Below are 1,153,433 nucleotides of genomic sequence, written 5' to 3' on the forward strand. Positions count from 1 at the left end.
AAGGCCAGGGACTGCACTCCTTGGCGCCCTGGTCACTTGTCTGTAGGGCTACTTGAGGAGGCCATGGCGAGCCCATGGCTCCTTGTGGGCAAAGGGGGTTTTGTCCGACGGATCAGGGAGGTGAAATGGAAGAAGCCCCGGTCTCCGTAGTGGCGCTGGGCTTGTTGTCCCCATTCATGGTGAGGAAAGCAAGCGCCCAGCCTGTGGGGAGAGCCAGGGACCACGAATGGGCCAGCATCCTCCTTGGCGTGCTGCTGTTGCTTGCACTGCGGCTCTTGCCTTCTCTGGGGAACCACGGGCTTCTGTTCTCCCTTTTGGAGCATGGGGGCGTTTTATTTCTTCGTGGGATTCTCGAGAGATGGGAACGCAAGCTGGCTCGCGAGGCCTGAAGGACTTGGCCGTTCATGCTTGGTTTACTGGTTTATTTGTTTGGTGACAAGCAGTAGAGGCCACAGAGATGGGCTGAAAACAGCAAGAAATAGATGCCCTTCAGCTCCCCGCCCCAAGAAAAAACCAACCAAGCTGCCTCCGCTCCCCCCATGGAGGAAGAGTCCTTCTCTTCTTCTCTGGGCCTTTCATTTCCCCAGCTGGAGTCGGCGCTAATCCTGCCCGCCACATTCTCAGAGCATCGCTGCGGTTGGAAGGGAGCGCTGCAGACCATCTGGCCCAAGCCTTCTGCTCAAGCAGGGTCAGCTAGAGCAGCTTGCGCAGGACCATGCCCAGCTGCCTTGTGACTGTCTCCAAGCACTGGGCTGTCACCACCTCTGTGGGCAACCTGCTGCCGTGTTCCACCCCCGTCACAGGAAAGATGGCTTTTCTCGGGCTCAGGTGGAATTTCCGGGGTCTCAGGTTGCACCCAGCGCCTCTTGTCCTGTGCCTGGGCACCAGGGAGCAGAGTCTGTCTGGCGGAGACCCTGCTGTCGGGGAGTTAGGCACACTGTGAAGAGCTGCCCTGAGCCTTCTCTTCTCTTCCCGCTCTCTCTGCCTCTCGTGGAATGACACCGGCTTCAATCCCTTAAGCATCTGTGCCACTCTTCACTGGGCTCGCTCCAGTACAGCCGTCTCGCTCTGGTACCGGGGAGCCCAGTGCTGGACAGAGCCCTGCAGGTGGGGCCTCACCAGCGCTGAGGAGAGGGCAAAGATGGCCTCCTTCCACCTGCTGGCAGCACTCTTGCTAGCGCAGCCCACGATGCTGTTGGGCTGCTTTGGCGCGAGGGCGCCTCTCGCGCCCGTGTGCAGCTTCTTGTCCCCCACGACGCCCAGGTCCTGCTCGGCAAAGCTGCTCTGCAGAGCAGAGCCCCCAGCCCGTCCTGATGCGAGGCCTGCTTCCTCCTCAGGTGCAGGACTTGGCACTTCCCTTGGTGGAACTTGAGGAGGTCCCTCCCCGCCGCTTTCTGCAGCCTGGCAAGGTGCCTCTGAAGAGCAGCGCAGCCATCTGGTGTGTGTGAGCCACTGCTCTGCCTTTGGTATGGCCTGCGCCCTTGCTGCGGGGGCATTTGCTGCCATCCTCCGGGCCATTAAGGAAGATGTTGAGCAGTGTTGGCCCCCTGGGGGGACACCGCGAGTGACTGGCCTCCAGCTGGGCTTGGTGCTGCTGACCACAACGCTCGGAGCCCGTCTCTTCAGGCCGGCTCCAGTCCACCTCCCTGACCACTTGCCTAGCTTGTGCTTCCTCAGCCGCTCTAGGAGGATGTCATGGGAGAGAGCGTCCAAAGCCTTGCCTGACATCCCAGGAAACAACAGGCAGTGCTCTGCCCTCGGCCGGCAGGCCAGCGCCCTCATCGTCGAAGGCTGACGCGTGCCAGTCACCTTCTGGTCTGCCACGTGTGTGGAAAGGGTGCCTGGCAGGAGTTGCTCCATCACCTTCCCAGGCACTGAGGGGAGGCTGACCAGCCCGTCGTTGCTGCAACTGTTCTTCGAGCAGCCTTCCTTGTTGCCCTTCACGGCCCTTGCCAGGTTCAACTCCAGGTGGCTTTAGCTCTTCTAACCACCTCCCCGCATGCCCAGAGAGAGTGTTGGGGTCAGTCTGCTGGGTCACCTGTGCCTGCTGCCAGTGCCTGTAGCCTTTCTTTTTGTGCTTGAGCTGAGGCAGGAGCTGCTTGCTCCTGCATGCAGGCCTCCTGTCTGCATTTCCTGCTTGCTGGGATGGGCCCTTCTGGAGCTTGGAGGCGGTGACCCTCGACCGTCAGCCAGCTCTCTTGCACCCCTCTTCCTTCCAGGGCCGAGGATGGCACGGGAGTCTTGCCAGCAGGTCCCTGAACAGGCCGAAGTCTGCTCTCCTCAAGGCCAGGCTTGTGGTGCTGCTCTTTGCCTTGCTCTCTCCTCATAGCATGCCCAACTCCAGCATCTCGTGGCCGCTGCAGCCAAGGGTGGCCCCGACTGCTCTGCTGCAACTCCCTGCAACGCCTGCCGGCCACTGGCAAGACGGAGCCGCAGTCCCCAACGCTGCTCTCGCTATGCCCAGCTGCCCAGGCACCTCTTCTCCCTGCCCGGGTCAAAGGCAGCGTTGGAGTCGCAGACGACCATCACGCGGCTGGTTTCCACACCGGGCAGGCATCTTTGCTCCCCACCACCGCTGCTGCAGGTGTGGGTCTCTGCTCTCCGTCTGCATGCTGCCCCCAGCGCAGGGATCTTCACTCGCTGCCTGTGTCTTCTTCAGCAGGGCTGGTGGTGCAGCTCGGGCTTCTCTCCCCGCCAGTGGGTGGGCCTGAGGTGTAGGCGTGGGTCCTGGCGGGGTCCCTCATGTCAATAAAGGACCCAAAGCTGCTCGTGCTCACCACCTCGAGGACACAGCTGGAGTCACAGCTTCCGTCCTCGTCCTCCGAGGCCAGGGAGCTGCAGTCCGCGGCATAGCCCTCGCTGTCCCAGGTGCCCAGGGAGCTGCCCAGGGAGCTTGTCTCGCTGCCCGGCTGCGAGGCGAGGCTGAGGACGGAGGTGGCCCGTGGCAGCTCTGGTTCCTCGCCGGCCAGGCAGCTGCTCTCCTCTCCTGGGCAGGCAGCAGACAGCAGGGTGGAGGTGCTGCCGGGGCCCGTGGGGGGCTGCTCGTCGTGCTGCCCTGCGGTGGCGGCAGCCCTTGGCCCTCTTGCCAGGGCAGGTGTCGGAGGTGGGCTGAGGGTGCCGGCGGCCTCCTGGCACCTCTGGCCGCAGCCAAAGCAGCCCCACAACACCTGCCACCAGCTCCGAGCCTCAGCGCGGGGCTGCTTCCTCAGGTGGCTCTGGGGGCCCGGCCCTGTGGGCCGCCAGGAGGACGTGCCCTCCGCGGCAGCTGCTCTCTCCGCGCTGCCCTCCTGAGCCCGGCCTTCCCCAGCAGCGGGCTGCACAGCCTCCGCCCCTGGCCATGGGGACGTCTTGGCTGTGCTCCTCCGCAGCCTCCGCCTCAGCCTCTCCATGCTGCAAGTGAGGGGAGCAGGGGTGAGGGTGGGCTCAGGGCCACCTCTCCCTAAAGCCTGTCCCTGCACTCCCCGGCCATGCCCAGACACCAGCACCTGCTCTACACGCATGCACACACATGCACACGCGCACTCACACACACAGCCGCTCATGCCAGGGGAAGGAGGCGCAGCTGCAGCTGCAGCTGCAGCCCTCTCTGCCTGCCCACCGCCAGCCAGGCTCCTGCAGAGCCAGCTATAGGCACTGGCGCGAGCCAGGCAGCTGCGCGGGCATGCTGGCGGGACTCTTGTGCCCTCCCCTCCTCCCCAGGCGCTACCTGCTGGGTGGCACAGCTGCTCCGCCGCAGTCCCTCTCTCCTCCACTGCCCGCAGGCCAGTCAGGGGTCGGGGGACGATGCACGCAAACTGTGCAAAGGAGAAGGCAGGAGGCATGAAGGCGGCAAGATGATTGAGGAGCGGTGCCCCTGCTCTCAGCATCTCCAGGGAGGGCAGGGGCAGAAATGGCTTCTGCCACCTGCCCCCAGGACTCTCCCCGCCCAGCGCTCGCTCGGCAGCAGCCCAGCATCCCCCCAGCCCCAGCAAAGCTCTCACCTGCCCACAAGGGGACGCAGCTCCACGCTCCAGAGGCGAGAGCTCTGCAAAGGCTCCTGCCTTCACGCTCCCGCCCTCGGCTGTCCACCACCTGCAAGCCCACGAACCGCCGACACCAAGAAAGAGAGCGTTGGCGCCAGCTCACAAGCTTCCCTCCGCTCCCTCCCGCACCCACGCTGCTGCCCCGCTTCCCCCTGCCGGGGGCTCTGGAGGCACTCGCTCAGCTCCCAGCACCTCCCAAACATGCCGAGGAAGAAGAAATGGGGGACGTTTCAGGCGCAGGACGCGGCCCATGCGTAAGGAACCTCGGCAGCACCCTGGGCCCGTCTAGGTCAACTGGAAGTCAAGGAGGAGACGCGTGCCAGGGCACGCGCCACCCCAAGCCCTTCTGCCAGGGCATTTCCGCACGAGGCCATGGAGAAGGAGCCGATGGCGCTGTATCCGGGGGCAGGGGGAAGGGGGCTTTCTGTCCGCCCGCGTCTTTCCACCTCCCCTAGTCTCGCCAAAGCAAGCCAGGAAGGGGATCACGTGTCAAGTATGGCACGCAAAGGCTTCCCTAAGCCCTGCCCTCCACCTGGGAAGAAAACCTTAGCTTGCCCAGCACCCTCGCACACATCCCCTGCCCTCTCCAGCGGAGACTTCTTCTCAGCGCGAGAAAGGGCAGCTCTTCTGCATCTCCCAAGCAGGGGCACTCTGCTGGGAGACTGTGTCCTGCTCCTTTCAGGCGGGAAGACTTTGCCCCGCTGCCCTGAAGGACGAGGACCGGCCGAGGGGAAGAGGGAGCTGCCGGAGAAGGTGCCCACACGCGGAGGAGAAGAGGCGGCACGTGCAAGTGGGAGCCCCCGGCTGGCTCCTCGTCCCCTGCCAAGCCCCTCGGGCCAGCCCGCCTCCGGGGCGGCGCTGCAGCCCGGCAGCCCCGAGCCGGGCTCCCTGCAGCCTCTGTGCGCGCCTGTGGGGCCGAGGAGGGAAGGAAGCGGCTCTTACAGCGTGTGGCTCCAAGCTGATGCTGCTGTCGCGACGCGCGCCCGACAGACCCAGCTCCTGCTCGGCCACCGCCACCACCAGGGACATCCACTGGACGGTGCCTGGTTGCCTCCTATTGTGCGCAGGGCCCCACCCAACAATGGGGGGCGGGGCTGCAGCCACACCCAGCCCCTCCCCCACATCCTCGCCACCCCCCGGAGCCAGGGAGGCCCTCCCAGTGGCTGTCCTCCTCCTCCACCTGCTCCTCCTCCTCCTGCTGCTCTTCCTCCCGGCCCTGTGGGGTGTCCTGCCGCTGGGTCAGCCGGCACGTCCCGCCGGAGGGTCCCCGCGCAGCCTCGGCCCGCTCGTGCCTCCGAGCTGCCGCGGCCGGGCTGAGGGACCGGGCAAGGACGGAGCTGGGCCCCGCGGCGGCTCGTCCTGCCCTTGCCGCTGCCCCGCGCGCCCTTGCCCGCGCTCCCACCCACACGCAGAGGCTCTAAGCCCGGGCCGGGCAGCCCTCCGCCTCCCTCTGGACCTCCGGCCTGCCCTCCCTCCGGAGCCTGGTGCCCCAGCCCGGTCGCCGCAGCAGTTTGGGCAGCAGTGTCTGGGCCGCGCTCGGCCATCTGCTAGCTCGAGCCTCCTGACACCGTCATCCCGGAGGGTAGCAGCCCCCGCTGGCTTGCCCCCCGCCCACCTCCTCAGCTGCCCTTCAAGGAGGCAGGCTCTGCAGCCAGGACGTGCCGCTGGGGCCCTTGGCGGTCTGACACGAGCACGCTTCCCAGCATCAGGGTTGTGGAGCCCAGAGGGTGCCCCGGGGAGGGGGGGCTCCAAGGCCATCTGCCCTGCGCTGCAGGCCTGGGGGCCCTGGCTGCTGCTGGGCCTGCCCCTGCGCTGCTCTCTGGCACCAGGCGTGCCCCGCTGCGGGAGCTGAGGGTGCGCTGAGGTCCGCCGGGCCCCTGTGCTCCCGAGGGCTCAGCTGCAGGCAGCTCCTCCTCTCTGCCCTCTGCTCCTTACTTCCCTTGGGCCACAGGAGTGCCCAGCTGGGGGCTCACAGGGCAGCTGTGTGCCCCTCCCAACTTTGCCACCCCCTCAGGGTCCAGAGAGCCCCAAGTGGGGGGCCCGCGGCCACCCCCAGCAACCGCTTGCCTCTCCGGAGTCACCCAAGGCTGATCACAAGCTCTCTTTCGTTCCCCCTTGCTCTTCTGAGCGTGCCGTCCCTGCTCAGGTGCACGGAGCACTTCTCTGAGCTCAGCTCGGCCCTCAGCCCTTGGCTCCAGCATCTGCTGAGATCAGAGCTGGAGCTCGCTTTCTGCAAAGCACTCCCCTGAGGTCAAGCCTCGCCTCAGCCCTCTGCTCAGAGGTGCTCCGAGTTCAGGTGTCCCCCCGTCCCACCACGGTATGGGGCACGGATGGCTCCTCCGAGATCAGCCGTGGCCCGCTTGGCCTGTGCCCGTCCTCGAGGACCACGCGCAGGCTGTGTGTGTTTCCTGGGTGCTTCAGGCCGCACGTGGCCTTAGCCAAGATGCGTTTGGCCGCAGGCCCTAAGCGGAGCCCCAGTGCAGGCTGTGGCATGGGCTTCTGCTTCCTTTCCAGGCTCTGCAGGGATGCAAGGAGGGCGAGAAGCAGGCCAGGGGAAAAGAGCAGTGTTTCAGTGGCCCTACACATGGCCACTCGAAGATTTGCCCGAGCAACGAGTCCAAAGCCAAAGCAGGCCTGCAGTGGTGCAGTGCTGGCACCTGGAGGGGGGAATCTGCCTGGGGAAGCGGCCGTATAAAGGCGACACTGGCAAGGCCAGGGACTGCACTCCTTGGCGCCCTGGTCACTTGTCTGTAGGGCTACTTGAGGAGGCCATGGCGAGCCCATGGCTCCTTGCGGGCAAAGGGGGTTTTGTCCGACGGATCAGGGAGGTGAAATGGAAGAAGCCCCGGTCTCCGTAGTGGCGCTGGGCTTGTTGTCCCCATTCATGGTGAGGAAAGCAAGCGCCCAGCCTGTGGGGAGAGCCAGGGACCACGAATGGGCCAGCATCCTCCTTGGCGTGCTGCTGTTGCTTGCACTGCGGCTCTTGCCTTCTCTGGGGAACCACGGGCTTCTGTTCTCCCTTTTGGAGCATGGGGGCGTTTTATTTCTTCGTGGGATTCTCGAGAGATGGGAACGCAAGCTGGCTCGCGAGGCCTGAAGGACTTGGCCGTTCATGCTTGGTTTACTGGTTTATTTGTTTGGTGACAAGCAGTAGAGGCCACAGAGATGGGCTGAAAACAGCAAGAAATAGATGCCCTTCAGCTCCCCGCCCCAAGAAAAAACCAACCAAGCTGCCTCCGCTCCCCCCATGGAGGAAGAGTCCTTCTCTTCTTCTCTGGGCCTTTCATTTCCCCAGCTGGAGTCGGCGCTAATCCTGCCCGCCACATTCTCAGAGCATCGCTGCGGTTGGAAGGGAGCGCTGCAGACCATCTGGCCCAAGCCTTCTGCTCAAGCAGGGTCAGCTAGAGCAGCTTGCGCAGGACCATGCCCAGCTGCCTTGTGACTGTCTCCAAGCACTGGGCTGTCACCACCTCTGTGGGCAACCTGCTGCCGTGTTCCACCCCCGTCACAGGAAAGACGGCTTTTCTCGGGCTCAGGTGGAATTTCCGGGGTCTCAGGTTGCGCCCAGCGCCTCTTGTCCTGTGCCTGGGCACCAGGGAGCAGAGTCTGTCTGGCGGAGACCCTGCTGTCGGGGAGTTAGGCACACTGTGAAGAGCTGCCCTGAGCCTTCTCTTCTCCGGGCGGAAGAGTCCCGCTCTCTCTGCCTCTCGTGGAATGACACCGGCTTCAATCCCTTAAGCATCTGTGCCACTCTTCACTGGGCTCGCTCCAGTACAGCCGTCTCGCTCTGGTACCGGGGAGCCCAGTGCTGGACAGAGCCCTGCAGGTGGGGCCTCACCAGTGCTGAGGAGAGGGCAAAGATGGCCTCCTTCCACCTGCTGGCAGCACTCTTGCTAGTGCAGCCCACGATGCTGTTGGGCTGCTTTGGCGTGAGGGCGCCTCTCGCACCCGTGTGCAGCTTCTTGTCCCCCACGACGCCCAGGTCCTGCTCGGCAAAGCTGCTCTGCAGAGCAGAGCCCCCAGCCCGTCCTGATGCGAGGCCTGCTTCCTCCTCAGGTGCAGGACTTGGCACTTCCCTTGGTGGAACTTGAGGAGGTCCCTCCCCGCCGCTTTCTGCAGCCTGGCAAGGTGCCTCTGAAGAGCAGCGCAGCCATCTGGTGCGTGTGAGCCACTGCTCTGCCTTTGGTATGGCCTGCGCCCTTGCTGCGGGGGCATTTGCTGCCATCCTCCGGGCCATTAAGGAAGATGTTGAGCAGTGTTGGCCCCCTGGGGGGACACCGCGAGTGACTGGCCTCCAGCTGGGCTTGGTGCTGCTGACCACAACGCTCGGAGCCCGTCTCTTCAGGCCGGCTCCAGTCCACCTCCCTGACCACTTGCCTAGCTTGTGCTTCCTCAGCCGCTCTAGGAGGATGTCATGGGAGAGAGCGTCCAAAGCCTTGCCTGACATCCCAGGAAACAACAGGCAGTGCTCTGCCCTCGGCCGGCAGGCCAGCGCCCTCATCGTCGAAGGCTGACGCGTGCCAGTCACCTTCTGGTCCGCCACGTGTGTGGAAAGGGTGCCTGGCAGGAGTTGCTCCATCACCTTCCCAGGCACTGAGGGGAGGCTGACCAGCCCGTCGTTGCTGCAACTGTTCTTCGAGCAGCCTTCCTTGTTGCCCTTCACGGCCCTTGCCAGGTTCAACTCCAGGTGGCTTTAGCTCTTCTAACCACCTCCCCGCATGCCCAGAGAGAGTGTTGGGGTCAGTCTGCTGGGTCACCTGTGCCTGCTGCCAGTGCCTGTAGCCTTTCTTTTTGTGCTTGAGCTGAGGCAGGAGCTGCTTGCTCCTGCATGCAGGCCTCCTGTCTGCATTTCCTGCTTGCTGGGATGGGCCCTTCTGGAGCTTGGAGGCGGTGACCCTCGACCGTCAGCCAGCTCTCTTGCACCCCTCTTCCTTCCAGGGCCGAGGATGGCACGGGAGTCTTGCCAGCAGGTCCCTGAACAGGCCGAAGTCTGCTCTCCTCAAGGCCAGGCTTGTGGTGCTGCTCTTTGCCTTGCTCTCTCCTCATAGCATGCCCAACTCCAGCATCTCGTGGCCGCTGCAGCCAAGGGTGGCCCCGACTGCTCTGCTGCAACTCCCTGCAACGCCTGCCGGCCACTGGCAAGACGGAGCCGCAGTCCCCAACGCTGCTCTCGCTATGCCCAGCTGCCCAGGCACCTCTTCTCCCTGCCCGGGTCAAAGGCAGCGTTGGAGTCGCAGACGACCATCACGCGGCTGGTTTCCACACCGGGCAGGCATCTTTGCTCCCCACCACCGCTGCTGCAGGTGTGGGTCTCTGCTCTCCGTCTGCATGCTGCCCCCAGCGCAGGGATCTTCACTCGCTGCCTGTGTCTTCTTCAGCGGGGCTGGTGGTGCAGCTCGGGCTTCTCTCCCCGCCAGTGGGTGGGCCTGAGGTGTAGGCGTGGGTCCTGGCGGGGTCCCTCATGTCAATAAAGGACCCAAAGCTGCTCGTGCTCACCACCTCGAGGACACAGCTGGAGTCACAGCTTCCGTCCTCGTCCTCCGAGGCCAGGGAGCTGCAGTCCGCGGCATAGCCCTCGCTGTCCCAGGTGCCCAGGGAGCTGCCCAGGGAGCTTGTCTCGCTGCCCGGCTGCGAGGCGAGGCTGAGGACGGAGGTGGCCCGTGGCAGCTCTGGTTCCTCGCCGGCCAGGCAGCTGCTCTCCTCTCCTGGGCAGGCAGCAGACAGCAGGGTGGAGGTGCTGCCGGGGCCCGTGGGGGGCTGCTCGTCGTGCTGCCCTGCGGTGGCGGCAGCCCTTGGCCCTCTTGCCAGGGCAGGTGTCGGAGGTGGGCTGAGGGTGCCGGCGGCCTCCTGGCACCTCTGGCCGCAGCCAAAGCAGCCCCACAACACCTGCCACCAGCTCCGAGCCTCAGCGCGGGGCTGCTTCCTCAGGTGGCTCTGGGGGCCCGGCCCTGTGGGCCGCCAGGAGGACGTGCCCTCCGCGGCAGCTGCTCTCTCCGCGCTGCCCTCCTGAGCCCGGCCTTCCCCAGCAGCGGGCTGCACAGCCTCCGCCCCTGGCCATGGGGACGTCTTGGCTGTGCTCCTCCGCAGCCTCCGCCTCAGCCTCTCCATGCTGCAAGTGAGGGGAGCAGGGGTGAGGGTGGGCTCAGGGCCACCTCTCCCTAAAGCCTGTCCCTGCACTCCCCGGCCATGCCCAGACACCAGCACCTGCTCTACACGCATGCACACACATGCACACGCGCACTCACACACACAGCCGCTCATGCCAGGGGAAGGAGGCGCAGCTGCAGCTGCAGCTGCAGCCCTCTCTGCCTGCCCACCGCCAGCCAGGCTCCTGCAGAGCCAGCTATAGGCACTGGCGCGAGCCAGGCAGCTGCGCGGGCATGCTGGCGGGACTCTTGTGCCCTCCCCTCCTCCCCAGGCGCTACCTGCTGGGTGGCACAGCTGCTCCGCCGCAGTCCCTCTCTCCTCCACTGCCCGCAGGCCAGTCAGGGGTCGGGGGACGATGCACGCAAACTGTGCAAAGGAGAAGGCAGGAGGCATGAAGGCGGCAAGACGATTGAGGAGCGGTGCCCCTGCTCTCAGCATCTCCAGGGAGGGCAGGGGCAGAAATGGCTTCTGCCACCTGCCCCCAGGACTCTCCCCGCCCAGCGCTCGCTCGGCAGCAGCCCAGCATCCCCCCAGCCCCAGCAAAGCTCTCACCTGCCCACAAGGGGACGCAGCTCCACGCTCCAGAGGCGAGAGCTCTGCAAAGGCTCCTGCCTTCACGCTCCCGCCCTCGGCTGTCCACCACCTGCAAGCCCACGAACCGCCGACACCAAGAAAGAGAGCGTTGGCGCCAGCTCACAAGCTTCCCTCCGCTCCCTCCCGCACCCACGCTGCTGCCCCGCTTCCCCCTGCCGGGGGCTCTGGAGGCACTCGCTCAGCTCCCAGCACCTCCCAAACATGCCGAGGAAGAAGAAACGGGGGACGTTTCAGGCGCAGGACGCGGCCCATGCGTAAGGAACCTCGGCAGCACCCTGGGCCCGTCTAGGTCAACTGGAAGTCAAGGAGGAGACGCGTGCCAGGGCACGCGCCACCCCAAGCCCTTCTGCCAGGGCATTTCCGCACGAGGCCATGGAGAAGGAGCCGATGGCGCTGTATCCGGGGGCAGGGGGAAGGGGGCTTTCTGTCCGCCCGCGTCTTTCCACCTCCCCTAGTCTCGCCAAAGCAAGCCAGGAAGGGGATCACGTGTCAAGTATGGCACGCAAAGGCTTCCCTAAGCCCTGCCCTCCACCTGGGAAGAAAACCTTAGCTTGCCCAGCACCCTCGCACACATCCCCTGCCCTCTCCAGCGGAGACTTCTTCTCAGCGCGAGAAAGGGCAGCTCTTCTGCATCTCCCAAGCAGGGGCACTCTGCTGGGAGACTGTGTCCTGCTCCTTTCAGGCGGGAAGACTTTGCCCCGCTGCCCTGAAGGACGAGGACCGGCCGAGGGGAAGAGGGAGCTGCCGGAGAAGGTGCCCACACGCGGAGGAGAAGAGGCGGCACGTGCAAGTGGGAGCCCCCGGCTGGCTCCTCGTCCCCTGCCAAGCCCCTCGGGCCAGCCCGCCTCCGGGGCGGCGCTGCAGCCCGGCAGCCCCGAGCCGGGCTCCCTGCAGCCTCTGTGCGCGCCTGTGGGGCCGAGGAGGGAAGGAAGCGGCTCTTACAGCGTGTGGCTCCAAGCTGATGCTGCTGTCGCGACGCGCGCCCGACAGACCCAGCTCCTGCTCGGCCACCGCCACCACCAGGGACATCCACTGGACGGTGCCTGGTTGCCTCCTATTGTGCGCAGGGCCCCACCCAACAATGGGGGGCGGGGCTGCAGCCACACCCAGCCCCTCCCCCACATCCTCGCCACCCCCCGGAGCCAGGGAGGCCCTCCCAGTGGCTGTCCTCCTCCTCCACCTGCTCCTCCTCCTCCTGCTGCTCTTCCTCCCGGCCCTGTGGGGTGTCCTGCCGCTGGGTCAGCCGGCACGTCCCGCCGGAGGGTCCCCGCGCAGCCTCGGCCCGCTCGTGCCTCCGAGCTGCCGCGGCCGGGCTGAGGGACCGGGCAGGGACGGAGCTGGGCCCCGCGGCGGCTCGTCCTGCCCTTGCCGCTGCCCCGCGCGCCCTTGCCCGCGCTCCCACCCACACGCAGAGGCTCTAAGCCCGGGCCGGGCAGCCCTCCGCCTCCCTCTGGACCTCCGGCCTGCCCTCCCTCCGGAGCCCGGTGCCCCAGCCCAGTCGCCGCAGCAGTTTGGGCAGCAGTGTCTGGGCCGCACTCGGCCATCTGCTAGCTCGAGCCTCCTGACACCGTCATCCCGGAGGGTAGCAGCCCCCGCTGGCTTGCCCCCCGCCCACCTCCTCAGCTGCCCTTCAAGGAGGCAGGCTCTGCAGCCAGGACGTGCCGCTGGGGCCCTTGGCGGTCTGACACGAGCACGCTTCCCAGCATCAGGGTTGTGGAGCCCAGAGGGTGCCCCGGGGAGGGGGGGCTCCAAGGCCATCTGCCCTGCGCTGCAGGCCTGGGGGCTCTGGCTGCTGCTGGGCCTGCCCCTGCGCTGCTCTCTGGCACCAGGCGTGCCCCGCTGCGGGAGCTGAGGGTGCGCTGAGGTCCACCGGGCCCCTGTGCTCCCGAGGGCTCAGCTGCAGGCAGCTCCTCCTCTCTGCCCTCTGCTCCTTACTTCCCTTGGGCCACAGGAGTGCCCAGCTGGGGGCTCACAGGGCAGCTGTGTGCCCCTCCCAACTTTGCCACCCCCTCAGGGTCCAGAGAGCCCCAAGTGGGGGGCCCGCGGCCACCCCCAGCAACCGCTTGCCTCTCCGGAGTCACCCAAGGCTGATCACAAGCTCTCTTTCGTTCCCCCTTGCTCTTCTGAGCGTGCCGTCCCTGCTCAGGTGCACGGAGCACTTCTCTGAGCTCAGCTCGGCCCTCAGCCCTTGGCTCCAGCATCTGCTGAGATCAGAGCTGGAGCTCGCTTTCTGCAAAGCACTCCCCTGAGGTCAAGCCTCGCCTCAGCCCTCTGCTCAGAGGTGCTCCGAGTTCAGGTGTCCCCCCGTCCCACCACGGTATGGGGCACGGATGGCTCCTCCGAGATCAGCCGTGGCCCGCTTGGCCTGTGCCCGTCCTCGAGGACCACGCGCAGGCTGTGTGTGTTTCCTGGGTGCTTCAGGCCGCACGTGGCCTTAGCCAAGATGCGTTTGGCCGCAGGCCCTAAGCGGAGCCCCAGTGCAGGCTGTGGCATGGGCTTCTGCTTCCTTTCCAGGCTCTGCAGGGATGCAAGGAGGGCGAGAAGCAGGCCAGGGGAAAAGAGCAGTGTTTCAGTGGCCCTACACATGGCCACTCAAAGATTTGCCCGAGCAACGAGTCCAAAGCCAAAGCAGGCCTGCAGTGGTGCAGTGCTGGCACCTGGAGGAGGGAATCTGCCTGGGGAAGCGGCCGTATAAAGGCGACACTGGCAAGGCCAGGGACTGCACTCCTTGGCGCCCTGGTCACTTGTCTGTAGGGCTACTTGAGGAGGCCATGGCGAGCCCATGGCTCCTTGCGGGCAAAGGGGGTTTTGTCCGACGGATCAGGGAGGTGAAATGGAAGAAGCCCCGGTCTCCGTAGTGGCGCTGGGCTTGTTGTCCCCATTCATGGTGAGGAAAGCAAGCGCCCAGCCTGTGGGGAGAGCCAGGGACCACGAATGGGCCAGCATCCTCCTTGGCGTGCTGCTGTTGCTTGCACTGCGGCTCTTGCCTTCTCTGGGGAACCACGGGCTTCTGTTCTCCCTTTTGGAGCATGGGGGCGTTTTATTTCTTCGTGGGATTCTCGAGAGATGGGAACGCAAGCTGGCTCGCGAGGCCTGAAGGACTTGGCCGTTCATGCTTGGTTTACTGGTTTATTTGTTTGGTGACAAGCAGTAGAGGCCACAGAGATGGGCTGAAAACAGCAAGAAATAGATGCCCTTCAGCTCCCCGCCCCAAGAAAAAACCAACCAAGCTGCCTCCGCTCCCCCCATGGAGGAAGAGTCCTTCTCTTCTTCTCTGGGCCTTTCATTTCCCCAGCTGGAGTCGGCGCTAATCCTGCCCGCCACATTCTCAGAGCATCGCTGCGGTTGGAAGGGAGCGCTGCAGACCATCTGGCCCAAGCCTTCTGCTCAAGCAGGGTCAGCTAGAGCAGCTTGCGCAGGACCATGCCCAGCTGCCTTGTGACTGTCTCCAAGCACTGGGCTGTCACCACCTCTGTGGGCAACCTGCTGCCGTGTTCCACCCCCGTCACAGGAAAGACGGCTTTTCTCGGGCTCAGGTGGAATTTCCGGGGTCTCAGGTTGCGCCCAGCGCCTCTTGTCCTGTGCCTGGGCACCAGGGAGCAGAGTCTGTCTGGCGGAGACCCTGCTGTCGGGGAGTTAGGCACACTGTGAAGAGCTGCCCTGAGCCTTCTCTTCTCCGGGCGGAAGAGTCCCGCTCTCTCTGCCTCTCGTGGAATGACACCGGCTTCAATCCCTTAAGCATCTGTGCCACTCTTCACTGGGCTCGCTCCAGTACAGCCGTCTCGCTCTGGTACCGGGGAGCCCAGTGCTGGACAGAGCCCTGCAGGTGGGGCCTCACCAGTGCTGAGGAAAGGGCAAAGATGGCCTCCTTCCACCTGCTGGCAGCACTCTTGCTAGTGCAGCCCACGATGCTGTTGGGCTGCTTTGGCGTGAGGGCGCCTCTCGCACCCGTGTGCAGCTTCTTGTCCCCCACGACGCCCAGGTCCTGCTCGGCAAAGCTGCTCTGCAGAGCAGAGCCCCCAGCCCGTCCTGATGCGAGGCCTGCTTCCTCCTCAGGTGCAGGACTTGGCACTTCCCTTGGTGGAACTTGAGGAGGTCCCTCCCCGCCGCTTTCTGCAGCCTGGCAAGGTGCCTCTGAAGAGCAGCGCAGCCATCTGGTGCGTGTGAGCCACTGCTCTGCCTTTGGTATGGCCTGCGCCCTTGCTGCGGGGGCATTTGCTGCCATCCTCCGGGCCATTAAGGAAGATGTTGAGCAGTGTTGGCCCCCTGGGGGGACACCGCGAGTGACTGGCCTCCAGCTGGGCTTGGTGCTGCTGACCACAACGCTCGGAGCCCGTCTCTTCAGGCCGGCTCCAGTCCACCTCCCTGACCACTTGCCTAGCTTGTGCTTCCTCAGCCGCTCTAGGAGGATGTCATGGGAGAGAGCGTCCAAAGCCTTGCCTGACATCCCAGGAAACAACAGGCAGTGCTCTGCCCTCGGCCGGCAGGCCAGCGCCCTCATCGTCGAAGGCTGACGCGTGCCAGTCACCTTCTGGTCCGCCACGTGTGTGGAAAGGGTGCCTGGCAGGAGTTGCTCCATCACCTTCCCAGGCACTGAGGGGAGGCTGACCAGCCCGTCGTTGCTGCAACTGTTCTTCGAGCAGCCTTCCTTGTTGCCCTTCACGGCCCTTGCCAGGTTCAACTCCAGGTGGCTTTAGCTCTTCTAACCACCTCCCCGCATGCCCAGAGAGAGTGTTGGGGTCAGTCTGCTGGGTCACCTGTGCCTGCTGCCAGTGCCTGTAGCCTTTCTTTTTGTGCTTGAGCTGAGGCAGGAGCTGCTTGCTCCTGCATGCAGGCCTCCTGTCTGCATTTCCTGCTTGCTGGGATGGGCCCTTCTGGAGCTTGGAGGCGGTGACCCTCGACCGTCAGCCAGCTCTCTTGCACCCCTCTTCCTTCCAGGGCCGAGGATGGCACGGGAGTCTTGCCAGCAGGTCCCTGAACAGGCCGAAGTCTGCTCTCCTCAAGGCCAGGCTTGTGGTGCTGCTCTTTGCCTTGCTCTCTCCTCATAGCATGCCCAACTCCAGCATCTCGTGGCCGCTGCAGCCAAGGGTGGCCCCGACTGCTCTGCTGCAACTCCCTGCAACGCCTGCCGGCCACTGGCAAGACGGAGCTGCAGTCCCCAACGCTGCTCTCGCTATGCCCAGCTGCCCAGGCACCTCTTCTCCCTGCCCGGGTCAAAGGCAGCGTTGGAGTCGCAGACGACCATCACGCGGCTGGTTTCCACACCGGGCAGGCATCTTTGCTCCCCACCACCGCTGCTGCAGGTGTGGGTCTCTGCTCTCCGTCTGCATGCTGCCCCCAGCGCAGGGATCTTCACTCGCTGCCTGTGTCTTCTTCAGCGGGGCTGGTGGTGCAGCTCGGGCTTCTCTCCCCGCCAGTGGGTGGGCCTGAGGTGTAGGCGTGGGTCCTGGTGGGGTCCCTCATGTCAATAAAGGACCCAAAGCTGCTCGTGCTCACCACCTCGAGGACACAGCTGGAGTCACAGCTTCCGTCCTCGTCCTCCGAGGCCAGGGAGCTGCAGTCCGCGGCATAGCCCTCGCTGTCCCAGGTGCCCAGGGAGCTGCCCAGGGAGCTTGTCTCGCTGCCCGGCTGCGAGGCGAGGCTGAGGACGGAGGTGGCCCGTGGCAGCTCTGGTTCCTCGCCGGCCAGGCAGCTGCTCTCCTCTCCTGGGCAGGCAGCAGACAGCAGGGTGGAGGTGCTGCCGGGGCCCGTGGGGGGCTGCTCGTCGTGCTGCCCTGCGGTGGCGGCAGCCCTTGGCCCTCTTGCCAGGGCAGGTGTCGGAGGTGGGCTGAGGGTGCCGGCGGCCTCCTGGCACCTCTGGCCGCAGCCAAAGCAGCCCCACAACACCTGCCACCAGCTCCGAGCCTCAGCGCGGGGCTGCTTCCTCAGGTGGCTCTGGGGGCCCGGCCCTGTGGGCCGCCAGGAGGACGTGCCCTCCGCGGCAGCTGCTCTCTCCGCGCTGCCCTCCTGAGCCCGGCCTTCCCCAGCAGCGGGCTGCACAGCCTCCGCCCCTGGCCATGGGGACGTCTTGGCTGTGCTCCTCCGCAGCCTCCGCCTCAGCCTCTCCATGCTGCAAGTGAGGGGAGCAGGGGTGAGGGTGGGCTCAGGGCCACCTCTCCCTAAAGCCTGTCCCTGCACTCCCCGGCCATGCCCAGACACCAGCACCTGCTCTACACGCATGCACACACATGCACACGCGCACTCACACACACAGCCGCTCATGCCAGGGGAAGGAGGCGCAGCTGCAGCTGCAGCTGCAGCCCTCTCTGCCTGCCCACCGCCAGCCAGGCTCCTGCAGAGCCAGCTATAGGCACTGGCGCGAGCCAGGCAGCTGCGCGGGCATGCTGGCGGGACTCTTGTGCCCTCCCCTCCTCCCCAGGCGCTACCTGCTGGGTGGCACAGCTGCTCCGCCGCAGTCCCTCTCTCCTCCACTGCCCGCAGGCCAGTCAGGGGTCGGGGGACGATGCACGCAAACTGTGCAAAGGAGAAGGCAGGAGGCATGAAGGCGGCAAGACGATTGAGGAGCGGTGCCCCTGCTCTCAGCATCTCCAGGGAGGGCAGGGGCAGAAATGGCTTCTGCCACCTGCCCCCAGGACTCTCCCCGCCCAGCGCTCGCTCGGCAGCAGCCCAGCATCCCCCCAGCCCCAGCAAAGCTCTCACCTGCCCACAAGGGGACGCAGCTCCACGCTCCAGAGGCGAGAGCTCTGCAAAGGCTCCTGCCTTCACGCTCCCGCCCTCGGCTGTCCACCACCTGCAAGCCCACGAACCGCCGACACCAAGAAAGAGAGCGTTGGCGCCAGCTCACAAGCTTCCCTCCGCTCCCTCCCGCACCCACGCTGCTGCCCCGCTTCCCCCTGCCGGGGGCTCTGGAGGCACTCGCTCAGCTCCCAGCACCTCCCAAACATGCCGAGGAAGAAGAAACGGGGGACGTTTCAGGCGCAGGACGCGGCCCATGCGTAAGGAACCTCGGCAGCACCCTGGGCCCGTCTAGGTCAACTGGAAGTCAAGGAGGAGACGCGTGCCAGGGCACGCGCCACCCCAAGCCCTTCTGCCAGGGCATTTCCGCACGAGGCCATGGAGAAGGAGCCGATGGCGCTGTATCCGGGGGCAGGGGGAAGGGGGCTTTCTGTCCGCCCGCGTCTTTCCACCTCCCCTAGTCTCGCCAAAGCAAGCCAGGAAGGGGATCACGTGTCAAGTATGGCACGCAAAGGCTTCCCTAAGCCCTGCCCTCCACCTGGGAAGAAAACCTTAGCTTGCCCAGCACCCTCGCACACATCCCCTGCCCTCTCCAGCAGAGACTTCTTCTCAGCACGAGAAAGGGCAGCTCTTCTGCATCTCCCAAGCAGGGGCACTCTGCCGGGAGACTGTGTCCTGCTCCTTTCAGGCGGGAAGACTTTGCCCCGCTGCCCTGAAGGACGAGGACCGGCCGAGGGGAAGAGGGAGCTGCCGGAGAAGGTGCCCACACGCGGAGGAGAAGAGGCGGCACGTGCAAGTGGGAGCCCCCGGCTGGCTCCTCGTCCCCTGCCAAGCCCCTCGGGCCAGCCCGCCTCCGGGGCGGCGCTGCAGCCCGGCAGCCCCGAGCCGGGCTCCCTGCAGCCTCTGTGCGCGCCTGTGGGGCCGAGGAGGGAAGGAAGCGGCTCTTACAGCGTGTGGCTCCAAGCTGATGCTGCTGTCGCGACGCGCGCCCGACAGACCCAGCTCCTGCTCGGCCACCGCCACCACCAGGGACATCCACTGGACGGTGCCTGGTTGCCTCCTATTGTGCGCAGGGCCCCACCCAACAATGGGGGGCGGGGCTGCAGCCACACCCAGCCCCTCCCCCACATCCTCGCCACCCCCCGGAGCCAGGGAGGCCCTCCCAGTGGCTGTCCTCCTCCTCCACCTGCTCCTCCTCCTCCTGCTGCTCTTCCTCCCGGCCCTGTGGGGTGTCCTGCCGCTGGGTCAGCCGGCACGTCCCGCCGGAGGGTCCCCGCGCAGCCTCGGCCCGCTCGTGCCTCCGAGCTGCCGCGGCCGGGCTGAGGGACCGGGCAGGGACGGAGCTGGGCCCCGCGGCGGCTCGTCCTGCCCTTGCCGCTGCCCCGCGCGCCCTTGCCCGCGCTCCCACCCACACGCAGAGGCTCTAAGCCCGGGCCGGGCAGCCCTCCGCCTCCCTCTGGACCTCCGGCCTGCCCTCCCTCCGGAGCCCGGTGCCCCAGCCCAGTCGCCGCAGCAGTTTGGGCAGCAGTGTCTGGGCCGCACTCGGCCATCTGCTAGCTCGAGCCTCCTGACACCGTCATCCCGGAGGGTAGCAGCCCCCGCTGGCTTGCCCCCCGCCCACCTCCTCAGCTGCCCTTCAAGGAGGCAGGCTCTGCAGCCAGGACGTGCCGCTGGGGCCCTTGGCGGTCTGACACGAGCACGCTTCCCAGCATCAGGGTTGTGGAGCCCAGAGGGTGCCCCGGGGAGGGGGGGCTCCAAGGCCATCTGCCCTGCGCTGCAGGCCTGGGGGCTCTGGCTGCTGCTGGGCCTGCCCCTGCGCTGCTCTCTGGCACCAGGCGTGCCCCGCTGCGGGAGCTGAGGGTGCGCTGAGGTCCACCGGGCCCCTGTGCTCCCGAGGGCTCAGCTGCAGGCAGCTCCTCCTCTCTGCCCTCTGCTCCTTACTTCCCTTGGGCCACAGGAGTGCCCAGCTGGGGGCTCACAGGGCAGCTGTGTGCCCCTCCCAACTTTGCCACCCCCTCAGGGTCCAGAGAGCCCCAAGTGGGGGGCCCGCGGCCACCCCCAGCAACCGCTTGCCTCTCCGGAGTCACCCAAGGCTGATCACAAGCTCTCTTTCGTTCCCCCTTGCTCTTCTGAGCGTGCCGTCCCTGCTCAGGTGCACGGAGCACTTCTCTGAGCTCAGCTCGGCCCTCAGCCCTTGGCTCCAGCATCTGCTGAGATCAGAGCTGGAGCTCGCTTTCTGCAAAGCACTCCCCTGAGGTCAAGCCTCGCCTCAGCCCTCTGCTCAGAGGTGCTCCGAGTTCAGGTGTCCCCCCGTCCCACCACGGTATGGGGCACGGATGGCTCCTCCGAGATCAGCCGTGGCCCGCTTGGCCTGTGCCCGTCCTCGAGGACCACGCGCAGGCTGTGTGTGTTTCCTGGGTGCTTCAGGCCGCACGTGGCCTTAGCCAAGATGCGTTTGGCCGCAGGCCCTAAGCGGAGCCCCAGTGCAGGCTGTGGCATGGGCTTCTGCTTCCTTTCCAGGCTCTGCAGGGATGCAAGGAGGGCGAGAAGCAGGCCAGGGGAAAAGAGCAGTGTTTCAGTGGCCCTACACATGGCCACTCAAAGATTTGCCCGAGCAACGAGTCCAAAGCCAAAGCAGGCCTGCAGTGGTGCAGTGCTGGCACCTGGAGGAGGGAATCTGCCTGGGGAAGCGGCCGTATAAAGGCGACACTGGCAAGGCCAGGGACTGCACTCCTTGGCGCCCTGGTCACTTGTCTGTAGGGCTACTTGAGGAGGCCATGGCGAGCCCATGGCTCCTTGCGGGCAAAGGGGGTTTTGTCCGACGGATCAGGGAGGTGAAATGGAAGAAGCCCCGGTCTCCGTAGTGGCGCTGGGCTTGTTGTCCCCATTCATGGTGAGGAAAGCAAGCGCCCAGCCTGTGGGGAGAGCCAGGGACCACGAATGGGCCAGCATCCTCCTTGGCGTGCTGCTGTTGCTTGCACTGCGGCTCTTGCCTTCTCTGGGGAACCACGGGCTTCTGTTCTCCCTTTTGGAGCATGGGGGCGTTTTATTTCTTCGTGGGATTCTCGAGAGATGGGAACGCAAGCTGGCTCGCGAGGCCTGAAGGACTTGGCCGTTCATGCTTGGTTTACTGGTTTATTTGTTTGGTGACAAGCAGTAGAGGCCACAGAGATGGGCTGAAAACAGCAAGAAATAGATGCCCTTCAGCTCCCCGCCCCAAGAAAAAACCAACCAAGCTGCCTCCGCTCCCCCCATGGAGGAAGAGTCCTTCTCTTCTTCTCTGGGCCTTTCATTTCCCCAGCTGGAGTCGGCGCTAATCCTGCCCGCCACATTCTCAGAGCATCGCTGCGGTTGGAAGGGAGCGCTGCAGACCATCTGGCCCAAGCCTTCTGCTCAAGCAGGGTCAGCTAGAGCAGCTTGCGCAGGACCATGCCCAGCTGCCTTGTGACTGTCTCCAAGCACTGGGCTGTCACCACCTCTGTGGGCAACCTGCTGCCGTGTTCCACCCCCGTCACAGGAAAGACGGCTTTTCTCGGGCTCAGGTGGAATTTCCGGGGTCTCAGGTTGCGCCCAGCGCCTCTTGTCCTGTGCCTGGGCACCAGGGAGCAGAGTCTGTCTGGCGGAGACCCTGCTGTCGGGGAGTTAGGCACACTGTGAAGAGCTGCCCTGAGCCTTCTCTTCTCCGGGCGGAAGAGTCCCGCTCTCTCTGCCTCTCGTGGAATGACACCGGCTTCAATCCCTTAAGCATCTGTGCCACTCTTCACTGGGCTCGCTCCAGTACAGCCGTCTCGCTCTGGTACCGGGGAGCCCAGTGCTGGACAGAGCCCTGCAGGTGGGGCCTCACCAGTGCTGAGGAGAGGGCAAAGATGGCCTCCTTCCACCTGCTGGCAGCACTCTTGCTAGTGCAGCCCACGATGCTGTTGGGCTGCTTTGGCGTGAGGGCGCCTCTCGCACCCGTGTGCAGCTTCTTGTCCCCCACGACGCCCAGGTCCTGCTCGGCAAAGCTGCTCTGCAGAGCAGAGCCCCCAGCCCGTCCTGATGCGAGGCCTGCTTCCTCCTCAGGTGCAGGACTTGGCACTTCCCTTGGTGGAACTTGAGGAGGTCCCTCCCCGCCGCTTTCTGCAGCCTGGCAAGGTGCCTCTGAAGAGCAGCGCAGCCATCTGGTGCGTGTGAGCCACTGCTCTGCCTTTGGTATGGCCTGCGCCCTTGCTGCGGGGGCATTTGCTGCCATCCTCCGGGCCATTAAGGAAGATGTTGAGCAGTGTTGGCCCCCTGGGGGGACACCGCGAGTGACTGGCCTCCAGCTGGGCTTGGTGCTGCTGACCACAACGCTCGGAGCCCGTCTCTTCAGGCCGGCTCCAGTCCACCTCCCTGACCACTTGCCTAGCTTGTGCTTCCTCAGCCGCTCTAGGAGGATGTCATGGGAGAGAGCGTCCAAAGCCTTGCCTGACATCCCAGGAAACAACAGGCAGTGCTCTGCCCTCGGCCGGCAGGCCAGCGCCCTCATCGTCGAAGGCTGACGCGTGCCAGTCACCTTCTGGTCCGCCACGTGTGTGGAAAGGGTGCCTGGCAGGAGTTGCTCCATCACCTTCCCAGGCACTGAGGGGAGGCTGACCAGCCCGTCGTTGCTGCAACTGTTCTTCGAGCAGCCTTCCTTGTTGCCCTTCACGGCCCTTGCCAGGTTCAACTCCAGGTGGCTTTAGCTCTTCTAACCACCTCCCCGCATGCCCAGAGAGAGTGTTGGGGTCAGTCTGCTGGGTCACCTGTGCCTGCTGCCAGTGCCTGTAGCCTTTCTTTTTGTGCTTGAGCTGAGGCAGGAGCTGCTTGCTCCTGCATGCAGGCCTCCTGTCTGCATTTCCTGCTTGCTGGGATGGGCCCTTCTGGAGCTTGGAGGCGGTGACCCTCGACCGTCAGCCAGCTCTCTTGCACCCCTCTTCCTTCCAGGGCCGAGGATGGCACGGGAGTCTTGCCAGCAGGTCCCTGAACAGGCCGAAGTCTGCTCTCCTCAAGGCCAGGCTTGTGGTGCTGCTCTTTGCCTTGCTCTCTCCTCATAGCATGCCCAACTCCAGCATCTCGTGGCCGCTGCAGCCAAGGGTGGCCCCGACTGCTCTGCTGCAACTCCCTGCAACGCCTGCCGGCCACTGGCAAGACGGAGCCGCAGTCCCCAACGCTGCTCTCGCTATGCCCAGCTGCCCAGGCACCTCTTCTCCCTGCCCGGGTCAAAGGCAGCGTTGGAGTCGCAGACGACCATCACGCGGCTGGTTTCCACACCGGGCAGGCATCTTTGCTCCCCACCACCGCTGCTGCAGGTGTGGGTCTCTGCTCTCCGTCTGCATGCTGCCCCCAGCGCAGGGATCTTCACTCGCTGCCTGTGTCTTCTTCAGCGGGGCTGGTGGTGCAGCTCGGGCTTCTCTCCCCGCCAGTGGGTGGGCCTGAGGTGTAGGCGTGGGTCCTGGCGGGGTCCCTCATGTCAATAAAGGACCCAAAGCTGCTCGTGCTCACCACCTCGAGGACACAGCTGGAGTCACAGCTTCCGTCCTCGTCCTCCGAGGCCAGGGAGCTGCAGTCCGCGGCATAGCCCTCGCTGTCCCAGGTGCCCAGGGAGCTGCCCAGGGAGCTTGTCTCGCTGCCCGGCTGCGAGGCGAGGCTGAGGACGGAGGTGGCCCGTGGCAGCTCTGGTTCCTCGCTGGCCAGGCAGCTGCTCTCCTCTCCTGGGCAGGCAGCAGACAGCAGGGTGGAGGTGCTGCCGGGGCCCGTGGGGGGCTGCTCGTCGTGCTGCCCTGCGGTGGCGGCAGCCCTTGGCCCTCTTGCCAGGGCAGGTGTCGGAGGTGGGCTGAGGGTGCCGGCGGCCTCCTGGCACCTCTGGCCGCAGCCAAAGCAGCCCCACAACACCTGCCACCAGCTCCGAGCCTCAGCGCGGGGCTGCTTCCTCAGGTGGCTCTGGGGGCCCGGCCCTGTGGGCCGCCAGGAGGACGTGCCCTCCGCGGCAGCTGCTCTCTCCGCGCTGCCCTCCTGAGCCCGGCCTTCCCCAGCAGCGGGCTGCACAGCCTCCGCCCCTGGCCATGGGGACGTCTTGGCTGTGCTCCTCCGCAGCCTCCGCCTCAGCCTCTCCATGCTGCAAGTGAGGGGAGCAGGGGTGAGGGTGGGCTCAGGGCCACCTCTCCCTAAAGCCTGTCCCTGCACTCCCCGGCCATGCCCAGACACCAGCACCTGCTCTACACGCATGCACACACATGCACACGCGCACTCACACACACAGCCGCTCATGCCAGGGGAAGGAGGCGCAGCTGCAGCTGCAGCTGCAGCCCTCTCTGCCTGCCCACCGCCAGCCAGGCTCCTGCAGAGCCAGCTATAGGCACTGGCGCGAGCCAGGCAGCTGCGCGGGCATGCTGGCGGGACTCTTGTGCCCTCCCCTCCTCCCCAGGCGCTACCTGCTGGGTGGCACAGCTGCTCCGCCGCAGTCCCTCTCTCCTCCACTGCCCGCAGGCCAGTCAGGGGTCGGGGGACGATGCACGCAAACTGTGCAAAGGAGAAGGCAGGAGGCATGAAGGCGGCAAGATGATTGAGGAGCGGTGCCCCTGCTCTCAGCATCTCCAGGGAGGGCAGGGGCAGAAATGGCTTCTGCCACCTGCCCCCAGGACTCTCCCCGCCCAGCGCTCGCTCGGCAGCAGCCCAGCATCCCCCCAGCCCCAGCAAAGCTCTCACCTGCCCACAAGGGGACGCAGCTCCACGCTCCAGAGGCGAGAGCTCTGCAAAGGCTCCTGCCTTCACGCTCCCGCCCTCGGCTGTCCACCACCTGCAAGCCCACGAACCGCCGACACCAAGAAAGAGAGCGTTGGCGCCAGCTCACAAGCTTCCCTCCGCTCCCTCCCGCACCCACGCTGCTGCCCCGCTTCCCCCTGCCGGGGGCTCTGGAGGCACTCGCTCAGCTCCCAGCACCTCCCAAACATGCCGAGGAAGAAGAAACGGGGGACGTTTCAGGCGCAGGACGCGGCCCATGCGTAAGGAACCTCGGCAGCACCCTGGGCCCGTCTAGGTCAACTGGAAGTCAAGGAGGAGACGCGTGCCAGGGCACGCGCCACCCCAAGCCCTTCTGCCAGGGCATTTCCACACGAGGCCATGGAGAAGGAGCCGATGGCGCTGTATCCGGGGGCAGGGGGAAGGGGGCTTTCTGTCCGCCCGCGTCTTTCCACCTCCCCTAGTCTCGCCAAAGCAAGCCAGGAAGGGGATCACGTGTCAAGTATGGCACGCAAAGGCTTCCCTAAGCCCTGCCCTCCACCTGGGAAGAAAACCTTAGCTTGCCCAGCACCCTCGCACACATCCCCTGCCCTCTCCAGCAGAGACTTCTTCTCAGCGCGAGAAAGGGCAGCTCTTCTGCATCTCCCAAGCAGGGGCACTCTGCTGGGAGACTGTGTCCTGCTCCTTTCAGGCGGGAAGACTTTGCCCCGCTGCCCTGAAGGACGAGGACCGGCCGAGGGGAAGAGGGAGCTGCCGGAGAAGGTGCCCACACGCGGAGGAGAAGAGGCGGCACGTGCAAGTGGGAGCCCCCGGCTGGCTCCTCGTCCCCTGCCAAGCCCCTCGGGCCAGCCCGCCTCCGGGGCGGCGCTGCAGCCCGGCAGCCCCGAGCCGGGCTCCCTGCAGCCTCTGTGCGCGCCTGTGGGGCCGAGGAGGGAAGGAAGCGGCTCTTACAGCGTGTGGCTCCAAGCTGATGCTGCTGTCGCGACGCGCGCCCGACAGACCCAGCTCCTGCTCGGCCACCGCCACCACCAGGGACATCCACTGGACGGTGCCTGGTTGCCTCCTATTGTGCGCAGGGCCCCACCCAACAATGGGGGGCGGGGCTGCAGCCACACCCAGCCCCTCCCCCACATCCTCGCCACCCCCCGGAGCCAGGGAGGCCCTCCCAGTGGCTGTCCTCCTCCTCCACCTGCTCCTCCTCCTCCTGCTGCTCTTCCTCCCGGCCCTGTGGGGTGTCCTGCCGCTGGGTCAGCCGGCACGTCCCGCCGGAGGGTCCCCGCGCAGCCTCGGCCCGCTCGTGCCTCCGAGCTGCCGCGGCCGGGCTGAGGGACCGGGCAGGGACGGAGCTGGGCCCCGCGGCGGCTCGTCCTGCCCTTGCCGCTGCCCCGCGCGCCCTTGCCCGCGCTCCCACCCACACGCAGAGGCTCTAAGCCCGGGCCGGGCAGCCCTCCGCCTCCCTCTGGACCTCCGGCCTGCCCTCCCTCCGGAGCCCGGTGCCCCAGCCCAGTCGCCGCAGCAGTTTGGGCAGCAGTGTCTGGGCCGCACTCGGCCATCTGCTAGCTCGAGCCTCCTGACACCGTCATCCCGGAGGGTAGCAGCCCCCGCTGGCTTGCCCCCCGCCCACCTCCTCAGCTGCCCTTCAAGGAGGCAGGCTCTGCAGCCAGGACGTGCCGCTGGGGCCCTTGGCGGTCTGACACGAGCACGCTTCCCAGCATCAGGGTTGTGGAGCCCAGAGGGTGCCCCGGGGAGGGGGGGCTCCAAGGCCATCTGCCCTGCGCTGCAGGCCTGGGGGCTCTGGCTGCTGCTGGGCCTGCCCCTGCGCTGCTCTCTGGCACCAGGCGTGCCCCGCTGCGGGAGCTGAGGGTGCGCTGAGGTCCACCGGGCCCCTGTGCTCCCGAGGGCTCAGCTGCAGGCAGCTCCTCCTCTCTGCCCTCTGCTCCTTACTTCCCTTGGGCCACAGGAGTGCCCAGCTGGGGGCTCACAGGGCAGCTGTGTGCCCCTCCCAACTTTGCCACCCCCTCAGGGTCCAGAGAGCCCCAAGTGGGGGGCCCGCGGCCACCCCCAGCAACCGCTTGCCTCTCCGGAGTCACCCAAGGCTGATCACAAGCTCTCTTTCGTTCCCCCTTGCTCTTCTGAGCGTGCCGTCCCTGCTCAGGTGCACGGAGCACTTCTCTGAGCTCAGCTCGGCCCTCAGCCCTTGGCTCCAGCATCTGCTGAGATCAGAGCTGGAGCTCGCTTTCTGCAAAGCACTCCCCTGAGGTCAAGCCTCGCCTCAGCCCTCTGCTCAGAGGTGCTCCGAGTTCAGGTGTCCCCCCGTCCCACCACGGTATGGGGCACGGATGGCTCCTCCGAGATCAGCCGTGGCCCGCTTGGCCTGTGCCCGTCCTCGAGGACCACGCGCAGGCTGTGTGTGTTTCCTGGGTGCTTCAGGCCGCACGTGGCCTTAGCCAAGATGCGTTTGGCCGCAGGCCCTAAGCGGAGCCCCAGTGCAGGCTGTGGCATGGGCTTCTGCTTCCTTTCCAGGCTCTGCAGGGATGCAAGGAGGGCGAGAAGCAGGCCAGGGGAAAAGAGCAGTGTTTCAGTGGCCCTACACATGGCCACTCAAAGATTTGCCCGAGCAACGAGTCCAAAGCCAAAGCAGGCCTGCAGTGGTGCAGTGCTGGCACCTGGAGGAGGGAATCTGCCTGGGGAAGCGGCCGTATAAAGGCGACACTGGCAAGGCCAGGGACTGCACTCCTTGGCGCCCTGGTCACTTGTCTGTAGGGCTACTTGAGGAGGCCATGGCGAGCCCATGGCTCCTTGCGGGCAAAGGGGGTTTTGTCCGACGGATCAGGGAGGTGAAATGGAAGAAGCCCCGGTCTCCGTAGTGGCGCTGGGCTTGTTGTCCCCATTCATGGTGAGGAAAGCAAGCGCCCAGCCTGTGGGGAGAGCCAGGGACCACGAATGGGCCAGCATCCTCCTTGGCGTGCTGCTGTTGCTTGCACTGCGGCTCTTGCCTTCTCTGGGGAACCACGGGCTTCTGTTCTCCCTTTTGGAGCATGGGGGCGTTTTATTTCTTCGTGGGATTCTCGAGAGATGGGAACGCAAGCTGGCTCGCGAGGCCTGAAGGACTTGGCCGTTCATGCTTGGTTTACTGGTTTATTTGTTTGGTGACAAGCAGTAGAGGCCACAGAGATGGGCTGAAAACAGCAAGAAATAGATGCCCTTCAGCTCCCCGCCCCAAGAAAAAACCAACCAAGCTGCCTCCGCTCCCCCCATGGAGGAAGAGTCCTTCTCTTCTTCTCTGGGCCTTTCATTTCCCCAGCTGGAGTCGGCGCTAATCCTGCCCGCCACATTCTCAGAGCATCGCTGCGGTTGGAAGGGAGCGCTGCAGACCATCTGGCCCAAGCCTTCTGCTCAAGCAGGGTCAGCTAGAGCAGCTTGCGCAGGACCATGCCCAGCTGCCTTGTGACTGTCTCCAAGCACTGGGCTGTCACCACCTCTGTGGGCAACCTGCTGCCGTGTTCCACCCCCGTCACAGGAAAGACGGCTTTTCTCGGGCTCAGGTGGAATTTCCGGGGTCTCAGGTTGCGCCCAGCGCCTCTTGTCCTGTGCCTGGGCACCAGGGAGCAGAGTCTGTCTGGCGGAGACCCTGCTGTCGGGGAGTTAGGCACACTGTGAAGAGCTGCCCTGAGCCTTCTCTTCTCCGGGCGGAAGAGTCCCGCTCTCTCTGCCTCTCGTGGAATGACACCGGCTTCAATCCCTTAAGCATCTGTGCCACTCTTCACTGGGCTCGCTCCAGTACAGCCGTCTCGCTCTGGTACCGGGGAGCCCAGTGCTGGACAGAGCCCTGCAGGTGGGGCCTCACCAGTGCTGAGGAGAGGGCAAAGATGGCCTCCTTCCACCTGCTGGCAGCACTCTTGCTAGTGCAGCCCACGATGCTGTTGGGCTGCTTTGGCGTGAGGGCGCCTCTCGCACCCGTGTGCAGCTTCTTGTCCCCCACGACGCCCAGGTCCTGCTCGGCAAAGCTGCTCTGCAGAGCAGAGCCCCCAGCCCGTCCTGATGCGAGGCCTGCTTCCTCCTCAGGTGCAGGACTTGGCACTTCCCTTGGTGGAACTTGAGGAGGTCCCTCCCCGCCGCTTTCTGCAGCCTGGCAAGGTGCCTCTGAAGAGCAGCGCAGCCATCTGGTGCGTGTGAGCCACTGCTCTGCCTTTGGTATGGCCTGCGCCCTTGCTGCGGGGGCATTTGCTGCCATCCTCCGGGCCATTAAGGAAGATGTTGAGCAGTGTTGGCCCCCTGGGGGGACACCGCGAGTGACTGGCCTCCAGCTGGGCTTGGTGCTGCTGACCACAACGCTCGGAGCCCGTCTCTTCAGGCCGGCTCCAGTCCACCTCCCTGACCACTTGCCTAGCTTGTGCTTCCTCAGCCGCTCTAGGAGGATGTCATGGGAGAGAGCGTCCAAAGCCTTGCCTGACATCCCAGGAAACAACAGGCAGTGCTCTGCCCTCGGCCGGCAGGCCAGCGCCCTCATCGTCGAAGGCTGACGCGTGCCAGTCACCTTCTGGTCCGCCACGTGTGTGGAAAGGGTGCCTGGCAGGAGTTGCTCCATCACCTTCCCAGGCACTGAGGGGAGGCTGACCAGCCCGTCGTTGCTGCAACTGTTCTTCGAGCAGCCTTCCTTGTTGCCCTTCACGGCCCTTGCCAGGTTCAACTCCAGGTGGCTTTAGCTCTTCTAACCACCTCCCCGCATGCCCAGAGAGAGTGTTGGGGTCAGTCTGCTGGGTCACCTGTGCCTGCTGCCAGTGCCTGTAGCCTTTCTTTTTGTGCTTGAGCTGAGGCAGGAGCTGCTTGCTCCTGCATGCAGGCCTCCTGTCTGCATTTCCTGCTTGCTGGGATGGGCCCTTCTGGAGCTTGGAGGCGGTGACCCTCGACCGTCAGCCAGCTCTCTTGCACCCCTCTTCCTTCCAGGGCCGAGGATGGCACGGGAGTCTTGCCAGCAGGTCCCTGAACAGGCCGAAGTCTGCTCTCCTCAAGGCCAGGCTTGTGGTGCTGCTCTTTGCCTTGCTCTCTCCTCATAGCATGCCCAACTCCAGCATCTCGTGGCCGCTGCAGCCAAGGGTGGCCCCGACTGCTCTGCTGCAACTCCCTGCAACGCCTGCCGGCCACTGGCAAGACGGAGCCGCAGTCCCCAACGCTGCTCTCGCTATGCCCAGCTGCCCAGGCACCTCTTCTCCCTGCCCGGGTCAAAGGCAGCGTTGGAGTCGCAGACGACCATCACGCGGCTGGTTTCCACACCGGGCAGGCATCTTTGCTCCCCACCACCGCTGCTGCAGGTGTGGGTCTCTGCTCTCCGTCTGCATGCTGCCCCCAGCGCAGGGATCTTCACTCGCTGCCTGTGTCTTCTTCAGCGGGGCTGGTGGTGCAGCTCGGGCTTCTCTCCCCGCCAGTGGGTGGGCCTGAGGTGTAGGCGTGGGTCCTGGCGGGGTCCCTCATGTCAATAAAGGACCCAAAGCTGCTCGTGCTCACCACCTCGAGGACACAGCTGGAGTCACAGCTTCCGTCCTCGTCCTCCGAGGCCAGGGAGCTGCAGTCCGCGGCATAGCCCTCGCTGTCCCAGGTGCCCAGGGAGCTGCCCAGGGAGCTTGTCTCGCTGCCCGGCTGCGAGGCGAGGCTGAGGACGGAGGTGGCCCGTGGCAGCTCTGGTTCCTCGCTGGCCAGGCAGCTGCTCTCCTCTCCTGGGCAGGCAGCAGACAGCAGGGTGGAGGTGCTGCCGGGGCCCGTGGGGGGCTGCTCGTCGTGCTGCCCTGCGGTGGCGGCAGCCCTTGGCCCTCTTGCCAGGGCAGGTGTCGGAGGTGGGCTGAGGGTGCCGGCGGCCTCCTGGCACCTCTGGCCGCAGCCAAAGCAGCCCCACAACACCTGCCACCAGCTCCGAGCCTCAGCGCGGGGCTGCTTCCTCAGGTGGCTCTGGGGGCCCGGCCCTGTGGGCCGCCAGGAGGACGTGCCCTCCGCGGCAGCTGCTCTCTCCGCGCTGCCCTCCTGAGCCCGGCCTTCCCCAGCAGCGGGCTGCACAGCCTCCGCCCCTGGCCATGGGGACGTCTTGGCTGTGCTCCTCCGCAGCCTCCGCCTCAGCCTCTCCATGCTGCAAGTGAGGGGAGCAGGGGTGAGGGTGGGCTCAGGGCCACCTCTCCCTAAAGCCTGTCCCTGCACTCCCCGGCCATGCCCAGACACCAGCACCTGCTCTACACGCATGCACACACATGCACACGCGCACTCACACACACAGCCGCTCATGCCAGGGGAAGGAGGCGCAGCTGCAGCTGCAGCTGCAGCCCTCTCTGCCTGCCCACCGCCAGCCAGGCTCCTGCAGAGCCAGCTATAGGCACTGGCGCGAGCCAGGCAGCTGCGCGGGCATGCTGGCGGGACTCTTGTGCCCTCCCCTCCTCCCCAGGCGCTACCTGCTGGGTGGCACAGCTGCTCCGCCGCAGTCCCTCTCTCCTCCACTGCCCGCAGGCCAGTCAGGGGTCGGGGGACGATGCACGCAAACTGTGCAAAGGAGAAGGCAGGAGGCATGAAGGCGGCAAGATGATTGAGGAGCGGTGCCCCTGCTCTCAGCATCTCCAGGGAGGGCAGGGGCAGAAATGGCTTCTGCCACCTGCCCCCAGGACTCTCCCCGCCCAGCGCTCGCTCGGCAGCAGCCCAGCATCCCCCCAGCCCCAGCAAAGCTCTCACCTGCCCACAAGGGGACGCAGCTCCACGCTCCAGAGGCGAGAGCTCTGCAAAGGCTCCTGCCTTCACGCTCCCGCCCTCGGCTGTCCACCACCTGCAAGCCCACGAACCGCCGACACCAAGAAAGAGAGCGTTGGCGCCAGCTCACAAGCTTCCCTCCGCTCCCTCCCGCACCCACGCTGCTGCCCCGCTTCCCCCTGCCGGGGGCTCTGGAGGCACTCGCTCAGCTCCCAGCACCTCCCAAACATGCCGAGGAAGAAGAAACGGGGGACGTTTCAGGCGCAGGACGCGGCCCATGCGTAAGGAACCTCGGCAGCACCCTGGGCCCGTCTAGGTCAACTGGAAGTCAAGGAGGAGACGCGTGCCAGGGCACGCGCCACCCCAAGCCCTTCTGCCAGGGCATTTCCACACGAGGCCATGGAGAAGGAGCCGATGGCGCTGTATCCGGGGGCAGGGGGAAGGGGGCTTTCTGTCCGCCCGCGTCTTTCCACCTCCCCTAGTCTCGCCAAAGCAAGCCAGGAAGGGGATCACGTGTCAAGTATGGCACGCAAAGGCTTCCCTAAGCCCTGCCCTCCACCTGGGAAGAAAACCTTAGCTTGCCCAGCACCCTCGCACACATCCCCTGCCCTCTCCAGCAGAGACTTCTTCTCAGCGCGAGAAAGGGCAGCTCTTCTGCATCTCCCAAGCAGGGGCACTCTGCTGGGAGACTGTGTCCTGCTCCTTTCAGGCGGGAAGACTTTGCCCCGCTGCCCTGAAGGACGAGGACCGGCCGAGGGGAAGAGGGAGCTGCCGGAGAAGGTGCCCACACGCGGAGGAGAAGAGGCGGCACGTGCAAGTGGGAGCCCCCGGCTGGCTCCTCGTCCCCTGCCAAGCCCCTCGGGCCAGCCCGCCTCCGGGGCGGCGCTGCAGCCCGGCAGCCCCGAGCCGGGCTCCCTGCAGCCTCTGTGCGCGCCTGTGGGGCCGAGGAGGGAAGGAAGCGGCTCTTACAGCGTGTGGCTCCAAGCTGATGCTGCTGTCGCGACGCGCGCCCGACAGACCCAGCTCCTGCTCGGCCACCGCCACCACCAGGGACATCCACTGGACGGTGCCTGGTTGCCTCCTATTGTGCGCAGGGCCCCACCCAACAATGGGGGGCGGGGCTGCAGCCACACCCAGCCCCTCCCCCACATCCTCGCCACCCCCCGGAGCCAGGGAGGCCCTCCCAGTGGCTGTCCTCCTCCTCCACCTGCTCCTCCTCCTCCTGCTGCTCTTCCTCCCGGCCCTGTGGGGTGTCCTGCCGCTGGGTCAGCCGGCACGTCCCGCCGGAGGGTCCCCGCGCAGCCTCGGCCCGCTCGTGCCTCCGAGCTGCCGCGGCCGGGCTGAGGGACCGGGCAGGGACGGAGCTGGGCCCCGCGGCGGCTCGTCCTGCCCTTGCCGCTGCCCCGCGCGCCCTTGCCCGCGCTCCCACCCACACGCAGAGGCTCTAAGCCCGGGCCGGGCAGCCCTCCGCCTCCCTCTGGACCTCCGGCCTGCCCTCCCTCCGGAGCCCGGTGCCCCAGCCCAGTCGCCGCAGCAGTTTGGGCAGCAGTGTCTGGGCCGCACTCGGCCATCTGCTAGCTCGAGCCTCCTGACACCGTCATCCCGGAGGGTAGCAGCCCCCGCTGGCTTGCCCCCCCGCCCACCTCCTCAGCTGCCTTTCAAGGAGGCAGGCTCTGCAGCCAGGACGTGCCGCTGGGGCCCTTGGCGGTCTGACACAAGCACGCTTCCCAGCATCAGGGTTGTGGAGCCCAGAGGGTGCCCCGGGGAGGGGGGGCTCCAAGGCCATCTGCCCTGCGCTGCAGGCCTGGGGGCCCTGGCTGCTGCTGGGCCTGCCCCTGCGCTGCTCTCTGGCACCAGGCGTGCCCCGCTGCGGGAGCTGAGGGTGCGCTGAGGTCCGCCGGGCCTCTGTGCTCCCGAGGGCTCAGCTGCAGGCAGCTCCTCCTCTCTGCCCTCTGCTCCTTACTTCCCTTGGGCCACAGGAGTGCCCAGCTGGGGGCTCACAGGGCAGCTGTGTGCCCCTCCCAACTTTGCCACCCCCTCAGGGTCCAGAGAGCCCCAAGTGGGGGGCCCGCGGCCACCCCCAGCAACCGCTTGCCTCTCCGGAGTCACCCAAGGCTGATCACAAGCTCTCTTTCGTTCCCCCTTGCTCTTCTGAGCGTGCCGTCCCTGCTCAGGTGCACGGAGCACTTCTCTGAGCTCAGCTCGGCCCTCAGCCCTTGGCTCCAGCATCTGCTGAGATCAGAGCTGGAGCTCGCTTTCTGCAAAGCACTCCCCTGAGGTCAAGCCTCGCCTCAGCCCTCTGCTCAGAGGTGCTCCGAGTTCAGGTGTCCCCCCGTCCCACCACGGTATGGGGCACGGATGGCTCCTCCGAGATCAGCCGTGGCCCGCTTGGCCTGTGCCCGTCCTCGAGGACCACGCGCAGGCTGTGTGTGTTTCCTGGGTGCTTCAGGCCGCACGTGGCCTTAGCCAAGATGCGTTTGGCCGCAGGCCCTAAGCGGAGCCCCAGTGCAGGCTGTGGCATGGGCTTCTGCTTCCTTTCCAGGCTCTGCAGGGATGCAAGGAGGGCGAGAAGCAGGCCAGGGGAAAAGAGCAGTGTTTCAGTGGCCCTACACATGGCCACTCGAAGATTTGCCCGAGCAACGAGTCCAAAGCCAAAGCAGGCCTGCAGTGGTGCAGTGCTGGCACCTGGAGGGGGGAATCTGCCTGGGGAAGCGGCCGTATAAAGGCGACACTGGCAAGGCCAGGGACTGCACTCCTTGGCGCCCTGGTCACTTGTCTGTAGGGCTACTTGAGGAGGCCATGGCGAGCCCATGGCTCCTTGCGGGCAAAGGGGGTTTTGTCCGACGGATCAGGGAGGTGAAATGGAAGAAGCCCCGGTCTCCGTAGTGGCGCTGGGCTTGTTGTCCCCATTCATGGTGAGGAAAGCAAGCGCCCAGCCTGTGGGGAGAGCCAGGGACCACGAATGGGCCAGCATCCTCCTTGGCGTGCTGCTGTTGCTTGCGCTGCGGCTCTTGCCTTCTCTGGGGAACCACGGGCTTCTGTTCTCCCTTTTGGAGCATGGGGGCGTTTTATTTCTTCGTGGGATTCTCGAGAGATGGGAACGCAAGCTGGCTCGCGAGGCCTGAAGGACTTGGCCGTTCATGCTTGGTTTACTGGTTTATTTGTTTGGTGACAAGCAGTAGAGGCCACAGAGATGGGCTGAAAACAGCAAGAAATAGATGCCCTTCAGCTCCCCGCCCCAAGAAAAAACCAACCAAGCTGCCTCCGCTCCCCCCATGGAGGAAGAGTCCTTCTCTTCTTCTCTGGGCCTTTCATTTCCCCAGCTGGAGTCGGCGCTAATCCTGCCCGCCACATTCTCAGAGCATCGCTGCGGTTGGAAGGGAGCGCTGCAGACCATCTGGCCCAAGCCTTCTGCTCAAGCAGGGTCAGCTAGAGCAGCTTGCGCAGGACCATGCCCAGCTGCCTTGTGACTGTCTCCAAGCACTGGGCTGTCACCACCTCTGTGGGCAACCTGCTGCCGTGTTCCACCCCCGTCACAGGAAAGATGGCTTTTCTCGGGCTCAGGTGGAATTTCCGGGGTCTCAGGTTGCACCCAGCGCCTCTTGTCCTGTGCCTGGGCACCAGGGAGCAGAGTCTGTCTGGCAGAGACCCTGCTGTCGGGGAGTTAGGCACACTGTGAAGAGCTGCCCTGAGCCTTCTCTTCTCTTCCCGCTCTCTCTGCCTCTCGTGGAATGACACCGGCTTCAATCCCTTAAGCATCTGTGCCACTCTTCACTGGGCTCGCTCCAGTACAGCCGTCTCGCTCTGGTACCGGGGAGCCCAGTGCTGGACAGAGCCCTGCAGGTGGGGCCTCACCAGTGCTGAGGAGAGGGCAAAGATGGCCTCCTTCCACCTGCTGGCAGCACTCTTGCTAGTGCAGCCCACGATGCTGTTGGGCTGCTTTGGCGTGAGGGCGCCTCTCGCGCCCGTGTGCAGCTTCTTGTCCCCCACGACGCCCAGGTCCTGCTCGGCAAAGCTGCTCTGCAGAGCAGAGCCCCCAGCCCGTCCTGATGCGAGGCCTGCTTCCTCCTCAGGTGCAGGACTTGGCACTTCCCTTGGTGGAACTTGAGGAGGTCCCTCCCCGCCGCTTTCTGCAGCCTGGCAAGGTGCCTCTGAAGAGCAGCGCAGCCATCTGGTGCGTGTGAGCCACTGCTCTGCCTTTGGTATGGCCTGCGCCCTTGCTGCGGGGGCATTTGCTGCCATCCTCCGGGCCATTAAGGAAGATGTTGAGCAGTGTTGGCCCCCTGGGGGGACACCGCGAGTGACTGGCCTCCAGCTGGGCTTGGTGCTGCTGACCACAACGCTCGGAGCCCGTCTCTTCAGGCCGGCTCCAGTCCACCTCCCTGACCACTTGCCTAGCTTGTGCTTCCTCAGCCGCTCTAGGAGGATGTCATGGGAGAGAGCGTCCAAAGCCTTGCCTGACGTCCCAGGAAACAACAGGCAGTGCTCTGCCCTCGGCCGGCAGGCCAGCGCCCTCATCGTCGAAGGCTGACGCGTGCCAGTCACCTTCTGGTCCGCCACGTGTGTGGAAAGGGTGCCTGGCAGGAGTTGCTCCATCACCTTCCCAGGCACTGAGGGGAGGCTGACCAGCCCGTCGTTGCTGCAACTGTTCTTCGAGCAGCCTTCCTTGTTGCCCTTCACGGCCCTTGCCAGGTTCAACTCCAGGTGGCTTTAGCTCTTCTAACCACCTCCCCACATGCCCAGAGAGAGTGTTGGGGTCAGTCTGCTGGGTCACCTGTGCCTGCTGCCAGTGCCTGTAGCCTTTCTTTTTGTGCTTGAGCTGAGGCAGGAGCTGCTTGCTCCTGCATGCAGGCCTCCTGTCTGCATTTCCTGCTTGCTGGGATGGGCCCTTCTGGAGCTTGGAGGCGGTGACCCTCGACCGTCAGCCAGCTCTCTTGCACCCCTCTTCCTTCCAGGGCCGAGGATGGCACGGGAGTCTTGCCAGCAGGTCCCTGAACAGGCCGAAGTCTGCTCTCCTCAAGGCCAGGCTTGTGGTGCTGCTCTTTGCCTTGCTCTCTCCTCATAGCATGCCCAACTCCAGCATCTCGTGGCCGCTGCAGCCAAGGGTGGCCCCGACTGCTCTGCTGCAACTCCCTGCAACGCCTGCCGGCCACTGGCAAGACGGAGCCGCAGTCCCCAACGCTGCTCTCGCTATGCCCAGCTGCCCAGGCACCTCTTCTCCCTGCCCAGGTCAAAGGCAGCGTTGGAGTCGCAGACGACCATCACGCGGCTGGTTTCCACACCGGGCAGGCATCTTTGCTCCCCACCACCGCTGCTGCAGGTGTGGGTCTCTGCTCTCCGTCTGCATGCTGCCCCCAGCGCAGGGATCTTCACTCGCTGCCTGTGTCTTCTTCAGCGGGGCTGGTGGTGCAGCTCGGGCTTCTCTCCCCGCCAGTGGGTGGGCCTGAGGTGTAGGCGTGGGTCCTGGCGGGGTCCCTCATGTCAATAAAGGACCCAAAGCTGCTCGTGCTCACCACCTCGAGGACACAGCTGGAGTCACAGCTTCCGTCCTCGTCCTCCGAGGCCAGGGAGCTGCAGTCCGCGGCATAGCCCTCGCTGTCCCAGGTGCCCAGGGAGCTGCCCAGGGAGCTTGTCTCGCTGCCCGGCTGCGAGGCGAGGCTGAGGACGGAGGTGGCCCGTGGCAGCTCTGGTTCCTCGCTGGCCAGGCAGCTGCTCTCCTCTCCTGGGCAGGCAGCAGACAGCAGGGTGGAGGTGCTGCCGGGGCCCGTGGGGGGCTGCTCGTCGTGCTGCCCTGCGGTGGCGGCAGCCCTTGGCCCTCTTGCCAGGGCAGGTGTCGGAGGTGGGCTGAGGGTGCCGGCGGCCTCCTGGCACCTCTGGCCGCAGCCAAAGCAGCCCCACAACACCTGCCACCAGCTCCGAGCCTCAGCGTGGGGCTGCTTCCTCAGGTGGCTCTGGGGGCCCGGCCCTGTGGGCCGCCAGGAGGACGTGCCCTCCGCGGCAGCTGCTCTCTCCGCGCTGCCCTCCTGAGCCCGGCCTTCCCCAGCAGCGGGCTGCACAGCCTCCGCCCCTGGCCATGGGGACGTCTTGGCTGTGCTCCTCCGCAGCCTCCGCCTCAGCCTCTCCATGCTGCAAGTGAGGGGAGCAGGGGTGAGGGTGGGCTCAGGGCCACCTCTCCCTAAAGCCTGTCCCTGCACTCCCCGGCCATGCCCAGACACCAGCACCTGCTCTACACGCATGCACACACATGCACACGCGCACTCACACACACAGCCGCTCATGCCAGGGGAAGGAGGCGCAGCTGCAGCTGCAGCTGCAGCCCTCTCTGCCTGCCCACCGCCAGCCAGGCTCCTGCAGAGCCAGCTATAGGCACTGGCGCGAGCCAGGCAGCTGCGCGGGCATGCTGGCGGGACTCTTGTGCCCTCCCCTCCTCCCCAGGCGCTACCTGCTGGGTGGCACAGCTGCTCCGCCGCAGTCCCTCTCTCCTCCACTGCCCGCAGGCCAGTCAGGGGTCGGGGGACGATGCACGCAAACTGTGCAAAGGAGAAGGCAGGAGGCATGAAGGCGGCAAGATGATTGAGGAGCGGTGCCCCTGCTCTCAGCATCTCCAGGGAGGGCAGGGGCAGAAATGGCTTCTGCCACCTGCCCCCAGGACTCTCCCCGCCCAGCGCTCGCTCGGCAGCAGCCCAGCATCCCCCCAGCCCCAGCAAAGCTCTCACCTGCCCACAAGGGGACGCAGCTCCACGCTCCAGAGGCGAGAGCTCTGCAAAGGCTCCTGCCTTCACGCTCCCGCCCTCGGCTGTCCACCACCTGCAAGCCCACGAACCGCCGACACCAAGAAAGAGAGCGTTGGCGCCAGCTCACAAGCTTCCCTCCGCTCCCTCCCGCACCCACGCTGCTGCCCCGCTTCCCCCTGCCGGGGGCTCTGGAGGCACTCGCTCAGCTCCCAGCACCTCCCAAACATGCCGAGGAAGAAGAAACGGGGGACGTTTCAGGCGCAGGACGCGGCCCATGCGTAAGGAACCTCGGCAGCACCCTGGGCCCGTCTAGGTCAACTGGAAGTCAAGGAGGAGACGCGTGCCAGGGCACGCGCCACCCCAAGCCCTTCTGCCAGGGCATTTCCGCACGAGGCCATGGAGAAGGAGCCGATGGCGCTGTATCCGGGGGCAGGGGGAAGGGGGCTTTCTGTCCGCCCGCGTCTTTCCACCTCCCCTAGTCTCGCCAAAGCAAGCCAGGAAGGGGATCACGTGTCAAGTATGGCACGCAAAGGCTTCCCTAAGCCCTGCCCTCCACCTGGGAAGAAAACCTTAGCTTGCCCAGCACCCTCGCACACATCCCCTGCCCTCTCCAGCGGAGACTTCTTCTCAGCGCGAGAAAGGGCAGCTCTTCTGCATCTCCCAAGCAGGGGCACTCTGCCGGGAGACTGTGTCCTGCTCCTTTCAGGCAGGAAGACTTTGCCCCGCTGCCCTGAAGGACGAGGACCGGCCGAGGGGAAGAGGGAGCTGCCGGAGAAGGTGCCCACACGCGGAGGAGAAGAGGCGGCACGTGCAAGTGGGAGCCCCCGGCTGCCTCCAAGCTATGTAATCACTTTGTGGCTCTCAGGCTCTTGCTGCTTTCAGGACACTCATCCGAAGTACACAACTGCTTCCTCGTTCAGCACCAGTGGGGATATCCCCCATTTCCTGGCTGTCTCCTATTGTGTTCAGGGCCTTGTCCAACAATGGGTGTCATGACCTTTTCAATCATGATCAAGATTGACTGTGCAATGACATCAGCCAGGTTCCTCAGTGCTTTCGGCTGCATCCTGTCAAGTCCAGGTAATCGTGTCTATTCAATTTGTTGAAGTGTTCCTTAATCTGATCCTCTTCCACCAGTGCTAGTTCTTCATTGTTCTAGACTTGGTCTCAGGGGCTTAGGGTTCCTGAGTGGTAGTCTGAACAGTAAAGACTAAAGTAAAGAGGGTATTCAATACTTCCGCCTTTTCTCTGTCCTTTGTCACCAGGACCGCTTCCACATTTGACAGTAGGCCTACATTTTCACTATCTTTCCTTTTGCTGCTTATGTATTTGTAGAAGCCTTTCTTGTTGCCCTCACATCCATCACCAAATTCAACTTGAGGTGGGCTTTTGCCTTCGAATCCCATCCCTGCTTGGTCAGACACTGTCTCTATATTCCTTTATGTATGTATCCGCTGCATACATAAACACGTAATTCTCATGTAGTTGCATACTTCATTCTTTGTTAGGAACATATATTCAAAAACTCAGCTTGCGTTTCACCTGCTATTTTCCCAAGGCTGGATCCTCTTGGCTGTCCTTGACATGACTTTCTAAACTTGTTTTCCCTTTGCTCATGAGCATTTTAATACCAAGGAGAATCTACTCCTCAGCTCTCTGCGCAGCTACAGTTGCCTAGCTTATGACTGGTTTATTTTGTTTTCATTTTTGAATTGTTACAGACTGCTTCTGTTGTGAAGTTTCTCTCCTTTTTCTGTTTTCCATTTCACTCTTCCCACTTTACCTCTGGAAAGCAGCTAGGTTTCAGTCAGGATTTCACTCATCAGTCATTTCAAAAGATAATGAAGGACCCATCAAGTATTAAAAAACCCAAGTCTTTGTATAGTTTTAGATCTGGTAGGCAAAAATTAACAGTAAGTGCCTGCCTGTTGTCTTTACTGGCACACCGCAGTTACTTTGTCACAGTATACTGATGGCATTTATCAGGTACTTGCAATTGATTAGCAGTATTTGCACTGATTTTGATTTACAGATGGATTTTAAGCGTTGATTTCTGTAACTGGAGCTTACAAAGTGTAACTCTGGACTCAGTTCATTTGTCATCTGTTGTAGTGGGTCAGAGATTTAATGTCTGAGGAGGGTCACACAAGAAATGATAACATACTACAGGACACGTTTCTCCTATAGATCATGATTGTTGAAACACAAGTGCTGAGGTCCTGATGCATTGAGTTTCTGGACTCAACCTCTGGAAAAGCATATATGCTATAATGTAGATAAACCCTTCTGCCTATTACCTTTAAATTGATCTTGTCTCCCCAGTCCTCCTTTCTTTCCCCATTCCCAGCTCCTTTCTCACACAGAAGTGTTTCCAATCTCCATTTTTTTTTTCATATTTCTCTTGACCGGTTGCTCTTAATCATCTTATTTGAGCTGCCTATCTCAGTTCTTGGTTATAGGCCTGGATTGAGTGCATCTGGTATAGCCTTTGCAGGTAAATTCTACTTTCAAAGCTATAATGTTGTGCTAGAGAAAAAATGCTCATTTTAATCCCTGAAGAAAATCCGTATGCTGTATAATTGCAGATAGGTTTTGCAAAGGGAGAGAGCATACTCCATCCAGCTGGAACCTTCTGAGATCTTTAAGGCTTACTACCTAACAGCTCTGACATCTCCATTGAGAAATACATATTGCATATTTCAAAGCTTTGTATTCAACCGAATTTTCCAGAGCTTTCAGAAAGCTCATCTCGATCTGAAAAAGATATGGCATCTCTTATACAGTTCAAGTTCTGGCTCCAGATTATGGGTATTTGCAATATGCTAGAGCATTATGAAGTATAGATTCCTGAAGTACTTTTAATTTGGGTAAATAAAAATATCCCCACTCCTATCAGTACACATACCCATGCACTTTTTTTCTCAGAAACAATTAAATACTTTATTTTACTCCAGCCACTCCCCCAACAGGAATCTGCTTTAGCTAGCTGGCACCTGTGGACAACTGCAGTACAAATAACTAAAGCTAGGCAAAGATGTTAACAATGAATATGAAATTAGCATAAAATGGATAAATCAAAAAGTGTTTTGGATATTCTTCCAACACTTGTAACAGCTATACAACAGAGGAATATTCTGATAATAATAACTCAACATTTTCCAGTGGAAACAAGTAGTTCAGAAACAGTTTTTCTGCCTTTGAATTTTGAGGTTATCATTGATGACTTCATATTCATTGCAAACTTCCTTTCAAATTCCCTTCCTGTTCTGAACTTCCTAAAATATAAAGCTAGGCTATCTTTTCCTCCATCATACCTTTCTCTTACAGTTAAAAGATCAACGAACTGTGCTCACAGTGTTTCAGGTTTTATTCTTAGAGGAGAAAAGGATCTCAGTTTTTCTAGAAGCATTATGTAAGTCTGGTAAGTATAAACATTTGTTTGTTTGTACTGTTACTCTTCTAGTTGCAAGAGGAATCAAACTGCAACTTGTCTGACAAGGTTTATGCATGTTCATGCATAATTTTCATGCATGAGATGTGCAACCCATATCATAGTTCCCAAACAGTTACTTTATCATTCATTGTTCAGATGCTAATCCATTCATGGGAGATCACAGTTCCTTTCTTTCAGGGTCCTTAATGGTGATATTTGGATAAATCCAAAGTTCTAAATTTGTGCTTATTTATAAACTCTATGACAAAGCTGGATATAAACCCTGCCTTTAATGATCTGTCTCTGATTTATTGAAAGTATTTTAAAGTTTATGAAATATCACAGAGTAGTTGATGTTAGAAGGGACTTCTGGAGATCACCTAGTCCAACCCCCTGCTCAAAGCAAGATTAGACAGAACAGGTTGCCCAGGCCCGAGACCACACTCGACTGGATTTTGAATACCTACAAGGATGGAGACTCCACATCTTCCCTGGGAAGACTGTTCTAGCATTCAATCACCGTCACAATAGGGGAAGGAAAAAGAAAAGTTCTACATGCTCATGCAGCATCTCTGCATTCCTCCTGGGTCTGCTGTCTCTGCTTCTGTCTCTTGTATGCTTCCTGTTCCTGTCTGAGTTTTGTCAAGAGCTTCTTATACCTCCATTCAGCCCCTCTGCCAACTTTGCTTGATTTCCTGCTCATTAAGATGAACCAATTCTTGAGCTTGCAGGAGGTGATCTTTGAATATCAATCAGCTCTTCTACACTCCTCTTCCCTCCGGTGCGCTACCTCATAGGATTCTTCCAAGCAGGTCCCTGTAGAGTCCAAAGTCTGCTCTTCTGTAGTCCAGGGTTGTGACTGTGCTTTTTGCCCTGCTCCCTTCTTGCAGGATCTTGAACTCCACCATCTCATGGTGCCACTGCAGCCAAGGTTGCCTTGAACCTTCACATTCCCATCCTCTTCCTTATTTTTAAGTATGAGGCCCAGTAGAGCATCTCCCCTCTTCAGCTCCTTAATCACCTGTGTCAGGAAATTATCAGTGTGCTCCAGAAACCTCCTGGATTGGTTGTGCCCTGCTGTGTTTTCTCTCCAGCAGATATCCGGGTGGTTAAACTCTCCTCTGAGGATGAGGGCCTGCAAACGTGAGGCTTCTTCCAGTTATCTGAAGAAGATCTCTTCTATTTCTTCTTCCTGATCGGGTGGTCTGTAACAGACAGCCACAAACAGTGTCATGCCTGTTGGTCCACCCTCTAATCCTGACCCATAAACTCTCAGCTGGCTTATTACCTTTCCCTAGGCAGATCTCCATGCATTCCTGCTGCTCTCCTACATAAAGGGAGAGTAAGCATTAAACATAGCAAAACAAAAACAATAAAAATAACAACAACAACAAAAAATATTAGCAAAACAAATCTTATAATTCAATATCTTTTTCACATTTTAACTGTCAAAAGCAGTAGCTATACCACTAAAAACTATCCCAGTTTTACCCATTCAATTATTCTGTAAGCCTTTTTAATATCAAGAGATATTTATGCAAGTAGCAACAAAATTTAGGCATATATCCATTGCTGGTCTAGTGATTATTTGTCTTTGAGATGCTGTAAAACAGGTTGAGAGACCAAACTAATCTGTTGGAATACCAGGGACACTGAGGAAGAATGTTAATTTGTGGAGTAAGGAACAGGAAGGACATCATTAGCATGATGAAACTAGTGGATTTATTTTCTCTCAAGTCAGCTATTTGACTATCATTCCAGAAGTGCAGATATAGTGCCTTTTAACTGTTCAAAATTAATAGTTAGGATATGTGAATGTCTCTAATAGCAAGCAGAATAATATTTAGAGTGAGGAACTAGTAAGATTTTCAGCTCATTCTTGTTTAGAGCTACTTCTAAGTATTTTGCATTTCCTTCTGAATAAAGACTATACTTTATGTTTCTTTATTTAATTTCTTACAGTCAAATCCCTCTCTGCAAGCAGTGTCATATGGAGCAAAAAGAGCAGAAAAGTATATGAAGACTACTATATATGACAGAGTGCTGTGAGTTTGTGTGTGTATTTTCCTCCTGATAAACTACTGTGATTGAAAGATCAAAGGATACCATATCAGTTTCATATCCTCTGACACGGTATGGAAAAATATTCTGCTGTCAGGCAGATTACGTCTCATGTTCCTGAGCTGCCTTAAGAACTGCATGAAGGCAGACTTGCATCTGAAGCCTGTATGAGCTGATTCTGTTTTAGTGTCGATATACCTTTGATAGCTTTTTTTCCCCATCACCTCCATATTAGAGAAGTACTAAGTTGACTTTTTAGATATTTGAACTAAAATTGAGTGATAGGTGCGTATATTTTTCAGATAGAATTTGGAATTTGAGTTTGTAGAATGACACAAGACATCCATGGGTGTTAAAATACTGAAGAATTTATTTTGTAATATATAACACCAGAATTCATATTTACATACAACTCATACGTGTTCTTTAATGTGTAAATGACCTCAGAAATACTAGAAGTCTCCATTATAGAACTTGCTACAGCGGCTACACCTGAATTCCACTGATACAGCTTAAAGTGTACACTTAAATCACTCACTCCAGTGGCTGAAAACTCTTAGGTGCGTCCTTAATTTGAGTTTGAAAGTTATTATTTTGGTCTGTTATAAACTAATCATAATTTAGATCATAGAAATTCTTTAAGCCCTGACTGTCCACTGAGTTCTATCAACTTCACTAAGAGGTTGTCCATGCTGTGACATCCACTACAGAGCTAGTCCTCCTAATCTAGAGCCAGCTGGACCAATGCCTTCACACAGGATACTGTAGCAGCTTGCTACAGTAGTATTTTAGTCTGGAAACAGCAAAGCCACATTAGTGCAGAAACCTGCCTCAGCTGCTAAACTGGGGCTTTTAGCAAAGCTATGAGAGCGGTTTTCTTATCTCTACTTCCGGAGAAAACAATTTAGCAAAGGGCAGGTTGCACTGGGATACACTATGTGATAAAACTAACCTAATGGATGTTTAAAACTACTTAAATTTATTTGACATATCATTCCCAAGTGGACAAGACCTAATTACTAATTTTAAAAATTTATATTTGAAGTACAGTTTTCTATAGGCACAGCATATTTAATAACAACAAAGTTGTTTTGGTCGGTATCTGGAAAAAATTATCAACAGCTAACAGAGCGCAGCTAACAGAGGCAGCCAACGGAGACAGAATTTTGCACAGCAGTGTTTGGGCTCTGCCTAGAGCTTCTGAAAACCTTATTGGAGGTTGTGGGGGATTTCTGGGGACCCTCTGAGTGACTAGAGTGTGCTTGCTGCTGACAGGTAAGGAGAGCTATGTCAGAACAGCTATAGGAGGCCTTACTTCTCCTGGGAAGCTCAAGCAAGGTGCAGCTGCTGCTAAGGAGCTCTGTTGATTGCCCCTGATGTGGCAGAAGGAGTTGGGGCCTTTGTTCCAGCTGACCCTGATTAGAGAGGGCCTAGCACCCATTTAGCCAGTGCTAGGGAGAGGCCTATATAAGAGCCAGGCCCAATACACATCTATTGGCAGCAGTTTGTGTAGAAGGGTACAAGTGTCTGTTTATAGTAGCATATGTTTCCTCAGATATGGTTGTGGTATGCCACAGGGTGTACTCCCTAGCAGTTTTTGGGGTGGCTGTGTATGCCATGTTGGAGGCTTCCACCCAGATAGACCTTCTGACAGAAGACGCAGCTCTGCATCTCTCAGGCTGTAGGACGTACTGGGGCCTCTCTATGAGGCTGGGGCTAACAGTCAACGTTTCTGCAGGAAGTGTGCTGTTGTTGATAAGTTGTGTTGCCAGGTTGAGGAGCTAGGAAGGAAGTTAGCAGGCTGTGTGATGTCAAAGGATGAGTGAGGGAGAAATAGTATCTTCTCAGAGGCCCTACAGCTTCAAGAACCCCAACCCCTCCACCCCTAGCAGCAGTGGAGACGCAGATAGGGTCTGTGCCTTGTGGGTCAATAAGCAGTAACTCCAAGGAAGGCAAAGGCTGGAAGCTGGTCACTCCTTATATGAGGAGGATGGGTCCTGAACCTCCTGAAGGCTTACAGCTGATGAAGAGGTTCACTGCCCTCAAAGGTGAGGAGCTGGGCTTGCTTTTGGGTGAAGCAGCTGGGCTGATGGACCCTGTGCCATGCAGGAGCATATGAAGGAAGTAGTGAGTGACAGTAGTGGGTGACTCCCTGCTGCAGGGGGCAGAGGCACCCATTTGCTGACCTGATCTCCTGTCTAGAGAGGTTTGCTGCTTGCCAGGGGCTTGGATTTGGGATGCTGTGGGGAGACTGCCAAAGCTTGTCCACCCCTCTGACTACTACTTCCTGTTGCAGTTCCATGTGGGCACCAAAGATACTGGCAAGGACAACTTTGAAAGTCTCAAGTGTGACTACAGAGCTCTCAGGTGGCTGTCAGGAGCATGGAGGCCCAGGGGGTTTTCCCCTCAATCCTGACAGTGAGCAGAAAGGATGGGAGGAGGAGTAGATAGATGCTATGAGTTAACAATTGGCTGCATAGCTGGTGTTGGTAACAGAGTTTTTATTTCTATGACCACAGGACCCTGTCTGAAGATCAACATCTGCTTGGGAGAGATGGGGTTCACCTAAGTGGGGCATGTGTGTCTTTGCCAACAGGCCAGCCAACCTGTTAAGGAGAGCCTTAAACTAGGAAAGATGGGGGAAGGGGAGACTTATAGAGATCATGCAGTCAGTAAAACAGGGTTCACGTTGGGTTACCTCCTGCATTTGCATGCAGGTAAGGAAATCCCTACAAGACAAGACTATAAGGAATCCTCTTGCAACCCTTCTGGGAAATGAGCATGTTCAGATGCCTCTCTGAAGTGCCTGTACACAAATGCATGAAGCATTTGGGGAATAAGCAGGAGGAAATACAGCTCTACGTGCAGTTGCAGGACCACAATGTCACTGTGATTACAGAGATATGGTGGGACAGCTTGCAGTCATCTGGATGATGGGACACAGTCCACCCTCAGCAAGTTTGCTGATACAGACCTGGGAGGAGGGGCTGATACACCAAAGGGGTGTGCTGCCATTCAGAGTGACCTGGACAGGCTGGAGAGATGGTCGGGGAGGAACCTCCAGAAGTTCAACAAAGGCAAGTGCAGGGTCCTGCTCCTAGGGAGGAACAACCCCCTGCACCAGGCCAGAGTAGGGGCTGACCCACTGAAAAGTCCTGTGGAGAAGGACCTGGGAGTCCTGGTGGGCACCAGGTTGATCGTGAGCCAGCAATGTACCTTTGTGGCCAAGAAGGCCAATGGGATCCTGGGCTGCATTAGAAAAAGCATTGCCAGAAGGTCAAAGGAAGTAATCCTCCCACTCTACTCAGCCCTGGTGAGGCCTCACCTGGAGTACTGTGTCCAGTTCTGGGCTCCCCAGTACAAGAGAGACATGGCCCTACTGGAGTGAGTCCAGTGGAGGGCTACCAAGATGATTAGGGGAGTGGGTCATCTTGCATATAAGGAGAGGTTAAGAGAGCTGGGCCTGTTCAGCTTGGAGAAGAGAAGACTGAGGGGGGGATTTTATCAATGTGCCTAAATATCTGAAGGAAGAGTGTAAAGAGGATGGGGCCAGACTCTTTTCAGTGGTGCCCAGTGACAGGACAAGAGGCAACAGGCATAGATTGAAACATAGGAAGTTCCATCTGAATATGAGGAAAAACTTTACTGTGAGGGTGGTTGGACACTAGAGCAGGTTACCTGGAGAGGCTGTGGAGTCTCCATCGTTGGAGATACTCAAAAGCTATCTGGACAGGGTCCTGGGTGATATGCTGTAGGTGACCCTGCTTGAGTAGGGGGATTGGACTAGATGATCTTTAAAGGTCCCTTCCAGCCTCAACTGTTTTATGAACAGATCTACAGATCAACTGAATGCGTATATTCTCAGTAAAAGAGCTGGTACTGAAATTTTCTGCGACTCTGTCTTTGAAAAGTTGTGTAACATGAGGAATACAATGTAACTAATATTAAAGCTTGAGTATGACTAGACTTAGTGTTCAGGTTTGGATTATATTTTTCCCACTTCACTTTTGTTTTCTCTGAAATCTTGAAAGTAATTAAAGGTTTGTTCCTGTTGTGGCTTTTATTTACACTTTTTGGCAGCCACACCTTTTTACTTCCCTATCACTTTGAAAGGTATTTTTCTATAGGAATCCTTGTGCTGCTTTGTTTTATGGAGTTTTTAAACCGCTAAAGACTAAGAGTGGAAGTTGGATAGTACATCAGCTGCTGAGTGAGTTGACTGTAGCTGGTTGAACCTCTTGTGTTATACTAGTACTGCAGAGTTTTGCCTGCTTGATTTGTTTTTTTTGATATTTCTATGTTCAAGTGCATTGGAAAAGCACAGACAGCAGGAAGAACCAGAGAAGTCCTTTCAAAGAGATAGTGAATACTATCTTAAGTCATTTAGCTGAACTTTCACTGTACAGTCAGAATGATACAGAAATTATTAACTCCTATGAGGTCCTAGAAAAATTAGAGCTTTCTAAAGACTGAGTTCAAGCTTTCTGCTTGACAGCAGCAGGGTGAGGAGAGGGAACAAGGACAGGAGGAAGCCTAATGTCCCTAAAATAAGCGTGTGCGTGTGTAAGTGGTAATAGTATTACACCATGAAGAGTAGCTTCTAGTCTATGTATCTCGACAATAAGGACAGGGCTACTTTGTATGTGTATTTTGCCTAAACCAGGAAGATCTATCTCAATTTAAATGGGCATTTCAGAAGACTTAAAAAGTGATTGCAAAAGAGTAAAATATGAGGCTGTAGAAATAAATTCTCGGTTGCCTCTGACATCCCATATATGTTAAGCCCAAGTGAAGGATGGTATTCAGTGTCTTCTTTATAAGACAATTTCTTTTCTTCTAGAAGGTCCTCTTAAAATGGGTGTGGGAGGAAAAATTTACTTATGCTGTGTATGAGGGGTCCTGCTGTGTTAAAGAATCAATGTGGTGATGGTATGTTTAGGAAATGATCATGCTGGATAGGGTCACACACTAGAAAATCTGCCGTAAAAGCTTTTTGTACCTCAATCTGCAATCTTATATGCTAGTATCTCAGCAAAGATTTGATGACTGTATTTTTCCCTTCCTAAATACACAGAAGTAATCACAAAGTGGTCATAATGCTCCCATCTTGCATGCAGTGCTGACATGTGGGAGTTATAACAGGAAACATGGAGTAAAGACAGAAGTTTTGTGTGAATTTTGCAAGGAATAAGAAGTTGTGCCATACCTCTGGGTCGGGAGGAAAGAAGAAAAACAATTTTCATCTAACAGCAAAGGTAAAGGTGCTAAAATAAATAAGTCAGAATGAAAGATTTTTTCGAAAATTAAGAAATGAAGAACAATAGGGGAGCAGCTTAGTGATATAAGAGTTGAAAAATCTGAGGCTTGCAAAGCTAAGTAAATGCTATATTCAGAAAGGAGGTTTCAGTGGGATTTTTCTGAGCCTTAGTGTTATGCTATTTTTGGAAGAAGATAGATAAAAGGTGGTTGTGTTGGCATATGAAACCTTATCCCTCTAGGAGGAAGGGACCAGAATTAATTGCTTATCCCCTCCCTTTCTCCCTTTTTCTGTACAGCTAGACTGCGAAGAGAATTGACCTTAAAAGACCTGGATAAAATGAACTATGTAGGGTCTTTCATAGTTATTGTTATGTTCCTAATGTAAGTCCACAGTGGAATTCCTGTAGTTGACTGTCACTTTTAAGTTTTAAGCATGATAAAATCTTGCAGGTTAGCTGTGAAGATTACAGAATTTCTATTTTTCAAAGAATTATTTAAAATTTTTCTATTAGACTTTCATATTTATTTTCTTATTATAAATTGTTATATACTTTTTATTATACACTATACAGCTGGCAAGGTGTTCTTTTTTCTTTTACTGGGTTGTTCTCAATTTTTGCTGCATTGTGCAAATCTGAGTGGAAAGGTCAATAGGGAAGTCCCAATTTTCTATAGCTTTTGCTAGAATCTCATTTTTGTGAACTGACCTGAACTTTGAAGCCTAATGGAAAGGCTGGCTTTCTAAAAGAACATCTATTGGTTTGAAGACATCACCAGGAAGAAATGAAGGTTATCAAAATAAATATCAACTGATCTCTTTAAAGATTTTAAACCAGAATATTTTATGCTTTATTTTTTCTGTAGCATTAAACATGGCAATCCTCAACCTCAAAGCGAGGTTTGGTATTCCCTTCTGTGCTGCAAGGTGGTTGCTTGGCCCCTATTTATTCTTGAAGGTTGTCTGGCAGAGCTTATGTTGCTGACTATGCTTTGCATCAATTGGAACCAGCTGTTTGCAGCTTCTGGAGACAGCTGTATACTAATCATCACTCTGAGAAGTGTTTGCTATCTTTGCTATTTCCAGAAATACAACTGAGATGCCAGGAGTTCCAGAGTCCATTCAGCCTCAAAGTCTTTTGAACTGTTGTCAATGCTGGCAGGAAGGGGAGTTCTCATGTCCAGAAAACTAACAGTAGTAGTGACAGGCTTATGAAGTGAGTGTGAATTCAGTGCAATAACAAGCTGCTTAAAAAAAAAAAAAGAAAGTACTTAACCTCCTCTTTTATTTGAAAATAATCAAATCTTTAATCAAATACTTCCAAAAAAAACCTCTTAACTGGGTGGAGGAGTTATCCTGAAATGGTAACATTCCTCAAGGAAATACTTAAAAGCTTCCTTTCCCCTTTATGGCAATCTGTTATGAAGAATATCATGTTCAGCCTTAGAAGAGTGAAGTCTTGGAGTACTGCTTTACAGGTGAAACAGTTATTTTGTTCTATGAAGTTCCACAGTAGTTGCTGAGGTAGCATTTTATTTGTCAGACCCACTTGCCATGATAGCTCTTCAGCTAAAGTTCAATGAATGGGAATGCATATGGTATATCAGTTTATCTTTCTAAGGACCGGACCTGAAATTTATGTATGAGGTGCAGTAAGCAAAACGTTAGGTTAGACTATTTTTCACAAGCTAGCCACGGTTACTCTGCCTAACTGATGGGAGGACATGACTGCTCAAAACACTAGTGAAAATGGCTTCTAACTTTCCTTGCTGTCTCCATGTAAGCTCATAATTTTTTAATGCACTTGCTGAAATCACTCCTAAGCAAATTCAATTAAATTTTATGCCCTGTAATTGTATACACAGCTGGATAGGTATTGCTTCATTGCTTGGTGTTTGAATCCAGCTATTGTATGGATCCACCTAGCTCTATGAAGTTGGCTGATAGTGACTCCCTGCATGTACTGTTCTGTCTCCAGACACTTCCTAGCTTTCCAGAACTAATCTCTGCCAAATTTGGACGCTTTGGATTTTTAAGTAGAACTAGGCTGGAACTTTCGAGTGCCTTGGATAGGTTGGAGAGGAACCTTGGAGAGGTTCTCCTTAGACCTATACATTAGATGACTTAGCTTCCTCCGAGTTTCTCAAGCTGACTCTACTTATGTTAGAATTATCACACCTTTTCATTGTTGTTGTTTTTTCTTTATTTGAGCTTTGTGCTTTTGGGGCTGTGTAGAACCTGTGTAACTGCTTTGCTTTTCAGAGATAAGCTGATGTGCAACATGCCAGTTCCCAATGACAGCTCTGTGTGGACTTACAGCAGCTGTGGAGTTTTCATCAACATCTACCATAAATCTGGAAATCCCAGACATGCACTCTCTGTGTATAGTAGCAGTACTAGGGACTCCAGGTAAGCTGGGCACTTACTAAGTAGCATAGTCACTATAAATACATGCAAAAACATCTACACTGTGGGAAGCATTTGGGCTAGAGAAGTGCTAAATAGTGTATGCCCTAGGCAGTCTTTTGTGGTACCTCATTAAGTGCATGTTTAATTTTAAGCACATAAGTGCTCTGGTTGTCTTTTTATATGGTGCATTAGTGCTTTGCTGAAGTAGGAAAATACAAGAGTTTAGCCTGAATGCAGTTTTGCACTGAGAAGTCCACCTTCAAAAAGGTATCTTGCATTCATTCACTCATAGATGTTCATTATAATTATTACAGGAGACTAGAGAAGACATTCTACGGTCAGGCTGGAGGGTTTTGGTTTTTCTGCTACTGCCATCATTATAGTGCACTACAGGGGAGAGGCCAAGGCTATGCAGCTACTCTGTCCCACCCTTTGTCTGTTATTTAAACCTATTCATTAATAACCCACTGCATGGATAACTGAAATATTTCTAATGTAGATCAGTTGATAGATGTTCTCATTAACAAAAAGCTGCAGGCAATGTCATTATCATCATCTTTCTTCTTTCTAGCATTTCTAAGTGGTTTGGTTTGCGGTGCATATATATATGTTTGGGAGAGGAGGGTTCAGCTCAGCAACTCCTTTTATCTATTTGTGTTCCCAATGATTTGTTCCTCCTTCCTTTTTCTTTCTCTCTTTTATAGTGTGTTAGTGCATCAGAATTCTAATTAATTACATTTTGGACAGTAGACCTATACAGAGATTATTTGATAGAAAACTGTGTTAAAAGATGGTGTCTCTGAATACAGTGGTGATAGATTTATTTTTGTCTCCAGGTATTATTCAAATTGGATCACAAAGCTGTAAGACTAGATCTGGTTTCTTAAAAATGCTGAAGATAGCCAGCTGAATACTGATGCAAGAGATCCTCATGAATATTTGCTCAAATCCCAAATAGTGCTTTTGTTGCCATGGGGTTTGATTGACTTTTTTTATAAATACAGAGACTTTTGCTATTCATACCCTCTGTATCTGCTATTCGTGAGCACTTGTATGAATGACCATGCTTTTAAGAATACATGTATTGCCATGCATATGAAAAGGTTCATTATTTGCTGTTGATTACCGTCCTAAATAACACTTGGCCAGTGAAGCCAGAAAACAAAATAATATCACTTGATCTGTAACATCCCCAGTAGTGATTGTTGCATACTCTTAACAGTGGGATACTACTCACCTATCTTTTTTTTTTTTTTTTTATAATTAGAAACAGAGCAACTCTGCCTACAGAGAAAGCTGGCAGAGAAATGAATCCCAAACGGCCAGTTTGCAAGGAATTCAGAAATTTGTTTTCCAGATTAGTTCATGAACAGGTTTCTGTAGCTCAACAGAACAATAGCTAGAGATTTTTCCTATCTTACTGTTACAGCGCTATGGCTTCTTTTCCTCTAGGGGGAGAAGGAATTTAGTAGGATCAGAAGTCTGAAGAATTGAAGAGGAAGGAAGAACAAGACTGTTCTGAAATACTCTTAAAATCTATGAAGATTGAGGAAGGACTTGATTTTTTTTTTTTTTCAGGGTTCTAAAAACCCTAGCTCCTGGTAAATTCAACTGCTTTTCTGCCAGAATGTAAGGCCTTAACACATTCTGTGACTTGAAGGGGAGTTTGGCTAAAGTATAAAGGTTTTGGGTTTCTTTTTTCTAGGTGCATCTTGAAACCCCAAACATTCTGAAGTTTAAGTACATTACTACTGATCAGCTTACAAGAATTCAGTTCGGGGTAGAAGTTTCTAATATGCTATAGAGTCTTAGTGTTATCTGATTTTTTTAATTAAATAATTTTTTATTATTTGAATCAATAATCATGAAACTTGAAGACTTCTGCTAGCTCTTGCTCTTCTAGGTTTCTCTGATTCTTGTCAAGTCTTATTAAAACATTTCAGATAGTTAATCAAAGTTTTTATTATTTAAACTTAGCAGTAAGACCTAATTCAGTATTTTGCCAAAATTCCACTTTCATGTTCTTGATGTAGATAAGCCACAAGAAACTTAATATAAAAAGTGTGCATTTAAATTGGTCTGTTTTCAACGGGGTCAATTTCCTTTACACAAATAATTTCCTCTCAAATAGTGATACTAAAAATGATTATAAAACTTAAAACATAGGAATTGTTTTTTTAAATCAGGGTAAATGCACAGAAGATGTGATATACATACAATAACTCAAAGTATATGTTGAAGACAATGACATTAAGAATTCGCCTTATTTCTTTGCTCTTCTTGCTCTGAGATATAGCAATCAGTCTATAGAAAGCACTGGTAACTTCTGATAGATATCTCCAAAGCTTGCAGTTAAAGCACTTTGCTGCTATTTACTATTACAAATTTGCCAGTAATGCTAAAACAAAAAGAATGAGCTATGGAAAAAGGAGCAGAATTTCTTTCTGCACTTTTGTATTTAAAACCTCAGCTCTTGGAATCATGTGAATCTCTGAACTTTCAAGTCATCATTAAGATGACTTAATGGAAAAATATTAAACTTTTAACTTTTCAAGCTAAAATGCCAAGATGTTTGAACCTCTAATTCCTTATACAGTTTAAACAGAAAATGTTTGAAATCATTCCATAAGGTCTGAATCCATGGCAGTTCAATAAATATTTTCAGCCCTGTGGAATCAATATTAATGAAAATTTTTTTTGTCATACCTCAGCCACTGTTAACTGTCTCAGCTCCATCCTTTCTAGTAGAATTGGTACGCAAATGGCTTTTGCATATCACAATGTTTTAAGAAATGGCAAGGGTACATAGGCTATATTCTTAAAGCTGTCGGCTTGCCATTCAATATTGTAAGAAACAGAGCATTTCTGATCACTTTGCTGTGTGGCTTACTTGCAGTACAGAGCTGATCCAAAGCCAAGCTGGGGTGAGGGGTGGGGGGGACAGGCAGACATCCCCCGCCGTACAGGGGACAGCATGGAAGAGCTACAAATATAGGGATTGTAAAGAAGGGCTGGTAGAAAGCACTACTACTGAAAGAACACAACTGAAAACTTCAGGTGTTTCCCCACCCAATCTTTTGATAAACTGTAAGGAAGAGGGAGGACAGTTCATCCTCATGGCCTGTATGGGACCTCATCACCAGTTCAGTAGTGGGATTCAGTGAAGCTGTTTCAAGCTTATCAGTTATGCAAGCAATCTAAAAGCTGTCTTGCAATTGATGATCAGGCCATAAAGTGTAACCGCAAGAAGTGTACTAATGGGACCTTTCGAATTTTCTTTATGACATAAGACTAAAGTAACTTCCCCTGATCACTGAAGATTAAACCCCTAGAAGACTAACCCCCTATATTTTCGTTATAATGCTTGCTGATATGAACTATTGCCTAGAGGAAGTGAACTCTCAATAACTTTTACTAACAAGCAACCACTCTATCTTGCTTTTTTCTACAATGCATATTTGTAACCTAGAAATGCCAGCATTGTATGAATAATAACTTTCATCTCAGATTTCTCAGGTTCTAACAGTAATACACAGGCAAAGAAAGAGAAGTGATATGGGTGTAATGAGCCCTATATTTTGGCAATTTGCTGATTAGAGCTCTCTAGCTCAGCAAGGCGGAGATTCACTGATTCAGATCACTGACTACAATTTGGATGAATGAGCTAGTGTCAGAACTGATCGTGATGCTATCCAAATCCCTGAAAAGATGGAGAGTGAATATAAGAGAACTTTCTGGGGTTTGGGTCTAAGGCAGATCTCTGTCATTCTGTGCAGTCACTATTCAGTGGGTTGAGATTTTTTTATACCCTGCATAAGAACAAACATGGCAGTGAGAGATGAAGTAATCATGAAAATTTGTGCAGTATCTTGGGATAAAGTAGACTTGTTCTTCTGCTGGTGGGGTTGAGTCTCTTTACTATTTGCTCTTTTTAATTTTTTTTATTAATTAGAGAGGCAAGTGCTCCTGGTGGTGGCTACTTATAAACACAGGGAATAGCTCATGAGCCCTGATTTACTGTCTCATCATAGCAACTGAACGGTTGGAGATAAATTCACAGAAACTTAGGCGTTTCACAAACTTTTCTGGTAGCGTCTAACTCTTAGGTAGCTTCTATCATGGCCTTGAGTGAGGTACTGCGTATGCTGTGTCATATTTTGGATCAGAGTAGGATGCATGAGTGGTAGCACACTGATTATAGGGCATGGTCAACAAGAAATCTTGTGAAAAGGAGTATGTCTTAAATTGTATTTCTTCCTGCGATGTCGTGCTGGCTCTCTTGTAGTCTTAAAGGAGTGCTGCTGTCCATTTTTGGGACCAGACCTTAAATTCTGACCAGGAAATAAAGTTTGCTTGTCTTAATTCCTAAAGGATGTATATGTATTTTTGTCTTCTCACTTGTAATGCAACCACTTTTTTTATGGAACAGTTTGAGTGTTAGAGCATTTGGTTATAATGAATGCATTACTGCTTATTACCCTCCTCTGTCTAGGAACAGAATAAAACTCTATCACTGTTGCTCCTACAGATTGTTCAACCCCAAACTACAGGTGAAAACATCTTTACTTCTTTCTGTGAAACCCATTTTTTGGCAGGCCCAGACAGATTCCCCCACATCTAACAAAGTGGGTAGGTTTGGCAAATCCATTCTCAAATCAGTCTTTTTAGTCTTTATGTAAAGTTCCTCAGAAGCTAAGCATGAAAAATCTTGAAAGAAGCTAGCAAATCACAATTTCTCATAATATCTAATTTGTAAAACTATACTACTGTATTTTATATGGACTATAGGTGGTGGAAGACAACTTCAGGCCAGATACCAGGATGAGTCTAAGTAGGGTACAAAATGGAATGTTAAATAAAAGTTCTTGAGGATGAGAGGGGAGAAAGAAGGAAATAACAGAAACCCCTCAATACCATGTGTTGCATCATTGTCCAACTGTAGGGCTGCTTTTCCCTCTTTCTTGGGAAGGGAAATGAGTTGGGGCAGGTCATTCCCTCTTGGGATAAAAGGGTGAGGATCATATCACCCAGGATGGCTCTGTGGTGTAGTAATCTCTAAAGGTGACAGCAGGAAATATCTTAAAAATATCCAGGAAATACCAACTTGGGGTAACTTCTCGAGTTAGTAGTTCAGTCTCACAAACAAACCAAGATGCTAGAGTAGGAAACTGAAAGTTTATAAAGTTTAAATCTTAATCATATGTTTCTAACTTTGTTTTCATTATTATAACTGTTTTCTAAACACACATTTTCATGGTAAAGCTAATTCTGAGCAATCTGACACTTTAGGGACATCCGCTATGTCAGTCTGTACTAGACAGTTATTTCAGTATCGGCTATGCAAAGAGCTGTAGGCTTCCAGAAAGCCTACAGAGCAATGTGCTCTTCTGCTGTTGAAGCCTTGCTATGCAGGAGCATCACATTTTCTGTATATGATGGGACTTTTATCATTAGTTTGAATCTTATCGACTAGCAGAAGGATAATGGGAAAAAAGCCCTGAACTTTGATGCTCCAGAGGGTGCTGGCACATCCTCCTCCATGTACAGTATACTTTAAGTCACTTAAGGTCATCGGCCTGGATAAAAAAATGTGAAAAGGGTCATGACTTTGAAGCCTTGTGATTATAGCACTCATGTGAGAAGGTGTTCAGATCTTGCCTGAATGACTACCTACTGTATTAGCCAAGGGCTATTTAATGTATAATAACTGAAAATTTATTGGAGCAAGGAGTGCAGCTCAGCTCCCTGGTGAATGTCCTGTCACAAGACTAGATAATCAAGATCTTTCATGTGTCTCTGACCCTCTCAGTCCACTGAATCATTAATTGTTCTCTTAAAAAGTCGTGTAGTTTCAAGTCTCCTCTTCTCACTGCGAGGCCTGGTCTGAATACAGCTTTTTTTCGTAATGCATCTTGAATTCCTTCTTTTGCATGAGACAGCCGTATCTTGAAGAGAGTTATTAACCCATATAGGCCTAAAATGTTGAGTCTAGCAGACTTCACAGGAAATTTGGGGCTGGGGTTGGGATGGGGAGGTTAACTCCCTGGAAATGAGGTGTGAATTGAGGCCAAAATTTAAGTGCACACAGGCTGAGGGAATACCTAGAGTAAGGCAGTAGTGGAGTTATAGCTGTGAATAAAAAATGGAGGGTTCCTAAAATACCTAAGTGCTAGGGTAAAGGACACTAGGCTGGGCTTTGATGCCAAAGATTTTTTTATGGACTCACTGCTTGGTCCTCAGAGGAAAAAAAAAATCTTTTTTTGTGCTCTGGGAGTGTGCAAAACTTCCTGTTAACATCAGTGGCAGCTAGTTTGGATCCCGTTTCAATCCTGCTGAAATCAATGAAAAAATTACACTGAATTAAGTAATACAGGGGGATACAAAAGGTCATTTCATTGCAAACATAATACATAGTCCCTCTATACAGGTGTTCAGTGCTTCCCTCTGGCCAGTGTATGTCCCACTGAGGAGTTACTACTAACTCATCTAGATGCGAGTTAGGTGCCCAGCATGACTCTCTTCATTCTTCTTATTCTTACTATCTTATATTAGCTCTTAATACTGATTTTAATCAGTATTGCATATGCAGAAGGAGAATTATTTAAATTGTTTGAGGGCCTGAGTTTCATGTACTAGGAACAGATTTGCTGATAAATCTTAACTCATTTGTATACGTGGTTAGCTTCTACCTGAACTGAGGGCAAGCCCTTTTCTTTTGACTGCTGGTGGCAGTGCTAGTTTGCACAAAACACTTTGGCCTCTAGCAGGAGGCTGTTGTTTTCCTCTTGTGCCAGGCCCTTGTGACTGCAACAGCGCGCAGCTGTCACTGTGACAAACACAGGGAACAAAGAGCCACGCTTGCCTTCGGCATGCCAACTTGGCAAGTAACTTTATTTGGCTCATGAGCGTGTTCCTGACAGCATGCAAGAGCCAGCTCCGAGCCAAGGTGTGCACCTGCAGCGTGCAGAGAGCCAGTTGCTATTGAGGGGTGAACAAAGGTGTTTCTACTCTTTTAAATACACTTTGGCAAACAGGATTTTTTTTCTCCATTAAGCACTCTCAGGAAAGGTGTCTACTTTTGATAGGTGATACAGGCTATAACGTGGCTTTGCTTAACTTTGTCTTGGTGATGGAAGTGATTCAAATGAGCAGTTTATAATGTGTGTGAAAATAAAGAGCCAGGGAACTGGCTGGGTTACCTAAATTTGGAGTTACTGTGAGAAAAGACTCAAGCTGATAGGCAGTCCTATTAGACAGCTCTGCTTGAGATCTTTCTTTGCTCTCTACCTCACTCACTTGCCTTGGGAATTTGACTTTTTTAAATAAATTATCATATATCACATATGCCTCAGTCTCTTGTAGTAATAGCATGCAATAAACACAACTGCCTCACAGATAATGAGGTTTTCAGTTCCCTTTGTAATCAGTTTTACTTAAAGACATAAAATAAACCAGATGAAATAAAATTAATTATTTTAATGAAATAATATCTAACCTTTTATAATTTCTAACCAAATTTCTTCCCTGTTTCCACATCCACCTTTCTTTAGGTGACATCTGAGAGTTCCCTCTGAATGAAAACCGTGCATCCATGTGCCCTTGGTTTCTGAAGCCCAGGATGGGATCCAGGCTGATGACAAAGTTGAGCTCCTGTCCAGTGAAGCACTTAATTGCCTGCTTAACTTTAAGATGTGAATAATGTCACCCGAGAGGTATGCAAGATTAGGGCTTATAGATGAGACAAACTGCAGAGCTAAATTCATCCTACATATACGCACATTTAAATCTGGACTAAAGCCTTAAAGAACTGTCTGTCTTTTAATTCTGTGCTGCTTAAATAGGTGTCTGCCACCCGCACTCCCAAGTTTCAGTTTCTGGTACAAAGGGCTAACACGTAACGGGAAATACTCTTACAGTTTTCTGGCGTAGGTGCCCAAACCTAATGCAATTCCAGCTCAGATTTGCAGCTCATAAGCACTAATCCTTTTTAGCTTGTCTTACCACCAGCAGAAGTGACTGCAATGGTCTGTTCCCTATTGTTCTTTACCACTTTAGTTACCTCAGGATCACAGGGTATTTCTGACAGTGTTCTGTGCCTGGCATAATTTTCTTGTGGTTTATTTCTTCTCTTGTCTTCTCTAAGAAAGGATTATGAAGAAAGGGGAATCCTTTACTTTGGGGTTTTGATGATTTGCTTCTATTTTTAAGGGTAAAACATGTTGCCTGGGTTTGAAGAAGACAGGTGAAATGGGCTTTGAATATAAGAAAGCTTTGAAGTGATCACCGTGGCTTTGTGGTACTTGTTGATACTTGAGGGCAGATTTATTGAACAGTTTTGGACAGCTTTCCTGTGAGCTTTACTCTGATTGTAGAAGCCTCTATGGCATTACACGGTAGCAGAGTTGTCAGCTACAGCTTGAATTCCAGATTCAGCACAGGGAGCTTATTATTCCCAAAATCTTGTTTATGGGCAAGGGGGAAGCATGCCTTACATGTAAGAAAAGTCAAGAATTTATTGTTACTATAATGGAAAACTTAAGTCTGATTCAATCATTATTGATCCAGATCTAATTATTACAGAAAAATAAATGATAATAATGCAGTTCAGAGTACTTCTATACACAAACCTCAGTAATAATAGAATTAAAATTATAACACACACAGACTTCTTAGTTTCTACCCCCTTTCTTGGGGTTATGCTCATGCTTCTATTGCTCCTCTGGGTCTTAAAGTCAGCAGCTTAGAACTGCTGGCAACGGTAATGACGCAAGTCATCAGCTTCCGGAGTCCTTCATTGGGAGGAATGTGATGTTGTTGCTGGTTTCTTTTTCTACCCCTAAGATCCACCTGGGGTCATTTTTATGCTTGCTAACATGTTTTTACACCTTTCTGTTTCTTCATTTATCTGCAGCTCCATGTTACATCCAAATTTACTATATATAGGGGCTTTTTGTATGCTAGATACTATTTCCTTACTCTCTGTTACTCGTAAAAACAACTTCATCCAGCTCCAGTTTGCATTTCTTTAACTGACCATGGGTGAGTTGTTCATAGCTGTAGGGTCTCAAGGGTCAAGCCCATGCTCCGCCTCTTGCCATCCTATGGCTGTGCTCCTCTGTGCCACATCCTGCATCTCTAATTCTTGAGACCTCGGCTGTTGAACCAGGCTTGTGTTTCTCTGGACAATTGATGCATCTAATGCATCAATTTACATTAGATGTAAATATCTCATTCTACATATCTATATGGTGTGCCATATAACTAGGGAGGTACCGCATGAAGATAAGCAAAAGCAATACAGATTAAGTACCTGGTCAATTAGAGAAAATACTGTCAAAGTTAAATCAAGCAAAATAAAGTTGCTGGCAGGTGAAGAAAAGTTCAGGCAAAGCAAGCCTAACAAACCTCAGTCCTGAGCCCTTGCAAACTCTGTGCAAATCTTATGGTTACAAGCAGTGGCAATACTGTGTTACAGGGCTACATGGTTACAAGTTTCACTCCCTTTTTGTATGTATAATACATCCATGGTAAAAAAAAAAAAAAAAAAAAAAGAAGAAGAAGAAGAAAAAATACTTGGAGTCCATACTTTAGCACTTGATCATTCTCAGTCTAAAGTCCTTGTAACCCAGTGAAGTGGTTAATAATTTGTGCATAATTTGTGCCAAATTTGAGGATAACGGGATATATATATTTTTTAAAGCAGAAGCTTGTAAAGATTTTGCTACCGGTCATGTATTAATCCATCTAGAATAATATATCTAAAATGAATATCTAATTAGCATGTGTCCTTAATATGGTAGTATATCTTTGGACCATGCTCATTTTGGAGTGTGTAGCTTTAAATCAGCAAACTATACGATCTGCCAGTTTACTCTCTGTTTTTTATTTAGTGTATTAGAAGCAGTACTTATGTGTGGTTCCATTATGCAGGAAATATATTTCCTGTCTCACAATAGTTTCTCAGATTCTGATTTTTTTTCCTCCAAATCATAACTGAAAAGAAACAAAATTAAAAGAATGTTCAGTGTCCAACAGATGTAAGATAATTAAAGTGTTTGGATAATTAAATTCTTTATTGTTGATTATTTCAAAATACTTGATTTGACTTTCTAACGTCTCTTAGTTTGATGTAGTTTAAATTTGACAATTTTTATGTTCCTTTTGAGTCAAATTAATTTTTAAAGCTTCTCAAAGTGGAATGTTTCCAAACTTCAAATAAAAATAAAATGTTTTCAAGTGATAAGATAATTGAAAACCAACCAAGTTTCATCAGTAGTTTCTTTGAATGATTTAAAGAATTTCTCATCAAGTTAGTTTTATTTGCAACCACTTGACGGTGTCTGGAAAGACAGTAAATGTTGAGGTGTAAAGAAGAATCAGATTACATCAGCTTATTTATATAAATGATAATTTTCTTTAAAGATGTATGTGGGTTTTTGTTTTATTTTTGAAACAATATTTTGAATCAAAACATCTACTTACCTTCTGAGTCTTTGAAAATCATCTGTTCTATCACAGATTCATACGGGAAGCCCACTGACTGGAATTAACATCATTACCTTTTCTTTCAAGAGAGATGCTACCTCGTCTAAACAATTTGTTTGTTATAGGCAAATTGAATCCCCTTCACAGAAGATGCTATGTTATGCTAACTTGAACACAAACAGTGAGCTGCTATTGTAGGTAGAGTACTCTTCACCAGGTGAATTTTGAGTCATTGCTGAGATGGTTAGAGTAGTAGCACTGATTTCATTAGAGTCAACAAGCGTTAACAGTGGAAAAACACAATAGCCCAGTGCTTTTAGTTGAGTAAGTACTCAATTTCTTGTGTACCGAGACTCCTCACAAAATGAGTGTCTAAATTTTCAGCAAGTGTGAACCATTGCTGTTCAGTGGATGTAAATGAATTTTTTGCTGTGTTACACCAGTTTAGGAGAATCCGTTGAAGCAAATTAAAAAAAAAAAAAGTCATGTGTTGGGAGGAACAAACAGTAATAAAAGATAATGGCAGCTAGGATGAAAAAGTACAAGAAAAAGATAACCATTCTCTGTTAGACTTCTAATACCGTCGCTTCTTAAAGCTTTTTCTTCGTTTGGATGAAATTTCAAAGAAAATCTCTAACTTGTCTTAAACCGAGTTCCAACTAATGTATTATACAGAGCAATACTGCAAGAACAACCATTTTGATAACATGTAAAGCAGCTGCAGCTTTCATTAATTCTTATCATTTGACACCTCTATTTCATGCAGAAGAGCCTTTTGTTAAGCAGTACTCACTAAGAAATCTCCATAAAGTCTTCAGCTCCTATTTTAAAAGATGATGTTATTATAAAGTCTGTTATATACACACACAAACATATTATATATGTTATTATAAAGTCTAACAAAAAGGTTTAAAATAAATCACCTTGTTAATTGGTTACAGTGACTGGTTTTCATATCCTCAATGTAATGTTAATATTTTCATCAACTAGAGCTATTGGAATTTTGCATTTGAATAAACTTTGCTAGTAAGGCAGGTCATTAGAAACACGAAGGGAAATTGCTCCTCTTTGCGTAAGTATGGGGCAGCAGGATTTTATAAAGGAGGATTATAGGAGAAAAGTAAGAGGAGGTAAGTTATTAAGAGCTAAAAGGAAGAGTTCCTGTTCAAAATTTCTGTTTTAAAGTGTAGGTTTTAGTTATTAAGATTGCATTCATATTTTTATGCAGAACATAGGATGTATCAGACTTGCTCATTCGATTTTTTAAACAACTTTACTGCCTTTCTTTGTCTCATACGTTGGCTACTTTCTTTTGCCCTACTTAGAAAATCATCAGCAAGAATCATTATGCCAAAGATTTGGGCAGTTTTCCGTTTTTTTTTCATGACAGGTAATGGGCCATGTTCTGAGAGCAAATGCAACAGTTTTGAGGTGCACAGTCAATTCATTCTGGCTAGGGTCGGCACGGATCCATATTCCCAGCTCATCAGAACACAGATTCATGTCAACTTTCATGCATTTTTCTAAGCTGATCGTTCATTGTTGCCAGGATCGTTCTGTCATACTGTCACATGTTTCTTTAAAGACCTAGCAGAGGTCTTCCAGTTGCTCAAAGGGACGAATAGAAGAAAGGGTGGTATATAACACTATTTTCCCAGAACAGCACCAATTCTGTATGTGGGCCTAGGAGTTTGCCGTGGTGACACAGCCATTGGGAAATGCCCTTTAACAACAGGAGGCCAGAACTGGGGCAGTGCCAAGTAATTTTATATATCTCTTTATATACCTGTGCACTGATACCTGTTCAACGTTGATTGATAAAACTCGAGATCTTGCCTAGTGTTAGCCCTAGAGGTGAACTATCTGCATGTGTTGAGGATGGTTCATCTTTGTTAATTTTTTTTTTGTATTTTTTCCCCACAGTTTGATCTTAATGCTGCAGTGAATGTGCACCTTTGCTTCCTTTCTAGGAAGTTTGTGTTTTTCTCAGTTGGAGGTATGCATGCCTGGTGGTGCTGATTTTACTTTATGTCTGTTCTATGGCTATTTATAGAGATCATTTATTAAAAAAAAAAAAAAGGAAGAAGAAAAAAACCCAGTCCCTGAGCCCAGGAACAGACTGACAGGCGCTGCTGTTGTCAGCCATTTTCAAACAGCACGGCAGGATGGCATTATTAGACTTGGTTCGGCTGAAGTGATTGTGCCTCACCATCAATCATTTCTTGATCTCTCTCTTTTTTTTTTTTCTTCTCTTCTCTTCTCTCAAGGGCTGGTAGTTGATTGCAGCTCAGATCTTCTCCCACTATGCCCTTGCAAAATAGCTTGACAAGTGTTCACTCTTCTGCCATTTCTTTCTCCCTTCCTTTTGTTATGTAGTCTGCAGGATTTTGCCTTGCCGCTTTTGCTTTTTCTGCTTTTGGGGGTTCTAATTTTATGTAATTTTCTTCTTTCTTCATTTATCTCATACAGCAAATGTGAGAAGCAGGGGGCCCTTGTTAGTACCCCCAGACACAGGTTCTCAAGATACAGCTGATTAACTAGGAAAAAAAAAAAATCTGAAAAGCGAAACAACCTTTCCCTTCCCCGCAACAACCCTTGCCTATGGCCCTCCCCATCCCCAAAGCCTCCCACTGCATAGCTTATCTACTGCCTACTTATGTGCAAGAAAGGCTGAATGAGGCTGAAATGCAGGCCCTCTGCTAAACATTGTAGGTGACTTAGTGACAGTACTTTAGTGAGACACACAAAGCTGATGTCCCTGATGCCCTCTTTGCCTAGTCTTCTCCAACAAGGTCACCCAGGCCTCTGTGCCTTTCTCGCAAAGTCTTTTTGCAACGAGAGGAACAAATGGAGCCAGGAACAGAAAATACTACATTCTCCAAATACCTCACATTGTATTGTTTTCTGCTAGGTCTGTTTGATTTATCACTTGGAACGCTGTAATCCTGCATAAAAACCCCCACAGTCTCATGCTCCCACTTTCACAAATTTGGGGCAGCGTTGTAAGCCTGTACGCGTGCGGATGTGGACGAAGGCTATTTTTTTTTCTCTGAATCGCTCTGAGTTTTAGGGAAGGTAATTAAATGCTGCAGGAGTCACGTGTAGTTAAGACAATAGCTGCCAACATGTTAGAGGATGGGAATAGCCCTATTATTTGAGCAGCTGAATGTGTTGCTGTCACACAGGATTCATATGCTGCAGTATCATAGTTGCAGGGAGAAATTTCATTTGGCAATATGAAGTGGTATTATAAATAATTTGGGCAGAAATCTTGGAGACCTGCAACCAATAGGACTTCTCCCAAGTGCACTTATCTATGCTCGGAAAGAAAAGGTTACTAGGATGCTTGCTGTGCAAAAGCAGTATCTTTTCACTATATAGTGTCTTATGAAGAAAGGCTCCGGCTTCTGACAGGACTACAGTAATACTTAACATTGTCATACAAGTAATAGGCAATCACACTAACGCAATAAAAGTGTATGCCTGTCTCCATTATGAAGTCTCTACCTGTAATCTAATTTAATCTCAATCACAGCAGCTCCTCTTCTCACGTTGAAAAATATGGCCTAATAAATACAGATAACCAGCATGAAGTAGAAGATATTTTAAAAGATATACTAAAGGATTTCTTATATATAAAATATATAAATAAACAGCGTGTGTTTCAATATTTAGGGAATCACTTTTTTTTTCCTGATTTTAAGTGCCCTTCTCTCAGCCGAAAAATACTGGTAATGCAGTCTGAGGAACTTCTGTTAAACTCTGTTGTAACAGTTTATGAAAATTAAGAACCTGCAGAACCACTTTGAATCGGCTTCTACAGCAGGTATTCAAACATTACTGCTTTCTTTTTATCTGAAGTGGTAAAAATAGATTGAAATTAAAATTGTTTTTTAACTTAGTACAGAAGCTCTGCCAGGGACTGGATTTCAGACAGAGACTTTCCTGGATCAACATAAACGAACTTGTTTCTTTGCTAATTGTGTACATGCAGTTAGAAGCTGATGAAGAACAATAAATTATCCTGGGGAATAAAAGTGCTATATGAGAAGCAGGTGCAAGAAATCAGTGGAAGCACAGTAAGATTTCTTGCATATGTTATAGACAAACATTATATTTTATCCTCTTTTCTAAAGCTAGAATGACATAGAGAAGAGCAGGACGTGTGTTTCTTGGCAGGGGTAGAGAATCAGCCTTTTCAGTTGCATCTTCCTTTCCTGCTCCACTGCTCCTGTATCTCACACAGATAAATCAGGTTAATGCACATACACACCTGGGTTAGATTTATTAATATCTGGCATGTGAGAACCTATTTTGGTGAAAATCTGTGAGCTTCACTGGAGCAAAACTCTCCTGCTGAAGTCTTCCGTTCCAAATCAAAAAAAAAAAAAAAACAAAGCAAAAAAAGACCTTAAACAGTATCTTCAAAGTGGCTTCATATAAGTGTGTTTCAATGGTATCAAACTAATACTTAAAAAAAAAAATTAGTGTAATACTGTATTTTTCATTTTTTTAAAGACTTTAAGTGTTAGCCTGGAAATGAATGCTACCCACATATGGCGATTTTATTTTGCTCGTTCCATCTGAAAATGACCTCCAAAAATTTTGGCTGTCTATAAGTAAAAATGAAAGTAACAGAGAACATGATACCCATTTATTACTCTGTGTAATCATTTTTCTGAGTCTCTGCCATGCAATGTTGCATGAAAACTTGGCAGAGTCATCAGGAACATTATGCCTTATGAAGAGAATTCCTTTAGAAAGCAGTTAACATGACCCTATGCCAGCTTCACCTGGCAAAGGGGGAAGGAAGGATCAGCAGAGCATTTTCATCCTTGCTGCTAAGTCACAGTGGGAGGTTCTGGATAGCTGTCAAAGTAGTGAAGACCCAAGGCTGTGGGTTTTTTCTGGAAATGGAGGAATGCTAGAGCTCTCAGACTGCATGGTCCATACCTCCTCCAGTGCCCAATAGCACATCATCCCATTTGCCCTCTTCATTCTCCTCCCTTACTAGCTGGTGAACAAATTACTCTACACTTAGCCGTAAAAGGGGAAAAAAGTCATTTGCACGACAGTGGCTTAGAACATTGGCTAGTGTGAACAGATACAAATTGACTTCAGCGAAGCTATGCTAATATGCTATTCCAGGAGTTTGCTTTATGTGCTGTTTGAAGACGTTAGAGTAAAAGCTGTGCCCTGCTATAACATGTCGTCTTTTAACATCGTTAGCTGATAGTGCTTGACACATCAGTATGTACAGAGGTTTGGGCCATAAATCTTCTTATAGACTATTTTGTACATGAAATCAATATTTGTCTTCTACAGTAATCTGTAATTATTAAAAGATTAATTATGTCAAGAATTAAAAAACCCTAAAATCAATAGTTCATAGCTTAGAAATAGATGGCTCTTCAAATAGCTCCTCTATCATTTTTTTGTGCCTCAGAAGAGGGGATGCTTATTCTTTGAGGCATATTCAAAGCTTCACCACAAACAAGAAAGCCAACTGTATGCTTGACCTTTGTAAAGGTCTGTTTAGGCAGTAGAAGCCCTTCTCTGCTTCTCATGCCACCATCAGAACTCAGAAAACTGTATCCTACCTAACACAAAATTGGTAACTGTTTTCTGTCTTTTCAGTTCTGCTTGCAACATAGACATCCTGATGCTTTTCCAGGGCTTCTCTTGTAGCTGAAAAAGAGAATTTCTGGTTGAAAAGTGTTCTTGCTATCCCTAAAGCATTTCCTGGCTTGGTAGCATTATTTGAAAGTCTCACTTCTTCTCAGACTTTCCGGGTTATATTTCAACAGACATCTAGTTAAATATGCCCTTGTGATTCCTTTCTCTCAAGACTTCTACCTCGTCCTTTTAAAGGAACCTTGATCTTCTGAACGATGTATAGGGACATGCTTCCAGCCACTGATCTAATAAGCAGCAGGTCCTAAAAAACGCCAATGTAACCAATAGAGTCCTGAAAAAATGTAATTTAAACTTTTATTTAACATTCAGAAACACTCAGAGGGGAGAAGAGAAGGATCTGTAAGGCAAGGCTCTATCATTTTGATCAGCTATAACTTTGGAGATGTAAAATCAGACAGTGGAAAAGAAAATATTGTAGTGTTACCTTTACTCTGGTTTAGAGGCAGTTGTTGATCACTTCACTTGTTGGCCAGGTCAAACCATTCCACAGTGCTTTAATACTATGAACAGAATAGCGCATAAACTGGAAAAAACAGCAAGAATGATTGGACCCCTTCAAGCTACTCATTCATTCACAGCTGTGAATTGTGGTCCCACAGCAAGTAAAGTATATCTGAGTCTGCCATCTCTCCCCTCCTTTATCCAAAATCACTTACTCACTGACAAAGGCAGGTGAGACTAAAAGGGATGAACTAAGCTAGTGCTAAAGATTTCTGAACTATACCTTGAACACTGACAGCAAAAAGACTGAGGGAGTTTCTGGTGTGATGACAGCCTGCCTATTTGCAAGACTGAAAGTGCGCAAGAGGTTAGTAAGCCTTTTAATCACATAGCTATAGTAACCAAGCTGATTAATGAAGATTTTTTTTCCACTTAAATCAGGATTAATTGGGGTGAATACAGCAGTTGTATATCACACTGCCATCTGGTGCCAATAGACGGAGAAACAGCAAAGTTAAAGCCTGTCTTCTGAAGACTTTTCTCAACATGAAAGAACACTTTTACAGCTAGAGTGAGCATTTCTAGTTATATGAGAGATGATGGAACCCATGACAATTTCTAAAATTGGTCTTGCTTCTTATCTATATCATACTTGCTGCACTGGTCTTCCAAAATTTCAAGTGTATTTCAGGATACTGTACACTTCAGAAATTAGTAGAGTTCCCTACCCTCATATAATGTACCACAACAAGTCATGAAACATTTGAGATTAATAACTATAAATTATTAAACATTATGCAACAAAAAGTACATTGGACATTTCAAAAGCTTTATATGAAAGTAAAAGGAGATTTTCTTCTGCAGTGACGCGCACGAGCACAGCAATATAAAGAAATATGATTTCAAAGGTAGTTTTCTTTTTAAGGTGGCTTTTCCTTTCATCATAGTATTTTGGGATCCTAATTTCCAATTAATTTACATTAATGAGTCAATCCAATGACTGTGTGAGAATGCATAGCTTGAAGGTAAAATAATGCTGCATCTGACTCAGTGTGATGACTCACCTGTCTCCCTCCCGCTTTTGCCTTGTCCCTGGCACATTCCTGAACCTACAGCTGCATAATACACCAGGTGGAAGCAGGACCTATGGGCAAGTATGTGGCTGTGCACAGGCTACATAGTAGTTGTGTGTACGACTGTTTGTACTGTGAGACCTTGTGCCAGTGCTTGGCTGTCTGCATTATAACAGCATCCTGCAGCCCCAGGGAGGAGTGAGTTTCAGCCTGGCTGCAGGCTATAGAGATGTAGATGCTACCCCCGAATATTTATTTTCAGGGAAGGGGGAGGGGATATCTGTATGCACAAGTGCAGCCATTTTGTCGCTGCGCTGAGCCTAGCTGACGCAAGCCGGTTGCAAAGTGAAGCTGTGCATCGGCGGCTGCGCGCGACGCTCAGCCGAGCCCCCAATAACGAGCCGTTGCGGCTCCGTGAGACCGCCTTGAGCGCCGGTGGAGTAGGCGCATGAACGTGTGCACTGTCCACCAAGACACATCCTGACAGAGGAGCTGCCAGTGAGGATAGCTACTCTGATATACATCTTGTGGATGTATTAAGGCAGGTTAACATCCTGAAGGAATAACTGGTTTTAGTAGTTTATTTTACTCATAAAAACTGCTGAGACCAGCTTGGATTGCTGTTCTGTTATAAATCAATAATTGAGGAGATTCTCTCTCTTTAAAATATGCACCACACTAATGGCTATAGTATAATATACATAATATTAAGGAAGTTCTTAATGGTTGTGTGTTTAGACCAGAGAAAAGGAGCTGAAGGGTTGGACCTAGTAAGAGATTTGAACAGTAAAAAGCTGCCTGAAAAGGAGGGGAATAAACTCTTCTGCCTGTCCACTGAGAAAAGTAGTCATGGACTTAAACTGCAGCAAAAGAGATTCAGATTAGCCATTAATAAAAACTTTTAAAGGATAAGGATAGAGAAGCACTGTAACAGATTGCCTGGAGAGTTGGGAGTCCCTGTTTTTCAGAAGTTATTACAGAGATGTTAGACAACGATCTGACAAGACTGTTTGAGATATAGCTGATGCTGCATTAAAACGTAAGAAAAGCAGTGACTTGTTGAGCTAACTTCTCTCATCCCAAATCTTCTGGCTTTTGTGATTCATAGATCTAAAGGAAAGCAGACAGAATAGTCACTGATAAAGATTTACAGCCTGTATCAGTCTTACCTTGTGAGTTATGCTTTTCAGGATCTAAAGGTCCACTTGTAAAGGCAGAGTTACTGTCAATGATTTGAGATGCTCAGCGCATTTTATACAGATTCCCTTCATCCCCCAGTCATCACCTCTGCACGTTCAAAAAGCCTCAGACACGGTCTCTAGCGCTGTCAGTCTTATAGTGGCTGCCAATGGCGGGAAAAAAAAAAAGGCCGGTGTGAAACTGAGTGGTGTGTTTTGTCAGAGGGGATTCTTGGTATTGCAATAGTGCATTACATTTGTTATAATTTTGAAAGGGATTTAACTACTGAAATATAGAAAAAAAGCTGGGGTGTTAAGAACCTTTGGAAAACAGAACTGGTGGAAGACAGAGCTGATCAGAAAATCTGTGGTAAAGAAAATTTCAGTCAAAAATGCTTCTTGGTCAGAAATGAAATATTTCACAGAACCAGCTAGATTTTAGCACCTATTATAGTTTTCTATCTGCTTACCCAGTGAAAATCAGGTCAGAATCTCTGATTTTCTAGTGTTGTGTGTTGGCTAATCCATTAATGAATATTCTTTGGAAATCAGGTTACCAGTACTCCAGATCTATTGGTCTTACTGTGAGTAAACCCTGCCATGTGCATAATCTAGAGGTCATGGTTTCTGGCTCCTTGTCAAGGACTAAGCAATCAATATCAGAATGAAGTACGTCTTTAAACAGACTTTAACATGCATAGAAAGCTGCAGTGCTAGAAAAGTGTCTAGTGGCTTTCAGAGAGCATCTGGGATGAGATGTCATGGGAGATAGGATTTGGGTTTTTTTCACTGGGTAAATAAAATGGAAGCTAGAGACTTAAGTCTTACTTCAGTTCCTTTATGGATCTTATCAGAAGTGCCTGGCCTGTCTGAAGAAGATGACAGGAAGCCTGTGCAGGCAGCTTCTTCATTACAACTTCCCTGGAAGTCTGAGCAGGCACTGAGATCCATCTGCTTGTCATTGACTTCAAGACCTAGCACCAATCCTTTTAACTGAGATATACATTTCTTCAAAACATCCACCTAACTGTCTATGTTCTTCTTTTACTGTGTGCTTTTGTGTATTAAGAATGTTCTGCTTTCCTCGTAGGAGGGACTTCTCTTCTTACCACACCAGTTTCAAATCAAGATGACATAGCTAGAAGGAATTAAAGTAAGAAGGGAAAAAAGGGATAAAATTTCTATACTTCACTTAACTCATGGCACAGTCTAAATGTATTTACAAATAAAAGAGCAGAAAACAAACTGACTGTGCGCTAGTTATGCAGAGGCTATAAATTAGTCTAGCTTTATTGAAGCCAGCATGGTGACTTCATTTCGCAACAACAAAGAAGCTTGGCTCTCAGCAAGAGGTTTCCTAATGTTCTTCCATTTCCTATTCTTAAAGCGTATCGCTTAGGTTTTGATAATTCTTTTCTGGAGGTATGAATATCCATGCCTGCTGGAGGTAGAGAGAAAGAGTATTTTGTTGCAGCAAATCTGTGCTGAGCTTATCCTTAAGCATACATATTGAAGCTCCTGGGAAAGTTGCTCTATTTATGTTGTTGTGCTTTACATTTAAACTATTATCAAAGCAGGGAAAAACAGCTTTGATTTTTCTGCATAATGGTTATGATCACTTTAATGTGCACAGAACTTTTCCCAGATTTTCTTCCCTATCAAACATCCCTTTGAGAGTCCTTTCTTTTCCAAGTTCCATAGTCGTGCTTTCCCTTTACCATGGATTGACTTCTAAAGAGATTTCCCTACCATACTGCACATGAGTTACAGCTGAGAGACTCTTGAAGTACTATTAATATATGAGAGACCTAATGAAGGTCACATCAGAAGACAACCAGAGGGCAAGCAATTCAGCCTACATTGTTAGCAGGGGGATGCAGTGCCATATGCACACAGCTACCTTTCTGCTCTTGTAACTGTGTCATGTTTTTCAAGTTCTACTTAGAAGGCAGAAACACTCTAAATTACTTGCTCTCCCTTTTAGCTTCGTTTATACCTCCAAGCACCTTATGTAAATAACTCTTTCGTAGCTTCTAGAGCAGTATCTTTAATCCTTCCCAGCGTTTTTATGCCATCTATAGGCCTCTTTTTACATTGTTTGTTTTTTTCATATCGGGCTTGGTGACGTAAAGCTTTATTCTTAAGTCACTTTTGATTATTTTGTAAACTTGTACGCCATTTAAATAAACTTTTTGGTAAATTGCTTATTATTGTTTGTAGTACTCAGATTATAGCAATTGACTACAACTGCTTAATAGCTACGAAAGCTAGACACTTTCAACATTATTTTCATTTAAATTTTTCAGTACAGAATAATTTTACAATGTTTTGTGATAAAAAGATCTTTGAAATCTTTATATCAACAATTTTGTTACAGTAATATTTTTCTAGTAAAAGGAAATCATGAGACTAAGGTTTCAGGAAAGATAACTTTAAAATATTGTCAATAAATGTTATAAAGATATCTATACATACATATTGAATGCTATTTTTATCTAAAAACTAATAGGAAAAATAGAATAGGCCTTTTTTTTTTTCAAATAGAAAGAAGTTAGATTAATGAGGACAATTTTGAACTTAAAGGGATATAAAAATCAAGTTTCCTTCCCAAAATACCCAACAGTCTAATTTTATACATGATCAGATAAGTTGTGGTGACAAGAAGCAGGATGGAAATATGGCACAAGGAAGCACAGAGATTTGTGACAGCAGGATTGCATGCACTTTTTTGAGAATGATATGGCCTTCAAATAGTTTTTGTGCCATTTACAGTTAAAGAATCCACTGGAGCCTTTAGCTCATGAGAATTGTACATGTGTTGTGAAGGACAAAACCTATCTTAACTTTATAAACCTCTTCAACAATATTCACTGCGCTTCCTATAGATAAGGCAAACCACTTAACACTGACAAACACATCACAGTGTACCTCCAAATATTATGGCGAATAACCAAATGCATGAAAATCAAGAGAAATGTGAAATAAAAGGAGTCATTCAGTAGCGGCCTCTTAGATGTAGATTAATCTAGCTGTCATAAATATTAAAGTAAGGCATATTAGGATGTAAAATATGGTTGAGAAGCATTTTTACTGATAGAAGCTCTTTCCTGCATGCCAGACATAATCTGTCGTTTTTTTCATTATGTTCCTCCACATACAGGAAAATTCAGTCATGGCAAGTGAATACTTCAGTTGTGGTTCAGCTAGAGATACAATAACAAAAGCCCTTTTATGTGCACAGGGGGTTTGCATTAGACATTTTGCACAAAACACCAAGCATGGATGCAAAGGAGATTTCCACTGAAAAAGACAGTATATTGCATGCTAAACCCCCAGGACTAACTGAGTAATTTTCTCTGAGGTGCTAAACATTCAAAACTTTTCTTCAGGTCTCTTTTCTCAACAAAGAGCAGTAACCTTCACTGCACTGTTGGATACTGCAGTGTTACAAAATGTAATGCCATTTCCATCTGATATCCGAGGGAGAAGTGTTGAAGTGACCTCATATCCCAGTAGACATATGATAAGTTTTCCAGCCAAGAGAAATTAGAGTTCAAAACAACAACTGTAATTATGCAGACTATGGGTAATCTGTTGCACAAATTGAATGAAATGATAGGAGAATGATTGACCAGCTCCTTGGGGTATTTGAGCTTTGAAAAGAGGCCAATACCACTGTATGTTTACAGGATTGCTGTGAGAAAATGCAGAAGCAGGTGGATTAATTGATTTGCTCAGGCAGCAGTGTGGTCTAATATATTAAGTTTGGGCTTAGGCCTCAGAAGATGTGGAGGGGAACCCTAACTCACCTGCTGTCTCACGGGGGTTTTGTGAGAGTTAATTAGGGCTTGTGAGTTGCTTTGAAAACAGTTTTCAGCCACGCAGTCCAACTTAAGCTGTAAATATGTATCCATAGCTGAAAGAATGGGGGAGGGAACTTAAGCAATACAGTTTATTAATTTAACCCAATGTAACTGTTATTCTCAATTATTTAATTCTGCCAATATTTATTAGTTATCGGGGTTGCCTCCTTACACTTACAGTGTATGTTCTCATCGTTATTATATATGCATTTATCCATCTCAAAAAATATTTTTCCCTAGTGTTTTTACAGTTTCAGATATGTGAGGACTATATGTGCCATTTTAAACATTGTGCTGCTCACAAAAGTGACAGCAATTCCCTCAAATAAGGAGAAAAATATCATTCAGCTGCTTCAATTTAAGCTTAGAAAGAAACTCCTGTAAGAATATCTCTTAAGAGACCGTATTTTCCACACATTGCTGCCAGTGCGAAGCTTACCAGTTGAATCTTACCTACCTTTAGCACCCCTCTGCCACTGCAGTGATGTGAAAGGACCACAGCGGTAGGAAATAGCTTCAGCTGACTGTCGCTGCTGTGCTGCATTTTCGTATTTGCAGAATAACCGTGAGAAGGAGGCAAGAAAAGGGAGCCCTAGCCAAGTGATCTCTATGTGTTAGTGAAGGACTCTTGGAGCTGCTCTAATTTAAAGTCACTCACATCAGTTTAATAGTCACCAGATCACTGGAATAGCATGCAACCATAGGCAAAATAATGGTCTAGGCCATGGAACAAATATTATTGAAGGAGATTTTAACGTTAGTGAAAGAAATTTTTAACCACTCAAGCCCATGCAGGCTACTGTATGCAAAGGCAGACAAAAGAACAAGGAATAGAACTGCTGCATTATCCTAACACTGTTTTTCTGTTTTCTGAAAAACTTTTCGACATTTTGGTTCTCTGTAGGTCTGTTCAGGCTGTTCACCTTAGGTTCCTTTTTTTTTTCTTTTTTAATAACTACCTGACTAAACTGAGTTGAGAAATTTCAGTACCCACTAATAGAGTTGTTGGATATTAAGAGTGAAAGAAGACACTGTGGGATTATGAGAGAAGTTCAACCATTTGATGCTACTAGTCTTATCAATGAATTGAATATACGGAGAATTCTACTTCAGCTGAAATAGCTTCTGCTACCACCTGCAACTCTTTTCCACCAATTTGCCGCTGTGGACATGCTGACTTTATTAGGTATTCTGAAGTTAAAGATGAGTAACACTTGGCTTTCTCCGGCCTCAAAGGAAATTGAACTTTTGGAATTCTTCATCAAAGCCCTTAAGAGCGTATGTAATTTTATGGATATAAGCAGCAGCATAGGCTATCACTGGAGTGTGTTTATGTTGCAAGTACACTCTGTTGTGTAGGAGCACATATCTTCAAGGGGGAGAATTGAGTTAGTGTAATCCCCCAAGAAGAAATGTGTATGTGAGTTGTTTGAACAGCTGTTTAGCTAACATAGGATAGGAATAAAAAGGTCTTACTGGGAAAAAGCTCCATTAACCTTTTTTTTTTTTTAAAGGAATCTGAGTTATGAAGAACAAAATAAAGTGAAAAAAGGATTGGAATCTTACTACACTCAGAAAATTAATCTACTTTTTTACTGCTTTTACAGTTAACTAACTATGTTTCAAACAGACTTGTGATTCATTCAGTTGTTTTGAAAGTGTATATGGAAGTCACATTGAATCATATTTGTAGCCTATTGAGTACCATCTGAAACTCTATAGCAGGGTAAAGGGCTTCTAGCATGCTCCAGATAACTAAAATGAGATTTTTTTTTAAGAAAAACAACAACAACAACAAAGCATATTTATCGTTGTTTTTTCTTCTCCTCCTGTCCTCCAACTTTGTGACTGCGGTTAGAGCCTTCACCAATAGACACGCCACCCACACGACTATGTCAGTTACAGTACAAAGCATGTTGATTAAAATTTAGTACTTTATTTGGGAGCCACAGTCTGGATCAAAAAAGAGAAGTCCATTATCAAACTGAAAGAATTTAAGCAATAGAAGAGCAAATACAACTTGATTGGAGTCCCTTCTTTCAGTGGTTTCTAAACAATTTCAGTAGTACAAGTGCATTGAAAATGATAGTCTTGCTCAGAGGATTTCATAATTAAAATCTTGTTGAAGGATTGCCACGTCTATGCATCCTTGTGAGGCTCATTCTAAAACACGCTCTTTCCATGATAAACACCATCATATAGGTTTTTTTTTCAGGCTGATTAACTATATAGCCATATTTATAAGTTGCAGTCACCTTATTTTAATTAATATTTCTGTGAATTATAGTGCTGTATCTCAAGTTAATATTACAGAAAGAAAATTTTTATCTGTACTGTGTATTTTTTGTACTTGTTTAAGAACACTGGAAGTTAACTCTCCAATTATTTTTTTAAATGTAGTGACCCACTAAAAGGAAGAGGAAAAAAGAAAAGAAGAAACTAAGAAGCTTTACAGTACAAGAGGATGTCTTCAGTCTTCAAACTGGTAAGTTATGCACCCTTACTAATTTTCAAACAACTCATATTTTAACAGTCTGTAATCCCCAGAGCCACTGCTAGGCTCTACTATCTTTCCTAGTCGTTTTGTTGTTTTACTGAATAACAATGCACATGCCTGACTAATAATGCCATGTGTTACATTGATTCAAGGTGCTGTTACTGTCAAGATAATTGAAATGCTGTCTGCAGTGGTCCTTGACACTTCACACACCCTGATCATAATTTGCATTTATTCCTGTGGGATTTAGTGGCTGTCTGTATCTGTAGGGCCTTTGAGAGTGATGTACTTTAGATCTTTAAGTAGAAGAAATCTTTGCAGCTGATGAACCATTTTATTCATAGCCTAGTGGGAATCTATAAACACAGTTTGTCCTTCACTGTCAGTTCATTGGCTCCTAAATACTAGTTTCTACGGCATCCTTCCAGGTTACACCATATTTCCTTAGAAAATTAAAAAGTAAAAAGCAATGAAGTTTGAAACATTACTTACATCGCTATCAACTAGATTCAGAATGCAATTTTTAAACTAATATTCTGAAGTCCTATGCCGTTCATGTACTTAAAAAAAAAAAAAAAAAGGCATTGTCTTCTATTCTACTGCAGTACTTATGTGGAATTCTTGAAAGTGTTTGATGAGGCAGTAAATTCAAGTTCACCTGAAGTCAATAATTTTCTAGTTTTTATTTTGAATTAATTTCAGTAATGGCTATTTTCTATTGGATATGGAAGAAGAGGCGGTCAAGTGCAGCATTTTAGTTAATTAAGTTCTGTTTCCTGTCACTTACTGAGTTTCTGCCAATTATTGCATAGTTTTGGTTTCTGCTCTTCATGACTGGTTAAATTAAGTTTATCAGGGCATGTCCTCTGTCGGTGAAGATTTGTTAACGCTTCCAGAAGAAAATGCTTAGCTTTTTTTTCATATATATAAATAATATTTTTGAGACGTTTTTGCCACCTATTTCACTATACATTTAACAGCTCATGAGAAAAATGGGACTAAAGTGCTATCTGAAACACAATATTTCTTAGTCAAGCCTTTCAGAATTTTTTCCAGTGGACAATATTACAAAATGTGGTTTATTACAAGCTTTGTAGAAGAAGAATGACTTTTTTTTCCCAAATGGAAAGTAAAGTGTTGGTAGCTATGTAGAAATGGTCTCTTCCTGACGATCTTGCCAGCACTCGTTCTGTTTATAACCTTTTTCTGTGTGCTTAAGGTTAATTTCATGTGTGTTAGAAGGCAGTATTTCCCGGTGTTACATTACGCTGTGCCTGCTGTGCTGTAAGACTACTGCAGCCCTGTAGGAGTGACGCTGTTATGAGCAGTACTGGGTAGTACAACACTAAGTAGTACTGAGGTTACCCTCATTGACTGTATGCACAATTTGATCTGAAATCTTAATGTGTTGCTATTGCTGATCTGTGATCTGCTGCTTAAATAGGCAAAATTAGCCAAACCCCAAAATTCTTCATTGTCAACTTTTCATAGCTTCTATAACCAGAATTTAGTAACAGAGCTAGTCCTTCTAGTAACTCTCATGCTACTAAGAAACCAGTGTGAATTATTTTGAGTAATATACATTACCCTTAATATCTAACAAGGTTTCGTTTTTTCATTTTTCCTTTTTTGCTTTTCTTTCTTTCTTTCTTTCTTTCCTCTGTTAGTATGAGGCCTGAGGGAATAGTAGCTGACTAAACACAGTCTTCCTAGAAATAGAGGTATGCCTTTCATCTTGGAAAGATGCCTTGGTATCTTTCTATTGATTCAAATCCCTCATACACAAATCTCTTAAATATGTTATGTTGCTTGATTCTTTAAAGCCTGGCTATAGTGTAGCTTATTCTCACAAGACTTACCTAAGAAAAACTGTTCTGAAACAGGAAAAAATAGATTTCTAGATAATTCTAATTTGTGTTATGCAAAAAAAGACTTTGTGGATTATTTTAACAGGATGTTTCCATTAGTATAAACATGCAGATGCCTCTGTTAGAAGGTTGGAAGCTGTATGGATCCTAAACATGCATAGCACTTGCTGAAAAAATACATTTATACATGAGCACTTCACTTGGAGGGCAAATTTTGTTCTTATTTTTTAAAACAGCAAAATGTAACTGACTTTGGGATTTTGCTCTACCTGCCGCGAAAGACTTGTACTGACTTCAGCATGAACCGTGTGCTCAAGATCTGTACCGTCAGTATCAAGATCTGTCTTGTGAATTCAAGAGAACAGATATTTTTTCCAGGGGAGAAAAAATACTTCAGCTTTAGTTAATATCAGAGAGGACAGATACTCGTATCTAGTTAGATGACATTTGGGTAACTATTCTTGCAAGAACTCCTTTATATATATAAAAGGCTACCACCATTGCCCTGCTTGCATAGAACCTGAGTGTACCAGGTTGTGGCAAATGATTGCAGATGTTCCAAGTCCCAGAATGTTAGAATGCTGTTGTCCAAAGAAAAAAGTCACTGGAAAGTCACTGGAAAGTCTTAAACTTTGGGCCAGATTTGCCAGTGATGTTAGTGGATGCAAAAGCTTTCATTTGAAGGAGTTCTGCGCAGGCTTGTTGGCGTTATTATTTTTAATGCATGCAGTAAATAAGGCCCATGGTCTTTGGAATAAGTCTTTCAAGGTCTTCACTTAAGCAGGAGGATACTTCTTCAGTCATAAGAAACTGAAACTGAGAAACATATGACATTATCAGACAGGTTATCTTCTTTTTGCCTGCATTACATCACTGTAAGGGGGAAAACCTTTGTTATGAAGAAGTTTGTTTTTATCATGCTACTGCTTCACATTCGCATTGATTGTGGTTTATCTTGGTCCTTAAACTGTTATAGAGTCATTTTCTGAATCTTTCTTTTTATTTCCCAGCTCCAATTCATATTAAGCTATGCATGACTTTGGCATTGTAATACTCACCATGTAAGATTGCAAGAAATAAGAAGGCTTGAGACTACACAAAGGATTTCAATATTGTTTTTTTGTTTTTTATTTTTTTAATTCGTCCTATTAGCAGTCAAAATTCACGATAGATTATAATCGCTGCTCATAGTGGGTTTTAAGGTAAATTTTTCTAGTCTTTTCTTCAGTGGATATTGAGCATTAATTAAAAAAAAAAAAAAAGAAAGCAGATTCTTCCTTCAAGAAGAACTTAGAGAAATCAGTAAGAATTCCAGCCTGCATTTTTTCCCAGGGATATTGGTCATAGTATGAGTCAATTCACTGTTAGTCAGAAAGATCTGTCTAGGAAAGCTTAATATTGAAATGGATTTTGCACTCCTTACTCTGGTTACTATGGGATAAAGCTATCTTTAATCTTGTTAGAAAGACAAATACTATTGAAAATTATGGATGATACTGACTTTCTAGGCAAAGCTTAGAGAACTAATGATACCAATAACAACCTTGGATCAATCTGGATTAAGGTGATTTCAGTTTAAATTAAATTAAATGGTTGAGCTAACAAAAATAAGTCTGTAACTGATGCATTGAATTCCAAAATAACTAACATGATGAAGTAGCGTAGATAAGGGACTGTACTGAGCTGCACAGAAATATGATGGTGTGGTCGTCTGTATGTCTACGGCACTAAACCTCTCAGCTATCTATACCCTAAAAACAGAACGTGTGTATGTGTGAAAATTTGTAAAAACTCTCTCAACATTAGGATATTTCTGTGAATCAAACGTGAGTTTGATTTAACATATTGAAATTCCAGTCCAGCAACTGGGTTTAGGTAGACTGATGTGCTCATACTGAACTAACTTCACTGAGTGTGGGTCAGTGCAATACAAAGTTGGGCTAAAGACACTTGCTGTGCTGATTGGGTTTGAGGTCAAAAATGTACATGTACAGCTTGTTATTTATCTGGGATGTGGGCCTATGGGGTTGGGAGGAAGCATCCTTTTCTAGACAGAGAAAACAGGCAGCTTTATAATATTCTCCTACTTTATATGATATAATCTAATATGTATCACTTCAAGGATTTTTGTAATTATTTTTATTGTTTAATGTCTAAACCAAGTTCTGTAGGCATTACTCTGTGCAGCTTCTGAACTCATCCATACGTTATGGATTTTCATTGTCAGATAATTCTGCACATAAACCTACAAGGAGAATTGGGAGGAATTGATTTCTATCTGTAGCAAGGAGCTGACTCTAAGATATACCCAATAGACTAACTGTTGAGGAACTCTTAAAATTTTCTAGTCAAATCATGTTTTCAAAATATTTTTTTCATCTAACTTAATTTCACCATCTTTTGTTAAGTAGCTACCTAATATGTTTCTGTTCTCAGCTTTCAGTCTTGCTTGTTCAATTTTTTTTTTTCCTTGATAAAGGCCAAGGACCAAGAAATAATGCTTCCCTTCACATTTTGTTTGCATAGCTGTATTTTCTGTTTAGTGATAGTTGGTATTTTAATTCAAAGCAAGAGAATCTCTAAGCCTCTTTTGTCTGTCACGGTGTTTAGCTAAAGCTAGTGTTGATCTGTCCTTGAAGCCTTCCACTGGAGTCCCATGCACTTAGGAGTGAGTGCTGAAGTAATTGCTCCCAAAGGGCTCCTTCATATACTGGATGGAAGTGTACTTTGAGAGGGTGCCTTTTTCATGTATTTTCTTTCTGTTTAAATTAACTTTCTGTTTAAGCACACACATAAAACAGTGTGGCACCTTCTTTTCTGTTGTCTCGACATGATATTTAAAGCTCCTTTTTACTTACTGAATCTGAAAACAGTTACTGTGGCTGTGAATGTGTATATGTGAAATTTTCCTTCAGGCCAGGTTCTAGCATAAGACCAATAAACTACTTGTGTCACATATAAACATCTCTTCCTCTGAAGTATTAAGTCTGAGACCTTAAGAAATTGTCTACTCTCTCCCTCTGACACTAAGTGGTCTCAAGAAAACCAATGTTACTCCTGAGAAATGTTTACCTACCCAGTTCTCAGAGGTGATCCCTGACGGAAATTTCATTTTCTCTCAAAAGCAATCTGTTCCAGTGCTTTTTATAGTTTGGTAAAATTAACTAGAAGAAAGGGTTTAAAAGTTCTGATTCTCATAACATTTCGAAAATGTTTTGTTAGAATATATTCATTTTTAATTAATGTTCCAGAAAACTCCAGACTCTTATCTTAAAACCACTTTATCCTCTCTTTTTTAGTCTGAGCTGTGATAAAGCATGAAGTAGTAATATCAGAACATGTCTAGATGAACCAATTGTGGTAAAGTAGACAATGGAAAATAAATATCACACGAAGAGCATCATGCATTGCATGATATAACGATGTGCTGGGTAAACATTTTCTTGACTGTTTCATTTTGAGACAAATAGGATTTATGAAGGCTGTAAAAATGCAGAAGATGATGAAAATATCTCAGACACGATGGCTTCCTCAATAGGAATAAAAAGAGAAATAAAACTGGGACAACTGAAAAAATCAGATCAATAAGAGATTTTTCTCTGTTAGAATTTTAAGGGTCTCATTCACTTCATACCATATGACAGAAAATTTTTCAGTAACTCAGCCTTGTTTTACTGGCTTTTAAGATGAAGTCAAGGTCAGGGGTAGTACTATACCTGAAGAAAGACAAATTATTTTAACATCTCTCACCATAGAAGCCTCATTGTTGTATTAATGAGCCTGTATTCATTGATGGGATTGAATGCCACTACATTTTATTGGACTTAAAATCCAGAACTGTAGAACTTTTTTTGTTTGACATTATTTAAAAGTGTTTTTTTTTTCAGACACGTACAGATAAATCCTCAGCTCTTCACAGCATAAAGTGAAATTAATCATGCAACTTTATTTTCCAAATAGGTAGTATTGCTCAAAGTAATAGAAAGAATGCTTGCTGAGCTATCTACAAATACACATCTAACTTGAGAGAATAACCCAGCAGGGGCCTAGTATGTAAAGATGCATCTGTGTTGCCCGAGGATGTAAAGGTGCAACCATGTCAGAATTGTAAGTCTTACTGCAAGTGTGCTTTGAAAGCGAATCTCTTGTTTGTCCCATCCCACCGCATTTTGGCTCACATCACGGAGAGGTGTTGAAGCTGTTGAACTGAACTCCTTTCAGATGAAGCCAAAACAGATGTGCTCGAGGAGCATACTTCATCCACCCAGTTTGATAGTCAACACTGGGTCCACAGGACCTAGCTAGGGCTGTGGAGTAATACTACCTGTCATATATCTGGTGCAAACACTGTGGCCTCGGCACGAGCTGCCTTGCTTTTGCTGTTCCATGCTGTTTGCTGATGTTGGCATAAGATATGATAACTTTAATGGAAAGAAAACATCTACAGTACAGTATAATGTTAAAATTACCTACGCTAGCATAGAAAAGTAGGTGTGCTGTCCTGGAACAGTGCAGTGTCAAATAGACGCTAAATTTCATCTAGGAAAATGAATAGTTGCCTCACTGAGATGCTGCATCCCAGCTAACTGGTACCATTTCTCAATGCCACACAGATGTAGCTTCAGACTGCCGCAGACTCCAGAGCTAGTGTGGTCCCGGCTGAGGTATCTCAGGATGCTGCTGCACTGCACAGTACAAAAAAGCTCCTGGTTCTGCAAACGGTGCTGATGAAAAGGCAAAAGGCACCTCTTCTTGGACAATATAGAACTCCTTCCAGAACATTTGGCTTTTTAAAAATTAAAATAAGATGCAACAGCTGTAGTATTTTTTTTTTCCTGTGGCCATTTGTACCTAACACAGTGTATTATTAGCTATTATTTTTAGCTATTAGCAGAACTCTGCCATTGTGTAATCCTTCTGTGAGGCCTACATGGGCAGCAACAAGGGCTGGGTTTGAAGTTAAGCAGGTTGCTATTAGAACATCAGCTCAGAACATCCATTAACCCAGGAAAATGAATCCAATCTTTCTGAGGCTTAATAAGACTAATATTTTTTCCCTCATTCATAAGTGTGAATTAAATGACCTAAACTACTTTCATTTAATGAAGAAAAGAAAACTTTAACACGATAGATAAACAGAATAACAATAACTACATTTTGCCACTACATTTTGTTGCGGGCTTTTGCTTTGGTGAGGCAACTGTGAAGCAAGCTGGTTCTTTTTGTTTTGTTTTAGTGAAGTCCTCATGGTATCAGCAGGGCTGGTTTAAGCTGCTCTTGGGTTGGTGAGACTTGGTTCTGTCAGTTATTTGTCACTCTCATAGTTGCGCTGCTCCTCCCATTTGCCAGGCCTCCTCCCTAGCCAAACTTCTTGTGCTGCCTCACTCGTCCCTCCTGTGGAGGACCATATACTGCCCTCTCCTCCACTAGCTGCTTCCGCTAGCCTTGAATTTCTTCACTAGCTGCATTTTATGCCACTCCTTGTTGACGTCTGCAGCAGCTGTGCTAGCACATCTTATTGCCTAGAAGTTGGAAAACTGCACGTAGTATCGAGAACAAAACATTATCCTTTAAAGCACAGGAGATTTGTCAACAGCTCTCTTCTCCCTTATGTTTTGAGACAACTTTGGTTGATTTGTTTTGCTTCACTCTCAATCAAACTGCGGCACTCCAGAGCTGGAAGTTATTGCTTCAGCTTATGGCATATTCAGATATAGTTGGCTTAGATGTCTCTGTACTCCTACAGCTGCAGGCTTTGCTCCATTTTTAACTGGAAATGTCACTCAAGCATAATAACGTGTGTGAAACAGTCCTCTTTCAAAGCTATCATTTGTATTTTTTTAAATCTCTGTTCTTTGCATCCTCAGATATCGTAGAGCACACCTGGTTTTAGGGTTATATCACCTCTCAAGTTATTGGGTGATAGGTGGCTTTCATACAAGAACTCGGACACCTGCTTTACGTGTATTTACAGCATAAAACCAAATTGTCTATTTTCCCTTTAGCCAGAGTCAGATGTTCAGTTTGTGGAGGTAAACTGATTTTTTTTTTCTTTCTTCAACTGAACCTCCCAAGCCCTGTAAGTGTTACATAAAGTATGCAGTTTCACCTTCTAGGAAAAACGTGAAGAGGAGGAGTGCAGTGGTATTAAGACAAGAATCTTCTTCTACGCCCCATGCATATCACAGAAACAAGCTGCTTGAAAATAATGAAAACATGATTAAGGTGTAAGGTCAACAGAATGAAACATATAATTCTAGATAATGAGACACAAGGGATCTAGCAAATGTAACATCTCAATTTCTTTCCTTGCTCCATCTCTATGCTGAAACTCTATTAAGACAGGAACATACCACTATAAAAATCAGCAACTGAAATATTACTTCTAGGAAGAAAAGTGATCAAGCCCACAGCAGGAAAAAAAAAAAAAAAAAAGAGGAGGGAGGGTTAAGCTGAAGTTGTGCGGAGTAGACAAATATACTAATATTTATTGTCAGTTGCACTCCATGGTCGTCAACTAAGAAACCACTGCTGACATTCCTGCAGCTTATTTTAAATTAGAGCTTCCACTGTTCATCGCAAGTTCAGTCAAATTACTGCCACAGCTTTACCAATGCCCTGAAGAAGTGCCTACACAAAACAGTATTCTTAGATTTCTTAGTAAAACATTGTATAACTTTGGAGCTTCTTGTTGTTTCAGTACAGTTCAACTTAAAGTGTGAGTGCCCCGCTTAGATACCTTTAGATAAGTGAACTCAAATGAGAGAATAAAAGCAACCTTCTTAATCTGAATAAACTGGGCAAGCCCTCCTTCGTTAACATCTTACACAGGTGCTTGTTCCTCTTTTTTTTTTTTTGTTTATTTGTTTGCTTTGTTTTAATATGTCTCTACTAACATCATGCAAGAAGTAATTTTGAAAATGTGATGAGTGGTAGAACGACACCACCAGCTACTTTCATCTCATGCAGTCAAATATAACACATTTTTTGAAGAAACTGTGACAAGTGTATTTTAGTTGATTTGATTCTGCTGAAGTTACTTATGTTTGCAGCCATCATGAAATTTCCTTTTATTTTGGTAATCTTAACAAGGTTATTAAAGTTTTTAAGATTGTACAATGAGTGTTCGTGTTTCAGTGTTAATGAACCCCTTCAGAAGAGCAGAAATGCACTCCTGATCTTTAGGAGAACTATTCGTTCTGCCATCTCACGACTACTTCCACACTGTTTCTAGCTCCTGGGATTTTTCCAGGCCACCATGAGTGAGGTCCAGAAGAGGATAATGTTGGGACCAGAAGAGATCATGATCCTGGTAGAGTGGGATGGGTAGCACAACAGGATTTTTCTTCAAAAGAGACGGCTCAGAAAGTGTTGATTTTTAAACATTCCCACCTTTATTCTTGAGCTAACATCTGCCAAAATCATATTAGAATTTTCCTACTGTGTGCAACTTGTACAATATGTCTTAATTTTCAAACAGTTAGGATAATTTACATCCATATTGATTAAACGCTTTTGCTCATGGCAGGAAAGGACAATTGAAATATTGCCATTACAGGTCAAACCACAGGTCTGTTAATTCAATGTGCTGTTTCTGGGAGTAGTCAGTGACAGCTGCTTCAGGGATAGAAAATACATAATAAAGAGTTATGGAATATAACTTACCCAAAGGCAAATCACCTTCCTAATCTTGTCTACCTAGGTATGTTGATCATTAATTGTGAAACTTAAAATGTAGAGAAACTTAGAGATAGCTGGAGGAGCAGCTAGGGAAATTATATGTTATATATTCCCTAGCTGGAATTTATAGGGGAAAATATATTTATGGGGATAAGGAATCAGTAAAATCAGAATTTTTAGCAAAACGGTGGAATTTTATAATGTAGTTAGCTTAAGAATTGCAAACAAAAGATATATCTAGTATTAGCTTCACAATATCTCTCTGGGACTAAAGAACAGTCCCTAAATCACAGCAATGATTGCATAGGCTTGTTTTGTTATCTTTATTGCTTTGCTTTTAGATTGCAAATAAGATCAGAATCTTGCTCTTTTTTCTTTTTGGTCTGTTTTTTGGGGGGGACTCTCTTTTTGGGGGAGGGTCCTCCCCTTCTTTTAGCTTTTTTCTTTTGTCTTTTTCTTGCCTATATGAGGAGACTGAGTTCACAAATAATAAAATTTAATGTTGCCTTTCACCTCAGGTACACTTTGCTTGAATGGGAATGAGTGCTCCAGAGTGCTATGGGTGCTATGAGTGCTCATGAGTGCTATATCTGGGGCTTCAGTTTCGGAAATAATACTTTTCCTTCACTCCACTCATGTTGAATAAATACGCAGAGCAAGATTATACCTATATATGAATGAGTAAAGTTCATAACAAAATGTGCATGATGCATATGCTTTGCTTTGCGGTAGTGCTCTGTTCAAAAACGTGTTTAAATCTGTTGATTTTTAGTATTTTGTACTTCATGTGGTAGAGAGAGGGAGCTCTGGAGCCAAAGAAGCTGCTGAATGAAAATTGTTTCAGCTTGAATAACCCCAATGATTGTAAAGGTCTCTGGACAGAGATCATCTGGATTCAGTGAAGCTTAGTTTTAACAAACAAACATGCAGTCTGAACTTTCATTTGTGTAATATAATACAGTAGAAACCATGATGCTTGGTGAATTTTAGGGCATCCTACAGAGATGACATATGGCTCGTTCTTACAAGCGCCTTCGTGCATCAACAGCTCTTTGTTTTTGTTGCTAGGCTGTGACTTTCAAAACTGTCTAGATTTAATTCTAATAGAAACCGGGCAACCAAATCTCTCCAGTGACTCTGGAAAAACTTCAGCCAAATGAAACTTCTTCCTGATGGCTGAATATGTAACATAAAAAGAGATCGAAGCCTTCTCACCTTGCCCAAGTGAGAGAAGTCCTGTAAAAGTAAATAGACATTGGCACCAAGTAAACAGGGCTTTTCACAGTTGTGGGCCTGATGAAACAAAACTATATGTCACCGCAGGACTCTCTTTATATCTGACCTAATGGAAAAATAAAGCTTATTGCTAACAAGCAAAACACTTAATGGATGATTATTAATCTTAATTTTCTTTGTGGTCTAGTTTCTTTTGTTTTGTGTCACACTTGGGAAAGGGATATCATTGGATTAATTACAGAAGAAAACTAAAAGCGGGAGAAGAAATAGAGAGATCATCAGGGCTTATGAGCTTTGCTTTTAAAAGACAAATGTTGGGGAACTTACGTTGAACTTTCCATGAAAGTTTATAGAAGGATTGTCCAGATCAATGTTGTGCATTGCACCAAACAAATTCCACTTGGTGTCGTCTTCTGTTTCAATAGTTTTTTCAAACCCTTTTCACTCTGTAGAATCCTAAAAGTTTATAAGATAGTGACTTTCTGTAGCAATTGACAGCAGTATCATATTATGCATTGATTTCTGAAGTAGCCTTTTGGAGCTAGTCCTTGTCAGGTCGTGTGCAATTGCTTTGTATTACCTTCTGTTTATAGTCCTTTAACCAGTGTTCAGCACTCTTGTCTCAGGTGCTTTCATTTCATTTTCAGGTATTTCAGACCACAGGGGCATATAGACAAAAGATTGACATTTTTTCCAGGCTTCTTGGTGCATGGAGGCTTCATAAACCTAGCCATAGTTAATTTGTCTTGAACTTCAGCGTGAATGAGACTGTTGTTCTCCTTCTTTCCTTCAGTCTTCCACTTTTGCTGGATTTAAGCTAGTCTGTCACTGAGCACTAGGTTATAGCATTTGCTGTCTTCTAACCTTGCAGGCCGTAAAAAGCGATTAAAACAGGGAATGATTCCCTAACTTAGGGAAGCCCCAAAGAGTGCATATTTTAAGTGGAATAGCTGGCCACAGCACTATGAAATGAGTTTTTTGTGAGCCTCACGGTAAGCAGCTTATCACCTAAAGGTTTAGTGGGAATCAGAGAAAAATTATTGAGATATAGCCAAAGGAGTAGATGAGACAAGAAAGAATGCTTTGATTTATTTAGGCTGAGAAGAAGCTGGGAAAAGGATGTAAGTAGGTAAGAAGAACAGGGATAAAAACTAACAGCTGAGTTTTATTTGAATCTGTGTGCTTTCCAGTCCTGTCTGTGGAAATTTGGAGATGTACTCAAACTGAAAAGAATGACCTATTGCAATTCTGTTCTCAGCCAGTTCTAATTTACTTTCCATGTTTTATTAAAAAGAAAAAAAAAATCTTTAATGGCTGTAGTAACCTTCCTAACGGGATAACGCAAGACCTCTTCCACTTTAGTTAAAGGGATGCAACTACTGTACAGACGCATCTTGTAACTGAAATTTAGGGAAGACATGCTGGTCACCAAGGCCATCCTGTATACAGACCTGGCATCCACTGTGCATTTCAGAGCATTGCTACAGTTTAGATCTCAGTGCACAGTGAAGTCTTTTTCATCATTCTCATTAGCAGCAATTTATTTCTCATATTCAGTCTACATTTTGCCATCTTAATTTAGTTCATTTTTCCTACTCGTACTGATTACAAAACCATAAATAATTCCTCTGTCAGTAAGCATTAATTTCACAGAAGTCATGTCATGAATGTAGTACCGTAGACATATAAATGTAGTAAGAGATGTTTTTTGCTACAAATAATTTACAATGTAAATAAAAAAAGAAAGAAAGCACCTTTACAAGCGCAGTACAGATGGGAGTATGTGATTTGTCTAAGTAAAACAGGAAGTTCATAAGAGCACTTGAAATTAAAATGGGGTCTTCTGAGTGCCCTATCATTGTTCTTAATTATGGAGCCATTTTTTTTTGAATGTTTGTCTGCTTCCTTATCCTTCTGTTAGCTGAGAAATATGTACATTGCAGAAGCACAACAGGTGTTTAAAGGGCTTCACAGAAACTGCTGGCGCTGTATTGGTGTTGCACACAGATTATGCTCAGAGTGCTTAGAGCTTTCATTCTTTCTTCATAATTCAGCCCTTTTTGCTCCCTACAATGTTTTATTTTCTTCTAACCTTGCCAAGTGTCTATATCTTCTTAATAGTCTTATGCTTGTAATACAATAAAAGATCTCCAATGCTGTAAGAAGAGCCATACAGGAACACCATCTCTGAGCGTAATGATATGTTGTATTTGTGTTCAGTATTCATACTTGTATCGGGCTATTTTTACTGCTATATCATATTTAAACAAATATATAGTTTACTGTCTGTTATCACGGACTGTTCACCCATCTGTCTTATTTTCACAGATTTAGAAAATGGGTTAACATGAATGGTGTTTTAGGCAGGGATAAGTAAATAAAGTCTATACTGTCCAAATTAGAACTAGATAAACTGTTTACTTCAATTTACCTTTTGGTGAACCCAATTCTCAAAATAAGTACTTGTGTCTATTTCATAAGTGTGTTTGATTATACTGCATTTCCAAAAGCATATTTGGTTGGTCTTTCCTCCAAGCTGAATACTGTTTTGTCTCCATTTTCTGATCTTTCTGAATTCCATAGTATTATAGCCTTGTCCTGAATGTTTTCTGCAGTTCTGTGTAGAGTTTACCTCTCTTTTAAAATATTATCAAAGTTATAAAATAAGGCCACTGAAACTTCAGTCCCCTGTAGAAACTCTGGATGTCTTCCCAATGTATTATGTCCTGTAGTTTGTTTTTCTGTTTGTGCTCTTTTAGCCAGCTTTCAGCTTCCCTGTTCAACGGTTTTGAAATTATTTTGAAATATTTCATGAATATTCTATTGAAGTCAGAATCACTGCAGTTTCCACTTTACTTCCAGGGGATGAATTCTCTCTTTTTAGATTCTGAGCTCATCCGCGCCTCTTCATGATCCTGTCTTCCTCTCAGAGGATGTCAACAATGGGAATCCTTTCCATATATAGGTAGGCCAGTATTGTGTGCCAACAGAAAGTTTACAGTATAGATGTATATCCGCAAACAGGCAACGGGCACTAGGAGGGTCCATCTTTGAGGATATTCTCCTCACCTATGCAAGCAGTCAGAATATCTCTCTGTGAGCTGAAGAATGATTGACAGGCATTGGTTTTGACAGCAACAGTTTTGAGAATGAATGGTTGTCTCTCATCTGGACATCAATTTATGAGATTTCAGAAGACACTAATATATATATGTATAGCTGCATGGGAGATCAGATTAGTGCAAAAAATGTGAACATAGTTGCCTGCTGAACTAGTGACCACTACACCCTGAGTAGGCAGCTACACCTTTTCCCAACGAAATGGGTGAAAAAATGGTTGAAGACTCTCCCTGAATGTGTGTTTGAAGGAGATTTCTGATAAAGAAGACAGCTTTTCTATTAGCATATGGTATAACCGAATAAAAACTCAAGGAAGAATAAGCTAAAATTGTCAACAAGCTGAAAAAATGTGATATGAAGGTAATTCAGCATCAGAAAACTCAAAGAAATGAAAGCATCTGCAGTACATGCAACTTTTAAGGATAAAAGACCTGCTAAAAATCAAACAGAAGCAATGGACTTGAAATTACCAAGAGAAGTTCCACATCTTGGGTTATGCAGTAGATCTGCTATTGTAATGCTTTCTGATTGATGTTGCTGAATCTGAGTGCAGTCTACTGCTATGAACACAGAGTAACTCATCAATTACCTGGCTAAATATTCATTTTCCTGGAGGAGGAGGACTATAGTGTCAGACTTCTGATTGCCTGCTATACCTTGCCAATAGCTACATTTTATTTGGATATCTCAGTTTGGAACTGGGTCACCTCTTTGATTTTTCTTATCTGAAGAGAACAGAAAAGATATGGCTATTAATATCTAAACCCTTGACACATGTAAGTGTGTGCTTGAAGTCCATCTTCATTCAGGACAGCAGTAAAACTGAAGTCAATTTTAAGTATTTTTATTGAGTCTTAAAGAAAAAGGAACTTAAGAAAGCATCTGTGTTTCAAGCACCTTTTTAGTATATGCTTAAGCCCGAATTTTCTAAAAAGCTAAAAAGGTCTTCACAAAGCTACCTCCAAGAATTAGGGATCACTAGAGTAAACGAAAGGCAGGTAAACTTAGATCAAGTGAAATGAACTATTTCTTCACAGGGTGGGTACTCAGTGTTTGCAATGAACTGTCACAGAAGGTTGTAAAGCTGAAAGCAGAAGTGTGGATAGATTTATAAAAGAAATGAATAGTTGTATGGTTTGTAGTAACATTGATTTTTGTGATCGCTAAACAAGTGAAAATGAAATTTCATAGTTGAAAATGTAAGCTGATGATCACCCCGCCTGTCACGCTGGACTTTTTCCTACTACAGAAAATGCACTGGGCTCTCCTCTCCATCCTGCCCTCCTGCCTCCCCCCAGTGTTTTGAAGCATCAGGTTATTCAGTATTTCCAAAAACATACTAAGCTTGATGGACTAGCGATCTTTTCAAGTGTGGCAGATTCTGTGTTCTCCTGTAAGCAGCATATATCAAGGTTCTCAGAATTACTCCCAGCAGCATAGCTGAAACGGGAAAACTTGTAGCAAAACAAATGTAATGCTTGTTCTCTCTCAATAGAGAGAACAGTGAAAACCATGATCTAAAGCCTCTGAGTCTTCATCTGGCTACACCATATACTAGGTTTGTTTATTCACCAGACTGGGAAATTGTGAAAAAAATAGTGAGGGTGTTCTTCAGGTGCACAGTGATCTCTGGTGCAGAATTACAGGCAGTTGGAGATAGGAAGATTAGTTAAGTCTCTTTCTGGTTTGTTGCTTTACCAGTTCATGACTGTTTGCTTTTTAATGCTAGTGTACTTTCTGACAGTTTGCCCTGCATAAAATTTTGAGTGGACTTCTGTCGCTTTCAAAGGTGGACTATTCCAGAGTTCCAAATGGTATTTGGACCAATGCAACGCTTTACAGGACTATATTGCCATACTCTTGCTCATTTATCAATCAAAAAAAATTTAATTTTTGAATACAGTATTTAAATAGTTGCTATTAGTTATGACCAAATAACAATGAGTCAGACAAGAAAACTCTCCTTATTTGCCAGGAGTATGTCATTAAATGCTTTCCAGCTTAGTTCTTCATAACTTTAAAAGGGTATAGATATTCTTACAGTAATGTTGTTATAAAAGTAGCGTATAAATTAAATTTCTTCCATCACAGTGTAGTATTAAATATAGTTCAGTGAAATTCTGTATTTAGGGCTCATTTAGATAACGAAATTAGTTATATCCATGAGCAGGAAGTCTACTAAAAGTAGCAAAAATCAGTGTCCAGAACAGATATGAACATGAAAGCAAAAGTCTCCAGCTACTAGGCATTTTAAGGTTGAGTTTGGGTAGTGAAGGTATAATTGGCCATGAAGGGAACTCCACTATCTCTAACAAACTTCCCCTGAAGCTGGACATTACTCAGTGCAGTACAAAGCTCCTTTCTACCTTTGAAAAATGAAAGCGGTGATTTCTAATAGTATTCTTACAGCTGAAATCTCACTTGTTAGTATAAGCATGGAGTGCACAGCTCAGTACTGATAACATCTGTCTTTTGGAAAGTTAGTTTTGATCCACAGAGTTACATGAAAGTTACAACCAGTTATCAGTAAAACTGAATTCTGGCAGACATGAAAATATACTGTTTAGTTAAAACTTGCAGGTTATACTGCTTATTAAATGAGTTTCCTCATGGTCTCTCTTTAACAGATTCTGGTTACAGATTAGCAACCTACTTAATTGGATACCTATTACAGCTCATAGGGGAAAACTTATCTCTAAAATGTTTTAAAAAAAAAAAAAGATTGTACTATTGTACTGCACTCTATGCTTTGAGATGCTTTGAGTATCTTGTTATGCTTTAATGAATTATTCCATTCAGAACATTCCTGATACAACAGGGTTCTGTGAGCATTGTATGGGCAAGCAGTGCCATGCAAACATGAGTCGAGTATTTTAGCCACAGGTCAGTCAAACACAGGAAAGTAACTTTATTCCTTTTTCATGTAGTCTTACACCACAATGCCCTCATGGCCATTTGTGCTTCAAGGTGCTTACCTCAGAAGAGAGCAAAATTACTTTGTTGTTGCAATAGATTTATGCCTTTCTATCAACATTTCTGTAATTAAATCATGTGTTTCACTGCTAGTAAGATTTAATTTTCTGTTCATTTTGCGGGATACTGCTTTCCTCAAGAGAATTTCAGAATATTATAATGTAGATAAGATCTTCTAGTGATATGATCTGTCTCTCTCTGAAACAAAGATTTCATTTCAAAAGCCAATTCACCTTTGGGATAGATTTGTTTCTTCAATATCAGTTATACATACTTTTCAGTTCTACATACTTTTTAGGCACAGACTAAAATCCTGTTAAACTCAAGTTAAGCTAATGGTTAAACACATTGTACTGAACTGACTCTTAACAATGTTTTTTCTACAGCTTTTCAGAGCAAATACTCATATAGGTACACTACAGATGCTATGTACATTCTCACGCATCCCATTTAAGCTCCCAACAGTGCAGTAAGACCCCCAACATTTTTACCCTGATCCATACTAGATAGCCAGCCCAGTCAGTGGGGTGAGGAAGAACTGGAGCATATACCAGAGGAAAATTTGGCTTTTCTGACTGCTGAGCCCCTCTAAACAGCAGGTCTCCAGTCAACTGCATCTGGCACTTGTGGTCCCAGGACAGGAAAGAGGTGGTTGTAACACTCTGCCAGCACGTTGCTGCTGCTTAGAGGATTGGAGGTGAAGGACTTTATTAACTCAAATTTAGTGTCAAAGACTTGGTACATCTCCAGGTTATGGCAGGTCTCTGAGATATTTGTGTGTATAAACCTCATGCATTCACGTAAGGGGTGTATAGATACCCTTTGGCATACAGTGATTTGTAGCTTTAGCCCTTTTTTTCCCCCCCAAAGTTCTTTATTGAACCCCAAATGTAGCCTAATCTTTCATCTTTAATAACATTCGTTTTTTTAAGAATGAAGTATGAGAAGGCTATCAAAAGATAATGTATTCTCTTCTAGTTTAGCACTTCTTACTGCTCTCAGCAGTTTCCTGTGGTGATGGATGGTAGGTCAAGTTTCCTGTCGATTATTCTCTGTCCCATCCAATCAGTGAATTCCACTTTCACTCTAATTATCACTAGGTAAAGCGAGCGGAGCATGGATCAAAGACAATGTATAGGTCAGACAATGGCAAATCCATGGTCCAATTCACAGAAGAGAATAGTGATTGTCAGAATATCTGTAACTAAGCTGAAGTTTGGCCCTTTTGTACTTGCCTGGTAGACAGGCATGAATCAGGCTGAAATTCAAATCCTTTCTCAAGGTCCTCTCCTCAGAGGAATGAATGCAATTTTCTGAGTTCAGATTATTTAAGTGACTGGCCTCCCCACCTCTTTCCCCACCTCCTCCCCAACCAGCAATATTCTGGAATTCAATGTGCCTGAATGGTCACAGAGATCCAAATAAAAGCAAGCGTTTCATATTATTCATGGCTGCCTTGAGTTGACTGCAGCTGTCCTGTTGGTCTGTTCCCTTTCATTCCTAGATATGGAGAGCTATTTAATATGTTAGTTTATTAGATCAATCTTTAGTTAATTTAGCTTTGGAAACTCAGAACCTGTTGAGCAACCCACTGCCTTTGGACTGCAAGCAGATCTCTTTTTTGCTTACATTATCTTTTCTCTGTTCCATGCAAATAACTTGTCCTTGATCAGTCTAGTGAAAAAAACTAAAGATCATGAGTTGTTTTCATAAGTTATGTTTTTTAAGGCTGGGAGCAGAAAATTGACGTGCTCATCAGACAAGAAAGGATATAAAACAGGGAAAGAAGAATTTACATGAGAAAAAAAAAAACTGTTGGAGGAAAACAAAGCAGACTTAAAACAAACATTTTATATATATTTTACAGTGTAATATTTCCTTCTTATTTTATAATTGATTTTTTTAGTATATTCGCTATGCCCAGTGACCATAGAGAAATGAATTCTAGTTTAGCATTGAAACATGAACAAAGTTATGTCATTAGCTGACATAACTAGCATTAGCTGACCTCAGTCAAATATTTCACTTATTCTGAATCTTCTGTACTTAAAGTTCGGCTTTTCGTTTGTCAGCCTGCTGCAGAATATGCTAGCTCTTCAATTCACATTGCCTCTTCAGTGGTAAAAGTTTGTAGTGGAAAAGGGGTAGCTCTGGTTTCCTTAGAACTGTAGAAGGCTCCTTCCCTGAATAAGCACTGTAAATGCAAAGTCCGAATCTTCTTTGTTGATCGTGTTCTTGCTAATACAGTATCAAACATTTTTCGTAGCATATTTCTGATGGATGAAATACATCAGGTCATAATGAAAGGCACACAGCACTCAATGTGATAACACACGGCACGTTACTGTCTTGCTGCAGCTGGGATGTGATTTGTCAAGTTTTAGCAGAATAGATACAGTGACTGTTCTGTATATGCCATTGCTCAGGTACTGTGCAGAAAGGTCAACTAAAATGCAGCAGATAATGCTTGGAAATATCCAGTACAGCCCTGCTGCTGACAGGTCTGTGCTCTAACAAGAACTACATGTTCTTCTGACATCACTTAATTTGTTTTGCTCGTCTTTCTCTGTGTAGTGTAACGGGACACTAAGGCTGGATCACTATCAGTATCATTAGTCAAATATTAATTGTAATATGTTTCACTAGAGTGGAACCTCCTCAGATGAATGCGTTTTAAAGGAAGTAATCACTTTAAAAGATTCTGTTTCTGTGCAAAAAAATAACATAGGGTGCATAAGAATAGTCCCAAAAGTCCATAAATGAAATACTGGGAAAGAAACAGACTTGTTAAATGAATAATCTGTAAAGCCTTAAAGAGGAAAAAGTAATAGAAAACTGACCTAATATGTTAACACATTCTCCATGCATTACACCTAAATATATTTCATAAAAGCCCTGGGGCCCTCTGAAATTAATACCTGCTTAAAGAGTAGATCTGTTTAAAAAAATACATTTTGCTGCTATGTAATTATTAGCTTGACAGGTTTTTATATTTTATTTATAAGTTAGAAGCCTTATTATAAGCGGAGCTGATACTGACTTCAGGCAGAATAGAAAGAAAATTTGGATGACTTTGAGGCAAAAATGAGACTAATTTGCAGAAGAGCCTCAGCATTTATGAATTCTGTTGTCTTCATCTAACCTATGCATGCTTGGCACATCTGAAAACAAGGTTTAGTGACTTAAGTTTTGCCCTTAGTTGTACAATCCTAATTTTGGAATAATTAGGGTCTACACACTGCCGCTATTCTTTTATTAATTTACTTGCACAGAGATCCACATTAAGCCCCCTTAGCCATCTAACGGATAAATAAATGTTACGAAACACTCCTTGTCCCAAAAGTTTGCAGTCCAAGTGCAAGGAAAATAGATGCTCAGAACTGAGGTTCCTGAGGCCTAACACTGGTTTCTGGTCTCCTAGGCTCCAGTTCAGTAACCTATATATTGGCATATGTGGTGCTCTCAAAGACAATAAAAGCTTGCTGCTTACTCAGTACTCCAGCCAAGGGAACCATTTAGATCTGAGCTTAAAAGTAAGCAGCTGAATAATCCCATTGCAACTATCTACATGCTTAATTTAAACATTAGTAGGCAATAGTTTTTTGGGATCAGGACCAGAAGGCTTTGCGCTTCCCAAGACAAAACCCTAAGTGAAAGCAGCGCAATACAGCAGGCTGCGGCCCCTGGCTTTGAATCCTGATCAAGTTGACTCTGTTCTCCCCAGTTAGATACATCTCTCTGACTAGACAAATTTTGTTTCTGATGTTTTCATTCTTTTCTTAATTAAGATAATGTTCTTTTAAAATGGATTTTAATACTGATGTTCTCAGCTGCCTGTTCTTTCTTGTTCCTTCAAATGATACTTGTATGGCAGGAGCAGAGCGAAGCAATCAGCGTTCTTTCCGGATAAGTGTAAACAACTCCTACGCTACCCTGCTAATATTAATTTTGTTGTTATATTGCCTGAAGACACTCATAACTGGTTCATAAAACCAATGCTGCCAGAAAATTTTTTCTATCTCTTTCTTTCAAAACAACTTTGGTGACTTTCCTCCAGGGCTCATCTGTTTTTCCTGTCTCAAGTCTGCTCTTTTTAAAAAAACTCTGAAGCTAATAACCTTCCTTTGTTCTTTGCTCTTTCCAGCTTTTGTTCATTAGGCTCCACAGTGCTGATCTGGTGCATCTCAGCCACTAAGTTATTAGCATACTTGTCATTCAAAGCCTTTTCCCAATTATTGAGTTTTTCTGGTGAATGTGCACCTTTTTCTTATTCCTGGACTGTGAAGAGAGAAGAATTGAAAAGTGAATGGCAAAACTCCCACTTAAGGAGATAAGGTCAAATTTCATTGTGATACCCCAAACCAAATTAGATTTTTAACTACTTGTTTATTATTCAGAATTGATTGAGGATATTTTATTTAAAAATATTATTTACTATGCATAAGCCCCAACAGTTGCCACCTGTGTTCCCTCTTAGGAAGAAGGTGAAAATAATATGTAAAGATTAAAAAAGGATTTTTTTTTTTTATTCTATGGCATGTCCTAAATCTTTTGAGTTTAGAGGAGATTTACACTTTTATGTGTAAAAGTCATAAATATTCTTGCTCAAAAAAGTACATGAAAACTGTATGAAGTGTGTCTGATATGCAGATCACCTTCACCAAAAAAGGCCGAAACAGGAACATAGAGATACAGCAACTGAAATCACTGTGTGCATCCTATGGCTTGAATTATTAGAATAGGGGCTGTGCTAGCAACATCTGCTCGTAGTGAAGAGCAAGGATAGCCCAGAAAGTCCTACCAAAAAGTTACTGGAAGGATATAACTTTCACAAAGGAGGAAAATCTCTGTGGTATCTTTTTGTACCCATGGAAAAATGACCAGGGCCTCGGTTATGGAGGTAATTTTTGAGAAATAGAATTAAGTTTTGAGTTTCAGGATAAGCCCTTGTAAACATGAAGAGAGGAAATGTCCCCATATGTGCCTTGAATAAAGGGTCACCTTGGCCACAGTGACAATCTCGCACGGTTAGATAGTAAAGTAAAGTAAAGTGAGATGCAAAGGGCATTCGTTCAGTGGAAATACCTCTGAAAATCTAATGCAGTGCTGAGTCATCTTGATATGAATCTACAGAGATCAGTGACCTCATGTGAGAGTCTTGTGAGAGACTATTATATGGCTTTAAGTTTATGAGCACGTAGTCATGTGTGGATGGTAGAAGCCTCACAGCAAGCAGCACGTCACTGGAAAGCGGGGAAAAAATCTTTTGCATTTTTGGCTTTGTCAACCCTTGATAAGGACTTGACACAGAACAGGAAGGGTGATTCTGAAATACTTTGCCTATTTAACCTCTGTCAGCACTGAGAGGAAAACTGAGGAAAGACAAAGATAGCTTTGACAGCTACCTATCAGTAAACATGTCTTCTAGTTGATTCTTCTCAGTTTTAAATCCTTTGACATTAGGGTTTGCAAATGGAACAACATCCTATTAAGGGAACCTGGGAAGCATACTTTACTTTTCTTGGGATTCAGGCAGTCTTTAGCACATCTGTACCAGTGTCACAGCGTTGTGCCTACTGTTGGTCCCATAGTGTGTCTCCATGAATTCATCTCTACTGTTATCACTGTTCTAGGAGGGACAATATGAGATCTCACTGTATGAACCACAGGATCTCTAGATACAGGATACAGCACAAGCATAACCTTCCAGATAGATCTTTCTTGGCTTCTAGAGCTGTTTTTGTCTAAATCTGTAGCCTATTCCTAAGGCTACTTTCGTCTTTTAAGGTTTGAGTTCTCATAATCTTTATCTTTCCTTTTACGGTCTTCCCATAGATCTTCTCTATAGATCCATCCTTCTCTATAGATCCATCTATAGATCCATCTTCTCTATAGATCCTACTATCCCTTGTACGCTTCTTGATAGAAGTTTCTCTAGAGTGGGAGCAAATTCCTGGCATCAGGCATGTGACTGCAAAGTTTGCTTCTCGCCTTTTTAGCAGTATTATAATTGTGGAAAGCATCAGGCATATTTTTTCTTTTATTTGTAAAGCTAGTAGTGGAATCTGAAGATGCAAAGAAAGAAAGATAGTTGGCTTTTTTGATGCGTACCAGCCTTTTCTTTCTCTTTTAATTTCATTATCTTTAGGTCAGTAGCATTTGTATGTATTGTAAAGGTATTCGTATTTCCTATTTAGATAGGAAAAATGAGAGCTTGATAACCCAAAGAGCTTACGTATCATTATGGCATACTGCAGGCACTACTGAAAGTCAGTACTTTGGTATCAGTTGTGAAGCGCATGTCAGAATTTAATCGGAATTCCTTGTTTCTTTCTGTTTTCATTCTGACAGGGTTCAGTGCAGATATTGCATTTTCATTTAGCTTTTTTCTGGAGAAATTTACATATTGTTAGAGCTGTAGGTAGATCAGAATCTCTTGTAGTTGATACACAGTGTTGTTAGAACAGATTAATTTTTCTATGTGCTTTTCATGGTAAAATTTGACATCAGAACAAACATCTTTAATTCCTTCGGTAAGAAACTTTGACGCGTCAGCTTGAAAGCTCATGAAAGGTGAAAGACATTTGTACAGTAAAAGTTACATATAAAGGCTACAAAGTGAAAATTTTTCATTTAGAATGTTGAGGACTTTGATTTATAATATTGAACTAAATGAAGGGCCTGTGAGGGCATTGTTTAACTAACTCAATTTGATTCAGTCTGTTGTGCAAGCTGGGCTGCATATTTCAGTGGTGAGGACAGCTATATCTGCCAAACAGGAAATATGAGTGAAGTAGGAGGGTAGCTGGTAGCTGGAGCCCCATGTCAGCTTGCATGAAGTGCTGGTGTACTTCTGTACATTTTTGGTGCCACCTTGGCCAACCAGAACTTCAAGCTTTTCTGCTGCACGTATTCACAAGTGAGCAAAAGTGCCTTACGGCCTCAAATATTTTTGATTAAGATATCATCTCTTGAGTTTAAAATCAGCTCAAACTATTCAAAGTAATTCGTTACACAAACAATTGTGATTGGAATGGACAGTTTCCTAGGGATTAATAGCTGGCAAGAGAAGCTGAAGATGTGAACTGCAGTCAACAGCCACTAAAGCCAGTTAGTCATTAAACTCCTGAAAATGCCCTATTCTGTAATTAGGATTTGAGAAAATGAAAAAAAAACCCTCAGTTTTTGTTTATTCTGGCATAAATTTTGGATCATTCAATTGACCTTGAATTTACTTTGATGTACAAAAGCAGAAATCGAGTATCTTCATTATAGTGAGATTTACCTAATTGTGTTTATCATGCTTTTTGTGTTAGCATGCAATGTAAAGTACTACTCATGAGTAAGTCATTGAGATCTATTGTTATTGAGACTCTCAGAGGAAATCTCATCATATTAATTAAAAGCATGCTTACAATTTCCCATATAAAATGCCAACCCGTTAAAGAGCTGCTGGACTTTCAAAATGATTTTTCCATTTTCTCTGAGAGAGAAATGTGTAATAATCAAAAAGTGGTTACTCTATAATTTTGCTTGATATAAGCAAGTCAGTGAAGCCTACGGAAAATGTATTGCAGAACTTAAATGTCAATGCAATTAGTTTTTAATTAATTTTTTTATGCGACTAGTCATCTGTAGTTTCATTAGTTAATGTACTGCTGCTACGTATAAACTTTTATTTTCTTTAGAGATAAGGCTCTCCATCCAGTAGTATACTTTGTTATTTCATTCTGACCGCTGGCCTGATATAAAGTCAAAGCAATAACGACAAATCCAACTGAAGATCTTACTGTTGCTTCAAAGATGGATTTAAATATCAGTGGACTAGAAAAGTAGTCTTGTAACTATGACTTCATATATTCCTGCTCTTTTCTCTTCCTCCATTCACATTCCAGATAAAGGATCATTTGGTAGAGTTTAGAAAAATATTATCCTAAGTTTGGTTAGAATTTCAATAAAGTAATTCACAATAGCATACAGGAAGTTACGGCAGAAATGGGCCTCGTGTCTTTTTAATAATTCACAAACATGCCTATCTGTATTCAGATGTCAAGGCAAACTCAGTATTTTGAGAAACCTTTCAAAAGTATATCATTCTTGAAATGCATGTTAATAAAGAGAAAAGTTACTGTAAAATGAGCTCTCAGCCATGTCAAATCTTTTGCCATATGGTTTGTCGGAGGCAAAAAGAGCCAAACCAGAACAACAGACCCAATCTCGGTTTCAAAAAAATAGGGAGAGAATGATATGACTAGTATGATACTAAGCTAGCTAAAAGAGTTTGCGGCAACAAGAATGGATTTTCTATACGCACTCAAAAAAGGAAAAAGAAGGAAGTAAGCATTTCAAATTAATTATGTTTTCATTTGTTAAGTTCAGATGGTGAACTGAAACAACTAATAGCTTTTTAAAAATTTGTAATTATATGTCTCTACAAGCCTCAATTTTCTGTGAATTTATTACAGTTATTGAGTAGCAGAACTAAAAAAAGAAGACAAACTTGCAAAATGGAACAAACACATATCAATTAACAAATCCAGCAACCAGAAGAGTCACAGCTTAGGCTGTTAAAATGTAACTGCTGTATCGCTAGAAAAGTGATTTTACTCTTTTTTGGACACCTTATTGGTGATTATATATGTACTCTTTCAACTCAGTCTTTCAACTCACATCTGCAAAAATACATATAGTTTAGCATTGTGCATATTTTAGAGTTAATATGAATATAGGCAGATCACACCGAATTTGGTTCTAGCTCATTTATCACGAACAATCAATTAAAGTTCTGATTCTAAAATCTTTATACTGATGAGTTGTTCTAGCAGAAACAAACAGAGCTAAGTTTGTAAAGATTTATAGGACTGCTAGGCAGAAAGAACAGAGTATGTCTGCTTTATCACAGATATCACTGAGATAATAAAGTGCAATTCAAATATGACTTATTATGGATGTTAGATTTGAATTACCAGTGACTGGAGCAAGAAAAGGAATAAGGGTTAAAAATGAGAGACCCTCCAAAACACAGCTGTGAGCACACACAGCTTGTCCCTAAAAAGCTTATAACAAGGTTACATCTTCAATGGTAACCTTAGTTATTTTGCCCGTGATCATTCAGGTGTATAAACCATTTTGTTTTGAAATTTTAAGATCTCTCTCTCATCATTTGATGTGACGGATTTAGCCATGGTGCCCTACAAGGTTGTGGACTTTATGATGTTGCCCTGACCCGCTATTGTGGCCCTTAGCTGTGGCAAGAAAAGCTAATGTGCTACCACCTCAGCTCATACAGGAGTGTAACAGCAGAAACTGCTGTGAAATGAGTTTTAAGGCTCTCATGTCTGCAACACATTTGTTTTCGTTCTAGTTCACTGTCTGCAATACTTGCTAAAACCGACAAAGAAAGCGGTTTAGGTGAATGTATTGACAATAAACTGCAGCAGCTGAAGAGCCAGCACAATTTGACTCTACCAGTTCTTTGGTGGTAAATTTCCAATGGAGAGGGAAGGCAGACACCCAGAATGGTAGCATCATAAATCACCACAGCTAAATGAGGTTTAGGGGTTGTGAGCCTGGACTAAAGCAAATATAAGGCTCTAAAATTTATATCTTGATACTTAGATCGTGATGAAGCAGAGAATTCAGCTATCTTGGAAAGCATTAGTTATCCCTGTTGTAGACCATTTCCTTTCCACGTGTTACCAAAAAAGTAATCTTCACTGATTATCTCCAAAAACTTCTCTCCCGTTCTGGGGAGAGAAAAGTTCTCTCTGACTATAGTTACTTGCTTGTATCATTTGCAGCTCTGTTGCAGTAGACAGCAGCTTAGACGAGACAAGATATTTATCTTTCTAAATATATCTTGTAGACTCCCAGGGGCCTTTATTAGTGTGATTATTAGGTATCCCCCTTGCCTTAATTTTTGGGACAATTTCTGCCTCTCAAAGCATGCAATAGATCCATAGCAGATTGCCAGTGGTACTTTCCAACAGCTAGCAATCCAAGTGCATAATACCATTTCTGTTACTCTGTCACATTTTCTCTTTCAAGAGAACAATCTTTTATATTCAAATTTTTCATTGGTATTTAAATTTAATTACCTCTGTGGTTATAGCTGAGAAGATTAAGGTAGAAAGAATCACATTTACAGCTGGGTTTTATACAGGTCTTTCAGAATAAGTTACAGTTTTATAGCGATCAAGTTCTCCAAAATATTACTGATTTAAAATATCTCTGATTTTACTAGGTTCTATTCCTGTCTATACTAAATGCAAGCTTTGGGAGAAAAGTAAATGCTATTACAAAAAGTAATTATCAATATTTTAATGGAAGTTCTTATTAGCCTTTCTATTCGATGGTTACAAAGTATGAAGTATTTCGACTTTATTCTGAATTCTTTGCACAAATTTGCAAAATAACAAATATTGAGTAGAATACCATAGGTTAAGCTGATTAAGCCAGCCTTCTGTTGAGCTAATGTAAAGACCATTATCAGATAAAGAAAATATCCTGCTTGTCCTTAAAGAGCCAGCTCAGTTCTTCCTCTTATCTTGTTGGCATTTTGTGCTGTCGCAGTACTGCATGGAATCAAATGTGAAAATTTCCTCTGCTGTTCATTAAAAAAAGAGTCACTTAAGTCATGTGACAGGTAATTCAGACTTAAAGCCGCATTATCAAACATTCTGGTCCTGGAGAAGCAGTACTAATGCAAATAAAATCAGCTGCAGAATACAAAACAGAGGAAATATCAGTTGCTACACACAGAGACCAACTCAGAATAGCAGTTACCATATTGTCCGAGTATTTAAATATCTGCTCTGGGGGACCAATTGTGTGGAGCAAGAAATCATTTCTATAGCAGCTGTGTTCAGGTATGGCAGGACAGTGATAATTTTTGTTTGGAGGAACGGACTCCTCTAAATGATGCCCAGTATACTGAAGAAAGCACTTCTGTCTTATGTCCTCTTTCTTCTTTCAGCCAGTGGCAAATGCTGACCGCTGTCTGGATGCTGACTCTGGTACAGCCCTTATGGGCTTTCACAGGCCTGCTTAGCATCATCTACCATGCCGAACACCCAACAACATTTCCTTTCCTGCCATGTGCTCACACTGATCTACCTCAGTGCAGAACATTCCTTTGGGCTCCGAAAACTGGGAGGCCATGAGCTCCTGTTGGGTCCAGCGTGATGTGAAGGATAACTGTGGCACCTGCCAAGGAAGCAGCCAAATGGGTGCCTTCTGTCATGCATGCCGTTTCTCAACGCAGGAAGGAGAAGAAGGGTTTTTTCTGTCATTGCTCATTACCTTACAGCTAGCAATAGGGTCATTATTACGGGATAAACACAGAAAGCAGCAAGCGCTCAGGAGAAGGTCGGCAGAACAGCAAGAGGTATGGATGGAGGAAAAAGGCTGGGCAGCCCAGCCAACAGTGAGAGCAGGAGCTATTGGAAAGCAGAAAGATGGGAAATCACATGGTGGGGAGACAATGCACTTTTCCCTTCCCCGGTATCACTTCAGTTGGCCCCGAGCACCTTTCTGCCTAGCAGCCCTGCTCCTTACAGTCTCCTCAGGTTATACCACTCCTGATTTCCACAGATCCTGTTTTTAGGGCTGCAGGGTACCTGACCAAGCCACCCTACCGTTGCTTTTACTGTCTGGGACCTTTAGCTAATATTTTCTCTGCTTTTCATTTGTGAATGCATCTGCAAATAATGCACGCAAGGTAACCACCAAGTATCTTCCACAGAATTGTACAGAGTTGGCATCATGGTTCACAGATTGCTGGGAGGAGGCAGAAGTCTGGCTTTAACCTTCATAAACCAGTACTGTTTTCATAGTACTTCTGGGGACCGAAGTGTTATGTCTCTAACAGTGAATTATTAACAGGGTCTAGGCCAGTCTGGGAGAGTGGATAAATGGTGTAAACTAAAACTGTACCAGAAAGCATGCTAACAGTAAAACAATACTGCTATTGCAGACAGCTCATAGTCAGGCTGTCTTTCCCTTCCTGATACAGCACTGGGGTATGAGTGCGCTCCCTGCTATGTCGTGCCTGCCTTGTGCCGAGTGCTTGCCTGGCCAGCGCTGGTCACCGTGAGGCTCCTCTTCTTTCTGGAGCAATGCTTTGGGGAACGGGTCATTTCCAGAGCATCTTAGAACCTATTTTTATGAATTGCTCCATTTCGCTTCTCACTCCAACAATTACAGGTAATTGTTCACCAAATTCAAAATACATGATATGATTTTGTAGAGGTAGGAACCCCCACAAAAGGCTTATAAAAATCGAAGTGATGAGAACTGGAAAGAAATGAGTCATGTTTACCAATGTTTCAATTAAGTTTAAAAAATTGTCTTAGAGTAAATGTGTTGGCTAGAAAGTTGATGGGTGTTCACAGTCTTCCTAACACAACGCTGGTTCTCCTAAAGCCATTAGTCATCAGATTTCCTTCACAGCACTGAGTTTCGATTTGGGGGATCCCACTTCTCCTTATACTCCACAGTCATCTTAAGGTCAGGGCAGTGGTGAAAGAGGAAGAAAAAAGGGTTATTCAAACTCGTAATTCTCTCCCTTTCTCTCTGCCCCTTCCTGTTCCTGGAAAAGCTTGCATTCCAGAAAAAGTGCTCTGTAAATTGATATGTATACTTATATGCAAAGGTATAGTTTGACAACTGTTCTTTATATAAAAAAATACATAAATGTGTCCAAGGGCACAGCTTATTACTAACTTTTAATTGTGACCCCAAGGAAAAAATGTGTCATGCTGTGGTAATGATATGCTTGAGGTATACTGACTTTAAGGAATACTCTGTAATGTATGTACTTCACTTTATTAAATACCTGCAGAATGAAAGAAAGCGATCTCCAGTACTTCAGTAAGTAGCCCACGGGAATTAGAAGGGATAGAAGTGGGGACCACAGGCTTGCTTTCTTTCTTTATTTTTTTTTTGGCATGCATTTTTTGTTTTTTCTGCCCCTCTCTCTCTCTCTCTCTCTGTGGTAATTTCCTACTCTTTAAATGGTCAGCTTGCTGCTTTATTTCACTGTAAAAATGCTTCTTGGTATCTTTTTCTCAAAAAGCAAGAACATTTTGCCGTTTAGCGTCTGGCTCTGTGAAGAGTACTTCCCCTTTGCCTGATGAGTATTTTACCTCCATTTAAATTTTCCCTGATATGGCACTGTCTTAAATTTCTGAGGAAATGGAAACTCTGTACCTTGACATAGCACTCTGTGAACGTTAGTAAGTGATTTGAGTCTAAAAATGATTTTTAAAAATATACTTTTCAGATGGGATGTGAAGTACACTTTTCCTCTGCAATCTAAAAGTGTAGACAGGCACTTTAAATATTATATGTCACATTCTGATGCCATTTACTGGATGATGTATTAAATGGTCTAACCTATAATCAGAGGATTAACCCTGAATTTATATCTGTGTAATTCTGAAAGAAGCACAAGTAATTGGGTTTTCTTTAGACGGAGAGGGGTCTTGGAAATCAAGACCCTTGGCAGCCTGGTTCAACTGCGGCTCTGAGCTGTCTCTTTCTTCCAAGCCTAACCCTTTTCACAAGACATCCTAGCCCTTCCCTAGACTAAATGTTCCTCAGGAGAGAATTATTTTTGCAGTTTTCAATTTCCTTTTCCAAATTTCCATCCCCTACTCCAACTGGACTTAGGGCTTTCTCTTTCTCTCAACCCTAACCTTATGCTAAAGCTGCCCTGTATGTTAGGGACCTAGCCAAGTAAATAGGATTTTTCTCCTCCTGGCAGCTGGCCCTGGGATGCTCCAAGGGTGCAGGGTCTCTGGCTGGTCACGCTTGACACTGCAGTGGCTTGGGGCCAAGGGACTCTCTCCTCTGTGGTGCAGACCAGGGCTGAGCGATGCCGTCTAGGTAAAATAGATCACAGACAAACTCTCAGACTTCTCTGCCCAAGTAGAGGTCCTGCCTGTTACCTCCCAGCACCTGCTACTCCTGATGTTGCCGTTCTTCCCTCCTGCTTTGAGCTGTGGTTACTCTACCCTTAATATAAGGGGTTGGGAGTGGTGGGTCAGCAGTCAGCCCTGCTTCTCCATCCCATTAGTCCACGAGGCAGTTCCCATCCAAGAAGCACCTCTGCCAGCACTCCTCCCAAGCCCTCTGCTTGTCGCCCTGCTGCCAGCAGAAACATATCATTCCTTGGCTGCTCTAATTTTCTGCTGCATCAGCATCTTGATGTCAGGACATCTTGCACACTTGCTAGTTCAGGCCTTATGTTGGAGAAATCTACTCTGGGACAAAGTCATGACTGACAATACGAAGTCCAACTGGCAGCCAGTTACTACTTGGTGTACCTGGGGGTTTGATAATAAGGCCAGTACTGTTCAACATCTTTATTAATAGACCTAGATGATGGAGCAGAATACTCTGTCAGCAGGTCTGCAGATGATACCAAATTGAGGGGAGCTGTCATATACTGGAGGGTAGTGAGAAGGATCTTGATAGGCTGGAGAAATGGCCTTACAGGAACCTTAGGAAAATCAATGAAGGTAAAAATGAAGTTCTGCATCTGGAATGGGAAACCCTGTTCAGGCTGGGAACCAGCTGCAGCTTTGCAGAAAATGGCTTGGGGTCCTGGTGGACAAACTGAACATGAGTCAACAGTGTGCTCTTGCAATGAAGAAACTCAGCTACATACTGTGCTGTTACAGCAAGGGTATAGCCAATAGGTAGAGGGAAGGGATTCTTCCCCTCTGTTTGGCACTTATGAGACCATAGCGGAAGTATCATGTCCAGATTTGGGTCCCCCAGTACAAGACATCGACATACTGGAGTGAGCCCAGCAGAAGGCCACCAAGTCAAGGGCCTGGAGCACATGGTATACAAGGTAAGGCATAGGATGTACATGATGTACAGAGAGAGCTGGGTTTGTTCACTGTCAGTAAAAGTCTAAGGGGATAAGCTTACTAGTGTCTTCAGCTACCTGTTGGGAGAGTATACAGAAAATAAAACCAGACTCTTCTCAGTAATAGAATTAGAGGCAATAAGTTACAATGGAAATTTTTACTAGATACAGGAGGGAAAAAAAATCGCTGTGAAACTGTCAAACCTGAAAACAGGTTGCTGGGAGAGGCTGTAAAATCTCCCTCCTTGGAGATGTCTTCAAAACCCTGAGCGATCTGACTGAAATTTCCCTTGCTTTGAGTGAGATAGGACCCCTAGAGGTCTCTTCCAACCTGAATTCCACTATTACTCTATGGCTCTCCATTATAAACAATGCAAATTGTGAGGGAAAATTGTTTATTATTGAAACTGTGTAGGATTCTTCGACTTGTCTATTAAATATAATCAGAATGACTAGTTTTGCATAAAAGTCAAGTTCTGTTTTCGCATAACAAAAAATACATAGTAATGGAAAATCAACATAAGTCAAATCACTGATTTGATTTTTTTAAGGACATGTGTTAGGGTATTTGTGGCCTCAAGGAATGAATGCTGTGTTTTGTATATGCATGTAGTAAAAATTTACTACTTTACTGTAGTAAGCAAAGTAAAGACTACTTCCCATTCTCTTTCCTTTTTCTTGTAACAGGAGATTGTATATATAAACTCTGACCTTAGTTTAAATGACATGCTATCATCTGAGAGAGGTAATCCTGGAATAACAGAGGGACCTTACTTGAAACTTTCACCTTTCCACCAAAAAGCCTGACAGCACTGCTTTTTCATCACAGACAAGGAGAGATTTTAAATTAGCTTATGTTGGTGGCTTCAGAGTCTTTTAATATGCTCACTGTAGGGTAGTGGAGTTTCTTTCATGTGGTTCCTCATGCAGCTTTGCATTTTTATATTTCAGAGTGTGAGAGCAGCTAGCCTCTGCTCAAACTTCATGCTCTAGCTGTCAAACTAATGTTAAGTCCTGATTATGAGATTTTTCAGCTGATCTCATGTGACTGCATTTTTCCAGTCAGAATAGAAATAATGGGTTACTGAAGTTCATCAAGTCATTTTCTGATGGTCAGAAATCAGCAACATAAATTGTCATTTTTGGACTATAACCTAAATATAAAGTCTCTCTGTATCATCAAGCATTCACTGAGCGTGCCATGTACTCCAGAGCATAACACTTAATTCAAAAATTCAAAGAATTTCATTTGCATAATTTAGTCTATTTTGCATAATTACCAGTATGATTTATTCTCACATTTTAGAGAGTCTTATATGAAGAATATGAAATGAATATTAAACTATTCCAGTTTAGAATCATTTTGCTAGTGTGTTAGTGAATTGTTCCTATAGCAATTTAATACAACTGTTATATCTATGCACAAATACAAGTTTTTCTGCATGACACGTTCATGGGAAGAATGTAGAAGATGGCCAGCCTTTGTACCTTGCTTCAGCCCACCAAGCTGAGCAGGATAAGTCCCTTCAGAAAATAATATAGAACCTCAGTCAATTGAAATCAATATTTGGAGGTGCTTGCCTCTCTTCTCTGACCCAAAGACAGTGTTTTTGTCATCACTATTAAGTACTTAAGTTAAGTGGGAAGAATATGGGCCTGCACCATGGCCTTTGCAGTCATGATTTTGTTGATGGAGATGCGGAAGGGTGTGGAAATTATGGATGTTTCATTCCCCAGCAGCAACCTAGGCCTGCGGATGCTTCTTTGTCACGTGAGCTGGCGTGAGCTGTAATTGCGTATTCTCAGGAGGCTTCTTCCTGAAAACAAAGCAAAGGGGTGAGTGAACTGGGTGCTGCACGTAAGGAATCTTATCCATAGGCTGGGAAAGTCATGGGATATCATCCCAATGTAGATGAGGCAAGAAAACTACTGTTCGGAAATTGGCGCTTGTGTGAATCAGTTTCAGTTACCCCTGAACCAATTGTACCACTTAGGGATTTTTTCACAGTTTTCAAGATAGAGTGCAGAGAAGGCTGTTGTCATTCTCGTTTCGCAAAGCCTGAGATGCAGAGGGCAGCGAGATCTCCAAATGACCTGGCCAGATGCACAGTTGGCAGAGCTGGGAGCACTCTGACCCTGGGCACTCTTGTGTGTTGTGCCTGGGACTCTTCTTCCTCATTCCTCAGCCACGGAGCCTCTGCGTCACCCAAAAAAGGAGTATTATGTGCTTTTGTAACTGTGGTCTTATATGCCAAAGGTGGTTACACGGCCTGCTCTGCAGATATGAGCTGCTCCATCTGGCTCTGTGGGATCGTGGAGCAGCGGGAAGGGCTGTGTCCTGGGCTGCACGTTCAGAGGAACCCAGCAAGAAATTATATTTCCCTACAGCAGGCCTGAGCCATGGCATTTCCTCAGCCACATGGCCTGTGGTCCCCCCTTTCCTTGTGTGAGCTGCTATGTGAGGTCCCATAACATGGGCCAGAAATAATTGAGAGGTGTACTGCTGGCAGAAATAGACATGAAAATGAAGGCGGACATAATACTTGTTGAGTATTAGATTAATGAGTTGAGTGTAGTAGCATGCTATAATTTTGGTTGGTGAGCAAGAAATTTTCTAAAGTACATGTTGGCTGCAATAACAGCTTTTTAACAGATGTATTAAGACAACTGAAAACAAATGCTAAATGGCTGTCCTGTTGTAATATGACTTGTGGTAAAGGATGACTCTACCACAATTTTTTCCATTCCATTTTTTTTTTTTTTGCAGCCTCCGAATAGCCTAGATCATGTACTCCTACACAGCTTTGAAGGGTATCTTATTTTTCTTAACATGTAATTAGGGAAATATAAACTGTGGAACAGTTGTTTTTTTCCAGTTGTTTAGTTAGTACTCTGCAAGCTTTGATGTCCATGTTGCCTTAGCAGAACAATAGTATTTATTACAAGCTTTCAAACCAATGTCCCCATTGTCTTTGTAACAAGTGATTTCTTAACCTATTGTTTGGGAGAGATGCAAGTCTTGTGTGCCTTATCACACAGTAACACGTCCAGTGTCAACTGAGTGGGTCAGTATAGATTGGTTCCACTCTTTGTGTGGAGGCCAGATAGCTAAATTAATTTACCTGCAGAGTAACTATACCCTCAGTTTCGATGCTTACCCATTATTTAGTGCCTGTGCAGTACCATGCTCTAATTTTAGTTGGTGAACAAGAAATTTTCTAAAGTACACGTTGGCTGCAATAACAGCTTTTTAATAGATGTATTAAGACAACTGAAAAGTCAGCCATACTGAATCACATCCTCTCACACCTTATTGACAAATTTTGTTCTGCCTGCGTTCTGTTCTCAGCCCCAGTAGGTTATCTTCATGGTCACCCATGGAACACAGCTAACAAGGCAACAGTTTGGAAGGAGAATGTGTGTATTTGGACAAATTCTTTCCATTGTGTTGCATCTCTATTGTTCCATCTCAGTGCTAAGACAATGCAGAATCTAATTAAATGATTTGTTCTCAGTCACTGGTGGTGGATATTCATCCTGACAAGTACAAAATTATTGCTGTTGTGTTTTCACTTGTATTCATTATTCATAAAGAAAACAAAAATCAGGTCAGTACTGGGATAACTGTTAAACAGACAAACAGTTAAAGAACAGTTCGTGTCCTACAGAGAACATGATTTAGACTATGGGAAGATATAATAAATATTTAAAATGAAAAAATTGGAGATTTCTCCTGCAAGTGCCTGTAGTACTTGCAAAATTAATACACATGAGAAAGGGATCCAATCCATGGATTACTAATAATGTTTTGAAGATAGCTTGGTGAGGATAAATGTTCAGGATGCCTTTAAAGATAGGATTTTCAGAAGTCATCTGAGGTAGCTTCCCACTCACAGTGAGCAAAAAGGAGGCAAAGAAAACATGAGGAGTTTGAGATATACAAGTGTTGCTTGCTTGGCTTGCTCTCCCCTTCAGCCTCCTCCAGCTCAGGAGGAAGGATGTGGCTGCACCGCTTCTATTTGCTAGCAAGAGGCTTAAGCTGCAGCAATCCTAGTGCTATCAGGCTATTCCAAGGAAAAAAACTGGAAGTAAGGAAACTAAATATGGAGAATAATAAGTGCAGCCACTAGCAAAACTTCATAATTAGACAGAAAGTTAGTTCCAAAATGTAATGAATATGAGAAGGATGAGTTCTTGAAAATAGTACATTGCTTATTGTTCAAATCAGACTTAATATAAGTATCTGGCAATATGAAAGAAGGGATACATAACAGCTATTCCAGATGGAGGTTGGGTTGTGGATTAGGCTGCAGAAAGCACATGTACCATCCAACTGTGAGTGTAAATGTTTCTTATTGGTTTAGGTTCAGATTATGATGTCCTTATTTTCAGGATAACTAGAAATGGAATACTTTAGTACTATGCAAATCAATAAAGTATATTACTGAAGCCGAGGAATGGTACACAGACTTACTCAAAACATTATTTAGAATTTCCTTCTGGTGGCTATTTTAAGTAATAGTTTTCTGTTAGTAAGTGTCAGCATAGCACTAATAGAAAACAGTTTACACTTCATAAAGAGAAATTAGTGCTGGAAATTATTAGTTTGCCTTTCATGACTATTTCAGACAGGAACTGGTTGTGTTGTAGATGTACTCAAATTTCTACCTTATTTTAAAGTTTATCTTACTGTGCACTTGCATGAAGATTACCCTGTTTTGTTTTGTTTTTTTTAATTGCAGTAATAGATTTTTTTATAATCTCTCATTTACAATACCTTCTGAAATCCTCTTAATCCACAGTCCTTTTCTGAAGAGCAAAGGCAGCACAATACATAAAATCATGCTATTGTGCTTTTTTTTTTGAACACCTCCACTAAATATGCCAGATAATATGGTAATTCTTTTTCATAACTATGAGCTGTCATGTTTCTTCTCTAAGTGATTCAATAGTTTCACAGTTTTGAGTAAGGTAATTGTCTTCCCCATCCTCCGTACTGCAAGACTATTCAGATATCAGAAGTGTGTCAACTCTGACCTGCATGATATTTGAATCAGTACGGTCTCAATCCTCCTTTTATTAAAATTCTGCCATTAATGCATGATCCATTATGCCAACATAAGAAAGAGACAAGGAACAGTTTAAAATTCAGAAGAATATTTAAACAAGTTTAGAAATACTGTCCACAAAGTAGCATTGAAGAAGAAAATTTTCAAGCTGAACTTCTTTACTGATACCTTCCCATGAATGTTTTATGGGTTTTTCCCAAGAGTAACTGGCTTTTTCTCAATTGCTTCCTGAAGAGAGTAAAAATGGCTTTTAATCACCTTTGGAAACCGTTTCCAAAGTGAGCTCTCTCAGTGGACCTGAAGGGAAAGACGTCAGGCAAAGTCATCACATTCCTGGAGTTTCTTATTGCAGAAATGTTCATTAATAGTGACAGCACAGGGAAAAGATGACACTGTCACTATTTCTTCTAACATAGGAAGGAAAAACAAGATTATTAAATAAATAAATGTCATACGAAATAGAAGGAAATTGAATGACATTGTATTTGTTTATCTTTCAAACATATCCCTCTTGTTTTTTAATTTGTACCTTAATGTTAAAAACCAGGTCCCCAGTATATTCTATAACAGTGAAAAGTCCCTTCTCCTGAGAACGTTGTGAGAATAGTGTCCCAGCCATGTTCCCATATCCATATCAATGCATCACTATATTTAAACAAAAGTCTAGGTATCTCTGATTCTTAGTAAAATTTAAGCACATGCCTTAACGGTATTCTGAAACCAAGACAATCATGAAACAGTGGACTGGATGCAAAACTAATGGAAATAAATGTGTTTCTTATTATATGTCTCAGAAACAAATTAATTCCTGACTTAAATGGCACTAAAAATGGCATGTGGAATCTAAGTAGGTCTACAATGTGAAACAGAATAATTTTCACTATTCAATAGGTATGTAAAACAAATGAATTGCTTTGGCTTCATGTTTACAATCATGGAGAAACATGTCTTTGCTCATGTTACTGTAATAATTTATATAACAAGGACTGAGAAATAAGTCATTAACCAATTATAGTTCTAACCAAAATGGATCAAAATCAATTATCCTTTATTTTTCCATGTTTCTGAAATTTTGAAGATAATCGAATCCCTCAGTGGAAGTGACTAACACATCAAATCAGAATTTGCCTTAAGTGCTAAAGTAGCTTTTGGAAATGTTAGTCTCTTCTGCATACATGGAGAGACTGTTTTCTTGATTCTTTCAGTTGATTCAGTAAATGAAATTAGATTACTAGGTCATCCAGGGTTGAGAACTGCAGAAAAGCCTTACCTTTTTTGTGCTGGGTTTTTTACAATCTCCACATAGAATTGAGGTAAAATCTACCAGTTCTAAAGTCTTGCAGGTAATTTTGACCAGAAAGAATCTTTTAATTCACTCACCAAAAATGATACTTTGCTTAATGTCTGTTTAAATTAAATGCAAAATACTTTATGATAAATATAAGTTTACTATTTATTGGGAATATTTGAGGTCTTTTTTCCTTTGGTGTAGGTTACTATCATCAGTGAGCCCTTAGAATATCGGATAGAGTAGAAGTTACATTGCTGCCTGCTAATTTGTATTTTACAGTTTCTTTCAACTATGCTGCTTATAGCTTCATGTACAATTTAAAATGACTTATGTCAACATTTTCACTGCCTCCCTCTGAGTTTCTTGCTGCTCATTTCCACCTTTATACTACATCGGACTTTGTGCTGCCTGTTTAATGAACTTGGTTTTGGGATGTTTTGGCTTAGTCTATTAAAATATATGTACATATAGAAATCTGTAAATGCACGCACACACACAAATGCACACACATTCATAATACAAATACGTATTTTTTCTAGGTTTGTCCAGATCAACATATATTCACTGTTTGACCATACAATTACAGCTGAAGTCTCAAGATGGAGGGATGAAACTATGTGAAGGTGGGAAGAAGACTGAACTACTACTTTTTGTAGAAATATCAGCTTTACTGGCTTAAAGGTATACAAAACTGTAGCCTGAAGCTGTATCTTCACTGCTAAAAGATGTGCACTGTTGTATCAAGACAAAAAATAGATCAATAGCCTACAATATAGAAAAGCATACAAACATTTTGCCTTTGTATAACTAACTAGTCAATGTCAACAAATTACACTCTGAGTTGAGACTTACCTAAAGTTGCTAATATGACCAGAAAGTAGTGTTTCATTTCCACTACCATGTTTACTTAGTGGCTTTCTAAAAGGATGTACACTCAATAATTGGTTTAGCTTAATGAGATAATTCAGCTGATTTTACTTTATGGAAAAATAGCTGGATTTTCCTGTTGATTCCTGAGGGCTATAGAAAGCTGTCCTGAAATTTTCTGGTAAATACTTTTCATTACAATTCTAATCCTGGGTTTTAGCTTTACTTTTTAAAACATATTGACGGATTTCTGACTTTGCTACTTTCCAGACAAAATTGTGAAACTATCAAAGTCTCCTACTACTGTTTAAATAAGTTTATTAGTTTTAAATATTAAGCCTAATGTCAGCAAAAACAAAAGAAAATGAGAAAACGTGAACTAGGAGTGAAATATGAAAACATTGACCTGAGCAGAATTTGGGGAAGTAAGGAAGAATGATTTTCAGTTAATAGTTTCAAGATACTACTTTTTGTCATCAAATGGAATAAGAATATCTTTTGAATAGTTCACACTCTTGTAGCATGGGAAGAATGTATTCACAATTCTTTGCACGTTTATGGGAAAGAATGTGCATGTATCATATTACTTAAGGAACGCTCAACTGAAATATTAGGTATTGTTCCTTACAGAAGCAGGTTGAAAGCAGACTCCCACTTTAGTGCTGCACATGTCACAGCAGCGGATATCTGTGATGCAGAAAATCAGGTGTTGTCCCTTGTTTCCCATCCTAGTGAATACACAGGCAGAGAGGTTGCTGTGAAAGGATTTTATCAGAGCATGCTTCCACGTGCAATTTTTTTTGGCAATGAGTCAGACTTCTGTAGTTCCCACTTACTCTGCTCATTCTCTAACCCACCACCATGTGGCCCCCTTCATTGCTGACACCACCATGAAGCTTTCCTGTGCATGAACTGTGAACTGATCTGAACTGAAAATAGCAAGGTAAGAAACCCATGAGTTATTCCTAATTTCTCCAAATCTTTTCTTACAACCTCTTAGCATCTAAAAACACATTTTGCAAGCACAGTCCCATATGCACACATGGATCCTGATTTCCATCTTTCTTATCAGCTCCAGATTCAGTTGAATCCTGAACTGTCCAAAGTATGGACTATGACTGGCTGTACCTGCACCATCTCTGATCTCTTTGGCTGCAGTTAGCAGTTGATTTGATGGTCACTTAGCATCCCTGAATCACAGTTTGTGGGTCTGGGACTGTGGCCATTTGTGATTTGTTTTATTTATTGTGGTAAGGCCCCCAAAAGGATTCCTTGATGCGCTGTAAAATTATTATGTTGCTCTCTCAGCATTTATAAATGAGAGGTTTAATATTTCAGAGAGCTGTAGCCATTATGATAACAATACTATTTGAAATGAACCAATGAGTTTAGGTTGTAGAGATCAAGAAGCAAAATTTCATGCAGGGCATTTCATCACAGATAGTAGCCGAGCAGCTAAAACTACTCTATAATATGCATTATGCTAGCAGTTCAAAGCAGTTAGATTAATTTCTTCTTACAATGAACTCCAACTGTAAATGGTACTTCAGAATATTTTTAGAAAACTTTTTAAAAATCACTGGTTTTGTATAATTCCAAATTTATAGACATTAAATTACTGAAGCTGTTCATTAAAAAAATCCTACTAAGCAAAAAGAGAGCTTCTTACACAAACTGATTCCTCAAAGCAGTGAGGTACGCAGTTAGCTTTAATTGAAAAGGAGGGGAATTAATTGCATATAAGGGGCCTCAAAACAAGGATGTTAAGAATTGAGTCCCAGTGAGGACCCCCACCCACTGTTGAGGGAATAAAACTAAGTGCTTTGTTCATCCGGCATCAGGATGATCAGCATCCTGACTGCGTGGAGTCCCCTTGTGAACAGGGTAGGATGACAAATTCTAAACAAATGTCAGTCTTTTCAGGGTTAGGGACATCAGGTAGAAATTTTCTTTTGCACAACGCTTTTCACTGGAAACCAAGACCAAAAAAAAATCCTTAACAGTAAGGAATTATCCGTTCTTTACCCCTTTACTTTACCTGCTCTCACTGTCTGAGACATATAGAAAGAACATACAGAACTGAATGGAATTTGAGGGGGCACATACAGCTGCTGTTCATAGTGTTCCTACGAGAAACACACACAGAAGCTGACATGCTCTACGTCAGCATGAGTTAGACCATTCTCATTCCCTTAACGCTGGAAAAGAATGCAAGGGCAACCGAGAAGGCAACTGAGGTTTAAGAGCAAGACTTCTGTGTTCCTACTGTTAGGGCTCCTCTGTACACTATGCCAGTAATTTCACCAGTTTGGGAAAATAGACTTCTTTTCCTAGCTTTCTACAGCTGAATAATCTAAAATATGCTGAGACACTGAGTATTCAGAGGCCATTTTAATGAAATGATTCGAGAACATATTTACGGTGTGTTATTTTATTTATTCTCTATTTTACTTTTTTCCTATCTAAATTGGCAGGGCAAGAGAAGAAAAATATATCACAGTCTTTGCTGTGGGGTAGTTACTCAAATCACTTTCCATGTTATTTTTGGTACTGGTTTGACAGAAGCAACCAGCAAGGACAGAAGAATTGACTGCAATGATGTTTTTGGAGGCATATGCTGTCATACATGTAGAGTAAGTGATGCTTTCATTACCTTTCTTCTTTCTTTCTTTTTTTTTTTAATCAAAAAAGTGCAGTGTAGTGGCAATAAAGACTTTGTGGGACTTCATGTCATTTTTGTTGGACAACGTTAAACTAGAATATTACAGATTAGTTGTCATCGTAACGAGCCCTAGCTGCACACAATAGCAAATACAACCTGCTAGTTGTTTTCTGAAAAAGAACTGGGTGGGAAATTTTCAGAGAACTAGCTTCCTATTCATAAATGTTAATTCTCTGCAACTAATTGTTGGCACGGATGGATAAGTTTTGACAAACTTATCAAACTAATGTTTTCCAAAATTCTTGAAACTTCTCATTATTAAATTAAGCTTTTAAATTTAAAAAAAAAAAAAATCCAGCTTCTCAATTCAAAACTTTTAGCCTTAGGTGGTGGAGTCTATAGTGGCAAAGAATATAATATTCAAATCAAATATAAGAAGTAGCTGTAGCCAGAATGAAAAGTCTTGTCTTGGATGAGACTGTTTTTGCACCAAAACTATTTATACGATGTTGGGTCTTATCCTCAGTTTGTAAAAGAGTTATTTTTAAATCTCAGATACTTCCCTGTACATGAAATCTCTTGGCCAAATAATTCTGTTATTGCCATGTCTTCTCATAAGTGAATCAGCTCTTCTCCCATTATCAGTGCATGATGTAGCATGCCGTTCAACATCCCGTCCCTGATGTGGGTCTAAAAGGAAACTTACTGCCAGCTGCAGCATTGATTTTCCCTGTTTATCACATTCTGTATCTATGCAGGATCCAGAGTGTCAGTGCCCTTACTGGAGGCACTGGTACATGTGCAGCAAGAACAAATTCCACTGAATTGTCCATGCTGGACAATGCTGACAGAGTTGGGGACGCTGTCGTGGTGATACTGCGGGGGCTGTGATATATCAGGAACAAAAACGCTCAGGTCAGCGGATAACGTGAACTTAATTTCCATTTTATTTCACCAGGATGAGAGTAGTGTAACCAAATGTAGCCCTCAGGCTTTTTACCTTTTTCTTCTATTTCTTGTACGTAAACTTCTGTTAAAATAAATCACTGTGATTTCTCAAAGTCAGTGAAACTGAAATTAGGTTGTACTCTGCATACCTGGGCATAAACTTGTTGACTGGAAGTTGGAATAGCAGGGTGTGAGACAAAGTCATATCTTTCTTCCTTGTTTTATGTCACTAAAACCATTATTTACAACAGTGAACTTCAGCATTTCATGCCGCGGGAACAAAGATATTAGGTGAACATCCATCTGCACTAGTTACATCACTGTAAACCCGTCAGGGACCTGGTCCATCGTCTCTCACGCTGTAAGACTAAGACTCTTACTTGCACAAGCCTATACTCTCTTTCTAACAAAACTTAACTTAGTTACGGTCATGTGAGGACAAAATTACAGTTTTTAGAATTAGTGAAGCTAGAGACCAAACTTTTCTGAATTGGAAGATTTCCAGTATGACTACCCAGATCAGTTTAATTTGTAGAATCTGCTTCCACCAATACACATACGGTTGACAGTTTGAACGTAATAAAAAATATTTACCTAGATAGTGGCATTTTGAGACTAAAACTCCTAGTCAGAAGTACATACCTGGGATTTACACTCATCAGCCTTTCTTGCAAAAAAAATAGGAAATATCAAGGGTCTGGCACAACAGAAATTTGAATTCAACTAAGTTGAGTTGCAGCTGTATTATATTACTGCATCTGTTTTCTGTTACAGTTGTTTTACATTGCAGCTTTGGAATTGAGATTTACTCTATTGTGATGTGTATAAGCCTGAAAATCCAAGACAAATTTCAACTTGTAAGTTAAATCCTAAATTAGCAGTTGAGGAGAAAACTGGAGATCTCACAAACAGAGCTTGGATGACTCAGTGTCAGCACTGTGAAAACGTTTGTGAATTTTAAATGCGCTTCCCTTCCCCTAAGGGAAAACACAACAAGCAGATAGACGACCACACACAAAGCTTAGTCAGATTTTTTGATTATTAACTTACTGAATATATATGAGCGTGTGCATATTTCTTTACAATTTAGCTGATAGCTCCTATTTTGTAATGTTTACCTTAACAGATACTGTGTTTTGCTGAATCTAAAAAAATATATTTTTTACCCTGATGTGCTGCACATTTTGAGAAAAATGGCATCTGATGGAGGATTGTCCTCAAACATAACTACCTTAATTTGCAAGCTAAGATAGTTATTTAGGCTCGCAATTGTGCATCACAACACATCTATATAAAAGAGTCAGTTAATACATTCTCAGCAATCAGTAAAGTACAGATTAAAGCATTCTGCAATGTAAATCAGAATTGATTTCTGCTTTAAAATTCCTCAGGCTTTTTATGTATAAATCTCTCTATACTGATAAATTTCTGTTCATAAAATTCTATTTTTGTATATAGATAACCCTAATTTGTAATTCTTCACGCCTGGTTTTCAGACTTCAGGAGTTTTCTGTTGACATTTATAATCATATTTAACCACATATATGGATACTTTGAATGTCATGGCACCTGCAGCTCCTTTAGAAATAAGTGAAAGCTAGAAGACTGTAACAACACTGAAAACGTTGTTGCTTTTTATATATAGTGAAATATTGGTTTCAGTATCTAACTCTGGAGAGTTAAATAGGATAAGACTCCTGCTTTCTAAGGAGCAATCGCTGGATCTAATTTGTGAAGCCATAAACTGCAGTTTCTTGACTGACTGACACATGGCACGTTGCTTCCCAGGGAAATATATAAAGTAAGACCCAAATGAAGTCGCCCTTTTTGGCAGAGTATAAAAACATGCAATTACTTGGTATTTGGAAGAACTTCTTAGGAGGATGGAAGATACTGCAAATATGCCCAGATTCTACAAACTGTGAGCACATCAAAATATTTTAAATCAAGAAAAATAGGAAATTGGATTATGGTCATTATTTCATCTTACTTTTATTTTCATAGTTGCAATTCCCTGCTACATCTATAAATCAGCAACAGTTTTTCCCAGTGCTGATACTGGAAAAACTTACTTTGGGGATCTATTTATAATACCTATTTACACAAAAACTTATCTGTTGATGTGAAATTATTACTTTTTTCTTTCTTTTGCCTTTTTTCTTTTGGGTAGATTTTCTGTGCAATGTGCAAAAGAGATTACATTGAAATAGCAGGTTGAGGAAAGATGCTGTCGTGTTGTTTAGAAAGGCCCAGAATGACTGCTTATTTATAAACAGCCAAATCCTGGAAATGGGACAGAATTGTATGGTGCAGCATGACCTTCCCTCTTGCTAGAACTTAATAGCATATGCTATCTCAGCCAGAGGTTAAAATTTAGCACAACAGCAAGTTAGTAAGATGTTGGCATAATATTGCGAAGTACAGCTCTTCCTACATAGGGCAATTATTGTAAATAATAGTAGGGAGGAATTATTTAATTCAAATTAATTACTCAGCCCACTGTACCCTTGAAGTCATTAATGAGGGAAATAATCTGTTTATTCTGAGTAGTGTATTTTACTTCCTCAATGACCTTTAATATGCTAATTCCCCAGGCTGCTATTCATTTTATTTTTACTTAGACTAACTCCCATAGACATTTTTACTTTTGACTCTACTTTTTACTGAGAACAGAATGAAAAGTGTTTAAGGACACTTGAGGGTTTTATCAACAAGATTTTTTGTATTAATAGTAGGCAATATGTTATTAAATGATATTACATGATTGGTTTTGTCTGTCTCAAGGGCTAAAGAATACACAAAAATCTAATACTGAAGTGAATGGACTAATAGAGGTAGCTTTAAGATTTGCAAAGTGTTGCACTGATTCCATACGTATGAATTGCATTTTGTGCTGTTCCCATCTCTGGGTTTCCCAGAACTGGTTTATGAAGTTATGAATAATACATCCGTGCTAACATGAGATATCTTCTTTACCCTACTACCCCACGAAAAATTAGTATACTACTGAACCATATAAACTGCATAAAGCAGCATTCAACTTTCTTCTAATGCTTTGAAGGAATACTACATAGTTTAATCTCCAAATATTTTTTTTAATAAAGCATATAGCCAAAATATTACCAAGTTTTATACATGAAGGAAATTTCCAGATGAGAATACAGTTTATAGCTGAACTGTTTGGCTTAGGAAACTTGAATCCTGCTTAAATACTGAATTCTATAGGACTTTGGGTATTAGGGACAGAGTCCCATGCCCAGTTGGGCTCCTCTGCAGCTTTTAAAAGGAAACAGAGACTGAGCTTGTCCTACTAAGGAAGTCTGGATAGTTTGCTGACAGTCAGTAGCTGTTACAGCAATTTTCAGACTAACTCCGCGTGTCCTAATCCCAGCACAATGGTTATACATTAACGAGGCTGGAATTCGCCTTTATAGCACTGTTCAGCCTGTCCTTAGATTAATCTTACTGGTACAGGGGAGGGAGCTGGTCTGGGCTAGCCTGGAAAACCACAGATTCTTCCTAAACCTGTTCAAGAGTTTGAACGTGCTTTTTATTAAGAGTCTTCCATCTCTCTTTTGCAGATATTAACATTTTTTTATTTATTCTTTAGTCTTCTATTGGCAATGGATGGTTTGCGCAACTTATTCTAATAATCAGCTAAAACAAACCCTGAAGAGCAATAGTCATAAAATATATTTCTGTACTGTATGGGAACTGATCCTTGTCCCTCTTAATCCCTCTTTTTCTCTTTAGATATTTTTCTTTTATGTTGTTAGAGTTTGTTTCCATGCAGCTCAGATAAACTATCCTGCACACAAAGTTCAAACACTGACTATGAAAATAAATGGAAAAGAACACGTGGTGGCAAGCAGCTGTTACTGTCTACTTTGAGGGAATAACCAGCAAGCCTGAAGGTGTTAAATACAAATCCTCTTGATCCCTGTGGAGTTACAGGTGCATTGGTAGCGCAGAAACAAATTAGAAATGGTTCAGAAAGGAAAAATAGACATGATTAATTACATTTTGAAGAAGAAAAAGGAAAAACAAGCTACTCAGTCAGTAACAGATGGGAAGGAAGAGTCTGAATTTATTTTATGGACATAAACACAAAGATCTACACTTCATTAAAGATGTGAAACAGCCAGCCTTTGGAATGAAAATAAACAAAGTATAAGTTAGAGGGGATCACACTGCAAGGGATCTGCAGTTTTGGTGTGTTGCTAAGTCCCCAAGCTCTCCTGGAAATGCAAATGGTTATGCTGGCCTTTCATCCTTGTCTGCCTTGGACATTTGTAATTTTTTTCCCCCTGATACGGACTGCGCAGAGATGCCTGTCCTGTGGATTTTGCTCTTATGATGTTACAGCTCACAGAAGACATTTTGGAAGCTATAGGCAGTGTAAATATGTAGTTACTAGCTGACTTAGCAGTGTTAGCTGAAAAAGGTTTTACATCTGCACTTTAACAACTGCCTGATTTTATCTGTTCTAATGCATTCAGCCTTTTCATTGAAGCTTGATACAGACTGACAGCCCTGGAAGATTGAAGAATTTACCTGCTCATTCCTGCAAAGGCCTCTGCGTGTGCTGGGAGTAGGACTGAGGCATAGTATCTCTTCCTCTGGCTATTTTTATTTTTAGGTTTCAGTGAGGTCTCTGGCTCTCCTATAAAGGGTTTTTTATTACTTGTTTTTCTTTTTTTTTCCAAAACCTTTGCTGCTTCTGCTTTTTTCAATTTACATACATTTCCATACATTTCTACCATTGTCTAATATGATAGATGTAATTAAAATACAGTGATGACAGACAGTATACTCATTTCACCTGCACAAACCCATGGTCAGGTTTCTGAGTTGCATTTTGGTAACATGAAGAGACTTAAAGGAGGCATGGGCTCCCATTAGGTTAAATAATAAGAGATGGTCAATACTCCAAAGCATTTACAGCCTAAATGAAGCCTGACAAAGAGTGGGAGGATATATATATTGGTCTTCTGCTTTCTAGCCTCATCCTCCAGACTGTCTTTCCTAGGCTCTGCACCTACCAATCCCTTACAGGTAGTTGTTTTCATTTGGAGCAAAGCATTCAGAAGAGCGTGTCCTACAATGCCATCCACAGAGGACAGCATGGTGCAGGGGCATTCACATGCTATGTGGATTTTATGCAAAAATATATGAAGCAACAATATCAAGATCTACTACAAATGGCTGACATTCGAAGATAGGTCAGTCAACAGGAAAAGACTGTCACTGAATACATACAATAATATAGACATTTGACTTACGAAGATAAAGTTTAAATTCTCATTTATCCCTTAGGCTGACCATTATTAGTCTTAAGTTGCTACTTTAGAATATTAAAATAACAAGGAGGAGATAAGACAGAGAGAGGAATTGTAAGCGTATTGTTGTGTCTCAGAGAGTATCTAATTCTTTCGAACTATTGCTGCTCCCCTTCCTTCCAAGGGGGAAGGGGACCAAGGGGGGACCATAAATTAATTTTATAGGTTGTAGGTCTATGGGGGAAAGGTGTTGATAACTTAACCATGCCGACAGACAGAAATAGAGAATTAGAATTAAAACCCTTTCATGGGAAGGGACTCACAGAGCTCCATGGTAGTTTGCATAATAGGAAACTGAAATTCTTTCGAACACTGAGAGATGTCTGTCTGTGGATTTCGTGGATTCAAAACAAATCACAGCTGGCTCTGGGGGAAAAGAGTGAGGGTGATCATTTTGTGTTGCTTATGTTTCTACCTACAGGAGAAACACCTAAGAGTGTTCTCTTTTTTAACCTTTAATATAAATGCTATCAAGCATTAGCACAAGCACTCCTTCACACTCTATCTTGCTACCTTTATGGACTTGCTTGAAAGAGTATGCTATCTGAAAGATGCCACATGTGGCACTGACAGGCAGCTGTTCAGAGAATGGCAGACAGCCAGTAAATCACTCAGTGGAGTTTCTTGTCCTTCTAGACATGTCTTAGAGACTCTACAATTTCTGCCTTCGAATAGTATACCTCGCTGTCAGAGTTTATGTTCTCTTTAAACTTTTATACGTAAAAGTGACAAAAAAGATACACATTCTGTTGCTAATTGATTTTTCTCTCCTTTCAGAGGTCAAGTGCACAAATCCCAGCATGTGTTAACAAGTCTTTTGCAGCGCTTCCGAGTAGTCTGGGGCATGCAAACAAAGTAGGCTTTTCTCTCCTCTAGGAGGAGGGGAAAAAAAAAGCCTTTTACAAACCACATCTTTGGGTCATTCATACTACTGGCAGTTTGTTCAAAATCTGTGGAAAACTCTCATACACGAAATGGTATTTTCAGCCCTAGTCAAAGTTACAAACTGATATGAAAAAGATTGTAATCTTTGCCTACTTCAGGTACATTCATTTTTTTCATTTTTTCAAATATTTTTGGCATTGAACCAACTCTTCTAATAGAAGCTGCTGCATAGTCTGCATTAAATATCCTGGTAAAGCTTTTGTATGGGTTAGAATTTGTAATAAGACAAAAGAATCAGTATTACATGTTCTGCCAAAAGATCAATCCAGCCTAGTACTTTCTCTACAACAGTGGCTATATGTGCATACCCAAGAAAGAATAAGAAAAGGGCAAGCATATATGATCCCTTCTCCATAAGTGTTTATATTATGAATGCACAAATAAATCGCATTCAATGGCACTTTCAAAACTTAACATTGACTATGCCCTCAGATGCCATGGTGAAACCTGTTTTCAGAAGATGGTAATCTCTCTCTGAAATTTCAGATGTCTGTGGGATAGCTCACAGTGGCTGGATGCACCCAGTCTTAGATGAGCCAAGTCTTTTATCACGTGTTTTCATATTCAATCTCACAATTGAAGATCTATTATTAAAGACATGTGAGTACATCTGAAAAAGAAATGGTGAATGTTAATATGCTGTGTAGGCTAAGGAAAAGTTTGAGCCAGAGCTATCTCAGCTGCATTCTCACATACACTCTGTAATTGAATAATTTTGAGCTGGTCTTAAAACATAGGCTATCATAGTCCCTGTTCTTCCTCCAATGAGATTTTACGTACAATGATATCAGTATGTGACAAAATATTCATATCTGAGCATCTTTTGTTTTGCACAATGCTTTCCAATAGATATACTAAACTCAAAATTTAATGTTTATTTTTCTTTGTATCAGCTGTAGAAAGCTTTAGTAAATATTTTCTTACGCAAACTCAAATTTGTTAAAATGAAAACCAGATATGCTAATACTCTTGGCTTCTTCATGCTGCTTCAGGGACACGCAGCATCACATACATTTTTTGGCTGGCCAGAGACCAGGGTAAGCAGCGTTGCTGATACACTTAACTCAAACAGCCTAGAAAGTGTGAGCCAGTATGTCCAAAAAACTGGTTTGCATAAACCCACATCTCAGGTTCTAAACCAAATACATGAACTGCAACTACCCGCATACCTTTTTATACATAAACACTGAAGGTGCTAGTGCTAGAGAAGGGGCTGAAAACACTTATAAAACTAAATAAATTAGCTGGCTGCATAATTATAGTAATTGCTGTGCAGACCAAACTAACCCAAACCCCAGTGCCTCTTGCATTTCTCGTAAAAAGGCATGAAGTCTTGTGTATTCCATCAATTCTGAATTGGGAGAGCACAAGCAAATTTCAGCAAAAATGAAAAGCAAAAACAGCAGACAAAATGGCAGCTGCTACTATTTGCAGCAGGCCTTCAAAAAACCAGATGGCCAAAAGCTCCTACTTGCTTTAAGATTTTTTGGCAGAAAATAGGATAATATAACCAACCGCCTGTTGTTGTCTGAGTTACAAAAAAGTGTTACCATTTTAAATACTAGGTTCTCTAGTAGGTCCACTGAGTTCCTAATTTAATCATCAGTGTGTAGCAGTATGGCAGTAGGTTACAGTCGTCACCTGGAACTGTGACCAGGGAAAGCCAGACCTGCTAAATTCAGTTGTTAATTGCCTATCATATTGTCTTAAAGCAGCTGCAGTGTCTCCTTAGTCTTTTTCATTGATGGAATTGTCTCCAGCAAGTTTTCCTTCTGAGTCTCCAGAAATAATGTGTTAAACCTAATATTCACAACACACAAATATCTCTTTGCCTGGCACCGAAAGTACAAATGGTTCCAAGAAGATACACAACAGCCTTCAGTAACAGTAAATAGAGTTACAGCTTCCCTTTTGCCAGTTTTATCTTGGAGCTTGATTATTTCTATTTTGTCGTTTTCAACGCTTTTCAGTGTTTTGATTTCAAGATTCATGACTTTAGATAAAATGTGGTTTAAAAGAAGGAAAGATTTTCACCAGTGTATTTTTCAGAAGAAGTATCCTTTAGAGAAGGGAGACTTCTGGCTGGGAACAGAGGCAATTTCTCCCGCATTGCTCAGCAAGCCACTGGCAGGACAAGAAACAGAAGCCTGCTCCCCCGAGGCTGCGCCTGGGGTTCTGCCCAGCAAAATGCATGGCTGTTTTTTTTTATAAATAACAGTCACAAAAAGAAGGGCCAGGAAAATGATGGGGCCTTCATCATAAAGCAGGACCTTCATCATAAAGCAACGAGCAAGATGTATTCAAATGCTTCCAGCAATTGGTGAACCATTGATTCGCAGTCATCGCTCAAAACACTGAGCATGAAGAGCAGCGACTGTTTTCATCCCTGCAGTGCATATCTGTGTGGCACCAGTGTTAGGCAAAGGAGGAGCTGCCTAGTAAGAAGGGTTTATCTTGGCTTTAGTGCAGCTTAAGAGCAGCTGCTTTAAGTTGCGTTACTGGCCTGTGGATATCGCTAAAGATGCTGCCTCCCCTTCAAAATGTATCTTTTCTGTGGTCTTTAGCAAATCTATACATCTATTTAGATAGAATGGAAATACTCTGGTTCGGGAAGTGCCTTGTATAGGGTGTGCCAGCAAGTTACAAGCTGCCTGCTGTTGACTGCTAATCCAAAAGGAGTCATAACCATTTTAAATGACATATTGCACTATTTGTAGCGTTTTCTAAAAGGCTGCTTAGCCAGGTGCAACTTTGATCTTGCAGGGGCAGGAGCCACAGCTGCAAATGGATGAAAATCTGGAATTTTGTTATGCGCCAATGAGAGAGGATCACCAGATGGGAAATTTAACAGGAAATCTCAGTGCCATTATGAATCTCCTCTTCTGCATTTCCAAGTGAAAACGAAAGCTTAAATGCTGAAAATTATGACACATTAAACAATTATTGTGAATTGCAGATAGCTGGCTCAGCTATACCTGAGCTGTTGAAATTATAGATGGCAAACTTAACAAAGTGCTATGACAGGTTTTTTTTTTTTTTTTTTTTCAGGGAAAATTGTACAAAATCTCTTAGAATGCCTTCCAAGGGCATTAGGAAACTCAAACAAAGCCAAAGAGGGAATTTATGCACAGAAGCTTGTCAATGCTCTCTGTTCAGAATAGCACAATCTACTGCTTCTGCTGTCAGCTGTTTAGTAATGAAAATTAACCAGCAAATATTGTTGGTTTGTCCCCAGAGCAAAAGAGTTACCCACAAACTTACAGATATTGTATTAGATTAATTGAATCCCTGGAATGTTTTCAATGAGCTCTTTTTTATGTGTAAGGATTCATGCAGAAGGAGCTATTGTAAATGGCCTGTATTTATAATTGAGGATAATCTGGCTTTTTCAGGAATAATGAGCAAATGTTTCACATAATGATAGCTTCCTGAAGCTTATGGAGGGGGTAGGCAAATTTGATCATCATCAAAAATCATTTGTTAACATGTGTTGATAGATGATGAAATTCACCCTACTGCATAGGAAGACAGACAACAGAGTTCAGCGTTTAGTCTTAAGCACTTCCCTCTGCATAAATCTTTTGCATGCTTGCCTACGAATACTTCAGGGCAGATGGAATTATATGGAGGTACATCAGGAGAGGATTCTGACTTCGTACCTAGTAGGACAGTCACACAGGTAATCACTCTCAGCTTTTCTTATGTATGTGAAAATAATGGAATATTTTTCTATCAGTTGCAGTAATACAGTATTTTTTTTAAATGGTAGCTCTTTAGATAAGATTTTAGCTTCCTGTATCAGAAAGTGTGACAGTAACACTGAGGGTGCCAGCTACCGCCTTTATCATGTACCAGAAGGATGGGATGAGGATACCTATCCAAACATTTCTTGTATGTCTTTTGAGGATTGTTCTGACTTGGTCTAACAACATCCAAGTTTACTGAAGCTACCTCAATAAATATATGTTACATAGGTGAAATGTTGCAATATAAATGTTTCCTAGTCTTTGAGCTATATCACTTGAGAAACAGTGTCTTGAGCACTGACCTAAGAATCAGGAGGCCAGGTATGGTTTCCTTATTGTATCACAGACTTCCCATGATGGGGTGGACTTTGCATGTTTGCTATCTAAAGATGAATGTCGGAGTTAATGGGTTTTCCAGAAGTGACAGCCCTTAATTCAGGCTTAACGTACATTAAAACCAACTCGGAAGCCGCAAACTGAGAAGTGAGTTGAGGGAGGATCTAACTCCAGCTCCGGAACAGATTTCTCAGTGGCTTGAACCTAGCCTCTCTTTTCCATGAATAGTGCATCTATAAAATCAGGATAATAGCACATGTCCACTTCAGAGCAGTGTTGGAAGATAAATACTTTGTAAATTCTGAAGGAATCCTGAAGAAATCAGTTTGTAAGTAGGAGGTAAAAAAGTACAGTATCTAGAATCTTGTGTCTTCCTCTAACACAGTAGGAATATGATATATTTATTTTATTTTGGATAGTTAATGATCCTGGAACAATATAGAGAAAGAAATTGAAAAGAATGCAACTTTCTGCTTGACTCAGCAGCCTCCCCTAGCCAACAGGGTAGTTCTGCATTGAAATTACTTTATCACCTTCATATTCAAATTATAGAAACTAGATACATGCTTTGGGATAAAACCAGAAAATGAATATCCCTAGTTAGCATTGCAGATGTCATCAAAGCTGCTTAAAACACATGGCAGAGATACAAAAAGACAAAGTAATGTTGAGCCATCAGAGGCTATAAGAAACCTGATATTTAAAGATAACATTCATTATTGTGAGAAGTCTAAATAAATGCAGTATTGTATTTTTTATAGAGCTTTTAATTAACCGTATGTTTTTAAAATATGCTTCTCAGAACTGTTCCCAGTGCAGCAAAAAGAAACGTTAGTACAAGCAGAATAATATTCCAGTCTAATCCAATCCCTTTTTGTGTGAGCAGGGCTTACACCCTGCCACTAACTCCTATTAGCACGGTAAATACTGATGTGCCAGTTACAAGTGCATGCCACGACAGTGGAGAAACAGTAGTATAAGTTACAGATTTCAGAAAAAACTTTGCCAGGATATCAGCCCTGCACTGAAGTTAAGAAACATGATGCATCTACCTTATTGCCTCACATTATTGTACATTTAGATGATTGATGGGATGTAGAAACCTGTGGCTACCAGAGACAGCTTATATATATGAACTCAGCATTTTGTGCCAGATAGCATGTATGCATGCATGCACAGAAGCCTGTTTACAAGGCTTGCTTGAAAATATTCTGTCAAAACTGATTTCTCAGTAACCAATTGAATTTTAAATTCTACTGATATTTTTATAAAATATCGCTATTTTCCACAGAATGTTTATAATGAAAAACTTACAGTATGTAAAAAAAAAAGGAGGGGGGGGAGCTTTATTAAGGTGCCACATTAATGCCGCTATCCCAAAGTAACAAGCCTCAGAACAGTTTATGCCAGTATCATGTGTCTGACGGAGGCCAGTAGGCCACTGCTGAACGACGACTCTGGAAGAAAAGGTAGCAGGCCTAAAATGAATAGCTGCTTGTTAATCAACTCCAGTGTAGTTCTAAACCTATTCTCAAATTACTCGAGCTTCATTTCATCCCAAAAGCAGAGAATCCAGAATCTCTGCTTCATTAATGACTCTGAATATTCTTGAGGTCGCTATTAATACCAAATCCCTTCAGAACTCTTGTATTTCTGCAGTCAGCTTCACAATTTAATCAGAGATATAGCAGTGCCTTTGTCAGTTAACAGAAATTCCCAGTCTAGTTTCTCTAGACTATTCTTTTTTTTTTTTTACTTAATAGCCTCTTTTTGCTTTTCTAACATGAACAGTCTCAGTCCTTTGGCTGTCTTTGTATAAGACATTCTCTAAGCTCTTCATTTTTTTGTATGGCTCATCTCATGGCTTATATTTCAATATTTTATTTCCCCCATTGCCCATAAGTGCCCTTTGAGAAGTGGCTGACAAAGTTATCCAGGTTCACTTAGGAAAATTATATTTTACTTTTATAAAAATTCTTCCTTCCCCAAAATAATTTTCTTATCAGCTCTATTCTGTATGCATCAGTAAATGCAGTAGTAAAAAAGGGGGAAAAAAAACATCAAAGGAAGGGGAAAAGTCTCTGAAGACAACCAGTTTGTTCAGCATATGGATGAGAAATTAAAGCCAGGATATGCTTTTGGTTGGGACATGTCAATAGCCTATAAGCCCATTTCACGTACTTTAAATTCTTAATTTTGTGAAAAAGCAAGGCAAGTAAAAATGTTATACAGTATTTTGAAAATCAGCTGGTTTTGGGAACTAAGGAACGTAGGAGATAATGTTGGAAATAAGATGAGGGCTTGGTCAAATGTAGGAAACGTTTGCAAATGAGAACATAATACAGAAACATATGGGAAACAGACTGCAGGGACTCTGCAGTTACTCTGGAGCTTAGGTGTTTTGGATCCAAAATTTACAGATGAAGGAGGATCAGATGGATCCTCCTGCATGCCCAAGCACAGTCACTGTAGCTACCAGAAAAGGAGCAGCCAAAGGAGGAAACAGGTGATGTGATATTATTTTAACAGCAGTGTGAGAAGTGACCATTGTAGCTGTGTTTTGACCTATCAAAACTTTTTCTTTTCCTGGCTTGAAAATTTTCTTTTTTTCTACTGCACAAAGGCTACATTCAGAGTGTGAGTACAACATCTGAAGGACGTTCTCCAGCCTCTAATGATAATTGGTTGTTCAATTTACGTGTGCTAGCCAAAGGCTGAGAAAGGTTAGTCTGTCCTCTAAAATTGCGTAATTTGCCTATGACAACCTACCTAAGAAAACCGTCTGCAATCACTATCAAAGATCAATAGGCATTAGCACTTCAGCTTCCAAACCGTAAGATGTCATGCCATTCGGGCCTTTATTACCACTATTTATCTTATTTATTATCTGAATCAATTTTATTTTAAATCAAGACTCTGAATGAGACACTTTGGAATGACATTTTCTCAGAAAGAACATTTCTAAAAAAGGTCAGGTGGACTGAATCACAAAGTATTTAGTGTTCTTCTTTGCATGACTTACATAAAAAATAATTAAAAAGAACAGCTCCAGATTGTTAGGAAGCAGCTCCATTCCAGACGCAATCGATTCAAGTGCATGGTTGAAAATAATAAAACAGCACAGAGTTGACAAATCTTTTTGTCTCTGTCTTGTTCTATGCTTTTATTATTCTCATTCTTTTCTTGGAATTTTAAAACCAGGGAGGACCATTATGATCATCTCATCCAATGGGTCATAGAATTTCATCAAGGAATTCCTCCATCAGACCTATAATTTCTGGTTGAGCAGGAGTAGGGGTACCATTTAGGAGGATACTTAATCTTGATTCAAAGATTTCCAAATGATGGAATATCCTCCATATTCATGGTAAATTATTCTATCTATTAGTCATTCACATTTTGTATAGCTTATTTCTCATTTGAGCTTGTCTAGTTTCACTTCTAGTTATGTTACTTTGTTGTGCTTTTCCCTGCTTAATTACCAAACTTTTTTGTATCTTAAAATTGTAAGTTATCACAGGTGATGGGAGCACTATCCATAAACATTTGTTAGGTAAGATGGTTGAGGGTTTTTGTGTGAGAAAAATTTTCCGGGCAATCCATTCTACCTCTTGGGATTTTTTTCAACAATATTCTGGAAAACAGCATTTGAATAGCATTACAGCAACTGGCTGTAAATCAAGCCTTAGATATTGCTGGATGCATTTTCAAAATTTGATCATAAATGTCTCAGAAAAATATTTGTGACATTTCTGTATATTGAGTTCTAATGAAGAGAACAAATATTCCTAGCTATATTTTCTCAGTAGTTGCCATAGTAAGATTCTGAAGCCACAATAAGGATCTTATACTTTTCATTTATATTGCTGAAAATGACTGCAATAACTCATTTATTTTAAATCTATCTTAAACATAGCAAAGAGAGTAACTCTTTAGTAAAAAGAGTCTACCAAAACCAAAGGAATAGATACTTATGTATTATAAAGAAGTATAACTCCATGGACTTCTGCCAAACTATACTTGCTTATATCAGTCCATGGTATGACTCCGAACTTTTCTTCTCAATGATAAAGTAGTTTTATTCAAATTCACTTTTTTTAAAGCTCTTGGACTCTTGTGTATATAGTGAACACTAGAAAACATACAATTTTAAATAAAATTAAAATGTAAAATAAGAGATGATCTGTTTTATAGAACTCTAAACTATTAAATACTTTTACTATTTTCATTTTTAATATTAAAATCACTCTCTGCATCCCAGCTAATTACATGCGTATCATCTGGAGATATCACTATGTAATTCATCTGAAGAGAGTAATAAGTAAAATGTAAATAAAAGTAACCCCGAACACTGATAATAAATTAAATTAGGCAAAGGCTTGAATATGACATATATTTCCACAAAAATTAACTTGTCTATATACATATGTTATTAGAAAAATTTGAATAGTGAAATACAGCAATGCTCCAGACTTGCCAAGAATCAATTGTTGTCCTTGGTTAGCTGATGACGTGAGAGGATTCTTTTTGTTATGTCCTGCTAAGATATTTTATCTTATTCTGAGAACGGTCTTGAATTCAACAAAAAGACTTACAGGACAGAGGTCACAGGCAGTTGTGGAAAACTATCTCAGGATTTACCTTTTTTATTGCAAATGAACTCTAACAAATACTTTAATGTTTATATAAAGTGTACACCGTGCATGTGTGCATATAACATACATGTACATATTTTATGTACATGTATACCTATACAGTAAATGAGAGATACAGTGAGCTGTATCAGGTTCCCTGAGCACAGGGCTCACACTAGCCAACTTGCTACATGAGGAGTCAGAATCACCCAAACTAGCTAATGAAAAATGCTGCCGAGAGGGTATATTTTAAGATACACCCCCTCTGGAGCTCAAGCTTTGAGCTGGGGGACCCTACCCTAACCTAGAATTCAAAGCCCTGAATCGTCTCTTGTGAGTGGGTGTGTAATTCACTATTTTCAAAATCTGAGGCAGAAACCCTTTTAAAGCACGGACCTAGAATAGGTACTCATGCTCCATTTTACTGGAAAATAGCAAAAGAGCGTTTTGGCAGTACTGTGGTTGTGTGCGGACTCATTCAGGATGTGACACACTATCAGGAAAGTAGGAGATGTGAGGTTTGATCTTCCTGATGAGGAAGAAGGTGTCGAACTCTCAGCTCCCCTAACTGAATGGAGTCTGGAATGAGGAGGTTATTGCACAAAGGGGACAATCCTCATCCTCTCTGAGCTCTACCATCATCTTGTCTGCAGTTCAGTGATCCTGAAGGTCTATGCTTTGAACTAGGTGAAGAAGGCGATAAGTGAAGGAATGAGGATATTAAATAAGTTAAGATATGAAAATGATAGTAAGTTGATCAGGGATGATCAGCCTGAGGCAGTTCTGGATATGAGCAGAAGCAGGCATGTAGGTGTTTGGGAAAGTTCCTTGGTTAAGATTGTAAGTATTAATTTCCTAGTAGAATATATATGTGTGTGTGTGTGTGTGTGTGTGTGTGTGTGTGTGTGTGTATATATATATACACTCATACACATATACATACATACACATACATAAACATATATTTTTCACATGAAAGGGGCAAAATGTTTTTTTTAAATGTATTCGATGTTTTATTGCACATTCATGTTTTATTTTGTACTTGCAGAACAACAGCATTGCCAATTAACAGACTAAGCTAGTATTTACAAAAGTGGTCAATTTACAATGTTATCTGAGAAAACTGATACTAACCATCATACTAATTAGAATATCAATTCAAAACCATGCATATATGACTTAAAGTGCATATATGACTTCAAATAAGAAATTAAAATCTTAATTTATTTTAAAGTTTTAGAATTTTCTTCATGTGAAATTTAGATTTTCTCTCCTTGACTGTTACAAAACAACAACAGCTACATTTCTCTTTCTCCCTTGCACTAGGAATTCTAGATTTCAATCAGCTCCACTTTTTTCCTTTTTTCTTTTCTGAAGCTTTGATAACCTTATGTCATGCATTTGCTGTATGCCCAGAACAAATCCAAAGTTCATCTAGGTCAATACAAGTTTTATGAGTAGTGAGGAATAATGAGCTGGAAAATAGAGTGACTGTTACATGTGCTACCTCCGATAACTTAATGGCACAGCCTCACTGTTCATCTCTACGGAACAACATTGCCTCCTGGTGGTCAAATAGTAGTTAACGTCAGGCAATATTTTTTTCAAAAAACGCTAGACTCCATTTCACTTGATGTATATGAAAGTATTATCACACTAAATCTAAGATTTTTGAATAAATTGTTCCTTTGGATAGTATTGTTATTCAAAATGCATATAAAGTACTTTATATATTTGGAATTAAGTATGTAAAGTACTTACATACTCTGGAAGTAAACTACTACTTTTGTTAAAATTACTATTAAAAGCAAACTCCCTGTACCTTTTGTCTCCCCGCTCCGTGATTATGGCTCAGACCTTCTCCTCCTCCTCCTCCTCCTGGTCAGTGATGTGTTTGATTAGATGAGTTTCAGAAGAAGCTTAGTTGTGCTGAGCCTTTTAACATTTTTCATGTGCATTCACTTTGTGCACTGCTTGCACTTAATGAGAAATTTCAATCCCTTGTGAAAAGCAAGGCTTTCTAAACCATTCCTAGTCCTTCCATTTCGTTTTCTTCACTGCACACACAAAAAGGGAAGAGAGTAAGTCTCCCTGTCTTCAAATTCAATTTGAGACACTTTGCTTAACGAAATGTATATTAGCATAAATATTTGTCACTGGGGATGGTATCTAAATTTGCACTGTATAACTTGACAGCAGAGCTTTATAACCTTACATTCTGTTCTTTGAACACTAGCTGCTGCATATTATTAAAGTAATTTGCTGTTCATTTTTATCTTAAATTATAAACAAAATAAAGTTCCAAGCCAGACATGAGGAGATTCAGTGGTGCCAAAATAGTGTGAAGCAGATACTATCATTTGTCAATATGTCCAAAAATCAAAATGCAGAGTGGAATGGACTTAGAAAATCTTTCCTATATGTCACAGTTATAGATTGAAATGAGCTTATATTTAAACAATAAGTTCTTTTGCTGTGCGAGAAGAATATCCCAAAAAAGTACCTGAATGCATGTATGGAGGTAGGTAGAATACAAAGCTGTTCATACCCTAGCAGCTATGAAGAATATCAGACAGAATACATAAAGAAGGATGCATGCCTTCAGAAATAGAGGTAAACATGGATATTGGCCATCAATGGTTAGGTAAAGTGGTCAGAAAGTTGAGCTCATTATATGGAGGTTGTATTATTAGTGTGTGCTTTCACTTTTCCTTTTTTACTTTTTCAGTGACTTAATATATTCATTACAGTGTACAATAATACGGTATCCAGTTCTACAACTTAAAGAGATGGAGACATGCTTCTATCAGAAGTGTCAGAGAGAAGAGTGAGTGACATACAGCCAAGTCTTTCGTAGCTTAATTCAGGTTTGTTGAACTCACTCACTAGAAAGTATTATCAAGGTATAGGACTATTATACCGTCTCAACTTGTTGGATATTATGAGAGGTGGCACTTGTATTTGTTGTAGGAAATATCATGTAGTGAAAGACCTTTAGTTTCAATACGCAAAATTACATATACTTGTATTTCTTACAAATGAACACATGGACTTTTCAAGGCATTTGAGTCATTTTAGTTTTTATATTTTACTCCCTGAAGCTGCTGTTCCCACTATATCTGAGTTTACTATAAGTTAGTCCTTTGTATAAATTCTTGTATAAATTTGTGAAAGGTTAACAAACATATTAAACTAAAACTGAAGCTTTGCACAGACTAATGAATATACGAATGACGTAACAGCTCAACTTTACTTGACTTTCAGACCTCCAATAGCTTGAGATATTCCTAAATCACAACTCTGGCACATTTTGCACAGCAGCTCCACACAGAAAATTCAAACGTAGTTCTGCATCCATATCCTGGAAAGCACCTGTTTGGGAATGCTCATATCAGAAGCTTTTGTTTTGGTGTTGGTCCTGTTTCCAACAGGACTGGGATGGTAAAGAAGCAGTGTAATTACCAGTATCCTTATACGACACTTTCCATCTACAGATATCGAGGTGCTTCATAAAGAAGCAGGTGTAGATATTTCCAGGTTTCAGTTCAAATAAATTATGTTCTAAAAATAAAGTCCTCTAATGCCTTTAGCAACACAATTTCTATATTGCTCCTTTCCCCCTTGCTAGCATCAGAGTTTCTTCTCTTTTTTTTTTTTTTTTTTCAGGTGGAGTGAAGCTCCTGTACTGTGAAGTGACGTGAAATGACCGTGGCCAAGATCATACAACCTGACGATAGAGCAGAGAAGATTATGCCATCTCCACATCCTTCTTCTCATCCCATATCCTTTAGAGAGTAAACTTTACAAACAGAATGGGTTTACTGTAGTAAGAAACATTTAGCTGTTTTTGTGGCAGACAAGTGAAATGATAAGAGTCCTTCTCATTGTAATGTATCAACTGCTAAATGACTCCCAGAGGAGGCTAGTGATGTTTTTCTTTCACTCTTCAGAGTATCTCATTACATGAAAGGAATACTAAGAAGAATGACTGGGTGGATTTTCCACACTCCGTCACTTGCTGTAGAATGATTCAAGAAATTCCTAAAACATAATTAGTTTACAGATGGAGTAAGCCAGATTGTCACAAAAAGGGTAGAATAATTCAATTGCACAGAAGACTCCCCCATTTCTACCCTGACTATTAGAAACCATTTGATAGTACTAGTCTTAGAGAAGCTGAAAACTATTACTGCACATCAGATAGGTATTATCTGTCATTTTGTTTTCATTAATTTTAGTTGCAGAGAGGTAAAATATAAAACTCATCACATTAGAGAAATGGTTCTGTATCTTGGGTATGGCTCAGAGAGCATTCAAGTTCCCAAACAGGAATATTACTTACAAGCTTGGACAGCCTTGTAGAAAATGTGACTGGCTTACAAAGACATCTAAAATCAAATGAATGGCTCAAATGGCTCAAATGAACCATGGAGTTACCTATGAGTAAGTATGTACATAAAACCAGGACCGTTGCCTTCAATTTGGAAAAGTTAACGAACTACTTCTATTGATTGTGCTCTATGTTCAGCTGCACGTGCCACCAGTGTGCAAATTGGGTGACTTTCACTTAAATTTATTTGCAATGCAGAAGAGTGAGTGAGTATAAATAAACAACACATAGGAACATCTGTAATTACCGAAAGAGAAAGAAACACAGAAGAAAAAGAAAGACCGAAATTATTCTGATGAACTAATCGGGAAACCCTAAGTATCCTGTCAGTATTTTTTCCTATTACTTGTCCAGAAAAAGTCAGCATTAAAACCCTGGAAAGAAATGCAGTCACAAAGCTAGTGTTACTATAGAGGCAATTACAGTAACAGTGCAGATACTGAGCAGCTGACATTTTAAGAATTTGATTTTCTCTTCAGTACATATGATGCTCATCTATCTGGACCAGAAAAAAAAAAAAAAAAGGTAATGATAAGCTAAGCCATTGCTTGTAGATGGCCTGAAAGAAGACACGGTGACAATTTCCCATCTATTTCTCAGTTTCTGCGACATTATGAGCCTGAGCTGTACCAACTATTACATTTTTTATTCAGAACAGATGTTCAATAAAAACCACAACGCATTAAAAGCTCTCCCTGTTTTTGAAACAACAGTGTAACTGACCAGTTGTCTTTGAAAAATATCTGACCATAAGCATTTTACTGAGAACAACTGGGACATGAGCACCTCTGATAAGTGCAGAAGCTATTCTTGAAAACCTGTTGTTTTGTGGACCTTCAAGTTCACCTAAAATCCATCTAATATGGCTGGGGAGCTTACTGATGCAAGCTGTCTTACATTTGATCAAATTAGAGAGGAGGGGTAGAGCAAATGTATGAGTCTATAGGAAAAAAATATCCCATATGAGACACGGAATGTATGATGGTATCTAGGTTTACCTATTATGGCCATATACCTGCTCAGGTCAAGGGAAGAGGAATAGGGGCTCTGAGTAAGGGCATCATCCCTCACTAGCTCCTAGGTACTTAATCTAAAAATTAAATTCTGTACTATACAGGATTGCATTAACATACACACTACAGTTGTGAATCTATGCTAGTTTATCTTAGCAAAATGACTGGAGTGAAACTTTTTTAAGAAAATGTGATTTGCAATTTTTCAATAAGTTTAATTGGATCTAAAATTCCATTTGTTCACACTATCTGTAGCCTCTAAACAATCAATGGCTATACAATTTCAGTAATGGGCCTTTAAAATTAGAATTATGGAAAAGGCTTATAAGATAAACACAGTAAGGTCATATTGGCCAGTGGAAGACATTGATTTGAAATATGAACAGGTATTACGCTAGAAGAAGGGTACTACTGCACTTCTTTCTGCCACGCTTTTCCTGAGTTACCTGTAATTAGATTCATGATATTTACTTCTTTCTTTGTAATTTTATTAGGGTTTTAATAGCTTGAGCAGATTTATGGCTGAAGAAACTTGAAGGTCTGAAAAACATCACGTAAAATGAATTGAACGTATTAGTTTCCATGGGCTTTTTACACTGAATAGGCTGTGAATGCTTATGATTTACTGAATAAAGATGCTTACCATATAAATGTCTTTGTTTATATTGTGCTTGCAAATGAGCTTTCTCAGTCTAAAAGAAGTTAGAAATATTTTTTCATCTAGATATTACTTTCCATCCTTACTTCAGCCACACAAGAAATTTTGTCCTGAAATTTATGAAGCATGTACAATATGTATGCCTAAACAAATGATCTGTGCAGGGGTTATTCCAGAAGACAGCAATCTTGAAGATTACTAGAAGTATTCTGCCTAACCTACATTTAATATAGTATTATTATATATAATGACATAACCACATAAAACAAAGAGCCAGCAAAACAGGACTACAGTCATTACAGGCACTGTTCAAACATAGAAGATGGTGATGCCAGCATCAACAGGCTTTTACTGTAAACTATGGTACAGATAGAGACATAGAGTGAATAATGTTGCTGCAGAAAATGCGTTGTTATATTCTTGGTCTAACTTCAATCGGTACGTAAGCAACCGAATGAAGGAAAAGTTACAGCAAGAAGGTTATATGTAAGGGAGGAAGCTACGTAAAGAGACTACACGGAGGGAAAGGTGAACACACAGCTACTCTGTAGGGGTTAAAGAAATCCAGTAAAACTTAAATTCGGTGAAGAGAACTTCAAAAGTCCCTGGCAGACATAAAATGATACAGGAGTCTTAGCTTTCACTGATGTGGTTTATCCCTCTTCTCATCAGCATGGATCTGTATTGCTAATTCTGTACTTACTCTTTGTGCAAATCTCTTATCGATGTCAGTGGAAATGTCAAGCATGAAATGTGTTTAGCATAGGCAACAGAACTGTACTGAGAGGAAAATTTTGCTCCAGTTTTGTCTTCAGTTACAAGTCGTAATGCAGCTCTGACCTTAGGAAAACGTGTGAGGCTGGATGCTTGCAGTGAAATTTGAGTTATATCTTTTAAGAGGCTGATTGCCTCTCATACAGACTTTATGCCTGTGTAAATCTAGTGAATTCAGTGCAATTATACCCAATGGACACATTTCTGAGAGGAAGTTTTAGTCCTCACAGTCTGTGGCTTGGCAGATATGAGAATTCAAAAAGTTAAACACAAACAAACAAACAAAAAATCAGAACAATTTCTCTATTTTTTTACTGGTGTCAGTAGGAGCTGAATACTTCACAAAATCCAGAAATTGGATGTAAATATCTAAAGGGCAGCTGACCTTTTTGGAAAATGAGGTTACTTATTTAACATATAATGCGAAACCTATTGGTTGCTGATCTGTTTTGATCTTAGCTCAAAGTTTAAGAAAATTGTATTGATAATACCCGGCAGCTTTATATTTTTGTTTCCTTATGCATCCATTTCTAAAAGATCACAGAGCCTTCTCCCACCCTTTTGATGTATGCCGAATATATGTTACTGCAATGCAGTATAATTTCATTACGGTTCTGCAGATTTGTATGTGTTCACAGTAAGCTATCCCGTCCTGTTGCATTTATAAAGCAGAATGATTTATCTTTTAGGAGCTGCCCCTCAACTAGGTTTCTGGAAAATGCAATACAGAGTTTTTCTACTGCTGAACTGGTCAGGGAATATTACTGATTCCAAGTTTTAAAGTTTGTACTCAGCAGGACATTGTATGGAAGGGGTTGAAGGGTCAAAAAGAAGCTATGCAACAAAGGAAAAGAGGACATTACTCTTTTATGTAGTTTGCAGATATGATTTTCCTCAAAGCTTGGAAACGTCATACAAAACTATTCAAGTAGAGCTACAAACACAGTAGTCTCAGTTTTATTGTTTATATGCATCTATCACCCATGCGCACACATATGTGCACAAACACTCCAAAGGATGACATCAAAAATAAAAGAGAAAAATTAAAAGAGACAGTAGGGGAATCTGGAGGGCTTGAATTTCTTTTAATGTGTATTTTGTGTTTCTAACTTCAGAGCATCCTGACATAAAAGATGTCAGTGCTCTTATAAAATCCCAGCTGTGTGTGCAGTATGATCGAAACAATAAACAACATTATTTATGCTCTGGTAGGCATTGGGAGCTGCTGGGTGTTCCAGGGTAAGACACGAGGTTTCTCTCTTTTATAAGCAGAAGGAACAACATGTACAAGAAACACAGGGGATGAAGAAATCCTGAGGATACGAGCCAAGGACGGCCAAATACGTCACAAGAGAAAGAGGAAGATACATCTTTGATGAATCACAGTGGTTCACAAGCTCTAAATAAAACCCTTGACAGCTGCTTCTCTGTTCACACTTGAGGACATAAGGAGGACTAGGGAGGGCAGGAGAAAAAAGAAAATACATTTGGAAAGTCAGGTAGGGCTGGGGCAAGGGAGCTAGGAGCAGCTGAGTCTGGGGTCTCCTCCCGCACTCGGCACCCACCTCACAGCCCCAGGCCTTGGCATTGACCTAGCCCTGTTGGCGTCCACCTGCCGCCTCAACCCAGCACCACCTCACCATCGCTACCACCTGGCCCTGACAAAGAGCCCAATATTTTCATTAACACCTACCAAAAATACCTATGCTATTATTCTTCTGAAAGCTGTAGTTTTCCTTGCTTACGCGTTTTCAGGTAACTTCAGGTTTATCTGCAAAAGTGTTTCTGAATTTCCAGGTTTGCCTGAATGCAATCAGAAATAATTATTCCTCTGAACACTTTCTTCATTACTAGCATCCAGCATTCATACTTTATTACTTTCCTGCTTCAAAAGCTTGAGTCATCCAGTCAGGGACTAGAAACTATTCTTGGTGCTGTAGGTAATCAATCATACATGACTCTAGGAAGCCAAGGAAGACTAACATCTGAAATCAAAGTAAACTGTTACTCCTTCTATGTTATGCACTGACACAGAAGTTTGAATTTCAGAGACAAAATCATATATTGTCTTTTGAATGTTTGCTAAAACGCTACTCAACATTCAAGGTTTGATGTGTTTTATGATTGCAGTTTTGCCATGGAAACCACCTGTTTCCATGGAACTGCTTGCCAGAATCAGATCTTTCATTTAAATAAAAATGTTGATATTTATTACCCGCGGATACACAGATACCTAAAGACCTAGAGACTACATCTGTTATTGTGGCCTTTTTTTTTTTTTTTCCTCTTGAGCAATGCGGATACAAACAGCAAGAGATATGATCTTCTACGGCTGGAAAGTCCAGCCTCCAAATGCTAATAGCGTATTAGCCAGTGCGGTGCTCTCTTCACTCTGCAAATAGCCTGAAACAGCAGCTCCGGAAGGTACAGTGTGTCCTCTTTATGGCAATGGTCTATTAACTGTGAAACAGAAAGATTTAATTGAGAAAGGTATAAACATTTCACTACCACGCAGTTATGATCATAAAGTCAAGGTACTAGCTCAGACCCTAGTTATTCTCATATACTCTCATACTGGATGTAGACAACTTTACCACAGGCTGTTGTCCAAATGCAAAAAACTCCAGCTTAATGACAAAGAGGACACTTTAACAGTTTGTACATGATTGTGCAGCACATCAAACAGTACAGAAAGCATTAACTAAGTCAAAATTAACACAATTCAATAACATAGAAATTTAGTTTTTATTTCTTTGTGTACATAAAATAAATCCTTCAGGGTGAGGGTTGTGTTAATTTGCAAAGCCTACCACAGAAATCCAGTTTTTCTTGTGTGGAGGTGCTCCTCAGTAAATTTGCCTTGATTTTAAGAAATACTGAGGACTCAAAGTACAGTAAAGCTTGATACGGATGAAGAGTTGGGGTTCCTCCTCTTCTTCACACCCCTCTCTCAATGCAAATTATATAGTGGGGAAAGACAAGCTCCAGGGATACAACCCCAGCAGGAACATGGAGCTCAGACACTAGGGCACTGGGCCTCACAGGCCCAGACCTAGAGGGGGAATACTTCAGCTCCAGAGTTTGCAGGGACAGGACTACGTGAACTGAAGAGTTCACGAAGATGCAGGTGAACTGATAGGGATGGAAGGGTCATTTCATACAAAATGTCTTTGACTGGAGCATGAATTCAGAATGTGTAAGACTAAGATTTAATGGCTTGTGTTCAGTCTAAGTGAGACTCAGGCAGTTTCTTGGTTCAAGTTGTAAGTCTGAGTTTTGCAGTAATTAGCTGAAACATTAACTGGATGTGAGAAGCAGAATTCATCTCCCTCCCATCCTAGTAAAACTCTTAGTCAGTAGGGCTTGCTTTCTATTTTTGCAAAAAAAACACAGCTCCCAACAGGAAGGCCGAAAAGGATATTGACCTACCACTTCCAAAAATATGTAACTTGGTGCTTAATATAAATACTCTAGTTGATGAAAAGCCTTCCATATCCTTAGTGAGTTTTCTAGGCGCTCTGGTATTGTCCTCAGGGCTCTGATTGCACCTATAGGCCTTAATAGCCCTGACCAGCCTCACCTGGGACCCCCACCCACATACTCTGCTCTTGGGCTCAGGAGCCTTATTTCGTATCAAATCTGGGCCTTTCATCTGTTTTAGAGCTACGTTGGGAGTGTGTCTGTCTTTTATTTTGTTTTGTCTTCTGGCCTTGTCTCCTTTTGCTCCTGACTAGACTCCCTGGATGGACTCTGGCCCTAGTTCATTGCTTGCTGTGTCTAGAACAGTTGATGGACTCTGCTACCAGTAGCTGCGGCTCTGCCTGCTGTTTTCAGGTATTGTGGGGTGATGCCCTGCTAATAAGGGCACTACCTGTGGTGGGGTCACCCTCAGCTCCCAGCCTGTCCTCCCCTGTAGGGTAGCTGGCCCTTATTGTTCCTTGGCAGCTGTAGGAAGGGGGAGGCACAGCTGTTTTTCTTTTTTTCTTTTTTTTTAATCAGAAATGTCTGGGGTATGGTGCATGGACCTAACTTAGCACTGACAGGTCACGCTATTAGAGAAAGGGTAGAAGGAGGGTCTTGTCAGGCTTAGGAATGAAACACTGAGCTGCTCAGCCTGACAGCCATGGTGAGTCATCATGAGCGCTGCCAAAAAGGCTAATGAAGAGTTAAGTTGATTTCACACTCAAAGGGCCTGTTCAAAGAGCATGCTTGGTGTGAAATTTGGAGCCAAAGCCTCTCCTAAGTCCTGCTGGGGATCTGTGTCTCTGCCTAGTGGGCTCACAGTAGTAGTCTATTCAGTGCAGAGCTTATTTCTTGCTGCGTTTCTGTTATGTTGCTGTCCTTTCTACTAAAGTTTAGTGTTGGGGCTTGGAGACATATCTTTCCATATTTTTACCAGTGCTTTCTAAGTATTTGTTTAGGAGTAGCCAGGAATGTGTTTAATGTCTCTGACTACCACTTGTCTGTACAACTGCTCCTTAGACAGTCTGCAAACAGTCTACCCAGATTTGCTTGACATAATAACCAACATGAGTATTGAAGTCTCTCCCTCACGTGGAATGAGGTCCGTGCATCCAGAGACTGCTGTCTGCACTAAAGGAAAACTTATCCTTGTGGGTAGATACAGAAGTGACTGTCAGAGGCACAAAAGGCTATGGATGTTTTAACATAATTAACCATAATACATAATAGGCACTTTAAAAACAAACAAACAAAAAAAGGTGCATGCTGCATGTAGAGTTTTTTCCTAGCATCTATTAGGAATACAAAGATGTTATTGGGCTTACAAGGAACATTCCTTCTGTAGTCTTGTGTTTGCACTGCCTTAAGTGCTAAAACCAGGCATGAGGTAATTTAATCGCAAATCACTAGAAAAACCATATAATTGATTTTTCTTGCAGAATAGTTTCAAAATAAATGTTATACCCACAGTTTAATGGATGAGACATTTCAGTGTGATGATTTCAATCTTAATGGCTTAATCAAACTATTTTTAAGTTTTATGTCATTTCTTATTCATCTGGACTACTTACTGAATACAGAATAGCTGTGCAAGTCAGGATTGCTTCGCGTTTCTGGGGAAAGATGGGAGGTTGGTATGTATTTCTTAGGGATAATTCTTTCCTGCAGAAGGGAATAGTATTTTTTAATTCTAGGTATAGGATTTAAACTTCAAAGTCCTGTTTGTTCTTTTATCCCTTTGTCCTCCAAAAACAGACTATTTTGTATACCTATCTGTACAGGAACAAGCTTCAAAGATCACAAGAAATCATTTTAGCAATATCTCAGAAGGTGGCCTCCAACAGCAATTTTTATTACTGTAAAGGATGCTATGAAATAGATTTTTACCTTGCCTCTGTTCCCACATTGAATTCAGGCTTCTCTCTATCAGAGACAATAATATTATATTACTATTTTTATTTCTTTATTCCGTAACCTAGTCCTCATGGTCCCCTCCTCTCTCCTAGACTTTGTTACAAAAGTTGTAAGACTTTGGGAAAGAGTCTTCTAACAAAACTTTATAGTATCTACTTTTTTTTTTTTAAGAAATTAAGTTCATTGTATCATAAAGAATGGAACAGATACACCATTATTATTTGTACTGAAAGACCTAGAAAACCCAAATAAAGTCTGAATGAATTGTGCTAAGTGAAACGTACATCTGTACTAACTGAGATTGTTCACAGAAGTAAAACTGAGTATATAGTAAACACCTGGACTGTTGAGGCCTGAGGCAGGGAAGAAGTGTAACTGTCTTCGTTTGGGAAACTGCAACTCAAAAGCACTGAATCAGTAAAGTATTTTAGTACAGGTCTACCTTTGAGCAATTTAAAGTTACCTTAATATTTGTAAATGTTAATGGAATTATTTGATGCCTGGAACGAGGAACACCTTCCCAAATCTAGGAAATAAATGGCTTTATTGCAATCTCAGAGGAAACCTGTTGAAGCCTTAAGAACTGAATTGCCCCTTCCTTATTTTGAATCCAGTATCGTAACCTTAAATTCATTTCTTCCAGGGGCTTTTGAATAGCAAAATCTTAGCTTTTTAACACACCTTCTGACTTCTCTGTTCTAAATCTATAGCAGACATATGGTTTCCAGGAGAGAGGGGTATTTTTCTTTTGTTTGGTGCTATCTTTCATCAATTGCACCAGTGTCATTTTATTTTCTGCTCCTGACTAGGAGCAAGTGATTGCACTAATCTATTATAGTAGATCTAAAGTAAGCATAATTAATACAGACTGCTTTGAGCCTATTGAGACAAAACAGAAGAGCTAAAGAACTATCGCAGGATGTTATTTTATTTTAAAAGTCTGAAATATGCTAGTGAATAGAGAGATGATACATACTGAATTGTGTTTTAGTTTATCTGGATGCGCATAAAAAAATAACATCATTAAGATATCTTTAATTGAAGGTTTATTAAATAAAACTGTGCTTTATTGGGTTTGTGTTTTGGGATTCTTGTCATTTTACAATCTGTAAATGAGAGGTGGAGATGAATTGAGAGAAGGCGGGGGGACAAAAAAAAACCTGACCTCCTATAATATTGCTTTTGGTGAGTGATCCAGATAAGCCATAATGTATGCACCTCATGCTATTGGGGGCAAAAGGGAGGGGCATTTCGTACAAGCTAAACTTTTAACAAGCAACAGCCCTCAGAGACATGAATTTCTCCCTTTTGAATGATGATATTACTTATTCTGGCAATGTAAAGACCATACCTGAGCAGTGCATTTTTCCAAATGTGAAAGGGCACTTTTTATGTTCTGTGCCTCTTCTGGCTTTGTCAAAGTTTGTACCTGACTTTTTTAGGGAAAATGTCATTTGCCATGTGACACTGTTTTTACGATGAGTTTTGCTATATAAATAAGTAAAAATATATTAGAAATTCTACAAGTGAGTGCAACTTCTGTTTCAGATTTTAAATTACTTTTCAAAATATGTGTATAGTGTATTGTTGCAAGATGCATTCTCCTCCTCCTTAGTTGCACTTAATAGATTTTGGTGGTATAAAACATTAATTCTTCCCTTTGAATAGAAAGAATTAAAAATAAAACTGTGTTTAGAAATGGTAAGAAGCTCTAACATCTCTCTCGATTAAAAATAACCTCATCCTAAGCATTCTTTTCTTAGCTTCACAGATGTTTACCGACAACAGACTCTTCATTGTTTTGTGTCTGAATAGGTAGTGATGATAAATGAAGACATGACACCAGTATTGAGAAAAACCTTTTTTCCAAGGACACATCTTTTATTTTTCATATATTATCAAATCATTAAAACATTAGTTATTAATTTTCTTTGCAAATATAAAACAAAAATAATTGGTCTTACTCAAAATCTCAGCGTCTTACTAGAAAATTTATGTGCCTCTAATCTTGATTATCAAAACAAAATAGGCCCAAAATCCGTTTGGGGAGTGAAGAATTTCCTTAACTGTGCCCGAAAGAACTTGGCCAAGCGCTGTGTCCTCAATGCCCCCGTCTCTCCTGGCTACAAGCTACTGCCGAACCACTCTTACTGTCCTCACCGAGTACTGAGGTCTTACTGGGACATGGGAACTGGTAGCTTATGCCTCCTGTTGGGAAGAGAGATCGTTTCCCATCATGACCTGACTGTGGTGTCAAAGTAGTCCCTGCTGAGCCCTGCCTACAGGTCCAGCACCTGCTGCCACTCCTTGCTGCAAAGTTGTGCTTCTGAGGGTGGTAAGCTCTCCCACACTCAGCTCACCAGGAGCTGCCTCTTGGGAGGGTTGAGTTAGTGGTTTTGTGAGCACCAGGACATTGCCCCTGCATGAGGGAACAGCCCCCGCCATCCTCTGAGATCCCCCTGGTACCTGCTGCTGAGCCATGAGGGGTCGCTTCTCCTGTGGTACCTGTAGCCCTGTTGCCACTTCCTCCTCTCCTTGGCATGCCACCTTCTAGTCCAGTCCCATAGCCACCTGCAAAGGCAACTTGGGGCTCAGTAAGAACAATTTATCTTCAGCAACATGCAGTTAAGTAACATTTCTTTATTTCTAATACAGTCATTTCTAATTCCACCAGACTTGCAGGTCAGTGGCAGGCTTTCCCTAGCATGCAGAGGGCTCTGTCTAAAAAAGAATATAGTTATTCGTGATTCTAATATGGGGGCTTGATAGCCATTCAAGTAAAATTGTTAGATTAAGTAAAAGTGGAGGGGTTTTCTTTTCTTTACTGGTAAAATCTTGTATGTATATCTAGTCCTTCAGCAACCAGAATGGTCTGCAGTGGTAATGCTCAGCCTAACTGGTGATATCATTAAATACTGTTCACCTCTAACATATAGTGTAAGTACTGCCAGATTCAGTCATGTGAATTTAGCAGGTGAGAAAGACCTTATGAAGTGATTGTCTCTTAGTACTAAAACGTGATTCTTTGTGTTTTCAGAAATCATTTCCTTCAATGGCCATTTTTATACATTTATAAGACAATTATCACTTGAGATGAGCCTAAGAGATAAAATGTAATAAAGATATACTATAAATGAGGCCTGTAAAGTTATTAAAGAATATATAAAATGCTTTCAAATTTTGGTGCAAAATCATATGTTGAAAAACGTTTTTTTTAAGCCTGTCTGAACTATGATTCATAATGTATTTTATGAGAACATTTTGAGACAAAGCATGAAAGTTAATTTGTAATTGTAACTAACACAGTTGATTAAAAGAGAATTAATTTGATGTAGCTTCTAAAAAGCAGAAAATTTGTATCTTAAAAAAAAATCCTTAAAACTAATTTTATTTAAAAGGCTGTGAATTTTCTCTTTGTTTATACTCCATAGTTAGTTAAGAGAAGTAAATGGAAAATTTAACTTTTATTTAATGGAAAAAATAATTTAAATATTTACATTTGAAAAATGCCAAAAACCTTTCATTAAAAATTCACTAAATTACACACAAGTTTTTGTTCAAACATAAAATTTCTGCATTCTGAAAGCATTTCTGGGCATTTTTATCCTGAAATCAGTGAAATATCTTGGCATAGTAATGTTAAGATCATGCGTTCATTGGAAAATAAAGAAATGCTGCTTTGTGCTATTAAATATTGAGTTTATAAAGCACAGATTATTATAAGTCTAAAGAACACAATTTTAATTTACATAAGCTGAGAACATCTTTAGTGTTTGTTTGAGATATGATCTTGTTATTTTAACATAAGTTCATATATAGTTTCAAATAAACCAAATTTAAATGAGACACAAGATAGACATATTCAGTTTCAAATAATAGATGTTTATTGTACGTTAGTATTTTATATAAATAATGACTGCACTAATTATTAATTGTACTGAGTTACGTTAAGTATGAGATGGAAAAGAGCTTAAACAGTGAGGGTAAGAATAAGGAAGCCAGGGAAAATTTTAAGGTAGTTTGAGCTGAACAACGTTACAAGGAGGAAATTCAGTATAAAAAGTGATTTTTTTTTTTTTAAGTAGTAAATAGTGCATATAAAGAGATAGTAAAATAGCAAATGTACGCATAAGTAACTGTAATAATCAGCAATTTCATTATATGATCTACAGATACATTAAAGCTACACACTGTCCTTTGTGTAAGTTAAAAGGTAGCATTAGAAATGTTTTAGATAAAGTTTCTGAATGTTATTAATGAATGCATCTAGATATAATAAGCAAACTCCCATTAGACAATCACAGCCTTTCAAGCATGTAAAAAGCCAGAAGCCTATTTATCCAAAATACTACTTTTTTTTCTAAGGTCAAAAATTTTACAGTATTTACAGTTTTCAGGGAAATCAGTAAAAGAGGCATGGTGTTAACTGTAGCTCGGTTTGAAGAAATTTCATTGTAACAGGGAAAATTCAACCTCATTCAAGAATCACTAGATGAGATATGAGCTTATGTTAAGCTAGCAAATTCTTAGCATGAAATTTTATATTGCCACTAATACTAGCAGGGTTCTTGAGCAGCCTTGTATGAAATGGTTAGTTGCCTTTATCCATAAGTCACTTGCTCTATTGATCTGGTGAAGAATGAAATTTTATTGATTATACTTTCTAGCCACAGACTCATTTCACAGGGGAACTCCAGGGTAAATCTGGATGTATACTGGCTTTTAAATCTGCTAGTACTTGATTAATTTCCGCTATGAGTCATTTACAAATACGCGCTTCGAGATCTAAATGTGAAGAGGGTGGTGGGAGAATCTAATATGTCAGGTATAAAGGACTGACATTTAAAGAAATGGATGTTTAATCTCCTATGAATATGATATCCTGAAGTACACAGACTGGATATTGAGCCTGGATATTGCAGTATTAAGCAAACTGAAGTTTGAATGTTGGATCATTAATGTGAAACATACTGCAGTTGTGATCATATTGATTGTTAGTTATTACTGAAGTTCATTTTGTTTTCTGATAATGATTGGGTAATTACCTCAGGGTCAATGAATTCACATAAATCAAACGCTGAATGTAGAAATGACCATGGGAAATGAGTAAAGACTGGTTGGCTGATTTTTATTGGTAATTATTAGTTATTAACATTTCTGGTTATTAAAATTTCTCAAGGGCAAGCTAGTAAATTTATTCTGCTCCAATAATTTGTCTACTGGGTGCCTTCAGCATTGTACTGGGGAAGTGAAATCCAATGTTCTTAATACAAATAATGTCAAAGGGATTTGACCCAGTTCTTACAGCTCTGTTTTTATCCTTTGAAGAAAAAAAAAAATGTTCAAATTGTGACAGTGGTCGCTTAGAAAGTTTTTCTCTTAATAAAATTAATTTTCACTGGAAGCTCCTCTTAGGTACTTGCAAGATTCCAGCGAAGAAAGTGAGGATATAAGAATAGAGGAAAAGGAGACAAATCTTAAGTAAAAGGACATAATCATTTATAAAACAAACATAAATCAAAACACCTTGGGAACTCGTCTTGGGACTTCTGAAAAGTTTTGGATTGTCCTTTCAATTAGTCATAAGCACAGAAACACTAAGGTTAGATGGGACCTCTGGAGATCCTCTGCTCAAAGCAGGGTCAGCTAGAGAAGGTTGATCAGGGCTGTGTCCAGATGGCTTTTAAATATCTCCAAAGATGGAGGCCCACAACCTCTCTGGGCAACCTGTTCCTGTGACTGACCACCCTCACAGTGCAGAAGTCTTATGTTTAAATGGGAATTCCCGTGTTTCAATTTGTGCTCATTGCCTCTTTTCCTGTCACCAGGCACCACGGAGAAGAATTTGGCTCCATCTTCTTTACTCCTCACCATTAGGTCTGTATACACATTGATAAGATCTCCCTGAGACTTCTCTTTTCCAGACTAAACAGGCCCAGGTCTCTCAGCCTCTCCTTGTCTGAGATGCTCCAGTGCCTTAGTCATTTCTGTGGCCTTTTGTTGGGCTCTCTCTGGTAGCTCCATGTCTCTCTTGTACTGGGGAGCCCAGAACTGGACACAGCACTCCAGGTGTGGCCTCACCAGGGCTGAGCAAAGGATCACACCACTCAACGTAATGGAGCCCAGGATGCTGTTGGCCACCTTTGCCACAAGGGCACATTACTGGTTCCTGGTTACTTTGTCTACCAGGACCCCAGGTACTTTTCTGCCAAGCTGTTTTCCAGATGGTTAGTCCCCAGCCTGTACTGGTGCATGAGGTTATTCCTCCAAAAGTGCATGACTTGGCACTTCCCTTTGTTGAGCTTCACGAGGCTCTTTTCAGCCCATTTCTCCAGCTCCATGAGGTGTCCCTCAGAGGCAGCATAAGGAAAAAAAGTTTTGAGTGGAAAGCCTTATTATAAAGCATCATTTCTTAAACATCAAAATGGCCAAATAAAACTAATAATCATTATGAAGAAGAGTAGTGCCACAGTCTGCCATAAATTTCTGACTTTATTTTTTATCCAATAGTCATTATTTGCATGGAGTGAATATTAACACTTACTAAGAATGATTTCAGCATGGAACACTTAACTTTTCATTTCGGAGGGGGGGGAGCTCCACTTACAGAAACTTTACTGTAACATTATTCAGATCCCTACAGCTGCTGCAGTACAATAAACACACTATTTCTGGATAATTATTTAAGTGTCCATGCATGGCATAGGTTTGCATCAATTTTCCTAGCAAATAGGTGTTTATGAGAACATACATTTCACATCTTGGAAATGTCAGCTCTCAAATGTTCTGTGAGTTGCTATCATTTTATTTTAGATACATGTTTGGATATGAACTTTAACCTAACATGTCAGAAAAATACTATAGGAGAAGATCACTAGCCGTGGAACCTGAAAAAGCATGTGAACACAAATATCAACTAGATAAGGGTCATGAAAAGTGCGATGTCTGTTCTAAATTTGTCTAAATAAACATGTAGTTTTAAAACAAAATACTACTGTAATTTAAATAATTTACTGAACATATCCCTTCCTGCGGAAAACGACTTTTCCTCCCTTGGAGTCTGGCTTGCTCTATTCTGGCATGTGCTGCAGTTAGGTACTTGTTTCTGTGCCAGAGAAAGCTCAAGTATGTTTAATTATCTTAATGGCATTTTTCTTGAAACGAAGGTTGATGTAACTGTTGTCTCTGTTTACTTCTAAGATCAGCAGTAAGTAGCATGCAGGGGCCTTTGGTCTAAAAAAGTTTGGTCTCTGCTGTTGTAAAGTAACCTAGAATATGCTCATATGGTATTTTTTGTGTGTAGTAGTTATTATGGTGTGGTATCACTGCTGCTAGTTTTACTGGAAAAGAAATATATATATATATATTTTTTTCTTTTAGTATTATTGATGATTATTTTCATCCTGCCTTTATTTACTCTTGTGGCTGCTTTTCGGAAGAAAAAAGTGACCATGGCAAATAGCTTGTTTGCTTAACATCTACAGAGACCAGCGGCAATACTTAAGCCTTTAATATATTTACTGTGATAATTCATGTTAACTGTGTGCACGTATGCTCCAATACTTCCTTATTCTACAGTGCTCTGAATTTATGACAATAGCCTTAGTAGAGTGGGGTTAGTAAAGTCTGTGTTGGAACGTCCATAACAGTGAAAGACTTTTTTTTTTTTTTAAGTATTTTTTTTTAAATACAGTTTCAGTTTAAAGATAGACTTAGGACAAAAGTTTGCAATACAGGGACATAAGTTTCTGTAATCACAGTGAATGTATTTACCAATTGGCATTGTTATTATCCTCCCTTAAACCAACCAGCTGGTAGCAGATCCGCCGCTGGATGTGTCAGCTCCACCGTGCGCACAGCGTACGACTGACGTGTGCCGCTACCATGCAGCTCTGGCTCATGCTCAACAAACCTCGTGCCTCTGAGGGCCAGGCCGTGCCTCTGCACTCCCAACTGCTGCTCCAAGAGCATAACTAAAGTAATTCTGTCGGCTTGAATTTTGGTGCTGAAAAAAGCCCAGACCCAAGAATATTAAAGGTTTTACAAATTTAATTTGCCTAATGAGGTGCAACGAAGGTGACAGCATCTCCAGAGCAAGACAATATTTTTAATATCTGCCACATCTGAGCAGGGTGCAGGTGTGATGGCAGGGAAGTCACAATTAAAATAATCCACAGAAAGGAAATTTCCTGGGGCCTCTGCAGAGGCTGCCGCAGCCCCCAGAGGCTGCTGAGGGGTTGCTGCCCGGCAAAGGAGTCTAGGCAGAAAGGGCCCAGGGAGGTAGCATGGAGAAGTGGTTTCTCCCTGCGGTGTGTTTTTGCTGAGGAAATGTGGGTTTTAGGCTGTTTTGGAAGTGGCTGTGCCTGGTTTGCACCCCAGGGCAGCAGAGCATGGGGGCCGGAGTCGCGGGGGCTGTGACGCGATGCTCCCCAGAAGGGCTCAGGGCTGCTTGCCGCACCTCGAGAAATGGGCACGCAAGGAGCCCAGGGCCTGGTTGGACAGGGAGGCGGAAAAACAGTATTCGCAGGTAGTTTGAGAACTGGAGAGAAAGACACTTATTTTGGTGGTCCTGTGCAAGTCAGCTGGACCAAAGGGTCTTGTGGTGGCACAAGAACCTGCCACAGTTTAGGCAGTGGTCAGAGGCCCTCTGTGGAGAGGTCTGGCAGCTCCCTCCGGGCCCAGCATTTGCATCTTCTGCTCAGTTCGGAGGTCTTTGCAATATTGAGTGTTTGCAAGGGGGCCCTTTTTTGGGGGAGAAGCCATGGAGGGGTCTAGGTGGAGGACTCGGTGCTTTGGGGAGAAGCAAGAGCACAGGAGGGCCCAAAGCCCAGGTCCCAGACAACGGCGGAGGCAACCTGCAGCTCTGAACGTTACAAAGGTGCAGACTGTAATCATGACTAACACTGAAGTGTGCATCTTTAGGTTGCGAGCTACAACTATAAGGCATGGCAAAAAAATGGTATGACTTAAAATTGGGAATCGTGTCCCTGAGGCGCTCTGGGAGAGAATTTTAACATTTCATCTACTATTATTAAAAGTAGGTAATTTAGATTAAACATTAGGAGCTAAAGCATCCAACAACTTGAAATACTTCTTTTCACTGAAAGCCAGTGTTGTATAAAACTAGCGTTAAGTGGTCGCAGTGAGGCATTGCTGCCATGCCATGGATGTCTTGTAGAAGCTTAAATTTCCCATGGTGTGCTCATTTATTGGAAGCAAAATTTGGTTGCTCAAATGTTTACCAATTCAAAGAGAGGGAAAAAGCAACCAAAGGGAGCTGTTCTGTCTAGTAAGGGCTTATGTAAATATTGTAACAATGTTCCCCTGACAGCACTTCAGGGTAAAATAGTAATTGTTGTGTATTTTATAAGAATAACGAAATTCTGAAATCGTATAACTCTGGAGTGGCAGCAACTGTTTAAAATTTTCTTGAGAAGTGGGGCAGAAAATTACTGTATGATTTAGCTGAGCTTGGGGTAGGAGTTCAGCATAGTTTTTAAATCAATATTTGATTTTTTCATTATTATATGTGTGTGTATCTGTTAGCCTGACGCCTCCCAGTACCCCTACTTCGTTAGAAAAAGAGCAGTGAAGTACATGCTGCAGTGAGAGCGTGGTCGCTTGCTAGTTTTATGACATTTCTCTGGCAGTTTTCCTCACCGTAAAGCAAAGGGGGATACTAAGTCCTAAGGGGACTGCATAGAGCTAGTACCTGTCGTAAGGAAATAACATTCTTAGTTCTGCCTTACTGCAGCAACCTAGTGTTCCTAGTCCCCTGGCTTTGATTATAGTTTTCATTCTGATTGGTATCTGAAATGTTTTTTCAATGGAAAATAAGTTAAAATTGTACCAAGTCTGCTGGTTGTTTTCTGTGGTCTTAAAAAAGATGTTTTGGATTTACTTTCAAAACCATTTCAATATAAATCTGACATTGTGATGTATAGCAAGTCTATAGTAAAAGAAAGAATTTAGATAAGAAGTAGCATGAGAGAAATTCTATTTTTTTAAATACATAGAAAAAAGCATTAAAAAAAAAAAACCCTCACCTGTTGTGATAAAGTAGTTAATAGGCCCCACCAGAAACTAAGAACTATATTTGTAGACTACAAAAGCAGAAAATAGAACTGTGTTGTGCACAATTCTAGTTATACAAGCTGCAATTCTGCACTTCCTCTTTTAAACAGTAGTTTCAGTAAGAACTATTCACATATTCAAAGCCTATGAAGGTCAATTAAGTTTATACAAAGTCATAAATGGCGACACTCTTCTTATTATGAAGACCGAAGATTTTCTTTTTTTTTTTTTTTATATCCACAAAAGTAATCTGGTGTGCTCTGAAATTGCCTTTTAAAAAGTTTTTTCCAGAAATTATGTGCAAATGCAACACATCGTACTGCTGTTGATTTAGGCCATCAGAGGTATTAAAAATCTTACTACTTTAAGAAGTACCTGAGATGCTGAAACTGAGAAAATTTACTCTGGAAATATTATTCTAGAGGCATCTCCTAAGCATATGCTGTTGGAACTGACAAAATTCCTTTTTGTTTGCCTCACTTCAGCAGTTCTTATGAAATCTTGAAAAGGATTATTAGCATTTTTTTTTTCTTCCTGAGATCCTGAGAATGGATTTTAAATAATTTTACTATGTTCTTGCAGTTAATAGCAACCTAGTGCATTCATGTTGCTGCCTATGTTTAACTTGGTAATAGTCTTTTCATGACTGCAAAATGTGTAATTTATTTAGCTTTAAGAATTTCCGATCCTAACGAAAGATACTAAAAATCATGTATCCTTCAACTGTCAATTCAGCTTCATGACAGCTTGTTTTATTTCAAAAAATATAGATTTTAGAAACTCTCATTTAAGTAGTAGTAGCAGTCATCCTGGGAATAGCTGCTGCTATCTCTAAGCTGTGAACTACCTTGAAGTGGCTTCCATACCATATTTGGGAACCATACAATCTTATGTAAATGCTATGAGCTATAAATGCATTACTAATATCTCAGATTTTCTTTTTTATTATGAAAAACACTGCAACACAAATGAATCACACAATTTTTTAGATTTATAGTAGATTACAACTTATTACTTTTTTGTGAAATTAAGCAGCACTTTTATTCATCAATACGGAACACTAGAAATATATACCTTTTGCTCTTAATGCCATTTTGTTTGCTTGTACTGCCGTCATTTGTTCCTCTGTCTAGTGTTCTAATATATATACACATATTTATTTACCTATTGCTTTCTCACAAACATTGGAATTGCGTTGTATAACAGTTCTTCAGGATATGCTACTATATTCATGTTTTAAGATTCTGTCAGCATAACTGGAATCAAGCTAAATTCATACAATTTTTTTAAAATTCTCATTTCTAGAAAATATTTTTCTGGGGTTAGACTTGTGAGCACAACTTAATTTTTTTGTACAATATATGCCATATTTATACAATCTTTATGATTGTATATATAATCTCAAGTATACATGAATGTCTTCTCATGTTTAGAGTCTACCCTAAGGACTATACTTTTCAGTAGAAGTTTGTCTTCTAACTCAAACAAAATTTGATTCCCACTTCAAAGTCAGAAACTTCTCTGTGGATTTTCTAATCATCTTCTAGATTTTGTGGTAGCGAAATAATATTCCCTCCAAATGTGACAGAAGGTGTAGATGACTTATATTTTTTTGTCCAAGATATACTAGAACAGATTCTCAAATAGCCTACTTTAATTGTTATCAGTGAAGCCATTTGTATCTACTTCAAGATACAGAGCAGATAAAATCGTATTTTTATATTGGGAATTGGAGATTAAGGAGAAAGTGGACTTCATGCCTGAAGTCTACATAGATTCTAGTAAATGTGAAGAACATTAGAGCATTACTGCTGTTTGGCTGTTTTTATGTGGCATAGGAGACGCACAGTTTGCCATCACTATAGCTACTGTCTGTTTGCAGCTTGAGAGGAGAACAAACTTGTGGGAAGAAGTTAAATAAGATTATCCAGCCTCCTGATTCTATTAGTGATGTGCAGTATTACCATTCAAAGTGACTCTGAAAATAATTGCACTAGGATCAGGAAAAAAGTTCTGTAAAGAAAAGAAAACGTCACATTGCCGCCAGATCTTCACATCTAACATTGTTTCCATTACATTCCATATGCAGGGCTAAACATTTTCATTAAAATAACTATGGGGTCATTGCTTTTAGGTACCCTTTGCACAACTGCATCTACTGTGGTCCTGAATATGATCTCTCTCACAAGATGTGCCTTGAGCGTTTTGTGGTGGAACACTGGGAAAACCTCATTGAAGCAGAGAGCCTGACTGTTCAGGAGAGAAGAACAGGTGGCACTTAAAAAGCAGTTCTGTAAATTTAGTATGGCAGCATCAGCAGATCCACTTTAATGGTCTTTACTAGCCTCACTAAAGGTTAATTTATTGTTACTTGTTATTTAATGCACAAGTCCAATATTCGACTGTATCTTAGTTAAAGAATACACAGAAAGCTCTGGTACAGCTAGCATTGAACACTGATCTCAGATCTCAGCAGATTATCTCCCTCTTGGCTGTCAATAACAGTGTTTAATTTAGCTTATTACACAGGTTTCACTGGCAATACAGGGAGCTATCAATATGAAAAACATATGCCTCTCTTCTTCAAAAGATATCTCTTGATGTGTCTGTTAGTGTTGGTATATATGGTGCTACACTGACAGCTTTCTAACGGTCTGGGATGCTTGAGTATTTGCATTAGAAGGGTGGTCTTAATGCGCTTGCGGTACTGGGATTGACATGCTGCTTTTAAGTATAACTCGTGTTTAGCAGCTGTCCTGTAGAGATGTATAAGTCTGCCCCTGGAGATAACTTTTGAAAACACAAGACTCTACTACTTGAACCAAAAGCGGAAGAGGATCTGGAAGGTTACTGCTGTTGCTAACAGTTTCCCCAGGATTGTTATGTTACCTGAGTTGAGTGTGGATCCATAAATGCAAAATGGCAATTAAACCTTAAGGCTCTGTTGGAAAAGGAGCAAGCATGGCCGGTTATAGTTGGTGTTAGGTTGTGTGACCTAAAGCTCATCGCTGCTCACGTAAAGGAGTACAGAGGAACAGTGGCAAGTGCTGGGACCGAATAACACCCTGACCCAGCTACTCCCAGGGCCATCACAGGAGAGCTCTCAGCCCATAAACAGCTTGTCACCACACACACCAGAGCATGGAGGCACAGCAGCAGGAGGGGGAACCCCAATCCCAGTCAGAGACATGAGCCCTTGCCCTAGCCATCCCAGGCCTGTCCCAGAAAAGCCCCATGATGTGGGGTGAGACCCACCGGATGCATCAAGGGGAGCAGCTCTTCAGATCCCCTTTCAGACTGAGGGGCGGATTGCCTGGAGAGTATGAGACGCGTTATGGGATGCAGGGACAGACCATTTGGGGATTGCACAAGACATATAGGATGTTTAAGGGAGGAACCAAAGGGAGGGATCAAGGTGGTTTGGGGAGGAAGAAGCATGGGACAACAGAGGGATAAGGGGCTGAAAGGGGATGAGCATGTGTGAATGGGTTGTGGTCAGTACGCTTGTCTGTCTGTGCCCTGCACCTGATCAGTGCCGTCTGCCCTGGCCTCTTAAGTTCCATTTCTAACTCTTTTCCTGGGTGAGGGGGCTCTCTATTCTGTGTGTGCGCGTGTGTGTGTGTGGAAGTCTAAGCGCCAGCAACTGCAGTGGGACCGTGGCTTACAGGTCTGGCGTCTGTGGTGCCAGTAACTGGAGTGAGGGTACACGTGCCAGTGTGTGATTGCTAGTGAGTATCAAACCAGACTATATAACAAGCAGGTTAAATGTCTTGGCAGCCAGGTACGTGTGTGTGTGCATGTCTGCCTGAGATAACTGAAGGAGCTGGCTTCTGGAGATGCCAGGGACCAGGCCTACCACTGAAGAGATTATAAGGTCTGTGGGTCAGCTGGGAGACTTGTTTCCATATTGCATGTCTCTGTGCATGAGGCAGCTGCAGACAGTGAAGATCAGGGCCAGCTACTGAGTAAACAGCGTCTAAGCCTGGGTGTGTATTTCCTCGTGCCAGTAACTGGGGAGACCCAGGATCCAGAGGCAGCTACTGGATAGACTGAGGATTCTGCATCTTTTGTGTGTATAAATGTGTGTGTGCATGCATGTCTACACGTTCATACACACATATATATGTATGTATATATTTCCCACTAGCAGACCTTCATCCTGATCAGCCTGGACAGCCTCATCCACCAGCTGAGGTGGTTGGCGCTGTTTGTGTTTGTAGGAGTGCTATTTCTGTCTGTGTCGATCTATGTGGCCAGCTGCGAGTGTGTGTGTCGTACATGTTTTTGTGTGTGCCTGCTGAGAATATGTGCTCAGCCTTGCTACTGGTTGCAGCTGGGTGTATGGAGCTGTAGCAGTGTCACTTCCATTGGGCTACTGGATTTGGTAATCCCTAGCAGCTGGCTGCAGATGTTAGTAGAGGGGTTGACATAAAAATTGTAGTGATCAGATGGTCCTTTACCCACGGTTCCATTCTTGCATGCAACTTGCATGGAACATGAAAGCTGAACCAGGTGGGGGTGATAAGAGGGATGATTATCATTTCCTCCTTTTCTCGATGCATCAATACTGTCCCATTAGCCGAATGGACCCTAGACACTAGAAGTAACTTACTAGATGATTATATTTAAATGGTTCTTTATTTTACACTAAATATTAGTGCTATGCACAACCCGTTAGTCAAACTGGTGTACGGTTTTGGTAAATGGCCTCTTTAAATGTCTTTAAACGAGAAAGTTGACATAGCAACCTAATTCTCAATTAGTTCCTTAATTGCTTACAACTAATAAGATCGGAACAGGTCAGCAATAAAATGATCCTGTCAGGTTAACAGCCAGAGAGCTTTGAGAAGTAAATCTGCTTAACGAAGGGAGTAGTGATGTGGTTTGTTCAGCTAAATTTACTTTTCAGAATTATAAAGTGGATTTTTGTAGCTTTAATAGCTTACTTCATCAGAATTTTACTGTTTGAAAGAGACACTGACTTGAAACTTTTATTTTAAAATAGATCATGGCCTAAATGCAGCTCCCTCCCATGTCAGACAGTCGCATAGGATATAGCCCTTGAGTCTTCACTGCAGATGTTCAGTTCGGAGTTCAGATGTTTACATAGCATCTGGGAGACTTCAGGAGACTGCCGTAAGCTGCCAGCTCCCCAAGGCGACATAAACCTTTTGTGTGTTGTTGGCATCAGGGGCAACTTACAAGACCTTATAAGGCCTTCAGTATAATTTAGAAGCAGCAAGATATTTTTCTGTAATGCTACTTAGAACCAGTGGTTTCCACCTGCTCTGATCTCTTGAATTTGTTATATGGGTAAGTAAACATATGGGTCAAACTTGGATTGTTGGTTTATATAATAAGCAATTAAAGTCAGTAGTCTGAAGTTTTTACCCGAGAATACATTTTTGATTAGGCTTTTGTGTGAACATGAGCACTCACATCTATACACAGTTTTTTGCTTCATGGATTCAAAGAATTTTTAAAGATCAGATTATGGCTATTTTTAGCAGGCAGACAAGCATAAACCAAAATGTTAACTATTGTTTTTAGCACACATTTAAAGGCAAAAAGCTGAAAGAGGTATTTTAGCATTAAGGAATATTTAATAACTGAACATTCATAGTAAAACTGCATAGGCAAACATCAGGTACAGAGGGAATATGGTATTTAAGACACCAATGATAACCGAATTGTTAACAGAATCAGAGGTTTATACATAACGCTTATGTTCACTGCAAACTGTCACAGCAAATAAGCACACGGTGCAATGTGCAGGAAAGTAATATATTAGCTTTACCCTGACTGGGTTAGGTATACCAAAGGAACTTTTGACTGGGATATTCAAAACCTTCTAGTGGCATTAGGTGTTCATGGGGATTTAGAGGGACATGATCGTCTAATTCCTTTAGAGTCCTTTGACTACCTGAGAGATGAAGTTTGTAATTTGAAGCAAATACCATAATCTGCATCTTTATTAAAGTTTCTCTTCAAAATGAAAAAAAAAAAATGGGCCACAGGATAAAGGGTAATTTGGAATGCCTCTTAAAAGCAGGCTTTGTCTGTGTTGTAACTGCCGCAATGCAGGGGGTTTTTGTTGTTGCTTGTCCCCCTCTCCCCCATACACAGTTCTGGCTTTGTTACCTTCCTCTGTTATTAGGATTACTTCTGTCAAACCATTTAGCTTTGGGTCTAGACTACTTCTGTCTGCATGACGTGGATTAGAACGCGATATAGTGTATAGTCTTGAAGAAAACTGCTTGGGAAAAGTTTAACTATGATTTTGAAGGTCTCACAGAAGTTAAATACTTGGAAAAAATGTTTTAAATTGTAACCATTGATACATACAATATTTTAAGAGCTATTCAAAGTTTTTACCTTTTGCGAGAAATAAAAAACACGTTGAAGAAAGCAGCACAGCTCTAAACCTAGCATTCATTAAAGCTCGTAAAATGTGTAAGAACATAAAATATTGAATTTAGAAAGTTTTGTGGCTACCTCTAGTATTTTGAGATAATACATATGCAAACATATACTGTAGGCGTTTAAAAAAAAAAATTAAATAGACAAGAAACCATACTGTTAAAGACTCACATAGGTTACCAATTAGAAGTTGTTAAAGTTGCAGCTAAGTCTGAACTGAAGCAAAAATGTGTTGCAAATTTGTTTGCAAGTTGACCACGCATATAAACTATACAGAACCAAAATAACTTTAAACTTCTCATGAAAGAGTAATAACTTTCTACATCATCTATTTTTTTAAACGGAGTTTAAATGTTTTAAAATGTCCTGCCTTCAAAGCTAAAGTTAAGTGGAGTGCTTTTGATCTACCATGAATGCTACTGAGTGTAAATGTGATGTTCAGATCAATCATTGGCCCACGTTACATCTCACTGATGCCAGGGTTTGCAAGATTAGGCATTTCTTTATGCTCTCATCCAACTGCAGTGAAACTCAATGAAAGCTTATGGGAATGCTTCCATGGTGTTGTATAGATATCAGATTGGATTACTGTGAGTAAGCGTGTTTGGGTTGTGTGGTCCCTTTAATTTTCTGTTGCTACCTTTCTTTATGTATTCCTGTTCCGCTCACAGTTCTTGGGTCCTTTCAGTAGCGCTCCCTTCAGCTGGCTCCCCTATCCTCCTTTTTTCCCTATCTTCACACTTCTGAAAAGGGTTTAACTTCTCCTGTGCTCTCAGGAGGTGAGACTTCCTACTTCCTGGTCAGGTTACTACCCTGCCTCTTAAGATAGACTTGCCTGTTGGTATATTCCCTTAAGTTTGCTTCTTTGGTAGCTTCATGTTTGAGAACAGATGATAATGTCCAAACTCGGTGCACTAGGATTATAAAGCCTTTAACTGGTCTCGTTTGCCCCATCAGACATCTAACCATGGATCCTAAGGAGAAAGAGATAAAGTAATGATGTCCTTGGGCTTTGGCTACTCTTCCGCTCCCTGGGAATAGTCTGTCACTGTTGAACAGTAGCTGCTGTGTTTGCACTCATTTGGTAGGGTTGCAACTGACTCTTTGAAAAACAGGGCAGAGAAGAGTCTAGTATCTTGAGTAGTGTCACAGTATATTAGAAAATACCACAAGACAAAGGCTAAGAAGGCAGGTTCCTACTTTATTTGGTACTTCATCAATTCAGCTGGTGTAACAAATATTTTGACAGTTCTACGGCTTACTGTTTCTCTTTTCATAGTGCTTTGAATTAAATGATCAGTGCATTGTTCTGAGAATGGCTAAGCATAGTAATCTCATTAATAATAATTCCCTTCATGTATTAGGTGCAAAGGCATTGCTATACAGTGAATGAAACAATTCATCTGGTTAGAACAGCTTCCAGAAGATTCTTAATGCTTTAGAGGAAGATGAGTGGCACATTGGAGCTGTTCTGAGATCCTGCCCCTCTACTCAGCCCTAGGGAGGCCTCATCTGGAGTACTGGGTCCAGTTCTGGGCTCCCCAGTACAAGAGAGACATGGCGCCACTGGAGAGAGTCCAGCAGAGGGCTACAAAGATGATCAGGGGACTGGAGCATCTCTCCTATGGAGAAAGGCTAAGAGAGCTGGGCCTGTTTAGCCCAGAAAAGAGAAGACTGAGAGGTGATGTCATCAATGTGTACAAGTATCTGAAGGGAAGGTGTAAAGACGGTGAGGCCAGACTCTTTTCAGTGGTGCCCAGTGACAGGATGAGAGGCAACAGACACAAACCAAAACAAAGGAAGTTCTGCCTGAATATGAGGAAAAACTTCTTTCCTGTGAGGGTGACAGAACAGGTTACCCAGAGAGACTGTGGAGTCTCCTTTGCCGGAGTTATTTAAAACCCGCCTGGACACAATCCTGGGCAGTGTGCTGTAGGTGACCTTGCTGGAACAGGGGCATTGGACTAGATGATCTCCAGAGGTACCTTCCAACCTCAACCATTCTGTGATTCTGTATCTGCTTAACTGTATTTTGGCAGAAAAAAATCTCTCCTGAACAGGGGTTTTGTTGTATCTGTCCTGGATATGGATAGATGATCAGACCTGAGATTGTCCATATGAGTATAAATAGTGATGAAATTATCTAATCATTTTTTTTGAGGTCCAGGCATAATATTGAGCCTGATGAAGTTCCAGTAAGAAATTAACGCTGTGCCTGTCCATAAAACCAGTTGCCTGTGACATAGAGAAGGGACTAAACCAAAGTTATGGTTATTAAGTTCATAAAACTGGAAGGAACTTCTGTGCCAGTGAGTTCAACGTCTTTTGTCATTACCCACATCCATGTCATACAGCTCCTTTCAGAATGCTGACTGTGGGAATGCATACGAGAAAACTACAGAAAGAGTTTGGCGGAACTAATCTCTTCTCCCTACCCAGCCACCCCAAGGATAAAAGCTCTCAAAAGAGGAAATGTAGAACTGAAACACTTCTGCTAATCCCAACGCCCACCCTGTGCCTTATTTTCCAATTTTCATTAGGACTACCAGCTTTCAGTTTTGAACAAGGCCTCGTATGCAAATTTGTTCTACTGATTTTCTTCATGATCCTTTCAATGCCTGGCAATTAAAAAAATCAGGAAATATGTGGTACCATTATTTGAAAGTTATTTACATGAAATGCTGAGAAAGAGCATGACTTTTATTATACTCCTATGAATTTACTTCTTAAACTTAACCTTCTTTTGAAATCAAATTGCCTACTTATACTTTTATATTCTCCCTACTGTTACCTAAAGATTGTAAATGCTATGTGAAGTTATCAAGTTTCACATCAAAATGAACCCAAATAGCACAATTCCAGTTAATTTGATTACAGGTAAATTTTCCTTTTGTCTTTAGCCTGTTACTCGGTCTTGTGGTCTTAGATATGAATCACATTTAGTTGTATACGCTTATTTTTTTAAATAATTCTCACCTTTTGTAAAATTAAAATTATCTCTCAGCCTCATTTTGTTGCATATCTAATTTTTTGGTTAAAATTGCATCTTCAGATAGCTTACTTGAAAGATATGATAATATTAATTTATTTCTCCTAGCCTGACTATAACGCTGAAGCTGCAATAAAGTCTTCCTCTGCTCCAATCATTATCATTTCAAAAGAAATAGCGTTGCTGATGGTGGAGTTCTGAAGATTCTCACCACATTTTAGAATGAAATCTGCACATATTTAAAGGAAACATCCTGAGCATAGCTGTTTTCCTCCTCTTTTCTTTTTGTTGTTGAAATGCAGATACTGTTGGAACACAGAAGATGAATGATCTCTGAAATATAGCTGATCTCTGAAATATATAATTAACTATAAATTACTGCTTCTTAAGTGCAAAAGTGCATTCTTCTGGTTTGTACAAACCTTTGGTGTAGGATATCTTCATGCACTCTTTAATTTTTAAGGGTATCTTGCTCTTGAGTAAGGGCAGTTACAAATAAATCTGTTCCAAGGCTAGGTCATTTAATTATGTGGTACAAATACGATGTAATGTCATCTCAGTGCTGCTTTCTATGCATAAGGAATGATTTTTTTCCCCCCTAACATTTTTGAAACAAGTAGGGTTTTTTTGTTTTGTTTGTGTGTGTGTGTGTCTTTTTTTAACCTTCTGCTAATCCTGAATTTATTATTTGGCTATTAAAAAAAAAAAGGTCTGACAACACAGATTATTCTCAGGAATCTCTTGCTGAGTTCCCAGTGAGCCATCATAACATGGAATGGTTTCTGAAGGAAAAGAAGTCAAATGTTATCAAAATACTCTTCCACATAAACTAGCAGGAAGCCTTGAATTGCACTGATTGTTTATTAAAATACAACATTCCACTATTACAGAGCAATTGTTCAGCAAAGTATCCGGTAGCACTGGGAAGTATTGCATTGCCCTTCTTCCTCTGTCTCCTAATTTCCACTGAAGAAAACCAAATACTGAACGAGGTTTGTGTATTTGTGAAACTAGGCTTCCACACTCAGAGCTTGTAATATTATGAACATATATAGTCTGTGCAGGTCAACAACAAAATGGGAAAGTATTCAGTTCAACAACAAATTGGGAAATGTATATTGTACTGAGAATATAAAAAGCCAAAATTACTTTATAAATAAATTTATGGCCCTGCTTCCATCTTTTCGATGTATTCTTCCACCTCCCACCTATGCTTTTCATCAGGAAAGATTTTTACTATTTAATGGCATATATGATTTCTTAGGAATTCTATTCAGCTTAGCCATGCATGACCGTACAAGCAAAGGAAGAAGGAGAGGGCAAATGGGATATCTTCTTCCTTGCCATGTGCAAACTGAGACAGCTGTGCAATTTACTCTCATAGTCCAAAAGAGTGACCACATGTTAAAGGAGAGATGCTAGAGTGGCTATTGTTGCTTGCTGCCGGGGTTTGATTCCAGAGACCCCAGAACTAAAGCAGGAAGGCCGGTGCACAGTTAAGGTCACTGACAACTGCAGGTGAGGAGCTGCAGGGTCTCTGGCTGCAAGAGTAGAAATCATTTGTGAGTGAAGTTTCTTTGCTCCCTGTGTAGCATAAGGGAGAGTTACCTCATTTGGGGATCTGAAATAATCCTTATACTGATCAGGATATTGTCTCAGTATAGCCAACAGGAAATGTGAAGCATAAGCTGTATCTGGAGTTCCTACCGCTCTTCCAGATTTTCTGCATATGTGAGTAGGTACCATCTAAAATTGACGTGGTCATTTTTTGCAGATTGAAAAGAGTCTGCTGAAATTTGTGAAATTAAAGCTCAGAATACAGTGTATGTAACTCTGGATGTAACAATAACAGACCTCCTAAACTTAGTCAATAATCAGCAAAAACAGTTGTGAACTGTTGTGAGATACTTTCTCTTAAATATTGAAATTAGTACAATCTGAGCAAGAACAAAAGTTACCTCAAGTGCCACAGGATCAGTGGTCAGGAAATATTACAGTCATACATGTGTAGGAAAACCATATGAAAATTCCACTCAAACTGTTAATTTTTTTCGTCTTTGGGTGATAGTTCAGAGGTTTCTCTGCAGAAAAAATGCTTGACCAGTTTGTCAGGTGTCTGTAACACTGTATTTCATTGGCTTAAAAAGGTACCTAGCTTTTTAACAAATTACTCTAATAAATACTGATATTAATCAATTCATTAGGAGGAGAAAAACCAGAGTTTGGTACCATTCTAGAAGCAGCAAGATTTTATATCACATAGAGATATGAAACCAAACAGCTGTTACCTGTTACTAATAGGTTCAGTATTTCGATCAATTTGTGGTTAGTGGCAGTCTCAACTAGGGTTCATTAATGTTGGGAATTAGTAGTTATTTTATACTAAGAAATTTCATTTTATCCTGGTTTCTGCTTCGTATTGCATTCTGATGGGACTGCCCAGATGATCCAGTCACATTCCTAACTGATTCAGAAAGAAGCTGGTCAGCTTGGATGGCAGGGGCAGAAGAGGCATTATGTAATGCTTTCCACTGCAGGAGAGATGCCACTAACTTTGTCTTTTTATGTTTTATGAATAAAATGTCAGTTCCTGTGGGTTTTCCTTTTTAATCTGGTGTTTTTGAATGTATTTTGATGTGGTTTTAATGTTTATAAACATTACTCTCTTGATGGCTCTGAACTTGAAGTTCTTAGGTTAATTGGACAGCTAGCCCATCTTTGAATGGCTCCATTGATTTCAATGGGTAAATGTCACTTTTTGGGTGCTGAATTTGTTTTTGAATCTTAGGTTCCATATATTTAACCTCTTTTGTACAGTAGTGTATTTACAGGCCTAGAATTGTTTCTAATTTTATAATTATTCAAGATATCAAACATCCTTCAAGGGCTTTCAGTTGCCTATTGCAAAACTAGCAATGCTAACTAACTAAAAAAAAAAAAGCAACAGTAATGATACCTGACTATAGTAGAAGGTGAATACATTCAGTGGAAGAGACAAGGGACAGTAAGCTTCTGTGAAGGACAGTTTCTAATCACTATTAGATTTCTGTTTAATATTAAATATGACCTTTTCTCTTTGTGATGTTATTTTTATTAGAGCTAATGGTCTTCCATTTTCTCTGAACTTTGCAAAATTCTTGGCCTTCAGTGAGTTTTACAACCTGCCTTTTCAGAGAAATATTTTTTGTTAGCAATTTTGAATGCTTTGTTGGATACTGCGCCACTTCTTGTTGCTTTTATCAGATAGAACAAGCAAGTAGAAGCCTTCAATTTAATTTCTCCACATTGTTCATTGTCTTATATAAATATCTGAATAGCTACAACATTTCTGGAAAGATCTTAAAGACTAAACTTCTGGACTTTAAGATTTCACTAAGAGATGTAAAAGAAGAATACAAAGGAGAAAAAAATGTAGCTATGCTGTCAGGTCACAAGGGTGAGGTTTCTCATTTGGTTTAGCAAGATGACAAAACTTGTATTATTAGGATTCAGATTCTACATTTTACTATTCTCTACTGTTTAAGAGCACACAGTAGCATCAACGTGACCTTGAATGCGATAGAAAGATCTTGATATCTTCCTTGAAACTTTCTGAGGTTTAATATTGTATAGTTTTATCTTGTTATTTTTAATTATTTTCCTTTAAGTAAAATATCATAAATTGCTTCTAGAGAGCTTCCATATCATATACCTGTGTGTGTGCACATGCGTGTCTGCATTTACATCTCCATAACTATGCAAGTTCTGCTTCTTTAAAGTAATACTTCTAGTAGATGTTTGGAGGTGTCTTTTTATGTAAGAAGCAGAATCTCAATTCTTGAACCTAAGTTATATTCCTGAAATTAAATAGTGCACATCTTTCCCCCTCCGTTCTGAAAAAAATACCTTTGATACTTTTCTTGTGTTTGAGACTGAAGGTTATATTCTGCTTTCCAAAGAATATGCAAACTCAGAGCAATTCAGCTAATGTCCTTGGAACTGTACTGAATTAGTGCAAGTGAGAGCACGTGTTGAGGTAAGTCTTTAAAAACAAATGCTTGAGTCAGTTTGAACAGAGTTTACTTTTTTCTTCACTGTTACTGTGATTTAACTTAGTTTGCTTTTTTTTTTTTTTTAGATGCTTGGACAAAATGAAAGCTTTCCCAAAACAAACCTGCTGCTGATACTGCTAGTAAGAGAGAATTGTTGATATTGTTGCTGGCATCCCATTTATTTTATTTACAAGAAGCTGTTTCTAGCGATAAATGACTAAACCCCCTGCAAGTGTGTGAAGGTAATGTTCTGTTTAATCTCTTGCTTTGCTGTAGACTTTTCTTCGTAAAATATTGCTTTTATTCTACTATGTGAAGAATCCTTTGAGTGCCTGTGTTTTCTGCCAGGCTTGCTAGAGAACTTTCCTCTGGGTCTCCTTTGCTTCTGGTTTTATCCATTTCCTGTATTTTCTTTCTTGATGCAAGATGTGAGTTCTTGGAACACTGTGGGCAAGGAAGAAGTTTCTCTGAAGTACCTGAGACTACTAGAGTGTAAATCATTTTTTTTAGCACCAAAGTTTCTCGAAAGGCTTGTTGATATGTCCTATTTAGGATTACAAAAATTACAGGGTTTAGAGGCGTATTTTCAGATCAGATGATTAGGGACCTTTGTGGTTTAATGGGACGGTTTGGCTCTGCGGTGGGAAGTGCACTGCATTTCATAGGCATCAGAGAGCTTTATTTAACAAATGTCTTGCTGATGCAAGTAATCTTGTATGTTGACAAAATCCCTGGGCTTTCCTCCTATCTTTTCTGAGTCATATCAGAACTGTGACTGTTGGTCCTTTACTTGAACTGAAGATATTCTCACATATTCAGAAGCCAGGTAGGTGGAGTGAGCGTAAAATAAGTATTTTACTGACCTTGCAGAACTAGACATCTACTGGATAGTTGCCTCTGACTGTGCCACTTCCCCCCTCCTCCCTCATCCAGTTCCATTTTCCTAAAAAAAAAAAGAGAGAGCTTCTCCCAGGTGTAAACTACAGTTTAAGACATTGAAGTAATCTTCTGAGACATGGTAGTATAAGAAACTCTCCTATTAGTGTGCCCACAGATGACTGATGGAGTTGATGAGGTAGGGTTGTGATCAAGGTATTTCCCTACAAGCCTATCAAGGCATATCCCTACAGTAAGGCTAAGCCAGTGGTGCCTCTTGTGCCACAAAAGAAATTCCGGATTCTCTTAGTGGAGAACAGTGAGCTCCTTTCACGAAATGTTTCCCCTTTAGGAGTTCATTGAATATGCCTAACACATTGAGAACAGAGCTAGTGATTGGATTACATCTTGACAGGGTTAGGACAGTCTTCTCTTTTTGTGATAATAATTGGATATTGCTAAGAGAGGTTTATTATCTTATGTTTGCTAGTATGGCAGATTAATATTTATCACTACTATTAGCTGGGAGTGAGAAAGTGTCCAAGTGTTAAACAGCTCTGATGCCCATGTTTGCCTAACTAATATAAATGATTTTGTCATTAGTTTGTTCTAAGCAGTGTTTATAACCTATAACTAACCTCTACATAGACTAATTATTTTGAACTCCTTCATCTCCTCCCCACACCCTTTCTGTTAAAGTACAGATATGTTATATTATTATAATTTGGGTTTGTTCTGGTTTTGCACTGAGGATCTACAGATTATTATTCCTCCCTTAAGCTTTGATTATGTTGCTTCAGGGAAAGTCACTGGATGGCTAATGATTTTGTGGGATCCATTGACTGTGTATATGTATACGTACGCATACAAGAGTGTTTTTATGTGAGAAATTATAATATTCTTGGAAGTTGCCAGGTAAATGTACGTGATCCATTTAGCTGAATGAATGCTAGTTATATTTTGGGAAATGCTATTTGCTGTAAAGTGCTTCTATTTTTAGAAGCCAATTCTTGTAGATCAGATTATTTGATTTAAAATGAGTCTCCGCTTCTAGAAGTAGTGTTTCCATTTGATATGTACCACAAAATGCTAGAATCTTGCACAATGACTTTCCCATACTTAGTTAAGATTGCTAATCCTTTCTTCAGTAATTTCATAAATGAGGACATTCAGGAAAATAAATTTGAATTAAATTAAAACAAATTAGTTAAACTGGATTAAATATGTATGTTGTTACCTCTGTTCACAATTAAAGTAGCTTTTTGCCTAATTCACTTTAGAAGTAAACATAATTTGAGGTAAGGTGCTTTTATTGTATAACTGAGCTTCTACACAAAAGTTTAACTAGTTGGCTTTAAAATTTGAAGAAGTGAATAGTATCTCTCTTCATGTCCATAAGGTGGCAACTGACCATCAAGTTGTAGAAGAACAATTAATGATCTCGTTCAAGAAACCATCTTCCTGTACTGTTTGTTGACAGCTATTGTTTTCGAAGAATGTTATTCAGAGTGATAACAAACTGAACTTTAGCTGTATTTGGATTCCAAAACCTTTTCTTCATTGTTTCCCTCTGCTATTATGCTTGAGAAATTAGAAACAGCCTTGCAGAAGTTTGGATTGGAGACTGCTCATCAATGCTATCTATGCAGACCTGAATAAGCAAGCAACCCATTGATATAATTACTGTGGTATCATCTATAAGAAAAAATGTTTGACTCTTAGTGGTAATGCCCACAAAGAAATTTGATTTGTCCAGTGATTCACCTTGGAGGAAGTATAACAGGGGAGATATAACGAATTCTTAATTTATCCCCATTGCACCCTTCTTAAGGTAAGCACACGATGCTGTTCTGTCTTTCAGTCCTTGCTTTGCAGTATTTATTGAAGGAAAGATGGTCTGACCTGCAGCAGCAGTGATGATGATGATTTTCATTGATTTACTGCTGGTCAACATGTTCTCTTAGTTTCTTTTTCTAGTGACTAGCACTAGAAAATGTCTAGTGACATGAATAAAACCGAAAACTAGTTAGCTGAGGCAGACCACAGATAAGGCAATAGTGATACTTGGTGTATCGCACACAAACAACTAAAGAAATTTTAATTTCTGTAATGACTTTTGAATTTCCCTGTCATCAACGTTCATGATTAAAGGATTCAATTGAATCTTGATTTTTTTTCTCCTCAGGGAGGTATGCTGATCAAGAATTGCTTTTATAGTCTATATTTTATCAGAAGGGCTTACCCAGACTTTTAAGGGGTGTACGTCTTTGTCCTTCTTGCTGTATGAGCAATGCAAAGATTCAATCTCATCACAGACTCTGTCACAGTGAGAAATGTTATTCCTCATTCTCTGATCTTGCTGGAACAAATTTGATTTCAGAGTTATAGTTCTTCATGACATCAGTGGAATACTCATTTGTGCACAGGAGGCACCTTACTGACCTTTATTCCTAGCTAAGGAAAAAGGTAACTGCCTTCCTGATCATCACCCTATGAAGATTATTTATATATATTAATATTATATTAATGCATATCGAAAAAATACTGAAAGAACAAAAACATCCTTGTTTTTTAAACTAATATACAATTCCCCCCACCAAAAAAATCCATCTTATCACCTCTTTTACACAATCAGTGAAGAAAACTATTGATGACAGCCGCATTCTTTTTTCCTCTATAAGTAGTTGTGTTTCTTGCTAATTTATCTTGTTGTTTAAATATTTACTATAATAAATTTCAGGATGAACAAGAAGTGTCACATTTTACTGGTTAAACTTTCTCTCACATTGTCAAATTGCATTAATCTCCGGATAACAGTAAAGCCAGGAGATAGAGTGATCAAATTCTCATAAAGACAAACAAAAAAGAATCAGTTCTGCTCTATACATGGAATACCTTGTCACTGTTAACCAGAATTAATCCATTATACTACATTCTGCTAGTTTCTGGAAAATGAGTTCTGGTAATCTACAGTTTGAGGCATTTAATTTTAAATGGGAAAATAGAAAGTTGACTCAGTGAGGCTATCTGAGTACACTTAAGAGTACACTTAGCAGAATTAACTGTTCTAATGTGACAGAGTTTTCCTTTTTTTACTTTTAAAATTTATTTTTTTTTAGTTCTTCTATATGGATTTGCCTGTTACAGTGACTTTCCTTTCCATATGAATCATTGAGGAAGCATAGTAATCATTCACAATACAAATAGTTTGGAAGCCTTACAGACTGATCGATTGTTTACGTATTCTGCAAATCCCCAAAAGCAGTAGTTAGAATAAAAGCAGTTAAGACAGTTAAAACTAGTAATGGACTAGCTGCTTTCCATATAGTTGTTTTCAGATTTCTCTAAGTTAGTGAGTCAGGAAATCATAGGATTTCATAGGACATCATAGGATGTCAGAGCTAAATCAGAATTGTCTTTTGTCCTCCCCTCAATATTTTTTCTACATATGTAATGTTTTAAAGATGTCAAAGGGTTCTGGATATCTCTGATTACCTCCGTGATTTAGAAATCAATAATAAATATCCTTATTTTTTCAAAAGTGTAGATCTTTCTAACCGCTAGAGTTAATAGATATTTTTTTTTGCTCTGCCAGACAACAGCAGCTTGTCAAAAATGGAGCATTTCACAGTACGCAATGATTTTGATGAATCTTTTGATAAAATTGCCTGTCAGAGAGTTTGGCAGGCAATTTTTGAAAATCTAGCTTGCCATGAAAGGCCTTTGAATCAGGTGTCCGAAGTCATACTACTTGTGAAAAGCCCCCATCGTTCTCACGTTGCTAGGAAAATTTGCTTTCAGAGCTCCTTAAGGAACACTTGCTGACCCGGGAGTTTGGCAGGCTGCAGAGGCAGATTTGCTTAGAGCTGTGGCCCGAGCTCACTAAAGCTAACACGATTCTTATTAAGTTCCTTGCTGCTGCCTAGTGCTAAGCAGTTATGAATTGACAAGATCAAGGTCAGTTTTAGACAGTACCTGCCTGAGCTTAAACGTTTTTCTCCAAGGAAAAAAAAAAAACGATACAAACAGAGGATTTCCATTCTGAGAAAGCATGAAAGTTTTTGGTCTCACTCATGGAAAGTTTTCAGAAAATTTGAACTATCAAAAGATGGAAATTGGGTTTTTCAGCCCTTGCTGATAAGAGATTCGTTCCTCTTGTTATTTCAACTTAATGCATTCTGGATTTGACCATATTTCACGCAACTCCAGCTCTTTTTCCAATGCTACTATTTTAGGGGGAGGGAAGCAGTGTTGCTAGTTGTAGCCTACAGACCAATTATCTATATTACACAAGCAGTGGCTGTAATTACAGGAATGTACTAATATATCCAAATACAATCAATATTAATTCTATTGAGAATAACAGTAATTCATCCATCCCAAAAAATTATACAACATCATTGCAGCTTTGGTAGTTATGGTTAATCAGTGAGAAGTACACTGATTACAAAACAAAGCATTTCTTGTTCCAATTTATATTCATTTATTCTAAATTCTTAATATATAAGAAATACTATTTTTGTTCTTGAAAACAATGCTTGCTGTTGTTTGAGAGTCATATTTGCTGGTGAAAAATATAATAATTTTCTCATTAGAATATTTTTAATATCTTTTGAAATCCTGAACATGATTTTTAAGAATGGATAATTATCCATCTTAATATTCATACTGTCCGTGTGTGATGATAAGCTGTTACTTGCCAATCATCGTAAGAAGGAGAAATGTTAATGTCCAGAAGGGAAAGAAGAACTGAGCCTTCAGTAAGTAATCATTCTACCTAAATAGCAAAGAGAAAAAATGAAGTGATAGATAATAGTCTGTGAAATAGATTTTTTTTTTTTAAAGATTGGTTTATGGACAACTTGGCTCTCTAGAATAGGCTAAATTAACAATGATTTTTACAGGCAATGTAAATGAGTTAAATTCTACTGAGAACAATTAAATGATCGCTCTTTGTAATAGGAGAAAATTTGGTCTCTGTCTCTCTAGTAAAGGCCAGGTTTAATATTAAAGTATTCATATCAAATATTAAATTTCCCTTGAAATTACTGAAAACTTCTCCACCATTATGCACAAATACATAAATTCTAGCAACATTTTATTCAGGGATAGAAGTCACATTTTACTGAATCCCTAAAATTTTATTGAAAGAATATTCTGCAAAACCTATTAAAAGTACACTTTATCATTAGATTTTATTACCAACCTGATACTTAAATGCCTTAAAGGGGTCAGTACAAGTTACCTTTGTATAAAAATCTGTTCAGTGGTCTCATCCTTTCTGTATGCATCTTTAGAAGTAGCAAAAGGTAGTTTGATGTAAATTAGCTTTGCCAGTAGATCAAAGTATATAGAAACCTTTTCCTCATATATCACTCCTATGCAGTCAACTCATCGTCCACCAGTGGGTGTTCATCTAGCAGCGATGACCGGAGAAAGACTGAAAGCGCTGAGACAAGGGAGAAGTTAGAGATATAGAAAATATGAATTCTGCATTTTCTTCTAAATCCTTCCTGAAAGCATATTTGTACTTTCTTCAGTGAAGTTTATCCTAAAAGGTAAGAAATCCACAATGTTCTCAACGGTGGGAAAATCCTGCATTGAACTTTCACTGAAGCCAATGGATTTGTACTAGCTAAGACTATATTGTGCCTTCATTATTTGCTCATTATGCTTACAGAGTTTTCCACTACTATGGCAGCAAGCAGCTGATGGGCTTAATATTACCAGTTAAGCAACTTCAGAGCAAGCTACTGGCTTAAAATAGAACAAAAAAAAAATGCTAAAAGACTCGGTAGAGTTTTTTTTTTTTTTTTGGTTAATCCACAATTTATCAACTCTATAAAAAGGAAAAGAAGTCTGTGAAGATAGCATATTAGATCTTATTTCCTTTTTTTGATTATCTGCTCAAGCAGAAAAGGTCACTTCATGGGTAGGTCACAAATGATGTAATATAAACATGCTTGTTTCTTTTCTGTCTCATTAGACATATTCACTGAGTCTTTTCCCACAAAAAAGGTGTTTTCAGTGTTGAAAATATTTTTAACTATAAAACCAGAACCATAATTAATAACTCAGTTTTCAAGATTCATATATTTTCAAATTTCTATATTTTGAAAGACTTATTTGGCAATTGTAAATTTTACCTGAAAGTTCTAAAACACTGTTGATACTTTTGAAGATACATGCTCTAGATACCTGAGGCATTCTTGATGAGGTTTAAATGAACTGGTCACTTTCAATTTTCATACCATAGTTCTATGTCCCAAACTTTGTTTACAGACAGCTTTTTCATTTCAATAATCAATGCATTTTCACTTTTCTTGACCTACAAAATTTTTTGGCTGTTTTGCATGAATAAGTTAAATGTGCTCTGCTTATCCAAAATGATGAGTACATTTTAATGAATATCTAGGATAATGAAAAATGCTTTGGTGATTAGAAAAATCAGATGAGCCTACACACTGCCAAATGATGTTTTAATCAGAGCAGATGCATGTCCTGGATAGTTAAGGCTGGAAGGGACCTCAGGACATCTTTGTCCAACCCCCTACTCAAAGCAGGACCAATGAGGTCAGATCAGGTTGCTCAGGGCTTTATCCAGCTGGGCTGTGAAAACCGCCAAGGATGGAGACTGCACAGCATCTCTATGCTGCCTGTTCCACTGCTTGACTGTCCTCAGTGTCAAAAGTTTTTCCTAATATTCAGCCTGAAACTCTCTTTTAAATTTCTACTCATTTCCTCTCATCCTCCCACCAAGCAGTGCTGTGAAGAGCCTGGCACCATCTTAGTAAACCCCTTGTAGGTACAGGCAGGTTGCTGTTAGGTAACCTGAAACCATCACTTCTCCAGGCTGGACAAGCCTTAGTCCCTCATCTTCTCCTCACAGGGCCAGCGCTCCAACCTGTAACGAGCTTGGGAGCCCTCTGCTGAACTCGCTGAACGTCTTGTGTTGGGCAGCCAAAAACATGATGCAGTATGCTATGCTTGTATTAATACAGCCCAGGATGCTGTTGGCCAGGACACGCTGCTGGCTCATGTTCTGATTGTGTCTGCCAAGGTCCCCAGGGCCTTTTCTGCAGAGCTGCTCCCCAGCCAGGCAGCCCGCGCCCGTATCGTTGCAAGGGGTGCTTCCCTCCCAGGGGCAGGTCTTTGCATTTGTCCTTGTTGAATTTCATGAGATTTCTGTTGGCCCATTCATCCAGCTTCTCTAATATGAATGGCAGCCCTACCCTTGAGCATATTGCCTGGGGCTTTGTCCTGATTTGGTATCATCTGCAAATTTGATGAGAGAGAAATCTGTCACTTTCTCCAGGCCATTGACAGAGACATTAAACAGGAGAGGTCCCAGGAGAGAGCCCCTCAGTTCATAACTGACAATTATTTGGGGAAAAACACTCCAAGAGCTGTGCACGTGAAGTGTGGACCCCATCACAGCCCTAATAGTCAGCTTCTTGTGGTGAGTGTACAGTTAGGGTCCTGGGTGTGCTGATAGGCCTTAATTGCCCTGTCTAGCCTCAGCTGGGGCCTCCACCCACACAGCCTTTGCACGTTAGTCAAGCACCTAGACATAGCCTGAGCTGTGCCATGGGTGTCCCCCTGCCCAGCCTTGTCTCCTGCTATTCCTGACTGGACCCTGGACCTAATTGATCACCTTACCTTGCCTGGGACTGCTGATGGGCACTTTTACTGTCCCCAACCTCAGCTCTGCTTGAATGCTGTGGGATGGCACCCTGCTGGGGAGGGCACTGTCTGTGCTGTGGCATCTTCAGCTCCTGGCTCATCCTCCCTCATGGAGCAGCCCTGCTCTCCTGTTCCTTGATAGGTGGTTTGTTTAACCATTTCATAGCTCTAAAATATATTATAAAACATATAGGATCTTTGTTCACTGAAGCTTCCAAGATTCAAATCGAACTTTTCTATAGCCTGTGAAAGAGGCTAGTGTGAAAGACAGACAGACACATGGAGAATTCCAGCTTTAAAATTATGTTACAGTAGGATAGACTGGGTTGCACATTCAGCCCTGACGTATAAAACTTACTTTCTCTTGACGAGGATACACATTTCTTAAATATAATACTATTATTCTCTAGCATCTTTTCAGTATCTTTGTGCTGGCACCACTCTGTGAGACCTATGCTGATAGAAATATAAACATTTCTCTCAAAATGGTGTTCAGAAATGCAGGTTTTACTTTATTTTTACTTTTGTAATTTTTGTCTGCCTTGAAGCCTGTTTCGTGTTCTTTTCTCTTTTGATCATCAACACAAGAGAAAAAGAAAAATGGCAAGCCTAATTTTGTCCGACTTCCTCTTCACAGTCAACACCTTCAATTGTGAAGAAAATGCATAAATGGGTTTTCAAAATTAAGAGTACATGTTGTGAATGAGATCACTATATTCACTTTTACAATAGCTTTTGTAGTTCTTTTCCTTAGAAATTATTTTGCATTTTATTTAACTGCAAGATATGACATGGCAGTTAATGCTTAAACCATGCTAAAGGAAGCATCCCAAAGGAAACTAGGAGATAACTTCCTAGTTTCAAGAAGCTAGTGAAAGATGCATGAGGCTTACAAACAATAAGTCCTTTTCTCTGTCATCACTGACAGCCATGGCTCAGCTTACTAAACAAAGTACTTTGCTTCCAAGATATGCAGTGTGATTAAACCAATTTTCTTTCGTCTATAGGACAGAAGTGATTATATTGGATGGTTTTGTTTCCTGCAGCAAAGTAATTTTCTGCATGACCAGCAATAATGTAATGTGGGAGATTTTAATAAGGGACAATTATTTTTAAAATTAAACTTTAAACAGAATGCAGATTGTAATAATATGGCAGAGATGTGCACAAAATTATTGAGCTCCTTTTCAAACTGTTAGCATTGCACTGCACTCTTGGATGAATCACAGTAGTCCAAGACTGTCAGAACAACAAAGATTTTTCCTTTTTCTCTTCCCTTGTTATCGTCCTTTCCATCCAAACCTGAGGTACAGCAGTACCAAGTTCCCACATATATATCTTCATAAAGAGAAATTTAGACAATATTGGAAGTTTTTTGCAGAAATATAGTGTTGGAATAATATAAATGTTAGAAAAAAAATACTCAAGCCAGGAACTGTTTCTAAACACCCACCTCATTTATGTGCATTTGACAGCAATCTTTAATACATGATCAAAACCTCATTTTACCCCTGAAGCCAGAGGCTATAGAGAATATGCTCAGGTACTCTGTAGATCTCTCATTCTGGCAGTACATAGCTTCTCAGAGGATGAAACAATCTATTTTGGCTATGCAGGAATGGAGCAGATACACTGCAGCTAGCATTAGGACTACAGGATGATCTTGATAGCGTCTTTGGGTATTTAATCAGTGTTATCAAAGTTTCTATTATTTTATGCAGTCAGTAAATTACAAAATGCGTTTAAAACGTGGCCTGGTAGAGAGACATCTCTGGCGGAAAAGTGTTACCTTTTCCAATTTTGTCTGCTTATTCCAATGCATGGGTCTATTGCACTGTAACCTTCCCTTCTTGGTTATTTTTGTTTTGGCAACATTTACCATGGGAAAGAGACTCTGCAAACAGGATATACATAACTTAAGAGTACAAACAATTTCTTGTTGGCTAATACGCACACAATAGTTCACACTAACGAGTTACTAGGCCTTAGCCTCGTTAATGCTACCATTAGTGTGTTCATCACCACAACAAGCCCTTGCTAGTCAGGCATTATTAGATTAGGAAGCATAGGCTTTACTGTCTTTCAGCTCCCTGTTTTGTTTTTTTTTCTCACCATTGTCTACTTTTTCATTTCTTTGTTTTCCTTCTTGAATCCTTGTGCTTTTACTGTCTCAATAATTTTACCTTTGTCTGTGTTTTGCTTTTCTTATCTTGCATGGTTCTAGTATAGCCAAGTCAAGGTCACACAGATGTGATGCATCAGATCAAGGTCTGGATCACAGACAAGTGAACCCCTGGGCTTACAGGTATAGAGGGATTCAGGAGAAGTGAAAGTATTTAATACGTGTACAACTAGTTTATTTCCATTGGTTGCATTTCTCAAAAATTCAGTATGAGGTAGAAACTTTGGATGGAATTTTAATGATTAAATTATAGAGACTTAATATCTAATTACGGTTACTATTGGGCAGTCCTGATCTGTGATGCTAGAAATAACTAAGGACTATTTTGAGGATGAATTCTTGGTACATGTTTTCATTTGATTGAGATGCGTAACAACTGTCAGGTTGGCCAGTACAGTATCGGTTTAACTGGGAGCATTTACACGCATGAGCTCCTACTGCTTTATCTGAAGAGTCAAAGTTCTGGGGCCAGTAATGGACCCTTCCCTGTGCAGATTTCATAATGGGAAGGAATCTATAAAGTGCACTCATATTTAGCATACACGACTGCCAAGTAATCTAGGGACAGATTTTGCCACTGGCTCCATGTTACCTTGAGCAGTTCATTTGGAGGGAAGAATATGTTAAAGAGCATGGAGAATCCAGGACCCTGAAATATTCCCTCAGAGCTCAAGGCTACTGTTGTGAGAAAGTACAATTCAAATTTCAGGGGATACTGTGCATCTAAAATAAAAAAGTTAATTAACCATATATGAAAACAGGAAACTAGTAATTCTCCTAGTTAGTGCTCTGTTAGACTCTTTCCATTGATTAGTACTGTTTTAACTCCTTTCCATCATTCTCTTCTGTTTTTTGTAGGTGAATCAAACATTTTAGGAAACAATAGAATATTGGAGCCATACTCAAATTCCTAAACTCATTTGACAAGTAGGAATATATTCAGTTGAAATTTGTTAGAAAAACAGCAGAATGAAAACACTGTAGTGATTTCATCAAGACTGATGTAATTTGAGGCACAGATCTTTTTCAATGAACATATCTTTGTACACGAGAATGTCTGTGCAAGTGTTATGAAAACTGAACCACTGGCTAAAATGTGTTTAGCCAACTAGGAGATGAATGTCTGGACCTTAAGACTGATATAAATTGTTTCTGCATCAGTCTTGTATGCGCTGGGTTGGTTGTCAATGCTTTGCAGGAACCTGCTTTCATGACTGCTAGTAAGCTGAACAGTAGATATTTTATGAAAAGCACACATTTCTATTTGAAAACATGGAATAAATCTCAGGTAAGCTCCTTTTTTCTAGAAAAACTCTGTTGGTCATTAAATACCAGGCAAGTTTTTTCAAAAAATGAATCTCAGAAAAACTTCACTAAGAATTACATCACAAATTTCCCATCAATCAAGCTAATAGCAAGAAAGGAAATATTGCTGTTCAGTAACTCTTTCTAAATAAATCTTCACATCATAGAGAATATCAGGAATGAGCTATTCCACATAGTGTTTAAAATGGTTGTTTTAAGAAAAACACCTCCTCAACTACTGAAAACCTTTTTAATTAAGTTATCAACTTCAGTTACATCATTAGATTTTCAAAATCAGAAATGCTGAAAAGTCAGGAGGATATGTATACCTATCTTTCAGTGATTCTTTGAAAATCTAAGGTTCTATGGACAAGTCAGATTGTGCATTCCCATGTTGTACACAAAGTGTCATTTAGTCATATATCGATATGTAGTCACAACTTGATAGTCTAAGTCATATATCAGGGCTGCATGCCTCTCCTTTGAGCCCCTTCCTTTGCAAAGTAATTAAGTACTAGACAGCAAATTGAGTTCTGTGTTGTTTGTATTTCCTAGGACATGACATAATTACTTCTTCCTCTTTCAAGCTGTAGCACATCTGGAATTTTCTGGTGGCAACTCCCAAAGTGATTTCAGAAAAAAACAGGAAAAATTGAAAGAGTGGAGGCCGGTTTGTTAGGGAAGGATAGAAAAGAAATTCTAAGGTGATATGTTAGTTTTTTTAGGATTAGGGTCTGGTGCTATTCAAAAAGTGCAAAAAGAAAGGAATAATAGCTGTAGTACTATGTGGTGGGATAGTGCTAGGTGCATTAGGGAAGCAATTAAGAGATATAAAAATATAAACTAAATAAGAGCTCCGGAAAAATGGCTGATTGTTTCCAGATAAAAATCTCTAACTGTAGAATTCTATTTGGAAAGAAGTAATGAAACACCAACTATAAGGTTACTTTAGAGTATACTGTGCCAGACACAAGGAAATGTCTTCTAGTGAAGCAGAGTGTGGCAGTAGCAGATGTAATAGTATATTATCATAAGTCTTTTCCATCTCTGTGATTCTCATACATGGGAATGATAGAGTATTTTACATAGCTGAGTAAATGCATTGCTGTTTGGAGCAGTATAGTTATATTCCATTTCTGTTTTGCAATAAATTGGTATTTATTATTCATAGAGATTTGTTAGAAATCATATACTTTATTAGAAATAGTTTAATACAGTTATTCATTCAGATGAATGAACAGTCTTCATACCCTGATGAGTTTCCTGAAGTTTTCTTCCTACTTGTGTAGGAGCTGACTCTCCATCATCTTAATCTTTCCTGTCATTAGTTATATGGAATGTATTAGTCACCCACCTGAACTAGCAACTGGTAATAAACTGAACACAAAGGTTCAGATACTGTGACTACTTAAAGGTTATTCTCCTTATACTGTCCTTCAGCTCTTTCCAAACAATTGGTTTATTTCTCTCATCAACCTGCAGTATAGTTGCATCACGTTGAGATTATAGTATTTTACCAAGAAAAAGAAGCCTGTAACCTTTTAACAATCCATAGAAAGGGATAGTTTCTGTTACACCAGTAGTTTAAGACCTACTTACATGTCTGTCACAGAAGTACAAAGGTATTTATGCTTCAATTATACTGATTTCTGTGAGAGTTATTAAAAACTTAGGGCTTGCAGAAGTCTATATTAGACTTTTAATATTTGTGAGTGCCAATAAAAATTTATTCAGCATCATATTAGGGATCAGTGACATATCAGATCATCTACCTATGTAGTGCTTTTTTCCGTTAAAACTATCTATTTTTCCTGTTGAAAGGCTCTTCAGTTTTTTAAAGTTATTAGTATGGTGTCTAATTCCCTGTTGTTCACTGGACATGCCATTGTTAAGTAGAGCAATGTGATTTGTGGTCCTAAGACATCTCCCTAGTTGCTCCCATAACAGCAAAGAGCAGCAGTGAGCAAATGTATTCTATTCCAGTGCTTAGTTTAGCAGGGAACCATCTCATCCCTAGAAGACTATGGAATCAAAGAATAATTCATGTTAGAAGAGCTGTCAGGAGATCTCCAGTCCAATTTCCTGCTCAAAGAATGGCCAGTTATGAGATCAGACCCAGATGCTCAGGGCTTTATCCAGTTGGGCTCTGAAAACCTCCACGGATGGAGAATGCACAGCCTTTCTATGCTGCCTGTTCCACTGCTTGACTGTCCTCAGCAATGAAAAGTAATCACTTCCCTCACTTACTGGCTAGGCTGCGTTAATACAGCCCAGGATGCTGTTGGCCTTCCTTGCTGCCAGGACACGCTGCTGGCTCATGTTCTGATTGTGTCTGCCAAGGTCCCCAGGGCCTTTTCTGCAGAGCTGCTCCCCAGCCAGGCAGCCCGCGCCCGTATCGTTGCAAGGGGTGCTTCCCTCCCAGGGGCAGGTCTTTGCATTTGTCCTTGTTGAATTTCATGAGATTTCTGTTGGCCCATTCATCCAGCTTCTCTAATATGAATGGCAGCCCTACCCTTGAGCATATTGCCTGGGGCTTTGTATCATCTGGTATCATTTGTATCATTTGGTATCATCTGCAAATTTGATGAGAGAGAAATCTGTCACTTTCTCCAGGCCATTGACAGAGACATTAAACAGAATCACAGAATGATTGACTTTGGAAGTAACCTCTGGAGATATCTAGTCCAAATCCCCTGCTGAAACAGAGTCAATTAGAACACATTGCCCAGGACCCTATCCAGACAGCTTTTGAATATCTCCAAGGATGGAGACTCCACAACCTCTCTGGGCAACCTGTTCCAGTGCTCTGTCACCCTCACAGGAGAGAATTTTTTCCTCATGTTCAGATGGAACTTCCTGTGCTTCAGTTTGTGCCCATTGCCTCTTGTACTGTCACTGGACACCACTGAGAAAAGTGTAGCCCCGTCCTCTTTACATCCTCCCTTTAGATATGTGTACACATTGATGATCCCCCCTCAGTCTTCTCTTCTCCACGCTAAACAGGCCCAGCTTTCTCAGCCTCTCCTCATATGTGAGATGATCCAGTCCCTTCATCATCTTCATAGCCCTCCGCTGGACTCACTCCAGGAGCTCCCTGTCTCTCTTGTACTGGGAAGCCCAGAATGGGACAAGGACTCCAGGGGAGGCCTCCCCAGGGCTAAGTAGAGAGGGAGGCAGTGTGGACCTGCTGGCAGTGCTCTTCCTAATGCATCCCAGGAGACCATTGGCCTTCTTGGCCACAGGGGCACACTGCTGGCTCATGGTTAACTTGTCCAGCAGGACTCCCAGGTCCTTCTCTGCAGAGCTGCTTTCCAGCAGGTCAACCCCCAACCTGTGCTAGGTGCATGGGGTTATTCCTCCCTAGGAGCAGGACCCTGCACTTGCCTTTATGGAATTTCAGGAGGTTCCTCTCCGCCCAACTCTCCAGCCTGTCCAGGTCCCTCTGAATGGCAGCACAGCCTTCTGGTGTATCAGCCACTCCTTCCAGTTTTGTATCATCAGCAAACTGGCTAAGGGTGCACTCTATTCCTTCATCAGTCATTAATGAATAAGTTAAACAATACTGGACCTGGTATTGACCCCTGGGGAGCACCGCTAGCTACAGGCCTCCAACTAGATTCTGCAGCATTGATCACAACCCTCTGAGCTCTCAGCCGGTTCTCAATCCACATCACCGTACACTCATCCAGTCTGTGCTTCCTGAGCAGACAGTGTCAAAAGCCTTGCTGAAGTCAAGGTAGACAACATCCACTGCTCTCCCCTCATCTACCCAGCCAGTCATTCCATCAAATTGGTCAAGTATGATTTCCATTTGGTGAATCTATGCTGACTACTCCTGGTCACCTTCTTGTCCTCCACATGCCTAGAGATGGCCTCCAGAACAAGCTATTCCATCATATAACTGATTTGAAAATATATATTTTTTTCTTTTCAGTAAATTAATATTTTTTAATCCCACTTCTCTCCAAATTTCTAAAGGAAATGTAAAGTGAAATGAAACAGGTTTGGACAGATAAGCTTTGAGAAAAAAATGTCTGTTAAATGTTGTAAAATTGTGAAAATTTCACTTGTGAAAGTATAAAGTTTTACAAGTTAACATAGAAAAATAAATTACACAAAGGGCTAATGATCCTAGTCTCTTTTTAAGTTCCTACATGACAAATCATTTTGTAGGTATTTTTGAATTAGAAAGAAAGCGTTTGTGTTCTTTTAGACTTTTTAAAGGGCCACAAGAAAGCAATCTTTTCCTGATCTTACCTATAACCCGGAATGCTGAAGTGACAGATGGGAAAACAATTTCATCATCCTTATTTTTCCCCTTTTTTGTGGAAATAGAATTTTAGGAGAAATAAAAATATTAGGGAAATCATTTATTGACTAAAATATATTTATTTTGGTAATGATAAGAAATATATAAATTGCAACTTACTATACCCATAAATCAGAGGGAAAAGAAAATACTGAAATTAGAAGAAGGTAGCAGTGTAAGTAAAAGGCAGATTATATCTGTAAGCCTTAATCACGGTGTGGAAATATAGTTGTTATCCTAAAGCATACAGAAGAAACTCATCTTATTGCAAGTGAAAGAAAAAAGATTGTGAAATTAATATAATTTTTATGCGTAAATATTATAACATAGTTATCAACACAGAGAGAGAACACTAAATATACAGTGTAGGAATTGTTATTGCCTAATACTGTGAGCTTTGTAATATTAATTACAGAATCATTTAGAAAGACTAAAATGCACTTGTAAAAATTCTGGAAATTATTACTTTGACTAGAATCTTACTATTCTCTTTGGCACAGATGTTTCACAGAAGACTTTGGAGAAGTCTGGTCTTTTGTATCAGGCCTCATTTCCCCACAAAATGAAGAAAATAATTTTTTCCAGTAGTTTCCATTCTCCTTTGCTAAGTAGTACTCATGTCTCTTTGCTTTGTTTATTGAGATGAAGATGTGGCATTTGCAGTCCTTCCTCTAGATGCAGATGAGGAAAGCCGGTGGCCTGCTGGTCTTCGAAGGGAGTGTTTTCATCAGACTTGGGGAAACAGTCAGCATTTCACAATTACACATGTATTTTACATTACTTATGAAATTTCCTTTTGTCTCTGATGCCACTTTTCAGCGATAAGCCCAGATTTCTCACCTTCTGCATTTAGTTTCTCAGTCGTGATGGCAACGCTTTGTGTGCCTTTATGTGCAACTTTGTGCCAATGAATCTGAGTTCAAACCGTGCTATTATGTGCAATTTTCTAGTGTTAGGAAAAGACTTTTACATTGTGTTTTGAGTTCTATTTTTCAGGCACACAAGCAGTACAGAATATTATTGTTATTATAGATTTATTATCATTATTATTAAGATTATTATTATAGAATACTATTATTCCTCTTAGAGAATGAAGGGTATGCAGTGGAAACATGAGAACTGTAAATTAGGCCAGATTCTGTACTGCAATGAATACAAATTTGTGAATGCTTTGAGGCTTGATGAATTGAAGTACAGCAGTGGGAACTCATGACATATATTTAGAGCTTTAAATTAAGGCACTACAAATAAGTCAACACAAAATTTATTTTTTAAATTAAGTGAATTTTTACTGATTATTACTGATAAATAGTATCACAATATGCAGTGTAATGGGCTCTTATGGATTATCTACTCTAAACCTTTGAAGCGCAACAGAATCAGACATATTATTTCAGCTATGTAAAATATTCTAATAAACATCTTTCCAATAACTTTTGAAACTTTCTAGTGAAGATGCCTTTAGCATTCCCTCAGGGAGCCGTTCCAGAGCTTCACTAGAATCTTTATATCAACACAATCAACACTGGACTCATTTCTAGCTAGTCCGAGTCTTGTACCTGATACTGGCCAGCACCACTTCAAAATAAGCAGTGAAGACTTCACAACAGACAGGTGTGGGATAATAGCCTCCTTGGCACATGACGTGTTTTTTTAATATCTACTAATCTGAGAGGTAATCATGAAAATTTAGTGTAAAGGTTAGAAAGCTTTCTGGTGCTTTTGTTACCAAGTTCTATTATAATTCCTGATATTATCTAGATAAATGTCCATAAGGATATATTATTTTACTGTTTGCAGCAGCCCCATAACCATAGTATTAGGGAAAATGGGTATGTGCTGGAGAAGTTCTTTTTTCCAGAATTTACAATACTAGTATAAAACAGGAGGTAGCACTTGGATGCAACCAATTTGAACAAAGTAACAGATGACTTGCTTCATTTCAACAATTTCTGTATGGAGGGAAAGCCCATTTGAAAGTTTAACGGAAGTGTTAGTGCCTAAGTGATAACTTGCAGCAGAAATACGTAGAAGGAAAATGTGGAAATCACTTAGTAAGTGTCAAAACTATAATTTGTTCCTTCCCTTTAATACACTGCACGTAGTTTATCTACTCCACTGCTCTTAATGCAGTGTAGAAAAGAAAAGTCCAGGGCATAATGGACTAATGAGACATTTGTAGCAATATAAATGAGGAACTTAGCAGATTTACATTACTGTAATCTACAAGATGGATTAATGTAATTTCTGTTTGCTGCCTCAGATTCAATTCATCAGTGTTTCTAGGAGAAATTGCATTACTGAGAACATGCTTCAAGAGAATTTTGGAGTATGGTTATATTAGGAGTGTATGACTGGAGACATTTATTACAAATATAGGGCCTAATTCCATCAAATGTTATGGAATGGAATATAGCTTTTCCTTGATAACAAGGTGAAGTAGTGTCAATTCTGTGTCTAGATCCTGGAATACAAGTGATACAAAAGTATTAAAATACGGATGATGAAAATTGTGGAGTTCTAAAACTGCATTTAATTTCCTTTATTATATTCTATCATTAATTTGATCAGTTTTTTGAAGCTTCAGTTTCAATGTTTTCTGTGTTGATCTTCTAAAATTATCAAATTAAAGTATATTAAAAACAAAAAAACCCTGAAAGTACATTATTCATTATGAGGTGCAGGAAAATAGTTATAACACACTCCTGATAATACTTAGCTGTATGATAAGCCCCAGTTTAGGAGAGGATTTAAGAACGAGACTAAATAATTGCCTGAATAGGAGTGGATTCATGCATGTGCTTAAACGCCATTATTATTTTTCTCTCTTGATCTTCCAGTACATTAGACCTGAATACTATTACTTTAAATATTTTGTCAGTTTACCACTTATGATCGTTCTCTTTTGAGATAAGAACCACCAGAAATGAGGAAAAACTGCAGTTCAGTATTATAGAAATGAATTTCTTTAATATATAAACACATTTAGAATGATAAAAGCTTCCTTATTTTAGGGAATTCATACTGATGTAAAAGACAGGAAGCTAAGCAAGCTATTCATAGAGAGAGTCTGGCCCCAAGATGCAGTAAGGTCACTATTCTTTCCATTTGTCTCTACTTCCCAAGCCCCAGGTCTGTGGCAGAGTTTGCTATAGTAGGTGCCTCTTTAAACAAGCTCTTTCAGTCTGAGCACTTTATACAAAAAAAAAAAAGCCATCTGCAATAAGGGTGATACTACTATTTCTGAGCTGGTAGCAATTTAAATGATTAAACAGTATAGCTGAACCACTATAAAATATAAGATAGACAAGGCTAAAAAAGACCAAAGATGGTATTTCACCAGAAGCGAAAGAATAAATTGGTTCCTGGAGCTTTTCTGTTCTCTTCTCAGGCAAAGTAATGGTGACAGCAGGAGCAGAAGTTTGTAATGGGACAGAAAAAATGAAATCTCTTTGCAACATTTAGATTAATTGTGTTGTCTCACCAAGCAGTGAAGGAAGAAAAGAAAATGCTACAGAAATCTATTCCTATTGCCAGGATTCTAAGGTAGGACAGCTGTATGCATTTCTTATTTGCCAGTAAATGAGTAGTAACTTTTTCATGATATATGAATATAGGAATCCAGACTTATGAACATCACTCAGTGAGTGCATCTCTCCACTCAACCTTTTAAAAGATGTGTTTTTTTTTTTTTCATTAGCCTGCTAGGTTCACCTCATTCCTTTTGCAAAAAAGATCTAAAAAGATCCAGAAAAAAGGAACATGAGTGTTCTTATGCACAAAGCCTCTAATGAGAATTATGTTTAACCTTTTCTAGCTAAAATACTAAAAGATTTTCTTCAAAGATTATCTTAAGGAAAAATAGGTTAAAAAGCTTTTGGGTGATTATATATTGTATGTTTTAAAAGTTTTTTCTTTCACCCCTTTCCCTTTTCCTGAGTTACTAAAATAAACAAAAAAAAACCCTGTAAGCATCTTGGTTTCTCTAATCTGGAGTCTTTTATACAATCTAAATCAGGTGGTATAACTCTCAAAAATATTCTCTGTAGCTGCTTTTTATAATAACCGTTCAAAAAGGAGGTGAGCTGTACAACTGGAAACATCTGTATAAAGCTTTGGTGCTGCTGCAAGTTTTAAGCAGGGATGCTGGTCAGAAGAATAACAGCAAGTTAAAATTTTTCTATACTTTGGAAAGCAAGAAAATTGAAAACTTACACTGATGAGTCATAGGGAGGATTGTAAATTACAGTTTCCCAAGGCGTAATGTAAGGCAGGGCAAGACCTTGTCATTAACTGTAAATATCTTTCCAAAGTTTATCCCTATCATTGTTAAGAAAAAGCAGAAGCCCAAAGGACATCAAAACTCCTGGAAGGAAGGAGACTGTTTTGTTGATTAGAAATGTAACAAAATTACAGCTTTTTATCACTGTAGAGATCTTAGCTGATTTCACCTTACCTAATTTGTTTTCAAAATGGACATAAATAAGTACACTAATGCCTTTGATGAGAGGTGTGGTACTTCTGCAATACTTATTCCTCTGAGAGTCGCTTACCAAAAGTGAGCGGAAGACGAGTGTAAGGGGGAAAAGGGAGCAGATATTTTGTGCCATTCTTGAATCACATGTAAGGCATGAATAAACATCCTGGAACTATGATTTCAGTACTGAAAGGGAAAACAGTGCGACCTCCAGGTAAAGGAGACTGATATTCATCGCTGCCCTACTTTGCACATCACTGCTCCTACCGTAGTCTTGAACTGAGGTAAGGAGAGATCGTATACCCTCATTCTCCCGTTTATCAGCCATTCTTGAACAGACATGAAGCAATGGGAAGGAAGGGTGGATGCCTCTGGCACATCTGTTGCACTCTTCCTATCCTTCCTTCTGTGGATATATTTCAACGTAGAGAGCCTTAGGCTAATCACTGAACAAATTTCAACCTACAAGAAGAAATTTAGCGTTGTCAGCTTTGAAGTCATTCATCTGATTATATTCATCTACATCTTGATACAGATTCTAAGATGACTTCCAGTTCCTTTTCTTCTTTCCCAAGTATGAACACGATCCTGTGAGACGTTCTAGTAAGAAAAAAAAAAGGACTTGTAATACCTCCAGACAAGGACATAAGTTTTCTGTGGTGTCCTGCACAGAGGCAATTTCCATCCTTCTTGTATACCCTTTAGATCTTCTTTATTATTTTCCCTCAGTGTTCTAAATTCTGAACTTTAAAGATACGGGAAAACCTCCCAGCCGTGTAGGACTGGGAGCCATATAAGAAAATGATTAAACTTCAGCTTAAAAATATGCTTAGCCTTCCATGCTCTCCCACTTCTGTTGTTAATCTACTCAAGAAGTTGTGTTTAGATATTTAGTTTTTTCTGATTTTAAAGATAATTTGTAGCCACATGGAATTAATAACCTTGATTTAGAACATCAGGTCAACAAAGCTTGCCAACAGCTCTTGACCTTTATTCATAAAGAAGAGCTTTTATTAATGCTGTTCTTCATAGCTTTAGGCAACTTACTCTTACTTTTTTATGCAACTTACTCTTACTTTTCCTTAAGTTATGTTCCTATTATGTTTAAATGGTCTGTAGAGTAAAATTGTTCTTAATTAAGACTTAATTGTTCTTAATTAAGATATCTTATATAGGTACTATTTAAATGAATGTGAATTCCTGACTGTAGTCACTAGATAAAGTTATACTGTAAAGCCTTTATATAGGAAAGTATATACCAGGTTAATCAATTCTAGTTTCCCATGGTGGCAAATAATGAGATCTGAGGGTAGAGCACAGGATCTGGAAAAGATTAGCGTCACTTTCTCTGTTACAGCATCCTAGCTTCCAGCACTCAGTGGCTGAAGGATTTCCTGAGCTTTGTCATTTTATTAATCTTGAGAGGACCTAGCAATTTCTGTAGTAATCATTGCTGCACATCACCTGGCAGCTGGCCATATTCAAGCCAGTATTTCAAACTCATTCTTTCAGTGATTGTAGTGCTTTTGCTTGATTCAGGGTAGGTCACGTGACACACAGCTTACCAACATTAGGTAGTAACACTAGGCTAATGATTATTTTGGGATAAGTGGCCGAAACCGTGGGGGGGGGGAGGGGAGGCAGAGGTGAATCTGAACACAGGAAAAATGAAAGATCAGATCAACGGCCTGCAACCCTGTCTTTTGGTCACAGCAAGGAATCAAAGCTTAAGGAAAGAATAAAAGAAATAAACTAGGTAAAAGGTGATCCTTCTGTGTGTACTTTCCCGGCTTTCAACTACATTAAGAACTTCCTCAGCTAGAGGTTTAGTTGAACTGTTATGTTCAGTAGTGCTTGAAGAACTGATTCTTCAAGGATGTATCTAATGAGATGTTATTGTATGGATGTATTTAACGAAAAGCCTTATCAAAAGGTTTTTTAAAATCCAACTCTTGCTGATTTGCTACAAACCCGTGCTAGCTGAAAAGAAGAAATAAATCCTTAGGGGAGTAGACAAGGGTTTTTTTTGACTTCAGCAATATGATGCATATTTATTTTTATCACAGCCTGCAGTTACATTATCTGCTGTGGACTTTTGATTACAATGCATCAGCATGTGCCTGACTCAGTTTCTGTTTGTCTAGGCTAGGAAGTTACCTTCACTTTATTTTCCACTTACATTTGATGAACTTTACTTCTAAGATGTGGTAATATTGAAATACTACCTCTTAAACTGGTAATTTCTTGTCTTAGGTGTGGGAGAGAGGAAGGACTCAATGTAATTTGAGATGAATCTCCCTTCCCCTCACCTCCTCTCTCCTCAGCATTCTCTATCATCCTGTTGAGTTTTGGTGACCAGCTGCCTAACAGTCTCTTGATGTTATTTACACTGATTTACATCTCCACCCCTTAGTAATTACGATTAGTAAAACTTAAACAAAATAGAGATAGTCTTGTCCTGGAATGATTGCTGGGGATGACCAAAATGTAATAGTGTCTTTATATGCATATGTGCAAGGGAGGAAAGAAGAGAAGCTAAGAAGTTCTTAAGTGCAACTTTAAATTACTAAGGTTCATCCCCTGTAGAGAGGGCACGACTTGTGGTTTGTTTAAAATGTCCTAGAGGTTCCACGCATCAATGATACAAAAAAAATATTTGTTGTAGAGGTTTTTAAAAAGAGGTGCCCTTTTGATGCATGGCAGATTGCAGTGTTGCATACCCATGTGCTTGCTGACTTCTCTGAAGAATGTTGGTAGATAGCTGGGACAAAGCTTTATCTAACTCTTCCCGATTATATTCTAATTATACTTTGTCTTCTTACAACTTGTTAGAAATGTAAGTTACATTGCAGAGAAACTCAATCCTCTTTATTTGCTAACTATTTGCATAACTGAATAGACTTCTTTTATTTATGGATAGCTAATGTTATGGCCTTGTCTACATTAAGAAAATAGGTCATATTTTGAAAATGTTAAATTATTAATGGTTCAAATAGCATGAAAAACAGAAGAAAAAATTGTAATGAAATCTTAATATGTTACTAAACAAAGAGAAACTGAAGCAAACTCAGCTTAAAGGCATAATACTGCTGGACCTGAAATCATTAAAAAATATGAGTAAAAATAAAAAAAACCCCAGAAAGTCAGGAGATGGAGAAAATATTTCAATTGAGAGAAAATTCTATAAAATAACAATGTAGAGAAGAACTCTTAAGAAAACTGGCGATCAGAGCATGCAAGTTATTCAGAGCATGCAAATAAAAAAGTCCTAATAAGTGTCTTTATTAGGCCCTCAGCAGCCTTCAAGAGCGATTGGTTGTGCTCCACAGAGCAGGTGCAGTGACTTTGGTAGATTTCAGGCCATCGGCATAGAGCATCCTGTGCCTTCCATGGCAAAACACTGTCCAGTCTGAGGAACTTAACAAAGGCACACTGACATCTCTCACATCTGATTTGTTCCTTTCTTTCTTTAGAAATTGTTGCATTGGCATATTTACATTTAGAAATGCATACAGTGCACTCTTTGCAATAGAGCAAGCAAGTGAAAGCAATATGTCTTGCATTTGCAACAGCACCTGGATAGTAATTTTTTTGTGGAAAAATGTGTTCCATGGCTCAGATTACCTCCTGAGAAGCTTTTGTTTATTCACAGTGTAACTTCATAGCCTAGTAAATATGGTGTTGCCATCGCTTGTAATAGGCCATAGGCTTTGTGTAAAATTAACGGTACAGGCCTTGGGACCTGCTAGGTTTTGTCTGAACTCGCCTTGGTCTGCTTGCAGTTTTCTTTTAGCTTGCTAACAAACCCTAGAGTGAGGGGGATGAAACCATAACAACCTACTCCTGCTGCAGGAGAACTTGAGATGCTGATAACTCACTGTACCTTCTCTGCCTTTCCCCGCCTGAAATCATTGACCCTTAGACCCAGAGCAACAGTAGAAGAATAAGCATAACATCAGAGAAAGGAGTAGATACTAGAAAGTTCATGCACATATCATTTTTAATGCATATAATATGAATTAGAAGTGTTAGTACCACTATAACCGAATTAAAAATCACACTTTGATTATCCTCTCAAGACTTTAATTAGACTAAAAATAAATTCTTGGCTTCACCTATAAAATATGTTCCTCTTGCCTGTAACAACATTTTGAGTGTAACAAACTGGTGGGAATTCAAGTAAGCTAGTCTGTAACTTGAATGCAGCAGATGAGCTTTATACATAAGGTAGGGTGTTCCTATGTACTGCAGGAGCTGAGTTATAGACTGCAATTCTTATTCTGGAACATTCGTGATCTATCGTAGATATCCTAATAGCACTGAGTGTCTCTTGAAACAGGAGACAGAGACTTTGAATATGAATTGGTATTCTATGGAAAACTGATGTAGAGAGAACGAAGGACCCAAAGGAGAGACGGAAAAAAATATTGTTACTCTTTCAAGTTCTGTTTGTACAGTAATTTCTGCCTACTTGAACCAGTACAATTAAATACCACTTGAAATAGACTGTACAGATCTTCACAGTAGTATTCTAATTTCGTTCATGATCTCTGATTAAAAAAAAATCCAGACATTTTATCCATTGCTAGCACAAGAAAATAGTTTAGCAAAACAAAACTACACTGAATGATAAAGGATAACTTAATCTTTACAAAGACTTGGACATTTTTAATTTTAGGAATCTAAAGTACTTATTTCTACATTCTTTTCTATATAAATTCTATCACTTTCAGAGAATCAACCCTGCACTTTACAGAGTTCATGGAGTCAGTTATTTGAAAGTTCCCAGATGATGCCAATAGCTTTTTTACAGTTTTGTGAAGTGTGCACATACAGTATGCACATACTACTCAGGAAGAGCAGAGAAGCAAAGGTATATGTTAACTCACATTTACACTGTGTTAGAACGGCTTATAAGTATGGCAGCAAATGTTTATATAGGCATGCCCTATAAAGCTCGGTGTTCTGTGGGCAGACAATTCCTATTTTAGGAAAGGGTCTGTGGTATGCACATCTTCTACTTGACTGTCTAGATATGAGATATAAAGTTATTCCACGTGTCTAGGGCCTTGGGCTACATTGAGATGGCTTCATAAAGAGATATAGTAAAGCAGTCAAATGCTTAGGCTGTTGATATGTGATTGCCTGCTTGAATTAATGCATTGAGATGAGCAAGATGGTTTATCATCACAACTATTGTTCAAAGTCCGCGTAAAAATTCATTTGAAAGTTTTGATGACCCTTTGGGCTATGTTTGAAAGTTGGTTTGTTTGTTCTTCAGTTTCAAAAGCTGTAATTTGGGTTTCATTGTGGAGCTGGGCTAATCTTCTGTTGCTAGATACTTCCAGTTCTAACTCCCAGCCATCACTAAACTGTTTTGAAATACTAAGGGATACAACTTGTTGGCACAGCATTATTATTTGGGTATTTGGGCTAAAAGGTATTTTGTGTTAAAATATTTTTTTAAACAGCTAACCTTTCCATGATTTCGTAAGTTTCTGCTAGCCTTAACTTGCCCACTGCTTTGTTACTTATTAAACTGCTATTACAGGATATTAAACTCTTCTCTGCACCGAAAGGGAGCTAGAGTTTTATAAGAGAAATAATATCCATAAAATTCATGATTCAGGAAAGCAGCAAGAAATCACAAATGCAGCCTGTAATATAGATTTCTGTGCTTCTTGTGTTATTACGGAGCTGCATGAAGAAAATGACCAGGGATATATATAAGTAATCAACTTCATGCTGTTTGCTGTGGTTGCATGCAGGTGAGGTGGGCAGTCTCCACTCCTGGTGTTGAAGGTGTATGTGCGGGAAGGGAACGCTCCACCCCCACCCTCCTGGCCCTCAGTTCTCATCCCCATGGAAACGTAAACTGAAAATTATAAGACATATTTTTTTCCCCTACCATGCTATGCTCTTGCTTATCGTGTGTTTGTATTAGAAAAGTGAGGTATTTTTCTGCAAAGCTAATACTGACAGCGTATATCATCAAAGCGTGGTGAGTGAACTGATGAATTGATTCATAGAATATACTGACCAAATTTTTTCACAATGTAATTCTTATAATCAGGCTCTTTTCTTATTTGCATGGAATCTCACCTATTTTCAGTGCATGAATGAAAGAACATTGTATCTGCCTCCTAATGTGAATCTGTGTTACTACTGCAGCTCTGACTAATAGCTGGATCCAGTTAGGTCTTGAACAATAACAAGAAATCACTTATCTCCTGGAAGAGCAGTACCATACGTATAGTCGTGTCAACGTACTTCACAGATGACCATGAGATTTTCTTACTGTATTTTCTTTTAGTAAATTCAGTTAATGGTTTAGGCATTCTTTGTGTCTTTATGAGTTCAGCTGTTTTTTTAATGAAAATTTGTTAAATATACAGCCTTAGTTCACTCTCTCTATAGGAATCTTTGAAAAATAAATTCGCTTATGGAAACGGTCAAGGAACATTATTTTGAAATATTTTCTTTATGTTTAATTAAAATTCTTTTAAGTGTCATGACTCGTAAAAGTTCAGCTACATCTGCTTTTTTCTAGCAAACAAATAGTGCCACTTTTTATAAAGGATATTGACCTTGACATTTATAAATGATATTTATAAATGATATTGACCCAACACAAATTTTCTTTCACACTTCCATAAGCCTCCAATAAGTGTGTCTTTGTTTATGCAGATGAAGTGGAGGTTACACTGACAGTAAAAAGAGTAGAATGATCAAATAGAATTAAGAAAGAGAGATTAAAATATAGAAGGCAAACTGCAAAATTGGTTAATAGAGGGCAGACAGGAAAATAGTGAATATATAACAAAGATAGGAGTGGGGCAATGGACGAGGAGAGGGAACTCAAAAAAGAAAACAAGTGTCTTGACTGACACAGTTTTGAGATAGTGAACGCCTGGAGCTCAGGTTGGCCCTAGTTCTCATAGTGTCAGTGTATGTGTTCAGGGTGTTTAGTATTTCTGAAAATCGAATCCAAAGTACTTGAATTTGTATAATGTCAAGTTACAACAGCGTGCACTGTGAACAACATGTTTAAAAATCCAAGTAAATTCTATGCTGCTTTACAGCAGTAAGCAAAAAACAATGGTAGGAACATAATCTGAGGTGTTCCAACTCAATACTGCACAATACAGGATACACTGGACATTTCTCATAAAGGAGTTGTGTTCAGTGAATCTTTAAAGAATAATTCCTTTGATAGTTAAGTATTTGGATGGGGACCTAAATACTGGTCCTGGTATTCTCCCAGGAGCAAATTTCTCTTTTCCCTAGAATGGAATTAAAGTCTAAAACAATATTTAAATTACCTCTCCCTATTTTTCCATGTGTGTATGTGTGTGCGTTGGCGGGGAGGGGGGGATTAGAATCCCTGGAAACAGAATGTTTTATTTTGAAATAATTTTTGGTATATTTATAGGCCTTACAGTTTTGTAATAGTATTAATAGGTGTGCATTGTGGTAAACTCTTTTGCATTTTTTGACAGGTATATATGATGTATTTGTTCCTCTCAGGTATTTGTAGCCTTTGAAAATATTGACCTATATATTCAAATACATTTCTATGATTATTAATTGTATTATGCCTTCAGTAAATGTGGATTTAAATTTTTGCATATCCCTTGAAATTTTTAATAAACTCCTGCTCATAAAAGCTTAGAATGCTGATTATGGGCAATTATGATGTTGAAGGGTTTCTGCATGGTAGAATGATCTGCATGTGACTAAATGGAGCAAAACTTTTTAGGAACAAAAAATGCTTGCTAAATGAAATATTTACTGACTCAGAGTGGGCTGGGAACATTTCTCGGGTGCAAGATGTAATTTCAGAGACTGAGCGTCACGACTCGCAGTTTAGCAGGATTCCAAAAATCCCAAAGATCAGTGAAGATTTCCACTGGTTTCCACTTCCACAGAAGTTTAAATAGAAATCTGAGTTAAGATCATACAGTTAACTGAACCTTTACAAGTCTAGGACTTGGATTTTGAACTCAGTCTAGCATTGCTCCTTTTTTTCTCCCTTTCAGAGCATTCCTTTGATGCTTCTAGTATCTCTTTCTACACAACTACTTGAATGTAGATACAAGTTCAATTTTCTGCAAAACATTTCAACTTAGAATAATTCTGAGCTGTTTCATTATCTATCATTACTATGATTCATGTGCGCTGTCATTTTTACTGTCTTCAGCATTTGTGTTCACTAATAACAGTATTTCTGCAAAAGCAGACCGATAACGAAGAGCTAGTAGGTAAGTTTTTCCCACGTGGTTTTGGGCTATTTTTAGACTGTTGATTTAGAGTGTCTTTGAGCATATGTAAAACCATAATACAAAGCCGTGGTCTTTGTTCTTCTTCTATTTTATCTTTTGAATGATGTCAACAATATTTCTTATTTTATTTCTGAGAATTGACTAGTTGCAAAGGAAAAGCCAAATTATTACTTGGTTCTCTTTCTTTCATCTTGTTTTTATTTCTTGCCACTTACATTCTGTATTCAGAGACTCCTCTTTGACAGTAAAACACTTCTCAATGAAATCTATGTCAAACTAGATATGTAACTAGCTATTCCTGACATGGAAAGTTATAGAATACTACTTAGACTACAATTTTTCTGCAAAAGTTATGGACATATCTTGTTCTACATTTGCATCCTTCTCATTCCTGTTGTTATTAAACACAGTGCATGATATGAGCACCATCTATGTTCAGGATGATTAGATTTTTATTTCCATGTCGTTTTGTAAGTTCAGATGTTACACTAACTTGTACTTCAAAAGAAATAAGGGTTTCTTTTATATTTGGAATAATATGGTAGTTAGTAGGGTTCTTCTAGTTAGAGTGTTCTCCTTCCCAATGGAGCTTTTCTACACTTTGTTTCCTTACTGATTCCTTTAGACCTTGGAGCTTTCCTACAGTTTAAAAAAAAAAAAAAAGAAGAAGAGGGGAGGACGCTGCATACGTGTGTTTCCTTCAGACTCATTCTGATTGCACTATTCGGACTTCTCCCTGTTTTAAACCTTGTCTTGACTCTGTTTCTGTGGTTTTGTTCTTTGACAGTTAACCAAAATGCTGTTTTTCCTCTCCATTTGTATGGTAAGTACTTGTTCCAGTACCATGGATTTTTTTCTGTACTCACATGCAAATGAGACGGATGAAAGCAATCAGAGTGCCTTAAGGGGAAGGGGGGGGGAAGTCCACCCTGAGACAGGACAACTAATTTCAGTGAGGATGGTGTTCCACATCTCACTGAGTGTTGAAATCCCATCTCTTGGTCTTTCAGCATTAATTTCTGTTACCTGCCCCTCTAGTCTGTTATGCTGTAACCTTCACTGCTGCTAGTATTCTGCTTTTGCTATCTGTATTATCTGTCAGAAAATACAGCCTGCAGGAATCCTGCCTTTTCACTATGCTTTAATATTATATGAAATGCCCTGCTGGTATGTCTTTTATTTTAGATATTGGTTACATCTAAACAGCAGTTGTTATACAAATTTGACAAGGAACCACATCTACTTTTTCCTACCAAACTGTGATGTTTTGGTTCTGAGACACAAGGAAAAAAGACTATTTTACTTTCCATTTTTTGATTTTAAAGAACATCTATATCTCTATCAAATGTTTATCAGTGTGTGTATTGTGTCTGTTTCTCTGCCATTTAAATGAATACATGTGGAAATATATATCCTTTGTAGTAGCCTGTTCAGATGTGTTTTTCACTACATATTGTTTGTAATATAGATTATTTTCTCCCTCAAGTATGTTCCAGGCAAATCTTTCTCTCTTTTGAACTTCTGGAATTTCTATTTCAATGTATTCAGATTTGAAACTCCTTATAAGAAGTTTGTATTTATCTTGGGGCCTGAGAACAAACTTTTTCCTGTCAAAAAGATAAAAGCCATTTTTGGCTTTTACTTGTTGCTATGGAATCTGCCATCCTTGTCCTACTAAAACACCTAATATTCACTTTAAATTAAATCTAGTGCTTGCTATTGTAGTGTTAGGGCTTTAGGATCTTATTGGTAACTCTTCTATCTACCTCCGTAGCACTTAATTTGATGTTTGTCTTCCTTTTTACTTCATCAAGTGCTACTTATGACTACTGCTAGCATGAGAAAGCAAGTCATCTTTGAAACTTCCATAAACCTAGTTGGGATGAGGTTGAAAAATATCTAGGGGTAATTCTAGGAATGTGACTGATCCTGTCTTCAATTCTGCATTCAAGTAGGCAGCAATACATAGAATTAAATAAAAGGAGACTGGAAAGATACCTACTGAATTCAGTAGGCACCTAGCCTCAGAAGAGTTTGAAATAGTAACAGACAGGTCAGGAACTGGTTGGAGAAGTTACCTCTATTCAGCTGAGTGTCAGAAAAGATTTAATGTAGAAGTGTTGAAAAGGGGGAAGAGGTATGGCTGAGTAACCAAAAGGTGTATCTGGAAAAAATGCTGACAGATTAGATAGTTACCCAGAGGAGGAATATATTTCAAGCAGCGCAGTTTGTTTCTCCACATCTCAGAGGCAGGGCATAAATCAGCGATGTCTGAACTAAAGAAAGTATGCTTAGGAAAAATGCACACAAGAGTCTCTAAACCTCCTTCTCTGTGTTTCTTCTGGAGATACAATATATTCTGCCTTAAATTCTTCTTATCTTTTCTGAAAAAAAGATATTATATCAATAGATAGCTCTTAAAGGAAAATCGTTACAGAGAACTACTACAGAGACCTGCAGGTCTCTGCAGATCGTTGTTGGACCTACTGAGTAAGCTTGGGTTGAAGGTCCTATGCTGGTGCTGGCCTAAGAGTGGGGGAGCTGTGGAATTCCCCTTGGTAAGAAATGGAAGCCTGAATACCACAGAAGTGGCTGTTCATCTGGTGAGACCTTAAGAGGCAACGGTGCTCTAGCTAGCCTGGTGGCTGGAGCTGTGGCTCTTGTCCTGTAATGCAGTTTTGGATGGCTATGTTGTTGTTGTTGCATAAATAGCTATGAACATTGTGTTTTGCATAAATGTATGTGCCATTTCTGGCAAAAACTTCATATTTAAGAAAGCAAAACTGCAAAACAGAGGGAATGAGGCATAAACTTTGTTTTTAAATGTTTCTGAATGGAATTGTTAGAAAAGGAGCAAATTCATCCTATCTATTTTATTCCATTCAATAATTATTTACTGGCATGGCATGTTTTAAGATATGGCAAACTGTGTCGGATTATTTAGGGCACCTGTCAGAGGTGGGTGATGCAATATGATCCTCCCCGAATGGGATTTTAAATCATGCTTGGAGTTACTCTCAAGAAGTAACAGAAGCAGCTTAATTATTAAATGGTAACATTAAGTGAGTGGAGAATTAACAACAACAAAAAAGCAACAAGAAATTAAAACCGAATTCTGATTTTTTTTTCCCCTCGGATCTCTAAAATTTTAACACATGCATTTCTGTTTAACAGGAAGCTGCTAGTTCATCTATGGCATGCATCTTCAGTATTTTTTATTCTGCTTTTAACAATTAGACCAGATCTCTACTCAGTATAAACCAAACCAGCCACTTTTATTGCCGTGGAAGCTCCCCTCAGAGCAGCTCTGATCTGAGCCCTGTGGAGGCCCTTCCCCACCCAAATTTGAACTGGGTTAAGAGAAAAGGTTACGTAACCCTACCAAATCCTGAGCATTTCACTCAGGCCTCGCTCACAGAGTATCTTGGAAAAGAAAACTCTTGTCATGAACTGCAGATAAAGCCACCGCAGTCCCGCAGTGCCCGCCGGGGCTGTGAGGCGGATGCCGAGCGGGGAGGGAGGGGACCCCGGCCGCACCAGTCCGGTGCGGTCCGGTCTGATCCGGTGCGGTGCGGTGCGGCCTGGCAGGCGCTGGGTGACAGCGCGCGCGGCCCAGGGTGCCGGGGCGGCCTGACGCTTGCGACTCGTGGTTATGGTTGAAAGCGTAAATTGTATTTTTAACTGACTCTTCCACTTCATATTATTTATATATATATATATATGTATTTTTTTTAGTGCTGAATAGTGTTAATAGCTCCTCAGTGAAAGTATTTTGGACTAATCATAGACCTAATTTCCAGGGGAAAGAAATCCAGGGTTTACATGAAGAAATCAGTGAATTCCCTTGATGTATTCACAAGCTTACGGATGGTTTGAGTTCTCTGAAAATCTTGTTTGGGCATTGCTTCAGCACTAGCTTCTAGCTTTTATTTTTGCAGGTGTTTCTGGGAGGCAATGAATGTGGTATCGGTGAAATGCTGGCAGTCAGGGAACAACATCATCGGTGTCAGCTAGAGGTGGGAAACTGTTTTTCACCTCAGGAATATTTCAGGTCAACAGAAAAAGAAACTGTTGCAAAGCCTGTATTATGCAAAAGCAGAGAGAAGGTAACAGTGGCTTTTGCATATCATACAAAAAGGCAAATAAAATGCATCAATGGATTTTCTTACCAAAATTTGATGTAATGTTTCAGCTGCAGTGAATGAATGATGGAAAACAGTATGAAATACAACTGTGTGCGCTGCTGTGAATATACTCTGTTATTCCCCTTATGTTAGGCACATGGGTTTATTTTGCCTTCAGAGGTTTTCAGTGAGGACATTACCTAAACTTCAGATCTTAAACTATAATGTCACTTACCTTCTGTCCAATAAATCTGAGCTAATCATGGGATTCAACTCTGCATGGCTTGCCTGGGATTACTGATAATGACATTAGCTTAAAGCGATGCTTGAGTGGTTAAAGACAATTGTTTAAATTATTCTACCTGTCATCTGCTGTTGTGGGAAGTTGTTGTTTTAAGTACTCACGTGTTTTCAGACAGATAATGAGATGGCTTCTTGAAGCTAGGCGTTACAAGGTAGAGAAGTGCCTGCTGTCATCACCTGGAAGTCAGTTTATAATCTGCAAGTAAAGAAGATGAAAATAGGTCATATATCTATTATGCATCATTAATTTCACCTCTGCAGAGATATATGCACTGGTGGATCTTGTCTTGAAGTGTGCTTATAATAAGAGAAACTCTTTCTAATATTATATGTATTAGGAGGGAGAGAGATGTAGACCATTATGGTTTACATCTCTATCCCTTTGATATGAGAACATTTTGCTGCCCAGATACGAGTTGCAAATGGAGAGGGAACAAAGAAAAGAAGGCTGAGGAAGAAGAGTTGTTAGCAAAGTTAAGTTGTTATACTTGCAAGTAATCCATGTGCCAGAACATAAAGAATCATAAGAACGATTTTTAAAAAGACTTTCTGGAGGGGCAGGGAAAACGTCTCTTAGAATTTATGTTTGGATTCATCTCCATTACATGGAGATGAGGTAAAGCAGTAAGCCAGTTCTAGAGAGAAGGTGAAGTAAAGAAGGAAGGAAGGAAGGAAGGAAGTGTATTTGAAAGCCTTAGCTGAGAACTTGATTGTAATTCTTTAACAGATTTTGAGTATTTTGGGGGTTCAGGAGTTCCAGTCAGGCATCCAAGTGAGACGATGTTATCAGCATTCCCTTGGTAAATCTCTCTCTGATAAGATCTATAACTGATCTGATCTTATCTCGTATTCCGTCTTTCAGATAGACTAGCATTGCCCTTACTAAAGTGGTTGGGGTGGTTACTGCATGTGGAGTGTACACAGATTCAGTTGACTGCTTGTGGATGGGCTGTATGAACTGAAACAAAGATGTGTTCAAAAGTTCATTATGATAGATGTAGTCTTCCCCTCCTCCCCCCCACCCCCAGATAACCATGTGTTTTGTTAAAACCTATCATGTGCCGAGATGGAGAAGTTTACATGTTTGTCTTGCCCTGCCCTCAGTGCAAGCAGAACCCTTTGGAGAAAAGGGGAAAGTGCAGCTTCCTTGAGAGGCACGTTTAGCCCAAGAACTCTTCTGTTAGCTTCCTGCCCTGCCTTGGAAGGGCATAACAGACAGAGAGGAAGATTGTTTCCAGATCTTTTGGTTTTAATCTGTCCCAGCGGACTGGAGTTTTCCCTCTGAAAAAAGTTATTTTGATCTAATAGCAATTTAATGAAATGCCCCTTTAGCAGCTGGAAACCCTTCTGATCTGCTGACTTGAAGGAAAAGGTGCAGACAATTTCACTTTACAAATCTGGCTAACCAGGCTTCTTCCACAAGCATAGTAAGTAGGGATGCCGAAAGAAACCCTGGATCCCAAAATACACACGCTTTGTATTCATTTGTATTTTGTACTATGTATGAGGATGTGTGTTCTTTTTGCAAAATATGTGTTCCTATAATAGCTTATGCTGGTGAGAGAAAGTATTTATCACTTCTCTGTGAAATATTTTTACCGCGTGAAATAGAACAATATGCTGATGTTCTTCTCAACTGAGCTGGCCTTGTTAGGATTTAATGAACAAGATCTGCTAGTGTTCAGCCCTTAAGACTAATTTAGACTAAATCATAATGCACAAGGAATTTTGATTTACCAAGTGATGCATAACTGACTTCTGTGATGATTACTCTGAAATAGATGCATTTATACCAATTTTCTCACCAACTGTAAGGTTGACTGAGTCGTCACAACATCTGGAATCTGTGATAGATGGAGGAAATTTTCCTTTGTTCCCATTATGTGCCACTATGTCAGGGAGCTCTCACATGACACCATTTGGGTATTTTTTTACATATATTCTTTTGTTTTCATCTATATATAACTTCTTTCCCTGTGTTTGATACAACTCTGAACAGCTTGTGCTTGTCAAACGTTGGTCCCTAGCACTACTTGTGTGTTTTTTGATTGAAGCAAAACCCTATACAAACTGATGTTAAGCGTCCTGTATAGTAATACAGGATGGAGCTTTAACTCAGCTGAGATGGGAGATTTTCATTTGACAAACGCACTTAAATTCCCTAGGTTCAGATATTTAAATAGGAATTTAGGAGCATGTTGCACAAAATGCCTGGACTACCGTAAAAACTTTCAAGCTGTGTCATAAAATAGAGATGTTCCTTGTTCTTTTAAATGTCACATCAGTGTCCCAGTTTACCACTACATATTTCCATCAATAAAATAAATTGAAGTCAAAATGAAATCTATCATCCTGCCTATCCTGTATGACATAGAATATAGAATTTTGCTCACTTTAGGTGCTGATATTGTGTTATAGCTCCAGCCATATCTTTTAATGCTTTCCAAAATGTTCTCATCAAATTCTTGTTCTAGCCAAGCACACTGTAGTATATCTAATTGCATTATTTATCTTCTAAATCTTTCTTTTTTTTTTCCAAGCTACATCTGACCTTACAGGCCCTCAAGTTTACAGTCTCATTTCTTTCCTAGTTTTGACACATGGAGACCGTATTTGTAAATTCTGTGTGTATTACCGTGACGACTACTTCGAAATCAATTTGTTCTTTCTTTTCCTCTTCCCTTATCTTCATCAAATATTCCTTTCTAGGTGTTGATTGCATCAGTTCTTAACTGATTTGAAAATTTGTCCCATTTTACATATTCCTCTGTTGCTGTGCCACTAAGGTTTATTTTTGTCAACCTTCTTATTAGAAAAACTTAGTGGTAAGAAATTGTCTAACAGTATATCCTCAATATGTTGACTAAATACAGGGTTAAACTTCTGTCTTGACCAAATCAATGGAAGTGGTTGGTGTGTTTCCCAACACTGGGAGAAACTTGATCACGGATGATATTTATTAGCCAAGGTTCGGTTCAGATTAGATGGATACAATAATTGTAAAACTGTGAAATCGGATAATGAAAAGCAGTTAAAGATAGCGATGTACTTTGCCTGTTAACAAACAAGTAGTAAGAGCAAGCATAGTCTTTGCATTTTTTTTTGGCCAAGAAAGTTTAGCATTTGCTTCTGTTTGAGGACTGTGCTCCTGAAATCTCTTATGTTGAGGTTTGGAAACTAAACTTCTGAAAGATATTTTGAAATTAAATTTCAGTTTCTTTTTGTAACTGACCTGATCTTAGAAATAGAGGGCTTGTCTGTAAGTCATTTTCTGTGAAATCTAAAATTTGAAACAAATTTTCAAAAGTCTCTCTGTTTGGCTCTGGTCTTTGGTTACCTCATTCCCTTAAAACCATCCAATCTCCAGCCATGTAATTTATCTTCATGATCCAAGTCTCTTGACCTTATGCAATATTTATCTATCTTCCTTTCATTGTCTACATCAAATACTAAACCCTGATGCCCTTTCTATTAAAGGATCTCCCAAAGCCAGTACCTACAAATCTCTTTCACTGTGTTCTATTGTCTTTGTAATTTTTTGTGCCCATTTTTATGAATCTATATCACAGAATCACAGAATCACAGAATCGTTTAGGTTGGAAGGGACCTCTGGAGATCATCTAGTCCAACCTCCCTGTTCAAGCAGGGTCACCTAGAGCATATTGCCCAGGATCACATCCAGACGGCTTTTGAATATCTCCAGCGAAGGAGACTCCACCACCTCTCTGGGCAACCTGTTCCAATGCTCAGTCACCCTCACAGTGAAGAAGTTTTTTCTCAGGTTCAGATGGAACTTCCTGTGGTTCAGTTTCTGCCCATTGCATCTTGTCCTGTCGCTGGGCACCACGGAGAAGAGGCTGGCCTCATCCTCTTGACACTCCCCCTTCAGATACTTGTACACGTTGATGAGATCCCCTCTCAATCTTCTCTACTCCAGGCTGAACAGGCCCAGCTCTTGCAGTCTTTCTTCATAGGAGAGATGCTCCAGCCCTCTAATCATCTTGGTAGCCCTCCGCTGGACTCTCTCCAGGAGTGCCATGTCTCTCTTGTACTGGGGAGCCCAGAACTGGACACAGTACTCCAGGTGAGGCCTCACCAGGGCTGAGTAGAGGGGCAGGATCACCTCCCTCGTCCTGCTGGCAACACTCTGCCTAATGCACCCCAGGAGACCATTGGCCTTCTTGGACACAAGGGCACACTGCTGGCTCATGGTTAACTTGTTGTCCATCAGCACTCCCAGGTCCTTCTCGGCAGAGCTACTTTCCAACAGGTCAACCCCCAGCCTGTCCTGGTGCATGGGATTATTCCTGCCTAGGTGCAGGACCTTGCACTTGCCTTTGTTGAACTTCAGGAGGTTCCTCTCCGCCCACCTCTCCAGCCTGTCCAGGTCCCTCTGAATGGCAGCACAGTCTTCTGGTGTGTTAGCCTCTCCCCCCAGTTTAGTATCATCAGCAAACTTGCTGAGGGTGCACTCTGTCCCTTCCTCCAGGTCATTGATGAATATATTGAACAAGACTGGACCCAGGACTGACCCCTGGGGGACACCACTAGCCACAGGCCTCCAACTTGACTCTGCGCCATTCACGACAACCCTCTGAGCTCGGCCATCCAGCCAGTTCTCAATCCACCTCACCGTCCACTCATCTAGCCCACACTTCCTGAGCTTCCCTAGGAGGATGTGATGGGAGACAGTGTCAAAAGCCTTGCTGAAGTCCAGGTAGACAACATCCACTGCTCTGCCCTCATCTACCCAGCCAGTCATTCCGTCATAGAAGGCTATCAGATTGGTCAAGCATGATTTCCCTTTGGTGAATCCATGCTGACTACTCCTGATCACCTTCTGGTCCTCCAGATGCTTAGTGATGACCTTCAGGAGGAGCTGTTCCATCACCTTTCCAGGGATGGAGGTGAGGCTGACAGGCCTGTAGTTTCCTGGCTCCTCCTTCTTGCCCTTTTTGAAGACTGGCGTGACATTGGCTTTCTGCCAGTCCTCAGGCACCTCTCCCGATCTCCAGGACCTTTCAAAGATGATGGAGAGTGGCCTAGCGATAACATCCGCCAGCTCCCTCAGCACTCGTGGGTGCATCCCATCGGGGCCCATGGATTTATGGATGTCAAGTTTAGACAAAAGATCTCTAACCTGATCCTCCTCAACCAAGGGAGAGTCTTCCTTTCTCCAGCCTTCCTCTCTTGTCTCCAAGGTCTGGAATTCCTCAGGACTGGCCTTAGCAGTGAAGACTGAAACAAAGGCAGCATTCAATAACTCATTCTCAATCTAAAACTTAACATGACATAATAATGTGGGCCTGAGCAAATATCCCTTTAGCTCTGTACCTTGTTACAAACAGCTTTCTCAGAATCTTCAGAAGAAATCTCTGAGTATAACTTATTATCTTTGATACATACTTTCCCAGCGGCGCACAGGATATGCCACAAATCCGTTCCTATTTTTTTCTTACTTATTTTCCCTATTACGAATCACAGTCTTTTCTTTTATAGAATCCAGTTTTAGGATGTGATGAAGAAATACAAGTCATATTAGCTACCACTACTTGGAAGGAATAAGATAAATAGTGTGGGAAAGAAATAAGATAAATAGTGTGGGATTTTTTTGTTGTTTTTTTTTCCTCCTCCTTCCCCTGTCTGACTGAAATGTCAGGAAGAGAGGGTGGTTCTTGCTGTCTGCTCTTTGAAGACAATGTTAGTTCAGGTCTAAGCAGCCATTTAGGGCAGCAGAATGGGCTGCTGGGTACTTACGTGTTCAGATGGACTAAATTTCGCCTAGATCCCCTGTGCCGAGATGTTTCTTTCAGCTTGTGCTGAGGAACGCCATCTCAAGTAATGTCTGCACTGCCACTTTCATGTAGTGGGAACTGGCTTAAGTCTTCATTGGAGACTTCCCAAAACTGGATTATGTGATATCAGCCCTCAAACTAACTCTTACAGTTGAATAAGAACATTCCCTTTACCACGACTGGCTTTCATGTTGGTCACAACATGGTAAAGACTGTTGCAGCAAACAGATTTCATGTATTATGAAAATAATTTGCTATGTGTACGTGCCTCCTGAAGATTACCGAACATACTAATAATACAGAGTATAGATTAAGTTACTTATTTACACATATTTCTAAATGACGTCTCTCTCCCTCATCTGTTAGTCATGAGCCTTTAAAGTAATAAAGAATAGTTTTATCACTTTCACTGTGGCAGATTAGTTTCCTACCTTTGGGAGTAAATCAATAAGTATGAATCAGGCCTTCTTTTCCCTGTTCTCTCAAAACTTCTGGCCAGGAAAGAAGTGGCAGCTTTGAACTCTCATTTTGATAGCAGTGACTGATATCTGGTCAGTGCTCTTTATGCATGTTTTTTAGCTGATGGTTTGGCAGCCCTTGGAGAGAAATTCTCCAAGAAGGCAATCACCTGTATTTGGTATATTCCAGCTGAAGTCCAGTGCTGTGATCTCTAAGCTTGGTATTAAGATGTCTGTTTCTGTGAATGGCTGAATGTGTGATAAAGTGCACATGCTTGTAGTGAGAATATATATACTTCTTGCATAAATAGACTTAGTAGGTAGAGTCGTTTATGAATCTTTCTTTGTAAGTGATAACATTCAGTTATTCCATATATGATATATGTTTTTGGTTAAAAATGCACTGTTAAATTGCTACCCCGACAAAAAGTCTTGTTCCCACTGAAGTTAAAACACTTGGAAAATATGTCAGCTTTGATTAGGTATTCTTTTCAACTTGTATATTGCTAATTCAAAAATGCACTTTCAAAATGGAAAATTTCTTTGATTTTTTTTGAAATAAAAATAATAAGCATTCAAGATTTGGGAATTAATTTATTTAATGACAATGATTTTCTTCAAAGACTGAGAAATTTCATTTTTTAAAATATATGTTAGGATAGAATAGAAATTATGGAAATTCTTAAGCTGTCAGATTTTGTTCTCACCTACCTCTAATAAACAAATTTTTTATACTTCTGGAACCTTCTGTGCATGCTCATATTTCCTTGTGTGATTAGGTTTTATTGCCTTAGGGAAAATGTTTGATTATTGGATTCAGTAGCTGAAACTAAATGTTTTCTCTTTTTTTTTTTATTTGATAATGTTACATCATCTTCAGACCTGAAGAGAATAAGTTCAGTCATTGTGTGTTGTAACATTTCCTTCCTTTTAATTTAAACTCTCTTGAAATCTGCTGAAAAGTGCTGCTGCAAAAATTTCAAGTAATAAAAAACCAAAGAATTTCAAGTGATGAAAAGTAAGAATACCTTCAGAGACCACAAAGAAGCTAAACTATTAGTATATTTATCAAATTGCAGGAAATTGTGTTTTAGACAACTGACAAAACACTAAACATTAAGCTAAGATAACATTTTATTTTTCTTCAGAGCATTTTAATAAATATAATCTATACCCTCCCAAAACAATTAGTGTGTAGCTAGTAATAGCTACACTTAAAAAATAGCTCTTACAAAATCAGAATGTTGTGCTTTGTCTTAATCTTCTAGCAAAATAAACAACGTTATTCTTAATGCAGAAGTGCCTGGCACTCTAAAGCAAGATTTTGTCAAATTATATGTACCCTTAAGTAAAAGCCTGGCAGTCGCTCCAGTAAAGATAAGCTCCATTTTTTAATCAACCATATGTCAGGCTGGAGTATAATATTCCATGGGACTATGGAATTTATTCACTGAACTACATTTTACATCCAGAGGAACCCAAAGGGATCAAATGGATTATGCTGTTGTAAGGGATTTTCTTTTTATTCTAGATCAGAGCTAAACCAGACTGCTTCAGAAATGTGGAGTACCTCCAAATGCAGGGCATTTGGAAACCCACAAGACACTTGGAGAGATGCCTGCTGCTGTTGGGCTGCTTGAACTAAAATTAATGCCCTAGACCGCTGGAAGTGTGCAAACCATAAAAGACTTAAGCAGAAAGAATTGAGGTTTTTTTTTTTTTTGAATGAAGTCAGAACACTTGCCTAATCATACTTCTGCATCAGCTGTTTTGGTTACAATTTCCTATTGCTTCTAGGTGATACCAGGATTTTTTGACTGTAAAAGGCAATTTCTAGCCTTAACCACTGAGGTTTTGGTCACAATAATAAAAAGTTAAGCATCTGTTTATCTCGTCCTTACTATAGCAGAGTCACCAAAGGATTTACAGATAGAGAAAATGTGGTTATATTTTTTTTCTGAAGGTAAAAAAGGCAACTTAGCATATATGAGTATACATTCAATGCTTAAGGGGAAAGGCAGACCAAAGCGCAATTGTACAGTGAACATGACTCGTTTCCTAGGTTTAATGTGCCTCTGTGTTCTTTGTTCTTTGTATCTTCATATTGAAGATAGCTTTGTTATACCCTGTATCTTTCATTTCTCCTTTTAAAGAGCAGTATAAAGGATTAATTAATATGGGAAATATCTTAGGTCCAAGCACAATTTGTTCTCCCTACCCTTTTTTTTTTCTTTTCTTTGTTTGATTACTTCTCTATAAGGACAGTAATGAGTATGTTCTGCTTAAATCCTATTACAGGGCCTATAAAAGCCCTTTTCTGCAAGTACGAAAGCTTTTACTTTCTTTTTGTGAAGGGAGGAGTTCTGTTCAGTGTATAGGTTTTTTTCAGGAGTGAGAGGAAACAACCAAAGCAATGACTGTTGGCTTTATGAATCCCTTTTTTTTTTTTTTTTTTTTTTTTTGTTCCCCAGGACAAGTTCCTTTAAAATGTTACTCAGGTAGGGAGGAATGATTTTTTTTCCCCTGAACCTGCTAACGTCCTAAATGAATTTCCTAAATCCGAAATAAAGCACAAAGAACTTGTCTAATCTTGAATGTGAAGTTCTGTTCAGAGGTGTAGTAGTAGCTTGGTCACTGGAGCATTCACATGAGATGTGAAAGACCAATGTCATGTCTTTGATTTGCTTGACTTACTTTTTTTTTTTTTTTTTCAGCTCAGTTTTCTTACATGCCTAGTGGTTGGTTCTTCAATACATTTTTGTGTTTGAAGTCTTTAGTAGGTATTTTAGAAGCTTATGCTGGTGCATTTGTACATGTCTGGCTATAGTACTTAACGGTCTCTCTCCTCCTCTCCACTTTTACATTTGTTACGCTTATCAGGTGGTGACTGAATTTTGATATGCTTCTCCATTATCCTTGGATAAAGGTATTGGATATGTCTCTTAGTCTGGTTGTATCTAATTTAGATATGTGGCCTCCTAAGTAGTCAACATTAATCTTGTCAGCATGGTGAAGATTTTCCCTGCTATATTATATGAACTGACAGATTTTCAGCCTCACACAGTCTCATCTAATATTTATTGCCTTTTTTTCAGTACATAAGAGTGTGGTAAGCATCATACAGACCGAAAGAAAAGTGTTACTTGATTTGCTCCACAGTACTAATATTTGCTCAGTCTATGCATTCTCAGGTATTAGACCAATATATTAACAAACTGATTTATCATAGTAGCTTAAAGAAAATCTTTAGTTAGGTGATTCACTTCAAAAGTCAGGAAGCCTAAAAGCGGGTGAAGTCTAGGACACTGATCATTATAACTTTATAGATCAGTAAATTCCATTTTATCCACTGGAATTTGCACTTAGGGAAGATCCTGGCTCCACATTCTGTTTAGTAATGTTCTTCCATATACTTTCTTCCTCCTGCAGATTCTATCATTTAGATAACCATAAATCCTTAACAGAGAAAACTATTTACTACATATGAGTCACTGGGAGGTCAAAGAAGTTAAGTAATGTGCCCATAACCCCAGAGTGTAATGAAGACCTCTTTTGAGAACTTCTTTGACTTTATTGTCATCTTCTAATCACTGTGTATACCTCCAGGGGCTTGGCTATAATAATACATAAGAAAATGGATATCTATTATCATTGTTATTGCTGCTACTGCTACTACTGTTGTTATTAATGGTGTCAGCAAAGGTTACTGATGGAATAGATGATATAAATGAATAAACAGGACAAGAGAGGCTTGGGATATACATCCTGACATGACTGAGAGGCACGCCAGGGCAGAACAGCTTTCATTTCTGTTAACAGTTGACAGTGTTATCCTGGCTGTGTATTTCGAGTTGCCTATTCACCCTATGCCAGCTATTCTAATACAATTTTATTTAAAAAAAAAAAAGAAAAATGTAGGTGGTCAGCTGTGTTGTGAGGGTATGGGAGTATAAAATTCTTCACGTGTAAATGACCGTGGAAATTAATATTGTGAAGTGAATGAAAAGTACTTAATTTTTAGATCACAGCTTTTTCTCAAGATCACTTTGCCAGTCTTTGAAGTAATATGGGAGCTATTAATAAGCATGGATGTATTCTATTACAATAAGAAAAATAGATGTGCATACTGTGGAAGTCAGAGTATTTTCTCCATGGTTAAGGCTGACATATACTTAATTAAAACTTACAGTTAGAATAAAGATGGAGGAAAGGCTGGATGAAGAAAATGAAGTGTTGAAAATGAAAGCTAGAGTTGAAGGAAATATAGAATTTGGTGACATATAAAGTGGAGATCAAAGTGCATACAAGGCAAAAATATTTTAGTAGATATTATGAAATACAGTGCACAAAGCAAAGGGATATAGTAAAAGGGTTTAGCATATCTTAGAAACGTATTCAGAAAAAATTGGCTCTAAGACGTTAAGAAGCTTGCAGTCATAGGATCAAGTGTAAATCCATACATGTGAAGGAGGGATTTGAGTAAGCTACACAGAGGACCTGAAATAAGGTATGGTATTTTTGTGACACAGTTGCATGAACTAGGCGTGAAGGTGCACTATGAACTCAAATTTGAGAATTTTAGAAACACAGTGAGAATCTCTGGTTTAGGTTTTCTGATTTAAGGAGAGTCTTTTGATGTTCTTTCCTCAGAGATTTGTTTAGCTGTTTTGTAGTCATGAAGCTGTATTTGCATCAACTGAGAGTGTAAAGAAACAGATTAGGTTTTGCAAACTGTCTAATTTTAAGTCACATTCCTGAAAGACTTCAGTATGGACCCTAAAAATTTCAGGAACGCAAAACTGTGAGATACTTGTGAAAATACTGGCTGCAGCTAGGTCAAAAATATTACTATTCAAAGATAAAATGAAATAAAAATAAAAAACTGATTATGGCAGGTCATTTTCTAGAAGTCTAAATGAAATAAGTAGAAATTGCCTGGGGAAAGTTATTAAAATACTCAATTAAAATACCAAGAGGAAAGAACTGACAAAATTATAGCCTGCCTGAAATACTGTGGCTATATATGCACGATTTTACTTATAGGTCTGATTGATTCAAATGAATAAAAATAGTTAAGGGCATCTTCTGTAAGTTTGAGTCTACTACCTCATGTGACAGCTGGTGTACTGCAACTGGTAGTACAAGTTACAAATAATTGATGAAAGTCAGGCTTCCAGATTTCATTCCATATTATTTTTTGTACATGATACCATGTCCTCATATTATTGAGACAAGGGAAAAATGCATAATAGTAAATAGCACATTGTTACATACAGATGCTGGAAGATGCCAGGTGAGGATAATTAATGAATATATGAATACCTTTTTTACAAAGAAAACAAATGTATGTTTTCATTTGTGAATTTCCACAGAAACTGCCTGGAAAATTATCATGACTGTATTCAGAATGGGAATTCGATTTTTTAAATCTATACCAGTTTTTCAGTCTTTAATGTGAGTCACGACCCTTTCTATGTCAGGCTGATATGCATCCAAATATAATCAGATTTACATGTTGAAGTTTGATGTAGGAATGCTTTATGACCACTGAAATGTCTTTCTGACATGCAGAATGCATCCAACTGTGAGACAAGTGCCATAATACAGTATGTCAAGGGACATAAACTCCTTACCTCTGTCCAGGAGCCCAAACTGCCATTGATAAAAGATGCTAGTAAGCAGGGGTTTTATTTTTCTTTTCTTCCTTACTTGTAGCTCAGGTATGGTGTTGGCTCCGAGAAGAAAATCAGAAATTGTTTAATCTTTCTGAGATATATTCTGTACAGGCTGTAATGTAGTACAGCTCGTATACTTTCCTGAATTAAAAACACATATTCTGGACATGCTGAAAGCTCCCCCTGCTGTTTAAGAGCCATTTAGAGATGAATTATCCTTTTAGATTCTGTTTGTAAAAGAAGAGCCAAGCTCAAATGCTGTCAATGGAGTAATGGTCGAAAACACTTATTTCAATAAGGACATTTTCCGTTGATGAAATAAAGAAGGTATGATTATGTTGCTGCTAAATTATAGTAGGAATTATGACATAAGAGAAAAGCTATGAGAAGAAACAAGCTATTTCAGTTAAACCAGAAAAGGAAGAAAGCTAAACATAAAATCCTTTTTTTTTTTTTAAGAAAGCTTCACCACTATTTTTCAACACTAGAATTAAAATAAAATTTTTGCCAATGTAAATTTCATGACTGTATTATAGTTTGTAATACTTAACTAGTGAGGAAAATCAGTTACTTGAGTTTTATCTGGTTAAAGTTTATAAGTTTAATCTGGTTAAGATAAATTAGCAACCTCTGAAGACTACTCTGTTGCTATTTAAAGGGAATTTTGAGTAATAAGATTAGTTCATTTTATCTCTGGTATTTTCTCTAGGTAATTGTTTTCATAACGTATGTAGTCCAGTACACTGCATGACAAAGGTAGGCATTTAATTTTCCTTAGAAATCACATGTCAAATAGTTAAATGTGACTGACAGTTGCAGAGCACATGTGGTATCTCAAACTGAGGGGAAAGGATATGCAAACAACATCCAAACATTTTCATTTGGCTTGACCAATAAGAATTTTAATTATGTGTCACTAGTCATCTGAGTTGCAATAATACTCAGTGTTGGCTTCAACTGCATTTCTTGAGGCTGCATTCGCTGTAGGCCAAGCATCCTGCTTGGACCGCATCCTAAAGCTGCAGTGCAATTGCTTAAATGGAAATAATGCCTGAACATAGTCTGAGTTAGCAAAGACAAGAAGACAGTTTTATTATTGTATTGAAGAAATACTTTTATATACATGACAGATGCTTTTCTAATATTCTGTATATGAACAATGTGCTGCTGCTATCCGTACGGAGCAAAAATCCGTTGGAGGGATGCATGCAACTAAATAAACTTTTGGAAATGAGTTCAGGGAAAATATCAACATATATGTTATGCAGAGCATATCATAGATTAGATTGCAAGATACACTAGTGCAATTGGACATGAACCAGTGAAATTACACAAATGGGCGTGGAAGGAAAGCATCTGAATAGCGTCAGGTTGCCCACCCGTTTCTTATGGATAGCCTACAAAGCCTTAATATGTATCATGTTTTGTTGCTGCTTGATAAAGTCTCATTTAAATAAACTGTTTAACAAAGTGTCTCAGCATCATAATATTTAATAAACTATGTATACAGTTTGCACTTTTTTCCTCCTATTAACATGTGATTAGAGAAAAAGTAATGTAGGTCACATCTCAAGGCTATGCCTCATTTCAATTGACAATTTAATTTATTTCTTTTTTCTGAGTTGGATTTCCGGTATCCTTTGCAGGTACAGTAGCATCACAGTTCTCAACTTTTTCCTATGTTTTACTCTTCTTCGAGTGCTGGTCACACATCACACTCCCTTAATATGTCAGTCACACATCTGACAGAACAGTCAGGCCTATTTTATTCTCAGTTTTCATAACATATAGACATCTATGTTTTTCTTATTAACGGTGAAACCTCTCAAGCTCAAAGTGTATTTTATTGCTTATCTTCCCCTCTTGATTCTGGATCACTTCCATCAATGAAATCTTACCTATTGTGACAATATTTAGCCGATTTCATGGGGGAACATGAAGGGTTTACAAGTTTCTAGTATCATCCTCCAGTTACAGGAGTTTGTTCTACTTAAAAATGAATGTTTTTTAAAAATGTCTTTCTGGCCTGACCTTCCGTTCCTAGATTCCATTTGTATCAAGACAGAAATCTTGTTCCATTCCAACAGGATTATTTTAAATAGCTCTTTGATTTTTCAGTTCCCTCTTTTGTAGCTATCTCCTGTTACAAGCAAAAGGGAGTGTCAGGTGCTTACCTCCCGAATCTGGATTCTGAATGTTCATCATATCCGAGACGGTACTCAGTACCTTTTATAGAATTGAATAATAGACTTACAGCATCTTACTAATGCAAAAAAGTACTTTAGATCTTATGAGTCCTCTTTCAACACATTGCATGATTTCGGCATTTTATTTGGTGACAGCTGTCACCTTAATGCATCAATTTAGTGTATGTAGAGTAAAATGTCTTTTTAAAATTTAGCTGTTTCCGCTGAAATATTCTCCACCGTTTTGAGAAGGGAAAATCTTTCTGAATAAGATATCCTAAAAATCGGCACTTGGCTATCTCACATGCAGCAGAACTTAACTGAGCTCTGTTGACTCAGCTAATAAACTGTTTCATCTTTATGGTTGTCTAATATAGAAAATAGGATTCAGTGATGAATAATACAGTCACACTCTTTGTATTTCTGTGGCACAGTCCTTCCTGAGAATATTTTGCTGCAGTGCTTTACTACATTTTCTCTAGCTTGAAGGGGTCAGTTGAAGTGAAAATTGATAGCGAATTTCAAATCCTTGTTTTTCCCCTGTTGTCTGAAGTGTCTATTTAAGCTACTGAACAGTTAGCCTTGGTCACTATCCGTTGTTGCTACCAATATAACTGATTCTTTGCAAAGCCCTAAGATAAATACAGTCCTTAAGTACAGTCTGTGGTTTGTATAATACAGCAGGCTTGTAATAAGTGTGTATTTTTTTTTTTTTTTACTGATGCTGATATGTATAACAGTGGCGGCTAAAAGGTCTAGTTTATATAGGGACTTACACAAATCCAAATGCTTGATGTGAGCAAGTATGCATTATCCCAAATAAAGGCTGTACAATGCACCCGTGTTGTGTGTTAACAGCCCTCTTCACTGTCTGACCGCTTCGTGTTTATCACATGATTTTATTCTAACATATAAAGGAAGAAGATATTACCATGAAATTATTAAAGGGGAGAATGGAGGCAGATTTCATGGAAAAGTTTTCAAATGAACAATTGAAAATTGTGTGTCTAATTGTAGTGTCTAATTGTGTGTCTAACACAATGAATGAATATAGGCACCTCACCACCCTTATCTTTGAAAACTGTTTTCAGAAGGTCATGAGCAGACACCTTTTGCAATTGGTTGTGCTTCTATAAGAGAACTGGCCAGTGGGGCTGTTATACTCACTTTATGCAGGTTTCTGCCTCCATTGAGTTGCTAATCAGTGAGAGTCTTTGCACACTTTCTATTTACTTCAAGCACAAATCAGCTGAAAACACTTTCTTTTAATCTGGGCTGGAGCTGATGGGTTTTCACTGAAACAAATTAGGACGTATTCGTAGAAATTGATACCGCAATGGACCAGCTGATCAAAAGTGAGCCATCAGTCTGTGGCTACAAGAATTTAACAGGAAAACTGTGATTGAGCTAAGACTGAGATCTCCTGACTGCCAGGAAAGATAAAATCAGGTTAGTACTGCTTGAATAAATTAGTTATGCACACATCAAATTGTTAATTATTTGTGTTTAAAAATGATTGCCATCAGGATATAAGCCCTGTAAATTCTTCATTATGCTGTGAACAACTCGTACAATCTCTCTGTAGTCAAAAGGACTTTTGCAAGAGCTTAGCTGGGTATATGATTCTATTCTCTATAGCAACAGAGGCAGGAGAAATGGAAATTATTTTTGGATCTCATTTCTTTTTTAACACCATTTTAGGTTAAATTCACCTTGGCAACTAACCCCTTCACTCAAATTTTTTTGCTGCCATCAGCTAACCTTTTTATCCTTGCAGTTTTTGAAGGTGTGTGTGAACAGAGGTGAAAAAAGGACAAACTAGCCTTTTGATGGATATGCAAGGAAAGAAGAAAAAACCCTTTAGCTCCCATCTTAAACCAGGAACAAGTGCAGCCCTTTATTCTCCTTAGGAGCTTCCTTTTAGTCCCTGTCTCCTGATCTACAAGGACTAGAAGGGAAGAGCATGACCACACATTTCATAGGGGGAGGCATATTCTGCAGCATCTGAAGAGAAGATGCAGTAGCCATTTTTTCCCTTACATAGTAACCCTTCCAATCTTAGCGGTATAGAGTTGAATAACCCCCATTATGTAACTGTAGATGAAAGGCTCCTAAGGCTCATAGAAATGCATATCAACTTTTTCAAACCAGTATTGTGTGGAAACTGAATGTATCGTGCAGTGAATTAGCTCTCATTGCGTTCCAAAGCCACAAGCAGTGAAGGAAGGATTAAAATGACTAGACAATATAGAGCAAAATAAAGACACATCAAATGGTAAAGAAATAACACGACAAATACTTTACATAAATATACTATTTAAAGCTGCATGTGTAATACTGTCTTTGACTTGTTGATCAAAAGAGCAAGATGCGAAAAAATCGATCATAACACTATTAGTTCTATTTCAAACCTAATCAGTGCTTGCCTTAGCATTTTAAAGGTAAACAGCACGAATACGAGTAGGCTGCTAATGAAAAATTATTTAATGCAGGTGAAGTTTACAAAACCTGTGAGGAAGTGACATGCAAATGTCCAAGATTTTGGCTGGTTAAAATCAACAGTGGGTCTAACTGACTGTATGAAGTTATCTCAAGTTTCAGTATTTGAGGATAGAGTCATATAAATAAGGGAACATTTGCATTCTTTTGTAAGGGTTGTCCTGTGTAATTTCTGACATAGCAAGTCAAATCCTTTTTTATGTCCCTTTCCTGATGTACACCGTTTAGTCTGAATTAGGTTTTTGGGAAAGGGTTGGGTCTATTTGCAGTTTTGGATAAAAATAGAACACACACTGCATACTACAGTGTTGGAGATGCTTGAGCTGTAAAGTAATAAAATAATGCAGTGTTTTAGATTGTCTGCTATTTAATTACTTTGATTTTATTTACTAAGAGTATGGACAGTGTCACTATGTCACTGTCGTAATTCATATTACATTACATTCATTACATATGAATGTAATTCATATTACATTACATCTTTCATTTCTTTTTCAGAATATTAAACTGCTATGCACTATTGCAAAATTTAATGAGAAGTAGTATGGTCCTATTGACAAGGTATTATGTCAGGATTTAGGAGGCCTAGGTTTTATTGCTGGCTGCTGGTGCTTTTACAGAACCTAGTACAATGTTCTGATTTCTAGGGTGGCAGGAAACAGTTTAAATAATAAAATAAAGTATTATTATAATTCTGGTTTTAAGGATTAAAACTGAGTTATTTATTCAGTCATTACCTTTCTTATTCCACTTCTTCATACTTAAAGTATGCCTGTAGAAGTCTCTGTACGATTTCCTAGGACTACCCTTAAGTGATTATAAAAATCCCACATGTTTCAGTATGCCCTTGGAAATTAAAAATATAACTTTTTTTTAGGCCTCTTGAACTCATAAGAGTAGCAAACTCTTGCATGGATCCAGTGACCCCCATATTTCAGGATGTTTTTACTTATCTTTGTCAGATATATTGGGAGATGGAGAAAAAACAAGCCAAGCAACCTAAAGCAGAAGATATGTGGGCTATAATAAAAGTGAGGAAAGTGTCTGTGTTGATTTAAAACAAACAAACAAACAAAAACAAGGAAGAGATGTAATTAATTCCTATATTTTCAAAATTGTTGCTTATTATTAGAGTATGGATCATTGATATAATATTACTAGAGGATTTTTGCTATCACTTAGTGATATGGAATTGGAGTACTTCCCAAAGCCCTGGGTGAGCCCCTCCATCACCTTGGGGTATGCAAAAATATTTTTTTAGTAATCAGGGGCTATCAAAAGGTATCTTTCTCCTCTTCTGATTGCTGTAATACCAATTTTTAGGCCAGCTCACATGTAATATCTGTGGTGGCATGCACTTTTAGTTGCCCTTAAGGTATCTTAAGTAATATAACGGGGGATATGTGTGTTTATTTTAGTTTTCAGTGTTTAGGATTCACCCACAGCATAGGTGAGTGGGTTAAGCAGGAATCAGTCTTATCACTAATCAAGATTTAAAAAGAAATTTTTTTGTTAATACTTCTTTGCAATTCCAAACTATACCTTCATAATCAGCTTTATTTTAGCTTTGGAAAAGCTTTTTTTTTTTTTTTCCCTCTGTGACTGAGTGTTTCACATTCTCTTTCTCCCCAAGGTTCTTTGATTAACATTTTTTTTGTACACATGAATTAACACATTCCTGGCTGCAAGATTTTCATAACAATTAGAGCAATCTGAAGACAAACTTGGAGATAAATATTCAATGCAGTTAGTTTTTCCTATTTTAGTAAACGATCGCCTATTACGCAAAGGCTGAGTGTAATAGCATGGATGGTGACTCTGAGAATAAGTATTTGATTTGAGAAACGGCATCAGCATTTCTCTTTGCATTCTTCCTTTTATTTGGTCCGTTCTAGTATTGCCCGTTACAGCCTTCTTGAAAGATGGATTGGGGACCTGGATTAGTCTTTCATTATGTTGTCTTTTGTCACTGTGCTGCTGCATAAACTGAATTATATAACCTTTAAGGCTCTTATTTAAAGCCAAATATATATGTATGTTCTAAACAGTAGCGAGAAAAAGTGTTCATTAATGTTCAGTATATTCATAAGTCTGTTAGGAACAGGGCTAAATCTTTTTTGTTGTGATATCTCAATAATGAATCATGAGACAATTGTGTGGAAGCATTCAGTGTGTACATACAAGTACAGACACACACAAAGTAAAATTCTTCCCAACCTGTCTGTATTCAAGCTGCCCTTCTCATAACCTGAAGTGTAGCCCTAAATAACTATTTCATTTCAGCATACAGCAGTAATTATCCTCCACTGAAGAAGAAGATTCAAATGAAGATTGAGGATAAGTCCACACGTGTGTACTTGGAAGTTTTTCTAGTGATCGGCTGATTTGGATTCTTAGTATGTCAAGCCATTCAGATGAAATCTTCACTTGTGTTTACACTGGCTTCTTGAGTCTACAAAGGCATATTTTGGATGCCTATTCAGGAACTCTGTAAACTAGAAGAAGATAACTGCAAGCTAGTAATCTGGAGTTGAAGTTGAAAACTGGAAGTTGTAAAATTCTGTTCTCCTAAATTTGTGTCATCATCTACTGTAGTTGTTTTCTTTCATCATCTTGCCAATGAAGTCTTAGTGTAAGAATGAGAGATTTTTTTTCCTGAAAGACCTGTCTAATTATAAGAAAAATCTATTGCCTGTATTCAGCTAAAAAAAATGTTTTTGACTAAAATTGTCTAGAAGTGTTCAGCCATAATGGAAACATGCTTTGCCTTCTTTCTACTTTTATTTTTTTATATTTAAACACTTTTTATTTTCTGCAAAGATCTGGCAAGGATCAAATTGCTGTTTGCACAGTCAACATTTGGGAAACTTTCTATTAAAACTGAAGCATTTTCCACTGAGATTCCAATCTGTTAAAGTTTTACACAGAAAAACATAACTAGACAGGTCTTGAGTTTTTCTGAATGGTATGAAACTTGCTGATCTTTTCCAGTGTAAATTTAGGGCTGTACTATACGTTAGTGACGGCATTAATGTGATATATTAAACGGAATACTTTCATTAGATTTAACATTTTCTTCAGATATAACATTTTATGCAACTAACCATATGACCTGGCAGGGATGAGTGGAACTGATTGCCCTGTATAGTTCTGCTAATTTCTCGTGGGTGTGTTTCAGGGGCAGGTAATGAATAACAATCTTTTAATACATAGGATTAGTTTAATAACCATTACCTTTGGATATGAATATAAAATCACTTGGAGAACTGGCAGTAGGATCCATAAGATGACATCACCTAGAACTAGCTTCCCTAAAGGTTGCCCTTTTCTCACAGTTGACTTGCTGCTTTTTCAACATAACGATGGGGTAGTGAAATAGTCATTCAAAACTCTATATAGATTGTGTATGTTTGCGTAATGATGGAAAATGGTTTGGATAATATGCCTGTGCATTGGCGGGCTTGCAGTTTCTCAGATGGATTTGTAAAATTTAACAGTTTGACATATGAGCAGGAAAAAAAAGGGGTCATTTAGGCCGTGGAATTAAACGTGGACGGTCTTATTTTAACAGTGGTCAAGGATAGCTGTTTTAATCACTGAAATACTTAGATCTTGAACCCCCTTATTTTATCTTTTATTCACCTTCTTAATGAGTGATCCTTGTCCTTGATCTTTGACTTGTCCTAGCAGTTATTAGTGCAGCTGCATTTTAGAAGCATTCTTGGCTTTTAGCTAGTACTCATGAGAAGATGATTTATTTGATAAAATACCTGTGGTAGCTGAGGAAAAAAAAAAAAAAAACTCTCAGTCCGACTACAGCTGTGGAATGGATAAAGCACATCTGTAATACAGTAGCTAATTTGTTTTATACATGGAGCTTTCTGGATAGCCTTTATGAGTCCTTGCATTAGTCATCTGACACTGTCAACTGCTTATCTCTTAAAGACAAATACTGTGTTGGCATTTTTTTCTACATGCTCCATCCTTGTACCAATCACCTTAGTTTGAAAGCTTTACTATGTAGTTTATTTTATACTTAATGAACATGTTAATGATTTCTTCCCCTCCTGGCTTCACAAGACAAGCAAAAAGTTGCTTTATTTTTCTCTTTTCATGACCACATAACTTACTCTTCAGCTGCAGCATTTCCAATTATGCTGAATTGCTGTCACTAATAATGCCTTCTAATTTCTTGTGTGCTTGCTGGGACATCTTACTGTGTAGTACAATGACGCCACTTTGTTTACAAAATGTTACTGTAGTGCTTTATGGCTTGTTTGAGTCTTTCAAAATGCAGGAGAAGGGATTATTTAGGACGACTTTTGTATTTATTCTAGATGTAATTGAATGTTGCCTGATGAAGTCAAGAACAGTTGCTCTTGCTCTCATGATCTGAATTTGATTCTGCGTGTGTTATAAAGGAGTTTAGCTCTGCAATAGAGTAAGCTCAAAAGGAGATGCGTAGCTAGAAATTCCATAAACCAGGGCACTGTAATGAAAAGCCTTTGCAGTTTCAAAATGCTGGATTTTAATTTTTGGAATATTCCTGCACTTCTGAATAAGCATAAACAAAATTTAAATATGCCCAGCTTACCTCATTGTTATGCTTTTAAAGTTTACTTCTTTTCCTTGTAGCGTACCTGTTTACATCTGATATAATTTCTACATGTATAGCAATGTTATCAACTTTCATATCACATAACACAGTGTGGCAAAGCAAAACTGCAAATTCAGTGATAAAATGAAATAATTTGGTGTTGATAACACTAGCATAGTTTGAGAACTGTTCAAAAGAGATTAATATTCTAAAAAAGTGTTGTATATGTGGCTATATATGTTGTATAATGACTTTAATATGTACAATGGCATTGAAATTGCTGCTTGTCAATAGCTGTTAAGTGACTGTGAATAAGATATATAGCCACTGCTAATTTTTCAAAAACAATTAAAGGTTTTCTTATGCATGTCAGTTTAGCACAAAGTTGCATTTCCTACAATGCATTTTATTTAAAGGTATTTTACATGTGTGATTTGTTTTGCTTTTTTAAAAGCTTTCAATTTGGGTCCCTTGTCAGAAGAAAATCATCATCTTCTGTTTATTTGTTTACTTTTGTGGTGGTTCTTGTGCCAAGCTCATGCTCTGCATTTTGCACAGTCCACTAACCTCAGCCACTTACTCAGTTACCTTGGAGGTAAAGAATAAGAGTTTTCTGACCAAAAAAAAGAAAATTAAAAAGAACTGATGAGACAGCAGTTGCAGTGAGAAAGACAGACAAGGTGAGGATTTTAGCAATTTGCACCCTCATACATTTGTATGCACTCAGTCATCACTCTATAACTTAGGTGGAGTGTGGAGCAGGTACAGGTAAAATGTCTCAGCCTTCTTTTTTAAATCTATGCTGAATCCAAATGCTTCCAGATTTTTTTTGTAAAAAAAAATCTGGCCTGATTTCCCCTGTAACCTGGACAGGTTTATGGCTACTTAACACCTTTTGCCTCAAAAGTTACTGTGTACTTACACGAGTGCAAATGAAGAAAGTTGCTAATCCAGTGAGCTGTACTTTTCTCTGTCCAGCTTGACCACCCTGCATGGTGTTTCAGAGCCATTACTCCTGATCAAGAGAGTAGAAATTTTACTATTAACATCAAGCAGATGTACAGCTATCACATTCTCTGTTCTGCAAATAGTATACGGTGGCATAGTTTATGGGAAGGATAAAATTAACATGACTGAAATCAATACAAAAAACAGTACAAACTAGAAAAAAGAAAAACTTCTTGCAAATAGTTTGAACAATTGCAAGTTTGTTCAGCTCTTAATCTGTGAGTTCTGAGCAATATGTCTTCAAATATTTGTTCCTATGTGTAAAATGTCATATACGGCCTAATGTTAGTAGTGGGATCTAGTCCCAAACTCATAAAGAGACTTAATTTGTACTAGACTGAATTTTTTGTGCTTTGCAGCACATTTTAAAGTCCTGATGTTGGAGTCATCCATAATGACAATTCCTGGAGGGGGCCGTGACGTTGAAATCTTGATATTCAAATTGGAGGTGATGTTTGGGTGTCTTTCCAGTATAGTGCTGGGTTATGGCTGAGATACGTTCATAGAGAACAAGCAAGCACTTCTGGAAGCAGAGGCTGGTAGATTTTACAGTCCTGCCTATCTGTTGGCACCCTATGCTCGTGCTGTCTATCTGTTTAGGCACCCAATCCTAGAATTTGCAAAAGCAGAAAACAGTTAAGCTAGCCAAAGCAAAAATCCAAGGCAGAAGTATATTTTATCTGTCATTTGCTCTATCGTTTGCTGTTTCCTAGAACTGATGTCGTGAAATGAAGCAAGTGAGCCTTTTCCGTTTACCTTAATCAGTCAACAGTGACCAATAATCAGAAATTTCCCTACTTTGCCTAAGGGGATATGAACCTAACTCCACAGCTGTGATGGGTGCATCAGGACTTAGTTCTTAACATGCATCAACTTTTATAGCAGGAAAGTCAACCACAAAGCTCAGACTAAGTGTGATCTCAACTTTTAGAAGCTTAGGGAGATGGAAATGCTGAAATGGTGTTGGGCTCAACTGTGTGCTATCCATAGAATCGTGTGTGCTGTTCAGAAGTAACCACACTGACGGAAAACATCTGGCAGGTAAACAAAGCTAAATTTGTGTTACGTATTTCAAATAAATAGGGAAAAATTAAACAACAGCTATCATGAGCTTTATGAACAACTGGGAAAAGTGTAATTGGTTCCTAAAAATGCATTGATCTGAAATGTGCTTACAAACAGACTTATGTTAGCAGGAAAAATCACTTTAAAATAGAATTTTAATATGCTTATCAGAATTGTTTCTAACTTTTCCAGAAGGAAAAGTAGATATTGAGCAAGCAAAATCACCACTTTGGGATGTTTTCTTTGATCTTATTTTTTGCTGATTGTCAAGTCTCTATTCCACTTTATTTCCGTACCTGCTTCCCCACCTCTTATAAAGGTGTAAGTTCAAACTATGATTTCACTCATCTGAGTTTATAATCTTCCAGTTGTTAGTTCGTATTTTCTTCATGATAGCTGTAGCTTTACAGTGTCTAGGCAACTACTTTTCCATTTGAAGGAAGGTAACCTTTCATAAAGTTCAAAAGTTTAAAAAAAACATAAGACAGGTCTGAATAAAAAAGCTATCATCTGTGTGTATTTTCCTTCCTGAACCATATCAGGCTAATAAAACATATATGCTAATATCTTTGTGTTCTTTGTATCTAGAAGGATATCAAAGTAATGAAATAATACTCTCAGGATTAATACTTCTGATCTTAGCAGCCGTATCTTTACAGAGCAGTGACACCAGTGACCATCTCATCACCTCACTTTAAAGAGAAAAATCCACTTGATTCCATTTACCTCAAGGGAAGGTGGGGAAAGTAAGGGGAAAAGACAGATAAAATTATTCTTTTCTTGAACTGGCTTTTGAGTGCTGTGAATGATTTGTCATTCAAAGAACTGATAGTTATGGAATTTGCCACAGCCTTTGGAGAGTTAGAATGGAGAAGAAAAATGCCATGGTGTCAGCAAGACATAATGTTGGTCATTTCACATGAAGTTATATTGTGATATTTACTCTCTTGGTAAAAATGCTGTTACTTAACGAAGAGACGTAAGAAACCCAGAACTGATCAAAAAGCTGCTAAAGTAGTATATTTAATAGTATGCAGCCTAAATCAGTCTATACACTGCAGGACAATGTCATAATTTTTCCCTGTGACATAAATATCAATAAGCTTGTTTTCAAATATTTTTTCAGGATTTGATGATAACATTTTAATGGCTTCCTATTCATTCTTTTCAAACATGTCTAGATTGTGAAAGGAGACAGAATGTTTTTAGTAGTATTCTCCGTAATTAAAGCTTATGTAAAATGTCTTTTTAGGTTTGTAAAAAGAGATCTGTGATTTCTTGCAGATCAGTGATTCATGGGGAAAAAAAAAAAAAGACTTAATTCTGCTGGCTTTTGTAAATCAAACTATGCTGGTCCTCACCAGAGCAGCCTTCCAGAGAACGGAAAAAAAGGCAGAGGGAGTATTTGTTGGTAGCTATACTGTGAGCTCCGAACATCGCTCATTCTATTAGACAGCTGACTCTGCACGGTACATGAATAAGATCTGAGTAAGACAAAATCTTTCTGTAATCATTTTAGATTAAGGTTCAAGGATCACACAAAATGGATCACATTAATTCTATACTGAAACTGGTATCATCATTTTTATGAACAGTTGGTGGCTTAACTCTGAAAAGCAGGTATAGTGTGTACTTAGTTACATTTATATCACAGCTGAGGACATAAAGAAAAGAAAGCATTTTCTTTTATTTTTTAAAATAAATTGGGATAGGTAAGTTGAATATTTCAATATATTTAGGTTGAATATTTCAGTATATTTAAATACTGGCTATTGTTTCTGTTTTAATTATCCCACATTGCAGACCCGTGGTTGGATGAATGTATTTCTTACAGAATACAGAAACTCCAGTCCATATTTTACCAGTTGGCTATTTTGCCTTCTACGTTATAAAATATAATGATTGGTCAAGCATGTTTGACCTTGGTAAATCTATGCTGACTGTTCCCAGGCACCTTGTTATCCTTCCTGAGGCTCAAAAGAGCTTTGAGGAGGGTTTGCTCCCTGACATCCCCAGAGATTGAGGTTAGTATGACTAGTCTATATTTTCCCAGCTCTTACTTCTTGTCCTACTTGAAGATGATACGATGTTTGCCAGTTTCCAGTCATCAGGAACCTCCTTCAATCTCCATGGCCTTTCAAAGGTTATGGGGAACAGACTTGCAAAGCCATTGGCCGGCTCCCTCAGCACCCTCAGGTATAGTCTATCTGATCCACTTGGCTTAAATATATCTAACTAGTGTAAGTACTCCTTAATTGTGCCTTTCTCTACTGCAGGTATTGCAGCATTCCTACAGACACTGCTAGTAGACTCAGGAAAGTGGGAGGCCGGCAGGCAAACCCTACCAGTGAAAACAGAGGGAAAAAATCAGTTGATTAGCTCAGTGTTTTCCACGTCCTCGGTCACTGGGTCTCCTGCTCCACTGCGCAGTGGGCATAGATTTTATTTAGCCTTTCTTCTCCTGATGATGCTCTTCTAGAAGCCTTTTATGTTGCCCTTTCACATCTGTTGCTAGTTCCAACTCCAGGTGAGCTTTGACTTTTTAAACTCCATCCCTGCACACTTCAGTAGTGTTTCTATATTTGTCCTGGCTAGTCCGTCCCTGCTTCTAGCTTCAGTGGTCTGTCTTTGCGTTTGAGCTCAGTCAGAAGTTCCTTGCTAATTCATGCTGGCCTTCTGTAAGGCCTGCTTAGCTTTCTGCACAGTGGTTGATTTTTTTTTTTGTTGTTTTTTTTCTTGCTTTTCAAGGACAGTCTGTCACAGGATCCTGCTTAGTAGATCCCCGAAAAGCCAAATCTGCTCTCCTGAAGTCCAGGGATGTAATTCTATTTTTCTTGTTTGCTTCCTTCAGGATTTTAAATGATTCGTGGCTGCTGTTGAGGTTTGCCATTGGCTTTCAAATCTTTGATCAGTTCTTCCTTTTTTTGCAAGTAGCTGGTCCAGCAGGGCATCTTTCCTGTTGGCTAATGAATCGCCTGTCTCAAGAAATTGTCTTCAGCACACACTGTAAATCTGCCAGATGCTTGTGCCCAACTCTATTGTCTTTCTAGTGGTTAAACTCCTGGCTGAATATCCTGGCTCTGCATGACTTCTAACATTATCATCAGTATTAAAAGGCTTTTATAAGAATCCTTTAAGATCTCCCACGGTTATCTCTCTGCAGCTTGTACATATCCATTAGGCTATCAATTCACATTTTTCTGTTCTTTCCATTTAATTCGTATACACAGTCCAGTAACTGTGCTCTAAATGATCTTTAACCACAACTAGTATCCTATATAAAGGAAATATTAATAGCTGTTTAATGAATCATTCATTTCAGTTTATCATGAGTCAGTCTAAGAACTTAGCAAGACATGTAAGACTTCAGTTGAAGCTAGTTCATTATAACTGTCAGACCACTGAGCTTAAATTGCTATTATAAAATAGCAATTTATTTGATATTTTGGCTATTTTAAGTCTGAAAGATGGTTCTTTTTCAGTATAGGTTTCCTTCTGCAGATTTAATAATAATAATTATGGATTAATTGGCAAAAAGAGTAGGGTTATCTTTGATCTGTGTTAGCATATTTAACTTCTATTGAATTGGCCGTGACATCCTATTGTACAGCTTTTAAGATCAGAAGAAACTGTACGTTTACCTAGTTTGGTTATATATAGGAGAGTCCCTAATCAAAAAGTGATTTTGCATGGTATCTAGAACTTCTAAAAAGTCTGGTTAATTTGGCAATGATTTCAAGTGGTGTAGAGACTATCAAATTATTTCAATAATGAGACGTTTTTACCTCCATTTCTAGACTGGAAACTATCTACTTTAAAATTTTCCTGTGGTCTATATAGTCATGTGTCCATAGTTAATCTTGAGAAAGCTTGATTTGGAAGTAAGTATGGAAATAATTCTGGTTATTGGGTACTCCTAAAATATGCATAATTTCTTAAGTTTCATAAGGTAAGTGAAGTCACTTCCTGACACCAGTGTTGCTTGTGGTTCTAGGAGTGGAAGAGCTCTGAAGAGGCTAAGATTAAACACAAGAGGGACAAAAACAACAATTAGATAAAGGCAGTACGTGAAAGGTTGTCAGCTTATTTTCCTCTCTAGGACTATGAAGCATACACTGTTTTATGCTAGAACCTGCTAGATTTTTGTCATTCTTTTGCAGCTTGAGTTTCATTTCACTGAGAAGAAAGTAACAGCTATCTAAAGGTCGGTAAGATACTGGCCTTATCATCAGCACAATTTTCTACCTTGAAATAGCATACTCCTAATTATACTTAATTATTCAGTCTTGTGCTATCCCAAATTAAAATTTAGGCACTTTGGCACTGAGTAGATAGATAGATTGTGATTTTTGTTTTAGCTTACACATTTCTTCTTTCTGTTCCTCACGTTTGGCTGACCAGAGATTTCTTATGTAAATATTTGATTTGTTTTCTTTAACAAAAATGTTTTGCTCAAATGTCCAAGTTAGATCAGGCAAGACAGAGAGCAAATTATAAGTGGCAAAAAAATCACACTAAAAATCACACTGTGTATTCTGTTTTCGTTATCTGATGACTGAAAGTTGCTGTTCAAGTTAATGTTTTGATAGCATATTTTTTGTTTGTTTCTGTTTTTCTTTCAGTATTTAACTATCTGCTTATTCTTCACTTATGCACCAGACAGATCTGTGACATAAATCTATTGACTTCAACAGCTATTCCGCAGGACAAAATTTGGAAGATAATGCCGAAGGCTATTTTTCTAACTGACTGTCCAGTAAATGAGAAGGTGAATGAAATACATCTTAGCTCTTGGTAAATTCTTTCATTAACAGGTACAATTTTATTTCCGTTCAGATTTACTCTGAAATACCAGAGAAAAGCTGATATTGAATCAGTTCATATTAGATAAATACAGTGAACATTCATCAAACAAATATCTTCTAATCTCTTAGATACCATGTTCTAACAATTCTGTAGCACACCAAATAGAATTTTGTGAATTATTTGAATAGCCATTGCACTGCACAATTGCCAAATTATTTACCATACATTGTCTTTCAATTTTTTTGGCAAGGTCTAACTATCAGAGGAGACTGAGCGTCCACAATGTCTTTTGGAAACCACTCTTATTTCTTCCTTTATCAGAGATTAAAAATGAGAGCTTTTACTATTTTTCATATGATGGGGGTACTATGCCCTTTATCATGGTTAGACTTCCATCTTTTCCTCCTTTTATATGGGAGAAATTCTGAAACAGAGTAGAAAAAAAGGAGCACAGGGAAATAAGATATATGGGAAGGCAGGAATGAAGAGAGCAGCAAAAAGTGCAAATGCGGAAGCTGATTTTTAGGCATTCAGAACTGGGCAGGAAAAAGAATGACACTTTGAACTTTAAGAACAAATTTGTTTCTTCTCATTTTTCCACCAGTTTTCCAGGGTCTAGTCAGTTTCCTGGAACAAACACTGTTTCTATTTTAATGTCCTAAGCATAGTGGAGGCAAAATCTGAGGGAAAGATTAGTAATATCTTACCTGGGTTGTGGGATTTTTTTTTTCTTATTTCCGTTCTTACTGAACTCTATTGTGATAGAAACAGAAATGATGGGCTTAAGCCTCTTTCAGATTTTTAACTAGGAATCAGAGGCAGAAAGTACTTTTTTTTTTTTTTTTAGAAAGTACTTTTTTGTTTATCTGTGTCACAGTAGAGAGCAATTATTGCTCTCCTTCTTGTATTACTTGCTCCTTCTGTATTACAAGTAAGAACAAATTCCTACTTTAGATTCAGTGTAAAGAGATAAAACTCTACAAAATATGAGGAATGGACAATTCCAAAGAGGTGAAAAGTAAGAATTGAACTTCACAGAAATTAAGAACTTGATCTGAAAATAGTGAGTGTACAGAATACATTCTGTGAGGTGACCACGTGATCAATTTGTCATTAACTTGCTCAAGATCCCCCTGGAAATGTGTTGCAGTATCAGGAACTGGGAACTGATCTTAAGTCCTCATCCAACAGTTACAAGAAAAACAACACATTCTGCAGCCTGAATGAATCTGATGAGATTACTAGGAGTCAATTTATGTATAACACAATGCTCCAGGGAGATTCGGTCTTCCTCCTTCTCTTGCTCCAATTTCTTTTTACCATGCACAGCTTGCCAACTCTTCGTTCAAAGTGATAGTGAGCATTCCTCTGTCACACTTCTTTCTAGTATCTCAACATTTTCCTCTCTTTTAAAAAGAAAGTTGCCACATTAATTTGATACTGTAGTTGTGTCAAAAATTCAGTTCAGTCTCTGGTACACTGTGTAAGATTGTGACAAGCATAATTCTTTTTTCTTCAAGACATTAGCTGTTTGTTGCTGGCCCATGCCAGCAATCTGTTGCCCCAGTCTTTTTGGCTGTTTGAGTTGCGACATGATGGTGTGTTTTGAAGGGACCAAAGCTACATGAGGTATGTTAGTACTTGTCTCCTTTCAGGACGCCCTGGTAAGATCTTGGGATGAGACATGGTAGCTCGTTTTTTTGTCTTAAGAGTCTGAGAAGTTTATAGATGCTAATGCAAAGTGAGCATTACTCAAAGAGGTAATGGCACATGGATGTTTGCCTGTTCTTGAAGGTGCAAATTATCCATGCAAAGCAAAGTCTTTTAAGGTGCCTAATGCCAAAGCATTGCTTTCCAGAATAAAAAATATAAAAGAAACACCCCGCTGCCTGTTCAATAATTCTTTTAAGTATGCTTTTCCCATTCAACCCAATCAGTTTTTTTAAAAGGCAATTAAAAAGGCATCAAAGGAGAATTGTATTTTTTTTCTTTAAAATGCAACATTTTTACTTTGATAAATGGAAATGGGAAGACAAGGATGTATAGATAATTGCATTGCTCTTAAAAAAAAAAAAAAAAAGCTGAGTCTAAAAAACAAAACACAGTTTTAGCAGGTTTGTTTTGTAAAACCTTATTAAGAGGTGCTAAAAAGGAAATAAAAAGTGGGAAGGATCTGTTGTCTCCTTTGAAGTGGGTAGTCAAAAATAAGATGGTAATTCTGTGGTTTAGAAAGGTCATATTTTACCACTGTTACTGAAACGTCGATATTTATGCTAAAGTGATTCTGATGGAGACCCTTACGATGATAATTTTGGACGCAAAAATAAAGACATTTTAGCCCCTCTAACACCTTTAACCCTTTAATTTGTTTTGAAACTATTAAACTTTCAAACTCTTAAGTCTCACTTTTGCAGGATAACATTGTTGATTTTTCTTTACTTTCTGTTTAGTAGGCAAATCATAGTAACTTACTGAAGAGTTAAGATTTCCATGATTCCTAGTCTGAAGAGTAACTATTTAGCAATTCATTCCCTTTCCTTAGGGAGATCAGTGTGATAGCACTAGAATGGCAATTTTAGTCAATTACTTTTTTAAGATTCGGATTAACCTTGTTCATAGGCCAGGGTTTTCCAACAGTATAATCAGTGTGGTCTTTAACTGTCCTGCTGTTTTGCTCAAAGTACTTTTTTTTTTTTTCCTCATTTTAATTATAAAGATAGTTTATTAAGTTCATTATCCTGGTTATTATTCTAGCATGCTATTTAAATTATTGTTACCAGTTCAATAACGTGGTCATGGTAAGACTACAGTCTAACAGAAGAAAAAAATCTAAAAACTGGTCATGAAGACATGGTGGGGAAAAGTTCATTTTGGGGTTTAGTTTAAGTTACAGAATGTTTAGCCTTTATTCCTCTGACATTATTAAGAAATGGAGTTGTTAAGGGAATAACTGAAAGCAGCTAACATTGTTAATAAAGAAGGATTCAGTGCTTCATTTTGTATTTTATGTCTTTTATTGATGAGTTGAGACTAGTATGGCATTAGGATCTCCCACGACTTAGAGATTTTCTATATAAACTGCATCTTTCTTTTCAATACATACACAGGAGCAAATTAGCCCTGACATATAGCAGAAGTCTGATAGAATAACCAAAGTCAAGGAGATGAGCTTTAAATGTATCATAGTGCCTTTGACTATTCACAGCTTGTTGAAACATACATGTATACAAATACTGGCCTGTTTGCATTACATACATTAACTGGGAAACAGTTTGACTAGCTGAGATGCATTTGCAGCTCTTGCAAGCTGAAAAATTTCTTTGGCTTTAGTGGGATGAATTTGCTGAGACTGGTTTGGAGATTAACACATTCTGGTATTGTACCATGTATCATTTGGATTATAATTTGTGTGATGGGTTGGAAGAATATAAACCACATATATACATAACGATGAACTCTGCTAAAAAGGCAGTAACTTAAAAACAAAATTGCCTCGTCATTGAACTTTCTTATCCATATATTTGTAGAGGTATTGCTTCATTCAGCATTTTCAAAAGGTTCATTAATCCTGATATTTTCATCCACTGAAGATTTTTAAAATCAGTTTGTAAGTATTAATATTCTTTAAAATTAAATTGGAGAAAGTAGTTTTGAATATATAAAAAGCATTCATGTTAGATAGCATAGTTATTAGAAGCCATGAATTTTGGAAGCAGTGTGCAGCCTTAGCTGTCACTTGGAATACTCACACAAATCATAACTTGACCCTTACAGATCAGATTCACACCTTCATTTTCATAACCGTAATTGCCATTTTGTAGTTAAATTCATGCGTAACCTTTAGTATGTCCTGTCACTTATTTTGCTGCGAATGTGGAATACAAAGTTTGAAATAGACATGAACATAATTGAAAGTTACTCAGTGTATTGCGTTTGTAATCTGCACTCACCTTCTGAAGGGAGAGTTTCACTGACCTTGGAGAATGCAAGTGAAAAATCGTTTCCACAGAAATTGAACTTGAATTTTCTAGGAGCCTTTAAATAAACCTTGTGTGCCTTTGAGAAGTTATTAGATGTGCAAAGTTTTCTCATTCTTGAGCTTTATCATCTAGCTGAAGCACTTTGAAGTAGTCCTACAGATTTACGTGGCAGGGAAAAGTCAGTTACAGTCTTGCATTATTAGCAGTTAGAAACTGATATATTGTCAGATAAAGTTGGAAACCTCCAAACTGATAACTCCTTATTGCAGAGCCAACCAGAGTCAGAAAATACATGTATCTAAATTTATTCCATTAGGAGCTCACATTGCTTTTTTTCATGATTGTATCCGAATTGCAAATATTTAAAAAGTAGATATTAATTAAACAGAGCTCACATATACACTGCTATGGGAAAACTATTCAGTTTTCCATAAGAAGCTAAATACATTTTTAGTATCTAGGTAAGTGTATGGGCAAAGACCTAGGACATATTTGCACTGTAGTCAGAGATACTCAGTTTAGCTTCTGATAAGCTACTATGTCTGCACTAAACAGTGCAATGCACTTTTATGCAGATCTACTACTACTTTGGATCCCCAAATCCCTATAGACCAAAGATAGTGCCCCCTAGTATACTGGAGCTGTCCACAAAGCCACGTTAGTATGGTATTACTGCTTTGAGTCCCAGAGGAAGCTGAACTGCAAACTAGATTAATTTCTTTCTAAAATGCGCTACAATATGCTGAGGTGGACCCAGTTCTGCTGCCTACTGGTCCTGCTACTAGGTGGGAAGAAATAACAGCGGGGGGAGGATCATTACATCAAATATTTCTTCTGAAAGCTATGCATGAACCACATATCCAGCTATGATGAATTAATGTAGCTTTACTCAGAGGAAATTCATATCCCTACTAGTTAAAATAGAATAATACAGACATAAATGTCCAGGAAAGTTCCAAATTATATAATTATGTACCTTAGCTGTTGCATTCGTATAAAGCAGTTTCCAACAAGCTTTAGCAGTTTGAAATGGTCTCTATGAAAATTCTATTTTGTAGTCATATTTTGTAATTTAGAAGTCGTTCCATTTGTTTTTGTGAGTGATTCAAGATTATACTTGGAGGAAACAGGAAAACTTTTTGACTCTGATATTTTATGCTGGGTTGAGCATTGTGTTGTATGCCTTTAAGTAACTTGATTTTAATTTAACATTATATATAAATTATTTCTGTAAACTTACAAATTAATATTATAAGGTATTTGAAAATTAGCTTCTATCAGAGATCCATAGGGAAAAAAAAAAAGGGATTTGGTAGGCATTTCATCTGAGATTTGGCCAGAATTTCTTTTTACAACAGGAGAATCTCATTTCTAGAGATATAGCTATATCGAACTGTACTGTCTCCACTTTGTACTCATTGTCCTATAGGTTTTATGCTTATACTTCTCCTCACAAACATAATGTACTTAATTCTGAAATGGCAGTATGCATTTTGTTTTGATATAACAATGCCATTTCTAATGCAGTGTATTTTATTTTACTCTGTGCTTTAAAATTTATGTTTATGCATAGCTTTTATTTCATGTGATGAAGGGAGTTTCGCATGTACCCAGTGAACTAGATGAGGATCCAATATTGTGCTGTATTGTTATTTACAGAACTGTAATACTTGGCTGGACTAATCAGAATTTTGGTTTTACTGATTACTATATAAATAATATGAAGCAAGCTAGTTTCTGCCCTGAAAAGTCCACAGGCTGCAATAAGAATAATAGTGCCCTATTTGCTGTTGTTAAGTCTATAGCTAGACAGACTTTGAACCGTCTTGTAAATCAGATATGCGGGACATATAAAAAAAAAAAAAAATCTCAGTAGTCATTTCTGAATTTCCTTTTTTTCTTGGTGAGAATTGGAAAAAGGTAGGTCCTATTTTTCTGGTGCCTGTTTAAATTTTTGTATTTGCGCTTCAAAAACAGTCACCCTCAATGAAGGTGTAGATATGACTTGATTCATGTGCAGCTTGTGCAAAGGATGATGTCAGGTGAGTCATAGCAGTCTCTTTTAATTATATTTCTGTATCAACATCGTCCCACTTCATCCAATGTCTAATGCACTCACTAGTGTGACTTTTTCTGAATGGTCCTTACCACAATCTGCCAAGGCTCTGAGGGCACTACTGGGCCTTACCAGCCCTACCCACCTCTCCCAGGACCTTATCCCAAACCTGCCTAGGCTCAGAACCCCGTTTCAGCCCAGCCTGGGGCTGTCAGTCCCTGCCCCAACAAAGCCATAGGAGTGTCTGGGCCTGGTCTTGTCTCCTACTGTCCTGACTGGTCTTTCTTTATGGATGCTGGACGTATGTTGTATGTAGCCTTGTTTCCAGTCTTATTTCTCATTCTGCCTCTAGCCCTGTCTCTTGGATGGACTTTGGATTCGCATTATAAGTAGCACCATCTGCAGTCTTCTCTCTTGCTATTTTCGACTGGACCCCCTGCATGGACCTCAACCCTGACTTATCACCTATGTTTGCCAGGTCTGTCAGCAGACCCTGTCACTCTTCCCCAGCCCAGCTCGGCATGGGTGCTGTAGGATGGTGCCCTGCTGGGAGGGCACTGCTTGTGCTTTGGGCACCTTTGGTTCCCAGTTCGCCCTCCCCTCCAGAGCAGCCTCACTTTTGTTGTTCCCTGACACAGCCTACAGGAATTGCAGGCCTCGCAAAATGATTAACTGTTATTAGGCAAGATCCGTTCTCCTCTGTATTTCTGTCAGATGGCAGGCATATATATATCCTGTCCCTAGTGCACACAGTCTCCCAGCATGAAGTTGGCCTTTGTGTTTGCTTCCTTTCCTCTTTTTTACTTTCTATCAGAGATTTCCTTATACATCACTTCTGAAATGTGTTTTGTTGTTGTCCGCCCCGGAAGGAGCCACTTTCTGATGACAGCTACTCTCCTAATCTTGTAAATATATGTGGTATTTCAGAGTTAATGCTCAGATTCCACAAGAGTTGTCTATCTCTGTGAAGTTGAACCCTAAAAGAAAGACTTTCACTTGGTGGAGGAGGATTGTGTTAAGGATTACTTAAGCAAACTGGACATACACAAGTCCACGGACCCGATGGTATGCACCCACGAGTGCTGAGAGAGCTGACTGATGTCATTGCAAGGCTATTCTTAATCACCTTTGAAAGGTTATGGCAATTGGAAAGGCTCCTGAGGATTGGAAGAGAACAAACGTCACTCCAATCTTCAAAAAGGGCAAGAAGGAGGACCCAGGGAACAACAGGCTGGTCAGCTCACCTTAATCCCTGGAAAGGTGAAGGAGCAACTCACCCTGGATACCATTTTGAAGTGCATGAAGGGCAAGGAGGTGATCAGGAGTAGTCAGCATAGATCCACCTAGGGGAAATCATGCTCAACCAACCTGAAAGCCTTCTATAATGAAATGACTGGCTTGGTGGTTGAAGGGAGAGAACAGTGGATGTTGTCTACCTTGACCTTAGTGAGGCTTTTAACAATGTTTCCCATAACATCCTCATAGGCAGGCTGAGGAAGTACTAGCTAGATGAGCAGACAGTGAAGCAGACTGAAAACTGGCTGAACAGCTGACCTCAGAGGGTTGTGATCGGTAGTGCAAAGTCTAGCTGGAGGCCAGCAAATAGCAGTGTACCTCCAGGGCCAATACTGGGGCCAATACTGTTTAACATCTTCATTAATGACCTGGATGAAGGGACTAAATGGCAAATTTATTCTTTATTTCATATTATTGAGATTTATTATATTTTTTTGAAATTCTGTCAAAGGTATCTCCCATTATGATTTATTATCCTCCCAAGGAAATTGGCACCAACAATAATTTCTACTCAGTTATTTCACAAAGGCAGAAAATGCTGATTTCTTGATAATTACAGAAAGATTCTATGTAATTTTGAGAAGTCAAGGCCAGTTCAGATTTAAATGTGGGATGAATACTATGAGGTAGCTCTTCACAGGAGGAAAAATGCAGTGAAGTTAAAAACAAACAGAACTCGTACCTATAGTGTATTACAATGCCAGATTCTGCTGTCAGATAAAAAGGTATAAATGCAGAACAACTCCAACTATTTAAACAGAATAATTCCAGATTTATTCTGTCACTACTGTCAGCTGGGTCTGTTTCTGGGTTCCTTCATTATTATGTGACCTTAGTGACAAGATTTTCTGAAACACTCTGATAATAGCCTTTGGCTCAACATGTTCTGTGCATGTTTAAGGAACCTATAATTACACTTCTAAAAATAAATCTTCACAATTCAATATTACGATTTTTTTTCTTTGGTGAATTTCAACTGACAGCTTCCTAGCAAAATGATAAATAAGAAATCATAATTGAGATATAACTGGAGAGAACTGGATTCTGTACTGGTTTAACATTCATACTATATACAAATGTAGATTTTTTTTTTAAAATGTTCAACATTTTTATAGTCCTGATGTTTAGATAGTGTAATCAGAAATAATTAATTAAACTATGTATCCTTTCCACTCAAGGTTGATGACCATTTCCAAGTGGGAAGCAACAGGAAAGCCTCCTGATGTTTTCTAGAATCCCCCTGGGGAGTCATGTCTCTTGGCTGTGTTCTCTAGCTCATCTATCATCACCTCAAAAATTTTACATCTTTTTTTTTTTTTAAATTATATTAACAAAGCCTGTAACTTGTTTAGCAAGTATATACATCCAAGTAAAATCTTAAAAAGCTTCTCGCCTTCCCAATTTAGCTCACAAGACTATATCCACATAAAGATCCCAGCCATAATCAGAAGCCTCAGAAAAAATACCAGAAAGTAATCAGAGACAATACATCTTTCTTGCCAGTCTTCATAGACCAAAGGAGGGGAGAGAGAAATCATAAACTCAGATACAGATGAAGGTGCATGGATGGGAGGACAAGTGTGAGTTCAGCTCTGTAGTTATAAGAATTCAAAGATTCTTTCTGTATTAGCTATGACAAAACAGTGTGAAAAATGATTGGGTAGAGCACCTGGAGAGCTCAGACGTTAAACTGAGGCTCGGCAAGGTCTGTATTCATCAACTCTTTCTTACAAAGTGTCTTATCAAAGATTATGTCCATCAGAACAGTTCAAACCTTTACTGGACACCCCAAAACTGCAGGAGATAAGCACATTCTCTTATTCTGAAAAAGACTATCTAATGAAAAAGAACATAACTGGTCACAATAGCCCTGGAAGACATCCCTTTTACAGTGAATTTTTGAAAAATTTGTTTGCACTCTTTACTCCTTTTGTGGGGTATAAAGAATGGATGAGATTTTTTTTTATTTTTTAATACTTGAAGTGTTGCCTCTTGATCTTGTTTTTGTTTTCTTTAGAAGACTGAAGAGAATCATGATTCCTAGGTTGTATGCCAGTATATTATTTTCTTACCTTCCTCTTTTTCTTTCTTCTTTCTTCCTTATGGACGATTGGCAAAGCTGTGCAGTATTGTTTCCATTTACTCTTGTGTTTTCGGGAGGTAAGAATTCAAATTTAAACAAAAGAAAGTACTCAGCAAACGGAAAATTGCATATGTACCTTTATGAGAAGGCAGAGTGTCTTTATAATATGGTGTAACAATTACCTGACAGAACAGCAGACATAGTATTTAGAATGGCTAGCTTAGACATTTGAAATTGTGTTAGTTGCTTAAATCTAACAATTATATAGCTGCCTGCACTAGAGATTGCAACTTGTGCACCAACCTCTTTTGATTTCATTGTTCTTTTCTTCCAGCAAACCTGCAACAATAATTAAAAAAATGGATAATACTAAATCATAGGAAGTAAAAAGTTTATGTTTAATAGAAGGAGCAAGGGGTTTGAAGAGAAAAACAAATACATTTTCATAGATACTTAGATAGAAAGGGTTATTACTACTCACGGATAGCCTTCAGGAGCTCCTTGCCTTCAGGAGCTCCTTCTTTTCAGGAAGTTAGTATGTGGAAGACTTCAGTGGCAGATAGAGCTTGCTGCAAACTACTATAAAAAAGATAAAATTGACATGACTGTAATTAAAGCCTCAACAATTTCTTTTCCATTTTCTATACATCTTTATAAATAATGTTAGGCTTTTTAAAATTCTTAGTATTTATATAATGCATTCACCATTTGTTTATGGTGTGGTTCTTTCAAACTATCGGAAATTTTTGCAGGGTACATAAAACAATGTAGACTACAGCCCTGTTAACGGTGTTCACTGCTGGTACAAGCATGGTGTTTTTGTGGGCACTGCTAGTAGCAGAAAGTTAATTGAAGATTGTTAGGTACGTTGAATCTAGAACAAAAAGAAAACAGCATTTGCGTAGTTAGATATCAGAAGTAGGCCAAAATTGCAGATTTTTCTGTAAATGCAATATATATATTGACTCCTTATTTTATCAAATTATCTTGCAAAGTATAGAATTGATTTGTAATGTAAGCACTGTAAGCAGTTCTTTAAAAATAGGGTTTTTTTTTCCCCTGCCAGGAATAGTTAAGAGAGAGATATGAAGTCATTTGCCACTTCTATCTGCAGCATCGATCTTCTAAAAGGGTATTTTTTCCATCTCAGTCTAGCAATGTGCTACTAGGTTTCTGTTGTTAGAAAACAGTAGTCGTAATATCTATCATTATCATTTGCACAATCTGCTTTAGCCTCTTCTGTGGAGCAAGGCCTTTCTGCTATGTTACCGACAATCTTTGGCCACAGTCACGCATGATGTGTAAGACTAGTTTTCCCCATCAGTAGTTCAGCCTGTGCATTTTTCCCTGCAGTCATAAACTCTGGGATTACTCAATTTAGATAACACTGACCTTTTTCCCCTGATAGTTGCATACTTGGATGCTCATTGCTTAGCTGAACATTTGCTGCTGTCTAGAAAAATGAAAAGTCATTTCACTACAAAAACACCTGTAGTTTTCCTTCAGAAATCATATTTTCTGTGGCATGCTTGAGCATAACACACAAATTGTTTAGTAAGAATTCATGCTGAAAGCTGTCCTTTAAGAATGGAACACAAACTTTTTCTTTTTGCTTTTACAGTGCTTATTTTCCTGCTAGGGCAAATAAAATTAAATGGATATTTGGGAAAGATTAAGCTATAGATACTGCTCACTGACTTCTTCCTCCAGTACCACAGAAAATAAGCTGAACCAGAAGTGCAGCGCACAAGGCAAAACAAGAACATCTGTATGTTATACTTTAATTTTATTGTATCATATAAGATAATATAGGAGCCAGATTTTTTGTTATTATTATTATTAAGATAAATCTGGAAAAGGGTCTCCAGTTGCACTAGGAGCGCACCGCTAAGACAAATTTCCTTTATATAGTTTGCATTTTGTTCAGGGCAAACACAGACAATGCATTTCTGGCAAAGAATAAATTCCAGGTGCAGTTATATAACGATAATTTAAGGGAACCTCAAATTTTGGATGCCTGGTTACTTGCAGGATAATATGTCTTTGACAGCTAACAAGAGAAAGATGGGAACTGAATTCCTGGCAAGAAGAAAATGCATGTTGCAAACATTTGGTAGGGCATTTTTAATGATCAATGTGGAGAAGATGCATAGGAGTGAATTCCTGCCCATACAAATCCTGTACAGTGCCAGGCAAAGCAATTGTCCTCTTGGCAAGTCTAAACTAAAGGATTAATACTAGGGAGAAAATAATCAAAAATTGGTTGTTATTTGAGAAAATAAAGTTAAAGAATGATAAGTATGGTTCATAAATACAAGTTTGTTTTTTTCTTTTTAAAAGGAACTAATGTACAAAAAAGAAAAGGAGAAACTCTGTAGTCTTAATTATGATATTAAACTAGTCAATAGGTGTAATATAATTGCATAGTTGTTTGCTTATTGAAAATAGCATCATATTTTTATTCCAATAGAATAATTTAAATTTGCATAGCTAAGAGGGAAAAAAGAGTTGAGCGTTTTTTCCCTCCATTAGTTGTCCCCATTCCATTTGTTTTTATTTTGCTGCAGATAGTCGTTTCACTCCACATGAAAACAGTTGTTGTCATGAAACATTGTATTTTTATTAACAGTCATTTAGACAAATTCATACTTCATGCTGTGCACAAATGGCTCAGCAGTGTCATTTCAGAACAGTGTAGAATAGGCCATGTAAAATCACATCACCCCTTATGAAAAGGACTGCAAGCGTCTTCTATGCTGTAGAGATTAGCTTAGTGTCTAGCCACTGTCAGTCAATTTACAGAGAGGAGACAGAGCCTGAGCCCAGTATCTTTCTGGTACATAATTTTGGAATTACCTGGTAACCTGAGGAAAAGATTAATTGTGCAGTGGTGTCATCTATTGAAAAAAAGGCTGAGAGAGATTCTTTTCAGAACAATCTGAGGGTTAAGCGCAGTTCAGTCTAAAGAAGGGGCTTTCGATGACCTGAAGAAAGACATAATGAATGCAAGAAGAAAATTAGGCCATGTGATAAGCTCATTATTAAAGTGTGCTCTAAGATCCTAACTAGCCATGTATTTCACCTACATCATGTTTGGGGGTCAATAGAGGACAATATCTGTCCATTTAAATCAGAGGTTCAAATGCTCACATAATGAGAGAGACTGCAATAAGGTTACTCAACTAGCAGAATAGAAATGAAAGCGAAAGTGAAGAGAAAACACCAAATGCCTTTAACGTGTTTGCATGCGGAATGTATCCTTTGGTTAAAGTGAGAACAGTATTGTTTTTCCCTGTGGTTCAGATGCTTTCAGAGATGCCTTGAATGAACAAGAAAAGATTTCCTATGAAACTCATTACATCCGTTCTGTAGATCAAGGGGTACCATTGTTTTCCAAAGCACTTTATCCAAAAATGTATGGCAGTTTTTATGTTTTAGATCTGGGGGCCTGTTTTGACTGCTTTCATACTCCGAGATGGAGAAAAATGTAAACCTGTAAATCCTGTACTACATTTGGAAAAATGCTGCCTCCAATTTTCGTCTGATATATGAAACAGATTACTGTGCTGTGTGGCAATGCTAAGATGGCAAACATAAATAACATTAGATGATAGTATGCAGTAGTGAATAAGTCAGAATTTTAAACAGAAGAAATGTTAAAACACATGAGATAGAGTTCACCCAGATGGACTTTCTGTTTTTGCCGCTCATAATTTCTCTTGATATCTACGTGAATTTCTACAGATTTTTTGTTCCTTATCGGATACACTTTGGGAAGAGCTGATGGAATCAGAAGAGTTCATAGCAAAGTAAAGCAAATTCTTTTGTTTCTGCTCAAAATTTAGAAATGAAGGTTGCAAGGGACTTAAAAATATCCTCACGGAAAATTCTCTTTTCGGTGATTTATGGAAAAGCAATAAACTCTCACTGCAATGCTCAGTAATGAGGAAGAGGAAAGATGACTGAAGACACATTTGGTTAACCTAAACAGAGAAAATAAGTATGTTATGTGCCCAGAAGGCTCAAGAGAAAGAACACTTAAAGAAAAATGAAAACAAAAAGAACACCCTTTAATAATTCAAAGTAGCAGTGCCTTTAATGTCATAGCTGTAACACAATAGGCTAATAACAGGCATGGTGAAGAAGAGCCTTTTTTATTTTGCCTCCCATTCTATTTAACCTAACTTATAGCTGTGGGATAATTTCTGCCCTTGCTTCCTGGGCAGACAGGTGGATGGTTTCTCTCACACCTGTGTCTGCCACAGTTTTTAAAGACAAACAAGATGTGTGGGGAACTGCAGGCGCTACTTTTTTTTGCCACCTGGAAGAGCCAGGTTGTTGGGAACGTGCAAAGAATAAGAGCCTGACTTTGCTAACTTACTGGATAGTAAGTTTTATGTTACGCTTTGGAAGGGAGCACTGCAAATTGCTCCCCTGTATATGTTGCTATATGTTCCGCAAGACAATGTGCTAAAACCTCCATAACTTTTCTTGCTGAGATGTAATTTCAACACCTGAGTTTAGCTTAGGTTACATCTAAGTATTCACATGGCAAAAGGAGTGTTTGATTGCAGCACAGATGGGAATAGCTATCTACCTTTATTCTAGCTGTCATGGCCAGCAATGCAAACGGGGTTTGGGATTCTGCACAGACCAGTAGCTAGAATACAAATACATTAGGGATTTTTTAAAATATGTTTTTGATAACTGTACTAGAAATATCTTGGAGAATGCTTATCACTCCTTCATTTTCCAGTGCTCAGTTTAGTCCAGTGCTAAGACCAGCTTCAAGTATTTCCAATGGAAATTCTTTAGATTTTTTAATCAGTCCTAAATACTAACATTTTTTCAATGTTTTTAGTTTAGCAGCCAAATCAGTACAACCAGTTATTTACACAGCTCCACCTGAAAAACTGATTTTGCAATCCTAATGCTAAATACCTCTTTCTTCCCTAAATAGCACAGTTTAGTTATTGTTAGTAAATGGTACAATTTACTATAGGTGTAAATTGATGATATAACTGTATTTCCAGGTCTTGCAGAAATTTATTGCAACTACAAGTGTCACCTGGTGAAGCTGCCTTGGGTTCTGTGGCCTTCAGGTGAGGTGGAGAATATGAAGTGCAAAGGTTCTGCCTTTTGGTGAGAAATAGCATTTTATTAAATTATCCTTAATAAGATTATGGACTATAAAACTGCCCTGGGCAGCAATGCTTAAAAATAAACAGTGCCACCTGGAACTTCGCTTGACCAAGACCTTTATATGATGAAGGATACAGATATCGTGTTGCTCAGTACAGCACAAAGCCAGCTAGCTAGCTAGATGTATCATTGTTCTGGTAAGAATATTAATTCAGAATGAGGGTATGCCATAAAATCTTTCCTCCTAAATTATCTATAAAACAATATTAAAAGTGATTTTTGTTTGTAGTGCCAGAACAGTAGTTTTCAGAGCAAGTTATGCCTGCATATGTGAAATATTCAGCTTGAAGTTTGAAGCACAAGGGAAACCTTGCTTGGCCTCAGGCCATCTTCTCTGTACTTGTTGAAACTACAAATTTCTATGAAACTACAAAAATATATATGGATATAAGCCTTATGAAGTTCCAGCTGGCTGTTCTGTCCTCCTGAGAGATGCTATTGAAGACTGTTGCCCTAAGATGATTTCTGCATAGAGATTCACTTACTCGTGCTAACTCTGCTTTAATGTTTTTGGATGGGGATAAAAAAGAATAATTTGCACAGTGAAAGTCCAGAAAACAATTTATTCTGTTGATAGGTGATGTGATTGCATAGTACATTGGTTGGACCATTGCTACGAGTCCAACCTAGCCCTGATTTACTGATAATGAGGAACAACTGTTTCTGTTTTTCCTGACTGGGTAGCTCTGGACCTGCTAAGGTATCCAGAGGCTGCTGCTGCTGCCTCCTGTTTCATGCTCTTTCTGCTATGAGAATAATGAGCCATTTCTGCTGGCTGATAGGTGGAAAATATGGGAATAAAGCAGTGGCCCAGCTTTTCCCTTTCGCCTTTAGTTGCTGTGGAGTCCTGAGAGAATAGGGAAGAATCAGGTTTCTTTCCTACTATAATTCTAGTACCTCTTTCCACTCACTATCTATCTTCACAGTGAAATGACGATATAAGCCCTAAGACAGCACATGCTGCACTAACGCATCTCAAAACGGAGGTTTTATTTGATGATTTTTAACGACATTGAAATAGGTACTCTAGTTAGCTGTCAACCGGTGCCTCGTGAATACTGAAGCTGAGAACAAAAATTTCCTATAAAGGAGAGAGTAAACAGAATAGTTTTAGGATTTCTACTTTATATATTGTGCATTTATACTTTTTCAGTTTTTAAAAAAAGTGAATTTATGAATCTATGGTTCTTTGCCTCATTCTGTGAATCACAGTAAAAGAACAGGGTTACAATATTCCTTTGAGGTTTACCTTTCCTCTCCCACTGAGGTCAAAATGCCTTCATGTGCCTTGAACTAATCACGTGGTCAGAATTTACGCCTAAGTAAATAAATTACAAATTTTTATGAAAAGAAAGAAAAGCATTTTTAGATTTCATAGTGGAGCTGAGTACAAACAAGAAACCAGTTCTATTAGCAAATTTCTAATGAGCTATATACTTCTAGAGGTATTTTTAATCATGTGTAAAGGAAAAAAATCAGCCATGAAATCAACTTTTTGTATTGCATAAATTCAACATAAAAAGCAGACATCAAAGCCGGGGAGAAAAACAAAGCAAATGTTATAAATATATAACGTGAAAGATAAGAATATAGCATTTTTATTAAAATAATAAAAATACTTATTTCATAAAAATGTTTGTTTGTTTGTTTGTTTGTTTTAGAATGGGTATTCTTTTGCCATCCAAAGATGGATCTTGGATGAAAATTTTATGAACAAGATTAAGTTTAGCAGGAGGAAATTCTACCCATTATGTGAAAACAAAGTAGTAAATGAATTTGATAAATGCTGAAAGATTTGAGTTGACAGACTACAAAGCAGGGAAAAATCTGAAAGTAGCATTGGAAATACAGCACTTCAAGGCCTGTGAAACTTTCTTAATTTCTTCATGCTAAAAAGGCAAATCTGTGTGTTTAATCTTGTATTGAAAACGACTGTGTAGAACACAGTTTATACCATACTGATGGATGAGTTTGCCTGAGACCGTTACCAGCCTAATCCCAAACATTTGTGAGAAGTGCATCCTGAAATGGCCAGCACAAGGTTATAAACTGTTGTTAATAACAAACAAGCTCTCCTCCCCAACTTTTTGCAAAGAACTAAGCTCAGAAGACTAATTCTGTACAACATGAAATCTAGTTTACTACAGCAAGGAAGGCCAATCACATTAAGGCAATTCTTCATCACCAATGTGGTGTTTGATGCAAAGTTACTGTTTCATTTAGCGATCACATAATCTTTTCAGTTCCTTGGTTTCCAAAAGCAAATGCATGCAGCTTGCCGTTTACTGGGGTAATGGGTGTCAGCTACACTGGTCACTGTGAAACTCCTACCAGGAAGCTTGTTCTTTTCGACACTTTCCACTCTGTCCTGAAAAAACCATTTGCTATGCAACTACATTCCTAACTTGAATTGTTTGGAAAACTTTGGCACGTTTATCTGTTTACTAACTCCCAGCTGAATCTATCAGAGATGTTGGGGGAGATTTCCTCTCTCCCTGTCCCCCAACATATATGTATGTGCTTTTGTTTTCTTGGAAATGTATTTACTGAAGTAAAGTTGTTCTGGAAAACTATCAATTCAGTTTTGTATTGGAAATCAGTGTTTTCATATTGCCAAAAAAGTTGCCTTTTAACATTAAAAAGCAATATATTAATTTTTGTTTAAAACAAATTATTTTTTTTTCAGAAAATGTAATTTCTTTATAATAACTTGTTAAAACTCTTTACCAAAGCCAGCAATCTAAACAAAGCACACGAGGTCTTTCAGCATTTTCTCTTGAGTTAGTTAAGACTGATTTCCTGGAAGATGTGGAGAATATTTTTGTAACTTCTCCTATCATTTCAAGATGAGAATAATTTTCATAACTGTCACAGAAAGAGGAAATTTTGTTCCCTTTTTTCTTTTTTTTTTTTAATGATTATTGCGAAATTAATGTCAAGCTCTATCATTGGAATAAGTCATGTGAAAAGATGAAAACTGAAACAAATAGTGAGTATAAAGATAACTACCTTGTAACAAAAGTCTTCCCTTTTTTACATTAATGTCTTAATGCACTGTTAAAAATTTAATTGTTTATTTAGATTGGCACTCTGTAAACACGAACGTCATGCAGATTTTATATTTTTCGCTCTTCCGGCTTGCTGAATTACTGTGTTACTGTGATGTTCTTTGTTATTCAGCACCTTTTCAAATGGAGCTTGTTGCTGGGACAAGGCTGATTGATCACTAAAGCAACAGCATAATGCATCCCAGCAGTCAAATTAATAACCACAGGCTGAAGGTTAGCTTTCAGTGGGATTGGGTCTTCAGCTAGGAGGCCATAGATTTATACACCTCCAAGATATTAGCTTTCTCAGTATCTTTGCCTTTAGAAAGCCTATTTATTCTAGTAGAGGTGAATGAATCCTGCTTCATTTATCAAGAATAATAGAGTACTACGTTCATCAGTGTTAAGTACTTGGTCTTGGGATACTAGGTAAAGAAACATCTGATTATCTTCATCTAAGGTGTTAGCAACCAGGGTGGTAAATTGAATAATGCTTGGTTTAAACAAAGTGCAGAACTGAATGAAAACTTTCTTTGTGGATACAATTTTCTATCTTCAAAAGGCAAATATCAGTATCTCCTGCTGCTTTATATAACTAGTGTTTTCCTAAGTGTAAATTTTTTGAAATAATGGGATAGTTTACATGAAACTGTATCACTTTTCATAGTACTTTATTATATATAGCACACACTATCCACTTGGGACCTCGCACCCTTCTATGATATAAAGCTGCCCTCAATGTTATGTTTGAGAAATACTAATAGGAATTTAGGAGACAAATGAGAAAAATAATACCTTTAATTTTTTGGGCTTTCCTTCAAGTGGCACAGCGCCCATTTTAGGTAGAACCACCCCAAAGGGTGTTCAACTTTATCAGCTGTCAGATATCTCCTTGGGCTATTTCAACAGGTTAGTGAAATGTGGGAGAGATAATTCTATGTATTTTTTGTTTTGATTGTAGTCCCCAAACCCAGATAAACTAGTTTAAGAGCATGCAGTAGATCCTTCTAAGCTGCTGAGGGACAGGGTAAGCAAACCACAAGATCAGTCTTCCAAACCTGAAGACTGTAGGCTTGCTCATTTTAGCTATTGTCTAGATTATGATGTACAGAGATGTACAGAGTCTCTTCCTGTATGTGTTTTCAAACCAACTTCTTTAGGCTGCTTCTTAGAAAGGCACCACTTAATGTCAAAACAAAACGAAAAAAAAAAACAAACAGAGTAGAATCCATACTGTGGATAGGGAGATGTTACATTCAGAAGACTAAATGTGTTACTGTATTTAAAACGTGCGTAACAGTAGTGTTAACTGAGGAAGAAGGAGGCTAATAAATATATACCTGTTAAAATAAGCTGGTTGGTGCATTGATGGAGTTTCTTGAATAAAGGAAGTATTTACAATCCTGGATCGTTAAAAGTGTTAATAGTGTTAAAAAGTTACAACACATGATGCTTTATTTAAGATCTGCTATTCCTGAGATCAGAAGCTGAAGTAGAGGATAGGATTTAGGATCACCATATAAGAGTTTAGGGACCTAAAGGGGCAGTATCAACACATTCTGAAAAGGTGTTTCTGAGTGCCTACCTGCCTGAAGACTGCATGACTAGTGAGGTTTGGAAGTAACATTACATCTTTGACGTTACTGCTCAAGTTCTTAAGAACTATATAATTAATGGTGCCTGAAATAGAGCCGTTCTTTTTCTGTTAGTGAATTAGAAAAGGAAATGAACCTCTCTAACCAATGAAAAAGAAATAACTTAAAAACTGATGCAATTCTGATGTTCCAACGGCTAATGCAGGTATAAATTTAAATTAAAATAAATCATGTCAAACCATTATTTAACGAACATACTTCAGAAGCGTATGTAAGAATAGAACATGACCCACAATTTTTAGTGTGACAACTTCCTCTAACTTAAAAAAAATAGTCATACCTGTAGCAAATGTTTCTGCACCTCTGGGCTTTTTTAATAAATACTTTTGCCTGAATACTCCTTTCAGGAATGAAAAGAACTCACTACGGTGATTTAGCTCTTATTCCACAGAATGTGGCAGTTTCTGAAGTTTTCTGGAGTTAGTTTTACTAAATGACAAATCACTTCAAGCAAAAATTTGTTGAGATTTATTAAACTGTATATTTAGTTTTATGGCAACTTAATTGTGGGATTTCATTTTAATATAGTAATGGTTGGATCCATGTAAAACTCTGCTCACACTCATACTCTGTCTGTAAATAATAAAAAGGCATAGTTAAGAGGATTTGGGATGCAGGCACTGGACACTGCACACAGTTTCTGAAAGTTAGGCAGCTTAAAATTGGCCAGGCTTGACACCCACAAATGAGGCTTCTGCAAGTACATTTTTCTTGAAAATTTTAGCCATCTTCAAACTACATGCTACAGGCTTGATTGTGCAACTGTTATTTGGGTTCGTTGAGGTGGATAAATGTTTGCTAATGATCTCTTTTTGCAAATGTCAGATTCAGCATCTCTCTGAAAGAAAACCATGGGACTCAATTAGCCCAACTGCATGCATAAATACTATCTGCGGTCATGTGTGCAAGTTTTCAAGTACAAAATTAGATGATGAAAATTCACACAATAACTCTTTGAAAGTGTATGATAGTTTCCTGGCAAATTTCCATTAGTACTAAATTTAAAACAGAAAAGTGCTCTGTCTTCTGGGAGCTCAAAACTGATATAACAAGACAGTTACAGTAAGAGAGTACAGATGTGAGAGTGAGGATGAAGAAATACCAGTGCATAGGCTTTGAATATAGTAGTGGGAACTGGCACTGAGAATAGACCAAGTCACCTAAAGAGGGGATATAGAAGAAATGAGGTATGGTATTTTGCCCTTATTATTTTTACACATAACAGTAAAATAGTAAGATAATATAACAGTAGTAGTATAGTATAGTATAATAATAAGTATCTTATTGTTTTTAACTAAAATAAAATATTCTGAAAAGATAAGGAAAATTTTAAATAAGCATCTATCCTCTTTTTTTGGCTCACAGGCAAAGTTGTTCCATGTATGTTATTTATTTTTCCAGATATATCTTTGAAGTTACTGAATATTTTTTGTCAAAATGGAAGAAAATGAATTCTAAACTAATACTAAAATATAATTTAACACAGGGACAAAAGAAAGGACATTTTTCATTAGAGTTATTTTTCACATAGTTAGAGGGAACAAAACTAATGTAGAAAACAGCACATGAGTAACCTGTATGGTGAATAAGTCTTCAGGCGTTGAGTAAGAGAGATGGGATGTCAGTCTGAGAAATAAGTCGGATAAAATGGCACTGCACTGAAGTCAGGAAAAGTAAAATAAACTAGTCTTTGAAATGGAAAGTAAATGTTTAAGGGGAAAGGGATAAATGAGAAGAGGAGGCCTGGGACTTAAATAGTGTGATGAACATGAGGATAAAGTGGAAGATTTAATAGTTATAATATAAGCAAAGGTTTTATCAGACAGGCTATATTTGCTAAGTATAATTCTGGTAATGTAGAAACTTTGGAACTTAATGTTTGGTGCACACAATTTCATGTAAATGTGCCCATTATTTTGTTATGCTTTATCTAACAACTTGAAAACGCATTTTCTCCAACTTGTGGAAATGTATTCAGATCATTAAAGATGAACTATGTGCATGAATCCTTGGTTTAGATAGCTGAATGGTTCATATGGGTAATGCATAAAGATTATTTCATTTATTCTGAGTGTTGCTGATTTACTTGATTAATGCCATGGTCCTACGTCATTAAAACTGGTGGAATCATTCCCGCTGATGTCCGTGTGTGTGGCTTCAAGTCTGCTAAGGTAGAGTCATCAATATTTATTATGCAGAAATAGAACTATCTAAATGAAATTGTTCTATAAAGTGCACATAGCTAACTTTCCTCATCACTGTCAGGAAGAAATGGTTTTATATCTCAGTGTACAGGGAATTTCCATATACAGCTTAAACTAACAAATAATCACTGTGCTCAGCCAAAGGAACTTTATACCTTCCGAGTTTACATTAAACACTTCTCCTAAAAAAAATACTGGGATTGAGGTGATCTGCTGCTGAATAGGTTTTGAAATTAGAAACATTTTCACTTCATACTCTGTAAGCATATTGGTCACTTTGGCCTTCAATTTTTAAATTTGAAAACCTTATAATAAGCATATTAAAGGAATTCAAAATAATGTAGACACATTATTTTATTGTAGCCCAACAACATTTATCTATTAAAGATTTATGCATTTAAGTGAGTTGTAATATTATAAATATGACTGAGTTAACACTTACTGAACAGAAAATGAGATTAGTTAATTAAAAAGCTTAGAGTAATGAAATAGAAACTGCAAGCAGGGCCATATCCTCTTTTCTTTGTTATAGAATTAATAAAAACAGAAGTTTGCTTTCTTAGAGAAACAGCAGTGTAAGAACAATTTGTAATTGTGGCCTTGCTTCTTTCTTCAAGAGAAAATTTAAAAATCATTTTGCATAGTGTTTTCAAAAAATATTTAAGTTCTTTTAGCATGTCGTTAGGCTGAAATCTGAGATTGCGAAAGTCATTTCAGACTCATGAGTCTTGGTACAGCTATATACTAATGTACATCAACCTAGATTCAGCCCATAAGCTTTTGGTGTGATATTCTTTTCTAGATTCATCAAAGCAGGTAGTACATATGTGTGTGTGTGTGTGTGTGTGTGTGTGTATATGTACCCATAGATTTTGCTTTCATGCACAGGGACGTGTAGCTAGTGTGTATTGTAGGAACTCTACATTTTAAAATGTCAATATTTCATTTGCTTTAAAATGGGATTTTTGTGCTTGTTTGCTTAAAAGGTTTACTTGAAAAGCCTTAAAAAGTGAAGCTTGTTTATAGGAGTCACCAGGCATGTGTGCAGGGTGGGGAGGTGTGTGTGGGGGAAGGTGATTATATTTTTCAACTAAACAATTCCCAACAAATAATTCCAACAACTGTACTGTTCCTCTGAAGTTGTACAAAACGCGTTTTCAGTTCAATTTTATTTTGTGTTGGCAGAATTGACTCTATAATTCACATTGAAAACTAGGGAATACTAGTCCAGAAAAACTAAAGACAAATAGTTTTGAAAAGTATACTTCCCCCTGATGAAAAACACAGCCATCACTGCATTTATGTTCTTTTACATTTTCACTCACTTTAGAGGTTAGATGTTTCCTAAAAATTAATACACTTTTCCTTCTCCCTCTGAAGCAGGGAGCTATTTTTCTCAGCTTGAAATGGGAAGCAGGCTCAGAGAGATTTATGTTATTGAGCAAATAACAAAAAAATGGATTGTCTGAATTTCCTGGTAACTGCAGTTGAAACAAGCCTGGCAGATCAATGTGTAGGGTAGTGGGCGCTATAGATGCGTGTAACAGGAAATCCAAAAAAAAACACCTCAAAAAGAGAAAACTGAGGGGTAAAGAATGGGATTATTTCACCTTTGCTGATAAGGGAATTGCATCAGATAGAGAATTTCAAGAAAGATTAACGCAATTGGGCGTTTTTTTGGGTGGTATCACTTAACCGCTAATCGAACCTTTGAAAATCCCTCCTAAAATTTAGAATTATTCTGCTTAACTTTAAGCACAAAATTGTGATACCTAGGCTATGAGCCTATTCATTCTAGATTCCCTCTGTAGTCAGTGAAGATAGCTGGCCTAAGAAGAGGCTGCTTTACCCACTGGAGAATCTGATATCCTTTTAGTGCGAATGGAGAGATGCAAAATTATCCTGAGAAACTAGAACCAAAGAAGAAGGCAACATATGTAATTAAATACTGTGTGCTTTTAAAAAATCTAGCTTCTTCTTTTAAAATCTCCAAGTCATTATTCTTTTAGAAATTTATTTTGTCATATTGATGAGCTACTTTTTCATTGAAAAACAACTTTATCAGGGATTCATTAATTTTTGAGGTGGAGAAATGAAACTGTGTTCTGGTTAAAACAGAGTAAAAAACAGAAAAATATATATATGAATATAGCATTATAATGCATCCATAACAATTCAATTGTCATTTTAAAATATCTATTGTGGTGCAGCAAATAAAATATTCTTGTTTCTTTACACACAATCATTCCTGATGTAAAAGATAAGGATTTATTTATAATTGTGTGTACAATGGTGATCACAACAGCTGTTTTATATAATTAGATTTTTTTTCTGCCTAGAGAGCTCAAAAGAAATCCCTATATTTCCATTCAAGCTATTAATCCTTATAGTTCTCTGTTCTTTGTGATAAATCAGGCAGCAGGACAGATTTTCTGATATGTAGTCAGTCAATTTCAGTTCACTGTGTATAGTCTCAGAGTAGTACTAAAATTTAGTAGTGCAGATTGCCTCATGGCCCAACTTACTAGTAGGGTAAACAGGGAAAATAGTTAAGTTTCGTGAAAGTTTTGAGCCTGCTCATTTTGATCTGATGTCTGTCATCCATTTACAATAGACCTCAGTGCGGTATGGACACATTTCTACCTTTAACAATATGAGTTTGGCTCAGAGAATTGAACAGATTACTAATGTGCTCAAAATGTGTTTGTGTCAGCACTTTACCGAAATGAAAAGTTTACAAAAGCTTCTCTTCTTCTTTGCTCTTACAGATCATTATTTACAGCTACTATTACACTAGCAGGAATCAGCAATAGCCAGCTCTGCCTGTCTTTGCAGGTTGTCGATACCTGTTATTAAGAGCTACGTACAAGAACCTAGCTGGAAATTGGAGCTGGAGAAGAACATACCTGCTTGGTAAGTTGAGTTCCTTTTAGAAAGCGTATAAAACCTGTGCACTGTTACCTGCCCTGACTTCCTGTCGGTTTCCAGATTAATTTTTAGATAGTTTTTAAGCTAAGGTTCATAAACGATCCAAACCTAATTACATTCTCACGGCTTTTGGTAAGCACGACGAACACTCAAAGCAGCCTCATGCACAACTACAAAATTCCGTATGGACAACTGATGCCATGTTAGTATGATTTCTTACATTTATAACAACTATTTGATAATATTTATGTGGGTTTTCATTTAGATGGTTTTAAAACACATCAAAGATGCTTAGGTTAGATCCTTCTGTTTTCACAGTAGTAAAAATGCCAGGGAAAGCTGTAGGAATTATCATCCTGATTTTCAAAACCTAAGCACTCTGCAGCTACTTTTGCCAAATGAAGGTTCTAGCAAATGAAGAATTTGTAAATCAAAATACGAATAGAAAATATGTTACATAGCAGGGCAGGGACTGTGTATTTGGACTTCTTAGCAAATGTGGAACCAATAGGTTTGTATCTGATGGGTTTTTTGGAAAATTTTATGGAAATAGGTTGTTTCTCTTAGAGTGGTGTTTCCCTGAGTTCTTTTTTATTTAGCTACTTATGTAGTTGCTTATTTCAGTGTCTCCCTAATGGATAGCACACACCAAAAAAAGGGAAAGCTTCTTAATAAGGCAGGAATGAACCTATTTATTCCTTTTACTTACTTGACAAATATGTATTATGAATGAGGATGAAGTTAGTTAAAAAACTCAGACCAAAAAAAAGGTCATTGAAATCAGGAAAATTCTGGAGATAAATGTAATTTGAGTTATTCAACAACAAGAAAAAAATATCTCTGAGAATTATGAACAATGAAGACAAAGACCAAAGCTGAGGATCCTTGAAAGAGCATAGATAAAATTTAAATTGCTTCTAAAATGTAAAATTATACATATTGATGGCACAAAATGTCTCCAGAAACTCATAGCGCTACAAAATCAGCCTTAAATTAAAGGGAGAAGGTACATTCGCATTGCTTTACTAGTACATGTCACATAATTGCTCACCAATATGTGAAAAGGGCTTGCATTTTGTCCCTCAGTTCACTGAACGTTCACTTCTCAAATGTAGTAAATTAGTTCAAAATTCAGACTTGAAATTCCTCAGGGGTAGATAGGAAAACAAATCATATATCGAAACAATCTCCTAACAATGGGATCCAAACTCTATGTCCGTTTTTTCAGTTCATCCAGTTCCTAGCAGAACCTCTGTATCCAGTGAAACTACTGAGAGCCTTAGCCCCTCTCTACTTCCCCCATCCATTTGTGGAAAATAAAAGTGAAATGATTTAAATGATTTGCAAAGAATTTTTAAAACTGTCATCAGCATCCTCGGCATTAACATTTTTGATTATATTCAAAATTACTAGACAGTTTTTCCTTATTGCTTTTGAAGCTACTTTAAAAGAACAGTAATAAAATATTCTGCAGGCATACACTGCTGTTGTAGATTCTTTTATAAAATATAAAGCTTTGCTAAATAATATAAAGTTGTTTGCTAATAAAAATTATTATCATTTACTGGCAATATTGCTAATACGATTATTGCTATTATTTTTCTTGGGACTTCTTGATATTCTGATTTCTTATTTCATGGGAATTATAACACAACTCAATTTTCCTGTATAAGCACATTAAAGAACACACAGTTTCAACAGTATCTATGTCCATTTCACAGAATTCAGTAAAGGCCATTACTTCAGTATGTTAAAATAACCATTTAAAGACAACTTAAGTATCTTCACATACTGATTAAGGAAGCTGCTGGAAAAAAAAAGCAAAAGAGTGAGTGAGTGAGAGAAAGAGAGAGAAACTATCTTTAGATTTACTGTATAGAGGATATCTTTGTAAAGTACTCCTCTTTTTTTTTTTTCTCCTACATAATCAAATATTTTGCTATACTCCAAATTAATAAAGTTTCCCTTAGGACTCCTACTATAACCATGGAAAGCTCTTTCAACTCCGAATGAAACATTACGAGCGTTGTCCATTAATCACTTTGTGGTATACAACTGAAAGCCTACGTTCTCTATGCCCAAAAAAGACATTTTAACTCTAAGTGCTCTTGTAGATAGAACTCTAAATTGGATCATGTGTCATGAGCAGTAAAAATAAAAATTCAAATACATAATCAATCGTATTTACTATCATTATTAAATAATAATGAATTATATTTAATAAAGAATTCATAAACAAACTTACAAATTCTGTGCATTATTACTGGAATAAACTGGCATGAGAGACTGTTGACACAGCATTTTGAAAGGCAAGTTTGGCATAAGGGAGCCTTAGCCAAAACTTACAATATCTATTCTGTGAGAAACCTGGACATTTGAAAATATAGTTTCATTTTATGTAACAAAATTCTTTAGTTATTCTGAAAAAATGTTGTGCTATGTTTTCAGTGAGGAATACGAACCTAGTGATACCAGAAACTTCTAAATTTCTGGATCCTTCGGGCTGCCTGATTCCTACCGTGTGGGGATCCAGGCGCAGCAAGTTCTGGTGCAGAGACTGTGGAGCAGGAAGTGAGAGCAGCCACTAGTAGAAGTTGATGTGCGCAATTGCATAGGACTCTTAGAAGAGACTGATCCGATGATAAGCATTAAGCTTTACCTTAACAAGAAATCAGTCCTAGAGGCAAGTTTTGAAACCTGGCAGGCAGAGTTCTGTGAAGGGATTTATCAAAATTGATGCTCCATCCTTGCCTGCCTCATGGTTCAAATGAAATTGTTGGTAGCACCCAAAGTAACTAACAGCAGTGATTAACCTGTTTTTGGGTTTTTTTTTTTTAATGTAAAGTAAGCAAGGAAAAACAAATGAAGACTATACAGTGGATAAGTGGAAAGGCTAACCATATTTACATTTCTTACTCAGTGATGTCTCTAGGAGACAGTCTATTAAAGCAGCTGTTACCTTAGTTAAAATAGGTGGTAAGGAGTAAACCACATTTTCAATTCTCCCTCTACAAAGTTTCCCTTGATTTAAGCTGGACTGATGTGCAACAGGCTTGCAGGATCCACACCATGCCTACTGCAGTGGCACAGGGGATTCTCCTTTCATCATGACTGAGTGAGTCCCTCCTCATTGAGGCGTCCTTGAGAATCATTCAGTTAAATTCAGCCCCTAAGTAAGCAGTCACAGCTCCCACAGACTTGGAGTGATTAGCACTTTTGTTACAGCTGAATTCAATCTGTTGATCTGAATAAAATTGTGAGCACTTAGCAGAAGCATTACACTAGATAAGTACTGTAAGGTACTTGCTATTAATTTGTGTTTGTGAAGTGCACGGAGCCCTCCACAGTGTTCATATGCATGGTACAGTGTTGCTTTTGCAGGATTCACGTCTCTTTTTGCACTCAACAAAGGTTCTAAAAAGAGACCCTAAAAGCCTATTGATTTCTCATTAGCTAGTATTCGATTGCCAAACCATTACGTTCTTGCTTGTGTTGAATTTCGGGCAGGTCGAAATGATGATAAAAAACATACTTTATTACTAAGAAGTATCATTGTGTTTGATGCTAATATATCACCATAGATTGTACACTAGACAATCTGTGTAACCTGACATCATGCTTTTTGAAATATATGCATATTTGCTAAATAACAGTCCTTTTTCATAATAGTAACTGAGACGCTAAAGACAAGTAAGTAAATGACTGCCTACTACTAGAAATACTGCTGACAAACCTCTACTTTGTTGAGAAGACTAGATGCGACAACTGGTGTGATTCAGCTGATTGCTGTTGCAGACTATAGCAATTACCTAATGAAAAATGAGTGGGCGTCAAAAAGAACAGGTTAAGAATTTTATATGTATACATATATATATATATATATGTATATATATATAAGGCATATTTCTATACACAGGTACTGGCAATTAATCTATTAATTTAGAATTAATTGAGAATATCTAAGAAAAGAACACACAGAAAAAAAAGACTCAGACATGCATATTATGTTAAAGAAATATTCATCTTAAAAAAAAAAATTAGGTTGAATAGAAAAAAATCCCGCATAGTGCCTGCTGTCATTTGTTTTCCTGAAACTACCCACTGTGTCTAAGAGTAGTTAAATCCCATCTGGATACCACAATGTTTGAATCTTCTGTAACAAAAATGCACTTATCCATTCCTTCACTGTACCAAGACCCATTTTCTACCAGGTTGAGAAGATTCCTGAATCTATCAGCCCCATGAGGGAGCAAAGACCCAAACTCTAAGAAGGAGTTGCATGAGCCATTGGTAAACCTAAGCATGCCAGTAGTGTTTTGGATTCTTTCACTTTCCATTTTCTTTTCCCAGCTATACTTTTAGGACTGCCATGTCAGTATGGTGGAAACTTCATTACTGAATGGAGTACTGGTATGTACATTAAATACTAGATGGCACTCTATCTCTTGCCATGAGGAAGGTTAAACAGCTTTCAATAGGCATTTCCAATATTTATTTCTGATCCTGAAAGAAATTGCTGGAGCCTTCAGATTCTTATTTTCTCCATATTATGGCAGAGAGGAAGTGGATGATGGCATAAGGAGCAAAATTCCTCTTCTCTTTTCCTGCAATGTAGAACATTGAAAATTTTCCTGTAGCAAACTACTGCTTAGTAGTAGTTCTTCATTGGGGTAGAGGACAGTGATGTTCACAAGCATACCTGCTCTTTTTCTCATATTGATTACAAAGCATAATCTTTGTTATTAAGTCTCAAGTCTCTGTGAGTAAACACAAAAAATGGAAACTTTATGTAACCTGAACCAAAAGAAACCCCCCAACAACTACCTAATGCCTTCTCAGTACAATATTATCAGAAATGGCAAGAGCATACATATCAGTTTTCTAGATATTTACTTTATAGTGCTCACACTTATCAGAGAATAACCTTAAAAAGGGATGCAAATGAACAAAATTTAGATCAATAAACAAGTAACGGCTTACAGCTCTCTTGTTCTGTGCTATAATGGAAGACTTCAAAACTAAACACATTCAGGTGAGTCAGTGTATCAAAACTGAAAGTCACATTTCTCTGAAACTCAAAGCTTTTGCTGTGAATTTAAATTCTAAAACCTGTAAGCTGTATAGCTGGATATGTTATTGTTAGAAAGCCATTATTAGAAAGCCATTATGAGAAAGGTGATGAAATTCATGTGCTTCATGCTTCTTCACTGGGTTGTTCATCAACTAATATAATGCCAGTTTCTGAAAGAGTTCCTTATTGCTGACAAATGTGAACATTACCTGAGCCATGATGTATCCCTAGTAGCAGGATCTGAGCTTTTCCAGGAATGAAACTACATCATATATCACATAGAACAAGAAACTGATCATGGCAATCACCTTCTTAGTCTTCCTTTGTTATCGTGCTGGAGATGAAAAGTTGGATGTTATTGCTATTATTATTCTTATTAAAACCAATACAAACTTTTCATCAAGTGAATGTAATGCTGATACTCAAATAGAGCAAGTAGAGATGAATGGTAGACGTCTCTTCATACTCCCCTTGCCAAACCCATTAACTCCCAGGCCCATTAATCACAGTTAGAACACTCAGTATTTCAAGCAGATGTTAGTGCTTTTTTTTTTTTGCTCAAACCAATTTGGTTTTGCGCATATTGCAAAACTATCATTTCTCTTTAGCTGCTCTGCTGAGTCAGGGAATCAGGTACCTGCTGCTTGATTTTCCTGGCTGCCTAGTTCTTTCCTTCCTTGTTTGGATTTCAACACTTGCCACGAAGTACTCTTCTAGTCTTTACTATATGTGAAGACCATATAGCATCTCCCAGACTTCATTCCACATCCTTGTAATGTGTCAAAAAGGGCTGCATGCCTGGTGCAGAGATGCTACCTACCTTGTTCGATGCATAAGCAGAAACCCAGATTCCAGGATGAAAACTGAAGTTTTCTTCAGGTCATAAACCTGGTGGTTGTGCTGCGGATTAGGCTAGCTGGATTGTACAGACCTAACTTGGCCTCTCTGAAGACACCTGTTGGGGGTTTTCCACAGAAAGACCAAAGGTAGAAGGCCAAAGTGAAACGGTCATCTTTTTCCTTACCTTTATAATTATATTAGCAAACATGAAACCACCTAGGCTTTTCTGAACCTATACAGTTGCTGCAGAGCCTTGCTTAGCCTTTTAGTGTGTCACTGAAGTTGTTCCTGGCATTGCACCCTCTTGGCAAGACTAAGTTGCACATTGCCAGATTGTAGCTTTTACGGCTCCATCATCAGCTGTTTGCTATGCAAGAATTTTGGCTTCTCCCTAGCACCATCTCTGTTTTTGTAGATGAGTTGGAGGCATTTGCATACTACTCCATCCCTGCTCAAGCTGCTAGTCAGGGTGTTAACCTAAGTATCAATAATATTAATATAAAGGCTTGGCACCACACTGCCTCTTCATTTCTGAGATTTTACATCCTTCTATAATATCTAATTTTGCATTGTCATCTCCCTAAATACCCTTTGTCCCATAATGTCTTGTACCATCCAGCTTGAAAACATATATATGATTTGTCTCAAAGACAGAAGTTACATTGCTTATCAAGAGCTGGTGTTCGTTGGATGTCTACATGTACGTTTCTGTTCTACTCACATTTTTGCCTTCTAGCGGAGTCATCTTCAGTTATTTCTCAGAGCAAATGAAATAGTTGCAAACATTCTTCCCCTAATATAAAGTATATAAAGTAGGAGGAAGGAGGGAAGCACTAGAGTATATGCTGTTAGAGCAAAAGGAAATCTTAAATGACTGCAAGTAGTAGCATGACTGTACTACACCACAAAGAACAGTTATCATAAGCAACCTATCTTTAAGCTTTTTGGAGATTGTTAGAATGTTCATGGCTTATATGTTACTGATGCTATCAGAGCAAAAATATATGTAATTTGATATATTTTTGTGTATATTGATTTGCACATCACGTGCTCTAGATTTGTAATGGTTGCAGGTCTATAGCGAGTGATTCAACAGACTTGCAGAAAAGCAAGTCAGTGGACATATAGGAAAGTAATTACAATACAGCTGTTTAATAGGGTACATTCTGGGGCCTAGCATTTATAGCTGGGATGGAGTGATTTCATAATCTCCCTAAAGTGACCAAGAGCACCTGCGCATGAGTAATCTTGCTTATGCTTCAGAACCAACCAGTACGGTAGTAATTCAGCATGTTACTGGGCATTTCCTATAGGAATGATAACATAATGCCCATAAATCAAAAGAAATTTTGGTACCTAAACTATAGATTGTCCGGTTTACTCAAAAGGTGGATATTACTCAGGAGAGGAGCCTCTAAACAGATTGCCATCAGAGACTGACCCTTGAGTCTTGAAGGTGAAGCTAAGTCTATCTATACCTTAGCACTGGATTTGTGTTTACTTCCTGATGCATTTGTATGCCATTACCACAATTTCTTAGCTGTGTAACACTGCTCAGTCAGTTATGCTGACTCAGTCAGTTGTGCATATGTAGGCCATGAGAAATATTCTGCCTGACCTGGGTGCAAATACAGAATGATGGATTTATTTGTGGTGCTCACAGGGTTTAAACCAGCAAGTACTTGCATGTGGTGGAACATTTCCAAATCCCTTCTTTCCTTTCTCCTCATTTTCACAGGGCAGCTCAGTTATTCTTTGGCCAGAGGTTGCCTCCACCATAGAATAATTGATTTTGCACCACCTTAGCAAACCAAGCAATCTCATTCTGTGCCTTTATACTGTAATGATTCATCCTAAAAAAAAAGCAGATTAATTATGAAATCATTTCTTAAATTTCCTTGAGTATCTTGGAAATTAATGTATTGATCTTTAAACAAAATCAATTTATCCAATTTTCAATATTTTTAAAAATATTCAGCATTTGTTTTTAAAATAAAACATTTATAATTAAAATATTACAAAATTTATTTGAATACATTGATATTTTTTGAAATTTTATGATGATTTCAGGAAAAAATAAACAACCATTCAAATACGAAGTGTTAAAGGTAATGAGCCTCTATCAGATCTGGATGAGAAAAGGTATTTGCTGTGCATCTCTAAGTGTTCCTGTCTGACTGCAAAGGGAATTAAGACTAAGTTTAATATAGGAAACCTGGGGTTAGAAAAAGAGAGGATTTGTTGACTGGCTAGGCAGTATTCTTTTGAAGCTTTTGTTAGCTTTTTCTGTTTTTATGGGATATAGCTTAAAATATATTGATTAATATTAAAAAAAAAAAACAACCAACTTTAAATTGTCAGTTTTTCCTAGTGTGCTATACTGCATTTATTTCCATGACTTCTGTTTGCTTCTGTCTTGTGAATCAAGCTAAATCTTTCTGAAATACGTTAGAGCCCTGTTTGAGTAGTGTTTTGTTCTGTCTCCTAATTCCTAGCAGACTTTAAAACTTGATATAACTGTTGTTTATGTACACAGGCTCGTGTCAGTGTAAATCATGGTGTTACACCACAGTAAAACATGTAAGACATCCAGAGTTGTACAGATCCTAAATGGAAGACCCTTTCACATCGAGGAACTAGGGATCCACGTAACAGTTCCCCTGAGCAGGCGCAGGCTTGTGGCACGCTGCACACACAGCCTGACCTTCAGGCCTGTGCTGTGCTGCACATACACCTTGGCAGCAGGATAAACTTAGCCGCCTCATTCTAACAGGGGAGCCTGCAGTTATCTTGAAGTGAAACAGCAGATTGTCACGTGAACATCCGTTTCCTTGACAGTAGGAATGAAGAGCAGAATTGTTTTTGTCTAAGAAAATACTACAGGAACACTAAAGACCGAAGATGTTGGTGGATCTCTCCATGAACGGGATCTGCACTGCATGCCATGCCATGCCCTGACTGGAGGTCTAACCAAGGCTGCACAGCTGAGGGTTCCCGGCATCTGAAGGGATGTAAGATCATCTATTATTCTTTTTTTTTTTCCTTCTAATGTTAGCTCCACACTAGCTCCAGAAGTTTTTTTAATTAATACCTTATGGAGCCAGAGTGCTTTTCTTACTGGGATCATAATGAACACTAGCCCCAGTGCATTACAAGGGTCCAGCATTCAAAAAAAAATCATATGATGAAACAATGTAAGTAAAAAAACTGATTACGTCATTTTACTGTTCAAAAATATGTGTGTCTATTATAGGATAAACTAGTATAACCAGACACCCATCACATACAGGGAAACTGCGTCCTGACATCTAATTAAAATTTTCTCACTGTTTTGCTGTGGGTTTTTCATAAGGATAGGAATTTCTTCTTCTAATTTTTCCTTTTCAAGCTGTTAATGTAAAAGCATTGGAGGAGGAGAGCAGGAAACAGTTTAGTCTGCATATTTTTCTAAATGACTTTAGGGCAGTAGGCCCTATAGCAAGTGCTTCTTATGCTGTAAATACAAGATAGAACAAAATTTTTCAGTCGTGTTAAATACTGCTGATTCAGCATGTGTAAGCGCAGACAAAATCAACCGCTGTTGAGCACTGGAAAAAGGCCTATTGGCTTCCTTATATCAAATGGTTACAGAAAATTGCTTCAGGCCAGGGCAGAGGCAGGGGGAGAAACGACTCAAAAGACACTGAAAGGTTTGGTGTTGTGCTAGGAGTCTAGGTTTTCTGTATTCTTCAGAAAGATGATTCAGAGAAGTCAGTTTATTAGACAAACACCAAGCGCTGTCGGCATGAACCTGATCACATCTAGTCACTCTAGATTCTTCAGTCTCTCACCCTAGGCAGCATTTAAAGAGCTACCTGCATCAACTGCTGACTGATCATGCCAAATATTTTTGTAAAAAACGGTGTTTCAGTCTTTCTGTCAAAGGAAAAGGAGTTTCTGGAAGGAATACTTGAAAACAGGCTTGTTCTTTCTTCAGGTAAGGAAGAGGAGTTTGCCGGGGACTTTTCAGATCCTGTAAAAGATGCAGGATTAGCAATGGGAGAGGAACCTAGACAGCAGAATTTCCTGCTTGCAAGCCCAACCTTTGCTAGAGTGTGTGTTGATTCTGTTTTCTGATTTTGGCTTAATAGATCAGGTCCTCTTTTATAGTCACATAGCTTCAGTAGCCAATGTGGAGAACACGGTAGTGACTTCAGTACTTTCCTGGGAGGAGTAAGATGCTTGTTTGCATTGCTTTAACCCGTGGAGAGCATTAAACATGGGGCTCTTAAACGTTGTGTGTGTGTCTTAATTGCTGAACTATTGTAAAGGAGGAAAGGGGTTTCTTGTCTTTTGGCAAAGTTGCTCTTTTTTATTTTGATTTCTCCAGCTGAATTTTGCAGCCTGTATAATATGCTAGGCCTGTGTTAAATGTGCAAATGCCTTGGGAGATTTAAGAAAAAGGAGAGTTCCCTTCTGAGTCTCAGCAGGATGTAGGTGTGTTACTGAGCGCTCTCAAAGTTGAGGCAGTTAGGCAATGTGAACAGGGTTTTTCAAGATCAAACTAAATTTTGATTTATTCTGTTACTGGCTCTCTACCTTAACAGAAAACTCTCAAAAGAAACGCTTTCTTGGTTAAGTAAAGAAAGTATCTGGACAGTCTTTCCTTCAAGAACCTGGCACACTGCCTGCCGTTTGAGTTGGGAGGAAAAACATGCCGCAGAATGAACTCTAAATTGTGCATAATCCAGGCCATGAATTGTAGAGAGGTGTCTGTGGGAAGGTTTCGTGTTACTTATTCTTCAGCCCACCTTTAGTGGCTCCGTCACATGCAGAAAATAAGGCAGATTTCTAAATTTCTGAATCCAAAGAAAATGTGCATGAAGGAGCCTGGTTCACTCAGACATTTCTAACAAAATGGAAAGGCTTTGTGACTCACTGGAAATTTTTTTTTTGATCTGTTTCATTTTATGCTATTTCGTTTACTCCTGCAATGCTTTAGCGCAAATGCATAAATACTGTCTGAATTACTGATTAAAAGCAATGCACCATTTCTAGGGAGACCATTCTGCCCGACATTCTTTTGCAGATTATTTCAGTGCGAGGGATGGTCTCGTTTAGCGTTTGCTTTATACTTAAAGTTGTTTCCTCTTCTGCTTCATATTTGAAATGGGGGTTTAAATCTGCTCATGACAACATTTTTCTAGAGCTGAGGCCTCCTATTACCTAGATGAATTGTCAAATCAATATGCTGTTTCATAAAGCCTAAGCACTGGCAGCACTCCCCCTCCCCATAACCATCAAGGGAGAGCCTAGGCACCTCTGTCGGCTTGTGTTCCAGCATAGACAGCAGTTCAGACAAACCCCTGTGCTCAGTATTTGCTGCTGAATATCCCTGGTCAGCTGGCAGTTTCATTAAATCACTTCTTGTGTTTACTTACCCTGCTCTCTTGGCTGCGTATAATATTTAGGAACTTTCAGTCACATCATCTGGGCCACCTGAACAGCTAAAGTATGTGATCTAGAATCATTTGATTTAAGTCACTATAATTACAATAATAAAAACTAGTCCCAGAAAGTAAAATAAAGTGCTTACCAGTTGTAAAACTGCATTACTAAGAGCAGCGATCATTCAGTGGTAAGGTAAATTCAGCAAATCTGAACAAAAATCAGTTAAATTTCTATCCCCAAATGTCACCTTATAAGAACTGAAGACTTATATCTTGCTGTACTGCAACATTTACATTTATTCCAGAATTTATTTTTTAAATGAAATAAATATAAATATATATTATATTTATTCAAATATTATATTTATTCCATTTAGGGAATATATTTTTCATTGCCAAATCACTCCTCTTTATTTCATAGAATCTATCTTTCAGAATCTAAAACTTTCATAGAAATCGAATCCAGTCAAGAAATGGTAATTTGTTATTTATATACCCAAAGCAATGCTAAATACAACTAGCAGAAAAAAAAGAGGACAGAGTAACTCCACAGTTCTTTTTCTCTCTGCATCTCCTTCCCTTCACAGATAGCAAGTATGTGAGCTACATACAGTAAAAGCACAGGAGAAAATTTACTAGGGGTTTTGTTACTGTGATTAGTTCTTTCCTTACTGAAGTTCACAAGTCTTATTTCTCCTGACGTCGGTTTGCAGAACATTAAGTCAATGTTTAGTTATTCTGAAAAATCTTACATAAATCCAAACTACAATTCTGTGTCTGCACAGCCCTTTAATTCTGTGCCTGCACAGCCCTTTCATATAATTCTTGGTCAGATGTTTCTGCCATGAAAGTTCAACTGCAATCAAATATGCAGCTTACCCTGTAACTGGAAGAGTAATAAACACACAGGGGGATAAAGATCAAACTTCAAAGTATGGAAGAGACTAAAACCGCAGGGGATGAAGGCAACAGGAGCTTTCTGAATAATATTAAATGTATTGCCCTGACTTCCCCGACTACTGAGAGAAAATAAAATGCAGAGGCAAAATAAAAAACTTAACTATTTACTGCAGGCATATGGCCAAATAATATAAGGAATTTTGTTAAGGCACATTTATTTTTAATCTCTCCTGATATAATTCCATTCTGTCCTCATACACCTTGATCAGTTCAGATAGAAAGGAGTCAATTTATGCCTCTTGAATTGTCTTTCTGATAGAGGCATATAATAGAAAAGCATGTGTTTGCCTGGTAAATGCACAACATTCAGTAGGTGAGAACAAGAAGCCATCTCCAACATCACAACACAAAGCAGGAGAGCAGTAGGTTGCAATCCTGAATACTGGACTAATACTGGCTACTCATCTTGTAGGGCAGATGTTGCATTCCCCCTTGTCTTTCTTCGTGTATACAAAGAAGTAACCAAACAGTTAACCAAGTGAAATGCATGCTAAAGAAGATAGGTATTGTCTCGATAAAAAAGATAAAGATTTGGTTAAAAATATGAACTAAGCCAAACTGTGTCATCTTTGTGAGAAACCAGTATATTGTCCGTGTTAGACAAAAGTGTGTAAGTACAATATAAAGGTATTCAGAATTGTAGGAAATATAACAATTACAGGAACTAAAATTTGAATCATATAATACGCATGCATGACATATAACCATGGTTTTAGCCATGCATATTGGAGAATTAGGACTGATGGAATGATGATTTACGATCAGTCAAATTTACAGCACAGATCATAATAAGAATGTAAATTCTTTATTAATTAATGTACATTCTTTATTAATAAGAATGTAAATTGGTAAAACTGAGTTAGTTTACATAACCTAACTTGGGTCCTTGGGGACCTAACTCTGGTCCCCAAAGGTGGCCAGAAGCTGATACATAGCAATGTCTATAAGAACAGAGCAGGCGTATATAATTCCTCCAGACACTGATCAGGTACTATACAGGGACTTCCTGAGTAAGAAATGATTTCTCTGTATTTAGCAACCCCCAACTGATCTGTCTTTCATTAACGTGTCCAGCCTCTTTTTGAACCTATGTAAAATCTGAGCATCCATGACTACCTCAGCTACGCATCATGTGAAGACCCTCCTCCTTTTGTTTATTTTGGTACTGAGTTCTGCTAACTTTATGTGGTGTCCCCTTAGTTTCTGTACTGGAAGAAACAGTAAACAATTTCTCTCTCTCTGGTCTCTCTACACTGCTAGTAGTTTTAGTGATTGCTACTGTATTCCTCCAATCCTAACTCAGCTGTCTTTTTAGTAAAAGTCCTAGTTACTGTATGCATGTAGTTTGGTCCCTAATGTTATTGAGTAGAGTAAATGTTAGGAGTCTAAATTTGCAAAAGGGTTTTAGCAAAAGTCACAGAATGGCAGAGACTGGGGACCTGTGGAAATCATCTGGTCCAAGCCCCTGCTAAAAGCAGGGTTAAATAGAGCAGATTGCCCAAGGCATTGCCTAGTCTAGTTTTGAGTATCTTCAAAGATGGAGACTCCAAAACCTTTCAGGGCAACCTGTTGCACTGTTTTCAGTCACCCTTGCAGCACAAGTGTTTTGCTGAATATAAACCAAATTTCCCATGTTTCAATTTGTGCCAATTGCCTTTTGTCCTATTACTGGGCACCGCTGAGAAGAGTCTCCCTCCATCTTCTTTATACCCTCCTGTCAGGTATTTATACACATCGATAAGACCCCCCCCCCCCCGCCAAGCCTTCTCTTCTCCAGGCTGAACACTCCCAGCTCTCTCAGCATCTCCTCCTATGACAAACACACCAGTCCTTAAATCATCTTTGTGGCCTGTTGCTGGACCTGCTCCACTGTGTCTGTGTCTTTCCTGTACTTGGGAAGCCAGCCCTGGACACAGCACTCCAGGCAGAGGTGAAGGAGCAGCTCCCTTGACCTGCTGGCAATGCTCTGCCTAATGCAGCACAGGACACTGCTGGCCTTCTTGGCTGCAAGGGCCCATTGCTGGCTCACGGTCAACTTGTTGTCCATAAGGACCGCCCAGGTCTTCTTCTGCAAAGCTGCTCTCCAGCCAGTTAGCACCCAGCCTGGGCTGGTGCAGGGGGTTATTCCTCCCCTGGTGCGGGACTTGGCATTTCCCTTTGTTGAGCTCCATGAGCTTCCTGTCAGCCCCTCTCTCCAGCTTGCCATTGTCCATGTGAATGGCAGCACTACCATTGGGGGTATCAGGCACTCCTTCCAGTTTTCTGTAACCTGCAAGCTTGCTGAGAGAGCACTCAGTCCTATCATCCAGGTCACTAATGAAGATGTTAGAAAGTCAGAGAGTATTGGCCTCCTTATTGACACCTGGAGGACACCATGAGTGACTGGCCTCCAGCTGAACTAGGTGCCGCTGATCATAACACTCTGAGCCCAGCAGTTCAGCCAGGTTTCAGTCCACCTCACTGACCACTTACCTAGCCTGCACTTCCTCAGTTTCTTCAATTTCTCTATGAGGATTTCATGAGAGACAGTGTCGAAAAGCTTTCTAAAGTTGAGATCGACAGTATCTCCCCTCATCTGCCGAGTTTAATGTCCTTAATTTATATTCTGAGCCAATAAATACAATCCCCACTCCCACTGCAACGTGAGGTCTCATTTAGGTTTTAGCGTGATAGCCTGTGCTACACACTATCAGGTGCCAAAGGTAAACCCCTCCAGTGGTATTTTAAATTGGTACCATAATCATAAAAGCTGAGAGAGCAGATTCCTGTGTATTTCTACACCATTAACAGAAATGCGTGGCCTGTCTCTGTATCTCCTTTAGTGTTCCTGGAGACTGTGAAGCAGTAATGTTTTTGTTAAAAGCTTACGCATCAATAATCTCATAGCCATAAAGCAGCACTCCTCACTTGCATATTCTTGTAAAAAACTTTAATGTAATGCATCAATTTTGTTGTCTTCTCACAGCTTAGCTTATTTTAGAACCCGTACAACCCCAAAATCTCTGAGTAGTATAGCTCATGCTATGGCCTATTACCCTTGAATATTAGCAAAAGGACACTGCTTAGAATCACTTAGAAAAGGTAATATGATTTTTTCATATTCCTTCCTTTTTCACCTCAGTTTTGTCGGAAAAGAGGATAACTACCTGATAGAATTCAATCTGGGCAATTGAAACCATTTTATAGCCTATAATGGCCTGAGTCTATAATCTGATCATGTTACAGCTCTGCAGATCATACTAATATCCCTGTGAACTAACATCATCTTCTCAGTGGTTTTAAGGTTTTAAGCTAACCTATCTCTCATGTCTTTTTTTAGTTTAACTAGGCAACTGAAGGATGAAGGGTGAGAGCATAGCTAAGCTCAGGCTAAGACAACATTAACAAGTAATTTAGTGAAATAGGAGCAAATCAGTGACGCAGCTGGTGATGAGACCTTTCAGCATGGTTTGAAGGATTTACTTTGGATGCCATTTAGGCTAGTTCCCTGGTCCAGATGACTACACCGCATTTGTGATTTGAAGCTGCCCTGAGAACCAACATCAGATCCTTCTCGCAGGCATAGAAGGGGGAAATGCATTGGGGTGTTGTGCATTGGTTCGTATGTGGAGAGAGGCTTTCAGTTTCGTTACTGAAAAAAAATGTATCCAGTACAGGTACACCAAAACCTCTCTGAGAATTGAATCAATACACAGTAAGTGGGGAGGACTAGGGAATTTACCTCAAAAAAACAGTCTGCTGTTCCAAAATGCTAATGCGGATGTGTCAGTTACTATTGTTCAGGCTACAGGCAGTAACTTGAGTTACGCTGTCTTACGTAGGTTTTGACTACCTTCCCGTATGCTGAAGATCATTGCCATTACCTTCCCTACCAGAAAGCAAAAACTGAAACCATGTAAGTCAGTGACATTACAGAATATTGCGTCATTAACTCTACAGATAGACAGTTCAGGCTTAGAAAAGGTAATTTGCTTCACTGTTGCCGCTCAGTGAATCATAGCCACTCAGGCAGAGATTATCATGGGTATCTGAATATGCATCTACAGACACACAGAGAGAGACGTTGTAAACCTTTTTCCACTTCCTTAGAGTATATTTAGGCTTTTTAAAAGAATGACATCCGGGAACTATTATATTGTCTTTGCATTTAAGAGAGCAGTATTTTTGATAGGGATCATGGCAATGAAAGTAAAATGGAATAAATTTAGGGGGGATTTTCATTGCAAACTACATTTAAATATAGGAATTTTATAAATGAAGTAAACAGAATACCTGAAAAAAACTCAGGAATTTATCTTAGTTTTGCTCAGAATAGCAACCGTTCCTCCTGTTTTGACAATTTATCCTGTTCTTAATTTCAGTAAGATGAGAAAAAGAATTAGGTTTTTATAGGAATTAATTTACCCTAACATAAAGTTTGGGAGGAGTATAATAGAAAATTTGATTTTCATTCACACTTAAATGTCACTCATTAGGGTTATTATTAGGGATCCTTTCGTTATTTGTTTTCATAAAGTTGTATAAAGCTCAAAAATCTGTCTATATGCACAGGATTGGAATATCTATTTTATTAACATTAGCGGACTAATAATAATTGCAAAAAACTTTCACATCAAAAACTCAGCAAGTGAAAACCAGTCACTAGTGCCATAAGAAATGCCTGTAAACCAGCGGATTATTAGATTTTCTTTTTGCATTCACTTAGAGGTTTGTTGCCTCAAGAGCAATACAATCTTAAGAACTTCACAATCATAATGCAGTTAAATCTAAAATAAATACAAACTCTGTAGAACCATTCCTTTCACTTATGTGAAAGATCAGTTGTATTTATCTGGATATGGACATTTTATTCTTAATCTAAGAATGTTTTCAAGGTAATCTCTAGAAAAATACAGTCACTAATCCATTCAGTCATTTATTTCTCTTTGATCCATAATGAACTTTGCTTTCATAATCCAGAGTAAATCTTCAGTAACTGTGATTTTTTTTTTTTTGAAAGGCAAAAGTTAGAGCAAATTTATAACATAAGGATCTTTGTGAAGTGCAGTTTAAGAATAGTAACATTTTCTGATTTGGGAGGTAGCATTCTTAAATCCGTATTTTCAAGAGAAATCTGATTTCCAAGAGAAATTGCCTGAATCTTTTTCAGTAGTGGCATTTTCATCTGTCTTTTGGGAAAGTAGGATAGGGCTTTTCCTTCTTCCCTAAAATTCCCCTCAGAGATTCTGTATGATGTCCATCATGTAAACTTATCAGCTAGATTTCCTTGCATGCTTCTGTTCTTATCTAAATTTTTTACCATTAAACTCTTATTTCAGTAGCACTAGTGACATCATAATCAGTTAAATTAAAACATGGAGTGTCTCATTACCTTCATGTGCAGAATGCATTTTACAGAACATCTTATGATCTGGGGGAGACACTATTGAGACATTTAAGATAATAAGCAAGTTTATAGTTTGTGCAGCAAATGTTTCCACTTGGAAATTTAAACTAAGCTATTTCTCTCAATTCTATCACCTTGGTGACTTCTGTACCTTTTAGCGTTATTATCCTATGCAGTTTCCTGGCACTCTTATAATGTGAAGGTTTAAGACTCTGAGATTGAGAAAAAGATGGACTTTCACTTTAAGGAGATCCAGATTAAGCAAGAGTTTCTAGGGGTTTTTCCAAGGTATAGTGCTTAACGCTATAAGTAGGTATCTTGATACAATTTACAGATGCATAGAGGTATCTTAATCCTATTCATTTCAAGTCATCTCAGATGCCTTGACATACTTTAAATCTTGTAAATGTCCTATTTATCTAATCATCATTTGAAAAATAAGAGTGTTAAAAATATGACCAGCATCTTTTAGGAAGAGAGTGATAAAGCATGGAATGAAATGCAAATTTCCTGGATCCTAGATGGTGCATAAATGAAAAAAGCTGTCCTTTCCCTTAGTTCTAAAGAACTGCTTACAAAAATACGCCTATTAAGTTACAATTGTTTGATCACTCTTTAAAAAATAATCTTAAATAAAAGATTTTAACTACAATTTGATAGGACAATTACAGCAGTAATTGCATGCCAACTAATTATTATTTTTTTAAATCTTCCTGGAGGTTTTTTTTTATTATAAGACAGAAACATCTCAGTTACAAACCTCTTAAATGTGAAAAATATGCATTTGATAATCAATTTGGTATTCATTTAGCATACAACAACTCACTGGTAAATACGGATTGTATGTGTTTAATATCACATTTTCTGTCTACTCTTTTTGGTAGTCAAGCTCCCCTGCAGATTGCCCTGCTCAAAGTAAATGCCAACCTGTGCTAGAGTCTCAGAATTGTAACTTTCTCAGGAGCACGCATGCCACGTGATGTCAGAAAACCAAATTCTGCTCTCAGTTACATTGATTTTGATAGTGAATATATGTCTAACAGTTACTAAGAGCAGAACTTGGCCACAAGGTTGCACATCTGTGCCTGAGCAGTGCGAGATGCTTGTTTCAGCCTTGGCAGCAGGGGGGTGAGTGAATTGTTCCTTGATACATGATGAAGCACTGCCAGGTACTGCCACAGGAGTGAATTTTGCATGAATTGACCCTAGGTTATAACCCATAGCAAGTACTTGGTTTTCTACAAAGCTCTCTTTAGGCCTACTCTGCAGTACAAAGTTGCCTTTACTGCACCACCAAGATACATGAAGATAAAATACCCCCTTCCACACCAAAATTGATGTGCTGGCAAACTGACCCCACCACTCCATCTGCTTTGCTATGGTGTGAGAAGAGAGCTTTTGGTTCATCTTTCAGGAAACACAAGGTTCCTTTGCTGATAACAGAAAAAAATACCCTTTCTTGTTAGCATATGCTGTGTGTCTTCCTCAGTGCTCTGCTGGCATAAACTGTGCCAACAGTGCCCTGTAATGTAGCTGTGCCCAATTGTGCTGAACAATCCAAATCTTATTTACCTATACACCTTTTTAAAATCTCTTTGGGAGTGTCATTATACCAACTTTGAAGTATACTTAGATGTCCACAAATCAGTTAAGGGAACTTTGTGTACTTTAATTATCCAGCCTGTGAGCTAACTATGTCTGGTAGTTATTAATTCTTCAGTGTTACAAAAGGTAAGCTATAGATATGAGGTGAATAAAAGACTTCCGATTCATGGAAGACTCAGGCTGACCTTGCCTGTGCCATTAATCATGAGTACAGCTCAAGCAGATTGTATAGCAATGCAGTGATTTCAGAAGGAGAGTACAAGGATATCTGCACTTTGGGGGCCATAAACCATTGTTTTCAAAATGCCTTAGATCATCAGAAAAAGTCACATGAAATAGTTTTACAGGAGATCTCCCATGGCATAATACCCTGTGCATATCTGTGCTTCTCATTTCCTGCATTTCTGTTTATGCATGGGTATGTACATGAAGTGTGGACAAATATGCTGTTTTATATTTTTATTCTGCCTCTAAGAATATTTTGGCAAAAACAAATTAATATAATTTCCATCCTCAGAATGCTCTCTGAAATGCTTGATGTGAGTCTGACACCAAAATACAATAATATGCTGAATTGTAGCAAATGGTCAGTTTTACAGACTGAAATAACTATCTCTACAATATGTATGTCTATAGTACCTACAGAGTAACAATCTAATCGCAAAAAAAAGTGATGTGAAGTTCTTTACATATATTCTTTAGTGATACTTACAAGGAAGAAAATGACTTTGTACTAAAAATACAACAATACCCTTAAAAAAAACCGGTCTCCATTTTATGTTTTAGTAATAGTTTCATTTTAAAGAAGAGGGGGAGCCAAGTGAAATTTCCTTCATGTAAAGAAATAGCTGCTTTCATCTTTTTATTATTCTGGAAAAAATGTATTTTGATGAATATTTTAAATACTCATTGATGTATGCTAAGTTCTTTTCCTTTTTTAATTTGATCTTTACATCTTCAAAGTGAGCAATAGCATTTTAAATTTAAATTTTCAGTGAAATTTTGGAAGAAGAAATATGATGTCTTGACATACTGATTTTATCTTTAAAAAAACCCCAAACCACAGAACATACCCCGCCTTAGTTGTAGTTATTAGACACACTCCAGAAAGTTATCTTCATTTTTGCTCTAAAATGATTAGAAGTCAGCATGTTGCTATTGCTTCTTGTTCTTAGAGTTTATGTCCTTTATGTCCAATTTACCATTCAGTTTTGTAACACCATCACAGCAGACTCTTTCTCTCTTAAATGATAAAAGTTTCAATAGGCACTTTAGTGGAATTACGAAAAAGCTACCACTCTTCCACCGTGATGCCAGAAAGCTATCTTCTTTCTAAGTCATGTCAGTAAACTGTACCTAGTAGGCCTGAGCTTGTCTCAGTGTAATTCCAAAGTAACAAAATAACAACAACAAAAAATTGTGTATATTACAGGATTCGCAGATCAAACCAAAACTGACAGTATGATAAATTAGTACATTGCTGGAAACATTGCTGTCTTTTATAATCAAAGGAGTCTTTTCCTAATATAAAGCTTAGGTTTATCTTTTTAATTTTTTGTCATTTTGCGTTTTTTAATTTCATCTTTATATTTTTTTCTTAAGTGACTTTGTCAGGGTTGTAACTTTCTTCTTCTCCAAACAAGTCTGCCAAAATCTTAAAGCGAGGTCCCCAGTCACTCAGATAGTCATAATCTTGGTCTGCCTCTGTAGTAAGTGAATCTATAGAGCTGAGAGACTCTGCAACAGATCCGTTTCCTTCATAGGCATATGTTGCCAAGGAGTCATAAGGGGGTGCAGTTGGATCCACATCATTTTCCTGCAGCCTTTGATTAATGAAATCTCTTATGTCTGTGTTATCTTCCGCTGGTGGTCTCTGACGCGGAAAACGCAAGGTATCTGGTTTTATGTCCCTGCGTATTTTGTTATCTTCAATCACTTTGGGATTCCTCAGGGCACCTATGTCGAAAGCCTGGGTGTCCTCTTCTCCACCTCCTTCATCATCATAATGGATAACATTATCTCTGATATCTTCTTTAGAGGTCATCAGGGTATCCTTTTTCTTCTGCCTCCGCAGTGCTACATACAGTACCACAATGACTGTAATGAGAAAAAACTTAAGTTAAGACATGCACAGAAATAATTTGCTACTCTGATGACATACCATTATATCCTCCTTTGAAAGCTGCAAGCAATCAAAGGGGTTTTTTTCCCTTAGAAGATATGTTCCTATTTTTTATAAATAACAGTACTCTAGCCAATGAAAAGACATTTGCTGTTTGATGTATGAATCTAACTTTCCTTACTACTAGCTGTGCTATTGAAAGAAGTAACAAATTATTTTCTCATAAAGCAAGCTAGCAGGAAAATTGAGTTGGGCAGGACTTCAGCTTTTTAGTTCAGAGGGAGAGATGTGATTTTTTTGTAAAATATCTTGTGTAGCAGAATAGAGAAAAAAAATCCAAATTCCCACAAAACAGTACTGAAGAGAAAAAAAAATAATTTGGAAACTTTGAAATTGTCTCTTGGAGAAAAAAAAAAAAAAATCTTAGCCTCAGCTTTTTTTAGAGCAGACTCTTGGCCTCTACAGGGATCTGCTTGGAAGAATTTCATGCGAGATCATCCGGGAGAGAAGAGGGGTTCAGGGGAGCTAGTTGATTTTCAAGGATTGCTTCCTCCAAGATCAGGAATGATCCATCTCAATGAGCAAGAAATCAAGCTGAGGCACCAGGGGTCCTGCATCAGCAAGGAGCTCTGGAGTAAGCTAAGACATAAAAAGGAAGTGTACAAGAGGTGGGAGCAGGGACAAGTGAATTGGGAAGAATATAGAGACACTGTGCAAGCATGCAGGGATGGGGTCAGGAAAGCCAAAGCTCATCTGAAGTTAAAATTGATGAGGGATTTAAAGGGCAACAAGACAGACTTCTACAAGTACATCAGCAGCAAAAGGAAGAATAGGAAAAACGTGGGCCCACTGCTGAATGGGGCAGCGGGCCCTGGTAACAAAGGACACTGAGAAGGCAGAGGTACCAAATGCCTTCCTCGCCTCAGTCTTTACTGATAAGACCAGCCTTCAGGAATCCCAGGCCTCTGAGACCAGTGGAAAAGTCTTCTCAGCAAGAAAGACTTACTCTTAATGAAGGAGGATCAGGAAACATCAGGAAAGATTAAAAAAAAAAAAAAAGGAAATATACACTTTCATAGGACCTAAGGGAATGCACCGGTGGGTGCTGAGAGAGCTGGCTGGTGTCATTGCAAGGCTAGTTGTGATGATCTTTGAAAGGTCATGGCAATCAGGAGAGATGCCTGAGGACAGGAAGAGAGCAAATGTCACCCCTCTCATCTTCAAGAAGGGTAAGAAGGAGGATTCAGGGAGCTACACGCCAGTCAGCCTCACCTTAATCCCTGGGAAGTTAATGGAGCAGCTCATCCAGACACATGAAGGACGCAAAGGTGATGGGGGTAGTCAGCATGTATCTATGAAGGCAAAATCGTTCTTAACCAACCTGGCACCTTTTAAAAATGAGGTGACCAGCTGGATGGATGAAGGGACAAGAGTGGATGTTGTTTGTCTCAACTTCAGGAAGGCTTTTGGCACTGAATCTCATAATATCCTTACAGAGAAATTGAGGAAGTGCTGACTAGACAAGCAGACAGTGAGATAGATTGAAAATTGATGGAACTACCGAGCTCAAAGGGTTGTGATCAGCAGCGTGAAGTCCACTGGAGGCAAATCACTAGTGGTGTCCCCTAGGAGTTGATAATGGGGCAAATACCATTTCACATCTTCATTGGTGACCTGGATGATGGGACAGAGCACACCCTCAGCAAGTTTGCAGGTCATGCTGCCATTCACATGGACCATGACCAGCTGGAGAAAGAACCTGACAGGAAACTCATGAAGTTCAACAAAGAGAAATGCTGAGATTTGCACCAGGGAAGGAATAACCCCTTGCACCAGCCCAGTCTGGGTGCTAAGTGGCTGGAGAGCAGCTCTGCAGAAGAAGACCTGAGCAGCCTTCTGAACCAACAGTATCCTGTGCTGCATTAGGTAAAGGACTGCCAGCAGGGCACCTCGAGGGAGGTGATCCTTCACCTCTGCTCAGTCCTGGTGAGACTACATTTGGAGTGCTGTGTCCAGTGCTGGCCTCCCCAACACAGAAGAGACATCGACAAACTGGCATGAATCTAGCAAAGAGCTACTAAAATGATTAAGGGACTAGAGCATCTGTCATTGGAGGAAAGGTGGAGAGAGCCAAAGCCTGGAGAAGAGGAGGCTCAGGGGAGTCTTGTCAGTCTGTATAAATACTTGATGGGAGAGTTTAAAGAAGATGGAGCCAGACTCTTCTCAGTGGTGCCCAGTGACAGGACAAAAGGCAGTGGGCACTAACTGAATGCAGGAAATTCCATTTATACATACAAACTTTTTTACTGCGGTGGTGACTGAAAACACTGCAACAGGTTACCCAGAGTCTCCAACATTTGAGACACTCAAAACTTGACTGGACAATGTCTTGGGCAACCTGCTGTATTTGACCTTGCTTTTAGTGAAAGGTCTGGACTAGACAATCTCTAGAAGTCACTTCCAAACTCGACTGCTGTAGGATTTTATGATTCTCTCTAATATAAACTATTAAAGATAATTTTATTCAAAATGGCAACTGAAAAGCTTTCCTGCTGGTTTGTGTGGTTTTTTTTCCAATCTTTTTCTTCGAATATATATTTTACTGAAGGCAACACCTTTCTGCAAAATCTTGTAATAAACAGGCACTTTGATACATGAAATTCTCTGAATTTTTGTGGAAATTACAGTGTTCTAAGTGCTGATGATGAAGTAACACAATAATGACTGAAGAGTTGCAGTGATTATAAATTTATGGTCAGGCTTGTGTAGTTTAAAATAACTCTGATACTGGCTGTACGTTGACTGTATTTTATGTAGAAGTGGCTTCAACAAAAATCATTTTAAATACAGTTTTAAAGACTCTTTATCAGGTTAGGTCCACAGCAAGATTATCAATGCAATAGTAAGCAGGAGAAAGTCTGCATATAAAATAAATATCATTCTCTTGGGCTACATACAGCACTGGGGATCTCATTATATAAAATTAATTTTTCTAGGCAATATTACCAGGTTGATTGGAATGAAAAGAATTATCTAAAGGCCAAAGCTTCTCTTCCGAACCCAACCTGAGTAATTCAGTCTAGAGCTCTGTGGAAAGCAGGATTGAAAATATCTCCTTTAGTGCCGTATATGCATCAATCAGCAGCACAGTTAATAAGTTCTTTGACATAATTGTTTTTGTTTGAATTATTGCTGTTTTACTGAAATAAAATGTAATTTGTTTCAATGAACCATTAGGGAAAGATAAACAGTTTTTTTGAAGGTGTGCATGATCCCCTAGCAAATTTCAGGGAAATTCAGACTTCTGGTATTTCCATTTTCCCAGAAATTCTGCTGCGGTAAATGACCTTTGGACTAAGAGCACCAAGCTCCCTGCTGCTTAGTTCACACAGTCCAGATTACTGGACACAAGGGTGGCAACTTGAAAGGCTTTGCTACAGCTACATGTTTGGGACATCTAGGCACTTTGCTCTGTGACAGAGAGCTTAGACAGCCCAAAAATCCTACCTTAAGATGGAGCTCTAAATGACTTTTTTCCTATCTGTTCTTGTGAAAATGAGCTAAAACTTTCTGCTTCATAATGGGATTTGTTTGACACGGAGGCTCATTGTGAGCTGCTTTTACTCAGGGAACCTCTAGAACTAGAAATACAGCTCTGGGAAATTGTGGTAGACGAGACATGCTCCGTGCCACTTTATTTCAGAAGAACTGAACTCTGAGGCTTTTTAATTCTTCAGAATGGGCATATTTGTTATTAATTCCCATTCCATGGGAAGTGTGAACATTTGTAGTTCCATTCTGATTTGAAGCAACATTTTTCTCACAACATAACATTTTTACACAGAGCAGAAATTCTGAATTTTAATTCTGCTACTCAGAAGCTCTGATGTAACCCAGAGCCTGTAGTAATTTGCTTAGGTGGTAAATTACAATATTTATCCAAACACAAAGAGGTATTCATACATTATATTCAGTGTCCACAGCTCTTTTTGCCTGCCTATATAAGGAGCAGGCCTGAGGTCTAAAAAGCCCAATACTATGAAGACAAGGCATGGACCAGCATCTATAAGTATCGGTTGGCATTACACAGTCCACAATGTACCTAGGTAAACTACAAAATAGCCATATTTCATTATCCGTTCATTATTCATATATTTTTAAATATATATAAAATTGCTATATATAATATGTGTATTATATATGTGTGTATGTGTGTATATATATATAAATATGTATGTATGTATATTATATATAAGCAGCTGCACATGAGTATTGATTAACCTTGGCCACATGAATATTGATTAACCTTGGCATGCGGACATTAAGATAAGATTTAAATATAATGTAGATCCAGATGACAACATCACATTATGGAATTTACGCCTGCCTGAAATGAAAATGTTCCTGTTAAGGTTTACCACAGTCTAGCCAGTCATAGCTAGCCAGCCTGTGGCTATGTTGTTTCATTACAACTATATTCTCCTCTCTCATTTCATCATTCTTTTTTCTTAATGACTTACAAATTGGTATTAAGAATTAAATAAAGGCCCTTTCTAAGCCTTAGCTTCTGTCGGTAGGACTTGCCCACCTTAGTAATTTTAAGTATATGGATATCAGTTCTTCAAGAAAGGTATTTAATCAAAACCATTTCAGAAAAAAATTTGCATTTCAGACTCCACTGGAAGCTAGTTTTCTTTATGCAGTAAGAAATATGTAGATACTAGTAGATTCACATTCATGGTCAGTGCTTTGGGATGGTTTTCTAGAAAGATGCAGCACAAAATTTCTCATAAACAGTCACGTATTTTCAATGGCTTTTGTTAAACAATAGATGAAACTAATGACAACACAAGTTAAGTCACAGGTGAGTTAGAATATCGCACTTCACCTGATACCATGAGAACTGACCTAGAAGTATAACAATGCACAACAGGATTGCAATCAGTGCACCCGTGCTGAGGCCTACTGGTAAGAAGATTGCTTCCACATTGCAGGACAGGATGGTACCGTCAGAATCACACCTGCAGACCCGAATAGTCATTGTATTTGTGCTGCTCTGGACAGGGTAACTGCTGTCTTCTATCACCACTGGAAGAAAATGCAGCTCTTGCTGCCTTCTGCTGTAACCGTTTCTCCTGGTTTCAATCCCAGCTGTGTTGTCTGTAAAACATGGCACAGTCATGACAAGTTTTTTTGCTATGTACTTCAATTCACATTTTAAGTTTGTATCACCTTAAATAGTAGGAAGCTACTCCCTCTTTGAAACTCAGGGGATTATACGCTCCCTGTAATTACCTTGTTTTATCCTTACAGAAGCTGTTGTATTCGGATTCGTATAGCTAAAGAACCTATTTTTTGCAGAGCATCAAATAATCTTCTGTTTCTTGTAAATAAATCCTGCTCAGCTTGACAGCTAACATTTCAAAGTAGACATAACTAAAAAAAATACATTATAGGTATTAGGTTAGGAAGGCTTTTCAGTTTTTCCTTTCTCATTATCTCCTTGTTATAATCTAAGACCATGGTCCAAAAGACTTTGATTGCAAGTGTATTTAGGACTGAGTCTCCTAATGAATTCATTTCATTTTAAAACTAAAAGATACCTGGGCAGAATACAAAAACCCTTCTAGTTTCTCATCCCATTAAAAATAAATACAGAAGCGAACTGAGTAGTTTGTAGTCAGTACATTTCCCACTAATTAGTCACGAATGTGCTCAGAGCTCCCAGAAGTTATGTTTTGTCATTTCTTCCCAGTATCTATTCAGCTACCACTGCTTTTCTTGACTTAGACAAACTGGAGTAGCAAGGAAACGATGTGCAAATTAAAAGAATTGCATTGAAAGCAAAAAGAAAGTGAAATTAGCAGGGAATTAGCTGACAGGTCTGAATGAGGGTAGCCTGCAGCAGTCACTGTTTTGCCATCTTCCCCATATGCTTTACTATATCTTTGAAAGAGTTGACTTGCTGACCCTGTTGTGCCTTTTAAAGCAGCTTGCAGTTTTGTTATTAGGTATGAAGATTAAGGGCCCTTAATTCAATGTGCAAATATACGTGTGCAATTCTGGTTAAGGAAGAATAATAAGATTAATAAGAAGGAAGCCTAAATATCCAAAATAAGATGTGTTTTGACCAGGGACCATTCAGAAAGCACTTAATTGACAAAAGACTTTTATCGGAAGTCACCATTTTATCAAACTCAAATATTGCATGTGGACATGTTAAATTCAGTGCCAGTTAGTTTTGAAAAATAAATTGTTCTTTTACTGTTTCATTTTGATACTCTAAGAATATTCGTAATTGTTTGCATCGAACTGATTTCAGCTTGCGCTTTATCTCTATGATCAATCATCCACCATATGAAAAGTTGTATATCTAATTTGAAATCATCCAGCTTCATTTCCCATTATTTCTATTCATTTTTTTCCAGTTGCAATAGTAAAGATCACTTTAATATGTGGTACAATGTAACCAAACTACTTCCCATTCTCCTTTGAGAGGAACCACACAGATAGAGCTCTTAAGTCTTTGGCTTTTAATATCTTTTGTTGTTCTTTTACGACTCCCTTCCATATGTTTAAGGTCCTTTTGAAAACAGAGACACAGGCACGTGTTTGAACTTTACACAGAAGCAGCCGGACGCTGAGATTCCTTCTGTCTTTTAGGTCTGTCTGTTCACAATAAACTCATTTTCAGGGCATGCAGGACAGGGAATTGTCTGGAGGGAAGGAAAATTCTCTCTTATAAGGGAGGAACTGCATGCGCTCAGCGAGGAAAAAAACCCTATTGGGCACAGAGGGACACTGCCAAAGCAGGAGCCTGAGGCCAGAAGGAGGTGAGTAGATCCACGGTAAGCACTCCAGCCCTGCCACAGCCTTGCACAGCTGTTCACAGCGGGCAGACTGGTCTCGGCACTGCTGTGGGCATATTCTAGAAGCCTGCATGATGTGCTAGGTCCTGGTTCGCCAATAAAACGCCTCCTGTGTTTTTAGAGACACTCCGAAAGGCAGTTGTAAGCTCCTACCTTGCTTTATTCTGTTAATTAAGTTGATTCCTGGAAAGTATGGAAGCTGAAAAATTTATTTTCTTGGGTGCATGTATAGGCATGTTGCATCTGTTATAATATCACACCACATTTATCACATCATATTTAGCCGTATAGACTAGCACTAGTGGTTGGGCTTGTTGCTGTGTTTGAAAATGACAAAAGATATCTTGAATCATAAAATTATGAACTGTAACACAGTGAACAAGATTGTTTGCTCAAAAAAACCCCAAGATTCCTCTCACAAAGTACCTGCTTGATATCAACAAAATTGCTAGCTCAAAATTTTTGATATATATGTTTGCAAAAGGTTTTTTAGGTTTTTAAAAGGATTTTTTTTTTATGGTTTTAAAAGGCAATAGGGCAGTAAGGTTGTGTTATTAGACCTCTAACCTGTGCACAAAGCAGACCTTCCACCTCTTTGGAAAACAAAGACAGAAGATAATGAAAACGTGCTACAGATTTTCTATCATCTGGACAAATTTTTCTAATAGTACTGTAAAATCTTCAAAAATTACAAAATCCTTTATGTTTGGAAAACATTCCACAAAACCTTTTTTCTGCTTACTTACATTTATGAAATAGTGTAATTCTTTCGTCTTTTTTAATATGTGTTAAGAAACTTATAAGATTTTAAGATTGTGCACATACATATATAAATAAAGAAAGCGATAGAGAGAGAGAGAGAGAATTGTCTCTGCTAAAGTGCTGGGCTACATTTTTTTTTGTTTCATAAGTTAATATTATTCACACATACACACACAGACACACACTTACATATGTATGTATTATGCATGCAAAGTTGTGCATCTATCTTCCCGTGGCAGCTTCTAATTCCATTACTATGGAACTACTGCATTTGTGTTTAAACAATAGAGAAAAGTTGTTAACTGGTTATTAAGACAAGTGGTCAAGGAGTTGGCAAGTGTCAACATTGCTTGAAAAAAAAGAGAAATTTAATTATCTAATAATACTTAAGCAATTTCCTCCCCAAACTCATAATATACTTGCCAAACTCATAATATACTTGAAATATACTTTTCAAAGGCTGTAAACCATAAAGATTATTGAATTTAATTATCATATGACCTTTTTAAGTTTAAAGACTCTCTTGAAGAATTAAATATTTTAATGAGGCCTGAGGAGAACTAGAACTAGAAGACTTTTACACTAAAAAAAAATAGTTTGCAATTATTTGAAACAATTTAATCTTAGTGAAATTAAAGGATATTTCGGCAATGGGCAGAAAAAAAAATGAAGTTAAAATACTAAATAAATCCCCATCAAAAGAACGAAGTTGTTGAGAAATTTACTGCATTTACATTATACAACCACTTATTTATGAATATATTACCTATGAGGGCCTTCAAACGTGTTTAAAAGTGAAGGAATGAAAATAATTCATGTAAAACATGGGCAAGCTCTAAAGAGATATAATTCCTTTCTTTCATGAAAATATAAAGAGAGATGATATATGTTTTTTTCTGTATCATAATCCTTAGCAAAGTTCAGTATTTTCTAAGGGCATACTACAGATGGAGAATAAAGAAACTACAGTGCAGTATTATGGAGAGGGGCGCAAACTTCAGCTTCAACTTTACCCAGTTTTACAGTCCAGTGGGACACAGGTGTCAAGCATTTAAATCTTGCTTGGTGTAATTATTGTTAGATATTGAAATGCAATACTATTTTTACATACTAAAAACTGTTACAATTAAACTGTTTAGACTAATCATTTGTGGAGAAAAGCAATGATCTAATCTTCTAAGAATAGAACTAAGAGGATTTAATTCTATTATAAAGTTATCCTTAATAATATTCATTGAACTATGCCTCAAGACAACTATTTGAATTACCTCTGCTAAAATGCTGGGCTCTATATATTTTTTTTTTGGTTTTGTAAGTTAATATTATTCACATTCCCCGTTTTATAAATTATTATGGCTTCGTTATACACTAAATAGTATTTACAAATCTTTAAGTGAAATTCTTTGCTCAGCTGAAAAGTCTTCTTGGCTATCTATGATGTATTAAAACAGAAGTAACTCATAACTCGTAACTATTTTTGTCTTATTTTCTTCACAAAGAAGCTATACCAAAAAAGAGAAGGTAATTTAATACGCACAGTTTATTTTTCTATTGTTTCAAATTTATTTTTTCTTGAACCTTCTTAATGATAACTGTATTCATGTTTAATAGTTATGTTTATTTTGTTGGCTTTAGTTTTGGTATTTCCTAACTGGCAAAAGTGTGTAGCTTCAAAAATAAGGTGAGTCATATACTTAACTGGTTAAAAAAAGAATAATAAGTGGTTCCTCCTATTTTTTTCATTCTCTACATTATCCATTTCTAGTCCTTTTTCAGATGAGATTACTTAATTCTCAAGAACCTGAAACTTTGACAACATACTTAGTATCTTCTCAAGTTAAAATTCAGTAATTAAATATTTTTCCTTAGAAGTAATACTTAAAACTTACATAGTTAAATAGGGAAGGAAAGAAACTGAATTTTATTGGATGAATTTCATTTTTCTTTGCAGAATAATGTGGAACTTTTTTATCGAGAGCTCATAATAACACTATTCTTCTTCAGCAATTACCTAATCACTGAAAAATGCTAAAAGTTTCTTTCAAATAATTACTGCGGAGAAATTTGTTACAGTTTATTACAACATATTATAATAAGGCAAACATCAATACTGCCAGTATATAAAGTACTTACATAGGTACTTGAAAAAGGACTTACAGATTGGAGCAACTGTGTACACATTTGTTATGTTAAAAAAAAATATCTTACTCGGCATCTGCTCAAACCAGGAAGTTCTTAAACTCTGTAAGCATCCTGCATGTCTGCCCTGGGCTTGGACAGGCCTGCCCCAATATCTGTGCTTTCCTCTACCTAATCCATATAAATATATATCTTACTTTAAGATAAGGCACCTTATCTCTTAAAGGACCCAATTAGTTGTTATGCCTTCATACTTGTTTTGATAATTGTTATTATTAATTGTTACGTTATCATCAGTCTTACAATAAGTAGAGGTACCACTTTGTGAAGAAACAAAGTACAGCACAATTAATTTGGCAGTAAGGGTATTGGATTCTATATAAACAGTATAAAAAGGAACAGCAGAAATATGAAGAAAAAATTTGCCTACTAACAAGCAAATCAGGAAAAAGTAAGTAACAAAAAAGAAAAAGATGCTCAGAGGGTTTTTTTTTATCTCTTTCTGTTCACAAGAGTATATGCTTGAAGATGCCTTTTCATCTTGGATTGCTCTTTGCCACTTATTGAGAGCATTCAAGTGAAAAAAGGAAAGATGACCAGTTATGACAAAAATTGGGGAAACAATCAGACACGTTAATCATATAAATCCACAAGCTATGGGGGGTGTTGTGGGATGTCATTATACTGCAGCAGGACTGTACATATTTAAAATTAATTCGTCCGTAGGACTACATTTCCTACAGAAAGCACAATAGCTGGAAACTTCAAAAACAATTAGCAAGGTAATAATATTTGTATGCCTTATGTAAAAGTACACTTGCATTGGCAAACGAATTCTTTCTGAGACACTGAGTGATAACAGGAAGAAAATACAACAGTAATACTTTCACATGCCTCTAGGAAAATCTCAGTGTGTCATGACCATTCCTGTCCTCTAAAATGAGAAAAGATGCAAGAGCTGAAATTATGTTAATATATATCCGACTGTTTAACAGTTATAAAAATATGTTAAATATAAAAAGTTCATCTGTAGGCACAACTGTAATACGAAGTTATCATAATTGTCATTGTAATTCCAGCCTGCTGCTCTGAAAGAGAGATATGGGCAAACAACTTACTTCTGTAGTCATGGACTGTGAAATTTGGTTTGTTGGAAGCCTCAGGTGACAATCTGAAGGAAAACCTTTGCCCAGCTGGTGACAAATCTTTGTCTGCTGCAGTGATAGTCTGTATTACCTGAAACCAGATTAAAATTAAATTTGAAGTCAGTTTACTCTTCTAAAATAAGCAGTTTTGTAGAAGTGGAAAGTGATCCTCAGATGAAACAATGACAGTGAACATCCTGCTGGATTATTGTCCTTCCTCTAATGTGGTGGAAGGTGGAGGCAAGAAATTTGAGGACTGATGATGTCCCACAAGGTCTCGGACATATGTGAAGGAGATTAGAACGATTTAACACATACTTGATTGCAGAAATATTTAATATTTGTCCTTTGTATCAAAATACTAGTGATTGTTTGCAAGCCCGATAGATTAATAAAGATAGTTTAGTTTATCTGGTGCTACTACTATTACTGCTAGTACATGCTGCAGTACTTCACAAAAGAGCACCCTAATTTTACACCCTGGAATGAATTAAAGAGAGTTTAAAGGTCTGCACCGTTTGGCCATGAAGAAATATTGGGGCAAGAACTTCTGAGTCCAAGTCCTATCTACTGGATTTCAGGCAAGCGCAGTGCAGTTAAAGTGTTTCATGGTAGGGATTTCCACTGATTTTTTTAAAAAAGGAAGGTAACTTTTTATGTAACGAAGGTGTAACTATTTATCTGAGCCTTCCCTGTAAAGGATTCCCCTTTCTACTATTAACAAACTGGTAACTACTAACTAGTAACAAACTACTAAGTATTAGATAAACTACAAGTTCAATTAGGTTCCTCAGTAGGTAGTTGAAATATATAAAATAATAACAAGATGAGATAGGAAGATCTTTGGGAGTTATGGCCAAATCTGTAATAAAAAGGTTCAGATATACTGATTACCTATTACATACATAGGAAGGGGAGTCAGTGATTACATGGCAGGCTGAATATGTTCATTCCACGGCTGGCAGTAATTCACAGAGCTGAAGAGGTGAAGTTACAAGCCTTTTGTTGGAAACAATATCGGCAGTTAATATGTATGATTGTAGGCCATGGCACTTTGCAGTACTACTTTGTTTAATTGTGCAAATTTTGTGCAGAAAGCCCAGATGCCAGCAGCCTCTGGGACAAGCCAGAGCATTTCCTCCCTGAGTTCTCTACTGATACAAGCATCTCTCACGGTATAAGATGTTATTCTGAGTCCAGAAGAGGTTTACCATGTTATGTATATGCTTATAAAAAGAAGCTTTTAGCAGGACTGTTTTTGGAGTTTTGGGGGTTTTTTTGCTTGGAATAGGACACAGAGGTGCATGTAAGGCTGTTCTACTCTGTTTACTCACTTGACTGCAGTTTTTTCCTTACATTTAAGGCTCTTCAAAGCACAGATTCTTTCTCTTATTATGGCTATTCCCTGCACATTATAGGGTGGCTCTGGCCCATATACTCTGGGATAATAAAAATAAACAGACTGTAAAGGTCAACAACCAGAATTCAGAAGGGTGAGTATTTCCAACATAGGCATTTTATTTTTAAAAGTACTCTAAACATGGTGTCATTTTTCAAACCAATAAATTGCTTTTGCTATAAATAATAAGGAAAGAAAAAGCAAAATAGCAAGCATTACAAATTTGAAATACCTGTCCTGGTTTGGCATTTTCACATACAGATGTCTCATACGGAACTGAAATTTCAGGAGGAAACTCGTTGACATCCAGGACATTTATTATAACGTTGACTTTGCTGGTTAATAGTGGGTTACCTATAAATGATTTTTAGGAGAAAAGCATTAAGGAATACTCTTTATGTTTGTTGTCATCACCAGTGTCCATTGCCTGTCATAAAATGTTTTGATCCTGATACTGTGACTTCTAAAAATCCTTGACTTCAGTTTAGTTCTGATTTGTATTAAGGAGAAACCACAAACAAATTTCTTATCATTTTGTACCAGACTTGATCCATTACTGTTCATGGCATAAAGAATCAATCAACATGATTATGTTTATCAAAGCATAATTTACAGAAGTTGAAGATGCATCTGTAATTATAGGTGCAAACTTTTCTACAGATCCCTTTTGATGGAGTCTATGAAAAACACTTGAAGTGATTAAAATCTGGAATTCTTTTTTCCACTGTGGAATGTAGAAAATCAATATTTATTACTTATCCCATTTGCCATTTCAAGATGATAATTAAGTAGGTAAGTAAGTGGAGCATACCCATTTCGTTGATGGAGAAAGTAACAGAAAGGAAAGGTATAAGGATTTGCTAAAAACCACAGTGAGTCCGTTGCAAATTTAGCAGAGAAAAATATACGCTAGCATTCAACTCATGATTAGACCATTAAGCTATGTTATAACACATATTCATTTAACTGTGTAAGTAGCAAATATTTATGTGCAAAAGAAATGCTAAAATATAGTATACACTATCCTTCTGTCCATTGTCTTACTAAGGTAGGACCTCCATCATTTACTAACCTGACCAATTTTAGTCACTAGATATATTTTATAAGCAAGATTGCCTGCAAATTCAATGGCCAGCAGAAAGGAGACACAAATTCAATACAAAGCAGATAAAATTCTCTTTTGCTTTATGCTGAGACACCTTAGATGATAGCAGGTACATAAAAACAGTTTAGGTGCCTGATTTAAAAGGATAATTTATCCCTTTGAATTTAAGAGTGGCATCCACAATGCAGTCACATGTTAATTCTTCAAGAATACCTCGCTGTGAAGCGTGGCTGATGTAGGAATGGCAGAATAGGGTAATGATTAAGAATAAGTAAGAGCTTTCTTGAATCTTCAGATATTAATGAAACCTTTTACAGATGCTCAGTTGTTTGCATTAGCTACTTTGAAATTTGAACAAATCTTTGCACTGGTGGTGTTTATAACAGACATGGTAGGGAAAGAACGTTGCTTCCCAGGCCAACAGTATACTACAACTCAGCATGCACAGAATTTCATGGTAGCACTGCAGAAATTTTACACAATTTTTTTCTTGTTCTTAGGAACGGTTAAATGCAATTTTTTTCACAAGACTTCTGTCAAAGCCAAAACATAGTCCCAAATAATTTCCAAATTAAGTTAGACCCACTGCGAGTAAAACTTTGCTTTATCTGTTTACAAGTAGTAGATAAACGGATCAGCCTGTAGCTTGGAATCTAAAAAACAAAAAACCCCAAATTCCACAATATTTGCAGTTTTTTCCTGTGAGCATACCTAATTTATGAGATTTTTGACAATTGGTTTCGGTTCTCTTTGAAGTCTCTTTCATTTCCAATTCACCATCAACCCTGCTTGCAGGATCTCTCTGCATTGCATGGTATAAATGAGGACAGCATTTGCTATAAAAGTTGGGGACTTCAGTGATTCTTTAGGTAAATGAAGAGGCAAAAGGAATCTAGATCATTTGCTCACAATTAAATCGGTTGCTTTGTCCTAACAGGAAGAAAGGAAGCATCCTAACAGGAAGAAAGGAAGCACTAAGAGGTTATTTTAGTCACTACAGGACAGGACCCTATCTCTGTATAGACTGAGAGAGATTAGATGAGCCACAAGTGGGTGAAGTTCACACAGCTACTGTCAGAAACGGGATCTAACTTGCAGCTAGCCTGCTAGCAGTGTTCTTTGCAAAGAATGCAGCAATTCACACAGACTAACTCAGGTTTTCCTTGAGTTTTTATATGTTCATTTTAAGGCACAGCACTGAACAACAGGAGTTCAGGATAGCTGCAAGCTCATTAGAAATTAATGCATTGATATGAAGGTAGAGCCATAGACATTCCTTTCTTTTGAACCACACTTGAACTGGTGATTCTTTAATCGCACATATGGTACGCAGGAGAGGATAACCCCCATCTTGAGCTTTAAGCTCAGGTTTCTTTAACATTCACAGAATTTGGGCCTAGAGCTAGAGGAAGTGGGAAGATGGTTGGAGCAGGAAGGATTATGTTTCTTTAATGATTATTTCTATTCTTGATGAAACCCTTGAGGACAGGAAAGCAGAAATAAGATCTTACGTATTTTATGTAGTTCCTGTTTTGCAAGACACAAAAGCTATTTCCATACTAGGTAATTAAGTGGCAGCGGGGAACTTTTTGAACATTGGAATGTGATTATTTATACTGTTAAATTCTTATAGCAGCCCCCATTGGCATGGTTATGGCTTGGGGCAACTAATGGTTTCACAGAGTTAGTATGTACTAGGGACCACTCCTAAAGAACTGATTTACATCTGGCCACCCTCTTTGGAAGGCAAGAGTGTTTAATAGTACAGAAGTAGGCCACTTGGTGCCAGCTGGCCTCAGTGCTTGAGATGGACCCTAAGCATGTTTAATTTACTAGCATGAACAGAATCTGTGGAGTCAAAGGTGACCAGAAACAACAACTATTTAGGCTGCTAGGGAGCTGAGAGGAAACTTACTCTAAGAGTTAATTTAAGAGTATGGAGAACCTATCTGACGGCTGACTTCTTATTTACTATCCTCTTACTTCTACGCATGTGTAAGAAGCCCTTCTGCTGCCTGCATTTTTGTGACATCATCTGCATGTTAGCAACACAGTCACCCACCCGTGTTAGCAGCACAGTCATCCACTGCCCACCTTGCCCTGGGTTTCTCTACCAAGGACAAGAACAAAGTTGCAGTGTGTTGTGTTAAGCGTGACAGTAGGCTATCCATCACTCCACACTGGATAACCCCTGAGACGTTCCCAAGGGTTGGCTGTGCTGCAGTTTGGAGACTGATTCCCAGTTTATGTTTAGATTAGATGTTTGGCATTTCTTCAGGATTAGAAATAAAGAGCACAGGATAATTGTACACAGTCAGAGCTGGTCATTACATAACAGGGCTAGAATAACCTCCCATATCCCAGTTCCCTCCAGGGCAACCAGACGCTACTGTTCGTATGCAGCGTGTATTATTTTATTCCTGGGTAACCAGGCCTTCCATGCCTGTGAGAGTACAAATTCACACAGGCAGGCCTAGACCAAGCAGATTTCACAGTTAAATCTTTGCTAAAGGTCCAGGTTCTGCTTCTATTCAAGCCACCAGCCTGCATCATATAATCTCTGGTGCAGATGTGGATGGAGGGGCACGATCTGGAGTTTAGGGAAGAATAATCTTAGTACGTCTATCAAATAAATGTAGTATGAGGACGCTGGGCAAATAACTATTTATAACAGCTATTCACAAACAACTGGGTTTTTAAACATTTTTTTTTTCTCCCTAATGGTTGATATTAACAAAGCTGATTTTAATAAACATAAGGCAATTCTCTTCTGCTTCATTCTTGAAATGTTTTCCCTTGAAAAATGGTAACTTCTGGGGTTTTAGTGCTAATTATAGTCAGACCAATCAATTTGTCTAAATGGTCTAAAAGTCTAAATGGTACATCCACATCTGCACTTATATTTATCTGCTCCCTGCTGCTATACTTAAGCTATCTAAACTGCATGGTACTTGTGCCATTGTTTGAAAGGTAGCTTAATTGTTCAAAAGTCGTAACACTGCAAGACAGAATTATGTTCTGTGAGAAGAATGTAATATAAGGATCATCTTTGATTTGTACAGTTTCATTTTGAAGCTACAGATGAACAGTAGGGAACAATCATTAGAAAGCCCTAGGGCTAAGGCACAGGCAGCTGGTCTGCACAAGCCTACTCATGACCTTGGCATCATTTTCCACATACAGGGTAATGATGGCAAAGCCAGTTTAATTTATTTTTTTTTCCTTTGGCTTGACAGGGATAAAGTTGGTGAGTTTTGTTTATAGTTGGCCATTTCAGAAAAGAAAAGAAAAGAAAAGACCATTTGCAAAATGGTCATTAGTTGTCTAAAATAGAGCTTTTTCTCTTCTCTTAAAAAAAGCTTTTTTTTTTTGTCACAGTGAAAATAATGATGTGATAAAGCAAAATAAATATTTAAGCAATAAATTTTTTTAAGTTACCAAATTTCATATGGCTATTACTAGTTTGGAGTTTGTTTCTTTTAAAGAGATGAGGTCAGTGAAAACTGAAAATCTGTGGATAACAATAATTCTCATTCCCTGGGCAAGTTTATACAACTGTTTGCAGTACAGGGCCACTTCCCTTGGGTAATCATGAATATGTCAAGGCAGTACACTAAAATAAATGTTCAGGGGACTGTTAGTCTAAAATGAGATGGCAATTTCAGTGTTTCTACATCAGCACCGAATAGATGGTGATTTTCATTTAAGGCAGAAACGTTTCTAATTTATTAATTGTTTTTTTCCTTTTTTCCTGAGATTTTCCCTCCTCTTCTCTTTGGTCTTTCTGTCTGTTTGTAGTGAGTCATTTCTCAAACCTCAACATTTATTTCTGTACTAGCTCTGAGTCAGACAACTGCATATGAAGTTTTGACAGCTAACATATCTCAAATCTTCCAAAGCACTGCCAATTACAGGTATAGTGAAGGTATGGCAATTGTTTTTAGTGCTACGGATAATGGTTGATGTATAAATGTTTTGAGATGTAGAGATATAAATATTTCTAAGGTGCAGATTTTGTATGTGCTGTGAAGATGCACAGACAGGTAAACTTGGGTTTTTTTAGCTGGCTTTAATTACTCTTGGGAATAATAAGCATATTCACAGAGAATTTACTAAAACTTCTGCCTTACTGCAGAAAAATTTTACAAATCTCAAATGTTCATTATCCACCAATAAATTTAAAATTTGAGCTTTACTGAAACATAGATCATTATGAGACCTCCACATGCTATCTGTGTGCCTTTCAGTTTCTCTGGAAACAAATCACATTCCTGCTGGACTTTCTCATACATATGTATGTATCTCCATATACTCAGTCGTTCAAGATTTTGTTTAGTTTCCTCTGTTACTGTATTCTAAACTAAAGCTAAAATTCACTTGTTCATTTGTCTGTTTTCCTTGTTAAATTTTCAACCTCTACAGAGTTATCCCGTGCGTCTTTTTGAGATAACCACAACTGAGAATTTCTTTCTCATTTTAAATAATGTATACCTTCTGCTTCTAAAATCTCCCTCTTCCTGTTAGCTGAATGTATTACTTACTGAGCATGCAGTGCAGTACATTGAGAAAAGCAAGTTCTCTGCTTTATAAACTTGCATTCCTGGACACATAAACAATACATAACGGATGGGCAGTACAGCAGGGGTCCTCCTCTACAGCCAGTGGATGTCAACAGAAAGACTTCTGTGGCCTTTGCACAAATGCTTGATGACCAAAAGAATTTTATTCAAAGGGTGTTATAAGCTTAGGAGGTTTTCTATTTGACAGCATCAAGAAGGAGAAATGCTACACAAAAGGCTGGCAATGAAGAAAGCTACAGCTATGTACTACAGTGGAGGAGGGAGTTCACATCAGGGAAGAGGCTTTGTAGGAGAAGGCATAAAGACAAGCGTCAAGGAAGCAAACAAGACAACCACAGATTGCATAGGAGAAGAAAACAAGTGGATAGGCAGAGAAACTCTTGGGCAGAGAGGAAACTCTGAGAGATGCAGCACAAAGGTTGATTCATTCAGTTTCTTAAATTATTAGCATGGCCCCTTGATTCAATTTTAATGTACTTGTCTAAGAATCAAAGGATTGTTTACATTTTTCCATCCTCAAAAAGCAGGTTGACTAACTTAATTTTATATTAAGTTAATTACAAAGTGAGAAACAAGAACAGAAGGGTCTGCATACAGCAGCACAGAAAGTACCTCCTTTCACTGTTGTAAAGATAAAATGACATGAGAACTGAGAGGACTTCTTTTACAAGTACAAAATTATGTAATAAATTTAAACAACAGTCGTATGGCCAAATTATAGATATCTCACATAAGGTTTAATGGCTGAACCTCTGTATTTGCTACTAGATAAACCATACTACACAGGCCTGTTTGAACATCACACTTAGCCTTACAGTGCATCTTGCCAAAATGATATTTATTGTGCATTCTTAAATCATTTCTTGGCAATATGTGCATGCTTCACAGCATAGTTATGTCTAAGCACTATATTCTGAAAAAAACCTGCCACATTGGGATATTAATTCAATTTATGCCATACTTACTAACTTTACTTGCAACTATAGAGAAATTGTACTGTGCTGTGCTTTCTCTGTCCAGTAATTCGTTAGTAGCAACGGTTCCTTCAGTAGCGTCTATTGTAAAGTAGCTGTTCCCATCATTCTTCCAATCTATGAAGTATCTGCATGTGAAAAATATTAAACAAAGTAGATACAAATGTGCAATGATTACACATTTATCTTAACAGCAGTAAAGAAATTTTGCTAATTTTCTCTCCTCAGCTATTACCATGTTTGCAAGAAGACAATAAACTACAGTTTGTTCATTTATTTTCAGAGAGCTGGAATGCTCAAGGGAAAATGGGATGAAATAAAGGATTTAGTACTTTTGGTGTTCAGATAATTTTAAATCTTAGAGCTCCCAAGAAGCTGATACACAGCTTCTGTGACCCTGATCACTTATACCTGTCATTTTGAAAAGCACTAGGCAAGCTCACAGGGAAAAAGAGAAAAGATGTGTAAAATAGTGCTTAAGGTATAAATTGTGGCTCAGATCTGGTCTCTTTGCCTGCATTTGTAGCTGCAAATAAGCTGGAAGTAGCCTCACTGGGCTTGTGGAGTTGGGAAGCAGATGGGCTGTTGGCACAGTTTTCTGTTTCCAGAGCGAAGGGTCCCTCACCTAGGGAACGCTGGAGCTCAGGGGATGGAGACAAGTCTGGTCATCTCCCCACAGATAAAAGACTAAAGGGCTCATTGCCTTTGGGAAAAAGAACCACCACTCGCTTTCACAGGAGGTAAAGAGCAGGGCAATATTACTGTTTTTTTTTAATTCTCCTTCTGATCCTTTGTTAAAAAACTACTAACACAGAACGACTTCAAAACTGAAAATGTGTGTTTATTTGTTATTTTCCCTAGCAAGGACTTAATAGACATAACTGCTTAATAACATGGCTGCTTACAAGCAATCTGATAATTATTCCAAAACCATTTCCCTTAAATGCTAATGAATTTGAAAGTCTGTTTTCACATTTGATGCTACCGTTTGTAGTCATAACAGAATAATAATTTTTCTGATGCAGCGCCGCCAGCTACTAATTTCCTTTTCATTGTCAGTCTCTGCATACCTAGATGATGTTTCTTAAAAACCAGGCAGGACGAAACGGAGAACGTCATTTGTGAGTAGCAGGCAATAAGAACAAAACAGCCCAGATCATAAAGGCCAGAGAACCATGCATATGACACCTCATGCATGTAAATCAGTGACAATAAAAGCCAGTATTCTCTTCTCTGATTAGTGTCATTTATAGAAAGAATATATAGGCAATGTCATGATAAATAATGCATTATTAGATACAGCTTCACTGTAAAAGAAAGCAATGATTGAAAGGGGTATATGACATATCCCTGAAGAAAATATCTTAGATTTGAACTCAAGAATGCTAATAATCCAAGAAGATTTAAATAATTAAAATTCACAAATAAGGTGCCATGCTCCTTTGGAATCATTTCATTTAATCAAAACCATAAGCAAATCCTATATGTAGATGAAATAGGTTACTTTATCAATTGCCAGTCATCCTTACTAGTCCACTGCTTTATTTGAGAAGCCTCAGAAATGATATGCTAAAGGCAGGAAATATTCTTTTACACAGCTGAACAGGCACATTTTCATGAATATGATAACATTATCTACCTACATGTGTAATTTCAATCTCATTGTTCAAAATCTGATTGTCATAAAAATTCTGAAAAATGTATATGTCATTTATTAAAAATGTCATTATCCCAAAATAAAAATTTCAGGAATAGTAAAATTACTCTTTCAGGCATTTCCTATTTAATAAATTATAATTGCTTCCAAAATTGAATATGTGTCCATACACAAATAAATGGGATCAAAACATGATAAAGGAAATTTGCTTATCTCTTATATGCATGCATCTCTTATATGCATGCACACATATGTATACTACAAAATTTTCTATTGAGATTTCCACTGGCTAAAAAGTATTATAGTCACCACCAATGCCCAGGATAATTTCCTCTTCTCAGCTGTCTTTTGATAGGGTTTCACTACCTTCCAGAGAAGAAAAATTACAAAGTATTAGCCTAAATATTTTGTTTTATGCGTTTGAGCAACATAAGGATGCCCTAAGAGGAGGCTGTGGTTGCTGGGATCGTTCCAGTGCTGCAGTCTCTCTCAGGGAAGAGGATGTGATAAATGCAGAGAAAGTAAAACTAGCAAAGAATCAAGAGGTAGCAGAAAAGATTTACTGGATGTAGTGTGGTGGCACCGTGAAAGGTGTCAAGCTCTTAGTGCTTTCTTGTGCACTGTCAGCACAGAGGTACCGCAGTGTATTTACTCTTGTTTGTGCTCTCATTTGGCCAGCAGCCACCCCCATTGGTACTGAAAAGCAGCATCCAGGTCTCAGATGGACTGCTTTGATGGACTGGAAGATCTCAGAGACTAAGTAAAAGAACAGATAAAGAAACCTTACCCATATACACTCATGCCTGCTAGAAGATAAGAACAAAAGCAGGAACACTCTTAGGTAGATCTGTGATTCCTCTAGACATACCATTGCTATTGGATATATGAGGGAAGTCATGAATTTGGAGAAAAAATATTCTTGCAAGTTTTCCTTCTGGTTCTGGCTCTGAAAGATGAATAGATGTAGCACTTGAGAGCATGGCCAAAGAGGGGTTGTCTGAAATGGAATATGCCCTACAAATACAATTCCTAAAGCTTACTAGTGGTACTATAACCATGCAAGTACAGTCAGGAGATCAGTTAAGTAAGGCCTAGGTAGGCATTTGCATTGAAGGGGAAGAGAGAGGATTGCTTTAAGAGTAGACCGGTTGGAGGATTAAGGCCAAACATGGCAGAGGTAAAACACTGAAAGGTGGAACAGAAGGAATACTAAAACACGGAAGGTAAGTACAGTGCAGCTCCAGTGGGCATAACGAGAGGGACTCTGACCCGGCCACGTGACTGAAAGAAATAGAGAAGAAAAGGTGCACTCCACACCCTTTATCACTGATTGCAGGGAAGGGGAAAGCATTGATCATGCCCCTACAGAGGCTGTTATGCTACAAGCACTCTGGCCAAACTTGCTGCTGCCACAAGGGTAGCCACAGTGTGAGCAAGCATACAGAAAATGAGCTAAAGGATTAAAGCATATTCAACTGGAAGTGGCTTGAAAAAGGAAAGGAATCATCCAATTCAGTGAACAATTGCATTATTGACATTTAATTCCTTGCTTTCCTTTTATTATTATTTTACTGTCTGATGAATATGGAACACTAATTGCATCCAACAAAATCAAAAAAAGAAAAAAAAAGAGTGTGAGGAGAGCATTCCTTTAACTTTATATTTGATGCAGTGCTGTCCTACATCATCTATGCCATTTATCAGTACCAATATTCTTGTCTGTACTTCAGTTTTTGCTGAAGCTGTAGTTTAAGCACACCCAGATGGCAAAATTGTATTTATTAATTCTGAATCTAAGAAAACTTCAAATCCAAATTTTCTATGTGTTCTCTGAATCATTTGGCTGCCAATCTCAGTTTAGAAAGCATCTCATTACTCAAACTACAGCATGTCAAACCTAAACACTGGAATGGAGAGTTTTAGATATAAGAAAATTCCTGACGTGACAGGATAAAAGAAAAATATTATTTCTAAGAATTAGGTGAACATGAATTTCTCAGACCAGGCTGGATCATTGGTGTTATTCTGTGCTTTAAACTCTTTTGCTTAGTATTACTCACTGGAAAGTTTTTAGTTTGATCACTTCAAGAGAACGGCTGCATAAAATTCTGTTGATGAGCAAATATGTATGAAACGCTAAGAAATGCAAATTAGCAAGTCTGGAATATGACTTTTAAATAATTAAGAGAATTAAAGAAATGACAGAAGAAGGCTTTTTTTTGCTTGGGGTGGGGAAGAGTGGGGGAGGAATGGAAACAACATCAAAAAGACAAAGTTAACGTTACTGATTTGCAAAGGAGGAAAGAAAACCAATCCTGGCAATTTTTCTCCTGTAACTGAAGGCTGTATTTTGCATCTAACAAAATAATAGATCTGTAGGTCAAGATCTTCAAAGATAGCTAAGTGACTAACTTCTAAAGATATGGACTTAAGTGATCGTTTTCTTTTTAAGTTAATTAATTCTTGATTGCAAGGAGTACTACAAGTAAAAAAAAGTCAGTGGAAATATGAGGAGCTCAGGACATCTGGTAATTAAGCGTTTGAAGGTTAATGGCTTCAGGTTATTGGAGCTTTAAGCAGAACAGAGATTTCCTGAAAAAAATCTTGTTGATGTCTGTGGTTTGAGATGGACAAATAACATAGTTGATAGACATGCTTTATAAAAACATTTTAACTCTTAACAGAGAGTTCAGCTCCCACTTTGTTGATGGAAAGCACATTCCTTCTGGCTCCTGCTCAGTCACAGCACTGTTTCTGAGGAAAGAAATATTGCAAAGAAAGGCAAAGGATGAAATGACAATTTGTTATAATGTGATAATGACTATTTGGGTTTCTGTGACCTTAAATTCTTTAACCTGAGTTCACTTTAGTTTAAAAATTAAACTGCAAGTAAATGACATTCAGAATTTATGCCAACTTGGGACAGTTAAATACCACCCATCATATCAAAAATAACAGATGGAACTTAAAAAAGTTAGAAATATACACAAAAGATAATAGGACTTAATCACACCTTAGGAGGTGTGATTAATTAAGATTTTTTGTAATCTCAATGCATATATAATTAAATAGATGAAAGAAATATGCAAAAGAGGAGTGTCAAAAGGGATGAGGGACTAAAGAATGCAAATGAGACTTTAGGTGTGATTTGATTACTTGAAAGCAGAATAATCATGTATTGTGGTTAGAAAAGCACAGATCTCTGCATATAACTAGGTGTCTAGCAATTATGCCTAGACAACAGCATTTTTATCTTGGGCACCACATCACTAGATAGATATCAACAAATTGGAGGGAGTTTAGAGAAGAGCAAGAAAATCTGTATTGGGCCTAGGCATCCTGAATTATAAGAAAAGATTAAAAGAACTAAAATACGTTCAGCTTGGATAAGAGGTGACAAAAGGGAGAAATAAATGATAATAGTCTACAGATAGCTGAAAGGCTTAAACACCAAGAAAGGAAAGGTATTATTTTGTTCAGCACACAGGAGCAGAGGAGTGAAATTAAGAAAGGGAAAATTTATGTTGTGCAGCAAAATCTTTCTGGCACTGATGTATGTTATGCTGTAAAAAAGAGAAATTATATGAGTTCTGTCACTTGGCACCACAAAGCTAATCTGGGTAAAATAATGGAGAATGTGCAGCACAGCAAAAAAGCTGTATTTCCTGAAAAATGGACTGAATAATCCTATCAGTCTCTGTAATGCTAAGCACTGTGATCCATAACAGGAAACAGTATCCTCTTGCTAATCATACTGAGTTACAAATCTGCTCTAAGGTGCTGTTCCAAGTATTTTAAAATTTAGTGATAAAAGTTTTCTGAGATTACTATTATTAAAAAAATAGAAAAACACTACTACCACAATAAACAAGAAGTCTAGACTTCAAGTCAAGCCTAAAAATAATGAAAATGTTAGAAAATGTGCTGTGTTGAAGCATGTAAACAACTTTCTGTGGTCCAAAAAAATCACATCCTACCACTTAAATTTCCTTGCTGTAGTTCCTTAGGTGATATGGTCCTTGAGCTAGCACTGTGAAAGTCTCAAAAAATCATGAAGCCTTGGCCCATACGTACAAATTTCAAACACGAAGTCAGTTCTTTACTGCCTCACTTACCTTTGCTCTTCTCAAATGTAAGTACTCAACTCTTCATCTCCTGACAGCTGATCACCTGGAAGTGTCTGCCATTCCAGTAAAGACCGAGGAGCTACATTGCCTTAATTTTGCTAAAGGTGTGATCAAGGATTTTTAAAGCAAGTCCTCCATAGCATTCAACCAAGAATAATTAGATGTAACAAAGCATTTCACTTTCTTGTGGTAAATGATACAGTTATCTGCTTATTAGAGCTAGATAGGATAGTTAGATTACCAAAGTCTTCCTCAGGGCTGCAGCACTGAATCAGCATTAAGTTACTTTTTATCTTTTCGTCATACCTTGATTTGAGTTGAAGCTTACTCTTCATTCTTGTGGCTTACTTTTCATTCTTGTGGCTTTCCACTTACTTAAAATTGCTATCTCAAAAAGTTTTACCAATGGTGAATATCCTTTTTTTTCCTCTGCTGGATGATGTGATAATATGAAATTTTATGAACGTGAAATAATATTGTGATATATTGAAATAATTATGTAATAGGAAATAAGGTGAAATACACTGCTTGCCTAATGGCAGGAGACAAAAGTCCTTGCCTTTTGTTCCTGGTGTTCTGTGTTAAAACAACCACAAAGTCCCTTCTCATAATTTTTTAAATATTCTTTTCAGTGCACAGCCCAACAACTATTGTGCTGTATACATACAAAGTATTACATGTATAGAAGATTAGGTTAATTTTAATAAAATAAAATACTTTCTTGATTAAAACTCAGTTAATACCAAAAATATTTTAAAAATAGAATTATTAGTATAATAAAAAGAGATACGACACCTCTTCTGCAGCACAAGCCACACTTCCAGTTTTAATACCCTTGTTTTAATGCAGTGATCTTTCTATATGGGATCATCCTGCTTAAAGGAAGTAAATCCAATCAAACTTATCTACTATGACATAAGAGACATGATCTGATATATTCATAGTCAGTAAGAGTTATTAGAAGAGTGTAATGTTCATAATGCCAAAATAATATGGAAAGTTTCACTGCAGTATTTTCTTATCATCAATCAAAAAATTGTGTGGGATCTGTAATAACGTTCCAAAGTGGTAGATGTTGTTCTGCAAGGTTGGCTTTTCTGTTTCTTTGTTTAAATAATTTATTAAGCCACTTCTTAATGGGAAAACAAACTCTTGTGTACCTGTGCTGAAGATCCTCACAACGCTGCCAATGCATTAGCGGTCAAACTAGAGAAAACCTGGACAGGCTTGTGGTCAGATCTTATCCCTCATGTAATCCTACAGGTACCAGCCTGGCCCCAAGAGAAACCCACCCATACAGATACGGAGTTGTCTATAACCTTCATGCTTAAATATTTGCAGGGGGAAATTACCCATGGAGCAAAACAAAACAAAAACAGCCCCAAACGAAATCGGGAAAGGAACTCACACAGCCATTCGGTACTGTCTAACTGACTTTAAACCTTTACAAAATATCTCTTCTAAGTGTACAGTCAGCCAAAGTAATCCAGCTGCTGCTCCTCTCCGTGAAGGAGTTACCTCCTATCCTTGCCTCCTTCCCAGCACTATTAGTCCTGCATTTCTCCCAAATGTGACTTATTTTTAAAACGAAATGGTCAAGTTTGAAAAGAAATAGTAGGTAGGTTTCAGCTGGCATCTTACTTGAACTGTTTCATAGATTAGGATAATCAGCAGTTAAACTCACAGAACTGAGGAAGGCAATAACCTCTCCTGGGGGTTGTTTTAAATCAAGCAGCTAAGGGTAATAATATTCAGATGCAATAACGAGCAGCCAATACAGTTTGTCTAAACTGGTTTAGGTGCCTTTCTTGCCATAGAATAACACAAAAACAAAGGGTGGAGGATTGGTAGAATGGGTTCAGGGGCATTACTTTAGAACGGCTGCTTTGTTCATAGGTGGCAAAACCTCGAGATGCTTTGTCTCTAAAGAACAGAAAGACTCTTCTTTTGTATTCTACCATAATATACGGACATCATATATGTCATACTTAAAAATAAACACATCCTAATTTAGCAGTATTTAAAAAATATTCCTGAGGGTATTACCATGAATATTCTTTGATCGTTCTATTCAAATTGCTATGGTTTTTTTATCATTTTGTAAAGATTTTCAAATGTGTTTAGCACTGACATAAAGCTGTTGCAATAGCCTAAGTTGAATGCTTTTAAACATCTCACTAAAGTAAAAACTAGTCCTTTAATGGAAAGGTGGGGGGTTTTTTGTGTGTTTTAAAATATTTTGGCTTTAAGAGCAGAGTTTTTTGGATTATTTTAAGGATAGAAGCCAAACTAGTTTGTTGTACCCTGTCCCTCTTTCCAAAGGAATTCAGCAGTTTTTACTTTCTCACACTGATAACATTGTGAGACCTATTTCAGCCTTCCCAGAAAGAATCTTGAATATACCGTGCATTAGCTAGTGCTGCTTTAGAGAAGGGTGGATGAAATTTCTACAGTTTGGGAGAAGAAGCAAACAATTCTCTGTCAGATTGTCCCATGCCCATCATCTTCATGTCTTTCACATAAGAGTAGATCTGTCGTGTGAAAAAATAACACAGTCTGAGTCTTCTGCACATTATGTGACTGGGTTCTGCATAGTATCGGCTGCATACTTCTGCTTTTTTTAAATCAGGATGGTGAAGGATTAGTGATTTTAGCAGTCAGTGCTGCAGGGGTCACCTGATATGAAATGAGTAATATCTATGCAAGCAAATTATACTTGCTCCTTTGGAGAAAATCAAACGCTGTGCAGAATTAATTGACAGGGAAGCAGTGGCTGCAGACACACAAAATCTGATGACGGATAAGAATCAAGTGAGAGAAGCTGTTAAACTTTTCATAAGCCTTATAAATCTTACATAAAAATTTCAGTAAAACACACTAGACAATATAGGAAATAAAATGTGCCGCACTTCAATTATCAGCCCTTCCAAGCTGCCAGTTCTGCCTGTCTACTAATTCCATTGCTTCCTCCCCCTCGCCATTTAAAGCTGTTGTTCATTTGCTTATCAAATTCTTCAGTCAGCTACACTGTCTGCTTTGCATTTCTCCTGATGAGCCCAGTATCTTATCAAAACCCCTTGTCCTTCAAAAAATGCATTGTTTTTATTCATTTCTAACATCATTTTTACTGCCTCATTGAGCAGGCAGAACTGCAAGACAGCAAGGGAGAGGGAAAGCTTTGCCCTGTTGTTTAATTATGTCTCAGTTATTTGGACAAAGAGCAGCAGGATAAGGCATGTTGGATGTAACCCCTTCGCTACAGGCTGAACGCAGTCAGTGTTGCTTGGATGGCGCTGTGGTGCAGCACTTTCTTTACCAGCACCACAATTATAGGTATATATCAGTATCTCCATTAGCAGACAGATGGAGTATAGAAAGATAGGAAACAAATTATTTTAAGTGGATTCCCAGAGCCTTAAGAAAGCTGAGAGAGGAGAAACAAATGTGGATTACTTCCTTAGATGTTCAGCCCCAGCCGAAGCTAAAACTTTATTTTGTACTTGGGTGTATGTGGCCTAAACACCAAGGGATAAGACAGAGATTAAAGCTGTGTTATACATCCTCTGCTTCTTTTCCCTTGCACTCTGTGAAAGCTTTAACATACGAACCTACACTTTGCTATGGCAAGAGGGATCTAATACATAGCAGAGCAGATCTAGTGGCTTCTCTGTGGCATAAGTTCACAGCATAAATTCTATAGCAATAATCTTTGATTGCCTTACTTTTGCATCATGTAAATACTGGCTCTGCTTTTCATCTTCTAGATATTAAAATCTGTCTCAATCACTCATTTTATTTCCACAAAAAAACTGAAGTAAAATGCTGATGCTGACACAATCAAAGAAAAAAAAAAAAAAAACAAGAAAGAGCAACCATGCTGACTCTAGAGAAAGCTGTTGGTGTTATCACCTGCTTGGACCCTCAGGGGGACTGACTGGGACTGTCAATCAGGTTTGCAGGAGGAAATGCTCAGTAACGTAAGGAATTTGAGGCTGCATTTTTGCTTCTAACCAAGTCAGATGAAGTGATCATAAATTAAAGGACTGTTCAAGACATCTTTGACATTGTAGGAGCTGCTGAATTTTCCTTTTGTCTTCTTCCTCCTCAATCCTCAGCTCACACAAAGAAACCCAGAATCTGAATTGAACAACATTAATATGGAGTCACCTTTTCAAAGGTCTTACCATTTTCAGAAAGGCCCCAGGCAGAAGCTGCTGGATAAGCACCTCCCTACTCCCACTTGCACATTGGTGACCTGACCCGAGATAAGCTAGGTCCCCTAAAACTGGTGCTTTTTCTCTCCTACATGAACTAGAATTTCTGTGCTGTGTCTCCTTCACAATATAACTTTTTGAGAGTTACTGCCTAAATTAATCTTCTATTATAAAATCAAAGATTTAGTATTTACATAAATGCTACCAGCAGTCTTATTAATGTTTTTCTTTCCTATTTGCCCATACTGAACCTCAGCATTGTATTTAGGTACCTTTGCTCTTCTTTCACATTCAGCCATCTTAGATGATCCTGTACCATAATTTGCCACGCTCTCCTTTCCAGCTTAGATGAAAACATCTGAGATCAACATGTCTGCATCTACCATCAAGATATGACTGAAGTTTCCAAACACGTAACTCCCACAATGTATGTGTCTGTCAAAAAACCTGTGGCTTAAATTAATGAGCCTGCAAGTGAATAAATGACCAAATATTTATATATTCTCTAGCCCAAATGCAATGATTATTTAAACATAAAGAACAACAAACTTGAACATTTTAGGACATTCTAATTTCCTGAAATTAGAACTAATGTTTCCAAGTAGTGCTAAAGGAGAAATTTAGATTGAAAGGAATTAGAATCTGACTAAGTTGCGAAGGTTAAAATAGCATTTCTTGTGGAAAGGGACATAAAATCTTCAATTACACATGCTTGAACTTTAATTTTATGCTAGGAAGCATGGTTTCAGTTTTGACTTTGTGAACCACTTTGCAGAATAACCACCTAACAGTCTCCCTTGTAGCATATAGGTTTTCTTTAGAAGTTGATTTAAGTACGGCCCTTCATAATTCTCTTAGTGTCAACCCATGAGCGGTTCACAGCTTGAGGTGGTATGTCTGCAAGCCTCTGTTTTACTCTCACCGTGCTTTTTAGAACGCTTGCAAAATCATTTGCTGCAGAAATTTGGAATAAGAGCCCTTGATCTAAAATCAGGAAGACTATTATTTGAGCTAAAGTAAAATGACAGTGTGTGCCTCTGGGATGCCAACCCGCTTTGCAAAATCACATCACCAGGTGGTACAATTATAATAGGCTGCTGTGAAGCAAACTAGAACTATTATGGTCATATTGCTCCTTTCCCCTCACTCTGGCTTCTTAGCTATTCTCAATTTAAAACTTTCCCTGCCAAGTTCTTCTCTTTTCCCTTGGAGCTGAATGCAATCTTCTTGATTTTCAGCATCTGCTTCCCTCCCAAACAGGGCATTCACTCAAAGGAGTAGTTCCTGAACTTCCTGGGTCTACACATAATTTTAATGTCAGGCTCCTGACTGATATTTTATAGGTTTATATGGTTGCATGCGCCAACTGAAGATCACTTGCTGTTATTCAGAAACATCAGTAATTTGAGGAATAACTGTATTACTGACTATAAATAAAGGTTACTGGCCTTTTTCAGTATGACTTTACTGGACTTAGGAAGAAACACTTCAAGCAGCTAAGTTTTTTTAGCATTTCACACAAAAACAATGTAACTGTTTCCAGGAGTAAATCTAGGAGAAAAATTTGCATGTCAAGAGAATCAGCCTTTTCTTTGGAAATATGCAGCTTTCCTCTAGCACAGACTTTCTGACTTATGCCTGAGAACATTCAATTTTGCTCCATGCTCCTGCCAGTCCTGTGAGAACCCATGCAGACTGAAAAATCAATCTGCGCATACGCTGCAATGACAAAGAAGGACTTTTCAGCTAAAGCCTCTGTAAGCTCTGTTCCCAGTTAACATGCTGTAGCCTCAGTTGCAGGTCTGCTGCGTGGCAGCACATTTACCATACCCAGTGAAGAAGGTTTTCTTCACTTTAGTGTCGAGTGTATAGAGACAAAACTGCACTTTTCTTGTAATGGCTACCTGTAGCAACTCGAAGCTGATCACTGGCATGGAGGCACCACAGTGTCTGAATTAATACAACTGAGAGGGTTACTACTTGTCAGCTGAGCTGTGATTACTCTCTACTTGTGTGTACCTAATCCATTGCAAATTTGAAGTAAAGTATATTAACTTAAACTACCATGAAGGGGATTACTGTAATAATTTGTTAGACACATCCTACTTGACAGCTGCAACAGGTAAAGCACAGATATATAGTCAATTACAGTCACTCTGCTATAAAGCAGTAATTCATTAAACTGCAGTAAAACAGCTGTTTTTGAAAGACAGTTCAAACTGGGAAGATGCAGATCTTGTCTGTCTTCTGTTTGAAAAACAGTCACCTTAAAACTAAACAGTTGCTGAGGAGGAAGCGATGTCAGCCAAACGGAGAGAAGAACAGATCAGCAGAACAGCATATGAGGTCATGGGGGGGCATTAGTTTATAAGAGGACTACAGAGCAGAGCACCTGATTGCCCAAGGTCAGGAAGACGAAGTCTGGAAGCTGGAGAAGAAAACAGAGGAGGAGCCAGGAACCCTGAGGGAAAGAGGAAGAGGAAGCAGGAGTTTATTGCCCTGTATCATTTCCAGCACTGCTGGAAGGTGGGTAGATGCACAGGTAGGAAAGGGATGTGGCTGTGGATACAGGAGCTGAGTGCTCACTGAGCCAAATGAGATGGGAAACATTATACTGAGGCTGGTAGGGAAGGAGCAAATGCATCAGCCAGATATATCCCTTGGTATTCAGAAGAAACACTGGGATAGAAATTAAATTTCTAGAGTTCCGGGAACCAGATCAAAGTAACTGGAGCAAAGAGAAAAAAACATATCAAGCCACTGAGATCATAAAAGAAGCCATCATCAGCAGAAGAAAGGAAAACAGTAAAGCTAGAAACTAATGAAGAAGTGGGATGTGGTTCAGGAGTAAAATAGCTAGAGGGGATAGAAAGACAGACAGTGAAATAGGAGACTGGTATTAGACTGGCTGAGCTTAGGGGATATAAGAAAACAGCCTCATATGTGGATTACTAGGAGGACTACAAATGATAGCAAGGGGTCTGGAGCAGGAGCTAAAAGGTATTGGTGCAGGAATTTGAACTGGTTGGACTGGATGAGTTGGAACTCAAACAGAGATCTTAAAAGTAGTTGAGAAGACTGAGGTTTCAATAAAAAGCAAAGGGTGGGGTGGAGTTGGAACTGGGACAGAGGCGAACAGGCAGGAATGGAGCACAGAGTCTGCACAGCTCACTAAAGCAAATAAAAACTAACCCCAAATTCCTACGTTCTGCCATCTTTTTTCTGTCTGCAGTACCTACTGGCAAAGCATCTCATGCCTTGCTAATGTGATACCATAGAGAAAGATTACTTTGCTTTGTTATTAAATGAAGAGGCTTGAGGTGCTGGAACTAAAGGTCCCAATCTTTCTCATAATCTGTGAGTTATGTGTTGATGTCACAGAATGGTATTTTTCTTTTTGTAGAAAAAGAAAACTAAATGATTGTACACAAACAGAAATACTTCACAAAGAATTATAGCATTGGAAGGTCAAGCACTTTCCTTTTACATAAGTAACTTTAATTAATCTTGTTTGTGCCTGTACATTGCATTTTTTGTTTATCTTTACATGACAAAGTTTTGCACTGGGAAAGTAAAACCTATCCATAAAGATTTCCGGACTGCAGTGAACTTGTTTAGAAAATAAATAAGGCTGCTCCTTTGGAACCTCATGCAGGGAACACAGACTTGGGCATGCCCCCAAGATATTGAGGGCAGGCTTGACCTGCGACTAGTACACATGAATTTTTGTGTTTTTAATATCACGGTTTCATGACTCTAGATTTGGACAGGATAATGTGCAGTCCCCACAGCTTTCCTGCTTTGAGTGGTTCTTGTGGTTCGTAAGGCAAAGCTCCCGCCCAAGTCAAGCAGGGGAGATCTGAAGGGCAGTGTTGTGGCACTGAATACGAAACTCACTGTAATCGGAGTCAGATCTGCAGTTCACATCAGAAGCAAAAATCCTTTCATGCTTTATGCCATACAGTCATCTCCTAGGAAATCTGACAACTTCTAAGGCACCAGTGAAAAGTTGTTTAACTTCACACAGTGTTGGATAAACCCTACTTTTCAAGGAATCGTTGCCGATAATTCAGCCTTGCCATTTACATTTTCTTTCCTGTCATTTAGATAGTACTGTCCCTAACTTTCATACAGTATGGACAGGCGTAAGAGTGATTTTTAAAAAGCCCTAAAATACCTTGCACCAGAAGTGATGAACTTTTAGTAAAAATATTTTCAAATTTATAAATTATATACATTGTCATGCACTCTAGAGTACAGGTGCTTGTTTCTCCTAGATGGCTTGTAACCATCATAAACTAGAGGCATCTGAGAAGAGCATGAGATCATTGCTCCTTTCAGAAGCGCTTTGGGATTTGTAATGGCCACAAAGTACATAGGACCACAGTTTAACATTTATGCTGAGCATCTCCTGCAGCACTATGCAGAAAATAGGAATGGACAAAATAGCTCTCCTAAGAGACATAAACTCTAGCTTTAACACAGTTTGAAAATCAGGTGCACTGGGGTAATGTGCCAAAACAGCCCCAAAACCAGCCACCCTTGCAGGTGTTGAATACCTGTGGCCCCCTTTTCTCCTCATGTTTAATTTCCCTTTTTTACTGAGTGTGTGATCTCTGCCCCTTCATTTACACATCTCTGTCAAATATCGTTGCACAAAACAAACTTTTTTAAATTGCTGATTTCTCAAGGAGCTGATTTCTCCAGCTCCATTGCTCTCCAAAGAGAAAAAGAATATAAACCTCAGCATTTTTAATGGCTTCCAGTGATATATTTTTCTTTTTCTATGCAACTGAATCCAGCCTCCAATCTTAGCTGTTATCTCCCCCTTCCTGATATGTCTAGCATAACAGTTAAAGTTTTCGTCTGATAGAAAGGATTAAGCTGCTGTGACTAGTGCTGTTTCCTTTAACGTGAGCTGTTTTAGACTGCTTTGATCTCCAGAGTTTTGCCTTCTGTTGCATATAGTGCAGACTTGTCTTTAATCCCAGTCTGTGTTGTTTTAGTAGACTGTTGATTTTGTTGTCGTTGTTGTAATGGGCATCAAAATGGCCAAACTGCTCTAGAAAAAACGTTTCAAGCTGTGCCACCCAGCAAATTGTATCGGCTGTTGCCTCAAAGAACATTACCTGCTTTTCCATGACTGTTTAAAGGGCGTATTCAGTTAGAAGATGTTCGGACTCCTTCTTTAAAACATGATGAAATTGATGGAGCCATTATTTACATTTATGAGACAATCTAGAATTTAAACAGCTGAAAGAGCATAATTGCTTTAAGTTGCAATCATATGCAGCTCTTTCCAACTAACTTACGCTTTTCTGACTTCTGTTCACTGACTTTTAATTTCAGTTAGAGGATATAAAACTCATGGTATACTGAACACTACATCAGTAACTAACAATTTCATACAATTCCTTTTTTTTTTCACTTGGACTAGTCAGCATTTGAATATATATAGGTTCTTCCAGGGCATAGGAGCTTGGTCAGAGCTCAGTTAAATAAGTAAGAATCCTATAACTGAATTCAAAGAGCTGGAGACCAAGCCGAATATGCAGTATCAAATCTACCATTAGTTTAAATGAGAGGAGCTAAACATAAAATTTCAGGACTGAAACATCTTTCAAAATCAGACCATGAGAAGGTTTACAGCTGTACTGACAGATTTCCAGCTTAATCTTCTCAGCATGTCAGCTTGCTTACTGGAACCCATCCTTGTCCTTAAAGTACCTGTACCTCCCTCCAAAGCCCATCGAATTCAATGCCGGGCTGACTTCTGGGTGGGAATGCATCCCCCTGAGGGCACTCCTATACACAATCTGTGTTTTCCCCTGGGCACAAACTGGCTGCAGTTCCTTAAAAAAGACCCAGGGAGCACTTCTGTGGTTCTGCAGTGTTCATGGTCAGCAAATTGAGTAGCGAGGCTAAAATGCAAGGGTATTTTATAAATCAGTGTACAGATACAGCCTGTAAGAGAAGTTTCCCAAGATGATGGTCTAAATTGTTGATCTTTTGACTGAATGTGTAGATGGCCATTTGAACACCCAAATGATGATTACAGGGTTAAAGAAAGGTAACACAAACACCTCTAAACAGCTTAGAATTCAGTAGTACAGTGAACTTTATATGGAGATACCTTCATCTTGAAATGGTGAATTTTCCTGTGTAGATGCAAATATAGGATCTGGAACTAAAACACTCGAGTCTCCTAGGATAGCTGGTGAAATATATAAGTTCTCGCTGCAGAGAGGTTATACATTCAAATGACTCCGCTGTCATATAACAAACAGCCCAGCAATATGGGGCTTGCTCTCTGGTTATAAGAGCCAATATAGTTTTCAACATAATATTGACTTGAGGGGGCTATGTTCATGGGCTCCCCCCCCCAGGGAAAAAGTTTCCCATTTTAGTCTTTGTTGCTGAATGTTTTTATCTTCCCTGGAAAGGAATGTGTCACAGATTCGTGGCCAAATATGTTCTTATATCAGAAAATAATGAAGGATGCACTAAAAAAAAATGTAACAAACAACACTAGTAATAGGTTTAAGCAATAATTAACAGTGAATTTCACTGGTGAAACAGGAGAGACACTAGACACTCACTGTTTGTTGCATATTAAACTTTTGAATATGATTACAACATGGCATCTAACAGTTTTATTGTACATTTTAAGAATATAAATACTGAGTCCAAATAGACACAGTTAATAAACATGAATTATGTTAAAAAGCCCAAATCAATTTTGTAGTGAATTAATTAATTTGTAATCCACACCCTGAGGGACGATATGCATGACTGTGTATGTACTTGGTAGCCGCTAGTGACATTTTACTGTTCCATCATATTCCCATTTGATAAACATTTATATTTAAAGATTAATGACTTCTATTATGTCTCAAATATTGCTCATGACAGTCTGGAACTAAAAATATTTCCTGAAGTCAGGTAGACCAAGTCTGGGCTGGTACTGGAAATATGTGCAATGAGTCCCTACATCTTACACTAAGTCTGCACAGGAGCTTCTTTATTGGTACTTGAGTCTAGTTCACTTTTGTCTAATGTCATTGGAAATACGTCAGTAAAAATGATACATTACATTTATATAACAACTGCCCTCCCCCTTTATTTCAGAAAAATAAGCTATACCAGAAAATGGGAGGTTTTGCTGGTATGGGTTTACACTCAGGCCTTCTCCTGAAGTCTGCTGAACAGCGCAGCGCTGGTCAGCACTCGCATCTCCACAGCCTTAGCCAACACAGGTATAGCAATTATTTGTTAAAGCATTTGTAATAACAAATGCTATATATGAAGAGTGAGCGGTCTGTGTGAAAGGCACAGCACTTACTGTCACCCGGTGATGTGTAATATAGGTGTAGCATGTACAACCTCTCTTTTCACTGTTGTACTTGAGAACAGTTTTTCAGGCCCCAGACAGAACAGTATTTTTATTTCCTCAGTTTCATCACTTAATCTCTGAAGTCATGTCAGTGTATGGTAACTTATACGATCCTCTTTATCATGTGAAGCTGTCAGCACTTAATGCATTTTGCCAGATAACCGCCTAAACTAGCATTCTCTTTTCAATATTTTTTCAGAGCAACAGCTATCGTTTACAGTGACTAATTTGGAACATTTCATATCTTCTTACCAAGCTCTTTGCCACCTACAGCCACTGTTAGCAGCAGTCTGGATTGTGTGAGAGTTACTGGTGGAAGAAAAGCTTTCTCACCTTACAGAACTGCTGCCAGCATCGAGGTCTTGTGCTGTCACCGCGCCTATAATGGTCCCCACAGGAGTATCCTCATAAACCTCCATTGTGTACATAGGCTTGCTGAAAACCGGAGGTTCGTCCATGTCCAACACGTTTATTTTCACAGTGGCAGTGTCTTTGAATGGACCCACAGAGTGAAATCGATGGTCAAGATGCAGATTGGAGGCCTCGACTTTAAAGGTATATGCCTTTTTTGTTTCAAAGTCTAACGGCTGTAAAAAGAACAAAAGCAAAATAGCAGATTTGACTAAAAATTAACACTGCAAAATCAGTTTGGTAGGATTAATCTGACAAAACTTAAGATATCATCAGTGCAGACTCAGTACTTGAGCTAATTATCCAAGCTGCTTCTGCAGCCTCTGGAGAGGAACAGACACCTTTAGATTGCAATTCATCTCCAGCTAAGGTGGCTGTCTGAAATACGCCAGGTGAATAACACCCTGGACATGACTATTTCTCCACATTAAAAAAGCAGGGTGACTGACATGGATGTAGACAGCCACCCTGTAGATGTCTGCAGGTAAATGGGTGAGATTCACCTCTTGCAAATGAACCCTGTGCTGGCTAGCCACAGATTTGCTTTCCTAGCTCCCATGCACCAGCAGGATGGTCAGCCACGTCCAGCTAATCTGGTTCCTAAAACGGAAGGTTTGTGCTCCTTTTAGCAGGGAAAGCATTCAGAGAAATAAATCAGTGAAGGAAAGGAGGAAAGGAGCCCAAATGAAGACCCTGATCTATACCAAACCAAACTTCAGGAGTAGCTGGAAATCTGAATTCAAACCTGATCTGAACCAATGCTCTCCTATAAAATGGCTATCTTAAGCTAGAATCGTATTCATGTGGCATATTTGAATAGCATTACATTGAAAATGTAGACATTGACACTGCGGCATGATCCCAGGTGTAACTCATGTGGTCTTAGAGACAGCATAGCAGTCCTTGTGTACCTACTTGGCTTTCTGATGGATGGAAATATATTCTGCAATGGGATTGTTTTGGTCTGGATTTCTGCTAATATACATCAGTTTAGTGCCTTTGGTTTAAGAGAAGTAATCAGCTCTAAACCTTAATGCAGTCATATTTAGTTGAAAAGACATAGAAGCTTTATTTTCAGTTAAAGGGTTTAGCTGCAATGGCCTTTGTGTTTTTTAAAAGTTACCGAGGCAATCTTTTCCTGATGTCTGGGTAATACTGGCACCTAGTGGTTTTGGCTATAATTGTCAAGTTAGAAATTTTCTGTCTGGAAAGGATATGCTATCTGAAAAGCAGCACACAATCACATATGTAGGAGCAAGAATAGGTTAATATCTCTCAGTTTTTTTCTCCTAACCATCATTACCACAGCTTTTCCAGTCATTTGTCACAGCTAGGATAGATTTAAATTATGCCATTTTCTGTCCTTCTCACAATAGGACATAATTGGCCAGATACCTGGCTGGTGCAAATTGGGGTAGCTCCATTAAAATCAATGGAGTTACCTTGATTTACATTAGCTGAGCAGCTAGTATAATGGTTTTAAATCCTTATGAAAGACATTATAATTTTAATAGACTACATGGCCAGCCTTTTCTGAGCTGGGGGTTTAAAATTAGACATCCAAATCTATATGCCACGGAAATATTCAGGCTTGAAAACCTAGTAACCAATCCACAATCGCATGAAACCATCCTGCTACACGCAAAATTCCCAGTAAAAGGTAGTAAGAGTTGCAGCTTCATGACTGGGCTGAAAGCAGCTAGTTTTAAAGAATGCAGATAAATATTCCATATTTCCAGAGATTTACTGCATCTCTGTGTGCCATCTCTGGCTGTCAGGGTTTGTAGATTGCCTCTGAAGGTATGCAGTTGTATACAATTTTGGTAGCAGCAAAGTACATATACAATTTTGGTAGCAAGTTCTTACCCAAACGGTAACTACTGAGCTAGTCCATGTTGTGTGAGGGCCCTTTCAGAGTTCGTCTGTCACATCAGGCTGCAGTTCAGGGAACATGACTTGAACACGCGTGTGTGTATGTGCATGCTAGCCTCTGTTGTGCGCAAGCATCTCCCCAGAAAGGAGAAGATGGATAAACCTGAATCTGCATGTAGAAATATGCTAGGAATGCATGCACTTGGCTGCATTAAGGCTCTGCTGTGTGCAGTTTTGCATCCTTCCGAGTGACAGAGTAGCTGCACCTTAACTTGTCTTCCCCCCCTCACTTTCCTTATGAAGTCTTGAGACCAGTTTGATGTAAGAATAATTAAAAGAAGAAAATGGAAAAAAAGAAGCCCAGATGAACTTCCAAGTAGGTGCTTGTGTCTATAGACTGCAGACTCTATTACAGATCCTGAGGATGGGTACATCAATCCACGTCAAATACAAGCATCCCAAGGGGTGGCATATTCCAGTCAGCCATGAAAACTCTCATTTGTAAAAGTGAACAGCCAGAAAGCTTTATACAGGTTTTGGTATGTCTGCAGATTCAAACTGGCTTTCAGCAAGTTGTGAGCAAGCTGTATCAGTTTGGCTAAGAAGAGACAGATAGAATAATGTGGAAGATCTTGTGCCCTAATGGCTGAAATCCTAGGCTGTTTTTTTTTTTCCCCTACAAATGGACATGCTGCTCCACTACCCAAACTGCTGTCATACTTTCCTTTCAATTTCTATACCAGTCATGTCCACTGTTACATACTGCAAAAAACAAAAAAAAAACAAAAAAAAAAACACCAGCCCCTTCTCTGTCTGATTGTATAAAACGGTTGCATGTTTTCAAGTAAAATTTTAGGGGGAGCAAATCTGAAGTTGATAGCATCAGTCTAGAGTGGAAAAAAATCTGAGTAATTTTAAGGGATAAAACTAGAAATAAAGATTCAGACAAAGAAAGCAAGAGATCTAAGCTTTCAATTAAGTAGTAATTCTAACTGATGTCTTGTGTGGATCTTTCATACCTCTAAATTTGCATTAAAGCTTTTCAGACTGGCTTATCAGATGCATGAATATATTTGCAGATATATGTGCTAGTGGCGAGAGCTGTAATATATGCAGAGAGTCTCATATAATATATGAGAGTCCTTGCAAGCTCTCTTTCACTAAGTTATTCTTAAAGGCAGCAGTACCAGATCATGGTCCCTGGCCAGCAGCTGGTACACAGCTTTCACTATACAAAAGTAAAGGAGTCCTTCTCAAGGAGTCCTTCTCTGGGTAGGCCAGCAAGGAGTAAGAATTCAGCCAATTCTGTGTATTGGTATGCTCAAGCTGGCTTATTTTAAAACATGGCTACTGAGAAGTTGGATGATGTGGCTGCATTATTTCTCCCCCAGCCCAGTATCAGGGAGGGGAGCGGGGAGGTATTATGCAGTATTACGTGATGATATATTTTTGAATGGCTAGTATGAGCCTAGGAAAAGAAAATGTTTTCCCACTCTAAGCTTAGGGCAACCCATTCTCTCTTGCTGTCCTTCCATGGGATATGGATAAATATGATAAATATGGCTAGAGATTAAACAATATGCAGCCAACGCACAGAGCAGATAACACTCTGATTAAGACAAGACAGGCTGCAAGTGTTGACCCATCTTCAGAGAAAGAAAGCAGAGACAACCTTCCGCAAAACAGTGAAATTTAGCCTTCTAATGTCAGTGAGGCTAAACTGCAGCTGAAAGATCTGAGGAAAGGTCAGAAAGGTTGCAAAACAATAAATCCAAGATATAACTTCAAAAAACAACAACAAAAAAGGTTTTGTGCAATATATGTTATGGAGTAAAAGAGTATTGTATTAATGCCTTGTGCTTGTGGAGAGTCCATACTACAGTTTCCCGATCAGTTCTGGACTTCCCAGTTTTGCACAGTTAGCCGTACAGGTAATTATTGACAGTCTGGAATTTTGACATTCATTTGGTATGTCTGGAGTCCGCCTGAAAATAGAAAAATTGAAACTCTACCTGGCTCTCAGACAAAAATCTTTTAGCTTTTTAGTTTTACAGATCTTGGAATACCATTTCTTTGTATGACTTTTTGAATATCACTCAGATACTACTCAGATCTGCAAAGGAAATGAGTGGTCCACACAATGTTTTAGCTGCCCAAGTTTTGTTTTTGTTTTTGTTTTTTTAAACATTTTTTACTACAAAATGGTAAATTTCTAATGGTGTTCCATCCTACTTTCTTTAAAATCCTGAGTGCTGTTCAGTGTACAAACATAGCAGAATGTTAGGGAGAATATTCAGTTCTCTAAAAAAATCTGTAAGACTTTTGAAAGTTCTTTCAGTTAATCAGATCTTAATACGGAATGACTTCATAAGGGTTTTTTTAATCAACCAATAGAAATATTTATTTTTTCTATAAAAATTAACTATATTCAAAAAGTTAGGTTCAAATAAGGCTACAATGTTATCAAATTTAAGGATTTTTCCAGAGCAAATAGCAATTTTACTAATATTAAAGGAGCTTTTTTTAATAACCATGGACTATTTGGCTATTATATGTGCATTTCTAATTGCTATTCTAAGTGCTAGTGTCAGAATAGATGTGCTCAGCCCCCCCCCCCCCCAAAACACACCCCATTTCTTATTTGCCTTCTCTATTTTGCAGTTATAAGGTGCCCTATACAGATGCATAGTAAAGCACTATCAGCATGTACACAGCTGTGTGTAGCAAAGGCATTTTACAAATCCCAAAATCAAATAACACATAATGACGAATCACTTTATCTTGCAACTCAGGAGGTACCATGAACTGGTTTATTTAGTATGACTAGGAAAGCACGTAAATCACCCTGTGAGGGTGACGGAGCACTGGAACAGGTTGCCCAGAGAGGCTGTGGAGTTTTCTTCCCTAGAGATATTCCAAAGCTGTCTGCACAGGGTCCTGGGCAGCCTGCTGTAGGTGACCTCGTTTGAGCAGGGGGTTTGGACTAGATGATCTCCAGAGGTCCCTTCCAGCCTCAGCCATTCTGTGATTCTGTGATAAACAGCTCTGGTTCAGGACATAAATATATTCTGAAATATTGCTGTGTCCCTTTTATTCAGGATAGAAGTGAAGAAATGTTGATATATAGAGACATATCTATATCTAAATTTATATTTATATAGATAAACATATATTTATACCCTTAATAAAAATTAAATAGCTGAATCAGTTAATGGGCTGCAAGATATAATGAGTTCTAATGAGAAGCATGAAAAGAATGGGAAAAAAACTGTACTGTCAGCTTGTTCTTCTTCACAAAGAGACTGGACTGGAAGCTCCAGAAATTTCTGATTTTTTTATCCATACATAACAGATACAGCAATATCATTAGTGATACAAATATTCATGATCCACATCTACAACAGGGGAAGAGCCACATTTTGTGATGGGAATGTCATGGGACATGACATTTGCAGGGAATTGCTATTCATACTGGTATCAGAAAATAGGAGTAGCTTGGAGAGGGACAAGGGAGGTTGCCTTGAGCAGAAGTACAGAATTAAAATTGACTGAATGCTTATTTTCTTTGTGAGCAAGAGGTAGACAGGGACACATTGGGTATAAGAGGTACTTAATATTCCCAAGTTGAGAGGTGTACACAGAGCTTCACTTGGAAATTTGTAGCTCAGATCTCAGGGGGTGTCTTACCAATATGTATAAATATCTGAAGGGAGGGTGTAAAGAAGACAGGGCCAGACTCTCCTCAGTGGTGGCCAGGGACAGTACAAGGGGCAATGGACACAAACCGAAACACAGGAAGCTCCATCTGAACATCAAAAAACACTTCTTTACTGTGACGGTTGCTGAACACTGGGACAGGTTGTCCAGAGAGGCTATGGAGTCTCCATCCTTGGAGATATTCAAAAACTGACTGGACACAGTCCTGGGTAACCTGCACCAGCTGACCTTGCTTGAGTAGGATGGTTGGACCAGATGATCTCTAGAGGTGCCTTCCAACCTTAACATTTCTGTGATCCTGTGAATTAACCTGGAAAATCTGAGGAAATTTATATATTCCTACATGAGAACGTGAAGCCTTGTGCCAGTATCGTGTCTTTTTTTTCAAGTAGTTTGTTTTTCAAGCAGTGAGATAGGCATGGGAGAGGATGGAGGAAGAGGAAGTTAAGATAAAGCAGGAACATGACAATGTAAACTTTACTACATTATGTAGTAAATATGCAGTTTAAATTTACTGGGAAACTTGCAAATAGATTTTTGTAGAGAGCAGGAGCAGTTTTAAAATCACAACCTGCAGAGCACAGCCTACTGTAAGCAGCAGGCTATGTCACACACTCCCTGCCCTTAATGCTCCATTTAGGAGTGAAAAATCTGAAAAATGCCTGAAAAATCTTTCAGCCTAGCTAATCCACCCATGGCCAATCAAGCACTGACTGCAAAGTTAAGAAAGAAAATAATAGGTGGAATATTTGAAGTGAGTAAGGGGATGTAAACCTCCATCCAAAAGATAAATTTCTCCATATATGACTGCTCCAGACAAAAACAAATGAACAAACAAAAAAGCTGTGTCTGAAATCAACAGATACTGAAGTTTTCCCCTTCCTTACTCTTCTCTTAATTCTTTTCAGTGGCTACTGTTATCTTTATGATTAAAATTTCACACAACACATGGCTTTCTGCCTGTACCAAAGGACATCAATATTGTTTGCTCTTCCTCCTCAAAATGTGAAAAAACCCACTTTCCTCATTCATACACACCCCTGAGTTATGCTTATGGGCAGAGAGAGGCCATGCCCACAGGGAAGAAAGGGCTGAGGTGAACCATCAGGGTGCAGCTTGCCCGCACAGGAAGGCAGCAGCCCTGCAACTCTGGCTAAGGGACAACAGCAGCCTGCCTTATGCTCATTACTGCAGTGCACAGATGCTGCCTACCAGCCTGCCCTGACATTGTAGCAATGTGCTCCCGCTACATCCCATGAGCATGACAGCTCAGCTGCCAGCAAACTTCTCCCTGCTTACTCCAATTAAAGGCTTTGTGAAAGTGAAAGAGGCCCTTGAGGTCAAGAGGGAGTATATACTGCAAATACCTCAGTGAGGCTGCTCGGTTCAGTCAACTCCCCCGTTTCTTGCCATATAATGTTTTATATCCTCCCTCACAAGATGTGATTTTGTGGATACAGCTTTGTCACCTGATCAGTCAGGAGCGATAGAGAAAAAAAATAGGTTCAGAAATTCCCTGGACTTCCGCTGACCGATGCCTGGCAGTTCACACAGGCCGCCGCAGCAGCACAGGACCATGCCACATCCAGCCTAGAAGCATTTTTTTTTCCTAGGTTTTAATGGCACTGTGCTTGCTCAAGCTGGGAAACAAAGGTCTGAGCCGGCGTCGGTGCCTCAGTTCTGGATTAGCTCCTGCTGAGCCAGTCAAGGGCCTTCAGCACACAGTGGACTTACCCTATAATTCATACCTAGTTTAATAAATAATAGTCCCAACTGTTCACTGAAGCTCAAATCCTCCTGTTCTGTTTTCCTTTTGGATGTGGTTATTGAAGATTTTTTATCAGTTTTGTAAAATCAGGAGCTCGCCTGGGACTGAAGTATTTTCCTTTGACACTGGGGGCAGTGCTTCGTGGCCCACCTGGGGCCACCACGCTCCCGTCCAAAGAAAAAGGTCCCTTGTCACCCTGCTTCTTGTGGTTCACACTCACTATACCTTGTTGAAGCATTCTAGGAAGGACAACAGATACTATATTACCTGTAAAACCTGATAAACGCTGTAGTAAACAGAGAAGGTAATGGAAAGAAATTGGTCATTCTGTGCCTAATATACTAATATTTTTTTTCACTTATAAAGAACTGTATGCAGCACTATCCTAAAGCCAGACATTCTCCCCTCTTTTTACTGACATTATTTTCCCCTTTTTTGAGAGACTGTTATAGTACCAACCACACAGTGGTGCTAAACAGCATTAGGATCATTTGATTGGCGGAATGTAATAAAATCAATTCATTTTTTAAATATATCTATATAGCACAAGGGTAGTAATAATAAACATTATAGTGAATCATAGCTTGAAAATAAATCAGCAACCAAAAACCAGATGATTTAAGATGTGCACCTTGGCCAGCTTTAGCTGATCATGCCCATTTAGTATCAGCGAAAGCAGAAAATAGTCTTTTGTCTCTGCTGATTCACTTAGGGTGCTGAAAAGAACAATGTGGCTAGCACCATTTTTGTCAGCAAATGTATCCTTCATCAAAAGTAAATTTAGTCCAGGAAGACTTCATTTTTAAAATGTTGATATAGAGATGGCATCTTGCTTTTTGCATAACAACAAAAAAGCATCTATGCAGAGACTGAAGGTTTCCGCCTGCAAAAATTGTTTCAGAAACAAATAAAAGCAATCTTTATAAATAGCAGGGATGTGTTTGAAATGGCTCAGTGCTGAGTTACTGCAGTGCTTACAATGTGAGACTATGCTATGATACAAGAAGTGCAAATTTGTTTTTAAAGCATAGAACAATTTTTATTAAGGGTTTTGACTGATTATTACTTATAATTCATACTTCTCAGTGCTGGCTGTACTTGTTCACAGACTCTAATTAAAGAACTACTTAAGTACATAGCTAACTGAAATATTTGCATAATGCCCCAAGAATGAATCAGTGTTTTGAACACCACATAATGTGGAATTTGACAACTTGTCCTTTTTCCTCCAATTTTTTTTTCAGAAAGTGCGTCTGTGCAGACAAGTGAATAGCCCTATTGCAGACCTGCGCAGTGTGGACGGTACGCATTTTAATAGATGTCTACAGAATTGCGAATATCCAGCACTTCTGAAAATCTGAAAATTACAGTTCAAGAAAATACATGTGTACTATTACAAGTGTGAAGAATATGAAAGGTGAACTGAGTTCACAGTTATCTTTAAAAATCCAGATTTCTTTTGTGTAACCCAAGGATCCAGCAAGGAACTTAGGCTGTTGGATGATTCCAAAAAAATCTTGCAACACTTGAACCATTTGAAGCTTAGGGAATGGTACTTTTCCCTGAGAAAAGGTTTATAAAGGGCAGTGTGAAGGATCGGAGTATGTATAAAGGCATTCTTTGCCGGAGGACCTGCATGTTGGGTTTAATCTTCTTTTCACACTCCTGCATACAACAGAGCTGCTGTTCCTTGACCTTCAAAGCTGGTCACTGCCCCCAGGCACTTTGTGATGAGGAAGATGAAGAAGGGATTAGGATTATTTTGTTTATTTTTCCTCATGTTCAGAGACAGAGGTCTATCATTTATATTAGGCAACATAACTGACTTCTTAGTTATAGAATCTTTTAGCTATTGTAAAAGCCCCCTAAAGTTTCACATATACCATATCTTATTACTTCAAAGACTAAATAAATACAGCAAAATAGGATGAGCAACTCTAAAGTGTCTGGATATAGAATTGGTCGTGTGCGTTATTTTTTCAAAAAAAGAAAAAGTGGTTCAATTAGATATTAAATTCCTCTCAAAGTAACTGAGCATTTTTTCTGTGCTGGCTCTGTGATGCTTGTATCAGGAAAATCTACTCTCTTCCCGGGCAATAAAAGTTGTATGCACCCAGTACCCTGTCTGACTTGTTGCCGACTTGAATAGTTCTGCATATGCAGTCTAATATATACACTTAGGTGTAACTATACGGAACAATTCCATTGCTGCAGGTAAAAAGAAACTACACAGCTGAGGCTTAGGATTAAGCCAGGAAGAGTTGAATCTATCAAAAACCTACTCTTAATGCTCAGCATTCATTTTTCAATGGCTCCTACTTGTTACCATTTCCAAATGGCAATGCACTGCAAGGGACATGCAGATGCTAAGCCTGACAGTTCCAAATGTACTTATTTTTGAACCATCTGCACAGTGTAAGAAGGTGATCAGAATGATTTTTAAAAATGAAACAGCTCACAAGTTTACACAAAGAGAAAGCAGTATATTCAAACTTTTAGTCAAAAAAGAAGGGTGTGCGAAAAGAGTTGAATTTATGTCCAATTGGCAAATAACTTCAACATGGGTACCCCAAGCTTCCATTTTATGTCACTAAAGCTGGCAAAAGAATAAGTGACATGACATCGTCTGGCCTTTTAATGCAGGTGCATGTTTAATTTACTATTTCTGAGATCAAGAGTTTGAAGTCAGGAATTTGGTCATTAGAACATACAGAAAGTAAATCTAGACCCACGGTAGTATCTGGGGGGAGATTTAAGCACCTAAATCCTAAAGTTCATTGGAACTAAAATTTCTTGTTTCCTAAAATTTATTGCACATGTCCAGAACTCCTTCCTTTCGGACAGGGCTAAGCAGCTATGCAGCCAGTGATCACCAATCAGGACCCTAAAATGATTCCCAGACTTTCAAAAATTGTTTAGTTTCACAGGTGTGCATAGTTTACACAAAACTACACCTTTAACAGTTTACTGTTCATAATATGTAGTGACTCCAGCCTTTCAAAACTAGCTGGTGTTCTGGCTTTGTTTTTACTGAAGAAGTTTATCACTAGTGTACCTGTCAACAGTGTTGAAGCCCTGGGTTCAGAAGACAGCCATAGGTTAAAATGGGAGTGTCCCTATTTTGGATCTCCTACTGAGTACTTTGATCACCAAATTCTAAAATAATGCTCATTCCCTCTACCCTATAAATTAATAAATTCAGTCATCTTGAACTTATTCTAGCCCAATATATCAACATCAACAGCTGAGGTGCTCCCTTATATGAACATTTGATAACCTACGAATTGGGACATTAGTAGGAGAGCGGAAGTAGGATGTGTGGGTCTGCAACCATTCAGGCCTCCTTTACAGTGAGTGAGAACTTTGTTCAGTAACGTACTGAGCAACAGTTTTACTATTAAAATAATCAAATATAAAATCAAAATAATCAAAATAAAATATTAACAAATGAAAATGAAATATATTATCCAAAATATAAAATATTGCTCTTTTATTCCAAACTGGAGCATTTTGCATGCGGTTTTAGTACGAAAACTTCCCAAATAAGAGAAATTGTACTTTGCAGGCAGAGCTAAGAATTACTTTTCCACAAGTAAAACTTATATAATTTGTGAAAAGTCATACCTGACTGCATATGAAATAAAACACAAAATTCCAACTTCTTTAAGACTTAAGATCGCAAATGTGGATTCTAACAAAGATACAATTTACTGTGTGTGTGTAATTACACAATATTTAATAGTCCCAACTTCTCACTTGAACCACAGGTTCATACACCCAGCCAGTGCTACATACCTTTTTTAGTTTGATGACTCCTTCCTGGGTGTTCTCATCTGTTGTGATTTCAAACAAGTTTCCTCCATCTCCTGGAACTATGTTGTACTCAATTTCTGCATTTTTCCCAAAATCAGGATCCACAGCTCTGATTCTTCCAATAGCAGAACCAACATGTGAGGATTCAGGAACTTTCAAATGGAAGATACCTGTGAGAAAGTGGTAAACAGTCATTCTTGGGACTTCTTGGCTGGTTAACATGGTATATCTGATAAAAAGTTGGGAACCTGTGCAAAAAAGATCATCCTATTAAATCAGCCTATTAGGATGACGAGTTCAAAACAATGAAATATTAGAAAAAGATGCATGTTTTACCCACTGAACATGCTAACTTCCCCTAGTTGGTAGAACTGGGGTAGTGCAACTGGAAGGGTCTTATCATGTCTATCTATCTGTTTGTCTGTCTGTCCATCTGTCTGTCTACCTATACTTTATGTTATCCATACAGTTGATTTTTTTTCGAATTAAGTTCTGCTTGTAGACAGTACATGTTTATAAGCCTTTTCGTCCTTCTAACACAGTTCTAACATGGTTTCTTTTAACACAGTTTTTAGCATCTGTTTTTTTATTTTGTCTGAGAAAATAGATCTATCCACTTCACAGTGACTGAAAAGAAAAATTCAACTGAACAAGGATTTACACCCATTATTGTAATACCAGTATTAAAATTTCACACACAATTCCTTGTGGGAAGGGAAGAAATGGAGGATTGCTGTTTATATATTAGCCACCAGAGGGTGCTCTTACTAAAATTTTAGGGCCAAACATAATTTCTAGTTCTGCACACTTTTATTTTCAGTTTAATTACTATTAATTATAATGGTAAAAAGAAAAAAAGCACACAAAACTTCCTTATTTTTTATAAGCATTACTATGTGAGGACAAAATGGTTTTATTCATGGAAAGAGGTATACGGAAAAGATGCTAGACATAATCATTAAAATAGCTAAAGAAAAGGTCAAAAATTCTTTGAATCAACCTTGACTTTAACAACATCAGCAGCACACCTCAGATTATCACATCTTGCCTTAGCTTATTACATTGCTGCCTAGAAGGTCTGCCTTTCCAGTGTAGCTTCATCTCCTGTAGGAAACATATTAGGGGCACCTCTGAGATTTCCCCCCGGTAGCAGTTCAGTCACACTTCACAAAAGAAGACTCTGAGAAGTTGCATCTCATATAACAGCAGGATAGATGACTTGCACATCCAGCTGCTGAATTAAACAGCAGACACAGCTCCTTGTTGTTATCTCCTTACAATGCCTGCTGTGTCAGCTTTTTCAGCTTTGCAATGTTTCCAAGGAAAGGAAAAACAACATTAGTACGGCTAGATTAGGAGCCAACTTACTCTTCTCTGAGACAGAAACACTCTTCTGGACGATGGTACCTGCATAATTGTCTCTTTGAATGTCTCTGAAAAAACTAGTTTTTCCTGCTTCCTCCCTCTATCCATCAGTGTGCACAGTATATCTGAAAGCAAAACTTGCTTTATTTGTTTGAGAAAATCCATGTGTATAAAATTCACTTGTGCCACTTGTGTCACTTGGACATTATCATGTGTGTCTGCAGTATTCATTGGCTGAGCTGTTAAAGGTTGTACAATTATCATTTAACGATTTTTTTCCAAAGGACTATACTAAGGGAATTTTTTCTTCTTCTTCTTGTTTTAACAGCTGGAAAGGAACACTATGAGGCAAGTAATTATCAAGGCAGAGTAGCCTCAGCTATTTTTTAGTAGTACCTCAGTGACTCTGACTGAAGAATAAAAGCTTGAAGTGTTATACAGGACATAGAAGTACAGAACACACTATAACCTAATTTCACTTACAAACATGCTTATTACTGGGTCTCTATTACTCACATTATTCCAGAAAGGTGCAAAAAAAAGGGTTTATGAGGGCTTTTCTTACCCTTGAATCTCTTTACTATGTTTCCTGAACGTAGTTCCAGCCCTAATGCCCAAGCCTTTCTCAGATTCTTATGTTGGATTATAGAATTCATTGCTGTAGCATTTACTCTTCACAGTCAAATTTGGGTGAACTTAAAATGTAAGAGCATATGATAATGAATTTTTCCTTCTGTGTCTAGTTGATACTGAAACTTTGCCTAGTTTGCTTGGTGAACTGAAGAGTATTCAGATTCATTAAAACAAACATTTCTCTATAAAATATCGTACTGGGCTGTAAAGCATATTGGACTTACATAAAGTCAAAAAACCACTATATTGCTCATTTCAGATCGTTTAGCCTCTATCAGTTATTTTCAATGACTTGGCATTTCATCATTTCCAGAAATTCAACAGCAATAAAGATGAGGTCATTCAGATTAATTTGAAACTCTGAAGTAATCTTCAACTCTGCCAGAGTCAGGTCTCTGAAGATGTAGTATGTAATTATGCTGCCATCATCCTCCTATAATAGTACCTTCACAGCATATGAAAGATCTTAATGGTGCTATTTTGCCAACATACTTTTGGAATAAAATAAATGAAAACAAATAATATATATTGTTGTCAACTCAGGAAAAAAAGAAAATCAACAGAATATAATGTATAGAATGAAAACTTTCATTTTTTCCTCAAAAAAAATGCTTTGTAAAGGAAAGAAGGCATTTGAAATGATTAATACATGCTGCACAGGAAAGGTAACAGAACAATAGTTCTGTACATTTTATTTTTCTGTTTCTAGAAGACACTACTGTTGCTGTAGACTTGCTGTGACTGTTTAGCATTATTCAATTTCTATTGTCCATTCTACCTACATAGACTTCTACCTCCATTCACTGTAGAGCTATAATGAAACAGGCTTGAGTAATAGCCTATTACTCCCAAAGGTCCTGAAAAACTTGTTCTCTGCAACTTCTAGGAACTGTGGGACAAGCAGCCTGGACAAACATGCAACAACGAGCTACACTGTTCAAAAACACTTCTGTCAAATTTTGAAGATTCTCTCAAGTAACCTCTTTGCCCACAAAATCTTTTATACTAGTTGCATACAACTCTCTTCCAAATATTTTCTAAGTTTGGTGCCAGCTTTTGTAAAGGATCAGTGATATAGGATCTACCACAGGAAAAATCCTTTACTTTCCCCAGGCTGCACTAGGAAACCAAACTCTGCAACTAGTTACACTTCTGCTAATTTCAGCCATATATGTTGCATGCAAGTCTGAATGTTTTTGCATATAGGAAAGCTCATGACAATGCATATTGCCTGGTTAAGATTTGCTCAAGCTATCATGGAATAACAGATAAATGGAATCTTAAGAAAAAAGACATTAAAGGTGACTTTAAGGCCAAAAGTAACGTGTCGGATGACAGATTCAACTTACGCAATTTCACTGATGTACAAACAGACCCACAACTAGAGAAAGGTCAGTAATTATTTAGCTTGACACGGGCAGGGAGGACATTCCCTTAAAAAGCCTGTGGCGTATCCTGTCTCTGTGACTCATGTTATTAAACTTCCCTGGAGTTCCAGGTTGAGAAGTATCAACAAGGATGATAAGAATAGATGAGTGATGAGCCTGTTCAACCCTTAATGCCGAAACGACTGATAGGGATTACTACTCAGCCCCAAAAGCATTCAGGAAACTGAGATGGAGATGAACTTAACTACTATACTCTACCTCTGAGTTTCTAAAACAAAGATAGCTCCAAAGAGCTTAGCAGGAAGAGATCTGAGATGAGTAAGTGACAGGTAATCAGTGATATTGACTGAAATTCAGCAGACATTTACGATTCTCTTGACATGACTGCATTAATTTTAGTTTTAAGGCTCAATAGTTCTTCTGCAGCTTGATTTTCACTTAGAAAGGCTTTTTGCTTCCCCACACCTGTAGTTTACGGGAATTCTGGCATTTACCAAAAAGGTTTTCAACTCTGATGAGAAGAACGAATGAAAACAACATCAACATCAACTAAACAACCATTAAATAGTAATGCAGGTTAGCATCTAAAGACATTGACTACATGCATAATGGACATCAAACAAACAGCTATACATCCCACATTTTTTTTAATCTGTCATCAAAAAGAAAAAAATGCTTGTGTGCATGTAAGATTATCTTCTGCTTTTTCTTTGCCTATGTTTGTTTCACGTCTTCTTTAACACACAACTTCCAAAGTATTGCATTACAGTTAGTCATGATAAGAAAAAAAAATAGGTAATCAAAACCTCTAATTTTTATTTTGTAGGAAAAAATGCTGATTATATATATTATGCAATATTACAAACCTTGCAAAGCTGAAGCTCAAAATCAAACAAACGAGAAAGAAAATTGTTCCTTTAACAACAAAATGAACATAAATACTGTTGCAATTGTTAGCCTAACTTACCAAGGCATGGAAGTTGCTTAACCCAAATGGCCCCAGCAGCACCTGGCACACAGGTTTGTGCCTGTTTAAGAGTATTCCAAAAAAGGACAGTTCATACTTACTTGCCTATGTTTCAGTTAATGGTGTAATAGGCAAAGCAAAGGATTCTGTACATATAATCTGGTACCTCACGTATTTAACCAGTTACATCAGCTACAGCTAATAATCAGTGGCATCTGATGTACAGGCTCCTAAAACTGGGAAGATGGGACTCAGCAGGCAGCTAGGTGTATTTGTGCCTCTCCTAGCTGTGTCCCTGTGCCATGTAATGGACTGGGTGGGACCTTGTGTGGGGAAGAGAAAGGCTGTGCTTCGCCACCATGTGCTCTGACGCAGGCATGCAAGGCTTCTTTCATTCCTGAACTCACTGCTCTGAATTAGAGTTTACGGCTGTATCATTAGATACAGCCCACTGCTCTTAAAGATGCCTGGCTGTAAAATTTCTAGCTCTGCAGATATCCTGGATGTTCAGGTGTCTCCAGTTCTTCAGGATAAAATGCACAGCGACAAGAGCCCTTTTGTGTTTGACTCTGCCTGACTCCACACTAATCCACATGACGGAGCTTCCCTGAGCCGGTAGCTCCAGAGCCAGGAGTCCCTATCAGCCCCTCAGGTAAGCTAGCAGGCTGAGTTTCTGGAGGACGTCCTCTTTCCTCCCTCCCTAAAGGAAAAAAAAATCCAACATATGCAATATAATTTTTGTGTATTGAAATATTTCAGTTGAATCATTTGCTATTTTTTCACTGAAAAGCTGTTGTCACAAAACTTGCTACAAATACACATGCCTACTGCATGTCAGAGATTAATTCCACACAACATAACATCCTCCTAGTTGGAGCACTTGTCCAGGAAATGGGAAAGGTGTCAGTTCATTTTCTCAGCTGAGGACTTTCTGACCCACGGCTTCTGTTTCTAAAGAGGGTCAGGCACAGCAAAGACAGCAGAGAATGCTCCATTTAACAATAAAATGTAGAAATAATCCTAGAAATAATTTCTGGAACCAAAGACTCTGAGGCATGGATATCCTAATACCCAGGCAGGAATGATGCTGACTCTTGTTTCGTGAATCTTAAATTGTCTTTTGCATGGTGGCATGGTCTGAACAGGATGCAAAGAAAATGCTCACTTCTAGAACTTCCCTTATGTTTGCAATTAACATTTGCTCTTACCTGATATGAATTTGAACTCTGACAAGCTGAGGAGACTAAATCAAGTTCTTGAGTGACGGCTTTAACCATTCTGTTCTTACTATGAAAGAAAGATACCACCATTACCACTTCTCTGACAGCTGGCTATGCTGGAAAGGAAGGTGGTGCCTGAAATGGTTATTTGTGCAAAGCCTGACTTTGCCCATATGTTTCTGTGTTCTAAGATGTACTTCCTGCACCCAGAGGACTTACGTGGAGGAGCAGTTTTAGATGATGAAGTTCATTACGTATCATGACCAACGAAGAATCTTTTCCACTAGACACTGTTCTGCTAACAACCAGTCTATTATGTATGATAGAAAAATTATTACCAAACAACAAAAAAATTCCAAAACCTAGACTGAAATTTTGTGTAATTATTATAGAAAGAGAATAATATTTTATTGGTTTTGGTACATTTTAAAAGTTTGAAATAGATGCTTTTATATAAGAAAGGTAGTGGCTGTAAAGAATTATAAAGGTGTGGTATGCTTTACAGATAGCTAAAGGAAAGTTTTCAGAAGAAAATATTTTTCCTTTTCCAAAATCTCAGACACCATGTAACTGGCATTTATCAGGTAGACACATTAGTAATATTCTGGTGATCACACTGTTACCATGAAATAAATCAATATACTTATTCCCTCTATAAAATTTAAATTGCATGATATATGAGAAACATTAACATGATAAAAAGTATATTGCCAAGGATGGGACGCAGAGTTTGTAATGCTCTGCTTAACATCTCTGCTTCTTAAATATCTTGTGGGAGATTTTTCATATTTTCTTTATTACTCTGGCACAAAATATAACATGATTTTATTACAATTCATTCACTGTTAAGAATGTGGTCAAACCATTTACTTTAGGATCTCAGCCAAGTGCTCTAAATCATCTGCACTGGAAGAATCTTTTTCTCTTCATTGACTACGGAAATTAAGTCCCTGTCTTTAGTCCTCTGAGTCACACCTAAGTTACATGCCTAAAGATCACCTAAACAAAACATGTTTCACATCTGTATTGCTCAAAAGACTGTCTGTGAAACTTTTATTTGAGTATACCCATTGGGTACATTATTCTGTAAACACTTTTCACAAAAACATACATTACTTTTCTTCACTGATTTGGCACTGTTTGAAGCAGAAAATGAATTTTTAAAAAGATATAAATGTAGAAACATCAAGTATAAGTGAATAATGGATTACTGTTCTTTGTTTTAAGTATGGTTTATTGTAGACAGTTTCTTTACAATATTTTTCTTCCTTAATACTGAAGTGTGATATAGACCAAAAAATAGGATGCAATGGGATACAACTGGCCTCACATTTGCAGTTTCTTAGGCTTCATAGCAAATATAATCAGCTTATCAAAGTGATGTTTATGTCTTCCAAATGAAATGTCTAAATTTGAGATCTGTATATAAATATTGCTCCATTTGCAATGAAATCTGTGGATGGTCAGTGCTTACTTAAAGATCTCTCTTTTTGACAGTGTTGGCTGTCACAACTATAAAACGAACAAATTTGCTGCAGAAGCTACTGAGAACAAATAATTGTGATGAATTCAAGAAAAAATAGGATTGCTCCAGAGAACTTTTGGTATTATATTTTTCTTTTTATGGCTTTCTTTTTTCAAAAGCTCAACTAAATACATAGTTTAGACTCTACTTAAATAGTCATCAGCATTCATTTGATATGCAAATGGCAGACATTTTTGAACGTGTGGGGTATCTATAGCTCCTACTGTTGTCAGCAGGAACCTTTGGATTGTTGCAAGCACTTTTGAACATCTGGGATCCCATTTAACATTTTTACAAGACGTGAACACTCCTGAAAGTCTAACTACAACTGTGGTTGTTTGGTATTTCTGAAAATCATGAGCTTAAACTGTTATGATTATGATTAGATAATTGCATATGGTCTGCTTCACTTCATGTTGCACCATAGCCTCTAAATTTTCAGAAAAAGACACCACAATAACCAGAAGAACAGCTGTGTTGATCTCTTCCTTGGACAGAAGGCGTCCAGAAAGAGGGCAGATGCTGCTAGAAATGATGTTAGGGATGCAGCAAGCAACACTGGGTCGCTCAGTCACTTTGCAGACAACTCTTAAGGTATTGCAAGGCAACCCCATGCTGTTAAATCTGTAGCCCTAGCTACTGTTCAGTATCAGAGAGTAAGCAGAGACCTGTAGTGCCTTTGAGCAGTCCCAAGGTTGCCATGGATAAAATTTCATTCACTCGATCTAAATACTCTCTGTGTTTTGAAAGAATAATTTCTTTACTGCTCCCCACAGAAAACACACTGGGGCAGAATGAATGTCATGTTTCCTGCCAAAGGATGCTGAATTTCTATGAAACGTTTTTGTTTTCACCTTCTACTCAGAAGGCAGCAGATGTAAAATATAATTGTTAATAATAATGATCTACGATGATAATAAAGTATTTAAAAATAACTGACACATAAATTTTGCCGTTAATGATCAAATAGCATTTAATGATGGGGGAAATAAAATGGATAAGTGCAGACTAACAAGAGTGATCAATAGATACTATTTAACTTCTAACCACTATCATTTATACTTCTTGAACTTCTTGAACTATTGCTTTTATGGAGCTGTCGGACTATTACATTTTACCTATTGAGGAATTATCTGTATTTTTGTTTGCTCATGGAATAATATCACAAAACAGGTTTGGGTGGGCTTTTTCGGTTTACTTGCTCTGCTCTGCAGCTGAGGGCTCAGTCTCTCTGTTTAGTGCCTTAAAGAGGTTTTATTTCATTCAGTCAGTACTCCAAACAGTCCTCTAAGAACAGCCTTTGCTCATTGGGTATTCCTGAGAACGTTTAAAAAATCAGCAACAATATGAGCGTGGCAGATATAAAATTTACTGAACAGTTAATGTTCTTGAGATTCTACGGTAACTGAGTATTTGTCTCTCCAGTTTAGTTCTCAAGTTTTTTAATGTTGTGTTTTAGTGGGCTTTAGGTCATTCTTCAGTTTCAATAGAATGTTTCATTCTTCCAGATGTTTTATGATCAAGATCATGCCACAATGACAGCTACCAAAACTAAAGAGCTTTCTAAAGGCACTTTTACTAAGACTACATCCACTTACTGGGTCATATCTGCTCTTAGCGAAAGTGTTTGAGGAATTCTGATATGAAAAGGAGTAAGAGAAAAGTTGGAGAAAGTTGGCATAAATATAAATAGAAACTTGAAGAGATGCTGAACTTTGTGTAAATTCATCTTTTATGTTACACAAACACAAATACTAACAGATACCTACATCACTATCAGATGCTGTGAATAAAGGTGAGATGCATGGCCTCGATAGCAAAGCATAGGCTCAAAAACCTGCATCTGTACAAGGAAATTTCAGGTATCCATCTATATTCTGTGACACAGAAGCCAACCAATATAGAATGGCCTATTTCCATATTATTAAATTCTCTTACCCACATCAAAATAGGTCAGCTTCATGGAAAGCGAAGAGTATAGGAACTACTTTCAACTATACAGAGTAGTTCCTGATCTGTGCTAATTCTCCCATGTGCCCCAAATTTGTCTGAAAAAGCTTTATTTGGTGTAGATCAAAACTGTGCCAGGGATTGTTACAACAATTTAACAATACAGATGATTTAAGCACCCAGGAATGTTACCTGACACACTTTAGTCATATAGATGCAGGTAAAGAAAATAATATTCTAGTCGCAGCTTAGTCACAGCGGTCACTGGTAGGCATCACTGCTCATAATATGCAACTGCAGAAGAAATATGTTTTGTGCTCTGGATTCAAATATCCTTGGTAAAATGTAAACAAATACATAAGCACACTAGGAAAACTCATTGTAAAGCAAATTTCCCAAAATCTTGCACTTCTTTCACAACTATAATACAAGAGCTAATTTAGCAAAGTTTCTGAGACACATAATCATTAGTAAAAGCAGTATACCAGTTACTGAATACCATTTATAACAGAACAATTAAAAGTGGCAAATAAAATTGGGTTCTTGATGTATCAAATCCTGCTCAAGCACATGATAAGACCTAGTCCATACACAATGACCAAAAGCCCCAACCCTGCCAATATTAACATGCTTAATTTTACCACTGCAGCTATTCCTACAAAACAAAACCAAGCGTACACAAGCAATATAGGCAAAGAGCAATTTTATAACCCAGCTACTACAGTTAGGAAAAAAAAAATCAGGAAAGCTTTTCACCATGCAAATACTTCTTTAGGTCTTCACAAGCAAAATAAAATGGGCTGTTGCACACCTTGACCACCACAGCTGTAGCAATATTAATACTTAGAGAAAATAGCCTTTTTTTTTTCTTAGAGATACTTTCACATTACAGTACTGAAAATGTACATGTTCTTAACAGTTGTGCAGCACATCATGGAAACACTCCCTCAAACTGTTCCATATAAAAATGTCTATAATCACACTGATTACGTGCTAGAATAGGATAAAAAATACAGAGGTATTTATATGACTAGCTGGCCAACATGTAGCTAACATGGGATAGTCAAACAGAAGCAGCAGAAAAGAGTCACAGTGATAACGGTGAAGTGGACAAGCCAAGCAAGATAGAGCTGCAAAGAGCTTATCTGGGATGGTGAAGACCCAGCGGCTTGAGACAGCAAAATGTGGTGAGATTCAAACTTGGAAGTGAGCCAGCAAAGCGAAAATTATTTCTGCAGCATTTTAAGGGAGCAAAAAATTGGGGAGGAGAGGCAGGAGGTGGCTACACTTCAGTTATAAGATGAAGGGGTGGTTAGGGATACATTTCTGTCTCTACTAGGATAAGGGAGACGAGTATATGTTGGATGTAAGGTGAGAAAGAGTGGGGAGAAAAGTGAAGGAGATGTTTGTTGATAGTATGGAGATATGAGGCTTGGAAGGAACCTAGACTGAAGAGGAGTTTCCCACATCCACCCCTGATTCCTGTACAAACACCGGGCAAGTACTCAAGCACGTACTGATTTAACTATTGTTTTGCTGGTGTCATAGCTATTGTTAAGTGACTCCTAGGTATTAAAATCCAAAATTATAATCACCTCTACATTCCTGTCTTCCATTACTCCTTGAAGTGGTTGATTAAGATACGTATTCACCTCAAAAATGAAGTTTTAGTTTACTCCAAAAAAATCACAGATAAATGGATAAATAAATAAATGGACTTAATAAATCAGACAAATTAACAAAAGATGGAGTAGACCAGGATTCAAACTTCCCTCCCTTTCTGATTCAGAGCAGGCTTTGACTTGTCTCCCACCTAATCACTGGCTGCAGGCTAGTCTGCAATGAATCTGTCTACCCGTCTCGTGTAAGTAGTTCCCATTTGGTATAAAATAAGTAATTACTGCCGGAACTGAATTAGTGCATCTTGTCTGCCAGGCCAATGCTTTAATCAATAGAAGATAGACTCATTTTCACTCTGAGAGCCAAGGAATGTACAAGTGCTGTACGAAAAGCTCAACAAGTTTTAACAGGAGCTTCACAGAAAGCCATCCTTCCCTAGCTAACACCCAGTGGCTAGAATAACTTCCCAGAAAGCTGGGCCCACTTGTCCCAGATTCTTAGTTAGGCAGATGGGAGCTCTGAACCTTAATTCCAAGTAAGTTTTCTAGCAAATTGTCAAAGTACGGGGGAGTAAACCTGTCTTCTTATTTTGAATTGCTACCTCTGTTTTTATTATTTTAATTTTTTAGGCTATTGAACAGAAAAATCAGCTAATCATACAGTCCTCTCCAGGGTTTCTCCTTTTCTGTAGGTGTCTAATTTACTGCTGGGGGTGATCAGCACTGCATTCTTCTGAACTCTGTTAAGGCAGACAGCATTATTTGAGGAACTTCTCTCTCATAGGCCAGTAGACCTGTATTTTAAAGAAGAAACCTGACTAATTCATCCAAAGCAGTGAGTAAAAAGAGTTTTGTATCTTTTTCATGTGGACCAGAAGGCCTTTTACTTGCGCTCGGCATGTGAACCCAAATCTCTAATGAAATCTGAGCAAGATAGGTACAAAGCTACGTGAATGGAATCTGCCAGATTTGATTTACTAAGTGAACAAAATTGACTTGCTTTTATATATGCTTTTTATATATGCTTTTATCTACATCTTTGCTAAATAGTGTGTGTGCAAGTTCTGTGAGGTACCAGGCTTCCCAGAGGTGATTGAACGTATAAGTAACTAATTATGATGACAATTTTCAATCTACAGAGTGTATATGAGTATCTATGTATGGGCAGCTTAGTCTGTGATCAGCACTTGCTTTTTTTTCTTTCAAAATGGTTGTATTTCCACAATTTTTAATATTTGAAAGTAAGTCCTTAAAAATATAGTGCAAACCAACAAATAACTGCTGAAAATTGATGCTATCTAAAGGGTAATGATTTGCAAGCTCTCTTCCTAATTTTATAATTGCAAAAGTGATCATCTAGACAATCGAACACTCAAATAGCATGCAACAGCTATATAATTAAAAGATAACAGCTTAGCTCTCTTTTATAAGGCTGTTTTTTCTGGAAGTAAAATTATGAAAATTACATCAATGAACAATATTCTTTCCAGTTTGTAAATTATCAATTTTGTTTACTTTTCTGTATTTGATTTCTTTTCTTTTCCTTTCCACTGTAAGATTATTGTTTCCTCTGCCCTGCTCTCACCAGTGGAAAATTTAATAAAATCTGTGAAATACATTGCACCATCCACTCTTGAAATTCCAATCCAATTAGCTGCAAAGTTTCTAATACACTAACAGACAGCTAAACTACAGGTTCTAGGATGAGTTCTTCAACCTTGCATTATTTAAGGTGTCATTACCAGAAAGATGAATAGTTTTTTTTCTATTTCCAAGCATATTAGCATTTTTAGGAATTTGCCATCCTTCTTCTATGCAAGCAATCTTGACGGATTTCACTGGCATATTTCTGGAAAGACTAATGATAGCAAAACCTCACCCTCGTCATGGCTAGTCATGGCTCTAGACCCTTCCAAACATTTTAAAATCTAGTCACCAAACAGCCCTGAGAGAATAATTTCTGATCATCAGCTGTTATCTTAAAGCTAATGGTAGACAAAATTAAATAATATAGGAAGATAAAGTTAAACTATTGGGTCTAATCCTTATTTCACTTTACTCACGTTAAAAATATTTTTTAACCATTGCCCTACAATAATGAGTCCTCCAGTGGGCTGGAAATGATATTATAAAATACATCTTTAGCCAAACAGTTCTGATCAATAAAAAAAGAAAATTAAGGGAATCTCAACACCCTAAAAATAAAATCAACTAATCTGACTTCATAAGACACTTGAGAATGGTCTTTTCTTCGCTAATATCAAAATAAAAACTATATACATTTTAAAATGTAATGACATTTCTTCTATATCAGGTCTTTATCTTGTAAAAAGTATATTTATGCCACATTAAAATAAATAAAAAGTCGTAGTATTCCTTTGACTAAGACCATTCCTATGTGCCTTTATTGCTCTGCATATAAGATTTTATTTCTCTAAATTGCTTCCAGAGTCACTTTGTCATCAGTGAACAAAAGAAAGAGACAGGAAAACTGAAGCACAATAACCTTGCAAAATATGAATCAACTACTTTACTTAATTGGTTTGATTCCATAATGTATAATTTATACCAACTAATTATACAGCTTTTGTCATTTAAATGCTGAAGTAAATATAATCCATCTATCCTTTCTGGAAGCTTATTTTAAGACTTGGAAACAAGCCACAACTGTCCTTGCGGCTGGCTCAGAATTGTCTAACACTTGATGCGTTAAGAGTCAGCCCATTAGCTTCCAGGAAGGATTTGCTGAATTGTCTTTTTACTTAGCCCAGTTGTCATGTACATGAGTGGCTGAGGGAGAAAGGCCCACCTGAACCACGGTGCACGCCTGCAGATAAGCAGCTTTTATTCAGTCCTCTCTGCTCAAAAGCAATGTTGTGCTATGCCAAATTTTCATTTAATTGCTTAAACATTGCTACTATCATATATAAAGTACATTCTCTTTCACTCCTTGCCTTTTCTTTTTTGCAAGAATCAAGTTTTGTTATGAAATAGTTATTTTAATATTTAACGAACAAGTTCTATCTTTAGTAATGAAATGTGCACAGTAATTCAAAAAATCAGTGTCCTAATGAGTCAGGCAAGACAGACGTATGGAATCCTCATGGAAATACTTTTCTACTAATAAAGTCATTGAAATTCATTTTTCCTTCTAGTTATTATGAAAACATCAGTTTTCTGAAGCGTCTCAGTTTTCTGAAATGTGGGCCAAGAGATACCTGCAGGTCAAACAACTCTGTCAGAAATATGTGATGTTTAGAGGTTTCCTTTTGGTACACAGGCATCTCCTCATTACTGAGAGATATACAAGGTGGGAGTTTGCCGATGAATATGTTCAAAAGCAGAGGTTCTAAATAAAAAAATCTTGTGTTCAGCAGGATAGTCGATGGCTTTTCATCACTGTAATCTGATATCCCACTCAAACCTAGCTGTCTCTTTAAAGGACCTTCGATGAGATGAAGGTGTTCCATGCTAGAATTTTTTTGGAAATCTTATAATGCATTATTTATCATTGTAGTTTCTTCTAAGTATTAATAATATATATTCTCCTACTTCTGCTGTGAATTTTTTTTTCATCATAAATGATTTCAGAAAATAAGTTTAAACTTTATTCTGTTATTATGGATACCTTTTTATTCCATAAGATAATACAGAGCATGGCATCTTTGGTATAAGGACTTTGGGAAACCATAGTCCTGATTATGCGACAGAGAAACATCTACCCACCACTGGTTAATGCTAATAGACCTTTAGTCCTTTTTTTACAGTGTTCACTTGCTGGCTTTGCTGGCCAGTGATGTGATATTGGAGGCCTCAGCCCTACTAAGAACAGGAAGGACTCTCCAGGCCTTGCCTGGCCTGAACTTGGAACCTACCTGGACCTGACTTTAAAGGTTTATTTTTCACATAAACCGAAATTATGTATAAACGTCCTTTCAGCTGCGGTGGTTAAACAAATGATCAACTCCCTTTCCTAACAGGCAGCAATTCTGATTCATGACAAAGTTTTCAAAAAGCAAACCCAAACAAAATTAAATTGGCTCTATGAATTTCTGGCATACTATAAACTATCTCACATGCCACTTAACCATTTGGGACTGGCTGAGTAATTCTTCACTCACCAGGATTTTTGCTATCACTATTCTGACTAAGGAGAAGTCCCTAGTTTGCCACGATCTAACTACGTCCTCTCTAACATATCCAGAAAAAAAGGGAATATTTCACTTAACTGTCTGCCTTGATGAAGCATGTTACAAAACACTGATGCAACCAAACCGACATTTTATCCTGCAAGCCATGCTAAATGTTTATTACTTCAAATATTGACAGGCACCTCAGATATTATTTGCTTCTGTTTTGTTAAGATCCACTTCTATAATTTGGCTTCTATCTATTATTTGATATAATAGAAGGAAAAGGTTTTCAACTCTACTCGTGCGCAAAGCAGAGGACAAGTTTGGTCTCTTGGGTTTTTTGCTCCCTCATAGCAATGATTGGACAAAAAAGTCATAAATACAGTCTGTACGTGAAACGAGACCTCAAGGCTATCTTCTTCAAAGAGGAAAATACATCCCATGATCTCTCTGGCTCATGAAAACTTTCTGACATATGTAAGACTAGTGTATTTTCAGTAACACTAGATGAAGGCATGCAGCGAAAGAGAAAACGACTAAAGCCCCCAACAGCAAAGGAAGTCAAATGTACAGCTGAAAATTAGACATAGGAAAGAGCACTGGGAACTAAGAGCTTGCCAATCCACTGAATTTTTCAGTTTTCAGGAATTTGTATTTCCTCTTGCACCTGTGACAACCTTCTAGCAGCAGGGATTATGGCTCAGAGGAACAGACAGATTGCCATGGGGAGTGCTTTGAACACTTGAGCATAAAGACAGTGGGAATACTACTTCAAAGAGACCCACTGTGACAATTCCCTTGTGGACCTCACAAGTGTTTTGATAAGCTGTTAGAAAACACGAGGAGGAACCAGTGGCTATAGTGCATGTGAGTTCTGAGAAAATAGGGTAAGAGTGGACAGAGGTCTTGGAAGTAAATTTTAGGCTGGTAGGTAATAAACCAAAGATGAAGACAACCAGAGTAGCATACTCTGAAATTGTCTATGTACAACTGGGGAGAGAAAGATGGAGGGGCAAAGTTTTAATGCCTAGCTGAGAAGGAGGTGTAGGGAGCAGCAATTCACATTACTGACAACTAGGGACACTTGATGAAGAAAGGATATCTGTACAAAGGTGCAAAATTATTTTCAGTCATAAGAAAATCAGGCTTCAGAAAGCTTGGAAACTTTCCTATGTGGTCAGATTGAATCGTCATTCTGATTCCAGCTGAAGATTTCAGGAAAGCTTGCGGGTGCAGAAAAGCACACAGTTCAAAAATTGCAAAAGCACACGGTTTCAAGTACAGGGTGCAGTCATCATAATTCTGCATTTTTCACTAAAGGATGTTACAAAAGACAATGGTAGTGAAGTAGGAAATGCAGAAAAGGTAGATCAAACAGAAAATAATCTAAACAAGGTCCAGAAATGAGAAAAAAGCAAGCAATAATAAAATGCCAGAGGTTTAAAAAAGGGAACTTGTACGGTCTAATTTAATGCCTAATGTTAAACAAGGCTATCAGCATAATAGGCATGTTAGAAATCTGATGGAAAGATCAAAGTCAGTAGGATAGTCTAATACCAACAAGTAAAATATACATGAAAGGCAAAGTAGGCCTTACCAGTGGAGGAATAATGGCATGTGTTAAAGGAAGCTCTAGGTCAAATCAAACTCAAAGAAGAGAACAGTGCTAACCATAGCTAGTCAGAAAAAGTTCTCCAGTTCACCCAAATTTTACAGTAACCATAATGGGTTTAGATTCAATATCTGTGCAGGAGCTATAATAACCAAAATTACATGATGGCTGTATTCAGTTAAATAACAAAGTGGAAATAAATAAAACTGAGGAATATAGTTGTAAAGAATCTGAATGAGATAGCTAAGAGAGTTAAATCACTGCAGGTGGTGTGGATGCTATTTGGGGACACCGTTTTGGAGGCCCAAAGCAAATGTGTGGCATCTATGAAAAAGCAGGTCAGTAAGAATAAACAACATAGCTATTAAAAGCAAGAACATATCTTTCAAAAAAATTAAGTTGCGTCTGGAAGAAGACAATTGAAAGAACCACAAAATCTGTTTTAGCTACAAAAGCGCAGTAAGGAGGACCAAAAATGAGTCTCAGTAACACTCTGGTAAATAAGCTAATAAGAAATGTCTTTTAACATATCTGGAGGTGAAAGCCTGAGAAAGAGTGTGTAAGACCACCCCAAAATCAAGTTATAGAAGTGCACAGAGAAAATGTGATCACAGATGTAAAACTGAATGCATTTTTTAATTTGCGTTCAGTGTAGAACAGCTTCGGCATTTTTCTACCCTGGAACCTTCTTTAGGGGAGATCCATAAGATAACGTTAAACTGCCTATAGAAGTCACTGTGGAATGAAGAGTTAAAACAGTAACAAATCATTGGGACTACATAGTATTCCCCCAAGAGCCTGAAGGATGAAATAACTGAACTATTATGATGTGTAATGTCTTTTGTAAAACCACCCTGGCACAGGAAGACTTACAGGTGCCAATATAATGCTGATTTTTTTTCCTTTTTTTCACAGCTTTTCAGGGAGTTCTGGGGAACTATGGATGGATATACTTGACACACACAGGGCGAATTGGTAGGAGCAGAATTAGTGCATACATAAATAATTTCAGATAATATTTGCATGGATAATATTGGAGAAAACTCAACCCAGCTTTTCTAAATAATAAAATCTTCTGAAATCTTCAAAGTAGTCAACACACATGTAGTTATGTAGAGATGGATTCAAAACAAACAAAGGGAAGCTGTTTGTTGTGCCATAGATAATGAATTTCTGGAACTCACTAACATAGGATGTCACGGACTCTGAAACTTTACATGAATTACAAAGAAACTGGGCAATTTGCTAGAACAAAAATTCATTGAAGGTTACTAAATACCAAGACACCACCTGAAGCAAAAATTGTTAGAAATTGAGGAAGTTTTCTTGAGTATTGTTACATATTTGCCTTATGAATATCCTCTAGATGACACTGCAGAAGACAGACTACTAGGTCAGGTGGATCTTTGTCTTAGCATAGTCATTCTTATATTCCTGAAGAAATGTAACATATTTTCATATTGAAGAAAGGAAGAATAAGAACTTATATATGAGAGAAAATTGTGAAGTGTCAGGTATGGTTTGATACCTAAGCACCATTTATAATACAAAAAGCAGGATTACAACGCATGCACAAGGAGAGACATAAGAAGAAGTATAAAATTGCCATGCTCTTACTGTAAGTTCACATAAATTACAGATGTTCTAACACGAATTTGTCTTATTAGCAACTTTAGCAGCTAATTCTTTTGCCGCAGTTATCAAGGTTTATGCTTGATTAGCGTCTGCATTTCAAACATATGAAACATACAAAACTTTAGTAAATTCGAAGGAGAGCCGTAAGTGACAATCCTTCTGCTAATTATACACAGACTACAAGACTCTTTAAGTGAGCATATTTCTGAAAAGCCTCATTTAGGCTAATTGATATAAAGTGATATAAATTGTCAGTGAATGATCACTATTTTGAGGCTGTTAAGTATATTCAAGAACAGATTTAATCTTCTTGGCCAAGATGTGCAAAAGTTTTACACCTGCTTATCATAACAGCAATGTTCAGTATGAGCCATTTCTATCTTTGATACCTGGAAGTCTCAGGTTAGAACTATCTGTCATTTGAAGAGGATATCCGCTTTCCCTTGAAAAAATATTATTTCCCAAATCATTTTAAAGTGTAAATGAAATGAACTCTCGGCCTGAGGCTGGCTCTGCAAAATGATGACATGTTTCCTTTCAAAAATTCAAAATTCTGTTGTAAATTGAGCTTTATAGTCTTAAAAAATCCAACTGTATACTCTATTTTTTTCGTCATGTACATCATTTGTGGATCCCAAATACTTATTTAAAGGATTTCTTGCCCTAATACTTTAAATCATGCTTATTTGAAAATTAATGCATTTAGAATACTACATACTCTTAGGAAATCTGGGTGGGTTGTCATTGACATCTGTGAGAGTAATGTTTACAGTGGTAGTACCAGCTAATCCTCCCAGCTGTCCTCCCATGTCCTTGGCTTGGATAAGAACTTGATATTGTTCTTTAACTTCTCTGTCCATATTTGGCAGGGCTGTTCTTATTACACCTAGGAGAAAAAATGGGAAAGAGAAAGAAAAAATAAACAAAGGGCTATGATTGCCTACTATTATATTTTAATACTGGAGCTCTTGGACAGACTTCCTATAGAACTGATCAGGGAGCAGTTCACATAGAAATACAAACCGATCACTTGGGTCTTTCAAAGTTGTTCTATAGGTATTAGCTATTCAGCAACTCCAAATGACAGCTGCGTGATTAGATCAGGACATGAATCACCTTCATCGAGCATGACAACAGTGCATTTTCAGGGGGGATGTGAAAGGGAAGGTTATAGGTTTGCCACACAAGGACCAAAGAAAGTCATGTTGTGCAGACTCGGACAATGTAACATGAGATGTTTGGTCACCATCAGAATTTTGGAGACTTAACTTTATCTGTTTCAAATGAATCACTTGCCATCATGGAAGTTCCTCTCATTCTGTACTAAAGGAGGTCCTCATTAGAAGGTTCTGCCTTATTTGAAAAAGTTTGCTTGACATAACACATAGATACAGTGAAAAAGTTTAGGTATTTTCTTAAAATAATGTAATCAATATCCTAGTAAGACATTACTCGGATGACTCTTAATCTTCAGTGACTTCAGTCTAAATAGGTATGCCATTATCTCCTTCCTGATACGTTATAAAAGTATACAATAAAAGCAAGATTTGCAGAGAAAGGGAGGTAACACTGATCATTAGATTAGCTGATGAAATTGTAAAAAGCTGCAAGATTTTGGGCACATAAGCCTTTTCCTTATAATCAAACGTATAGAAAAAAATATATTACTGTGTCAAATTTTACAAGTGCATGCTGTATTGCAAAATGCTACAAATTCAGTAATAGTTTTCAGAAAATGCCTTAGTGCAAACAGACTTATGCGGATAGCATGCATAATTATAAAATAAACCAGCTGGAAAGACATTCTTCTCCTTTAGTTTATTATTATTTTAGAACACGCTATTTTTCAGTATTAACCTGTCTGGTTTTAGAAGGAGTCTTTTTCCCCTGGCATTATAATGGAGCTGGAATGATAATAATCAAGCTTTAAGGCGCATTCATATTCTTCTGGCAACTAACAGCTGGTATGTTAACAAGTAAGAATAGGAACCATTAGCTTACAGTACTTATTCAGAGTCCAGAAATAACTTTGACCTAAATTTTCCATTTATGAAACTTATCAAAAATTCCTATTAAACTGAATTGTATAACAGCATGGCTTTTCCATTCTCTCCACTTGTAACACTGATTCTGATAATAACAATTAATAATAACTAGTATTTTCTATCTCAGAATGGCATTTACTGAACTCCATAGATCTGGAATATGAATAGCAAATACTTGAAATAATTAAGAGCATTTACACACAGCAAGAGTATACTCTGAGTTTTTCAAAAACAGTGTTGTTCAATGTTTTGTTTGTTCTAGACAGAAGTCTTGAATTATAAACTCCACAAATATAAAAATTTATGAACATACACGTTTGTAAATTTGGACTAATATACTAAAAAAGTTAGTGGTATCATGACAACAGGCATCGTGACGACAGTAAAATCATTAAGAATTTAAGTAAAAAGTGATATTCACTAAAAAAATATTTTTGCCAAAGGGATGAACCAAAAGGATGAATATTACTAAGTCTCCTCTTAAATCTCCTAATCCATGTTTTTACATTGTGGAGAGTGTACATTCCACCATATTTTACAATATTCTTGGCATGATCATTCTTAGAATCGAAGAGCTGGGAGAATGAATTTCCCATGTTACACTAGCAAAATATAATAATAAAAGATTTAAAAAAAAAAAAAAACTGACCTTGGAGATAATATGTTGTGAGCAGGAGATGCAGTTCATTTGATTTTTGTGTAACAATTTTAGATACTATTGAGTGTTTTTCTCAGTTAGAAATATTCCTAATGGTCCTCAGAAAATGAAGAATTAGTTATCAGTCTAGCAGTGAAGTGCTCAATCACCCACTGTTTTTCCCATCTGGAAGTATAAAGGTATTCCATATTTTTTTCTGTAAGAAATCTCTGTCCCCAGTAAAAAAAATCAATGAGAATAATTTTCCTGTCTAACAGTTCATAGGCAATTTTCCCTTTTACTATCTGCTCTATTTCAAAAACATAGATGAAAACTGCTATTTCTACCAAAGCCATCAGTTCATATGGATGAGACAAAGATGATTTAAAGTTATCTAACCACAGCAAAGGATAAAAATAAAATGAGAATAACAAATTCTGGCCAAAGAAAGGACTGCAAACTTTGGCAATCCAACTTCAGTTTCACAAAGAATATTTAAACTTTGAACTTGAAGACTTATTCTAATGTAGAGGTCTTATATGCATGTAACATTGTTCTGAGTGTTTTTAAACCCCTCTACCTTAAGATTTTACAATAAAAATTGTCTGACTCCAGAACTGAAAAATTTTGACTTTTTTTCTTTGCAAATTAACATTGATACCTAAAATGATGGGAAATATAATCTCAATGAGGCTGCTGAAAACTGAGAATGGTAAGTGTGGGACCAGAGCCTGAAGATACATTCTGCAAAGTTGCTAGCTCATAATGAATTTAATAGGAGATGACCCACTTCTGTGGAAGAGAAAATACAGGTTCTGTGAACAACTTCATGAATAAACATTAAAGTTACTATTCCTACTGAAACTACTTCGGATTTCAATAATATGACTGAGGTCAGAATTTGGATCAAAATGATTTAGTCTAAGGAAAAATTAGAAAACTTAGATATCTAGCCTTCATTGAGAATATTGACCTCATAGGCATAGCAGATAGATTGCATGGAAAGAAGTTTATCAAAAGGACATTTTAGTCCAGAAGTCTTTTTGTTTCTTAGAACAGAAAGAATAGAGGAATGATAAAGTAAGTTATCCTTCTGCGGAGTAGTGCTATTTGTAGAAACTTCAAAGTAAAACCAGGTAAGCAATCTCACAGCATTAACCCCCAAGTATATTCCAGCCTAGAGAAAAGAAACACAGTGGCAAGTGTGTATTAACAGCCACCTGACCATCTCTGACTTCAATATGCTGCAGAGATCAGAGAGGATACTAGAGGAGGAAATGTAAAAGTAATGGTAGCGAGAGACTTCAATTAATTCTACATAGGTTGGGCAAACGTCACATCAGATATGTGCACAGACTACACTTAGATATGAACAAAGACTGCTTCAAGGAACAGCTGCCTAGGGAAACTCTAGGAGAGGCAGCCGTTGACTTGCTAGACTTGGTAGGACCAAAGCCTGATTCAAAGCGTTATCAGTCCAACAGCACCTCTCCAGTATGGAATGTAGAGCACTTCATGGTCCTGTGAGCACAACAGGAGTTAACTGTTCTGCTCCCACATAGGTGGGCTTACTTTCAGTGGAGGACTGCAAAAAAACAGTGATTCACATCAAAGTAAAGGTTTATCACCTGTCAAGAACAACTTGAGAAAGGAGCATGTGTATAGTCATGTGCAGGCTAAACAAGATCCTAATTTCACATATAAAATTATGGCTTGTGATTTGATCATTACCACTTTACACTGCGATCTTGAGGTTATAACAGAAATTTCCACAAACATAGCAGCTTTTGTGTGAGAGTAGCTAAAAACCATACAGAATGCTTAGAATTGTTAAGAAAGGAATAAAGAAAAAAAGAGAGATCATTAAGCCACTGTATAGATCCTTATAAGATGCCTGCATCTTGAACACTGTGTGCAGCTCCTTATCCTTTGACACTGAAAAGGTTACAGTACAACTGTGAAAGGACCTGAGAAGGAGAAGAAGGATGATCAGTGTTACGGAATGACTTCTGGTTAATGATCTCTTCAATTGAGAAAAGAAACAACTAAGGGAGAATACGATACAGGTCTGTAAAGCCATGGGAAATGTCAAAATAATAAATAGGAATTAACTGTTCGCTGTCTCTTCCAGTATAAGAAGTAAAAGGTATGAAATGAAGCTAAGAGGTGTCAAGTAAGAAGTAAAAGAAGGTAAGGAGCTAAGAAGTAGGAGGAGGTGGTTCTTCACACAAGACAAACTTTCACTGTGGAGTTTGTAGTCACTGGCAGTGCAGATACTGAGGAACCACACAAATGAACCCTACTGAGACGTGGTCAAGTTATGGAGGAGAAACTATTTCAAGCTATTAGTTACATGGACACTGCTAATGACTCAGGAAGTTCCTATGCCACAAACTGCTGGAGACTGGGAGAGCATTCAGGGGTACAACACTAAATGCTTGCCCTCTTCTTTTACTCTTCCCTAGAACTGAGGAGGTGATCACTGTTGGAAATAAGATACAGGGCGGGACGGACCTTTGGTCTGATCCAGTATGGACGTTCTGAAGTTCTTTAAGTAATTACAAGGGAATGTTCCAAATTGTAAATAGAACAACAGCAACCCCAACAAATGCATGCCCATCTGCCAGGAGTTCAGAGTTTGGTTTGTCATTTTGTTTCAGAATGGCCATCTCTTCTCCTTCTGTTAAAAACACTTGAGGCAAGTGTATGGAAAAGGTAATACTGCATAACTCAGACACTCTGCAGCAAAAAACTACTGTATGATCTCCTCAGTTACAAAACAAGGAAGAGGAAATGCTTGCAGATCCACAGCGCTGCCCAAGCAGTCTATATTTTACAGTAAGTTATTAAATAGCATCCTCTGCATTATTATTCAGAAACTGTCATGTTAGAGCCACAGCTAACTCCCATCTTGTGACCTTTCTAATGTAAGACAGCTTACAGCACACTATTGCTGCTCATAGTAGTGTCAATCTATATGCTTTTTCTGATGTAGGATTTTAAGCTTATGCTAGGCTAGCTGTTTCATGACTCTCTTCCTTTACAGCAGTGTCCCTTCTTTTACCACCAAGCTCCACCTGAGAAACTCACGTAAAGTATTAATAAAAAGATGTGGAAACACTGTTTTTTATGATGTTCCAGGGCTAGCAGGGTGCAAGCTGTCTCCTAAGGTCCACTCACTATTCACTACTGAGTAATAGATGAGAGCATGTGACCTTATGAGATACAGCAATTCAAAGTGCAAAAGGGGAAAAGGTTCTTCCTTAGGTACTAGTAACTATTACATTTTTCTTGGGTAATTCATAGTAGAACACGAGTTGTGGCTTCAGTAAAGGTTTTTCTTGCCACTGAGTTCTTTTTCATCCCTCACAAGATTGAAATAAAAAGAAGTATAGTTTTCCCCAGACACTCGTAGAAGTGACAATACAGTTTTAAAAGTAAAGTTACTGACTGCAAATTACAATATGATCTGCTAAATGGAGACACAGTAACGTGCCCTTTGGTGCACAACAGCCTTATGTGGATCTCACCTCCAAATTATTGATTGATCAGGGAGAAAGGTTCTTTAACACACAATCTAACATTAAAGTACAGCTTCACTGGGAGGAAAAACTCTATTTGTTGAAAGGGTCATATTGGCAGTTATCCCTGTAACACATTCAGGATGATGCAGTATGTGACATTCACATGTAGGTTCTTGGTTCCTTATCTGAATTATTAAATATAGAAATCAGAATGACATTTAAAAATATAGCACAAGATACCTATCCCAAACTCCTAAGTATTTCAATCTCTTTAAATGCATTTTTCTTTTCTGCTCACACATCCGGTAACCCCAGACAAACATACTACACCCCAGGAAAAGAAGAGGGCAGGAGATGATTAGCTGTTCCATGGTCCCACATTAACTTTATATAGCAAAACAATCATTGTCAGAGGATTTCTGACTTTAAGTTCAGCAAGTAAAAATACTGAGAAAAAACAATGAAGACCTGAGACACAAACTGAAAACAGCATTCCACTTATTCCAGGATTAGTGGGTGGAGGGTGGAGTTTCTTCTTTTTCTGAGATTGTGCATCATTCAAAAAACAGTCAATAACCAAAACAACATTGTGCACAAAGTTACCCTACTGGCTTTTGGATGTATCAGCACAGTCCATATTTATTCATGGATATTGCCCATATGTATGGAAATCCAAAGTTTAAATCTTCCAGGACTGCTGATAAACTGTTTACCTGTCTTCGGATCAATGGAGAAATACGGTTGCCCCTGAAGAATGCTGTAAACCACTCTAGCGCTGTTTCCATAGGTGGGATCGTCAGCATCTGTAGCCTTTACCTGAAGCACATACGCACCTGCAAGAAATACAGGTAATCAAATTTTCAGTATAAAGCAGTGATTAGGGGAATTTCAGACATCTTAGGGCTGTTGATGGTGGATTCTGCCGTTACTCTTATTTCTCTGTAAACAAGGTGAGAGTAACGCAGTCATCAGCTCCACGTTAGTATCCATGTAGGTAACAACAAAAGCAAAATGGGACGGAAATGAGAGCGAGCCCATCATCTGAAGACTTTTACAAACAAGTTATGCACACATTGCTCACAAAAACTCTTTATTCAACATATATAACAGGGAGGCCTGGGAAAGCTCAATACTAGATTTTGAAAAGGGGATATGCCTCACAGTCCTGTGAAAATGTAGATGTACCTTCACATATGCACACAGACAACAGTACAAGGAAAATATTCTAGTTGTCCTTGAAACAAGTGTTTGGTCAGACAACCTCAGAATCCGCCAGTGAACAAATCTCTAAGTACCTTAAAAAAACCATGTTGAGGTCTTCTAAAGGCAAGCTCCTCATTCATGAGGAGCATATTCACACTGCAGAATGGAACTGGATATTTTGTTCAGTAAGTTGTGTTTGAAATCCAGACTCAAATCTTCTTCCCTTTCCAGTACAGCTTACTAGGAAATAAAAGTACTGTGCAGACAGTACCTCTGCTTGATGCTTTGTTTTCAGGCATGGTTATAGACAATACTCAGCGGAATAGTTTGCTTTATATTCTGACTTACAGGAGACTCATCCCATGGAACAAACAAAACACATATGGAGTCAGAAAATTCACTGTAAATGGCAATTGTCCTACAGAAATTTCCTGTCCTTCCCACTGGTAGCTAAGCAGTTTACCTGCATTTCCCTACTGCCCTATAATGGAAATAATATTCAAACTGTTTGCGTAGTCTCCAGCAAAACAGCTGGCCAGACATCTAAGCTTTCCCTTTATCTTTCAAGCATTAATGTTTTCTCACTGTTTCGTGTAAATGAATGCTGGAATTTGCCACACTGATTTTGAGTGAGTGAGTGGGGAGACAATCAAAATGACAAACAGCATAAAGAGTTTTAAGATATGATCAACATTTGGAGATCACCTGACACTCTTTCAGGACTATCCATGGAATACTGCAAGTGCTTTGAGATTGTTACATATCTGTAATGAAAACTGGAAAGTTTTAAAGAATGTTCACAACCTAAAATTACCTGTGATGGACTTGCCAAAAGTTTATTTCTGAGAGTGCCTCACTGAAAGCTCTTCCATATAAAAGATCCTACAGCTTACAGAGAAATGTAACTTATACATAATTTGCTTTTAGTACTCGTCCAAATATCTCTGTATGAGAATTTGGTGTCAGTGGCACCAAAGGGTTTGAAATTAACAGTGTAAAAGAACTTGCGGCATGAGGACTGGTTTGGCAAGGCTGCTCCTATTACAGTTTATTGCACAACAGAGAAAGAAAAGATAGTCTAAGTGATATTCTTGATCTCTCCTGAAGAAGACACAGAAAAGCTATATGTGTTATTAACAACCATTTTTTAAAGCCAATAGGCTGGTCATGTTTTTAAGTTGAGGGTAAGCTTAGTTAAAGGCAACTTCTAAAAGAAAGGAAAGATTAATAATGATTAAATAAATTAAATAAAATCACAGACAGCAGTTGGATTCAGGCAATCAAAAGCCTGACGTTGCTCTCTTGATTTTTTGGATGTGAAGGGGGAGGAATGATACATTTCAGAGGCCTTAAGATGTTAGCAAAGATCAAAGTCCAAATTCACTATAATAGTTGTGGCAGCAGTGGGTACTCAAACATTTATTATTTATTATTATATAAATATTATTATTTACCCAGATTTCTTTAAATAACACGTAACTCTAACTGGCTAAGTGCTAAATAGTTCAGACAAGCACAGCTAGAGGAATACATTTTCCTACTGGAACGACAGAGAGAACCTATATAGCACCTATAAAATACCTGATGACTTTCAGCTCCTGCCATCCATAAAGAGAATCTACGTAATAGATAGGTAGATTCCCTGTCCTCTGCTTCGAAAACTCAGGGAGCTATAACAAAAACTTCAGTGATCAAGATGGAGAAAGAAACAGTAGCTCTTGATTTTATTCTCCTTTTTGCTCCAAAATCAGAAGTGCACTGCTTATGCTGCCTCTGGACCCTTACTGTTGTGGAAGGAAAAGCAAGATCTGTCCCTTTCTGAACAATTACACTGACTAAACACATCATGCAGAGTTCACCCACTGCACAGCACAACATCGCTCCCCTGTATACACTCAGTTGTCTTTACTGCTACAATATCTTACTATCCCTTCAGCACAAAAAATACAATCTACTTTTTTGCTTTGAAAAGAAATGCTACTTTTTGACATACATAACTGATTTCTTTCCTCCCTGCCAAACTGTTCATTCTTTCACTAGATTCTTACTGTAGGCTGCGGTGTTTTGCTCCGATCTCAAGCAGTGGAGCAAACTACCAAATTCCTAAATGTTGAACTAGAACTGGGTGCCTGAGCGCTCTGGCCGAAAAGCGTGCTGCTTGCTTCAGGACTGTTTAAGACCACAGTCTGTACTTCTGCCAGAAAAAGCAGTCCTATCACACATCCCAAGTCTCCTCTTGGGCCAGGACTAGTATTTCTGATGACACACTGGTAGCTAATTCAGGAAGCCAATTTTAATTTGTCTTCTGAGAATGTGTGGCCAAAATGTTATTGTCATGTTACCAAGACCTTTGTTTTGCACTTTGAAGGGAACAATATTCTGCATAAAAAAATAGGACAGATAAACCAAGACTTCCAAATGAAAGAGCAGAAAGTTAAGCTGCTCTGTACTTATTTTCAAAAGTATTGAGCACCGAGAAGACCTACCAAATTCTGTCAGGATTCAGTGATGTGATGTTTTTGGCAGGTTTGCCATAACACCAGATAATCAACAGAAAACTTTCAAGCCCTGTAATGAAGATGTCCAGAATACTTGAGCTTATGTGAGAGAAATAGCAGATTTGCCACATGAAGGACTGATCATTTCCTTAAGAGGGTGTATCAGATATTTTACGGCTGACTATTCATGCAGACTACCTTTGGACAATTAATGGAGAGAGTTAAAAGGCTCCTAAAGTTAGGCAGTGAGGAACATTGCATGTTACATAACCAATATTTTTGCAGTACTTCATGGACTTTTGGATTTATATTCTTTATGAATTTTGTTTCACTACAGCTCACATGCAAGCTGAAGCCAACACAGGATATCAGTCCATATTCCAGTCTTTTTTTTAAAGGACAATGCTTAAACCTAATACTGTACTGATTTTGAAATTTAAAATCAATATTAGCTTATACTGTGCAGCTGAATTCACAGAAAATGAAACATAAATGTAATTTCATTTTAAGAAAGTTATTTAAGAAGAAAGCATTGTGACTTAAATACTTAAGCTGTTAGTTAAATAGAAACACCAAATTTCTAGCCATTTCACTTACAACACTGCACCTGTATTTATCACTATCTGCGCTTTAGTTTCAATACTTAGAAACTCAGGTCAGGGAAAAATAATTACAGCATACTTTGAGGACAACTGTCAGATGTGCTAGTTTGCTATACAAGGTCAAATTCAGAAGACAGACTTAGCTCTGGGAAAGTTTGTGTAAAAAATGCTGTAATCTCTTCATAGATGAAACTTATATAGACCTTAGCAACTTTTTGCCCTAGCATGAGCTGAATGACTTATTCATTTATTTGTAGAATTATAGCTAAATATCAACTTATTTGTTTATTTACTATTTTACTCTACCAAATCAATACCTAGAATAAATCTGATTTTGACTCATAATTAAATGGCGTTTCATTACTGTTGTTATGAAAGAAATCAAGAAAGAAAAAGGGTCTGTATTTAACAAAAAAAAAAAGTATTTTCTCTCATTATGCCAACTTTTCTGGGAACATGAATAGAGCATTTAAGTACTGTTCAGATTTGTCACACAAGTCACAATAAAAAGTCTTTCAAGTCATACATGATGAAAAGGATACATCAGCACGAAGCTACCCACTGACAGGAAGGGAATTCATGAATACATTTCTCCCAGGTGAAAGAAAACAGAAAACAAAATTGCAACTGATTTAAGACTGAATGTGTACATTAGTAATACTTCAAAATAAGAGAAATTATTACAATATGTAGTAAGTTAACACAAATCAAGAACCACTGACTCAGTAAATTCAGTTGTTTCTCTTAAATTCAAGCTGGTTTAGGTAAGAAAAAATACATTAAGATAGCCAAATAACCTTAAGTTTTCTTGACATGATGCAAGCATTAACGTATATTTAAGATATTAACGTTTGAAATGTTAAATGTTTTAATTGGCAAAATCGGTAATTTCTCATAATAATGAGTTTTAATAATTAATAATAACAATAATAAGTTTAATCTATACGATATATCAGCAGACTGAAACAACAGATATTCACAGCAAACATGCTAATCTATTTTTGCTCATTCAAAGCAAAATCACAGGAGCTGGGACTGGATTTTGGAGGTCACCCCCTATGCCTCTGTTTGTCTCCTAAGCCCTAGCAGCAGCAGCTTATAGCAGCTTTTTACAAAGCAGCAACCAGCTTCCATGCTTTTCCAATATCTCCAGGACCAGTAGACATCTCCTTACCGCTACCCAGGTTTCAGCACTAGCAGCAGTGTCCTCCAGAACCAAAATTATTTTGCAAAACAATGACGTATTGAAGGAGTTAAAATGAGTGCTTGAATGGAGATACCAATGGTGGACATCATTTCACTGAACATTGGACTTCCTCAGGGCAGGCATTTATAGTCACGTCGGGCACCCGTGGCTTCCTGTGCAGTTGCTGGGTGGACACGGGGAGCCTGGCAGCACGATTCATGGCCAAGGACACAAATGTAGGCATGTTCAACACCATAGCCAAATCCACTTTTACTTCTAACATCTCAAACAATAATATGACTTTCCAAGGTGAAGGAAGCAAACTCTAGCCATCAGCATGCCTGAAGATTCAGCAGTTGACCTAGATGCCTAAATATTCCTGTAAATACTGACTCTTAATTGTTTAAAAATATTACTTTAGCTATTTTTATGTATGTGCTTCAGGTGATTCAACTTTCTTATACAAAATAAAGAAGAATTGGTGAATTATAAACCAAGTTTTATTAAGGTGAACACTCAAACTCATATTTTAGCCTGGTAAGTAGTGTGCGCTAAATATGAAAAACTAATCTGTTCCTCAGTGACAGTAATTTCAATTGTATTAATTCATCTGTCAGATCTTCTACAGCAAAAAGATAATATGTAGCACTTACATTTTTATGAGAGATCAGCTTTTTGTTTTTTGTTTTTTTTTAATGTGACTCCGGTTATTCACTAACTTAGGCACATATGTAATTTTCTGAACAGCTTTTCTGAAACTGGCTTCTCATCCCTTCAGTATTATCAAGGACAGTCCATTGTAACTAACAAGTATTCTATTTTATTGCAAAGCATAAAACCAATATATTTTTAAAAGTAGGTCCTGCTACCTAATTGTTTTTTCCAGACAATAATACAGGGCACGATAGCTGTAAGTCTTTAATACACTAAGGTAGTGAGAAAGGATTACATTTATTACAGACTGTTACATTTTAATTAAAATATGTATCTATACTATTGCATGAAATAACCAAATGACCAAAACAAATATAGTATTTTTGCTGTTTGGAAATACCTCTGATGATAGTCAACATTTTAGAAGACTTATATTTTTAATGTTTGATAAGCAATCAATAAATATTTCAGGGATTATAAAGCACAGAAGAATGGAATGATATGCTTAAGCAATTGTTTACTCATGTTCTAGAAGGAAAAGAGGAAGAATAATGAAATATTATCAAGCATTCATATGGCTCAAGAAAGTGGTATGGGATCTTAATGAAGACTATATTTTCTTTTAAATAATACAAATAATATTAAGGATTACCATGTTGCAAATAGTTGTTTTAATCACAGAAATCATACTGGCTTGGATTTTAACCCAGTTGAAGTACAAAGGCATTCCGTAAATACCTGTGAATAGACTACAGATAGTGACTTTTTGTCCTTTTCATCATGGAAATAAGTTTTTTCCATTATCAAAATCTAGAGCGACATCTTGCTGGCTCCAATGACAGCATAGGCTAGTACAAATATGCATAGAAGTAAAGATGAGAGTATAACATATACTTTATACAGGTTTGCTAAATTTGTTTTTCTAATGTTTTGGAATTCTAGACCAGAGAACTGACTGGCTAGGCTGAATTTCTGCTCTTAAACTTGTTTCTTTAAATCAGCACTCAATTGTACAAGTTCTCTCAGACTTCTTATTTTCTTAAAGTGAAGCACATTTTTGGTTGCTTCATTTCTTAATACTCTTTCTTAGGATTTCTTATTGTCTTATGTTTAGTTCATTGAACTGAATAGCATGACCAAGAATTCACAACACTCAACTGGGACTAGATAAATAGGTCATTTCCCTGAAGTTAAAAATGAGAGGCTATAAGGTTAGGCGAATATGACAACAAACTATTATCTAGATACATGATTCCTGCAAAAATAGTATTATAGGCAGTAGAATTGCAAAGACAAAGAAAAAAGGAGGATGCTGTATGTCAAACCTTTTCTCATTAAGACCAACTTTCACTAGGCCTATAAATCCCATAAAGTTACTAATAAATACCAAAATTCAGTTATTCAGTGGCAGTGCATTAGTTTCCACAGAAAGTAAAGGGAACATGCTTCGAGGTTTTGGAGAGGCAAGAGGGGGCTGGATGGAAGCAGTGAAATTTGGGGATAATAGAGTTGTGAGAAAGAAGGGGACAGCAGGACTTCACAGCACTGCGACTGGTTCCCAGGGACTCTGGATGGAGTCTCCCTCACTCTACTTACTCTTGCCCCCAGGGCTCTGCAGTCACTCCTGATATACTTTGGGTTCCCTGGGAAGTATCATTGGTGCCCACACAGATGAACAGAAAGAATTAATATTCCAAGGGCTGGGCAAGCCTTTGCAGTCTCTCCCCAAGAACCTGGATACTTCACCTGTCAAACAGAAAACCTTCCGAGACATCAAGTAAGGTCAGCAGACATCCACACCCTCCTGCTAGAGAGAGTTTCTGATAATTATCACTTTTCTTTTCTTCTCTGTGCAGACACCTGATTGAGGCTAAGCTGGCTCTGACAGAAGGTCGTCTTCCACACATGGTTCCAGAGCACTGTACCTCCTCTGTAACTGCAGAACCAGAAGTGGAGAAAGAGCCTTTGTTGCACTGCTGGAAGTGACAAGTTTCCAGCCTCCTCCATCTTCGGGCTCCTTTGCGGGTAATCTGTTTTTGTCCCTCCTTCCTGGCCATGCAGAGCTCAGTTTCTTGGTTTTGCAGGGTCTCTGCAAGGGCCTGCTGCTCCCCCGTTCATCCTGATAGTATGCATTATGCTCGCCTCCTCATGCAGTTCTTTCACCTGGGACTCAGTGCCTGAAGAAGAGCACACCCACAGACAAGACACTGCTGCCCCACGCCTCAACTCCAGGGAGAGGCACCAGGCATTTCCTCCAGCCAGTAATGTGCTCAGCAGCCTCATCCCTCAGGATGCCTGAGTCTGATGTGCTAAGGACAGTTGCTGAAGCCAGAGACTGCGTGTACAGCAAAGGTCCCAGGACTCTTTGCACCTTGCTGCGACAACTGCTGCAATTTTTGTTAGCTGCCTCTGTTGCACTCTGAAAACTCTGCTCTTGCCTTCCAGCTATAAAGCTGCTTCCCAAGCAAGTGCTGAGTCCTCCCTGATCAGCAGTCAGTTGTAGGACAAGAGGTATAGGCAGTCCCTCAGCAGGAAACAGCCACCAAAGCTGGGTGGTAGAGCCAACAGAAGTAAAAGCCTTCAGAAAACTGTAGAAGCTAATCCTCACCTGATGAGTAGCAGTATTTCCCAAAAGATGATCCCCAAAGGAAAAATTCCCTGGAGAAGATACCTGGAAACTGCTGTGAAAGCTGCTACAACTCTGAACTCAGGGAGCTGCTGCTCCTCTTTTCCTGTGCCCCTGCAATAGGGAACTCCCATGGCCAAATTCTTCCTTCCTGGAAAACAAAAAAAATTCATCCTTTCTCTGACATAACCTTCCTTTCCACACCCTCATCCTGGCAGAAGTAAGCACAGATCTTCTCGTTTGCCTTTCCTGCTGCAGCCATGTCTGCATTCACCAAATAGAAGAAGAGGGAAAAGTCCAGTACTGGGCTCTGTTCCAATGCATTGGATGGAAGATTTGAAACGAGTGTAGCTGAGGAGCCAAGGAAGCACCCTGAGGAGCAGGGCTCTGTGTTCTCTGGCTAGACCAGAGTCTAGCCTCCTGTGACTGCGGTGACTGCTCCCCAAATGCCCCCTTGCTGGCAAGAGCCATGAATGGACTGTAAATGCAGGGAGTGGAGTGGTACCAGATTCTCCATCAACTTGGGAAGAGATAAAGTAGGCAGAACGCCATGCCCCTAAGCAGTTATTACCTACTTGGACTTTGTCTTGACCCAGTTTTGCTCAGCTGGGTCCAGGCTTGCATTTGGGACCCTACTTGCAAGTTACTCTGTGATTTTACTGGCTTCTGCTAGTAAGAAGTGGATATGAACCATCATCACATGTGAAAAGAATCACTTTGACAGAATTTACCTTTTGTAACGGGCTCTGTATCTACAAGTAACCGTACCTCATATTTCCTAGGACCTATTTCTGCTACTCATGATGAGTAAATTTTACTCTCAGAGTAGATGCAACTACTCAGGGGAGTAGATCTTCTGCCTTAAGCTTTCTGTGTATGCTCATTTTTTTCAAACTTATTTTGTTGCAGGGTTAGAGGAGCTGTAACACCTTGTTGTACAACCTCTCCTCTAACACATGCATTCTTTCATGTTTTTGTCTCTCTGCTGGGAGTTGTTGGTGCTTAGTACCTTTGAAAAAAATCAGACAATAGACGATTGGGCAAATATTTTTTATAGGGGCAGCAGGAAGGAGAGGAGGGGCATACGTGCCAGCATAGAAATTCAATACTTTGCAAAATATTCTCCCTAAAGAATTCCCAGAATAGCTGCCCACCACACTGAACAATGTCCATCCTCTTTTCAGAGTTCAAGTAAAAACCCAGTCAACATCTAGCTTTCTTATGTTTGCTTCTTTTTAGAAAAAAAAAAAGAAAATTGAATTTATGACTCACTGCAGAACTACATTGCAATTCAGATCAGGAGATCTTCTGTCTCAATAAATATTCCCCTGACCTGTCACTTGCAGTTTTAGCAAAGCTCCGGTACCGGGAGAGCATGTGCATCTGTAAAGAGAGATGCTGACATTGCCCTTTTGGGGCTTATCTTTTATAGAAAAAATTACCAATAATATGTTCTGAAGATATACTCCTGAAGCTGGCTCCCACATAAGTATTGTGAGGAAGGCATATTTTACTTGGAGAGGCCAGTTTCTAGTTTATGTATTCATGGCTGTGCAGCCCTGATAATAGCACAAGCTTGCTGGCTCCATCAATATCTTGAATATTAGACACAATCAGGGAAGCATGCTCTTCTTCTGTTTTGCATTCCAGACACTACAACGAACATATACATTTTTTTCTCTCAGTTGTCAGAAGTAGCCATGTCCACAAGAGCAATTCCCTGTTGTAATTGATGAAGAATGGCAGTGTTTTGCTAATACCCTTGTGGTGCTCTTAGCTAAAAGCAGCTGTTGCAAGTCTCAGTGTTTAGTGCATGACCAAACCCATTTCTAATATCTCTAGAACAACATTACTTGATTTACACTGCCAACAGTCCAGGGAGTATGGAAGCTGCCATGCAGCACAGTCTTTGTTAAGCTGAACCACATACATCCTCTGGTTTTATCTGGAAAAAGGTACTTCAAGTGCTGAATTTTTTTCCTGGCAAACTGGAAGACATGGTACTGTGAAGAAGAAAGATTTTTTTGCTTCCTCTTCCTTATGCTGTAAATGCTTTATAAAGCAAAACTAAGGATTTAGAAAGAGTCAGCACATTTTATTGCCCACAATGTTTTTGTTTCTCATATCATTTCTTACAAATTAATTAATAGGTCCCTTTCTCCTGGCCATCCCTGACTCCCTCATGGATGATGAGGGAAAACAGGGGAAACCATAGCTGAGGGGTTTTTACATAATCATTTAGCTTGGAAATCAGAAAAGCAATTATTTTCTTTTCCCTTTTTTTCCTACCCTCATCTGTTGGGGTCAGCCAGAGCTATGCCACTAAGGGCAGACAATCCGGCTAAGCTAATAATGACTCTGTTAGCATCACATATTTATTTAATTTATTTATTTTTATTAATTTAGGCTATTTATTTATTTATAAAGACGTCCAGCTGCTTACACAGTCCCAGGGCTGTAATAATGTTTATAGAGTTTGCACTTGTGAAGAAAACAAGGAGCTCAAAATAGCAGCTAATAGGCTATACCCAATATGCACATAAAGAAATAGGTTGGTAAAGTAACTGCTGGAAATCATGCAGTAAGAGAGCAGCACAGGACCCAATTAGCAAATACTAAGTTTAATACAATCCATTTGAGAAATATATCTCTTGAGAGTGATTTTTTTCCTTTTGTTTTCAAGTATGTGGACTATTTTCCTTCCACTGATATGTCAAAAGTTCCTTGTATATATATGCAATTTAGAGGATAGAAAACTCAGCTCTGACTTTTGCTTTTATCATCTTGACAAGAATGATCATTAAGTGATAACTTTTTAGGCCATGACTCAACAAGGACTTGGCCTGCACTACATAATTTTGCCATCATGGCTAGCATGTGGGAGATTAAAAAAATTTAAAAGTACAGCCTCTAGTCATGACAGCTACACTGGCAAAACCCTACTGTAGACATCACTGCGCTGATAAAATCATGCTTTTGTGGGCTTAAGTTTATGTCGTGCAGGGAGGTGGTAGCATTACCTGTACCAGATGAAAAACAAAATATTTCTGATATTAAATGCTGTGTCTGAACCAGAGGATTTTGCCAACAGAGCTACATGAGTTTAGGTGTGCCCTGAGAAGTAAGTATTTACTTCAGTGGAATTCTGAAATAATAGATATTAGCCATACCTTATGCACTGAAATCTTAAGGGTTTGAAGATAAAGGGTACACCAAAGAATAATAGCACAGATAAAACAAATAACTGTAGTTCATTTATTAATCTGAAACTTTAAGTGGTTTCATTGTGATCAAAATATTTTTAGATGCAAATATTCAAAGAAAAGTCTGATTATGATACTCAGTTTGAGGGAAGACAGTGATATACTGGAACTGATGCTTGGCTTTTGAATGCTAATGCAACTCGATGGTTGTACTGATGTTTAGCTGCGCAGCCCTTGTTATTATCAGCTGTGAGTCTTTCAACGACATGCCATCAGTGTAGCGCCAGATGGAAGAGTACCAGGAAAAGGAGAATTTTAAGCAATCCATGAACTAGCACTCTTTTTTTTTTTTCTATATAATAGCTCATTGGAGATTTCAAAGGTGTAGCAAAGGTCTTGAAATAGTGACCAAAAAAGAAAAAAAAAAGAAAAATCTCACCAGAAATGGTGGACATCACACTTCAGGAGAAGCATTTTCATTATTTTACTTTTTAAAGTTTTTCATGAGCAGGAGTTTCGCACATCAGTTCTTCAAATGGCAAGTGATTTATTCAGAATGTAGTAATAGGATAACTTCAGCTTTACACAGGGACAGAAGATAAAATTAGTCTGAAATAGATGTCATTCATATTGAATGGCAGTTAAAAGGACTTTGATTTGATTCCCAACAGATACTAGGGCTGTAAATGGAGGTCAGTTTGTTTCATCTCTTCTTACCAGATGTTGGATATGGTTAAAATAAGTTTATTTAACATTCACTCAGGCGTCCTTATATGAATAAAGTTCAATTCTACACTAGAATTGGGTGAAAATCATCAGTTCTGAATGACAGGAAGGGGTTTGTCAGGATCTCCTGGCCAACTATGTTTGAATGGAGTTATGTTTTTAGATCAGATTTTCAAAACCAAATTTCATGCGATGCTCATGACATCTCAGGAAAAGAGATTTGGAGAGGATGATGACTGAGCACCCACTAACCTTGTTTTGCCTTCATCAGGTCTCTGTTTGCAAGCTTTATTCTTCATCCTCAGATCATTATCTTGAGGATGATAGTTTGAAGTTCACGCGGAAGAGGCTCATCTATAAATTCATTTCTGACTGTTGATTAACAAATAAACTGATACTCAGCTGTTGAAATTTATATAGCAACTTCTTTTACCATTTTGTTCATTTTATAGCATAATGTATTGCACACTTCCATTAAATATAGAAATGTTCTGACCAAAAACAAATACTAATACAGCAATACATGTGATCTTCGATATTTGGATGGCTCAGGGACTGATGATAATCCAATTTTCAGTTTTTACTGGCATAAACCCTATGTGGCTCCACCAGGCATGAAGCTACTTTGGAATACAAGTTGATGAAATAGACCCTCCACTAAAGACTCTGCCAAAATGGCTCTAAGTGAAACTGGTGAGAAAGGATCATCACTGAAGTAGCCCAGAGATGGCTACATATCCTGTCTACCCACAGCTCTGGGAAGCATACATAGAGATCTAGTTAAACCTTAAAACTTCTCCCTCTCGATAGAAGCTTAGAGAGGGGAAGATGTCAAAACCAGATAAAAATTGCCCACGTAGTTAGGCAATGATCTGCCTAACTCACTTGATCTGAAACACAGGAACTTTGCTTCTGTCAAAAACACCCATTTCTGTCTTTCAGTTTTGCATATTCTCCCCCCTTTCAATCTTCTCCATGTTTAATATTAATGCATTAAGTAAGATATTAAGCCTCATTTTGCATGGACCTGTCCACATACACAAGTATCTCAGGAACAGATTACAGACCTTCTACTTCTATTATTACTTCCTACTTACTTAAGTGTTTTTAGCTAAATATCTCATGCAGGATGCAGTATAGTCTTCCAGCTGTCAAATATGTTGATTTTTTTCCTTTAGATTTTTACGAATTTACTTTTCCATTTTTTTCCTATATAAATTTTACAAACCTTTTAAGGGAAAACTTGAATAAGATGGAAACAAAATAGCATGCAAAAATAAGCTCTGAGAGGAACACTGATTTGTACACAAACTAGTATGCAATGTGATATTCTGTGATAGGTGCTGATTTTCTTTTAAATTAATCAGAATATTGCTTTGAAGGCTCTCCTGCTACTTCAAAATCAAAGCACTGAAGGCTCCATAGAATTTTACTTGCATTAAAATTTAAAATGTCATCTGATCCATTCAGTGCCTTAATTCATCATTTGTATGGTATTCTACATAGCCTCCTACATCAGTCTCCACCTACACTAACCTTCAGCAGTGAAAGGGGACAGTAAACCCACAGATTAATGACACTGAACGGTAGAGGTCTGACTTGAAAGGCTCCAGGGCTTGGTAGTGCATGCATGTCACGAAACCCCACACAGGGTTTCCCACATGCAAACTCATTTGCAAGAGCAAATAAAAGAGTGAAAGAGGAATTGCTACCCTAAGTCAGATCAGGGTCAGCCTCCATTACAAACTGTGGTCAGCACTTCAGGAAAAGATGGAAGAAAAATGAGAATTTCAAAATTCATTTGATAACATCACCCCATATAGGTTGTAGTGTGATTCCCAACAGAGACTGGTTCATATCCTGAAACATAGGAAATCACACCCTTTTGAAACCTTGTTTATCTTTAATAGCAGAGTTTAATAGCAGAACCTTAAAAAAAAAGATAACAAACTAATTTGCCTTTTGTGAGGTACGAGCAGAAATAACTTGCACTGGGTGGGCTATGCTGACTCTTGTCCTCAGCTGTGCTTTCTGCTCCTTTCTCAGAAATCCCATTCTTGATGCAGTAGTGACCCAGCCACTCACAACGATACAAACCGATGTGAATTTTAGATTTCGTTAATACTCCAGACTGTAAATTTGCAGTAGTTTAGTGGACGCTGCACAATCAGCTGAATCATGTTTGCAGCAGAAGTTGAATCATGCTGCATGAACTCCTGGGAGAGAGGTGCGACAGAACAGCTGGCACCAAAGAATAGTATGGTCATTCAGAATAAAAATGACCATTCTTCAAACAAAGGCCTAATGCTAATGGTAAACACAGGACTGTATTTGTCTACAGGGACTGCAGAGTCACTATCTTTGGAATTTTTTGAGAACAGGTTAGACAAATATTTATTACGAATGATTTATTTGTGGTTGATCCTCAAGGAAATGCATTCAGTAACTATGAGATCCTTTTTAACCCTAACTCTGTGATTCTATGCACTATATAAGCAGCCGTTCCCCCCTCAAACTGTTATTATGTTCTTGAGCCGGGGGCTAAGACAGAAGCGCATCTGCGTTAGCATTTTTATTTGGTTCAGGAGTGCACTTTTGAAGCAAGTCTTCCAGTTATCCCTGCTTACTATGTTTGGTTAATAAGTGAAGCATTCTTCAAACGTGCAAACTAGACTCTTTCAGGGCAAAGCTAAGCCGGAAGACGCTGTAGCTATCCACTTGATGCAATCCAGCTGTTAATAGGTAGGCGTTCAGTCCGCGGGACCAGACTAGAGTTTATCTGAAAGCTGTTTCACCATAGAAATCTATTTCTATTGCACCATACTACTGGCTAGTATGATATAGGTAGCACGTTGTCTTTGTATAGCATTAAGAAATAACATTTTGCCAATCCTTTTCAGGGCCTTTAGATACTATTATATCAACACATAGGTATCATCATTTCTTCACAGAAGGAATAGTTGGAAATTAATTAGTAAAAATCTATGAAGTTTTAAATGAAGACAGAAAATGTTATGGTAATGCAACCATAGTAATGCTAAATAGGTATGGCGTACATATTTAGCCAATTTCATAGCACTGAAGGTGGAATATTTAAGTCATTAGGAGAGAGAAGAAATTCAAACTACAAGGTCACATTAAATATATGGAAGTTTCAAATATACCTGCTTAAAATTAGCTGGAAGTGTGACTCAAAGGATCTTCCATTAGTGTGACAATTCTCTTCTTTTCATTCTGCGTTCTGCTATTTTCTGAAATCCTATTAGACCTATCTAGTGTACAAATCTGATTCACTGTTGAACGGCATAGTCAATCCAGTTTTACCTTTACTTCATAATTTGGATCAGTATACACCTCTGACAATAAAATATTAATTAAATAAAACCTCAAACATCCCTCACAGCAGGCAAATTTCTGGAATGTGCACTGCCAGGTTAGCGAGTCTTTCTAAGGAAAGCCCATTCAGCTAAAAAGTTAGATTTTTCACTGGAGGAATGCAGTTCCCAAGTGTATTTAGGAGGACATTTTACAGATAGAAACATATTTTTCACTCTTTTCTATCTTATTATGTATGCCTCTGTTTCAGGATACTACAGACAGAGTTTTTCCCAGCATCAAGTTCTCAGCGTCAGGGAGGACAGTGACTGTAGCAGAAGACTAGAACAGACGGATCCTGTCCTATTCCTACTTCTGTACTGCACTGTTGGCAAATAAATACTTTCACAGTGCCTTAGATTCTCCATGATAAAATGAAAATATGAGCATTCACACTTGTAGCGGTAAATGCTGTAATGCTGTTGTAAGACAGTTCAGTATGGTGATACTTGATGCTCTGCTCTTAGAACAATTTTCTACTATATCAGAGGATAGGACCTATTCATATACATAATTTGGAATCATACCATTGGGCAAAACACCAAACTGTCACAGTCTATGGCATATAAAGTACTATATTCCATTCTTCAAATTCCTTTAAGGCATACCCTCGAGAGAGAATTATGGACTACAGCCAAGAAGCAGCCAAAAGGCGACAAGAGCTGACAGAACTACAAAATACTGCTTATTTGGGACAATATATTACAGTAAGTTAGAAGGCAACTTATAACTTATGGTTGTGCAAATAACTAATTTGCTGTTTGCTTGCCAAACTGAAAACTAAAAGATAAAACGTGGCTCTTGAAACAAACAACCTGGCAAAACCCTGATTTTAAGTTAACTTCAAGCGTTCCAATCCACAAAATATATTTCTATTTTGAGCACTTGTAAATAGGTAAGGGATAGAGGAAAGCCTCTACTTTCAGAATTGCAGGAGGAAGAGAAGGAGATATTCACATGTGCTCTAGATGGCCCTGCTTGAGCAAGGGGGTTGGATTATACGATCTCTAAGAGGCCCCTTCCAACCTCGGCCATTCTGTGATTCTGTGATTCTGTGATGTGGCAGATTTCAGTGAATTCAGATCTGAATTCAACTGCCTTTTTTGGCCTTTGCCATAACTGCCACTGTTTAAAAACCTCTACACTTCATGTAATGTATTAAACTATTCACAGGATTGGGGCTTAAAATTCCTTTCTCTAGGACAGCTTCCTGACTCCTATGCAATGTCACTCTTTCATTCTCTCCTTCTCAGTTTCTTTTCTATGAGTACTCCTGATCAATGCACATCTAAATATTTCCAACAGTGTGGAATGGTATCAACAGGTTAAATTGAAAGACAGAAAATAGAGAATTTCCTACAATATTATGGTTAGATTAGGTGGAATAAGACTACTTCAAGCAGTGGAGCAGAAAGAAGTTGGATCTTCCACATGAATTAAACTACTGGAGTAAAACCTATCCCAGAACACTTTTTTGTGTGTATAATCAGCTAGCTGGCAAATAGCTTTAAGACATCTAGAACTGAAATTTTAAGTGAATAAACTCTTCACTAACACAAAAATAGCTGTAGTAACACCATTGTCCTCTGCGACTCGGTTTTCATTTCTTAAAACTGCATGGCGGTACTGTGATTTCAGCATAAACTACCTCTCTGGCAAGAAATGTAGTGCAGGATAGTGGTGAGAAATATAGTGCAGGATATTTCTGAAGGGTTTTCAAAGCACGAGATAAAAAACCTCCTCCTCTGCCTAAAGAAGACTATCACTCTAAAAATCTCTATTAAAAAAAAATATTGTTTTCATTAGCGTGTCCTAATTATAGGTGCTGAAATTTTACTATTTAACTTCAGGCACTTGAGATTTCAATCTCAGCACTCTAAAAGTTAATGTACCTGCCTGCCCCAAAATGCACAGTGTTCCTTTATCAATTAAATCTTTATTCGTCCTGCATCTAAAGATGAAAGCCTGAAATCTCATGGGGTAGGGCTGTGTCATTGACCAACTGGGTTATAACCGCAAAACTTCCAAACCGAGTTACACCAGATACGGTGACTAGTTGGCCAGCAGCCCGAAGGATATTCTGGCTGGTATAAAAAAGGCTGTGCTCACGTATGTGCTGCTCTTCCTTGTGTGTCAATGGTAGCCAGAAGCCTTGACCTCCACTCTCAAAATTGCCTTCTTTTAGGTAAGATTGGCAAACAAAAGTGTTTTCATAGCTAGTGTAAAAGTTTGTATCTTCTGATAAAATGTAATTATGTTCCTATCTTTTCTCTGGTTAGGAATATTTCCACAGTTTCAGATCATGTTATTCTGCACTTCCCACTATTAAGACCTGTTTGGGAAGGGCTAGGTCCTGTTCCTCCTAAAATTAGCAACAAAACTCTCATTACCTTGAATAGTGAAGGACCCTGCATTTAGATATCACAGGTGTCTTGAAATTCCCAGTCCATCTAGATCACTCACTTTCCACTGTTTCACAAACCACATGTCTGCTGTCATGCTGATACTTAATCAGAGAAATACGACCAAAATTCAAATTTTCAGATTTGATACTGTGAGCTATAGATTGATTTTGAGCAGCCTTTCTGGTGGAGATATTGGCTTAAAACTCTGCCTGGATGACTCTCTAAATATTATCATATTCAACTCATTCATTAGGCAGACAATACATTGGTTATCAAAAATGTGAGATCGACCTCTCCTGGAACTCTTGCAAGATAAAAACTACTGTCACCTGTGACAGATGCATCTCATTATTGATGCATGTTAGAAATTATCAAATTCCAAAATATTTTGGTCCCTTTTGCAAAGCGATATGCCTCTGAGAACCAATATTACTCTAAAAAAAAACCAAATTAGCTTAGGTTCTGAAGCACTGATGAAAATTTTGTGGGTGTGCATTTTACAGGAATCATTTCTCTAACTTACTAGATTGCTTGAAAATTTTAAGCACTTTAAAAACAGGGTGCTCAGTGTTCTGTTACTAAATTCAGTTGAAATTGTCTTAGGCCACCATCAAAAGTGTTTAGAAAAGTAACACAACCTGTAAGTCTATTAAAGATAGGGAGAGTAACTGAAAAAAATACAAAACTCCTTTAATAAAGTATTATTTATACCCTAAATCTAAACACTTTTGACAACTATCTCTTCCCTAGGAGCCACAATTACACTTGTCAACTTTACTGATCCCTGAAATGAGATCCAAATTATTCAACAGTATGATAAAATTAACAACAAGCCTCAGGCATAAGGCAGCAATTGTTTTTTAGCATTCATTTTTGTTTTATTAACTCCTAGAGAGTGATGGCAAATGAGATCATTCTGAATATTGCATAGGATGATACCGTAGTTAAACTGAACAGTCCTTTTCCTGCAGCAGAACAACCTTATTCTTTTCTTCACAACTGGGGAACCCTTTTGGTGAGGTGGGCACGTGCATTTGCAAGGATACGTGTGCAGCTGCAGGAATAGATGCTGTAACTTCCAACAGCTGAATGCAATAAGTTCTCAGCTTTCCTCTCTAAGTTATTGAGGCTTCTGGTCATAGCAAAAATTACTGTCCTTTAATAGCAAAACAAGAGCAAAACAATGAAACTGCCAAATCTTCCATACAGCTGCAAAGCGTATTCTCTTCTTTTTGGAGAACAGTGGTACTATGCCTCAGCTGACTGCAGGCCCTTTCCTCAGCTGCAGAGGTATAACCATACCCTTCTGCAATGTCCAGAAGCCTAAATCTTGGGCTGTCCTATCCCCATCCCCATTGGCTCCAGCTGGAGAGCCAGAAAGAGGAAAATGGTTTTCTGCTCCAAATTTAGCCTGTTTACTTGCCTTGCCCACGTTTACTTCTTACATTCACTCAACCTGCTCTTTTTTCCCCTACCACGTGGCCTACCACCTCTGTTCTTCTGCAGCCAGCCCTCTTTTCCAGCTGCCTCTTCCCTTTCGGAGACTTCTACTCTTGATCCTTGCCCAAGCCCTGCTCAGTAAAATGTCCCTGAAGCAGCTGCTATTTCCCTTAGATTCCGCTCTACAAAAGACAAAACCAAACCAAACTAAACAAGAAAGCTGTCTTCTTCCCAGCAAGTAATGCTTCTGGAAGCTGACATTCAGCTGCTCAGCCATTTTTCCTCCTTTGACTCTAACCACCCTACTTTTCTTGTTTCCATTCTCTTTTTAATTTAATTAAATGGTGATACTTGAAACAACTCTTTTGACACCCTTTATTTTTAAAAAAACAATTGTGGGATGCATAAAAGTTTTTCCATGGCCCCACTGCATCCATTGCCAACAAGAGATTTCGTGTCAAAAGGCTGGTAAAAATATGTGTATAGCACAACTATCTAAACTATATGGAATTTTAATGAGAAATTTAAGCAGTGTCAGGCCACTTCCAATTGTCTGAATTTAATTTGTTCATTTGAATTTCTCTGCGGGGCTCTATGCTCTTATCATCCTCAAAAGCAAAAAAGGAAATTGATAATAATTCATGTGAATGGGGGCTAGTCGTGGAGCAATTTTTAGGAAGACAGTGGAGAAAATAGGCTAACTCACTTCCTTGTTATGGCAGCTAAATATAAGCTGTATAATACACTCTGGTTTCCTTGAAATTCAGTATGCATGTGAAGGTTGCATTGAATGAGGGAATACACTCTTTGGCCATTATGTAAAAATGTTTAATTAATTTTTCTTTGTCGATTTCAATATGTTTCTATTACATGCTTGGGACTATTGGGGTTCCCAGTGCTGACTAAATTCTGCATGTGCAAATTACTGTTCTCAAGTGAAGAAACACTGAAAATTCATAAGCACATGTCAGTCATTATTTGTGGTCACACAAACGAAAATCCTGCTTGGGTTGTGCTTACTCTTTTACATTGCCTAGAATACAGTCTGCTTCTTGAGGATAAGCAAACCTTTTTAGAAAAAAAACCTCTGGATTATTTTCTCTACGGTATAATGCAGATGATAGAACATTCTCATAAAGCAGTGGTTCCCAAACTTTCTTTCTCACGGACCACCATGCAGTAGCAAGGCTTCATACAAAGTGCAGGGGGGTCAGGCAGAAATGAGCTCTGGGAGTCTATCCAGTTCATCCAGTTAGCTGATTAGCTACAGGAGAGCAATGCAGTGGTGCAAGTAAGAAGATGGGCAGAAGACAGCAGACTATGTCACCTTCAAGGACTGCTTTGGATATGGTGACATGTGTGATCTGCAGGGAAGCTATTGACTGAATACCTGAGACTTGCATACCACCAGTAATCTACCAAATGCATTTGGCAATGACTGATATCATGCTTGAAAACCAAAAACTAGTACTGCTGAAGTCCCAAGGTCAAAAGAATTATGCCATAATAAAAGAGTAACTAAGAGCACGTAGATCAACCCCCTAACTTTATATATTATTTTGATGTCCTGTACTCTATCTCTGCACTCATAACACTTTATTCCTTTACCAGGTACTCACAGCTCTGAACAAATAGTTCAAGTAAACACTCAATAAGCTGTAGTAGTTTTTGAATTATTTTGTTTGTTCTCTTAAATATTTGCATGGCATTTATTGTGCAAGGAATAATCATATGGTTCAACATCAGACAACTGCGACAATTACATTGTTATCCACTATTATGTTTTTTCTCCTATTATTTAATTGTTAGCATTTCTTACAAAATATTCTGTTTTATGGTAGAGACATAGGCTCTAAATTATTATTACAATTTCCGTTAGAAATTTTCCAAAGACAAGATCCATCAGAAACTTCCATTTTCCTAGCAGAATACAGAATTTGTTCTATGAAAGCTTTCAAATTCTTATTCATAAATTTTATTTAATAATTGGCAGCTATTTGTCGTTTTATCTATGTTCTACACATTTATGAATGCTACATTGACTTTTATGTAAAGACCTAAACATGCCAGAGCATCTATTTCTTAAGGAAGGATGGATGGGAATAAAGGACCCAGCATGATGTTCAGTAGTAGAGTTGTCTACTGTCATCACTTCCTCATACTGTCCTACCTTTTATTGATTTGGAAAAAATCCTCATGTTGTGATATGAAACCTGTGTGCAATTGAAGGAGAAAAATGGTAAAAAGGAAAACAAAACCCTACACCTCAGGGTGTTTTTCCTCAGTATTCCTATTTAAGTTTTTCATTTACATAATTTCTGGAAATGTCTTATCATTGACTAATATATTTCCAATATTTTTCAAATCTTGATCTAATATTTGACTCCAGCTTTAGCTGGATCTAGCCATTAGATAAAAAATCAAATGCATATTCTGACTCATTTTAAATGATCACTTTAAATAAATTATACTTCTCCTCAGATGAACAAGTACATTCTTTTTGCACCAATCATTCCATTTTCAGATCTTTAAGACTGCAATAGCAAATACAGGTTCAATTCTCATTTTATTAAGAACCTGTTCATACCATATCTTAATATAAGTTCAAGTAGTATCCATGCGTTAGTCTGATCATTCTTTTGGAAACACTAGGAGGTTGCACAGGGTCCTACTTTTCCTACCTTTGGCTTAATGAAAGCTTAATGTTTTCTTTCCGTAGACTTAAGGTGGCATTTGTTGGGCAGTGACTCTTCATCCGTTAGCACCCCCCAGAAATGACTTCCAAGACCTGTCTGCCCCAGGACCCGTGCTTGCCCCTCCTGTCCTTACCCAGTAAGGACAGTAACATGAGCATACCAAGGTACTTTGAGCTGGTGGCATGACAGTTTGAGGCACGTGAGGAATGAGGCATTTACGTGGGCATAAACACTAACTTACAGGCAACACATCAACTCAACAGATTGGTGCTAACGCTCACCGCTCTCCGATATGGCTATGAGCCAGCATGGGGCTGAAAGCCGCATAGCTATATTAATGCTAATACACCCACCTGAGATACAGGACATATTAGCCTGTGCACAAGGGTGCTGGTGAGTGTGAAGAGCCTGGGGAGCAGGGCAGCCTCACTCCCTACCTGCGTGAGAGGAAGATGGTGATGTTGTGCAACGACCTGCACGCGATTGCTTGCGCAGGCACATAAACCCTGAAAGGATCCAAAACCAGTGAGTCCTTACTTAACTTACTTAATAAATTTATAGCTGGAGACAAGAAAATAAACACCGTTATGCAAATGCTGGTTTCAGTTTCTTCACGACTCTGGAAACTCCTTTAAGCAGGAACCTCTGAGGAATCCAAGTGCTTCCCTTCCCAGTATGGCTTTTCCATTTGAACTTAACCCAGGACAACATTAATGGATTTTGGCAGGGCTCTTATCTTTATAAACATCCTCTCTCCTTGATGTATTCGAGGAATCCCTCAGCTTTTAATTTCTCACAACCAGTTCCCAGTTTATTTGTCTATCTACAGTAGATTTTTCCTTAAACTAAATATCCTTTCTGCAAACAAATGTAATCAATCTTGATTCCAAGCTTAAGATATTCTGCTTTTACATATATATATTCACAGACGGTTTGTGGCATGAATTTAGTGTATGGATGTGTGTATATATATATCATTTATATGTATAGATATGTATATATATCTTATGTGTTAGTGAACCAAGAAATTTAGATCTTTTCACAATTTACCTGCTGCAGGACTTTACATTATATCTCTTTTTTTAAACTGATGGTAGTAGTAAAAAATCTTTTATATGCAAACTGCATATTTCTCAACATTTTCAGGTTTATGACTCCTTATTCAGAAAAAGAAAAATCAATAATCAATCACCTTAATGTTGAAGCTAAAAAAAGTAAATATCCTTGAAACTTCAGTAATTGCTTTTGTAACGTTCCATCTGCCAGAACTTGATTGCACCCATTGAAAAACTAAGAACAATTAGTTCGAAGATCAGAGAGTGACTGCATGGTTAGGACTTTTCATCTGACTGTCTATGGAGGAGGAGGAATTGTTACTTACAACACAGATCTCACAAGAAGGGGTGGCAGTGGTAGGAAAATAAATTTAGAAAAGATTGCTTTTCTTTAATCAGACTGATCTACAGAACCTTACTGAATTTTTCCAGCCCAGCCCTGGTTTCTACAATGGTTTCCATTAGTAAATTTTTTGAAACAACTCTTTTCTTCTGAAATCAGACTGAAATGATGGTAGCCACAACAGCGCTGAGAAAGTGATACAGGTACTATGGCACCAATCACAAAATAGACAGAAGCTGACTTCTAGCTCGACATATTTGTTTTCATTGGCAATAGTTCTCTTCCATATCTTGGATCCTGGGCTAAATTAAGTATTTTCTTTAAAATGTGTCTTCTGTGTCATTAGCTGCTGGTCCTAGGCTGTGATGCAGGATGATTCCAATGTAATTCATTATTCCTCCTTTTCAATGAGGGAATGTATTTAATTATGATCAAAGAAAGAATAGTGGCAATGCAAGAAAGTTAAGCAGGAGGCTTAAGACATCAGATGGCTTGACTCGGCACAGTGTGGTCTTTACGTTATACTAAGCCAGACTCTGTAACTGTGGGAAACCCTTTGCTTTTATGCATACCGATGCCATTATTCCATGAGATAACCAGCTCTTTACTCAGAGTTCCTTAAATAAGCAAAAATAAAAGCTATGATTCAAATTACAGCAAGGACGTTGAAGTTACCTATTTTTGCCTTTATCTGCATGAATGTTACTGGCTGTGATTAATGAGTGATGTTTATAGGGATTGTGGCAAGAACCACTAAGGAATTTTTCTGACAGCATGCCACAAGCACTAAGGGCTCAGTGCAGAAGTTGCAGATGACCTGGAGCAGGACTCACTTAAAGGGATACATCTTTCAACAGTGCTGCAAGTAGGTGTCTGAAATTAAATAATTATTCAGTCCTTTTTTTTTTTTTTAATATTTGTACACTTTACGTTCTTATTTGGCTTCAACAACGCCTGGGAATTAGAACGGCATCATCCTAATGATGTCTCATTTTTCGTCCCTTTCACTTTCTGATTATAAGGCACTAAAGAAGCATTTAGATTCCCAGCATTACAAGGAAATCCTGAAGCACATACAGCACAATTTCTCTTTTTCACTCTCTAATTCCTTTGCAACAAAAAAATTGTGACCTCCTGCGTAACAACTCATGGAATAGATTAAATTATCCCTTTTTTGGTATAGTGAGCCAGAAATCTATGCAATAGAAGGACAGATTTCCATATCTGCAATCTCATCAAAGGGAAGAACTGAAAATTATGGGTGTGCTCTCATTACTTTTTATGTCATATGCTAGTTGGAGAAACACCTCTAATCAGAAGAACCGAAGCTTTATTTTCAAAACAGAAGCATGAAATGATGAACTTGCAAAGTCCCAGATCCCTTCAATAGGAAAGATAGGTATTTAATGCACTATACTGTTATTTATAGCAAATTATATAGAACCATTCACCATTAGTTTTACACAAGATATAAAATTACAAATATCAGTAAGAGGTAGTGATGCTAAGGAAACAAGCTTTTACTCTGACATATACCCCACAGAGCACATTATTACCCTTGTGAGCGCAACACACCCCATACGTGCACAAAACTAGTTGGATTGTATGTTAGTAAAACAAGCAGCTTCAAGAATTTTTTGTGTCTTCTATTCAACAAGATCAAGTTTTGTTTTGTTTTTTTTCCTGCAGAAGTAATCCCTCTTCAGTGAACCTGAGATGAGAGTTTCTGTTCTAGGTAATTTATAGTGGTTTCTCTGTGCTGCAGGTTTTGGTAAAGCCAGACCTCATATAATTATCTACCCAAGCAATGTCAGCACATTTGCTTCATTTTGCCCGGCCCATTGGACTGAAAGCTCTTGGTTCATATTTGATGAGTTACTGGTGTGTCGCCACATGACATATGATAACTCTGTGGATATGAAAAAGAGCTACCGAATCACACCTTCACGTAAACCTATTTAGTGACACACTTCCATTTATTTTTAACATCTCTTGTCCCTCCTCTTCTTCTCAGTATGTACCTAGATCAAATTCCCAACTGCTCCCATTGGGGATGCAGCTTTGGACAGCCTTCAGTACAGAGCCACCCTGGGCCGGAAGAACAAGCATCTGCTTAGGACACCAGACCACAAGGAGTGACAAAAGGTGGCAGCCTGCTGCCTAGCCCACCCGCTGCCGAGCTGGTCCATGGTTTCCACCCTGCACTGTCTCCGCAGGCGCTTTGCAGGGCGACCCAGCGCTGGCCACCGGTGCAGCCCAGGCTCACTGCGCCCAGAAGCAACAGCATAACTGGCAGCCAGCTAGACAGCAAACCGAATGAAACCTCCTGAGATTTAATCTGGGATTAAACAAGCCAAGCTTTGCTTTCTTCCAAGCTCTTTACACTCATTAACTAATTAAATCAACCCAGTAAAACTTACGCACTACATTACAAATAGATATATATGACGAATGTGTTTTAAGGTTTAGTGTAAAAAGAACAAAGCAGTCCCAGGAGTACGAGTCCAGTTTCATACTAAAATAAAATTTACTTCCCTCCTTCACTTGACCCTATTTTTATTTTCCCTTTAATCTGTGTAAAACTGTATTTTGACAAATTAAATATAAACATGACAAGACTTCCTCTCAAATATAGTGTGTGCCCCCTTTCTCTGCTTTCTTCACGTGTTAAGGAAGCTTACAGTTTCAGAAACCTTGTTTTAAACTCCTTGGATTTTTAGGCTATTCTATTAAAAGCCATATGCCATTTCAGTTTCCTTTTCTTATTACATATTTGATTTATAAAATTCTCTAGGCAAAATTCTCAGTTACACACATACAGCCTCACTGAAGTCACTAATTACCCTTTAATCAGATAAATAACCTATTCTTAGGAAAGAAGATAAGAATGAAAGCAAGGGCAGGAAAAGAAAGGACTCAGAGCACAAAATAACAGACAGACTAGCAGAGATAATTAAATAATACAGATAAAACTGAGGCTGAATGTAAGCACTCTCTTCTCCTTCCTTTGATTTGGTGAGTTAACATTCATTTAAGATCAGTGACATGTTCAGCTTTTGTCAGCTTCATTTAAAAGACAGCAGGAAAAATGTGTTAAGTTATAATTACATTTGTAAAGTCAGTGCTGGCTCGCAAATTTTCGCTGTTGCTACTTGGCGGAAGATAGCAAACACTGCTGGGGTAGACGGAAGTCAGTTAAAACCCAAAACTGCCAAAACCAAAACCCCTGGAAACATAATCCCCAACAACAGTAGACGTAACAGTGGAAGCAGTCATGCAGACAGATCATGCGCATTGCTGTCGCTATCTCCTCTATTCCTGGGCTAAGCTATCTAAAAATACCTAGGCAGATCTGTGCGATTGAATGCCATGCTGGGTAGAGATGAGCCTGGTTGGGTTCTACAAGCAGAAAAGCCACGAGAGCAGCACAAACTGTCCCAGGCTGAGAACATATTGCTTTGGTCAAACTACTTGCAATGTCTATACTAATTTTTCTCATATACATACATTGTCTCAGAGCCACGGCCGCTCACAGTATGAAAAGCATCTACTGCCGCACCGTGCAATCAGGAGCTGCAGCACCTTTAGCTGCCCCCGCCTGTGTTATGCCATACCTGTATTTACCACCCCTCATGTCTAGGTCCAATCTCCCTCAGCTGAGCTACGAGAACAAAACCTGTCTCCTCTCCATGTCCAAACCTCGTACATGGCTTTCTAGCTTAGCTTGAACAACCTTTGGTAGGTAGCCCAAGCTAAGATAAATGACTTTCCCCTAAAACAGATGAGAAGTGTTTGTATGAATCACTCTGCTTGCTCAAAGGTGGGGGTGGTGCTTCTGAGGGATAGTAACATTTTAAATCACCGTAACTATTTCTGCAGCAGTTCTGCCGAAATCGGCATAATTCTGCCAGTTATGGCCTTATACGAAACATTCCAAAAATGCTACCAGAAGCAAAACTGCATTGGTTGACCTAAGTACATTAAAATACTGCCAACTTTGACAAAGTTTACTGAGCTGTATTTCCGATGGTTAACATCATGAGTCTGGCTTCAGTGAACATTAAAGATTACAAACTTGAAAAGCTTTTTGCCATACCTACTGTAACTGTGTATGGTAATACAATTCCACTAGTCATGGGCGAATTTTAAGAATTTCAGAGTTCTGATTTGGATCAGATAAGGTCTTGGGAGTCTGAAAGCTAATCAATTTTTCTTCTGAATCTGTGGAGTCTGTAAAATGGAATCTGAAAACCCATGAGAACAGACTCTAAGTAGATTTTTAATGCTCTGCATGCAACTGGGTAAGAAAAACTGAAAAAAACACATCTACCAATGATTTCTTGGAATTTTTTATGCCACTCTCCATTAAAAAGTCAGAAGTGGAGATATATGAAAATGATCAAATAATGGGAAACAAATATGAATTATAGAGCATCTCAGAATTTTCGAAGCTGGATTGACTCCAGAAATGATGTTTTAGATGGATGCTTACTCTTTGCTGTACTGGTCTGTCTACACCTAACTTTAAAGTATATCTAAATACAACATAAATATTGATAACATTGCTTTTAAGGTGGCTGCATATATTTTGTCAGGTAGCCTCAGCATCTCCATAATGGCCAAATGATGAACACTGGGAAAAGCTGCTTCTGATTTAGCCTCAAAAATCTAATACTTAGAATTTTTTTTATTCTTTAAACCGTGAGCTATAAATAGCATTTCCCTGCCTTGGAAGTCCGTTACTTCCCTGCTTTTCAGCTGGCTGCAGTCTGACTGAGCAGCAGCTTGGTGCAAATTCTACATATTCACCAATTAACAACTAGTGTACATGAAGAATTCCCTCTCATACAACATATTTAAAGGCAACATAGCCTGATAGTTCTCTGTCTCCACAGCCTTCCATGGAGTGCCAAAACGGAGAACAAGATATACGGGAAGGAACACACTGAGCCTCATAGGGATTGTGAAAGTCTATTATCCGTCAGGCTGACATATATGATGACTTAACCACATTGTAGTTAAATCTCTCTCTATCCTGGCTGTTCGGTTGTCAAGATGTGTTCACAACCTCCTCACGCAAAAGCATTCTGGTTCACAAAGGGTACCTTTAAGATTTTAAATTTATCTTCAGTTCCTGAGGTATATACTTTACAATTTCTTACACTGATAAGATTGGTGCACAGCTGCTTTGTGAACACTGCTTTTAAGTGAATTACATCATTGCATTCAAAAAATGACAATCCACTAGAAAGATCATAACTGAAGATTGGCTTCATTGACTAAAACTCTTGATACATGCAGAAGTACAGGATGCTGCACTGCAGACCGAAGAAGTTTCACATGAGCTCTGGTTATTTTTATCTATTCTGTTTGAGATGATGCTTAGAAAGGCTGAGGAATAATATGGCAGCTTTGTCATTAAAATTGTTATCATCTCTGATGTGGAGCAAAATACACCAACAATTATGGCAAATAAAGCATGGAACAGCACTGAAAACATGACGGTCCAATTACTGGGTAAGTATTCCACCTTGAAAACATTTCAATGTCAGATGTAGCTAAACATTTAAACTATGGCTCTACTGTGAAAAGAATCTATCAGAAAAGAAGTGTTTCTCAGTCTAGATATCTGCTTGTGCTTACTCGTACATCGGAACGGCTTCCAGCTAGTTACCTTCATCTGATCTGCAAGGCTGGCTACACAAACAGGATGGAGTGTGCTTACTTATGTCTCTGGCAGTATGAACACAATTGTTAATTAGTTCCCAAGAACAAAACCTTCACTATTGATGAAGATTTTGTATCAAAGCACAAGGCAGCAGTTTTGTTCAAGCCAGCGCGTGGGTACCAGGAGTTCGCTACGCCTGCGTTTCAGAGCACACTGAGCACTGTGAACGCACAGCCCCTCAGATCAGAGCTGCAATAAGCGACAGAGCGTTTGAGCTTGTTTCGTAATTTAGAATTTGTTAGAAAACATTTCAAACGCTCACGACAAAGAAAAATGGGGATGACATGTTAGAAAGACAAACTATGGGGAGCCAAAAGAAAACTTTTTTCCATATATACCCCAAGCTGGCACTACATCTGCTCACTGCCTGCCATCTGGGTGTGTCTAATTAGAAACTACCTGGAATAGGCTCTCCGAGAGCTATTATAGAAGCAGCTCGACAGCAGATGCAGCCTGAATCCCTAAGGGCTGAAAGATAAGGCTGCAAGAACAAGGGGACCACCGAGCGATGGGAGTATCGTATCCCCTCGCGTGGTCGTTCTGCACAATGAAATGCTTCTAAAAAAGCTAAATATCACTTGTGTTTGGTATTTACATGAAATCCAACAGGGAGTGATGATTACAAGAGATCAGCAAGTATAATGACAGTGAAACAACACACTGAGACATAATAAATGCATGCAGTCCTATACTGATATTTCTGGTGCATCACAGTGTTATGGATTTTTCTCTTTCTTTTCTTTTCTTTCTTTTTCTTTTCTTTTTTTTTTTTTTTGCATTTTTAAACCATTATTTTCAGGTTTTAATATCAGCTCCACTTCAAATCATATTGAGCTGAAATCTAACAGAGAACTTATGTGTTTAGTTTCCCACACACCTGCCAACAAATCATCTTAAAAATAATTTTCAAAGGTTAAACAAATTACAGCACAACATCAAGGGAAAAAAATGCCATTTTTCCCATTTTCTAGCCTTACTTTTTCCCAAAAGTATCGAGCTTGCCTAGCATAGCATTTAGTGCTACCCACAGAGTGAAACACAACGCTCAGCATCTTTAGATAACTCATGCTGGTGAAAACTAGAAGCAAGTTTTATTGGAAATGCACTGATATAAAGCCACTGCACGTCAGAGAAGAATCAGATTCATATTTTACCTATTGATATTCAATACTGATCCTAAAACTCTTTCACCTTGTGGGGCTCGAAACAAGGAAGAAAGAGCCAGCATCTGGTGGAGCCCCGTTAGGGTTCGTGGCACAGGCACAACAGCAGCACGGTTTGGTCTCCTCCGCTGCCGTCCTCCACGCTGCTGGACTCGGCCCCACTCCTCAGGGTATCTGCAGTCCTGAAATAACCTGGCTCTGACTTCATTGTGTTAAAATATGGCCGTGCCTTTAAAAACACAAACCTAAACGGATACAACCTATTGACACACCTCTCTCAGCTACTTCCCCAAGACAACTTTTTCAGTGATGTTTGCAATATATTTGCCAATGGCTGGGTCTTTCAGACACTATGCCGTGGCTTGGCTTCCTCGCCCTGACTTGTCTCCGCTTTGCACGGCCCATGGAGCAAAGTCGAAAGGGAGCCAACCGCTGGGCACTTGGTAAATGCTGCTGCGTACGGCCCCCCACAGCCTGGCTGCTGCTTGAAAACAGCTATGAGCACACACTTCCCAGAGGCCCCTTCTGGGCTGACATGAGTGCAGACAGATTTGGACAGCTGAACAGCTTCTCGACACATCTGGAGAAGCTGTGGCCACTTGCTGCCCCCTTGGCTAGACAGTCTCCCACCTTTTATCAATTCCGTCTCTTGGATTCAAGCACAGAGTTTTCTCAGTTAGGAGATGATCTGAATACACTAGAATATAATCCTTTATGGAAATGTTAATGTTCATGGTGCTTTTACCTGCGATAAAAGTAATATTAACTATTTTCCCAGGCAGCACAGTACTTTCCTTCTCCAGCTTAGGCTAATTTCAATTAGAATTCAGTGCAACTTCTCAGCATCATCACCTGCCTTTTACAGGCTCAGTGGGGTTTTCAGACACAGAAAGGCAATTTGGCAGATTCTTAGGGTAGCTTAAGGAAACTGTGAATTAGTGAAAGCCACTGCAGTGAATACTTTTGAAGATGGCTGGATTTCAGTAGCCTCCACTTGGACTATATGGGGCACCCACCACACGTCACAAAGGTGGCCGGAGCTCAGCAGTCTGACAATAAGCACAGGAAGGCATCAAGCGGACTGTGGCTAGAAACCGGCACTGGCAAAACAGGGAGGCGCTTGCAAATCACTTTGTAATGCTTGTGCTCTTAAAATACTATCAAGCTGGCTGTAATCCTATGCCTTTTTCTAAAAGAAAAGAAACCCTGCTTTCTCTGCCGGTGTTTGTCATGTGAGAGACGCTAAAAATATTGGGAAATGTCCATGCAAAAGAAGAAAAATCTAAAAAATATTTATGATTTACAAACATTTTAACCACATTTAGTATTGAAGTGTTTATCTTCATCGTATACAGATCAGCAATGACATACCTCTTGCACAATGACATCTGGGATTAATGGCTCTTTATACTTCTCCTGGGAACTGTACTGTTCATTTTGATACACACAACACGTATCACACAGCCTCCAAGCAGTTCTCAGGTCTAGTCCTTAGAACAGTAGTGTGTCTGCATAAAAGTTTGTGAAAGCCGTGTTTACTGTTACAAATGACAACTGATCTTCTGTTAAAATTACCTTTATATAAATCTCAAGTATTAAAATGTCTTAAGGCTTTGTAATGCTTTTTGACCTATCTTGATGTATGAGCCTAAATATAATTTGAATTTTGGAGGGTAGATAACTTGCCAAAAAAACAAATTTTAGATTAATGAAATGTATTTCCAAAACTGTCCTGAATTGCTTCACCACAAAATTCTCTGAAATAACACTCAGAAATGTTAATTTTGAAACTTTCATGCCAAAAAATCATAATGCTAAATGTCATTTAAAAGTATAATTTTCATCAATTTTAATTTTAAAAAAGTATCTTTAACATCAAAATTTACTCTCTGGATTAATGAAATGCTTTGATTAACAAAATGAGTAATTTTTTTAGGTCATCCTAATCTTTCACGCCAATGAACTAATAAAAAAAAAATCTGGTTATGTGCCCAGATATACTTTAATGTAACATCTGTATTTATTTGCATGGCACAAAAAGGAACATTAAGAAAAGTAAATAGCTTTTACATGCACCGCTGATTCCTCCAAAAGACTAGGTCCTGATGACTTTCCAGGGCATCAGCATGTGTATTTCATATCATGAACACAGATCTTCAGAAATAGCAAAGTACAATGGCAGAATCTGGTGCCCAGATGTAAAATAGACAAGAAAAACAAAAGTTCAATTCACAAGTTAGAGAGCTGCTTTAGGAGGGATCAATGGCAAAAGGGAATGTATTACCACAGTCATTGCCAAGGTGTGACGTGTCACTTCATGTTGTACAAATGTCAAAGAAAGTTACACTGAGCTTTCTCTTAAAAAAGTAAGTATATCAAGAAAGCATCTTCAGAGGTCATTAACCTTTCATGTGGCCTATGGACAAAAGATGATTGACACTGAATGTTGTATGTCACTATTATGCGTAACTTGTAATTGCATTGTACTAAAATACAGGTGAGAAAATATCTCTTAAAAACGGACATCTACAATAGTTCCCACATCTTAAATTCTACAGTATAGCAGAATTTGTTTCAGTAATCTTAGTTTAATAAGCGTATTATCAGTATGGGTCATCTGCTATTCTGCATGCATTCAGACAAGCATTAATTTGATTGAAATTAAAAGCTGCATTCTTTAAATCTGTTTTAAAGAGGTATTTCAATATGCTTGAAATTAACGCTAAGATTAAATGCTTATACACTGCAGAACTGGGGCATAAGCTTCATATTGCTATGAATTCCTACTTAGGAATTTGCTGAAATGTAGAACTGCTTTACAAAAACAGTGGTAAAATTTTCAGAATACATGTGAACATCCGTAACTCAATGAAAGTTCATGGAACTTCATCAGCCTGGTGACCGAGATGTTCTTGATATTTTTTCCAGCTATACTTTCATAATATAAAGGGGCTACATGGTTTTATAACAGCCAGTCTCGTAAAATTCTCAGCAGAAGTGGAAGAACCTCTAAAAATATAGAAAGCTTTTTCAGAAAAATGGAATTTTTCCTCCCTGGGTAAACAAAGAAAAAGTATATTTAGAAATATGCATGGGTAACATCATATTACTCATATGAAATTGGAAAAACAAAATATGGAACTGGAAACTAAATAAATCACATTTAATATGGGCTTGGAAGGCTTGACTCTCTCTCCCATAATGCGGTACTACTTTGTTGTAAGAAGGGAGACCCTAAATGCACAGAAGAGGTAAGGTTTATGATGAAAAAACTACCAATAAGAATGAGGTTCTGAGCTGCCCAGATCCATAAACCTACCCAAGAGTTTGAGTCTGTCGACTTCTGCATGTGGAAATAAAGCTGCAGTTCTGTAACTCTGACTTTGTTCTACATCAGAATTGAAACCCTGCCATGGTTCTATTTTGAATGAAAAATTCAAAAACTGCCATGGAAAAATTTCAATTAAAAATTCTTTATCACTGTGGAGTTTTAGTAGATAATATTTAGTGTTCTGCAAAGCAGAATAGATTTTTCAAACCTGCTAAACTGTAAAAATATAGTGCAGCTCAGGTTGCCTATTGAAAAAAAAGAAGAAATCAAATGGCTGAGAGCCCCATCTTTTCCATCCAGCAGAAAGAAAGCATATATCCAAGTATCAAACAGTTAAAATTAAATGTTGGTACCAACAGCAATCACTCAAAGCAGCATTTTTTTTATAGTTCAGAAGAGATAGCATACAGTATAGATGAGTAAATAGCATTTTAATAGCATGCCCATGGTTTTTCTTCTTGATAATGAAAAAGAATGTATTTCTACTGGTGAAAATGGCATTTGCTATTCTCTATAGATAAAATGTTTGGCAGGGATTAAGTATTTGCTAACAAAATATGTGAAGAAAAAAAAAAAAGTGTGTGACCCGTGAAACTTCGTGGCAGTCACAAAGGAGGGCTGACTCACACTTGCACAAACATCTACCTTTTACTCCTTTTACTGGGAGAGAACTGAAATGTGCTGAGCCAGACAGATGTGTTTGCAATATCAGAAACTTACAGGCATATCAACTCTAGGTTACGCTAAAAAAATGATCCGAGTTGGTGAATTTTTCGTCTTAACTATCTGTGTATTTGCAAGGCAATGCTGAAACACCTCTGAGAAAGACTGCATTATATCATTCACTTTGCTATCTGCGTACGGTCCTCATAGCACAGTGCCACAACAACTCCAGTACAGAAACTGCATCTGTCCAAAAAAGTCTCACTTCCCTAAACATTTTGTTAGACAACTTCTGACCAGTTCCAACAGGAACCCTACACTGAGTTCAGCCTACGCATGCTCTTCAGGCTAGCTGTTTCTGGGACTTCCTTAAGACTTCCTCATCTCTGTCCTTAATTCCTTCTGCAATCGAGTTCACTCTCTTCCTCCTCCCTTCCCTGCTGTCTTAACAGTGTAAAAAGCTTACACTGATCAAAAATTGTCAGCGGAAGTTATTCTTTCCTCATGGAGAGTTATCCCTCGGTCAAATGAGGTCAATAAGCGAACAGGTCAGCATCTCCACTCACTGATCCTATTACACTGCTCCATGGCCCAAATATTTTGGGTAAGCACACCCTTGAAGCCATCTAAAATATGAGTGAATGACTTCAAGCAAAGCCTTTCAGGATATGACTATTCAATAAATCACGTAGGCATATGCTTAATTCAAAGAATCCATTTAAAACTACTGAAGTCAATGAGATCAAATAATTAAACATAAATAAAATAATTAGGCTTTATTGCTGGGATAACTGAAGGATACCTACACAGTAGGTAGCAGGTAGTTTCATTTCCTTTATGCATGATTGTTCCTTCATCATGTTCTTCTATTCCTTATCTGCAGCCAAACATTTCATTCAGTGTAGAACTGGTATCCAGAAAGCTCCGAGATAAAAACATAAACTGCAACACAGTAATTTTCTTACCTGCTCATTTCTCCACCTGTAAAATGCAAGCACAAAACATTTACTTGCCTCCCCCCGCTATCACTGCATACTGCACACTGCATACTTGCCTCATTCCAGCAAGGTTTAAAGCAATTCTCATTATTTGAGAACTCTACGGCTTCATTCCACTCAGTAAGATAACGCTTTGCAAACATCAGCACCTACAACACAACATACTCCTGCTGTCCGTCAAGGGATTCACGGCAATATATATGCTTTTGAAATACTGCACATGTTATTTAGTTGTAGGAAGAAACATATGCTGAAAAATGATTTTTTCCCTACTTAAAATACCTAAGCTTTGAAAAAAAAATAAAATCAGACAGTGAAATCAAATTCAGTTCTCTTCAAAAGGCTGAAGCAATGAGTTGCTGCTGCTTCAGTGTCTCCTTTTCCTCAGGAGCAAGGCTGAAGTATTCTTTTTTCATTTTAATTTTAAACTCTCATAGCTTTTGGGAGGGCCTCTTTAAAACTCAGCTCCATTATGTTCTAGTACACTGAATTTTTTTAAAACAAAATGGAAGACAAAAAAGATAGATATTACGTGTAAATGAAGAGTAGTGCCACATGCATGCATAAATAGTTACTACAACATTTGTATGGCACATCTACGATTCAGAAAAGTTCCGTCTAAGAATAATACAAAATATCTAGTTCCATACTTCATACTGTTGAAATGATCAAGGTAGAAATTCCTTGCTCTTATCAGCTAATACATTGCATCATTCACTTGTTAGAGTTATTCTGAGCCTGCCGTGGGATTTTTTTTCCCCTTCATTTGCATTTCTCTCTCTATTTTGATGATGCAAATCTCTCTTCTCTGGAGACCAGATAAAAAGCACAGCTTAAGTTGGCACTACTGGTTAAAAAAAAAAAAAAAAAAAAAAGGATAAAAAAGATAAAAAATAGGGAAATGAAAGATGAAATTAAAATGGTAAAGACATAACATATTTTGCCCATAGTATTTAGATGGCTGAAGTATAATTTCATCCGTCTTCAACTTTAGCAAGTATTCTGCTCTAGAAATTTGCCTTCCTACTTCAACGCCCCATCTTATTTACATATATTCACAAGTTCTGAAACATATAAGACAAGCAAGCCATATTATACATAAAATACTGACACTGTGCAATACTGAAGCTAAAATTATACATACCTAAACATGGTCTACATATCTTGCAATTTGTTCTTTCAGTCATGTAAAGGGAATGTTTTTAATTTCTTGGATAAATATTTTCTTATTATTTGTTGTGTCATTATATTACAAATGAATCTAAGCCTATTAAAATCCAAATTTAGCCCTTCATCTTAAGCGTATAAAATTTGGATGTATTCAGAATTCAGGGATTCCCTCAGTTTCTTAAGATTTGAAGATTTTGAATTTGCCCAAAGATCAAGAATGGTATGAGGAAAACAGCATACAGCAATGTCTTATGTTGCTGTCTTTCTGTAATCTGATCATCTCCTGACTGATTTGTCAGAACAAAGCTATCGGAAAAAAGCATGCCATTCTTCTTGCAAAATGCCCGTAAGAAAATAATGATAATAAATATGATAATAATATAACCCAAACCCTAAACGGCACTTCCTCTGTCACATACACTTGACAATAAGAGGTGATTTTCCAGCTATCACTGCCTACCAACCTTGCAGTACTCCATCAGCTGGAGATTGGCTACAGATCACCTCATTTAGAGGGAAGAAAATGACAATGAGGCACTTTTCGGCCATTGCAATTCAGGTCTAAGAATCAGATAGTAAACACACAACTAAGCAGGATTGTTAAAAATGCTATCAAGTGGATGTTACTAATCCAACCATGTTCCTTCCCACACACATGAAAGACACCAGAGAAAGACAACACGGTTATCATCTTAACTCACTAAACTAAGCATGCTCTGATTGTTTAGTTACCATTAAACTCATGTTCTGTTATGCAACTCTGGGCTACTTCCCAGCTTTTTATTCTGCATCTTTTCTATTTTCCAACTTTACTTTTTTCGTGTCTCCTTCCCAAATGTATGTAAAAGGATATGATTTTTTTCAGGGCGAATTCCCCCCCAGTTCCCTTACACATACAGTCTCATTTATGCTATATCAGCTCTGGTAACATAGATGTGGTAAAAAACAAGCCTTGTAACGAATCTCTTGCCTCCTTGTGTTAAATTATGTGATCACCTATGCTGTAATATTTAAGACCTTTCTCAATTTTCAACATCTTAAAGCATATTCGTATAAAACATAGATGTAACATCACATGATGGGTTTATACATGGCAACTGCAGCACAGATGCGCTGAGGATGTGATTCATAAAAAGAGTTATTGCAAAACACTGACTTGTAGGCTTTTTCTACAATGCCTGATGTTTTTTAGATGCCTAACCATAAGATCCACACAGGTAAGCATACTAGTGGAAAGTTGCTGTAGCCTGTAAGAAACACCAATGAGAAAAGTTGTGTCCTAGATACCTTCTTTCTCAGAAATCGTTTACTTGGGAATGATAATTTTGAATCCTCTTCTGTCTTAAGAGCTTAAAACAACCTTATTCTGACAAAATGCAGAAGCAGATGATGTTCCCTCCTGAGTGCCCAGCAGATGCATGAGATTCAGATATTTTTTAAGTGCCTCTTCTGTCAGATGGTGGTTGAATGCTTATCTCCTGTTTCCTAAGTGAATGCTCAGACCATCACTCTCTACACATGCCAGGAGGAAGCTGATCTGTTTTATATGGGATCATTAAATATTCATCAGGTCAAAAAGAAGGGGAAGCGAGAAAGATTAAGAAACGCTATCTGAACTGGTGGTTAAAACATTAGGAGAGGGTAGGCAAGTCTTCTCCTATGAAGGAAGGCATTAAAGCTGCATTTCCGGCATCTTGTGTGAGCAGTCTAACGACCTCACTGCAAAGCCAAGAAAACGTAACCTTTCCTACAGCCAAGCCCTGCATGACATATAACTCTGAACTCTGAAAATGTTCAGGATTGGCTCTCAAAAAATAATTAAGTATACCTACTTTTATGAATTCTGACAGCGCTTAGGCATTAATTGGCATCTACCTGCTCAGCAGTGTAAAGTCTAGATGACTCTGCATGCAAGCAGACTGTGGACATGCTTAGATGACATTTTAGGCACAATTTATAGCAATTTATTTTTCCAAATTTAGGCAGGTATTAAGAAACCACATTTGCATTTAAAGAAATAAACCCAGCTGGATGTCTCGCCCTACATGGCATGCCCCAATTACCTGCTGTAGTAGTGTGGCGAACAGAGTTCAAACTGTTTCCGATCTGGTCAGGGCTCCTTAGATATTGTGCCAACCAGTGGGCCCACCTTCCAACATATTTGATTCACATTTCTAACATATGCTACCAAATTTTAGGTGCCTATAAGCTAGCCTATAAGTAAGGGATACTCAGCATGCTGTAGGAACTCTGTGGTAAGGCTTACGCTTTTAAAAGCTATTTGAGGGCTTAAAGACTGACTAGGGTTTTCAAAAACATTTATGTGCTCAGCTCTTAGTGAAATCAAGAAAAAGCCACAAGGTGCCTATTAAACTCTTTCAGTGCCAAATTACCTTTACAAATCCGGCCTGACACCGTGCTGATGGAAAACACTCACTAACGGGATCTTCCTAACAAGCCAAAAAACTAGCATAGGTGAGAGCAGAGCGGACAATGTGCAGGCTAGGTCCGCATGTGACGGCTGTAGCCGTAAAATACATTTGCAATATGCATAGGCAAGCTTATGTCACCTTTAATGTAGCCAGTCTGGGTAACGGTAGCACTGGAAATGAACCATTATGGACATCCACGCAAGGTACCTGGTGAGTTAGCACCCAGCGTCCTTCATACTACACTGCTAGAAAACCCATGCTCTCTTCACTGCTGCTGTCCTCTTGTGCTGCCTAAGGTAAATTGATAAAAACGGCTAAAACGTGAAGCTTCCAGACTGCAGTACAGGTACTACTGAACTGCTACCACTACAGCTCTACTGTAAATCAGTAGGATGTGCTGGTGATGTTCTTATCTCTTATCTTTCCTTTAAATCAGCAGTTCAGAGATCTCTTATTGCTGTGCAGCAGCCCAGTGAAAGGACTCCTTTTTCATAACTTGCCAGTTCGATTACCAGCTTCATGCGGATTTTGGAATTTAAGATGCTGATGCCTCCCTGCCATCCTTTGATGCAGACAGACAGTCAAGTACCTTGGAACCATTCAGGTCATTTATGAGAGGTTTTCTTCAGAAAGAAAGGCTAGAATTTTATTTTGTTTATTTGTTATAAAGAAAAGCTGATATAGGAATTCAGTATCTCTTATTCTACATTGGAGTGATTCCTAGTACTCCCCTATCAGGGTGTGTGACAAATACAACTATCAAACATAGCTCTTTGATATATCATACTAAGACTATTTTTCCTACTCAATCAGGGAAAAAGATGATTTTTTTTTGTTCTGCTGTATTAGTAACTGATTGATCTTTTGAAGGCACACAGGATCATCTGTTGTTTGAACAGCAAGGTGCTGTGTCTCACTGGATTATGCTCAGTGATTAATATTGGTTCAGGATTTAAAACGTGTGAACAGAGGATTTGTTCAGAATCACATGCAAGAACCATGAAAGAACCCCAGGACTATCAAACATCTGCTGAAAGCTGTCTGACAGAGTTTGGTTTGTGTTCAAGCATAAGGTGATATGGAGTGGAAGCAGCAAGAAAAAGTGGATGAATTTGGAGTTACTGAACCAAAGTAGCAGCAAGTGGGGCTGATAATTTGAGCATCTGTGTGTGCATCATATCCTGCAAGACTATATATTGCAAGCTTGAGCGTTTGAACGTGCCCGTCAGGCATTTTTCTCATCTGAATTCTCGCCAAGTCTTTTGAAAACATTGATTACTATTTCCCTACTGCTAAAAGGGAAACAGAAATAAAGGGGGCTCAGAGGCAAGCAATGAAAATAACTGAGAGACATGAAAAGTTTTCCACATAGCATTTTAAATATTTCATTGATTTAATGTAGAAATGGGACAAGAAGGGCATAATAGAGTTGCAATCAGTAGATAGGATTGTACCAAAGCTAAATCATCTGTTCAGCCTTCCAGATTTAAAGTCGGAAACTTTAAAAATAGGAAAAGGAAATGCCCTGTGGAAGGACATTTTCCATTTATAGAATATTGTGTCAGTAGACGTAATGAGATGGGAATTAGAGAAGTTTTTGACACGCATATGAACAACCTACGAACTACCCTTCCGCTTGTTAAAAATAAATAAGTAAGGTGAGTTTGGATAAAAATAGACTGTGACATAATAATCTGCCTAAATTTGTTTTTAACTTTCTCTGAAGCCTCTAGATCTGTCCATTGACAGGGACAGGATGATAGACAGACTTCTAATCTGATATTCCTATGGCATGGGAAACCTAGCTACTTAATTATGATATATTTCAAGTAAGTTAGGATATTCCTTTAGATTACACCAAATGATGCAATTCATGCTTGCTGTATAAACAGAAGATGAAGAATATTATTTGAAAGAAGTTCTCCACCTGTAGATTTCCTGACCTGGTTATTCCTGGATTGACTATTGGGATTCATATTACCCTTTACCAACTAGAATTTATAGCCTCAAAATACCATGTCAGCCTCAATGGGATGATTACTAGGCAAGAAATTAATTGCAGTGAAAATCATCAGTTGTGAACAATTGTGTACCAGGATGCAAATGGTTAATTTAAATGACATATCTCAGGTTATCTGCAACATTAGTCTCCATCAATGACTGGTGCAAATTGATGTGTTAGGCAGTTCTTGCTGGATGTCCCTTTACTTCATGCTGTTTCCTTGCTATCTCATGACTTCTCCATAAGAATGCTCATACTTTGGTATGAATAAATATCCTTTAAAATTCTTATAAAAATAAAAGGATAGTCCTGAGGGATGTTAGCAGAATCCATAGCATTCTCTTCAGGAATGCCAGTCTGAATCAAGTCCAAGACAGTATTATATGTGTTATGACAGTTCTCTCCAGTGGCTCCAGTGAAATGAGCTCTGTTCGGCCTGTAAAGTTTTTCCTATTCTGCCGCTATCCTTGTTCACCTTCGTACCTTTCCAAAATCAACACCTACACTACTTCCAGTTTTATTCTCTCTAAACCTCAGTCAGTCCACCTTTACTACTGATTTCTCTTCTCAGAAAAAAATACCCAGGCATAAGGGGCAAGTAAAGGTGGCTAGAAAGTGGAGTATTGCTTTTCTGGGATGACTTTGGCCTTTCATTTCATCCCACTCCAAACCAGGAAAGAAAACACTGGCACAATCCAGAAAACAATATTGGCATTGCTGAGGTTTTAGCAAAGAGAATGCTTGGTTCTGTTTTCCATGGGTCTTCCTCCTGCTTAGTTGATGACCTGTTCAGTTTGCAGGCTGATGAGGTCGCCTGGCAAGCACAGCAACTGCCTTGCCATTGACTGCATGGTGGAGAAAGCAGGGAACAGACAAATCAGGCAGTTTCCCAGCTCCAGAAAAGCCTGCCTGGCCAGCCAGTTTCTGGTGGGAGTGTGCATGTGTGTGAGGAGATCTGCTCCCTGCTTAGCTTGCCAGCTTATATACAGAATACTTCTCTGTTAATTTGGGAACCACCTGTTTAATTTGTCAGTCAGTAGCTGACCTGGGGGGTGACTGACCAGGCTGCCATCTGGGTTTTCATAAGGCATTTGACATTATTTCATGTCTGCATCTTTCAGTTCTGCAGAAACTTAAAAATGCGTCCTCTGGAAAGTGTTTACTAGTTCTTTTGGGACTCAGGTTGATCAAATATTGGAGGGCATTGAGCTTATATCCCTACAACATCCTTAATGGTTCTTTAGTTAGGAAATGTTAGAGTGTACGGCATAGGCACTAGGTCAGCTTACATATCTATGCTACAAATAAGGAGGAATGTTAAGTATCCCGAATTCATTAAATCTAAGATCCGCAGACAGATACACTTACTTAATTGGCTGGCATGTCATTTAAAGATGCCCTAGTATATGCACTTCCTCATTCTACAGATATTTTTAGACCTCTATTTTATGTAGACTTTTTTTCTAAGGTATTATCTTTATCTGCAGTGTCTTTGCTGGTAAACTTTAAACCTTATAGAGTTCTCCAAACAGAGAATAATTTGTCCTTAAAATAATATCTGTGATTAGTGATTCCTTCCTTTTAGCTCTTGTTAAGCCCAATTCTCATGAACCCTTTCCTATCACTTCAAACCTTCCCAGGATTACATCTAATTTACCACATGGAGTTATTCCTGCACACAGAATTAAAGCCCTTAATCATATCTGGTTTGAATACTTCCCATTTGCTTAGCAATCTTGGGACTATTTTGCCTTCTATTTGTCCTCATCTAGGGTTGATGATGACTTGATTGATCCATGCAATCCATCAGTGATGGATTTCTTGGGTATGGAATATCACTCATGTCTGCTTTTATTCTTTTTGTTTACTTTGGTGTTACATACTAAGGTAGGAGAGGGGAACAATGGATATGCACACAGTCTCCATGCAAAATATCCATTACAATCAGTTTAAACGTTGACTGGTTCTCATTACCTGCAATGTCTTTATGAGAAGATGGCTGGGACATGATTGCTTGTCATAAATGCAGAGCTGCCGGGTGCCAGCGAAGTCTTGCAGTTGCTTTCTTCCGTGAAAAATTATAAATAGAACTGAGCTTAAAAGAAAAAGATAGCTCAGTGGCTGCAAAGCAACTTTAAAGAAAAATGATGTTCATAGCCACTCAGCCAGGAGCTAGAAAAGCAGCTTTTATAAAACATATTTAGTGTTTACAGTCACTCAGTGGCTGAGAAAAGTAATGCTTTAAAAATATATTTAATGTTTAAAACCACTCGGTGGCCAAAAGAACAGCTCCTACTAAAAAGATATTTAATGTTTATAGTCATTTTGTGGTACGGAAAAAGGAACTTCTTGTTAATTTTTAACATTTACAGCTGATCAGTGGCTACTAAACAACTTTCAATACAACATGTTTTATGTTTAGAGATGCTGTGTGCCTGTATAGAAACAATTTCTAAATCTCTCAATACTACACTAAAACATACCAACACCTTTCCCTCAACAACAGCATCATGGATAAAAAAACCCACATAATCCTAATAACTCTCATGAAACGTATCTTGAACCTAAAGGTGATTATGCAAACCACAACGCAGTACCAATAGTTACCAAACTTTTCAGTATATACTAAAGGAACCAATACTCAGCATAATAAAAAAGACGAACATATGCATTTAGAGTTAAATCAAATAGCTGAGCTTTGATAATGGAAATATTGGTTGGTTAACCTAATAAAGAGGTCTACATCAAAAGACTTGGGTGCGATTAAATATAAAACATGATTTGACTTATGCTACTGAGCTAGGACAAAGGCAGAGCACGGATAGCGACATATTGGTTGTATCTCCTATGATATGAGTTTTTGGTTTTGTCCTCATCCAGTTAAACACAATAAAGTATGCCCAGATGTACATGAAATAAGGCTCATTTGCTTTGCCAGAATTCAACACAAGACACCGACATTTTGGCACACGAAACCAGCTAGCAGCAAATATTTATCTAGTGTCTCACTTATTAATGGCAAAAACTTCTCAGATATTTTGCTATATGTATGTATGTAGGGTTCTGTCCATCATAGCTTTCATTTACCTGGTCTCTCTTGGCCAACAGGATGTGCCAAGTTTTCTCATTTTAGTGACAATATCCATCTGCCAGGGTGCACGCAAACAAACTCACAGTGACTATGACAGTAGCCACAATACTTTGACCAAGCCAATCTTAACTGTCTGCATTGCTTTATTTCACCCTTCTGAATCTAAAAGGATTTTGTCGCTATGGTTTTTCACAGCTGTTGAAGCTCTCTAGATTGCCTAGTGATCTATCATAATGTCAAGAAACACTTTTGTTTCAAAAGCTTTTACTGCCTGCTTCTAATTTTCTCTCAATATCTCACTGCTTTGTGTGTGCAATGCTCCTTATACATTGGAAAGACTCTGTAATAAAAGGCTAAGCAGCCATAACCTTCCTTTCCTTCTCATTCCTAAAAATACAGCTTTGTCTACAATGGCTACAACACTTAGCTTGAACATCACTGCAGTAACTGCTTCTATCCCTAACTAAAAAAAATGAATAAAAAAGATAAGATATGCAATTAACAAAGTAATTCCAAGTGAGAAATTGCTTAAAACATCAACTGTAGTGTGTAAACTGTCATCTACCATAGCCTCAGAACAGTGAACTGAAAGATGACTATGTGACATGAATTTTTCTGAAAAGTGCTCTACATAATGTAGGGAAGCAGACCTGGCCTAGGCACTAAGCTCTATAATAATGTAAGTGCTCAACTAGAGGACGTGGGGATATGATCCCACAAGGCAGGAGTCAACACTCCTCACAAAACCTAGTAGAAGGACTGGGTGAATTAATGTCTATGCAGCTCTTGATTATTTGCACAGATAATCAGAATCTAAATTTCCAAAAAGCCTTCAGCAAGGAGGCTACCCAAAGGCTCTTAAAAATCAACAAAATGAGAGAGACCTGCCTCTTCTAAGATAACATATAAACAAAAAAAAGAAAAAAAATAGCAGGAATAAACAGTTAGTTTTTATATTAGAGGAAGGTTACCACTGGAATCTTACTTGGATCTGAATTAATAAATTACCAGAAAAAGAGAATACGTAACCAGGTGAAAGCTTGACAAACCCAAAGCTTGACTGCAAAGGGTTACAGAGGGATCTTAACTTACTAAGCTCTAACCGGGCATAGGAGATTCCACTTTAAGAAATATGAAGTAACACACATGGGAAAAACTGCCTTCCCCAAACTTTCACAGAGATGTGTTCTAGCTCAGTTACTATTAGAAAGATGATCTTGGAATTGTGGAAAATCCTCCAAAGATAGCACCTCATTGACCAACAGCGAACGAAAGAGGGAAAAAGAGTGGTAGGAATTATTAGGTAAAGAGAATAAACAAGAGCCATCTGTACAAATCTACAGTGCGTTTATATCTTGAGCAGTACATCCAGTTCCCATCACCGTCTTTGACAATTTGATAGCACTAGAAAAGGCACGGAAAGGATGACGCTAATGGACATGGAAGGGCTGCAGAGAAACACTGTACAAATTAGACTACTGGATATCTTTTCATTAATTTGTGCAAGTCTATTTAAAACTCTCTTTGAGCTCTACAAATTCCCATGGCAATATATTCCACAACAGCTTTTAAATACTTTTGGAAGTCCTTAGAAATGTACAGCCAGAAGCTAGGAATACATATGAAGGATCACTTTGTATTGGCTCCATGCTAAACAGTCCTTCAATGGGCTCTGTTCAGTATAAGCTTCTGGCTGAGCTCAGGCACAAGATCCTGGGCTATGTCAAACCAGTGTGCAGATTCCTGAATTTTTACCTACCTACCAGTTCCTCAGGTTAAGCTTTCTATACGTTATAATCCTTTTACACAAAACTACACAGATGGATACATTACATACATGGTCCATTTGCTTATGCTTAAATATAAGCCATAGTGAAGTATTCACTTCAAAAGGAAAAATGACATTAAATTTATAGAGACTATTTTTTTAGGCTGTCAGTACTGTAGGAAGCATATCCATAACATATTTCAAGTAGCTGCCTCGCACCATGGAAGACACCCAGTTAAAATAACCTAACATCAGCTTTTTAGTGTTATTGACCATTTTAGTGTCATAGTGTAGAAAGGACAAAGTATTAAGCAGAATATTCAAGCATAATCAGTAATATAGCTATTTAATGTACATATATTCCATTACTCACTAATTAATAACTGAAAAGGCAATATAATTGCTACAGTGATCTACATTTTGTAGAGCCCCCTAAGCAATAAAGAGTTAATCTAGTGGAAAGTCATGAAATGAAAGTGCCTAAGAATATGGAAACTGTATGCTATGGAATTGACAGGTTTAGTACAGACCTAGCTGGCCTGTGTAAAACCATGGAGGAATAACGGAAATAATTAGTAAATTGTGACAGCAGATGTTATTAATTTGTCACACATTACGCATTGCTAATTATATGATTGATCAGAATCAGCATAATCAGTGATAAAAACACACGTGAAATGCAGATGTATTTCTGTGTGCATTTTTGTGCATAAAATATAATAAAAATATATAATAAGATCTTTCTTTGAATGTGTACGCCCCTACTCTCAGTCATCTGGAGTGATAGTTATAATAAGGAGATAACCTTGATTTAAACTCTCCATATATTTACATGCTTACATGAGCTACGGTGCAGCAGGAGCTGCTTGCTAGAAGCAAAAAAATAGTTGATTAAAGTACATTTAAGTACAACATATTTTATCAATACTAATTTACAAATAGGGAAGTTGCAAACCCCACTCTCAGTTCTCATATGTGGACATTTTCATGTTTGGGTTTGTGCTGCATTTGGGAATTCTTATTAAATCAAGACAGTATTTTCAAATAAAGATATTGACAAAACTAATCTAATAATACCAGAAGAGAAATCAGGGGTCCAGCCTGTAAACTTTCATAAGGCTCTTATCAGGCATAGGATAACAGCATAGTTCTTTGTGTTCTTAAAAAGTTAGTTTCATGTTATACCCTGACTCCACCTGCCGAGTTTCTCCATAGAGCGTTTCATATCATTACCCTTTCCATAACAAATGCTTCAGCAGAAAGTACTCTACAAAAAAACACCTAATTCTTATATAAGCAACAAACTGTACCTTTGAAGAAAGGTACCAATATCCTTCCACTACAGTGTATTAGGAACATAGACCTAGAAAGTGTCAGAAATAATGAAAGTCACAGATGAGTGAAGTAGCTTGCACGATACACCAGTCTATAGCCAAAGGGCTTTTCAAAAGGAGGCCTTTTTGTTTATATTTCTGATAGAATGTGCTCTCCATCATACATAAGCAGATTAGGGTGCATGTATAAAAGGAGTGATGCTAGCTGACCATTTAATCCTTTGGCAGAAGACATGTTCACTTATTTCACTATCCAGAAAGAATATGCACGGTACGTTACAGCTGGGTGTTAAGTCTTGGGAATTTTACTAGCTTCTTCTCTGCTCAGCCACATATTAACTCAATCCTTTATATTTTGCTCATCATTACTAATGAGAAGGCCTTAGGAGAAGCTTATGTAAACCTGAGTTAATCTTTTTGTGGAAGTGTCATTGTACGTATAAAAGATAGGTAGTCACTGGTCACAACAGCTCTTCAGACTCATCATGACTGACCTGGGAGAAAAAAAAATCTAGTTTCAGCTCACGCTGCAGCAGACTTCCCACAAAAGTCAAACAATGTCCATGAGGGCAGCTCATACCACACTTGAAAAAATATAGTAAGTGAAATTTAGGACATTTGGGAATTTGAAATTGAAAACTAGAAAATGGAAGTGTTTAAAAAAAATGAGTGAGAGGAAGAGTTTATTACGGTTTTTGCCTAAGCCAAGATAACCATATGCTGCACCAGCTGAAAAATCAAATGTTTCAATGTTAGCCTCAGGCACTGGTAGGCATCTCCATAGGTGCAATGAAATGGTACTGATGGTAGAGAGCAGTAGCTTAAGATCCACTGGGAAATCTGTGCTTGCATAAGGTAGCAAGAACATGGGTAGCAGCGGTGAGACCTGCATCTGAGAAGTTACAATCTCCTAGCGCATCACGGATGACAGCAGGCATTGCTGTATATTGTTGCTGCAAGAGAATTCAGCAACTAAAATTGTTATTTGCTCTGGTAACCACTAACGGGAGTTTAGGCCTCCATTTAGAGCATTATTTCCCTCCCTTGAAAGACCTTCTTGACAATTTTCATCCGTTTCTAATTTTTCTTACAGAGGAAAATAAAAACTGTTATGAATAACTCTTCTAGAGGTAAGGAACGCAACTAAATAACGTGGAGATCAAGAGGACACCTTTTTACCATGGCATCTACTGTTGCTTTTCCAAAGGAGAATAAATTGATGCATCATGCAAAATATTCAGTTGCATCTATAGGTGCATCTCTCTAGGTGACTACAGTGAACACATCTCTACCTGTGTCTGATAACAGCATGTCAACTCTACATATCTATCAAATCACATTTTATCACACCTTTATCACAAAATTTAAAATATTGCCCAGTTAATTCCATATAACAACTTGCATAGACAGTTAGTGGCCTCCTGGATTGTCTTTCAGAACTTCATGACCTAAGCTGCATAGCTGCAGGGCCAACAGAAACCCTCTGTACATTTCAGAGCCAGAAAACTTTTGTAATTGTTAGTTAGCAACTACAGGGAGTTTTAAATGAGGTACTAGTACCGACTTGTGAAAATACTAAGAAAAGATATCCTAGCTTTGGAGAGGAAATGGCAATAAGTAGAAACTAGTGTTTGTAAGTTAGAGGCCTCCCAGCTCAAAATGGGATTAATTTCCCCTGCCCACAGAAGTCTGAAGTGCCATGCGGCAGCAGGACACAAGCGATATGTTTGTATTGCAAACATCATGCTTAGGACCATTAGAGAATCACTGATAAGGAGGAAACCTGAAGGGCTAATTTAGTCTAGTCTCCTGCTCCAAAGGAGGATCAACACTACTTATGTCTCTCCCGGCACATGTTTATCATGTTGTGAAAACTCCCCAATCTAAAACCTACTCCAGTGGTTTACTATCCTTATTATAATGCACTTTTCTTTGGAGAGAAAAGCATTCTCTCCTCCATACAGTAGCATTTAGACATCTGAAAACCTTCAGCCTTCTCTCCTTTAGTCTTGAGAATCCAATGCACTCAATATTTTCTTGAACATAAATTTTCTAGACCTCAAGTGAGGGAAATCATTACTTTCATCACCCATGACGTAGCAGGACTTGGATAAGGAATCCTCCCTTAATTTATATCTGGGGGATCAGATAAGTGTTGTAGGAGTTTAAAAGCAGCATATAGGACCAGTAAACGGTATAATATTACTGCTCCACCTAATTCTCCACAGTGAACAGTGAACATGAACTGGGAAGAGAGGGGAATACACTTCATCATGCAAAATACCAGCTTGGAGTATACAGAATCCCTAGATGCTAGGTTATCTGTCTTGAATATCCTGTTTTCTTTCTTCCATCTTCACAGCCTCCTTTCCTTCAGGAAAAATGAATTTCTCAATATGAAAATAGAGCTAAAATAAAACTGTAATCTGCATATTTCTAAGTGAGATATTTCTAATAATAAGTTTTAGAAGTTATGTTTTCATTCAGTCTTCTCTTTCTTTCCTCAGCAGGAAGCACGCACTGAGACAATTAAGCAATATGTAATTAGTTATCAAGTGTTTAAAGCTTCTTACTCACCCACTGGAGACATTTCTGGGACACTGGCAACATAAGGTCCATCTAGGAACTTTGGCTCATTATCATTAATGTCCTGCACCTTGATGATGAACTCAGATTCAGGCTCCAGTGGTTTCTTGGTGTCAACATCCACAGCCTGAGCCCGGAGTGTGTAGAAAGGCTTTTCTTCTCGATCTAGGCTCCTTATGGCATGTATGTCTCCTGTGGTCTCATCAATGGTAAAAACTGTGCCTGCACCATCTCCTGAAAGGGTGTATTTGACAGTGCCCACTCCCTTGTCCAAATCAGAATGAAGCTTGAGAAAAAAAAGAGAAAAGGGCAAAAAGCATCATTAATGGCTTCTTCTGCACTGGAAGACAAATATTTTTTTTTTTCTATGTAATGTAAATGACTGGAGGAAGTAGTTTTAAAAGCCTTTAACAACCACTAAGGGCAAGAAAAAAATGTGAGTTGTATGGTAATTAATATTTTTAACTCTATCTAATATCTAAAATAGAAAGCATTTCAAGATTCTGTCTGCTTTCACCCATGAATATTGTTCACTAGTAAAGCTACAATGAAGCAGGGCTTCAGATTTGTTAGATAGTGAAAATTAAGGCCAAACATGGAAAAATATGAATAATCACATAAAACACACATGAGATGACAATGGGAGGGTGTCAAAGCCTTAACATGTATTTGGCTTTCACAGAAGTACTGGGGAAATAATACCTAATTTTCATTCAAACTCAAGAGCTTGCTGAAATCCTAAACTCAAAATTAAACCTTGTTTAGAAAGGAAAATATACCACTCCCTAGTTATAGGAAGCACTAAACAGAACTAATAAATACCATCTTTCCTTTGCAAATATTTGATCATCAGATGCTCACAGGGTAGCATGAAGCACAAGAGTTCACCTGCTCATTGGAGAAATAACAAAAAATAAGTCAGTTCTAATATAATATTTTCTTCCTCAAATACCCCTATATACGCATTTTCCAGCTTATTAGGATATTAAATCTCTAGTTTTAATTTGATAAAATGCTGGAATGCAAAGACTGTGGAAGTTTTTGTTGCCTGACTGATCAGTGTCTATTATAACGGCCTTAAACACTATTTTGACTGCAGGAACTAACAAAATAGAAATACTATATGATGAATACTTCTTTCTCAGATGCCTTTATCTGATTCATGCTCATCCTTTAAATACAATTAAAAGTTTTGAATAGATACTGAAGGTTACATCACTTAGGCTGAAACAGCTTTTAAAATACTCCCGTTTGTCTCATCTAATGAGGACTAAGGAAATCTACTGTAATGGACACAGATTGGAATGGAGTTTTCAAGAGTGAATTCTCTTAAGCAGTATAGTAAAGAGATTATGCGGGGGCAAGATTTGGTAATGGGGCAAGAAGCTAAGCTACGTAGAAAGAGGTAAAGGCAATTATTAACATTTATAGCTACTGCCTTGAAACTGAAAATAGGTCCTTGTGACTGTGAAGGAGGTCATGGTTTGCAGGACAGACAGAACACAAACGTAATCTCTTCTGTCTATTTTTTCAGCTAATCCTTCCTGCTCAGTGAATATAATGGATGTCTGATCTCTCATCCAGTTGCCTCCTACGTGGGATTTAAATCATCTCACCAGTTTGAAGTAAAGCATTTTTCTTCTTGAGCACTGGTTCGCCGTGGAAAGATTCAAAGGTAGTTAATTCTTCTCCCCCTTGGGAGTTAAATATTCCTTGCTTGTGAAATGAAAAGCTAATGCAGGCTGAGATAATTAATGTCTCTTTCTTCCTCATCATTCTAATTTAAGCGGTTCACAAGCATCCTGCTGTTCCATTATACCTTGGTCAGTTAAAACGTCATATTTTATCTCTACTAGCATATACAGGCTTAAAGAAAAACATAGAGTGAAAAAAATAAAAACAATGATGAGAAAATCTGAAGAAAAATATAATTCTACAGAGGGACTCGTACCATCTCCTTACATGCATTACTCTGTTAAACAATATACTTTGGGCTTTATTGTGGAGTCCACCTTTTCCCATATTCCTGGAAATAAGAATATCACTGAGCAAAAGAATGTGGTATCTAAGCAGGGATCTGTAAAGAGGGAAGAATGCCAAGAATATCTGCTCTCATCTCCTGTCATCAAGCTTAGTACTAAAGCTGAGATGGTTGACTCTCTTTCTGATTGCCAACTGAAGGGTTTATGTTCAACCAGTAACAAATCAGGTTGCAGCACATGTGGTAGTCAAAGGATTGGATCCTACTACAGAGAAGCAGTTATAGTTGTTTCCCATGGTCAGGGGAAAAAATGAAAAGTATATCAAGGAAAAAGCAGAGCAAGGGCTCCTAAGAGAAAGAAAGAGTGAAAAGAAACTCAAATATGAAGACAAGCACAAGCATAGCCATTGCAAACGCACTGGAGCAAAAATGCCTTGTAACTGGCAGCATTAACAATTCTACAATTATAAATGTGTTTACTGCAGTTCACAAGTACCACTCAGTTGGCATAACCTAGGAACTATTCCACTGATTTAAGGCGAGTTGTATTGCTTTGTATTAACTGGGATCTGACACACTGTATTTATTCCATCAAATCATGCTAATCTGCTGATTTTGTTACAGACTCCTCAGATGCCATTGCTGGACAATGGGCCAATGAATACTTATTTGTAATCCGCATCGAGCTATGCAAATTGTGGGGCAATTCAACATCACAAAGTGTCTAATTACTGTAGTGAAATAGCTGATTGCTTTAACTTAAAGTGAACTAAATTCTCCAGCAATAAAAGGCACAAAATATTGAAATTCAGATGCCAGAACAGAAAGAGACGACTAGCTTTGACTGAGCCTACACAACACTAGAAAAGAATCTTCACTTTCAACATTTAAAGCTCTCCAGAAAGTGGTTTAGGCTAAAGAATATGTGCTGGTGTGTCTCTGATTTATATGCTACAAGTTGTACTGCAGTGGAAGAAAAGACACTTATTTTTCATGCTGAAAAGCATGAATAATATTTGGGAGAGACCACTTCTTCTATCACTATGTCCAGTGGTAGTTTTGCTCTTGTATCACGTTTTTCCTTGTTGCTTGTAGTTTTTTTCTAATTCTTGCTTTTCTGCTATTGGAGTAAAACAATAGGGCAAGAGAAGAAATGTCCAAGTCTTAATCAAAAAAGTCAGCACATTTAAATTTCAAAATTACCTGAATTTACTGTCACAGTATGTTATAAATGATTATATTCACACTGATTGTTTTTACTATTATGGTTGTTCTGTAAATCCTAAATATTAAGAAAGTCACAAAGCTTTGAAAATGTGAAGGATTCATTTCTAGCATTGCTCATATCTGTTTTGTTACTCTCACTACCTCAGTAACACAGAGACCGTTTTTAGCATCAGATCTTTGGGTAAATCTGCCCCTAATGTAGCATCAATGATTTCTTGTAGCAAATTATGCTCCTGCAGAAATCATGAATAATTTTCTGTGATGGCAAATAAAGACAGTGATTAATAAAGGTAAATTTATAGTCTATCGTTTATCATAATACACCAGCCCAGAGGTCTTGCTCATGTGTGCAAGCAATAAAATATATTGCAAAGGAAATAACTGAAAAAATCAAATATGACAATCAATCTGGAGATTATTGTGAAAAACATTGAGTAAATCTGCACAGAAACTTTAATATTATCCTTTAATAGTGTCCCAGTATGTGATTTGCCAGGCTGAGTCGGTCTACGAGTCCATGTGATCTAGCACTCTGCTTCAGCCTATGGAATTTTTCTTCAGAGGCGATGAAAATGTTGGCTACCAGCTACAAACATTTCTGAGAGAAATGATTTATTTCGTTCTTCAGGCAATTATATCTAATCTCTAGCAAGAAGTACAATTATTCATATTTTAGCAGTAAATGCTATGGCTGGCCATAGCAGTTCTTCTCCTTCCTTCTACTGTTTAAAACAAAGTCACCTTATTCAATCTGGTAAATTATTAAAATTGTTAATATTAGAAGTTCACAATGTACCCCTGGAATTAGTACCATAGGATATCAAATTCTTCTGAAATTATTTTTAAAAAGTAGTAGGATATTTAAAAAACAGAATATTTTGGTAGGATATTTTCAAAACTAAACCAGTGAAGGAAATCTTCAGATATTTTCTCTAGAAATAAAGTGGTGCTATCATAACACAGAAATAATATCTGCTTAAGGAGGTTCAGAACTGTACAGGGTGGTCTATAATAATTACTATTTTAGGAACAGCCATCCTTGACTCTATCTTGCTTATGCTGAAATACACACAACCACGGTGGTACAAGTTCATGTGGCAATAACAGCTGTGTATTGGTCTAAGATCTCCTTTTGTGACTTACAGTTTCATACCTCATAGACCTACTTTTTCCTCCTTTTCCAGAACATAGTTGTACACTTCTAAAGGACAAAGTGGTCTACAGCAGAGAGGAACTTTAAAGAGCAAAGACATTCTTAAAATCAGGGAAACAGATGATGTGCAAGGACATTGTCTTAGAAACTTCGGAACATGAAGGTGGCATCTGGTGGACTCTAGTAATTTTTTTATTGATTGCTAATAATGAGTTAGGTACATCCTAACAGCTAACTGAAGTCAATAAAACAAACACATGACTAAATATTTTGCTACAGGAAGACTTTATCACCATCTTAAAACAAGTAGGTACTTCACTGAATTAAAACCTTACTACTTCAATAACTCAGTAAGTGTTATTAACTCAGTGTCACTTCAGGAAATCATACACATGAACAGATGATTTTATATTACATCTGAAAATATGAAAGATCAAAAAATGCATTAGCTCAATGTACTTCAAAAACTGCTGTATACTCATAGCTAAAAGCAACGAGTAGCAGTGTGGATTAGAAGTATTTACTCCCCAGTACTGAGCTGCTCCTCAGTATCTTATGCATGTAATCCTCAATTGGATATCTTCTTTCGTAACACCTCAGTAACTTGCAGTAACACAATGATGTGGAAAGTCAAAATGCTTTGCAAATTCATAGACACAGGTAAAGAAAGCAAAAGCAACAGAAACTTAATAAATTGCAAGATATTCCAGACTCAAAATAAAGTAATTTCTATACCCTTTCAGGTTATGCAAGAACAAGGAACATGACATTCTCTAGGATTGCTGTGATATTCATTTGACAGCAATACACATACCAGAAAATTGTTTTAAGAATTTATTAGTCAATTTTCTGAATTCCCAGTCTATGTAAAATTAGAAATAGAGAAGCGGAGAAGTAAATGGGGAGGCAATAAAAAAGTTTTTAAAGTCAAGGACCATTTAATATCCTCAAAGTGATATATTCACCCAGTGATGTACTCTGAGATTCTAGGTTTTGTTCTGTTGCCAAATTCACAGACCAAAATGAAATTCATTGTTCAGTTTATTTAGTGCTAGTAGATGAATTTCAATGCTATATTGCAGTGCATGTCTGGACTGCAAAACATTGCAGTCAAAAGCTCCACGATATTAGTCCTTCCTTGTGTGCACAACAGTCCTGGTTATCCATCCCATATCTAAACCTTTATATCATTTTTCAGCATGTAATATATTTTAGGACCTTACTCCATTTTTTCCTCTGCCTGTATCTGCTTCTAAGTATTCCCATTTGCTCTGTAGCCGCTGTCTCCTTTTCCTTTTCTCTTTTCTTGAATAAGATGTGCAATGAAAACTGTTCAAGAATTCAAGATAACCTGTCTCAATTCCATATTAACTAAGACTGGAAGAGTGGAATGATGGCCTGAGGAAAAGAAGAGAGGTCATTGTCATATGGAAACCAGAGCTGCAAATAGTTCTACTATAGCAATCCTGCACGGCAAAAGTCTGTGTGGCGAAATAGGGATGGCTGCTACAGAAAAGGAAGATATAAGCCTACAAAAACCTTTGATACCAACCACTTAAGAAGACTTCCTATTTGGAACATCACTCTTTCAAAAGATACTTATTCTATACCTATTTTTCCACTGGCAAGAACACTACAGTCTACGCAGGGTGCATAGTTTCATTTAAAAATTAGTAACTAGATTCTCATTTACCATTTTTATACAAGATGCAATTCATTCTTCCCTCTAGAAATATACATAAATTGCAGTTTTTCTCCAGACTAAAGGTGGTAGCATCATAGATTTTAACTCAGGCAACAGTCTAGTAAAATGACAATGTAATTGTACAAATAAGATACAATAGTTTTTTCTTTCCTCCCCTCTCTATGACACACATGCTCCAGAGGAAGTTTAGGGACAAGCAGAAATCTGCTCATGGCACAGTCAGGGTGAATGGTTCTTGAATAGAATGTGGATAACTAAGGGCATCTTCTGAATGCTCAGTTAACGTGCAAGCATGCACTAATCGGACAAGATCTCAGCCTAAGCTTGCACTGGAAGGAGAGTTAGGAAACTACTGTAAAATGGGGCAGATGAACACCAATCTGCAGAATGCTTTTATGGTAAGAAACAGCAACTAAAATGACAGGGTAAAAGAAAGATGAACAAAAATGAAACTAACAATGGCTTTTAAGAGACATTAGGGAAAGCTAGTTTTGTTTCTTTTTCAGACTGAAAGTTATTTCCAATAGGAAGGGGTATCTTTGTACTTCGTTTGCACTGCTCTTCCACAACAGATCCCCATCCATGAACAGGCTTTCTTAGCCCTATGATAATGTTAAATAGTAATTAAATATTCCAATTAAAACATACAAAGGATAACAAAAAAATTGTTTGAACTACCAAGCTGTTTCATCACCATGACTGAATGTCTTAGGGACATACTGATATAGCTTCATCTCCTATGTTTTGTGGAATAACTGCTTCTAAGAATTGGCATTCTTCTGTCTAATTGTTCTAAAAATAATAAGCAAAATGTTCTACACTTTAAAGTACCTTTTGCAAACTGTCCGGTTTAGATTAGAATACTTTCTTATTTGAGAGGAATTAAACAAAAAGGTTTTCTACCCCTTTACTAATGATTTCTGTTTGACAAATAAAGCTGAGCTTTATTTAAATTAAACTACCGATTATCCAATTAAATAAAAACATTATCTCCTTCTGCCACAGGGATTTAGTTTAAGCATATTAATTCAGGCCAGACTTTTCCTATAATGAGTGCAGTTGCCAGTTAGTAATATTGATGGCAAACAAGTCATTAGGGAAGAATAAAAACAGTACCTGACCCGGTCAGTTCAAATGAATCCTCATCCCTCTCAGCATCACTGAGTTGAGGGGTCAGGGACTGTTATTTTTCTACTCTGCTCTGCAAGAGTAATTTGGTTATACGTAATAATAACATATGTAATAGCACCTTCTAAAAAGAAGTATCTTCTTTCTTTCCAAGTGAAACCCAAGACCCCACAGATGGAAAAACTATATTGCTAAATTTCAAAAATTCTGCCACAGTAGAACATCCAAATATTAAAAATCCAGCAATAATATCTCATCATAACTTGATAACACAAACAATTATACAAATTACAAATTGCATGTATTACTGATGATGATTTTTACCTCATCAATTCAACTGAATGCATATAGAAACAGTGTCCTGATCTTCTCTCTTAAGCATTAATATAAGAAGGTAAATAGTCATTTTTGTATTACATTGTTCTTACCGAACTTACTGAGCAACTGCTCTTCAAGTCCCTCAAATCTGTGCATGTGGAGCATCTGAAATAACGGTCATGATGTCTATCAATTCCAGCATTTCAAAAAACATCCATAAATCCTCAAATGAACTTAAAACATACAGTTTTAAGCACTTTCTGAACTTTGCAGCATTACCTAGCGAATCACTAAGCATTCTTCTAGAAAGAGTCTAGTAACAGGAGCATTGTAAATTCGTCTGTGTAGATGCTAATTCTAAAGCAAGTGTATTTGCACTCAGACAACCGGTTGCGCCTCTCTCTCTCTCTCTTAAAACTCAGTCTCTGAAAACACAGCCAGACCAGAAGAACCCTCCACTGCAGATATAGTATATGCCAGGCTAAGAGTGTTTTCTCCTTGCCAGAATCTCTAACCTATTCATTAAATTATGTAAAGTACAACAATGGGATATTATTTTATGAATTAGATATGTCTTCAGTAGAAATTTTTGCCAGTAGAACTGTATTAGGTAGTGGATATAGTATTTTTTTCCAGACTTTTTCACCTAGACAGGTGCCGTAGTAGGTCCCGTTAGATATATTATTGTCCCTCCTTGGAGAGGTGGGATGTGCTATGAAGCACCTCTGTCCTGCAGATTAGAGTAGCTCATGAGACCATTAATCTGTTAAAGTCTGTAGACATTATCACAGCAAAATAACAACATAACCACAGTTTCCAACAACAAATTCCAGCACTGGCCACTAAACAATAACATAAGCTCAAATTTGAGGAAGTATAACATATTTCAATTTCTGATTTCTCCAGTGCAATTTTATAGACAATGCTTACGTAGTATCAGCTACTATGAAGTGTGTAGTTGCTGATGAGAGCTCAGGAGAAGATGATTTCTCCAGTTCATTACATTTCTATAACTTAATTTTTTTCAAAACATCTAATAGAAACAGAGCACTAATTTGAATCTGAAACTCCCCCAGCCTAAATATCTTAATACAGCAGGTGGGACAGATGAGGTTGTGCCATGTATCCTCATGCATGGATGAGGTCTCTTCCTTACTTTTCACTATCTTGGGCCTGAAATTCATGGGAACTATCTTTTGGTTGGAAAGAGTCTATGCAAAACATCATAGAAAAACACATTTCAATTGACACCAGTGGAGCTGGTTTGATTTACACCTGTAAAAGTACTGGCACTCCCTCAGTACTATGCGTGGCTGGAATTCAGCTGGCTATGCAGGAGCATAATGTTGATGCACGAAAGTGAGAAATGAGGGAAGAGAAGCTGCACTGAACAGAGGATTGGGGGAAAATCATCATAGCAGATAACTGCCCTTTTTTTCAATGCAATACTTATTTCTTCTGAAAACTAAATGAAAAAAATACTGCATTACAACCAAATTCCGCATTCTTGCTATTTAATTGTACAAGCTTCACAAAACACCTGACATTACTATGATTAATTAAAATGGCAAATGTAGAGTTGTGGTGCACTTTTTATGTAGTATACATGTTTGTAGCGGTTCCTTTTTGAAGCAGGAATCACTTCAAGGATATCAAAAAGATCTGCAACTCTCTGGATGCCAGGTACTGACAATAATATATTATTTTACATTATGTTCCCTGCTGTACCCCTGCTGTAGCATGTATAATAGATCAATGCACGAAAATATGATTTATGCTGTATAAATAAGTATCATAAAAATAGATTGTAGTTACTTAGGAAGCCCTCACATGAAACATGCCACCTCTATGACAAAATATGAAAGATACCCATAAGAGCAGAGTTTATAATTTCTAATGACTACCTGATTATATTTACGAAGAAAAGAGAGTGCCACTGTTGAAGAAGTTGAGAACAAACAGGAATGCTGCATTGCGAGGTGTCACTGAAATTAAATTGTTGGCAAGGTTAGATATTTTCAGTGTAATTCAGTGAAATGAAAGACAAAATCCATTTTCTTTTAAGGATGGGTGAAGGTGACCCATTTTCTGTAGAATTTTACTGTATAGGTGCTTTAAGCTATAGGGCATAAAATCATATAGTTTATATCCCTCTTTCCATATACATTAACTACTTAGCCTTTATGTGGACTTGACTTTAGTCAGGCTTTTGCCACTGTCTCCCATAACATCCTCACAGACAAGCTGATCAAGTACGGGCTGGATAAGTGGTCAGTGAGGTGGACTTTTTGAAAACTAGCTAAACTGCCAGGCTCAGGGTATTGTGGTCAGCGGCACAAAGTCCTGCTGGAGGCCAGTGACTAGTGGTCGCCCCCACGGGTTCATACTGGCATCAACACTGTTCAATATCTTCATTAATGACCCGGATGATAGGACCAAATGCACCCTCAACAGCTTGGCAGAGGATACAAAACTGGGAGGAGTGGCTGATACACCGGATGGCTACACTGCTGCTCAGACAGGCTGGAGAAATGAGCAAAGAAGAACCTCATGAAGGTCAACAAAGAGAAGTGCCAAACCATGCCCCCAAGGAGCAATAACTCCAGGCACCAGTACAGGCTGGAGGCTGACTACCTTAAGAGCAGCTTTGGAGAGAAGGCCCTGGGGGGGGGGGGGGGGCTTCCTCGTGGACAAGTTGAACGTGCGCCAGCAATGCACCCTTGTGGCCAAGAAGGCCAACGCTATCCTGCACTGCATTAGGAAAAGCTTTGTTAGCAGGTGGAGGGAAGTGATCCTTCCCCTCTACTCAGCCCTGGTGAGGTCACACCTGGAGGGCTGCGTCAAGTTCTGGGCTCCCCAGTACAAGTAAGGCAGTAATTTACTGGAGCAAATCCAGCAAAGGGCCACAAAGATGATTAGGGAACTGGAGCATCTGCTATGTGAGGAGAGGCTGAGAGCTGGGACTGTTTAGCCTGGAAAAGAGAAGGCTCAGGGGGATCTTATCAATATGCATAAGTATTTGACTGGAAGGTGTAAACAGGATGGAGCTGGACTCTTCCAGTGGTGCCCAGTGACAGGATGAGAGGCAACAGGCACAAACTGAAACACAAGAAATTCCTCTTGAACACAAAAAAACCCCCATTTCTTTACTGTGAGGGTGGTTGAACACTGCAACAGGTTGCCCAGAGAGGTTGTGGAGTTTCCATCCTTTGAGATATTCCAAACCCAACTAGACATGGGCCTGGGTCACCTGCTTTAGGAGACTCTGCTTGAGCAGGGGATTGGACAAATGATCTCTAAATGTCCCTTCCCACCCCAACTATTCTCTAATTTCTCATCTCATCTAATAACGAGTCGTGATATTACAGGCAACTATTTTCTTGAGACTGAATTTCATATGGAAGCCATTGCTACAGTTGCTCAGTTAGAATCCTTCTTCACTCAGAGGAATTGCCCTACTGATATCAGTGAGAATACCTTTGTACAGGCTGTAGAATAAGCTTTGAACATGCCATAGGGAAAATAATGCCATTCTGCTTTTGAAGTGCTAAGTAATAAGACAGCCACCTGACAACTGCCACCATGGCAAACAGGAGGGCCATGGAATGACACCGACTTCTGGAGGAGGTCACTGCTCCAAGCGTCTTAGCTCACCTTTCCTTGGTGGAGTTTATTTTTCTACTCTAATTTACTGGAGCTATTTGTCTGAATTCCCTTGAACCTCTTTCTATCAAAACATTCCATCTAGTTTAAGCAGTTAAATAGTTGAGGCCCTTGCTAATCTGCCTCTTCTGAAATTAATTAGGGAAACTCAAAATCCTGCTGGAGTTGCTCTTCTGAGGAGGCAGGAACCTGTGTGAGGGACAGTGGTGAGTAGCTGGGGAGCGGTACCTGCTTCCATACTACAGTGGGAACATTAGACAATTGTCATTAAGACAATTACCTCCCGACATTAAGCAATCCCCGACACAGAAAATTGTGGTTAGATATTATCTGACTTTCACAGTTGCAGCTATTCAAAAGAAATGGTGCAAGTGGCCACATATAAAGTGAATGCCAAGCCTAATTTGGGCTCCTGGACTCAGCTCTGCAAAATATTCAGAGGTAGCTTCCCCTGACAGCCAAATGCACAGAAGTGCACCTAGAAGTGTGCACTCTGCAGGACTCCACAAATGAGCTTCACCTCACTTTAAGAAGCCACAATTCCCTCTGTTATGCAGATGCCGGAAAGGACACGAATCACCACATAGACTCCCGTTGCATTACCCAGTGATCTGTCCCACCTATGCCTTTCATGTATGTATATTCCAGGGATTTTTTTTTTTTTTTTTAATTTCACTGATAAAACACACAACCTGTAGTAGTCTTAACAGGAGCTCTGTATTAAATCAAAAAGAACAAGTTCCTGTAATTAGAACATGACAAGAAAGACTAGAGCTACAAGCTCTCCTACCTTTTCAGTAAACACACTGCTGGCAACAGATATTGAAAGAGTTTCAGTTTAAGTCCATTGCATTTGGAGAGGTCAGAGACTCTAAACCGATTATAAAAGCTTATGCTTAATTTGACATTGATTGGAACTTTAAGTAGCAAATAAATCTTCTACTGTTTCATTTTTTATTTATTTCCGTATGCTGTTAAATTCCACTCTGATCTTGAGTGGCTTTGGAGCAAAGACCTTTAAAATTCTGCTGGTGTTGATTAAACTTTCTTCCTTTTGATCTTCCCCCAATACATTTTTTTCTTTATTTTCAAGTCTTTTTATTCACTGACATGCAAATGGATATAAAACCTCACTTCCACATGTATTTAATTTTAATGGTATGTTAAATACAACAAACTTGTTATGTAAATCCCATTTGTTATAAAGTGCTGTCAGTTAAGGTGTCTGGTTTTGTTTGATAATGACACACTAGAACAGGTAGAGAATGACAGAGTAGAGCGATTCTTCCTCAGCCTGCCTATCACTGTGACAAGGCATACTATCATAAACTATTTGACCATTTCTCTTTTCTAAACTGGAAAAAAACATCTTAGTTTTTATCATGGAGGTTAAATATTAATTTTAGCACATATGCAAGGGACATTTTAAAGATAATTATGGACATAGAATTTTATAAGTGGAATTGCATATCTTCTGAATTTTTTCATTTCCCTAACTTAAATTAAGTTGGCCACTTAATGAAATTTTGCAGTCTGAAAATAAGTATGCTCAATGAAGAAGAAAGGAAATGAGATTAAGCAAGAGCTACTACAGAAAGAGGAACACAAACACTGCTGAGTGGCTGGTTTAATATGGTCATTCTGGAGGAAAAGAAATGGAACTGCTTAAGGAATATACGCCTTGCAGGTCTGCTTGTGTGCATCTGAAGGGGAGCACTTCAACTGGCCATTATTTCATATTGAGAATGATGACAAAAATCAGCAGTGGAAGTAGGGGCATTGTGGTGCAGGCAGAAGGCCTACCTGAGGGGGGAAAAAAAAAAAAAAAAAAGCTGTATTAATTTCAAGCTCCCTTAGAAACAGAAAAACTTTATGGACATACCTGGCAGGAATATGAATTTTATTTCCAAACTTCAGAGCGTTAAAAATAATAAGAAAGGGGTCACGGCAATCTGCAATTCTTCACTCAATCGAATCTAAGCAGGGTCTTCAGGAACAGTATCAGTGATTTCAATAGACTGCATATGAACCAGTATTCATAATATTAAAGCGTAATAAGTTAGAGAGTATAATAAATAAAACAAATAAATAGGTACATTATAGATAAGTAACACATACCGCAGAGTTTGCATTTTCGTTATGCTTGACTTACCTACTGAAAAATGTTTTGGCAGTTTTACAAGCATAAGAAAATTTCTCTCACAGCAGGGTCTTTTAATTAATCTCTCTCTGCATTGGATAAAAATAGGTTCTTGAGACACAGGTAAAGTGTCAGACAACATTTGTTCTTCAGGCTTGGGTTATTTCAAGCAAACAGTGTTTATTTGGCACTACACAAAACTTTATAAAATTACAAAAATCCTGCGTATATTGAAATTATAAATACATTCATGTTTCACACATCATTAAGCTGCACTGCGTAAGTATGTCCGTATGCCTTCTTTTTAATAAAAGCTTCACACAAATGTACGAAAAAGCAAAAGAAAAGTATCTTCCACAGCCCAAGCCTAAACCGTTTCTACTCAAATAGAGCAGTTTTAATGATAAATATGAATGCTGGTTGTCTCTGCTGGATTGTCCCAGTGCAATTATACAAAAAAGTGTTAAGTTTCCACATAGCTGTATTATAACGATAGCATTTCTTTCCAAGATTTACTCAAGATCTATTCCAAGACTTTTAAAGGATAATGAAAAATGTTATGAGAATCAGTGCAGAATACAGTGCAATAGATGAAGAACTTGAAGAGCTTCATAGACTGGAACATAAACGATTCTATGGATACAGTAAGATATCTGGTTTCTTTAACTGTGGTTTCACTTGTGTTTTATACTGCTGAGATGAAAGAATAGCCACCCCTGCTGCTGCCATTGGGGATGGGCAAGGAGGTGAAGAGCACGGAGTCATTTTTCCCCAGGGAGAGAGGACAGCAAGGTTATTTCTGTGGAGACTTGGAAAGAGGAAAGAAATGGGAAACAAGGCAGAGGGGTTATGTCTAGGCTAGTTTATATTCCATTTCTTTTCTGACACAGCTGCTAATTTATCCCTAATCCTACCACATATCCTACCTTACAGAAGTCCTGAGGAAAATAATTTACAAGGTCAAAATCTCTTCAGGCTCCAGAAAAGCCTAATTGTGCCCATAAGGGTGAAAACTGGGTCTCAGAGAAGTTAATGGCAAAGCTCTCATTGTCTTTAATATTATTCAGTAATAATTAGGGCCTTGCAAGTGCTAGCAGTTTTCTTCTGCAGAATGAGAATAAACAGTTTCTTTTGTTTCAATTCACACACTTAGGCAAATTTTACTTCCACTTTTAAGTTTTAACAAACTGAAGATATCAAAATCAAAGTAACAGAAATCTTTTATTTTCTCGCATGGAAATAACTTACCTTATGTACACAGAATTTTGCAGAATCTCAAATAATACTCTGATTACTTCAGGGTTCAAGAGGCCAGCGAAACTTGATCAAAGCATGCTTTTTGTAATTTTAATAATAAACCTTCATTTAGATAGAAATAACTGTGAAATTCCTTTACTAGTTTTGGAGTTACTCGCTATGTAACAGGGGCTTTACCTATTTATTAATGTTCACAGAAGTAAGACTTTTTTCATTGATTAATGTTGTAGCTTTTGACTGGATTTGCAATGGCTGCTAATTATGATCAGGAAAGTCATATGCAGAAAAGGAAGCATTTTTTAGCAATTTTCCTAAGCAATATTCTTTTGTTAGGAGAGTGATTTGCACATGCAATGTTTGAACACAAAATCAGATTTAGCTGTTAAACAAATAATAATAGTTCACTGACTGGAGACCTTATAGGTGTCAAATACCACCTACTTCCTTTGCTATTTGCCCTTACATTTTCGTGGATTTACAACATAGTTCTGAAGTTCATCAGCTAAAAACTCTTGTTCCAAATATAGAGAACGGGACTGAGAAATATGTTTGCTCAAAGGAATTGTTCTTATGTCCAAAAAAGAAGAAGAAAAAGAAGATAAATTATTTTCAGGATTCAGAATTACACTCACGACTTTTGATAAAGAACACATTTTTACTTTGTTATGAGAAGAAAGTTTGTTTCACTCAGTGAAGAATCTCTGCTGTGAAAAAGGAGCTCTCTGCTCACTTTAAGCAAACATACAATCTCAATGACAGCTGATGAAATTTAACTGCACTTGAAAGGCAGATATACAGAAATTACATGTTCATTAATGAGATCACAGAAAATTGATACCTGCTTGGAAGAAGATCAGTTAATCCTAAATTTATTAGCATCTGTTTGTTAATGAAACTCTTACTCTAACAACATTTGTACCATAAATTGAATTGAACTTAACAATAAAGGATAATGTAGTCTAATTTACATAGGACAATAAGTTGTTTCCTGCAAGAGGCCAATTCATTCAAGAACACCATGTATAAACTGACTTTGATTGTGATTAAATCGAATCCAAAAAGGGACAGGTTATTATGCTTATTGACCAATGAGTTTGCCAGAAATGAATACGCCAGAAAAAATGAGTCATCTTTCCTGAGAGGAAAATACTGTAGGCAGAAAAACTACCAAATCTGTGGAAATCTAGGGGAACCTAGTTTTACCAAATCTGGGGAATCTAATGTTTCTAATTCTATTAAATATTGAGTTATAGATAGATAGATAGATAGATAGATAGATAGAGAGATAGGTATAAATTTTTTTCAGTGTAAAGTGGGGTGTTACAAAACCTCATTTAAGGATGTCTGAAGGCAACTTATTTTCGCAGAAGTAGATTGCATAGATTTTGTGCAGTGAATACTGCCTTATAAGAGTAATCCTGCTATGCAAATCTAACACCAAGCACTGAGACAAGTTTTGTTTTCCTCTCTCATTCAGGAAGCAAGATCAGCCTTCTGAACAAAGATCATAGCATATGAACACAGAAACACAGCAGCTACCACCCTCTGAAAACACACTGTGCAAGCCACCTCTGGAAAGACGTTCCAGGCTGCGCTCTCTAGTACTGCACTTCACTTTTGTATTGCGGGATATAACTGCCAAAATTTACATCCCCAGCAGGGCCCAGGTCAGTTTGTACCAGCCGCTTGCCCCATAGCGCTGGTTCCATTAATAGATCAACGGGGAGTTTGACCCAGAAGGAAAGAAAAAGGAAAAGGTTTTATGCACAGAGCTGCGCATTCCTGCTGTCACCTTCCACACCTGCACGGGGAAGGAACCGTTCTTGCTGAGCTGCCAACAGATCCAATTTAGAGCTACATCCTTTACGCTAAAACTAAGTCTTTTGAGAGGCTGGCTTAGAGGTATGAAAAGAAAGCGGCGTTCCCTTGCAGTGTCCCTTTTTAAGCTTTCCAAATAGATTACTCTCACTGGCATTCAGCTGGCCTTGTTTTGAGTGCAGCAAAATATGCTTTGAAAAATCATCTAGCATAGACGAAGGAAAATATTTAAGCAAAAACGAGCTTTTGATTTAGTCTGTGTGTGCCTTGAAAGCACCTATTTTTCATTTTAATGATACATTTGCAAGAAGTGTGGAGTGGTGTTGTGGGATACCAAGCACCTGTCACAGAATGAAATTTGACGCTATGAAATCATAAATAAGCTGTGTCCCAGCACACCTACAGCCTTCTGAGGATGATGTTTTTTAATGAGTATCTAACTGAATTCTCAATTTTCTCTGAATATTCTTTTATTAATTTTGTTAAAAAGTAGAAAGTTAGTGATAGGATCCTGCTAAAGATTTGAAGTTCATAAATACAACACAATTTCTTGGCTAATTTGTTCATTAACTTAAAGACCTAGTTAGACTGGTTGAAAATTATTTGCGTGTGAGGTCTTATCCAGCATACTTTAAGGAGACATTAAAACACAGATCTCCTGCCAGATGAAAATAATTGTAAGATTAGTTTGTTTTAAATAGTACTTCTAAGTAGTGGTGTCTTCATTACCGGAACAGCTGGTACCTGGAGCAACAGTCATTTATGTTCTTCCTAAATTGATAAACCAGGTGCAGTGAGTAACAGTATAGCACTTCTGTCTTTCTGAAAGATCTGCTATGCAGCCAACTGTTAATACTGTGAACCCCTGGTGACAATTTTGAGACTTGTTATTAACAGCACCATGGAGTTAACCATGTAAGATGGTATTCCTGGGATTTTTTTTTTCTTTTTAGGAAAATTATTAGTTTTTTGCCTGTGTAAAGATAAACCCACACAAGTTCATTCTTAAGAAGGAGAGGAATGTGAAATGGATTTACCTTTTGGAAGAAAAATATTGGGGGAATCTGAAGACCTCTCTTCATTTCCACAAATAAAAAATAATTTTATTAATATACAAGACAGAACCTCAACGAAATCCTGACTAACCCTCCTCTAGGCTTTCGATACAGATTCTCTCTACTGGAACACGTTTGCTTCAGAAAGGCACTGTTTTCATTTTTAAGAAAGGGCAACAAAAGAACATTTTTGGAAGGCCGGAAAAAGTTATACAGAGCAGCTCTACAACTTGTCCATGACCTGTGATTGGCATGTCTTCGATCAGCTGCTGAAAGGGTATTTCAGCCAGGCCAGGCTGTACAAAGCACAAGTATGAAAAGGTACATACCCATCTATAAACAAATTACAAGCAAGCAGTTATGTATCTCAGCTGGCAGATATTTCCCCTTGTCACTATGGTACAGGGTTCAAAACATAAATACCTCTTCGGCATGACACCACAGATGCACCAGAACCTCCAAGGTTATAACGCACCTCAAGATGATTTCTGAAAAGAGCAAATAAAGCTTTATACTCTCACTACAACTGACTATGTTTGGTGGGCTGATCCCACTGCTTCACCTGCCTTTCTCCCAAAGGAGAAGGATATATGTCATGCCCAGGGCAACAGATATCAGCTCCTCTATTTTGTCCATAAGAACTGGCACAGATCTCCACTGAGCAGTATCGTTCATTGTCAAAATCTGCAAGGATGGAAAAAAAACTTTTCCCTGTGGACAGCTAGAGCAGTGACTAGCCACAGCAACAGCCATATAGTAGCACATCATCAGCACTGTGGGGGTATATGTTTCTGAACTCGAACAGCAACACAGTGCCAAAGTTGTGGAGGTGATATGGACTTTGACACAGAAAAGTTAATGATGTCCAGATTCTACAAAATGACATCCATATATGAGCTCCAGATGAAAACTCTCCATCAGTTTAAAGTGGGCACTATCATCCCTACTTACAGGAAGGGAAACAGACAAAGAAATACAGGGGTGTAAAGTAGGTCACTGGTACAATTTATAAAAAGAAGCCAAGTTTAGTGACAAGAACGCCAGTCCTCCACCTTTTAGGCACCTTTTACTGCTTTCCAGCACATAACAGCTGCAGATGAGCTTTAAGTTAATTTTTCAGTCAAACTCCAGAACCCAAAGCGAAGAGTAAAGAAGCAAACCAGAATTATCTAACTTTATACAGCTTCAGCTGGGGACACCCAAGAAAAGATCAATCTTAATAACTCTAACCAGTTCCAAAGAAGAGCAGAGTTGATAATCTCGATACAAAACTCTCCACAAGAGCAAACTGTTTCGTCCTTCTTCCACATGAAACTAGGTCAGCTCAGGGAAGGTTTAATGATGAAAACAGTAAAGGTCAAGATACTGGAATCAGAGAGAGAAAAATTTGGATCATTTATCAGTGCAAAAAGTAAATAATGAAATATCATTCCCCTAGCTGCTGATTTGATACACAAACATAAACAAATTATTTTCCTTATGCCTATTTCAATTCATTCTTTTCCTGATGAGATAGAGAGGGAGAAAGAGAAAGAGAGAAAGAGAAAGAGATTAGAATATGATCAAACATGCATAAATCATACGCATGACTAATAGATGTTGCTAAACAGATAGTAAATGTTCCTAAAAGAAGGGCAAATAAATTTTACATAGCCAAGTATTAAAAAAGACACATTTTATGATAATCTCAAAGAAAAAAACAAATAAAATTATAGTGTGCATTCTACATACAAGATTTCACTATCACAGCTTGTGAATAATATATTCATCCTTTCTCAGCTCTTTCATATATAAAAAGTTTTGAAATATTAATTTTTTTTAGAGAAAATCACAGTGAATATCTTCAGGAGCGTGTATTCAGGCGAAACTACTTGCCTTTATACGAATAAATATACTGTGAAGAGCGTAAACGAGTTTTTAGAGAATGACCTGTTCTTCACAACTCCTTTTACACTTTACCATACCCCAAAACTTTCTCTTGAAGAATTTGTTATCGATTTGGAGTCCTCTTATTTTCTCTCCCTTTTTTTTAAACAAGACTTCATATTATCTTTCATTATTGCAGTGAAAGCCTATTTAAGTAGACTGCACATTTCCTAAACCAAGTGTATCAAGAAATAATTTTTCATTTTTCTGTTGATCAGCAATAACTTACTAATATTGATTTTGTATGGATATCAACCTTTAACTGTTTTTTGCAATAAGATTTTCACTTCACTTTGTCATCTTTCTTGTGGCAAGACCCCTTCCTTTACATCAATGTCCTCTTATCCTCTCAGGAGAATCCTAGCAGATTAGGACTATTCAATGAACAGAGTCTTAAACTGTTTCTAAGCTGCGGTCAAATGTTTTGGAAAGCTGAAGGCACAGAAAGTTAGGTGAATTGCTCTGTTAGGTAAGTATATATAGTAATGCATGTTATGGCTGTTTAAACAGCAACTCATTTAATCTACTAGACCTCATACTCCAGGAGGAAGGACAGCATGTTGTCCTCTCCTCTCCTGATACACTATTGTCAGTCCTGAGTGTTAGGAGTGACGTTCTGAAAATGTGTGAAATGAAAGGGAACTGCTTCTTACATGACAAAAACTAATCTTTCAGGTGTACATATGTACATGGATACTTTTATACTATGCCAGTTAAGTACAAAGGAGTAACTTAGATAATTGAAGTTATGCATGTGCTTAAGTCTTCATAGGGTAGAACTTATTTTGTAATTGTGGTTACAAGTAGCACCTTAGATGATCATAACTAAAAGAAAAGCAAGTGTGTGTAGGAGAAGATGCTAGCCTAAGCAACTTTACTCAGGCTTTATTTCATGCTTGTAGTCTTCCTATAGATCTTGCATGCAGATCATGGAAGGTCTTATATAAATGTTAGACTCCATGAGTATAACTCATGGGTTATTTGTTTAAAAAGTGATTCAACAGCCCAGCAGGATATACTCATGTGCATGCAAAAGAAATTTTTGCTCAGACCCCTTCTGTTTTGTCTCTGTCACAATAGCCTGCCTCTTCTCTGATTCTGTGCAATCTCTGTAAAGACTTATTTTCTAATATCTGCACTTCAAGGATTATGGACTAAGAGCGGTTTACAGAATACACATGAAAATGGGGCTTATCAACGTCCTATTTCCAACCAAATAACGTTCTTAATATAAATATCTCAAAGAGCTACTCCAAGACTGATATCATACAACTTACACAATACTACCATTCTGCAAGATTTATCCCTTACCTTTGGGCATTTGACTGTATAAATCACTTCTGCTCAGTAGCACTTCTTGAAAGGACTGGAAAGTTTAACTCAAATTGAGGGAAAGAGGGCTGATGTTAAACATGCCAACACTCACATAGCTGTGGACAATTTCTCCGTATTTGATTTTGATTAGCTGGAAGACAGTAGCTACATCTACATTGGTAAGTAATGTGTACCAGTAAGAGTGGATTTCTAGAATGAAGCAGCTGATGCTGAGGAACCAGTGTTCACACTAAACGACCCTCAGGTTTGCGCTCTGGACAAAGTCTACTTCGCTCCCATGGACCAATTTCTGCCAATTTTTAAATGCCAATTTCTGTTGGGCATCTTTAGCTTATTTTTATCCAGAAATGATCTAGTTTGTGCTCTCCAAAACCTCTCTCAACACAAACCAAAGTACAGTAAGTCTGAAGGATCAAAAGATTTGCTTCAAAAGTATACTTTAGATCCAAAGCAACACTCATGGAGATTCACTGGATATTAGCTAACTCATAAATGCCAGGATTTTGAAACATGATCAGAACTTCAGTATGTAATAAGGATAAAATCTGGTTTTATTCTTTTGGAAAAAAATAGAAAAGAATTTTTAAGAAGGGTCCAATTTATTTATCGAACACAGCTCAAAATGGAAGTGAACTTTAGTTTACATTTGAATTGTAAACTAAGGTATTTTCTCTTTAAATAGATATGTGTATCTTTCATTGTCTGGTTATGAAATTAGTGTTAGCATAGGATGACATGTTCCGAAATTTAACCGGGAAAAATGAAAATTTACTTTTAAATCCCTGAATTCGATGATCAATTCTCTGAAAAGCTTTTCAATTGATAAAGTATATCAAAATGTGTGGGATATTGGCACCACTTAGCATTATCTTTTTTTGGAGGCATTGTTTTAGGTTCTTGTTCATCTTGTCCTTTAGTTTATAACATCCACGCTTATTAAGACTGTAAGTGACTTTCAGCTATTTAAATACATGCTTATGATATAATGTCAATGGCTTTGCAAAGGCCTTGCATAATTTTACATATATTTATATTTTTGACTTACTTTGTTTTTCCTGCAGTTTGAGCTACGTTGCTGGATAGTTATACTAGCAACAAACTACTCAAGCAAGTTCTGCATATTTATTAGACTCATGGGATACCAACTGTCCATCAGTAATAACCATGATCACTATTCACCAATACATGGAATCAGAGAATCTTTGTTTTCTGCCTTGAGGGTATTGGGCAGAGAAGTAGCAGAGTTTTTTTCTTTAGCGTAAAAAAAATAACTTGCATAATGCATACAATGTGTTTAAATTCAGTATGTATCTCTTATTATCTTATATAGCCTGTAGGAAAAGTAATGCCAATAGGCTGATTACCTATATCATTGTTTTTTACATGTTTTTTACTACCAATACTTGGAGATAATTAACGAAAATGAGCAACATATCAGAATTATTTAATACATCGAGGAAATCATTACTTCAGAATCAATCTCTGGGGCTGGACTCCCTTGAGAAACAAGTTAAATATCTAATCCAAGGAAAACAAGTAAAGAAGCAGAAAATAGAAAAACAAATAGAATATTGTGAGTTTTACAGTGCAGTACTCTTGATTGCCTGTTTTCTCTGTTATTTTAATAATTTTGTCATCTAGTCTGATGATTTATGAATGTAGTAGACTAGTAAAGAATTGACAGCGCTGCCCTTTTCTCACCTTCCCTCACTCCCTTGAGCTTACTTCACCTTGCAGTTACAAATTTGATATTATTAATGTCAAGAATGGACTTGGAAGCTAACTACTTAATCTAAAGTGCATTGCAGTGGCTGGATGTAGAGAAGTTTAATCAGTAATCCTGTATTTCACTTCCAGGTAGGCAGTTCTGCCCAGTTGTTTTAGTTACTGCATTGCTCAGTGTAGAGAGAACTCCCTCCTTACTGATTCACACAACATCAAACTGTAGATGAGTATTTACAAAAAATACATATTAAAAATCAAATAAAGTCAGAAGGATGGACTTTCAAGTCTCCAAGGTTTCAATATAGTTTTGATAATTACTTTGACAAATAATGCAGTCTTTCCTCTGCTTCATTCCCTTTTTATTGAAGGGAGCTAATACTTTCCTGCCTCACAGAGCTGCTTCAAGGATAATCATTGCGATGTTCAGACGCCTTAATGATGGGGCCCATAAAAGTACCTCTGTGGATCACAACATTTTATAGAGAGGGGAATTCATTTTGTATAGGATTGAATACAATTTTGCAAAAAAAAAAAATCCAATCCTTCTAAAACAAAAGAATTGTTTACACATTGTTTTTTTGTTGACAATATATTTAGTTTTTCTACCTTGGGTAATAAAATCATGCTATGGCAAAACAGTGAAAGTTGCTACTAGACTCATACGGCAGAACTTTACACTCAACTTGCTCAAGTAGGAATGAGATAGTACGAACAATTCAGAAATAGGTCCTACATAAGTTTCAGACATGGCAAATGAAGCATTGCAAAGCATGTGTCAGAACGGTAAATAAAGTAAACCAATCTTGTTTGTGGTCTATATGAATGAAGAACTTGGTTTTGCCTTTGTGTTTTCCACTACAAAAAAAAAAAAAAAGCCACAATTACTGCATTGTTGTCATTTACCTTTTCTGATGACATGAGAGTAGTCTGCCAGCACAGAAATTACTCAGAAGTAGAAACTATACTTTTTAGAAATGTCACAGTGACATGCACCTTTACCAAAAAGGAATGCAAAATAAGACCGGTCACTGTTTCAAGTTTTCAGCCTCTTTATTACAGTTCTTAAACTGCACAAATGCTATCTGCCAGAATTCATTAGGCTTATGTGTGAATCTCCTGATTCCACAAACACTCATCGATTTTTTCTACAACTCTACTACTGGCATCAATTAGGGTTAAACTAGAAGCAGTTACCTGCTATTGGACTGATACAGCTGGGGTTGATGAGAAGGAGCTATTAACTGTCTTTTATTATAGTGCTGACAGAGTGTTTTAAGACTCTACAAGAAATACATTGCACTAATAACGTCAATGAGTCTTTTTTTTTCTGGCTTACACTGTACCAGCTTATGCTTCGATTCTCACAAGAAAAACAGATTGTTAGAGCAATTAGACTGCTCTGCACTGCATTCTTACTGTTGATCCATAATTCGCATAAACCATAAAACCTAAATATCTATAGGCTGATGTATTTTGACACAATAACTCAGGTTAAATGTCCAAATCTGTATTTTGAGACCCCAAAGAAAATGTCTTTAGTTTCTGTGTTAGGAAAGACTAGACAAGCTCTACTCTCTTCAATACACTACAATCACCCCAACACACAAGGAAAAAAAGACAAGACTCAGGTGGTCACCTTAGTGATCTCGAGCTTACTCCAACATCACTATTGCAAAGCAAGAACACCGAAAAAAAGGTGAATAGAAATACCTCTGCTGAATGGCACAGGGTCATCCCCAGGGAATATTGCTTGCTCACTGCCACAGTCAAAGGGGTGAAAGATTTTACTAATTAAAACACATTTATTGGCATTACCTTCCGAGACACTGGAATAGAAAATTCTTCCCTCTTTTTAAAGGGCAAGTGCAAATGAGTGCCAGAGCACTTCCAAAGACCCAGGGAGGTATGGAACATCAAAATACTGGTGTATGCATTCCTGACAGGCCTAAATTCCTATTCAAGCAACACACAAAATATCTACTCTGCTTAAATTTTGTCTGAAATTTACTTTATATATAGAGAACACATGCAAGCACACACAGAACTCAGAAGGTTTTCGAATTTACAAGATAAACAGGGACTTCACCCACAGAAGAAAAGCGGTAGCTGTAACAAAAGTTTCCTTTCATTTACTTTTCGCTTTACAGGGTATCAGATCATCAGACTTACATGACACAATTTCAGCTCTTATCCGTATTAACAGGTCCTTTTGCTTCCAGGAAGCAGATTGCAAAGTGTGATTTAAATGACCTATTGCATTTTCCAAAAATAGCGTTAAGATTTGTGTAAAAAGACAGAAGCCTCACAGCACAAGGACATTCGGCAATATTTACGGTCTGTACCTACACGGTCTTTTGCAGCTGTCTTTGACCTAGGGCTCCATCAACTCCCCCCCCCCGCCCCCAATGGCTACGTTTGCCTGAGTAGAGATCGAGCTGGCTCCCTCGCGGCTGAAGGAAGAGAAAACCGCAGCCGGCAGCGGGGCTAATCGGCTGCATAGACTTGGGCGCAAGCTCAGTCCCTGAGCCAGCACAGCAGTGAGTATCACCCCATTCAGGCAGCATACAGGACTTTGGCGTTTAGACCTAACTGATAGTTACTGAATCTTCTACGGGGCTCACAGGGGGCTCTGAGGAGGCTCAGCTAGCTTTACATGTGGGATCTTCAGCCAGGCATATGTACGAGAAAATGAGAGAAACAGCTACTGGGAAATGCTCAGTAGTAGGAAGCATGCAGCGTTTGCAAGGCATGGGTATTTGCAATATCACAAAAGTCTTGCTAACTGGACGTTTTTCTCGACATCACATTAGGATGCTGCCCTGCAATTTTAAACTTTTCTAATGTTATATTATGACTAAAATATTCTATGACGTTAGAATTATACCTCTCCTCTTCCCAGGATTTATTTAAATTTATTTATATTTATATATTTCTATTAATGTATATGTACTTTATATTGAATTTCATCCGTTTTAATTCTCAGTTTCATAAGGTCCTTTCACCATACTTCACATTCTGCCATTGTCTTTATTAACACAAATAGCTTAGTATTACCAGCAAACATTGTCACCTGGATATTGACCATTCTATCATTCAAAAACTTGTGAAACAACATAGCTCCAGCCTAGATCCTCACTAAATATTGCACGAATGAGTCCAGGATGCAAAATTACAGTATTATTTTCAGTGATCAGTTTTGTATTTTTATGACATAAGGGGGCACTAATTCATCTACCACTATGAAAAATCAACTATTTTTGAATAAGCAATAGCCAAGTCATAAAGGCATCCAGTTCAATCACATTAATAATACTTCACTTTACATATTAAGAAACCAATAGATAAAAAATTATCTATCAGTAGTTAAAGCCGGCGTCAGAAGATCGGAGTTTTTTTGCAGACTGTGCTATGTTCACTACCCACACTTTTCCCCCAACTGTGGAGGTGCAGGACGAACAGCTGCACACAGCTGTTTCAGACAAAACTTACCCTATTTCTGAAGCTTTTATTTACTGTTTGGGTTAACACTGCCATGCCTCACACTATAAAATTCTGGCTACAATCACTGGAGGCAATAATGTCCAAAGACAGCAAAGCACAGATATGTGAACTTACAGTCAGCAAAGTGTCATATTTTAACTAGTTGATGGAAAATATCACAGTAACAGAATACCTTGATGCTGAGACGTAAGGCACTGGGCATCCTCTGGACTCTCAGCTTTAGTGCAGCCAGTGGCAGAACTCCCGCTAGTTTCAAAAGGACCAAGACTTCATCTCTTTCTATCATTGTGCCATGTCTGTTTCTAACTACAGCATTATTTCCACGATTTCTGGATTGGTGTAAAATCATTCTTTCTTGCCATCTAACTTCTTGGGTATTTCTTCCCATCTTATTCCATATATACTATTTTAACCTGTTTTTCTGCTGCTGTTTTTACATTTTGTAGTGCGGCAAGAATCAACAATTGTTTTTTTTTTTTCTTCCATGTATTTATGAAATGAAATCTTCCTCTAGACGAAAATAAAATTTAAGCTGGTAACTAATAAAACTACATGTGGCTTACTTTCACTCTGTGCCAGTGGTGCTGGACATTTTCTTCAGTGTATTAAATTATTACATCTTTCAATCTTTCCCTTTCCTTTTTCACCTTTCCTGAGATATCTACCCCCAGGCTGATTTCATCAGGAGTATGTCTTGCTTAAGCATCTCTCTCCTTAGTCATCCACTCTTGCCTGTGTAGTGCTATATAATATATCCCTGCCTTGCAGTGGTCGTAGTACATCTGCTTGTTCTATCACACACTGAACTAAAACAAGGAATTTATCCAATTTAAAATAATCCTGGAAATAAAAGAGAAGGGCAGTTTTTAACCAGATTGTTCTTGTGATTGAATTTGTTTTGTACCCCCAGAAACAATATAACCTCTTTTGGGCAAATGACTCTATTCTCTTAATGGATTATTTGGAATTTTATAATCAATATTTAGACTGAGTAAACGGTCAGTAAGAAGTAGGAACAGAGAGAGACAGTCAACAGTGACCGAACAGTGAGACCCAGCAGCATTCATATAGCAAAAGCTTTTCTACTCCTGGGATACCTGAACAATATTTATTCATTTCTGCATTTTTTCCCCTCAATTTTTGTCTTATCACCTTCCACTTTTCTTCTTTATTAAAACCTTTTTCAACTTACCATTCATTTTGGTTTTTGTTGTTCTTTTCCAGTTAGAAGACATCTAATCCAGCCTGGTTTGCATTTGAATTAATGTATGGCAAAGACAAGGACCACTTATGAAGGTAGTTCCTATTAGGAGGCCTAACAACATATCTGGAAAACGTAAGCAAGCTTTTGAGTACATGAGGCTTTCTTCAGATCAGAACAGAAGCTGCAGAGTTCAAAGTTAAATGTAAGGTGGGAGCTTTGCTCAGAATTTAATTGGGTGTGTGCCAGATAATCTCTAAGGAATAAAACAATTGCAACTTTTGCAGCAGAGTGGATGTCAGGGACACAGAGGCAGAAAAAGGATTATAAAATGGTTTTCTGTAGAAGGGGAGGAGAGACATATCATTTACAGCCTATGGAAGGTGGAGGTATGTGAGGGAGAGGGAAACTGTCCCTGCCATAAAACCAGTATCTGCACCAAGTTCACTGCTTTTGGTGTCCTAAAGTGTTACAAATTTTAGTTTGATATATATTTATGCATTCTAATCAACTTCAGAAGCACAGTTTTTTGGCAGCTTGGGACTTCTGCTATGAAAAGACTCGTGAGCCAGGTAAGACTTAGCTGCAGCACCTGACAAGACTGCCAACCCAAATCATCTGAATTTATAACTTACACACAAAGATATGAACTGCAGTAGCTTTAAACTAGATATATTTCCTCCACCATTGCTTCCCCAATAGGTTGGTGCTGGACACCTGATTGGAAAATGTTATTTCTTTTTCTTGAAAACCATGCTTAATTAAAAATCGATTGATTCTTGCCGAAAAAAGGTTTTTGTTTGAGGATGTATTTGTTTGAGATTTTATTTGGAAAATAAATGTTAAGTTTGAGCTTTGTTAATAAATGTTATTTTGTACGCATACAAGATTATTGAATTTCAGCAGTGATTTTTCAAGTAATATTTTCATACAATTTAAATTATTTTGTATATTTAATTAAATACATTTTAAATATATAAATATTCAAATGTTAAACTTCTAGTATTTTAATTATTAAGTGGAATTTTGAAATTATTGTTATAAATCTAAATTATTGAAACTTGCTGTTCTCAGTTTTTTGCAGAAGTTTTTCATAGATCAAATCAGCACATCTTCCCTCCCCAAAGCAACAAACAAAAATTACATTTTGAAAAAATCAACCTGCCTCGTAGATGGGAAATGCTGAGCTCTAAACAAGTTTCTATCCTATAGGAATTATTCTCTAATATTTCTACAGTTTGACTTTTCCTATTGTGAACTTGTATTTTCGTCATATGTAAGAGGGTAGTACTATGCTTTACCCTTGTTTTTCAACACCTCACGTCTTGCAGCGATCATACATTCTATTCCATGTCTGAACATTGAACATCCCAGTTACTTCAGTTTACACATGGTTACCCAGATACAACTACAGGCATTTAAAATTTTTCACATTTTGCTGCCTGGCTAATTTTATTTAACTTTCTGCTTGGCATCCTGATGTTTTTCCAGAAAGGAAATACTGTGATCTCAGCTAGTTTCTTCTTCACTTCAAACGTAACTGCTGTTCTAATCCTTTACTAGGTATAAATGCAGTTCGGGGTTACATGTCTAATCCGAATGTTAGAAACACTATGTTCAAGACCACCAGGTGAGTCAGCAATTCTCAGCCAAACTCCAGATCGAGATTAAACAAATTCAAATATGTAACTTCACTTGCACTGAACAGGAGATTATGCTTTTTCTTGTCCTCCCCAAGATCTCCAAAATATTTTATAATCCTTTCTTAAACTATCCTTTCATATATTTCTAGATTCTAACGAGTTACCTGTCCAGATTAAGTCATTTATACAAAATCATTCAAAAGAAAATTACAGTAGATGTAATACTTTTCCTTAGCAGTTTACTTTCCATAACCTCTTCTGTATTTTTCCGTCAATGGTGACAATATAAACTCAAGATACATACTCGTACCATTAGAACCATCTACTCAGTTGCATCTAGAAGTTTCTTGAGAGCTGGCACCTTCATACTAACAGGAGTATCTCCACAAGCCTTCAGCCTCCGTATGCTGACGACTGACCCCTAGGCCAATACAGTCTACTGAGTTTTAGAGTTTTATCTGTTTCTATTTGTGACCTCCCTACCAGCCCAGAACAATGGTCACCACCTTTTACATCTCCTAAAATGTGGGTTACAACTCAAGAAGGCGATCCTTTCTCTTCATTTTCATCTGTCCTCATCCTGAATTCTTTCTTTCTTCTCTCATGCAATCAATGAAAACATAGTTTTCATCTTTCTTTGATCTGCAAATATCTCATATAATTTTCATGAATGCTACAATCACAGGCAGAAGGTGTTGCAATTATAAGGATTTGTGCTTCCAGTTTTCCCACTATGAGCTACCTGAAGTAAATCAATAAATAAGTGAAGTCATTGGATCAATAAGAAGCATTCTGTTATAGCTAAGCTGCTCATCTCTACAACATGTGACATAAAACTGGGTCTTTACAAACCTTGTAAAAAGATGAGCTTGCAAAAGTAAACATTAAATGCAAGTTGCTCATGGGAGTTTTGCATTTCCAAGGCTCTACTTCCATCCTACAATTTCATGTGCAGCTGTCAAAATTGCTTTGTGTCTCATGTACTTTATGCAATATACAGGATACAAAGCTTTCAAAGTCATCACTTTTTTTCTCTAGCTAACAATAAGTGAGAGAGACGAAGTCAAATGGTCTCAGCTCAACACAGCGAGATGAGAAGTGCAGAGTTCTGGCCCCAGTTCTGATTCCTTTTATACTTTCATGCTATTTCATGTCTTTTCATCAGTTTTCATATCTGTAAAATTGTGACAATATTAGGCAGTTAATGTTTGTGAAGAGAATGACATGAGGATCAAGCGATGCTCTCTAGAACATTTTGAAGATAAATAAAGTCACATTAATTTTTACTTGAAAATATGCACAGTAAAAACTCAGCCAATGATTAAACAATACCTGGAAGAGGCCTGCTAATAAGAAAGATGGGAGAACGGATGTTTGAAAGTGAAGAAGAGAAACGTGTAAGGTAAGGTGAAATAACCAAAAGCAAATGAGTTAAAAAGAAATTACTGCTCCTTTCCAGCATGGTACAACAACCGATCACATGCATCTCTCACTATGCTGGAAAGCTGAATAAAAGCAGGTAGCTTAGATCTTATTGGATTCATTTTACTTCACATGTGCACAGCTGGTTCTGCATTTCAGCTGAGAAGTCAGTTAATGTGGTAAGCCAGGCTAACACAATCATGGGCAATTGCCTGATTATGCCTCAAATTACCATCTAAGGCCCACTAGGGCCCACAGGAATTTCACCTTGATGTCTGCAGACAGAGGTGGATATACGAATTCCCATGAGTTAAAATGGACTGAACAAGCTCATTGCTGTAACTACAGTTCCAGCCCTTTCAAATTAAAATTATCCCGAAATGAGCAACTGTGATGTCCTTCTCAAGAGTGTGAATTAACACATTACTTGTAGCAGCACCTGTAACAACAGCTCCAGCCTCCTGAAGGTGGCATGGTGCAAATGTCTAATGGCAATGATACAGGTCTCCCTCTAACACTTTTGCTTCAATTGTGGGCGTAAAATCTGATAAACTAGCAAACACTTTGTGACAGTTTTAATGAAACATCTTCATGATTGTCCTAACAGAAATTTTGTAGAAATATAATTTAAAAAGATCAGATTAATCAGGGTGGAGGTATCAACAGCGACTTAGACTTTTGTTTTTCTTCAAGGGGCAGTAGCATTTAGATTATGTGCATGCATTTATTTTCCTTTAATTCTCCCTTTCTGTCTTCCACGTTAACTCAGTGCTTGTGAATAACACCAGACTGAGTGCCACAACACTGGAAACGTGTTTGTCTCAAAACAGATTCTGCACAAGCAGTGCAAAATTTCCTCCCTAGACTGCCCTGCCATCCAGATATTCACGTGACCGGGAAAAGAACTGTAAAATCGGAGTGTGCACACAGAAAAAGATGTCATTTTATGCCTGAAAAAAGTGGTCCACATGAATTTCATTACATTAAAATCTATCCGCTACGAAATGCATAAATGGGTATTGTGTTCATATTTCAGATGCAGTGAACATATATGAAACGCCAGAAAAGTACTCTCTTCTGCTCACAGATTCATAGCAGAGAACTGCCCCGCTTGCTGCTCACTAGCTCCGTTTCTGCCTTGGTATGTGGAGAAATGTCTGAACACAATGAGAATTTCTCAGGAGTCAGTCAGATGAAAAATACCATTGCTATGTGCACCCCACATTACCATAAGGCAGTGGTGGCTATAATACTTTTCAGCTGATTTCAGAAAATTCTGTAGCAGGCATGTACAGATATGTGTGTGAGCACGTATAACGCAGTGGAGGTTTAAGAGAACAAAAACACACAAAACAAGACAGTATAGGTGAGTCACTGGCAAGATAATACTGACAAGCTGAGAATATTTAGTTGTTGGACACTGGAAAACAGGAAAAAAAATGACAACCACCTTGGAAAGGATTCCATAATGCTTTCCTATGTACCCCTTCTTGTGTTCAGCACAAGTTGCCATATGCTTATCTTCAAGCTTGAGGACAGCCAGCCAAACTCCCCACTAACTGCTAATGTGCATGTGTACAACACACAAAAAAGCTGCAATGCGTTTAAATGTTGGGGATAAATGTATATATGTGAAATATATATATATACACACACATACACACACAAATGTATGTATATGTAAAGGCAAATATACTACATGTATAACAACTAACACTTTTTGCCTTGTTTTGTCTTGATAATGAAGAACATCTATTGTTCTTCTCATGTATTTTGTTCTCTTGAACCTTCAATTTGTTAAGCTGCCCCTGCATGTTGCTATTAAAACAGAAAAATGAAGAAAGACTTTAGCAAGGATTGTCCCTGCATAAAAGAAATTAAAACTGCTACCTTGTGGTTTTAAACTGTGTTAGGACACGGCTATGCCTGAGCATCAGGCAATCTGATATTTTTCTCATCATTCTGTGAGAACTAAGCTTTGGCACAAAAAAGAATCATGAACTTTTTTATCTTGGCCTACACATATGCTATTTTATGTGCTCTTCTAGAGCGTCACAGTACCAAGAAAACACACAAAGCATAGTAAAATATGTATCTTCAGGTTTTCTCTACAGAATCCCTCCAACTTGCAGAAATATATCACACGGCAAGACCATATTCCAAATTTGCATTTTAGCCTAAGTCTGATACCTGGATCTCTGCTAAAGGGAGCTACTGTTGTTTGGGAACCTGTTAGATTTTTACATATGACATAAGCAGAGGATTTCCAAACCTTTGATCTAACATTCAGGTTAAATGGTCAAGGTATATCACAAGATTTTTTTTTTTTTTATTTTCAGCTTTGAATGCATCAAATATGAAAAGCACTATTTCAAGATCTCTAACTGGGAACTAGACTAAACCCCATCAGTTTCTAAACTATATTTTGATTTGTAACCTGACACTTCTTGAGATAGTCTTCTAAAAACAGACATAAAATGAATTGCGTGTGTTGGCTGATAACAGCTGACATTACTGCTGTAAATCTGTGTTCTCCTCCAGGTGGCTTCCAAAATTAACTAGTCATCCCTAACTGTTTAGTGAAATTGTCAGCTGATTTAATAGACACATTAAACTCCTATTTATAAATTACTGTGACATTGTTAGTGCCGCAGTTCTATAATAAGCAATATAAACGCCAATGCACCTGTCACTATATTATGCCCTGCTATCAAGGCTAGAAGAAGAACATAGCAAAACTGTAATTCCAGGACACATGAAATAACCTACACTTTGTAATATAGTTAACATCACTTTAAGACTTGCCACACTAGTATTGCACAAAGAATTAGTTTTTAAATATATATTGTTGTAGAATAATGTTAAGTTATCCTAACAATAAAACTAAGGTATTTCTGCAATCAATCAGGAACTTGATTCTATTTTGCATCTTTAAAAATTTCGATTTTTTTAAAAAATTACATAAAATCTAAGGATATTGATTAGCTACTTCTGGGTGTGTTTTGGTATGTTAAGGATGCCTATGAATTTATATTGGGCGTTATTTTCACCTTCTAGATTTAACAGAACAATTTCTTCCATTCGGTGCTCTGCCTTCTTTGAGTGCTCATGGAGGAGCAAGGGAAATTGCTAATATCCTCAGTATCTTTTTTTTTTTCCTTTAAAGAGATAAGCAAAGAATGACTTATTCAAAAACTGGCAGGTTCTTTTTCAGGTAGATTGAAATAAATGGTTAATACAGCTAAAGTAAGCTATAATAAACATCAAGTGGAAGCTTAGAAGGTAATAAACACAACTTAAAAAAAAGATTGTCTGGAATGAATTTCATGTTCTGGAAACAGATTTTCTGATTTAATGTTATGGATGTACTAACTACGTATCCTAAATTATTTTGTGTTTCACCAGCAGATCCCTCTGTATTTTATTTTATTTAGTAGGTAGAAGCAGCACATTTTCTTGAAATACATCATAAGTGCTCAAAAGGCATCATTGTTACGTATACCACAGTACAATTACATCTTTTTCCTCATATTTAAAAAAAAAAGGTCTTTGCAGTAAGTTGAAATAATTGTAAAAATACCTTCGGATTTAAAAACATACCTGTGATGTGATAAGCTATACTCTTAATGAAAATATCCCGTTAATTCTCAAGTTACTTATTAATTAAAATGTATTGATTATACGCATTTTTGTGTAAAAATAATATGGTTTTGGCAGCCTACAGTTGACCCTAAATGCTTACCCAGCCTACAAAGGGAAAAAGACTAATGAATTACTGTGCAGCAGTAACAGCGTCTCTGGCTTCTGAGGTAAAAAACACAGCGGTCGTGTAGCTTGTGCTGTAGCACTGGCTGTGATTAGAGTCCTTGTTTGCATCTTTAGCTAGTGGTCAGAACAAAGATGTGTTTGAGAAAGCAGAATTTGTAACATGGGGAAGTAACAAATATGCAATTTATCATGGTATGATCTCCCTTTCTTCTCCAGACTGTAAAACAGACTCACCATACTATCGTGCTATACATACACTGCTTTTCAGATCTTTTTGACTAATATGCTCTAGTGCTTAACACTAATGCCTGAATCTGTAACATCCAAGCACATTTTTGGGCTGATTTGTCAAATCACCTACTGAACCACATATAGATTTCTGCTGTTTTATTTATACTTCCTCTACTTGTAATAGTTTCTTGGAAGGGCAGGAGAGGAAATTAATTTTCTGTGAATTTTAGTTATTTTAGAAAAAAATTACTCCTTCTCAGCCTTTATACTAAAAACAAAGAGTTAAAATATGGTGTTGAGGTAAAAAATGAAGCATGATGCCTTATTTTCATTGTAAGTGAACCTGAATCCACCCTCTACGGCAGCAGCATTTGGGGGCCCAGGAGATGAATCCTTGACCTCTTATTTTCATCCAGTGAGGGCCCCCACTCAAACTGAAAACTATATGTAACATGCATTAACGTAATATATACCGTGCTACCATTTTTTATCAGGTCTCATTACAGCTTTCCTTTCCGAAAACTCTATTACCTAAATTAATTCCCCCTGCCACATACACACAAAAAGCAGGCTATCAAATTACTTAGGCACTATTAAAGAAATAGTGGCTACAAAATGAGAAAAAGAATTGTATGCATTCTGTGCAAGTGTGGCTGTGGATATGTGTGCACCAAGAATAAAAGCTACAGTGCAAGAATTTGAATTATGAAGCAATAAATTGTACTAGAAATACATGAAAAGAGTCTGAACAATCAAAAAGAAAAGCAAATGATATCAAGGCATACGATAACAGAGTAAAAAACAGTTATCTGTGTTGGCTGAAAACCAACTGGAGCAATCCAACCGATGACAGAAATGACTCTGTGCATTCTGGGCTAAAAATTTCTGGGTTCAAATCTTATCCTTGAAATTGGTCTGATGTTTGTTGTTAAAAATAAAGTACAATATTATAGTAGCTTCTATAACAGTTAGTTGGTGTGTACCACAAACTTACTTTAGAATTTCTAGTTCTTTTTTTTATTTCAAAATCAAGGATAAGGGAATAAGATAAATATAATAATAATGCCTATAGTAGCTACAGGAGAGGTTGAAAGGTGAGGGAGATGGACAGAGAGAACTACTGTCTGCTGAAGAAGATTTGTCCCATCAGAAACATGCACATATTTATAGCACATTTTACTATTTGTCTGTGTCATTTCAACTTTTAAAGAAAGAGTGAAAAATTACCTTTCCCACATACTGAGGTTCGGAGCCCATGTACTCCTCCAGCACAAAAAACTGATTCCACACCCAGCCTCGTTTGACTCGCTGGGCAGATGACCTCCTCCCTGGCACTGGGGCAACATTTTCTCTTGGCTCTGCTCCTAAAGTCTGTTGTGGTTGTGGATGCAGTGGCGTTAGGAGACCTCCATCAAACAGGACCCAGAGAAGCAGGGATAAGCAGTTCCTTGTAAGCATTGGCAACAGCTTCCCTACAGCAAGTAATAAAAACTCCAGCACTTAATGCAGAGCAGAGGAATCCAGGTTTGAGGTGTCTGTGGCCTCCACCACTTAGCTTCTGATTTTATTGCGGAAATGCTAATGCAGGCATTAATCCTTCTGATGACAAGGTTTTTGCCGCATTAAATTCCATCTAAAGGGACCTATAAAAGAGATTTACATGGCAACATCAAATTACATAAAATTACATTGAAGCGTTCATCAAAATTCTCACACCTAGTTAGTTTGTAGAGACAGACAGAAAAGATTAGGAATCAGAGTTTTAAAAACGATTACTGTTTTGACTGTAGCACTAAGCTGCTCTAGAACATTGTGTGGTTATTATAGAAATAGCTCATGCTGGCTCTACTCAGCGTTACTTTTGTGTCTGTCTGAAGACAAGACCATAGCCTCTGCTTTATGACCCAGTTATCAAGCAAAACTGTTACATGTCAGTGATGTCAAAAGCGTTTACTCTCGATTCACACAGAATATGTAAGGGAAGAGAGGAGGCACTCTTCTCCACTACTATCAAGAGCTGGAATGCTTTTCCAGAAAAGTACCTTGGAAGCATCCCCTTTTTCTTACTACAGCTGGACATGGATGAAGTTGATACTGAACCTTGGTCTCGGGAGAATAGATATGTATGAAGCCCATGGGAACTAAAACATGGGAAATAGTGCCCTTACAGCTAAACACCACACAGCTACCAATACGCCACGTGCAGTCTACGACTGGAATTCTCTTCTCAGGACGAGCCTGGCATCAAAATAATAGCTATATTACTCTTCAAGACTACCATAAAATAAATAAAAAATGATGTTCTGATATATGAAGAAAATGATGGAACTGCAGTCAGTGTAGAAAATGAAATAACACAGAAACTAGTAGGGTAGGACAATGACACTCATTTATACTGACAAATGTCAGGTATATAGATTAAAAATAAATCAGTGCTAACTAACTATAGGGCTGAGACAGAGCTATCACATCATGGTGACAATTACAACTGTGGTGATCCTTGTAGCAGCCAAATGCCATCAGCAAAACAAAACAAAACAGAAAAAAAAACAATCCTTAAAGGAACTGTTATCATCATCTTTAAACTAGTGTAGGCCATTTTAATAGAAAGATAGTTGGACGAATAAACTGTGGTTTTTAGCCACAGTACAATTAGCAAAGGTGCTTTATTTTTGTATTCAATAAAATGTCACCTTAGCATAGCTGCCATCTGCACCTTTGCACGAAATTCAGTGGTGATTAAAACTGGTCAGAATGAGCACTCATACAATCCAAAAACCCAGTGAAGACACTGTGAAGGCTGCTCAGTCTACAGAGTGCATGCTGAAACGAATGGAGATACTCCACTTTAGAAGTTAGAATTAGTCAATAAACAGTAACACAGCAACTATGTTTTGATGGGCATTAGCAAGTACTGGGGCAACATGCAAAGACCTTTATCTTAGCCTTTCCCCCCTATTCAAGCTACTGATGTTTCTTTTAAAAGAGGGAATGGCTTTCATGTGGCTCCTGAGCCTTAAACTGAACCCTCAGATCTTTGGGAGGCGCAGGACATTTGTCTGAGGAACACGCTTTCACTTTCATGTTTCTCCTTCATTATTGGTGGACAGCCAACAGTCTGTATATTGCACTACTCTGAATCGAAGAGGATCGAAGGTGGTTTTTGACAATCAACATTTCTAAAAACCATAGTTCTATTCTAGCAAATTTGAAATCCCAGTGTGGACTGAAGATTTAAGAATAAATTAGTAATTATGCTTCATTAAGACTTACAACATAGGAATGAAGTGCTAGCCTACGTTACCGTTTACTGTTTGTCAGGTACAAAAAATACAGCTTTTAGGATTTAAGATAGATGCGTTTTACATTTAAAAAAAAATACAACTTATATCACTATGGAATTCACCACTTTGTTAGGGCCGTATCTTGCCATTGATTTTTAAGCAGAAGTCTCCAACAAATCAATAACGAGTTCTGTTTAAAAATCAATTATGCAATATGAACCTCAGTAAAGAAGATATGGCAAAGTAACTTACCGTATACTTTTTCCCATTTTCAAACACTGCCAAAGGTTATACTTTCCTTATGAATAATATTATTATGATCCATAGCAATAAATGACATGGAAATTTTTATTTGTTAGCTACTTGGTGAACTGCCTAAATGGAAAGTATTTATAATTGAGAGGCTGGAAAATGTAACAGGTTTTGAGGAAGGAAAAAAAAAAAAACGCCTGGAAAAATAAGTTTCTATTCTAAATATAGAACAAGCTTTCCCATTCTGATTAGAAAGGCTACGTTTGGATCTTAACTAAAAAAAAAGAATAAAAAATGTAGTGAAAATATATCTAGTGAAGGTGACCTACCTTCACAAAGGATTAAAGCTTGCTATCTCAGGGAGGGGAAGGACTCCTATTTGTTCATGATCCTTTTAAAAAAGAAAAAAATTCTAATATGCACTCAATGCATTGCAATTTTTTGCCATTTAGAGCAAAATACTCCTAGGTACAATGCACATTTCGAAGATCCCATTTGCATTATTGTTTGTATTCTTACGATTTTATTCCAGCAAAGAACCACACTGCAGATCTACTCTCACACAGGACCATACAATGATACAGAGCCACACTCAATATCCGTATATGTGGAACGTAGTTCTGTTAACAACTTTATTTATTTAACAGTTCACATATTACTTTGTACGCTTCCCTCCTCAATGCATTCAACGGCACGTCACATTAGGTTCAGACTGCGTTCCTTCATAATTCAGTTCCAAGACTTCCAAACTCCTGTGCCTCTCTTGACCCACTGTTGCAGGGTGCGTGCCTAGTTCTTAACAGCAAAATCACAGGAACCATGCAACATAGCAAAAAAGAACGCTAAGTACCCTTTTGAATTGGCTAGGCATGGATGAGAGTCAGAAATAAACAACACGAAAAAGTGGTGGGATAGTCTGCCCTGCTTCACAGACCTCAAAATCATGCAGTATTCAACTGAACTGCTATACCACAGCTCTTTGCTGAGGAAGCTTTGTACATTACGGTTCTCCCAGCAGATCTCGGCCTCCGGCCATGTCTGTCAGTCAGGGAGCTTTTAAAATGTTATACAGCACCAAAAGTAATGCGAAGAGATTGAAGGACTTCAGTGAAAGGGGAACAATTCCCCTTTGGCTGGAAGGTAATAACCAAGTGCAAAACACATAGCACTTTAACCCCTTCTCTATTGGTCTCTCGGCCTGCCTTCCAAATTTATGCTGCAGAACGAGAAAAGGGCGATGCTAACACTGCTTCCTGCTTAAAGCTTCAAGATGCTGATGAACAGGAGGCTCAGAAAAAAGGGGAGACTAGTAGGTGTTGCTATATGGGATTGCAGCACAGACACCCTCATCTGCTGCAAAAGAGTTTACTGTGAAGATTTATTTTTAATTTACAGCTTATCAGTGAGAAGGCCAGTTATTGAGAATCCAGTACCCCAACACGCTCAGTTCCCACTCTAGCTTTCTGCTACATAAAAGTGGAGCAGCAGAAGACTGAGGCAGAGGGTTTCCTGCCCCCTCTCCTTCCCCAACAAGTCACTGCATGCTTTGGAGGAAGCCTGGTAGAAGCGGCCTGATGCATAATACGCAGCAATGCACTTGGAACTTGTATAGCAATTCAAAGGCTAAGACTGGTATTTCCTTCAGTGTGTGTTCAAGGGTTTACATTTTCTTTTTAAGCTATGTGTTATGCTTCCAGCTAGGAAGTCTAAACCTGTTGTGAGGCTTTTACATTATCATACTTTCATTAGACATTTAAATCTAGCAACCTTATATCCCTTTGCCTGGAAAGCTCTTATGAGGGCTAGGAGATAAGGATTTAGAAATCCAGTCAGAACATGTAGCCATCAGGTAGGCACTATATTTCCTAAAAAAATTTTAGGCATTATTTCCTCTGGTGTTCACAAGGAGATATTTAGCTAGTAAGAGTTGTGTACAGATGCACATTCTTAATGCATCTCTTTCTCATACAAAATGAAAGTACAGAAGGCCAGATTTTTTTAGATCTTGCTTTCTTTCGAGATTAGCTGCTGCTAGTCATTTCTTCAGACTACCTCATATGGATTTAAGTATCCTTGTTGGGGACTAAACCCATAAAGAAAACTACAGAGGGAGAACCTTTGCACAAAATCCCAAAAATAAGTTTAGCTACACACTGTTTTATACACTAAGGTTTTACATGTTTTCCATTTATTCATTTCCCCAGTTTGAAAAACAAGATCAAAGTGACCCAGCAGCAAGCACAGACAGTCTGTTAAAACATGAAAATTAAGAAACGTTGATTCTATTTACTCTCCCCTAAAGACTGTAGGTTTAGTAGTTTATAAAATGCAAATGAGGAATTAAACATCATTATTAACATTATTTATTGAGAATAACAAATACAGCAGTACTCCTGCAAAAATTTCGTCACTGACCTGAATTATACTGCCAGTCATCAAAACAACCTGAGCAAATTAATGTTGTAGGAATAGCAAAACTGATGCATACCATTGCTACTGCAATAGCTTTTTAATCAGAGAGAGTCATGGCACAGCAGACAAGTCACCTTACCAAGCTTGGCAAAGGTTATTCCTTCTTCTGGAGAGGACAGCCTTACATCCTCGGCGCTCACTAATATGTGCCTAAGACCTGATTTAGAGAAGTCTTGGAAAGGCAATTCTGTATGAGGTATCTAGTTGGATCAGACATCAGATGAGCTATTGTCACATGGAGGCTAGCAAGAAAGCTCCATGAAGCACTCAAAACTGTCTTCAGTCCAGCGATAATGGTTATTGCCCCTCTGTGAATGGACGCAAATTGCTTACTGACAAAGTATCCATTATGCACTGATGGTGGGAATGTTTCTGCAGCCACCTTAATCATAAATCTGTCAGCACTGAGAATGCTTTTGCTTATGTGAAACAACAGCTAATGTAAAACAACCATCTTCCTACCCATAAAGAGGTTTGAAAACTTGGCAGGACTGTAAAATGTTTGATCCATGCCAGACGGAAAGCCAGCTCAGATCTATAAATGTGGATATGTTGTAATAGCTGACCATCTAACCTCACTTATTTGCAATATCTTGAAATAGGAAAATACGGTAACAGAATAAAAAGATTTCTATGCTGTTAGTATCTATTAAAATTAACTCCAAAAGTATTTGATATAACCTGTGGTTAAAAGAATGGTAACAGGATTTGGAAAACCTTAGTTCCTCTCTCAACTTGATACAGTTTCTTTCTCTGACGTTAAGCAAATCAGCTAGGCTGAGATTCTCAAAGGCATTTAGTTGAAGAATTCCCATTTGATCAGCTTCTAGATTTTTGTGAATTCGATGATCTTCTATTTCATAGCTTATCTGGACACCTTGGAAACAACCACAGTATGTCCTTTTTCTGCTTTTGTCCACCTTGTCTTTTTCAGTGAGAGGTCAGGGTAGGAACTACTTGATAACATCAAAATGAGGGGGCGGGGTGAGAATTATAAGTGAATAGCTTAGAAACCTCAAACTGTCTAGGAGAGTAATTCTCACTCTGTCCGTCCTAGGAGCTGGAACAGTTTCACAGAATGATTGACCAAGTTCCACCTCTGCAGCCATGAAACTTGTTTGGGAAGTGGAACATACAGAACCTGTGCCAGCTGGCTCACACAGTGGTGGAAAAGTCATTTTTCCTACCTGCTAGGAAAACAATCTAACTGCTGGACTCTCAACAAGGTCTTACATATTTAATCTTTGCATGGGATACTAGAAGCAAAAAAAAAAAAAAAAACCTAGAATGGTCTAGAGTGGTTCTCCAGCTACATAGTTTAGGTACTCATGAAGCTGAACACCCTGAATCTCAATCCCTCCTTCAGTGTTCATTCATATGAAGCTGATCGTCATCAATGGGAGGAATGGAAAACCAATACCCTACTACCAACCCCAAATATTCTGTAGCTCTGTGAAGAGAGTGCTTTCATAAAATATGAGAAATAGGGGTACAAATCCCACAAATGGAAAAAAGGTGTATCTCAGTATTTCTGGGGGATTGGTGTTATCCACTGTTGAGAACTGTCAGAATCGCACTGCTGGGTAACAAGTAGATGCTGGCCTTTCTCCTGCAATAAGGTGAGTTTAGCTCTCCCTTTTTTATTCTATTACAAAAGTCCCCAAATCCTAATGTTTCAGATCAAATATTTTGGCTGGTATGAAGTTACTATTTATTCAACTTGGCAAAAATAATACGAATTTGGCTAAGGCTCTGATTTTTTTGGATTTGACTGCTAAGGACGTCCCTTCACCCAAAACAACAGCTATTTGCACAGTCATATTTTCTACACTGAGTTAGAAATCAATTCTAATGTCAATTACACCTGTAGATATCAGGAGTGATACTAATGTGAATCTGGAACACTCTATTGAATTTTTACTGAGTAAAACCAAAGAGAAATGAGAATGATGCTCCTGAACTCCGAGTATGACTGTCCTTGTAGCACGTTCATAGCAAGGCTAACATACAAAGATGTGTTACAGCACAAAAAATATGCGATTTACTACACCAGTATCCAATAAACAGCGCCCTTATTATAGTACAGACTTCCTTTTTGTCTCGTATTATGAAGTGCCTAACACTGGAGAGGAGTCTAATTATGTTTGGGATTTCTGAGCACTACAATAATAAAATTATTATAGCTGCACACACATACCTTAGCAACTGGCTTTTGAGTATATAAGAAAGTGATTATCTAAGATGGGTAACATAACAAAACCAAACGATACATACTTCCAAAAGTAAATTGCAGCCATCTAACGTTGAGTTGAGTGACAAAGTGAATGATGAACTATATAAAAATATTCCATGTGAGGGCAAAACAAAAAGCTGATCTTACCTACAACTACTTATGCATACTTATTGCATCAGCTTTGTCATCACTAGTGATACTTAGAGCAGATCATTTACGACTTATGTATAAGCCACTGAACCATCATCCTCTACATGAGATATTATCTTATTTAACACACAAATATTCATGAGAATATCAGGCAGATAATTGTCAGAAAACAAGACTGAAACTTTCATTATAAAAAATAAAATATATCAGACAATACAAAAGACTCCTTGGTTCATTAAACTCTTGAAAATTAATGCAGATTCAAACAAATTTTCATTACCAACTAAAAATGAATATTGATTTCAGTAAGATTCAACCCCAGGCCAGTATTACTCTGTAAAAATGTAATGTAACTTTACAGTTTAACCATCAGTTCAAATTAAGAAATAAAATGCCTTAGAATAACAAGAAGTTTCCTTTACTTTAAGAAGATGGTCAGATGATGAAGTAACTTCATCAATTTTTTTTCTTTTGTTCTGTCTTATATCAAGTTGTGTTGGTCTTGCCTCAGAACAAGTACTCATGTGAATCTGTTTCTACTTGATCAATGATCTAGAATCTTTATTTTTGATAAATTACAAACATTTTCATTTCTGGTAGGAATCTATCAATGTCAAGGCAAAAGCATGGACAATCAAGAAACCATCCTTCATTCTTCCGTCCTTCTGTGTCTTTTGGAACAAATATATGAGATGGGGGGAAAAGGGAGAGAAAGGCACATACAGGAAGACCTTTCAACATATTAACAATATCTGTAAGGTAAGAATTTACAAATCTCATGCTGCAAGTCAAAGATATTCATAGTTTCATATGTAATGTGGGAGACTGCAATGAATGTGTGACAGCTTAAAGCGCCCTAAAAGTTGTCATTTTGTTACTCCCTGGGATCTTCTTGTTTTTCCCAATATTTTGTAATTATTTGAGATTGCAAACATACTTAAGTTCTTAATATGAAAAGACTTCTATTGATCAGACTTTGATTATAATAGATATGCTACAATACATTACAGTCTCTTGTGCTACAAAGACTACTTCTATACACTAAAGTCAGATAAGGAAGTCAAGGCTAGATATTTTAAAATAATGCATGTGGGTTGTATTGGTTTGTGTATTGTGTATATAAGGACACAATTATTACTTAATATAAATTTGGTATATAACCTTAGACACTTAAAATCAAAAATATGGGCCTCCCAACTGCAATTATAACAATTTAGATAAAATATATTTTAAGATCTCTGTATCCCTCACCCTAATATTAAGAAGTATTTAATCCTTGATGTGCTTTTCCATAGCAGATTATGGAAATTCATAGCTCAATTTTTACTTTCAGCCAAAATCTTACATTTTTGGTCTTTTGAAATGTTAATAGATTTGTTCTAACAGTACTGCATTATATAATTTCATATGCTGGCACCCTCTTAAGGGAAAATGGCAGTAGTTTTGCCCAGTAAGTTTCAAGTCATTTATCTTGTGAATATTAATAGATAATCCCAGAGACAACACAGGACGGAGAGATAACCCATTAATTTTCTTAATTGTTTTAACATTCATTTGAGGGTTCTCCATATTCTGGTATCACCTACTTTACGCTAGGCCTACTGCAACTCTTAATAGCGTGCTTAATAATAAATAACTCTTATACTTAGTAATTTATCTGTCTTGACAATTGGTTTTGACTCAGTCTTGCCTACCTACATATGTCCTGTTATGCCCAGCAGTTTTAAGTGGTCTTTGACTCTTTTTGGATGATTGATAAACCAAGAAAAAAATATTTTATGGGCTTGAAAGCATTGAAAATAGTAACTCCAGAGCTTAAATTTTTATTCTTTAAAGCTGACAGTTGCCTTTGTTTTACCCACCATTACCGCCTGGGAGTATAAGAGCAGATACTTGATAAACAGGTCATCACAATGACTGAAACAGGCTGTATTTATATTGACAAGAGCAATGCTAACTGGAGAGCACAGCCATCTATAAATAACTTCAGCCAACACAGTCCTCAATTGGCTTTTGTTGTTCAAAACCAGATGTGCTTCACAAAAACTCACCAAATATCAGCACTGTAAGTAGCTCGTTTCTCCTTGAGAAACCTTTCACTCAGGTAAAACCTTTCACTCTCCGGTTAAAGTGGAAGTGTTCCCATCCCAGTCAGCAATTAAACTCGGAGATGGTGAAAGCATCTCCGAGATGGTAAAAGGAACGCATTTTACACAAAGTCTCTCCTGTGTGCCATCTGTGTATTTCCCAAACTCATGACTAATGAATTGAGTAATTTTATAACAGATGCCTGCTGTGAATTTCAGCACTTATGACCTCATGCAGACAGCAGATGAGTTGGTGCAGGAGGAAATAAAAGACGGATTTTGGTGGCACTTACTACTGAAGCCTCATTCTGTGTCTTGTCCAGAGAAACAAACACCATTCGTACTTATAAAAATTATTTTCCTTTCAGCTTATTTTCTGCCCTTCTGAATTTTAAATGAAAAGGACAAGAAAAGAATATATTAGAATAGGGACAGGTCTTCCCATCTGTATAATCCTCACACCCAGTAATAGAAAATTATTGGAGGTTATCTTCATGCTGCCTATAACTGTTTGACCCTTTTTTTTCTCCATCTGGTAGATGAGTGGGCTTCTATTAGCTGGTGTGAATATATTTTCATAATTTCAGTCATGCAAGTATCTGGTTTAGTTTCATAAATTAAAGGCAAGTCTTCCTCTGCCTCTGTTCTGTTGTTCATGTGTACACGCCCCATCTCCCAGCATTACAAAATATACAAGAAATATGCAATCTAAAATACAAAATGCAAACTGCCATGAATCTCTGAACGTTTATTTACAACATCAGAATACTTTTTTTTTTTTTTTGGACACGGAAAGTGTCCATAAGAAATGATAATTCATTTTCAGTTAGCAGTGACTTAACTTAAAAGAGAAATCACATCATCATATTATGCTTTCCCCAACAGTGTACTTTAAATGATTTTACTGTTTGGATAGAATAATACCAATTAAAATATAATACATTTTTTTAAAGAAAATATAACACCCAATATCCTCATTCTTTATGAAAGGCAGTGAGTTTCTTTATTTTTCTTTTATTTTTACAATTAAAACAATCTTTCCCCCTTTACCTTAGCCTTAGCTCCATGCCACAATAAAATTACAGTTATATATTGGATATGTGGTTTATGATTTATATAACTTAGTTCAAGACATGTAATGAGCAGTCATGCTTGTTTATTGCATATATTTCTTTTATTTTTATAATAAGCATAAATTTGTCTAGTTATTGCAGTTTGAAATACTGCGGTTTAAATAGGAAATCAATACTGCATTTTTAAGGCTAAGCTCAGTGAAACAAAGCACTGAAATAGTCCCTGATGAGCTTGCACCTCAGCTGAACTCACAAAGAACAACGTTATGGAGGGAGGATAATGTCATACCTGCAGTATCATAGATTGCAGCCAGTCAATCAGGTACAATGTAATTGCTCAGGGCATAGTCCTATTGTGCTAAAAAAATACCTTTGGGCCTCAAGGTAGAAAGATTGACACATTGAGTTTGGAGTAACCTAAATCAAATAGTTCCCTGCAATGAGTGCGTTCACCTTAGTAGAGGACACGGCCACAACAAGCACACACACAGGTCCTGCAGGTGGAAATGGAGCCCTGGGTCTACAAATAAACTAGACGGAGGGCTAATGCTCTGCACTGGAAAAGCACAGAGGGAGCTATGGCTTTGGTGGACAAAAATGCATCTTTCTGCCTACCTAACTTTTGAGGTGCACATCCCCTGGCCACTGACAGCAGGGAGATCCCGGTTCTCCGGCCGTTTCAATGCAGGAGTTCACGAGCACCGTGCCCGAACCCCAGCCCTTAGCCCCTTAGCCTCCCCTTATGAGGACAGCTTTTCTTCTTCAGTTCAGGCCAGTGGGTGAGCCAAAAAAACCTTCTCATTTGTTAAAGCCCAACAAATCTCCTGGAGAGATTTCCTTTCCCTTCCTACCAGGAAAGGAGTCTTTGAAAGCTCCAAGGAATTTTCGAGTAGGTTCTAGTTTGCTTTTCCGTTCATTCCCTAATTCCTTCTTCATAAATACATTAACCTCTATTTATCATTGCTATTAATTGTATTTTTAACATGGAAGCCCAAAACACAGGCATATATTCTATGCTTCTAGAAAAAAATAGAGTGATTTTTCAGACTAACTACAGACTTTAAGTGCCTAATGAAATCCTTACAGCTCTTTCAGAGACGGAATGTGCTCTGTGCACGTAAGAGTTACAAATTATAATAAAAATGGAGATACTTTAACAGACATTAAATGTACTAAATATATGTTACTTGGAAGATAACATTTTAATATAGTGAAGAGAAAAATTTGCTCACCTATGATATCTAAAATGTTTATATGAAAAATAATTATCTGCTCTAAATTTAATGTTTTGGGGCCATATTTTATCATAAATGTCATAACCAAAAGTTGGTTAGTGACACACATGCTATCTGGACAATGTTAAAACTTTAAAAAGTTCACTTTGTACAGAGAGATTCATAAAATACCTCTCTAAATTAATTCATTTATAACTCTAAAATTCTTAAAAAAATTACTCAGTTTCCTACCTTTCTGTAACTGAGATAGTAAAATTCTTTCTCATCATTTTATGATAGATAATTCAGAAACATCAGGTGAATAACTAATTCACCACAAAATCAAGCATTTGCTTTTCTAGGTGTTAGGAAGGGGTTAAGGGTAATTGATGATAAAATAGTAAAAGCTTATTGCTTAGAGAAATTCCAGCTAAACTGCTTTTATTACTTTACTTTGCTTTAGTTAAAATTTCCTCTAATGTTAGAGCTTTTGAAATTCATGTGAGAGTTTTATCCCCAGGAAGAACCTTCTTTTCTGCTTCCAAAAGAACTAAAACAAGTCTTTGTTTTTAACCCCTTTTGATGCACGTACACATTTTTGTATGGCTTGTGGTATTACACAGCATTAGAAATCAAACCTTGCAACTTAGAAATTGAATAAAGTTTTACTTGTGAGCCTCTGTCAAGAGCCACTGGCTTTACTACTCCTTTGGCTGTGCAGACAAAACGTAATACAACAAACTCATGCGACCAACGAGAATTTTTCATTGATTCACCACTTGCAAATTCACATACCTCAGCATCTGCTAAACTATCAGGTGCCTTTCCACCTATTTACCTGCTAGCTTTACGCAGACACAAGGATAGAAAGGAATTTCTGGTCGAACCCAAAGCAAGGGAGAGATCAGAGAAGAGCCAGACAAACAAGGCTCTCGCCTGCCACATGTGAAAGAATCGCTGTCGAGCCGTTCCAAACCTGGACTCTCCCTAAGAGAGTTGGAGAGCTCTCTCCCAGAGAGCCCTAACCATCTCTTGATAATACAGGGGCAGGTGGCTGTCCCTATCTTTTCCCCTCTGCTTTGTGAAACATTTAGAAAGTCCTGCTCTTCATTTCAGAATGAAAAAGGTCTGAAATCTCACATTTATGTATGCATATAGCATTACGATATTTCTGCTATACCTGTTAGCCAAAAGATGGAAATCTGAGAAACAAGCTTATCTTCTCTAGGGAAAAGAAAAACAAACAAGCAAAAATATTCTAATATTCAAGTTTTCCATTAGCACCAGATAAATAATTCATGTTCTAGGACACCTACCCCCAATAATACAGAAAGTATTATACCTCCTTAAGGCATGTCTTTGCTCAGGAAGAATGACTCTGTTCTACTTCTCTCTGTTACCTCCAGTATCCATCACTCTGTTATCCAAGTATCACTAATGAAAATTAAATATTTAACTAGTTAGTGTCTGGGGCAATACTTGGCAGTCTGGCTGGACACTAACTGCTGTGAGCAGCAGACAATCAGAGCAGAAAGATTCATTCTGATTATTTCTTAATAAGGTGGCTGTAATGGCTCTCAGTCAATCAATGAAAATGACTTACATACTAGACCATCGTTTAAAAACAACATGAATAATAATAACACAGATAGGAGCCTTCAGTCACATTACAAAGACTTGCATATTTTACTGTTACTGAAAAATAACCATACCACAAGCATGCAAGTGAATCCTCAGACAAGGCGCAGGCAATTGCTCATTGCCCTGTAAGTACTCAGGTGAGCATCAGTAACCATACAGCATCACAGTTGTCTAACTGGTTAAAGCTACTTAAATTAAGAACAAAATACAGTGCAATAGAGTCCCAATTTGCCAACGCCGATCAATTCCCCCATTGGCCGTTCACTTATCAACCCCATTCCCTACCTCCCTCTCTTATTTGGCATAACAAACTTCATAATTCATTTTCTGAGGAGGGCAAAGCAAAGAAGAGGGATATCACACTGTGTTGTTTATTTATTAAATTGCAGCACCTAGTGCTACACACTAAGTTTAGAGTTAGACATCAGTCTGTTTTTCAAAGATGTTTTCAGTCGGAGGTTGTGGATGCAGAGGACTTTGGAAAAGTGGGCCAAGTTTTTACGTGCTTCTTAGTACAGGACACGTGTATCCTTTCACAGTCAGGTCGGATAGAAGGCTGGACTGTACGTCACGTTAAAACTTAGGGTTGTTTAGTTGTGATTTAGACCATCCACAGTGATGCACAGATGCTTGCTATCTGAAGAGGCCTTTGAAACAAAGAAACCAGACAGTGACCAATCTGATTTTGAAAAATAATTTACAGTCCTTTCAAGTATCCACAACAAAGTAAGACTTTTTTTAATTAACTTTTAAAGTTGATGTCTCTGTCAGCCTAAAGGGGGTAGCAAAGTTTCACCTCCCAGATGGCCCTTTTGTTCTGCAAAGATTAAGCATTCCATCTACCAAACGGAAAAAAAAGTGTATTTTTCTCAGAGCAAAGCCAAAGTCAAGCATTACAAATTCTCCTACCCAGCTCTTATTGATTATTTTTATACTCCTAGGAAATCAAGGAAAAACCCTCAGGTCTCAAGTTTCCTTCAACTTATTTCAAAAATCAAATCATTCTCAGTCATTCATATGATACAATCTCCCCATTAAGTGGGAAAAAAACTTTCATCACGACTGTCTTTGCTTTGGTCTTTAGGCCAGAAAACTCAAGACAGTAGATTTTTGTGTTTGTGCATGTATGTGTAGTTTGTGTGTATATATCCGTATGCCTCATGAGAAAAAGGAAAATGTACTCCTCCGAAGCATGTCAGAGGGTGGCACTTTGGCAGAAGAGGGAAAAACACCATAAATACTGACTGCTGACTCTGAGGTAAATGAGCCTTCCCAAGACAGTGTAATCCTTTTCCCATCCCAGATTTATATTCAGATTAAGCACTCCTGAAGAACAGCACTACTGATATGGCTTCCTCAGGTTTCGATTCAGGTGCAAGCCTCCCGACCCATGCTAGCCACACTCCAGAAAAGACTCTCAGCAGTCAAGCTGCTGTTCTCCAGTAGGTGGAAAAAACAACTTAGCCACTTCACACATCTCCCATGTTCCACCATCCAGATGTGCAAAGAAGATTATGAAGCATATTCTTCCATGAAAAAACCCAAATATAATGCATTATTCCCAAAAGTATAACCCCCGATACAAAACGCACGCTTGTTTTCCACTATTTTGACTTCTTGCCTATTACATTTCTTTTGAAATGTAAATAGTAGCAATTCCGTGCTTCATTTTTAAGTTTACTCCTCTCAAAACTGGAAGTATAAATTTAATTTAAATACTAAATAGAAATGAAAGGAATTCTAAGTTGGCCCAGAAGCTGCCTAATGCTACACAGCATAGGGTAGGATGAAAATTTAAGATTGAATTGATACATTTCAAACAACTCACAATTGATTGCTAATACACCTTTTGCTGTCCTCCAAAGGAACATATTAAGAGAGGAAATAGCCTCTGCATATTGAATTCTAACCACAGTGTTCAAAAGTCCAGCCCAGCTAAGAAGGCTGGACATCTTTAAAGCTCTGAAAAGCTGAACTGGATGCTTACTGAGGTTTAAAGGAGATAAGAGTTTAAAAAAGAGACCTAGCAGAAGTAGAAAAGGTGTAGTAATTTTGAATGGCCTACCTTTTCTTTTCATACCATCTTCTGTGATGCTTTTCCCTTTTCTTCTTTTATCCTTTTGAGCAAGTTTACTGTATTAAGGCAATGAGAAATAAAAGGAAAGTTTCCTACCCCTTTTTAAGTCAAGTTTGTTTTACGTTCTTTGTTGTACAGGAGTGTGATGAAATCTCACTTTTAACACCCAAGTGGCGATGGAGCATTCAGCGGTGAGGCCATAGAGAATTTACTTTTTAGCCATACAGAATTGTTGGATCATTTCTGCTGCCACATGCCAGGAGATACACATCTGCTGCTTCTGCAAACTGGAGCTGGCCAGAGCTTAACAAGCTGACTTGCCTCCTGGAGTCAGAAACTTTCTGCCGATAAAAGATCTTGACCCTGAAAATGTCCTATTGGCAGCCACGATAGTGTCAGCCTGGATTTCAGAAGACGTTTTCCCACAAAAATTTTAGCATTGAAATTACTGTTTTGGTTTTTAGTCACAGCAGAGAAGCCAAAGACTGACTGTACTGAGGTAGACTCTCACTAAACCCAACCAATGGAAGTCCTCTCAGATGTAAAATCTAACCAGCAGCGTCATGATCTCAACAACAAGGGGAAACATATCCCCCAAACAAGACTGCATCTTACTGATAATGTAGGGTAGAGAGTCCATGCCCATGCTATGGTATTCTGGGACTCAGTGGAAGAATTAATCTGACAGGTATTCACAGTAAAATCCCAAAACATAACCCAAAATTGCTTGGAGATGCTTGCTTCAGTACTACTTTGCATAACATCATTGGTCATTTGTGGAGTAAAATTCTCTAACTGGTGAATAACTTTTTCTATGAAAGTTAATCTTTTACTACATTTTTCAAAGGCGTTCTTAACACTGTATATATGGGTGGCACATTTTATGCAATCTCAGATATAAGCTTCAATTAAGGTTAAGAGAGTCCTTTCTCTGACTTTTGATTTACAAAGAGGGTCACATGTACAGATTTTGCAACGTCTGAAATAATAAACTGACACTACTATTAGTGAAAGAGGACCAATGCTAATAATATGCTATCCTGAGAGAAATTTGATTAAGGCAATATGTTGTGACCTCATGCTCATTACATTTAGTTTCTGAGGTGTTGAAGATTTATAAAGAGTTAAAGTACACTACTGCTTTAAACAGACCTTTGCAGTTATTAGCAATAATTTCAAGACTAATAGATTCTGTACTTTAGTGGGGCGGACATCCAGTGTCTGCTGAGTGACTATTTTTAACCAGAGTTTATTCACTTGCTACCAGTTAGAACAACAAAATGAGAATCAGAAAGTTGAAAATGAAATTAGCAAGAATATATGTTTGATAGATGCTACAAAGACCTTAAAATCTATAAAACTGTAGCTGATGATTTTATATTTTGCTGCAGGTTAGAGCATATCTGTGTATTTGCGAAAAGAAAATGGCTCAGAAATAATTCAGCTGGCATATTTTCACCTCGTTTTGAGTGATACATTATTCAAACAGGATAGAAGTTTGTGGTACTAGTGGAATGGATATTAACGAAAAGAACTTAGGGGTATCTCAAGCAGTATGATCAAGCAAGAGTTGCAAAAAGTAAATCCATAAGTCAGCCTGGGGAAACTTGAACAGCTCCCTCCAGTCATAATTTCCACAAACAACTTATTACCTTTCTTAGACTAAATATCGTAATACTTTGACAATCTGCCATTACATACTATTTAAGAGCATCACATACCGCTATGCACCAGCCTTCCACTTCAGGACATGTACTTCCCATCTTTTTCATATATATTAGACTTTTAAGCCAAATTAAAAGATTTGATTATCCCTAGAATTTATTTCCATTCTGAAAACACTAGTTGTATTTCTTTATGTACTAGAATAACTCAAGTGATTGAAAAAGTCATGGCTATAAACAAAATAAAATGCATCATATGTTTCATTGGTAGGGCTTCCTTCTCTGTTTTCCTGGAAACTATTAGATTTTTCCCAAATACTTTATATTATGTGAAGTTTTATGTTACTCTAACTAGACAGAACTCTCCCTAGAAAAATCTATGCAACAATAAAAGACATAATGATCATTTATTTCTTTAAGGATGCTTTAAAAATTCCAGTCTTATGGGCTATATTTGAAACTACAATGACTGCATTCTTATCAAAAGTCTAATTAAAAATAAAATGTTCTTCCCTTTTAATTTGTAGAAAGTATATACAAAGAAAGGAGGCATACACTGGCAAAAATCATGGAATTACATTTTATGTAGGATATATTCTACTAGGATTACGTGGACTGAGAAACATTATAAAGTGGAAAGATCTCTCTTTTTGACTTCTTAGATCAGATCAGATCTGTCCTTCAACTGTACGTTGACAACTAAATATGATTGACAAATTATGTCAAAAATTTCGTATCAGAAATTTTTGGGGGGTAAAACTAAATCAAACCACACAATGTTAGTGAAAACTCATTTCAGAAACAAAACAGAGAACTATTTTAAAATATGCTGATCCATTTTACAGTTTTTCAAATTTTTTTTTCAAACAGAAAATGCCTTTTAAAATCAATAAACTTTGAAGTGAAAATGTTCAACATTGAAAAAAGATATTTTTATCAACCTTCAAAAGAATTTTGACTTTCTCATTCCATACAGTATTTTGAAATTTCAGCTTTTCTTTGCCAATTGTACTTTTGTCCTAAAAAGGATTCCTCCTCCTAAATATCCTAGGTGTATCAGCTTTTTAGAACAACCCTGAGCTGAAATCAAGAAACTATGTGAAAGGAGGTGTGCGTGCAAAGGGATTTTTAAGCAGAAAAGAGAAAAAAGCTTTCTTTTAATGCAGTAAAGTATTCTCAGGAAAGAGCTCTTGTTAAAACAATATAACACAGTGCTATACAATAATTGTTTTCCATTGCTTAATAGCAAAAATTCTACAAATTTTTAGGAATAAAAACTCTAGCAAAACTATCATAAACTGTCATGATATTTTGTAAACAAAATAAAACAAAAAAAACACCAGAGAGACCATCAGCCACAAAAAAAGGCATGGAAGTAAGAGAGAAGATTGCAAGGTGCCATCCAACAAAATGAAAGCAGAAAAGGGGTTAAAAAGCAGGTCATTTTTGAATAGAGAACACAAGCAAGCAGCTTGCCCGGATGGTTTAAGATGCCATAGTAACAGGGTGGTGAAGCCCGTGTCCCCACGATGGGCAACGGACTAAGAATCCAGGCGCCAGAAGTTCAGCAGCTACAAAAGACTTGGCAATGAAAACAGTTAAACCGAGGGGGCCAACGCATCCCTGCAATCCAGCTGGGAGAGCAAGGTTATGGAGGGAAAGATTTTGAAGTCAGCCCGTGCTGGCACTTACCTGACTGAATGCTATAATACATCAACTCTAAATATTTATCTCAATAGAATGACAGTTTAATTTTACAAAACCCACCCAATTTTCACGTACCAACTGCCAAGTTGCCATGTGGAACATCTATTTGCATGAATTTCCCTCATGCTGTCACCATAAAGTTTCTTTCTTGGCCAACCTGTACGCTTGCCCCTGCTATTGCTATGGGGGCTAGTTAGCCAACCTGAGTGGGCACAGAGGCTCTGCTTCTTTCCCAATCAATTTTTGTCACCTCTGCTCTCCTCTCGTCTTTGTTCACTACATACAGTAGCAGAAAGCCCTTGCTTTGAGTCAAAGGCCTCTAAGTCAATGTGGGTTTTTTTGCATTGTCTTCAGTGCATCCTGCCTTACAGAATCACTAGCATTCAAAAGCTGGCACTTGTGATTTAAGAAAAGTAAACAATAAAGATAATTGTGCTAAACAGATTACACTTTACTGGATGCAAAAAAGCGTGAAAAACATTTAACGGAATTCAATCTTTATTATATTTGACTTTTTTTGAATAAGAAATATTTTATTCCTACTTTTTTTTCTATTATCAGAATTAGGAATATCATTATAAATGTCATTATTTATCCACTAAGGTAATGGGTGATTAGATTAACTAGAAAAAAGTAGAGTTGCTGAAAGGGGTCAGACTCTAATGTCAGTTTTGTAATGCTAGTAAAATCAATCATGTTATTCTGCACTTAATTCAGCCATACCTGAGATCAGAATCGGGCTCTATATTTTTATTCCGTATTTTAATTATATTTTGTAGTCATTCACAAAACTTTTGAAGCTAAAATAATACCTTCACATTCCCCTAGCTGCTAACCACCAACTTTGAAGAATAATGAGTAAAGGGCCTACACTATATCAAAAGTATTTAGTTCAAATCCATGTGGAGCTGTACAAAATTCCTTTGACTTTCTGTGACGATAAACGAATTCAGAATCTGGCCCCAAATGTTTATTTACCAGCTTTCACTTTTAAATTCAATTAGATCCTTGGGAAGAAAACTATTAACATTATTGAAAGAAAAAGGGGAAAAAGGGATTTTTTTATTTAAATGAGCAACGCAAATGGCAGAGAAGATTTTTAAAAATTTTCTTATCTATATACTTTTGCAATTGTTCCTGACAATATGGTAACACAGTCAAGTTTCAAACATCTTAGTAACTGAGTTAGCAGTTTGCCTGACACTTCCATCAAGAGATAATCCACAAATTGCCAGATTCCATTACACCCCTTAACTTTCCTTGCTACTCAATTAACAGCTATATATTTGTAGATATAATATTTATTGAAAAGGATCTGGCTGCTTGTTTTAGATTCAGAGATTTTACATCGGGATGGATAAAGAGACCACTGCAGAAGAGAGTATGTGGATATAATAACACCGGGATGATTCTGATCCTAACCTTTATTTTTTTCGTTCCTGATAGATTTATGTGATCAAAAAATCTTTTTTAACTGAAAATAAATAAATCACAAGACCAATAACCTCCATACGGAGTAGCGTCAGCACTTCAGGGTCATATACGTTACAGATTCTTTAGCAAGTGTCACCTCGGCCTCACTCAGATCCCGTGAACCACAGGCTGGCAGGATACTTAACGTCTTAATTCTCTAGAGAAAGTCAGGTTTTTTGAGCACCGACAGAGACGAGAGCATAATCAGCTACCTTGCAGTTGCTTTCGCTCCTCTTGCTCTGCCTGTGGCTACAGAGCAGATTAACCCTGTGGAGCAGAAACTGCTTAGATAGGTTCTTCCCCCAGCTTCAACCTTTCCTCTCCGATAGTCTCCAAAGCTAATGCTGTGACCTGACAGTATCGTATCCAGACTAATATAATATCATCTATGCAAACATGCATGTTGAGAATTATAGTACCTAGTCACATCTTAAAGTACTCATACATAAACATTTTACTGATTTAAGATAAAATAATTATTGCTAGTGTAAAACTGTTGGTACTCTGAACCATTTAAGCTAGTCAGAAAAGTGTTAAGAAGTGATCTTTTCGCATGCTTTATTTCACTCAGAGAGCATCTTTTGGCATCTGTATGTCTACTGGGATTTGGAAATCTTCTGTCAGATCATTTTACTACAAAAAAGACTCACTGGGATATAAACAGCCTGCCACTGAGCTGACAGCAGACTTTTCATCAGTCATAATTCTCTCTACCTCTATCGCCAACTTTCTTAGAAGTGAAAATTCAAATATTTAATGTGCTGTGCAAGACAAAGCTCTATGTTAATATCTGGAGCCTGGGCCTTAGCTGTTTTCTTCCCTGATGAGGAGGTGGCACTTGTAATTACCATATGCCGCTCCGGAGCACTGCTATGCATAGGCTGCCCTCGTGCCTCTTTCCACGGACTGAAGCCTGACAGGACCCCTCCCCATCACCATTAAATGCCAGTGAAAGCCAGGCTCCTGCAGCACTGACTGGAAAGGAAAGAGTAAAAATGATTATAGAGTTCCACATGAGTTATTAGCTGTTAGCTTGATGCAAATACGACCGATGGATAACGGAATTAGCTTGGCTGAGCAGAAATCGCTCAGAAGAGCCTAACGCTTCTCTTCCATCATTAAATATTTCGTAGATTTTCTCGTCACTTTGAGAGCCTGGGTAGGGTACGACATTGCTTCAAACAGAATCCTCTCAAGGAGGCAGATCTGTGCACAGGCATTTTGGAGATCAGATAGAAACAAGAATTAAACTTTACTGGGCATGGGACATATTTGAAACATTGGAAAGGACATGGGAAACGTTTCTAATCTTCAATCACTTCTGTAAAACCCCATCATCTTCAGTAAACATATTTCAGTAAAATACTGAGTATTCTTCTCATCAACAAAATTTTTCTGAGATCTGTGCGTTTATTTTGTTACCAAATGTGTAGCCACTTAAAAATCCATCATGTGGGTCTTTCTGTTTGGCTTTGTTTATCACACCACTTGACTCGATAAACAGCAGCAGACCTGACACTTCACTGTTAATTAGGAATAAAACAGACTGGCATTGGGATCTAGCAAACTTGCCTCCAGGAATCCACAAGCAATTTTCCTTCTAGTAATTAGCGACCAGACCTTAAAAGGACAGGATAAAAGATCTTGGATTTCAGGTACACAGATAGAAATCTCGACTAGCTCCAAATACAAGAATGGAATTATTACAGACTTTTATCAATGTAACTAACACAAAAATCTGCCTAGGACTAGTAAAGAAACTAAAAGCATACAGATAGCATTAAAGAAGCTAGAAAACATACAGATGAAAAGTGCAGCTTTCACATAGCCTGTAATATTAAAAAAAGGTGGGGAGAGAATCACAGGCTAAACCAATGTTCCCCCTCATTTTTCGTAGGAAGAACACAGACAGAGGATGGATAAACACCAAGGAAAAAGTGAGGACTGGGTCCTAGCGAAAAACATTTTCTTTTGCACTCCCAGAAAATATAAAGTCAATGAAGTCAATGGCATGTCAGTTGTTTCTAACTCATCTCCGTAAGTTCATTAGCTCCCTTTTGCTCTGCTGAAGTTGAGCAGAAAAAAGGAAAAAGTCCTTAATATCATTAAAAAATTAGCTTTCTCATGCTTGTATAATAGAGAAAGATAGGGAAAACTTTATCACACTCAATGCAGAAAATTCCAGCAATTTTATCAAATATATGGGGATAAGTCTGCTTCAAAGATGCAGTTCAGTTGCAAAGTCTGTGACCTGTTAAAGCCTGTTAATTTCCTACGGCTTTTGGTTCTGCACATAGTCACTGTGGACAACATGTCCTAGGACATACAGTACTTTTTTTAATCCAGAAAGCTGCAAACCATGATAGGTTTTGATCAGGGGTGCTCAGGGTAAACTGCACATGTGCCCTTGATCATTATGGACAGTTCCACCTGACGGTGCTTTTGCTTGTGCCCATTTCTCTATTCAAAAGCAGGTGCTCACTCATTCCACAAACTCACTTTTCAGCTCAAAAGCTGAAACACTGGAAACAGTCTTTTCCAACCAGCAGAGCCAACTAGTGTAAACAAGACAAGTAAAAATAGGAGGAGAGGAAAAAAAATAAGAATATTCTTTTTGAAAAACTGTAAAATATGAAGTAACAAAAAAATTCACTCCTTGACCTTCATGCTACAGTCTTTTGCATCCACTAAAAATAATAAAATATTCATTACAAATAATAAGGGAGAATTTATTGGCTTTTATTGGAAGAAACAAAAATGGATGAGATTTCATTCAATTTGGTACTGGGAGAATATATAGGCAGATTTTTTTCATGTTCCACATACTTAACTTTTCAAACTTTCTTTTCTACATGGTGTAACGTCCTTTCATTGATTTTCATCTCCTCAATACACTGTCCATTACAAAATATGTGCATCATATTTACTGTTGAAGTTTTTGGTAGAGCTTGCATTATAAAGAATAAAAAGTTTGCGTTCACCCCTTCCAACACACTTACTATATACCTTCTGAAAATACTGACACTGTAGCTGAAATCTGTTGTAAACTTTACAGCTACAATAGTAATAGATACCTTATTGCTGTTACCATCCAGAAACTTTTAAGGAGTAAGAATTCTGACACATGATAACTGTAATGCATGCAAAACAGCAAAATACACATTACAACAAAAGCAAAACTGTTTTTCAAATATTTCTGTCCTATTTGGGAAGAAAAAAATACACTTGTGTAACTGATAAGTAATGTAGAGAAAGTTTAAAGAAAAGAGATTTATAATATAATAGTATGGGTATTTACAGAGTAGTTTGACGGCAGTTAATATGAAGTACAGTGAACTTTTTAACAAATAAAGAAAACATAAATTTACTATATAAAAAGTTGCTTTCACAATCCGGTAACAGATCTTTCCAAAGACCAGGAAAAAAAAAAAACCCTAATCAATCAATCAATAATAGCATTATTCATTCAAATATCCATACAGACCATATTATAAATGCTTCAGAGAGGAGCACACATCACTTTATAAACATTCATGAATAAAATATCTTGATAGACCCTCAAAGAATGTAGCAGCAGCTACATTTTACAAAGAGAGAAATCAAGGTAGAGAGAAGTGATCTGAAAAATCCATCAACACCAACAGTAGAGTTTAACTAAATCCAGCCCTACATCTTCAACATTTACATGGCCCTTCTCACTTTTAAGTGATTAAAAAAAAAGTTTATACTTAGAAGGTTAGGCAATTGTTTTTAAAATTACATCATGAAAATACAAAATTGGGATCCTAGTTGACAGTATTACTTAAAAGTTTCCTTTTCATGAAGGAAGGCCATTGGGGTGAGGGGGGAGCTAAACTTAATTTTGATTTTCCAGGTTCATCACAACCTATAGGAAATGCACAGCAACTTATTTGCAGGTTCATAATTTGTGGTTATTCTAACTTGGGTCTTGTGTTCAAAGGGTAGGTATTCTCTTTAGAAAACAATAAGTTATTTTATTATTCAGGTGCAGAATATCCTGAATACTATTGAACTCTTCTCCTACCTACAAAGAGTAGATGACTATCTTCTACAAAACCTCTATTTATAACAATTAAAGTTAAATAACACTGTCATAAGTTACTGAATGTAGCCTGCCATTGCTTAACTATAATGTATAATCATCCTGTTTCTCTGATTTTGTTGTGGTACTGTTTTCTCTCCTTCAGAAGCTTCAGCACTATTTTCAAGATGAGTTAGTTATATTCATTTAGTAGTACTTACTCACAGTAGTAAATCATTATCATGAACTGCACTTCTATACATTGATCAAATATTGGTTTTATTATTGAGTTCATAAACTATGCACATATTTAAGGTGCTTAAGGTTATCTTAAACTGTAACTATTTTAACAACCAGTAACAGGAAAATCACTAGTAAGCATATATAGCTGTATGCTGTATAACTGAAAGAATAAATGAATGATTTACAGGCATCAATGCAAACTTTTCAGATTAGAAGTTCCAATTAGATTAAAATCTTGGAGACCAAGAAAACCTCATAAGAAACGCCATCTGATTTGTTCCATGTCTTTGTTACACAATGATCTCTTCTCATTCAACATATCTGACTTGCCAGTTTTACCCTGATGAGCGAAACTGGCCGTTCCCTTCCAATTTCTGTTTGCTTCCATTCCACCTTCCTGCTGAGGAAACTGCCTAATTATGTCTGATCTCGCCTTCATCACCCTCCTCCATGGATTAAAAGACAGTATCATTTTTCATTGATAAAGTAATCCAAACAAAAATGTTTCTCTAGGCCCACGAAAGTAAGTTGCTTATATCACTCAGAAAAGCAAGTGGCTATCTAAGATATAGGTGATTTATTACTCTGATACATTCATCGATAATATTTATCTTTTTTTTCTGTCATAGAGAAGGTAACCTGCATTGCAAAAGGCTATAGAGAAAATTGTGGTGGCATTTTCTAAGATGTTCTGTAGGAATTTCAATGATTGGAATTGCAAGGTCTTGCAAGCCTAAAATTCCACAACATTTTAAAATCATCACATATCATCATCAACTTTTGTATCTTTCTTCATCAAACATGCTTGAAAAACGAAATGAATTCAGGGAATCTTAATTTCCCTGAAGTGTATAGAGTAAATAGATAAAACCACAGAAGAACAAGCAAAGTTCAATGATGAGAAAGAACCCATTATACCATTTTCATTCCAAACCCTTTAATATTTCTGTGTTTCTTTATTTTCTGCAAATTCCTCTTCTGTGCGTAAATGCCTAAAGAGTATTAAAAAAGTGATCAGAAATAGAATTATTTTTTTTAATTTAGTCCATCTGTGCCTTTCTCCACCCTTTCAGTTTTCAACTATCTATATAACAAAAGAGGATATTGTATGCATCCTGGCAGAGAGTAACGGTTGTGTTCGTGTCCAAAGGCTTAGGTGGGACCAAAAATAAATAATCAGAATTTGATTTCAACTCTCCTGACCTATAGCTCAATCCATTGCAAAAACTGCTTCCTGGAAATCTCAAAAAGAAAATCAATTCTTTAGATATTTCTCATCCTCAAAACCTGTACTGGTTTTGTAGATGATCAGAAAATTCTCTTATATTCATATGAAGAAATGTCTATTCATCCAAGACAACCCGCAAACCTAGCATTAATGATTTCACAAAAGATGATAAATGGTTATTTGTCAAGATCTCTTTTCTCAAATATTTTGTCACGATGTGGTTGTTTGATTTATAAAATATAAATATGCAAAACTGTACATCATACTTCACAATTCATCTCATGCCTAATGCATTTTAAGCCTGCTTCATCCGAGAAGAATCATAAGTGGTCTTCAACAAGATACAAATGTCTGCTTTTGACAGCAGATCAAGAAGATACCCAAATGAGTTAATGAAGCTTTCCTTATTGTGCATGTTAGGGGACTAAAAATTGAAACTGTCAGGAGACAGTGATTTGAACCAATCTCATACCAACATATTTCTTTCCCCTCATGACAGTAATTTCTATAAATATCATTGACACATTTGCTAAATTTACTCACTGGTTGCTTTCAGAAACCACGAAAGGTACTGTAGCAATTTTAAAATGTGCTATTTTGTTATAATTACATTGTTATTAAAAAAAGGATTTTTTTCATAATATGTTGCTCCCATATTTTAGATAAGGACCTACATCGACTATGAAATTTTACCTGCCCTCATTTTACTTCAGTGCAACAGACACCATGAGGTGTTCATGTGCTTCATGTGCTTATTTCTAAAACATTACTGCCTTCTGGAGAGCCTTCCTGCTATCAGACTGTTCACAGCCTCTTTTTATCCAGATGCTACCAACTCTCCAAAAAAGATGTCTACTTTAATAGTTGTATTTTCAAGCTCCCTAATTTAAATTCCTACAATACAATAAACAGAAGAAAACCCAAAACCTAGTGTGTGAATGGTGTGATGGATAAACAATGACTTAGTTCACTGGAGTACAGGCACATGTCCTTTTTACACTGCAAAAATGGCACGATGCCTGGGAATCCTCAATACTTGCATGTGCATCCTAATAGTGCTGCAGACCAAAGAATCTGCTGGGCTATCATGAATAATCGGAAAACCTTTCTGCCTCTTCTGATCTTCACAGTGTCAAACTGTCACCCGAGCTATGCAGTGAAATGGAGGCTCACTCTATTATTCTTTGGATACCTCAAACACCGCGTTAGAGAGAGAAGGTTTAGATTCAACCTATCCTTACTTTCATAATATCTTGCTAACACGTTTAAAAATCACTTGAACTGAATCCAAGTTAAGGTAAAACACAAGTAAAAGCATATTTTTCCACACAGCTTTCAAAACAGTATAAATCTGTTCTTTCTTCATGTCTACTATTTATAAATATGTACAAAAGACAAGCTTAGTCTATTCAGTTAAGGTTAAATTGGCAAGTTCTCCCTCTCTCTCATTTACTCACATCCAGATAAACTTGCTGTGCTCTCACAAGCAAGATGGCAGTTTGGCATTTGTAATCTTTTCCTTTATAACCTCAGGCAGCCCTCTCTGAGAAAACCTCTTCTTTACAGCTCCCATCAAAAGTCATTATTTGTTGGTGCAATGTTACGTTCCTATAGCCATGACCCTCCTCAAGTTTCCTGAAGTATCCAGGCAGATTCAGTTTTCTGGAAAATTACTATATTTGCTACCTATATAGGAAATGAGTGGATTGTGCTTCCTGAATAAAATAAGCATTTTTCTGCTTCCTTGAATGTGTATATCTTACCTCTTACACTCGACTGGCTAATTAACAATTTTCTACTCAGTGACAGAGAAATTTCCTCCCCTCTCTTCCTTTGGTGAACCACCGATATATCTCACTGTGATATATAATCAATAAGCACTACTAATTCTATGTCTTTTCTATTCTGTATCAACAAAAACACCTGACAAATATTTCAACGATATACAGATATGCAGCTAATTATTATTACAGTATAAGATAAAACTTGATAGTGTTTAGTCATTTTCAGGTGACTGATCTGCAAAACCCTTTTTCTAAGACACTGTCAACTTCTTCTCATGACTCAGTCTAGCTTTTACCTGAATAAGTAGACATGAATCTTTCACCATCATTAGTGCATGCTGAAGATCACTGTTGCTTTATTTCTTGTGTGAATTATGTGGATTATCGACTCCCACAGTAGCCTACTGCCAATTTTTATTTCTTTACGCAAGACCTTCAGTACTGTACTGCATGAAATCTCAAACTGAAGTGTCAAAATCATCTTGTCATTCCCACATTACTAAATGGCAAAGACCATAGCAATACAAGAGTGTGGGAGTGTTTTTTAGGATGATGGTGGTGATTAAAATCCTACATTGTGAGCATTATTTTTCTTTTCTGCTTTCTGTCAGCCTTTCAAAGGACTCAGATTTGTATAACATATTCTTAGCTAACCAGGCATACCTAATGCAGAAGCTAAATTAAGCTCATACTATCATACAATGTAACTAGCTTTTTTGTTGTTTTTGTTGTTGTTTTTTAAACTAGGAGTAGCTAGCTATACTCTTCCCATTACCTACAGAAGACACAGCCTAAGAAATGGATTACATTCTCAAACTGCTCAAGCAGTCCTAGTATGTGATTATTTCAGTTTTTATTGGGAATCTGTCATCTTTGCTAATTCTGTATATGCTACAGGACAGAGGCTGACAAATATGCACCACCCTCTTTCCTAGTAGGTTGCTGGATTTCTTTTTACACCTCTGTTAGTCTCTTCTTGGGCATGAGACTAAGTAAAATCTGTATCTTGTCCTTTATGTGATATTTCATTTCAAAATGATTCTTTCTTACTCTGAATGCCAGCAAAAATGTTTCCAACAAGATGTCAAGAAGCAGTTTCTAAAAATTTAACACAAAGTCATTGTTCCTTTGGAAATAAGAAACGTTAAAATCTGTAAGAGGTATTTTTCGGTTTACGAACCATCAGTTTAGGCTCTATACTCTATAGCTCGCACTGTTGGGTTATGCAACAGGCTTTTGCAGCTTGTTCAGTTTCCGTGTATACCTGAAGTCAATGTCAATCAGTTGTCAACGTTTTTTTTTTTTTATATAAGTTGAAATAACCTTCATTTAGTCTCATGAAAATATATTTTTTTTCTGCAGCAACACAAAGGCATCAGTGTCTTGCCATTGTATAAAAAACTAATTTGTAGTAGCACTGACATATGGAGAAATTTTGAGGGAGTGCATACATCATGTCCTAGGATATAATGTCTTCAGTACATTCTGCAGTGTCTCATCCTCAGCTGAAGCTAGACAGCACCATAGTGATGGGTGGGCCTGTAATCAAGCTCCAGTCTTTGGCTATGAGCATCTAAAAAGCTGTAAAGTGCAGGCAACCAAAACTCTACAGGTTTTATGCAAAATCTCATACTCTCAAGGGTCCTTTCACCAAACTACTTTTGCAAAGCTCAGTAACAGTCATCTTCATCAATCCCTAAAATCCTATTACAGTAATATATTTATATATGTTCTCATTTGTATCTTCTCATTTTGAAAGTGCTACTTCTCAGATTTGGTTCACGTTTGCAATTACCAATACCTCACTTTGATGTTTCTACTGCAAGTACAATACTAAACGTAGTATCTGTGCCAATGTCATACTTAGAAGAATCAGCAGACAGCCTGCATGCTTGCTTCCTTTAAAACATTTCAGGACTGGGCCTCTCCATTTAAACTCCTTCAGTTTCTCAAAATCCTTATTGAAAGCTACATTTTATGTCCTGTGTACCTGCCAGACATAACAAACTGATTTTTCCCTGTGTTTACCAATCCATGGGTGTGTAGTATAGTTACCATCCAGAGATGGACTCAGACACCCCGAGATCTGTTTGCACCCTTTGTTATATTTACTGTTTTCCTAAGTATGCATGTTGTGCATGTTTCATGTGGTTTACATTTTTAGCTCGTCCCAGAGCTGTTCAGAATCTGGTCATTTTCCTCCACTTATTCCTTTCCCTCAGATAAAACACTCATAGCATTCTCTATTCTATCAAAAAAGGATTATACTTCCCAGGAAACATCCTGGATGCCAAAAGCAACCCACAAAGAAATTTGAGATTATTTCAAAGGCACTGAAAAATCATATTTCTGACATATTTTTAGTATCATTAAAAAAAATCCTGCCAATGCAAAAAGCATAAATATATTTACTTTCAGTCCTGTCTCTTGGAATTTATTCTTTAATAATAACAGAAATTGTTCCTTTTGTCATATTTCTTTAATTATTTGGGTCTTTATAGTAGAGAAAAGAATTTCATCAGAATTTTATTTTAGATGGACAGGGGGTGTGCACGTTTGTAAAGAACTGGCTGAAAAGTATGTACTTTCTGCTGGTCATCAGCTCAATCTGTTATATCCAAAAAACTTAATTATGGAATTTGTCTTTCAAGTCTTTCCCCTAGGAAAAGGAGAAGCCCCTAGTTACATGAACTGTGAGGAGAGTGGGACTTGCTTCTACTCTGTACCCTGAAAACTTCACTTCTCCTGAAATGTAATTAGAGCAGTTTATTGACAAATCCGAGAGTTTTACCAAGGCATTTTTGCGAGCTGTCACTCTTTCTCCAGTGCATTAAATCATACATGTAGTTCAGATACTTTCTTAACATGGGTAAAAATGTTGCTATTTATGGTGAATTTTACCTTCTTACCCTTTATTCCCTTGCCACCTATTTGATGAGAGTTTCACTATTTCTATTGTAAAAGTGCCTAATCTGAAATTAGTGTTTTCCCTATGCAGATGGCCCATTTCTTTGTAACTGTAATATTGATCAGTTGCTGCTCTGCAGGATTTTCCTCTTGTCAAAGTGTCATTGGTACTCTTTTTTTTCCAGACTCTAAACACCACTAGCTCTTGCAAAGTAACACAGTCTATTACAATGCTTCTATCTTTTTCCAGATACACGTGTATTGTACACGTGTATACACACTAATGCCTGCAGACTAAACTTTAGGTTTTTTAATCCAATCATTATTATTATAAACACTAGTTTTTATTCCAGTTTTGAACTGTGTGTGCACTTCTACCTCAAATAATTTGTTTGGGTTTGTTGGTAGCGTTCTGAACTCTGTTTACTGGTTTCTTAGCCAGCATTTCCATCTTTTGAGACAAATATAACAAACTTCACGGCTGGGTTCATCTAACATGAACATGTGCAAAATAGTTTTTGCACATTTGTTGTTGCAAAAGTTTAACCCTCAGCTTTGTATATCAAATGCATGTCAGGCAAACAGAGACTCGATAAAGATTCAATGCCTTTTGAGCCCCAAATTCCTGACACGAGATATACTATACCACATATCATCACGAGATACACTACATCTGTATTTGGAATGTAAATATATCTCACTGATCTATATTACCTGTTCCCCTCAAGAGGAAGGACATAGCTCTGCTACTTCACCCTGTTTGTTCAATAGCCCAAATACCAGTCCTGAAGTTTTGGTTTAGCTGAGGAAGTTTCCAGTGTGAGCAAGTATGGCACCACCATAAAAAATAACACCATCACAGCCTGCAGCAAGGAACAAGTCGTAGGAATACAGTTTTGAAAGCAAAGTAGACCACCGTAGCACAGATATTTAAAAAGCCTAAGTAATGTCTCAGTGTCTTGTTTATTCTTTTGTATCTCTTCTATATATTTATTGATTCATTTTAATTGCCATTAATCCTTCCTAGCCCCTTGGGCCTTGATGTCATATATCTGAGGACAGATCTAAACATGACTTCAAGTTCTTCGGTGGATCTGGTGACATCAGACTGACACAAGGACACTAATAGCCGCTTCAGGCAACAGCATTTTTCTACCTCAGAAGACTACAGTAAGACACTTCAGGCCATTAATGTTTCTAGCCACGGTGAGCATATTCAGAGGCAGCAATGACACAAGTTCAAATAAATCATTTTGATCATAAGTACATTCTCAGTATTTTCAATTTTTAGCTAAAGATACTGGCCCGAAGTCAGGTACAAATGGAGCAAAACACAGATTTCCACGCTACTCCTTTTTATTTCATTTCTCTGTTTTTAATAATCTATGTTGTGGTCTTTGAGCATTTAGGATCATAACACTGAATCCCTCTAAAACTCTTTTTCAGCTTTGTACACAATGCTATGCACACTGAATCCCCTAGGGGATCCCACTAGGGATCTAGTTTTGTATTAGACCATAAATTACCGATTATAAACGAGATGATTTATGACTAGTTACAAAATCTCCAGGAAAGACTATACCTGAAATCATTGTGAATGCACATTAGTAGGAAAGGGGCATTCCAACTAAAAGCAGCAGCCCTGGATTTAACTATACGTGGGTAAAATGAGGAATTTCAAATTCTAATTCAAGGATTTTGAACATTTGGTTTATCTGATATAAAATAATGAACTACTCTGTCCTGCGCAGGATTATTCTTTCAGCCGATGTCTTCCGATGTTTCCCCCATCATCTAAGTTAGGTTTATCTGCAGACTTCCTTAGTTAGGGCTCCATATGGATAAGGAAGCTGCGTAGCCTCTTACGGTAACACGCAGGGAAATATCCCCCGACTTCTCACTCAACTGGAAGAGCAACATCAGATGACCAAAGCTGCTATATTCCTCATGTGATGGGTGTACAGATGAGGACTGCTCATGTGACTGGATGAATAGAAAACCAACACACTGTAAGATGAAATAATTACATCTCTGTAATGCCCTCACACGATCGAGTGCAAACCTACCACACGACAGACACGCTGCTAGTCAGGGGAGAGGGGAGAGGCTGAGAAATGCCATAGGCACCAAGGCCAGAAGGAGCAGACCACAATGACGATTAAGTCAATGCTGCCCATGTCTGAGGGGCCACTGAGTAATGAGGGCATGAGGCAGCACGTTGATGGAGATGCCTGTCCATAAAGTGGGTATTAGTGCTTTACTTTATGTTCTTAATAAATGCATGGAATATTCCATTGTAGATAATCAAGTAGAGTAACAGCAACAAGATGGAGAGAAAAGCATAAACATTTCAGAAATAATTGTTTCAGAAAAAATTAAACGGTATGTCATGAGACTTGCATTTTGCAGAGTGCATAAGCCATAAGGGCATTAAAATATATATGAAATGATAGAGTTAAAAGGAGAGATAGCTAGGAAGTGGTCTATATGTTATTGCAGAGATTTCTAAACTATGCATTACAGAAAACTGTCCATTACATAAAAAGGTAAATGTTTGCCAGTAAATGGTATACATTAGTAGCCCAGTTACCGCTGTTTTCTCTTGAGCTCACAGAAAGATTTAAGGCCCAATATTCCAAATAATCTCTTTTAACAGCAATGTTAAATGAATGTACTGTATGAGAATATATATGTCTAAAGTGATTGTACTATCAAGACCCTCAAGACAAAACTCTAGTGGTGCACTTCTGACATTAAGTCATAGTATATATCTAATTAACAGGAATCTAACTAGTTAATTAAATACACAGCAAGTAGCTAATGCAGTGCATGAAGCTCCCTTATCCTCTTTGAACTGTGCACCTCCTGAAGACCTGAAATTTCTCTCTAAAGTGAATATTACAAAAAGGAAACACTGCAAACAGAAGTGAAGGATAGAAAACTACCGAATAGCTGAGCCTGGATCTATCAGTTCTTTGAAATATTTTTGGTGCTTTTATGCCATACACCTCCAGAGACAGAGTTTATTGAACTAAATCTGTACAAGCGCAGTACTTCATTTAGTCAGCATTACAACTTCCACAATGCTCTTATCCACGACAGTGCTATCTGCCTCTGGTTTTCTACATTTTGGACCTTGGCTGTGTGACGGAAATAGAGCTCAGATTGCAAAGAATATGAAAATTATTTAAATATATACTTAAAATCTGGTCTTGATCAAATAAATTCGACTTTTAATTTGAATATGTCTTTATATTACAAGATTTCATAAAAACCACATTGAAATAAAAATCATCAGCCTCCCGGATTTTTTGCTTACTCAGCGATACTTGCAAGAATCATGTCTTTTTCTACTTTTTATTTGTTGGAAAGGATTACTAGTGAATTCTAATGTTATTCTCTCAACACTTTCCTTTCACTGTAAAATGCAATGCTCGACAGAAAATAACCAAACTATGCAACTGAGCATTTCAATGACTGAGGAGGCCAGTCATCACAATTTCCTTCACCTTTTCTGCAAGAAGCTTCAAAAATTTACATTCAGCTCTTGAAATATATTAGGTTTCCATCAACCTGGGTGCATTTTAGAGGCAGGCAAAGTCTGTATGTGCGTATTCAGATTCAGAACACCACAGAGAAGCCTGGCTCTGCTGCACTGTGACTGCTCTACTTCAGGTGGATGGGTATCTCATTTTGTAATGATTTCTAGTTCACCAAAACCATAATCTAAACCTTATTTTGAAGAACATATATATATTTAATATATAAGCTTATCTAAATATATACACTTATATGCAAAATATTTATTTACATTTGTATAAATGTAAGTTGAATAGCAAAAATAAACTAAGGTACGTAATATATGTAGCATAATGGTGCGTTTCACTCATCTGAGACCTGGAACTTCAAGAGAAGGAAAGAGAAAATATACTGCTGGAGTTGAGTAATTGACAGCTCTGACTTTTATTAGGCATCACTTCAGCTCACATCATCACTACTGCTCTCTCCAGTGGTACACAGTTCACTCGTAAGAACTATACAGAACTGTCTCGGCAGTCTTAAAATCTAAAGTCAATTGCCATTCGTTCTTCTCAGAGCCAAAGATCTCTGGATTGCACCTGACACTATTTCTCTGTTGCAACTGACATTATTGATAAGAAAAGTGCTGATAACTAGTGAAGCTCGTCCATCAGAAAAGCTAGCCTGATGGAACACCCACTCTTCCTTGGTAAAGGATAAAAGAACCTTCTGAGGAAGAAATAAGACTTTATTAATACACAGAAGATAACTCAATACACAAAATACTTCACTTCAGCCAGCACTAGCCAACAGAGTAAAAGGGGAATCAGTATTAAAAATTCACATTTCTCATCTTAGCATCAGTAAAAATGAGTTTAAACACGAGACCTATGCACCTTCAGATCATACATAATAATACAGTAATCTTTCTCTGAAAAAGTTAAGCGCAAAAGCATACTAACAGTTTTCTGATTTTTTTCTGCTACAACACATTTTCATTGTACATGGTTGTGTTGAACAATTTTCAATCCCTTCTATAATTATGGTGTCAGTTTCATAACTATGGTTAACTTTTTTGATATTTGTATGGTAGGTCAAGTTTTATGATGAATGATATTTTATACATTGGAATAGTCCAACATTACTATTTAGGACTAGGTAATTACTAGTGCTGACCTTAAAAGGTTTCAATAGAGTAGAGTATATTTTTTTCCTGTAACAATGTACCATTCAAAATTTACCTTCCCTTCTCATTGAGCTTTACTGGTACAAGAGACTTCACTTTTAACAAAAGGCTTGTGAATCTTTTTCCAATGTTTCGCTACAAAAACAGGTAAAAACCTTGTCTCAGACTTCTGCAATTTAAACAAAGTAAATACATATATGAAAAACTCCACCTTTTCTAGGGCTTAAATTCGTGCTGTTGTATTATATGACCATTTGGCTGTTCAAATGTTGGAACAGGCTGACTTGAAAACCTCCTGGAGTATTCAGAGTTGAAAATAGAGCCATAAGTCATTCAAAATTTAATTTCCCGTAGATTTCCAGTGAAACCTCAGCTTTGATCTACGACATCTCTGTCACAACAAACTGGCTATTCTTTATGTAGCTGTGCTTCAGACACATGCTTCCATCAGTGAAAAATAAGGTATGAGGGATATTTGGATCACTGGTATAGGACTACAATAATGAATTAATAAACTGAAAGTAACAGAGAATACTTTGAAAAATAGAAATGTGATGAACAGACATTAATCAACATGCTGAGCCTCTGACTCAGCGAAGTGCTTATGTCCAGGGCTAACTTCAAGCACAAGAGCAGTCCTGAGCCAATCTCTCCACAGTGCTGGCCCGGAGGGGTGTACTGGGGGAGCAGAGCCCTGCTAGAAACGCACAAGCTTTCCACAGCTTTGTAACACATTACGGACAAGACAGCAGTGGCAGCAGCAGACGTTGTTCAGGGCATGGCTGGCCCTGAGGACATGGTGGTGAGAACTGGTCTTCCGATGCTTTTTAATCCCGCAGTGACTCTGCCCCGATGAACATCCTGTGGAGCAGAACAGCCACCCTACCCCACCACTCTTTCCTTTTCAAATCTGACCGAAAAATGTTTCAATATGCCCATAAAAGGCTAGTTTAGAAATGCACTGGTATGCTGGTAAGCCCATGAAAAGTATAACTAATAGATGGCTGCTCAGCTCATGGCTGCTCATCTATTAAATTCTAGGAAGACCATGACCTGTCTCCGCCCTCGACAAGTCACTATAGACAGAGGTGTAAAACAAAGAAATCAAAAAAAAAGTTTTATGTGGCGGTAGCCAATTCTGCCGTATTGAAAGCAAGGTGCCTGTATGTTAGAGATGCAAAAATTAGAAAACGGAGAGCAAAACAGGCAACCAAAATTAAACATCAGCACATGTAGAAGCGAGTGGGCTACAGGGGATGATATTACCAAAAATAATTAATAAACAAGATAATAAACTGAAAGACTGAAACCATAAGTTTCTACTGCCTTGACTACAAGTCTGGCCCTGGGCCAGGAGCTGTTAGAAGACAGGGCTTGTGATCACTCCACTCCAAAAGGTGGAACTCACCTTATTAGTTATGTCACTTAATTGTGGCAAATTCCAACTATTCCCCTCAGCTAAGGCCTGTGGCAAGACTTTGAGGACACTTTATGTATTCCTAGTCCTAAAGTAGACTTCCATCCCTTTCAATGCAGTATTATTTTAGAATAAAGCAGCCTGGTTGATTTATGTTTTCAAATGTTTGGTCTGCATCCCCTTCTGATTTAAGTAAGACCATAATTCCCTCTCCCAACTTCTCATAGAGCAAAACAACTGAGCTTAGTCCATAGGGAATCATTAAAAAAAAAAAATCCTTCCTGTGTCATAGTTCTTCAAAGAGGTGACAAAATCTATCAAATCATAATAATACCAAAAAAAAATCAAAAAGCTAAAATAGAATTTTGCTTTTTCTCAGGAACTAAAGAAATCCAACAAAATGGTTGGTGAGAAGTAAAAGCAGTTCTCTTACTTTCACTCTCTTTCTGGAATTAGGGAAAACACTGAAAAACAATTCCTTTGTAAGTAGAAATTTTCAGACGTCGGCACTAACTGCTCCATTTTACTGAACACCCATCCTTAACAGGTGAAATCAGTGCAAGAATTTGGCCATTTGAACTATACAGGAAATTATAAGCCTAGTTTCAGGTTAAAGAAATCATCCACAACATTATTGTGAAGGGTCTGTACCACCTTCTTCTAAAATCCACATTTGCTACATCCTAATACAGCTTTGAACTTTTGTCTGAGGAGCTCACGTTTCCTTCCGAACTTTGTATGAACATTCTGGTACACAGAAGTTGCCTTGTCCACATTTTTCAAAAGGGAAATCTAGGAATACAGAGACTAAGTACTTAATTTATAAAAATTTACATATCTAAATGTGGGTAGTCAAAATTATGTCACTTAAATAAAAGTGAGCATTAAAAATGCTTTATCCTACCTCACAATGAAGTCCCTTCCAGGTTGAGGAAAAGATAGATATCTTGGCCCCTAGCCTGTGTCTATCACAAACTGAATTACCCCTTTCAGAGCTATTTCAGTAGATTTTTAAAAATAAAAAGTGCTAAAGGAATAATGCTGAATGGAAAAAAAAAATCATTTTAAAAGCTTCTCTTATTGCCATCACAGAAGTCACAGGAAATTCAGCTTCTAATTAATACCTCTAGCCTTAACTACAGTTATGAAAAAAATTGCTTTGTCAAAGTAAAATTTAGAGAAAAAGTAGACTCACATTTGCAAGACAAATGAAAATTTCAAGAATATTATAACCAAATGATCTAATCCCACAAATGGAGTATCTAAGAATGGATATTTTGAACGGTCTATTGGAAGACTGAAGCTTATCTGCTTCTATATGAGCATAAGGGATTCATGGATCTGATTGCAGAATGGTGATTAAAGCATTAGTATACGATTAGGAAATAATTTGCACTGAATATACAACAGCATATACTATATACTTCAGAAAATATCCTAAACCCTCTCTCTTGCCTTTTTAAGGGCTTACTCTCATTTAAAAGCCTAACCTTTAAAACTGTCACAGGTCTTCATATTGATCTAAATGTCCATCTTCTGTTTAATACAACCAACCATAAATGTTGCATTCTTGAATTTTTCATGTTCATCAATGACATATCAGCTTGAATAGTGAATATCAGTAATCCCATTCAGCTGCATTATCCTTTCCAACTGCTTTCCTTCTCTTTCGGTCTTTACATTGCTTCAAAAATATATTAGCATGGACTCATAAGAATGACTACAGAGCATTCTGCAACTCATCTTGTTAGCGGCATGTTCTTCTTGTACCTGCACAAATACTTAGATGAGCCAGCGTTGAGCAACAATACAATCCTCATGTTCTATCTCAAGAAAATCAATTTACAATCTCCCACATGAACCTCTGTTGTTCTGTTTTTGTTTGTCCTTGTTTTCTCCTTATTAAAAGGAAATTGCAAAAGCTACATTTTTGTCACTGATTTATTGTGGTCAATTAATGAAGCATGCATATTTGTTTTGCTTGTTTTCAGAGATAAGATTAAGGGATGTAGTTTAAATAAATTATTTGAGTAATTGGATATGAATTGTATCTCTCCAGAATTTACAGTACATTAACAGTTTTGCCTGACTTAAATTCCTGGAAGACGGCAGGTTTCTACAGTCTATAGATAATTGTTTTAGAACAGAATTATAATATGAGAAACAGGCTCAGGATAAAAGGGGAAAATAAAATGTTATCCTCCAGATACTTAGAGACTGCTTTTTCAGCAAAAGAGCAGAAAAAGGCCTTATATGCGTCTTTGCAATTTAACTTGGCTTTAATTTCCTTCTGCCCTTCAGTTCTCAGGCAATAACCATCTCCACCATAGCCTCTCTCTGAACATAAATGGAACATGCAGAAGGCAGCTACAGGCAGCCTTCAGGTATACATTAGTACAGAGTTGGAGCTAGCTAAAACTATCCCTAAGGTAAGAAGTGTTAGCAGTTGTTGACATCCCACCAGCCCAGTATATATGTCTAATCAGATGAAAAGCTCCTGAGATGCCCCCAGAGCATCCCTCATTCACAAAGCAAATGGAAGCACCTCATGTCTCTTCTTTATCATAAATAATTTCTCTTGTTTTTTTACTTCTTATGCCTGATTTGCTTCAGCAATATCCTTCCTCTGACCCAAAAGCCAGTGACTGGTTGAGCTCATATTCATACAACAAAATCCTGCTGCTCTTCTACATCTCTGTCATTCTAACTCATGGTAAACTTGAATTGCTTTAAAGATCTACGCTCTAGTTTCAAATCCTTGACCAGGTCTGGCACAATTGCAGGAAATATACGATTTAAAAATTGGAATTCTAATCAGTATTTTTTTCTAACTGAAGATAAATTCCTCATGGTATTCACATCTCATTCTGCAAAGCACTGAACCCACTAAAGAACTCAATTTCTTTTATATTTGTATATTCTGAGCTGCCTAATACACTGTTAGAATTAAATAGTGAAAACTTGTATTCATTTTAGTTAAATGTTTTCTATTCTGTGTTTTAAAAAAGATCCTCAAATACAAAGTAATTTCTATACAGGACTTTTTCTTCCTCAGTATTTATTGCTGTATAGCATGATGTCACACTATGCAAATGATAACTTCTGCAATGCTTTACTACATTGCTTCAATTTAAAAAAAACAAAAAACTGTTTATGCCACAGATTTGTTCTACTTGAATTTTTATAGACATATAAAGAAAAAATAGTATTTTTCTATTTCAAGTGTATATTGTACAAGCGTTCCATTTTCCTGTTTTTTCTGCAGCAGAACACACTCCAAACTGCTGTAGTACAGTAACTGATCTTCATTTTTCGCTCATGGACCATTGAGGCAATTATAGACTATGTTTCAAAACCATAATCTTCACCTGTTGCTGTACAAAGGTGTTAACTTCACGGTTTTTTAAGTGATTAAGACTGACAGTGAAGTCCTTGAGTGACTACAAGGTACTGTACAGAACAGAACTCCATTTAAAGGACTCTGTTCTTGCATAAGCACATTTTTAGTATTTCCATTAATTCATGAGATCTAGTTCCCTTTCTAGAGTAATGAAAGACAAACAAAATAAACTGTGTCCTTAACCATAGCCCTAATGATGAATTCAAGATCCCTAACCTTTCCAAAATTGTCCAGATGACTACGCTGCATATCTTTTTAACTTCGTGGCTGGGTTAAGCGAACGATAGCAGGGAAATGAAGAAGGATCACTTCATCATACGTCTTTCTAATCAGAGATGCATGAAAGACTGCACTCACTCACTCACAAATTCAGACTATGTTCCCAGAATATAGTAATTGTGAAGGGCAAAAACCCACCTGAAGGCATCACTCAGGTAAGCGAGAGCTTGACTACATCTACCCAGCCCTAACTCATTAGCTGATTCTGGTACATGCTATGAAAACAAGCCAAGCTCAGATAACTTTTATGGAGGTGACTACCCAAAAGCCTAGGACTACACCTGCCCTGCTCTTAATGGTTTCGATATGCACAGAAAATAAACAAAGCAGCATGGATAAATTCTTAACAACTTTACACCCAGGTAATATGTTTGTAGCAGAAGGCCAGAGGGTGACAGAAAGCCAGAAGGCTTTAGCTCTGGAGAAAATAAAAGAAATTGTCCTGGGGTGATGTGGCCAATTAAGCTATTGGTGGCCTATGCCAACCACCTAAGTTAGAAGGCAGTAAATGATGAAAACAATAGCCCTTCATTCAGAAAATCCATATACAGAGATCCCATCCTGCTTAATAAAAATGTTTTAAATTTTATGCCACTGAGCAGTATGGTTCTGTCCCTGTGGCTACCTCAACCACAACAACTAATCTAAAACATCCAAGACCGTAAGACCTCAGGATGTCCTGTAGCTGTTTTCTGCTGGGCTCCTAGGCTTAGGAGATCACTAGCACACCACAGATGCTCTCCATTAGGAGTTTAGGAGTGAAACAGAGACACACATGGTCATTTTTTGCAGCCCTGGTACCAGTGTTGCCAAAAATCTGAGATTCTTGTCTTTCAATACTCATGAGAATCAATCACTTCTTACTAGAACATGACTTTATATTCAGGACGTAGTCCACAAACACTTGCAAATTTGGATTATAGTTAGCAGGATAGAAGCATACTAATGTACAGTGGTCCCAAGCAGTGCCCTATTCTCTCTAAAACATGCCAAGTTTGCCTAAAAAGCTACACTGGAAAGATTACTGGTTACAACCATTCAAACTAGCAAGCCAGGCCAGCACATCTCCCAGGACCCTGTTTGGAGAAGGAACTTCCTTGAGGCACCAGCACTTGTACTGCGCACCTCCTTCCTTATCCCAGTGAAGCTCAAGCTGTTAAGAATGCTAGTTAAGCCTCTACTGTCTGCTAACATATGCACGGCACTATTTTTACAGTATTATACAAATATTTAAAATGTTTTGACAGACTGTTCTGAGAACACTTAACTGAATATCAAATGACTAAATCACAGAGTTCTTCTGATGACATTACAGCTGGCACAGGCACATGCTCAACTACAGTAAATGGATATTTATAGTTTGTAAAACTATGACGATGACATTAAGAGATTCAATATAAACCAATGTTTCACTGTTTTGGAAGTTTGAAACTTAGCAGCAATCTTGCTTTTGATGCTTTCCTTATTTCAATCTGAAAATACAGGCAAATAAATCTGAATTTGTTAGTGGATACTGTAAAAACTCAGTTGCAAGTAAAAAGTACTACTTGCCTCCCACCTTACTAAAAATGGGATATATTGCTTCATCTATTTACCACAGCAAGGTACAATAAAAGTTACATTATTGGCCTTTCCAGCCTTTGATCTTTCTCTAAACTGATGAAACACTTAACACTGAATGTTTTGTTGCCATTGCAGAAAATAAAGCAAACTGAAACCAAACAGGCAGCCTTCGAGGTTTGTTCTCCAATCCATGTATGCACATACCCTCTATTAGCATTAATGAGAATTACCCATGCATATGGATGAGAGATCAGACCCCTTAATTTGTTTAGATGAGACCAATTTTAATCAGTGTGAGCTAATGCATAATTCTGTAGCATGCTCATGTGGTTGGTGAGTCAATATGTTGAGGTTTTCATTTTATATTCTAGTAGCTCCTGAGTAGACTAAGAATTTTGAAACAGAAGAATGTCAAAATATTAGCCAGGAGTATTATTCTCAGGGTGCTTGTCCCCTGATGACAGGAAGAGGAGCTACAGGAACACTGAATGACCTTGCAAAGCAAACCAGGAGAGAAAGCGAGTGTTGAATGTCAAAAGCATGTTTTCACAGTGAACCTCTGCTATTATTAAAAAAAAAAACAAAAAAAAAACAACAAAAAAACTATAGCCCTCACTAGATTCTTCTGTAATAAAAACATTGCTCTTGTATATTAAACACAGGTCAGTAAACCTATATTTTTAGTGAAGCTTCATAATTTGCATTGCCTTCTAACCTCATAGCATCCTTACACTAAACGCAGTAAATATGTTTCTTCAAAGAAAACAATCATCAAGAAAAATTATTTGAATACATTATACAAATAACAACAAAATGTACCACACAAGGTAAGACCAAAGGTTTGCCCAGAAGGAAACTTAGGATACCCTAACCTCTGTTTGAAAATGAACTGCAGTCTCAAACACAGAATCCCACTTTCATGCCAGCTATACTTGCATTCATTTTTAACTGGAAATCATTTTTTCCTAACTCACTCCCATCATATTCCTTTCACAGAGCTCAGACTTTTTTCAGATGCATAACTATGAAGATATTCCCTGCTTACACCAATAGTAAGAACATTCTGACAGACACAAAAGTGTTTTTTTAGATGAAATATTCAAGAAAACTCTTAATTGAAGACATATGTCTATGGCTAATAGACATGAATTTGCACCTGTAAAAATATATCCAGAAAAAAGATCAGTAGTATAGATCTATTTTGAAGATGATGATCCACGGGCTTGGTAAGGCTTTTTTCTTAATCTTCCCTTCCAGGTTTCACATTATTGGATGTTCAAACCATCTCTTTGAGAAATTTCACTTTTCATTTTAAAAATAGCTTTCAGCTATTCTCTTGCGCTTTCTGAGGTTCTGCATGAAGCCATGAGTAATTTGAGCAGATCATCTTAAATAAAGGTCAATGTAACCTTGCACAACACCCCACTGCTAGATAGTCCGAACAGTAAACAGGCAGTTTAAAAACTGAAAAATTTGAAGGGTTCTAAAAATGTCCTGTGTTACAGTTTCTCTTATTAGTTCCCACAAAGAACAAAGAGCTTTTGCTACTGAATTCCCTACAAAAATCAGCAGGATCTACCAAGTAATTGACACAGTTACACAATGCTTCAGTTCTAAGATGTGATATTTTTAGCCCATCAAGCGATGGAAAAGTGAGCCATCCGCTCGGAAAGGTGGACTCTACCATTCCACTACATTGCATCACTCACAATATCTCAGTGGGAACAAGAAGAGAGGGAAACAGAGCAAGTATCTCCTTGTAAACATACACAATGCTTCGTACGTATAAAATGCCATATACTTGGAGATCTGCAATTTAAGATGCAGTCTTACAAGAATTTATGAAGGGAATCATGAGCATGTGGCCAAAGGTACATGATAAATGCAATTTATCCTATGGATTTCACAGGAGGGTGCATATTCTTCTTACATATACCTTTCATTTTTTTTAAATACACTTTTCAGCCAAAATCATAATCAGTGAGATGATAAAGAGAAATATAGTATTCAGACTTCTTTTTCATTCTGGGAAAGATTAAATATCTTTCAAGGAAGACAACACATTGCACCACAGAGTTCTTTATGTGAAAATATTTTATTTGAAGTCAATACTGAGATTCACATTGAAACTGAAATAAAATAAATTCCTCCGAGCTATCTGTTTGGACTAATTTGTTTGAAAAATATCATGGGGTACAGGAAGAGAAGAGAAGGATTGGACAGCACAGTTAAGCATTTCCACCACAGATGATACCTGGTAAACACACATGTGCACATTACACATTAGCATGTTATAGATGTTTTCCATAATTTACAAAAGCATTACAGTAAAATATTGTTATAAGAGCTTTCTAGGTGAATCATATTTTACTCCTACCTATCTTGAAAAATATTACATTAATATAAGAAGTTCATCATATGGGTTTAAGGGATAAACAAGCTGGACTGTGTACTTACCAAAAGGACAAGATAGCTTATCTTAACTGGAGATGAAGGACTCAAATTGCCAAATACTTAGAAACTGATCCCTTTTGGGTATCGTGTTACTTATTTAGGAATGGGTTAAACTCTATCTCTGACCATCCTCAAATCAAATCTACATATAAACAAATTAATCTCCTGGTCTCAAAGTAATTTCTAATATGGGTTTTATTCACTTCTCAAGGCCAATCCGTGTTCCAAATCCAGTTCAGCACATCTGTCTATCCCTGCTCATTGCTTCAGCAATCTTTCCAAGCTATACAATCCACGATAGAACTATATTGTCCTGTTCAAGTTCTATCTTCATACTGTATCTTTTCATATAGTATCTCTGAACTCAATGAGATGAATCTATTCCATATTTAGCACTCTGGCAATTTAAAACAAAGCTTACCAAGATTAAACTTCCTTGGAGACAAAAGTTCACTGCCAGCAACAACGCTTTAATTAAATAACCTAACCGACCTTAAGCATCCTTCTAATACCTCCGTAATTCACGGTGCTGGACTCCATCATCTTTCTACTTAAATTACTGGCAGATTCAGCACTACTGAAAGGTAAAAAATACGTTTCTAGTCTGTTCTGCAGGAAAGGAGGTGTAGAAAAACAACCAAAGAAAAGAACTTTTGAGGTTTACTGATCATGTTTGTTCTCACAGACCTATTAAGCAGAAAATTAGACAGACAGAACTACATAGTTTGGTTCAAGTGTGCTCCTATATTACACAGAACTGTTCAGAGAGAGAGCTGGTGCTAACATCCCTTCCTCAGCACTATGTATTTGCTCTAGAATAAATCTGAAAGATGTTGCCCTGTGGTAAAGAGGGCATTTTGAATGGAATCCAATAGGCATTCTTTCAAAAAAGAACCTTTTTTTTTTTTTCCTCCTTTCCGAATAAATTGGTTTTGATTGTGCTTTATTGCTTCAAACAAAGTATTTTTCCATTTTAAACCTTTGGAAAGTTACTCTTAAGAGTGTCTCCAGCTAGTCAGTAAATGGCTACTTCTAAGCCTATGAGCGCCTTTTTGGAGTGGATTCACTTTTGTGAATTCCTATTTTATTACAGAATTTTTTTGAAATAAAAATATAGGTGGTAATAATCCATGGAATGTTACTTACAGTACAGTTACTGTAACTTACAGTTAGTTACTATTTACTTACAGTTACTTACAGTTTTACTTACACTACTCTGTATATTTTTGAGGGCTGTGACCACCTCTATGTGTCTACATTTAGCTATAATTGCATAGAGCTTACTAAAATAATAAATGTAGTACTGTTACCTGATGAAATTAAAAAAGAGGAAAAAAGTTTGTCCAAAAAAGGAAAAATAGTAATTTATTTTTCAGATTATTTATGCATACTATGTTATCTGATCATGGAGAAAAAAGAAACCTTTAATATGACATTCTCAGTAACTTATAAACTTGTGAATTACACTTCTACTAAAAAACAAAAAGGCCAGGAACAGATACATCTGACAATTAACAAAGCAATCCAATGGCTGAAACTTCCTAGCAGAAGCTCTTCACTCAGCGGAGAACATACACCACTAAACAAATTTATAAAAATGTCAGCCTCTCCACAGAGGATTCAAAATCAGGTTAAAAATGGTGATTATATTCTTGTAAATAGTGTGAAGAGGGAGGGTTACTCCTTTTCCATCAATGTCCGTAAATATCTTAATCAGAAGGCTTAAATAGCTTAACTAAAATATTCTCATGCGTGCGGAGAGTCAATTGAGCAGCTGACATGTCTGAGGCAAACAAGCTATGTTCCACATAACTTTTTATCTATCCGTCACTATTTGAAAAAATTAATCTGTATTTGTAAACTAAGGGGAAGTTAAGGACTTTGCCTTCATGAAGTTGGAAGCACATCTACAATATCAATATATCTGTAAAGTCCAAATGAGGGGGTGAGAGGCTGGGAGAGACTTTTAGGTCATAGAACCGCTATCACATGTCACAGGACCACTATAGCACATGCCAAGGCTAATGGAAAAAAATAAGTTAAAACATTCCCAATTTCCTAATCCTAATTTCTAGTTAACTAATCCTCTAATTTCTTCCCTACTCTCTCCAGAAACATACTACTGAGTAGCTAATATGCTCCTACAAAATGATAGAAATAGGAATTCATGTGGCAAGCGTACACTGAAAATCACAATTGCTCTCATAGCCTAGACATGCAATTGTGTATGTATCTTTGCAATGGCTTTTAGTATATTGAGTTAAATTCAGTCTGACCAGCAAAAATAAGTGTAGGTCCTAATTCTTACTCATAATTTTACCTTGGTATTCAGTATATTCATTGTTGTTTTTTTTTTCCAGCTGCTCTTCTCTTCCAGCAAATGACGTAAAATATCAGAGACCACAGAGCCCTTCCATTTGAAAACTTTGATTATTTTTGTATTGAATATTATAGCTATTTTCCAAATGCTGATTTTACTATAAATCTGCAAAGAAAAAAAAAAAAAACAAAGAAAAAAGGCACTAATGCAAAGTATTTAGCACTCAAAATTTTGGAACAGACTTCAGAGAAGGTTGCAGCTGCTCACCACCTATAGGTGTCATGCTGTGATGGCACTGGACAGAAAAGAAAATCTGTTCAAACTCTTTTTTTTTTTTTTTTTTCCTTTTCAGCAGAGAAGTTCCCCATATGAGGGCAGCTTCAATTCAAAACAGTGAGCTGAAAAATATCCAGTACTATATCCTCCTGAAACTTTTTACTGTCAAATCACTTGTATGGCTTTAAATTAAGCATGTCAGTAGTCTTATCATATTTATTACAGTTAGTCCTATTCTCAAATATGTTTGAAAACTTTTTTTAATCCAAGATCTTCTGTGAATCTTATACCACCTCTATATCTCTTCAACTGTCCGTTACTTAACTTTCTCACAGCAACAGCACAAGTGTTAGTTCATGCACAACTCTATAACTATTAATTATGATACCTAGAAAAATTCATTTGGGATATAAAAACATTCTCTACCAATTTCATAGAAAAAAAAATTATTTCTCATTCTAATCTACATACCACTGACTCTTCTGAACTGCCTTTGCCGTTCAAGTAGTTACACATACATTAAGCTCTGTCAATATTAGCTGAAAATTTTCAGAATCTTTCGTCACAAAATAATACAGCTCGATGGCAAACTGTAACTCAATTGCCACAAATTATACCTCTGTTATACCTCTGATAGAAATTGTTGCTTACCAGATAGCTGCCTGCCATGGTTCTTGATTTATTGTACACAAATGTGTAGATTTTCTAGGGCTAAGTGTTTTGCAGTTGCTCCAGTTCTTGTTGCTTAGCAGATGCTTGCATAGCATCAAAGTTCTGCTACCTATTATCACTAAAGTTTTGCAAAACTCTCTTTGGGAATCTCATATCTATTGAAAAAATCTGCTGGAAAAAGTTTGATACTTTTTCTTCTATAGCTTTCACCATAACAAAATTTAATTTTTTTTAAAGCCTGAAATGCAAATGACATGCCAAATCAAACTCACAGGAAATAGTGCAAGTGAACTGAAATCAAAGAATATTTTTTTACGAATGCTTCCAGTCAATACTCTGTGTATAATCTGTCTGATTATATTTTGTCCCCTAACATAAGTCCTTGTTTAGACATAGTACCCTTAGATAATTATGACTTCAAAACTATGTTACAGAGTTAATGAGCTGCAGACAATCTATAGATTTGTCTACAGAATCTATAGTCAAAAGTGCACAAAACTAACAATCACAATAACAATATTTTTGTTGATTAGGTGTATCAGCTTGTTTCAGAAAGTTTATACTCGGTGAGCGCCCTTTTACGCTTCAGAATAAGAAAAGTTAACTGCCATTTAGGGTGCATTTGTGGCTGTTGTTCCTTTTCTTACAAGCTCATGAATTTTGTCTTGCTTTGGAAAGGCACATATCCATATTTATTTTGGTAGCTCTCTTATGGAGTTCCACTTTTGGCTAAAGATTTCAAATTCAAGAAATAGAAAAGTCAAGCAGAAAATTCGGAAACATTTGGCCAGCCCAAGAATGAGTGAATTTAGCTTCTTTACAGGGTTAGTACCAGTATTAGGAGCAGTCTCCGAGACCTTGCTTAGACTCCAAACACTCAAAATTATCTTTGAGGGAAGTATAGTAGCGCAGTTCGTACTTTTCACAGCAGTATGTCCTTCCTTGACTTAGTTATGTCCTGTATGTTCCCACTTTGTTACACTTCCTACAAGAGAACAGAAACTTCCTATTATACGCTGAAGAGCCTGCTGACTCCTGCACACTCAGCCCAAAAGGCAGTTAGAAGAAATTGTATGGCATTTCTCGTGTATGGCAAACCTCATTTTTTTCCTTCCTATTCTCTCTTTGAGATAAAGTATTCCAAAATCATATGGGCAATTAGAACAAATATTTTAATTTCAGGAAGAGGGAGTTCTAACTCCGCATTTCAATTTCTGCTTATGAAAACCCATAACTTTCTGAATAAAATTTGGGATGCAGCTCTACGACAGCTTAGACCAATCGAGGGCAGAACTGCCACATTCTTTCCTTTCTCCATTTCTCTTTTCCCAGACCTCACATTCTGATCCTCATCATTATGCTCTATTGAGATAATGTGGGAAGCTGATTAAGGCAGCTGACTTAGCATAAAAACGTAACTGATGAAAAAAGAGAAATAATGAATTTTGATTTCCTTTGTATATTCCTTTACGAAGGAAGATATCAAAATATAGCAGATGCCTCGAGTAAAATCTGAGGAGTACTTTTCTTTTTCTTCCCTAGGACTTTTCTTTGTTCATCCTTCTATATCTGAACTGAACCATCACCACTTTCACAAGTTAAACTTCAGCCTTCAGCGTTCTGATTTTCGGTTAATGCCTGTACAGCACTTTGCAAATGTAAGTGCAATACAAGTAGTGAATACTGGTATCAGACTAAGAGATTCAGGTTTCCTGTGAAAATATTGTCATACCACACTTAAAAACCAGCTCTCAAGTGTACACAAAGATCACCTTAAGCTCCATTGCTCTTGTCTGAGACAGGCAGCTATTGAACTAGCTACTTCATATATTCATTTACTTTATATTCCTTAAAGATAGGTGATTCAAGGTGCTGATTACCTTAAACTTGATTTTTTGAAAATAAAATGCGCTAAGCAAATACTTTCACATTAGCTTAATACTAACAACTCTTGCTGAGAGCATCACAACCATTACCCTATTTTTCCCATTTTTTCTTTTCAGCCATACACTTGTCACAGAATTCTGCTCTTGTGTTAAAGGGGGAATCGTTTTCAGGCTATCTGCAGGGATAGAGTTTGAGCAGTGTATATGGACATGACAAATACAGTCATTTCATTAAAAATTTTGCTCACCTCTCTTTGTTTTTCTCAGTCTAGTCAACAAGAGAGAATGTCACTATTGACATGAACGATCAGGATGACAGAAAGTTTCTGTTATAACAAAATAAGGGTACTTTCCATAACTTAAAGTCTAGCCAATCTAAAATCCAGAAAAAAGACATAAATGTGAGTATAAAACGTATGAATCTGTACCTTTATTACGTAAATTTAGTTATCTATTCTGAGGACTACTTCAAGTCATGTAGAGAATTTCATGCAGAATTAGTGGAGGAATAGTGCTAGACTATTTGCCATTTCTAGTCAGACAGAATTTGTCAATTTTTCATTATTAAAGAGGGAGCTACAAACCGTAATGATTATCTCCTCCTCCTTCAATGATATATTTGCATTTACTCCCACTCTGTGTTGCTGAAGTGGTTAACAACTGAAACATGCTTTAGTTCTTCCTACTTGCTGCGTTAGCTGTTCAAGAACCTGAGTGAGAAGGACTGCCTAAGGGCTTAATCCATCTCACAGTGAAGTCAATAAGAAAACTCTGATTCACATCACTGGGACTTGAATTAGTCCTAAATACGCAGAAGAAAATCTAGCTGGTAGTACAGTTCTCATGTTCAGTTTACAATTCAAACAGAATTCTTACGAGTATGGGGCAAGCTAGAACTAGCAATAGTTCTCTGTAATATTCTCTGCAATTTATTTTGAAATTAAGGTTATTCTAAGCAAGTGGGAGGAGAAGCAGGGAAAACTAAAGAGATACTATGAACAATGAGGACTGTTATTAATATCAACATAGAGAAAATAAAGCACAGCTATTAACGAGGAGCATCATATACAACACTTCATTCCCCTATCATTAAATTATTTCTTTGAACGAATTTACAAAAATGAAGGTTTACAAAAAATGTAGGATTAACAGATTTATGTCCATGACATTATTTTTATGATAAGACTCCTTGAAAGAAAGTAAGAGAAAGGTTCCTTGCAATAATAACTTCCCAAAATGAAATTAAACCAAGTTATTAAAGTTACCATAGATATTGTACTGTAGGTACAGGAAGGGAGAGCCTTCACTTCAGGTAGACAAATTTTGGGAGTAGAGAAAGAGCCATTAATAACCTTCATACAGTGTTTGGAATAACTTCCTCCTTCAATTCTGTACAGGCAAGAACAGTGCCTGCTTCCTCACACATATTGGAAGCATAGCGTGTCTGAAAGAGAATAAGCACAGTAATTTTCTCGCTCTGCAAAACTGAATTGAGGCCCTCTCATGTCTGATTTGCCCCTGTCCATGAGGAACTGGAGGAAAAACGTAACTTGCCAAAGCAAAACTCCACAGAGAATTTCTGCTGGGATTGGCGTTCAGTGGGACTAGTCTGTGTTGTCTTCGTCAGAGACCACTGGGGAAATCACTACTGGAGCCGTGCTCTTAAGCTTTCTGTCTCCCTTCTAAATTTTAATACATGTTACCTAACAATTACATCACTACTGAACTCCGGTGCAGAACACTATGAAAACAGTTTCTGCAGAGTCGAAATAAAAGAGCCTACACTGATTAATATAGTAGCATATTGCTCTGCCATGGCTAGCACCATCTTATTTTTCCCTGAAAACTGAAACTTTATGGTAAAAGTTGCATGCTGCCTTTAACACTCTATGCTTTCTGCAGCAGTGTGCTGATGACTCAAGGTTATTAGTGGAAAAATGCAACTACAGAGCAACATAAGACGACAAATAATTGTCACAGACGGGGAGCGCACAGTGCACTAACACAAACAGAGAAGGGCTAAACTTTCAAGCATCCATAGCTATATTTAGTCTCCTTATGGTTACGTTTTCTCCAAAAGAGTGATCGTGACATTGATGAATATACCACTGTGAGAGATGTTGTCCAGATATACTTCCAGGATAGCTCCTCCTATATTTTAAAGATCTCATTCTGTCCTCTTTCCTCTTTGAAAAAGAGAATAACAGGTCTTCATCCAGTACCACTAAAATCAATAAGACAGATCTTCCACTGGATCAAGATCTGATACTCAGTTTTTCAGTACAATATAAAATCAAACAGCTGTTCTAAAGCCAGCAGAGCTCATAAAGCTTAATTAAGGATCTGGCCCAGCAAACGTGTCATTGACCTTAGCATAAATTGAACATAGCTTTTAGAGACGAGATATAAACAGTGACATGTCTAGCTATCTAGGCGTATGACTTTTAGAATTTATTTTATTTACATGACAATAACTACTCCAGCTGAAACAGCAGCAAATGCAGACGCGACTCTGTCACACAGATCCTGTCAGTTTCTGATCCTAAGGAAACTAATAACACTCTGGAATGACCTTACGGAAGTCATTTGACTTCAAGTGATATGTCTGAGGCACTGCATAGCATATTTACTTGAGAGAAGAGTGTATATGCTGCACGCCATTTTAAGGTGCACTTTCAAACTGCAAGTGCGAGGTGGTCCTCATAGAGAAGGTCTTGGAAGAAACAACAACTTGAACATGTGTAGTAAAATGATGAAAGAGTGAACCTGTGCTTTTGGAACAAACAATTTAAAGAGATACTGTCTTAATTACATGAGGCAGTCAAATTAAATGCGCTGCCTACTCATTTTCCCTCATTGGTTTGAGATGAACAACAGTCTTTATAATAAAAGAAAAACGTAAAATAGTTAAAATATGTTGACTATAAGGTGTTTGATTTTGAAACTCAAGTTCTAACTTTGCAGAATTTTTACCCACAAGTGGGGCAGTCTTATTTATGTACACGTACACATCACAGGAAGTTGTACAAAGGGGTGTTGCTTTAATACGACAGATAAAGAACGAGATACTACAGCCTGGTTAATATACAGCTGAGTTCTACCATTGTTTTAGCACGTAGGATGGAAAAAGAGAAATGTTATCTCCCCATGGCCTAAGGAGCTCAGGTTTTTCTGCTTTCAGAGCCTGAGCGAGCTTGACAAAAGATGACCTAGTCATACAGATATTCCACAATCAGTCATCTGCATGATTATGGATTAGGCATTCTTAGAATTTGTTCTCCTTATCATCCACCAATGTCAAGTCATTTAAAAAAAAATCATTGCTCTTCAGCTTAGATGAGCTTCCTGCATTAGCAAAAAATATGACGGGAAATGAGCAAAAAAATGTACTATTTCTAGCGCTAATTGCTTACTTACTTCTACTATTTTAATGGTGTCTGTGAACCCAATAAATGAGAATCAGTTCTTAGACATAACTTATAATCATTATTCTTACTTCATGGCAACAGCTCCCACTTTCTTTCAACTCCATGTAGTCAAGGGAACTAAAGAAAATAAGAGGGGAAATATTTCCTTCATTTACTGATAGATTGAAATATTTATGTTCAAAATCATTCAAAATGAGTCCCTAGCAAAGATGCACAGTCTGATCACATGAAATCCAGTCACCATTCACCTTTACAGAGTGACTGCCAACACCATTTCTCAGGGGCCAGATTCCCTGCACTCGGGAGTCCATTTCAACCCCCAAAGCATTAAGCTAGCCAGCCTGCATTTCATACTGCACTGTCATGTAAGATATGCTTTATACAAAATAAGAAACATCGACCTTGAAAGGAAAGGAAAAACAAAACAATAACAAAAACACACACCGAAACCCATTCAACAGTCCAGACCAAGATATACGCTCTGTCAAAATGATTTCTTATTCCATTTTACTGAAGCAGTGCCATGCTTTATCACTTCTGAGTTCATGCCTTACAGTTGAGGCAGCCCACTTGAACTGGTAAGTTGTTTAATTGAAGTATGCACGTGCTATTCACGTTGCCAGTATGATTTAAAAGGAAAGAACATTTCGCAGGTGAAGTACAGCTGCATCTGCCACAAGAAGCTGATATACAAAACTTTAAAGCACATGTAATTAATTACTATGTGTCTCACTATGGTCCTTCTAATCCCTATTTATAGAAATACTATAGTCAGACTCATGGCACTGGTGACTTGATGGTATTGGCTTTAAATCTTTTAGGAGATTCTGCTCAAGTCTGTCACACAAGCGTAAGTAAAATTGGTTAGGTAATCTTAGCTAAACCTAATGTCTGTATTTTTATATCACTGCATATACATTTATACACACACTGAAATATAATTTGGAGAAATGCTGAATTTGCCTTATGAGTATGAAATGTGCAGTTGCTGAACACCTAAAAAAATTGGTACCGTAAAAAAGGTGCTTTCCAAGTCACCAAAGTCCTCAGTTTTCAGCCATTAAAGTTTACACTTCATTACACCCGCTCAGAAGTAGTTGTATTTATTCATACGTATTCTTACAGTGGTTTGAGTTGCTTAATTTTTCTGTTCTCTCCAGTCAGGTTGCTGCTTTAATATGATAGATCAAGTATTGCCAGACTGGCAGAGAATTATTTTTTAAAGCACAAAACTCTTTATTAAAGTGCAAACCATATCTAAGAAGGACTATTTGCTCAAATAGCGAGGATATCAAAGGTTTTCTTGTTGTAATTTATAAATAAGAAAACTCACATTCAGATAGTAGAAATGCCCCCTAACTCTGTTTATTTTTATTTTAACGTAACTGAAAAATCTTGTGAAGCCAATGTTGAAAGTTGAGCTCATTTTCCATTACACTGCAATACAGTACCAAACTGCCTATGCATTTCATGTAAATTAGCAACAACATCATCAAACTACAACGAATTTAAACACTCCTCCATCTGTACTTTCTGAAACGTGAATAAATAAAAACTTGAAAGTAATGCAAATGAAGTCACTGACAAAAGATCCATAAAATTCAGAACTAGGTCAAAAGTGAATGCATTAATGCTCAATATAATCCCATCTTAAGTTTTAATGTTCATCTCCTTCTTCTGTTCTTGCTGCCAATTGATTACCCTTCAGTAAAGTTTACATGTTACCATTAAATGTTAATAATGCATAAATATTAAACACACCGTTATAAAGTTAGCAACACTATTAATACCCTCAATCTCTGTGAGCAATACTAGCAAGATCAGTATCAATCATCAGAATCATAAAAAACCTGGCTTTCTGGAATTGATAGCTACAAACAACGAACGAGATACAACTGATATTTACTACAGCCATCTCTCTCCTTTCAGAACTGCAGAAAACGGGAAAACCAGTGTTAGGAAGGAAAAGTCACACTTTTTAGAATATGATATTCCTATTAATATTTCAGTATTCTCTAACCTTTTGTTTGCATGTAACGCTTACAAAATGCTGTAACCGCTTTAGGACGCTGCATATTCTGAAGAGCTTAGTAATATGTTCTCTCATTTGTTCAACAAAAGCGAAATCAGACCTCTGAAGCACTGACGGGCAGAAGCGTTCCTGCCAGATTCCCCTCCGCAGGTCCTTGTGAGGCAGGGTATTGTTAAAAAAGCAGGCAAAGACTTAAATATGCATAGCTGCTCTATATTTTCAGTCCCACTAGGTGACAACTGCTAGTTAAAGTATACAAGTGCAATAAGCTTTACATTCCCCCAAGTGTGCTAAATCATTGTGTTGGCTCAAATTTGTTTTTTAAGAGCTTTGTTGACTTCACAGCTGGTGAGTTGACACTTTCTATCACTCCACCACTTGGCAACAGATGCCTCTTACTTATGCACAGATGCTGAGCATCTACCCAACCCTAACATTAGCCTTGTGTTCTGAACTAATTGGGCCAACACAGTTGTAATTAAGATTTGAATAATTAGAAAACTAACATGATTACTTTCACAATTAATCCTTATATTGTATCATTACACTCTCTTTTAGACTATTCTGTGTATCTCTTATTTCTTTGTGACTTGTAAACGCATCGGCCTTCTAAACAGTGGAATATAAAATTATTTTGCAGAGAATATTATAAAGGTACTGGTTGATTCTGATTTTAAAGAGTTACAATGCGTGCTTTTGACTGACATGTTCTTGCATTCCATTTGCCCATTATATGGCTTCTCTTAGAACAATCATGCAAGAAGAAGAGTCATACACAAGAATGAAAGAAGGTTTTAAAAAACGCAATGCGTGAATGTATGTGGAGACAGTGTATCGTGAAAGCTCTTTAATAAGAGTTAACCTAACAAATCCTGTTTGAGTCTTTTGACTTGATGTCTGTTTCAAAATGATGGATGCTGGCGCGTAACCATTTAGCAAAGAAATACAGCCAAGAGGGAAGGGAGAGTCCATCTTAATTGGGGAGTCTGTCCTGGTGAAACAGCAACCCCAGTACTTGCAAAAAATAGCATTTTAAGGAGCAGATCATTGACATGATAGTAAATAAACATTTAGAAAACTGAATGGGATTAGGAAACATCCATTCAGAGCATGAGGGGTGTATCAGTTCCATCATTCAAAGCACATGAGGACAGGATGAATATATTTACACAGCTAAGGCTTTGAACGACAAAACTAATTTTAAAAAATACTCAAGAACTATCTTCTAGTAATATGCAAAATTAATACGTTCATGTACGTGTATGTTCACAGAAATGCCTTTTTTGTCTCATATATATTTACTAATATATTCACAGAGCATGAACTCTTATATCTGCCACTTAAAAATCACCACTAGTTATATTTTCATTCTTTAGCATTAGAGAGAGGGAGAATAAGAGAGAAGAAACATCATAGCTGTATAGGAATATTAATGAGAGGCATAATTTAGAAAATACATACTCTCTTTATAGAAAGTACAGGGTGAATTAGAAACACATGGTGAACCACGTGATTTTGCATGTTTTCTTTGGCATTCCAGATAACCCACATAGCTTTTGGTACAGTACAGGAAGTCTAATATTTTTAGAGTTAGAGATCACCTCTAAAGGTATGAATACTGTTGCATGTGATATGTTTAAGAAATAACTAATATATAATCAACATTCTCAACTGTGTATTAGAAAAAAATTACAAAAATTAAATGTATGCTTCCTGTAACTGTAAGCAAGTATATCCAAATTACTGGGGGGAGGGGGGGACTGTTGCAGAAGATTGACATTTGCCAGTCTACTCCAGGTGTTTAAAATATACCACCAGCACAGATATCTTCACTTACGTTAAAGGGTATTGCAGGAATATTTTAATCAGGGAAAGCAAAGAAATGGGAAGAGAGAAGGAGAAGTGGTTCACAAATGGGTTCAAAGCAGAAGGGGAAGCATTAAATGGCAGCAGCCCGAACCAGCAGCACGGCCTCCCCGGAGGCAGGAGCATGAGAGAAGGCTGTAATTACTTGCTGCCATTGTTAGGGAAAATAAATATACTGCTTCCACATTCCGGAGGAAAAACTGCCTCCACCCTGCTCCCCTTGGCAACAGGGATGGAGAAGGCAAGCCAAGGTAGGCATCAAACGGCCAAGGCATAACAGCAGAGAATGGAAATCAGGTCACAACTGATAAACTTCTCTCTCATCAGAGGGCAAAAAGTTCAAACGAGCACTGATGGCGTCATCAAGTCAGAGGGACCTCCCCGGGCTCAAGCGGTCACAGTTGTCATACTGGCCACCATGCTGTGCTTCTTAGGGCTTAAAGACTACCCAGAGGAGGAGCTTGTCATTACCCAGTCCTGGCCTGTGACAGGCACCTCATCCCCAGGCACAGCAGTACAGTAGAAATCAGGAAGACAACAGCTGTGAGACTTTTGCCTTGTTCAGATGAAGTCTCTGAAAATTCAGAGGTCTTGGGAGTACTTCCCGAGCCCGCCTGCTTAGTGAGATTTTCTTATCTAGATTTTCTTAGTCTATCAGTCGTGATGTTATTCAGTGCATCTCTCAGATGTACCCTGATCCAGCTCCTGTTGAAGTCAGAGAAGGTTAAATCAATTCTTCTTCCAGATTTGACAGAGTTCAACTAATTTTTGCCTTTTCAGTAATACAGACTTTGGCAGTTACTTCTGTCACTGTAGAGTTGTCTGACCATGAGGCCACACGCTAAACATAACTTGATAACTTCTTTCCATGTTGATGAACATGAAATCCACTGGAATGCAATGAAAGCTAGATTACAGCTTTGGACACCAACCTTACTGCAACAGGGCTGCTTTCACAATAGCTTCCATAAAACATAGTATATGATCTCAAAGAGGGATGAATAAGATTATTTGATTATAAATCTCTTGCCAGTGGTTATCAAATAACATTTGGTTTCATGGAGAGCTTGAGAATGTTTACAGTTTTAGAATATCACATTCCAACCTACATATGATTATTTTTCTCATATAGAAGGATAAACTCAAGCATCAAATGATTATTTGGAATTAGTTTCCCTTCCTGTGTCTATATTTTAGTTTGCTGAGCTATACGTTTCTGCATAATAAAGAAAAAAGTATTAATATTTTCACTTGTATTCCTAATTATTGTCAAATAAAAAAAAAGTTTAATAATGTTTTAAAAGTCATTTCAGAAAAAAATGTAATAATGGAAAAGCCTAGTGTCATCAGACATTTGGAAAGAAAACTGGAAACTAGAACAGTAATTCTGATTATTACTTCTTTCCTTTTTGACAGGAGATATTTCTCTATTTCCTTGCACTATGTTTTTCCCAGTCACAACATTTATCTTGGTATTATGGCTCTCTGCTTTTTCAAATGTATGCCTTCAGGGTTACTGATGCTACTAAAAGACATCATATTTGGTAAATCTGCATCAAAAATCAATTCTTTTTCCTGACAAGCTATTTAAAACATCACATTTAGGCCTTATGAATTGCACTTAAAAAAAAATATCTATAAATGTCATGAAACCTAGACCCATCTGACCTAAGTTTGTTTATTTGCAAGAAGTGCAATTTTGAGTTGGGAATATTATTGCTAAAGAGCTCTAAAGCAGATATTTTCCATTACAAAGACTACTGTTCACCCTATCAGAAAATTTAGAACGACAACTCCTAAAATGGACTACTTAACTACAGACATCAGTGATATCAGATCATTGTTCTTCAAGAGTGTAATTGCAAAAAGAAAGGGGCAGAAAAGCCATGTAACACCAACGGCTATAACCTGCAATAGTTATATGTTTTACAGTTTTAGATAGGATAAAAGAGATCTTTAGTTCTATTTTATTAATTAATCATTTTACACACCTGCTGCACAAGTACACACAAGCATACACACACACAAAGTCAGAGGGAGCGTGTTAAAGAATGATACATGCTAAAGGACGCTTTGAAGTTGTAATAAACTATTTCTCTACCATGATACCTGTCCAAAGAAAACCTAAAAAACACATGGTAAAAAAAGAAATGCCTTATGCGCCTGAATACTGCATTCAAAAATTTTTAGAGAAGTGTTTTGCCTAGTACAACCTGCACTTATAAAAATCATTGAGGTAAGCGACATAGTAACCAGCTCCACCTGTTATTTGTCAATGAGGAAGACTTACATTAAATTGGATTTATTAAATCTCAGATCTTAATTATCATCTATCATTAGCTTGAACCCAATTGTGACCCAGAGCAGGCAGAACACAAGCATATAGAGAGAGAAAGAGAGAGTTAGATTTTTTCTTACTATATTATTTTTATATTGAATTTATGTTCAAGAAAAAAATTAAGCACAGCACCCTGCCACTTTTACCTGAGCTGGTACCTGGGGGCATGCAATTACAGAAAGGGCTGTAAAGCCACGAGGCCATGAGAAATGAATGGTAATTCCGGATGTTCAGCACCCGCCTCCCACTCTCCGCATAAAACTATAACAGCAACATTTAGAAGGATAGTTAAGTGCGTGAGTTTACTATTTAAAACATTATGCTCATTGATCACAAATAGGGCAAAAAAATGTCATATAGCGTTATTACAGAAAAAGTGAGTTGATTAAAAGGTGACCTCCAGAAAGCATTTGCAGAAAATGTCCATCGTTTGTTAGCAGCTAATGCCCAAGGGAGTTCCAGAAGGATTTAAAACAAGCAAACATACAAAAAAGACCCAACAAGTTTAAATAATGAGTTCAGAAAATATTTCTGCACTTTTTTTTTTTAAACTTCACCTATTAAAAAAGGTTCAGATGCTTATCGTGATGGCTATGCTCTGTTCTTCCAAATGTAATACCTCACTTACACCCAACTTAGGATTACTCATGTCCCATGCTGGCGGAACTCAAATGTGTCCGATACATTACGGCTCTCAGCGTTAGAGAGAGTGACAAGCAATTGCTATATGCTACGTTTGATGGTTAATTCAGAGTGGCATTCAAGTCCATTGATGGACTTGAATTTGGTTGCTTACACATTTTGTGTGCTGGGCAAAAGACAATACAATTCCATAAAACAATAAAAATTTTGGAAGGTGGGGGGAAGGGTGAGGAATCAGGGAAAATGCAGGAGAAAGTGATGGTGCCTGAAAATTTAAACTTAGATTTATGTGCAGTGAGCACTGAAAAACGGGATGGAAGTGTCCACCCTGAATGTATAGGAAGGTTTGAAAGCTGGAAAAAACTCCTAAGGTTTGTAATATACTAGTCTCAGAAAGCCTGGTAGACATGTGGGAACCAACAGAAAACCATCGGAGATGAGTAATACTTTTCATGTTATATTTTAATAATCAAGTTTAATTGTGTTTTCCTTTAACGTTTAGTTGTGTTTTCCTTATCAGTCCTTACCTTCTCAACATCAGCTCTTATCTCTGCACTTATTACGACATATGTACTCTTTCACATAGAAGTCAGGCCTATCAGATTTTATCTCTTTTTATTTTGATGCATGTGTTTCTTCAAGTGGCCAGTTCAGAAGTAGAAGGGCCAATTTATCAAAATAAGATCTATTTTATAAAAAAAAAAAACAAAACTGTCCAAGTCCTCTTGGCCAGGAGGTCAGATTAAAAAATAAAAATAAAAACACTATTTCAGTTTTTAAACTATTTAAAGATGAGACCATGAAACAGCTGCATCTTCAGAGGATTGCTCATCACATAATGATAAAGAAAGAGGGATCTTAATTAAAGGGCACAGGTCTTTTTTTTTTTTTTTTTTTTTAAATAAGTATCAACCTAAATCAAAACTTCTGTAACATCAGCTTAGAGTTACAGTGATGTAGATCCACACTACATAAGTTCACTCCCTGCCCTAAGTTTTCCCTATTTTACCCAGGAAAGCAGTGTTACTTGCTACAGTGAATGCAATGAATTCATATTTCATTTACAAGGTAAAGAGATATAGTTAAATATTTAAAATTATGGTAACAAGTACCAAGACTATTATTAATATTTTAGGGATAAATGAAAAGACTGTTAACAAGCAAAGATGCAGGTTTCCTAAATGGAAATGAAATAGCTTTTTATTTTGTTGTATAATTAATATCCCCCAGTTTAGTGACTGAAATACTACTTGAACTTACAGAGTTTTTACAGTAAGGTTTTTGGAACCAAATCTGAGTGAAATCAGATTCTGCAAAACGGCTTCATAATAAAATTTCTGACAAAAGTATTGAGTAAAAGGCTGCTCAGGCTGTTCAAGACAGCAGAAACCTAGTCAAGAAACACTAGTGTCTTAGTTTTTCTTCATGCTACAAGAATTCCTAGAAAACTATCATTAAATTGTACCATCTGGTACATTTGTTCCATTTACCAACATTATTTTTGGTTTTTTTCTTTCTTGAATGGGAAAAGAGAATGGTGGGATGGAGCCATCTTTTAGACTACGTGCTGTATTATAGATATTGAACTAAATATAAAGCAGGTATATGAAAGTGTGCAACAGGCACACATAGAACCACTATGTCTGAAGACAGAAATGCCAAGAGATTCTTCGCAGTAAATGCAGTCTGAGGGTAAGGGTCCGAGGGGACTGAAGAACATAAGGGACTGGTATGGGAAACCAGAACCTGGATCACCAGCTCAAACCAAGCCCTGGAGGCAGCGGCTAAAGCGTAGACGCAAAGGAAAATCTTTGTGAAATGACTAGATGGCCACAGACAAGTGTTTGGCAAACGTGTGTCAGCAATTACAATTACACCTAGTGCTTGCTGGCAGCCTTAAGAGAACTTAAGTCCAAGAAACTAATGCTTATAGACTCTAAATGACCTCGGCTAAAAAGCTGTTTTTTGAGAGTGCTGAAGCACACTGTTGATCAAGAAAAAGTCAAAAAGTTTGACTTGTGTCTCTATATCTTTTGTCTAGGAAAAGAGTAGGTTTGCATCCCTATTTACTTTCACTAGGGAAAACAACAACAAAGAATTAAAACATTTTTTTTATCCAAGTCAGCCACAATTGTATTGTAAGTATGTTTGGTGTGCTGAACTAGTATTAATGCACTCAGTGAGTAGATATGTGCACGTAGAGAGTCATAAATCTGATCTAAATCTGGAAGGAAAAACCACACACCAAAGCCATTTAACTGACTACCTCTCATCATCTGTTTTGGACACTCTTCCGAGTATACTTTACTGTAAAAGTTGAAGTACAGCATAATGCAGGTGCCTAACTATGTAACTTTTAAAGTTTAAGTGAGAGAAAAGCACATGATTGTGAGTTTGGTGCTTAGATAGTTTGCTGCTTTGAGTCTCAGACCTATGAGTTTGTTATGGATGCTCCCAAAAAGCTTTCCAGTCTGAGCTCAGGTTGCAGGTCCCAAGTACTGAGAGGAACCCCAGAATCCACATGCCTCAAATCATACTCTCTAAGGACACTGGAGAGTAAATATGGATAGCCTTATACATACATCAACCAATGCAATCATTGTCTCTAAAAATGTTGACAGTTGAGACACCCGTGGAACAGTGACAACGCTCCAGCACCAGAACTGTCTGCTGTGCTTCAGTGAGTCTGACCTTAAAGCTGGAAGACCCTCTTCACTCTCAAAAAAAAAGAGAAATGGAAAAGAAAATAAATTGCTGCATTTGACAGAAATTGGACCACAGCTGCTCCTAAACTAATCTGACCAGGTATGATGATATAATATTTTAGATCTCATCTGGTCAGGTGAAAAAACTCCTTCATTAAACAATCCACTTCAGTACTAGCATTGTAAAAAATATGCCCTAGATTCATGCTGCATACCAAGTCTGGTAATAAATATGGCCATGCAGGTTTGCATTTTACTTTGACATAAAAGTTATCTACATGAAGGAATTCTTCTTCCCAAACTACAAGGCTTGAAGGTTCAACCGGAAAGCTGACCAAAATCTTCTCCCTTTCAGAATTCCATTGAAACTTCAGATCGTTGCTATTTCATTATAAAATTATTGCCTCAAAAAACTCTTTCAGTGATACAAGCCAAACGCAATGCCTTGAATGCACTAAGTCTCTGCAAAACAGGTAGAATTTAGGGAAAGTTTTTCTAATACAAAACAAGATATAGATTTGAAGCTACTCATTCAAGCATATTAAAGAATGCTCTTGTCACGTCCCCTGAGCTGTGAGATGATCACTTGCTCGTGGTACACGAAGAAAAGGAAGAGAAAGAAACAGGGAGAGTGCTAGGAGGAACAGAATGAAAAGAAACACAAATCATTAGGAAGAGAAAGAAATATTAATGAAAGGAAAATGCTACTCAGAGGTACAAGAATAAGTAAGTACCCAGGAAACAGACTATGAAAATAACAGGAGTTGCAGAGAAAGCAAGAATCTGGTGGAACTCAATGGTCTTGCTCGGAAAATGACGCTAGTTCTCCAAGGCATGTTAATAAAACACAGCTTGAAAAGCTTCTCTTCCTGTGAAGTAAATTTCCAAAGAGCTGTGAGAAAGGCAATTGAGGAAACTCAGTAACCCCTGAAGCTTATTCTATCTCTCTCTTCCCTAGCCTTCTGAAATGACATAGCGCACCCCTTTACCTTACACTATCTGGATTATTAACTGCATTCGTTAACAGTTGCTTTCTTTTTCAGAGATCACCACCACAGTTTTAGCAGGGCTATTCCTTCTTACTCTGTGGTTGGTTTTATTATGTCAGCTTGAAGAGCGCTCCCTTCGCTTTACTCCCTTCTAAACCTCAATTTATTAAATTCCCTTAAAAAACTTCTAAAATATTAAAGCAGTATTACCAAACACTAACTTTCAGCTGGGCCAGATAGCAATCCTACCCTTCTATCAGTAATAAGGAGTCTCTGCTTGAGGCAGAAATTTTAACACTGGCCTTATTCAGAGATCTGAAAAATAAAGCCGGACTCTGCATGCAGATTTATATTTGATGCTATTTGATATGGCCTTAGAGTCCGAAGAAAGGTACAAGGGGGAGGGGAACGAGGCTATATTGACATCTCTGCCACTGCTCTCCTTTGTGATGTTTGCCAAGTCTGAAAAGATGAGTTAGATGCTCCAAATTATTTGTTTAATGAGGAATGATATTCCTCATATTACTGAGGACACTTTTGGATGGTCACTACGTATGAAGAAGTCTACAATCCTCCAATGGAGGAGATCAGGAAATATACATATACATACATATATATATAGCATTATTGTCTATTTTGTCAAGACGTGAGGAAAACCAGCATTTCTTAATGTTTGGTGGGCTGTCATCTCCTGCAGTCTCTGAGGCGAGCATATTAGAAACTAAGTGCTCTTCATTTAGAAGCAAGACAGAACATCTGATCTGTTAAAATAATAATAGAGATGTAAGTGCATTTGTAAGACTTGCTTAGAAACCCACAGCCACAATGCCATGAAAGCTGATTTGTTTGTTTTTTACTTACAGCAACAGCTTTGTGAGACAAAAGGGGAACAGAGCCATCATGTCAGTGTTTATAGTCAGTCCTTGTGAAAGACAAGAAGGGAAGTTGTTGCTATTTGTATGTAACCTGCAAGTCTGCAACTGCACAGGAATTGTTTACACTAGAAATCCTTCCATGCAGAGCATTATGTTATTGTCTTGATTTTTTTTAATAAATATTCTGATATATATTAATGAATGTTAATTATACTGATAAACTACTGATTATTCACGAAAGGAGAATCAGTGAAGACAGGTGTAACACCAACTGATTTGTGCATTCAAGTATTCCTACTCCAGTTAAGACTCGCATCGCTGCGTGGAAGCGGCACAAAACTTAGCAAGCGTCATATCAGTGTCAGTACATTACACTGCGATGAGGATCAGTGCCTGTAACTACTTCCAAAAGCAACTTCCTTTCTAAGCATGGTGACATATTGAGTAATCATTATAAAAAAAACTACTTAAATAAATCACCACTTTCAAGAAAGAGAATATACTAATAGGCAGTTAAAGTTGCTAATATTCTTAGTACTCTCCCCAAAACCTCAAGTCAGTTCTCATATGTTTGTGCTTTTGTGAGAAAGAAAACTTGGTATTTCTCACTGGAATTGTAGCAAACCTGCAGGTAACCAACATTTCTCTGAGCTTTTTTGGGGGGCGGGGGGAGGGGAGGGGAGGGGAACGATGCTGGATTAAAAGTCCATATTGCGTAACTGAGCTTTTAACGTAAGATACAGTGCTATGAACTATGCGAACAACATTGCTGATAACAAAGGATATAGATATTTAAAGTCAGATGAACTGAAGTTGATACCAGTTAACAGTATTGGCCTCCCCCCCAAAAAAATAGTGCAATTAATTCACACTTTTATAAATTGCCTAGGAGTTATACATCTGTTTAAGAGAGCAAGATTTGAAATCCATTAACTTTCCATTGATCTCACAGGATTTTCTCCCAGTTATGACAGATTTTTAAACACGACCTGTAAATTTTGTAAGTAGCAGGAAGAGCACTGGCATGTTTCATACAACAGATCTTAATTTGGTCCGTCACTGTATTAAAAGTTTCAGTAGTTTATTAGCTCATTAATTATGTCCCCTGACAGCATGAATATTGAGTGTTGACTTGACTGAGACTATCAAATTCAGTTCACTTTAGGCATTTTAGGGTGGATTTGCCTTAGATACAGTGGGCTGTCTAACTTAACTCCAGGCAGCGTAAGAATCCCTGGCTTGTTCTTATTCACCACGTGAATAAGGCTAGCCTCTCTCATCTATCTTTTTTTTTTTTTTTTTTTTTTTTGGAATAAGCATCTTCAATCATCAATCTGTTTCTTTTGATCTGCCATATCACCGCATGAAAAATGCATCCTCTTCCTTTTTAATCAAACACTACTTTCTCCCCCCCCCAGCAACTCCCAATGTAATTTTCTGACCACTCATATCGCAGCAGCAGCCCGACTCACGCTTATCCCCTGACAGAACTGCTAATCCTGCAAAAGGAACTATTCAAAAACACATCAGCTGCTAGGTATAACATTGCACACAGAAGTCACAGCCCTCAGTCTGACAGTAACCCAGAAAGCTGCATGCATGTTCTCAAGTCACCTTTCAAAAATCCTTTTCTGCATCAGTCAAACCTCGTGGAACTTTGAAGCCCTTTGTCTCCGAGTTTCTACTTGCCAATGAACAAAGCTCCTTATTCAGGATTAAGTTTTACCATCATGTGTTTTTGCTCTCCAGTTACTGTGCTTTCTCAAATAAATACAGCAAGCACAGAGGGGGAAAGCACGCTTGGCTTGCCTTGCCTCCTCCCCTCGCACACCCCTGCACATTTCTACTGTGTTTTTTTTTTTTTCCCCCTCCACGACTCAGAGAGCCAGGGTTTCAGAAATAGCTGCAGCCCTTCCCAAAGACCTGTTTAAAATCTCAGTTTCTGCAGGCAGGAGCTGCACGCCGGGACACTCGCCTTCCGCCCGAGCCCTCTCCCGGCACGCGGCGCGGGCTCCCTTGCTGCAGTGCAGGCTGCCAGTTTACTCGGGCAGAACTTTCAATGCAGAAATGCAGCGTGATGCAGTCAGCCACAGAAAGCAGCACTTACCTTAATTGAAATCTTTTCGCTGGTACAGCTGGAGCATCAGTCAAATCAACAGTGATTTGGGGGCAATCTAAGTTTCAATCAACGCCCTCCAGGTAGCTGCATGCTGTGCTGCCTTTTTATGGTTTGTGTTGAACTCTTCACTGTCTAAAGGAGAGAGGGAGAGAAAGATGAGCTGAAATCCTCCGGGGTTGCTGGGGAGCGAGAGAAGGAGCACCCAAGCAACGCTTCTGAGCGTGAGATCCTCAGCAAACGTGCTCAGGTCTGGAAGATCGTGTAACTGCTGTGATAGGCTCCTGTCAAGTCCCCTGAGCCGTGAGATGATCATTGACCTGATTAGCTCTGAGCGCTCCCTACACGCAGAGCGAGCACTGAGAGGATTGGCGGGGCGCGAGGGGATTGGGAAAGGCACCAGGGCCGCTTGGGAACCTTCATTCTTCCACACTAATGGATGTGCTGCAGCTGAGGCTGTAATTTGTGAGGAGGTTAAGCACAACGTTAACCATCTGAGGACTTAAACAAACGCGCTTCTGCATGCTGTTTCTCAAGGTGCACCAGCGTTCAACGCAGGGTAGAGCTGGGCAATTAGAGGCTGATGTAGCCGTCTGGTAATACAAGACTCTCTGTATGAGATGATCTGTAAGCCGAGAGATAAAGTGGATTCATACATTTGCCTCTGGCCCTGGGGACAATAGAAGTTAATGGGCAGAATAAGTGGTATTAGTCTAGTGGGCTCATGTTAGCCCCCAGATGGCAATCAATCACCATGGAAAGAAAAAGGAGAAAAAAAAAATCCCAACAACAAAACCCAAACAGACTAGAGTTATTAAACAAATTTATTTAGTAATCTAAATAAAACGTAGGCAAAGAATGTCACATCATTACAGAAAGGACTTTTCAAAGTAGAGATAAAAATCACTAGTAAAGGACTCAAATTCAAATTCTCATTTACTCTTGCAGGAGGAGAAGAAAAAAAAAATCCAAAGAATGACTTTAAAGGGCCTAATTTGCCTTTCACTTATACTGAAAGAAATAAATCTATTAAAGATTACAGCTTAAATTTAGATTAAAAAAGCAGAGTGAAAGTAGAATGAGGTATATTTGTTGCACATTTTCGGTTCTAGGAAATGGTTCTTTGTAAAACTAATTAGAAAAACTAGTTTTTTTTTTTTTTTATTTTAAGTATTCAGACTGATGCAGTCAAATGAGTCCAGCCAAAGTACCTCAAATTTTATGACTATCCTCATCTGCTATTTGCTTGTTTCACAGATAGCTCATCAGCTAGCTAACTGAATTTTCCATTCAGATTTATCCATGGAAATACCAGCTTCTAACAGAGAGAAGTTTACAGGGTGACATATTTGGTAACAGTGGTCTGATGCGCCAAAAGCAAACGGAAACAATTTTATTGTGATAGCAACTAAAGGATAAGATTTGGAACCTATACTACTAGTGTCAGTTCTCCAAAATTTGCTAGCTGACCTCTGTTAATGCTGAAACAAAGATAGTCATAAACATATACTAAAATTCTTAATTGCATGTACTTAGAGTCCATTTGTATCCATTTTTCAGCTAAATTAGTATCATTTTATTTTCGTAGGATGAGTAGTCAACAAAGCGATTTCTAAGTTGTTAAATGAAAGAGGAAATAAATTACATACTTATTTTTTGCAGGCATGTACATCAGAAAGCTAGCCGTTACAGAAAATAAAACAAGTATCATGTGACCTGCATTATCAGGACAAACTGAAAAGTTTCCTGCTCAAATTTCATCTAGCAAGCCATAGAAGATGCAATTCTTTCTCCCCCTAACTACGTCTATCCGAAAAACAGGCATTATATCTAAGCTAAGTGCCCTCTATTCCCTCTGCCTGCAGTGGGAAGAGCCAGGCAGCTTTTCCCTAACAGCAGTAGCTAATATTTTTCATGATCGTTCTCTGGAAGTGGGAAGTGCCTCTCTCTTCCCACTGATTAAAAGACTCCTCACGTGTAAAATCTAGATAGCAAGATTGTCTTTGGCAATCTTTCATATTCAGACAGCAAACTTTTTAGAACATAGCTTATCTTTTAATATGACTTACAGAGTGCCTATCACACGGATTCCCATTTAGCATAGGACTAAAAATAACAAAATAATAATTAATCAAATAAGAAGGCTGTTACACACGTCAATACAAAATGTAAAATGCATTCTTGAGCTTGACTAAATCCTTTTCAGGTGCCAAGACTGAGGTGATTTGCCGCTACAAGCCCTCACTGAAAAAGAGGTTGCTTCCCTTAACCATAAATTTGTACCACAGACTGGGCAGCAAGTCATCCCAACACTTCTGCTCTTATTTGTTCTGACGTGACATCCTTTACGGGACAGGTAATCCACAGGCACATGCTGTATTATTTATGATTTCAAATACAATGAAAGAAATTAAATATGAAAGAGAACTTATTAAGAACATCTAGACAATTTCTTTGCCATTGCAGAAAACTTCCTATTTCAGGTTTATTAATGTTTTGATCAGTTTAGTCCCAATTCTCACCAGCCATGGAATTTTCAGCACCTTTCTTAAAATACTGTTTTGCAATTTAATAGGGCTCCACCTCAGGAACATTCTTCCTCTTAATATCCCTTTGTCAGACTCTATCCCGTTTTATATTAAAACTTCCAGTCTTATAATATTAATCATTTTCCTCTGCACTTACTGTTCTGATAGTCTTTTTTGTGCTTAAAAGTCAACATTCATTAGAAGTTAATAGTACATAACTGAATTATCTTAATTGTTTCTTACTGCAAGTAAAGGTCTGGAAAAGAAAATAGCTGATCCAGAAAAGGGATTGAACCATGAAGTGACAAAATTCGCAGTGACAACATGATTTAAGTTTGTGCAGAACCCACTGAGACTTACTGTTCACTTGGACAATCGGGCAAGACACTGGCATTTTAAATTCAGTGTTGACAAGAGGAAGCAATAATTTGAATCACTCATAAATCCTGCTGAAATCTAAATAACAGAATGGAGGTTGGTTGACCTGGGTCCTAGTCCCAATCCTAAACATAACTTTCAGTTTTGCATTCAATTCTGATTAGTCATCTAAACAAACAGACTGAGAATATTCAGAAAGGGGAGCAAAAATGATCAGAAAAGTAGAACATCTTTAATAGGAGCTAATATAATTAATCACACAGATTAGAAAAATTACGCACCCTTGTCGACTCGTCATTCTAATACATACATTAAAAAAGCTGACAAAAAATAAGAGAGAAAAAGGAATATTTTTCTATGCAATCCATAATTAACCTTTTGAATTCACTGCTACAAGCCATGACTGAAAGAATTAAAAAATATGTACATGTGAGACAATTTTAAAGTCACAACAGGACTAAAAATGCATATACAACTTAATTTTACTTGTTTCAAGACAGCTTGTCAATAAGAAGTAAAAATGTTACCTCACGGACAGGTCAGGATAATAATTTATGGGGAAAAAAATTATGTACCAACTAATATTCCTTACTAGTGAAGTTTGAAACACCTTTACAATATCATTGCACAAGCCATGGTATTTTCATTGCCAAAGGCTATCAGATACTTATTTCTCATAAAAAAAATAACTTAGATGTTTTGGGACACATTTTAACAAAGGAGTAGCATATTTTTAAAAAACTATATTTCTCAAATTGGACATTTGAGTAGACTGAATACCAAAATAAGCAAACTAATACAAAAGCAGCAGACTATACTAATATAAGGTTTCTTCATTTTCTTGTGCACATCTTCAGTTCAGAAACACAAACTGCTGCAGCATAATACTTGACCGTGCATTAATTTAGATTTAGTGCTGCCCTTCCATGTCCTTTTCATCTGCAAAAAAAGTGCAGGAACAAGTTTTCAGCTGGCCAAAATAATACCTACAGTCAGTTGCCTCAACCCTGCTGATGCTCAGGAACTCACTATGATAATACCATGCAGATATGATAAGTCAATCATATGTATATCCATGCTTCAATGCACAGATCTCTCCTCTTTCTACAGTTGAAAAGATTTTATAGTATGAAAAAGATATCACACTACACAAGACCCACTGAGAGCCTCCAGTTGCTCAACAGTTTCTTCACTTATTTAATGAGTAATTAAAGTAAAGAGGTGTTATCTGCTTCATTTTCTCTGGAAAAATCAGGTGTGGGAGCATTTTAGGGTAACTGCAACACCAGCAGAATAAAAGAATTCAGAGAAGAAACAGAGTAAAACTATCATTATCCTTCATCTCTCCAGAGAAAAGTATACAAATAATAAATCACTTAAGGATAATAAAAATTCTTTGAAGTGAACCATTTGCATTTTCACAAACATTATATTTTCAGCATTTTGGCACCAATTTTTTTTTTTTCCATGGCAGCCAGGGGACAACCAGACTAGGTGCTCTCAGTAGCACCGGAAAATTGCCCTGCCTTTTAGCAATAAAAGGCTGAGTCTCATCCCCATTAATTTCAAAAGCACAAGCTGAGCAGATTCAAACTCCAAATTCTCATCTGGCTTACATCAGCATAGCTGTGTTGATTTAAGTGGAACTGTACTGCAGATTTATACATTAGTGAGATCTGGGGTAAATACAACTTGTCATTGATGAATACTATATGTTCTACTGGATTCCAGAGATCAGCATTCCTACAGTATCTTCCAATATTTCTGGTTTTGGTATGGCTCATTTTATAGACTTTTTTTCAAACTTTCTGGCTGCCCTGAGTACAGCCACCACAGGAAGCTCTTTTGCATCTGGGGAAGAGTGTTAGCTTGAACGTTCAGCACTCAAATTCACCACCTTTTTCAACAGGGTGTTGATGGTACTAAGTTAACGATGTTATTTGGTTGACAGAAAACAGTTGCATACCTAGCCACACTCTGGAAGACCACTCATTTCATCAGGCTTTTCCAGCTGGTAGCTTTAGGTGTTCAGACAGCTCCAAGCTCCTTAACTGACCACTGTTCTCAAACCTAGTCTAGGAATAATAATCAGTATGACTCTTTTTACCTAGGCCAAGCTTCTAAAGATAAGAAAAGCAGTAAAACATATTGCTCTAAGACACTTCTAATTATTTTATGCATTGTACTATTTGTGTTTCATTGCTCATGTTTACTAAGCTAAGGTGGTAGACCAACACATTTCGATGTTAGCAATCTTTATTTATTTAGAGTCATCTCCACAATGTTGAAGAAGTTTAGGAGGCAATGATACTCCCAGATTTTAGGAAAGGTCCATAACATGCATAGAAGAACAAATGCAGCTTTTGGAGCTTCCTAATGCCTCAGCAGGACCATTCCAAAAGTGGAGCAACAGTGGGAAGACTGGGGGAAACTAAAAACTCCACTGTTCAGAGCTGGAAGGACAGATCTAGCCATTGTTTGGCACAAAAGCAGGGAACTTATGAGTACAGAAGGTGCACAGTGCTACAAGTCAAAGAAAAGGTGGAAGGACAATGTTTAGATGGATGCATACCAATCTGGTGAAGAGGAAAGGGTCTAGTGAAAAAGGAATAAAGGGTGTAAAAAGGAAAAGGCCACTGAAAAGAGGGACTGACAAGAAGAGAAAAAGAAAAAATGAAAAAGGCAACAAAAAATCAAACATGGAGAAGATGAAAGAAGTAAAAGTTAAAGAACATACCCATAATATGGATAGAAAATATTCTGTGTTGGGACAGAGAGTTGTTTAAGTATATGTGTACTAACACTGCATTTATTGTATTTCCTTGTGAGAAATACAGGAGCAGAAGGTAAAATTTGCAGGATTGGTAAATGTAGAAAATCTGTTGGTCAACTGATGCAGGAAAAGTGGTGAAAATCCTTAGAAAGTGTAAGTTCTGGCTGAGGGGAAAAGCCAGAATTGCTTTTAGTATCACATTCCAGGCCAGAAACAGTGGGATTGCATAGGAGCAATAGATAGAAGAGGTGAACAAAAGCAGAAGCTAGTACCTCTCTGACAGCGCCCAGAGTGAATCCCTCCCCAAATAACATAACTTTGTTTTCTAAATCAACTGCATTATTTTGATTATGTCTTTTCTTCAGTTCTACTCAAAAAAGAATGATGAAACATTATACCCTGTATCACAGAAGAACATATTCAAGCACCAAGGTGAATTCTCGTTGTGAATAATTATAAAGAGAGAAATAGAAAAGGCAATTATTTATGCTTGTAGTACCGTTTACAGATATGAATTATAAAGGCAGCTTTGGTAAAACATGCAAACCAAATTCCTTACAACCTGCTTGGTATCTCTTGCTGAGGATCCCAGGATGACCAAAATGTACCCTATAGGATAGGGGGAATTTTATCCCTCCAAGTTAGTTTACCTGTGCTGAGCCGTTAGCACTCTGCTTACATGGTTCAGCTGAAAAGAAGTTAAAGCACTACAGGTATAACCAAAGGCACGGTTCGGAGTGACATCTAATTTCTGTTCTGGGTCTCCTTTCTGCTGGGGGCTACTTGCTCCCTTCAGGCATAACAGCGAAGCCAGGAGTGTCCCGCAAGTTGCAGCACAGGAGCAGTGTGGGAGATGCAATGACTCAGAGACATTTGTTCTATAGTACAATTCCTCCCTCACATCCTTCTTGTTCGGGTAAAGGGAACAGTGATTTGTGGTATGGCCTGTCTCAGCAACAATTTACAACAACTTCCCAGTAAAATCTCTGTCTGCTAAAATCCCTTTTGCCATCCACTTGCTTTGGCATTCAGGGACAGGAGAGAGAGGATAGTGCAGAAAGTAGCGTGCAGGGATGCAATATACTGCTTGAAACCACATAAATATCTTACACCTATCCATTAGCCCCCATGTTCCAGCCTGCCTGAGCAAGGAGGGCTTGCTTGTCTCCTTGATGGGGACAAAACTGAACTGCAATTTAGTCCTGGGATTCTCCCTGGCATTTTTATAGCTGAAACCTGCTCTGCTACTTACTCAGACTATACTATAAATCTAACACACTTTAAGGGCCACATTTTCAGAGTCATAAACCATCATATCGGTCCATTTTTCAGGGGAAATCATAGGGCTTTTATATTACCTAGGGAAAATCAGATCTTAGGAGACGACAACATCTCTGCCTGAGATTGTTCAGACGTTGTTTGGTTTCTGGGAAAAAGCACAGAAAAATGTAGTAACAAATATAAACAGTAATTAAATACAAAATTTTGAGCAAACCTAACCTGCATTCTTCTGAGTAGATTTTAATCTTCTAAGTTTGGGAGCTTTTCCCCCTCACCTTTTTTAAACTCTTATCCTTGTCAGCTCTTCCTTATGGGATGCCTCTCTTCTCTTTTCCAGTCTGTCCCTTTCAGAGTCATGTCGTCTTTTAATTTTTTTTATTCTTCTTCAAATATCTGTTTCTTTCTCATTAAGTTATTTTTAATGTACCGTTCTCTAGATATATGAAACCCTTGTTTCTTTCTCTAAGCTGCTCTTTCCAGTTACTTTTTCCTTATTAGTGCCTCTCCCAATCCTATTTTAGTACCGCAAACTCCTCCCGTTTTGTCCAGGGCAGAAATGCTATGAAGAAGCCTGACTGGAGAGGTGTTTATTCTTGCTTCTCTCGTGTTCTACATGCTGTGGAGCCAGTTTTCTCTCAGATAACAGACCTCAGTGCTTCAGTTGTACAGGACAACTTCCTTCTGCATAGCAAGCAGTGAAGACAAAAAGAAAGCACCTACAACATTATTTTGAGGCCAAGCCCTGAAAAATTAGGCTGCTGGCCAACCAGCCGAGTTCTCAGTGTGTTTCAGCCCTCTCCCTTCATGTGTGACAGTGCTAGTCAGTGCTCAGGTTGCACTCCGCTGTGGGAGCACTCAAGCTGCGTGATGCCAAGTTGCCATCAGACCAGAGGAGAGGGCAGCACCTCTTTCCACTGGGCTGAACAGGACAGGACTTGTAGATCCTTTCAGGAAATACAGGCACAATGTCAGTAATGTAGTGGCCTCCACATGCCTAATGGCAAGACCATTACCCCCTAAAGCAGTGTACTACAGCCATGTGTTAGGTTTGCTTTAATAGTGTGAAGAGGCTGAACTTTCTCATGTATGTAGACGATATTCTTGGATACCAAGGAACACAAAGTTTTCAATCAGTACACAGACACTGATTAGCAGGGCCTAATCCTGTACAGTTTTCCTCTTGTTTTTGCTACATGCATCATTAACCCTTCCCATTCTCTCCCTTTACAGACAGCACGTTACACGTTAGTGCCCCATTAGTTTGCTTATCTATCGTCTCTAATATTTCTGAAGAAAATCATCACTTCCTTCTGCAATGATAGGTTAATTCTCATTGGGTTGTTTTTGATCCTATCCTGTGATTTGAAAACATCAGTCTCATTGGCCTTTGTGATTACCACGTTTCCCACAGCTTGCCTTGGATGCTCATCAGAGATAGAAGAATGAAAAGGCAGATAACATGCAAAGCTGTTCTTAATTGCTCTATCCTGAAATCATTATTTCCAATGGGATCTATCCATACTAGCATTTTAAAAGTTCAGAAGACACTGAATCAGACTGTGAAAACAAATATGAAACTGAGTTTCAGGCCGCAGGAAACTGACGGAGACAGGAGAATGGAGCCTAGGAGGAGCTTAGGAAAAGACCTCTCCCCAGCCCAAGCAAAAGCCCTGTCTCAGCTGGACCGCCTTCACTCAAGGAAGCGGAGGCAGTAGTCCTGCAACATAACCTTGGGCATCACACCCCAGAGAGGGATAAAGAAGCAGTGCCTTAAACTTTACCTCACTGTGGCTTGCTGCCAAAAGCCAGTGCAGAGCATGCTGGAAGGGTTTCTTTATTATGGGCTTGCTATGGAAGCATGTTGGAAGAGCATGTGCTTCCACGAAGCACAACTGCCCTTGATCTCTTTTTAAGATAACATTCTTTAAGATAGTTAGTTAAATAACGCAATTTGGCATCTAGTGGTTAAACCTAATAGAATTCTCTCACCACAGAAGACAAATGAATCAAATAAAATACATTAACAAAAAATCTTCAGGTTAATAATTACACCTTCTCTGGACAGGAATTATCATTATGTGATCATACTCACTTTGGGCTGTTAGCCTCTCTTTCCCCTGGTTCTGGATATAGAGGAATGAAAGATGGTTTAATTATAGCACGAGGAAATTACCTCCCTTTTGGAGAAGGGGGAGAAGATGGTGTTATAATCACAATACAATGCTGATACTGTAGGATATTACCTTAAAATATTTATTCTCACTTACTCTCAGTTCCATTTGCATTTGTAATAAGTAGTAAGTAATGTTTAAAAGACATTCACATATATGGAATCAGATTAGAAGAAAGTTGAAGCCAGAAGGCATAGGCCTCACTTCCAACTTCACAGAGTTGCATTTTCTCTTATCATTCAATCTGTGATTCGTGGTTGGTGTGAAATTGTGCAACATTAACGTATTCTGTTAAAAATGGCAGCTGAGAAATTTAAACTCTTAAATGAATAGTATTTTAAGTAAATGTTACATATTCATTCATGTTAATTTGTCCCTTTATAAGCATAGCTAACTTATTTGTGTTCAGCTATCTGCAGGGCCATCAATACTGATTATTAATCAGAGTCTGTAGAAACCCTGTATCTTTTATTCCCCCTATTCATAAGGGCACTTCTGAGAATAGTAATTACACTACTTAGCCTTTATCTAGTGCTTCTCATCTTTCAAGTGATTCGCAAATATTAATTCACTAATTAATCTTCGCACCAACTCCTACCACTCCCATTTTGCAGATGGAAAACCATAGCAGAGAGGGCAAGTGGCCTGCCTGAGGATAGGGGGAGTAGGGTAAGGGGAGAGGACTAACAGCTAAAATGCTTGTAACTAGAAAAAAATGAAGGCAGATGGGACAATTACGCTGATGGTTCAACAAATAATCATAAGACTCCAGTGAGGAACATAGTACACTACCAGAGAGGAGGCAGTGCTAGCCCTACTATGCATTATACAGTCACTCAATAGTCCAAATGATCCACAGATCAAAAGAAACTGTCAAAATATATTGTGCACTTTCACTTTTTTTTTTTTTTTCCTAGCTGAATGCTGCCTGTTTCTAGATACAGGCAAAATCTTAAAAGACATCATGAGCACCACACTAAGCTCAGGAAACTAGAAAATTCTTCTAATTTACTGGGTATCTGTTTCGATGTAGGGTTATCTATTCTAAAAATTGAATCAACTAAATACAAAGACTGCCCAATACTAGCGACATGTATTGCAGTGTTCAGTTAGGATTTTTATACCTGGCTCATTTTGCATCTTGAAAGGCTGATAGAAAGCCTACTATCAATAAGGCTAGATCTCAGCTCAAACTGTATGGAACAGATTTAGACTTACCTCTTAAATCTTAGCTTTTTGCTTTCCAAATAACCTCTCTTTAAACCTTTAACAATCCTACTTACAATTTTTATTATTTTTATGATAGAAAATTACTTTTAATTCAGACCAACTACATCTGCAAGATGACTGCAGGTAAATAAATACTTCTACATTAGGGATACCTGAGAAAATATTGCTATGTGGTATTGCTGCCAAGAACGTTTTTCATTAAGACTTTAAGAGCTATATCATTGCTTGGAATTTAGGATGGTGATTGGGGATGTGAGACATCCAACCTAAATCCATGAACTGCATGACTGAGTTATCTAACAGCAAAAACTCTGCTCTGTGAGGCAGCAGATAGGAACTAGGGAAGTAGTTTTGGATTAGCTCCTGAATCCTAACAAGGGTGCTACTTTTAGGATGACTGCTACCCATCTAATATTCTAAAGGGGCTGTTTGAACTTCCTGAATAAGTTCAGCTCTTTGCTCCACAAATAGCCCTTATTAGAGTAACTGATATCGTAAATGTCTGTCCCAGCTGCACTTATTTCAGAAGAACTACTTAGGGAAGAAGTAGAAAAATGTAACTCAAAAGAGGGAGGCCCCAAGAGGCAGTAAAGCCTGCTAGTGCTCTCCAGTTGCTGACACAGGGCCAGCATAGCGCAGGCTGACCAAGACCTCATCCAGGCGAACACCTATCACCTCTCTGGGCAGTTGGTTCCAGTGTATGACTGTTTTCACTATGAACGGTCCTTTCCAAATGTCTGGTCAATTTTTTCCACGTTCCAGTTTGCGTCCATTGCTTCCTGTCCTTTCACAGTGCAATTCTGAGAGGAGTCTGGTCCGTCTTGCCTACACACTCCCCTTAGATGGTTATAGATAGGCAAAATGATCTCCTTTTATCCTTCTCTCCTCAAGACTGAACAAACCCAGTTCTCCAAGTCCTTCTGCCTACATGGTGTGCTCCAGCCCTCTGATTATCTTGGTGGCTCTTCATCAGACTCTCACCAGTGTCTCACCTGTCTTCCTTGTATTGGGAACCCAAAACTGTACACAGCCTTCCGGATGTGGTCCCACAAGGGCTGAACAGAGGTGAAGGGTCACTTCCTTCAACCTGCTGGCAGCATCTTCCTAATACAGCCAAGGATGCTGCCAGCCACCTTTGCCACAATAGCATGCTGCTAGCTCATGCTCAGCTTGTCCACTGGGACCCCCAAGTCCTTCTCTGCTACTTTGCAGCCATTTGGTCTCCAGCTTGTACTGGTGTATGGGGTCATTCCTCCTCAGGTGCAGGACCCTGCACTTGCCTTAAGCATGGCTCCATTTGGTTCTTCAGCCCGGCATTGCTTTGAAGGACTCTAGACACCTCAGGCTGCTCAGGCTGGGGTTCTGTGGGCACACAGACATAAGGAACCATACGGCCATAGGGATTTTCAGCTCTAAGAAGAAGACAGGGATCTCATTTACATGTCTCCAGGTTTAATTCTCCTGAGTGAGGAGGGAACTCAGAACTACCGGTTATAGAAACTTAATTACTAAGTTCTTTAAATATATATATATATATATATATATATATATACACATATACATATATATACATATATATACACACACACACACATACATATATATATAGAGAGAGTTTATTTATTTTTGTAAACTTGCCCTAAATTTATGTCAAAAATTGCATAGTCTTACACAGTTCAGTGCTGTAAGTTAAATGAATGGTTATCAGGGCATGGTACTTACTGATTCTTAGTTGTTGGGACCCACAAGTAAACCACTGTATCAGCTCATCTTTAATTAAAATTTGTTAATACAGTCTGAATGTTGCTGATGCTAACATTTTCAAGTATTTAAAGTTATTCTAAGCTAGGCAGGAAAGTGTCATTTTTATTTTTCTAGCACTCTTTATGTTTGCATAGGCTTTAGCTTTGTATTCTTCACCCAGGAAACAGTATGTAATTATTTTGGATGTCTTCTTTTATTGCTTAATTAAAGCTATACGAAATGGCATAAGTAAACTCTCTCTATCACACTGACATTTGCAGAGCAGCACATTTGCAATCAACCCGAAGCATATTTGTCCAATGTCATTAATGATATAAAAGATACAAATTATTTATTTATGATGAATATTAATAATAAAATACTAATTTCTTGAAGAAAACATAGTATTAATAATAAATAATACTGATCTCCGTGACCATGACACCAGGATGAAATTGCTTTAATTTGGTTTAAAAATCATTAAATACAGACTTACATTCATAGAAAAAGACTCTACTGCCTTGTAAACAATAGTAAGATACCTATCTCAGAACGACTTAAGTAAGCATCTGCATAAGAAGTGTGTTGTAATAATGGATTAACCTGCTGTGCTGTATCATTGAGCTGAGGTGAACTCTCAAAGTGAATTCTACTTTTTCAGAGAAAAAATTCTACTTTATTTAAAGAGACACAAAGCCTAGAAGTCAAAAAACAAAATCTGAAAATAAAAATAGAAGACAGTGTCTGTCCTCTGTGTCAGTGATTTTCTAAATCAGGAAAAAAATCCCATGATAAGGAACTATGAGATTAAAAATGCATCCACAGACATCATTGTAAGAACCTTCTTCAAAACAGGGAAACAAAGAATAATGAAATAATAGCTAGGTACAAAATCCTGCACCTGAATGTAACTATGAACCTAACATAACAGAGATTCAGAGGCAATGGTGACAGCAATTGGCAATCTCTAAAAGTAAGTATGTAGTATCATTCTGCCAACAGGTTTTTTAACTGTTTTTCAGTTAGTCTCAAAATAAGTGAAATATGCAAGCGGACTTTCTAAACACTTGTGCCTCTTTTCAAGCATTTGGGGCTTTTGCGTTGTTTATGCCTACCTTCACCACAACTTTTCATCCTTTGTATCTCTGCTTGCTCAGTTGGTAAATTATCTTCCTTCTTGTGCACATAAAAATAATCCTATCTTCTTCCAGGCAGCTTTTTGAAATACACAAGAAAACTACAGCAACCAAGTGGTGACATCTGTACTCTCTGATCTGTACCATAATGCTATCTCTTCCTATGCCTTGATCTCAACTTTTCATATTTCCTATCACTTCACTTCCACTTAATAAGTACGGATGTAAGATAGGTTAGTAATCTTCTAATGCAGGACTCATGCTTTGCATTTTGTAGAACATCAGACACAAATATTCACGTTACAGAATGTATGAACAATTTTACCCTCGCAAGCAAACAGACTGGGAGCGATTGCAACTCCTGTAGATACATCTGAGTTAGCCCTAAGTAGCTTGAGCACTGGTAGCCATATAGCAGGGCACAAGGAACCAACTGCAGGCTAGCTGCTCAGATATATTATTTGCAATGTCAAATCACAGTTTAGATCACACCAAGCAAACAACAAGTCTGAGACCAAAGGAACAATGCTGGACTCATTCCAAACATCCCACCAAAAAAAGAATACATACTACAATTGGTTTCACTAGAGTTTCAGCAAAAGTTGTTCTAGTGAGAGAAGTGAGATTATTTGCATGCAATTAGCAGACCAGTACGTTGAGGGCCTGGTCTTGTATACAGTTCGTTACAAGAATATCTCTACTTGAGTAAATGGGAGCTAAAAATAGCAATGAATTCGCTAAATTTCATCTTGACATTTCCAAGACTGACTCCTAAAGTCATAATCATGTTCAGAACCGTAACTTATTCAAATTATTCCTGAATTACAGCTCTTGAACAAGTGAAAAAGGCATTGTTAAAATACACGTACGTGTTAAAATGAGAAAATTCTTAACAACTTTTTGCTCAGATCTGAATACCTATGTTGCATATATGGATTTATTCATAAGAAGAAAAGTTAGTATACAACATCCAAAACAAAAACAAAGTATTCTGAAGTGTTTCAAAGGTCCACTTCAGTGCAAATATATAGATTTTCACACTACAAGTCCCATTGTAGCGAGAGAATGTTGCTACATTCTTGAATACTTTGCAGTATCATTAAAGCTGCACAGGCTCTCATGAGTGATTTATCTCATTAAGTTTGCACTATCATAATTTATCATCTAGTTTAAGCTAGTCATTTAGGCTACTGATAGTCATTATGAGAGAGGAACATCAGGAAGTTTTGATCCACCTGAACACTGACACCTTTCCCAAAACGTGATTTAGCATTCTTGGCTGGCACCTAGCTCTTCTGCTTTTGAATATAAAAAGAGCATAGATTATTAGCTAAGATCAGATGCTGATATTTTAGACAGTTAATATTTGGTAAGCGGAATCCCACCATTACCTGTTACAGGCTTCCTGTAGTAAAAGACACAGAAAAAATATTTATTTTTTGAAAATATATTTTCTAGTCAAGTTCTTTGTTTTTGCTTGTCAAGCTTGCACAGCTGCATTCCCTAGCTTATCTGATCAATTAGATCAATTCCTGCAGTGTCTTTTGAGCTAATATTATGCCATGTCACTTTATTACAATGATCAGGCAGCACCTCTACAGTTTAAAGTTCACCTGGTAAAGAAAATAAAAAAATTACAAAGCATAGGTAGTCTTCCTTATCCTAAACAAGGATACAGACTATCAAGAAATTAATTCTCAGAGCATGCCATTTACTTAGACAAATATAGGTCTTTTATATACATGAACTTCAGTGTTAAGTTTCTTAACTCAGTTAATGCTATCTATCCAGTAAACAGTCAACTTTTAAGTAAAAGAGCAAATAATAAAAGGAAGCCATTAGAGAGTTGCTTTGTTTTATCAAAGCAGGCTTACCCAGATTTTGATCTGTTCGTAGATGTTGTTCATCCCATCACCCAAACTGGTGGAAGGAGTGGAAGAAGATGAGGAATAAGACTACTTAAATTTTACTTTCGTAACTGAGATATATTATCCTACTATTTATTAAGTGTTTTCTCAGAGATATGCTTTCATTATAGGGTGCATTTTCAATACATGGAATTAACACTCAGCCCCCACCACCTCAGCTTCTAACTGGCCCAGAAGTCCTGATACATCTGAGGTAGCAGGAGGTAAACTGGAAGGGACGGCTAAAATCAGTGGAAAGAGAATAGACACCTCCCCCCAGCTGTGCATCGCAAGTTGTTGTGTCCCTTTACAAAAAGGCCCTTAAACACTGCAATCCCATCAGGGGATAAAGCTGCCCATTTCATAACTGCTCGAAGAGCGAGAAAAGCCATGATAGAGAGCTACTGTGCTTTCACGGCTAGAAGTTCATGTCAATCAGATGGAGATATACGTCAGCTGTTCCTGTAGACAGTAAGGGTGTTCTCTGTTCTTTTTTGAAATCACACTGTATCCTCAGTTGGGTATAAGCATCGATAGTGCAACTGTCATAATTTTCAAAGAACTGGGCCGCTACGTGAAAAGCAATTTTCTCCCAAGATCCTGGTAGTCAGATGTTCCACTTTCAAGAAAACATTAGGTGAATACCGTTAGATACATATTGTCTTGCTGACAGACCAAAGCAGCCAGACCTGAATGCAGCATCTTTCCTTGCTGAAAAATTTCTGAGAGATCTGCTCTCTATCGCAATAATCAGACACCACTTTGGGAAGCACACAGGGCTCCTACAAAGCAAATACTTCCATTAACTATGGCAGCTCTGCACTCGGCCTCAGAAACCTGTCAAATAACAGGGATTCAGCCAATTAAAAGATGAAAAGGTGTCTTCACTACAATGCATGCAGATACCCATGACCGTACTCACACCGAGACACTCTCCATCATGAAGATACTCTCCACAAGTAGCCTTGATTTTACACATACTCCCCTATCCATGTCCAAGGAAATTTCTTCTTTAAGGTGTGAGGAAGGGATTACGCAAACAGAATAGAGCAGAGAGACATGCATTGTGATACGAACTTTTAAACTTGGTATCACTCCTTGTATTCAAAGGCAATTCTGTTGAAAATTAAAATTGCAGAGTTCAAATTTTCTGAAATTTTTTCAGACAAAACTGCAAATATACCCTGAAAATACAGTGCTGAAATGAGCTATTTTTAAATATATTTTTCCATATTTTCCTCATTGATCAAAAACTGATGAAAAGATAAGAATTTTTCCAGTTGAAACAAAACTTAATTTAAAAATATTGAAATAAAACAAAATTTGTTATGCATGCCAATCTAATGTCAGTTAAAACAAATAAACATAATTCAACTGTCAAATAAAAATAAAATAGATACTTAAATGAAAATAACTTGATACACACACCTTCTGAACATCCATAAACTGATCTAAAACAGAGAACTCTAATTTGAACGGACCCAATTTTAGACATGGACCAAGGACCTTAACTTTAGGTAGCCAGATGGCCTATAACTCTGTTGTTTGCTGTTCACAATCTAGATTATATACATAGAGGAAGGACATATCACTGAGAAACAATGCAGAGCATCTGTGTGAAACAACTGAGGCACAAGGCATGTTTCTTCAATATGCCAGTGTTGAGAATGATGGGCAGGGCAAGGTAGAGAAGTCAGGGGACGAGCCAGTAAAAGAGTACCTTGTCAGTATCTTAGTTTCTGAGTAGATTATCCAGGCCAGCTATGGGAAGAGGCAGCCACAGAAAATAACTGGCATGTCCGGCTTGTCATTATTTCAACCGTAACCATTTCTGAAATGAACCCATTTTACTTTTTATGTCATTTCATAAAGTAAATATTGCCATCCCAGGGAATTCCTGATTATGTGCAAACTTTTAATAAATGCATTAATGAGAGCTTTTCTGTCAGAAAACATACTCCTAGTTTAAAATGCTTTTGAAAATTTATTTTAAAACAGTGGCTGAATCTCCAAAACACTCCATTTTCCCAACTTAATAATCTTAATTTTTTTTATGTTTGATATTCCATTCTGTATTTAATTTCTATTGAAATTAAAACAGTTTAAGAAACTGAAATTAAAATAAAAGTGTTTTCTTTTTTTTTATTATTTTTAGAGTTTCTTTTAAAAATGGTTTCAAAGCCTGGGTGATTAATTCATTGCTAGATAGCAACAGTTCACAGCTTGATTTTAGTTAAGATTTTTCCCTTCCGTGTCTGTGCTGTCTTGAAATAACAGAAGCAATTTTACCTGCAAAGATGTCCATAGCTAAACTCCTATTTAGTTAAATAAGGTCAGACCTTCTGATGCATATGCTATTTTATCTCTGTACACTCTTCACTGTAAGCACTAGGCATCGGGCAAATGAAGCCAGTGAAATTAAACAGAGATTGAGGTGGCATTAACACAATGTGCTATTGTTTACTCCACCAATGCAGTATGGTTATAGGGAAATAAAAAGGTTATAATGTGAGCAGAATATGGAACAACATGAATTCACTCTTATGACAGTGATTATAATGTTAATGGCACATTGTGCAAACACAATTCATCCCATTAAAATTTAAGGATATAATCTCAAGTCCATTCCCAGTTGCAATCTACTTGTTTCCTGAGCGTATTAAATACATTCAGACATCATGTATAAATTAAAAATGAAGCAAACACACCTCATACTGATCACTGGCTCTAATCTCCCCATCTGTCACTGTGTAATGTGTGAACTAACAGATATTTAATACCGCCTTAGCATATAACCCCAACTAAAACTTTTTTTTTTTTTACTCTGTATTTTTGTACTTACTTGGGGAGTATTGACAAACCTAGATAAGTTACAAATTATGAAAAGGAAATTCCTGTTCCCAAACGTATATTAAAATAGTCCTGTCTTTCACAACTAATGAATGCACACCATATTTCAGAATGATGTGATAAACAATGCCAATAAATTGAAAAAAAATAAATAATTAAATAGAAAGTCAGAGCAATGCCACAAAGGAAGGATGCAAACACTGTGTCAGATCTGCCACATTCCTGAAACTCTTTCTGAAACTAAAAATAGGGTCTGTGTTTACGATGGTACAAATTAATAAGAATCAAAATAATCAACCAAAAATTAATGGCACATAGCAGAAACAAACCCTGAAACCACACATTATCAACCGGGATTTACGGGTCATCTAAATAATCTTAGAAGTTTTTGTCTCAATAAACTAGAAGTTAAATATACAACAGTCCACTGTGCAGCATACAGGATGGAAATACATATAAGCTTTAACTTTGAACTGTTTTATGATTTTACTTTTATTTATGTTAACATGAAAATCACAATTCAATCTTATAACAGTAGGTGCTGAAACCCCATCTTCATGAAAATTTCTGCCTCAGTTAAGCCCCAATTCCTACAAATATCAGCTCTAATAAAAAAGAGAATAACAGTCTCTCCATAGTTGTAACTCAATAAGATAGAAGCTCAGAGTTACCAAATGCCTCCGTTTTACTGAACCAAAATAAGTCAATTCAGTTGATTTAATTTGGATTTTGGTAGATAATAATAAAGACTTGAGATTTTGGTCTCATTAAAACTGAGATTTGAAAAAGAGTTTTTCATACCTATATGCTTGTTTTCAACAAAAGTATACAGCAATTACCAAAAATAATATTGCAAGGAAGACTGCCAAAAGTCTCCCCAGGAAGTGTATATTTTTTAATACTGCCATATATAACATTAGAAAATGAAGGAACTTCATGTTTAGGCATCCATAAAGCAAACACATCACACAGGGTTAAAATACTGCATAACCTAGGAGCTGGATGAAGAGGATTAATTTAAATTAGAAGATCCTCCCAACTATGGCCTAGGAGCAGTACCTGAATTACATCATTCAGTATTGTGGCTTTCTGCATCAGCAAGAAATGACAACACAACATTTTAAATAACACTGAAAAAGTGGCAGGCATGTAGGCATTCAAATAGAGAACAGTTTCAATCCTGAGGCAGCAGCATAAATATAAACAAGGACAAGACGCTGTTTGAACACATCTTCAATGTACTCCAAAACCATCACTTCTTAAAGCAAATAGGGCATCTGTGTCAGTCTCCTGGCATTTTACTCTTTGTTGTCTTGCTGTTATTTGATGTTTCAAAAAAATTGCTGGATACAGTAGTTTGAAAACCAAGATATGTATGTTTACCCTACAAACACCATCCACGTATAACACAAACATATTTGATTTGATACAGTCTTAATATACTACAATACTCAATAATCTGTGGCATAATTAGCATTAAGCTTTTGCTTTGCTGTTTTGATTTTCTTAAGAGAAGGCAAAGGTAGGAACTAGCCAAGCTGAGCTCTGCCATTCTACATCACCCTCAGTAACTCCCCCAGCTAGGTCAGAGCTAGCTTTAGTTTATTTGTGAGCAGTTGCATTCATATCTTTGAGCTGAAAATGTGCTAACACTCAGCTTCCCATATGAAGAGATGCACCACTTGCTATATCCCATTTAGGTGGCCTGAGGAACTAGCAGTAGCCTTTGTTTACCAGGCATCATTTTAGTTGTCTAACACTTTATCTTCTGTGGCTACAACTGAACTGATGCTACTCCTAATATTAAGATTGCAGTTGGTTTTAATCTGGTATCTTTAAGCTACTCCTAGATGAGAGGACAAATGAGCACCCTATGATGACACACCCTGAAGCTGGGGTCCTCTGAGGTCCAGACAGGGAGATGTCCTGGTGCCTTCTTCCAACCTGCACATTCAATTGAAACCTATAGTTTAAAAACATAGTGAACACCTGAAATGTAACTTCAAACCTTTCAGCAGCCTCAAACACAACATTATTAGTGAGCGTTCCTGGGCCTTGGACTGAATCATCCATACTGCTAAACTGTCAGAATAGTCTCTGGCATACTTGTGGTCTTGGTATTTTATTGCAAACCATTCCCATGCATGGCTTAAGAGGTAGCAAAGACCAATAGGCGGTTCGTGTGAGACCATCCCATTTGGGAATGTCAGAGACTTTACTGACTTTGATGAGAGCTGCTTTATGCTATGTAAGCTCAGGGTCAGAGAATGATCTTGGGCGTGTTTTATTTGACAATACACAGGTAGCCAAAGTAACCAAGACCTGTAACAGTGAAGAAGACTTCTCCTACTGATGTTCTATCCGGATTTCAAGATAGGCAAAAAGAAGGTGTTGTGGAGACTTCATTACACGTTATATAAACTTGAGAGAACATACAAAGACCATTGTCTTTAGGGCACATATCTAAAGCTCTAATATTGCTCATGGAGATAGAGAGACAATCAAAAGAAATTCATAGCAATCCCAAACATGAGTGATCACCCTTTCCATATTGTGGCATCAAGACTGAAAAACTAATCCTGCAAGGAAGTGGCAAATTTGCATACTGTATAAACTTTTCTTTTTTTTTTTTTTTTCCATGCTGTTCAAACATTCCACCAAACAATGGAAGATTGGAATTTAAAATGCAAAAGAGAAACAAACGGTTTGCAACATTCACACTGTATGGCTCGCATACTGCTCTCTCAGACTGCTGAAGAGCTCCTTGCACCTTTTACAGAATATCTGTATTGCAAGCGAATGTTTCCTGTCCTCTTGCGAATGTGTTCTATCGTGTTTTTAGGAGAGTTTGAAATTCACACTTCTGAGCCTCATTTGGAGTCTTCAGGAGTCTGGTGTTGACTGATCATAGTGAAAGTCTATCCAGGAAAGGTGGAAACAAGTAATGCCTTTTCTCAAAGCCTCTCAATAAGCCAAAGCAAACATAGCCCCTGTACCGGAAAGAAAAGCCGTGACCGGTCGTTCTGGAAGTACACATCCTCAAAACATGACGGTTTGAGCTTGTATTTATCTTCCATACACACAAGTGCAGAGGTGCCATCTCTGCTTGAGTTCATTTCCCAGAATAGCTCATTTCCATGGTAAAATGAGGTTGGTTTGTTTGTTTGTTTTCTTTCAGATTCTCCAAAAATCTATTTTATAGATGGCAAATCCTGTGCCTGTTAGTCATTTCGGGGAAAATGACCAAAGAGATCAATTCTATGTTTTTTGTTTTGACATCTTCAAAGAATGTTACTTCCTTGCTAACTGCGAGTATTAATGATTTCCATCCCATTAGTGAAGGAAGATGCCATATCTCATAATGAAATAGAGAAACAGCACAAAACGCCGTAAACTGTTTACTATTTCAGTGTGACAGACAATATTATGGAAAATGATAGAACATTTTTAGATGAGTAAACATCTGATCCAACTTTCCTTAACACAGGTCAGAAAACTCCCATTGATAGCAATTGATTTTGGATCAGATTCAAAACAAGTTAGGAACACAAGAGAATGTCAACAGTTAAGAGGTACTCACTGCTATTTTCTAATTATTCTAAGATGGAAAATAATGAAATGAATCATTGAAACAATCTCTATCACACAAATTTTGAGTAATTTCTGGCGTTGCACTAAAAGACTTCTAAGACTTCTTAGAAGAAGACTTCTTAAAATGTTTTTTAAGGAGCACTTTCATCTTACTCCAGAAATTGCTTGGGCCCTCCTGGGGGGGTGGGGGGATGAATATTGATTCCTTATTGATTTCCTTGATAGCTTTTCCTTGATAGCTTGTGATAGAAATTCTTGAATTTGAGTTATGTAAAACTCAAATTCTTCTTTAAAAAATCAATATTTAACAAAATACAATATTACAAAATTCCTGAAATTGAAAATTTTCAGTCTGATTCAAGTACACTTAAAATACTTCATTTTCAGTCTCTTCAGGAGTAAAGTTAATCTCCTGTGGTACTATATTGTTCCACGGGAGGAAAAGTTTGAGAGTTTAACACTCTTAGCTTTTCAAAATAAAACCAAGATAAAGTACCCAGGAGGATTCACGAAGAGAGAAACAAGATTATTTAATTCTATTTTAAATGAACTGCTTAGAATGAAATATATCCTTTAGATTTTGCTGATATATGCTTGTGCAAAAGTAAAAATCATTATGTCAAAAATTTTCAATGACAAATTGATTCCAGTAAAAAATCGGCTCTGCAGAAAGTGAAAATCATTTAAGTTCATAACTGTAATGCTAAACTATGCAATATATATTTTGTGAATTAGAATTATAGAATGGGAAGCTGAGAATTCAGATTCTCTTCCTAGACCTCCTACTTGTTTCTTGGATTTTGTGGGTGAGCTGTTGTTCTATTTCTGACTCAGTTTCTTTACTGTAATGAAAATTTTTGTATAAGAATTAAGTTAAAAAAAGTAAAATAAATGTGTTAAAGTAGAAGCATTGATAGCTGGCTAGGACTGTGATATATACAGATTGGTTTGCATTGTAGACTTTATTAATTTTTACAGCTTATTAATCATAGATTATTGTTAATGAGAGCATTAAAAGATTATAAATTTGCTTCTAGCAGCTTTGCTTAATGTATGACAAGACTCTTAAAACTAACAGAAAGCTTACTTAAAAAAATACTAGTATGAATGATTTCTATCACCCTTTAGATTCTAGACTCCAAGTATCCCTCTCCCTGTCAGAGCATAACCAACATCTCTAACTGCAATCTGCTGCTTTGGAGTTAGGCTGAGCTTTTGAACAGCTAACTCCCTTTTCAGGTTCACTGCCTACCAAAATAGCCAATCTTCTGTGGGAAACACTATCATCAGCCTGCTGATTATTTCCAGGAAATTCATGAGGGCATCATCTTCACAGTTTATATCAAAAATTCCTCCTCGAATGTCCTTGGGGACATATGCACAGGGTTGTAGTTTCACAACCACAGCTCTATTTCCAAACCGCAACATCCCCAGAATATCAGACAAATTGGCCTACTAAGCTTTCTGACATCCTTTTCTTTGATGATACTCCCCTCTCAACTGGTAACTTTGTTTAAAATATTTATCAAGACACAGAAAAAGAAACATTTCCAGTATAAAAGAAATAACACGATGCTTGCGCAAAAACATGAATCTTAAAAAAATGTGTTGTTGTCTATTACATGATTACAACTTTATTATGCTTTACGCTAGCTCAATCTGAAAAGGCCTATGTCAGAAATTTTCCTGCAACATCATTTTCAACTCCCTAACTCTACAGAATCAACTGTTACCCAGGACACAAAAATAGTACAATTACAAAAACTATAGATAAATTTAAAACAGCTTACGTGTGTGTCTCTTGCATTAACAGATCTGAAGTGGCACAGGTACGGAAAAAGGCTAAATGAAAGAAGAACGCTTCCAGACCACACAGAGACATATCCTTTGCAGATAAAGGTTCATAGCCAAGCTCTGTTCTACAAGTCTTTTCAATCCATTTGCACAGCATCTGCCTTGAAGTGAGACAAGGAGTGTCTAGAGCTGATGTGGAGTCACAAAGACTCCCATAACTCTGAATCCTCTCTGCTACAGATTGCTCAAACCCTTTCTGCTCTGACAGCAAAGGTAAACACAGAATTAAGAGGGTAAACAAGGAATATATGGCATAGTCTTCTTCTCATAGATATTTCTCATTCTTCTGCTCTTGGAAAAACTCTAACCTTTACAGCTCTCCACTTGGAATAAATGAGATCACTCACTATTAGTCATGATTTACACATTCACCACTCCATATAATAGAAAGGTATTTATGTTAAATCTTACAGACTTATGTTTTAGGAAAGGACCGAACTACAAGCTTATGTCCTTCCTTGTTCTGGATGCAACGATCTGAAAAGCATAGTATTTTTAAATGAAATATTTGTCAACTCAGAATTAATTATTTGCTTCCAAAACTAAAAACACAGATGTATGAATATCTTCAAAGTACTCCGTAAAAAAGTAGACCTAGAAGCATCATAAAACTTTTCCAGCAGTGACTAATGATTTTGAGTGACCAACCAGAGACTCCTTGCAGTGATCAAAATTTCCCTGAAAGCACAGAATAGTGTTCTGAAATTCAGGGCTCCTCAAAGCATCCAGAAATAGAAAAAGTAAAAAACCAATAAATAGTGAAGCCTTAAAAACATGCATGTGAAACAAAGCTTCCCTTTTGGTGATGTGACTATAAATCTGAGTGTTACGTTGAAGACAAAACTTATCCAGTAAAAGCAAGTGACTTATTTCATTTTACCCCAGATGTCAGTCAGTCTAAATACTCACATTATGAACATTAGGGGACCATTTTAACCTAGAGTGGAGTATTCCATTTTTACTCTTATTGTAATCTTTCATAAATTTCAAAAGTAATCATCCCAATTCTTACCTATCATGCCTTTGAAGCAGACCTACAGCAGTATGAAGAAAGCATTACAAGAATGTTAGTATGGAGAGATGAAAGCATTAGCACTATGATCAAGTGGATTTGCCAAAACACAAGATGGAGGATTACCTTCGATAGTTCAGAGTATCTTAAAAGAATTCAATACAAAAGACAATATTAGGCTAACATTTATGGAAGAGCCGAGGATAAAAGCAAAACCCTAAATAAATATGGTAGTTCCTTTTGCTTTTATAGGCTTTTATTCTTTGCAAAGTCTAGAGCATCAAGTACGTGGACACTGTACTCAAGAGCTAGTGAGAATAAAATGTGCGAGTCTAAAGTTTGAGTGCTAAGGCTCAGGCATGCCTTTGGGCAGACAGGCTTTGGGCAGCCTCAGCTTTAAATACAGAATTAAAGGTGAGCAGCACTATAAAGGACCGAATTCTGGATATGCTGTGCACAAAAATCAAATAAAATCAATTTCAAAACCCAAAAGAGGACAAATGTGCAGAACCATAAACTGCCTAAGTCTGAACAGTGACCTGGGATATTTAAGGACAATTCTTACCACGAAGATAAGGCATTCAGCTGTGTTGTTTTGAGATGCACTTCTACTACTAGAAGAAATGAACTCATTTCATTTCCTCCAGCGCAAGTATCAGTTTCCCTTTCTAGTCTTGCAGCATGTTTTATTACTCTTATTATGTCTTGTGTTGTTTTTATATAAAACTGTGTACGTGCACATGGGAGAGCTCCCTCTTAGGGAGGACAATGGCAGGTGTAGTTGTGGGATAGTCTCTCGAGTACCTAACAAAAGTGAACTCAAATATAAGGTTTATGGAATTCAATATACTAAAATATATTCCCAGATAAAAGGGGAACACAGCTGCATTCAGCACGGGGCAGAGATTGATAAGAATGATACATTCACAATCAGAAAACAACAGAATTAGAGGGTTGTAGAAATCTAAATAGATGCAAAGTTAACATGGGTTGCACGCTGCTTTCCTCCAACTCACAAGTTATATCAGAGCAACATTAACAGAGCCCGAACCAAGAGGAGGACACTCTGAAGCCGGGCACACTGATCATACAGTATAAGAACATACACCAACCTTCACCGGGTGAGCAGTCTGGGTAAAGCTACATTAAACAGTTCTCTAGCAAATCCATGCCAGTCGGTATGTCTTTAGCTGTGCCTGTGCCTCAGCAGTTTGTGCGTTCTCTAGAAGTAACGCAGGAAAAACAAGTAGCTGTTTTTAGTTTGGATTATCTTGCGTACGATATTTCATGTTTACTTATGTCATAGTCCGCCTTCCTAGTTTGTTATTTGCATCAACTTAACACCTTAACGTTTAACTTCAGGTAGGCAATCAGTTCTCAAAATCTCAGTGAGCGCAAGGGAGTCTAAATGACTGTAAGAGAGCATAATTTTGAGGTTATACAGCTTTTTTTCTGAGTTTTGTAGGAAACGTGCAGTGTTGAGCATGTACTGGGTAGTTCACGGGAAGTTTTCTTGTAACATTAAAATCTCCTTGAACTCAGAGGTGAACTGACAAAACAGAAAATAAAATGTAGGTTCAAATGAGAACCAAGCGATTATTTGCTGGCTTTCACAATCCAGCTCAGCATCTTGAAAAACATGTCTTTGTTTCCTCATCTGTGCAAATAGCTGTGAAGGGGCATAGGTGAAGGGGAGGTGTTTCATACCAGTGGGTACGGATTAAGGGTGGAGCCAAGGAGCACTTGAACCTGAAATGGCCAGAAAAAAAAACATCGGAGAGGGAGGGAGCTGAACTGAACTGGAGTTCTGAGATCTAGACCACAAAATACACACTGAGTTTTGGCATTTAATTTGGAGAGGGACCAGATTTTCTGCTGAATTTAGGCAAAGTGAAAATATGATCTATTTTGCTTTCAGGTTTGTGCTGTTCAGCAGTAACAGACACATGCGGAACAGGAGAGAGTCTGGTTGCAATATAGGCGGGATTGTCTCTCTACAGACAGAGAAGATGGAGGTCAAGGCATCCATCTCTGGGCCGTTACATTCAAAGTATTGTTACGGGAAAAAGAACGCAAAAAAAAAGAACCCATCCAGAGCAAAGCTGCGTATTACACAGCTAATGATATCCATAGGGCTGAAACGGATTGTTCATCCTTCTGTGCTACCTATGGAAGATAAAGCACAGCCAGGAACTGCTATGAATAGCTATCTTTGTTACCCAAACTAAAGCAGCTCCTTCTGTAAGAGGTTCTGGTGAGATTCAGGCTAATTAGCAGCATTGTTGTTTCCTCTATACATTTTGCAGTATCTTTTATGAACGGCTTTACTACTAAGTAAGAATATTTTACTCAGTATGCTTAAGGAAGTGTTCGCTGATCCAACAGCCTTATTACTTCCCCTTAGGTTTCATCTCTTTTTTAGAGCAAACTCATAAACTTGGCATTTTAACTTAAAAAATAAAAAAGGCACTAACACCTAAACTTCTCTCTCCATTTCTTCTTTCCTCTCAAAAGAAATGGTGATTCGAACCCCTCAGTTATAAGCAACATTTACTGGGTTACTTTCTGGCTTACGCAGCTTACTCTACCCCCCTGCTTCCCTGGGAGCTACTTAGGTACAGAGGACACTTCGCCAGTGATCCTCTGTTTTAAAGCTGTCTTCATCCTTGCATTTTTACCGCTCTTTCTTACTGTGCCGCACCCCTGGCATCCTTGGATGTCGCTTTCCCCACAGACGGCTCTGGAGATGCACCCCGCGGGAACCCCCGAGCCAGAAGCGACAGCGAATTGGCGGCAGCCTGAGCCCTTCCCCAGGGACAGCGCGGTGGTCACGGAGGGGGCTTCCTCCTCCTCAGTCCCAGCCCCACCGCCAGCCACTTCTGCACCTCTCCCTGCCAGCACGGCCCCAGCTGAAGTCCCTCGGCCCCGGGCGGCTGCGGCGTCCAGCGCCACGGGCTCCAGCCGCCCTGCCGGACCACAGGCCCTGCGCCCTCGGGCAGCCCAGGGCTGGGGGCCTATTAGCAGTAGCGGTAAATACCAGACTGGGCAGCCTGCAGGATGTGTCTCTGTTGGCTGGCTGGCAATAAGGTGCTGGGAGAGAAAAGAGAGAGAAAATTATGACAATTGTAAGGAAGGAGTGCTAAGAATAAAAACAAAACAAAATCAACCAAACAAAATTTTCAAAATGCCAGTAGGTGCGTTGTTACTATTCCAGTCCCATTGGCCTTCTTTTGATACACTGACACACTGATAATTTGATAATATATTATGAATTCTGTTAATACTCATAATTGCGATATTGCGTAAGGTTCCAGAATTCTCCAGGTCAGACTGTAATGTGTAATGAAGACCTGTTCTGGCAGCATTTTGCATGTGGAAATCCCATGGAGAGAAAGCCCTGTAAAGCGAAAGTTGGTAGATAATCCTAAACTCTTTATTTTTCTGACTTTCCCGTGCAGTTTTTCAGAGGACAGGGGGAAAGACAACGATTTTTTTCCCTGCTGGACCAACTGAAATCCAAAGTTTTCATTTTCTTCACAGCACTGTGGAAATAGAGTTTATGTTATGTCTAGAAACTTAATACTGGAGAAAAGATATATTTAGATAAAAGATAAAAGGAATATTTTGTCATAAACTCTGCCTGATGGCCAGCATATATAAAGAGTAAAGGCCTTTTTTGGGATGACACTCAACAAAAAATTGATTAACCCTAGGTCAACAAGGAGAAAGAGGAATCTTATGCTTCTACAATTCATGCATATTTTACATCTTATCATCCTCTTCATAGAAGAGGAGTAAAGAACTGAAATAGGAGCAGAGTTCCATTTAACAAGCTAAAGATAGTTAAATAATATGTGCGGACAACAGGAAATCCTGCTCTGGCCCCAGTTAATGAGGCTAAACAACTCTTTCCCAACTATTAAGTAAGTTATAGACTGCTGCCCAAATCCATTTCTACATCAGTCTTTTAATCATTTGCTTCCTCTAGTCCATGTTAATTTTTGTCATAAAGAACTTTTAAAAGCGTGCACGGGATCATTGTGAGAACTTGCAGCACATATGAAATTTCATAGAATATTTCTATTTTCTCAGGTTTAATTCATTGTAAGAATATGCAAACAATCATAAATAATTGTTCTTCTTCTCCTAGACTAAAAAATTATCTGAGGAGGAATGTTCACATTGAATAACTAAAATTATTAGTAAATACTTTTTCTGAATTCCTGGCACTTTTGCTCACTTCTAGGAACACTATATTTGGCAAGAATATCAAGAAGTAAGCTATTTGTGAAGCTGAACAAGAACAGCAGAATCTAGGTTTAGCTAACATCAGGCCAATCTATGTGTATTCACATCCTAGAATTTTGTTGCATTACTTAATGTATTCTGAATATTTTGATATGCCATGCAAAGCAATCAAATTTTCTCTGTTAATAAAGTCAGAACTTCCTCAGACATATCACAGAAGTATCATTTCACACAAAAACACACACAGACACACCTTTAATAAATTAATAAAAGAAACTGAGCTGAAAATACCTTTGTATTGAAACCTTGCTCTTTAAATAGAGCTTAATATTCAAAGCACTTGTAGCAAATAGGAAGGAAAAAAGCCAATAGATGATATCAAGTTGCTGTTGAATTGATCCAAGTTAAAACAAAAACAAAACTAAACTAAACTAAACTAAACTAATCATATATGTAGAGTGCTTTTTTTTTTTTTTTTTTTAAGAACAAGTGAACATCACTCAAGTGTTCATAAAAATAGTCTCTTTCTGCTGAGAGCAGATAGACCAGTCTATTTACAATGGAAAGCATGTCATTTGTATAGCAAATTGTTTTACTATAGGGTATTGTGCATTTTCTATTTTGGATCAATTTTTTAAACAAGCTAACATTTTTACTTCTGGACTCAAGCAAGAAGAGATGTTCAAATACTTCAAGCTGATGTACGGCCTTCTCATTTGAAACTCATTTCAAATCCGAAATGGAATTACTCCATTTCAAGAGACAATGAAATAGAAGGCAATGCAATGTCATTACTTGATTTTCCTTTCTAAAGAAAACAGTACTGCAAATAATGGTGGGTTGAGTAAGACTTAATGTAATGAGAAACAGGCTAAATTCACAAATAATCCCTGGCAAATGGAATAGAAAGTTACGTAAAGTAAAAACCCATTGATGACAGCACTGTGCTGTGGAGCTCTGCTCAGCCTCAGTGTCTGACACACAGAGAGCACAGCAGATTCGAGCAGTCGGATGGACTAGGTCTGAGGCTGCTGATCCTGGTTAAGTGGTTGCCACCCCATCACTTGGTACTACTGTATCAATTATTCTCCTGCTTTTATTATTTACCAGGCCACACTCCATCTCATTTCAAAAAATGATCCAAGATAAAGAGAAAAATTAAAGTAAAAAAAAAAAAAAGAGAGAGAAGAAGCATCCTTTGTGCTGACTGCAATACAAGTATGTGCAAATAACAGTTCAAATCTCTTATAGCTAACAAGGTAAATAGAGTCTATTCAAATCTATCATAAAAATAACCCTTTTACAGTCGATCAATTTTCTGACCATAACTGCCCCTTAGGGTTCCAGAGAGTTTCAAAGGACTTTTTTTCTTTTGGTTAATCGATAAAGATACATTGCCAACAAGAAAGGCACCTTTGAAAGGTTTGCACGTGGCTTCTGGATTAAATGGAAAAACAGCAGTTCTTTATATGATACCAATGCAAACAGTAAATTTCTGTTTATAAGTTTATAGTACTTAATATATTTTTACAGAATGCCTAATTTGTGTTTCAAGATTAAATCAAATTCACTGTTTCATAATCGCATATATGCTGCTGACTCTCATATATTCTTCTCTGTACCTTTCTAAATAGGAATATTGCCTGAGGAACTAATCGTCCTCCAAGCCTTTCAAATAAGGCTGTTCGTGTGGATGACTTGCTTTGAAGGGAAATTTTTTCTGCATTCTGATTTGGGCTGGTTAGTATTAGATGGTGAAAGTGTGGGAAAAAAAGCTGAGTTGCAGAGTGCTGCAGCGTAAGTGGGGTTTATTCCACCAGGGAAAGGGGTAGCTGCAATTATTCATATATCAGACTTTTCTAGATAAATTACATTATTTGTGCACATCAGACAAGATCTATCTCTTTACCACTATTTTAAAAGGCTGATTTAATTGTTCATTTTTTAATTCTTCACATTTCATTCCAGCTCCATACACTAACCAGATGGATATAAAATGTAATTCATTCTTTAGCGAGACAGGCTCCTTCAACCAGAAATATCAAACTTAAAGTACTTATGAACCATGAATTCTTCTGTAATAATATATAAACATCCTACATCTACTGTGGCAAGTGACAGAAAATGTTTCATGTTAACCTGAAACATAACACTGGTGCTATAATGGGCTTTCTTAGAAATCTGGTAAGAAATAGGCTTTGAATGATGTAATTAAATCAACTTCTTTTATCTTTTCTGATACTTGTATACTTTTGCTCCAACATGATAAAGTATTTGATTCACATCCTTGTTTCAAACAAAATTTTAATCATTTACTAATAAAATAACTACCTGCACCTTTATCTCTGTTAATTTCCTGCTGTTCTTTGCATACAGGTGTGATTTTTGCTATCTTCATTCTCTGAGAATCGTGTACAAGTAAGGCCTCTATTTCTGAGCGATGTAATCAAAAATTAAGGAATAATCCATATATTCACACACATAACCAAACCATACCTGCTGTTCCCAGCAGAACCCCAGACCCTCCAAAATCTCTCCTGAATGATTTTCAGTGAAGACTCTTCCCAAGACATGCAGCACAGGAATCCATACCATAACAGTTCAAGTGGGACTCATTTACCAGTGAGAGAGCAGGTCAGATAGTTATTAGATCCAGCTGCCAATAGCACCAAATTATCAGATGCTGTAATTTTGATCATATTTCCTAATCAAAAGCTGTCCCTAAGACATTTCAAGAGTCATTAAAAGACCTGAAGTGCTTCCAGGCCTTCCTTACAGATCAAGTCATGCCCATGAAGCTTTCCTTGGAAAGTCCTTCAAGGCTTGGCCTCTCTCTGCAACCCTGGTTTCCCAAACCAGGGAAAGAGGTCAAACATGATAAGCAGAAATGTCAGATACTGTAGAAAACATTATTCCTACCCACATTCTCCACTGCCTGTAAGCAGACCCATCTCCTTGCTTTCTTATGTTTAATCAAAAACACTAACTCACGGCAAGCATTTCAGTACAATAGACCTGTCCAAAGAAAAGTGACATTGGCAGGAAGTAAAAAAAGCTCAGAACAATTTTGTACTCTCCACAGTCTTCTCTCAGCTCATTTGGACTGAGATTAGTAAGTAGATTCATATCCTTTAAGATTTTCCCAGAATATTTCCAGATATAATTTATCTGTGAACAACCCAGATGATACCTCAACTCATGAGACAATGGTTTAGCCAAGCTATTTCATATAGCAGCAAAACAAAGCTCGCCTGCTGTAGATCATCTTGATCGCTTATATAAATATGATCTGTTATGAATTGCAGCCCATTGACTGAAGAACTGAAACTTAGTTCACACAGTTGTTGAACTTCCTTTCTCATGACAAGGTAAATTTTAATCTTTGTCCTTACTTGACTCAAAGGCAGCTTCCCTTGGAAGATGAAGTTTTACTCAAATTCAGTTCCACATATCTGCATATAACTTCTGATATTGAACAGATGAGAAATGAAAGATGTAGCTAATTTTCAGACACATTTTCTAAAATGTATTTAATATCAGGTAATACTAATGTTTTACATTACATCTAAAGAGGGTGAGTTAATTTTAAGACCCTAAAATCTTTCTTTGTATGATAACTCTTTCTGAGGTATCAAAAATAGGAAGCATTTACTGAAATGAAACTAAGCCCTTTAGACGTCTTTTTGGAAAAAGAGAAAGACAGAAGGACAGACAGACAGACAGACAGACAGACAGACAGACAGACAGAGACAGACAGAGACAGACAGATTTCTACCACAGACAGTGGTAAGGATACTCACCTATTATATGGGAAATGTCAAGTTCAGGTCCCTAATCTATCAGTCCTTCATATGCTAAGTGAGAGCTCCCTTACAATCACTTTGTAATACTTTGGGATCAGTGTGTCTCAGTTGCCCACACTGCTGTTCAGCTCATCATATAGTGAACCATTTTTGAATCATTTAAAAATACTGATGAACCAGTATAAAAATAACTCATTCTTATAGCATTCATTATATTTAATACTATCTGGAAAGAGAATCTGTTCTTGCATCTCCCACACAGAGGAGTGAAGCTGGGGTGGGGGGGGGGGTTGATCAAAATACTGCAACCTGTATGTCAGAAAAATTCTCCTCAAAATAGGTATACTTCTAAGAAAAAACATTTTGCTTTAATGAAAAGCACAGTCATTTTCCAGCAAGAACAAGTAAACAAAACTCAAAAATGCACATTTATAAAAAAATTGAGATCAGCTGTTTAATTGAGCCAATAAATACTTATAAACTGCTACAATAGATGTTTTCATATTCAGCACACAAACCCAGGAATCTATGCTTCAGAAACAGTTACAGTGTTTGATAGTGTCTTGAAAATTGGCAGTACTTCAGATTGCACCACTGAGTGGATATGTCCTCTACATCAAGATAACTTCCACTTCTACAGGCTTCTTATATCATTTAGCATATTATGATCTGTACTGAAATTTTTGGGATGATTTCTAAAACTTTGGACAGGCAAAGAACATACATTAACTAAAACCTTCCTGAGCTTAATAAAAATTTACAATTCAAAGTACTTTTTTTTGCAATTAAAGATGTGTTTGCACCCAGTCCTAATTTGCCAGTGCAACATTTGTATCAGAAAATAATTAAGCTTTTGGAGAAGGGTAGCTCTGTTTTATTTAAATATTTAAACTTTCCTTCATTAAAACATATAAAGATATTTAGATATCAGATTCAGATATATAAGGAGGTCTTTTTCATAATATGCCATGTGTGACTTCCCTTAATTTTGGGAGATTCTCCTGCACCAACACAATTACTGCAGAGCATTTATATAAATATTGACAATGGATCTTGACAATTAAATTTAGATTCTAGGTTTTTTAATTAAAGATGTACAGTCTATTCTGGAGGGAGGGAAGAAGGGCACTGAGCAAGAACTGGGGAAAGACCTGGACTGACCTGATGGTAATCATTCTATAAAAATGATTTTATCTTCAGGTATAGAAAAGACCTGTGGTTTGGCTTAATTAAAAATTAAGAGACGCGTGCTATGAAGGAAAGAGACATAAAGAGAAACTGAGGAGCCAGTAAAGCAAAGACAAATGATGACTCGTTTACACAATGCGGTATCATGAAACACATTTAGTTATAATTTCTTTTTTTTTTTCTGATTTTTCCATGTAAGCATTTCCCCTAAATAATACTTCTAGGTGCACACATGCACACATACATGTAGATATATGCACTACCAAAACAGCATTTTATTTCTGAATGAAACACAAAATTAAAAATGGATGAGGAGCTGTTCTAGAGCATCCTTCTAAATTAGCAGCCAATACAAACTGGAATTTCTATCTGTACAAGCATCTGGCATTTCAACAGTCTGCTCCAAATCTAAGTTAAAAATTGTTATGAAACAAATGAAAAAGCTGGCTACTTTTAAATCAAATGCTAGCACTTTTGATATTTTTAAATCAAAAGAATTTGATCAGACATTTGGGAACTAAAATAATTCATTCAGATGGACATTATTCTTCATATCATCAAAGCTCGTGAGGTGTCAAATGAAATAATAGCTGAGAACTTCCTACATGTCCATCAAAAATGCTCTGGATCCTGAAATATTATTGTTATAACACTTACTTCAGGACAAGGTAAAAAGCAACAAAGTGTGTTCTGTGATAGGATGTTTGCTGTCTACTGGAACATTGAGTGAAAAATAAGGAATCTGGAATTACATTCCTCATAAGACATATGGGAATGAAAGAAGGCACTTAGATACATTCTGGATTGGAAGAATAAGCTTCTCTTTAGACTCAAGTGGAAACAAAATTATTTTAATTCCATTTTTCCTGAATAAAATATTCCATCAAACTATATTTCAGAAAAATCTATTTCTTGACTGTATATTCCTATGAAAATGAATAAGAAATAAGGCTTCCGAGTTTTCTAACAGTCTCTGTACATGGAATTTATCGACCTGCAGAAAAGAGAGACTGTGTGCCAACTAGAGTGAATGATTGCACCGTGGCATCACAAGGACAACATTTTGACAGAATTTGAGTGTATGAGCTACTAGAAAGATTAAAAAAAAAAAAAACTTACTTAACAATGGATTTTCCATCTTGTAATATTGGGTACCCTGAAGTAGGCACTTCTCAGTGAATGAATTGACTGAGACATTGCAATAACCTAAAGCGGAGCACTTTCCTTGGCCTTCGAGGGAGCTGCTCAGAGTCAAAGCAGGGTGAACAAGCCCCTGAGTGCTCTTGAGTTTGCTCCCATTAATCCCCATTAGATTTGCACTGAAGAGCAAGTCAAACAATATGCTGCTGAGCTGACAGAACAGATCAAATTGCCTCAAGCAGGGAATTCAGTGGAGCTTATGATACTATAACATTGCACTTAAATGTTGTAGGATGCTCACTTCCCAGACCAACGGAAGCTTAAAGCCATGATTTACGAGATTTGTTAGCTTGCTGCGTTATCAATGTAGGGTGCTCGGAAGCAGGAACAGTTCTCTTTTTAGCATCTAGTGGTCACTAAGGACAGGAAAAGCTCAAGAATTTACCTTGTGTTCTGCTCTACAAAGCCAATGGCAAGGCCAGAAGACCAAGGGAAAAGAAGAAAATAGAGAAAATGATTAAAGAGAAAGGAGATATGCTGATGAAAAGGTGTTAGGGAAGCCAGGAAAACATTTTTGCTGAGTTGCTATAACAAAGAGTAGGTTAAGATGTTAGAGCAGAATTTGAAATGGTGTAACAGCCAAATCAGCCATATTTTGCTAAAGCACCCACAGAAATATAAACACAGACTCATCCTAAAACCACGGCAAACACTCTAATTCCACTGCCAGTTGACATCAGGAAACTCCAGATATAAGGAACAGGCAGAAATCCAGCAAGTAAGAGGGCAATCTTGTAAATAAATGTTAGCTTGTTGTGGCTTTTCATATATCACTTCCTCCGGTATGCTTCCTGATTATATACTCTCGCAGAAGTCAAATTTCTTCAGAAGTACACGGATGCCAGGCCACTAGATTTTGGTATAAAACCTAGTCCAGCTTGGATAAGGACGGTTTGGAAAAGAGCCTGCACTCAACTAAATCTTCATGTTTGTTATTGTACTTCTGGGAAAAATCTGGAGATTCTCTTCACAACAAGCCTGTGATGCAACACGTTATATAAGGATTATATATGCAGTATATAAGGGTATGGATATTTCAGAAGAAAGTTGTCAACACACCCACCTCTGATGCTCATCCCTGATCCTTCATAACCTTTCTGTACCTTTGAAGGGGTGGCAAATGACTAGACTCAGATTTCCAGTGAAAGAAAATTTGCCTCTAAAATATTATCCTGCTCTGTATTAAAATGGAGCACCACTTTACTGCATTTTCAGGTAACAAATATCACTCAGTAAACCATGACCTTGGAACGCTTACCAACTTACTGCTTTGATCAAAGTCAATAAAGACAACAATCTAACTACAGTTGCTTATTTCCTAGACTTTTAAGGAATCTTGTCCTTTCATATTTCATTTGAAATTTAGACCCACTGAAATAAGATATAATTCAACTGGGTTCGATTTATGTCAATGTAAGATCTTACCCACATCAGCTCTTACGAATGTTTGAGAATTACCTAATTATCATAGAGGTACATCTCTGTTAAGCAATTATGTCCATTTGCTAGGAATGTCAGCTAAAATTTTTGTATTTTTACTTATGCAAGTTTTTTAAATTAGGTTTAAAAGGGAGGAACGCTATTATATCAATGTTAAAACATTGATATAAAAAAATGCAACACAAATTTCAGCTATCCTCAGTGTGTTTAAGTCTGCGTTAAATAACATCTAACACAATCTGTGAATCTTAATGAGTGCTGCACAAGTGAAAATGAGCATTTTTCTTAAGAAAATAATTCAGGATGGACATCTTGCTATCTTCATGCTCCAAGGGGTATCCAATGCTTCCCATGTTTCCTCCACAAAAAAAAGGCAGAATACTTTTGTCAAGCACAGATAACAGTGTAGTACATAATAAAATTGCACTCATATTCTATTTTAAGTCATGTGGGAAGTCGCCACAATAATTTCTTCTGTTGTTTTCTAAAAAAAGGTAACCTTATGTAGAAAACTAGAATGTTGTGGTATTTTCTTTAAAAAAATGAGTCTACTAATACATAGCAAACATAAGATATACCCCTACCTCGTAAACTTCCATGCACGATTGTCTCCACATACATAACCCTTAACAATGTCAGCTGTCCAAATAATTTTCATCCTGTGCCATTTCTTTAAGTAGCTCTTTGCCCTTTTATTACTTTTTTTTGCATTAATTACTTACTGTTTTTGCCACTGCAGTTTTTTTCTTTGGCTTCTCTGTTCCACATTTACTATTTGAGGAATATTAGCCAACAGCTAGAGAATACACATATCTACTGTTTAGCAAAAGTATAGCACCATTATAGTTAAGGCTATGTCAGTACTTTTGTAATAAAAACTGCTCTTCAGAGATTTATAATTCAAATATAAAAAATTATTCTGGGTTGAAACTTGGCATATAAGGTCATAGCCCACAGCACATTTGTTTTACCAATTTTCAAACAAATTGGTTCTGCCACTTTGAGTGGTACAAATATAAATCAAAACAGAGATTTACCAGTTTAAGGCTAAACACTGTTGGACGGGTACTTATCTGCTGCAGCACTGTGATTTCTGTGGCCTTTCATTAGGAATAAGCTTACCTTCAACCTAAATTGCAGATTATTGATTTATATATAATATATATATAATTATATTCATTTATATATATATATATAGTTATATTTATATATATTATAATTATATATATATGCACACACACGTATATGTATATGTATATGTGTGTGTGTATGTGTATATATATATTCTTTCACATGCATAGTAGAGGGCATTGCGACCCTTACAGCTAGCATCTCCCTTTGAAGGCCTATTCCATTGACATACACTGATTTATATGAATTACAGACGTGACCCATATTTTATGCCTGTCCCACTGTGAAGGAGCAATTTCTGCAGGAAGCTTAAGCACAAAAGGCTCCGCCACTTTCTTTGCACAGCTGTGGCCAGCCTGCCCTTGAGCATCAGCCTGCTGCCTGGCCAGGAGGCTCTGGGCTTGCACTCTATATGCTCTGGAAAGCATATAAGCGCTCATCCTTCAGGCTGTATTTGCAGACTTTGAGCATGTAACAGGCATGTTATCATCTCCATGAGGCCACCTACTTACCTTTGACACATTTAAAAAAAAAAAAAAAGAAAAGAAAAGCAGATATTTAGAATCAGCCGAGTTTGCTTCTGTAAATATACAGACTTAAGTTGTGCAAAGGTAAATGTCAAATAAAAGTTTGCTCCAAATATAATTTTCTTATTTTCTAAACTGATATGTAGCAATATTCCAGAACTGCTAGGAAGCCTTTGTATTACTGCAGGAGGTTTAATAACATCCGTGACTGAACTACATCATTTGGTAATTGCCACTGATAGTGAACTAACACAGTTTCTTATCCTTATTTCAACTGGGAAAATTCTTGTCTTGAAAACAGAGTTCACTGGTACTTTTCTGGAAAAAAAATACAATCTATCCCTCTTTTTGTACCCTAGATCTTCTCCATTTCATTCTAGTCTAATTTTGGACTTCTCTAAAGAAAATATTTGTAATAGAACTTTTGACGAGCTTTAGTAAGTGTTTTGTTTCCACTAATATTCAATTAAATCCTCTCATAATAAAATATATAAAGGAAAAATGTCATTCCTTTGACAGGCATATACTTTCAAAGGATCAATCATATTTGTTTTTTGAATCTCCAAACTTTGTCAACTGTTACTGTAAGAACAATTTTTCCATAATCTCTACTATAACCACAATTTTTATTTTATGCCCCAAACCTCAAAGCAATTATTTTTCCACAAGAGTCTTTGAATTCTGCATTACACCAAAAATGAAAGCTGTCTGGTGAAGCTGTATGGTGCTTTCCCTTCATCATCTACAGACTACATAAGGTTTATACTAAAATGTATTTATTTTATATCACTTTTAGGCACTGAATACAGGCAATGTATCTTTATAACAAATTATGCAGATACTGTTTATTTTTGTGAATGGTTATAAGAGAATGGTTGTTTGGCAGAACTGAGTACTTTCGCACTAAGATTTCTTGAGATAGGAACCACTTGCTCAAAAAAACATGGAAAAAAACCTCCCCAGTTGTCAGCTGAACTCTTGTTTACTCTGGTATAATCAAATGCGTAATGATGCACTAGTTCTGGCTAAATCTGTGCTATGTATGAAGCGGCACAGGAGGCTTTGTGAATAACTTGACCTGCAATCTGCTGGAGAAAGGGATCCAGTATTAGCTCTAAATTGTTTCTTGAATAATAGCGATCACTGCTACTATAACCACAAAGAGTAAAGCAAGTCAGTCCTATCTATCAAAGGCAACGAGAGGTTAAGTGACTTGCCCACAGCCTTGCAACAAGCCAGAGGCAGATGCACAGGAGAAAAACTGAAATATTGCCCTTACCATGTCGTGACCACAGTGAGCTCAGTGCGGAGCATCACTGCTAATAGTGCTAATAGTTCCCTGCAAGATTGCTGCTCAGCATCACAGGCAATGAAGGAAGGACAAAAACAGCTGAGCTAAGAGGATCTGTGGAGCAGCACGATCTTTGCCTATACCCATTTTGTGGAAGAGCCTTGTACAATCTTAACTGGCTGCAAATGGTTTCTTAAGCAAATGTCTGTATATTAACACTGCTGCAATTCAGACATCTGCCCACATATCTAATTCTACGATTATGTCCAGCCTTCATCATCACACTGATTAACTCAAATATTAGCAAAATTGTCTTATACATTAATATCCATATAATTTTTTCTTGCATCACCATTTTTCAGAGACAAAATAATTCCCACAAACTTCTGTGCAAATTCAACAAGTTCAACTGGGTAATGACTATTTCTTTTATGATTTGGTTCAGCACCTTAACCACTGAAGCTGTCTCTCTTACTATCAAGCTATTTGTACTTAAAGTTCCTTTTTAAAAGCTGTAAAATCTGAAACAATTGCTGTAGACAGTTTAGATGATGTTACAGATCTTTTTTTTTCCAACGTTTCCACACTTATTTAAACAGTTTGTAGTAAGGAGGTACACTTTTAAATACCTGCTATCAGTTTTCTAAATACATTTTCTTGTTATAGCAAAATTTTCACCCTGTCAAAACATTACTTGCAAGAACTTCTTGAATAAGACAGGAACCACTCTTAAATGATTATTTTCACCTGAACTTACTCGTATGCTTTAGAATATTTCTGAAGATTAATTACTTCTGAAACAGTTACTTACTCTGTTGTTATTAGCAAAGACTGGTCTTGAAGACAAACCGCATGCCATCACAGTCAGATAGTGGAACAATGGAACAGAAACTACCTGTCCTTTAATATAAATTACCTGCTAGAAGTTATACAACTGAACCTCAGTAATTCTTAGTAATTTCATATACAGCAATGTAGACTTTTTCACAAGGATCCTTGTATTTTTATTCTATCCTTTCTTCATAGAAGGGGTTATTACTGGGTATTTCTAGTAGAGTACTCAGCATAACTCAGACTACCCAGTGTAGGGCTTTTTTGTTTTGTTTTTACTACACATTTTACTTAGCCCCACCATATGCATTCCCAATACTCTCTTAAACTGGAAACAAAAGAACTACACACCTAGAAGTTCATTTCATGCAACATTTGCTCCATTGACTGTCTCATTGTTATAGGGACTGTCTTCTTACTTGGCATTTAGTTCCTGAGTAGATCAACAATAAAAATTAACTCAAATCTGTTTAGACACATATCTGACAAAACCAGATTCAAAGAGGGCACCAGTTAGAGCTAGAGACATAAAAGATGTAGACATTTCTTGCCAGGGACTTAAATTTACATAAAGTTCGGGAAACCTCAAATTGTTCACCAAGTCATTCATAATATTAAGGATCAGGTCAAACTGGGGGGGGGGGGGGGGGGGGATGACTTTTCCCCAGACCTAAAACATCACTATAGGCTCAATGGTTGGCTTAATTGCCAATGAGGACAATTTTGTGTCATTAAATTGATTTGATTTTAATATTTTAAAAATTATCCCTCTGCAATCTTAAAAATGTAAAAGTGGTACATGGTGTCGTAAATGATGGGTCAACAGGAATTGGGCTTTGCCCAAGTAGAGTTTTGCCTTCTGAGCTGGTATATCTGCTGTAATGCAAGAATCTCGAACGCTGCAACAATTTACATATTAATTGTCCATCAGGCTGTTTTATTCCACATATGAATGCTTCTCAATTGGAGGCAACAAACGGGGGATACAAGCCTGGAAGTTTGTCATCACATATTCACAAATAAAAACACAGCTATTATCTGTGGTCTCTGCTTCAATTGTATTCTAGGCAGAAGGCGCACACGCAGTGTGAAACATTTACTGTATATTGAGAAGCCTGAAAAATGCATGAATTTTACAATCAAACTGACAGAAAATATAAGAACACTTAAATTTTTGAAAAATTTAATTAGAGGTTAATTTAGGAAACTAAAATCTTGCTGACTGAAGAGTTTGCAAGTAGAGGAAGAAAAGTTATATGACCTCTTTCTTTCTGGAAATATATTTTGCATTATTTCACAAAACTGTGTATTGTCTGTAAGACTGTTTAAAGAGTTATTCAGATATAAGACTGTTATACACTCTGGAGAGAGCAAAGCTAGCAAGTATAACCGAAAGCAGTAAAAATTGCTCTGATCCAAGACAGTAGAATGTATGTTTCTACTGCCCATTAAAACGGAAAAAATAGTTTTTAAAACTAGCACAACATTAGTAAAGTTTACTTAACAGAATGATTGGACACTTTTACAGTCATAACAAGGTCCAAATAAATGAAATATTTCAGACAATAGAAGACTACGTCAAGAAACAAATAAACAAAAGGTAAGCACTACTGAAGTGGGAAAATAATTTGAGCTATACTCTTCACCTAAAATAAGATCTGACAGACTCAGTCTTGTCTCTGGTGCACTTACAAGCAAAATGGAATTACTTCAGATTCAACACTATGGCACTTGGGTTCAGGAGGGTCTCAGGGATACATGAGGGCTGAATGCAATTCAATTTTGTTCTGATAACCATGCTTAGATGACAATTTTCCAGATTCATGTAAAGATTCCAAGATGTCATAAATATTATATTTTTTCAGGAAATTATCATCTAATCTGAGATAGTCCTACGAGATGTCCTTATACTTTTACTAAAACAAACTTTGGAGAAGACAGTTGCTCGATGTACTACACTTTTTGTACAATTTGATGAATTTGCAAACTTAAGTTTTAAAAAGGGTACAAAGGAGCATGTTCGTTTGTAAGACACAGATGATACTGTGCATCCCTCTTGTTTTTCAGCTCTCCTACAAAAGGAGATGCAACGTGCGATAGGCCGTTTGATCAGCAGAGCACCCTGAAAGGCCACAAGGCCACACATCCAGTTAATTGAGAGCCAAATAGAACCCAGAGATCAGTGTCTGCTTGGGAAACTAGAGTCGCCACTGAGAAAAATACTGCTTCTGTTTCTGGAGGCTGGAGCAGCTCTGGTAAAATCAACCACACAGACATCTCGTTTTAAAAAATATATGCGTATAAACACATGTAAAAATGTAAGGGTAATCTTGTAGTGCCATTGCACTTGAGAAGCCTAATTTCTTCCTTACTTGCCTTAGTGTAAATCTGGGCCAAGCCCATGAAATTTGTTAAGCCACTCTGGGGTAAGCAAGGGGGAAATCCAGCCCACTTGAGAAAAGGCAGCAGGGTGGGTTGTTTTTTTGTGTTAGTTATTCAAGAAGGAAATGGGTTGCTAGTTGCAGAAGGTTAGGATATTATCAAATGCTTATTAGATATTGCTACAAAGTGTCTGCACTGAATGCAGCCCCAGTCAGCAAAGGAACAAACGTCAAACCCAAAGAACTGTAGTCGGAATCTAAGGCAAAAAAAGAACACATCAAAAACCTTCCCTTCCTCTCTCGAGACAGACAAGGCTGCTGTCCCCAGGAAGTGGAAAGTGACAGAGGGAGTGTGCAGGTCCTTTACATCATCCCATCCAGCATTAAGCCGGATGATTCCCTAATTAAATAACCTTCTGCTGGCAGACAGCCAGTGCTTGGAAGAAGACGATCCCACCGCCTTGCCCTCGCAGCAGGTGGCATTCAATCCGACGGACAAATACAAACAGCCGTGTAAAGAAGGGGACAGGCACCAGCTGTAACCTCCATCTATCCGGACACCTGGGGAGCGAGTTGTGACAATGCTGCTCGAGGGGACAGAAAATGAGATGTATTTTAATAGGCTAAAGACTGGATTTGGATTTTAACATTTAGCTCCCAGGAGCAGAGCCAATCCGCATTTTCCAATTACAGAAAATCTAACAAAGGATGTCAAAGACAAGTCCCTTCTTTCTAAAAGGGACTCACATCTCTTAGCTCACGGTTAATTAAAGAAAAAGGAACATACCGGTTTTCGGGATGTGATAGCAGTGAAGGAGAAGGAATGGATGGATGGATGGATGGATGGGGGCTGGGGACTGCGAATGCAAGGGGGCACTGCCAGCACCATGTGCCCTTCCTCTGCGACTCCCACGAGCTGCTAAACTTCTTTGAATGGTAGTTCCCCAACAATACACTACAGATAAAAAGTGGGAGGAAGGTAGTATTATTTGGCCTGTCTATTATAGATGTCCAGACTGGGGCAGAAACTCTCTTCTTCTGTTTATAAGCAGTTAGCCCAATCAAGCCAGGCTTTCTTTGGGATTTTAAAATGTAAAACGCTATTATGATTACTATTAATAGCTGAAGTTCCTTACCAGAAGCCAAGCCTGTACTTTATGAATTATGACATTAATTCATGAAAGCACTTGCACAAATTCTTAACCATAATGCATTCTTAAATGAATGAAACTTAAGCATATGCTTAAAGGTTTGGCTGAATGATGGGATGGTCCAATGCTTTGATAAATCACAGCAAAAGCCTGACAGAGTACCGCCATACCTGAAAAACATAATGATCCATTTCCTTGCAAACATTCAACAGATTTGTAACACGAGTCTTAAGAGGAAAAAAACAAAAAACAAAAAAACAAAAAAATCCTTTAATTATAAACGCAAAGCACAGATGTGTAATATAGTGTAGGCAGAGATTCAGTTCAGATAAACAATGGGGACAATGAGTATGAATCCTTAAAGTGTTAACTGGCACGCTCGCTTCCTCAACTATGAGGCCAAAACACTCAGTCACCAGTTCCCACCGCTTCCTTCATGGGTTGATAGTTTTGCATTAGTTTGCAACTATAGTAAATGACTCTGACATGGAATGATTTGGGGTGAATTATAAGCACTCTGCTGAAAGTTAAATCCAAAGTGAATATCCAGATCGAATTTTGAAGGTCATGAAGAAAGTATTCCCAAAGACATGGTTCAGACGCCAGATGACATAAGTCATAAAGCTGCTCCTGGGAAGCAATCCATAGTAACCTACTCCTGCAGGCCAACTGCCAGTTTTACTGCTGGGAATTATGCCCAGGGAGTAGACACGTCTACTGTGTAGATATACTGGCAGTATATCCTTCAGGACCAGTCAATCTGGCACAGGTCAGGATTAACATGTGAGAAGGCCCATATGGCTACCTTTTAAATAAAGAAAAAGGAGCACATGCCTTGAAACTAAGGACGTTTCATTACATCCCTCTGGAATTACAGATTATGCGCAAGAGCTACACTGATGATCTAGCTATACCATTTGCTAGCTTTTTCCCTCTCCTAATATCTTAGGACCCTTTGCAAGGAAAAAAACTTCAGATAGTGCCTCCCCATAGGGAACTCAAGGCAAGACTCTAGCTCTGGAGTCCCTGATGCAATAAAAGGAATTTTAATGCACATGAAGCACAGAGCAGCTGCAGCAGAGGTTTACCGGTGTATAAAGGCGCCGTGCTATCCTACACTGCTGGTCAGGAGAGCAAGAGTCCATAACACTGCAAGCAAATTTTTTATTATTCTAACACAGTACAAACCATACTGATACCATGACTTGCTCTTGATCCTGGATCCAAATTTAGGTACAAGTAAAAACAAAACAAAACATTTGTAAGAATCAGCATGCTGATCTGAAGACAACATTTATCTTTCCTAGAGATAACTGAAAACTCCTCAGCCCTTCAGCTCCTTAACACCAAAATATGGTGTGGAAATATATGTTTTGTTATATTCCTAATAAATTCACAATAAAACCCTTTTCAGACAAAAAGAAAAAAAAGAAAAAAAGAAAAAAAAACACACACAGAAAAAAAGCATACCTTTTTAAAAATTGGGGGTTAGTCTTTGAATAAACTGCAACTCAGAAATAGTTTGAGTATATTCCAATACAATTAATCAAATGCCAACCCTCTCCCTCAATATTTCAAATACTATAGCAACACTTAACCTTATCTTCCAAATGAAAATGTTCATTTTGGTCCAGAGTGTCAAATCACGGTTATGAGGATGTTCCAAAAAAAAAAAAAAGTCCATCTCTTTGAAGCAGCTAAAATAAACATGTTATTTTATAACTTCAATTACACTGTTACTACAGCACATGAGACTTTTATGAATAGTTTATAGGGACAGATAATTTCCTCACTAATCAGTGAACTGCAGACATATTTGGAGACAACATGGTATTTACTACAGAGAAGATGACTAATTTTATGACAGTATTAGGACAGATAAGCTGCCAACTCTTTTCTTATTTTTGGGCAGAAAGCAGCAATGAATTACCCAAATGAGAATGTGGTTAGCAGCGTGTGCTGCTCTTTAGCAGGTTGCTACTCTTTTCTCTTAGAAGTGCTGAGGAACCTTTTATGATCACCAGTGTTCAAAGACTAATTTTTACATCTCGGAGTAGAATCTGAAATCTCCGTAAGGCTTCAGCATATTGCTACACACATCACAGACAGTCTAACCATCGAGAGATCAGTTCTGAAGAATACAGGATAATCATTCTTCAAAATAAGTAAGCAGTGTGTCAAAATAAAATCATCAGATGTACTAGAATATTTATACTGATACTTTCCCTCATTATTTTACCCATGAGGTTTAGTGCCTGCAAGAATTATCCCTGTTTATAACATCATATGGGCAACAGTACCTGGGTCACACACTGTAGCTGCTCTGTTTGTGACTGCGGAAACACCAATATGATAAGTCTAGAACCCAAAAGACAATATTATTTCAATATTTCCCTCAGATTCTTCCCTAAAACTGGGAGACTCACATGAACTACTATCTGCTTACTTAATCTGCTACCTAATGAGTTTTTTTTTTTTTCCTCTACTTATGCTCTAGATTCATGCAACGCTTTGCAATATGAAGAACAGGGTCATTAAAGAAACTGCCCTTTTCACACTCCATAGAAGACTGCTTTAAACATAATCATATTTAAATAATACTAATGCCATGGATAGCATTACTGAGCAAAATTTAAAAATAATACAACATTCCACTACGAATGCTTATTTTATACTTATGTGTGTGTGTGCATATGTATGCATATATAAAATATATAACCTACATATGCTGTCATACATACATCCAGTCTTAGGATGTTTTCAGTAAGGAATAGGTTGTAGTATCTTCAAGAGGCCTCTGAAATGTCAGATTTCACATTACCTGATGTAAAGGCATAAAAATAAATCAACTCTAAAATATCATGCTTTGAAACTTTGAGCCTATTAATCAGGAAGAAAATAAATCATTGACAGGATGACAACATTCAGTTTGGTCCGATGTGCCATAATCTACTCAAAATCAGCATTTACGATACAGCAATTTAACCTACTCTGATGTGGTAACATAAATTGTTCTGAGCAAATAACATCATAGTAAAATAATATTTTAATTAAAATTCCTGGACTGTAATGCTTAGCTAAGAAGTTGCAGTTCAGGTTGAGACTATATGGCTCTTTACTATAAGTAGGTTATGAATAAACATGCTTATTAGAGGAAAAAGCAGTCTCCCCTGGGATTCTGAGCAGAGCTGCCGACGGAGCCAAGGGAGTTGCATTGCTAATCCTCTAGTGTTCAAGAGTATTTCAGCAACCAACAGCGGTCAGTACATACCCCACAGTATTATGCAAATGCAAGTATTATTAAAACTTTATAATATTTCTTGAGTATTTAATATTAATCACAATGTTAATTGCAACAACTTTCTAGTATATCTTAAACATTTCTAAAAAATATATAAAAATAAAAATGTCATATATTACTTTATATCTGGATTAAAGACTGATATTAGGAAGAAACAGAAGTAGTTCCTGAAGATAAGAACAAGTTAGTACTAGTTCACAGGCATCTGTTTGACTAACCATGAAAAATGTCTAGCTGCAGAATTATATAAAAGGCTTGAGATGAAAAAATAAGCCAAGAAAGAGAGGACTCTTATGAGACTCACTGTCTTCTCTGCTTGCCTGACTAGTAAAGGTTTTAAACTGCCAATGTGCGCTACTGCAGTGATCCATGTGATTGCTTGTGTCCAGTTTTTACTTACTCCTACTACACTTAAAAGTGGTCTGGCACACTGGACTTCCCTGTGAGTGATGGGTACTTAAGTCTTCGAAAAGGAAAGACGTTTTCTCTTTGAAGGACTATAAAGGAACATGCTTTCTGAAAACCTCAGGAATTCGTTGACAGGCATTTGTTTCAGTATCAAAAAATAAAATAAAATAAAATAGAGAGAGAGTGAGAGAGAAAAGATAGCTGTTTTGATTCCCACTCTTGTCTCAAGTTTCACAGTGAAGGGTGTGTAGGCTTTAGCAAAACTAATGACCACCGAGAGAAAAGCTGCCGTAATAAAGCTGTTTGTCAGCTCTCATCATTATTTAAGTAAAGTTAAGTTATCATTTTTGGAAAATAGAAGCACTTATACTTCTTAGTGTCCACATCCTAACAGTTGAAGACCATCTTCAACTATGGCTACCTATCAAGCAAAGCGTTCTGGTGCATTCTTTGATGCAATACAAGTGAACAACCCTAAGCAGCGATGACCTGAAATAAATCCATAGGCAGAGCTGAAAAGAACTAACCATTTGCAGAACTAATACTAGTATAGTTTTCAGACAACACTGTTATATGTACAAGGAACATGAATTAAAGAAGCAGCTCTAATAGGGCTAACAATGAGAAACGCAAATAGTTGCATCTACAAATTTATTTCGGTTACAACAAGATTTACTATAAGCAAATATAATTGAAGCAACCGCACACTAATCATCTAAGCTACTGAAATGACAAGTATTGTGCCTACATGAAGCAGATGCAAGCTTTCTCCTTCAAGCCTGTAGTATTTTGAAACGAAATAGCAGAGTCCTGAAGGTATACAGCTGCATTGAGACAGTAACACAGCACCGTGTAAGCTAATAAAATTTGCTGGTTTCAGATGAGTTCCGTATTGTGACTGAACAGCCCTGAAACGTGCTCAGGATTGTCAACATGTACCTGAGTAGACATGCCAGAAGATGCTGGTGAAGAACCACTGTCGAATTGAGCAGCTGGAGAAAGATTGCATTTAAAGAGGATGTTTAATATATTCGCCTACACACGTGTCTGTTTTTCTCCCTAGCTGTACAGGCTTCAACACAAGCAGTGAAGCAGCCCCCAATCTCCATGCAGTCCCACAGCCCATCCAAATACGCACAGCGTGCAGGATACCTTCTGTAACCATCTGCCCATCATAAAACAGTAACTAAGGAAATTAAATTGGGAGATAGCTTGCCAGGTAATTTGATCAGTTCAGAGCTAAGAGTAGCACTGCAATTCTTTCAGTGGGTGACAGAGATCTGTTTTATGTTACAGACTGTACTTCCTAGAACCAGTCATGGGTTAAATTCACACTCTGTAACAGTGGATAATGTCCAACTCCAATGGTTATAACTGCAGGACACTCTACTAAGCAGTTCCCTAATAAGTACTGTGACATTAGTGTTGATTTCACTTACCTCTAGAATACCACTATATTTAAATATTTCATTGAACTTAATTTTGATTTTGTTTTTCTTTATGGCTGGGTATTATTCTCCAAAAAATTTTCAGAGGGAGCAAATCAAAAATTGTCACCACTTTATTTTAGTTGTTTTGAGTATGTTTTCTCCCGGAAAAAAATCAATCCATAAAGTAATAAAAAGACTTTTTTTTTTAAAGAAGATCTTATTTTAAAAGACTAATTTTTTATATTTTCTAGAGAAACAGTTGAACTTAATAGAAAATATCTAGGTTTGAGTGTTTGACTTATAACTGTTTAATATTTTAATTTGTGAAACATCTTGACTTCTTTAGACTGTCTCGGTTTCTTCATATTTTTCCAGTGTGGAGGAAACAATAAAAATGAGAAAATCAGTTATCTATCTGTATAGCTGTCATTGTATTTTGACAAGTAGTGCAGGCCAGAATAAATACATCTTTTGCTCCTATTCTTTATCAATGCTTCCTATGGCAGACCACTCCTCTTCATATCCTCAGAAGACTTTGTTACGTTACACTTCTTCAGTTTCTTTATCTGTTCATAACTCTGCCAAAATAAACTGTAATTCAATAAGCATCTAATAATATTACCTCAGTAATATCTCGCCTACACACCCCTTAAGGCTAAACATAAGATGATGGAAAGAGGCGATGTTTGACCTCAGCTTTGGATTCTGGATGCAAGGTTCATTTGTGCTTAGAAATACGTTTACATGCACACATAAAACAGCAGATAAGATAAGCTATTCCTTACGATTAGTGATATGTAAATTAATGTGTAGAGTTTTCAGTTTATATTTTTTATAAAAATTACATTATTTGTAAAGACATGGTGAGTCTTTTCACTTGCTAGGCTGGTGATATCTTTTTACAATGTAAACAACAAAAAATTTTTAAAAAATCAGTTTTTCTTTCTGACATTAACAAGATGAACTTCATTCACAGGAGAAAGAGGGGAAGACTAAAAATCATACATGATGTAAATCCATTTTGGACAAAATAAAATGTCAAGTATTCAGATTCCTAACCTATGCAATGAAAAGAGTGAGCTAACCTTGTATGGACTAGAAATGGCTGAAAAGAGCTGAATAGCACTTTGAAGTCATACTTTCTTGCTATATTTTCAATACTGCAGTGCTTATTATATCCCCATTGCCATTTACCCATATACTATAGACAATAATTATCCATGTAACTACAGAACATAAACCCTTAGAGGTGAGACTGAAAAGCAATTAAATCTGACCATTTAATAAAGCATTAAGTGTACATTTGAACAGATTGTTTAACCATCAATGAATATACTGCTCCCAAAAAATATACTTTATCCGTATGCCAGTTACTATTCTTTTACATATTTATTCAGTAATCTTTAAGAGGGCAATGCTACTCACTTGGCTAAAGGGGAGAATGACTCTTTCTCCATATCATGCTTCCATAAATATTTCATACTGTGACAGGTCCTCCTCAGGGCTGAGAAACAGCACCCACGCAGCAGCGCAATGCCTCTATCCACACCATGACTGAAGTTACCCCTAGACTCTGCTATGGAAATATTTCTTTGATACACAGTATGGAATAAGTCAAGTATCTGCTTTTCTGATTTATAAACAATAATCAATCTCAATATGTAGACATGGCAATCTAAATCCCTGAATTTGTACTACAACAGAACTGTTGGTTTTTTTTTCCTCTCATTTTCCTCCTCATTAGATCTCAAACACAATGTATTATTTTGAGGACCTTCCCTTCTTCCCTTAGGTGAATACTGAATATTAGAGATCAAATGTAATTACGTCAAATGTGTGTGGAGCAGTGATTGAAAAGACATAAAAGTCAGTAACAAAAGGATTTATGGTAACCTAAGTTTTTGGACTGTTGATTGTATTTTCACTCACGTTAAATTAGAAGTGGTGCTTGTATTTTAATCTGAATCTTACCACCAGGATCTTAAACCATGGATGTCAATAGATTTACAACTTCCAGTCTTGTCTTGGAACACAAACTTTAAAACTTTCTATGATGCTGCTGTAACCCTGCAGTAGAGAAAAGTCGGCTAAAAGGCTTGAGAAGGAACTGGAGAATACCTCCAACTTACAGTCACACACATTAAACCTATGTGAGAAAAAATACAAAGATGGTAGAGAGGGGCTGCAGGGACAATGTTTTGATAAACATATTTGGGCACTTCTCTGCTACCTTGTTGCATTTGAAGGGCCACCGCTATAGCCTAATCTGACCCCTCCCCGAGGATTAAACACATGTGATTTCATACCTGTGGAAAAGATCTGAAATATTAAAGCTATGCCCTTACCTATTCATATAAATGGATACTCATTTTCTATCACAGTTTTACCTGTGAAGGGAGATGTGATGAGTGGTATAGGTGGCTTGCTGTTCTTCCAGTGCAGGCATGAGTCTTGCTGCACTCAAACTGGTGTAAGAAATAGTATACTTTCTTCACTTCACTTTAGCACAGACTGCTAAAAGGCTTTCTTTGTGGAGTTTCAGACGCTCTGCATTCTTCTGCAGCCTATACATGTAATTTTCAGGGAGCCTTTTGAGCTTACTGATCTTCTGAAAAAGGATTACACTAAATAACTAGGCTGCCCTACAGTAACCACCTACAATACAGCAACATATCTAGGCTAGCTTTAAATTAGCTAGCCAGACTATTGCAAGCAAAGCTGGCAATAGGGAAATCAAAATGAGGTACCAGACCTGCCTGAAACCCTAAATAAATAGTCTTTGTTTATCCTACTGTCTGCCTATATAGCTAGAAGTGCACAAGCTCATTACTTTAAATACACCTAATCAAGCTTATTTTATACCATAGCATAGCTACAAGAGAGGCTGCAGGATAGAAATGCATACTACAGGAGTTTGCACTTACAAGAAAATTGAATGGTATCCTTTAATGGTTTTACTTTATAACTGTTAACAACACTTACTATTAGCAAAGTAACACTTTTTATCTTAAGAATAGAAACAATGCTGATGATAGTCTTTCAACATAATAATAACAACAAAATAAAAAAGGCAAGATGTGTCTAGCACTTGAAAGGAAAGCATTCTAACTAAGCACAGATCTGACCTGAACTTAGCATGAAATTTCAGTAGCATTCCTTAAAAATTTCAGTCATGCCTGAAAATCTCTAATACAAACAATACAAATTATTTATTTCAATTTAACATGTGAAGTCAATTTCAGGCCTAATCATCAGTAATGTTTTAGTAGAGTTCCTGTTAACTGATACAGGTTATATGAGGCAAATCTTCACAACATGGCCATTAAGCCCATTTTGGATGAACTGATGAACTAGCTCTAATCCTTGCCTAAACCCATAAAAACGAAACAATACGTATGATATCAGAAACTAGTACAACATTAAAAGAGTAGATTTTTTATGAACATTCTTTCATACCTGCTACATTTCAGAACCTTGAAAATAAAACCAACTAAAGACAGCAAAATTTATGAAGGTATTCACAGATGACTTTTATGGGGGACTGCTTGCTCTATTGAAACGACGTGCTTGGTTTTTGTTGGGTTGGGATTTTTGTTTGTTTATTATGTGGTAAATAAAGATACAAAATAAAGATCCAAATGTATTAGAAATATTTTCTAATAATGCTTTGTTTGATATACCTGTTTTTGGAAAGTCAAGCCCTTGCCAGAGTAGAGAATAAGAAAAACACAGAGTTAATGCACACAGGAAGGTAACATTTAACCAGCAATTATGTGCCCTAGATAGATACCTGGTAGCAGTAGATTTCTCCAGACCTTAACTCTATTAGGATTTAATCTGATACACAAACAGAACACTATTAAATACTACTTGGAAACTAAAATAAGGCCATGAACCAGCTACAGTTTTGCACTCTCTTTTTGTTATAAATAGGCGGTTACAAAGCTGGCTCGAGAATTTTCACCAGTTCAATCAAAATTGATTTTTAACTCATCTACCACAAAAAAAAAAAAAAAAAAAAGGTAGAGTCAAGGAAAAGGGGAAGCTACCTGGCATGAGAAGAGTCTTATGAAGTTAGTTTTGGGCCCAGGAGGCTGCAGAGGCTGGGGCAGGGACCCTAGCTGGAATGACCATGCAGCTGTCCCAATCTCTTCCTCAGCGTGGGTAGTGATGGCAATAACGGCTTTCCGTAACTGCAGCAAAATGGGCAACACGGCCATGGCCACTTGCCTGCATCCTAGACTTTTATGGTCCCAGCCCACTGCCTGCTGTATCTATACGTGCAAATGACCCTCCTGGGATCTTATGGAGAAGCACAGCATTATAAGACGACAAAAAACAAAAACAAAAACAAAAACAAAAAAAACCAGTTTTTTCACTCTCGATATTTTATTTTAATGGAAGACATGAAATCTACTTCCACCCACTACTTGGTCTTAAGTAGGTGGAATGAGGAATGGACAGGAAATTAAATAGAGATGTGAATCACAGCCGTTGTCAGAATATGACACTGACAGGCGCCCATCTTCTCATCGCATAAGGACTGAACAGCCACTTGAGCTTTAGCTTAGTGCTCCTTTGCATTCACCACGAAGACCTTTTCCCTTCACATGCAAAGCAGCAACAAGCATACTCGAAGACAGAGGTACACTTTGCCCACCTCTCCCTTCACAGTTTTACCTGATACTGTACCATTTTTTAAGTTTTAACAAGAAGTGTGAACGTCATCTCCCCACAGTCCTACTCCTGGAAAAGACTATCACATTTCTCCTCAGTTTGTTTCCTTCAAATATTTCTCTGCATTAGTGTGATTTACAAATCTGAAGTTACACAAAGAGGGAACTAACAGGAATTCACAATAGAGCCTCACAAATCAGTTCACACTCCCTAAGAATTTAACTCAGTTAATATGTCATAGCAAATGCAGCTTGTCTCTGGAAAAGTTAAAAAAAAAAAAAACAGGATAACTTATCTTTCTAGATTGTGGTCATTTTCCTAGGACCCCAAGGCTCACTCCTCAGGCACTCCATATAGGACACTCCAGAGCACAGGCGGTACCAGTCATGTGATACGTTTTTGTTAGGAATGCAGAGGGAAATATAACCACTCATGTGCTTAATATATACTTACACGGATCCTGAATTCATAAGAAACAGCAAAGAACATCATCATAACAATAGCTACACTTGTCATCGTACAACCTTTATAACATTTCCCCTGCCAATACAATAGTGTTACCATGGTATTGTTCATGGTTCTAACACTTGGATTACATTTAATCATTTGCAAAGGTAAGGACTGTTATGGTGACCATAGTAGCAGTTAGACACCATTTTACATTTTCAAAGGATGCTACAGGCATCAGCTAATTAATTCTTATAGCCTTTTAATTCTGTTCAGAGAGGACTATGAGCAGACAAATTCATTCCTCACTACAAACACTCCCAACGCTCCCAGCTTTGCCCCTAGAACAATTATGCTACTTAACATGTTTCAGTTCGACACAGAGAGAGGATTTCTGCTGACCTCAACAGCAAGTTGATTTTATATGGCACATCTGAAAAATGAGGGATGGTTCCGCCTTGCAGAACAATGAACTCTTGATATTCAGTCCAGTAAATCTCAAATGTAGCCTAATTTTTCAAGCCTGTGAGCGATCCTATTGGCTTCAGCCTAGAAGCTTAAGCACAACCACTGATGCTTCATGGATTTGGGAATGCAATAACAAGCACTTCCAGGATCAGGGCAACTGTGAATATGCAGCTGAGAACTAAGACACAGATTCTCCTGGCATCTAGTTCTAAAATTGTTCCTTCAGATTGTGCCATCTCTGTTAGCCATCCAAAAGATAGCTTGCCAGTTCATTGCCTTCCCTTTCTTCTATTTTACTGTGCATAAAGGCAGCAGGCATGTATCCGAGATGTGTGCAGAACCATAGCCTTACACTTTATTTTCTACACTACATGCATCGGCAGCTATGAGAACCTGATGGTGCTGAAAGGCTGTGATTATTACATATCTAGTAATGCACTGGTCACCACAGCGCTCTCTTGAGTACTTGGCTGCTGTAATCTCACTAGTACCAGAAGAAACATAGCGGAGAACTAGCACAGTGAATCAGCCCAGTGAATCCATACACAAGTGAAACTGGGAAGCTTCTAAATTACATGGGAAAATTTTACAAACTAATGCACAACCATCCTCAGACACAGATACACATCAGTAAACATTTTACCTGCAGAGAGCTGGAAGTCTCCCATAGATTTCATAGATCTTAGAAAAAGGAATAACTATGTAGCCATCATCTCACTGGAAACAATCCTCCCTTCATCAACAAGCACCGTATCATCCTCTTCCCCTTTTCTCTCCTTCCTCCCCCTGCAACGGCTACAGTTTTTTGAGGACACACAGAATTTCCTGGTTTGAGCTACTGGCCAGGTGGTGTGAGAAGCCCATGTGAAGGAAAAAGCACAGATACCTTTTCTTCCACCATCAGCTCTTTCTTTTTAAGCACATATAAATTTGAACATGCAAAAAAAGATTTGCTGTCATTTTAAAGACTGCTACTTAGCTGTTCTTAATCACCACACAAGTGTCCTATGCATCTTGCTCCCCTTCACAGCTCCTTTTCCCCATATCCTACATTTCATTACTCTCTGCTTTTTTTCCTTGAGTTTTGCCCTCTTATTTTTAACTTCCTCCTCTAAATTGATGCTTTTGCTGACTGCTTGATCTTCCTCCCAGAATAGGATATGATGACTAAGAGCTTTCCTTTGGCTTAGCTCGAGCTCATCATTCTGCCCAATCCCTCTACCTTTCTCTTCCTACTCCATTATAGCTGTACGAATACACATAAGCCAGTCTGGCAGCTGCATGAAAGGAATGACAGATTTACTTACCTCCATTAAACCTGAGTCTATTTCATTTGAAAAAGTGTTTGGGCTCTATTTTTTTTCAAATGTGTAGCACAGCCCTTGGTGAATTCCTGATGCTGCATGGTCCCCTAATTAGGTAGGCTCCAGAGGTTCAGCAGGCCTCCTGCTCATAGACTCTGCAGCTAGCTACTACAGGGCACAAGAGCTGAACCCTCTAGGGCTTCCCAGTCACCCACATATATACCCTTAAAACATCCTGAACAATAATGTGGTTTACTGTTTTAACTTGCTATGAACATATGAAAGCTGAAGCTGGTAAGACAAAAGATCTGCAGATTCGTATTTGAATTTATTCTTCACAGTTTTTCTAAATTATGCTCCTATACAGAACTACAGCACATGAAAGCTATATGGCAAAGCTGGGGAGCTCATTACATCAAAATAAAGATTAGGATGACTTGAATTCTAATCCAGAAATCCCCACATGAGGAAACACTAGAGGTCGGAAATTTGATAGGGAGAAGTGCTTGAATAAATAAATTATATTTTGTCTGTGGGTCAGATACATCCCTGGTACACTTAAAATTTCATAGATTTCAGTGCAGTTTCCACTCTCCAATACATTGCAAATCTAGTTAAGAACATGGTCTTCCATGCCCCAGCTTTTTTAAAACAATCAACGCAGCAGACAGATACAGCAATCACAGCATGTTGGGCCTTGAAGAAAGAAGTTAGTTTAAAGTTCAACAGCCCAAGGGAAGGAGAAATGACATTTATATTACCCCTGGATATGAATAAGAATACTAGAGGTTGTACGGTTATTCCATTAACTGGATCCATCACCTGACAGTATGAAAACTATATTATGTTTCCCGACAAAGTCTTGGAGTAATTCTAACAAGTCCATTGATGTTATTTTTGATTCTGTCTAAATTAACTGAAGGCTTTACATTTAAAAGATTTTATCTGGCCATGGATCAATATTCAATTGTATGTTTCAATTTTCCTGTTTCATGTTGTCTTGCCATGATTTACAGGAATATTTAATTAGCATGTGTAGTATGAGTAACTGGGATTCTGAAATGTTTGTCTTACAAAGAACAGCTACAAATTACATCCAAGCACAACTTCCTCACAAGACTATGGATTAAAATTGTTAATTTCAATATATGTTAGTTTGGGAAGTTGCCCTCTTAAACAGACAAAGAAGCTCCCAGTCTGTGTCCTTCAGACTTCTCCCATCCGAAACCAGCCCAAAGATTTGATTCAGACAGCTAAATGGCCCAATAAAAAGAATTAGGAAGAGGGCAATGAAACAGCTGTGTCATGATGTGGCTTGGGTTAGATGCTTGTCTTTGCTCCCCAGAAATTCATCACTCCGTCCACAGAAACCTGGACTACTCAACCATTAGCTTTAACTAGTGAGCGTGAGGGCTTCCCTCCAGGTCTCTTAACACACGTGAAGGCCAGTGGCTTCCTGAAAGTGTTCCAGATAGGTTTCTGGAGACCAAAGTGAGTGGGGAAATCTTCCCTTCTGTTTGCTCCTTTGTGGTGTACAGCATATTTATTTCTGAAGCTAACTCTCCACCCACACAATCTCCTGTGCAAGTATAGACAAGGGGGTCTGAAGCCGCTGTTGTCACAAGGAGAGAAAGGAGAAAGCAGTGCTGGCAGGTCTGTGATGGCAAATTTAGGCAGGAGCGAGTATGCTGCTTCTAGGAGATGAGAGAGTAATTGCTGCTGATCTTGGGGAAAGTCGTAACGGAAAGTCCTGCTCCTCCCTTCCTTAGTGGTAACCGTCCTCCATCCTCTCCATTTCTTACCTCTCCTCCAGCAGCAGCAGCAACACACCAAACTGCCTCAGCTCTAGAAAAGCCTGTCCTTCAGGAAATGCAGGAGCAGCACAGGCAGCACGACCACTGCCACTGTTACCGGGGCAGCTCCATTGCCTTAGACAGGCTACTTGTCCAGAAAACTGTATGTGCCAAAGCCAACTTCAGAAAAGGCATATCCTAATCCAGAAAAACAAGATTAAATAAAGGAAAAACCTCATATGTGCAAACAGAGATAATCTATTTTATTGTATAGGTTGAATAATGGCTTAAACAGGAAATCTTAATTCTTTAAAGCATTTGACAAACTCTCAATTCTAACAAAAAACATGCTCCTAAAAGTTAAGAACCATGCACAGATTCACATCTATTATCCATGAAGAAGTTGAATTACACACAGGGTATGACACGTAACAGTACAGGGCTTGTGAGGCTGGCAAGGTCAGTTTGAAATCATCACAAAGAACCAATACAAAGGAGGAAGCATATGAACAACACTCAGTAGCCTTATGTTCCCTGCGAGGAAAAAAGATGCATTACCCACTTTGCAACTAAACTAGGTAAAATCTAGGTGAAGACAAGGCAGCTTTGTAGCTAGTGTGCGAGTTAGCAGTTGTTTTTAATTCAGTGCATTAAATTGCCTGTTAATGCTATCTAGTCTAGATATTAGGTCTACCACGGTCTGTTTAGTATGGGCCCCTAACACTAATGACTACCAAAACAGACTCAGGAAGCAATATCTAGTATTTATGAGTAACTTATGGATGACCCTAAGATACCTACTGAGAATCTCTTGGAGGAAAATAACCTTAAGATGAAGCAGTCATTTCTGCTTCCTCTGACCCTTTCTCTCTCCTTAGCACAGCACTTGACTGAAGAGTAAAAATTTGAGGTCATGGTCTTCTGGGATAATTTTGAATTCTGATAAATATCATTTTGGCTTCCAAGAATGTCCTGGATAAAGAAAACGAAAAGATGAAAAATAAAAAAAAAGCTTTCTTTACTTCCTGGTAGGTGAGACAAATATTGCTTTACCATACTGATAGTGTGATCTTTAAACAGTTCACCGCTTCAGAGATTTAACTGCCTATGTTATATACTGATTCTCTTTCCTATTTTTCCCTTAGATCCCATCCCCTCAGTCCCTCCATACACCTCCGCTACTTTTCAAAATAGCTGCTCTTAAATTTAGAAAATGTGTGATATCATATCTGTAAATATCATAATCTGTTGCCACCAAATATCAAATCCAGTTTTCACAGGATCCTGGCACAAAAATTACACTTAATATGCAGGCTAATATTTTTTAAAGTATTCCTATCTCAAATAAATCAGATGATCAATGGAGCAGAAAAAAATTTCTATTTTCCTAGGTAGGCTATCCATTTAGTTTGGTATCAAGACTAGACAAAACACACTTAAAGACAGTAAAAGGGGAAAAAATATATAGTGAAACCCCACAGTCAAGGATGATGTCTAAATGTCAGAACAAACAAGGCTTCTAGATATATTCTGCAGAATTCTGCAGAATTTCAACTGTGAAATTTTATCATGTTAACTGTGATTGGGGCAGGGGGATTTTTTAAGTTGTAATTTAAGGATGGTCTTGCTAAGTCCTTTGGAGGATATAGTTTAAACCTATATTTAATCATCCGTCCTCACCTTCAGCAATATCTGAAATAAATTCAGTGCTGTACAGAGTCCACTGTTTTTCCTAAATTAAGATAAGACAATCAAGCCTGGGAAATCAGTACAGTTACAGACAGAGTAAGCACTACATATTGCATTTTAGAGAAGGTTTAGCTCTTTGGGATTTTTTTTATCCTGGCATGGCAGGTAAATTTCAGAGCTTTCTTGTGTATAGTTCTATTTTAACAGGTAGAAATAGGAATTTAGAAGATGTAACTATAGGTTTATTTTACATGTAACAATCAGAAAGATAGTGTACCATAGTATATTATATTTCAATCATCTTGTATTTTATACACGGGTCACTGAACAGTAGTATTTTTTCTAAGATTGCCATCTCACTGTAGAGATAACATCAGATTATCTAAAAGTACAGTTGAGAGCAGATCAGTAGCAACCTAATCTTCTGTTGTCAAAACACTATCGTAGTAGGAGATAACTGAATTGTCTAAGGTCCTACTGTCTCAGATATATTTGTGTAACGGTTGCCAGAAACAGAACACACAGAATAATACATTACTAAAAGTATCACTGGCACACATAGATACCTAGGACATCTGATGCAATATAAACATGCATATGTACTTTATGATTTCCTTTCACACTACTTCTACAGGGTAATTAAGAATGTGGATTCATTTGCCCCTCTATAGATAAGGACTACAAGATTATCAGAATACTTTTACTCCTTAGCTAAAGGCTCAGAATGCTCTCCGGAGACTGAAAGGTCGAATAACCTTTTTTGTTATTGCCAGACTACATTAAGAACAGTACAAACAGGAGGCGACATAACGGACTATTCACCCCACAGCATTTCAGACACCTAAATTAGTCAGCCATATTAACCAGCTAATCTCCCAATGAAGTATGAGAGCTATAAACTCTTTTAGCATTTATCGTAGAGAAACACGATTCTTAGGTTAGAGAAAGGGATGTTCTCTGAATTACTATCTGCTGGCCAAAACAGATCTTTGATAGAATAGATCAATAGATCTCTATTTGCTGCCTAAAATAGCTCTTTAAAGCTGGGTACTACACATACACATTACACCACAGATCTGCATTAGGACTTCACCTCCTCCTCCAGCTAAAATATTGAATCAGTGGTGGAAATGATTCATAATCATGGGTCATCTGGCATGTCAACCTCACAGAGAAATATAATTGCCTTCATTTTGAGATAAGATGCTCCAAACCAATGAGCTATCTGTTATATCGCTGGGGAAAAAGCCAGTGTCTTCTTTCAGACCCGTACCTGAGAGGCTAGGATCTTTTGTGAGTGTATCACTTTGTTTTTTAGGTGATAAGAAGAAGCAACAGTAAGATCAATGTGGATAAAGTAGAATATTACTGTTTTATTTCCAATATTTTCTTGTGTGCACTCCAGTACCGAAAGTTATCATTTTCTAAAGCTGAAGCTTTAGAATCACTGGAGCATCTCCACAACCTGCAGAGGACTTCACATTTAAATCTCAGTTGGCTTTATAAATACCACATTCCTACACTAAATAATGAATGGAATTGAAGAGCAGTTATTTTAAAACTAATGGGACATTTGATTCTGCTTTCTGTAGGCTTTTGTGATGCCTTAAGCAGTTCTGCATGTTATACATCATGATACATATGTGATCATTAAAATGTTCAGTGTGATCAATGGTTAATTAAAGCTTCTTATACTAACCAGTCATATTAACTTTACAGTGCTGCTAAATCTCAAAGAGTTTGTCTCTTCCTTCTTTTCTCACTATAGCATCCCTGCTCTCTTTTTAGGAAAGTTATGAGGTTCCACTAAATGAGTACCTGTGTTTTTATGACATGCAAATAGAGCTAATGCTATGCTGATAGATCCATTGAGCTTTACTTTGCTGTGGATGTTCACTGAAAGTGATTAAATTGAAGCTATGCTTTTAGTTTAATTGAAGCTATGCTTTTAGTTTAAATTACACATACAGTCTTCTTTAATAACCATGCTAGAAAACGCTGCTCACTAAGTACAAGATCTTAACATTAGGCAAGCTTACGTATTTAAACTAAAGGAAAATAAGCAAAAAAGAGATGCAGAAGCCCTACTGGCTGCCTAAAGGTACAGCAGCGTCTAGATCCTGGATAGTAGCCTGAAATAAGCTTAAAAAATATTTTTGCTGAAGAAAAGCAACCAAATCTATAGTCAACAGTATGAGATAGGAATATTATGAACTTTGTTCAGCTTTTTTATAACCCATCTGTCATCTTACGAAACAGGAGTAAGATAGTTATCCTCCACTATGTTAAAAGGACTAAGCACTTTACTGGTTGCATCCAACGAAAAACTTCCTTGAAGAGGACAATTTGATGTTGGCTCACTTTTCCATAAGTTTGTCAGCTGTGTGATTAGCGGACATTTTGCAAATTAAATTCAATCTCACACAAGAAAGCTTAACTCATCAGATTTGTTCCAACACTTTTAAATTGCTCTACTCTTGGATGAAATTACACATACACCTACTAAATACATTCTAGGCTCAAATGCTTCCAGTTCTACGCAGTCAGCAAAAGTACTTGCAGAACCATTAACAGCTACTATTTTAATGGTAATTTTACTGCTGCAAGTTTGACATAACTTGAATTTCTTGACCCAGATCTTCAAGACCTTAAACCCCAGCAAAACTATTGGAAGTATAGCAGTCTCTAAATAAAACGAAAAGCTTGTTTCTTTGGTATTTTCCCTCTAATATTTTTGTCATCAAATCACTTCTCTATTACGGGAACAGAGTTCCCTTTTTTCTCTTCTCCGAGTCTGATGCGAATGAGCTCTGTAAACAAAGATCCTTCCTAAAAAAACAGAACAATAATTATGCTGCAAGACACATTATGTATACTGATTTCATATTATTTCCTTTGTATATAGAATGTCCCTTCCCAAAGAGATTTAAATCCTAGTGAAGCCATAAATACACACATACACACAAAGTCACCTCACACAAAGGCTCATCTTTGGTAAACCAAAGCTAGTTTCTTTGGATACCTACTACAAACCAGGGCATGTAGCAGAATCTCCTAAATGGGAATTCAGATGGGTAAAACAGCTCTGAGTCCACCTCTAGAGGAGAAATTCTGCCTGTATCAGCTCACAGACTTAGAGTTCTCTGAAATACGTAGGTAGTCCAGAAAATAGACTCTGCTTAGATTTCATTTTGCCATAGTATAAATGCATGGTCCTGCTGCATCTTCAATATTATGTGCTGTTCTGATCCTCCCCTCCTTCTCCATCTCAAAAAAGATATTATATCCTTTATGAAAAGGACTTGGAGGGGTCCTAGAGATGAGCAAAGAGATGAAGTGTCTTCCATACACTGAATACCTAAGTGAGTTGGGACTCTGCAGCCTGGAGAAGAAATGACTGAGAGTCATAATAACATTCTGTACAATCTTAAGTTGAAAGGAGAGGATGAATAGCAGTTGACTAAGCACTCTCTCTTTCAAAACAAGAACTGGGGAAAATGAACTAAGCTAAGAGGAGCCAGATTCAGAATAGGCAAAAAAAGATGATTCTTCACGCAACATACAGCTAAACTATGGAACTTCTTCCCAAAGGATATTCGGATGTCAAGATTTTACATGGGGTCTCCGGGAGACTTGAAGAGTTCATGGAAAAGGAATTCACGGAGGGCTGCTAAATACTTAGATAACACATTCCAATCAGGAGTTCCTTATTTGAAAACAGTCAAAGGCTGGGAGGGAATAAGATAAAATATCATTTAAGCTTCCTGTGTTCTTATACTCTTTCCTTGGCATTCACATGTGAGGGCTGCCTGAGACAGGACAGTAGGTTAGACACACGTGAGATCTGACTCAGTATAGCCCTTCTCATGTTTTAATGCAAGCATGCATGAACCTAAGTTAGCAATTCAGTACTTTCTACCTATTCCAAATATCAAACTGTAAGAAAAAAACAAGAAAAGTGCTAACTTTCACTATATTTCACTAACTGAGGGACAGAGTACACTCTCAGCAAGTTTGCTGATGATATGAAACTGGGAGGAGTGGCTGACACACCAGAAGGCTGTGCTGCCCTTCAGAGGGACCTGGGCGGAGAGGAACTTCAACATAGGCAAGTGTAGGGTCCTGCACCTAGGGAGAAATAACCCCATGCACCAGTACAGGCTGGGGGTTGACCTGCCGGAAAGCAGCTCTGCAGAGAAGGACCTGGGAGTCCTGGTGGACAAGTTAAGCATGAGCCAGCAATGCGCCCTTGCGGCCCAGAAGGCCAATGGGATCCTGGGGTACATGAGGCAGAGTGTTGCCAGCAGGTCGAGGGAGGTGATCCTGCCCCTCTCCTCAGCCCTGGGGAGGCCTCACCTGGAGTCCTGTGTCCAATTCTGGGCTCCCCAGTACAAGAGAGACACAGCACTACTGGAGAGAGTCCAGCGGAGGGCTATGAAGATGATGAGGGGACTGGAGCATCTCTCCTATGAAGAAAGGCTGCCAGAGCTGGGCCTCTTCAGCCTGGAGAAGAGAAGATTGAGAGGCGCTCTCTTCAATGTCTACAAGTATCTGAAGGGCAGGGTGTTGAGAGGATGAGGCCAGTCTCTTCTCCGTGGTGCCCAGTGACAGCACAGGAGGCAACGGGCACAAACTGAAACGCAGGCAGTTCCATCTGAACCTGAGGAAAAACTTCCTTTCTGTGAGGGTGACAGAGCATTGGAACAGGTTGCCCAGAGAGGCTGTGGAGTCTCCTTCGCTGGAGATATTCAAAACCCGTCTGGATGTGATCCTGGGCAATGTGCTCTAGGTGACCCTGCTTGAGCAGGGAGGTTGGACTAGATGATCTCCAGAGGTCCCTTCCAACCTCAGCCCTTCTGTGATTCTGTGATTCTGTAACCGATCCTGATTTTTACTTCTTCCTTTTTTTTCCTTCAAACAGTACAAATAGGTTAAGTCTATAGAGCAGTATTTCTCTCATAACATTTAATTTATATAGCTCTTGTTTTCCTTTCAAATTCAAAAATAATCCTCTAAGAAAAATACCCATACAGGCATTTCTTCTCCCCACATCTTTTTAAACAAGAACACCCAGCTATACAGTTGTGATAAATATCAATAGTACACATCCGCAATTGTTCCGTCCTTTATGGGTTAGTTGTAGGATGGAATGATCTCAAGCATAGATCAACACTGCATCTCTTTCCATTTGTTCTGCCCTATTCTGGAGTGAATTAAAAAATTCCCACTGGTCTCCTTTTTCATTTATTCATTTAATCTTCTTAAGGCTTTTCTAGCCTGTTGCTGAGATAATCAGGAGAAGGAAAAACTACATATAGAAACTAAGTAAAAAGTCCTTACTTCAGGAAAAAAAAGCTTCCAGAGTGTCTAGTAATCTTTCCAGCTGGCATGAGACATAATGCACAGTATACTGCAACCCAGCTCTGTCCTTTACACTAGAGAGAGATCAGTTGCTCCACGCAGACTATAAACTACAACGGGCAACCTTATACAACAAGAACAGGCAGCCGCAATCCACTGAACCTGATTCCGTGCCAAATGCCTCCAACCATCCTTATGGCCAAGGGACCAGACCATAATTCTTCAGGTAAATACATTCCACTAAATGAGCCCTTTCATTTCAGGCAAATAAGGGAAGCAAATGAGAGCACGAGACACAAACTGGAATTTAGCAGCAGCAGAGCAATAGCAGCCCACATCCAATGTAATTAGCAGTTGTTCTGGGAAATGCTAAGAAAGTAAGATCAAGCACTTTGCATATGCAATTAATACCTAAGGCTACATCATGGCAGGGGGCCAGGAGAACAAAATGAGGAGTCTGAAAGGTGGAGAAGCCCAGGCTGTGTGATTGCTGCTTTCTAGCCACATAGTTGGGTAAAGACTGGGAAGAGTTGCCTAAAATGCTGTTCAGTCCTGCCTCCCAGACACTGGTGAATACATCTCAAATGGCAGGATGAACAGGTAGTTACCTGATGCTGGCCCTCTTTTTGAGGCTACTGCTCCCTGCTTCAAAATTTATGTAGACATTATGTACATTTAGAGCATGAACAGCATCAGCCAAATGTCATTTGTCAGCCAAACATCATCAGTCAAATACCATTTGGAAGTCATAGAGGCAGACACTTTTTCCTATAAGGAAGACTTAGGTAATAGCATAAGGTATAGCCCTTAGCAAAATAACCAACCGGTTATTGAAAATCAACCGGTAATTGAAAAACAGCTAGATTGCCTCCCTCTCTCTACCCATTTGTGCTAAAATACTCTTGCAAATCTGTTTTCTGAGTACTTCTGATCTTTGATTTCAGAAGGTGAGGGGAGTGTAATCTGCTTAATTTGGTCATAGTGAACTGCAGTGCTCCACTCCTTTAAAAGCCCCGGTGTGGGCAGGAGGATGGTGGGTGCTGGTACACCATGGGGCAGGAGTTGCCTTGGGAGGAAGGGGAGACAGCTCCTCCCCGGGAGCAGATCTCCCTCCTGGGAGAGATCCTGCCTTGGGAACAGAGGCAGCGGGGAAGAAAAGGGGTGGTCAAACATCTGGGCCTCCAAAATGCTGGTTAGCCTCCTTCTAGGGGCACACGTGGAGCTAACGTCAATCAATCTCAAGTCCAATCTCAAAGCTTGGACTGGGGGACAGGAGAACCATGCACAGAGACAATAGGCAAGATAAATTCCTGTTTGCAAACACCCTTAGTTTTCTATCCCCTTCCAAGTTATCTACTGGAAAAAAGTTCACCCTCCTAGCTCCTGGTCTACTAAAACCAGCACAAGAGAGGTAAAACCCTTTCAGTGTTTAGGGGATGATAATTTCAGGACTGACTCTAGCCCCATCACTCAGGCGCTCAATGATATTTCAAAACATGGTCCAGAGTCTCCTGCTTTCAAACGGACACAAAAAATAGAAGTAGGGAAATCCTGTGAGACTCAGGTAGGACTGAGACTGGCACTGAAATGGGAACCTCATAACAAGAAAGTTTTTACACAAGATATTCGCAAGCTCCAACCTTATTTGCCTTGTTGAAAGGAAGAGCGCTGACTAGTTTAAGCTACATTTTTTGCTTGTGAGCTCTTTAGGCAATACTAAATAGTAAATCAGGAGAAAAAAAAGAAAAAAAAAGGAGGGCTGTAATTTTTTTTTTTGAAAACAATGCCATCACACACAGAAACGTGTGCATGCAACACCCTGAGCTAGTTAACAACTTCCCACCAGCTGGAAAAGTTTTCCAGCTCTCTGTACATTTTATCCATTAGCAACATAAGAGAAAGGACAACAAAAGGATAATGAAAATCTGTGTCAGGAGGAACCTTCTGGAAGGAAGGACATTGCTCCCTGCCTGAGAAAAATCAAAAAAATTTGCTTTCTGTCACAGTATTTCATGCGACACGTTTTCTGTGGTATGCATTGCCAATCTGCCAGTCATAGAGTTCATCACTGGGCATGGCTGATAAAGTAAGTTGAAGTGGGATCTAAAATGTTCTAAGAATACAGTTTTATGTTTGCTTTCCTCAGGAAGTGGAGGTATATGTTTCCATCTCAAAGTTCTATTCCAAAATCATTAGGACACAAATTTATATTTTCTAAAATTTCCTTTATAAATTTAAATCTGCCAGGACTCCCAAGATAAGAGAACTGAAGATAATACAACCTTTTAGATGTCTGAGATTTGACTCTCTGAAAATTGACTTGAACAGCAGGAACTTTATAGAGATATGCTTGTAACACTGCTTATTTTTACAAATACCAGTATAGCCATCAGAGAATAAAAGGGTAGAAGCTAGTATGAACAGGATAGCTGAAGGATTTTTCCAACTACAGTTACTGCTACATCTTTATCATCATTGGTACATTAAGTTGTACGGATTCTCCAATAATAGTGTCCAAAGAAGTATCTAAGATAATTAGGATTCTATGGTGCTAATTTAATTTGATGTAAAATTCATATATTGTGAATGTTGGAAGAGATACTAATCTTCTGCACGTGGAGGATATGCATTCCAGTAAGCAACACTGAGAAGCGTATTTTCATCCAACCAAATATGTTTCTATGTAGTGTTTGATTATGCAGTTTCCTATGCCATATAGGCATGTGGAATTCTATTACTATAAATGCTAACTGAAAGGCTGGCTCTGACTGTAACCATTATCTTATATAACTGCAAACAAATTTAAGTAGAAAACCCAAGGAGAGTTATCACGTCTTTAGATCTAAAACTAGAAATAAGTAGGAGTTCATCAGCATTGTGGAGATATTCGTTACCATTCATGTAAAAATGCACACATTGTAAAAACACAGGTATACAGAACCTAAGTAACCATTTGCAAAGTTACTTAACATAAAGAGGATAAACAAACATTGAATTATTCCTTTTAGAGGTAAAGAGTCCAAATATTAAATCTGCACTGGCATCCCTAAACTGTTAGGCTGCAATAAGGACATCTGCAAGAAAATAATGAATTGTCTTTAGCAAATAGAAGATCAGAAATAAACTTGCAGCCAAAATAAATCAAAAGCCCCCAGTTCAGCCTCTTTCTGCTGAGAGGTACCTTATCATTCAGTACAAAAACTGATATGAAGAAATACAAGCTCCCTTTCAGTGCCCGTTTTAACTGCAGGGTAACACAGTTTAATAAGGTTTGTTTATAAACTGCCATTCTCCCTGAATTTATCACTTGTAGTAAAGTACAGACTATTAGATGTTTAACATCTAATTGTTCAACAGAGTTTGACCCTAATTTTGCAAGTTTATAGGGCTGAGAATTTAGGGTGAAAAATGTTTTTAAAGATGAGTTAATGAAATAATTGTGAAACAACAAACAAAAAAAGCTACAGTGCTATTTATATACTCATCTTTCTGTCTTTAATAATAATTTTTAATTATGCATTGAAACTTCCAGAGAGCATATTCCATTTATGAAAAACATGTATATTTTACAATATTCTGTGACACATAGGAATGGCTTCAAGAAAGCTGTTTATTTATATGGAGTATATACTATTCAACATACTATATTTAGTAAAATTACTTGCCTACAGTTACTTCGGCCAACTAGGTACAGACTCAGTTAAAAATGTGTCAATACCTTAGGCTAAGCTATCAAAGGCACAAAGATCCAGCAGACTTGTGAGCTTTCTATGGATTTTGAAATCAAATACTACAGAAATTGTTTAAAAAGAAGAAAAAGTTAAACATTAGCAAAATATATGACAATTAGAGGCTGGCTATGCTCCTTTCTTCCAGAGAAAGTTAATAATAATTCTCATTAAATGGTTTTAAGCCCACCCACCAACCACGTAAACACAGGTACGTTCTTAAAAATCATTGAGGATTCATCATAGTAATCAAGCTGGATGCAGGCAAAGTATTTCTGTAAAATGGGCCTAAAACATAAGTTAGTGAGAAGACAATGTACTACTTAAATTCAGTAAGGAAAATTAAATAAAATGGAGGTTGCTTAGACCAGTTGACACTAATTGCCTTTGCTCTTATCATTCTGTGTAGCTATTTTTGATTTACAGTGCCTAAGAGGAAAAACAGAATTATAATGCTTATAAATGCTGGATTTCTGTGCTATTAAGACTGCGCCACAAACAGAAAGATTTTGTACAAGATTGCAAACATGAAAACTTTTCTTCATGTCAACGTTCCCCCATGAGTAATACCATTAAAAAAAGGCTAGTTTCCTGCATATCTTTTTGTGGGACTAAGTTCCTAGTTATAAAACTAGCTATTCTGAAAGGATCTACTCTCTGTTCTCAAGCAGCCAAACCTACCAGCACTGGAAACTCAATTATAGCATGTATTAATATTTTATAAATTAAATTTCATAAGATATACTTGGATGAACAGAGCAACTAAATTAAAATTTGATTTGTAATTAAAAACTTATCAATCATTTCAAGAACATGAGCACAATCCACATGATATATTTGCTACTATACTCTCTCCAGAAATTGTAAAGTAAATTGTCAGGCACTATTAGCCATCAGTTCTGTGCAGCAGACAATGTTTCTTGCAATGGAGTGAGCATTTAGAAGTGGTCAGCAACGGCATAATATTTGATTACATTCATGATACTGCACCAGAAAACTACAAACACATGGCGAAGCATTACACCTCAAAATTACAGAGATCTCAAATTCTAAATAGCTCTGTACTCTAGTAACCTGTGCATGATCATCAGACAAAGGGAGACGTAGGGCAAAAACAGAAAGGAAGACAGAGATACCTAGAAAAAAAGAGAAAAAATGCAGTGTCTGTATGATTACTTATCGCTTAGATCAAAACAGACTGACTGAAAGCACAATGAAGTCATCAAGATTCTTTCCATAGGCTTAAAAAGTGAGAAAGTGGAGAGATTTTGAAATCTGAATCACCTCTTTCCTTACAATTATAATTCTTAAAATATCAATACATTTGGTTGATATATTTATAGATTCCTCATTTGATCTGCTTATGACGTTAAAGTTCAGACAATATGGAGGCCTATAAGAACAGGTTATCTGTACTGCAGAGGAGAATTCCAATTCTCTGTCGATACTGCTTTAAAATTAGCCCTTTATGGACAAAACATGGTGCATTTTGATTAAGTGAAAATTCCAGGAAACTTGGAATTCAGCAAAATTTCTCAGAAGTTGAAAAATTGAGTATTTGTTAAAGTAACTTACTAGATTAACCTAAAAGTTCACAGCACCTTGTCCATATAACTTTATTTAGGTAAGTATACTGAACTTTATTGCAGAATCACAGAATGGTTGAGGCTGGAAGGGACACTTAAGAGATCATCTCATTCACCCACCCCTGCTCAAGCAGGGTCACGTAGAACATGTTGCCCAGGATTGTGTCCAGATGCTTTTGAATAACTCCTCCAAGGAAGGAGACTCTACAGCCTCTCTGGCCTTGCAAGTATATCAGTCAGTTCCCTCAGCACTTGTGAGTGCATGCCGTGGACTTGTGCATGTCCAGTTTGCTTAAGTGATTCCTAACCTGATCCTCCTCCACCAAGGGAAAATCTTCCCTTCTCCAGACTTTCTCCCTGGTCTCAGGGCCTGGGATTCCTGACAGCCAGTCTTACCAGAAAAGATGGAGGCAAATGCAGCGTTCAGTCTCTCTGTCTTTTCTTTATCCTTTATCACCAGGGCCCCTGCCCCATTCAGGGGCAGGCCCACATTTCCCCTCATCTTCCTTTTGTTACTGATGTTTTTATAGAAGCCCTTTTTGTTGTCCTTGATATCCGTTGCTAGGTTAAATTCCAGATAGGCCTTGGGCTTCCTAGCACCATCCCTGCAGACTTAGACAGTGTTCCCTTATTCCTCCCAGGTTGCCTGTCCCTGCTTCTACCTTCTGTATACATTCGTCTTATGCCTGAGTTTTGCCAGGAGCTCCTTGTTCATCCATGCAGGTCTCCTGCCCACTTTGCTTGACTTCTTGCTCATTGAGATGCACCATTCTTGAGCTTGGAGGAAGTGATCCAGCTTTCTTAGACTCTTTCTCCTTCTAGAGTCCTATCCCATGGCATTCTTCCAAGAAGGTCCCTAAAGAAGCCAAAGTTTGCTCTCCTTAAGCCCACGGTTGTGATCCTGTTCTTCGCCCTGCTCCCTCTTCTCAGGATCCTGAACTCCACCATCTCATGATCACTGCAGCCGAGATTGCCCCCAACCTCCACATCTCTAACCAGCCCTTCCTTGTCTGCCTTACTCACAAGCTCCCAGCCAGCCCATTGTCCACTCCTAGGCAGAGCTTCATACATTCCAGCTGCTCTCTCACATAAAAGGCAACTCCCTCCTCCTCACCTTCCTGGCCTGCCTTTCCTAAAGAGCCTGCAGCTATCCATTGCAGCATTCCAGTTATGCGAGCTATCCCACCATGTCTCCATAATCACAAGGACACCATACTCCTGCAACTGCACACAGATCCTTATTTCTTCCTCTTTATTTCTCATGCTGCATGCCTTTGTGTGCAGGCACTTCAGAGAGGCTGATTCAAGTGTGCTGATTTCCAAGAAGGAGTGCAAGAGGTTTCCTCGTAGTCTTATCTTATCAATCAAGAAGTATTAAAATATACTGTTAAATCAAGTACCTCTTTGCCAATAAGGCTCCTACCTAGAAAACACTTGTGTAACATGAACTTACAGTCTGCTTGTGGTAGAAGAACAAGTGATATTAAATATTAAAGCCTAACTTAATTAAAGCTCCGTATTTTTCAGAAAGTAAAACCTGAAGAATCTTGATTAAGCATTAACTCAAGTACTTTGTAAAATATATTTATAAAATTGTGAATCTGAGAGACTGCTAATAGACAAAGTAAAAAAAGACATGAAGATTTAAGTCCTAAGCTTTTTTTTTTCTCCCATTTACTTATTTCTTTGAGCTAACTGAGAGAAAGAAAGAAGTCAAATATATTCTCCATTCAAAAATAATTACAGCAGCAACTCTTTAATCCAGAATTCTGTCTATCAGTCTTTTGAAAACTTAAGAGATGCCTACTGAGCTGTGTTACTCAGCTAATCCTAGCACTTTGAACAAGATGTCTCTTAGAAACTACTCTGTTGCTCACCCATAAATCATTCTGTGTTCTCTGCCATGTGGGTTGTAGCAGCAGTAGAGAAACCCAGGCCTTCAAGAGTATGACACAAAGGTGCAAGTCCCATATGCTCATTTACATAAAGGCACTGAAGTCTGCTGAAGCAAGTTATTTTCTGGTATTGTAGCTGGAGGTACAAATAAACCAACCTGTTTTTCAAAGCCTGCATTACCTTAGTAATGTAAATCCTGAAGTTGCTGTACGTGTGGCCTAACTGCAGAAGGACAGCAGAAAAATGAGAGAACTATTTAGTAGATGTATTTGTATGTCTCCTTCAACAACACAATTTTCAATATGTGGCTCTTCACATCAACCATTTATGGCACTTTACATGTTTGGTTACTTTTAAATAAGCACAGTTGCTCTATTTCTCCCTAACATTACAGTCAAGCACGAGATCAAAGTTTAATATATTCTTTCTGAATAAAAGCGTACACACTTTTGTCTAACACACTTTTTGTCTAGTGGGTATCGGGTAGTCACTGTCTTGGTGCCTTTGAGAATTACAGGCTTATTATCTAATTCTGGTGATAGATATTTATCCTCCTTTTCTCATAGCGTTTAAATGCCTTGCAATCTTCAGGGAATTTATACTCTCAATATCTTTGTGAGGCAAGAAATGAAATCCCCCTTCTACAAGTGGGATACAGAGTAAATAAAAGTCTCTGGAAGATCGGCGTATTGAATACATACTTTTTTAATTTTGGAATAAGCTTTCTCTCTAAGGTTAATTAATTATTAAATATCTGCAAAATGGATGGGTGCTTTCATCTGAATCCACTAGAGAACCCAATACTGTTTTATAAGCACATATCCAGCAGGTAATGTGTTATAAAACAATCTAAAACAAAAAAAAACAGGCTTCCAATTACAATGTGAATATCAAGCAAACAGCTATTCAGAAGTATTCGCCTTGGGGTTAATTGATATGACACTGGCACAGGACGGCACAGGATGAAGAACAAAACGGCAAAGCAGGGGATTTTAAGCAAACAGAAATCTAAAATTAATCTGTTTGGGAGCAGAAATAAGCAGCGACAGCATGACTCTGAGCCCCACAGTCAGAATTTGATTTTGGACATTGATAGTGAACAAGATGTCTACAGCTAATGCTTCCATTCGGATTTTTGGCCTAAAGGGAGGAAATTTGGGAGGGAAGCTTTATTATCCAGATTACAAGGGAAAGGAGTATTAAGGGATGTTCACCAGAACACAAAAAAGTTAAGAGAAATCCTTAAATAAGATTATACTCTTCAGTGAAGAAGCATTCATTACTGTGGAGTTGTAAGAAATGAAACATTTCTAACCTTAGAGATTAGGAGAAAACACAGGAATAAGGTGTGCATTTATATTAATGCCATTTCGGATTGATAGGTTGTAAATTAAAATGAAATCCAATCTGGTGATACACACTTCTAAAAGGATATGCACATTTAAATTCTAAGGGATTATAAGGGATATACATTTCTAAAATCCAAATGACTACAAATAGGGATTTTTAATATGACTAGCTAGGAATTTTTAGCATTTCAACAGAATTTTAACAAAGGATATTATATTTTTAAAATTTGTATTTCTAAACCTTTTCTTACAAATCAGTTATCTTCTGACAGTGAAACTGCAAACTATTTATCCTGTTATTGTTTTGTATTTGTAATAAATTTTTCACATTACAAACTAGTAATTTTCTGTTTATGAACTCTGAAAGCTTAGTCTAAGTTCAGGAATCAAACTGGCTTTTTACCATCCATGCATTCAACAACAAAAGATTCTGCAAGTCATGTCAGTCCGTCAAGTAGACACGTCAAAACCATAGTCAACAGCTATTTTATCCAGAGAAAAAGTTTTAATATAAAACAATGATGTCTGTTTTTCCATCAAAAATGTGATGAATTTATCACTATCTGAATATGTCAAAGGAATGTAGCAATTTCTATTAATTTTTTTCCCTAGAACTTCTTTTAGATAGCTCTAATACATCTTAGGATATAATAACACATTTTCAACACAATATATTTGGAAGCCGTCATTTTTACATTTCTACTTCTCTCAGACTTCCCTTTCCTTAACAAGTTTCATAATTTTGGCTCTTCATCATGGCTGACAAATAAAAAAGACAACATGTAGAAATTTCTTATAGGAAATTTCCTCCTCTAATTCACCAACAACCCCAAGTAAAAATAAAATTAATTTTAAATTAGAAAATAGTTCTAGTGATATTGCACAATTGAAGTCCAGTTCATTTTTGACGCGGTTATCTCTGTTTCGTACACAGATAAACAGATAGGAAAACAAAACTTTAGAAACAAATTATTACTGATGAAACACTCTGAATACATACAGAGAAACAGTCTTTGGAAACTAGTGGGTTGTATTTTTATCTGTTATTTTCGAATCCCTCTGGAGAAGCAGTATTCCAAGATACTATTGGACTTTGGTGATTTTATTAATTTTTATTATTACTATTTCCCAGATTTCTTTTAAATACTAATCTAGGCTTGGCCTGCACAACAGTATCACAAAAGAAAAGGAAAAGATGTATTAGTCCTTAATATTAGAGTAACGCTTACATTAAGATAAGAGTGCATAAACAGAATACAGATATACAGTGCATAAACAGAAAGGTCTGAGAAAGATTTTTCAAATGAGCTGATGTTTCAGATGCTTCCATTTAATTTTGAAAGAGGGAAAGTATATTAAACAAAAAAGTTACTTGACAAAGAACTTATAACCAGGAAGATTCTTGGTACATCAAGAATGTGTCACTACGCACGTGCTGGAGATGGAAGACATACGGTCAGTGTAACACTTCATGAAATCTGACTGGGGTTAATGAGTGCCGTATCAACATGGTATCTCAGGAATAGATTCCTGGTCTGCTCAATTAAAACTAACACTTTGGGCCTGACAGACTTTTTTTTTATTAAAAGATAGTCTTTCCTTTCCAAATGAAAACTAACAGCGGGCCACTGGATTGAATTAGAGCTACTTCTCTTCCTCATCCTGCTTATAAAGTGCAGTACAAGAAGAAGGAGCGTTATTATTCACATTTAGCTTCCTGTGAAAGGAGGGAGCTAACAAAACTATTTTCTCTTTTTGGGGGGCAAAGAGCTGTCACCTGTACAGTTGTAAGCCTTTAAGAAAGGAAAAGAAGGGACACCAATTCCCTCTTGGGAGCATGCCCATGCTCTCTTCAGGATTTTTGCTGCTAAGAAGTTCAAGCCAAGACATACATATTCCCCTTGGGGGACTAAATAGTTCCTCTTAATTTTCTCTTTTCTCCGTTGCACTTGATAGAAGGTCTCCCATTTGGCACAGGACTGTAGCAAGTTACACACAAGGAAGCTGAGTATCTCCAGTTATTAGCAGATATGTGTCAGTGTTCACTAAATTCCAGTGACTGCCTGAGAAATCCTGAATAATACACTCTGTACACCTGCTGCACCAAAAAAAAGAATCTCATTATACCCCATTATTGTAATAGGCAAAAGAATGCCAAGAAGATCTTAGCTACGGTACCAATAATGAATATAATGCATTATGTAGTGAGCAGTGTGCATTTCAAATGCTTTGCATGATTCTTGCAAGACTAACCATAACATGATTTGGCTGGACTTTAAAAAAATCTTTTTACTTATTCTCTTCTTTTTCCTGCATATTTTTTGCAGTTCTAATTAATAGCTGAGTTTTTTATGAAAGACAAATTCTTTTTTAAGAAATGGTGGGGTTTTTTGAGTGACATTAAAATCTTTAACTACAACTAACCCTAGACGTCTTTCAAAATATTTCAGGCTATGACTTATGGAAAATAAAATGGCCAACACTGTAGCACATCTTCATATGGCAGCATACGCATGAAAGTGGAAATATAATACATTTAACACTTTCTACTGTATCCTAGTCTCTCATGAATGACTTCAAAACATTTCAAACATTTGGTCATGTCATGTGTTGTCCATTCAAAAACCAAAATAATAATGAAAAGAACATATTATTTCCTAAATTGAACCTGAATTCACATTAATACAGCAAGTTTGAAATGGACTAATCTTGTTTAAATGTTTGAGTTTGCTTTTGGCTTTAAAAAAACCAAAAACAACAAAAACAAAAAAGACTAGCGAAGGAGCACGATCAAGAGATGTACAACTGATAATACCGGACAGTGATTCCCATTCCACAGACATACAAAAGAAGTCAGAAGTCTTTTTGAACCGTGGCAGTCTTGTAGGGAATAGTGAAAGCAAAAATAAATTCGATATCCAAATGTACCGCACAATTGGAAAAGCACTATACCTATCAAATAAATGGCATTATACATGACATCAAGTGAACTACTAGTGGTAAAAGTAGGACCTTGCTTGACTGGCTATGCACCTTGAACCAAGGTTCAAATAAACACTTTTTAAGTATGCAAATATTTGGCTCCCCTTCTCCTCATATTTTAAAGAGATATCTTAACGAAACCCACCGTGGTTGGAACAGAAGAGCAGAGCGGCCAGGAACTCCCAGGAAAATGTTCCTATAGAAAGAGCACTAACTGTTCCTGAAGAGAAATCTCAATGTGTTTTGGTGTTTTTCCCAATTCCATATAGCAAATGCCATTTTTTAAGACTGTCAAAAGGGAAGTAAACATTGCCAGAAAATTAAGAAGAGTTGAACCAATATAAATGCTCAAGTCAGTCATTAGAGTGGTGCATCCTTTTATGTTGAAAACCCTGACTTGAGTGCACTCAATGAATTGTAACTGTCATACACCCTGCATACAAGACTAAACTCCACCAGTGGAATGAAATCTTTGTGACTCTCTTTACATAGATGCAAGAACTGCCCAAGTATAACATAAAATTCTGTATTAACCTACCTTAACAGTGGATTTTTATCTTGACAGTCAGTAACAAAAGAACAATTTTGTTCCTTTTGCAAATCTATCTTAGTCTATATGCTATTGATTTCAGTCAGCTGAGCTGCCAAGCGTGTGCAGTAAAGTCCATGTACCTAAAATAATCCTCCTTAAAATGTATTGGAGGAAAAAAAGAATACTGCATATCTATGCTACAGAAATCCGATTTTCAACCTGGCAAATTAAGTCTAGTTTGTGATTCTGAGAAACTAAAAGAAGGCAGGTTATGTCACATAACATTCATGATGTTAGATGGTGAATGCTAACACCAGTTTTTGCTTGGTGAGAAGAGGCAGTTATTTGAAAGATATCACCTTCAGAATTTCCTTTCCATCTTCAGTTGTGTAACTTTAAAATGCCTGCCTTTCATATTTCAGTTAAGACAATTTTTTCATAGCCTAACGTACCCCTCTAAACAGCATTTACTATTAAACAGCTGGTATCTATGTGGACAGTGGTGCATTATACAATCCAAACTCTTCCATATATTCAAGGAGGAAAAAGTGAGATAGCCATTTATTTTTCCAAGACATAACTTCAAATTTGAAGTATTTATCAGATTCAGCCTGCCAGCTTCAATATACTAGTTTACTCTGGTAGAGAAACATAAAAGAACACTTCATATCTCAGTACAAAGTAATCTTTCCTTTGTACCTCATTCTCATCTGATACTGATCAAGATAACTGAAGCAATCTAGTTTGATGCTAGCAGATAAACTGGCTAGCAGTTTTCTTCTTCCTAGTATATCAGTAAAAAGGAGAGTACTGGATTCTGGACTTTTCTCATTCCTCTTTTCATTTTCTACAACATCTCCGATATGTTTGCAGTAATGTGGTAGATAATAGCACCATTTATATTATTTCACAAGCTAAAAGCTTTAAAGGTTTCCATTTTTGTTTTACATTTTTATTTTCTAAAATATTCCCATTTGCTTACCATGGTTTACTTCACTATTTTGATTTTTCCCTTTAATTTTTTTCTTTCAGTAGTAGGATCATCATTTCCACACTGCCACTGCTGTTCCCATTGCTACAGTGCAATTTACTTCATGGAAAGTTGCTCACCTTTATTTCCTAATTGTGTTGCAGCTGTATTTCTCTTTTATGAATGTAATGTAGTATGTCTTTCAAACCTCCTGCTTCACAAGCCAGTGAAATTCCTAACTTGTTTTGCTTCCTTATTTTGGAATATGAGTCATTTCATATTAGGGCGAGAAGAGTCATGACAATACCGAGCTCTGCGGTATCACAGTGCTGCATTTTTACTTGACAGCATACAGTAAGTTGTAGGAGCTTACGTGTGCTCCTTTCTAGTGCGTTTCCATTCTTGGTTCTTATTCTCCACAGAGAACCTCTTTCGCTCCCCACAGGTCTAGAATGTACCTCTTCTCAGCTTGACTTTGAACTGTCTGTTGTCTGAATATCCTAACTCCACGCACTCAGCTTTTCACTTTGTTCAGCTGTTGTCTTTTTACTTCCCATTGGCGGTTTATCTTACAGATAAATGCGTGCAATGAGTTAGTGCAGTAGCCAGGCTAGGGGGTCTTCACTTCCCTAGGAGAGAAGAGTCAGCAGCTTAACATCCGTTGCACTTCCATATCACCATTTCACGGGAGATGACGGGCAAAGGAGCAAGAGCTGTCCACTAACATCGAGAGCAGTGCCGTTTACAGAGGACAACACAAAAACTTACATAGCAGTAGAGGGATACAGCAGCCCTCTATTTTATTTTCACATGCCAAAGTTCATTTTCTAAGTGACAAGAAGTTTCTCCCCATCTGCCCTGTATTTTCCCCACAAGTTACTTTTCTAACATGTGACACAGCATTTCAGACCGGGAACGCTAGCATCCTGTCCTTCAGCATTAACAAGATAGCAAAATGCTTAGAAAAGAATGAGAAATAGGTCAAGGAAAAAGTGGTGTTCCTTCACACCTTTCAATAGGCAGCAGCACAGGCATTCACATTTGGAAGTTGCAGCCAAACTAGTGCCTTTAATAGATATAATGGGAACCATCTTCTACGAATTTGCCTTTTTCCTTTCTACACCCGTGTTTCGGTTTTATCATTTGCCTAATAATTTCACTAGTGGTATCTTATTTTTATTTTGTAATGAAAAGTATGAAATAATTTATTCATTTTCTTCTGTTTAGCTTAAATAACACGTAAACCAGAACAGGCTTTTAGCCTGAGCTGAATACAAAACATATTTTAAAAGGTTAGGACATAAGTGACCTGCTCACATAAAGCACAGCCAGAATTACTTCTGCTTACAGTTACCAGTCAATAAAGGTATTTATATCATCAGCCATTTGACCAAAGTCATCATAGCTGCTAGGCGATCTATTATATTCAGAGGTCATATCAAATTCTTAACAAATTATTGCATGCATAAATGTAATTGTAAGCTAATATTCCTATAAACTGAGCACTGAGAAGAAAAAAGAAAAAAAAAAAAAAAGGTTGCGCAAGCTATTTCCTTCGTACCAGACTGCTCTGAATGAGGTTTTGCAAGTTACCTGTTATAAGCTCAGCAGTTTCCCCTATTTGCCTTATTTGCTGAGAGAAGGAAATTGCTGAAATGATATGACATCAATATTTTCAACACAAATTTTCAAAATCCAGTGAGGAAAGAGTTAATAGCTATTGTCTATTTCTGATGAAAATTGCCTAGAGCTTGAGAAAAAATGACATCAAGACAAAAGTCACAACTCCTTATTAAGAAAACAAACGTGCCAAATGATAAATGGCCAAAGCAGCGCTGAGGAGACTGAAGAAGAAAAGGAACTACAATCATTTTCTAAATAAATTCTACCAAACTACGCTGACGGTGATACACACAGGAAGAAACAGATCACACTTAAAGGAATATTACTGCTTCATATAAAGTCTTTTTTTTTTTTTTTTCCTCCCCTCTCCATACCAAATTCCCCACAACCCTAATCAAAAGCCTCTTAAAGTTTGGCTCATAAAGTCAACACAGGGCTTGTTTTTTCCTCACTGCAAGAACATTTATTGAACTCTCGAGTCCACATCTTGTATGCTATCAGGCTTCCCAGGCACTCAACAACCAATTCGTCATCTTTACTCTAGTTATAAAAAGTTTTATAACCTTTCCATCTTTAACTAAGGTTTTCTATCCTTTCACTGTGCTTTTGTGCTGGGAAATAAACCAGGAGATGCAAGAAGCCCCTCACAACCCTCCAGCTTAAAACACTTAGAACTTGTATAGCAAGTACTTTATGCCCTGTACAGCTGCTGGCAGAGAAATTGGCTCCGATCTTACCTCCCACGTCTCCTGTAGCTCAACCGCTTCCGCTGGGTAGTTGTTTATTTCTCTTTTCCTTTCATATCCCTGACCTTTTTTCTAATGCGCTGAGCAGAGTTTGGAGTCACAGTGATGAATGAGATGCGATGATGAGAATCATAGCGCGGGTACAGCGTGCGGGGCGCTTTCCCGGGCAGCATAGTAGCAGCCGGAGGAGGGGGGGAGTGGGAATCTGACAGGTTTAGCTTGCTGACAGCCCATGTTTATAGGCTCCGTAAAGAATACAGATGAGACAGAGGCAAGGCAGAGACGACAATGACATAATAAATCTTAGGCATAGTGTTTTCCAACCAAAAAAGTGAAGAAATAAAATCAAGTTTGGGATGCCGCTAATGGCTAGGCTGTCACAGAACAGAACCTCTTCACTGTTTGCCTCTCTGGAGGGGATTAATAGATACACTCGACTTCTCTGTACTGTACTTCTGCCATCTGCACAGAAAATTGGAGCCCTCTCTCCCCTTTGACCGCAAAATACTTTTGGTAATAAATGAGTTAGGTATTTTTGTTCCAACACACGGGCTGATATAGCTGCATACTGCTCACCAATACGCTCCTAAATACCTAAAAGAAAAATGTTAATCAACGCTTGGAAATGCTTTGAAGATTAAAAATAAACAAAAAGAGAGCGAGAGAGAGAAGGGGTAAGAATAGCTACCAGGTTCCGTTCTGAAAACTAGAATCATCTCAGCTGCATCAAACCACCTCTCTGTTTGACTTCAGTGGAACTATGCCAGTTTACATTAGGTGAGGCTCTGGCCTCTAGTTTTCATTTGGTCAAAATTCCAAGTAAATTTTGAGTAAACTCCAAGCCGCTAAACTGACACCTCAGGACTTTACCTAATATCAAATTGTTAAACATTTAGAGAAATTTTTCCTCCAAAACATTAACCCTCTGATACAGAAAATGTTTCATTTATTCTTCTGAATATATGCAACATGAACATGGCTCATCTGATGCAAAGTTCCTTACCTCCCTTTCCAGAAGCTGTGAAGTTTGTTCCCATATTCATTCACCTGAGTCCAGGGCTAAGAACAGGAAATATAATATTCATCCCCCTGCCCTTGGCAGATTACCTTATTGTCGAATGCAGTAAAAGGACGCAGGCCAATACACAAAACCAAGTTAACAGACGAGATTAAGAAGCATGTAATGAATTGTAATTTAAACAAAAGAAACATCCTGAAATATGCATGTATTTTCCCTCATCTTCCAATAGTTACATTTACTTTCAGGCCAGCCAGCTTTCATACATTTAATAGTTTGTTTGTAATTACAAAAAGTTCATTGGTCTCCAAAATTAAGCATGTCATCTTACAGGTTTCATCCAAACCAGGTCTGTTGACCTATCCCTTGGTATTCAAACATGCGAATCGCGCACCTTGGTTTTACAGGGGGTGAAAAGCAGAAATGTAAGAGACAACAAGTATTCTTTTCTGTAACTGACTGTTACACCTCGTTGAGTTAGGGCCACGTACTAAACTCAATGTAAGATTCACGGATAGGGCAAGTTTTCATGAGAACCTGACTTCTTTAAGGCGCAAGAGCATGAAGAATAATCACTAATCATTTCTGAAAGACAGGATGATTCTCTCTCTCAGCTTATGGGGAACGGGAAAAAGTTTTCATCTTAGGATATCAAACCTACAAATAATTATTTAAAGCTCTCAGTCAGTAAACCACTGAAGTACTGTTTTAATAACATGCATCAACAGTTTAACCAATTTGTCCAAGATCTCTTTAATTTCCATTCTTCTGATCTAATTCTGAAATTATGCTGCATTATGCCTACCTGTTACTTTATCAGTGCTTGTCCTGATCAGCAAGTGCTGTATAAGACGGTGAATATTTGTCAAACTTATTACATTTATACAGAACAAATGTTCTTTCTCCAAAGAGAAAACATTATTATAGCTGCTTGGTACATCAACACAACAATAAGGTAAATTATTTATCAGTGATGACATTTCTTGCAATAATTTCCTTTGACACATTATTAAAATGCTACTAATAACATGCTCCCATAAAGATACGGAGGATATGGAAAAGAAAATATTTAAAAAAATGTAATAGATATACAAACAGAAAGAATAATGCAAATGTATGAAGTAAACAAACAAACAAACAAAAAAGGACAGGATTAATCAACTTATACACCCAGTACTCCCCAGAGAACCTATCCTGTATATGTTCTCTTGAAGCTACTGCTAATTAATAGAGATTTTTCATGGTAGTTATAGTTCAATTTTTCATGTACATCCACAGCTGAAAACTGACACATTAACAAGCTAAGCTCCAAGTTTTTACTGCCTGTCCTGATCCATATAAACACATTGGAATTAGCAAGACTGATTCTGTGATTACTGTAGGAATAGGGGGAAGAAGGGAGCAAAGTTTTTAAAATCAGTTTTGTGTGGTCTTAATTCTAGCTCTTCCGCTCTGCTAACTTGTGACAAAAACTTTGGCCTTAATCTCCAAGCCTGACCTTGCCCTACTCTCTGAAAGCGCTTTGCATCTTCCTAGTGCTTTCTGGAGAGAAAATAAAACAAAACAGATTTCTGTAGTCAAAAAACTCCTGTGTTTTGTTCCTCGCTTTTCAGAAATCTCTCTCTAGGGGTGTAGCTGAACACTGAGGATAATTTAGGAGCAAAAACATAGAAGATCTACTCACCCAAAATCAAGCTGTCATCTCAGCTGGGGTTGCTGCCATTCGATGTAATCTTCAGCTAAAGACAGACTGAGACTGCTGCCTAATAGGACTATCTTCAGTGTAACTATTTCACCTCAGAAAATAAGATTTGCTGAAAGCATGATTTAGCATCACTCCTTCTACGCTTTTGCCTAAGGAAAACTTTTCCTGATATTATCTAGTATACTGCAGCTATTTGCAGCCGCTTCTTCATTTTGTCTGTGTTAATTCCCACTTTACTAAATGGGATTTGAAATGCCAGCACTATAAGGACTATTTATAAAATTAGGGTTAGGATAGCTCTGTTCAAGGTTTATAGTACCTGTCTTTCCACTTCAAAATGAAGGATGAGGGAAAAGGTGTACCCAAGTGAAGTTTAACTAAATGAACATGCTATTTTCTTAACAGTATACTGGGTTAGACATCGCACAAGCTGACTTCAGGAAACTCCTCAGACAGTGCAAGTCATCTTCAGCTCTGACACCAGCTCCAGGGGAGAAATCTATTGATTTCAGGCAAAGATTGGACTGCACTCTTTGTTATCATATGCCGTAGAAAATTAGTAACAGTCTAAAGAAACTTTAGTAACTAACAAAAAAAAAAAATTCCTCTTATGGGTAGCACGATGTAGAGGCTCATTGTAAATCAAAGATAAAATATATTATCAATGCTTATATCAAGCTCAGACTGCAATCAGTGGAAATTATATCCCTGCCATGGAGGACTTCATCCAACATTTAAAAGGAATGAAAGGCTCGGGCTGTGCACTGAACTGGTTTTTCTACGCTGTTAGTATGGCAGGGCGGCAGAAGCAACTGGTTGAAGCTGGGAACCTGGCAGTTCAGGAATAGATTCTGCAGCTAGAAAATTTAGCTCCTATCCTATTTCCTGCACTGATCTCTTGAGCTTGCAGCAGTACTCTATTTCATAGAGGTATCTGAATATTTGAAAACAACTGTGCAGATGGAAAAAGTGCTAATAAATCGTCTTTGGTCATGCTTTTGTAGAAGCACTAAAATTCTTTGGCTGTGCAGTCCAAACGGCTTCCTCAACAGACAGCCTGAGAAGGATCTCTTGCCATTTGTGGTGTGGCTGTATACTGATCCTATTCTCCAGCTTTTTACTGCTGGATATGCAAGCAATTTCTGATCTGTACCAGGGAAGTAGGATGCAGATGCAGACAAAAGAGCTGTGAGAGAAACTTCACCAGCCTCTCTGAGGTCTTTGACTTTTCTCTACCAAACAGCACAGGCTAAATCTGCCCCAGGAGAGAATTATCTAATTATCTAGTCTTTTTGTTACTAATTATATTTTTAGAAGATCACTTGGACCTTGTGTTCAAATAAGTAAAAATATAGCACTTCTTTTTTTCTGTCTGTATTACCAAGTAGGTGGAATTCTCAATAAGCAACATAAATAGGCCTTACTAGCTCACACATGGTTCTGTCTGGCCTGGCCTCCAAACGGGAGATATCTGGGTCTGAGCTCCAGACAGGGAATCGAAAAGGGAATTTCATTTTACCGAACAGTGCTATTTCAGAGTCTAAAGAGTTCAGTGAAATCTCAAGACAGTGCTAAAACTATCAGGCCTGACAAATCACACCCTTTTCGCACTGCTCTCATGAACTTTGATAACGTTGAAGAGCTAGTGCAGCCTGTTTTCTTGTGAAAAAATCTCCTAGCAATGGCATGGAACGGAGTGGTGTGACCTCTTTCTGCTAAAAGATGCTTTGACGTCTTCATCAAGAGTACGGAAGTACTATTCCATACTTCTTCCAAAAGTATGGAAGAAGTGCTCAACCCGTGTGTTTGAGATCGTAAGCGAACACAGACACTTTAAAAAGGGGTTAGGAATGAAACCATTAATAAAAACATTGTGCAGTAAAGATCTCCTCATCCTACTGGGAGAGTAAGCCAGGGGAAGAGCAGGATGCACACGTTAGAATATGCATATGCTTCCTCTGACATTTCACAGTCTGATAAGAGAAGAGCTCTCCCCGCTTCCTTACAATCCCATTTGATGCATGATGAATCCAGAGAATAAGATTTAGTTATAGAGGAAAAAAATATTAGGAGTTCTCATCACACATAAAACTTTGGCAAATTTTAGTTGCAGTATACTGTAGTTCCTTTTGGTTTTAGTGCATTATTTTTGCCTGAATTTCTTAAGGGCGAGGCACTATATTTTTGCAGTAGTAGCCTTTCAGAAGAAAAGAAATCTTAATCCTGCAATTTCATTTTAAGAAAGAAGATTAAATTCTCTTTTATTTTTCCATTCATTTTCACAGTTTGATTTATTGAATGTATGTACATAAAAAGCAAAAAGACTTCTACCAGCTTTGAAAGTCACAGGTTGGTTAGTGTTTGACCCAGGCTGCTAACCTGCTAAGCCAACATTCTTCTCAGTGCAATATTTGATATTGTCATTACCAAAAGAAAAGCTGGGCTATGAAATTTATTTACAGTGCTTTAGTTGTTAGGCACGTTAGCAGCTCTGACAGGTGAAAAAGAATGTGAACTCAAGTCTTAGCATGAAAATAGTGTTGGAGCTACTGCTCAGTAAATCAGCTCAAATAATATAACAAAATAACATCCCTGCTGAAAATTTTGAATTTAGTGTCATCATCCTTTTCAAAAAAAAAAAAACCAAACAAAACTGTTAATGTTTCCTCTGATGAACTTCTAGCACATGCAACTAATTTAGACAATCTGTTTTCTCAAGAATTTAAGAAAATAATTCCAAATACATAAAAAGGAATAAAACTTACTCAGATAGCAACCTCAGCATTCTTCTCATTCCATCCATGTCTCCTGATAAAATTTCCTTGCTGACTTTTTAATTTTTAAGTATCTTAGGAAAGTACAATCATATTGATCTAAATACGAAAGACATTTCTCAGAATAAAGTCTAAGTCAGTCCTCACCTGTACAAATTTGCCTGAGAAAGGAACTGAATATTTCTCCCGTCATGAATAACAATTTATATCCATGCTAAGAATGAAATCTGTTATTTATCTATGCATGTGTATGTATACATTTAAAACATAAACAGAACCTATCTGTGTGCATACATATGTACACATACATATGTACAGAAGCTCTAATCAGAACAGAGCAACTACAACCTATTATCATTATATATAATAAAAAAACATATTAAGCTAAGTTAGCAAAAGATATGCATAAGCCCATTACTAACCCAAATCTGTATTATTGTGGGAACTGTCTTACATAAGCTTAAAATATAGTATGCAATATGACAAACTAGAGCTATGAAATAATTGTGGAGTACTACTAGCCTCCCTGTCATTTGAGAATCTGGAGTAAAAAGTGAATATAAAGGTGGAAAAGAACTTGTCGTAAACTCCTTCCCATTAGAGTTTAGGTTTGAAATGGCACATAGAAATAATGTTGGTTACTGCGAGTTTTTACCTCCTAAAAGTAAATAATTGCAAAATACCCGTTTTCACATCACTGAATCTCACTCTACTCTTGAACATATTTACCTGTCTAAAGTGGATGGTCATAAGGTAGAATTGAAAAAAAAAAAACAAAAAAACATAGAATTGAAAATAGATCTTTAAGAACACATTTATTTCTATATTCAAACTTTTTCACCCTCCTCATACACCAGATTGACAGTTTGGAAAAACAGCAAAACCCTTTATATATAATAAATCATACTTTTCTTTCCCTCATGCTTTATTTTCTCCTTTCTTCTTCCTCCCTTTGGTGTGATTCATGCATAAAAATGTGAAACCCACAGTGTACCAAAATTTAATAAGAGCCAATACTGTACCAATAATCCTACTATCCCAACCTCCAGGTATGACTCAGTTTCATATTGCAGAGATTCAGCTCACCCTTGAGCAACTTGCGGAAAGACAAGGACGGCTAATATTGCCTGTCCTGCCCCCTTCTCCAGCGGCAGATACACACCAAAAATGCTTTAACTTTGACTTACTGTATCATAAAGATCAGTATTTAACCATCCTAGTCCTGTGTGAATTTTAGCACACAATGTTAACTCAGCATCCTTGCATTCAATATGTCACTGTTGAAAAGGCCACTAAAATCCAAGATCAAATACATTAATGCACAGGAAAGAAAGAATCTGGAATATCTTTCTCATATCGAAAATGCATATATTTTAACTTGGAGAGATGGATCAAACTTATGATTACATCTTGTCTATTCTATTCCATATATGTATGCTATATTGTTTGGGTTTGTTAATGATAAATATATTGAATGCAAACATTAACCTACTAAGTGGTGTGATAGCTCAAGTACAGCAGATAGACAGAAATAGCTGAAGAAGTTTTGGTAAGTAAAACAATGTTATGTGACTGGAAAAACTTTCTTACATTGTACAGATGTATTTAATAATTAAATGTCTAAATTATAGTTTTATTTCATGTTCGGTGCTCACTCTTTTAAGGTGATAACTTATCAGTTTTAGAATTCTGTGTGTAAATTGTTGCTTTTTATGAATATCCCACTGTTTGAATATTAGGAGAGCGTGACAAGATTGCACTGCTCTCCAGAAAGCAGCTAGGAAAAGCCATACTATAATGAGCACTTATTATCTGTTCTTGTATCTTATTTGAATCTGTCCCTTCTACCGACTTCCAAAACTACTAGCATACCACATCTTTGCTCTATGGATACAAAGTAAAATCGAAACTCCTGGTGCTTCTATTGTCTCGTTTCTTCTATGACAAAGTCAGTCTCCTGATGGTCGAGGTGAAACAGCTGACAGGCTACAGCCTCATCACTTACTATCCAAATGTTGATATAGATTTGTGCTGCGACTGGTTAATTATTGATTCAGAGGTGCCTCCTGGGTGCAGTAAGTGCTTCAGACCTCCAGAAAACACTGTACAGAAGACTCCTATTCCACACAAAACGCCTTCTCTCATCATAAGTGACAGCACACCAGGAAGCCCTTGAGATTTTACAGAAAAACAGGCATTAATTTATTCTGTATGATTTTTCTACTTCACAGATAGTCTTTAAAGAAAATATAGGATTTTTTTACTGACTACTGCCAAGTCTTTTTGCACACACTTTTTGTCACCAGGAAGTAGTAGCCACTACTATGCTTCCTATTTGGTCACACAGCACAGAAAATTATTCCCATTTGCTCTTGAAATTAAAGAAGAGGAAGGAATGTGCACATGTGTCTTGAAGGCAAAGCGAGATTAAAACCAAGGAGCTGAAAAAATAAGATATTTAGGGGATATTTGTGTGTTAAAAAACAGACAGTTTTGAAAAGACGAATGGCGAATGAAATCTCCTGGTGCAGAGCTGAAAGAAGCAAATGAAGCAGTTGCAAGTTCCAGTGACCCCTTTACAAGCTTCTGAACTAGGGCTATGTAGAATGAGTGGAAAACGGAAACATCACTTAGGCTGCTGTACAGACTTTAGGCAATAATTTGGGTAATAACTCAGGCTGCCTTAACTCAAAGCCTAAAATCTCATCCTTGTTCTGCAACTGTTCAGCTATGAAACCTGTGCCCCCAACCTATGCAATCAACCCTTGAGAAAAAGTCCTTCTCTTTTTTTTTTCCAAGTACTCCCCTCCCTAAGCCACATTTATGCTTCAGCTACCTCACACACAGCTAAGGACAGTATTCTTGAAGGTGTGTACCATGCACCTCTATCTCATGTCAGAGAATGGCTTTACATATTTAAGCAGGATGTACGTTTCTGGGGGTATGTGTAGGACTTCAGAAGATCAAATATTTGCCTGTAAATTCATCTGGATAGACGACTAAAGGGAAATAAAAACACACTCTGTACCGGCATTTACTTAGAGGTCAGTGAATCAGTGAACCTCAAATCAATTAAAATTTGGTGTGCTGTTATGTTTAAACCATCAGCACTTAAACATTCAGGAAAGCGTCTGCATTACAGGAAAGTTATTATTCAGCCAGCACTTGTCAGGTCTGATAAATGACCATTCCTTTTGGCTTACTAAAATGCGTTACCACAGACTACAGCTAATATTATCAGACTAAAACTGGTAAAGGCCATGACCTACACGGAGGGAAGAAGTAACGTGAATTCCTTTGTATATAGCCACAAAATAAGAAGTAGCACCCGCTCACATACTTTGCACATTAAGTACAAACGTACCTGCGTTTCTCAGCTATAGAAATAATTATCATTATGTAAAGGAATAATATTTTTAGAACTCTATGGATACTGTTACAACAGTTTGTTATGACTTCACTGTCTCACACGTCTAGTTTTATGATATGTGAAAAATGGTGTAGCTGCATCTTATTAAATTAAATTAGACACCACATGCAGCTTAAGCAATTGCTGTAATTACTCTGTAATTTCTAAAATACGTATAATAGGAATGCACAAATGATATAAAGTTCATTTTTATGTAAACAGAGTAATTAATACAGAAATCTCAAACTCTCCTGACTGTCAAAAACAATATGCTTGTAAACTTTAGGAAAGGCTGGCACAGTGCCTTGAAAGACTTTAGAAGGAATTGGGTAATCAGCTTTCAGCATAATAAATATATTCATAAAGCATGCAAATGAAATGCAATAGGTATTATATAACAAGACCGCTAGGCTATGAAGCTATGATTCACAATTTGTTTCTTTCTTTGGATAATAAAGACTAATTGTAACTGTGCTCATTTGAATTGGAAAAAAGCCATCAATCTCACTAGTAAAGTGCAAATGTGGGAGGCGGCTCCTACCACATCTATCCTCCTCAAATCTCTGTGGCCTGTTCTTCATTCACACTCCTACAACATATAGCTCAAACTGGCAAAAGTTTGAAGGAAAAATTACTACAGCTCAAGGTGTGGTTCACTGCTGAGTCGTTCCGTTTTCACAGAGACAATAACACCGCTGGTTTCACTGCTGTTACACCAACTTAAAACGGGCAGATGCAATGGGAAGTCAGACCCTTAGTGTGTATCAGAAGACACATAACAGTTATTTAACAGGAAATTTGCGTGCTAAGGCCAAAGAAACTATGAGAATGGTGAAGAATACAAAAGGAACAACATACAAATCTCCACTGTAGATAACAGCTATCAGACATTCTCATTTGCATAAACACTGCATTAGCTATTACAAGTGAAACCCCACTTATCATTATCTAACCATAATACTGAGAGTTAATGGATGATATGGAGATTATCCTGCAACTCCTGCAACTACTTTTTCTGTTTGTTGTTAGAGTTCAATACATCTTTTTCAGGACTCTAGCACATAGGAGCGAGAGCAGTCCTCCTCCTCTTTTTTTTTTTTTTTTTTTTTTGCTGGCCACTGGGACACTTTGAGCGAAAGAACAACATACCGGATGAATTTCATATTGATTTTCTTTACTCTGGCCTAGAAAATATTCAGAGTACTCATTTATACTGATCTTCTAAGACTACATTAGGGCCAGCGGCAGAGACTTAGGAACAGGTGTTTTTGAAGCTTCTGTACAAACAGCCTCAGGGACATTCACAGCAGCAATTGTTTGTGGTTTCTGTACAAACAATTCTTGTTCTTCTATCTAATTTGTGCAGGAATTCACGCTTATGAAGAAAATTTCCCTGAGCAGAATCCACAGCAACCTGGAATCAGCTATAGAAAAACTTCATATTCTATCAGCACCTTTCTATTAGTGATAGGTAAACTGTAGAGATGAAATAGAATGTCATAAACTTTTCTCCAAAACCTTTCAAAACAAGAAAAGCTTCTGAAACTTGCACAATGTGTTTCATGTTTTATTGCTCTCATTACTCCTGTTTTTAATCAAGAAGTCCTTTACTATCCCCTTTCTCTCATGATCTGGTGGAAATCAGATTTCTGAAATCTCATGATTATTTCTACTTGCACTATGTTTGGTCAAAAGAGTGCCTTTCACAAGTGTGTCTGTTTTTCACAAGCACTGTATACTGCACTAAAACGCTTGTAATCCAAATAGAAAAAATAATAATCTTTATCATGATTTTACAGATGTAATATGTGCAATACAGGCAAAAATTCACTAAACAACTTGTCACAAGTCATATAGAATGTCTCAGAAGAGCTAAAATAAGTCACCCAAGATACAAGTCAGCACCCTAAATATGGTATGAAAAAGACCTTTCAAAATGCTCAGTGTTAATGTTCCAGCTGTAATGCACCAGATCTGTACTTTTAAATACTTTCCATTATTGCCCTACTTTATTTCCAAATTCAACTACATTTTGTCATGGAAAGAAAGACAGAAAAATCATAATAATCATTTGGTTACATTTGCAATCATCCCATTTATCCATCTTATTAAAATGTCAGATAAAATACTGTGACAGTTTCCAGAAAACATCCAGACTTTGTAATATGGCATATGCAATGTGACACTACTTTCAAGGTGGTTTAAGGTTAAAATCTAAAAATAATACTAAACATCTACATAGCACTTTCTGTGTAATGACCTTAACAGAGGAAGCTGAGTGTAATTAGATCTGTAATTTAGAATAATGGTTAAGTGACTTGTCCAAAGCCCAGGGGAAAAGTCATTGGAAGAGTATCTCCCTCCAATGCCCTATCCAATGAACAAAGACACCTTTCTTGCAAAAACTGGAAAAGATTTGTCCTGATAGACAAGTGATAATTATCTGAATGGTAACAATTTATCTTTACCTGAAGCCTCCAGTGCTTTAGCTCCATTTTATTGATATGCCATCAGACTTACTGTCTATTGAAATCACTTCTGATTTGTTCCTGGCAGCGGACAGACATTGTGCACAAAGTGGTCAGGAAAAAAAAAAAAAAAAAAAAAAAAGAAGCTAGTACGTGAAAGCATGAGCATTAAAAACATGGTGTTTTCTGTGTGGATGGTCCCTGTTAATTCCATTCTCCTTAACTGTCAAACAGTAGTTAAACTTTAGGGAAGGAGCTTGTTAATGAAGCGTTGACTTACAGACTACTTGAGTGTTTTCCTACAGTATATGTCTGAGCATGTAAGGCAAATCCCTTAGTCTGTTTAGTCTGTTTTCTACTCCCCCCCTCCCCCCAAAGGACACAAGGATCATAGATTACATGAAATTCCTTGTATTCTGTAATATAAGCAGACAGTTAGAACATCTTATTTCAACTTTATTGTGCATAATCGAACATCTTGAGAAACCAGTCTCAGTGTGTGGAGAAGTACAGCATAGCCTGCCAGAAATACACATTAGAGAAAGACATTAGCATCTCAAGCTTTCCTTACGGTTAGCAAAGGTTTTTCACATTTGTTTATTACCCTTCCTGAAAAAAAAACATTGCATTGGTAACTGTTTAATGTAAATTGGTCGATACTGGGCAACATAGAAACACAGGTTACTTGCTGTGCAAATCTATAGCCAGAGGGTTTAAATGCATCTTGCATACCATAACTAGACAGAGTTTGTGCGCAAAACACAGTACCACAGCTGGATTTTAAACAAATGGCAATCCATTAAGAGTTTTCATTCCCAAAACATTTTAAACATCTCTTCTCATAGATTTCAGACAGCCTGAGGGCAAACAAGGTTGCCTGTCAATTTATAGTCAAGCTTATACCTGTAAAGGCCCCGTGAGGCTCTCAGACTCAAATGAATGTCCATTTTCTTTATGCTGCACTTGGGCTTTTGAGACCCATGTCCTCCAGGTACATTAATGTTGTCTGAGTCTCATTAACCTGGCAAGACAGAAATTGTAAGTGATGGGCTGTGAGATATTACTCCCATTTTGGGATACTAAGAGGTAGTTTCACTAATGGACTCTTTGCCATTAATTCTGTGGTACTGTTTATAGAAAACAATATAGTACAGAAAAACTAATGTTGAGCAGTGAGGGCAATTCTAAGTACGGTAGTAAAGAAGAGAAATTTAACTAAGGCATGAAAGAGTTTAGTGTTAACATTTACAGGTGGCTTACTAGCTAATCATGTTCATTCAGTACCATTATTCTCTCGTGCCTATATTCTACAGTTACGCTTTAAGCGTTTCTTCTTTAAGTATTTTCAAAAAACAGAGTTCATATTCTTTTCCTTCCTCCAAAATATATACAATTTCAAATCTCTTTTGTCACCACACTTCTTGTCCTATTTCATTAGTCCTCCGATCGCAATAAAATCATCTAGAGAGAATATGATTAATTTGCAGGATAGAATCAACCAGTCAACTCACCAGGCGCAGTTCCAGGAAAATGAAGACCCTCTGCAGGTTAAGATATTCCCCTGAATATTTCCTTTTCCTTTTTGCCCCCCAGGCTATTCATTTTCTTATGCGTCTTCTTTCTATAGTTCTTCAACTCCAAGTTTCCTATTCCCTTGTAACCAGTCAAGGGGAATAGATGAAGCAGGAACTATGAGAACTCCTGAAGGACTCTCTACAGAGGTAAGCTCCATATTAAAACCTAGCAAGACATTTACTGACTGCAAAGGGAGTCAAAATTAGCCAAATAACTCCCACCAGCTTCAGTAGATTTTGAATTTGGCCTCTAAATATCATCCTACTTCATGCAAAATCAGGAATCATCAAGACTTATATGATTACCCGTCTATTTCTTTAAAAGTCTTTTAGATATAGATTTTGAGAGAGAATATTCATTTGAGAGATCTAAGAGCTAAATATCACTATACTTACTAGGGATTTCACAGTAGGGAGGTTATTAATATTTTTTAAAGACAAAATATATTTATTAAAAGACAAAAGCAGATGTAGCAAAGATCTTTTTGCCTCTTGATGTAAATCATCAAAAATATATAAATATGTTCACCATATACCTCATTTACACTTTTGCATACTTAGAATTATAGAAAAAACATAGGTTGGAAGGGAGGCCATCTGTCCACACTTCTGCTACAGCACAGCTAACCTCAAAGACGAATTACTGGTCGCTCAGGCCTTTGAATGTTCTACCATTTTTCTTGATAGACATCCCAATAGCATGGCATGCATTATAACATCTTTTTCCCACTTCGATTAATTTTTTGAATAAAGCAGAACGTGGTCTTGGTGCATTTCTCTTGTGATCTATGAATATCCTTTTTGGTTTTTTTAATATAAAAACGAAACTCAAAGACCACCCTTGCAACAATAAAATTAATCATGGTGCAGGAGAAAGAGACAAGCATATGTGAAATTAAAGAACATTTTAACACTGACAAGTCAGAAAGAGGGAAGAAAAAACATGGCATATATGGAATAAACCAGCTGAATTTAATTAATCACATGCTGGATCTTATTCCTTGTTTAGTCTTCTCACATCCACCTTCCCCTCAGATAGCACCAGCAGTATCTGAGTTATGGATACAACGACTCACAAGCTGCTCACAACCTGCTCCTTGACTAGAGCCTCTGAGCTAACTAACGCCTCTAATCCTTGCATCACACAAAAGATGTAGCAGGGGTGGGAAGTATCAGAAAGCTCTTTCTTACATAACTACAGATTGTTTGCAAAACTGCCTTTGAAGTAGGACCAGTTTATTCTCATAGGAAAGCAGGTTAAAATTTTGCTAATTGCAAATTCGTCAAGACAGTTTACAGTCCAAAGAGTCTTCTGGGCTGACTCGGGGGGTCCACAAGCATGTATTCACCGTCCGCCACTTGCCTGAGAACCCCAAAGCTCTCAGGGGAACTCCCTGCACGCAGCAAGAAAGTAGCTACTCGGAGAAAAGCATTTCATCTGCTGAAAAGATGCTCTTATTTTTGCCCTACCACAGAGCTCTGTCATTTGCTGAGGAAAACTAATCACATTTTTGTTCAGCTGACTATCATGCACCACACATTTAAAGAAACTACTCAAGAACACAGAAAAACTGCCACAGGATAACGTTACTGTATTAAAAAATGAACTTCTGTGCTCTTGTTTAAAATCTGCTCTTGATTCACGCTGCTGTAGCAACCACACCATTCACAACCAGCAAAATGAATCTCATGCATCAAGGTAATGACCAGACCCTTAGCTTGATATATAATACGCTACACTACCTTGAGAAATGAGTAACACATCATTGTGCAAAAAATATACATGTAGCAGGCAGAAGCTTATACACAAAGTACAGGAAACTTAATTTTTAAAGTGTACATGCAGGAAATTTTCCCCATAAAACAGAACACTTGACTTTTTTTTTTTTTTAAAGCAATTAGGTATTCTCTTCCCTTAAAATTAAAAAAATCAACCAATATATTTCTTTCCTGTTTTTTTTCCTGAACTTAATATTTTTGCCAAGACTTACAACAGATGCATTCCCGTATCATCAAATGCAGTTACATTATTATAAAAATTATAAATTCCTCTAAATAAGGATATTTTTGTGTGCATTTTTCACATGACTTATAGGAGAATTTCCTTCAGTTAAAGTTTCTAATTTTACTACGACAACTTTCTAGCTAAGTGTTTTTCTGCAGCTTCTGTTGTTTTCTGTCTTCAGTTGCAGCACCAATCATACCCCTGTGCTTTGTCCCTTTTGAATGTGCTCACCCAAAAGTAAGAGAGGCAACATGATCCATAGCTGCCCTGAGCAGGCAACTCAGGGGCAAATGGCAAAGATGAGATGGGAAAGGAAAGATGTGAAAACACGGGACCATGCTGGGAAGTGTGAAGCCCTGGCAGCCTATCAATACAGGCAGCAGGAAGAACAAGGCAGTCAAGTTCAGGGTTACTCTCAAAATTTTCTGTCTTTTTTCATTTAAATGTTGTATTTGCCTAAGAAGTTGAAAGTTGCAGATGTAGGCATCTAATTTACTTTTTAAAAGATGATTGCGGTTGGATTAAAAAATGTTCCTGCTACGTTATAGATGTAAATAAACAAAAGAGAAGCATAATATAAACATGTAACTACATCTATATATCAGATACCACAAGTGTTTCTTGAATTCTCATCTTATCTTTACAGTGTAGCTCCACTAAGAAGGGAACTGAAGAGCTTGCGTAGGAGACCTGGAACTAAAGGCGTCTCGGAGGTTGTTCATCTAAATTAGCATCTTACAGAACGTATTTGACCAAGAAAGTACACAAAAAGAGAGATTTTCAATTTAGACACTTTTTCAGGGATAAGTCTGGCTACTTTGTCCATTGGAAAGTCTTTATATAGCTCAGTAAACAATCAGGGAGATACCTTATTGTGCCTGAATCAATAAACATTAATGCAGCGCATTTCTGCCTCTTCCACGAAGAACTCGACTGAACCAACTTTCATTCAGAACCTTTTTCTCTGTTTGCTCTTATTTCAGGTTTTTACAAATTTCTCATCTCTTTTTGAGTTTGAATGTTTACGTTCAGTTAAGGATTTTTTTCCTGTTTTTATCAGCAGTGTTTGACCTACATCATAAGAAGGACCAGCATATCGTCTTAGGTCATTCAGAAAGTCTCATTAGCTTGTTCATTGTCTTCAGCATTTTTGAGAGCACATTTAATTACCGTACAAATAAAAGCAGCCTCTTTGTTCAGACTAATATTTAGTGTTCTATGAATTATGCCATGCAACAGTTAAACAAAAGGTATACAGCAAATGAAATTCATATATTACAGACCAGTTATTGCTCCCATGAAGGATAAGGATTGGAGGAGAAATACATCAGTTGTCATCTCTGAGGTGACACTGTTTTTAGTAAAATATAGCTAAAAAGCTTAGACTCAGACCACACAAGAAAAAGACAACACAAAGCTATTCATTTTGAAACATCTGTCTGCATGCTTTTCTATCTCTGGAAGACTATGTTTTCCCATTCTTTTAACAGCAATACACAAGGCATTTACTCCTCATGTTTCTAGAAGATTGAACTATGATTCATTTTGGCACATGAGGAATAAAGGTCTGGACTAAGCTAGAAAAACAGAGAAAGGAATTGTCAATCCACTGAGAATTTACCAGAGCGGAGGAAATATCAGCTGTCAAGTTAACACAGTCAGCTCCTAGAGTGGTGTGATATTTACACAACCTGCTTTATACGGACTTTAATTGGACTTTTCACTTACATGCTTTGAAATGCTGTGTTGACTCCCGTATTTTCACTGAGCATTTAGGGAGCATAGTCTTCTAATTTAGCTAGTTATATTACAGACTTTCTTTTCTTATTCCCTATTATAGACTCCTCTTCCTTTTCTAATTTTAAAGCAGTGAAAATTGAGCGACTAGTAGGACAGAAGAGAAAGAGAAGTGACACCTTTCCCACTGCGCCGCAGTAGGGTAAGCTCTTGCCCCAAATCTCACCCTCGGTTCAGCAGCTCAGTAGTTTTTCCAGGCTGTAGCTATTTCTGGACAGTCCATCCAAATTCCTAAGAAAATCTTCTCATTTTGTCACTCTGGGAACCAGGCTGCATGTTTGCTGCCTGTTTTTAGCAGCCTGCTTGCATCTCCTGGGCTGCGTGCTCGCAGAGGGGCTTGGCTCTCACACCGGAGCCCTCTGCAGCCGCTGCCCGTGGCACCTGGGGCTCCCTAACCTTCCCCCCTCAAGCACACTGCCCGGGCTAGCTCCGTCTCCCCATCTCGCAAGAGGGACCACCCAACTTGGTCTTTCTCTTTTTGCAAGATTATAGAAACATATCATATAACACTATAGTATCATATAACACTATACAAACCATTCTATTCACACTTAAAAAAAAAAAAAACCAGGGATGAATCCTTCTTTAAAATATAGCAAGTAATAAAGGATCACAGCATGCAGGTGAGCAAGGTAGGAAAATATCAATTTTCTTCTGGTAGGTAAGTGTGAATATATGACAATTTCTAGTCAATACAGGCCTGTGACAGTTTCGGCATAAGACCTTTTTTAAATCCTGGATAACTTTAAACAATCAATGCTGATATGCCATATTGAATAAAATGGACAGCTATCCAAGCAGTTTAGTCAGTCATTCAATTCTGCACTTATTTGATTACCAGAAGGATGCAGAGTGATCTCCCAGACGCACAACATTAACCTTCAATCAATAACCACTTTAATGGTAGATGGACTCCTTTCTTCAGGCCTCTTGCAGCTGCATTATTGTGGAACTGCTTTTTGGATAATGATTAACATGCTCAATACAGTAAAGATTAATTCCTGTTTACATTGGAAGATGCTGCATTACGTATTTCCATACCACAGTCTCTGTCCTCTAGCCATGGACCTTGACAATGACAGGGTTTTGATTACTTTCCAAATAGTCTCCATGAAGAAGAGAAGTTTTATATTCATGGTAATCAATAAGGCTGAAAATGTTTAAAATTTTACCATTTGAAGGAACTTAAATATTCTGTACATACGAGTTGCTGGAAATAGTGCAAGGAGGTTGAGGGGATGGAAAGAAGAAAAGCAGATGTTAAGTTTTTCTCCCCCTCATTTCTTTTCTGTTTTTAATGTAACCAAGATTTAGAGAGTAATTTAAAAGAGTGATGTTCCATTAGAAATGTAAGCTTCTTCTTAGCTCATCTTTGTTGAAATACAGTGGAAATGCATAGTCATAATTAATTGAATGAATCAGTAAACAAACAGCAATTTAGAAATATGGTAGACTCATAAAAAATGATTAATATATGTTGCATTATAATAGCATTACAGTACAAATAATATATGGTCAAGAAGTTATATTAGCAGATTTAAGATATAACAGGGACTAGTAAAACCCCTTTCCACTAAGCCTTTGTAGAGCTAGGGTCCGCTCAACAGTCTCAGCAAAACCCTATCTATTCTCACTATTAGAAACAAATTACAAACAGGGCTTAGTAATATTTTTTTCTTATGTTTATATAAAATTCAGATTAGCATTCTTAGTCATTAAACAAGTAATCAGGGTTTTGAAGACTGTAACATTTGTAGCCTATTTTCCATTGAAAAATCAACAGGTAAGCCATATTTAAAAATCACTTGTACTTCTTTCCAAAAACTTCTTAATTTAAATGTGATTAACAGTACATTTTAGGCTCATGTACTAATTATTCATCTCTCAAAGGCATCAAAAGATATATTCTTCACTGCTAAATTGACTCAAGGGGACACTCAGTCCTTCTGTTAGTGACATTACTCCTTTCAGCCCAGCCCTGTCTCACAGCTGAACAGCCTTGGTTTGTTCTGAAATTTATTTTGAAAATCAAGAGACTCAGATTCCCTTGAGTAGAAAAAAATTAAGTTCCACAACCAAGAACCACTCCTCAACAACAACAACAACAACAAAAAACCCCTCCGCTGCAGGGGGTTTCAGCCCCTCACAGAGCATCTCAAGCCTTTCAGAGGCACAATCAGAGAACTGAGGGTCCTGCCTAGTCCTTTGTGCTCCTAAGAGGGGACAAACACAGCCAAGACACAAATCATTAACACTTTTAAGGGTCCATACTGACAACTAGAGTTGTGCTAAGAGATTAGCTGGAAGCCAGGATAGAGGCTGAAACACAAGTTTTATGTCAATGTTTGCTGAGTTGGTAGGAACTTTCCTCACAGTCTGAAGTTTCCCAGAGGTTTCCCAGAGCATGTTGACAGCTGTACACCTATCCAAAGTTCAGGATGCATATACTCAACTTCAGTGAAGTTATAAATAGGAAGTCATAAATGCGGCTGTTCAACATAATTTAAGATCTGTTCAGCCTTGCTAATGTGAAGGGGAATTTTGCTGTTCGCATCAGTGATGCCAAGATTCCTTCTTCAGTGATTAAAATGTAGCTTAATCTCTTGAGGCTCACTGTAAAATAAGTAGTTTCTACCTTTGTAAAACAAGCAGTTTCTACCTTCTAGGCTAATGTAGAAATAAATAGCAAAATGAAACCTGATTTTTCTGATAGTTAAATACATTTCACCAAAATTTGGAGCTTGGAGGAAGTGTTTTATGATGAACTTTAGATTTAAAAAAAAGTACATTGAGGGAAGGGAGAAGGGAAAAAGAAAAAATATTTCTTTTCTCTCTACTTTTAAACACTGCTGTCCAAGGAGATGAAATCGGGGTCACCATTCTTCTGTAAAAACCTTCAGAAAATAGGCGAAGTGAAGAAGAGTGGGCAGGAAACTATAGGTAATGGTAAGATCATTCTTAGAAACTCTTTTCATTCTGGCTTATGTAGGATCTACCAGAAAACAGCAGTTAAGCTTTGATTTTAAAAATAGCCTTGGGCAAAGAGGATGCAAAGAGGACTACACGCAAAACCTACCTGATTTTTCAAGGGATATCATATATAGAAACTAGATCAAATGTCCCATCCTCACTTAAATGAAGATAATACAAATGTAAGACTGAATAACAACTTTACAATCTGGCCCAAGGCTGGAACAAAATTTCTTACTTGCCTACCCTTAAATGTTCCCCACAAAGTGTTTCTCTTTCTTCTTACCTTCTCATTTAGATAGGGTAATACCTTTACATGTCGTTCTTACTGAGCTTATTATAAGAGTTTTCATGTGTCACTCAACATTTCAGTGGTGACAATTATATTCACTTGTGATTTTAAAGCAGTTGGGCTATTACAGTGAAAAGCAGTCTATTAATGAAGAATATTATGTATATAAATACTTATCACTAACTGCAAACTTGATTTAAATTTGTATGCTTTCATAGCTTGTTAGGCTAACTGACAAGGAAGGAGCTTTGTTTGCTTAAAGCTAAATTGATATTGCATAAAAATGTAATAAGGTGAATATTTTTGTTAACATTTGTCAGACAATAAATAACCAGGGTGAGTTTTTTCATCTTTCTATATCACAAATTCTTAAGCAGACATAACTTCAGTAAATCCAATCCAGGCAGTGTAAGCATGTAATAGTAGATGGTTTTTATGACCATTTATATAGCTTAGTTATACAGTTACCTTTATCATATATTATGCTAAGTAGAACAGAATCAAAGGAAACAAGTGAGCAAGCTAGAGCAGAAGCGAAGGTGAGCAACAGTTCAGATGATAACTGGTACAAGCAAAGATAGTTCGGACCAAGAGAAAAAAACAGTAATGTTGGCAGCAAATCAGTTTTATATTTTGCCACAAGAGATAAGGAACTATGAAGATGATTGGACTTTACAGCACTATTCAATGTGGAAATTTAAAGGGGATGTGTATTTCTATCTCTTGACACGTATCAAGCATGAACAACCCTTCCTACCTTTATTAATGTACTGTTACAACATATTTATTGACATCTATCATACTACTCAAGTTCTTCATACACACCTAAGCTCTAATGAAATAAGTATTATTTGCGTGAAGACAGTAAAGGTCAATTCTACATGTAAACCATTGGAGCAAAATAGTTAGTCTGCGTCCTGAGTCTTTAATTTGCTAAACTACACAGTCAAGATACTTTGTTAGAAAATGACTGCTATATTTTACCCTCAGCACTTTTCTTTAATTGCACAATTCTATTCTACATCTCACAGGACTTATACAGGAACAAAATAATGCATTTGGTAATAGACTTGCGGGCAAGAGGCCAAAATTTTGTGAAACTGTAACTGATAATTGAGTTTTAATTGAAAAGTGTTTCCAGTCTAGTCATTACTTGTGAAGAAATATTTGACTTCTTTAAAACCAGCTACTCCTAAATAGCTGTCTTTTCCAAGTACACAGAAATTCTCTTTGAGGTTAACTGTATTTTCAAGCAATCATTGCTGCAAACAGAAGACGGTAGATAGTTAACCGCATCTTTTTTTCACGTGCAATTGTCAGTGGAATTTGTCATATTTATAGAGTATTTTCATCCTTTCTGTGATGCATTTAACTCCATCACAGAAGGTTCATTTCAAGTATCAGACCAGGGCCGTCCAGGCAGAGCCCACTACTGAAGGGCCAGTGACGTTGGCTGCACAAGGGAATCATAGGCTGCAGTGCAGCACTCCTTCCCCATCGTTAGCTCGCAGGCAGTACCTTAATGAGAGGAAAGAGAACTGGCAGAGACAGATGAGAACTCAGTATGACAACTGCCTTTAGAGGCAGGCTCAGCCAAACCAATTTGACGCAACCAATATTATGATCAATAACACCTCCTACGCTTACGTATTCCATTAGGTACAAATCTTGGGGGCCCTCCTTTTTTTCCCCCCCTTCTTTTTTACATTTTCGTTTTTTGCAATTACAACATTACAGACTAGTGGTGATGAACAATTTTTGCTGAATTCATTTTTGGAGGAAATCTCTCAGTGTCACCCTAACGTATCTTTGTGCATCCTCGGTAAACTTCAGCAGTAAAGGAAGCCGTTTAAGGCATTCTCATTTGCAACACGTGTCAGGTAATACAGCTCACTGAAGCCTATTAGCCCAGTGATGATGATCATAAACATCTCTTGGATACTTCTGTGAAAGAATATGCACACTACAAGTATTAAAATAAAACTTTTGTCAAGTGCTCTCAGGTTAATCAAAGACACTAGATCAAACCTCAGCTGAGGTAAACTGAATTAATTATACCAGCAAGTAGGAAAGTAAGTATTATGCGATGTTAGGTTGCAAAATGCAGACGCTTACCTATTTTGGCAACAGTCTCCATAGAACACATTTCTTTTCAATATCACAATTTTTGCATAACATTTTCTTTTTTTAAAATCAAATATCAGCTTAAATTTAGCATTGTTTATTATATTTTGGGAACATCGGCAGCTTTAGTAAATTAAAAATAGTTCAGGGAAACAATGCCATTCTGGCCTATCAGAAAGAGAGAGGGGAAAAAACAATTTTCAGATGAAGCCAATTGTTTACCTTATCTCAACGTGCAATTTTTAATGTTACGTTCTTTGAAATACAAAAAGACTTTTCATACGAAAATATCTTATTTAAGAACGAGGAAACGTTTCCACTTTTTCAAAAGTCTTTCCCTACATCCATTGCAAGAACATCTTGTTGACAATTAAATGCATTTGACAAACATTTTAGGGCTGTTCCATCTACACAACTGACCAAAAAACTTCATGGTGCAGAGAGAGATCGACCTATAGACTTTGTACTTCATTTCTCCTTTACCTTTTTCCAGAGGAGTTGGGAATTCTTTCCTTGTGCAATCAACCATGGTTGATTAGAAGCACTGGTAAATAAACTAGTTTTCTGATCTGCTGTAAATGCATTCAGTTTCACACTATTTTCCTCTCAGTCAGTTAATAACAGAATTGCTCTATTCTCTCTTGCTGTGTAGTTATTGGATTGCGTAGGCTAAAAAACACTACTGAGATTAGTCAATTTTATAACCTATTTTAGGCTCAGATATGTAATGGAAAGTTGTCATGGAGATCAATAATTAACCTGCTTATTTTTGACCTGTGTATATCAACTGATAAAGGTATAGCAAAGCAAAACACTCTCTTACAATTCTAGTACTAAAGGTGAAGTAACAACACTCATACTTCTAAAAATAGCATAAGCAGAGTACTTTTTTTTCTGGTTTTGCAAGTCTTTTAAGGACAAAATAAATCATTATCATTTTTGTTAAGCTTAGAAATGCGTTTTAAATGCAAACCAACAATCAATGAAATTGCTCAGATTGAGTTTATGCCAGGCTAGTAACTTACGCTCTAACGCAGATTATAAGATCTTTAAAACAGATACATTGTCATAACTTTAGTCTGAAAACACCATCTGTAATGTCTGACCAACTGAATCAAATGCAATCTTTCTATGCAAATTTCTTTGCTGGCCTTCATCACCAATTATTCTGCCTTTAAAATGAAGATACTTGATGGCTCTTAATTCCCCAATAGGAAAAAGCAGGCTTACTTTCTTTGCTTTAATTATTGAAGCTTAGTATAACTATGAGAAAAACTACAGCAGTCTGACTATGGCATCTTTGTCTCTCAGATTTCCTGGTTGCAGGATATATAAAATGATGATATCATCATTCTTTAATGGACAGGAAAATATAAACCATTTTTTTTCTCTTTTCAGCTTCCCTGAAGTATCTAGTATCAGTTGTTGGGGAGTTAAATACCAAAATAAGAATAATAGCAGCGCTTACTGTCTCTGCATTATTTTAACCTATGACAAGATTGATAAGTTCAATGATAGTTCTCAAAATGTATTTTTAAATGAGGAATAATCCACTTGAAATATTTCTAATATGATCCTGCAGGGGAAAAAAACAGTATTCAGGATACTTATGAGCTATCTAGAAGAAAAGAAATCATTGATAACTGCAGATGACAGAATCAGTGGCATCTCAATTCCAAGAGGAGGTCATTTCACAAAAAAATGAGATTTTTCAGTAAATTGGGTTCAGCTGAAATATACATATCCACATGGTACATCCAATATGTAGATATCAAGACTATACGTCATATATGAGGAGAAAAAGATTGACTGCTTAAAAATAACTCTGGGAAGGATGTAAAGGTGGATAGCCATTGGATTTTTGCTTATAGTGTAACAAAGTAATTTCAAGACTAGCTTGATCTCAGGTGTACACAAGAAAAGGGAAGATCTAATTTCAGAGTAAACATGACCTCTATAAAGTTATTCACAAGACCACTCACAAAAGCTTGATCATTTCTGCAGCTATACTTTAAAAAAAGTTGTAGCATTCGAAATAGCCTAAGACAGGCTGATAACAAAATAGCCTAAGATAGGCTATTAGGGATGATCTGCAGTATGGGAAACTTGTTACATTATGACAGACTAAAAAATCTCATACTTATATTAATGAGAAAGAAAGGGTTTGATCTACAGGTACGATGGTTTTAGACATGTATTACTAATAAAAGTGCCTTTAAATCATTGGATAAAAACACATGGAGAAATTAGTAAAAGTTGAAACTGGAAAAAACTGAAGGTATAAATGAGATGATTCTTATTTCAACAATGAAGATAATTACTGCCCCTTTCGACTTTAGCAGCAGTGAACTTTGAGCTCAGTTTGATTGATTTCTTCCTAAGTCTCTGAAAAGTGTTAACATGCTTCACCTCTCCTTTTTTCCCAATTCATTATTTGCTACTTAGTTTAAAAAATTATAATGACTGACACAGTCATGTATTCAATCAGATAACATATTGGATTGTTTCTGTCACTGAATACAATTGAGACTTTAATAGTTAATATTTTTCTTATCTAGCCTATTTTGGATGAGTTAAGCATCATTAGGTTGTGATTTCTGTGATTACACATCTCTCTCATTTTTTCCTTAATTGACTGATAGATACCACATTTATTACCTAGGCTGTAAAGAGCAACTGGCTCTGCAGAAAATGCCAGGCCCTTCAAAAAATAGCCACAAATGTCAGGCATGAAATTTGGATCTCAGTACGAACTTTTCTGTAGCTCAGAATTTGGAAGAGAGTGTGGTTGAATTCTTCATTAAGAAAAAGATCGCTACACACCTACCAAATTATCCATAAAGATCGGGGAAGGTGGCTGCTGTATGGGATGCAAGATACTCTGGAAGGGGCAAAATACTACTTATATAAAACAATATAACTTTTAGAAAGGATCCTGGCTCAAAACAAGGATGTATTTGGCTCAGTAGTTCTTCCCTTTTCCACCAAAGCAGTTAGTCCATGATCGAAGTTGATAAAACTCTGAAAGGAACAGTGTGCTGCTCCTGCAGCAGACAGGTTGGAGAGCACAGCAGCCAACGTCCTGTCACAGTCAACTCAGCTTTTCACTGACTACAAACAGCTACCTGGAGCTCTAAATTCCCAGCAGGACAGAAACCCGAGTGCGTAAATGGCAAAGATATAAACGCATACCTCCTCACCCAGGAGTCATTGTGAAGTCTGACTTTAATGGATCATTCACGAAACCGTTGATATTAAGTGCTCTCCAGCGGTGTCTGTCAAGCATGTAACATACCTAAACTAAACATTGATTTCTAACTAGAATGACTTTGACATTGTAAACATCCTACTATTGTCTTGAACTCCACACATTCGTAACAATCCCAGGTAAGCAGTTACTCCCACCCACCCACCGCTATATAAAATATTCTATATTCTTTGAACGTAATTGCTTTCCCTGGAGAAAGCGATGAATGCCTGGATTCACTTTCTTCCTTGATCATCAGAAAAGGCTTCTGACATGGTCTGCTAAAGAAAATGTCTCGCCGTCCAGTAAGGGCAGAAGGATGGGCTTTTACTATGAGGTTCATAGTATAAACATCACTAGCATGATCAACAGTTTACTGTGAACTATTTCAACAGTAAAAATTGACAAATCAGTAGCTTAAGACAGATAGATTTGCAAGACTCTGAAATGACTTTTTGTTTGATCCATAGAAACCACAAAGAAAGAATAGCATGTTGTAAGTTTGCAAAAAACCTACTCTCTGTGGATTTTCCTTCCAAAGTATTCCCCCCCCACACACACACACACACCCAGCAAAATAAGAGATGCTGGGGAAACAGGGCAAAGTAAATGAGTCCTTCATGAAGATAAAGTTGTCTATAGGAGAGCAGAGCATGCAGCGTTGTAATATAGCACTTTCATCTAAACAGTCATTTTCCTCAAATTTATTTTGGATAAAACTAGCTACCTGTTTAATGTAACCGTCTCAAAGATTTGGAGGTAAAAACAATTGAGTAAAGTTTGGGCAGCAAGAGGTCTTTGACCTACGTCCACATATATCATTGTGATATTTACTTATGCTATACCATCGTGAGATGTCTCCAGAACTGAGGGTAAATTGCAGAGACAGGTATTGTACTTGAAGGTAGAGAAAAATGGCAGAACAATTTTAATTTTTTTTTAAGCACTACTTGCTATTGGTGGCGGGAGGGGTGGGAGCAGGAGAAATGCTTCTTTTTATGATGTTCTCTATCTAAATCTCTTCCCTGTTTCTCAGACCACACCCAATGTAAGTAATGTTACATCCACACTTTCAGAACTCAAAAATAAAGATTCATGAGCTGCATCTTGAAATCATGAGGTTATATATATATATATATATATATATATATATATATATATATATAATGTAAGGGTAAGGAACTACAGATATGGCTAAATTACCACTATTTCCTAATTTTACTAATAGCAAGTGATGCATTCCAGAAAACTTTTCCATACCCTCTTGTCCCCAGGTGACAAAAAAGGTTGTTCTAAATTATTTTGCTGTTGCTAATTTGAGAGTTTCTGACTTGAAATCTCCATCTTTTGCAGAGCTCTCATCAGTGAAAGTTTAATAAGTCCTTAAGAGAAAAATCTTCTTACTTAATGTAACGTTTCTTAACTTAAAAAATAACTTTATACTCTAAGAAAGTGAAGTGCACCCTAACCATGTTTCACATGGATTCCCTCTTTTCTTTAGCATTATTTCTTTCTGTGATTCCTATTGCTTTTTCCCCATTTTATGATGCATGAAACAAGTACATAACTCACATTTGCCTTCCTGACCAAGTCCGAGCTCTGCAAACCTTGTCTCTCACGGTGAACAGGTTCACAGTTCTAATTTATAACACATATAGCACTTCAACCTCCTCCCCATAGGAAGACTTAGCAGTCCTTCATTTCCTAGTGAAGAGGTTGCTCCAGGGGTTATTTAAAGGCTAGGTCACAAGTGATAACATATGGTGCTTGGGCTTTCTTGATTGTGTCTTTAATTTTATTTAACTGCTGGCAACCTCTTTGGAAAATTGTGTTACTGAGAGGAAGAGCTACTCTTTGTCATACTCAGCTCTTCTTTCGTTCCGTGTTAAAGCACTGAATATGTCTGTTGTGCTACAGGAGAGGTTGTTTGAAAAGCAGTTAAGAATGCTTGAAGAAGGATTGAGAGAGGCATGAAGAAATCAATGAACAACACACAACTGGAAATGAGACAAGTCTGTCTTCAAGTAATTTGGAAACAGAACTTAGGTGTTGTACAAAAAGAGCAGCCTTTCACATCAGGGATTTAAGAACATTCATTGTGAACTCTGACATTCAGTTGAGGGCAGCGTCTTTGAAGGGATGGACTAGGTAGGACTCATACCACTGTTTGTAGATTTGCAGTGGCATATACAGAAAAGGATCCAATCTGGCTCCTCTTCCTTGTTTCTGCACTATCATACAAATTGCTAGAATTGCATAAGTACTTTTGAAATAGTATTTTTTCACGTATGATATTGTAATAGTTGTCATTCTTTCATAGCGCGATAGTTGCCATATCTCTATCTCATGCTGCACAGTACACGGAAAAGTTGAAGATCACCTGGTAGATGGTGCTTGAAGACTTTAGCTTTAAAGAAAGACAGCACAAATTCAACAATCAATCAGTGATCAATTACCAAAATGTTGGTTAGGCTTAAGTCTCTGCTGGAATTTTAAACAGAGGAAAAAAACAAAAACAAAAACTAAATGAGCACACAGCTAGAAATGAATTATGTGGTGATACTATTGATTGTGAAAAATAACCACTTGGTGTCTTTTGTAAAAACAAAACACCACTGATAGTAGGAATAAATATAGATAAAGGAAACAGATGCAATACATTGGTGAGAACAAGCAAAAGTCTTTTTTTATTTTTGAAAAGAAACTAGCATGCTGATTTGTCTGTCTTACATTTAAGTAGCTGTAGCACACAGGTTTTCACTATTCAGTCATATGCTAGCCAAGGGAGAATGTCAATCACTGGAAGATGAATAATCTTTTTCTAGGAACTAGAAGATTGGGTTTTTTTTTTTTTTTTAATCTCTAATGACATATTTGTCACACAGTTTTGCAGAGACTCTAGCTTATTTGTATTTGTACAGTAGAAGCACTAAATCTGAATAGCAGCTAGTATATAGCACTCCCAAAATATATTCCAGACTGTTAGTTTAATTTTTGTGCTATAGTACTACTTTTGAGCTGCATCTCTCCATCTGAGGTAAAATGTTGCTTTGATGGCTGTTTTCCCAAGATTGCCTTTTAATTAATTCACTGTTGCCACCTTCACCTCCTTCTTACACCCCTGCTAGTTCTGCTACCTCTCGGTGTCTCCCCACTTCCCTCCAAGGGTTGGGGAGGGAAACTGCCTCTTCCTAGCTATTCTCCGTGTGCTATCCCATCCCAAGCACTGATGTCTTGCTAGCAAGACTTAACTCATGCACTTACTCCTGGTCTAGCTTCAAGGATAGCCTCACCTTCAGCTACCTAGTTTGTTCATAGAAAACCCAACAAAAACAACCCAAAAAACATTGCCTTGCATTCTCCTTTTTGTTCTTAGATATTTGGTGAACAGACCATAATTTTTACAGTTGAATCAGCCAAACAGATACAGAATATATTTGGGCAATGTTTGCTGTGTCCTTTTATTCAAAGATTTGGAATTTGCTAATTTGTTGACACAGCTTGGTCTACATAAGCAGTCACCTTATGCACACAGTATTATTTCTGACCCTTTATTTCTTTTTAAACCCTAAAATCCAATTTGTTCTCTGAGTGTCCTCACAGATGATGGAGCAGGAAAAAAACACTTCAGAGAGAACAGGCAACATCTGAGGGAAACAAAAGAACCTGCATAACTTTAAAAAATACTTTTTTTTTTTCCTGTCCTCATGACAGAAAATCAAAACACCCCATGGGTTTAAACATAATATAGCAGTTATGGGAATAGCAGCTCTTCCAGAAAAGAGGAAGAAAAAAATATTTATCAGCTGTTTAGCATACTTTTTATTTATCTTTATCTTATTTATACAAGCAGCAGAGTGTTTCATACAGAAGTATGAATGGTCAGCTATTTTTGTCTCTCTCTTTTCAATAGCTGTCAAGTGCAAGAGAGCTTTTCTTTCTTGTCTTTTCCAATACATAAAAAACTCTAGGCTAGATGTTCAGCAGCTATAGATAGACATGAATGCCCTAAAATTTTGATGCGCAGGTACCTATGCACAACAGTTGTGAATCTGGACCACTATTTTCTGTTTTAGCCCTATCCATGAACAGATCCTCAAAAATTAATTTTGCATAGGGTTTTGGCAAGTCCAAAGCACTGTTGTGCATCTTAACTACTTGTCCTAGTTCCTTCAATAATGCCCATGCAAATTTAAGAATTTTGCTTGAGAAATGAATAACTAAAAAAAAAAAAGCTGCTTTTTTTCTGTCCTTGAACACATACAAAACATACAGAAGTATAAACTGCTGTATTGAAAATACAGCTAAGTGTGCACATTCTCTTTTAAATGTTAATTAACTCATTAGCAATAGAAGTCATTTTATTGTATAAACTCTTTCTCAAAGAATGAACAATATATATTATAAGTTTAGTTACAAACAAGTAACACATGCACACCCGCAGTTGATCAAGAAGGTGGTCTTTGGTGCTAACACTATTTCTTAACATTACTATTCTGGTCAAATTTCATTGTGTTTGGCACTGCACAAACATGAAGAAAATGATAGCTCCCAACACAAAAACTTAGTAGTTAAAATATAGTATAATAGATTGCAGTTTTCAAGTTATTCATGGTTGGATTTGAAAAGATTCTTTAACGGTCTTTGGAATATTGTTTTTAGCTTTACTTATTTTTTACTTTGAAATGTTAGTTAGTCTTGAAAGTGTTGATATGTTGATGCAGTAAAAGTTAGTAAACTCATTCTGTTTACAGCTCATTTGCAACTACCATGTATTTACATAAAATCACTGAAATAAAAAAGCAAGCATTAATGTGCTGCTTCTCTTCAGATATGATGCACAACTAGTATAACTACAGAGACATAAATGTATGCTTAATGGAGTGCGAATACAATTTAGTATGGTCTGTATATATTTTTTCCCTACTTGCCAGCCTCATTCCTTAACTTCAGGATTGTTGCACATATCCAATTGTGTAAGACCAAACATGCATACATATACACTGCAAAAATCATAGCATTTTTATGCTCAGAAAATGGCTCTCATGAAAGAATGAGCATTACTTCAAAGGATTTACCGCTCTAATTTTGTTTTAAGGTTAGTTACACCCAGTATGTTGCTTCTTCGAGAGCTACCACCTGCAAATATTTTACAACAGTTGCTATATAATTTATCTGTCACACTTGGACTCTAGGTCTACCACGAATTTACCTATTCATTCTCTACTTATCTTGCAAAATGCAGTACCTGGAACCTGAAATCTGGTACTAGATTTAAACATTCTGTGATTAAACAGCAAAAGCTTACCTTCTACAGTAAACACTAATAAAATGATTCTTAAATTTGTGAAGTACAATCACAAAGTTGCAATTCAGAGCAAACATGACAAATCATCCAACACCCTATACTTTTTTTTTACTTCAATATACAAGTTTTTGTTTGTTTGTTTTGTTTTTTTTTAAGAAAAACCTGACTGGTGAGAAAATTCACTTTCTAACATGTTAGGGAGGCATATTTATTGTTAGCTATTTAGGTTTACAGACTTCCTTTCAGTTATCTTAGATTAAAATACTTTTTCCCCACGTGGACTTATTTCCATGAACAAAACCAATACGAAATAGAGATTCTCATTTTATTCAAATATTAAATGAATCGGTTTGCGCTTTTCTTAATTGTGACATGGATTTCACTTGAAGCTTTCTTTTTTTCTCGCACAATGTACAAATAAAAGAAAAAGTGAACTCATCTTTATGAGACTATCAAGAAAATCCATTTACAAAAAGATGGAGCAATTTCCCTTTTAGATTAAAAGGCATAATATGTTGGAGCCAGTACTACCATTTCTCTTTATTCTCCACTTCCTACCTTTTTTAATTAATTGCATATATATTTCTTTCACTGTGCATGCATGTATATAAGACAACCATGTATACATAAATATGCGTGGGGGTGTGTACAAAGACAACATGTTCATCACCTGAATTGCACCTGAAGGCAGAAAATAGCACTAGAATACATGAAATGACTGCAACAAAGCAAGGGCTAATGCATGAGAAGTTAGACACTTCTCCACATGTGCCAGCACAGACGACTCTCTTACATATAGCTAGACTGCTACATTAGTTTTCCAATGTGCCAGTTTTTTATTAAACATAACAAAGTATCTAGTCTACACTTATCAAGGAGCTAGAAAAATAACAGTCACATGAACATGAGCAGCATTACATTGTATATTCCATATCTCTGGGTTTGAGGAATTTGTTGGGGGGGGGGGGGTTGTTTGTTTTGTTTTGTTTTGTTTTAATCTCACAATTCTCTACTTTCCCTCACTTGTGGGAGTATAATTTAGCCCTGGAGTCCCATACAATGCAGTGTAAGTTAGGAAGGCTCTCTCCTTGTCCTATAGGTGAATGGATGCAGCTAATATACGTTAGCCCTTTAAAAGAAATGTAATAGCAATGTCACCAAATTGCCAGAACCAGACACTATTCACTTAAGATTTTGACAAGAACTCAAGGAAGGGAGAGATGAATACTAATGATAGTAATGAATAACCTCTTACCTAACATTTGTTTGATATCCGAGGACTGGAAGGAGGCAAATACAATGTTAGTTTTTAGAAAAGCTTTCAAGGGGACTTGAGGAACTTCAGACTTATTAACTTGTCATTAGCAATGAGCAAATTAATAGAGATTATACAGGATAATTAAAAAAAATAGAATTATCGGGCATATAGATGAATACTGTCTACTAGTGAAGGGTCAAGAAGGGCTTCCTTTCAAAGGAGCCAACCATGCAAGTCTTTCAGAGTTATCTGAGGTCTTAATATATGTGAATACGGGCAATCAGGTTCTTAAATCTTCTTTGAATTTCCAAAAGGCTTTTGAAAGGGACCCTTACCTGAGGCTTTCAAGAAAACTAAGCAGCCATTGAAAAGAAAAGAAAGCATTTAAAGATGTGAATTAGAATGTAGGAATAAATGAGAGATCTCCCTCTCACAGTGGAGGGAGATCACCCATGGTACTCCCCTAGAGCGCGTGCTAGAAAAAGTTCTAGGACCCTACGTTGTTTGACATATTCCTAAATAACCTCAACAAGAGATGAGAAGTGAGGTGAATTAGTTTGCTGATGAAGTTGCTTAAGACTGTAAGGACAACTGCAGTCTGTAAAGAATTGCAGAAGGACTTTAGGGGACTGAATGACAGAATAACAAAATGGCATATGAAATTCATTATAGGTTGCTGTAAGGTGATACAGGGGGAAAAATAATCCTACTTCCAAAAATGAAACAATTGAGACTGAGCTAACTGCCACTACCCAGGAAGGATAGCTTGGCGTTAGGAGAGAGAGTTTCAGAATAACACATGTGAGTGTTCAGTAGGAGAAAAAAGTAAATCAGTGAGTAAAAGGTGGGGGTGGGGGAGAATATCATCATGCCATGGTAAAAACTTATATTATCCCACATCTTAAGCCCTATGAGCAGTTCTATTCCCTAAAATAAAATAAAATATGCAGAGAAAAATAATAAAAATGATTGAAGTATAAAATAGCTTTCATACAATAAGTAAATGAGAAGATCAACTCTTCAGCCTGGGAAAGAGAAGACTTAGAGGTATGCATATGGTAAGATCTATTAAAGATGAGTGACATGAAGAGGACAGATGCAGATCAACTGTTTGCTGCCCTTCCAAAGTCTAGAGGCTTTCAGTGAAGGTGGTAGGAGCCAAGCTCAGAACAAACAATAACATACCATTCCTCCTATGGTACTCCTTGCTGAAGATAAATATGAATGGAAAAAGGAATATACATTCAAGGGTCACTAAACAGACAAATCAGATCAGTCTAACATCATCCTCGGGTGTCCAAAAATATTTGGAGGCTGGAGAAGTTACATAAACTTTCCACCTTCTTGCTGTTCTCTAACCACCTGTTTACATCCACTGCTAAAGATATGATATTGAGTTAGACGGACTTGTGATCTCTCCAGATTAGGATAAAGACACAGGAGAGTAAAAATTAAACAAAGAAATACAGCAATGTTGCAAATGTTATATGAATCATCAGAAGGAGAGAAGCTTGTCTCTACAGCAGTAGATTTAAGATTTAAAAAAAATATATACCATAGGGGATTTGTATACCAGCCCAGGTTGTTTAAACATTTCTTTTAGTAGAGTATGGGACACAACAACCAGCAGGACATAGTTTATCATGTATCTTCTTTCAATCTTTAAAAAATATGCAAGTAGTTTATAAAATAACTTTATTTTGAAATGGTTTGCGGCACCAAAAAAAAAAAAATGGTTGGAGTATCACATAGCATTATGATTTGACATTTTGATACTCTTTCACACATTCCTGTTTTCAGACATTTTGATAGTCAGTAGACTGCATACAGCATACAAAGGTAGTAACTATGAATTATTTGCAGGGAAACTAGTTCTGCATTCACTTTTTGCTTTCTGAAAAAAATTATTCCTATAAGCAAATGAAATAACATTTCAAAATCTGAATGCAAAGCACAAGTAAGCTGAAATACAAATCTCTGGATGAAAAGCATTTAAAAATCCCTAAGACTCAGAAAAAGAAAAGAAAGTAAAGATTTGAAATTACTGAGTTATTATTTACTGGATTCTACTCTTCTCCACATTAATTTTCAAGGGATTTTCCTAAGAGTATTTGCAGGAACTTGTGAGTCCATTTCTTGCTTTCACATCAGCCACACAGCTAGCTTTCAACCATATTCAGATAACTTCTAATGTATATAGGCCTATTTCAAACACATCCTCTCTCCCTTCACCTTTGCTCTTCTGTTTGGCACCCTCATTCAGACTAGAGCTGGTGAAACATTTTTAATGAAGATTTCATCCTACTGTTTGTCCAATTTTTGAATTTTTTATTAAGTTTCGTATGCTCAGGTGAGGAAAAATAGCTATTTGGTGGGAATATTTAAAAAATGGCACACATCAGCTTCAAAAAGAAAAAAAAAATAGCCTTGGGAAAATTTCAGCTATCTGGAGATGAGGAAGGAGAATTGGATAGGAGACTCTTGTTGAACACTAGAAAGGGAAAGGAAGATAAGGGGAAGGAAAAAAGTCAGCATCACTGGGAAGATTAAACAGACTAATTACCTCAAGTACACAAAGATACCACTGACGCAGTCATAGAAAATGGAGCATAGCAGTTCTCCAATTGTCTGAATTTGACCCAGGATGATATTTATTGCATGTTGCTTTTTGTTGCCTATTTAGCACCTATAAAAGTAAGTTGGTGGCTCTAGACTACTACACTGTATGGCAACAGTGTTATATATCCATGCCTATGTCCTCCTGCGCATTTCACCAGATGATTATAAAAGGAAATAGAATATTTGTTTAAAAGCATATAACCAGCTACTGAACTGAAGAACAATGAGAATGAACAGAGAGAACAAATAGTAGTCTCAGGAGACAATACACCTCCACAGAATGGTTCACAGATAAGAAACTAGTGTAGTGACTCAGCTTGAGATTATAAACTTGATCTATCTTAGACACATGCAATTGCAGAACAGGGACCGAGAAGGAGGAAAGGTTGGTGAATGAGTGTGTTTCTGTAAATAGCAATAGTTGCAGTAATAAAGCAAATTATTTGCAAGAGTGTTAGACTTAAGACCTCTGAGTTAATCCAGACCTAGGCTTATTGGGGGCTAGGGGGAAGGTAAGGAGCTGTAGATGCTTTTGTGATCATCTTTCTTCTCCAACAAGAAATGCCACACACATAGCCACACTGCACAATGCAATTGTGTCTGTAATCTGATGAATCAACTATTTGTTCAGACGTAACCAGTGTGGCAGCATAATCATCTCGTACAACCACGAGGTGGTGCATAAGCTTTAACATAATGCACAGACAAGAACTTCTGGTCTGGGGCCTTTATTCTAATGTCAGGATTCCTCAAACAAAAGACAGGATACATTTGACATTTAGTGCACTGCAGTTAATTAGTTCTGAGGATTTTTAACACAATAGAAAGTATTTATACGAGTTCAGTAAAACACATTATGAAAAATCCCCTTTTGTCTCTGTACCCAATACCTTATTGATTCCTCTTTCAACCTTGGTTACAAACCACGTTTCAAAGCATAAACATCTTTGCATTACTGTATTTACAAATCCTGTAACAATAGCACCTGCTATAAAAGAAAAATAGACTGCCAAAATTTCCGCTAGAACTATGGTAGGAAATTATAATTCTTTAAAACACAAAAGTCTTTTATTCTTTACTTTAATATATCACTGAATTGTCAATGCCAAACACATCTCTATGTGTTAAGATATTCAATTGCTTTGCTCAATTTGCTTTGATTTAGAGACCATGCAAAAGAATCTTCTAGCTTGCATCTAGAGATGGTGAAAATGCTTCTGCTAAATGGTTTCCAGATGAAATCTTTTTCCACAATGCTCTTTGAATGCCAGTATTGTGAGGTATTAGTTTTAATCAAACCTAAGTAAAATGATTAGATTTGTCAACAAATATGAACAAAAACATTGTGACAACAAAACATTTCCTGATCACTTGTATTAACCCCAAAAGCTTTCTGAAGTGTTAACATATTACTGGAACAGTATTTGAAAAGCTGAGGAGAATCCAATCCAGTAAGCCCACCTATGAAAAAATGAAGTATGTATATGAAGTATGGCACTGTGCTAAGAGTCTGCAAATGAAAAATGAGCGTGACACATTTGTCTACAAAGACTCATGCTTTTTTATAACGAAAATGCTTAATTACTTCCCCCCCCGACAAATTTTCTAGTCGGCTATGCACTCACTAATTTACTGTTTCTGATTTTCCTTCATTTGGTATGCTAGCCATCACCATCATTATTATTATTGCTGTACGGCTGAAGTGTCCTAGTTATGGGTCAGCACCACCGTGTTAATTAGATGCTGAACGAACATCGAAAACCACTACACCATCATTTAGCTTGTTCCCCTCCTGAATGCTCTTTGTTCTGGTTGCAAGTCACTGCCACCAAGGCTGAGCTATGACCCATACGGTATTTTTCAGCAGGGCTATTTATAGCTGTAAGGTTTTACCCAATAACAGCAACCTGTAGGAGTGGGCCTCAGATGTCTTGTGGCAGCTCTACCAGCCAGTTGAAGAGACAAAAGGAAAAAACCTGTCCCAGCTGTAACGTGCAGGTTTATAGAGCAGTCTCTTACCTTGTGCAAATATTTTACAGACATTAATTTTCAAGAGATCAGTAGGTCAAGGGAACTGTTTTAGATTCTTACTGTAGCTCTAGCTTTACTGCCCATGAGTTTATTTTTTGTTAAAACCTATGTGCATTTAGCTGTTCTACTATATGGTGCTAATTTTGATAAAAAAATCATAATATTGAACACATCAGTTATTTTTATAACTTTAATAACTAAAGCACAGAAGAGCTTATTCAATAATTTCCTGATTATCCTTTAAGTATTTGAGAATGTTATTCGCTTTCAAAAATAGGATGATTATGGAGTTGAGTAGATACATAATGTTCACAATTAAGAGGTCATCAGTAAAAACCTGGAAAATTCTTTGTAGAGTTTTTGGTTACATACTCTGAGGAACAGTGCAAGAGCATTAACTAACCAGTCTAAACACGTGCATATATGATTTCTGTATTCTCTCCATAATTCTTCTGTGGTTTATATTGCACCACCACATACAGCCTTGTTTAGAGCTGTAATTGAATTGTATATGCAACTTTCCTACTGCTTATCCAACAACGTATTTAACAATAGAGATGATGTAAGACAAAACAAATATTTAACTTGCAGCTGCCTCTACTAAAACACAGCTTTGCTGAACAAGATTGCCCCCAGCTGCCAAATAACTCCAGTGTCACCATACAAATGCACAATCCAAAGTTTACAGGTTCCTATAACACAATCATGCTAGGCAGGTCTTAATTCTGTTGTAACATCTCTGGATATCTTGAAAATGGGAGGTTCTGTTGTAGCTCCCTGAGCACAGAGGGAGCCAGAAGATCTGGGTGTACTGCACAGGAAAGTTCTGCTCGTTACAGCTGCACTCTGTCACCTCTGTGTTCTTATTTTTCAGAACACAGGACACCTATGTGCTGAGGGTGAATTACTTTACTATACTAGTTTATCAGGGTTGAAAGAGAAGATTTTGGCCACTGAATGACCTAGGATTATTCTAAGAAGGTATATTGAAAGTATTATTGAAATAAGTCTTTTTAAAAGACCCTTTAAAACATCTGTCATGTTGATATTTATATTGGCATTCTCAGTTTTCATTATATAGCCTATGGAAATAAATGGGTAACTTGCAACTTAAAGCTATTTTTGATTGCCTACAGACTGGAAAAAGAGAATGGTGCATCAATTCAAGTTTATGATGGCTGTGTTATCTTCTTATAAGTACGGACCAGGAATCTATGCAAGTGAGGATGCTGGTTTTGAACCTCAGTGCTAAGTTAAGAGGTAAGCAAGGGATGGACTGAGCTGCAAATATTACAGTAAAGCAACTACAGAGCAAAAAAAGAGACAGACTGTTTGGAGCCAAATCCACTAGGTTGGTTATAGCATAACTCTCATTAAGTTCAACTACATTAGCCTGTTAATTACCTTTTCCTTACCTCTCTTTCCTGTTGCCAGTAGCTATATCAATTAATACTAACAACGTCAGAAACGTTACTGACTGGCATGATCATGGATCAAGGACAAAGTCATCTTTTACACTATGCTTTTCAGGGTCTTTTTTGCAGATATATACATGCCTTTCATGAAGGGAGCCAGAAGGATTTGTAGCCTCAGTTTTACTACTAAACGATCTTGTTGCTCTGGGACGAATCTGAACTTTTTGATAGTACAACATTTCTAAATAGGATAATCACAGAAGATATGCAGATATACACATGCAAGTAAAATAAAGCTTTGTTGAGTACTTATTTGGCTATTTTTGCAGAAGAGAGCAACTGTGGCTTTAAAAAGCCTAAGTGAGGAGGGCCATGACACTTTGCTCTCTGTGCGGGTACTGGGAAGGACATTCTGAATAAGCAATTCACCTGACATTAAGGTGTCTATAATATCATAACCCACCAGATAGTTTTTTGGTGCTAAGTGTGTAAATTGTCTCCTTCAGGTTTTTGTAAAGACAGTGTCAAATTTCCCCTAGCTCAACATGCCCCTAAGCAGCTTAAGTCTACCCATATTCTCCCAATGCCCAAAACATTATTACCAGGATTAAAAGTATTATTCCTGAATATACAAATTGAAAGTGAATACAGTATGTCATGCATCTGGAATTACTGATTATAGTGTTAATTTTTATGTTAATATAACAGAGAATGTAGTAAAAATAAATGCTAAGAAAAATGTATAAGCTTTCAATGGAAAACTAAGCATGACTCTGCTAAAAATAGATTGTTTGCTTCTACTCTTAACCCCAAATGCCTTTACTCCCTTTTTTTCATCAAGTTGTTTGCAGGGAAAGACACTGATTTGCTCCTTCACCTTTTACCTTAGTAGGAACAGGCACATGCTCCAAAAGACAGAGCATAAAATAAAATCTTAAGGTTTTGGGGGTGGGAGGGGGGGGTTGTTCTGCTTCTGTCTAGCTGCTTAACCTCTATTAGATCATTTCAGCTCTTCATGCTTTGTTTCCTCATGCAGGTATCTGTGTTGATATAGGCTCAATTCAGAAGGAGCAGTTTAACAGATGGGGCATATATTCATTTCAGTAAGACTCGAACAAGCATGGCGATAGTTTACCTGTGAAAAGATGCTTTCCTGAAGTGAGAACATACACCATAAACTCACTTGGACAGAAAATTTCTTACTGCAAATACAATGTGTGAAGTTGCAGTGGTAATTCTTTAGTTTTATATTCAACCTCATGAAGTTTAGAATATTTTTCCCCCTTATTACAATGAAGTGGTTGCATTAAAATATCATTTTAAAGAGAGTATTAAAATGTTTATCGACTGTTGCACTTCAGTGAGGGTTTTTTCTAAACAGTTAATCCAAAAACGCTTGAAAACCCAAATTTTGCATCCAAAGCTGAAGACTAATTGTAACAATCACTAACATTTATTTTAGAGTCTGTGTGCAGTTTAATAATATATACCTATACAATATGTACACATATGCAATATCTGTTACAATTATCCTTATTCTGTCTTATGATTTTTAATTTAATCTCATGACTTTTTAAGCCATTCGCATTTCTAAGAGCTTATTTTAGCCTTAGCACATTCAGCTATACAGAGTTCTGAGCTTGTTCATACACACAGAAATTACAATATTCCAAGTCACTTTTTTCCAAGGATCGCACCCAGGTTTTCATGTTTGTCAGGAGAGGCATTTCTCACAGACTTAATCACCCATCTTTTAATATTAAAGACAACTAAATAACTGCATATGCAGACTACTGCATATAGTTACATAGATCTGCACTGATAATCCTCAAACATAGCTTGAGAACATCTGGGAGTTCCCAAGAAAAGAAAGCAGATGAAAAAATGCAGAGGTATGAATGTGGCCTGAATTAGCCTCCAGTTCTGTATAAACCACAGTTTTTAAACAGATGGCAAGTTCTAAAATGAAGATAAGCATATTAAGAGGCTACTTTTGAAAAACTGTTGTAACTCAACCCAACTTCATATTCCATTTTCCAGAATAAGGCTGAAACAAGTATTTGTGAAGACTGACTAATCTGAAGTAGCCTGCATGAAGATCAACGTTATTATCCACATGGGACTTTGCTTTTACGGTCAAAATGCCATTCTTATGTTGAAAATTAAATTTAATTTTCAGTTTTTCCCTCTCTCTGCCAGAGACAAGCTTAAGGAAATTCCATTACTGAGTATCTGATGCAGGCAGGTAACAGCAGCATTTTACAACACCTGGGCCTGTGCAAAATGAGATCATTAGCCTCACTCCTGTAAGTATTACCTATATTATTAATTGCACCCTAAGCAATAGACTTAAATTCTTATCCGTTCCAGGTACTGCATCTTCAAATGTGGAAGGTCCCCCACGGAAAACAGCTCTGCCACTGACGCCTGAAGTATTCCCTATAATTTAGTTGCTTTCGCTGCCTCATCTTCTTGACAGGATAAAAACACTTTTCCGCACTGAGACCATGCTAAGTCGCAAAGACACTGCGAAATTCCCTACGAGGTATCCTCGTCAGGCTGTGTCGGGCACGCTTTTACCAGGCAGTTGCAGAGAAATACCACCCCCAACATCATACTGGAGAAGTAGTGACACTGTACAATTTGAGAGGGGAGACAGACAACAAATAGTACCATGTTGTCTTTGTTGTATTGGGGTTTTCTTGAAGATTTGCTATGTTAATAGCAAGACAGCCAAGAACTGTCTTTTAGTCTAGTGGTTGATAATTCTTATTCTCAGGCAAAGTTTTCCCCCCAGCAGCACTGGCCTGAAGCAATCGTCGAGGCAGTTGTCTCTCTCAATGCATCAAGCTCGTCCTTTCCTTCCACTTATCCTTCTTCTCCCTTCTTTAAGTCTTAACCATCTCTTCCTTCTGTGCTGGAAACTCTTACTTTCACCTTCAAGTTGATAATGAATATATTGGCTCTGCAAGTTTGTCTCTCAACAGGGAATATGTCTGTGAAACAACTCCTTTCTCATACATACAGTAGGTGCCAGCTCTTAACAGTCTCAGGCTAGGACTTCAGCCTACAAACATAGCAGTCTATATAAATATATAGTGGGCTGCAATAAAAGCACTCCAAAGTAATAATTGCATGTAAACAGGAGTTGTAGCCCAAGAATGCAACAAGATAAGATGATCACAAACATTTTTTTTAAGGGTAGTTAACTGATAGATATCTTATGTCCTTATCAAAACATCAGGACACTAGGTCCAGGCTGATACAATTAAATGCTATTGGCTAAACATAAATTAGTAAATAATCACAGCTATTTAAAAAGATTTTTTTGAAAATTTTCTAGTCAGCTTGCTGGTATATACTTTGGAACGCTCAGTTCAGAATACCTTGCTAATAAGAACACACATTTTCTGGAATTTTCTGCAAAGACCCATATTTCTCATATAGCTTCAACAGAATTTACAATATAATCATGAATATTTGCTATATTTTCAAGTGTACAACTATTCATATTAAAAAAAAATCAGCCTTAACTATGCATAGTCTTCACTGGCAAAAGGAGGTGCGCTGTAATGCAAAGACAGTTTATAAGTCTGTCTTTCCTGATTTGATTTTGATCATCTTCATAGAAAAGATGATGCAAGATTGGTTTATATTAAGAGCCTTCCCATTAACTAAGAGAAAGGGGAATACAGTAACCCCCCAATTAATACAATTAATTAATACAAAGCAGCACAAGTTCTAAAGGTATCAAGTACGTCAACAACAAATTTTTCTATTCAGTATACTTGTACGACTTTAGGTATGAAAAGTTCAGGAACAAAAAAAGCCTTACAAAGTCTTACAAACGCTACACATTACTCAAATAACACCCTCCATAGATACCTTTAGCAGGAAGCAAAGGTGAGTTTATCAGTGTTTATTAAACTACATAGCTTCCATCTTTTGGTTCATTATCAAAAGAAGATATATTTTCCTTCACTTTCCCTGTTCACTTATGTGATGCCCAGTGACTTGTTTGTATAGACACCGATTCAGGTGCAGAGAGAGAGAAAGACCTGGGCCTTCAGCCTTTCCAAGGCTGCTTCAGAGGCAGATAACCCGCTCCTAAAAGCGTTACTTGGCTTCTGTGTCAGGCGATTTACCTTGCACCTTGGTAAATTAGAACAAAACTGCCTGCATACTGCAGGACTTCCCAATGTACACAGGTGGCTCCAGGTCCACTTCTGAATTCATACAAAATCCATAGCTGTAACTATTTTGAATTACTAAAATACATCAAAGTTTATGTTGACATTGGTTTGTTAATTAACAATCATGAAGACAGACATTTACTAATACTGATTTTTTTTCTTTTCGAGAAAAGTAGAACTGCCAAGCTGCCCGTTAATCTCAGCAGCTATGATAGCAGCCCTTTGTGAAGTCCGCACAGAGGCATGCACATACCTATATGCACGCTTATTCACTGAGTGAGCAGTCACTGGCCTCAGAGGCTGACACTCTGAATAGTGTAAGGAGCAGGAAGGAGAAAACAACTGAAGAGGTGGCTTGACTTAGGTTTCTGAAAGAACGAGGAGCATAAAACAGTTCAACTCTTGGATGACATGGCTTTAGCCACTGAAGCATCACTCTCAACAGCTGAAGAAGCATAAGCAGACTAGGAACAATTACTTGCCTTTGCCAAAAACAACCCACTGCAGCACAAGGACTTAAAACAAAATAGATACGAGAAGTTAAGGGATTGAATATTCAGACTCTTTATAAAGTTTTGCTGGAAAAAGCAAAAGGTTGGTCACCACAAAGTATTTATAGACGAAATATAAAGAAGAAATGCAAAGCTGACATTTGCAGGAGACTTATAAGGAAAAAAAAAGCAAACCATGTAAATGTATTTGTTCATCTAAGAGTTCTCATTCCTAATGATGTAGAAATAATCTTTAACATTCAGCATAACTTTTTTGCTAGTTGAGACAGCAATAAAAATAATAAAACAAATGCACTTTAGCTGCACAGCAGATGACATTCCAATGCTTTTTTATAACATACCAACGTTCATTACAAAACACCCGCAGTAGCCTGAAAAGGGTTTCCAACTAGCAAATCCACTTTTCTGTTTCACCATAAGGACTGCATTCAGTTCCCATAACATTTCATAGCTCCTTCATTCTGGATATAGTAATTGCAAAAATAGGTTGGAGAACTGAGATTTTCTATCTTGTTTGTTGCAGAAGACTGTCCTCAAAAGTATTCTCACCTACAGTATGGCAAGTAGTCATATAGAGGGGCTCTGGCATGACCACAGCAGGATTTTAGCTGCCCTGGCATAGCTCATGGATTAACATAGCGCCACGGGCCAGGCTATCTGAAAGTAGTCTGTGAGTCCCTTCATGAATTCATATGGATGGGAGACAGAACAGTCAGATGTGGAATTATTATAGGCAAGAATCAGAAAAAATAGACTGAAATACTGTCCTTTGCATAGTTCAATGTATGTACGTACATCACATTGTATGGTGCAACATAGTTAAAAGAATTCATAATTAAAACTTTCCAGAAACACATGCTTGTTTTTGTTCGTGTCTGAATTTAACTGACCTCAAGAGTTCCTTCTAGCTTTAAATCTGTGAATCAAACTACTGCAGGAAGACTTAAATAATGAGTTTTTTGGGATGTGACCAGAAAGAGGTCTGTACAGCAATTCACTCTCAGAAGTTGTGCCTTGTACATTCATTCAACACAAACGATACCTCGTAGGTGTACAAGCTCATTTTCATTTCCATGGAAAATCCTTCACTGCAACACTACAATAATCTGTCACTCAAACCCCAATATGTTTTAGAGTGTATTTCTGATACAGAAAATACCACTTAGATTTCTCTTTAGCATTTAACATATCCAAATAAGTATTCAGTGAAATGTCAACACTGGCAATTCTTTTGTACCTATTGAATCAGCTAACTGTTTCACCAGAGCTCAAACTTAAAGGTGAATATTTTGAATGTAAGCCCAAATCATGACATTAAAGCACATCACATCATCCTAGGGAGCAGTCTGTGACAGGATCAGGCACCAAGCAACCGGTTCCTTCCCCATGTGGTACTCTGTATTAAAGAGACTGTGGTCACTGCGCTACCATTTCAAGTGGCAGACCTTGCTGCTACCACTACGGATGACCAACTCTATGCTGATCAGAAGACAGCATTGAGCAAGGTCTTCATCTTTGCCGACTGCTTTTTTTTTTTTTACAAGCTCCATACAAACAAAAAGGAGCCGAGAGTGCAACCTCTTGCGCAGCTCAAAGTTGCGCAGTACACTCCTCTTATTTATATCTCCTTTTGAGTATGGTCCTGCAAAAGGATGCATTTCCTTAGGTTAAGGCAAGCGGTGTGCTTATAAGTGTTTCAGAATAATCCACAAGGGAACAAAAAACTATGATAAAATGGCTGATTTGTTGTAAATCCATGACTACTGTCATTGCTTGTAGTAATTATGCTACCTCACAGTATTTTAAACCATATAGGCAATGCAACTGATCGTAGAGAAGAACAAACAGATTTCCTATGACAGATCCAAACCTTACTTTCAGTGTCATCTGAAACTGCTCAAAAACAAAGGAAGAGAAAGCTTATCCAGAAATTTTAATTAAAAATTTTGGCTCTACTGAGCTTTGCCAGGAATCTGTGTTGGCCTGAATGAGACAGAAGCTGTCAGTAAAGCTGAAGGGGTATCAGAGCTTATCAGCCAGGAAAAACAAAAGTTGTTCTTACTCACATGCGAGTGAACTGAAACCTGCACATCTGCCATATTTCAAACTACTGGGTTACTAATAGCTGGGCATTATTTTAAGTGGGATTCAATGTCTTTCTTCCTCGCTGCTCTTATCTTAATTTGTCCTTCCTTGGGTTAGATGCATTTAAACTTCAGCCTTCTGAGTAAGGTCAAAGAGATCTCCTAGCTGTGGACCATAAAGAGCCTTTACTGTGAATTTTCAAATAGAAATTTTACTCTCCTCTACAAGGAAGCCTATGTATTTTTAATCTGAATTTTGAATCATTCTTCCAAGTTAGACAGTGACTCATATCTGCACTGAGTAAGCTGAGCTAAACAGCTTTTCAGTGAAAAGAACCAGAGACTGCAGTAGAAAATCTGCCAAGGATCTACAGCAGCAGTGCTTCAGTCATTGCAAATATACAACACCTCTATTAATAATGTCTACTTTAATGCTGCTGATAGAGGTAGTTTGATCACAAGATTTTTAAAGAACATTAGAGACCACAGTCTGCTTCCTTTTGCCAGTTACTTGAGACTTGGAACAAAACTACTTTGCTAAATAGATGTCTGTATTTGTGGCTTGAAACACAGAGAAACTTTCGGCTCTTACAGTTGCAATTCTATCAGTCTTCAAGCATAGGTCAAATTCCAAAAAAAATAGTTATGACTGAGTTGCACCCAAACTCATTGCTAATTGAAAAAAACAAACAAAAACACTACACAAACAATACTCCCCCAAACAACTACATTTCTCTATCCTAATATCTAAATTTCTGCATGATTTTGAGTTTTTCTATACATTTTTATTTAATATCTCATGAACATCTTTTCTCCTTCCTTCCACCTGCCAGTCTCACACTTCATTCTTCCCTACTTTATTACTGGATCTAAAAGGACAGTTGGAATACGGTACACAGAGCAAAAGAAACATAAGGTGGGAAAAGGAAAACTATTCAGGACATGCTGAAGACTCCTACTGTGTATTTACTGGAAACCTGAACTCTGTCTCTGAGAATGTAAACCCTGCTTACCTTTATTGTGGGGTTCTTCAACTTCTGGGAGGGACCATTATCATAAGCTAGAATAAACATACAACATCTCAAGTAACTAAGGGTTAGTGGAAAACTCAACTTCTGCTTTGGTTGCTCAGTTATTTATAAAATACTCCCTTGGAAGCTCAAAAACAATTTTTCCTTTCCTAGAGGTTTTATCTTTGCAGTATTTCACATTATTGATTTTTCTTGTCCGTGTGTCTTATGAAGAAAGTCAACAAAATTTTGCTTCATTTACGCTCTTACTACTGAAAAGTCACTAACAACCTGCTTTGCTTTTTTCTATTACACGTTATACCAACAGATCAGCAATGTCTTGCAATATTTCAATGCTGGCTTATTTCACTTTTATGCAGAGGTGATTAAACATCCACAGATGCGGATGCACTTATAAAGACAACACACCTATGTGCATATAGGTATATTTAAGGAGATAAAAAATATTGGCACAGATCAATGAAGTAGTCAGTCAGCTTAGGGACATAGCTTATGACCCATTTGTTCAACTGCTTTTTCAGTTCTTCTATGAATATGCTTTATCTGAAATTTCCTGGGCCTCTCTACACAGGCAGCCATGCAAAGCTACCCATAAAGACTCCCTTTAAGCAGACTTTGTACATTATGTCTGCATTATGAAATCTAACACAGTAGATAAAACAATACTTTATACTTATTATTCAGCCCTGCTCTTCCTGAAATCAGCAGAATATTTGTCAACTCCCATTTCTATGTTTTCAATTACTTAAAAGCACTATGCAATATGAAGTGTGAATGTTTTACTGAGCTCTGAAAAGTAACTTAAAATGGCATCATTGGCATCTTTACTGATCACCTTTAACAACCGATTTCACCAATAAAATCTGAATTTGCTAAAGCGTCCTGCTAATGATCCATCGCTACTGTCTCAAAGTTGTGTTGGCACTGCAGTGCTAGTGGGCAAGCCATAAATATTACAAAAAGTTCAGTCAGTAAAGTAATTAAACCGATTCCTTATATACATAAATCTGTCCAGTAAGACAAAGCCATTTTACTTTGCTGCTTTTCATGATAGTACTGCACAATATAGGCAACCTCTGGGGAGCTGCTTCTATTTCAGTGAGCAAATTCATTTTCAGCATAACTTGTCATATAATTGTGTCTTTAAATTTAGTCAATTCATTCATTTGTTCATATAATTAATTCTGATTTATTTTCAAACTCTCCTCTTGCAGTTCCTTTATTTTCATTTTTTGCTTATAACTTACTGAAGATTAAATTAGATTTTGAACTCCTTTGGAAGTTGTTTGGGTCCTATACACTGAACATTATAGAACGGAAAAGTTCTTTTCTTTCAAAAAAGCAACAAGCTGCAATTTCATTTAAGGCTCTAGTAAGAACAATGGTGTTGAGGGATTCCAGACTGTCACCTGCCATGTAAAAAGCCAAATCCCTTTGGTGACTGCAGCCTGAACGTACCTTTGATGAAAAAGACGGGCTAAAACATAAATCCCATATTATGTAACTAACTCTGGGGTTTTTAGAACTGCATGCAATAAAGATGCAGGAAGCAGAACAGCCTCACTGCGGGTTTAAAGACATCCACGCACTACCACAGTGTGTATTGCTTACAGTTCAGCTGGACACCCAGATTATCTCCAACTGTTACACCTGTTAACTGCTCTAGCTATGCTTCATTTTAGACTGCTGCTGACAACAGAATCCCTATCCCAACAAGGCTAGAGAGGGCCACCATCTGGTTGATTTATTCTTATATACAGGACCTACTGAAGCTTTGGCCAGGTTATGACCGGCAGCAAGAACCTAGTGGCCCATAAATAGGATTATTCATATCTCAACTTCTCCTTCTTTCTTCAAGGTATAAATGGAGCTATTATCATAATCAGGGAAGAAACACAGATTGTAGAGTTTCTGCATATCAATAACTTGCCAAGTTCTTCTTACTCACTGTGTACCACAACTGGATAGTACAGAAGACCTTCCTTTTGATTAAACTGAAATAATGCCAGTAGGATGCAGAAGCACCTGCATGCAAAGGAGGGATTTTTCTATTCCTTTTCTGGGGCTCTATGGCTGTTATTAGCTTCTTACGTCATGTGGTAGGACTTCTGGATCTGTTGTTGCTATTAGCTGGCAAAGCGTGACCAAGAAGTTGCAATCAGTGCTCATTACACATGTATTTCTCTCTTATTATACACATATTTCTTGGACCTACAGAGAAATGGAAAGTGACATAGGCTACAAGGCCCTGTCTTTTTATTAAAAGGCCTATAAGAAGTGCATATGATGTACCCAGATGTGTGTTGGTTTCCAGAGTAGGTACGGGTAACAAAGTTTTCCCCTCAACAGTGTTTTCTGAAAGGATATGCAAAGTTTGAAAGATCAGCTCTGGCTGCACTCAAATTTCGTAGCTGGGAAAGTCAGTGTCATTATGGACGTTTCCTTAGACTGAAAAACTATCAGTTTCCAGAAAGGACTCTCAACAGTGCACTAAAACTCTCTTGTCTGTGCTAGCTCAGCTGTGCCATGTGGATGGCACAGACTACAAAGCTTTCTTCCTTTCTTGTTCCAAGTTTTGGCCATTGCCAGAAAAATGTTTATTTGTGCATAAAATTGTTTTTTGAGAGTAGAAGGTTGTTTTGTTTTATTTTTGCTCTTTCCCCTCAGGTTTTTCAGGAAGCTATAGGCTTACTTCTGCTTGAAGAAACCTGATGCTCCCTTAGTAATAAGTTCAAAGAACTCAGTCCTGAATATGTTTTGTAGGGTATCATGGTAATCCAAATGAAATAAATCTATGAAAAATTATGAGGGGGAGAATAGAGTAATTTGAACATGAACAATATTTGACTAAAGACATTGCAACTACAATTTCCCTAATAAAGGCAGTAAACGTATTATACTAGCAAGCAAAAATCCAACAGGCAGAATCATCAGATGGGTGTCATGCAAACATGCATGTCTCTACAGCAAAACAGGAAATGAGCTCCAGTAACAGCTTATAACCATATCTGACAGCTTATAACCATAGATGAATACAGTATACTAGCCAACTTGATGCGCTCTTAGTCACAAATAAGCAGCTGGGAATCACTGCAGTAAGTGAAAGTCTCTTTGAAATGAATTAGAAAAAAATACATATAAAATACAGGATGTGTCAGTGGCAGAGACTAAACTAAGCCCCACATAAAGTGATTGACAGAGTTAATAAAAATACTTCTTGCAGCCACAAACTCAGTTTTCATTTCTCTCCACATACATTACTGCTGTGATCCTTAACTACATAGACTGATGGCAGTGACATGAATAATGCTACCACCTCCCTTTTAGAAAGGGAACTGAAGCAAAGAGGGACAAACAATGAGTCTCAAAAAAGATTTAAGAACCAGCACGACATTTAGAAGGAATTTAAGTCCAGAAGTCTTATCCTCAAATCCAAGCATAAGCCCATAAACACCTAAAGTCAGAAAGCACGTACCTTTTGTTCTGTTAAGTTCCCCAAGTAGCTCTGCGCTCATCTAGAATTGCCTCAGTTGCTCTGGGCCACTTAGTGCCTATCTTCATCCCAAGAATCCCTCAGATGGTTAGATATACTCACATTTAGACACTGAGCTCCACACAAATATAGCAGTGATGCCAACTTTCATTTAGAGTCATTGTCAGAAGAGGGGGGAGGAGGAGGAGAAGAAAGAGAGGGAGGAAAAAAAAAAAGCAGTGCTCTCCTTCTACATGGATAAAGAAATGTATGAAATATGGGACACGAGCTTCACTACCTTTTACTTGAGAGGTTTCAGTCCAGTAGACTGTCTCACACCCAGGGCACGTAAGAACAACTTTCAAACATCAAACTTTATTCTGCAGAATAGCATAATTTTCTTTATCTATTAAGAGAGGAATATAGAACAAGCAAGACTTAATAGAGCACTTAGCAGTAATGAAGACCTGTCTTATAATCCATGCTCTAAGGCTGTTTATCTGGTGACTAGTTTAAAATATTTGGTGATTTAACTGGACTTTGGTATATATTGGAATTAATACCCACCTTGAATTTGCAAAGCTTCCTTAGGAATTACCAAAAAAAAAAAAAACCAAAAAAACCAACAACACACAACCCCCCCCCCCCCCACCATTCAGAAAGGAGTCACTCAGGTGGTCTATACAATTGCAGCTAAAATAATACGAGCTACTTTATCTTTCTGAAAATATTTTCATGCAAAAACTGTACCAAGTAAAAGTTCAATTTAAAAATTACTACCAATAATTGCATATAATTTCATTTCTAGACTTTCATTACTTAGTAGAGTTTCTTCATGCCTATTCTTGCTTATTGAGCTGCAGAATAATTTACTTTGATATCAGATTCTGAAAACCAAAGAGCTGCTCTCAGATAAGTTAGCAATATACACACAGCATATCCTCCCCCTTTAACTGCCACTCCATGTCTTCCACATAAAAGGAAGTTGTTAAACAGCAATGACCTTTTGTCAAATCTTTTTTTATTATTAGCGTACAACATGACACACAGATTTCAAAAACAGAGAGGCCCTTTTATATTTCCCCTTTCCTCCTCTAACTTTTCCCCTCTTCAGCATATGTATGCTTAGAATTTGAGAAATCTTTAATCATTTAACAGAGGAAGTTTTTACCTATATCCAGGGCACATATCCAGGTCACGCTCGATCCTGAACTTAAGACAGAAATAAAATCATAGTGTAATTTCACAGACATGTCTTTCAGTCAGAGCATGGACTTATGTAGTCCCTTCAAACCCTTTCCCCTTAAAATATTCTACTGCACTCATCCATGCCAACTTTAAAATGGTTAATCTTAAAAACCAATTACAAAGAATTGTCCTCCACTCAAATGGTGCAGGCTGCTTACACTGATTTCTTAATGAAATGTTTATCAAACTATGGCTTGAAAATCACAGATTTTTTTAAAAAAATATTTTGTTTCTTCTATTTCTAAAATACAGCTTTATCAGAACTTAGTTGGTGGTGGGGGGACATATAATGCTTTATTTCATAAAATATCCCACAATTCTTCTGTTGTATAAGTATGAGCAAAACTGGGGGGGTGAGGGGGACCCCAAACTTTTGCAGACCATAAAGCAATATAATCACCAATGAAGCTTTTTTTTAAGCATAGAACACCCTTAAAAACAGTCATTAAAAAAAGCAAAGCTAAAGAATTGGTTTCACTAAGGCTGTACTAAATACAATAAATATAAAATATGAGATCATATTTATGATTTTATTCTTTCTATGCACTCTAGGTTTCTGTCTTACAATTGTAACCAACATAGAGAAGGCAGCATGAGGAAAAACTTTTGGCTAGATCCATCATCAGTTACATGAACAGAGAGTGCTTGATGCACAGCAACAACCATGTATTTTAATGGAAAGATTCTGTGAGTATTATGTGCAGATCATGGCTTTGAAACATGTATCAATTCAGTTCCTTCTGACAGAGTCTAGGAGTCCATGCATGGAAGCCTTCTTAAATCTTTCCAGAAATTTTAGTCCAGGCCCAATAACACTACATAAAGCAGCAGTTTTGTTTTTTTCGTGCTGTGCTGCTGGTGTTTTCTAAGCCATTGAGGAAACAGCAGAGGATATTTTCAGAGTCGTACAATTAACATAGCAAAGAGAAAAGGTTTCCCTTGGAACTCATAATAGGATGAGGCTTTCGGAGAAAACAGATCATCCAGAAAATGACGCGGGGGTCTCTTTTGGATATCACAGAAAATTTGACCTATAATCTAAAGAACATGGGCAGAACGAGAGACAAAAAACAGAAGTCATTAACTGAATCCGAGCTAGTTTTGCTGAACAGTGTTCCTTTTTGCCAAGCCACCTTTAGTATCTAAAACTAGTTCATGTATATCTGCAACCTGGGTAGAACGAGATATACCCCCGAGATTAACACTTGGCTGGATGACTGGTGCTGCTATTAGGGCTTCAACTTATGCCACTACAGGATCTTTTTCAAGGAGCAGGGACTGCTAGGGAGAGATGGAAGGAGGCCACATTATAGAAAGAGGCAAGAGCGTTTCTGCCAGCAGGCTCACTAATGCCTGTAAGGAGGGCTTTAACCTGGGTTCATGAGGGAGCGCAGACCAAAGCCTACAGGTAAGCAGTGGGTAGGGCACAGGTGGCAATAGGGGTTGCTTTCCTGCTGCCCCTGAAAACGCAGGGCAGCCCAGAGATGCAGTGCCCATCTGATATGCCCATACGCTAGCCCACACAAGCTAAGAAGCAAACAAGAGGAACTGGAAGTAGTTACAGATGCCCTCACTGAAGCTACATGTCATTGTAGGACAACTCAAATAACTGTAAAGCTGTGATGGATGGAGAAAGGCTTGAGAGGAAGCATATAAGTGGAAGCAGAGACAGACAGGATAGGAATATAAAAGCATTGCCTGGGTACGTAAGGTAGGCACTAGGAGAGCCAAAGCTTGGTGGAGTTCAAATTGGCAATGGATTAAAGCAATAAATAAAGAACCCTAAAATAATAACAATAAAAAAAGTTAACCAGATGGGCTTCCATAGGAGCATCAGCAGAAAAAGGAAAACATGGGCATTCTGCCAAATCAGGCTGATGACCTCGTGAGGAAGGAACTGGAAAAGTACGAGGTACTCAGTGCCTTCTTTACTTCAAATGTTACTGGCCAGTCTCACATCTCCTGGATGCCTGTGCCCAGAGGTAGAGTCTTCAGGCAGATAACTACTATCCTCAGCAGAAGAGGATCAAGTTAGAGACTACCTAGATAAGCTGGACATAGATAAATCCCTGAGACTGGATGAATAAGATGTTTCCAAGGGTGTTGAGGGAGGTAGCACATGTCATGGTGAAGATGCATTCTGTCATCTTTGAAAAGTTTTGGTAACAAAAGGAGCTCCCCAGTGACTGGAAAAGGCAATCACACTCAACTTTGGAAGAGGCATTGGGGAATATTTTGGAGCTTGAGGCTGCTCAGCCTCCCCTCCCCCCCCACGACCCTTGGAAAAATTAAACAGCAAATACTCATGAAAACTATTTCCAGGTATGTAAATCCATGCTGACTGTTCTCAAAGCAAGTTGTGCTTGACCAAGCTGATTGCCTTTCAGAATGAAAGGACTAGCTTTATGGAGCTAGGAAGTAAGCAGGGAAATCATTTGCCTTAACTTTATCAGAGCTTTCAACATGGTCTCTTAAACATCCTTTGAAGTGAGCCCTGCTTTGAGCAGGAGATTGCACTAGGTGGCCTTCAAAGGCCCCTTCCTACCTTGATCTTTCTAGGAAACTATGATCTCAAACAAGAGTAAACTTACATTTCATGCAGATGTAAATTCAAACCTTGTGGTTCTACATGTATTTTATAAGCTTCAGCTGCTACTTAAACACAAAAGGTAAATTGGAACTGTACTTTCAAGATTCATTATGAAAGTACTCTCTTTAGTCAGCCTTTTAGTAATTAACCCTAGCTGTGAGTAAAGATGACTTTATCCTGCACGTTTAGCAGCTGCATGTTCTGGAACCTACAGCAATCATGATCTAAGCAGTTTCAGTGCATCAAGTTCTCACTCTCCAGGCATCATGACAATGACTATCATGTTAACGTTCAATCAATAAAGTCACTGAAAAGAAAAATCTTTGCACTTTGTAGGTTGAATAGAGAAATGATTTGCATTAAACAGCTATAATTACAACAAAGCTTATGATAGTTTGTGTAGCAGTAGCTTTTCAACTCCTCATGGTAGACGGACCAGTGTGAAAAAGCACATAAGCAAGTCAGATCATATAAAAACTTTCACCATAGCTTTAAGTAATGCTTGAAACTATTACTAAAATGTCAAAGTATAAAGAATAAGCTTGCTGCTACACCACAATAATATCCATACTAAAGTTATATAGTGATCTATGTAGTTAGTCACCAAGTAATGTTTCCTGGTTGAACAAAAACTTTGTGCGTGGCCAATACATTATGTTCCCTTCCAAACAAGAAAATAATTCAAAATTTTGTTGAAAGAGACATTTTTCTGTAGCCTCTGCCTTCTCAAATCATGGAGATATCAAAATGCTTCTGGTGGCTACTTATTATTACACAGCAAAAAGACAGATTTTATTGTCTACTTGATTATTTTCAGGATGATACTGGGATTGTGTTTCCAAATGAATACTACATGTATATGGCTTGAATTTTGACAACATGCAATCACTTACAACTGTTAATGTAAGTGTTAATTTATAGAGACATCACTTTGCCTGCAAAATTAATAGAAAGTGAGAATAAATATTTGTTCCAGGCTAATTCTCTCGTTCATTTATTACATAGTACAGCAAAGTGCAATGTGGAAAAATCATAAAACATTGGCTTTACAGCTTTCGCTATCGTCTGAAGCTGAAAGGAATTGTTTAAATGTAACAGCTGAAGGATACACAGCTGCAACTTTCAAGTCCTTTAAAGATAACAAAGATGATAGTGTCAGGTCCCCAAGAGCTCCCCCGCCAATACCTGCCACCCCCATCTCAGCCCAGCCTGGGCCCATCAGTCGCTGCCCCACCACGCTGCAGCAGAGCTGGGCTCCAGCACCAGCGTGGCCCGGCCCCCCTGATGGTGCCCGATGCCCCCTGGGGCTGAGGCTGCCTCAGCCACCCCTGGGGTGGGACAGACCCTGCCAGCAGCCTCCGGCACCCTGACAGATGGAGAGACCAGCCACAAATTATGTACACATCATAGTCTTAAAAGCAGAACACCACAATCAACTGCGCGGAAAAATTTGATGTGATGCATTCAGGGAAGGATCAGTTATAACAAAGAATTGATAAACTGCTTGATCAGAAGTGTAACTTGTTTAAAAGACATCCTACCAAAAAGGGAAAGAGATTTCACTCAGCAGTAGTATAAGCTGCCAAACCTGCATATTTTGATTATGCAGAAAGCTATCACTATAGCAAAATATATTCATATTTTGATTTCAAGGAACAAGATTACCTTAATTTAATAAGTTTCTGTGAAAAAAAAATCTTTTTCAAGAAACCAGAGACTTTCTATAAAGCTTCAGAATTCATAACTGTTCTAGACAGATCCTTTGTAAAAGAAATATTGCACACTGATTCAGTGAAATATGTACATAAGTCTCAAATCTAGTCTAATGAAGTCATGTGATATATATCTTCAAATCCTAGTCCTCTCAATTTCTTAAATTTTCAGTGTAACCATTTCCACCACAAAGGAATAAGTAACAAAAAAAACTTATTTGCATAAAAAGGTTAACAGCCTTTTGTTACAGCACAAACTGTATAAATTCATGAAAGTCAATTGAAGTATATCAAAATTTATCATAAGCTCAACTTCAAATAATACATTGACTCAACTTATAATTTTATCTCTTCACGGGGAGTTAACAACAAGGGTGTATATCCGAGAAAAAAAAATAGATAACATTTTAAAAGTAATGCCACTTCTCTAAAATTTACAATAAAGCATTGCTTTTGCACACTACTGTATCCTCAGACTTTCATGTGTCTAGTCTCTCACGTCCCCAGAAGGGGATTGGTTCCTCCTGCTCATAGCAAAGAACAAAGCTGTATCCTGCAAGTAGGCACCACTTTTTCTAACGCTTACAAACATTAGTTCCAAAACATTTTAAGCTTCTTACTAAATCCAGTGGGTAGGAAACCGAAATAGACCCAAAACTGGCATCAATCGTATTACCCATTCACTACATGCTTTTTTCTTTCAGCTTTCTGCATGAGGCTTCCTTCTCACAGTATTAGGACTTTCATATCATTCAGTATTTGCCTTTTTTTAGCCGACTCCTTGACTCTCACAGAACTTTTTCACACATCATAAAAATGATTCTATGGCAAGATAGTGCTTTATATCTTGCTGTTTGTTCCTGGTGCCTCACTAGTGCATCCCTTGTTGCCAGCTAAGGAAGTGCTGGAAAAATCACATGCTGTCATAGCATGTAGCACTTCTATATTCTGCTCCCTGGTTATAAGATTCTCATCCTTCATCTGTTTCAGAATCAATCATTACATTATTGTACAAGTGTCTCTGCACGATCATAGCACTGTGGAGACGTATATAATATGATTCACTATAGTCTCCAAAAAGATGAATTTTCCAGCAGTGACAATTTTGACTTACTTAGACTATCCCTCAGTCTGACCTAGGATCCTGGCATTTTTTTTTTTTTTTTTTTATGATTTTCAGATCAGAAACACAAAACAAAAAACCCCACATTCTTTCTCCCCCAAATTCAAGATATGTTATCTAATTCTAAACTGATATTTTGTACAAAGTATTTCCACCTGAGGTACAGTGTTTCAACATTCCTTTTCTTTCTTTCTCTTCTTCTTAGGAAGAAATACAAAGCTGTCAGGTAGGTCTATTTGAGCTTTCTGTCTGAAAGGAGAGCCAGAGCCAGGGGGCAGTACTAGGAAATTGTATGCACTAGTAATACCCAAAAACCTCACTAAGAGGTTATTCTTCACTTCTCTTAGAGATCTGTAGCTGCTGCAAGCACATGCTTCACTCGATGTGGTACAGATATTTCAGCTTTCAGAAAGAAGCAACATACCTAAGTCACAGACAAATGGCAAACAATATGAGGAAACATTTTACTTAAAAAGCCAATGCCTAGGTCTGTGCAGAAGAGCATATGCAAATTGCTGGGTCAAGCTAAGTAAGCTTCACCTAATAACACTTCATTATATACCACTTGTCTAGCTCCTACCACGTGATGCCAGCCCATGTGATACTGATGCACTGATGGGATGCAAAAGGAATTGAAGACTTTCCACAGTTCTTGATATCTGGGATTATAATCAGAATTAGATAATCCAAACTAGCACTCTCCTCACTAGCTGACCTTACCAATTTCCTGTAATATACTTGTTACCACCGTACCAATGATCTTAGCTGCAAAGTCCACAAAGAGCATATATTATAATATATAACACATAATATAGGTAAATATACAGAGCAATTACTCTGTTTAATAGTAGAAATTTAATTTGCTTAATTCAAGCAAGTGGTAAAAAAAAAAAAAAAAAACTGATTTGTAGCACAAACTCAGCGTATAGCAATATATGCCAGAAAGAGAATTAATATAAGAGACATCACTAAAAAGGGGAATTCCCTAGTTAGGGATAACAAGACTTTCAAAGGTGCTGAAGGGGCATCCTTCATGACAATTAGAATAGAAAGGTCTGGAAGGTGAAAACTGGTCATTTATAAATAACTATTTTGAAATGCAGAGCTCTCCCTCCTGATTGCATACACATCACACTCTCTACGGCAACAGGCAAAACCTCAGGCAGTAGGATCTTATGTGAGTCATAGCTTTAAGTACTATTATGCCACTTTGAATAATAATTGAATCAAAACACATTTATCTTCTAGGGTCATCAGACATTAAGCATATGGAGCCGTCATCCCACAGACAGCATTCCCATGGGTAGTCTTGAGAGAAGTGGCAGCTGTCCATTAGCATGGAAATATTTTAAGTGTTCTCTTAGTACAGACCTGTATTTTCACAGAGAAATCATCTTCGGGACATCTCATTTCAGACACACATCCATTATTCTGACAAGGGTTATCTATTGAAAGAGTAAAACAAACAAAAAACCCTACACACAGTATTTTAACCTTTTTTTCCTCTTGTTCCTTTATCACCTGATCAAATTAGGGACATGTCACAAGCTACATTATCAGTCTATACTTTTAAATAAAAAAGGAGTTGTTGCTTATATTCAGCCCACACTGGGATCTGTGAGATATGACCAAAAGCAAGAGATACTGCAGGACTGCAGCAAAATAGCACACTAAAACCCAGAACATAAACCCTAGTAGCAAGAGCAAAACCCTGGCTCTTCCCTTTGCATGTCTCACTTTACTGTTACTCAGTCTGCACAAATTCAGGCCACTTGTAAGACGACACGTCTGCTTCTGGGACCAGACTGAAACGGAGGTTTGCCCTGCAGAACCGCTTATCACCCTTGACAATACAGGAGAGAGTTTATTCTTTCTATAACTCATTTTACTTAAAGCCTTTAATTTGGAATAATTAGAACCATCAACCTCACCTCCATGCAGGCTGACCAGCCCTAAACTCCTCTCTCCAGCTTGTCTGCCTTCCAGCACAAACGGTTGTCAGAGGGCTCTGCACTACAAGATAAGCATCAGGAGTCCCCATTTCCACACTGTTTGTTGGTCTGCCTGCATGGTGGAAAGCGAGCAGCTATGATGGTGAGGCATGTAAAATTAGGAGGACACCTAGCCCTAGGTCAGTCATTAACTGGCCTCTCGGTCTTCACAAGGGAGCAAACACTACCTGGAAAAAGCACTCACAATTTCTGTATAAAGTTCCCAGTATAACACACAGCTGTCAAGAGAAGGAACAAATATTGTCAAACTACTCCTTTTCCTAATCACAAAGAAAAGGGTGTTGTCTCACCTCAATCAACCTTGTTCTCAATATACCAGCCAATAGAGCAGAGAAGACCATAGCAATTTAAACTGCCTGGATTTTCATATGCTCACTGTGACACAGATTGTGTGCTCATGTTGCAAGAGTAGCTAACTGAACTATCTTTTTGAAAGATTAGCTGCAGCAAAACCTCCTAAGATGGGCAGCCAAAAATAGAGATGCACACAAGTATTTACTTGCAAGTTGTTCATAACACTCACTTCAATTTTGCACTATTGCCTTTTAGTATTTTAAAAGACAATCTACTTGATGCTATGAAGAATAACATTTTTAGTCATTCTACTATACGACCAATTATTTCAATCTAAAAAATCATGTTTAAAGCAATTAAGACATATTTCATATGGATTTTCATATTCGGATACCTTACTCTATGATTTACCTCAGTTAAACACTATATTTACATCAGAAAATACCTACCTCCCCCAAGTGTGCTGAAAGTGAAAAATTTCACACTGCAGCCATTGATTTTTTACATTGATTATCCTTGCTTTTAAGAATGAGTCATGCACAGTGCATTAAAAGCATGTTATAGTCTCTATTTGTTTAATTTCCCTTTATAATGAAAAGTTTTTTCAGAGACAAAAATAGTTTCTGCTTAGAAATATAATACAGATGACAGATATTCCTGATCTTGTACAATAAGCACTTGACAACTTTGCAGCGTTTGTACGTGGCTAATTTTCCTCCATAAAGTTTGATGGCATTTTTTATAGTATGCTGTATGTACCCAATGGATTGTAACAATCTGAATTTTCATAATAAGCCATCCCGGAAATGCATGCCTAAGTAATTCTTAAAAGGATATGAAGTGTTGTAATTGAAAACCTCTGCATCATTTCTTCCAAAATCCCTACTTCTGTGAGTAATCGCACTAAGCACAGAGATCAACAGGCAGGCTTATCAACGCTAATAAAGGTTTGTACAGCCTGACTCTGCAGGGGTTTCCATGTGCATATGACTGATATCAACATCAGATAAACAAACAGCTTTATCTTCCATAATGAGACAGATTCCCTAGACAGCAGAGTTTCCATTAAGAAACTGCTGGAAATATCTTTCATACAACTTTTATAGACTCACATGCACCCAAAATAATAGGCTATTGAAACATTCATGTTACCCTTGGAAACCCTACAGGTGACAATTACCTTTATCTTATATAAAAAAAATGCACAGCTCTTTCCATGACACTTTATGGACATGTAACATCTGAACCTAGAAGCTGACAGCACGGAGGAGTGGGAGGAACTATTTAAAGTGGTCTCTGACTTCCATGATTTATTATCAATTGCACGTTCAGAGCTTATGCAAGCAGCGTAACAGAGCAGTTTTAGTGGTAAACATTACTCCCTTGCCACCTGGCAAACCAGGACAATATTTTAATAGCAAACATGAAAAAAATTGCACAAGTAGAGCTTCTAATTAATAGTCTACTTGGAGAGACCAAGACCATGGGTGTGAAATGAACACTGAACTACTACTATATTCCTGATGGCATCCATCTAAATTTAGGGTTAATTTAGGACCAGGAGGAACCTGCACTAATTTTGACTGCACTAAGTGTTGAGTTAAGCAAGCATTTCCCATTGCAAACCAGCTAGAATTTTTCTAGGTAATTTTCACTGACTCTTTCAATTCCTTTCCGTGATAGCAGGCTTGACATTTTGGCTCTTATCACTGTTGAGATCCCATATTTTGATCCTGTAAATCTCACTGTTCTTTTTAAGAGTTTCTCTTCCACACTCTTTAAGGCACGCTTGCCGCAGCGAGTGGTATGCAAGCTAATGTTCACGTAATGTAGGATGGTACTATCTAAGGACACTAAATAAGAACTGGAGGAAGAATTGTTATGACAGCCCAGTGCTGCCCCATTGCTAATATATCTTCTCATCAAAATTAATTAGTTTTGGCATGGTGCTGCACTGGTAAGACAGCAATGTAAATTGCTTCCAAGTGTGGCAGCTCCAACACCATAAACCACTCTGAAATAGTCATACCTTTAGATAGAGTTTAATTTTCTAGGTTTTTTTATTTTACTAGGATCTTGTCATTCAGTCCAGGGTTTAACGACACCAGAACTTTTCAAATATATTCAGAATACCAAGACTCAGTAGGATTATCAACATTTTCACATAATTCTTTACTGTTTAAAAACAACAACAAAAAAATACACCCTACTTAAGCTTTATTCTTGAAACAAAACTTCAACAGCTCCACAACATTCTATTTTCCTTGCAGGCTTTTAGAAGCAATTTCTTTAAACAGCTTATTTAACACTGTAGCAATTGAAAAAGGTCATTTCTCTATTGCTGGTTGTTTCAGGTCACTACAAGTATTACAGAAGTCTAGTTTTAATTCAGTTATTTCATTTCAACCATGTGAAGTGGATTTGGAATTTCCTTAGAATCTTACTTTTCTTGGACTAGTTTTGGAGCAAATGAGCAAAAAATATCCATTTTTGGAAGTCACAATTCAATTAGATTAGTTTTTAGCAAGCTGACTGAATTCAAGTTTTAAAAACTAAAATTGACTCACATGGAGAAAATTGCTATCTTTTTAAATTATCTCAAGGTGAAAGTGCGGGTCTCATGAAAATTTGAAGATTGAAAACCCAAACTACTAACCAATTTTGAAACATGCGTGTGTTTGAGCATAAGCAGACTACAAAATCTCAGTCTTAACTATGCAGTTGTAACCAGCACCTGATCATGTTCACAGAATTAACATAGCACATCCTATGTTTTCATATATGTTACCATGTTATTTATAGATGGCTACGTTAAAAATAATGAGAAGATATTACATTATATCTGGTCAAATTAAAACTCTTCAAAAAAGAACGGTCTCTGACAATTCACTGAAGAGAGATTTGTTTCTTTCACTGTTTTACTTTAGTTAAGCCCATGGTTTTCATGGGTCATGGACCCTTAACTAGTGATTAATTCTATTTAGCAATACCAAGCATAGTAATGAAGCATTTGTCAGTGTAGCAGGAAGTGTTTTATAAGGATGAAAAACTGTATGTAGCCCACGCTTACAAGGTGAAAAAATAATATTAAAGAGGATTTCTTTCCCATCAAATTTGCCTGAAATCATAGAAAGAAAAGTCTGTTTACAAATCGCATCTGAACCCTGTATTTAGTTTCACAGCAACTACATTATTCTAACCTAGCATACTACGTGTACAAGCAAATTCTGTCTCCCTGCGTCTTCTGTTTTATCAGCTAGATTCCTAGAGTAATCAACATCCCAAGATGTTGAATATTAGAAATTAAATGAATTTTCACTTATTCAAAGAAAGTAAAAAGAAAAGGAAAAAAGATCTAGGGAAAAAAAAATCAAGCACCTAGCAAGACATTTCCAATACAAACTTAATGAGCTAATCAGAGGATGCAGCTATCCTGAAGAGAGAACAAAAAGTCTTGCCCAAGGCCTCTAGCACTTTACACAGAATTGTTGACAAGTAACTATCAAATGAACTGGTGTTCAACAGCTGACAAATCCTTCTTATGATTGTGCTCTTCTATCAGTGCTTAGGAAGTCATTTCTGGAAAAAACAATCCATAAATAATGACTGAACATAAAAATTATAACATGAAATCTGTCTGCATCTGTAGACAATCCAAAGGTTTGAATTACCCTTTATTATAAGTACCAGAAGCCTCATATGCATACATCTCATTTTTGAGACTAAGACAGAGACTTGGCACTCACAAGGTGGACCAATTTTATCTTTCATTTAAAAATAGCTATGTGCTGTAAGACAGGAATGAATGCATGCCTAAAGAACACAAGGTGAAAACAGCTTTTTGAAGGACCCTTCTCTGAAATATCAATTCTTCAACATTACAGCATTTCTGTTCAGAAAACCATTCAATTTTAAAGCTGATCAGTAAATACTGAGGTATTTTGCAGACTGATTTTTTGGTAGTATATAAGGGACTGGAAGAGCAGGTTCTCCTACATCATGATAAAAGGAGAGCTGCTTCAGCAACAGAATTCTTTTCAAAAATACTTTTTCCATCCACTTACTTATCATTTAAAATGTTGTGCCAAACTCCAAAGGTTCAGGAAGCGAAATAAATATGAATGGAATAAGCATTAATGCAACAGAATATACTACAGTCTGAAAACAGAATTAGTAAAAACGACAGTTCAAAAATCTGGGGGGATAGATGGGTGAGAACCACACCCTGAATTAATCACACTAACTACCAAAGAAAATTTCAGTTTTTGCATCTCAACTATATTCAGATCTAGCTATTTTGCTGTAGGTACCTATGGGTGCTTTTTTCAAATCTGATAGATATCAAAATCTCAAGATTTTTCAAAAGCTAGACCATTCTGAGGTGCTTTAAGAAGTCAAATATTCAAGATATTGGACCTTATCAGAATACCACTGATGTCTAAAGCTAGAACAGAGACTGATTTGGTTTATAGTGCTGATGTGTGATGGACTCATTCTTGAAGGTTTTTAAATTTGTTCACAATTTTTAAAAATAAGAATATGTAAATAAGGTTATCGATAACCATTTTCAGAGACTTGTGACTAAATAATTAGTTTTCTAATTTGACTTTATATTGCATATATACATACCTGACCTTCTCTAAATACAAGTCAGAGCCTGGAAATAACTGCCAGCAGAACAAAACTTCAGAGTGAAGGGGATGAAAGAGTCAGCTCCAAAGACTGCAGGTTTATTAAAGGCTTTCTTAAAAACACCCAAAGGAAACAAGAAAGAGCGACGGTCCCAGAATACATGAGTTAAGCCTAACAGAGAAATAAAGCAACCTCTTAGAATAAAAGCTGAAATTTATAGAAATAGTGTCATATTAAGGACTTACAGGTAAAGGAAGTGGAGCCACTGAAAAGGTACCAGCAGATAAGGTTACCACTTTGTCTCTTTGGTCTACTGGACAAAGATCATATTCAAATTTAATAATCATATTTCCTATTTTATTAACCAGTGCATCAGCGAAACTTGATACTCAAGAAAATCCTTACATTGCAATTGCTCAGAATTGATAAGTACTCTCCACATATGGTTTTCCCACCATTTTTGCACACAATATGGTCTAAACAAAATCTTATACAGTGTGTGTGTGTGATACCTTATGAGAAATTGTTCAGTATGGCAGATGACACCACAAGCCCAAACATAGCCCATTGTAAAAGGATACAGTTTTTCCTGACAAATCCACATTTAATGTTACTATTTTCTTTTATGCCTCCTAGATCACAAGCAGTTAATTCTTCTCAGGAATTACTGCTAAGCTGCTAATCATTTCATAATTCTCTGCCTCCTCTGTTTGCCTCCTGTATTGACTATATTTGCTCTTCTCATATCTTCTGAAATTTCACCCACTCTGATCATGTTGTATGAAACATCTGAGATACAGTTGAGATGTGAGATTGATCACAGGTTACTTCAAGAACCAACTGAATGAGCTTCAACACATTCAAACAACGTGAAAATAAATAACTTAGACCTAAGTGCTCTTTCTCTATATAATCTGAGATCTTCTCGTGCCATTGTCACTGGTATTAACTGATGCCCACCTAACTATAGCTGAAGCAAAAGATTGAAGAAAATAACAACAGTACATATTTCTGATGACAGCCCTTCCTCTCCTCACCACCTCCTTATTATTAAAAGCATTTTTTCAAAGAATTGGGATCTCAGAATCACCTTGGGATCTCATGAACACCTTGGGATCTCCTTTCAGGAAGTGCATTATTTTAATTTTACCATTTTCCTTCTCCTCCTGAATTTTGTCATTTCATAAACAGCCTCACAAAAGTTGTGTTCCACTTGCACATTCCCTCTTGGTTCTTCTCCATTAGTATGGATCAAATCTGCAAGAGCCTTCCCTCTTGCTTTATTTCTCAGCTGCCTCAAAAGCTAATCATTGTCACTCATGCAGTACAGGACTTTGCAAAACAGTATTTTGCTGTATTCCGTTCCCCACAGAAAGGTCTAAGATTGGGAGTCCCATATTGTCAGAAAGAGACAACAACATTCTTTCAAATATTTTTAGAGTCTTTTAGTCCCTCTGAATTGGCTTTTGAACGTGGAAGTATAGTATTTTGAATACTCTGGTGGATAAATTAGAAGGTATTTTCAGAAATACTGGCAGTTTACATATCACAATTCAGAATTTAAGGTTTCTATGTTTTCATCTCACATAGAGGTAAAACTTCCACTCTTAAGCCAAGTATTTCCAAAGTAGATGGACAAATTGAGGCATTAAAGTGCTCATTAAGCAGGCTTAGCATGTGGTCTGGTTTTTAATATGAAGTTACTCTTTAATAGCAATGAGCTGTCATAATGCTTATCATACTTGAAAAAAGAGACTGAAGTCACCAAGGCAAAAGGTGGTTCAGGATTTCAGTTCTACAGTGGGCAAAGTAAATTGCATTTTTGTGATGCACGTAATAAGCAAAGTTCTCAAACATATCTATAAATATTAATGGTAAAACCAGATCAGGACTTAGAAACAAACTATCATCTTAGAACCAACTGTCTCATCCAAAAATCACTCTTCTTTTCCCTCTGCTTTTGTGAAAAATGTTCTTATTAAATATTTTTTAATAGGTAGGAATTCTGCCTAAATCAATTTTAACTGTTTTTTCTTCACTCTTCTCAAAAGGTAGATGCCACTCTTAATTGAAAGAAGTCTTTAAAAAAGATGACATCCTTTATCCCTGAACAAAGATTACATGCACAGTAAGTTGTAATCCTTGGCTTTGCAATATTGCTTTACGAGGTTAAGAAGATGAATGTTCATTGCTTTTAATCCTTACCATGATTTACGAGGCTCTGGGTATCCTTTCCCCAGAGCATCTACAACTGTGTGGTTGTTCTGCCTGCTGCTTAAATTACAGAGACATCTGCAAAGTAAATTATGGATTGTTGTCCCACAACCAAGCTGCCTCTGCATCTCTCCTGTAGTATTTCTTTGATAATAACAAAGGCATTCTTACTTTTTCCCCATATTTATCACTCTTGTTTTGACAGACTAGGTGATATTACGATAACCTGGATTATTGTCTGCCATGCTAACTTTCAGACAACACGTTCAGCTGTAAAAACCCACTGTGAAAAGGAGGGGAGGGAGTGGGCTGTGATGAGACAGAGCAGACAGCTACATAATGTTTGCTTTGTTTAGTAAGATCTTCAGAGTTCACAAATCTAGAGTCAATTTTCCTCATTTTAAAAGAAGTTACTGTAGCTAAAGATAATACTCAGGCAGCTAAATGCCTTGTGAATATACAGCTTACTGTTGCTCTAATAGCTCCCCACATCAATATACTGATTTCTGCATCTCTGCTTATACAACACACATACTAATACAAACACAATAAACCCATACAGGCTTACCTAACCTATATAAAAAGCTGAGCTCCTGTGTCATCTAGATGCACACTTGGGCATCTAAAATAGTGGTTTAATTTGTGGAGACTGTGCTGTAACACTGAGTATTAGATCACTTACCATGTTTAAAACATTAATCTAGATATTTAATTATGTACCTAATTCTATAAGCTTGCATTTGTAAGCTTCATTTTGTAATATATGCAGCGAGAATATAAACTCATTGTCAGTATCAGATATCAGTTTAAGGGAACTGGTCCAATGCAAGATTTCACCTCCAGAAAAAAATAACCAGCTAAGTTTTTTCAAAGTACAGATGCAATGACTTTTTTAGTTTAATATATATTTCTCTCTCCATCTCCCTTCTCCATCCCTTTTATGCTCTGTGCTTGTCCACTTTTGCGGATTCCAAAACATAGTTCCCACTAATGCATATGTGGTTAAGTTGCAATAAAATACAGTAAACTCTACCTTTGCCTGCACATGGCAGGATACCTTCTAAGAGCTCCTAAGTGCTATCTCATCAAGTTTCAGATTAAATTTAATGATATTATTTTGCATGATTTTATCTTTCTCCTCTTCTCCTCTGCAGTTCTGCATTATCCCCCCTGAAACAATATGCAATTTCACCTGTAGTCCAGCTGTCAAAAAACCCAACATTTTAAAAGTAAAGGGCATAACATTGTATCATCCCAAACCATTTCAAAAAGCAGAAGTACTTTCAAGAGATGGTAGCACCTCATACTCCTTTAGCATGATTCCAATGTGCCCAGTCAGGATAACAAGTGCTGACAGCACTGATGTCAGAGAAGCTCTTGTTATATATTTGGCAGAGTCAGTGAGATATATTCTCCACTCTCCAGTTCCTTTTGACTCTGTCAAAACACAGGGTTTGGTAGAGAAGGTGCATAACTAACAACTATATTATTTGCCCCAAAGAATAACCAGTGAAGACAGGCCTGAATCAAAATCAAGGATCCAGACTTTTCCAAATTTGTATCTGCAGCTTTCATTAGAATTTCATGGCAGAAACTCATCTCAGATTTTGAAGCATTTACATGTTACATCAGACAATTACTGAAATGCAGCCACATGTAAAAGAGAACCTGTTCATAGTATCAACTGCTTAACTGTATAGCACAGCTTATGTGATGCCACCCGTTGAAATCAAGGTTTATATAATATGGGATTTGGGCAGAATATTTTCTTGTTAGGGAGACATTACCATTAAAATCTTTAATAAGTACAATATATACTGGCTTTGATTTTACATTCCATTGAAATTAAATCATAAACAGCCTCAAACTACTCTCCACACCCGTTTGCCTTTCCTGTAGAACTTCTTCAGAGCACAACCGGCATCCAGGTCTGCCTCACTCTACCCGCACACGGGTGCTCCTAACAGGCATTCAAAGCTGTGACATGCTGAAATATTGAATGATTCAGTTAAATCCAGTAACATCCCTTGTACTTTCCCCCCACCTCCTTCCAGGGTACAATGCTTCATAGACCAAATGGCTAAAAAACAATTGCCATCTTCTGGAGACTGTGCTTCAAACTCATTTAGACTCTTCCCTCAAAATACATTACAATTTTTTCTGCAAAGTAAAAAAAAAAAAAAAAAAAATCATATCTACTTCAACTTCCTTTTTTTCCTTAAAAAATTATGTATGAAGCTTCCCAGTGGATTATTATCCTCAGCATTAGATTCTTGCCAGGACTGTAAGAAAACCAGTTTGCAGTGGATTCCTTAAGCAACAACTTAAGTAGACAACAGTAAATTAATAAGCATGAGGAAGCCTGTGACATTGTCTTTTTCTCCCCCTATAAAAGGGTTTCTGCTCAGGTATGGCTTTAAAAGGGAGACAAATACCATTTCACAAAAATAATACCTGACCGTTACAAGAAAAATCCATCATAAAAGTGAAGCTCAGAAAGAAAAAATTAATTTCCATCCTTAAGGAGCACAGATTGCACAGGTATTTTCTTTTCCTCCAATCTACATGTAAGTAGAAACTGTCTGAAAAGTTTAACATGCAGCAGATGCATTTGTATACAGTCAATTGGTCAATATAGTGCATCAAGTATTTTTGCAGAGATATGCAGGAATTAGATTCTTTGATTTCTCCACCTCAGTTTCATGTACCTGAAACTAGCTTGTGCTTAATAAATAACAACATTGAAAAATAAATAAGTAAAAAGAACTAAATCTGTTAGTTTTCAGAAGATGAATTGACTGCAATTAATATGACTTTCTTGAAGATGATGGAGACGTCTACAAAATTAAAAAAAGTTTACCTGTGATTATGATGCCACATCTCCAAGACCTTAGAATACTGAAATTCAGACCTCGGCTGGCCTCGTCCACCACAATCTTCAGCTAATTGAGACACTAAAGTCTGTAAAAACATACAAAAGTAAAAATGTCATTGTCCAGAGCTGTATGAATATTAAAAAGAACATTAAAAATACAAAACCAAAAGAAACAGGGAATATGTTATTAGGGAACTCAAGCATTAAAGAAAAAAAAAGAAACAAAAAAAACCCACATACCACTTTTTCTTTGGCTCTCACATGGATCTACAGTGAATAAGGCAGGGTGAGGAGTAGGACACAGATGTCCCTTGAAGCAGATGGATCCATCCCTCCCCCTCCAAAAAACTTTCAGAAGACCACATTCCTTACAGCTGCCTAAAACTCGTGGGATTTTTATTGCCAGTAGGCATTACTGCAGAGCATCATGTTATGGCTCCAATTTGTATGCATTGCCATGACTGGGTTTCCTTCCTGTCAGCTATCATTCATCACAGCGTGAAAATAAACCTGCAAAGACTTCTCGGAAAAGGAAAGGATAGCAGACTGATAATATGAGGTAGTGACACTGCATACAATGTTTTGTTCTTTTCACAATGGTTTTCCAGTCAATTTTGTCACTGCCATAATGGTTTAAACCAGTATCACATGTGTCGGGATGGTAACCTTCCCTCCCTCCCCCCCCCCCCCCCCCCCCCAACCACAAGGTCTATAACTCACAGGAGCAGCTTCCATAACCAGCCCAGCCTGAACTGGTACCTAGTCTAACTCTGAGATAGACTCTGATTTAAACCTTGCTCTAAGTTAGTTTTGCATTTAGGGAAAAAATAAGCATGCCAGAAATGTTTTCAAAGACCTAATTAGTACTAGAATTTGAGATTTTCTTTATTTGGTGCTGTTTTTATTATTATTATTAAAGTGTTTATATATTGGAATTTCTGAAAGCAGATAGACAGAAAAAGAGATGAAGAGAAGAGGAAAGAGAAAGGAAGTTAAAACACAAGGGAGTCCAACCCTAAGGCTGAAAGACAATTGAGACAAAGATAGTATTCAGACATAAAACTATGAAAAAAGAAAATTCGAGAAAAAACAGACAAGTTAGATAGCAACTATTTCTATTTTCATATGTACATATGTATATCTCCCAGGCAGTATTCTTATCCAAGATGAGGGACTACTAAAGCAAGCTATGTAATAATATCCACTCTGTGCCAACACATTAGACTATATCAAATCAAGGCTTTCAAAAATTCCCAAATATAGAAGACTTAAATGTATTATGTACACAAAGGTTAGGACAAGGGAATAAGCCACTTAGACACTGATAACCCAAATCTCCATAGTTCAATTAAACATTAGCCCAAAAGCTAATAGTAGAGTACAACACAAATTGTGTATTTCTAAAAAGATAACTTGCTTTGCAAGACTAACATTTTTATGTCTTTTTTTTTTTCCAACCCAACACTTCTGCTTTTCCTGTTAAGGATTTTGTTGTGGCCTTTACATTAAAATATGAATACACCTACAGAAAAAAATGTTAAAGAAAGAAGAATTCCAACCCTAAACAAGCTTTCTTGTCTCAAAAACTAGAAATCACTTTTTAATAGACAACGTAAAAATAAGCCCCCCCATAAACCCAAACCCTGTCGTTTGCCTCTTAAGCACAAAGTAAAACAATTCACTTGCCTCTATGTTCAGAGGCAGAAGTTCTCCCAACATCAACAAGTTTACAGAGTAATGTACCTAAACTCCTCTTTCTCAATGTTGAAGTACTTCATGTTATTGGTGTGGATTTAACAGCAACAATATTAACTGTAGGGATCAATAACACTTGGTAGTAGTCAAAACTAGAAGTTGAAGCATTCTTCTAGAGCTAAGCACACCACAAGATACTGGAGTATGTAAAAGAAATTGGATGATTTTAAATGAGTTAATACTGGAAAAGCCAAGGCAGGGGGGAGCTTTTTTAGTGTTAGTACTGCAAATCGCAGTTTGTTTTAAAATATCCTTAACATGCAATGCATAACCCTGTTTATTTACTGCTTGGAACCTCTTTCCAAAAAGCACTGACAACACAAAAGAGATTATAGGGCCTCTCGTTGCAAAGAGGGACTGGAGTGGTTCTGTAAACCTGATCTATTTTTCTTAGTTGCAGTGGTTAAATTTGAAAAAAAAAATCTCTGCAAATATCCAGTTTGTTTAGCTAGAGGAAAAGCTGAGCACAAGTAGTATAATATATGGTTTGGTTTAATCGTTTAGCCTGGGGAGACCGACTTAGAAATATTACGCTGTTTGGGTACTCTGGAAAATACTCGTCTTCAGAAAGAAGTTTTTGAACGCATTTACAAAACAAAGTCAAGGTGTCAGAATTGTTTTCATCCATGAAATTGCAGCAAGCATCAAACAATACAGAACTCGCACATTTGGTGAAATACTGTTCAGTTTGAATTATAAGTATTTTTCACAACAGAACAATTAACTGGTAGTCGTCTTGTACTACATGAAATTACAGTTCCTTATTCTTATTTTCATATCCGGCCTGGAGTTTAGAGGGCTTTTCTGTTCATCACTGCCTCACCAGTGACGAGGGGCAGGTTACAGACATGGGCGCTCACGACGTGACCGGTTCCTCTCACAGGGCATTTTCAAATTACTTTTGGGGATTTTCTTCCCCCGCTGCCCCATGTGTGCCTCTACGTACAGAAGTGGGCCAACGCGCGACAGACACACACGTTAAAGGAGAATAGAACAAAAACACCTATTCTCACACGATTTTAACTGCAGGATGGCGAAACATCCCATTAGAACGGCTAATTCTGGGGCTCCCCCAGGAGGTTTCAGCCCTGAGGCTGGTGGCACCTGCGGTCTCTCACCCCTCCTGGGGGGGACGAGGAGCTATCCCGCTCCTTCCCCCTCCTGGGGACGGCCATACCACAGGCCGGCAAAAGAAGGAAGCGGGTGCTGGGAGCCCAGTGCCTCCCGCAGGGAGGTGACGCTCTATCCTTGTTCTCATGTTTCATACTAGCTTCAGTGGCATTTCAGCCATTTAAATACGACAACATGCCAAATAGCGTGGAAAGCGACCGCCCCCAAAGCACATCGTGCTTCTATAGCCTCTGAAGCGCTGAACTGACCGCAGGGGATTTGCGAACACGTTCACGTGGATGCTAGGGGGGCCTCGGACAAGGAGGGAAGCCAGCTTTCTACGCGGTCTGGTCAGACGCAACGACCAGAGCATCAAACCAGCCTTCTCAACCCAGATATTACTAAACACAAAGTGCTTCCTACCTTATGCATCCTCTAGCCAGAATTAAACATCTGCATCAAGCCTCCTTCTCCTGAGAAGGGTAAAGGCACACGGTAAGCCCCAAATACAAGCTATTTCAGAAGGGAGAAACTCTGAGGGGAACGCTCTGGTAAAATGCCTTGAAAAGGCCTCTTGAGAAATCCTGGGCTATTTTAGGTTCTTATTGATCAAAAGCGATACCCAAAAATTTATTCTGACTTTGCAGGACAACTTTGACGAAAAATGATTATCAATCACTTTCCGGTCTAGAGGCCTAGGATAACTCACCCAGTAGCACCTCAAAGGTGGTCTTTTTGAAAAAAATATCTATATATAGCATATAGCTTCTGGAAGAAAAAGAAACAACTTAAAACTAAGTTCTGATCAGACTAACGCGTAATTTTTGTTTTCAATATATCTTCAAAATGAATCCTAAGTGTTTTATTCACTTAATGGCTAGATAACATAACTGCATTATATCCTGCAGTAAAGGAATATGAATTAAAAATCAGCTGAAGAGAAGACCAGCTTGCTGTAAGTCTTGACCTTCTCTTATTTGACAGCATGTTAAAATAGACTATACGTTGTGACTTGAACCGTATGCCAGAATTGTAAGCTGGACCTTTATGAACTACGACATATGGTTGACTCATTTCCACAAAACAAAAAACAAACAAAAAACCACACCAACCCAAACCCATCTAAACTTTTCAAGTTAAAAGACAAAAGGAAGTTTTAAAACGTAAAATTAAAAGATACACAACTAACCTACTACATTCCCTTGGAAGTTTACAAGAACACAAATACAACAGTTAAACTGAATTATTTCTAAATTTTAAAATATAAATAGGTTAAAAAAACTTGTATTATTTTTATTACAGGTACATGTAAGTATTTGGCATTTAGTTTGAAGTATTTATTGAGAAATTCACTTTTCTACCTTTTAAACGCATTCAGTTCTATCCTCCTATTTATGAAGCTGGCACCCAAGCCTGCTTTTCCCTTTACAGCAATATTTATTCTTCATAAACAAGACTTTCATGTAGGACACAAATTGTCTTTTGGGTCTGCCACACACATGCAAAGTCATTTAGAAAGTACCCAATCATAGACTGAAAGGTTTCCCATCCCTCTCTTTTCCCCTTACTTTTCAATATTATCATTTTGACATTTTACTGCAGTAGCATGTTTACAGAAATTTGGCAAATACACTGGGGGAAAAAAAAATAAAGAATAGCATGTAATTTCTATCCTCTCTCCAAAATCATAATAGCCAATGTCGTAAAGAGCATCATTTCCATCAGGGCTTATTTGATAAATATGCTCTCTAACACAAATATGCAACAAGGCACAGCTAACAACGCTGTTAGGTTTACTCATTCATAAATCAATATTAAAACAAGCAGTACCAACTCTTTTGCTGAAGCCTGAGATCCCTGTGATAGGATTCAGTAATAAAGCTTCTACTGACTACAGGGACTTGGGATAAATCTTTGCGGGCCCATCTTGGCCTCCCTCCCCTCTTTTTTCCCATTTCGTCTGTCAGCAGCAGGTGAAAGCTGCTTCCTGCCACTACTGGCAATCTAAGGGAAATGCTCTGGTTATACAAAAACAACTATGAACAGATGTCATAGGTAACCAGGTTTGTTCACCTTTTTAGCACTCAATATTTTACAAAGACATGCCTGAAAAGATTTCTGTTCAAAAAGGTCCTGTACAAATCCAATGGGTTTCTAAAGCAGCTTTCTCCCCATGGAATAACAGCACAGGAACCTCTGAATAAAAATGCCCTTTCAGTATGGAGAGACTCCTAATACTGTGAGCACTTCTTAAGTTTTAAGTAGCCCAGTGTTACTTCTGTTCTTTCCTATGGTTTATCCTCTGTAGAACCAGAAAATACACTTTAACAAGCTGCATTAGCTATATAGTTGAATGATACAGAGTTTTTTTTTTTTAAAGAAAAGAAAAATAGCCTTTTACAGTGACAATACATAGCAGATAGAGTCAGTTAAAATGATCATTTAAAATAATTTAGAAAAGAGGAAAACAGTGAACTAGGCAAGAACATGGCAGCACGAGTATGCTGAAGCACAGACCATCCCCCTGGCTGGCAGAAAACTTGGGGAATAGATGGAAGAAACAACAACGACAAGGTCAGGAGATGTGCCTGTGAGAGCAACACTATCACATTCTCTTCAGATACAAGTAAAAAGGATGAAAGGAAATAAATGGCGAATAGATGCTGAATGTAACCAAGTTTCATTCAGAAGAATAAGAGGAGGACAAATGTAACCCTCAATCATTGCAGTATGCCTCTTTGCGGTTCCAAGACTGTCAGTAGCACAAATGCTTTCTTACATGATCAAATTATATTGGTTTCAGGTGGCATTAATTATTAAACTCAGGTCATCCAATTAAGGAGGGAAAAACACAATGAGACATAGACAAGCAGTTGTAAATCTTTAGTAGCTAATTCCCAATATGAATCATCCATTGACTCAAACCAGTTCAAGCACAATTGCAAGGTCAAGCAAATTCATACAGAGTTCTTGCTGAGCAGCTTTCAGTAAGGTGCAAATGTGCAAAAAAAAATCCACACTGTTGCTTTACATTTTTCCAACTTAATAATCCAATTTATTATTATCAAGAAATATCACTATAAAGATAGTTAGAATTAGGTTACATACAAAGTTTTCGCTCTTGTTAATATCAATAAAGCGTGTCATATGAATGAAACAAGAAACTGGAGTTCTTTGTTACTTACTAGGAGCCTAATGGTAGCTGTGATAACCTCTATGTGCTATCGGGCAGTGGATGGCAGCTTCTTCCCTCCCCCCATTTTCCCAAAATACTTCAGAGGACAAGAAAAGTAAAGAAATTCTATTGTGCCTTCTTTCTTTAAACTGTGCCTTAAAACCTTAACAATAGGAGTAGTTATTTTTGCAATGAACTCCAGTTCACTAGAAACTGGACTGAAACCAATCACCCATTTCACATGGCAATTGCACTGCTTTCAGAGAGTAATGATTTTCAGTCGCTACCGCCTTGGCTTGAATCTGAACTACCAGCCCAAAGGTCAAAAGCTTTCTAACCAATTATCAATCTCCTGGTCCATCTAGTCCCCTCTATTATCTTGATTTCCTCTGCAAGATTAATGGCATAGCCACATTTTAATCAAATAAGCTTTTGGATCTGACATATACTTCATCCTACATCTGCTTCCTCACAGAGACAAAAGAAGTATAATCAAATAACTACTGTAAATCCCACTTAAAATTAAATACTGACTGTGCAAGATTCATTTAAGAATTAAGACAAAGATCTCTGTTACTGCACTAAATATTATTTTGTCGTGCCTTAAACACCTAAATCACTGTTCTCTGAGTTTTCAGACAGTTTTCTGTTTGGATTCAAAGACCTATAGGGTCCAATGTGGCATATGTCAAAAGCGTTTAGTTTTAGTGAATAGATAGCAGTACTTCCAACGAATCATTAAATACATGTAAAGAATCTGTAGCCAGTCTTCCAAATATCATTTTTGATACAAGCTGTCTGCATTTAATCTTCTACCTCCATGAAGAGAACATCTAGTGCAAGAATAACAGCTTTATCTAGAATGGAAAGCTGGTTCTGGAAGGGGCATGAAACTAGTCAGCAGTTAATTGCTTTCTCCAAATCGAGGATATCGTTTATTTAGATGATTTTGAGTCTTCCTTTTCAGTTCACATATATGCCAATGAGAAAAGAGAGGTTCCTTTTAAAATCGTACTGCAAAAGGAAAAGGAGTGTTTTTTTTTTTTTTTTTTTAAATGACTTTCTAATGTATCTATCTTATTTCTCAGGATAAATCATCACTGCCTCTCAAAATATTTTGCTTTTGGAACAGCTCAAAAGAAACTTGTGTTTTCTGAAAAAATGCATTTGGCACATGGGACTGGTGAAGAATTTACTCTACACAAATTCTTTTGTTGAAGTAATACCGTATGCTTGGTTGGTTAATGGCTGTAGGAACATAATTTGTTTCAGTGGAAAAAGAAATAAGTATTTCCCTAGTCTCTCACCATTGCCTCCATACTCTCATATACCTAGGCACACATACACATCTCGCCTTTTCTACTATACTTGTAAAAAAACAAACAAATAAAAAATACTTAGACATCTAGCACATTTATAGTTGCCACTTACTTTCTTTGCCTTTTAGATAAAAAAAATTACAAAAATATCTGGAAGAAAGTAGGCAAGGAAATAGTACCTCTGCTTTTACTCTAACAGTACATCCATCGAGCACATGGGCTATGCAAGACTGAATAGCATTAAAAGAAATGCAATATACTGGAGCCATCTGTTCTCACTGCATATGAGACATTACTGCACATTTGATAGTCCTATCACTGTAATATAGAGAGTTCAAGCTGAATTCATGAGGTAGCCATTTCTTAGCATTCTTAAGAAAATGCACCCACTTCCCAGCCAGAAATTTATTTTTATATTAACAATATCAAACACCATTTTGAAAATAGGAAGAAGTAAAATATGGCTCAGCTTCAGTATTCTAAATTTAGAATGTGATTAACAGGTATCATTTTCACAGCAAACCATGTTCTACTTGTAAACAGCAAATTTTGGATTTGTATACAACTGGAGAAAATTTATGTTAAAGTCCCTAAAATGATTTCTTCATAATTACATTTTGCATAACAGTTAGTGCTCTGAATTACCTAAATATTGTTTACATAAATAGGTTCAGCCTTTCTGTAGTCCCATTAATGGAAACAGTTGTAATTCAATATCATCCTCAGAATTATTCAATAGGAGTTTAAATGAATAAATACACTTGCAAACAGTCTGCTACAGTCTCAGAGGGGTGGCTAAAGTTGTGCTGTTGTCTCCTGTCATGTAGGAGAACAAGTTATTCAAACAGAAAATGAACAACATCCACTTTATGTGATGATCACTTTAGGTTATATTTTGTGAACTTATCAGGATTTGAGATCATTTTTATCATCATACTTCAGCTGGAGAGAAGGAAATTTGCTTTTTCATTTCTGAAAATATCTAAAAACATAGTAACTTTTTTTTTGGTGCATCATATTTAATTTTCATTTCTGGTAAGCACCAGCATCTCTCTGGCATCCCTAGAGCACAGGGGGTTCCCTAACAATTTGTTTCCTAACTGTCATTCTCCAGCTGTTCCAAAGCATGTAAATATCCTGTCCAGTTACAGGTTTTGGACTGGGTTTCCAGTATTGATAATTAAATTAGTAGTAGCCACAAAGCTACAAAGCTGTAGCCACATGTAGCAATAAAAGACAACAACCTGGGCTCACAAAAAGTTTATTCTTCACAAAATCTTTTGATGTTATCATAGCTACAGGAAAGGTATGCATCTAATCAGTTAAATAATGCAAGTGCAATCTTTAAAAGTAATAATATATAAACTATCAAGCATGACTGTAAACACTTAGTACACCCAGTGGCTCCAGGAGACTCAGAATAGCATTGACACAGCATTAATCATGAAAAATCATTCATTGATTCACTCATTCATTTCTGCCCTGTGCTTAAGGCGGGAAACTGTTCTAATAGCATGCTTGCTGACTCTTAAGTTGTTGCACAATCATAAAAAATGACCAATTTTTTTTATAACATTATATTAAATAACTTACTTTTCAAACTTGCCAATAACTTCATTTCTCAGTGACAATTCTATACGTAATGATATACGTTGGTGTTACTGGCACACATCAAAAACTTTAAAATAAACTTGAAAAAACTGACAACTGAATACTTGAACAACTATGTCTGACAACTAAGTTTAAATTTACTCTTTCATCTCTGGGGTGAGAACTACATCAGCACACCAATGAAAACATAATGACAGGGTTAATAGTGTTTTAATCTGCAATCTCACACGCAGCTTCTTTGGTTATTCCTGTTCCTGCGAGTGCTAGGCTTCATTTTTGTTTGTAAGCCTTTCCCCAAAGGGCGTTCCAGCTTAAAAATTTTGTGTGGTTGCAATTGGCAAGTAGAATTTCAAACAGGGTAACGTATTTTTGGTGAATTTACTTCTGAAGCTACTTCTGGAGACAACATGAAAAAAGACAACAGAAACTACCTGATGGTTTTCTGGAATTGTTATCTGGCCACTGACTGCAGCGTTTCAGAGTAATAACATCGTGCTACTTCTGACTGAAAGCCCACTAGGACATTCTGTTTTAACAATTTCCACTCTATAGCCCATTAAAAAAAAAAAAACTTGTAGTTCAAGTTCAAATTTTCCTATAAAAGAACTATAGATTCTCAAAGGAGTAAGCTTAATGCTTGGTTGTAGTAGCTCCAGGACTGCAGTCTTTTGAAAATCATGACAATTAAATACAAACAAACTACTGTGCTTGCCAACCAGAACAGATAAACAACTGCAAATATTATAAACAATGATTGTGTTATGTTAGTTATGAGAAGGGTAATTTTTCTGCCCAGAAAATTATGAAGTCATAAATTAAAAATAGTATCTCAAAGGATTTTAAGTTTTGACAACTCCTACTGGCTGTGCAGTAGTCTGATTTTCATCATTTAAAAGAAAAAAATTGCATTACTAACCTCCATAGCTTGAAATCCCACATTCACTAGCGAAACCTTATGAGTGCCAGTCATTCACAACTTGGTCTACGACATTCACCTCATGGTTTAGGCATTAGCTGCTTTACAAATAAGTACTGCAGTAATTTAACATAACAGAATAAAATGTTGTGGTCTGCAAATAAAAGCTAAGCCCAAGATCCCTGTGCAATATATATTTTTGTATTAAAATTCACCAGATATATTTAGAAGTGGGTACAATTCTGAAAAGACCTTATTTAGAAAAGGTGGTGCCAAAATCCTTCAAAACTAGTGGCAAGCTGCTAGATATAATAAGGAAGGAACCAAAATTATGCAGATTCAGTACCTAAATTTGGTTTCCAAAGATATAGTAATTACTGAACCTCAGGAATAGAAATAGTAACTATAGGAAGGATATCAGTCTATTAATTAACATCACATTTCCGTACCCCATTCTTAGCGGATTGTGGGCGTGCATGTACATATGTAAGGGAGAAAAAAAAAGGAAAAAAGAATCAGAAATGGTAATGTCAAAACAAGGGCTTTTTCCCTAGGATGTATATACTAAAGAAAATAGCATACCTTTTTGCAATTTCTCAAGGAAAGCAATCATAACAAAATGCGGCATTTATACAAGTGTGATGTGGTGAAAGTCACCAGACCTACAATTTGCACAGTTAAAAATCATATTTGATAGTATCGCCTGCATTATTAGCTAGCAATATAAAGAAAAATTAACAAACCCTCCCAAAACATCCAGTGCTTAAACAGACCAACAGAAATCAGCCAAAGGAGTACACAAACATCTGTTCATTTCTTTCATAATATTTTCTTTTATTCTAGATTTTATTAAACATAACTGGTTTTTTTAAAGACCACCTGTGAAGATAAAATCTTACATGACCATTCCTATAAGAAAAGGGGCCTTGGGAGATACTGAGCAGGAGAATGGAGTAGCCCACATGTTCTCTGGAGGATCTGGAAATGCAGCAGGATAGATTCAAATAACTATGATGTCAACAGCCATAACTACACAGATGTAGCAGAAGCAGGGTACAATCCAAAATGCAGCCTCTTAGTTGGCAATAGCGGCAATGAAGGGCCTTCTGCAGATCCGTGCAAAGTGAATTTCACCCTTGATGACAATTTAACACTGAAATATTAACAAAGAAACATAGAATTGCAAATACTTGGGTTTATCAGTCTCAAAAATTTTTATGCAAACCACTTTCCATAAAGGAGAAAAGCAGATAGTGTTTTTTACTCTTCCCTTTCTTGAAATGTAAAACTCAAATGGTCTAATTACAGGCTATTACTATTTATACTCAGAGAAATAACTAAGGAGCCAGAAATTATGTTCAACAGTATAAAAGCTTTGCTAGAATTTTATAGGATTTTTCTTTTAGTCTCAACTATAAAAAGATCTTATTACTTGCTTGTAGATTTATCATTTTAATCCATAAAGTTCACGGAGCTTTATCATCTCTATTCCTATGCTTTATATATTTTCACATGAAACTACTAACATGTAAAATGATGCAAGTGATGCAAAACAGTTAGGAAGGAGATACAGATACCTGTTTCTATGAAATAATTTTCCCACATAGCAAGATTAGCAAATAGTGTAAAAGATACGCCAGTAAGCACATCACCTTGTTATTGCCAATTCAAGAGCACACCTGCAGATTCAGATGGGCAAGAAAAAGTGCACAGCTGCAGTGAGTGCTGTGTCCTATTACATTTTCATGACAAGCATAGCAGTAGTTTTACATATGAATATACCCACCGCAGAACATGAAAACTTCACGATTCACTTAACTACCAATCACTGGAGGAACACACTATGCATAGGGGGAAAAAAAGAGATACTGAAGCAGAGGTAATATTCCTGTGTCTCATCATAGTAAGAACTGCAGTCCTTTTATGTCAGCAGCAAGTCACTGAGATGGGAATAATTTAGCTTAATCCAGCTGGAACAGTAGCACAAACAAAGTGAAGCAAGCTAGCCTGTGTGTGCTGTTTCCCAGCTCACTGAAGCAACATTGCTACTAGCGATAGCATTGTGTGAGGCCAGAAAGGCAAAGTGAAGTGTTCGGTGAGACATGAGGCATGTCTTGCAGATCTATTGAAAAGTAGCTACCAACCCCAGCTGCCTTTTGCGGTTGCAAGGAACAGTGCCCCAGCGAGGGAGCAGAGTCAAGGCTCTCCCCCTTGCTGGTTTATGGCACAGTCTACCTAAGCAACATCAGTGACGCTCTCTCAGCATCCTTGAACAGTGGGAAGGGGTGATGTTCCTTTAATGTTTTCAGCCTCAGGAGTCTGGGTTTGAGACTAAACAAACAACTGGAGGAGAACACTGTTTGATTCCCCTCTTCTCCCAGCTGCATAATGCTATAACCTGTTCTGTCCAATTAACCCTTCTCTCACCCAAACTGGGAGCAACAGCAGCACCTCTCTGACACTGAGATCAGGAACCAAGTTATTCAGTAATGATGGAGAACATATCGCTAGGCAGGAACAGATGTGTTTCAGTTAACAATGGGTGGATGGTTTCTAGTCATCTGGGAACTCAGTTTAGGTTTCTAGCTGTTTTCCCTAACCAAGGGCTAGGTGTGACCTTATCTTTCACATATCAGAGGCGCAGGTAACAGGACATGTGAGCCTTATGCAGCTAATGCCATAACTAAGCTAAGGGTGGTGGTGACTGCTCCATCCTTAGTGCCTGGGAATCCAACAGTTCCTCCCTGCAGGCTCTTTCTTGAGGCATTTAGGCACTGCCAAAGATCTGGGCTTGTACTACTTTACTAATAACTTTCTCTGCATAGTGAATACATGTTCTGTTTCTATTCAGTTAGCTAATTGTCAGTCTAGTAATCTTGTTCTTAATATATAGTAGTTGAATTCACAGGCCAAATTTGTAGTAGCTTAATCACAGGACACACACAAAACCCCTAACCCTTTTTCACAGTCTAATAGCAGAAAAAACATTTGCTCATTCTCTATAAGCCTTTGCAGCCTCAGAGATTCAGAGGTAGGATAGATGCAGCAATATTACCGAAATTTGGTCCTATATACCCAAATTTACATACTTGTGTCATCCTGCAGCAGTTGTCCACTAAGGCTGCTGATGCCACAGAGCATCCAGTTGATAAACCACCTAAGAGGCAAGTGTGCAGGGCTGGAATAGTGTCTGCTAAACAGAAATATCAGTCACCTCACAATCAGAAAGAAGGTTAGAGGGCTGGATTCAGACCTAAATACTGTAATCTTGTCTCAATAGACTGTTCATGTATTATAACTTCCTATTAGGAGTGATGAGTTGAGAAAGATATCAATAACTTTTTCACAACTATAACACATATGAAATGAACTTTGGGAATATAAATCTTTGACTTTGGGTTTAGAGTAGACTTTCATTCCTCCAAAATCCACAGAAATCAAGTGGATCTTTGTTTGCTTTAAGAATAAACAAACAACACTGAAAGTTTATTTACGGAAGGGATTTTTAGAGTCGCATTATGGCTTTACCACAATTTTTCTTGGCATTTTTACAAAGTAAAAAGAGAAAGTGATAGCCAGCATTTCATCTGCTGGAAAACTATGCTACATTAGGAAAGATTTAATTTAGACACAATAATAGATCTTTTCCATCTAACTGATTAAGTGATTTCTTCTCCTATTTTAGGGTTCACAGGCAGGATGTTAACAAAACCCTTGACACTGACTGAAGCCTCTGCCATTGCATGAAAAGAACCTGATACACCAGCAGGGCCAGGCAGAGCCACAGCTACTTGGAGAAGATCCTGCTGCCCCAATAGTCTGATCATGGGTGGCCAGCTCCATGCAGTCATTGGAGGAGGGCTCTCAGTCACCAGTCAACTCCTAGCATTGCCCTGAAGAGCAGTGGAAGAGGGCAGAGACCTCTGCACCCAGCAATCCCAGGCTGAGCTTGTCAGTACAGTGACACACCACTACCAAAAACTATGGAGAACTGAAACATTAGCATTGCCTTATCAGTGCGCTGACAAAGGTAACACTCACATTTTATTCACAGTGCACTAAAATGCTATTAATAATTGAAAAAAGTCAGTAAAAGAGAGCTATTAGTCATACCCTATTTGACACAGACAATTCCTCTCACACAAACATAGTGGAATTCAGCAGGTAAATCAGACTGTCCTACTATCTACAAAACATTTTGACTTCAAAATCCTGTTTACAGAAGATATACAATTTAGCTACACATGAGATTAAGGTCAAATGCTACCATCTGTAAGTATCTGGCTTGCATGTCTTAGTATTTAGATATTACTATTGGAGTTAGATTTAGTCTTGGTTTGTAAGACAAAACAAAAAGCTCAAAAGAGATCTACTTTCCTAGCACTAAATCCATACTTTCTAATGTAGACCATCCTGAAGAGCAATGTATTATAGAAACAAACACATGTATGTACACACATGGACAGATCCACTGACAGTACTAAAATACGAAATGTTTTAAATTCAGCATTTAAAAAAAAATAAAGGTGTGTGGGGGGGGGGGGGGGGGAACACTTAGAAGAAAGATGTGTTGAAAAACTACCAAAGCTTTGTACCAGCTGCAATGCCATGTGGGCATTAGGTCATATGACAGGGAAAACACAGTTTAGTGTCCAGTACCATTGTTTTCCCACCACACAAGTTTGGAAGGGTAAGTAGGAAGTTAGCAATAATTAGTACTTGTGTCAGGAAAAGCTTTAGCTGAAAGCTTTATTAACAACTAGCGAAAACAATTCCTTGGATTCCTGAAGACTGATGAGCATGGACAGATAACGAACGTGCTTTTCTTTCACATTCTCCTGGCACACATCAAATAATCGAGAGTCATAGCAAGAAATGCATAAAAAATAACTGGCAGTTCTACATGGATTTTGATAAGTGATTAATATAAAGTCGAAATTGCTGAATTTTCCTTCAGTTACATTTTTATATTTGAATGTAGGAACCACTGAAAGTACAAAATCTCTTTTAAAATACTGTTTAGGATTAAACTTCTTCAAAACAGTAAGAATTCTTTCCATATTAATAAGACTTTCCACAGAGGACAATTTAAGAACTCACACTTACTATCCAAATATTAAATCAAAACATGATTTATGTTGTTCCATATCTAAGTTTCAGAATTATTTTTTTCTGAGTAAGCACATTTCAGACAAAAAGTGTTTCTGGGTACAGAAGCACTTCTTTGGCATTATTTGAGTAGGCAAGTTATAAACTCACCTCATCATTTTAACAAGCATCATTGCGGGGCAGGAGGGAGAATCAAGACAACTAGATGCTATTGTATCGTTTCATTTTGGAAAACTTTGAAGTCTGTAACTGCTAACACACAGCTTCACCTGTGTTATCTTATTTTACCAGGAATTGTTACCAGTTTGAGGCAAACAAATCATACAGCAAACTTGTTATAACCAATTGCTTAACTGCTTCGTTATGTAAAAGAAAAAGGAATGAGGAAACAAGGCTGAATGTTTGCATCTCTTCATGTAGCTCTTTGATCACCTGAATGTAGCTTTTTCTTACTGAAAGAGCTACGTCACTTCCAAAAAATGCATTGCGTTCATTTTTAAAGCTTTGTATATTTAAAAAGAAAACATATGTTTCCAAATTATTAATGAAGGATAAGTTATCCAGTAATGAAAACAAATACATAGACAAGGTTTTAGATGTGCTTGTCCAAGGAACCATCTCTTGAAGTTCAGCTGTAACTTAACAAAGAGAAAGGAAAAATGCAGAAGCAGCCACAGCAGAGTCCCTCATTGCTACTCCAAAAGAAAGCATTACCGACAGGACGCTACAACAACCACTGCTGTCACAGGCCAAGGGAGTAAGTTAAAAAACAGTGTGATAGCTGCCTTCATTTTACAAGCCAAGCTACATAATACTTGCGATTGGGTTCTGCTTTAGCAACACATTTTTATAAGCCTGATGGGGTGATTAAACTCAAGTCTTTGCTGCTTGGGGGGGGGGGGTGGGGAGCAGCACAAATCACATATATAGCTAAGTCCCTAAAGATTTTCAATTACAACAGGAGCCCACAAAGTTTTTCTATATAAAAAGCTTTTCCAGAGAGGTTTAAAGGCTAGTTTCATGATAGTTCTTCAGTGACTTTCTTCCACTACTTTTTCTTCTCATAACGACTGGCTTCTTTGAAACTACGTTAGCTCACTTTATCTAAAAAGATGAAACATAACAACCATACCTAACCTTCTCTTGGCATGGAAAATAAACTTCAGGATAAAGAAGGTTTTGAAGCAAGTAGACTCAGATAGGAACACAGTATAAATGCAATACATTTACGCTGTAGGGATAGACCAATTTAAAAGCACTGTTCTCTTTTCACTGTATTCTATTTATTAGAGAGGACACTTGAACTTTATCAGCTACATTTTATTAAGAGAAGAATTATCTTTTCTTATACTAATAATCAGAAAAAAGTAAGCAATTACACAAATAACAGATAGCTAAGAGACTGGTAGACAGTAATATGCTTTGACTATATATTGGTAATAAGATATTATAGTTCTTTTTTATTTCTTTTAATTAAGGTGCTTTAATCTCTGCACTCAGCTCCGTGACAAATAAGATGGTAACGCAAATGTTTCCCTGTGTACTGCAAGTATTTTAGCTGCCGCAGGAAAGCTAATAAGGAAGATTAGAAAACATACGTACACCTCAACAGAAACATCTCGCTGCTGAAGATAAAACAATAGTAAAAGTTGAAATAAAAGATTCTCCCCATTACTGTTGAAGTCTCAAATCAGCATCAGCTGTGATTTACATATGATAAACCTTCCAGATTTTTTGCTTTGATTAAGGAGAACATTCTCTGGTATGATAACAGATAGTTATTTTTTAATATACAAAATAGCAACGGCAACCTAAAAGATATATTGGCAACATACTTGACAAAGTGGAGCAAGTGAAATGCAAGATCACTTTAAGATAGATTAGTGATTTGCAATAAAAACATAGAATAGAGAGTTAAATGAAACAGAAAACATTTGTTTACTTTATGATCCTAGTACATAGGAACATGAGGGGACAACCTGCCACGGTTCCCATGGGATGCACCAAGAAGCTCCTTATGAAAGCACAGGCACAAAAGACATTCTGTACTTCTGTCTACATCCTATCACAGTATCCAACTGGTATGAAATGAATAAGAAAAGAGCATTAAACCCCCCAAAAAGCCTAAAGAGAAACATACACTTATGCACATAGGAGGGGGGCACTTTAGCAACGTGGACTAAGTTTGAATTGCATCCTGAAAACAAATCAAACATAAAAGGACTCCGATAAGAAAAGGACCATGCAAGTTTCTTGTACACTTATGCCACCTACTGGGAACTGTTGAAAGAAATTAGAAGTTAATAGCACACTCAGCTTGTTGGCAGAATTCCAGCAGAAACCACTTTCTACTGGTTTCTAGTTAACCTATAACCACTCTCAAAGTGTTTAAGGTAAGCCATAGTAAAAAAAAAGATGCATTATATACTTATTTTTCTTTATTAAAAATTATTAAAATTTATTACTTTTCTCAGTAGGACTATTCATTAAGGATATGAAAATTATAGTTTGGCTAAAGGGAGGTTCTGGAAAATATTACACATCTATTGGTCTTTTAGCCATAGGCATCTTTCTAAAAATTTGCTGAGCAAAAAAAAAATCTTCCATTCTTATAACAGAAGATGGATAAATTCACTCCTAACCAGTTGTATTTTGCATTTGGAAGCATCTATGAACTGATTTTTCTTATGTAAAATCCCATTGTAAGGAGAATGAACTAATTCTATATGAATGCTTATAACACTGTCTTTTACTCACACAAGGAGTAATACATCTTCCCACTATTAACACTGACAAACAAAAATCATATCCTCAGCTGTCACAAAACCATAACTCAATCTAAAACCATGGAAGGAAAAAACCAAAATAATACAAAAACTTTTACTATATTTCTATTGTGTGTAATGACAATAATGAATTCATTAGTCCAGAAGACAGACTTTGTCCAACAAATAGGCAGAAGCCTCACACTGCAGCTGAAAGTAAAATTTTGTGCTCTTTTACCAGGATATCCTGGTCTAGGATATTGTTCTAATATCAAACTAGAAGTACTGGGAAAGTTTTGATAATATAGTTTAATGTAAATTTATTTTGAGGAGACCAAAGAAATTTGAACACCAGCCTCCAAATGTCCCAACAACTCTTGCTTGCAAGTAAGCATTCTCCTTAAAAATTGAATTTATTCCAATACAAAAATGGAAGAACCACCTTTGACTTTTATTATTATTATTTTTTTTTTTAAGTCTGGAAAAGAGTAAGGCACTGTATTGTCTTGAGAAATCAAATGAAAACTTTGAGCTTTTTTGGTTAATTTCAATACATGTTTATAAATCACCATACTTGTTAAACCAAAGTACATTGTGTATATTCACTTTTGTTGACAAAATAGGGGAGCGTATACAGCTAGTGCTGTACAGTGCTTTAGATAAGCTAATAATCCTATGAACTTTCAGTGTTTGTCTGAAGTGTTGCATTCTGTTGTGCAACTCAAAGATCACATACTGATAAAGAAGGAATAGCTTGAAATACTCGTTGGCTAATTTTGCCAACTGAATCCTAAGATAAAATAAACAACGGATAGAGTTTCCCAAGGGTAGACAACTCTATCAGGTATAACAGACACCAACAGCCAGATGTTTGCAGAGTGAGGTTTGTGGCACACCTCTGAACGCTTTTCAGTTAAAACAGCATAACACAACATTACAGATTAATATAGCCTTGCAATGTTTTTGTTTTCCTAAACTGCGTTTAACATTGCAAATTAAGACTGAGATATTGGATAGAGTAGAACATAGCTACTCACCTTGGCATTTAAGAACACTGCAGTTTTGTCTTTCTACTCTGCAAAACGTTACTGTTCACAGTGAAACTGGGTCTACATACTCACCCAGTTGCTGATCCTCCTTCACTGCCATATTGCTGCACTCATCCCTGACTGAATATTTACCAGCAATTGTCTGAGTAACTTGGTTAGGGGCATCCCGGAGGGTAGGTTTTCAGTGTTACAAAGACCCATCTCATTTTTCAGTTACAGTCAGGAGGGCCCTGCTCGAGGGGTGGAGAGATTGCTTTGGGAGCAAGTACAGATACTCAGCAGAGATGAACAGCAGAGCACAAGACAAGATGGGCCCAGAGGCACCTTGCAGAACGGCCACGCACTAGGTGACTCCTGAGAAAGTATACGGAGCAGAGGTACGGCTCTTATTTCAGGAGATGACAGATACAGATCTTCTCCTACGGATCTAGAGGAGAGTGTATGAAGTTCGCTACGCGCGAGGATGTTGCCAGAAATCTGTGGGCAAGAGCAAGACTATAGGGAAAAAACCTCTACAATAGTAGAATGAGCCAAGAGAGGCTAGTTCCAGTTCCTTACCTCCACCTGTCACAAGATGACTTTTTCTTCATTTCAAAAGCTGCACCTTACTCTAGTTTGTATTTTATTAAATCTCAGTTGGATCCTGCCTTTTGATATTTTCAATGCATTTCCTTTAAATAAAAGGTGCAGGCAGATACACTGACTGATTGGGACCTTGTCACACACATACTCAGAGTAGCAATTAACATTTGCTAGAAGGCAGAGCCATGGAAAAGTGAACTTTTCATTTGCCTGCTATATCTGCATGGCACTGTCCAACTCTGCGTACTGTTGCTGATTCAGGAGTTGCAAGGTAAATCCACCTGATTTTCATCAATATTTAAACAGATATTTTACAGATGTCATAGTGTTACTTAAGAACAGCAATATATAAAACATTATTTGTTGCTACTAAAAAAAGGAAATATTTAGGGATATTTAAGTGGGCTTGTTTTCCATATTTCTAATGCAATCAGAGTTCTAAGAGGAAAGGAAATGCACAATGTAGAAAGCTAGTCATTTCCAAGTACAAAGACATTTTACCCAAAAACCATGTAACAGGGATAGCAGCAGTGTAAGCATCCACAGATACTACCTCAGTGAGGAATTTCCAAAAGAGGAATGCTGTGCACCCTGCTTGTTCGGAAGAGTTGAATTTTAAAGAGTTAGAAGAATCGGGAGAGTTGATTCTTTTTCTTCTCAGACTGCTTTCTCAGTTTTCTGGTACAGAGGCCATTTTTAAACTTCTCTTCAACTACTATATCAGAAAAAAGCTCTTTTAAAAGAGCAAAAGAATTGTAGGTTTCATTAATTTCAGAAGCTGGGTCTTTAGGGGAAAGAAAGAAGAAAAATACACAGTACGTGGGAAAACTCACAATTAGCAACATCAGGAGGATGACCCTCGCAATACTGACCCAAAGAACTTCTTTAAAGAATAGAAGTGCAAAGCACCTGCCTTCATGCCCTATTTTCAAATTTTCAGAGCTTCACAGTTTCAGTGAACTGCGAATCAAACTATGGTGATTTCCACTGTTACATAAACACAATGTCTTTTTACACTAAGATATAGCCTGGGATCAAAGTACCATCAACAGGGAAAAAAGAATAGTCTTAATTTGAAGAATAAAGACAAGAGGCAGCAGTTTTAAGAGTTTTTAAAACTCATTGTTAAGACAAGCTAAAACAGCATGAAAAATACTCAGTGCTGGTTCAAGTTTGAGGCGAGAAGTCCTATAATTTTGTAATTATGAAAGCTTTTCAAATGCCTAATTAGGATGTTATACAATGATTTGAGGGTTCATTTTCATTTTTCTACTACTAGGAAAACATACAAAGTTATAAATAAGATAAAACATCAGACCTAAATATAACAACTTAAATTGCAAGGATAACCCCTAATAATTAATACTACAAACATGTTCCCTGTCAGGAACTACAACAGAAACAAGTGGCCAACAGGAACATAAGCTGTTAAAGACAATGCAATACATGTGACCTGTAAGCACCACAGGCATTACCATCTCCCAGCCCTTCCAAACCATTTTTTAATATCTCTCGTTTCACATGGCTGTGCACACAATTTCTGAATGATCCTTTTTGAATATTTCAGGAGGTAACAAATCTCACACCTTCACTGAAGGGAAAAAAAAAAAAAACAACCAACCAACCACACACGAACAAGAGTTGCAGACCAAGTCGGAGGGGGTAAGAGACCCTCACAGGCAGCATCAAATGTTTCCCAGCTTGGAACGTGGGGTGCCAGTGACGTACTGTGACCACCACCACTGCTTGAGGAAACCTGAAACTCTCAGCATTAGAGACATGGGAAGGACACCAACAATAGAGGTAAATATTTGTAAGTTTTCTTGCATAACCTTTGTAAGGATGTTATTACTATAAATTAGGCTTTTCTGTTGTATTTTGGACTACAATTATTATAACTAGACTAAAAACTGGGTTTTGTTTTTAGATTGAGATCCCAATTCGGCTAGCAGTAACTTCTGGGCTCTATAAGCATCTATGGTATGTTCCCTTCAGCACGTAAGAGTATTTTGAGTGTAAATGGGGCATTTGCACCGTTTTCGCTGTCCTGCACAAAAGGCCTCTAAGCTGCTAAACAAAAGTCAAATGATTTCACTACTGCACTACTAAGAATGAAAATAAAAGAACCATAAAACAAACTCAAAAATCTGTCAGTTGAAAGATTAACCTTTAACATATCTACCTTGATAGACTGTCAAGGACCAACTTTAAGTTTTATTTGTTAATATAATCTAAGCTCAAGTTCCTAAACTCAAGCACTCAGACTAACAATAAACAAGGCTGATGTTCACATTGACACAATTTAACACTTCGGTTTCCCTTCCACTTGTATGTGTTGCCAATACTACTAAAATTTTCTATTTAAGTTTTCAAAAAAAAAGTGATAAACACTATCAATGTATAGCAGCACATTTGTCATTCCTCTCACAGGGATTGCTGATGCTAGTTAAGACTGACCTAGCCAAGTTATTGATTTCATTTCTAATGAGAATCACACTGTTAAATACCATGTTACTGGGTGGGTTTATAGCTCTAATAATGAACTTTGTATTATGTGTCACAGCTGAACAATTGTATTGTAAAATCAGTAACTTGCTGATCTTCTACCAGCTACAGGGCAGGAAACACTCCAAGTTAGTAGTGTATTGTATCATTATTCATATTCTTCAGCTACAGTATACTTAATCTGCGGTGCAATTTACTATTAAATAAAACAGAAACAAGAAAAAACAGTAAAATATAGGATAAATTAAAGACCAAGAGAATCAAGGAAATATCCAAGACCATAAATGAAGTAACTAGGAAATATGAAAGCAATGGTGCCATTCATCCAATAGTTAAGTGACCTTAAAAATGAACTAGGAATGCTTCTTCCAAGGAGGGAGGCAAATGGCTATAGAACTAAATGAGGATGCATAGGAAACTAAATGTCTTAAGGAAAAATGGGAAAGGATGCTTACCCTAAAAGCAACAAATCAAATGCAGCCCTGGTAAGAAGCAACTGAAAATCATTACTCAAGATGATTGCCTGGGGATTACAGGAAATATGATACCATTGAAAACTGAAGTGAGAGTATTTGCCTGTAGGACAATGCTAATCATCATATACCAGGAGGGCCAGGTGCTTAGTAAGAATGGTCTGGGTTTTGATATAAAAGGAGCTCCATCTGGATTATATCAGTGGCACTGTTTTCATGATAAAATAAGGAAGCTTGAGTCACTTTACTGAGTATCACATTATCTGCTAGTAATGGAATGATATAAAATCCACAGTGGCCAGCCTTGAATATTTCTTCAGAAGTTCCCCAATTCTGGCTGATATTGCAAGGAAAGAGGGGAGGGATGACCTGTCTTTCTAAACTTTCTACTTTTCCTTTGTTTGCTGGAAACACCACCAAGTTGAAGTCTTAAGGAGTAGCTGCTTCCTAATCATTTCATTGGAATTTATCAAAATTGGAAAGTAGGCAAGTGAGGCTGACAGAAAGTGTTCCCGCCCCCCATTACAGTTTCAGAGATGTCAAGAGCATCTCACACTATTACTTATCTTCTCTAAAATCAATTACTATTTTGTTATTTCTGAGGAAATCATGAGAGCTGGCAACGTGGATAATGACTGGAAGAAGAAATTTAAGTTCATGGCTGCTTAAGGACAAAAGCAGCAAACTCTCTTCTAAGCATTTATAGGAACTGCCAACTGCAGCCACCTTCGCTTGGCTCTGTTTCTAAGCAGGCAGACTTCCCTCTCCTCAGTAAGCCAAGCTTCCAGGGCATATACATATTCAGCAGTTAAGCAGAACCACGAGATCTTTTCTATATGAAGATGCTTCATCATGTTATTACCACTTAGATTTAAAAATAAGTAAAAATGTATTTGTTCAATGAGAGACTGTCTGCCCAAGTCTAAGCAGAAGGGCTAGCTTGCCTGAAAACAAGGTGAAATTCAGCAAGCAAGAATGAGACCAGAACTCATACTTTCTGGACCTAAAGAAAAGCTGTGCAATGCTGAGGTCTGCAGGTGGATAACCAGACCCTGCCATGAGGTTAACCTCAGTGAACAGAGCAAAAGAAACTTCTGAACATCACATGAGAAATTGCTGGGTATGTCAGAAAAGCACCGGGGTGGGGAAGGGAAGGAACAAAATTACAGATAGTGCCATGGGGAACAGTTGGATGTCACAGACGGTTAAGAGGAGTTATGGGAGAAAGTCACACTTCATAGACAACTGAAGAGTGAGTAACAGAAACCTGTTCGAGAGCAGAGTCCTGCAAAGGCAACAGAACTTCAATAACCAAACTAGTCACACTGCAAAAGGCTGAGATTACTTAGGTAACGATATCAGAAATACCAACATCATGTACAGATGTAACAAAATTGGGGCAAGCAGAAGTAGGGCTGCTGCTTTCCCCCCCCATTTCCAGCAGGGATGGAAGGGCCCTCTCTGGCTCTAGCAGGCCAGGAAGGAGAATCCTCCTCAGTACCAAAGTCCATGAGATTCAGCTTCCCTTCCCATGCACAAGCAGTGAAACAGCTCTGAACTGTGTTATTTATCCTCTCCTGTAAATTTATGTGCACATTGTGATGTACAGCATTTAGCTGCTGTTAACTACACTTTGCATTTGGGCATTTTATAGACGTATAGCTTACCCTGTTCAATATTTATTATTTATCAAACAGATGATAAAAACTCCAGAGAACAGTTACTGAGGCTCTTCATAAAACAAGAACTTGATTTTTTTCTTTAACCTGATTATCCAGCTCTTAAAGTCATTACAGTAAATTTGCCTTTTATAGATTATCGACCTGAGTTACCTTGCATTTCATTGATAACCTATTATCATGGATTACAGTAACATAACTGCTGAGCACACAGAAGCCCACCACATCAAGCCTGCAAGTAAGCAAACTGATGAAGAGAGCCTTGGGAATTCTTTGCACTTATGAGAAACAGCTGCTCAAAAGCATGGTAAATTGAAAGACCGAGCTACTGACCTGACCAATGCACAGGAGTCCCAAGAGTATATGAAAAAATGCTCTGGCTTCAGGTACTTGCAAGAAATCTGTTTTGTCCTGCTACAGTTCCAACTGATTATATGTATGGCCAAAAACTCTTCACTATAGATTCAATGCTGAAATTCCTGCCATTAAACTAGTGACTCTCACTAGTACCTAGTATGACTTTAGCAGCTTTAAAACAAAATATTCCTATTCCTTTTCAAAAGGCTCTTCTCAAAGTGATCATGTCCACAATTTATATTAAAAGAAAGCTAGTATTTTAAGAATCCAGTAATGAAATGGCTCATTCCATGTCTAATGAATTGCTTCTTCCAGAATGATACTAAGTTTGAGTTTTCATTTTTCAAAAATGTGAAAAAAATTCAAGTTTATTTAGAATTTTTTCCATATTGTTTTTGATTAGTGATGCCTTCAAGAACTATATACACATGCTTTTAAATCCAGCCCATTTCCCTAAGTAATAGGGCAACAAAAACATGAATAGAGAAATTAAATTCCTTTATTCTTCTCCAAGAATAACCACCATGTAACTTTTTTTAATTAAAAAAGTGTTGGACTACTTTCTAACAACACTTATTTTTACAAAATATTCAAGCAGCAAACAAAGTAAAAGAATCAATCCTGCACTTCATGTGTGGAAAATGCATTTGTTAGAGAATAATGGCAATAGGCTTTAAAGAGTTCTATTACCAAATAGTGTAACTGCACGATCCATTTCCGGCTGTACACGCATTTGGTTCTGGAGTGGTAGCAGAGGAGACTTAACTAGTTACATATCAGGGGAGGGAGGAAAAGAAAAATCAGATTTAAGTCTATTGTAATGAACAGAAGTTATAAAAAAGCAGCAGTAAAAAAAAACAATAGTTAGCAAACATGTCTGAAAATAGCTTGACATTTGCAAAGCATTTGTTCTTATAATATGCTTCATTGATATGTTCCTGCGTATCCATCCAACTTATGTTAGTAAACAAATAAGATCATGGACATATGTGAACTTCTTGTACAGTGGTTTGAATCAGCATCATCCCTTCTATAAGTTTAACTCCTTACAGCCACATAAATAATAACATTAGAGTACTATTCTGCAACTTTCCCACTTTATCTTTAGTGAACTGCACTATGCTATACGGAAAAGTGACAGGGCACTCTACATTGCCATTACAGAGATTAAGTAATAAATTCAAAGCCCTTTATATAGTATAAGTAAATTTACTTCTCTAGTTCCTGGTTATAATTTCTAGGGTTCTTTAGTACTGTTTTGCAGCTTTACCTCAAGGAAGGCTATTAATCTTACTCATCTCATGCACCTGAAAAAATAGATAATATATCCAGTATTTGCCATATAGAAGGCAAAATACAGATTCATTTCTGAAGTGCAAAAGCTACTTGCTGCTAATGGAAATTCAGCAGGACTAAAACTACTGCTGAATAAATCTTTCTAAAACATTATAAATATGAGCTATTTATCATTTAATACCATACATAACACACATATCACATTTTATTTAAAAAGTTAATATCAGGGAATGATTTCATATGATTAATCTTATCCCTATAGATATAGAAAGTACTGATCAAACTTTAATAATAAGAATTACAAATATTACTGTAAATAGGATCAGCACCTGTTAATAATATTTTTCTTCCCTCATAGGAAGAGTCATATACAGTTTATTACTTAAAAGTATATTTTGATAAATTAGATTACTGTTTTATGTGTTAATTATTTCTAATAAGAGAATTCTCATCTACAAAGCTCTAAGTTCTCAGTCACCATTTGAATTCCATGAATGCTATTAGTGGAAAAAAGACTATGGGATGCAAACAAGTTTTCCAGAACAATCAAGCAACTTTTGTTGCTTAACCTGAGAAATCTTAAAGAAAGCCTGCATAGAAGTGAAGGGATATTCAAACCCGCTTAATTTTAGTACTCCAATCAGTATTTTTATCAGGTTTTCTTTGGGCAGTTCTAGACACATTCAAATATTCACACTGCAGATAGATTTCCAAAGCATCATCAGAAACTGTTTCTGACATTGTTTAGTTATTAGTTGGATTAGACTCGAGCTCCCAAGGAAAAGTAGAATTGCAGAAGCAGAGAGATGCACAAGCTATGCACACGCTGCAAGATGCGAGATGTTTTACTTTATTGGTTTGTAACTCATTCATAATAAATGAGGCTTGGATTTATATCCCATTTGCAAGCCTTTGCGACTGCAGTCAAACAGTAGTAAAACTTATTTTAAGGCTTCACCTAGGACTGACCTATGGCTAGTGTGATATCTGTCCCTCTTCCACTCCCCTCTCCTCCCCAAATTCCAGCACATAAATTTAATGCTCAAAACAGACAAGACATGTGGTCCAGCTTTCCCTGTTCTACTCTCTGGACTGTAATTTCAGAGTCAAGTTTCAGTTTTGCATTTCAGGAAGCACATTCAACAGTGCTGATACTTGCACACTAAACATGTGAAAGCTTAAATATGTATAAAAATTATGAATAATAATTTAGGACAATGAATGGGAGGATTGTCACCTTGAAAAAAAAAATCTAACAGGCTCTCTGCTGACAAAGAAACCAGACATTGAAGATTAAATCTCAAAACTTCCCACTATAATTTCCCCAGAAATACACCTCCATAGAACAGCCTAACCTAACATCCTACTTTGGACACTAATGATGGGATTTTGACTGACTCACAGAGGTGATTAGTGTTATGCATTTCAGCTAAAGTGGAACTTCTGCTGGCTAACATTAATATTGATAATTTACACAACCTTTTTCCTGGTCCAGCCTCTAGAAACCAAGACAGTCTCATACAACAAACCAGACTGAATTCCACTGTAAGAAGATAATTTAAGCAAGATAAAACTTAGTAGGAAAAGATGGATCCTTATTAATTTAGCACGCTTCCATTTGCGGAGGAGCTCATGAAATAAACGCTGAAATTAATATGTGAAAGCTTTCCTTACAAGCTTTGAAATAGAATTGACTTCACGCAGAATTTCCAAGCCCTGAATGTTAGCTGTCTTTCAGCAGGGGGTCATCCTGCTCCTCATTGGTGAGGAGTTTTTTTTGTTTTTTTCTTTTTAAATGAAGAGAAAAAGGTATCAGCTAGAGCATTAACATTTCTACACTGCTTTTCACTCTCAGATGGACCCAACGCTATTTTATATAGATGGATCAATACTATTTCTGGTTGCCTCTAGTGCTTGTGGTTCACGTTTACATACATACTTCCTAGAGTTGCTGAGGAAAAGGATAGCGAAACAGATGCTTTTTACTCTGTGGATATTCAATTCAGTTGTTGAAGAGGTCAGAAGCAGGCCAGGTTTAAATGCCTTACTCATTTATCTCCTAGAGTTACAACAGGTAAAACATTTGTGTGTTCTGTACTGTCAGCAGTTATCCATCTTCTACAAACTTATCTCCGAGTAACCAATTCAACTTTTTCTTTTTTTAAAAAAAACAACAAATGAACCCCTGGAAATACCAATTAATTTCCATAGACTTGCACTGGAAGGGTAGGACCTCAAGACCTGACATAGTTTTGCAAGTTAGGCACACAAATTCTGTACATAGTTACAGAGGTTTTGTTTGTTTCTTTTTTTAAATACAGACTTGCAACAGACATTTCCATAAGCATGGTCCACTACCCCAACATACTGAAGCTTCATTTACTACAAGTAAAGTTATTTCCCCTAAACTCCTCTCTCCCATAATATTGTTTTTCTTTGTGCTCTGTGCCATCTTAATCCTTTCATTTTCCTCCCTCCCACTCCTACCTTCTCTTTTTGGTTACACAGTCTACAACAGGAGTTACACCTGCGTCCCAGCTACAACAGGTACTAGATGCCCGCTCAGGGCACGTGACAATTTGGCCACCAGGCTGCATTTTCTCAGATGGTTAAAAGGCTGCTTTCTGCCTGCTGCACCCTCAGTGTGGACACAGCTGGACAGTCGACAGCTACTGAATTTCATAGAACTTATTATAGCCTTAACACGTCTAGTGCCTTCCACATTTAGGCAAAAATGGCCAATAAGCTCCAAGGCTATTGCAGATGACTGACGAACACAGTGCAACCATATCAGTAAGCCAGGAAATTAAAGTTATGCTGATATAGCCCAATAGTCCTTATACACACGCAACAGAGTTTTCTTAAATTGGATTTCCATTACTTACAGAAGTGGAAGGATTCTTTACATCTGTGTTTTTGTCAACTTGTAGTTTTAAATAACCAGAGCCCATAAAGATCATTCATCTCTCCTGGGATGTTCTTCCTTAATGCATGCCTCACTGATTATAATACAGTTCATGTACAATCAGAGGGCCATTACTTTATACTGCTGTTAGTGTTATGTGCATCAATTACTAAATGAAATCCAGGGTTATAGCGTTATCATTAAAGTCAGAATTATTCAGGAAACCAACTGGGTAGGTAGCACTTCAGCCAAAATAGCCTTAGGTTGCTTCTCTCTCCACCTCAGTGCAATGAGTTCAACCTCAGCTCTCTGAAAACTAGTATAACAAGTCTTACGGTGTCAGAAATAACCGTCCCACTTCAGGGACTGGTAATTAGCCCTGGCTTCAGGGTTCAGCTAATTAACCACACATTAATTATTTTCATACTGCTTTAGTCTATCTATTGTGTTCCAGCTGCTGTTCCCTTGTATTTAGATTAGCACTCTTGGAACGACGGGTCATTTTGCTGGTTGGCAAAGCATCTTGAAGATATAATCACATCAGCATATTTAAATATGTTTAATATGCTCTAAAAATAGAGAAGCACTAGCTTTATTTACCATAAAGAAAGTCTGTCTAGTCATAATGGTATCATACCACAAAGCTATACATTTTACAAGGATGTAGTATTCCCCATTTTTTGAATGCTAAACTCTGCTTACAGAGTAAATATAGATTTACTAGCAGAAAACACCACAGGACAAGTCACCAAGAGCAGAAAACCCAAAGCATTATGTCAGGGTAAATTTAATGCTGATAAAATTATTTTATGTTAAAAATCATTTTCCTTCTTGTTGTCTATTTTTAGCATAAACTTTCAGAAAGTTGAAAGCTAGTTAGATAAGTAAGCATTTGATGCTACACCATGCTAATGTTTTCCTTTTTTTCTGCTTAACACACAAGTGCTTCTCCAACTTTTTTTTTTTAAAACATTGTCAATAGTTTAGTTTACATAGGAATGATTCAGCCATATTAAGGGGACTAACTTTGATCTCCCTGACAAACTTTTCTGTTTATAAGGCTAAGAGAGAAAAAAAATTGTTTACCATATTCACAAGAAGTTTCCAAAGTCCATCACCCCCAAAATCTTTGGTATTACTGTTTTAATTAGACTACAGTAATCTGTATCTTGAAAGGACGTCCACTCTAATCACCAATACCAACATTACTGTGAGAGTTTGTCAAAGGATATCATTAACATTTCTTGCCTCACAGAAGTTGTGTATTGCACATGACTAAACAGCATATAACACTTCCATTTCCTGATCAGTTTACTAGAGATTCAGCTATTTTATCTCACTTCGCCAGCTTGCCCATTACCTGGATTACTGATTTTTCTAGACTGTAACAGCATATGCAGGAGATACCAACAGCAATACACACCATCTTCAGAAGATTAAAGCTGTTTAGACTTTTTAATTTGCCAGAACCTGTATTAGTCTCAAGAAATCCTACCACTTACCATAAATCCCTGGTTTATAGCAAAGTGGGGTGCAATAATCAATTGTAGAAGAAGAAATTAAGAAAGAACATGAATACAGCCACAACTTTGTCTCTTCCTTAGACTGACAGCACATGTCAAAAGAAACAGAAGTTAGGAAAAATCATAGCACTGATCTTTGCTAGTTCTATACCTACTGCCACAAGGCAAAGACAAATAACATTCTCTGAAGAAATACCGAGTATAGATGGAAACTGTTCATTGAGTAAGTGTGACAGCACTGCTCGAGAACACTTTTTCCCCTTCAACCTTCTCCCCTTGGAGCCTGCTTTTACCAGCTGTTCCACACCAACAAATCACAGTTGCCCTGGGTAGCTTTGATGACAGCATTCCAAATATTTGTAAAGCAGCAGCCTGCAGGTTTAGGCCTGAGAGGAGTTGTTAAAGCAGTTAAATTCAATTTTGGAAAAGAAAAAGGTTGAAGAGCTAGAATCTGGAAAGTGCTGCTGCTCACCATGCCCATGCAACATCTGCTAGCTGTAGTTTCTTCTGAACTGCCATCAGATGCTACAAGTTATTTCACACCTTTCTTTGTGCAGCAGCTGGCCATTTTGCATCTGACCAAGGGGAAAAAAAAAGAAAAAGCCAAACACATACAAACCTTCTGCCTCTGTGCACCACCTACAAGAAAGCTAGAGTCAATAGGGCACTCAGAACTGGGTTTGTGTCACCTGAGCCTTGGAGCATTAACTGACTCTAGGTCTCTCTCTCTAGTCTTTTGACTGGAGAGAGAAGCATGTCCAAAGGCCAATTCTTCCCATCACAAAACAGAAACAATAACAGGCTTCTGCCAGTCCTTATCACAGTGCATTTGGCTTTAGAGGAAGCTCAGAGACAGCTTAGATATGTGAACCTTTAGGCCACTAGTACAAGGCGAGAGACCTGATGCACCATAATCCCGCCATAAGGGGCGGAGAGTGAGCCAAGAGGGTTTCAGTCCAGAGTTTCAGCACTGACTTCTTCCTATACAACTGGAAAGTAAGCAGCCGTGTTTCAAGTTGGGTAAGCAGGTTCAGAGTGAGGGAGACAAAGAGCAGTTCAACTCTGAATACTTTTCATGGGCACAGATTGTTCATCCTTAACCCCCAGGTATTTTAACACAGCACAGCAAGTCCACTGCAGCCTAGGCAGTGGCCATAAGAACCCTGTACTGCTTCCTTAATTTGCCTGTCAGGTCAGAGAGCCAACAACACAGGCCAGTACATAGGATATCATGTCTGAGAGACCATGAACACATAATTTGGCAAGCAGATGAGACTAGACTAGTTTATGCTCTTTAAACTTCTATTAATCCCAGCGATGCTCTAAACTAACAAACTTAAATTGTCTATTATTTGACATGAGTCATTATTAAAAAGGACTACAGATCTGACTATGAATTGTAGACTAAATACATGTGCCAAGGAGATCCCCCCCACTTACGAGGTAGATACAGGTCTACTATCACAGCATCTTCCCATATTGTCTATTATGGTCCTTCCTGAAAACTATTCAAAAAGAGTTTCCATTTCCTAACTGGTTTCTGCACAGTAGAAATGGACTTACCACAGTTGCTCCTTACTGCAAGTTTAAAGAGAATGATGAAATTTGAGATTATGCTTTTAAATAGGCATTCACTGGAGGTTTTGGACCTAAACCTGTGCATGTTCATAGGAAGCCATTCACAGGAGAAAGCCGATCTCTTTGCCCTGTGCCTGAAGGGCCTACTCTGCACAGCGTTCAAAAGCTAACTAAATGCATTGGTAGAACTTTGATCACGTGATTCTGAAGAACAGAATCAGGGTATTTCTACCCTGATTTCTGCCAAGTTTGCCAACAGGTTTACACAACTGTGAATATGAAGAGTTTTCCCTCACTAATAGGTCTGAAAGTTCCAGCCACCCTAAGGCAATCTTTTCAATAAGAACGCAAGGCAGATTCCCCCCCTCCCCATCGCCTTCCCATATAAAGCCATGGTAAAGAACTTACAGTAAAGTTTTATTCTTGGGCTGTGTATTTCACAGCAATTTTGCAAGGTTGTCATGAAGCAGACAAGCATACACTGAAAGTGTCAGATGATCTGCTTTTGTTTTTTGGTTTGTTTCTCACTCCTTCAAAGTAAAATCTTTAGCCTCTAATTTAGACATATTGCACATTTCAAAACAAGTATGTTTGGTATACATGAGCATTGTAACACAGGTATAAAGAGACTGTTTTTAGAAGTGTTTGTGTTCTTGTGCGTATTACCAGCACCTGTAGGTAGATAAGCCAGACACAGCAATGACCATGCAGATAATGCAGAAAGAAAATTCTGCTAAAGATTAATCTTAACTGCTATTTCTAGGTAGAACCAGGAATATTTAAATTCCATCTACAGAAAGATTATTTTCTTATTATTTGTATTCATTTCAGCAGATATCAGTTTACCCCATGTTTATTGCTACTCATATACCTCCTAAGTCAGAAATTCAACACATTTGTATCAATTACCACTATTATGAAGTACTACTTACTGTTACACTTCACAGGGCAGTGCTTTTGGATCTGCATACTTATTAGCAATTTGACAATAGTTATGTAACTGCAGTGAGCAGTAGTCTGTTTAATTTTTTCTAGATGATTAGATGCCATATCTTGAACTATCAGCTATATAATATCATATACATATGCAACTAAATATTGTAAAGAATTTCCATCTTTCATTTTACCCACAGGATAGCAAAGTTGCATACTCAGACATCAAAAGTATTAATCAGCATATAGACTAAAGAATGAGTAAAAGAGATATTTAGTCTTGTTTTTTGCTAGCTGCCATTTTCTTTTACTTCATATACATTTTTCAAAATGTTTCCTTCCATCAAAAGCAAAAATGTATAAACTGAAAATATTACAGCTTCCTCACGCCCCAAATATATGAAATAGTGCAGGACTGCAGTTTCCCGAATTATACTATACGCATTCTTGTGCGTATCAGTTCACTATCATGACATTATAGAACTGTACAAAGGCATCAGAGCAAGTTGAACTGAATATATTATTGTGGTAGAGAGAAAACAGCCATTCACTAATCCTTTATACCTAAGAGTAAACAATACAGTGGGAAAGGAGAGAGGCAGCTTTAGTCATCCAGCACTAACCAGCTACTAGGAATACCGATAGGCATCAAAACAGCCTTTGGTCCTTGCCATTAGATTCATCAGCTGCCAGTGATGTGTGGCCAAGCAGGGGCCCCAGCAACCACCACCATGAAGTGCAAGTAGATTTTGACAAGAGAACACTGAAGGGAGAGGAGAACACCCTCACACACACACACCCCTCACACTCACAATCAAAAAACCACACACATACAACCTACCAATACGAACAGCAAATATACAGCCTCAGAAAAAAGGGTTAGTTATACAAAAGTTGAATGAGTTGAGTGCTAAAAAGACTATGAGCATCTGGTACAGCACTGACTTAGTATCTAGATGTGATGTAGTGTAATTAGACAATATTCTTCAAAGCATTAAACATTCATAAACTGCAAAACACTGAAAACACTCAAAAGCAACCACTTCAAAAAAAAGCCCCTAAATGTATACAACACACAAGATGAAGACAACAAGAAATCCAAAACCTAAACTATGGGATTACCTTTAGTTTGATCTCATTATTTCTAAACTAGCTTTATAATTTTTAATATAATTTTTTTCCTTAAACGTGAACATCACCATCATGTTCCATGTACTTAAGCATCGTCTTACAATGCAGGTGACCACTGCCAAACTGTAGCTGCACTTTTTTGTAAGAGTTGTAGAGCATTTCAACATCGTTTTACTTGAAAGGCAAGCAAAGGTGGAAGGGAAGACGCAATCTGGCACAATACGTTCTTTCATATGAGAGCAGGATTAAACACAGCAATTTGACCATTTATTTTATATCCTATTAAGAGTTCGTAACATGAATCTATTTGCTTCTGCAAAATAGTCAGTTAGACAGGACTCCGTTTCTTCCATGACAGCCATAAAGTTTGATGGAGTGAAACAGAAAAATGCAAGCAGAACATAAGGATAAGGATACTTGCAGTAAACATTGTACAGGTACAGTACAATGCAGAAAAACTATATTCCTATTTCTAGCTTTCCTTTGAAATTTATTTTCAGGTCACCTACACAGGAAGTTTTAGACAGAACTGCAGTAGTTACAACTTCAAAATTAGGCCTCTGTGAAAGGCAAAGCATTGCAGGAAATCTGTAGGGATTGAAAGTCTTATTTATTTCTCTCCAGCTATAACATCTCAATGCTAACGTAAGTGCTTTTTTTTTTTTAAGCAGAGAAAGAAGGAAACTTAGAAGTTAAAGGCTCAAGGTGAGTAAATTACTGAAGTCTATTGGGAAGGTTTTTAGGCCCTTTCAGAAGTCTCAGGGAGGCAGAATTTTTCTTTTAAATGCGGTTATGTAAAACCAACTGGCTCCCTGATTAAGCAGGGCAGTTTTACAAGCTAATTTTCCACAACTTCATGATTTATATACTTACTGGTGGGATGAAGAGTAAACTATGAGAAGTTCAAAAAGGAAATAAAACAAATGGGGAAAAATGAGGCAAACTTGCATCAATGTAGCTGTCAAAAGCAAGGCAAAGAAGCCAATGGGGATGTGTGGATTTAGAGAGAAATGCAAAATTTAGCTTTATGAATAGATTTGGCAAATTACAATTTCATCACTGATGCAAAACATGACCAGAATACCCAGCTCAACAGCCACTAGTAAGCTACAATTCAGATTAAATTTTGTTATTCATAGCTATTTACTAAAGAATAAACTTTTATATGCAAAATAATTCTTTATTCTCTTTCATTTCAAAGGTAATATTTTATAAATTTCATATTTTAACTGCCCTTGCTGTTTTGGGCTCAAGAAAAGGCTGAAAAACTTGTTTGGGAAGCAGACTTACAATATTTGTTGATTGAGCTGGTAAAATAAACAGTTATGTCAATAGAATTCCTCCCAGAAATTTCTTGACCCCAGAACAAGTCTGCTTCCCAAACAGTTTTCCTCTGCCTGCGGCAGAGTTTCTCTTGTGGTAACAGATGAAACATACTACAAGCAGCAGCTCCAAAGGGGTCAAGTAGCATCAACAGTAGCCAAAAAAAAAAAGGCTTTCTGCTTTTTTTTATATTCTGAACAAGCTCAATGGAAATATTATCTTTTCTATAAAAACATTTTTTAAAAACCTACTCTATAGAACATAAGTGAACAATATTGTTCTCTATCATCTACAGGAATAATCTTAGTTTCTATTAAATTTCTACAGCAAGGAACTTTAATTTACCTCTGATTAAATCTTAGGGGACTCTTCCATGAGCTTGAAGCAATTTCAAGTATGTTTTTAGTATGAATGCAACTTCAAAAGGAGATGCATCATGTCCCTAAAGACGTAATTCAACCCAAATAGTTAGCTACTTGTCCAAGTGCTAGAAAACTTGAAAAGCCACACACTTGCAGAACCTGGGATATATTCTTACTGAGTTTAAGATTTGAGAAGGGAAGAAGTGCAAAGTATATTTCTTTGTTGGGATAAAAAATAAAAATATCAAAGAATATTTTGAATTTCTGCAAGCTAAAGCAATTACATCATTGGCAAAACAGCTGTGAAAGCCAACCATAACACTGATATAGCCGAAGAGGCTTATTTTCTTACAAGAGTAATGTATGATTTAGCTTAAGACACCCATTCATCAGGCAGTAAATTGATCAGAAAATCTATTTCTCTCTATTTCAGAGCATTATGTTTTTTTCTACTTTCAACCAGAAGATTGCATACCAATTAATTCCAAAGAAAGGATTCCAGTCTTCCTGCCTGATTCAGAATGCAAACTTTATATTCTTAAGAGATTAACATGGAAACACATTTGTACTCCCATATGAATCAGTGTTGACCTGGCAGCAAAATAAAATAAAAACTAACAGTATCCTGGAACATGTTAACAGGAGCAATGCCAGAAGATTGAGGGGAGTGATTATCCCCTCCCATGGTTTCAGAGACCCTCTCCCACAACACAAGACAGATGCTGAACTACTGGAACATTCACAGGCAATGATGAATTGAAAAGAAAAGAGATTCAGACTTGATATAAGGAGAAAAAACGATACACACACACAGGGAATAATTAGACAATGGAACAGGTTGCCTAGAGGTTGTGCAGCCTCCATCCTTGGAGGTTTAACACCTGGTCTGAATTCAGTGCTAACCCTGCTTTGAGCAAGAAGCTGGACTGCACTTCCATGCAAGAAGCTCAAAGATAACTTCTGCAGGGGGGAGGAAAAAAAAAAAAAAAAAAAAAAACACGCATGTTTGACTGAAGTTTCCATCAACTCCCAGTGCAGTGCTGCTGAACTACAGGTGATCTTGTTTTTTTCTGAATTCGGCCATTTCATTCCTTTCTACCTCTACATATGCACACGCAAATACCTATCAGCATTTGAAATTAAGTGACACAAGCAATTATACACACACACTCACAAACACACACTTGTTATTAATTCCCCCTTTGCAAGGGTTCCAGACATGCCACCACATGCCGGGCTTTTACTCCAGGCTTAATTCTGTCTTTTATGGGTTTTTTCCCCTCTTACAAATCTATTCTTACCAAAACTGGACTCAATAACATAGCATAGTGACTCATAACAGAGTCACTTTATTTCTCCATTATTGAAGGGAGTGAATGCATTGATGAACCAGTTCATCAGGCCATGTACAGTACTGTTATAAAGCAGGCCGACCAGTTAAATGCATATTAAACAGACGGAAGTCTACTAAAGTTTAAAGTCTAAAGTTTAAACTTGGAACACACTGTCAATCCATCACAGAAAGGCAAATTAAATCTGGATCTCAGATTCAATATTCATTTTTCAGTTCTAAATTATGGATTATGCTGTGAAATTGAGACAATCTGAGTCCACACAAGCTTTTATCTACTTTACAGATGATAAAAATAATTTGTGAATCAACAGCAAAGGATAAATGCCAACTTATTACCAAGTCCCTATTACAGGGTGACTGTATAATGGGGAAACTGAATAAGTACAAAGCAGTAGTCCACTTGCGCGTGCCTAACTGATGAGAGAGACTCATCAAGAAATCAGCAATATATTGTTTTATTTTACAGCATAAGATTTTTTTTCCCTGCAATACTAGGGATCAGTGCCAAATTTATCCAGGCCTATCAATATAAGAAAGCCCATATCCAATTTCTTCCATTTTCTATTGTATATGTTGAAATTGAAAAGGAGCTACTTTATTCTCATTTACAGTCAGAATAAAATTTCAGGAGTAAGTCACATGTCAAGAAAGCAGCTGACGGTAAATATCCCTAAAGCTGCAGCTAGCACCTCATTCTGACACTAATATAGTGTCAGACAGAGATGTCAGTTTTCAGCAACTAAACAACAGAATAGATTTGTGAGAAGCAGCACTGATTTGTCAGGAAGTCAGACTCATCTATCCTGTCTCACTTCTGTCTGTAGGAAACAAAAAATCCAAAATAACATATCAAAAAAACAAAAAACCACCCAAAAAACTCAATGTTACATCAGCCACAAAACAAGCACAAAGATTTGCTTCTTTCCTTAGAAGATGCTTTGCCTTTGCTAGCAAACAAACTCAGTTTTGTATCTTGTTTTCAATTTCTGCACTTCTGCGTACATGCCCGCTATTTACGGTACTCATAACCCTCATTCCATTATTTCCATAAAAACTCTTTTCTTGTCACTTTACATACCTTATCATATATCCTTGGAATATGTTCTTCACTATCACACCTACTTCTTTCCCTTCCTTATTAAGACAGTACCATCTGTGTTGCATAGTGTTGTTAATCCAGTTATCTCTTCAGCTTGGAAACTTTTAGCTGTTTTCCTATTGCACTGGTGTAACTACACTTACAGAAAACAAAAGAACAAAATATTGACTTTTGACACTCATTTTAGTTAGTTTCTTTGATCATTCTAGGCAGGGCTATCTCAGATCCAATTACACTCCAGTTCTATTTATTTGCGCCCTGTCCCCCTTCAGCCCACAGACTGTTCCACAGAAACATAAAAGTGTGGGAGGCAAAAATCCTCATTTCCAAAAAAACAAACAAAAAAGCTAAACACCCACACTTTTCATTTTTTGGATTATTAGCTGGCTTTAAGAAGCAGATACGAGATCAGTGAAACCAAAAACTGATTCTTCCATGTTACTACATGGTGTATCAGCTGGTTCGTTGGAAGAGCCAGTTAACTAAGCGACTGTTCCCCAGTGCTTGGTGTGAATTTTCTGAATTATTCACTTTAAGAAGTATTGTAAAGTGAAATATGGATAGAAAATGACCAGACCATTGCAATCTGCTACCATGTTAACACTGCACTTTGAAGACTATCGCTATGAACAGGTTTATGCAACATACACACAAGTGACCTTAGATTTGTTTTGTTTAGGGAACCTTGTAGCATTCCAGTATGAGCACTGCTAGCCCTTCCTGTCTCCCCCCCCACCCATGCCATTGGGCAGGTAATAACCTGCAAACGAGGCAATCAACAGTATTACAACACTTCAAGAAGTGAGTTTTCACTGAAATTTCTACAAAACGTCAGAGGAAAAGTACATAAGGTGCAGGTAGCCGCTTAAGTTAAGACTTAGACCAGAAAAGTCAGTAAAAAAAAAAAGTGCATTTCTATTGAAGAGTTCTTGGGGAAACATCTGTTTTCTAACTGTAGAAAGATGATCTTCCTATTTTTAGTCCAGTATTCTAAGGAAAGGATCATTTTTCTTGCTGGTGTCTTCTACAACCTTGAGATGGATTAGCACTACTGAAGGAACCACACATAAAATGCTCTACATTTTAACTACCTGCAAGTTACATTAATACTCTTATCTGGTTTGTCAATCCAGTCCAAGGTCACAAAAACTCAAATATATTTGCACTCTGCTCCCTTGAAAACTATCTTCCCTGGAAGAGTTTCTATTGTCTACCCATTGAATTCGTATCATGGTTAGATTACTTACGTCTTTATTTTCCAAATGATACAAAATTCATTTATTACCATTAGCATCATTTACTTCAAAAGTATTTTGTGCTGTTGTGAAAAACTCCAGAGAAATAGGCAAGACATCTCTCTTTCACAAGACCCCACACATACATGTGTCTACTTATTTTTTCTTTGTGATCCATTGACTGACTGCCCCAGTAATAACTCAGGCAATGAATATAGTCTGTTGTGCATTCAGCACAATTTGCTGATTCTTCATTATCTATTACTATATCCAAATACATAATATTCCTGCAAAAGTCTAAATTTCTAGCTTCCTACAAACCACAGTGACATGCTTATGCATGTCATAAATTGCCTAAGCCTACAACCTGATTAGTTATCCAGAACCATGTAAAACAGTCCTTAACTCCTACTATCTTCTGGAGTAGGATCTGCACAAGAAAAGCTTTTGTGTTGATCTATAGTATCATTTACAATTAATTGATGTATCTGAAGGTATAATCCTCCCATCATACACACTCGATGTATTTTGTCTCTCTGCATAATTACAGACACAAAAGGCTGGGCAAATCACAAGAGACCATCCTGTCCAGTCCCCAGCAGTAAGGCAGACTTCATATGCCACATACTTCAATATTGCCAATACAACAACTAACTTGAACACACAAGCTCTTTGTGGGCTGATAACATAAATCTTATTACATGGAGAGGGCTGCCTGGTATGACTACTTCAATTCAAGCCCCAAACACATTACTACTCTGGTCTTTTTGTTTACCTCTGGGAGCCAAGGCATAATGATGTTTCCCCAGCACTTATTGCAAGGGGCAAACACTGGCACAACTGCTGCCATCGCTCACAATCAGAGTGGAGCTTATTTCTCAAGACAAATGATAGTAGCTGAGACAAGAGCTATGCTGAGTTACAAGCTACACAATGTCTAAAGAAAAAAGAGTTGTTTCAGCCTCTAAGGCTCAGAATGTTAAAATCTCATTTTTCTGGGATAAAAGCTCATACAGGAAGGAATGCAGGTGGGGGCAAGTTAGCTCCATACTGAGAACAACACATAGCCTCTCAGCAGAGGGAGGAAGCAATCTCTGGAGCCCATTTGATCTGTTCTTGCCTCCATCCAAGAAGCAAAAGAGAAGACACCATAAAGCATTTTTTTTTAAATCGTCATTCATGTAAGTACGTTTGTTCTACATCTGTTATCTTTCAGGTATATGAACGCTAATTATTGGAATTAGTGTGCTATACTGCAGGGCCAAGACAAGACTCAGCTGTAAAATATAAATAGGCTGCAAGTGGCTGGCTAAAATCCAAGTGTAACACACCTGAGTTGAATGATTGAGCAGAGAGATTGACTATATGACCTTATGAATCCTTCAAGGTGCATCTTTCTACAATTCTTAGTTCCCAATTCTTATAGATATACCATCTTAAAATACCATTCTGTAAACATATCTTCAAAGTATTTAATGAGCTATAAGGAGCAAAGAAAGTTACAGGTATTTTAAAGGCACATAATACTAAGTTGCAGAAAGTGTGGTTTGATTTTGCCGTAACTTTCAAAAAATTCTAAGTCATCTAAATATTCTAATAATATTCTTTGTAGAGAAGTGCTGTTAAAACTTCTGATTATTATAAAATCGCTAGTGGCTTGAATATATTCAGAAGGCACCACCTTCCCTCTAACCCGTGTTCGGAGGTGCAATTTTTTTCCTTATTCATTTAATAAAGTAATAAAGATGGCAGCACTATCTTCTTATGAAATGTATTTATGGAAATTCTGCATCTGCACATCAAATTACTAATAGCAGATATCTCTAACCATAGAGATATATCTATTAGATATAATAGATTGCAAGATGGAGTTATGCTTTGTCAGACGTTAAATAGAGTAACTCATTTGAACATAGGGAGCATATTCTATTTAGTGAATTAGTTATCTGGTCATACATCAGCAATTTCTTAACCCTACTCTGAAAGGCAACGTAATGAAAAGCTTGCTTGGAGAAGGCAATGCATTTTCAAATACACTTTTTTCCACTTAAACTCTAGGAATACATTGTGTTTAATTAGTATCTTATTGCATTTTAACAATAACTATTCCTGAAACATTATTGTGTATAATAGACTTGAACCTATTTTTGAAAGGAACTCATACCTATATATTTTGATGAAGGGAAAGCCAGTCAATTAAAACTAACTTTAAAATTACTTGCTAGTGTTCAAAGGGAAGACAATAGAAATATAACCATCAAATTGAGGAAAAAATGTAACTGCCTGTATACTGTATGGACAGCTGCAGATCACCAATTCAGCTAAAATGCTAACAGGACAACTTATGAAGGTTCTGGAAAAATGGCTAATTTGCAGTCAGTTAAGTCTGAAAGAGATGCATTTGGCTTCCGTAAAGTTGCAGGAAAAAGTGGCCATAAAAATCATTTGAACTGAATAACACATGCTGTCTCCTTATATCCTCATTTGGGATCACTCATTCCCACCTTTCACCTAGGCTTGTTGACAGATTGCTGCAAGATAGTTAAGAAGAAACCCGTTAATGAGCTGTAGCAAGAATATATAAAGTCTCCATCTTAAATTGACACCAAGACTCCAACTTTTTGTTGACATGAGACTCTAAAATGCTGTGAAGGTACTAAATTTTAGCATTTGTGAGGATTTAAATAGGCTAATGAGTAGCTATTACAACAACTGCTCTTCCTCCCTTTGTTTACGCTCCAGAATCCTATCTAGAAGGGACAGCCTCAGCCAAACCTGGAAAACAGTTATAAGGGGATTTAATTCAGATATAGGCTGGTTTGCCCCAAGATTTTCATCACAGCTTGTCATACCAGTAACAAGATGTGGATGTAACTTGCGTAGAGACAGTCGCACACCTCTACAAACCAGAATGTGCATCCCATACAGCTGGCACCCATCACGCAGCACTAGCAAGCTCAAGGAAACTCCACATCTCCGGCACCCCTCACCCAGCTACTCAATCTTGGCACATAAAGGGCTTCTAGTGAGTACGTACTTTGGCTTACATTTACCACCTTATAAAATTACACGCTTTCTTGTACCAGCAATTTTACTAACTCTGAGGTAAGTTCTTAAGCCCATCCACAAACAGACAAGAGAAGATGAAAAGATAGTTAAATGATTACAATTAAAACAAATGTAAGAGCACACCAGCTGACTATTTTAGCTTTTCTGCATCTAGACTGTTGAAGTTTTAATCATTCTTCAAACACTGCATTAGCCAAAAGGGCATATAGCTAATGAGTACACTCCCTTTTTTCCAGAGGCTATCACTGACCTCAGAGACCAAATGCAACAGAGCAAGGAGTTTCACCTTTGCAGCAAAGTGTGTAAAACTCGCACTGTATTTCCCCAATTAGTTGGCACCTGCTGGAGAGATCCAAATTCCCCCAAGACCACCATCATCCCCTCGCATGGCCTATTTGGCTCCATCTTGCTCTGACAGCGATGAGCAGTTGTGTGGCGCTGGAGGCTGAGCCCTTGCAGGCTCCGAGTCTTTCGGCTATGGTGTTATCAGCACTATTTTGGTGTCCAACATCAAAATAAGGTACCCATGCACCCTAACACAGGCAGTACTAGCACCTACCAATACCCATGTTCAGTTATTCCAAAGGCCACTTAAAGTTCAAGACAATTATTTCTAATAAAATAAGATTTTTCATTTTTTAATATGAAGATGAATAATAAGCATTTATTAGTTCTAAAAACTGAAAAAACAAGAAGCTTGGGGTAAGTCTTATTGCAAGTCTTAATTATTTAAATATGCTGTATTTATAATGTATCTCTCTATATAGTATTTATGTATTATGCATTTCATAAGAACATAGAACATTAGCAAGATGATATGCCATGCCAACCTAATTCCCTAGGTTTTGCATATATTTTCTCATTTGAGAAAACCTAAGATAGTGGGTAGCTCAGGAGATGAGAGCTTAGAAGAAACAGCTTCTAATCTTAAATTAAATGGGCAAACAAAGAGTTCTAGGTTATAGAAGCTACTTTTTAGTGTGTGCGTGGACACAGCCCAACAGAAAAACTTAAATGCTGGTTGGACTTGAAGACTTTATTGTAGTGGTCCTAAAACATTAGCAGTCTTGAAGGTTCTGAAGCAAAATCTGAACCTTCACCTACCTATTACAACTTTCTACTCTTTAAAATAATTTTTGGAAATAAAATTATTCTAATTGAAAATATTTACATCTTTTCAGGATCACTCTGCATCTTCTAAATTAAAAAAAATAATCAGGAGATAACGTATAAAGCTTTCTACCTGTGAATCAAGGACCATTAGACAGTATTTAGTAAATGTTTAGTTCTTCACTGTGCATCATAATGTCCATAATGTATCATAAGCATATCATATATAGGCTGAGAACAGACCTACCTACTACCTATTGAATAACACACTACAGATGCAGGAACTCTCTATGCTTACTAATGCAGATACTCACGTCAGCAGAAATGCCACATACAATTAGAGCTACAGGGAAGGAAGAAGGTGCCCCTGCCTATTTCTAGTCCCAGCCAGAAGAGATTAAAGTTTCAGGCTACAGAGCCATACCAAGGGCATCCTCCCTTCCATCCCAGTTCCACTGGGTGGGGAGCAAGGATTCCTATGTTATATCTGTAATAGTAAATAAAGTAGATCTGGGACTATTCCCAGACACCCAGGCCACTGGGAAAGTGACATGCATCCTTTTATACAACTTTTTAGGCTTCATAACAGGATAGTGACAGAAAACTGCTTATTTGATCCCCGAGAATGGCCCCAAAACATTTTTGCTACTGAACTGTGAGTAAGAACTGTTTAGAAGAACACTAGGGAGTGCAAGCTTAAATCTTAGTGGGCAGCTTTCTCAGGGTTCAACAGTACAGACAAATTTCTTCTAGAGCTGAGATTTCCCTAGCACTGTTTCCTTTACTGGTACAAACATCTCAGTAGTCAACTAAAGATCAACTAACAACAAACGGTTAAAACAGTCTCAACTCCTTTCTAGGTTGCCCCAAGGGCAGAGACTTCTTTGGGATGACTTTCAGGTTGAAAAAAATGCATGTCTTCAGGATAAACAATACAGATCAGAAAACAGGATTCCTGTCCAGGTCTGGAGATTCCCACCTCAGAGATATTACTGAGAATTTGACACCTTAAGAGGCAGTGAAAAACCCCTCACTCTCTCAGAAGAGTTACCAGCACTTCACTATGGATAGATCAATAGATGGATAGTGCTCTAACCAGAGGTGAGATACAATATAAATATGAAGTATAATGTTACTCAAAAGAATCTAGCAATGAATCAGAAAAAGATATATTCAAGATTATCTCTCTCTCAATTTTCTTTTCTCTTAAAGACTTCTGTGCACAGAAAGCTATTGCTGACCATTTGGAAGCCATCTACATACAAGTAGTAACATATTTCCACGCTTCTGTCGGCCTATTTTAGGACAAAGTCCTGCCCTTCTAAGAAGCTGCATACTGCATTATCAGTGAGCAGCAGCAGAGGCAAGACTCTATAGACAAGACTCTGATTTCTGCTGCATCCAAGGCACACATTCCTGCTGACGCTGCTTCCAGTGTTACTAGGCACAGCAATTTCCTCTTTTACAGGAGGTAATTACAGGCCAGCCCAGCCAGTCTGAAACATAGTTAACTGAATCCTGGCATTTGCTGTAGTTCAGTCATAACCCCTGCTGCCAGCATACACTGCTGGAATGGGGATTCATCCAATAAAAAATTTATCGGAAATATTTCAGATGTGCCCATAACACTTTTTAAAAACAGGGCTTTTGATATGCACTCCTGAGAAGGCTTGAAGCATAGAGACTTCTTAGCAGTTGTTTCTCCACTTCTCCCCCCAGCCCCACAATTAACTGCTTGTTCTATTGAGCTTCTTTGTGCATTTTGACCAAGAAACATTGACTCTTTCTAGATTTTTTCAAATTATTTTATTTGTACATTAGCAGGAATGTATCTTGAGAAAAGGAAGAGAGAGAAGTCCCACTAGTCATTTACCTGTGCTTTAGTAAACTAAATTGTGCCTTTTCCTCTTTTATAGGAGAGGAGCACTTTAAGCAGACAACATCACTATAATGATGCATAACTTAAAGATGAATTTGAGCAGTTTCCTATTATTTCACTTTCATCATTTCTAGAAATTTTTGTTTGTCCTCTACTCCAAAGCATATGCTCATAGTTATTACTACGCTCACAGCTATTTACAAACAACAGGAGATGCTATCAATAACCAGAAGTTCCACATGATTTTTACTTAAGCCGAAAGCTTATTCAGTAATGCTACAGAGGTCTTGCAGTTAACATAAAGCTAGTATAAATCTCTGGAGATCTTAAGTACAAAAGTATGACCTGGGACAAGGCTGTTAAGATTTCCTCATTTGCCATACTAGGGCACACAACTGTTTCTTCATACATCTGTCTCAGGTATGGAGATCCATCCCACACTTCCTAAGCATCCAGAATGAATTTATTTCCACAACTATAGTGAATATTATCTCACTAGTGAGAACAGTAAACATTCGCTACTGAATAAATGAGAAACCAAGAAATAGAAGAGCTAAATGACTTACCCAGGGCCACATGAGAAAATCATGGCAGAGGAGGGAATTCAATCCACCTGCTTAAGCTGGGTCCCTAGCTAATATGTAATGAATACTGACGAAGCACTCAAGCCCCTAAAGGGAACAAGTCTAAAAGGATGAACTATTACAGAAAGCCTGAAGTCTCAGTGTTTTCACCAATGACAACTAACATTAACAGAAAAAGACCAGAAAATTAACACAAGCACACCGCAAACAAGAGCTAACTTTTGTGTCTGAAGCCTAAGGTTTTCACAACAGGAAAAAATACTAAAAACACTGGCAGGTCCTTGACTCTGGTGGCCCTCTAAGAAAATGCTGCAACTCATTCTTGATAAACTTTAAGCTTAGACCTCCTTAGAGGAGCAATATTATAAGAGTACAAGGATATAAAAAAAAGGCCAATGTAAGCATTTGTTTGCCTCAATCTTTCTCTATTGATTTTTTACAAGTTTAGCACATTTCCAGGCTTTATATTAGAGTCAAAGTCTCTATACTATCATCACACCAGAGAGTACAAACGGACTTTCAGCAAGTACTGAACAAGTAAACAGCCTGAAAAGAACACCATGATTTATTTCAAAGGCATCATTATTGCAGTGAGAGAAATATACATTTTTTTTAACCTATGGTAATATAAAAGTTTCCAGAGCAGAAAGGGGAAAAAAGACTTCAGAATGCTTTTTGCCTCTATAGAAATAATATGTTCTAGACACATTATTGACAACATACACAGGTCATGTGCTTAAAATATGTTAAACTAATATGCAATCTTCTGTTTAAGATTTAAAAATTCTTATATAAAGCTTTAGTTTTAAATGTATTTGTACATATTCTGCAAAAGACTAAACATCTTTTTGTGTTAACAGCATACTCCCAAAAAGACAATAAATGCACCTTGCAAGCACCTTTGAACCTGACCTTTAAGGCCACTGCAATCTCAGTATCTCTCATAATACTAAGAGCATCGGGGGTGGGGGGAGGGGAATTCAGGAACAGGACTTCTGAGAGTGAACAGAGCCTCTGCAAGTTAAAGTCATCAGAATAATACCCAGGCAGTATGCTGTGATATTTGCATTGTCAGCTAGTTATTACGATTTATTGGAAGAATGGGACAGACATAGCAATACAATCAAATCACACTGTGATAGCTGTAGTAACCTCATTTTGCTTTTTTCTGCCCTGAACTCTGCACAGCCATTGTTTACCTTTTCCCAAAGCACACAAGGCAAGAAAAAAAATTTCAAGGTTTGCATCCATAACTCTGCTTTTGTTGTTTTCCTTTTTTTAAAGGAAAAGGGAGTGCTTCAAGAAATCCTATCACGCTCTCGAGATGCTGCATTAGACGCATTCACAATAATGAAGCTGTTAAAGCCAGAATATATTTCTACCATTGCAACTTCCAGCCTCTCCCTGATCACAGCCAATGCAAAGTACTTCTTTTGACTCAACATGCATGTTCACTGTTCATGTTTCACCATGTATTTCTGCTTTCATCAATCAAAAAAAGCAGCATCTCAAAGCTTAATGAGGTTTAGACTCTTAATTTTACAAAATCAAAAGTTGTCCTTCACAGGTTTTCAGGTAGTCTGATTTCAGGTATTCTTACAGGTAGAGGACTTTTATTCCTAGTAGAATTAGGAAGATCCTACAATTAATCTCAGAGGTGCTAATTGTCATACTACATATAGGCAATAATCATTTATGTGGCAGTAGTATCTGCAGTCCCCCTTCATATTGCAGGTTTTCCTCATGCCCATCACTGAATGGTCATAAAAGAATCTTGTACAAGGAGAACTTAACAGAGCTGATAAGTATTTTACTTCAACAGATTCATGTTAATTGTAATTATTTTTTGATGCCCCTAACTCATTACCATCATGTCCATTATAACACATAAAGGAAACCACATCATCTTAGATATGTGAACACTATAGGGTACAGAATTGGGCCCAGGAAAGTTTTGGGAGTTATTATTTCCAGCAGCATTCTGCTATCCAGGAAGAGTCCTGGAAGCAGCTTCCACCTCAAACCCTATGGGAAAGGATCCATAAAAACACTGAAGCAAATACATCTCTCCCTTCATTCTGTAACAACCAAGGGGTTGACCACATCTACATTGGCACTCTGCCTACAATTGAGTAATTACTATACTTCTGGATATCAATAAATAACACCTACTTTTAATGGTATCAACAGCTGACTCTTACCCTCTTCCAGTGGGAGAAGGTAGCCCTAGGAGTCAAGCAGTGGAAGGACATACAAACTGAAGAACCGCTGAAGGAACCACTGCAAAAACTGAAGCCATCAAATGCGTTATCATGCAATTGCACCTCAAACGACAGTTTGATTTTAGATCACTACGTTCTGACAACAAAAATATTGTTACGTAGTAGAGATTTTTTTCATTACAATGCCAAGGATTAGATGCAGGAAAGTTGAGCTTCATCTCTCAGATGCATTTTACTATGTGAAAAAGTGTCATTAATAGCCAATTCCTTCCTTCATGGAGAACTTGGCTCTCTTGGCCATTTGGGGAGCTTTTCATTAAGAGTTTTAGAAAACAGTCAATTATAGCTATAGCACCATGGTCGCAGAGACCAGACCTGCAAAAAAAATCTATAATATCAGTCTAATACCAGCCTATACCAATAGAGATCATAAGTCTGACTACACCACTTCAGAAAGTCTCTTTAGGACTCAAAGATTCTAAAGAATATTAAGAAAAGCAGTCTCCGGAGAGATTGATGAGAAATTTAAGGAGTATTTCTGGAACCTACAGGTCAATTAAAGCTTACAGCACACACATTTTGTCTTACCAAAGGTATGTCTAATGCATATAGCCATGAGTAGAGGTGAGAGTGAGAAAGGGAGAGAGAAAAATATAAGACTTGCTCTTCCACACAAGTGTGGTTACACAGTACAACTTCTCCCAAGGGTATATGCTCATATGCATTTGGCATGAATGTAAATATATGTATAAACACATCTACATATTATTGAGCAGAAAGTGGGGATGTTTTAAATAAAAATTAAGTAAAGCTTTAATATATCATTCTAACCGCATTCTCTTTTTAGTGTTTTGAGTTTCAAACATTCACAAAGAATGTCAACTCTTCATTTCAGCAACTGTTTTCTGATTTTTCCACTGACTATATAGATACACACACACATACTATTCTGAGCATGAAGTTGTGGTAGGGTTTTTTACTACTAAGCAGGGTTTTATTTTTTAATGCAAGTATAAAGATTGCCCATTAAGGACAAAGCTACATTTCTTGTCTAGGACAGCATCTTTTCATAAGAGAGGCTATATTCAGCTTCCTATGTAAATATAGTTTTTCTTCACGGGAAAGAAGTGTCACTCCTTCCATCCATAAGCCCCCAAGCATTCACACTCTGGCAGCAGACCAGCTTTTTCTCAAGGTGATGCACTGCAGCTTTTAGATCCTTCTAGAGCAACCAATTTTCACATGCTAGTATAAACACTCTCTGAAAAGTGCTTACAAAATTTAACCTTTCAGTAAAATCCTAAGTCACATCCACAACCTCTCACCTGTTACTGTGTATCAGCAGTAGAACACGCACACACTGCAGTCACTCAATTTGGGATGAACACTTAAAAAAAAATCTGACTACAGCAGGCTCCAGGTGTTGCCAATTGCTGCGTGGGCAGAGCAAGACTACTCAATTTCACAGTAAGAACATAAAATACAGTACATTACCTTGCCAGGACATCAGAGTGGCACAGGTTACTGTTCTACTTCCATGATCAGCAGATGATTAAAGAGCATTTTCTCATTAAAGTCTCTTACAAGGGATCACCATTATCCAACTCTTCATTTACTCATTAAGCTACAGCTAACTTTTTACTTCTGTAATTGAAATTTGTTACAAGCTCTTTATTTCGAAAATGCTTTTGTAAGAAAAGGGCTTTACCACCTGCAAATAAAGATATTGTTTTCATTTAAGAGACCTTGAATCTAAAGCTGTATAATTACAGTATGATTTGTTTTTAAAACAGACCTAGGAGTCACTAGAAACCCTGACCAAAAAACAAACCAAGATGAAAACTCAAACGGCAAAAGCTCAGCACAGCAAGCCAAAACCCTTTCTTTAGTTGCTTGCAACCAACAGAATTGGTGTCAAAAAGTACTACTGAAGCAAAAGGTCTCCAACATAGGACAGAGATAATTAAACTTCTGAAATAAATGTCATTCTGTCTACCAAAAATCATATTAAGAAATACAACTGAGGTTACAGGCCTGGGACAGAGAATAACATTAAATTGGACAAGTAGATCCAGGCCACTGCTACGAGCTGAAGACCATCCTTTTTCTCCAGAACTGTAGGAGTACAGTGAGGCTAATTTAGCACTATGCTTTTGTGCATGATCACAACTTCTAAAATTCACAAGTTTGATCAAGATACAGGTATAACAAACAAAAACACACACATACACTCCTCATAAGTTATTTGCCTTTGGCTGCAGGTAGCTTCTTCTCTCATAGTATTGAGAGACTATCAAAATATCATATTAATATCTTTTTCTATATATAAGGAAATCAGATTAAATACAGTTGAGAAAGTCTAAGACCCTAAAAAAACCCATCAACTTAAAGGTACTATTTATTATAGGAATGCTATCATTTTTTAAAACGCAACTGCAGTGAAAAGCCATTGAGGGAAAGCCAATGGAACTCTTTCAGTTTAAAGAAAGTTGAAACACTAATTAAGCTAAAAAAATTTGAATTTTTCCAGCAAGAAAATGCTTCAGGATTTGTCAAAATTAGCTTAAAATAATCACATATGTAACGAGTAGCAAGGGTAGAAGTCCTTTTGAGTTAATCTGAAGTACATTTTTTCTACTATACACATGAATGAAGCCATTTATGGCTAAAGTGGTTAAGTAAATCAGATCATTTACATAGCTCTTTTTGCATTAAAACATTAATATCTTAGTCTTGCACTTATTTACCCACCATGTCATCTTTTACTGTATTCACATTGCATTTAGTTTTCCAAATGAATGCATTCTGTAAGCATACAATTATCTGTAAGTGCAAGGACCAGGAAAGCAGAGAAATTGCTGAGGACAGCAATTTTAACACTTTCCTCAAACTGTATACCTATAATACTAACTGTTTCATTGTGAATTTCAAACTCCTGCCAATAGGACTGCTTAAGTATCAATGATGGGTGTCCATAAGGGTCTTCAAAACAGTAGTTTTAAGCCAATGACTGGATATATTACAACAGTTTGCTCTATGGGAAGAGGGCTAAGGATTGGGTAACACTCAGGAATAGACTGAGAAGGGATTGCAGCATTAAACATCAGACAAGAGTGCCGAAAAGTCTGCAGCGTGTCTTTATAGAAAGACTCAAAACACTGTTGAATAGTGAGGAAAAATAGTAATGCTGTGCCTATTTTTAAATAATGCTGCTAACAAAGAGCCCAGAATTTACAGCCTGGTGAGATTCATTTTATTAATGAGTAAACGGATGGAGAATCTAATTAAAAATAGAAGAGCAGAACAGTTGGATAAATACAACTTGATAGGCTCAAGCCAGCATGCCAGGAAAAAAGTCTTGCTCCTTTAGTCCAATAGAGTCATTATTTTAGCACATACATATAAAGGGGGGAGGAGAGGAGAAGTAGATGAAGGTAGGTTTAATTAACTCCCAGTTTTCAAAATATTAGATTTTTCCTAAATGAGTTTTTTTGGAATAAATACACATAAGGATATTAATTATTTAGCTTTATGTCACCAGCTGCATACTAGGTAGTTTTCCAAGGGACAAATATCTTGATTTAGAAACTAATTAAGCAATCAGAAATAAAATGTAAAAGTTACTTCTCAAAACCACCAGAACCATTTTTAAGCAGAAAAGCTCAAGGGTCTATGCAGTTAATGATTCGGAAGGGGCAATAGCTAACAAATAGATGACATTCCACAGCAACATTCTATTGTTTCTGTTACAAAACACTACAGTGATCCAAAAGAAACTCAAGATAGCATCTCATGCTTGCACAAGGATACTGAGCAACATGATGGCAGATAAAAATTCCTGTTCTGAAGAGCTTGAGAATGAGTATCCATGTTTCTAATGCTCTGTTCACTGTGCACATCCTACCACTTTGTAGTAGATAGGTTGTATTTTTTTTTTAAATATTGGTTTGGTCATCTAGCTTGACAAGGCTGTTTTTTGGATATAAGTAATGCAAACAAAATGCTTGGGTACATTCAAAAAGTTAGTTCTAAGCAAAGATAATCTAGAGGGAGCAGGCAAACAGAAGCTAAAGGAATTGCCAGAATAACTGCTTGGTATTTTCAGAGTTGTAAATGAAGCACACAGTAACCATACCACTACATGTACACTTAGCGTTCAAAGACCTGAAAGCTTCAACAGTCTCCACCTTGGTATTTCATCTGCTCACTTCAACTAATTGCTTGGATTTATCATCTAAACTCTCATCCTTCCTATATTGACAAATAAGTCATTTTTTTGATAGGGCAACAAATTTAGCCTATTGGAGCCAACAGCAGACTGGTTCACCACTGCAAGCTGCAGCTACTTACAGCTAACTCAAATATATCTAAACCATGTTGCAACCCTACTGTGACTGTAGAGTAGATGTCAGAATGAAAGAATGTCATCTGTAGATGTAAAGTATGCATATGGTTATTTTTAAACCAAAAGCATGCTCTCAGTGCAGTAGGAACAAATGCTGTTCTTGTAAAAGCTTCTGTAGAGAAAAGTGAAGTTAAACAAAGGTGAGAAGGATTACTGGGTAAAGGATCCAGATTTGGAGAGGTCTCAGCCATCAACTGAATAGTTCAGGTACCAGAGTAATTCCCCCTCAATCCACCAAAGAAAGCAGGAAAACAAGCCCAGACTCCAGCTCAGGGGAGAAAAGGGAGGGAAGGGAAGCGGTTACTAAGTTCCAACAGAGCCACAAGGCTAACTACATTTGGAGAAATAAGCAGGCAAGAAGGAGACACATTAGCTAAGGTGAGGCAGAAGATGCTTTCAGTCCAAGAAACACTACAAGAGACAAGAAAATTGAATGGATAAGGATCCCAGTGCCTCCAGGCAGATGTAGGTAACACTTTCCAAACAGTTTGTCAGCTTCGCACAACAGCAACTACTCTAGACCTGCAAGCAGCATCAAGTCAGGCTCTCCTCCTGCCCAGTTCCCAGCCATGGGAGCAGTGCACACAAGCACGTTCACAGCGCATTTGGAACCATCTGCAACATGCATCCACTGAGCCGTCCCCCTTGTACGTTCACACAGCACATGTGTGCCCTCATCTTGGTGAGGTCTCCTTTCATGATTTAATTCAAAACTTCCCCCTCCCCAAGGTCTTAGGAAGTCACAGGAGCGCCTCATCCCAGGCTCTGGCTGAGACAGCCACAGCACAAGCACCAGCAGGAGGAAGTCAGAGCAGAGCCTGCTCCTGTTCTCACCCCCCCCCCCCCGCCCCCACCCAAGGCAACGTCCCTCTGGATGTCTTCAGGAATCAGACAGTACTGCTAGGGAAGCTCTGCTAGTTATTCCTCCGCAGTTTATTCATCCCATCCTTCTTTGTTCTTGTTACTATATATAAAAAAAAATATATAAAGTCTTTGAGAGGCACAGCATCTAATGCTACCCATAAAACCAAACAAGCATTAGTCACAAACAGATACACAGGGACAAGCAAATATGGGGCAAGCAAACGATGAAAGTCTAACTAACAAAACAAGAGAATTGAATGCCTAGCTCCCAAGAAGGACTTGCCCTGCAAGGCATATCAGAATATTGATGAAATGCAGATAAAGAACAGGATAAACAAATCTCCAGGAAAGCCTCAGTAGCCCATGCCGGAAATGAAACAATGCTGTATGTTAAAACAAGCTTAGAACTGAACAAGATATGAGGGTCAAACATGCAGACACAAATACAATTAAATTCCTTGGAAAGAGAACATGGTACTACATTACTACAAATGGTCTATATTACCTGAAGTTGCCTGAAAGTTGTAAAGAAGTTCCCAGAGATCCACAGACCTACTCTCACTTCCCTGCATGTTTGTCCCTCTGGGTAGAGGATACTGGCTCCTTGAAAACTTCCAGCATTTGCTGAAGGCATCCAGGTGCATTCTTTTTAGGTCCCCTCTCTGGTTACCTCTGAGTTTCTTTAAGCCTGTTAAAGAACTCTTTTCACCCCCCCCCCCCCTTTTTCCTCCCTGTTTGTCTTCAAGAAACTTTTTTTTATTGGAAGGAATCCAGGCAGTTGAAGGAAGCTGGCAGATATAACACCAATACTAAGTGCTTAAAAAAGATTTAGAGACAATCCTTTCTCAAATATATTAGCTACAGGTGTTTTTGACCTTTTAAACAGGAGATAGTGTCTTCAGCTTCATGTTTGAAGGACTTCTATGGATTCATCTAATCCTTTTGTGAACATATTTATACTTTGCTCCTCCACAATCTCTGGCGGTAAGATCTCAAAGTTTAACTGTACTCTGGAGGACAGACTTTGTTTGACACTTGCTGCTGGATTACTCTCATATCATGAGATAGAAAAAAATGAAAGTGATTAGTGCACTATGGTTTTCATGATTTTGTACCCCTTCTGCATATTCATCTCTTTCCAAAGTTGAAGACTTAGTTACTTAACCTTACCTCATATTTTTGTATGAGGCATTGAAAAGAAATTTGATCATCCTTGCTGTTGTTATTGATAACTAGGGTTTGATTAATGAACTTGAGTATCAGCCATCAGCCTCTTTTTTGCAGGAGGAAGAAAGCCTCAGCTGGCTTTAACTTGAATTAGACACAAGCTGACTTTCTCAGCTAAGATTCAGTAGCTAACCAGGTTAGCTGATAGGAGTTAACAGCACTTTATTTTGCAGTACAGACATGTGCTAGGCAAACTCCCACGCTGTTCAGAGAGCTCCCTTTTAAAGGATAATTGTAATTATAACTTTTTACAACGAAGACTAGAATACTAACATTTATCGAGAAATCATCTTTCACACCTTTGGAAAACTTTAAAAGGTCACTGAAGAAATCCACTTTAACTATAGAGGATAACCACTACGCTTTATACATAAACTACAACTTCAGACCATCTCCATTCTACCACAGTTTAGTTAACCCAACTGAAACTCTTGTAAGTAACAAGATTTACCTGTAGATAAATATGAGCCAACACAAGGTGAAGTGAGTTGACCCATACCCCAACAAGCCCCAGCTGAGCTGAAATGAGCCATCAGCTCTCACACTTCCCACTATTTCCTCTATTTTGTGTAAAGGGACTGTTAAATAGATTAATATTTTTTCTATGTTTGTGACTAGATTTCTTAAAAAACCCTCAGTTTTGACTGGGAAACAATGCACTTTTTGTAATGTTTACATTTTATGTATAAGTTAGTGAACTGAATTAAGTTTACAGGTCCAAAACATGCACAGTATCAGATCATGATACACTAGTAAACATGAGCAAAATATTTTGCTCTACTCAGGATCAACACTTCCATTTTTAATAGACTATTCAGTTCTGTGTTCCCAAATTACTGGGATATTATTCCATTTAGGATGCAGAGAATAAGGGATTATGCACACACACAGTCCAAGAGATTAAGGACAATCGCCTCTTCCCTAATCTCCTTCCAAATTAGGAAGTTCTTTAATTTTTTTCTGAATCATTCAGCGATTAAAAAGAGTCTACATAAGAATAAAATCTATTCACCACTCCAAATTCCTCATATTATAGCACTAATCTAAGTAAAGCCAAATGAATGGGGACACAGGAACCTTCCATCTTCAGCTGGAATTTCAGTTTGGTATAGACAAGGAAAATATCCATCATTAACATCTGATGGCATTTAGCCAACCAGCAGTGTATGGAATGGATCTGTGGCCTCAGTCAAGCTGCTATGCAACATAGTCATTACTAGATTGATCCCAAAGGTTTTCTTATGGTTAGCAGCATTACCCACACTGATGATTGAAGAGAAATGGAGAAAAGACTATGATCTTACATCGCTCATCTCCCTAGTTAGCCTTCTCTGATCCTGTGCAAGGTAAATATGGACGTTTATAGATTTCAGTGATACTTTATCAGAGATAAGACACATTCTAGATCCCTCTTTCAAAACTGGTCATATTCATGATATGAAAATAGAAGCTCTATAAAGTTTTTTTTGTTCAACACAGTGCTTATCACTTCACATACACTGCCCATTAAAGCCCACACTGAATGGAAGAAAGATTCAAGCATTTTTAATGGGGCTGCAGAATCTGTAGAAGGACACGTCTGCGGTACTCCCTGGAGTGGAATACAAAACATTGAATGCAGTTATTCAGCAGCAGCCATAACAAAAGGCTTATACATCTGTAGCAGCATCGTATCCTGATTATGCCACATCACACAGTATAACAACAGTGTAGTGAAGGGTGCAGCTGATTTAACAATGTGCTGATGTAGTGAAAATTTATAAGCACCAGCAGGGTTTAATATTTCTTATTTTGGAAGTGTTGCAGTTCTATCACATATCAAAGCATGCTATGCATCAAACTATTCCAAAGAACTTGATTGCAGGAAAAACAAAGCATGTTTTCCATGTTTCATTCCCCCTGACATTTCTCTAGAACATACACTCAAAAAAATTAAATGATTTGAAAGCTCTAAGAAAGCAAAGTGGCATAGATATAGTCTAAAAGCCCTTCTAAGGCTGTGATGTCACAGAAAACTTGATATAGACACCATAAAAACCTCAAGATGGCTGAAGGGTCTAGATAAAATACTCACAGTATTTGTCTTGTAACTCAGACAAGCCTGTGAAAAATCATCTATTGTCTAGACTTAAAGCTTCCTGTGAAAGCACAGCAGATTAATGTCAGAGCATGTTTTGGAAGCGCATTAGGATGTGCACCTCTCCCTTAATGGCTTTCCCTCTATGAACGCCAGATCTTGAATATAAAAGTCAATCAGCAGGAAATGCCATAAAGCTCATGTAAGATGAGGATAGAAGGTAGTTGTGTCAAGTGCAGATTAGCCAGCTAGGTGGCTAGATTAATTAATACTTAATGATTCATGTATATGTCTCTACTCCCCTGGTACCCAAAAAAACATTCGGGTGTGTGACTTACTGTTTTAAAGCTATACTTACAGTTCCCACCAAACAAAACCAGAAGGAAGCCCTGTACTTATCCTCTTGAGTTTCTTTTACATACAAAGCCCCCCCCCCCAAAAAAAAAAAAAAAAAGACAAAAACAGGAGATCTAAAGAAATTATGTCTCTTAACCTTCCTAAACACTCCATCATTATTATTCCTTTACAGGTATTACTCAGCAGGGATAGAATACAGAAAGGATTCAGCTAAACCCTTATCCTTTTCTATTTATGGGCATCACTAAAGCTACTTTCCCATAACATACTAATTCAGCTGTATGCATCAAAGCCCAGCTGTTTGTATAATTGGATCAGACATTCCAAGGATAACAAATTAAGTAACAAAACCAAATCCTCGTGTAAGAACTAAAAAGGGCCACTTATTGGACAACAACAAGAATTTATTGTCCTGCTAATAACCCAGAAAAAGGGTGTTGCTTTTGAAAGAAAAGAGAATGAGGCACACTCCCCCCCCCCCCCCCCCAAGCCACAGAAGAAACAGAGCCTTTCTTGACAATATCTGACACAACAGTTGTTTGGAGGCAGAAATCAACCATTTGAGATTCCTTCTAGTATTTAAACTGTTTCTTCTAAATTTTATGGTACTTTGTCATCAACTTTCTCTTCCTTCTTCCCCCAAGACCAGAGAAAAAGAGAGAGAGATGATAACATTAAACCTTAGGAAGCTGGATGATAATTAGGTACAGCTTTAGGGTCTCAGATGTTTTGCAAATGGTCATTTAATTTTGCCTTTAATACATACTTTTCAATTAGTTTCATCTTTTTAAATCTTGTTTATCCTTCAACTTCTGGTCTACAGCTCAGAAGAACTAATAAAAATCACAGAGTTTCTCAGGTCAGCACAGCTGAATAACTTGCAGGATTAAGATGCCACTATTTAATAACATTTAACACACTCAGAGGGCCTATTCTCTTCTAATGGTATTTTAAATTGGTATAGTTAGGTTATATGACCACCAACATGAACTGCACTGTTTTGTTCATAGGACTATAATACAAAAAAAATCAAACAAGCTTTTAGGGAGTTGTATAAGTATTATTACAAAGCAAAGCTATTTTAGTTTCTTTATTTAGTACTAAGTTTCTGGAGAGTTTTGACTTAAAGACAGTGGTGTTTTGATCAGAGATGAAATTCTGACAGACAATTTCACCTAGGATTGCACATGGAAGAAAGAGCTCTGAAAGGTGTCAGCATTAGTGTAAGTTGGATATCTGCTTATGAACTCAGTGATACAATAAAGAAGCCATAAAAAAGTTACTTTGCATTTTGGTTTAAACAACTGGAATTAAATATGCAAATTGAAAACGTGCAGATCTACAGTATAACCTTCTCCAAATTTGAAAAATATTTAAAATCATAGAGACAGAAGTGAAGAAAAGCATTTCAGAACATTCACTTTTTTTCCCCCAGTACTCAAAGCTACTGAAAGCACATTGAGAGAAACAAATGCAAAAAGACTTGAAAGAATTCCTAATGTATTCCTTGCCTTCCAAAGTTTTGGAACACTTCCAGAAGTTAAACCAAAAAATAAAATGAAATGCACAAAAGCTTCATGTGGGCATGAAACCGTTCTTTGGAATCAATTCAGCCACAGACAGACACACCTGATTTTTAATGTATCATCCCATTAATTATACTGAACTACTGACATCCTAAAGGTCCTTAGGCTGACTTTCTAAATCAATAGGACATAATCACATACTTAAATATTTGGTTGAGTTACCATCCCTTCGTAATAAGAATCCCATATAGGACATTTAGAAATAAATAGAAGCCAAAGTTTTTTATTAAACTTTAATGTTTTGGTCAGTATTTTCTAAGAGAAAGTTTTAAAGAACACTGTATTTTCCAAAATAATTATTATTTCCAAAATAATCAAAAGCTACATAAAACAGCAACAGTCTACAGAATTAATGTTATATGCAGTATAGAGCCTACATTAAAGGAACACAGCTAAACAGATCTAAAATCTGCAGAGCCACATTTAACTCTGCTAGTATTAAAAGAGGAAGAGGGCAGAAGCCACTAAAATAACATACTCAAATACAACTCATGAAGAGCATATCTGAAGTCCACATAAGTAACTTTTTCTACATGTCTTATACAAGTAGAGTAGAGGCACTTGGGAGCCTGTGACCAGCAGAAAACCATCTAGAGGAAGCTAAGCCATAAGCACGCCTCACAGCCACCATAAACAAAACCAGGTCTTCTAGACCTCTTTGCTCACAGCCTTCCAACACAAGTCTAAAGACTCAACAGCTCAAAGAAGTCCTCATTAAAGCCTCCTGCAAATCTGTCATACAAAACCAGCCACTTCAGCAGCTCAGAAGCAGCCTTCTAACAACAAAAGTCCCCAATCTCTCCTCCTAGGAGCCCAGCTACTCCCAGGACTCAAGACAGATGAGTCTGTCTATGTTTACAGATACACAGAACCCAGCTCCACTACCTTGGCTCACCCAGCAATATAGCAGAAGTCCCCAGAAAAGATGCAGTACACTTACCTGCTCACTCACGCGCCTGCCCACCTTCCCCCCACCCCAGGCCAACAACAATAACAGCTGCCCCTCTACCCACTTAAGAGCTACTCAGTCTCCCACAGGTTCTGCATCTCCCTTTGCCCTCACCTGCCTCCCCTTTTCCAGGTGAAAGGGATGCAGCTTAATTACCTCTCTCTGAGACAGCACTTTTGGAGTCCTACCTAAATTAATCAGTTTCTCTAGAGAAAGCTTTCCACTATCCTTACTTCATCTAATTTTCAGTAAAATAAAAATGCAAGGAGTTACATTAGATACTCTCACTAGGAGCTAGACTGTTTCCCATCACTCCCAGTGATCGTGTCTGTTTATAAGAATTCTGATTAAGATGAAAAATAGGAAAGAAATATTTGAAAAGTAAAAGTAAGTGCTTAGGTGATAGACATGGAGAATAAAAGCCTGGTCTAAAGGGAGAAGTTAATTATCCTCATTAGACTAGAGACTATAACAAGAAAAAATTGGCTTTGGATGCAGTCCAAATCAGAATTTGCTTTGAGTAAATAAAGGAATGTGGTATTTGTAGTAAGGTAATTCATAAGGATGTAGTTTGGGTAAGATGGTGTGAAAATGCAATTTAGAAAGGTCAGCATCTGTTAAAAATAGTTCTTTTCAATTCCCCTACAAAGAAAAAAATCAGAGAAAGGTCACATAAACAGTATTTAATGTCACTATGATATGCATATGAATGAAGATACAATAATTAATAAAATACAATAATCTATGCTTTCTATGGGTTACATATACACTGCATATGTAATAGATACACAACGTAGTACAATATAACAGGGTTATGAAAGAAAGGCTATTCCCCCCAAAATGGCTTGGCATTGTTTCTAATGGACACTTAGTGCCTAATGTGCTTGGGTTGTGAATATGATACTTATCACTGTTAAAAGTGACTTTGATTCTTCTAATAAGGATAGTAACCTTATTTAAAACCTTAGTTTTTTACATATATATGTGTCTGTGTCTGTGTGAATGTGAATGTGTGTGTGTGTGTGTGTGTGTGTGTATATACATATGTATGTATGTATGTAGAAAGACAGTACTATATTTTAAATGGCGTTTTATGTTACAATGACAACCTAACATGTCTGTTTTATTTAAATATACTCATCTATAATATCTCTAACTTTATTTGTGGCCATTTAGGGGGAGGAACCTGGAGAATAAATCAAGAAACAAAGATTTTGCTTGGCAGTTACAGCAGGGTTCCTTGAGAGTTAGGATTTCCTCCCTCATACCAGCCAAAAATATTTGCTTTCTAAATAATGATATACTTCATTAGGTATAATCCTAATCAGTGCCACTTAAGATATTTGTGGCAGCTGATTACTGATTCCAAATACATTTTATGGTCCTGCAAACTCACGTGATGGCAATAAAGTATTTCAGAACATGCTAGAATCACCCCTAAGAAAAGGACCTAAGACTGTCATATATCAGTATCTGCCCAGCTGTGTAAGATGGCACCAAAAGCAGCTCGATACTTCTGATCAAGTTCAAAATAAATATTTCAGGTGATTCCTTTCCAGCTAGCGAAGAAAGTGCATCAGTTGTTTTTACAATAGCTGCAATACCTTCTGACAAGAGTCCATCTCCTTGAGAAAGTTAAATAGAGCTGGGGTATGATTTTCACATCCTGTGCTCCTGCAAATATTCATTTTTTATCGTCTCCCTCCTCTCTGTGCTGATGTAATGTCCCATCAAATAATTTTGGTCCCCAAGAAAAAAGTTTGATGGAATGGATTGCTTGGGCGACAGGAAGCCTACAGCACTCTGTCCCGCTGTCCCAAAGTTTCCAGCCTATGGGTAGTTCCCACTGAATGAGGGATGAGCACCATTCTACTACTAGCAAAGGAGCAGAATGGCTGCTTGAGGCCATAATTAACTTTGCATAAATCAAATAAGATCTGAAGCCATAATAGTGATCAAAGGCACCCTCAACAGACTCAGAGAAAGCTAAACTGTACCTAAAAAATGTAGCTAGCGTATCTGTTACCTGTAGAGAGAAACCATAGAGTCAGTAGATTTAACTCAGTCTCACTAAACTCAGTCTCACTAATTCAATCTCACTAAAAGCCTGTTTTGTAGCTTGTGTGTTGCAAACGCTGTCGTATGCAAAGAGTATCTTAATTTTGTGTGGCTAACAGGCTCGCCAATAATTTACCAAGGAAAATATTTTTCTATTTGAACAAAAAAAAGTAGAGCATACAATTTAAACTTATTCTACCTTAACAATTGATGTAGTCATCTTCCCTAGCCTGTAAGATAAATAAAGGAATAGTACAACTAATAAGAAAGTGCAATGAAGGAATTACAGGAAAGTGTATTACCTGCAAACGGATGACCACATCACAGTCAGTGAAAGAGAAACACTCTGTTTTTTGTGTTCAGCTTGAGCCTGATTACTGACCATTTTTGCGTTTACTATCCTCAGAAACCATATTTATTGTGTACATAGCTATATGATTAGCCAATTTTTTCTGCTCTTGACAACAAGGAATTGTATACCTGGTGCTGGGTTGGTTGGACCTCTTACTCGTTAGGATGCTTAGCACACTTAAAATTTAGAAAGATCTCTCTGCTCCATGATGGTCTGTATTAATTCCTGCCAAGCAATTAGAATATTCCTTAATGAGCAACTGGGTACTCTAAAAGAAGATTCTGTATGACTTTTCTCATGAACTAAATCTGGTGAAAGTAGAACTAGGTTTGATGACCTACATCCCTTATTCAGACTGTCATTTCAAAAAGCAGATATGGGACTTGATTGTTTTCAGACAGTCAAATATAGTCTACCATAACCATAGTCGAGCCAAAGGCAAAAATAGCACTCTTTTCATATGAAATTTGAAACAGAACTGCTTGCTGTTCCCTCATATTCATTCACATACCTAAAAGAATGACCCGCTCGCCCAAAATAACTCTTCCTTGGTTGCCTTATGTGTGAACATTTTAAAATTATTTGTAGTCTGGAAAACTACTCTCCCCTATCTTATCTTCTGTTCCTTCCTTTAAGAAGAAACAACCCAAAAAACACTGGTAATATGGTAACCACTTGTTTCTGATATATTTCCCCTTTTCCTTTCCTTCACAAAGATGTCAGATTTCTAATTCGTTGTCACATTCTCTAAATATGACAGAGCTATAGTCTTATTTCTATTACCTATGCAGTAGGCATATTGATATGTATAAAATAATTGCAGGCATAAAAGTTAGCAACCCCAAAGAAGGCTAGTAACTAGACTGCAATCTGAAAATTGCAAATAGAATACTTTTTATTTCATCTCTCTTGATGTGGTTGAATAATTATTTTATGATTAGTATATTTTTGCTTATGTATATTATACTTTACTGCCTGCTTGTTTGTGATAGCGTTTTTGGGGTACACCGCATGGCGTACATAGGAAGCAACATCACCAGCAGAGCCTACCTTAGTAGGAGAAATGCTCTTTTTCAGCCAACACACAAAGGGATACTAAGTAGGAGGATGGAAGAAAAGACTTTCAAGTCTTTCTTTTGAGTGAAGGAGCACACACTTCAGAGGGAACTATTTAAATCTTAGAGCACACAGTGAAACCAGCCAGCACCCTCAGAGAGGAAAATCTACCTTTACGGGCATGTTTTTGTAGATGGATTTGCTGGAATAGCTCGCCCTTCCTGAAAGGCAGGAATCCTGCTGGCTACCAGTAGCAATAGGTCAAGAGAGGAGCTCGTAACTCTGCCAGATCTGCAGGCTGGATGCTTAACACTTGGTACAGGACCACAGAGCGTAATTCAGACTAGTTCCTGGCAATGATCTGGCTAGTACGCTAAATTCAGCTAAACCTGAGAGTATAGAAAGCAGCTGAGCTTCAAAGTCAGTCATCACATGATTCTGAATTGCTCAGATTTTTCATCACTGGTAATTTAAAGAAAATATACATTCATCATTTAAAGTATATAATACAAAAAGGAGAACGTACATAAGAAAAAACATATACAAAAAACAATTCTTTTTGTGACATCTGAGGCTGTACTTGCAGTGTGCTGAGCGTATAAAAAAAGTCAATTCTTTATGTCTACTTTGTTTGCTCTTTTCAAGGAGGAAGATGGAAGGGTTGATTGCTGGTGAGCATTGGAGGAAAAGAAAGTAAAGGGCTGCAAGGTGCAACTGTAGATGACGGTAGATCTGCTGCAGCAAGCAATTAGATTGGCTTGGGTTGATATGGGACATCGTCCACGTGCCTGAGGCTCATGACTTCTGAATATACATCTGCAGCAACTAATGTTTTTATTTTCTCTTTTTTGCTATTTATCAAGCACCAGCAACGTGGTCAGCGTTGCACAAGGTATTAAATGAGATTAACTTTGGGTTCTTAATTAAAATGCCTAATACGGGATTGTAATCACTGAAGGCCCTGGCTGTAGGCAACGAACAGATGAAGGCACTTCTAGAGGGACATTCAGGTCTTAGCGAGCTAAATCCAATCTCTCTAAGGGCCCACTAGTGCATGTTTTCCCTGGTCAGTGGATAAAATACTGAAATGAAAGACAATTCCCAGTGCTGAAACGGTTTAGGTAACAAGTCTGGTTTGATTTCATCCCCTTGAAAGGAATCAGATTCTTAGGTCTTTTTCTAGAGGATTACAAGGATAAAAAAATGCTGAAATGGCTCACATGATGGTTTTCACCTCAGGACAGAGAGACATCTCTAACTCAAGCGCTGGTAACGATGAGAAGGAATTCCAATTCCCCTGTCTAAAAGTTGAATAAATGGATGCATATATGAATTTTGTTATTTTTAATAATAGCAAAGAGCTTCAAACATTTTTGTTCTGAATATTCTGAATATTTTGAATATCCATTTTGAATTCTTCTGAATATTTCTTTTGTTCTGACTTTTTTTCTGAAGGTTTTTCAAACATTGTGCTGGTGACAGTAATGTAGGATAGTTCTGAAATGTGAAATTACAGCTGCTGAACATGGAACTGGAGGTAGTCAGTTGAAATCAGACCTTTTGTTATTTTCTGATCTATGCTTATGTCTATGCCAGTTTAATAAACAGTTTTCATCAGAGCTATCTGAGGCTTTTCTATACATTTTTTATGGATGTAAAAGGTTGTTTCCACTAGAATGAAAATTTATAGAGAGAAAGGCATACTGCAAATTTGAAAACCATCATAACTATTTTAGGTAAAAAAAGCAGTAATAAAAAAAAAACCTCAAAATCTCTCAACTCTAGTTTTTAGTAGAGGTAAAATAAAGATCTCTTTTGGAATACGCGTATGAAGATATCTATGGTTTATTCTCATTTCTAGTACGCCTTACCATATTTCACATCCTCTCTAGTGATCTGTAAGTAGAAATAAATAACTCCTGATTTGAATGTGCAAACATGGAACTTCACCTTTAGCAATGCTCATTTAAAAATTGTGGAATGTACTCCCTCTCTAGTAAAATAGGAATGAATATTGAATTAAATTTATACAAAAAATACTACAGAAATTTTTATAAGGCCTGCAAGATGAAATGCTGAAAAACTTGCAGACTTATTAAGGTGGCTGCATATTGCTCAGACTGGCGGCTAATTAGTATCATCTGCAGAAGGGAGAGGAAAGGATCAGGAAGACTGAGATATCTGAAGTTCCAGTTTCACTGTGACTAGAACAGCTCAAGTGTTTTGTATACCTGGAAGTATCTTTTAGGATACTCTATGAAGCTGAGGAGACCCGAATCCTCTGTCTGCACCTTGTGGACAGCATGAAAAGTGAAGAAGATAGTTTTCCTACTCAGTTTTGCCAATGTCTTACATTAGTGCAAATGAGCTTTCACATTCTGTTTGCAGCCTCCTAGAGCTAAGTGAGTTGGCAAGTCTGATGCATATACCAAGAGATGAGATCTGTAGCTTTTGAGCCTAAGCCTTGAGATCCTATTCCTGGTAACCGTATTTTTTAGCTCTCTACCACTATCTTATGCAGAACAGTATAGATTTCCCTTGAAAAATTCTATTTGTGGTGGGAATATGAGATCCAACATTAATACATGGTAGAGTTTAGAGATAGTAAAAATAATTATTTTTCACAGAAAAAGGGTGTAGTTCAAATGCAGTGGAAGCCTAGAAAAGAATGCTTTGAAACTAAACAAGTTTCTAGTTTTGGGGGGCGGGGGAAGGAAGGGGAAGGAGAGGGTTTCTTCTTTTCTCCCTCTTTTTGTTTCTATTTCCCTTCTTCATCAGCAAAGTTAGAGCCAGGAGAAAATAGGAAAGCCATAAGAAATAAGCACATTTCAAAATAATGCTCAGTATATTTTAAGGACTTTATCTTGCCAAAAGATACTTTTACAGTATATTCTTCTCAGGCTGTAGTCATTCATCCTATTCCAGCTGCAGAGGACCCAGTAAAGAAGATACCAAGACCCATCTGTTCTTCAGCACTTATGACCACTCTTCATGAAAACTACTACCCACAGGGATTCAACAGAAATAACTACTCATGTAAACAGCAGCTAAGTTCAGTCGATACAACTCAAGCTAGAGAAAGCATATTAAAAGAACTTAAACACAGTTTTGCCTGAACTGGGTGAGGGAATAAAGTATTTTGCAGTCTATACATTTTCATGGAGTGTATGTTTCATATTTGGCAATAACGAACTATGAGTTTGCTGAAAAAATATGATATAGGATATATATTACATATTTCTGAAATATAGTTACATGTTACCACATATGTGATGGTATGCATTTCTGTAATGGTACATGTTTATCACTTTGTGTTGAAATATGGTAGGATTTACAAGGAGTTAAATAAACTTCTCTGTGCAACTATTTGAAGTGCACGATATGTTAGAGTTTTTTAGTTTTCTATAGGTCACTATTTGCTCTTGGATTGGAGGAAGTGAAGTTTATTTTAATTTGGTGCTCTCTCTAATCCAATGCAAATGAAGTCATGAATGTATATTTATTTTGATCTACTGAGTATCAAACTCCTAACTAGCTAGAAAATTAGCAGTGATCATTTCACGTTGAGAGAAGCAGGTGCAGAAATATCATGATCTGTCAAATTGCTACATATATATATATATACACACAGAGATATCGGATTTTATGGGACATTTTCTAGGGTTATACACCTCTCTGTTCAGATGATAGAATGTTCTGTTTATTCTACCATTTCAGCCAGAAACTCTATTTGTTTATAATTATTCTTGTTCCTGAACGGGACTGTCCTCATAGGCTGATGCTCATTTATGACTAGGGAAGGCTGCAGAAGAGCAAATCTCCAAAATCTAAGAATAGCCGTCTTGGCAGAATATAATGCCTCTACTGTGGTTAAAACACCTATTGGCTCCTAAGGCAAACATTTCCACAAAGAATCTTAATGATCCCTCATGATAATAAATGGTCTGACAAGCACTGCATATTCAATGAAGACAGAGTATGTAACCGGAACAAGAGCATGGCTCTCCTATTTTGAAGAGACCATCCGTCTATTTTGTTCATAGGACAGATGGTAATATGAATGTAGGTTTGGCGACATAAGCCAAAATCTCAAGCCGGGAGTCTCACATAAATATTTGAAAGCAATCCTACTGTAATGGAGCTATTAAACTGCCTAAGAATTAATCTAAGCATAAGCTGTCAAAAGAATAATTCTGATTTGACCATATATGCAAGGGAAGCAGCTTTTATTGAAGTGTTGTCATAGTCTCTTCCAGTTCATTGCCTAGTTTGAAAGCGTGGCAGTACACAAAAGAAAGGAAAACACTTCATTTTCCCATATCTCAGAAAGTCGTTCAGTTCCAGTGGAACTGAGAAGCCTATTACTTTTTGAACTAAATGAATTCAATCCTGTAATGTGAATCCTGCAGAGTTTAGTTATCTGGGCCTGACTTGCTCTTAACAGAATATTTATAACTCTAACTGCCATAAAAGCTTGAATTCAGTCATCACAGCTTTTATTTAATTTGTATCTGACAATACAGCTTTAAATTTTTCAAACTGAAAAAACAGGAAAAACCTTCAAGTGTATGCATTCTTAAGAGAGAAAAACCAAATCGGAAATCTTCAGGATTAAAATATATTAATCTCTTTACTATTATACTGGAACCACAAAGATTCCATACATCAAAGTTTGAGTGAACCTGGAGAACAATCCTCAGAATACATGCTGGAATATATGTACTATGGAAAAAAAGTTCCAAATGTCTCTTTGAGAGAAAGAGACAGAGAGAGGAAGAACCTCTCCAACTCACTAACCTTGAATACATCAAAACTACCTTCAAACCCAGACTTGTCTACAAGAAAAATTATGCCTGAGTAAAACATGATTTGAATTAAAAGTAGATTATATATTACTGAACAAGTATCCTAATGGACATTTTTGCTGCAAAATAATCAGTGCTTTTTTTCGGTGGATGTTCTTCATACCAAAATTAAGTAAGACAAATCAGAAAAGTCATTCTTCTGCAATAAGAGTATGGGATCTCCTCTACAGTGGCTTTTTCCATGCTAATCCAACTTGGATCCCTGCCTGGAAGCAGGATTTTGGGTCACAACTTCTGCCAGTCTCTTTATGAGCAGAGAAGCAATTTTCCTTTGCTGAGGCAGCACTTCTGACTCTGGTTACCAAGCTGCCCATGATAGGAAGAGGGGACATGCGGTCCCCATTGACATTTCTAGTCTCATCTGAGGGACATGGGGTTATTTAATTTTATGCTGTGATGTATACAGTCTGATCAGCTTTCCTCAACCCCAGTTCCCAAAAAACTTCATCAAATTTTTGCTGATTGTGTGAAGGGACTCAACTGATAATCAAAATGACAAGACACAACATAATATATACAAACTGAAGACAGCAGTAGCTACCTAGTAGCTAAACATTTTCATCTCCAAATAAAAGGGATCTTTTGCACCTCTTTCCTTCCAGTCTAGCCTCCTTGTTTCTTCCATTCCCATGTGCTTTCCCAGACAAGAAGAACAAACAAGCATAGGATGGAGAAAATTCATATGCTACACTAGGTCACTGATGGATCACCTCTGCAATTAGCAGATTTTGAATCTTTCAAAAGTTTCTAGTGACTCAGTTTAAAAAGTAGTGTGGATCAGAGCTGTATTCAATATTTTAAAGGTATCATGTAGTGTAAAAAGTTCATACTATCTCCCTGGAATGTCATCATGAGGACCTGAACTGTTACTGAGCATAGACTCCCAGATTTGAAAATCTTTAAATTGATGAATATCAGCAGAGAGGTATAGCTCTCAGAAAAGAAAAGAAAAGAAAAGAAAAGAAAAGAAAAGAAAAGAAAAGAAAAGAAAAGAAAAGAAAAGAAAAGAAAAGAAAAGAAAAGCTCTCTCAGAAAAGAAAGCTCAACAAAAATAGTCCTAGCTGTAGAAATTCTGATTCTCAAAGAAAACTCCCTATTTTGTTGGATGGCATCTCTGTTCAGACTAATCAAATCTTCTCATATGCAGGTTTGAGAACATATATAGAAGTCCATACCCTCAGCCATTGTAGACTGGTGTAACTCCATAAAAATCAATAGCTCACTCAAACTAAATAATTAGGGTACAGCACAACTTCCTCTTTTCCCTAAAAGAGAGGGCTGAGCAGGTTCTAGAAAAGAAAGCTGGAGTTCGTACAGTCATGCCTTATTCACTGGTAAAAACGTGTTTCCTTGCCTACTGCTTACAAAGAATGTTTAATAAACAAAATATACAGTTTTGTCCACAAAACTCTAGCAATGAAAGTTATAGGGACTCTTGGTTTCAATTTGGAAACTGTAATGAATTTTTTATTATCTTTTTTTAATTCCATGTAGAGTTTGTTCTTGCTGATAACATGATCTATTGTTCTCTAAGCCATGGTGAGACTGCCATCCCTTAAACAGACAGCACTTATTGGAAATTAAACCTCTACTAATGTATTATAATCATTGCTTCAGGGTAATTTGCTGCTCCAGCAGGGAGTCAGAGCTAATCTGATGGTAACGTTCCTTCTATGGAGCTGTTAATATTTCTTCTATGCTGAATATCCATATAATGAATCTACCCTGAGGCTGATTAATGATCTTGGTGCTGGAACAGTGATTTGTAGCTAAATCAGCCCTCGCTGGAAGAGATTCAGTGTTACTACAGTCAATACACTTAAATAAGTGTAAACAGTGACTTTGGTTAGCACAAATGTAATCTAGTAAGGTGTGAGAGAGGCAATAAACCGAAGTAAATAAAGGAAATTCTGCCATTCATGCATTTCATTTGTACATCATGTAACAAATTGCAAGAACAAACAAATTAAAAAAAACCCTCCAATGCCCCCTGCACTAAAATCGAAGCCTGTGCTACTACTTCACTGAATGGTTGTTTCCTAAACAATGTAAAAGGAAACTGAGGGGTATGTATTAAATAAGTAGTTTTTTTTTTTTTTCTATTCTGGAAATAAACATGAAGCTAAGGTCAGTAACAGGTTAAAATCTGAACAAAACAGAAGTACAACACTGAAGTCTTGAACCCACTGGATCACCACCTTTCCCTGAAAATTCTCTGTATTTCAGAATACAAAGGTTTAAAATACTGTATCATGGTGTGAATTAACTAAAATTAGCTCTCATGTATATAAACACAAGAGCAAAAGAAATTACAGTCACTTCCAATCACCAGGTTTTGAAGAGACTGCTTTCATTTATAGTTCCATATGTCTGACTGTAATACAACTTCTTAAAAAAAATTCTGAAAAAAAGGAACAGGGAAAATATTCTCAAAGTTTGAAATATGTTGATTACAGTTGTTTAGTTACTGCTTACAATAAATTTAAAGTAAGCATTTTGTAGTTTGAATTAAAACAAAAAGCTGCATTTTACTTGAAGTAGTATCACTTTCTTCTTAGGAAATCCAAATATTTTAGATTGTAAATTTGGATTATTAGTTTATTTTCTGGATCTCTTTTATTTTCAGTCTTTTTTTTTTCTTGAGAGAGCAGAAAAAGAAGAATGAGAAAGGGGAAGCAGAGTTTCTTTTAACAGTTTTCTAGCTTTCTAGTCGGAAGACAATAAATGTATAAAAACTAACATTAATTCCAGACTATGCTATGGAAAATTGAAAAATGCATCTGAAGAGAAAAATTCTAAGTTTTTTTTTGTATTTATTTATATATTTTCTCTACTCTCAACTTTTAGCCAACAGGAAAATTTTCTGAACATAAGCACCTTTCCTTATAGACTGCTGCTACTACGGTCCTTGTGAGATGGGTAACAGGCAATAACGCTTCAGGCCATCAGGGATGAGACGACTACAGCTGATAAAATCTTATAATTTGATTAAAGCTCCAACTGACTCCTCTGAGGAATAACACCCTGCATGATTTTTTTTTTCCTTTGCTGCTCACACCTCAAGCCCTGGGGGAGCCCCCAGTCCGGGGCTGTGCAGAGCCCAGCGCTGCTGGGCACCCAAGAAGCCACCAAGAAGCCTTTGGGCTCTTGGGGCTTCCTCTCCCCCCACCCCAGTCCCAACCTGAGCCTCCAGTCCAGCCAGCTGGGACTCAGTGTCTCTGAAGGTTTCATAACCCTTGTATAGGAGCCCATGTTTAAATTTTGGATAAAATCACCCTTAACTTTTTCAGAAGCTCTCCTCTCAAACATGAGAACAGCAACAGTTCTTGGGGACAACTCTGTGCAGCTCTCCCAAACATAAAAACGTGTGGATCATTTCAAGGATCGAGCAATTGTGCTGGCAGAGGATTCCAGATTGTGTTACGGAGGAGTATTTTTATACCTGGAAACCGTTCAGTTAGAGAGCTGCACCAAAGCACAGAAACATTGCAAGGACAGTGAATCACTTGTGACAAGTCCTATTTGTTGCACAATCTACCTCTAAAATGATCAGCCCCAATTCTTGCAGCCTTTGAGTGTTATTGCTGTTACCAAGTCAGTAAATTTTAATATGTAAATACTTTGCTATGAGAACAGTTTATGTGATCTGAGGGACAGATACTATCAACAGTAATAAATGGCTACATTTTCTTTGCTGAAATAACCTTTCTTAGCTCAAAACTTGCTTTCTTTACTTTAAATTTGCTTAACGTTATGGTTGTAGTACTAAAAATTAAATTCAAGTTCAGTTCTTTACTCAAATCCTGGGTTTGTTTTTAGGCTATACTGTCAGAATTTTTGAAATGTACTCACATTTCTTACTTTTGAAATTGAAATGTAGTATACCAAATCATTCAGACAGAACACAAAACACTGTCACAACAACACATAAATCTTCTACTCTCTATCATAATAAATCATCTTTGCTAGCCAAATAACACTCCTCCTATGAAAGTGTCTTAAATTTGCACATAGACTTGATAGACTTGCATCATAATCAGTGAATCCTGAGCTATTACTGTGTCAATATGTAGTGGAAGAAAATTAATTTAGTAGGTTTTAACAACAGGAAATAAGAAGAAAATACAGAAAAGCAATTAATTGAGATGTAAAGACTTAAAGTGCGCTAGCAGAAAGTAATAGCTGGAAGATTCAAGAATTTCCAGTCGAGAACACTAGTGTATGGCTTTCTGCTTTGTATATGAAGATGAACTAAAAGCTCCATTTGCACCACTTCTAGTTATGTTGCTTTCCTTCTTTCTTAGTATTACTTTCTGTGATATTCAGCTCCTAGGTAATTTTCTTATACGCATTCCTAACAGTAGGGTTCATAGTAAGTATGGGCTCATGTAATACAAACAAATGAATTCCTTTCCCAGAGCTCTACTTGCATGCAGAGCCAGATCCAGCCACTTAACTAGTCTCTGCTCGTAGGTGAAATTAACTTTTTTATATTTTAAAGAAGGATAAAAAACAGCACAAAAAGTAGTCAATGTTTTGAATATCACTGACATCTCTTTTCTTTCTCCTTTCTTAAAAGTTTTGTGCTATTTTCATTACTATCTTCAATGTCATATATGAATTTTTAGCATTTTATCTGCTACTTAAACTCATTTCCACATTGATTATTCAGTTTAGCTCCTATAAACATGAAATTAAATCCATCTTTATGAAAGGTGTAGCCCTGTAGCTCAATAAATAAATTATTGCCATTGCTAGTAACAGTATGCTAATGCTGTACTTACTCTGCAAGGCCTCAGGACTAGGGCCTTTCCGACTTGGTGTGTCTGGACTTCTCTTAGCTTTGTCAGAGACTTTGTTTTACCTTGTTTTGGTGCATTAACAACTGTCCAGCAAAGAGATGATTACCTAATTTATTTTTTTTTTTGCTTAGCTCTGAAAAAAATGTGTTATGTCTATTGTTGTGATAGTTTTGATATACTTTTGCAGGTAATAAATAGTGATAATATGTAGTTGTTCTATGTAGAATGAACTATATGTCACACTAGAATAATGATATGGTGGAGTACAAGCGTAGGATGATAGCAGAAGCCTTGCAAGTGTGAGCAAAGGATAAAACCAGAAGCTATAAACAACTCATCAGTGGTCATTACAGGTCATTAACAGAATGCAACCTTGGGATCTGGGCAAAACCAGCTTTAGGGGTAATGAAGAGCAAAGAATAAAGATCCAACATATGCATAACACACCGTATACAGTAACTGTGGATGTAATGTGGACTCACAGACAGATGAAGAAATACTGAGCTTTAGAGCATGTCAGAAACCTTAAAAACAGCCCCGTGCAGATCAATGTGTGGGAGGTGGGACATAACCCATCACACTCCTCCCAGCACGGAAGAAGAAACCTTCCCACCATCCTTCTCAGCAGGATATAATTAATATTAACTTGCCTTGAACCTGAATACAAACATATTAAAATAGTGTTGCTAACAACAGTAGGTAAGTATTTTGTAACACTGTCATGACATAGATAGGTACAGTATATGAGCATTTTACAGAAATGTGAGAAATGTGACCACAAAAGGAGCGATGAAAGACAGGAGTAGTTGCTCATAGGAGACATCAAAGTAACATGAAGTTGCCAGACAGACGACAAGATAAGCTTAAGGGACTACACAAAGGCACAACATTCTCCCAAACACTATACAAATACAGATATATACAGAATACAGAGAATGGCTGGCAAGACAGAAGGAAACAAGCCAAGCAGTATTGGGAGCAGAGGAGACTCTCCTTTTTGAGAGTGGGATAACTGCATAAAAGCATAGGCACAAGAGAGGAAAACAGGAGAAGACCCATTTCTGACTTCTCTCGCTGATGAGCCCAATCACCTGGGCTTTGGCAAATGAGAACAATGAAGGACTGTAGCCATTAGTGCTAACTATGCTGCATCAACTCCATGGTATTGAATGCTTCTAGCCAGTTTAACTTGCAAGTGGTAACAGTTTTGTATATGTAGTCACGATAAGTAATGAGTATGAACTAACCATTAGCAGTGTGTGCTGTTAATGAACAAGTACAATAAACTTTAAAGTTTAAAACTGTCCGGATTTGTCAGTCTTCTAAATACTACCACGACAATGATCTGCGATTCCCTAGCTGATAAATATATATGTGTCTGTGTGTGTGTGTCTGTGTATCTATCTATCTATCTATCTATCTATGTGTGTATATACACACACACACACACACACACACACACACACACACACATTTAGCTGTATAACAGCAGTAAATAAAAAATGTGTTTGTTCCTACAAGAACTTTATTCCAGGACCAAACTGTGAACCGTATACATGCAATACTAACCTAACTGGTCAAAATAGTGGTTTCTCTTCAATATGACCAAGAAGTCTTAATGATAATATTTATAAAAAGTTATAAATAAAAAGCAATGACTAGTTAGGCAGCAGTAAGATCACACAGATACAGATGAGAACTCTGTAAATGAATCTTAAATTGAATGGGAAAGCTGGGGAATTAGCTCAGTGATGTAGCTGCAGCAAATTGACAAAAAGCCCTGAAAAATGAAATTAGTACAGTATAAGTATACTGTATAAACAAAACCAGTGCAAAATCAAAACAAATATAATCCTGTGTCCTTCTGTTCTTTACTGGACATTTTCAGGAAGCCTACAATATTAATTATTTCAAAATATATTTCACTTATTTCTATATTCAACTTTAATCATGAACAGGAAAAGTTGAAGAATATATTGTAATTTGTTTTATCTCTTCCTCTTTGCTATACCTTTAACAAATTACTTATAGTTGTTTACTGTTTCTATGGGCATAGCATTAGAAGGGTGATATAAAAGCTGAAGAGCATCACAAGGCCCGTAGGGTATGAGATGACCTCTTCTCTGGTCTCATCTGAAGAGCAGCCTGAGAAGAGTGTGTGTCCTAGTGAAAGACCATCTCTTCCTCAGGGACTGTCACGCTCTGCTTTTTTTTTTTTTTTTTTTTTTCTCCTAGGGATGGCACACGAGTCCTTCCACATCATGCATCAGCCTTTACTTCCGGGCAGCGCAGGAAGAAAGAAGGCTAAAAACTCCATCCCCTCCCGTCCTCCTCAGGAGTGTCCCGAAAAAACATTGAGAAGGAATAAGCTCACAGCCCGGGAAGACTTATGATCTGCAGTTATGTCTGGCACTTTTGTGGCCTATCCTCGATTTAGATGTAGGGTCAGATCTCCATTTCACACCAGCGTAAACTCAAATTAACAACATCAGAGCTAACACCTTATGTGAGCCCTGAATTGCTTCCTAGGTAATTGATGAATTCTGTAATGCAGAGAGGTTAAACTAGCATCACATTTGGGAAGGAGTATTCCTACTGGGTGAATATGACAGTGAAACCTGTCACAGAGTGATACATTTTTGTATGGCAGTCCTTTCCCTATGAAACTGAAAAGTAGATTATATTAAATTGTCAGGAAGAAAAGATTCAAGGTGACACAATGTAAATGGAGTCAGTGCATATTTCTGGCTGGTTAAAAGCTAGAGACAGATTTTGTAAATGCAGAGAAAAAAATTCTAATAGGAAACAAGTCTGGACTCCTGCATTAGCTGGTAACACTCTTTGGAATCAAAGCATCACCATGCTTGTCTAACAACACAGTCTCAATGCTCATTTAGTAGTATGAATTCCCAGGCTAAGAGACACTGGGTTTGGCTTCTGTTTGCTTAAATAAATAACATACATAAATGTTTGTTTGTATTTTTCCTGCAGGATTTGAAAGTCCTCATTTCCAGTGTTAAAACAGTGGTCCGAACAGAGCTATGTAGCACAAGGAATATACCAATTATAGTAATCATTTAAGAAAGTTTGAAGTTCCCTGTGAAAGAAGAGGGGGGTAACAGATAATATAACTTCCTGCCAGCTCTGTCTGTCTCCCAGAGTACTGCTTCAGGCATGCTTTTCACCATTGTTGGATAGATGGTAATTGGTTTCATGACAGTGAGGAAGAAGTCACAAGAATTTCTAATATAGAAATATTTTTCTTGGTAAACAAAAGTTCTTGTTTCTATAGCCACATACGCCCTCCCCACCCAGGAGGAGATACAAGATGGAGAGAAAAACAAGACGATAGCAAAGAAGGAATGATAATGACCTGTGATGTCTGGCTAGTGATCGCCTCTGTTGCTGGTGTTTGTTTTTTTGCTTTGATGTGTTCTTCTTGTTGAGAGTGGGAGAGAGCTGTGTATTCTCCTGGAGAAATGTATGAGATGTGCATTGAAGTGAAAGATAATATCGTGAATTGACTTGTGAAGTAGTGATGCAGGCATGAACAAGCTATGAGCATCTCTCCTCATGTAAAAGAAACCAAAATAGAATGCAAAGGAAAAAGAAGGGTTGAAGGCAGTTATTCTGACACTTTCTTTCAGTGCTGAGACAACAGAGCAAGCGTCTCCTGCACAATCCAGATATCAATTTCTTAAACTGATATTTCATCTTCCCAATATTTAATCAAGGAATGAATTTTTAATCAAAACCATATAATACGCAAATAAACTACTACAAAATAAGATATAATCCTAACTTACATCAAAATGGTATTATTAAGATTGCAAAGTTTAGGAATATTAAGGAACAAAGTTAGGAACATTAACAACTGTCCCATTTGTTATTTGCCACTTTATCTGCATGCACAAAGACATTATCCCATAACGCTATTTTCCACAACATCTCTAGCGAATCCAATGAATGGGGCACTTACTCCGTATGTCTTTCTCTTACTATTTTCTCAAATTTTGTTTACTAAACACTCTACAAATTTTCACTAAATAATGAAAACCTGGTATCAACATTTCTGCAGTGTGATCGGGCGATACTCTCATTTTACAACCGTGAAAAAAAGCCCAAAATTGTCAGAAGTGTCAAGTGGTATCAACCATCTGATTTTTCACATCACTTATCATATCCCTAAGGGCCAAAGCACAGTCTTGGTTAACTTCAGTTTTGACAGGTCAGGGCTTCTGCAATAAAGCCATCTAAGGTATTCAGAAATGAATGATACCCAGCTATTTATAAAAAGTCCCATTCAATCATAAAGGAAATCAGTGACTGAGGCAGAGAGAAAAGATAATCGTTAACAATAGCATTTAGCTCCTTAGCATTTCATCTTTCACCATCTCCAGCAGCTGTACTGAGGTCCCACAACAAACACCTTTATTTGTTTCACTGATCTGAGTAATCGCTAAAGGGGGCTGATGATCTCCATTCCAGCTGGTTACTCGCCCCCATCACTTTGGTGTCATCTGCAAACGTGATGAGAGTGTCCTCCGTCACCTCCTCTAGAGGTGATGGGTCCACCCATCTAGACCATAACATCCCACTTTGGATTCAAGGAAGGCAGATGAGACTTCATAAAATCAAGGGAGGTAACATCGACGAAGCTTGTCATTTTATCATACAGACCAATCAGGTTGTTCAGGCACTGAGCTTGGTGAATACTACCCTTAGTAAATATTGGTTTAATATAGATTTTCTCTAAACTTAAGAGTGAGGGAAATAACTGGGCCTTCTCATTGCATAGTAAAACAGTCCAACTGATCTATTTCTTCCAAGAGTGTATTTCATTGCCCTTAGATTTATTTACAAATACTCACTTCACACTATAAGGGTTGACTTATATTAATTGAGGCAAAAAAACTTTTTGCAAAGCTCTACTGCAAATTCTGGTCTCAGTTAAAAAGATAAATCTACCAACGGGACCAGATGTACACAAGTATAACTAATAGACCAGTTTGCTAATCTAAGTCATTTCAGCTTGCCTGACTTCTAGAATTGTTCAATTAAAATCTACTCTCAAGACAATTTCATTTAATTTAAAACAATCATAAATTGAAAGGTGTAACAAGTAAGAAAATCTAAACGTTACTAACCCTTATTTATAGATTAGGGATTTAGAAATCCATAACAAAAATTAAGAATTTAGGAATAAGAAGATGATTCAGTGTTCAAAAGCTACTAGAAATGTTATTTATGGAGAAGCTAGCAGAACTGAAGTACTGTCTTCGGAGTCCAAAATATATGAATATTTAATAGGAAAGAGATTACAGACAAAGCAATATATGAAGAGAAAGGGTACTGAATACCTCACAGTAAAGGCGATAAGGTACATTGCCTTGAACATTTACATAGATGCTGCACACATGAAGGCAATAAATTATTCTTCATGTCCACTGGGGATAGAACATGTAGCAAGAGGCTTAAATTAAGGCCTTCAGTTTGATTCGACATTAGTAAAACCTTTAACTGTAAAGACAGTTAAGCACTGACTAGAGAGAGGCTGTGAGATTTTCATCTTTGGAGGCTTTTAGTAGGACTTGAAATAACCCTCTCAGGAACAGCTGGGGCAAGAGGATAAAAAGATGGTTCCTTTTGGGTCTGTTCTTTCATACTTGCCATATGATAAAAGATTTTTTGTTTCTTTCTTTGGTGCATCTAAGGAAAATAATTACTTGATACGTTGCATGCTGTGAAGCATTGTATTCTATTCTGTTCTTTGCTGTCTATTCTATTCTATTCTATTTAAACAGAAGTTAGAAACTCTAATTGCTATCCTTAGAATCAATTTTCTACATTATGTACAAACAACAAACAGCCATATCCCAAAGATTTTCCTGAATAAAAAAGGAAAATAAGAAGGATACATAATGGTATTTGAATAGAGAGTTAAGTGAGAGACAGCTAACACAAACATATTAGTGGCAGAAGCACGAGTTTACCTGTGTTAGCTAACTTTGATGATTTCAAAATTTTACTAACAAGTGGAAAAGGCATTCATTAATTCATGTATAGGTCGTCTGCCTCACTATTATTAAAAAGCTAATTGACAGTCTTGTAAGCAATTTCATGAGAGAAGCCAAAGACTAAATGGGCTTAGGGACTTGCCCCTAGCGGTTGCTCCTGTGTGTGAGAGGCTGGGAAAGATCATGTTCACTGCTGCTTGCGTCATGCTTCAGTTAATTTAAATAAAGGATTTACAGGGTTGTCATTGTGCAACCTTTCGTGAAGAGGAAGGTTAAATTACTGATGATTCTAAACTATCATCTCAGCTATTGGGCTGCTTTTCAAATCTATCTTTAATAAGAAAAATAAGGGGAAGTGTTATGGACAATTAGGAAGTAATGAAGACCATGTCATTGCAGCTGATGAAAAAAGATATTGAAGGGCATTGCAATATACTGAGTTGGGATGTTAATCTGCTAGAATACCGCATTATTCACTGCTTGGATTTATTTTATGTAACAATTCCATTAATAATCCAAGAGAAAGCATAAACAGCACATTAATTATAGGAGGTATTCCCATCACTGTAGCGAACAACCACATTACAAAAAAGAGTCCAGAGAGGATAGAAATCAAGAGAGGAAATACAGGGAGATTCAGCTAGAAAAGCGTAGTCCTAAAAACCTGCAGGGCAATAGCGTTCTCTTCTCTCCACCATGACACAGTAACAGTTCAAAAAGCATCACACTTTTTGAATAGATAGCGCTTAATCCTCATGAGTGCCATTTCAATATTGTGCTTATGTCAACAGTCCCTGAAGTTAGTCAGTTCTAGGATCAATCCAAAATGATACCAGCAGGAACCATTCTGATCTGCTTGCCAGAAGGCAGTTGAAGTGTAAAAGTGCAGTGGACCTAAAATATGTCCCTCCAACTGTTCCCAGTCCTCTATATGCTCCTCATACTCAGGGGAACATAAGAGTTGGTAAGTGGCATGAGCAAGGTACACACCAGGAAAATCCACTTATGAAGTAATAGAGATCAGACCCAAAAGCTATGATCTTCTAAGGTTTCTAAAGCTATGATTTTCTATCTCACAATTAAAACATAACTTTAACATCACCTCAAACTTCATTGTTTTCCTCCAGTACCACTGATTATGTCAGCCATCTACCTTTGTTACCTGGCATGAGAGCCTGTAGCTTATGGCTGCCCAGTTACTTGAAACAAACCATTCAGATCAGGGATGCAAGATGGAGATACAAGCTTTTGCCATATCTGACACTTACCTGTATCACTTATCTGTAATCACACTTGTCCCGAGTCCTAATCTTTCAAAAAAGTAAAATGGTCCTAACATCAGATCCAAGACTGCCACGCATTGCTCAGACATACTATCATGATTTATGTATTCTTTATTTTTTGTATGCCAACTACAAAGACATGAGGCACAAACCAAATACCAGATGGTTTAGGTTGGCTCTTTAAAAAATGACTCCACATATGGTAAGTAATCTGAAAAGAATCATTCTACAGAAAATCTTGAATTTGCTCTCTGTTTATACCTATCCTTCGACCGCATTTATCTCAAGTTCTGACAGGACTTACTTTAGAGGGTCTAGAACTTTGATCTTGGAGCTGGAAGTCCAAGACTGGGTGAATCGGGGTCCCCACTGCTCTCATTTGGAAGGCCGTTCCAAAACATCATGGCTCTAATCATTAGAAAACTTCTTCTAATTCCTGGCTGAATTTACCCAAAGCCTATAAACCTACTCATTTCCTTTTGGAATGCCCTTGACCTTTTCTCCTTCTGTTTACTCCCATCACATGATATGAGTAGAGACAATGACTATATTCGACTCCCACACCTGACCTTCCTTTCAAGCAATACATTCTCTATTGCCCTCTCTATCACAGAATCACAGAATCTTTCAGGCTGGAGGGACCTCAGGAGTCTCTAGTCCAACCTTCTACTCAAAGCATCCTCAAAGCAATGAGCTTTACGCTCCGGCCCCTGAGCTTAAAGCTCAGGGCTTTATCCAGTTGGACCTTGAAAACCTCCAAGGACTGCACAGCCTCTATGGGCAGCCTCTTCCACTGCTTAGGTATCCCCATAGTGACTCTTTTCCTTATATCAAGTCAGAACTTTCTCGTGTTTCAATATATGACCATTGACTGTCTCTTCATCTCTGGCCACGCACTTCCATAAACTGTCTTCTCAGTAACTCCCTTGCAGGTATGGCCAGGCTGCTGTTAGGTCCCTCCAAATCCGTCTCTTCTCCAGGGTGAACAAAACCCAGTCTCTCAGCTTCTCCTCACAGGGAAAGGGCTCCAGCCCCCAACTAGCTCAGAGCTCCTTCGCTGATGTCGCTAATTTATCACTATCTTTCCTATACCTGGGGGGGGAGGGGCAAAGCTGGGCACAGTACCTAGATGTAGTCTCACAAATCCTGAGCAGAGGAGAATAATTCTTCCCCTTAATCTCCTGACAGTGTGCATGTGAACACAGCCCTGGACACTGCTGGCCATTTCTGCAGCTGGGCCACACTGCTGGCTCAGGCTCAGCTTGTGCCTGCCAAGGCCCCCAGGTCCCTTCCTGCAAAGCTGCTCCCCACCCAGGCAGCCCCAGCCTGCCTGGACTTCGTGTTCGTCATTGCTGCACTTCATGAGGTTCCTGTTGACCCATTCCTCTAGCCTTTCTAGGTCCCCATGGATGGCAGCCCTGCCCTCTAATGTATCAACAGATCCCTCCAGTTTGGTGTTCTCTGCAAACTTTACAAGAGTGGCCTCTGTCACCTCTTCCAGATCATGATGAAGATGTTAAACAGGAGAGGTCCCGGGACAGACCCCTGTGATACCCCACTTGTGAAAGGCCTATAGATAGGGTACCACTTATTAACCACGACCCTCTGGACCCAACCATCCCACCAAGCTTTTATCCAGCCCAGCAGGAATGTCCTTACTTGGACACAAGCATATTGTGGTAGCCAGTGTCAAAAGCCTTGTTAAAGCCAAAGTAAATGGCATCCTCTGCTCTGTCCTTGTCCATAAATCCAATCATTTCATCACAGAAGGCAATCATGTTGGCCAGGCAGGATTTCCCCTTGGTAAATGCATACTGGCTGTTCCTAGTCACCTCTTTCTCCTTCACATGCCTATAAAAGGGCTTCAAGAGGACTCATTACATGACTTTCCCAAGGACAGCTTTAAAGTGAAGCGACTTCCCTGTAGTTCCCCGGATCATCTTTTAGGCCTTTTTTGAAAATGGATGAAACATTTGCCCTTCTACAGTCATCGGAGATCCCCCCTGATCTCCCTGACCTTTCAAAGATGCAATCCTTGGATGCAGCTGTAGATGGATTTGCATAGGCTGATTTCTCTCAGGTAATTCCTGGCTCAATCCTCACTCACTGCTGGTAGTTTCTCTCCTCCCTGAAATCTGCCTTTAAGCACAGAAGCCTGAGAGAGCCTGCTGCTGAAGACTGAGCCAAGGAGGGCATTCGGGATCTCAGCCTTACCTGTGTCTACCACGACTAAGTCATTGGCCCCATTAAGCAATAGGCCTGCACTTTTCTTTTTCAGTCTTTTACTACTAATATAGCAGTAGAATTTCTTCTTGATATCCCTTGTAAGTCTCAGCTCTAGGTGAGTTTTGGTTTTCCTGATATGATCCCTACATGCCCAATGTTTCTACCTTGCACCTCTTGTATATTTCCATTTTGCATTGGAGCTGCATCGTGAGTGCCCAGCTTACCCAAACCAGACTCCTAATATGTTCTTGCACTTGGAGGAGGTTGTCCTTAAAGTCCAGCCAGCTTTCCTGAGCTCCTTCGCCCTTCAGAGCTCCCTCCCATGCAACGATACTTGAATATCTTAACAGTTCTTCTCTAAGATAAGGTGTGTGACAAGAATGTACATAGTATTTCAGATGACATATCAGTAGTTTCAGGTAGGATATCATGCATATATTTCTATATATAGTGAAAAGACCTCACCTGGTATATTCTTTTTACAGAATAGCATTCTAGTTGCTCATTGTTTTCCTGTGATCAGCTAACAGATTAAATTATTGCTAATTCATAAACTCACAATTTCTCCAAAAAAAGTGTATTATCAGACCCTTACGGAATTGGTCTTATGCTTTACAGAATTACAGATTTTGCTGTTCCTTCATTTCTTATCAGTATAATTAAATAAAACCACTCACCTAACAAGCTTTCAGTTTGCTTCCTCCCCTTTCCAAACTATCCATTTTTATTTCCTTTAGCCAGTATTTTATCCACCTTTTAATACTTTGCCATCTTTGCGAGATTAAATAGTAATTTCCTCTGCAGTACTGAACAAAATACTTTACTGAAATTCAAATAAAGGAGGTCTATCCTTAGCAAAGAAGACGATCATGTTAGCCAAATCATGTTTTATTTTTAGCAAACTGATATTGCATTTTACTCTTTCATTTATACCTGTATCTTGAATTTTCCTTTCATGAAAAATTTAAAGCTTTGATTCATTTTTTTCTTTAAAATAAGTACTACAGTTCATATTCTTCAGTCACGCAATGCTATTATTGACTTCATAGAATGATTAAAAATCATTCTTTCTCCATTTTGTGATAAGATCTGAAATTTCATATGTCAATTATGATAAAATTTTTGGAATGGAGACTTCTTTCTGATTCATTCATCCTTCACCACCTTGAACTCATTTACCTATTTTGGTTTTGTTTTGTATCTCAATTTTTGCCTGTTTTCCAGAAGGAAGGTAGAGACCGTGCAGCACATTTTGTTTCGGTTCTATGCTCTCCATTATTGTCTTTATTGAAAACCACAGCAAACAAGGATTTTCATTAATTTCTGCCTAATTTTCATTATATGGCAGTCCCACTACTTCTATCATTTTTTCCTACTTTGTGCATATAGCTGGAGAAACCATGCTTTTCATTTTAATTCCTCCGCAAACCTGACTTTTGCCAATTCTTACTTTATTCATTACTGAGCTCTAAAACACTGATTTCATTCCCTTTTTCCCTTTATAATCAGCCCCCTTTTCTGCTATGTGCTTAATTCTAAAAATTCTGAGAGCTATTCATCTGAAGTTGACTATATGTTTACTCTTGTAAAGAATGCAAGGCTCAGACTGAACGAAATTGAACTAAATCAAAACAAAACTAAACTAAACATAACAAAGAAGTGAAATTTGAAGTGTATATATGACAATCACAGACACACTGGATGTGACACATAGCACAAATAAACTGGTGTAGTTTCAACTAGAAAGTCTTCACAGAACATGTTTCTGCACTGTAAGAATTACTATCCGCTTGTTAACAGAGCAGGAAAAAGATGCTAAGCAAAAGACAAAGATAATAGAAAGGATGATTCATGTTTATCTTTAAATATTAATATTTTTAAAGGGATTTTGGTATTCATTATTCACTAGTTTGAAAAGTCTATCAAATGCTAAGTCTAACACTCATTACTATTCTGCCAACTTCACTTTATCAGCTGAGCTTTCAAATCTGTGCACATATTTGGTTACACCAAATTAACTAAACAAAGAATCACAGACTGATATTACAATTGGCTATGGTTATTTCGGATGAAATGGCCGCTGTGAGATTAGAAGGCAGCATTAGATGGGGAAGAACAAACTATTTTGCTCAGTGTAAAGCCTCCACATATTGGAATTCATTCTAAACCAGTTTGATGTACACAACAACTTGTGCATTTCACTTCAGTTAGTAAAACTTTTTTTTCTGAATAAAATTATTCAAACTGTTCTCACTGGAAATAAAGGAAAATGCTTTCGTTAGAATAGATGGCAGCAGGAATAGTAAATACCGTAAGTGCGAACTGAGGTTCTGAATGAAAGAGGGAAGAAAGGTAGTTTGATCTGGAAAATGTGCAACAGAAAAGTGGTAGAGAGATAGAGACTTCAAGTAAGCAGACTCAAACCTACTTGGTATGGTGGTTTGTTCCCTTTGGTGATTCCTAGTATAAGCCTGTAGCATTTCTGCTTTTAAAGTCTATTCCTACTGTTAGTGACCCAGGCAAGAGAATGATATTCCTATTGCTTTAGCAGGAGAAAAAGTGTTTAAAAAGATGAAACTTGAATAAAAGACACATCTCAAAATTAGAAGACAATGCAATGTTACAGATCTTCTACCCACAAATTAGTGAGATTCAAATCAAGTAGGTTCAGTATCTCATTTGGATATCCTAGCTTTGGAACGTCTTCTATAATTATTTCCAAAGCTCAAAAGTCTGAAAGGCTCATTAGGACCATAGGTATGCTCATCGGTAGTAAACTTTCTCGGACAAATCTGTTTTATTATATGACTGTACGATACTCAGCAATAACGAGTTCATACCACAAACATGACTAGCACCTCTGGTCTTTAGCTATGAAGTTGCAAATGAAAAGTCTTCCAGACACTGTTTGCATTTAAATCTATCTGATAAATAGATAAATAAGTGCTGAAAACATTTAGAGCATCTAGATATTGGCCTACTACATTGTTGTGTTTTTTTTTTTTTTTCTCAGTATGAGAAACCATGCTGGACCATGTTATGATCCAGGCTGCAGAGAGATGCATGGACGCAGAATTGCAGAAAGAAAAGTAAATGGAATGGTACAGAATAAAGGTGAAGAAAGAAGGGAGCTAGAGGTTTGGGTAGGAAAAAATTAGGTAAAGAGTCAGGAAGAAGGGCAAGAGATAGCATTTACATGATCAACAGAACATATTTTCTTCTAGAATTCCATAAAGCCTGAGAGTCTGTAATCCTAAACTGCAAAAACCACTAGCTTAGTCCTCTGTCGGCTATCTGATATTCAGAGGATAATAACCAAGACTGATGAATCCAGGAAGGAAAGGTTATTTTGTAGATTTGATGGTCTGAACCCTTTGATAACACTAATTGAGGACTGACCTAATTCTCTCTGAAGTAATTCCTGATTGCCTAGGGTTTTACACAGTCTTTTGCTTATTTGTTTTTTGTATAGTAATTAATGTATAATAATATACTGGGACACTAAGGTTTTAAAAGTAGGCATAGAGCAGTTAGGAAATCTCAGAAGTAAGGCGTTCTGCGCAGTCTGAATTCAGCCATCTTGTGCATAAACATAGTACAACAATCCTTTAAGGATTATGTATTTTTTCCTTCTTTGTGGGAAACAAATGCATCTACACTGGTGTTAGGATACACTGCTAGTTCAGCCCTTTGGCTAGTTCTATCATAGCAATAAATTCTGCACAGGAAATCTGAGGTAATTCTGAGGCATGATGGAGAAAATATAGAGGAACGATATAAAAAAGTTGCCCAACCTTAAAGTGTTGGGAACTTTTAACTATTATAGTCTTCTGCTGCTTGCATATATTTTCCATGCATGTGTATTGCTCTTCTTAAAAAGATGTAAGAGGAGGATGTTTCCTGGAGGCTACCCACTGATACCTTTTCCTTTTAGTGATACTCCTCCACTCATCAAACGGCTAGTGCCCATGTATCATTTTGACCAACAAAAAACAAATCACTAATAAAATCCCTAGTTTCTTGTCTTTTATTATGCTACATGGGGATACGAGCAGCATGCAGCAGCCTGAGCCATTCCTCGAGAGTTAAGTGCCATCACCAATATTACTAATTACAGATACTATCTCTGCCTCTAGAGAGACTTTATTCTTCTGCCAAAGCTTTTTTTCTGTTTTGTTCTCTTTCCATTTGCTTGCTGTAATTTAAAGCCCAGCATAAACTCAGTCTGTGCTCTTGCTGGCTTTGCCTTTAAATGAACCTTTAAATTTTCAGTAACGCAGGCCAGGATAGGGGATGCGGACTACTCAATCCTGTTGTTTTGTTTACCATTTAATAACAAGGTATCACCTCTCCTAAAATGAGGCCTTTTGCTGCTAATAGAACTCTAGTCTCTCACTGCAAAACATTCAAACAAACTCAGTGATATATTAGAAGAACGTAAAGGATACAAGTAAAGTACAGAAATAAGAAAAACCTAGACTTAATGTTTCTGCAGCCTTGTCCCTTTGTGTATATATTATTTCATCTTGTCTAGTGCCACACTAGCAGCTTAGTAAGAGAGGCAAGATTAAAAATCTTCATCTTTGGTACAAAGGAGAGTGCTATTCACAGGAGAACATCTTTTGTCCCATACCATCCTTTAATATAATTTCATGGTCCAGCATTCTGCTCTCCTAATACCCACCTAATTCCACGTGCTAGAGTCTATGCAGATCTCTGTCATTTCAATTAAGACTATCCGGTGGCAACACTATACTGAAATGCCATGTCAGCCAGCCAATAGACAAAATATGCCAGATCTTTTACTTTAGCATACAGAGAGAGAATTTTTAATCCTCAGAAATTTCAGGTATTTTCCTCTCATTTGAAAGCATGACCTAGAGTTATTGACAGTGCAGATACAGTCATAGACTTATCAAACCATAGTGAAAAATTTTGTCGCTGAATAAACTAGGCTTCAGTCAGACTAAATAGAAATTAGCATTTTTCTACGTTTAGGATCTCTCTAAAAAGTGATCTGTAGAACCATGCCATCTGAAAAATTGAGACAATAATAAATATCATCAATTGAAATGATACTCAGAGCTTCCTAAACTGAGAATTCAAAAGCATCTAAATCATACAGAACTTTCCATATCTGATAATCAGTGGAGGACTTTGAACTAAAATGTATAGTTTCATTCATATATATCTGCATATATAGTTTCTGCTAGACTAACAAAGCCTAACAAACTACTAGACCACTCAACATTTAATTCCTCATGGAAATCTAGCTGCGTGCCTATTGTACATGGGACACAACTGGGACCTGTAACCTATTCCTTGTAGAGACACTTTTAAGAAATGCTAACATCCAAAAGCACCTCATTTCTGGTATTTCATGATAATAAAGCTGACAACAATAAGCTATTAATATATAAAATTTAAAAAAAAAAAGAGGACCCCAAAAAGGCAGAGGTACTTCTTTGCATCAGTCTTTACTGGTAAGACTGGCCCTCAGGAATTCCAGGCCCCTGGGACCAGAGGGGAAGTCCAGAGCAACGAAGACCTACCCTTGGTGGAGGAGGATCAGGTTAGGGAACACTTAAACAAACTCAACAGACACAAGTTCATGAGTCCTAACAAGATGCACCCACCCATGCTGCAGGAGCTGGCCAATGTCACTGCAAAGCCACTCTTGATTACCTTTGAAAGGTCATGGCAATCAGGAGAGGGTCCTGAGAACTGGAAGAGAGCAAATCTCTTTAACGGGGGCAGGAAGGACGATCCAGGGCAATACAATCTGGTCAGCATCACCTCCATGGGAAGGTGATGAAGCGAATAAGCTAGATACTATTTCCAGACATGTAAAGGACAGAAAGGTGATTAAGAGTCATCAGCATGGATTTACGCAGGGAAAATCATGCTTAACAAACCTAATAGCCTTCTATGACAAGATGACTGTCTTGGTAGATAAGGGGAGAGCAGTGCGTGTTGTTTACCTCGACTTTAGCAAGGCTTTTGGCACTGTCTCCCTTAATATCCTTATAGACAAGCTGAAGAAGCGGAGGCTACGTAAGTGGTCAATGAGGTGGACTGAAAACTGGCTGAACTGCTGGGCTTAGAGGATTGTGATTAATAGCATGAAGTTCAGCTACAGGCCAGTCGCTGTCTTGTTGTGCTGCTATTCAGAGGGACCTCAAAAGGCAGAGAGGAACTCATCAAATTCAATAAAGGGAAGTGCAGAGTCCTGCACCTAGAGAGGAATAACCTCTTCCACCAACACAGGCTGGGGGCTGATCTGGCAAACAGCCCTGCAGAGAAGGCCCTGGGCATCCTGGTGGACAGCAAGTTGACCACAAGCCAGCAACACGCACTTGCAGCAAAGGCAGTCAACAGCCTCCCGGGCTGCGTTAGGCAGACCCTTGCCAGCACATCGAGGGAGGTGATCCTTCCCTTCTGCTTAGCCTTGGGGAGGCCACACCTCGAGGGCTGCGTCCAGGGCTGGGCTCCCCAGGACCAGAAAGACATGGACATACTGAAGCGAGTCCAGCATGTTGCCCAGAGAAGCTGTGGAGTCTCCATCCTTGCAGATATTCAAAACCCAACTGGATAAGGTCCTGAGCAACCTGCTCTAGGAGACCCTACCAGAGGAAGTGGGTTAGACTACACGACCTCCACATGTCCCTTCCAACCCCCAACTATTATGTGATTCTGTGATTCTTTGATTCTGTGATAATTATGATTATTTTCAGCGATATGTATTATCTCTTGGATAAAAAGAGGTGGTCTCAATGTACCTATTTTTCCAATGTCTATGGAAAGACAAAGTCATTTGGCATGATGGCTAGATTACTTCCCAATCATAACCTACTCAACACCCAGAGGCAAAGAAATCTGAGGGGATAAACAACACTCAGATTTTTTTTTTTGGGTGCATTGGCAAAATCTTTTTCTTCAAGTTTGTTAAACAGAAAGTAAGCCTGAGACAGAAAATAAACACGGAGTATATTATCCCAACTAGTTAAATTCTGGTAATAATAAAAGCAAATGAAAACAAAGATAATGATAGATAAGACGGAAAAGATAATGTAAAATTAAATACAGATGCTTCCAGCGGTTATTACCATGATTTATGAACACCTAGTACTATGACAAAGAACATACAAACAAGTTGTGTTGACAGTACAGTTAAAAATATAATTTAGAAAAAAGACACAACATGGGAAGAAAGTGAGCAAGGATAGTTTAAACTTAGAGAAGATAAACAAGGATTATGCGAAAGTGACCTACTACACTGTTAGCAGGGAATAGTCAAATTGTGGCAGCACTCCACTTTTGAAACAAGAATGCCTGTAGGCTTTTTAGATAGATAAGATTTTGGATTGAAGATCAAATTCAAATTTAACATAGAACTTCAGTTTCAATGACAGTCTTGTCCACTGGTTTATATCTTGCCTATAATGCAGTTTGAGAATCACAGGTACCTTTTTGACTTTTTTGAAAAATAAAAAGACTTTCAGAGCGTCAAAAGTAAAAGTAAAGATAAAAGTAAACATTTCCAATTTATGATTGCGTTTCAGCATGATAGAGTTGATTTGCAAATAAGAAATAAAGAAATAACCTTACACACTATTTCATGTCGTTTATCAAAGGAAAATGGCACTTGGCAAAGGAAAGATTTTCTTTTCACCATCACTTTTGGGAGGAAGTTTATCATTGCACAGATCTTGGCCTGATAAGACACTGATAACTTCCTCAGAGATACAGGCTGCCCGTTGCTCCCTGAAAGCTCTAAGCACCTTGCAGGGCTGAACCCATAAATGGTATTTGAAAGCATTTTTTATTGTTCCTTTATATTTATTACATTTCTTAATGTGCTGCCATTTGTGTGCAGCTCCTGTTCCAAGTATGCATTTTCAATGCAGAAGATAATAGCAGCAGCAGCAGATGTGAAAGTAATGACAGGCTGAGAAGTGATCTGCAGGCTGATTTTGGAAAGTACTTTATTTGGCTCAGAACAAATTTGGTTGTTTAGAAGACCTGCATCATAATCACATTCATTTTCAACCCTTGGGAAAGAAAAAAAATTCCTTTTTCCCTACAAACTGATTACACGGCTCAACTCAATCCTCTGGGTCAGTGTAAAATAAAACATATACAAAAAAGGACATTCAGGAGAATGGTAGTAGAAAAATAAAAGTCTCCAGAGGCAGTAAAGCAAAACAAGTGAGAAAAAAACAAGAGAAAAAAGGAATAGGGAAAGAAAATATAGTAATTAAGACATAAGGGTTATTAAATTAAGATATAAGGCCTACTAAATTTCTTTGATTTATAAAAGGACATAGTGAGACAGAGGACAGAGGACAGCAGTCCTGTGCATGTCTTCACCTCACTCATTTGCCCTGGCCAGAATTGTAACTCTGGGAGAGGAAGCAATAATGAACATGACCATCTCACCTTACAGACCAACTCTGAAATACTATTACTGCTGTCCTAGCCCTCTCTGACCTTCATGAAAGTTTTGCACCTCTTTCCACTCCACATGGGTCACTGTCCACCCACGCCCACCCCAGAGCTCTCAATTTTGTCTACTGTCCTTACACTTTCTTCCATTTCCACCTCCATCCAAAACTCATCTAATGGGATATGTTTGTCCTGGGTGGCTTTCTAAAGCCCGGACAGAGTCTGGAAATCCATCAGCAGGGGATTCTGATGACAAAAAAGAGGGATTTACAGGATATACAGTAACCCTTTGTGTAATGTTCAGCTTTTCTCTCTTTTGAAGACTGCTTGGCATGATGAAGCAAAAGAATAAGATACTATATTTGCATTTCCACATGTGTGTCAACACGTGGGCCAGATGTCTGAGCTCTGGATTCAGCTGACTAGCTAGGAGATTTTTACGCTGGAGGGAACTGAATGACTGGATTCCTCTGACTGTATTGAACAGATCTCCACTGGCTGTAAAAGGAGTTTAGACAGCTAATGAGCATACAGACTTCTATGTGCAGAAACTGAAATTAGGTGGCTTAATCTCAAATGTAATGTCATTTTATTCCATTTTATGTGTTCTTGGACAATATATTTCAAATAATTGATATCTAGCCCCTTGAGACCCATTTACTTAGGGGCCTGCTTTCCAGGGTATTCAAATAGGGAGTGAAGTATTTGAATATTTTCTGATAGCTGTGCCAAAATGATATAGAAAATTTAGTGACTTATGCCTTGTTCACAGTCCAAAGAGATCTTACATGCCTTAATTTGCTTTGAAAATGGAACTTAGATTTCTTCAGATTGGCCTTATACTGCCTCAGTTCCTTGGCTGTAAAAGTACATACAGCAGTTCTGTGTGTACAACCTCCCGCACAATCCTAACATAGAAAACAGTATTTGCAAGGGTGTAGGGGGGCTGGATAATTCAACAAGCATTATGCTAAAACATTATACATAACAGAAATTTGTTGATTTATTTAAACCTAGATTCTTCCTGTGCTTACTGAGATGCAAAATAATATAAATTTTTCTCTATGAGGTCCACAGTGGAGATAATGTTCTATTACTTTGATTTTTAAGGGAATGCATTCCAAATGCCAACAGACATTTTAGTTGTTAAATGGTGAAAACTACATTCCTGTTTAAATTAACAAACAGTAAAATAAAGGTAGAACAATAATTGTGCATTTCTCTAACTGGCTGGCAATAATTAAAGTTATCCCAACAATTCCATAGGGAAATTTAAGATTATTCTCATAATCACCTCTCTCATTCTCCTCTTTTTACAACTGTAAAATAAGTGTAACTCTATCTTGTTGCATCACTTTTGTTTGGACATCTTTAACTGTGTAGAGAAACTCAACCAGCAGGATAACTTGAAAGTATACAACAAAAACACTTTTAGTAATACTGGCCAATACATGCAATAGATAGCTAGATGAGGAAGTGCTGGCCCATGTTGTTCCTTGGAACTGCAAAATCCTTGTCTTGCTATGCTGTTCTCTTCTAATTTTCTACATTTTTCCTTAGGGTTTTGTAGCTTCTCAAGTTAGCATTATTTCCTCCTGAATCCCTGAGCCTCTAACCTCTGTATTTTTCACAATTCCTGGCTTGCATGGATTTAACTTACATACTTTATCACAGCTCAATAATTTTCTCCCCAAATCTGAGCTCAGGTCATGCAGCTGTGCCATGCCAAAACTAGACTGTACATCACAGGCGGCTGAACCTCCAGGCCATGAGTTACTTCACTTAGCAGCACTCACATTTGAAAAGCAAACTGTTCCCACACGGAAAAAAAAAAAAAAAAAAAAAAAAGAGAGAGAGAACTTAAAAGAGAATAGCCTTGCTATAGGATTTTCAAATCAAATGATTACATTTTGTAACTTCATATTACACTCTAAAGGTAGCTTAAAACTTTAAAGAAATGATTACAATCCTTCATTAAATCCCATGGGTTTTGAATGTATTACTACAGAATCCTAGTTAACTTGCACAGAACATTTGATGTAATCCTTATTAAATTCTATAAAAAGGTTTCACAAGGGCTTACCTGCTTTAAATGCAGAATATATGCATGAGCAATTCTGCGCATGTCTGTGTGTGCTTTAATTTGTTTACATATACTTTAGATCTTGGAAATAAAAGCAAACACGGCCAAAATTCATTAAAAACAACTTCTGGTCGTGGGAGTTTGAATACTGCAGAAGCTTTTGTTTGAAAAATAGATATCTTTAAATAATCAAAATAACATTAGGTTTGGGAAGCAGAACACAGAGAGCACTGTGTAGAGGAATTTAGTATGAAACAAGAAGTCCTACCCGCCAGGCATTCAAACGCTTCCTCATCACCTCAGAAATGACTTACATAAGAAGATGTGGTATATTCCCTTGTTGTAATTACTGTCTGTTGAAAAACATGATACTTCCTGGCCTCCAGATCTTTTTCAAGGTTCAGAAATAGAAACACAGAAAACAAAAATTATAGTCCAATTTCTGTATGTGTAGCTATTTCCCATTATACAAGAACTAAGATACTTTTTAGTGGACAAGAGCAGCCCGTTAAATCGGGGAAAAAAAACAATCTTGTAACTACATATGAAATTTGTTTGATATCCTGTCACAGATTTGTTGATCATACAAAGTTTCTGAGCCTCAGGTATTCAGAGCCTTTTCTTGTATTTTACTTCATTCAGAATTTGCACTTTCTGTTTCAGTCGTCCTCAGTTATCGAACTGCTGGTGGCTGTGATTTGCCCTTGAGCCCTGTCCCGTTGCCGAGCTGCTATTCAGAAGTTGGCCTGAAACAATTCAGACTTTTCTGTCCGAACACAGCACCTGTGGTATCAAAGGGACTACTAGGCCTAAAAGCAAACCTAGAACCACTACAACAGTTCAGTAGCTTCCACAGCTCAGTACCACTAAGCTGGCATCTTTGGAAGTCCTTGTGAGAATTCCTGCAGGCTTCACGACTTTTCATGGGTTAACCCCAAACTAAAGAAGATAAGAATGAGCAGGATCAAAAGTACTTTAAGAACATCTAACACCTCCATGCCAGACCCAAAAATAGGCAAGGATGCAACAGCAGTCCCAGCTTGCTAGGAGAAAAGGCGATGAGGCAAGAAAGAAGCGGGTCTCCCTTGGGAGAGGAACATGCTGAAGCTAACCGTGAAGAAGGAAGTTTCAGATGTCTAGGCTACAGTGGAGTTCCCAAGTAGTGGAAAACAGCTAAATAAAACCAGGCAGACATCAGAGCTGGAATAATATGAAAACAAAAATGTCTGTAATGGCGCATATCAAAGGCCTGGGTAGCCTGCAGTCTTGACTGGGGTCAATAATGGACACTTAGGGAAGGAGCATAAGAAACAAAGAGCATTATAAAATGCTTTTTCTTTGACAGAAGTAATCAAATATTAAAGGCTTTACCTAAAAATGAGACTGTGTCTGGGTGGCATTCGTTACTTATCATTGCTGTATGGCTACTAAACATACTTTCAGCCTCCATAGCATTCTAGAGCAATCTTTCACCTTTTTAAAAAAGCAATCTTTTTTTTTTTCCCCCTCACAGCCTGCCTAAAACTGTCATTGCAGATTCCCCCATTCTTGTATCATGGAAAACACTGACTAGTTGTTTCATCCTTCACCTCTTTAAACCATTATCTTATGGTAGTCATGGAAACGTATTTTACTGAAATGATTCATTAAGATCTTCCAAATAGCTGTGTTTTATTATAGAAGGGAAGGCACTGTAAACAGGGAAAGAAGTTCTAGATCTTTCAATAGGGTATTTTGATAAGGTTAATTGGCTGGGCAGACAAGCCAAAAGATAGTATGAGTTCCTTTTCTAATGATGGATCTGGGTACGCATTTAAGACTCAATGCACCCCTAATTCATAGTTAGTTTGTTACTGGGCTTACACAAAGATGGGAGGCAGGGCTTAGAGTATTATCATCACTCATCAGTGCTGTGTCTTATTGTCATTTTTTATCTCTTTCAGCAGGTGAATATGCTCACTCTTCAGAAACAGGTCTATTTTTTTCTCTTTACTCTGTCTCAAATTAGTTTCCTGTAATTACTCACCACACATACCTCATTTCTGTTTCCACCAGAAACTTGCAATACAGAAATACTGTGTTTTAACATTAACTTTCTAGAGAAAGTTAATTTCTGAAGGACTTCCGAATTGTTTCAGGGGATGCAATTTTTGCCAGCCTGAGTAATTTAAGTTTTTATTTAGGTTTGTGTAAAACAAGAAACATTCTTTTTTAACAGGGGAGAATAAACTGGGGAGAATTTAAATATCTAATCTAACTCTAAAATGGATAATCCTTAAACGTCTAATTCAGCAGCTGGATCTTATTTGTGGATCAGGTATATGAAAAGTTTGTGTTATTAATTCTACTTCACATTCTAAGCTTCTATTTTTAAAGGTTTTTACCTCATGGGAAAAGCTGTAGCCAAAATAATACAATCATGTCATGCATGATATCTCAAATTTTCTCATGGAGAAAATGCCTATAACAGCTGAAGATGTGGTAAGTATGCAAAGTATTTAAATAATAACAACTTATTTTGTATACCTGTTGCTAGATATTGGCAAAATATCCTCAGATCAACGCTTTCTTTAGAAGCTATAGACGAGAATAATTTACATATAGAGCATAGGGGAAGGGGAGTACTTCCGATAGCCAAATAAAAGGTCTTGCCAATAGGTTAAACCTTGCAATCAAACAAAAGATTAAACTGCATCTAAAGTATTACAGAAAATTCTGAACAGGTGCTTGCCAGGAAGAAAGCACAACGTTGATAATTAAGCAAGGTGTTGTATTTCTTGGAACATTAACATCTGCAGTAATCTGAATTTCTACCTTCCAGTAAATCTGTAGAACTTGAACACAAATACATATTTACTTACATAGTTATTTTTGCTTTCTGTAGGAACAAATTCTATATCTGTAGTAAGCCTTCACTCAGAATTCCTAGATAGGTCAGTAAGCGGTTTTCTTTCCCCTGATTAATGTCTGACCAGAAACTTTATGTTTGACTCTACGGGCCGAAAAAATATAGGACTTAAATCAACAGAGAAAACATTAGGAATATGAATAAACAAATGATTGACTTGCACAGGAATTACTCCCAAGGGATAACTAATTTTAAATAGCCAAACTTTTTATCTACTCTGAACACAAAAGTTCACAGATATTAAAAATTTAGTTTAATATTATGTCTAAAAAAATCATAGTTTTATTTTGCATATTTCTTTAAGCTAAAATGATTCATCTCACTTTTTTAAAAACAAGTTTACAAGTTACAATATAACTGGATGTTAAAAATGGATTCTCTCAATAGGAAAGACTACATTTTTAATTAGATTCATCCTAATTTAGGTTAATCCATTTAACTGATTTGCATATAAAACCCTATAGGCAGTAAATAAAGAAACTCACAGTAATTTACGATAGTAAAATGCTTTTCTGTAACAAGAAAAAAAAAAGAGCCTCATCAAAAACATTGAGAAAAACATCCTAGTTACACTGTTTATTGTACAACACAAGTCATCCAGAACTGACAAGTCAACTGATTCCAAGCAGGGAAGCTCAAGCACAGAGGGAGACTGGTGAAGACGTATTTCATTGCATCATGGGATAGCTCTTTTCCTGGATGACTGGCTGCCATCTCCTCAAAAGCTTGTACCCCTTCCTTATGATAAAGATGTTCTCTGGTTTCATCGTTCCTTGAGAAAATGGTTTCCTGATATCCCCAAATCATAAAGAAACGTACAACCTGAAACACATCACTCGAAGTTTGAATGAAGCTGAATGCTCACATATGCTTTACGAGTTTTCCCATAGTTTCAGCCAGCTCTAAAAGGAACATGACTGGTAAATGGGAACTGTGTAGTTCCAAGTGTTGGTGTTTTAACCACTACAGTAAGATGATCATTAATGCACAATAACTTCCTTCCCATTCAGAAATATTCTGAAAGTTTGTAAGGAGGGAGCATGATACACACATGACATTCTTGGACTCTCTTATTCAAGCTTGAGGCTTCTGTCTCTTGAGGTTCAAAACCAGCTAACTATGCGATTTTATTCTAACACTCAATCTTTGTAAGATTGCTAAACGGTTGCGTGATACGATACACAGTTTTAACAAACTATTTAGCAAACAAACACTGGCTTTAGCGACCTGTAGGTCTGAAGTTGTGAGATCACGTGCCTTCAGCGTTATCTTTCTTGCTTTCGCACTGTGTAGTATTGATGATGGCTATAAACCACTCTGGGAATGATTATTTGGATTTTATTGCATTTAAAATGATACTTCTGCAAATCTAAATTTATTTTAGAGTATCTTTCTATAAATATACATGATATTTTAAATGGTAGTATTGATGATATGTTAAGAAAGATCAGAACAAAGAATGTACTGCTAAAAGAGCTCTATTCTTTCAAGGAACTTTTAATTAAATAAGTCTTTGGAAGTAGATACCCCTAACTTAGCAAAATAGGAAATAGCCTTTCTCTGACCCGCTAGATGTGCCTTTGGCATTATCCTTCCTGTATTGCTGGATGACACTTCAGTGTCCCAAGCAGCATTCACTGTGCCACCTACTGTATCTGCCAGCAAAACATTCTGTTTCTGAAGAATGATTCTTTCTAAATTGCTCATACAAAGAGCTATTTATTAACGATCACTCCCAGCAGAAAGTTCATAAAAATTATTTCAAATAATCTCAAAGGCAGAAAAACACACTCAAAGTATCCAAATAAGAACTTCCTTCTATATTCATTTTCTAGTGCTTGAGGCAATCAGCATGTCATGAAGTGAGAACCCTAGGGCACCACTTGTAATTCTTATTATTTTTTTTTTACTATAAAACCTTTCCAGGTAGAAGATTCTCTTGGTGGAAAAGTTTAGAAGTTAACAAGAAAACAGTATTGCAGCAGGACCACTAACAGCCACAATGGTTAAAGTTGTTCAAATTTTGCTAATCCTGTGTTTTCAGTCCTATAGTGATCTAAATTTTGATCTTTCTGAACGATACTGTTCAAATTACGCCTCATATATATAAAAATACAAATCATATAGCTTTGTAATAATTTGTAGGGTTTTTTTTTAAACTGTTCTAACAGCTTCTAACAGCTATAGGATTGGAATAGAAAATAAGAAATATGTTTTGTAAAAGGAAGTCTCTTCAGGTAAGATAGTTTTCAATTATAATGCCAGAACAGTACAACTGCTATTCCACTAGCATTTTTTAAAGTTGGCTATGGAAGAACTACGCCTGTGTTTCACAAGATTACTTATCAGTTTTGACTGTTGAATTAAAATTAATAAAATAAATAGTAAATGAGGCAGTACTCTTCAGGAACTTGCCTAATTTACTATGTCTTACAAGAACAGTCAGCTTTAGTTACTTGCTCAGACATCACAGGAATCACATAGTGCTATTAAAAAGTAGTCATGCCATTAATACTTTATGTCATGGTTGTACTATTTTGTTTTAAGATATTCGTAGCCATTAATACATTAAGACTCTTTCGTATAATGCTACTACTTTCTAACGTTTGTCTTTAGGCACTGCTCCAAACTTGGGGAAAAGTGGCAACTGGGGAGGAGCCCTGGGGACTCACACACACATGGTTTCTCTCAGACTCTTTGGAAACTCTTCTCTCATTGCTGACTTACGCCAATAGCAGATGTCACTCGGGGATGCTCTCCGACCGCTACGAAGAGTCAGCAGCGCCGACGTAGGACGTGGTTTTGCTAGTCCCTGCTGTCACCTCCTGTGCCATGCAGGGACAAGAAGCATGATACAGACACTGTCATGGTGTGGTGAAATCTGAAGTTTTGTTAGCTGGTGCAGAGTACTGTAAATCAAAAGACTCCTTACACCTCCTTTCCTTCTAGCATAGCAGGATATGAGAGCCACCCTATGTCAAATGCTTTCTAAAGGCTAGAAACTGTCCTTGTCATAGGGTATTAAGTATACTTCCAGATAGTTAGATACACAGAATCATAACACTTAGCTTTTCAGTTTCATCCTGTGATAAATGGGCATTTTACAACCTTGACCCTTGAGATCTGTGTCTTTTGCTCCTTCAGTATGCTTCATCAATGCCTAGAAACTGGGAGTGCTTCTCTGGTTTCTTACATCTTTTACTGATAATGAGGAATCTGCATTTAATCTTAATAAATAGGCTAATTCTCTTGAGGGTCATGACTTCTGTGGCAGCTGCTTGGGCCTATCACCAGCAGTGTCCCCTTCAAAAGGTGTTGAGTGAGGCCGAGCTGCTAAATTGTTGTTTTAGGCACAGAAGAAAGTGCTGGAAAGCCACTTTCAGGTTTTGCCTTTGTAAGAGTTCGATCTGTAAGAGAAGTTACCAGTGCCGCAAACTATTTTTATTGTTTATTTTAAAGATGCTTTCCTAGTGGGGAAAATACTGATGCCTTGAGCGGCCCCTTGAGCAGAGCACTCTAGCAGCGTCCTCGCTTTTGTGCTCGGTAGCGAGGTGCAGAGATTGGAAGCTGGAACTGCCTTTGGAATGGTTCGAGAGGGGATGTAAAACTCCTCTTGCATGCTACCTGTCGTTACTCCGAGTGTGAGCTGGATAAGGAGCTTGCAATTGTTTGAAGCAAAACAGCAATGTTAAGGATTCAACATTCACAGCTGAAAGGAAATGATAATCATGTAACTTAGACGCTGCTACAAAAATACTGGCACAAAGCCAAGAACTACTGCTCACAGAAATGGAAAACTTCTTTAATGATTCACGTTTTATAAACTGATCCTTATAGAAGATAATCTGGTCACTACTTGTGGTCATATGTCACCCTGTCAATCTTCCTTGTCTTTGGAATGACGTCCCATTTGGCAGGCCACATGATTTCTACAGTAAATTTAGTGGCATAGTAACATAGGAGAACCAGAACTTCTGTTGCTTGAAAGCTAGCTATTCCACTAACACAGGCATGCAAAATGAAGGCACAACTTAAGTATCTACAATAGAGGCAACTATATCCTCTTCCTAGACACATCCAAATCCAAAATGCAGAACATTCACTGAACAGCCCTTCTCAGAGAGCTTGAGAAGGGCTGATCTCCACAGATATTTTAAGACTTGTAGTCTTTGAAGTATCAAGGGACACATTGTTTACTACTACTTCTGCGGAAAAAGGCCTGCATTTAAAGGGATTAGCAATTATGTTCTCAATTAAATGCCTTTCCTAACTTGTGTTTATTCATTAGGTGTAGTTATAATATCTGTGTAAATCATTCTAATCAAGCCAAGTAGCACACTGGAATGCGGTTACACTTGGACCACATCATAAGGGTCTACTACTGTCACTGCTAATGTTGCTGCTGTGCAAAAAGCCCAGCATTGCATTAGTCTTCCTGATGTGCTCATGTAAATGTGGCTGTCCCCTGCAATGACAGTGAGCCTTGTTCTTGCCAGCATTGCTGCCTCCCAGCTGACAATGAGCACACTGGATCGCTCTCCTTAGTTGTTTTAACTGCATCTCTCCCCAGGATGACACTCATCTTGTTTTTGTCCATGTTTGAATACCCTTTAGCTTCCTGTTCCTCTTTTTTGATTAATGCAGACAATCTCACGCTATTGAGTTTAATATGCAAATTTCATTTATAAGCTGTTTATTCACTCTGCCAGAGAATCTGTTAAGGATATGAAATATCAATTTCTGCACAGCATTACTAGGTATTTTTAACACTTGTTTGTGTATCTTCACTTTTCTACGTATTTCTGCAGAATTGTCTTCTTTTTCCACATGACTGTGAATTTGGTCAACATTTTTTCAGGTATGACATATGCAGTGATGTCTAATTTTGGTTATATTAATATGTGATACGAGCATAGGATATCCATTTAGAATATCCAACTACTGAAAAAAAATCTATTTTAACTGCTTAGATCATGATGACCACCAGTTCCCCAATTTGAATACTATGGCTTTCCTTTGGTTTTTTGGTTGTTTATGAGAACAATCAAGGGGAGGCAAGGTTGTTTAACCCGAAGATCATCTTGGTTAGTGACTGGAATGACATTCTTCTATTGATTTCAGCTACCACATGGGAAGATGAATGGCTGTTTAAGTGGAACGCAATACAGTTAGGGATATTTATCTGGAAATCAGCATTCTGAAAATGAACTACACTCATCAAAAGATCTTAGAGAATAGACATAATGTATTTATAGTAAGGAATCAGACCACAGCATTTGCGCTAAGATGCTCTGTTTATCTTTTAGCACATCGTTTAAAACACATTAAAACAATCGTTTAAAAGATGACAGTTGCACAAATAGCTGTCATGAGGTCTGCCTACACAGAAAAAGTTCAGGCTTCTCACGCTACGGATGGAAAAGGAAGTAAGATGCAAGGAAATACAGTCGTGTCTGCACACCATCAGTGCTCCTGAAGAATCTGATTCTACAGTTTTCTACTGGAAAAAAGTCTTCTCTCAAGGGAACGTGGATAAACTGTAAAATTCCTCCATTTTATGCTTTACTTTTATTGACAATTGAGTTCCCGTAATTAAATAAGTATCAGAAACAAATTTTAAAGTCAATGTTTGCAAGGATAACGCTGCATTTATTTACCTTTCTCTCTTCCTTTTATTTCTTTTATCTTTAGGAACATATTTTACAACTGCTTCGATGATATTTTAAATCAGTGTATTTTCTCTCTGAAGTTATTAGCAATTCATCAGTTGATTAACACTGCTTTTTGTTATGGTGATTTGCTTGTTTTAAGTAAAAACTCACCAGACTTACGCAGCCCCACCACCAGGTCCCATGCCTGCAAAAACGTATGCATGTCTACACAATGCATATTCAACAAAAATGAATAGGAAAAAACACTGTGCTCAAAGCACTTTGAGCTCAAAATGCTCAAAGTAAAATACATTTAAAGAATCACACACCTTTTTTGGTGTGTGACTCTTTAAAGGACTTAATCTTTGAAAGACTAGGTTCTTTATGACCTTTACCAGAATGAAGTTCATACTGTACAACTCATCTAACATAAGTTGGCATTACTCCTGTTAACTGCACCATTTCCTGGACACATTAATCATTAAAATGTGTTAAAAAATTAAGCATAATTTTATCTAAAAGTAAAAATAGATCTCCTTTTTTGGCCATCTGTTTTTAAACCATTTTTAGTCAGACATACTTATTATGTTTATATGGAAATGTTTCCATTAATATTATCAGTGGCTTAATGTAAAAGGCATTTACAAAGTTGCACAACTGGAAAAGCAAGTGAAGTTAAGAATCAACAGAAAACCTGTGGTAAGCTCTATCTTTTTTTTTTTTTTTTAAATTAAACTTCAATTGTTCTAATGATAAAATTAAAAGAAAATACATTTATTAAGCTCAAAAGTCTTCCACAGAAGAGGATGAACCGGAAGGCTCAATTATCATTTTGGTTTTTGAATATCCAGAATATCAACCAACTTGCTAAAATTAAATAAAGCTACGTTTATGATAATTTTTCCGAAATACAAACTCTTGAACAAAGCTTTACACTTAAATAATACAATTTAAAGACAAATTTTGTGAAAAATTGCAGCTGTAATTAGTGAGCTGATGATTCCAGTTCCATTTCAATGGATGCATAATCAAATGGAAGTGAACTACTGTAAAACATAACTATGAAATTATAATTCACAAAATGAGTACTTAGTAAGGACTAAATAAAAACTCACCAGAAAATAGCAAGATCATCATGATTTGGCCAATATGGGCTTTTCCTTTACTTTTAATTGGGAAAAAGACTGTTTACTAATTACAGATGAAATTACAGAGGGCTTTATAAATAATGACCATAAAACCTGCTCAGTTGTGCTCTTGATGTGTGCAGATAACTCTTATTAGTGTCAAGAAGAAATGAGACTGTGTAGGGGGAAAAGAATAGATCTCCTGCAGATTATACCTTTCCTTTCAAGACACTGGTTTGGAAGGCAGAAGCAATTATCTAATTGTCCTGTTATTTCTTGCTCTACTAACTAACTATTTAGACAAATGATTACTAGTTACTACAGTACTGGATGGATTCAACAGTGGTTTCATACACTTTGTCGCACAAAGATTTAAGCAAAAGTAGTAAAAAACTGGGGCTATTCAACCTATGCATCTAGAGATTTGGAAGTTCAGAATTTTCTAATGCACCTTTAAGCAAGTTCTTCCCTTTTACTATAAAAACTGTCTACAATATTGCCACTATTCTCTTCCCTCGTATACTGCATGGTGTTTTGCTTGCTTAAAAGAAAGTCTCCCTTTCCTTCATGTTACGACTAATAAGATTCAACTGTAGCAGAGATACCTTTGGGAATTGGTTATTTATTCAACAGAAAAGTGCTTTTTTGAGAAAAGAGCTGTTGGAATCTAGGAGAATAAATAATTCAAGATAGTTCTCCTCCTTTTTGTTTCAATCCTCAGGTGTATATGTCTCATCCATAAGAAATTTCACACACTTCTTCAACCAGCTTCTCCATCACATTGCTGTATTTAACCCTTTCATCTTTACTCTACCCAGCAAACCAGGGAGATTCTGCAGTCAAACAGAAGAACCACTTCTAAGACTGCTAGCTTATTTTAGAAGGCAGAAGAAAGAGACAATTCACTGAAGAGAGAAAACCTGAAAGTCAAAGAATACTATTAGAAATTGTTTTTAATATTTATATATCTTCTGCATCTTGTACAAATAGTAAAAAGATTATTTCCTGCAGCGTGGATTGAAAAACCTAAGGCAGACCTTTTTTCTCTATTAAATTATGCAGGAAGAGAATGAACGCTCTTTAGTATTTTTTAACCGAACAAGAGACTTTTCCAGTTGCAGGGATCCTGCAACAACAAGTACAAATCAATGCCCAAAAACTTAATCTTTGCTCTGGAGGTTATGGGGCATGCACCAAAGAATAGATAAGAATAAGTATTAAGGAAAACCCCTTGGAACGTTTCTATTACAATGTATCTGTACACTGCAACACCTCCCTGAGAAGCGCAGTGTCACATATAATTATACAGAGCCGAGAGATAACACAAAAGGCCATCTGTAAGCTTTGAACAGATGCTGCCTTTGAATACCTTAGCTTATCTTGGTCTTAAAATTTTTAAGGCTCAAAACAAGTGTAGCTTCAAAAATGATACTACAGTAGTAGCAAATTCGAAGACTAGGATATTCATATTCCTCTGTGTTTTGTTATCTTGTTCACTGCTATTTAAAAGTGTATATTTACACCATTACAATGTATTGTAAACAAAAAGGTTTTTTGTATACATTATTAATTACCTGCCAATGAACTTTTGCCAATAACATGACCTACAAGGTAATGGGAAATATAAGACCTGACTAAGATGGTTTTTATTTGGTATAGATAGCAAGGAGTGGTGCAGTAAGGTCCATGTGGCATGGAGTTTGTTTTAGGGGAAAGGAAAGGGGAAGGGGAAAGGGGAGGAAAAGAAGAAGGGTAAGGGCAAGGACAAGGCAAGGCAGGAGAGGAGGGAGGAAAGAAGAAAGGAGGGGAAGGAAGTAGGAAGGAAGGAGAGGAGGGAGGAAGGAAAGAAGGCCCATAAATTCACACAGACCATGCACTATAAAACTAGAACTTCACATACCTTGACCTAACTTTAAGGATGGATATATGCTATCTGTCCCAAAGGTATCATATGTCTAAATGAAGCTGGAGTTTCACTGAATAAGGATAATGAAAAGCATGGATTTAATGATCCCATACTTACACCTGGATAAACAAAGGGTATCAGTCTACAATGCTGTCAGCTTGGTGTGCTTGGTGAGCAATAAAATCGTAACTAAGCTATTAATAAAAACTGATTTCTTCAGTTCAATAAATTTGTATGAAGAGAAAAGACCTAAATGGAAAGTAAAATGTATATTTCTTGGTTTCTCATCTGCCCATAAACCCCCAAACCATAAGCCTATGAAAGATAAAGCTAAGATTAGAAGTAACTTTCCAAAAAGCAGATGCTAGACTTATGTGTGAACAAGGTTCTCTCTACAGACTAATAGAAACTATACATGAACACTATCTGAAAGATAAAGTTAAACCTAAAAGTTTGTTCCCATTTACAGATTCCTTATCTAAGCATACTGAAGGCCAAAACAAATTAAATGAACCTTCCCAAAACTCTTCTGAATAGATGTAACAGGAAAGTAAACTTCTGCAAAAAAGTGAAAAGTCCATTCCCATGGGATGAGCTATTAAAATGCTAGGCTACTCGTAAAGCTGTCCGCTGAAAAGATCCATTTCTGACAAGGAGGAAGTAATTATGGGCTTTACAGTGTACCTGGAGTTTTTGAAGACAATAAACCAACCTGCTTTCCCAACTGCAGGCATAAGTCCACGGTGCTGTGTTTGCTTGGTGGGGAAGCATTTTATCCATTTATTTCTAGATGGTCAAATATCCATCTCCAGTTTATCTGTTCCCATACTGAGAAAGGGCTGCGATATCTTTTATTTGTTATTCCCATTTCCCTTGCAAATTTTGAATTAGTCTAGAAAGGGCTGCCTGGGAACTTAGAGACTTAAAGCTTACCCAATAAAATACAAATAGAATGAATATAGTCACTTCAGTCAACCTTGGAGATTTTGTCCCTAAATTTTTTTTCAGGTCACCTGTAGATAATGAGCACCATGAGCACCATCCAAGTTCAGCACAGTCAATGTCCACATTCCTTGTCATTGCATATAGTCAGGCCTTAAAAAGAAAAAAAAAATACCTAGGCTTTCAGTTCACTTTTTCCCTGTTCGTAAGTGGAGACTTTAATCCTACTCTCTTTTACATTTTACTTTTCTCTGCCAAAATCTCACTAGATTCTTGCCTACACGCTGCAGAAGTTCTCACGGAAAAGATCTTGGAAGAAAAGTGTACCAAGTAAGATACCCAGGAAGCGTCAAAACGATGAACGTTTCTTAGAATAGAGTCCAGAGATTCCATTTTAAAAAGCATCTGAGGGGAGAATTCCTAAGGCAGGTCAGCTAGACTGCAGGGCTGCAAAGTCAGTTCATAGTAACAGTACCTTGCTTCATGCTTGCCTAATCTGGACGAACAGGTAAAGAGCATCATTGTGTATTTGCTTTCTCTCCTTTTTTTGTTTTTTTTTTTGGAGGCAGTCAATAATGCAGACATTGAGCTGACTAAGGCAATCTGCTAAGCTATCTAGGACATACACCATGAAAAGTGTTTAGTAATACTAGTTCTAGTGACTCAAGAAGTGGGCTAGGATATAACACTTTAAAGATCATACTGTGTATGCTCAACTTTTGAAAAGCAGCTGACTAAGTAAACTTCAATATTAAAAACATTATACAATCAGAGATATTCTCTGATATATACATCAGAGAAAATAGATACACTACAGTAAATTTAAGTGATCCATGATCCATGAACTATTGAATAAGGATAAAAAGGTCTTGTACATAGAGAACTTCACACTGTCCTATTACAGAGATTAAACGGTTTCACACTGAGACCTGAAGAACCTATTTATTATGAAACTTAACTGAAAGTTATATTCCAGCCTTTCAGAAGGCCTATAAGTTTGTCATTGCCTATAGACAATTTTTCAGATTGATTTTACATTAAAACTTGGTGAAATAGAATTCTTGCCTGCCTAGATATGATAAAAGCATAAAATTCTCCACTGCTTTTAATTTAGTGTAGCCTTTTTCATTCTTTTGCAAAGTAAAATGGTAACATATAATAACAAAAAGAAGAAATATCAGCAACTAAGAATATAAAACTCAGACTCCAATGCTGATCTATCAGGGAAAATATTATTCTATCACATGTAGGATTTCAGTGTTTAAAAATCAGAATAAATTTTACTATTTTGAAATTTTCCATGAATAGAAGCAGATAACTAACTTTCAGATACCATTATGGATGGAAAGCAGATCCATATTTGGACACATATTTATGTATCAAAGTCTTTGCATGTGATTTAAGTGCATAATTACTCATTACAACCAATGAAGACCTAAGTAAGTGAAGTTCAGAGAGCTATTTGGTACATGTGCGTTTGGTCAGCTGAATAACTCCCAAGCTTCAGTGGCTGTTTTAACTTGGATCTTGACTGAGTTCTCTAAATACCGGTATCTAATGAAGTCCGAAAGATGTTTATAGGATATCCCCAGGTGGCTGATCCTTATCATTCCTTATCCTTATGACAGAGGTTTAATTTAATCCTTCAGCTTTGCTAAACCTTTTGAGATTTTTCATAATTTTGAGAATAAATAATATCTTAATTTGTAAAGACTTTCTTTAAAGTATGCAAAAGCAATTTTTGTCTCTAATTCATTTTACTTAGAATGAAACATTTCACTATAGATTTTCTGAGTGGCACGTTAACTGTCATTATTCATAAATGTACCTCATTGGAGTTGTGCTTTGTCAAGACAGTATTAAAATCATGCTTATCAATATTTGAAATTCATTTCAGATTATCCTAAAACTTAGATATTAACAAAACTTGAACACAAAAGGTGGGTTTTCTATGAAAAGGCCTTGCTCTCTTTATGTATGTTCTTGAAACAGAAATATGTGTTTAAGCTAATTGACAGCATTTCTGTTGTCCATAAATAAAAGTTAGCATGTAACTGTGAGCAGGTATTTTTGCTTTCTTTGAAGTGAGTTTATTGTTTGGATGACATATATTGGATAGAAAAAGGGAAAAACGGTAATTTAAATGATTTATTGAAAGACTGTACATATTTTGTGCAAAAAGTCAATGCATACACAAACAGTTCAGTCCCTGCTCCATTAAAAAAAAAAAAAGGAGAGTAAGTAATGTCGGGGTTAAGAGCAAATAAGAACAATCAACATGTTACCTTAAAATATATTTAAGAACCTATACCTTAAGAACTAAGAAAGAACACACAAGAGAGATTTAAAAACACTGCCAGTGAGAGCTAGGCACCTAATAATTTGTATATTTCATCCTTTTTCTTGATTTTAGATATGGCTTTGTTTTTCAGGAATACTGAGCACTCTTCTGTTACATTTCTATTACATTTTACTATATTTATGGGTGATTATTATTTCAGAATGTCATTCAGCTTCTGCTAAGAGCCAGAAAAAAAAATGGTGAGATACCTAAATTTAGGTAGCGAAGTCTGAAAAATTGACAAAGGATAAAGAATGTCTGAGAGAGGGATATTCATTTACAACAATTTCTTACGTTAACTTGGCATTGATGATATTTTGGGGGAAGAAAATAAATAAGCAAAACAAGGGAAAGCCTGGTAGAATTTTTAATACGGCAAAGATTTAAGATAACGTTAGGCTCAATGTATTTTCTTAGATTCTAACCTGTTTTATTAGAGTTAACCAGAAGTTGCAGACACTTCTGAAATTGGGAAGAGAACGTTTCCAAGACAATCTATGCTTATCCGTGTTTATTTGATTCTTGACTTCCTCTTTTTGGAAAATTATGTTTTAAAGATATATTTCTAGGAGAGTATAAGTTAGGATAAAAGTTTTAAATCAGAGCTGCTGAGTGGTTATTAATACTTAACAATTATTTCTAATCTTTTGACTACCCTGATGCCCCAGGCATAGCAACAACAGGATCTCACCAAAATTCATTGCCTTGCCTACAGTCTGAACTGGTACACTGCAGTCCAGACTGATCGCAATCAGCTGTTAGTTCTTTTCAACAGATGACATTGGAAATTAAAAAAAGTATTAGTGAGTTTCTGAAAAGATGTCACACAAATGTAAGTGTCTTTAAACTTTCACTCCACTAATAAAACCATGCCCTACTAATTCAGGCAGAGAAAAGCAAAAGGTCAGAAAGATTTAAAAGTCATAAAAATGTATTAATTGCCAGAGCACGAGGCCATCTGTCATGAAGCAAGCATCTTTGTCCTCTGCAGTGGACTCAGCTATATCAATAGGGTAACGGCTGTTCAATGGCTCTGTGTTAGTTTAGCTCCTCCTGGAGCAGACATTTAATTGAAACGCAGACTGGCGGAGTACACGGCTCCCTGGTGTTAATTGGTCTTTAGAGACTGTTGGGAAGCATGCCAATTATCTGCAGCCCAAGTCCCAAAACAACAAAAAAAATTTTAAAAGAGGGAAAATAATAAGGTCACCTTGTCTCCTCCTTAATGAGCACCAATAAAAAGTGTCAATTTAAAGAAAAAAAACTCAACGTAGCACTGTCTTTTGGATGCGGACTTGAACAGAAGAATGGCACAGCAGTTGCTCATGTACCACCAAGGCAGGTGGCCTAGAGATTATCTGATCAAAGACAAAGGGCAATCTTTTTTTTTCCCCCTTCTTAAAATGTTTTTCCTAGGATCCAGTTACGAGTCTCAATTTAGGGCGTGTGAAAAGGAATGTGCGGTAAAATGCCTGATGAAGTTGGATGAGAGAAAAAAAGCAGCAAGTGATATCTGAGACCTAAGCTCCCTTCAGAGAAGATGACTTTAAGAATTAATTAGGGATAATTTTTAGTATAAGCGATCAGCTGTATTCTCTGGCACAAATTATTTATACCCTGAAAGAGAAATGAAAATATTTAGCAACCACTTCAAAATATACGATGAGAATGGAAACAACTTCGTAATAGACATTAATACAGTTTACCTTTTAAAACATCACTTGGTGGACTATGAGACATCATTCATTTTACGCTAAATCTTTTCTTAGATCATAAAAAAGGACTTAAATACATACTTAGCGTGTTATGATTTTATGGCTCAAAAACTAACAAAAAGTTAGTTATTTTAAGCAAAAAATAATTGAAAAGAGAGAAAAAAAAGTGGAGTCAAAATACACAGTCAATATGAATTCTTAGCAAATGAACTGGTTTTGGATATCAGATTTTTTGTTTCCACCTCCCAGTACAAAAGTGATGTTCATAATGCAATCTCATATACACTGTCCTTGTATTCATTGTCGGGGAACTGAATGTCCGTATCTAGCAATCTAAGCCATAATTAGTTTTATCTTAAAAGTTAAGCTGTTTTTTTCAAATTTGTCCTGTTACTGTTAAAAAAAATTGCAATTTTTAACAGGAAGAATACTCATGGTACACAATTAATGGAAGACTTCTCTCTTCAAACCAACCCTCTCTTTTAACTCATTGATGTAAGAGTGCAGTGAATAGTAAGGGTGCCATTCAGCAAACTCTTAAGCATGCAAGGTATGCAAGAGCACTGAAGAACAATAACTCATCAGTGAATGCTGCTAGGGATAGCAGACATACCTCACACTTAGCTGGGTAGTCAAATCATTTTACCTGTTTGATGAAATGGATGAAGACAGAAAGACAATTAATGTAAACAGTGCTACTCGGAGTAATTTTCTTTCCCCTTTAAACGACTGAACAACATAACTTATGTCTACATTACAAAATGAAGCAATGTGTAGAAAATGCAAAAAGTTAAATGCAGAGCAAGAAGCGGAATAACCATAAGAGCTGTAGCTAACCGTGCCACCAGCCATGAGCTGTAGCTACCGCATACTGGCACAGCACCATATCAGTGCAATGATAACGCTTCCGAGATGCCCCATAACATCTCTGCAAAGCACTGCACTCCTTAGCTATTGCAGGGCTTCAGCAGCTCCCTGTTTAAACCCTAGTGCAAACGACCAAGAGTCTAAACTAGTATTTTACTTGGACGTTGGGCAGGAGAATCTCCGAAGCTCGAGGCAAGCTTCCTTTGATGGAGGTGAATAGGGACTGGAAGAATGCACTTAGTTTCCGTGGATCTTATTTCCCATAGAACAATTTGATTGTGGGACTTCAAATCTGCTTTAGGGGATGAACTAACAGACCTGGTAATTTAGCTCAGAAAACAGCTTGTAAACTAGAGGTGCCAAGTGTAAGTTTACTTGCACACACAGACGACTCAATGTATCATAATACTTTTGGATATGCAGCAACAGGAATTGAGTTCAAACCACCTGAATCTAAAGGTACAAGCAACTACTCTAATGCCTAATCTTATTAAAACATACACATAAAAAAAACAGAACAGGGAATTTATCAGAACAGAAGCCCATAGCTTCTGGTAATAAAAACAGTTTTTGTAATTTTGTGCTATAAACCTTAATATAGTGGAAAAAAAAAGATATTTTATAAAATTGCCTTTGCAATTTTACAGATCTGCTACCGATCTGTAGCAGATACACTTACTCTTTCAGACGTGATTCTGGAAAAACGTAATAATTCACACGTTCATGTCTTCGGTTGCTCATTTTATTAAATAAAGAGTTCAGGCTAATCAAATGAGCCTCTGCTTTAAGGTAAATCTCTGTTCTCTTTCAATAAATACAGGCATGAAAAACTTCCAGACACAAACCCCTTGCTGGGTCATAAACTGCCACTTATCTCCTTGAGGTCCATTGCATAGACTTGTAAGTTCAGCTTTTTGATTTCTATACTGCTTTAACGGTTCATATGTTTTTATTTGATGTCATAAAACTATACCTAAAAGTTAAGTTAGGTTTTGTGATTTTTTTTTCATTGCACAGACTGTTTGGTTAGAACTTTAATTGTGAACTGTGCTTCAAACCATTGCCCTTTGCAATTGCAGGCACTGTCTGTCTAACAGAAACAAAGCAAGAGGAGTGTATCCTCAAAGAACAAAAAGATAGATCGTGGAAAATAAAATGATGCATTTTTCATAGCGGTGAAGAAGTGTTTTTGTGTACTGCTTGCTTGTCATAATTTTGCCAAGTGATCCAGATTGCTCACTGTCAATGTCCTTTATTCATTAATGATTCTCTCAGTTCTTGCAATATCTGAAAATATTGCTAATATACAGACATCAACATTAATAAGCTCATAATTTAAAGTTCATCAGCATTATCGATAACTCAAGAATCAGCAGACTTCTACTTCAGCTCCCTTCATAGAGAGCACCAACGCTTTGCCATGACTGAGGAAAGGATGTAAGTAAAAGCATTGCCAAAGACTAAGTTTAAAGTGTTCCTGTAAGAATTCTGAATTCCATTATATTTACAATTTAACAGCTTTTTCTGTTGAGCATCAGTTTGTTATGACTATATAATCCTGAAGGGGTGTTATAAACTCATACTTGATTATCTAAAAGAAATAATGCGATTTATTTTGAGATGCAGAAAACCTAATACTTGCTGATTTGTTTTTTGTTTAAGATAACTCTTTAAAGTGAATTGATTGATTTTTAATCAGTTTTCACAGGATGTGGTTAAGGTCACATAGCTGTATTCATTTATAGAGATGAAATAGGATTCACTGATCCTTAAATGAAATGCTACTGATCATTTTCAAATATTCTTGGTTATTTATAATGCATTAATTTAGTTATTGACATAGGGAATAATATACTTTGTATTTACTTATTTGTTGTATTTTACTTATTTATTTAGAAAAGTACATCTCAGTCACAATTCCAACCCCAGCTAAGAGTTATTCATATGAAAATATGATGAAGAGATTACAGAGTGGAAACAATTGCTAACTGCTTGGTTGTGCCTTGGTTTTTCTTTTCTTTTCCTTGATCAGTAAAATACTTTTAGTTAAATGAGTGATCGCTAGCTGTTTTTAACCTTGATGCCTTTGGTGCAGAGTAAAAAAAAAAACTTCATGTGATTAAAATTGAATGAAGTCAAATCCCTGGAATGTCATTAGAAATGACAACCACTAAGATTTTATCTGTCTTTTCCGATTTGTCTAAAATTTATATTTTAAGAGGTTGTATTTTTTAAAATATATAAATTTAGCCAAAACTACTTGGCCTTAAAACTGCTCTCCTCATCTCAGACGGCCCATTCTTAGAGAGCAGGCTGACACCATCACTAGGTGTGATCACCCAAGGATCCTTTTGAAGAGTCTAAGGTCTCTGTTCTCCATCAATTATTTATACTGCAGCAATTGCAAATCCCTGCTTACGTGTTAACAACTCTCATTTCTTGTCAAAGACAATTCATGTCCAAAAAAGATAAACGTTAATGAGTAAGAGGAGCAAAAGACAGGAAGGAAAACTGAAGCACAGACCGTAGAAGCAGTTTCTCCAAGGCCACTTGGTAGTTTTGGATTCAATTTTTTACACTGCTATGAAATCAAAAATCTCCAATATAGTTTCTCACACTTAAAACTAAGGACATCATCCCTTTCCTTTCCTATTTGACTCTCAACTTTCTCCTGCGTATTAGCAAAGATACACAAAAGCAGTTTCCTGAAACTAATCTAGTTGAACTTGGCTGTTGCAACGATCCTAACGAGAAGACTATTTTACTTCCAGAAACTAGGGATCCACATAACATCTGACCTGAGTGGGCCCAGGCCTGTGCTGTGCTGCACATATCCCTTGGCCTTAGCCAGCTTAGCTGGTTAACTGCAACGGAGGAGGCCATAGGCAGCTGCCACCTGGCACCAGTGATTACACCACCTGCGTGTCCTTATCCTTATCTTAAAGTGAAGCAGCAGGTTCTCATGTGAACATCCTTTTGCTTGACAGTAGGAATGATGAAAAGAATTTTCATCTAAGAAAATCCTGTAAAAGCTCCAAAGATCAAAATGCTGGTGATCCTCACCACGGGCAGGATCTGTGCAGAGTGCCATGTGCTGAGAAGTCAGCTTCAGAAGGGAAGTAAGATTTCATTGCTAATCTTTTTATTCTGCTCCTATCTGTGAATGTTCTGATTAAACATTGTATTATACCTAAAGATTTGAGTGGACACTCTTTCTTACTGAGATCTGAGGAAAAAGAAGCACCTCCCTGGTGAATAACAATTGTAAAACTGCTGTTAACTTTGACTCTGTGTATGTACCATACATTTAAAATAAGGGCATTTCAGTGGTATTTTCCTAAAAACAAAGAAGTCCCAATTCTCAGCTGATGCAGGTCAATGTAATTTCATTGATTTTGAAGGATCAATAACAACTTATATCTTCTGAAAAATCTAGTTCATGTGGTTTGCAGTGTTCTATTACTGTGTAGCTAGTACAGCTTTCATTTTCTAGCCTAATCCCTTCTCTTTGAGTAGCTTGCAGCTTCATGTTGAGTTAATTAAAAATAGCATTTATTTTTTGTTGTTTTTATCTTGTAGCTTCTTGCTATAACTCAAAAGAGTAATAACTGAAGGACTACTCAGAAACTTTGAACACACCTTCATCCAAAAACATCACGTGTATTAGATATGAGTTAACACCTACTCACTGCACTGACTGAAACTCCAAAGAGACTTCAAGCTGCTGCAGCCAGCTCGGTTTTCTGTGAAACCTCTCATCCCTGCTTAAAAAATAATTCCAGATCATCAAGATTGAAATATTGTAAGCAATTAAAGATCAAGACAATCAATTTAAAAAGATCTGTAGTTCAAAGTTATTCAACACTAAGACAGTGGTGTCTGCTGAGTATCTACCTTAATATCAACTAAGATATTCAGTTACAAGGGTTCTTATTATTTCTTCTATTATTGATTTCATGGAAATCAAAAGTCTTTCTTGTTTTAGGCTTGGCCTAATTAAAATGAGAAGCTGGGTATTTGCCTCAGATTGTCTGTACAGAAGCTCAGTTTTGTAAAAGCTCAGCCAACAGTACCAATCTACTACAAATGCATTAGTGCTGTGATTTCCTCTCAGCTTGTCTGTATGGTAAGTGCTTATACCTTCTTTAGAGGTTGAATTCATTCGTGTGTTCAGTTCATTGTTTGATATTTCTTTTTCGGCTTCACTGGCCTTTACCACCACTTAAAATTTTGGTTCAGACACCTCCAAACACTCCTTGACACTACTGAAAGCAGGGTTTTTTTAGTTTCAAAAATGACTTTTTAAACTTAATTCTTGAAGTCAGTTTATAAACCTTAAGGAGACTTTGTATATTCTTAAAAAACATTGGAGATTGGCTGAGTTCAGTTAAAAAGCTGCTTTGGTAATACAAGATAACTTCTAAATCTCCCAGTTACAGTTATTATTAAATGCAGAAATCTTTTCTTGGATTAGCAATCAATTTTCTGGATTTTTCAGATTAAATATCACCTTAAAATCTGAATACATTGTGCAACCCATCATTTACTTAAAAAGAGTAGTAGGAAACTGCTATGTGAAGACACAGATGTGTGAAGACATTCAGGGGAGAGCAATGGATGCTGTTCACCTCCACTTTACTAAGGCTTTAGACACTGTCTCCCAAGACATCCTCCTTAACAAAACTGGTGAAGTATGGACTAGACAAGTGTAACATGAGGTGCATTTAATGCTGGCTGAACTGCATCAGAGGGTTGTGTTCCACAACAAGAAGTCCAGCTGGAGGCCCGTTAGTAGCGGAGTACCCTAAGAATTGATACTGGGGCCAATACTGTTACGTATCCTGATTAATAATGTGGACTGCGACTTAGAGCGCATCCTCAGCAAGTTTGCAACTGACACATAACTGGAATAAGTGAGTGATACACTCAGAAGTGAGTGAAATGGGCATGATGCCATTCAGAGGGACCTGGATAGCTAGAGAAAGGGGCAGAGAGGAACCTCATGAAGTGCAGAGTCCTGCACCTAGAGAGGAATAACCTCTTCCACCAACACAGGCTGGGGGCTGATCTGGCAAACAGCCCTGCAGAGAAGGCCCTGGGCATCCTGGTGGACAGCAAGTTGACCACAAGCCAGCAACACGCACTTGCAGCAAAGGCAGTCAACAGCCTCCCGGGCTGCGTTAGGCAGACCCTTGCCAGCACATCGAGGGAGGTGATCCTTCCCTTCTGCTTAGCCTTGGGGAGGCCACACCTCGAGGGCTGCGTCCAGGGCTGGGCTCCCCAGGACCAGAAAGACATGGACATACTGAAGCGAGTCCAGCAAAGGGTCACAAAGATGATCAGGGGACTGGAGCATCTCTCATATGAGGAGAGGCTGAGAGAGGTGGGACCGTTCAGCCTGCAGAAGAAAAAGCTGAGGGGGGATCTTACCAACGTGTACAACTATTTGACGGAAGGCTCTAAGGAAGACAGAACTCTCCTCAGAGGTGCCCACTGACAGGGCAAGATGCAACGGACACAAAGTGAAGTGCAGGAAATTCCATTCAAACATAAGAAAAAATTATTTTTTCTGTGGAGGTGGTTGAACACTGGAGCAGAGAAGTTGCCCAGAGAAGCTGTGGAGTCTCCATCCTTGCAGATATTCAAAACCCAACTGCATAAGGTCCTGAGCAACCTGCTCTAGGAGACCCTACCAGAGGAAGTGGGTTAGACTACACGACCTCCACATGTCCCTTCCGACCTCATCCATTCTCCAGATAAATACAACTAGATACATTATATTATCAACTTTCATATCATTTCATAAAAATTATGCCATGCTAAGCATCTAAGATATCACTAGTATCTATGCTCTTGAAATGCAACAACAGCTTGTTATCAGAATCAACAACTTTCTCCAAAACATTTTGTCAATCGTCAATGCTTTTTATAAAATGCAAAGAATTGAAAGTACATAGACAGTTGTACTTGTAAGGGGTGGTAAGAAAAATCATTCCAAAGTGCTGTTATTTATGGCAGTTTACATGACTTTTTGAGTCAAACATTAAAAAAAATAAAAAGCAAACACAACTAGCTCTCTTTCTAAAAGTTGAAAATTTTGTTTTCTCAAGATAAAACTTGTATCTATACAAAATCAGTTTAGTCTAGAAGAAAATTACTTTCCTTGCTTTGAGGATATTATACTTCTAAAACAATGATTTCTACCTTCACAGTCTACAACTTCACTACCTTTACAACTTATGAATAAATCCCAATCAGTACTGCATTGAGAACTGAAAAGATTATGGTTAAAATGGAAAAGTACAGAAGGTAAAAGCAAGGCAAACATTATATAATTATTTTACGATAAATACTAATATTTTCCGCTTTGTAGTCAGGATACCATCGTCTTTGACCACTGAGGTGTGTCTTAACATGGAAGAAAATTCACATAGACATCTAATAAAAAAATGCAACCAGAAACAAGATACGTAGTAATAGTCTCCCAAGCATGACGGACATAAAACAATTGTGACTGTCTCTTCAAATTCAATAATGTAAGAAGCAAGGTTGTTAGGACCTAACATTACAAAAGTTATATACTGTCATTATTAAAATTTTTTGAGCTGATGATAATTCTCACCTTCAGTGCTCTATCTGTAACTGGGATAGCCTGTATTCTAACATACACTAAATTCTTGTGAAACACTGTTGTTAAAATATTTCCAGCCTATCAGTCTCATTTCATAACCCACTACTGGCTTTCTATGCTCTTGCTTCATCAGCAATTTTTCTTTTCTACAAAAAGCACTATGGTTTTCCAGTTGGTCTCCCGTATGCTGTGAAATAACTACAGTCAGATGCTTTTCCAGGGGTGAATATCTAGTTCATCTCCTGTAATAAAACTTAGTTTGTATTGATTCATACAAGAAGAGATCCAGAAGCCTGGGTCATTGGGCTCTGAGTCTTTCGAATCGAGCTGGCAGCTGATTATTACTGGTTTTCCTCAGGGGTTGAAACTAGATTTGGTGAACAAGAAGTAGAGCAGGGCCAGGAACGTGCCCTTGCAGCAAAGAAAGATGGTAACAGCACCCTAGGCTGTGTTAGCTAGCGTGGCCAGCAGGCTGAAGAACTGATTATTCCCTGTCAATAGCACTTGTGATGCCATATTTGGAGTATTGTGTCTATCTGGGGCATCCAAATGCAGGAAAGGTGCTGGTACGCTGTTGTGAGCTTAGTAGCAGGCCATCCAGGTGGTTAGGGAGCTACTTGATACACAAAGGGAGCAACTGAGAGCTGGTCCTGGAGAAGGCTCAGGGGACATCCAATTGCCATCTTCAGCGACCTAGTGGGTGGTTACAGAGAAGATGGAGCCAGACTCTTCTCGGATGTACACAGCAAAAGGACAAAAGGCAAGAGGCACAAATCACAGCCAAGAAAATTGTGATTCAATATAAGGAAAAAGTTCTTCACAAAGAGGGTAGCCAAACACTGGATCAGTTTGCACAGAAAGATTCCATTCCTGAAAATACTCAGCCTGGTCTACCTTCACATGTGGCCTGGCTTTGAGCAGGGAATTGGATCAGATGAACTTCAGAGGTCCCTTTTAGCCTAAACTACTCTATGATTCTATTTTGATACTATGATTAAAGTATCAGAATCTCACACAGGAATTTCTGCACCGAGGTAATAATTTTCATCTGAGCTATAACAGTGTTAATAAGGAAATCTGTGTTTAACTGAAGAAAGAAAGAAACAACCATCACTCTGGGCAAGTTGTTGCAATAGGAAAGTAGCTTTATTTTAGTACTTTACACCTTAATTTTAGTCTAATTTTGTTTAAAAAATCTTTATATTCTACATATTGATATACATTTTTACTTTTCTTAGTAAACAGAAACAAAACAAAACTGTATGTCAAATACCTCTTTCCTCAGTTTAGGTAGTCATAGGATGTGATAAAGTCTTACATGGTCTCTTTTGAAAGAAACTAAATAAATGAGTTTTTTTTTTTTTTTCCATCTGAGACATGTTTCCCAGAATGCAAATCATTTCTGCAACTCTTTACTGACTGTCTTTGCAAATTGCTTTGATATCTTCTAAAGAAATCCACCACATAAAAGCTGGATATCATTGCTGTTATTGTTATGGAACAGACACAAGTAGTAAACATATTGCCATGCACTATGTGAGCTGAAAGCAAATTCGGGTCTGAAATGAGAGTGGCATTTCCGAAGTACTCGCAGGAGATTACAGTTAAACTAGCATTTTTTTCCATGATATCTGAGAGGTTATCTATTTTCAAATTGTTCATGGGTACAGCTGAAAAAAGGGAAAGTGAAATTGTCAGATAATTTATATGATATATTGAGAAAGAGTAAAAATTTATACGAACATAAAATGTCTCTGGAGTACTTTGAGTTTACTTTTTTCTTGAAGATTCTCCTGAGCACTTCCTTTGTTTACTGAGAAATGTTTTTTTCAAGACAAGTAAGTTTGAGAGAGGGAAAAAGAACAAAAGATGGAGACATTATGTAAATGACTAACCATCAGATTAACTACAAGAAAGTACTTTTGTTTTTTACTTTTTCTGTTCATGACATTCCTCTTCTGCACATATGCTGAAGATGGAGATCCAGAAGAGAACAAAATCAAGTTTACTAGGTTCCAAAATGTATCAGATACTTGTTGGCTAAAACAGAAATATTTCTGGGTAAGATTCATAATACATTTCTCATAATCAAAATATGCATTTATCAAATTCTTTCTCCACTCAGAACTAATCTACTCTCCTGTTTTAGAGATAGAGAAACTGAGTTTGAGTGAATTATCAAACAATATATAATGGATCTACAGTACACTACAATTTTAACGTCATTACCAAAAAATAATAATAATAATAATAGAACACTATTGGGTAGGTCTGAATCCTGTGCTGTACCATTCTAGTGTTATTACATTCAAACTCTGACTGCAGAGCTTTTTCCACTGAGACCTTCTGTAATACACTGATTAATTTCTAGTGTAGAAGAATTAAGAAAACCTTGGTAAGTATACTTGGAAAATGGAAATAAAATCTTCCAACAGCACAGTTCTCTCTGTGTTCATAACATTTCTTACATATATTTTTACTATTTAAGCGAGTATATTATTTTAATGAACACTTATTTCTTAAGCCACGTGAGCTGTTTTTACTCCTTTGTACTCCATACAATACTACATACGTAAACACTGTAAAAATTGATATAGAATTATAACATTCTAATTTGACTTGTAACTTCATGAATCCTTAGTCCTCTGAGTTAATGAAAACCAGAGAAGAATCAAGCCCAATATGCCTCAATTATTTTGTCTATTTACATATTTAAATCTAGCAAACATGCAATTTCCATTGAAATCATAGCTATATAAGGGCAGAATTTGCCTCATGCATTGAATCATATTTGTAGAAATTACACTGGAAAAAGGGAAGGGTAACCCTACTATTCAAATAAGGAAAAGAGGCAGCCAGAGAAGTGAATATAGTGATGAGAAGAAGCTGGATAGAAAGTTCACTGTGCAAATATATCCAATATATCATTGTTAGGGTGATTTTCCCTGATATATTTCTTTCACCTTCTAGTACTTCAGCTCTCGCTGTCTCAGGTTTTGACTGTTGTGTTCACCTTAAATATATTTTTCTTTTTCTGATAAAGTAAGGTGGTGCAGAATGAAAGTATTTTTCTGCTTAGAATACTCTATCCAAATTCCCACATTGAACACATTATAATCCTTCTTCAAAGTTAGATCAAGTTCTCTTTCTGAGGAGCAACTTCAGCACCAGAAACCCAAGCAAAAGCAAGTTCCCCTTGAAAATCCAGCTTGAACTGACTTGACTTAAATACTTAAAAAATGTTCCTGCAAATCATTTGCCAGTATCACAGGCAAATTTCTATAACAGATGACCGTCTTCTTCAATGTGATTCATAAAACTCAATATTTTCGTCACAGGAAGAAACCTACATAAAATTTAGGCTAGATAAAGGAGCTCAGAATTTTATGAGTAGCACTTCTTGCTCAGGAAGTTCGTAGGTAGGAAATAAATTCACTGCTTACATTGGGATTTCTCTGTACTTTCCTGCAGCATTTTTATTTCCATATTAGTCTTTTACATCACCACTTTTTATCATATCTGTGACAAAGGTTTACAGTCCTCTATCTTTGGAGGCATGAAATCAAAGTATGCCCTCATTTGCAAAATTATGACCTTGAAGTTTGCTTTTAGTTCTCTTTGTTGCGATCCCAAAAAGTTGGAAGAAAGACTTATTCCCTCTGGACAGGACTCAAATGAACTAAATTTTGATGTCTTCTCATCCAATGAGCTACCTATCACAGCAGATAAATCCCATTCATTCACCATAATTAGCATTCCAAGGTGTGGCGAATACCTGTTTCATGGACTTCTACAGCATGAATTACAGAGAGGAGGGGAAAGAAAAGTCTCCCAGAAGATCTCAACATGACAGACTGCACAAATCAATTTTAATTAATTCTGCCTCTTTAAATCTGCCTGCTCTTTTGGAAAGATTGCTATCTGCACCAGGCGCTATGGCAAGATAATTAACAAAAGCACTGCAGGGCGCTGATAGCGCTAGCAGCCAATTTACTTGGCAGCATCTTGGTTTTATGAGAGTGCCAGGTTAGAAGGTCCATTGTATTAGAAGTGGGATTTGCATTCTATCTTCATGTATAAAATACTCATATTTTACCAAGGAACACCTTGTGAGGTTTTAATTATATGGCTTCAAGCAAGAATTAATGAGAGAGAACTTCTGAAAAACAACTTTAGTGTTACAAGGCAGAGACTGTTTCAACATAAGATTACTGACAATGAAAACCCAGCGTGTCAGTGCTAGAAAGTTCATCCTGCGAAGCATAAGCTTATGAAGCGTTGTTTTGTTCTGTTTTGTTTTTAAAGCTACTTGGCACACATTTCAAGCCACCTAGTGTAGAGTACTGACTTTCCAGAAGCAATACCTCTGCTACATCACACTGCTTCATTTCCTAGCAAGGCACTTGCAGAAGGGGCACAGTTTACTACACCAATAACAAAATGTTGACGTTACTAGCAGTAAACTAATCTAACTTCGACTAATTTTTTAGTGTTAAAAATACTGTTTTAGTGTGTAAAAATACTGTTTAAAAGTGTCACTAAAAATCAGATGACCAATATAGAGTATATATAAAGTGTTTTTTTCTGTGGCATTTCACGATAATAGAGGGATCAACCATGCAGCTTCAAGAAGAATCAGGATAGTAGTTCCATATTATTTAGCTCCACTATAAAATAGAGAATGTTATGATCGTATAATACAAAAGACTTATTTGGCACAAAGTCAGTGTGCTGTTTAAATAATTTTGATATTACAATCTTTTCAGATCAGGTAGCATCTGTCTTCTACCATTGATATGAAAGGTTAAATCAAATAAAAATTGAAATTTGTATTCTCAGTAAGTCAAGAAAAATGTGACTATGCTCACGCATAATCCAGGTTAAATCTCTTCTGAGAGTTCACCGTGTGCACAGCTACTGGTCGTACAGCCATGATGCTAGAAAAGAAACTCTCTGGAACAAGGACAGGGCTATTTCCATTCAAATAATAAAAAATATATATGTATATATATAACTTCCAGTGGCTTCATTCGCATCTCTAGTGCAATGCTGCAAGTGCTTTGATACGTAACTAGTGCCATCTAGGTTGAAGAACTGTCAAGATCACATGTTTTACTTTGATAAATCAAGATCTTTTTTACAATAAGAACTGGGTAAACTTTGCATATATCTCTCTATATTAATTTTTACAGCTGCACCTGACAGTAAAGTCAGCTTTATTATTCTCACTTCCTTTTTCTTACATGCCAAAGGGACAATAATTTTTAAATTTGATGAATGCTGGTTTTGAGCAAACTAAGTTGTGCTAAATCACTTAACTCTCTTATTTAAACAGTTCACTCCAGTAGGTGAACAGGTGAGTTCAGTCACTTTTCTGTCACTTCCCAGAAAATTCTACACTTCTGCTTACACTGGATGATGCTCAGAAAAACTTCAGGACTCGGTCGTAAGAAAACACTCTTAAATCTGTCTATCTCAGCAATTACCTCATTGAACCATGAATACAAGAGAAATATTCAGCCAGAAGTTGCTATGTCATGAAACATTGGATACAAAACCTAAAAACTGGAAGGAAATGGACTGCAATGTTTGACTCATGCTGTAGAAAAATGAGCAGCTTTCTAAAACGTCCTGCTTCCTTCTCTTGTCTGGGTTCCTTTAACCACAACTCTGGCCAATTAAATGAAAAAACTGATAGGATTCCTATTAAACGATCTAGAGGACTATGTGTGGATCTCGTATTGTTTTCTTTTACTACCCAAAATCTCAGAGTAATTCTGAGGCCAAAAGATGCCACATGTGTCTGTCCTCCACATAACGAATAAAATTCAGAAGTACCTAGGCCCTACGGACTTTTAAATATTTAGAATAGATGCTAAATATTTCTGTAAATTAGGCTTAGCATAATTCAGTAGGAAAAAAAAACCACTTTTATTTACTTTGGTAAACATTAGGTATGTCTATTCTACTGAATTAAATGACGCCAGGAAATACTCCCACATGTTTAATGGTCTATACTGCTGAACTGTTAGCATGGTTCCCATTCAGGTTTTTGCCTAGGCCAAGTAACGTTCTCTCAAACAAATCCTAGGCATTGTTCAGAGGTTAACACTGGCCAAAGACCATTTCCAACAGCAGTTTGCATGTGGCTACTGTGTTTTGGAGGGTAAGAAAGTGTTAACAGTAGGGATGTGGGCTCTTCCATACCGTGCAACAGAATAATCCTGTGTTTTTTGTTTTTTGTTTTTTTTTTCATTTTACTAGTATAAATATACAAACTGTAATTACTGTCCTCACATTTGCAAAAAATGTAGTCATAGTTTGTTTTACTGTTGGAATTCCATGAAGCGCCCTCAAATCCAGAAGACCCATAGAGGTCTTTGAAGAGCACAGGGACTCTTGATGCCAATGGGTTTTGTTAAACAAAGCTGAGTCACCCGTGTAGAAGAGGAGGAACAAGAAGGATACAGATTAAAGAGATTAACTAATACTAGGGATAAGTTATTGCAGAAATGGAACGCAGCCATACGTGTCATATTATCAATGTAGAATACAATCAAAATAATAAATAGCATAGCAAAGAGAAAATCCCTGGAATATTATTTGGAACTAAATTATTTATATTTTATAATGTTATGCATCTTACATATTTTATATATATAGTATATATTTGGTGCTTTGATATGTGCTATTGTTATAGTTTCGTATTATATTTGTGCTAAAAGAAATGATGGAGCCTAGGGCTGCAGCATTCTTCATGTTCATTTGCAATTGTATATGTCAGTGCTTCAGCTTTCACTTCAAACCTATGGAATTCAGGGAGCTTTCCTATTGATATCCCTAAGTGCTGCAGCAAGTACTAAAATTTCAAACTTCTCCTAACATTCCTCCATGAAGCTAATTGAAAATGGTCCATTGTGAAAGATTTTATGTAATTTTACAGCTCATCTACTTTATACAAAACCCTTCAATATTTCAAGGATGTAAATCTACTCCTTGTGAGTGTAGGTTATAATTGCTTAATCATGAGAGAAAAATGTTCTAAAGATAATTCATGAGGTAAGGCAGAGAGGTCTAGAAGCCACTAGTGTTCTCTCCATCATCATAGTCGGTGTTCATTCTTCTGAATTTCAGGATTTTATTAATGGGAAAGGAACATCCCATGCAAAAAATAAGTGTGACGCTTATGAGCACCACTTAAGCTCTGCTTAAAAAGACATTTTCCTGCTGGCTGTAGTAATGAAAACTCCTCTTTCTCTGACTGCAGCAGTAAATGGGTAGATCTGGGTTGTTCAGTACGAATTGGACCAGCTGCAGCTATACTAGTTGTAATACTTCATGGAATGCAGAAAGATCTTTCTGGATTTATATAGTAATTAAAACTGAAGGCAACTGGTGAACTTACGAGATAATTTTTAAAATCACTTACTACCCCACACTATTCTTACCCTTTATTTAAAAATTAGCCAAAGGAACTAGGGGAAAAAAGTTAGCAAGTGCTCCTTAATATCGAGCTAATTATTAAAAAAAATAATTTTGGCCTTACAAGAAGCGCTACTGACAACTAAAGAATTCGAAAACACAGAAGGCAGACCAAAAATGTCATGTGACTGGTTTGAAAATTATTAAATCATTTAGATTTTCTTTTTTTTTTAATAATGTTCAGGGCTGGGGATTTTTCCTACTTGTTTTCTAGCTTTGAGCCTTTAAAGGAAACTAATTTTACATTTGCATGATGTATTTCAGGGAGGTCTCTACTACAGCAGCTGGATTAGAAACTATCACCACCATCATCAAGAATCTCATACCAGTCTCTTGACCATAAGGAAATATTGAGATTCACGACCATATCATAAGAGCTGGAAGTATATGAAGACAGGTCAATTCTGAATAAAAACAAAGGACTGGACCCAGATACAACTCTAGTATAGGAGCTGTCCACCACCACTCTGGGTATGTCCACGTTAGTGACTTGTGTAGCACAGCAGAGGGATGGATGTGCTGTGATCCATCATGGTGCTGGTCAACATCATGCCTTTCCCAGTAGTGAGACGTGTGGCAGGTGCCAGGCCTGGGCATGCATTATGCACGCACAGAGAGGAGACTCTCGTGCCCGTGAGGTAAGTAGGCTGCTCTAGATTGCACCCATGACAACAAGTTCAACTTGGTTCCAAAAAGAGGGAAATGGCTCAGGGTGCAGCTGAAGTGCCCTCAGGAGACTGCAAGGCTTTAAGAATAAATGGAGTGCAAATTCACACCAAAAAGGACCCCTTAGGGCACACTAGATTACGAATGTTCATGCATGCACTGAGTACCAGACTTTGCCATGTTGTGTCCTACTCCAGCAGGCTTCAGGTTAGGAACTCTGCAAAAGGTTTACAGAATGTCCGTTTCTCCAGAGATTTTTATTTGATTATAGCCTGTTTGCATTCAAAGAAGGAGCCAGGATCAAGATCTGTAATATTCTTGGGTTTATTACTGAGCCTTTCACTTTAACAGTTCTGAAAGCCACCACCTTATCATTATTATTATCCCTATTGCTACTGTCTGGCTTTCCTCTGTGCTTGTAATGCACTTGTCTTATCTGCTGAGTTTGTTCACACTTCTTTTTCCTAATATGCATCTAAAGTCTTATCACTTATTTTCCATCTGCATGTGCATACTTTTCTTTATCATTTTTGTCAACAATGGCACAGCTTCTCCTCTCTAGTCCCTTACCTAAAATCATCAATTTTGTCAACAATGTTAGATCTGAGTGTTTAAGTGTAAAGCCAGACAAACTTATCTGGGATCCTTAAGAAATATGGAAGGCCAAAAGCAGCCTCAGATATTTTAAGCCAGATGTAACCTTCTACTACTTTCTCTATATTTCCAATTTTAATTTTTTGTTATGTGCAATATTGGACTTTTGTTGTGTTGAATACAACCCGTTTATTCTGACAAAGAGACAGACATTCATTGATTTAAAAGAGGCTGTTTCGTTTAAAAGTTTGTTTGAAAAGTTTAGCTTAGTATTGTATGCTAAAATATACAATTCACTGTTTATGAATACATGGAAATTTAGAGTCATGACCTTGCAAACAGAAAACTTAACACCTATACCTAGTCTCACTGACAATTCACGCTTGAAGACAAATGTAGGCTCATATACACTTGCAAAAATATTACTAATAGATAAATCAGCAGCTAAAAATTTATGACAAAAGAGTCTGTCACTTAAAACCAAAACTGATTGTTAACACTGAAGCAAACATTGCAAAGTATAATAAGACAAACTTTATCATAATAAAAGTCTAGAGCACGGTTAGTAAGCGTGTGATTCACTAGAACACAGATAAGTGATTTAGAAGTATAAATCTGACAGACATCAAATAGTAAATTCTAATAGATACAATTTGTGTGAAACTCCTAATTTTCTTTGCTTGTGAAAAAGCTTGTGCCCACATAAAATCAACTCCATATTTTTATTGTTCCTAGTACACACATTATTGTGGCCTGAGACTTACATTTTCTAGTGCTATGTGTTTTGTGTGACTTTTTTACCCTGCAAAACAAGCAAGCTGTACATAAAATGTTAATTCCATTAAGAATAGGTGTCCATCAGATTTGTATGCATATTATCCATGGGTCGTCTGTAAAAAATACAAGTAAAAAAATGTGTAATTCGTCAGGAGAGTACACTACACACTTGCGAGCAACACAGAAGAGTGGACCCCAGAGTCTACTTTGCCTTGACATTCTCACACCCTCCCCCATATTTTCTCCATACAAACATGTTCCTGTTCTCCTGTCTCTTTGATTTTCTGCAAACCTATCTGAGAGTATGAGTTATCTGCAAGCCTATTATGAAGGAATATACTTACAAGGTTGTTAATTATCTGAGGTAAAGACCATATGATGAAAATACTGTAATTAAAATAACAAGATTAAAGCTTCCATAATACAATGTATTAAAATGAGACGTACAGAAATTAGTAGCAACATAAAAATGCAAAATGTAAGCATTTTAAAATCACATATTTTATTTGCTCTAACAGCAGTCAATAAGACTACTGGGGAAAAGGTAGACAGAAACAATTTGAAAGCTGCTAAGCCTAACCGCTTGCCTGACAACTAATAAAATTCCAGAGGCCTTGGAGAAAGGCAGGTTGAGGGACCGGATAAAACCAACAATCTTAAGGTTTATCAAACCTTCTGGATCCCAGTTTATGAAATACACTGAATGACCAAATATGAAAATCAAAGCTATCTCACATAATGGCCCAGATTCTTATCTTTTATTACACAGAAATACATACAGGAGCTGGGAATATCTCAGATCAGTTCTCACAAACAGGAAAAATCTACTGGCAAATGTGTTCATAAACAGCTGTCACTTGAGTGAGTCTCACTTGACTAGGCCAGAAGTTTCTTAACAAACTAAAAGCCAAAATGGGAGCGTACAAGAAGTGGAAACAAGGAGAAGCAATAAAGGAGGAGTATAAAAGGATGGTTTAGAGATAAAAGCAGGAAAACCAGAGCTAAGCTGAAGGTAAAACTATCTGGGAACATGGAGGATAACAAGAAGGGATTCTACAGTATGTTTGTAGAAAAAGAAAGATGAAAGAAAAAGTACGCTTGCTAGTGAACAGACAATATGGAAAAGGCTGAAAGAATCAATGTCTTCTTTGTCTTGGTCTTCACAGACAAAACTTGCTCCCCACACTCTGCATATACCCAGCAGGGATTGGGGAGGAAAGGGACTGTGTCCATTGGGGAGTAGCAACAGGTTAGGGACTGCACGTGTTCAAGTCCAGGCAAATTCACCCAAGGATACTAAAGGAGTTGCCTGATGTGATTTTGAGGCCTCTATCACCTGTGAAAAATCATGCTGAATGTAGGAGGACACAACAACCGGAAAAAGGCTAACCCTATGCGCATCTTTAAGAAGGCCACGAATGTGGACTTGGAACTAGGGTACCAATCAGCCTCACCTCACTACCCAGAAGGGTCATGGAGTACATTGCCTGGGAATCCATTTCTAAACACATAAAGGACAAAAAGGGAATCAGGAATGGTCAATACAGATTGCCAAGTGCAGATCTCACCTTATCAATCTGCTTGCCTTTTGCAATGGAACACTGACAGGAGAGACTGATGGCTATAATATGTATCGACTTTATGAAGGTTTTTATATCTCTTACATCATTCTCAACTGGAAACTGAGTATGAGCTGGCAGAAGGAACTGTTAGATGGGTTAAAAACTGGGTGGACCCCACAATTCTGAGAATAGTTATAAGTACATCCGGTCGGTGGATGGTAAGAAGCAGGGTATCCCAGGAGCTGGTATTGGGGCCTTTATTGCTCAGAAGACAGCGGACACCTTCAGCAAGTTTGTGGAAACACTGAATTCAGAGAAGTAGCTAACACGCTGAACGGTAAAGCTTAAGCTCAAGGGACTTTGAGAAAGCTGAGGATTGAATCAACAGAAACCTCATGAAGTTCAACAAGATGGAAACCAAATGAAAAAGAAGTGGATGTCATTGTTGACCTGAAACTGAATACAATTCAGAAGTGTTCTCTCATCACAAACAAAGCGCTCAGCAAACCAGGTTTCATTATGAGGACTACAGCCAGCAGACCATTTATTCTGCTCCACTCAGCACTAATGAAGCCATACCACCAGCCACACTGGACCAATAGTTTTGGGACTAGTGCTGTATTGGGACTCATAGCTCAAAGAGGGTCCAGTGGAGGGTTACCAAGATGGTCAGCATAGAGCCCACAGCCTACAAGAGAGGCTGAGGGAGCTGGGCCTGTTAAATCTGGAGAAGGGGAGGGACAATCTAAGGGCAATCTACAACTACTTAAAGAGAAGACTGAGCCCAACATTTATCAGTAGTGGCAGACAATAACGTAAAAGGGACAGTGGCTAAAAACTGTAGCTTCGGAGGTTCAGATAAGACATTTGGAAAAACTTTTTTAGTAGGAAGATTCTGCTGCTCCGGAACAAGTCACCTAGGGAGGCAGAAGAGTTTCCGTCATTAGAAATTTTCAAGATTTTGTTAGACAAAGTCGCAGCTGACATGACCTATTGGTGATGGCTCTGCTGAGAGCCAGAGGTTGAACTAGATGGCCTCCAGAGATACCTTCCAACCATCATTTCTATATACACTCTAATAGCATTGAATAAAACATATAAATATTAGAACAGATGCCCAATCTTTGGCATTTTTTTCTTGATAGCGAGATGGTTCTTCATGTCAATTAAATGGAAAGGTAGTGAGGAAGGTCACTGTCTTGATCCTTTTTCTCCTTCTTACCCATTTTCTGCCCTTCTTTTAATAATTCTGTAATTATATAGTTAAAAGTCTCTAGTAGTCCTTCCTAATCGCTGCTCAGTTTATCCTATCACAGATAAGCTATTCTGAAACTTCAATTTAATATGTATAGAGAGATACTACTTAAAATAATCTGTTTTTTCCCCGACTAGAAGAGCTGCCTCTCACATAACGCATCCAAAGGAAGAGAAACAGTATTTCTCTTTGAAGTTCAGTTCCTTGAGAAAGAAGCGCTAGTGGCCAAACTTCAAAGAGAAATTGCCCTCCCTACCTAGCTGTAGCTCTTCAGAGAGAACTAATTTACCTCTCTGGTGAAAGTCAGGCCTATCAGTAGCCTAGCTGCCTAAGAAATAATGTAGCTGGTGGACTCTTGAATTAGGTGATGACCACCTTTGAAGTTTGGTTGCTCACTTCATTAGCATTTCAGACATGGTGAAATGAATTTTTTTTTTCCATTTTGAGTTTATGTAGAAAGCTAAATAGAAGTTCCTGACTTAGCTCTTACAGTTGAAATTTAAAAGGCTTTAAAAATCTAATATAGCATCAGGAAGATTTTTGACATATGCAGTAGAAACACTCAAATTTTTGCATTTCTGTATTACCAGGTTTGGCATGCACAAGTGACAGTGTCAGTCATCTGTCTAACAGAAGTGGACAGAAAATATTTGTAAAAAGTGGAGGAAGTTCTTAATCCTGATAGCACCAATCCTACCTGCAGAGATGATGAAAAAATTCAATGCTTCTCTGAAGTACAGAGAGATTAAAATTTGCCTAGTATCATTACTTTGTTTACAGTAGGTGGCATATTGCCCTTCATTATATCTATATGGTGACATCTTTGTCACCTAAGGAAAAGGTTAAACCTGTTAGAACACTCCTGTGTAAAAATTTCTTAAGTGGAATATTTTTCCTAGACACATTATACATTCTTACAATTGAGTTTTACAGAATTTAAAAGGCACAGCTTATATGGCCTGCAGGGGCCTGAAATAACTGACATATCTCTTCAACCTGTGAGGGGTTTGGCAGCCCATAAGTGAAAAGTTATCCATAAAGGACTCAGCACTGACTATTCATCTTTCCATAACTGGAATTCTCGTTTAGGACATTATTACCTACAGGTTCTGGAAAGCTTGACGCATCTTATAGGATACCTTTAAGAGAAGAAGAGCTCTGGGAAATTAAAGCAAATGTTCAGGAAATCAACTAATGACTAGCTTGGGCATTTCAGCTTGTTGATTGAGACTTGCATCCCTCCAATTAGTGCAATTGTGCTTATAAACTTGCATCTTGGCACAAAACACATGTACATATGACACACATACACTAAGTATAGTCTGTCTCTTACAGTGTGAACATCTGCAAGGATGGAGATCAGAAAAAAATGGTTGAAAAGCCAGCCATCAAAGCAACCCAGTGATTTAAAAGCAAGGATCATTGTAGGTGCTGGGAAAAATCAAAACAGGGTAATATATGCACCAAATAGAGAACTTAATATATATATAAAAGGAATATTGGAAAAGCAATGAAAGGAGAAAGCAGAAATGAGCTACAAGGAAAGGAGAAAGACAATAATGTTCAAATATAAAACAGGAGAGAGAAATCAAATGAAAAGATTTTTAAAATAACACATAATGAGTGGGAAAAACTACTACTTCAGTGAAAATGAGTTTTTCTCATCCTATTCTTTTACAACTGAGATGAATTTCATTTTATGTAGTGGAAAGTAATCTAAAGATAAGAGAAAAATTGTTTTAAAAGATAGTTTAAATAAATTAACTAATGCTTAAAGAGACATACGGTAATAGTATTAAGGCACTCCAGGGCATGTTTTATTAGTCTATTATTACAGACTTCAAGTGGTAAAGGCACTTGTCCATACAACGCACCTGAATCGTACATTAACTGACAAATAAAACATACTCTGCTGAGTTTCAGCACTTTACTACTGTTAAACGTACATATAGCTAAGCACACTAACAAGTACGCTCTTGTTTACAATTTTTTTCTAAATAATATAGATCCCTAAAGCCACACAACTCACCAGTAGCAACAATATTAGCTAAAACCACTGCTTTTCCTCTTCCAAAAATAAGGATATGTAGAGTTTTTCATCTGTCTCAGGCTCTCAGGAGCAAGCGGGTCACAAAGGCAGCAAAATCAGTTCATATCATATTTGGGCTCAAAGGCATGGGTAAGTGATAGCTCTTTAAAAGACTCTTGGCCTTTGTATATCGTGCCATTAAATAGCACATGCTGTCCCAGAAGATGGCTACACTTGTGAACGTGGAAATTCTGAGAAGAATTGTATTTCTTTAAAATAAAGAAAGGTCTACAGCTTGGATGGCAAGGACACCAAGACTACAGCTGACTGGTGGACCAGAAGGCTATGACTGGATGAGAAGATGGGCGTCAGGAATCAGGACTGAGTGAGCAGGTGAGTTGCAACTTGAAATGATGTGACCACAACGTATTAGCTGTAGAGACCTGGAAGTGCTGGTGTGAAGCAGAGCAGGGTGGGGGGAACTGGAGTGAGATGGAAGATAACTGTGGTAGAAATCTGGTCAGGGCATAAAAATTCATGTCTTTAGAGTACATATACAGTTATGGTACACTCCTTCCAAAATTTTAAATGAATCTAAGTCTTGCCATTCCTTATCAAACACTTCTGAAAATGATAGTATCAGGTATCTTGAAACCTACAAGCTGTGATCTAACTTATAAACTCTGTGGAGAGCTGAATCTATGATAGAAATTCTGAGAAAAATAGCAAAGGAAGAAATTCTGAGAAAAATAGCAAATGAAGACAGCTTCATAACACGTAGATACAAACAGACTGACTAGTTCACAAAATATATGTATTCCCAAATTCTTAATATAGTATTGCTTGATTTTTTTTTGTTTTTCAAGAGGACTGGTGAGTTCTTTTATACGACAGTAGTGCTCTGAATACTGCAGTATTACAGCATTTAACGATTTCAGTAATGGTTGTTATTTAATCATAACTATTAAAGATCATATTGGCCATTGTATCTGCTGCAGTAACTTTTTAAGCGTTCAAGGTAAAGATTGTTTATTTTTACGATGAACTCAGACAGCAGATCAGCCTCTGGACCTAGGACACAGAATGTTATGATCTAATCTTAAAATTTATCATAGCTACAAAGAAATTACAGGCTAAGAGATGTCACAAACTAACAGTGATTTGTGTCATTGTTGCATACTATATATCACAACCATGAGAAACGCAGTCCATACCACCACCATCATATCACAAAAAGACAGGACAAATGCATAAAAGGATTATTAAGGAAATTGGTGGTTTTCTGCCAAAGTTTTTTTTAAAAGGGCTCTTAATAAGTTAGATCCTCCCTCTCACTTGCCCCATTTCATCCCATCCCCAAAAGTCCCAATGGGAGTATTTTCTCTCATATGGTCCCATTTTACACTTCCTGAAGTCAAATAATGTATTTCAGTAACTCAAGATCAGACCCATAGAGTGACAAGTATTCTTGCCAGAAGGAGCCAGCCTTCTATTAAAAAAAAGCTAATATTACCATGTTTCTGAAAAATGCTCCCAGCAATGCTGATAAAAATGCAGAAAAATATGGTGGAAAAAGTACTAATTTTCAGGTAACTTTTATTTCAATTTCAGGAAAAATGCTGATCATTTTATAAACATATGCATAGACAGTTTTAATTTCTAACTCTCACTTCAGTTTCGATGTCACTAGCAAAACTTTGATACGGAAGTCCCACAAGCCCTGTCATAGTCTTTTGAATTTATCACAGATGCTTGTCCGCTCCCTCCACAATTCTATAGTACTTGAGCACCTTGCAACGCAATGTATTTTCCCTCCCAAAACTCAAGTGAAAAAGTAAAGTAAGTTTCTTGATTCCAAACGGAGAAGTAACAGTCAAAGAGGCACTTTGATCAGTTTTCAGAACTCTGATACGCTCAGTCAGACCATTTAGTTAAAATTTGCACTTCAAAATTATTCAGTCAGCACACTGATTTTATCTTCTACTGTGTTGCCAATCTCCTGGAATAACCACATGAAACAAAATATTTTAAAAGATATTTTTCTTGTTTCCAGACACAACTTTCATAATAACTGGTGTATTAAAAATGTTAATCTTATTTAAATGTGGTGAAATTTTTAGGAAAAAAAATAAGAATTACACAGGACTCCCATGAGCTGATATAGTAGTTGCTAGCTGCAACAGTGTGTCAACAGTTATCCCACAGCATCCAAGCTAATACGTTACTAAAATTCAGTAATGGAGTGGCTCTTAGAAAAAATACTGAAAGCACCCAGATGATCCTCTTGCATTTTCATGTTGACAGTTCTAAAGTCCTCACATCACTGACATCTGGGCAAGCTAACTCTGCTAGGGTCTTGCTGAAAAGAGGTGAAGAAAAGGATAGTATGCCATTTCATACTATCTCCAGCTCTCTGGACATCTGGAAAAGGAAATACCTCTATCTCCTCCAAATAGCCATTGAAGAGGAAATGATGGAGAAACAAAGAGCAGGAAGTATTTCTCCCTACAGTGTATAATTACACTCCTAGTCACACGGTCCTGTGCAACATGAAAGCTTAAACAGCGCTCAAATGGGAATGGAACAAGTTCATGGCAGATAAGCTCATACAGAATACACAGCTAATTTATGGTAACCATAACCGGCTCAGGAAGTCGGTGAGCTAACTATGAGCAGGGAGCAGCACGTACCCCGGGGCTGATACTGGGTCCAATTCCATTTAACTTCTTCATAAATGACCTGGTCAATGGGAGACCGCACTCTCAGCAACAAGAGTGAGGATGATGCAAACCTGAGAGGAGTGGCTGATACACTGGAGGGCTGTGCTGCCCTTCAGAGGGATCTCGACAGGCTGCAGAAATGGACCAACAGGAACCTCACAGAGCTCAACAAAGGGAAGTGCAGGGTCCTGCACCTAGGGAGGAATAACCTCATGCATCATTACAGGCTGGGGGCTGACCTGCCGAAAGCAGCTCTGCAGAAAAGGCCCAGGGGGTCCTGGCAGACAGCAAGTTGACCATGAGCCAGCAATGCACCTTTGCACCAAAGAAGGCCAAAAACATTCTGTGTTGCACTAGGAAGAGTGTTGTGAATAGGTGGAAGGAGGTGATCCTTCCCCTCTCTTCAGCCCTGGGGAGGCCACACCTGGAGGGCTGTATCCAGATCTGGGCTCCCCAGGACAAGAGAGAAGAAGTTCAGCTACTGGAGTGAGTCCAGAAAAGCACCATGAAGACAATTAAGGGACTGGAGCAGGCTGAGAGCATTGGTACTCTTTAGCCTAGAGAAGAGAAGGCTCGGGGGCATCTTAACAATGTGTAAAAATACCTGAAGGGGAGGGTGTAATGAAGATGGAGTCACCAGTCTCAGTGGTACCCAGTGATAGCACAAAAGGCACTGGGCACTAATTGAAACACCAGAAATTCCATTTAAACATAAGAAAAAACTTTTTTTTTTTTCTGTGAGGGTGATCAAACGCTGTATCAGGTATCAGGTTGCCAAGAGAGGTTGTGGAGTTTCCAGCTTCGGAAATATTCCAAATATGACTGGATACCTGCTCTAGGTGGCTCTGTCTTCAGCCGGAAGGTTAGACTAGAAGATCTCCAGGGGTACCTTCCCACGTTAGCCATTCTGTGTGATTCTGCATGGTTGCTAGTTTATACTATTCTTATGCTGCTGTCAGAGATGACATAGCATACCAGATGGACATTTAGTCTTGCCCAATACGGCTGCTCTGAAAAGGAGCTCTAGCTTCAGGTAATTCTTCTCCCTTTAACTCACGTAACAGAGGTCAGCAGTGAGCAAGTAAACTTCCACAGATATTCTGTATTACCATGTTTTGACCCTTAAATTTGTTACATGTATGGAACTGAAAACTGATCATTGTTGTCTTTAAATTTTAACTAAGGTAGGAAACAGGCATATCACTGGGGAAAAAAAAAAAAGAACAGGCATTTTTGCAAGTTTGGAACATTAAAATAATGTAGCTACCAGAAAGCTACTTTTGTGACTGAGAGCTAATGCTCTGTAGTCATATCCATAATTGCTCATATTGGTCATACAGTTATTGCACTTGAAGGTAGTACCTACAAATACATAGAGGCTTACATAAAATATATATTCAAACATGCATGCCATGCACAAATATGCATACTATATATACATATATATGCATAAATAAATTATGCCCACAAATACATGTGCACTTACATAGGTAAGACATAGTCTGACTAATGCTAGTTCTATCAGGCATTTTCCTTTCCTTCCTGCAGCTAAACGATATTCACATGAAATATCTTTATTCTGAAAACAAATACAATAAGCACGTTGCATCCCGTTCCTGAAATAGATCATAATAAGCAAATGCTAAGCATCAGTACTAAAAAGAGAGTATTTGTCTATTCAATTTATAAGAAATTGGAAAATTACTATAACTGCTATTCACTAAAACTGAATATACTGAGTATTATCTCCTAGTACCCTAATGGAGGGCATATTTGAAATTACTTCTGTATCTCAGATGTTGGTATTTTCATTGCCTATATATAAATATAGCCCTTAGTATAAACCCAGTCCTTCCCAGATCTGTACATTTCAGCGTTTCTTCTGTCTCGGCTGGCAGGCATATCATTTTGTACTAGTAAATGATGAGGAAATATTTGAATGGGGAAAGTATCCTTGGAACATCTAGAAAATTGTGCTGGTAATTCAGCAGAAGAAATACCTTGCAAATTGTACCAAACTGTTCTCACAGCTTAGTGTGGGGAAGCATTATGCTGGTGGAAACATCTTTCACATACTTCTACCATTTCTATGCCAGAAAGCTTGCAGGGCACTTTTCCTGATTACATAAACCAGAATGTCCTGGATAAAATTCCATCTGGGATAATTACATTTCTTTTCATTTACACCTCAAATCCTTTTAAAAGTTTTAAATAGGTAAATTGTTTTTTGACAGTCTGTCCTGAGTGCAAGAAATCCGTATCATTTCCATACAGAAGGAGCTCAAGTTAGTTAATTAAACAGGCTCTTTGTAGGGCAGTTTGTGAAGCTCTTTGAGATTCTTTTGTTAGAAAAAGAAAATCAAACATAAGATTACATCATCTTCGGTTCTGTTAAACAAAAAAAGTTCATTTCTTGCATGTGCAAAAGTTTTAATCTTAATTTAGGAAAAAGACACACAGTATCTTTCACACTCCCCTCCTTATAAACTTGTATCCAGTTCAGCACAACCCCAAAATGCCAGAAATGTAAACTCTCAAATGCAATAACTAACAACATTTAGACTTGGCTTTATTGTTATTGGCAATTGTTTCCTGTTTGTGGTACTCTCCTTCAGTACCCTCTCAGTATATCTACTTTATCCATACAGATCACATGAAGTAGTTAGCATCTTTTTAAAGAATGAATACAGCTATTCTGTTAAGTTAAAAGTAATCAGGCATTTGAAATTCTCCTGCGAGTTGTTACCTGAGTGTTTTCAGTGTACTTCTCCTGAGTTCTTTAATGTGTCAGTAATATTTTATGACTGGTGTTTTTAAATAGGAACTGAACTGTTCATTCTGTGGAAGCTGAAGCTGATGTAGCTCCTTTTATCTATATGAAAATCCTGTATTTTAAAGAAGTGGAATTCTGTTTCCATCCTTTTAACTAGAGTTTCCCCATCACGATAAGGCAAGAGCCAAATCTTCTTAGTTAAATCTTGACTCAAATTTAACTAAGATGATGTTCATTAAATCTTCAATGAGAAATCATGAATGGACCTTTGAAAAATAGTTTGAGAAGCAGCAGTTTTCCATCATTTTTTGGAAAGATTGGTAGAGAATTCTACAGTTCCTTCTCCCCTACGCTTCCCCTCTCTCTTGCTTTAGACGGAAGAGAAAAGTAGAGCAGTCAGACAGATAGAAACAGTACTACTGGCTGTCTTCTCCAGTGCAGTGAAAGATCCAGAAAAATAAGAACATATTCCTGCAGGCCCACCTCCGAACCCCTTTTTTTTGTCAATTTATATTTCTACTTAGTTAAAGCGAACAGAACATTGAGGTGAATCTGAAATATTGTGCAGTCTCAGATGGGGAATTTTAATACTATTTAAACTTCCCATTATTCTATTAAACTTTTTTTCCCATCATTCTGTCTATATTTCTTAATGAGACAAATATTTCACCTGTACAATGATCACATCGGTCTTAGTAAGAAACCATATCGTGTGTGAGTACATAGGAACCCACTTTTAAACATCCATGCTCAGATTATATGGGTGCAAAATCAGATAAAAATGCTTTGTGAGTGTTTTAAAGCAACTGTTGATGCAATCAAATGCAGAGATAGAATTCACATATCTATGATTTAGGTAGAGGCTTATCAAGCCTATGGCCCAAGCCTCCAGTTTGAAAGCTGCTTGCAGGCTGCCAGCTGCAGTCTGAGCTCATCCCAAATGCTTCAACAATTTTGATCTCCTGGATCATCCAGACTTTCCAATTCTTTGAATGGGGCTAAACAAGTGCAATTCTCAGCCATGACTAACCTAATTTTCATTAGTCCAGTAATCACTACTATGGAGCTTCTGAAATTATAATGCTGTTGTATCCTTGAGAAAGGGCAATATAATGCATTACCTCTCCTAATGAATGAAACCTCAAGAGGTAACAAACTCTCAATCACTGCCACCTAACAGAACAATGTTATCTCACTGAACTGTTTCCATCATGCTCTGGCTATGCTCCATTTTAAGGGCATTTCCATTTCCAGTTTGCTGCTGTCATAGAGTCTTTCTTACTTTCAAAATCATTTAAGAGACATTTGTAATTTGGAGTCATTTTATCATTAATTTACCATCAGTCCACTTGTTTTATTGCGTCTTGTGTGATGTCTTTGCCTTTACAGAATTTGCTTTTTTTTACTGTTTTGTCTCTTTAAATTAACTGGAGTGAAAGACAATGTTTTTATCTTTCTAATTATACCTTTTGATCATTTTACCAATGCACAGTGTGGTGTTCCCTCAGAGTTTAATTTTTCCTTTGTCTCTGCCTGCCACAAGATTTTCCACTTAGTAATGGAGATGTTAGTGTTTTGTTGTTTTTTTAAAATCTCTTCCTCTACATATTTTTAATACACATGCTGAATCCAGCATCTGCATCCAGCATCTTCTATTTCCTCTTCATAATGTTACTTTTTGCTATTTCAGTTTGCCTAGAAATACTTTGAAAATGTAGAGATAACTCATTCCTTCCAGATCCTACATTTCTAAGCTAGCCTGCACTCACCTTAATTTTCTCATTTTCAGTGATGTTTTCCTCTTTAGTCATTATTAGACTGATCTTTTTCATACTTAGAATCTCTTGCCCTAAAAGGGCATACTCTTCTTCTCCCAGATTGGGTTTTAATTTTGTCCTCTGTTATGTATTGTGTTATAAATGTGGGTCCTCCCTTTCTCACCCTATCATGTATATATAATTTTTTTTCTCTCTGCCACAACATCTGCAAATCTTGTTTCTCAATATTACACCTGGTAGCGCTCTCTCTCTTGTGCTCTTGCACACATGCATGTTCTACTTTGCTTTTCAGTTCTCAAAGAGCGCAGTTCTTCCAATTCTGCAACGACACTAATGGCTATACTGACATTAGAGCCTTATTGGCTTTATTATCCTCCACAGAAATGATGCCTATTGGCATAATGTTTTTTTGCAACTGGAGGCTAATTATTTTAAGTTGAAGACAACAGGCAAGATGGTTGTTTCACTCTATGCTCTGCCCTCTGAAGTCTAAATTCAGCAAAGCTGTTAAGCCCATGCTTTACACTAGCAGACAGTCATATGCTTAAGACTAGGTACTCTGCTGTGACAATAAAAAATAAGTTCATTGATATTTATTAATCTATACACAAGATTCAAGGCACGGGTCCATAAGAAGAGAGAAAGACAAACCCAAAGAAGATCAATTTGAAATATGAGATCATAGTCTTCTTATTTGATCTTGGAAAAGATACTTGCTTCCAGCTGGTTTTAAATACATAAACGTTATTCTGCCCAATGCCGCAAGGTCTAAGAGATTCAATAAAATATCTTCTTAATAGTTCACCTGTGCATAAAGCCCCAAATTCTAATAACCAGAATTTCATGTAACTTTAGTGATTTTATTAGCTATAAAATCTTTGGGAAGACGGGGAAGAGAATCTGGCTAAGGTTTGTGCACCAATAAAGAGTCAGAAGGTCTCACTCTGTCTAGAAGACAAAGGTCTGGAATCAGGAGTCTCTGAGAAACTCAGGGCCTGGAAAACCATTATTTAAACCCTTAAGGCCAAGGCAACTCAACCCTTGACTTTATTGAGTACAAGGCAGTTGCATTTGTTGATGACTTGTATTTCCTTCCAGGCAACAAATGACTATGGCGGACTAATGAGGAAAGAGCTGAACTGATTGCGATTGGAAGCCATTTTCAAACCAGCTGGGGCCAGCAACTGTATCAAGTTATCAGCTTCAGAGCCAGTCATTAGGAAACAACAGACCTAGAGAACTATGAAGATTTACTTTGGATCTTGACTTCAGAGATCCAAATACTGAAAGTCACATAACGCACCCAATGATTTGTGAACTTGGAGCTTAGGTCATTCAGACTTTGCAAGACACACACACACACAAACACACAAACAACAGTTGATCATCTTTCAAAATACATCACTTTTTTTGCCATGCTTCATTTCCCACCTGTAAAATGTAAGCAGCACTATTTCCCCCTGTACCTCAGATGTACGTTGTATGGATGAATTCATTACAGAGTATAAACAGATGAAACTATGATAAACAGGGCAATATGAATACCAAAGCCTGGGAGAGACTAGAATGAATGCTTCCCATCTCCTCTGATTTCATACATGAAAAATTCTGTCCCTGACTCGTGCATGAGACCACTTGGATATGCCAGATGCTATAGTTACTAAGCAAAGCACTGTAAATCAGGACTTTATGAATTTAAGATTACAGAAACCTTAGACAGGAGGACAGTACTATAGCAAGGTTACCTGGGACTTCACAGTTAGAAAAACAATTCTGTAACTAATGGGAAAAATGTGAAAGAAAGAGTAAAGAAGCTATGTAATAATGTAAAGTATTGAGGATATATATGGGAAACGAATATTGTACAGTTAAGTTCAGCTTCAGAATAAGGCATGCTTTTCACATTGATAACAGAAAATTGATGAAAATTACAGACATTTTTGTTTAAACTACCTAGTTCTCTGTTGCAGAAAACCTTTTACAGCTATTACACTCATAAAAGAGATTCAAAAATACTAATTTCATGGTTGACACAACATTTCATGGGTTTTATGATTTTATAATATCCTTGATTTATGTGAGACCGTAAGTTACATCACATAAGAAAACAAAACACTGTTAATATTTCAAATGCTATAAGAAGATTTTTGTGTTAAGATGCACCTTCCCAATCTGTTTGGTTCAGTGCATAATATGAAAGTTGTTTATATCCATAACCATTGAAGCTAATGCTGAGATACTCAAGCCTATGTTGAGGGGAGAGAGAGAGGGGAGAGAGAGAGGGGAGAGAGAGAGGGGAGAGAGAGAGGGGAGAGAGAGAGGGGAGAGAGAGAGGGGAGAGAGAGAGGGGAGAGAGAGAGGGGAGAGAGAGAGGGGAGAGAGAGAGGGGAGAGAGAGAGGGGAGAGAGAGAGGGGAGAGAGAGAGGGGAGAGAGAGAGGGGAGAGAGAGAGGGGAGAGAGAGAGGGGAGAGAGAGAGGGGAGAGAGAGAGGGGAGAGAGAGAGGGGAGAGAGAGAGGGGAGAGAGAGAGGGGAGAGAGAGAGGGGAGAGAGAGAGGGGAGAGAGAGAGGGGAGAGAGAGAGGGGAGAGAGAGAGGGGAGAGAGAGAGGGGAGAGAGAGAGGGGAGAGAGAGAGGGGAGAGAGAGAGGGGAGAGAGAGAGGGGAGAGAGAGAGGGGAGAGAGAGAGGGGAGAGAGAGAGGGGAGAGAGAGAGGGGAGAGAGAGAGGGGAGAGAGAGAGGGGAGAGAGAGAGGGGAGAGAGAGAGGGGAGAGAGAGAGGGGAGAGAGAGAGGGGAGAGAGAGAGAGAGAGGGGAGAGAGAGAGAGAGAGGGGAGAGAGAGAGAGAGAGGGGAGAGAGAGAGAGAGAGGGGAGAGAGAGAGAGAGAGGGAGAGAGAGAGAGAGAGGGGAGAGCTATGCTACAAGTATAAAGTTTCCCTCTTGATTTAACTCCTTTAAAAATATTATCTTTACATGTTAATTTGACTGATGTCATCTGTGGCAGCTAAGGAAACGATGAGACTAAAATTACATGCCCCAAATGGAAAACAGAGTCTGTTTTGGGTTTCTCTTTCATTTTCAGTTATTATGCACAGTGATTTAACCTTCCTTTGTCCGTCTCATTAAAATATTTTAAACATTTATTTTAATATTGGCATATTTATGGCTGTGGTATTTAAGTGACATTGTGTAGAATTAAGGGGATCTAGAGAGGAAATTATCATCTTAAACCTAGGGTTACTGCACATGGTATTTGATGCATTTTCTACTGGATCAGATTTTACTATTTAATTTACTGTTTCTTTTATTGTTGACTTGGTTGTCTGATATCACTGTAATTTTCCTGTCTATATTTGACAATAGAGGAATATTTGTTTTAGATGATAGAGTTACAAAAAGAAGGAAAAAACCCAATGCCTTGAGGCTGATGTTAGCTGAACGTAGCCTAGAAATAAAGCACACTCTTATTTTCATAATGGCAGTAATTATTCAGTGGAACCATTCATCAAGCATTGCAGAGAACTATCCAAAACAGGAATTGTGTGCTTAATTGTCAAAAGTAATTAATTCAAGGAAGTCCTTCACTGCAAGTTACTCATGAACTCAGATCAGAGTAGCTGATGAGAAATACTGCCTTCTGTCCTTCCCATCTAAAAATCCATTTGCTACCATTTTAAAAGGTTTTGTAGCCCTCTCTCTCTCCCTACTGCCCCTCATGCTGTGCCACAGCAGAGCTGGCTGCTACTTGCCACTGGAAGACTCCTCTTATTTTTTAGGCTAGCTTTTAGACCAGCAGTTGCAGGGCTGTGGAGCAGGCTCCCGGGTGAATTTAGCATTCTTCTGACTACTAAGCTCTCGGATACATAGTATGAATGTATTTCTTCCTGACAGACAGATCAGCATAAATGCATAAGTGTAAATATATAAATGTTAACTTCAGAACTATTTGTGAAAGATTAAAATGAAAACAACTATGCTATTCATTATTGGCATTCTGCAGAGTCAAGAAAATGAACTTGAGGTATATTTGGTGTAAGTGACTCAGAATAGCTGCTGAAAAGATACTTGGATTCTGAAGAAGGTGCGGGTTTGTAAAAGTTTTAAAGAACTGGAAGAAATCAAGAGAAATGAGTAGATAAATGCAAACAATAGTCTTCACATTCCATAAAAATGTTTGAAATTTCATATATCATCAAAAGGCAAACATTTTCATGATAAATGCAGTCAGTAGAGATGTCTGGTTTCCCAAATTCTTCCAGCTATTCTACCAATATCTCACACTCCATGGTCCTGTTGTAATCAGTATGCTGTAAGTTGTTCAAGAGAATGGGTCTCTCTTTCTCCTAGCTATTGAAAGATCTCTTCCTGAAACACCATAAAAGAAGAGTTGAAACTGCAAAATTTTCTTAGAATAATAAAATAATTTTCCATGCCACTTCATGGAAGTATGAAATATTCAGCAGGCCAGGCAGGGAATCAGGCTGATTCTATAGCTTCGTGGCCCTTCAAGAGATATGAGAACCTGTTTTCTTTTAAGACTCATCATGGGATCAAGAATTTTTCTATGAGAACTCGTTCATACATTCCCCCCAAAATTTTCAGCTTTAATAAATTAGCATAAATTAATAAATTTAAGAACTTTGTGCTCAAATACATCTGTCAAAAGAATTCAGCCTATTGTACATGTGAAGCCAAACAGGAACTGTACATTCAGACGACAGTTACTGAAAAGGAGGAGAAAAAAAAAGGATAGGGTAACTAGGAGGAGAATTAGATGAACATCTCTATGGGCTTCCAACACTTGTCATCTACAACATGTATTCAAGACACAAGAAAAAATAAGAACGTACTAAGTAGTAAATGCTAGCTTGGTTAGTGAAAAAGAAGAGTTTTAGCCCACTGAGGAATCTCAGTGGACCTAAGAAAGTTAATACAGGTTGATGAATTTCTGTAGCTTAACTGAAATTACCTCTGTGCCCAATAATGGAATAATATGTTGTTTCTCAGGAGATTTCAATTAAAATGATTACATCCTAAATAGAAGTATTAAATGGAAATCTAAGGTAGAAAATGATCATCCACATACTGACTTTCAGCTAGTAAAGAATTAGGAAGATGTAAAATAATAATTTCTCCTGCCAATGATTTTTGTCCTAGAGGGAAAAAATATCTACTGCTTTGATTCTCTTGATACCCACATAGCCTTTGAACTTTACATATATTGAGCTTTAATGAACATTTGAACCTATTAACTTGTTAATTACTTTTCTTCTGGAAGCAATAAACACATACTACGCTCAGTGATCTTATGATGTTCTTCCCAGAATCCCTGGGAAAAAGAAAGCAGTGGCATTTACCATTACTGTAAAGGACACAAAGTCAGTTTCTACAGTATGCAAATGGGCTAAAATGCAAGCATAGTATAAAAACACTAGTCTAAATATTTATGTGGGCTAAACAGATCCACTTCATACAATTCTAGCTTATTCTAATATAGGAAATGGATTGCAAAGCAGACAAGATCTCACCGGATTAACATTCATGTTTGTGTTTGCTTTTATTAATCTAAGTTTCAAACTAAAATAACCCAGTTTAAGTGCTAAAGGGTTAACAAATAGTTCAGTGACAAGAATGAAAGAGGACAGCTTAATAGCACCCTGTTCTCTTGATCTTAAGAGGAAACATCTCTGTCCAGAGATGATTTTCAGTACTTTAATCAATGTTACGGTTCAGGTATTGCTGACCTTTCATGCCATATGCCCTGGTGCAACTACATCCTGTAGAAGAACAAGCACAATTGGCACATTAATCACAGCATTCACTGTTAAGCTTGGTCTTATAAGGAAGAAAAGGAGCTAGAATTTAGACTATAGAAGAGAGAAATTTGTTAAGTGATGCAGCAAAGAGAAGACAGATAAAACAAAAACTTCAGATAACATAGTGACTGCTTATAAAACAAGAAAACCTATGACTTAGATTTTTGTATTAGAGGAAGTCATGCTATTTATTATCTCTGAAAACAAGGATAAAGTGTGGCTCATCTCTTCTTGTTAATCAAGAGTAAATTAGATCCGCTTCACTGTGCTGTAAAGAAGTCTCTTGATAATGTGCTTTGTTTAAAGTATAATATTTTATTACTTCAGATGCCTTTGACATTTCTTCACATAGTCAATTGGAACCAGTTTTGTATTTGGATAAATCAGCAGACATGTACTGAACAGATGCTATATTCTAACAACGTTTCAACTGATTTATTTTTAAGTGAATAATTCAGCATATTCTACATTTCTTAGTCCTTTAGTAGTTGGAAGGTTCATGATATCCATCATTTTGTTTTGAAACTACTGTAGATATTCAGTTTCTATTCTAGTAATGAGAGGATTTGATTATATTCTGCTTACATTTGATTATGTTTTAATGTTAAAAAGTTAAAGAAAAAAATTACCTTTCCACCCTGTTTTTTCCTGTCCAAAAGTTTATAAACATTTGTGTTGATCTTTAGTTCAGCACTGTTGCAGAAGAATTTCCATTTCAAAGTCCGAGGCTACATTTTCAATATAATCTATATTTGTTTTAATATCATACAAATTTCAGAATAAATGAAGGTGTAGTTCCTCAAGTGAAAGTTAAAACCTAAAAAATGCAAGTAGAGTAACAAAACACAGTGAATGTAATGCCTACAGAATGAATACCTCTTTCAAGACGATTTCAGGGCTTTCCATAACAGGACATACATACCTCACGTATGTCTAGAACTAAAATTGTATACTTTTCTAACAGTTTATTTTGCGAGACCAAAATAGTCCATATAACCCTATTACAGTACACTGTATCTCAACCATGATTCATGGAATACCTATGATCCAGAAGCCATTAGAAGGAGGAGAGTAGACATACATACATTTGCAAGCAAGGAAATAAACAAATTAAAGTAGTAATTATTTTATACATCGGCAATACAAGAAAAAAATTGGTTAATGAAATCCATCAAGACAACCACGCACAAGTTAAGATTAACTTTAAAAATGTCTTAGTTGGATTTTAAAAGTCAAAAAAACCTTACTCTAATGGGGAAAAAGTGGAGTTTTCTGGCATTTCTTTTTCAGTTTTTCTATGTTTTTGTTACCTACCAATGGCTGCTGTTAGTTTTGCCAACATTATTTTGATTTTAAAAGGATAGATTTTCAGCATTTGAAAATCTGTAGCTTTACACTGCACTGTAAATCCTAAGGATGGTTTAGGAGTACAGTCAGCCTAAACCATTGATGGTAATCAGTGGGTGTATTGGAGAAGCTGGACAAAAAATGATTATTATTTTTTATTACTATTTGGCAATAAAAATCATGCATATGTTTGAACAACTTATTCTCTGCATTTCATTCACATTGCAACATACTAGTGTGTTCCATCTCCACTTCTGTTTAACCAGAAGCTCATCAGTGGCAGCAATAAAATTTCTGATGCATTTTTCAAATATGGAAGAGCTCAACAAACAGCAAAGTGGGTCATACTTCAAATAAATAATTCCTCTTTGTTTATGATATTGCCACCGTAAGGAAACAGCCAATATAAAGATGAAGACAGAGAAGCAGTAAACCTAAAAGGGTAGAACAGTTTCAAATCCTCCTTGCAGTAATCCTCATGAATATGCAACAATCTTTTTTTTTTTTTTTTCCTTGGGTGAACCTTTGTGAAATTCAGGTATCCTCAACATCCAACAGCATATAAACTATTACCAATAGACATAGAACAGGCATGTTGGTTTGGACTGGCTGAACATAGAAATCCCAAATACTATCATTATCAAAATCTTTACTGGAGGAGAAATTACTTTAGAAAGATTGAGGAACACACTGTCAAGAAGTATGTAGAATTTCCTGGTTTAATTCAAGTCAAAATACTATAAGCCAAACTTATCCCAATTACAGTTAAGGTAAATGGAGTAGCAACTGAAAATTTTATCTGCAACCAGAAAGCCCAGAGGTACAGAGGCTGTAATTACAAATTTTGCCATTATTTTGAACTTTCAAGTGACTCTGGTTTCATATGAAGATATAGGTAGATTTTAATTTTATTCATACTTTATCCCAAAAGGTCTCGACATTCGCAGTTCTAATTCTCCTGATTCTTGTGATTTTATAGCATGTCTGTTAAAGGTGAAGACTTTTAAAAATCTATCTCATGAAAACAGGCAAGGGAGAGTTAACATTTTTGAAGAAGGTCACTGAAAGGTTAAAGTGTGTAAATAAGGTGGATGGAATAATATAGATCAGCAGTTCCCTCACTGTAGGAGGGCTGGAGAACGGTGGGAATCCCATCCAAGCAGTTACATAAGAACAAGAAAATCACAGAACATAGTCGGGTCAAACAAAATATTCACCTATGCCAATATCCTGTCTTCTCCAGAGGCCAGCAGAGTGCGCCTGGGGGAGAGTGGAAGAACAAGGTAAGCATCTAGGCATACTTCCCTCAGAATACTCTCTCACCCTTTAATAATTTGGGCTTTGAGCCTTTCTGGGTCTCAAGAATTTTTTCGCTCATGAAAGAAAAGCTGTCGCAAAATTCTTGCTTTAAAAGCCTACCTCATAGGTTAGGACAGGATTTGTTTTTCTTTCTGCATAGTATTTTCTACAAAGGTTGATTCACAAAATATATGAGGGCTGACAACAGTTCATACCAGTAACATACAAATAAGGAGTACATATATATCCAAACTAAAGTATTTATTGTTCATTATTCTCTTGTCTAAGAAACAGTAATCAGGAAGCCAGAATAGTATCACATGACTTATGCATCCATCAGACGTCAGAAGCAGTGAATGGCAAAAGTTTCACTTTTAAATTAATCAAACCTTCCACAAACCGACCGAACGACAAACACTGTTTTCAGCCAAGTATTCAGTAAATGCCTACATTCAGGACTGCTCTCTGAATAACATACGGGGTAAAAACATTAAAGCTGAATGCAGCTTTATTTGCAAGTCAGGAATTAAACCAGACGTACCAGATGAAGAAAACTATACTTATAGTAAGTAATGAACATTTCTTTTCAGATAAAATTGTCACATCAGTTGTAAGGGATTTTTATTTGAATATTTCAAAATAGAGTCTTAGCATACGTACTTAAATATCTGGACAAGTTTTCTTCTGTATTACTGGCTTGGTAGATGAGGGGGGATCCTTGCTCATACACAGCTAAGACCACAGTGGTCTTAGTGGTTAGAGTACACACCCAGGCTATAGAAAATACAGGCGAATATCTGCCTTATTCAGCTAAAAGCTTGAATCTGGCTATCTCATCTACTAATTACACCCATGACCACAGAGCTCAAAAGTCAATGCCTTGTTTAATTTTTTCTATTAATTTGACATATAAAATAACTGCCTATTCACTCTGCCAAGAAAACTCTCTCTTCCTGCTATCTCCCCAATACTAGAGAAAACTTTGGTGCAAATCCCTGTAGCCAGCTGGAACTGAGATTTGAGCCTGGGCCTTATACATCAGAGGTGAACATTTTGACTCCTACACAACCACATATATTCTAATACATACAAACTATCCTATAACTGAGAATCCTTCCTGAGAAATACTGAGCTGAAATATAATCGTTTTGGGGGAAAAAAAAAAAAGTTTTTAAAAAAATCAGCATTTTCTGACTAGCCACATTCTCTTATTCTAAGCACCTCCTGCCAAAAGAAAACTTCTACTGTGAAAGTATGGAAAAGAAGAGCTTGTTAAGCACAGAAGAAAAGGCATTTTATCCATAGCATCATCTCCTTTTAATAAAAATATCTACTAAGAAAAGCCACTGTGCTGAAAAGTTTGATATTACTCATGTTTTAAACAGCCTAAAACCTAAATCACCTCATTTTAATTCTTCTTCATCCTAATCGTAATATTTTGTTTTTTCAGAACAGCTAATAGTAGATGAACGTTTTCCTGAGTCTGCCTCTGCCATGACATTTATAGGATTCTTTTGAAATGTCACTGCATTTTCTTAACAAGATGACTCCTTTTCTATCAATATTTATATATGCTATTACAGAGTGACTACGTAAGGCAAAAATGTCCTGCTAGAGAGTTTTCTTTTAATATTGCATAGACCTGAACTCTGTAATTCATCGTGGAGTTACAAGGAAGTCTTTGGGACAATCCACTTTCAAAGTGCACATCTTTATCTTGACTAACTTCATTAAGTAATATAAGTGCAAACAGCACAGTTAACAAGGCATCTGACCATGATTCCTTTGCTAGAGTCATCCAAATTAATGAACGAGATTATTTATTTATTTGAGCAACCTGCTTGCCTGTAGGGATGGAGAGTTCAAGTGCTGACTTCAAAATTTAGTATCATTATCCTCTATAGAACAAATACACTATCCCCTATAATAAACACAAAAACAAAACAGCTGTCAAGGCTGCCATACATTCATCTTTCCACTTAGAGTTGTGCAAGAAAGAAGCCTGTTCAAAAAACAATGCTAAAAAAAAAAAAAAAATCTATCAACTTGGTCCCTTCTTCCAAACAAAATTTCAAAATGTTTTTCAGAAAGCTCTAATTTTACCAAATTATTAATAATTTGCTACTTTTTTCATTTTAAAGATGAGGTTATCTTTACTGTAAAAGGAAAACAATAAGTCATCGATCAAAATTAAGCTATACGTTACATGAATGATTCAAACTTTTGTGATATGTTTAACCCCTGGGAGCTACTCTATACTGGTTTCACATAAAGAACTCCTCTTAAATTACTAAAGAAGATCTACAAGTTCTCCTCCATGTCCCAACATACTCAAAGCTCATTCATGATGTGTAGTCTCAATGCTGGTATATATATTAAAGCTGAAAACATCAATTTTTACTGTTGCTGCTCTTGAATGTCATAGTAGAGGAGACAATTTTTATAAATGTTTAATATAACTTTCAATAACACTCAATACCGTTATTTCTCTTTACTGTGTGAGTTTATCTGAAAATTAAATTAGTATTGATTTTTATACTGGTTCTTCTCATTTCTATATCAGAAAAAGACAGTTTGGTCTGAGTAGGAAATAAAACCCTTAGCTGCCCTTCAGCTTAGGAACAAAGACGTTGTTTGACACTGAAAAACTATGTCTGCTTTGTAATTTAGACTGCTCATGGTCATATATTTCAGATATAACTAGTGAACTGTTAGTTTATTACATTTCAAATCCGTTTACGTCTATCAAATTCATTGCAGCTTTCACTGAAATAAGAGTGATTGTTTTTCTTATGCAGTAAGTGCCTTTTAAATATCGTACTTTCCAGCTCTGTAACACTGACTGAAATCTTGTATATTCAAAGTGGTGTGGTACACTGGCAGCTGGTCTTCAAAAAATACACAAATAGGTCTAGTTTCAAATCTCACTGCCTAAAATTAGGTACTTAAGCATCTATTTTAGAGCTTTATATTTGAGACACTTAGTAATGATTTGAACTCAATATTTTTGTTTGCTAATACCAACACAGACTTTTACACCAGCTATGAATCCAGACACTCGATACTGTTTGAAACTAGGACACCTGCTATTAAGAATCTGTGACAAGGAAAACTTAGTGTGCTTGCCCTAGAACAGTCTTTAATAATTTCTACAATTGAGGAAACAACGTAGTCTGCTTTACCTGCTCATTTCTTTACTTGTTATTGGATATACTTTCCTAAATTTCTTTTTTCCTGGAGTTCTACCAGGTTGCTGGGTCCCAGTCCTATACATTAATACATGTTGAACAATAGATACCATGTCAAAAATTAGGGAACATTGCTGCATATAGTGCAGAAACCTGTCACCTTCACTGACAAAGATTTTGGGGAAAGAAGGGAGGAGATCACTTAGGCTGAAGTAAAGGTTCTGGGAAAGTTCTACAGAGTAGGTTAAAAACACAGCAAATCAACACTAAATGTGTTCATACTGCTGAACAATTAACATTTAGATTAAGTGAGTTCTCACAGTTTGAGTGTCACAAATGAGCAACAGGAACATAACAAAATGTGTAATTCAGAGATGTGGTGTGACTGACCAGTAAATCCCTACAATGGAAGGAGGTTCAAAGGAGATAGGCCAGGGCCATGTGCACATGAAGCTCAGGGAAGACTGTGGGGTGTAATAGGCCACAGCTGCTACAAAGAAAGCTGAATTTATCTCAACTCATAGCATGTCCTTTGTTTTACTTAAGCCACCTATGTTAGTTGAACAGATCAACTGGTGGTATAAATGCTTCTCCTGGAGATCATCAAAAGACTGCAAATGTCTCCCTGAGTTGGCCAGACCAGTAGTAAGGGAGGTGCATACCTGGCTCAGCCCAACATAGAGCATAAAAACTGAATAACTAGCAAAAGAATTTTGAAGAGAGCAACAGGCTTGAGCTGGACACCCAAAGCCATGACAGTGAGCATATTATACAGACCAGTAGCGGGGACCACGCTAGTACTGCGATTCAACTGTATATTGCAATTGCTGTATTTTCCTAAGTGTAACTTACTATTGCACTGTGATTTCAGTATATTGCTGTACCACTCTGCTAAATCAAAAATCCTGTGTAACATCAAATATCTTTAAAGTAGTAAATTTTGATATTAAGCATTATACCCTCCACATGTGGAATATCTAAAAGATATTCTCTTGGTCAGAGAGTATGGGACTCTGACGTGTGGATACAGAACGAGTAGCAGAATTTTATTGCTAATTTCAATAACGTTACGTATTCAAGAAGCCAAAACCCAGCGGACACTGATTTATCAATGAACATAAGATATATTGGTTGCCTTTTGAAAAATTTACTCCTTCTTAGCTATGGGTATGTGAGTAGCAATGAACATAGTGATATGTATTGCCGTATGACAAATTGTATGCCAACTTTTTTAGACAGTTTGGCAGGGTAATTATCTCTCTTCTCCCCTCTCTTTCAAAGGAGAATCTAGGGAAGGAGGAAACATGCCTCTGAGAGACATTTGCGTGCTTGGGGTCTTAATGAAAGTGTATATAGTCATTATTAGCTCTCCTTTGTCGTTTCTATAGGAAAGGCAGATTTAAAACATGTTCCAAAAATTCTGTACATTACCTCTTCAAGAGAGCTTCCCTTTGTGGGTTTCTTTTATTTATTATGGGCTTTACTGTAGGGCTAGCTGATGACCTGCCACAGCTAGAGAGAGGAAAAGAAACATCACTATGCTGGGAACTATCAAAGCACAGAAATACGCAGCAAAACACAGTCCAGTATACTGTTAACAATTTTATTTGTTTCTGTAATCAAATATAGTCGAAATAAGAATGGCCTATGAGTATTTTTGCTCTCATATGCACAGCCTGATATCAGAAATTACTCTCTTAAAATCATGACCTGACACTACTGAAAAACTGATGCAAATGAACACAGAATCAGGCCCTATATTTTCAAACATCCAAAGGCTTTCAAAGCCATGCGTTCCAGTTGTGCCAGGCATAAGACATCATTTAGCAGCGTTTCCTTCAAAGCAAGGGAAATGCAGGCAAGGTAGTCAACTGGGTTAAAAAATAACTTACTAAATTAAACACATGGTGCTAAATAAAAGGCTTTTACAGATAAAGCAATTTGTCTGATTTTGCAAAGCAAATGAGCAGCGGTCACATTTATCTGCCCAGGGCAGTGCCATCTACGTTTTTTCTTCTTGCCTTCTGAAGTAAAGGTATAATGTACGTGGTAGCTCTCTAGTAAATCAAGTATTAGCTCTATTACTTCCACAGATTCTAAATTGTGAAACGCTAAAAAACAATGTAAGCACACATCATCACTAAGGGGCCTGACAAACAACTGGATATTTACCCTGCAAATGAGCTGCATTTTAAGTTTTCCTAAATGGGTGAGAAAGCAAATCCTAGACAAGTAAAACCATAAAATAAATCCCATCTGCTTGTGAAGATGTGTAGTAGCTAATTAAATAGTATAGTAAAAGGATTTTATTTAATGTATGTATGCCCAATAGGTGAACAACAGCTACCAGTCTCTCTGTTAGTAGCTTTTCTTACTGACCTGATAATTTTTTGAAACTGTTGCTTCAGGGACAGGAGGAATTGTTATTAATTATGTGGTAAATTGTTTTAAGATGTTTTTATTATAATCATTTTATTGTTATTCCTTGCTAAAACTGATCTTTTTACCAGAGCCAATGCTACACAAATCCACTGAGTGAATGTGTGCAGAGGTTACTATTCACAGGAGAAAACTGCATCTTACTCCTTCCCCTAACAAGCTACATAATAACTGACAATTAAAATTCACAGTCCAAAATGCAGTTTAAAAAAAGACTAGCAAGCTAATTTAACTATTAGCATGGCTTGAACACAAGTTAACGATTGCGAAAGGTAATAAAATACTGACAAAATTTTCTCTATTTGCCATTTTTTCTGCTCACCGAAGCTCACCCCCCCCCCCATACGTTAGCTCAGAGAACTAGAACTTGTGTAGATGCAGCACTTTTGCCATTAGCTCACTGCTCTCTCTGCCTGTCTTTATTTTACCACTGCCCTTTCAGGTGTCAAGCTTCAAGGGGCACACGTTCAAATACCGATTCAAGGAGAGTTGTGGTACGGTATCTGCCAACAGAGATATTATGGTTGCAGAAACATCCTCCCAGGTACTCTATACCTGCTATACCACTATCTGCTCTGTTTCAGTGCTCTCTCTTCCTTCTCAGCACTCTACTTCATATAGAAGCGAGGCTATTATACTCAATATGATAACAAGTTCCAAAGATGGAATTTCAGTTTGCCTCCTGCTAATAAAAAACATACTGAAAAAGCAGGTTAATTTAACTACCTGCACATTTGCATGGCAAGACATACTGAATTATCTATAAAATTCTTCCCGAGTTGCATGGACAACCCTATCACCTATAAAATAAACAAGTCAGGCAGGATGGAATAGGAAAGTTGACCTTAAATGTATTCCTTACTGAAAAAACTAATAATAAGCTTTTAGGAGTTAAGAGGGTCTATTTAAATTCAATATGTAATGAATGAAGTAATGAATGTAATGATGAATGATTCAGTGTAATGAATACAACAATAACAGAAATTTATTAGTCTGGAAATAGTGCTTTTGTGGGACTTAAGTGCTCTAGTAACAAAGGAAAGGTGTAAATAGCTACAAAAACTATAGGTACAAAACGTATAAGGAAATACCACAGTCTCTTCTGTTCCTCGAGTTTGGGAATTTACAGAGTTGGACTGTCAGTGGATTTGTTGCTGTGACTGTTGCGTGAGTTCTCTCACCCGCTACGCTGCTGCATATTCCCAGCACCTTTCTGAGACTTTTCTGTAACCTTAACCCACTTCTATTTGGCATCTTACCAAGACAACCAGGAAACAACATGATCTGTGGTTGTCTTCAACTAAGTGTATACTGAGTGGTCAGCTGGCTGCTATCAGCTTTTGGATAAGCCAAACAAACTCAGCTGCTAGAAGGCCAAGTGGCTGGAACTGGAGGCTGCATGCTGCCTCTAAATTTACTTTTTTCCTGTAATAAGAAATAAATATTTTTTTTTTAGTTTCTACTTCCCTGTTAAATCATGGTGAAGATGTTAGTTAAGCTCAAACATAACGCAGGAATACATAGATGAAAATACTAAGACTGTATGGATGCATACACCTCATTTTCTTAGGAATTCAAGTAAAACATTTTAAGGAACAGTAGATTTCACGACTGGAATTTAAAGTCACTACTTTAAAGAAGATAAAGATATAAAAAATTACATTCTTTTTGTAATTGAGGGCCAGTATATCACTGTTGCTTAAATGTTTAAGGTCATTGATATCCTAGTTATTTCAACAACAAAAAGACTACTGAATGCTCAGTTTCATTCTGTAGAGAGTATTTTGTATTTCCTTTTCTTACCAAGCTTTTATTTCTGAATGAAATTTTTGGCTTTCTAGGCCAGGATGTTCTTGAAATTTTGTAGCAGAAACTGAGTCAAGTCTTCCAAAAAGTGGTAGAAGACATTCCCTTCTGAAATAATACTTAGAGCAACACAAAAGTTTGGATTTCAGAAGAGGGGAAAAAAAAAAAAAAGTTGATTCCACTTATCAAGGCCAGAAAAAGTCACAATGGGGGTATATCAAAATTCATATGATGCATCTTTTAGAGTAGCATCATCTCTATCCATTTACATTCATGCATCTTGCTTGTATTGTTCTCCTCTTTATTTACTGCCTGTACTGTGTAACTAAATTTTTATATAAAAAACATTAAAATTTGCTGTTGTAAAAGCTTGGATCCTAATGGCAGGTTGTCTTTGGTTGCTGGTTCATGCCTGGAAGTCCACATACCTGTGATGCAGCCACATAAAGAACAAGGGGGACCCTACTTTCTGTGCCAACATGCATACTTGTACAGCTTTATCTCCCCATCCTGCAAGTTTATTAACCCTAACGGCTTAAGTATCTGAGCCTTCGGCCTCAGGCTGTGATGCAGCATTTCCAGAATAGCTCAGGGTAGAGGAAGACATGGTAAGTGGCAGCTGGCTCAGCTAAATTGTGGTGTTTGGTGTCACAGGGATCCCACTACGGAAGAACTCACAGACACAAGGTAGTTAATCAGCTGCAGCCTTCTGATTATACTGAAACTGGACAAAATCTGGTTTTCAACATATGGAAAAACAGAGTAATTAAGTTGCCAGATGAGACTATTAGACACAGTTTTAGACATTTCATTTAATTCAATATACAGTCAAATATATTTTGAAAACTAGGATTTGGGGGGAAAGGATGTTTTTCCTGGGGGAGAAACTTTTAATAAAATATCTAATGGAACACTCAGCTAGCAATTTTAAACTTGCAAACTTACTTCTGTGCATCCTCCATTCAAGCAATCAAGTGTTCAAAACTAAACCCTCCCTCTCCACTTTTCCCATTTAAAACCTTCTTGCCCCGTCCTACTTAGCAATATAGGAAACAGCCTTTATTTGTTGACTTACACAAAGTCATGCTAAACTAAGAAACCATGACACGGGCAACCCTCTGGAAATGTGTGTTGCCTATGGATTATTTGGTCTGACTGTACGCGGCTGAGAAGGCCCTGTGCCCCCCTGAAGTGCAGCGAGTGTGACCATCACTGATTCCACACAGGGGAACCTGCCTGGCTCTGTAGCCTTGATTCCAGCTAGTTTCTTTACAGCATTAGGATAAGCGCTCATTACTTAGCACTTGACTGCTAATAGGCTCAGCACTGAAAAGACTGGATGCTTTTTCAGTGCTACTAGTTTCCAGTCAACATCACATTTCAAAGGATGCAGGCAGATGGCATCACTCACACAGCCATTGTTTTAGTTTGTCAGAAGATAAATCTGCACCTGGAGAGCGCTCAAAAGTTACCATCAAACAGGGCAAGTCGAGAGCCTGCACGCTTGGTAGAAATAGGATTCAACAAATACAATCTCGAGAATTTTTTTAAAAATTGCTGAAATGTCTGAATCCATAGGGAAATTTCAAATACATGAGGTTTCTTTTAAAATAATTTGTAAAAGTACACCCTGCAGAAAGCAAGTCTTGCCAAGGTCAGACAGGGCACACCTGAAGTGAATAAATGTAATAGAAATTAGTCTGTACCTTTTAAAAAACATACAAAGAGTCTAGATCAAAGGCTATCTTATTTCTTCTATTCTGGCTGCCTAAGTGTCTCTACAATGAAAAAAATTCTTTGCTAAGTATTTCTACAGTAGTGAAGGAGACGTCATAATATGCATTGCTTCAACAGTCACCCAAATTAAGATACAGCTTTGCACAATAAAATCCCATCAGCATCTCTGCAGAAATCCAATTATGATATTGATTACACATATCTAGGAGTTTCCACTTTGCTTCTTTAAATAATTTTCTCATAGATCAGACTGCACTGTATGAAGCTTTTCTCATATTTACAGACAGAGATACGGAGATATTGGATGGGTCTTCATGTCCTCAATTTCATGGTGCAATGTGCACCACTACAAAGTACAGAAGTAAAGATGGGGGCACAATGAAACAGTAGAGACACCTACTAAGGTACTAAGATACAAATAGGATGCAGAAGTAGATCATTACCAAAATACTTCAGCTCCTTTTGCGCTCCTAGAGCCATGTAGTCTCAAGCATCTTTCTCTGCATCTGATGAATTTGCGAACTACTGCTTACTGCAGATGTGATGCAGCTTTCTTGGAGTGAAGTATGCAAAATGTAAAATAAAGAAAAAGCACAATAAAAAAATTAGAAAATCTCATGAGAAAAAAGGGATAGTAAGGATGCTATCATGATGCTTGGACCACATACATACACACAAACGTACATACAAACACATACACACAAACGATGCCCTGCACATTATGGATAAGCTGCTGACTAAACAAGAATACAATAAATAATCTTAAGGCAGAAATAAATAGATGCAAGTCCAGGTTTTCTGGTAATTTTGAGCATTTCCTTGCTTGAGACAGACTACTGGACTGGTCATGTAGTGCTACCTGAAGCAATAAGGACAAAACGTGGTTGTACGTGACTCAGTCTTAAATATTCAACCTGCTTAACTACTAGCCACAGAATCAGAGGAAATAAAAATGAGTTTGGGGCTTGTTGCTTGAGCCTTCAAACAGCCACTAGGCACATAAGTTGCTCTTGTGAGCAGCTATATGTCAAAAAGATAAGCAGCTTTCAGTGAATTACTTATTGTTTTAGCCATAATCTTACTCTTTTTTGCACTGTTAGATTCAAGATCATGGATCTTTCTTCATAGATAGACTCCTGTTCCTCTCTGTCTGCCCTTTTCACTGAAAGAGCTTGGGTCTACATTAATGGAGCAGGAAATAAATGCCACCAAAAGACGCTCCCTAGATTAGAACTTCTAAAACAAAAACAAGTAGTTGTAAGAAGAGGTGGTTAAAAAGTACCTTTTGCCAATTGAACTTCTTCAGAGTTAAAAAATGACTCCATTCCACATACGGACCATACTGAATCATCTGTAAAAGATGACAGACTAGAGATAGACTTTAGAATATCTAATATTGTAGAAGGTAACTCATCTGGGACATAGGAAGACCAAGGTTTAAAGTCCCTGTTTGGCGCAATTCAGAACAGGAACCTAACCTGCCTCTCAAAACGCCAGTAAGTACTCTAACTACCGAGCTACTGAACCATTTAGAATTCCTCTCTCTGCCAAAGATCTTTTAAATTTTTATAAAATAAAGTTGAATAACTTCCTTGGAGAGATTCAGCCTATAACAGTACAGAGGTTATGTTACTTGAAGTGAGAGCTGGGTTGAGGCCAAGGCAAATAGGGATTTAAACTTTATTTTCTTACATCCCAATGGTGTTCCATAACTGCTGTGCTAACTTCTGCTTTGGCATCCTTCTTCCTATCTCTCTTTCCCTTGTCTTGAACAAATGGCGTTCCCACAGAAGAACAAGCTTCGGCTAATAAGAGTTTTCTCCCCTCACCCCAACATGATACCTCCCAGGATTATGAACCAGGCCCCTCAGGGTGCACATGTGCCATTTGCTTGTGTAGTTATCAGATTCCCATATACAAATATATACGCTTTGCATATATGCATGAATGTACCTTGGCGATATAAGTAAACGTGAGTCCTGCAAGGAAATGGCATGTATCGGTACAGTATAAGTTCATAACGAGGCAACTTTACTTTCTGTATCTGCCCTGTCTTCCTTCCTTGCTTCCCCAATACGTGTATGTTAAAACAGAGCAGCAATGCCTGTAGTAGAAGCACACAACAGACATTGCAGCACAACCAGGCTGGTAAAATATAATTGATTTGGGGTGGGGGGGAACCCTAAATTAAATTTTGCATTGCACAGTTAAGCTACAACGACCACAGAGCTGTGTTATTACCACCATCCGTTTGGTCCATTTGATGTGTTTTGATGGTAAGCAAAGTATGCAGAATACATTCATGCAAGCTCAAATCAAAATAAATGCACTGGTCGCAGGTGCAGCATTGATCTACTCTGGTACTCAGAAGTAGAATATACATAAATATTGCACACCAAAAAAATGTACTCTGTCATGGTACAAGAGAAGCATTTCATTTGCTGTAACAAATTACTAATCTGATAGATTGCAGACACAGTGATGTTTACAATATTTTAAGCTTCATCATGTTTCCTTGTTCTTTTGTGATGTTTTGGCAGTGCGACATAATTTGCGCTTCCCTTTTTATCCTACTGTAATGGAACTGCAGTAAATTACATCTGCAGTTATTTTAGCCAATCAGGAGCCCTGATTAGTTGTAGTCTAATTAAGGAATAATGAATGGGGAAGTGACAAATTTCCTCTTCCTCATTTATTCTTGTAATTAAATTGCATACTGTGCATCAATCAAATAATCTACATTATTAGAATTTGCAAACTTTTTTTGGAACCCACGTGTTGCTCTGTTGACAGGAGCATTTATCAGGTTTTATGGCCAGCTGTCAAGAAATCATAAGGCACAGACATTAAGCTATCTAGCTGATAAAAGTCCTAAAGGAAAGACAGAAATAATCAGACAGAGCTGTTACAAGAACGTCACAAAAGTGAGCAGTTGTTTTCACCAAGTGTAGAAGAGGGTCAGAGCCTGATGTTAAGATAATTATTTAGGTTGTCAGACAAAGACGAAGGCCTAATAATTCACCCAAGCTCTTACACTTTTTCCACAATTTAGTCTGTGGTGTCATTTGTTCTTCTGTAAGCCTTGATCTGGAGTGAAAAGTGATAGTATAAACTGAGTGCTGAATAAATTAGAGGTGAAAACCTCTATAAAGAAGATGGATAAACACAACTTTCTGCATTATTATGTTCAAAAGCAACAGCCCTTGGGGGCTTAAAATTTATGCACAGAATTTAGAGATAGGTAGTAGTAAATAATACAGCATAAGCATGTTCAAAACAATAGGGGTTTTCTTTTGAAAAATTTCCACTTTTCAGAGGAAAAAATGAAAAATGCAAAGTATAATTCTAGCCAAAGTACAATATACTTCATTCAAATATTTCCTTGATGTCATTTGATAGATGAACTTCAAGATTTATGGCCTCTTCCTCTTGTTTTAACCAGAGCTATCTGACAATATTTACTGTATTTCCCATGGCGTTATGCAGTCTCCTTCCTTAGTGAGAAAGTGCTTCATAAGACTGTCAAGGCCATGATACATTATGTGGAGGGAAATCTAAAGGGTGTTTCTGTCTTTCAGTGAGAAAGAGCACATGAGGCAACAACTACAACTTCCAGTATTCATCATGCCACCTTTCTGATTTAAATTCTTTTGACTTTCACACATTTGTCCAGGGAATATTTTGTTTGGGTTATTTACATATTTTATTTTTTTCTATCCTTTGTGAAAGCAAATCCTGCTTACAGTATGTTTTCTTTAACTGAAAAACAAATTCTCATTAGAAAAATATTTCTAACAGGAAAGTTTTGACCAATGCTTCTGCAGCTCATTCTGAAGCTGACAAAACTACCTCATTCTCAGGAATTCCCCACCTATGCAAGGGGGACAAACATACCTATATACTTACTAGCCTGAGTACTATTTGCTAATGTTCAGATAGCGCTATTCATTTATAATGCACCACATATCAATGCTTTTATAGTAACTCATTCATAATGTATGTTCTTAAACTTTTCTCTAAAGCAGAATTTCTGTCTCTCATGTATAGTTCTTGTTGATTCATTTACCCCTCCTATATGTAGTATCTGTTCTTGTGATTTCATTTTTTTATCCCCCTCTCCCTTTTTTAAGTAAGTATCTCATCATGCCAATACTGCCGCAACTGGGTGACGTAAACAGTGGGATAAAAAAAAAGCAATGATAAAAGTTTCAAAAGCAGAAATTATCAGGTACGATATGGATACATACAGCATCAGGCCTAGCTATGACCGCCTAGTGTCAAAAAATAAGCCTACCCACCTTAAGTTAATATTTATTATCTACATCATTAGCCATTGACTTGCTTTCACACGACATAAATAAGTAAATAAGTAAGTCAATTGAATTGAAATGATATAGTGGTCCTAGTCATCAGAAAACAAATACTGTGACTCAAATAAGACCTATTTTGTCTCTCTGATCCATTCTCTTGACCAAGGAACCATGCTACCAAGTCACATTCGTCTTGCAATTCCTAAATTAGATCTGAGAAGAAATAAACATTTTCCTTATAATTTGAGAGGTATTGGATAGGAAATGTTATAATTCTAAATTAAGTTCAAAGTTTGAAAAGTCTTTTCTTCATAGACAAAAAGCTCAGGATATAAAGCAAACACCAGGAAATTCATGAGGGGAAGATTTGATCTTATGTCAGGTGTTCTCTGTTACAGCAGATCTAATGAGCTTCTTAACACTCATGTCTAGAGTAAGTTTATGCATCTATGGATATCTAGGTAAGAGATGTGCAATCGATATCTGATGGTTTCCAAAGATTCACACTTGCTCTTGACACAAAAGCATCAAATCTTGCTTTATATTGTTTCTCATCTAGGTTCAATCTCTTCATAAGGGTTTGACTTAAAATCTCAAAGAAATGTGAGCACTTAGCTCCTACTGGAAATTAAAAATCAATAAAAAGAAGTTATGGCCCTAAGTATCTTTTTATTCCTTAAAAGAAAAAAAAAAATCAAGACATGAACAAGAATTGTAACTGTCCTCTCAAAGACTATAAAAAGAACAGTGACATTTAAAGTGTGTATTCTCCCCACATATATTCATATAGGAAATAAAGATAATAGTTCACAAAACCCAATGTAGGTCTTTTGTTACGGTGACACTTTCAATTTCTTCTCTTTATGGAGGAATTCCACAGGTCTGTATGAAAAATAACAACAGAATCAAAAGTTTTTCAGGCCAGTTTTTTTGGTGCAGTCTTTATACTGCAAAAATATTAAGGACACAGAGACATAGCTTTTATATATTGCAGGTAAAAATAAAAACAAAATGGAAAACTCCTTTCTTTCTGTGTTATCCTTTATTGACAACTTAACCTATAATTATCAACATTAATCCAAACTGGAAAACTTGGAATGCTAAGCCTTTATGTTTTATTACAAAAATTACTCTTCTGTAAAATTACTAGGTAATAGTTACAACTACGGTTACGGCTTGAATGATAACCTTTGCTTTGCTTCCAAAATGACGCTCATAGTTCACATATTCTCTAGTATTAATCTGCAGAAGTCTGAAAGATCCTTCCATTCAGAACATGAAGTAGTTCTGAATGTTTCTCAGATATGATCTAAACACTAGCATTTCCTTGCGACAATAATTACCATTGAACACGGGAGCTGCGAGAGAAGGAGTAAGACCTTGGATTTTGGTCTTTGCAAGCGGGAGGGTTGGATAGCCTTTCAAAGTTCAATAAGCCCTATACACTTAAGGAGAAAAACACTTGAGAGAAATAAGAGTGCATGAGTTTAAGCTTTCAAATAGAGGCATATATATTGATCCTCAAAAATTATTATACTGCTAATGCAGGAGGAGGGAAGACAAAGAAAAACTCTTTCTATTAATGCTTCAGAATAAATATCACAAGGCACTTCTGAGATATCTAAATTTGCTGCAACCCTCAGCAAATTAAAATATGCAAAACTTTCTAGAGTTTTAATGTAGTAAATATTTCAAAAGCCTTTTTTTCTTCCATTTTACTCTGAGTATATACCACTAAACACCTGGGAAATCTAATCTAGGTTTGAAATTCACTTACAATTTTGAGATCCTTGGCTCTGCTTCTGGGGAGGTCCTTGCATAATGCTTTTAGATCACAATAAAAATGTTTTATAATGAGAGATAAATCTATTGTAAAGTAATGAATTGGCTTTAGTCATTTACTCTAAGCTCCCATCTTTTTCTTTCATTCTCTAACTAGCAGGTCAACACAGCAACATTATTTCAATTACTCAGAATATTATTTCTAACTCCTGATTTAGGTAGCCAGCCCGCTCTCCAGCATTTGAAACATTTAGGAAATACACATATGTGTATGCACACACATACACACACACATATAGGTGTATATTTTTTATTTGGGGGTGGGTGAGGAAACAAGTTGCAGGAGTAAGAAAAGCACATTTTAAAATCGTTCTTCAGCACTACTCAATACTGTGCTGACTCTGTGTTTACACTTATTATCGTCTAGAAGCAAAGAAAGTGGAAAAACAATGTTAACCTGTGCTTTCTACTTGGAGTTTTCAATATCATTTGCTTACTTCAGAAAAGTATTCTCTTTCCCTAGTGACAGGAATTGTTGGAGGATCTTTAAATTCAACTACAACAAAGCTAATTCACTTGAAGAGCAACATTATTTTCTTACAGTGATTTCTCCTTTATCGAGCTTGCTTGTGCACTAGCTGGCAAACAAAAAAAGTTCATTTTTCCTATTTCCTTAGCTTTTATATCTTTAAATAAGAAAACGCAGTGAACCTATTCCTCTTCCCATGCATATATCTGCAGAAATCTGTATTAAGTAGAAGTGTTTTAAATTTACGAAGGTTTAGCACCAGTGAGGTTTATGACCGTTTTAGTGGAAGCATTTACCAAGGTTCAGTCTTTGAGCAGCTGGACCAGTGAGCAGCCTGCTGGCCACCGTGTATAAATGCAATGGCTGGAAAGACGACCCAGATCACCCACAGAAGAGGGAAGTAAAAATAAACCTTAAAAGCATTTACAAGCACATTCAAAATTTGACTTGTTTTGTCCTATCACTTACAGTATTTTGAATAGCTGTACCTAAGCGAGGACAATCCTTCGGAGTAACTGACAGCGTGGCAGCACTGAAGAAAGAAACTGTCACATTGGCTCTGCTTAATTCACAGTTAGAAAACATACCCTCTGCCCCCTTCCTCTCAATGCGTCTGCCAGGCCAAGTCTGTTCTGCGTGACATCTACTGTCACTACAAAAGTACTGATACATTTCTTTTCCTGTTAGAAACTGCTGCACCCTCACGGCATATATATTCAAGCAGAAATGAAAGATCACAAGGCGCTCGCCTTGCAAATAAATCTGTCGCTGCAGGTCAGGGTCAGCTGCCCTTCCTCCCCAAAAAAGAAGCAAGCAAGGAGCAAAAGACAGGCGCAGAGATCTGATTTCTGCTAATGTCCAGCCCGTCTGCTGAGCCAGATGGCCAACTGAAGCACAAGAGGAAGGTGTCACCGTCACAGAGAAACCCAAAACTTTCCTGCTTTATCATACTCCAGCCAAAAACAATGATTCAACAGCCTTTGTGTACTGGCGTACTGCGCTTTCCTGTAATCACTGTGATATCTCCAGGAACGAGGGGCAGCACGACTCGTTATTTGGATGTGATAACATGACCCACACAAACATTAGGGGATAATGGGCAAGTCTGCACTCTGCAAATCGAATCACGCCATGATCCATCATTAACCTAAGTGAGCTATTGCTTTATTGAAGTAGCCCTCTAAATGAATAGGTCACAGTCTATTTAAAAGCTCAGAGAGTTGTTAATGCTCCAAGGACTTATATTCTGTTAGAATATAGAGCCTGAGTATAAGTACAATTGTAAGTTACGTTCTTAAAGGAAAGGCAGGAAAGAAGGGAAAACTTATAATTTATACCATAATTTTTTAATAAGATGGGTTATTGAAACAGACTTATTTACACATATATAGAAAGGTATTGTCTATATGTAGTCTTATGTCCATTTAAACTGAGGTATAAGCCTCAGTTTAAATTTTGTCTTAAAGAAGGAAGAAAATAACCAGTTATTTCAACATTTTCTTATTCCTCACAAACTTCTACAGTGCAAGGAGTTCAGAAAAGACTCTAGGACAGTGCAAAAATGCAATCACTTCAAGTTAATCTGAATCAGCAATACATGATGAATTAGCATTACCCTTCAGAAAAGAGCTTCTGAATTCAGCTCAGGAGGTTTTCAACATTAAGCCATTTAATTGCTACTTTAGAAACTCTGGATTTTGCACAGACATGAGTTCAGGTGTTAATACTAGTCCTTCACTGTTCAGTTTAGATAACAGAACTGAGCTTCAGAACCAATTAAGACAAACCTTTCAAAGATTTACCTCTCTTTTAGTATATCCTGGGAGCTTTATTTTAATTATAGGTGCAATAGGGAATTACAGACACCATCCTTTGAGACTGTTGAATTGTGAATGAAGAGGGAAATCTTTTTCTCCTAAATCATTCTGAACTAGAGTTTAAATCAAGAATTATTTATTTGTCTTTGCCAAGAAATGTATTCTTTCTTTTCATCCTAATGGCTATAGAACTCACAGGAATTGTTTGCAAAAAGAGGGGTAGGTAAATGAATCTATTAAGCAAACTGTTACGTAATAGCAAATCAGTTTTGCCCAACAAAGGTAGTAATGGACTAGCAGTTGAGTAGAAGACATCTTCTTGAGGAACTGCATGGGTAATCTAAGAGGAGCATATGTACCAGGAATAGCTAAATTGTGGAGCAATCGGTAATCTTTATACCTGAGAGCTCTTTTATTTGCTTCTTGGAAGGATAGAAGATGTGCTTCCACTCTCTTCACTTTCACCTTGTAAAGTTCAGAAATATCTTTGACTATATCCCTTATGACTCAGTTTCATAGCTGTTCTAAGTATGCTTAACATGTTTTGAGAGAGCACCTTTTGCACTCTTTGTGAATTCCAGGGCATCCACACAGAATCACTTTCATTATGTGATTTCATTATCATTCACTACTTCCAAAGTAGTACCAGAATAAGTTACTAAATATTACTATGCAAGCTGTTTTGCTAGTTCTTTCTTAGAGCATATTTTTGCTTTTGATATACTTATTTTATATACTCATTTCCCTCTTTCTTTCTCAAAATCAACTGAGACCTGCCAGAATGAAATTCACTACTCTACGCTGTTTTTACTGACAAGGGTGGTCAATTTTTTTCCCCAGACACAGCTTCAAGAACAGCATTCATATTCATGTTTAAGTAACTCAATTCATGCCACAGCCATAGGAACCAAATCCAGTGAAATAACTTTCCTGTTGCATACTAAAGAAGTTGCCATGAACCGAATACACATTTTGCATGGATGTTAAGTCACTTGAGTAAGCTCTTCTACAGCCCCTTCTCTGACTTGAAAATCTGGTTTACATTTGTACTTGTGGAGCCTAATTGATAATCTAATACATTTCATAGAAAATCATAAGTTGCATATTAGTAACTAGAGGTTATTTACCCAAATGCATTTTCTCACTATAACGGGACAACCCAGAAGCTAGAAAACAGCATACAGAAATCAACAGCATAGCTTATGGGAAAATCAGGGATTTAGAACAAAAAAGCTGCAACCTATTCCTTAATCACCTTGCCTCTCTATCACATCCAAGCAAATGACACTGTAACTTTGTTCTTGTTCCGAGTCACAAACTATAGAAATAATACTTACTTTAACTTGAAAAGTTCATTCTAGTCTTTCGGAGTATCTGGATGAGTTCTCACAACTTGACATTAGCAAAATTTTGCTTTTTTTCCCCTCTTGCTATTACTGATAGTAGTTTTTAAATGGACTGAAGGAATTTTTGCTCATATCACTACGAACAGATGATGATGCCACGCTATTACAAAAAATGTCTAGAAAACGTAATGTTGTTATTCCTTATAGGCCTCACTCCTGTTTATATGCATCCATTAATATACACCAGTAATCCATCTGCATGTGCAGTCAAGAACTGCATTTGGCCAACTTTATGCCTGATGCGAGTACCCAGTTTTCCTGTGTTACCAGGGTTTAACTAGTGCAGTAGGTAAAAATCTAGATTTCAGTACACAAACACACAGTCTGAGGGATTTTTGACGTTCCATATGGTAAAACTTATCCTTATTAAGAGACCTGTGGATGGATGTGTATGCTTTTGAACACAGAAAAGATACTTGAGACACCTTTCAGAAACAGCTAGTGAAATACATAGGTACTCTCCTACCTTGCTGTCTAGTTTAGGTTCCTATTGTAGCTATTACATACCACAGCAAGATGTCAGTTTCTGTGAACTATGTTTTTAAATGAAGTCACTGAAACATCATGTCCTTTGAGCCAAACTCAGTGGTCTCTTTTTGATACACACAAATTTACTTTCTCACTCATCTGAATGTTTATGTGGGAAAATTCTCCTTCTGACAGTTGGTTAAAAACACAGCTTCAGGCCTAAAATAGGATACTTAAAGTTTATGAGTGGTTAGATAGAAGGAATACATGATGGGAAGGTCAAAACTTTGACCTAAAACATAGCTTATAAATTAAGAGAGAGGGAAGGACAGATGGTAAGAAAGGGGTAGATTGATATGAAATAAATTAAGGCCATGCCTTACATTTTCAGTGAACTTTCATTAAGTGTACACATTTCTATTAATTTGTGCTTAATTAATTTTCCACTTTAATGTATCAGTTGAACCAAGCAGAGAAGTTAAACGCCAAAGAATTTCATAGGGGAAACTGTTCTCACCAAGTCTGCCATCTGAGGAAAAAGGGGTAGATCCTGGCCTTTCTGCTGGCTGTTGGTCCATTTGCAAGGAAATCCTCAGTGTCTTTTCATGGCTTCTCTAAGTTGTACTAATTGCAGCTCCCAAAATGAGCTTTTCCAGCAGGTACGCCATGACCAGGGCAGCAACATGGCAGCCACGTTCTCTGGCTGGCCAAACATCCGTTAAATGCCAGTAATAGCTTTCTCACAGAGACAGTCGCCAGCCAAGATTAAGCTAGCTTCATGCATGCTCTGTGCTCCCAAAGAGGTAAGGAACAAGCGACGCTGAAGCCATTTTCTACAAGAGTAACTAATTATTGCTGGAATGCAACACGAAAGACATTAACGAATCAAGCCTGTCACGCTTATTCATTGAGCTGTCTCTTCAGTGAATCATAAAGCCTTCTTCCTCTGACAGAGACCAGAATAAGGGCTATTTCCATTAATGCCAGGAACGCTGAAGCAGACAGGTTTTATTTAATTGTAGTTAGGTTTAATTTCACTTTTTCTACCTAAGCATTTTAATCCAAGAATGGATTTCCCTATCTGCCATCACTACTTTTTAATCTGTAGTTCAATCCATTAGATCATTAATGCATTCTCTGAGAGATTCATGTTATTCTGAAGTGTTTTCCTTGTGCTGAAGTCATTTTCAAGGTGCATCTCTAAATCCACACACATCCCATTGTATTTCATGCTCTTGTCAAAGTTCTCTGTAGTTTATATAAGACATATCGTACAAAAGAGAATTGGAAAAAAGATGACTTCTGAGGGTGCATAGTCTGCCACCTATGACTCTGCAACCACGGGACAGATGTTTGGAGCAAATCCACTGCTAAATGACAATGGCAACTGAACCACAGAAAGTGTAATAAAAGCATCCACCTGGAAGCTCAGGCCATCTCAAAACTCAGTTTACAACTACATGTTGCTGTAGACAGTAGCAAATCTATCTATTGAGAGAAAGTAGATAAAAGCACAATGCAAAGCAAAAAAATGAAACCAATTATTTAATTTTTACAAGAATTCAAAAAACTATAGAGCCATAGCAAACTACAACATAAAGATCACTTAATCTATCAGGGAAACGCAATCACACCTAGGGTTGACCACAGCAGATGTTTCAGAGTCCCTCCCAACAGCGTTCATGGAAAAACAACAAAATCAGTTAAGAAAAAAATAGAGAGAGAGAGAGATTGAGAGAGAGAGAGAAATGACATTAGGAATGAGGATCCAATAAAACAAAGTGCCTGAGACCCTATGTTTTACCCTTGTTCTAGAAGGGCATTAGAAGTGATTAATATTTTGCAGTTCACCTAGGGGAAGAAGAATATCTTCTTTAGCAGAGAGATTCTTAAAATCATGCTGGAGTATATGGGAATTATCTCTCAGTATTACACAGACTCTTTAGCGGCATCCTAAACAGATGGGCTTAACTTTCTTTCTTGAACTGACACCTCTGAATAGCAACTTCTACTAAAGAGGGATGACTGAATCCATACACCTCTACCCTAGCTTTACCTTAGAAATAACCTCTCAGGTTTATTCCCCTGGAATCTGACAATATAAAATAATGCACATGTTCAAATACACCCCCCGCCCCCACATACCACCAGTAGTTCCTGGATACTACTGCTATGACATGATGACTTTGAAGTATCATATAGTTCCTAACTGTAGGCCAGCGTAGTTGATATACTGAAGCAAACTACTGCATCACAGCAGAGCCCAGGCTCTTCTACACAAGACTGGTAGTAAAGTGAAGTCTGGATTGGAAGAGGAGAGGGGCCATCCTTCGTATAAGATTCCAGTCTATTCGTATATTCCAGTCCCTTCTGTGATCAGGCAGTTGCCTAATAAGAAGCTAAAAATCACATGATATTTTTCATAGCACGTAGTACTTCAGACAGCATCACCTCCTAGCAGCATTCGTCTATTCAGTCTCTGTTGCCAGTCTACACCATAACTCATTGCTTTGTAACTGTGTTTTGTGATACCTTAAGTACGATAAGTGCTGTATAAACTCAAATTCTGGTCTCCTCCCAAAACGGCTCGTAAAAATGTCTCTGCTTAAAGTGCATGTATAAACACACACAAACTTAGGTATACATACAAAACGCTTTAAGTGGAGGCATTTTTATGAGCCATTTTTAGAGGAGAACAGAATTTGACTTCACGTAACAATTTTCATGTTCAAGATCTCTCAAAGTGCTTTGCAAATGAATAGCCTCGGAAACCAAGCAATATAGTGATGTTGTAAGTAAATGTATATGATTTGAAGTGGGACAGATAAATGTATAGGTATTACAGTTTCTTCTCTTAACTCATGAATAGAAAAGCCACAGTTAAATTAAGAAAAAAATCTAGATGCTACAGAATCGACACTGATTTACTCTTGCTCTGTGCTTCTCACTCACCTTTCTTTATTAACATTCCTTAATTTATAGGTTTGAATACATCAGCTGTCAGAAATGAACAAAAATGTGGATATGAGATTAAAATGTGTTCAACTTAGTAGAAATGTGAGAAATTATCAATTATTTTATGGTTTAAAAAGACATAGCTCTTGTAGAAATATGTTTCTTTATATATTTATACTATAATTTAACTGGACATGTTTGCTTTCTAGACTTTCATGAGAGGATGACACCTGTGCTGAAACTATTCAACAGCTTGTCTATTTTTCTTTTTTTTCCTTTTTGTTTGGCAATATTATATTGTTAGAAAACAGAACGGCGTTCCTAAAATAAATAAATAGAATTGCTTAACAGAAATAGCTTATATAAAATAATTTTTTTTTTTTTTTCAGAGGCTCATGAGTGTGAACTGGACAACTGTGTTGTGGTAAGAATCAAAATTCAAATTATCTTCACAAACTGATTTGACGCTGTACTCGCATCTCTACTTAACTACAGGGTATGTTATATAAAGTATAAGCAATACAGGCAGAACTTTTATCAAACTGTGAATATTGTTGTATCAACAACTGGTACATATTGTTTGAACCAAAAGTAGAAAGCATGACCCAATATAGCTTTAAAAGTAAACATATCCAAATTTAAAAGATTTTTTTTTTTGTTTTAATAGTTTCAGATAATTATGTTATACAAGATTGAGAAAATAAAGATGTAAACTTCGTATGCACTGACTGATAGGATAAGCAATATATTCAAGAGTAAATGGTACAGTATCTCCTTGGGCAGATATTGTCGTCTTCTGAATTATGTAAGTGCAGAAATTCTTTTTGTATATCTCTCCTAAAGAAAGATAGTTCTTTTTAGATAGTTTATGATCAGTTACACCAGCAAGAGAATAATGCATTCCAAATACACTTTGCTTTCATACTTTACGAATCAGTCAATCTATAGGAAACTGTGAGCGTTGGACCAGTTCTAGCCTACAGCGCACGTGGGGAAAAAAAGCCCCCCATGCCTGCCAGTGAGGTGGCTGCAGGTACTTCTGTGGCTGCATGCTTAGCAGATGCAAGGCTGTGCACCTGCCCCTTTGCCCATGTGCTTCATTATGTGAAGACAGTACAACTTCATACCCTGATTTTGTCCTCTGTGTTTTCCTGTAACACTTCACATTACATGTGCCTATCTGAATAGTTTAGAAAGGGTTAATATAGGACTAGTAGAGCCTATGAGCATGTTAAAGACAGCTTACCTGAGCTCTGGATGACTACAAGAATATTTGAAAATATTTTTAAAGATGCTTATAAAGCACAGCTATATGCAACAAACCCACTTATCTAACTCTGTGATAACTGTTTAACTACTTGCTGAAACATCATTTATCAGCCCTTTATAAAGCACGTATAACTACATCTTCAAGACAGTGTGACAGTAGTACAGCTCGGATAAAAACAATAAAGACAGAAAAATCATGTCATTGACTTATTACACATATCGCTAAAGTATGATCATTAAAATAATTAGACTACTGAAAAAACTGTCAGCTTAAAAATTATTTGAAGGAAAAGCAACTTAGGATCCTACTTTCTAGCCCACAAAATCTTAAAATCAGTTCTAGCACTAGCATTGAATTATGGGTTATTTAATGTTAAAAGAAAATGAAATAAGCATTTGCTTTCCTTCTGAATACTGATTACTAGTCATATTGCTCTGCAGAAGAACAAAAACCCAACTGATGGATATGAAATGAGAAACTGTATACAGCAAGACAACCATAACAATTATATTTGCCATTCTGTTATCTATTCTACACTGTATGCCACTGCAACTGAAATAGCATTTCTTCTTATATATCAGTAAAAAAGCAAAAAAAAAAAAAAAAAAACCAAAAACCCACAAAGGATAGAGCATTTTTAGTGGCTTCTGTCTATATTTTGTGAATAGAAAGAAAATTGTGGGAGACTGCATGATCTCCATCTGGTCTACTATCCAACAGGGTACATAAACAACAACCACAGACTTGACACTCGGTACAATTTGAGGGGCAGCAAATCGATTCAAATAAAGTAAACTTGTGGAAAAATGTCATATATATGACAGCTGTGAGAAAGACCAATAAATTACTTTTTAAAGAAGTCTTTTTCCCAGTAAAGCATTTTGTTTCTTGATTACCCAAAAGAGATTATATTTCCCATATCATCTCTAACAGGGACATGGCTCTCAGCAAAGAACAGCATAAGGTAACTACTCTGCTCAGTGGAGATGGAAGCCTTTGGTTTGTGTGTTGAAGTGTTCCCGAGCACTCAGATCAGCTCAGCAATTAACTGCTTATGACTTCTACAATGTAACCATCTGGCTTTCGGTTCTGAGGAAATATTGTGCAAGAAACCTTGAAACCTCTTAACGACACACTGTGATCAATGAAAGGTCTGATAAGGTGTTTACAGGATTGAAATGAAGATCTCCTGACCAATCTGGTAATTTCCTAAAAGCTTGGTTTCATGGAAATACTTTACTCCTAATTTCTTTTGTGTGTTGAATTCAATCACACACACAGTAAACAGTACACTATCTTAACACCTGCTTAGTATGCTTGAATTGTTAGGTTTTTGTAATTTATATCTGAACTTGAAAATACTAAAAAAAAAAAAAAAAACCAACAACCTCAATTGTTCATTCATGCCACTCAATAATAAAATAGTCTGCTTTCCTATTTAGCACTGCATAGACGTTTGCAGATACAGAAGCAAACAGTAATGTTAACCATCACTCAGTACATACAAAAATTAGCAGCACAAAGTCCATCACCACCATACAGTGCTCTGAAAGGAATGCTTAAAATACAGGAAAAATGTATCCTTCTTCATCTAAACTAAATACTTAGAACTTAAATACCAAAGCCACAAAGCCACTCACATTCTAAAACTGTGAAATATTTATCAAGAAAAAGACACATCTTCACACATTTCTCTTAAAGGCACACTTCCAGCATGATTTGTAACTCACTGCTAAACTCTCCATTAAAATATTTGTATAAGGATTATGTGTATTCTGCTGCTCATCCCATGACTAATTTGGAGAAGACCAATTTGAAACATGGCAGTAATAAATCACAGCTCACATCTGAACATCTTTTATGTCAGAGCTAAATTTTATTTCTTGCCATTAAACTATTTCTGCAGTGTATTTTTCTAAGGGAGGAGGCTGTTCAGGTGTTTTCAAAGTTGCATCAAGTCAAATTCTCCTTTCTTACCTTCTTTCTTTTAATTGAACATATCTCCTGAAAGGTCAGTCCTGCAAAAATTCCCCCCCCCCCCAATCCTGCCTTCACTCACACACAAAGGGCTGAGTATTTTTTTAAAATACACGGCAAACACGTTTTACTTCACTCAAGTTTTTACACCATCACTTATTTATTTTCCCTTTCAACTAAAACAAGTCCCTGGTTTGGCACAGCATATTTCAGCATTTGTCAGCATTGATCTCACTGTCCATCAGACCTAAATTGGTTCTACGTATCTGAAAGCCACCGAAGGACCCCAGGAACAGCTGGGCACCTGCAAGGTGTCCAGGGCAGGGTGCAGCTCCTTCCCTTCCTTTCCCCTCCACACCTGCCTTCAGCCACTGCAGGCTTCACACACTTTGTTGAGAACTTACTGAACTTTGTGATCCCAGGCTGGGATGAGGAGGCAACGTGACCTGCCAGCTCGCGTCCCAGGTGTTGGAGCTGTGGCCCTCCGGCTCCTTAGCGGGACCAGCGTCCTTCCGCGCCACGGCCACGGCCACAGCCACGCGATGCCGTTGTCGCCTCCTCCCCCTGCCCTGAAAAGCAGCCTTACCTGCTACACGGAGCTGCGGCAGCAGCAGGACCAGCAGCGGCAGCCGTACGCACAGCAGCAACACCTTTTTTCTCTGAATCGCGGTGGCAACAAACTGCCCTTTCGCGCGTCCCCCTTCATTCACAAAGGATCTCACAGGCAGCAAAGACACGTAGAAACCACTTTCTTACTGGAAGAGGTTGGCTCCCTTCTCAGAAACGCCTGAATCCCCTCCCTGTGGTTCCCACACATCTACCCTCCAGATCAATACTGCTCTTTAGCAGCAGCTTGAGCTCAACTGCAGCTGAGAGAGCCTAGCCAATTGGTAGTGAGGATTCCCTCCCTGTCACCCCCCTCCCACCAAAACACACGGGGTGGGGTGCACTGGAAATTTCACTAGTTGTGAAAAGTAGTTTTAACCCCTTGCTTGAAAACTGCCCTATCCTTTGGGAGCTCCACCCAAGCTCTCATTTTCTTTTTGCAGTAAGCAAAGCGCTGCCTAAGCAGAATATCCCCATTTGGACTCTTCGAAGCTGGGTTACGTTCAGTGGGAAAATCAAGAGCCCTCCAACTGTTACCAGCTGATGGAAAGGCTGATATGTTTGCCATTTAGTAGATACAACATATGACAAAAACAAACAAAAAAAAATCCCAGAGAAACTACACATACAATCTATCACCTAGATATCATCATTATTCTCCCCTCTGCCCCCACCCAACCCTTACCATATTTCTAATCAAGAAACAGGTCTAAACTACAATCAAACAAGAACAAAGAAAGAACTTAAAGCCTGCCAAATCCTGGTCTCATCAGTGCTATATCACTGTACTTCTGATATTTGTTTGCTTTTCCTGGGCACCGGGCCAAAGTGCACACTGATGAATTTTGTCTATTAACACACTAAAAACGTCTTGAATGTGAAATTTTTGGTCTAGTTATCTTGAAGCTATGTAAAAAGGTAGTTTCTGTATGTCTAATCTCAAAAGCAAGTTCACCATGATATCATCATCACACATAGTCATAATAACATGCCTAGGGAAGAGTGAAATTTTCTTTTGGATAGCGACAAAATATATTTTAGGAATAAGGCGTTTTAATTTCGCCAAAGATGCTGAGTGCTTAATATTTTAAGAAATAATTTTACTTTTAGAAGTTCAACATAATCAGTCCTTGTTCTTGTTTCTTTCCTGACTTTTTTTTGTAGGCAAGAAACAGGTAAAATAGGTAACTGTGAGAGCTTGTATTTCTAACTTGAAAGCAAAAAGTATGCTACATCAATTAGTGCAAAAGAAAACATTAAAAACTAAAAAAGGGCTTGTAGTAAATTTTGAAAAAAAAACTTGATAAAGCATACAAATTACAGAGGTAAGTCAGCCACGTAACCTTAACTCTGCCTTCTGCTCATGGACAATGCAGTCTTCTTAACATTTCAATATTTTAAGCTTTTGTACTTGCAAATTAGATAACCTGTCTAGTAGAAACACACTTCGGCTTCCTCTATTTGGCTGATAAGAGTGCAGTGCTATATATGACATAATACTCAGTTGATAAAGAGAGACAGGCAAATGAATTACAAACACACGCATGGATTTTAAAGTGGAAGGCAGCAACTTCATTAATTTTAACCAAACAGGGAAACAGAGCTAACTGCACAGTGAAACACAAAGTGGCTATCACACAGCAGATTAAGCCTTGCTCTCAGTCCTTTCATCTTTTCATGGCCAAAGCAGAAAATAAGTACCTCCTTCTGCATTACAAAGACACAAATCACAAAGGTTTAGCTTCTGGCTCATAGGCAATTTGCAGCCTGTTAAGGTAATTCATAGGACCCGCAACCACATTCTCGGCAGCCCTCTTTTCCAAAAGTAACTTGGGAAAAGAGTATGGGCGTACCGAGTTGTTCTGGTAGCGGCTGCAGGACAGAGTTCCTTGTTTCCCAGGGAATCACATCCTCGTCCTGACACCAGTTCAGAGCAAGCTACCTCCAACAGAAAAGTCTTGTCTGGTCCAAACTTTACCCTTGGAAAGCTTGGAGAAGCTTATAAGAAAAGGCTATATCAGTCTGCTCCAAGGTGCTTTCAGATCAGGTCAGAAAGCATGCTGCAAGAAGTAACAAGTACACCACATGTTTGATGCATACAAGCATCATCAAGTCCAGAAGTACAAGAGCCACTGCCAGACTGATTATATTAGGAATGAGCAACAGGCCTGGTTATATTGAAGGAGAGATCTTATGCGGCTCTGCAGCTGCAGGAGGAAGGTACAGATTCCACCATGCCACAAAGTCAAGGAAATATGACTGTTAGCTGAAGCTAGGACAAGCTGTTTTTTTGGCCTTGCCCGTGCTAGGCCCCACATCACAACTGAAGAGAAACTGTACGTTCTCCGATACTTGCCGACTTTATATTTAAATAAAACCCGAGTTCTAGGAGGATGTGAAAAGAGGGTGCTTCTCCTCCCAGAGCTAATAGCTTGGGAATTTGAGCTATGAGTAAGAGTCCCTTCCTGAACCAAAAGCAGCTGCCTAGTCAGGCTGCCATTTCAACTCTTCAGCAAATTGAGGCACAGCAGCAGAGCAGCCACTGCCTTAAGAAGGGCTTTACTTGACTCTCTCATGCCCTCACTTCCTCACTTGGCTAAGGGAGCCTGATAAAAGCACATCTTTCCCCTCCTGCCAAGCCCATTGTTCCCATGCAGGCAGGCCCACAGGGGAAGAAAGGCACTGGTACTGGCGGTCATCGCAGCTGGTCGGCCGCCTCAGTCCAGTCACCGTCCCGTCCTTTCTCTTTCCCCTACACATATACTTGCTGAACGTAAGAGGCAGGGCCCGCTGTCAACTAACACATGAGGTATTCCTCAACGTGCAGCTTCCTCTCAAGCTTCAGTTACTGTGTGGTATGTAAAAATGCTCATATTTAACCAGAAAAAAATGTATTCCCTAAGACCTGACTGTACTGCCTACCAAAGCCACTAGGTTCTCCTCTTGCAGTGCTCTTCAGAAAGAAAACAGAGTCTTATCTTTGGTGGGGAAAAAGCTGTGAGTGTCGTGACAGATTCAAATAGCTCTAAGGAACTCAACAAATCAAATTTATATTCTTGTCCATTATATGAATAAGCTGTGAATATATGTGTAATTCACTGCACTGTAGAAGAGTAATGACTGGGGAAGGGTTTATGATATTCCACAGTGAAAACCAGGAGATCACGGGTAAGCATAATTTCTACTGTTGCCCTTTCTATCTATTGGTAGCAAGGAAAACTTACAGTATTTCCTTTCATAATACCACAAATAAGGCTTTAAAAATTTCATTCATTCTAGGTATTTCTTTAAAAATGGAAAATACCAACAATTAAACCCAGAAGATCTGTAAAACCAGCACAATATTTAAAAGCTTGCTTATACAGTTTTATCTAAGAGTTTGGCAATTAAAAGTTAAAAAAACATCCCACAAAAGAGACCAGTACTAGCTATATATTGAACGTAGAAGTTTTTGCCAAGCCACAAAGCTAAATAACAAATTTTAGTCTCCGATCTTGCTCCAGTCTCTTATCGGTCATTAAGAAAAGTATTCGTTTTTAAATTCAGTCTGAATCATTTTTAATACATTTAAACATTTTTCCTTAAATTGCCAACAGCACATCTCTTAGCATTACTGCTTTTTATCTGGTGTAACCTGAACGTGAGGACAAGGTTACTTATTTATCAGTGGGAATACCTATTAAAGTTGAAAATGGTCCACAATAGATAAGATGGAGAAGAACGCATCAGATGAACTTAGAGAAATCCCTCATTTTTGAAAAGGTCCTTGCATGCCAGTGGAGGTAAATATGAGCAAATCTTGTCTTTCACCCTCCTGCTAGTTGTTTAAATATCTGTCCAGTTGTCCCAAGCCTCTTGGCTCTTTTTGACCGAACGCTCACTATTCCTCTTAACTTCCTGTCAAGATCTGTGTTAAGATGACGCAGGCTGGACAAATCCCCATTATGAGCTCTAAAAGAAAGATTTGCCACTCAATCCAAATTATAACCTGAGTCTTTTACCCTTGTAGCCTCATGGAAGCATATTTATATGAATAACTGAATTTACTTATGCTGATACTACTGGACTGTGTGACTTAGAAATGAAGATTTAGTAATTTGTATGGAGAGTTGACTCATTTAAAGCATCAAATGAGGATTAAAAGCCAAAGTGCTGCATGTCGTAAGTAAAGGAGATCCAATTTCACTAGTGGACCTTGTAAATCAATCAATCAATAAACACACAAAAAGTCAAGAAGTCTTTGCATGAGAGTTTCCTTTCATTTAGGTAACCCTACTCTGGGCAAGATTCAACGAAAAAGATTAATTTTATCAGTGCACTAGAAGCAACCCTTTCATGACTTCTGTAACTTCTGCACACAGACCTACTTAAACTTTCAGTACTTTACATTAATAAAGTTGTAACCTGCCTCTTAAGTGGTCTCCTACATTGTTTGCCAATTATCCATGTAACCATCAGATTCTGCCTTTACTGGAGTTATTATTAGATATTGTTATGGAAACACTAGACAAACCAGTTAGAGATTCACAATCAGAGTAGACAGAACTGGGTAGTATTTGAATTCCAACCCTAAGACCCCAAGCAAAGTTTTTTTTTTTTTTTTCCAAATGCTGTCTAACCTGTTCTCAGAAACCTCCAAGGACGGAGAATTCACAGTCGTTCAGCTAACCTCCTCCAGGTTTTAACTAAGCTTACAAGTGAAAGGTTATCCAGAAGTCTAATATAAATGTATCTTGTTGAGATTTAAGTCCTCTGCTTTTTGCTGTATGTATATTATAGATTACTATAGCACAGATTATTCTTTTCCTTTCTGCTATGATATTTCATTTATTTGAAGATAGCTCTTCTCTTACTGAACAATTCTCATTCTATCCATTTCTTCATAGGATTTTTTTGCTTCCTAGATTTCAATCATTCTTTTGCTCCACTCCACTCTCTGTTCAATAGTTTTCCTGCTTTCCTAAAATTAAATGCCTAACACTGGAGGCAATACTGCTGCTGTGCTCAATGCTGGCAAGGCACATCTTGCAGATTATTAGAAATGTAATGCTTTCAAATTTGAGTGCCGTCTTTAGGCAGGGTCAATGCTATTCTTCTCTCCGCCATGCTAGTATATTAATAATCAGTTCCTGCTCCAAAGAGCTTGCATTTTAAATAAAAATGAGAGAGAATTCACAGATGCAATCAGCACAGCAGCACACTATGAACATAACAGTCATCACTGTGCGTTTAATAGTGGTCAGGGACACAGAGAATGAGAAACAAGGAAGGATGCAATGGTGTTTGCACAAGTTACTTTGAACTTCTTATACTGGGGAAGGAACTACATCCTTCCTCAAAGTTTTTAGTTTGCTAATGTCAGTGTCACTTCCTTTGCCTCAGTTAAATTGCCTACTTGCTATAATGTTTATGGGACCACAACAGATAAGAGTTTTTTACTCATCCATCCCTTAGGCTGGTCTTCTTTAAGGTACAAAACCTAATCTGCACCAAAATCACTTTGTAAAGTATATCTTCTTTAAAATAAATAATCATGTATTTATTTCAGCTGTTCAATCTATCCCATCTCCTGGAATGTGTTCTGCAGATTTGTTGATTTGTTTATCTTGTATTTTAGACAATTACAAAAATATTGGTAAGAAAAAGAGAGTAAATCTCCCCACTTGAATAGTTTTCTTTGCTGGTGATTCCAGCACTGAGTCCAAGTTTGCCTCTGGTACTGCTGAAAATATAAAATAAAGCATTAGGACCCTCCAATTGAAACCTTCTGTTGATGCTCATCTCCATTTAACACCTGCATACTAATTCAGTGAGTCTCACTCCCTACCACCATCATCAACACACACACAAACTGCTACAGCCATCTACCTTTCCAGTAAAACAGTCATGTTTTGATGCATTCAAACAGACACCGTGATACAGCAAAATTTCCACTTACAACTTTTGTCAGATTTTTGTCAACTGAAGTCCACCTATCAAACCTGGCCATGTATAAACATAATTAGTGTTATCAGCACCGAAAAGACTATCAACAGAAGAATGAGAGTGAAGGCTACTGTACGTTTTAAGAAATACCAACAATGAGAAAAGTAAAAGTTATGCCAGTAGCAGGATGAGGACTGTGTAGTTACTACATCATGAAAATAGGCCCTAAGGTACACAGGCAGCATTGCATAAAATAATCATTTTTGAATATCCACAATAACTTTGCTGTTACAATAATGTATTTATTGACTTAATTTCCTAAATGGTAAATTCCCTATGTTATGTATTTTGATAGTACTGTTGATACTGTTGCACTCTAGCAAGATACCATTATTTTCTTCTGGGGATAAGCGTATCTGTGTAAATTGTCATGTCTAACCTTAGAATCTCACAAGGCTTTTTCTCCACAAGAGTGCAGTTATAAATACATACGTATTAATGTCATCCATTTTTAGCTGTTTCTTATTTTGCTGCATCTCTAACAAGAAAGTGAATTTATTTCACTGAGAGGTAGATTTATTCTTCTGTAACTTAAGACATTCTTTGTAAATTCCAATATAACGCCTTGTCTTAAAAACAGACACTCTCTGTTTAAAACAATGCTACAATTTGCTTTTGTTTTAATTTTGTAAAGCAACTGTTGAAAAGATCCTTTCTTTACTTGCTATGGATTTTAAATTGTTCTTGTCCAGTTGATATATACAAACGAGCACCCTGACAACTAATTTTCTTTCAAGAAACATGAGTATGTGTGTATGTTTCCAAACAACTGTTCTTCACACTTGTTAAAAGTATATCTACACTAAGACTGCAGCTGTGTACTTAAGAGCCCTTATCTCCATCATGTGGTTAATGTTAGCATCTTGCACTTGCATAACAATTTTATGCATGTGGGTCTCAAATTAGTTTTCATAGCAGTAGCAGCACTAGTTTCACAAGGAACTAAAAGGGTTTTGGAGGGAAATAGTTATTTTCCATAGACAAAGAATATATTAAAAATATAGATATTATAATATATCTTATAAAATAGATTTTAAAATGTGAATAAAGCATTGAACGAGAATGCAGAGGCATAGTCAGCCCTCAGATTTGTCACTAACTGGCTAGATCTCCTTAAAAAAGTCATAGCACATCTTTATTTGCAAGTCTCCTAAGAAAGAGTAGAAGAAATTTTATATACATCTTCAAAATGTTTTAATATCTACTGGTGTAACTGGATGTAATTATTATGACCTCAGAAATCAACATGCTGTTCTATAAGCTCCTTGTGAGTTTTAAAAGTCATCTTATTTGTGTATCTCCATATGCACTAATGTGTAAAATGGGAACATAAACACTCTCCTAGAGATAGAAGCTATTCTGAGAGAAGAGTAGAAATGTTTCATAGTTAAGTATTGGGTGCTGGGGAACTTAAAGATCAGATATAATTTCCAACTAACCGTTTTTTTTTTTTTCTGGCAATCAACTTGGTAACAACCCATTGAGACTGAACATACGTACCCTGGGATTAAATCCTGCCCCAGTGGGTATTCTGGCTTTGTCTTCAGGGGGTAGCAATTCCAGCTGAGTACCTGTTTCCTGTAATCTGTTCACATCTAGTTTGTGCTGCCGCATCAAGTCATCTTGAACATGAGAGTGCCTTTCCTTTTCCTTCCTTAGTATACCTCTCCATCACCCTGAAATTCATTACCTTCTCCTCCTAAGGCTCTTGGAGGTGGCAAGATTTACCAGCACCTGGATAACTGAATGCAACATATAGCACAGCAGTATTTCATTCAGTATTCTCCACAAAGATGCCTGGGAAACATCAAGGGACCTCCAGCTCCCTCCTACGTTCGCAAAACACATGCTCACCTTCCACAAAACATCTACTAATCGGGAATTATTTCTTCAACTCTGTTTACTGCTGATGCACATAGGTGAGCACATCCATCTCTCACTGAAAACAGGCTACTGCTGGTAGATGCAAAAAGAAGCAAGTTGGAAGGAAAAGCAAAAATCAGAAATGATGCTTCACAAGTGCTGCTAAAAGCAAATAAACATTTGTAAGGCTTAGAAAAGACCTAGATTAATGTTACAGAAAATAGGAAGGGAAAGATTAATCTTTTTTTTTTTCAGTTTAAACTGTATGCTTACAGTATCTTAGCATGTAAAATTTGTTACCTCTAAACCTATATATTTAAAATACTTTATGGAATCTGTTTTGGCAATCCTTCGGTACTGTCCATAAAAAATTCATATATTTACACAGGTTACTCTTTCCAGTTTCCAATGCATGGGAAGGAGGAGTACTGGGAAAGAAAAAGGAAGAAAAATTCTGTAATCGATATATATAGACATGGTCTGGATGAATATTGGTTGCTTCTTGAAAAAGACAGCTGTCTATAGAAGACCATTGAAAGAATTAACACTAGTTAGACATAGAAACTACTACATGTTATATTAATTTTACTTTTAACTGATCAAAGAAATACTGAAGATTTTTTGTTTGTAAAATGCTGCATGCTGTCCTCCTCCTTCTTGCTCTTTCATTATACAGAAGTGGAAGAAACAAGAGGACTCTCTGTTATCAATCTCACAAATGAGAAAAGAGTTGCAGTTTTCTCATTCCATTCTTCTTCACTGAAAGTATTCTTGGACAATTTGTTTTTCCAACAAGATACTTGGAAAATGTGCTAGAATTCCGGTTAAAAATTATTGAGATATTTGCAATTTCTTCTAACATTTTAGTGTCATAAGAACTTTGAGCCAGCAACACGTAGTTCTGCTGCTGCCAAAAGAAGTTGTCCCTGCTTGGTTATTGGCCCTAACCACTCCTTCTCTCCTGCCAAGAGCAACAACATGGACCACAGATGGTCTTTTTAAATAACTGGAAAAAATTAACCTAGAGTTATGAACTAGATAGATATTTTTTCACTGAAAGAAACCCTCATTACATTTTTTTTACCCTGAGGTTGTAAATGTTATGCACAGCCCCCCATCCAGGAGAAGTTAAATTATTTCGTGATATAAAAGTATAAAAAGCATTTTAAATTCATAAGAAATACAGGATTATCACTGTGCTTCAAAACATTGAACCTATATAATAAAATTGCAGCAGGATTCTTTTATCATGATAGAAAGGAAAAGAATTTACGGGTGGAGTAGTAAAGGATGGGGTGATATTATTGTATAATCCTACACAAACTGTAGTCGTAAAAAATATTGCTCAAAGCCTGACGCCAGCTTCTGGAAATGGCTAGTACTGGATGCTTCAGAGAAGAAGGAAAATGCTGTTTACGCATGAACATTGCTTTGTGACTTCTGCAATGAAAGATGAGACCTCAAAATATTTGACTGGAGCGCATGGTACCTTGGTGGGTGGCACTTTGTATTTTCTTTTTATAAGGAATTGCTCCTGCATGTGTTTATTTCTAGAAAGGCTGTTAGTTACTATATAGAGAAAATCACAGATAACTGAAACAACATGTTTTCCTCCTTTTCGCAATTGGACACTCAGAGTATCTTAGTGTTTGTTCCTGCACTTTCGTCTTTCTTATTTTACTTTTCTCTGAAACCAGTGAGACAAAGTGGAGCACACAGTACTGACAGACACTATTATAAAGTGTTAGTTTACTAGTGCCAGATAATGATGATACTGCATAAACAATACTTGAAATCTGGAAACTAGGAAATAATTAGAAAACATGGATGAAGAGTAGAAATTTATTTGGATGAAAAGGATAATATTTTCTTTGCATTTCTTCTGTTTTTTAGTGCTTAATCTATTCAAATACCTTACAGAAGGCTGTGTTCAGGACATAAAATTAACCACCAGGGCACAGAAAATAAGAAGAAAAGAAAGGGAAAACAATACCATCTAAAAAGACAGGAATGTTTATCACTTCTGTTTCATTTAGAAGGCTTTGATTTGATTGCACTCCAACAGGAGAAAACCAAGAATAACCCAAAGTCAAGTGTGTACACAGCTGAAGCAACTGAGTATACTCTGATTTGAACTTTTAGAGATAATTTGTCCGAAATAATCTTAAAAACACGTATATGTATGAGTTCACTAACTACAATATGATATAGAATATATATAATATATATAAAATATAATATCATTATACAATATTATCACATATAAGCAACATCTTGCAATGAACTACATTTTCTAGAACTGTTTAGAAATGGCTGTTATGCCTGAAGCATAATTTTCTGTCTACAAGTCTTACCTTGCTATTTTCATGTTTTCCACTTCTTTTAAATTAGTTTGTAAGAAAATAATTCTGATGAAATTGGAAGATATCTAAGAGAAAATTCTACTGTCAGGGTAATCTTCTTAGTGTTTTAATAAAGAGTGAAGCTGAAGAAGATCTAGAGGAAATGGTCAACAGTAACTCTTAGCTATGTCCATCTCATAAAATACATGTTTCATCAGTGAACCCATGCTTATTTGTGGGGGGTTACGAGGCAGCTCACTGAGCCTGGAAAGCAGCACAGTTAAGTACAAAAGCATGCAAAGACTGGATGACCAGCATCATCTCCATAAAGGGAAATAAAATTTTTCAAAAAGACATCAATGATAATGGAGGATCTCCTTCTTGCCAGCAGCAGTCAAAGGAGCAAAACTTATGCCTCTCTACACATAGAGGTTAGTTTCTGCTAAACATCATGCCCAAGACGTACGTAGAAGCTCACTCGGGACTATATATGAATCAGCTATTCTTTATTTCTGAGATAGAGGAAATACAGTAGCTCTTGAGCAGCTTTTTGTTTTTGCTTTATTACCCTCAATAGAAACATTTCTTTAACTTTGGAAAATGTAAGCATAAAAAGCTATTAGGGATACAAATAAGCTAGCCACACCACTGCAAGCATGTAGTAAACAGGCATAAACGGATATATAAACAGTAAAGTTAAACATAAATCTAACGGAGGAGAATTTCCAAAGTCATGTATTTGAGTAAGCAGCTAAATGCTTTAGTGCCTCTCCAAACTGTCAAAACTATCTTTTGCCAGAAAAAAATCCAGCTCCTACCAAAATCTCTTCCTCCGTACTCTACTCATTGCCACTTTCTTAGGAACATGAAGAGAGAGCTGCTTCCTGAGAAGAGAGAATGAATACTGTAGTCTGACACCGAGCTTTTCTGAAATATTTTTTAAAAATCACGTGCCATTGCTGGATAGAGATGTAAGGCAGACACCGTATGAGAATATCTGAGTGAATAATGCAAAAAGAAAACCTATAGGAAGAAAACAACATTAGATTTAGCAGGCCAGACCATCACTGAAAGAATGGTACTCTCTTAAATTGAACACAATCTATGTCCACTGTCGTTTTATTGAAATAATTGTAGAATAAGAGTACTCTTATATCAGACTACTAACCCCAACGGGAGTTTGTTTTACAGTGCAATCCTCCCTAACACGTTTTATTTCTTCTGCTTCGGCAATAAACAGTGATGGGATTTCCTGTTCTCCCTAAGCTCAGGAGTTAATTTCAGCTGATTAGGCAAGTAGGAGTGATACAAATTCATCCATTCAACTTTTACCATATAAAAAAAATTAAAAAATAAAACTGTGAAAAGCTATGTTCAAATTCTAGGGAAGATCCAGACAGAAATATATGACAAAAATCATAGCTGTCTAGTTGCAGAACTTTAAAGAATTTAGAAACAAAACAAACCAAAAAAATTTGAAAGCTCCCACTTCTGCTTGACTTTAAAGATCAACTTGGATCAGTAAAATGGCTAAAACATAACAGCAGGGGGATTTGGATCTTTTCTTCTTTACTGGTCTCATATGATTATGAGACTCAAGACGATAATTTTAATTGCCAGCTCAAACAGGAATCTGAAAATTACGGTGTATTTCTCTTTTGTTTGTTACATTACCACCATATCAACTTGCATATTGCTTTTTTGAGGAAACATAAGGCAGAAGACTGTGTACTTTCTATAGCACGTAGGTCCTATATAAAATTTTGTCAGAAAAGCATATAGCATGCAAGTTGCCAGCAGAAAGTGACTGTATTCACCAAGGTTATGGCATTTTTACCTACTCTGTAGCACATATACAGTCACATTTTAACTTATGTGGAATTTTTCCCTTGTTTTTCTCTCCCTTGCTGGTGACTGAGACAATATTATATATAGCATATGTCAAAATAAAAAGATAATACTTTCAAATTCTCTGCAAAGCTATTTCCTCCACTTGATCTCAAAAATATGAATTTAAATACTTGTTCCTTGTTACATCAGATGCATGATTTCATATCTTAAGCTTTCAGAAAGCGGTCTTTGAATTTTTCAGTGATTCTCAGGAAAACTTCTGGGAGATTGCTTTAGATTCATTTTGAAGTATATTTCTTTTAGGAATCTAGAAAGAGTCTGCAAGTTGAATTTCCACAGGCTTGCCTGTTGCTCTCCTCTCTGATCATACACACAGTAAAAACAATAAACTGCCCAAATGAGGGTTCCAGCAACCTATGAGCTAGGTAATGAATTTTCAGATCTAGGCACTCAGTAACCCCGGCTTGCTTGTAAGCCAGTTTGGTTATGAGCAGAAGCAGTTCTTTGGTAATTGAAGTACAACGTATTTTTAATCTGAGATGTGAAGAGTTACTTTTCTGACAAAAAAAATAACCTTTTTAATGAAAAAAATAAAATATTTGACAGATAGTATCTATTAGAAAGCTATTTTTAAGCTTTAACAGATATTTTTGATTTAAAGTAGCATAGAGCAACATCTGGAGTCATTCCAGGAATCTAATTTCTATTAAAATGGGAGACTCTAGCTTTTCATGGAAGGGATATTTCAAGCACTGAATAATTCTATGTTCTTATCTTAGCTAAATCCCATTATTGACTACAAGGGCCATGCCATTATGAGAGGTATATAATAAAAAACTCATAAATGTGTAACCTGGGGAATTCTTTGCAACAAGATACTATTGTATTAAGAATGCAGAATGACTGAAAAAGAGATATGCCACTGATGTAAAAAAGCTCTCCAAAATTAGAATAGTGACGGCAAACATGCCAAGTAATTATTGTGATGCATATTTGATAATACCACTTATTAAGCAATCACATCCAAGGAAGCTAGAACTCTGGAGCTCAAATCCACGCTCTAAATATGTCCAAAGAATATTCTATTCCATTCTTGAAAGTATAAAGGTCAGAAACTCATAAAATACATTTATTTAAAATTAAACACAGTAATTCAGAGGTTATTATTTTGGAGACAAAACAAAAATAATCAATTCCTTCCTTTCATGTTTCACACAACTCCTATTTTTCATATTCTCCCATTAAAACTGTTTAGTATAATGAAATTAAAAGAATGCAAAATATTTGTCTAACTTCTGCAGCCAGTGTAAATACTTGTAGCCTTCAAGGGTTGGCAGTTGCCCTTTCATTTGTGGAATATTGCCTACATATTAGTGCTTACGAAGAAATGTGGTATGTTTGTTGTTTACATCAGAAAGTGACAGTCTCTATAGTAAATGGATAAAATCATCCTTTTCAGTGCTCAGCTTGATAAGCCTGGGGGCAACAGCTGCTGTCATTTCAGCTATTTGTCTTTTAAACATCTACTCTTTGGTACCTCAAGATGCTCTTTCTTCTTCAAGCAGAGCCCAAACCTCACAAAGTCATCCTTCAATGTAAAGAATATAAAAGTAACTGAATCTTTTCTCATTGGTACTAAACTAAATAACCTCCAGCATATTTCATCTGGAAGTAGATGCTAATGTGTCGAATCTAAAATGCAGTAAGTGTCAAACAGTTTTACATGCATGTCACTTCCTATGTTTTGGGGTACTGCAGTATTATCTTTCAATGTCTTTTTCAATCCAAAAAAGAAAAAAATATATTTGAAAAAATAAGTTTAAAATACACACAACCCCGATTATCTTTTCTGCCAGAAGGAGAAAATCTCTTGTGTGTGTCATATTTGAATACGTAGATCACTTCCTTGTTTCATGTCCAGGCAATTTCTTTCATTTTCCTGAAGGCTGTAAAAAGGATACAATTTTAACCGTCCAGCTCTCATCACTGCTAATAATCAGTTCATTTGATCTGAATCTCCCTCGAGTAACATCTAGAATTAATTAGAACTGATCGAATGGCATAAACTGTAATTTGTTGATGCTTTAGCAAATATATCTTATCAGTTTGGTCTATGATAGTGATAAGGCATGTTACTTGTTTGCGAATATTTGGACAGCCACTATTTTATTTATAAAAAGTGCTGATGATTGCTGAGGGGCTTGTGAATTTCTGCATAAATTGCGATTAATTTCCATATCAATGATGCATTATTCATTATTCCTCATTCATTATTCCTCAACAGTTATTTTCTTCTAAGAATTTCAGCCATCTGATCAGGGAGCTAAGACAATGCCATGTGGTTTCAGGGACATATCACATACCAGGAATATTGAAGAGTAAACAATTAAAGATAAACTGCATCAAAATTTCACAAAGAAATTCTGAACCTGATTGTATTTTCACATTGCACAGCCAAGATATTTAGCTGGTATGAATTAATGTTGTAGATAACACACTGCCAGGAGCAAATGGGGCTGTAAGTTCAGGAGACTCCAAGTATACTTCCTTACCATTCGATATAATAGCATTTACCAGTGCCTCATATAATACATTGTGTGTATGTACACAGTACGGCACACAAAGAAGTTTTGGCATTATTGGGACAAAAGTTTAGGGACAATTAGTATAGCTGGGCAGGAGTTCACAATCTGGCCTACAACAGATAAATAAATAGCTAATAAAAATAATAACGACAAACAGGCAGCGAGTGAAGGTATGCAGAGATGATAGTGGTTGTTACTGCTATAATAATGAGGGCTCCTGTAAAATTCAGAACCTATCCAAAAGTAATGTTAGTAGCCTTTAGAGCAGCATAGATATTCACAAATATTAATATTTTAGAGCCATTGTCAGAGTCGCTCTCTGTCTTTTCAGCAAGACATGATGATGACACAAACCTGCTCATGAAGTTTTTTTATTGTGCTCAAGATGTAGAGCTATTTAAAACCTGAGGGGTGGAAACTGCCTCCAGAGAAGCCCCACTGCTCGCTCCAGTGGAAAGATCTTGCAGCATTATTAATCTAAACAGACTTTGGTTTTGCACAGTTACAGCTCTAGTGGATATTGCAAGAGGGAACGCTTGAGCGATGGTCTCCTCCCTCTTCCCCCTCCCTAACTTGTGTATTCCCTTTCTCCAACGGGTCACGACAACCTGTAAGCTCTAAAAGCAACCAAGCTGATTTTGCCTGCTAAATCTTGAAATAATAAATTTGGGGGCTCATATAAATTACAATGTGTGTTGGCTGGACTCAATGGACCAGAAGAGAAGGGAGGTAACAATTTTCTGACAGCATATACATTAATGTCACTACAGTGTTTAAGTTTCATCTGTTCTGTGTGCTTCTGAAGTTAAAAAAATTGCAAGCTAAGACAGTAATATCATCTTACTGTGTTAAAGACACCTATTAGTCATGTCCCAGGCAAATAGGGATTTATGACTCAGACATAATTCTTCCAAATATGCCTGCTGTTCATAAAAGGCAGAGATATATGACTCAAAAATAACATTGAGACAGGAATAATTTTACACTTCACTTTGCAACATTGACTTTCCTCCAGAACTTACAGCAAAATCTCCACATTTTATGAATAAGTTTATGCCAATACTACAGATTTATTGCTTCAGCCTCCAAATCAGGTGAATTTCTCAGTCAAACAGAAGAGGAATAAGTGCAGGTGCAGAAGAAAGATATATGTAGATCATCGTTGTCCAAAACAAATGTGCACTGAGGAGAAATTAAATTACACGTCACACCTCCTGTTCAAGTCCTTCATTTAAAATGTTCACGTTGTTGAAACTACTTGCAACTACAACACAGGTACGTTCCCAGGACCTTTCCCTGATCAGTCATCCAAACTGCAGTTCTTCGTTTACCTCTCCCACAACAGTATGTGTTTTAAGAGTGCAATGGAAAAAATATTTTAGATGCTGGGGAAGGCACACCACTACTGACTGGATCTGAGAAATCATCTACCAACTAGCTCAGCCCCTCGCTCTGGCTCTCATTCCCTAGTACAGCCACGTGCGCGCACACACGCGTTTCGGTACATCGTTACTATTTTCTTAGTAGGTTGCTAGCGCAAAGAAAAAACAAAACATCTTCCCGAGGTCGCTGCCAATTAAGTCAGCCCACACCTAAAGGAGGGCCCTCACTCCTTCGTGGGAATGAGAAGTTTGCCCCTGCTTCACTCACCTTCAAATAAAAACAACTGCCATTTCAAATGCTGGAAACAACCCCAAAAGAGCTCATGGACCTGTTCCTTCCTTTAGAACATTTAAGTCCTTTTCAGGTCCCTCTTTTTAGTGAGTCATCCGCATCCATCCGCAAGGTATAATTCCTGAGACGCATCACACAGTTTTTCCCAAGCTGACCTCTTTGCTGCATGGTGCACTTGATGGATTTGGATAACTCCTATTTTGAGAATAAAAAATATTGCTATCTGATAAAATTTGAGGAAATTTTAACATACTCTCCACAAACCAGAGTTGCAATATTCTTTATTTCTCCTTCTTTAGTAGCTGTTCTCTGTAGAGATTTTTATTTGTCCAATCAAGAAACAGAAATACCACACCACAGCCGTGAGGAGAAAACAGATAAAGCAATTCTCAGAAACATCTCACAAGATGACCTAGGGGCTAAATTTCAGTTTTACCTATCTCCGTATTTCCTAGTCAGGATCCTCGATTGATGTAAATCAGCACAGCTTCCGCCAATGAAATAAGAGTTAAGGGAACAACTACGCTAGCGAAAAGCCGAGTAAGCGTCCTGCTCTACGTGAGGTGTTCGGTAGAAGCTAGGCTTGGGCAAGCTCCTGCAGGAGCTTTCTTTTCCCCCATTACGTCTGTAGCTGGCGTATTGCTCAGCCCATGTTAAAAACGTAACCTTTTTCCCCACAGCAAAGGAGTCGTACGCGATGAACACTGCATGAGCTCGCTGCGGCACCCGTATCGTCACCGTTTCCCCAGCAGCAGCTGTTCAGACCGGTCCTCAGCCAGGGCTGCAGGTCCAAGAGGTGAAGCCAGGCGAGCTGCCTCCGTGCAGTCTGCCTAAGGTAGGCGCAGGCTTACCCTGCCTGTCAGCTGGCTGTGACTAGCACCCAGGCTGACATATTTCGGATTAAAAAAAAAAAAAAAAAGGAATCAAGTTTTAAATCTCCCCACTCGCAAGCAGATAAAATAATCTGATATGTAGCTTGAATTTTTCTCTTTGCTGATGTGATGTCGTATTTGCTATCGCAACATTGGCAAACCTGAGCGCTCGGTATCAGCTTTCCACCCAAAATCTCTCACTTGTCTTCCAAGTCTTGGGCACAAAGCATGGCTTTGGGGTGCATGGGAGGACGCCCCGTTTTGAACGCTTGCGCTCAAGTATCACACAGTCCTTAGTCTGCTCTTCAAGGAATACGAACGTAGAACGTTCTCTCGCAGCGACAAACAGCTAAGTGCATCTGCCACCGCGCTGCACGTTCCAAGTTTATGGTGAATTATCAACATTTATTTAAAATCTCTTCAGGGCTTTGCTTGGTAAGAAACCACAGTAGAGCATTGTGGTCTATATAGTCAACAAATTCTGTTACTTGCAATTATGAATGATCAAACGGAGTGCCTCCACTGTATTTAGGTGCTCATTTGCTGAATGCTCTTTTTTTTTTCTATTTTTTTACACCCTATTTGTTACCTCTCAAAGCCACCATTTGCATTCACAGGGCCATATTCATTCCATATAAATAAAGCTTTAACTGCATCCTTTGATATGATACAGCAAATAATTGGCTTAGATCTAGGAGTCTAAATATTAGGCAATTTGGCAGTCCTTCTACATGTTCTTTGTTTTTTACCACTCAGCACATTTTTCCATAAGTCTACATTGCCCCTGAAATGCCGTATCACAACTCCTCTTATCTTCTGTCCTATTAATAGGAACTTTCCAGCTCTCTCAGTATATCTGATGAAGCTAATGTGTAATACTATAAAGCGATATGAGTTATTAACCAACCAATTAACCATACAAAGCTTTTCAGCCTTCGCTCTTCTCTCCAACCCTATCTACCTCCATCTGTTTCCTTTTAGATGCTTTGCTAGATGTTTTTGTTGTTACAAATTGGGATCAAGGTTATTTGGAAAAAAAAAAAGAGAGAGAGAGAGAGAAGAAAGAAGAGAGAGAGAGGAGGGATTTCCAGAAAGATCCCCTACTGGCTATACAAATGACAAAAAGTAGCAGCTTGCCTGTTGCCTGCCTGAAAGGCTTTTATCCAACTAATTTTCTCACTGCAGGGAGAAAGAGAAATTGGCAAGTGCTTTTCAGGCGACTTGTGGGAAACTCAGTGCCTTGACTCTTAACCCCTCCTCTTCCTCTTCCAGGCTGACTGCCAGTTTGGCTTTGCCTTTTCTGAGGAGGCTGGGGATACAGAAAGGTTGGGGAGTTTTAGGATTGGGAGCTTCTATTCTCCTATTACTTGTAACTAAAAAAAAAAAAAAGCTTTTGGAGTTTTATTAAAATTAGCAAGAGAAGAAGGGGCTTAGTAGAAGAAAATCCAATCAGCTTTAAGGTATGTGAGGCTCATAAATGACTTCAGACAAGAATGGCATGTGGAAGGTTTACCTGATATAGAAAGTACCTTCTTTTTTGCTTTGGGTTAAAAAAGCAAACTTGATATTTTCAACAACATGTTGATGTTTTAGGATTATAATATGTTTTGCTTAAGTAAAGAGAAGGAAATTATATTTGCAAAGGCAAATAAAAAGGTATTGACCTTTTGATACAAATTCAAATGAACATGATAAATTAACCAAATATGGTATTCTCAATTTACCATTGGGTACCATCTATTTTATACAGAGAAGTAATCAATTTGAAAATTGTCTGATCTGGAGAGGAAAATAACAGAACAGTGATTTTTTTTTCAGCTGTTCCCTAAAGCTATGTCTTAATACTTGCTCATTTTGTTGCTGTCATGTCAGGGCTGTAACCGCAAATTTGTTTGAATTTCTTAATTTTAGAATTGGTTTTTAGTAATGAAGATAATTAATATGTTTTCTTTTTCCACTGAGCAAATATGACTCCCTAAAGTAACTTCTATTTGGGTGTTCTGAATGACATAATGAATTTAACAAATGTTCAAAAAATAAATGGAAATTTTAGGAAACTGTTTCTGGCTCACCAAGTTTTGCTTACCTTTCTGACTGCCAGTCAATGAGATGTGGAAAAGTCCCTCGCGACAGATCAGATTAGGCATAACAGAATAGTCTGATTTAGTGAATGTAGATGTTCAGTAGTTTTTTCAAGTGAGATTGGATTTTAGAAAGTATTGGCAGTTAGCAGCCTAAGTCACTGCTAGGGTGAACGGAGAAATCTCTCATTTAGAGCTGTTCTGGAAAGTACCTAGTTCCACCTAGTTCATCCCCTTGAACTGTCCCTCATTTGATTTTTCAGGTCATGAAGGATTTGCATAGATCAGGCTTCTCATATTACCTGTGCAAAGTGGCACTGAATTTGAGCACAGGTTCCAGTAAAACGTGCAATATTTTTACACTCTAAAACGCCTTGTTGCTGCCATGATTTTCAGGCTGTGAAGCTGCGCTGGAGGGGCTGAAGGCATGCACGCCCTGTACTAAGCTTTCTGTGGTTACCACACGTTGCTCTTCTATCTTTAATCCTCTAGACAATGAGAACTGAGGGATATAGGCTGCTCAGCACAATTGTTGCCTCTCCGTTTCTTATTGTTCTTACCTGCTTAACCTAATAGCTCAAATGCAATATTGCTGACATGGCCCAGGCGTCTGCTGCACGAGTTGGCTTCATGGAGCACTTCCTCGTTCAGTGCTGGTTGCACTCAAGCAGCTCTGCCTGGTTTTTACTGTCCATTGAGACTATGTTGGTACATTGTGGAGATAGCTGTTTGCACTGCTCTCACTCACATCTTTCCCTTGAGGTTTCTATTAAGTCTCCTCCAACATTTGTGGAATATATTGCTTACACCTTCCTTGCTCGAGTCTTGTGAGGTTCGACACCATGTTCTCATGCTTCTTTTTTCCAGTGCCCTTTTATCATTCATAATAATTGCACTTAAGCAGAATTTCTCTTTTGAAGCTGTTTTAAACGGAGTTTAGCTAAAACTCAGTGTTTGTCAGTATGTTAAAATTCATACACTGAACACTTTATACTACGTGTCAGTGCTCTGCCTTTTATTTCCAAGAGCTTTTGAGGTTTTTACCTATATACCTTTATATGATTTGTGGCCTAGCTGTTTAAGGGATTGATATACAATCAAGTTACTGTGGCTTACCAGATATTGGCTGAGTCATCTTTCATATCCATTGTATATTCTCAGCTCGCAACAAACGTGAAGTGACATGGTTTATCAGAACTCTTTCATTATGAGTTAAGCTATATTTTATATTTACATGAATTAAGCGTGCAGATGCAAGCCCTTAATTCAGTTCCCATGCTGTATTTTGATTGCAGATGTGACCTCTGACAGACTAAGTCTTTGTCACCACATAAGCAAGTGGGGGAGAGGAAATTTCTGAGCAGGAGCTCCCTTGCCCTGAGTTAAAAAAAAAAGCTATCTGCAGAATCTACTATGTGAGTTTCTTGGTGTCTGCTGGGCAGTACTTGGTGGTGGTAGGTTGCCTGTTGTCTTTGCTCACAACGTTTTCAAGTCAGTTTAGGGTGACCGAAGTCCCCTAGCGGGAAAGGGATGCTTCCCTGTACAGGAATTGAGCGTTTTGGTCTTCACTGGGGAGCTGAGTAAAAAGAGCAAATCGGGGAAGAGCCACGTCACAGTTCTGGTCAGCCCGTGGCCCCGTCACAAGTGTTGCTGAGTGTATTAGAGCTCACGTGTGTGGCCCTATGCGGAAGTTAATTTTTTCCACCAGGAACGGCACAACGAGAAGTCAAGTAATACTATTGTTATCTCTAATGTAAAGCTATTTCTTTCTCTCTGTGTATGCTTACTATTATTGGGGTTCCAGAGAATAAAGATGGCATATTAACGCAGACTACATCAGGCATAAAATGTATGTGCATTTATATTCTACAGAGAAATCACGATTACATAAAATCTAATCTTGAATGAGGATTTTGAACTCCCCTGTTTGATCGCTGCAGCCTTCCCTTATATAAGTACTTGTGATTTTGTATAGAGTCTGCACTCAAGATCAGTTCGGGAAGGAATCCTTCTCCATTCATCTGCTGTCTAGACAGGAGTACTTTTAAAGCTGTACAAGCTGTTTCTAGCTTTCCCTGCTAATGACTCTATTAACTTTGCTCCAGAGGAACTGCAACAAACTTCAATGACGTTTATTGCAGGCACGACAGCATTCCAAACATTTTCATAAAGTATAATGAAATCATATTTCATTGGTCATCTGCAAGATGATTAATCAAACATCAGCACCAAAGATGCGCTTAGATAAAAGTTTAGACCTTTAAACGAGGTCTAGTATATGATGAGAAGAACATTACTGAACAGAAGCAAAATTAAGCTTGCATTTTAAGTTTAAAAAAAAAAAAAAAGACACGAGTCTTTCGCTGAGTTAGGAACTTCGCACAAGCAAACACAGTATGTTTCCTTCCGATCTACATATTTCTACACATTACGCTCATTTTGGAACTAATATAGTGCATATTCAAGCAATATCCACTCCTAAGAAATAAAACTGTTCATTTTTTAACCAAAGATTAAGTGACAATTTAAATACATGTAGATCTATATATTGTTAATAGAAGTCATCTAAAAGCAACAAAAACCTTTCTGAGAGTCTAACCCATGCTGTTAGTGCCTACTATATACATACAGGATGCTAAACACTAAGCACTATCCATATAAAAATGCTAAATTAAATCTCAAGTATGTGCAGCAAAGCAAAAAAAACTGTCTTTTTTTTGGTTTTGTCCTAATTATTTTAATCCTATATAATGAAAAATTATTAGTAAATAAAAACATTGATATATGCACTCCTAAAAGCATTAATATATAAAAACAAAATATTGTTGATAATTAACATTATATGAGAAGTGCACTGAAATGTTAAGAAATCTCATTGATTCTCTTCATCCACTTTTTAAAAAAGTAATTTGTTTGATTAGTCTCTCATTAAAATGTATTTATTTTGTTGAGATTACAAAACAATAATCATACATTATGCAATTTAAGCCCAATTTCTACTTTTTACTGAAATAATGTCACCTTTTATTTCTCTGTCAGTAAAAGTGAAAGCTCTCTCAATTTCCAGAATACGTATACGATGCATCCAGCTCCCTGTGATAATTAAGTTGTCAATAAGGTCCTTCCTTATGTCCATTTGACTGTAAACTGAACCCAATAAACACTATAGTTTCCAGTTAGCTTTAGCAGGCAAATATTTAAATAGGTATTCAAAGAGTTACTGACATGAACAAACTGCTGAGATCATAACACCACACTTTCGGCATACACTAAATCTCACAGAAAAACTATGTTACTTTACCTGAAACAATAATATTCTTGTACTGCAAGTGGTTTAGGAACCCCTCTGAGAATAACCTCTTGTTTTCCCTCGTGAAACAGAAGAGGAGTCTCCGTAGGTGTCGTCAGTGCAATAGCAGTGATGTTTCTGTAGTGCTCAGCTTGACACAGAATCATTTAAGGCAGATCTGAATTAGCAGACACGTTTTTGAACAGAATATCAGTCTCTGAGTCGTGGTTCACGATAACATACAACCAGGGAACTCTTAGAAGCAGTCAGTATGTTTCAACCCCGTCGGTCATGCAGTTTGCCCAGTAACTCTCACCCAGGGCTTCTGCATACGCCGCAGGTCGACTTTTTTTTTTTTTTTTTAATAGATCACGTTCTCTTTCAGCAACAGGATCACCTCCTGTTTGCCAGCAAAGCTATAGCTGGACACAAAGGAGACTTCAAAACGCAAATGATTTTGGAGGAAGAAATCTTAAGAGCTTTATAACATCATCTGCCTTTGAACTACATGGATACTACCCTTCCTTCAGAGGCAAGTACAAGGTCATCCAGGAAGGCAGTCATATGCTCTAACTCGCTACTGAGGCTACTCCTGTCACAGATGGTAAAATTCAGCTTCTGCTATGGATACACTGTTTTCGCTGTCATCTGCAGGCATCCCCATACGCGAGAGCAGCCTGAGGACAGCTATCCCATGCGCATACCACCCGGCTAGAGCGTGGTTTGAACTACTGCAAGGAGGGAGGCCCAAAACGTTACCAGGCAAATTACGTAATGCTGCTGTACTTTGCCTCCCCTTCAGCAGACCTGACGTAAAAAAGGGATAGACATGTTCAAGACACTTAATTGCCCCAGAGGAGTGGCCAGGTAAAAACCTGGGGCAGGTGTGTAGCGTTCCAGTGTCTGTAGCTACAGCTGCCCTTTTCTAGCTCAGGCTTCAAACAATGAAAACCAGTAGGCTTCTCCTGCAGAAGAGGTGTGTGAAATTTGAAAAGACTAATATAGACTGTAGCCGTAGTCTAGCTCTAACCCCCTCACCGGTGATACTGTGAGCGTTACGAGACAGGAGGACAATCCTCACAAGAGCTTTTAAGCCAGAAATAGCGTATGTCGTGTACTTTATATATAAATCCAGACAGACCTAAAAAATGCAGATACGGTTCAAGCCTCATCTGCCTTTACACAAATAATAATCCCTGCACATGGGGTTGCAGTTTGTGTTTAATTTAAAGGTACAGCACCACCTACTGTTGGCACATCTCATTATGTGTAAGCACTGCTCTCACATATTTTAGTTCATTTTAGTTCATCTTTTTTAGAAGCTTATCTTGTCAACAGGTATTCAGAGAGTATGACTCAGGTTAAGATGCCGTGCCTAAATGGAGCCAAAATAACTTGTGCCAAACAAAATCAATTATTTCGGTTTGGGTAGGATAGAAATGGAGGCAGTGAACAAAGCTCATACAAGTATGCGTATGACATTTAATTTGATATACTGATCTCGAGAATGATCAGCAATACTGGAATTTGCATGTTTAATGAAAATAGCTGTTCCAAGCTTAGAGGAGATCTTGTTAAATAGGAGATTTTTTTAACGTATTTTCTTATGAAAGGTAACTGAATGTTTCTAGAGAAGTTGATCTTATGCTCTCATAAAGATAATGCTTGTACATATTTACTTCTTAAATTAGCTATGATATCTCACTATAACAAAGTTTGCCACTTTCAAATTGTACCACTTTGTTAAAACTATGCTTTAAAGAAATATATTGATTTTGGATGGAAAGTAAATTCATATTTGTACACATTCCTTAATTCTTGGATGCCTAGTATGGAACAGGAATAAAATTTCACTGGTATACTTTAAGTCAGTATCGTTCAAATATCAGATTATTATTTAGGTTTTAAACCTTACAGTACAGAGATTGTCCTTTTACTATATGTTTTCTTGGTGACTTCTGTCATGGGAGCCTGGCCTGGTCTAAGTGTCACATCAGGAAAAAAAAAGATAATAATCAAAAAGCGATCATCCCTAATAACCACATTTCCTTAGAGCTTCAAAATCTTTTCTACAGATGGAGAACCCTGAGAAAGAAACCTAAAGAAAACAATCTTTTTGCATCAGTCACCCCAACCCTCGCTCCCCTAAATTAAGGGTCCTGGAATATCGCTTAACTTTTCAAACTTGTCAGAAAAACAACCACAAAATAGCCAGTTTGCACACAGAGAAGCCAAATGCTGGCCACAAAGCTTCTATCTCAACTTCGGGTAGCCACAAGCAGCTTATTTTCCTTGCCAGGCGAAGGATTTAGCCCCGGCCGAGCACTCGCGGGCTGCCTGGTGGCCCTGACGCTGCCAAGTGAACTTTGCTGCAGCTCCTGGAAATCTCCCCCCAGCAATGCATTTCTTTTGTTGATCATCAATGTATTTCAGTTGAATCAGCGGATACAATAAAGCCCCACTGGCATTGCTGGTACTGTATTCTTGAGCATGTGTGCTCAGTGTGAGAGGGAATTGGCAGCATATGCGCTGACCTGTGCCAACACCATTATTAATTCTTCAGGTACTGTTAGTAGCTTCAGGCTACAGAAAAATAATTTACTTAGAAAAGCAGTAGGGACTTTTATAAACCCTTGCAAGATGAATAGCTGTTTTTAGCTCTAAATACAGACAGACAGTGGTTTCCAGGGATTAAAGCACAAAAATCTCAAGGTAGCAATTTATTACCTCGTGCTTTGTTAGTGTATATTTGTGGAGTTATATTTATTACTATGCATGCTTTAAAATCCAGTTGTCAAGAAACTGCTAATAAATGTCTCACCTGCTATACCAACCACCCAGATGTTGTCCCCCCTGTAAAGTTCAAGGCTTCACTGGAGAAGTTACTGCACTTTGCAACCAAAGTGCGTTCTAGGGCCTGCGGAGACAAAACTGAACGACGGCACTGATGAACCTTTAACAACTACTTGCGAAAAGAGCAACTTTTAATGAAGGAATACAGAACCTTCCATCTGTAAAGCAGGGGGAAAATGTGATTCTGAAAATAATCACTTTTCCCACAAGAATGTGTCAGATAATCAAAATAGTTTTGGGGGAATATTATAAAAACCCTTTAAAGACTTTAAAGTTGTGATGTTCAGATAGCCACATACTTGAAAGTGTTAGAAAAGTTTTAGAAATAGGCTAACTGTGAATCAGACACATACATAAGCTTATACAACTATCAGAATTAGAGGGAATCCAGGCAGAATTCATCAAGTATTTTTAGCTGAGCAAAGTGGGGATAGATATACTATAACAATATCAAATATTATTGTTTCAGGTGTTCATAATGAAATCGTGCAGCTTTTCAACTCGAAAAGTTTGCTTTTTCAAACAATTCTATTTCAAGTAACTTCACAATGAAATACAGCATTCTGTTTCATGTTGTAAACAATCGATATTTTATATTAATACCAAATACCTTTTTCCTAGGCTTTCTACAGCTCAGATACCAAATCAAAATGCATTATTCATATAGATCTGGTCAGAACCAGAATTCTCTAGATACAGAGCTTTATAATATCCTTTTTAATATTTTACTTTCTCCTATGATTATGATTTTAACTTTAATTAAAGTTCACTTTAATTTGGTGTAAATACATGTAGTTGTTGATAGTCTGAAAGTCTGGCCAGGAAGCTGGATTCTGTGGGAATACGGCCAAGAAAGAAATGCAGCTTCAGTAGGGCACTATAATATCTAAAGAATTTGGAGATTAATATTTAAAAAAATGTTTTACATCAGCTCAACAAGTCAGACCAAAATGTGATTTAAATAGACATATCAAAACAAAGCATGATGTTTCCAAATAAAAATTTATCTTTTTAACCATGCTATTCTAAAAATGTTGGTAATTTGGCTTTTAGTCCAAGCTGACAACAAAAAGAAGCTGAAGTCCCGCACTTTTTTTTCAAAATGAAAATGTTTGTTAGCTATGTTGAGAAGGAAAACCTTCTTCTCACGAGGAGGTGACACACAAACAGCATGTGCCACTCCAGCTTTGTAGCTAATGGTTAACCCAGATTTTTACTTATATTTGGGTTTAAATTACTAACCACAGCCAGGGGCAGTTTTCCCGGGGACATGAGAGGACTAAGGGGGATGTAGTCAGCATGTTATTAGCAAAAAGCCTAGAAAGATGCATCTCTTCTAGAGCACATCATGAGGGAACAAACATGTGACTATCTTTCACCTTCCTCAGCTCAGATATTCCATCTCAAGAGCTGATTCATTCAGATCTGAACATTGCTGCTGCCAAAAAACATGCACAGAATGAAACCATTCTGACATTCAAGGGGTAGGTCCTAACAATACAAAAAGGGTAGCAAAATTTCTAAATTTTGCTATAAGAAAAGGCCATGTTGTAATTCAGCTTGCTTTTCCTACATCCCTGGCTATGGCAATGGGAGAGGAGTAGGTGACAAAGAGACCAGACCACGCAATGTGGACATAAAACCTAATGTAACCTGTAGCACTGAGGACTCATTGGGACTTTGACTTCTTCCCCTCTGCTGCGACAGCACATCTGCTGAAATCTCCAATCATCAAGGACGTCAGTCTATGTCCTGGACACATCAGATACCCAGCAGTTGCTTATTTCAGGGAACTGCTAGCAATGAATGGTAGCAATAGGTCTATGAGATAAACTTAATCTTTATAGTTAAAGAGTTTCCTAGGTAATAAAAAAATTTTAATTCTGTATTATGTCTGCTAAGAACCATCAAAACATAAAATACAAAGCAATCTACCAATAACCTCTTTTTCCCTTGTTCAAGTAATACACTATAATCCAATAAATAGTTTTTTTTTATAGTAAGTATCACTTAGCATTACAAAAGAAAAAGACACTAAAATAGTTTTGGATACATTACTTAATGATGTTAATAAAAATAAAGGAAGAAGATCTGTTTCTGTTTTTTCTAGTTTTCTTACACTGTATGAACTGTATTTTTTGGTTTCCTTAAGGTCTACACACAGAGAGAGAGCAATATGTAATATTATTTTTTAAATATCCGAGGGCCATTACACAGGCAAAAGACTGAAGAGGAAGAAAAATATGTTTCCTTAAGATTTTATGGCTTATTTTCCAAAGACAAGCATGTTAAAATAAATTTTGAAGCCCCTCTAAAACGTATATGGCAATCCAAAATAAAATTCCTCTCCTAACTTTCTAGGAATCACTTATCGCTTTCAGAATTTTGGCTATCGTTTGAAAACAAACAAGCAAAAGTGCTCTATGTATAAATAAGAATCTTCTCTAAAAGAAGCAGGTCAGGATTCAGCCTCCCTAGTTAACTACGTTTTCTTATATAATTGGTTCTTCTCCCAGTACTGAGGTGCTAATTAACTCTTAGTGGCAAGCAACTCCTCAGGCTGAATTCTTAATAGAGATGGTTTCATTTACCAAATTCTCTTTGTGCTTGTTTGCCAGATACAGCTCTAGAGGGTTCCCCACTTTTGATCTTTTTTTCTCTTTTCTTTTTTTCTTTTCCTATCTGAGAGAAGAGAAGAAATCTGGATATACCATCCTTCATACTGCATAATGATTCTTATGACTAGTGTTTTTCACATAAAAGCATAGTGAGTCATACTTTGAGCTTCAAAGATTAACCCTGTAATGACTTTCATGCCTATGACAATTTCAGTCTCTGCATCACTACAGTAAAAAAATGATTATAAAAAGGTTTGTGCTGTAGGGTAACGGTTACTGAACTCCTACTGGATTATCAAGTATCGTCTTGAAACTTTTCTGCCATTAGCTGTTGTTCTTTTTAGTTTTTTTTTTATTGAAAACTACAGAAAAAGTTATGATACAGATAATGCAGCAGCAGATTGAGATGTATCACCAACAGCTTTTTTTTTTTTTTTTTTTTCCTTAAAGCAAGAAAGATGCACCTTGCACAAAGATGGATGAAGGGCTGCTGAAAGTGTGAACCACCACAGCTTTCCATGGGGCAGCACAGCGGCTGGTGACACCTTCCCTACAACACAGCTCTCCCTCTCTTCTTGGCTCTCAAGGAAATGGTGTACATCTCTCTGGTAACTCTTGGCCAGATGAAGAATTTTTACATGTCACTTGCACAGTGCCAGAGATTGCAGCCTCTATTTCAGGCTTTTTATAAAGGAATAAGGGCAAACAGTCTGAACAGCTTTGTCTTTCTTATGTTTCATAGTATCAATGAGCAACCATAAATCTATAGAATTTATGCACGTTCTGGAAATACAGTTGCATTTCTGCTGTAAAATGGATGGAGGGTTTGCAGTATAACTAAAACAGGAATTCTATGGTGAGGCAAAGAGAACATCTTGTTTTCATTGTTCTGATAAAACTACTGTTACAACATTAGATAATACTTTGTTTTGGGCCTTTATAAGCAGCACATGACCCTTTCGGAAGTGGTAGAAGCAATGCTCCAAAAGATTACAGTAAAAGGGAATTATCGCACAAAAAATGAGGCTATATGGTTTTAAATCAAGTGAAAGGAAATGGCTGCCGCCACTGCCAGATAGTAGACGTTTAAAGATGGAAACATCCAGAAGTCAAACCCAAAAGTTATATATCCAGTTACCCATATTTTCAGTTTCACTCTTATCTACAGTTAAAGGAAGCAGTGAAATATCAGTAACTCCACAATTAAAATTATCTGCAGCATAGATTTATCAAGTCTACACATATGTTCTCAAACCCAATCTTAAAAAATATGTTAAATTCAGGTCTTGAAATACATTGGAACTCTTATGTAGGAAAACTCCGATTGAATTCAGTGTGAATAATCAGCAGGGTCGTACCTCATCTGGTCATCGACCAAGTTTTGCTCTCCTCACTCATTCTTATAATTTGCTGTTTCTGTGCCATTGATTTCAATGGAAGAGGGTAACAGAGGAAAGGTGGTCCAATATAGTCTGGTCCAATAAGATAAAATATAGTAGTCTCTTGATGCTTTGGTAGACTTTTTAATTTATATCATATATGTTTTTGGATAGTTCAAATAAAGTGTCTGTATGCTTTCATTTTATTCAGCTGATACTGCTCGTATTGTTAGGCCATGCTCTTTACCCCAGTACTTAAATTTCTCACAATTGCAAAATACAAACACCTTTTTTCTTTCTGAAGGCACTTTGCTCTGCTTTTATGGATCACAATCCATGGGACCAAGAGTTAGGTGATGAAAATATGTATTTTTTTAATATGGAAGAGACAGAAGAGAGAAGCAGTGCCAGAGGATGAAAATAGACACTTCCAGAACTGTGAACTCAGGCTGTGCATTTTAATAAAGTTTAGGTATTCCTCCAAGAATTTCTTCTGACCCAATGTCTTACTGAAAAGCAAAGGTTGGGAGGGAGATAGCTTGTCTTCTGAAAAGTAAACAGAAGTGAGAAACTGTAAATTGCAAAACAATTTTAAAATATATATTTTTTAGATGGCCAAGCAATTCACAAGAGACAGGAATCTCTCTGTACGAATCTCCAAAGTATGATCACCTCAAATATATAAAGAAATAAGAGCATGAAAGAAGTATCTGCAAGTTACTACCAATAAATAAATAAATAAGTAAAAGTAGAAACCTCAATATAAATGTCAGGTGTATAGTTAAAATCTTGGGTACGTTTCTGGCTAGCTTTGCAATCTCTAATCAAATCTTTGTCGGTGTTCTGAGATGTGTAATTCAGATAGTAAATTCAAACAACTTGTTCCAACAGATGTATTCTTCTTGCAGCATTTTGTACACATACACGCCTGATCCAAAAGAATAAATTGCTTTGAAAATGAAGCTTTAAAAGCAGATCCTTTGTAAACAGCAAGACAAATAAGTGACAGTGACTTGTTGGCAAAAATATTTCAAAGCATGCAACCGGACTGCATGGCCTGAGGCCATACTACAAGAGGTCATGTAAACTTGTTTAAAAAAAAAAAAAAAAGCCTTTAACTAAGCAGTTTTACCATTCTCTGTACCTGATTTGTTGTTTACGGAGCAGCTACATTTTATCAATCATCATTTTTGCTAGGTAAGTGAACTTCTAAAAAAAAAATTCTTGGAGACTGCTTGTTGGTTCAGTTTATCTCAACTGTAGAACAAGAACATTGATTAGGAATGTTTCTTTAATAGTTAATTTAGAGAGACAGCTCTACAGTACAAACCAAAGTCCAGTAAAGTGGACCAGAGAGTCTTTGTTCACCACATTTCAGGTTTCCATTTTCTTACACGAAGAAAGTTATTTTGCAGTTTGCTTCTCATTGTAATTACATGGTTTACTCGCATGTAATAAATACTGATAAAACACATCAGAGGTCTTACAGAATTTAACTGCATGAAAAGATGGAAAATACTAAAACAGTATAATGCACCATAAGAACATGGGAACAGAACATAGTAGCTACTGTGCCTAATACATGACTTTAAAAAAAAAAGTTAGAATACACACAAATAGCAGGAATTATATTTGAACTCTTGCGAGCTACGCAGATTTTCATCTTTAGCGTTCTGCTTTGAATCATGCTTTTTTACTCTCCGTAACAAATCAAATTCTTAAGTGTAATTCCTACAATCAAATAATTATGCCAGCCAAATAGTAATTTACTAATTGTTAGGAGTGCAAAATGGAACAAGAACTTACATTAGAGACTCAAAATATCAAGGCTAAGAAGAGTATGCTATATGTCTGATCTCATGATGTTTAAACCAATTCATATATTCTTTGGAAACTACGCATGATTTGGTTTGGGACTGACAATGGCATGACTTTTGAAATACCTGTTACTGTTGAACAGTCCTTCTGCGGCTCATGCAAAACAAATTGGTGATTTCAATATTCTACTAGACCTGTGTGTGCGCCACAGCCGCTGAAAAGCAAAACATTACCTTAGGGTACTCTCCAAAAGAGTTCTCTCTCTATATATATATGTGTATATATATAGCCATATGATTACTTTAATAAGTTTTATCTTCAGATGAGAGCTGATGTTTCATGTTGCCATAGTACTAGGAAATCTAGTGTTTTGATAATAGTCAAAAAAATGAAAAAATAAAACAGGTTTTCTTTTTTGGCTTATCTACAGACTATTTACCTAAATTTTACTCTTCCTTTTGTCTGTATTGCACATTTAAATAAATGCATACACTTCATTTCTTCCATTTTTTTAAATTTGTTAAAGTTTTGGAACAACATCTCTGTGTGTGAATAACTGGGGAAAAAAGGACCTGAACTATTGTAGATGGATCTAGACACTATTGTAATCTTGCAACAACATTCTTCTTCTGCAGACTTTACTCATACGCTAATTCTTTCCAAAAACTGTGTTTGCTTTTGTTTAACAAATTACAGAGGAATTCATGTAATCACGTTTGACATTTTTTTTTATAATTTCTAATTGGAATGTAGGCTATAAATAATTCAAAACATATCATGCAACCATCTGAACTATAACTTTCAAAAACCGTTATAAAATATGTTTTCATGTAAATAAAACGCATTATAGGCAGTTCTATTTAAAATTCTGTTTTAATATGAAGCTTTAGAGAATTTTTAAAAATGTATTTCCTGAGATTTTTCTCTCCTGTGTTGACTCTTTAAAAATAAATTAAATATTTTATTGAGATAGTAATGGAGAAAGCCACTTGGGCAATGCAGGACATCATATTTCATAAAATGGTAAGTGGAAATATTTAAATAGGAAATAAAAATATATATATTTTTGCCAAGAGATATCATCTTTTTCTTTTTCTTTCTTTCTTTTTTTTTTTTTTTCTTTTTTAAACACTTGGGCAGGTTTCCAAACTAAATTTGCTCTCCAGAAACGTAAATATCATGTATGTCAAATTAAAAAGCACTGTGACATTGGTTCAGTCTGAATATCTGAATTATCAAATACATTAAAGTCCAATTTATTATCAGTTCAATCTGAATATAAGTCATCATTCACTAATATAAAAAACAATAACAAAATAGATTTGATATCAGTATGCATATTTCTGAAGTCAACAACAGCTTTCTAACATAAAAAGATATGGTCTATTTGCTTGGACTGAACAATTCTTAGAAAGTGATAGAGAAGTGAGCTGTTTTAGAAAGTACATACTGGCTCATGAAGTTTAGATTGTAAAGAAATATTTTCATTGGATCTACTATTCTACATGGAAAACGGGAGGAAAAAATCTTTGACGCTCCTGGCAGCCACTAAATATCCTCCCTAAGCTATAAAACATTAGAGATAAAATAACTTTATTGTACCACAGGGCTTTTTTTCTCTCTTCCAAATTATTAAAGGAGCCTGTCTATACAATCTGAATGTCTGCATGCCTCAGAGTAAGGATCATAAAGAAAAACACAAAAAAACAGTGAGACAACCTACCAGATACTGATCTTTTCAGTCTCCTAAATAATGAACACTCTTCCTGAATAACACAAACCAGTTCTGTCATTAATAATTTCTTCCTTCCACGTTCTTATAGGACAGGCTTCTGAAGCTCTGAAAAACGTTTCAAGGACCTGCTTTGTTCTTCTTCGTGCTATCATCTTTTTCCTTCTTTGTAGCACATTGAAACACTGAAATTTGTACACTACAGTGTTTTTTTTCCACTGTAAAGTTTTCCAAGAACCATAGGTGCCTTGAAAGTGACCAGGATGCATAATAAGTAGACATCAATTTATATACATAGGCTAAAATTGTATTGCCATACAGCCCTAAGGTGCACTGGTTCTTCCCTAATTCTATTATCGAAATGGAAAGTAAACTTAAAATAATATTGTGACATTAAAAAATTGTGCTTTGAAATCAATATATAACACCTGGCAATCTTATCTGTTAAACATAAGATTCTCACTACTTTTTCAGCAATGTCCCAATACCCTCTAGGTATATAGCACATGAAATCTAAACTGCTGTCATTTTATATCCTAGCTAAGAGAAGCAACAAAATCTCTTTAAGTTTTTATATGCTATTCAAAATTATAATATTTTCATAATTTAAATATAGTCTTATTTTCGATCTCAGCCAAAATTGTTCTTCTAATATATCTCATCTAACTACACTGTTATCAGTGGGAGTGTTTCCGTCGATTTACTGTATTTTCACCACAGCATGCATGTTTACAAGAATGTATCAATATTGATTTAACAAAACTATAGCATGAAAAAATAAACAGCCAAATCAACATTTAAAATTTCTGCTTCTTTTAGACAAACAAAAAAACATTCCTTTCATATACACTTTATGGAATTATACTGTTAACGTTGTCTCATTTAGATAATATTGGGGGGGAGGAGGGGGGATTGAGAAACACATGAAAATCAAGGTACCTGAGGAAAAATGTACAATTACTGGTTGAAACAGGGAAAGACGCAAATCACAGAGAAAAAGAAAAATTCTTAAAAAAAAAAAAATACCCTGAAGGAAAAAGAGAAACACACAAAAAGTCACTGTATGAGATACTATGACCATTCCTGACTTTGTGATCATTTTTGCAATGACATAACGTGACACTTGCACCATAGAAAAATGCCAAAATAAAACTGAGGCAGAGGCAGCCTAATGGTATGGAGAAGGGAAGCTTGTGCCTATGCCCCAAGCATAATCACATTTTTTCTCCAGGAGTTTTGATCTTCCATCTTTCTCTCAACTCACTATTGAATATTTAAGTGGAATTTTTTGAGTTTGGGAAAAGAATCTCATCAGCCTTGCTATTGCAAAGTAGAAGTGAAATGTTCAAAAGTGAAGTGTACAACTCACTGAAGTTCTAATCATCTTCAGAGAGCGCTCAACTCTTTTCAACTGCTGCAAGATCAAGAATAGAAGGAATGTCCATATTCTTTTGACAAATGACGTATCTGAGTATAAAGGTAATTCTTCAATAATTATTTGTTTTCAAAAAAACAAATGCCTGCCTACACTGCCACAAGTGGATAGGTAGTAAGAATAAATAGCTATATGTATTTTCATATAAAATTATGGTATTTGAATGCCTGCTTGTTGCAGTCAGTTTTCTTTAATTGGAACACATACTATTCAGCAAAAGTATAACTTCTGAGCTTTATTCTTAGTCCAAATTCTGTCAACATTTCAGACTTTGGTTTAGAAATTTTTGTTATACAGTGTTCTCCTTCCTCGCTTTCTTCATACAGCTTTTTAATTAGATCCCAAGTTAGTAAACATACTTAATCTCTCACTCACCATTCCTCGGGCTGATAATGGCCATACTGAGATTAAAATGTCTCAAAAGTTGTTGTTTATAAACAGGCTTTAGGCTGGAAAGCCTTTGGCAATGCCTATGGAAACATGAGCTGCTTCCTGATTTTATTTTCTCTTTTGTTTTATTTTTCTTCAGTTTGTAAAATATGCAGACTAGATATATTCCCTCAGTACATGAGCAATGGAAACAATACAGCCATTAATAACAGCTTTTGAATGCTGACACAAAGCCAATCTGCAGGACTTCGACTAACAACAGCAGATATTCCAAAGAACAGTTACCTCAGACTTAATTTCCTTGCTTGCTCAGACACCGCACTGTGAAATAATACATGGTGCCTATAAGAGACCCAGGACGTCCGATCAGGCTGTACCCAGCTAGGGGCAGGAGTTAATTCCAGACGAAATGCCTTCTTACCTAACATGTTTTCCTCACTCCTGATTTCCATTTAAAACTATGCTATTTTCTCATACCAAAACCTGTAAGCAGTTGTAAGAAATAAAGGGGTCCTCAGATGATATACAGGTATCACTGTCAATGGAGCCCATCATGACTCCGAGAAGATTATAAATCAGGTGGCAAGCAATACAAGTACAATATTAGAAAATTACTCCTAGACTATTACCAGCAGAGTTAATTAGTTGTAGGGAATGGACCACAGTGGTGTGGCTATACTAGACATTGGTCCCAGTAATAGCTTAGTTTATATCTGTGTGCAGCATTGCATTACACTGTGCTGGCCAATCTTCTTTGAAAATTATCTTAATAAAATCCTACATCATAAGACTTCATCTTAGAATATTAACTGCTAACATTCAAAAAATGAGACTTTCATCTGAGTGTTTTTGCTCCGAGAAATGGTTTTACCTGGAGGAATTCTGCATTTAATTTATTAATGTTTGAGACGACATGCTGGAAATAACACACAGCATAAGCCATATAATATTTTCTAATTGTTTCGACCTCCTCAATGAGGTTTTGGAAAATGATGGAACATAGCAGACACCTATCTGTTACACCTTAATAATTACTACCCAAAAGCCTCATAGTTATTAATATGCTTCCCTCATAGCACCCTTTGTCACTTGAAAGCATTACTCTCCCATTTTACAGATAGGGACCCAAGGTAATAACAATGAATTCTCCAAGGTCACCCAGAAGATTTGTGGCTTAGCTAGAAATGAAGGCAGATCTATAACCCAAAATAGCTGACTGTAAGTTATGAATTCTACAGAGCAAAAAACTTAATTCCTGTACAAAGAAGTAGTTCTAGTCTAGCGTAGACCACGTATACTTTTTTTTTTTTTCAGTATGGCATTAAACAGCTTCTTCTGTAGAAGCTGATCATTTTATAGATGAAGTCAGTGGAAAAACTCTCCTTGGCTATAACACGAACAAGGCAGGGGTGACAACAAAATAAAAATATTTGTGCTTTCACAATACAGTGCAATTTCCTAGATCTTTTCATATAAGCATTAAGGATCTGGTTGGAATTATGCATAATGGCTCTAACTTAAATCTGATTTTATAATTTTTTGTTAATTGCTAATAAAAATCCTGTAGACTTGTAGTAAACTGCATGTTGTTCATTTCATAGCAGAAGTTGCCTTTCATCGTGTTTATCAATCCATTGATTTTAAGACTGTCTAAAGCTGTTCGAGATTAGTCACAGTTAAATGGGGGAAAAGTCTTCAGGTTTGAGTCATGTAGGTTTTCATTTACTAGTAGTGGTAAATTACAGGGATAGCACACAGTCTCATTCAGAGATAACTGTTCTATTGAGCTTAACGCTGTACCAAAAAACATTAAAATGGTCCTTATAATAAAGAAATTAAAAATTGAGTATCTTATAGATACTCAGTGATATACAAGAAAGCCTTGACATTACAGTCACCATTGTGGGGGGCATAGCACATGACAACCATTTAGACTATTAAGAATGTTATGCAGGCATCAGACGATAGGAAAAAATTAAGAAGGTATTTGAAGGAGAACAGTTTAAAATCTGCTCCTATACTTAGAGGTAGTCTGATGGGCAGCAGTAGAAAAACCACGACAGTGCTTACTTGAAGAGAATTATGGAAGTTGTCAGCATAGGCTGGTGGTCTGCAGCAATACACTTCTTGATACCAAATTACAGAAGACGGGAAAGATGGAAGACAATCAGGCCACAGAGTGAAGATGAGAGGCTAACACATTTTTGATGAGAGAAGGGGAGCCAGTAAACATATGCGCAAGGAAGAGTAACCTGATGACATTTAAAAGCTTCAGAAATTATACTGTATCAATGTTTTCGATGGATAGACATGAAAGATTGTATTTGTCTAAGCTAGAGATGAACTTGCAGAAGTGATTCATGCATAAATTGATATCTAGGGGGAAATAGGCTTAATCTGATCTTCTTCTGTAAGCTATGAATGACTACAAAAATTATCAAATTTCTTTTTTTTTTTTTTTGAAACTATGAATTTTGGAGGAAAAGCCAGACTTACATTAACAATGATAAGTTTAAAGATCCATCTTCTGAATTCCTCCCATCTCTGACATTTTTTATAGGGGCGTCTTAGTTTTCTCTACTGCTGTATTCATGAGAAATGCACTGCTCTTCCTTCACTTATCGCTTAACAGTATGATTCTCGGGTGATGACTCCTTGAAGATCAAACTTTAAAAGGAAAGGAAACGTTACTGTAGCCATGCTAGTGCAAGTGATTAGAAAGCTCTGTAGCAGAAGATCAAGATAGCAAGCTGCAGACTTCTTTCCCCAAAAGGTGTCCAAGGAAGTGGTTAGTCTACCTTGCCAGGAATCCTAAAACTAGAAAACAGAACTTTACTGAGTTGACAGGTCCCAAAAGTGACCCCAGAGCACCTCAGGATCAACCAGATTTCCTAAAACTCAATCAAATAAGGGAAATCAGGATTATAAGAAACAAGAGCTAGTAAATTCAAGTCTTTTCTTTTGAAAGAAAAAAATTGCTAACATTTCACATATCAAACACTTAACATGGATTAGAAAAAAAAAATTCGGTGAGTAAAGATAACTCTTTCCTTCATTGTCTTTTAATCTTTATAATTGTTATTATAAGCCATTTGAAAGCCGGGGGGGAAAAAAAGACAAGAGGAAGACTGCAAGTTTCACAAAAATTTCCAAGAAAGAAGAATGTTGGAAGTTGAAAAGCAGAGAAAGAATCTTCTGCCTTTTTTAAGGTGCAATTTTGTTAAAGTAAGGTAAAGTAATTAAATATATTTATTATAGAAAAGTATCTTCACATTAGAATATACTGATAGGGTGGATTTCCCAGTCTTTTTTCCCAGTCTTTTTCATACAAAATTTCAAATTTATTTCAAAAATAAAACTATAAAACCATTACAATACATATACAAGTTGAAATTACTTCTTCAAAGGCTATTTGTTGGTTTCAGAGAAGCTCCTTCCATTTCCATTATATTTTTCAGGCTCTATTTTGATTCAAATTAGTCTTAACTTGATCTGCTAGTTTTAGAATTTAATGTACAGGATTATCTTCCAGTGCCATAGTAACCAGCATTTTAGGAAAGAAATATACCTAAAACTTGAAAATGATGTTGTTAAAACAAAGACAATTTCAGAAGTGTGCTTTTAATATATTTGATGCAGGGAGTTTAACAGCCTCATTTCATAAAAAGCAAGGAAATAACTGTTTATAACAAAGTGACAATACAATTTACGGAGCCTTGTGCTTCTTTTAGAAAGCAATATATTTGCATAAACATCCAAGTCATTGTTGACAACTGATATGCTGGATTTGGTTTTGGGGCTTGGATTTCACTGTAACAGTTACAACAGAGTGGATGACATGCAATTTTATTTTATGCTGCCACTGCTTTATGTCATGTCATGACATATCACATGTTGAGCCTGACAGAGAAAACATTATGCTAATATGGCAGCCAGAACATCTTAATGTGAGAGCACCAATTGCAATGTCAATGAATTCCAATGACAAGCAAAATTAAACAGAAAACCTGCAGGATGCATCAAATAAGTGATGAGACAGTATTCCCTTGGCTACTTTGGTAAGAATCAAGAAATTTAGTAAACATATCTATTATTATACATTTATGTATTGCAATGGTTTTATAGTTCCCCTGCTAATCCAGAATACTATCATCTGCCATACAGATTAGACAATTTGGATGTTAAAGTCTGAATTGTTCTCTTTCTCACCTTCTTTTCATATATTACAGTACTTTATTTAGGCTGGAGTTTGATCTTTTCATAGAATCGTTGATTTGTAGGACTTGTAGGTAGAAAAGTACCCGCGGAGGTCATCTAGTCCAACCTCCTGCTCTAAGCAGGTCCAGTTAGATCAGGGCCTCAGGGCCTTGTGCTGTTCAGTTTTGAACATCTCCAAGAATGGAGACCCCACAACCTCACTGGGCAACCTCTGCCATCAGGGTGATTTTTTTTTTTCTTAATATCTAATCAAAATTTCCTCAGCTCCAGCTTGGTTTTGGTGTTTCTTGTACTATCACTATGTGCCTTCTGGTACAGTGCCTGGCTTTGTTTTCTCCATACCCTCCCATTAGACAGCAAGGAGTCTCCCCTCAGTCTTCCCTTCCACAGCCTGAACAAACCTTGCCCTCTCTGCCTCTCCTTGTGTGCTCCAGCCCTCTAATTGTTGTAATTACCCTCCCTGACAGTATGTCACTGATTGTCTTGTATTGTGGAGCCCAACACTGGACACAGTAGTCTTGTGGTCTTGTAAATGCCAAGTGGGGGGGAAGAATTGCTCCCCTCGACCTGCCGGATACTCTCTTGCCAATACAGCCCAGGATGTGGTTGTTTCTTCACGGTAGGGGCACAGTGCTGACCCACGTTCAAACTTTTTATAAGTTCTTATGCTGCTGTATGTTTATGTTAGATAAAGCACACCTGAAGAAGTGCCTTCACCTTTGAATCATCAAGCATAGCCTTTAGTTCCTATGGGAGTACATTACTCTCCCAAATCAGCTCTTTCTCCCACACAAATGAGAGCCAGCGTGGCTATTCTGCACTAACGCTCTTATGCTGGGTAGTTTCAGACCACTTATACATCAAAGTATAAGAGCATCAGAATGAGGTCAAGAAGAAATGATGCACAAGTTTCACAGCTAATAAGTGACAAAACAGCAACAACAACAAAAAATCTTCTTATTAAGATTCTGCCTGCTATTCATCTTCATAATGTTCTTCTCCGAGCACATAGTGTATCCACTTAGTAACATAGATTGTGAACAATGAGCACGGTGACTTATCCAAATGAAAGCATTGTTTTGGGGCAAGGCTCCATGCATAGATAAAGCCATTGCCGAGATATCACTACATCAGTGACTGCCCAAGTGAGTCACATACAGCATTGACATTCTTGGGCTGTTTTTGTGTCAGTAGGAAAGCCACTGGTAAATTATTGATCATATGATGAATACTGACAGACATAGGTATGGAAAAATAGGGCTTATGGGTTTGTCTCAGGATATTACAGAACAGGCTACAGACCTAAAGATCAGCTAAAGAAAAGCTTATCGCATTGAAAAGGAATCAGAAAATAGGCTTAACTTTACTGCTACACTGAGAGTTGCTAAGGGAAGGACCCAGCTGTTGTATCTCCTTGTTTCACCTAGTGTTATTGAGGGAAACCAGAAGACAAACCAGATTCTAAGAAGAAAGCTCTGCCAAAGCAGGAAAATATGATTTTATAAGACATGGGAAGAACTTTCTTATCAAGCTGGATCTGTAAAAATCACCATCCAGTGGTTATTGCTTTTTTGTTCACAAGCTCTCCTCCCTCACATCTTCCCCACTGCTGCTTCACCCTCTAATGTTTATCTTGTTCCTTGCCTTACTATCTTCATCAAATTTCTCCTCTCAATTAGCATATCCCCTCCAAAGCCAACCAAAACTAAGTAAAAATCTTTATGGTAGAATAATTGCAATATCTGCTGCCACTCAGCTACCTCACTTTCCCTCTGCCTTACCTACTCAAACTATAAGCTTTTTTTAAGGAAGGGACCTATCTAGTCTGGCAAAAGAGTAATTATCTTCCATTACATAGTTTTTAAATTTCTATTTTAGCTTATTTTGGAAAGGGGAAAAGCTTATTTGTAGGCCTATTTTTGCTTCATGTAGGCTCCAAAAGTGCTATATTTTGTTCACAGTTTGGGTAGTATGAGACGTGGTGTGTGGATAGGATTCAAGCAATTAATGTAGTTTACATGCTTTGTAATTCATGCAAGAAATATATTCTTTTATTTCAATACTTTTTTTCATTTGTTTATTATAAAAGTTGTAATGTTTACATTTCTAAGTAAGCTGAAAGGATATTTTTATTATATTTGTATTTTGAAAGACAAACTACAGGTTTCTGTGAATATGCAGGTTCAAGTGACAGCACAGCATCCCTTGATCCGTGCACCCTAGCTCTGAATGATTTCTATTCTAAGGTGACAAGTTCACTGTCTTCAAAGATTACAGAACACCTATTTAAACATTCCCCATTGATTCCTCTCCGAGTCTTATTCTAGGATTTTGCATTATTCACTTTTCACACAAGACACCTAGCAATCAAGATACTGAGAGTAACAGTAGTTTAGGAAGATTTTCTATGAGCATCCTCATGCTTATTTAGCTACATTATGCAATGAAGAGAAAGTTCTTTTTGGATAATGTTTTGAAGATTAAATCAGAAAAGGTTTTTAAAGGCATATGGTAAATTGCAGGGGCTAAATGGAAAGCTTCCAAAATGACCATAGTCATTTCTTTCGTTTGTTTTTGCTTTCTGTGAATACCCACAACCATTCATAGTAAATTTAAATTTTAACTTGGCTTGCTGAAATAATCACAAATGATTATCGCATCTTTATTATGCCTTACAGATGCTCTTCCTTATGATCAAGAGGGCAATTCAAATCTATAGAAGACATTTTCACCAGATTCTTCAGAAACTCTCTCTTATTTGAAGTTTCTGAGAATAGAAAGAAAAACACCACCACCACCACAATCCCTAACTTGTACATGGTGTGTTTCTGGCAGCCAATAGCCAGCACAACAATAATATCCCTAGTTTACAGATTACTTCTTTGGGCTCATGATTTTTATGCAACTTTTATAGAAGGAAATTGATGTCGTCAATAAGTAAGTTTCCTGTTACTTCACAGATAGATATTGTTACTTAGCAGATACAATAGACCTGATAAGACCTACCTGATAATAAAGAGCTATTGTTTTGCTTCTGGGTAATACAAAGTCAATGCAGTGTGTGTGCAATTTTGCTAGTTTTTGGAAAAGTCTTAATTCAATTGCACTGACAATTAACAGCTGAAAACCAAAGAAATCCCTTGTAGTCACCTTCAAGAATTATGTCCCCCACCCTGATGAATTGTCAGAGAAAATCCATCATAGTCACTCTATCTAGCATATTAATCTAATTTGGGAAAGAAAAATGTCCCATTATGATTTTAACTATTGTAAAATCTTTTCAAATATCAGAAGATAAATGGTATGATCATCAGATGAAATATAAGACAGCCTTGTTTTAGGAGGATTGACACTATTGAGTATGGGAGAGCAGAGAAATCAGTGAACACTGTACTATTACACAGATACTTGTGTATGCTACAGGAGTACTAGGAAATATTTAGAATTTGTGAATGCTGCCCATTTCATGCAAAATGAATGAGATTATCTCTGGCAAATGTGAATAAGCATTATTTTATGAGGTCTTTAGGGCAAAGACCATGTATTTTTATCAATTCTCTGAAATTCCCACCAATTAAGAGTAACTTCTGTAAAATAATAATAATCTCTGAGCACTGATGGGTACAAAATTTCAAAGCTTTTCTGCTGTGGTTTGCCCAGTGAAAATTAGCCTGGGTGGATCATGCACTGACTACTAATACCTAAACAGGAGGATCACTACAGTTCAAAGGAGTCTTCAAAATTTTTAATAGACATAATGAAGACCACCTAGTAGCTCTGTATACTAAGGCTTCTTGTTAGTAACAGCTGGAATCAGTTGATATGCCTGCAATAGACCTATTTCTTCTTTGTTAGCCCTTTCATACTGTTACATATGATGATGATGGCCGAAGAAGTTATTAGGCAGAACTATGAATATGCCAGGGTTGATTGGTCTTTATCTCAGTGGACGACCTGACGAAGGCAAAAGACTCCTTTTGCGGGAATCCTCTTGACAGCCATATCCTCGTACTATAAACAGAACAAGACCTTCAGGTGAGTAATTGCCACTATTGAACTAAACTTCAGTGCTTCAAGTTCTTCTCCAGGAACCCTCTCTCACTGGGTGATATTCCTAACATGACAGCATGAGATATTCTGTGTTAATAAAGCTTCATGCCAGTGAACTGAGATAATTACAGTTGTAGGCATACAGCATACACAATTAAAGACTTCTGTGACACATGCTGTGACATCTTTAAAAAAAAAAGAGTTGAGCAACTCTCAGGCTAACCTAGCGCTTCTGAAAATGAAGCTTATACTGATGAAACTAAGAGAAGAACTCTACTCTGCCTATTATTTCTTCAACATCTTCTAGTCAAACGTCCATGAATGTGGGTTAACAGTGAAGCACTTTGTCCATAGTAAACAAGTTTTTGTATTAGAAATTAGAAATCAAGAGTTATGAATATTTTAAATAACTAATAATTTAAACATTCAAGGTCTCCAGGGGAGAAATTGAGTAGTGTCAAGACTCATCTTTTAAAAACCTTTCCATTTTTTTTCACGAATATGGTTAGTACTCAACCATTCCCACTACAATTCCACTAACATGCAGTGCTAGAAACATAGTTATTGAACCATACAGAGACCATACCCCCGAAGCAGCAATGGAATCACACTGTGATCTGGTTAGAAAACCAGCATACCTGGCAGCATTAGAAGTGCATGCAAGGCCTATCCCGGAATAATGTAGAATTCCTCTATACACTTTTTGTAACCCCTTATGTAGTACAGTTTTATTTCAAAAGTGCCAAAGCTATAAAAATTGCATCATAAACTCACTTGTAAGGTAAACATAGTGTAATATACCTCTATGTTAAAAAGGGTCATCCTAATATTCATTTTCTTTTCTCAACTAGAAGGGAATACATCATCTTCTCCTCTAATATTTAAGATTCACCTCCATTTCCAGAATTTATATATTTTCTCTGGATCATTGTTCAAATTATTGGGTAGGTATTAGCACTGTCACATGGAACTAAAGTTGAGGCACTCGCTGTTCTTCCCTTTCTCCCATGAACTGCCATACACTCTTGCCTTCCTTTTAATATGGAATCACAGACTGGCTGGGGTTGGAAGAGACCTCTGGAGATCATCAAGTCCAACGCCCCTGCTCAAGTAGGGTTACCTAGAGTGGGTTGGCCAGGACCACGTCCAGTTGGGTTCAGAGCATCTCCAAAGACGGAGAGTCTATCACCTCTCTGGGCAACTTGTTACAATGTTCAACCACCTCACAGTAAAGAGGTAGCTTCTTATGTTCGAGTAGCATGTCCTGTGTTTCAGTTTGTGCCCATTGCCTCTCGTCCTGTTACTGCATGCTGCTGAGGAGAATCTGGCTCCATGTGGTATAAGCTCTAGTATTAGCTCACCTATACTTAATCCTGTCCATCCGTTTTCCAATATCTAGATCCCTTTTCAGCTGCTTATAATTTGGCTAAATTTTATACATGTAGGCGAAACTCCCCATGTTAGATATTTACCTCATGTTCACAATACTTCAGAAAAAGCTTTTAAAAAGCGGTAACAAAAAGGAGTTATTACCATAATCACCACAAAGAAGGGATACTTACACTTTGCTTTACTTTTTCAAAATGGCTTCACTGAAGCTCTAGCACCTTGAAATTTAGCAGACAGTTGCCAATTTGCAAGGGACGAACTCTTTGCCGTTTCTCTGGAAAAAAAAAAAAAATCCAAAGAGGGCCTTTCTGCCTTGCTAAAGCTCTGTCTCAGCAAACTGCCTACACAGAGCTTGCTTCATGTCTTGCTTCACTACAGATACCAGAGATACACTTGTTCAGACTGCTGCCCTGTCTCTGTTGTGCCAGCTAGGAGGCAGACACCAGAGAGCGCGTGTAGCGACTGCACGGCAGCACAAACCAAAGTTGAGGCACTTGCTGGCCCTCCCTCTCCCCCATGCGCTGCCATAAATTCCTTCCTGCCTGCCTGCCTGCCATCGGCACCGGTGCAGCCCAGGCTGACACAAGTCAGGCAAAAGCCTTTTCAGCGGTGTTTGTTTCCAGCAAACCCAGGAACACCTGCACCCACCAGAGGGAAGATTGTATGAACGCACATTCAGACACAGCGGGAATCCAAGACCTGCTCTGACTTGGAGCAGGTCATGGGACCACACTCTCCTTTCCTGTTTCTTGTGCTTCCTCCTCTTGAAAACCAGCCTGACTGAAACGCAAAGTGAAGCAAAAATGAATGGGGTAGGGTTTAGGAGGCAGTTCAAACAGACTACAATTATTAGTACTGCTGAACACAAAAAGAGCTGACTCTAAAGTGTGATGTGTGAGCATCACTATTCCCCAGCTGTCTAGCATGTAGCTGACATCCCCATAAATCCCTCATAGGTCTTACCCAGGCCTAAGTTTTTAAAGGCATAATTTTCTAAAGCGCAGCGGAAATGACCCTTTTTAGAATACACAAGGAAGAAAGGCACAAACCCAAGGATTATCATGTTTTGGAACAGTGGAATTAAAATTGCCTGTTCAATCCTAATGTGCCGGCTTTCTTAGGATTCAATAGTCAATTCTCTGCAGATTTTTTTCACATCTCCATACACCGAATAGGCCACCTTCAAGGACCAAAAACAAGGGCTACATGCTGCAGCATTTATCTACGGTAGAAAGATGTTGAATAAAACACAAACCAGAGAAAATGCCTTACAGCTACAGATAGCTGAATGAAAAGCAGATCTTGTCCTTTAAGAGTCCTGTACAACAGTAAGCAATTTTTTTCCAGTAATACTTTCCACAACTTCTCATTTTTTAGATATTTCATTTCTTTAGATAACCAACATGCAGAATTTCTTGATCAAGTTTGTTGAGTGCCCATGACTGCCACTGAAGTGGCTTGAAGATATTAAATGGTATTCAAAATGTTAAATTACTTGAAAAACGAAGCTTTTGGCATTTCAGATTAAGATTCAAAATCAGTGGATGCTTCTCATGGTATTTCTCCTGTCTTGTGCCTTACTTCCCCTACCTATCAAATGGGGATAATAATTCCTCCTTGTCCTGGAGAGGAATTTATAAGGTAAATAAAGGTTTTGAAGAAAGGCCCAGCTATAATCCTCTGGTCAATGCACTATATAGGTGACATAAAATAAAATATGACATGGCACTAGGCAATGAATGATAAAATAAAATTAAATAAAGTCCTAAATACTTAGTAGAACATATCCATTCTTTCTACTGAATGAGTCATGAGACTTGTAGAAAAAATAGGGCTGTAGATTTCTCTGCACGTGAATCCATAAGATGAAAGCAAGATCATCTGAAACAATTTCTGACCTTCTGAATCTTCTATTTGAATTATATATGCTAATATTTGATAATCTATATTTAAAATGCATGAGCTTGTTGGATTTTGTAAATGATCCATACACTTCTCTGTTTCCCCCCCACCCCCGCCCCGATATTATTCATTCCCCTTCCCAACAATTTCTATCATTTTTTTCTGAACCTGACTCCATTTTATCAATGTTTTTCTGTTAGGATATAGACTAGAAGTTAAGGTAACAAGCTAGTTGCAAGAGAGGTTTTGTGATTTAAAAAAAAGGTTTATTCCTTCTTTTTCTCCATAGCATTGGTATAAGCAGCCAAAAATCACAGTTGCCCTTTTCAACACACATCCTATTGTCAATGTGCTATCTGGTTTCAACTCTGTATGTCCTTCAGTACTGCTCCTTTCCACATTTCTTCGTTTAGATTATTTTTCCCAGCTGCACAGTATTTCCATGTGCCAATCAAGGCCTATACTTTAACCTCTGATTTTTCTTTCCACATTTTTAGTCTGGAATAGAACTCATTTGTGATTTTACAAGTCAGAGATGTGTAATCAACTATACCTCCTGAAAATGCTCCAAAAATACGTTAGTAAATTAAAAATTTAAAATTCTGCCTGAGTCATTAACAGCATTCAAGAGTTTGAAAAAAGGAGAGTTAAGTGGTGCCTGTTCCACCTGACTGAAAGCAAACCTTATATGAGAACTGAATAAGCATCAGAATTTCTTTTTCTTTGTTGCTTAAAAATATCTAGTACTGGGTGGGCTCCCAGCTACCTGCAGCTTCCAAAAGGGGCAGGGGACCCAGCTCTGGAATATTTCTTTGTAAGTTCCGTTTTCATTCAGACAAGAAGGAAAGTCAACAGCCAAACATTTAGTAACACAGCAATGAAAAGGATCTGTTTGTTTATTGTATCAAAACTAGCAGTAACTAAGTAGTAACTAATTCCATGTTCTCTTCATATATTAGCTTTAGCAAACAACCTACCAATCTTTAGATCTGAAAAACATTTAACACATACATAATTTTTTAGCTTGTGCATACTGTAACTACAATAAAACTGAATGCTCAACACATGCCTCCAAAAGCATCTACAGGAACAGACACCTACATATTTTTACCGAGCGCCTGAGTACAAAACACTATATAAATTGTGTGAATTTGTTCAGGGGATCTGTTGACATCAGTAGCCAAGTTAACAGGGCTATGCGACTTGCAAATGTCAAAAAAGCTTTAAAAATTAACTTCCCTTTGCACTCACTATATTTAAACTATATATATTTAATAAGTGCATATTTGTATGTACACAATCATACACTCACACATGGAAATAAATGAAAAAATGTTTTTTGGAATTATTTTTATATTCATCCATGGGTTATAGGTTTCTCAGACAAGGATAGGGAAGAAACATTGCATTTAGAAAACACAGTGAAACCAGGGAGTGTTATCACTTTCACTGATATCAGATAAAAAGAATATTGCCTGTTTTATGCTGGGCTTCAGGAAAAGGAACTAATAAATATGCATATGTAAGCAATACTGTTTATGCTAGTAGCAACCACAGTAGACCTTCAAAAGAGTTTCATGTTAAAGTTCCTTTTTGGTCTATTTTTCATTTCCCAGATATTCAAATTTGTGGTGAATTATACTGAGGGTCACTCCTGAAATAATCTTTTAAAGTTTTAAGCCAAATTCTTTATAATAATGAGGTCATTTCTTTCTCTCATGTAAGAAACAGTTCTTACTATCCTCCTTCCTTTATAGCCAGCAATATTTAAAAATAGCCAAAGCTTTAAACTTGAAACGTAGTACGTAAATTGCTCACACTATAAAACTGCAACATTCAATTCTTTGTCCAGTAAAACTGTTCTTATTTGCACAATGAGTAAGCCAAATATAGTAAATGATCTCATCATCTGATGAAAACGGGAGAAACTATGAAGTCAAAAATAACAAAACCTCTTCCCCCCAACCCCACTTAAGCTACAAGACTAGAAGAAAATCAGACAAAAACAAAACAAAACAAAACCCCCACACCACCACCACCACCCAGTCAGGCTTCCAGAACTAGCACCTGATTCACCACTTCCTTTGTAGGATCATGTGCATTGGTCCAAAAAGGGCTTAAAATGTCACCTTATCCGAACAGCGACATTTAATGCTTGTTCAGGTGAAAGTGGTTGTACAAGACGCAAGAAGGCAGAAGCTCCATTCTGAGCTAAAGAACAGTGAGAAATTAAAGAGGAACCACTTCGGGATGAGGGGGCAACATTTGGCCCACGTTTTTATTAAATGTATATCACACACAGTATTTATTCCTGTTTTATTATTTCAAAGAAGTCAATGAAAGGCTCCTACCAGACATGCAGGACAGGCTCCCAAGTCTTCAATATCTTTTGGAGGAAGTCAGCTATCATAATCACTATATTTAATCAATAGTAGAAGTCATCAGATGAACAGTTAGAAATAAGTCAATGTTTCAGCATTTTGCTGGATTCCACAGGAATCGAGGGCCCTCCAATCCAATAGCCAACACAGTCATTTCCAGTTTCAGCTTATTGCCCATTTCCCTGCTGAAGCCTAGCTGAGAGTTTCCCCCCGGCAGTCCAGGGCAGGCTGGCCTCGAGCAGCGCCCGCCTGCATCGCCCGCTGCATTTATCTCCAGAGCTGTTCAATGACAGCACTTGCGTTTGCAGCGTTTCTACCCGTTCAACATCTCCTGGTTCCCAAATGGAGAGAACAAGAAACAATTCCCACAAAACCAAAAAACAAATCTGCAAAAAATAGCTTTCACATGGTAAAAGCACGTCTTTCTTGTAATGCAATATTGAAAGATAGTTTCTACAAACACCGAACAAGGCTTGGGATGGCACAATGTCATAGGAATGACTTGTTGGCTGGCTGCCAGCTTTGTAAATCTGTGCTTTAAAATTCTCTTTTCTAAAGACTATGAGTTGATTCAGTCTTTAAACAAACCGAACCTGCCAGCTTCAAAACAAAAACAGCAACAACAATCAACAGTAAAGATGGTTTTTGTCAGGATGTATGAAAGGAGATAGCGCCTTTTCAAGTCAAAGAAAAAAATTAAAGGGTTAAGATGTCAGTTAGCTTTAATAAAGATCTGGAACTAAAACCAAAAGCACATAGAAAAAGCTGAGGCTGAAAGATGAAAGGATATGTTTATCTGAAACAATAAATATCTGTTTAAAAAACGCATCAGAAGTATCACAAAAAAAACCAACTTAAGCTTTAGAATTATTTTTGATTATTAGTAATTTATGTTATTGTTTTAAATACATTTGATTTACTGCACAAAATTTGTCTCTGGATCTATGAGACTGCTCTGCTTTTGGATGTGTTCACTACCTCTTCTGAGGAATACTAATACTCCCAAGTAACATACTGCAACTCTGATTGGATTCTAGGTGGTTTGTTGCAAGTGTTGTGGGTGTAGCAGTAAGGAAGCTCTCCTTGCATACCCACTGAACACCCTCATGCTCCTTCTGGGATGGATTTTTCTCTCCAGCATAGTTTCACTATCATAAATTCATCATGCTATAAGAAAGGGTGAAGTCCTTTATTTGTTCTGTGCACAGCTCAGGTTTGCATGTTCTATTCTCGGAAATCTTGGAGTTTGTTTTAACCAACAGCCAAGGAATGAATCTGATATGCATTAGTTTTTATTTTCTAGTCAGCCATTTTTAAGTTGGATCTTTTCCGTTCTGCTCTTACGAGTATTAGCATACCTCTGTACAACATCATCAGTTAATCTCCAACAGAAACAGCTTACAGGTTTGGCACACTTCTGTGCAGAGACTTTGTAGTATACTAAGTGTTCTGCAATTACTGATAAATGAATTATCCAGTCTCATACTGGGGAGAAAGGAGTTTGGAGGTTGTGTTCCTGTAACATTAACAGCTGGAAGAAGAGCTATGTTTTTTTTTGCTTATTTTCAAAGAAATGAATCAGCTCTGATTACATCTCTTCTCACCTTAGTTATCAAAACTAAACTCATACATTTTATACTCTGCTTACATAATTAAATAGATAATTTTTTTGTCACAGTGGATAGTCAAATGAATGTGAAATACCAGCTTCTCATCTTGACCCGTATCTTCTATTATCTTGTAAGGCACTCTGATTCCCTTATAAGATATGAAGCAATTAGTTTATAGAACTTTGCCTTTGAAGGATGTGTATAGTTTGCAGGTAAGTTTAGAGGATGAATAGAAAAGCTGGTGTTGTATACTTTGGCAGTGAGACCTCAAACTCAACAGAAACCTGCTTGCTCTCTGTGCAGCAGATTAGCTCATTTGCAAATAGTGCTTGCACAGAATAATCGACTGACAGCTTGAGAATTTTTTTTGTATGGCAACAGTCTATTTGATAATCTATTTTACAATTCAGCTAACTTAATAAGAGGCATTTTATAAGGTAGCCCCGACTATTTTAAAAGACAGCTTCTCAAGGAAAATTTTTAGGATTATATTCTACAGTTTCTAAATCAGAGGTAGCACAGGCCAACAGTAACAGAAAAATGTTTTCTGGCCCCCACGAAATTAACAAGTAGTCCAGCTTTTCAGATGACAGTAACCATTGTATTTCTTCTAATATGAAAATGACAGAATCAAATTATATATGACATACAATTCAACATAAATATTGTATGAAATACATAATAAATAAATAGTAAAACACCTGTTCTTAAAAAAGGTTTCTGAACACCACATTTATTTTTGTGTGCATATAAAAACAGATCCCTACGATGCGCCTACAATGTACAAGCATGCACTACAAGCTGTGCATCTGGTAAATGCAGACCAAGTATGGCAGTGGGTTGGATCCACAGGGCTTAATCCCCCTAAGTGGGTCACTTTTACTTGGACGACTTTTCCCATGTGCAAAAGGACTCTGCAAGTCTGACAAACACAATTTAAGGAGTAGAGAGCAAATATTTGTTGGCTAATTCACGTGATAGACAGCTAGGCCTAATGAGCTATTAGGCTAAGCAACAGTATGGTCGCCTGTACTGATAAGATATCCAGCGAGTCTTTGCTGGCTTCCATGGTTTTAACTTTCCTTATCTTGCATGTCTTTAGCTCATGTGCTAACTTGCACCTTAATGAGTTTCTCATGAGTTTCTGAGCTAAACCAAACCATACTATTGGGCTTTAAGCTAAGGGTTACAAGGTTGTGCTCCTCTAGTGCATACCTGTTGCATTGGTGTTGTGAAACATTTAGAGAAATCTCTATCTGGCTCCATCACTGCATCTCCTTAACAGAATACAGCACACTACACTCATTACTCCACGTATAAAATGACGACACATGTTTAAAAAAATAGCATAATCCTGTTGCACAAGCAGCCTTAGCACAGCACTTCTTAAAACAACACAGCCTGATTCACACTGCTACTACTTCTGCTTCTACTGCTTTCATATTTAGGGCTTATAGTCATGCCTTTCATGCTTTTTGGGCCAGCCTCTGGTCGCAGTTCCTTCTCAGAAATAGGAAAAAGCTCTTCATCACCCATACTACCTACCTGGCCTGCACATCTTAAAAAACTTGCCTTTCAGCCAAGGAGGCCAGGCTGACTCTTTCTTCTCAGAGGTCACCAGCTTGCACAGACTTGGACCTCTTCGGTGTGCCAGACACGCACTGGCTGCGCTAAGCCCAGAGCAGACTGGGGAGGGTGCCAGACTCAGAAGGGCACGATGGCAGCCAGGGAAAGGAGAGAGAGAAGGGAAGCTCTTGGCTCTGGGACAGCCGTGGGACTCTGCGAGAATATACACTTTTAATTTGTTCAGTATATCTTAAAATACACACTGTCAGTACAGGACACATTGCCAGGGCATGAAGGTTGTTTGGTCAGTCTCCTAGTCAGTGCTATAGTCAGAGGGGGAGCTAAAAGGGGACACCGTGCGTGAGACGAAAAGAGGAATTAACACAGTTCTGTTACTCTCTTAAAAAAGAGAACAAATATTGAGAAGCTTCTGATTGCAACCTTCTTTACTGACACATTAGCTGCAGGAGGGAGGGCTTGTTCTCTGTGGCAAGAACAAGGCTCCGTATATGTTTTGTATCTACTAAGTGATAGCTGTCACCTCAGGCGCAGATTGATGTCTGGTCCCAGCAGCGGGTATCGTTTCTCAAACCAACAAACAGGAGATGACTGCTGGAGAAAGTCAGGACTACTTCACTGGCAACATACAGTGAGCGATGTGCCAGCGCACACACGTTATTCATCTCCTCTATATCTGATAGGCCTGAGGGGGACCAGTAGTGCAACACCTACAGGATACATCCATCTTAGAGCAGCTTGCCCCACATTACCCTGAAGAATTAGGTTGGTCAACCTGAAACAGTGAAAATGTCTCTTGAACAGGAACATGATTAATGAAAGCAGCTGTAGCAGAGGTCACAGCAGAAGCAGCAGCAGCAGAAGGTGATACGTTGTCACGACAACTATCACACGAGTGGTAACACAGATTATCAGCTCAGTTTTAATGCATGGCATGTGCACAAACTAAGTAAGTTTTGTGCATGTGTTACTCATGCTAGAAAAGCGTACGGCAGAGTAAGTGCAAAGGTGGCTGGGATATATTCTCTATCCAGAGCTGTGCCACTTTAACGCTGTTCAGCATGGTTTCAGCCAGTCTGTGCTACAGACAGTCAGCAATGGATATTAGCCGCACAAGGCCAATTGGCATGGGTAGCATAAACCTGGACTGGATCGCCAGAGCAACAGCATAGGCTAACTGCCTTTTATAGCATTTGGAAAAGACAAAGTCTTTCCAAGGAGAATCTTAAAGAAGGGAAACCACTTCATCTGACTGCTAAAGGTAATAAATTAGAAATGCCTTCCTCTGGCACCTAAAGCCAGTTTAATATCTTGTGGCATAGATTCAGGAGGAAGTTTGAAAGAGTCCTCATGCTTAAAATTTAATCCCACCTCTACTTCCCTAAGCGGAAAGCCTCTAACGTGTCCTGGGCATCTAAAGAAAACTTCCGAGCTGTTGCGGTCTACTTGCAACGCAAAACGCTTTGTGTTGTTCCTCTTGCTAAAGAATAGAAATCCTTAGTTTATTGTTTAAGTAGTTTTAAAAGAGCTGCCGTAATCTGATGTGGCCTCTATTTTGCCAAACCCCTTCTGTTCAGTACAGCACTCTTCCCCCACGCAGAAGTTCACAAGCAGCAGCCAGTTAGCACTGTCTAGCAAATGGAGGTCCTGAGGCACAAGGAGCGATGGCACAGTCCAAGATACTGAGTTCTTAGGTTTGTTTTTTGGGCTTCAGTGCCAAATCAGATATGATGTAACTACTACCACTTCTGACACAAAAACCTGAAAAAGAAGTCTAGATTCACATCATGCCTGCAGAATCTTGTAGTTCAAATTTCTGTTCTGAAAAACAGAAGGTGACTTTTGTCACTGTGGTCACTATTCGTATTCTGTTACAGCAATTCCATATAAACACCCCATGCTTTGAACCATGTGAAAAGAGCCAAGTTATAGATGCCTACATGGAAAATACTTGAGATCATGAGCATATATTGAGTCAGTCAGGCTTTAACTTCATATAAAGACCATATGCATTGCAAATCACAAGATTTTCACTTATGTGTAGATGTGAATTATTAAAATGTAAGTTTAATTAAAAACCACAAAATATAAGGAGGTTCAGGTAAGTAAAAATGGTATGATGTAATTAGTCATAAACAGAGCATAATATCTACATGGGAGATATTCCAGTTTGATCACAAAATGAACACAAAACTATGCAAAAGTGTACATATAACACAATGCAAAATGACATAAACCGATATATTACTACTGATATTTCACCAAATGTTACTTACTATGTCTTTAGCATTAGCTACGCTTTTGTCTGTTGAAAGGATATTTTATTCTTTTTCATCCCCACATAGTCACCTGCCAATACACTACCGTTTTCTGAGTGATAAGTCATTTGCCACTTCCCAGGGCAAAACGTTATTTGAAATAAATGACAATACTCAACATGTTTCTGAAAAAAAAATAATTTTCCTATTTTGGAAAAGGAAAGCTGTTCAGTCTTTAAAAAGGTTCCTTGTAAAAGTCCAGTATGAAACAGCAAAAAGAAAAAACTCTACACGAAAACCCTCAAGAAGCATACAAAAACAACTAACTGCTCCTTGGGAAGATGCATGAGTCTATAACGCCCCAATAGGCCTTAGTCACTCTAGCAGTATGGCCACTCTCAAATGAACACACACACACCCCTGTGCAAATCTGACGTTGGTGAACCTAGTTTCCTATCAAAGTAAATATCGTCAAGTAAACGAAAAACCACAACTGGAACAGTGAAGTTTGCTGCAGAGTACCCCTTTCTTGTTGGCTAACAGCTCAAACATATCCCATCTAATGAATATGTAGGTATACTAATCAGGTAGTAAGATAACGCACTGCTGGCTTTCTCTCCCCATTTTGTGAGGTCTAGGGAAATTTCATCATCCACCTGCTTTCCATCAACACAATTCTGAAGAAAAAATATATCCATTTACAAACAAATCCTTTAAATTTGACATTCAGCTTATGAGAAAAGCAGTGCCATATGTAATTCCCTTAACTCTTTTCCCTAAAGATCAAAGTAAAAACAAGTATTTTATATACTACAAAACTCCTAGTAACCAAAAACTCTCAAACACTTCAAGACTATTTAGTTGTTTTTGGCAATTTTAATTAATGCTTTTCTTAATTCTCCTTTAATTAATGTCTTATTCTTTGTGTTTTGAAGGCTCAACACCAGAGACTGACAGATGATGTTTTCCAAGAGGGAACTCCATAGAGGACTGTCTGTTTTTAAAATGGCTGCTATCTCACACTCTTAATGTGACTGCACGTCTTTGATTCCCAGCAGCATAAGATGCTTGAATTTTTCCTAGCTTTTCTCTCAGTGGAAAACAAGAGAAAGGATTTTTTTTTTTTTTGAAGGTGCAGTTTATTTCAGTGCCATTGCAAACAATGAGATGTTGCAGCCATTTTTAAAAGAACGGTAATCTTTGCCCATTTCTTGAAATAAAAAACTTGAAGTAAAGCCTCTTAAGACAGACAAATTTTAAGTTGCAACTGTCTAACAGTCCAATATGATCACATAACCCAAATTATTTCAGTAGTTCTCTATTGCACCCAACTCTACTGAACAGCTTCATCCATATGGATAGTCTAACACTTAAAAATACTGCCCAGTATGCATGCATACAACCAGTGTAATATGACAGTGCACACTGGGGAAGAACAAGAGTTTTGGCTACTTCACACCCATATCACATCACTGTATCCCCTAGCTCCTGTGTTAAGTTGGCACCTTCAGTTGCAAGTACTTCTGTGACCGTCCTCCCTGGCCTCCTGTGGCCAGGCCAACACCAGCTGCCGCTCGGCACACCAGTCCTACAGCCATAAGAGACCTTTACTTGGGCCTTCTCCGGAGGGCAACTCTAACAGGTTTTTTCTTTTCTTTCTAACTCAGGACTGCTGTTGCAATGTTAACCAAGAGCAGATGAGTTAGAGAAGAGAACAGAGACGCTAACCTAGATGATGCCGGGCAGAAAAGGAAGATGGAAGGTGTGTACAAGGGATTATGCGGTTATAGAAGAAAGATGAGAGATTGGAAGGAAAGAGGTAGAGACATACTAGAGAACGCACCATGACTACTGGGTGCTATTCTAGGAAAAGAAAATAACTGTGAGTACTCACTGATGACTGCGCTCTCGTCAACCTGTGTTACTTGGTGTTGTAAAGCAGAAAAAAGTTAATGGCGGATCTAGCCATAAAAATGGCACATAAGTTAATCTTTTAGGATCAATAGATTAGGCTTCCACTGCCTGCAAGTAAACCACACTGTGCTTGGCAAGTCTTCTGGTTTGTTGAGGATTAGGATTTCCGGTATGAAGGACAACAAACTCAGGTATTTCCATCAGCAAGACGTGCCTGCAATATCACTCACTTTTCTTTTTGAAATCCCAAATTATATCCATATGCATTTCTTAAGAATGGTAGAATTTCTCGGCAAAAAACTATTTTCTGTATTCCGGGAGCATCTAAAAATTCCCACCTAGAATGAAATTATATTTTAAGCAGTGTACAAATATAGAACAAAAGACAATCGATAAAATGAAAAGTTTGTAAGTTAAGCAAGACTGAGACTGAAGAAATGTGGTGCTATGCCCATTTTAAAGACAGTGAACTGCAGCCCTGAGATCCTAGCTTCCATAGGTTACACAGTACTTTGTGGCAGTAGGGAACGAAGATGAAATAGAAAACAGTCTTCTTCTGGTTCCAGTATACTGCCTTACCCAAAAACTAAAGTTGCTCTCACCCCTTCCCACCAAAAAATGTATTTTAGTTTTACTTATGTAAAATAAATTAGTACTGAAGGCTATATCTTTATGACATTGATTAAAAAACATGAATCATAAATTATTTCAAATGTTATAAATACTTTTCCACTGCTTATACCCTTTAACATCCTGCTTCCATTCCATAATGATTAGTTTTTGTTAATTTTAACAAATGCAAATATAAGATGCTTAATACTGGAAAAAAAGGTATAGAAAAAAGTTTTATATTGCCAGTTATTTACTCATAGATTCTCTTGGAATCAGAGCAGATGTTTTAATTAAGAATGACTATGAAATTAATTAAATCGTAATTTTAATACAAGCTTCTAGTGATAGAAGCTGAGCTGTACATATTTATTTGTCTGACATTGATTCATTACATATTTCTCAAATTTTTCACCTATGTATCTTTCCACTATATGATTGTTCTCTTGCAGGAAAAGGCCTTGTGGAAAAAATTGTTTTCTTACAGGAAGAACTTTTTTCCTCAGGAACGTATTTCCCTCTTATTCATTGGTCTTGCATAAACTCTGATTTTTTGCTTTATCACAGGTTCATTTCCACAGACAATAATTTCTTTTTTTTCTTTTCAACAGAAGAAAACAACTACATAGCACTAATACTGTCAGTTAGTCTCCACATATAACAACAGGAATATCTCTAATTTACTGTTTAGTCATAGGGTTTGGGGGGTTTTTCTGAGACAGAAAAAAGAGAAAACACGTTATCCTATGATTTTGCAGAGGAATCTGATTACATTTTTCTGTCCTTTTCTTTGCTGTTTTTGGTTTGATTTACAAAGGTTATGCTGACTGTAGATATAGCAGACATTTTGGCAGCTCCAGTTCCAAAGGATTTATCCTTTAACACCAAGCAGTTTACAAATTTGGTAACCACTAAAACCAGCAGGTTTGTCTGCTTGAATTTGTTTCTTTTCGATTCTGAGAATTGAATGATTGTTATGATCACTCCACATAGGATTTCTATGTAGAAGTACTTCAGCTCTATATTTCACTCAAATTACTGCCACAAAACATCAAATGTTAATACAGACAGTTAGAATTTTATTCACCAATAGAAACCCAGAAAATATTCATTTGCCCATTGAAGAAAAAGAAGTAATAGAGAAATTTCAGACAGAGAAGCTGCTTCCAAACGGAACCTAAAATGGTTATAGAGGGATAGTCTTCACTTTCTGTCTCCTCCTTTGGTCAGGTCACAGGACCACATAGAAAAAGTGCTAAAAATAAATCACATCAGGGCTGCTGAGCATTAACTGCTACAGCAGTTGCACCATTTTCTGTGCTAAGATAAATGGTGCATTTTGGCAATTGCAGGGCTGCACAGGAGAGTTACAGTTGCTGCCTCTTCAAAGAATTATTGCTTACTTTATTGTTAGAGCAAGTCTAAGTCCTGCTCAGGGAAGACAGCCCGTTTGAGCACTTTCCAGACTGGCAGTGAAGGAAGACAGTTTCTATTTAAAAAGTAATCAGAAAGAAAAATACATTTTGTAGTAATGATTTCTTTACAATAAAGGCTTCTCAACGTATAGATTTATCTGGTCTGTGTCCATCTATAGAAATTTGTCCAGAGTGCATTAGACTTAATGGAGAGCCAGATAAAGAAATGTTAAGTGTCCATGTTTGTGAGACGTGTTCCTCCTGCCCCCACCCCCCAAAAAAGTAGTAGTCCTTTCATCTACCACTACACATACTTGGAAACAGCTTTCTCCCCTCTGCTACTTTATGGTTTTTGTTTTGTTTGTTTCTAAACTTTCTCTAGTTTTCTATTTCCATTTCACCTTTACAAGAAGAAAAAGAACAAATGTTTTTACTACCATAATGTAAACTAGATTACTTGAGGATTTGCTAATATAATTGGGTGGTGTGAGTGTAGTTATGGATTTAAGTATAACAATGATATTCAAAGATGCCCAAAATGTTCTTGTATCTTCTAGCTGGCATCTTACATAGGCTAAAATCTCTCACATTAAATATTGATAAAATGCAAGCCTATTTTCTTCCCTCTGATTACTATTTCCAGCAAATGCTCTTAGGAATTTTACATTAGTGGCTGTTTTTTGTTGTTGTTGTTTTTTTTTTTTTTTATTTTGTTCACTAGAATTTGCAGAGTGGTTTCCTTGAGTTCTGTCTTTTCATCCTTTTATTAAATCAGTGCTTTAATCCCATCAGCTTCAGCTGCTTAATGTTTCTTAAACACAGGACTCTGAGATTAACTGTGCTGCTGAGAATGTGATTCATTTGATGACAAATTCTGTTTTGCACGACTGTTATACATCTCTTGCCAAGTCAGTGCAAGGTAGCCCTATTTTGCAATGCTTGTTAAGCCTGGCTGCAAATCTCTTGTCTAAGGAAAGGGGAAAGAGAGCATACAGGACTTAAAGGAAGACATGTACTTTTGCTCATGCAGGAATGTGGTATATAATATGAACCAGATCTTGCTTTAGGAAGCCTGAAAAACACGTCACTTGTGCAAACAGGCCATCTCAGCCACCTAAGATATTTGGGGGAGTATGCCACTCTGTTTCCTTCTGAATTCATTGCAACAGCAAATGGAGATCATCTATTACCGTTTCAACACATCTCAGCTGTGGCATTCCCCCCCCCCCAAAACTCGAGTGGAACTGCTCATGACAGATGACAAGAGCTGGGAGGCAGCCCAAAAGCTCAAAGAGATTTGTTTCACCTTTTCCTTCATGTCACCTTTGCAGCCCCTTGCCAGGGCTACCTACTGACTGCAGCAGGATACTATGTGCTTCCTGCAGATGGATTTCATCCCACAGCTTCCTGGAGATCATGACTTGGACACAAGATATTTTCAATTTTCCTTCACAGATCATTTCTCTTAGGATAGTTTCACACTGGACACTTGAAAATGTCCTAGTGCTTAAGCCTTCAGTATTCTTTGTTTCCAAAAAATTTGCTGTTTCACTCAACTACTGCTAGAAAAATAGGGAAATTGCAAGACACTTTCAGTGATCTCTCAACAGTTCAGAAGGTTTGAATCAGCCCCACCACTTAGAGTCTGAGTATCACTATTACATACTATTAAGAGATAATGACTTATTTTTCCGCCTGGTCTGAAGACATGTGGAATGGAAATTGGCTTTCCATCTGTTTCTTAGTTGTTTTCATATCAAACATTTAGGTTCAGAGACAGCATTAAAAAAAAAAAAAAGAAAACCACAAACACCCCCCCTCACCCACCCACAATTTCTCATTACAGATACTGGAGCCCTCCACAGGTATCAGTCTATTACATTGAACCACTAAATTTCTAAATACATGTTTTAAATAGCAAAGTGAGGATTGAGAAATTTTACCTTAATCACCTAACACTAACCTCTCATATTGGTTTTTATGCTTATATAAATACAGCAGTGGGGGAAAAAAAAAAGATAATTGCTGTTAACTTAATGTAACTCACGTGGTGCCCCAGACATGGCTTAGTCTACGAAACAGAGTCTCAAGCCATGTGAAGTATTTCTGGATTTTAACAAAACCAAGAAGCTTTCCAATAGAAGGAATTTACTTTTTAAATTATGGGAGAAGAACTATTTCCTTTCACTGTATTAAGGGAGAGGACTCTGGAGACACAGGATCTAATTCCACTCTACTATGGGGCTGGCAGGGTACAATGAACACATTAAGTGTGCTTCTCTGGGTCTCACTTTTCCAGTGCAGAAAATAAAGATGCTATTGACTCCTTGGTAAGACACTGTGAGGTCTCTTGATTAAAAACAGAACGAACAGCGCTGAGTAAGGTCATGATGAAATTGTAGAGTTTCAAAATTCTCATCCACATCACTGATCCTACATTGACTGACGCACTTGCTGACTTAGGTATTTTCCTCAGTAATTATATTAAATACATTTATTGTATTTCAGTCCTCATTTTTATTTCTGGCAATACCAGAACTATGTTTTATTGCTTGCATTTTTCTATTACTACTCTTAATTTAATTGGTTCTTGTTAGTGAATGCTGCAATCCATGAAAAGCTATAAATAGCATAAATGAATAAATTAGTATTTTCCACATGTATTAAAAACATAAATCAGTGTTGTAGCAGAATGATTCACTTAACAAAATGAGCAATTTTTTCTTCATTTGCACTCAACCATTTGTAGCTAGTTTTTTTTATATTATCTGAAGTATATCTAGAATTGCTGAAATATTTTTCTAGCAAAATGCAATCTTTTTCTAACATGTTATCGATCACTGTGATTCACTTAGCTAGTAAGAAGTTTTCCACACCCATCCATTTGAAGAAATAACAATCTACTCTTGTATTTTTCCAAAAATTATCACGTTGTGAGAAGTAAAGTTACAGAAAGGAAACATTCTCCTTTTCTATGGTAGAATTTGGGAAGAGTTCAGAGGCAGGTGATTAGGCAGAGATGGGTAGGAGAAGCGTTCTCTCTCAAAACCTCACATACAAGAAAATTGACAAAAGAACAGGAAATTCGTGTTGTTACTGCCTGTAACGGAACTCATATACTCAAGTTTTGTTTTGGTTTTTAGAAATATAAAGTATTTGAGAAACAAAGAAACAAAGATATTAATCTAAATGGAGTGAAGTGGGGTGAGGGGAAGGAGAAAAAAAAAAAAAAAAACACACACACACACAACACATCATACCACTCAGCTAATTTTTACTATTTAATTGAGTCACTGGCCCTGCAGCAAGTAAAAAAATAAATGGTTTCTATGTACCTTTCTGCATTTTATGAAGAGTAGCAAATAAATGTATCATTAAAAACTAAAATATAACTTTAGTAAAATTGAGATTAGAATGAAACGAAAATCTACAATCATTAAATCAATGTAACCATTACTATTAAATGGAGTGGACTGAATTGTCTAATCATGAAAGATGAAAGGTTACCTTTTTTTTTTTAAAAAAAAATACAGCTATTCCTTAATATTTATGCTGCTTACCTATATTGTCCCCTTTTATTTTGAAAGGCATTTCTTTTGAGGAGAGAAAGCGCTGAAAGCATAAATTCAGAAATGCCCGTGCCACCTCTAAGTTCACATGCTGTTTGAAAAATGAGCTAACTTTCCCAAAAGACAAAATTAAAAATTCACAGTACTTTCTCTTTTGGGAGAGATCCTTTGGGATGCATTTAATTATCATAGAGACAAGTGAGAGCACAGTAGGGGCTTACAATAGCAATGGGCTTTCTCAGAAAACAGAGCACTTTGCTGGTTGATACAAAAATGGTGAATCACCATTAGGATGCACAGCCTGTGTGGGAAGAGCTATGCTTCAAACCAGAGTACATTTCTGACCTTTACTTTCTCGCTCTGCCTTAGAGAACACAAACATAGACTCAAGAAAAATCAGATGGTATATGTGTATCCTGGATAGAATTGTTATATCCTAATCTCCTCTCTATGGAGATTTTTTAATCTTAAAAGTTCCTCTTCTAAAACAGCTCAGTAAGCACATTGGAAAAAGAGAAATAATTTCCATGGAGCCTGTGCTGGTAAGACTTTTTCCCAGGCTACTATCAAAAGATAATAGGTAAAGTTCTCCAGATATCTTAATTGCTATTACCATAACGGATGTTAAGAGACCAGCAATAACACGTAAGTATAAATGCTCTACGCTCTTTCATCAGTAAGGAGAGGCCTCATTCTTATGTTAAGAACAAAAATTAGGAATAAGAAAAATGTTTGTGTGTGAGTTTATTTAAGCGTGAGTTTATTTCCCCCCCAACCATGTCCTTTATCAAAGGAAACCAAGGCAGCTTCCATATTTTTTATGAGTAAATTCCACTTACTAAGAAAACCAGAATTTCTCAGCTATACCTCAGCTAGAAGCCTGAGTCTCACGAGCCATATAGCAGCATGCAACAGTGATAAGTAATGAAAAATGAAGCAGACTAATAAAATCAAGGGTCTTCTCTGAGAAAAAGTAGTAAGACTTTATTGAATTACTCACTAGAGTCAAACCTCAAGACCTCAGCTGACAAGGATACGACAAACTGAAGATCACGTAGCGCTTCTTAAAACAGATTATATTACATTTCATGACAAAAGTATGAAGTCAACCCATTTATGTTTTTGTTGTTAGGATGATGATTAGATTGACATGAGCACTCAATTTCACTATATTCATTTGATTCATAAACAACTGTTCAATTTTTGTCTCTATAAGGGAATATTAGAGCAGTATGAAGGTGTGCAGTTGAACAGATGTCTGTCTTGATACATATCGAGCTAGGAGACTAGCTAATTTTGAGTTTCTAAATAAATCTTAATTTAAGGATGACAAATGCTTTAAAAATACAAATTAAACATGAAAAAAGTCTAGAGGTATACAAGTACTACATGCAGTTTCAGAGAGAAATAAACAGAGATAAGAATGAGTGGCTTGCCTAATTTCAAGAGTAAATTAAGAGTGGAGTCCAGACTTCATTTTCCTTGTAACATAAATACATTTTTAATAAGAACTAAAGACCGATTTGAATTCAAATGTTACACTAAAATAATTCCCCCAAAATAAATCCAATTCTCTGAGTAAACCCAATTAAGTTATTCATGAAATAAACTTTGGGTATATAGTGAAATAAAAGAAAGCAGCTAACCTAAAAAATGAATTTACAGTTTTATCATCATAATTAAGAGCAGGCATGTTGGTACTAGGCCTTCCAGATTTTTAAAAAAAGATGCTTAGTTTTTGAGAAATACTGGATATCACACAGCATATTTTAAAGATCTAAGTTAATGTGAGGTTGTATAGCAATTCTAACATAAACCTAAGTAGTCCATGTTTTTATTCAGTTTTAGATGCAGTGTAGGAGAGTACCTGAGTTCCTGGAATGTACCTTCTAAGCCTATGTCACACAAGAAAAAAGTATACGCTTCTTAAAAAATTATAATTAAATTTAGCAATATTTTCATCATTGCTACTGAATTATTTTGTCCTTGACAAAAACTGAGGTTGCAAACTGCAATTTAGACTTGGTTGAAAACAATCCTCTGGGCCTCACAAGATAAAATAGCGTTTACAGTATTTAAGGAAATTGCATTACTTAATTTGACCTTCTGGATACAACTATTCGACAGGTTGCCCTCAACCATAAAAGGATAGGCGACTTTCATACACGTTGTTTTAAATAATAAATAATATAGATTTATATACTTAGAATTGGCCAGTGTGATTGTATCTTAGGTTATTTGAATTCTTTTTTTTTTTTTTTAAGCAAAGGTGCTGCAGCTTTTTTGAGCGGCTAAGCAGGTTCACATTTTGTAACTAGTGATATATTTATGAATTTTGTTCCCTGATCTCCTGTGAACCAACTGTAATCGTGATTTATTAGTTTAGCATAAATACTCGGCTACCCTACTAACTCAGGGCTCATTTGAGATTTGGGGAGAAATCTGCACACTCTTATTTTGCTCTTTTCTCTGACCTGAAAGCTGCATTCATGTCAGCAAGAAAGGATGGGAAACATTTTCCTTTATAAAGGCATCTTAGATCTTTTGTTTGGCATGGCTAATACTAGAGCTGACATCCCGGGTAGCACCCGCTTCTAGTGGCTGATCAAACTGAAGAGAGAACGACTTTGGAAGGGGATATCTACCTCTGAGGAAAACAGTTGAATTCAGACCAAAGATTTGGTTATTTCAAGTACCCTTTTCTGCCATTTACTGCCTCTCTCAGCATCAGGGGGCAATGATGCAACTGTGCTTTGATCATCTGCTCTACAGTCACACGTCCTTCTCTTCTGAAAGCCAGACACAGGCTGCAGATAGAAAATGAAAAGCATGCTGAAAAACAAGCTATAGCAACACAGGCATGAGACAGCCATTAACTCCATTTTGCTGGCTGCTTTTTGTACAACAGCAAAAAGAAAATAAGAAAGTCACATGGTTTATGAGGCAATTTCTGAAACAAAGAGGCATTAAAAAAAAAAAAACAAAATGCCTATAGCTTTTGATGGGAAGAAAGAAACAAAAAACAAAAACTCTTAAACTGATCCAGGAGTAGAAGGAATAAATGCAGCAGATGGAGAGCTGAATAACATCTTGAGTTAATTTATTTTTGAACTACATCGTGAGTTTTATGATATAATTGAATTAAAGAGTCTGAGAATGAAATAACCTTTTTCCTGTTGTGCATGTTGTTCTCACAAAAATAAGCATAGTAAGTTGCCTGAGATTTTTTAAAGAAAAAAAAGAAAATCAGTGTAAGTTTTTCAAGGCTATACTTAATGGATCTAGTATAAACCTGCTGGTTTATGGATGTGTCTATGTAAAGCAGCAACATGGCCAGCCACCAGGTGTCTAGACTGCTTCGCTGTTCAGGCATCATCAGAATACAGTGCTTGTCATGCTGGCTCAGACACCCGATGCATCTACAACGGCTGGAAGTGAAATGTTTCTTTGGCTGTGTTAGCTCTAGCAGTGTTCCTATCCAAATATACACGAATATGCGCCTACACTGCGGTGGTCTGTAAAAACTGGAAGCAGCCTAGCTACAGACAACTAGCATTAACTCCATATCATTATCGCTAATATACGTGTCTAAACAAAACAAGACTGTTATCTCTGCACACACACACACAATTACATCTGATCAATCGGACAGCGGCTAACTTCAATTGCTTCAAAGAGAGGGTCAAGAAAGCCAATTAAAGAAGAATTTAACGTTATCAGTCCTTTTGGAGAACGGTTTTCCATTCTGTTTCCACATGGTATTGTCATGTAGGTTGGTGGGTTACACATCAGATCATGGTGCACATGCCTGTTTTTCCTCTCCCATCACATATTGCTAGAAGAAACATTGCTACCTAAAAGTTTTGAACTGCTTCACAAGTTGTCTAAAACGTTATGAGTTTTATAAATATGTACTTCCTTCAATCAGCTTAAACTTTGTTGTTTTTCAAATTGGTGATCTATTTGGGGAAAGGATAATCTCAGTGCTCATTTGGATAAATTTCCATATCCTTATCAATCATATTCTCCTCACTTGTTCATTTTTTTTTTTTTTTTTTTTAAGATTGCCTTAGTATCAAATTTCTCAGTTATAACCAAGATGCACTCTACACACAGGAGGGTTTTTAGTGAGCTGCTTACATGTCCTTAATCTTCAGCAGGATGAAAGAATCATTCTTTTAAAGTACCTCTCAGAACTTTTTCTTACCATTTCTGAGCCTTTCCTTTTTGTAAAGTATCCTATTTGAAGTAAAGCAGGAATGGAAAAGAAGAAACAACTATGCATTCCAACAATAAATAGGGGTAAGACCCAAATAAGATCTGGCTCCACTGCATTAAATGCTGTGAAAACCCTGAATTGTTAGCATCCATAATGGATGACTTGTACCTGTTATGATGGAGAAAGAAATAAAATAAAAAAAATATATAATGCACAAGATGCATCACTGATGCGATAATGGAAAACCCTGCGTTAGTGTCACATTTGATTATGCCTGAGTTTAGGCAGTGGCACACTAACAGAAGGACAGGAGGGAAGAGAACAGAACGGAAATATTAGGCAAATGGGGACTGAAGCTGAGACAGCATGCAGAGGAAGCGTTTTGCAAATAACGTATTAATGCTTTTTCTCCCATTTTGTCACCTTCAGACTCAGGCCAATTATGAAAAGCTGCACAGAGATTACTGGAAAAAAGGTGGAAATACATAGTCACTAAACTACCCAAAGTCCACCGGGCAAGGGGTAGGGGAGACTATCACTTCTACACTTTACGAATTTTGGGAACGCTGGTGGGACAACCGCCCCCTTCCCCCCATATCAGACTAAAGTCTCTAAAGAGAGCACAGATCAATTCTACTCACGTTTCATTTTATTCTGAAGCAAGAATTCTTTCAAGAATAAGAATAAGACGCATCTTCTAGGAACTTCAAACTAGCTTAGTTAACATAATGCTTTACTGAAATGCTAGAACAACCAAGATCCTAGAGCGTTTGTATGGAGACAAGGCATTTGTCACAGCCTGGCCTACAGCACAGAGCTTTCCAAGCATCCAGACAGTTACTGGGCAACTATCATTTTACATGGCATCTGTCTAACAGCTACAGCTCTTCTATGTCACGTAAGATCAGATACGCCAAAATGATGTTTCGGTTAAAGCGCTGAATTGTATTCGAGCTCTTCTTTTTAACTTCAATGAAAATTTACTGCAGGAAAAATTATTAGAGCTGAAGTAAGCAAAGTTGCACCTGGAAGAGAGATTAAAATTTATGGAACTTTATCAGAGCTGTTAAAAAACATTTTTTTTTTTTTTTAAACTGTTGCTCATCTCTGGAATGGGGATAAAAACAAATATATATTCCAAAAGGTTCTTGTGAAATTGTTAATACCAATGCCAACAGCAGCTCTGCTTAAGTTTGTTTCCTTGGACTGTTACCCACTTCCACTCAATCCTATTTCACTGTACTAGTAAAAGGTCGTTTTCCTCCCGCTCCCATTCAGCTTTCATTATTTTTTCTTCTTGTGGTCACCACTTGTGTTGTTTCCCTGAGCTTACATCCAGTGGCCTCTCTGGAGCACTCATTTCCTTCTCCTCACGCCCACAGCGGAGGGCACCGCAGCACTTCCAGCACAAAGGCCACCCGTACTGGTTTGGCAACGTGCCCAGAGAGCACATCCCATCAGTACTTCGCACCCTTCTGGCTACCAGCGAGTTTGAATTTCAAGTCTCAAAAACTGCAGTATAACTACACTGTCAATGATTTAAAGGGCAACAATCTGTAAGCATATATAAATAGTTTACAATGTTTATGGCTTAGTCCGAATTTGATGTTTACTTTTTCTGTGCCAGTCACTGTTTTAATCTAAAGATACAGTTCAGTAAGGTGGATTGCAGCAAAGGGATCTGTTTAGTCATTCCACCTCAGAGAGAAAACAAAACAGAAAACCCACACTTATTTCTGTCACTCATTTAATGGATTTGTATATTCATCTATACAACATGATAAGGAAGGTTTCAGGCCAGATCATTCAAGAGAGGAAAAAAGTCTGCATACAGCATTGGCTTTCTAAACCTGAAACAAACAGATTGAATGTGGAAAAGCAGCATAGCAGCCTTCTCCACCAGTTGGACTTTGATAACCTCTGAAAAGGTCTGGCTGAGAAGTCACTGAAGAGCTCATTGGTTTGGAAGCTGTTGTTACACTGCATGAAGCTATGACTTGGCACCTTCAAGGACAGAAGGTTACTGAGGCAAGAGGGGTCCTTTCCCCCTCAGCCTCCCTTTTTTGCAATCGATATCGTGAGATATTGGGTACTTAGTAGAAGCGATCATAACCTGTTCTGCATATCTTCTAAAGACAGGTAACTTGTCACTACGTGCTTCACTTTCCTCCCCTTGTTCCAGACTGGCGGCTCGTGCACACTTTTCACTGTGCAGGTGCTTTCTTTTGGCAGACTTGTTCAGATAATAGAGCAATCCAATCAAAACAGCACCGAGAACCCTTGACAGAACATTTGCTGCTTTAGAAACATTTGCACTCACCATATGGCGAGGGCAGCTTAGGCTATGAAACTGATGATTTTTGTTTTTATTCAGTGAGGGCATGTGAGATTTATGACAGCCAAAATTCATTAGGTGTTGACAAAGCCATCCAAGTTTTTAAAGCAATTTGTAAGAGAGTTCCAGAACTGAGTAAAGAGGATGCATTTGATTTTCAGTGCTGCTTATACAGCGCCGTATATATTGCAGTAAGCATTCCCTGCATTACAACCCATCAACCCTTAAAGGGAGGTAGGAGCTTTCTACACTTACAGAAAAAAATGCAACAGCTTGCAATACTAGTATAATATTGTTTGCAGTTATTATTAAAAATTTTCGGGGAATGTACTTACCAGATCATGAAAAGGAATGATAACATGACAGGCATGATAAATCATTAAATCATAATTGCTTGTTTCATATTTTAAAGGCAATACAATTCTTAAACATATCACACTAATTTGCTTTTAAAAATGGAAAAGGTTAATTCGCATTTACTTTAACTTTTAGAATCAGAATCTTTTATATGTTCCTTGACATACAACATATGGCTAACGCTTATCTTGCATCATTCTATGCCATTATTATAAGATTTCACCATAGTTTTAAAGCATGCACTAGAATAACTTACCATCAACTAATTAAAAATCCTCACAGATTATTGCCTCTTAATTGACCTATTTACTAAATTTCATGGCAATAGCATTTTTGCATGATCACAAGGGCAACGGTAACTTTCATTAATTCCCATTCATTTTCAATTAAGGGAGCTTCAGAAAAAAAAAAAATATATATATATGTATACACACACAGCAGTCTTCTCCTATGGCTACCAGGTTACTCACTAGTCAGATACTCAATATTTTACTTTAGTCGAAAAGATTCCATTAACAGAAAGAAAATGTTCCTGTATTAATCTTGGGGAGGAGGGGGGTAAACAATTTATCGATTTTTACTGGAAAAGGCAAGTATCTTATTTCCAGTTTATTGATGGGGGAATTGAGAAAAAGGAAAGGAAACACCTGTTTTTGCTCACACAGAAGTGCAGTGGCAAGTGGAAGATTAGATACAGTCCATTCACCAGATCACACTCTCCACATCTGACCATGCTTTCTTCTTGTGACCCTTGATTCTGGTATTACAAAGCTACTGGATTATACATGAAGCATTCACTTGTCCTTGCTATGTTTTAAGATTTATATTATTCCTCACACTAGTGTGTTAACTAAAGTGTCTCCTGATGGTGACTCCTTCACCTTCTTCAACATCATGCCTAATAATTAATTTGATATCTGGAGAATAATTACCATAAACGAGCAGACCAAAGTTTCTTCATTTAAAACCAATTGTGTGAGATCTCATTTATTTCAATGAATCAGAGAGCGTATCCAGATTGCATACTCTCAGCAAAGATGAGAGATTCAAGGACTACAACTTAGCTGCTTGATGAACCACTCCAAAGACTATGGCCTGTCATTTTTTTCCGCTCTACAGACTTTAGTAATATTTGATCCACTCACCCAGTTTCTGCCTAGTGCTTCCCATAACGTCAAAAGGTTCATGGCATTAGAAATAAGCAGAGTGTCCTGTTTCAAAAAACCTCTGTAAAGGAAAAGGTAGATGAAGATATGAGGTCAGGTCTTGGAACAAGCACTGGGAATGATGTCTGTTTTTGTCACTCCTTGAGCCAACGACAGGACAAATCTCAGGTTCTAAGTAAATGCTGAATGGCCACGTCCTTCCACAGTGGGCCGGATGATGAATAAGGACCTACAGACTTGAACAGAAGTTAGTTTTGCTGGCACTTAAAAAAAATAATTGTCCCCTCAACTCCAAAGCAAATGTCAAAATTGCAGGAACTAAAGATAACCGCCCGACTATTGGAGCGGGGGCTCTGCTTTGTCATAGCGGCTCTTTCCCATCTTCCTACCCTGATGGTCATTCCACAACTGCTCTAGATGAACTCAAAGTAGCAACATCTAACACCACTAGTGCCAGGCTAATGGGCAGTTGTACTAAGAGGAGCGTGAGTTTGCAGGGGGGCTTAGTGCCCAGATGTGCCGAACTGATATGTTGATCATTGGTTGGTATTTAGATAACAAAAGTGTGAAACTAGGAATCAGGGATAGGAAATAGCAGAGCTATACAGACTACTAACTGTTTTCCTCAAAGGGCAGCGTAGCTCCATAAGGCTTAGAGAGATAAAAGCTCACAACAATGTAGTAATTAACCAAGACCAACTAACCTTTTAATGACAGAAATATTAGTTTAGAGCACATGTGGCACTATACAATTAAAGAAGGCTTATTTCTCCTACAGGAACTCGCTTGTGGGCCCCAACCTGTATACTCCTACTGATCCCCTTCTATGTTACTGCCTTTTCTGAACTACAGAGTATTTATTTGCTAGACAACTAGGTCTGGAAAAAATACATTAGAAATACACCATAACACCAAAAAAAGCCACATTCTATGTATATATATCTAGCAGAGAACATTTCATAAGTTTTATCTGCACAAACTATTAAAAAAGAACATTTTCAAATCTTAAAATATTATTTTGCATAATTTCCTTTCTCTAGACATTCTACAATGTGAACAAGTCCATAAGAGTTTTTCATCTGAACTTTAATGGTTGTATGGGGAGGGATGGAAGGAGAGGGGGAGTTTTACAGTAATATATACAAGCTGAGTTTGATAAGTAATTAGTTTGTCATACTACAGAGTCATTTGCTGTTTATTTAAACAGCTGGAGACAAGTAATTCTTAAAAGAACTATGGTTAAAAAGTTATCTATATATATATATATATATCTACATACTTCAGTACTCTCAGGTCAAGATTTCTTTAGATGTAACATTATTAGAATATAATAATAATTTTCAAAAATCCTAAGCAAAAATCCCCTGATTTTTAAATATACGGAATACTATACTTTAAAGCAGCTATTTGAAAAAGAGGTAATACACTGTATAGGGCTCACATCAACTAACTTTTCTCCTCTCACAATTTATATGCAAGTTATCTTACTTCATATTGTAAATGTTAAATTTATTTTGTAACTGGAAGAAACCCATTTTGCACATAAAATGAGATTTCCAAGGACTTAGTCTGGCCAAAAAAAAGTCCCCAGTACACCCACTTCAACATGAAATCTTGTTCACATGTTAAGATATATTTTCTATCTCTGGCTTCTCATATTATTTCTTCAGAAGATCTTGGCTTATTCACAGTAGCCATCATATGTGATTTTCATTATTATTACTATGTAATGCATCAAGTCTATGGAATATTTAAATGGGTAGTGATATTTAAAAGTAAAAACTAAACTTACTCCTTCTCTCATGACTTTCATTTTTAAGATACCTTATGATAGAATTAGTCTCAAGTTTTAAAGATAATTTAGTGCTTGAAATACTTGGCTGATTCAGAAGTTTACATCTTTTAATGAGTTTTAACATAATCAAATACATTTTTGAAACCGAGAAGTGAATTGCTAGGAATAAGGGTACTAAGCTGCAGCAATTTAACAAGGGCACCCCAGCATATATGTTGCTATAATTAAATATATATGTTATTTTGGAGTAATTCAGTTGTAAGATAATATATGCACTTAGGATGATCATTATTTCTTTACAGTGCTTTGAATGATGTACACTAACAGAGTGCACTGTGAAGAAAGTGCAGATGTACGCAATGCGGTAAAGACAAACTTCTACAGAGGGGGTGAAGATTCTGCCCCCCACCCCCTGCTCCAGGTACAGTCACAGATCTGATGATGTTACCATCATACAAAACATTCCAGTATATGCTAAATCCTGAACCCATGAAAGGATAGCCCTGCTATTAACTTTAGATGTTTGAAATAAGGCAGACAGACTATACGTTCCTTCAGAGCATGCGTGAGGACACCTGCATGAGATTTCTTCTCCGAGTCATCCTTTTGAAGGGCTTTATCTACCACTTAATTTGAAAGAGGATAACTAACTTTAACCATCTGACTTCAGGTAACTAAAAGCAGATGAGTGAACACTCTCCACAGTCTCTGATATCAAAGTCAACTTTTCAAATTTAAGTACGCTAATCTCTATTAACTTTCTTCACTTCCATTAACTCTATTCGAGTGAAAGAAAGCTTTCCCATGGCTCACTCTCCTCTCTCACCTTCATCTTTCTCTCGCTAAGGGCAGCCTGCCTCATTTCATTCCTGCAATCTACAGAATTTTATCTAATCAGCTAATTCTGCACATTGGAGGAATCCCCCAAAACTCCTACAATACAATTTTAAACGATTTAGATGATTTTAAGAAACCCTCGGCTTTATGGCACTCTGGAGTTCATGTACTATTGAAATTAGATGGAAATTAGGTGCTCAATTTCTTTGTAAACTCTGTTGCCAGGTACGTATAAGCTAATGCCCTTTGATCATCGTAATTTTACCTAAATATTGGCAGGCACTACGGCACAGAACTGCACATCACAGTAATAGGTCGGGACTTGTTTGTGCAGCTTCTGAAGCGGCAGTATTACCTTTTCACCTTGGGACTGCTGGGAACACGTACAGAAGTCGAGTTGCCATCAGCCTAACCGGCTGACCTCTGCAAATCTCAGAGCTACAGAAATACAGGGCCAGGTTGACATGGATGCATCCAAATCCTGTTGGACATATTTGCACATACACTGATTTAAGCAGTTTATAAATAACTGAAGTGGTAAACCCTCACACAAAAACCAACCTAGTTTATAGACAAAACTTCATCTCTGATGACTTTAATGAAAACAGGTATCACTACAAAGTTGCAACACAGGAATGAAGTACATGAAAATCTCATCAAGATCTCCAACAACCACTTTAAAGTGCTTGTAACTGGGAGAACTACTGCACCCAAAGGTTACCCAAAAGCTGCACTTCAACCACTACCACAGCCATATCATGTACAAAAGCTATAAGGAGGTGAGGGCAGTCAAACATAAAACAAACAAGCAATGATTTTCTCATAAATGCCATCCTTTGAGTACATTTTACTATTCACATTTTAGCCTTGAACTTACAAAAACTTAGGAAAATTTCTAGTGTTTTATAAGAAAATCCTGTCTGGTCTGTTCTAGTTACGAACATTTTGCAAGAGTAGAAATAGCTTTAAGTTGTTGCTGTAGGGATTTTTTTTTTTTAAGATTATTATTTCTTTCTCTCTCTCTCTCTCTCTCTCTCTCAAGTCAAATATATCCTCCAGTTTCTTAGCTCAGACCCTGGCTAGATGCCAAGTGCTGTGGCTAGGACCAAAGTATGACTTTTTAAACATGTGCTCAGTTTCACACTGGAAGTGTTAAAAGAAAACAAACTCTTGAAAATAAAAAAATAGCAGAAGTGAAATAAATAAATCTACTCATATCACACAGATCAATAGTATGCCTTTGTAGTAGTATGATAATACTATGAATTATCCTCCCTTTACACAAGCTCTTTTCCTCCCTAAAGGATTTTGAAATATTTTTTAAAACTTTATTAATCAACTTGAGAAAGGAATCAATGTACTCAATACTGAGGTAATAAAGCTGAGTTGAATTCTTAAGCTCTAAGTAAAGATAAAGAAAGATGCATACCTGCATATCCATTTATGACCGCAAAGGCAAAAATGAGTAAACTAAACCTGTTATTAAAATATAATAAGGACCTCAACAGAAAGTGGATACTTTGTATTTGTTTTTCTACACCACACTCATCTTCGCAATCCTGCAAGAAGGATCCTCCAGAAAGTAGTGTCACACCAGTCACTTTCTAGAACAGCGAAGCATCAATATTTGAGATGTGGGTGTTCATGCCACGATGTTTATTTTTAATTAGAACTGAAAGCATGGCCTCCAACTGTTTATAAGGGATCTGTACACTTAAAGAACAGGGTTTATTACAATGCCAGAACAGTGTTGTCTCAGCTGCTTTGGTATTGATTTGCTATGCTGTCATGGGATGTCAAGTGTCTCGCAGATCCTGCATGTACTGTGTGCGCACTTCTCACATTAGAAGGTAATTTTAAAAATCTTTTTAATACATTTATTATATCAATAACCTTTTGGAGATATGCATGTGGCTGACAGAGCGAAGGAAGAGCGTGACAAAATGCTGTCAAAATTCTACTCGCTGGATCACGTGGATTCTCAAGGGACAATGGTTTTAGAAACTATCCTCATAGAATCTACTCAGTCATTTTATTGTTAAGGAAAGACTATAAAGCAAGTTACAATTTAGATTCTGTTCTCAGCTTTTTTCAGAGTGTTCAGCATTCTTGGTAAATTACTTGCATATGAATTTTCCAGTTATAAAATAATCCTTTTTTCTTGAACATTTTCTTTCTAATCTATTTGAATAGTAAGTTATTTGAAGCAGGATATAACTTCTAGTTTATGCATGTTCCACATCCAGCATAAAATGTACTGGTCTAGGTGTAATTCTAGACACCACCAAATTAAAAAAGGCTGGCAGCATTTTCTATGGAAGGGTAAATGTTTAATGGATTTCTGTAATAAACTTTAGAATACAACTGTATTTACCTTCCTTAGAGTGATTCTGCATTTGTAACTTTTCAGGGAAGAAAAGGTGAATTATTTGTCTGAACCGCCAAATTAAGTAAGAATAAAAGCTTGGGAATCTTTATTGTCAAGGAAGTGGAGTTATTCACAAAGTCCTGCAGTACAGTCATGATTTAGAGTCACAGTGTAGTTTTTTTGTCCATATTAAACACAATTTCCAATAACCAAGCAACTCAGAAGAGTTCCCTCTGAAAGATGGCTCATTTCTGCCTTCATAAAAAAACCAAAGAAATGTCTTTCTAGCCTTTCTTCGCTATCCAAGAATAAATACCTTAGCATGGTTCCTCTTTATTTAAGGTAATATATATTTTTAATGACTGTATGTTTTATATCCTGATCTTTCTAAGCCTTTTTAATGTATTATTCATAACAAGATGGTCCACAACCATGAAACCAACATGATGAATAGTTTGAGAGACTAATCTATTTTCAAACAAAGCAGATGCAGTTCACAACGGTTCACCATAAGTCTGCTAGAGTAAATAAAGTTGACAATTAAAAGGCCCTGTATTTTTTTAGCCTTTGCATAGACCAAAATTGTCACTGGATGTGCCCATGAGTTCGTAGCAATTGCCAATGCCATAACCAATATTCTTACAGACCTTCTGCCTTCTTTATTCCAACTTGATGTACACTTTGATATACAGATCATCCACATACAAACTTCCAGCTTTATAGTGTCACTTAACTGAGCGTACAAGATACTTGCTTTCATGTATTCAAGAATTTTTTTCTGGAGCTTGTTTACACTAATTTTTGTGCCTGCAAATTAGACGTAGGCAGGTTTCTAAAGCTGCAGAGCTCATCTTGCATTTGGCTGATTTCCAATTATAGGATGATTTATCTAAAGCAAATCTAAACCTCTCTGGGTGAAGTAACTATGCAAGAAAAGTCAATGCTTTTAGGCATGATCCCATTCAGGAAGCAAATAATCTGTTTGTCTGAATGACATGATGCACATCTCAGTTACTTTAGATGGACTTGCTTTGTTCTTCATACGGAAGACAAAAAGTAAATAGATGTGTCAAGCTTAATTCCATCAGAAAAAGAATGTATCAAATCCCATCAAAAACAGTTTAAAAGTCAACTTTGAAAAGCTCTAAACTAGCCAGCAATTTGAAACTTTATGTATCAAGATAAGAAAAATTTGCCTTGAGAGAATTACCTCAAAAAAGATACCTTGCTTTACACTAAACCTGAGGGTTCTTAAAATAATACCTAAAACTTAGACACATCAACTCTTGTATTTTTCCCCTTTTTTAATTTTTTCCTTTGACCAATGCATACATGTGATTAGATATTTCTATTTGCACCAAAAAGAAGCATTAAGCCTCGAATATGTGGAACAAGAAAGCTAAAAGAGTGTAAAGTCTCAACAGTTTATGACACTAATATGTGAAGGTAGAAATAATATGCATATCAAGAGATTATCAGACATGATGGAAGGTCAAAGCCATGTGCTTCCTTCAAAATTCTACAGACTAACTATCATGCTCCATCGTCATACCTATTCCTCTTTTTCTCTTTATTCTTTTGAGATAAAGCACGTCCCACTAGCTCACTCTGCTGACCTAGCTGAAACTCTTCCTAGAGTATGTTTATGGAAACATAGATTGGGACATAAAGTTACTGTTACACATTCCTGTAGGGGCATACCAGAACTCTTCCTATCCGTACTTGAGGCATTTGCCTCTGATCCTAGCACTGAGGTACAATGAATAAAATAGATCTTTTTAAATGCATTCATTGGCTATTTTCCTCTAATTTTGAAACAGAATTTATGCTATATATTTTACAGTGAAATCAGATGCTGAGTTATCCTACCAGTCACTAAACTGTCCAAGGACATATCCATGTTAGTCAGAATCCAAACTACTCAAGTTCTGTGATCTCTCATGCATTATGCATTTGTCTTGTCCAAAGCCATGAGCATAAACAGGGTTCCAAGCTTCTTCAAATCACCAGTTTTTATTTGTAAATATTTGTAACAGTATTTTCAAGAGTATACACTAGCCTAAACATAAACTTGATCAAAAGAATTTTTTTCCAGTAAGTGACAATAGCTCATTGCGGTAAAACTTAACAAGAAGAATTTGTATATCTTAGTCTAGAGAGAAGTTAGTCTTATTCTATCAAGTAGGAACTGGACATTTTCCACAGAAAAATTACTACTCTCATGGAGAAATGGATGAATTATGGATTTTTTAAATAAATAACAACATATTGTTTTGATTTCTGTTGAATGTGGTTTTTTTGTGGGTTTAGAGTCCTCCAAAATAACTAATTGATCCCCATCATATAATTCCTAGTGGAAGAACACAGTTTATCTAGCTGCAGAAGCCCGAGAACCACAGCCTTTCTTTTATATTTCATGAACACCAAAAAATTCAAGAGCCATATGACTAAGCTCATTTTTACTGAGGAAACCATTCATGTTATTTTATATTTAAAATAATGGCTTTTTAAGCTGTAAATATATTACAGGTTGTAAAACTCAGCCTCATTGAAAATGTAATTGTTACACATTCATTGTTGCAAATTGCCCTATCATCTTTTTCCCTCCAAACTTGATAGCATTACCAGAAACACGCTCTAACTCTCATTCAAGGAGTTTGAAAAATTGGCAGTTATAATTTAATCTCACCTGACCAATCTAACATCATAGTATGAGACACCAGTTCAAAGTACTGAAGCATTCCCTGAAGCAGCTTTCATGTAAGATATTAAATGCCATCATTTTCATACTTAATTAGCTCTATAATTCAACAGGGAATAGCTTTTTAGCTGCTCCAGGTTTCCAGTAACATTTGTTGCATCTCAGAGAAATTTTGTTTACCTCAGAAATTTAACTTGTAACTGTAAACTGCTAACATGTAACTGTATTCTACCAATGACTACTGAATATAATAATAAAAAACTAATATTTACCACTTATACCTCATAAAAGCTGGAAGTTCCTATATCTGAACTTGGTTCAGTCACACCTCTTTAACTGGCCAGTTAAGAAAGCCATTTATTCAGTTAAATCATTTCTGAATACTAAAGAAATAGAAATAATTAATTCTGCAGTAGTTCAAAAGTGAAGATAAGGCTGACGCTGGGGAAAAATTTCATTGAAGTCAGATTAAATCATGACCTAGCTTCAGAGTTTACCTATACTGTTGCAGTTAGCGAAGTATTTGAGAACAACCTATCCCTTCCAGGCCTTAACATAGTCAAAGTCTCCAAGGTTAAGCTTTTTACAGGTTTTCTTTCAACAATCAAGTCATTCAAACAGTGTATTAATGAAATATGGCCATATAACTCCTTTGAAAGCTCCATCATGATTTTTTACCCACAATTGACTGTGCTGAGGACTAGAACGTTATTGAAGAGACTTATTACAAGAATATATTTGCCATTTCCCTATTTTTCCAAAATGGGGATAGAGATTGTGCTTATCTCGATCCACACCCTTGGCATTTTTTCAGGCTAATTATAGTATCCAAGGAATATAAGCATAAAAAAAATTTCCAAACTATTATAGCTATATGCTTATGTTCTCCTCCAACAGACTCCTGGAGCAGGAGTTTTCATGACTGGGAACTGTAGCACTGACATTAAATAATTCTTGACAACTGTTGGGACTTCCAGGAAAGAAAGTGCCTAGGTGAGAGAGCAATACTAGCTTATTATTATATGTAATACTGTAATATTCTGTAGCATTCTGGAAGATCTGGTCAAAGACTGAATTCCCCATATGCTAAATGTCATACACTTCTTCCTCATCATTTCTGCAAGAAAGCTTGAATTGTTAGCTAGGCTGGGCCAAATACAGAAAGGAGTCCAAAAGTACAAACATTCATGGTTCTGCTAACCAATGACTTGTTCCTCCATCTTCCCTTCAAAGGGGTTGGGGCTAGAAGGGATATTTACACCACCCCCTGTACAGCGAGGGCATGGCCATCAAACCAGGACTTAATCTTACTGACTAGCCTTCTAATCTTCTCCCATGGGAAAGGAGGACAGTGGAAAAGACTCCTCCAAAGTATAACTCAAAGTTATCTGCCTGGACTACAAAGGAAACACAGGGAGAGATTAACTAACTATATTAATTAGCTTAATTTGGTGCCAAAGTTGAGTGCTCTGCATTCGCCATTTTATTGCTTTCTACAACGCAATCGACTACTGCAACTGAAAATGAGAGGGAAAAAGACACATCTGAACTACTACTACTTCTAATCTTTTGGCTAACTCTCAGAGGAAAAACCAAAAAGATACTAAGGAAAAGAATTACATGTGCAAATAACATGCCTTGCCATTGTTGCATAATCCTGAAAATTGAATTATCAAGGAATTTTTAATAATATTATAAGAACAACAGCTAAAAATATTATTTGATACCTCCACTGCCATTATTTAAGTTTAAAATTAGAAGTAGGTTATCAGGAACAGTTTCCCTAACAGCAAAATGATGCTATGTACTCTATACAAGTTTTAGAGTTTCCTACCAGTAACGCTACCTTGTCCATCTAGTTACATGTAAACCATTTCACATAAATCTAAAATGGTTTCAACTCTCCAGGGCCTGGCAATAGTTGACCACACACGACAAGCAGCGCTATAACTACAGACCTGTTGAAATATTAAAATAAATCAATGAGATATTAACAAAACCTGATTTCAGAGGGAACTATTAACATAGTCTGTACAAGCCACACAAAGCAGCAACTAAAAATACTCATGATAAAAACTGAAGTCAAGAAATGAAACCTGTCAGTGCTTCTGGCAGCCATATTCCATAGATGTGCAATGTTTATTCTACTTGTGTCTCAGATCGTTGCCAAGTTATTTGCTAATGGGGGAGAACAAAGTTTAATAGTGCATTACAATCTGTTTGAAGCTTAAACATGATACCAAAAATGTGTACAGAGGCATTCAAAAAAAGTCCTCAGAAAGTTATCTTTTTAATAAATAACTGCTAAGAAATGACAATTTAATTTGGCTAGTAAATCAGTAACCAGTAACTTACTTTAGAAGATCTGGTATAGTCTATCAGGTGCCATGAGATCACTGAACTAAGTATGTTCAAACTCACAATAGATGGTTAATAATTCTAAGAAGTAATTAATAATAGAAATTAGATCTCAAAGTAGGAATAGTCAAAGGATTACTAACCCCCTGAGGTTAATCAGCAGGCATCAGCATGTACCGTTTCTTGTATTATCTCCCAAGAAACAATCTGGACCTTAGTCTATATTAATCTTCCAATTAATTAAGCAATGGAGACTCAGCCTTCAGCCTCATTACAAAAGTCACATCTTGCCACAGTTTAAACAACATCATTCTTTAATGTCAGGAGGCAAAAAAATCTCTACAGGAACACATAATCCTGCATTATACTGAGTGCACTGTGCAAGCTGCACAGCATCCACAATCAGCAACACCTGGATTGATTTCAGGGGATTCATGGCATTAGACCCTTTTATCAGGGAAACCTCATCGAAAAGTGACTGCCACGTACTCTGAAGGCATCCCAGGCCCAGCTGAAGAGACATATAAACCCTTCAAGCTTTAGTCTTACTACTTGACAGTAACATACAGTGAGGATGTTACCTTCTCTCAGAAGCTGTAGCATTGTTATGAAAACTCTTGCTTTCTGTCTGTCTGCTACCGCATAAACATACGTATTTTTATACAGTCTCTCCAAATTGTCTTTTACTGGCCAAAGTCACGATTCCTTATTTAAATAGATTTCCCAAATAGGACCGAATCTGGCATTACCTGACAGTCAAAGCAAACTGTGTCAACATGGGTATGCTATGGGTACACTACCCTAAGAAAGGTAAACAAAAAGATTATGGTTCAACAACTCAGCCAGATAAGATTGGCTATCCTTTAACAAATATCCCTGTAGAAGTATAGGAGGGTCCACAATAGGCCACTAGTCACACACATTTTAATAGTAATAGAAAAAAATTAAAAAAAAAAAAAAACAAGAAGCTATCTTTAAAAAAAAATTAATATAAATAGAAGGGATGCATGAAAAGCATGGTAACTACAGAACAGAAACTTCTTCATCCTCTAACTTTTAAAATCAGAGGCTAGTAAATTTGAAACCAATGAATAAAATCTCTATTTCGTCTTGCATTATGTACCACCAGCTTATTGCACATTGTCACAGAATAACAGAATAAAGCCATGATTGTCACAGAACCCCAAAAGAATAAATATTGAAAAAAAAACCACACAAAATAGTGTTATTAATTGCAACATGTATTAGAAGGGCTGTTATATCTCAAGCTTCAGGCACCAAGTTCTAGCTAATAGCAATTACAAGCTCTTTTGTCCTGGGCTGACCACTAATGGAGACTAAGTGATCAACAGGTGAACCATGGGTTAAACTCAGGAATGCAATCCTCCTCCCCCCCCCCCCCACTTTTTTTTTTTTTTTTAATATCTCTTGAATATAATTTCACTATACTTCACTAGAACAAGAAAAAGATGACTAGGTCAGAAAGAAGGGAAATAGTCCAATTACAAAAAAAAAAAGAAAAAGAAAAACTATGACAGAATTGTAGTGATTGTATTTTAAAATAGTCCAAACTTCAAATCTTAGACTTCTGTACTTAAACACATTTAGAGATATGAAGGTTCATTCATCTGTGTTTTTTGATTTTTTATTAATGACCTCAGGCAAGTGTGATGTTGTCCCTGTGACTGTGAGGTTTAAGCACATTGCCCAACATGTCACTGCATGCCACAAGGCCTTCAGTGTCATTAACAGCCACTGGAAGATAAGCTTACCCCTCAGACCCTCGTGGAGCCAGATCTCTACCAGGTCCATGCAGCTCAAATAGAGACCTATTTGTTATTTGGATGAGAGGAAGCCCTACAACGGTGTGGTAGCTTATGAAGTATTTCGGGATCCTAATTTATAGATTTAATACACCCTCCCATCATAAAGGTCTTCAAGTACCTTAAGTTACTTTTAACTTAATTCAAAACAAGAAAAATGCAAACAAAAGCATTTATAACATACAAAGTAGTCAATATAATTATAAATGGTTATAAAAGATGAAAGAAATATCTACACAGTGTTCTTGCAATTGCTTCTTTAGAACATTCTCTCTACCTCCTGTCCCTTCTCCTTCCCTATTCAGTTTGCAAGATTGAAGTTAGGACCATGGAGTTTAGTCTTCTAAATAGATACCAGCTACAGTAAGAGATAAGCATAAGAAAGCTTCCTTAAGCCTTAAGGAAGGCCTTAAGACCTTCATGCTGTTTCATCAGAGAGCAGGTGAAAGAAATTCCTTCTCCGATCTCTTGCGGGGTGGGTATACGAACTCTTGAACCAGTTTTGACTTTGCATTTTTCCAGGGCTTCTTGCAGATTAAGTCTTTTACCATGAATTCGCCCTGCCCCGCTTTCTCCTCCTTCCTTCAGCAACACAGTCTGGCCACCTTCTTAACTAACAGAGACAGCTTTACTTCTTCAGTTATGAAAATCCCCTTTGCTGGGCTGGCAACCCTCTCCTGTAGTCAGTTGTCTAATAAAAGAGCCTTTTCCTCAAAGAGGGGTAAAAGTCACTCCCTTCCATCTGGCAGTTACTTGAAATATTTCTGTGGTGAATGGATATTTCACTGGAATTTAAACTCTATCAGTTGGGACATTACAAATATACAAGATTCAAACATCTTAAATAAGAACTAGTAATGAACCAGTTAGTATTTGGCTTGCAAGTGCAACAGTGCTAATTAACTGGGGTGAAAATTAGTTGGCATGAAAATGAACATGGGGTAACTGATCCTCAACTTTTGTTTTAGACATAACTTACTTGAATGCTATTGTGTTCCAACAAATAACAACATGGACAACATTAATTTTGTTACAGACAGAAAGTTTCAGGTAGGGAATGTAACTGGATTATTTCAAGATAGCTGCAAGTTTATTTCAAGATAAAAGCTTTATTGCTGTCACTTAAATATTTCTGTTCTGAAAGTTCCTTTATCAGGCTGCGCAAGTTTTTCAAACCTAGATAAAACTTTAACCTTCAGACAAAGGAAATTTTCACCAAGCGCTAATGAGGGAAAAAAGTTCGAAATATCTCTCAATGTTTATAGACTTTAAAAGGAGAAAAAAAAAAAAACAAAAAAAATCCAAAAAACTTAGCACTTCTAGCTAAAAGGATGCCGTTTATACAAAACCCTTTAATCCCTAAAAAATTCCTGGCATAGGATTTAAGATTCCTGGTGTAAGATTTCAAATTTCTTTCTTTCAACTACCTTGTTACTATATAAAGTTCCTCAATAGACTCTATTGTTTCATATCTATGTACTGTATTATAAATGCATAGGTCAAGGAATATACAGTATACAAAACTGAGCATTCAAGAAATTCGTCCATATGGTATGAAAGATGTCATTACTGGGACGGTAGACTTATGTTTTTCATTACATTGAATTCTATGGTTACTCAGGATTTCATCTCAAAATGAGTTTCAAATCAAAATCCATTTGTCAAAAATTAGTTGGGCTATAGACTCTTAATTTGAAATACATTGTTAATAGCCAATGAAAAGGCTAACACCAATGATTCGTATTATCATATTTCTCAGACTGTCCAGTGGGTCACGGGTACATAAAAAACATTCAGATTTATAAAGGTATAGCAAAAGGGGGCTTCTGTCCAGTAAGGGCTAATATCACTGTTTTAATTGCAGAGATCAAAACTTCTCATCAGTTGCTAATAAACCACCTCAGACATCTTGGATTTCTAGACATGTTTGGTGTTCCGTGCACAGCCAAAGGGCACTGCTAACTGCAGTTGGTATCTCTGCATTTCTAACATTTCTATAGAAAGGCTGGTTTAATATACACAGATGAGAAGAGGTAATATAAGCTTTCTGAAGTGTGTTATTTTATTTACCTCCCTCTATAAATACTTATACTTGACTCTAGCTTGTCAATCCTCCATTTTGTAATGGAGGCCACTCTTCTTTCCTCCCAACTTTTGTTTATTAAATTAAAAACTCTTTAGGCGACTATTCCTGGCCATGTGTTTCTGAAATTTCACAAGCAGCATTTACTCCTATTGGCATATTTACAGTACAAATGAAAGTGAAGTCAGTGGGGGAAAAAAAATTAACAGAAAGCCTTTCCCATTTAATATTTACATTTAAAATATTCTGATAACTAAAACTGCAAGCAAGAAAATGATGAGAAATAGATGCTACTTAGTTTCTAAAGTCTGTGATCCGAGTTTTGTATACAGAACACTGTCTTCCTATGAGGAGGCAGTAGGATAGCCATATCCCCAAAGGAAGAACAAAATAACAGCATGTGAAACTAAACTGAAGGATCCAAGTGAACCAGTGAGGTTATTTTATACAATCCTTCAGCACTTACATAATTTCAGCTATTGGGGGATGGGGTAGCAGGAGGGAGGTCAGAGAAAGGGAGGAGAGAGCAGCTCGCAGGAAAAAATTCTAGAGCAGAAGGGTTATGTCCTTGCTTTGCTCTTCCAGGTAAAATAGTAGCATTATCCCTAATCCCACCTTTGACCAAGAACACCAGGAAACCAGGAATTTCAAGAATACTACCAGAAAAGAAAAGGAAGTTTTATAAGGATGTTTTAAGAAGGGCAGCTTCATAAGTGAAGCTGAAACCGCTATCTACAGGGCAGGTTTCCTGACACTTCCAAGGCTTACAAAGAAAAGATCAACTGTTAGTTCTGCCAGTGATTTTCTCCATCACCCTTAGCGTGGTTGGACTGTCATAAGCAGTGAAAGCAAAATCACCATTCTTAAGACCTACACCAGTAAAAAGTAATATAACATCTTAGTGTGAAATTATGATTTCAGACTTTTCCTTGAGGAACTCTAGCTATTAAACGCTCTTAAAGAAGCGTGGCCAGAGAAAGAAGTCACTTCACGTCAGCGTGATTTCTTTCCCGCTTCCTATGAAAATGCATTGGACTCATTATAATTTATAAGCTACTGAAAGCTCCCATTTCCCAATGCTCAGCAAAAGCCAGCAACTCTGGCAGCAGAGTTCTTCAAGTAGCCTGTCAATGGAAAGATCCCTACCGGTTTTGCCAAGCATACTTCGGAGCCATAAGCATTAAACAAAACAAACAAAAAAACAACCCCTGCTCCCCCTCCATCCCCCCCCCCCCAAACTTTCTTGCAGCTGCACACTGGCAAGAGGCAGGATGATTACATTTTTACTCCATCTCCTGCTGCTGCCCTCCCTGAAGAAAGAAGGACAGAGACTGCATAAAACAAAGAGTTAGTAGCATGGGGGACACGGCTGTGGCAAGTTGACATGGCGGGGGGGGCAAGAGCAGAAAGAAAAAAAAAAAAGTATGATTTGAAACAGTGGCCTCTGCATGCAGCTACAATAAAAGTAGTGTAATAAATACCAGGGACGGACAAAGATTGGGAAACCCCAAGAATACCTTTCCTGTCAGAGTGATTTCATTGCCCACAATAGAAATCACTAGAAAGGTTATTTAGGAAACGGACTACCTATGCCTTCATTATAAACGGAAGTCAAAGTTCCTTTGTTGCTAGGATATGTTACTGCAGTCAAACGTATCATAGAATATATTAGCCTCCGAGTGTAGTTTAAGAGCAGTGATGATTTTCTACAGGAAAAAAATTGGCACCTTTCTTCACTTTTCTGTAGATGTTTCTAAGCACTGAGAAAGCAGTGGATCACATGGATCCTTGTAACCGTACAAAGACACAGGGTTCTCCAGAGTACTTGAAGGCCACATGTTGCTGAACTTAACTAATGATCACTGAAGACTGCATGTTTGTAATAAGACTGGAAGCCAGAAATTCATCAGTGAAGAGTAACAAGTTTTTGGAGATTTTGGTGTATACCACCTGAGTTATTTTATGAAAGGTCTTAACTGTCAAACGAAACTGCCAAGTCTGCCCTATTGCAATCCAATGACTAATATACCATAAGGTTCAGTTGGCATGACTATCACACATACACAGACAACCCAGCCACCAGACTGATCATAAGAAATTTATGATTTCTGAAGTTTAATATTTCTTCTTTAGCAAGTCATTAACTTTTGTCTCAGCATCTCAATCTGCAGATTACAATGACTTGTGGAACCTGTAAGCATTTCTGCTTCCATGCAGAAGCATGCTTCCATTCGGGCATCACCGTAACATTCCTGTATTTTTCAGTCTATACATTCACTCTGTGCTCAGAGTCTGGAGAAGATCATGACTTCAACAGTACAAAGTTACAAATGTGTTTTAGTTTTTGGCTACCTGCAAAGTCTCTTTTCCTAGTAAAATGAAAGTTACATCTAATATTTAATTGTCCAAGAGTAGCAACTGTTGCTCCAAGTAGGAGGTAAAGCTACATGCTTTGGTCCATTTAATTCTTTTATAGGAACATATGGAGAAAATAATTTTATAATATCCACATTGCAGTAGTTGGAAGTGACATAGGCATGCTCAGGTGTGTGAAACATTCACAAAATTAATGATAAAACCACAAGACTCAATAAGAACTTGGAGTAAAATCCTTCCTTCTTAAACTGTACAACCCCACTGACTTTAAAAACATTGCATCAGGAACAAGAGAGCACGTGCTCAACTCAGTTCAGTTCTGCAACCCCGTGGCATTTCAGTCACTTTGTACTTATATAAAATTGGCTTTGCTCTTCCTGTGAATTAGCTTTGCAAGATAACATCGGTGTCAGAGCAAGACCTATCATGCAGTTAAAGCGCTTGCGAACAGTAACTATTTTGTTGTGAATGAAAAGAAAGAAATTCAGGAGATGAGGACAATAAGCATAAGGAGAGGAGGGATTAAATATAGTGTTCTCACATCATGTGTTCCCATCTTTCATGATGTGTGATGCTCTTTTTCTCATGTTATTTTCCATGTTCATCATTAGCTGGTGGGCAAACAGCAATTCTATACGCCTCTTACTAGCTAACTCTGTGAATGGAGAGGCAGTAAATATTCTATTTGTTTCTAAAACAAATATAGCCAGTACATTTCTGTCTTTTAAGCTTGTGTGAGTACACATACAAGTTCTTCACATGAAATCAGTAAATGGCCACCAAGAAAATCCTACATAGATATCTAAGTTACTAATAATAGTACAAATAATCTAGTTCTTAGAAATCAGTTATAGCTCAATTAAAATTTATGACATTTGTATAAATGTAAATGTTATGCAAGTGTCAGAATAAAAGCACTTGATGTTAGAAGCAAGAACAGCCCACATCATAAAATGTTCAAGTTCCCCATGCCGGATGCATATATTTACATACACATACCTATACATATAAATATTTTATATATACATAAACATTGATATTCAGGGAATTGATCTTTACTAGATTATCTTTGTTGCCTGCAACAAAGTACAAGTGCTCTTCCTTCAAACAGAGTAACCCAATGAAATGAGTGAGATAATTCTGTTGTAACAAGCTTATAATTAGTTTCTGTTTACTTGATATGATCCTGGAGCTGGAGAATAAGTTAATTAGAACCATTTCCAAATAATGACAGGTTCCACACATTGCCTGGAATATAAATATGTTACTGCTGAAAATAAGGGTGCTGGATAAGTTAGCTGAACTCAAGAACAGGTGGTGTTGTTGTTCTCCCCAACAAAAGGAAATAAATAGTAATACAAGTTTACCACATTTCAGCTAGTCAAACATACAGCTTTTTCACTGTATAACCATGTTCTAAAAATATAAGACACCTTGGGACAAACTCAGTACAAGTGATAATTACAAAACATATACATTTTTCCCAATAAGTTTTTTTTTGTTTGTTTTTGGATTGCATTCATGACAAGTTACATTCATAAGGAAAACACATATGTTTTTCCAAGATCTAGGAAAGGAACTGACTTATGTTTCAATGGATGATGTTTCTCACACACGCAGATGCTTCAATATATGAGCAGGGACTCAGGACCCACCTCAGGACTAAAAAGTCTTTGCAGATACTATGATGTGCTTTAAGTCTACCAGTAAGTAAGCATTTATTAACCCCATTTCATAATAAGTAGCAAAGAAAGATAATATTTAACTCATAAGTAATTTGGTACTCTAATTGAAGCGGCCAAATCCAATTAAGTTTTAGAAAAGGAAGAGAACAGGACACCCGATTTGCTAAAGTTCTTATGAAAATCTTGGCTTCTGGAATTCTATGATAAAGTCAGCAGAAATACTTGCACAATAAAGCAGGATTCTTTACAGATCAGTGGCTTTGTTATTTAAAAAAATTATATGTGTGTATATATATATATATATATACACACACACACACACCAGTAGAGGGTGCAAGTGGTAGAAATCTAAGCTATCAGATCAGGGTAGCTAGCAGGTCTCCTGCTAAAGAGAATTAATCAAGTTCTCCAATCAAAACTGACAATGTATCACAATGAAATGAGACACTATTCACATGTATGTTTGTTCCCAAAAAACCTTGAAAGATTTAAACACCTGCAGTTTTTCCTCTAATTTTCTTGGAAACCAGTCCCTAACACAACACCAGTTCAACTCCGTAATGACTGTGCATACTTCTAGTACTAGACTGGCATTGAAGACTCTGTACAAAAGAGGATATACCAACAAAAGATAAGATCCCAGCTGGGTTTCAATCCCAGTCAGTCCAATAATGAGTCTTAAATGAATTTCAATCAATGATACCCTTCTATAGAAGGAGAAACTGTATTTACCACTCTTCAAATAGTCTAGTATGACTTATTTTTATTTTTAAATTACACGTATGAAAGTTCAGAGTCAATAAATTACCCCTTTGTAGGAAGAAGCTCCTGTGTCCATATCTTCAGGAAATACAACACAGTTTGCTGAGACAAAGCAATTGCTCTGTAAGCAATTTAACCTTATCAAGTGTAATATTTGTTTCCGTCTCCCTCTTATACTGCAGATGTATTTTTTTAAACCTTTAATTCCCTTCACAGATAAGGAAGACTTGTGCATTTCTGGCATAAAACACTCAGGTACAGTTCAAAGCAGTACTGAATTAAAAGAATAAATGCTACAATACCTATGTCAAGTAAAAAGTAATTGGATCTTAGTCTTGTCAACATGACCAGTTTTCTTGAAGTGCAAGAGATCAAATTAGATCATTTGACTACCATCCATAAGTGAGGACTGATACCAGTACACACCACATGGCAGGCACCATGTTCCGCTATAGAAGTGTATTATCTTTTGTGCATTCCATCTCAATCTCTCAAACTAGTTTACCCTGCAAGGAGGATGGATGCCCTGTAACGCCAGCAGAGAGTAACTTCCAGATAAGACAGCTGAGGGCCTGATGCCCAAGCTTTAGGAAGCATAAAAAGTCTTAAACCCTGACAGAAAATACTTTTACAGTATGCTAAGGATAAACGTGTTGTGTCAATCACCTCCCAAGCCAGAGTCAGCCAATGAATTACCATCATACATGAATGTTCATCCTAATTTTATCGTTCAGGAGGAAACTCAGCTATCAGGGGATGTATCTCAGGTTGACAAACATGCGCAAGACTGAAGTCTTGAGTGCCAGCTTGTTGCAGATCAAAAGCCAAATGGATGGTTGAGGCAGAGAGGAGAGTGCTCTCAACTTTAACCTCAGTAACTTCTATAAACTTTGTAAGTGGGTCATTTTGGATCTTGCAAATATATGCTAACTGAAGTGATTTTAAAGTAGCGATGCACCTATAAAGCATTCCTTGCTCAAAGATGCAAGGCATTAAGTTCATTAATAGCAACCTTAGCAGCCCAACGTACTTCCCACTGTGTCCAAAGGGCTAGTTATGCGTTTCTGCTGCACAAGCCACAAAGAGGCGTCATCCCAGGCAACTCGGGAGCGTTCCCGTGCCACTCAGAAGGGTGTTCCGGCCAGCAGCCAAGATGCATGCTCAAACCATAAGGTTGCTCATGGAGCACATCACAAGTAGCAGCAGGAACTTTGCTATCAACTGCAGATTTAACAGAGCTGACGCTCTCATGCATCACACAAGATGAAGTGAGAGACAGACCGTTAGACTGGCAGAGCTGCACCAAGTATATTAATGCTCCCCAATCTGTATCATTGTTAGTATTTCACATACATTTATTTAAGAATCGGTTGTTTGAAGAGATAAACAACTAGCTATGTTAGCTATCCAGAGGAGAAAGGGTTGGGGGGGGGGGGGGGGAAGAAATACTCATGTATTTCAGACATTGCTTTAATAGAGTTTTCTCTATTTCAGTCACTAGTGCCAGTTCCACATATAGTTTTCCTATATACTTTCAATACGAATATAGGAGATTAAGGCTGAAATAGTAGCCAGAGATGCAAGCAGCTAGGGAGTAAGGTGGTTGGAAGGAAGGATGGATGGTTACGAAGATGTGGGATTCAGTACCTTCAGCAGAAGAGTGGGAGGAAGATGAGGAAAAGGCTATTCTATTATTTAAAACCAAAGGTCTGACATTCTTATTTATCATGGAATTACAGTGCTGAAAGGCACATTGCATAACCATTTAACTCCATTCCCCTACCTTAAGGGGCAATTCCATTGGGATCCTTTCAAAGATCTGTTTGTTTAACCTGTCTTAATCCAGTGTTGGATAGTACATCCCCAAGCATTCATTGCAATGCCTTCCTACTTACACATTTAGATTTTTTTTTAAAAAAAATCTAACCAAATATTCCTGTTCCATGAAATAATTATCTTTTGTCTTATCATGGACATAGAAAAAAGTTATTCTAGCCATCTTTGCAAGTGTTTTACGAATGTTAAAGACTCTTCTGTAGACAGTATAACGTGAATGAAATACTACTTTTCTTGTAAGCCATGCTTAGTAGGCATATATTCATTCTTGTTATCTCCTCTGAGGTTTCTCCAATTGTGCAGTGTAAAGCTTAGAACTGGAAAGGAGCCAAGATCTCGCTAGTAGTGAGTAGAAGAGAAGGATCATGTTGAAAGGTCTTGCAGGATACAGTCCTGCTCATACTATAATATCATATTTGCATTTTTCCACAACAGCAGGATTTTGCTAGGTTTACTCAGCTAGTGATCCGCTAGGGAGATTTTGGAATAGCTGCCACCTAACCATTTGCTCCGCATCTTGTACTTGTAAAATTCTTTAACTCCTGCTTTCATGTTTCCCTGAAAGATAATAACCTACTTTTTTCTCATAAGTCCAATTTATCAAGAACATTTTCAATTCTCAAATGCAGCCTTTTATAGTTCAGTGACATCACGTTTTAAAAGTATATTCTATATTCCATCATCCACACCTCTAGCAAGACTGAATTAAAAGCATTAGAGAATTAAAAATTGCAAAAGTAGACAGACCCTGATGATCAAGTATTCCAGGCTACAGTTTTCAATGGACTCATGACACTCAAGTTATCTAAATATCCTCTATCTGTTCCTTATATTTGACAGAGGCCTTGTATCATTTTTGATCATATCAACTGTCATGCATTATTAATTTGATCTTTCAGTGTTAGCAAAGATTGTCAGGCTAATGCATTACACTTTAATAACAACATATTTCAGTTTCGTTTTACTACTGTTTTTGATCTCAATGCCATACTGTTCAGTTGCTACTCTAGCCTCAGTTACTGCACAAGTATTCATTCTGCCGCGTCAAATTTTGACCAACTAGCAAAAATTTCCAAAGAGAAGAGTTAAATAGTTCCCTAAAGAAAAAGTACACTAATCACCCCAGGAGATATGATGGCAGTTTCGGTGTGGAGGCGGGGAGTGATATAGATAGCTGATTTTTTAAAATCAAATCATGGAAATAGCAGATTTCCTTTTTAAAATGGTAATTTAATTAATGACTTCATAGATCAAGAAATATTGATGTGTCTATTACACTTCTATTTAGTTAAAAGGATGCATGATTGTGTTAAATAATAAACAACAAGCATGGATTAGGCATTTAGCTGCAAAATTTTTAAATGAATATTCACATGTTGCTGGTTGCATCAACTCTCCAGCCAGAGACAAGCAATGTGTTGGGAGAGAGGAGGACATAGCCTTGATAACTGCGTCAACTGTAATGATGCTTTTTTTAATCTTTTGAGAAACAATTCACATTAGTACCCACAAAAAGCACCCAAACAAACAAGTTTCTTTTTATTCAAGTTTTAAAAAAATTCTAGATTAAAAGATAGAAGTGAGATTAAAAATAAAAATGAAGCAAAAATAAAGCCTAGAATAAAAGTAAATCCCTTTTTTCTTCTTCTCTCTCTCTTTCAGGGAGCATTAGTTCTCTTCCTGTGAAGGGATAAGTACCAGTAGAAATTTATTTTAATTCCATTTTGCTATATCTAGCTTTAAAATACTAAATTTGTACTCCGAAATATCTTGTTTTGCAAAATACCTGATCATATAAGTACCCATCTGACAAAGGAATTGGTTTGTTTCTTCTTTTTGGCAATACAACTAAGAGTTCAGATTCACAATAAGTTACGTATCATCCGTGTTAACTACATTTATTCCTGTGGGAACAAATGTGAGTTAACACTGCTTTTTCAGAGCCTAAGTTCAGTTAGCCTGAACACGCTTGCAGTTTCTGTGCTGCCAGTGTGCACAGTTACAGCAAATGAGATTAACTGTCACTTCTCAGTAATTTATGTGTACACATGAGCTCAATCAGAGAGCTTTGTATAGCAGTAATAGCTAAACAAATGTAAATTTATCAGAAAAAATGATATTGTGGGTTTCAATGAACAACAGTCATTTACCTTAGACAATAATACTGCCATATACCTATAAGCTATATCAGTGATTCATCAAGCATAATTTCTCTGAGCGCTGACATGGAGATCTGGACACAATTAAGTGATCTGATAGCTAAGAACTGACTGGAGTGCCTTGAGGTTGCTTAGAAGTGTCGCAGGAGCATCCAGCAAGCGTCACAAGTACACCAGCAACCAGACAGGGTCACCAGTGCTATCGGCATTAAGATTCAGGCATCACATGGATGCCACCGTGTTGGACAAGGCTGTTAACTACTTGCACGTGGCAAAGTGCACTTGAGCATACTTCACATCTCTCTTTTCCTGCTCATATGCTAGACCAGTGATAAACAGCAGAATCTGTCCAAGACACTGACTGGAAAATGAAAAGCGTTAGATGAAGGACACTAAGGTTTTGCACACATTACAAGTTCAAGTTGCTGCCCACGGTACAGTAAATTCAAAAATAGTCAGGCAAATCAATACAGAATCACACGTAGCAGTATCCTTTATGCACAGGAAATTACTTTCCCCTCATTATGTAAATATAGTTTCTCCCCTCTTTTCTCCCTTCCCAAGCCTATTGTACGTTAACTTTCACGAGTTTCTTTGCTTTCTTTTCCTATGCTTCGCTCACTCCTTGCTGTACAGCAGACAAATCTTAAAGCTTAATATAAAGCCAACTGAAAACAGTATGTGCCAGATGAATTTAGTGACCTTTGAGCAGGCACTCCGTTTTCCTCTTTAATATCTTTTCCCTTCTTCTACACTACTATATACTTTTCTTTCTTACTCAGACCAGCGGAACTCTGTTTCACTTCTCTTTCCCACATAGACTATGACAACTTAGGAAGCTAATTAGAGCTACAAAATAACTTGTTGAAAAGGGCTCTATTAACAACCCCCTGCCCCCCCAAAAAGTTTCTTTTTCTATTCAGTATGTATTACTTTCATTTCTTTCCTTTTCTTCCCTTGGACTATAGATTAGGAACAACTGGCTAGACTATAAACGACATGCAGCGGTTACCTAGTTCTTATCTTGACAGCCATCATTTCCAGGTTGGATAACTAACTGGTTAAGCTTAGGTTAGTTTGGTTAGTTATATTTTGCAATTTAAGTAAGGCTAAGTTAAGTTTTAATCAATGTAACACCTAAATACTTCATGTATTGACCCACATCTCAAAATAAGGTTCATTTATCTTATATAGTAAATATATAGTAAAATATAGTAATATATTATAGAATATATAATAATATATAGAATATATAGTAAAAAAGATCAAAAACAATTTCAATTGTTATTTTAGTTTTAAAAAAAACCAAACAGGTAGCTTTACCTATTCAAATGAACAGGGAAAAGTGAGGTTTTGGTCCCTAATCACCTGAAATGGAGGAACAGAACTCACTTTCATATGGCTCTACTGCAACAGAACTACTTCAGAGTACAGCTGCTTCTGTTACCAGGTAGTGACAGACATGGTACTTGTATTAAAGGTCTATTATAACATACTTTAATTTTACCACGTTATCTGGTAACAAGGGCACTGTTCGTTTAAGAATGTGTTCCTGTGATTTTTTTCTTTTTCTTTTTTTTTTTTTTTTTTAAATGAAGATCTTCAGGAAACATGACTCGATTCAATACAAGTTTTACACATACAAAAATGGCTAAATATAGAGAGACTACCTGTTGAGGAAAGGGAAGGAAAAAAAAAAAGGTTAAAGATAGCAGCATCTCTCTCTATTTTCCTGTTCCTATTGCTCTAATTAACGTTTCTAACTCCTGATTTTTCTTCTTTCTCTCCTTTGCACACAAGGAGCATCTCAGAACTCATCTGCTACATCCTAGCTAGGCAAATAACTTCTCCTTTTGGCTCTGACTTGCCCAAGATTCTTCTTGAGATTTTTATTTTCTTCTCAGGCCTGTATTAACTTTTATCCATTATATCATTTATGTAGTTGCAAAATACCATTTTCCTCCCTCATTATTTTTATCGCAGCAGATAAAGCTCCCAAAGAATTGGGAGACTGGCTAGCATTGAGCAAATTCAATGAGAAACAGTACCTTCTTGCAATGATTACAATTAGATCAAAGGTGAAGATTTGGTGTAAAGCCAAGTCAAGTTTAACCATGCTATGAATGGCAGCAGGTGAAAGATGTGTGCAATGCACATACAACACACACGGCTTTGTCACCTGCCCAGCAGAGCAGCATCATACTAGGAAAAGCTAACAGATAGTATTTAGATGCTTTAGCATTTTATATGATTTAGTGTTTTACAGCCTTCAGTTTCCCCTCTTCCCCTTTTACTGTGGGAAATTCACATCAGCCTTCAGTTTAAAGGGGCAGAGACCTTCCCATAATATTGATCACTAATACAGTTTTTCAGCACTTATAAAAATAATGTGTATATTATACACAGTTTTGCAAAGCTACTATTGCTTTGCCCAGGCAGTTAATTACCACTTCAAGGCTTCTTAAAGTTGATCTCAGGGAACTGAGAAATGAGTGCATCTCTTCCTTGATGATTTAAAATAAGGAAATAAAAATATAACAAAAGAAAATAAATATGGCTGTGTCTCAGAGCCCTCAATGCTCCTCTCAAGTGCTGGCAAACATATTTTATTTTCTATTAATGTATTCAATTTGACTAAACCTATCTGGGTCATCCTATGTGGTACCACATGATTTGACACTGACTGTTATCTTTCTGTCCTATATGAGACTTACAGGAAAAGGGTGGGAAAAGCACGTAAGACTGCTAGCAGGAACAAAATAGTTAACTTCCAAGCATAATTCAGCAGAAGTAAGGGAATAGGTCTAGGAGTCTATTGCTTTCAGCAGCGCTGAAAGCATCAGATGCTGGCCAAAAACATCAACATAACCACACTATGATTTTGGTTAAGTATTTTGTAGAATATGAAAATGCATAAGGAATACAAATTAGAAATTTGAATAGGTCTAGGAAGTAAGCCCTAAGGCTTACTTAAGGAATGTTTATATGCTTGGCTCAGCAGTTAGAGCTATAGTTTCCAAATAGGCTAACCACAGAGAAAAATTCAGCTAAGTTTTCACTGCATGCCACTAAAAAAAAAAAAAAAAAAAAAAAAAAAAAAAAAAGAACCTAGTGAAATAAGTTTCACCTCATGGTTTCACTAAACAATATTCCATCTAAAGGCCATGTTCACTACTTAACTACCAAAACCTATTATTCACAGAAAATGCAAGAGAAACAGGAAATACAAGGAGACTGAGGAAAAAAAAAAAAAAAAAAAACCAACCCACACCAGAATTAGACTGAAAATTCTATTTTTTACTGCTAGTTTTCCTACCTTGAAATATGACTAGTATGATAAGCATGCAACTAGAGTAGTGGCAAAATGCTCAGTATTGCTATTACTTACATTGAATGGCAATATAAATATCATATCCTCATTATACATAGAAATATAGCTTTGAAAGATTCCATAAGCTGCAGTAATTTTGGAAAACAAACTGCACGTTTACTGGATGCAAACAAATATGCTTTTCTTATATGTGCAGATTTCATGCTAAGTCTGTCCTAAGGAGATTTTCCACATCTCGTTTAATGGCTAAGAGATTCCCTCATAGATATTACAGAAGAGGCCAGTCTGGCTAAGGATGTGATTCTGTGCTAGACAGCCAGTAATTTCAGCAGCATGGAGCCAATTCAGCTCCTGCTGGCTTCTCACCTTAACATTTCCAGCCTTTGGTACACAGGTGATTTGTGTTCTGCAACAGGGATCTGCATAGAAAGCAGACTGACATACATGACTAACCTTGCAGCGTGCAGATTGCTTTAAACAGTAAGAAAAACTAAATACACTGCAAAAGAGTAGAGTAAAAAGCTGCTAGGGCTGCAGACTGTCTCCTTTATCCATACCAAAAGGAGGTGGCCACCAGCTGTTCTAGCATTGCATACTGCTCTAAAAAAGCCAGTTCCTGGCTTTGTAGCCCCCTCCTCCTCCTTGCTTTTGAGTTAGCAATTAAAGCGTATGGGTAGGTAACTACAACAAGAAGCGGCAGAGGCTTCTCGGAGGCAGCATGCTGGCATTCCCTCCACTCCTGATCGGAGAGTAGCTGGTAGCCGTCTTAGCTCTCTTTCCCCAAGTCTCCTCCCCCTCTGCAATTCCAAGTTACAAACACTCAGTAGTGCCAGCTGGAATTTCACTCCCACTGGGTTGTGGAAAAGCACAGGACTAATTATTCTGCAAACCGCAATGTGCTTGAACTTCCCTGCTGCAAGATGAAACTAGTTTTTGAACTTCTCCTATCATGGGTGACCCCTTCAAAAAAACCCAGACAAAGCCAGAATGACTTTGAACCCTTTTGTGCATTTTCCTGAGTACTGTGACTCATCTCCATTGAGTTAGAGCATTCTTTCAGAACACATATGCTCCTTAAGCTGTAGGGTAAATAATTTCTTTCCTGTTGGGTAACATCACTTGTAATATTTGCAGGTTTCCTTCTAGCGTTTGCAGTTACAATGTAATATTGTAACTTGTAACATGAAGGAAGAGCCAAGATGTTTTAAGTTGAAGAAATATGATCTTCCATCACAGTTCCTTTTTGTTTCACTTCTTTCCCCCCATAAACATCCTTGCTGTTCCTGATGGGTTTGGAACTCCACAGCAAGGACAATTTCCTCCCAGATCATTTCTTACTGCTGAGGGAAAAACCGCTAAGACTGGCGCATAGGAAGAATTTTACTGTTAGGGGCTTCATACAGCAGCATTCTGTATGAAAGTGTCACCAACTCCCAGTGCTGTGCTGTATTATCCACAGCACAAAGCTGAACAAAAGTTGATGGATTTTGCCAGGCTCCATGTATGTAGACTACTGTATTCAGTGTTCTCCTTTAGTCCTTCAGATAGCCACAAATTCTAATGAAACGAGTAGACACTTGTGAACCAGCATGTTATCCAGATAACACCCTAACTATGCTGTGTTACTTGAATATAAACATCTGAAAGATGTCTCAGTTATTTTCAGTTAATAAAATTGACTATAGATCATACCTGACCTCCAGCACATAAGCACATCAGATAATAATGCATACCACCAGGGGAGAGAAAAAAAAAAGTTACCTTTTTACACCAGAAAAAAAGTCTGGGTCACCCTAAGGCTAGCTGTTACAAACCACAGAGACAGTCTGGTTTATTAAATATCACATTTCCATTAAGTCATATTCATACACAAAAGGAGTTCACGTTGCAATTCAAGATGTCATCCTTCATTCCTCTTACACGGGATTATTTCATTTGGGCATCATTTATGCTGTTGGGCTTTCACTCTATTTATCCCCATCTGCTAGAATGCGAAATAGAAATACCTGGAAAAATGCATGCTAATAATATGGTAATGATTGGAGTCTTGGAAATTGTTTCCTTTTAACGAACCACCACCACTGGGGGGGGGGGGGGGAAGATGGAGAGGGAGGTAGAAACACACAGTTCTACTAAACTACTTTGCACAAAGAGTCAAATGCCCAGAAAGAGATTGCAAGATAATATACGAATAAAGTTAACAAATTTCCCAGCATGACATAAAGAGAATTATTAAAGTGATCCTAAGATCAGTAGTGTTGAGTGCTAGAACTCCTTAAATCATTATGTTACACTCTGTGATAAAAATGAATGCCTCACATGAAGTGTTTAGTATCTTGCTGACAGTCCGACTAGGAAACTGCCAACACATTTTAAACAGGATACGTAGTAATAAACTGTGATACTACTTGCCAGTATGTAACAACTTCCTATTTTAGTACTCCATGCATTTTCAAGTTTCAATGTAACAGTTCTGCAAGATACCACCTCCTTAGCTTCACTGCTTCTTGAATTTGAAATATCCTAATGACAAAGTACAGTTCTGCTGAATACAAAACAACTATCAAAAAAAAAAAACACACACACAACCGTGTTTCTGTACCACTCCACAGGATGTTAACTCTAACATCGAAATTCCTTTGAAGGGATAGGTTAAAAAAAAAAAAAACCATTGTTTTAACAAAGTTCTTGCTTCAGATAGCTTGTTTTAACAAAGTTCTTGCTTCAGATAGCTCCTTGAATACTCTGTCCAGCCAGTCCTTGCAGTAGCTTTCAGGAACCAGGAAGCTGCTTGTTGTCCATGAGTGCCTGTCCTCCCTCCCTCCCTCCCCTCTGTCAGGGTCTGCAGAAGAAATCAGCCATGGTGAGGCAATTTCTCTGCATTACCTACACATCTGGATGCAGAAGCCAAGATTTCTTGGGTCAAGGCACCCAAGGCCTCTTTAAATAGGTTTTAACTGCATCGGGACAGTACCGCTACATGACAAGTGTGTAGGTCAACAAGACAGTGAGCTACTGCAGATACATAGATGGATCTGCACATGCAAAACAGCCATTTGTCTGAAATGCCTGAGGGTTTCTTTTTTGCACACTTTTTCATTACAAGAAAAACAACAACATGCAGCTCTGCAGCAGCAGCCTGTCTCTGGCAGACTCCATGTTTTTCAAAGCAACATCAAAACAGTGCAGTTTCACAAGCCAATTAAGACTGTCATCGGAAGCAGAGGTCCCACCTTTCCCTTTAAGCTCACTACTGGTCTTATTTTCCCAGCCTCCTTGCTTGGGCAAAGGGGATTCATAACACAATTGCTTGTGCAGTTGCTCTTGATCAACAGCAACAGCTCAAAGCTTATCTATTTCATGTGGTTTGCTTTCAGCCACATCAAGGGGTGCTGGTGCCTATATGAGAGTAGTGATGGACTGCCTCCTGTAGCAGCTTACTTAAATCATTCATAAAAATCATACCTCAATCTTCCCTTTTCCTCCTGCCTTTAAACAGCTCTCTCCTTAATTCAAAGTTTTTGGTTTAGGGAACAACGTTGGCAGTTGAGGTTTTCGTTGCGTTCCAAGCTTGTCCTCCCTCAATATATCCTGCTTCACTTGGTTGATGATTCACTGAAGAAGTGAAAAGTCACACATTTACCAGCCTAAATTGCTTTTAACCAATTCCTTCCTGCTTATAAACATTGCACAGAGTTTTTGGGACACTGAGGTACATCTTACATCATACATTCAAAAAAAAATGCAACAGAATAACCCCTTGAGAAGGGCAAGATCTGAAGCCTTGTAAAAGATGCAGAGAAGGTGCGGCAAGCTTCTGTGTTGCCAACCTGTGAAGACAGTAAAGTCCCACAGTGGGGATATCTTCTTTGTCCACAAGGTACACATTCTGCCAGTAGATCACTTATATGCAAGATTATAGACAGCAAGATCTGCAACGCAGTCAAGTTATGCTTACTATAGCTTTTACTATAGTATTTCTACCATAAGGGCACAAGTTAGTGCTGGAAGAGCTTGAATTTTCTCTAAAAAACAGAACTTGAACCCATGGTAAATAAATGCTTGAGCCTGAAATTTGTGCTGAAGAGGTGAAACATGTTTGGTGACAAGTTTAGAGAGGATATATGATCTTAACTACCTACATTAGTAGGTAGCTGCAAGTCAGAAGTTACAATTTCAGTTCCTACTTCTAAAGATGCTGGAAAGATCCATGTTATGTAAGAAAAAGGCTGAGACTGAACAGTATGAAGATCATATCTGCAATAAAATTTCTGTTGCTTAACCCCAAATCCAGAGCTACTTTTCTCCAGCTCTTAGTTGGACACTCCAATGTTTGAAACTGCTTATTTGTCTACACAGCATCTAAGGGAGTGAGACAGAATATCCACACAGAGCAAACAAAGAAGTAAACATAGCAAAGAAAAAATATGCTATATTATAAATTTATTAGCTAACTTGAAACAAAAAAATCTGCTGAACTGTTTGCACTGTGCCAATTAGTTACACTTTCTACAATCCAAGGTAAATTCATCACACTTTTTCCCTTCAAAAGAAATGTGCATTTGGCCATAAGCACCAATATGGAAGTTAATTGACAAGCTGAAACCTAGAGGTATTCTAGCATTTTTTGAATTGCCTAGCCCTACACTATTAAATTAAGAAGAGCTAGGGGATGTTCCAAAGCACTAGAATTCAATTATATGTCCTTTTAATTGTTCGAGCAGCTCTGCCTGGCACAGCTATGGCCTGGAGTGTCTGGAACAGACAGCCATCTCTCAAATCATCCTTGGGTACCGTTCAGGGCTTAGCAAGGCTCAGGAACCACTTCCAAAAGCCAGTTTTTAGGACTGTTTTTAGGACTAAGGGTTTAACACTCTGGCACTACCACTAACCAATGCGGTCTGGCCTGTGTTCACAAAACAGTCTTTGGCACATTTAACTTACCAATATAGGCGCAGTTACAATATTCCACAGTACAGCCAAAATCCTACATCTCAAAGTCACATCCCAACAAAAAGTTAGCATCATTTAAAGATAACTGAATCACTTACATAGCCCAAGTATCAGAACATTGGCAAGTATGCTAAGGTTACTCATAAGAAGTTTAAGCAATGAAAGACAGAGGCCAGAACTGCAGATTTCATCTGCTGCATACTGATGATCTCAATTTCAGATTTGTTCTTTTTTTTTTTTTTGGGGGGGGGTCTGCAACACAAGAGAAAATAGAAATGGTTGAGGAATTAGTATATAGGCCTACCTACCAAAAAAAAAAAAAAAACAAAAACAAAAAAACCCACCCTCACTCTCATATAATATTGATTAGTGCCAGCAAAGATTTCTTAGGAAAGATGATAGAAGCAGGCTGCAAAAGAGAAGGCCACTTTCCTAAGCAACAAGTTTTCAAGTATATGGAACTGAACCACTTAAGCACATCCTTGCATAAAGATGAACTTGTTCTTTAGTGGTAAAGCAGAAATCCACTCAAAATATCGGGAAAAAACCCCACAAATAATAAATAGTCAGTTTTCGAAGATACTTTCATATTATGTCAAAACCTTCAGAAAACAAAGTGCTTAAGTAACCTACTTGACCAAACCCATAAACTTTCTTCTCATTTTTGGGGTAGCGATGGTACTGAGAGTTCTGGGGAAAAGGCCTCCTGAAAGTCAGACCAGCAGATTACTGTTTAACTACTCCAGCGCTTTTGAAGCTTAAGTTTTCAAAAGTTACTTGGACCCAAGATTTTGCTGAAGGTCTTAGGGTGGAGACAGTTTTAGCCTTAAAGTAGATCATCTCTCTCCCTATTGACCTGGGGAGAGTGAGGCAAAAAATAAAATCACTTGATGCTACCACAGTAATGGTAGCAGTTGATTAAGTCCTTTTAGATACTTACTTCCATCATTTAAAAATTTTCACTAGCAAGCCATAGCTTAATGCATACAGTCATCAGTTTACAACACGTACCTTTCAGCAGGTATTTTTTACTCTCCAGTTTCAGGTTAATACTTTGTATAAAGAAAATTAGAGTAAAAAATAATAACAATCATCACTATAAGGAAAGGGAAACTATCAAGTAGAATACAAAGTATGGGACAATACTACACATTTAATACATTCAATAGCATACAGCTACAGGTATATATTCCATTATTTGCATATGAATTGTGAAAGAGCTACTTCAAACACCAGAAAACATCCAAACCCTAAATGTCTTTGATATTGACCATTTACAGAAAAACCCTTCCCTTACCTGAGGGGAAGCATAAGAAAGATCAGCGCTAATGAGGAAATCTACAGTCTACCGATCAAATGAGACTATTCCCACTACTGTCGGGCTACACTGTCCTCTGGCAAGATGTCAGAGGATCTAAGCTTTTACACACAGCATTACTTTCTAAATAGTTTTAGAAGCTTAATGAAGAGATTTTTCCTAAAAGGACTAATATTTTGAAACACAAACTTTGATGCCTTGCATGCCAAGGCATTCAGACAGGTATGACGCTGCAGATTATAAGGGACAAAAGTCCCTTAATGGGGACTCCACAAATGGGCAATATTTTCTCTAAAGCTCAACCCTGAAGTCACAAGTATACCTATACAACAGTTTTGCCAGCTTTTCTTTCAAATGAAAAGCACCATGTGTAATTAAAACTTCTGTTCTTCATTATTAATTGTTTGTTAGTATTTTCCACTGATACTCTGCAAACTGAACTCTAAAGACATACAGCAAAGAATTTAGGTTATGCTCAAGTTGTTGTCACCATTTCATTTTTGTTCCCTCTACTGATTACTGTTTTAGATTACATTACACTATTAAGGTTCTTAGGTTCCCCCCCCCATAATTACTATTATAATTAGCTTTCTCTTTTCAAAAAGTGTTGCAGACTAGTTGAAAAATAAAGATATAAACATTCTTATTTTAAAAGAAAAGTAACTATTTATACATTTAAAATAAACCTGAGAAAAGGCATCAAAACAGGAAAAAAACACACACACACACCAAAAATGCATTAAGAATTTTGGGTTTATTTTTTAAAAATAGTGAAACTTGTGTTAGGAAAAACAAAACAAAAACATCACACATTAAGACCAGAAAGCCCAAGAAACAAACTTAGTTTGTTTTAAGGAAAAGCATCCTAGGAAAGAGCACTTTGTTGCTATCTGATTCCCTTTGCTGATTTGACTACTACATTACTTTCTGCAAAGAAGTCTGCAATACTAAGTCTCATTAGTATTGCCTTGCTACCCTCATTGCTTCCATAAGGCCATACATTGCACTATGGAATCATGCTTCAGAGATACAGAAGCAGTTTTCTGAAGCAAATGAAAGACTGATGAATTTTGTAAGTGCTACAAGACTTCATGTTTGGCCAAAAATAAAAATAGTATCAGAACTGGAAAAAACAGGAGCTCAAGAAAATTAGAATTAGAGAACTTGAGAAGAATATTATGCAGAGCTCTGTTTAAAATGCATGTTCTAGGTTTTGAGCCTTTTGAATGTTTGCATTTTCAAGTTTTCTTCCAAGAAATAGGAATATGCTTTTGTCTGAAGCAGTGCCTCACTTCTTAGCATGAGCCAAGAAACTAGACCTCCAATAAACACAATAAACATAAGATTCCTGATGTGAGAGGTTGCTGAAGCCAGCAGCGTGATAGCAGCAAGGCTGCTACAACTCCCTGTTCCCAGGTTCAATCAGCAGTGAGGCTAAGCACATATTCCACTACGAGCACACAGAAATGCACACACACAACACACGTGCACATGGTTGGCCACTCAGATCAATGCAGACAAAAAACACTCGGTGCTCATGCAAACATATACAGCACCAAAGGCCTCATCCAGTTCCCCTCTCTGGCTGATCAGGATAGAGGTTCATTAGTGGGAAATACATACATAAACACACACAGCACAGACACAGCACACACAGTTTCCCTCCGGTAACTGGGCACAGACACTTCGTCTATCCAGTAAATAGCCCATGGATACGCTAGTTCCCAGTTGCCTCAGGCACAGAGAGGCACGCAGGTCTCTTAGAGAGACCATGGGGCCTGGGGATTGACCAATACCTGGCCTGGACTTCCTGCTCACTCTGGTAACCAACTCCTCTGGTTGTCTTGCACAGACATACATATCCAGCTCAAACTTACAGCTGCTTTGTTACCCAGGTCCTGAGCCACTCAACCTCCTCACTGGCTGTTGTCTGGCTTGCTATTTGCCACGAAGATGCACCAACATATGTACCCTCATTTGCTCCAGTTACTGGTACCACATAAACTCCCTGTGACCCATGATCCGATTTCAGGGTCAGGTACTTAGACCTCCATACACACATATACTTATCCAGCATGGTCAGAGCAGCCCCTCATTCCTCCATTTTCCCACGCTTATCCCTCCCAAAATTATCTTGAACACAGCCTTTGGTCTGCCAATGGTCCTTTCTCTGCACATCCCATAATAAGTCTTGTGTGGTCCCCAATGCTTTTTCCTGCATCCCAGCAGCCTTGTAATATTCTTAGAGGAATCCTGAAGTAAAGGCATCTTGAGAAGTTTAAAATATTTATGTTCTAAGGAAATGTGTTAGTATTCTTCTCCTAATTTTATTTTCTTTGTCAAGAAAAACTCAAGTGCAGGGAAAAAGTGTTATACTTGATACTGTTCTCCACTTCAGCTGAGGAGTTTGGCAGTCTTTCTGCAGCACCACAGTAGTCCGGCAGTGTTAATTCAGTGCAAAGTCACTTGTGAATCTGTGTTAGTTCTACCCTGCAAACAAGATCCATGTGATTTTTTCCTTCCTACCCCTCTCCCTTTCTTTTTCTTCAAGTCAAACAGCCTCAGTACTTGGTTACCTTATTGCATCAGTGAAAGATTCCATACATTGCCTACCTTTAAGACTATACTTGGGAGAACTGTCCATATTCCTGGAATGGGATGTTTTCCTTATATTGATTAAATATTTATAACATTAAACATTTATACCGAGCAGCAGAGAGGGAGCTTCCTTGTTGACTCTCCATGTGCACTTTGAGAGAATGCAGCAGGTCTACTGCATTGAGTTTTACATTTGCATTTGAAATAAAAAAAGAAGTAGCCACCTCTCTGTGACAGATCTAGGCATTTGATTTAAAAATGCTTCCCGAGAAGTGCAAGCTGAAGCAGAGAACAGCCATGTACCCTCCTGAAAAAAAAACAAACTTCTCTTGCCCTTACAAAAGCTTGGCAGAGAACACTTCTAAATTTTACCAAGCTAGTGTGATACGTGTTAAACAAAATGGAGGGGTTTTTTTTTTTATTGTTAAGGAAAAAATTAATTCAAAATTTTACGATTCCGGGTCACCTGAAACTGTCCAGATACTTATTCCAGCAAGGTGATTCTTTCTTTTAAAGGCTCCCACAACAACTCAAGAAGTCACAGTATTGAGAAGAAGGGAGGCCAGTTTAATTCTCAGCTTATCCCAAGATCACCTGCACCCATGCCCACTCCCTCACAAGAGGGCATTAAGCATCAAATTTCAATTATAGAAAAGGCTGATTTTTCACTATACTGTTCTTAGCATTGTACATTTTTCATCAGGATGCGTGCAAATTCCCCACTGATTTCTCCTATTTATGATGCTGTTAGTACTGATTGGAGTAGGCTAACCAGGTGCAAATACTGCATATTAGTTTACCCACACAGAGGCTTAATATTCAATAAGTAGTAAACAAAGATTATTTAAAGGATTATCTACTTCATTGCCCACTATGTTTGGTTTTCTACGGTAAAAACTAAAGGCTACAACACAAGAATAAAAGAAAAGTGTGGTTTAGGGAGAAGAGAGGCAAAGTTCATACCAGTAGTAGTTGCTTCTCTTGAGAACCTGCCACGAATCTACTACTGGGGTTCGCAGGTGCCAAGCATGAGCGCCAAAGCCTAAGACCAGCAAAAATGAAAGGAAAATAATGCCACAGAGGCTCTGGAAAACACTGTTTCAATAGCTTCAGTGAAAGGTTACAGCACTGTGGATAGTAGGGCCCTCAGCGTTATTAAGGCTGAGACTCTATATAACAACAAGTTTTTTTTGTTGTTGATGTTTTTTTGAAAAAAAAAACATTTTTTTAAACTCTGAATAAACCATGTGACATTATAGTTACTTTTGTGCGAGAGTAGTTAGACTCTTACATGATACATAGCTAGAGAGCTTTTCATACGAGAAACTTCCACAGGATGGCATGTTTGTAGAAATTACATCACTGATTTTGAATCCATCCTGAAAACATATTGGCTATACAGAGGAAAAACACTAGACAGAGAAGAACAACAAGCTCTGTTTTGATATGAGTGCTTTGAAAGTGATTTTTCCCCTATCCCCAAGAGACAGTTTAAATAGGCAAAAATAATTCAAGAAAAAACGTAATGCAGTATTCTAAAGGGCACATCATCTCAAAAGATGAAAGGAAAAAAAAATTCTCACCTAGACAAAATTAAAGGACTGCTGAAGGTGGCCAAGAACACAGATGAAACTATCAAAGCTAAGATTTTCTGAAAGGTTCAATACTATAATCAAGGGCATATTTTCAGAAGAGTTCAGCACCAAAAAAAATAGCTAGATTCTGCAGCTGGCTAATTAGGCTGAGAAGAAGTGTAGCCAGTAGCATCACAATCTGGCCTTTACTTAAATAAGCAAATAGAAACTTATAACTCTTGAAAGTGTGACTCCAGATGTAGTTAATTTCCATTTCTTCTTTATGGAAAAGGCAGATCAAAATTCTTTGAGAATAATCTAGCAGCTCCAAGAATTTCAAGCACTTACAAAATCAAAGGTTTCTTGGAGCTTCTGCAACTGCTACTTAACAGTAAAAGCATCTTCAGGCTTCCCACAGTACTGTGTTTTTGTGCAGCTAGGAAGTATTGAAGGCTCTGCTCTAGAAACTCTAGTAGTAAGGCCAGAATTGGAAACATCTCTAGTTGTCTTCAGCAAGCAATCATATGTCTAATAGAAGAGATGAACTTGTATTTGGACTTGGCATCCTATAATCAACTTTTACTTTTGTAAAACTTGCAGCAGATTAAAAATGGCAAACGTGAACAACAAAAAAAGGATGTCCAGGCTTTCCGTTTACAGGACAGTATCATGTAAGCTAGTTCCCCCACCCATCCCCCAAAAAAGCTTTCCTAGGCTCATACACAACATAAGCAAATTCCAGATTTGGGGTGGGGGGAGGGGTGTGGCAGCACAACAACCAAAACAACCCACACCCCTAAGCACATCATGCAGTCACTTTATAAACCATATGTTTACCTAGCAATAGGGAATGCAATCCAGATAGTCCAAGCTGTGTTCCAGTAATATTTCTGGAGTTGCTAAAATATCATAAAAGGTGCGTTCCAAAAGATTTAATTATGACAGAATATTCATATTTACTTTCAGTTGAATTTCCAGCCACACACATTCTGTAAGCCGCTGGTCGGCATACTCATTGTTATTTCTGTATGCAAACAGGAGCACTTATTCAATAGCAGTGTTACTGCACAATCCCACTCTCAAGAACCTCGGGCAGCCACTTAACAGGGAAGAAACATCACATCACTGAGCTGACCAGTTGCCAATCCTAGGAAACCTTAAGCTGACCAGTAACATGGTTGCTAAGCTACTCAAAGCACTAAGTAAACATGTAAAATGAGTGTTGAGTCACAGAAGGGAAGATTTCAGATATCTCTTTTTAATGAGCATGCTAAGCAGTTCGTTTAAAAGCTAGAGGAGACATGTTAACATCCAAAATATTTTCATCCTCATCCTATGAAAGAGCAACATGCTATCGGTCTAATAAAGAGATAAGACATGAACTGCGTTAACTAATAATAGGGTCCTATCATCCTATAATGAAGTTCTAGACAGTATTGCATGAAAATGAGCACTTCTTCCTTAGAAGTCACATAAGTACAGATCAACTGGAAGACCACAAGGCCTCCGCATAGAAGCATGAAAGCTGTAAACTGCCATTTTCAAACAACACACAGTGTTAATTTTTATTTAAAATATATAAATTAATAGCATCACTAGTGACTGATTGCTAGTGCAAGGATTCTCTCTGCCTTAGCAGGGGCAGGGCAGGGCAGGAGCATTTTAATGCCTTTTCAGCATGAAAATCTCTCATAGTTTTTTGGAAAGCACAATGGAAAACTCCTCTATTGTGACCCAAATCAAGGGGAAGAATAAGAGGTTTCTGCAAAAATATTGTAAATATATAGAAACTAGCCATACAGTTACTTAGCAACCTTTACTCATACAGCAAGTAAACTTACACTAGAAGTACAAACATAACATGTTACATAGCGAACGCACTACCTTCTTTCAGGTTTCATAACCATGCTTAGAACAGACACGATTACACTAGAGCATTAAAGATCCTTTAGGATTCCTAAAGTTATCTCAGTATAATTAAGATTCTATGAAATAGCTATATTTATGCTAGCTCACACTTCACAACTCATGGAATCCACATCAACATACAAATCAAACATGTCCAGCACACCCCCAGAAGATAAAATATGAAACAAGGACACAGCTCACATTACTCCGCAGAAAAACACACTTAAAGACAATAGCTACAGCTACGTACACACAGCCTTTCCCACTACTTCGGCTCCTGCTTTATCTTTTTCCTTCACCAACAATCTTGATCCTCTCAGCACACAGAGATCCACAAAAAGATTTTAGAGCTTATGTATAAGTAAGATCTAGAGAGACACTTAGACACCTAATTTAAACACCTAATTTCATCTAGATATCTAGATACATTTTAAAAGCTAGTTCTTAGATATTTGGATACCTCAGCAATAAACCATAAGCTAGCCAGTAGGATCCTTATGTAATAACCATACCACTTTCCCCTCAGAAACCCTCGCAAACCTTCTGCAGAACTTCATACAGGTCTGAGAACACCAACTAAAAACACCAGAGAGAAGTAAAAGACAATAACTCATTTTTCCAGGTACTTCTTTAGTCTAGCTTTGCTTTCTCCAAGTCCTCAGAAATTTGGTTGTATGTCACAAAACATCTCCTCTTGTATGTTCAGTACTTCAGAGTCTTTTTATTCTTAGTATTATACAGTGTTGCTATGGACAAAGTCAAACAATTTTCATAGTTGCTATACAGGCAATTCTTTTCTTTCATTTCTTCAATCAAAAAGGAGTCAAATATTTACATAAAACAAATAAAGGCATTAGAAACAAGGTCTTATTTTATACAATAATTTCTTGTAGGATTATTCTTTGCAACATGTTAAAACCAGTAGTTTTTAAAAGTAAATCCAGATAGCCTCTTCACCCTTTATCTTTCAGTAGGTCAGATACATCCAACACAAGAGCGTAACAACTTCAGCATTGCATCAAGGTCTAGTTTCCTTCTGTACTTCACCAGCTCTTGTAGGTGAGAACTAGCACATTATTTACTCTAAGGCACCCTCCTTTCATCTGTTTCCCAGCAAGAGCCTCAATTTATACAGCTCTCTAAAGCCAGGAACAATCCTCTTACCAAGGAGAGCTGAACTGACATGATCTGTTTCAGACACGATGACACTGAACTATTCAAACATCAGCAGGCTACAAAGAGGTTTTGAGACCTCCACATCCAAGTAACCGGTATAAGCTTGTTTTGCTGATGGTACAAGCTCAATGCAAAAACCACTAATATGCATTGTGCTTCATTACCTTCTGCAGTAGAGCTAGATTTTTAATTGAAAAAAATATATAGGTTTTTTAACTGAAAGAGACAGACAACAAAAAAACACCAGACAAAAAATTACACCACCAAAGAAAAATAAAAAGGAGAAAAACTTCAGCAATCAACTTACTAGACAAAGCATTCCTGATGCACAAAAACTTCACTCCCCCACACCCCTCCTGGGAGCAGACTTTACACAGTCGCCTGATTTTCCTCAGCGTGTCTGATTGAGCACAGCTGTGCATCATTACCTTGCCCTGCACAGCTGTGTGAGAGCTGAGGTGCTAATTAGTGCCCTGACTGCGGATGTTTGTTGGTCTTTGCACGCTACTGTAGACAGAGGAGAAGATTTGAGGGAGCAAGAGGAGTGGTTTCATAACAAAATGTAGTTAATAGGCTAGTGTTTAAGGTGCTATTTCACTTTAGAATTAGGCTAATCTTTTGGTCTTATGCACAACTGGATTAGCTAATGAACACAAAAGAACTGTGTCGGCCTAGATGTTTCCTTGAGCTAAATCTGCTGAAAACCCTTCTCTGGCTCATGCTTCACTTGCCCTCTGTCCCACTGCAAAGTTGTATCTGTGTATTTTGCTGTGTTTTGCAGGGGATATAGTACCTGAAGCCTCAGTCCTCTAACAAAACCTTTCTCTCCATTAAAATAAAACATGTACATTGCCACAGCCATAGTACAGATGTACACAGAAAGCTTAGGAGAACACATCTGTCTCTGGGTGTGTATTAAAATCATCTTCAATTGATTCATATCCAGCAGGGTACCCAATTATCAAACTGGAGTACCTAAGCTAATGGCTATAAATCGGAGTATACTGCTTCTTGTACTGGCTACAAAACAATTGTACCTTAAAGACAGTAGGCAATGAACATATAAGCTTAGGCAGATCTATGGCCTCAACTTTCGAGATGTGCAAGTATTGATCCACTCCATAATCCATATACAGCTGCTGCTAAAAGGCAGTTAATAGGGGGTCACAGAAACGGAGAGGAAAAAGGTGTAGGCAAATCATGGTGGAAGAGAAACTCACAGAACGTGACAGAGCAAAGAATACAGAAGGTGCTTTTGAAGAAAAGAGGAAGAAAAGGAATAAAAAAACCACTTAGTGGTATGAGTTCCAGATTAAAAAAGAGGAACAAGAAAAGAGAGAGATACATAAAGCATTCTTTTTAATAATGGATACCTTTTAATATCAAAATAATTTGAAGTGGTAGGTGAATGCCAGCAATAATATTTGATTTTATAAGTTAAAGTTAGAGTTCAGTACTTTATAGAAATTTAGCCATCACATCCATTGGTTTGCTATTTATCTGAGTGAACAGTATAAGGTAAAAATTATTTAGCATCGTTATAATCCCATTAATGACTTTATGTAGGGATCATTGCTTGCAGCTTTGGAGCCTATGCTAACACTTTTATCAGGTCTCTGAGTGTGTTTCGCTTTCCCAGAGGCCATGGCATAGTTTGACCTAGCTGTTTGTTCCTGTTCAGTAAAGGCAGGAATATATTTTGTCAGTTTTAATATAGACGAGGTGTATCCAAACATGTATATTCTGAGTTTCTTTGACTCAGGCTTTAAATCTTAACTCATACTGATTTTTAAGGCAATTTAGTTCTTTAAATATGAGTCCTTACTCAGATACTAGATGACCAGATTTCATTTGCTTGAAATGATTAGGCTACACTTGCCTCAAGCAAAACTAACTGGCTTCAGAAACATTCAGCTTCCAATAAACCTCAGGCATTCGGTCTTTTTTTTTGTCTCAAATTCTTTTCTTTCCTATGCAGTTCACTGAAATCTCCCTGTTCGACAATATCACGTGCACCCATTTTCCCATTCCAGCTTCCTTTTGGGAGCTGAGACTCAACATTTCCTTATATTTCTGTTGGTCTGGCCGTGGCTTTAAGAAGCATGAGAATGATGAAGTCTGGGGTGGCCAGAATGCTTGGGATGTGGGTACAGAAAAATAAGATACATCAGCAACAGTATAGACTGGCTATGATGTGTTCCGATCCACCTTTCATTGGTGTTAGGATTAATTGCCTTTAGGGTTTTTGGGCTATATCCATAGCCCCTTGGGCCATTTGGGCCATAGCTCCTTGACCAAATCTAATGTTTGTAACTGCTGTTGCTAGTCCTTGCTGTTCAGAATTATGATTCACAGACCACTGCTTTGATGATACACCGGTGCTTTTTTATTTAATATACAGGTGACTACATAGAATAGATTGATGTCAGCTTTGATTTTCTTAGTTTAATTTCAGCAATCATTCAAAATGATATCAACATTACTATTTCATAACCTGCTACGGTTTGTCAGTGCCTTAGTTCTGGTATAATCTATCCATCAGCCTTTCCTGCATGATGGGTCAAATTCTATACCTTCACTTCACTCTTAACTTAGCAGGAATACACAAGGCCATAAAAGCATCAGAGTCTCCATAATCATGAAGCTCCAGATGTGTAACAGAGTAGCCATACAGATAACTAATGACCTTTGTTATGTGGTGCTTCTCACTGTGCGGTGTGTGTTTATGTGTGAGACAACACAGTGCAGGTTAGTGGGGAGAGTGGCTATGCACTCTGCATTCCTAAGTTTTCAACATCTGTGAGAATAGCACAGGAATCCCATTTACCAAAGCAGGTGTGGTAATGAAAGAGACCGGATCTGGTCTCCAAGGAATATCACAGGTTTCATGCTATTTGTTTTTAAACAGTGTAGCATTTATGATAGTTTTCTTGTTTTTATTTTATTTGCATTCCGTTACACTATTAGAGTAAAATCTATTTGCCACAGCTCTTTACACAAGATTCACATTTCCTAGCTGCCACGTCAGTTTTTTCGCTGAGATCAATCAATCTGCTTTTTATGGGCATTCTTTTTATTACTCATAAGTATCTGAATCCCACAGCAACTTAAAAAAGTCATTAGCTTTCCTGTTACACTGAAGTGAGTCAACACAAGTGCATATGGGTTACCTAGTAGACAAGTCTTCCAGGGACTAAAGCCAGAACATAGACCAGATTGAAGCTCCATTATCAAACAGGACAAGCTATGTCCCACTTTGCGATGAGTTGTTGTAGAAATCAATTTATTTAAATAATTCCTTGTAAAATTATCCAGGAATCTGACTGCTGTCTTTGACAGTGACAAACTTCCTTTCATTACATACTTTAGCTTTCTTTACATTAATTAGTTTTAATTTCATTCGTATCTCATATTTCTTTAATAATTTACACCTTCTGCTGTAGAAACATCACTGTGGACTTATACTTGTATATCTGGTGTACCAGAGTAGACTTTTAGCCAGTATTCTAACTCTTCCATTTGCTTCCACTACACTTACTAATTTATTTGTGCCACATCTCCAGAGCCATCTATAATACACTCATGCAATCATGGCATAGCAATTCTATGGACATGGCAATCTCAGAAGGCAGCCCTTTAGACCTTAGGTAATTCCTAAGTCAAGACAATATGCCACAAAGGCATACTTTGTCATTCCCAGTTCATATAAGAACTGACAAATTAATCTAAAAACATTTATTTTTGAATTTTTAATTTTGTTCCTATAAAGTTGTCTAATACTGAATTTAGGAAGCTATAGTTAATAACATCAAAACAATAATGAAGTTTAGTAATGCATTAAGTGCTATTTCTTCACTATTAATTAAGTCATGCTTTTCTTTTTGTTCTTATTCTTCATTGTGTTCATATATCCTACCACTTATCAATAAAATGTAATTTTGATCAATATGAATATTTATGGTATATAATCAGCTTTTCTCATGTAGAAACACCCCAAAAATAGTAGCATGACTGGATCTGTTTTAACATACTACAGAATTTTTTCAAGTGTAACATTCTGAAAGTATTTTTTATTAGATACACTAGTTTCAGAACCTAATAAAAATGTGTTTCAATGCCTAAGCATTTATCATATCTATTGACATTCGTTCAATACTTTTCAAGCATCTCTTTTATACATACATCAAAAAATGTTGCTCTCCTGCTTATGCGTCTTTTCACTTGAACTTTTCACATCCAAAGACCATCTCCCGAAGGCCTTAGGCACTGAGCCTGCATGGATTCTCCAATCTAAATTTCATGTCCTTTGAGGAGCAAGGACAACAAAGCAAAATGTTTGGCCATGGTTAAAGCAGATTTTTCATTGACAGCCCTATATAACAATTACAATAATGAATGACACCTTTTTATGTCCCAAGAAGGGGTAAGATCATTGTTATATCTAGAGAGCTGCTCCTCAGGGCATGGATTGTGTTGCACTTTTTGTCCTGCACAATGTAGCCTTGATCCCTGACTGATGCTTTTAAGTATTACTGTGATACAAAGGACATTGCTGATTGAGAAACCAGTATCTTTTAGATGGACACAGTGATAAAAGTTGGAAAAAAAAGCACAAGCTTTCAAACACAAAAGCCTTTCTACAGTCCATCCTCAGAGTGTCAACACATAATGGGTAGCTTTTGGTGGCAGTAAAGTTTTAAAGAACCTCATCCACTGTAAGGAAGTTAACTGCACACACGCATTTCATTACCTGGTGTCATCCTATCTTTCATTCAGACTACAAAGCCTTAAATCTGCATGTCATCTTTTCTTTCAGAAGTACTATAATTCCACATCATATTTCCACAAATTGAGTGCGGATTTTTGTTATCATATGCTCCCTCTCTTCATCTTCAGATGGTAGTTTGATGAAAAATATTTTATGAGCTTATACACATTTATTTTGTATCTCTTCCGACAGAAACTTACTTGTTATTTTGTGCTGCATGTAGATTGAGTACTTACAAGTGTAGAAGTCTCGCCTAATAAGGGCCCTCAAGGGAAGTATCCAGCTTTTCTAGATTTCTGAGTGGGAATTTGTGCCAGCAATGTCTCTTAATTGCTTAAAGAACCCCTTAAACATTTGAACCTTTCTGCTGCTGACAACACTTGGCAGAAGCTAGTTCAGGGTAGTGCCAAGGCAAAGGCCTTTGTGAAATTGCTGGCTATATGTCCCTGACTTATGCTGAAATGAAAGCACAGCTCTCTTTGAAGTTACTGGCTCAGAAAGTCTATATCCTGGTTGGCATTCTCATCAGCTGTCTCAGCAGACAGAACCACCTTCTCTCACGAAGAGCTCTTTCCTCTTGGTTAAAGCCCAAGAGATAAGTACAGCTGCTGCCAGAGTTGAACTAATTCAGCAGACAGATAAAGGGATTTCATTCTCCAGCTTTCTTAGAGCTGCTCCTTTTGAAATAGTAAATTCAATGAACAGAAAACAAAACATATAAGTCTTCCTAAGATAACCCAGACAATTATTAAATTAAACCTAAGTATTATGTGAATGTATTTTAGATATTTGCCTTGATATATTGCATGATATCGCCTACAAGCTTTCTAGTCCTGTATATTATATAATCATTTTGTCCCCAGTATAAAATACTATAAAGCAATACTTCCTCCAAGATCTTCAAAGCTCAGGGAATATCAGTGTATCAGGACGATGACCCTGAACAGCTGCTCACTCACTACTGCAGGTGGAACTGACCTCACCAAAGCTAGACGCTGATGGCTTGACCCTTTCTGCAAAGGATTCATAGGCTGATAAGAAAGTGATTGGTCACCTGTCATTCATTTTCTTGGAAATAAAAACAAATTTTAGAAAGCTGGAAAGCTTAGATAGCTATACCTAAATAGCTAGGTTACTTCTATCTAAATAGCAAATGTACATGTAATGTAGTTCCTGCTCCGAGTAAACTAGCTGATAATACGTATCCTATAGACTTTTCTTAGTGTGTATTAAGCTCTGTTAAGTACATTGCTAATTACTAGTTTGCTGAGCATTTCTGCTTTAAACCAGGTTAGTTATTATAGGCTGTTAACATTATTTTCCATCAGAATTCATCAGTCTATTTATCTGCATTCCTCTACTGCTGTAGTCAAATAACAGCTGGCACAAAGGTAGGTTTAATCCATGCAGCTGTAGACTGTCCACATCACTATATTGTTGTTAGGAGGCTCATATGCCCCCCCCCCCAACCGCCCCCTTGCAAAATGGTATAAATATGAAAGAATGTGGAAGTAAAAAGTGTGTGTAGGCCGATCAAATATGCAAAAGTGTCTTGGGAGGGTTTCTGCCCCAAACTGATCATATTAAATGGAAAGATAACCATGACCCAGATTAAACAGTAACTGGAGATTACAGAGACTTTTGAAACTAAGATTGAGTCAGCTTGAAAAGAAATATAAAAGAAGCATGAAAACTCATAAAGCGGAGAAAGACCTTGGACTGGAAATAGCAGCACTTAAAAAATCTGGTTTGACACTGCCAGCAGTCGCCCATCGACATTACAACTTCTGCCTAGTCCAAACAGCCTTCCCATAGGATGCTTCCACCTAGATAGTGGGGTGACAGTATGGGCTGCAACAAGGAGGATCCAGCCCCTAATTGTGTGTATGTGAACTTGTGTGGTGTTTTCTCACCAGTGTATTCGTGAACTGTAGGAAGTGGCATAGGCATAGAGAAAGCTGAAGCAGCTACACCTCCTACATGGAGAGGGTGCTTCTACCCCACGCTGCGGGTGTGTGTGTTGAGGGAGCTGTCACAGGTAAAGCTACCTGAGAGGATAGATTCACAGTTTTAAAGACAAACGGGTAAGATACCAAGGGTAACTGTTTATTGGGACAATTACACAAAGAAAGGTGACAACTGCACAGTCTTGACTTCCCTGCTCTGGTGGAGTGACGACGGGCACCACATCAAGAGTCAGACACACAAGCATGTCTGTTCCAGCCACTCAGGTTCGCAGCTTGTCCACAGGTGTCCCCACATCTCCCAGTCCGGATGTCTCCGGGCACTCTGGGAGCCCTCAGGTGCGGAGGGGTCCACTAGCAACTCCTCCAGGGTCTCTCTCAGGCTTGCTTCTGGCCCAATTTACATAGAGGAGCGCTAGAATACTCTACCCCTGTTTGCAGGGTCTGTCCATACTGGTTCATAAGCAATTAATTGTTAGCTGCTAGGCTGTTTGGATTGGCTAAAGGTCAATTACTGGGTTAATATAGAGGGTTAACCAAAGTTCATTACTTAATAGCCCTGAGGCCTACTACGGTTCACATTTTTAAGGAATATAATAAACAAGCATAATAAAACGTAACGGGGGAGCACTAAAGACATAAGCGATGCCTCAGCTGGTGTTCAGCACTCCTGTGGTAGTACGCAGGCTTATGGGGTTGGCTAATCCCGAGGCCAGTTTATGCTAACTGGCCAACAGAGATGTATGCCTGTAATGCTGTGTGTGTGCGCACAATCACAGCTTTTCAGAAAAAGGTATAAATGATATAGAGGTATTGAAAGGTACAGAAATGTGTAGGTGTTTCTTAATATTTCATAAACTCCTAGTATTGTGGTTTATCTGCTGTATTATTGAACCTGATCCTGAAGGCGTAGTTCACTGATTGCTGATTAATTATGTGTTTTTTATAAATTAATAAATGTTTTCATCCTGATTTCATTTAAACTATGTGAACTGAGTAGTTTTAGTCTGTGACAACTGTAATATTCAGTTTTATGCCATGCCTCATACAACTGCTTGGAGATGAGCAGAGGTCCTGGATCTCCTTTTTTTCTGGGGAGAGACAAATATTTAGGAAAACTTTTTAAGTAACTGTCGGAATAATGAAGCCAGTTACAATGAAATGGCTCAGAGGAGTGAAACCTAGGATATCTAGGAATGCTGGAACAAGAACAAGAGAGAGAACACTCCGTAGAAGCCAACAGCAAAACCTAGACCTTAGGTCAATGTTTATGCCATATGTACACATAAGAAGAAGCCAGGAGAATTTCTAAACCAAAATGCAACCATCAAGCTTAATTTTATTGTAAGCAGTGCCCACAGGAATAATAAAGTTCAAATACTCTAATATCATTTTATTCTGATAAGGAGAAGGCACTTAAAAGCCCTCAATGCCTCCCAGCTCCCCATTCTAAAAACAAACTTTAAGGAAGTTGCACAGGCTAACAGGCAGTTTTATGCAGAAAGTCTGAACTACTACCTTCTGCGGCAAGATAACTGCAGTTTTGTTGCGTATGTGTAATATCAAAAATAATAAGGTCTAACAGGCTAAACTGTGTCTTTTTGCCAAATGAAACATCCATGATGTGCAGATAAACACAACTGTCTTTTAAGGTTATTCTCCTTGAATATACAGCATTTAGGTCAGGCTGAGGAACTGATTTTATTGTCACAGGAACAATGTGTTTTGTAACGTCCTCTGACTCTGCCTTTCCATTTATATTTCCTGGTCTAGCTCACTGCTAAGCAATCACCCTGTCACAGCTTTTCTTCCTCTAATGTGCTCCAAATTATAACTTTGAGCTGTCCTTCCTCTCTCACTTCTACCTGGGAGAGCAGAATTACACTACTTTCTAAGTAAATATGTTTGAGTACTATAAAACTAGGTACCATTCGAATTAATTTGCTTCACAGTTTGATCAGTGCCCTAGAAGTTACAGATTTCATAGCACTTTATGAGATACATTCATAGCACTATATCAGCACGGTATGAGGTATATGCCACAGCTTTTTATCATACTATTTTATAAGATATATTTGATAGTATTTTATCTAGCCACTTTACCAGATACCATTAATAGAATTTTAGCAGCAGACTTTCTGGGGACTTTTCATGGCATACACTTGTCTCCAAAAAAAAAAAAAAAAAAAAAAAAGCACAGCAACAGAGATACAAGAGGTGAAGAACAATGTTAACCCTTGCTATTCTGAAGAAAATGATTGCAAAATTCAATTTATTGCACATTTTTTATGCAAGGAAATCTAAGATCATATCTGAGGCATAGAGTTCTGCTTTGGTTCTAATATTAAAAGTCAGAGCTATCTTCTGACTGGAATCTTTCCAGTCCAGTAGTACCTGCAGGGTAACATAATATTGCTGTATATCTTGCTGATGCATCTTCACTCTTTTATGGCATATTTTCTGCTTTCTGTTCTCACAAATCAGTTCTAAGTCCTCTGGCACAGGGCATTCCTGCACAAGAGCAGTCCCTATCCTGATTCATCTCATTTCCCTGAGCTCCCTGCTGTCAGTGCACTCCTGTAACATTCAAAGATGGTCTGCCGACGAACTCTTCAGACCAATTTCACAGTTAACTCAGTCATTATTCAACCAAGCAGGGTACCAAGATGTAGAAGAATAGATTGGAAAAGGAATAACACATACACAGTTTCCCTACTAGTGGGAAGAACCCAGAAGGACAGAATCTCAAAATTGAGAGAATTCTTTCTTCTTTGTTGTCATGGAAAATCAAATCAAACCCAACAATTTCTGGGGGGTTTGGTACTTCTCACAGGGCCAGTGTGACCATGAAGAATAGAATCATTATCAGCCTTCCAACATCTGGCAAATCTGAAGAGGAAATAGAGACGACAAAAGAGGTTATGTATGGAGAATTTAAAGTGAGGCCAGGCAGGCAGGGTAGGAGTTTCTTTGGTCTGAAAAGAAGGGCAGGGATATGACATGACCTACAGTTTATGACCAAACAGAATCTTGATGTGACTTGGTGAAAAGAAGAATGACTTTAAAATGCAACTTAGCAAAGCCTTTCCAGCTTTTACTAAAAGCTTAATGCTTTTACTAATAGACATAGGAACAAATAAATGAAAGAGATGCAAGTTCCACAACATATCCTTATTCTGACTGAGCACTGTTTATAAACAGTGCAAAGCAAAGGGTGAAAATTAGGAATTAGGGTTCCTTACTTCCATTCTGTTGAGAAGCCTATGTGTGCAAAGCAAGGAATAAGTTGAGCATGGCAAATTATGTAATCTGCCCAATACAATTTTTTAGAAGTGATGATACTCTCTATATAATATATTTATGCTTAAGTCAAACTGTGATGTTTCTGTATAGTAGCAGTCGGGAGCAATAGAAATTTTTACATTGGCTTTCTGGCTTAAATAGACTGGACTTAAACAAAGCTGACCCACGACGAGCAACTTCCTCATGTTCTCCTGCTACTGATATTGGCAGGCCAGTTACCGGAACTTCAACCAAAACTGCTATACAAACTCTTTGATAGCACAAAAAAAAAAAAAAAAAGGCACAAAAAAAGCACAAAAAAGAAAAAGCTGAAACCATCTGGGAATGACACAGTAAATATGTGTTCATGAACTGCTTTGTAACTATGAACATTTAGCAGCATCAAGCGCTTCCTCTTCTCATTACATAGTCATACTTTGGAAGTGGCACCTTCCTACTTATGTCTACCGAGCTGATGATGAAATATGTGGCTGAAAAGTCATACAGCTGTCCGGCTCCCTTTATGCTTCCCCTAGTGCACTGCAAGAAAAAAAAAGACATAATCTCAAATTTTGTTAGATCGCCAAAGTACGTCATATAATTCTGAAAGCCAGTTAGCTATATAGCACTGATATCTGCTGGAAGGTCAACTCAGCAGGACATAAGCAATCCCCAAGATTTCTGGAGTACATAGATGGTAACTTCCTGAGGTAGGTGCTTGAGGAACACTTGAGGAGAGGTGCTCTGCTGGACCTCATACTTACTGCGTGGTCAGGAAAGTGAAGATCAGGAGCAGGCTTGGCTGCAGTGACCATGAGAATGTGGAGCTCTGCATCCTGAGAGGAGGGAACAGGGCAACTAGCAGGACAGCCACCCTCAACTTCAGGAGAAGAGAGTTCAGCCTGTTCAGGGATCTGCTTGGAAGAATTGCATGGGAGACAGTCCTGGAGAGAAGAGGGGTCCAAGAAAGCTTGTTCATTTTCAAGGATCACCTCCTCCAAGCTCAGGAAGAATCCACTCCAACATTCAAAAAGTCAAACAAAGGTGGATGAACAAGATCATGACTAAACTCAAATGGAGAAAGGAAGTGCATGAAAGGTGGAAGCAGGATAAGGTCACCCAGGAGAAACAGAGACATTCAGCTTGCAGGTATGGGACTGAGAAAGCCAAAGCCTACATGGAATCCACTGAGGAACATGAAAGGCAACAAGAAATACTTCTGCAGGTATACCAGTAACAAAAGGAAGACTACAGAAAATATGGGCCTGCTGCTGAATGATGCAGGAACCCTGATGAAAAAGGAAACAGAAAAGGCAGAGGTACCGAATGCCTTTTTCAACTTAGTCTTCACTGGTAAAGCCAGCCTTCAGCAATCCCAGGCCTCTGAGAGCTGAGGGAAAGTCTAGAGTAATGAAGACTTACCATCAGTAGAGGAGGATCAGGTTAGAGAACAATTAAACATGGGACGTGATGGGATGCACCCACAAATGCTAAGGAGCTGGTTGATGATAGCATTGCAAAGCCAGTCTTGATTATATTTGAAAGATTGTGGTGATTGGGAGAGGTTTCTGAGGACTGGAAGAGAGTAAATGTCACCCCTGTCTCCAGGAGGGAGCATCTGGGCAACTACAGCCCAGTCAGTCTCACCTCAATCCCTTGGAAGCCTTGGGAAAAGATTCCTGATTTTCTTCCTGGAAACAATTTCCAACCTCATTAAGGATAAGAAGGTGATTGGGAGTAGCCAGCATGGATTTATGATGGGCATGAACTGAAATACAAGAAATTTCACTTAAGCATAAAAAAATATTTTTTACTGTATGGGTGGTCAAGTACTGGAACTGGCTGCCCAGAGAGGTTGTGATGTCTTCATCCTTTGTGGATATTTGAAATCCAACTGGACATGGCCCTGAGTAATCTGCTCTAGGTGACCCTGCTGTGAGCAAGGGGGTTGGACTACATGATGCCCCAAGGTCCCCTCAGAACTCAACAATTCTGTGATTCTGTGGAAAAAAGCAAACACAAAGGGATATCTGTTCAGAAGGCTGAGGGCCCATGCCCCTCACAAGCATTTCACTGTTCTCAGGATATACAATTAATCCTTTCTACAATAAACATAAAAATATTGTAAAAAAACTGTGGCAAAAAAAATGTATCAAAACTCTGTACAAAATTAATTCCCCATGTAGGTAAGTACCCTGTCCTCAAGGAAACTGTGCAAACCATTGGCTGACAAATTCACATATCACCATTTGACTGATTTAAAACATGTCAGTTTAGAAAGACTAGTCTGCTAGAGAAAACCTTTTCATGTCCAATGGCTTTTCACTGATTTCCCTTGGAAGACACAGATTATTTTTAATTTTTTTCCATTCCTTTTCCAAAGTAAACTTTAAAACAAACAATGTTGTTACTTGCCAAAAGATTAATATGTTCACCCTCCTCCCAGAATTTCTCATTTAACAGTATTGGATTTCAAGGAGGAAAAAAAAAAAAACTAAAAAAAAAAACAACTTTATGTATCACAGATGATAAATGACATATCCCATAAATAATGGTAATCATAAAACATCTTCCTGCCACCTAAATTGAAATTTCATGCAAATAAGAAGATAAGTAGGAAAAGATGACTACATTCTAATCCATTCCATATGAATGTATGTTTAAATATCATGTAATATTCTACTTGCATCTTTTTTCCAAGACAGTTTCTCTCTTTTTTCTTTTTTATTCATGAAGTGAAGAAAACATTACACTCAACATTTCCCATTCAATACTGAAGTAACATCTGGCTTATTTTTATTATTTCAATTTCTTTGTCTGTAATGCTGCTCACCTTTACTGAATTGTCAACAGACACAGAGAACAAAGCAATGTTAACTCCATGTATGAGTGCATCTTCACATATACAAGGCCTGATTCTGCAACCCACTTCTTACACACCTAATGTTAATCATGTAAGAAAGACTCTCTGGGCTAAAGACTAAGAGAATAGGAGTAGAAACAACATTACAAACTGCCTGAAGGGAAGATAAAAGCTGTGCTATTAGTTCTGCAGGGGTCACCGAAGGGGCTCAGATCGTGGTGTCCATCCACACTGAATCTTAACTACAGTCACAGAGTGATTACAGAGATATGGTAAGACCCATATTTTAAAAGTTTCAAGATGAGGAAACAATGAATAAAGAGTGGAAAATGCACAGGTGGGGGTACAGAAAGATAAACATTTTAGGCTAATAATTATCATGGATTTTTTGTGAGGACATAAAGATTTCAACAAATCTATGGATAAAACTGAACTGTGCAGGAGGATGAGGGACTTCTAAAACGCCTTACCTGTTATGAAAAACAGCAAAGAGAGACAAAAGAATAGCAACACTCTAGGACCACCAAAAGGGTCAAACCTTGAAGGCTGTTAACCTCAATAACAGGACAGGAAAAAATTGTTCAACTTTCTGCTTTCCTCTTATGAGACAGGTTACAAAGTATGAACTGTAACACAGAAAACTTGTTAGCTTATAAACCTTTTCTTCGCCTAGCCTGGAAGAGAAAACAAGTTGAATAACCTTCCATGTTCTATATTTTTATTAGTGCAAATTAGTAACTATAAACAACTATCAAAGCCAGCTGTTGCTGAGCAGGTAGCCTTTCATCAGAGGATAAAGGATAAAAATAATCTTCCTTTCTTATGTAAGTAATGGTGTGCTCCTCAGCTGATACTTGGTCTTGCAAAGTATAGTATTAATTAACAATAGTTAAATAGGATTAACAAAAATAATTGGTATTACTCATACTCATACTGCCACTCAAGCTTAATAGGCAGTGGAATAGTTTGACATATGAACAAAACTTTTAGCGAATAAGTAACTGTGACAGGCAGTGAAAAGTACATACTAGTTTTAATATCAACAAAAACAATAGCTTGCATTTCAAACAGACACTGCTCAAGTGGGTTATCACGTGAATTGAACAAAATCTGAGCTGGAACGACATTCTCTTTGTTTTTGTGGTAGACCATCAGAGAGCGTGTTTGTAAGGTGAAGGTACTCAAGGCCTGATTTGTCAGGGTGGAGCGTACCTCTCACTCAGGGAAGCCAGCAGGAGCTGTATATGCTTTGACAGAGAGCAGGATTCGCCTCTTGTTGTTGGAATCAAGCTAGCCAGATCCTTGAATGCCTCTGTTCAGACCTCTGCCACAGGACTAAAAGGATTTTTTAAAGGTAAAAAGCTAGTTTTATTAGACTATAAACTGGAATGATTTATTAAAAATCATAGATAAGTAAGATAGAATAAACATAAATAGACAGAATGGAAATGGGTAGCGAAGAGAAGAGTTGGGCTTATGAACTCGCTCTCATTTTCCCTGCCCTTATTTTTTGCTTCCAGGATTGGTTTCAGTCAAGATAAAGGCCTTCTGGTTTGCAACACTCTTGCACATTTCCCACTGGTACACAACACAGCAGCTTTCTCTTTCTATCACAGTACAGTCCTGGAAATGTGCCTGCTCCCTGCTCCTCTCTGCAATTTCTTGGTTGCCTATTATCTTGCATGCTCTTTTCTTCTGCCTCTACTAACTAGCAAACTGAAAGCCTTTGTCTCCTGTGCGTGCTCAAGTGCATGCAAGAAAAGATACAGTCTCTCCTCTCTTCCTGACGTGGTTCAATTTTTCTTTTTTTTTTAAAAATATAATATACAAGCTGAGAATAAACATACAAAAAAGATGCACTGTCCATCACACCTCTCATAAACCAGATATAATTCACAAACTGCCCATTAGCAGCTCACTGGTGCAATGTCTCTAGCTTTTATAGAACTCCTAAGCCCTTTTTTGCTTTCTCCCTTACAGATGTGCTCAGCAGCTAATGTCACAATTAACGTTAGATCTTTCTTAATTTGGGTGGACCACACATGCACTAGAAATGGTGCTGCATCCATCCCTCCTCACTCATTTGAAACTATGGACTGACCTGAAAGTAGATGATTGCCTACTTAGAGTTCACTCCAAGCACCTTCACAATTAAGTGTTTGACTGAGTGTTACAAAAGCTCTCCAGGTGGGAATTTCTGACAGTTCTAGAGATACATCTAGGCAACTCCTGCTGTGCCTAGTCCAATTTGTACGCTTAACTGTGTTGATTAACATCCCGGATGGAGTGCATCAGAGATTCCTAGGCAGTTTCTCCTGGAGAAGGGATCAGATTATACATAGGTAAGATTGTGTAAACAGGCATTGCAAACTGTCTGTGTAAATGCATAAAGGATCATGCAAAACAGTCTTTTGAACGTGGTTTAAGACATTTAAGAAATGCTTTGTAGGTAGTTAGGATAATTAATAGCAAAGGATTATGCATGTGCTGGAGTGTTCATGTAGGACTATGGGTCAGGTGGATTAAAAGAACTGTTCTGCTGAGCAGAATAGCAGTTTGCAGAATCTCACCCTATGCAGCTGAAAACACCACTGCTGAAGACTGTCTGAGAGATCTGATTTCCCATGAGAGCGTTACCTTATGTCAAGAAATCAGTTTAAAAAAAATTAATTTTTTTAAAAACAAAAAACACTCTGCCCAGGAGTATCTGTGTAACAAGGTACAGTCTTCCAGGCAGCTAAACCCAGACAAAAGCTGTCCATGTACAAATGCCATTTTTTTTTTATCTACAGCATGCTCGTATATAACAGTGACAGAACCTAGCTGAAGAAAACTAGACTATCCTGGTTGCTGCATAGCTAAAGAAATTAAATGCAGAGGATTCTTTTTATGCATAGGATTGATGAGGTTAAATGTCATACTGAAGAAAAATGCAGCTCCATACCTTTGAGGAATGAGGAACTTTAACTTTAGGTGCATTTTTTACTGCAGTTCCATCTAAAGTCAAAAGTCTTGGCACAGTGCACCTTTCAAAATGTTTGTAGGATTTATGTCTACAACAGCAGCCCAGCATCACAGCTGGCACCATCTGATGAAGAAAGGATGAGTAGTAAAATAGCAGCAGCAATCCAAACTCTGATTTTATTTTGCTTGGTAGAAGATATGTTGCACAAACTTTATGGCTTTATAACTGATTAAGCCATTTATGGGTACTAGAATGGCACAAACACTTCAGAATAAAATATTGTATGATCTGGAGAATATTCAGTCAAGAGAGTCACATGAAATAATAACCAAGCAAAGGAAGAAACTGTCAAACTCATTAGCAAGCTTCAGGTAAATTTGGTCAATCCTAATTCAGACAGTCTTAAAGTACTATGAAGCAGAGAGAGTATCCTAATGAAATGCAGAATATGTTCCTTTTAGCAGAATTCTCAGTATGCTTCATGTTGAACCTCAGAATGTCTCTCATTTTCACATCACTCAAGATAATTCTTCTTGTCACAAAAGTGATATACCCGCTGTTTTGCATTGATTATATCTGGAGTTAAAGTAGTATGACTAGAAAAACAATTACAAAAATGGAGCGTTTTTTTCTCCTTTCTTGATGAGTTCATTTTTTTGACACATTCCTAAGTGATTATTTGGCTTTCAGAGGTTCAAAATCAGAGACAAATGAAGCTGTCTACAGGTCCCACTACAGACTTAACCTTTAACTTCTGTACAATAGAGCTTTTGGTCTTTGTTTGCGGTGCAAGCCTTAAATCACCTGATAAGCCTGTAAATAAAGACTGAATCTGAAAAAAAAAAAATTGCAAAAGTTACAGCCCCTGAACAACACTGAGTTTTAAGCCTCTGAAGGAAGGTGATGACAGATGCAGATGAGGTAGCAGATGAACATATACCTATTGTACAATAGAGGAAGGATCAATTGCAGAAAAAGCAATGAAAAAAGGAATCTTTTTACCTCCTGGTAGCTAATTCAAATCCAAGTTAGTCTGGTATTTCTGGAAGCTGGACCCACATCCGACTAAACTATAGTTATGAACAGTTACCATACAAATCTAGCTCCTGTATAAGCAAGGAATTACTCAAAGTGGTACCTATTTTCTTCTGATGATTTTGTTTTATTTTGGCTAAATGTAGTGGAACAACAGAATAAAAGAGTCCGTTCTGAAGTTTTTCACAGAGCTGTGAAAATCAGCAAAGAAATGAAGATGGACTTTATTGAACTGGGGAGAACTTACATTAGTGGGTATGTGAATACACATGTATACACATTTAAAACTAACTGTGTTAGCATTCTTAAAAGGTGAATACAGACTTCTTTGCTCTGGTAACTGTAGCCGGTGTTGAGGCTTACACAGATCCTAGGCAAAATCACAGAAAGGCCGGTATAGTATAGTATAACGAAAGAATTAAAGAGTATTAGCAAAATTGACGGCTTTACAGGAAAATAAGTTTAAGAAACTAAAGTTTTTTAGAAAAATAAGTAAAAAAATATCTTTTTTTTGAAGAAAAAAAGGTATTATCTAGTGTACTTAGAGGCTTCATTGGATTTGCTTTCTGTGGAACTTAGCTCTCCATTCCAGATCTGCCTTTTCCCACTCCCATATCACACACCTGCGAATTCACATATTCCCACCTCAGTGCCATAATGTTTTTCTGGCATCTCAGAAGGTACCATGAACTTGCATATATCCAGAAAAAAGATGTGGGTCTGGGCAGAGTTGAAGATAAACGGCGTTTCTAGAGTCCTGGATTTAGGGATTGTTCTGTGTTCTGAGGTGGAACTATGAATGTCATATAACCCGGGGTTGAATGATCAGCATGTTCATATGTGGGGATGTCAAACCATGGATAAAAAGAACTATGTTAAAACAATAAACTCAAACCTTAAATATTTAACTGTAAGACTCCCGAGGGGGAAAAAATAGTACTGAAATAACTGCAACCCACTGCTTAAAATCTGTTTAACTGACAGCTCTCAAAAACTTACTGTCCATGGAGAATCTTTATCCTGTTCACTGAGGCCTTTCAGGATAGTTCTCAACCTAAAGATATTAAAATTTGTATCTGTGCTTGAGAAAACAATTTAATATCATTACAATTAGATTTTACCATTCACACAAAAATTGGTACACCAGTGAGTACTAAGGGGGAAAGGGCAGTTTATAGTTCAGTATAAACTCATTTGGGTAATATTATGTTTTAATAAAGTTAAATGCAAAATCATTTAGCTAGGAACAAAAAAATGTAGGTTATTCCTTTAAATCTGCATGCTGAAATATAGTAAGATTGTACAGAACATGAGAGTCCTTTTAGACAAACAGATAAACATGACCCTCTACTGCGATATTTTGCCAATTGTGAACGTAAGTTTTGAGTACATAGAAGAGGAATAACAAGTCAGAAGTTAAAAGGTGATGCTGTATCTGCAGGCAGGGTTAGCAAATTCACTTCTGCAATATTTTGTACATTCCAGTATCACAGAATCTAGAAATGCTGGTTGACAGGGATCTCTCAAGGTCATCTAGTCTAACTTCCTCCTCAAAGTAGGACTGTCGCCAACACTAAATCTAATCATTTGTCTGGAAGAGCCTTGAAAATCTCCCTGGGTAACTTGCCCTACCCTGCTATTGAAAATAATTCTCCTAATGTCCAGCAGAACCAGCCAAATTGCAATCTGTGGCATTTATTTCTTGTTATACCATCTTTCAGCACTGAGAAGAGTTTGGTTCTGTTGTTCAATACTGAAAATTGTCTCCATCTCCTCCTAACTCATGAGATGAGCATGCACAGCCTATTTCTTATATTTCTATATAAGTATTTTAGAGTTTTTCTCCACGATGGTCCCTAGCCCACCTATAGAATGAAGATTGAGTATCTCTGGATAGACAGCGTGCATCAAAATTCTTTTTTGCCCATTTATGAGCTTATACTATTTCTATATGCATATGTATGCCTGAATGAGATAAGATATTGCAATCTGAAAGATTAGCAATATGCATATTTCACTAATATTAAAATCTGTAATAATATAAAAGTTGACAGTGCTACTTGTATCTACTAACGATCAGCACACAAGACAACCAGCAGATTTTTCACAAGAAAGGCATTAGCTTGTTTTTCTTGATAACCTGTCTGTCATTCTTATATTGTAAGCAAGAGACATAGCGTAAGAAAAATTAAGAGGAAATTGAGAGAAAGCTTGAAGCTAACTGAGAAATAAGCAAAGACAATTTTATTTTTTGCTTTTATGTACTACTACATCCTTTTAATTTTCTCCTTATTGCTTTTATGTGTAACCTTTTTCTTCTAGGTTTCCCTTTATCTACTCTGTGCCATGATGAAGCTGTGGAATACTGAAATCGTTACACTCAGAAAAGCATGGCCCCTAGGGAGGGATGACAGTGCAAGCAGGGAGGCGCTATTTAGTACCTTTGCAAAAAAGTACAAGGATTCACATATCACTTTATTATTGCATATAAAAAAACATTTGTGGTTTCATTATCATCATTATTCTTACTCATGTTACTGTGATTACTTTGCATACCATTCTTAAGCTTTCCAGCAATTGTGCTAACACCAAAGACTGGGGCATCTTGATTGAAATGGAGATAGCCTTCTTTCTTCTAGCTTACAGTTATATTCATGTGGTAAAAAAAAATGAAATGATTCTCTCCTTATTCCAAAGGAAACAATAGCTCCAACAGTTAAAGACCATTAGTGACATCTCATTATCTAGTTCCACTGCTATAATTACTTCTGTTAGCACTTTATTTTATTAGCAGTCATATTTACTACCTTTTTACTTCTCATTCCAGTTTCTTAAACACCCCTAGGCCACCGTATGTTAAGAGATACTTTCCATTTTAGAAGAACTGTGGATTTTTTTAAATCTATTATTCAAAGCAATGAATTTCTACATACTTGCTTAGAAACTGCTAAATCTCAGCTTTCTTTAAATTTCAGGCTATACTTTCCATTAAAAATAAATTTAAATGTCCCTGTTATTAAACCAGTGCACATTTGACTGGGATATCAATGTGCTACACCAGGAAATTTGTCACTAATCTAGTACCAACTATTATGCGGATAGTCTACTGCAGAATGAAATTGTATAGATAGTAAAATAGTAGTATTGGAAACAGTAATTCACGCTTAATGAAGAAACATTAGCACTTTTATGTTGTACTTTCTAATTAGGAAGTCTGTTAATGAAATTGGGGCATTTACTTAATTGCTGTGAACAATTATTTTCAAATTAAGCCTAGCAATTAAATAGCATGATTAACTCATGGTACACGATTTTTAGCAGAGATATGGCAAGTATCCTGCCTGCTGTATTATATATGGTAGTCGAAACTGCAAAAATCTTCTGATTAGCCAATGTAAACTAAGAGCAATGCCATTTCATTCAGAACATGAATGAATATGCAAAGAGGAAAGAAAAAGAACCCTAATAAGGAGGCCAAAAAACAGCCAGATAAACCATGTTTTAAAAAATAATTATATTGGCGATGTTTTCCCCCATTTTCTTCTATGCAAGAGTGGATCAAGGAGAGGAACACAAATTCGTTACATTAACTTGCATTCTGTGTAACGGAGATGATGAAATAAAATGCATTTTCCAGCTGGAGCTCCAGTTGATGCTGAAAGCCCTTTTAAATATTAGATCTCAATATCTCAAATCAGGAATTTTACTAGCGAGCACACTGAGATAATTGAGTAATCTGAACAAGTTTTATTGGCATAGAAAGATTGCAAGGTGATGTGTATGACTGAATAGGCATATACGTTTTCCTGAGACTATGAAACCTTTACTCTTAGACCATTCATCAGTGCAGAACACCGGATCTGTTTTTTTGTCTCTCATGAAATACAAATCCTGTTGTATCCTACTGCCTGATTCAAAGACTGAAAAATATATGTGATGCCTTAATAATTGGAAGTGAATTTTGTCCTGTTCAGCAAACCAGGTAAGGGACATATTAAAAATATATCACCACCATAGGGAGAAAGAAAAATCACTAGCAACAAAAACTGATGCAATATCTTCTTTTTCCAAATAATATTTAGTTGCAACCTTTTTTACTACAAATAGCACATAAGAAATCCATCAAATTTAAATATGAAAACATGCTATTCTTTTCACATGAAACTTTGAAAATTGTTTAAAAATAATATAATTTTAAGCTTTATTGTTTTCAGATAGAAACTGTTCCTAGACAACTGCTATACCTTCTTTCACTGCAGCAGTTCAGCACATGTTTAGCTATAATTCCTTAAGCGCTTGAAGACTTACATATCATTTAATGAGATCTAAACATTAATCACATTCTCAAATGGTTTGATCAAGCAATTAGATGCAGGCTTGCAGGTGAAGGCTTTGTAAAACGCATATAATGTAAAAGGCTATGTCTAAAATCTTTAAAAAATTAAATGAAAAGGGTGGAATATATTTGGCCCATGACTTGCACTCATTTTCACAACACAGAGTCTGTTTTAACATGGTCTTGGATTCACATATCACTTAAGGTAAAATAAAAAGTGAAGAGTAAGAAATAAAAATAGGATAAATAGTAAAGTGAAGAATAAGCAATATATGTTACTCCTATGCACTAAAAAGAAAGTGGTATATTGCTTGTAGTTTAGAATATCATATTGGGGCAGTTTCTTGAGAACTGCCACTTCTGCAGCTGCCTTGCTGGGCTAACTCAGGCCCTTGGAGAGATGGCCAGTGTTGGCTTACCCATGGGGCAGCTGTCAGACCATGCCATCACCCTGGAGAGGCGCCTGATGGAGCGCCTACCCAGAGAGCCTACCCAGAACCTCACAGGAGCTCTGCTGTGCTCTGGACCACTTTCTCCACTACTCTTGTAGTGTAGGCTCTACAATGAGATGTAGGTTTTAGAGCCCTGACTCCCAGTACACCTTACCATCGTCCTCCTGGGGGAACGTGCTACCACGACCACTGCTTTGGTGGTCTCGGGTACCCCACAGTTGTGCGGCCTCTCAGTTTGTCCAGAGAGCCAGGATTCCTATCCAGTCCCAGCCCACCCCACACACAGGCACTGCAACAGAGAGCAGGAGCACCCAAGTGGGGGCCCATCACCCATGAGACCGTTTCTCTTAGGGCATCTGTGGCACTCAGATACTCTGTAATTTTGTCCTTCCCCACCCTGCACACCTCTCTTCCCAGTCATGCTCAGGTTGCCCTGGCTGGGGAAGCACAACCCTCTCACTGCCTGGCAGCCTGGATCCTTGTTTTTCTTGCAGGAAGGGGATGGCCAGCAGGCAAGAGCCAGCCCCAGGGTCTCTTGGGGGTGCTTTCCCCCACCACAGCACCCTCCCTGTATGGTTTGCTCCAGATGTTCCCACGCTTCTGGCTCTGCACCAGCTGCGCAGTTGTCTGATCAGACAAGCACCACAGCTACTGTCACCAGGCCTGCTCTGCTCTTCTTGCTATGATGTGGGACAGTGCCCTGTCAGCGAGGCCACTGCCCTGCCTGCCTGGTTGTCACCCCACCATGCCTGCTAGCCTCCTTTTCGGAGCAAAATCATCTTTCTTCTCCTTGACACTAATACTCTATCATTTGCCTACAGAAATAAAGTAATTAGAATTACCTATAACAAAAGAGAATTTTTAAAGTATCTTCAACCTGAGCTTTGTAATGCTGTAATACACAGTATTGCCATTGGTCATAAGAGGCCACATGCCTTGTGCAGAGTTTGCAAGGCCTCAGGAGTGAGGCTTGTCAGCTTGCTGTGTCTGAACTTTTGACTCGCCTGTAGCTTTGTCATATTTGGTTTAGCTGTAACAGCTATCTTTCTAATTGACCAGGTAGCTACAACTAATTTGTTTTACTTTTGCTTATCTTTGCATGGCACAATCATACAGGTTACTATTTCATAAAGGTAATAGCAACAAGGAGTTATTCTGTGTAGAATGAGGTATTTACAGCCTTGGCATGACAGCAGAAAGCTTGAGAAGTGGAGAGACAGGACGCAGCATTAAGCAATTCAGGCATGCGATGACAAGAGATGGGGCAGAGGCTTGACACTGGACACCCCATGGCTATAACGAGCTGTCTAGTGACCAGTTAAAGAAATGCAGACTGGAGCCAGACAACACTGCCTTTAGGGGTAACAAAGAAAAAACAGGCATAGTATCTAACATATGTACGAGGTACCATACATATAGTAAATTTGGATGTAACATGCAGCTGCAAATAAATGATTAAAGCAGACTTTAAAAGTGTGTTAAGAAACATAAAGAAGGACCCAGATAAATCAAAAGCAGCTGATAAAGAATAAAGAAGGAGCAAGGAAGAGGAAGAAAACATGAGCCTCAGATTCCTCCCTGTGAAGGAGTCCAGTAGCGGAAAACTCACTGTAGCACCCCATCAACAATACCAGAATGAAGCCACCAAGGTGAGGACCCAGAGGGGCAGCGGAAGGGTGAGCACAACACCCAGAAAAGGGGTAGAAGCTAAGAGGCATATTTATAGCATTTTAAACTGAATTATTACTATTAAAAGGATTCTGCTCGGAAGCAGTTTTTTTTCTGAAATAATTATATCTAGCCTAATACCAAGTCTTGCATTAGACTATTAAGATTTCAATTACGTAATAATAACAAATATTTTATATGTATTTATTATATTATATATACTATAATAAATATATATATATAATATATAACAAATTATTGGCTTTATACATAAGGTGTACTTCCTCTTGGCCCATAAACAAGATTTTGAGCATTAACAGCTTTTAATCTGATTAATTTAGAAAGCTGCTTTTAACTATTCAGAACCCTACATGTATACCTGAATTCCTTCAAAGTGCACCTGTCAAATCAAGCCTTAACATCATGAGGTTAAATCCAACATATCTGTAGTGTCACTCTGCAGATAAATCAGTTGTAAAATAACCTGTATGATTTTTCGTCTATAGCGGCCTGATTTAAGGTGAAAAATAGAGAAGGTAAAAAATAACAGATCGCTAATGGTCAACATGGGACCCCTTTTCCAGTCTTACAGACCTCCTGACATAAATGATGCAAGGTCAGGCTCAGATTAGCACTTAGCAATACAATCTACCTGCACCTTTATGGGACTGGTACGTTGCTCTCAAAAAATCTACATTTTTGTTAAATTACTTCCTATCAGATATGGCTGTGAAGAAAACCGATGGAGTAATGTCTCTGCAAATGTGTATGTAGTAAGTCTTGAATAAAGGTATTAGCTTCCCCATTCATTTCACTAACATATATGCTCAGGTGCCTAATAACAAATACTGAAATGTCAAAAATAGTATCTGTGGGTATAAAGGCAGAGGAAGCAGAATTCAGTTGCAGCCATGTTTTTCATTTTGGAGGCACAAGTAGGTAGCTTCCAGGAAGACATTCCCAGTCCAAAAAGGACTACATCTGCAAGGGTTTTCAGCTGTTAATAGGAGGAATTAATCAAAAGAAAATCAATGAACTTCAGGGAGTATTTGTAACTATACTATTTTGAACAGGTAAACAACTTACTATGGAGGGTCTCTCTTCAAGGCATCAGTTCTGTGAGCTAGGTCTGAAAGTGTATCACCTACTAACTTGACTTTTCAGGTCTGACTTTTATACTTACTGCATTCACTATCACCGTTCTTTTCCTATCGCATAAAATAAAGAAATAAATTGAGGAAAAAATAAGTCATTGTTAGTAGTGCCCCCCGCTACACACACACAGCCCAGATCTTCTAAATTTGGAGGCTATATTTTTATGGTGGAACTCTGTCTACTATGAAGGAGAAGAAGTAATCTTTGTAAGCTGTTTTCCACTTAGATGTTTGCACTTAATAAATCTCTCCTAGTACATGCTGCTGGTAAATGAGGTCCTGGCATGGGGAGCATCTTACTAACATCCCAAACTGTCTCAAGAGTTCACTGATGTCTGGAAGACAGTGCAGATATCTGTCCTATAATGAGTTTATTCCCCAGTACATACATACAGATAAAGGAGTACTTCTCATGCCTTTTCAGGGAAAGGGATCTAAGCCTTTGGCATTCTGAGACATTAGTAACTCAGTTCATGGAGAGATGTATCTTTGTGCCAGGCTATAGGTTGAGAATAATCTGGCAAAAATAGATAAGATGCTGATTATGAAAGAGGAGGAGTCCGTCCTGGATAGCATACACTGATTCTTGTGTCTCCTTCCCGTGCCCTTCTATTCAGGACTCATTGTTTCAATCTACTTAGTTTCTCTAGGCCATGTGAAGACTGCTATGATTTTTTTAAGACAATTATTACTTCTTCTGCTTAAACTCCCTTCTCTCTTCTTTCCCAAGATCTCTCTTTTTAAATGTGCTTTCTACTACTTCGTATTATTATTAAATAATAGCGTGAATCCTACCAAAAAAAAAAAAAAGGATTCTATCATGATGAGAAGACATGGGACTTTTCTGCATAACAGGCAATCCTTATTGCAGATCCTTTGCCTGTTGGCCATTTGACATTTTCCTGGAAAATAGTACTTACGTGAACTTTTTTCCTATCCTTTCTGTTCTTTAGGACAAATACTTCTGCAGTCCACTAAGAGAATGCTGTTTACCAGACAATATTGAGATCCTTCTTACAGGATCTCTCAGAACATCTAAACATCTCAGAACATCTATTCCCATCTAAAAAAGGGCATGAATCTTTCAAAAAACATTGAATACCATGCCTCTGCAATTCAGCTCAAACAGGGTCTCATCATAAGCTTGTTAACCAATCTGTGGTGAAAATATACGGTCTAGATTCCTGCCCATCTCCAGAACAACAAAGTACTCTACTCCTTCTTCTCCCTACACTGTCCTTTGGGTAAAGCATTTCTGGATCCCTTCCCAGCCTTTTATATTTACTCTGAGTGTGGCCTTAACACTATCCCTATTTTACAACTCACTTCTCCTCTAAGGTCTTCCTTCTCAATTCTTAGACCTAATGAAGTAATCTATGCAATAAAGCACTGAGTCCCATAAAACTCTCAGTTTGTAACTTCTTCTCTACTGTCTTCTCTGACTAATCCATAGCCCTTACCTGCATGAGATATCTTTTTACTTGAAGAGGGATGACTTCCTAGACCCTACTCAGGACTCTGGGTGAGGGGAAGAGATGGGGTAGGATACCAGATAAATCATTCCACTTGGATTAGCCAGAAGGAGGCTGGACAGAGCTGCTAAAGAGACACTGAGAATTACTAATTGAAAATTGGGACAGTAGGGCTTTCCCAAGTCTCTGCTAGCATGAAAAGAGGTCACTGTACCTAATAAGGTGACTCTTAGGCCGTCTCAGTCAGTGGATTTCAATCTGAAATACTCTGTCATTTTCCAGTCTGCATGTTCTTTTCCCTCATTTGCATGTGCTGCTATTTAGACACTCATTCAGAAAAAAGCTGTCAAAATCTCATTCATCAAAAGATGCCAGTGGTAGCTACCAAGAAAATGTTCAGAAATGCTGAATTTCACAGAAAAAGAAGAAACTACTTTCAAATCCAATTCACAATTTATATATGGTGTGAGAAGTCTTTGCACCTTTTGAACTTTCAGAGTGCTGTGCTGAGCAAAACTAGTAAAGCTTCCCCGCGAGAAGGTTTACACAGCTCCCTCACAATCACATTGCTGGAAAACATTCCTTTAGTTCCACCTTCAAATCTCTGCAGTTCCCAGCAGTCCTAACAGCTGCTGCCTCTCAGCCTTGCCGCGGTACTAGCACTAATCTCAAGCTCAAAACAAACATCCATAAGAACAAAATAATGTAGGTCATGCAATTATACTTCCCTAACTCATGTTGTCCCATAATGAGGGATGGTCTATACTTAGTAATTCTAAAGGGAGGCAATGGGGGAGGATAATTCAATGACACTAACTGTGGAAATCATACTGTACACTGGAAACAGCTAAACAGCCTTGACCAAAAAGTAAATCACTGGAGTTTCTTTTTTTTGCCTTGCAAGAAATTCTGATAACATTGTAACTCATTCATACTGTATAGAAGACCCAAAACCATATGAAGCAAAAGTCCCTCTGATAAGCAGGTATGCATACTACACATTATGCTGCACAAAGGTACTCAGACAAAATGATAATGATAACTGTCAGGGCTTTTCAAGCACCTATGGCTCGTGATCTGTAATATTAGTATAAATAAAAAACACTTCATCATCTTTTTATAACTCAGAATTTTACTATTTGCTTAAAAGAAATAACAATAAAATGATTAAAATATATTTTAACAAGTCATTATCTATAAAACCTACAAGCTAAATCCCAGACCCAGAAGTAATTCTTCCAGATCCCTGCCTTGTGTCTCACACAAGTAACCTCAGTAGGACACCGTGGGGAGCAATCCCATAGAGCGTATGGGAGGGCATCTGTGTGTGCATGCATCTAGGCAGACTTTCAGTAGATTGTGTGTGCTGCAGAGAGCTATAAAGAAGCTTTTCATCCTGTATACGCATTGGTAGAAATGTAAGTGGTTAGCTAATACATAAGGGACCACTAAACACTGGTCAAAAATTTGTCCGATTCCTTCTGGTTTTTGTAGGAAAAGCAGCAGTTGCAGAGTACTATAAAAATCTCTCTCTCAGGTGTTGTTATAAAAGCACTGAGCAGAGTATCAAATCTAATTTGTTATTTAAAAATATTTTAATCTTATTTTTTGATTGAATAAACCTCGTTTATCATGATACATTTAAATCTGTTCTATATTGCTTTTATAAATTATATTACTGTAGTAAGAATAGACGGATAATGATATTAATTTAAAAATTTCCTAAAAATATTGCTTCAACATATATATAAGCAATAAAAAACATGTCCTTGGAAACAGCAAACTAAACAACAGCAAACTACACTATATGGAATCATTTTTAAAAAGGAATGTAATTTTAAGATTGCCCAAAGATTTCAAATCACGGAGGAGAAGGTTGAGAAGAAGATAAATTTCAAAAAAAGACATTTTTCATTTTTTAAAAACTTTATACACATGACGTGTGCAGAGGCAATGCATTTTTTAAAGTCATTTGAGTGACATATTGTGCTTTAACATTAGCAATATATAATATAATTCAAGTATAAGTTAAGTAGATTAGGAACTAGTAACGTGATGCATCTCAATAAACTACTTTTAACTAGTCATCAGTACTCCTCTCCATCAAGCTGATGTATTTCTAGTTAGGTTCTATCGAGATCAGTATTCAATCTGGTGCTATGCATATTTTTCAGTAAACATACTTAAAGGAGTAAATTTCAATAAACATATATATTTCAGTAAATATAAGTAAGGGAGTAAAGATAAAATCATCACTAATGACATTTACAAAGGATCTAAAAGCTTGTAGAAGAATAAATTAAAAGAAGGGATGCAGCCAACCTATTTGCCAAGCTAGTACCATTTGATACACTTAATACAATCACATATAAAGGAAGGAAGGAAGATCACAGACATCTCTACGAAACGCGAAAGTCTACTGGTGAAAGGTGCAACTGAACACAAGAAAACACTGAATAGGCTAAGGTGCCATTTTTGTGTCTACACAGTATTGGTAACGGCAGTTCCACACAGGCTTTTGCAGCTTACTTTTACAATTGTATTTGAGAAAACTTAGCAGCAGATAAAAGTTTAAAATACTTTGGCAAGAAATGTTTTACCGTATAGGAAAATTCAGTACATGTGGCTTATTACAAAATAAAAATAGAAAAAAATTGAGTAATTTGGTTACAGTGGCATAACTTCCCTCACAGAGGAAGAAATGCTGGACACTATATGCCTCTGGAGCCTAGCAGCCAAAGGTAAAAGAAAAAATCAAGAGCAATTCAGTTCAGAACTAAGAATATTTATATACTATTCTATTTGCAGTTAACATTTGGAATTCAACTAGCTTTTAAAGGACACTATATTCTTTTAAAGTGATCATGACCAAAGGACATGGTCAGGAAACCATGTTATTTTCCTCTTGATATCCTTATATCAACTTACTGCTTTTCTAATTTAGCTCTGGTAGGCTCACTGGCTACATTAAGGTCTATTATACATTTGACAAACACTTCTGTAGTTTATCAGTGAAGAAAAATATCCTACTTACTTAAATTTAGCTTAAGAATTTAGAGCTAGAGGATCACAACTCTATTGAACAACCTTTCCTCTTTGGAACTGGGATGTCATGGCAACCCTGTGTTTGAGTTCAAAGGAGCTGTGCTCCCACAGAAGGTCTTATTCACACTGAGCCTCAAATAAACACGCTAAGGATGACTATCTGATCCTAGAAAGATATTTGTTAAATATCTGTAGCACTGAGGTTGTCAAACCTTGCAGATACTGTACTTGCAGAAGGATATTAGGAGGTTAGGTAGAAGGTGAGCACCAGCTTTGAAACGCATCATTCAACAATAAAACTTGTCAGTTCTTTTATCTATGAATTATATACTGCTCGATCATCACAAATCTGCAGCCTTCATAGCCTTCATAGCCTTTCTTACTGCTTCTCCTTTTCTAGCAGCTACTTCTGAGCCACTTTTATACAATTCAAGAAGTCTCACCTTTTCTTCCTGACCTGGTACCACATTTACTCTCTGGTACATCAGACTTCGAACAGTCTTTAAAGTCCCTGAAAATCCAGGTATTTCATATCCTGGGATCCTATGAGGCAAGAGAAACAACAAACAATAGCTGGTCATTGTAGATGTCATGCTATTTTGGTTTGTTGTTGTGTTAATTTTGTTATTAGAAAGATTGGAGGGAAGTGAAGATCAGCATGCTGAATATCATTTCACAGCATGAGCAGGTGTAACAGGAGTTGGGGAGGCGGAGATGAGGGAACAGGGATATTACTGAGTCCAACCTTGTGATATGTTTGTGCTTTTGTAGATACCCTTTATCCGAACAATGTGCAAAGTTAACATTCTACGATGAAAAAAACAAGAAAAGACATTTTTGCAAAAATATGGGGCAGTCATGAAAGACATACACTGCTGCTGTTTAGTATATGTGTTTCAGTGGAAGGGCAAACTCCCGCTTACTTCGGAACCAAAGAGGAAGCAGGCCATGCTGCAATGGAAGGGTTGCATTGCAACACTGTTTTTAAAATGCCATTTTTTGCAGACCAGGTTGTTTTTCAGGTATTTAGAGTGGTGATTCTTTCTGTTTTAGATTTGCCCTTTCTGATGTGCTGGCTACTTCTACTTTGGATAGCACTGCTGTACAGCTCGTAGTAAATTTAGCAACCACATTGATAAAGGATTTACAGTTTTTAAAAGCCTTTAAAAGTTATGTTGATATTAAAACCCTTCTATGATTAATATTGACATAAAAAAGCCTTTCCAGAATGTGTTGATATAAAAAGCCTTGCAAAGATTTTACAGCAAAAAAGGTCATGATGCTATTTTATTGACGAGGCTGTAAAAAACCCAAAATTCCACTAACTTCATATATTAATTCTCCATATTACTAAACTACAGCATGCCCCTTGTAACATGACTACACAATTTTCAGTTTACAATGAATTGATTTCTATTCAAAGATACTGCTTCCTTCCTTTTCCCCTTTTCTCCCCCTCCCCTTCCTAATGGTTGGGAATTCAGCATGTAGCAAGAAGGGTTAGGAAAGGATGCAGGGTGACTGCTTAAGCAGCAAGCACAGCATTGAACATACAGCTGTTTAGTAGCATTTTAGCTTGACCAAAAAGATCAACCTGTGCTTACAGTCTCCTGCATCATAATGTCTTGCACTAAATGAAGTTTTTTTTGCTGGGTTCTCACACCATAATCTAGGCAAAATCTTCATAGTACTTACACATGACTAGAACAGTCCCACACATGTTGGTTACGGTCTCTGATATTCTCACAGGCCATCTTCACTTTCTCACACTTTTTTCAAAACTATCTAGTACTCTGCGTGAGATCTGTGCAACCCACAAGACCAGCAGGTGTAGTACTAATGAAGTAACTCAAGAGTGGTGTCTTTCATCTTTTTCCATGTATGGCTTCCTAAGTATTTGCCAAAACAGTTGTTTAAAAACTTCATATGCATAAAATGATGTATAGCTAAATATGCTTCCTTTTCTTAATCACTTTTTATGAATCCTTATAAGTGGTCTAGGTTGGATTAAAAAGTCATATCCCTAGAATTTTCAAGTGCAATAGAGCACAATTTGACTAGGTGCCAACATTTATATGGGATGGCACCCAGTGTTTATCTGATCTCCAGAATAGTAAGGATTGCATAGTTGGTGCTAGCAAAAGCGAAAAGCAATACTAGAAGGAAGATGGCAGCCCACCAGACTATTTCATGGTAGAGAAGCACACAAATGTATGAAATGTAACATTTGTTTTAAATAAAAAGCGTGTTTGCATAAACAAGTGAATGAATCACAGAATCACAGAATGGTTTAGGTTGGAAGGGACCTCTGGAGATCATCTAGTCCAACCTCCCTGCTCAGGCAGGGTCCTCTAGAGCATATTTCCCAGGATCACATCCAGATGGGTTCTGAATATCTCCAGCGAAGGAGACTCCACAGCCTCTCTGGGCAACCTGTTCCAATGCTCTGTCACCCTCACAGGAAAGAAGTTTTTCCTCAGGTTCAGATGGAACTGTCTGCGGTTCAGTTTGTGCCCGTTGCCTCTTGTCCTGTTGCTGGGCACCGTGGAGAAGAGACTGGCCTCATCCTCTCAACACCCTGCCCTTCAGATACTTGTAGACATTGAAGAGATCGCCTCTCAATCTTCTCTTCTCCAGGCTGAAGAGGCCCAGCTCTGGCAGCCTTTATTCATAGGAGAGATGCTCCAGTCCCCTCATCATCTTCATAGCCCTCCGCTGGACTGTCTCCAGGAGTGCCATGTCTCTCTTGTACTGGGGAGCCCAGAACTGGACACAGGACTCTAGGTGAGGCCTCCCCAGGGCTGAGGAGAGGGGCAGGATCACCTCCCTCGACCTGCTGGCAACACTCTGCCTCATGTACCCCAGGATACCATTGGCCTTCTTGGCCGCAAGGGCACATTGCTGGCTTACGGTTAACTTGTTGTCTACCAGGACTCCCAGGTCCTCCTCTGCAGAGCTACTTTCCAGCAGGTCAACCCCCAGCCTGTCTTGGTGCCTGGGGTTATTTCTCCCTAGGTGCAGGACCCTGCACTTGCCTATGGTGAACTTCAGGAGGTGCCTCTCCACCCACCTCTCCAGCCTGTCCAGGTCCCTCTGAAGGGCAGCACAGCCTTCTGGTGTGTCAGCCACTCCCCCCAGTTCAGTATCATCAGCAAACTTGCTGAGGGTGCACTCTGTCCCTTCCTCCAGGTCATTGATGAATACATTGAACGAGACTGGACCCACTACTGACCCCTGGGAGACACTGCTAGGTAATGAAGGCTTCAGTTTGGTAACCTGTCCCATAACACTTCCAGCAGAAGCATTTACAGAATCTGTTCTAACCTCAAGGACATCAGGCCAAAAATTTTCAATTCGTTTTGTCTATTATTTAGATTAAAAGTATAACTAAGAAAAATGCAACTTGATTCAACATACATTCAAGATTACATGACCTATTCTCTTGACTTCCTTGACTGGTTTAATGTTAGCATATAAACTGAATTTATTAGGGTCTTCAATCCATTCACAATTAAAGGAAGTTTAAAGATTTTTTCAGTGAAATATATTCCAACAGAAGAATACAGTTTTGTTGAAAAAGATATGTTTAATGGAAATATATTGATTATGACAACACTCTTAACAGATAATTTTCTGAAGAATTCAAAACAGGAAAAAATATTTGGTTTTTGTTCTTATGCTACGCAGTAAAACTTGAATTATAAATATATTTGCAACAATATAAAGCATTAAACACATTACTCTATATTTAATATTTTCAACTTTACTTCAATTAAATATCCTGGTAACTGCTAACCTCAATGGCATCCCAGCATTATATCATTTTGTAGTGTATACAATACATAAAATGCTGCAATCCCTTTCATATAACAGTAAATAACACGTACTGCGGGAGCTTCTCTTTTTTGATATCTCTCATCAGAACATGCTCTGTACAAAGCTCTTTGCAGGGATTCAAAGGAAACATAGTAAGATGGTGTTGGAACAACTAGTGTTGGGACAGCAGAAGAGAAATCAAAGATAAATGTCAAACATCATGACAATGCAAAATAAAGGGAATATAGGAAAGCAAAAGCTAGAAGAAGAAAACATCAAGCCCTTAAAGAGATGTAGGATAGAAATTCTCCTCCTATTCAAAATATAAACAGGAGAAGAGTAATCTGGGAGAGTGAGAGGTACATTTACAGTCAGAGTGTACTGAAGCTCTGAGTCTGGAAATGAAATCTATCAAATCTGTCCAAGCCTGTTTTATAGTATTTCAGCACTTCCAACTGGAGCTACAAATTAGAAATGAAATAAACACTTTCAGAGCCTAAAAAGAGGTTAACATAAAACTGGATTCTAAACATGAATATAATTTTAAGGGTCTATTCCTTCATTCCCTGTTACCTGATTTATCCAAAAATGTTATGAAATGAAATGAAATGAAAACAGGAGGGCTCCACAAAAATGCTGTTTAAAGACAATGCTTATATCCACAAAAGGAAAGACCATCAAACTGCAAATTCTGCCTCTTTTCTCTCTGTTCCCTATTGTGCCAAATACTGCAGGTGCCACCAGAAAAACCTGGTGGAAAGAAGCATGCGCCGCAATAGGTTGCACAACAGGACCCACTGCAGATGGAGATAACAATTTTCTGTTGAAGTTAATGTTATGCAGATACCTTAGAGCAAAAAAGAATCAGTTAAATATAAATTTAATGTCAAGAGAATTCAATACAAAGAAGATTCAGTATGAATGTTTGATGTATTGCACTGAGCTCCTGCTTAGAGAGAAAAAAATAACCAATGTATATTTACCTTTTTTTAGACTGGCCAAAAATAAGTGTTGGGACAGATTTATAGAATCCACGTCTGCACTGAAGCTGAAAGAATCAAAAGTGATGACAAGAAAATAATAAAATGAAAAGTAATGAGAGACAGATACACATCAGCCACTTTTCATTCGGGAAACTGCAAGACCAAACATGTTGGCTGTCTTCCAGTTGCAATACCTGTTTTTGTTGGAAATGATTTTCATCCTCTCTTTCTATAATTGAATATTTTTTAAGTGAGGAGCTAGAGAGACCTTGCCTCTGTGCTTCAGTAGATCAATTCTCCACTCAGTGGAAAGATAAGATGGAATAAAGTGGAATAAAAGACAAACGCAGACACAGAGGCTTAGTCCTGAATTAAGCCCTGAACTCTCTGAGACACTAATTTCATTTGAGTGTCTTTCTCTCCCCCAAATTTCTGCTTAATATTTCTCTTTCTGATTTTATCGGGAAAATCACCATAGAAAGTGGCTGCCTCTAGTAGCCAGAAAGAGATATCCTGAGCTAGAAATCTATGAAAAAAAAAACAACCCCATGTTTTCCTAACTCAATCTTAATCTGTAAACTAAACATGCTAATGAAGCAAATTCTTAGGCTGGTCCAGCATCAAGGTCTTATATGGAACATTTCCTCCTGTAGTTCAGTACTTCACTCATGTGCTTATTGTGAAAGGCTGTTTTCCCTGTTCTCTGGCCTACTGGTACTGAAGTTACTCGCATCTCCTGAAACTTCAGTACCAGTTGGCCAGAGAAGAGGGAAAACATCCTTACATCATTAAGCCATAGTTCTAATGTTTTTATAGTCATTTCCTCTCTTTCTTTTCAACACTAGCTAATAGTATTCAAGTTGCATGGAAGAACAGAGATTCCTAGAGAGTGAAACTGAGTGAACATATAGTGCTGTCTGTAACGGCCATATTTTGGATACGAATGCTTTTAAAAGGGGGGGAGGGGGGGAAGAGAGAGAGAGAGAGAGAGAGAGAGAGAGAGAGAGAGAGAAAATGTTAAGTTATTACCCAGCGTGGTGTTGACAGCTGTGAATAATGAGACCAACTAAGAGAAAAAAATACAATTAACAGCCAAGGTAAGCAGAACCTAGAAACTCAGACTAGAGAAGAGAACTCAGACTGCAGTATAAACTGGATTTCAAGAAGAAAAAAAGAAAAGAAAACATTGCCAACGGTAGCAAGAACTGAGCCTGCACACAGAGTTAAGCATGGAAGATAAAGATGCGTTAAGGAAGATAAAGTTTTTTTTGCTCACTGAAGAATAAACGGCTTAGCTCTCGACAGAATGAGATGCAGCTTTGCTCTTGAAACCAAGAAGCAAAAGATGCAACAGACTATAGTTACTGCTCATGTTCATATAGCACTTTTGAGATAGTACAGATTCCTTAACTAGAGACAGGGTCATAATATCAACTAACAGGCGTGATGGGTCAGAGAAATGGATGCAACAGAATTGTTAGCTACAACAAACAAACTTCCTCCCCAAAACAAGTGCAATTGCACTGTCCAGGAACAAAACAACAGACATGGTAAAGTTACTTCTAAATGAGCAAGCAGTGGTACTGCTAGCAGCAAGGACACCACAGTATAAAGCTCAACGTGGTCTTAAAAAACTGCATGAGAATCTGGGTAAATGCTCAGGCCTGTTCGACCCCTATTCTATTGAGCTTCATTGCTAGCAAGTTTAAAGACAGTTCAACTATGTCTGTGCTGCACTGCTGCCTAAGCACAAGTACTCATAGTTCCTAGTATAAAGTTAAGGTCAGGCCTAAAAAATATAGGAGGCAGGATAGATAACCCAGCCAAGAATGTGCGAAGAAACACAAAATATAAAAGGAAGAATGCCCAGCCACCGAGCAAGAGAGCAAAAGATACTGAATCTGGACAGAATAACAGCATATGCAGAGACTACAGACCTGCAGCAGAGGAGGGCGTCTGCAGCGTGACGCTGGCAGATACAAGGATCTGCAGTATGCACCCTCTGCGATAAGAAAGCTGCCAGACACCCAACTGCCATATTTACAGTCATGTTACTGGATCGATGACCCGTTTCTCTTCAGCTGCACTGTAAAGCGAGCAGCACTGTAATCCCAGTAACACAGACACAAAGCCACAACAGCCTGGAAGAATGTGACCAGAGGTTAGAGGATATACAGTAAAACCTTTCTGAGGTACATTGACAAATTCAGGCTATCAGTAAAAAATTCACAGAAGATATGTCACTGCATGGAGTTTGTAACAGCTGACGCACAGAAGTGCTGAAAGAGGGAAGACATCGCTGTGATTTCTGTTCAGCTTTCTAGCAGAATATAAAGAGAGAATATATTCTGTCAGGAAATTCACGTGGATGGCAAGCTACGTTACGGATGCCAACAAAAATGCAGCACTAAAGGCAGTGAAGAAGAGTTAATAAGCCTGTAAGGAAGAAGCATGTTACGTCCCTTTAGACTAGCACAGAATTCATCAGCAGACTCATAATAGCAAGATATTCTTTAAGTAAACGGAGGATCTACAGTGAAGCATACATTCCTGATTCAACATTCACAGTGCTTGTTATGCTAAATGTTTGTTCTGACATTTTACACACGGTGTGACAATTTTTGTCAGGTCTTCTACTGCACAGGAGGGAGTTCTGCTTCATGTTCAGGTTGGATGTATAGGGAAGAGATTAAGGAATAGATTATATGCCTAATGATTGGTATGTAAACCAATTATTAGTGTTCTCAAATATTTTTTTGGCCTGCAACAATTTATAGGTGAGAAACATTCTACAGGCAAAGGTAGTGTTTCTATATTTAATAAATGTCAGTGAGTTGTGTTCAATCACCCTCTGAACTGAAGCTATCTTTTAGCACTGCTAGCATGCTGTGGCAATGACTTTTACAGCCTGCCTCTACATTAAGGGGTATCTGTTGCCTTCAGAGAGATTCCAGACAGAGAAAGTGAGAACCATTAAAGAAATTCTGCATAGAAAAGGTTTAAAGAGAGTCCATCCACTGAGAAGAATAACCAGCCATCCTTCCAGATTCTGTGTGTATCTATTAGAACCCCTTTAACTCTTAAACAGCTAATATATCAAGATGCAATGTAAGAATAACTATACATGCTAAAAAAAATTGTGAAGAGGTAGTCTTATTGAAGAGCTGCATGCTCATGAAACAGCCAGAATTACAGTATTTGATCTTATTTACAGCATATGATCTTAGAGTATTACGAAATGGGCAACTTTGCATTTGTGAAACTTCCTCTAGCTGCCCTGAATACTTTCACGAAGTATTTTAAGTGTTTTAAGCACTTGCTCAGGGTCATGTAGCAAGTCTGTGTAAGAGCAGGGAACTAAATTAGGGTTTCTTAGATCCCAGTTAGTTTCCTAACCACCAGTTCTTCTTCCAAATACAAGAACATTTCCAGCAGGGAAAAATGGCTTAACATTAGTCTCATAAAATTGTCAGAGGATCTAATAACCATAACAGAAATCTGCTCAATCTTATGTTAGGCTTTTCCTCTAAATAATATCATTAAATCTCTTTCATTACAAAGATATTTTGGAGATGCTTCCACAGACTTTCAAGAACGGTTTATCGTGGGTAGGATGAAAGGAAGACCAACACATTTATAACAACACCTTTTCTTCTGAAGAAAACACCAGCAAAACTTTTGTTACCCCCAAAATACTGCAACTAAGATAAAGCGTCTTCAGGGTTTACAGTGACAAAAAATACATCATCTATGTGACTGCTGCAGATAGTTTGATAAGTCCTGGCAAACTAAAAAGGACAGGAATACTAGTTCTCTATTAGCTAATGAGTACATACCTCGAAACTGTATTGAATCTAAAAATGATGAATGTGCATAACATTTACCCACTACAGTGTGTGACCTTTATCCAATAACCACCTATATAATAAAATGGTTGCTGAATTGGATCATGGAATGAGTAGTTTGTAATAAAGATCATCTTATTGCAACATTATACTTTGAGGGCATGAAGCGGATAGGAAAAATTGTAATGTTATTTAATTCATTAAATTCATTGTCTATTTAATCAGTATTTTCCTTAATAACCATAACGACTGCAGCTACCTCCAACTAAAGCTGAATGCTTTTCTTTGTTTAAAGCAAACTGTTTCTGTGACGATCAAACACTAGAAGAGATGAATTTTATGATGATGGTATTGTCAAGAAGCATAGGGTTTTTTTCTTACTTTTTTCCCCTCCTTACTTGATGCCATGCAGCTAGCCAGGATAGAATACAAATTAAAAAAAAAAAAAAAAGGCCTGACAAAAAGTGACAAAAAGTGACAACCTTTATTAACTGTAACAGTGGTTACGCTACACAGAAGAGAGCAGATCTTTTCATTCTGAGAGACAGAACCAAAAAAGCCTTTGGGATATTCCCATTGCTGATTTCTGAGCTACTGAGATCCAAAAATCTTAGAGCTTGTCGCTCATGAGTATGTTGACAGCAAAGCACAAGGCAGCACTTTCCGAAAAGTCAATGACCCAGGTGTGCCAGTACCTTTATACTCATCTAGTAGTAGACCTGACTATACATCTGAGGATGATTTGAGCCCCTATTGTGTGTTTTTATTGCCTGATTTTTTAAAAAAGAAAAGAAACAATGCATTAAGGTAAGGGCCTAATCCCACCCTCTCTCATATCTACATAGTACATACACTTCTAAAAATGAAAGGTGTTCACAAAAATTGTTCACGACAGACTGGGCTTTTTCCAGAGGCAGCTGGAAAAAGTCCTACAACTGCAAAAGGGATGTTCAAGTTACAGATTTGCATTGGCCCCCCCAAGTTTTACGGAGAGAGAACACACACCAATAGCTAAGAAGGAAATGCAAACTTGTCCTGTTTGAGAAAGGGGCCTAGGAGAATTGTTTAGGTTTCCGCTACTGGTAGCCTACTAAGCACAGTTATACAAGTGAGAAAAGTATAAAATTAAGCTAATGTCGTGTGCAATAGCAGACCAGGATGGGCTGCGCAGCGGTATGAATTTACTGAGTTAAGAAGCTGACCTTTGTATTAATAGAACGTGTAGCTGTCTGGATATATTGAGATCATGATCCTTTACTAGCACTAAGCAATACTACAACAGCATGTTAAACAGCACTGAGAAAGCGACACAAGAATGTAGCTTGCAACATTTCAAGAGGAATAAAGGCAATTTGCAGCATTTGCTTTTTGATCTTTCAAAGAAATTCTCTTATTAAGGCAAAATTGCTCTTGATAGGACCTCTCTTTGTGTCTAAACTCTTTATTATAAGGGTCATTCCTCAATGGAAGAATTTAGCTGCTTATACTGGACATAAATTTGTCCCATGTATGCGCTGGAAGTATACTTAGGACAAATTTGGTGGGCATAATTTGGAACAGTGTTTTGGATCAGGTTTTAACTGTTAATGGTTATTTCAGAAAGTGATGTTCAGTTTCTCCAGCAGGCTGAGTTTCTGCTTGTTGAGTTTCTTACAAAACTGTTCAGTTCTTCCAAATTTCTTGATTGCGTTTACAATTATGTATTTTTTTATTTGCTTTGCAAGATTACTAGTTTTAGTATGTAAAGTCATATAATACATTAACATATAAGTAAGAAATATGATTATTATCTCATCTGTGTAAAAATGGATACTTCTGTGGCTACAAATCTAAAGCTGTAAATACATGGCTGGAGTTAATTTCTGAAGTGAACGTTTGTAAGAGTAATTAAATGTTTACATTATAATCATCTTACGGAAAATAACAAAGGACTGTTCATATTTCTGGGTTTTATAAGACAATCTTCCTGTCCCTTAGACTTGTAATGTCTCTGGAATCGCACTGGTGGCAGTTTTTAGCACTCTTTTTTCTCAGTAGTCAACTCTCTGTTACAATTCAGTGGTTACTGATTTTCACCCTGCTTGAAAAATCATGTATTGTAACACTCTGCTGGTCAGCCAACAGGCAGATCAAAATTGCTACCCAATGAATGAGTAGTTGCCAACAAGGAGGGATTTACTCACAGGAAACCAATCTAGTTTTCAAATGCTAATGCCCCAGAAAATACTTAGAAGCCCTGAAATGTCCTGGCATTGCACTCTCAATGATTAGTATCTAAATTAAACCAGCTGTATTCTTCCTAATTAATAAATCTATGCTTATCATATTCCCTTGGAAATAATTTTTGGTGCAAATCTTTATAGTTCTTTTCAGAGTTTGTTATTGCATGACTTCTGACTAATAATTATATAAATAATCAAAAGGCATAAAGAAAGGTTAAAAAAAAAAAACAGAAACAAAGAAAATACTAAATCCTGCCACTTTTAGTACCATGTTTTCAGTATGCCATTCTTCGTTCTCATTCAAAAGGCACAACTGCCAAAAATTCCAATGAAGGTAGAAGAAAACGATCCACTTTAAGGAGTACTAAAAAAATTATGCAGTGTTAATATGTAGTTACAGTCACTACAAAACTTCATGCAACATGATATTGGACTGAATAGGCTAGTCTTGCGACTCACTGTGCAGATTGCTTCAAAACCAGTTAGAAATTTCCTGTACCCAATCCATCATTTCCACACCCCAGCTGCACCTTCACCTGTGCCAGCACAACTGTTAATGGCACCACACTGTAGAATAAAAAAATGGAACCTATATGAATTTAAAATAGCCTTCCTTCAGGGTTATACTGAAATTGGACCATTTTGATAATATAGTGTATAACACAGCCCTGCCAACTGTGATATTAATGCAACTGTCAAGGCAGTGACAAGTGGCCAGAGGAAGAGCAGGAGCCTTTTAAGCTGGCTTTGCCATCCAAACCAACAATAGTATAAATACCTACATCCTGGTCCAGGTTCAAAGGCTGATAATAGAAAATACAAGTGGGGAGGAGAAGAAAGGTTCTATTTTTTTGGAAATAAAATTCTTTGGCCAAGCAGAGACAGTAAAAACGGGAAGCCACATCTACCTGAAGGACTGCATCTACTTTTATTTTCTGTTTTTTTTTTTTTTTTTTTTAATCATTGAGCATATAGCCCATATTTTGGCACTGAATGTAAGCAGAAATGAATGCAAAGCATTAGTTCCACATCTGATTGCATTCAAAGTTTTTTGTAATGTTTGAAAGGCAAATCTAAAATGCAAATCTTCTGACTTAAATCATTTCTATGTGCTGCAATAAGCAATGATAAAAACTGTTTCAAGTTATACTTACTTTATTTAAAATGTGTGAAATGTTAGTATAAAACAAAACTCAGGTTGAGAAGGTACTGGCAAACTGAACATCTGTAAAAATCCAGTTAATCTTAAATAGATGTTAGTTTTGTTTCTAATGATTTTTGTTATTTGTTGTGTTCAATGTTACAGTGTGCAAATACATTTTCAAAAGTTTCCTATTGGATAAGATGCTTTTGATTTGCCTCTGACAGTTTCATCACTTAGCGATTCTTGCAGGAATCTGAGCAAACATTGTAAGTCGTAAGTTAATGAAAAGTGGTTCTGTATGTTTTGCTCAAAAATTTCACAGGGTTGTCTCTATCTAAAAAAATGGTGAACAATTCTGAAATTAAAGAGACAAGAAAATATATTTCATTAAGAGACACGACTATGTGCTAAATCAGAACAAAGTCTTTGTTTGATTACTTAAAGCTGTTAAGATATGCAATAGCTATATAATGGGACTGCTATCAGCCAACATCCAGAGAATAGTAAACAGAGAGTAAAAGCACATTAAAAAATTCTTTTATCTTTTCTCTCTTATTTTTGGGGCCAAGCATATAGGACAAATAAGTATTCAGCTGATGGAACTGAAAGATTTTTCTTTTGCTCCGACCAAAGACTTCCTCCTTTGTGCTTTTCAGCCCTCTGGGACGCAGAATGCCTTAGTTACAATTTTCCCTATTAAATTCCTTAAGAGTGACAAAAAGATAGGTCAGCATGTATGAACCCATTTTCAAGAAGGCATAGGTAATTTCAATCAACACACTTTCTCTGTGAAACTCACCTGATGTAACTTTGATTGGGCACCTTGCCAATGCTTAGTTTTGCTTCTAGTTCATGAACATCCTATTCAGGCCAAGGAGTCATGAAGCTGTGAGGACGGGACACATGCTTTAGCCGCTTGCAGACGCCGGCAGCAGTTTGGTTTCCAAATTTTAAAAGTGCGAGATCCAGTTCTCTGTGCTGTTGCTTCTTTTATCACAGTGTCTCTCAGCTTACAGAGGAGACTGACCATAAAGTGCAGGACGTCAGTAAAAGTCTGTATTTAAGCCTGTGATTCCAATCCCAGTATTAAAACCAAGCAGTAATACAGGCAAACATAACATCCACATGATTTTAATACAGGAAATCTTATACGGCTAATTCTCAGTAGTAGCAGCATTTGTTTGGATTCTGTCAGGTCGTTCATGATGAGAAAACTTCTTTCTTCCCTTATTATCCAATTCTTTAGACATGTGTGCATAAATATGTGTAAATGCAACCTAATAATCAGATATATAGGATAGTATTTACAGTTATTCCATATATTATAGGTGTGTAGGGTAGGGAAGAGAGGAGTATATACAAAACATACATACAAGCAGACATTAACACTGCAGTTGTATTATCTGTCCTAAGTTACGTAATAATCCATATTCACATAAAAATAAAATTAAAACATCTAGTTAAAAAATACATTTGGAAAACTCAGCACAAGACTATGCTCTTGTAGTTAAAAAATTATCACACTAAAAACATTAGTGGTTTATTGTCTATCCTTCTTCCAATTAGCATAAGAGAAAATTGAAATTGTTGCTTCAGGGAAAGAAGGGAAGAAAATGAAGGAGCCGCTCATTCCCTTTGTGCTTGTGTAAGTGCCAGCATTGCCTGCCCTCGTTCATCTTGCAGGCTTTTTTTGCTTCTTTGGCAAGTTGGTTTGCCACCTCTGAATCAAATCTATCTTCCTCTACTCCATTAACATTACAGGTAGAAATTGTATCTACTTCAAGTGACTGTAATGTACATAACCTGCCTCTTTCCGTCTCTCCTTGTTACACTGCTACGTAGGTGGCCTTTAGTTAGGCATACAGCTATCATTTCAAGGGCAATGGCATGTGTAACTATGTACCTGGGTCCCTTACTGGGATTTTAAATGTATTAGATTAAATGGCTTTTCAGTTTCAGCAAAACAGTTTGGGAACAATTTGAAAGTTTCCGTATTGGATGAGTCACCCTGCTTTGTTACCACAGAATGACAAACATCTGACAAATGATAACCTGCCTAGAAATGTGGATACTACTAAAATAAACATTACAATCACCCTAGAGAAGCAATAGGACTGCAACATAGATTTTCTCTCCTTAACTGTTTTGGAGACTGAATAATGGAAAAGGGTAAAGAGACACTCATCTGGCGTATTTTATATAGAAAAGAAAGTGATGAGGGGCTCTGAAGCTGTAATGGCAATTTGTGCACTTTATCTGATTACTCTTGCAATATAATAAAATAATAGGAGAAATTATTGCATTGTTATGATATAAAGACTATTTTTAGGCAATTATAATAAACAAGAAGCACAAAACACATTTATTACATTTTATTGCTGTGGCTTTTTTTATAGTTAAAAATCAAGAGAGACATTCAGAAAGATGACTTATGCAGGAGGCATTATGACTCACAGACCTACAAAGCAGATGAGACTTTTTATTAGGGTTGAGCAAATCAAAAAACAAGTATGCTGAACAGCGTACTTACCAGAGATATCAATGGTGTGACAGGGCTTTTTCTCCCTATACCTTTAGTAATTTCCCTGTGTTGAAGCATTCACAGACTTCAGTGGGTAACTCTTCAGTTACTCGTTGAGGAAGATTCATCTAAAAATATCTCACCGTTACATATAAAGGGTTTATATGCCAATACATTCTACTGACCCCATCATTTTTACGTTTTACATACATATTCATTAAATAACTTCAACCATTTCAGCCTTCCTCTTCATATTGTCATATGAGTTTGCCAATGTTATTACAGAACAAAATCATTAGAGATTGCCAATGTAATTATAAAATGAAACCATATAAATACTGAAGCATGTATGTGTCTTACTCCTATGAATACAATAATTAATATAATAGCCACTCGAGTTGTTAACATAAGTGTATTCAGAGTAGCAAGCCGGGTGTTCTTATTTCCATTCTACGGTTCTTCCAAAGCTGAACACCCAATTCTGCGAATATCTGATTATTCAAATACTACTCTGTATAGTAATCTTACAAATCTGAATATCACTATTTTTGCATAAATTTAGTCATACTAGAAGGATAACTACTAAAGGATATTCAAAAAAGCTTAAGAAGCTTATATACTTGTTCCCATAAGTTCCCAGAACTTATGTAAGCACTGTCATTTGGAGCCATCAATTTTCAGTGAGACTTAATGCATATCATATTAGAAAATGGAACTCAAATATTTTAAAATTGTGTCCCAAATTCTCATTTGTGTAGCACACCATTAATCAGCATGAGAGAATGACATGAAAATCCATCCTATACCAACACAATCTTCTTTTTCCCTCATGCTTTCTTTCCAATTCCTAGCTATTTTCTCCACTTTTTCCTCCTCCAGTACAATTTTGGAAATCTTACATACTGGATACGGACACTATGTTCTGCTATTATGTATAAAAACAAAGTTCAGAACTAGAAGAGAATAGAAATAGAACATGAAATTTCCAAACACAGGAGGAAAAGGGCTGTGATAATTCTGTAGGCACTGGCATTCCTAGGGGGAAAGAATCAGACACCTAAACTTAATAAATTCAGGTACAAATCTCTTGAAAAAATCATGAGTTTCAGCTGATGTCAATGGGAATTTGATTATAAAGAGATATGTAATTTTTTTATATACTCAGAAATAGATCGGTAGACAGAAGCAATAACACACTGGGCTGAAGAGTAGAGGAAGCTTTCCACTACTGTTGATTTTGCTCCCTTCACAGTCTATATTACACAACAGTTTCACACAAATGCGCTTGGAAGATGGTAAATATAATTTCTTCCTCTTTTAGACTGGGTAACAGAATGGTTAGATATAAAGAAACCTCTACTCACCATCAGACTGAATGCACCAAGGTATGCACTTGTCTGTGCTGCTTACAAACAGTGGAGCAAAGCTGAATGGGCTGAACTGTGTTGTTGTATCAAATATAACCACTGCCCTTCCGTCTCCAGCACAAGAAACAACAAAATTGGAATCATATTTCCCCAAATTTCTTGTTTATCTCACAGTTATGGGACTGCTTGCTCAGAGGGGGGTCACTTCTTCAAGCCATTTGCTCCTGCTAAGGAACACGATCTGCTACTACTCCATTTGCTCCAGCTGGAGAATGATGCTAGAATCTCTTCAAGATTCTGGTCTCCAAATCTACATGTACAGGTAGATTTTCAAGAGGGTTGTTTTTTCTGTTTTTATTAAGTCTTTGAAAAAAGGCAATAGAACACAACTGGGAAATTAGCTTCTAACAGATTTTTTATACCAATGCTAAAGCTGAAAATTCCAGCCCTTGACAAGTGAAGAAATACTGTTTGCCACAACAAACTTCATTTAAAACCCTGTGAGCACATGCACGATGAGTCACGCTTTAATTTTTCAAAGATCACACTGTTATTTGTTCTCTAGATCCCAGTCCTCTTGGCACCATGGACTTTGAACGATGCAAAGGACTACAAGAAAAGTAAGAATTTTTTTTTTTATGCTTGAGACATTAGACACACATGATAAAATTTTTCTGTCTAACTTGTTATTCCTTAGTGATGCTACAAGATTCAAGTGCATGTAGAAGAAGTTGTCTATTCCTGTGCAAAAAAAAATAAATAAATAAATAAAATAAACTCTGAGTAATGCGATTGCAAAAATTCATGGTATTTGCTGGGGCTAGCACCACAAATCTTGCAATGATGGATGGCGGTGCAGCTGGGCAAGTTAAAACATTCCCCTATTGAGTTTGTAGCTCACGCAGAAGAAGAAGAAAAATGCTCACATCGATGAGATGAAATGAACATATAAACTGATGCAAACAATTTGGCAATTTTTTTGAGCTCTGGAGGTAAAGTCCTTCTGCTGCCTACTATTGCAGGTCCTAATCTTTCTATTGCTTACACTAGTAGGATTGTTGCTGCTGATATAAATAGAACACAATTGGACAAACATGGACCAGCAGGACTTTCTTGTATCTTATGCTCCCTCCACATAATGGGTTAAAATGCTATATTCAGATAATTGGTTCCTGTATTTCATTAAATGGTAAACATCTCCCCTGACAAGCAGTGATGGAGAATCCTTCATGCAATTAAGATTGAAGTTAAAAGCAGTTATAAAGTGGCTGAGTCTAGTGTAGCACAATATGACATGTGCCAGCGTACCAGAGCTAATTCAAACAGTTCTTGAAAATAAGCTATTCCTCTTAAAACTGAGCACCATATTTTTCAGTTGGTTTTCCTGTGAATGAGTCTAGGTGTACTCATACAAACTCATTTTTTTAGTGCGGTTGCAGAAAATTCAGTGGAACTGTAATAGATAAGTGCTTGAGCCAATACCACAAAATGATTCCACACCTACTCGTCTCACACTGCAGTGACAAATGGCTCCATACTTGTAGAACACCTCCTAGGTTTTCCTCATGAAAGACAGACAACATGATGTGAAAATTATTCAAAAATTTCTATAGAAAATCAAGAATTTATGCCATAGAAAAGCATGATAAAGATAGCTGCACTAATCTAGAAGGGATTCTTGTAGATTGGAACTCAGTGGGTCTGATTTCCTATTTCTAGCTTTATCACAGATTTTTTTAAAAATGTAGGACAGTCACTGCATGTCTGTGTATCACATATTCTAGTTTAACAAAATTGATATAGTTCCCTCCATCTGTCCTTCGCACCTCTTTAGAAACTTCTTCTCTCGAGGAAAATGACAGTTAAGTGGACATTGAAGAAAAAAAAAAGGAATATGACACTCCTTAACAGCTAAGCCAGAAAAATTAATCTAAACTTAAGCCTCTGGCAAAGCATTCAAACATACAGCAAGAATAGGAGCACACAGCAGACAGACACAGATATTTCATTTTCATATACTGAACCCTGCAAGTATCCCCTCTTCAGAAATCACAGCTGCAGATTTTGTATTTTACTTGAGGTTTCAAAGCTGTGGTAGTCCACATAACAAGTATAGGAATAGAAGAGCATTAAAATGCACACAGCATTAAAAGATCGTGCTACAAGAGCATTACAAGGATGAAGTAATGCTCACCAAAATTAAAGTAAATTTCTTTCCATCACTGTCTGATTAAATTATATTGTAGTATATTTCCTGATTTCATTCCTCTTCCTACGGTATCTTCTGCTTCACTGAATAGGTTTCAAAAAATTCATGAAATGTGGCTGTTTAGAGTAAGATTCATAATTCATATGTTGTAAATATTGGAAAGCTTCAGAAAAGGAACATTTTCTATTAAGAGAATTGGGTATGACTCTGGATTTTTTTTTCTCTCTCTTTCATGATGTCCAGAGTAATATAAGGTATATTACAGGTCCTCAAAAGTAATTAAAAAAAAGCAGTTCTATCAGATTGATTCAGAAGCCCAATTCTCACTGATGGGAATTACATATCCAGATAGCTACAAGGATGTAAATCATAAACCAAATATTTTCAGGAAGTCAATAACTGTAGATTTCTCACTAATTACCCCATCATAAAGAACACTATGTCCTTGTAATTGCAGCTGGGGCCAATATAAAAAATGCTATCAAACTGAACGAAAAATCAGGTACTGATGTGTCAAGTTTGTTATCTCAAACTCGCAAGTATTTCTGGCAATTTTATATCATAATATTTGTTTCTTAGTTCTCCAGCTGTTACCTGGAATACTAATAATAACAATTGATCTTTCAAATTTCTGTGAAACTCCACAAATTATGGGGTGCGAAGAAGAGAAAAGGCTTTGGTGATATTTTGTGTAGTATAATCACTGAAATAATAATTTTGCTATTGCTATAAGGTTGGAGAAGATGAACTAAATAAGGCCTAAATTGGTATGATGTGTAAAGAAAAGGTAAAGAAACATACTGCATAGATTCTGCATAAAACAAAAAAGTATTCATTTGTACTCATTGCAACTTGTGCAATTTATAAATTTATATATAGGCTCCAAATAAAGGCTAATGAGTAAATTTTAATCTGCGCATTTCCTAAGTTTCAAATACTTGATTTTCCAACCTTAACATTCCTTAATTTAATTTATTCAAATGTAATGCAGATACCAAAAAGTAAAATAGAAAACAAGCATGTCATTGCAAATACTAGTCTTTGCTCCCCAATAAAGGTAAAAGTAGGAATATGTATACTAAGGGATGGCCAAATTGGGATATAATTCCTGTTTAAGGATTACATCACTGTCATGGCCCAGCAACGTAATGCTCTACCTACTTAACCATCTGTCCTATTCTACATCTAACACTCCAGCTATTTAACTCCAGAAATGAAAATTCTAACTAGTAGACATGTAACACTTCTCATTAATGTAAGATGTGTAATTATTACTTCTGCATAAAAAAGATAAATATCACCATCAATTTTAGCTACATGGATTAGCTCTGATGCTATGAAGAACGTAATTCTTACAATGAAGCAAAATAATTAGAAACTGTTGTTGATGGGAAAGAACTGTAACTACACTTTTCTTCCCATTTACAGTCACACCTGCTTAGAGATTAAATTGTATTTTTATGCTACATTAACACAGCATTTTCTACAGGAATGCATTATGTTTCTGAAAGGCAACTGCAAATGTCTTTGTGAACTCAGCAATATTTTGTGTTCTGCAGCTAGCACTTTTGTTAGTGTCAATTAATCTGTAATTCCACTTCAAAGAGAGAAAAAGAGAGAAGAAATGTCAGTCAGAACACCACCCATACGCTCCTACTCTTTCTGAACATTGTTGTGAGAGTTTTACCCTCCTTAGCAACCTTAAGAATCAGGCAGATAGAACTTCAATTTAATGCTTGATCTGAATGCAACCTCCTACCATAGTCACTCACTGCAAATACTGATTTTCAGTCTAGGAATCTTCATTTATTTCTAGGCACTTCTACACCTCAGCTGTTGTAATGACAGGTTCAGTTTTGATCATCACATTGGATCACATCATAGCTAATAGAAATTATTTTAAGATAAGCTTGCCATCACTTTGTTTTCTTTTTCTTCAGGAACCACTGCTCAATATTTCTTTCAAACTTCCTCTACCACTTCACTGAATTTCTTTTCACCCAGCTGCCTTTCAAGAAATTAGAAATATGACCAGATACTATCAGGCTGTCCCTTCTCCTAAAATCTCAAAATATAGCTGGATGAAAAGAAGTGCAGTGAGTTGGTAGTTACCATATTTATTACGAGGTCTCACAGAGAAACTGAATAGGCTGTTTAATGTCTCTTAGTATCAAAAGAAATAGCAGGAAAAACCCTGTTCTACAACTCTGCACCACAGCAAAAGAGATCATAAATCCAGCCTATCTGGGTGGAGTAGCTGCGATTGTTATGAAAGGACATAGATTTGCCTGCAAACTACAAACATAAAGCAAAAAAGGTTGCTCCTGCCAATGGATACCATCAGCTGGGTAATTATACTCTTAGGTGCATTAATTTAATTAACTGTTCTTCTTTAACATTTATTTTCACAAATTTTGCAGTCCTGTGTTTGCTGTCATATGTATCCATCCTAACAGATAATACAATCACAAGTTTATTTTAGGTGAGGGAACTTAGTTCCTAAAAAATAAAAGATTCCTCTTATTCAGCTAGAAGGTTTGTTCTGCAGATAGAACGTCTTACTATTTTTCATGGCATAGTAGAAATTTACATTCTCTTTGTTTTGTTTTGTTTTGTTTTGTTTTAAAAGAGAAGAGACTTCACTATATCAGGTACCTATTTTTTCTGCTGCTACACCTTCAGAGTACCTTTAGTACAGAGGATTGCAACTATAAGCCCTGACATTTTGTTACACGTTGTTCTTTTTCTGGAGGCCCTGTTACATGTCTTGCAACAACACACACATACACAAATGAAATGTAAGAGGGACCCAGGCATCGACTGCCACGCGGTTTTTCAATCATTTCAGTCTCCACCTCCTAGATCTTCCTCTACAATCTCTGCGACTCAGTCTGACATATACGTCACCAGCACCAGGTCACTAACATGTGGAGGGGAACAGCTCTTATCCACAAACAAAAGAGAGTGTAATCAAGGATAACACCTCAAATTTTCCTTTTCTACGATACTACTTTTTTTCTTCAGAAATTCTCTCTCCTCATGTTGGAATCCTTGTAGCAAATCTGGTCGGTGAGGGAACCTAACGTCAGAAGCTGAGTACTCAGAAGTAGTTCTACAGTAACAAATCTTTGAAGATCACAAGGGAAGGAAATGATTAATGAGGACGCAATTTCTGTTTGAAAGCTTTCAGCTTAACGTTTAGACGACTGTCTGCATAGAAAACAGAGGAGAGGATTCTTAAAACATTTAATTATATCCTTACTGACTTTAAAAGCTACCTGACAACCTCTCTTTGTTTTCAGTTAGGTGAACTCTTCTAGTCAATGACACTGGGTCATTTATTCCTTTTTGAATCAGCACTGCAAAAAGATGTGTAAATAAGAAGAAATAAACACGTTAAGAGAGAAACTGAATTTTGCAGTGTTGAGTCATATATTGTTGAATCATCATTTCTTTTCTCACTGAGTTTGCAAATATTTAAGCAGTCTTCTTTTGGTCAAATTGTTTTTTCTCACCACGGAAGACAGAATTTTTTTCTCCTTCTCAAGATATCATTTGGCAGCTGAACTGAGCCACTTACATTTGTGGCTATGGCTAATCAAAGCAAAGTTGCAGAGTTTGCATGAAAATTTCTATTCTTGTGTTTTGAAATAATACTCATTTTACAGCAGATTTTACATTTGAGAAATGGAAAGAGAGAAGTAATGGAAAAAAAAAAAACTATCCACCCTTCACACAGGATTTGCAGGATTTTTCAGTAGAGAATTATAACTGAAAGATTTTATAAATTTTACTTTTTGGCAGAGTAATTCAAATATATAGAATAATTCCAATCAGAAGTTCACTTTTCCTCTGGTCCTAAATTAAACAAGTTATTGAGATAGTTCTTCTGCACTGAGATTTGAATGAGAAGAATACTATGCAAGTGAGCAGGTTTTGCCTCAGCCTCTTAACTGGTTAGCGAAGTCCCACCGGCTCAACAGGAACAGGACTGGATTTATGAAGCGGATGTTCTGCTACTTAAGTCAGTGTTTTTACAGTGAGGTCTAAGAAATCACTGGAACAAATATAAAATTTTCACAAGTCCATGAAAATCATATTTTGCTCTGCATTTAAGCAAGTAACACATATCTGCAGGTCATGCTGATATGGCTGGTAGCTGTGAGCACTCAAATACTTTTGAAGAGCCTACTGGCACCCGTAATGCACTGGGAGACCTTTGTTGTGCAAGGGCAACTAGGCTCTCCCTCACATCCACAACCATGGTAACATCACCTTTGCTCTTAGAATAGCTGCTTCTGTGCACACTGTAGTTTATATTATGGCTTTTCAGTGTGGCTCATTATTTTCATAGATTCTAAGCATCAAGTACTTAGTATTTCAAATGGCTTACGAAATACTGCAAATACAATAAATATAATATTATACAATACCAACACTCATCCTTCAGTGTATCAGGACTTTGAAAGAAGTATACTCAGCTGCTCAGCTGAAGTGTCCCGTGTACCCAGCAAATTAATAAATAGCAGAGATATAGTGATTGTAAAATATCTGACACCTAGTTCTAGTTACATGTGTAATGGGAAAAACCTCACATTCACACTCTGAAGCTATTGTTGCTTTGAGCAGCAGGTTGGTCTAGATGACTTCCAGAAGATTCTTCCAACCTGAACTATTCTATGATTTCTAAGGTAAATTCATGTAGTGAATATTTACCATGATAGAGTTTACATACACATATATAAATCTAAACTTCTACAGAACATTGTGGCAGCTCAATACAATTTGAGAGTTTAGTTAAAAGATCAGGAGGGAACTTCCTCTCCCTAAAATCCAAGTAATTACTTCACTGACCAAGCCAACAGAGTGCTGAGGTTTATTTAGGAGATCTAAGAGATCCTTTTCAACCTTACTGAAGATACAGAAGTCACCTGCAAGATGGTCTGTAGTGCAGGGCATTAATTCTCAGTATATCTGATTTTTCAGAAATAATTGGTTTAGCGTCTATTTTATTTTTACCAGCATTTTGGACAGGCTGCTCTGTGAAACTTAGGCAGTGAATTAAGGCTTCTTAAGTACTTTTTAAACTACTATGTTAGCAATCTGTAAAAACAAGTCTGTGTGAACATCTTTAAGTATCAGAAATGTTGTGAAATAAAGGAATAGGGTTGGAATGGCTCCTAACCGCAAGTAAGAAAGTATCTTTTGAATAAGTTATATATGAGGAACAAAGGCTAAAGCTGATCCAGTTGTTGAGGTCCAAACTTTATCTTACAGCTGATCAGTTACCACAGCATCTGCCATGGAAAACTAGTTAACAATAGTAAAGTTCCCACAAGACTTCCATAGAATATTGTGACACAGGAAAGAAACTGTTAATATCAAAGAGATTTACTAAATTTTGGGGAGTAATATCACATATTATCTGCACATAACATAGATAACAGCTCATGAATGTTTTTTACATATGTGATTTAAAATTTTGTAAATGCCAAATGAATTTCTATAATCCAGGAAGCATGGCTAGTTTCTTTCTGTATTTGGCAGCTAAGGTAGTTCAGACATAAGATTGATCTGAACAAGTATGACACACAAAAATCCAATGAAAGCATAATGGAGAGAGGCTCGGTATTATTTAGATGTTTCCAACTAAACTTTCCTCTTTATAGTGTCAGGAAAATAAAAGCTACAGAACACAGGAATCTGCAAAACAAAACCACCTTCAGATACTTCCCCTTTAGTCTCCAGTTAATGCTGTGTGATGTGCGACTGATACTGAACACAGTCCCAAAGGACAGTGTACAGATTTTGGACAGTGTAAATGAAAAGGAATCTCTCTGAAATACTTGTTTTTCAACTGAGCACTGCTTTAAATTTGAAACTGAAGAACAATCTAAAACAACATACTTGGCAGAAACACATCCTAAAAAGGCTTGCTTATATAAGGCTTCTTGTGTAGTAATCGACTCCTGTGGGAAAACATATTTTGAATATGATTTTCAAAGAAGTCTCAGCTGATCATCTCTTTATGCAAGACTGGGCTACAAACCATCGTGTTTTTCCACAAGCAAGTCGTCTTTTTTCCTGCAAAGCCTGTCTGGGAGAAAAAAGAAAAACGACTACAAAACAAAAAAGAGGATTTGGGATGTTTTCCTAGACTATGTGGATGACACACAGCCAGATGGAAAACAAGTTTCTGTGCTCAGGCTGAAGGACATATGGAGTTTCCAAGTATGTCCATTGCAAATGTAACACTTCCATGTAGAAAATTTCCAGTTTTCCAGATGCCTCAACTCAATGAACTTGCAGTTCACATGAAATCCCTGACAGAAATACGGAACACTATGTAAGCAGAAATCAGGGTGCAGACCTCAGGCTACTTTAAGGCACTTCTGTGTATACACTACACAGGAAGGAGCATTTTCATAGGTAACAGACAAGCAATTAGTCCTATCATCTCCATATATAGTTAGTTAGAAAGAATTGTCTGCACATGTAAATGTCTGTGTCTGATAGCTCAGTTGAAGATCTTCAAGTCTAGAGGCAATTTTCACTCAGTACATCACTAAGAACTGAAGGAAGCAAGCCTTTGCCAGATTCTTTGGTGCTGAATGACTTCAAAACAACTTACGGAGATGCAAATAACAAAGTCAGGAGATATTCTGAGTGAAAGAATAAAGCACTAAAAAGCTCACAAAACTTGAAAATTGTATAAGGCAACAGGGAGGAGTCTAAACATTATGACCTGTTTCACACACACAGATAATTATCACTTAAGTACTTTATTCATATTTCTCAATCACATATTACCTAAGATTTTGCATTCTTGCAAATTCCAAGCACATAAAAATACCGAGCAAACTCCCCAAGAGTCATAACAACAATTGGAAAAAAAAATTAAAGAAATATCCAAAACTTTTAACAGAGTCAGCTAATATTTTGACTTTCCTTAATGTTCAGGAAGCTCCCTATTTTTTAAAAAGCTAATAACCACTCTAGACTCTAGGGTATGGAATATTAAGAATTTCAATATAACAAAACTTACGATAAAACTGAAAGTTGAAAATACTACTTTTACTCAAGTTAATAAAGTGTGAACAGCCATAAGGGTCAGTGTCAAAAACCATTGGGACCAATGAAATTGTATGAGTGCAATGCATACGTGTAACTTTCAAAAGTAACTTTATCTTTTACATTTTCTTTCTTTCTCTTTTTCTTAAGAATTCCTCTTCTTTCTCTGGAAAATGTTTTGTTTCCACTACACATTGTTTTAAAAAGTGTCTACAATTGCTGCTTTATTTATGCATCATTCTATCTGAAAAAAAAGCTCATTTTGAATTCATGAAGCAATTTGCATTTCCTGACTCAAGCTTTTCCCTCCTTGCTCTTCAACTTGACACCCACTCAAATGATCTTGTATCAATTGTCCTCCCAAGTCTCTTCACTGCATAAGTAGTTAAGGTCTCTTCTTAATCTCCTCTTTCCAAACAAAATCATACGTTGATTTTCTAACCTTTTGAAAAACTAAAATCCTTGAGAATCAATTTCAAAAACCTTCTCCTACCCTTTCCTTTGCTGTCTCATTTCCATAATACCTTTATTATAATGAGCCGATTAGAACTGCTCATAGTATTTCAAATGTGGCTTTAATCACTACTGCCTTTTCTAGTTCCAGAATCACATCTCCACACGTCTAATTCTCATGTAACAGTCTACTGCATTTGAGAATCAAATATATTACTTCAACTTTTTTAATTAATCAATTAAAAAAACCTGCCCTTGCAGTAGGGCTAGATTGTGACATCTCTGTTCATGTTGGATGTTACGTTAATCTTCAAATACTGTACCTCTGATTTAAAATGGGAAGCTAAAAGAGAAAGAACCTGTGGTAGAAGATGTTGTTGAGAGTTAGATGGCACATAGTCTAATCAGGATAGGAAATCTCAAATTTTCTAAATTTCTAGTTCTCCAGATTTCTCCCAGTTACCACAGCAACTGGTTTGTGCCAGCCTGGATGTATTTAGATGTAGGATTATCATGATCCCTAAAGTTGATCCTCTTGACCTTAACTTTAGCTCCCAAAGGGTCATCCCGTATGTTTGACTTTAATGTTCAATATCCTAGCAATAACAAAAAATCTGCTGAAGCTTTAACATACAAAATTGGAATAGCAATGTTTAAACTGGTATGAATGGAGAATGAAGAGGAATGCCTGCATATGGAAACACCAAAAGCAGCAACTTGGAGAAGATCTATAAGAATGGCATGTGTTGACGGTGCCTGGGAACACCCAGGTTGGGAAACAAAAGACAAAAGAAGGAACAGCACACGCTCAGGCTAAAGAAAACCTTAAGCTATAAGAGAGGATAAAAGGAAGATAGAGAACAGGGTAGGAGACATAAGACACTCGAATAAGGAGACACAGGACAGTGAGTAAATTCTAATGAATCACTGATATGCGACAACCTGTGCAGACAAAAGGTTGCAATCAGTGTCAGCTTCTGAGACACAAAATGGCAAATCCAAAACCAGAGCATGGTTTCCAGCCTAAGAAGCACCCAGGAGATGTCAGATGGACACAACAAAGTATAGACAGAGTACCTGGATACTACTGTCTTAATGTTTGACTTCTGGACAGACTACTTGTACACACACTCGTTGGTGCCCATGAGTATGTGTCATGAGTGCAAATGTGAATGAGTTCAACCAGTTCCCCCCACTCCGCCCCCCCCCCCCCTTTTTTTTTTAAAAGAAAATCACCTTCCCCTCCTGCAAGGCCTGGCACTGAGAATTTGCTATGCTGTTGCTAAAACGCTGAAGTACTATTTCCTACACCATTAGGAGCAACAGTAAATAGCAGTGGTTTGAAAGTTAAGAACAAAAGAGGTAGAGAAAAGAAGGAATCACCTAACGTGGCAGAATGGGATATTCATGACTGAGAGGAACAGCCCTCCCACAGTGGAATTTAAAGATTGCTGAAGGACACAAAGCTATAGAAGGCATTTTGGCACTCCCACTCCTACATGTGTACATACCTGGGTTCTTCCCTCCTTCCCGCAGCTCTTTGCAGCTTCCTTAGGTAGCTTTTATTTCTGTTCTATTTGAGCAGTTGCAGCAGCAGCCAGAGAGGTTTGGGCATATTTTCTCTAATTTGGTACCCTTCCATCTTACAAATCTGTTCGAGTCCTCTGCATAAGAGAAACTTTCAGTCCAAACTTGCCCATTTCAGATTTTTCTCTAAAAGGTTTTCTTCCTTCCATGGGGACACAAATGAAGCTCCAGGTAGCAGTGATTGCTGACATAAACTACATGCCACTTTAGTTGCAACTTTAGTTGCATAAACTAAATCAAAAAGTATGTAGCAGATGCCTGTATGGGTTGTGAAGACCAGCAGAGAGGAAATAAACATAAAAAGTCCTCAAGGATCCCTTCTGTGCTCCTCATTTTTCCCTACTGAGTTCACTTCTTCCTTCTTCCTGGCTGTAATACCTATTTTGATGCTCCTTCATGAAAGAACTTATGATCAAATCTTGGAAGCTCTTTAAAGGGCCTTCTACGTGTTTTCTGTTTTGCTCATTGTTTGAGCAGAGACTTATTAAATTTTTATCTTCCTGGGCTGGATGTGGATTCCTTGAATAGACATCAGTATAATGACACTTTGATTCTCATTCACTTAAATATTTTCTGAAATCATTTTTTCCTATCGTTTTCTGTCCTAAATGTAAAGACTCCTGACATATTTCTGTATGATTTCAATATTTACTTACCGATTTTTGACAGAATATGCTTGATCTGTCTCAAAAGGTAGTATTCACACATCCATCCTACTTCTAAGCAGTCTGATTTTGGGGGGAAGTACCTTATGCTTTCCTCAGTTTTGAAGACAAAGTTCACTTGCAGTTTGAGCATGTGGCTGATATTATTTCTAGTAGTTTGCTCTCTTCTGAAAATCAGTGTATAGCACACTTTCTGCTTTGATGATCCTTTAAATATTTTCCTGAATACAGAATCTGCCAATGTCCAACTGCTCTCACAGTCTGTCAGTGTACAATAGATTTCTGAATAACTAGCCAAAAAGCTTCTCCAAAAACCAGTAACCTAAATAAGCAGCATCTGAATCTATGAATAACCAAAACTGATTACGGATTAGGATGATGAGTAGGCTCAACATATCTATCAGATCAGGTGTTAGACTGTTTAAACAGACGTCTGCTTCTGACTATATTCCAATAGTTATTTGCACCCTGTATAAACCTCTTCAAACAGTACTGTAGAATACAAGTACTGTATTGTACTGTAGAGTACAAGAATATCCAACTTTACCCTTTTTTAGCAATCTGATTATTATGGTGAATCAAACCCCATCTTCAGAAACATCAAAACAACCATCTTCAACAGCACTACTCACTTCCATACAGAGGGCGTGTAAGGTGCATGTTCAGAGAAGAAAGCAGGAGAATACAAGCCATGTTCAATAACTGTTTTGGATATATAAATGACAGGGTTTTTTTCCTCTCCTTTTACAGGAAAACAAAAACAAAACAAAAACAAACACATAAAATACACTGTGAATTTATAGACTTTCACTCTTATGGGAGAGTATTTCCACATCAGCTCTTTACTGTCATATCCTTTATGAGATTTTGCAGACTATTAGTTCAGATAGAATGACTATGATTTTTACATTAACCAGTATCCTCTAGGACTACAGTTTATCAGATCACAGCCAAATCAGCTTAGAAAGTTGCATTCTTTACTAAGAACGTGGTCCAATCTTGTTCTATTCTTTTTCATCCTGGACTTATATAGGGATTAGATGGACCAAACTGAGTGGATATACGAGGAAATGTTCCAGGCTTGTTACTGCTGCTTCTATTCACCGTTACCACAGACGAAAGGACAACTTACCAGTTTTCATTCTCTCAGTTTGTGGGATGAATACCCTCTGCTCCAAAATACGTTTCCACTACTGGTAAGCAACAACAGAAAATTCACATTTTGCATGATCTTTTCATGCCCTTTCTGTTTGTATTGAAATATACCCTCAGATATTTACAGTTTAAAGGATTTGCTTTTAGATGACAGACCACTGTGATTGACTGACAACTCTTAACACCAATAATCAGCTCACACAGCACTGAATGTTATAGCTAAAGAGATAATAAGCGCATTGAGTCAAATGCAAAAAAGGACAAATCCCATTCTATAACTTTACTCGTGCAGTACTCACTTGTGCTTTTTCTCAGGCCTTACAGGATCGCACCCTACGGTTATATGGACTGCAAAGAGTTGAGTTATTCCTTAATTCTTTTACATTAGATTTTTGGAGAATTTATGTGAGGAATTTTGAAGTGATGGAGTAAAGGATTGTCATCTGCATCACAATGGTTTAAACTGCAATTTCCCTATGAAGCATTTGCTAATCAGTCAGAGCATAAGTTAAGTAGCATGTTTGCCTTTAGCCCAAGAAAAGCACCCTAACCCAGACTGAAGGCAATTCTAAATTGAAATAAGACTTTTCATAAGTGAATAGGACTTAATTAAAAAAAAGGTTAAGCTTTGCAGTGAAGAAAGATTTGAAGGCTGAGCACCCTACATGCCTCAGGGTAGAACACAAGGGCACAATCACATTAAATAATGAGCATAACTTTCAGTACGAAACATACTTTGAGATATTTTGCAACCTGAACACCTAATTGCCTATTTTTCATACTGTATTCTACATACAATAAGTGATTTAGGGGAAAAGTGCTCAGTCCAGCAGCTTTTTAAAACAAAATGATTTTTTTCATTGATATCAATGGACTTAGATCAGGCCCTTTATAGAAAAAAACTAATTCAGTAGATTTATAAGAAAATTCATACCATTTACATAAAATTCTTCTGTACATATAACAAACCTCCCTTGATCAGAATGTAACATATATAGTATATCAATTATTATTCTATTTAGATTATATTAATCTTCAACAATTTTAACAGTTAAGATACAGCTGTTTTTTTTCCCCTGCGGGTATGTCCTTTCTTTTTCAATTATCTGGCTTATAACCCTCATAGTCATTAACTATAGAACAGAAGAAGAATTTTGAGATTTCTATTCCACTGGAATGTGAAATACTCATATTTTTGTTTTCATCTTAAAATGGAATAAAATGGCAATATATTGAAATTTATCATGTCATATATCTAAAAAAAATTAAGCTGGAAATGTCATAATTTCATTTCTGTACTTTTTTTAATTCTGAATTATATTAATGCCAAACTGCATCTGCTAGTGTTGGTTTGTACAAGACATAGCTTAGCTGTTTTCTCATGTATGTCCAAAAACATAGAGCATTTGTTTCTTAAAAAATATAAATTCTGTATTCTGAAGACTACCACAGCCACACAGCATCACCAATTCAGTAACCTATTTTTTCATTTCTTTGCAAGAGATTATATTATATTCAAAGCTCATTACAGTATCCAGTAAAGATAACAGAGAGAGTCCCATTGATGGCAATGGGCTTTGGATGAGACTCTAAGCGCTGTTCTCACCAGTGAGTTGGAGAGGAGAGGACATGAATTCTCAGACGTGGCTCTGAAATCCTTCCCTTTTGAAAGAAACTGATTGAGATCATCTCATGAATTATGGCAGTTCCAATAAGAAGTGCTGGCTCGGCTTCAAAAGACAAGATTTTGGAAGAATATCTGTCTCTCACAGTGTGCTTAAACTCAGGTTTTAGTAGCTGATGCCAGCCAATCTATTCCACATAAACTGAATCAGAGTTCAGCAGGGAGATCTTCCGTTTGGTTCCCTAGAGAATTCTTAGTTGCCAGCACAAGTCCATTTCTAATTTACAGCGGTGGGAAAGAGAGTCAGTATATTAACCTAGCTGGTCTTCCTAGAAACATTTTGGGGAAAAAAGTTTTTAATTCAGGTTCCTAGATACAATTCAGCCTCAGAATTATGGAAATTCAGCATGGGGGTGTGAGACAGAGAAATGTAGAAGCCATAAATCCTTGCAAACTGTCTCTTACCACTGCAAAAAATCCTATATTCTTATCCCTCAATAAATTGCTTCTCCCTGTTCTCTCATGCCTCTGCACTTTCAGTAGACGTAACACCTTTCTTCCTTCTTCCCCCACTGCACCTTGATCTGCATTATTCCATTTCAGTCTTGCAGAATATATCGCTTGGCTGCAAATAGAAGAAAATTCTCCTCTCTGAATCCATCACTCAAATTCTTTGCTGAAAGAAGAATGTACTTGTTAATTTGTTATGATTAATTAGCTAATATATGCATTGCACTTAAAACAAACAGATGTGTCCTTCAGCTGCCAAATGTTTTACTACCTGCAACTATTTACCCACAGTGTTCCTGCATTTGTTAAGAAACGACATGTATTTCTCCAAGACAATGCAACCAAACTACTTCAAAGACGTTTTTATGCTTTGGCCCTCGTTCAGAACTAGTCATATATGGAAACACAGCAGCATGAGAAGTTCAGAGGCAGCTTAAACGTCTCCTAATCTACATATCTAGATACAACCTTGGCATAAAGAAGTCCTTGCTATTTTGAGAGTGCAAGGACTAATCTTTCTTCACTCCTCTGAAAAGCAGATTCTCCCAGAAGAAAATATAAAGCACTAGACCTGTAACTTTGGTATACTTTGCACAGGGCTTGTCAGCTAGTCACTCATAATCACTTTCCATGTGAACCTCCCTGTGTTTGATGTACAATGTCTGTTGGAGAAGTCAGGATAATATCTCCATGCCAGTATGATATGGTCAGGACTGCCCAGGTGTTCTGCAAAACTGCCCTTGATGATATTATTGTCAATTCTTAACAGTGACAAGATATAATCTTTGGATCTGTATAAAAGCACTAACCAAACACAACCCAGCAAATGGTTCTATGCAGAAAACTCCTGGTTTGTGCAGAATCTGGGAGGGATGTCAAAACCTATAAACTTAAGGAAGCTGACAAAATCAGAGCCTCTGCCCATATTTATAACAACATTTTGGTACATTTTAATAAATATTAGTGGTTAGCATACATTAGCTTGTTACTCCTATATACACAAGCTAAAACATCATAAACTGGTTCTACAGCTACTATAAATCACTGCTGTGCCCACAAGTAAGTGTAACAACACAGAGATATACACATGATCAGACTTCTATACTGTCAGCACTCAGGACTAACCAAACGTGAATGAGCTTCGCTGGACGAGCCACCTAGCTGCGCTTAGCTGGGGTCACTAGTTCAGATACATTGCTATGCTAACCCTGTAGACCAGTAAATACAATATTACAATTGCTAGTAACAGGCCATAGGCATTATATTAGGCTAACACCAGCTTCAGGACTTGTGACACTTTGTCTGGATTTGTTTTGGCTTGCCTGAAGCTTTCATTTAGCTTTTGTAGCTGCAACAGCAACCCCTGAATGACCAGGTAGCTACTGCCTAATTTGTTTAATTTTGCTTGGCTTTGTATAACTGTGTGGTGCAATGCCTACTTTTAATAATAACAAGTAGTTATGGTGGGTAGAATGAACTAGCTACGACCACAGAACAATGATACAGCGTAAAGGAGCGCAAGCAGTAGCAAAGGCCTTGAAGGTGGGGGCAGAGGATGACACTGAAGGCCGCAGGACTATCAACAGCTCACCAGTGGACCAGTTACTGACAGTAATGCAAACTTAGGAACTGGGCAAAAATGGTTTGGGGATAAATATAAGTGGACAAAAAGCAAGTATCTAACACACTTAAAACACACAACGCAGAGTACATTCAGATGCAATATGGAATTACAGACCCGTGAAGGAAGAACAGATGTAAAGTATGCTAGAAAACGTACAAAAACTGTCCCAAGTGAACCATAGGAAGAAGAATAAGAATTCATCAACAGCATGCACCTCCCAGAAGAGGAAGATAAACACTATCCTCTTCCCAACAAAGATGTCAGGATGCTCACAGTTCAACATAACAGCCCCTCCTCCAATCGAAAGCATTGACCTTAGGACCTAGAGGGGCAGTGACATGATGGGCATAACATCAGGGAAGAGGGGAAAATACTAAAAGGGTCTTTATCTGAAATACTATTAATAAGATTACCTATTTTATATTGTTACAAAACCAAAACTAATACAAATAGAGAACAGATAAAGGCTTTTTCTGTTGTGCCACATAGATTGTTTCAGGGAATCAGCAAAAGACTTCTACTTTTTCTTCTGACATGGTCTCTCCCTTCGTCTCGCACCAGCTATGGTAAGGCAACAGGACACCTGCTGCTTTTTGGAAGTGAGCCCTAGGCAGACACAGTGGGCAGTGTGCCTCCACTTTCACAGTGGAACATCGCTTAAATGTTGACAACAATAGTTTTTCTAAAGCAATTGCAAAAGATGTATAAAATTATCCTGCAGGTGGGCTGCCACTAGTTGGACTATCTTGACTTATGCATATGTATAGTGCAGTCAGTGCTCTGAATGCAGCTCAGGTACACACACCTCCGCTAAATTTAAACTAGGTAAGAGGCTGCTGGCAGCGTAGCTGTGGCAGCAGCAGGAATTCAGCACAGACTGCAACAGTTCACTAGCAACGCCATCAGGAGCTTCATGTGACCATGCCTAAGATGTTAACAGTGGGCTCAAATATGGCTTCACTTTAGCCAGTAGTTTATGTCCTACAGCTGCAGTCACTTCAGTGACAAGGAAGAGGAGGTATCCAGACTCTATACAGTCTCTAAAGGTTTTGCGTAAGGATAGGGGTCTACAGTGAACCTGCAATGAAATACACATTTATTTAGCAGTTAAGGGCAGGTCAGTTGTAGGTCATTACTGGGGTGGGAAAGAGTTCCTGACATACTGATCTGACAAAATTTTGACCATCCTTAGCTAGAGGATTGAGGAGGTGATAGGTCAGCTATGATGCCTTATTTGCATATTTAGAAAAATAAAAGGTTAGTTATTGAAATGTTAAACACATTAAAATGCATTTAGCTGCAGCATATGTATAACTGAAAGCACTATTATTTGATACAAATGATGGGTTTAATTAGGGTAATCTAATTTAATCAGGATAATTATAAAGGATCTAGTGAGGATCACAAAAGCATGGCTTTACTTGCTTCACCTACATAAACTGGTTTTGCTCTATCTTTGATAAGAGCTATTGCAGCTATCTACTTCCTCTGAAAAAAATTGATAATCTAAATCAGCATATGGTTATCCGGTTAAAGAAGTTTCTTCTTTATAATCTGGAAAGATGACACTATTTCAGAGTTCGGTTTATCTTCCAGTAGATGTGGCCTCAGTCCCACCCTATCTGAAACTGTTCTCTTAGAATATGAAACATAGGATATTGAATCTCATCTTTTTACCCTAGTACAATGCCCCAGTTTTGACTTAATTAGGGTTACTCCAAATTCACATTACTTTGAATAAAATAAAAATGAGATCAAAATTCGATTACTTGAAGTACCAGAGGCTTGTCCTTCATTTTTAAAAAGGTAATCTCGTCCCTACTGAACTAAGAAACATCATAACTGTTCACACTAATCATGCAGTATTATTCACCAATTATTATTTTTCATATTGTAACTTAAATATAATTTTTCACTGAGTATTCAGCACTGAACAATAATGGTGAGCTGTGAAATATGTTATTTATTTCTACAATTGGATGGGGGCTTGACAGTTTCTTGTGTGAATTTTTTGGTAAGTAAGTGAAAAATTAGAGTTCTGCTAACTCCCACACATCTGATTGTGAGACCAACTTTGTACAAAATATCATGCTACTAAATCTCATTGCTGATGGAAAAAACGAGCAATATGGATGAAGAAAACATTTAAAATATACATACAATATTTGCTAGATTTTTTTTCATTTTCATTCTGATTTCAAACAGAGGTAGTGCAGAGATCACTGAAAATATTTCATTGTATTTGTCAAGAAAGTCCAGTGATGCCTTTTAATAGCTGAGAAATTTAGTAATTACAAAAATTGACATTCAAGTCATGACAATGGAAGCCTGTGTAAAATTAAGTAAATATAGGTCTCATTAAGCATAAACATTTAATTTTTTTTAAAGAAGTATTACTTAAAAATAGGTGCCCTATAGAATTTAAGCATTTCCCAAATTCCTTGTACTTTTAACAATGTTATGCTGAAATATCAAGAAATCTTGGAAGCACCTAAATGGAAATTCAATGATGATTCTCTAGGGAGTCCAAACGTTAATCTTCTAATTACAGAGGGAAGATCGTCTCAGCTAACTTTAGATGTCTACAATTAGATATGTACATCCCTGCTAGTCATCCTACATTCCTTTTGTAGTCAGTGGAGAGAAACAGGCCTATAGATATCATTTGCTTTTTCCCTCTTGTTCTCTAATCTTCTTTGCTGAAATTTCTCTGAAGGGGTATTTTACTTCTTTACTAATTCCAGCACTGAAATTTCTAATTAAATTAGTAGCTCTTGGGCAACAAGGATTTAAGTGTCAGCATAAAGTTTAAATTTGTCATGCATCCTGTATCAAGTGCTACACTTCCCACAGAGTTTCACGATGAGGAAAAAAAGTGAAGAGAAAGCAAAACAGCTGAGGCTACAGAAGCACCAGGGCTGAGGTAAACGCATATCTGCCTCGTTTGCGTTTGCTGAACAACAATTACTCTGAGACCTGTTCCAGGAATTATGAAAACAGCCTGACGTTGAACTATGAACAGCCCTTTTGAATAGCCTCAGCCACCAGACACATAAGGTGGGCATGTCTTCTATTCGGCATTTTATTCTAGTGGAACTAAAATGTAATCTTGAAGGAAATTACTGTACTTCAAAATGTGTTGTTCTTCTCTCATAAGGATGAAAATTCAAAGTAGTCTCACAGGTCTACGGTAGGGCTTATGTTCTGAATAGTACTTTCAATTCATAGTTTTCCTGGAAATACACTATTTATAAATGGTGTCAATAGTTTTTGACTTTTTTATTAGAAAATATGAGATGGCTGAAATGAAGATCTGCATAGATCTATTTTTGAAAAATTTATCTTTTCAGAAATGAATTTGAATATATTAGCAGTTCAGGTTTTCGGTTCAAAGCAACTTTTTGTTTCGAACTACAAATGCAGTGTTCAAATAAAAAGTTAAAGATGGAAAACACAAGGTAAAAATTTTCTACCTCCTTTTAATTGTTTTCTATTACCATTTATCATTATTTCCATTATCTCAAGTGGAGGTTCAGAACTGCTCTTACTTCATAGCACCTGCCCTTCATTCAAAAGTGACATTTTTACGGAACTGGTACTCTTCCAAACTAACAGCAGCCTGGATAAATGGATATTAAATGCAGATAGTATGCAGTAGAGCCTCTACCTGAGGCTCTAAATCAGGTAGAAGCACTTTAGTTTTGGAAATACCGACTGACTGTATTTTGGAAGGGAGGTATGTCTCCGGGTAACAATTTAGCCCATCTCTGTCTTAAGTGCTCAGTTAACCCTGCGGCTGGGGAATAATAGCTGGCAACCGCTTTGTTTAGAACACTTCTCAGATTTTACTGGTTTCTACTAAGCAGTCCTGTTTATTTTGTGCTGAGCCTGCAGTCAGCGTGTTTTACTGATTCTGCCACATTAGGCACATAGGCTAAAGTTGGTTTTCATTTTTGTGTCAGCTGCTAATAGAACTAAAAGCATTCCTCATTATTTTATTTACCATCCAATTGAGAGAGCTATTTAGCTTCACAGAATTTGCAACGGTTTGTAGTGTTGCTTTGGCAGAGCATGTACTAAGCTTATTTCGTCACAAAGCTTCCTACAGTTGTTCTTTTGTATGCTCGTGTGTATAAACAAAAATTCAGGAATTAGTTAAAAGTCTGTAAGTTTATTAAGATAAAATCAGTAATATTTTACAGACCTAAAGCATAAGAAAAAAAAAAAAAGAAAAGTGAAACTATACAGTACTTGGGTCACACAATTTTTCCATTTTATGAGAGATTTAATTTGTCCTTTAAATTTAGTTTTTCTCAGTGGACCAAAAAAGTCAAGTATTACGACTGGTTAATGTGCATTTTAACCTGTGGCTATCTCTCAATGCACATTAGAACTAGCTTAAGTGCAATTGCAAAGTGAAAAATATCCATTTGCTTTCTTAATAATCTACACAATCAACCACAAAAGATCATTCAGCAGTAAAAAAAAAAGAAAACAAGCTAGGCTTTGTGAAAATATTTTCTAGCATTCATCCAGTGGGTGTTAGCAGTCCCACTGTGGTAACCCAGAATACTGTGTCAAGTCATTGATAGAAATAGCAGCTTTATGGACCTGACCAGGACTGTTTCTTTCAAGTACCATACTCAGGAGTAAGACTTTTGCAACCAATATACTATTCTAGAAGGTGCAGTTTTCACTCTTTCTTTATTTTCTATTTGTTATTATGTCCACTAAAAGAGCTGCAAGATAGAACACCACAATTTCATGAAACTGAAATAAAAAATATAAAACTTAATGCAACTTATTTTAAAAAGATAACCTAACAACCCACTAACAAAAACACAAAGCTTATGATTAACAACGCTATCTTCTCTTCTCAGCGTTCTTCTTGGCCGCTTCAGAGCACAGACTATCACATTTACAGAGCACATTTATCACATTTATTTCAACTGTTGAGAGTATATCTGTGGTCAATACCAAGTCGGGCTTCTTTACTGGGGAAAGGTACACAAAGCCAAGCTGAATTCAAGCTTCAGGTTATGCCTCCTGGTCATATACTGAAGTCATTCAGATCTCTAAGTCAGACCCTGCTCAGTGTATTCCTATATACAGTCTACTTAAGTGAACACAAAATTTTCCTTCAGGAAGGATTTCAACTCCAGTGTGACCATTCATGGCAGTAAGGATGAACTGGTCACAGTCCATATATCTGCATACATGTACCTGCTGCAGAAGCAACGTTTCCCTTGTTTCCCTATATTAAACTTATTAAAATGTGTATCAAATTTAATTTGAATTTTTAAAATCCAATATGTATGCACCTCTTTACATACATGTGCATATAAGTATAAAAGCATAGTTGGGACTTTAAAAATCCCAGTTAAATTTGTTAGGATTTTGGATCAACCTCACAAATCTTTCAACATCTGTTTAGGACTTTTCTTCATAAACACTTTCAGATGATTAGAAACAGACTACTAGTCAAATGGAAAACTATACTTGGTAAAAATTACTATCAACGTATAACGTTGTCACTTTTTTGTAATGCTGTTTACCTAATAATAAAACATTTTCCAGTCAACAGTCCTATCTGAAGGTGTTTTCCCCACATATTGGTGATAATAACTCTTTTGGGTGGGATAGGAAGTTTTAGCATAAATTATATTTACAGTGACAATTTCCACAATCATCAAAGTTAACCTTTCGTCACTAATAAAGGCACACTAAAAAAAACAAATTGTTGTGTGGGTTGGTTAAAGCTTTGTACATCATGGTTTTGTGACAAAGCCACAGCCTTGAAACAGCTTTGAAGTAGAAGTTCGGCAGTGCTTCAAAGCTGAGAGAAATGGTACAGCATAAAGAACTTTTCGCCTTTTTCCCCACATTCAAAATAGAATACTAAGGCAGAAGGATGCACTCAGATAATGAGAGGATTAAAACTGTTTTTGCCAAGCTAATAAAACATAAAATCAAAAACAGTAAAAATTACCTTGTTTTAAAAACAAAGAAGAGCTAGAACTTGTCTGAAACAACTTCTGAAAGATGAAAATGGTTATATGAATTGTTTTTCTTCCCAAGTTCAGAGCTAAGAATTAGACCAATCATTTCCAAATACAGGTAATACTGTATGAATAGTGTTTTGGGGAGATTCCCAGATATGTGTGTCTGTGTGTGTGTGTGTGTGTGTGTGTGTGTGTGTGTGTGTGCATGCGCAGTGTGTGTGTGTGTGTACACAAAAAAAAATTGTTTTTTTTTTTAGAAAATTTGAACCACGTAATTTTGTTCAGTGGATCTTTTCTAAAGACATCAAATAAATAATATTTCCTCCACTGACTGCTCTTTGTAAAGGGACATTCAAATTTGTCTTTAATGATAGAAAAGAAGCAATTAAACGTAAAAGGAAGGGAGCCCTTCCAGACAAGCTGTCAGAAATGAAAAAAACTCCAAAGAGATCCACACAATGTAACGTAATTAAATAATAAAGTTCTTTTAAAATAGGCTAAACAAACACCTCTCAGAAATAGTTTATGTACAGCTGATCAAACTCTGCTGCAGGAAAGGGGCTAGATGACCTCTCCGTGGGTTACGGTTTGGTTCTTTTCAGGTTATAACAGATACAAATGCATATTTTGGATGCACATTTAAGTTTGGACTAAATTGGTTTCATTATGTTAAAATGTGCATGTGCACTAAAAACGTTAGCATAGTCTAATCTGAATTTCAAACATTTAAGTCATGGAATTTTTCACTATCTGAGGCTAAGGAATTTTTCACTATCTGAGGCTAAGGAAAAACCAACAGGAAAAAAATGGACAAAACAGTGTGCATACAAACTAGCTAAAACTAGCCAAATTCTGTAGGAAGCGGAAGGGCTGTGATTTGTATAGGACAAAAACTAGGGAGGAATACATTTCACTCATCAAGCCTGGAGATAAGGCCATAATCAAGGGCTTCAGTTGCTTTTGAGGTAAAGAATAGGAAGAAGTGATAGTAAGGGTGAAGTCTAATCCTAAACTTGTGTCCATTCAGTGCCAAATTTATAACCTCTGTGGAAATGGACAAAACTATGAAGCAATGGGAAATTATTAGTGCAGTGAAATGCCTATAACCACAAATGTGAAGTGTAGTTTAAATAAATGCTAAATCTGATTCCATGCTCCCTGGTAGGAAAACGAGACTTTTTAATGTTATTATGAATACGGCACCATTAAAATGTATAGAAAATGAATAGCATTTAAAAGTATAAGGATTTAGATATTGATTTGCATTTTTCAGAATGCTTCATTATCTTCTAGTTACTTTCAGAATACATCAGAATCCTTCTCTTCATCTCTATTACAGTACTACCAACAAGTACAAAAACATGAAACCTGACATTAACATCTTTATTTCTTTAGATTTAAAAATTACACATTGAATGACATAAAGCCAAAGTGTTATTGAAAATTCAGCGGAGCAACATGACAAAAAAAAACCTTTTATACATTGATACCTTTCAATATTTGAACAACTTTATGTGAAACTTCAAGTTAATGGCATTCATTGCTTTCTCATTGGATTTTTAAGAAATATGTTAAAACAAATGCAAAAGATGGCAACATAGAAAAAACAAGGAAATTGAGTTCATATATTTCTGCCTAAAGAGCCAAATGCTCCATGGATATAAATGAGTGCAGAAGCTTTGACAGAGAGTTATGCCAATTTATGCCCCAAAACCCAAATCAGAAAAATTACATGTATTGTAGACTGCAGATGTTTACACATTAATCAGTGAATCAGGTGCGTTATCTTTTTCAGATGAAACTGTAATACGATTTGTTACAAACATACCTATACAGAGCTTAAATGAAAACGGTCAAAATAAGTTATTTTGTTTACTTTGCCTGGGATTGTATGCGTGAAATGTTTTCTGCTAGCATACATTACACATTGTGAGTTTTAATATTTTAGTACAAGTAGAAATATCTTGTCAGCTAAAATAATTTTGCTCCCTTTTTTGTCTCCCATCGAAAGCCTATTCCTATTGCTGAAACACGGCCATCTCAATGCAAATAATAAGAAAATAAAAAGGAAACATCTATATTTAAAATTCTTTCTATTCTAGTTAAAATAACGGTAGTCTGAAGAAAAGAGAGGAACAAAATATATATATGTTGTTTTTCTCCCAATCTTTACAACAGCTAAAAAAACTAAACATCTGTTTCATTCCCATCAAATTCATGACCCTTCCAAAATCTGCAAAAAACCAGAAGGACTAATAAAAGCACATGACAGATTACTGACTTCTGAAATGTTATGAAAATCCCAGAACATCCTGGTGCCATCCTTCACTTGGCTTAAATGCAAAGCAACAGGTCCTAATGTCTATGATATCTCTTGAAATGCTGCTAATATGATTTTTACTGATTGCTATGGATATTAAAATCTGATGGGTCTGAATATAAACACCTTTCATATTTTCTTTTCCTACCTAGTCTACACAAATTATTTAATATAATCTAGAAATAAGCTGCTGAAAGCCATCTCTCTCTAACTTTTCTAGTGATTTCAGGGCGTGCGAGAAAAATCTGTTATTACTGAGGGTTCCTCAGGAATCAAAAGTGCTCAGCACCCTCTACGGCCAAGGCCTAGCTTATTGAAATCCATTTTTGATCAACAACTAACTGTTCTTCATCAAAAAGTTTTAACTTCTTCCTATGGGATACTGAAAGAAACAAGTAAGATTGTTTTTTGGGACATCCCTTACTCTTTAGCCTATGGTATAAGAACAAATACGTATGCAGCCAATAAAGCGTAGCTCATCAAGCCCAAGCATCAGGTTGCATTTCAAGGTTCCATCCAGCTGGTGGAAGTGAAAATCTATATGAGGACGCTTGGGACAGGAGAAGATAACAAAATTGCTCTGCGCCGCTGTGCTGGCTGATAAACGGCACGCTGAGAAAGACATTACTCTCCTCTCCCACAGCTCACTGTAAAGGAAATCTATAAGAAGATGCTTTTGAGATCATGTTTCTTACTATTTAAATTCTCCCTCAACAAATAAACAAACTCTCATAGGCACAAAACTTGAGAAACAGACAGAAACCCAAGCTGCCTATGGGGACACAGGAAGCTTTCATAATCTACAACTGACAACATACAGAAGGAGAATGGTGTAACAGTCACTACTGTCTGGGACACAAGAGGACTAGGTTTGATCTTCTGGTCCAACACATACTACTACTCCCTCTAACAGAGAAACAACTCATTTGGTCTTTTGGCTTAGCAAAACTGAGGGCCCAACAATGCTTCTGCGTCCCCTGAGTACACAACTCATCTGTATCCTACTCTATATTGGAATGAAATCCCTCTCTTCTCTCCCATACATTGATTTTGAAGTCAGAAATCCATATATCAGGTAGAAGAGAAGCCATGAATCCAGGAGTTCAATAACATGGTTGGGTCTGCAGGTTGTACAAAGTACACATCCATGTAAGTGTACGTTAGTATTCAAAAAGAGAATGACAGTAAAATAGTTTATCTCAGAAATTATGAATATCACAGATTTTTAACTCCTACAGCCAGAGTTTCAGAAGCTAGTTGGAGCCCACCTCTCACTGAACTGAACTGGAATTCTAATATTGAATCTAGGCATTACACATTAAATGGAAAAACGCAAGCACCCCAAATGCTTGAGCCTCATCAAGAAGTGAGCTTTAAAATGTGGCTTCAGTAACACACTATATTAAAACATCTTCCTTACCAACCTGACAAAGTAGGAACTTTGGAGCCACAAACTAGAGAAATTAAACTCTAGAGGCTGTTGGAACAAATACATATAGATCTGCAGCACGTTGTCCTTACTGTTAGGTGCCTGTGAAACACTGAAGTGTTCTACAAGATAAAAATAGAGATGGCACTGCTTCATTTAGCTTGTATATCCAAGGACAGGTACAGGTAAGGCACAAAGACTTTCTGAAAGAGTTAACTTAGATCATAACTTGCAATATTTAATTTTTATCTGGCCAGGAGGAGCTATTTTGGCACTACTTTAAGTTAAAAAAAAAAGTCTACAATACAGCAGCATAGCTAACAGGAGACAAGAGGAACAGCATCTGTGAACATGCCAAGCTTCAGCCTGTGTATTGCTTGCAACGAGATTAGGAATAATCCATCCTTTGATAAACCTTATTAATTTCCCTACCTGACCTTTATAAAAATTTCCTTTATTTCAAAACCCTTTAATGTTCTACTGATCAAATGCCAATATATGGTAAACATAGCCAATTGAGAGCCAAGATGACTTCCCTGCATCAGTGATGGACCATCACTTGGACACAGTACATCTTTAAGGAAATGATAACCTACAGTACTTACTACAGATATAAAACCTATATCGAGCTACAAGGTTTAAAGGCTGCATGGGTGAAATGTTTTCAGGATAAGGGATTTAGAAATCTTCCGTATATGTAAATCACTGCATCTTTTGGTCTTTATGAACATAAAACACATGAAAACATCTGGTTTCTTGTCAGCTATTGTTTGTTATCCAGAAAGGCAAGTCACAACTGTTCATAAAACCAAATGTAACTGCTTTGTAACAAAGATTCAAATAAATAGCACTAAAAGCTATTATCATTTGTAAATAATTTTACAGGGAGACGGTAAGCTCCTTCACAGCGACTTTACCATTTGTTCATTACCATGAACAAATCTACACATTTTCTGTTTAATCAGAATATAAACAGAATTTCTGTACACACAAATCAGTAGGAATTTGTGTACAAATCACAAGATCTAAAACAGTGAAAGAAACTAATCTAGATAGTTGTAACTGCACTCATTTTTGTTCACTTGTTTTTATTCATCTTTTATTTTTAAATAATTTTTGCATAAAATCAAAATACCAAAAATTCCACGGAACAACTTTATAGGAATTGTAAGTGACTTTTTATCACAACATTTGTAAGTGACTTGAAATTACTGTATTACTTCACTGTCTTTACCTTAAGAAATCAAGGCAATAACATATAAAATCATTGCAACTTTCAAATATATATATATATATTTGTTAAACCTAGTTTTGGGAAGTGTTTAAGAAAGGCTGGAAAAAGATGGAAAAGAATGAAATTTCTCTCTCTCAGACACACAGGCACACTGACCTATCAGGTTTCAGAGATTTTTTTCACTGAATGAGGATAAAAATACATTTAAAGTATTTTCAAGAATTGAAGTTGCAAGAAAAATAAAGTTTAATTTTAGATACAGTAGAGACTGTCAGATAATAAAATGAAACTAATTGTTCTTAAAAGGTGACACTGAAATATTTATTGCATATCTTTAAAATTAAGTTAACTTTCACTACATCATTTAGAAAAAAAAGGCAGCAGAGAGAGCTTTGTATATACAAAAAGGATATCATGATAGACCTCCTAGAAATCTTAAAAAAAAGGGGGGGGGGGGGAGAAAAACCTTTGAATAAAACGGGGAAATTCAAAATGGAATATAAAGTATCTTTATACTTGGAGAAAATCCAGAAATATTGTTAAAAAAATAACCTCCTACAAAAGGCATACATCCACAAAATCATATCACTCACAAAAGAAAAAAAAATATTCCTAAACATTTTAAATTAAGTCCTGTTCAGATTTGTCTTTCCTTACTAAAGGATATTCATTTGTAATAATTACAAGGTAACATATTTTAAATCAGTAATTGAGTCTTGAACTGTCTTTGAGCAGACAGCATTTGTAATTTTCCTGAAGCAATTTTTCAGTGAAGAGAAAGCAGGGGTGAAAAACGGGAGTATATTTTATTTTTTGAAACAGTTGCTCTTTCAGACTTCTAGGGATGAGAGGGGGAGCTGGTATTAATAAACTCAGGGGGATTAATCTAACGGGCAAAGCTAATTGGTCCCATTTCTCATCAGGTGGAATATTGCCCTGATTCTTACATCTACAGAAGGACACCTAAAGTGGCATGTGGCCAATTGCACCAGGAAAGAAAAAAGAGAAGTGTAAGGTAGTTTCAAAAAGTACTTACAACAGATTTTAATAAAGAGTTATATTGTCCATTGCGAAATGGGGGAAATTATGATTTCCAATAGCTCATTTCCTGTGCTGAGGATTACTGTATGTTAAAATTGTGAGGACATCTTCATGGACAGCAAAGCTGTTCACATCCAGCAACCCAAGTTGACTCATCATGTGCTTCCGACAGAGTTACTGTAGAAAGAGCAGGAGAAAAGCTTTTTTGGTAGGTCGAACTTTAAAGGAAGTAGGGTGTTTCAAGCTGCTGAGGAATCTGGATTGTGACAATAAATCCCCGAGAGATGGATTAGTGGGCAGGTAATGGCAAAAGGCATGTGATAAATTGCAGGGTCATGTGGTAAACTTATTTATTACATGCCTGTGCAATTTGTCACAGGGCTGTCTCATTTATCACCTTCCTATGTGAGATGCATATATTAATATTGCACACTGCTATCTTTTCCTGACAGCTTATGGTCCTGTTTTTGGTATTCATACATCATTATTCCTTGCTCTCTCCTATCACAAGAAATTTCATCCAGTCATATTTCCAGATAAATGCTGAGAAAGTATTCCTGATCCAAGCAGTGCCATGTCTTATACTTTTCCCACATCAAATTAATAATGTAGAAAATACAGCTTATGCAAAACCACTTAATGGCTGAGGAAACGGTGCAAGGTCTGTTGTTCCTACCCTGTTGGCTCACAGATTTATTGTATCACATTATGTCATTGTTTGGTCAGTAAAAGCAACCTGTTATCTTCACCCAGCTGACGTAGATTTTGTCAACAATCTTCTGCCAGAAGACGTTTTTAACATAAACGGCTCATTCAACAAAAAACTTCTTGCTGTTGCTGTTTTTTTTGCGGGATCATATCAGCTTTGAGCAAGGGCTAAACATTACTCTTCATTGAAATACCTACAACAAAAGGCTACAACTGTACTCGTAGACTGTTTTGTCTACAGTGAGTCATAGTGGTAGTGACTTCTGAGTCAGCTAAGGCTTTCCTAAGAATAACTAGTCCTGTATGCATTAGGGTAGAATGTAAGTCATGGAATACCTCTGGTAAACTCGTTTTAGTTATTGAGTCAGTTACCACCTAATGAGAGACACGCAGCCCTTTTCCCTCTGTTTCTCACGCTCTTTAATGCTTGATGGTTTATTATCTCTTATGCATAAAGCTCAGACTAGTTATGAACTCCAACACAAACTTCCCATTAAGAACTTCCTAAGAGCGTACTTCTTGTACCCACCTCATACTGGAAGTTCATGTGGAAGAAACAGTTTCATGAAACAAAAGAATGCAAGTTTGTGAGCAAGAAATTACAACTACAGTTCTCAAGGAACTCCACAGATGACTAGAAAAGATTTAAGCAAGAATTTAATCTGAAGCTATTGAAGAGTAAACTGAGCAAAAAGATGTTATTAGGAAAAGCCATATTATTGACTTTCTGGCGTAGCATTAACAGTCCATAATTAAGGGTCTCAGACATAACGAAAGCTTTTTTTTTTAATTTTCAATTTTTTAAACTTTTCTTTTTTCAGGATTTCTGTGAAGTCTCTGTCAGGCTGTCTTGCTTGGAAACACAATCCCTTATTCTTTCCTCCCTATTTCTTCCGGAATTAGGTAGTGAAAGTCTTGTTAAAAAGACTATGGTTTTCAGGCTGTCCTACGGAGATTTGACAAATGAATTCAACTTTTGAAATGCACTATTTTTTGTATGTCATTTCAAAAGAGAGAAAAGCATCACAGCTATTTAGATCAGCATTTAGATCAATGAATCAGACGTAGATAGAGGGCGTCTGAAATCCCTAATTTATGATCACATTGTAACAGGGATCAGAGACTGAGAAGGCAACTGCTAGAAGATTTAAAATAAGTTAGAATTCTGCAAGCTGCAGAAGATTTTTGCATTAGATTACAAGTCTGGGCAGGAAGATGAGACAATGTTAAGTGGACTCGGATGAAAATACAAAGATCTACAATAACACAGACAGGAAAAGGAAATGTGTGATTACTTCCTTTGAGTTTTCAAAATGCAACCAGACTTGAGCTTGCAGGGAAGAATGCACACGATATGGGACTTAACAGTCTCAACAGTGTTCTGCCTTGGAAATAACTCCTATATTTTTCAAGGGTTAAAGCAGTTATGCAAAAGCATGTGAAAAAGCACTGAAAGAGCTTCAAAAGAAACAGGGTATGTATAGGGGACAAAGGGAAGAATCAGAAAAACCTTCACAGGAAATCTTCAAGACAGAGGGTACATTTATAATATTCTTAACAGAGCCAAAGTCCTGGTAGAGGGAAACTTGATCCTGATTTACAAGTCAGTATCATAGCTGAAGCTCCATTGCAGTATTTGCCCCAAAATACACAGGCAAGCTTTGGAACATCTGATGGGGTATCTTTCCTACTGCAGGATATGTAAGTGACGCAAAGGTAAAGCAAAACATTATAATGCTTAAGTCAGTAATTTTTGCAGGAGGTGGATTGCTTACAGGAAGGTCAAAAACATATCAAATATTAAATCTGATGCAGAGACCATGTATGCAGAACGGCAGGAAAATGCTGAAGAATGATTCCAAGATGTCTTTACCAGCGGGGAAGCTGTCAATAGAATATAAAATAAAGCTGACAGAATTTAATTGTCCTGTCACAGAAGCATCTCAAAAACGTTGGTAATGAAAACCTTAAAGAGAAATTAGATTGATTAAACAGGATGTAAAAAGAAAACTGAAGAACCTACAGAACTGGTTAATTTCACTACTAATTTCAAAAGTGAAACTCCTCATATATATATCCCGAGGCACTAAACAAACATATGATAAGAAAACACTTTCATGTATCTACCGCTTCACCTGAGGAGGGTTCAAGGCAGTCAGATTAGCTCTTCTTAAAACTTTAAAGCAAGGGATGAGGAATCAGATGCACTGGAGCACCAAGAGCTATGCTATATTTACTGCAGCTGAAAGAAGATCAGGGAAGGTGAAATGTGGACATTCAGCTACAGTCCAAAGGCCTGCAGTAGTAGCTGTACAAACTTTGGATCCTTGGATCAAGATTAGCATATATTTAATTGGTAATTGGGAAAGTACATATTAATTCTTAACTATTATACTAATTATTCAGAAACAGCATTACTAGGGAATAGGAAGTGCAATACTGAGAGACAGGGCATGATAATTACATGGTTAGGAGTTAAAAGGTTTTACAAAAAGTATAATTTTAGATGCATTACTGTGAGTCCAAACTGTCCACAATCAAACTACCTTCTACAACACTGCTTGACAAGGAAACAAGAACCAATATACTTGATTATATAATCACATTGTTTAAAATGGGGTACTCTAAATCCCTTTTACACACTAAAAAAAACACACATGTTCATCAAAGGACCTAAAGGCTTTGCAGCCATTAGGGAGTGTAAACAGGCATAAAGTACACAGCCAAAGACATATGTTTCCTATGAAGCTGGCTTTATGAGCTGATAACTAAGGGTAACTTTATATACACATATAGGCAGAAAAATGTACTCAAATTTAAGTTCCAAAACTGAAAACATCCAGCTGATCAGTGAAAAGAATGAGCGAAACAATATAAAATCCAATTCACAAAAGGCTTCAGACATAGAAGGTAAAGGAAACCAGTTCAGAGACTAATTGTATACATCTATACTTCTAAATGGAAGAAGCCCAAAGGACTCCTAATTGCCGACTGCATAACTGTAAGCTTGTTCCCTGGCTGTATTCTGAATCTCTCCAACAGACGCCATCTGGGCCTGACTCGGAAGACAGGCTGCTCCACAGACACCATATAATAGGCAGAATGAATGAAACTGCATCAGTTTTGCTTCCTTTCATCCTTTACAGTCCTCCAACGCTAGAAGGTTATGCCTTCAAAACCTCTGCATGTCTTTATACCACATCTCAGGGTGATGGCCAATACCAAGAACACTTTTCGTAGAAACAACGCTGTGGTGGGGAATAATGCAAGTCTCGTATTATTTCAGACACTTTGAACTGAAAAAAAATATACTGTATGGCTCCCAGAGGAAATCAAGGACCACATGCTTGCTGTACAACACATGGTCAGTTTATTCTGAAGACAGCAAGTCCTAAGCAGCATGGATGTGAGCCAGTCTGTGCTGCTTTACCCTTGCGCCAGGGACCAATTCTTGTCCATTTTTTTATCAAAAGATAGATAGGTAGCAGGTAGGCACTGCAAATTGTTCATGCATAATAATATTACCGTTAACTTTGTATTTTTCCCTGTGAAAGTGAAAGATGTAAGAATAACTGCATGTTCAAGTCTTGGGCTGAAACATGGCATCTCCAGAATGTTCTGGTTTACCCAATTTGAGTCAGCAAGTCAGGCATATGCAAAGAAGTTACTGAGAAATACACAGCTTTTCCATCTCTACTCCTCCAGCATTTTTATCTTGTGTTGTAAGTTTACTTGTTATTCTACTAAGGGCTCATTTATAAGTTCTGACAAACTTTTCTCACTAATCATTATCTAAGAATGTGACATGTTTGACAATCAATCGGCAACGTAACATTAATAATGGCAGTAAGTTTATGGAGACTTTATGTGCTGTAAATTCTAGTACTATACTCTGCAGCTTTCATAAGCTATCTAGCCACACTGATGTAGTATTTAGTTAAAGTAGCATAGCTAGTCATACAGTCTAAGCTTCTTCAGAGCAACAAAGCAGAACTATAACAAGGATGAGATGGCATAATAGAAAATTCAAATATGAAATTTAAGTCAGCTTTATTTCATGTACTATATATTCTCACTATATTAAGTGTGTTACAACATGCTTACGAACAAATGTTACAACGTTTGTTCTTTGTAAACAAAGCCAAATCCTACATATCTTTAACTCCATTTAAAAATTATCTAACCACTAAAATAGCAGGTATCACAAAAAGCATCAGGGGTACTTTTTAAAACAAATTAAGACATGTTCAGGGCAAGCTATAGATGTTTTCAGCTATAGACTACGCCCACATTAACAGCCTTTTAACAGATACGGTCACATCCGTGCAAAAGTATGATAGGCAGAGACAAGACCATGAATCCAGTTAACCTGATCATGCTCTCATTTGCACCAAAATCGTTTCCAAGGCCACTTCCTTGGTTTAGGACAGCACAATTCATCTTACAGACAAAATATTCATTCCTGTAGCTCTATTTAGCATCTTAAAAAAAAAAAAAAAAAGAAATACATTCTTATCAAAAAACCGTTTCTGAGAAGTCATATCCCTTATCCCTCTTTTCAACCTCAGCCTCATTATAATAGCTTTCTAAATGTACGTGCTTTTATCACTAAATGTAAAATTATCAAGCATTACTTTCCAAAACTTACTTTGGGCCATTATTTAGCAAAGACAACAAAGGATAATTTAATCTTGAACCTGGAAGCATTAGCTTTCACTCTGCGGTACTGTGGTAGTAAGTAATAGTATCCAATTTTAACTCCCGAGAGCAATACCTAGTCTTTGTAAAACAAACTTAAACTTCAAGTTTCCATGAGCTAATACTCTTTGTCTTTGTTTTGCTTCCTGCCCCTGGTTCTTTTTTACATTGTCTTTAGGCAACTTAAATATTTTATAAGTGTAAACAATAATAACATCAAACTGTATGATTCCATTTCCTCAGTTGTCAACTCCCTAACATACAGACCCGTGAGATTAAAGCTCAGCAGCCAAGATAAGACACAGAGACACACTGGATAAAAAATTACCACTAGCCTATAAATGTTTCCTCAACAGTTAAAAATAAATCTCAATTTATTATTTTTATCCTACTTTAAGTTGGACTCACAAAGACCAGACTATTAAATGTATTATTAACAGTTTCTCTTTTTGCTATACAAAAATAAAGAATGCTATCTAAGACATGCCTCATTCTGCTTTCTAACCTGAATCTACCTGTGCAGTAGAACGGGGAGGTAACAAAGCACAAAGTTGAGGAAGAAAACAGACTATCTAGCTGATTCGACATTGATTTTATGTCTCATAATATTTAAGACAAATCACTGCATAATACTCCAATAGTCCGGTAAACTTAACAGAAAACCTAAAATGAGGTTTGACCTTTTCGTGAATCTGTAGAGCAGTGGCAGGGACTCATAGCATGACATGCAGAAAAATGATATAAACACTTAGTACACAAGAGAACTAGGAAGAGAAATTAAGATATAATTCAGACTGTGGCCTGAAGCTATTCTACACACAGATCTCATGTGGATGCTAATCACGAAGCAGCTGCAGGCTGTAGTCCTAGAAAATAAATTAAAGTCTCATTATAAAGACAAATCATTTTTTTAGTTGAAAAATAAACAGACAAAAATCCCTCCAATGAGAGGAATTTGCACACAATAAGTAAGAATTTCCAGCTATTTTGTTTGTTTTTATTGGATACACTTTATCAGAAGAGAGGACAATTGGAGGGGAATGCAAATAAAAGACTGAAGTAGTGAAACGTCTTCTGTTTGTTAGGACAGCTACTAACATAGAATAAATATTTACTAAAAATCCAAACAGATATTTTAATACATTCATTTCAAACAACTTTCAGTCTCCAAGCAGTATCTTGACTTTGATGAATAGAGTGATAAAAGAATAGTATGTGCATCATAAAAAATAAAGCATTAGGACTTGGTGGATCGAAGCACGGAAAATTCAATGAACTTGTTCTCGTTTCTTAAAGAACTAAAACTCTCAGAAATTTCAGGCGGAAGAGTTGGGGGGCTCAGCCTCAACAATAATATTCTACCTACCAATTATATTATATTCTAATTTTATTATCACAGAGTGAGGGATACTAGAAGATCAATCTATCTACCTTAGCAGAGAGATGAAAGGTTAGAAGAAGTACTGACCGCAGTCTGCAAATACTGCTACAGGAAGAAGATAATGAATTTTAGAGGGCCCCACCACTCTTTTAGCCATAGCATAACAACAGTGGATGAGAAACATGTTTTTAAGCAGAATATAGTTAACTAAAGGAAAAAAAATGCCACAGAATATCATGGCTTTGCCATCATTCTGCATTTTTAAGCTTGGACTGGATATATTTTGAAAGTTATGTGATGACAAATTGCTGGATGTAATAAAAGAAGTTACCACGTATTGAATTTAGACTAGACTGATAATGGTTCATTCTAGCGCTAAAGCCCATGGCCCATGATAAATGGTGATTGCAATAAAGCCTGGAAAATTAGATATAGCCGACTAAGCTATTCTATTGCATAGAAGTTGCCATTTGAATTAACTAATTTTTATGTTATTTTCATGTTTGTTTATGTTTGTTTGTTCATTTGTTCATATATAGTAAGCAGTTAATAGGGAATACTTGAATGCCATACCAAAAAGATTGACCGAAATGCATCCTTGCAAAACAGTGTTGTGTTTGGTATTAAATCATTTGGAATTTCATGACAGGTAGATTTTTTTTATAGTGCTGTATCTAGTGTGCAGTTTTTATAGTGTTTTTTATGTAACAACTATTTATTTTTAAAGACTGGACCTATTTCAAATGTTTTTCTGGATAACATTTCCTGTTTAATAAACTCAATTTGTCACAGGTTTGTCACAGATTCGGTCCCAGTTCAATAGAGAATCTCACAGGCATCTGCATCACCGTTTCTGGGTACACCAGTTTCACTTGGAGTTCCTGACATTTGTTTGCACTATTCATGCCTGGACATCATAAAACATCTCAAACAGCTCTCAATATATATACACAGTCACTGCAGATTGTACTTAGCATTTTTCAGCGAAGCAATTTTTTGTGTTATATGATACTTTGAAGCAGTGTCCTTGTAAAAAATCCCATCATATGCAGCAATTTCATCTATGTACTCACAATAAAATTTTATATTTGGAAGAATATATGTGTCTTCTGCTTGCCATCCATGAAGAATTACTGTCAATCTGTTGTGCCTGACATAATTTGCTAAAGAGGTGGACAGTACCAGCATCATTTACTGTAGATATTTCTTCACACAACTCCTTTCCTAATTTATATGCATCTTTGAAAACAAATTTCCTTTACAGAATATTCTTCAATTTCATGATAATTGTTCGAAGTCAATATGACATTTAAACAACTGTTTCCACAATATGAGCCTGTCGTTATTTACTTCAACCAATTTCAGATCCAAATAGTTTGTGAAATCACTGACAAATAGAATGTATTTTCTCGCCTTTTTAATCAATATGAATAACATTATAAGTCAACTGGAAATCTTAATCACAGAATAGATATTCCAGCCCGAAAAGGACTAGAAGGATAGAAGAACTTACTTTATTGCTTTAGTTATTTCCTATTAATATTTGCATGCATGTATTTGCATTCTATAAACATATTTTGCATATTTTTTTCTATTATTTGGATAGCTTATTTCTTTATCCTAATCATTCTGACTTACCACAGCCCTAGAAGTGTTTGAGTGCTTAGCCTGTATTGTTGAAATTGTTCAATAAAGTGGATTAGGAAATGCTGATTTTGTTTTTGTGGAAAACAGTCACCATTATAGTTTCTTGAAATGGTACAGTTTTCATTTTTGATTAAAAATTTGAGATAACTTGCGATTTTACTTTTCCAGATAAGTTGTTCTTTTGGTACAATTTTTCAGCTTTTGGAACTCTCTGCACCCTTCAATTCCAAAAAGTCTGGAATTTTAATGTCTACCAAAAAGCCAATTTAATAAAAATAGTATTTCATTAAAATATTTTACTTTAGTTTTCAAGGCTTTAATACTTATGTGACCATAACAGGTTTGTCAGCTCATGTAAATTAAGTCTTGCTCCCCAAGATTGCCATTTGGAATTTTTTTTTCGCTTTTGCCAATGTGTTAAGTTATTATGTTTTGGGTAAACCTATGGTACCTGACTATGTGCACGTTCCTGTTCTATTTCAGTGAAATAAATGACCTGGATTAAGAAAGCTCTGCTAATAATAAAATTTAACATAAGGTGTTGAAAGATGACCTAATTTATTTCACATTGCAACAAATTAGAAGTATGTATATTGTCAGTTACTACATTTCAGCTGAAAGGAACTACTTTTCAGCTGAGATGCTTCTTTGAGCATACATATATATATGCGCCATGCTATTGCATTTATTTTTTCAGATTAATGTCTTCACTTTTCCCCTATGCTAGAAATGAACACAATTTGGGCCTTTCAAGACTGGAAAACTAGACTCAAACTAGCAGTGTCAAGCTCTACCACTAAGGAATTGCGCTGGTGTGTTTCTGCTCTTACTTAGCCAGATCTGAAATTATCTTATGCAGTGGAAAAAATGTTTGCTATTATATCTTACACCATCCAAAAAAGGGTGCATTCCTTACTTTCCATTTCTACCACTAGGAATTCAAAAGGTCTTTGGATTTTTGTTCATCTAGCACCCTAAAAGTTAAAATATTTTGCATGTTTGCTTTTAAGAGATATGTAAATGCCTGTTTCAGGTTTTAAGTATTATAAAGAAACTGCTAATTGGCATTATTGGATTAGAACATTATACATGGTGGGGAAAAGTGTGTGTGGAAGGTACTTAATACGCACTTGAATGCGCACCTGTGCCTAAGAAACATAGTACTGCAGAACTCTGTACGCAGGAAGTTCCAAGCAGAAAGCCCGAGTCCGGTAATGAGACCATCATGATTACTGTTTACTATGAAAATCTAGTCGTTTGGAGCCCTTTTTTTTCCTCTTTATTGGGAAGGACATCCATCTTACTCTCAAGAGGGAAAAGCGAGGAAGAAATAGACCTTGTTGTTCTTTAAATTCCCAAATACAATCTTCTCAAGCTACACTAAACCCCACCTTTGACCTTTTTCTGTTACTTAAATTTTTCAGCTTAATAATAGCATTTTTTTACAACAGGAGAGTTTGTTGAAATATAGCCAATTCTTTTACTCCAGCCAGGAAGAAAGATTAAGTGGAGAATAGGAAACTCCATGAAGAAGCTGCTCCAGTGTTATTTTGATGAATGCTTATGCAGTTACAGATACCTTCTGGTTCCATACTATTTACCCCAGGAATAAATATTTACCAAGAACTAATCAAATGCAGTCACAAGAAAATATAGTGCACAGTCCAAAACCAGAGAAGTTATTCTTGGATCTAACAACCACAGAATGACTGACTTGATATCATACTGCTACATATTGCATTTTAGACCTGTAGCCCAGCAACCCTGGGAACGTGATACTACCACTGCTAGTAGTATGGCACAGGCTTTGTGCCAAAGCTACAGTGCAAGGCCTCAGGACTTGTCAGGCCTTGTCTTCACTTGAGGTTGTTTTAGCTGTAACAGCAAATTGCCCACTGGTACAGTGAGCACTGCTTAACTTGCTTTAGCTTAGCGTAGCTTTGTGCAACTACATGGATTTGCTCTAAAAGAAATGAAATTGAATATGGTAAAGATCTAACAAAACTAAATAATTATTGCATAATTAAACCTGTGGACCAGTAAGAAAAGATGTGTTAGCAATGGACTGAAACCACATAACAGCAACCCCATACGGAACAAGTTTGAGGAGTAAGAAACTCCCCACTATCGTCCTCCTCCTCCCAATGGAGGAACGGGAATGCTGACAACTTGCCCTAAGAACACGCTGAAAGGCTGAGCAAAATACTAAAGAAAAGGGTAGATAACAGAAACCTTGTTGACATCAGTTTTAACTGAATCATTATTGGGAATGAGCTGCAATAGTATGTGTAAGCATCATTTTAATCAGAATAATAATGACTGTTTGTAGTAATTTGATTAGACTAGTAAGACATTGATTAGATTCTCAATACATACTAAATGTTCTTTAGCCCACATACATTGCAGAAGGTGCAGTGCAGCAGAACATGCTTGCTCTAAACACATTTCAACAAAATGGTACATTTCTCTATTGTATTAATAATAGTCCTTAAAAGTTATCTGCTTTTAAAACAAGTAAGAAGTAAAAGCATTCTTTCATGTGTGACAAAATTATGCATGCTCTCGATTCTTTAGTATAGGTACTCATATCCAAGCGATGAAACTATTTTGACAAGGTATTTCCTGTGCAGTACAATACCACATTACTTTTTTAAAACCATACAGGTGACTGTACTGATTTTCCACAAACTGTGGTGCAGCAAATCAGTAAAAGGCAATGCTAGAAACTAGAAAAGAATTTAAATATAGACTGAATTACCATGTATCTGTAGCAGCAATAATCCTAGGTCAAGGCTGGGAACAACAGGACATGGAATGGGAAATTTTTCATTGCTCTTCTTGCATTTGCTTCCCTAGCTGTCAGTTTTTCATAGTACTTCCGCTACTGCTAAGTCATGAAGCTTTACCATTCAAAAAGTCATCCAGAACTGATCTACTAAAAGAATATTAAGGCATAGCTCACGTAGATCACTTCATCACCAATGTGATCAATTAGAGTACTTCTTTATGTTTTGTGATAATATATTACAAATTCAGCAGCTCAGTAGAAAATCTTATGATAAGCATGTCTGAGGACATATGGCTGCAATATAATAATAAATTAAAAGGTAATATAATCTTTCTAGAGAACCAAGGCCTCATATTTGTCTCACCATTGTGCTAACAATTTTCTAGACAAATTCACTGAAGTGGAAAAAAGGAAAGAAGTAAAGGTTCTGTCTGTGAACTAGTGGGTAACAGTTCGCCAGCTGCCAAATTATTCTCAAGTACTTTGGCACATCTCGAGATAAAAATTATTACGGTTCAGAGGATTTGATGTAGACAGGAACATTTGTCAAACTATAACCAAACTTTTTCAATTTACATTAGCGAAGTTACGAAGCTGAACTATAGCAGCCATTTGCACTAATCTATTAGTTACAGAAAAAAGTCACAGAGCCTGACATACCTTCCTATCTATCTGTATCTGTAAGCAGATGTGTATATTCAGGAATGCATTTTAAGCGTCATTAATACTGATACAGAAAGCCACTGCAGTCATCTTTCATAACCATAGGTTTCACTGATGCAGGCTGCTTGAACAACCTTCCTCAGCTCGGAGCGTTCATCTGTCTTGTAGAAAGGGTTCAGCATTTTCATTCATCATTTGAACGAGGTGAGGTAAAAGTTCTACTTTTTCTTTTTTTTAAGCTGAACTAGTGTATTTTCATGGACTGTGCTTTCTGAGCCCATTAATAGTAATGATGTTATATGGTTCGCTCTAGTCCATTCCGTGGACTGTTGCTCACATCAGAACAAATAATAAAGAGGCAAAGCCCTCCTGTATGGAACAGCATGGCTTCACTGGAGTAGGGTGAGTAGAGTGCAGTTAAAAGCTTCAGCTAATGGAATTCGCTCTTTTCCCACAAACAAAGAAACAAATAAGTGAGCACAGATAGAAGACGGACCTGTTAGAAATGGAAAGTAATTCTAGTGCTTTTCCCCATTTTTAACTGAATTTTCTGCTCATGCACCCACTCACTGAAGTAAAGACAGAGATCTTTCACATACCATATATTGGATTTGATTTTGAGCTGCCTGTTCGTTGCATTCTGCTAGATATGTTCATAAAAGTGAAAGCTCACAGCCCTCCCTATGCCCTAGGAGACTCATCTGTGCCACATTACCATCACATTCTGAGCTATGCTGTCTTCTTCATCTCTCCTGAACTGATTTTATAAAGCCATGTTTGACTTAAGAAAGGCATAGCTATTGTCTCAGAGACCCAGTGAATTATTCTAGACTGTTTTTGAAAGGATGCCATTATGAATAATAAACTCTACATGTGCCTTTTTTAAAAGTAAAATTATCCTAAAGCTTGAATCTCTAATCTCTCTTTGAATCTGAAAGAAAGTGAGGCCACTTGTTTTAAGACTGAAATCTTAATTTCATGTCTACAGAACCGTAAGAACCAGACTGTTCAATATTCAGAAACTTTAATTGCTGGGGTTCTCAAAGCAGCCACTGCAGCTCCTACACAAACCTGCAGATGTGCACATTTTGAAAGAACCTGAAAAGGAGCTAAGAAAGCATCTTCTAGAAAAGTATGTTAATTTAACAGATGGTTTACAGGACTGAAATGGTTGTGCCTAGAGGATGATGAAGAAAGTATCAATGAACACATTAAGCAATAAATAAAAGAGAAAGTATTGCTGCATAGCAGGATATGTATATCTTCCTTTTGCAGAACTGCACAGAGACTGAGAGAATCTTTACAGTGAAAGAATTGCAGAAAGACTCTCAGACATTTAAACCAGTCAGGGTGGAAACCTGCTCCGGCAGGTCCATTTGCTCTGAATCCCATGCTCCGGTGTCTGATAGAGCAGCACTATCAGAGAATTGATCAGCAAGACGTATAATGTGGTGAGGTCAGAATCAATAAGGATTTGCCTCTGACATTATAGTGCTGAACACTGCACTTCATGCAGCAGTTCTTTTAACTCAAAATATCTGCTTGATTGCAGGCCACCTCTTATTTTAGCAGCATCAAGATTTAAAAATTACTCACTACCATATATATCTTTTATTTATGAGGATTCCAAGTGAGGGAGAGCAGTGAAGCAATTTCTTTCCTGAGGATTTCAGTGGAATGCAAACAATGTTACGACAAAATGCCTGTTTTGGTGGAATTAAAGTTGAGAAGTCCTTACTGTTTAAAGAACAGCTCTTCTTAAAAATCCACATGCTTAATAAGACCAGTTATACTGGTCAGAATAAAGGCACACTTAGCCCAGTGTCCTGTCTATAAGAGTGGCCAAAAGCGGATGTCAAGGTAGCAGTATAGAAACCAAAACCAGCATATATTCATACCTTCCTATTACACCTTCCCAGATTCTAACAACTGTGACTCTGGAAATTCCTGAATCAGAGGGGCTAATTTTGGAACTCATAACCCTTCATAGATTATTCTTTCATTACTTTGATCAGGATAAACTGCTTAGAATAACATGAAACTAAAAGAACAGCAGATCACTAACATTCATGGGCCTGACTGCTGAAATCTAGACTCCGCTGGTACCTCAAAGCAGTTAGAAATTTGCTGTGCATGTTGGGCATATAAATACGAATATTTTGATCAAAATATAATCACATTATACAACCTGGGGATGTGCTTTTCATGTATGGATGTAAGTGGGTTTCCCATCATAATTCTAAGAATTATTAGCTTCAGTAAACTAACTGGTGCCAAAACTCTCATTCATCAGTTTCCAAAATGCAAGCACAAACAACCTAAAAATTTCTAATTTTCCTGTGAACTGACTTGCTTGTATGGATATGCTTTGGTTATACAACCTGTCATCTTAGTCAAAATCTTTCCCAAAATTCTAAGAATGAACTGTACAGCATACAGCTAAGACCACAACCAATTGAATGTATCTGTTTTCCTGTTGCTCTAGGAGAACAGGGGAAAAAGAAGTGTCATGATTCAACTCAGAAATCGTGGACTGTTTTTAATAATACTTTTACATGTGAAGGCTAGCTTTTAGGAAGCATATTATGAAAGAAAGCAGGAAAAGACTGTAGTGGCAGGGAGAAGAGAGCAAGCGGGACCAAACTAATGGGATCTGGAGGGAAGCAAAACGTTTGACTTCTTGGAGGGAGAGTGTAAGAGTAGATCTGAACTGTTTTCCCCCCACACAGATGACCCTACAGAGATATGAGCTCCAATTTGAGCTGAATCAGGGTTTCAAGAAAGGCCATTAAAAAATCTAAAAATTCAGGGAAACAAAGAATGAAGGTAGATATCATTCCACTTCAGGAATGGAGGTTGCTGAAGTTGAGATAAGAAGCAAGAACACTGCTTAAAGAGACTGGCTAAAAGAGGGTCAGTGCATCTAGTTAAATGTACAGCTTAGGTTACACAGTCAAGGAACAGTACAAAACCAATCAAACACTGATTGATATGTGTATATACCCCTCCCCTCTCCCCCAAAAAACAAAACAGAAAATCCCAATCAAAATCAATTCACCCCAAAACCCTAGGACTCCAGAGACATGCACGTGCTGCTAGCGGCTTCTAGGATTAATGGGCAAATAAAATAAAGTAGGAATAGTTTGGCAGAAAAGTTGGAGAACTCCTAAAGTGAGTTACCTCATTTTACAGCTCTACACGCCACTTTCACAATTCAGTCACTTTTTCCTGCACAATACTGCTAAGCCTGCTACATCCCCTTATCCAGTAGTAAACTAATTCATATCCCACTTCATCACCTCTGCAGTAAGAAACTTCATGTTTCCTTTTCTCCCATGCACAGCCACTGAAATGGGGTATAGTTAAACAATAAGTAAATTTCTTCATTTTTATCAAAAGGTAAGTGGGGATGCTCTGATACACTGAAAGGGGCAAAAGACGTTTAGAATTCTTCATGTTACAACAGATCTGCCAAAATTCATTCAATTAATGCTAGGATCATCTATTTTCAGTCTCCACTCAGCTAAATTGCTCCAGCTAATTCCCCTGCAGACAATACAAATGTATCTGATACAAAGAATGCTATCAAACTGCATGCAGATAATTGCAGAAAGCAGTTTTTGCCTCTGGTAGAGATAGATTACAGGTCATATTGCCCTGTGCCTTAACTCTGCACTTTTTGTTTTTCAGAGGCTTAAACCGATAATCTGGAAGGGCACACAATATTTGATGACGATAATACTATATTAACTAAATCCATAATTGTTTCGAGAATAAAAAACAGCGTGAAACAACCAACCAACCTCCTTAGATACTGAACAGCCACTTTCCCTGTCCTAAACGATACAGACTTGTGAGATCACAATTTTTAATTTCAAGGTCTCACATAACTTTAGGCTCAGAGCTGGAGGGACTTACACTAGGAAATCTTCAAAAGTCCCTTTCAGCTTCAGCTATCCTGTGACTCTGTGAGTCTATGATAATTCATGAAATAGTAGCTATTATGCTGAAAAGATCATCATAATGGTATTCCAGGTCTTCTTTCACCCCTTCGAATGCTATGTTTGTTAATATTTCTTTCTCTCCTGCCACCGCTTTCTTCCATTTTACTTCTTATATTGAGCTTTTGGTAAAGCTTTGGATTTCATGTTCTTTATCAAACGATATTATAGAGCATCATTCAATATATCCAGAATGACACATCACAGTACACTCTATGAGCTGTGCCTCTGCTCTCTTCTATCACTAGAAACAAAATATTCAAAGTTACTGATGATATCATACTTTGAATTAATATTGAAAATGGTGTCTTTTCCCATTGAATATAGAAAACAGGGGAAAGTCAACTTCACTTATAAACTAACTAGACTTTTTAGCTATAAGTCATAAAAATATTGGATGAAGTTCCATAGAGATATCATAAAACCTTTCTCATTGCAGAGGTGATGCTTTGGCACATCAACTCTTTCCATGCACAAGATCACCCTACATGATCACCAAATCCTTCCTTACACTTCCTACATACACTTTCAAATGCTTATAAAAGTGGTATTTGGAAAAAAATAATGCAATGGTTGAAAGGTCATTTTTGTAGATTGCATTTATGTAGGAAACAAGGAGGAGGGACCCTAGATACGCTTGAGACTTACCTTAAACATAAAAGTAAATGTAAAAATATTTTATCTTCAGCAGTTTACTCAGATATAAATACCTCTTTCCCTCTTGCTGACTTAACTTCCTAGAAAGCAGAGGATGTTGCTTCTACAACAATATAATTATACAATTTCTAAGGAAAAAGAATGCAAGCAGTACCTGGTAGCTTTATACTTTGAACAACCTAAGCTCAAAATGGGAGATCACACTGAGCAAAGAGCCTTAAGAGTAATTTCTGATGCCATGTTATCATCTCACTAAAAAAAAAAAAAAAAAAAAAAAAGGCAAATCAGAGGAGGAAACTCAAAAAAAATTAAAAAAAAGAAATGTTTTGTGAGCTCTCATTACTGAGTTCTTCATCACTGGTTAAACCAGTTTGTGGACTGAGAGGGAGAACTGATTAGAAACAATTAGGAAGACAAGTAATTGGAGAATAAGATATTAGGGTTGAAACCTTCAAAGTTACCTAAGCAAGACAAATGTCTCCCTTTTTAGATAGCTGTGCAAGTGACCGATCCCTAAAAGACTTGACCACCAGCGCTAAAGAACTAGAAAGAATTTTACTCCTGAAAAATAGTATCTAAGAGGATGCCTGGGGGAACAGAACTCAAAATTCTCTGCAGTTGGAAATCTGTGCAGGAGATTGTGGAAGACCATGCCTATAGCCAACAAATCATCCTGGTCCAAGATGTTGGACAATAATGAGTGAAAAACGTTAGCATTCCTTCAAACGTCTGCCAAATTTCCTTTTCACTAAAAATGAATGAAACAAATTAACATCAAAAATGCTGAGAGTGAGGAGTGCAAAATAAGTTTCATAGTTACTGTTAATTGCAGGCAAGCTACTCCTTTGTAGTTTGACCAAGACGTATGCAAGAAAGCCCTCACTGGGATAGAAAAGTTAAAGCTGGTTAACCGAAGGAGGGAAGAAAGAAGAAGTAGAGCTGCTTAACTGAGCGAGGGAAGAAACAAGAAAGAATGCTCTCTATTTCCTGGTGTCAAAAATGTCTGATCTCCACTAAAATTCACAGCTGTAGACCAATTTCTGTTTCTTGTGAAACAGGAAAATACAAATTTTTTAGACAGAAAATCCAGTTGCTTAAAGACAGTGATAAAGGATGTCACGTCACTTTTTCAACGATATAAATCACTGAAGAATAATTTTAGGACAGATTGATGACTATAATCCAAGTACCCGTTTGAGCTATAGTAATTTGTAATGACAGCGTGTGATTCCAGGTTCAGAGGTGGAAATTAATGAGGAACAAAAGTGAGAGTTTTAGCTGTCTGAAAAGACATAACTGGTGGAACATAGAACCATGCACTTACTACACTCCTGGCTTCCGTTATGCAGAAGTAGATTACCCTATTTGCCTGTACTTGAGCAGAAAGTGAGTTTTCAAGGCCTTAACATGAACTAGTTTCTTCTCATAGATGAACTCATCCTATCAGAAACAAACTGCAGGAAAGTATCACTAGAACTATGACATGAAGAAGAAATATGGACAGTAACTCTGCAAAAAATCTTTTAAATCTATTGGAAAATTTGAGGTGGAATTTGGCCAGAACTGGATGCTTTTGAACCACCATTGCTTATTTTAAATAGAGGTCAAGAGGACAAAGGAAATGGAAAGAGGTATTTTGTCACTTCCTGAAAACCAACATGCATGATTACCTTCGACCATTCTTACTACTACTAAGAACTTATCATGCATTTGGTCATCAAGGATGTGATTCAGATGCCTACACGCTGGCACTTAGTGCCATTTAAGATGCCCTAAGGTATGCCTCCTGCCTCCACATGCATGTGGGAGACCATGTGGTCTCCCACAAGTCTTATCTGCTGTATGGAAGTTCTAGGGCATCTTAAATAGTAGTAGATGCAAATGCTAGTACGTGGGTAACTATCTGATCTGCAAGTGAATCTGAAACAATATACTCTCTGTAAGAAGAATCTACAATCATGCTGGAAGTCATTTTAATGTCATTAGCATAATTCTCTATTTCTCTGTGTTAAAGAGGTTAGAAGTTGTATTTTGTTGGTTTACATGCACACAAGGTGGTCAATTGGAAGTAAATCAATGAATGTTTTATGTGTATTATCAATGAAGTGTGCATACTGTACAATGCCATTACAGATTTTTTTGGACCTACATCAAAATAAACCTCTTTCAGAAATGGATAGTCCTGGTCTCACTTTGAAGTGCAGTCAGATACTTGGGTTACCAAAGTCTTTTCTCTTTTTAATGTGGGACATCTGTATAAAAAGTAAAGGAAAATTCCAAAGTTGTATGATGAATCCTAAGTATATTTTTCAATAATAGGTCAGAAAACCAACTTTTGGGAGCAGATAGATACTCTCCTATACCTTGTGCTGAATCACTACAAATCAAATAAAATAGAGCTATTTCTTGTTCAGGGAGCCGACAAGACAGTGAATCATACATCTGTCTTTTTATCAGGATTAAAACAACTTTGTATAGTCACCCATTCGGAGGGTAAGGGAGAAGAAAAGGAAATATTTTTAGAGGAATTCATTAAACAGCAAATGAAAAGAACGTATCCTTAAGAAAATTCTCTGATGTTGCTGGAAGGTTTGAAAAGTAAATGTCAGCTTATTAGAGAAGTTCTGAGGTACTGACTCCCACAGATGTGATTTGAAATCAGTTAGGTTTGTAGGTCTTTTTGTCTGTGATCACATCTTCATAAATATTCAACTCTTCCTTTCCTACTAGCAAAAGTCTCATGACGAATGAAGGTGTTATTCCATCCTAGGTTGTGCAAGTTTTAACTTTTTTCCTCCCTCTCTTAAGATTCTTAATTTATTCTTTGCTTGACATTATTTTTTTTCCCCCCACTTTGAATATGTTTTGCTTCCGGTATATTAATCAATTTAAAAACAAAAGCAATACTGTAAAATCAAAAATATCACAGTAAATTGTGTTTAAGGGTTAATAACGTGGGTGTAAAACATAATTATCAAAAATATTTTTTGTGAAAAATATTTTAGTAATTTTAAAATAAGTCCATAGCTACCATGAACAGACACCCAATACTGACAAATATTTTAAATAACAAATATTTTTTAAAAAGTACAGTCTCTCATTCAGTTTAATAAGAAAAAAAAATAAGCAGATGGCAGCACAGTATGTGCCTTTTGAACATTATGATAAGATCTTCACTGGTAAAAATTACCTTGTGGCTACTTCATCAGTATAGTAAGATATGCAGAAAGAAACATTTAGAATTATGAGTTCCCGCAGTGTGCAGTGGAGTTTTCAAAGTAAATTACAGTTCAAGTTCTGAACATACTTTTAAATGAACAATTTTAGAATACTGAAGTTAAAAGATCCCCTTAAAGCAGCTATTAGTTAAGTCTTTTCCCTTCTTTTAATACCTCAATAATAAATATTATAGCTACAATAAAATATAGAATACTTGAAAATTGTTGTCGTGAGACATTCTGGAACCCAAAAGTTAATTAAGAAATATTACACTAGTAAAATGTAGAATGACATAACGTGTTCTGCAGCACTTAAATAGTCACTTTAAAATATATCTGTGGAAGGCAAGAGAGTTTAAATATCATTCAGGGTTTGTTTTATTTTTAATACACATTTTTAAAGTCATATATACTGAGGCTACATTTCTTCACTGGTATCCAACTGACTAGATGAAAATGGTTGTTGCAGGACCAAACAAGAAAGCCAATGACACAGGTAAAAAATATTGAAGAAAAAGCTGGGGTTATTTATCAAAGAATATTCTCTATTGGGCTCCAGGCATTTTAAGAGCCATCTCCCCTTCCTAGGCTTAAGTCTCCAAGCAAAATAAAACTACTACCTATTTGCAGCCCAGTCTTGAGGTTTAGAGTTTAAACCAGGACAGGCTGACTGCTGTATGAAGAAACATGGCTCGCATCTACACTATTTGACAGGCGGTTGTGACTGGCTTTGTCTGCACTCCAGGTCGGCTGGAAGCAAGCCAGCAGCAGTCCAGAGGATGCCCAGGTACAATTAGCATGGCACTGAGTTTGAGCTAATAAGCCTTGCTGTGAGACAGGGCTTTCAGGCTCGCGTGGCACTCAGGCTCAGTGCCGTGCTAACGCAGCTACATGGCTTCCAGTTTAGGCTGGCTTGCTTCCAGCTGGTTCAGAGAGCAAGCAAGGACAGCTGGTGTTTGCTCTGAGCGTGGGCAGGATTTACCGGTGACTGCCTGCAGAAAATGCACGCAGCTGAGACCATGCTGTGAGCAGGACCTTCTGTTTCTGTTAGCTAGAAATCCAAGGAGACTGGCTGAAGGAAACTCTCAAGGCAAGATTAAGGTGTAAGCAAGGACAGATTTGTATCCAAGACACAATTTCTAAATGTATTTCTAAATGTCTGCACTGATGACTTAATTACGCTGTGCTTTTGTGACACTACAAACATAACTGCCCCGCATCCCTAGAAGAAAATGGCAAAACTATTCATGCACCTTCTGACTGGTGTAACGCACAGAAAGAGGGAGCTCACATCTGCCTATAATAACATTCAGACATAACCAAAAAGTCTAGTCTGCTCACACAGTCATGTTCATAGGTCAGGAAACATCTAGACTATAATTAATTGCCCAGCCAAAAGGCTACAGTAGGCATGAAAATTCAAATAACGTGAAGTGCATGGAGCCAGCCTTCTAACAAGGGACTCTATTTGAGATAGGCAAATGAAAGTCTAATGCAAGGCTCAGTATACAGCCATAACAGCAGGTATATCAGAGGGTTAACTCAGAAACTGTTTTCCTCTTACTCCAAGAGCTTAGGAGGCAATACCCTAGGGTTAACATAGGCTTTGGTGAACCAAAGTGAGTGTTTCTTCAGAGCTGAGAACCCTCTCCACCATTACTATATTTTGAGTTAAGAGTGCTCAGCAGGATCCAAAGATTGGTAATTCTTAAAACTTTGGAGAGAGGGAAGAGAGAAGGAGAGAAAATTGATGCTGAAAGTAGGGAAATTAGATAGTGTATAGAGTTAACACCAAAGAAAAGAAACTTGATAAAGAAGTTGTGAGCAAAAAGGGAAATAAGGGTTAAAAAGGAGGGGAAGGAGTGAAATCATTTTTATAAATAAGTTTTAAATTTAAAAATAACTGTTACTGCATATAAGGATTCAAAGCTTTAATAAGACTGAATATCAACAGCAGGCTACTCAGAGTTCAGGGTGCTTAAGGCAGAGTACAGAAAAGACAACTACTTGCCAAGCTAATACATCTATGTACATAATACAAATGGCTGGTAACTTTCAAAGTTGAATTGTTGCTCTTTCAGATCAGTTCCGACCTAAGAAACCAGTGTGCAATAAAAAGGAAGGCATGAGCATATGTGCAAAAGCATAAACAGATATACCTCAGAACCAGTTGCTGGTGCCAGGAGGTAGAAAAAGGATTTTCTCTGAGCAGGATGAAAAGAGATCCAGTAAGGAGCAGGTACTGTTAGTTTGAACTGAACTTCTGAAAGGTAGTGCTTGATAACTAATAGCCCTTGCTAACTTACAATCCTTGATTGACAATTGATTGAAACTGATAACTGATTGTCCTTGATAATTCTTTCTCAACCAAGGAAATAAGAGTTATAGAGGTAAGATGAGGGAAACTGAGCTGAGGGATTTCCTTACTGGGAAAAAAAAAAAAAAAACACAGTAGCTGGATACAAACTACACAAGACAACATACTATGAGAAGTCACTACAAGAATTACTTTGTGATTTGCCTTCACTACACATAAGATGGTAGTTTTCACAAGACAACTTTTACTGAGTATCTGACATCTAAAGTCATGAAAAATACTTTATGTTATAGAAAAGCTCCCAGCAGAACTTAAGATTACTAAAAGTAAGGCTTCTATTCAGACTTTCTTTCATATCAGTATTCTAAACACACTTCATTTTGTGCACAAGATTTGTATAATTTTCAGACTCATGTATATGACAAAGTGGCAAGACTTAGTTGTAAGAGTATGCATTTCCTTACCAATTCTCCAGGAACAGTCTATGCATTCCATAAGGTTATTGATCAAGAGACTTTTATGGTCAAGGTATTTATTTCTGCTCGACATACACATTAAGATCTGATCTGCTACTGTCTTGCAACTGTCTATTGTAACTGTCCGTTCATGACAAAGTTTACATTCTGGACATTAGTTAGGAAGAATTTCTGTGCATTGAAAGGAAATAATAGTGCAATCAGTACGCAGACTACAGGAATGTGTACAGTTAAGTCCATAGTTAGAATACACAGGTACCTACAGTCATTCCCAATCCTAGGAGCTGCACAGCAAGATGTCATTTTACAGTCACCCAGAGTACCCCATACGTGTACCACATAGCACTGAATGCCAGGTACAGCAGAACTCTGTAAGTGGTCGTTTTCTGCTTGTGAATAACAGGTCTCAGTTCTCCATTACAGGCTGAGTGTGCATATTGTTTCTCCAAATAAGGTCAGCCTCAGCGGCAACTACAGTATTCCTTCCTCTGACAACCATGGACTAAGAGTATTCAACAACTGTTGTGGATGCTCAGCCACTCCATGGGTCAAACGAGTAGCTGTTTCATTGGAACTGAACTTGAAGATAGCCAGCAATTAATGAACTAAGTAGTTCACTTACTACCTTTTTAAATGCAAGTTTCTCAGAAAGCTGAGCATTTCTTTGTGGCCTCCAGTTCCTACTGACGAAAATACTTTTTTTTTTTTTTTTTAAATCTTTACACTACACTAGTAGAGTCTTTATTAGAAAGAACTTCAGTCTCCTAAACAAGTCTTTGGTCAGGTGACAAAAACACTTCATGTCCCTGAATTCGGTAGTAAAGTATTTAGCAAAATCAGCGGTTTTGTTCCAGTAATAGCTGACACTGCAAGCATGGGTTCCCTAGGACATTTTAATTCATGAACTGCAACCTGCACCAATTACTAATTACAGAGTTTCCTTTTATATTTATACTTGAACGCCATGAAATGATGGGACCGCTCATCTCCAGTGCAAGTCAGTGAAGAAAATAAGAGTTCTGTACTGCTCTGGCTTAAACGCTAAATCCAATACCTTCACTATTTCACTGTCAGAAAAGAGATCATACAAGAAATCAAAGCAGAAGAAAAAAAGTAGTAAAGATACAGAATGGGTTTATATAATAGCAGTGAAGCTGAATTTTTGAATAAAGTAGTTTATTCAAAAAATAAAAATCTTTTCAGTTATTGAAATACATAATTACTTTTCTCCAATCTGAACTCAAACACCCCTAAAGGCTGAGGTGCTTTCAAAATCTGAGGGGTCAGGACTTTGCAGGCCAAGGTTTCCAAGTTGCTTCTTAATCTGCCACTGATCACATGTGAGAAGCATTAGGTAAGAAAGCCATGAAAGCTCAAGCTTGTAGGGAAGTATTCCCTTAATGTAAATTCCGTAAGCCTCAACCACATTTTCTCTGTCCTGAGCAAGTTTCAGGATGATAAATGAAAGGATTTGCTTTAAAAAACTTCTATAAATTTTAAAACAAATAAACTAAACTGAAATAAAAACCTCCCGTGGAACTAAAGTGAAACCCAACCCTCCTGAATGAAGTCACACTGAAAGATATATTTTTAGAATTTGCAGGTGGGACAGATTAGATCACTCACTAGATTATATTATGGTGGTTTGTACACAAAGCATAAACCCTAACAGTCCATGACTTTTTGTTTTAAGGGTTTTACAAAGTATGGATCTTGACCTAGTTTAGCTCCATTTCGAATTTCGTCTGCTCCTTTTCAGTTCTTTCTTCTCCTGTACTTCTCTTCAAAACACAGAACAGCTTCTCCTTTGAGAGTCTGCTTTTGTTTTTTTTTTCTTTTTTCTTTCCCTCCCTCAAATAAGGTTTCCTTAAGGTTAAGCAGCAGTGGCTTTCACTCCAGCATGAGTGTCTTGGGCACTATTTAATACTGGCTCTAGTCAGCAGATTTCGGGAAATCCATTAATTTTGTTAATAAGCATAAAACCTAAAAGTGATTATTGTATTAACAGCTATATGCAATATAAACATCTCAGTATTATTTGGTTTCATTTAATGGAAGAAAGAACTATATTGACCAGGATAATTTCAGTATGTACAGATAAATAAACTTCATCTGTCTTGTGAGCACTCTAGGCCTGACAGCAAAGTCTTTGAAGCTGACATTCTCTTTGACATTACTGTGACTCCACTGTAATAAAAATACTACTTAGCACTTACCAAGCACTTTTTATCTTCAAAGCACTTTGCAAACATTATAATTAATCCTGACAACAAGCTGGTGAGACTTATAAGAGTTATACTCCCCAGGTGATATATGGAAGAACAGAGAAGTAGCTTACCTAAAGAGAGGAAAGCTGTTGTCAAAACTAAGAATAAAGTTTGAGAGATTCCTATTCCCAGTTCTGTGCTTTGATCACATCTGTAAACAGCATTTTCAATAGGGTTTATTGTTGCTCTTGTCCCATCATACTCTATTTTAGACTTAATTCATGAAATGTAAAAGAGAGAAAATGTTAAATATATAGCCTTACCTTAGTAGTAAGGATGCACTGTGAAATGTGCTTTCAATACTTATAGTACCTACATAGAAATATGAGCAAAAACTACAGACCTGAGATCAGTGTGCACTAGTCAGATTTCAAAGTGTCAAATTATGGCAAATTCCATTTCTTTCATAGACAAGATTTTCCATTATTTAAAATACCATTACCATTTTAGTATTTTGCAATCTGCCCTCTGGTTTCCTAAATATGTGAGTAATCTTTTGAAAGTCTAACAGCACAAAAGGCATGGGGAAGGCAGCTAAAAATCTTTCTTGCAGGACAAGGTAAGTCCCTGGATGACATAAAGGCAGCATGCCTAACCCAAGAGCTACTCTTGCGGATTTCAAGTCACAATAATGAACAGGCAAGCGATGAGAATTAGCACTTTGGCCCATGCTGGCATGACGTGCCTAATATGATCTCCCATTCTATGCATGACATGCCTAAAACAAGCATTTTGGAAGGTTGTTCAATTCACTGAAGTACTGTCATGACACAGCGCTAGAGCTAGAAGTTCTTTTTATTATTTCCTGCTTTTATTTCTTTTAAAATTTGACACCTATAGGAAGTTCTTAGGAAAATATACCCTTTACTTTGCTGGAGATTTAGAGGTCAAAGAATGGAAATAATTTCTCTATTGCTTTGACAGATTCTGCAAGAAGACAGAATGACTTTTAAAAGAAGATGCATCAGACTAGAGGTACCCTCTGCAAGCGATAGTACAGATCCACAGCTGAGCTAGTCAGATGTGGCTCAAGACACTAAAACAGTTTAAACTGTTGGGAGCAATTTAAACACTTTCTAAAGAAAAATAAAAAATTGCAACTGAGATTTTTAGATAGTTAAAATTGAAAGTTTATTAACTTGGACTTCTTCATGTATACAAAAAACATTTTACAAAAAAGCTATACCTTTGAAATGATACAAGTGCTAGAACGCCTGAAAGTTCATAGGTAAGAGAGAAGCTCACAGGTAGTTCCTTAACTACCTAGTTAAGCAATGCTTTTTACTTATTTTTGCCATGTAAGCATTTTCCTGCCTCCTCAAGCTTTTCTTTTTCCTTAGAATTTGCACTAAATACATATGAATGTTAAAACAAGTTACTGGAAGGTTTTAAACATCTCATTTCTAGCTCTGGGGTCTGTTCCAAGTATAATGAATACATTAAAGATGACAATGGTTTGCAATACAAGAGGAAGAATGTACATTACTTGGAGCATCACATTTCAAATTTTCAGGCTGTAAAAATCCTTAAATGCCTGCAAAGCAACACAACTACTTCAGATCATAAAAGCACTCTGAGCCACCAATATCCACATTATCCAAGACAGTGATATACCTGTCTTATATGAAATGCAATTAATTTACTGAATGACACTCAGATGGTAAGCATTTCAATCCAAGTCAAAACTCTTTCAGAAAACACAGACTTATGATAGAGTCAGACATATTCTTGGTTTATGCTCCTGACAGAATCCTTACTAGATAATATGAAAAGTTTAACCAACTTTTCTCAACTAAAGATGTCATAAAAATCATTAAAACTAGTCAGAGTAAGTAATCAAGATTTATTTTCTCAAAAGTGATTTCATTCATCTCCTAACTGGTCGTTTTAAAAACCTTTAACCATTTAAATTTGTCTTTAAGAAAGAATTTTTCATAAAGGAACGTACTTTTATGAATGCAAAACTTAAATATAATGGAAGAAAATCTTTCAGCTTATCACCTTTCATAGCAAGTCTGTGTTTTTGGTTTGTTTTTGTTTTTTTCTTTTTATAGGCCATTTCTGAGCCTTTGACTGGTCACCTTTACCATGTATTGAAATTGTACTGGGGGGGAGGGAAGGAGCTTGCCAAAAAAGGTCAGATTCATGTGTTTAAGAAGACATCTTAGAAAACCCCCTTTCCCTAGAAACTTTAAGATAGAGTAACAGCTAATTAGCTCCCAGGCTCTGTATCTGCCCCATGAAAGTTACTGAACTTAAGCCTACAGGCTAAAAGCAATTGTTAAAAATTTTACCCATTTCTCACGAGGGACTGGAAGCCTGCTTCTCTCCTCACTTGCCCTGCAGAGCAGGACTATTGCCCTTAAGGTCAACAGTTCTTTTTCCTAAGGGGTGCTGCAGTTCCTTTAACACCATATGTGCAGAACAGCCCTGCAGCCAAATGGATAGGACTCTTCTGTGCTAGGGAGTCATTTTAGAGATTAAACAGCAGCACCCTTCCTTTTTTCTCTGCGTTTGAGAAGCAATGGCAGGGAAGGAAGCGTGGCTGGGACACTGGTTTCCCTCTTTGCAGTGGATATTGCTGTAACTATCCTTGGGAACCCTAGCAGACCAAAACAGATCTCAGTAACCTACACGCCAAATATTTAATAAAGATGACCCACAATTAGGAAAGCATGAAATAAGCATAAAACTAATCCTCTGCCTGATGTGCAGTAATAGAGATTCCTCAACACTATTTTATTCCAGTTTATGCCAGAATCACACTACAAATATCAGCAAAGTGATATAACTTCAGAAATGCAGTAGAAATGAAAGCTGCAACACTTGCAACTAAGAATAAGTGTGAATGTAAATGAGAAGAAAGTCATCTTCCACATGCCTATTGCAATTATATTACTGTAGAAAACCTCTGTGGATTGTGGTTTAGGATGATAAAGTCAGAAAAGACAGCCAAAGACACACAAAAAAAGTAAATTTCAAAATTCACAAATGCACTTTTCATGGATTCAACCCATGATGAGTTTCAAACCCTGAAGTAAAGTAAACAATAGCTGTTAATGTATTTATTTGGAATTACCAACATTTATGAATGGAAAAAAAACATATGAATAAATTAATGTCATTAAATAATCTCAGTTAATATCCCCAACCAATATTACTTCAGACACTGTGCAAGTAAAAGCAACTCAATTAGTTCCTTATACAAAAGACTGAGAGGCAGGAACAGGACAGCTTCAAAAGCTACCATATGGAAAAATAACTATTCAAAGTAACTAAAAGCATCCACAACAGGGCTTTTAAGCCTTCTGCCTTTCAGGAACAATTAGATACTTTACTCTGGTTGCCCTTCACTTGGGAGTCACACCTCTGAATAATCACCTCGAGTCAGGTATCTTTTAAAAAACATAAAAAGGATTAGTTTTTCCCATCAAAGGACAGCCAAAGGAGGAGGTTGACACTGGTACTGTTTCATCTAATAGTACATGTGCAGTCACCCTGAATGCAGTTCATTTCTCTCCTTTGCCAGAGAAGATTCGAAATACTGGCTTACACGTCCTCTAGAAATACCTTAGCCACCAGCCTAACAGCTGCTATTGGAGAGGGGTATGACCTTGTTGGAAATATTTCATTTTTATAGAATAATTAAGTATCATTTGTGCCACATAAAAGAAAGGTGATAATGACTTCTGCTGGCTAGGTCGCTTGCTTGGGATGGGGAGTCCTAGCTTTCAGACTATGATATGAGAGGTTCTTAAACAGAATTGTGAAATATTAATTGCAAAAGAAATACATTGCTCTGTAAGCCACATATCCATCATATGATCAAGTACTCTAACAGACTAGTGTATAACAAACACGGTGGTGAGACACTATTGGTCTTTTCTTAAATATAATTAGTCTAAACAAACCACTATTGTAATGCAGATATATTTATATATAGTTTTATGTAATTATGTTTGATTAACGGCAGAAGGTAATGCCAATGGCAACAGAAAATCTGATCAAGAAAAAAAAACCTACTAACCCTAAATTTGTTGCCTCTTTTATTACTGTGCTGTAGATCATTATGTATATAATATGTATATAATATTAATGTATATGCGATGATTGAAGTCTTAGAATTAAAAAACAAAACAAAACTATAAGCTGCTATTCTTACCTGGAATAAAAAAAAAAAAAAAGTGGATATTAAAACAAAAAAGCCTCAGACAAGCTTAGACAATGATCCTTTTCCCTTTCCTAAAGCATCCTGAACTAATTATAGGCAGAATATAATGAATTTCCCTAGATTTGATTCCTCTGTAAACGGTTATACACATTACTTTGAAAAGCAACTTTGAGCGTAAAGCTTTGTTAAGGTAGCTGATTGGCTCCTACAGCTAAGGACTACCTAAATCCTAACTGATAAATAAAATAGAATGATATCAGGGATTTTCCAGTTATGTTTGCTATTATGTTTTTGTTTCTAAACTTGTTTTTAAGCTCGTCCCATGTTTTAAGTAAAAACTGGAGTGCTTTTACTGCTATGGAAGTAATGAATCAAAAAGAAGAGTTAATGCCTGCAATTCGAGAAAAACGTAGGAAACTTTTGTTAATCTAGCAAAGTCCCATCCACATATCATAACACAAAACACACTAATACTATAATAAGTATCAATACTACACAATATTGTAATAAAATAATATTACTAGTGTATATTCATTTAATGTTTTTTGCACTCCTACAACTGTATTAGGACTTTGTAGACTCTGAGATGAATTCTTTTCAGAATTTGTTTCACTCTAACTAAAATATTTCTTCAAGGTACTTCATATTTGTACTGAATAATAGCAGATGATTCCTTCAGCTTTATACATTTTATATAAATGCTGAATTTTTCAGAGGTTTTGCGAAATCTGCAGAAAAAAAAAAAAGAAACTACGCTTATAGAACATATTGCTTTCTTTGGCTTCCTTAAATCCTTCTGATTTCACAGAAAAAAAATCATAGACAGAAACCCATAAACCTAGATATGTATGTGCTAACCACCTCACATCATAACTGCAGCTACAGGTACAAGTGAAATAGAGGTAGATAAACGCAAAAGAAGCTGAATCACTTACATGGAAAGCTGCAGACCCAATATACAGTGAAAAATTAGCAGTGGAGATCTATGTTTAAAGTAGTTGTGTTTCTGTGCTCTCATTTCAACTATTTGCATGCAACAGTAATACAGCATTAGCATAACTGCTCTGCAATATGGCATAATTGCTGGAGCAATATAAAACTCATACATTCCAAAAACATTCGTATACATAATTTCTGCAATAATGTCAAAGAAAAAAGAAGTACCCAAACCGTGAACAGAAGATCTAAAATAATTTCTGAAGGCGAAGAAGGGGAGGGGTAGAAATATGAATTCAGCAAAGTTTTGATCTCTAGCTCTCTCCTCCTTTTTTTTTTTTTTTTATTCCCTTGAACTTAAGTACACCCTCAGAAGGAAATGTGAGAGCACTGAGTGTCACAAGAAAAATTTCTAAGTACATGTCTATATCATATCAATTATTGTTGCCTCACTTTATCTATCTCAAAAAAAGCTCTATAAATGTGGATTTTTTGTTTTTTGTTTTTTTAAATCACAAGAAAAGGCAATAACTTCTTCCAACTGGCTGGCTATTTCTCTAGCATCAGGGGGAGCATCATCAACTAGCAGATATAAAGCCTTTGGGTCTACACAGTGTTCCTTTTAGGATGGAAAGCTGGGAGAAAAGAAATGAACAGCCACAGTGCCATAACTCTTCTACAATCCCTATTGCTATCTTTAAAAGACAAATACAATTTTGAAGACTCTTGAGCTTATTTTCTAGAACAGCGAAAGCAAATTAGTTTCTGGCTTGTATGAAGCAAAGTAAAAGCCATTTTTGTTTTCCTGGTCCTCTCCAACAGAGAGCCGGAAAGATTCGGTTATGTTTTTCTACAGTTGATAGTCGCAAAACAAAATGAAAGTGTATTGTCTGCTTTTTGTGTATTCAGACACCTCTCAGTTTCAGAATACAGTGTTTTACAGGGAAGTTTCTACCAGTCTGTTTCAGTAAGTTGTTTCCAAAAACAAAACATTCATGAAGGAAGGTTTAAAAGAAGTAAACTTGCATGCAATACAGCACCCTACATAGCAAGGCAGCCTCCACTCCTAACCTAGACTGGGGTAAATATCGTTAAGACCTCTCCTAGATTCCTGCGGGTGAGTCTGTATGTCTTGTAACTCTGCCAGTCTCCCCCACATCTTGCAGGGTAGGCATGTTATTCTCCACTTTAAGGTAGCATGTTGTGGAGTACACTTTGAACCATGAAGGAGCTATAATTGGAGGTTTTACATCACTTTATACTAGTTTGCATCACATAGGCACACAGGAAAGTTGAGTGCACACCTAAAGCACTGAGCTGAAGCATTTTGTTTGGTCCATCACCTTTCTTCATGATGCTGAGCTAGTTACATCAAACGAGAAGTCTGCCTTACAGCACCAAGACAAGAGTCAAAAAATAATGCCCTTAAGAAAAAAGAACAAAAGAGCTCTAACAAATAAACTACCTGTTCTATTAAAAGTAGAAACGCTAAGCCTACTTCAAACTGATCACAGTCTGTAGTTACTAAAGCTCTACTTCTGGATAAAAGAGTGTAATAATGCAATGAATCAACAACACACTGCTTGCATATACTTATCCAATTTGACATTTATGTTTGACCAATTTATGGTCAGTTGTCCAGATAATACACAGTTAAGGTGATGTAAGTTGGACTGGAAGAAAAATTAAGTGAAACACTGGTATAGCATTTGTCTAAGCAGCATATTCCACGTGGAAGTGAACGTGCTGTGTTTTGAGCTGGCAAACAATAACGTAGTTATGCTAGCACAATGCCGAGTTAGAGTTGATAAGCTTAGATAAAAAATTCAAAAAATGAATGAATTTCTCTTGGAACATGGGAAAGGCTAATGCTTCAAGGGATAACATGAAGCTGCCATACTTTTACCATGGTAAATTGGTTTTATTTACACTACTAGTTCCAGGGACAGTTCACTCAGCATTAGACATGGAATTGTCACATCTCATTTTGCTGCACAGATGCTCTTTCTGATTAGAAAGCATGTGAGGTAAGTTTGAAATGCTTTGGCCTCCATTTCTCCATCTCTGCTTCAGCTGCAGCGCTAGCTTCTGTGGACAAAGCCTCCTCTTGTTTCTCTCCCCACAGGAGAAAAGCAATAAATCTCCTTCAGAAAAAGCAAAAAATACTGCCAGACATATTTTTAAAAAGATAGAGGGATTCAGGGTCTAAGGTATTTATCAGTTCTTCATCCCTTCCTTATATGTATATACTGGGTCATATTTTAGCTGACATAAACAAGTAAAGCTCCTTGTAAGCGAACAGAACTTACAGTTTACAGTAGCTGAGGAACTGTCTCTTTATCTCACTTATTGTCTTCATTTCAAAAACTATCTGCTTGCTGCCTGAAATATTAGTTATGAGTTCTGCCTACAGTACAGGAGTGTCCAATTTGTCACAACAGTAATTCGCATTCCCTCCTGAACGTCCTTGGGGTATTAATTTACCAGCCAGAGACAACCTCAGGCTCTGCTGCTGAGGAGCACATACTGCTCTCTGCGTGGGGATGTATGGAGTCGGACTGTCAAGACACCGTAACCTTTAGATTTTATTCCTTTCTCCAATGTCTCCCATCTTTAATTACTGAGAACTTCCTGAAACGGTTTGCAAAGCCTGGTTGTGGCCCCGTGCTTTGCCTGTGCCCTTCCTGGGGAGGCAGTCCCCCTTGGGTGCACCTCTGGCTGCGCTTCCAGCACCCTGAGCAGAGAGGAGAGGGCCGCTGCGGACAAGGCGCCGAGCTCCTTAGCGGGCGCAGCGGGGCTGGTCCCCTCGGGCAGTCTGGCCGCGCACTACTGCCACTCATGCCCCTCCAGTGGGCCAGCAGCCCAGGCAGTGGGGCAAGGGCTGCTTGCCACCCGCCAGGCATCCTGGCCCCATAGCCTCTCTCACCCTCCTCAACAGTAGGCGCCTCATGGCACCACAGGGGTTGCCAGGATACCCAAGCCTGCCCAGCAACCACTCACAACAGAGCCTATGACAATAACAGCCAATCACAGGCACTCAGGTGGGGCATGCCAGCAGCGGCGGCCATTTTATGATCGGCACATCTGCGCAGTGGCAGCAGCGCGTGCCGGTCCCTTTGCTACGGGCCGAGGCCTGCCCCTGCCGCAAGCTGCTTCGGAAGAGGCCAACAAGCTGTATGCAGAAACCCCTAGGCAGGGCAAGAGAAAAGCTGAGCGAATGCAAGCAGTTAACTGCACACAAAACGCCCCCTGCCCAGCCAGTCTCGTTTCACCTCCCTTCCCAAGTGGGAAAGGCGGCCCCCAGCCCCATGCAGCTGGTGCAGACCAGTCCTACACTTACAACCACGGTTACCTCCCAAACAAAACTATAGGCTCTGAGGTGACCACAACCATTTGGGTCACCTGAGGTTGCGATAGCTTTTTCCATGAAAATGGCAGCTCAGTGCTCAGTATAGGTCAAAAAGGTTAATCAAATATTAGAAATTACTAAGAATTATGCCACAGAATTAATCCGTGGTTTGCCCACATCTTAAATCCTAGCGTGAACTTTTCCAAAAAAACCCACAGAACTGAATAATATTCAGAGAAGAGCAAAGTTGATGAATTATGCGTGGAACTGACCGTACAGGTTAAGACACTGTGATTTTAAAAAAAAGACTAAGCCTATAAAGTAATGAGTATTACAGAGAGATCTCATGGAGGCAGAGCTCAATTGCTCATCAGTTCTTCCAGCAGGAAAATGAGGGGCAAGTAAATGAAGCTGATTGGAAACTAGCTCCTAACAAGCTAAAGGATGGTTTTTCACCCTGGTAGTGAACCTGTGAACTCCTTGCGGAACAATGCTGACCATGCCACAAGTTCGTACAAATTCACGGAGAGATTAGAGAGGTATTTGAAATAGAAGGCCTTTGAAAATTAGTTAAACCACATCAAGCCAAGGACATTCCCAGAATTGAAAAGGAATTGGAAAATGGGAAGGTGTGAAGGGGAAAAACTAAGTATGTTTTCCTGTTCACATGTCCTTTGGCATCTGTTCATGGACATTCTCAGTGACAGGATACTGGGCTAGATAAAAACATCCCTGCTTGGATCAGAGTATATTCTCATTCCAGCTGGTTAGCACATATCAGCACAATTCAGAGTAGACTGGATCATTCTGTGATGGCCTGGTTGCTCTACAGGGGCAGAAAACACAACCTTGTCACTAGATATACCATGTACAGTTTGCAGCCCTTATTACCTTCCAGCATCTGGCTCTGAGAGTATCTTGGTCCACTCTGCAATACATGCTTGGAGTCAAAATACTTGGCTGAATCACATCTAGTGCAACATTAAAGAACCGATCCAACTCATTTAGCAGCCTCCTTTCTGAAGTGACATACTGCAGGCACTTCAACATATGTGCCCTTCCCAGAAAGGAAGCTGATTTGTGTGCGAGGATGACAGTAGGGAGTTTACCTCACGCAGAGGGTATACTGCAGACACACCTGCCTCCCTGACATCTGCAGAACATCAATTTTCTTTTTCTGTTACAATGCATGAACGTTAAGATACCTAAAAAGTGGAAGCTAATTGTTACCTTAGTAGACATCTCATTTGGTTTTTCCTTGCCAACAAACTCTGCTCTCCCCCACTGCTTTTGAAGATTTATTGTGAAGCTAGCGTCTAACGTCACTATTATTGAAACACTACTTCAAACTGTCTCAGAACCCTGTAGATTACATGTCATTAACCTGTTACAACTAGACAGACAGACGGCTGCACTTTTATCTGTGCGTCACAAACTTGTATCGCCCATATACATGACACTAGGGAGCAGCAAGTTCTTTCATCTTACGAAGCATCCTCAGCCCCAGGACAAGCTCGAGGTTACATCCTTCCTTCTTTGGCTCAGCTGATTTCAGATAGCCTAGGGATGATGTACTGGGATGATACTCAAGTGTATCTGACAGAGAAGCATGCCCATGCCTGCTTTAGAATGGCATCAAAACCTATTAGCAAAGTCCCTATAACAGGGAGTCCGAGCACTGAACACACCTAAGCAAGATTATCACTCACAGGTCCATATGATATAAAGCACCTCATTCTCAGAGCATCTTGATTTGGAAGTTTGAGTTTGTGCTTAGTGAGATGCCAGTGATGACAGGCTAGGTACAGCCTTTTGTATATGTAGCTAATATTATCCAAATGATTACCCATAATTTTTGGGCAAACCATCCTCAGTAATGATGGACTTAAGGAAAGCTCTGTTCCTGCAGTGTGCTCTTTCTCAGTCAGAATCTTCTAGCTTGTGCTTCCTATTTGCCCACTTTTCTGACTTGCTAAAACATATGCTGTCCCATCCAGTATTTTTTTTCTCATATTTAGCGATTTAGCTGTTTTACTTATTAAAATTTTTCTAGCAGTAAACAAAACTGCTATACTCCAACTGAACCATGTAGATCGGTGCACATTACAGTAAAATAAACTTACTATAAAATTGAACCACTAACTGCCATAAATTCTGTATTAAGTTTGCACCTGTACAGGCTACTTTTAACAAACTCTTAATGCTCAGCATGGCATCTACAATACATACAAACTTGTCTGAGAACTTAATATCTAAACTACAAGTGTAGGCTTATACTACCTTTATATTAGCCATGAGGACAAGACAATTCACTAATCCTGCCCATGAGGAATTCCCCAGAGGTGCCCTTGGGAACAATCTCCAGGACCAATTTAGACATAGCCTTTGTACTTGAGGATGCTCAAATGCGCTTCACCACTGGCTTGGACCTAGGAATGTCACCTTTGAATGGAGCACCATATAGCAGCACAATTCTCCCATGAAAATCTTGACAAGTTACTTGTATCTGGAAAATAAACTTGTGTATGAGGAACAGCAAGTGGTCACAAACAATATACCTTTTAAAAACATAAAACCGTGCACCATAAAATATTTTTCTGTTATGTGATTTTAAAATATCTTTATGTACTTTCAAATATAAGACAGATATAGCAGAAAGCATAAGACATCAGTTTAATTGTAGCAATAAAGATCCTATATAACGATCAGGAAAAAAAACCCTATTTTTTCTGACATTTGGGGTCTAGTCATCTCAAAAACCATAGAAGAAGAATATAATGATCCTAAAATAACATTTGCCATATTTGAAACATCTGCTGCAGTCTGCATTTTTAATTCTCCCCCTGTGTTTTCATCATTTCCTTCCATCTTCTCACATAGTTCTCAAAACAATATAAAAACAGAAGTTTTCTAAGTTTTCAAGGCAAGGAGGGAGGGAAGAGACATGCACATATCTGTGCACCCATCCGCAGAAAGTAAAATATGCTACAGATAATAATGCTTACCACTTAGCCAGTTACTTTACAGTATTTCTGCAAAACCATCTTAGAATCTTCCACTAAAGGCTTTTCTTTAGATCCTGCCGAGAACTCGCATGAAAGTTAAACAACAACAAGAACAAAAAATGAATCATAAAGCACACTTTCAGGTGGCTTGAATGTTTCCACTGTGTTTTGAAGCACTTTTCTCTCACCAAATGAATTAAACTGACATAAAAAAAAAAAAAAAAACTCTGAAGAAAGAGATTGCTGGGGAAGGGAAGATGATTGTTTTTTAAAGGAGTTAGGAAAAAGTTCCAGGCCCATTTTAGGATTATTTCTTTGTAAGAAATTAATAGATACCACACGCTAGTTTTGTCTGTAAGGTAGATGATTGGATTCTGCAACTGTGAAGAGACTGGGGCTTCCTTAGACATCAACATTGTATAATCCAAAGCAGAAGACGTGACAAAAGAATTAAAAAAAAAAAGACATCCTAACAATTGCTGTCATCAACATAGCTAACCCAAAAAATCCATTGATTTATACAACTGCTGTTACAGCTGTGGATCTAATTGTGTCCTAATGTACAATCAAGAATCAGGAACTTAGGTAGCCAAATTACTCCAGGAATGAAAAGAGAAATGAAGTCCTAGTGATGTGCGAACTCTGATATTACTGCAGATAACTGATTTAGGCAAAAGAGCCAATACTGCTATACTTATTCACCATAAATCCTCTCAAGTATAATACTCTTCTAATTTAACAAGGTCTGTCATATTAAGTGTACTGCTCTGTCAGTGTTCTTTTTTTGTCAACTCATGTTTCCACTGAAGAGCAGGTATATACTGATTTCTTCATCTAAGAACCTGATTTCAAAAAAATGAGATCAGATAAGATCACTGTAAGCAGAATGAAGTTGTCAGGTATCTAAAACAGAATTAGACCAAATATCAGGCAGCATCTGTATCACAGCAAAGTGACAGCAACAAGATAACATGAGCCAGACTTAAAAGCTCTTTTTTAAAGATTAGAATATTGAAATTTACATTGGAATAACATTTCTTTAAAAAAGGAAGAGTTACGTAAAGCTTGACTGAAAATCTCCAGATTAAAGTCACAATATTTTTAACAGTATTTTTCATACTGCATTAACTACAAACTTAATTTTCATTGATTTTTGTATGCGCGTGTGAGTTATATTCTGCTGAACGTACCCATCCCACTAGCTACTTGTGCCTCTCAGTTTCATTTTTTTAAATGAAAAAGTCATGAGATTAAGATGTACCAGACTAAATACAAGTGACAAATGAGTTTATTTTCACACAAATTTTACAATGGCATCAAACCATTTATGTCAAAATTATTATTTGTTTATCTTAACAGGAAGGAAAACTCCAATGTGACTTCTTTCGCCAATCAAGACTAAGCAACAGAGTCAGAACAGCAAACAGATGAAAGGTAGCATTGACTATTAATCAAAGACAGACATTTCCTTAAAGGGACAATAAACTACTTTTAAAAAGCAAACATAAGTCAGTGTACTCAGAGATATTCCTAAGAGACAAAATAGGAGAATGTGTAAGATAAATTATTCATAATAGATTATTCACACAATTTTAATTATAGTACGCTTCCCATAACAGTCAAAATGCAAAAAAGCTCAGGGGAGTCCAAGGCCATTGGTTATAGGATATAGAGCTTACATCTGTATATTGGCAATACCTATGGGTACTGGATTCAAAGAGTGAAAGCTGATATCACCTGAGTAATCTTTGGTTCATGGAAAAAGACCAGCTGACCATGAAAAGAAATTAGTGAGCCAGGGATATCTCCCATGAGCTGCTGAGTGAATTCAGAAGCAATTAAAAGGATTCAGCATTCAGCCTCTTACAGTGTATTGCCCCAAGGGCTGCAACACAAGGGATGGCAAATGGCTGTTTCAGACAGCAGGACTGAGAAGATTAGGAGACTTCTGAATACTGCAGTGGTCCCTACTGGCCAACGAGTGTAGCATATATGCAGAGTTTTCTGTCACTATTGCTGTCTCGCTATCCTCGTTTTTAGGTGAAAAAGATGGTATTTTTTGAGAGCTGAAATAGCTGCGCTCCTCATAGGGCATGAATGTTGCGTCCTTGCTTTCTTAAGAGCAGAATAAGCTCAGTGCCAGTCAAAAGCATTCATAATCGCACAGCAGTCACACCACACCTTGCAAATTCTGGCTCATAAAGCACTAGCTGTAACTGAATTAAAAAAATAATAAAAATACTAGAGTAAAAAGTGAAAACTGCTGAAACCATAACCAGATCCCTGTATCTCTCTTACACTTTCTGTAATGAGATTTTCTCCCTTGCTTAAAGGGGGGATCCAAGGCTTATGTGTGAGAGCAATTGACAGGAAGCAAGAGAAGAGAGCTGTTAAGCCCCGGAAGAGCCCTGTCAGGCCATTTTTTCTTCTTTTAGGCATCAGAATGAAGGAGAAAAAAAGAGCATATTCTGAGAACAAGTCCCCCTCCCCCTCCCCCCAAACCTATTTTAAAGTCCTTGCAGCTATTTATCTTTGTTTTTTAGTTGGTTGACTATTCTGGGAGCGAGACTACAGAACCCCCCCTAACCCTCCCCCCCAAAAAATCCCCCCAAACACCCAACCTACAAAAGTAACAGTACTTTAAGTGTGCTTTTTGTGCATGTGCGTGATTCACTTTGCTTTATTATGTCTGACGAGTCTAGAAGAGTGAAAGGCATTTCTATAAACATGGGGGAAAAAACAGACCATCTATTCTAGCTGTTACAGATACTGGTTTGTTGTCTATATTTACGTTACTCCAACACCACCTGCAGCATACAGCCACCTTCGATGAAAAGTTTGACTTTTCTACATTACAGCAGAGGTAGAGGTAACAGCAGAGCCTCATCATGAGAATTCTCAAACAAGTTTATTTTTCTTGTTCTCCAAAGAAGATGGTTATGTTGCACGCTGCCTTTGTGCCTCAGCTTTAGTAATGCTAAGGTCTGCTGTTTGCAGCTCTGTGCCTTGCCACCCAAGCTACAGTAGCAGTGCTTATTGGAGCCTCTGTAGCAGTGTTTTTCCCTTGAGTTCTCACACTGTTGCTGTGGTGCTGTGGGTCTCATGCCTGGCACCTGCAAACCCCAAAATGCTTTTGTGGTGGGTTCTCAGGGGAAACAACTACCACTGGCATGCAGCTCACCCCTTTTACCCCCTTTCCCTTACCTCTCATTTTGAAGATTTTGTTTTATATTAGAGAAAACTGAACATAGTGCACAATACTGTAGATAATAGTAATTTAAATACTTAATAAATATCCACTAATGCATGTTTACAGGAACCTCACAGCCAATGAAAATGCAAGCACTTGCACCTGATTAGTAAACTCCAGCGAGTACTAACGGTGCCACAGATGGGAACAACCAATAGGGATTTTGCATAGGTGCCAATGAAAAGTATAAAGCACTAGGAGAAAAGCATGGCAAAAAAATCATTGTCCTCATCATTGCCACCTGTTGCACTGGAGACACATTCCCCCCACCACCCCAGAGAAGGACACTCATCTGAAGGACTCCATTGCTGTTCTTCCTGTCTGGCAGCTGGAGACAGTTTACCTTACCCTTTTCTCTCTCTGTTTTACTTTTATTTTTCTCCAAAAGCGACTTTCACTCTTAGATCAATGCTTGTGAACCTGCTTTAAACATCTTTTGTACAATAGCTGCCAGAATAATCTATGAAATCCCTACAAGCTTGCAGACGTTTTAACAAAACAAATTCTGTGTTTAAAGAATTCCACCAGCATTCCCCTAAACCTCAACTTTACAATTTGCAGGCCATAATCTGGTGTTGCCTTCTTTTTTATTCTCTGTTTAATGTACTGCACATAGAAAGATATGAGTAAGAGAGAGCCTCAGAAGGAACTGTAAATAATGTGAATCCCTTAGGACACTATCAACCAGTGCAAGCCTCTTCTAGCAATGCTATCCACCATAATGCAATCCAGCACCTTATTGGCAGAGCATGTTGCCATCTCAGATCTCCTGTAATCACTTTATCAGATAGAAAAGTCTTCTTAACAGAAGAATTTAATCTCACTTCTCATCATACTAAACTACTGCCTTTCTAAATCTCCTCCAGACACTTAATTACAATATACTATTGCTCCAAGCACAACACTGTAATTGGGCAGCTAAGTATGTATACAGCTCGAAGCAGAGGCGTGTTAACAACGTGCACTGGGCTATCCACATGAAACAGAATATGATTTGTGTTTGGGGGTGACCTGCCTAGGTTACAAGATGCTGCAAACACACAGCCAGAAAGAGTCACCGTACACTTGGGCTCCTCTCTTGCCTCTTTAGCGAAGGAGCACCTGTACTCCTCGCAGTTCAGCTGCCCAGTTTTTCATAAGCAGTATCCTACTGACACAGGCTCTAAAGTGAGATGGTGGTGCTCCCGAGGGAAATATTTACCTCTTGCAATCAAGACAGCAGCAGAACCAACCATTTTTGGAGGAATACTACCTTTGTTAGACAGCTGTTTCCTTCCCAGCAGGGCACAGATTTTTCCCAAAGTGCTGTGCAATCAAGGTAGGTTTACAAAGACTGAAGCTATTTTTATGCAAAACAAGTTGACATCCCCAACCAGGGCATAAATCATCTTATTTGGAAAACAGGAACATTAAAAATCTACACTGTACATTTATAAGCAATGGTCGATTAAGATTAGTACTGCCAATAAAATTTATACAAACTACTCACTTTATGAGCAGATTCTGGATTTGACTGCTCATAGCACTTCAGTTCTGTTTACTTCTTTGATATTTCTCTATTTTAATAATCAAAACGGCAGAATTCGTCTTTACCATTCTTTCTTCCCACTGGGAAGAAACAGGAGGCTCTGACGAGTGTTGAGTGAAAAACACAGAGTCAGTAAAACACTTAGATTTTTGCTAATGTACTTCCAAGTCCCTTATCACTATGTGACACTTTCCCTAGGCTTATTCTGATTTTCTCTAGTATTATTGCTTCCTTTTGCTTTTAATATGTTTAATTAGTAAAAGATGCAGCCTTTTTAGAAAACATGATACACTCACATTGCTGTTCCCAGTGGGTAGTGATCACCCTTCTGCTGTTGTGCTAAACATCATTTTAAATCTGCTTCTGCTCTTTCTCTTGAGGCACAGTCTGATCTCAGGGTGCTGAGGTGCCCATTCATTGCATACAGCATTGGGACGTTAAGCCCCTACATCCACACATATCCACCCATCTTTCCTGATTCGAACAAGTGCTTTTTCTCCTCCTCTCATCATACAAAGGGACACAGCAGCCTCCCTGAACACTGTACCAATAAAATAATTCTCCTTACATAAGCAACATTTGCGTGCTGTCAGAGCACCAGTATTTGGACAGCCATATCTGAAAACAATGCTGCACAGTGTTTCTTGGTAGAGGGGAAGATACAATTCAATTTCAACAAACGACCTTCCACAGTAACTGTGAATAACTTAACTCCACTTGACGACTGAAGTCAGAACTAAACTTCTGCATACACACTGAGGATAAGGTCAAACTGCCATGTATAAATCCACTTGGATTAATTCATCCAGAGACTGAGCCGTACCTGAATGCTTCGCTGTTGTTGAGAAGTGTTCTATCAGTACTTAAGTTTCATCAGTCTGTTCCTTTGTGGTAGATATCTTTAACAAATAAGAGTGATAAACAAGTTCAAATGGTGGGCTTTGTTCATTTAGAACCACCAAATGATGTCATATGTATGAATTATTCAACAGTATATGGATTGTAGCATGCCTTCCAACCCCATACAGCAAAACTGCATGTGTCTGGGCACTGAGAACATCTCCCCTCTCCTGGAGTTTGGCTCCCAGAGCCAGCTCAGAGGCAGCACAACTGAGGGCTGTCTCTGTCCTGTGATGACCTGGCACAGGGCACTCCCAGAGAGTGCCATGGGAGGCTCAGCCAGGGCCAACTGCAGCCCACAGAAGCTGCTTTTAAGCTAAGCCTCTTTGGTCCCCATCTGATCTCCAGCTCTTACTGTGTCACAGCCATGCCCCTGCCTGGCCATGGGCCTTACAGAGCTGGAGCCCAACCTTGACCCATGGACTGACTGCCCAGCCTGACCTTGGATCTGCCTTGTCACAGTGGACTCATTCAGTGATCACTAAGCTGTCTGACCCTGGTGACCACCACTGGACTCGTCCTGCTCCCTCGCTTGGGTGCCAGCCATGGGATCCCCTCAGCTCCTGGCTCCCCAGCCCTTGCACAGCAGCTGGTCCTTGCTGCTCCTTGACAGCATACTGGATTAACAGTGAAATGAAGAGGCAGGATATTAAAAGGTGAATTATGACTACTCTATGGATATTGGTTGGGAAAGGAAAGTTCAAGGAACTTCTTTCTTGAGCACTACCCCCTTCATAGCCAATGACACTTCCAACTCCTGCACTTGGACATAGCAGCACCACTTCACTATATGCACGCTTCAAAAGCAGAAGAAAAGCAAAAAAAAAAGGCTAGATTATGATATCAGCATCATGCACAAAAGCTAAGTTTGACAATATCCCAATTTACTGTATTACTTCAATAGTTTCTTCTTAAGGGGCTCATCATCAAGAGAGATGAGCATGAAGCACATTAAGATCCTGAAATGACAGCAAATTAGGTAGCTCTTATTTTATTGTTTGTTTTCTCTTTTCTCCAAATTACTGACCTTATCACAGTTAAAAGAACTTTGGGTATGAATATAAAACTAAGCATAATAAACTTGGTAGAAATTATAACATTACTCTGATTCCAGTTGATGAAAACATGGCTAGTAATGTTACGATATGTAAGTAATTAAAAGAGTACTTACACCATGAATTGCTAAATATCTTTACTGATGTCTATGGAAGAAAGGAAGTACATCACTAATTTTAGAAAGACGGTTTATACCTTACACTTCATATTTTTCTTAACTTCAAGGTTATATTATTTCAGTTTCAAATGCTGTGTCAACTGTGGTGGTCTTTCATGAAGAAGTGCTGCATGACTGTGTGCCTACACAGGAATAAATGAATAATCTTTTTTCAGTCTTCGTGAGAAGAAACAATTACTTCTGCAGAGTGGATTGCATGAGTGAAGGGACTACATGGATATCTGCTAAATTTGTTTACAAGAACCCCTGTCCTAAGTGACAACTCAAGCTTGAGACCAAACCTATCATTGTTTTTGAAAGCTTCTATTAAAGTCTGTACAGTTCAGTGCAGTCGTATTAAACTCTTCAAAGTATAACTAAAATTATTGAAGTGACAGCAAACTAAGTCATACTCATCTGCCCTCAGATTTACCAATGAGATGCAAGAATTTCCTGAAGCAAAAACATACCATTCACCAGGAAAAGAACCCCAACCATTTAATTTGATTTCAAGAGACTTCATTGCCATTTCAAGGTTTGTACAAAGTCTCTTCTTTCCTTTCCTCTCAATTTCTTCACATTTCAAAGCTGAACAATAAAGTTTAGCTTATTTTTAGCAGGGGTTGCTGGACATCTTTTCTTTCTCTTGAGCAATATTTACAAGGCAATAATAGTCTGTTTCATGTGTTTGTGCATGTAGGTACAGATATTCTAACAGTGTGGTAACAATTATTTCAAGGTGCAAGACAAGATTTTACCCTGACTGGGAAGGTTGGCCTGTGGAAAAGGAGGAATGAAATACCATCCCACGTTGGCATTAAGTTACAAAGTGTTTCTGTTATGGGTATTTAAAGATTTGTGGACATGAAAGTGGAAAAATTCTGTTTTCAGGCTTGGATTTTTTCCAGGAGAAATAACCTTTTCTTACAGAAAGCAATAATTCTTTGTAACGGATTAATCTTTGTGGAAAACTTTTTTCCTATGAAAAACAGTTCTCTTTAAATTGTGACAAGAGGTCATATATGCAAAAAACCCCCAACTTAACACATTTAAAAGCCTCATAGCTTGAAAGAAGCTTGCACTCTCTACAAGATAGTACTGAATAAGCTATTTCAGTAAGAGGGGCAATCGTTTTAGACAGCAGGAATATCTCAGGAGTAAAGGCCAATGTTATACAATAGTATTGGGTGACAATACTGACTGCTTGGTCAGTTCTTTGAAGTTAAGGCTTACAGAACTTGACCTTGAGGTCATAATTAGGTTATAACTTTTCCCTAAAATAAGATCCTAGCCATCATAATGGGAAAAAATACTACCTCCAATATATTTTTTTCATTCAGTTGCTAACTGTGTGGGTTTATCTGCTGTCTCTTTGCCCCTTTTCTGTACTCATGAAACAGTTAACTTCAAAGCAATATTACATAAGTATAATTTTCATGATTGTTCACTATTTACAGTAAAAGTTTAAAAAGTGCCATTTTTCTTTCAATTAAGCCCGGCAGTCATACTGCTCCCTCCAACTTCCTGACAATTACTTTGGCCCAGTGAGTTCCCTTTTAAGCTTTACTTCCCAGTATGGGTAGTCAGTTCACAACTATACAATCAGCCTTTCGGAATAGCAAAAATCCTGTCTTCTACCACTACTGAGACATCAAAAATCATTGTGTAATGAAGAAGCATACATAGTGGCTAGAAAATAAGTTTGAAATCACTGTGTGTGATGAAACGCAAAGAAAGCTGCCTAGACATCTCCCCTACTTGTCTGGATATATATAATCTCCTTTATCTGGAAAAAGTTTCCCTTATCTCCTTTTTCTGAAATGTTAACATACTGGCCTAACTTTACAGACGCTGTGATTACAGTGGAGTTTCAGATATGAAACTCATTTCTGGTTTTAGATATGACTTTTAGTAACACTGGATAAGTACTATCCTATTATAAAGGTGTGTTCAGAGCTAGAGTTCAGTGGAGGTGAGAAAACAGCTGCCAGCAAAGGCAGGAAGAAGGCTGCTCAGCAGGTTTCCCCTCCTTAGGGCCCTTGCAAAGATCAACAGAGTCCAGGATCAGGTCTCAGCTTTCCATTTTCTCCCTCCTTAACTAAAGTTTTCTGTCCTCCTCAATCTCCTTCCTCCCCAGCGCCTCCTTCACAGTGTGGTTCACCAGTGCATGTAACAGCAATCCTATTTTTTGCACCCTGATACTGACCTGCTTTGTACTGCTCTTCACAGTTCTCACATTTGCCTAAAATAAATGCCGTGCCTCTGGGTGAGCAAGCAGTTTCTAGATCTCAGGGACAACATAAGCAAGTCAGGAATTCCCAGCAGGCAGTCCTCCAGGCTTATCAAGTTAAACTTTCTGGGAAATTATGAGGAACGTTAGAGAGAAAGACTCTTAACTTCAACCCAAAGCCACCTCAAGCATCACTGATCTTCACAAGCCAGTGCATTCTGACAGCCCCTGAGATCTCCAAAGCTGTTGCATCAGGAAGCTACTGAGCAATTATCAGAAAACTGAATTTTGCAGAAAAGAGTTCCAATATTGTCAACCTTGGAGTTTCAAAATTTAGGTCACTCTACAATTGCTGTGTACAACAGCTTGAGCCACCCTTGTGATCTCTGCTTAGAAAAGCTTTTTCCTTCAGTTTTTTTTTTTTTTTGGGGGGGGTGGGGAGGGGCAGGGTATGGGAACATGGTCTTACTAATTCAGCTCCTCTGAACTGTTTAAGATCAGAAATTAAATATGATTTCACATCAAATCACTGAAACTATGAATTATGTAACATAGACTGATATCAGATCATAGTTCAGATGAAGTTCCTATGGAGCACGAGGAATGAAGAGAGAACAGCACTACACAGGACTGGAATGTATTAAGCGGTCTTTAATATTCTAATGGAATAACGATTTTTCAAAAGCATAAAGAGAAATTAGGTGTCAAATCTCTTGATTTGCAGCACAATTTTAATAGTTAATTTCCATGTATACTTTTGAAAATTTTTCCTTTTCTCAGGATAGAGATTAAACAAAAACAAACTTCAGGATTAATAACACCAGTAGAAACCACAGTAGAAACCTGTCATCTCTGCTTTCAGAAGGTTTTGGAAATCTAAAGGTACTGAGACAGGAAGGTACTTGGAAAGTCCTATTATGTAATGCTCACCATTGGTTATCTTGCTGCATCAAGGCACTAAAGCTTTTAGAGATGACAAATAGAAAAAAGAAAACTATGCATTTTGTATACAAAGGGAAGAGGCCCCTTATGCATATTCCTGACGTATGAGTACAATTTGTTGCTATACAGAAAGCAGCATTACAAATTCTACAATAGCAAGAGAAGTAATGATTTTGTCATGGGAAAAGCAATTCTGAAAACAGAAACATATCATTACCCTGAGCAGTGTATTCTCTGCAACAATGCACACTCTCAGAAATACAAATATTGAAGTCAAAATAAGAGCAATTAAAGGGAAATTTACAGATCAGAAAGAGACAGTGATTTTGCAATTTATACTCAAAGACAAGACGTAAGCATAGCAAAAAGTTTAGGATCAAGTTAACAAAATTTGTTAGCGTAGAGATTCATATCAAAGACAACAAATACGATCTTAGTTAGATTTTACATAAGCTTAAGGGTTATGTGTAAAGTTCTAAATTCTGTTTTTATCCGTACCTATCGGCATTGCTTGATACCATTACCTTTCCTTCCTTCCATTCCTTTTAAAGTGGTGTACATTTGGGAAGCTAATGTTACTTGTCCTCCAAAAAATTTTGGAACTGAATGAATATGTACTGTTTGGCTGAGTGCAACAATATTACATAACAGTTTAGACTTTTAGTAGTCTATATAAAATTGGAGTTTGTCTAAATCATGATACCTATTATCTCTAACTCAACCCTACCCTAAACAACAGGGGGTCTTCAATAACTCTAGGTGCTAAGGGTCTCATGTTAACATAAAAGCAACATCATCTTTTAAATGAGATAAGGTTATACTTCAAAATCAGACTGTTGTTCTTGTGATAGTTTCAGGGTGCTCTGAACGTAGTTGAGTTGGTAATGCTAACTCTGGGACTGTGTAGGTAGCATGGCAGACAGCTTTTATGAACTCAGTAATAGCTCACATGCAGCATTGCGTATTAGAAATAGATTTTTCTTGTGTCACAGTCCTGCTTCCATTCATCACATTCCCAGAAGATTAAAAAAAAAAAAACAAAAACACAGATTTAAACAACAGGCCACAGTTTTCTTAACTCAGGAATGAGGAAAAGTGCTAACCACACACTTTTTGCCTTCTCAGATACCAGGCATTTTACCAAATCCCAAGAGAACTATAGGTGTTCTTCCAATATAGTAGGCACTAGCCAGGTTCTCTGGCTTATTCCACAGGGGTCAGATCAGTCCTGTATCTTTTCAGCCTGCTTTTGCAAAGGACAGAACCATGAAAAAGTCCTCCATGTCTCAGTTTTTCCTGACAGGCAAATAGTTCCCCAACCAGATCTCATGTACCTCTGGGACTGGCCTATTTATCATTTACTTAAATTGAATAGAGCATGGAAGACAACAATCAAAGTATTCCTTTGCTACAAATATCAACTTTCCTGAAACTTTATCAATTTAGCTCATGGAGGTGGTGGGGGGGGAATATCACTTTTTGATCTACAAAATAGGAAGTCAGGCAGATCCACAGGTCCTTGGGAAGGTGGTTAGAGGGAGACAAGAGGGCATCAGAAGCATCAGGTTGGCTCTATGGCACCATGAAAAGCTTTGAGAGAGGTGGGAGAGCAAACCAGCCTCCCATCTTCATTCTGCTTCCTGCCTCAGGCAAAAGCATCTGTTCCTCTCCATGGCATACTTCTAGCTGTCTGATCAGCCAAGGCCTGCCTTCAAGGTCTGAAAGTCAACCCTTCTGTATTGCTCACAGAAACTAAATACCTCTAAAAACATCACCAGGTCTCTACTGCTTAGATGGGAAGGGAGATACTCTTCAGTATGAGTTATGAGTTTTGCCACCATTGATTTCAAGGGAGAAGATGCAGGTCCTTAAGAAGAAGTATATGCTCTCTCTCCAAGTACAACATGAGGCCAAACAAACCATGGAAAACAAAATGGAAAATCCCCATTGCTGCACAGATTTTTTAAACAAGACTTGCAGGTCTTCAGGTCAAGTGTCATATACTTCTATTTTCATATAGCTTCCTGCCATATTTTGCACAGTTTATCTGATAAAAAAACAAAAGTGAGAGCTGAGGGATGAGAAAGGTTCTCTTCAGAAGAAAACACCTAGTATTAATTTAAAGCTGACTTCTAGGCCTTGACGAAATGAAATGCTTACGGCATAGCCTGCAGTATGTAATAGGAAATGCTAACTTCTTTCTTATTTGAAGAAATAGTATGTTGAATTTGCAGTCTATCAATTTATATGATGGCTGAAAATATATAGAGAAAAAGAATAATAAAAATCAATGAAGAATTCTTCAACCAAGTATACAGACTAGAAAGAACACAAGTTGAAATATTTTGTCTATCATCTACCCCTCTTCTCTGTTGTATTCCTGCAGACCAGTGACTGTACCAGATTACTCAGAAGATTACACTACTGCCCGATAAACAGTTTCAGAGGCTCCACTGATGCACCAAGTTCTGTTTGCACATCCTTAGCCTGAAAATCATGAGCCAAAAAAATGCTTTTAATGTTGACCACTTATTTTCCATCAATTTAGGAGGCTTAATGTTCCAAATTCTGATGCCGTACTGTTTACTTGTAAAATACATAACAATATATTAAAAATCCTCACATATTTACTTGATTTTATACTTAGTATTTCCTAGCCATTTGTTCCAAAGTGCTAGAAATTATGATGTAAGTCACAATAATTCCTTACCAATTTGTAGAAACTTTACTCATAAAACCATTATAATGTGACTTTAGGAGTATATAATAGATTCACATTTTAAACATACCTAGTTGACTGAATGCTTTATGATATTTAAGCTTTGTTTCTTGAGTTAGAATAACTATGGCTACAAAGCTACTGAGTTTAATGTAATTAAAATCACATGTATTATGCTCTGGGCAAATCTGTTAAAAGATTCTTTGTTTAGCCCAAAGATTTGCTCCAAGTTTTCCCTTCTGAAGTGGCCTTTTAGTCTATACATGTTGAAATTATACTGAAAATTTTTAATTGGAATATTACAATAATCCTGACCCATGCTTTCATTATAATGCTTATTAGTCGTTGTAATTTCCTCTTGAATGGTCTGCCAGATTCAGCTTTATCAAAATAACAGCAATCAATTCAACCGCAAGAAATATTTTTTCTTTTTACAGAACCTGTATACCATTTATTCATTGTTACATTCATACATCTTTTCATACAGATTTGACAGTCGCCAAGCCTTATCAAACATTATGTTAATTACTACTAAGTTTATTATTTTTCTCTGCATTAATACTTGATATCAGAATTCCAATATTTATTGGAAAGTGTTAATTAGATGCCTGTGGTTGCACACAATTGCAATAGTTGCTGTGCTGAGATATGCAGAGTCCTATGTAAGCCCTTCTGTAAGGCTGTATTTTCACAGTACAAAACATTCAGGGGCCATACCAGCTTTGCCAGCCACAAGGGCTTCCTCAAATAAATTCTTGCCCCACAATTGCGTTCATATACCTACACAGCGGGAAGGAGTTGCCGTGATGCGACACAGGAACTACTCTGCACTTAAACAGCAGTCTTTTAAGCCTACAGTGATTCCCCAGTCTAGTTCACAATACAGCTCCGCAAGTAGCTCTTAGGGAACAGAAGGGCCAGCTTGGGGACTGGGCAGCAAGGTTGAGAGGAAAAGACTTACTTGAATATCAAAGGAAGAACACTTCGTAGCATGGAGGTACGGGCTAACTCACAGAAAGGAGCAGGTATGTTTGCTCTAGTTTTTAACATGCTAAAATGCACAACTAATTCCTCCTCCTCCCTCCACACCAAGGGGAAAAGGAAAAACAAACGGTATGTAAAAAAAAATGGCACAGATGCCCCTTAGGATGACAAAGAGTCCAAATAGCATGACAGCAGCAATACAAAAAACTTACAGAAAAGTATTTCACAAGCATTCAAGCCCTGTACTGCTTAGTAAGCAATCCTTTTACCCAAATACCGAGAACTTCAAATACGTCTTTGCTCTTAACATTTATTTTCAAGATTTATAGGTGTACTCACTGTGCCTGACATAAATGCTTTTGCACATATTATGCTTGCAAACCTCATAATATGCATACAAATTGATATTTATTCAAAGTCAGTAGCTACACTTCAACGAGTACTGCTTCTGCAGTTACAGCGGATCCATTGAAACCTTGTTTCAAACTCTATTCCAAGCAAGTTCATCAGGGAACATGAATAGGGATTTTTTTTTTTTTTAAAGCATTAGTAGATACAGCCACAAAACAAATGTAGAGGCTGTGCAGCAGTTAGCACAGCACATCATGGGAGCTGCCTGCCCTCCTTTGGGAGGTGTTAAGCAAGACTGAGCACAGTAGCAACCCTATCTCCCACGGTCCTCGGCTGAACTGGTGATTTGTATTGTCATTAAAGCACACAATTATGCACAGTTTTATTTTTACATGCTCAGAGTCAGATTCTAGAGATGAGATCTCTCTCCTGACAACCACGGAAGCTGGATCAAGTATTCTGCCTCATTTTGTCCACACCCGTAAGACTGTGACAGTAGTTATCAGTGCGTTGTTAGGAAGATTAATTATAGATTGCAGAACACTGATATATGAATTCTACAGGAAAAAAAAAAAAAGCTTTTAACCACCAGGCCTTTAGTCAGGAATGATACGCCCACTACATTAAAAAAAATCCACCACTTTCTCATGCTATTGCAGTCCTCATTCTGAATTCTTTTGTTATAACACTGCGCTTCTCCCATAAGAATAGTAGAGAGACTTTTGGTCTTCACAAAAGTACACAAACACATCAGTGATCTTTCCTCCTCTTAATAGGATGAAGAAAATTAAAGATGATTATATTATGTTTTAAGACCTAAATCACAACCAGAGTTAATATGCAGGTTTCCTTCATGGAAGACCGAATATGTTACTTTCTTGTTCTTTTCCTGACTTACATAAAGGTTAAATCATTGCTATTATTATTCTGCTCAAAAAGTGTTAGGATAAGGTTTGTGATGCAATATAAAGAAAATGGAGTACTTATACTAGCTCTCCAGCACATATTAAGAGAACAGCTACTCTGTATTAGCTTTAAGAAATTAAACTCTCCCTTTATTCTGTTTTCAACTACTTCCAGACTTTAGCAGATCAGTTTAAATTGATCAAATATCTACTTACAATCAACACTATTGATGCATTTGATTTCAGAATAATGACTGTCAAAAAGCAAAACCAAACAAAATCCACAACATTTCCATCTATGATTTCTCATGGGCTACATCATAAGTGCCTAGCACTTGCTAATTCAAGGAACAGAGCACTTATAGCTCCTATCACTCAGGATAAAATTTCCCTTATTTTGCACAGTGCATATTAATCTCAAGTTACATTGCCACCCTATTGATAAGATATATCCTAAAATGATTATGCATAGTGGGAAATGGAAGACCCTCATGTTTATGGAAGAGAGCTAGCTGGGATATATTTTGAAGAGAAAAAGACATTTGCTATCCTGTTTTAATTAGGAAATAATCTAAATTAATTTAAATCCAGAACAAAAGGTAATTTTAACTTGTGTTAATGTTTAGGAAGAAGGACACCAACTAAAAGCCTCAAAGGCAACATTTTCAGACAAGTGGTGGAAAACTACAAGAGACATGTTGACATAGCATATTTTATACTGTGCAATTAATTAGTTTATATTACAAATCGAAGCCTAAGCCACAGATGCCATTACTTGTGTGAACTTTAATGTTGGGATGCTTTTCTTACAGTACAAATGTCATATTCATCCTTATTCCTATAAGTCTATGCTGATATTGTTTCCAAAATTACTTGGAGATACCTATGCTGCAGATATTCCTTTAAACGTATCTAATCCTTTTCATTTAATTCTTTTTTGGACTTCATTGAGAGTGTAGCTGAAGTGGTTATAACTGGAGACTTGTTTTCCTTGGTTCATATTCTGCTGAGGTTCTGCTAGTGCTGTTACTTTAATTTTCTTTCCTTATATAAGCTTTCATGGCAATTTCAGGGAACTTCAACATGCATAAAAAAAGACACCATTCTGAGTTAACTCGTGTTCCATAGGACTTTCTTGTCTGGGAAAGAGGACAGCGCTATCACATTAGAGTGACCAAGTCTTACGGCTTTTAAACTTTTGAATTTGTCTCATGAGATTCCCTGTGCCGTTCCCTGAGGCAAAACTAAGCTTCAGACTCTGTGCCTGTTTTCAGAGGGAAAGTATTATGGCCCTAAGACTTTTATTAGCTTTCTTTCCCTTTTTGTTCCCCTTTCACTTTTATACATAGATCATAAACATGGATTTCATCTTGCTTTGTTTACATAAAACAGATTTAGTTCCCTTGTAAACCTGTAAAATGGAAATATGCACTTGTGATTGTTGTCATGTTTAAGCAGTTAGTCACAAGCCTCAGAAGACAAATCACTCCAAAAATAGTTTCAGCAACAGCAGACATTGAAGACTGCCCATTGTAACTCATCTTTATTATGGAAAAGAAAACAACAAAACAAGTATTGACAGCGATGTGGTGTCCTTTTATCTGACCATCTAAAGTAAGGTTTTTGGGAAAGAAAAAATAATGCTTGAATTAAGATTTTTATAGAAACTATTTTTTTCTGTTCTGTGAGTAGTAAGAAGTACATATTTCTGTCCTTAGTTGTCCTGCTCAACACCTTTCTTCTTCCATGCTTCCTAGTTAGAGGAACTCCATCCTCCCAGACAGCTCAAGTAGGCAAAACTAGACAAGCACTGAATAGTTCACAGCCTCTCAAGGTATATAAGGGAGTAATTTATGTTTTCCCCTCAGAAAGGGTCACTAATTAAGTCTCTTTCCTGAGCTCAGCTATTCTTTTCATAAAACATATAGGAACATAAATACTTTTGAAAATAATACCCTTTTAAAAATGTGGCTAAAATTAACCAGTAGGTTCAAAAGTTACTGGGAGGAATGTGACTGACAGACAGAGATACTGGCAAACTGCATGGCTGCATTTCATTAGAAAGCTAAGCTAGAAGTAGACAAAAGCTAGGACAGAACAATAGTCTTAGAAAAGCGGATTTCTACTTAAAAAAAAAAAGTGTTTAAAAGGAGTCTGCAACCCCTTGCCATTCAAAATTGAGACACTAGAAACCAGTAGAAGGATATAGGTAGGTAAGTACTTTAATTTACAGAGAATTCGGAAACACAGTGTGATTAATTTGTGACATCAGGCCATTAACCCCAAGATCTCCAGTGCCTTTCTGGTGCCCTGTCTTGTAACAGTACTAGATACTTTCAGTCCATTTAGAGCTTCAGCTTACTCTGGGAAGGTCACAATCTTCTAGTATCACAGAATAATATTAAAGTGACAAACTATTAATCTCAGATATCAGCAAAGACATCAGTAAATCTCCAATGCTAGCAGGGCTGAATACCAGATAGACCAAGCGGTCTCCAAAGATCATGCAAAAGGAGTGCTACAGCATCTGGAGTGACCCCAGCACATCCTCAGTCATGTCTGCATCTCTTAGAGCTCACTAGGGATAATGATTCCAGAGGCGATCACCACAATTTCTCATCGCTCACCATACCTTTGGAAATGCTTGTTACATTAAATCAGCCAGCAATCCCCATCTCGCATGCATTTGAAAACATTTTCTGATTTTAATTCACAAATTTTAAATATCTTGAACTTATTATGCAGTTTGGAAAGCATAAAAAAAATCTCTGACAAATTCATTTCATAGGAGCATCCTTGCTGTCATGGATGGCTATGTGCTTTTTAGGAAAGACAGGCCAGGAAGGTGAGGTGGTGGAGTTGCCCTTTATGTGAGGGAGCAGCTAGAATGTATGGAGCTCTGCCTCGGGGTGGATGAAGAGCAAGTCGAGAGCCTATGGGTAAGGATTAAAGGGCAGGCTAACATGGGCGACACGGTTGTGGGGGTTTACTAAAGGCCACCTGACCAGGAGGAAGTCATCGATGAGGCCTTCTACAGACAGCTGGAAGTAGCCTCACGATCACAGGCCCTGGTTCTCCTGGGGGACTTCAACCACCCTGATGTCTGTTGGCAAGACAGCACAGCTCGGCACAAACAGTCAAAGAGGTTCCTGCAGAGGATTGATGATAATTTCTTGACCCAGGTGGTGGAAACGCCAACGAGGAGAGGTGCAATGCTAGACCTTGTACTAACGAACAAAGAAGGTCTAGTTGGAGACGTGAAGGTTGGGGGCAGCCTTGGCTGCAGTGACCATGAGATGGTGGAGTGCAGGATCCTACGAGGAGGGAGCAGGGCAATGAGTAGGATTGCAGCGCTGGACTTGAGGAGAGCTAACTTTGGCCTCTTCAGGGACCTACTTAGGGGAATCTCCTGGGGTAGGGCCCTAGAGGGAAGAGGGGTCCAGAAGAGCTGGTTAATATTCCAGCATCACCTCCTCCAGGCTCAAGAGCAGTGCATCCCTCTGAGTAAGAAGTCCAGCAAAGCGGGCAGGAGACCTGCATGGATGAGCAAGGAACTCCTGGCAAAGCTCCAACAGAAGAAGGAAGTACACAGAATGTGGAAAAGGGGACAGGCCACTTGGGAGGAATACAGGGACGTTGTCAGAGCGTGCAGGGATGCGACAAGGAAGGCTAAGGCCCAGTTGGAATTAAATCTGGCAAGGGATGTCAAGGACAACAAGAAGGGTGTCTTCACATACATCAGTAGCAAAAGGAAGACTAGGGAAAATGTGGGCCCGCTGCTGAATGGGGCGGGTGCCCTGGTGACAAAGGATACAGAGAAGGCAGAGTTATTGAATGCTGCCTTTGCTTCAGTCTTCACTGCTAAGGCCAGTCCTCAGGAATTCCAGACCTTGGGGACAAGAGAGGCTGGAGAAAGGAAGACTCTCCCTTGGTGGAGGAGGATCAGGTTAGAGATCTTTTGTCCAAACTTGACATCCATAAATCCATGGGCCCTGACGGGATGCACCCACGAGTGCTGAGGGAGCTGGCGGATGTTATCGCTAGGCCACTCTCCATCATCTTGGAAAGGTCCTGGAGATCAGGAGAGGTGCCTGAGGACTGGAAGAAAGCCAATGTCACCCTAGTCTTCCAAAAGGGCAAGAAGGAGGAGCCAGGAAACTACAGGCCTGTCAGCCTCACCTCCATCCCGGGAAAGGTGATGGAACAGCTCCTCCTGGAGGTCCTCACTAAGCATGTGGAGGACAAGAAGGTGATCAGGAGTAGTCAGCATGGATTCACCAAAGGGAAATCATGCTTGACCAATCTGAGAGCCTTCTATGATGGGATGACTGGCTGGGTAGATGAGGGGAGAGCAGTGGATGTTGTCTCCCTGGACTTCAGCAAGGCTTTTGACACTGTCTCCCATCACATCCTTGTAGGTAAACTCAGGAAGTGTGGGCTAGACGAGTGGACGGTGAGGTGGCTTGAGAACTGGCTGGAGGGCCGAGCTCAGAGGGTTGTGGTGAATGGCGCAGAGTCAAGTTGGAGGCCTGCAACTAGTGGTGTCCCCCAGGGGTCAGTCCTGGGTCCAGTCTTGTTCAATGTATTCATCAATGCCCTGGAGGAAGGGACAGAGTGCACCCTCAGCAAGTTTGCTGATGATACTAAACTGGGGGGAGAGGCTGACACACCAGAAGACTGTGCTGCCATTCAGAGGGACCTGGACAGGCTGGAGAGGTGGGCGGAGAGGAACCTCATGAAGTTCACCATAGGCAAGTGCAGGGTCCTGCACCTAGGGAGAAATAACCCCAGGCACCAAGACAGGCTGGGGGTTGACCTGCTGGAAAGTAGCTCTGCCGAGAAGGACCTGGGAGTGCTGGTAGACAAGTTAACCAAGAGCCAGCAGTGTGCCCTTGTGGCCAAGAAGGCCAATGGTCTCCTGGGGTGCACTAGGCAGAGTGTTGCCAGCAGGTCGAGGGAAGTGATCCTGCCCCTCTCCTCAGCCCTGGGGAGGCCTCACCTGGAGTCCTGTGTCCAGTTCTGGGCTCCCCAGTACAAGAGAGACATGGCACTCCTGGAGAGAGTCCAGCGTAGGGCTACAAAGATGATTAGAGGGCTGGAGCATCTCTCCTAGGAAGAAAGACTGCAAGAGCTGGGCCTCTTCAGCCTGGAGAAGAGAAGATTGAGAGGCGATCTCATCAACGTGTACAAGTATCTGAAGGGGGAGTGTTGAGAGGAGGAGGCCAGCCTCTTCTCCGTGGTGCCCAGCAACAGGACAAGAGGCAACAGGCACAAACTGAACCACAGGAAGTTCCATCTACACCTGAGGAAAAACTTCTTCACTGTGAGGGTGACAGAGCACTGGACCAGGTTGCCCAGAGAGGGTGTGGAGTCTCCTTCGCTGGAGATATTCAAAACCCGCCTGGATGTGATCCTGGGCAATATGCTCTAGAGGTTCCTGCTTGAGCAGGGAGGTTGGACTAGATGATCTCCAGAGGTCCCTTCCAACCTAAACGATTCTGTGATTCTGTGATCCTTCCTTTACCTAGGTATGGAAGCAATGGTGTGGGCTTACCTCAAAAGTTTTGTAGTGCCATCTTGCTATAATACCACATTACCTCAAAATGCAGGAGGACTGTCTTGAATAATTGGTACAAGTGCAGTTATTCCACCTTTATCAGTTATAATAGTCCCTAATGTCCACGTTTCCATATATCAGTCATATTTGCTAAAGGTTATACTTCCTAATACAGAGCAACTGGAAAGTAGAATAGAAATGTGAGAGAAGAAAAAAACCACCAACAAAAAAACACAGACTGCCACACACACCCCAGACCTGCTGTTTTCCTAGCAAGGCATGAGGAATTTGACTATATCAAAACTACAAAAACAAAGGCATTTATCACAGGCATCACTGCAGGTGCTCTCTGCTGACCATTCTCAATAGAAGAGGGAAAACCAACTTAAGAAAATGACCTTCCAGACCTTGCATAAGCAGCTATTGATCTTACTGGCTGCAATCTATCTGGTATCTCATTCTCTTTAGAAAGAGAATGTTAGAGTTAGAGTATGTTGTTATCACTAGCAACATAGACTTGTTCAAGTGTTAGATCACACTAACACATTAAGGGCTTCCTTTGCAACTCTGTGAGAAATGGGAAAGGGTCCTGTCTGTTTACCATGAGATGTGTGAGTTCTCACACCACAGCTTATCTTGTAGAGCCTATCTACAAAAGACAGATCATTATAATCATTCAGCAAAGTGAGTGCTAAGGACAAGTTGCCAACGCTTACTAGAAATTCAAACATATTGTGGAGTTGAGAGATTAAGTAAAATAGGTTGCTATGCCTCACAGTTAAGTCTGCATTTAGAAAAAAATAACATTAATATATCCTTATTAAAAGAACTATTAGCTAAGTGCTTTTATTCCATTCAACCTTTGTCTGTCTGCAGTCTTCTTTTTAATTGTGACATACTTACTCAGCAAGCTGTTGTACATTAACTAGTGAAAAAGTGTTCTTGAGTAACAGCAAGGCAATTTTCTATTCCTTGATTGCTGTTTGAAGAACATGCTCAGATTTTTGCTTTGTGTTTAATGGAGCAGGATTATTCTGTGTCACAAACCTGTTTTCTCCACTGATATCTATCTTTAATCTTTCACCCTTGACTTTTAAAAAAAAAAAAATTATACTTTCATTCCTACCAAAAAAGGTATTAGAAATACTATTTAAGTCACTAAAAGACTTCTAAGTCAAAAAAGGAAGTATTTCCTGCACAAAATGCATTTTTTCAGAAGAATTGTCAAAAGTAGAATTTAATCACAAAATAGTAGTTACAGTAGCTACAGCAGAGAAGGCAGTAAGATAGAGGAGTGTTGCAGACATTCTGCATTTATTCCAACAAGCATTTAAACATACACTTAATTATAAGAAGGTGAGTAGTCACGTTAGCTTACATAACTATCAGGAGGAGATTATTATATCACTATGACACATAAGCTAATTTTCTTTTCAGGAAGTTACTGAAAATGCTTCAGATAACTTCAGAAAGATTATTCTGAGATCATTAGTAAATGAAGAAAACAGGCTGAAGGACTCCATTATAGCTTACATTATATTTAAAGATATAACATCATTTTAACTGAAGAAATTATGGACTAGATGAAAATAAAACTTTAAGAAAGCTCCACGCACCAAGCAAAAAGCAAATGAAAGACTACAAAGAAAACAATGGTGATGGTTTTAGTAAAGGCTCTCTTTGTAGGAAAAGCTTCTATTATTGAGGGCATTTGATTTAGTATATGCTACTCTCTGCAAACATGCAATGAATAAATGGAATAAATCAGTATTAAATTTAAGAATATTTGATAGGAGAGACATACCCCAAGCTTAAAAGCAGCGCCTGCTGCTCCAACCAGCTTTGCCCAGCTGGCCCAAAGTCCCCCCGCTGCATTGTGTTGTGGCTCAAAGCTGGCCAGGAACAGCACAGGCCACCAGACCCTTGGCCAAGGAGAGGTGGCAGAGCCCTTGGTAATGACAGCAGCTTTCATTATACTTCTAAGTTTGCATATGCATTTCTGAATCCTCCAAGTAGATAGAGTAACTCTTAAGTAGGGCCTGCTTCTCTCTTGGGATCAATAATACAACAAAAACACCAGAGGAAGCAGACGTGAATTGAAGCACAGATGGGGCACTCTTTTGAAGAGCTGAAGTTACTGGAGACAAACTCAAAGGTGGAGTGGGAGTCTGTCATAGTATCCCACCTCATAAGCTGAACAAGTTACCTCTTCTGTTCTGTGCTAGAGAAGAATCCCTGTTACAGGCAGCTACTGCAACACTTCAATATTTATGACTATTACTTTATGAGCATTTTTCAGAGAAAACTTTGAATCAGATCGAATGATCTTTTTCATTTGATATGCCTTGGAAATCACTTACATCAGAGGTATTTTAAGGTGATGAAACTACTTCAAAATGCTATACTCTAACTCTGTACCAGTTCTTAGACATTAATGAGTTATCTACTTTTGTCACAGAAGAGATATTACAGAATCACAGAATCACAGTTGCTTATTAACTCCCAAATGATTAAGAATTAACTTCATGTCAGGGGAATATCACGCTGGGCTTTGTTAAATGTAGCTTTATGTTTGAAGTGGTAACACTTAAAAATGCTTAATAAAGAATAAAACATTATCATTTGGAATACAGAACAAGTACACGACTTAAAAAAAGCAAATGAAATATTTTAAAAAGCAAGAGTAGATGGGAGTACTCTTCCCTCCTGCAGATGTAAACGAGAAGCAGTTTCTTTGATGTCTTCAGAGTTAGCTTAAAGCCTAATGTAACTGAAAAAAAAATACCCATTATGAAATTTGATCCTGTATTTCTTAGTAGTGAAATTAGTATGAGGCGCCAAATCTAGAATTTGAACAGGGTTTGAGTTGAAACAAGTTCAATAATACGAGTCAGACCCTTCTGTTCCCTCTGGGACAGGGTCACTGCTCAGCCGCTCTGAACCGTTCCAAAGGAGAATTGGGCACTTCAGAAAAATGATCACCAAAAATACCCTGCCACTCCCTAACCAGATTTAACAGCCTCCGAAACAGCAATCCTACTGAAGTCAAAAATTATCAAAAATAGGCGTCTTCAAATTTTAGGTGCTTATTCAATACATAGACAGCAACCTTAATACTGCACATCCCAATTTAACATAATTTTTTTACATTTTAAAATATTTTTTAAAATAAGATATCTTAGAGCAGTACTTGTGATGGGCTCGATCTTGTTAACATGTGTCAGGAGAATTCTGATTATTCCCATCTACTAAGAGGGCTAGGGATCTGGAAACTAAGTTTAATCATCATCTGTTCTTGGTGTCAGTCTGTGATTGGAGTATGTGCAGAAGCAAAACGTAGGTATCCTGATAAATCCTAGGTACCCCCTAAACAAAGGGGAAAGTAAGATCACCATTCTGAATGGGGTATTCAGATTTAGTGGTAGCGCTCACCCCTGCAGAATGATCACAATATATTATCTTAATGGTCTCACAGCTACAGTATGTTAACAGTATTTTTCATTTCTGCAGTCTACAGTAGATTACTGCGTTATCTGTGCAATTCTTGAAGCTTTGTACCATGGACAGGCAAAGATTTTCATAGTTCAGTTTCCTTATACTAATCAGAAGATCCCTTAGATGACAAGTATCATTAAAAAAAAAAGGTGACTATTTCTTAGTGTACCAAGATCTGCTTTCAGAAACATTTCAAGTTTGCTATAATGCTATGGTATACTGCTTGTGCTCTAATTTATGTATGAACACAGCAAAACAGTGGTAAAATATTGATAGCCTCTCACACACCAGTCTTAAAATGAGAACTTATTTCACTCTCACTCTAAAGGTATTTTATATAATAGTACTGTAAATTAGGGTCCTTCCTCCTCTTTTTTTTTTTTTTAAAAAAAACCTTCTGCTTACCTTTCAGTTAGTGCTCACTCTTTGTATAGAGGACTGATGCTTTGTATCTGAGAAAATAAAGAAGAACTACTTATAGCACAGCAGCATATTCATTTTTTCCCTCTAATTTACATCACCAATTTACTGTTACTGTCAGTATTTTTGCACTGTGTTCAAGTAATGAAATGCCCAAATGCAGACAGAAGCAGCATGAAACTTATTTTTTCTCTTCTTGGAAACTGGAGTGAAGACATCCTGCTCTGTAGTTAGACTCCTTATTTTCTACATTCAGACTGCCCTATTTAATCTATAGATATCTTGTTCTTTTCTCATGGCAGACAAGGCCAAATGAATTTGTTGTCTCTCCATTTTCCTTAGTGTTGCATTATTCCAGGGTGACTATATTTTTCTTCCATTAGCTCTATTTTCTTAAAGTTTCAACTCTATTAAAAAGACATTTTTTAATTTGAAAGCTTTACAAAGCTGTGCCTTTTGGGGGAATTTGTAGCAAGTTAATCTGCCTTGTCTTCTAGGAAAAGATATTGCCTAGTTTTCCTTTTCTTCTTGTTTATCGCTTATTTATAAGCGTGTGCAATCTTTCCTGTTAGCAACTGTATTGGCTCCTGTTAATACATTCCATTACAGTGTTTTCTAGTTTCCTTTTCTCAGACATTTCTGGATTCGATGTGATTTTTTAATTTTACTTACTTCAAGTTAGCATTAATTTTGCAGCTTTTACCCATCCTGGTTAATTTGGGCCTACTTGACATCTATAGACATATTTAGCCACCTAAATAAAAGCCACAGAGCCTAAGCCAGAATAGTCCTCATTTCTCTGGCTTTTCATTTTGGATGGCTTTCTAGTGGGTTGCATTAGGCAAAAAAATTATCTTTTGTTAAAATTCAGCACGGATGCATGTGATCCTGTTCTGTTTGATTACACATTAGCAAAGTACACATAGCATAACCCAGATACCTAACATAAGAAATCAGAAAACACAAGCAGCCTAGAAGACAAAGAAAACTGACACTATATCCAAGATTCTTTCACAGTGTCCCACTAAGGAAATAAAAGGGAGTGATGCAAGCTGAACGAGGGAGTAATTGATTTACTTGTTTTTTTTTCTTCAGCATTTTTTCCCTATTGTACTGGAGCTAAGGTGGCAGTGAATATAAGTGCAGCTTGTTTTTCAGAAGCATCCAAGCATGTTTTACCCTGGAGACAGGTTACTAAGTGGCACTCAACACAAGGTAGCTGGGCCCAAGCACTGTTGGCCCGTTACGCCCCATGATCTTCCAGCACCAAAGGACCAGGACCAAAATTGTGATAGAAAAATCTGTGAAGAGGCCTTTTGGTTTCTGTAGGGCCACCACAGATATCCTGATCAGACAAGCAAAAGGGATACGTTACTTAACTGTATGTACTTGTTCCATAATGTGGGACCATGTTTGGATTATCTGAAAAATGAGGGAAAGAGGTGAGAAAGGAAGGCTGATGTTCCTATAGCCTGTACTTCCTTCCAGTAAATCTGGTCTTTACTGCAGTTGGTGACCTAAATTCATTCACGTACAGTCAGCGAGCTCTGCCAGGCAGAAATGGTCCAATAACTCACCCTTACTTTTGTCCCCACTAGCTGCCAGTGGAGACAGCAGTAAGAGCATTTAAGAGCAGGTAACAGCTTCTAGGTAATCATCACTGCTTGGTTAGGCTGATGCTCAGGTAACACCACAGATGACTGTGCAGACAGGACCCTCCTGTTCCCATCTTTATTCCCCACATGCCTAAGCCCTGCAAGCCCCGTCCTGAATCACACTCATGCTGCATGAGCTGTGCCCTTTGAGGACACTGCTGGAAAGCTGGCAGCACCCTTCAGAGCAAGCAGTTCCCTAGCCACTGCAGGAACACCAAAAACTTACACCATGAAGAATATGGCACCCAAGAAATCCTGTAAATTGGTCCACAATACAATGGAGTGCAGAATTGTGGTGATTTAGTTTCACCTTCCCCATAGAATGAATTTGCCAGTTTTATTTCACTGCTATAAATAGAAGGTGGGGGAGCTAAAGATGATCACTATGTCTAACTGACTTTATTGCATCCAAATCAGATAAAAATAAGCTGAGCTTTAGGGGAGAGGGATTGTCTTATCCTTTTAAAGGCAAATCATTTTCTTTTTCACTCATCATTTATAGTTATGCATTGAATTTATTTCACAGCTCCAGAAGGATGTGGAGCTAAATATACAGACCAGGTAAGTCAGCTCAATGAAAGATTTACTGAACTGATAAAATTTTATATGGAAAGTCCACCAACTTTCAGATAGTTGCTCAAGACTGAAATTCCACTTACACCAGTGATGCAATTGATTACACAAAATAGTTGCGATGTCGCACTCCTCAAAAAAAGTTTTTTTCGCACTGGCAATTAGAATAGGGTAAGTACATATTTTAGTTAGGTTTTAGGTTAGAAGAATTAAGCTCATCCATTACAGAAGGCTGGCAGATTGTCTATACACCACTTAAGCCATGTTTAAATGGTCCAATAGTGCATAAGTGCTGCAGAGCCCTCAGCATAGCCTGAAATTTATTACTAGCATACACATCTGCTCCAAATAAGAGAATTATTTTATCAATAGGTAATACATGCAGAAGTAACAAAAGGTGGGATATCAACTGGTTTGATAGCAATTACCTTGATAAACCTCCAAGAGTTAAATACTAGTCCAATAGTGCATTTGGCTACTATATAGTAGCACAAGCATTTGTGTGTTAAGACAGTGACAACTGTTCTAGTATCCAGATCCCACAGCCAAAACTGGTCTTTTTCAGGTCGCTATTCTATAAACATCCCATTACTAAACTGTTGCTTCCCAGTACTATTAGCTGCAGCTGTTTAGCACAGCAATTTGGATCGCAGGGTAGCAGACGGAACAACCCAGAGTTATTACCACAACGCAAGATCTGTGGATATGGTCAAGCTGAAGAGAAACATGCAGCATGTTGTTTAGCAACTTCATTTTTCACTTTTTTCCCCCCTTCTAGGGTAAGTATTAAGGCATTAAGTTTCTGTAGCATTCTTAGTTGCTTCACAACTAAGGTCATGGAGCAGTTGATGTGTAATTATGTGGGAGACTGGGAGGACAAGGAATTCTGTGCCTTGAGGAAGAAGTATAGTTCCTAAGACAAAAATACTGTCTTTTCAAAACCTAGGTTGTTATAGAATAAGAGCTGATGTAGTAGATTTTTAATCATTTGCACAAGCAGTCTTTTTCATCTGACAAACTGTAGCCATCTGAAACTGATAAATAAACCTCCAGCTATCAAGAACAGAATGGAGTTGAATGTTTTCATTTTTTTAAACTTACATTTCAGAAGGGATCTGCTCAGACCTCTCTAACAAATTTAGTGCTCTTTCTTGCTTTTTAAAGACTTTCCAGAACAATGAAAGCATAGACAACTAAGAAAAAAAGTTTTGAGTAGTTTCAAAATGCTTCTCATTTTGGCTTCTTCTCAAGCTTGTTGGGAAAACCACACAGATATGACAGACCCAAACAAAAAGCCAGCCCTGCCTTAAAGTTTTTATCATAACAGTATAGTTCATTTTAAGAAGAAACTTCATTAAAACTAAAAGCTAAGAGAAGGATAAGAATATACAATAGCACAAGCCAAACTGACATAAAGAATATTAAGAGAAGAATACTCATATGAAGTTATTTTCTCATCAGCTAAAAAGGAAAAATATTCATGAGGTTCTAGGATTACTTGAAAACATTGCTTGGACTAGCGTGTATGCAACAGCAAGAATTCAAATTCAAATGCAAACTGGGTGTCGTCAAAATATTAAGACTAAAATCTATTAATCTACATAATTCTCACAGAAAGTAACAGAAACCCCATTACCTGAACCAGTTAAAGCCAGAACATACAAAACATCTAAACTTACATTATCCTATTGGGAACAGTCCTGCACCTACAATGTATTGGACCGGATGACCTCAGGTCTCCAGCTGTAATTCTTTGACTCAATGAATAAACATGAGCCTACTCAGAATAGGTATACTGTTTATCTAAGCAATAACATTTAGCTAACTGGGGCACACAAGGGAATAGACTGCTCTTATACTGCTGATTAAACAAGATCAGAGAGCTTTAAAATAGACTTTGGAGTTTTAATTTGCAGACCTTGATATGCACTTCCATTGTAATGCCTGTTTATAACCTTGGACCTGTGAAACAAACTATCAGATCTTTTGTAATAAAGAAAACAGTAGCATACAAAAGAGTAAAGCACTGACTCAAACTGTTTAAGATTACATGTAAAATACGTCTTTAAGTCTTTTCAGTTCTGGACTTAAAGTAATTTCACAGAGATTATTTGATATTGCTGGATATTGTACATGTTTGTAGCTGCTACATTCCTAAAGATAATTCAGTGTATAGATTTAGAGCCATTTGTTATTTGCCTCACTTATCTCTGACCATTTCTTACTTACATGTGATCAGTGACTCAACATCCCACATTATTGTTTCTTCTCTCCAATTCAGTTACTCAAGCTGCATAAGCAAATCAATCAATTCTGACATGGGTATGGTAAGTTAGCGTTGTTTGTTCCTCTATTTACAGTCTTATGATGGCAGCAGTCCATAAATTCCTGTGCTAATACAAACTAGCATACAGGAATGCTTTTACAGTAGAGCAGGAATGCTTTTACAGTAGAGCAAACACAAGCAGTCACAGATCTGGTCATTCCGACTGTACACCATTTATATAAGTGTTTGCCTATATTATTGCCTCTATACTCCAAATTTTACTTTAAAACCTTCCAGATGAGTGCCGTTTTGAGTTTTGATTTTTTCTGCTTGCATTACAGTCAGGAAACATTACCATTGTAGGCTTAAAAGGATAAGCTGAGTGCTATTTCTTCTTGAGCAACACAACAAAATTGTCAACTGGTGATGGTGGATGAATGAGAAAGAACACAGCTGGATTTCAGATCCAGGGCTGAGATAATGGGGTCAAATTCTATCCTGTATACACAGCATCAAGGTATGTATAAAACTGGTCATTAGAGACAATACTACTTTTCATGTATAATTATCCAAGAATATTTTCTAGGAAATGCTCTATTTTATAGTTACGGACTCCAGCCATAGGATTAGGAGGCTATTGCAAGCATACACTGAGTCTCAGGAGAAGAGCCAGAGGACCCTAAGATAAGCTCTCAGCTCTGTTTTCAGGTTTTTATTTCTCAGCCACCATAGAGCTATCTAACTACTATTGCTGTAAACATAATTCCAAAACAAACTCTTCCATACTTTACTCATGTGGCCTATGGTATAGAATTTGTAAGGTTTCTTGCTATGGTATAGAATTTGTAAGGTTCCTTGGTGATTTGCAAATAACACATCCTGTCACTTAACAGAAGGAGTGCTTTCCAGATCTGAACACAGTTCATCTAGCATATTTTTTCCAGTACAGCCTTAGGACCGCAAGGTAATAGTCACATTATTCTAGTTATTGAGAAAGTCTACATGAATATCAAATCAAAAGAAAAGGTAAAAGGAGAAGCATAATTTTCAGGACTGGCTCACTGCAGAAGCAGGAATTTCTGACTTTAAATTAAATAGATTAACAAGTCAGTATTAAGCTACTTCATAATCACTTGTATTCTTGAATTAAAAGAAAAAAAGACAATAAAGAAAGGAAAAGAAACCATAAAGCACCAAAAAGAAATAATCACTATATGTCAGTCATGCCTATCTTTTTTTTTTTTTTTTTTTTTTTACTATATTGTGCTGAATAATTGAAAAAACAATTGTGAAATAAGAGGTTACCCATACACATAATACAGAGACACACAGTACTCCCCTACCTCCAGCTTACCACTAAGTGCACTTACGGTCACGCAGCAGTGAAGTAAGTTAAAGACATGCACACGCAACTGCACTTGCAGTGTATACTTTAAATGGAGAGATATGTCATTAGCAAAGAGAAATACAGAATATTTAGGAAGTAAACAGTAAAAATTAAGAGACGAACTTTGAAGGCAAACATGCTGCCAAAATTATTGCAGAACACTTAGCATTAATTTTACTTTGATTTTTCAGTTAGCTATTTAAATCAATCAATTATGCATCATCAAGTCAATTCAAGTTCTAATTTACTTAATGAATTAAGTGAACAATAATCAGCTGCACTAACTTCCGAGTCTTTGCAAACAATTAGACTCTATCGAATGAACTATTAAAATATCAGTATATAAGTTATGGCTCTCTATGGAAACCCACTGTAGATATGGTCATAACAATTTTGTGGCACAATTAGGTCTTATTAAGAAATGTCCCATTATTAATGATTATAGGTCATGAGATACTATACTTCAAAAAATAGTTGTGGTAAGGATTTATTTTTCATTTTGAACAAAGCATATCCAGGGATGTTTCTGTGCCAAACAGCCACATTTTAAAGACATGAGTTACAGACAAACGTGGAATGAGAGAACATTAACACTCAACATTTTACATGTTTATAATAACTTATCACTGCTGAGTTTGCCCAAGCATCACAGTCTCTTCTTACTGCTGTTATATGGTCAGCCAATTTGTGCTAGCACTCTCTTCCCCCCACCACCCCCACCCTGCTTTTTCCCCCTCCTCTCCCACTAAGAGCACATGACAACAAAAGCTTTTACTGACGCTCACATTGGTTGTTTGACAGCAGTGGCATACCAGTAGGCATGAAACCAAAGCTTTTAGATCGGGTGCAGAATGTACTGGAGTGCCCTACTGAACGATGCTTCAAGAAAAAGAAACACGAAGCAGGACCATCTGGCCACAAGGTAGATGTCTACATTTGAGTCAGTTAGGCTAAGCTCCTTGTATAGGCAATGGAGATCTAATCAATATAACTTATTGCATCTAGGTCATAACTAACTTCATTTTAGAGTAGATGTCTAAAATAGGACAGAAAAACTGTTCTAAAAAAATGCCTGCTTGTGCCTATTAGCTAAAAAAGGAGCCCAGGATGATTAGCTCAGTGGTAAATACTTCCAGTTAGTTAAGACCAATTCTATTAAAGTAATTTTTTTCCTAAGAAATATCAAGGAGAGGGTTTTTGTTTGCTTGCTTTTGTATCATATTTAAACCCTGTCCCTTTAAGAAAGATATTCACTCTATTGAAAATACTGTTTTCAGTCCTTACCCTTGTTTTCTTCTCTCTTATTGCTCCAGAAGATAACGGCAAAGAAGCAAGGAGGCACAGTACCAGCTGCCCTTGCCCTGAGAGGAGATACTGAGGGACCAGGGCCTGTTCAGCCTGGAGAAGAGACAGCTGTGGGGGGACCTAACAGCAGTCTGCCTGTACCCCTTGAAGGGTAATTGAAATGATGGTGCCAGGCTCTTTATGGATGCGCACAGTGACAGGGAAAAGGGATATGACAGATTGAAATAAAGGGGTTCAGACTGGATGAGGAAAAATTTTTTCACCATGAGGACACAAGCAGTGGAGTATGCTGCCCAAAAAGGCTGTGCAGTCTCCATCCTTGGAGGTTTTCAAGGCCCAACTGCATAAAGCCTTGAGCAACCTGGTCTGACCCCATAGCTGACCTCCTTTGAGCAGGAGGTTAGACTAGAGACCTCCTGAGGTCTCTAGTATCTGGAATTATTCTATAAGATCCTATGACACTATTACAATCTTGAATTTATGAAGTCCATCCATTTTCTGCACAGCAAGCACTGTCAAAAAGCACAAATACTTATACCAATAAAACTCAAGTTACTTTCTGGAGGCATCAGATCCTAGAGTTTCATTTCTGTTATATCAATGTTTGAATGTCATGCTCTTGAGACACATATTTTTCTAAAATAATTGTCCTAAAATTCTTTAAATAGGTTGATTACATCACCAGAAACTCACTGCACCTATCGTTGAGACAAATGCAGATTTTAGTAAAAATCAAGGATAAGAAACAATGGATTTCTTCCTATATTTCTGCTGCAGACTCCATTTCTCCAGAGAGCAGCAAATAATTGTAGATACCACCCAGTATTATTCTTGCACAGATATCTATTTCCAGCTCTTGACTCGCACTCAGATTTTTGCAAAATACTGAACAAATCAAACAGTCTTTCCTGCAGTTGCTCATCCATAAAAAAATCCTTGGTTTATCCCATTCTTTGCACTGATTATTTGGATTAGTTAAAAACCCCAAAGCCTCACTTTTATAGCCTTGCATGAGTGAGCATGAAAGACATTCTGGATTTATAATGTGAGCTCAGTTTTGGCCCCAGCACTTACAATAACAAACCTCGTATGGGAATCTTGCAGATCTTTGGTCTTTGGGAAGAGAGATAGTTTGAAGGGAAAGGAAATTTGAGGAAGTCTGAGGAGATTAATTTAAAGAGTGGTAGGTAGATGTATAAAACTTCTGAAGAATCTATAATGTTAAATTTCTGGCAGGAATGGATTAATAGCGGAGCAAGTGGTGAAAGGAGTATGATTAATAGTTTCACATGACTAATTCATTACATTGCATATGATGCCGTTACATATTGCCTTGCAGGCTTGCTTGGTATACAGGCACATTTTTTATTCTGAAGAAAATGCTGTGCCATGCAGTTTGCTGCAGCAGTTTCTGTGCACACCAGCTGTGCCAAGTACTCCCTTAGTACTCGGGAGCTTTTACTTTGCCTCAGCCTCCCACAATGATGAGGCTCGAGATGCAGTAAGCTGCTCCTGGGAAGTAACTGTATTGAAACTGCCGAGAGCGCGCTTTCCTGCCTGTGAACACGTGCTACCACCTCACACTACAGAAAAGTGGCTTACCAGCTGCTTTTCGAATCCGAACCCAACCCCATAGAGCCTCCCACTGTCTCCTTCCCTGAGGGGAAAGTTAGGAGGATGGGGCTCGGGGGGCTATAAAGGCACAGCACGCATGTGCATCTCTCTCTTTCGGCAGTTTCGTGCACTTAAGCATTTGCAGCTACGAGTCTGAAATTCAGTTTTCTTCAGAGATTTTGAAGCCAAACAGGAGTCTTCCTTTTAACTGAAAGACATCCTTCTCTGGCTGACTCTTGGGACTATATATATATGTATACATGTATACACACACAGCATTGATTTTTTTTTTTTTTTTAAATAGCATGAACTTCAAAACCCGCAAGGCCTAGATTCATTCCGCAGAATTTCAGAAAAGCATTCACCATTATTACAGTTGCTAGTTAAGGAAAAGTAAGAATATAAAATAAATTAACATTTTGGTAGCCACTTTCTTTCCTTTTGGAAGAGTTATACATTCATATTTTACAAATACTTCATTCTTTATATTCATTCACAAGTTGAATGAAATTCAAGCTCTGTTCATAAGCCTTAAGACAAACGGGTCAAATCAGTTGGCAGAATATTAATGGAATTGTTAGTTATAACTGAAAGTTATTTAGCATTACTTCACTAGATGTTCTAGAAATTACAGCCCCATGACTGGATAAAGCTTCCTTGATTTAAAAGGAAATCAGTAAGTTACTTACGGGGAAAAGGCACTCTAATAAAACCCCGGAACACGTAATGGCTCAGTGCAGTAAATATGAAACAAAAGTTAGAAACTAGTGGAAAATGAGTAATGGAAGCAAAGGCACTGAAAAAATATCTAGTTATCAAAGTTAAGGCTAATAAAGCAGGAGCAGAAGATTCATGTTTTCTTTCTTTGTTTAAACGCTTAGGAATAAAAGTAATCTCAGCATGCTTTTAGTGCATTTCTAGGTAGAAATGGCAGATGCATTACCCAGACTGTATGGAAGAGTAAAGTACTTTTGCAGGTTGGAAGAAGAAAGGTGATGCAGTCATATCACAGGATTGAGATGAAACACTTTTCTTTGCAAATGCAAATGAGAAAACCATTGGGGACACTGCTCCCAGACAGCTTGCATCCCAAAAGCTTGGTTCCAGGGAGAGGCTGGAACACGAGCGCCGAGTTCTGGCAACCCTTGGCACACTATGGAAGTTCCAACACCCAGTGCAAAAGAGAAAGTTTTGCCAATATTTTGAAGAGGTAAATAAGGAAACCATTGGTCTGACAGCCTGACATTGATCTTCAGTAAAATAATGAATGGCTGATAAAAGACTATTAATCGGAAAAAAACTAATAAATTACTAAAGAAGTAAAGGTTTCAAATACAAATTAATGCTAGTCAACAGGATATTTGATCCTGTTGAATTGGCCTGATATTTTTAATAAAGTGATGTTGTTATTTACTGTTCTGCTTTGCAACTGACTTGCTGTTGCATAATATTTCAATTAATAGTGATGCAAAAATCAAAAAGACACCTAGTAAGTAGATTAAAAAGCTGATAACTATTTCCTTTAGTTCCCTACAGGGAGGAATAATAATCGGAGAAGGTGTATTTTTAGCAATGTTTCAAGAGAGTTCAGTTCTAAGCCCACTATTGCTTTTATCCAAGACATGAAGAGAAATTCAAATTAATCACTGATAACATTTATGAGTGACACAAGAAATAGGGAAATATAATCTAATGAAGAGGATGAATCATGGATGCAAAATGACCTGGACAGCTTGATAAATTGGGCACTGGGCAAACAAAATGAGCACCACAGTAGTTGACACAAAGGTCATACAAATTATGCAGGTCAGAAGACTTCACACATGCTTTCTTCTGAAAGACTCAGAAAGCAGTCTTTCTGAAAAGGTTCTGGGAATTACAAGGGGTGATCAGCACAGCTAAAGCATTATCTGTAGCTTCCAAGAAGCTTTGTATTGCATGACATTCATTAGAGTATGGGAATAACAGCTAAGCTTTAATAACAACTTTGACATGAACTGCACTCTCTTAACATCTCTTCTATATATTGTAATTAAAAACTAAATCTTACTCAAGAATAACCATAGGGCAATAAAAGCATCAATGTGTTTTTTTCTTCTTTCCCCTTCATTTTTTTTGTTTACAAAAAACAAAAGGCAAAGAATGTTTCTTTAAGATCAACCATTAAGCCAAACTTAATGGTTCTAAACCACGACAGCCCAAAGGTCAAAGAAAATCTTTTTCAATATAAACAGAATTATGGAAAGTGATCTTACCCTCGTATTTGCCATTATCGTATCCACTTTTGTTACGTATATCCAGCTCTGGTGCCATCCATTGCAAGAACAAAAGGGGTAAATCAGTAAAGAGTGAAGGCAGGAATTAGAAAGCAATTTGAACACCGTACTGTGACGCTATATCTGTTTAGCTTGTCAACGAACATGTTAAGAGACCTGATTATAGTACAGAACTAACTTACTGTGGAAAATAACTTTGATAGTGAATTCTTCAGTCTGGCCACAAAGGTATAACAAGATCCAGTGTACTGAAACGTAAGCTTCCATAAATTAAGATCAGGAAAAAAAGTACATTTTTTCATTTCAGAGCTTCTGATGGATTTTACGTCACTGGAAATTTTAAAATCAACAGTACGTGCTTATCCCAGAGACGCAAATCATTTAATTCCATAAAGGATCACAGTGTTAATTTCTGAATTTTCCTACGAACCTAGTTTACAACCAGTTGTTCCTAAATTGCAAAGCTAGACTGTGGCACATTACAGGAAGGACTGAAAGAACCAGCTATACAGAGACCAGTCACAAGGCAAATAGCAGGGATAGGAAAAGTCTTCTCTGTTTCTTACCAACATCAAACACTCCTGAAAGGCAAAGGTGTTAGAGACAGATCTACGGAGAAAGATAAATGAGTAACTGCTAATATATATAATAAAGAATAAGTGATAGTATATACTAAGTTCAATGCAGAGTTAAAACTAAACGTTCATGAGTAGAACTCCTACTAAAATGTCAGAGAAAAATAAAGCATATAAACAGGATTTAGTTTATCAGCTATCATTGTGGATATTTTTATTGCTTCAGAATTTGAGCAGTGTAAAACTGTTCCAAGTTTTACCTCCCTCCCTAGAAGAGGGCAACAAACCAATAATAAACATGCAGACAAGAAACAGGGATTAAACTAGGCAAAACGATGTGGAAAAACTGATAGACCTACAAGTAGTTATTTATCAATGCCATGAAGTATCATGACTAGAACAGGGCAAGCATTGGTCTGTTTGTAAACCACATCACATAGAATTCTATATACAATAGTTTAAAGTGATTGAAACGCATTATGCAGCTGGCTAATTAAAAATATACTTCATTCTCCCCATTGGCTCCTATAGATGAAAAGTAAGTTAGTGAAGTCATTGAGGTGTTTTAGAAACAGTGCCACTGGAAACCAGTTATATTGGAGTAACTTTCATTTTTATTTGATTTTGAATTGCTCTGTCCTCTTAGTGATATCTGTTTTCTAGCTACTCTAACTAGTTTACTTCAGTTAAACAGGGATACGTCGACAGATGAGAATTTGCAAGTGATAGAAGCCTTCCTCATATCCCTAAAGCATGCTGAAACAGAGTTAGATCTAACTGTTGGCTCTTCCCCTTCACATGACTGGAAGGGCACACTGAGGCAAGACGTGCTGATGAAAGGGTCAAATAAAGCTACATCATGCATCTTCATCTTGTTCCTTCCCCTCTCACCAGAAACATATAGAAAACCACCATGTAATAACAGACTGACCTTGCTGCTTTGAGTTAGTGCGTGTAAATTAGCTTTCACCTCCAATGCATTAGTTAACTCATACTCTGTTACCTAATCTTACCTTTAAGAGGCGTAATTACAAGAATGTGGAGTCTGCCTTGACAGCAGATTAACCTTGGTGTAGAAGACCCTTATTCTCAAGCACAAAGATAACAAAATCATGGTGGCTTTTTCATATCATTCTGGATAAACTATTTAGTTAGATCACTTTGAAATACAAAGTACAAGAAATTGATCAAATACAAAGACTTGTTAATGTATAAATCCAAAATATTCTAACAATACTCGCATCAGAACTTATTGGACACAGAGAAGCAAGACTGTCGTTCTCAACTGAATGCCACAGATAGAATCACATTACCGGAGATCCATCTTTGTGTTTATAGTCAACAGTATGGAAAACAAAGGTACATAGTTTGATGGGGACTGAATTTTTCATACTGATAGTCTCAAAAGCCTGTTTTACAAGCATGCAGTTTAAAGGACAATTGAATACAGGCCTGACTAGAGCTGGAATTTATAGAAACATTGCTATCAGTATAGCCTCCTTCCCCTAGGAGGGCTGGGGGCAGCGGAGGCATGAGTCTTAAGAAATTGGTTTTGAATCTTATCAGCTGAATTCAAAAGATACAGACATGTGGCTATGCCAAATAAAACTTTCCAACAAGTCACAATATACTATTCAAATGCAGTACAAAAGCTAAAATTTACATTTTGCATGTTGTGGTAAATGTTTACTAAAGATTCCATTACTTATATCTTTGTAGACCTATTTGTGTATAGCCAGCATTTGCATAGCTGCAATTACCGATTAGATTCCCAGTAAAAAATATCTTGCACAGTAGGTTGTTTCTAACACAATATCGAATGATTTGCTAATTTCAAAAATCCTCTCTCACAGCTATGTTTGTATGACACTTCCATTTTGTGCATGAAGATTCATTAGTTGCTATTAACATGCAATCGGTTAGGTTATTTTGAAGTAAACAGAGTCTAAATCACTGACAAATTGGTTCCTCAAGGCCTACAGAGGAGGGGAGATGATTTCTCACCTATCATGCGTGCTACCACCTTGGGAGTCAGACTTCCGTGGCATATTAAACTAAGATTAATGTAATGGCAGTACAAGCTTTGGACATTTTTTCTGTATCCCATCTGTGCATCTGAATCTTGTTTTTCTCTCTAGAAAGTGTTCCTCTTATGCATGGTGTGCAATACAGACTTCAAGAACAAACATACGGACCAGCACCAGAAATAATGCATCTATTCTGACCAAATGAGCGTATCCAACTTAACATAAGACCCTTTTGTCAGAATTCACCATGAAGAACAAAGATTGTGATGAGTGAGATGAAAGTTTTATGTAGTTTGACATCTTTTGCTCTTATAGCAAAAGAGCATAGGGAACAGATTGGAAAGAAGAACGGTACAGACTTTTAATGGTGTTTCCCCAGAACACCTCAGGTTCCAGTAACATGTGGCTTAGGCTTTCAGGGCCAAAGAGGAGGTCTATGAGCTTTCCTTCTTTGTTTACCTAGCCATCATTTGAATCCCTGAGGGGAAGAAACTTCTCAGGCTAATGACACCTTGCAGAAACAATCTTTGCTCATGTGTTTGTTGTACTTGATTTTTGCCTTTTGATGTCCACGAAAGGCATTGAAAGAGTAATTAATTCCTGTTCATCCTGTCCATTTCTCTCATACATTTCATAGACACAACATTCCTTAGTGTTCTCCTTTGTACCCTGAAGAGTCCCATTTCCTCCTATTTCTTTCTTCTGAACCTTCCCTAGGTCTACTATACCCTTTTGGGACAAGAAGGGACTGGCATGGAGTATTTGGGATGAATGCGCACTGTGGAGTCATGTGCTTGCAGAATGAGGTTCTCTCCCATTTTCTATTCTCTTCTTAGAGATCCTCAATGATTTCACACCAATTTATTTCTTTAAGGGTGTTTATGGAGGAAATCCAAGTAGATGAAGTCAGTTGGAACGCTTTTATTCACTTGTGGAATCCCTTCAAGAAATCCTATAGATACAGGAAATGTTACTTCTCTTTATAAGACCACATTCACTCAAGTATATTTTACCTACGTGCTTACTAATTTTACTTTAGAATAGTTTCCATTAGTTAGCCCAGCATAGATGTCATAATCACTAGTCTGTAGTTACTGAGATCTCCTGAAAACCTTTTTAAAAAGTGGTATCACATTAGTCATTTCCAGGCCTCTAGCACCAAAGTAATTTTTAAGTTGGAGGCTGCTGACCACAGTTCATACTTCATCTATTTCATCAAGTTACTCCAAAACTCTTCAGTAAAAAAGATCTAGTCACAGCAGTTTCTTCTTATTCATTTTCTGTTTGTTCCATAATCTCTTTTACTGACTCTTCAATTTGACATGGACTTCTCCACTGAAATTGTTTTTTAAAATTTTTATGGGAATTTAAGTTCCTCAATGAACACTGCAAAAAGCCCACTTAATTCCTTTGCTGTGGTCTTGATCTTTTAGCCCTCTTTTTATGCCTTGATCAGTTAGGTTTACAAACTCTGTCAGCTCCCCTCATCCTGATGCGTTTGGAAAAAGATTTATGGTTGCATTTTATGCCTTTTGCAAATTATTCCTTAAACCCATTGGTTTTTGCCTTATTATACATTTTTACATGTAACATCCTGGAGTTTCTGATCTTTCCTATTTTACTTTCACTTTGTTTTGTGTCAAAGTAATTGTAACACAGATCTGAAGATAAATCACACATTCAGACCTAATATGTGGAACAACATAATTCCATACTGCATAGTATTTTCTACTGTGTATTGGTACTTCCTTTCTTAATACTATTTTCAAAGACTTCATTGGCACTTTTTTGAAAAAATTAAGTAAAAATGTAGCTATATATTGCTTTAAGGCTTATATTGTTCAGTGAGCTAAGTCACAATTCTGTGCATCTTGTGATGAGAACATTCTTAAGATAAATGGATAATTAACTGTAATCAAAATACTAGTGAACAAGATATGATATTTTGATGTGGAATGTGGTATTTGTAAATAAGCTGGGTTAGTTTCTTTCATGGAAGAACTACCTTTCATGGCTTAAAGGACACTACTGATCTAAATATTAAAACCTCATAACAATTTCATGTTACATATATACTATACCAGAGTGCAGATTACCTAAGTCTGTATTGTGTAATTTCAAAAGATTTTTCAAAGTATTTTCAGATTAGTTAGAATTCCAGAAGAACACAGCTTCATCTAAACAATATTTTAATGGGGCTAAATCTCAAAGTCAACTACCTGAGGCACAGAGCAATGCTACACAGCTATATTGTTTCCATCATCTCAGTTTCTCTACTTTACACTGCATTATGCCAAAAAAATAAACTAGCTTAGCTGCAGTTAGCTTGAGTATCTGCACATGCATTGCAGAGCTTCACTCTGCAAAGTAGACAGTCCTGAACACATCCTCTGTGTGTTTTGTACCACAAAAGTTAACCAGCACCCCAGCTGTACAGCTCTCTGTCAGGGCAGCACGCTGTGTGAAAGGGGAAGGCTTGTCTCCTCTTTTCTGCTCACCTCAGAAGTATTTGATCTAGGACTTATCATCTAGGAGGAGCGTCCATGGTATTGGGTGCCACTGTAGTTGGATGGTGGTGAGAACTTCAAAGCTGGTTTATTTTACACTTTTTTTTTTTTTGAAGATTATATGACACAGGGATAGAATTATTTCAGCTTATTGTCTAGGACACTTTCAAGGGTGTAAAAAAATCAAGTGATTTCTCCATGATTCAAAAAATATTTATGTAATAATATTGAAGTAGGACATCTTCCAACAGGTGAGACTGAGAAAAACACATCTGTGCACACAGCTCATCTAATAGGGAACTCTACGGCAGAGGGGTAAAGTCAAACTTTATGACTTTGTGGTTTAAAAAAATTAAAATAATTTGAACTAGAGTCTGCTTTCTCCTGCTCTCTTTATCCACTTGACTCTATAGTAGGAAGAAAAATATTAGCAACATCTCTTTCCTTCATTTCATAGTGTTTATATTTTTGTAGAAATTTAATCAGAGACCTGAAACATATCATAAAAAGGACTAAATTAACCATATAGAAAATGGTCTTCATTTCATATATGTTTACTTAATCCTGGAATAATATTCTGAGTAAGCATTTTTGGCAAAATGCTTGTTCTTAGTTTGCTAGTCCTAGACAAAAAATGCACAGCAGAAAGTAGTAGATTCCCATCTTATACATTCAACTGTCTCAGACACAGTAACAAGAAGAAAACCATGAAAAATAAGAACAGAAGCTTAATTCAAAAAACAAAAAGGGATACATGAATCACCAATTTTATGCTCCTTAATGATTTATCATCCATAGTGTTCCAGATAATTTTTTATTTTCTGGAAGCATACTGCATATAAAGCAAAACGCGTGAGGATGTAACAGCATCACTCTTCTCCCTTATTTAAAGTTACTTGGCAACACCAATATTTGGCAAAAGTTTTTTGTAGTAGGTGATCTGACTGCAACCCAGAGATCCTATGTTTAACTTTAGGTACATTAACAGCATTTAATGAGAATTATTTGTAAAGTTTCAGGAGTAACTAGTTTCAAGTTATAGGAATCTTTTCTTTAGAAGACAGCTTTACCAAATCATTAGTTTCTGTTTTTAACTAGGATCTCATCAACTGGCCAGTAGTCTCAAATAAGTCTATCATCTCAGCCTGTCTTTTATCACCCTCAACACACTGTTTTAAGGTTGTTTAGTTAAGGTGTTTGAGTTTAGACTTTCCCGATTTAAACTGATAAAATGTCAAGCTAATTCTTTATACTTAAATATTTCCAGTAATGCTGGTATTACATAATACATACCTAATTGATATAAACATGTATTAATATGCATTCAGTAATACTTGTAGTGTTGTATGTGGAACTTCTACATACAATTTATAATAATCTCATTACCAAGACATAAGTTTATAACAGATCATACCCCACAAATATTCTGTGAATGAAAATATTTGAGATATTCCTCCTCTAAACTTTAATATTCTCAATATGTGGGTCCCCCCCCATTAGAAGGGCATGATTTTAAAAATAACCTAAAAAAAATGAAAGCAGAGCTGTTCTAGAGATTAGATGTTTCTGAAAGATCCTTTAGATCTTCCTTGAAGCACAGGAAGCAATAGAAAAAAAAAAAAATAGAGGCTCACTCATACTTGGCAAACAATATAGGTCAGACATTCATGGAAGAAGGTTCTTCATCCTTATTTAAAAAGATAAATCAGCAACTCCTCACTGGTTAGTCAAAGTCCTCCTGTCCCAAGGCAAGATTGCTCTGACCTCCAGAGCAGCAGCAATCTGCATCCAACCCTGCAGCCCTAATGCTGAGCGTTAGCATGGGATCACTTGGAGAGGGGTTGCTTGCAGTGTTTCAGGAAGTGCTGGTTATAGAAGGTGGCCCCTTGCAGACAGCTAAAACATGATCATTAGGCTTTGTGTGTTCTAATCGGGTAACTCCCTCTTCACAAGAGGCCAGAAAACAAGGAATATTTTACTTATCAGCTGGGACTGAATACAGGCAGTGTAGAGCTGACCAGAATTTGCCAACAGCTTACTCCAAAATGAATAGGCAGACTTTTCATTGTCTGGCAATATATTGGATTGGCTAGCAGCAATCCACAGGTCTGACGCCTAAGTCTGGTGACACTGAAAGCAAAGGTCCTATTTCATATTTGGATTATTAATCATTCAAGAAACTGCATCTCCACTGTTTTTAAACAGACACCTACAAGTCATCAGTATTCCCAGACAGCTTCTGCACTGATCACCACAGTATCTATGTCACATTTACCTGAAGATTCACATCCAGTTATGCTTTATGTTGGCCTTCACTCTTTGTAGTTTATTGGGTATTTTAGCTGCAGAATATCCTAGTGATTCTGTATTACATTCTTAATCATTGCATCAGGAAAGTACAACACAGCTCGATCTCACTTGGCTTTTTCTGAAAAAAAAAAGTTGCCAACACTTGAAGTCTTCACCAGGACATTTTTACAATCACACTTTTATCTAGCCAATTACAATGTTATGTCTATTGTTCGCCTGCAACATAATATTGCTCAGTTCTAAACCAGAGCAGGATCCTCTAGCCAGGTTCTGGCAGAGAAAACCAGCTGTTACACATGCTAAGTCTCTCCGGTGATTCAAAATAATAGTGTTCTGAGCAACACATGACCTAGCTCCTCTTGCTTTTGAACTAGAGCAGAAAGCTGAAGGTAACAGATATTTTTAAAGGAACTAACACGCTCATTTTCTGAAAAGATGTGCTTCTGCTTTATCTTTTGACATTAAATATGATGCAAAGTGCACTGTGAGATAGGCAATCTATATTCTAATACCTGCAGAAAAGCTACCAATGAGATGCATACTTTTACTTCCATACAAGGTCTTTCCTTCAAAGTTACTCTCTTTCCACTTATTTTCTCATGTTATCATTAAACAACCAACTATACCGAGTAGACAGATGAAATGCTACAATACTTCTGCAACACTTCACACCCATCATGTAAGCATCTCTGGTCCCACACACCAGAATACAATCATGAATGAATTGTTCCTTTCCACATTTCCTACTGTGGTATTCCCTATCCATTTCCAAGGAAAACACTCAGTCACAGTAGCAACTCACCAAGGGCAGGCAGGGCATGGTGTTCTGCACCTATGCTTTAAAGCATTAGTTTGTTCAAGAATTCAAGAATCTAAGATATTAGCTATAACGAGCAATGCATTCCTCATTTGTAATGCTTTAAAGGGGGAATGATTGGCCACTGTTCTCACATGCAGATATTTTACTTCTGTATCTGTCAGTCTTTCTGACATGGCTTAGAAACACTGCTGGTTTTAGTTTAAAAAAAAATTAAGGAAATAGCATGTTGATTCACCATCTTTGCATATGCTTAAGGCACAGCTTGGGGCAGCCAAACCATCTTATAACTGGAAGTTGAAAGGTTTAACAATACCTAACAGCCAGGTCATTGGGAAACTTCCCTTTGGAATGACAGTTTAGGGGGAATAAAAGATGAGGGAAAAAAAAAACTCCCAACACTTCATGAGGCAAGTGTAGGATACTTAATGAATGAAAAATAATGAGTTTTTGCTAATGGACAATAGATCTGCTGAAAGCAGGAGAAAAGCTTCTCTAGAGAAAGTTATTCCACATCTGCTTATTGTTGGATTTTCTTCTCTGTACTAGCTGGTTATTCCTGACAACTAGGTACCAGACCTCAATATTTGCTGGCTTGAGTATGACTAGCTGTTTGCCATGTCTTCAACAAGGCCCCAAACTTTGTTTAGCACTGTTTTGAGCTGTAACAAAGCTTCCATGGGCTTTCCAAATACTACCTATCACTAGCCTTCCACTAATGATTCTCCAGTTATCTCTACTGACATATAGGAACTTGCACAATTTAGGTGAAGAACAGATTCTTTATGACTGTAGTGTCTGTCAGTTATTTCACATTGTTTTATTTTCATACTAGACCTGACTTTCAGTACTTCTAGTACTCAGGATATCTGCTAGATTAGGATGTTTATATCTGCTTCTGCTCTTCACTGTTCCCTTTAGCTCCTTTTCATAATGACATTGAGAGGGAATTTGAATTGAAAAGAGCCTGCCTGTGCAGAATGCAGAAAGCAAACTGTAGTATAACTAGGTAACATGCAAATAAGAAAGCTGGGAAGGGTGGCATCAACAGGGACAGGAAATAAGACCATCACTAGCCTTTGCCTACAGTCTTGAATGTAGGAGTTGGAATTTCAAATATTAAGACCTATTACACACAGACATCATTTGAGGTTGGGAGGTTTGGCATGCATAGGACCTAACAAGGGGACTAGCAGGGCTGTATCTTGATGTTTTAAAGAGGCCTATTAGCGTTCTTCAAAGAACAGGGCAGTACAACGAGTTTGTTGGAAAATACTGAGGAACTTGAGTGCAGGGAGAAGTGGAAATCATGGCTGGGTGATCTCCAAAGCTTGGATCCTCTTATCTTTGTTTCCCTGAACTCTGTCTATTGCTATAGAGGCATCTGGGATGCTTGCAGGGAGACAGAATGTAACTTCCACACATAGCAAAGGACAATTAGAGAAATTGTCATAAGTGATAAATTTTAATCTATAAGTACATTTACACATTTCAGAAAAACCCCAAAATATTACTGCCAAATAAACTTTCTTCTCTCTATATGAATTTGTATATCAGTTTTCATATGCATAGTCCAAGTTTGCAACTAGTTTACGAAAAAAGGATGGGATACCATACTAGTCTCCTCTCAGAACCATGTTAATACTATACCAGAGCCAAAACAAATGAGGAAGATAGTGACAACTCGATCTATGATTCCAAGAGAAATAAAATATTCAGGAAGAAAAAGAGGGGGAGCTTTCACAGCAGTAAAGCAGTAATAAGTTAATGCAAGGCATTATTTTGGTTTCCACATACTAAACATCATATTTACCCAAAGCAAAAGTCTCCCTTCTCTGATGAAGCACATTGCTTAGTTGCACCATGAAACAAGCAAACCAGAAAATAGCATGGAATTGCTACAACAGTGTATGAAGACCGTTTCTTAAACAAATCGGTAAGATACCATTATAGAGAGTTGCTGAGACAATTTTAAGAGGTGCATTATTAACTAAGTCTTTTCTCTGTCAATGGCTTGGAAACTTAATTACTAGTCCTAGCCACTGTGAAGTCCAGATAAATTAGGAGTGCTGAGAATCTAGTGCGCTTTTACAAGCAAAGGCATTTAGTAAGCATACTCACATGACTTGAAACTCTTCAGGCGGCAATATGAAATTGCCTGAATTGAAGATGTAGGCCCTGAGTGTTGGCGAGTATGGCAAGAAGAAAGAATTAGAAAAACCATAACGCTCCCTTTTTGCATTATAAAGTTCTACTTCAAAATTAATATCAATTTTGAATCAGCATACTGTTTGGGAGTTACATTCAGACTCATTGCACATCTCATTAAACGCTGTTTTAAGCGCATGCCAAAACCAATATATACAAGAAACACAGTGTCATCTTAAAAGTGAGTGTTTATGTAGTTGATCAAAGACTCTTTACACCAGTACAGAGCACCACACTTCCCATGAGTTTCCATACTTGACTGCTCAGCATCTATATCATGACTACAGTTCAAGTGCCTATTTGCTCTATATTCTTACCTGTGCTTATGAAGACAGACAGAAAATTGACTTTTAAAAAGCAATAGGTAAAGTTGTTCCTCCTGTTGAATTGTTCAAATTATTTATAATCTTCAGAGTCAACATCTCCATGTTAGTAGACTATTGAAGGATTTGAAAGTGCATGAGGAGAGCCCAGCCACTTTCAGTTTTAGTTATTTTAAAAATTCTAAAGAGATCTCCATTTAAAATACCTCTATCAGTTCTATACAACCATTTCTTGCTCAACTAAAACAATGAGACAGAAAGCAGTGGGGTTTTGATTTAGACCTCAGTTTACGTAAATGAGCAGCCCTCTGCTTTAAAAAGAGGTGATCATTAGTAGCAACAATTTAAACTTTCCTTCAGATTGATTCTTGTTCTAGAAAAAGCTTTTGCTAAAGATTCTCAAATATTTCCTACCTCTGTTTTTGCATGTGCTTATTCGAATTACTCCATCATCATTCCCTAGTTATACTATTGCCTTGCTGATAATCACTCACTGTGTCTTGGTGAAACTTAACACCATCAGGCTCTGCTTAACATATTGGTTGAAGTAAGTATGTATGCAGAACCAGTACAACTGTTTAAATAATTCATTTAATTGTATTAGATTAATTTCTTCAGTAGCTCTACATATAGTTGCTGGGGGGGAAGGAAGGGGAAAGCAAATGGTAATTTTACAATACTTTTCTCTTTTTCCAGAGAAAAAGAACAAAACAAAGTCTCAGAAATGACAAGAAGGATGAGTAAGATTTCTCTGGATCTGGTTAGTACAAATGAAAAAGCTAGAAGCCTTGCAATTTATGTCAGCTTCAGGACTACAATCACAACCGCTCATAGTGCAATGGAGCCGTTAAGTTAAAATGAAATTTAACTTCAATCTGTTGTTAATAAAGTTCCCATCCAATCATTAAAATTGTTCATATCATTTACCGTCTTAAAGTTAATGATACTGTCCCTATGTCAATTTTATACCAGCAACAGTCATTTTACTCTTCCCCCCCTATATCTTCCTGTTGTGCATATGCATGTACAAATAGTCTCATATCTACAGATTAGGTTTCCAGGCACCTTTGACAGCTTATTGTGCTCTCTCCCCACTAACATACCAGTCTCAGGATTATTCTAAGTTTCCAAGCTTCGTAACACTGCAAGATATAGAATAAATGTCTTAAAACAGGAAAGGGAACGACTGACAGCTTTTTGTTAGGGTACTGGAGCACTTATTGTTCTAGAAAAATCCAGAGTCACTGTCTGACAAACAAGAATTTGGGGGCTCTTTTGGTCCACGTAACCTTTTTCTTCTGTAAGTCTCTTTTGCTGTAGATCATAGTTTGTACAGGTTTTGATGGTTCTTTTGATTATAAGTCTTTTTTCAGGTCAACATACAAATGAAAAGATTAATGAATAATTTAAATATTAGAACATTTTAAAAATATTTCTTTAATATTCTGCTAATGTCAAAGCAGATATATGTGGGACAGGTGTGAAAGCAACTGTGGCATTGGGGGAAAAAGACAAAGGACACGGCAGGAAGGAACTGAGGTGAACTGCACACAGTTGTCTTCTGCACAGGACACAGAGCTTGTAGCACAGTAAGCATTGTTGGGAAAGGAACAGCTTTTATCCCAACTTTATGATGTTCTAGCTAGAAGTCCTTTTGTCCTTTATTTCAGTTATATCAGAAGTCATACAATAAAATCCATATCATCCTGTACAATATTGCATCGAAATCAGAAGTGCTGTACCCTCTCATTTCCATTACTCTGCACACACACATATCATATCCAGACATCTTATGCACAGTGTATTCCTGATCATACTAAGACACTGTTATTGAGCAGAACCCAAGATGAACCTCTTTTACAGTTTCCTTGTAAAACTTTTGGGTTCTAACAGAAGTGAACTACTTTTCCTCAGATTTCAAGACTTTCTGAGGTATATTTGCCGTTAGAAGCAGAGAAGATGCAGCTTCCATCCAGCCACGCTAGAGTCTATTATTTCAGAGTCCACAATAATCAAAGGACAAAAAGTTTACCAAATGTGTGAGCTATTATTATGTATCATCTTACTTTGTTACTCATCTTCTATTTGTTCCCATTCATATACTGCACCATTAAGAGAACCAGACTATCTTCTTTCCAGAACTGATACAACTTTTCAGGTTTAACCAACAAACTCCGCTAAGCCTCTTTTCCAGTACAAGAGCAGCAGCAGAATCCTCATACAAGGGAGGTTGCTGCCGACAGCTCCCCTAGTTTGCAAAGTGCCATCAACATAATAGTCACACTAAAACATAGAAAGTTTTGAAGAACTAAGCTGCATGAAAGGAACTATCTGTATACCCTGATTTTAGGGGCTAGATATTGACTTCTCTAGAGGAGAGAAGGATATAAACATTCTAAGTAAAAAGTATTACCTGTATAGTTTTGTCCTATTTTATTGTTTGCATACTTTTCAATTTAAAACATTTCCATCCGAAAGTAACACATCTCAGGCATTGGAAGATTTTGAGTTTCTGCTGTCAAATCAAATCATAACTCTTGTTAAAGAAACAGCTTTAGGTAGACATCCCTGAAGTCATGTTTTTGAAAGTAATGTTTCAGCAACCACATCCAAACAGAAAGTTAAAAAAAAAAAAAAAGCTGCAAAACTTTTTATTAAAGCATATTTCTCTAGTTTACAGACTAAGAGTATATATGAGCTGTCTTTTTTTTTTTTTTAAATTTAAATACCATGCATTACCACCAAAACACACTTTATAGTCTTAATTCCCAAGACATAACCCAAAGAGGAAAAGTAATTTGTAATAATACTTATTTAATCTTACCTAGAAGTACTAATTTTAGGACAGTACCCTGTTTTGCAGGGCCCTACAGGAATAACATGTGAAAAATAGCACCCCTTTAAGGAACTTGGAGGTGTGTTTTAAGGCTAAAGGCAGCAGAGAGACACTGTTACAAGCTCCTACTTCCCAGAGAGCCTGGAGCTAGACAAAAATGAGTCCTTCAGATCAGTAGGGCAAATGTTTTGGCTAGGAATAGAGATATAGTAACATAGCTCACTTTTCCAACAGGCTGCAGTTAAAACAGACTACATTAGCTTACCTGTCCACTGGGAAGCTCTGATGTGGCCAGAGCAACACAGAACAGATCCCAGCTAGGGTTTTCCTATAGCTCCATACTTGGTTTTCCACTTTTGCTAATAAGTGTATTAGGATATGCAAATACAACTTTGCCATTTCTACTGAAAGGCTACAGGCCCTGCAGAGGCTGAACAGCCCAGAGTCTCAGGACTCATATGGGCTCAGCCCAGCCTCAGCAGGCTTTATCTTGTTCTGGTTGCCAGACAACCAGGGGCAGGGTGGTTATTGCCTCACCTGAAGGCATTATCGCCTCAGGCCTTGCAGCTTGAGGTCACCAACACCACACTGGTTAAAAGGGCAACAGGGCCTAGGTAGTCAAGGTACAGCTGACAGCAGCCCTCTGCCTGGGAGCTGCTGGTGTGGGACTGCTCCTTGAGGGGGCTGAGCTGGGAGATGAGGGTGGCTACAGCACTGGCAGTGCCCTCACAACAGGGTGGGCAGAGCCAGGTGCCTGTCACTGGTCCCACCAATAGCCCCAGACAAGGTGAGGTGATGAATCAGCTCCAGGGTCCATCCAGGGGATCCAGCCCAGAGCAGTGGGAGACAGGGCTAGAAAGAGGACTGGTGACAAGGCTACAAAATAGGTCATGGTCCATCCAAGAGCTGAGGGCCAAAGGCAGGACAGTAGACAACTATGATGTAGCTCAGGAAACGAGCAGATGCCTGGACCTTAAACAAAGCTCCTGAACCAATAGGGGTGTGTGGGTGTGTGTGCTGGAGGGTGGTCCCAGGTAAGGCTGGTCAGGGTAATTAATTCCAATTAAGGCGCTCAGTGCCCCAACACCCCTTATGTTAATTGAGGTTTCGGGAGGCTACTGTGTAACTTTCAAACTTTAACTGGGAAGCAATGAAAATAAAGAGACTGTGTTAATAAAGCATACACAAATAACCCCAAGTGGCTCTCAAGGCTAAGGAACTGCCTGGCACTGAGGGCCTGCTGGGGAAGAGCTGGGGAGTGATGATGGTGGCAGCTTGTTATGTCCTCTTCCTCCTGCTTGAGGAAGAGTAGTGCTGTCAACATTAGGACCCAAAAGGACATTGGAAGGGGGAATATAATGTCAGGAAAAAGGCATAGCACTAGGAAGTCTGCATATGTTGCATTATTAACTAAAATGGTATGCCTGCAACTGGACAAATAATAACCTAATGTTGTATTTTGATTAGACTAACATTAAATCTTAGCTTTGCATATAAGGTGCATTGCTTTTCCCACCTAACAGGATTCTGAGTGTAGGAATTAATAACAGAACATTCTCACTCAGAGTAGCTCTATTTAAATAACTCTGCCTTGGGGCTTAATTTAGATAAACCCAACTGAATCAGGGGTTTCTTTTGCTTCTTTATTTCTTTCCTATTAGCTTTTAATTTTATCACTTTGGTACATTTCTGTAAACAATGATATCTCTTGCTGTTATAGCACTAATCACACCTAAATTTATTTCTACATCTTTTCCCGACAGCAATAAAGGAGTTGGATATAATTAACATAACCTTGTCCTAAGGCTATTGGTAGGGATGATCAGAATATAGAGGTGCCAGGGTATAGGCAGTAAGAGAGAGAGAACCCAGCAAGTTCTAAAGAATTCAGATACTATTTTAAATGTATAAAACACATTAATTTTAGAAGGAAGCATAAGGTATTTGCAACAATCTTACAGGACTACACTTTACACACATTTTATAGGAAGATATACTGGTAAGGCTTGTAAAAGGATGTGCTTGTTGGACCTCTGACAAGATAGACAAAAGAAGAAATACAGTCAGAGATAATTTAGATTAGTCTCATAGGCAGTATTACAAACAAGTTAGCGAAGTTGCAAGGCAAGGGTGTGAACTTATTAGTACATTATTTAATAGCAACAATTGATTACTTAGCTCCAATCACACTGTCCATACAGATAATCATACCTCAGCATCACAGTAAAATAGACAGGTGGAATACCACCTGTGGTGCAGAACTGCTCTGAATCTGCCAGAAATGCAAAGACTTAAAACACTGAAATCCTTCAGTAAGCAAAGCAGTGAATATTCTTCATCATGATAGCCTCAAGAGATATTTTCTCAGCACATAAAGAAATTAACAAGTCCAATCTCAGAAACTGAATAAAACAGCTTCATAATAAAATTACAGCTAAAGCAGTGACAGAAAAAAGGTTTATCAAAGAAGAATTCTAACCTGAATTTGTTCATCCTTCTTACAGACTGGCCCTACCACGCGGTATGCAATGAAAGCCCTTAGAAACTGAGATTCGATCTCAGATCATTAGGACTTGTGGATAACACTAAAACTTCACAACTCTTCTTCTTCTGTACCATGAACCATGTTTTCTGGAGAAAGCATGTGCCATTTTCAGAGAATTATCCAACTCCTGTACCCCCCCTCCCCCCCAGTGATGCAGGGCATCACGATACGCAGCTGCTCACAAAGAGATTTTGGCATATTCTCATTAGGTGACTCAGCCAACATCACTTGCTGTAGTTTTGGCATAAACAGCAGCCATGGAAGGTTTCCACTTCCAGTTGCAAGAAGATGATTTTTTTCTTTCATCAGATTTATTTACCAGTGTTGTTTCTGAGCTATAAAAGAAGTAGTGAGTGAAGGGAGAATAAGTGGGTGCTGCAAGTATGGGATAGCCAAGTGATCTTAGACTTTTGATCTAATAAGGGCATTTTCCTAGACATCTCTATGGAATTTATCCCAGCATCTTTCTGTATATATAGGTGACAATTCCACTTTTCATAGGGAAACGTGGCCATCTCCATCTGGAAGCTTACTACCTCCAAATCTCACTAACCAAATAAATGTAAGGTGATGCAGGGGTATATCACCATTAAACACGGCGTACGTGTTATGAGACTTCTCAGTCCTTATGGTATATTAGTGGAAGGCTTTTTACACATGGAATTCCCCATCTGCATCAGAGCAGCTGTATTTCAGATCAGTAGTAATTCTCTGTCAGGCCTTTAAACAGAGCTGATGCCTGATCACACATAATAGATTGCAGTTATTCACTGTACAGCCAGCTAAGTACAGGCTCAAACAGCAATAAATACTGTGTGGAACCTTATCTATACTTCTATATGATCACGTTCCTTAAGCACTGGCCTTTCTGACCAACTGAACGCAAGAGAACTTCCTCTACAGAGACAATCTCTAAAGGTAGGAGTAAGAAAAACAAATTGTAAACTTTCAGTAGAAAAATGAAAGAAGATGAAAAAAGCCAGAAAATGTAAACACGAGAAAGTTAAAACAGCATGAAAAGACAAGCGATGTAGAGATTTATATTCAGATAAACACGTGGAACAAGATTGTTTGAGTATCTTCACTGTATTTGTCTATAAGTCTGACCCTGTAGGTATACGGGCAATTCATCTTTACCACTTGCATGCCTATGGGCCTATCATTTAAAATACTAATTAACAAGATTAAGGTTTTCTCATGTAAAGGTATTATTTTTGATGGAGAATTCTTCTCTGTGGTACACGGCTGTCAACTCTTAATTTTACTGCAATTCCCATGATATGTGAACTTTAAGCTCCAGTTCACTCGCTCTGTGCAATTAAAATAAAATTTGCTCTGTTTTAGAAATTTCTAGCTCTCACTGCATTGGAGGAAGGGCTGAGAAATGTTGCTCAAACGTGCCCTAAAACTTCTGAAGCCAGAAGACAAATAAAAAAGAACAGAAGTTGTTTTAAAGTTATTATTTTTAATTCACTTATTATTTTTGCCTATGCCATACCCAGTTTATGAGCTTTGTACTGTTGTGATTATCTGAGTAGTACCTCAACGACCAGGGCAGTGTTCAGCTACAGCAAGACTTAATCTATACTGTGGAGAGATTTGAAATGGCTACAAACCATAAAAAGAACTATTTATACCTCACAAACCCTATGCAAACAAAGTGGGCACTCTTTTTTTTAACCTTCCACTCTTTTTTTAAAAGAGTAATTACCTGATTACTGAGAGCTGCAGTTTAGAACAAAAACAACAAAAACCCACCCTCATCCACAAAGATATTTTGTACTTCCTCCTTTTCAGTCATTTAGACTTTTAAAATTAATATTAGATTAATGTTTTCTATTTATGGCAGGGAAACATATTTCTACTTTAATGAAGTAGAGTCTGAAAATACATACCATATCTATCTATATACATCTATATAGATATATATCTCTCTGTATGTATACAAACACAAATATAAACTACCACTTTGCTACCAAAGAGGGAATAAATTTGAGTTTATAACCTCCTATTTCTGTGCCTACTGAAACCACAGACTATTTTTTTTACATCAGAATTAAAGATAGACTTGACCTTGTTTTCTCTTCTCACCTTGAATATGCTATTTTAGTTAAGAGAACAGTACATTTGAGAGAGGGACAGCCTAATATGATTGTCCTTGAAATAGGCTGACTCATCAATGAGAAGCTGATTTTACACACCCAACTTCAATTATAATGCTCACATAAAAGGAGAATCTTAATCAGAAGTTACTACCTTCTTTGCTAGTAATTCCTTTCCTAGAGTCCACCTCTACTATGACACAAGTCTCTTCTCTTTGGCAAAATGAATACAGCGCTGGGTAGCATTAATGGGTTTGTTCCCAATTGACACTGGTTTTATTATTAGCTCCATCTTCCACCCATCCCCAAAGAGCTTCAACTGTTTCTCTCACATTACGCTTAGCACGGAAATTACAAAACTCTCTGGTAATAGGGTTTGTCTTGCTTCTCTTCTCAAGTTAGTAAAATAGAAATGTTGCTTGCCAGATGTTTTTTGCCTGTAGCCTCGCACCATGGGAGTGCTACCCATTTTTCATTATAATTTACTAATTGACTGAGAGAATCATGGGAAAAGTTATTTTCACAATAAAAATAGCCTCCTTTGTGGGTCTTTTATTGTTGCATAAAAATAAATGCCTTCTTTAATTTTGGTAGCTTAAATTTGGGGATCTCCTCCAGTCAACTGCATTATGGAAATCTGTAATGGATCCTATTCTTGGGCAGCCTTAGCATCTGCCACTTACCCTATGTTTTATTGTCTTAGTTTTATCTTCCCTTACTTTGGTGCTGTAAGAATTTACATTGAACACTGAAGAAATTTATTTTGAATTCATTCCAGTTTTTTTATAGGAGAGTCCAGCTGCTGGTAATTCTCTGCTAATACTCTCAAAACTTTCACTGCGGACACTGACACTGGGCAGGTTCCCAAAGAAGAGCAGCTGTTATTATAAGTCAAAAATTTCAGAAATATTGATTTGATTCCAACTGAGAAGATTTGCAAATGAAAATGGTAGGAAATAAATCCAGTGCATTTGCAGTAATTCCTCTCATTTGACTGCTGCTTTCACCAGCTAGAGTTTTCAGCAAGGATGCCCAAATCATTTTTGTACAGATCTTATTGCATTAAGCTATTGTAGAAAAGGCAAGTGTGGATCTCACTGACAAAAAGACAGTTTCCTGGCATATTAGCAGCAGAGGAAGTTTGTGACAGTAAGTACAAACTTAGCCTTTTACATTCTCATGTTATTTAAATGGATCTGCAAATTTCCCAAGCATGAGTGGTAAACATGGATCTAATACAAATGATGTAAAATCAGGCATGAGCTTCTTGAAGCCTTACTATCAACATCTCATGTAGTTCACCTGCATCGACCTCAACTACACTTTCTTCCAGAGTCTTACTAATTGCAGATATTTTGGACCCCACTGGAAAAAGCCACTGCTATCCTATTCAATTTTTTTTAGTCATCAATGAGTTTGCTACTTTTATTATTTTTGCTTGCTATGGTTTGCAAGCTGCAGTGGAGGAAGGTCTGCTTAACAACTGGTAGAAACAACCAGTTCTGTGTTGTTTCACAGAAGTTTTTAGCTTAACATTTTAAGCACTTACTTGTGTAGGCCAAAGCAATCTAAGAGGGTTGAACGTAGGTCAATATCTGATCTAATAAGCCTTGATTGTCAAGTCCCATATTTGAAGCGCTGATGAAAGCTCATTAAACTAATCTCAGCACCATGCTAATGCTGATATATACAGCCTGTAGACTGGGTGTGTCTCACATCTGGCCAGCTCGGAGCACAGAAAGAAGCAAGCTCTGTCAGTACATGTTCACATGGACTCCACATGGCAGCAAAGGAGCAACCCAACACATTGATAACTTCAGTCACAAGGTGAACTGAATTATTCCTATCAGTTTTTCACAGCATTTGAATCTACAAATAGGCAATTCTTTCTGCTAGGACATATTCTGAAAATAACCTAGTCTGATGTACCTGAAAGTCTGAAAAGCTTTAGTCTATTCACCTCATAGCCTAAGGGCAGAAAAAAATGGTATTGGACAGATCCAGACCTTATCAAGCCACAGATCTAAGTCCCAGATAGCAATGCAGATGACCTATTCTCCAGCACTTCCTAACTCTCTGAAGTGTCTAAAATTACCTTCATGATCTGACAGAAAATTCTCTATTCACCTAAATGTCCTCATCTCAGATCTTCCATGTCCTGTGCGAGTGCTCTGACTACTAACTGGTTATGCAAAAGGACACCGCCACTGCCCTTGCTGCTGCATGCCCTGCTCTTTTCAGTGCTTGTCTCCACCCAAGGGAGGGCAGAGCGTGCTGGGTCTGGAATGGGTGCAGGTTGGGAAATAGGCACGGAGGAAACCAGGCAGGTCTCTGTGCTTGGCGTGTCCTGTCAGCAAGCTCTGGGCAGCGCCCCACTCAGTACACAGCCTCTCTAAGCTGGTCTTTGGGATGTCTAGTTCTCCCCATTGAGAACAGACAGTGCCTGGATGCATGACTCCAAAGAATCTTCACACTGAAACTAGGAAACCCATTTCAGCGCCCTATTTAAGCATTCCGGAGCTGTCTTCATTATTTTTTGTAGGAAAAGGTGTTTTATAGCATGTATGTCTGCTGTACTCCCTGACAGAAAATTATGGTCACTGCATCCAGAGATATGTGTAGAAGATGACAAATTATGTATTGCCACACTGGAAGTACTTCTTCAAACTGCTTTGTTGTTAAGATGTTCAACAAATACATCTCTGGAATACTCATACATTGGAATTCATTAGTTTTATTACAGACCCTTACCAACTTGTGATTTTCTTGCTGTTATCATGCCAGGTAATTAACCTGCAAATTAAGAATTTACAAATCGGAATTTTTTTATTTTCTCACAGTTTGTGTTAAGCTTCTATAATGTACATAATTATGTTATCAGCTTCTTATGGATTGCACCCATGTGGCTTGATAGAAGTTACCACTATTTTCTAGCTTGCTTTTCAATATTCACAGTATTCAATATTAAACATATAAAATATTTAAGTACAGTACAAAGAATAGTAAGGTAGCTAATAGGTGACCTTGTCAGAAAGAAGGCTAAAAAACCATTTGACTCCCAACTTCACAGATCAGTGTTCAGCTTCATATTTCAAAACTTACTGTGATATCAGCTATTGTCAGAACTGTGAAAGCAGGCACTAGACTTTTCAAATAAAACTGAACGGAAACTGGAACTAATGATTAGTTTTTCTATGGATGGGAGTTGGTCTGGGCTTTGTTTGCTGTCCTTTGCGTTTTACTGAAGTAGGAGGAAAAATAATAATATATAATTACTAATGGAATGTTTTGCTTATTTTTAACTATCGTATTTCCAAAACAGATGTAAAGAACTCTCAGCTAAAATAGGGAGGATTGCTGTTGAGACAATGAATAGTTAGGCCTGCCACTTCTTTTTTCGTCTTTTTTAGTAAAACGAGCTGATGCACATTCCTCTTTCTGCACTTACCTTTTTGTACTTACCCTTGCAATATCAGTATTTTTTTCAGTCTTCCAGTTAAATATGCATTGTTCCACAGTAATCATCTGGCTAAAGAATAATATTATATGAAAATTTGTACCCCAAAATAAAGTGGCTCTGCATAAAGTGTTGTTTGATAAGGTAGCCTCTATTTATTCAGTCCACATCAAATTATATTAGCAGAAGTTCTCTTAGGACAGAGAATCATTTTCTGTTACTTACACTCAGCAATGTCTTGTGCTCATTTTAATGTGCAATTATATCAAGCACATAAATCCTGACTTATTAGTGTTCACAGTTCCTGTGGAATAAAAGTATCTTAACTAAATTTTACACTGTTTTAGAAAGGGTATTTCTCAGTTGGCATATTTTAATTTCAAGCAAGTCTGGCTCTTGTACTTGGTCTGCCACGGTCCTGAAAACTCTCTTGTTGCCATTCTGCAATGTCCTGTAAATCTACAGTGGCAAACTAATTATAACAGACAAGATACTGTGTTAACTCCAGAATTTCTATTCTGCTAGCTCATAAATTCTAAGCATTCAGATTACATCTTAATAAAGAATAGAATTTCATTAAGCTCTAGATTGATAACTAAATTATGCAAGAAAACCCCAAAACCGAGAAATGTTAGTTGTTTCAAAGAAGTAGAAACTGTAGTTAAACTAAGTCTGCATTATAGATCCCACCAAAGAAAGCATGGAAAACATCAAGAATGTAAAAGGTTATAATAGCGAACATACCAACATAAAGAATAATATTTTTCAAGATTTAATTAGCTAACATTAGTAAGTCACTGATCTCTTCCTGAATACTGGATGTTTTCTCAAAAATAAGATACCAAGCAAATGTTCTAAGATGTCTTTAGTCAGTTAAGGCTTGAAGGTACTGGTCAGAGAAAAAAGATTTATCTTGAAAGGAATCCCCTATGACTCACTAAGGACTTTGTTTTGTTGCTAGAAACTTTCACAAAAGAATTCATAGACATTCTCGCTGACATTTGATATCTTACAATGGTATCTCACAAATTTTTGCACAGCAATTGTTGCACGTCACAGTAGATTCAATTTAAAGTTGTATACTCCAGTTCATTTCTGCACTGTTAAAACAGAATAGTCACAGCTGTCAGTTACTTAGGAAGCTCATTTTGCTTGTCCCAAATTCCTACTGCATGACATGGGGTTGAGAATTCCTTAAAGCTTTGAGACAAAACTAGCTAAAAGTTCAGCCTTGAAACACTCACAGTGGCACAAGCAGAACAACAGCAACATTAAGAATACACATATTTTGTATAACCAGTACAAGCAAACACTCAAACTACTCCTTCACAATCAATCATTTTTCATAGACTCACTTCTGAGGGAGAAAAATATGTTGTACTTCATTTAACCAGCATAAATTTTTACCAGCTCTGAGTGCAGATTGTTAATTCACATTTCTGATCTGCCCTGACAAGGAATGTGTTCTCTGCTTGGGGCCAGCTCTGCAAAGCTTGTCCTGCACTGTACCTCAATCCTCCAGGCACTGGCAAGCTGGCAGTGCGTTACTGCTTACACCAGCAGCCATACTGGGGAGCAGCGGGCTGTTCTCCCCGATTATCCACTAAACAACTACATTTTGTCCAGCCTTTACCAAATTGCAGCTAGCAAGGGTAAGACTACACTCTATTTGCCTGAATTGGAAAATTTAATCTGAGTTCGCACCCTTCAATTTTATGTTTCACTTGGCATCCATCACCATTTGAGGTGCAATTGCTGGTCAGGTAAACCTGTTTCTTACTTTATTTGCCTAGATCACAGCAAGCTGGGATACATTTTTTTATGTAGAACCTCTGGCCATTCTATTTACTTAAAAAATACCTAAAGACAGAGGTGAATACAATGCAATACTGCAGCCTTAACCCAAATCTTACTTATGTTAGCATCCAGAACAAACTGCAGACAAGGTTTAGATGTATTTAAGGAAGGGGATTTTCATTTCAGTGTTTTGAAAAGAGATAATTATGCCAATCTATATTGATAATATTTTTGGAACAGTGTGTCTATTAATGCAGGAACAGTACATCCAAGCCCTCTGTACTGAAGCATCATTTGTATTGAAATGTTCTAATTTTTATTGGAGGAAGAGGCAGAGATAGTTCTCTTGGTTCTGCTTACCTTTAATATCTTGTCTAGGAGACAGGGAAAACAACATCAAGATTGCCATTGAACTCCCTTTATTGAATGCTCCCAGGCAGGGAGATGAGTGAAGGACCTGATTAAAAGAAAAAAATTGTGTGTAGGCAGGAAGTCCTGATGTGCAGGATCTGCTGAATATCAGCTATTGGAAGATGACTAAAACTAAGATGGCTAAGAATCTTTGCTAGGACAATAAAGTTATTGAAAAACCGCTACCAGGAGGACTTTTGTCATTGTGCTTTCAATTCTAGCCAGTGTTATGCAACCGGGACTGCCTTAAGAAAGTACAGTTGCAATATTGTATATTCTGCCAAAAAGCATGTTCAACATCCTGCCAAATCAAGTTTTCTGTTATTTGGCAGCTGGAAGAAAATCGCACACTCTGCTCATTCTCCTCATATTAGTATGAAGAGACTCTGAAGTTGTCCAGCTCAGTCTGAAACAAAACGTCTCTTGAGAACATGAACATATAATGATTATGGAGCAAAGAATCACATGCCTTCAAGATAATTTGCAATTGTTTTCAACATTTTAAGAAACTGTCAGATGGGTAGATCAATTATGTAGCTGCTTTGAAATTAGATTTTGTTTACAGCCTGCTTCCTGACATGAAGGATTTCAAGATCTTTTTACAGGCACTTTTATAATTAGTTGAGAGAGAGCAAAAGACAAGGTAATAAATAAATGAGATGCTGTCATATGAGAAAGCAAAACTATCTCCATTTCTACAGAACTGTACATTTACAGGAATGAAAGAAGGGTTGTGGGGTTTTGATGTTTTGGGGTCTTTTTTTTTTTTTTTTTGCATCGTGTCCTATTGTTGCAACTCAGTTCTTTTAGCACGTGTTGCTTCATCAAAATAGACATAAGCAATGCCTAAGAGGCAGTAGGTGCTGTTATAAATTTGCAGTAATGTAAATAAACTGCTTTCAGCAAATATGCAAATAGTCTACATAACCTAGCTTCACCTATACAGCATGTTTCCCTTTCTTAGGTTGGTCTGAAGGAAAAAAACTACATTTTAAATACCCTGAGTAACAAATCAATTTATGTAACTAAGGTCTTGCTGCCCCAACATCCAGGATTCATGTTTCTAAGTTGGAGCACCCATGTGCAATATTAAATTATTACATTAATTGCTTCATCAACTACATGAACTACAGAAACATGACAAAAAATTCCAGAAAACCCCCTCATAACACACTCATTTTAGTAAGAATGTACTTCACAGAATTGGTATCCTCTTCCTCAGTTTATGTCAGGACTTTATATTAAAATACGTGGTCCTATTCAAATTAGAACTGCTACATTAGTCACCAGTTAGCATAAAACTTACTCTTCTTTCCTTTTAATTGAAATATCTATGTTTCCCATTCTACAGTAGAATGAACGGATTTATTCCCAAAGTAAGCCTTTATTAAGTTAAAAAAAGTTTCCAAGAAAGTGTATACTAATAGTTTTCTCTAATAGTTAAAATCCATGAAGTTTAAATCTAAACCATAAGGGAAAATGACAGTCAATGTTTCGAAATAACTTCTTGGTCACTTCAATTTCTTCTACGTTCTGATGTATGCCAGACAGTAAAACAGTAAAATGAACCCAAAGTAAAGACTCAAAGTAATAAATATATTACTGATCCCCTAAGATAACATTCTAAGAAAGCAGGTATAAAGAAATGTAGCATATCTGTAAAAGTTATTTGCAGTCTTACATGGTGCCGTAGGCATGGTTTATATTACAAAATACCCAATGCCAATATCTGGTCTTTTAACTTCAGACCCTATGCAGACTTCTAGCATCACCAAACTCCTCCTGTGATCACAGATCTAGGTTTGAATCATGGTCTATGTTACAATTTGATTTTGCTGTAAGCATCTCTACTTTACCTTGCCACTATGCTACCTTTATATTAAATTCAATATTTGGTTTTTTAGGAAAGCAAAATGAAAAATTGACTCTTTACCTTTGAGCTGATAAAACATTGTTTACCTGAACTGCAGATGCAAAAATACGTTCAGCTTCTCAAAATATTTTGCCCATTTCTTAGTGTCCTGGCAGTGTTCATATATTTTTTTTGCATCTTTTGCAAAGATCAAAATGCAAAAAAATGTCAGTGCCATTCTGGAAGTATATGTTCATGTGGATGAGGGTAGCATGCTTTCAGGAGTTACTGAAGTTTCCACACATAACTACCTCTGATATTAAGTAAAGCTATGCTAATAAGGAACATGCAGTATTTTGTAAATTTAAGACTAGTCTGCTAGCTAGGCATTAATAAATTTGGGGAAAAATCCTTCATTACTTAAAATCAATTGCACCTAACTTCAGTGATGCAAATCATCATATCTGCTGCCAATGGCCAGAACACTGTTTGGGGAGGTTCATTACAATAAGGTAGCTACACAGAACTGGCAAACACCCCCCAAAAATTCTGGAAATCAAAAGTGCTTCTTTAGAAACTATGCTCACTAGTTTTAGTTAACATTCCAATGGCATGTTAAAAACAGTCTCTTTTACAGCAATAATACTACCTCCAGGGTAGATCAGGACTACTTGTCTAATCAAGGATAAATGATTTACCTGGGTCACATACAGCTATTGGCTCAATTTTCCTCTGGTTGTTTCAAAATTTTCATTTCACAGATAAAACAAACAGTTTAATCTCCCCACTTTACTGAATAGACAAAATTCAAAACCTAGTCCAAATATATTAAAGTAGTATCCATAAAGGGACATCCTCCAACCACCCTGTCCTCAAAATTTTTCATAGCCTTCAAACAGCTCAGAGTTTCTAGAGCCCCAACCCTGACCTCCAAGCCATCTTGACTGGTGATAATTTATTCAAGCTGCTGCAAATAATGCTTTCTTTTGCACTGAATTTTTTCTTTCCTGCATCCCTTCTCCTTCGTATTTTAAAAATAAGTAAGAGAACAAAACCGTTGCATTATGCCCATTGAGATCCCACAAAGTGAATACCAAAATGCTGACAAGGCTCTGGATGTTTTAACATGCTGACTCAAAAATTCATCACAGTTGCTGATAAAGACACTTTCAGGAGACAAAGTAATCATTACAGCATTCACATGGCAGGTAATCTGTTTCAAGTTTTATACAATGCATTGCATTGTTTTTATTCTAAAAAGTCATCTGAACTTCTAAAAAAATTGTGACTTGTTTTTTTGATCTCAGTTGTTCAGAGCTTGTGATTAATTTTGTGCTTGTGTAGCCTGTCTTATTCTTAAAATCACATGAAGAGGGAACATTAAAACACTTGAGTAATGCCGGTGTAACTTCATTCATTTTCCCTTTATGACTAGTTTTATCATGTGAGAAGATGTCTGAAGACATTGTAAACTATTTTGAGTTTTAAAGCGTGATTTATAACCACGTGCTTTTTGCCTCAAAATTATTTGTTTAATAGCAAACAAAGGGGAAATGTTATTTTCTCAGATCACAGAGGATCTCTTAGATCTAGAACTATTTTAAAATACATAGGAAATGAATCTGTGGACCCTTACGGAATGTCACTGAGGCTCCACAGAATGCATACATCTTCCCATAGGCTTCCCGCAGGAATGTTTCTATCACTCGTTTCAGTAAGATTTACTCAACTGAGGGAAAAAGTTGGACCAGATTTTGTACAAAATTTGAGATCCAGCTGAACTCAATGGCAATTTTATATCAATTACAAACGGATCCAGTATCTCACTCTTAGTGCTATGCACTTCATTCAAATAAGACATAATAAACACAATTTGTAACTGGCAATGAACCATACTCTTCCCTCAAAGGGCAGCCGTTCAGCCCTCCAACTAAAAAGCATGAGAGTAGTTTCCTATGGAATAGTAAATAATTATTTCTTACAGAAACTTGTTTTTCTTCCTGAAAGAAAAGAAAAAAGACCCCTAGTAGAAAGATTTATTATTGGTGGTAGTAGTAGTAGTAGTAGTAGTAGTAATTTTAATTATTATTGGACCTGTAAAAAATAAATTTGACAGAGTTGAGTTTCTAAGGGTCTTCTCCTAGTCACAAGTTAGCTTTGATGGAACTGATACTGAATAGAGTGAATAAAAGGTATCTCCTCTCCCATTCCAAATCAGCAAAAATCTAATTCTAGAAACATTATAAGGGCAAGCATATTACTTCTGAAGAAATGCTAGCTACATTACATCATCACCAGAACTGTCACACTAGGTATAATACCTGCAACTGAAGAAATCAATCTTCTCCTAGTTCTAAAGATAGTACGAAAAATCAATATGCCTGATACCTTCTTCAAAGGGTAGAATTAACACCTTCAAATGATATTCACAGCCGTGGAAGAAAACACTGACACCTTCTATGTTATTCAGGATAAAGGTATTTTATTTCAGAACTGAAGACAGATTGAAAAATGATGTTCCTTGCAAAGCCATGGAATATTTCTCAACAGAAATAGTATACGAGCAAATTAAACCTTCCTATTTGGAGGATTTAGTCCTTCACAAAACGGGAAGAGAATACTGCTTTCTTTCCAGGTTAGGATTAAAATTGTCACATGGCCTCCTTCACTACTCACCATTCACATTATTTTTCTAAGAAAACATGTTTTTCCAGCTATGCTTCTTCCGGAACCCTGTTCAGGACAGCAAGTCAAGATAATTCATACAAAACAGATTTCCAGCTGCCACAAAAACTCACCATTGCCCAACAGCAGAAATTCCAACCTTACGTAGACTTTTCTTTGAGCTGTGCTAGTTTTGGTGGCGGGAACCATGGAAAAGGGAAAATGATTCAATAAAAGGAGCAATCACCCTGCATCCACTTGTCTGGAACTATGACAGTTTTTTCCCCTGGCGGAGTAAATGCAGAATAATGCAGTAAAATCAGTCAGAGGACTGAGCTGCATCTCATTCCACCACAGGCTGGCAAATACACCACTGGAAAAAATATTCATGTCACACAGTACTCCTTTTCAGAATGAACATATGTGGAAAAAGTCCTATTTTTAGTTTGTACGTTGTTAAGTCCCCATTTTACTTTCTCTGCAAACATACAGATGGCATGGATGTCACCCACCAATGACAGGCGAATTGAGTGAAATCAGTAAATGTCTCTGTCAAGTGGTACAAAGCTACAAATACTGTTTTCCATTTTAGAAAATAAAATAATTTCAATCACCTATTGAGGATGATTCCCTCAACAGGACTGAAAAATATTTATTGGTGACACATAGGGTGCTATTCTGAACCAATTTTTAATGGAAAATCTTATCTGATTTCAGGTAAACTTTTAGAAAAAAAAGTCCATTTCAATAGCTTGCTGTGCCACAAGAATTGCAAACATCACATCTACATTGTATGTTTATTTAGAAAGAAAGGTTAATAGAACATAGAAGTATCTGGAAAGGCACAGCTTTTCTCTATAAACCACTTCTTTTACAACCACTTAATATTTAGCATCAAAAAACAGCACAGAATTATGATTCTACTTCCATCTTCTTGTAGGAAAAAATTGCAATGAGGAAAGACTTACAATTAGGTTTTTTGTGTGTTTTGTATGATGTTTAGAAACAATGCCAAACAGCCAAAGACCTAAATAGAATAATCTTAAATGTTTTTCTATCAAAAATAATACTAATACGTTTATACGCTACGATGCAAAATTTAAGGGCATTTAATGACGGGGATTTATTTTAACCTGACCATACAAAGAAAAAAAAAGTCAAATTGTTTTGTCAGGAGCAATATTTACATAGAAAAGACAAAGCTCTGCCAGAAAAAAAAAATTCTGATGATCTTGATAGAGTCCTCTAAACTTTTCTACCTTGCCCTAATGGATTGAAGGTATAAGGAAAATAAATTGGCTAGAATTTAAATACACCAGATTATCCTAATTGACTGCTCCAAGAAATGTGCCCTTTCACTAATGGGTTTATATTTGCTTTATCTCAGTGTACTTAGTCTTACTTCTATCTGAAAAGGGAGGCAGCAGATCCACTATAAAGAAGGAAATTTTAAAAACATAAATGCATAGGAATGAGCAAATATTAATGAACCTCACTTCATGGTTAACCTAAAGCACACACATCACATGTGAAGCCAGGCTCTCCCTCTCTAATTAAATTTTTAAATTGACTACTCTTAATATATTGGCCAATCCCCTATGATTTTAAAGTCACCTTCTAAATCTAATTGTGAAGGATCATTTACTGTGCTTCCTTCTCTCTGTTTAGAGCATGATAAATTATTCATCATATAGTCACCACTAAAACTCACTAAAGGTGATTAAAATCTGGGAAATTAAAGACTCTACAATTGAATTACAATGGAATGGATTACTTCTTTTGGAACAAAAAGCCAGAAAGTTGTTGTAATTGTCCTTAAAATATAGATTGGTACCCCATTTAAAGGTTAATATAAAGAAGAGTTTTTTTTCATAAAAAAGTTCACATCTTGGAACTGACTTGCCTAGTAAGATACCAATGCCACTCTGTAGTAAGATATCTGTATTTGAAATACCTTCTTATCATACTCCACATCCGATCATAGGCTGTATGAATTGACATAGAAAGTTGAGGGATTCAAGAAAAATGCTGTGCATATTTCAAAATCCAGAGGATCAACGTAATTTTTTAATAATGAGGTAGCTTTAACAAGAGGTTAATGACAAGAGAAAGCTGTAATCAGGTAGCTATCTTACTTCTTTGATGGGCCTCCAGTATTGCTGAAAAAACAGAACTGGATCAGCATTTTTTAAAAGTGTAGAGAAAACCGCATTTTCCCATGCCTGGGACTTAATCTTTATCCTTGCGGTGAGGTCAGAATAGGTGTGGAGGAAGGAAGGGCAGAGGGAGCTGGCTGAGGTCAACAGGGTTTTAGTGGGCTACAGAAGATTTCAGATAGATGCAGGTATGCAAGGGGAGACTCTATTAACTTAACATATCTCACAGGCAATCTAAATTCAGAATGGAGGGTTTTATCTCCTAATGCCCTTCTGTCGCTTGTTTTTTTTTCTTTCTCTCCTAAGTTTTCTCCAAACATTCCCTCTTCCACCCTTTTGCCCCAATGCACTCTGAAGCGTGAGCAACTGCAGCTCCAGGCATGATACCTGTCTCTCACCACATCACGCACCCTTTTGCAAGGAAGTGAGCTTGCTTTGCAGCTCCAGTGAATCCCTGGGCTAGGACAGGGACAGGGGCTGCCTTACCAGATGCTGAAGGAATTGCTACATGGAGGAGAGCAGCCACGTATTGGGATGGAAGAGGGACCCTTTAGCCACCAGCACTCTAAACCACCCTTTAGTTGCTGGCAACTCCTTCCTTCACATACATGTTAAGGCAAATCGTCTGCAGAGGTAAGTGTATGCACACTGAAAAAGACTTCTTTACCAGTTAAAAATTGCCTGTAATCTTTTTTAGTTTCTCTGCTTTACTGAGGTGCCACCCAGGAAGCCTACATCAGAGAAACAAGAGTCCAAGAGATTATTTCTTTTAATACTATTAGTCTTGACTGTTTGCCATGCCTAACATTTTTTAATCTGTGGCCTTGCACACATTCTTTAAATAAATGTGATGCTTTCTACCAGCGACTGAAATGTTCTATTTTCCTCTAGGATACATGTGCCAACCAAGAGGACTTTTGGAGAACGCTAGAAGTTGGATAATTATCCACCAATGAAAAGTTTTAAGAAAGATGAAAAGAAAAAAAAGCACAGATACCTGAAATACCAGACAAAAGAATAACACCTTTCTGCAGACACTTTGTCAGAAATTGTCTATAAAGAAATTGAAGAAAACAGCAGTAAGAGTCATATAGAGAACTTTTGCTTATGAGGAAAGATTGAAAGAATTGGACTCACTCCTTCTGTAGAAGACATGATGGAAGAGATGATAGTTCACAAATACCTGCTGCTTCAAAGACAGGAAATTAACTCCTCTTGTCCCATCTCCAGTGGCAGTGTAAATCCTTTGCACTTCTGTATCAACATGATCATTTGTAAAATCATTTGTAATGATAACTGCTAGTACTAGCATAGGCTGCAACAGAGATTTGGAATCTGTATTATCAGAAGCTTTTAAGAGTGTTTTAGATACACAGCATATAGCTGATCCTGCTTTGAGGTAACCAAACTTTTAACAACATTTCCAGGTGTTTTTCCTACTGTACTATGCCTTCACTCATTCTGAATTTTACAGCATTTTGAAGAGGCATAAGTGGGTTATCTCCCAGCATAATTTGCAAGATTATGCCAACATCTGATTTTTACTGTAGATACTGGGTCATACAAATTGACTAGCTTCCGGTCATAGCTGGAGAGCCTTACCAAGATAACAAGCCACACAGAAGCAGAACTAGATCCTCCATTGACTTGGTCCCAGCAAAGCTCTGCAGTGCTACAATAATCTTTCAAATCTGAAAGTGATAATTAGTCTACGAGTCAACGCAGCAAACATAAAGCAAACAAAAAAAGATATCACTGAATCTCCATTGAGTGGAGAAGACAAAACTTTAATCAAATGGCAGCAAGAGGAGGTTGTTCCATAAAGCAATGTGAGCCAGCAGCCAAGGCTGACGGAAATAGTGTCCTCCCCAACAGGGAGAAATCCCACAGCACCCCAACGTGCAGAGCAGAGCAGGGCTGGGGACCACAGGTGGCCACATGCCAGCAGTCACCAGGGAAGGCTGTGGCAAATAGGCAGGTCCCAGGGCAGGCCAGGCAGTCAGGTTAGCAAAGCAAGATCAGGATCAGCAAGGCACATGGCCATACCTACAAGGTAGCTCAGGCAAGGACCAAAGGCAAAAGCCCAAGCATAGATTTTGCTCCCAAGCCAATGGATGTATGGTGCATGGTCAGATGCCCCCAGTGAGGCTTCTCACAGCTCTCACAACTTAGTTATTTTCAGAGAAGTCTGATCAAAGGTTAGACAGCTGCATCATATCAGAGCAGGCCTTGAATATAGGCAGCTAAATCTCTAGTTGTTGGGAATGAAGAGGTTGCAGAGACTACAGAGAATGCTGGTTATAAGCTGCTTCCAGACTGGTCAAGGCAATTAGGGCTTATCCATGCATTCAGGTTCCTGACAGTTTTATACTCAAAGTAGACTTTTTCACTTCATTTGTCACGCTCCTAGACCACAGCCACTACAGTGACTCCTGCAAAAAGCACAGACAGAACTGCTGCCTGTCCAGTCGGTAGTTCAGTGGTTAGTGCGCACACCAGGCTCAAGGACAACTGTATCTGATGGTATTTGAATCTAGATCTCCATATAAATATTCCAGATACCATGACATATTATCATGCCATGGCAATAAGAGCAATTGCTTGTAAATGGAAATTACAAAGTCAAAATCTCTCATGCAAATAGGAAGTGGAACCTCGTCTCCAAAATTTGCAAAGCTGCTGGATAAAATAGGAAAACCAGCACAAAATACATCCTTTCCATTTATGAACCCAAATTTTGCTAGGAGAGCTGCTTCAGCCCTTAACTCCAGGAGATGTTTCATGGTTACAAATACTAAGGAAACGCATAAACTACACTTCTTCATTACTGTTCCTTATTGGATAATTTTTAGACAACGTTCCACTTAGCAGGCTGCATTCATGGGTTTCATTTTTATGTGTTTAAATCTCACCAGACCCTGTACACAGCACCCAGGTATTTAATTTATACATTAAGACTCCTGGAGGTATCAAGGCTCCTAGAAGGCAACTTAGCAGAACCAAAGTCCTTTTCCAAAGCAGTGGTAGGATCACAAAGGAACGGAAGAGTAAGCACTGTTGTACTTATGCTACAATACCTATGGGTATGGCTGTGGGCATAGGCGCCCAGACAACACTTTTTGTGAATGCACAAAAGAAGGCACTTTTACAGGTAGATGACCATTCAGAGCAAACGTGAAAGGAGTTAGGCAAGCCCTCCAAGGAACTATCAGATGATGTCTAGAGTCAGTGGAAAAAACGCATACAGAAGGTGTTACCAATTTGTTGCATTCAAGTTACAGAATACTTTGCTGAATTCCTAGCAGTTTGTTACACTCAAAATCTCGTTACGGGCAAATGGAACAGGCCATATCTGCAAAGCCAAGAGTTTACTGTTAGATTAAATCAGTTCTTAGCAGTCTAATCAAAGAATTATTATTAGTCTACTTATGATACTGACATTTACAATTCAAATGTTATACAATTAAAATGAAGTGTACACAGAATGTGTAGTATCTTCTCCCATCTTTGGTGCTCTGCTCAACCACCTAAGTTCAATGGCTTCAGTCTAGGGGACGGCGGGAATGTGCATGAGTCATGAGTATCCCGAGTCCATCTCCATGAGAAATATGTTGATGGTTTCTTTCCTTTCTATAGGATTCCACTTAGTGTCATTTTTATATGTTTTGTTATATGCTTTATACCTTGCTCTATCTTCACTGGTTGAAATTCCATTTAAAATCTGAATTTACTATCAGTGGTGAGTTTTACATATGTTGAATGCTTGTTCTTTGTTTTCTTTGCTATTCCTAAAACTGGTTTGGCCCAGCTGTCAAGGCTGTATTCCTTAATGACCAGTAACTGACTGCTGGTAAGTTGTTTATGGCTCTGGAGCCTCTGGTATCACCCTGTTCTTGTACTCCTAAGGCCCCTGCTATCATCCCATGCCTGCACTCCTCTATATTGCAATTTGTTCTAGGGTCATAGATAATTCACTCTACACAAAATAACTACTTGATATTACTGTTAGTTACAACTGTATAAAGATAAGCAAAAGCTAAAACAAAGTCAGTTATAGTCACTTGGTCATTAGGTAACTGCTGTACACCTATACGATCTAAAAAAAATCACCAGGCAGGCAAAGACACATCCAGATAAAGCCTGACGAGTCCTAGCGGCTGCGCTGCTAGCTTCATACAAAACCTGTGGTCTGTTACAAGCAACAGGAACACCATATTTACTATGCTACAAGGCTGCGAAAGAACTCGTAATACCAAACGTTAAGCATCTAAATTCAGGCTGCTTACCCAGTTGGTGAAGACAGTTAAGTTCCTGCAGATGACAACGCAGAACAAGAGCCTGACTTAGGCTCTTTGTAGCAGTCTACATCATATTGTCAGCTATGTAAAAAGTCAACAGCAGACCTGCCTCGTAACAGGGGCTAGTAACATTAGATGTCTAAAATAAAACTATTATCTTTCTAGGCCAACAGATTTCCTGGATCCTATCTCTAGTTTTATCTCCTATTCTGTGCTATATTTCAAAGGTGATCAAGCACTAAAACAGTTTAATATGCCATCACCCTAATGATGGTTCTACATACAGATACCCAACAGACAGACAGCCACAGACTATTTCATTTTATCTCACTACCCTGGAATATTTTAACACATCAGTCTTAAGTGAAAAACACAGCTGTATTTGCTGTTACATGGTAACTATTTCTGTCACAAATTTAAAAGGTTTTTTTTTGTTAGGGTTTTCACTAACTTAGCATATAAGTACTTAATTAGGGAAAATATTGAAGAGAATTACTGCAGGGAAAAATAAAACTGCTGCAAGCTGCATGAAGTTAAGTCTATTCACACAACTACTACAATAGAGAAATTCTTCAAGAACAATCTCTCTCTCTGAAAGTACAATTGCTGTAATACTGCCAAGTTCCTTGAGATCAAGGATGATCTGTTTTGAAAGTGAAGCGATGGCCATGAAAGTTAATCCTAGACTGGAGAGAATACAATCTGTAGAGGCCCCTGACATAATCAGTTCATTCATTTGAAAACAATTGCTTTCAAAAAGAGCTAAATATTGGAATAGGCCCCTTCCCCATAAAGCTTGTTTTATCCCATCACTTTAATAATAGAAGTGTTTTAGCAGATTCAAGGGATTTTTTCCCCCTCAGTAATCCACTGGAGACAGGAAATGCACACATTTCATGGGTAATTATCTGCTTGTACCTGCTTTTAACCCCAGGGTGAAGTTTGTTTCAATTTGCACTAACATGACAGCTGTGGTAGGTCAGTCCGGATCATGTTCCGTCATATGAGGAACTGTTATCCCATATATCCTGCCACATCTATTATAAAGGCAAGTGCCCTCTATTTCAAGCAATAGTTAAAGGAGCACTCATTCTTCATCAAGAGTAAGAAAGCTAAAAAGTTTCTAACATTGCCTAGAAAAGGGAGATAGAATACAGGAAAATCTCTAATTTTGGGAACTCTAACATTTATATGAAGAATTTAGCGTTTTGCTATTTTAGTTCTTTTTACTTCTAATCTTGTTATCTAGCATTTCAGAAGAAAAATATTTCCATTACAGGAAGCAAAGTAAAACAGTCTTTCCTCTGGAGTACACAGAGCTGTTTTATTACTTTCACAGAAGGTGGCCCCAAGGATTGGAGTGGAGTAGGGGGATGAAGAACTGTCATTAGATCGGTGCACAATGTTTCCATTGACCTAAATATGGCATATATCTTAGTATAGAATTTAACTATAATGGCTAAATTCAATTGTGAAAAATAATACCATAATGAAGCACATTACAGAGTTTCTCAGTGTTTTTCATTACCATATCTTATCTTTTTTACAGTGCTAGCAAAAGAAAGTGAGATCAAAGTTGACATACATGAAAATTTGTTTTTGGTGATCCTAACATAATGAATATGAACTGAAAACTATAAACCTGATACTGATGTGGCTAAAATTATTATTTTCAAATTTGAATTTCCTCTTTTGACATATTTATATTTATTTTACCACACAAAATGATATTCAGGAGTGTAAATAGTTGGAAAATTGGGCGCAGCTGACTAAGCGTCAAACCACAGTCTGCTTTCTAGGACAGTCATGGATTCAGATAATGATTGTTGCAACCTACAAAATGACTTTTTATACACTGTCTTTCTCAAATATATTCTTTTGTGATTCTATACTGCAGTATTTTCAGTGTCATTCTCTGTTATGTTAAAAAAAATACCCGCATAAATAGCTCAAGATTGATATGGGGAAGTCAGTTGTCATGGTGATCTTACGACCTAACCTGGCCAAATCATTCTCAGTGTAACACAATTACTGCCAGCACATGAAAGAGTTTGAACTGAATCTTAATTTTTTTTTCCTATTCTCAGTTATGAAGAGTACTCTTTAACTTTACTTTCCAATTGTCTCCTTTTTTGGCATTTATTTTTCACTCATTTTGAAGAAGACAATTTCACAGTCAGAAAAGGATAATAACTATGACAGAATCAAAATCATGCGTACACAACAGCTGTTTTTGAACCCTTTCAACAGCTGTCCAGTTTGTTTCCAAACTGGCCACTCCTGTTAGAATATAAAGTAATGCAAGATAGCCCAGAAAACTATACCGTTTGTGTGTCACATTTTAAATTAAAAATATGATAGTGGAGCGGAAACGTTTAAGAGAAAGTTTAAGAGCTGACAGTGATACTTTGTCTAAGATAAGTAAGAGTTATTTGCCTTAAGATGAAAATAAACAAAAAAATCAAGATACTTCAAAGGATGGATGATATTTTAGGCTGGCAATGTATCAAATTTTTGTAATTGAAAAACTAAAAGCATTCATGTGCTACAATGACTACCATGACAAGAACTTGAACAGAAGAGGAAACAGCTAATGTTACAAGTCCTTGTTCTTGGTAAGTTAGCCTAAGCAGGAAGAATCCTTACACTGATGATTTTAGCTAGATTTCCTAGCTCATGTTAGCAAATAAAAATCAAATATTTATTACTGGAAGAGATATAAGAAAATATTTTTCAGGACTGTAGCTCAAAAGCAGTTTCATCTTTCTGTGGAAAGCAGCCATAGCCTTTGAAGTTTGCTTTCTGTATCTAATTTTCTCTTGGTAGGAATCACAGTATTAGTGTTGTGCAGGAACATACAAAGCCAACACAAAACTTCTTTTTATTATACCAAGTATCCAAGCAGGTTAAAGGAATACTAATAGCTAAGATAGCTCAAGAGTTTACATTTATATACATACATAAAATCCTGCATATTCCTCCACAGAATTTCACTGGTATTTCAGTATTGCGAAGGTCAGCATCATGCTCTGAGATCTGGCTTTACTGCATAATTAACCCAAGACTGTTTTGGAGCAGTACCTCAGTTGCAATGCCTTTACCCTATACTAAAGTGAACAATAAAGTTGCATTAACCTACGTGCTGGGATGGACTTTCGACAGTACATCCCACGGTTCTTAGTGGTGCATAAAATCAGTGTACTCTGCAACTTCATAGTCAGGGTGTATTCATCCTCTCTCATCCAGCATGATTGTCTTGTCCATAGCAGTAACACGAGAACAATTCTTCAGGTAAATAACTTCCAAGCGCACTTTCTCATTACCAATGCAGATAGCTTTGAAAGTTAAAAACAAGTCAGCACTGGACAGCAAGAATTTTTAAGGAGACTGTCATTCAGGAATTCAGTTTGCAAAACCATAAAGCACAACAGAATGGTCCCGGCTGACTTTCCCGCCCCTACCTTTATTTCTGGTATGCTAACATGGAAAGTATCATTTCGGATACAAACTATATATTCTGATGATACTATGCCTAATAGTATCATCATGCCTAATAGTAGCCTACTAGGCTAATATTAGCTCCCGGTCAGCTGGCAGTGGAGGAAGCATTCTTGGATAGCCTCTGTCAACTTCTGCTGAAGCACAACAGATACGGAATAGAATGATGTACTGTTTCATTGCCTCAAATTTTTTATATAATTGCCACTGCAGATGCAGAGAGGACATAGCTCAGAAAATTCAGGGCAGCTGAAAAAGCACTAAGTCAGTTCTAAATCATAAGATTCACAGAATGGTTCCCCCTGATACTTCCCTCCCCTAGACTAAACAGTCCCAGCTCTCTCAGCCTCTCTTCCTATGACAGATGCTCCAGTCCCTCAGTTATCTTTGTGGTCCTTCACTGGACTTGCTCCAGTGAGTCTATGTCTCTCTTGCATTGGGGAGCCCACCACTGGACCCAGCACTCCAGGTGTGGCCTCACCAGTGGTAAGCAGAAGATCACCTCCCTCGACCTACTGGCACTGCTCTTCCTTATGCAGTCCAGGAGGCTACTGGCCTTTGCCACAAGGGTGCATTGCTGCCTCACGGTCAACTTGTTCAACTGGACTCCCAGGTCTTTTTCCAGCAAAGCTGCTCTCCAACCAGTCAGCCCCCAGCCTGTCAAGGTCCTGGAGAATGGCAGTGCCACCATCTGGTGCATCAGCCACTCACAAAATCATAGAACCATACAATAGTTGAGGCTTGAGGGGACCTTTGGAGATCCCAATTCCCTCCCTGCTTAAAGCAGAGTCAAGCAGAGCAAGTTTCTCAGGAAAGTGTTCACTGAGTTTTGAATATCTCCAGAGATGGAGACTGCACAACCACTATGGACAACATACTCCAGTGTTTGACACTCCCCCCAGTTTTGCATCTTTTGCAAACTTGCTGAGGGTGCATTTGGTTCCATCACTGAGGTCACTAACAAAGACGTGGGATTTGCCATTGCAACACTCTAGTTGTATGAACTATTCCACCATGTCTCTGTAATGAGAATGAAACTGCAGCCCCGCAACTACATGCAGACTTCTAATTCATCCTGTTTGTTTCCTGCGTCGCATGCGTTAGTGTACAGGCAATTCATAGAGGCAAGCAGTCACCCTGTTTTTCCAGAAAGGGTGTAAGTGCTTTCCCCATAGTGCTTTCCTGCAGGCATTTCCTTTTTTATGTGTATATACGTGAGGTGACCCCACTGCAGCCCTGTTTTTTTGATTACGAGTTTGCACCCTTTGCCTGCCAACCCAGTCCACTGCTTCCTCACTTGATTGTTTACTATCTACTCCTTCCTCACTGTTCCTAGTTTAAAACTGTCCTTACCAGTTGACAGAGATGCTTCAGCTGCTCTTAGGCATTATAAAGGTAAATAGATTACCAGCCTGGCCTGAAGTGAAAGCTGACCTCTAAATCATAACTATAGGTAAAAACACAACCCAAGCATCTAAAAGCTTCTGAGACTGAAAGAAGGGTAGAAACGGAAGGAAAAAGTATGTAGTCCTGTGACCTTAATTTGGCAAACACATTTTCACTGAGATCACTACTCATATACTGTTTGATTGCTGTAAATCAAGTTTAATTTATATGGATGGCTTTTTGCAAGCACAGTGCAAGCACAGTAGCCTTTCTGCTTCTTGCAGTTTTATGGAGAAAAAAAATGGTGGAGTGGGGGAGGGTTAACATGAATACAATAGCTGAATTTTCAGAAAATGACAGCACAATTCTGAAAACCTGCAACTGAAAATTATATATCTGAGAGAGGTTATTTCGAGTTTTTTTAGTCATTAATTTTAAAAGACTTAAATTTAAAAAGAGAGGCACAAAGACAGGAAGGAACTGTTTTTCCAAACAATAAAGTAGAATCTTAAAATGAAAAAATGAAACTATCAGTTAGCAGAATCAAAACAAATATAACATTTATCATTGATTATTGTATTAAACTGTGGATTTTTTTTTGCCACAAAAAGCTGTAGATGCTTAAGTTTACCTATTTTCAAAGAATGATTAGGAAAATTCGTAAAGAAACAATCTAACAAAGATTATGAAATGCAAATAGTGCTTCTGGTCCAACTTGTCCTTGAGCTGCAGATTTGTAGAGGCTAGGAGAGAACATCACAAAAGTACTCTTCCCAAAGCATCTGCTAACAAGCATCACTGGAAACAGCTTATTGCACTAGATTAGTACAACTCTGTTTATGCTAAGAAATGCAAGGATGCTTTACGTGAGTGGACTAACACAGGACCCCTTAAATTGTACCTGGAAACTATCTGCATACTAAAAAGAATCCTTAAGCACTTTTCAGAGGATCTTGCACATGCAATAACATGTGTTTCAGCTTTATGTTTAGTAGCAAACAACTCACCATAGTAGTCTACATCGAGTATAGGATGGTTGGCATGAATAAAGTGAATGAAGAGAGGGATTTTGTTGCTGTAAAGCCTTCTCATTTGTTTAGGAAAAACAGGAGTTACTGTGCTTTTTTTAAAGAGAAAAATATGTTCGCACAGAAAATGAAAACTTCAAAAATTGGCATTTGCTATTTTCTTAATGAAAATATTTAAAAAATATTTTTTACCTTATTGTGTTTTTTTTTCCCCAAAAAAGTCTCTTTGATTACGGTCTTCTCTAAAGAAAAGCTAAGCATGGGAGAGAACTACATTTTTGTCTGACATTTTAAACATGTTCTCTTAGTAGGAAAAGAAATGGGATTGAAAATAAAATATTAAATTCATTTACTGAGTAGTTCTGAATTAAAAGCAGGCAGGCCAGCTCTTTCCAATAAAAAGTATTTCTGAAAATGGCCCCAAATTCCTACCAGCTCTATTTGATCATGCCCTTATAGTGCTGCTTAGGACAAAATCTGGCTGCAGTACAACTGGCAAGACGACTGAACAGACAAAAAAGAATCGGCAAGAAAGAACACAGGAAGAGGAATGACAAGATCTAGCTGCATTAAGGTGTGCTGAGCAAGTATCTAGGGAGATCCAAATCTCCTCCCAGAACCTCCGGACACGAAAGAAGGGGGAAAGAAAAGTAAGGAAGGAAAAAGATTCAAATAAAGAGGACAAAGGGGATGGTGGACTCGGAATGACACAAGAAAGAGCAAAGTTACCTGTATTAGTGCACTTATGATGCTGGAATTCGATATTTTTAGGTTTGTTTTAACAGTTCTACCAGGACCCCTTCCCCCCCGTGGTGGTGGGTGGAGGCCCCCAGGCAGCACTGCGGGGAGGCCTGAGAGCGGCTTCCCGCCTCGGAGCCTGGCCCCAGCCGCTGCCCGGCCCACTCAGCAGCACCCGGACACGCTAAAGGGTCTACTGAGCACTGCAGATTTCACGTGTCTACCATGACAAAATGTCCATGGGCTATGTAATGAAACAATAGAGATGATGCATACTGTTACACTCAGTTTTTTATCTAAGAAAGCAGAAGTCAGGGGAAAGCTGAGGACTCTCAGCTGCTGAAAGCACCCATAAAGCATACAAAGCAAGGGACACTTCCAAACATGAACGTCAGGTGCTTTAGGAGGTAAAAGATGTAGTTGGATCGCCTACTCGAGAGACCAGATATGCCACCAGTGTGGTAAAAGGGACTTAGCAAACACCTAGAGGCAAAAAAAAAATGCCCGCAGGGGAAAATGAAAAATAAATAAGCAAATAAACATGCACAGTAGCATAGGTAAATAGGAATACAAGCTAACGATGCATAATGAAAAGGCTTGAATTACTTAGAGCAAGGGAACAGATAGTAACTCAGAAGAGGTGACCTTGTGGATCCTTACTATCTGAGATATTCACATATATATGCATATATTTAGCAAGTCTATTGGAGTATGAATATCACTTTGCTCCAGTGGAACTGCATGTAACCTCTGTAGAATGATCAATGATACCTCCATTCACTGTTTAAAACTCTGCTTAGATACCAGACACCTCTGAAGATCTAATTAGTACTAAACTTGCTCCAGTCCAGATTTTGAGAGGTTTGCCAGTTATAGCTGTCTATAAAACACAACTTAAGTAACAAGCTTTGATCCAAATATGGATTGCAAGTAAATTTTACCCAGCACCCGCTAAGGTCTTAAAAATGCAGACTTCCACATTTACTGAAATTTCCATATTCCTTACCATCTTTCCAGTTTCTTAATAAGCAGATGCAGTTCACTACCACAAATCACAGCCCTGAAAGAAAAGGGAAGCTTCTAACTCACCTCTTGGAACAAGAATCTACCAAATGTTTCCTGCTGAGCAGATATTAATAAAAGTTAATTGAGCAGCTGCAATCTCACAGGTTAGGTTATGGATCAAACCAAAAAAAAAAAAAGCAAACAGTTAAGGAATGTGGATGCAGTTCAGCAGAAGCAGAATGTCTATCCTGCTAAATCACTAGAAAAAAATATAATTTTCCATCCTCAGAAGTAGTAACATCAAATCTTTGGACATCCGGCTTAATTATACTGCCAGTTATATACAGTATATACAGTACCAGATGTCAAGGCCCTAAAACATTTATTAACACTGAGAATTAGTTATGTTTTTAGTTCTCCCAGTTATAATTTACTACTGAAATTTAGCAATGGGAGAAAGCATTAGGATAGTGAAAGTTCTCCTATCAAGTGAAAATGTCCATGATAAGAAAATATTTTCCTGAATCAAAGCAAAAGTCAAAACCTCAAAGATTATTTTTTGTCTTATAATTTTAGTTTGAGTCAATCAAAGCATTTTGTTTCTAATGAATCTGATGTCTTCTACTTATCTTAAAAAAAGTTATTGCAACAAAGTGGAGAGTGAAATGTCATAAAAAAATAAAACCTTTCAGTTCCAAAATGGTGAACTGCATGTTTTTCTCAATTCAATATTCTTATGAATCAAAACAATGTTGTCCACAGAAATCAGTTAAAACAGGTAATATTTAGCAGTTTTGGTTTTAATTATTGCATTTTTGGGATAGAAATCAAAGATTTCCTGAGGAATGATGCTTTCTGTAAGTGCTCCATTACTCATCAGGGTATAGTTCTGTGACCTCTCTGGAGTACTGTCACTGAAAACTGAACTGAGACATGTAAGTGTTACTAAGAACTCTGCAAGGCTAAAGAGTTGTTATTAACCACAGAAGTTAATATGTTCTCATCCTGACTTACCATAAATAAATGGCATAATTAATATGTTTATATGGGGAATAAGAAATTAGCTCCTAGATTACATGAAGATAAATAAGTTGGCTTTGCTTCAAGACCACTAAAGAAGGCATGTATTCAAACAACTAAATTAAAAACATTTGGAAATATCTCTAGAATATGCAGGTTTTCTCAGTATTTGCAACAGTGAGGAGTTATATGTTAGAGAAATCATTGCCCTTTCTTTTTACTTTGTGCTCATATTTAGCTCTCTTCTCTATCTGTCCACAGAATGCCTGGGATACACTGATACCAGGAGCTAGCAAATTCAGATAAGCTGTATTACATGCAGACATAGTCAAGATTGCTAACCAAGTGGCTTGCTTAATAATGTGTTCTTGGCAGACCTCTACGGGTATTTAATGAGGAATACTCTAAAACCCATTGCTTGTAATTTTGGGCTCTAATGTGCCCAAATCCACTCCAAAAATATATCATTTAGGGCCATGCATCACTTAAAGCGGGTCACTACTACAAATTTTTTTTTTTTTGATTTTAACCTGGCTCTTAGTTCAGCTTCACACATCAAAAAAAAAAAAAAAAAAAAAAGAAGAAGAAGAAGTCTTAGTCCTACGCTCACATGCCTGAAATGGCATGAGAGCATTTCTCACCTCAAGAGAATTCAGTGGGGTTATTTAAGGCAGATTACCTTGCAGTGAGGATGTTTGAAAAGCTTATATAAGTCCATCTCAGATTTTGATAACCCTCTCATTTCATACAGCTTTTCTACACACTAATTTCTCACTTTCTTCCCACACAGTGGAAACTGTTGGTTAGTGTGCAACTTTCTTTCATTTAACCCGTTCTTCAGCAGTCTGCTTCTATGATACTGAACTTACCTCAGGAAAAGAGCCCCAGAAGATGTCATTTCAGCATGGGTTAGCAGAATACAGCATCACCTCATATCCTTGTTACTCTCTTATGTCTGACAGAGTACGGTTTAGGACGAAACATCTAAACTCTGTGGTGGCAGACCAACACCTGGCTAGCATAGATGTCCCAGTGAAAGGATACAGTAAAATATTCAAGAACTTCTGAGTAGAAATGGTCTGATTTTTAGATCTGGAAATAGAGGGGAGAGACTAGAGGAGACCCTGGAGAAAAAGGTGTGGAAGAACAGGACCAAATACCAGAAGAGAGAACAGTGCTAGAACTGACTGAGGTCAGTCAGTGTGACAATGCAAAATTGTCTTAGGAATGTGTACGCTGTTTTAGAAATAGCCAACTTGGCCAAAAAAATAAAAAACAGCATTAGAGCAGAATAAAGAACCATATAAATGAATAAAGTCTCTAGTGCTGTTACTATTAGTAGAATTGCATCAGAAGTATGACTGCTGTCAGTGTCTGATGTCAGCAAAACTATTGTTTTCAGAAATACTACATTTTGTTAGTGGAGCTCTAAGCCTCAGATAAGGATCTATTTCCCTGAGTTTTCTTTCTCACCTTTGCTACTTGTAAAATGAGAAGGAAGAAGGGAGAAAACAAATTTTAACATGTGACAGTGAAGTTCTTCAGCAGAACAGAGTTTCAAAATCAGTCCCTTCAGCATGCAAAATCTTTCTGTTCTTTGAATAGAAGGGAATATCAATCAGTCAATGAATTACAAAAAGTCCTCTTTGCACAAAAGGATGCAAATCTGCCTTAGCAGGTGCCTGTTTTTTTAAACAGAGATTTCTGATAAAACATTTCATCTTAGGAAAGATTTAGACACATTATCAATGTTATAATAAATTTTACTAACAAGATCTTTTTTGACAGTCTTCCCTTTTCTTCCTCAATGGTGACTTCTCGGAGAGTTCTGGAGTCACTTTTTTGCATCTGAAATTCTTACCTCACTGAATCCATAGCTTAAATATGAAATACAGAAATACTGAGCCAGTAAAAGTTTTAAGATGCTAGCATACCATCATTATTCACTGCTTACTATTTTAGATAGAAGTCTATGTGTTTATTTTTCAGCATCTTCTATTTCTGTTGCACTGTCTCTGCACAGCCATTCATAGAGAGAGCCGTCATGAAAACAGGGGAAGTCTGAGACACCGTGTGCATGGTTTTGGGCACAGATTAGACAGACACTGGAAAACCAAGAGAAGGATAGGACAGCTGCACTTACCATGTCATCCGTGTAGGCCAAGGAAGCAGCTGGCATTCAGAGCCTATTCTTCTACTCATCTTCATGACGGTACAAGATCCCTCCATTTCATGTGATCGGCAATGTGCCAAGATTTCCATGTAACACAGGATGCCAATACTGAGTCAAACTAATACTGCAGCAGTTTAAAAAGTGGATGTGTAGAGAAGGGTATAATAACAGGTCAAACATAAGGATTTTTTCTCGATATACTCTCCCAGTTTCCAAAAATCAATGAATGATGCAGGGGTTTCCTGAACTACCCGCTACATGTGTGTTTAATATGCCTTTGCTAGGCAATCTCTTCCCACTTTGTTTTAGGGTTGACACAGCAGAACACTAAAGAATATAGGCATATACTACTTGATATTTTACAATTACAATATCTAAGTTCTTTCTCTACCTCATACGACAATGCAGGCGCACAGCTGTCAGAAGCAGCAAGAGGGCCATAAGAGCAGGGCAGCGCCCAGCCCAGCCAGCAGGGCTGTGCCCTCGCTGTGGGAAACGGTCCTGCAGCCAGCCACAACCCACATAGCCCAGTGGCGAGGCGGTGCTGGGTTGGGCCAGACATCTAAACGGTTGTGTAGGTACCTCCTATCTCAGTCTACCTTAACCTGTCAAACCTGCCAGTGCTAACTCTGCAATTAAAACTTATATGTGGTGTTTAACGCCACGTTCTGATTTTATATGTCAGGGCACTGGAAAGTAGGTCCTAAAATAATGGAAAGAGTAAGGTTACATCTTGTCCAATCACTTCACTACTTCAGCTGTGTGGCACCATCCATGCGGCAAAGGTGCATGGGTGTGCACAAACACATTTGTGTAATTAAAAAGGTCCAAATAAAAATCAAGAAATAAGAATTTAGGTTGACCTTTATGACTTTATGTTGAGCTTATGAGCATATGAATTACCAACAGTATCACCATGTTGTTTTCAAGCAATTTCTTGCCTCATATAAATCAGCAGTATCTAACACTTGTGAATAAATACCATCAATAATTGCCTCAAAATCCACTCCTGCACTACTTTTCACTGACTTGCAAATATTTATTAGGCAGGTGCCTGGAGCACTACGAAGCAGCAGCCTCCCAGACTGCAGCCTCAGCTCATGTTTGAGCTGGCCGCGGCTCCCTCCCTGGCAAGTCCCAACACGAGAACGTCTCTGAAGCTTCCTGCTCCCCTCTGAAGATCTTCTTCCTCAAACACAAACTCTGGCATCACAGCTAATCATCCCACATTTTTGCAGCCCTGTGCTAACAGTTCGAAGCCTAAAATCTAAAACTTCGAAAGTGCAACATGTCAGCATCTTGCAAGTAAGAGCTGCCATCCAAAGAGTTCTCCCACCTTCTCAGTGTGTAACAGGCTTTGTCATGCCCTGGGTTCCCCTCATGCACCTGAAATTACAGACACAAATAGCAAAAATTAATTCACTTTTGTGAGGACATTACATGATATTGCACTAGATGAAAAATACCAAGTAAGGTTTAGTGTTGCTCTTAGAAAACTGGAACTTCAATATACTGTGCCAAGAAAACAAATCTTTAGGTGCTTTTGAAAACATCCTGTCAATACTCTGCTTGATGCAGTTCCTTCTAATTTTTTCTTTATTATGTTCTCAAGATTGGTATTGGTATGGAAATAGTAATCACTTAATCTATATTTCTATGCATAATCAGACTAAAGTCTATGATCCTTCTAATTCTTATTAAAAAGCTGCACTATGCCCTGCTATATGAGAATATTTCCTCATCTTATACTCATTGTAATGCACCATGCCTTCTCTTCGTTTTTTACATTTCTTATTGACTTTCCTCTCTATTTTCTTCTTTTTTCTTCCTGTTGTTCCCTTACAACACAATTTGGCACTTTAAAATGAAACAGATAAGTCAGTTTACCTCTGAGCCAGAGGCACTGAAGTATCCTGATTTCATCTGCTTTCCTCTCAAGTTTTGGATTTTGAAGTAGGAGGAGTTTCTGCTGTTGCTATAGATAGTTAAGGCATAGTTAATTTAACACTAAAAAATTCTTTGTACAGCTAAACACAAAAATTACAGTTTTAAAAAGCCATCACATAAGCTTTTACTGAAGCTACCACAGTATTTAACTTGATTGTGTTAATATATTATCACATTAAATTATTCTGCTGGAGAAGTCCCTAGCTGTGAGCACAAATTTGCCAGATAAGATCTAATATGTTGAATCTACACCGATAAATCAGTTTAGCTTCAAATTAAACAGTTACATTTTAAATTTCAGTAGCTTTTTGGTATCTGCAATTCAATGTTTAAAGTTTGTTATTTTCAAAATATGTTGGGTGAAATCTGTACTTCTGCTGGCCAAACCAAACTTTTGGCCTGCTTTCTTGAGCATATAACCATGATACAGAAAAAGAGGGGCGCCCATAAAAAGTGAAGAAGAAATGAGAAGATTCTTATTTAACTCCAAGATGAAGATAACATTCCTGCACTTTCCAAAACAGGATTGTGGTCTGAACCTGCATTTCACATAACTCCAAACTCACTGTGTAGTTTGAGTTTTGACGGGAGAACCATGTACATGTGGAAAGAAGAAAGGACTTTTCCAGCTTGCCTCCTCTGTGTTTTCACATCTCAGGTCCACCCAGAATGTTTCTGTTACCCCAGTGGATCCCTGAATCCCAGGATGGGGAGTTTTAGCTGCCTGAAATGCAGGATAGGAGCCGTGTCATAAAGGCAGGTCATGGGTCATGATGGCTTGATGCAGCAGAGACCGGGGAGTCACTGAGGAGGGGGTCAAGAGAACAAGTGAGCTAACTGGGATGACAGCATGGGAACATCAGCTCTGCAAAGATACTCTCAAGCTACATGAATGGGGCAAGACTAAATTTGTCAAGGCCAGTGCGCAGGATGCTGCTGTTGTTAAAGCATAATAATGAGACTTGCACAGGGGTTTTCTCTGTTCTAAAAGGAGGAGAGGCTGAAGACTCTATATCATGAGAAAAAGGCCAGGGAATATTGAGGGAAAAGGATGAGAGAAGAGGGAAAAGCACAAGGGTAAAATAAAAGGTGAAAGGAGGGAGAGCAGTAATGAGGAAGATCAAGAGACCGGGAGAGGTAAGATTCTAGGAAAGGGGAAAGTTAGGGAAGACTGGATAACTATGTCAGTACTGAGGAAACGGAAAAAGTAGCATAGGAAAGAAAGCGGGAAAGTTATAAGAGAGGTGTCACTGCCATCACTCTTCTGTTCCCTTCCAGAAAGGTCTGCCTGTCCTTTTTTCACTGTCTCCAAATTGGCTGCTGTTGTGACTCTGATCTGCAGAAATCCATTTGACAATTCATTCAGTTAGCAACATCTTCTGTGGCATCACACTGCCCATATAGCTGTGCCATACCAGGTCTGCAGTATTGTAGAGGTATTTGAACTTTAAATTTTGGTTACTTTGTTTTTTTCTCTTCTTCTTTAAAGCATGGAATTTGATTAGACCTGCAAATGTATTATATATCCTTCCTTCTTCACGGTCTCAGTATCCCCTGAACTGAATTTTGTGTCTTCAAACACCACCTTATGCCTCAGAATTACAAACTGGATGTTTATGTTAGGAGAGACAAATGGTAGTTTAAAAAAATAGTGATCATTTTAGAAAGCCAGAATTCAATCTTTGCTCATATACTCTTACACATTTTGGATGGGTAATGCATTTCCTGTCATTTATTGCTAGGCTCTGTTGAAGTGATAAGCAGCATTTGGAATATATGATTTTGTAATTCAGTCTAAGGTACTAAATCCAGATACACTGGTGCAAGAATTGAACACCATAGCAACAGCTTTATGTACCTGCAATTTTTCATCATCTGCTCTCCTGGCGCTTTCACAAAATCAACAACATTCTTTTGGTGGTCACTTTGCCTGCCTCATTACTGTGTACAGGAAGATATATCCCAGTGCCTGCTTTTTACTACTGGGTATTTTTAGCTAACTGTGTTGATTTAGTCCTAATTGCTTATAAACAGTGTCAGATAAATTAAATATTTCCAGGTGTGTATTTCAGTAAGGCTTTTTAATCAATTTTATTAAGGTAGTAACTCACCAGATCAACATGCTTAATTGACCAAATAAGTTATACCCAGAGTAAGAATAGTGTCACAGTTAAATTGAAGGCTTAGGTAAAATAAAAATCTATACCCCTGATGGACTGCAAAATGTGAAAGACCTGGGTCAAGCCACCTATACCTAAAACTTCACATTTAGATATAGATTTTAATTCTTCTCTATTTTCTCATCAAGACTTTCAGATAAACTGAAATAACTCAGCAAATCTTCACTAGAATACGAGTTTTCTCCTTCTCTACTTCATCAAACAACAGTCCTCAGATTAATCCCTTTTCCAAGACAATATTCCTTCATGCTGCAGGCCAAATGTAGCATTAGCCTATAATGGAGAATTGTGGGTCTCAGAGCTACCATTGAAGAAACAAGATGTCCAATAGATCTTCCTATTGCTGTCATTTAGTTCAAGAAGTTGCTAACTTTTGATATCAGCAAGCTCAAATTTTTCTTTCTAATGTAACTTCTGCAGTATTTAAAGACTCCAGCTCTCCCTTACTTGACGTCATTAGGGTTAGCCTGCCATGGATGATAGAAAAACCTGGACAGTATGTTGATTGGCATTTCTTGCTCTAACATATTTGTTTCTGCACTGTGCTCTGGATTTTGGGGGGCCTTATTAGCCTGAATTAACATGGTTTTGCACCGTATTTAACTTAAGTCTTCACACAGCTTGAAGCATAGCGCAAGAACGGCTTTGTGCAAAATCAGCGCAAGTGTCTCTGCACTCCACTCCTTGTTTCCTGGTATGGGCCACAGTGTAGGGCCACCTAGACTTATTTTTTGGCACAGTGAGCTCAGCTTTGCCCAGGCCTTTCAGCTTGAAGTCCATGAAGTCCTTCATTTTTTCTCAGAATGCTCAAGCTTTCAAAGAGCATGTTCGTTCAGCACTAGCAGCCTGTTAAGAAGCATAATATCTACGCTTCAAAAATGCTGTTGCTCTTTCACAAAACACTGCCATATTATTTCATTACCATTATTATCCCTCTACTGGAGGAGGACAATACTCTGACTCCACTGTAATAAACCAGAGCAGAAATCGGTAAACACTTTGCAGGATACTTTATAAGTGAGTAAGGATGTAGAATATATGTAGATTCTTTCTCCTCGAGTGCAATTTGCTTTTCTACACACAGATGCTCACAGCTATCTAACAGAATGCAGAACAATGACCTCCTTTGAGATACTCACTTGCTCGGTGATTTCTCTAGCTCAAGAATGAAAGGATCATCTACCCAACAAAGTGAACTGGAGAGTAAACTCCTCCATTGTTGTGAGATCTATACCTAAGAACTCCAGCCTCTACTTAAAACCTGAAATAGTAGCAGACATACAGTAAATACTTCCAAAGCTAAATATCTGATTGCATTCTAAGATAAATTGTATTTGTCATGACAGCACTGCCAGATAGCAACTAGCATTTATTTCTGGGTTTTCTTCCAACTCCATCAGAGTTAACAGTTTCATATCAGTCCCATTTCACAGTGTTTCACGGAAAAGAGAATAGTAGCAGTAAGTCAGAAAAAATCCTGTACTAATTTAATTTCTGTAAAGACAGTGAAATAATTATGAACAAGTTAATCTTTCCAGATAGAAGCTAAATGTGCTGCTGAATTTAAGCTAACAGTTTTACAGTATAAATAGAATGCTTAACTATACTAACAAGCAATACTTGAAATAAGCAGGCAAGCAAGTGGGGCTTTCTTGCCTCTGGCAGTGCACATCACCATCTCTGGACACTGCTAAGCAATTCATGCCAATTGTGATTTTTCTTCTTGGCTTATAAAGCTACTTCTGAAAGCCTCGAGTGTTTGCCTTTGCAAAACAACAGATTGGCCCAAAGACATATTATCAAAGTACGATGAAAATAGTGCCAGGCACTTTCCAACACTTTGGAAATTATTTTTGGTTATCTAAATCCTTTTTCACTGTGGAACTTTTAGTGTCAACTACCTGTAGCACAGGACCTCTATTCATAAAAAATATAGCAGTAATATTAACATTTTTGTCCATTACTCATTGATGTACAGAAGCGGAGAGGCTTGGGCAGTAAACAAGCTTGAATTCACTCCTCCATTTGTTTTATTTATTTTTACAGTCTATTTTAAATGCATTCTCTCTTGAGCTTCTTGCTCCTGCAGGCAGTAAATCAGGCAGTGGAGCGAAGGAATGCCTGAAAGGATCACAGCACCATTTGAGCTTAAATAGCTCCATCATACCAGGGCAAAAAGGTCAACTTCCCTGTAATGAACCCTGTGTTTAGGAAGCTTGTGTCTTGTGCTTTTTCACATAAATGTTGGTTCAATATATGTGATGTTATAATTTCTAGTATGATTGTGTGCTTAGACCAAAGCAATTCCATCCCTCCCTAAAAATTATACCCAACTTTTTGTTCTTAACCCAGAATCCAAGGGTGTATGGGTAAATAAAACCACAGGCTAATTGCCTTCATGTTCATATGACCTTATTCAAGTTTCCCACATAAAAATACTTCCAGTTTTCACCTAATTATATGGGTAGAGCCATAAGGTGTACAGACTGCAAAAGTTCACATAAGCCCTCTGTATAAGATACAAAAGTTAAGTAGATGATAATGCACAGACCTTTTGCTGGACCTCTTAAGAGCAAATAAAAAACACTTTAAGAGAAGTAACCGGCAAGAGATGAAATATGCAAGCATGGGAACATTCATGTGATAAAGAAGAGGTCCTTTATGCATGTCTATATATATAACGATGGACCTGTTTTCATTGTCTTCTGTTTCTGTCTCCTTCCACTGTAGAAAAGAGGAGAAACTACATCTAGTTGCTGCTGCCCAACCTGTGCAGTTACTAGAGTGCTTCTCTCTTGTAATTATGATAAATTTAGAGGAAGGAACTCAGAATTCCAAGGAATGTGCTAGAGGAAGGGGCAAAGCACAAATAATGAAGAGAATCGCTCAGCTTCCCCACTCACAGGTAAACAATAACACAGTATTTACAGTGTAATTAATGGAACAGAGGCAGTAGCCTATATTCCACATTTATCTCTTTAACACAAATAGGGCATATTAGAATCGGGCCAGAGTTCATGGCTATAGAAATAATAGGATGTAAAGTGTAGATGATGCAATAAATTAGGTTAAACACATAATGATCAGAGAAGTGGAGGACATACTTTGGAAATGTAATTGCAAACGGATTAAAATACTACCTTTGGTTGTAATTTGACATTTGCTACTACAGTATTACATCCATATGTCTATCATACGTTGCTGGGACACAAAGCTAGTCCCATTTACAGGAAGATAATATTAAACTAATGACTATATTGGGACATGTTAAAAACATCTCTGCTTTTACTTCTCTGAATCTCTTTTAGGTTAAAACTATCTGCAATCATTTCAAAAACATAATTATGTTATAATTAGATATTGATCATTACACATACCGCTTTCACACACAGGAGCCTAATTTTTTACTGGTTAAAGCTTCACTCTAATAAACCTTTCGAGCCAAATTTATCATTATCATCTTTATGATTATTTTCCCTTAATGACCTGACATCCTAATGCCGATTAGAAAGGAGGCAACAGGGAAAAACTGTCACTAATGTAAGTCTAAAAGACCGAGCTATCAGTGACTTCATAATATCAGCTTCCAAAATATTTTGAAAAAGTCTGTTGATGCTGCCTTTTGGAAGAGCTTGTCAGAAACGGGATACTCATTTGGACAGGCTATTAGGCAGCTTACTTTGATATTTATGTTCTTAGGACTTTATGATCTTACTTTTTCAGAATTTTCCGATGTTTTACTGCATACTTATGCGACTGAAAATATTATTATTATAAAATAATTATAAACCATAAACCCATATTTGCTACTGTAACAATACAGATTAGCCAAGAATGCAGCCTCAGCATGCTAGCAATTGTGTAAGCACAAAGCACAAAACATCCCAATTTCAGTCACATTTGTCCCTCTTTTTTGTATACACCTACGTTTCTGGGGTAAATCTGAACTAAAAAGAAAAGGTGCAATGGAAGGAAACAGGTGAGAAGGACAAAAGAAGGAAAAAATAGCATTAAAAATGCAGGCATGAAGCTTTAGTGAAGAGACTTAGCATAGAGGAGGGAGATAATAGAAGTTAGTAGGCCAATCAGTACAGGACAGAGAAATCCTGGCAAAGCTGTAGAAAAACTAATCAGGTACATATAGCAGCAAGAGAAAGTTTCTGATGATCTAGTTGTTGGCTATCACTCATGCTGTTTGCTTGACATCAATCTGAAAGCTCAATTATTATAATATATTCATTTTAGCATCTCAGTTGTTATTTAGTTTAGAAAGCAGACTTTGAATGAATGACAGTCTCATTAGCATGTTATAATCAACTGGAAAGAAGGAACATTTCTTCTATCTCAGAAATAGGATGCATAAGTTTTAATATAGATTATATGAAAGAAAAGTTAAATAACACAAGAAGAAATGTGAGCACTAGAGAATCAGAATTAAAATATCCTGTGATTTAGCTTACAATAGGATTAAAAAACTACCTGATAGTTACATCTGTAATAAGAAACAGCATGGGATGTATACCTGTGACTGTCAGAGAGTTAAAATGTCACTATTGTTTCACTATTAACAGAAAAACAGAGATCATCTAGGCCATGCCAACTTACTCCAGATATCCCTGCTTTCAGTTTCCTCTGCAGTAAGGATTCTAGTTTGGGATCTTTTCCTTATAGACTATGTAAAGGTGACAACGGTGCCTCCTAAGTCTACTGTTGCAAAGAAAATATTTGTCAGCTGGGTTACAGGTGGTATCCTACCAGCCATTATGAATCTCCCCCTGGGCTGCATCAGGAAACCGCAGCATGCCAGATACCTGCATCAGGGCCACAGTTTAATGAAATTATCCTGCATGTGCCTCTGCTCCATCAGTAATGCCTCATTCTGGGCTGTTTTACTCAACCCTGGAATATTTGAACACTGCTTCACAGCAACTGATTTATGTGCTTATTCTTGACACTATGTTACTTAAAAACTGTTCACAAATTGATTCAGGATTTCTTTTAAGCAGTTAAGCTGAAGTTTTCTGAAGAGTTACAAAGCTTAATCTGAAACTGATTAGCAAAAATAACAAAAATGAATAGTCAATGTCACACACAAAAAATTCCTTAGCTGCCTCAGTGTCTTCTGCCTCATTTCCCTCCTGAGAATCAAGCATTGTTAAAATCAGACATTGACATTTCCCATTTTATGCTCCACTTCAGCATGATATGGTTAATATTAAACACTTAAGGCCACAAAGTTTACAGTAGCCTTGTACTGCTGCTCTGTGTGTTGCTGACTTCAAAATTCTCCTGAGTTTTAATCACACTCTCCACATCCCTTAGGTTTTTAACCTTTTATAAAAAGCAGCAGGTTCTCTCACCAAGCACAGTTTCAGGATTTGTCTGACTATTTAATAGTTATTCACTTAATAAAGCTCTTAGGTACAAAATATGCCATCAGAAATAACAACCTCCACTAAGGCGGTGTAACTACTCTTACTTCCATAATAGCAGCGAGACTCCGAGCATCGGAACTGGAGTATTATTGCTGTGCCAGGCAATAAAAAAGCAGAATTGAAGAAGCATCAAGACTGAACACTGAACAAAACTTTGTTTTCTTTCCAGTCAGAGGACTAGCAAGTGGTTGAATGAGGACAGAGAAAGCATAGTTCCCTAGATTTTTAAGGAAAAGGAGGAAAACATCAAAGCTACAAAGGGGAATATCAGTGTTGATAGTGCCCTAACATGTACAAGAATACGTCATAAGCCATGTAGAAACAGCAATAAAAGGAAAAGACTGATGTTATGCTGTTAGAACTCAGACACTAAATAAAACAGACTGGTGGAAGACTTGACTTTGAGTGGTATTTTCTAAAGAATACGTACCAGGAGAAAACAAACTAGCAAAATATCTTGCATGGAAGAACTGGACAGCTAAAAGCTTCACTAGAGCTGATGCTCTCTGGAAATACAGAAGACAACTATTGAAGTTTTGAAACAGAACTGCGTCTGTATCTACCAGTAGCAAGTGTCAGCAAAAAGGAATACTTTCAGGTGGTAGCTCAGTTTCCAACAGCCCCTCTGAAAAGCTCTGAAACCTTTAGTAGTCGTAAGAAGTCTTCAGTGACCAAGCCTGGGGAAAGAAACTGAGAAGCTGCATGGTAGAAATTTGAGGAAGTATTTGAGATTAAATACAAAACAAAATGTAGGAGAGAGAATTTTTCAGGGAATATGAAGAAAAAGAAAAAGATACATTTTGACAGAGCTGAAGCTGAAGAACCAGCCCAGAATCTCACAAAAGCCACAGGGTGAGAGGTTTGAAGGACAATGCTAAGACATAGTAATCAGAATTTGCCACTCTTCAGACTCGTGTTTATAGAGCAGACAGTGTCTTGACACAGCCGTGGTAATAAAGAATCTCAAATACTACAAGACTGAAGGCAGAAAGGTGTGCCAGCCAAGACAGAATCTAATTATACAGAGCATATAGCACCACAAATCCTTAGAAACACCACTTTTTTTAATAATGCCCAGCTTTGCCCAGGGAAAGAAGAGGTGAAGCAAAAACCGCAATCGATCAGATCACTTCTGAATGTAGGAGCATGTACAGAAACGACAAAAAGACCACCTAATGCAGCGGTGCTCTTTTCAGACTTTAGCAGACTCTACATAGCTTTCCACGGCTTAACATCTACCAATTCTTAGCACCTTGTTAGGGATTTGTTCCTAAAATATCCAGTCTTTCTATGAATGCATATTGATGATACCTTCAGAAAAACATGGTGACAGCCCAATTTGGAAACTGTAACCTGAAGTTACAAATTTAACTGGTCATATTATGTATCTTTATGCCTATTTAGGTACTTCGGTAGATGGTTACTGAATAATCACTCTTTAATTTTATCTTAGCTACCAAAATATTAAGAAAGATACTCAGCTGAAAGCAGAGCCCCCACATGATGCATTTATAACAATGACAACAAAAAGGGAACAATATCTGATAAAGTATGAGTGTAACGATTTACAATCAAAGTCACGTTAAGAAAAAAAGCCTTGAAAGCAACCTAACACAAGATAAACACACTAAATAAAGTGTTCCCCCCCCATTATCATGTACTCTCCTTCAAGGTTTGTCCTGTGCAATTACATTCTTGCAACCTTTCTCATAAAGTCGACAATGATTTCCTCACATATTTGACAGCTAACATATAGTTTCATGCTTTTAATTATTTATGTCTTATAACTTCATAGTATCATCTTTTCAATCATACTAAACTAAAACACCTCACAAAAGAGTTTTGATTAATAAATGCATGAGGGTTATCAAGGCAGGCCTTATCATTCAGGAGATGGAAAAGGCAGAAGACTGTAATGTTAAGACTGCAGTAACGACAGGCATGATCTCGATCCTGAAGGGAAATGGGAATTTTCAGAAAAATTACAAACCTATGAGTCACAAAAATCATAGTAAAAATACAGTGATAAAATTTACTATTTCAGACTACCCAAGATAAAATGTTGCTTTATATATAAGGCCTGCTCTTCTATGCTTCTATACTCTACATTTTAAACACACCTTAAGTGGTTGCAATTTTTCCTTGGACTGAACCTGCAGCAATGAAATTTCTGTGAAAACTTTTGTTCTGTTTTCTGTATGTTAAAGGCAATTGAGGACAATTTCCTATATATTGTATTAAATGTTGCAAACTTACTGCACTCTTCCTTTGCTTAATGACACTGTACTGGACACACAGGCAGATAGCGTTATTTATTAAATCGGGTCAGGACTGCAAGTATATGCCTGGATGCCTTTTCACAGCATGTAGTAGCAACTAACAGAGGAGAGGTATCTGTTTTGTCTTAAGATTGCAGTGTTGGATCAGGAGAAGTGTCTACCTTCTCACTCTACTCATACATTTCTTGCAATAAAGTGTGATTATACCGATGTCATAGAGGGATGAACCCTTCATCTTAATCTTTGGCAGCAACATAAACCCTGAAGAAAAGGAATACAAGGGTAGCTATTCCCCGTATTGAAGTAACTTCACTTCTTCTGTGGTTTCTGTGAATGACAGGTTCAGAAAAGTTAGAGCAGGCTGATACTAAAATTTAATTACTGCTGGGGAGCATTCAAGCAGCTGCCATTAATAACGGCTGAGCAGTTGCCATCCCAGAGCCCTTGTCTCTGTCCCCTCTGTGTGGGTAATTCCCTTCGGCACTAACAGGACACTCACATCTCTGCACAGTGGCCAGAGGAGAACAATATTTCAGTATTCATCTTTGAGGGATTTGGGGGTTTTTTGAAGTCACAATCAAAAACGAGCACTGGCCTGGAACTTCATATGCAACTGGGAGTGAAAACACATTCCCCAGGGAAGAGAAGAGCTTCTTTAGAAAGGGGCTGGTCATTTAACTACCTTTACAAACCAAACACTCTCAAGATGAGATTACTAAGTCCCTTTTTCAGCATTTCCAAACACAGGCAAGAAAGCAGCTTAGTCTGTGGACAGCCTGCTTAACTTGACTATCTATCCATCTAAAAAGTCTTTTAAAAATGTTTATTTCCATTAAAGAAGGTTTTTCACATAGTATGAATGCACTTAGTGAGTCACTCACTATAAAATTGTAAACATTATGAGAACTGCCCATTCTAAGCATATTTAAAATGCCTGGTAATTAACTCAACAGTGAAATCATTTTAGTACAGAAGTGCTTGACGCATGCATTTGCTGTACCAAGAATTCTATTATATTCCAGCATTAATATCCCATAACATTGCTACTGCAATAGGAATATCAACAGCATTTGCACACATTCAATGAAATAAGCATGAACAGATGATTAAAATGAAGTGTTAAAGGAACTGTACAAAAGAACTCACCTCACGGGTGTTTGCTCCCGGCTAAAACATTCAAAGTCGTGATTCAATGCAATTTCAGCAGCAAGACAGCCAGCAGCTGGTTTACCTGATGCTAGAAATACAAAGTGAAATCTTCACGCCTTTGAAGTTAACAGTAAAACTCCTATAAACACTGATGAGTTAAGAATTTCACACCTCACGGTTGAATGAATAGTGAAAGGCAAGTGAAGTGGCAGAAGGACATTCAGAAGGTCATTAGTCATTAAAACATTCTTCTTAGTCATTAAAACATTTCTTAGTCATTAAAACATTTCTTTGAGAAGGCCTAAAGCAGAGATTTCAAGCTCACAGCAGTCAGTGAAAAATTCCCTTAGGGTTTGAAAAAGATTACTAAGCAAAAGACAGCAGTTGCAACTATTTTGCCAACTATTTCCACAACTGGCAACAAGTTAGATGCCAAACAAGGACTATGTCAGGGCAGAAGAGTGTAGGTCCCCTATTTCAGTCAACCACCAGAGTGATTAACACAAGAACATAAGATATGGGAAATGGGACCTTTCTTTTTCTTCCATCAACTGGCAGGAAATAAGCCTTTCAGTGTGGGTATGTGCCCTTGCCCTGTAATCACCACTTCTGGAGTGTACTAGGAATTTTGCTGGAGCAAGGCTTGTGAAGTTAGATTCAGTAACCTCATTTCTTATTTTTCATAAGATTCTATTCATACTGTTGCACTTACCTCATTTATATTCATCTCGCCATTTTGATTCATGATGTTAAGGGTAAAATTCAGCCCTGTGTATATAAGAATCTAGCTCAGAAGCTTGCTTAAGTACTTCATGAAAAATGTAAGAGTATTTGATATGACATGTCAAGAACGAAATTTTCTTGAAGAATGCAAAATATCATGATTTTTATACCTTTATATAGGCATTCAAAACTTGCACATCCCATAGTGACCAAACTGGCTCTAGGGTAAGAATTATTTCCCCATCGGTATATTACTTTGAAACCGAACTATATGCAAATATTTAAGTGTTATTTCCAGGTAGATATTACATTAGAACTATTTTCAATTGTATATTCTTCCATTTTGAGTCAATAGGTAAAAAATTCAAATGCCTGGATAGCACTAATGTTTTTGAAAATTTAATCGGTACCTGAATTTGAACAGCTGTAGGTCTTAGTGTTTTCACCACTAGAACTGAAAGGAGATTTTAGTCCTTGCCGTTACAGTAAAAACGGGATTAAAGCATGTGCACTGATGCAGAAAATGATTGTGCATTTAAAATTAATTTGTTGCATGCCTATTTCTATGGTCCTCGTGTCTAAATATATATTTGCATCAATTAACAGCTGCATAAAAAAGAATAGCTCTAAGTTTAACCCAGTAGCTTGCATCTACACAAGGGGAAAATGGACAGGTAACTTACTATACAATCAAGATTTTACAATAACTTGGAAAACATTCTAGCTCAAGAAAACACTGGATTCCTCATAAGAGGAGGACTCAAGAGCACTTTCTAGCTCCTGGATTTGGGTGGTCATCTGGCTTTATTTGATCTGAATGTCAAATTATACTTAAATAGTACAGTTCCCATCCTTTGCGAGTAAAAAGGTGCACAGGCAGGGAGGGAACTATGGTGTTGTTTAGCAGATCCTCCAGTTTGGAAGATCAGAAGTAGAAATGGGGCATACTTGTCCTCCAGTTTAGACAAAGTAATTTCCCATCATTCCCATTTTCTACCTTTTTTTTTGTTAGTATGGGTTAAAATATCTTCTGCATGCCTGGTACAATAAGATAAGCAGGGAAAAAATTTACAAAGTTCCCGTAACTGATAAACATAGTTTCCTTTACACCGATCCTTTCATTAAGCTGATGCTTAAGCTGAGACTTGAATCAGGTCTATTTCATTTAAAATCACACTTAATGTTAGCTCTGTAAATGCGGCGACAGGTCATGCTTTGTCATCAGAAATGGTGGCGGTTGCAATAACATTTCAGTTCTAGTTTGAACCTAAAACAGTACAATTCTTTCAATAGTCCTTCCCTAGGAAGACAGATTAAGGTTACGCTCTCTCTTGCATCCAAACTCTCCAACAGCTCTGTTGAAGCTGAATATATACACAGGGAAAAGGAAAACACAGTGGGAAAAATTCTTTCTATAGACTGAATTGTCATGAAGATCTCAGTACTACTGTGCTACAGTTAACACTCAAAGTACTTTCCTGAAATTGTAAAACACCATGGTATTCAATTCCAGAGAGCTCAGTTTTACTATGGAAAAGGACGTTGGCGATTTTCAAGTAAAGAATCAGAGGTCATGAAAGAATGACAAAGCCAATAAAACTGTTAAGATGTCAATTTTCCAGTAACTTATTGCATCATCTGAAAAACAATAAACACTAACTTGATGTTAGAAGAAGAAATCCTGTGCATCTTTTTACCTTTTCCCTTAGGTTTTTAAAGTCTGAATTAAAATTTTATGATCAGAGAAATTAAAAATGGCAAATAGTTTACATTATTTAGTGCTTGTTTTTTTCTGGAGGAGTTGAGGTGATTTATAAAATACTGTTTTTCAGATTCTCTTTAGATCCGTCCCTAATTGGATCCTAATGATGTAGCTATTATCACATTTGATAAGCTTCTTTTTACCTCCTACACTTTCTACAAATGAAGAACACAAGCAGAAGCTTAATTGTAGTGCCTCACTGACTATTCACCTCTCAGCTCAATAAATTGTGATGGTTCATCTTTTCTAAAGTCAATAACTATTTAATATTCTATTAAGGTGATAGGCATAAAAGAATATGTGTTTCTGCTATAGCACTGTAATTAACTAAAAGAGGGAACAATTCTCCTTTCATTTAAAGTGGCAATAAAATATCTGTTATCAATGGAGTTTGGTTGTTATAAAACTATACAGAAAGAGATGGACCATACAGACTTGGCCTTATTTCAGTTTTCTGAGCATGAAGATAAATATTTGTTAAATTATAACTTTACTATTTTAGTGCCATACTGCTTTGGAAGAAATTCTTGTGCTGACTCCTCAGCTGATGATAGCCCACCTAATTAGATAAAGTCAGTGAGGAAACAATGTAGAGTTTTCATTTGTAGATTAATAGTGAAAGTACTGGCCTTTAAGACACCCAACTGCAGGATAGTCTAAGCCCCATTTAAATTAAACTGTTGGGTTCTTTAATTTATAACAATTGGGTTATTCTCATGGTAGAGTAAACCAGATTTACTCTATCCTTCTTCCATCAAGGTTATAGAAACCTGATAAGAGCAGGGCATGTAATCAGCTCTCAGAGAATGATTTCAAAGAAAATACCATGCCACTTATTAAAAAAAAGAAATTAAAAATTCCCCTTTTCACAAAATCTGAATTCTCTCAAATATAGTGGCAAAAGCCATGAGGAATGACATTTTATCAAAGGACCAGTTTTTCTTACAATGAAAAGTTCTCATGTAATTTTGTATATTGAATACCACAGTAAAGTGAGTGTGTAATCTTAGATTCGGTTTTGAGTTGTGTTTTACGAACTGAATCATTCTCCAAGCCTCTGGATATCAAGCTGGCATTGTCACTATCATCTTTCTCAAGTTTGCATATCCCAGAGGAATCAGCTGTTAGCGGGGAATTCTGTTGTGGAATGGCCTTCTGGGCTGTCGGTAGCAGGCATCCTTATGAGTTACCGGCTTAGTAACATTAATCTGCGTTTAACCATACTGTGCACGTATGCATTGGTACGGATACAAACTGATCTATTTTGCAGTCACTGTTAACACCAATGGAAACTTAAATAATATCAGGATACAACTTCCCTAATATTTACTGATGTACATTTTATATATTTTTCTCTGGCCAAAAATAAGGATTTGATTAAATATCACTGAGTCAGGTCTTCAGTCTTCACAGACAGATGTGCTTCCTTTTATTTTTACAGAAGTGGAACTACACAAATGGATACCCCCTGAAGATTTGGTATTGTGCACAGTTGTCAGTTAATAATATGAACATGCAGATTAATGCACCTTTTTTTTATATATACTAAGTGGTGCACAAGAGAATTGTGGAAAGAATTTTCCAAGGTTAGGCTTTCGTAACTGTAATTTAGAACGTGAAACATACCTTCAAGAATATAACTGTTATATGATCGTATCTGCTTTTCACCTCTATATGCTGCAGATTTTTGTTCATATTAGGCCCACCTCCACCAGAAGCAACATTACAGATATATACAGAGAAGCTAAGTGTGAAACATAAGGTTTGTATTTTGAGAAATAACATGGTTGGATAAGGCTTTAGTTTCAGAGTATGATGGAAAGACAGACCTTAGGTTTTGTGATGAAAATGGAAGAACTCCTTGTGCATTCAAAGGCTAAGTCTAGACTACTCTATGTGGTGCAAAGATATGTATATAGACTTTTAAACCATCTCTTGTTTTAGGTCTGCAATGTATATTTGACACAAGCAACTGTGACCAGCTGGGCAGCACAATAAGAGGCTACATTTTGAAGCTGCTTCACTGGAGGGAAAACAGACACAATACTTTTTCAGTATAGTCACCTCTTATTTGCAGCAGGATAAAAGAAGGTCCAAGATCTCTAAATAAATACATTTATTTTAATTGAGAAGTATCCTTTATGCCCAGTCTTACGGTACTTCTCTCACAATACTTATCTTCTGGGATCTCTAAAGAAAAGGAAAAAAAGTAAATGTGAAAAAGGTTTTAGACAAGGCATACAACAATGGGGTACTCCCACCAATGCAGATGTTATTGAAGTCATCAATAATCAAATGACAATAAAAAAGTGCTGAATCCTAAAACAGAAAAATATAAAAACTATCAAACTGCTGAAAGCTATGGGGAAAAAATCCTTTTATGAAATGTTTCAATACAATTATTATGAACTAATGATTAATAAAAACCTATTAATATTATTATATTTCAAAGAGATGGAGAGTATCACAGGAGAGCTAAGGAGTAACCTGCTGCTTGCTCAGTTCTGGCAGTAAGGGCAGGAAACCAGACATGAAATATGTGAATATGGGTAAATCTAACTCGTGGCTTAGACCTCATTTCTCAGTGTATCGTCTCTGACTGCTCCCCTACAGGGGTAGTCATTATATAACCTAGAGAGAGGCATTACTAAAATCATTTGAATCCCTTTTAACGGGAAATACAAGCCACAAAAATTACAATTGTTGACACTATCTTTGGGTTTAAATCTACTCCCTGTGTAATTAAGCAGACCCAATTAAGCCCATTTAAGGACCTCCCAGTTAAATAGAGAAGACTTCCCAAGTATCTTTAAAAATCATTTTTTTTAGTGTGGAACAATTTCATGGCAATCCCACTGACAATAAAGCTGGCAGAGGCTGTCATTAATTTTAGCACCTTTAGTTACTAAATTAATAATTGTTTATTAAAAATACATAATCTAATGCACTCCTAGTTAGCAATACCATAGATGAACATAACTTTTACTGTTATATTTCCCTCATGTTATTTACATATATTCCTTTCAGTTTTGATTAGATTGAAACTTTGCATAAAGGTTCTGGTCTCAGCTAAGAAGCTGCTTTACAAAAATGTACATTTGTTCAGTTGTTCCCCAACTGTTGCTCTTTTCTAACTTCATAGAGACTTTTATTATTCTGTTTGTCTTCTAGCTGGAAGCTGTTTGAAATTAAAGCGGGTAGAAGGTCCTTTGACCTGTAGCATTGCATTTATTCCCAAGGGAAGGCCTGACTCTTTAAGGCCTCAGAAAGAAGAAAACCATTTGTCTCAGCTTAATTTTCACCCGATAGCCACGCAGAATTGCTGGACTAGGTAACCTTTGACGTGCAGAAGGTACAGTTTTAGCAGTCCAGCAGTATGATGTAGCTTCCACTGAAGTGAAAGCAAGAACATCTGCTGTATACCTGTGAGTAATGCACTCTTTGCAAGAGCATGCCTACCCCTGAACGCAGCAGAGATCCTGGCTGCACAGGTGTGCTGTCCTCCGAGCTCTTTCTGCACGTTGCATGCAAGCTCCCCATTTAGGCACACGTGTAAGCGCGCAGGTTCAGAACGGCGCTGCCAGAAGTCCTGTGCCATTTCTGCTCTGATGTTCATTTAGAGCTCGCAGGCAGCTGGCTGCTCTCTTTTACTTATCAGCTCCTCAAGAGCACTCATGGAAGCCCTGTTCCTGGTCCACCCAGCAGTATAAGGTACTGTCACCAAGGCACACTAAATCTGTCAGCAAATGCTGGCATTTCCTCCTGGCTGCGCTTCTTTGTTTATCAAATAATCATTTTCAGTAATAAGGGAGCAGAGTGTAAACATACTCTTCGCTAATTTGCTGTGTTTGAACATCTGATTCTTCAGCGCTGTGAACAGGAAGCACTGATGAGCTTTGTCACTGCACAGTTTGGTTCCAATTGAATTTTTAACGAAACAAAAGTCAAGGCCAACTGTGACTTGTGGCACAGTTTTGATTTCAGTAGTGCCCTCTTACGTCCTCTCCTTTGGCTAGGTTTCCCCCACTGAACATAAATATTGATAGCAGACAAGATAGCAAACACTGAGGGGGGCATGGAGTATACCCAGCAGCTTGCTTTTCTGAGCTGTCATTTTACTTTTTTTTTATATTATTTTTAGGGGCTGTTGACGGATTGGCAATCAAGCTTATCTTGAATTCTCAAGTTCATTCAAATCTATTTTCAGAATAGATATCCCAGGGTGATGGTAAGGCAAAGGAAGCACAGTGTGCTTGCACCATCAAGCACGGTGCTTTAAGCTGATAGAAAATGTTTGCAGCTATTTAACTTCTCTGTAGGAGTCCACAGAAGTCTGTTGCTTCCTGCCACTAGTAAATGCCGTGGAGGCCAGTAGCTTTCAAAACTCCCAATAAAATGCACTGGTGTTGCTTTTAAAGGAACACAGCAGAGAGGAAAAAAAAACTAATTTAAGAAACATTTGCAACAGTGAAATAGTGCTCAAAGCTATGGTATTAATGGCAGTAGTCAGTAATAGCAGCTGACTGCCCGGATTTAAATGGCAATCTGTTTCGTAATAGAAGTTTAAAAACAACACAGATATTGGACTACACCGTCCCTTTTCTAGACATACCCAACAGAGTGATCCAGCCCTTGGACACTCTGTAACAAATCAGGTTAGGCGAAGGATAAACGGCTTCAGATCTGAGACTTGCTTCATTTAGTGCTGGTTCGGTGACCATTTTGCTACTAGGAAAAAAAAAAAAAGAAGGTTTATATTAAGAAAGAGCTGCAGAGAAATAGTTTCAGTCATAGGGGACAGAGTCCCCAGCTGGTATAAAACAGCTCAGCTCTGATGACTGCAGCAGCACTGCACTACTGTACACCAGCTGGGGATCAGGCTGCAAAGGCCTGCTGACATTAGGCTCCTGAATTCATATTGAGCAGCAATTGGATTGTCAAAAGTACAGTACCTGCCTTTGGACCAAAGGATCTGATTTTTTTTTTTTCCTAAAGTTTTTGGGAGAAAAAAAAAAGGCCTTCTTAAAGTTATCGTCCTAAATCTGCATTTACGGATAAAGAGTGACCATATAATTTGGAAAAGTCTTGGCTGGACTCCACAATTCAACATTTGGATCAGCACAATAGATTTCAAAAGATGATGGACCTTAAAACTATCCCATCTGCCATACTGGAAAGTCAATTAACTTATTCTACAGCAGCACTTTAAGTGCACTTGTCTATTCAGACACACCAAGAGTGGAAACTTGGTAACTGGAAAAAAAAAAAAAAAAGAGAGACACTTCAGAGGGGGAAGGATATAAAACCAGAATCTGCAAACCCATATACTTTTTCATAGGAACTTTTCCTTACCCTCCACTAACTAGTAACAAACAGCCTGACTCTCATGTTTTTGTTAGAAGTGGCAGAAGTAAACGATAGAATTGGGTGGACAGCAGAAAGGATTTATCAGTATGCTTTTCCCATTGCTTCTAACTTGTGCCAATGTGCCTGTACATATAAGTTGCAAATGGAAAACCTTTCAGATCACTATGTTATGCAAATGTAAGTATGATTCCCAAAATGTGTTTTCTTAGTCTTTTTAAACTACTTTACTTAAAAACCGCAATCTGCCTTTGGAGACTAGCCCAAACATCTGACTGCTGTGATGATTTTCCTCACAGCAATCTTGTATTTCCCCATTACTAACTTAATCTTATGATGTCTACCAGTTTCTTGAACTGGGACAATAAACATCTGCCGTGCCAGCTTTACCTGGAAGCTGGGGTCGTCATCCCAAACAGAAAAATGCTTTGTTGCCTTCAGGCAGTCATTCCCCAGGGCACTGGCATAAGCACTGTTACTGTGGCCACTTCCCTTCTCCAGTGGAAAATAATTTAAAAAAAATCTTCTGTTGATGATTTTTTAGGATAACTTTGAACTTCATGAACCCCCATCCAATGAGTGTTTACTGAAATTCCTCCCACTGCCCATTTTTATTGGCCTCTTATTATACTTCAGATGCCCTGCTAAAATCAGTTACCTTGATGCTGCTGTAAATACATACCTTAATATGCTAAGCATGCCAGATCAAAGATTTGCATATTATGCTTATACATCCAATGAATTTCTGTAACTGTAAGTGGTGCTAAGATCTATTTCTGATTACAGTCTTTTTTTCTTTGGGTCAGCATGCTGTCTTTATGTTTTTAAAGAATTCATTGATTTGGTAACATTTTTCTATTTTTATTGCCTACTGCATCTAACAATTAATATAGGTGCCATTAATACATTGCCCTGCAAAAAAGCCTTCACACTTATTTCTGAATCACTATACATAAAAAAAAAAGTTTGCCTGCTGCTGAGAAGACGGGAAAAACAGAGAATAGAAGTAACATATGCTCAGCTTTCCAGCCATCAAAAGAATCCAGGACCTTCTTTGTAATAAAGTTACTGCCTTCCAAGGGCTTGGGATTCAGATTATTTCATGATTATTCTATTTCTGTTCCCAAGAGTTCACCATTCTCTTTGCATAGTGACAGGCTTCAGAGGAGGATGGGAGGTTCCCAGAAAAAAATAGGCTGGACTGCATGACCTTCAGATTCCCTTCCAGCCCTCCTGCTTGAAACAAAACTAACATCAAAACATATCAGACTGCTCAGGATCTTGTCCACTGAAGTTTCGAATATGTCCAAATTTTAGATTCACAGTCCCTCTAGGCACCTGTGCTAATGCTTAAATAACTTCACAGTTAATTCTTCTTCCTTATATCCAATAGGAATTTCCCTTGTTGCAAATTGTGGACTGTAGCCTCTTGTCCTTTCACTGTGCACCCGTGAGAACAGTTTTTCCTCCATCTCCTCAATAACCTCCCTTTAAATAACGGAAGACAGTAACTGGATCTCCCCTTAACACTGCCTTCTCTAGGCTAAATGAAAGCAATTTCCTCTGTCCCTCTTTCCGTGTCATATACTTCAGCCCCCTAACCATCTTGGTGGCAATCAGCCCATCTAAGATTCTTTTATAATATGGTGGTTAAGGCCTTTCCTATCAAAATCTCAATAATGTTTACATATGGGTTTTGTTGTTTCCCTTCCAGCTGTGGAAAATTCAGAAGCCAGCTTCCCCACTTCTTTTTGTAAATAAGAAAATACAAATAATAAGAGTCATTCTGGATTAGGCAAAAGGTGCACACTTCTTCAAGCAACTTCGCACCTTTTTAAAAACTAGCATTACATTTGCTGCTTAGTGTTGCTATTAAAAAACAAAAAAAAAACAATCAGCTGTGGTTCTCATACCATAGTGGTTCAGCAATTTCACATTGCAGTTATGAGAAAACTTGAGTGAATATCATTAGGGAAAACAAAGCTTATATTGTTATTCTGCTGGCACTATACATCCCATTCAGAAAAGAAAGCATGAGGATTCAAAGGCAGCATAGTATGTACAGTACAGCCTTTCATCAGATTCAGGCATATTCCTGGGCTTAGCACTTTCTTTTGGTCACTTCTAGGCCTCTGTGGCCAACTTAAGCTGCACGAAGTTCATGATCACCTTCTATCTGACTCCCTGCCAAAAATATGTCCCTTGACCAGAAGCTGAGTTGTGCAGGCCTCCCAACCCACAGCTTTGGGAGAAATCAAAGGCTTCTGAGACTGGCGTTGTAAGGCCACATGGGGCCCTAGCTGCAGGCCCAACCTATGTCCCAACTTGCACCAAAGTTGTGGGACTGCAGTGGAAAGTATTGTACACATGTCTCAGGCCTCTGTCATATGAAGGCCTCTATCAATAGTTCTTAACATCAGGGATGTCAGCCACGGTCAGCAAGTCCTCACTCAGCATGCAAGACCCTAAAGAGGTACTTCTATAAGCCTTGGCAATTTCCTCAGTGGAGGTGCCTACTGTTCTGCACAGGATATACAGGAAGCCAATCCACATTTCCAGAGACATACTGCTGGGTTTAAATCACACTTAGAGGAAGCCAACAGAACCTAGCCTATTAACCTGAACCGACTCTGTATAGCAAGCATGCCTGCCCCCTTCTATAAACAGGATGGGAAAACAGAGCGATCCTTATACTGCCAACATCCACAGTCAAACATAAATGCCTCTTTGAGGTTATTCTGCAGAGAAAGAGCCTGATGAATGTCTGATTGGTAAGATAAGCCAAGAGGTGCCTTCTTTGCAGGATCCACTTAAAACTGTGCAGCCAACCTTTAGGTCTAATATTTAAGGTGGAAGATTAAGATGAACTGGTTGATGCTGCTGCTACTTCTGTCTGATTTTCCCCTCTGATGGGCACTGTCACAGCTGAAGCCAGGATCTGCTCCTGAATATGTTGCACTTCTCTGATTTTCAGCCAGATGCATCAATGTAAAACAAAAATGATTTTGGTGTATTTCAATACACCTGACTGAAAGCTATGTTACTTCAGGAACTGAACCAGCAGATGAGATCTTTTTGCCTTAATGGCAAGGACATCCATCACAGAAGTAGAATGGATGTTACCAACTCTAAAAGCTGAAGCCGCCTGACTGATCTGAATTCATCATGACGACTCTGTCACAGGCATTAGCGTTACCTAAGCCTCTCTATATGTGGAAAAATCCAGCCAGTGAGAATGTGAAGTTTAAGTAAGTTCCTTATCTCTTCACGTTCTAACTGCTGATCTTTTACACTATCGTTTTCACGGAACACTAAGGAAAGTGTCTGAGAATTTTTGCCTGCCTGGCTTTCACACATAGGAGGGGGTCAGCATGATCCAAGATTGTTACCCGTCCTGTTTTGTTAACTTCCGCAACAGCTGTTGAAAGCTGAGAACACATCAGCTTCAGTGACTAGAACAAGAGACTAAAAAATAATTTGCACTTGGCTCTAATCAAAGCTGATTGCAGTCTTGGTGACCTTGGGCAAGTTACTCAACCTTCTTGTTCCTCTTTCTACTCAGCTGTAAAATTAAGTCAAAGCAGGACTTCACTGGAAAACAGATGCTGCCTCAGAGTTGAATTTTTCAGGTAAATAAATTATAGAGGAAAATATAATAATTAATTAATAATTAGCAGTCAGCACATAGTAATTAGGCAGTCATAGCCATTATGACTCTATATAAACAAAATCAATTTTTGTTATGGGATATTAACGTTATCAACCATTTCTAGGAAGGACTTGGTACTTACTGAAACAGCTCTATATTTTATTTCTCCAAAGAAATACAGATGTTTTCTCATTCCTTAGTATTGTGTACTTTTACATGCCAATCAAATCCTGTTATAAAATAGATGCATACCAGAGTTTAAGTCTAACCTGAAAATGCCCTTCTGTACTGTTTTTCACCTTTCTACAAAGGGAAGAGTTTTATGAGCAAAGAACATAGCGAGTTAGATTCTGTTGCAATTTACACTGGTCTAAATTTAGATACCTCACTAAGACCAGTAAAGCTGGCTGTAGCATCAGCATGACTTCATTTAAACCCTAGCATCTTTTAGGATATTAATTTCTTACTGCAGTGAAGGGTATTGTTTCTATTTTGAAATGGAGAAGAATTTGAAATGAGGGTCTTTTTTTGGGAATGCTTTAGTGTAAAAGAACATGACTTTCATGAAAATTTTCAAACAAGCATGACTGATTGACAGAAATGTTTTTTTTTCCATGTTGCTAAGTATAACAACAATAATTCAACCAAAACAGCTAACTCTGATTCCGAAATGCCTCTTCTCTCTCTTTTTTTCCCCCCTAAAAAATTGCAAAAAGCTTTAGCATACATTCACATCAATTTTTAAGGGAATTTATGTTGCCATATGCTATAAAATAATTTGCAATTTGGCAACACATGTAGCATAAAGGTATAGGGAGATTATACAGACATTGCTGTGATTGATATTTTACAAATCCAAAGAAAAAGGGAATGGATAATGACCAAGAATTAATCTTGGGCAAAAATGTTGCACTATTAGATCACATTTCTTGCTCTTGCATAGATGGGTCCAAAGTTCTCAAGCTTAATACATTAGCTAAAATATTTCAGAAACAGTCATAATCTCTGATATCCCAATCTTTGCTATCAGAAGATAAAGGGATCAATTTTCAATCTAGGTCACAGGACAATTACATAGAGATTCCCTGTTCTATTTACAGTGCTGAATGCAGCCAGTATCATGTTTAAAAGCCATTACACTGTATTAAGCTTCATGGTCTGCTCCCTACACTTCAAAATCCCTACTGTCTTTTGTTTCACTAACAGGTTTTCTTCTTAAAACCACAGACTGATTCTCTCTAGCTGCAATTCAATTGCTGTAGATATAAAGCAGAGGATGGAAAGCAGCTGCCAGACAAAAACATGACATTGCAGAGCTCAAATAGTAGGATGAGCTTTTGTTAATACTTCCTATTTATATCATTGTAATTCTACAATGGGATTGGACAAAAGAATGCAATAAGTCATCTGCTTTATCCTAAATCTAAAAAATGGCACTAATTGAAAAGACGCTGAAGAGAGTACACTTTTGAAGTATGCACCATCTGGCTGTTATTCAACTTATTGGTGATTACTGAACCTATGAAATGTGCAGGGTTGCAGTCGTCTGTAATCTGTCAGGCATCCTACAGCTTGCAATTGTAACATCTTCCACAGATTCTGGATGGAAGACGAGCAGCAGAACTACAAGTGGGCTTTAAAAAAAAATAGTAGTGAAGATTAGTGGTGCTGGAAATACTAGGTTGTGCTTATTTTACACTGCACTCAATGAAAATTAAGTACCAGCATGATCTTGATAGCCATATTAGTCATATAATACAATCTGTATTTATATGGTGCTGACAGACAGAAAATTCTTAGTATTAGGGCCGTTTTTAGGCTCTCTTTCATCTGAGAAGACATAATAAACCTGGAGGACCTTACATCTGGACCTCTAATGGATTCTTCAATGACTGTAAATATAGTCATAGACGTTATCAGTAAATATTGGAAACATCTCAGGCATTTCAGAGATGAGCGATTATTAAGACTGATTTCTTCCCCTTCCTATTCAAATATTCTAGTCTCTCCTTGCTTTGCATGGCCCAGCTAGTTCTGGCATCAAATAACTTCTGCAGAAATAACTATATGAACCTTTCTACTTCTAGAATTAAGAACTGCAGGCAAGGTGCTAGATGGCAATACAGATGTGTCTCCATGTTTAAACCACATCTCCTGTATATCCCTTAAAAACTGTACCTACCAACTTTAGATATACAAAAATGATTTTCACAGGTACTTGGCACGCAGAAATTCCCAGGATCCAGTGCATGTTTAATATTCAGTTCATTATATACTAATGCCTCTACATTTGGTATAAAAGATAATGCTCTTTTCTTAAATGAGTCAAGCTCCAGTGCAACTGAAAAGAGCTACATGCATGCTTTTGCATCGAGAATGTAATAGATATTTTAACGGTGCTAGAATAGCTTTGATGTGTTCAACATTACACAAAATTTGAAAGTTTTTTTTGTTTTTTGCTATACTTTATGGTCAGCTACCATACTTTTCCACAAGGAAATCATGAAGAAATCTATGTTGTTACAAATACAGGTATATATTTATAACCTTCTGGTAATGGCTGGTTGGCAGCAGTACAGGCTAGAGTCAAATTTAAAGGGGTCACTAATAAAACAGGTTAGATTCTCCCAATAGAAACATAGCAAAATTAAGTTCTACTTGCAAACAAAATTTAGTAAGGGGAGAAAATAAAAAACAAGAAAAGCAATGAACAGATTAAAACGTAATTCCTAAAATATAACTATTTTTTGGCTTTCCGCTCCAGTGGGGAAACTGCTAGGCCAGATGGCTTTCTTGCTTCTCTCTGTTTTTTTCCTCACTCACTGTTTTTCAAGACTTGCTGGTTAGCAAGACGCAATCCAAGTTGTCTCTGACAGCACAAGCCACTTTTTAAATTATTATTTTAAGTCATTATTCCTGCCCTCCTCTTCCCATACAACCCCACTCCCCAGTTACTAGCTGTTTCTCACCCCCTCCTTGCTCTGTTAGATGTTATTACTAATTCCTATAGTAGTAATATAGGAATTATACTAATAATTCCTTTTTAACCTATTCTTCTGTTCCAGTTGTTCACAAAATACATGTAGCATTGAGGACTAGCACAGTCCTTTTGTATACAGAGGGCTGCTAAACACATTCTTCTACCTCTCAGATCACAGAAAACTTTTGAACAACTATTCCTCCTTTACTGCATGTACAACATCACTAATTAAAAAGAAAAGGAGGGCCTTTCTTTAACTGCTTTTGCACCTTGTGGTTGGGAACGAGTGTCCTGTAAGTAACTGGCCATTCCCAATACATTTAGACATAATTAGTTACCCAATTTCTATATGCTTTTGCAATTTCAAGCTTTTCTCTGTGCTTCCCTCCCTTCCACCAGATGTTGCCGCTCTTGGGGTTCTCACCCTGCTTGGCATCCCAAAGACCACGGAGGGATGGGACTCTTTGGGTCTCTGCCACCAGGCCTACATGTAGAATAATGAAATTCAGTAGTAACATATGTAAAACTGTTTTTCTTAGTGACAAAGAGCTTTACAGTCCAAGTATTCTAAATAAGAAATTATGTACAAGTAACACTACTTTGTAGTCATTTCAGTGAAGAACTTTATGTCAGACATAAACACATCTGTAGGACTTAGTGAGTTTCAGAACTAGAAGTTAATTTTGTTGGAGAGGTAATTCCAAGAGATATGCGTATGCAGTTTACTGCTATCTGGACAAATTGACATCTTATAATAGCATGAAAATTCACTTTTTTTGCTTTTCCCTAAAGAAGGGAAATGCATGTTTTGTCTACATGTTGAAAATTGCTTCTGAAAAAGGTTCAGCTCACTTGGAAACTATGAAGTTTGTTATTTGCTCTCTTAATATGATTTTAAAAATAAATATCTTAACAGTATTTTATTTCAACTTATTTTAGTTCTATTATATGAATGGAAAAAAAAAGACTAACAGACTTTTCTATGAGAAAATTACGTCAAAAAACAGATGAAATTTGCTTTAAAAGAATTTATAATTAGGAGCTGTTTTGGAAATAGTTTTGTTATCTGTATGACAACTGTATTTATTAGAAGCTGTCTCAATGTATAGAATAGCAGTGGAACAGCTTGTGATCTTATACTAGTTTGGACTTGTTATAACCCTACTTTTGTCAAAACAGTTACTCCCAATCCACATTGACACAGAACTGGCACATCATGTTTGTTTATACCTGTAATAATTAGAATCACTAAAATATTTCATCTCTAGGAAAAAAAGGAGCGGGGGGCTTCTGAAACTCAGGGTCATTTATCTGTTGGACTCGCGATGAAGCGCATGCCAGCTTTAGTAATTCAGCCTGCCACATAATATCAAACTGCTTTAAGATCAAATGCTTGAAATGAGTATTTGAAAGCATAAGATAATATTCAGGAAGAAATAATCAGTGTTATCATCTCACATTCAGCTGGGAGTGTTTATGTCTGAGGGGTTTCTCTTTGCCTTGAGTCACCACAGCTTTAAACAAATGTAACAGAAGTCACAGAAGGAAAGCAAAGAGGCTGAGGAGAAAAAATAAGACAAAAGGCACTAATTGGGGCATTTTTTTTGTCTCAGCACTTAGCTAAAATTCATTTAACACTAGTTAAACTATCGCACTGTATAAGTTATTTTCACTTATTTCTGCTGCTGATCTTTACAAGGGTGATTTGGAGGTTGGTACTGACCAGCCTATTATTCTGTTAGGAACTCAGTTCACTAGAAATGGGACAGCTGATCAGGAGGAGGAGTAGAACAATTGCTGAAAGTTTTATTCTGTCACGATCTCTGTATTTTAAATTATCATTAACACAATTGTTAGTACTCCAGATCATAAATACTCCTGCTTATTGTGGGTTGAAAAAACAAAACAGGTTTCTTATGCATGGAAAATTCAGTCATCATTTAATTTAAAAGACATTAGATAAAAAGGTAACAAACAATTACAGTTTCCTAAATCCAGTTTGCAAGGCACAGCTCATGAACCGATTTTTCATCTTACTCTTCCTACTATGTCCTATTTGCAAGTCGAGACAGGACAGCCAGAGGAGTATGGTAAAAATATGCTTATAAGGAAAAGAGGAGGGGCAGAGACACGACTTGTGCCTTCAGATTGAGGCATCCTGGTTTCAGTAGGTGCTTCCAAAATAATCCTCATCCAGAGCTTTGATGAAAGGTCAGATCTAGCCATGGAAAGAAAAGGGAGGCAAATTTGGTTTTCAGGGGTTTTACATTTGGTTTAGGAAGTCACAATATAACTATCAAAATTTTTTCTTACACAGTGAACTTTGTAAAGGAAATAAAAACACAGGCATAGGAAAATGCACATATGTGACACATAAGTAAGATGGGAAAAATCCATATTTATCTAATATTTTAAGTAAAATGAAAAAAAAAATAAACTCTACATTAATACTATGTGAAGTATATCTATTTATAAATACGGCAATTTATTAAAAAAAAAGAGCATAACATGCCATTCTTCAAAACAGATACTTAGGATGATAGTTTCTCATTGATGTACATATAACTAACTGTAAGGAACCCCCCTAATAATGAGGGATAATTGTAATTGTTCTTAACAAAATAGCAAAACTGCCTTGTGTTATAATTACTTAATTCCATTTCTGCTTTTTGATTCATAAAATAATGACAGTATGTTTAATGTTAATTTCTATCACTATTATTTCTTTGACTTAATTACTGATAGAGTATTATAGATATAACACAAACACTTATGGTTAATAATATTTTTTAAATTATTTGTGAGACTTTTCAATATTCCATAAATGAATATTCTGTAGAGCTTTTTTTCCCCTTGCTTCTTTGGTAATACTACTTTTGTTTAGGGTTTGTTTTTCTTCATCTTCTCTTTTCCTTAACCAATACACTCCTCAATATTCTCAAATTATAGGTGGCACATAAGAACATAACATGTGAGTTTAAAGTTGCAGAGAACACGCATAAACAAAAACAATGTAGGAAAGAAAGCTATTA

General features: G+C 38.3%; 1 protein-coding gene and 2 long non-coding RNA genes across 20 annotated transcripts; 2 read left to right on the forward strand and 1 right to left on the reverse strand.

Annotated features, from left to right (window-relative positions):
- Positions 1-48,368: 48,368 nt before the first annotated feature.
- Positions 48,369-76,119, forward strand: LOC138066186 (uncharacterized). The gene is made up of 4 exons (XR_011139428.1): positions 48,369-48,442; positions 50,707-50,853; positions 58,404-58,565; positions 75,991-76,119. It is a non-coding gene; the product is annotated as an uncharacterized lncRNA (long non-coding RNA).
- Positions 76,120-114,762: 38,643 nt separating this feature from the next.
- On the forward strand, positions 114,763-139,646 carry LOC138066187 (uncharacterized). The gene is made up of 4 exons (XR_011139429.1): positions 114,763-114,883; positions 115,966-116,012; positions 117,632-117,702; positions 137,346-139,646. It is a non-coding gene; the product is annotated as an uncharacterized lncRNA (long non-coding RNA).
- A 135,192-nt stretch (positions 139,647-274,838) lies between these two features.
- CDH12 (cadherin 12) lies at positions 274,839-921,597 on the reverse strand. 18 transcript variants are annotated; one of them, XM_068931486.1, is made up of 15 exons: positions 822,119-822,399; positions 696,994-697,072; positions 648,992-649,092; positions 501,057-501,200; positions 434,799-435,214; positions 399,366-399,660; positions 349,810-349,929; positions 343,609-343,776; positions 324,826-325,013; positions 313,596-313,849; positions 295,863-295,999; positions 289,445-289,566; positions 287,787-287,904; positions 281,807-282,058; positions 274,839-276,873 (listed from the first exon to the last, which is right to left on the reverse strand). In XM_068931486.1, exons 5-15 carry the CDS (start codon positions 435,027-435,029, stop codon positions 276,374-276,376), a joined length of 2,385 nt encoding a protein of 794 aa, XP_068787587.1. In that variant the 5' UTR covers positions 435,030-435,214; positions 501,057-501,200; positions 648,992-649,092; positions 696,994-697,072; positions 822,119-822,399; the 3' UTR covers positions 274,839-276,373. The 18 variants fall into 18 exon arrangements, with proteins under 18 accessions (XP_068787587.1, XP_068787586.1, XP_068787583.1 ...); XM_068931485.1 differs by having other exon boundaries at positions 696,965-697,072; positions 822,119-822,357; XM_068931482.1 differs by lacking the exons at positions 696,994-697,072; positions 822,119-822,399 and adding an exon at positions 921,461-921,597.
- Between the last annotated feature and the right edge of the window lie 231,836 nt (positions 921,598-1,153,433).

The sequence above is a fragment of the Struthio camelus genome, chromosome 2, assembly GCF_040807025.1.
Source record: "Struthio camelus isolate bStrCam1 chromosome 2, bStrCam1.hap1, whole genome shotgun sequence".
NCBI lineage: Eukaryota > Metazoa > Chordata > Aves > Struthioniformes > Struthionidae > Struthio > Struthio camelus.

Excerpts from the sequence above, each read along its gene's own strand:
- CDH12 (XM_068931482.1), bottom strand. The coding sequence starts at position 435,029 with ATGCTTACAAGGAACTGCTTATCCCTGCTTCTCTGGGTCCTGTTTGAT. Across the intron at positions 399,661-434,798 it reads AACCTCAGTATGTGGGAAAG|CTTCATTCTGATTTGGACAA; the intron begins GTAATTTTTCAC and ends TTTTTTCTCAAG. Across the intron at positions 287,905-289,444 it reads AAAATGCCAAACCAGGACAG|GTAATACAGACTATCACTGC; the intron begins GTATTTCAAATT and ends ATCTGGTTTCAG.